This window comes from Ascidia mentula, chromosome 5, assembly GCF_947561715.1.
Source record: "Ascidia mentula chromosome 5, kaAscMent1.1, whole genome shotgun sequence".
In the NCBI taxonomy this organism is placed as follows: Eukaryota; Metazoa; Chordata; class Ascidiacea; order Phlebobranchia; family Ascidiidae; genus Ascidia; species Ascidia mentula.
In genome coordinates this window covers 8,954,087-10,039,600 of record NC_138570.1, presented here as the reverse complement: position 1 = coordinate 10,039,600, position 1,085,514 = coordinate 8,954,087, and the positions used below count along the sequence as shown (strand labels likewise).

At 40.0% G+C, this 1,085,514-nt stretch overlaps 139 protein-coding genes, 5 long non-coding RNA genes, 119 other non-coding genes and 10 pseudogenes across 307 annotated transcripts in view; 88 read left to right on the top strand and 185 right to left on the bottom strand.

Moving 5' to 3' along the window:
- Window positions 1-9,703, bottom strand: part of LOC145903709 (intermembrane lipid transfer protein VPS13D-like) — a 39,143-nt gene extending 29,440 nt beyond the window's left edge. Inside the window, exons 1-22 of the mRNA XM_082991837.1 lie at window positions 9,607-9,703; window positions 9,042-9,171; window positions 8,631-8,735; window positions 8,445-8,571; window positions 8,201-8,314; window positions 8,012-8,137; window positions 7,347-7,657; window positions 7,119-7,284; window positions 6,906-7,034; window positions 6,769-6,848; window positions 6,479-6,612; window positions 5,454-5,661; window positions 4,626-4,836; window positions 4,268-4,460; window positions 3,349-3,482; window positions 2,961-3,096; window positions 2,370-2,701; window positions 1,633-1,827; window positions 1,142-1,336; window positions 792-919; window positions 456-598; window positions 1-26 (exon numbers count right to left, since the gene is read on the bottom strand). The exon at window positions 1-26 is cut by the window's left edge and continues 1,048 nt beyond it. Coding sequence (XP_082847963.1) covers window positions 1-26; window positions 456-598; window positions 792-919; window positions 1,142-1,336; window positions 1,633-1,827; window positions 2,370-2,701; window positions 2,961-3,096; window positions 3,349-3,482; window positions 4,268-4,460; window positions 4,626-4,836; window positions 5,454-5,661; window positions 6,479-6,612; window positions 6,769-6,848; window positions 6,906-7,034; window positions 7,119-7,284; window positions 7,347-7,657; window positions 8,012-8,137; window positions 8,201-8,314; window positions 8,445-8,571; window positions 8,631-8,735; window positions 9,042-9,171; window positions 9,607-9,703 — 3,420 coding nt within the window. The remainder of the gene's footprint in view (window positions 27-455; window positions 599-791; window positions 920-1,141; window positions 1,337-1,632; window positions 1,828-2,369; window positions 2,702-2,960; window positions 3,097-3,348; window positions 3,483-4,267; window positions 4,461-4,625; window positions 4,837-5,453; window positions 5,662-6,478; window positions 6,613-6,768; window positions 6,849-6,905; window positions 7,035-7,118; window positions 7,285-7,346; window positions 7,658-8,011; window positions 8,138-8,200; window positions 8,315-8,444; window positions 8,572-8,630; window positions 8,736-9,041; window positions 9,172-9,606) is intronic.
- A 2,709-nt stretch (window positions 9,704-12,412) lies between these two features.
- LOC145902729 (solute carrier family 22 member 4-like) lies at window positions 12,413-15,950 on the top strand. The gene is made up of 12 exons (XM_082990823.1): window positions 12,413-12,528; window positions 12,586-12,659; window positions 12,936-13,035; window positions 13,132-13,235; window positions 13,527-13,681; window positions 13,741-13,909; window positions 13,970-14,087; window positions 14,146-14,264; window positions 14,438-14,652; window positions 14,762-14,944; window positions 15,104-15,242; window positions 15,302-15,950. The coding sequence occupies exons 1-12, from the start codon at window positions 12,424-12,426 to the stop codon at window positions 15,333-15,335; spliced, it is 1,515 nt and encodes a 504-aa protein (XP_082846949.1). The 5' UTR covers window positions 12,413-12,423; the 3' UTR covers window positions 15,336-15,950.
- Window positions 15,951-16,866: 916 nt separating this feature from the next.
- On the bottom strand, window positions 16,867-21,390 carry LOC145902873 (para-nitrobenzyl esterase-like). Its single transcript, XM_082990963.1, has 10 exons — window positions 21,056-21,390; window positions 20,401-20,509; window positions 19,679-19,889; window positions 19,437-19,567; window positions 19,166-19,377; window positions 18,606-18,867; window positions 18,215-18,366; window positions 17,978-18,157; window positions 17,583-17,715; window positions 16,867-17,241 (listed from the first exon to the last, which is right to left on the bottom strand). Exons 1-10 carry the CDS (start codon window positions 21,388-21,390, stop codon window positions 16,867-16,869), a joined length of 2,100 nt encoding a protein of 699 aa, XP_082847089.1.
- Window positions 21,391-22,996: 1,606 nt separating this feature from the next.
- On the top strand, window positions 22,997-33,712 carry LOC145903965 (uncharacterized). Its single transcript, XM_082992164.1, has 32 exons — window positions 22,997-23,226; window positions 23,292-23,393; window positions 23,461-23,501; window positions 23,727-23,873; window positions 24,024-24,111; window positions 24,184-24,300; window positions 24,370-24,458; window positions 24,592-24,700; window positions 25,684-25,859; window positions 25,968-26,049; window positions 26,277-26,452; window positions 26,510-26,597; window positions 26,854-27,045; window positions 27,538-27,702; window positions 28,029-28,137; window positions 28,486-28,633; window positions 28,879-28,980; window positions 29,052-29,169; window positions 29,233-29,384; window positions 29,997-30,087; window positions 30,267-30,399; window positions 30,469-30,536; window positions 30,904-31,110; window positions 31,502-31,595; window positions 31,659-31,799; window positions 31,987-32,033; window positions 32,105-32,175; window positions 32,352-32,419; window positions 32,488-32,752; window positions 32,979-33,022; window positions 33,092-33,130; window positions 33,298-33,712. Exons 1-32 carry the CDS (start codon window positions 23,206-23,208, stop codon window positions 33,420-33,422), a joined length of 3,615 nt encoding a protein of 1,204 aa, XP_082848290.1. The 5' UTR covers window positions 22,997-23,205; the 3' UTR covers window positions 33,423-33,712.
- A 1,286-nt stretch (window positions 33,713-34,998) lies between these two features.
- On the top strand, window positions 34,999-37,520 carry LOC145901712 (putative sodium-dependent transporter HI_0736). The gene has a single exon (XM_082989476.1). The coding sequence runs from the start codon at window positions 35,079-35,081 to the stop codon at window positions 36,756-36,758; it is 1,680 nt and encodes a 559-aa protein (XP_082845602.1). The 5' UTR covers window positions 34,999-35,078; the 3' UTR covers window positions 36,759-37,520.
- On the top strand, window positions 37,505-42,786 carry LOC145901711 (protein-associating with the carboxyl-terminal domain of ezrin-like). The gene is made up of 12 exons (XM_082989475.1): window positions 37,505-37,630; window positions 37,796-38,043; window positions 38,250-38,435; window positions 38,686-38,850; window positions 38,913-39,035; window positions 39,214-39,383; window positions 39,455-39,615; window positions 39,864-40,024; window positions 40,309-40,449; window positions 40,845-41,075; window positions 41,316-41,984; window positions 42,152-42,786. The coding sequence occupies exons 2-12, from the start codon at window positions 37,819-37,821 to the stop codon at window positions 42,191-42,193; spliced, it is 2,274 nt and encodes a 757-aa protein (XP_082845601.1). The 5' UTR covers window positions 37,505-37,630; window positions 37,796-37,818; the 3' UTR covers window positions 42,194-42,786.
- Window positions 42,787-43,318: 532 nt separating this feature from the next.
- On the top strand, window positions 43,319-69,397 carry LOC145901447 (nuclear receptor subfamily 6 group A member 1-like). Of its 2 annotated transcripts, XM_082989137.1 has the most exons (12): window positions 43,319-43,519; window positions 43,872-43,976; window positions 58,437-58,667; window positions 58,981-59,036; window positions 60,006-60,352; window positions 60,802-60,888; window positions 61,557-61,689; window positions 61,820-61,922; window positions 62,999-63,134; window positions 64,135-64,256; window positions 66,220-66,464; window positions 66,751-69,397. In XM_082989137.1, exons 1-12 carry the CDS (start codon window positions 43,453-43,455, stop codon window positions 67,099-67,101), a joined length of 1,983 nt encoding a protein of 660 aa, XP_082845263.1. In that variant the 5' UTR covers window positions 43,319-43,452; the 3' UTR covers window positions 67,102-69,397. The 2 variants fall into 2 exon arrangements, with proteins under 2 accessions (XP_082845263.1, XP_082845262.1); XM_082989136.1 differs by lacking the exons at window positions 43,319-43,519; window positions 43,872-43,976 and adding an exon at window positions 56,273-56,689.
- A 2,271-nt stretch (window positions 69,398-71,668) lies between these two features.
- LOC145902872 (zonadhesin-like) lies at window positions 71,669-80,414 on the bottom strand. Its single transcript, XM_082990962.1, has 16 exons — window positions 80,049-80,414; window positions 79,448-79,612; window positions 79,231-79,389; window positions 78,989-79,162; window positions 78,754-78,927; window positions 78,613-78,686; window positions 74,437-74,518; window positions 74,148-74,312; window positions 73,930-74,088; window positions 73,398-73,562; window positions 73,181-73,339; window positions 72,649-72,813; window positions 72,433-72,591; window positions 72,198-72,371; window positions 71,963-72,136; window positions 71,669-71,896 (listed from the first exon to the last, which is right to left on the bottom strand). The coding sequence occupies exons 1-16, from the start codon at window positions 80,110-80,112 to the stop codon at window positions 71,802-71,804; spliced, it is 2,307 nt and encodes a 768-aa protein (XP_082847088.1). The 5' UTR covers window positions 80,113-80,414; the 3' UTR covers window positions 71,669-71,801.
- A 3,969-nt stretch (window positions 80,415-84,383) lies between these two features.
- LOC145903436 (uncharacterized) lies at window positions 84,384-87,044 on the top strand. Its single transcript, XM_082991519.1, has 7 exons — window positions 84,384-85,145; window positions 85,287-85,443; window positions 85,683-85,837; window positions 85,906-86,073; window positions 86,248-86,505; window positions 86,649-86,794; window positions 86,855-87,044. Exons 1-7 carry the CDS (start codon window positions 84,953-84,955, stop codon window positions 86,963-86,965), a joined length of 1,188 nt encoding a protein of 395 aa, XP_082847645.1. The 5' UTR covers window positions 84,384-84,952; the 3' UTR covers window positions 86,966-87,044.
- Window positions 87,045-109,895: 22,851 nt separating this feature from the next.
- On the top strand, window positions 109,896-113,785 carry LOC145902400 (conserved oligomeric Golgi complex subunit 7-like). Its single transcript, XM_082990349.1, has 7 exons — window positions 109,896-110,333; window positions 110,579-110,739; window positions 110,798-110,888; window positions 110,947-111,074; window positions 111,508-112,133; window positions 112,516-112,634; window positions 112,709-113,785. The coding sequence occupies exons 1-7, from the start codon at window positions 110,076-110,078 to the stop codon at window positions 113,672-113,674; spliced, it is 2,349 nt and encodes a 782-aa protein (XP_082846475.1). The 5' UTR covers window positions 109,896-110,075; the 3' UTR covers window positions 113,675-113,785.
- A 624-nt stretch (window positions 113,786-114,409) lies between these two features.
- On the top strand, window positions 114,410-117,168 carry LOC145902871 (uncharacterized; annotated as a pseudogene). Its single transcript, XR_014402629.1, has 10 exons — window positions 114,410-114,578; window positions 114,640-114,828; window positions 115,011-115,115; window positions 115,289-115,793; window positions 115,911-116,047; window positions 116,105-116,205; window positions 116,269-116,355; window positions 116,426-116,582; window positions 116,641-116,861; window positions 116,924-117,168. The product of XR_014402629.1 is annotated as an uncharacterized LOC145902871 (transcript).
- Window positions 117,169-117,187: 19 nt separating this feature from the next.
- On the bottom strand, window positions 117,188-120,359 carry LOC145902870 (uncharacterized; annotated as a pseudogene). Its single transcript, XR_014402628.1, has 4 exons — window positions 120,343-120,359; window positions 119,937-120,138; window positions 118,880-119,031; window positions 117,188-118,814 (listed from the first exon to the last, which is right to left on the bottom strand). The product of XR_014402628.1 is annotated as an uncharacterized LOC145902870 (transcript).
- LOC145903918 (ATP-dependent RNA helicase DDX39A) lies at window positions 120,211-123,691 on the top strand. Of its 2 annotated transcripts, none has more exons than XM_082992105.1 (11): window positions 120,211-120,305; window positions 120,519-120,738; window positions 120,798-120,925; window positions 121,026-121,118; window positions 121,265-121,448; window positions 121,729-121,847; window positions 122,518-122,649; window positions 122,725-122,859; window positions 122,950-123,069; window positions 123,243-123,390; window positions 123,459-123,691. In XM_082992105.1, the coding sequence occupies exons 2-11, from the start codon at window positions 120,540-120,542 to the stop codon at window positions 123,470-123,472; spliced, it is 1,272 nt and encodes a 423-aa protein (XP_082848231.1). In that variant the 5' UTR covers window positions 120,211-120,305; window positions 120,519-120,539; the 3' UTR covers window positions 123,473-123,691. The 2 variants fall into 2 exon arrangements, with proteins under 2 accessions (XP_082848231.1, XP_082848232.1); XM_082992106.1 differs by having other exon boundaries at window positions 120,218-120,305; window positions 120,528-120,738.
- A 1,738-nt stretch (window positions 123,692-125,429) lies between these two features.
- On the top strand, window positions 125,430-130,688 carry LOC145904016 (kinesin-associated protein 3-like). The gene is made up of 18 exons (XM_082992226.1): window positions 125,430-125,568; window positions 125,785-125,916; window positions 126,443-126,591; window positions 126,657-126,884; window positions 126,958-127,094; window positions 127,246-127,429; window positions 127,666-127,847; window positions 127,906-128,068; window positions 128,135-128,241; window positions 128,613-128,708; window positions 128,795-128,929; window positions 128,999-129,164; window positions 129,251-129,376; window positions 129,449-129,549; window positions 129,669-129,752; window positions 129,869-130,037; window positions 130,214-130,316; window positions 130,383-130,688. The coding sequence occupies exons 1-18, from the start codon at window positions 125,531-125,533 to the stop codon at window positions 130,522-130,524; spliced, it is 2,442 nt and encodes an 813-aa protein (XP_082848352.1). The 5' UTR covers window positions 125,430-125,530; the 3' UTR covers window positions 130,525-130,688.
- Window positions 129,887-134,305, bottom strand: LOC145904017 (glomulin-like). 2 transcript variants are annotated; one of them, XM_082992227.1, is made up of 14 exons: window positions 134,042-134,305; window positions 133,523-133,736; window positions 133,223-133,388; window positions 133,035-133,152; window positions 132,907-132,976; window positions 132,623-132,834; window positions 132,458-132,545; window positions 132,213-132,402; window positions 132,029-132,158; window positions 131,596-131,772; window positions 131,408-131,531; window positions 131,199-131,275; window positions 130,824-130,962; window positions 129,887-130,024 (listed from the first exon to the last, which is right to left on the bottom strand). In XM_082992227.1, exons 1-13 carry the CDS (start codon window positions 134,147-134,149, stop codon window positions 130,879-130,881), a joined length of 1,758 nt encoding a protein of 585 aa, XP_082848353.1. In that variant the 5' UTR covers window positions 134,150-134,305; the 3' UTR covers window positions 129,887-130,024; window positions 130,824-130,878. The 2 variants fall into 2 exon arrangements, with proteins under 2 accessions (XP_082848353.1, XP_082848354.1); XM_082992228.1 differs by having other exon boundaries at window positions 131,199-131,272; window positions 134,042-134,304.
- On the bottom strand, window positions 134,133-136,375 carry LOC145904018 (protein odr-4 homolog). Its single transcript, XM_082992230.1, has 11 exons — window positions 136,236-136,375; window positions 136,093-136,170; window positions 135,906-136,022; window positions 135,696-135,845; window positions 135,502-135,633; window positions 135,226-135,420; window positions 135,039-135,161; window positions 134,886-134,982; window positions 134,713-134,825; window positions 134,482-134,656; window positions 134,133-134,414 (listed from the first exon to the last, which is right to left on the bottom strand). The coding sequence occupies exons 1-11, from the start codon at window positions 136,329-136,331 to the stop codon at window positions 134,347-134,349; spliced, it is 1,344 nt and encodes a 447-aa protein (XP_082848356.1). The 5' UTR covers window positions 136,332-136,375; the 3' UTR covers window positions 134,133-134,346.
- A 464-nt stretch (window positions 136,376-136,839) lies between these two features.
- On the bottom strand, window positions 136,840-138,398 carry LOC145904019 (alkaline ceramidase 2-like). The gene is made up of 7 exons (XM_082992231.1): window positions 138,307-138,398; window positions 137,956-138,133; window positions 137,775-137,895; window positions 137,563-137,704; window positions 137,369-137,506; window positions 137,174-137,314; window positions 136,840-137,057 (listed from the first exon to the last, which is right to left on the bottom strand). Exons 2-7 carry the CDS (start codon window positions 138,055-138,057, stop codon window positions 136,883-136,885), a joined length of 819 nt encoding a protein of 272 aa, XP_082848357.1. The 5' UTR covers window positions 138,058-138,133; window positions 138,307-138,398; the 3' UTR covers window positions 136,840-136,882.
- Window positions 138,399-138,964: 566 nt separating this feature from the next.
- Window positions 138,965-141,073, top strand: LOC145903695 (gamma-tubulin complex component 4-like). Its single transcript, XM_082991823.1, has one exon. The coding sequence runs from the start codon at window positions 138,989-138,991 to the stop codon at window positions 140,984-140,986; it is 1,998 nt and encodes a 665-aa protein (XP_082847949.1). The 5' UTR covers window positions 138,965-138,988; the 3' UTR covers window positions 140,987-141,073.
- Window positions 141,002-147,740, top strand: LOC145903694 (pre-mRNA-splicing factor SYF1-like). Its single transcript, XM_082991822.1, has 21 exons — window positions 141,002-141,134; window positions 141,195-141,299; window positions 141,370-141,537; window positions 141,844-142,041; window positions 142,364-142,477; window positions 142,758-142,943; window positions 143,462-143,612; window positions 143,851-143,988; window positions 144,248-144,381; window positions 144,447-144,541; window positions 144,764-144,932; window positions 145,193-145,306; window positions 145,563-145,725; window positions 145,801-145,903; window positions 146,063-146,138; window positions 146,204-146,338; window positions 146,541-146,657; window positions 146,729-146,777; window positions 147,175-147,295; window positions 147,471-147,559; window positions 147,619-147,740. Exons 1-21 carry the CDS (start codon window positions 141,108-141,110, stop codon window positions 147,687-147,689), a joined length of 2,523 nt encoding a protein of 840 aa, XP_082847948.1. The 5' UTR covers window positions 141,002-141,107; the 3' UTR covers window positions 147,690-147,740.
- A 318-nt stretch (window positions 147,741-148,058) lies between these two features.
- On the top strand, window positions 148,059-148,614 carry LOC145903698 (small ribosomal subunit protein eS12-like). Its single transcript, XM_082991827.1, has one exon. It carries the CDS (start codon window positions 148,137-148,139, stop codon window positions 148,560-148,562), a length of 426 nt encoding a protein of 141 aa, XP_082847953.1. The 5' UTR covers window positions 148,059-148,136; the 3' UTR covers window positions 148,563-148,614.
- Window positions 148,615-148,665: 51 nt separating this feature from the next.
- LOC145903699 (prefoldin subunit 6-like) lies at window positions 148,666-149,406 on the top strand. The gene is made up of 2 exons (XM_082991828.1): window positions 148,666-148,970; window positions 149,031-149,406. Exons 1-2 carry the CDS (start codon window positions 148,809-148,811, stop codon window positions 149,247-149,249), a joined length of 381 nt encoding a protein of 126 aa, XP_082847954.1. The 5' UTR covers window positions 148,666-148,808; the 3' UTR covers window positions 149,250-149,406.
- LOC145903696 (CDAN1-interacting nuclease 1-like) lies at window positions 149,254-150,632 on the top strand. The gene is made up of 6 exons (XM_082991825.1): window positions 149,254-149,424; window positions 149,497-149,572; window positions 149,660-149,794; window positions 149,856-150,040; window positions 150,106-150,278; window positions 150,335-150,632. Exons 1-6 carry the CDS (start codon window positions 149,254-149,256, stop codon window positions 150,471-150,473), a joined length of 879 nt encoding a protein of 292 aa, XP_082847951.1. The 3' UTR covers window positions 150,474-150,632.
- LOC145903697 (ATP synthase peripheral stalk subunit d, mitochondrial-like) lies at window positions 150,557-151,234 on the bottom strand. Its single transcript, XM_082991826.1, has one exon. The coding sequence runs from the start codon at window positions 151,229-151,231 to the stop codon at window positions 150,671-150,673; it is 561 nt and encodes a 186-aa protein (XP_082847952.1). The 5' UTR covers window positions 151,232-151,234; the 3' UTR covers window positions 150,557-150,670.
- Window positions 151,235-152,925: 1,691 nt separating this feature from the next.
- LOC145902075 (uncharacterized) lies at window positions 152,926-156,330 on the bottom strand. The gene is made up of 9 exons (XM_082989924.1): window positions 156,134-156,330; window positions 155,685-155,832; window positions 155,369-155,532; window positions 154,716-155,156; window positions 154,274-154,564; window positions 153,757-153,953; window positions 153,506-153,638; window positions 153,272-153,439; window positions 152,926-153,214 (listed from the first exon to the last, which is right to left on the bottom strand). The coding sequence occupies exons 1-9, from the start codon at window positions 156,264-156,266 to the stop codon at window positions 152,955-152,957; spliced, it is 1,935 nt and encodes a 644-aa protein (XP_082846050.1). The 5' UTR covers window positions 156,267-156,330; the 3' UTR covers window positions 152,926-152,954.
- A 59-nt stretch (window positions 156,331-156,389) lies between these two features.
- On the bottom strand, window positions 156,390-162,299 carry LOC145902073 (uncharacterized). 2 transcript variants are annotated; one of them, XM_082989923.1, is made up of 10 exons: window positions 162,125-162,299; window positions 161,546-161,780; window positions 161,122-161,351; window positions 160,927-161,052; window positions 160,078-160,377; window positions 159,197-159,381; window positions 158,943-159,057; window positions 158,423-158,518; window positions 157,590-158,314; window positions 156,390-157,511 (listed from the first exon to the last, which is right to left on the bottom strand). In XM_082989923.1, the coding sequence occupies exons 1-10, from the start codon at window positions 162,279-162,281 to the stop codon at window positions 156,867-156,869; spliced, it is 2,814 nt and encodes a 937-aa protein (XP_082846049.1). In that variant the 5' UTR covers window positions 162,282-162,299; the 3' UTR covers window positions 156,390-156,866. The 2 variants fall into 2 exon arrangements, with proteins under 2 accessions (XP_082846049.1, XP_082846048.1); XM_082989922.1 differs by having other exon boundaries at window positions 156,390-158,314.
- Window positions 162,300-162,896: 597 nt separating this feature from the next.
- On the bottom strand, window positions 162,897-167,161 carry LOC145903487 (uncharacterized). The gene is made up of 10 exons (XM_082991571.1): window positions 167,096-167,161; window positions 166,688-166,810; window positions 166,148-166,276; window positions 165,920-166,077; window positions 165,597-165,711; window positions 165,238-165,373; window positions 164,733-164,881; window positions 164,209-164,349; window positions 163,664-163,845; window positions 162,897-163,180 (listed from the first exon to the last, which is right to left on the bottom strand). The coding sequence occupies exons 1-10, from the start codon at window positions 167,151-167,153 to the stop codon at window positions 163,091-163,093; spliced, it is 1,281 nt and encodes a 426-aa protein (XP_082847697.1). The 5' UTR covers window positions 167,154-167,161; the 3' UTR covers window positions 162,897-163,090.
- A 422-nt stretch (window positions 167,162-167,583) lies between these two features.
- On the top strand, window positions 167,584-175,135 carry LOC145902869 (uncharacterized). The gene is made up of 12 exons (XM_082990961.1): window positions 167,584-167,657; window positions 167,995-168,086; window positions 169,119-169,312; window positions 169,855-169,967; window positions 170,818-170,921; window positions 171,264-171,363; window positions 172,001-172,143; window positions 172,300-172,422; window positions 172,854-173,009; window positions 174,183-174,350; window positions 174,724-174,841; window positions 174,994-175,135. The coding sequence occupies exons 1-12, from the start codon at window positions 167,584-167,586 to the stop codon at window positions 175,133-175,135; spliced, it is 1,527 nt and encodes a 508-aa protein (XP_082847087.1).
- Window positions 175,136-187,248: 12,113 nt separating this feature from the next.
- Window positions 187,249-212,871, top strand: LOC145903761 (ATP-dependent chromatin remodeler CHD1-like). Its single transcript, XM_082991898.1, has 38 exons — window positions 187,249-187,348; window positions 187,907-188,033; window positions 188,300-188,351; window positions 189,485-189,628; window positions 189,796-189,897; window positions 190,142-190,225; window positions 190,507-190,553; window positions 190,623-190,774; window positions 190,955-191,099; window positions 191,376-191,496; window positions 191,787-191,913; window positions 192,308-192,523; window positions 193,040-193,218; window positions 199,092-199,213; window positions 199,544-199,760; window positions 199,998-200,167; window positions 200,445-200,552; window positions 201,028-201,216; window positions 201,608-201,767; window positions 201,986-202,138; window positions 202,478-202,699; window positions 204,012-204,233; window positions 204,923-205,042; window positions 205,468-205,626; window positions 205,869-206,077; window positions 206,196-206,319; window positions 206,565-206,725; window positions 207,053-207,206; window positions 207,752-207,934; window positions 208,245-208,397; window positions 208,804-208,935; window positions 209,027-209,102; window positions 209,564-209,798; window positions 209,934-210,045; window positions 210,140-210,274; window positions 210,387-210,496; window positions 211,395-211,460; window positions 211,843-212,871. The coding sequence occupies exons 1-38, from the start codon at window positions 187,297-187,299 to the stop codon at window positions 212,408-212,410; spliced, it is 5,808 nt and encodes a 1,935-aa protein (XP_082848024.1). The 5' UTR covers window positions 187,249-187,296; the 3' UTR covers window positions 212,411-212,871.
- On the bottom strand, window positions 193,868-197,727 carry LOC145903762 (uncharacterized). The gene is made up of 6 exons (XM_082991899.1): window positions 197,382-197,727; window positions 196,667-196,827; window positions 196,495-196,605; window positions 196,144-196,317; window positions 195,915-196,077; window positions 193,868-195,711 (listed from the first exon to the last, which is right to left on the bottom strand). Exons 1-6 carry the CDS (start codon window positions 197,657-197,659, stop codon window positions 194,088-194,090), a joined length of 2,511 nt encoding a protein of 836 aa, XP_082848025.1. The 5' UTR covers window positions 197,660-197,727; the 3' UTR covers window positions 193,868-194,087.
- Trnat-ggu (transfer RNA threonine (anticodon GGU)) lies at window positions 203,783-203,856 on the top strand. The gene has a single exon. It is a non-coding gene; the product is annotated as a tRNA-Thr (tRNA).
- Window positions 212,872-213,038: 167 nt separating the features above from the next.
- Window positions 213,039-214,892, bottom strand: LOC145903304 (uncharacterized). The gene is made up of 2 exons (XM_082991382.1): window positions 214,468-214,892; window positions 213,039-213,770 (listed from the first exon to the last, which is right to left on the bottom strand). Exons 1-2 carry the CDS (start codon window positions 214,817-214,819, stop codon window positions 213,355-213,357), a joined length of 768 nt encoding a protein of 255 aa, XP_082847508.1. The 5' UTR covers window positions 214,820-214,892; the 3' UTR covers window positions 213,039-213,354.
- Window positions 214,893-220,005: 5,113 nt separating this feature from the next.
- Window positions 220,006-221,384, bottom strand: LOC145903431 (uncharacterized). Its single transcript, XM_082991513.1, has 2 exons — window positions 221,007-221,384; window positions 220,006-220,705 (listed from the first exon to the last, which is right to left on the bottom strand). The coding sequence occupies exons 1-2, from the start codon at window positions 221,299-221,301 to the stop codon at window positions 220,389-220,391; spliced, it is 612 nt and encodes a 203-aa protein (XP_082847639.1). The 5' UTR covers window positions 221,302-221,384; the 3' UTR covers window positions 220,006-220,388.
- Window positions 221,385-221,920: 536 nt separating this feature from the next.
- LOC145903499 (uncharacterized) lies at window positions 221,921-223,305 on the bottom strand. Its single transcript, XM_082991586.1, has 2 exons — window positions 222,786-223,305; window positions 221,921-222,607 (listed from the first exon to the last, which is right to left on the bottom strand). The coding sequence occupies exons 1-2, from the start codon at window positions 222,811-222,813 to the stop codon at window positions 222,258-222,260; spliced, it is 378 nt and encodes a 125-aa protein (XP_082847712.1). The 5' UTR covers window positions 222,814-223,305; the 3' UTR covers window positions 221,921-222,257.
- Window positions 223,306-224,419: 1,114 nt separating this feature from the next.
- LOC145901993 (glucosaminyl-phosphatidylinositol-acyltransferase PIGW-like) lies at window positions 224,420-226,422 on the top strand. The gene has a single exon (XM_082989827.1). The coding sequence runs from the start codon at window positions 224,656-224,658 to the stop codon at window positions 226,273-226,275; it is 1,620 nt and encodes a 539-aa protein (XP_082845953.1). The 5' UTR covers window positions 224,420-224,655; the 3' UTR covers window positions 226,276-226,422.
- LOC145901994 (monoglyceride lipase-like) lies at window positions 226,292-228,978 on the top strand. Its single transcript, XM_082989828.1, has 8 exons — window positions 226,292-226,464; window positions 226,543-226,648; window positions 226,698-226,804; window positions 227,066-227,202; window positions 227,323-227,433; window positions 227,611-227,700; window positions 227,847-228,059; window positions 228,421-228,978. The coding sequence occupies exons 1-8, from the start codon at window positions 226,437-226,439 to the stop codon at window positions 228,517-228,519; spliced, it is 891 nt and encodes a 296-aa protein (XP_082845954.1). The 5' UTR covers window positions 226,292-226,436; the 3' UTR covers window positions 228,520-228,978.
- A 1,195-nt stretch (window positions 228,979-230,173) lies between these two features.
- On the top strand, window positions 230,174-230,578 carry LOC145902868 (ribonuclease H2 subunit C-like). Its single transcript, XM_082990960.1, has one exon. The coding sequence runs from the start codon at window positions 230,174-230,176 to the stop codon at window positions 230,576-230,578; it is 405 nt and encodes a 134-aa protein (XP_082847086.1).
- A 39-nt stretch (window positions 230,579-230,617) lies between these two features.
- On the top strand, window positions 230,618-240,149 carry LOC145902376 (DEP domain-containing mTOR-interacting protein-like). The gene is made up of 12 exons (XM_082990317.1): window positions 230,618-230,757; window positions 230,829-230,950; window positions 231,013-231,138; window positions 231,227-231,341; window positions 231,414-231,595; window positions 234,826-234,976; window positions 235,166-235,242; window positions 235,351-235,399; window positions 237,756-237,855; window positions 238,242-238,346; window positions 238,810-238,956; window positions 239,253-240,149. The coding sequence occupies exons 1-12, from the start codon at window positions 230,711-230,713 to the stop codon at window positions 239,394-239,396; spliced, it is 1,365 nt and encodes a 454-aa protein (XP_082846443.1). The 5' UTR covers window positions 230,618-230,710; the 3' UTR covers window positions 239,397-240,149.
- Window positions 240,150-241,128: 979 nt separating this feature from the next.
- LOC145904085 (ethanolaminephosphotransferase 1-like) lies at window positions 241,129-245,443 on the top strand. 2 transcript variants are annotated; one of them, XM_082992320.1, is made up of 10 exons: window positions 241,129-241,222; window positions 241,359-241,427; window positions 241,490-241,667; window positions 241,838-241,975; window positions 242,044-242,159; window positions 242,428-242,533; window positions 242,593-242,641; window positions 242,697-242,877; window positions 243,218-243,400; window positions 244,286-245,443. In XM_082992320.1, exons 1-10 carry the CDS (start codon window positions 241,178-241,180, stop codon window positions 244,346-244,348), a joined length of 1,128 nt encoding a protein of 375 aa, XP_082848446.1. In that variant the 5' UTR covers window positions 241,129-241,177; the 3' UTR covers window positions 244,349-245,443. The 2 variants fall into 2 exon arrangements, with proteins under 2 accessions (XP_082848446.1, XP_082848445.1); XM_082992319.1 differs by having other exon boundaries at window positions 243,218-245,443.
- Window positions 245,444-250,486: 5,043 nt separating this feature from the next.
- On the top strand, window positions 250,487-313,902 carry LOC145903558 (complement receptor type 1-like). Of its 4 annotated transcripts, XM_082991648.1 has the most exons (74): window positions 250,487-250,667; window positions 254,435-254,510; window positions 255,054-255,247; window positions 256,703-256,879; window positions 257,352-257,987; window positions 258,209-258,401; window positions 259,172-259,323; window positions 260,448-260,574; window positions 261,278-261,396; window positions 261,815-262,003; window positions 262,325-262,501; window positions 262,950-263,126; window positions 263,547-263,735; window positions 264,070-264,099; window positions 264,582-264,767; window positions 265,156-265,332; window positions 267,280-267,459; window positions 268,014-268,205; window positions 269,139-269,315; window positions 269,914-270,038; window positions 270,815-270,991; window positions 271,448-271,532; window positions 272,284-272,454; window positions 273,569-273,663; window positions 273,838-273,919; window positions 274,076-274,170; window positions 274,455-274,631; window positions 275,142-275,223; window positions 275,307-275,401; window positions 275,981-276,108; window positions 276,246-276,376; window positions 276,678-276,772; window positions 276,851-276,932; window positions 277,423-277,517; window positions 277,586-277,713; window positions 278,261-278,391; window positions 279,378-279,481; window positions 279,961-280,042; window positions 280,106-280,200; window positions 280,417-280,593; window positions 280,732-280,813; window positions 280,884-280,978; window positions 281,037-281,164; window positions 281,445-281,575; window positions 282,008-282,184; window positions 282,504-282,680; window positions 283,070-283,249; window positions 283,505-283,599; window positions 283,951-284,086; window positions 284,704-284,880; window positions 285,379-285,555; window positions 286,016-286,192; window positions 286,464-286,562; window positions 286,699-286,776; window positions 305,296-305,472; window positions 305,739-305,915; window positions 306,616-306,795; window positions 307,224-307,400; window positions 307,546-307,666; window positions 307,725-307,846; window positions 308,214-308,383; window positions 308,734-308,884; window positions 308,960-309,027; window positions 309,184-309,243; window positions 309,319-309,399; window positions 309,667-309,723; window positions 310,061-310,078; window positions 310,889-310,942; window positions 311,191-311,262; window positions 311,327-311,435; window positions 312,414-312,532; window positions 312,755-312,827; window positions 312,898-312,966; window positions 313,217-313,902. In XM_082991648.1, exons 1-74 carry the CDS (start codon window positions 250,544-250,546, stop codon window positions 313,321-313,323), a joined length of 9,975 nt encoding a protein of 3,324 aa, XP_082847774.1. In that variant the 5' UTR covers window positions 250,487-250,543; the 3' UTR covers window positions 313,324-313,902. The 4 variants fall into 4 exon arrangements, with proteins under 4 accessions (XP_082847774.1, XP_082847776.1, XP_082847777.1 ...); XM_082991650.1 differs by lacking the exon at window positions 264,070-264,099; XM_082991651.1 differs by lacking the exon at window positions 268,014-268,205.
- On the bottom strand, window positions 287,076-287,147 carry Trnag-ucc (transfer RNA glycine (anticodon UCC)). The gene has a single exon. It is a non-coding gene; the product is annotated as a tRNA-Gly (tRNA).
- Trnag-ucc (transfer RNA glycine (anticodon UCC)) lies at window positions 287,216-287,287 on the bottom strand. Its single transcript has one exon. It is a non-coding gene; the product is annotated as a tRNA-Gly (tRNA).
- Window positions 287,344-287,415, bottom strand: Trnag-ucc (transfer RNA glycine (anticodon UCC)). Its single transcript has one exon. It is a non-coding gene; the product is annotated as a tRNA-Gly (tRNA).
- Window positions 287,623-287,694, bottom strand: Trnag-ucc (transfer RNA glycine (anticodon UCC)). The gene has a single exon. It is a non-coding gene; the product is annotated as a tRNA-Gly (tRNA).
- Trnag-ucc (transfer RNA glycine (anticodon UCC)) lies at window positions 287,762-287,833 on the bottom strand. Its single transcript has one exon. It is a non-coding gene; the product is annotated as a tRNA-Gly (tRNA).
- Window positions 287,901-287,972, bottom strand: Trnag-ucc (transfer RNA glycine (anticodon UCC)). Its single transcript has one exon. It is a non-coding gene; the product is annotated as a tRNA-Gly (tRNA).
- On the bottom strand, window positions 288,040-288,111 carry Trnag-ucc (transfer RNA glycine (anticodon UCC)). Its single transcript has one exon. It is a non-coding gene; the product is annotated as a tRNA-Gly (tRNA).
- On the bottom strand, window positions 288,179-288,250 carry Trnag-ucc (transfer RNA glycine (anticodon UCC)). The gene has a single exon. It is a non-coding gene; the product is annotated as a tRNA-Gly (tRNA).
- Trnag-ucc (transfer RNA glycine (anticodon UCC)) lies at window positions 288,318-288,389 on the bottom strand. Its single transcript has one exon. It is a non-coding gene; the product is annotated as a tRNA-Gly (tRNA).
- Trnag-ucc (transfer RNA glycine (anticodon UCC)) lies at window positions 288,457-288,528 on the bottom strand. Its single transcript has one exon. It is a non-coding gene; the product is annotated as a tRNA-Gly (tRNA).
- Window positions 288,735-288,806, bottom strand: Trnag-ucc (transfer RNA glycine (anticodon UCC)). The gene has a single exon. It is a non-coding gene; the product is annotated as a tRNA-Gly (tRNA).
- On the bottom strand, window positions 288,874-288,945 carry Trnag-ucc (transfer RNA glycine (anticodon UCC)). The gene has a single exon. It is a non-coding gene; the product is annotated as a tRNA-Gly (tRNA).
- Window positions 289,013-289,084, bottom strand: Trnag-ucc (transfer RNA glycine (anticodon UCC)). Its single transcript has one exon. It is a non-coding gene; the product is annotated as a tRNA-Gly (tRNA).
- Trnag-ucc (transfer RNA glycine (anticodon UCC)) lies at window positions 289,152-289,223 on the bottom strand. Its single transcript has one exon. It is a non-coding gene; the product is annotated as a tRNA-Gly (tRNA).
- Trnag-ucc (transfer RNA glycine (anticodon UCC)) lies at window positions 289,364-289,435 on the bottom strand. Its single transcript has one exon. It is a non-coding gene; the product is annotated as a tRNA-Gly (tRNA).
- On the bottom strand, window positions 289,503-289,574 carry Trnag-ucc (transfer RNA glycine (anticodon UCC)). The gene has a single exon. It is a non-coding gene; the product is annotated as a tRNA-Gly (tRNA).
- Trnag-ucc (transfer RNA glycine (anticodon UCC)) lies at window positions 289,642-289,713 on the bottom strand. The gene has a single exon. It is a non-coding gene; the product is annotated as a tRNA-Gly (tRNA).
- Window positions 289,781-289,852, bottom strand: Trnag-ucc (transfer RNA glycine (anticodon UCC)). Its single transcript has one exon. It is a non-coding gene; the product is annotated as a tRNA-Gly (tRNA).
- On the bottom strand, window positions 289,920-289,991 carry Trnag-ucc (transfer RNA glycine (anticodon UCC)). The gene has a single exon. It is a non-coding gene; the product is annotated as a tRNA-Gly (tRNA).
- Window positions 290,059-290,130, bottom strand: Trnag-ucc (transfer RNA glycine (anticodon UCC)). Its single transcript has one exon. It is a non-coding gene; the product is annotated as a tRNA-Gly (tRNA).
- Trnag-ucc (transfer RNA glycine (anticodon UCC)) lies at window positions 290,198-290,269 on the bottom strand. Its single transcript has one exon. It is a non-coding gene; the product is annotated as a tRNA-Gly (tRNA).
- Trnag-ucc (transfer RNA glycine (anticodon UCC)) lies at window positions 290,410-290,481 on the bottom strand. The gene has a single exon. It is a non-coding gene; the product is annotated as a tRNA-Gly (tRNA).
- Trnag-ucc (transfer RNA glycine (anticodon UCC)) lies at window positions 290,549-290,620 on the bottom strand. Its single transcript has one exon. It is a non-coding gene; the product is annotated as a tRNA-Gly (tRNA).
- On the bottom strand, window positions 290,688-290,759 carry Trnag-ucc (transfer RNA glycine (anticodon UCC)). Its single transcript has one exon. It is a non-coding gene; the product is annotated as a tRNA-Gly (tRNA).
- Window positions 290,827-290,898, bottom strand: Trnag-ucc (transfer RNA glycine (anticodon UCC)). Its single transcript has one exon. It is a non-coding gene; the product is annotated as a tRNA-Gly (tRNA).
- Window positions 290,966-291,037, bottom strand: Trnag-ucc (transfer RNA glycine (anticodon UCC)). The gene has a single exon. It is a non-coding gene; the product is annotated as a tRNA-Gly (tRNA).
- Trnag-ucc (transfer RNA glycine (anticodon UCC)) lies at window positions 291,105-291,176 on the bottom strand. Its single transcript has one exon. It is a non-coding gene; the product is annotated as a tRNA-Gly (tRNA).
- Trnag-ucc (transfer RNA glycine (anticodon UCC)) lies at window positions 291,244-291,315 on the bottom strand. The gene has a single exon. It is a non-coding gene; the product is annotated as a tRNA-Gly (tRNA).
- Window positions 291,383-291,454, bottom strand: Trnag-ucc (transfer RNA glycine (anticodon UCC)). The gene has a single exon. It is a non-coding gene; the product is annotated as a tRNA-Gly (tRNA).
- On the bottom strand, window positions 291,522-291,593 carry Trnag-ucc (transfer RNA glycine (anticodon UCC)). The gene has a single exon. It is a non-coding gene; the product is annotated as a tRNA-Gly (tRNA).
- Trnag-ucc (transfer RNA glycine (anticodon UCC)) lies at window positions 291,662-291,734 on the bottom strand. Its single transcript has one exon. It is a non-coding gene; the product is annotated as a tRNA-Gly (tRNA).
- On the bottom strand, window positions 291,801-291,872 carry Trnag-ucc (transfer RNA glycine (anticodon UCC)). Its single transcript has one exon. It is a non-coding gene; the product is annotated as a tRNA-Gly (tRNA).
- Window positions 292,014-292,085, bottom strand: Trnag-ucc (transfer RNA glycine (anticodon UCC)). The gene has a single exon. It is a non-coding gene; the product is annotated as a tRNA-Gly (tRNA).
- Trnag-ucc (transfer RNA glycine (anticodon UCC)) lies at window positions 292,153-292,224 on the bottom strand. Its single transcript has one exon. It is a non-coding gene; the product is annotated as a tRNA-Gly (tRNA).
- On the bottom strand, window positions 292,431-292,502 carry Trnag-ucc (transfer RNA glycine (anticodon UCC)). Its single transcript has one exon. It is a non-coding gene; the product is annotated as a tRNA-Gly (tRNA).
- Trnag-ucc (transfer RNA glycine (anticodon UCC)) lies at window positions 292,570-292,641 on the bottom strand. Its single transcript has one exon. It is a non-coding gene; the product is annotated as a tRNA-Gly (tRNA).
- Window positions 292,708-292,779, bottom strand: Trnag-ucc (transfer RNA glycine (anticodon UCC)). The gene has a single exon. It is a non-coding gene; the product is annotated as a tRNA-Gly (tRNA).
- Trnag-ucc (transfer RNA glycine (anticodon UCC)) lies at window positions 292,922-292,993 on the bottom strand. Its single transcript has one exon. It is a non-coding gene; the product is annotated as a tRNA-Gly (tRNA).
- Trnag-ucc (transfer RNA glycine (anticodon UCC)) lies at window positions 293,061-293,132 on the bottom strand. Its single transcript has one exon. It is a non-coding gene; the product is annotated as a tRNA-Gly (tRNA).
- Window positions 293,199-293,270, bottom strand: Trnag-ucc (transfer RNA glycine (anticodon UCC)). Its single transcript has one exon. It is a non-coding gene; the product is annotated as a tRNA-Gly (tRNA).
- On the bottom strand, window positions 293,338-293,409 carry Trnag-ucc (transfer RNA glycine (anticodon UCC)). The gene has a single exon. It is a non-coding gene; the product is annotated as a tRNA-Gly (tRNA).
- On the bottom strand, window positions 293,477-293,548 carry Trnag-ucc (transfer RNA glycine (anticodon UCC)). Its single transcript has one exon. It is a non-coding gene; the product is annotated as a tRNA-Gly (tRNA).
- Window positions 293,617-293,688, bottom strand: Trnag-ucc (transfer RNA glycine (anticodon UCC)). Its single transcript has one exon. It is a non-coding gene; the product is annotated as a tRNA-Gly (tRNA).
- On the bottom strand, window positions 293,830-293,901 carry Trnag-ucc (transfer RNA glycine (anticodon UCC)). The gene has a single exon. It is a non-coding gene; the product is annotated as a tRNA-Gly (tRNA).
- Trnag-ucc (transfer RNA glycine (anticodon UCC)) lies at window positions 293,969-294,040 on the bottom strand. The gene has a single exon. It is a non-coding gene; the product is annotated as a tRNA-Gly (tRNA).
- Trnag-ucc (transfer RNA glycine (anticodon UCC)) lies at window positions 294,108-294,179 on the bottom strand. Its single transcript has one exon. It is a non-coding gene; the product is annotated as a tRNA-Gly (tRNA).
- Window positions 294,247-294,318, bottom strand: Trnag-ucc (transfer RNA glycine (anticodon UCC)). Its single transcript has one exon. It is a non-coding gene; the product is annotated as a tRNA-Gly (tRNA).
- Trnag-ucc (transfer RNA glycine (anticodon UCC)) lies at window positions 294,386-294,457 on the bottom strand. The gene has a single exon. It is a non-coding gene; the product is annotated as a tRNA-Gly (tRNA).
- Trnag-ucc (transfer RNA glycine (anticodon UCC)) lies at window positions 294,525-294,596 on the bottom strand. The gene has a single exon. It is a non-coding gene; the product is annotated as a tRNA-Gly (tRNA).
- On the bottom strand, window positions 294,663-294,734 carry Trnag-ucc (transfer RNA glycine (anticodon UCC)). Its single transcript has one exon. It is a non-coding gene; the product is annotated as a tRNA-Gly (tRNA).
- On the bottom strand, window positions 294,941-295,012 carry Trnag-ucc (transfer RNA glycine (anticodon UCC)). Its single transcript has one exon. It is a non-coding gene; the product is annotated as a tRNA-Gly (tRNA).
- Window positions 295,080-295,151, bottom strand: Trnag-ucc (transfer RNA glycine (anticodon UCC)). The gene has a single exon. It is a non-coding gene; the product is annotated as a tRNA-Gly (tRNA).
- On the bottom strand, window positions 295,218-295,289 carry Trnag-ucc (transfer RNA glycine (anticodon UCC)). The gene has a single exon. It is a non-coding gene; the product is annotated as a tRNA-Gly (tRNA).
- Window positions 295,357-295,428, bottom strand: Trnag-ucc (transfer RNA glycine (anticodon UCC)). Its single transcript has one exon. It is a non-coding gene; the product is annotated as a tRNA-Gly (tRNA).
- Window positions 295,496-295,567, bottom strand: Trnae-uuc (transfer RNA glutamic acid (anticodon UUC)). Its single transcript has one exon. It is a non-coding gene; the product is annotated as a tRNA-Glu (tRNA).
- Trnag-ucc (transfer RNA glycine (anticodon UCC)) lies at window positions 295,849-295,920 on the bottom strand. The gene has a single exon. It is a non-coding gene; the product is annotated as a tRNA-Gly (tRNA).
- Window positions 295,988-296,059, bottom strand: Trnag-ucc (transfer RNA glycine (anticodon UCC)). Its single transcript has one exon. It is a non-coding gene; the product is annotated as a tRNA-Gly (tRNA).
- Window positions 296,127-296,198, bottom strand: Trnag-ucc (transfer RNA glycine (anticodon UCC)). The gene has a single exon. It is a non-coding gene; the product is annotated as a tRNA-Gly (tRNA).
- On the bottom strand, window positions 296,266-296,337 carry Trnag-ucc (transfer RNA glycine (anticodon UCC)). The gene has a single exon. It is a non-coding gene; the product is annotated as a tRNA-Gly (tRNA).
- On the bottom strand, window positions 296,405-296,476 carry Trnag-ucc (transfer RNA glycine (anticodon UCC)). Its single transcript has one exon. It is a non-coding gene; the product is annotated as a tRNA-Gly (tRNA).
- Trnag-ucc (transfer RNA glycine (anticodon UCC)) lies at window positions 296,543-296,614 on the bottom strand. Its single transcript has one exon. It is a non-coding gene; the product is annotated as a tRNA-Gly (tRNA).
- Trnag-ucc (transfer RNA glycine (anticodon UCC)) lies at window positions 296,683-296,755 on the bottom strand. Its single transcript has one exon. It is a non-coding gene; the product is annotated as a tRNA-Gly (tRNA).
- On the bottom strand, window positions 296,822-296,893 carry Trnag-ucc (transfer RNA glycine (anticodon UCC)). The gene has a single exon. It is a non-coding gene; the product is annotated as a tRNA-Gly (tRNA).
- On the bottom strand, window positions 296,961-297,032 carry Trnag-ucc (transfer RNA glycine (anticodon UCC)). The gene has a single exon. It is a non-coding gene; the product is annotated as a tRNA-Gly (tRNA).
- Trnag-ucc (transfer RNA glycine (anticodon UCC)) lies at window positions 297,100-297,171 on the bottom strand. The gene has a single exon. It is a non-coding gene; the product is annotated as a tRNA-Gly (tRNA).
- Window positions 297,239-297,310, bottom strand: Trnag-ucc (transfer RNA glycine (anticodon UCC)). Its single transcript has one exon. It is a non-coding gene; the product is annotated as a tRNA-Gly (tRNA).
- Window positions 297,378-297,449, bottom strand: Trnag-ucc (transfer RNA glycine (anticodon UCC)). The gene has a single exon. It is a non-coding gene; the product is annotated as a tRNA-Gly (tRNA).
- Trnag-ucc (transfer RNA glycine (anticodon UCC)) lies at window positions 297,517-297,588 on the bottom strand. The gene has a single exon. It is a non-coding gene; the product is annotated as a tRNA-Gly (tRNA).
- On the bottom strand, window positions 297,656-297,727 carry Trnag-ucc (transfer RNA glycine (anticodon UCC)). Its single transcript has one exon. It is a non-coding gene; the product is annotated as a tRNA-Gly (tRNA).
- Trnag-ucc (transfer RNA glycine (anticodon UCC)) lies at window positions 297,795-297,867 on the bottom strand. Its single transcript has one exon. It is a non-coding gene; the product is annotated as a tRNA-Gly (tRNA).
- Trnag-ucc (transfer RNA glycine (anticodon UCC)) lies at window positions 297,934-298,005 on the bottom strand. The gene has a single exon. It is a non-coding gene; the product is annotated as a tRNA-Gly (tRNA).
- Window positions 298,074-298,146, bottom strand: Trnag-ucc (transfer RNA glycine (anticodon UCC)). The gene has a single exon. It is a non-coding gene; the product is annotated as a tRNA-Gly (tRNA).
- On the bottom strand, window positions 298,213-298,284 carry Trnag-ucc (transfer RNA glycine (anticodon UCC)). Its single transcript has one exon. It is a non-coding gene; the product is annotated as a tRNA-Gly (tRNA).
- Trnag-ucc (transfer RNA glycine (anticodon UCC)) lies at window positions 298,352-298,423 on the bottom strand. Its single transcript has one exon. It is a non-coding gene; the product is annotated as a tRNA-Gly (tRNA).
- On the bottom strand, window positions 298,491-298,562 carry Trnag-ucc (transfer RNA glycine (anticodon UCC)). Its single transcript has one exon. It is a non-coding gene; the product is annotated as a tRNA-Gly (tRNA).
- Window positions 298,630-298,701, bottom strand: Trnag-ucc (transfer RNA glycine (anticodon UCC)). The gene has a single exon. It is a non-coding gene; the product is annotated as a tRNA-Gly (tRNA).
- Trnag-ucc (transfer RNA glycine (anticodon UCC)) lies at window positions 298,769-298,840 on the bottom strand. The gene has a single exon. It is a non-coding gene; the product is annotated as a tRNA-Gly (tRNA).
- Trnag-ucc (transfer RNA glycine (anticodon UCC)) lies at window positions 298,908-298,979 on the bottom strand. The gene has a single exon. It is a non-coding gene; the product is annotated as a tRNA-Gly (tRNA).
- Trnag-ucc (transfer RNA glycine (anticodon UCC)) lies at window positions 299,138-299,209 on the bottom strand. Its single transcript has one exon. It is a non-coding gene; the product is annotated as a tRNA-Gly (tRNA).
- On the bottom strand, window positions 299,416-299,487 carry Trnag-ucc (transfer RNA glycine (anticodon UCC)). The gene has a single exon. It is a non-coding gene; the product is annotated as a tRNA-Gly (tRNA).
- Window positions 299,555-299,626, bottom strand: Trnag-ucc (transfer RNA glycine (anticodon UCC)). The gene has a single exon. It is a non-coding gene; the product is annotated as a tRNA-Gly (tRNA).
- Trnag-ucc (transfer RNA glycine (anticodon UCC)) lies at window positions 299,695-299,766 on the bottom strand. Its single transcript has one exon. It is a non-coding gene; the product is annotated as a tRNA-Gly (tRNA).
- Trnag-ucc (transfer RNA glycine (anticodon UCC)) lies at window positions 299,834-299,905 on the bottom strand. The gene has a single exon. It is a non-coding gene; the product is annotated as a tRNA-Gly (tRNA).
- On the bottom strand, window positions 300,186-300,257 carry Trnag-ucc (transfer RNA glycine (anticodon UCC)). The gene has a single exon. It is a non-coding gene; the product is annotated as a tRNA-Gly (tRNA).
- Window positions 300,325-300,398, bottom strand: Trnag-ucc (transfer RNA glycine (anticodon UCC)). Its single transcript has one exon. It is a non-coding gene; the product is annotated as a tRNA-Gly (tRNA).
- On the bottom strand, window positions 300,466-300,537 carry Trnag-ucc (transfer RNA glycine (anticodon UCC)). Its single transcript has one exon. It is a non-coding gene; the product is annotated as a tRNA-Gly (tRNA).
- Window positions 300,605-300,676, bottom strand: Trnag-ucc (transfer RNA glycine (anticodon UCC)). The gene has a single exon. It is a non-coding gene; the product is annotated as a tRNA-Gly (tRNA).
- On the bottom strand, window positions 300,835-300,906 carry Trnag-ucc (transfer RNA glycine (anticodon UCC)). The gene has a single exon. It is a non-coding gene; the product is annotated as a tRNA-Gly (tRNA).
- Trnag-ucc (transfer RNA glycine (anticodon UCC)) lies at window positions 300,974-301,045 on the bottom strand. The gene has a single exon. It is a non-coding gene; the product is annotated as a tRNA-Gly (tRNA).
- Trnag-ucc (transfer RNA glycine (anticodon UCC)) lies at window positions 301,113-301,184 on the bottom strand. Its single transcript has one exon. It is a non-coding gene; the product is annotated as a tRNA-Gly (tRNA).
- Trnag-ucc (transfer RNA glycine (anticodon UCC)) lies at window positions 301,252-301,323 on the bottom strand. Its single transcript has one exon. It is a non-coding gene; the product is annotated as a tRNA-Gly (tRNA).
- Trnag-ucc (transfer RNA glycine (anticodon UCC)) lies at window positions 301,392-301,463 on the bottom strand. Its single transcript has one exon. It is a non-coding gene; the product is annotated as a tRNA-Gly (tRNA).
- On the bottom strand, window positions 301,531-301,602 carry Trnag-ucc (transfer RNA glycine (anticodon UCC)). Its single transcript has one exon. It is a non-coding gene; the product is annotated as a tRNA-Gly (tRNA).
- Trnag-ucc (transfer RNA glycine (anticodon UCC)) lies at window positions 301,744-301,815 on the bottom strand. Its single transcript has one exon. It is a non-coding gene; the product is annotated as a tRNA-Gly (tRNA).
- On the bottom strand, window positions 301,883-301,954 carry Trnag-ucc (transfer RNA glycine (anticodon UCC)). Its single transcript has one exon. It is a non-coding gene; the product is annotated as a tRNA-Gly (tRNA).
- Trnag-ucc (transfer RNA glycine (anticodon UCC)) lies at window positions 302,022-302,093 on the bottom strand. Its single transcript has one exon. It is a non-coding gene; the product is annotated as a tRNA-Gly (tRNA).
- Window positions 302,160-302,231, bottom strand: Trnag-ucc (transfer RNA glycine (anticodon UCC)). The gene has a single exon. It is a non-coding gene; the product is annotated as a tRNA-Gly (tRNA).
- Trnag-ucc (transfer RNA glycine (anticodon UCC)) lies at window positions 302,373-302,444 on the bottom strand. Its single transcript has one exon. It is a non-coding gene; the product is annotated as a tRNA-Gly (tRNA).
- On the bottom strand, window positions 302,512-302,583 carry Trnag-ucc (transfer RNA glycine (anticodon UCC)). Its single transcript has one exon. It is a non-coding gene; the product is annotated as a tRNA-Gly (tRNA).
- Trnag-ucc (transfer RNA glycine (anticodon UCC)) lies at window positions 302,651-302,722 on the bottom strand. Its single transcript has one exon. It is a non-coding gene; the product is annotated as a tRNA-Gly (tRNA).
- Trnag-ucc (transfer RNA glycine (anticodon UCC)) lies at window positions 302,790-302,861 on the bottom strand. The gene has a single exon. It is a non-coding gene; the product is annotated as a tRNA-Gly (tRNA).
- Window positions 302,931-303,002, bottom strand: Trnag-ucc (transfer RNA glycine (anticodon UCC)). The gene has a single exon. It is a non-coding gene; the product is annotated as a tRNA-Gly (tRNA).
- On the bottom strand, window positions 303,070-303,141 carry Trnag-ucc (transfer RNA glycine (anticodon UCC)). Its single transcript has one exon. It is a non-coding gene; the product is annotated as a tRNA-Gly (tRNA).
- Window positions 303,209-303,280, bottom strand: Trnag-ucc (transfer RNA glycine (anticodon UCC)). The gene has a single exon. It is a non-coding gene; the product is annotated as a tRNA-Gly (tRNA).
- Trnag-ucc (transfer RNA glycine (anticodon UCC)) lies at window positions 303,348-303,419 on the bottom strand. Its single transcript has one exon. It is a non-coding gene; the product is annotated as a tRNA-Gly (tRNA).
- On the bottom strand, window positions 303,488-303,559 carry Trnag-ucc (transfer RNA glycine (anticodon UCC)). The gene has a single exon. It is a non-coding gene; the product is annotated as a tRNA-Gly (tRNA).
- Trnag-ucc (transfer RNA glycine (anticodon UCC)) lies at window positions 303,628-303,699 on the bottom strand. The gene has a single exon. It is a non-coding gene; the product is annotated as a tRNA-Gly (tRNA).
- Trnag-ucc (transfer RNA glycine (anticodon UCC)) lies at window positions 303,767-303,838 on the bottom strand. Its single transcript has one exon. It is a non-coding gene; the product is annotated as a tRNA-Gly (tRNA).
- On the bottom strand, window positions 303,907-303,978 carry Trnag-ucc (transfer RNA glycine (anticodon UCC)). The gene has a single exon. It is a non-coding gene; the product is annotated as a tRNA-Gly (tRNA).
- Trnag-ucc (transfer RNA glycine (anticodon UCC)) lies at window positions 304,048-304,119 on the bottom strand. Its single transcript has one exon. It is a non-coding gene; the product is annotated as a tRNA-Gly (tRNA).
- On the bottom strand, window positions 304,187-304,258 carry Trnag-ucc (transfer RNA glycine (anticodon UCC)). The gene has a single exon. It is a non-coding gene; the product is annotated as a tRNA-Gly (tRNA).
- Window positions 304,327-304,398, bottom strand: Trnag-ucc (transfer RNA glycine (anticodon UCC)). The gene has a single exon. It is a non-coding gene; the product is annotated as a tRNA-Gly (tRNA).
- Trnag-ucc (transfer RNA glycine (anticodon UCC)) lies at window positions 304,466-304,537 on the bottom strand. The gene has a single exon. It is a non-coding gene; the product is annotated as a tRNA-Gly (tRNA).
- Trnag-ucc (transfer RNA glycine (anticodon UCC)) lies at window positions 304,606-304,677 on the bottom strand. The gene has a single exon. It is a non-coding gene; the product is annotated as a tRNA-Gly (tRNA).
- Window positions 304,746-304,817, bottom strand: Trnag-ucc (transfer RNA glycine (anticodon UCC)). Its single transcript has one exon. It is a non-coding gene; the product is annotated as a tRNA-Gly (tRNA).
- Trnag-ucc (transfer RNA glycine (anticodon UCC)) lies at window positions 304,885-304,956 on the bottom strand. The gene has a single exon. It is a non-coding gene; the product is annotated as a tRNA-Gly (tRNA).
- On the bottom strand, window positions 305,023-305,094 carry Trnag-ucc (transfer RNA glycine (anticodon UCC)). The gene has a single exon. It is a non-coding gene; the product is annotated as a tRNA-Gly (tRNA).
- Window positions 313,903-314,969: 1,067 nt separating the features above from the next.
- LOC145903713 (gastrotropin-like) lies at window positions 314,970-316,926 on the top strand. The gene is made up of 4 exons (XM_082991842.1): window positions 314,970-315,066; window positions 316,039-316,214; window positions 316,644-316,736; window positions 316,807-316,926. The coding sequence occupies exons 1-4, from the start codon at window positions 315,000-315,002 to the stop codon at window positions 316,855-316,857; spliced, it is 387 nt and encodes a 128-aa protein (XP_082847968.1). The 5' UTR covers window positions 314,970-314,999; the 3' UTR covers window positions 316,858-316,926.
- A 903-nt stretch (window positions 316,927-317,829) lies between these two features.
- Window positions 317,830-323,016, bottom strand: LOC145902260 (trimethylguanosine synthase-like). Its single transcript, XM_082990159.1, has 16 exons — window positions 322,857-323,016; window positions 322,687-322,729; window positions 322,575-322,629; window positions 322,462-322,515; window positions 322,328-322,404; window positions 322,210-322,264; window positions 322,075-322,156; window positions 321,340-322,016; window positions 321,063-321,145; window positions 320,884-321,003; window positions 320,716-320,842; window positions 319,987-320,175; window positions 319,476-319,607; window positions 319,195-319,339; window positions 318,990-319,137; window positions 317,830-318,368 (listed from the first exon to the last, which is right to left on the bottom strand). The coding sequence occupies exons 1-16, from the start codon at window positions 322,946-322,948 to the stop codon at window positions 318,162-318,164; spliced, it is 2,286 nt and encodes a 761-aa protein (XP_082846285.1). The 5' UTR covers window positions 322,949-323,016; the 3' UTR covers window positions 317,830-318,161.
- Window positions 323,017-323,273: 257 nt separating this feature from the next.
- Window positions 323,274-329,053, top strand: LOC145902061 (E3 ubiquitin-protein ligase TRAF7-like). The gene is made up of 17 exons (XM_082989907.1): window positions 323,274-323,543; window positions 323,658-323,715; window positions 323,772-323,851; window positions 323,918-324,067; window positions 324,128-324,286; window positions 324,437-324,582; window positions 324,647-324,781; window positions 324,850-325,002; window positions 325,080-325,144; window positions 325,275-325,397; window positions 325,461-325,582; window positions 325,651-325,773; window positions 325,831-325,947; window positions 326,393-326,515; window positions 326,806-326,925; window positions 328,026-328,157; window positions 328,498-329,053. The coding sequence occupies exons 1-17, from the start codon at window positions 323,379-323,381 to the stop codon at window positions 328,627-328,629; spliced, it is 2,103 nt and encodes a 700-aa protein (XP_082846033.1). The 5' UTR covers window positions 323,274-323,378; the 3' UTR covers window positions 328,630-329,053.
- Window positions 329,054-331,155: 2,102 nt separating this feature from the next.
- LOC145904082 (uncharacterized) lies at window positions 331,156-335,654 on the bottom strand. Of its 3 annotated transcripts, none has more exons than XM_082992314.1 (15): window positions 335,521-335,654; window positions 335,140-335,224; window positions 334,961-335,086; window positions 334,824-334,906; window positions 334,708-334,758; window positions 334,530-334,589; window positions 334,361-334,472; window positions 333,972-334,241; window positions 333,833-333,909; window positions 333,546-333,675; window positions 333,415-333,488; window positions 333,022-333,153; window positions 332,531-332,603; window positions 331,965-332,062; window positions 331,156-331,601 (listed from the first exon to the last, which is right to left on the bottom strand). In XM_082992314.1, the coding sequence occupies exons 1-15, from the start codon at window positions 335,575-335,577 to the stop codon at window positions 331,209-331,211; spliced, it is 1,821 nt and encodes a 606-aa protein (XP_082848440.1). In that variant the 5' UTR covers window positions 335,578-335,654; the 3' UTR covers window positions 331,156-331,208. The 3 variants fall into 3 exon arrangements, with proteins under 3 accessions (XP_082848440.1, XP_082848438.1, XP_082848439.1); XM_082992312.1 differs by having other exon boundaries at window positions 331,965-332,065; window positions 332,537-332,603; XM_082992313.1 differs by having other exon boundaries at window positions 332,537-332,603.
- Window positions 335,655-336,171: 517 nt separating this feature from the next.
- Window positions 336,172-337,211, bottom strand: LOC145903305 (glutathione S-transferase Mu 1 pseudogene; annotated as a pseudogene).
- Window positions 337,212-338,458: 1,247 nt separating this feature from the next.
- Window positions 338,459-341,122, top strand: LOC145902867 (peroxisomal sarcosine oxidase-like). The gene is made up of 9 exons (XM_082990959.1): window positions 338,459-338,554; window positions 338,630-338,773; window positions 338,931-338,934; window positions 339,275-339,537; window positions 339,727-339,915; window positions 339,975-340,118; window positions 340,178-340,348; window positions 340,604-340,679; window positions 340,794-341,122. The coding sequence occupies exons 1-9, from the start codon at window positions 338,459-338,461 to the stop codon at window positions 340,916-340,918; spliced, it is 1,212 nt and encodes a 403-aa protein (XP_082847085.1). The 3' UTR covers window positions 340,919-341,122.
- Window positions 341,123-341,866: 744 nt separating this feature from the next.
- On the bottom strand, window positions 341,867-342,545 carry LOC145902866 (glutathione S-transferase B pseudogene; annotated as a pseudogene).
- Window positions 342,546-347,387: 4,842 nt separating this feature from the next.
- Window positions 347,388-348,069, bottom strand: LOC145903545 (glutathione S-transferase Mu 3 pseudogene; annotated as a pseudogene).
- A 6,934-nt stretch (window positions 348,070-355,003) lies between these two features.
- Window positions 355,004-356,213, top strand: LOC145902865 (uncharacterized; annotated as a pseudogene).
- Window positions 356,214-357,147: 934 nt separating this feature from the next.
- Window positions 357,148-359,050, bottom strand: LOC145902401 (glutathione S-transferase Mu 5 pseudogene; annotated as a pseudogene).
- A 1,090-nt stretch (window positions 359,051-360,140) lies between these two features.
- LOC145902219 (glutathione S-transferase Mu 5-like) lies at window positions 360,141-360,869 on the bottom strand. Its single transcript, XM_082990099.1, has one exon. The coding sequence runs from the start codon at window positions 360,820-360,822 to the stop codon at window positions 360,157-360,159; it is 666 nt and encodes a 221-aa protein (XP_082846225.1). The 5' UTR covers window positions 360,823-360,869; the 3' UTR covers window positions 360,141-360,156.
- Window positions 360,870-361,913: 1,044 nt separating this feature from the next.
- On the top strand, window positions 361,914-368,211 carry LOC145901405 (CYFIP-related Rac1 interactor B-like). 2 transcript variants are annotated; one of them, XM_082989076.1, is made up of 10 exons: window positions 361,914-362,038; window positions 362,256-362,333; window positions 363,427-363,548; window positions 363,714-363,819; window positions 363,966-364,102; window positions 364,169-364,375; window positions 364,469-364,548; window positions 364,788-364,914; window positions 365,511-365,655; window positions 366,567-368,211. In XM_082989076.1, the coding sequence occupies exons 2-9, from the start codon at window positions 362,264-362,266 to the stop codon at window positions 365,649-365,651; spliced, it is 990 nt and encodes a 329-aa protein (XP_082845202.1). In that variant the 5' UTR covers window positions 361,914-362,038; window positions 362,256-362,263; the 3' UTR covers window positions 365,652-365,655; window positions 366,567-368,211. The 2 variants fall into 2 exon arrangements, with proteins under 2 accessions (XP_082845202.1, XP_082845201.1); XM_082989075.1 differs by having other exon boundaries at window positions 365,511-365,664.
- A 40-nt stretch (window positions 368,212-368,251) lies between these two features.
- On the bottom strand, window positions 368,252-371,144 carry LOC145901404 (F-box only protein 32-like). Its single transcript, XM_082989074.1, has 9 exons — window positions 370,983-371,144; window positions 370,339-370,430; window positions 370,111-370,175; window positions 369,859-370,045; window positions 369,617-369,789; window positions 369,375-369,551; window positions 369,180-369,307; window positions 369,034-369,109; window positions 368,252-368,912 (listed from the first exon to the last, which is right to left on the bottom strand). The coding sequence occupies exons 1-9, from the start codon at window positions 371,096-371,098 to the stop codon at window positions 368,814-368,816; spliced, it is 1,113 nt and encodes a 370-aa protein (XP_082845200.1). The 5' UTR covers window positions 371,099-371,144; the 3' UTR covers window positions 368,252-368,813.
- Window positions 371,145-372,292: 1,148 nt separating this feature from the next.
- LOC145902081 (DNA primase large subunit-like) lies at window positions 372,293-376,481 on the bottom strand. The gene is made up of 13 exons (XM_082989936.1): window positions 376,283-376,481; window positions 376,124-376,224; window positions 375,955-376,064; window positions 375,803-375,897; window positions 375,597-375,717; window positions 375,299-375,451; window positions 375,163-375,243; window positions 374,951-375,091; window positions 373,917-374,099; window positions 373,626-373,752; window positions 373,290-373,441; window positions 373,156-373,225; window positions 372,293-372,831 (listed from the first exon to the last, which is right to left on the bottom strand). The coding sequence occupies exons 1-13, from the start codon at window positions 376,354-376,356 to the stop codon at window positions 372,650-372,652; spliced, it is 1,590 nt and encodes a 529-aa protein (XP_082846062.1). The 5' UTR covers window positions 376,357-376,481; the 3' UTR covers window positions 372,293-372,649.
- LOC145902083 (non-structural maintenance of chromosomes element 1 homolog) lies at window positions 376,374-377,375 on the bottom strand. 3 transcript variants are annotated; one of them, XM_082989939.1, is made up of 2 exons: window positions 377,065-377,375; window positions 376,374-377,010 (listed from the first exon to the last, which is right to left on the bottom strand). In XM_082989939.1, the coding sequence occupies exons 1-2, from the start codon at window positions 377,276-377,278 to the stop codon at window positions 376,487-376,489; spliced, it is 738 nt and encodes a 245-aa protein (XP_082846065.1). In that variant the 5' UTR covers window positions 377,279-377,375; the 3' UTR covers window positions 376,374-376,486. The 3 variants fall into 3 exon arrangements, with proteins under 3 accessions (XP_082846065.1, XP_082846064.1, XP_082846063.1); XM_082989938.1 differs by having other exon boundaries at window positions 376,374-377,209; window positions 377,275-377,337; XM_082989937.1 differs by having other exon boundaries at window positions 376,374-377,375.
- Window positions 377,376-378,225: 850 nt separating this feature from the next.
- LOC145903294 (biogenesis of lysosome-related organelles complex 1 subunit 1-like) lies at window positions 378,226-379,687 on the bottom strand. The gene is made up of 3 exons (XM_082991370.1): window positions 379,419-379,687; window positions 379,235-379,367; window positions 378,226-379,152 (listed from the first exon to the last, which is right to left on the bottom strand). The coding sequence occupies exons 1-3, from the start codon at window positions 379,550-379,552 to the stop codon at window positions 379,030-379,032; spliced, it is 390 nt and encodes a 129-aa protein (XP_082847496.1). The 5' UTR covers window positions 379,553-379,687; the 3' UTR covers window positions 378,226-379,029.
- Window positions 379,688-381,940: 2,253 nt separating this feature from the next.
- On the top strand, window positions 381,941-382,961 carry LOC145903444 (uncharacterized). The gene has a single exon (XM_082991525.1). The coding sequence runs from the start codon at window positions 382,019-382,021 to the stop codon at window positions 382,649-382,651; it is 633 nt and encodes a 210-aa protein (XP_082847651.1). The 5' UTR covers window positions 381,941-382,018; the 3' UTR covers window positions 382,652-382,961.
- Window positions 382,962-383,092: 131 nt separating this feature from the next.
- LOC145903295 (vacuolar protein sorting-associated protein 37B-like) lies at window positions 383,093-384,469 on the bottom strand. The gene is made up of 4 exons (XM_082991371.1): window positions 384,295-384,469; window positions 384,061-384,232; window positions 383,709-383,791; window positions 383,093-383,651 (listed from the first exon to the last, which is right to left on the bottom strand). The coding sequence occupies exons 1-4, from the start codon at window positions 384,451-384,453 to the stop codon at window positions 383,328-383,330; spliced, it is 738 nt and encodes a 245-aa protein (XP_082847497.1). The 5' UTR covers window positions 384,454-384,469; the 3' UTR covers window positions 383,093-383,327.
- Window positions 384,470-386,444: 1,975 nt separating this feature from the next.
- LOC145904074 (uncharacterized) lies at window positions 386,445-388,222 on the top strand. The gene is made up of 3 exons (XM_082992304.1): window positions 386,445-386,665; window positions 386,721-386,909; window positions 386,976-388,222. Exons 1-3 carry the CDS (start codon window positions 386,511-386,513, stop codon window positions 387,517-387,519), a joined length of 888 nt encoding a protein of 295 aa, XP_082848430.1. The 5' UTR covers window positions 386,445-386,510; the 3' UTR covers window positions 387,520-388,222.
- A 49-nt stretch (window positions 388,223-388,271) lies between these two features.
- On the top strand, window positions 388,272-389,703 carry LOC145904073 (lipid droplet-associated hydrolase-like). Its single transcript, XM_082992302.1, has 3 exons — window positions 388,272-388,895; window positions 388,968-389,063; window positions 389,354-389,703. The coding sequence occupies exons 1-3, from the start codon at window positions 388,293-388,295 to the stop codon at window positions 389,570-389,572; spliced, it is 918 nt and encodes a 305-aa protein (XP_082848428.1). The 5' UTR covers window positions 388,272-388,292; the 3' UTR covers window positions 389,573-389,703.
- Window positions 389,704-389,761: 58 nt separating this feature from the next.
- LOC145904072 (carnitine O-palmitoyltransferase 1, liver isoform-like) lies at window positions 389,762-394,169 on the bottom strand. Its single transcript, XM_082992301.1, has 16 exons — window positions 393,922-394,169; window positions 393,749-393,785; window positions 393,568-393,677; window positions 393,392-393,508; window positions 393,080-393,156; window positions 392,890-393,020; window positions 392,657-392,796; window positions 392,389-392,581; window positions 392,173-392,271; window positions 391,895-392,029; window positions 391,448-391,624; window positions 391,176-391,336; window positions 390,854-390,920; window positions 390,606-390,785; window positions 390,381-390,537; window positions 389,762-390,322 (listed from the first exon to the last, which is right to left on the bottom strand). The coding sequence occupies exons 1-16, from the start codon at window positions 394,143-394,145 to the stop codon at window positions 390,165-390,167; spliced, it is 2,163 nt and encodes a 720-aa protein (XP_082848427.1). The 5' UTR covers window positions 394,146-394,169; the 3' UTR covers window positions 389,762-390,164.
- A 363-nt stretch (window positions 394,170-394,532) lies between these two features.
- LOC145902565 (magnesium transporter MRS2 homolog, mitochondrial-like) lies at window positions 394,533-398,240 on the bottom strand. Its single transcript, XM_082990587.1, has 12 exons — window positions 398,126-398,240; window positions 397,956-398,026; window positions 397,855-397,891; window positions 397,650-397,762; window positions 397,353-397,550; window positions 397,164-397,294; window positions 396,834-396,950; window positions 396,496-396,670; window positions 395,951-396,033; window positions 395,776-395,893; window positions 395,509-395,628; window positions 394,533-395,246 (listed from the first exon to the last, which is right to left on the bottom strand). Exons 1-12 carry the CDS (start codon window positions 398,202-398,204, stop codon window positions 394,863-394,865), a joined length of 1,626 nt encoding a protein of 541 aa, XP_082846713.1. The 5' UTR covers window positions 398,205-398,240; the 3' UTR covers window positions 394,533-394,862.
- A 1,078-nt stretch (window positions 398,241-399,318) lies between these two features.
- Window positions 399,319-403,900, top strand: LOC145903308 (tetraspanin-9-like). The gene is made up of 7 exons (XM_082991386.1): window positions 399,319-399,943; window positions 400,011-400,149; window positions 400,525-400,577; window positions 401,141-401,284; window positions 401,726-401,827; window positions 402,338-402,424; window positions 402,878-403,900. The coding sequence occupies exons 1-7, from the start codon at window positions 399,893-399,895 to the stop codon at window positions 403,121-403,123; spliced, it is 822 nt and encodes a 273-aa protein (XP_082847512.1). The 5' UTR covers window positions 399,319-399,892; the 3' UTR covers window positions 403,124-403,900.
- On the bottom strand, window positions 403,763-405,792 carry LOC145903310 (CD82 antigen-like). The gene is made up of 7 exons (XM_082991387.1): window positions 405,652-405,792; window positions 405,324-405,462; window positions 404,722-404,774; window positions 404,509-404,652; window positions 404,311-404,412; window positions 404,140-404,226; window positions 403,763-403,903 (listed from the first exon to the last, which is right to left on the bottom strand). Exons 1-7 carry the CDS (start codon window positions 405,700-405,702, stop codon window positions 403,790-403,792), a joined length of 690 nt encoding a protein of 229 aa, XP_082847513.1. The 5' UTR covers window positions 405,703-405,792; the 3' UTR covers window positions 403,763-403,789.
- Window positions 405,793-410,714: 4,922 nt separating this feature from the next.
- On the top strand, window positions 410,715-423,048 carry LOC145903306 (uncharacterized). Its single transcript, XM_082991383.1, has 15 exons — window positions 410,715-412,141; window positions 412,777-412,894; window positions 413,340-413,509; window positions 414,474-414,577; window positions 415,182-415,224; window positions 416,108-416,228; window positions 416,566-416,644; window positions 417,087-417,230; window positions 417,517-417,751; window positions 418,136-418,263; window positions 418,584-418,783; window positions 419,472-419,560; window positions 419,882-420,117; window positions 420,318-420,785; window positions 421,179-423,048. Exons 1-15 carry the CDS (start codon window positions 411,615-411,617, stop codon window positions 421,871-421,873), a joined length of 3,357 nt encoding a protein of 1,118 aa, XP_082847509.1. The 5' UTR covers window positions 410,715-411,614; the 3' UTR covers window positions 421,874-423,048.
- Window positions 423,049-423,940: 892 nt separating this feature from the next.
- On the bottom strand, window positions 423,941-433,631 carry LOC145903307 (uncharacterized). Of its 2 annotated transcripts, XM_082991384.1 has the most exons (15): window positions 433,613-433,631; window positions 432,903-433,071; window positions 431,571-431,794; window positions 431,012-431,181; window positions 430,734-430,839; window positions 430,436-430,536; window positions 429,173-429,289; window positions 428,196-428,337; window positions 427,818-427,952; window positions 427,461-427,604; window positions 427,109-427,235; window positions 426,325-426,509; window positions 425,726-425,956; window positions 424,784-424,985; window positions 423,941-424,432 (listed from the first exon to the last, which is right to left on the bottom strand). In XM_082991384.1, exons 2-15 carry the CDS (start codon window positions 433,016-433,018, stop codon window positions 424,222-424,224), a joined length of 2,211 nt encoding a protein of 736 aa, XP_082847510.1. In that variant the 5' UTR covers window positions 433,019-433,071; window positions 433,613-433,631; the 3' UTR covers window positions 423,941-424,221. The 2 variants fall into 2 exon arrangements, with proteins under 2 accessions (XP_082847510.1, XP_082847511.1); XM_082991385.1 differs by lacking the exons at window positions 432,903-433,071; window positions 433,613-433,631 and adding an exon at window positions 431,861-432,064.
- A 1,949-nt stretch (window positions 433,632-435,580) lies between these two features.
- On the bottom strand, window positions 435,581-438,612 carry LOC145903516 (protein unc-93 homolog A-like). The gene is made up of 4 exons (XM_082991601.1): window positions 438,440-438,612; window positions 438,054-438,218; window positions 436,928-437,668; window positions 435,581-436,217 (listed from the first exon to the last, which is right to left on the bottom strand). The coding sequence occupies exons 1-4, from the start codon at window positions 438,519-438,521 to the stop codon at window positions 435,751-435,753; spliced, it is 1,455 nt and encodes a 484-aa protein (XP_082847727.1). The 5' UTR covers window positions 438,522-438,612; the 3' UTR covers window positions 435,581-435,750.
- A 565-nt stretch (window positions 438,613-439,177) lies between these two features.
- On the bottom strand, window positions 439,178-442,634 carry LOC145904084 (protein unc-93 homolog A-like). Its single transcript, XM_082992318.1, has 4 exons — window positions 441,718-442,634; window positions 441,219-441,383; window positions 440,385-441,098; window positions 439,178-439,899 (listed from the first exon to the last, which is right to left on the bottom strand). Exons 1-4 carry the CDS (start codon window positions 441,797-441,799, stop codon window positions 439,433-439,435), a joined length of 1,428 nt encoding a protein of 475 aa, XP_082848444.1. The 5' UTR covers window positions 441,800-442,634; the 3' UTR covers window positions 439,178-439,432.
- Window positions 442,635-442,810: 176 nt separating this feature from the next.
- On the bottom strand, window positions 442,811-452,503 carry LOC145904083 (protein unc-93 homolog A-like). 4 transcript variants are annotated; one of them, XR_014402714.1, is made up of 9 exons: window positions 452,342-452,503; window positions 451,956-452,120; window positions 450,830-451,570; window positions 449,963-450,127; window positions 444,486-445,013; window positions 444,269-444,428; window positions 443,969-444,218; window positions 443,053-443,252; window positions 442,811-442,932 (listed from the first exon to the last, which is right to left on the bottom strand). XR_014402714.1 is itself a non-coding variant. In XM_082992317.1 (5 exons), the coding sequence occupies exons 1-5, from the start codon at window positions 452,421-452,423 to the stop codon at window positions 449,661-449,663; spliced, it is 1,389 nt and encodes a 462-aa protein (XP_082848443.1). In that variant the 5' UTR covers window positions 452,424-452,503; the 3' UTR covers window positions 449,636-449,660. The 4 variants fall into 4 exon arrangements, 2 of the variants coding, with proteins under 2 accessions (XP_082848443.1, XP_082848442.1); XR_014402715.1 differs by having other exon boundaries at window positions 443,053-443,177; XM_082992317.1 differs by lacking the exons at window positions 442,811-442,932; window positions 443,053-443,252; window positions 443,969-444,218; window positions 444,269-444,428; window positions 444,486-445,013 and having other exon boundaries at window positions 449,636-450,127; window positions 450,830-451,307; window positions 451,374-451,570.
- Window positions 452,504-453,100: 597 nt separating this feature from the next.
- Window positions 453,101-455,874, bottom strand: LOC145902406 (protein unc-93 homolog A-like). The gene is made up of 4 exons (XM_082990355.1): window positions 455,639-455,874; window positions 455,140-455,304; window positions 454,306-455,019; window positions 453,101-453,820 (listed from the first exon to the last, which is right to left on the bottom strand). The coding sequence occupies exons 1-4, from the start codon at window positions 455,718-455,720 to the stop codon at window positions 453,354-453,356; spliced, it is 1,428 nt and encodes a 475-aa protein (XP_082846481.1). The 5' UTR covers window positions 455,721-455,874; the 3' UTR covers window positions 453,101-453,353.
- A 2,214-nt stretch (window positions 455,875-458,088) lies between these two features.
- Window positions 458,089-458,494, bottom strand: LOC145902410 (uncharacterized). The gene is made up of 3 exons (XR_014402602.1): window positions 458,441-458,494; window positions 458,224-458,383; window positions 458,089-458,173 (listed from the first exon to the last, which is right to left on the bottom strand). It is a non-coding gene; the product is annotated as an uncharacterized LOC145902410 (long non-coding RNA).
- A 926-nt stretch (window positions 458,495-459,420) lies between these two features.
- LOC145902409 (protein unc-93 homolog A-like) lies at window positions 459,421-461,938 on the top strand. Its single transcript, XM_082990358.1, has 4 exons — window positions 459,421-459,523; window positions 459,870-460,034; window positions 460,153-460,866; window positions 461,383-461,938. The coding sequence occupies exons 1-4, from the start codon at window positions 459,442-459,444 to the stop codon at window positions 461,847-461,849; spliced, it is 1,428 nt and encodes a 475-aa protein (XP_082846484.1). The 5' UTR covers window positions 459,421-459,441; the 3' UTR covers window positions 461,850-461,938.
- A 781-nt stretch (window positions 461,939-462,719) lies between these two features.
- On the top strand, window positions 462,720-463,442 carry LOC145902408 (putative potassium channel regulatory protein unc-93). The gene is made up of 3 exons (XM_082990357.1): window positions 462,720-462,850; window positions 463,042-463,206; window positions 463,318-463,442. The coding sequence occupies exons 1-3, from the start codon at window positions 462,769-462,771 to the stop codon at window positions 463,422-463,424; spliced, it is 354 nt and encodes a 117-aa protein (XP_082846483.1). The 5' UTR covers window positions 462,720-462,768; the 3' UTR covers window positions 463,425-463,442.
- Window positions 463,443-463,597: 155 nt separating this feature from the next.
- On the bottom strand, window positions 463,598-464,845 carry LOC145902407 (protein unc-93 homolog A-like). The gene is made up of 3 exons (XM_082990356.1): window positions 464,743-464,845; window positions 464,239-464,403; window positions 463,598-464,120 (listed from the first exon to the last, which is right to left on the bottom strand). The coding sequence occupies exons 1-3, from the start codon at window positions 464,822-464,824 to the stop codon at window positions 463,702-463,704; spliced, it is 666 nt and encodes a 221-aa protein (XP_082846482.1). The 5' UTR covers window positions 464,825-464,845; the 3' UTR covers window positions 463,598-463,701.
- Window positions 464,846-467,594: 2,749 nt separating this feature from the next.
- On the bottom strand, window positions 467,595-468,890 carry LOC145902864 (uncharacterized; annotated as a pseudogene).
- A 2,779-nt stretch (window positions 468,891-471,669) lies between these two features.
- LOC145902862 (uncharacterized) lies at window positions 471,670-472,833 on the top strand. Its single transcript, XM_082990957.1, has 3 exons — window positions 471,670-472,017; window positions 472,217-472,366; window positions 472,440-472,833. Exons 1-3 carry the CDS (start codon window positions 471,670-471,672, stop codon window positions 472,812-472,814), a joined length of 873 nt encoding a protein of 290 aa, XP_082847083.1. The 3' UTR covers window positions 472,815-472,833.
- A 792-nt stretch (window positions 472,834-473,625) lies between these two features.
- LOC145903540 (uncharacterized) lies at window positions 473,626-476,027 on the top strand. Its single transcript, XM_082991625.1, has 7 exons — window positions 473,626-473,766; window positions 474,019-474,138; window positions 474,296-474,351; window positions 474,407-474,650; window positions 474,718-474,793; window positions 474,858-474,980; window positions 475,330-476,027. Exons 1-7 carry the CDS (start codon window positions 473,676-473,678, stop codon window positions 475,682-475,684), a joined length of 1,065 nt encoding a protein of 354 aa, XP_082847751.1. The 5' UTR covers window positions 473,626-473,675; the 3' UTR covers window positions 475,685-476,027.
- Window positions 476,028-476,829: 802 nt separating this feature from the next.
- On the top strand, window positions 476,830-482,755 carry LOC145902085 (uncharacterized). Its single transcript, XM_082989942.1, has 8 exons — window positions 476,830-477,020; window positions 477,455-477,647; window positions 478,109-478,286; window positions 478,484-478,583; window positions 478,658-478,793; window positions 479,187-479,445; window positions 479,816-479,914; window positions 480,013-482,755. Exons 1-8 carry the CDS (start codon window positions 476,919-476,921, stop codon window positions 481,814-481,816), a joined length of 2,871 nt encoding a protein of 956 aa, XP_082846068.1. The 5' UTR covers window positions 476,830-476,918; the 3' UTR covers window positions 481,817-482,755.
- A 975-nt stretch (window positions 482,756-483,730) lies between these two features.
- LOC145901335 (uncharacterized) lies at window positions 483,731-515,320 on the bottom strand. 3 transcript variants are annotated; one of them, XM_082988962.1, is made up of 45 exons: window positions 515,056-515,320; window positions 513,256-513,400; window positions 512,974-513,107; window positions 510,515-510,568; window positions 510,144-510,274; window positions 509,754-509,841; window positions 509,413-509,639; window positions 509,112-509,226; window positions 508,126-508,299; window positions 507,602-507,761; window positions 506,936-507,121; window positions 506,476-506,620; window positions 506,077-506,272; window positions 505,772-505,937; window positions 505,467-505,573; window positions 505,262-505,411; window positions 504,784-504,906; window positions 504,244-504,560; window positions 503,660-503,847; window positions 503,420-503,573; window positions 503,179-503,342; window positions 502,843-503,007; window positions 502,440-502,544; window positions 501,803-502,326; window positions 501,542-501,731; window positions 501,274-501,463; window positions 500,938-501,124; window positions 500,108-500,197; window positions 499,947-500,049; window positions 499,761-499,876; window positions 496,417-499,698; window positions 491,999-492,146; window positions 491,767-491,927; window positions 491,332-491,490; window positions 491,016-491,201; window positions 488,991-489,082; window positions 488,603-488,647; window positions 488,202-488,369; window positions 487,981-488,052; window positions 487,273-487,326; window positions 487,104-487,203; window positions 484,762-484,878; window positions 484,617-484,697; window positions 484,460-484,537; window positions 483,731-484,392 (listed from the first exon to the last, which is right to left on the bottom strand). In XM_082988962.1, the coding sequence occupies exons 1-45, from the start codon at window positions 515,240-515,242 to the stop codon at window positions 484,157-484,159; spliced, it is 9,960 nt and encodes a 3,319-aa protein (XP_082845088.1). In that variant the 5' UTR covers window positions 515,243-515,320; the 3' UTR covers window positions 483,731-484,156. The 3 variants fall into 3 exon arrangements, with proteins under 3 accessions (XP_082845088.1, XP_082845089.1, XP_082845091.1); XM_082988963.1 differs by having other exon boundaries at window positions 501,542-501,728; XM_082988965.1 differs by lacking the exons at window positions 512,974-513,107; window positions 513,256-513,400; window positions 515,056-515,320 and adding an exon at window positions 511,129-511,224.
- On the top strand, window positions 504,016-504,089 carry Trnat-ugu (transfer RNA threonine (anticodon UGU)). Its single transcript has one exon. It is a non-coding gene; the product is annotated as a tRNA-Thr (tRNA).
- A 2,406-nt stretch (window positions 515,321-517,726) lies between the features above and the next one.
- Window positions 517,727-522,719, bottom strand: LOC145901336 (glucokinase regulatory protein-like). The gene is made up of 17 exons (XM_082988966.1): window positions 522,649-522,719; window positions 522,312-522,503; window positions 521,080-521,214; window positions 520,904-520,971; window positions 520,778-520,844; window positions 520,342-520,490; window positions 520,230-520,270; window positions 520,097-520,164; window positions 519,881-520,029; window positions 519,657-519,814; window positions 519,424-519,500; window positions 518,920-519,049; window positions 518,776-518,858; window positions 518,533-518,712; window positions 518,403-518,477; window positions 518,018-518,155; window positions 517,727-517,956 (listed from the first exon to the last, which is right to left on the bottom strand). The coding sequence occupies exons 2-17, from the start codon at window positions 522,444-522,446 to the stop codon at window positions 517,834-517,836; spliced, it is 1,776 nt and encodes a 591-aa protein (XP_082845092.1). The 5' UTR covers window positions 522,447-522,503; window positions 522,649-522,719; the 3' UTR covers window positions 517,727-517,833.
- Window positions 522,720-523,911: 1,192 nt separating this feature from the next.
- Window positions 523,912-524,436, top strand: LOC145903811 (histone H1.0-A-like). The gene has a single exon (XM_082991973.1). It carries the CDS (start codon window positions 523,912-523,914, stop codon window positions 524,434-524,436), a length of 525 nt encoding a protein of 174 aa, XP_082848099.1.
- A 665-nt stretch (window positions 524,437-525,101) lies between these two features.
- LOC145902562 (calcium and integrin-binding protein 1-like) lies at window positions 525,102-526,617 on the bottom strand. Of its 2 annotated transcripts, none has more exons than XM_082990582.1 (7): window positions 526,504-526,617; window positions 526,407-526,441; window positions 526,234-526,347; window positions 526,034-526,173; window positions 525,865-525,977; window positions 525,714-525,802; window positions 525,102-525,653 (listed from the first exon to the last, which is right to left on the bottom strand). In XM_082990582.1, exons 1-7 carry the CDS (start codon window positions 526,552-526,554, stop codon window positions 525,632-525,634), a joined length of 564 nt encoding a protein of 187 aa, XP_082846708.1. In that variant the 5' UTR covers window positions 526,555-526,617; the 3' UTR covers window positions 525,102-525,631. The 2 variants fall into 2 exon arrangements, with proteins under 2 accessions (XP_082846708.1, XP_082846709.1); XM_082990583.1 differs by having other exon boundaries at window positions 526,034-526,167.
- A 1,307-nt stretch (window positions 526,618-527,924) lies between these two features.
- On the top strand, window positions 527,925-529,740 carry LOC145903258 (D-beta-hydroxybutyrate dehydrogenase, mitochondrial-like). Of its 2 annotated transcripts, XM_082991323.1 has the most exons (8): window positions 527,925-528,096; window positions 528,154-528,333; window positions 528,399-528,554; window positions 528,608-528,752; window positions 528,819-528,960; window positions 529,043-529,186; window positions 529,379-529,554; window positions 529,617-529,740. In XM_082991323.1, the coding sequence occupies exons 1-8, from the start codon at window positions 527,967-527,969 to the stop codon at window positions 529,642-529,644; spliced, it is 1,101 nt and encodes a 366-aa protein (XP_082847449.1). In that variant the 5' UTR covers window positions 527,925-527,966; the 3' UTR covers window positions 529,645-529,740. The 2 variants fall into 2 exon arrangements, with proteins under 2 accessions (XP_082847449.1, XP_082847448.1); XM_082991322.1 differs by lacking the exon at window positions 529,617-529,740 and having other exon boundaries at window positions 527,925-528,333; window positions 529,379-529,555.
- A 1,079-nt stretch (window positions 529,741-530,819) lies between these two features.
- Window positions 530,820-532,904, top strand: LOC145902125 (intraflagellar transport protein 70A-like). The gene has a single exon (XM_082989993.1). It carries the CDS (start codon window positions 530,850-530,852, stop codon window positions 532,812-532,814), a length of 1,965 nt encoding a protein of 654 aa, XP_082846119.1. The 5' UTR covers window positions 530,820-530,849; the 3' UTR covers window positions 532,815-532,904.
- Window positions 532,905-533,378: 474 nt separating this feature from the next.
- Window positions 533,379-542,560, bottom strand: LOC145902068 (uncharacterized). Its single transcript, XM_082989914.1, has 25 exons — window positions 542,352-542,560; window positions 542,087-542,178; window positions 541,339-541,441; window positions 541,198-541,258; window positions 540,972-541,022; window positions 540,766-540,896; window positions 540,649-540,694; window positions 540,283-540,509; window positions 540,004-540,177; window positions 539,804-539,937; window positions 539,629-539,735; window positions 538,781-539,262; window positions 538,664-538,700; window positions 538,362-538,474; window positions 537,441-537,706; window positions 536,827-537,242; window positions 536,417-536,588; window positions 535,869-536,205; window positions 535,641-535,745; window positions 535,089-535,483; window positions 534,808-534,943; window positions 534,552-534,648; window positions 534,346-534,488; window positions 533,819-533,952; window positions 533,379-533,745 (listed from the first exon to the last, which is right to left on the bottom strand). Exons 1-25 carry the CDS (start codon window positions 542,418-542,420, stop codon window positions 533,694-533,696), a joined length of 4,080 nt encoding a protein of 1,359 aa, XP_082846040.1. The 5' UTR covers window positions 542,421-542,560; the 3' UTR covers window positions 533,379-533,693.
- Window positions 542,561-543,193: 633 nt separating this feature from the next.
- Window positions 543,194-546,382, bottom strand: LOC145901654 (trafficking protein particle complex subunit 12-like). The gene is made up of 12 exons (XM_082989410.1): window positions 545,528-546,382; window positions 545,207-545,380; window positions 545,009-545,121; window positions 544,727-544,840; window positions 544,530-544,659; window positions 544,353-544,474; window positions 544,171-544,294; window positions 544,022-544,097; window positions 543,810-543,950; window positions 543,627-543,714; window positions 543,429-543,554; window positions 543,194-543,373 (listed from the first exon to the last, which is right to left on the bottom strand). Exons 1-12 carry the CDS (start codon window positions 546,357-546,359, stop codon window positions 543,221-543,223), a joined length of 2,193 nt encoding a protein of 730 aa, XP_082845536.1. The 5' UTR covers window positions 546,360-546,382; the 3' UTR covers window positions 543,194-543,220.
- A 997-nt stretch (window positions 546,383-547,379) lies between these two features.
- On the top strand, window positions 547,380-549,702 carry LOC145901655 (aprataxin-like). Of its 3 annotated transcripts, XM_082989413.1 has the most exons (8): window positions 547,380-547,573; window positions 547,645-547,802; window positions 548,039-548,400; window positions 548,508-548,603; window positions 548,666-548,757; window positions 548,819-548,922; window positions 549,429-549,507; window positions 549,570-549,702. In XM_082989413.1, exons 1-8 carry the CDS (start codon window positions 547,395-547,397, stop codon window positions 549,640-549,642), a joined length of 1,143 nt encoding a protein of 380 aa, XP_082845539.1. In that variant the 5' UTR covers window positions 547,380-547,394; the 3' UTR covers window positions 549,643-549,702. The 3 variants fall into 3 exon arrangements, with proteins under 3 accessions (XP_082845539.1, XP_082845538.1, XP_082845537.1); XM_082989412.1 differs by having other exon boundaries at window positions 548,045-548,400; window positions 549,429-549,615; XM_082989411.1 differs by having other exon boundaries at window positions 549,429-549,615.
- Window positions 549,703-551,797: 2,095 nt separating this feature from the next.
- On the top strand, window positions 551,798-577,834 carry LOC145901514 (lipoxygenase homology domain-containing protein 1-like). Of its 2 annotated transcripts, XM_082989215.1 has the most exons (60): window positions 551,798-552,315; window positions 552,386-552,457; window positions 552,531-552,700; window positions 552,773-552,913; window positions 553,041-553,155; window positions 553,249-553,366; window positions 553,435-553,497; window positions 553,665-553,828; window positions 553,984-554,123; window positions 554,185-554,264; window positions 554,436-554,587; window positions 554,644-554,757; window positions 555,117-555,237; window positions 555,301-555,347; window positions 555,612-555,741; window positions 555,868-555,971; window positions 556,102-556,275; window positions 556,408-556,674; window positions 557,207-557,384; window positions 557,711-557,893; window positions 558,148-558,252; window positions 558,323-558,462; window positions 558,526-558,661; window positions 558,957-559,183; window positions 559,376-559,545; window positions 559,601-559,704; window positions 559,957-560,123; window positions 560,500-560,719; window positions 561,028-561,182; window positions 561,544-561,622; window positions 561,735-561,813; window positions 562,020-562,075; window positions 562,225-562,833; window positions 563,472-563,507; window positions 563,590-563,798; window positions 564,334-564,473; window positions 564,990-565,069; window positions 565,511-565,656; window positions 565,713-565,800; window positions 566,514-566,726; window positions 566,984-567,191; window positions 567,531-567,706; window positions 567,768-567,891; window positions 567,955-568,076; window positions 568,412-568,710; window positions 568,973-569,191; window positions 569,827-569,982; window positions 570,319-570,456; window positions 570,593-570,759; window positions 571,077-571,224; window positions 571,479-571,709; window positions 571,886-572,018; window positions 572,303-572,430; window positions 572,863-573,050; window positions 573,319-573,622; window positions 573,777-573,913; window positions 576,167-576,290; window positions 576,484-576,690; window positions 576,841-576,947; window positions 577,024-577,834. In XM_082989215.1, the coding sequence occupies exons 1-60, from the start codon at window positions 551,941-551,943 to the stop codon at window positions 577,094-577,096; spliced, it is 9,456 nt and encodes a 3,151-aa protein (XP_082845341.1). In that variant the 5' UTR covers window positions 551,798-551,940; the 3' UTR covers window positions 577,097-577,834. The 2 variants fall into 2 exon arrangements, with proteins under 2 accessions (XP_082845341.1, XP_082845342.1); XM_082989216.1 differs by lacking the exon at window positions 562,225-562,833.
- LOC145901577 (uncharacterized) lies at window positions 574,079-575,479 on the top strand. The gene has a single exon (XM_082989311.1). The coding sequence runs from the start codon at window positions 574,079-574,081 to the stop codon at window positions 575,477-575,479; it is 1,401 nt and encodes a 466-aa protein (XP_082845437.1).
- A 232-nt stretch (window positions 577,835-578,066) lies between the features above and the next one.
- LOC145902861 (visinin-like protein 1) lies at window positions 578,067-579,354 on the bottom strand. The gene is made up of 3 exons (XM_082990956.1): window positions 579,146-579,354; window positions 578,626-578,794; window positions 578,067-578,285 (listed from the first exon to the last, which is right to left on the bottom strand). The coding sequence occupies exons 1-3, from the start codon at window positions 579,352-579,354 to the stop codon at window positions 578,067-578,069; spliced, it is 597 nt and encodes a 198-aa protein (XP_082847082.1).
- A 1,602-nt stretch (window positions 579,355-580,956) lies between these two features.
- On the bottom strand, window positions 580,957-582,491 carry LOC145901923 (hippocalcin-like protein 4). The gene is made up of 3 exons (XM_082989740.1): window positions 582,247-582,491; window positions 581,672-581,840; window positions 580,957-581,453 (listed from the first exon to the last, which is right to left on the bottom strand). Exons 1-3 carry the CDS (start codon window positions 582,453-582,455, stop codon window positions 581,235-581,237), a joined length of 597 nt encoding a protein of 198 aa, XP_082845866.1. The 5' UTR covers window positions 582,456-582,491; the 3' UTR covers window positions 580,957-581,234.
- A 2,200-nt stretch (window positions 582,492-584,691) lies between these two features.
- Window positions 584,692-602,968, bottom strand: LOC145902268 (uncharacterized). 3 transcript variants are annotated; one of them, XM_082990169.1, is made up of 15 exons: window positions 602,785-602,968; window positions 602,639-602,727; window positions 602,180-602,321; window positions 593,649-593,828; window positions 591,800-591,979; window positions 591,399-591,524; window positions 589,456-589,570; window positions 588,997-589,156; window positions 587,721-587,792; window positions 587,414-587,543; window positions 587,240-587,298; window positions 586,850-587,002; window positions 586,436-586,578; window positions 586,105-586,238; window positions 584,692-585,783 (listed from the first exon to the last, which is right to left on the bottom strand). In XM_082990169.1, exons 1-15 carry the CDS (start codon window positions 602,863-602,865, stop codon window positions 585,703-585,705), a joined length of 1,845 nt encoding a protein of 614 aa, XP_082846295.1. In that variant the 5' UTR covers window positions 602,866-602,968; the 3' UTR covers window positions 584,692-585,702. The 3 variants fall into 3 exon arrangements, with proteins under 3 accessions (XP_082846295.1, XP_082846296.1, XP_082846297.1); XM_082990170.1 differs by having other exon boundaries at window positions 589,489-589,570; XM_082990171.1 differs by lacking the exon at window positions 591,800-591,979.
- A 2,529-nt stretch (window positions 602,969-605,497) lies between these two features.
- On the bottom strand, window positions 605,498-610,095 carry LOC145902569 (uncharacterized). Of its 2 annotated transcripts, none has more exons than XM_082990593.1 (8): window positions 609,914-610,095; window positions 609,728-609,766; window positions 608,318-608,365; window positions 608,196-608,249; window positions 607,666-607,779; window positions 606,950-607,000; window positions 606,175-606,234; window positions 605,498-605,672 (listed from the first exon to the last, which is right to left on the bottom strand). In XM_082990593.1, exons 1-8 carry the CDS (start codon window positions 610,053-610,055, stop codon window positions 605,647-605,649), a joined length of 534 nt encoding a protein of 177 aa, XP_082846719.1. In that variant the 5' UTR covers window positions 610,056-610,095; the 3' UTR covers window positions 605,498-605,646. The 2 variants fall into 2 exon arrangements, with proteins under 2 accessions (XP_082846719.1, XP_082846720.1); XM_082990594.1 differs by having other exon boundaries at window positions 607,666-607,776.
- A 2,662-nt stretch (window positions 610,096-612,757) lies between these two features.
- LOC145902568 (uncharacterized) lies at window positions 612,758-618,780 on the top strand. Its single transcript, XM_082990591.1, has 9 exons — window positions 612,758-613,036; window positions 613,175-613,259; window positions 613,319-613,454; window positions 613,527-613,716; window positions 613,814-613,957; window positions 614,118-614,217; window positions 614,496-614,561; window positions 616,389-616,481; window positions 617,907-618,780. Exons 1-9 carry the CDS (start codon window positions 612,885-612,887, stop codon window positions 618,063-618,065), a joined length of 1,125 nt encoding a protein of 374 aa, XP_082846717.1. The 5' UTR covers window positions 612,758-612,884; the 3' UTR covers window positions 618,066-618,780.
- A 3,385-nt stretch (window positions 618,781-622,165) lies between these two features.
- LOC145903941 (ubiquitin-conjugating enzyme E2 G1-like) lies at window positions 622,166-624,693 on the top strand. Its single transcript, XM_082992137.1, has 6 exons — window positions 622,166-622,322; window positions 622,513-622,615; window positions 622,865-622,962; window positions 623,128-623,243; window positions 623,447-623,509; window positions 624,076-624,693. Exons 1-6 carry the CDS (start codon window positions 622,277-622,279, stop codon window positions 624,151-624,153), a joined length of 504 nt encoding a protein of 167 aa, XP_082848263.1. The 5' UTR covers window positions 622,166-622,276; the 3' UTR covers window positions 624,154-624,693.
- A 2,839-nt stretch (window positions 624,694-627,532) lies between these two features.
- Window positions 627,533-630,896, top strand: LOC145901545 (ubiquitin-conjugating enzyme E2 G1-like). The gene is made up of 9 exons (XM_082989272.1): window positions 627,533-627,915; window positions 628,125-628,255; window positions 628,654-628,748; window positions 628,864-628,975; window positions 629,213-629,315; window positions 629,498-629,595; window positions 629,744-629,859; window positions 630,104-630,166; window positions 630,819-630,896. The coding sequence occupies exons 4-9, from the start codon at window positions 628,930-628,932 to the stop codon at window positions 630,894-630,896; spliced, it is 504 nt and encodes a 167-aa protein (XP_082845398.1). The 5' UTR covers window positions 627,533-627,915; window positions 628,125-628,255; window positions 628,654-628,748; window positions 628,864-628,929.
- A 2,459-nt stretch (window positions 630,897-633,355) lies between these two features.
- On the bottom strand, window positions 633,356-637,769 carry LOC145902234 (TBC1 domain family member 23-like). The gene is made up of 8 exons (XM_082990119.1): window positions 637,213-637,769; window positions 636,372-636,984; window positions 636,054-636,299; window positions 635,819-635,928; window positions 635,583-635,743; window positions 635,046-635,240; window positions 634,637-634,787; window positions 633,356-634,303 (listed from the first exon to the last, which is right to left on the bottom strand). The coding sequence occupies exons 1-8, from the start codon at window positions 637,461-637,463 to the stop codon at window positions 633,733-633,735; spliced, it is 2,298 nt and encodes a 765-aa protein (XP_082846245.1). The 5' UTR covers window positions 637,464-637,769; the 3' UTR covers window positions 633,356-633,732.
- A 2,554-nt stretch (window positions 637,770-640,323) lies between these two features.
- LOC145902689 (VWFA and cache domain-containing protein 1-like) lies at window positions 640,324-647,505 on the top strand (annotated as a pseudogene). Its single transcript, XR_014402620.1, has 24 exons — window positions 640,324-640,496; window positions 640,577-640,639; window positions 640,761-641,167; window positions 641,237-641,399; window positions 641,715-641,856; window positions 641,920-641,991; window positions 642,213-642,350; window positions 642,488-642,543; window positions 642,601-642,742; window positions 642,945-643,094; window positions 643,174-643,291; window positions 643,366-643,474; window positions 643,541-643,703; window positions 643,766-643,902; window positions 643,969-644,144; window positions 644,206-644,316; window positions 644,372-644,497; window positions 644,704-644,887; window positions 645,262-645,429; window positions 645,488-645,594; window positions 645,960-646,093; window positions 646,163-646,452; window positions 646,587-646,684; window positions 646,774-647,505. The product of XR_014402620.1 is annotated as a VWFA and cache domain-containing protein 1-like (transcript).
- A 1,522-nt stretch (window positions 647,506-649,027) lies between these two features.
- On the bottom strand, window positions 649,028-650,428 carry LOC145902860 (uncharacterized). Its single transcript, XM_082990955.1, has one exon. The coding sequence runs from the start codon at window positions 650,426-650,428 to the stop codon at window positions 649,028-649,030; it is 1,401 nt and encodes a 466-aa protein (XP_082847081.1).
- Window positions 650,429-653,032: 2,604 nt separating this feature from the next.
- LOC145903859 (nuclear transcription factor Y subunit gamma-like) lies at window positions 653,033-656,007 on the top strand. 2 transcript variants are annotated; one of them, XM_082992034.1, is made up of 11 exons: window positions 653,033-653,147; window positions 653,222-653,337; window positions 653,785-653,914; window positions 654,188-654,243; window positions 654,363-654,458; window positions 654,517-654,681; window positions 654,754-654,828; window positions 654,923-654,997; window positions 655,091-655,162; window positions 655,228-655,303; window positions 655,755-656,007. In XM_082992034.1, coding segments are annotated over exons 1-11 (960 nt in total). In that variant the 5' UTR covers window positions 653,033-653,050; the 3' UTR covers window positions 655,757-656,007. The 2 variants fall into 2 exon arrangements, with proteins under 2 accessions (XP_082848160.1, XP_082848159.1); XM_082992033.1 differs by having other exon boundaries at window positions 655,085-655,162.
- A 749-nt stretch (window positions 656,008-656,756) lies between these two features.
- LOC145903858 (uncharacterized) lies at window positions 656,757-663,080 on the top strand. Its single transcript, XM_082992032.1, has 16 exons — window positions 656,757-656,986; window positions 657,157-657,227; window positions 657,530-657,700; window positions 657,771-657,900; window positions 657,968-658,185; window positions 658,262-658,444; window positions 658,699-658,858; window positions 658,920-659,059; window positions 659,166-659,234; window positions 659,302-659,419; window positions 659,726-659,873; window positions 660,903-661,001; window positions 661,178-661,310; window positions 661,370-661,505; window positions 661,657-661,745; window positions 662,180-663,080. Exons 1-16 carry the CDS (start codon window positions 656,966-656,968, stop codon window positions 662,394-662,396), a joined length of 2,103 nt encoding a protein of 700 aa, XP_082848158.1. The 5' UTR covers window positions 656,757-656,965; the 3' UTR covers window positions 662,397-663,080.
- Window positions 663,081-664,531: 1,451 nt separating this feature from the next.
- On the top strand, window positions 664,532-673,450 carry LOC145903947 (muskelin-like). Its single transcript, XM_082992143.1, has 15 exons — window positions 664,532-664,791; window positions 664,925-665,090; window positions 665,149-665,284; window positions 665,345-665,454; window positions 665,614-665,806; window positions 666,154-666,288; window positions 666,383-666,569; window positions 667,493-667,631; window positions 668,430-668,687; window positions 669,544-669,738; window positions 669,797-669,898; window positions 670,917-671,090; window positions 671,589-671,707; window positions 671,960-672,239; window positions 672,605-673,450. Exons 1-15 carry the CDS (start codon window positions 664,721-664,723, stop codon window positions 672,683-672,685), a joined length of 2,346 nt encoding a protein of 781 aa, XP_082848269.1. The 5' UTR covers window positions 664,532-664,720; the 3' UTR covers window positions 672,686-673,450.
- A 1,327-nt stretch (window positions 673,451-674,777) lies between these two features.
- On the top strand, window positions 674,778-701,511 carry LOC145901681 (leucine-rich repeats and immunoglobulin-like domains protein 1). Its single transcript, XM_082989442.1, has 20 exons — window positions 674,778-675,225; window positions 675,826-675,903; window positions 681,344-681,412; window positions 682,010-682,087; window positions 684,353-684,487; window positions 684,772-684,942; window positions 685,365-685,508; window positions 687,323-687,391; window positions 693,890-693,961; window positions 694,856-694,999; window positions 695,328-695,564; window positions 696,088-696,242; window positions 696,432-696,604; window positions 696,843-696,982; window positions 698,002-698,176; window positions 698,680-699,025; window positions 699,254-699,529; window positions 699,651-699,797; window positions 699,869-699,967; window positions 700,177-701,511. The coding sequence occupies exons 1-20, from the start codon at window positions 674,939-674,941 to the stop codon at window positions 700,848-700,850; spliced, it is 3,669 nt and encodes a 1,222-aa protein (XP_082845568.1). The 5' UTR covers window positions 674,778-674,938; the 3' UTR covers window positions 700,851-701,511.
- Window positions 692,149-693,442, bottom strand: LOC145901682 (transcription factor Adf-1-like). The gene is made up of 5 exons (XM_082989443.1): window positions 693,076-693,442; window positions 692,857-693,019; window positions 692,716-692,789; window positions 692,537-692,652; window positions 692,149-692,477 (listed from the first exon to the last, which is right to left on the bottom strand). Exons 1-5 carry the CDS (start codon window positions 693,209-693,211, stop codon window positions 692,289-692,291), a joined length of 678 nt encoding a protein of 225 aa, XP_082845569.1. The 5' UTR covers window positions 693,212-693,442; the 3' UTR covers window positions 692,149-692,288.
- Window positions 701,512-702,808: 1,297 nt separating the features above from the next.
- LOC145902421 (uncharacterized) lies at window positions 702,809-709,862 on the bottom strand. The gene is made up of 8 exons (XM_082990377.1): window positions 709,734-709,862; window positions 709,209-709,352; window positions 708,807-708,949; window positions 708,046-708,248; window positions 706,643-707,633; window positions 705,612-705,855; window positions 704,834-705,061; window positions 702,809-704,238 (listed from the first exon to the last, which is right to left on the bottom strand). Exons 1-8 carry the CDS (start codon window positions 709,770-709,772, stop codon window positions 703,393-703,395), a joined length of 2,838 nt encoding a protein of 945 aa, XP_082846503.1. The 5' UTR covers window positions 709,773-709,862; the 3' UTR covers window positions 702,809-703,392.
- Window positions 709,863-718,541: 8,679 nt separating this feature from the next.
- On the top strand, window positions 718,542-724,010 carry LOC145902354 (uncharacterized). The gene is made up of 15 exons (XM_082990289.1): window positions 718,542-718,689; window positions 718,749-718,864; window positions 718,924-719,078; window positions 719,397-719,469; window positions 719,537-719,661; window positions 719,728-719,793; window positions 719,853-719,976; window positions 720,037-720,150; window positions 720,356-720,465; window positions 720,715-720,915; window positions 720,984-721,026; window positions 721,237-721,351; window positions 721,475-721,559; window positions 721,623-721,692; window positions 722,794-724,010. The coding sequence occupies exons 1-15, from the start codon at window positions 718,611-718,613 to the stop codon at window positions 723,028-723,030; spliced, it is 1,713 nt and encodes a 570-aa protein (XP_082846415.1). The 5' UTR covers window positions 718,542-718,610; the 3' UTR covers window positions 723,031-724,010.
- Window positions 724,011-725,783: 1,773 nt separating this feature from the next.
- LOC145902564 (solute carrier organic anion transporter family member 2B1-like) lies at window positions 725,784-736,287 on the bottom strand. The gene is made up of 11 exons (XM_082990586.1): window positions 735,978-736,287; window positions 735,599-735,739; window positions 733,838-734,607; window positions 733,190-733,403; window positions 732,345-732,886; window positions 731,595-731,759; window positions 730,160-730,352; window positions 729,585-729,714; window positions 729,077-729,304; window positions 728,431-728,583; window positions 725,784-726,476 (listed from the first exon to the last, which is right to left on the bottom strand). Exons 1-11 carry the CDS (start codon window positions 736,241-736,243, stop codon window positions 726,318-726,320), a joined length of 2,961 nt encoding a protein of 986 aa, XP_082846712.1. The 5' UTR covers window positions 736,244-736,287; the 3' UTR covers window positions 725,784-726,317.
- A 2,109-nt stretch (window positions 736,288-738,396) lies between these two features.
- Window positions 738,397-740,012, bottom strand: LOC145903503 (C-type lectin mosGCTL-1-like). Its single transcript, XM_082991589.1, has 3 exons — window positions 739,719-740,012; window positions 739,507-739,642; window positions 738,397-739,052 (listed from the first exon to the last, which is right to left on the bottom strand). The coding sequence occupies exons 2-3, from the start codon at window positions 739,527-739,529 to the stop codon at window positions 738,788-738,790; spliced, it is 288 nt and encodes a 95-aa protein (XP_082847715.1). The 5' UTR covers window positions 739,530-739,642; window positions 739,719-740,012; the 3' UTR covers window positions 738,397-738,787.
- A 1,965-nt stretch (window positions 740,013-741,977) lies between these two features.
- LOC145903437 (lectin BRA-3-like) lies at window positions 741,978-743,641 on the bottom strand. The gene is made up of 3 exons (XM_082991520.1): window positions 743,348-743,641; window positions 743,136-743,271; window positions 741,978-742,681 (listed from the first exon to the last, which is right to left on the bottom strand). Exons 1-3 carry the CDS (start codon window positions 743,622-743,624, stop codon window positions 742,417-742,419), a joined length of 678 nt encoding a protein of 225 aa, XP_082847646.1. The 5' UTR covers window positions 743,625-743,641; the 3' UTR covers window positions 741,978-742,416.
- Window positions 743,642-744,605: 964 nt separating this feature from the next.
- Window positions 744,606-746,371, bottom strand: LOC145901429 (perlucin-like protein). The gene is made up of 3 exons (XM_082989106.1): window positions 746,072-746,371; window positions 745,553-745,688; window positions 744,606-745,072 (listed from the first exon to the last, which is right to left on the bottom strand). Exons 1-3 carry the CDS (start codon window positions 746,346-746,348, stop codon window positions 744,811-744,813), a joined length of 675 nt encoding a protein of 224 aa, XP_082845232.1. The 5' UTR covers window positions 746,349-746,371; the 3' UTR covers window positions 744,606-744,810.
- A 1,467-nt stretch (window positions 746,372-747,838) lies between these two features.
- On the top strand, window positions 747,839-748,794 carry LOC145902858 (perlucin-like). Its single transcript, XM_082990954.1, has 3 exons — window positions 747,839-748,130; window positions 748,194-748,329; window positions 748,530-748,794. The coding sequence occupies exons 1-3, from the start codon at window positions 747,872-747,874 to the stop codon at window positions 748,792-748,794; spliced, it is 660 nt and encodes a 219-aa protein (XP_082847080.1). The 5' UTR covers window positions 747,839-747,871.
- A 562-nt stretch (window positions 748,795-749,356) lies between these two features.
- On the bottom strand, window positions 749,357-751,498 carry LOC145902857 (C-type mannose receptor 2-like). The gene is made up of 5 exons (XM_082990953.1): window positions 751,216-751,498; window positions 750,923-751,058; window positions 750,293-750,462; window positions 749,985-750,117; window positions 749,357-749,621 (listed from the first exon to the last, which is right to left on the bottom strand). The coding sequence occupies exons 1-5, from the start codon at window positions 751,490-751,492 to the stop codon at window positions 749,357-749,359; spliced, it is 981 nt and encodes a 326-aa protein (XP_082847079.1). The 5' UTR covers window positions 751,493-751,498.
- A 1,376-nt stretch (window positions 751,499-752,874) lies between these two features.
- LOC145902856 (C-type mannose receptor 2-like) lies at window positions 752,875-758,486 on the top strand. The gene is made up of 7 exons (XM_082990952.1): window positions 752,875-752,948; window positions 753,082-753,284; window positions 753,348-753,483; window positions 753,643-753,903; window positions 757,347-757,639; window positions 757,703-757,838; window positions 758,142-758,486. Exons 1-7 carry the CDS (start codon window positions 752,875-752,877, stop codon window positions 758,404-758,406), a joined length of 1,368 nt encoding a protein of 455 aa, XP_082847078.1. The 3' UTR covers window positions 758,407-758,486.
- A 766-nt stretch (window positions 758,487-759,252) lies between these two features.
- On the top strand, window positions 759,253-764,908 carry LOC145901643 (transketolase-like). The gene is made up of 14 exons (XM_082989401.1): window positions 759,253-759,517; window positions 759,609-759,726; window positions 759,841-759,954; window positions 760,038-760,135; window positions 760,203-760,286; window positions 760,352-760,459; window positions 760,520-760,647; window positions 760,713-760,912; window positions 760,992-761,156; window positions 761,213-761,369; window positions 761,846-762,060; window positions 762,324-762,414; window positions 763,936-764,106; window positions 764,491-764,908. Exons 1-14 carry the CDS (start codon window positions 759,405-759,407, stop codon window positions 764,607-764,609), a joined length of 1,881 nt encoding a protein of 626 aa, XP_082845527.1. The 5' UTR covers window positions 759,253-759,404; the 3' UTR covers window positions 764,610-764,908.
- Window positions 764,909-765,152: 244 nt separating this feature from the next.
- LOC145902855 (uncharacterized) lies at window positions 765,153-766,320 on the bottom strand. The gene is made up of 4 exons (XM_082990951.1): window positions 766,254-766,320; window positions 766,125-766,168; window positions 765,898-766,015; window positions 765,153-765,385 (listed from the first exon to the last, which is right to left on the bottom strand). Exons 1-4 carry the CDS (start codon window positions 766,318-766,320, stop codon window positions 765,153-765,155), a joined length of 462 nt encoding a protein of 153 aa, XP_082847077.1.
- A 147-nt stretch (window positions 766,321-766,467) lies between these two features.
- On the bottom strand, window positions 766,468-770,129 carry LOC145902248 (solute carrier family 75 member 1-like). Its single transcript, XM_082990139.1, has 10 exons — window positions 769,940-770,129; window positions 769,727-769,823; window positions 769,369-769,631; window positions 769,064-769,252; window positions 768,838-768,940; window positions 768,689-768,782; window positions 768,479-768,602; window positions 767,820-767,910; window positions 767,683-767,730; window positions 766,468-767,456 (listed from the first exon to the last, which is right to left on the bottom strand). The coding sequence occupies exons 1-10, from the start codon at window positions 770,069-770,071 to the stop codon at window positions 767,245-767,247; spliced, it is 1,353 nt and encodes a 450-aa protein (XP_082846265.1). The 5' UTR covers window positions 770,072-770,129; the 3' UTR covers window positions 766,468-767,244.
- Window positions 770,130-770,708: 579 nt separating this feature from the next.
- On the bottom strand, window positions 770,709-775,404 carry LOC145902679 (uncharacterized). Of its 2 annotated transcripts, XM_082990752.1 has the most exons (11): window positions 775,052-775,403; window positions 774,549-774,634; window positions 774,440-774,466; window positions 774,046-774,081; window positions 773,673-773,901; window positions 773,231-773,381; window positions 772,523-772,661; window positions 772,177-772,308; window positions 772,013-772,116; window positions 771,525-771,638; window positions 770,709-771,427 (listed from the first exon to the last, which is right to left on the bottom strand). In XM_082990752.1, exons 1-11 carry the CDS (start codon window positions 775,234-775,236, stop codon window positions 771,272-771,274), a joined length of 1,359 nt encoding a protein of 452 aa, XP_082846878.1. In that variant the 5' UTR covers window positions 775,237-775,403; the 3' UTR covers window positions 770,709-771,271. The 2 variants fall into 2 exon arrangements, with proteins under 2 accessions (XP_082846878.1, XP_082846879.1); XM_082990753.1 differs by lacking the exon at window positions 774,440-774,466 and having other exon boundaries at window positions 775,052-775,404.
- Window positions 775,405-775,948: 544 nt separating this feature from the next.
- Window positions 775,949-782,199, bottom strand: LOC145902483 (uncharacterized). Its single transcript, XM_082990473.1, has 11 exons — window positions 781,998-782,199; window positions 781,147-781,265; window positions 780,814-780,992; window positions 780,330-780,547; window positions 779,597-780,020; window positions 778,654-779,449; window positions 778,225-778,490; window positions 777,720-777,891; window positions 777,375-777,562; window positions 776,652-776,876; window positions 775,949-776,460 (listed from the first exon to the last, which is right to left on the bottom strand). The coding sequence occupies exons 1-11, from the start codon at window positions 782,117-782,119 to the stop codon at window positions 776,200-776,202; spliced, it is 2,970 nt and encodes a 989-aa protein (XP_082846599.1). The 5' UTR covers window positions 782,120-782,199; the 3' UTR covers window positions 775,949-776,199.
- Window positions 782,200-783,159: 960 nt separating this feature from the next.
- On the top strand, window positions 783,160-787,834 carry LOC145903321 (poly(A) RNA polymerase, mitochondrial-like). Its single transcript, XM_082991395.1, has 10 exons — window positions 783,160-783,364; window positions 783,443-783,669; window positions 783,737-783,928; window positions 784,107-784,236; window positions 784,540-784,728; window positions 785,188-785,314; window positions 785,714-785,943; window positions 786,235-786,395; window positions 786,584-786,714; window positions 787,034-787,834. Exons 1-10 carry the CDS (start codon window positions 783,277-783,279, stop codon window positions 787,119-787,121), a joined length of 1,563 nt encoding a protein of 520 aa, XP_082847521.1. The 5' UTR covers window positions 783,160-783,276; the 3' UTR covers window positions 787,122-787,834.
- Window positions 787,835-790,348: 2,514 nt separating this feature from the next.
- On the top strand, window positions 790,349-791,635 carry LOC145903297 (caveolin-1-like). The gene is made up of 3 exons (XM_082991374.1): window positions 790,349-790,499; window positions 790,744-790,931; window positions 791,170-791,635. The coding sequence occupies exons 1-3, from the start codon at window positions 790,419-790,421 to the stop codon at window positions 791,324-791,326; spliced, it is 426 nt and encodes a 141-aa protein (XP_082847500.1). The 5' UTR covers window positions 790,349-790,418; the 3' UTR covers window positions 791,327-791,635.
- A 1,088-nt stretch (window positions 791,636-792,723) lies between these two features.
- LOC145904066 (gamma-tubulin complex component 6-like) lies at window positions 792,724-806,614 on the bottom strand. Of its 2 annotated transcripts, XM_082992293.1 has the most exons (30): window positions 806,478-806,614; window positions 806,220-806,409; window positions 805,832-806,001; window positions 805,537-805,714; window positions 805,292-805,452; window positions 804,887-805,032; window positions 804,466-804,611; window positions 804,316-804,399; window positions 803,771-804,017; window positions 803,226-803,417; window positions 802,405-802,529; window positions 801,911-802,115; window positions 801,386-801,610; window positions 800,797-800,946; window positions 800,341-800,513; window positions 800,105-800,218; window positions 799,582-799,705; window positions 798,833-799,406; window positions 798,365-798,550; window positions 797,896-798,005; window positions 797,746-797,830; window positions 797,451-797,591; window positions 796,860-797,073; window positions 796,318-796,441; window positions 796,094-796,250; window positions 795,667-795,837; window positions 794,865-794,980; window positions 794,310-794,419; window positions 793,237-793,403; window positions 792,724-792,901 (listed from the first exon to the last, which is right to left on the bottom strand). In XM_082992293.1, the coding sequence occupies exons 2-30, from the start codon at window positions 806,399-806,401 to the stop codon at window positions 792,813-792,815; spliced, it is 4,866 nt and encodes a 1,621-aa protein (XP_082848419.1). In that variant the 5' UTR covers window positions 806,402-806,409; window positions 806,478-806,614; the 3' UTR covers window positions 792,724-792,812. The 2 variants fall into 2 exon arrangements, with proteins under 2 accessions (XP_082848419.1, XP_082848420.1); XM_082992294.1 differs by lacking the exon at window positions 806,478-806,614 and having other exon boundaries at window positions 806,220-806,431.
- A 289-nt stretch (window positions 806,615-806,903) lies between these two features.
- On the bottom strand, window positions 806,904-807,672 carry LOC145904068 (coiled-coil domain-containing protein 124-like). Its single transcript, XM_082992297.1, has one exon. It carries the CDS (start codon window positions 807,602-807,604, stop codon window positions 806,921-806,923), a length of 684 nt encoding a protein of 227 aa, XP_082848423.1. The 5' UTR covers window positions 807,605-807,672; the 3' UTR covers window positions 806,904-806,920.
- A 1,168-nt stretch (window positions 807,673-808,840) lies between these two features.
- Window positions 808,841-817,969, top strand: LOC145904067 (N-acetylneuraminate (7)9-O-acetyltransferase-like). The gene is made up of 19 exons (XM_082992296.1): window positions 808,841-809,093; window positions 809,149-809,245; window positions 809,435-809,558; window positions 809,623-809,661; window positions 809,783-809,845; window positions 809,916-809,954; window positions 810,011-810,140; window positions 810,281-810,501; window positions 811,111-811,235; window positions 811,734-811,904; window positions 812,324-812,522; window positions 812,704-812,823; window positions 813,701-813,875; window positions 814,113-814,225; window positions 814,820-814,974; window positions 815,488-815,578; window positions 815,655-815,732; window positions 816,075-816,167; window positions 816,660-817,969. The coding sequence occupies exons 1-19, from the start codon at window positions 808,964-808,966 to the stop codon at window positions 816,951-816,953; spliced, it is 2,457 nt and encodes an 818-aa protein (XP_082848422.1). The 5' UTR covers window positions 808,841-808,963; the 3' UTR covers window positions 816,954-817,969.
- A 2,467-nt stretch (window positions 817,970-820,436) lies between these two features.
- LOC145902052 (BBSome complex member BBS1-like) lies at window positions 820,437-822,262 on the top strand. Its single transcript, XM_082989896.1, has one exon. It carries the CDS (start codon window positions 820,467-820,469, stop codon window positions 822,237-822,239), a length of 1,773 nt encoding a protein of 590 aa, XP_082846022.1. The 5' UTR covers window positions 820,437-820,466; the 3' UTR covers window positions 822,240-822,262.
- A 386-nt stretch (window positions 822,263-822,648) lies between these two features.
- Window positions 822,649-824,941, top strand: LOC145902053 (abasic site processing protein HMCES-like; annotated as a pseudogene). Its single transcript, XR_014402572.1, has 6 exons — window positions 822,649-822,710; window positions 822,841-823,052; window positions 823,374-823,579; window positions 823,738-823,908; window positions 824,045-824,187; window positions 824,458-824,941. The product of XR_014402572.1 is annotated as an abasic site processing protein HMCES-like (transcript).
- Window positions 824,942-825,067: 126 nt separating this feature from the next.
- Window positions 825,068-829,480, bottom strand: LOC145902854 (uncharacterized). Its single transcript, XM_082990949.1, has 5 exons — window positions 829,430-829,480; window positions 829,072-829,245; window positions 827,308-827,502; window positions 825,793-825,899; window positions 825,068-825,257 (listed from the first exon to the last, which is right to left on the bottom strand). Exons 1-5 carry the CDS (start codon window positions 829,478-829,480, stop codon window positions 825,068-825,070), a joined length of 717 nt encoding a protein of 238 aa, XP_082847075.1.
- A 1,416-nt stretch (window positions 829,481-830,896) lies between these two features.
- Window positions 830,897-832,253, top strand: LOC145903586 (uncharacterized). Its single transcript, XM_082991681.1, has 5 exons — window positions 830,897-831,047; window positions 831,111-831,226; window positions 831,384-831,449; window positions 831,505-831,596; window positions 831,743-832,253. Exons 1-5 carry the CDS (start codon window positions 831,035-831,037, stop codon window positions 831,762-831,764), a joined length of 309 nt encoding a protein of 102 aa, XP_082847807.1. The 5' UTR covers window positions 830,897-831,034; the 3' UTR covers window positions 831,765-832,253.
- Window positions 832,254-839,561: 7,308 nt separating this feature from the next.
- On the top strand, window positions 839,562-843,239 carry LOC145902853 (uncharacterized). The gene has a single exon (XM_082990948.1). It carries the CDS (start codon window positions 839,562-839,564, stop codon window positions 843,237-843,239), a length of 3,678 nt encoding a protein of 1,225 aa, XP_082847074.1.
- Window positions 843,240-844,722: 1,483 nt separating this feature from the next.
- LOC145902852 (uncharacterized) lies at window positions 844,723-846,030 on the top strand. Its single transcript, XM_082990947.1, has 4 exons — window positions 844,723-845,088; window positions 845,187-845,330; window positions 845,599-845,751; window positions 845,899-846,030. Exons 1-4 carry the CDS (start codon window positions 844,876-844,878, stop codon window positions 846,028-846,030), a joined length of 642 nt encoding a protein of 213 aa, XP_082847073.1. The 5' UTR covers window positions 844,723-844,875.
- Window positions 845,801-848,698, top strand: LOC145902049 (abasic site processing protein HMCES-like). 2 transcript variants are annotated; one of them, XM_082989893.1, is made up of 7 exons: window positions 845,801-845,979; window positions 846,394-846,479; window positions 846,602-846,813; window positions 847,141-847,347; window positions 847,500-847,670; window positions 847,803-847,945; window positions 848,227-848,698. In XM_082989893.1, the coding sequence occupies exons 2-7, from the start codon at window positions 846,424-846,426 to the stop codon at window positions 848,449-848,451; spliced, it is 1,014 nt and encodes a 337-aa protein (XP_082846019.1). In that variant the 5' UTR covers window positions 845,801-845,979; window positions 846,394-846,423; the 3' UTR covers window positions 848,452-848,698. The 2 variants fall into 2 exon arrangements, with proteins under 2 accessions (XP_082846019.1, XP_082846020.1); XM_082989894.1 differs by lacking the exon at window positions 845,801-845,979 and adding an exon at window positions 846,002-846,140.
- A 4,707-nt stretch (window positions 848,699-853,405) lies between these two features.
- Window positions 853,406-857,412, top strand: LOC145903280 (uncharacterized). Of its 2 annotated transcripts, XM_082991353.1 has the most exons (8): window positions 853,406-853,423; window positions 855,014-855,118; window positions 855,430-855,545; window positions 855,771-855,836; window positions 855,892-855,983; window positions 856,135-856,216; window positions 856,597-856,680; window positions 856,768-857,412. In XM_082991353.1, exons 3-8 carry the CDS (start codon window positions 855,450-855,452, stop codon window positions 856,867-856,869), a joined length of 522 nt encoding a protein of 173 aa, XP_082847479.1. In that variant the 5' UTR covers window positions 853,406-853,423; window positions 855,014-855,118; window positions 855,430-855,449; the 3' UTR covers window positions 856,870-857,412. The 2 variants fall into 2 exon arrangements, with proteins under 2 accessions (XP_082847479.1, XP_082847478.1); XM_082991352.1 differs by lacking the exon at window positions 853,406-853,423 and having other exon boundaries at window positions 854,316-855,365.
- A 6,244-nt stretch (window positions 857,413-863,656) lies between these two features.
- On the bottom strand, window positions 863,657-865,212 carry LOC145902560 (uncharacterized). The gene is made up of 4 exons (XM_082990580.1): window positions 865,071-865,212; window positions 864,839-864,991; window positions 864,603-864,734; window positions 863,657-864,256 (listed from the first exon to the last, which is right to left on the bottom strand). Exons 1-4 carry the CDS (start codon window positions 865,135-865,137, stop codon window positions 864,132-864,134), a joined length of 477 nt encoding a protein of 158 aa, XP_082846706.1. The 5' UTR covers window positions 865,138-865,212; the 3' UTR covers window positions 863,657-864,131.
- On the bottom strand, window positions 865,170-866,750 carry LOC145902561 (uncharacterized). Its single transcript, XM_082990581.1, has 4 exons — window positions 866,591-866,750; window positions 866,409-866,516; window positions 865,859-865,987; window positions 865,170-865,791 (listed from the first exon to the last, which is right to left on the bottom strand). The coding sequence occupies exons 1-4, from the start codon at window positions 866,631-866,633 to the stop codon at window positions 865,646-865,648; spliced, it is 426 nt and encodes a 141-aa protein (XP_082846707.1). The 5' UTR covers window positions 866,634-866,750; the 3' UTR covers window positions 865,170-865,645.
- Window positions 866,751-867,690: 940 nt separating this feature from the next.
- On the top strand, window positions 867,691-871,154 carry LOC145902487 (sphingosine-1-phosphate phosphatase 2-like). Its single transcript, XM_082990478.1, has 6 exons — window positions 867,691-868,164; window positions 868,313-868,484; window positions 868,769-868,858; window positions 868,923-869,055; window positions 869,503-869,623; window positions 869,990-871,154. Exons 1-6 carry the CDS (start codon window positions 867,782-867,784, stop codon window positions 870,282-870,284), a joined length of 1,194 nt encoding a protein of 397 aa, XP_082846604.1. The 5' UTR covers window positions 867,691-867,781; the 3' UTR covers window positions 870,285-871,154.
- Window positions 871,155-873,881: 2,727 nt separating this feature from the next.
- On the top strand, window positions 873,882-878,797 carry LOC145903263 (uncharacterized). Its single transcript, XM_082991328.1, has 6 exons — window positions 873,882-874,056; window positions 875,859-875,936; window positions 876,014-876,189; window positions 876,609-876,750; window positions 876,904-878,078; window positions 878,477-878,797. The coding sequence occupies exons 1-6, from the start codon at window positions 873,999-874,001 to the stop codon at window positions 878,504-878,506; spliced, it is 1,659 nt and encodes a 552-aa protein (XP_082847454.1). The 5' UTR covers window positions 873,882-873,998; the 3' UTR covers window positions 878,507-878,797.
- A 728-nt stretch (window positions 878,798-879,525) lies between these two features.
- On the top strand, window positions 879,526-881,991 carry LOC145902398 (uncharacterized). The gene is made up of 3 exons (XM_082990346.1): window positions 879,526-880,015; window positions 880,711-880,854; window positions 881,563-881,991. The coding sequence occupies exons 1-3, from the start codon at window positions 879,847-879,849 to the stop codon at window positions 881,757-881,759; spliced, it is 510 nt and encodes a 169-aa protein (XP_082846472.1). The 5' UTR covers window positions 879,526-879,846; the 3' UTR covers window positions 881,760-881,991.
- LOC145902397 (uncharacterized) lies at window positions 881,992-897,883 on the bottom strand. Of its 3 annotated transcripts, XM_082990343.1 has the most exons (26): window positions 897,791-897,870; window positions 896,455-897,299; window positions 896,283-896,349; window positions 895,949-896,142; window positions 895,424-895,553; window positions 894,989-895,032; window positions 894,325-894,371; window positions 893,472-893,644; window positions 893,242-893,316; window positions 892,950-893,068; window positions 892,415-892,633; window positions 892,006-892,110; window positions 891,718-891,944; window positions 891,271-891,466; window positions 890,873-890,978; window positions 890,474-890,741; window positions 886,644-888,565; window positions 886,450-886,542; window positions 885,942-886,201; window positions 885,263-885,397; window positions 885,073-885,157; window positions 884,336-884,464; window positions 884,161-884,270; window positions 883,691-883,828; window positions 883,184-883,615; window positions 881,992-882,963 (listed from the first exon to the last, which is right to left on the bottom strand). In XM_082990343.1, exons 2-26 carry the CDS (start codon window positions 896,566-896,568, stop codon window positions 881,995-881,997), a joined length of 6,357 nt encoding a protein of 2,118 aa, XP_082846469.1. In that variant the 5' UTR covers window positions 896,569-897,299; window positions 897,791-897,870; the 3' UTR covers window positions 881,992-881,994. The 3 variants fall into 3 exon arrangements, with proteins under 3 accessions (XP_082846469.1, XP_082846468.1, XP_082846470.1); XM_082990342.1 differs by having other exon boundaries at window positions 896,455-897,883; XM_082990344.1 differs by having other exon boundaries at window positions 884,161-884,267; window positions 896,455-897,883.
- Window positions 897,884-903,860: 5,977 nt separating this feature from the next.
- Window positions 903,861-916,139, top strand: LOC145903792 (serine/threonine-protein kinase B-raf-like). Of its 6 annotated transcripts, none has more exons than XM_082991943.1 (19): window positions 903,861-904,028; window positions 904,247-904,348; window positions 904,856-905,048; window positions 905,420-905,538; window positions 906,121-906,230; window positions 906,494-906,611; window positions 907,489-907,646; window positions 908,934-909,015; window positions 909,699-909,794; window positions 910,522-910,552; window positions 910,753-911,013; window positions 911,688-911,773; window positions 912,099-912,298; window positions 912,844-913,020; window positions 913,330-913,376; window positions 913,760-913,887; window positions 914,485-914,607; window positions 914,695-914,829; window positions 915,111-916,139. In XM_082991943.1, exons 1-19 carry the CDS (start codon window positions 903,957-903,959, stop codon window positions 915,270-915,272), a joined length of 2,400 nt encoding a protein of 799 aa, XP_082848069.1. In that variant the 5' UTR covers window positions 903,861-903,956; the 3' UTR covers window positions 915,273-916,139. The 6 variants fall into 6 exon arrangements, with proteins under 6 accessions (XP_082848069.1, XP_082848068.1, XP_082848070.1 ...); XM_082991942.1 differs by having other exon boundaries at window positions 909,696-909,794; XM_082991944.1 differs by lacking the exon at window positions 909,699-909,794.
- Window positions 916,140-918,237: 2,098 nt separating this feature from the next.
- Window positions 918,238-945,820, top strand: LOC145902850 (uncharacterized). The gene is made up of 73 exons (XM_082990946.1): window positions 918,238-918,593; window positions 918,653-918,826; window positions 919,265-919,427; window positions 919,527-919,665; window positions 919,924-920,187; window positions 920,766-920,839; window positions 920,902-921,018; window positions 921,419-921,575; window positions 921,847-921,985; window positions 922,404-922,570; window positions 922,683-922,786; window positions 923,039-923,231; window positions 923,467-923,662; window positions 923,837-924,010; window positions 924,238-924,482; window positions 924,604-924,745; window positions 925,066-925,269; window positions 925,674-925,843; window positions 926,007-926,097; window positions 926,215-926,374; window positions 926,447-926,579; window positions 926,937-927,040; window positions 927,173-927,330; window positions 927,391-927,530; window positions 927,783-928,107; window positions 928,252-928,383; window positions 928,452-928,609; window positions 928,922-929,126; window positions 929,455-929,630; window positions 929,774-929,939; window positions 930,108-930,306; window positions 930,601-930,746; window positions 930,809-930,989; window positions 931,107-931,299; window positions 931,371-931,436; window positions 931,624-931,787; window positions 932,013-932,191; window positions 932,284-932,411; window positions 932,492-932,676; window positions 932,747-932,906; window positions 933,019-933,133; window positions 933,289-933,443; window positions 933,722-933,838; window positions 933,904-934,025; window positions 934,108-934,195; window positions 934,248-934,256; window positions 934,346-934,480; window positions 934,789-935,130; window positions 935,417-935,573; window positions 935,785-935,898; window positions 936,280-936,422; window positions 936,610-936,678; window positions 936,808-936,969; window positions 937,032-937,139; window positions 937,270-937,472; window positions 937,800-938,004; window positions 938,240-938,449; window positions 938,752-939,052; window positions 939,117-939,222; window positions 939,567-939,711; window positions 939,980-940,084; window positions 940,209-940,459; window positions 940,706-940,955; window positions 941,282-941,849; window positions 941,957-942,108; window positions 942,227-942,309; window positions 942,396-942,528; window positions 943,004-943,138; window positions 943,211-943,569; window positions 943,806-944,005; window positions 944,072-944,220; window positions 944,519-944,761; window positions 944,913-945,820. Exons 1-73 carry the CDS (start codon window positions 918,238-918,240, stop codon window positions 945,053-945,055), a joined length of 12,504 nt encoding a protein of 4,167 aa, XP_082847072.1. The 3' UTR covers window positions 945,056-945,820.
- A 107-nt stretch (window positions 945,821-945,927) lies between these two features.
- Window positions 945,928-961,826, bottom strand: LOC145901536 (voltage-dependent calcium channel subunit alpha-2/delta-3-like). The gene is made up of 29 exons (XM_082989261.1): window positions 961,672-961,826; window positions 961,314-961,395; window positions 960,785-960,907; window positions 960,468-960,570; window positions 960,227-960,343; window positions 959,543-959,741; window positions 959,167-959,317; window positions 953,288-953,362; window positions 952,570-952,659; window positions 952,055-952,171; window positions 951,439-951,567; window positions 951,260-951,355; window positions 950,904-951,034; window positions 950,538-950,657; window positions 950,357-950,474; window positions 949,841-950,011; window positions 949,472-949,679; window positions 948,986-949,085; window positions 948,750-948,860; window positions 948,461-948,624; window positions 948,305-948,390; window positions 948,166-948,240; window positions 947,955-948,107; window positions 947,635-947,690; window positions 947,477-947,575; window positions 947,142-947,243; window positions 946,892-947,028; window positions 946,530-946,612; window positions 945,928-946,317 (listed from the first exon to the last, which is right to left on the bottom strand). Exons 1-29 carry the CDS (start codon window positions 961,803-961,805, stop codon window positions 946,114-946,116), a joined length of 3,534 nt encoding a protein of 1,177 aa, XP_082845387.1. The 5' UTR covers window positions 961,806-961,826; the 3' UTR covers window positions 945,928-946,113.
- On the top strand, window positions 954,329-958,860 carry LOC145901537 (uncharacterized). The gene is made up of 5 exons (XM_082989263.1): window positions 954,329-955,128; window positions 955,441-956,107; window positions 956,661-956,806; window positions 957,133-957,251; window positions 957,766-958,860. The coding sequence occupies exons 1-5, from the start codon at window positions 954,462-954,464 to the stop codon at window positions 958,423-958,425; spliced, it is 2,259 nt and encodes a 752-aa protein (XP_082845389.1). The 5' UTR covers window positions 954,329-954,461; the 3' UTR covers window positions 958,426-958,860.
- A 2,488-nt stretch (window positions 961,827-964,314) lies between the features above and the next one.
- LOC145902516 (creatine kinase, flagellar-like) lies at window positions 964,315-973,028 on the bottom strand. Its single transcript, XM_082990523.1, has 26 exons — window positions 972,932-973,028; window positions 972,843-972,864; window positions 972,639-972,775; window positions 972,436-972,558; window positions 972,202-972,359; window positions 971,825-972,018; window positions 971,525-971,765; window positions 971,337-971,464; window positions 971,139-971,224; window positions 970,836-971,015; window positions 970,505-970,622; window positions 970,148-970,251; window positions 969,695-969,804; window positions 969,122-969,264; window positions 968,882-969,005; window positions 968,647-968,749; window positions 968,198-968,339; window positions 967,974-968,133; window positions 967,692-967,809; window positions 967,478-967,612; window positions 966,972-967,176; window positions 966,545-966,669; window positions 966,278-966,416; window positions 966,006-966,170; window positions 965,446-965,547; window positions 964,315-964,990 (listed from the first exon to the last, which is right to left on the bottom strand). Exons 1-26 carry the CDS (start codon window positions 972,954-972,956, stop codon window positions 964,867-964,869), a joined length of 3,411 nt encoding a protein of 1,136 aa, XP_082846649.1. The 5' UTR covers window positions 972,957-973,028; the 3' UTR covers window positions 964,315-964,866.
- Window positions 973,029-973,969: 941 nt separating this feature from the next.
- Window positions 973,970-977,776, top strand: LOC145902849 (protein regulator of cytokinesis 1-like). Its single transcript, XM_082990945.1, has 11 exons — window positions 973,970-974,077; window positions 974,235-974,471; window positions 974,600-974,817; window positions 975,011-975,302; window positions 975,525-975,689; window positions 975,791-975,968; window positions 976,071-976,187; window positions 976,318-976,695; window positions 976,950-977,102; window positions 977,175-977,263; window positions 977,582-977,776. Exons 1-11 carry the CDS (start codon window positions 973,970-973,972, stop codon window positions 977,774-977,776), a joined length of 2,130 nt encoding a protein of 709 aa, XP_082847071.1.
- A 4,056-nt stretch (window positions 977,777-981,832) lies between these two features.
- Window positions 981,833-986,659, top strand: LOC145902636 (L-gulonolactone oxidase-like). Its single transcript, XM_082990682.1, has 10 exons — window positions 981,833-982,020; window positions 982,096-982,225; window positions 982,668-982,850; window positions 982,915-983,015; window positions 983,160-983,283; window positions 983,342-983,518; window positions 983,629-983,780; window positions 984,604-984,704; window positions 985,167-985,266; window positions 985,511-986,659. The coding sequence occupies exons 1-10, from the start codon at window positions 981,859-981,861 to the stop codon at window positions 985,670-985,672; spliced, it is 1,392 nt and encodes a 463-aa protein (XP_082846808.1). The 5' UTR covers window positions 981,833-981,858; the 3' UTR covers window positions 985,673-986,659.
- Window positions 986,660-989,743: 3,084 nt separating this feature from the next.
- LOC145901732 (potassium voltage-gated channel protein Shal-like) lies at window positions 989,744-999,564 on the top strand. Its single transcript, XM_082989498.1, has 7 exons — window positions 989,744-990,072; window positions 994,410-995,505; window positions 995,667-995,829; window positions 996,398-996,499; window positions 996,756-996,851; window positions 997,287-997,531; window positions 997,988-999,564. The coding sequence occupies exons 1-7, from the start codon at window positions 990,021-990,023 to the stop codon at window positions 998,694-998,696; spliced, it is 2,463 nt and encodes an 820-aa protein (XP_082845624.1). The 5' UTR covers window positions 989,744-990,020; the 3' UTR covers window positions 998,697-999,564.
- Window positions 999,565-1,002,009: 2,445 nt separating this feature from the next.
- LOC145902706 (cytochrome P450 2U1-like) lies at window positions 1,002,010-1,004,787 on the top strand. Its single transcript, XM_082990788.1, has 9 exons — window positions 1,002,010-1,002,444; window positions 1,002,503-1,002,651; window positions 1,002,737-1,002,839; window positions 1,003,267-1,003,379; window positions 1,003,480-1,003,595; window positions 1,003,660-1,003,772; window positions 1,003,832-1,003,976; window positions 1,004,032-1,004,189; window positions 1,004,254-1,004,787. The coding sequence occupies exons 1-9, from the start codon at window positions 1,002,166-1,002,168 to the stop codon at window positions 1,004,563-1,004,565; spliced, it is 1,488 nt and encodes a 495-aa protein (XP_082846914.1). The 5' UTR covers window positions 1,002,010-1,002,165; the 3' UTR covers window positions 1,004,566-1,004,787.
- Window positions 1,004,788-1,005,949: 1,162 nt separating this feature from the next.
- LOC145902111 (phosphatidylinositol N-acetylglucosaminyltransferase subunit P-like) lies at window positions 1,005,950-1,007,011 on the top strand. Its single transcript, XM_082989973.1, has 4 exons — window positions 1,005,950-1,006,122; window positions 1,006,196-1,006,268; window positions 1,006,688-1,006,788; window positions 1,006,848-1,007,011. Exons 1-4 carry the CDS (start codon window positions 1,006,041-1,006,043, stop codon window positions 1,007,009-1,007,011), a joined length of 420 nt encoding a protein of 139 aa, XP_082846099.1. The 5' UTR covers window positions 1,005,950-1,006,040.
- Window positions 1,007,012-1,007,041: 30 nt separating this feature from the next.
- LOC145902110 (cytosolic endo-beta-N-acetylglucosaminidase-like) lies at window positions 1,007,042-1,010,150 on the top strand. The gene is made up of 6 exons (XM_082989972.1): window positions 1,007,042-1,007,295; window positions 1,007,405-1,007,596; window positions 1,007,873-1,007,990; window positions 1,008,345-1,008,493; window positions 1,008,597-1,008,779; window positions 1,008,845-1,010,150. The coding sequence occupies exons 1-6, from the start codon at window positions 1,007,042-1,007,044 to the stop codon at window positions 1,009,911-1,009,913; spliced, it is 1,965 nt and encodes a 654-aa protein (XP_082846098.1). The 3' UTR covers window positions 1,009,914-1,010,150.
- Window positions 1,010,151-1,013,361: 3,211 nt separating this feature from the next.
- LOC145903967 (uncharacterized) lies at window positions 1,013,362-1,038,305 on the top strand. Of its 2 annotated transcripts, XM_082992166.1 has the most exons (38): window positions 1,013,362-1,013,688; window positions 1,014,325-1,014,459; window positions 1,014,675-1,014,784; window positions 1,020,214-1,020,318; window positions 1,024,164-1,024,286; window positions 1,026,981-1,027,103; window positions 1,027,394-1,027,522; window positions 1,028,115-1,028,237; window positions 1,028,315-1,028,437; window positions 1,029,113-1,029,250; window positions 1,029,511-1,029,633; window positions 1,029,970-1,030,092; window positions 1,030,158-1,030,272; window positions 1,030,397-1,030,524; window positions 1,030,701-1,030,829; window positions 1,031,510-1,031,635; window positions 1,031,765-1,031,899; window positions 1,032,148-1,032,282; window positions 1,032,729-1,032,857; window positions 1,032,953-1,033,081; window positions 1,033,168-1,033,293; window positions 1,033,367-1,033,495; window positions 1,033,567-1,033,695; window positions 1,033,772-1,033,900; window positions 1,033,967-1,034,095; window positions 1,034,157-1,034,285; window positions 1,034,353-1,034,481; window positions 1,034,581-1,034,721; window positions 1,034,826-1,034,942; window positions 1,035,014-1,035,142; window positions 1,035,213-1,035,341; window positions 1,035,562-1,035,702; window positions 1,035,904-1,036,032; window positions 1,036,105-1,036,233; window positions 1,036,336-1,036,464; window positions 1,036,574-1,036,705; window positions 1,036,839-1,036,967; window positions 1,037,125-1,038,305. In XM_082992166.1, exons 1-38 carry the CDS (start codon window positions 1,013,576-1,013,578, stop codon window positions 1,037,304-1,037,306), a joined length of 4,881 nt encoding a protein of 1,626 aa, XP_082848292.1. In that variant the 5' UTR covers window positions 1,013,362-1,013,575; the 3' UTR covers window positions 1,037,307-1,038,305. The 2 variants fall into 2 exon arrangements, with proteins under 2 accessions (XP_082848292.1, XP_082848293.1); XM_082992167.1 differs by lacking the exons at window positions 1,013,362-1,013,688; window positions 1,014,325-1,014,459; window positions 1,014,675-1,014,784; window positions 1,020,214-1,020,318 and adding an exon at window positions 1,019,662-1,019,992.
- Window positions 1,038,306-1,042,091: 3,786 nt separating this feature from the next.
- On the top strand, window positions 1,042,092-1,042,858 carry LOC145903514 (uncharacterized). The gene is made up of 2 exons (XR_014402655.1): window positions 1,042,092-1,042,458; window positions 1,042,729-1,042,858. It is a non-coding gene; the product is annotated as an uncharacterized LOC145903514 (long non-coding RNA).
- Window positions 1,042,859-1,044,507: 1,649 nt separating this feature from the next.
- Window positions 1,044,508-1,045,560, top strand: LOC145902598 (uncharacterized). Its single transcript, XR_014402618.1, has 2 exons — window positions 1,044,508-1,045,018; window positions 1,045,429-1,045,560. It is a non-coding gene; the product is annotated as an uncharacterized LOC145902598 (long non-coding RNA).
- A 3,821-nt stretch (window positions 1,045,561-1,049,381) lies between these two features.
- LOC145903551 (uncharacterized) lies at window positions 1,049,382-1,050,130 on the top strand. Its single transcript, XR_014402659.1, has 2 exons — window positions 1,049,382-1,049,730; window positions 1,050,001-1,050,130. It is a non-coding gene; the product is annotated as an uncharacterized LOC145903551 (long non-coding RNA).
- A 3,924-nt stretch (window positions 1,050,131-1,054,054) lies between these two features.
- LOC145903575 (uncharacterized) lies at window positions 1,054,055-1,055,062 on the top strand. The gene is made up of 2 exons (XR_014402660.1): window positions 1,054,055-1,054,406; window positions 1,054,933-1,055,062. It is a non-coding gene; the product is annotated as an uncharacterized LOC145903575 (long non-coding RNA).
- A 5,545-nt stretch (window positions 1,055,063-1,060,607) lies between these two features.
- LOC145902848 (uncharacterized) lies at window positions 1,060,608-1,061,117 on the top strand. The gene has a single exon (XM_082990944.1). The coding sequence runs from the start codon at window positions 1,060,608-1,060,610 to the stop codon at window positions 1,061,115-1,061,117; it is 510 nt and encodes a 169-aa protein (XP_082847070.1).
- Window positions 1,061,118-1,062,990: 1,873 nt separating this feature from the next.
- On the top strand, window positions 1,062,991-1,068,093 carry LOC145902134 (uncharacterized). The gene is made up of 6 exons (XM_082990004.1): window positions 1,062,991-1,063,113; window positions 1,063,502-1,063,783; window positions 1,065,591-1,065,638; window positions 1,066,322-1,066,411; window positions 1,066,654-1,066,879; window positions 1,067,083-1,068,093. The coding sequence occupies exons 2-6, from the start codon at window positions 1,063,543-1,063,545 to the stop codon at window positions 1,067,222-1,067,224; spliced, it is 747 nt and encodes a 248-aa protein (XP_082846130.1). The 5' UTR covers window positions 1,062,991-1,063,113; window positions 1,063,502-1,063,542; the 3' UTR covers window positions 1,067,225-1,068,093.
- Window positions 1,068,094-1,068,887: 794 nt separating this feature from the next.
- Window positions 1,068,888-1,077,487, top strand: LOC145903287 (ubiquitin-like modifier-activating enzyme 1). The gene is made up of 20 exons (XM_082991361.1): window positions 1,068,888-1,069,168; window positions 1,069,473-1,069,543; window positions 1,069,699-1,069,867; window positions 1,070,127-1,070,261; window positions 1,070,665-1,070,865; window positions 1,071,141-1,071,374; window positions 1,071,500-1,071,646; window positions 1,071,968-1,072,141; window positions 1,073,172-1,073,273; window positions 1,073,331-1,073,594; window positions 1,073,726-1,073,891; window positions 1,074,113-1,074,309; window positions 1,074,564-1,074,770; window positions 1,075,098-1,075,226; window positions 1,075,296-1,075,443; window positions 1,075,560-1,075,696; window positions 1,075,823-1,076,002; window positions 1,076,076-1,076,180; window positions 1,076,470-1,076,681; window positions 1,076,985-1,077,487. Exons 1-20 carry the CDS (start codon window positions 1,069,025-1,069,027, stop codon window positions 1,077,121-1,077,123), a joined length of 3,261 nt encoding a protein of 1,086 aa, XP_082847487.1. The 5' UTR covers window positions 1,068,888-1,069,024; the 3' UTR covers window positions 1,077,124-1,077,487.
- The last annotated feature ends 8,027 nt before the right edge of the window (window positions 1,077,488-1,085,514 follow it).

The window sequence follows — 1,085,514 nt, the reverse complement described above, 5'->3', positions numbered from 1 at the left end:
GGATTTCAAAGTAGCATTGGACGGACCTAAATTACACATTGGTTTATACAATGATGAGGACAAAGCGCAAAGTTTTTAAAACTAAAAGGTTGCAAAAATTGCAGTTGAGAGCAATGTATTCAGAACGCATTCTTGCATTTACTGAAAAATATTCTGGTATACGTGAAATCAGACATAAACATTTGGCTTATCTTATGATTATTGTGACACGGGGCCTGACGGCACTATTCGTTTGAGCTTTGCTTGGCCGTAGTGTTTCCATCTTGTTTTCTCCCTAAGGTTGCACCTAGTTTGGTGACCAACGGATGACGGTGATTATATAGTCACCACAAAGTGGAAGTCTTTGCTTGGCCGTTTGGTCAGCAAAGTCGGCTGAAAGTCACACCAGCTGCACTGATGAGACCTTTTAGGTCGAAACAGTGGCCATCTGTCTGCAGCTTACACAATAAAATTACGTGTTTGTGAAGATGAAAAAGGGGATGCAGCTCCTGAATCCAACATATTCCCACTCCCGACATCCATAAATACGTTGCGATGAGAGGCGAGAAGTAGCTCGTAGTCATGACCCAACTGCTGCATCACATCCACAAGCAACAGACTGAAGAAAATGATTTAACATCGGTATATAAATCAATGAAAAAGTACGTTTTTGAAACGTTTGACAATTACCCGAAAACAACAACCTTGCATATAATTAAATCCATGGAAAAGACGACAAAAAAAACAATTGACAATATTGCCTAATGAAAACAAATGACCCAAAATGACGACACTACTTCAATTTTTATTACCTGTATATTGACAAGGAGGTCGCAGTGTCGTAAGGTCTCATCACAAACTTGGTTTGAATTCGACTTACTTCAAGAACGGAGAGAGTTTGGTTGCTCAGGTTTTCACCTTGCTCCAAGACAACTGATATCTGGGAAACAGGCATAGAAATACAATCTTCCCCATTAGAATTATTGAACCGGTTTTAAAGGTATTGACAGCTATAATGCGGTTTTGTTGTTACAAAATACTGTGTAATAACATGAGCCCGTTATAAATGGCTTTTTAATGTCAATACTTCACACATAAAATTAGTTATTCGACCATTGGCTAGAGCCAATTTAAAGACTTTTTTTTCAAACCATTGGCCTACTTGGTTGACGGTGAAGTCACACGCTAGCTGTTTGGAATGAGCTTTCTCCAAATTGGACGCCAACTCGTTGCTTAGCTTTGACGAAGAGCCGCCGAGTAAAAATGAAGTAGATGAAGACGATGGGGCAGATTTGGACTTTTTGTGTTCTGGATCTTTCTTGCGAAATTGGTTCAAACATTTGGTGATACAAAATACCTGTGTGCAAAATATGAGTTAGTATGAGGTATGTAAGTCAATCAATTATATGGGATTCACAACCGTCAAGCCACACAGTACTGATAGAAGCATTTGGATTTAACATTTACTGAACGTTAATGCCCTAGAGAGGATATTCGATTACATTTCAGTGTGGTGATAACAGTTTTATCCAACAGTGGATCATGAAAATCCCCAATTTCACATATTTCTAACGTATTCTGGTACTACATAGTCACCAATAGTGCTACTCTTTAAACATTCTGGGGTTAGGAATGTTTTTCCACGCAACTTACTTTTGAATGGCTAACGTGTAGTGTGAGGTGTGGTAAGTTGCCTGTTAACACCAAAGAAGGGAAGAGGGGATCGTAAGTTGGAACGAGACGTTTCTCCACCACAAGATCGACACTGAATCGCTCAACCAGATGATGGGAGCTTTTTCCTCCGCTACGAATGGCGTCAAGTCGTGACGCATCTGGTGCCACAGCAACCTGCAAGATAACGAATAACTTCAAAGAAAGAAAATACATAGCTTGTATGTTAGCGGTTTTGCTGAGAATTGCTGGCAGTCAGTGAAGATTTTCATTTATATAAACTAAAAGTGAAATCAAAAAGTACTATGGAAAAATGGAAAAGGTGGGCTTTAAAGTACAGCAATTTCTTTTGCACTTATTGAGCGCATATTCCACTACAACAAGCGGAAAAATGTAATGAAGTCTCTTTCGCCGTTTTTGAAACTTGCATAGGTGTTTTGATGTCCGTACATTGAGATTATCTTGCTTCATGAAGTGAATTAACAGTGAAAAGACGAAACTGTTAATGTTTAGCGAGGTGAAACTTATAACTAGCTACTGTTGGTCTGATGCCTTGAAGAGACGTAATGTAGTTTGATCCCAGAAGCTGATACAATTTTATGTAAATCATTTAGTATTTTTCGTGATAACATTTCGTTCAGGCCTACTACATACGCATTTTGAAAGTGTTTATTATGGGCTGCAATACACAACAGACCTTGTTGGGGACAAACACGTACTTGCATATCGGAGACGTTCAGATGATAACGTTCGTACATCTTCTCTCGTAACATCCGCTCGCTCAGTTTCTCCGGATTGATGAATCCCTCGTCGACGGGTACTTTCCCGCCATCGACCGACGTCACAGGTTCGTCTGAGCCAATCACATCATCGGAACTGTCGGATTTTTCGTCAGGTTCCGACATCATGGCGGTCTCGGAGGGAGGTGTGTTTGGAGGAGTTTGGAAGTAGTCCTCATCATCATCATCTTCTTCCACCTGACTCCCGACAGATTTATCGGATGAGCTTTCATCCGCGTTCTCGACATTTCGCTTCCGTGATTTGCCCGCTTCTGTGTTGCAAAGACCACACTTTAATTTCACACGTTGAAGAAAGTGTATGTAGCAAGAATAAAAACTGTGGTTATGACAACAGACACGTTTAACGGTGGGTTGAATGAAAAACAACACAAAATAAAATGTTTTCAAAAAAATCTAACTTCGAAATACAGGGAACTATTTCTTTACGACTTGATTTTATTCAAGCGCACTTCCAAAGGTCGTGCTAAGGTAACTTAACAAACAGATCGGCGAAGGTAGAAAAACACGTACCACCAGCATGGTTGTCAAAAGTCATGTGACCCAGGTTAAAGACGACAATGTTGCTGTTGAGATTCGAACAATCGTCGGGAATGAGAATTTCTGGAGCAAAAATGTCGAGCGAGATTGCCCAACGCTTCTGACTTACCTGTTAGGATAGATAAAATTCTTAAACAAATTTAAACCTAATAGAATCACAGACAGTGCACACTGTTTCGACCTATCAGGTATAATCAACGCAACTGGTGACTTGCGACGGTCTTGTCGACTAATTGGAGTCGAATTTCAGAATCGAAATATATTCGAAAGAGGCAAGCAACGTCCATATAAAATGTTCACGTGCAACGTCCAAATAAAATATTATGTATTTCAAGCGTCGTAACCACAAAACATTTCTGACCTTTGCTTTAGATTTTCCTTCTATAATTCTCTTCACGGATCGACGAATTTCCCCCTGCGTCCTCTTCATCCAACCGTCGTATTTACTGCGCGCAGCACTGGAAAGAACTTCGCTGTCCAACTCATATGCTGTGCCTAAAAAGTAAAACATTTTATGAATTGATTTGCAACACAGTTTGCTTGTTCGCAACATTCCTATTTCTTAAGTGCGGTGCATACCTTGGACAGAACTGATAAACGACACATTTTCGAAGTTTTAATAAAATATGAACCGTGTCTATTTTGCGAGACAAGTCTGAATTATAAGTTCAATATAAGAATGGGACAACATTAGAATCTCGCGTATCCGGGACACTCGCTTCATCAATACGTCAACACCTCAAGATATAATCGTGCATTTTACAGAATGCAAAGATTAATAGTTCGGTGACCGCGCATGAAAGGCCAGAGTAAAGTAATACTTATCGGGTTGTAATCATTTTGGTGTAGGTGCTATATGCCATAAAGCACCAGACATTGGCGTTTACATTACGCCGTGCTTTGTTAGTTTGAGTCCGAAAAATGATACGCAACCGCTGCAGTCAGCGTAAATGTGAATCGAGTCAAACGTTTCTGACACGTAGGAAACACGTTGGTGCATTCTCACTTTCCTTTCAAACAAAAAACAAAATCTCAGGAGAAATCACAAATACATTACTTATACCCACCAAGCCGTATATCACTGGCACGAAAACTTAATCATGGGCAACCGTTGGATGTTTTCAACCCAAGTGTCTACAGCATTGGGAATTAGAACGCAGTCGCTAAAACTAACACGAACAAACGTTCGTCCCATTTACGTTCATGGCACACAAACACGGCCATTATCACGTGGCGAAAGTTGTCCAACCTTACATTTTAATATACACACAGGGACCGACCTATGTCCGTTTCTCTGGTGCTGAAGAACTTCTTGAGTTGATCGAACATTCCTGGTATAACAGTGAAAGAAAGTGGGGCGGTCACAACTTCAAGACGGTCAGAGAAGTTGGTTGTATTCGAGTGAGGCAACTTCTCGTAAGTGATGCTGAACACTGGAGAACTATTTCGATCCGGCTCCGATACTTGTGCGATCTGTTAAAGAAACCTGTACACTAACAAGTCCAAATAAATAGCGACGTTTAGTCACCATCCCACACCCCTTGAAACTATAAAGTACACCCCTTGAAACTATAAAGGCCAACAGACCGTATCAACTAGTACGCTTGATAGAAAGTCAATAATAATTACAGATTCAACCTTGGTCGGTGCCTGTGTAAATAGGTTGTTGAAGACGTTCGAGGCCAGATTTCGCATTCCCGATGTAAGCAATGGAGGAGTGACAACAGCAGGAGAGGAGGGTTTTACAACCGGGGCAGGTTTCAGAAGTTCGTAGAAGGGTTCACCTTGTCTTGTAAGATCGCGAAGAATCATTCCACCAAGGTCGGCGCTTACCTCACTCGTTCCGTATCTGTTGATCGAACATTGCTCGTGGTCTATACTATGTATTTATATATGTTTGCATATTGTGTGTAAAATTGTATTTCGTTGTTTTTTCAGTACCACAGGTGATGTTAGAAGGCACATCATGTTTTTTTAACAGAACCAAAATACTACGACGCTAATAAAATCTACTGTAGTATATGGTGTCATTAACACCGACTGCAACTTCAGTTGGAAACGCAAGGATCTCTAACGCTCAAGAGTTCAAATTTTTTCAGGAGCGTGAATATTTGCAATACTCTCCGACTTGTCAGGTAATGGCTTTAAAACAGACATGTCTGTGGTGCCAACTAAACCTGATGATCTATATGGTAACGATCGTTAGTTTTATCAATAAAGTTCTTCGTCGTCGGGCGATTAGATATTCACTTTAGATTTCGCTTATCAGCATCAGTTGGATTGCTTAAAAGTTTATTATGCCGCGGTTGCTGTCAGGAATAAACAGTTTTCAACTACTGCCCTTCTTGCGACAAGTAATTGTTTTGGAATTAACTCTAAAGCCACGTGTGTTGAGCGCCGAATCTTTAATATAATCTATTCAAGTAAGAGCAAGACAAAAACAAGGCACGGTTAGCAAGGTGTTACCTGGGTTTCCACTGACTTGAAAGATTCACGGAGTCAAATTCAAGTGACACGATTCCCTTTTCCGACTCCATTTTTCGTGTGTCGAGCAACGTGAAAGTCCCACTCTCAAGTGAGAAGTCCAATTTGAGTAGAACAGAGTCACGTTTGAGAAACGTGTCATTTGTATCCTGCAGGTCATCGCCGAATACTTCGAACAACTCATCGTCATCTGAAAAATGTAGTAATATTTAATTGAATAATGTGGTGAAATGTCGAACGTCACTATAGCTTTGCCAAGGCAAACACTTTGCGTTTTCGCTTGTGCAGTACGATATGACCTACTAAATTTTTACTCATGGCGTGTTTAAATGTATCTATTGGGGCAGTGATTCCCAACCTTTTTGTGGTTGCGTACTACTTGAAGGTAAAACAATTTCGACGTGTACCACCTAGTTGAGTGTTACAAGGTAACCTATAGGGGGTGAAGTAACATATATTTTGAGATCACTTACGATTTTTTACATTCAAATTGTATCTGCTAATTAGGGAAAGGTGCTCGCGTGCCACCTGGAATGCCGTCGCGTACCACCGGTTGCGAAACACTGTATTGGGGCTTTAATGTTATCATAAATGGACAACGTCACGAAACCCGACCCGGCGAAATATACAAACACGTTGCGTCATAGCGATTGCACAACACGAAAAAGGTCAAAGGTCAGGGGATTACTCATATCGTCACTTCACACATTGACCAAAGATCATTCGCCTGTTGTTAAACTTAATTTTGTACTATGTAGTTGTTTCGTTTGTAGTTATTACACGGCGGTTACGACAAGGTAGGGAAGCGTGATGTGATTTCATACATGTACAAGTACTTAACTGGATATCCTGGGTAAGAAAAACGCCATTTACTTGAATGCAATAGCACATTTCTAACATCCTAAATTTCATACAAACAGTCCACACTTCAAATACAGACCTTATTCATTGTTGATAGTATAATGTCTAAATAATGGTTCAACAAGAAGAACAAAATGTAGACTTACTCAGATCCTCAAACACACTTTCTTCCAGGGTCTTTTGTGATATTGTTTTGGCCACCAACTCCAATTTCTCATCATCAGAATCAGTACTTGGGGATTCTGCATCTGAGTCAGAAGTATTCCTTTTTCTGCCCCAACTGCCAAGCGGATTTCAAACACAAATATTTAGTTGATGATTAAAGTCTGTGATAGCTATGTATTCACATGTGCAGATACCCTTGTTTATGTTGAGAAAAGAAATACAACACATTTACTGTGGTGATTAAGAACAAATTGTTGAAAATGTGACATACCCCAGCCATCCAGCCAAACGCCATGATGAACCCTTGGAAGATTTGGATGTTTTTAGTCCTGCTTTGCTTGACTTCAGTTTCTAAATAATTAAGATAAAAGGTAATAACTGCACATGATGCACACTATATAATGTTACCTTTTCAGCATCTTGTTTAAGTTTGGTCTCTTCATCAATTTTGTTGAAGACCAACTCACGTAAAATCCGAAGTTCATCAAAACTTAAATCTGATTCCATTGAGTCTATAGAGAAGCTCAATTCTGCATTCTGCAAAAACATTTAGTTACCCACCATGTTAGTTTAGGATGTAAACGATGACCAGCAAGCAATACAAAATTGAAAACCGCACACCTGTGCTTTGAGAACATATTTTGTGTGGAGAAGTTCTCTGTATTCCCTTGTATATTTGACATTAAGCTTTGCCCTTTCCAGTATATATGACATAGAGGATCGTTGTCTTTTCTGTCGGATGATTTTAAGATGTGATTGGATTGCCCAATTCCACCATGAAGAAGGACTATCAAAGTAAAAAAAATCAAGTTAGTGTTTTCAAGTTGGGAATGTACACAAGCAACACACTTTTCACTAATTTCCTGTTGTGGTTTATCACTTCGATGTTGTCTTTGTTTGTCCCATCGCGTCACCTCACTCGCAAGGGTCACAATTTGCTGATACTGTGTTTTTTCAAGGTACAGGGGAATAGAAGATAGTGAAAGAGAGAGGGCAAGACGTGGCTTTGAAGCACTCCGCAGAGGGAAGGCACTGCAGTCTCTTGTAAACCTGGCATCGCCGCTTACGGGTTGTAAAATAAACTGGTTTGACTGATTGTTGTCATCAGGATCTCTGTAACTGGGATTTTCTTTGTCAACCATTTGACGCTCCATATTGCTCTGTGCGGTGAGACACAAAAATAATTAAATTAGTCATTTGTTTTGTTTACACAATAACAATCACACATTTTTTGGCAGTTTTGCAGAAGACAAACTCTACATTTTTGAGAGTTATTCTTTAATATAGTGGAAGTAAAATGCATGCAACAGGAATTTTGCAAACTTGACATTGCAAACCACATTGAGGTTAAATAATGTCACCTAAAGGCAAAACCACAAGACAAACACTAACACAAAACATTGCATGGTCTTACGTATAAATTCTTTGTAAATGTAAATTTTCCATGAAAACATCTCTTACATTTATAATAAAATACATGATGTTGGTGTAGATAAAAAATACATTGTACCCACCACAATTTCAGTATGCTCCATGGACCCAAACAAAATTGATTTGGTGTTCCAGTAAAAAGACATGTCAGACAACTGCATCTTTTTCCACTTTTTGCTGTCACCTTTGAGATTGGCAGTCTTAGGCACCTGCAAAACCACATGATTAAAATATTTGTATTGACATAAAACATATGTATCTGTGTGACAAACCCAGTTTTCATCAGTGCTTTGAGCAGAAAGAACATTAATGTGTATTCCACAAGAAAAAGTTGAAGGCAATGTGATATCATCTTCATAACGTATATGAAGATCAAACAACCTGACCTGTCAGATACCAATAACTGATGAATAATAGAATATACTTTTGGTAAGCTTCGATATTAAACAGACCATATAAAAAGCAACCACATTGTTTAGAAAAACTTAGAAATAAATGATGCACTTTATATCATACTTGCAAGTTTTCAACTATGTTTGTGACGATGCTTGATGAGTATGCATGCCATATTGCATAAATTGACTTTGTTGACCCCTGGGTGGCTTTCCACTTGTCCTCAAGTGCACTAAGCTGTGTTTGCTTTCTGATAATTAAAATATGTACACAAGTTTTTAAACCTACTTGAACTCTATAGAATGCTACCTTTTTTCCTTTTTGCTTTTGTGGGCATCAGCATCAAATGTGTTTTGCTGCTTTGACGGACCAACAATCAGATACAGTTTGTTGATGTCGATAACCCATGGTTCACTGCATTTGCAAACACAGAAACAAAAGTTATATCTACAAATGTACAATAGATCTAGGGATCAAGAGTGAAACCCTTGCATCCAAACTGAAACTCATTCATGAAAATTTAAAATAAAAATTTAAAGTATAACGTTGTGATCATGGGTATGTTTTTAACACTAATGAAATGACCACAAATTGCTGTGCTATTAATTATCTACAACAAGTGTCAGCTCCATCAACTGCAGGTTAAGTTACTTCCAACTATTTAAATGTTTAACTTATTTCAAGAAAAATATAGTTTTAATCCTTATTGTGAAGTTATACTTATAATTCTTGTAGCTTGGAATTCTGAGAGCAATTTTTCCAATATAACCCCATTTAACTTCAACCCCAGGGAGATCAAGCTCTTTTAAAGCATCTTTGCGAAGTGACAATCCTTCAAGTTCCACAGCACCTAAAAAAGAATTAATTTAAACTAAAACATACATACAACTTTTCAAACCATTGGAAACAAAAAAAACAATTCTTTTCAAGGTGAATGTCAGTTTAATAATGCTCTGAACCTACCTCTGCACAATACTAGCTACAACATGCACTATAGAATATCATGTGTACACTGTTATAAAATATAAATGTTATGTATTGTTTAGAATAATAGTTTGTGCTATTTAATAAGTTGTAAGCCCATATTGAAAGGTTCACAACTTAAAGGATTTGTTGTCTCAGGTATTGTTAATTGTGTAAATAGTACATGGACTAGTCAATATTTCGCTTATATATCTGGTCTAATTTCTTAGTTTACTTTTTGCACAGATGGCATTGAAATAAAAAAAAATTCAATTCAGCATAAGGCATACTTTCAAACCATTTTAAAACCATAAACACTTACCTTTAACGATACCAATGGACAGGTTTTCCTGATTAAAATCTTCAACATATTGACCAATATAGTGATTCAATACTTGTGCTGCAAAACGCTCCAACATTGCTACCACTTTGTTGAGATAACAGTTAATTAACAAATAACTATGTCAACATTTCTGTATCTGCAGTTTGCAACAATGCGTGATAAGACGTTTTTAATAAAGAGCAACTGTAATCGTTCTGTGCTGTAAAGAAAACCAACCAAATCTATTCAATACAATGTTGGTTGGTAGGTTTTGTGTATGTTTTTGAGGGAAATACCCATTATTGTATCCAATGACCTAAGCAAAAATATTTATTTTGCATAAAACGACGTCAATAATCAACTGAAAAAATGGCATAATGCACACTAAAACATAACAGTTTGTAATCCGCCGAAATTGTATATCAAGCTTTGCGTCTGGCTTCAAAACAAATCATCGCACACGAAGTGAATAACCAAGTTCCTGTTGTACAATTCAAAAGTTCATAGGTGCTAAGGTAGTAAGTTCTATTTGTAGTGTTTCATGTCAATGAAAGAGTAAAAGTAGCTTATGCATGAAAACGCACAAAGGGATGCGTTGGAAGTTGTTGGAGTTGTTGCTTTGAAAAAAAAAATTATGGAAAAATGTTGCGGTCTGTATTGATATTGATAAGTAGGCCTATATATGATGTTCAACGCCCGACGTTTTGAGTAAATTTACTGTTTTAAATTGTTTTGTTCTATTTGAAGATATTTAAACGCAAAGAAACACGCAAGCGCATGTAATTAATCCATGGTGATATAGGATTACAAATCAGAACATTAGAATGTAGTTACAAATCAGGAAAGTTTTGACAAATTTACAAGTTTGTGTTAGTAATACCCACGAAAGAGCTCTCGGATGGCAATTTTATATAAATTAAATGTTGCTGATATTCTATTGGCTTTTGATATTTGTTCATCGGATGTGTTTCTCATCACAGGCTAGGAACCGATAGCGACAGCAATCGGATGCCAGTTAATCTTGGTACCTCTGACCCTATACGGCGAACAACTGTGCAGGCGCTTGGAAAGATCGCGCTGCTGGAAAACTTCAATTTATTGCTTCATGTCTCTTGTGATGAAATTTCTAGTTTGTTTAGCAATTTTTGTTCTAAGGCCTTTTTTGCAGGAAAAGCAAGATTTAATTGTCGTGCTTCCTAAAAAGGTACATTGATTAGTGTAGATTTTTTTAAATATATTTCAAAAAATTTACGTTGAAGCTCTGTCACCTTTCGTTTTTTATCATAACCAGGGTTAAAACAACAGCCGTTAAATTCCCACAGGAACGGGGTTCCGGCATACTTTCAACACTGGTTATAACCCAGCTCAATTGGTCCATGTTATCATTGGTCTTAAAATCAAAGTGTATCGCTGCGTCGATTTGGGTACAATAAGGAGACCCCGTTTGCGTTCCGGTGGAATTATTATAACCGCAGATCGCACATATGCTTGTGTCCAGGAAAAGGCCAGGAAAGCAGCACGGTATCGACCCCTGATCTGGCTCTTTACTGCTCCGGAGACACCGAAACAAAAAATCGTTGATGTTAAAAATGCTGTTGAAAACTGCGAGTCCAAGACAAAGATGGGCGTTGAGCCCGACGTATGCAAAGGCGAATATTTAGGTTTTAAACGAGGAACCTTATTGTCACGGACCACCTGCGTCGACAACAACAAGGCCCCAGGCGTTTCTTCGCGAACGTAAATTTCCTCAAAGTTTCGTAGAGTGGACCGCCTAAAAATGAAATTTTATTCTTCCTGTGTTGCATGTACTATGTTTTGTTTGTAATGAAGTTAGGCGGGAGAGGTTGTGATGCTCGAACGCAATGATTGGCCGGCGTTTTAACGCAATGTGCCTCTAGCAGAATAGCGCCCTGTTAGTTTACTCTGTACTTCTATACCTTACAGGTTTAATTGTAACTTTCTTGAAACCAGGATTGAGATTAGTTAACTCGAATTCCACCAAAGGTTTTGATATGTAGCTTCAATATATGTTTTCTGTTCAACATGTCCGACACAAAATAATAACTATGTGAAGATTAAATATGTTTCGAAAATCGACAAAGGAGATTTTCACACAAACGAGGTAAATGAAGTTACTGCCAACATTTTAGAAAAGGCTTATACTTGTGGTCGAAACGTCGTTATAACAACACCAACGTTCTGTTTATTGCAAAAAGTTCAGTCTCTCAGAATTTTGTTAGTTGCTGTGGTACAATGTAACAGCTGCTCACACATGCTCACGAAGAGGCCCATGCTGGCATTGTTGTTGGAGGAAGCGTAAAAAATTGCAATAAAACGCTTAAATATCGACAAATTTTGTCAGTTGCGGACACTACACAAATGGATGAACGCAAAATTTTCGGAGTTTTTTTTATAATACAAACTAAATTCCCTTGATTAGGCACTCTATTGTAAAAGACTGACTTTTGTATTACAAAAATTACACTATAGCTTTCGCGAGTTCCTCTCGCTTCGTCAGGTGTAAAACGCTAGTGTAAAGCTAGTGTAATTTTTGTAATACAAAAGTCAGTCTTTTACAAACCATTTCAGTTTATTGCTTAACATTTCTTGTTAGAAATGTTGAAACTGTGCGCAGTTATGGACTCAAAGACCAGGCCAAGGCAAGAATAAAGTTGCAGCTGATCTAAAACAGAGCAGAATTCGACACTCCAAACAATTTTGATTTCTTGTTTTTTATGGCAGTCTTGAGTGAAAATGAGTGAGAATAAAACCAACGCAGACAACGTAATCGAAACGTTAGGAAAGTACCAGCTTTATATGTGTGTGCTGTTGTTTCTGTGCACTGTTCCGAATGGAATTTCAACATTGATGATTGTATTTACCCACGAAACTCCTCCGTTCCATTGCAAGATTTCTCAAGCGGTAAAAAAACAACTTGTTTTAAATATAGAAGAGGTCTAGAGTTTGTGTATTTCTCAGATCAACTCAACCGACAGCAGCTTTAATCAAACAATTACAACTTTTCAAAACAAATCCCTTGATTCCTGTAAAAGGTACAATTAAAAAAGCACCGTTTACATTAGGCAGAAATAACAATAGTGGCTAAAAATACTGTTTTGTGTTTACTATTTTGCACGGGTCGTTTTTGTCTTTAAGCATACGGAGAGCAAATAAAAACATCTAAGTAAAAATCTATGTAAAAGGCATGAGTGGGAGATACTAAATGTTTAACACAGTTCTATTTGTTTTATGGCTATAACAAATCTAACATAATAACGTTGTTAACTACATTTGTGCTGTGTTTGTTCTATCATTTTTGTTTACCATAGGACTGAACAAAGTAACCACAAGGGGTCGCAAAACATATCCAGCATATCATGTGACGGAGATTGGGAATATATTTCGAAAAAGCAGACAATAGTGACAGAGGTGAAAATAGGTTTTGGAAATGTGTTGTATAATCGACATTCGCTTGTTCTGTGAGGGCAAAAAGTCCACAATTTGTAATAAATGTAAAAATTGCAGTGGGACTTGGTCTGCGAAAAAGCTTGGATAAAGCCACTTATTGGAACCGTGTATTTATGTGGTATCCTGTTGGGATCTTGTACATCTGGAATTTTATCAGACAGGTGAATGCATGCCAGAATGCTCTAAAGGCTGACCCGCGTGGCGTCCTACAACTGCAGTGCACATTTGAGTCTCCAAATATAATTTTAGGATTATTTTTGAATACATTGTAGAATTTTTCGGTAAAGTAATTTATTGGGAGTAGCATATATTGTTTTGGTTCACACTGGCCCTTCTGCAGGTAATTTAGTAAGCTTAATTTTTACTTACGTCCCGCCAGCTTTCGTTGAAACAAAAAAAAACTAGTGGTTTATTGCAAACTCCACTGGGTTAACATTCAAACATTTTATCAGATTTGGTCGACGGCCTCTTTTTCTTTGGTCCACTGCCTTTCAATTTGGAAGTCTTTTCGCAGCTGGATTTTCAGTTAACGTTGAGATGTATGCAGTTATGTTGTTTGTTATGGGGCTTTCTAGTCTTATAAACTATCAGATAGCTGTTGTGATAAGTAAGTTCTTTAGTAAGTATCTCTAGAAAGCATTTAGATAACGAATCAACAACTTATAGGTACTGAAATAACTGGTTCAAATTACCGGGCTCTGTTGTCAATGGTGGTGAACTTGGCCTACGCAGTTGGCTACATGATCCTACCCTTGTTTGCTTATCTGTTACCTTCGTGGCGATGGTTCATGAAGGTTTTTGGACTGATGGGACTTCTATATATTCCTACATACTGGTATAAATTCACATGAGCATATGTTTTTATTTTAACGACATTCTTTAATTTATGTTGCAGGGTGTTTCCGGAGTCGCCACGCTGGTTGCTAAAACAACGCAATAAAGACAAAGCCATGCAAATGTTAAGACATATTGCAAAGGTCAATGGGGCTTCGCTCAATGAAGAGAAACTATTGGTTGGTAACATGTTCATATCGTGCAAGTGTAGCCAACGATTTTCTTCTTACCTTTTAGACACCATTACAGGAATTTGATGCAGAAAATAACGTAGTTGATGAAAAATGTCCAACATATCTTGATTTGTTTAGAGTAGTTGAGATGAGGAAAAGAACGATTGCTTTGTGTTTGATTTGGTAAGCGTATTGCTTTTTTAGTCTTGGCAATAGTTGTTAGTCAAACATTATTATGTACATAGCGGGAAAAAATTCAATGTTTATACAGCAGTAATTAGTGTATTGGTCTTGTCTTGGCCCTTATGTCGAAACGTCAACAAGGAAACAAGTTAAACAATTTTATTTTAATGTAGGTTTTGCGAAGGTGCAGTGTACTATTGCATTGGTCTCAATACAAGCGACCTTGGAAAAAACATCTACGTAAATTGCTTTATAGCAGCCGCTGTTGAAATCCCCGCCTACATTGGAGGAGCTTATATTTGTGAACGATATGGAAGAACTAACACAATGGCTGTGTACTTTATGATTGGGGGAATTACCTATGGAATAGTGCCAGTATTTCAACTGGGTGAGTATTTTGGGATTTGTGGATTTGAAATAACCAAAATCAATCTACACTCTACGGTAAATACCTTGCAAAATATTATCGGTTACCAAGCACACAAATATTTTTCCAGTTCACGAAACATTAGCCTTGGCTTCTGCTATGGTCAGCAAAGTTTTCATTTCTGCTCAATTCATGCTGATTTACATGTACACTTGTGAAGTTTACCCAACATTGCTCAGACACATGGGTGTTGGTGCTTGTTCAACTATCTGCAGGGTGGGAAGCATGGTGGTCCCGTATCTTATATTTGCTGGTAAGTAGATGACATATAAATGTTTTTGGTTTTATTATGTCCTATATTTGCCGATAAGTAAATGACGTACAAAAGGTTTCAGTTGGTCTGAGGTGTTATATGACATACTGCAAAACTAAAGTTATTGTATGTGAGCCAACCTAAAAAACATCTAAACAGGAAATCAAATTAATACAAGTATTCCTTACGCTGTGGTGGGAGTGATATGTGTATTGGTGGGATTCCTTTGTCTGACAATGCCAGAAACAAAGGGAAGGATTGTTCCAGCCACCATAGACGAAGCCTTGAAACTGAAAAGGTAAAAAAGCACCGAGTTATTCAAACTTTGATCTGACAGATTTTTCTCTTTTTACGCAGAAAAGCAAGATTTCCTTTCTGTCGTGCTACTTAAAACGAATCATTGGTTGTCCAAGTTCATGGTTACAAACATTTTCGAGAAACTTCCACAAAACAAGTTGTACCAAGTTTTGTCGTTTTGTTTTACGTTTCGTTGTTGAAGTAACTGGTCTAAACATTCTCACACATGTTTTTTTGAGTTGAATATTTAACAAGATTATATATCTGAGAAAATACATTAATCCAGTGTAAGTGTATATTTTTGTGATCAAAAAAAGAATGTGAAGTTTGACAGGAGACAAGACTGTAACATATTCAGAGAAACCAGAACTTGTATTGCGTAATGTTTTGTTTGCAGCATCGCACAAGCATTGCATAATTCATCTCGTTTGCAGCATTGCACAAGCATTTGCAAGCCCCGGAACTATATGCATTGGATATTTCGCAACTTCAGACCCAAGTGTAAACATAACCCCATAATGTAACCCAAATGATTTATCCATCAATTGTTCTCGAATAAAGTGATTCATTCTACATCCTGTTTACATATAACCTCGTTGCGCCAGTTTACAATATCCTGTATTTATGTTCTTGTATTGTATTATTTCAAACGGTTCATGATATCACGTGACATTATTGACCAATCAGCTACCAGTAGGGAGAGCTCAAAAAGTCCAGTGTGTACCTGTAAACTCATTCTACTATCATTCTATCTTCCTACTATTCTGCTATTAACTGCAATTCTATCTGAGCCTGGTAGAATCAACGTTCGTATTGCAGAGTTCGTAATGTACGGTTTTGATGAAGCATTTAACCGATTTCAATACAATCAATATTCGGAGAAATATCCAAGGTATGATTACTTTGAAGGACGAGGTAGAAGAAATCATTACATTCCAAGAGACCCATCCCGCGCTCGCGCTATCGAGGCACTGTTAAATATCTCTGAGACAATTAGAGTTATTTACAAGACCCATATTTATGATAAATCTATTTTGAAGCATACGACACCCTAGTGAGATGTCAAAGAACCTTTTTCTGTACCATCTCGACGAAATATTGAAGGGGGTAAATACTGATTTCAAACAAAGTTGTTGAAACCAATTCAGAAACATTTTTGGAATGAAGGTTTTGTGCAAACTGGGGGTGAAAAAAAGTTCGTATCAGGTAGACCTGCACTTTTTTTCTTGTATAGATCCACAAGCTGAGATATAAAAGGTTTGGTTCGCATAACTCGATAAACTTGCAAGCTATATAAAAAAATCCATAACATCACGGTACTATTGACCAGCAAGGCTTAGAGCACTGGTTGTTAACCTAAGGGGCGCGAAGTTACAGTTTTATTAGGTCTCTGTAGGATGGAAATTGTAGAAACATTGTTTATGTGTGCATCATTTTATTATTCTCGAGATTTTATTGTTCTCAAGTCCATGCGGAGCACCAGCACAGTAAGAATCATTTTCAGACAACGAACAATTCTTGAAATATTAAGCAAACAGTTTGTTAAGCAATGTACAAATGTTGTCGTGTCATCAGCACCGAGCTCCATCAGCACACACAAAACCAAGAAAACCGTAACTGCCTGTTTAATGCTTTATCATTGCTCCCCAAGCAAAAGCTACGGTTAGTGCCAGTCCATACGAAATGCTATAAACGACTCCCCCACTGGTAGTTTCTGGGTCAACGGCTCCTACTGTTGAAACTATTGCTAAATCAACAGTAGTTGCATCTTGCGATGTTCCAGGACCAGTGCTTTCCGACAAATTAGGACTTTCGGTTGGCATTGAGGTTGTGTTAGAGTCGGGTGCAGTGCTTGGCTCAACACTGGGCGAACGCGTTACGTAGTAATCTATTGAGTCCCAAGTGTCACAGAAATGCTCCCGATATGACGCTTCCGTGATACTCTGACCTTCCTGGATACGAATATTTGTCCACATTTGATTGGCTTCACTGCTTTCCGTCTGCAAGCAAAACCAGATGTTACAAGTTTAGGAAATCGGTTACACGTGATATGGAAATGCCTGTTGAATAAACATTGCAAGAAACATACAGTTCCGACAACTTTTTTGCATACTTATTAGGTCCATCCTCGGGTACGGTTTACTGTGTTTGCGTTGATAAAAGGAAATGTAGATAAATTTGATTACAGACAAAAATGTAAGAGTCAGAATTAAACATTTTTTGAAAGAAAAAAGTTACTTCCAAAAAAGGCATACAACGTAAATTGGACGTGGACAGCATTATGCGGTGTTTGATCAAATTTACAAAATCTTTAATTTCACAAAGCGATTTTTGCACTTACATATGCTGGCCACCCACTAAATTCCCCTAGAGATGTTGTGAGTCCAGATGAAGGAACGCCAGTGTTGGCAAAACCTCCCCAGTATGTTGTGAACATGTCTGACACAACCTTGTCGGTCTCCGTAAAGTTCGTCCTACAAAAGTCAAAGTTCGCAGCTTTTTTGAAAAGTTCTTTCTAAAATAAAAGGTTTACGGAAAAAAAGTGTAGTAATCAAAAACTTTGTATTAAAGTTTCAGAAACCATTTTGATTGAAATCATAAATACCAGTCTTTATTTCAGGTGTCTGAAAGATTTCAATATGCTGTTTCTGGTACTGATGCATTATAGAAATAATATTCCATGTACATTTTGCCATGGCCCGATAATCACGACACTATCGTGTAAATTTTTTTTACCCATGTCCTGTATCAGACTTGAAGACGAATATTATCTCGGATGAGTGGAAGGCAGTTCCACAAACCGGCGTAAAATCCTGGATTTCATTGCAACTTTCCTCGTTCAAGGCGTAAGCGTAGTTATAGAGGTACACGGGCACTTGAGCCTGATTCGTGTTGGTTGAAGTGCGGGAAGCAAACCTTTGCATAGCAACAGTGCAGGAAAGAAAGATTTGAAACACGTATTGTACAGCATACCTCGCAAGTGCTCGACTTGGACAAACGAAAAACATGTCGGTGACCTCTTGCCCTAGAATGGCGCTGTAATTCAAGCTTTGATTGTAGGCATCGCTGTACAACTTTGATATCGTGGCTCCATCCTCTTCTCCAAGAATTAATTTGTTGACGGCCTGCAGAATGTGATCACAGTTACAGTGGATGTTATAATGAAATACAGCGTCGGTATTAAATCAAAGTACATGGTTTAAAATGTTTGGAAAAAAAGATCGAAATAACGTAATCGTATGAGAGATCTGTGCTAAAATGATCGTCTGGCGTGTATTGGTTTATTTGGATCACGTTTTTTTAACAAGATTTTTTACATTTACATCAAATATTTGCTTTGTACATAATGTGCTGCATAACTCACGTCAAAATCAGTTTCGTCAAAGTTTGGAAAAAGTGAAACCACTTCAGTGACGTAAGACATTTCTTCGTTGTTCGTTCCAATGATGACTTCTTTGTCAGTGTGCCAATGGCCCATTTGGACTAAATTTAAAGGCTGGTCGGTGTACTCAACACCGTCAATATATGGTCGAAACGGCTCGATTCCGCTATAGAAATCGCCATTGAACAAAGATCCCACCATCACTGTGTTTCTTGTGTCTGTGATGTCGAAAGCAGTTGCCTCCCTAAAAGCAAGTGATTTTCTGCAATTATCCTGTGTTTACGGGTTATAATTGTCATTGAATAAGTCCAAAACTGTAATGCGTCTGCAACAGGCGGACGTTCTGATTCGTTACATTCTTTCATATTTTTGTGCTGTTACGAAGTTTGAACACTATATATTGAAACACCTAATATTCAAAACGTGAGATAAGATAGGTTGGAATCCAATTGCCTTTTTGGCATAGTTAAATATAGCTTCACAATATTCGCTGTTTAAAATAGATGGATGTATTTTAATCAAACGCGGATTGATGATTTTACCTCAGGCAAGTTGCATCATTTTTATTGCGGCATGTAAAACCTATTGCCCCAACCACACGCGAGGTTATCGTCAACGCCTGGGTAGCATTTTGATAGGGAAACACGGCAGGGTTGCTTTCCATTATCGCCCGATTGAACAAATTCTTGCTATTCTCCGAAACTAGATGGAAAAGAATGGATTGTCCTCCCGCACTCTCTCCAAACAAAGTAACCTGACAAAAAATCAACGAGTTACTTTGAGTTAAGCTGGCATCGTCGCACTTGGACTTACTCTGTCGGGGTCACCACCGAACTTGTGTATGTTGTCCTGCACCCATTGCATACCAAGCTGCTGATCTTTCAATCCTTGGTTTCCTTCAATTAAAGAACCGTTCTCCTCGAAAATTAAAAACCCTAATGGACCTGGACGAAAAGTGCCTGATTAGCATCACGTTGCTAAGTCCGGAACGTTCGATGCAAGGAAATTTCGGAGTTTAAACTCCATATTGACAAGTACGACATCTTAATACTCACCGACTCTATAGTTAATATTGACTACAATAGCATTTGATGCCTGGCTAAGCCAACGTCCATCGGTTTTGGGACTTGTTGCTCTTCCTGTAAAGAAAAACCCTCCGTACAGCCACACAAGCACCGGCAAACGATCGCTTGGTGGCGTAGTTGAGTTGCTGAGATCGACTGCTGTCGGAACGTACACGTTCAACACGAGACAATCTTCCGACATCTATAATGACGGTTAACGATAAATAATCGATTACTATTTAAGTAAGGTTTGTGTAAACCACGAAGGGCAAAAAACGACATGTTTGTGCCTTTTACTACTGACCTTACCATCACACAGCAACTGTCGTGATATAAGGTTTATTTAAGTACATGAGACTGGGAACAATGGTTGGTCTGTGTTATATTAAATATGTAAGCACGCATACATGGAATAAATTCGCGGGCTGGAAGTAAATGTTTGTGCCTGGGGGTTTTCTATATATGTCAGAAATTTTGTACATGTTTTAGGAATGAGAATTCCCTTTGTCATCTTACGTGACTGCTTTCCGTAATGTAAAGTTTTTTTATCTTTCTTTTTGAGCATATCACACGCGAGTTAATAAGTGACAAAGTTCCATTTTCTATACCACTTTCAGCACATCATTTTCTTGGAAACTATTTGTTCACTGAACTGCGGAAAATCACTGAAGAGGAGTGGAGTGGACCCCAATATATCTTATATATGCACTTACCATGGCTCCGTATTCTGTATAATTCCTCACTTGGTAACACATTTTACCGTCAGGGGTGGTAGCATTAAACGGACCCGAAAAATTCTCCGCCGGTTCTGGGGCCATAAACCTTTAAAAGTTTTTCAATGTATTTATTCCGCACGTGACTAATGTCCACGTGAGCCAATTAGGGGGAGTCAACCCCAACACACACCACAGACTAACAAGTTTCTGGTGCCTTTGTTTGCGGTTTACACAGAGACTGCCAGGCACCCCGTGCACTGATATGCGGCTACTTAGGAAGCAAACATTTACTGAAAAACTTTTGAGTCATGGTGTTTGCTCGTAACATGGTGCGACATTATTTGTACACGAGTTGCAAATTAATTTCATGCATTGCTGAAGTAGGCGACAAAGACCCCAATCAAACGCTGCGTCGACTTGTCACCCATAAGGGTTTCAGGTATGCATCCATACCCAGAACTAAGCACTTTGCCAACTGCTACGACCACGTGTGTAAAACTATGCAAAACATTTTCAGTGAAAAAGGTGCTTGAGAAAAGTGCGTGATTCATAATGAATTTAATCTGCGTGATTTAGAATTCTGCCATGGAGTGTTATATATGTCACATCACACTGAAAATGTCACATCACACTGAAAATGTCCTTTTCTTACCTTTTGTCATCCACAGGTGGTTTTCCGAACGGCACACTAAAGAATGCGTGTGATTCTGGCAACGTTGTCCCAATCACAATTCCATTCCTTACTTCTACCTCGGGATTGCCCAATGACTCCATTTTTGTCAAATCGCTGCCAGCATTTTCATCATCCAAGAATTCAACGTTCCATGGGGTTCGTTGAACAAGATCGAATCCGTTGCCATCCGAAAGTCCAGAATCACTTAATTCAGCCTGCTTTATTAGGTTGTAGATTGCCAACGATATGGGTTCGTCAAACGCAGATGCCAGGGCATGTGCAAAAATACACATCAGCAAAATCTTTACGTGCATGATAAAGACCGTGTTTCAACGTTTCCCACTTCTAAAATTTGAACACTCGGTGGTTTGCGGCGGCTTTTAACTAAGTATTATCGCTTGTCACAAGTTACATATTAAGCCAGGAGGACTGCTTCTGCATAAAATTTATGATATATGCTGTTGCCATAAATAAAGCAATGTACAAACACTAGCAGTCCTGTAGGAATCCATTTTCTTACAAACTACTTTTGGTGATTTTTTTTGCACAGCTTATATGCGTCACAGAGTAGTTACTGGAAATGAGTGTTTGCTTAAAATTACGTGATCAAAGTGTAAACTTTGTTCAACCAAAATTCATCACGCGGGTTGAGACCGTTGTTGGGTTATGTCGTGTCACAGTGAACAAGCTTTAAACAAACACTCCGCGTTCTTGGTTATTTGTCAGGTTAATGACCCCATAAAACCAACACTGCAAATTTACAAGTCATGCCATGCACTTTTTTTGCCATAAATAATTACTTCAATAAGTGTTAAATGCACATATTGCTCTATTACTTAGTCTACCAAGCTACATTGCAAAGTTTAATAGCCTATATATATTGTGTTTAACTGTGAATCCATTCATAACCGAAACCAATTTGGCGCAAAAAATTAAAGAAATAGTATTTACTATTTACTGAGAGCTTAAATGTTAGGTTCCGATTCCTTGGCTTACATCCTGGGAAGACTACGCAATAGGGTCCTTGAGGGAGAAAAATATACTGAATTGAAGACCTTTTTTACTGGAGATCACATTATATTATCTGTGGAACCCAGCCTTTATGATAGAAATCCCTTAGTTTTGAAGCAAACAATGATGTTTTTGAGTTTTTGAGGTGTCCTGTGGATGCCTTGGTGCGTCGAATCAACTGCACCCCAGCTCGTTGGGCCTGCTTTGCAGTTAGGACCCGAGTAAAAGAAAGGATGAGCCAAACCAGAAAGATTCTGACCGAATCCGAATATTTTATTGACGTCATAAATTTCCATATTGTTCATAAAAAAATCACATGTGTCGTTGATATGTTGGGTATAGAAACGTATAATTTTCATCTAATGTCGTTATTTTTTGCGTTAAAGTTGCCAGTGTTTACTCCGTATATAATCCCTTCCAAATGACAAATTTAATTTTTATTAAAACACAATAAACGTTTTTTTTTTTTTTTTCAAAGAAAAGTGGTTGGATTTATCCTAACTTAATTAATTTGTGAAATTCATCGTATCCTTGCTTGGGCGTCTGTCTCCAAAAATATCATGATTTTGTTGGTGCCCACCATGTTTCATGATTGCTTGTCATGCGTACCGGTACATTAACTTTTCCAGCAAACTAAAAATGAATCGATTTGTCCGAAAATATCAACATATCACGTGATTAAACTGTAACCTGCCAATTTTTAATTCGTTATTATTATTATTGTTAATGCTTTGTATTATATAAAAATATTTTTTTGTATTAAAGTTTTGTCTATAAATCCGAAAATCAGCAATTTTTGGTAAAAACCTAAATTAAAAAATAATCTTGTGATTTGTTACCCTGTAGGCATAAAAAACGCCGAATGGTTCTATGTGTGGGTAATTACCGATGCTTGGTTTCCTGGCAAAGGAAACGTTTGCCTTATTTGATTTTCAAGATTATCTTGCGGTTTCCTTTGTTGCTTATCACTCTGTATCCCTCTGTTGTCACCTGTGGAAGGACAATATTGTTGTTTTTGAATCGTTTTTCCTATATTTTATTTGATTCATATTATCTTTAATGTGTTCCGCCGTGTATTAAGCAGCGTAACATTACAGCGAAAATAAAACAAAGCCACAATGGAGGATAATCAAGTAGAGGTAAGATCATACCCGAAAACTGCAACATTTTTATGCATTAAACCAATCTATGAATTTATTTGCAGAAAATGGCCGAAGTATTTCGTTGCTTCATATGCATGAGCAAAGTGCGTGATGCTCGGCTGTGCCCCCACTGCTCTAAACTCTGTTGTTATCTTTGCATCAGGGTAGGTGAAAAATAACTTTTTTATGATTTATAGGTTAATGACTGTCTTACTTATGATTTTTTTGCAGCGTTGGCTGACTGAACAGAGGCAACAGTGTCCACATTGCCGGTTAGCTTTTCGTAATATTATTTTTAATGTATATTTGTTGTTGCATGCTCAAGGGTTTTTGGACTAATTAGCAACAATCTTTTCAGCAGTTTTGTTGCAAATTGTATCAAGATTGCTATTTCCTCAGGAACTTAAAAAACATTGTGATATTTTTTGTTCCATACTATTACTTCTAATATTTACTGTTCACTAATGTTCATGTATCAAGAAGTTTTATTTGTGCAGAGCATCTTTACAACTGAATGAGTTAGTGAATTGTCGATGGGCGGAAGAGTTAACACAACAACTTGACACATTGCGAGTTCCCATCAAACCTGGAAGCTCTTTGCTTGGTGCCAACTCATCTCATAGTATAGAAGAGAAGAAAGACAGGTGAGATGAAAGAGGAAGTTTTAGATATGGATCATATGGGGTCATAAAAATGACTCTCCTGTCTGCTTGGCTGGTTGCAATGAAATTTACTGCCTCACTACTTTAGTGAGTAAATGGAGTTTGTTGTTAATGTGCTGTCATTATTTAAAGGTGTGAAATGCATCAGGAAAAGCTCAGTGTATTTTGTTGGACTTGTCAGCTGTGTATTTGTCATCAATGCGCTCTATGGGGAGGCACAGTAAGTTGTTCAAGCGTAATTGCTTTTAATTATTGTTACATTTCCAAAATCATTATTTTTTGTGTTTTGCAGCATGGTGGTCACACCTTTAAACCTTTGGCTGAAATCTATGAACACCATTTGTCACAAATTGCTGATGAGGAAAATGCTATTCGGAGAAGACTGATGGAATTAATATCCTTGGTGCAGGTCAATAGTTTCCAACTTTCTGAATGCTTTATGTTTTCAACTTCTTATAACCCATGACACTTTCAACAGGATGTGGAAAGGAATGTAGAAAGTGTACGATCAGCAAAAGATGAAAGGGTTCGTGAAATCCGAAATGCCGTTGAAATGATGATTGCCAGGTTAATGTTTGTTTGCATTTCATATCAGTTATTTTGTGTTTCTGTATAAATAGATTGTTTACTGTTACAGTTGAAGCAGTCATTTTAAAAGTGCAATGCACACGTGGAAAGCTAACACATCTCTGTTACATAGGTTGGATGGGCAGCTGAAAAGCAAGCTGATTACACTTATGGGACAGAAGAATCAATTAACACAGGAAACTGAAATGCTTGAAAGTGTTTTGAAGGAAGTTGAACACCAGGTTTGTCAAAATATTGGTGTTCTTACCACAAAAAATGTGCAATAATGTCCAAATATAAACTGTTTCACCTTATATAAATACTGTTTACCATGTTACAAGCAGGTTTGGGGAAGGTGTATATCATATGGTTTTAAAAAATTTATGAAAAGCAACAGAGTCAATAATGTTTAATGTCAAAGTGGAAGTCTAGCCGACTTTTCAGCTGACAACATCATTATAAGTCACACCATAGCTGCACTGATGAAATTTATTAGATTGAAACAGTTTCCCTGTCTGCAGCTTACCATAAAAGAAACATATTTATGTTACTTGATAAAATATAAGTGCAAAAGAACCGTGAATTTGGCAGCATGTGGCAAAAATGACACTTCTCTCACTGAAGGGAAAAAAATGTGTTACAGGGTAGGAATGGATAATGGAGGCCTTTTCTGTGGTTGTTTGTTATGTAAAGTGGAAAACTTATTTTGAAATTAGTCCCTTGGTTGTGCTAAGCAAGGTCTATGACATGAGTATAGTTTTTTTGAACAATTTTAATTGTGCGGCCCCCTTGCCATTTGAAGCTAATTTGGCAATTTACCAGTTTTTCAACATCCAGTCACTTGACCACAAGGTGCAAAAGAACCTTATGATAGTTATAACATTGTGATTTACTCTTTTACATTTAAGTTATTTTCATCTGCTTCTTTTAAATGACATAAGCAGTTCATGACAAGAAAGTTTGTTTAGATTGTCATATTAGTCATTTTTGACCACAGCTGAGAGGCTGAACATTTTTGAGGAGAAATTCAAATTGTGGATGGTATAAATAAACTTAATTTCCTCCCACGAATGTCTCTGCAGTTTGTTTCAGTTTCACAGAAAAGTTCACTTACGGCTGGTTGTGGCAAATGGTTTAATTGAAATATTGGCCTCTGTATATCATGTGGTTGAAGTGCATTAGTAAAATAGAATGTACCAGTACTGAATGCTCTGTTGTTTTGCAGATGGGTTCTTGTTCTAAAAGTGAACTTATATCACGATCGCATGACATGCTTGAGATGTTTCGGGCGATCCACAAAAAGCCAATGGCTTCCTTCGTGTCAGCATCGGTTCCTCCAGACTTTACAAGTGAATTAGTTCCGCCATATGATTCAACAACATTTACTCTGACTCGATTCAGGTAATTGACTCAACTGTGGCCACAAATGTTTTGGACTTTGATGAATTTTGGTGACTTTCAACTTGTTTACGTAATATTTCAGCGATCTTAGTTGTTATTTGTTTGCAGCCAACTTCAGCAAAGTGCAGATCCAGTTTATTCAAAACCATTGAATGTATCTGGGCTCAGTTGGAGACTCAAAATTTACCCGGTAAGTAAATTTAATTAGATGAAATCTGGAATGAATCTAATAATATAAACTAACACAGCTACAACAGTTTTTTGTTGTTGTTATCGTTTAAATACAAAACCCAGGCAGCATTTTTATTTCTTCGAAAATACGACATTACTACTACTCACCAGTGCGCAAGTTCTGTTCAATTGGTTAAAAACTTTCACACAAAAGAAGCAAACATTCTGAATAAATCTTTGAACCAGGATGGAAATGGCGTGGTACGGGGTAATTACCTTTCGGTGTTTCTTGAACTTTCTGTCGGTCTTTCGGAGACCTCCAAGTACGAATATCGCATAGAAATGGTGCATCTGGCCAGCAATGACCCGTCCAGAAACATCGTGCGAGAATTTGCCAGCGAGTTTGACGTGGGAGAATGTTGGTATGTTTCTCGTTACGGGCATTTAATGAAAAACGATCAATTCATTCTTATTTGAAGGGGCTATAACCGATTTTTTCGACTGGACCTTTTAACACAGGAAGGTTACCTGGATTCAACGACAGATACGCTTGTATTGAAGTTTCAGGTGAGGATCGCATATTATTTTGCTGTTAAGCGTCTGGTGTCTTATACACTTTTTTTCTGCAAGAATCCCCATTTCAAAACGAAATGTAATAATTGTTTTGAAATGAAGATTCTTGTAGACAGCAGTGAGGGTCGTCTGACGTCTGATAAATCTTGTATTTTTGCGTTTTCTGTTAGCTTCAACCTCTACCAGATCTCTTAAGGCTAAATGTGCGTCACCTTGTCTTTAAATTGCCTGAGCATGTAATATTACGCAGGTCCGAGCTCCCACCTTTCACCAAAAATGCCGCGATCAGAACTGGCATATCAACCACTTGGAGCAGCAACAAGCTCAGCACATTGAACAGATCCGGAATCTAAAAGATAGATTGGCGATTGAAGCCGCCAGGGCGAACCGCTCTGATTGTAACAACACTCACATCGCACACAAAGGCACGAGCAGGATTCAGGTATTTTTTAACATCTTTGAGGCTGTATTAAGGTCCAGACATATTACACTTTAATAATCTGTCCTTCTGGCACAATTAACGTGACTTTGATTGACCGACGATTCATCTGCTATTCAGCTAGACTTCATGGTAAAGGTGAAGCTTAACTGAATAGCAAGTGAAGCGTCGGTCAATAAAAGTCACGTTAATTGTGCCAGAAGGACAGATTATTAAAAGTAAAAAAAAAATATATATACATATTGAGGTCAAATGTAATCTCTAAAGTAGACAGAATCTAGCCCCTGATGTGGCACTGTCTTAAAACCAGTGTTTCTGATTATATTGAGGTCATTTGCATTAGAAATTTATGGCACGGTTTTTGGCCCGACACGAAGTTGATAATTTTTCATTTGAAATTAATTGTCCAAGTGTATATATGCTTCCACATTTTCTTTTCGCAGTGCAGTATTTTGCAATTCTCTTTTCCCTTATCCTGTTAACAAATACTTTCAGACAAACGCTGACACCACGTCTGGTGTTTTAGTGACCGGTCAACAACCGAACGAGCATGATATCGCTGATACTACTGAACCTGCTTACCAGAATGAAGCGGCTCAAACCAGTTTAATTGTGGAAGAAATTCCACTGCAAAACAATGAAGGAGATGTGATTGCCGAGGTGCGTGTGTGATTTGGATTTGTCTTGTAACCCGCTACCCGTAGACAGGAGGCAATGCGAACTAAAATAGTTTTTGAAATGGACATGGCTCTATGGATCAATATAAACATTGTGTAATGAAGCAAAAAATTTTCACGCATGGTCAAAACGAAAAAAATCATACTTGTGGCCACCTTAAACCAAGTATTGTTTGACCAACAAAACCATTGTTTTCTTTCCAAACCTGATTAAAAACATGGTTTCGAGTTCTGCATCAAAGGTATCAGATAAACCACAAAAGTCGGCGCAAAACGATTTACACTGGATTAATAAATTTTGTTGAGCAGGAAGGGAGGACTGAAGATATTTCAACTCCCAACGCTGAGGAGAACGACAACGAATCAGATGCGACAGCAACCACAGATCTTGAAGAGGAACTTGCATCAGTGTCCATCGGTATATTTCTTTCTTGAATTTATCAATTAATTGAGCATTTTGGGGAGTTGTTTTATATCAGTGTTTTCCCAACTTAATCAAAAACCAAGCTCAATTTTTATAAAATAGTATTGTTTGTTCAAATGCTCCTTTGGCCCACAGTTTGGAAACCACTTTTAAATGTAACAAACCTTCCTACCTTGCTAAGTCGGTAACGCTCATATTTTGTCAAGCAGCCACGCTTATTTCGATCGTTCGTTGATGCCAAAGTTGACAAAAATTAGGTTTTGCTCTTACCTTTATTTTGGGACATCCGAAAGTTTGTATCGTTTGTTTATACTGGGAAAAAAATCATGCCTTGCACTGCAGACGATGATTTGAGCGAATGGGAAATTGAAGAGGAATCGGTTCTAGTTGGAGACGGAGAAGCTGATGGAGAAGATTACGTGACTGAAAGAGAGGGTCAACTAGCGACCACTTCACTCTATGAAGAAAACGACGTGGATGACGAAACAATGTTAGATTTTATTATTTTTACGTTGATATAAAGTTGCACTGACTTTATGTTGGAGAGGATTGCTTTGTGAAACTTGGACAGATAAACTCATGCCCTGTGATCACTGTCAATGATAAACAAACCAATACACAAACGGCGTAGAAACAAATGCGATACTGCGTGAGTTCCATGCAGAACAGATTTTGCCATTTTTATTTTATGTGATACTTGGTTGTACGCAGTTTATTAAATGTGTATTTTACAAGGTCCGGCGAAAACGATGTGGAAAATATGGCGATGAATGGAAGTTCTGGCGTGGATGAAACTCTGGATATTTTCAGTGCCCTTTCGTTCGCCCCTGGCACTAGGTAAACTCCCTGGCAAAAAAACGTCAAAAATTGAACCTCCAACTTTCATTGCAACGTTTTTGGTTTTCCAGCAACAACTCGTGGAATTCGCCCAACCTTACAACCAATGAGAGTGTGTATTGGTCACGTGGTCACGGAGCTAAGCCCGCAGGAGGCCGCCGCTTTGGTCGGATTTCCAGCAGAGCAAAGGTATCCATTGTTTTAGGCAAATAAGCAAGTCCAGTTCAAAAGGTCAAATTATTCGTATTTCAGTACATACGTTCTCACGTGTCTCGACGCCCGCCTGTGATTGGTCAATCACTGCCTCACTCTCCGCGTTCTGGCAAAAGCGAAAAGCTGAACACGACGGACGGATCGTCCGGGTCGCATAGCAGATCTTCGAGAAAACACAATAAAAAGCAACGGTATGAATGCCTTGTTGGCTTGATTTACCTATATGCCGTTTTATTTTTACCGTTTAAATATAATTATTTAAAGTGGGGTTTGTAGTATAGCGACGATTTCACATCTGCAAGTTCTTAATATTATGCAACTGTTTGGATGTATCCATTAAATTAGGGCCTCCAAACTTTTTGTAAGGCGCCCCCACTTTGAAAAGAATTTTTTGTACGACCCGTACACACTGAACAACTATTACTCTGGTTAACAACTATCGCTGTAAAATACGTCATTGTCCCACACGCCAATTTCTTCACGACCCAAAAATACATTTGGCGACTTCCAATGTGGTCGCGACCCATAGTTTAGGAAGCCTTGCATTTGTAAACCATAAAAATGGAACCGTAAAATGTTTCTCTACCTATTTGTAACTTCAACAACACTAAAATTCAGTAATCTTACAAACAAGCATTTGCCGCACGTCTAATACTCCATAGTCTGATAAGAGCAACAAAGGTCGCATTGATGTAAATCCGAGAGGAAACCACCGAATACCTCTGTGGTAACCTCGGTTTAATGTACACAAACCGCCATGGGAGAGGCAGATGTTTGCTTTCCCAATAAACTCATGGTTTCAGCACGCCAGGAGCATGCGCCGGTCGCAAGGCTTCGATTCAGCAGCAAGCAAACTCCATATTCCGGCTCTTAGAGTTGTCGAAAGATCAAGGGGTGAGTTCATTGTTATCTTTCCGCTTGTCCACTTTGCGTTTCGACCAATCGCAGTAAGTCTTGCTTGCAGATTGTTTTTAGTGTTCTTTGTACATCTAATTAGGTCTTCACACTTCTAAGGCGTTTGTGGTGCAACAAGTGACAGTATCGTACAATTAGTAATATCCAATCATACGCAGACGCCTCAAGATGAAGTTCCAACCACTTCCAAGTTTGTTCCAAGTTCCACAGCCTCCACACTGCTCTCATCCGGTTCGTCATTTTTCTCATCCGCTTCTTCTGCCCTTTCAACGAATTCGTCGAGCGATTCGAGTAAGTTCCCTCGCAACCTCGTCAGAGCTTCAGTAACTGATTACGGATATTAAACCATTTTTTGCACAGGTCGACCTGACAGTGGAGACCAAAGACGAAAGTGGGCGAGGGATAACCACGTGTTCAGAGATTTGCAGGTTTGTCATGTGTTGCTTGCAGTAATTACGAGTTAGAGTTCGCACTTACATTTCATTAAGTTTTTTTGCGATCTCAATGCAATGTTAGGCGTAATGCGAGCGAGCGTAGATTTATATATCAGCGGGCAAATTATTGCGAAACGTTTTTGTGTCGTTGCTTTCGGTTGTATGTTTGTTGCCACTTATGTAGGCCAGGACAAATTTGATAAAGCAAGGAGATTTCAGAAAAATATAGCCTGGAAGTTTGCGTTTTTAACCTTGCTTTTCGCTTCATGTTCTTCGTAAGTAACCGCAGCATTATTGCGTAACCTTCCCCTAAAACTATTTTTAATTTTCTGCCATCAGTCAATTTATTTCGTCGTTTCAGGACCAACTGTCGGATCTTGCTAGCACCGTTGCGGCCGCCACCAGCTGCATAAACTCAGCTCGCTCACCGCGGAAAAGTCCGCGCAAGCAGACAAACCTCGCCACATCATTGTCCGAACCTGCCACTCCCACCAACAAACTAAAAACTTCCAAGTCGGATGAATCATTCCAGCGGATCAAAGTAAAACCTCTTGCAACCCGATCCAAGGTTCAGCCAATTTCCTTCATACATTATTCGTATCGCCCTTTACGAAAGAACAATTATCGTCTGTTCAAGTTGCCTATATTATTTCCAAGGAATACTGTTATTTGTTTTGAGACGAATTCGTACAATCTTTCATAGCCGTGTGTCGCATTCAATCAAATTAGTTACAACCTATTACGCATACGTAGTCGTTGCTTGTTCTTAATGCGCTTTTAATCCTCAGACAATTTTGGATTTCGAACTGCAAATATTGTCTGTTCAGTTGATTTATTTACAGTTCGCGAGAAATTGTGCTAGTAAGTTAGTGATTTGGTTGTTTGGGAATTAAAACGTATGTAACGGAATCAGGCTGTTGAAACAAACAGAAATAAACCTAGTTCTCTTTGTTATTCAGACAACGCCGACATCTTCGATAGACGCAACAACCAACTGTCACGAAACTGGCCGAACTTCACCAGCAAAACAGGCGGCCGTCTTTAAATGGACCGGTAGGCCTTACAACACTTTATACCATGTGGGTCTTGTAAATTGTCAACCTGCTAATCTCGTAGCAGATTCGACGGCGTACAGTCCACTGCGTTCGCCCACACGGAAGGTTGGTGGCATCAGTTTGCCCAAATCACCCGATTCGGTTCGCAGATCACTCGTGGGTGTATTTGATGCACGAAACTACACCAATGGAGACTCTGCAGGTAACCTGATGATATATTTATGATCAGCTTTTTTCTATAGTTTTTCTATAGTAAAAGTTATAGTTTACAACCGTCGAACCTGGTATTGTTATTGTGGATATCTTGAATCGAACAGGTTTTTGCCGCAGAAATTAAACATATACACTTGCCCAGTTATGCCAACTAGAAAACGTAAGTTTTTTTATAGGAGTATCCAGCAAGCTCAATGGCCCACCCATATATTCTGGCAACAAGGTAAGTTTTATTTGAATATGTGAAATGGATGTATTCTGGAACTTGTACTCTTATTGTATTTCTTTTTAAAGTTGCCTTCCACATCAGTCGGAATCTCAATGGATCAACTCACTGCTGCCCTAACAACACTGTCCACAGCTGGGTATATGTCCACTATTCGGTGCCAAATACAAATGAAATTTAGCAAATTAATATTAGTTTAGATTTCCAAACTGAAACATTATAAAACTCCATTTTACAGTCATTTGGGTGCGAGATAAACTTATTTTTCGCACGTTTTAGTTTTGTAATGTGATGGTAAAATTACTATACGCTTAGATCTAAAACGAAACCGAAGCCTGAAATTCCGCCGAAGCCTTCTTTCGCCTACAAGACTGCATCACTAGGTACGTTATTTTATCGTCTCTTGAACCACCGAATGCACGTACGTGTTAACCGCTGCAATAATTTGTAGACCGCCGAAATTTGCGTCACGGAGGGGAATGCGGGGACGCATCCACGTCAAACGGAATCGGTTTGCTTGTTCAAGGCCGGCGTTCCAAGCCTGGAAGTCCAGAAAAACGTCACTCAGACAGCTTCGCTCACGCCAGTTTGATTTCTATACTTGAGGGAAGAAACCCACAAAACAACTACGGGGATTTTGACAGGTCGCTTCTTGCCCACCAAAGCGAAGTAGCGACATCCAGCGACACACTTGAGGCGTTTATGCAAGGCGCTAGGTAGGGGTAGGAACAAAATTTGGCAAAGCTCTTGTTTCGGAGCGATCTTTCCAATCCATCTCACAGGATGTTGAATTTTCAAAATTTACTGAAATTTGAATTTATTTACAAACAAAAAAACAAAACCAAAGCATTACCTGCAGTATATTCTTTAATATATTTAAGTGTAGGAAAACATTATTCTCGGGTAGCGTGATTTTTTTCATGGGTGCTTTTTATCTTGCAGTTCTGCTTTGGACATGGCAGACGATGATGTCATAGAATCAAACGGTATTTAAATGTTTTAATTGAACTGTCACATAAAATGCAAATGTGAGTAATAATTTTTTTTTTTTTAAGGTTCAGAACACCCATCACGTACTCCCACAAACCAAACAGGTGAATTTTTATGTGGTTTGGAGATGTCTTTCTTTTTTAAAGACTTCCCCAGATAAGAATTTGGGAATCCTGTCCTTTTGGAAACTATTTAAACATATGTATTTTTTGGAGTAAATAAATAAAGTAGCGTCTGCTGTTTTTATAACGTTTTGGTAAATTTTTTGAAGCTACGGAACCTGAGGGATTGGACATTATTTATTTGATGGGAAGTGCTGCATCTCCAACCAGTCCCACAACCGAAAGTTTACTGTCAGTGTCTGACGAAGAAACTCACCCCAGTCCATCAAAGTAATCCACAAAGAGGCACTTTATTGTTGCACTGCTTCATATATAAACACATTATAGTAGCAAACTTCGGTGAGCGACATGTGCTAAATCGTTTTGATGCTGGTGCTATTTTTTGTGAAGTTTGAAGTGCTGTTGGTTCTGCTTTTGTATTTTTTCACCTTTGTGCTGTGTTTTACCTACTTTCCACCAAACACTGTTTTATATGTTGACAGCTGCAGAAAAAATGCGCTGGATAGTTTTTCTGGTGCTACATTTGGTTACCGACTGCTGTGCTACAAAAATAATAAATATTACAGCTTATTAAATTTTGTTCTTTGTCCTTATATTTCAGTGGTCTTTTGAAGCAAATTATGGGTAGAACTTCAACAGATAACCGAAACAAAACAAAAATATTTGGCACATGATTTTTCGCATGAGTAGACACAATGCTTTCAGAGAAATTAACGGAGTCGTCAGAGTAAAATGACGTCTTATCTTTTTCGAAGATAAACCGAAGAGACGTTGTTTACAATAATTATAAAATGCAAAACAATGGCGCAAAAGGCATTCATGTCATGTGGTTTTTTAAATGGTTTAATAGCCTATAATGATTTAGTTAATTTCTTATATGCTGGGTATTAGACCACACTCCACACAAAAAGCAATAGGCTATACTTTTTTGATAATTTTTTTTTTGTGTTTGAGACAGAGGTGTGCAAGCTTTAGTCTGCAATCCGAATTTTGTGAAGTAGTAAGCTCCTGTTATTTATTTGCGTAGAGTGCTACCTGGGCCCTAAAATCAATTAAAAACTACTCATATCTTTTTTCATGCAACTCGGGACAATGTAAGTGTACAGTTCACACAGCAAATGCAAGTTCATCATGAGAAATGCAAAATTGGCATATGGTTTAATGTGGCTAGGTTTGTAGGATTTGTTTGGCCTGGCTGCGTCAAAGGTTGCACTCTTGCACACTCTGTATTAACACACCAAGTTAAACCTAATATCTGTCCTTAACCCCTTGTTGCTAAAAGGTATATGATTTTATAGACCACCCCAAACAGTATGAAGTCTGACCCGGATTTATGCCACATGGTCAATAATGGCATAATCTGTATTAAGGATATGTCAAGCTGTATCACATGATCATTAACTTGCAATTCAACTGTGTATAAAATAATGAAGTAGGTATAGTACAAGGCTCCATAAGTAGCATGAATAGTTGCTGCAAGCCTAATTGCAGAGAATGACGTGAGCGGAGGATTTATTAAAATTTTCGCATATGTTATCGGCAAACTGTACAAAAACAATTAGCTAATGCAGTAAGATACGAAAAATGTCAGTTTGTCTGTGCAAAATCAGCACAATTGATATTTGCCGAAAAAAATTCTCCGCGAAAAAACTTTCCAATCTGGGAAGCAAGCAAAGTAACTGAAATAATGTCAAGGTGTTTAGTAGGTATAAATTTTAGATTGGAAAGATTTGTATCCTTTTTTCAATCAAAAAGGTGTACAACATTGTAATAGAACAGTAAAGTGTTTCAGTTTACAGACTCAGATCTTCAAAATTGTTTATTAAATATATGTTTTGCACACAGGTTTAATAATATTATTTCAATTATGAATGTGTTATCACTTTAATTTCATCAAACTTGATTATCCTGCCTCCATCAAGTAAAAGCAATGTCAAGTGAGGCTTCATCTATTCTTCCAAGTACCAAGGCACCAAAAACTTTTAAATCATCCCTGGGTGTTGCTCTATCTTGCCTAGGAGCTGCTGTTGGCACTGGTAACATATGGAGGTACCCAAGAATAGTTGCCAACAACACTGGTGAAAATGGAGCACTTGCGTTTATAATTATTTGGTTTCTTTTCCTTTTTACTTGGTCCATTCCACTGCTCCTTGTAGAGTATGGAGCTGGTCGCTACACAAAATGTGCAACAATTCTCACTTTCAAGAAGATGGTTGGGCCTAAGGCAATGTGGTGTGGGGCATTTATTGGTTTTGTTAACTTTGCCATTGCCAGTTACTACGCTGTCATCTGTGGTTGGTGTGCATACTATTTTGTTTACTTCATTGCAAATGACTTGCCCTCCAAACTGGAGGAAAGCAAGGTAATTTTTACTGACTTTGCTGATGTGTCAGCATGGCCTGTACTTTTCCAGGCAATTGTTATTATCTTAGGTGGAGTATGTGTTCTTGCTGGTGTGCGATCAATTGAACCAGTGATGATGGTGATGGTGCCATCTCTTCTTTGCCTTATGGTCGCATCGTTCATATACTCTCTTACACTAGAGTATTCTTCTATTGGCATCAAGCATTTGTTTAACATGGATTGGGAGGTGTTTAAAAGTCCCAAAACATGGATTGAGGCCCTAACCCAGAATGCATGGGACACTGGGGCAGCTCAGGGTGTACTACTTGTGTATGCAACTTACCTTGGTAAAGAACATGGCGTTGTGAGATATGGTACAGTCATACCATCTATTAACAACTTTCTCAGCTTCATGATGGCCATTACAATGTTTTCAACTATTTTTTCGGTACAAATCACCTTGGATCCCACTATTACAGTTAACCAAGTTCTTGACTCATTCGCATACAATGCTCCTGGCAATACTGGGCTAACTTTTATTTGGATCCCATTACTATATTCTACACTTTCTATAGGCCGTGCAGTTACTGTTCTCTTCTTTTTGTGCTTGTTTCTCGCTGGTTTTTCTTCCCAAATCAGCTTAATAGAAGCTTCATGTCACCAACTTGTTGATCTGAAAGTACCACGAAAAGTAGCGGTTCCTGTAATTTGCTTTCTGATGTTTTTGTTTGGTTTAGGCAGTACCCTAAACTTGCACTTTCTCGTCAATCAAGATTTTGTGTGGGGCTCTGCAATCGTTGTAAGTGGATCAATGCTTTTGTTTCTTCTTTATTCCTTTGGTGTTTCCAAATTCCGCCAGGAGGTCATTAATGGCTATGGAGATGGCAGCGATTGGGTCTTGCCTAAATTTTGGGAATGGATTATCTGGATCCTCATTCCTATTCAAATTGTTGCTATCTTTGTTTGGTGGATAATAAATAATGTTATGGATAAAGAACATATCTGGTATGAGATTGGAGAGGAAACACTCTTATCTGCACTGCTCCAATGGTTTGTGGTGTTAGCCATTCTGATCATCTTATGCTTCTTGTACATTAGGTATGCAGAAAAAATACTTCCTCGTTTGTATGTTATACCGGGACTATCCAATGTTGCTCTGCCAGCTGTGTCAACCATGACCCAAAATGAGTTGTTCGTTGGGACTGATTTAGAGCTTGATCATCTTGATAATCCATCGTTAGTTGAGGCTTCTTTGCCTGGAAAGTAATTGAAATATTAAAATAGTTGTGTCTTCAATACAGATTATGTCTGTCATGCACTTATAAATCTCAGAATGTTGTGAGTGTTGCATATATGTTAAATTTTCTGAATCAAAACTTTTTTATTGCCTATAATGTTTTTGTTGACAAAAATTGTTGATCTTTCTTAGCATAAAGGTAGCAGGTGTAATAAACTAGGTTTTATATCCCCGTTTCTATTATCATATATTATGTACCCACTGTCACAATGAATGTATCTGACGTACCATATATCGTAAGCTGTATATTATTGATAGAAAATTTCTGTTGTTTTGTGAGAGAATATTCTTAAAAGGTTATTACAACATATATCTTTTTTCTGTACTGTCTGTTGAAGTAACCCATTATCTGTTTAAGTAACACAAATAAACTACAATTTACGCAACATGCACAAGATGATATCCATACACATGCCTACTATACCATTTACCTATTTATCTTGCATTGTGATTGCCGTTGTTGAAACGTACAGTTTCTCATCTATGCATTATTAAGCACTTTATGTGGTTATCTGTTGGACAAACAATATATGTTTATTTTTCATTGCCTTTCTTGTGATCAAGTAACCTTGAGGACAAATCGTACTTGTTAATGTGTGGAAATATCATGTTATTTTTTGCAAATGCTTACAGAGCTGTATGTTTAAATTTAGTCATTTAAGCTGCTTAAAGGTTGTGTTTTTGGCATGTGTTCCAATATTCTTTTGTTTTGTGCATATTATAATAATGTAGGCTTTGAAGTTTGGAGACTAGATTCCATAGGGCTTGAAAAAATCCTGTTGGTGAGAATGCAACAAGACCTTCCACTTTGATGACTTCAACTAGACAACATATATATTAAAGTGAGTGAAAAACTCAATTCCTCAAATTATTTGCTACCTTTTTTGTTGTGTATGACAGCCAACATCTGGGTTTAGTTTTATAATTTATTTTTGTTTTTTAAAGTAAAATTTAATGCAATAGCAATACGTCAGATTTGGACAATACACCAAGTATTTTTGATGCAGGACATTCCACTACAGAAAAGGGCATGCTCAGTGCAGCCTGGGACTGGTATTATGGTTCCAATGAGGAGTTCCTGCTTGCCAACTGCCAATTTGAGAAACCATATAACGTGAAAAACAACAAAAATGCAGAGGGCAAGAAGGTCATCAGACCAGGTTCTCTTGAAGATGGAATTGTTGTCAATATTTTCACCACGGCCCAACCAAATAAACAGCAGCAGCAACTTGCTGGATTGGAACAGTGTGCACAGGTAGAATACCTTTGATATGTTTATATCATTAAGTCTTGCCATAAGTCGGACATAAAATATTTAGATAAGGATTTTTTTTAGATTTTACCAAAAATTATTAATTTTTCTATTATTTTTGTCAGTTACTAACACAACACAGTTTTTGATTTATAAACCTTTTTGGAATTATAGAAACTTCTTTATGCTAATTGATTGTTCACCAACAGAATTTGAAGATTTTAAGACATCCGAACATTTTGCGCTTTATGGGCTGCGCCAGTGTTGAGTCAGAAATTCACCTTGTTACTGAGCGAGCATTCCCACTTAACTACGTACTGAAGGAAACTGATGCCCATGAGATTTGCAGTGGTTTGCATGATATTGCCCTTGCATTAAAGTTTATTCATGAAAAGGTGAGTATAGTATACCTGTCAGTTTGCATCTAACATAGCACATGTTACAAAAATATGTGATGATTAATGATTGTGAAATGATGATTGAAACTTGTGGTTATTCTGTTGTATTTATGGATTACCTATGGTGCATTCCCTCTCTTTTTTGCCAGCAGCATTCTTACTCTAAATCTGCTAATGCAGGAAATTACCGTTGCCAGATGCCATTACAAATTGCTCACGACTTGACATCATAAACATTTGTCTGCAGGCTTCTGTTACTCACAACAATGTGTCCACCGAAAGTATCTACGTCACCGAATGCGGGACGTGGAAGCTTGGAGACTTCGACTATGCATGTTTATTTAAACAACAAACCAAGGAGAATTTAAAGCTCTTGCATAAAACAGGTTGCGTTGTCGCACCAGAGGAAAAGGTGAGTTGTGTGTTATAATGTGCTCATCAATGTTATTTACCAAACTTGCACATTTTGTGCAGAATTTGTCCGCATTAAAAGTCCCGCCAAATACTGAACACGGCCATTGCAGGGATGTTTACTGTTTGGGATTGTTGATTAAAAAGTTCGCTGAACAAATTCGTTTTTCAACCCACCTACCGACGGTAAGCCCAGTTGAAATAATGGTCGCCCTAATCTGGAGGATCTGCAGGAGTTCATTAATAATTTCTTATTCCAGAAATCCTTTTGACAGCCATAGTCTTAGTGTAACTCTTATGTAACTTTAACTTTTATGCATAAATGGGGATCACATGATGTTATGAAGATTATTTTTGTGTGTAGGAAAAGCTTCAAGAAGTTATAACGGACATGACCAGGCCGGATTTTGAAAACAGACCAACAGTTCAAGAAATAATCGCCATGTCCTTGTTTCAATCTCCCTACATTTCTATCGTCAATTTCCTTCAGTCTGTGACCCTTAAAAGTAAAAGCGAAAAGCTGCACTTTTTCAAGTAAGTCCCATATCGACCGTGATCCCACTTTACAACTTCAACTAAACCTAAACCTGTATTGATTTGCACAGAACTCTGATTGATGATTTGAACAAGCATCACATATTCGCCGAAGTGGTCGGTCGACGTTTGGCACCGCTCATATTAACGCCTATAGTTTTAGCGGAACCATGTGCAATAACCCATGTTGTTACTCCATTGTTAACTCCAGCTCGTGACAACAAATCTGAAGGCACGTGATCAAGTTCTTTATTATGACGTAATCCTTTAAACTTCAGTTTGTACAATTTAAAAGCATTAAACTGTCGTTGAAAAAGAATATAGTTTAACGAGGACGTGTTAGTAGTGTAACGAAGAAAAGTGTGGACTGTGCAGTGTTCATTTTGAATTAATGTCTCAAAATATTCATTGTTGTATCTCATTATGGTAAGGATTTAATCTCTGCACAAATGATTAAATTTCTGTTTGTTATTTCGTCAGGCGTCCTTCCCGATGCGGTATTTGCAACTTACGTCATTCCGAAGGTAGTCGAGTTGTTTAAGATGAGGATACTTCACGTGCGTCTTGCTCTCATCGACAACTTCTCAAGATACGTCCACTTGTTCGAGAAAACAGTTTTGACCGACATTGTTCTGCCAGAGGTGAGTACACGACCAAACTCAAGTAACCGATTGATCCAGAATTCCATTTAACCCACGAATGCAAGTCTGTCTATGTGGCACGTTTGATTGCATAAACATCTTTTTCATCAAATTTAGTGCTAAATCCGATAACGTATTTAAAAACTGCATTGTGTTAATGATATGTGTTATGTGCCGTTTTACTTTCACAATATTAAAAAAAAATCTGTAAATAGTTTTCATATTATTTTCTTGCTACAAATGTCGTTTTCACTAACATATCCACTGTACTTCATAACACACAGTTGCTTCATGGCTTGGGAGATTCCAACAACCAACTTGTTCAAGCGAGTCTTCATGCCCTCGCAGATTCTGTATGCGTTGTAGGAGGTGATTTAATTGTTGGAGGTGGAAGGCAAAAATTATTTTCCCTCGGGATTCCAAAGGTGTGTAAATAAATCGTTTGTTTTTTCCAATCATCTGCCCCTTATTAGAAGTGCAGCACATATCAATTATGTATGACATGATTTAAGAATAATGCCTGCAGCATTTTTTAGCATCACACACGATGATTTAAAAAGTTATGATAAAAACCGCTTCAGTATTTGTTTCAAAATTCGATAGTTTACAAATGTTTGTTAACTTTGCGGTAATGCTGCTACATTTTGTCAAATGACTTCGCATGATGCGCCAGCATGCTTGCAGACTAAAATAAATTGACGTCATGTAAGTTAGCGGATGATATGTGTTACACTGTACTTGAAAAATAATATTAAAAATTGCGTTATTTGTGGAAAGCTATTTAAAGTCAGTGTATTTACCAAGTCTTGCGCTTTTGTAGTTTGATGGCAGACCGCTTAACGAAAAGCAGTCTCTAGCTTATGAAGCAAAAGTCCCTCAACGCAAAAGACCCAAACCCAAGGGAAAGGACGTCAAAACTAAGGAACCCCCTTTGCCCGCCACGCTGCTTGAACTTGCCATGCAGAGACCACGCAAGAAGGAAACAAAGAAACCTCTCGTTTCCGAGAAGGTTGCCATGGCGAAACAGAAGCAGTTTGCCAGCTCGCTTTCGGTAAGACGAAAAATTGGACAGTTCTGTCCCCAAGGCGTCTTTTTTTATCTGAAACTAAGTAGAAATGCATTTTCCAAAGCTCTGTTTTGTGTTTGTTTTAATTTTTACAAAACTTTACATTGAATTATTCGTTTTGGTCGTAAGGGTTTCTTGCCACCAGTATTATTGTGTGCTACCACGATGAAAAACTATGTTTCTCAAAACATGATCTTGAATTTAAATCGCATCATTTTTTTACAGGCGAACGTTGTTAGTTCTCTAACAAACGGCACATCGTCTCAAAAACCCGAGGCAGGAACACCTTCAATCAAAACTCAAAACGCCTTCAAATCAGAGAGGCATGAAATGAACGCAATGAAGCCCGCAGTCAAGCAACGACAACAAAGGAAAACTCCAGTTTTACGTCAGGAAGTTGAAACGTGGGCAAGTTCCGACGACCAGAAAAGCGACCAGGAAGCCTGGCCTTCTTTCGACGACGATGAAGAGCCATTGCCTGAGGTTGAAAGCGACCAAAAACAAGTTTCTTCTATCCAAAAACCAGCCACGCGATCGAATTCCCTTTCGGACAAGTCGCCCGAGAAGCGCAAACCCGGAAGGTTAAAGCTTGGAAAAACTCAACCTCGCGAATCGCCACCTGCCCGGAACGGGGCTTCCCCGAAACACGGAGCTTTGGGTAGCGAGTTTGAGATAATGGTCAAGTCACCACCAGCTCCTGTCGTCCAGGCAGCGGAACCCGATTTTTTCGCCGACATGGCTCCGGCCCTCGATCAGGCCAACGTTGTCATGGAGGCAAATCATGTGGTAGTACAGAATGGCGTGGATCTTGGCCTGGATGCGGTGGATGTAAGATCGGTTGATAGCGGGCAAGGAAGCACTATCAGCACTGCCTTCAATGTTGTAGACGATTCCGTGAGTTATGTTCTGGCATTAATACAAATTAATGATACTAAACACTTCATTGAGTTCATTTATATACTTGACGTAATCACCTGGGATATTTGCCAGTTTTTTGCTGGACACCGAAAACTGTTTGTAATTCATTTTTCCAGCATATGATATTATTATTTTTTTTTCAGAATGCTGTTGGTTGGGATGACGATGCAGTATCCTGGGAATGACCATTACCTTAACATCAGTGCAATATTACACCTTGTGCAGTAGCAACACACTCCTGAAAGTACTATGGCAAACTGTTGTACAGTCCTTAATGTTTATGTTGCTTTGCGCCTTTTGTTTTTCTGTGTGCCTTACTGTTGTGGAAGTTGTTACCAGCGACATGTTTTTGTGTGTTGTATTGAAGTATTGTGCCTTTTGTAAAACACTAACATTGGTGTTCTTAGGTCACTAGTGGTAGTAGCGTTATTGTCGCTAAGCGTATGATAATCGTATTTGTAAAGGACACCTTAGTTTTAATTCAGTCCAATAATTTATTTGTTCTATACTTCTATTCTAGAGTTGAACCGACTTATTTCTGGCTGCGGTTTTGTTGTGCGGTGCAGTACGATATGTATGTACGCTTTCGCTTACCTTGTGTTTGTTTAAACCAGTGGTTCTTCGTCTGGAGTCGAGGTTAACTATGTTGAAAGATAGCTGTCAAACATTTTACTCCAAAGTGCTTTCTATAGTTCGAGAACCATTTGTTGAACCTGTTGTTGTGCCAGTAGTTTTGTTGTTACTTTTATGCAGATACAGTTTTCGCACGAACATACAAACACTCAAGGTAACGATTTGTTTTCGTGTGGATAGTTTTCAGCAAGTTACCTCTCAGATGTTCCTACAATTGCGTTGGGTAAATATTTCGTAAAAATATTACATTGACCAGAGTTGCCGTTACCGGAAGGTGGAGCTATTGAGACGGCTGAGTAAAAAAAACGTGAGTGTTGCTAAAGCGGAACTGGGCGAGTAAAAATGCAAGGCAAAGCTGACGTTCTGGTCGACTTCCAGAACTTGTTTGTTAGCAGCGTGTTAGTGCGTTGGTTTTCGTTATACTGGTTCTGTTGCCGCGCTTAACTTACTGTCATATGAGCTAACAACGTGTCGTGCATGAAAAGTAAGAGTATAGACGTTTTTTTTTACTTTTGGACAAGTAAGTTATGTTATCAAATGATAAATCAAACTTGCTATTGGCCTAATTGCATGTAGAGCTTTAAGGTCCCATATAATATTGCCGGTGGGCTGTACCATTGTAGTTTACGTTCACTAAATACAACGAAACTGAAATGCGTTTTTCTCCATGCAGGCTAGTTTATAGCTATGAGCATGTAGTTCAGTATAAATTAATCTACAACAAAGATTGACTTACCTCAAAATTTCTACCTCAAAACTTAATCCTCATCACGTTCCCACTGCTTCTACTTCTGTTGTATAAATAACTGGCATGGATATGGCAATCTTTAACCCTGGCTACAGCTATCAGGATGTAAATGGAGCAGTTGACATGTCAAGTAAGTAACAGGACAGCCCCATTTGTTTCATTCTGCCTTATAACAATTAAGTTTCTTGTCTTGTAATGTGCTATGAAGTTTTGCTTTTATGTAAACTAAGTCTTACTTTTGGTAATACTATCGCGGTAAACTTCACACTAAAGTTTACTTGGAAAATTGAATATCTGTTATTTGCTGGGTAGCACAAACATATTGGTGATTCCCAACCATCTGTTCAGATCATATTTCAAAGACCTTCCTGTGGCATTGGTATATTTCCAAGAACAGCAAAAACCTCTAAGCTATTGTTGATTTATCTTGAATAAGTCTTGTGTGAAACAATGATAAGCAGTAAATAACTTTTTGTGTGCAGGGTTTACATGGCAGCCACATGGAAGTCACATCAACACACCTGCAGGTTCAAATGACACATCCTCACCACAGAACAACCATGAAATAAACAACAATATGTTTACAGGTTAGTTTTATCTGGGGACATTTTAAGTTGCATGGTTTCAAACATTTACTGCATGACCTTTCAATAAAAGCTACACAGTTTGTTTATATTACCGAAGAAAATTTGTACAAATGAAAGAAGTGTATGAAAGGCACTGGTTTCATGTTTATCACAAGGCTTAACACTGGTGCCATACATGCAGCAGTCGACTAAGCTATCCTTGGAACTGTGGTTAAACATTGTTTAATGATTACCTAAATACCACTCGGACTTACACTTGATGTGTGCACAAGCTTGTTTTCAAACAAGGTGTTTTGCTGAAAGTGCCGCAGAGTCATTTTAGGAACACAACAAGTAGAATGGGTTATTTTTCAAACACAGTTAATTATCCCACAAGTTAAGATTAAAAAATGATATTGATAGAAGTAACAACTTGACTGAACCAGCTAACATTTTCTTCATTGTACATAATGTTCTGAAAATATACTTGCTATGGTGTCTAGTTACACATTTCCTCTCCTCCGTAAACTGCTTTTCTCTCATGTGTTCTGCATGGACAGGAGTTTTTGTTTAAATCTAGTGGGTAAAACAAAATATAGCCCGAAAAATTGTAAACCATATAAGTATATGCATTATGTTGGAATACATTTGTAAAACTTTCTGCTTATATGACGTTAATGTTGATCTTCCAATACAAACGTGTATATATTGCTCGTTGTCCTATCTTGCATGTTTACATGAAAAGTCATAACCTTGCAACACCCCAACATTCCATTCATGACCCCACTGTTCCTTAACAGAAGCTCATTTCAAATCAAGCATCTTTTGTGTTGAGCCCGGGCTATCGTTCAGGTCAATAGCCAAAGCGTGGGCATGGCAAGAACAATGGTCTTGTGGAATGATGTTGCTTTCCCAGTGTGACCTACACTTCATACCCAATAGCCAGTTTATGTTTTTCCTTCCTGCGTGTTGATCGACATGGGTACATCATTTATGCAGTGATAAATGAAAGGCTAAAGCTAGGCTAAATTGAAAAGCCTGGTAAAAAACGTAACAGGTTTATTATGTGCTTCTTTGCTGGTCAGTTATGTTCAGGAATCATGTAATTGTCTTTTGTGCAAAAAAAACTGTCTGGTGCATTTTAGTCCAAATGATAGCGCTTTCTGTTTTGTGTTTGCGTTTTAAAGCTCAATTACCGTTGACGTTTGGAGGTTTCCTCTAAATATGGCGAACGGAGTGGTTTTGTGACCGTCCAGTTTCGCGAGCCACAAGAAGGCCGAGAATGCGCTTGATTCCATGCAGGCGAGTTACGCGCCATTAGCGAATGAAGCTGTCGACCAGCGTTTGTTCAATTTGGATGACTTCTCGTGTATACGGTTTCGCATTGCAGTCAAACTTTTTGGCCAAGCGTCCAGTTTGTTTATCGTGCCTGCATGGACTAGAGCGTGCACCACCCTTGACACATTTGACGTACGCATCCTCGTTCGATAAAGGCAGTCATCCCACATGAACTACGGACGTGCTTGATGGCCATTAATAGGCGCCAATCACCATAGTGTGACAAGATCGCCTTGACAATTGCGTTGAACTTACGCTTCTTAATGCAGTATCGTCGGGGATTATTGCTGACTCTCGCCGTAGGGAGTTCCGCACTCCCTCTGTGGACGTGTCGCCCGCACAGTCCCCACGCGCGTCCACCCTAATCGAATGATAACTTGAATTCGATTGGGGGTTAAATCAGGTTTGCCGCTACGATGCCTTAATTTGTGGCGCCCACAAAGGGTGCGCAAGTAAGTAAATCTCGCCGTGGTTTCTGAATCCCAGGGGCTATGATGGTGCTAGTCCGATTAGCACCAACCTCGTTGCATCCAAAGCGACAAACGCCTCGTGAAAAGGTTACCAGTGGTCAGTGATACCCTGACAGTTCGGACGAGTCTTCATACCTTTCGGGATGACAGCTTCTTCGCACTTATCCTTTCGTAAACTGTACCACCTCGATTGGCACGGGATGTGGGTGTCACAGCAAGATTACTTCAAAACTGGGCGGGCTGTTTGCTATATCTTTTCACTGACATTTTAATGAGAGTGGGTCAACACTATTTACAAGCGGACACAGGCAACCAGGGTGTTCCTCGACCTTTGTGTCTGTGTTCATTTAAATATGAAACAAAAAGGAATTCTTGTGAAATCATGCGTTCGTAATATTGTACCAGTGAAAAAACAGGGAAGTGTGTTGAACACGAACGTTGAAAGTGTTAAACATCTAATAAAGATTATTTTTTTGTTAATTGCATCAGTTGCTAGTAATAAAATTACTTATTACATTTTCAATTACCAAACCCTCATTGCCAGATACGCCCGAATTCCTGTGTAACGTCGCTCCCTTTTAAGTACAAAAAATAGGCAAAAATTAATGTGGACCTATCCGAATTTGGATCGTGGCGGTTTCTTTTCAGCACTGTCCGTGATCTTGCTTTCAAACATTAAATGAACTGACTTCCGTTCTGCCACATGCGCTGAATGAAATTTCCTCCTTTGTTATTTCGTGTGATCAGCGCGTGTTGGCAGATTGTTAAACCTCGTGTTAAAGCTGGCGGTTGACGGAGCGACTTGTACCGTTATACGAACCAGTTTTGTGGCAATGTAACGTACCGCGTGCGCAAGGCAGCGCGAAACAGGGGCAAGGCTTCCTGAATTCTGAGCATTTGCGGACAGTGTGGCGCCTGCATGTACTGGCCATTTTGCGGTTTCTCGTTCCTGTACCCACTAGCCTTCAGTCGTTTCGCTTCGGTCACGGGAACGTCGCGTTCGATGTCGCAAATGACAAGATTCGACTGGAAAACGTGGTCGACTGACCTCCCCAACCCCTTCTGTCAGTTTCCTTTCTTCAACGGCAACGCTTGCTCCTGAGCAAATGGGAATTTTGGCGAAGTATGACGTCACTACCAAACTATTCTTGAGCGGTTCAAATTCGAACGAGCGCCACAAAAGCGTCAACGGTTCCATCGCGCGAGCGATCGTCGACATGGAATCCAAGGAACGATCCGTGGTTCTCTTTGTCTTTATTGAAACGACAACTTCAATGCGTGAAATCGTATGCCGGGTGTCGCGCTGGCGAGAAAGCCGCCGCTATCGAGTTACCAATGATTAAAGGCATCCACGGCCCTAATGTACGACACAATACACACAAAACAAGCGACGGCAATCTATTTGTCGATAGAAAGTTCCCAGGACCAGTGTCTAGCCTAAAAAGCGTGGATGATTGGGGCCGTTAACCGCAGTCGGCGTCCGATGCTAACGGCAATGAATGGAGTTGGTTTCCTATGTCCAAGGCCCCTCTATTCATAACCAGTGCAACGTGCTACACTTACGCAACTACAACGGAACTTGAACCTACCATGTTGAGTAACGGGTGTAAAACAGACAAGCGGTGCTCAATGGAACGAACTGTTGTAAAAAAAATATTTTTTGTTCGTAGAGAATGGCGGGTCTCTGCAAACTTTGCGCACCTTCCTTTGCCCGGTACTGACCACATAATACGTGTCAACCCGTTGAAAAAGGGCGCTCGTTATGGTGTTAGAAAATGTGCTGACCAGTGCACTGATCACACACGGGGCCAGAACAAACAACGTGAAGTTCGCTGCGTGCCATTTCGCACTGCCTCCGCCCCCCGTGTAGTGTGAAGTGGGTGTTTTTCTTTGCCCTGCGGCATTAAACCTGTTATTGAAGTGGCCACTTCGCAGCGTTGGGCCTCGACGGATTCAGAAAACGCACGATTTCAAATCCACGCCGCTGAACGAGAACCAACGAAAGGGCGCAGCTGGTCGGTTGTCCAGTTCGCGGCGGGCAAACATCGGACGCAGGCAAACAATAGGAACGCATACCACCCCCTCGGCCTCTGACATGATAAACCTGGTATTGAATGACTATGTTGAGCAACTCGGCCAGCTCCCATCCGCTTTGAGGGCAACTGACCTTACGCTGGCCAAACGACAGTGAAAAACAGAGGGAATTGTTTACGAGCTCGGCCGTTGGTCCTCTTCAGGTTGCGCTCGCTTTTGTTTGAACTGCGCCGCAGATCCCTTCCAATGATCCCGGATCGGATATTTATTGCTAATGTTGGTTTACCAAAGCTGTACAAGTGCAGAGGTTGAACTTCACTTCACCAGGAAAACGCATTGTTATAAAATAACAGGGACGCCTGTTTCGTATTTGCTGCCTAGCGACAAATACGTTTTTCGTGCCCATTAGGATTCCTGAAAGCACTTGAGGTGTGAGTTATGTTCTGTTTTTTTCCAATCCGCACACAGCGATTGTGTTGTAAATAAATTTTTCCCATTCCATTGGGGATCGCAACCGACTTTGTGTTCGCCGCGAAACGGGCTGTCAACCTTAGTCACGCAAAAGGAACCCACCTTGGTAATGGGCGTATAATTTTCAGTAATTTGTTTTTCCCCTTTCTTTCTTTCTTCAGCGTCCAGTGCGCGCGGTGCCCTATTGATCGCTCCAATGAGTCACACTGACCCGCGTTGCCCCACCCCTCGTTGCCCACTGGCACTGCTTATCTCGTTGCCCGCGAGCGCTTTCGTTGCTTTAAACGACCCTCACCCACGCGCTCCTCCGCGGCACTATCTTTTTGCGCGTGCGCTCGTGCAACGGAAACATGACCAAGGTCAATATTCAGAGCCCGCGCGTGGTCGCGCCTGGGTGAGTGACCGATGCCCGAGGCCGTTCGCGTTGTCGAAAACAAGTGCTCGTGGCGGCTTGAGAGCGCCCCGCGTGGTTGTCCACCCGTTCTGTTGCGTCATTATTGCTTGTTTTTCGCTATCGCGGGCTTGCCTCGGCGTGGCCGTGACGTTGTTTACGCCGATGACTTCTTCCCTTGTTCTCGACTCTCGTGTATGTGCGGTAGGCTTAGTCACATGTTTGTTGAAAAAATGTGTTTTCGTCGCGAGGGTCTTTACTCAGGTTATAGTGTCGACTGTGTGGTCAGGTTCTCGCCCCGGGAGGAGGGGTATCTGTTCCGCGGCGCCCGTTTTGTTTCTGGGCGAGTGTGACAGGCAAAGGTGAAGGTGCAGTGGCATGCGGTTGCCGGTTCAAAGGTGTCGCCCACATGCGAAAGTCTTTAGTGGCGATCAATTATTGATGACAGCGTGTGAGGGGAATACTGCAAATGAACCGAAATTAGGGCCGGAAATCTAGTGGAGATGTTTTTCTTTTGGACAGTAGTTAGTGTTTGGAAAAGAGCACGCGTACAGAAGGATAAGGAATTGTCAAGACCCCGAGAAAGTGAATTTTGTTGATTCTACTGAAACAGAAGCGTGAATGTCAATTGAAGTCAGGGAAAACTGTACTTTCAGTTGCCGCATGCAAATAAATCAAATTAAACTTACGTTTGCCACCAGCGTCCATTCATATTTATGTTAATTAAAAGCGAAGCGGAATTATAAGCAAATATTTGGTTAGTTCTATTCAAAACCGTGACTTGGAAGGTTGGAAAGTCGTTTAAGCAATTGTTGCGCCTTTGTAGTTATCGTGCATTTTACCACGTGTTTATCATTTCAATGCACATCGTGTAATTATAACAGTGAGCAGCTTTCAAGTGAGTATAATCTACCTAGTTTTGTTGTATCTGAACTCGGTTGAATAAGTTAGGCAACGAAAAACGGGTATGGCATAAATGTCATGTCAGTAGTTCTGATGAGATTAACGTTGCTACGCCGCAGATGTTACTGGTTTATATCAGATTTCAAGTTCACATTCAACAATAAAAAGCAAATAACGAGCATTGCCGTAGTTCTTTGGAAAAATGTGATATCACTGCTTGTTCCTTGGGGAACGAAGGATTTGCGCATTGATTTTACGTCGCTTGAATGGACGTTAATGGAGTTAATCGTACACTTAGCTTTGAGTCAGACCTCGAGCAGAATATCGATCTTATGCCGAAAAATTTAACAAATAATCTGTACGAATCTTTTTGTCTCGCGATTTACTGGGGGAAAAATGTACAGTTTGTCGTCTTGTCCAGTGTACGAAATACATTGAGAATCACGAGAGTAATGAGCGTGTATAAAAATCCATTGAGTACGCCTACGTATTTCATAACGTCTTTGTCAAAAACTTCCACCACTTTTCCGTGGAAATCTCACCGCACTCCCGAATGGCCGAGTATCGACCGTTCGTCGGGCTTAAGAGCGTGTCCGGAGCCACGTAACATCGGGAGAAAAACCTCAGGCCGCGTTGTAAGTTCACAAATGCGACCCAGATATTCGTCGTAGGGCAGGTGCTCGTGCCCCACTTACGGACGGGTCGGGGGAGTTCGTTCATCCCTGATGCGTTCCTTGTGTCTGAGTCACGACAGCCAGTTGTAATCCGGTGTCCACGACGTCCCAACCGGCGACGCAACGGTGCCGCAGCAACTAGAGCGAGGCCGTCGGCCATTTTCGTCGGGTTTAAACGGATTGAGGAAAATCATTGCCTGTCGCCGGTTTACATAAATCAAGGCAAATTCCGTTTGTGGAAACAGCGTTGCTACATTTGTGTCATGTCTGCTTGCAGTTCTTATGAATCGGTACTCGGTTGCCCGTGGCCTTTAAGAAATGTGGCCTTTCAACATTACGCTGTTTCTTGGAGTTCTCGTGCTTCGTTCATGGGCATAATTGTTTCTTAGTAATACCAGGCATCGATCGATGTTCTTCTGTGCATTGTTTATGTCGCCATATGTAGTTTATATCGCCATACGATTTAATTGGACGCGGTTTTCAAAATAATTGAAATCTTTGTTGTTTAACGTGACGTTCATCCATTAAGCCGCACATTCAAGACTAGTGAACGCGGCGGTTTCTTTTGTGTCCACCAATGAGTTGTGGACGTTTCGTGCGCGATTCCGTCCCAATCGTCTTTGTTGTTCCGTGCCATCGACGACGGGGAGCAGAAACGTGACTCCCGGCTTCAATTCACAAAATCGCGTTACTCAGAACCCAATTAGACCAAGACAAGGCAGTGAAGCGTAAGCTGCGTGTCGGTGGTGCGACATCCAATGGCTTTCCTGCTTCGCGAGGCGCGCGGCAGGGATTCTGTTCCAGGCTGCGTGGCGGTCAAGCGAGTTCGTACTGCGGCGTGCGTCTCCTGGTCGAGCTTATTCCCAACTGGACGGTGCGCGGCTGCCCTTCCGCCTCTCGCCAACCTCGTGGAAATGTCGGGTTCACCAAGGTCCGCGCGACTTGCTTCCAAAAAGCAAACACGAAAGGCGACGCACGCACTCGAAAAGTGTGTCACCCGCGCACTAGCCCTTCGGTTTCCCGCTGTACGGTCGTCCGCCGACGGCCGCATTTTCACGGCGATAAAGCCCCGGACTCGGTAACGAGGTGACGTCACACTCTGCTGCTTGGCCTGTCCACCATTTTCTTTCATCTCTTCCGATGGCCCATGACTTGCCGCCCGCGCCACTGTGTGAATCAGGCGAGCTGGAATGTTGGGAAGAGTTCCGTGCACACTTGGATCTGCGCTACTCACGTCACTGGCTGTCCAGTCGGCGAAATATGTCAGAATCCCTGGTTCAAGAGCTTTGCTCTTCCAACATTAGTCATTTAAGTTACATTACTCACGCTTGCTTTGTGTTTGTCACTGACGAAGTTTGTCTTCTCTGTTTGCTTACTGACGTTCTTCCGGTCAAGGTAATTGTTTTCAGCGAGTTATTCCTTCTTGTTTCGCCATGTGGGAGTGCAACAGGTACGGCAATTTGTGGTCAAACGAAAGCTGTGCATATAATGTGTGAATAATGATATAATTTGAGAGACAAATATATGTGCGTGTAGTTCAATCTCATTACGGGATCAGAAATAAAAGAGAAACGGCATGTTTCCATCTATCTATGAAAAGTTTAATTATCGCTAAATTACATAAGAAAATAGGCGCAGAAATGATTTCTTCGGAACCCATTGTGTTTTAGTTCACCTAAATTTCACTAAGCAATGTCTTCCACACAAAAACCGTGGAAAACGTCAAATAAATTACTGTTACCAAATCTGACGTCCTTTCATGTAAAGCACAATTAATGTTCATGTGGTCAAAAATATTCAATCTTGTTGTTAGTACGTAGCGGAAGTGGACATTTCATCACGTCATGAGCCGCAGTCTACGTACAACGTTCACTCTGTACCGCTTGCATGTTTACTACTACACCGATCTCTTTCATTGGTCGACTACAGCGATGCGCAAACAAATCCGCGTAACGTTAATCATCGTTTGTTAAATTCGCGCCCGTGCATCAAGTTCCATGCGCCCCGTGTAGCTGGAGTCACCGCGCGAAAATGGCGTATGCAAACACAAACAGAGGATTGTCGAAACTCAAAAGGCATGTTAGCTTAAATCAAACATTAAAAATGTGAAATATTGTCAAGGTTTACTTGCGGTAAATCGGTTCCGATGCGCAAAGGTCACTGGTTGTTGACAACGACCGCAATGTGAGTCATGGTTGTGGCATTTTGTCAAGAATGAACGCCTTTTGTGTTTTTTTGGTATCACTGGCGCTCCAGGTGAGAGAGGTACGCCAGAATACCCTACCGCAAGGTGTCGCTATATGGTCGCGTTTTTTTGAAAACCCTGGTGTTTTAAACATGGTAACTCGAAAGCCGGAATAGCACAATGTTACTATTTATAGGGAACCCAGTTGGAGTTTTTCTCATTACAAAGCGGTATACCCAAGGGTTAATAGGGCAACAAGTTAGTGTGAAGTTTTTTCGGTTATGGTGAAAGCTTGCCAGCTTGTTACTGTCAGGAAAACTTAGACACGGTCAGAATCGCTGAACTCATTGTAAGGGCAGAAGTTTAAAAATATATTGTAATGCTCCATAAAGTCAACGTAATCACTGCTCTCGTATTCATCACCCTCAGAGCAACGCTTGCGCCACGCTTTGCAGAGCAATTGACACACGTTCGTCAGATTGTGTGACAGCGGCACGTTGTGGGGACGCATGACAGGTATCAGTCATCGTTGACGCTTCGTGTCGGACCGATGTCGCGGATCATTCGGGTTCGTGAAAACGCCCGGGCCATCCTCGAATACGTAACAATCGTAGGATGTTAAATTGTGTATTCGCAATTACCTAGCGATGGGACATCACCCCGCTTTGCATGTACGTTGGTTGGTGCAGTTTAGTGGGTTTTTTTTGGCGAGGTCGCTGCCTCTGTTGTTGGTGGCTATGTTAACTGTAGACAGTACACTATTTCGACTTTACTCGTTTCATTTTTGCGTATGGTAACTTTGCAGTCGCCGTGAAGCTAATTTAAGTCCCTAATAATTTAATGTTACATCATATTTTTGTCGTTCTCTCTGCAAATCAAAACACAGATGTAAACAGTTCACTCGTTTAACAAAGTGATGGCCATTTTTGCTTTAAGTCACCAATTTAGAGTGAAAAGGAAGCATGTGGGAGCAACCTAAAAGGCCAGACCGTAAAGGCTTAGCGAGCACGAGCGTTTCTTTGGCAACGGATGTGATCGCTCCCACGCCTGAAATCCAACTCCTCTCATCTCGTTTTGTCGCTCTGGGCGAGTCGACGCTATGCAATATGTATTGGTTTCTATACAGTAAGCTAATTGGCGGAAATTGAACGTCGCAGGGTCTTGATGACTCACGGTAAAATAACATACCGCGGTTGTTTATTGGGCCTGTAAAGCCCACAGTCGTCGGTTTTGTTGTTTTCCCGGAGCTCGACCTTGTTTTGGGGAGTTTTTAGCCTTCCTGTCTCGCGGCGGATGGAAGTTGCGCAGTGTTCCGTCATGCGTCGTTGTCGAGTGCTCTATATCTGTTGCCTGTGCGGAACCTGCTGCTAGGATGTTTTCGCCCCTCATTTTTCCCTGTGCTGCCGTCGATAGTAGAGAAAAACAGAGTATATGTGCAGATGTTACTGCTCATCCGCTATTACTGGCTTAATTAGAAGAGCATATAAACAGAAGCGCACTTTTGAACTTAAAAGCGCTTACTGAGGTCGAGTGGTGGTCAGGTGTGTTGTTATTTCAGTATGCGTTGACCTCGATTGAAGACCATTGGTAATTGTGTATTGCGGCCTCATGCCATGCGCATAATTCGGAATTCATCGCTTCGGTCTCTTCAATCAACAATCGAGGCCATTCAACGCGTGTCTCGTGTATTGTAAGCTTATGAACCGCACATTTGTTGCGGTTAAGTCTTAACCTCATTTTTAACTGTTCGCCATGGATCGACAAAGCAGCGTTTCGGACAGCTTGTCATACCGGATCAACCACTGGCTCATTAGTTAGAACACAGCCAGATAGATATTGTTCGTTGCTGACAGCATAGGAAACGATTTCGGAAACTTTGAGCGACGCACCATGTTGTCTGAGCTTAAGACAATCATCGAGCATTTTATGGTAACAATGCCGACGATTAGATAGGTCGGCAGTATGAATGTTTGTTACAGGACAATTCATAGCATATGAATAAACAGCTGTATTTAGTGTGTCGTGGCGTGGCAATTATGTGCTCTCGTAGTTGGTTTGAAGCAACTGTCCAGTGGGGTAGCTCCCTTGAAACATGACTCACCACTCACAACATAGAGGTCGTTTTTCTCCGTCTTCGTGCGTGCGTTGCGATGAACTGCTCAGCCCTATTTCGTTTCCGACCAGGAAGCGAGGCGTCATCTTTCACGTTGATGCCGCCCCTTCGTTGCATATGTAGTGTGCAGGCATCCTACCACTGTCCGTAAGAAACAGACAATTCCATACGATTTTCTTCGTGTGCTTCGCTATTGCTCGTTTAGACATTTAGTTTATATTGGCGTTTTTATTGGTTTCAAAACCAGATTTAAAAAAGATAAAGAATATGCGGACAACGTATGGTGTGCCCACTAGACGTCGCTAGTGTGTCGACCATGCACTTGACCAGCACTTTCCACATGTCGTCGAGATCATTTTGTAAAACAAAAACCATTCTATTACCGTATTCGTTTAATGTCAAGTCGTAAAGTTAACCGCCCGATCGTTAGGGTTCAAAATTTTGCCCCAAGCGCAGGGAACCTTGCGCCCGGCGCATTGTGTATACCAAAGGTGCTCATTAATTACCCGTTTATTTCGCCTAAGAGGCGCTATCAGCTATTGTGCGCACGATTGTATGAAGAGTGGCCAGGGACACGCCAATGCCGCCCTATTGTGCGCTTGGTAATTGACCTCTAGTGCTCGGGAAAGGGACGCATAAATTATGATGGCGCCTTTCCTCGCCGAATTCAGGGTTTGCAAATCGTGAAATGCATGCCATTGACGTCGTGAAATGCTATGCGAAAACCTACCTAAGAGATCCAACGGGAATGTTCCGCTTTCTCAGGCCATATTTTAGGTTTTGATTGATGTGATGGAACAAATGGTAATTATTGCGCGCCTGTTCCAGGTACCTCGACTTTGGAAAGTACCACGACGTTCAGTGTTAGTGTTGGTGGAAACATCATTCGCGTTGCATGGTGCATGATAGGAACGCGAGGTCGCAAGCGTGTAGGGCGAGGTGACAAACGGCTTCCGCTCGGCTTCTGGCAGTATGCTCACCCGCTCGTTGTTTTGGGTCGTATTTTTTAAGCGCCTCCATCTTAACCGCAAGACCAACAAATTCGGACACAGCGCGGATTGCAAACCTCAGGTGGCTTGCGATTATTTTCCTGCATTTGCGGCATGAAGGAGTGTTACCATTGAACCCGCAGACTATGGGTGGACAAAACGGGCTGTAGCGAAGATTAGGGACGACCGCACAAGCTGGACCGGGGATTGCTGAACTAGTCATCGCTTTGTGGTGATGGCGTAAAAAAATGCATTGTTGCCTTGTTGTCAATATGTTCGCAACCAGAGCAGATGCAGATGCTCACCAGGCCGTGGAGTCAAGTGTCCCCGTGTTAGTTGGTTAGTTAGTAATTCAGCTCAGGAAGCCCATACGTGAGTCGTTGGTGAGGGGCCGTGCTGGCCGCGTTCGTTCGCCTACAAGAATTAAACAAAACGTCGCAGTCACGACTTCTTTCTCACTCCGCGGTGACGCGCGCGCGCGCCCTCGGTTAATGACAAACAATTAGCGCAGAGCCGCACGCGGGACAGTGCAACTGGCCGCGCTTGTGGTCAGTCGAGCAAGTGCTGATTAATATGCGTTGGAGGCTGAACAGTTAGTTCACATTTAATGACAATGGAGGACAGAAGCTAAAGCAGTATATAACGGTAGAATAATTTCCAGAAAAGTTAAAAGAATTGTTTGTTTTTGCATTACACCCTGTGTTAGAATTTGTTGTATCGTAATGTCAAATTTTCTACGTCGCAGGATCTGTGCTTTAAAATATTGTAGCGACTATTTTGGCTTGGTAAGGAATCTGCGTAAAACCACTGACAATCCAGAAAATAGGTAAATCGAAGTCGGTGCCCGTCGCTTGAAAGAATGAGTTTAGATCTGAGCCGGCATCGCATGGAGGGCATAAGCGGCCTCTCGCTCATGTCCCCACCTCAGCGCTCTTACTTGGACAAGATCATGAAGAACCAAGATTCGATGCCCGACATCGCCATGAGCATTTCCAACATGCAAAACTCTCCCGGCCTTCCGCCGCTTATGCGCTCGGGCCTTGGTATGTCTAACTTAGGCAACTTGAACGCGTATGGTGGACCCTATGCGTTCGTGCCAAGTTCAAACGGCGTCATGTCGCCGAAGTCACCACCTAACCAGATTTTCGATGGCATTGACCGCAAAGGTAGGAGACTTGTGACACTTTTGTAACCTCTCTGTGGGCTGAAATGCCCTGACGGTAAATATCAAAGCGAAAGGACAGTCAGACTATTTATGGGTAACATATACTGTTTGCGTGCAATGTGCACGCGTATGTAAATAAAGCGCATCGATGTGTCGATTTGCGCAGTATGTTGTTAGTAGCACCAGCAAACCCGTTAACGTTAATGGCAGCGATTTTCCTGCGAATAACCCCGGTATTAATCATACCTGGGCGCGTGTGTGGTCAATTTTATTCGACCTGTGGCCCGGATGGTTTCGGACTAATTGCAATCCTATGTCAGGTCTAAGCGTTACCCTGGATTGGTCACGGGAACCTGTTGGCGCGATGAGCCAGCTACGGTTGCGTAACGTGTCAGGTTCGTGTTGGTGTGTTGGGCAAGTCCGATGACGTCACGCCCTCCGCCAACATCACTTCCGGCGGGCAATCACGTGACGTGTCCGCCCACACGTCGAACGGTTTTTGTTTGTTGGTATCGGTTGAGGTGTACTGCGTTGAACCCAGGAAATTCGTTATGGTAATAATAAAAACTGTAGCGTGGGATTTCACCTGACCGCACCTAAAAGGGAAGTTTACGTGACCTTCTCGGTGTGCGCATAGAGCTTGATTAGAGACTATTAGGTAGGTCAACCCACGAACCTTTGTTAAATCATTTTTAATGTAAATGTCGAATCTGCTTGTATTGAACTATAAGCAGAGGCCGAAAACCCCAAAACTGTGGTAATAGTGTAACGATTAAACGCCCAGTTCGATTGCGTTTGAACGCAATGTGACCCGCTCGAATTCATTTCTCGGTCGTTATCGGCTGCCACGCCGGGCGCTGTGTTAACGACTGTGACAAAACGGACTGATCAATATGTGCTAGTTTTTGCCGTATCTGTACTTTGCCTCCTTCAGAGTAAAGTCTGGCTGTGAGTTGCCTTGCGTTGACGTACATAGCGTGGATGGACGCCAGTATCATTGACGACGCCGGATGGTCTGTCGCTTCGCCCTTTTGCGTTCTTTAACATCCTTGCGCCAAGACGAGGGGCGTGACAGACAATAAGCGATCCGGTCTGAGTAACCATATTCCTCCTAGCCTGCAGTGCATGACTTTGGTTTCAACACGGTGTTAAAAATTTGCATTTTAACCAATATCGTTTACTGTCGTTTCCGCCTCGTGGCAGTGACTAAGGGTCGTGGAGACAGTACAATAAGATAATAGCGACTTACACCCTGGCGGCACAATTAAAGCAGAAGTGTTTTTTTGTTACTCATCTTGGAAGATCGCTGGGAGTTTTTTGAAAACCTGCTTTACTATTGCGTGACAGGACCTCAAGCGCACACAATCGGCGGAAGTGGGGTTCGTCCTTTATTCATGATCACTGTTCGCCGCTGGTCAGCCCCTGGTTTTGAGGACGCACGGGGGAAAGTCCGCCTTTGTGTATTTTAGGAGAAAGCGTGCACAGAAAGTGGCGGCCGCTACATTTGCAGTTGCTTGCCGTTGTGACATTTTCCGCCCAAATGACTTGCAAATTACTCGACTGGAATGACCGAAATCGCGCCAAACCAAGCAATTTTGCGTACGACACATTGTAACGCGAATCAACATTAAATAACGTTTCTAATATATTTCCACACCATTACTCTCCCATACCAGGAAATATTGTTTAATGCAAGTTAGTGTGTTTTTCTCATGGATGTTTAACCCGTTCCTTTATTATTATTACAGAGGACGGCAAAGAGGTGAAGAGCTGCCTGATCTGCGGCGACAAGGCCACGGGCCTTCACTACGGCATCATATCTTGTGAAGGCTGCAAGGGTTTCTTCAAGCGGAGTATATGCAACAAGCGCGTGTACAGATGTACGCGGAGCAAAAACTGTGTCATGTCGCGAAAACAACGCAACCGATGTCAGTTTTGTCGCTTGCTCAAGTGCTTGCAAATGGGAATGAATCGCAAAGGTTAGTCCATGGACGTATTCGTGGTGTATTAGCGCGTTATACACACAATTATTGAATCACTTTTCTTCCTTGCCAAGTTTAAAGAAGTATGTCGGCCGTGGTCGGTAAAACTGATCATGGACTCCATTGTTTGCTTTTAAGGCTTACTGTTACAAATTCTTGTTAATCAAATACCACCACTGAAGAATTCCCAGCCTTTGTGTCTTTAGCAGTTGTGATTTTCTCGCTTGTAATGCGACACACTCGTTATATTGTTTTTGTGGCGTGATCAAACACTTTGAAACTAACCTTGTCCCATTGTGCATTTTCACAGCGATCCGCGAAGATGGAATGCCTGGTGGAAGAAACAAAAGCATTGGCCCTGTCCAGGTAAATGGAATTTATTGCCTATTTCGTTGGACAAAGCCTCGCATATGGCTTTGGATGACTGTCGGATGTTACAATGGAAATTCCAGCGCCAATGGTCTCAACTTCATCCGGAGATTCGTCTCCTCGTTGGTGCAATTTCGCTTCGTTTCCCTATATAACGTTTTTTGGTTTCTATTTCGGTTTGAGGTAGACGCGGTTCAAACGGGGCAGCTTTGAAAATGTGGGCTGTGTTGACCGTATGGTGTAACGCGCCGTTGTAACTTCCTTGCACTACTTCCCGATTGCTTACAGGCAGTGGCCCGTCTCCCAGAACCAACACTGAAAAAGGGCTTCTTATAAAATGTACTAAAAAAGGGCTATTAATAATGATGTACGTTGTTGTCCGTTTTGGTCACCAAAGTGTATATTACCGTCTTCCTCAAACTACTGTTTGTGATACCTCAAGCAAACGCATCGCATCCGCTGTAGCAAACGTCGCCGTTTGGCCTTTGTCTTAATTACGAAGCAGCCTTGCCGGTTCGACAGGAAGTGGCTGCGTGAGCTTACGGGTCTTGCGTAGCAGTCGTAGGGCAACCGTGCACGTCCAGCGCTTAGTTTCTCATCTCACGAGCGGCCGTATCCAATTTCGCGCAATCCACTGCCATAAGCGACGCAACTCAAAAAAAAACGAACGGCCCAGCCGGTGTGACAGTTACGCGGCATGCGGGATGCGTGGGCTCTTGTAACCCACGCTGGACACTGTTGTTTTAACGTTATGGATTTTTTTCGCGCTTTTTTTATTGCAATTTGCCAAAGCCTCGTCATAGAAACCACCTACTCGCGGGTAGCCGTATTTACTCCGGTCGTTGAAATAGTACTTACATATGGTGGTGGTGTGTGAGTAAGTGGTGTGTGGCATGGAAATATTTGCACCCGCGCGTTTCCCAAAGAAGAACCCCGCTTGATTACCGCTCATCTTCCCAAACGCAGATATCGGATGAGGAGATCGAGCGAATACTTTCGGGCAAAGATTTCGAAGACGAGGAGAAGCAACAACAGCAACAACACCAGCAGCAGATGGCAATGAACATGGACCACTCCAACAATCCCTTCCCATCCCTCACTCACGGCAACCATCCTGGTTTTCTCCCCTACCTACCCCAGGGCTCTGTGAATCAAAACGCGGCAAACGCGATTAACGCGAGTACGGCGTCGTCCCCGATGATGAACGGCTTCCGCGGACCGAATGCCTCCCCAATGGCTGCGCGCAACTTGCTTGGAGGTGCTACAGCTCAGTCGCAGTTCGTGCCCCCAATGCCTCCCGGCATTCAGTTAAGGTAGGCTTACATACGCGGAAAAGAGTTCCTGTTGTTTAGATAATATAAGGCCAAGTTTAAGGCCGTAAGGAGCCTCTACTGCTTCAAAAATAAACGATTTTGTTGAAATAACTCCCATTACCGTGCATTAAAACCAAATGCATGTCGCTGTGGTTGTTTGCAACCTTGAGGAAGTCTGAGTTGTGATAATACCGGTCGTTAGACTGATTTTTCATTGACATTTTCTCTGCCATTTGCTGCGACCCTAATGGACCTTTTCGCGCCACACAAACACGTATCTCACATTTGAGCCAGAATAAAATGCCGCCCCAGCATTCAAAAGACAGTGACTCGCACCCAACGCCATATTTTATTTTGCAAATTAGGTATCGTTCATTTGTTTGTTTGGCCGGCACAACGCAATGTTTTACCGTGTTTCGCTTCCTAACATTATTTTATACTTTGCGCAGAGACAACTCTTACTACCCTGCAATGGCTGGGTATCAACTACCTCCACATCTGAGTCAATATACAATGCAACAAAGCCAAACGGCCAAGTAAGTTCCCAAATCCTTTTTAGCGCACGCCAATCTTTTAAAACCGGGCTCGTTGCAACGACCGCATTCGTGTACCCAGAAAAGAAACTGTTTGTTGACTAAAAACGCCGTTTCTGTGTAATTAAAGGTCGGTGTAACATGGGTGGTTGGCTTGTTATGAGCTGACCACAGGATGTTGGACTGGACCTGTCACATTGACTTCCTACCGATAACGAGTCCTTCTTGTCGTCAGCTGCTCTTGTGTTTTTTTTTCGCTAAACGTAACGCCTCTAATAATCATGACCAACTGCGTGCGGTATGTTTTCGCTTTCGATTGTAATGGAAAGATTGACGTCTTCAATTTTTGTTAATCACAGCATTTTTTGTTATATGTCGACTTGCTTTATTTGCTAATATTCAAAGTCTTTATTTCAAAAAAAACAAAGAGTTGACCATGAAAACGACAACTTGATGTTGATTTGTTTTCAGAGTTTGTAACTCACGGATTGTAAATGGAAATGTTGACGGCTGCAATAGTTTGATAAAATAACTATCATTATTCACGAACAAAACCTTTCCAATCGTAGTAATTCGTGTGTTACAAACTCTGATCGTATTTGTGAAAGAATTATTCCATAGTTCTTGGAATAGTGACATGAAATTTTCTTACTTTTATTTCCTTTTTGAAGGGATCGATCACCCGAACATACATCTGAACTTACCAGCGGCAATCTGGTTGAACAACTCGTGATGGCTGAAGACATTGAGGCCCTGTCTTCAATTAACGTTGATCAGCTGCCCAAAGAGGGGCCAATTTCAAAGGCAAGACTATATCGAAAGCATTTTTTCTTCTTTTTGTTAATCACAGCATTTTTTGTAAAATGTCGTCTTGTTTTATTTGCTAATATTCAAAATCTTACAAATCAAATCAACATCATGTTGTCGTTTTCAGGGTCAACTCTTTGGTTTTCTCTGCAAGGTCGCCGATGAAATGCTCTACCGACAAATAGTTTGGATCAAAAAGCTGCCGTTTTTCGACAGTATCTCCATCAAAGGCGAGTCGCGCGATAGATTTGCGAGTGTTTTTTTTATGCATGTCTCATGTGGCGACCAACGGTCTCAAAACTCCACTGTAGGTGCCATGCGATCCGACTCCGCTCTTTCCTTTAGGTTTCCCAAAAATGCGCTTCGTAACAATTGATAGAAACTGTTTCCGAAACGTGGGGGGAGCCATTTTTCCGTTCCAGCAGCATGGGATGGGCAGAAAGGGTAGTGTTGTATTTCGGTTTTGGTTATTTTTGGCAGATGATAACACAAGCGTTTCCAAACATAAATATTCTCAATGCGGTTTGGTCGCAAACTTCCCGATGGCATTCGCGCCGTTTGCATGCAAATTCACAAACAACCATTATTTGAAGCCATCTCCGGCGAAGAGTGGCATTTTCTCTCCTGTCTCGTGTTGCCATTTTCCATCATAGTTTGCAACTGCAATTCACTGGTGGATGAAGGTGATCGCTAAGTCATTCAAACATCCATAATATCCATAACCGGTTTAAACCGGTTCAAATCGCGCAAACGGTTCTGAACTTTCCAACGGCCTCGGAGTTACCACCACCTCCGCTTTGCACCCAGTTCCACTCTTTTATTGGTTTTGAATATACATTGCGTGTTTTCGTGTGGTGCACTCAACCTGGCGCCGACTGACAGTTGCTAATTAGTCATTTCCAAAGCGGGCGATTAGTTAACGCCTTCGACTGCGTTTACATGCAGTAGATCACGTTCACGTGAACAAGAGATACAATGGCCGAACTGCGACACGTAATAATAGTTTAAATTAACGTTAGGATTTAGTGTTGGATTTCGAGGTCATTTGCCCAAAATCTTAATAAATACCGGTTTGAGATATTTGGGAGGCCGTATCAGTCATATTTTTGGATTGAGCAAAAATGTCCGAAAAAGTTTAAATTTGTCAAAAAGTTTTACATCTCTAAAAAGTGTGAATTGCTACTGTAAATATGTGTATGCTGTTCGAATGTGTTGCAGTCATCCATGTCAAAATAAAAATTGCCACACGTGTACATCAATTTCCGATTTACCCTTTCACGATTTAAACTCGTTTTTCCACATGCAGATCACACAACGCTGCTGAGCACTACATGGGCAGAGATCATTTTGCTGGCCGCATTGTGCGTTCACGAAGAACAACTTTTCGGCGATTTGGCGGACATCACATCAAGATATATTCCGGACAGCGAGGAGCTTTCACGGTGAGTGGCGATGGTTTTTAACGAACAAAAGAATCCAAAATAACGAAAGTCCATGTGGTGTTTTCACGACAAAACCCAAGTATAAAGTTGTTGCTGAGGTCAAACAAGAGCCGTAACACAACGGTCGGATCACGCAAGAAACTTAATGCTCATGGCGCACTGGCAAGTTAAATGAGTTACGGAAACGCCACTGTCTATTTGCACATTCACGAACCCGTGGTGCACCAGACCTCCTTGCCGTGCCACGAGGTTGAAAAACAATGAACGCGGAACTTGCGATTTTCAATGACTTTCGCCTGCTCTTCCTCGCATGCTTAACCTTGCACGAGTTCCCGGTCTTCGCGTTCGTAACGGTTAAAGTGCGGATGTGCAATGGCTCGCTGCCATGGGGGAAACTTCCAAAGCGTGTGCGAAAACCTCATTACAGATGACACGCGGTTTCCCGCGCACCGGGAAACGCCATTGTCACTCCTTCCACAGCGTGTGGATCGCTTGAGCGATGGTCCACTGCTTCCACGCTCCCGTTTTCATGAGCTTGGTTTTAGGTAACTCCGCAGCGGATGTCATTAATCTTGCACATTGCGTTGTGTAGCCACCACTATACTTGATTGCGTTGGACACAAACGTCCGCTGGACACCGAAATACGGCCGGGGATGGTATTACAGCCATAGAAGTGGGCACCCAACAGTGTTAATTAATTTAAGGGATATTAGTTACATGCTCCAGTCCTTCATTTAAGGATGTTGATACGCTGTTATAGCCTGTGTGGAGTTGCATACGTTTATTTTTTGAATGTTAACGAAAACGTTGCGCCACGTGAAGCAAGGAGCTTTAAAGAAACTTAGTTGGATTTTAACACAACTACTCATCGTTCTGCGTTATCATCAACGTGGATTTACAAATGCTAGTTCGCGTCAGAGACTTTGTTTACTTTAAATTACTGGTGATACATTCAACTATGCGACTCATCGCGTTATGTAACGACCGTTCATTTCACAGGTTTACTGATTACGAGATGGAGATCCTGGAGAGAATGACCTATCTTTACCAGAAGTTCTCTCACCTGCGCATCGATAAGGAGGAATACGTCATCATGAAAGTCATCAACTTTCTCAACCAAGGTAAGCTTGCGCCTCCCGTGGCTGTGTCTTCCTGTGTAAGCCATTTGACCCGTGACGGCATTAGTCAGTCGTCCACACACACACCGAATCACACCCTATACGCGAGGGCAAAGGCAGAAAGGGTTTGAAATCTAAAGCCTATTACTGTTGTCAGAGGCGTTCGGTTCCGCAAGAGGGAAAACCGGTGACTCACTGTCCTTTACACAATAATGCGCTGTTGTTTGTTGCATTGCCAAACGGCAACATGCGCTTTTTCCGGAACTACCACTGTACGTCAGCAGTGTTACAAGGCCTGCTGATCGGCAACGAACTGCTCTTTTAGTGACACCTACCTTGTTCTGACCCAATTTACTGCGAACAACTTGTGGTTTAGCATAAATTTTGTCGTAAACTCTTTCGAGTCGGACCTGGCATCGCTTGGCGCGGTTTCGTTTCCGTTGCATTTAATTTCAGTTTTAAGAGCAAAGGCAAAGGCCAAGACAACAGCCAAACAATGCTTCGTCATTGCTGACAATCTGATGTCGGCCACGTAGCTCACGATCTGCCCCACCCCAGTCTCTTCTGGGTGATAACGATATATTCATTTGTCACGTCATCTCATTACCAGACGTTTCGAAACGATTAGATCACGTGCAAACGATGGTACAATGACCATCTCAGGCGTTAGCTTACTTTTTAATTACCCGTTGAGTTGGCTCAAAAAGGTCATGACATCTTGAATTTCAATGCATCCAGAATTGGTATTCAGGGCGCATGTACAGTAGGACATTCGTAATTCACAAAAATTTGATACTTCACAATCAGTTGTGCTTTCTTTGAAAGTAGCAAATGCCAATTGTTGACCTATACGTGATGTCTATGTTCGTTAATCGCCGGTCCTCTTAGTGTCCAGCGATAAGGGTGGTCATACCCAAACCCACATGTACATCGGGTTGCACCGTCTTTCGTGATGTAGCTAAAATTATGTTTTCAATGTAAAAACGCGATCCGCCACCTTTCCTCTGCGCTCAAGTTCCAGCCCGACTACTATTATAACATCGCCACCATATTCGGTTGCGCGTCGCATACGGAAACGCACTTCTTGGAAACCGGACGGGTCTGCGGAGGCCGATTATAATCAAGAAAGAAGCTGTCGATTTGTGACGCGGCCACGCTTCCTAGAAGTTAAAATTCATGCTGCGACAGGCGGGACCTCGGCCAAGATGTGCTCTGGCCTTGCGCGGCCACGCGTCGCGCCCCTCTGACTCCTGACATGCACTCGTGCATTGCCCAATGCCTGCCGACTCATTGTTTCGGCGAAGGGAGTCCGCCGTGGGCTTACCCGGCCCCCGTTTAAGCAAAATTAAACGAAATTGAAAAGGTCGGTTTAAATTTATCTATGCTTTTCTGCCAACGTTGTGCTGTAGTTGAAGATTAAGTAGACGTCACGGGGCGTGACGTGAGCGAACTTGGGCGGTTGCCTTGTGTAGTCATATCACAGGTGCACTTTTACTCCGAAATTAGTGACTGGCCCCGTGATGCGATTCGTATATCGCATCACCCATATTTGGGTGAACTTTAGTGTGCGGTTACATTTCGGTAACGTTTGCTTCTCCCCATTTTAAAACATAGACTACATAACAATGCAAGCTAGTCGGTCCGTAATATTGGTATACCCTTTGAGCCTTCGATAATTTGCATCAGGCTATGTTCGTGTTCTTGCGAACGCATTAACTACCACGAAAGTTAATAAGTCGCGTCAAAGAATGTTAGAAACAGCATGTGCAATCCCAAGCCCCAGCACGATATTGCTGTTCATTAACGGAGGAAGCGTCGTTCCTGACAATAGCAAATATCAAAAGTTCGTGCAACAGTTTTTAGCCATTGCCCTACTCTTTGTTGTTCTTATCGCAATCCACGCAGAGCCAGTGACGCTTTCTCCACGAAACAAAGTGCGCAAGTCATTACGTTTATTTTCTCGCAGATATCAAAGGTCTGGAAGAGGTTGAGCGTGTGGAGGACATCAACAAGCGCTACTGGTACGCCTGCCAGCGGTACACTGAGATGCGAGCCCTTGAACGCTCGGTCGATCAACGGGGTATGAACGGCAGTGCTGCAGCGAACGGAGCTCAACGCTTCCGTGACCTTATGCTGTGCTTGCCTGAGATTCGCTTCGTGGCCGGCAAAATGCTCAACACCGACGTAGCCAAGTTGCCTCTTCTTTTCAAGGTAATTTCCAGCACGCCCGGGCCATTGTTGGTGCAGGAACCAAGATATGACCGCAGATTACTTACGCCAGGAGGGCAACCCAGTGACAATGAGTAGGCAAAAACGAAGGATGTAGACTGCTGAAAATCAGCTTGTTCCGCGTGTTATATTTGTTGTTGGCAAACCGGAATAATGGGAATAGACAGGAACGAATTATTTTGTGATTGATTATAATCAGCTACATGCAATTTGAAAAACATTGCCTTGTAAATACTTAGCCGCCTAAACCCTTTCTTCCTCTCTTCAGGCAATTCTGCACACATGCAAACTGCAAAAGGTGCAATCGACTCAACTTGCAGCGGCTCAGCGTGACCTGGAAGGCTCATCGCCTCCACCGTCGCCCACCTCGTCACCCCCGCAAGCTCAGCGTCTCACAGCCCTTCGCGAAGATGATAAAATGGCCGCCGCTGTCACAATGCTTGATCTGACTCACCGACAGCACGAGCACGGAGCTCTGGGGCTCCACCACGGCAGTAGCGGATCGATTGGACCACCATCGACCACGTCGACGGCCTCTAGTGGACAGATGGTGGTGACTGGCTCTCCATCTTCAAGTCACGGCCGTAGTAGTCGTGACAGCACGTCTGAGTCGACTTAAAACGCTTAAGTGAGGTCGAAAGTGCTATTGCGACGCATGACTCCACTACGACAAAGTTTCCATGGATCCGCTACAAACTGACAGCGAAAAAACCTGTGTGTAGTTTTGCCGTTTTATATGCAACCCTGATACTCACAACATGTTCGCCAGCAAACTGACAGCAACAGTAGCCATAGCAGCATAGCGCTCGTACCTCCTAAAGCATACTTGCGGCGTCTCCCTCTAACGGGCGTGTCCGTGTAAAACGGCTGCAAATACTGTGACAGCAAAACTTCTACCTCTATCTCCGCCGACATGTGCCTCGCTTTCAACTCCCAACGGAGCCTCTCGCCACCACCTTTTCACCCATAAAGCCTTCCCATGCGCTTGCTATTTGGCGCACTTTATGCTTAGAGGCGGGTATTCATTCTGTGTAACAGCGACAGCGTCCGCCACAATCGCAAAAGGCGTTATGTTCCTCTGCGTTAAAACATGGAATGACAATCGTTCTCACATGACGACGACGAAACTCATCGATGCAGCGTGTCTATATGTTTTTGTGTACAGCGTATTTATGAGCCGAACCAAGTGTTCAGACTCGCGTCTTTTCGCGTATATTCTTCAGGTAAAGGAGCCCGTACTGTGTGCAGCCACTTCTTCACATACAACATTATTGGCAGAGGTCGTCACAAGCACGATTTTTCCCACTTTTTGCTCGCTTCTGTCGCCGGCAGTGGCGACTCATAAGTGCGCATCGCTGGCTGTTTCTTGTTATCGCCGCTTACATACTCAGGGGTCCATAAGCTTGTGCAAGATATCATCTGCGATCGATAAAATAACTTCCTTTTGTGTTTTCGCGACGCGGGACTCTTATTCAACGTGTAAATATACATATATATCTCTGCAGATTGCGCGGTGTGACGCCTGTCTTTGTTGGTAGATTTGCTCCTGCGTGGATAATTATGCTTGAGCTGTATAGCCGTAGCCCATCTCAGCGATGTACTGAATATCTTATGTGTGCGTGTGTCCATTTCTGTGTGTTATAAATAAGTGTGTGTGTATTTTTGTCGCCAATATCTTTTCCGTCAAAGTGTTGTATCGAGACTTGGGATGTGGACGACGTACTTTTCTATCCAATATCGCGGGCGGATTGCTTTGCGAATTTGTTTGATTGCCGCCTTTTTCAGCTTCCGTGTGGCTGAATACCCTATTCCAGCCCCGTTGTGCCCTTGGTTTGTAAATCTGTTTGCGTCGTAGCCTCATAACGCCTTGTGCCGACCCTGTTTTGGCAACAAATCGATTTTTTTTGCTCTGGCTAAATGCTTTTTAATTCCCAACGGTCTGCGTTTCTTCAACGGAAAAACCTGTGCCCTAATGTTCAACCGGTTGCTTTGCCTCCGCCCATCGCCTGTGACTAAAGCCTCAACGTCTTCATTGGGTCTAACCTACATTAATGCCGTTGCCGGTTAAATTTCGTCGCTTTTTGCATTTTTTTATTTGCCGTTTTTTTCACATGTCGTAAAAACCGGGACCAAAAAAGTTTGATACCTTTCTATTTCGTCAACATGATTCCAGCCGGTTCCACAACATCTAGCTCCCGATCCCCAAACCTCAGTTACGTCTATCTCTGCACAGTATCTTCCCGGCCTTCGATGCTGTACGCTTGACTCTTAACTCAGGTTCATGCACATCGCCTATTACTTTTGCGTTTGTCCCCCACCCTGTGTGAATATATCGCGTGTCCAATCAGCCCTTCGCGCTTGCCGCAAGCGCTTAATTATCTTATCGCTCCCTGCACATGATACCTCAAATTCTGCATTGTTATTCCACGCCGGCCCGGTGGCATCCCATACCGCATGAATGGCGCCTTTAAATCCTTACTTTCCGCGCTACCTCAAAAAGTGGGCCACGACGTTTGTGTTTTTGCGCGTGTTTCTGTTTCACATCTGTCATTTTTTCTGTCGCCCCTTTTCTTTTTCTACATCCGAAACTGAGTCGAATCAAGATGCGGACGAGAAAGATTCCGTCCGTGTGACCGTTGTTAATGTACCCAGAAGTAAACCCAACTGTCCGTTCGTTTTTTCGTGTGTACGTGTGCGTGTTTCCTTGTGTGATCGTGCGAGCGCGTAACGCCGCGACGTCCCACCCAGAAGGTTGTGTTTTTGTTCGCTCACCCCTCCCTTATTTTCGGACGACCGTTTCCTTTTTGTCTTTCGGCGCCCAAAGCAACACAAACCGATACCAAAGATATTTTCGCCAGTGCTGATGATAATGATTGTGTTCGCCTGGGTTTGCGAATAAATCGCGCGCACCTCCCTCTTGTGTCTTATGGGATATGTTTGGTTAATTAGATTGAAAGCCAGAAAGCGGGTAAAGAAGTTATAAAACATTTCGCATGTATTTAAAACAAGATACAATAAACAATGATGTTCAGTACAATTAGCAGTAGATTCGTTCCAGTCGTCATGGTTCCTCTACCTATTAAGATAAAGCCAAGTAATCATGTTAGCAACACTTGAGCCATAACAAAATTAGTTTCAGATGTCTATTGAAGATGTTGCAAATAGGTAAACATGCAGTAGTCGTCTTTCGGCGGCTACCAAAATATTTGTTGATGACGATTGTAGCAGTTTGTTAATGAATTTGCTTAATTTTGTGACAAAAACCATCGCCATTGAGACAGTGTTGCAAACACCTACATTTTTCAGTCACTTCCTCTCCTTTAAAGAAGTGCCTGGCCTTGCACCCATTGCAATAATCGTCAAGACATATAGCTGAAGGGATACCGGGACAGATGCTGTTGGCACACGGCGCCACCAAGCAGTTAAAAACGCTGCCATTATTTGGGCACCCAACTCCTGCAAGATAATATATCTCTGGTTGAGTTGGTTTCCTCATGTTATCAATGTATTTTTAAAACAGTTTTTACTTCTGTTTGTAAATTATCTGCAATGTGTTAGCCTTGCAGAAAACCTAGTGGTTGCAAGTTTTGCACTTGCCACCGTCTTTTTGGAATCAGTTTTTTTTGTCATACAAATCTCCCAACAGAACAAGAAGTACTTGCCTGGACAAGTAGAAGGCAGAACACAAGTTGCGTCATTTGAAGAACGTTCTACCAATTCAGATGGACAGACGCATCTCGGATCACAAACAGCGGCACATATAGGTGATGGGTTGGTGCATGTGGAACTGCACGGTGATGCGCATGGATTGTGTGCCTTCGGTGGGTCACAATCTTTAAGCACAAAGTACAGTTTTTGACGGCTCTAAAAATTGTAAATTGTTATGCTAAGCTTCAGAGTTTACCACTGTACTTACAAATTTGGCATTTTGTGAAACTGAAGAAACCAAAAATCAACAATGTCATTATGAACGCCATCTTGAACCTTGCAGATATTTCTACAACACCAGCTGCTGACGCACATACACAGTTTTAACCTACTGTTACACAAATAATGCAACTCGAGTACGTCATTTCCGCAAACTGTCAAATCGATCTGCAGAAGCTACACATTATTACTCTACTCTACGGTATGACACAAGCCTTATTTTAGCATTCAGTCATTCACACGAACAACGGTATTGTTGCACGAACGCGCATTCACTTCAACCCAATTGTCACCGACAGACCATGCATTGTGTTTTCTGTTTTGTAACCCAACCTTGCTCATAATAATAGCGTTTGTGAAGAAAAAAGAATATTGTCATTCAAAGCTGTGTTTCTCAACCGGGTGAGTGTCTAAATGAGAATGGTAACCACATGAGTCCATGACCCCAGGGTGTATGAACTTTTTGCAGTGGTGAAAACACCAATGAATGAGGAATGATATAAATTAATTTGTTATGATCTATATCTCGGTTGTGTCCAATTTAAATTGGCAATCGTCGGGCTAGCAGTCATACTGTATGTTTAGTTATAAGATTTGTGAATATTGGGGTGAAGGAAGTTATCAAACTTAGTAGGGGGGAACGTATTGGCTACTGATTTAAAGCACGACGCATTTTTTTAGATCTTTACTGCAGCGATCCTAATAGTGCTAAACCCACATAACTTGATAAAAAAAATCTAAGGTTCCATGAGTAACCATAAAGTTTTAAGCAAAAGCTTGGTGTTGGTTGTTTGCTTACCAGTATCATTACCCTGAGGACGCCTTACTGGATAACAGGCGGATTGTCGGTAAATAAAGTTACGTTTTTATTGTGCCAGAACAACAGACCATTAAATTACAATATGCCTGGCAGCAACAGAAACATTTATTACAAAAGCTTATATCCGTTAGTATGTCAGCAATAATGGCCGCAAGTAATCTATTTCCTTTAAGTTGTTTGTAGTGACCCCTTAAGTACAAAATCTTAATAACGTCAAACTGACAACTGATAAAACGATTAAGTTTAGTTGGCCCCAAGTAATCTTGTTCTGCGGCCCAAAAAATTAGGGAAACACTGTTGTACTGAATAGCTTGCGGCCCTCACTGTTAGACAAATGGCGCTATCCCCTCAATAGATAATTTTAGACATCGCAATGGAACCACAATCAAACTTCTGACAAATAAAACGTGGAACTTAAAGTTTAATGTTTATTATGCAGTAAACGTTTTGTTCTGTACACGTGGAGCGAAAATAGGAACATTTGTTTTTTGAAAGATACACGCATAAATCGTAAGAATGGAGTAGTTTCAAGTAATGATATCTACAGATAGTTAGCTACAATTAATGGGAATTTACGATCTCATTTTTAAACAAACAGCAGCAAGCACCGACAAGGCTGCAACCACTCCGACACCAACACCCACAATAACTGTAGTTTGGTTTGACCCTGAAAACATTTTGTTTAGTCAATGTTTTGACATGTTTTAGGTTATTTGATTCAACTTGAATGCACCTGGACACGATTCCTGTACAATGCATGTGTTATTCGTGGAGCTTACTTCGACCATGCCTTGTGGACACGCGCACTTTTGCACGCATTTTTTGACACAAGGTCGCTCCAAGTCGTCGCAGTTTGGCGAACAAGCGGACGCACAACTTGAAAAAATTCTGGGCGCCTCGCAGTTATCTGAAGAACAGAACACATGTGTAGCAACTCCAAATGTGGCAAGGTATGTATTAAAACATACCAGCGCATTCAGAAGCAGGAATGCATGTCGAATTAGTGGAACTTATTTCTACCATCCCGTCAGGACATCCACATCTCTCTACACACTGTTCTGTGCAGATAGGGTTGGGTTCGTCACAGGTTGCTGGACAAGCTGATCCACAAGTTTGAAATTCCTTTGGCGCAGTACAATTGCCTAAAGACCACATCAAAAGAATTATATAAATGATTATTTTGGCTCGAAACTTGTAACTCACAGTCATTTGTTACTTCCTTGGCGTTTTTGAAAAACCTCGCGTTGCATCCCTCGCAGTAATCGTCAATGCAAATCGCGTCGGTATGTCGAGGACATTTTGCAGTTAAGCAAGGAGCAGCCAAACAACTGAACCTCGTCACACCTGAAGGACAATCGGCACCTACAGGAACACAATCAGGAGAATCACGACAAAAGTCGCTGATTTTGTGAATATCACCTGGGCAGTTGGAGGGCAAAACGCAGGAGTCATTTTGTCTCACAAGTTCTGATGGACAGACGCAGTCTTCGACACACTGCAGGGTGCATAGACTTGGCTGACTTCCACAGGTTGGTTCGCATGCCGAAGCGCACGCACTAAACGACTTTGGTTGAGAACATTGACCTGCAAGTCATAAGCTATTTGTTAGGCTAAATTGCTCCCGAATTATAATAAAAAAAGAGTATTTATAAATCCAGTAATATGCGGATTTATCCCACATTGTCCTTAATTTTTAGTGTCCAACATGTAAACATCCGTCAAACTGATTTTTATATGGACACGGTCAAATAACACTAAAAAACGGCGAAAATCAACTAAATACTAGGAATAGTACTCGAGTAACATTAAAACAGGTAGCTCTGTACGTATTTGACCATGGCGCCAGGTCAATCTCTAAATGTGTCTAATTGTATTGACGCAGTACAAATACCTAAAGACCAAATCAAAAGAATTATATAAATGATTATTTGGCTCAAAACTTGAAACTCACAGTCATTTGTTACTTCCTTGGCGTTCTTGAAAAACCTCGCCTTGCATCCACCGCAGTAATCGTCAATGCAAATCGCGTCGGTATGTCGAGGACATCTTGCAGTTAAGCAAGGAGCAGCCAAACAACTGAACCTCGTCACACCTGAAGGACAATCGGCACCTACAGGAACACAATCAGGAGAATCACGACAAAAAGTCGCTGATTTTGTGAATATCACCTGGGCAGTTGGAGGGCAAAACGCAGGAGTCATTTTGTCTCACAAGTTCTGATGGACAGACGCAGTCTTCGACACACTGCAGAGTACATATGCTTGGCTGACTTCCACAGGTTGGTTCGCATGCCGAAGCGCACGCACTAAACGACTTTGGTTGAGAACATTGACCTGCAAGTCATAAGCTATTTGTTAGGCTAAATTGCTCCCGAATTATAATAAAAAAAGAGTATTTATAAATCCAGCAATATGCGGATTTATCCCACATTGTCCTTAATTTTTAGTGTCCAACATGTAAACATCCGTCAAACTGATTTTTATATGGACACGGTCAAATAACACTAAAAAACGGCGAAAATCAACTAAATACTAGGAATAGTACTCGAGTAACATTAAAACAGGTAACTCTGTACGTATTTGACCATGGCGCCAGGTCAATCTCTAAATGTGTCTAATTGTATTGACGCAGTACAAATACCTAAAGACCAAATCAAAAGAATTATATAAATGATTATTTGGCTCAAAACTTGAAACTCACAGTCATTTGTTACTTCCTTGGCGTTCTTGAAAAACCTCGCCTTGCATCCACCACAGTAATCGTCAATGCAAATCGCGTCGGTATGTCGAGGACACCTTGCAGTTAAGCAAGGAGAAGCCAAACAACTGAACCTCTCCACACCTGAAGGACAATCGGCTCCTACAGGAAAACACAATCAGGAGAATTACGACAAATATTCGATTATGTTAATAAGTCACCTTGGCAGTTGGAGGGCAAAACGCAGGAGTCATTTTGTCTCACAAGTTCTGATGGACAGACGCAGTCTTCGACACACTGCAGGGTGCATAGACTTGGCTGACTTCCACAGGTTGGTTCGCATGCCGAAGCGCATGCACTAAACGACTTTGGTTGCGAACATTGACCTGCAAGCCATAAGCTATATGTTAGGTTATATTCCATCCAAGGTAAATTAAACAACGTATTTATCAGTCCAGCAGTAAGCGGGGTGTTTTTTGAAGTATTTTAAAAAATTACTTATAAACATACCTGCAACCAATCCAATCAATATTGTTGACGAAAGCAATAATTTGAAGATGTCAACACCAATCATATTTAAGTCTGTGTTACGCTGTAGTTTTTTGAAAAAAAACACAATTATATTCTGTTTTCTCTCTTTGGTTAAAGCCCGCAATTTTGTTATGTTTAAACATTTAAATGAATTTTTGTCTATCCAGTAATAAGTTTTTAACCTTCAACACTCTGTACCTTTAGTGCGTTTCACACAACTGTCCTCGTGGCACTGGAGAATAGGCCACACTGTGCAATTTATATAAGCTTTGAGGTCGCAAAAAAGGGTGACACAAACAAATTTACCAATACCAAAGTAAGCAGCCGTGCGTCCCTCACATACATTGGGTCTGTTTTTCGGAGACTAGCGGACACGCTTTGCTACACACCAAAAGGAAAAATATATAGACGCACGTCAACGAGCTGGGGGATCAATCTTGCGTATCTATAGAGTTGTACACAAAGGATCTTATAGGCGAAGATAACCCTTTATTGATGTCGAGTACATTTCCCACGACTAAAATCACATAAAGCAATAAGTTGAAGAATGTTAACCAAGCGAAGCGTTTTTGTCAGACTATAGGAAATCCCTCCTGATTTTGCTTACGTGACTAACCGCAAGTGCCCCGACTGACCGCAAGTGTTTACGCCAGTGATGGCGGTCAGTTGGAACCAAAAATACAGGAATTCTGACCTATGTGAAAATGGGTTAAATACCGCCATGTATGCCCTTTGGGTATGGGTGACGCACACTCATGCAGTAGTCCAAGCGACAAAAACAAAGCACTGAAAACACTACGAGCATAAAAAGCGCCAGTGATCGGCATTGCTGTCGGTTGTGTATATTTTGTAGTCTTCATCAGCCACTGAGCCGACAAGACATGACTACGACAATAGCTTTGATTTAAGTTAGCACACAAATAAAACAAACTTAAAGACTTTTCCAGAAAACTGTCTTCCAAAGTTGTTATCACAAGAAATCAAATATGTTTTTACCGTTTTATGGAGACTCTTCCGTGACTGTCAATTCATAATTGTCCCTTTGCCATCACCAAGGATTTAGTGCAAAAATTGGGTGGTGTTTCTGGTATCACGAAGAGAAGACGCCCATAATGAAATCAAATTGAAACCAGAAAATCTAAAAAAGTTTGCATTGAGCACACATCGAGATGTTTTGTCAAAGAACGTATTGCCCTCTGGTACCAGTTCTGCTCCAACTTATTTCCAAATGTACATTTGCTCAACAGTAAATTGAGTACCTTGGGCATATTCTCCAAAACAACGGCATAAGAAAGAGTCTCAAAGTCGACGCTGTACAAAGGAAGCGCCTCCGCCCGATATACCCACGCTGCGGTCATTTCTTGTATTTGTGCAGTTTTATGGAATTCTTTTGCTTGCAGAATTTCTAATTGCAGCGGAACCACTCTGTGGTCTCACAAAGAAAGAAATTCCTCGAAAATTAATTCAGAAAAAAAAGGCCAACCAGCTAAAGGAATTTTTATCCAGAGACCAGGTGTTGGTTCATATTAGTGCATCTATTTCTGATTGAATTGTATGTGACGCATCAAGCGTTGTCATTGTCAATTGTATGTGACGTCTTAATTGTTTCACCGTTTCCCCGATGGCAATGAGAGGCTGCCAATGCATCTAAAACTTTAACAAAACCAGAGGAATTTTTCCGTCAACTGTAAAAAGAGGTTGAGTCAATGATTTATGCATTGATAAGGTTCTTCTTTTCCTAAATAAATTCCATTACATCAATAAATACGGAAGAACTAGACAGCACAACAATTAATGCTTATGTATGGAGTCGACTTCCACAAGGTGATGTTGTGACTCTTCACGGGGTTAGTGTCAATGACGTCAGTATCTTACGCGCAATCAAAACGGTCGGAATACAAGTGCAAACGGACTCGTCAGCACTTGGAAAAGAACCTTAAAACGACCCCATATTGGGCAAAGTGATTGAGTATACCCGCAAAGATTGGCCAAGACAATCTTCCGATGAAGCGACGGAACAATTTCAAAAAGTGAGTGATTCCGTCACTACTTCGTACGGAGTTCAGCCTCCAGAATCGTCATTCCCACAAAACTACGTTACGAAGTTTTTTTAGGTACTGCATTTCGGCATACAGCTCATGAAACAACTGGCCTGAACAGTGATGTACTCTCCCAACATTGATGAAGACGTTATTACATGTCGAGAGCGTACAAACGCTAAGGCAACATTGGACCTTTTGGATCGCTGTTTCTCGTATTAAGGTTATAAACATTCTATAGTGACCGACAATGCACTATCTTTTACTTCAGAAAAATTTGAAAGGTGCTACAAAGAATGAGGGTTTGCCAATGTATCAAAAACTTTGACGCAGGGGATTGTTCACCTTTTCATTGTGCGACCAATTGAGCATCAGAGCATTGTGTACAAACATTAAGAAGGCTTTACGAAAGTCCCATGAGCCTCCCATGAAGGCAGTGAAGGTGTTTCATATGCAATGTCGTATACAAAACATCGAGCTATTAAATAGGGGAAAATACGAACAAGAATTGACGCAATGATGTCTTCTCCAAAAGGCGAGCCAGGAGATGAAGCAGCATATCACCCAACATCACGCAATATGTCCACAATGTCACACCCCAGACTATATCACTAACACTGATATAATCCTGCGCGCTGTCATACGGGTCGAGTTTAATTCGACGCACAAGACGACGTCCGAAGTCTCTTAATTTCTATGGCTATTATGGCTTCTTTCGTTTTACATTAACCCAATATTGCCAGGTTGGTGTTACGACATTGTAGAGTTGTTGCCCTTCTCTAACCTTACGACGAACGCTATATGTTGGTGATATTAACTGCCGTCCCTATGAATTTGGTATGTGCGGCACCTCTCTGGTAATTCGAGACCATTTTTATTTGCTCAATAGCAGTTCCAACAAGGTTCAAAACCTTGGCGACGTGATACAATAAATAACAAGTTAGAGATATAGTTGCAGCACTCTGTAAAGGTAATTAATGAACAATATATCACCACCGTAACATTCTGAAATACAACGTTACATTTAGTGAAATGAGTTGGGTCAAGTATATATGTACCATCAAATATGCCAGTTGTTTCCCCAATAGACCAATAATTTAAATTTTTATGAGCCAAACGCTTTCGAAATACATTGAATGATTACGTCTTTTTTTCTTAGTTAAGGGAATTTTACGTCACAATGCTAAAACCTTTCATGACAAGTATCTCGGACTGTATTTTCCGTTATTGTCGGTGTTAAGCCATATTTAGAAGATGTTACATGAAAACGTAATTCCTGTTGCTGCCAGGCATATTGCAATTAAAAATGTACTGATCTTCTGGCATAAACGTACTGTATTACGTACGTTTAAGCGTACTGTAAATACAGTACGTTTATGCCAGAAGATCAGTACATTTTTAATTGAAAACGTAATTACTAAGTTTTCAATGAGCAATGGATTTGAATGATATTTCATTATTTTAAAACGTTTGCGGCATAGCCTACACTTGAAAGGTTTAACGGGCCTGAGTAAACCAACCACATGTTAAAAACAATGGCGTTAGTGAAGTAAAAGGAATGTTGTCAATCAAAGTAGTGTTTCTTAATCGTGCAAAGACTGGTTCACCTCAGAGTGCGTGAACATTTAGCAATGTGAACACTGCGGTGAATAAAATGCATCAAACAGCTGTAGTGAAGATGAAAAGGCACTGATTCAAACAACGAAGTATTTTTGTAGATACTGCAGTGATGCCCATTGTGATGTTCGCGACACCCTGTGGTTGAAGCAAAAATCTAAATGGTTCCATGAGCACTACAAGTTTTAAGCCAAAATTACACATTCCTATACTGAATAGCTTGTGTTAACTGGCGCCAAGTTATATGTTTTATTCATAAGCAAGTTTTTACAAACAAAGCATGGCAAATGTTTTCATAGAGTGTGTATAAGCTGCAGACAGATGGCCACTGTTTCGACCTAAAAGGTCTCATCAGTGCAGCTGATTTCATGGAGTGTTTGTCGAGTATAGAGCAATGAGATGGGAACATTTGTTTTTATTTGATGCATATATCGTGAGAAAGCAGCAAGTTTGCAATACTGTAAGGGCATAAAATTTACGATCTCATTTTTAAGCAAACAGCAGCAAGCACAGTCAAGGCTGCAACCACTCCGACACCAACACCCACGATAACTTCTGTAGTTTGGTTCGACCCTGAAAACATTTTGTTTAGTCAAAGCTTTTATATGTTTTAGGTTATATTTATTCAATTTGAATGCACCTGGACACGATTCCTGTGTGATGCAGGTGTTATTCGTGGAGCTTACTTCGACCATGCCTTGTGGACACGCGCACTTTTGCACGCATTTCTTGACACAAGGTCGCTCCAAGTCGTCGCAGTTTGGCGGACAAGCGGACGCACAAGTTGAAAAATTTCTGGGCGCCTCGCAGTTATCTGAACAACAGAACACATGTGTAGCAACTTCAAATGTGGCAAGGTATGTATTAAAACATACCAGCGCATTCAGAAGCAGGAATGCATGTCGAATTAGTGGAACTTATTTCCACCATCCCGTCAGGACATCCACATCTCTCTACGCACTGTTCTGTGCAGATAGGGTTGGGTTCGTCGCAAGTTGCTGGACAAGCTGATCCGCAAGTTTGAAATTCCTTTGGCGCAGTACAATTGCCTAAAGACCACATCAAAATAATTGTACAAATGATTATTTGGGCTCGAAACTATTGCCTCGTGACTTACAGTCATTTGTAACTTCTTCGGCATTCTTGAAAAACCTCGCGTTGCATCCACCGCAGTAATCGTCAAGGCAAATCGCGTCGGTATGTCGAGGACATCTTGCAGTTGAGCAAGGAGCAACCAAACAACTGAACCTCGTCACACCTGAAGGACAATCGGCCCCTACAGGAACACAATCAGGAGAATCACGACAAAAAGTCGCTGATTTTGTGAATATCACCTGGGCAGTTGGAGGGCAAAACGCAGGTGTCATTTTGTCTCACAAGTTTTCGTGGGCAGACGCAGTCTTCGACGCACAACGCGATGCAAACTTCTGGCCGACTTTCACAGGTATGTTCGCACGGCGAGGCGCATTTACTAAAATACTTGGGTTGCGAACACTGACCTGCATCATGGAATAGATGTTATATATTGCTTCCGTATTAAAACAATAAAAAGTGATTGATCTAATATGTTGGTTGTTATTGTATTAAGCTTACTATTGTCCTCAGGTTTTATTGGCAATAATGTAGTTACTGATTATTATATGGCTATAAATCCAACAAACTTTAAAAATACGTCTAAACTAAAATGAAAATGTGCATGTAAATATGATTTTGAAATTTTTGTTTAACCATGATGGTCAACAAATACCAAATAATGTCAAAAACAAAATAGCATGAGTACAAATGTGTACAACAATTAAGTCATCAAAAAGACGATACAGCCCAGATCAGTTGGTCAATTATGGCAGTGGTAATTTAGTGTTGTTGTCAATTGCGACACAATAAAAAGTTAAAAATCTTATACTGGATTTAAGGAAATTATTTTTATGTTCATACCTGTAACCAATCCCATCAATATTGTGGACAAAAGCAAGAATTGGAAGATGTCAACTCCAGCCATTTTTAATCCTTGTGTTACGCTGTAGTTTTCTCTAAATACACAGCAATAAACTGTTTTATACTTAGGCAATTTCTAGTGCTTTAGTTGAGGCTCGCCTAATTATCTCTGCTTGAACATTTGCTTTAAATGAATGTCCGATTATTCCGGCTAAAGTTTACAACCTTTCACAATCCTTGCTTTACTTTATACGTTTCACACAACTATTCTTATGACCCTCGAGAATAAACTACATTGTGCAATTTATACAAGCTTCGATGTCGCAAAAAAAGGTAACACAACCAGATTTTCCAGTTCTTAAGCTACCAGTCGTGCGTCCCCCCACAGACTGCTGGGTCCGTTTTTCGGAGACTAGCGGACACACTTCGCTACACACCAAAATGATAAATATATAGACGCACGTCAACGAGCTGGGGGATCAATCTTGCGTGTCTGTAAGCTGTACACGAAGGATCAGTGAATAAATTTATTTTATTGATGTCGAGTAAACTTTTTCACGACTAAAATCGAATAAGAGATAATCATTTGAAATCCTAACTGAGCAGCATGTTTGTTAATTATAGTAAAGGTCAGCTTGCTTACGTGACTGACCGCAAATGCCCTTAGTGTTTACGCGAACGCCGGCGATTAGTTTCAACCCAAAATACTGGAATTCTGACGTATGTGAAAATGGGTTTAAACACCGCCTTGAATGCCATCCGGGTACGGGTGACGCACCCTCATGCAGTATTCCAAGCGACAAAAACAAAGCACTGAAAAGACTACGAGCATAATAAAAAGCGCCAGTGTTGCGGCAACTATAATAACTGTGATCGGCATTGCTGTCGGTTGTATAGTTTGTGGTCTTCATCGGCCACCGGGCGTATTCAATTGCAGCTCTGATACAACGACAGCTACCTAAATACAAAACAAATCGTATCACTTAAACAACATAACTGCGACAACACCTTATATAGGTTTCAGTCAGTAAAAAAACAAACCCAAAGACTTGTGTAGAAATCTGCCCTCCAAATCTGTTGCCTACCCTGTTGCCTTATTACCAACCTTCTCCATTAAAGCCTGGCAAGTTTTCTAATGATTTTGAAGAAAGGGGTCTCTCGCTATGCAGTTCTCGCTCGGCCGCAATCGTTAAGTTATTGATGTACATTTCTTGGTTACGTTGCATTGAATCTGGCTCTTACTTTGGCGGCCTTGTCAGTTTCGCAATTCAGTAACGCCAGGCATTGATTTCCGATTTCATCAAACGAAAGCACTGCGAACCGTTTTGATGTCATTAGTTTTCCCATGACACCGATTAGTCATTTTCACTAAATGTTATTGTTGTTTGACCGTGATTGATGTTGACCTTAAAATTTTAGAAGGCAGGTGGCGAATTACTACCCTTTTACTTTTGATTTTCGAGGAAATATCTGCTGTATTAGATTCCTTACTTGCGCACAGTGACGCGTGGTAAATGTGTACCACAATTGCGTATTTTATTTTGCGTGAATGACTGACCTACAACATAAATGAAAAAAATTACAGAATATAAAATGGTAAGGGCACCGATAAAACCTTAGAGGTTACTAGGTCGCGCGCTCAATTGAAGGCAATTTTATCAAGTTCTTTTGGAGAGCATCGCGATTGCAGTTGGAGGTGATAAAAGTTTTAACCGGGCGTGCTGGCCAATGAGTAAACGCCAAATTGGCAGATTTAAGTGTCCCAGGGACTTTCTAATAGTTTCGATGAGTTTCAGTAGTAGATGATCGGAATTGTTGGAAATTGAGCTTTTAGAACCAATACATCAGGTCTTGTATAATCGATTGCACACAAAGGTAGTGGGAGATGTGGAGCGCGCTAATAAGTCTACTACAAACGATCACAAGAAAATTGTTGATTTTAGCTCCACACATCTTTTTTAGTTTATCACAAAATTAGATGCGGATTCGAGAAAATTGGCCATCAATAAGGACGACAAACAAAAACGAAAAACGGTTTTGTGTACAATATATCTGGTACTTTGACCTTAAATAACGTTTAATGAGCCATTGAAAGATTTTCTGTGTTCCTAAACATGTCTTTAATTATCCCTAGGCCAAAAATAGTGATAAACTTCTTTCTCTGAGGCATATATGGAAAAGCGGACAGTACTTGTGTTACTTGCCCAAATAAGGTGTTGTACTTCTGTGTTGTCACCTAGATTTTAGCAAATCGTGACGTCACATGGCAATCCAACAAACTAAGGAGTTATTGCACAAAGTGTCTCAGTTTGTTTAATATTGGGCTGACCCAAAGCACCAGGTAAATAATGCAAGTTGCCGACCTAATATTTCTGCAGTGCAGCTTGGTGACATGCCAACTTTGTAACCAAGCAAGACTTCTACTTTGTGATAACTATGCAGTCGCCGCCAAGGCATTGATTACCAAACTATAGGAACCAATCTTCAAAAAAAACACTTCTCAAAAAAAAACACGACTCGGAACAAAAATCATGTATAAGCAACCGAGCCAATAAAAAACACTATTGTGGGTACACCATATTAACGAATGGCTTTGGTGTAAAGGCGTAATGAAGTTATTAGGGGTACATCGTTGATATTCAAAGAAAATAGCAAGGGGAACACTAACATCAATCTTCGGGACCGTCATACATTACATTTTTATTACGTCTTTCCTTCTGTTGTGCATAGACTTTTATCTAGTGTTTGTAACTAATACTGTCATTAAAAGCAGGCGTACTACAAACGTATGCAACTTACACAGTATATGAAGAAATCTTGTATTTGAATTCGAGGGCTCTTTCATTTGCACTAGCGGTTCCAACAAAGGTGTGTTTTGCTTCAATATCTCAGTAGTATTGTCTAATATGGAATCGTTGAGGCCTTAACCTTTTTCCTGTTCGCACGATCGAACTCTAACACGTGCTAGTGTGTGTACAATTTGGCTTCGTTGTGTAAACACGTGCAATTTGGGCGGAACGATTCAATAATTACGGGTCCAAAGGACAGCAGACTTGCCTGAATAGTAATTTAGGCATGAATTTTAAACTCGTGGTCGTTCATGAAAACCTTTATTTGTATCTATGGCAATAACTGATATACATAATCGCATTATATCTTGTACATACTTGCCTGTGTTGTTGATGCATAAACAGTAATTAAGCTTGTGACGTAATTGAGTCACTTGTAACAGCATTCGACCGTAATTTATCTGCATTTCATAAATTCTAGTTTTGAGAGTGGCCACTGTGTGTGAATGTGTTTTATTTTGCTTTAAAATTTCACTTGAAAATACCCGCGACAATTACGAAGTTCAACTGCGCAAGGCTAAAAGACGTAGCAATAACCATCAGTGCAATTGGCGTCATTATGCCGAGGGCCAGGGGGACATATTGGCTGTTATTAGAAATAACATTGTCACGCCTGAAGGAGAATTGGTTCACACCAAAACACAATAGAAAGTGTATAGCGTCTACAAGTTACACACTTGACTTAATCTCATGGCAAAACGCAAAAGCCATTCATCCACAACATCTGGAGGCTTGGATACAATCAATGGGCAAAGACACGCAGCCCATTTTATATTCATTTGCACTTCTGGTCACTTTTTGGTTTGTCTGATGTGTCACGTCGGGTTTATTTATATTGCAGGTGCTTGTGTTACAGCAAATAAACCAACAACAAATAAAAATCGCAAGAAGGAGAAAACCTCGACGCTTCGAAAGGCCCAATAAGGAAAGTTCTTCTGCAGAATTGCATTGTGACGTGATAAGAATCATAATAACAGGATTTTTTACCTTTTATCGGCGTGGGTAAATTGAATTGTTTCAGTGGTTTTTACTGGAACAAGGAGAACACCATTTCCTTTTATCGTTACCGGTTCTCTAACAGCAAATCGTTCCTTTTATGATGGCTCTAATCGCCTTTGCAAGTGAGGCAAAAAAACATGCGAACTAACAGTTTGTTTTAATCACAGATGATTTTCTTTTGTATTGGTTGTTGCCTATAATAATCACCCTTTTTCATCATATATGCGTTTGTGGTGAAGGCACAAAAAAAACTAGTGTGGGAAACCTTATTTTTTGCCTTTTTTGCCTGCGGTCATAACTGCTGGTTTTATAATCCAGTAAATGATATAGCGTAATTTTTAAATCGTTACATCCATGAAGAACGCTTGTCTGACTGGCAACGAAGCCTAGGGCACAATTAATCTTTATGACACTTAAAATTCCAAGGCGAGCTATTTTTGAAAACAACAATTCCGTGATCTTGACGAGACCGAATGTGGACATAGCTTTTATTGGGCATAGTTTCGAAGTGAAGCGAAACAAAGCATGCTCAGACAACCGCCTGGGAAGTCCATTGTAAGGCTGGGCTGGAAAAATACCTTGGTAAAGCGGCATAACAGTCTTACAGGATGTGGAAGCAGTGTCAGGAAAGTGCAAGAGTTGCACATGTGGTCGCTCTTCAATGTGTGTTAATGTCATGTAAGGGTTATTTCAGTACAGGAAAAGTTCGTTGTTTACTTGTCTGGAACGGTTGCATTGGTGTGTCCAATGTTTAGCACTATTCTACAAAATCACGCTTAGCCAAGTTAAAAATCTTACCCGAAGTTTCCTGAATGTTTGTTTAATTGCTAAAAAAGAGATTTCAGTGTCATTTATCATTTTGTATTTCGTGAAAGACGCACTCTGGATTATGCGCGTAAATGTCAAACTTCGTGGTTTATCGACTAGGGGTTTATTTCCTCAGCAGACGATAGTTAGATTCTGTGCGTGACCGGCGCCTTTGGCAAAGTGTGCTAAAATACACGAACTTCGCATTGAACAACATTGTTTTGCATTGTTAACAGTACGATTTGAAGTATGCGCCCAACGAAGAACCAGCTTCCCAGGGCTGCGTTTTCAAACTGGCATTTGTTTACTGTCGGTGTCTTGTTGACTGCATGTTGCGGCACTGAAGGTTCAAAAGGATTTGTGAAATGCCGTCAAGCTAACGACGCACCACACCACCCTGATTGCTCCGCGTGCATTTGTGATTGCCCGCCTAATTTCCCTAGTAAGTGAAAGTTTCAGGGCTGCATATGACCATAGCTCAATAATTGTGTGTTTGAAAAACAACTTAATTGCATCAAAAAAATGGTATAAAAGTTTAAATATATGTGAAGGTAAAGTCCAAAAAGTTTTCATTTATTTGCAGAGAAAACGATAAGATATGCATACGCGAAATTTAGAGAGGTGCGAAGTTCCTTCAGGTACCAAAAACAAACAGGAAAATGCACCTGGAATGTAGAACGCTCTACCGCAAAGGAAAGCGACAACCTTACTGTCACGCTGTACGAATGGGCCAAGGGGATGTAAGTGAGTCATAATAACATCGCCTCGTGTTCAACCTCTTGGTTTGAATACATAGTGAAATTGTTGCTGATTTATCAAACTTTGGCACAACCATTGTGAAAAAAAGGGATTTTAAAGTGCATTGCAGTACAACACAAAACAGTATATTTCAAAATTATGCGTAAAAGTGCTTTTCGGGAAGGGCATAACTTTAAACCTTTGGTGTCTTTCGTTTCATTTATCCGTATAACGCTTGCAGGGAGAAAGGCTACCCGATTGCTAAATGTTGTGGAGTCCCGTTTAAACTTGGGGGTTGCAATGTAACAATAAATGTTGGAAGTCAGCTATGGAACAGTGTGAATATCAATGGGGTAAGACTAAGCCCACAACTTCAACTATACCAAAAACTACCAGGTCGTATTTTTTCACTTGTTCTTAATATCAAAGTACATTTTTGTTATTAAAAATCTATCATTTTGCAGATGTGACGTATAGGGTGTATTGCAGCAAATACAAGAAACGTGTTTGCATCCGGTTAAACATAATCACAGGAGAGATGAAGCTGCTTTCAAACAGTCTATCAACATCACCTGCCGAATCGTCATCAGGAAATTCATCTCCTACTGTTTGCACAACCACTCTCTCCGCAAGTATTTCCAAATCTGTAGAGATAAGACCCAGAAAGATTAGTTACGCCACTGAAAATATGTAGTGGTTAATATATGAACTTTTGGTATGCACTTTTGTATTCTGTATAGGCTACATACACAAACACCCAATACAGCCAACGTTTTATGTTAACCAATACATTTTTTTATTGACAGCATTTTTCAAACAAGGAAACGTTTCATACGACCTTGAACAACTGGTGGGTGGTCCGGTATATCAAATCTCAGCTAATCTTGACAATCACACGATCTATGTTGGAGAAAAACGCAACGTTATTCTGTACACCTGCGGTATTTTACTCAACTCAATCGCTTTCGAAAATGGCGCCACTGATGAGCGAAATGGGTTGTTTTGCTTTTTTTACCTCGGACAAGAAACAGTGAGGACAACCCTGTATTGTTTCCACAGTAAAGGTAGGATGACACAGTAGATACTGAAATACATACCAACGCCCAGGACCATAACTGCTCATGTTAAGAAAAACTATGTAGAGCTATACTTAACAGTCAACAATAATCATACAAAAGTAAATGTTGAATCGTTATTTTTTAAACAGATCCTCCCGAAGAAAGTATTTCTTGGACTGGCATTATAGTTGGTGTTACTGTTGGAAGTATACTAGTCGTTGCAATTGTTGTGCTGGTGGTCTTTTGTAAACGTAAACCCAAGCAACCCAAAGGCGAAATTGTTTACCACACTTGGGTCAGTATGAAGTTTGCATCTTGTTTAGGCACCTGTTGGATATGAAATTTGTGTTTTTAGAGAAAAATTGATGAAAAATCCTCACAAATTCGAAGGCAAGGCGGACCGGAGGCTAAAGAAGTTAAACATGGCGAGCCGGAAGCAAAAGATACATTGTTGGACCAATTTTAATAATTTTGTGATGTATCGTTATCAATTTTGGGCCCTTCGTGTGATTTTGTAATAAATTTAATTTTCTATACGTGCAAAAGTGGTCGTGTTTACATGAACTTATACAAACAAAACGGAAATGCTATGCAGCTTGGTGGTCAAGAAGCTTGAACAAAATGAACAACATGTTATATTTCCAGTCGTCCTTATTTTACGTTCCAGATCGATTTCCAACCTCGTTCAGTAAAATCATAAATTCAAATACCGTTTAGCGCAGATTAGCACAACTGCATTTTCTGTTCTTTCACAATTTTGAGTTTTACTCTCAGCTCCAACATAGTATTGATAAAACTATCTGCTTTTAATCATTGAACAAGAGTATGCTATGATTGTATAATTTCTATAATCTCACGTGTCAATCAAATAATCGTTGAACTGGAACACACATAGCAAGTTGGCACTATTGTCATTCTGGCAGAATCCAAATTTAATTTTTCGAAAAATCAGTTCCGCATCATTAGGCAGCATTTCAGGATAAGGTTAAACCTACACAAATGAATTTCTTCTGGGTTTATGTCATAGTATGAAACATAATTTTGAAAAATAATCAACTAGGCAACTATATCGCATCAATACCACAGCAAAAGTTCCAGATTTTCTATCACAATGACCTCAAACACGGGCCTTTTTACGATTTTCGCTATACCGGTGACGTCACTTTCAATCAAGTGCCAAACCACTTTCCGCTCCCTAGAATTTTTTTCAAATCTCAGTATCTGTCAAGAATTGCGTGCTGAACAGCGTGAAAGTAATAAAAATCGGTAGAGATATCACGTATTCCATCAGAGTGACCTCAAACAGGGCCTTTTAACGTTTTGCGCATTACCGGTGACGTCACTTTCAATCAAGTGCGAAACCACTTTCCGCTTCCTAGAATTTTTTTTAAATCTCTGTATCTGTCAAGAATTGCGTGCTGAACAGCGTGAAAGTAATAAAAATTGGTAGAGATATCACGTATTCCATCAGAATGACCTCAAACAGGGCCTTTTTACGATTTTCGCTTTACCGGTGACGTCACTTTCAATCAAGTGCCAAACCACTTTCCGCTCCCTAGAATTTTTTTTAAATCTCAGTATCTGTCAAGAATTGCGTGCTAAACAGCGTGAAAGTAATAAAAATTGGTAGAGATATCACGTATTCCATCAGAATGACCTCAAACACGAGCCTTTTAACGTTTTGCGCTTTACCGGTGACGTCACTTTCAATCAAGTGCGAAACCACTTTCCGCTTCCTAGAATTTTTTTTAAATCTCAGTATTTGTCAAGAATTGCGTGCTGAACAGCGTGAAAGTAATAAAAATTGGTAGAGATATCACGTATTCCATCAGAATGACCTCAAACAGGGCCTTTTAACGTTTTGCGCTTTACCGGTGACGTCACTTTCAATCAAGTGCGAAACCACTTTCCGCTTCCTAGAATTTTTTTTAAATCTCAGTATTTGTCAAGAATTGCGTGCTGAACAGCGTGAAAGTAATAAAAATTGGTAGAGATATCACGTATTCCATCAGAATGACCTCAAACAGGGCCTTTTAACGTTTTTCGTCTTTGCCGGTGACGTCACTTTCAATCAAGTGCCAAACCACTTTCCGCTCCCTAGAATTTTTTTTAAATCTCTGTATCTGTCAAGAATTGCGTGCTGAACAGCGTGAAAGTAATAAAAATTGGTAGAGATATCACGTATTCCATCAGAATGACCTTCAAACAGGGCCTTTTAACGTTTTGCGCTTTACCGGTGACGTCACTTTCAATCAAGTGCCAAACCACTTTCCGCTCCCTAGAATTTTTTTTAAATCTCAGTATCTGTCAAGAATTGCGTGCTGAACAGCGTGAAAGTAATAAAAATTGGTAGAGATATCACGTATTCCATCAGAATGACCTCAAACAGGGCCTTTTAACGTTTTTCGTCTTTGCCGGTGACGTCACTTTCAATCAAGTGCCAAACCACTTTCCGCTCCCTAGAATTTTTTTTAAATCTCTGTATCTGTCAAGAATTGCGTGCTGAACAGCGTGAAAGTAATAAAAATTGGTAGAGATATCACGTATTCCATCAGAATGACCTCAAACAGGGCCTTTTAACGTTTTGCGCTTTACCGGTGACGTCACTTTCAATCAAGTGCGAAACCACTTTCCGCTTCCTAGAATTTTTTTTAAATCTCAGTATTTGTCAAGAATTGCGTGCTGAACAGCGTGAAAGTAATAAAAATTGGTAGAGATATCACGTATTCCATCAGAATGACCTCAAACAGGGCCTTTTAACGTTTTTCGTCTTTGCCGGTGACGTCACTTTCAATCAAGTGCCAAACCACTTTCCGCTCCCTAGAATTTTTTTTAAATCTCTGTATCTGTCAAGAATTGCGTGCTGAACAGCGTGAAAGTAATAAAAATTGGTAGAGATATCACGTATTCCATCAGAATGACCTTCAAACAGGGCCTTTTAACGTTTTGCGCTTTACCGGTGACGTCACTTTCAATCAAGTGCCAAACCACTTTCCGCTCCCTAGAATTTTTTTTAAATCTCAGTATCTGTCAAGAATTGCGTGCTGAACAGCGTGAAAGTAATAAAAATTGGTAGAGATATCACGTATTCCATCAGAATGACCTCAAACACGAGCCTTTTAACGTTTTGCGCTTTACCGGTGACGTCACTTTCAATCAAGTGCGAAACCACTTTCCGCTTCCTAGAATTTTTTTTAAATCTCAGTATTTGTCAAGAATTGCGTGCTGAACAGCGTGAAAGTAATAAAAATTGGTAGAGATATCACGTATTCCATCAGAATGACCTCAAACAGGGCCTTTTAACGTTTTGCGCTTTACCGGTGACGTCACTTTCAATCAAGTGCGAAACCACTTTCCGCTTCCTAGAATTTTTTTTAAATCTCAGTATTTGTCAAGAATTGCGTGCTGAACAGCGTGAAAGTAATAAAAATTGGTAGAGATATCACGTATTCCATCAGAATGACCTCAAACAGGGCCTTTTAACGTTTTTCGTCTTTGCCGGTGACGTCACTTTCAATCAAGTGCCAAACCACTTTCCGCTCCCTAGAATTTTTTTTAAATCTCTGTATCTGTCAAGAATTGCGTGCTGAACAGCGTGAAAGTAATAAAAATTGGTAGAGATATCACGTATTCCATCAGAATGACCTTCAAACAGGGCCTTTTAACGTTTTGCGCTTTACCGGTGACGTCACTTTCAATCAAGTGCCAAACCACTTTCCGCTCCCTAGAATTTTTTTTAAATCTCAGTATCTGTCAAGAATTGCGTGCTGAACAGCGTGAAAGTAATAAAAATTGGTAGAGATATCACGTATTCCATCAGAATGACCTCAAACAGGGCCTTTTAACGTTTTTCGTCTTTGCCGGTGACGTCACTTTCAATCAAGTGCCAAACCACTTTCCGCTCCCTAGAATTTTTTTTAAATCTCTGTATCTGTCAAGAATTGCGTGCTGAACAGCGTGAAAGTAATAAAAATTGGTAGAGATATCACGTATTCCATCAGAATGACCTCAAACAGGGCCTTTTAACGTTTTGCGCTTTACCGGTGACGTCACTTTCAATCAAGTGCGAAACCACTTTCCGCTTCCTAGAATTTTTTTTAAATCTCAGTATTTGTCAAGAATTGCGTGCTGAACAGCGTGAAAGTAATAAAAATTGGTAGAGATATCACGTATTCCATCAGAATGACCTCAAACAGGGCCTTTTAACGTTTTTCGTCTTTGCCGGTGACGTCACTTTCAATCAAGTGCCAAACCACTTTCCGCTCCCTAGAATTTTTTTTAAATCTCTGTATCTGTCAAGAATTGCGTGCTGAACAGCGTGAAAGTAATAAAAATTGGTAGAGATATCACGTATTCCATCAGAATGACCTTCAAACAGGGCCTTTTAACGTTTTGCGCTTTACCGGTGACGTCACTTTCAATCAAGTGCCAAACCACTTTCCGCTCCCTAGAATTTTTTTTAAATCTCAGTATCTGTCAAGAATTGCGTGCTGAACAGCGTGAAAGTAATAAAAATTGGTAGAGATATCACGTATTCCATCAGAATGACCTCAAACACGAGCCTTTTAACGTTTTGCGCTTTACCGGTGACGTCACTTTCAATCAAGTGCGAAACCACTTTCCGCTTCCTAGAATTTTTTTTAAATCTCAGTATTTGTCAAGAATTGCGTGCTGAACAGCGTGAAAGTAATAAAAATTGGTAGAGATATCACGTATTCCATCAGAATGACCTCAAACAGGGCCTTTTAACGTTTTGCGCTTTGCCGGTGACGTCACTTTCAATCAAGTGCGAAACCACTTTCCGCTTCCTAGAATTTTTTTTAAATCTCAGTATTTGTCAAGAATTGCGTGCTGAACAGCGTGAAAGTAATAAAAATTGGTAGAGATATCACGTATTCCATCAGAATGACCTCAAACAGGGCCTTTTAACGTTTTTCGTCTTTGCCGGTGACGTCACTTTCAATCAAGTGCCAAACCACTTTCCGCTCCCTAGAATTTTTTTTAAATCTCTGTATCTGTCAAGAATTGCGTGCTGAACAGCGTGAAAGTAATAAAAATTGGTAGAGATATCACGTATTCCATCAGAATGACCTTCAAACAGGGCCTTTTAACGTTTTGCGCTTTACCGGTGACGTCACTTTCAATCAAGTGCCAAACCACTTTCCGCTCCCTAGAATTTTTTTTAAATCTCAGTATCTGTCAAGAATTGCGTGCTGAACAGCGTGAAAGTAATAAAAATTGGTAGAGATATCACGTATTCCATCAGAATGACCTCAAACAGGGCCTTTTAACGTTTTTCGTCTTTGCCGGTGACGTCACTTTCAATCAAGTGCCAAACCACTTTCCGCTCCCTAGAATTTTTTTTAAATCTCTGTATCTGTCAAGAATTGCGTGCTGAACAGCGTGAAAGTAATAAAAATTGGTAGAGATATCACGTATTCCATCAGAATGACCTCAAACAGGGCCTTTTAACGTTTTGCGCTTTACCGGTGACGTCACTTTCAATCAAGTGCGAAACCACTTTCCGCTTCCTAGAATTTTTTTTAAATCTCAGTATTTGTCAAGAATTGCGTGCTGAACAGCGTGAAAGTAATAAAAATTGGTAGAGATATCACGTATTCCATCAGAATGACCTCAAACAGGGCCTTTTAACGTTTTTCGTCTTTGCCGGTGACGTCACTTTCAATCAAGTGCCAAACCACTTTCCGCTCCCTAGAATTTTTTTTAAATCTCTGTATCTGTCAAGAATTGCGTGCTGAACAGCGTGAAAGTAATAAAAATTGGTAGAGATATCACGTATTCCATCAGAATGACCTCAAACAGGGCCTTTTAACGTTTTGCGCTTTACCGGTGACGTCACTTTCAATCAAGTGCGAAACCACTTTCCGCTTCCTAGAATTTTTTTTAAATCTCAGTATTTGTCAAGAATTGCGTGCTGAACAGCGTGAAAGTAATAAAAATTGGTAGAGATATCACGTATTCCATCAGAATGACCTCAAACAGGGCCTTTTAACGTTTTTCGTCTTTGCCGGTGACGTCACTTTCAATCAAGTGCCAAACCACTTTCCGCTCCCTAGAATTTTTTTTAAATCTCTGTATCTGTCAAGAATTGCGTGCTGAACAGCGTGAAAGTAATAAAAATTGGTAGAGATATCACGTATTCCATCAGAATGACCTTCAAACAGGGCCTTTTAACGTTTTGCGCTTTACCTGTGACGTCACTTTCAATCAAGTGCCAAACCACTTTCCGCTCCCTAGAATTTTTTTTAAATCTCAGTATTTGTCAAGAATTGCGTGCTGAACAGCGTGAAAGTAATAAAAATTGGTAGAGATATCACGTATTCCATCAGAATGACCTCAAACATGGCCTTTTAACGTTTTTCGTCTTTGCCGGTGACGTCACTTTCAATCAAGTGCCAAACCACTTTCCGCTTCCTAGAATTTATTTTAAATCTCCGTATCTGTCAAGCATTGCGTGCTGAACAGCGTGAAAGTAATAAAAATTGGTAGAGATATCACGTATTCCATCAGAATGACCTCAAACATGGCCTTTTAACGTTTTTCGTCTTTGCCGGTGACGTCACTTTCAATCAAGTGCCAAACCACTTTCCGCTCCCTAGAATTTTTTTTAAATCTCTGTATCTGTCAAGAATTGCGTGCTGAACAGCGTGAAAGTAATAAAAATCGGTAGAGATATCACGTATTCCATCAGAAAATCGTTTTAAAATCACAGCCACCGCTCCACCAGATAAGCTATACTTGATCACATCGATTAGAGAATACAGATTTTGGCCTAGATGCACTGTTTCGCAAGTGCAGAAATTGCCTGGCAAAATGTACAATTGCGATATCTACTAGAAAATGCAGCAGCAGTAGCTTTTTATTATAGGATCAGCCCGGCTTATAATCAGGAATATATATTTCGCCCCTTGGGCATCTTCAGTTCCTGCAGTAAACATAATAAATGATTTTAAAAATGTCTGAAAAACAATAACAGTTTACGATATCTACTATTGTAATCAGACAACTCGATAATGTTTCCAGTTCATGCTTTAAATACCATAGCTACCAACTTTTTTTTTTTTTTTTTTTGCAGTGTGGCGATCCTGTCTTGTCGTGCGATATGAAACATTTCTGCTTAACATCTTATCATGAAGGTGAGTTTCCCATGTTTATCAACCATCGATATAGCCTGTGAAGTACTTAATACTATCCGATTGGAAGTTTGTATTGACGAATGTTAGTGTCAAAATCGTCTGATTCTTAACTTATTTCTATGCCGGCATTAACTTCCGTTGCAAAACCTCTTGATTAATTGTGCTAATTGCCCATGGTGGTTGACTTGATCCGGTATTGTGTATGCTTGAATTCAATTTTTAAATCGCAGTATTAAGTATGTTGATACACATGCCAAACACGTTTGCTTGTCTTTTTATGAACACGCCTATCCCTAAGCGAATATGTCCATGCAATCATATTTATTTTCACTTCCTTTTAATACGAAGGTTGTTTAGATTTATATTTCGCCTTGTTAAGGCGTCAGCAGCGTAAAAAACTGAGCTCAAACACAGGTCCAGCAAGTGTGGCGACTTACAACTCAGAAACTATAGATACGGTAATCGATGGACAGCCTACCAGGGTAGCTTGGTTTCATGATCCAGGAAGGTTTGAAACACTGATTTTACCTCTCGTTTGTTTTTCTTTTTTTAGGCCTATTATTAGCATTATATGCACACCTTTATCGTCATTTTGGAGTGTAAAACCTCCTGTAAACATACATTATTTCTTCGAGTAAAAATTGTGAAACTGACGTTCTGTTTACATGCCCTTTATCGATTTAATTCTTCTCATTTACGCCTATATGTTGTTTTTGTCATGACATATTTTATGTGGTAATCCTTTGTCACATGACACATCCCATATATAAAAATATATCCTAATATCTGGGATTGAGTACTTTGTAGCTTCATTCGGTTAAATTGCAATCGTGTGATGTAAGCCGCCTTTGACATATGGGTAATTGTTTTGAGGGTGAAATAGGGGACGCAATCGCGTTGACAAGAATTTGCATTGACACCTACCAAGCCGCATGCGGGACAATGCCAAAGCTGGAACCTGCATTAATAAAAATTTGTAGCGCATTCCATCGTTCGGGGAGTTTGTTTGTGACAGGCCTTGTAAAGGGCGTCATCAGTTTTTCGGAATGCAAAACACAGAAGCAGCGTAAAAAACTGAGCTCAAACACAGGTCTAGCACGTGTGGAAACGTATTTACTTAGCAACTATACATACGGTAGTGATGAAAATTTTTTTCATATCACGAGACTATAATGTTTAATCGGTAACGCTTTTGCCCTTTCTGACCACTTCATTTGATTCTAAATCGATTCCATTCTATTTTAATCCATTATTATTCTATGCTGTTTGGTTGCATTATATTAATAAACAATTATACGCATCTGTCTGCATCTCAGCCTAGTGCATTGGCGAACGGACAATTTAGAGGCAAATAGCCAGCAGAGCAGTCGACCTTTTTAATTGAGACCCATCGGCCCAAGATCATCGAGACAAATTGTAATTTCACGTGTAAATCCTAAACGTAGATTATGTTTGGGACAAGACCACTACTTTTTGGCCAAACCTTTTGGTCCATTGTTGTTTGTTATTATACAATACAGTTTGTTCCAATTTGATGTTGCTTGTTCAAGTAGCATCAGTGATAGAAGTGGAACGATAAACAACCTTAAATAAAAATGCGCTGTTTTATTCTGACATAGGGTTGAGGGTTTAAGTTAGGAATCCCACAAATCAGTCCTCGGTAAAATGATATACTTGTGAAAATGGGTGTAAAAATATCAATCAAACATCTGGTTCAAAATTAACGAATAAAAACCAAACCAGTTTAAAAAGCCAAAAATGAGGGACGCCCAGTCACAAATAGGGAGCAAATTAAAAATATGGACGGTATAATGGCAACCCCTGGATTTTGACGAAGTTCGTATGTAAAACTACAGTACATGACATTTTTCAAGCAAAGGAACCCGGACAAGATACTGTTGCACAACAACAACTTATAATTTGTAAGTATACATTAACTTCAATTGGCCAAACGTGTTTAAAGTTATGTTTGCTCCATCCTTTCTCTTCATTGGCGCTTTCCTCCTCTTGCTGAAAGTCACGCCACGCAGAATAAGCCAATCACAAGGTGATGCATTCCAATATCATAGTTCCAATTGTTACGAAACAACCAGCTAAGTTGACTTGATGATTTAAAAAAATATTTGCATTATTTCACATTGCTTAGTGGATGTTTTGGAAAGGGGTCGTATGAATACCTCAAGTTTTGCTACATTTTGTTTGTACATGGTAAACTTTTGTGACAGTGAATATAGGAGCGTTCAGAAATAACGCATTCAGCGCATATCATTTTGTTGTTTAGTTAAAAATTCTTCCTATTTTCCAAGAAAACTGATATAACAAAGCATCAGCTACTAAGTCTGCAATATCTACTGCTGAATATTTACACTGAAGAAAAGGGTCCAAGTACGCATTAACAGACGAAGATCAACTCGGCATTTCATAAGAATTGATCCAGGCTACACATCATGGGAAGAAGAACGCCACCTGTTCACTACAGCACAGGGATCTGCGGAAAGCAGACCTGTTACCTCCGTGCTAAAGGTTCACAACTTCCCTCCGTGTTGTTGGTGACCGATAGCAACGGGAGGAACATTGTCTGCCCCCAGGTAGTATCGTCTCGCAGTGAGCATTTTGCTTTAAATGCGATTTCCATTCCAGGGGGGAAAATCGGACACGGCGCTGAGGAGATTGTGTACGGGAATAGATTCGAGCCAGTCGATGTGATCATCCTGGCTCTTGGCACCAACGACGTGGCTTCCCGTCGCGCTGATCACCACCACGACAGCATCGGGGCCGAGTATCAACAGTTGATTGAGGTTTGTCAACAGAAGTACCCGCAATGTCAGGTTGGTAGAAAGAATACTGTAATTGGCCTCTGCAGCATTACAATTTGTGGATTTTTCATTTTCAACAGATTGTTGTAGCTGGTATTCTACCGCAAACAGGCTTCCATCTACGTTGCGTTTATTGCGTCAACCAGGTACTTCAAAACCTCGCTGTGGAAAATGGATTGACCTTCCTTGATTTTAATATTACTGACGACCGGGAGAACTGGAGCGACAACCTTCATCTCTCGGACGTCGGGCTGCGCCATTATATGGACAGCCTGGAAGCTCATGTCCATACCATTTTTGCTGTTTCCGATGCCAAAGGTTTGAAAATGATAAATGAGTATATTCAGGATTGACCTTACCGTGCTTAATGCTGGAATTTGTGCTATCCTGTTTAGGCCTAAATATATACATAATTAATCAATGCAAAATTAAAACGACATGCAACAAAATGCAAATTGCATGCAGTTTATGTTATCCTCTATGATGGTTTCATTAGGATTCCGTTAATTGCAGAACCTTCAACATCAAAATCCACTACTGCTACTACAAAGGAAAAAAAAAAGCGGTTTCGCACCATCGAATGTTTTGGATGTGTCACCAACTGTTATTTCCATGCCACAAAAAGACAACGTACAACCACGGCGGGCCCCAATCTACATGCCAAAGAGGAAGGGCTGCCACCCAAGTCCACGGCGGGCCCCAAGCTACATGCCAGAGATGTACGGGTGCCACCCAAGTCCACGCCGGGCCCCAAGCTACATGCCAGAGATATACGGTTGCCACCCAAGTCCACCCCGGGCCCCAAGGTACATGCCAGAGATAAAGAGGTGCCACCCAAGTCCACGCCGGGCCTCAAGCAACATGCCAGAGATAAAGGGGTGCCACCCAAGTCCACGCCGGGCCCCAAGCTACATGCCAGAGATGTACGGGTGCCACCCAAGTCCACGCCGGGCCCCAAGCTACATGCCAGAGATATACGGTTGCCACCCAAGTCCACCCCGGGCCCCAAGGTACATGCCAGAGATAAAGAGGTGCCACCCAAGTCCACGCCGGGCCTCAAGCAACATGCCAGAGATAAAGGGGTGCCACCCAAGTCCACGCCGGGCCCCAAGCTACATGCCAGAGATATACGGTTGCCACCCAAGTTCACGCCGGGCCCCAATCTACATGCCAGAGATGAACGGGTGCCACCCAAGTCCACCCCCGGCCCCAAGCTACATGCCAAAGATAAAGGGGTGCCACCCAAGTCCACCCCGGGCCCCAAGGTACATGCCAGAGATAAAGAGGTGCCACCCAAGTCCACGCCGGGCCTCAAGCAACATGCCAGAGATAAAGGGGTGCCACCCAAGTCCACGCCGGGCCACAAGCTACATGCCAGAGATATACGGTTGCCACCCAAGTTCACGCCGGGCCCCAATCTACATGCCAGAGATGAAGGGGTGCCAACCAAGTCCACCCCCGGCCCCAAGCTACATGCCAAAGATAAAGGGGTGCCACCCAAGTCCACGCCGGGCCCCAAGCTACATGCCAGAGATAAAGGGTTGCCACCCAAGTTCACGCCGGGCCCCAATCTACATGCCAGAGATGTAGGAGTGCCACCCAAGTCTACACCGAGCCCCAATCTACATGCCAGAGATGTAGGAGTGCCACCCAAGTCCACACCGAGCCACAAACTACCACGGAAACGCGTTCCTTGTTTGAGCCACAAAAAAGGTGATGTAGAAGTTTTTGGTGGTAATTACAATTCAAGTCAGTCATTTTTTTATCATGGTTTGGCCAGCGCGTTTGGGCTGCTCACGAGTTTGTGGCTAGTATTACGGTTTTGCAAACTTGTGTTTCGCTGTCTTATATTGCTGGCTTTGTTTTATGCATTTTTTTTGTATTTTTTGGTTTGTTCCTCTGGATTGCTGCAGGTTTTGGATTGTTTGAAGTTGTTTTTGAACCACCTGTTGGCCTTGTTTCCTGTAAATTGCGCCAAACCGACAGCCATTGACAGAAAACGTTTGTTTCGTCGGTCTAGTTTTTTCAACATTCTGCGCTATCCTGCTCGTTTGGTAATGACAGGCGGTGGACATTTTGCTACGTCAGGAGACAAGATTAACGCTGTTGCCCAGTATTTTGTTACACATAACCTCAACCACTTTGATGTCAAAACAGGAAAGGAGTTTTTGCAAAGCAACACTTTTTGGCAAGATAAGCATATAACGAAACGCCTAATACTTCTTTTAAAGTTTTGCAAATTAAATCGGACAAAAATAGATTCGATTGTTATAAATCACTCCGGTACTAACAAACATGGCAACAATACGCAGTCAAAGTTGCTTTGCCCAAACTTCATTTCCAAATTGGCAAAATGCTTTAAGAACTACCCTAATACGACAAACTTACCGTCAGTTGTTGCAAGAACAATGCTAACACACATGAAAAAGAAATTTACCAAACAAAATTACTTCAAAATGAACCAGGTTTGGGTAAAAAGCGACAAATTTAGGAGAATGGTTCAAAACCAATGCAAGCTTGCTCTTGACAACAACTGTGAATCGTCAAAGGAACTGTCAGTTTGTTTTCAACCATGTCAATCATCTAATGTAATTAAGTTGTACTGCGTTTGTAATACTCCGTATGATGGCAGGTTGATGGTCGAGTGCGAAACTTGTAGCAAATGGTTTCACCCGAGCTGTGTTTTTGATCCTCTATGTGTTGCCGCGACTTTGTCAGCTAATGAATGGAATCGGTCTCATTTGGTTTGTCCTGGTGCTGGAACGTTTTTAAACCCGCGTTTTGAGCACAAATCGACCATTGACAAAACAACTGAGTGCATTGCAGACGAAAATCAAACTGGAAATACAGACGCGCTAGTTGGGACCAATTCGCATGTGGGTAGCACTATTTCTGGCAGTGACGATGACGTGTCGACTGTTTTTTACGGAAGCAACAATTAAATGACACTGTAGCTAACAGCCCAAATTCTTTTAGTTCGGATGACGAGAAATCAACAATTTTGTATGCTTCGCCCATTTATGCTCCTGTTGAAACATTTGGTAAGGAACAAAAGCACAATGAACTGTTTGACAGTAAATCTCGTACGCCTGTTTGCGCTACCGTTCGTGATGAGGATTGTATTGTTTTTGAGGGCGAGAATGTTGTTGTTGTTGATGATGATAATGATGATGATGATGATGATAATGTAATTTTCGATGTGAGTGAAATTGGTGCAGACATTCGTTCCAAATTTAGGCGTTCCGTTGAAGTTGATGTTAGTGGTGTATTTATGATTTCAGTTCAGAAATGGGAAAACATGATAAAAAATAGAACGGCCAATCATTTTGGAAACAACTTGTATGTGGATTTAACAGTTAAAAATGTGCATCAAATTTATAATGGTTGCGTGCCAAACGTCTTAAACAATTATTTACGAAGTGAAGAAAGTGTTGCGAACATTACACGGAATGATGATTGCTATAGAGAGGGATGGGTGAACCTGTATTGTGCGCATAGGAAGTGTAAGAATTGCAAGTGTGAAGTTGTTTTTGTGGTGACGTTTTGGTCGTTTGTTGACAAAGTTGAGGGGCGCGTTAAAGTGTCTGGTAACCGAAGCCATTGTCCTGGCTGCAAAAAATGTAGGCGGGTAACAGGAGTAATGAGGAAGAAGCTTTGCAAATCATTAGAAAATAAAACCGCTGTTAAACGATTTCGGGAAATTTACAACGAATTATTACCAGAAGAACGCTGGCTTGGGGCTCATACTTTTTTGCCATCGCAATCTGTTTTGAACAACATCAAAAGCGAACGTAAAAAAATTAGTAACTTTTGGTTTATTAATTTAAATGAAATCCGTCTGGAAATGCTAAAGAAAGGAGAACATTATATTCGAACAATAGCCATTCATCCCCCAGAAGTTGCATTGTATTGTAATAGTCAGATCAAAATATTTAATCATTTATGCTGTCGGGACATTGTCTATTTTGATGCCACGGGAAGTGTCCTCCGACGTATTGATAGGTATTCAGATTTTCAAATTTACACTTTGCTTGTCAGAAATCCAAAACAGGGTGGTGCTCCACTTCCTGTGGCAACTTTTTTGACAACGCACCATGATTCAAGTACGATTAGTCATTTTTTGGAAAAATTTATGTTTGATTGCTTAAAATTGTGTAGCGTGGCAAAAAAGCCCAGCCTGCTCATCATTGATGGCTCCATGGCAATGTGGAATGCAGTTTTGAAGGCATATTGTCAAGAATTGCGCTTAGACTTTTACAATCGTTGTTATCGTATTGTAACTGGTATTCCTAATGAGAAAGATTTGAGCAAGACTGTATTGCACAATTGCTACAGCCATGCAATGAGGGCTGCCAAAATTTTTTGTCATAAACATAGCAAAAGTAAGAAAATTGTTGAAACATATCTGTATTGGATTAACATAATGTTTTCTTGTGACACATTGGCTGGACTAGATAAAGTAATGGAAAGTTTTTTTATTCTAACTAATTGTGAAGCTTCTTCCTCAATTGTTGAATTTCATTTTAATCATATCAAAGAAAGGATTACTCAAACTCAAACTGACCATGACATTGATGGTGACAATGCCATGGACAGAACTGATTATTTTTTTACTGCAAAAGCAACAGATAGATTACAGGAAAAACGCTCACCATTTTATCAAAGATATAAGCAAAAGCTTGATGATTTTTTTATCTCTGATATTTATAAGCAACATATTGACCCAGAAATTTCAAAGAACATTTATCACAACCCGGATTTTTGTACAAAAGTTTTGGAGGTAATCGTTTCAAGAATATGTTCAACTTCCAAATTAATGCTGGGAGATTTGTCCCGACATGTTAACGGTGACACAACGAGTAATGCACAAGCACAAATGTATCATCCACAGAAAGTCCATTGTAATGCATTAAAAAATAAGGATCACCAAACAATAATGCGCGACAATCACACTCAAGGTATAATAGAAGAACATTTTCGTGATTTAAAGACTAACATTTTAGATGGCAAGCGAATGTCAAAAATTGATGACTTTGTTGTTAAATATTACAATTCTCTAAAGATTTTGATTAAGATATTCTGTGATACATTTATGCAATTTAAAACATTTCGGGACAAATCTTGTAGTTCGAATATCTCAAATTTACAACGAAATGGGGCCCATGTTTTTGAATCAAAGTTTAAAAAACGTAAGAACAATCCTAGTAGCTATTATTCATCCAGTACTGCTTCAAAACGAATTAAGTACAAAAATGAAACAGTTCAACATTTGTACAATAACAACATGAAACCTTCTCCCTTTGCCTCACCATATATTTTCTGCCCCCCTGAAGAAGTAGTTCACCGGATTTGTAAACCCATAGCTGATAAAATATGGACCCACGACCAGTTAAACAAAACTTCAATATTAGAAACTGCTTTGATTATGCATTGTCACCAGTCATTGTCATGGTTGGATTTGTGTTCACTCTGTTTGAAACCATGTAATAAAACTTACATCGCTTTGACAGAAAATGCTGCTAAGTCACATTCGGACTCCACTTTAGGTTGGCTAACTGATAAGGTAGTTGATGTTTACATAGCCAGAACAGTTACATTGTGTAATGCTGTATCGCCTGAAACATTTGCATGTTTGTCAACTGCTTTGACTATGGAAGTGTTAAGTGGTAAATGTTTTAAGAATGCGCCTAAGGCTTTCGCTAGTATTTTTTGTGATGATAAAACAATGTGTGAAAATGTTTTCATTCCTGTTTTGTTTAAGAGTCACTTCGTTGTTTTGTGGTTTAACAAATCTGGTAATAAACTGGTATTATACAACTCATTCTTGAGCTTTGATGAAGAATTGACAGCATTGATCAAGCATAACCTAATTCCCACTTTGCAAATGTTTACTGGCCATGCAGTCATGTTTGAAAATGGTTCAATTGTGAAACAATGTGATGATGCTAGTTGTGGTCTGTGTGTTTGTTACGCAGTGGATTGTATTGCATGTAAGATCTTAAAAGTGCAAATTTCACCTTTTAATGCTTTGATGTTTCGAATGTGGATGGTGTTTAGTTTAGTGTGTAATTCACATAGTTGTGAGGAAGCAATTTACAGGTGTGGTTTAAAGAGTTTTGAATTTGTTTTTATTGGACTTCCAAATAAATATAACAATTGTTGGTTAAACTCTGTTGTACAGGGTATTAGATGTCTTTGCGAAGAAGTCCCTATGAGTTTGGAATGCAAAGGTGGTGTTGCTGGTAGACTAGCTTTCATGATTAGTGAAGTTGCATGTGGCAGATTAGACAGGGTCATGTATCTTCAATTAATTAAAGATATATGCAAGCACCTACACTGGGTTTTGAATGCGCAACAAGATCCCAATGAGTTCATTTTTGTTTTTGACTTAGGTACTGTTTTTCAGAAGTGTGGGTTAGATGTCACATTTCAATTGGTCACAATAAAAAAATGTCACTCCTGCAGTAAAATTGAAAGATTTGTCAGAAACCAATCAGCACTCACTTTGCCTATGTTTGAAAATATGTTGGATGGTTGTTTTCTTAGTAGTTATTGTAAAACTGAATTTAATACTACTTCAGTCAGTCTTTGCCAAGCTTGTAAATCTAAAGGTAAAATGGCTTTTGAAATGACATTTGAAAAGATGTCTCAAGTTGTTTGCATAGTTTTAAATAGAAACATTGGTGGTAAAAAATGTATGAAGAAAGTAATCCCAGACAAAACCTTGACTTTTCAGTCCCCTTCCCATAAATTTATGCTTAAGTTGGTTTCTGTAATTGTTCATGTTGGGTCAAATGTTAATTGTGGACATTATGTTACTTATAAGTTAATTGATGAGGAATGGGTGCTTGAATTTAATGATGAAGTGGTTAGGTGTGTGCCTTTAGGAGTAGTGAATGAGGCTCTGTATACTGGTGGATGTATATTTTATTACCGTGTTGTAGAGGAATTTGTTAAAATGCCAATTAAAGTGATCCCCAGAAAGCGTCGCCACTGCAACTTGGATGCAGTCAAAACATGTGAAAAACTGATTTTAAAAGATGTCAAGTTAACCCAGCATATTGATGGCAAGTTAATTGATAGTGCAACCCCAGCGATGTTAAGTAATAATGTAAATTTTACTTACCAACAAATACTCAAAACATTATCTATAATAATGCGCCAAACTGTTTGTGAAGCAAATCTATTTCCAGAATTTTACAGGGTTCATTTGTTTTTCAGTGACCAGAGAAAAAAACTAATTGAGTTCAACTCTTTATTATCATTAACCAACACGAACCTAACAAATCTTGATTTTGAAAACCTTATTCGATTTCTAAATTATTCCATTTGTCAACATCAGTGGCGACAGCGCTTTGTTGGGGATCAACTTTTTCGTGAATCTTTTGTTGGTAAAGTTATAAAACCTGAATTTGTTGTCTATGGAAGTAGTTTGCAGAAAAAACTTGAGAGTAACTTGCTGAATGTTGATACGTATTTATCACAAGTTTTGTATATAGAAGGTATAACTTTGTTAGTGATGTTTACAGAAAAACTGTCATATAACAAGGCATCATTATCTTTAGGTTTTATTGCCACATATTTAAGTAAACATTAAAATGGTATCATTGTGTTTTGTAATTGTTCGTACAAAAAATGTGCCAAGGTAACTTGTTAAAAAATAAAGGAAAAAAATTTTCAATAATTTTAAAATCATCATTGATATTACCACCTTATCTCTGCATTTATAGAATATTTCTAGCTTTTGCCCTTGTATGCATAGTACAATTATACTGAACAAGGGTGACTGACAATAATATTGCCACAAATGTTATATTTCCTTATTTCAAGAGTAGTTTTCTGCTGGGGTATATTTATTTTTTCAGATTCATAAAACTACAGCAATGCTTTATCCTGTCACCAGAAGCGACCACCTATGGCACAGAAGTTTTTCATGCCATCTTTGATCCAAATATGACAAATTTGGCAGTTTTTAAAAGTCTGTGTTGATCAATTAAAACTGCCAGAAAAAAAAAACCTGCATGCTTGTTTTATTGTGCCACTATCAAAACTGTCATTGGAGTTTTCTCGAATTTTTTACATCAAACATTGTGATTAACTTTTACCAATCATGCATGCATTAATATCATGCATAAATTTGTGTTTTACATACTTTCATATACATCGTGTAATTTTGTTCATTTCATTTCAAACTTCTTTTTTATTATACTTGCGTTAACTTAATGGTCATTTTTACACATTCAAAAAATCGGGAAATTTTTTAAATGCTTATCAGCCAATAAAATGGTCATGCAGGTCTAATTAGTGTTCCACCATATGGTGAGGGGAAGCCGATTTTTACCTTCCAAATTGTGAAGCTTCGGATTTGCAAAGATTTTCGTGTCATTAACCAAAAAACGGTAAAAAGACTCGTGTTTGAGGTCATTCTGATGGAATACGTGATATCTCTACCAATTTTTATTACTTTCACGCTGTTCAGCACGCAATTCTTGACAAATACTGAGATTTAAAAAAAATTCTAGGGAGCGGAAAGTGGTTTGGCACTTGATTGAAAGTGACTTCACCGGTAAAGCGCAAAACGTTAAAAGGCCCTGTTTGAAGGTCATTCTGATGGAATACGTGATATCTCTACCAATTTTTATTACTTTCACGCTGTTTAGCACGCAATTCTTGACAGATACAGAGATTTAAAAAAAATTCTAGGGAGCGGAAAGTGGTTTGGCACTTGATTGAAAGTGACGTCACCGGTAAAGCGCAAAACGTTAAAAGGCCCTATTTGAAGGTCATTCTGATGGAATACGTGATATCTCTACCAATTTTTATTACTTTCACGCTGTTCAGCACGCAATTCTTGACAGATACAGAGATTTAAAAAAAATTCTAGGGAGCGGAAAGTGGTTTGGCACTTGATTGAAAGTGACGTCACCGGCAAAGACGAAAAACGTTAAAAGGCCCTGTTTGAGGTCATTCTGATGGAATACGTGATATCTCTACCAATTTTTATTACTTTCACGCTGTTCAGCACGCAATTCTTGACAGATACAGAGATTTAAAAAAAATTCTAGGGAGCGGAAAGTGGTTTGGCACTTGATTGAAAGTGACGTCACCGGCAAAGACGAAAAACGTTAAAAGGCCATGTTTGAGGTCATTCTGATGGAATACGTGATATCTCTACCAATTTTTATTACTTTCACGCTGTTCAGCACGCAATTCTTGACAGATACTGAGATTTAAAAAAAATTCTAGGAAGCGGAAAGTGGTTTGGCACTTGATTGAAAATGACGTCACCAGTAAAGCGCAAAACGTTAAAAGGCCCTGTTTGAGGTCATTCTGATGGAATACGTGATATCTCTACCAATTTTTATTACTTTCACGCTGTTCAGCACGCAATTCTTGACAAATACTGAGATTTAAAAAAAATTCTAGGAAGCGGAAAGTGGTTTCGCACTTGATTGAAAGTGACGTCACCGGTAAAGCGCAAAACGTTAAAAGGCCATGTTTGAGGTCATTCTGATGGAATACGTGATATCTCTACCAATTTTTATTACTTTCACGCTGTTCAGCACGCAATTCTTGACAGATACTGAGATTTAAAAAAAATTCTAGGGAGCGGAAAGTGGTTTGGCACTTGATTGAAAGTGACGTCACCGGCAAAGACGAAAAACGTTAAAAGGCCATGTTTGAGGTCATTCTGATGGAATACGTGATATCTCTACCAATTTTTATTACTTTCACGCTGTTCAGCACGCAATTCTTGACAGATACTGAGATTTAAAAAAAATTCTAGGAAGCGGAAAGTGGTTTGGCACTTGATTGAAAATGACGTCACCAGTAAAGCGCAAAACGTTAAAAGGCCCTGTTTGAGGTCATTCTGATGGAATACGTGATATCTCTACCAATTTTTATTACTTTCACGCTGTTCAGCACGCAATTCTTGACAAATACTGAGATTTAAAAAAAATTCTAGGGAGCGGAAAGTGGTTTGGCACTTGATTGAAAGTGACGTCACCGGCAAAGACGAAAAACGTTAAAAGGCCCTGTTTGAGGTCATTCTGATGGAATACGTGATATCTCTACCAATTTTTATTACTTTCACGCTGTTCAGCACGCAATTCTTGACAGATACAGAGATTTAAAAAAAATTCTAGGGAGCGGAAAGTGGTTTGGCACTTGATTGAAAGTGACGTCACCGGCAAAGACGAAAAACGTTAAAAGGCCATGTTTGAGGTCATTCTGATGGAATACGTGATATCTCTACCAATTTTTATTACTTTCACGCTGTTCAGCACGCAATTCTTGACAGATACTGAGATTTAAAAAAAATTCTAGGAAGCGGAAAGTGGTTTGGCACTTGATTGAAAATGACGTCACCAGTAAAGCGCAAAACGTTAAAAGGCCCTGTTTGAGGTCATTCTGATGGAATACGTGATATCTCTACCAATTTTTATTACTTTCACGCTGTTCAGCACGCAATTCTTGACAAATACTGAGATTTAAAAAAAATTCTAGGAAGCGGAAAGTGGTTTCGCACTTGATTGAAAGTGACGTCACCGGTAAAGCGCAAAACGTTAAAAGGCCATGTTTGAGGTCATTCTGATGGAATACGTGATATCTCTACCAATTTTTATTACTTTCACGCTGTTCAGCACGCAATTCTTGACAAATACTGAGATTTAAAAAAAATTCTAGGAAGCGGAAAGTGGTTTCGCACTTGATTGAAAGTGACGTCACCGGTAAAGCGCAAAACGTTAAAAGGCCATGTTTGAGGTCATTCTGATGGAATACGTGATATCTCTACCAATTTTTATTACTTTCACGCTGTTCAGCACGCAATTCTTGACAGATACAGAGATTTTAAAAAAATTCTAGGGAGCGGAAAGTGGTTTGGCACTTGATTGAAAGTGACTTCACCGGTAAAGCGCAAAACGTTAAAAGGCCCTGTTTGAAGGTCATTCTGATGGAATACGTGATATCTCTACCAATTTTTATTACTTTCACGCTGTTCAGCACGCAATTCTTGACAGATACAGAGATTTAAAAAAAATTCTAGGGAGCGGAAAGTGGTTTGGCACTTGATTGAAAGTGACGTCACCGGCAAAGACGAAAAACGTTAAAAGGCCATGTTTGAGGTCATTCTGATGGAATACGTGATATCTCTACCAATTTTTATTACTTTCACGCTGTTCAGCACGCAATTCTTGACAAATACTGAGATTTAAAAAAAATTCTAGGAAGCGGAAAGTGGTTTGGCACTTGATTGAAAGTGACGTCACCGGTAAAGCGCAAAACGTTAAAAGGCCCTGTTTGAAGGTCATTCTGATGGAATACGTGATATCTCTACCAATTTTTATTACTTTCACGCTGTTCAGCACGCAATTCTTGACAAATACTGAGATTTAAAAAAAATTCTAGGGAGCGGAAAGTGGTTTGGCACTTGATTGAAAGTGACGTCACCGGTAAAGCGCAAAACGTTAAAAGGCCCTGTTTGAAGGTCATTCTGATGGAATACGTGATATCTCTACCAATTTTTATTACTTTCACGCTGTTCAGCACGCAATTCTTGACAAATACTGAGATTTAAAAAAAATTCTAGGAAGCGGAAAGTGGTTTGGCACTTGATTGAAAGTGACGTCACCGGTAAAGCGCAAAACGTTAAAAGGCCATGTTTGAGGTCATTCTGATGGAATACGTGATATCTCTACCAATTTTTATTACTTTCACGCTGTTCAGCACGCAATTCTCGACAAATACTGAGATTTAAAAAAAATTCTAGGGAGCGGAAAGTGGTTTGGCACTTGATTGAAAGTGACGTCACCGGTAAAGCGCAAAACGTTAAAAGGCCCTGTTTGAAGGTCATTCTGATGGAATACGTGATATCTCTACCAATTTTTATTACTTTCACGCTGTTCAGCACGCAATTCTTGACAAATACTGAGATTTAAAAAAAATTCTAGGAAGCGGAAAGTGGTTTCGCACTTGATTGAAAGTGACTTCACCGGTAAAGCGCAAAACGTTAAAAACCCTGTTTGAAGGTCATTCTGATGGAATACGTGATATCTCTACCAATTTTTATTACTTTCACGCTGTTCAGCACGCAATTCTTGACAAATACTGAGATTTAAAAAAAATTCTAGGAAGCGGAAAGTGGTTTCGCACTTGATTGAAAGTGACGTCACCGGCAAAGACGAAAAACGTTAAAAGGCCATGTTTGAGGTCATTCTGATGGAATACGTGATATCTCTACCAATTTTTATTACTTTCACGCTGTTCAGCACGCAATTCTTGACAAATACTGAGATTTAAAAAAAATTCTAGGAAGCGGAAAGTGGTTTCGCACTTGATTGAAAGTGACTTCACCGGTAAAGCGCAAAACGTTAAAAGGCCCTGTTTGAAGGTCATTCTGATGGAATACGTGATATCTCTACCAATTTTTATTACTTTCACGCTGTTTAGCACGCAATTCTTGACAGATACAGAGATTTAAAAAAAATTCTAGGGAGCGGAAAGTGGTTTGGCACTTGATTGAAAGTGACTTCACCGGTAAAGCGCAAAACGTTAAAAGGCCCTGTTTGAAGGTCATTCTGATGGAATACGTGATATCTCTACCAATTTTTATTACTTTCACGCTGTTCAGCACGCAATTCTTGACAGATACTGAGATTTAAAAAAAATTCTAGGGAGCGGAAAGTGGTTTGGCACTTGATTGAAAGTGACGTCACCGGCAAAGACGAAAAACGTTAAAAGGCCCTGTTTGAGGTCATTCTGATGGAATACGTGATATCTCTACCAATTTTTATTACTTTCACGCTGTTCAGCACGCAATTCTTGACAAATACTGAGATTTAAAAAAAATTCTAGGAAGCGGAAAGTGGTTTCGCACTTGATTGAAAGTGACGTCACCGGTAAAGCGCAAAACGTTAAAAGGCCATGTTTGAGGTCATTCTGATGGAATACGTGATATCTCTACCAATTTTTATTACTTTCACGCTGTTCAGCACGCAATTCTTGACAAATACTGAGATTTAAAAAAAATTCTAGGGAGCGGAAAGTGGTTTGGCACTTGATTGAAAGTGACGTCACCGGCAAAGACGAAAAACGTTAAAAGGCCCTGTTTGAGGTCATTCTGATGGAATACGTGATATCTCTACCAATTTTTATTACTTTCACGCTGTTCAGCACGCAATTCTTGACAGATACTGAGATTTAAAAAAAATTCTAGGGAGCGGAAAGTGGTTTGGCACTTGATTGAAAGTGACGTCACCGGTAAAGACGAAAAACGTAACATTTTCTGTTATACACCCAGTAGAAACTCAGTTGTGGAAGTTAAACCTTGTTGTGAAACGCTGCTCATTGAAGCGGAACGTTTTTGGTACAAATTTAATTTAGGATTCTGCCAGAATGACAATAGTAAGTTGGCAATCGGAAAAGGGGGAATACTATTACGCCGGGTCACGAAGTTTTTGCCGAACTGGAAGCTGTGTAACAGTATCGTGTGTCTTCCTTGTAATGAACGATAATGTTTTTGAATCGAATAGAGCATAACATTACCCACAGGAATTCTAAAGTTTTCCTGTGTGCAAAAAATTGGTCTTGAATTTGGTCAATGGATTTCTCCAAGTTTTCTGACGATAATTTTGACGTTAAAGACTGGGTAAACAACGTCTTTCGCGCCCAGCAAGATGAGAAACAACGAGAAGCATACACGGCGACCCTTGTGACTAAACTACAGAGATATATTCAAGAAGTAAACAAGTCTTTGGAAGATACTTCCCAACAATCCGTAGCTAGTTTACCTCGTGTACTACGAGACGTTGAGACACTCAAACAAGAGGCCACATTCCTATGGCAACAAATGCAACAAGTATGGTGGTGGTTTTGTTGTAAATTGTAATAACAAACTTATGACAAGCAAACCTAAACAATAGTAATAAATTGTGTATAAGCTGCAGACAGATGGCCACTGTTTCGACCTAAAAGGTCTCATCAGTGCAGCTGGCCATCTGTCTGCAGCTTATACACAATTCATATTTTTGGCTCCACATTGCTTATCAATAGTAATAAAGTTAATAAACTGAAGAACAATAGAAATGAAACTAAGGTTTGTAGGTAAAAGATGAAATTCGAAGTGTTGAACAACGGACTTCTCATTCCATGCAAGTTCTTGTGAATGTAGACACTGTGCGGTCAAGAGTGGAAAAGGCTTGTGCTGCTTTGAAGGAGGCAGACAACTGGTCAAGTCTAGCATCAGCGGTGGAAGACATCTTTAAGTATGTCATATTAGTACAACAAATGTCAAAGTTATTCATCTAATATTTGCACACATAGATCTGGGGATGTGGAGGCAATTGCTGCTCAGTTGCAAAGCATGAGGGCTAGTTTGCAAGTCTTGAGGAATAGTCCAGATTATGATGACAAGGTCAAGTGCCTTTGTACATGGATTATAACGTAACTTAACAAACTCTTTTAACATGTAGGTAATGCACCTGGAAGCTCTAAAAAATCGGTTGGAGTCCAGCATGAGTCCACATGTGGTAGCAGCATTTATGCAACACAAAACTGATGAGGCTAAGCGCTATTATGCAATATTCAAAAGTCTTGACAGGTACATGCTGAGAATGACAATTTGAGTTGATTTGTCATTTGTGGTCATTTTGTTTTGTAAATATTCGACTAAAACCTACAAAAACATATTTAACAGCCACAGGTTCCAAAATGAGGCATTGACACAATGAGTATTAAAATGAACATTATACTTTAAGCTGTTTTAAAAAAAGTACCATTAAAAATTTACAAATTTTAAAAAGTTGGAAATATCTAATGTAATTTTAGGGTTTATTTGTCTTTAAAAAACGTCGATGTCACATTGCTTCACAATGGTTTGCATGAGAACCATTAATTATCTCTTAAAAATCATCTATCGGTATTGGATTATAAAGTCTTGTAAGAATCTTCAGAATGAAATTTTTGCATAAACCTGACATTAATGCAGTTGCCAGATAAAAGGTATACATTCTTATCTTTCAACTGTTTTGTAGAGATGTGGAACTCAGAAACTACTATCTCAAGTGCCATCGTGCTCAAATCTCTTCAAAATGGCAGGACATTGTCAGTGGTGAAAATGATCCATCCAAGGCAACTGAACTGGATGATGTGACTCTTCTCAATGAATTTTATGAGCTTCTTTTATCAATTTGGCACATTGAAATGAAGTGGTGCACAACCGTGTTTGGCAAGGAGGCCTCTGCAGCCATCATAACACAGTTAATTCTTGAAGTCATGTTATCAGTCGAATCTGGGCCTGCTGCACTTGTAAACAATAGTCTAACAGGATTGGCTCTGGAGAGGTTGGACATGCTTACTCGTCTGTTTGTGTCTACAGACAATTTTGTTCTAAACCTAAAACAGGTTTTTGCAAAAGATGTTGTGATAGAAAATTTGGACAGTGCAGTGATGAGCAAGCTATCGGATGCTGTTTGGCACCCCTTTATTAATCCCCTCCTTGAGTATGAAACTATGGAGACAGAAGCTTTGCTTTCAGGGCTTGCGAATATTTCTTTGGATGCACCAGATGTCATTGACCTTGTACAACTTCTGGATTCTTCAGTGAAAAAGCTTTTTGATGAGGCTGCTATTGGAATGAACAGATGTGCAAAACTAACGGGTATATATATATTTTTTTTAATTGGTTGGCTATTGAGTTTTGTACATTTTCGAAATATGTTTAACTTTTGTGGCACCCAGCAATAGTTTTGCGAAGACTTTTTTTATATTTTTGCCATTAGTTGTAAATAAGTTACACTTTATTGTAAGCTGATCATCCCTAAAGCCTTTGGGCCCTAAATTCCTCGGCAGTTTAACCCTTACTGGACTCAGAATTTGTTTACATTCATTAAATTTTTTGAAACTAATTGCAAATGTTCAAAACTTGACCATGTTATATCACTAGGGAAAATTAAGTGTCAGTATAATAAAATAAATGATTATAATGATGCTGATCATTTGTCACTCTTGTTTTTTTATCACATATCTATACTTTTTACTAGGATTTTTGGGATCATGCGATCTTCTTGTTGCATTAGAAAAGTACTTCACTGAATACTGTAACAGATTTTCTCGACAGCTCAGAACAATAGCAGCATCGTTTGGGTTCAAAAAGGGCCAGGTTTGTTTTTGTTTCATTTTGCCAATTTCAACATATTTTGTAACTTTGATCAATTGATATCTCGATTTGTGTAGAATTATGAGAATGTGGATGGGGACAAAATTGATGATGAAAACTGGACAGTCTTCCAGCACTGCGTGCGTATTATTGCTACTTGCGGAAAGATATTACTCCGCTTCGAAGATTTTCGCGGTTCATTAGCGACTACTATGCTCACACAAACCTCTGAGCACGCTGCAAAGTACGACGGTGGATCCAAACCTTCGTCGTTTACGCTGCCCTGGGAGAGGTACAACTACCTTGTGCGCGTTGACTCGGCAAAGTACAACCGCCTGCGTGATTTGGTAACCAACGTTCGTGACAATGCTGCAGGGCATCTTCTTAGTGAAACCAAGCAATGCGTGAACGATTTAAACCAACAGGCGCAAAACTTGGCATTTGATGTCGCTTTTGCGCATGTGAAACGCCAGCTGTCCTCTGTCCCGCTGCTTTCAGCCACACCAGAGGAAGGGGACGCGATCGTTTCTCAGAGCGAAATGCCGATGTTTAGCGTCTCACCGAGTGAGCATGCGACACACATCGGACAGTACTTGATGACACTCCCGCAGCACTTGGAGCCTTTCGCCGCAGTGGAAGCCGACGAGAAGGCGGAGAATCAAGCGCTGGAAATGGCACTTCGAGCCGGCAAGTTGCCTTTCCCGCCCAAGCCTGGGGAGGATGAGCTAACGGAGACGGAAATGGATAACATGTCAGACCAATGGCTTGGTGCAATTGTTCGAGCTACAGAGCAAACGTATATACAAGCTGTAACCCAAATTGAAACGCTTGGCACTGACGCGGCTCGTCAGTTGGTAGCCGATTTGGATTACATGGGTAATGTGGTAGATTCTCTTGGCCTTTCCACCTCCAAGCAACTTTTAAAGCTGCGCGAATTACTGAACATTCCACAGTCCGATGTAAGCCAATTTCGTTCGTCTGCAGTTGGTACGTCGCATCGAATGGCGAGCACAGTGGCGGCTATGCGAGGAATCACCTTGTAAATCTATATATGTTAGTCTATTGTCAGCTTTGATGTCAAAACCTGTGCAATGTCGCATTGACTTGTGAAAAAGAAATATATTTGTGCTGATTGTCGAGTAGTCAGAAATAAATTTCTTGTATCTGCATCGTAGTGATTTGAGAGGACATTTAAAAATGGCTACACAAAAATTTGTGGCTAGTATTCAAAAACATTAAACACTTATAGTAGAGATATTACCCCCTGTCAGTAATGAATAAGGCTTGGTCGAGAGCCCGGCTAGTATGGGGCGCCGTTTTGAAAAAATTAACTTGCCGCAACATAGCTATTTTTCACAATGGCATCAACGCGCCTTTTTGAAAAATATTAACTTGCCGCAACATAGAGCTAAGTTGCGGCAAGATAGCTAAGTTGCGGCAACATAGTGCTAAGTTGCGGCAAGATAGCTAAGTTGCGGCAACATAGAGCTAAGTTGCGGCAACATAGCTAAGTTGCGGCAACATAGTGCTAAGTTGCGGCAAGATAGCTAAGTTGCGGCAACATAGTGCTAAGTTGCGGCAACATAGTGCCAAGTTGCGGCAAGATAGCTAAGTTGCCGCAACATAGAGCTATCTTGCCGCAACATAGTGCTAAGTTGCGGCAACATAGTGCCAAGTTGCGGCAAGATAGCTAAGTTGCCGCAACATAGAGCTATCTTGCCGCAACATAGTGCTAAGTTGCGGCAACATAGTGCTAAGTTGCCGCAACATAGATCGAAGTTGCTACAAGATCGATATGTTGCCGCAAGATAGAGCTAAGTTGCTGCAAGATATCTAAGTTGCTGCAAGACAGCCAAGTTCCCCCAACATAGAGCCAATGTGTCGCAACGTAGAGCTAAGTTGCTGCAAGATAACGAAGTTGCGCATTATAAAGCTTTGTTGCCGCAGGTTAGCTAAAAATTTGCCGGCGCTTTTTATCGCGTTATACTTAATATATATTTTTAATAAGGTAACGTAGGTAATGGAAACCAAGAGCGAATATACGGAGTTGGAAGAGGCGGTGCAAAGATTGGCCACAGTTGTTAATACCTTGGCAAGGGACCGAGCCGAACAGGACAATGATTGCAAATCTGCCTCATCTTCTGGATCTGCACTGCCTAAAGGCCAGTTGGAAAAAGTAAAGAAACCCCCCAAAATTGTAAATACCCCTTAGGGGTCGGGTAAACACAAATGTTAATTTCATGTTCGAAATGTGTTATTCCCAATAGAGGTAAAACTCACGAAAAAGTTTATATCATGCCAAGTTGTATACCCTGTCACTGGGGACGCAGTTAACTACTGTATTTTTTTCTTTCCAACCACTGTGTGCTTTGTTGACAGAATTCTTCCTTTCAAAATGAAATCAGAGGTAGTGGTGGACGTATCTTTGGGGCTGATAAAACAAGCTATTCCACCTTTGTAGATGATGATGATGACTTTCAACCAGTAAGTAATTTACTTTACTGCTGTAGATTGCATAACATTTAGCTTTGATGTGCCCGTAACATATGGTATATCCAAAAGTAGCATATCCAAAAACATTCCAACTAGTTATAAATAACTTGGCTAGCATTATGCAGTAAATGTAATATTCTAATGCTGTTCTTTAATTTTTGCAGGAGTGTAAAAGAGTTTTCTGTCCATTAAACTCGACAGGAAAAAAGGTGGAAACCAGTTGCAGTTAAAGGTGGTCGAAAACTCAAATACAAAAAAACTGATAGACATCACTTTTGTTCAAGAATTGTTGTATGTATTCCACTTCAAGAATTTTCACAAGGCATACAAAGAATAAATGGTGATTGGTTTATAACAATACCAAGATGTCAAAAAAAGATGAAGACAATGGGATTACACCATGTTATACAAATTAACAGTGTATGGAATATGACTGAAATGCAAACAGCCATCATCAACGCTTTTAAAGATTGCTTCATTTCATTTTCCACTTTTCAATACTTGTTGCTCAAACCAGGCCTTAATTTGTTGACGAAGGCAGTATCTGAGGATGGATTTATATGGAATGCAAGAGCTGTGCTTGCACTAAACACACAAAAAAATTATATCAGTTCAGAAGATGCCCTAGCAATTAAAACTGTGGAAATTGCAGTCAACAATTGTGACATGGTTTGTAAGATAATAACCAACTATTACAAAAATAAATCGATCAAGACTAATTATTGAATATGTCCATGTCATATGTAACATGTTATGTATCACTAAATATCTACTTATGATTGCAAGCAAACACAGGAAGATGCTCTGTTGACTGAAGAAACTAGTAACAGTGTTGAAGTTTCTGAAGAGAAGGAAAATTGCAATCCTTTACCGGATACATCATTGGTTGGTTCCATAACCGCGACAGAATCTTTGATTTATCGGTAACGTTAAATAATTCCTATGCCTAAAAAAATCTTCCAATACTAAATGCTTTTTAGTGAGTATGTCAACTTGGTGTCAAGTTGTGATGAACCTCCAAACTATTCCAGTGATGATAGTGATGGTGACCTGCAACAGGCAATTCAGCAGTCATTACTGGGTAACAAACAATATTATGTGGATTCACTTTTGAAAATAATGCATTGTTACAATGGCATTGCAGGAAATTGCATGACACTGCCACCGCAGAACAGTGCCTGGAAACTTTGCAAGAAAACATTGATGAACATGCTGTCAATAAGTTCAAAAGGTTTTACCATATTGATGTTGCTTTCTTGTTTTCGAACAGAAGTGTTTTATTTTGCAGATAAAAGATACAGAATCACTTTGTGAACTCAATGATTGTTTGTTAAACTCACATACATTTTTAAAACTTGCTGGCTATCACACACACTGTACAAACTTAAATGACAAGAGCAAAATTATAAATAATGCAATGAAATTTTATACCGAAGGCAAGAATGAACCACTTACCAGGTTTGTAAAACTATGTATGTGATGCTTTACATTGTTACATTAGGCACATGCTGTTTAGGTTTACTACAGGTTTAAATCAAACTGGTCTTCTGGACCAAATGAAAAATGCACCTATTGCATTTGAAAAGTATTTCATGGCAATTAACGGTAGTGAACAAATTTCAGCCGACAAAATTAAGGCTATCTTTAACCCCACACTTTCTGAGGCTGGAAGTAACAGAAGAAATAAAGAAAATTTGGTGATGACCTGGTGGAAAAGCTTCTTAGATGATGTGGAAGGTGCCAAGTTATTTTTGTTTTAAAAAGTTGCAGTTTGTGAAATATATACTTTCTTTCTTTAGAAAGAGATTCTGAATGTTCACTTCAAGGCATATTAGTGTTTGCAACTGGGGCAGATGAAACACCTCCGTTAGGATTTTTTCCAAAGCCTTCTCTACAGTTACTGAATAGTGAATCATCCCCTTTTCCCCTGGGAAATACTTGTGCTAATATTATCAGCATTCCCATGGGACATAAGGATTATGACACTTTCAGAAGCAAAATGGAATTTGGCATTTGCAATTCGCCCGGCTTTGGGAAAGTTTAAAGCAATTGAATAATTTTGGTTGGATATGCCCAAAGAACACCAGTTGTATATGGGATGCATTACCTTGGCTAGTGTGAATTACCATGTACCAATAAGTATTAAGTACCTCAAAGCATTTTCAAACATGACCTGATGTACATTTGAACTGGTTTTATGTTAGTACACTATAGCCTGAGTGCAGTGTTTGTTAAATGTTGTTTTGTTTATTGCAAACTGTGATTGTCACCAAGCTATTTAATTAAATTTGTGAAAAGTTATACTACTTCCATGTTCTTTATTTATTTTGACTATGTACACAATTAAATTTCTAGCATATAACAACCCCTTGTGTGTAGCAATTGTTTGTTAAAACTGTTTTAAAGACCAAAACTATAATGTTCTGTAAGATATTGAGTGTCTGTACTGGATATATTTGAATGTTAATGTGGCCTTAACATATTGTGACAAAACCACTGTAAAATATGAGTAACATTGACACTTTCTGATTTGTATTGTTTGTTAGCCTCAATTTGCCACATACCTCAGTACTACATACACTGTCATATCTTACCTGCTACAGAATCGTTTTTAAATCATTTGAATACAGCCGATATTTTCTGTTCATTTTCAAAATAAATCATGAAAACTTGTGATGTATGTATTAAGCAGTACGGTATGCATGTAATGTAAAACTACTAAACAAGTGTCAAAGTAAAAAAACAAAGCATTCACTGTTCAACAAGATAGTTACTAACAAATTCAACAGCACACTTGTATTTGTTCATTCATTTAAGTTTTGTAATACACCTTCAGGCAATTGTAACAAATTTGTTTCAACATCAACATTGCTAGTACTTGGGTATATTATGTCACTATTATCAATTTCATCAAATGGGTTTAGCGCCTGAAACTGTAATAGGTGGCGATTCATGTAAAAAAGTTGCAAAGGTGATTGATAATTTTCAGTTGAAAGGACATGGTGGTTTGTTGCAGTTACAAACTCCGCCAACCTTTTGTTTATGATATCTTTGTACACAAAATGGAGACAGTAAAGATGTACAGAGTTCATAATATCCAATATGTGACACTCCTCAAGGTATGAGAATTCATTGTGAAACCTATTCACAACTTGAGAATTAATATCTCTGTTGAGTCGCTCAATTCGTTGATTGTGCACTGAACTTCCAGTAACCACAGATTTGCTGTTAAGCCTTCTTTCATACATATACCTCCACACATGAACATTTTCTCCACCAAAATCACTTCGAATTTTTAGTGGCAAACCAAATTTATCCACAGCTTCTTCAAACAAGTTTAAAACAGTCACTGACTTATTGTTATCTGAGCAGTGGCAGTAGGTAATTAACCTACTGTATCCATCTATTCCAGCGTGAATGACAAACTTCCATCTAATTAACTTGTGAGTGCCATCTATATGCCAAATGTAGTTAGGACATGGAACTGTATATTTTCTTCTGGCAATGGTTGTAAGTTGTCGTGCTTTTATTCCCTCTTCATCAACTCTATGCAAACCAGATCGAAGCCTTTTCCTTTGTACAAATTTACCCTGTGCTTTAAGGTGTCCATTTACCATAACTTCCCCAGATGCAGGATGGTTTCCTTTTACATTTCGTAATGTGGTGTCAAGATCCTGATCTGATATTGAACTGCACGAGGATAGATATACACCAGTTAAATAAAGCTTTAACTAAGTTATTTCCACCTGCCATACCTGTAAGTTGGTTTTTCCAAATTACATTCACATATAACTCGTTTCAATGTGGGTCTGGATATTTCAAGCAATCGGCATATATCACTAAATTTTATTCTTAGAACCAAAAGTTGCTTGAGATGTTCCACATCAACTTGCTTCCGATGTCGCCCCTAGAATATGCACAGATAACAGTTTACGTTTATCATTTCTATAGCTAAGTTGCGGCAACATAGTGCTAAGTTGCGGCAAGATAGCTAAGTTGCCGCAACATAGAGCTATCTTGCCGCAACATAGCGCTAAGTTGCGGCAAGATAGCTCTATGTTGCGGCAACTTAGCTATCTTGCCGCAACTTAGCACTATGTTGCCGCAACTTAGCACTATGTTGCCGCAATTTAGCTATCTTGCCGCAACTTAGCGCTATGTTGCGGCAAGATAGCTCTATGTTGCGGCAACTTAGCTATCTTGCCGCAGCTTAGCACTATGTTGCCGCAACTTAGCTATCTTGCCGCAACTTAGCTCTATGTTGCGGCAACTTAGCTATCTTGCAGCAACTTAGCACTATGTTGCCGCAACTTAGCTATCTTGCCGCAACTTAGCACTATGTTGCCGCAACTTAGCTATCTTGCCGCAACTTAGCACTATGTTGCGGCAAGATAGCTCTATGTTGCGGCAACTTAGCTATCTTGCCGCAACTTAGCACTATGTTGCGGCAACTTAGCTATCTTGCCGCAACTTAGCACTATGTTGCGGCAACTTAGCTATCTTGCCGCAACTTAGCACTATGTTGCCGCAACTTAGCTATCTTGCCGCAACTTAGCTCTATGTTGCGGCAAGATAATTTTTTTCAAAACGGCGCCCCATAGGCTAGAGGTGATATAAGTAAGTAGGGATTTATTTGATATCTATGTATTTTGATTTTTTTTCTGCAGCGCATGTAAGTAATTTTGCTGGAAAATAAAAGATTTCACTGAAATTGTTTGGCAGTAACTGAAAAATAACTACATGAAAATTTTTAAAATGAGTGCCAACTGCTGTTCAAACTATTTCCTGTCGCTGCAACCATAGTATACTCACAAATATACTATGTTGCAACCAGAATGTTACGTTGTCTATGCTGCAACCACACTGCAACCACTCTACAATTACAATGTCTGTTTGCGTCACAAGCCGGAATTCTTTGCATTTCTTTCTCTGTGGACCGTTGATTTGATACAAACAATGAAACAAAAGCAAAAAAAATGGTTGGCAGTTTTGGGACAAGCGCACAAAGCAAAAACTTTAGATTGCCTTTTTCTATCGCGCCTCTTTCGAAAGCCACGCTGCGCGCATTATTCTTATCACGTGATTAGAACACCCGGATGTTCAGTTGGCGTGCTTATAAATCGGTAAGCAAAGAAGCTACTTCATTTCGTCGTTTTTATCTTCGTGAATCTTTGTTTAACGGTGAGTTTTTCGTAAAATATGCGGTTTCGTTAATTACTTGTCGTATTGTGACATTATATAAATTGTTAATGCTTCGTATTGTTTTGTATTCGAAAAGTAATGTAGGAATTGTATGCCAAATTTTAAACATTGTTGAGCAACATGTTTTCCGTCTAATGCAAATGTATGTGTAGTGTGGTATCGTGGAAAATAAAAAAAAATATTGAAATATAGGTTTAACAGAAACTTCTAACCATGACTGATGCTGATGAACTGTTGGATTACGAAGAAGATGAACATGAAGCGACCAATGATTTGGTGCCCGGAAAAGACCAGAAGAAAGATGTGAAGGGTACATATGTATCTATTCACAGTTCTGGTTTTAGAGATTTTTTACTTAAACCTGAACTTTTGAGAGCTATTGTGGACTGTGGTTTTGAACATCCTTCTGAAGGTTAGTGCGTGTAGTTTTGTTGGTAGTATTAGTGGTTACATTTATGTGTTTTTATTTAGTTCAAAATGAATGTATTCCACAAGCTGTTCTTGGCATGGATGTTCTCTGTCAGGCTAAGTCTGGTATGGGTAAAACTGCAGTTTTTGTGTTGGCAACATTACAACAGCTGGAACCTGTTGATGGACAGGTATGTAAATCGTTTTTTTTTTAGTTTCCTTTACATCAGTGGTTTCCATCAAATGCCATTTTGAAAAATATATAAATAAATAAAATTGTGGTTATTGCAGGTTTCTGTCTTAGTAATGTGTCACACAAGAGAACTGGCATTCCAGATCAGCAAAGAGTATGAAAGATTTTCAAAATACATGTCGACCATCAAGGTGTGTGTACTGAGGTTAATTGTATACTTAAAGCCATAGAATAGAATTGTAAATCAGTCAAAATAGTTGGAAATAATGTTATTTGATTTATTTTATAAAAAAGTAAGTTACCACCTTAAATTTTGACTGAATTTTGCATTTGATAGGTTGCAGTGTTTTTTGGTGGGCTGCCTATCACAAAAGATCAAGCAACTCTAAAAAGCAACTGTCCCCACATTGTTGTTGGTACTCCAGGCAGGCTTCTTGCCCTTATTCGATCAAACTCCCTTAACCTAAAAAACATCAAGCATTTTATTCTGGATGAATGTGACAAAATGCTGGAACAACTAGGTATGTGTGAAGTTCATTTGGTGGCTGTATATCATAGTTAATTAAACCGAGGCTAGAGTCACATGACATTGGGTGTGAAATTGTCACTATGCCTGTTGTGTGCTTAATGTCTCGAATAACAAGTCCCATGAGACCTTATCCATCGTGCAACGTTTTATCCTTGTACGACCACAAGGATTTCATACATTTGAAACTTAGTTTTCTTTTAAGTATCAACAACACTGCACCAGATTTTTTTTTATCAGTTAAAATGTATATATATCATAATTTTTATTCTTAGATATGCGTCGTGATGTGCAAGACATCTTCCGTTTGACACCACATGAGAAGCAAGTTATGATGTTTAGTGCCACCCTGAGCAAAGATATTCGACCAGTTTGCAAGAAGTTCATGCAAGATGTAATTAAAATTCCTGCAGCCTGATGGGTGTTTGCACACCTGTGCCAATAGTTCGGGCCAGTCAATCGGTTTCTTGTGCATATTTCTCAGCAACCTGCGAGGGTGTGCTGCTCTACCATGGGGGGTGTACTTGGGGACTTGTCCTGGGGGGGCAGTGACATTCATGATCTCAAGATATCTGTTGTTCCTGGCAATTATCTTCAGTTGTACCTGCTGGTGCGACTGAGCACAAAACCAAACATATCTTCTATTTCTCCAAACCTCCATAAAATATACCCACCCCTTTACCTTGAAAAAACCTTACCCTACATTGGTACCATCTTGGTATGCATATTCTGTAAATATTACCCCTTTTCCTTTCATCATCACAAATCGTTGTGGATAATTGTGTGGAAATGGATGTGTATGGAGGATAACGTTCTTCCTGATACTACGCTTACTGAATTCTGGAGTTATGGACAAGAGAATGGTGTGATTTCATTGAAGAAATGCACAAATTCGGATCCATTGACAGATTGGTTTAACGATTAAATACCAAGAGCCATTTACTAATTTATTCTTGTTTTTTTTGGGAAAAAAAATCATTAAATTAACAAATCAAGTTAAATGTTGAACTGGAATTTTAACTTGATATGCAATTAGTGGCTAATGGGTGTTGTTTCAATTGCAGCCCATGGAGGTTTATGTTGATGATGAAGCCAAGCTGACTCTTCATGGTTTACAGCAACATTATGTCAAGCTCAAAGATAATGAAAAGAACAGAAAGCTGTTTGATTTGCTCGACACTTTAGAGTTCAATCAGGTATTTGTTTCCTTAGTTCAATGTAAGTGAAATAGTGTAAATAGACTGTAACTAATCAATTATAATTTTCTCAAGGTGGTTATCTTTGTCAAGTCTGTGCAAAGATGTATGGCATTGGCTGAGTTGCTAAAAGAACAAAACTTCCCAGCAATAGACATTCACAGAGCGATGAACCAAGAAGAGCGTTTGAGCAGATATCAGCTGTTTAAGGTACACAATTAATCACTTGTGATCAAAACTGGTGTTCTTTTTATTTAATAGCATGCTTACTGTAAGAGTTTTTTTTCTTTGGTGTTACAGAACTTCGAACGTCGTATCCTTGTAGCCACAAACTTGTTTGGAAGAGGCATGGATATTGAGAGAGTCAACATCGTTTTTAACTATGACATGCCAGAAGATTCCGACACGTACTTGCACAGAGTAAGTTAGTAGACTACTTTTGCGCTGACCATTGTGATGAGCTTATGATTAAAATACTTGCTGTTCACATTCAGAATCTTTGTGGTGATAACTTTTTCATATATGAGGCTACATGAGGTTTAACTAGTATGCAACCCTGTTACTAACAAGTCTAAGTCAGTTTTTTGCTGCAGGTGGCGCGAGCTGGAAGATTTGGCACCAAGGGTTTGGCCATTACCTTCGTTTCAGATGAAACTGATGCAAAAATTTTGAACGATGTTCAAGATCGTTTTGAAGTCAATGTCACTGAGCTGCCAGACGAGATTGACATTTCTGCATACAGTAAGTGACATTTGAGGAGTGTTAAGCAACTTTTTAAACACATTTTTCAACAAATACCTGTTTTGCAGTCGAAGGTCGTTGAGCGTCGTCCAACAATCTATTCCAAATGAAGCGACGAAGTTGATTAATAGTTGTACATGGTGATGGTCACGTTGCTCATATTTGTAGCCGGTGTGTACTAGAATATACCAGTCGCCTCCAGAGGGAATCGTCACTTGTCTTTATTGATGGTATAGCCTATATCGCTTAATGTGAATTTTTGTTGATTTGCCACTTTTACAATGGAAATAAAATCTTACGATTTTTATTGCTTTTGTGTTTTGTGTCGAAGTAATGACAGACGTACCCAGTTGTTCTCCCCACTTTTTACGTGTGTAGCACTTTTGAGAAGAATCCTAAATAAGCTTGACGTCTGTTCTAATCTAACCCAATAGTTACCTCCATTTGCCGTTGTTTAATTTGTGGTGCGAGGCCCGTAAACTCAACGTCCACGGTTTAAGAATCTCCGGTGTAACCCAAGCTGCCCATTGCTATTGTAAGGTTTGAACCTCACCAGCAAACCGTTGTATCCGAATAAACAGTTTATTATCAGGCTGTGGGAATAAATCCCAAGCCGGCAAATAGCTTGTAGAGTCTCAGTAATAATAGCAGTGTAACAGTAATACGGTAGAACAAGTAGAATCGAATGGAATCAAATAGAATGAATTTACCGGTCTAAACTGGGCTTTTTAAAGCTCTCCATACTGAGAGCTGATTGGTCAATAATGTCACGTGATATCACCAGGCGCTTGAAGTAATATAATACAAGAGCATAAAATACAGTTCACATCAAGATTATCTGTGGGAACGGATATAGATGATTCACGCGTGCTGTATGAGCAGTCACTTGTTCACACATTCTGTTGCACAATAGCGGAAGGAGTTGATCCTCCTTGTATTATCTGGGACGCATTAAAATGGGTATTTTAATGCAAGTATATATCCTGTGAGAACATTCAACCGGTATAGTCATTTAGGTCAAATCTTGCGAAAAATTTAATACATTTGGTTACGAGCTTGCACATGCTTGTGCAATGCTGCACACACAATGGATTATGCAAAACCTGTGCAATGTTGCACACAAAACATTACTAAATACAAGCACTGATTTCTGTGACGTATGTTACACAATCATGGTTCACACTAAGAGCATGTCTGGGGAATTTGACTTGTCTAATTCGAAACATTTTATTATTATGTTTGAACTTGGTCTTTTAAAACCACTTTCTATTCTAACATTTACATTCCGTCTTCCTGACGCCATCGCTATTTATCTCGCTTGCGTTACGTCTTTTAACTTGCGCTACTTCTTCTGGGTCTTTGTCGCATAATCACAGCAATTATCTCTTTGTTTCTGCCTCTAATAAACGGGTCTTTTAGTGTCACAGATCAGTCCAGAACGGTTTTAGTCTCAGACCGACCTTTAGGTCCAAGAACAAACCATCGTTGTTGATGTCTGGTTTTCGGCGATGGAAGACCTTCGAATCGTACATGCAGGATCCTACACATGCAAATGTTCTACGCATACACATCTTATATGGCTTTAAGTCAAAAAGATGTGTTTTCTATTACTATTTATTTACTTTAAAATATACACACAAAGTTAATATTACTTCGTTTGCATGTAACTCAAGTTTGAAGCAATACAAGGCTTGTTTATTTTAAATTGTCGAAATTGACAGATCGACGGCAGTTTGCCTATTTAACAACTGTCATGCTAAAACTGTAGTGTTTCTTTCATCTTTTGCAAAATAAATTTTGGGAATCCAATATTTACATCATAGAAAATTACCCATGATTTTGTGCCCCAGTTTCCGATTAAATAACCGCTTGAAATAAGGCAACGCAATAATTGCTTTGTATAAAGTTATTCATGAAAAATACCAACATATATTCAGAACTGAAAAGGGAAAAAATGGAATCAATTTGTGCAGTGTTTAAAGAAAATAGTTGTATCAACAAAAAAACCCGTACTTCCTCCTCAATCTTTTGTATTTTTTAGGTTTGTGATCCATTTTAATCGATTTTCTGGTAATGTTTGTTTGAACATGGTTTCTTAGGCCTAAGTTATGTAAATTTGTACTTTAACATTCCAATAAAAATGATGATGCAGACAGAAGATGCACGCTACCTGAAGCGGTAGGGTTTTGTTGTTGTTGTAAGCTTACTTGGACTTACATTCTTTTGCAAGTGTGTGTACATTTTTGAAATATATGTAGCTATAAAAAATGATGGCAAGAACAACAAATGTGATTTAAATATAACAATATGCAAAACAAACGAAACACATTTGCAACTCCTATGAAAGACTGGTAGTAATCTTAATGCTATATAACAAGCTTGTATGTTCTGTAGTAAAGTCAAAGGTGGAAACATTGATGTACATCCCACGGAGAAGGCAATAATTGTCAATTATGAAGTGGAGGCGACTATTTTGGGGGAGATGGGAAATCCAATGCTTGGGGAGAAAAAAGAATGCCAAAAAGTGTAAGTTAACAACTTGTTTGTTGTGCAGGTGCAGGGCATACAGCTGTTATGATTTGGAGGTTCATCCATTTGACACTGCTATTATAGTTTTGTACAACTACACAGATTACAAGTACAACGATGATGATGTGATAGGTAACATTTTGTCAGAAGGAAGAAAGCAAAAAATGTAAGACGTCAAAAGGTAGCAGCAATATATATATGTTAGCAATAGTAAGTGTAGGCGGGGTCAGTAGAAAGAGAAACAGCTCATATTGTCACACAAACACAGCATAGTTATATTTTTTTGAGAAGTTGGATGGAGATAATCTTCAGAAAAACTTTATGATAGGTTTGTTACAGGTTGTATTTAAGGGATAAAGATAGTTCATTCAGGTAGAACAATGTATGTTAAAGTATGTGGTATATTGTGCAGTTTTGCAACAGGGTAGTAAAGGATTTTACAAAACATTTGTATTCTATTTGTTTTTAAATGGACTTTTCATTTTTTCATCTACTCAAACAGAACATAACTTTTACCATTTAGCATACAGCTAAAAAGCCTCAATGCCACCACTGACATCAGTGCTCTGGCCCGTGAAATTCTTGAACAATGCAAACTTATTCACCCTGCCAAGTTGCCTGAAGTGGAACAACTTTTGTATTACCTTCAAAATCGAAAAGAGGTCACAAAACGTAAGTGTGTTCCAGGTTATGTAGCATTAGTAAAGAGGACCAGTGATGTACATAATTTCATTTAGTGCCTGCTGACAAGCTTCATAAGAAAAGACCATTGCGCGGCCTTTTGGATCCAGCACCAGATTGCGTGAATGACATGAGCATTCTTAATGGTGAGTTGGCCAGTGTCAACAACATTGACGAATACGTTGAGCTTCTGTATGAAGAAGTTCCATCCAAAATAAAGGCATCTGCATTAATCCTTCAACTGACACGAAACCCGGACAATTTGGAGGAATTGATTCAGCATAGTTAGTGATTAAATACCGCCTTTGTTTTAGTTGTGGAAAGAAAAAACATTTCTTAAACTTTTTTGATTGCTAGATACGGTACTTGGTGCCTTGACCCGTGTTCTTCGTGAGGATTGGAGAAAGAGCGTGGAACTGTCAACAAATATTATGTACATATTTTTTTGCTTTTCTTCATTCGCTCAATTCCATCACATTATAGCGCATTACAAGGTAAGAGCTTATATACTCACAACAAGTTCTGCCAAAAAAGTACCAGTTTACATAAAACTTATTACACCTCAGATTGTGCAATATAAAATATCGGAATATAGTTTCTTAACTGCAAAGAAGTATGTTTATTTACATTTCTGGTGCACTTTAGATTGGTGCTCTGTCAATGACCATAGCTGAACATGAGCTTATACGACATGAAACATGGAGAGAAGATGTGGAAAAGAAAAAGTTGTCCCTGAAAGATGATGCAAACCAACAAGCAGAAAAAGAGTTTGAAAAAGCCCAGAAGAAATACCAAGGCCTTGTCAAAAAGCAAAACCAACTTTTGAGAGGTTGGTTTTAATAATATGTCTAGTTGCAAATATAATATATGTTTTCAATCAAAACAACTTTGAATAATAAAATAATGTAATGTGTGTGTTGCTTTGTCACCCAAGTGCAGTCAACATTAGTGGCAGCACCATTCAATTTCGGATGCTTGTGTCAATAGAGACAAAGTATAAGTAAATCTATATTTTACGATTTTGCTGTCACCCAGTTTGTATTGATGCCACATTTCCATTATTAGTTGCATTCTATCTTCTTCTCAATCTGGCTGAAGATCCAAAAGTGGAGGCCAAAATGAAGAACAAAGGAATTGTGAAAATTCTAATTAAAGCCCTTGAAATCAGAAAAAACACAGATCTTCTTATTCTTGTGCTTTCATTTTTGAAAAAGCTCAGTGTTTTTGTTGAAAACAAGGATGAAATGGTAATGTTGAAAAAAAATCTCTAATTTAAGTTTTTACAATTCTGTGGTTATATTTCAGGCAAAGTTAAACATTATCCAACTACTTGTGCCATATGTTCCATGTGAAAGCGAGGACTTAATGGGGCTTACTTTACTGCTTTTACTAAATCTATCGTTTGACTCAAGCTTAAGGCAAAGCATGATGAATGTTGGGTTTCTGCCCAGAGTTGCCAACATGTTGGGTAAAACATTTACAATAGGCTGTGTAGTTGCTTTAAACCTGCTCCTGAACTAAATAAACTACTTAGGCTCACCAAATGAAACGCACAAGGCTATAGCCATGAACTTGCTCTACCAACTCAGTTTAGATGACAAGGCAAGATCCATGTTTTCTTATACTGACTGCATTCCACAGGTAAATATTAACAACACAGTCCAAATGCTTGAGAATTGATTCTGGGAATTATTTCCCATTCTGTTGCAATTTGGCCCCGAAGATTTCCACCTTATTATACATATAACAACTGTCTAGGAAACTTTCGTTTCAGGTTAAAATCTTTCAGTCTTCTTTAATTAGACATATACATTTCGCTTCGTTAAAAGCTTCATCAGTGTCTTCAAGATTCTATTTGAATAAGACACTGATGATGCTTTTAATGAAGCGAAATATATATGTCTAATTAAAGAAGACTGAAAGATTTTTACCTGAAACGAAAGTTTCCTAGACAGTTGTAACACTGTCCAAAAACTTAAATAGTCAAAAGTGAACTTTTGTTTGTATTTTAGTTAATGGAGATGGTGTTCAAGGCCCCAGAGGGAGCAGTGAACATTGATTTAATGGCACTCTGCATCAATATTGCAACAAAAAAACGCAACACCCAGGTTTGTATCACATATATATATGAATATACTGATTTATATAATATTCATGATTGCTTATGTACACACCTTGAACATGTTATCTTCAGATGATTTGTGAATGTCAAAATAAACTGGCTCTGAAATATTTGGTGAAGCGGTCATTTAAGTACAAAGACGTTTTGTTAATCAAGATGCTTAGAAACATGTCCGACCACACAGGACCGACTAAACCTTTATTTGTGGTAAGCATGTGGTTTTGCTTTGGCAGTATGTTACAGATTTAACGATGTTTGTGTTGCTCTTCTTAAAAGGACTTTATTGGACATTTTGCGAATGCCCTTAAACGGGAAAAGAATGAGGATTTTGTAATCGAGTGTGTGGGAATATTAGCCAACATGAACTTACCCAACATTGATTTTGAGCAAATTTTGGAGGAGTGCAAGTTGATTCCTTTTATACAGAAGGTTTTGAAGCCAGGTAAATAATGTTTCCAAGTTATTTTGAAGTCATGTAACAAAAAATAGCATATTGTTTAATATTGTATTTTGTCAAACTCTTTACAGACGAAGCTGAAGACGACTTAGTTTTGGAGGCGGTCATTCTTCTTGGAACAGTGGCTATTGATGGGAACTGTGCGACAGTTCTGGCCGATTCTGGCGTAATACAAGTTTTAATAGACCTCCTTAACGGTAAAAAAACGTACAGTAATCCATCATGTCAAGTACACATGTGATATTAAATGTTTTGTTCTTGTAACGCAGCAAAGCAAGAAGACGACGAGTTAGTTTTACAAATCGCTTACGTATTTTATCAAATGATCTGGCACGCAGAAACCAGAAACGTGATCATTTCCAAAACACAGGTAGGTGTCAAACAGTTGCGAGGCCTTGTTGCTGTGGGAAGAACGTACTACAAAGATCAAAACCTTGTGCACTGCACAAGCTCACTATTAACTGGATGAAAATTTTTGAATGTTTGTAGGTACCGGCGTATCTGATTGACTTGATGCACGACAGGAACACAGAGATTAGGAAAGTTTGCGACAACACCCTTGATATGATAATGGTGAGTTAGCGCAGATCAAATGGAGAATATTTTCCCAATATTTATTGGCATATAGCAAAAACTCGCGTAACGTTAACATACAGCAATTTTAAGCACCGGAATATTTCGACATACAGGAGTACGACGAGGGGTGGGCGAAACGCATCCAATTGGAAAAGTTTCGTTGGCACAACTCGCAATGGATTGAGATGGTCGAAACACAACAACATGACGAGGGGGTGGACGACATCTACGACGATCTTCCTCCATATCTCCATGACGACGATCTGCTTCTGTACGAACCAAGTGAGTACAAATTAAACGCTTTTGCTTGAGGTTAGATAATGCACTACTTGTTTTTGTGTGTATGTTCTATAAAGCCACTGGGTACCGGACGTTTACTGGAATCTTACTGGTGTTTCGTGAACATTTTTACAAATAATATGCAATTGTTGTGGTCTGACTGACAAAATATATTGTAGACTTCGATGAGGACGTCCTAATGGAAAACGGAGCCCTCAAACCAGAATATATCGATGCCGAGGAGTTAAGAAACGACTTTGCGGCGCGAATGATTCCTGCAGGGTAAGCTTGCTTTTTAAGACCGACCATACCGACCAACTACTTCTAACGTCATTTGATGTCGCACAGTTACCTGCAAGGATATGATCCCGACCACGACCCACGCTTTACAATACATGACGACGGCCTAGATATGGACGGCTATTACCCTGTACAATCGTACGCCAGACCAAGTTCGCCCGACTTTGTGGCTTACCACAACACATACTGACGAAAACCAGATGACTGAGACACACATTTGGAGACGAAACGGACGAGATCATATTTTGTTCCTATTCCGTTTACCCTGTGGTTCGTGACTCGCATTGTCGTGTCGTTGTTGCACTGTGATTTTATTGTACACATTAAATACGTTTGATGTCAATAAAATATATAAAATCAGGGCCTTTCTGGTACCATAAAATAAATATCTAGAGGTCCGACCATGCATCGTCTACAGATACCAACCAGTTCAAGAACGAAGCATTAAGTAAAATACATTTAACAAGGGCTGGTGTAAAGATTAACTACCTGAAGAATGTAACTTGTGACCGGCAGCATTGACAACATTACATGTTCACGTTAACTAAGGCTTCTTGTCCATAATTTCCTGCAATCTTACGCAGACTGCTTGCATCATATCAAAACCATGCACTGCACTTTGAAGCATCTGAAATTGCAAACGTCAAGATGTTGAAAAAACTTATATGTGCGTAATTCACAGGAGAGATTTGAAGCGAAACACGCCCACAGTCAATCGAAGACATGCAAACTTTAACGATGATTCGGTGCATTTTCTCACTGCTTCGGGGATGCAGTTCAAGGGTTATTAAAAAGAAGCGGTTGATGGTTTTCAAGTGATGCCGAAAAAGTTATGAATCACTGCGTTAGGAATATATTACACACCTGAACACGATGTTCTGGTGGCACGGATGGTAGATTCACACCGTTAACCGTAAACTGTGGCATCGGTCCTTGTTCTGCTTCACAAAAATAATTGAGTGTCAAATTTAACAAGGAACCTAAAATCTTTTTTTAATTCAATGGTTGTAATACATAGAAATTAACGGTCTTCATTATCACATGTTGAAGTTTAAGGTAAGGTGTTTACCAACCTTTTGACGGCAAAGACTGTTTTTTCATCTCGTCGCGGAAGTGCATCCGTGACAAGTTGATGTCTGTGCGAAGTAGATTCAAAAACTCGTTTTCTATCCGGGTGACTTTGTCCCAAATTCCTGTCTGAAACAAACGGCTGTTTCATCTTCGTGTTGGCAACTAACAAACCATAAAAGGTGCAATGTACCTTATTTTCGGTGTCGCGCAGAAACAGAAAACGCAGAAGGTTGAGAGAAGCCATGAGGCGATCGTACTCAGACAGAAGATCTGTTTCCGAACCAAGAGGCAGGGCGAGGCAAGCATCGAGAATTTTGTCGAAGTAACTGGGTTTGAGGAAGACTTCGCTTCCAACTGGAGGGTCGTCCTGTTGAAGTTTTAACGGTAATTTACGCCGCAACGATGGCGTTCCATAAAAACTCTTGCCAATACCAGAAGAACAATATTTTAGACGTTTGGGCGTCAGTATCACGGCAAATTAACATGCCTTTACACCCAAGATGCTTGTAACTTTATTACTAAACCAAGCTATTAAACGATGAATTAACTTTTCTGTGGCAGCGATTGACTTCACGTCACGTAAATATACCGTAGGTATAACAAAGCTCATTTATGTAGCCTACCTTCAAAATTTCCGATAGTTTGTCTTTATAATATACGGTCATGTATCCAACGACGCCAGAATGTTCTACCGTGATAATCAAGTGGTAGAAGAGGTTGAAGCGGTCATTCCAGATGAATTTGTCAACAAGTCTTGAAATGAACAACAGGTTAAAACACACCAACTACACTACCTCATAAACCTACTTGGTGAGAAATTGGGCAGCTCTCTGTCGCAATGTTTTCACGGGATTGTGCACTGCTACTGCTACTGCAGCTTCCAGAAGTTTCTTCGCTGGATGTTGAATAGGAACAGATTTTAACTCCTCATTCATATAACTGCATTCAAGAGATAGAGGCTCCAGCCTGTTGGAAACATGTCTACATAGGGCGAGGCCTGTAGATAATATAAGTAACCAGCTGATGTAACTATAATGCCAACTTCAATCTACCTTTATGCACCACAGTAGAGTTTGTCGATTTAAACAAGGCTAAAATAGATGGTATGGCACAAATAAATGCAAACTGTACATTCATAACCTGCAAAACAAAAGTAAACGATTATGAAAACAACCTATGAACAAAAGTGAGACATGACAACAAAAACTTTCCACTACCTGTGCAAGTTGATTGCTAAGATGTAAGTTGCAACACAGCATGTAAAGCACCAGCCCTCTCGCATTGGCAATTTTCTTATCTTCCTCCTTGGTCATTCTCCTATCATCTGGTATAAACACTTTCCAATTACACTCATGCCATAAGTCCCATGCTGAGTGAAGTTTGAGAATTAAATTCATCACGGAATGTGAAGCTTTTTCAACCTGATAGCCTTGAAAAACACGAGGAAAAAGTATTTCGGTGAAATTTTACTATTTTCTAGCTTGTCCTCATGCCAACGTACTCTCTGTTTGGTTTTCTTCGTCGTGAATCATATTCAACAATGATAACCTTTCCATCAAGCTACACAAAAACTAACAAAAAGTAAAGTTTGTGACTTGTTGAATTATGTAACACAATATTTACACTGACCAACATTATTTCTTGTTCAATAGCTGATAAATGAATTCTATGGATTAGATTATCAGAAAACTGTCCTGCTGCGATCGTTAACACTGAAGTGACCAATTGAGAACATTTTTCAACGAATCTGTAATGCCATAAAAAGTTTAGCATACAAAAATTTTGATTCTGAATAGGGAAGGTTGTAGTTCATTTACCTTGCTATTTTAAGTTCCTCCAAAATTTCTTTTTGTTTTTCTATCGGATCAAAGTTTTCGTAATTTGGAGTGTTCAGACTTTCACAGTAATAAATTAAGGAAGAAAAAACCATGCTTAAGTTGTAGCAGTGGTGCTTTTTGTCAGAATGCATCAACTTTTCCACAACTGCATAACAAACATATTTTGCCACAATATTTTTTCAAACATGACAATGTTAACAACAGTATGGGCCCATCTTTTTATTCTCAGAAACATATTTTAATATGTAACAAATACTACCACCATTTCCCATTTATTACCTATTTGCAAAGGTGGCAAAAGCATTTCTACAATTTCCAACACCTCCATGGGATCAAATTGCTCCAAAATTCCCAATAGAAGTTCCTTCGCATTTGAAATGTTGGCAATGTGATTGAACACATCTTGCACAATGAACTGGTCTGGTTCTGCAACCATTGTGTCTTTCAGATGTTTTACCAGCATTGTAAGAACATCCCATCCACTTTCAGAAACCTGAAACACGCTTACTCTTACAAAACTTCTGGAGGAACTGAATGTCATGCAAAGTGCTCACCACACAAACGTTAATTTCAAGCTGAAATCTGTCAGTCTTGGAAGATTCTATTTGAATAATACACTGAGGATGCTTGTTACAGAAGCAAAATATATTTGTCTTACATTAACAAGACTGACAGATTTTAGCCTGAAATTAACATTTCTTTGATTGTGGCATAATTGCACACGAGGTGGAAAATGTTAGGGTCAGTTGCAACAGAATGGGGAATGATTCCTAGAATCAATTAACAAGAAGTTCTCACCCCCTCCTGATTTTCTTTGCACAAACAAAATGTCCTCAACTCTGCATAACTGCTTTCCTTCAGAAAATTTTTCACACGATGTACAACAGTATCACCTTGTTCAGACATTGTATTTTTAAAATCCTAGAATACCCTGCAAGAAACAGGTCATTTAAACAACCACAATTCGGGTTTAGTGTCCAACAACAAAACTTAAAACCACAAGAATTAAATAGACACAGCAAAAATATCTCTTTCTTCAAACCATTCAACCATCTCAAAAAGCATATTGCACCACAAAACAATAACAAAATGCAATATATTCTTTAATCAGAAAAACTGAAATATGACAGAGCAGCAGCTAAAAATGCAGCACCGACAGCAAGAATTGCACCTGAAAAACATGTGTTGTTAAATGTCTCCACTGAGCAATTCGCATGTAAAGTGATTATTGTACACACTTAATGGGAATGAGCCTTGGGTATCAGGTTGAACTTGGATGTCTTCCGCAATCTCTGATTTCAATGGTTTGTCTATTTCGTTATTTTCCATTGTGTCAGATCGACATTCTATGTCCCTAAACATTTCAAGGCTAGCATCAATGTCTTCTGCAGTGGTAGTTGGATCAAAGATTGTCTAGAATTACGAGTTTTTAAGTCAGTGACTGGAGACCAAACATTGACATGACTAACTTGTATTCGTGAAACACAATCTTCCAGTGGTTCTCCAGAAAACACATACTCATAGAATTTAAAATCGTCTGAATTTGATTTTGGAAAGCAAACTCGTTTTGGAAACATAGTGTCTGTTAATTAGAAGATTGTTTTATAACCAAACAGAATACATATCTCATTGCACATCATACATTTTTGTGATGTAATACTCTGATTGAGGTCCTTAAGATCATCAGATAATAAAGAACAACGATGATAGACAGATTTTATAAGGTCATGCTTTAATACCTACAAGTAATATTGGGGTAAAACAACAACATAAGATTTCATCTGCATCACACAACCTCGACAGCATCAGCCACAGTGGCTTTTAATGGCACGTAAGCACAAGTGTATAAACATCCTGACAAGTTTAGTTTAGAACTTCCTTCATCAACATTCATTTCAGGTATGTTTATATCATCATGCTGCAAATAACAAAATACAGAATTTTGACACCAACCCATTTCATAGGTAACAAATATAACTTACCCCATTATGGAGATAAAGTTTGCAATGAAATGTTTTTCCAAACTTGGGATGAACTGTTTGTTTGTGCTTTTGCCTGGTGCCCTTTCCACCCTTGGTAACTGTTTCAGGATCTAAAACTTCACTTGGTTTCAATACGACATCACCAAATGTAACAATACCATTCATCACTTGGTCACCAAATGGCTTCACAAACTCCTTTGAATAAAAATAGGATCCAGTTAGAACGAAAACTCACTTCAATGTCTATACATGGATTTAAATATTGCTAGCAGAAACCTGCAATTGTTGCTTTGTGGATCCAGAAAGGTGATTCTTCAGAATGGAAACATTTATATCAACATTGGAATAAAGAAATGACCACCTGGTACACGGCTGCTGGTATTTCAAATCCACAGGTTTTGCCGTCGCCTTATTGGAAGGATTGCAGTTTAGGATAAACAGTGCAATGTTTTAAATGTATATTATGTTACCACTGGTTCGAGCACATTAAACTGCTTGCTGAAAATTGTTCTTCCAGTGGTGATGTCAAAATGTATTGCAGTCCATAACACAGGATCTTCGTTTGAGGGAAATTGGTAAGGGCATGACTGCTTGAGGAATTTGTAAGTGGAGTATAGAGCCTAGTTGGACAAAACCATTTTGTTGTTACAAGATTAAGATGACTACCAATATTTACTGACTTGTCTTAGAGATTTGTGGAGGGACTTTGCAGTGTCTGATTCTGCAACAGCAAATATTCCAATGACAGTAATACCACCAGGCAACACGTGGCTTACCTCCACAGCATGCCCAGCAACCTGAAGGACAAATTAAATATGTGTTGCCAGGAAACAGGGAATACAATCACAACATTTTCAAAAACTTTACCTGAGACACATCTTTATCTGTTTCAAGTGTTTGAGAGCTTTTAACAAATTTAATGACATAATCTTTGGTGCTTGTAGTCTAAACAAATGCATGTTTAGTTGCAACCTTGCTGACAAACCGCAAAAAAGTGATTTTTTTCGTACCTTTCCTATTAGAAGCCCAATGGTCGTCTCCTTTTTATCACTCCAACTTTGTATTCTCGAAGCAAGAGCTTCCTCAGCAACAAGTATTTTAACCATGCTACAGTTTTCTTCGATTTCTAATCCTATCCTATACCTGTTTTGGTGTAAAACAAACTCTGATTAATATAGTGCAACATTTCAAGTAGTGAAAGTACAATTAAATGCATAATTGGATGCAGAAGCTTTTCAAACAAATCAACTACCACAGCACAAAAAGCAAAAATATAAATGCATATAAAGAACTGCTGAACCTTGTTTCACAATGTGTATATTATTTCATAATATTGTGTATCATACAACAGAAATGTGAAAAATAAAAGAACAACTTGCATTAAGGCAGACAATATTTTCTGAGCAACCACTTTAAAAAGATAAAAGCACAATTTAAAAAGAATATGATGCATATATGTATAATGGTGATTCATTTAGATCTTGACATAGCAAATATTAAAAAAAACACAATGCATTGTTGTATGTACGTTGATACCAATATAAAACAATACCCAAAACTACATGACACAGTATAACACTATCATCTTAAAATACTACAATAGAATCTGCATATAATAAACAAAATGTTTCTAATAACAAAATATGATAAGACAATTTTAAACCACATTGTTTAAAACCCTGCTGTCCTTAAAGTCGACATACCACAAACCAAACCAAGAACAGAATTTATGAAAGACAAGTGTTGGTTCTACAGGATGCTTTTCTTGGAAGGCAAAACAGAAAGAGAAGCAAACACATGCTTTGTATGAGCCGACAGCCACCAAAATGTGCCTAAAAAGTATTTTTTTTCTGTTTTTTTGGTTAAAACATTACACAAAGTAGCATGACATAATTTCATTTTTTATTACCACACATCATTTAGCCAAAACCATAAATTGGCCACTTACCAAAAGCCATGTAAGTAGGGAAATGCTATACTCAGCCAAACAGGACACATGAATCGATCCAGCACCCAACACAGTAGTGCAGCAACCCAAAGATATAAGCCAGAATAAGCAATACTTTGAAAATCTTTGTTGTGGCTATGCCTTCAAAATAATAACGTTAAAGACATGCGTACTTCTTGGTGGTTCATTACTTACATTTTGGTCTCAGATACAAGAACATATATGGCAGGTGCAACAAAACCGAACAAGAACAAATGGTTTATTTCCGGCTTAATAAAGGACAAAATAGTTGCCGTGCAAGCAACCAACAAAACTGTACACTGATAAAAATACCTATAAAAGTATATACTATCATAAAAAAGGGAAAATAGTAAAATGAGTTGTTTCACCTGTTCATCTTGAATACCTTTGGCAGATATATGTTTGGAAGCCAAAATGCTGACACTGAACAACAAATCCACAAAATTCCCATTTCATCAAGGAATTGTCCAAACAAGCTTAATGTTGCATGAAAGTAAACTGATCCAAAAGCTAAGCAAATGATATATGGTAGCTAGTAATGAACGAAAATTTCTTTTACGTGTACAATGCACTAACCAACCTGTTACTAAAAGCAATGCCCAAATGACGTTAACACCTCTGCAGTTATGCACATTGATTGCATAGTTTTTGTACAGAAACATAAGAAAGATGGGAAGAAGAAGCATTGGCACATTGCTTACCTGATCACAAAACACCTTATGATAAAACAATTTACTCTACGCCGTATTGTGCATACTCACTGTGTTCCATAGTTCAGCCACATATTCTGTGTAATAATAGTTAGGTTCGCACCAGTCAATTTTTGATGATAGTGGTTTAAATATTTCCCCAGTCAACTTCATACTGGTGCTGCTGAATCTACTTGGTGATAAATAGTTGTAAGTATCTTGTGTGTGCTGTTGGAACCAATATAGTGATCTGAAAAAAACACAGAAATAGCGTTAATAACTTTTTTAAGTTTTTATATCACATAAGCCTACATTAGCATTGTCAGGTAACGTACTAAACTCAAATGCACACGTGGTAACATAAAATTTCGGCATATTTACAACTACAATGACTTGTTTTTTGTTACATCTACAATTTCTTACCTTTAAGTTATACCATTTAATACAATATGTTAGCAGGTTCAATAGCCTTTCCCATTTTTCAAAGAAGTTCTAGTTACTAACATGAACCGATGAAACGCATGACTTGTGCCTGATTTGCTTCAATGCATTTCTCTGGGTGTAGTTGCTAGTAATAGTATGCATCACTGCACGTTGCTTTATGCACAAAAAATACAAATAGTAACAACGTCTAGTCGCAGAAATAAAAGAATAAAAATAATAAGATTTTAGAAAAAAAACTTTTGAATTAGTATGGGTTAAGGTCAGGTGAATTCAGTGGCATTACGTTAAATAATTTTTTGTTTCGCGTAACATAACGCAGTCACATGTAGTAATAAATATGCATAATTTTTTTTCCAGTGGCGCGGGATTGAACCGGTAAAACTTATTTGTGTTGAATTTGATGAAAGTTTGTAATTTACTGATTGAACAAAGCAGTTGACCTAAGAAGAAACTCAGGGATATGTGTAAAATATCTTGTGTGATACACCTTAACACAGAATTTGAAAAAAACACTTACCATATGTTTGAAAGTTTTGCAAAAATAAAGTAGGCTAATTTATTCAATAACTTAAATGTGAATGCGGACTTGATAAAACACGTCGATTTCAATTGATTGTTTTGTATTTCGTATAGATATTGTCAAATTATTTCCAGCAAAGCAATGTTACATGATTTAATTTATGCGTTGTGTGGAAATCCAGGGAACATATTCAAGGAAATGTCTTTGGGAAAAGTAGAAGTCATTCCTGGACTTCCACATATATCACCAAGTGAAGAAAGTGCTTTAAATCACCTACTTCATCTTGCAACACGATTTTTGTATTTCCAACGATTCACCAGTGCTCATGTAAGAACCGTTTATGCGCCAGGTACTGACAGCACATTATCTGCAAGTGAACTTAAGCCAGGTTGTTACATCAAAGCATTTTGTGTTGGTCTGCAAAATATTCTGTCAGACTACCGCCAGAAGCTTTTGAGCATCGAAAAGGAAATATTGAAGGATGAGCATCTCTCCCTGATGTATATTCAACATGAAACTGATGCCTATCATGTGTTATTTGATGCACTGTATGATGTGATTTTGACTATTAAGTCTCGAAGAAGCCATGGTTGCCAAATATTAGATGTGCTATATCGAGCTACTCGATCTGGAAATTCACATGTTCGAAATTGCATGTTGGCAATATTACAACACTGCCACATAGTGATGTATAAGCAGCTGTCTGCATGGCTATTGCATGGACTATTAATTGACAGACACAAGGAATTTTTCATTTCTGAACAGCAAGATAATGGAAAAAATGAAAGTGGCAATGTTCAAACTGAGAAAGGCAATAACAAAGATCAGTTTGAGGTTCGCCTTAACTACCTACCTTTTTACATACCCAACAGAGTGGCGAGTGTCATTTGCTTTGTTGGTTCATCATTGCATCTATTTGAATCTGATAACAAGGAGTTGGCTGATTCAAAAACAAGTTCCCAGCTGGTTGAAATGAAGTCTGAAGATATATTCCTAAAATTGGAAGGAGTATTGCAAGAAAAAGAAAAGGAATTTCTTGTTGATCTGCATTCACTGCAGCAGGCCAAAGAGTTTGTCATTGAGGACTTTGAGTTGTGTGTTGACAAGATTAGATCAGTGGTTGCCAAGGAACTGTGGCTACTGTGCGTGGAAAGAGCCCAGTTAATTTCACACTTGTACATGCTAAAGGATTTTTACCTGCTTGGCAGGGGTGAACTTTTTTTGGTGTTTATTGAGGAAGTTGGCCCACTCTTGAAAAATCCCCCTTCTCGTGTAACAGAGCATGATGTACAACATGCATTTATGAGATCTGCTGCCAAGGTACAGATGGAAGATGAGCTCCCTTTTCAGCTATTCCACCTCACAATAAGACCAGATACATCCAGTGATACTCCATTTGTGAATATAAACACAGTTGACGATGGTTGGGCTCGCCTTGGGATGTCCTTCAAGGTTAAATGGCCTCTCCACACAATTTTTAAACCCACACTGCTGGAAAAATACAATCAGCTATTTAAATTCTTGCTGCGCGTACGCCGCACACAATCGGCACTCCAAAAAATTTGGTTAGTTCAGATGAGAAACCAGCAAGAGGCAGATTGGCAGTGTGATGTCAACTCTCCCAGGCCCCAATCCACCACTAATAGATTGCAGTGGCAGTGCAGAAACCACATGCAGATATTCATTGACAACTTGCAATATTATCTGCAGGCTGATGTTCTTGAGTCACATTTCACACATATGCTGGATAAAATTCGTAACACCAGTGATGCTCAAAGAGACTTTGAATCTATCATAAAAGCCCATGACAATTTCCTCAATTCCCTATTAGCGCAGTGCTTCATTTTGTCCAACACAGTTTGCATTAGCCTTATTGAAATCCTTGATATATGTCAGCAATTTTGTGATGTTGTATTGACATCTTCACTGCTTATTTCGAAAACTGAGGTCAATCAACAAATAGCGAAACTGTGGGATATGTATTCCAAAAAATCTAGAGTGTTTTTCCAAGTGTTAAGTGGTGTATGCACGCATCAGTGTAATTCACATATTGCTCAATTAACATTACGCTTGGATTACAACCGATACTATTCTTCACTCATTAGAATGGGCAATGAAAAATCGAGTTTGTCTCTTTAGCTTTTGTTCTTGGTTGAGTCAAGTATTGTAAATTTCAATCAAAAATGTAGTTCCTTGTTTACAATATATCTATTTTTAGGCACTCTGGTAAAACAAACGTAGGTTTTGTCATCACACAAACATGCCTGTGGAACAGGAGCTCATTATAGTGAGTTTGGAATGTGTGATTATTTTATGTTAGTTTAACTTTTTTATTTCCTTTTGCCAGGAAGAAGATGATTTGCCATATGAAGAAGAAATTTTGAGGAACACTTACTCGGTAAAGTGTTGGTTGCGATATGTTGAACACAAAGAGAACTCGCCAGCCAGACAGGTATACTGAGCAGGCCAGAATGCACACAGGTCACCATCAATGCACACAAACATTTAAATCCCTGTTGTAGATCAACATGGTATTTGAAAGGGCACTGAAAGAACTTCCGGGCAGCTACAAACTGTGGTACAACTACCTTCGCTTGCGCCGAAATCAGGTTAAAGGGCAATGTGTCAACAATGCAGTTTTTGAGGATGTCAATAATGCACATGAGAGGGCACTTGTATTCATGCACAAGGTAAAATGCCAAGTAAAAATTTTCCTTTTTTTCTTAGATACCAGGAGTGATCATCAAAAAATATGATATATGATATATTACATATGTTTATCCTTGACTTTTTCTACTAGGGTGTTGGTTTATAATTGTTGTCTGTATGGTGCTGTAAGTCAATCACAATAAATGTTGCCCTAACTTAACCTGAATAAACACAATTTACCAACTTTATACTCTTTCTACCAAATTCCCGTTTTCAGTATTAAAATATCTTTCATTACAGTTATTCCTCATATATTTCAAACAACTTTGTCATTTTATTTGTTTTAGATGCCAAGGATATGGATTGATTACTGCAAGTTCCTTGTGGGTCAAAAGAAAATCACCAGAATACGGAGAACATTTGATCGAGCCCTACGAGCACTTCCCATCACACAGCATTACAGGATCTGGCCTCTGTACATCGACTTTGTGAAGCAGTACCCTGTCCATGAGACTGCTGTCCGTGTATTCAGGCGCATGTTAAAAGTATGAACTTTTGCTCTTTGATTGTCAATATTTCTGTGAGGTCATGCCATGAGAATACAAGCATTTTCGGCCCTTGGTCTAACCAACAAAGCAACTGTGGAAGTCACAGCGGCCAAAGTGGTCCATTTTGTTTTGCCACAGATTGTAAACCGGTCCAATAATAAGATGTAAGGCTGCCCTTGCAAGTTTTTTTTTAGCAGTTGTTAGTGAGTTTTAAACCCCAGTAAAATCACAACAACTTTCTTTCACACTCATATAAACAGAAAATTCACCTAAAACGTTGTTTTCTGATTTTGAACAAACTTTCTTTTCTTTGTCACAGTTGCTTCCAGAAAATGCGGAAGAATATATCGATTATCTCATCACCATTGACCGCCTCGATGAAGCCTGTTTGAAGCTGGCCGACATCGTCAATGACGAACATTTTATATCCAGGGTGGGTTCGTGCTTTTTTTAGTACAAGTAACTTTGTGACTACACGTCATACGAAAATGCACCATGTTATCAGAAAAGCCAATAGCTGTAAGAAAGGCGTGTAGTTTTGGAAGCAAACGTATTTGCATTGTCGGCGTATTTTTTTTCGCGTCAGTGTTGATTTGTGTTCTGCGTAAAGAAAAAAAAAATTATAAAATGAAATAAGTTTGAAAATAAAAACATACTCTTTACTCCACTATGATACAACCGACCAAGTGTGACTTTACCCTTATTATTTTCAGCGGGGAAAATCGAACCATGCATTGTGGCACCAGTTGTGCACTTTGATTTCGAAAAATCCTGACAAAGTCCATTCTTTGGACGTGGAGGCAATCATCCGTGGTGGTTTGAGGCGGTTTACCGATCAACTTGGTCAACTGTGGTGTTCGCTTGCCGACTATTTCACCAGGAGCGGATTATTTGAAAGGGTGCGTACACTTTGATGTTGAACGTCAGCTAATTTTTTTTTTCACGAAACAAAAGAAACCTTGCTTGGTGACCGTGGGCGTAATGTTTTCTGCTAAAGTAAAGACACACCAGTTTTTTTGTATATTAGGTTATGTTTAGAGCAGTGGTAAAACTTTTCGTGTGGTCACGGAATCCTCATAAAAAATCTCCAAGTGATATAAAATATACCTGAATCCCCTGTGACAATTGAGTTGTAAATTTCTTCAAAAAAAAAATAGCAAAAAGAAATCAAAATTAATTTAAACCAAAAATGGAGGAAATATGAAATAGTGTAAATTATATCCTAGATTTTAATAAGAAGGCTGAATTTGCTTATTCACGGATGCCTACAACCATCCTTGCGGTACCCGCTTGTCCATAGTTTGGTCCCTTGAGGCAACATTATCGCATGCTGAACCGTAGCTGAAAACTTTAACATTTGTCGCTCGAACGACATTTTAAAAGTTCATTGATTGTGATTATATGGATAATTGCACAGGCCCGAGATATTTATGAAGAAGCGATTGAAACGGTGACGACAGTGAGGGATTTCACCCAAGTATTCGATGCCTACGCCCAGTTCGAAGAGTCCGTGATCACGTCCAAGATGGAGCAGATGGCAGATGAAAACGTGGAGCACACGGACAAAGGTTGGAGTCAATTATTCGAAAAAGCACACCCATTTTCCTTGTTAGAAGCGACGTGGTCATTTATTGTCAAAAATGTTTTTTTTTAAATACTGTTTTTACAACAAATGTTTTTTAAATTGTGTTAGTTGTTTGAACACTTTACGATATTTTAGTTATATCCGATAAGTGAGAAACCTTTAACAAAATATTTCTCTCATTGCAAATCTAACATCAAGCCACAAAACAAACGTGTTTGCAGATGACACAGACATCGAACTGCGCCTTGCACGTTTCGAGGATTTGATGGACAGGAGGCCACTCTTACTGAATAGTGTTTTACTTCGCCAAAATCCACACAACGTGCACGAATGGTTGAAGCGTGTTGAACTCTACAAAGGTACAGTGGTTACCAGCAAAACGATAAACTTTTGCCATCAAACCGGGCTGAAAATTTTTCTGGCGTACGTATGATTGTTCCGTGCAACGTGAGAACTGGGGCGTTTCGCATTAATTTGTTATATAACCGCATCATTATCGAAAATTTACATTGTCAGGTACTTAGTTTGAGTGTATGAACTCAGTCTATGGACATTGCAACCGCTTGGCTTAAAGGCTGTGCCAATACGTAGTTTAAAGCTTACGTCCATTTTTTTCAGACCAACCGCGGGAGATTATCAACACTTACACTGAAGCCATCCAAACAGTAGACGTGACGAAGTGTGTCGGTAAAATGTACACTCTCTGGGTTTCATTCGCTAAGTTTTACGAAGAAAACGACCAGATTGATGACGTAAACGCTATTTTTGTTCATTGACTTAATCCCATCCCACATACAATGTTTTGTGTGTAAAACAGGCGCGAACCATTTTCGGAAAAGCGACCGCCGTTGAGTTTAAAGTCGTTGACGACTTGGCATCAGTTTGGTGCGAATGGACAGAGATGGAAATCAGGTGGATTTTTGGTGATGAAGCCAAATGTTTGGCTTTGCGAAATTTTAACAATGTTTGAACGCCCCAATATGACTACGTTAAAAAAATGCCTCAGAGCGTTTTCTCAAACTCTTAAAATAAAACTTCGGTTTATGAATTATTGGCAGCCAATCTGCATTGAGCGCACTAAATCTTAATTTTGTTATCAAAATGGAATATATAATATTGAAACAATAAACCCAGACATGAAAACTATGACGCCGCGTTAAATATCATGAAACGCGCCACCGCGCTCCCGACACGAAGAGCCGGCTATTTCGATCATTCCGAACCCGTTCAAAACCGCGTTTACCGATCCCTGAAGCTGTGGTCGATGTATGCGGATCTGGAAGAGAGCTTTGGAACATTTATGGCAAGTCTTCGTGTGTAGTTTTACAGAATTACCTTCAGAGGTTATAAAGTGCTAATCTTGCTGCCAGGCATAGTAATTAATAAGAAATGGTCTTCTGGCACTTAATTTACGAAAGTGTTTATCCTTATAACTCTTAGGAAGTCTCGCCGGATGGTGGACGAAACTTTGGTTACAATAAACACTTTCGTAACTTAAGTGCCAGAAGAACAAAATCTTACTAATTCCGATGTTATATTGTTGATGTTTATGATATTCCATAGACGTGTAAGGCGGTGTACGATAAGATTCTCGACTTACGTATCGCGACTCCTCAAATTGTGATCAACTACGGCATGTTCCTGGAGGAAAGCAACTACTTTGAGGACGCATTCAAAGTGGGTTTGCTTGAGAGGTTTTCGTAATTTGAAATCAATGTTACTTTACGTTATTCTGTCTGTTTTGCCATTTTTTAAAGTTATGCCACAGCAATTGTAATTTTTTTGAATTAATGCTGATGTAAATGGAACGATGCGTGTGAATCTAAAACTAAAATTAATACCATCAGCCGACGCGAGCTCACGAATATTCCCCTTTTCTAAACTTTTACACAATTTCTGTGCGCAGACAGATAACACTTGACTTTTACTGTAGGCGTATGAGCGAGGTGTTGCTATGTTCAAATGGCCTAACGTGTACGACATATGGAACACCTACCTTACCAAGTTCATAAAACGTTACGGCGGCAAGAAGCTCGAACGGGCAAGAGATCTTTTTGAACAGGCTCTTGAACATTGTCCACCCAAGTACGCAAAAAGTAAGCAACTCTTTCATTTTAAAATATCAGTTATTTCAAGTTTGCAGGAAACTCACAATTCGTGTATTTGTGCAGACCTTTACTTGTTATATGCGAAGCTGGAAGAAGATCATGGTTTATCTCGTCACGCGATGGCGGTATACGACCGTGCCACTAAAGCTGTATTGCCAGAACAAAAGTAAGTGGCCATACAACACAAACGCCTAAATTATGATCGCACTCAACGTTTAATGTCATATGTGAAAAACATAAAACAAACTGTTTTATTAAAAAGCCCAAACTAGTGACTCGCATTTTGATAAATGCTTTGCTGTACTCACCTTGTAAATACATGCAGACACGAGCTGTTCAACATCTACATCAAACGGGCTGCAGAGTTATATGGGGTTACACACACACGGCCAATATACGAGGTACGGCAATACGTTCTGTCACCCCTGTACAATACAACAAGTTATAACGTGATTTCGTTTAACAGAAAGCTGTGGAAATGTTGCCGGACGCTCACGCCCGCGATTTCTGCTTGCGTTTCGCCGACCTTGAAAAGAAGCTTGGAGAAATTGACCGCGCGAGGGCGATATATGCTCATTGCTCACAGATATGCGACCCCAGGGTAGGTTGTTATGTCAAATGGCTGGGAATAAAACTAAACAAATAGAGAAAGCCAAAGCAATCCAGTAAGAGCTGACATCTATCAAGAGTTAGTTACACACTTGAAAGATATTCTATTAACCGTGAAAGAAATTATATATGATATAATCCAAGTAAAGGTAAAACGACAAAGAGAATTTGATACATGGTTCTGTATTGTGCAGAGCACTGCCAACTTCTGGGAAGCGTGGAAAAAGTTTGAGATCTCCCATGGCAACGAGGATACCGTACGCGAGATGCTGAGAATTAAAAGGAGTGTACAGGCAACTTACAACACGAAGGTATCACTTGAAGAAGGAAAAATGATTTTACTTTTTGATTTAATAGTTAACCGGTACGTTGTGTTCGACAGGTCAACTATATGTCTGCGCAAATGTTGGCATCTGCAAGTGGCTTGACAGGTATTTACAGACTTGTCGTATGTGCAAACGTCCACGTAATATTTGGAATCGAATTTATCGGCATATTGGTTTGAGTTTTAACATAGAAAAACTAGAGTTGTCAATATTGAGGGCTACAGATAGGCGTGTACACTGTTTCGATCAGTAAGGTTTCATCAGTGCAGCTGTTGACTGTGGCACTGCGCTAGGTTTTACACTAGTAGGTACACAGATTTCCACTTAGTACCTTTCGGTCAACGTCGATCCGTTGGTTACCCAACTGGTTACCAGAGACGAACCACTGTGCAGTTGTCCCAAGTGTGCCACCAAAAAGCTTTTCGATATTTGATTATTCTGGATGTATTTTTGCATATTACCTGTCCAGAACAAATGCGATGTTTTGTTTTTTGCAATGAAGGCACTGCATCCGACTTGGCTCCTGGCAACGAAAACGATGGAATGAAGTTACTTGAACAGAAAGCAGCCGCCCGTGCTCAAATGGAGGACACTAAACCAAAACAGAACATAATGTTTGTTAGGTGGTTACAAGGCTTGTTTTATTCCACAATATATAAAATCTTTATTCCTTATAGCGAGCTACTGACAGGGCCACAGTTTCGACCCAATATGTCTCATCAGTGCAGTGGGATAAAAAAATATTAGTTCTATTTCTTATCTTAATTTATATTTCACAATGTGTTTGTGGCTTTGAAGGAGCGACAAGAAACCGGACGACATTACTGACGTTAGCCAAGTTCAAAACCCTGATGAAATCGCAATCGATGATGAAAGCGACGAAGAAGGTAAAAACAAATTGTGAAAACTCCACTCTACAAATAGTATATTTTTTTTTCATTTACAGTCGCTCCTGCAATTCAAGAAAAAGTTGTTCCGGATGAAGTCTTTGGTGGGATGAAACCCGAAGATGACTAAAAATTCGCTGCCAAAACTTGTTTTTTTGCAATAAAATATCACGCCTGCTGATTGTTTTTGTTTGTAACGGATTTAAGTTTGGAAAATGTTTGTAAATTAGCCTAGCTGTGTAAAACAACTACAAAAAATATCGAATCATTTTTGAAGCATTCGGCTAGGTGGGTATTTTCTTTCGGTGTCAAGAAAAACAATATTGCCAACATTCTTGACTACAATTTTAGTGCCTTATGTATTTATTGTTGCCCAAAAACTTGCTTAATTGAGGGGAAAGGCCGCACAGACAGAAATTTTCCAATAATTTAAAATATCCCCCTATCAAAAAAACATTGGGCCGGGTACCATGAACGTGCGTCGATTCGTTGAGTTTTGGAAGAGCCGTTCTTTCCAAATATCGCTCTCAAATCGGAACACATCGAGGACTTCGCTTGTCAAGATTAAAAAGAAATTATGTCTGACGTCGAAGGAGATGCTGTTCCAGCTCAAATCGAACCTTCTGGTCCAATGGACTTGAATACTGCATTGCAAGAAGTGCTCAAAACCGCGGTTATATACGATGGCCTTGCGCGTGGTCTCAATGAGGCAGCTCGTGCCTTGGATAAGCGCCAAGCACACATCTGCGTCCTTGCTAACAACTGTGACGAATCCAGCTACGTTAAGCTTATTGAGGCATTGTGCAACGAGCACCAAATCCCGCTTATAAAGGTGGACGATAACAAAAAGTTGGGCGAATGGGCTGGCCTCTGCAAGATCGACCAGGAGGGCAAGCCAAGGAAAGTTGTTGGCTGTAGTTGTGTGGTTGTGCGTGATTATGGCAAAGAAAGTCAAGCTCACGATGTGCTTGCTGAGCACATGAAAAAGCAGACTACTTTCTAAGTTCGTTTGGTTAAAATCTCGGATTTTACCCGAAATAAACGAAACCGCGATATACGTGTCATTAATTTTTGAGATCAGCGAGACCGGGACCAACATTGTTGTATTGCGATTCTCACATTTTCAGCTGAACGATTATATAGATTCAATTAAAAAGCTTTACACAAGGCAGTTTGGATTGGGCAACATGTTGATCAATAATGTTGCTTTATTCGTAGGTTGGGTTGGTGTAGGTAATGAGCAATAAACATGGGCACAGTTGACAAGCAAATGCAACAGGAGTTTCAAAAGTCACTTGAAGCTTTGCAGAAGAACCAAAAAGAAATCCAAAAGTGTGTAGAGGCCCGGGAGAAGTTGGAAACACAGTTGAATGAAAACAAAGTTGTGAAGGAGGAACTTGATTTTCTTGAGGTACCTCTTTGCACTGCAAGTATGTAGGCTACAAAAATGTGGTAATATTTTTTTTTGCAGCCCACTTCAAATGTTTTCAAGCTTACTGGGCCAGTTCTTGTAAAGCAAGACTTGGAAGAAGCAAGGGACACGGTTGCCAAGCGCATTGAGTATATAAACAACGAAGTAAAGCGACAAGAGAGCACCATTACAGACATTGAAAAACAACAAGAAACATACCGTGAAAGCCTCACCAAATTACAAAGCAAACTTACCCCTCCGCAAGCAGCAAATGCATAAAACAATGAAACTTATTGACTATAAATTGATTGAAAATTTCATACTTTCTCAATCTTCTGGATATCGAAAAGTTGTACAAAATGTACAGGAAAAATTCAAAAACATTGCATCAGAAAATGCACTGCTTAGCATATGTCTGTCACATTATCAACGTCATACAAAGCAAACCTATGCTGTAAGTTTTTGTTGTTGGATGTGTTTGTAAAAAAATTTAAAAGAGTTATTGCAAATTTTTTTGTGCTCATAGAATAGTAGCAGTGAAGAAATGGTGGAACAGTATTATGAGTTTTACAATCAGAAAGTGACAGTGGACAAGCAAAATGGTATTTTACATGTCTTTCAATCATTTGTTAATTATAGTGCTACCTTTAGGCAACACTGGGAGTTAAAATTCAAAGTAAAATTTGCAGAGTGTAAATGGAAATCAGTGATGATTGAAATGTCAGAGCAATTTGACGTGCCTCCAGCCTTGCTTGCCCGATTGCTTTTGAAAAAGCATGTCAGCTTACAATCTAATAATGCTTCACATGTCCACAACAAAGAAGGTCAGAGTAGTTTTACTAGATAATTAATATGAAATCACCATTTCATATACCCCTTGTACAGAAGTATCAAAGTTAATGAAAAATCCCCAACTCATTGATGATAAGAGACTATCATTTGAAGTGTCGCAATGTATATTATTTGATGTTGGATATGGCCCTGTAACAGATTCCATTCGCTATTTAGTAGGATTGGAGTATGAAGATACTCTTGTTAACTTTGTTGAGCATTTGGGGATCCCATTTCAGGTGAACTGAAAAAAAGTATTAATTCTTGTGATGTGTGGCAAGTCAAATGTTTAATTTACAATTAGGATGAAACTGAGCTGCGTAAATTAGGATATGACAAAACTCCAGATATTAAACTTGAGATTCCTATCGCTGTTGATGGCCATGCTGTTTGCTGGATTGAAAGTAAAGCATCATTCGGCACGCCTGAAACTCACAAGCAATACCTTCATGATCAATACTACAGTTACCTAAACAGGCAAGTTTGCATTGCATTATACAAAACCAAATTATATACATGAACTGTGTATACAGGTTTGGACCAGGGCTGGTGATTTACTGGTTTGGTTATGTGGAAGATTTGGCATTTGACTTAATCCGGAATGGAATTTTACTAATGGATCATTTTCCTGAAGATTCAAATATTGTTAAACTTGCTTGCTTAAAACAGTAAAAGTGTGTGTGTTAAAGAAGCTGCTACCCCTACATTTCTGCGTTTGTAAATACATTTATACTAATTAATGGAAGACTGGTGACTTTTAACACAACAGCAATTGTACAGCATTATTTTATTAGCTGAGTGAGAACTTTCAAACTATTACCAGAATAACTGTGAACTCCAAAATCGGAACTTCCATAAGATTTTGTTACTTATTTATTCTTGTTTTGAAGAAAGTCATTGATAGAAGCTCGATGAGGCCAACAAGGAAATTTCTTGTAATCCGGACGAAGCCTTGGGAAATGCTCAAATATGTCATCTTTTGTCATTTGTTCAAATGGTGGAAGTGCATTGAGACGTTCAAGATTATCAATAACCTCAGCCAAGTTTTCATCACTTTCTTTGATGAAATTCTTCACACTTTCTTCATCTTCAACAGCTTTCCTGCTTAATTCCGCACTTTTGGTGTCAACAGGCCTGGGAATTTTAAGGGCTTTATGCTTCTGCTCAAATTCCTTCACCATTGCCTTGTTAGCCACTGCTTTATGGTAGTAAGACCAATCTACTGTAAGCTTTGCCTCATTTGCTTTGATGTAGTTGTTAAAGATTGAATCACTTTTGCTTTTGAAGGTGTTTACTTTGGACCTCATTTCAGGACCAACTCTTTCAATAATCTTTGACCATTCAATTGGTTTGATCAGTGCCTGTCGGGAAGCCATGGTTTTTACAGCCAATGTATTTACAAAAACAACAAAAATCTGCCAAAAACACATATTTTCAATTTGTTCAATGCTAATTTGGATTTGTACACACAAAACTACAATCCACAATGAGTTGAAAAAAAATTTAACCCATATTTCATTAGAGATTCACGAGATAATTAATTGAGTGCACACTGTTTCTAATAAATGCTTTCTTCATGACAATGTTCAGCGAATAAACTGCTAAAAATTTAAATTGATTTGTGTGGTATTGCATCACACAGCCAAAGTTTTTATAATACAAATTAAATGCATGATCATGGCCCGAATACAACATGCACCATAGTAGCCAATTTTTTTGTCATTTGCTTGAAACATCTTCGAAAAATTAGTCATTGGCATGAAATAAAAGATCAAGCCACGAAGCCAGTGCGTCAATTATCTTTTATGATATAAACTAAAAAAAAATATTTTCACCACTGTGACGTCACATGTACAATAACTTTGTAATTAAACGGCGAAAGCTATTGGTGAAGTTTTAAAAACTTTATTTTTTGATTAAAATACCTTTTGGTAAATTTCTTTCCTAAAATAAAATCGATTCTTGAACACGCAAATAATGAACGAAATGGAGTTCACCTTAACAATAAAATAAACTGTCACCAAACATATGACAGGTCTAGATAAACAGAACTAATACTTCTGAGTAAAAGACACAAATAAAATCACTTTTTAGATTTCGTGCACAAAATCAACATTTTTCTCTGACCTCCACAAATAATTACTTCATCCGATGATCGGAAACGTATTAGCAGGTTTGTCTGTGCGTACCATTATCATACAAATACAAAATATTGTAGAATAAGTGAAACTTTTTTGCCAAACCCATTTGAAATTTTGATTTGTAAGTTTACGAACGTTTCTCATTTTGTGAATGCATGACGGACTTAATTTTATGTGCTTATAACAGAGATATAAACCATTAATCATTAAATTCGACTTTGACTCTAAAGACCGATTTGGGGCAATCTGATTTTTTAGGTCCTGCAAATTAAATGCATTGCGGTCCCATTCGCTCCGGGACTATGTGATTTCTGTTCACCTCTAAAGTATTCACATGACAGAGGAAAACAGAACGAAACGAATTCGGTGTAAAGCTCCATTTAAGGCATACAAAACAAACAGGTATAAGCGGTGTAACTAATCAGTAAAGCATCACGCTACGTGGGACTTCAGAACTTTCTCGTTTAACGCTTCTTCTTTCTTTGCAGGCCGCGTTTCCTAACACTTAATAAAACTAAATGCCCAACCGGTTTTTAACATCACGAAAAAAATATCACGCTTATACCAAACTGTTTTGCACCCGATGTCTTGCAAAAAAAGATAAGTTACTGTTCGAAGGAAATATGCACTGAACTGCACACTATTCCATTTAGCTAATATTGGCCATCTTCAACCAGAAACATACACTGATAAATATACCCAACAGGGATGAAACCCAGGCGGTTTCTTTGCAAAAGGCAACTAAGCAGCCTTTAGCTGTTTTCGCATGCGTATACGTAGGCTAACTATGATTGCGATATCTAGACATGGACCCCACTTGCACCACACAGAAAACATTACAAGGCCAGAAAGGAAAATTAGTAAAATAATGTTTGAGAATCTTCATTAAATAGCTGCATGTTATCTTCATCGTTTACAAATGTACCCCAGAACACAAGACAATTCAGTTGACCCTCACAAAATGTATAAAAAGTTGTTTTTATTTGTTGACAGTATATAAAAATAGAAAACATCACTCTTGTTCCAATGTTATCGGCAAAAAAGTTTTGTGATCCCGATACGGCGTCACGGGGGATTCTCCCGTTCCAAAATCGTTTGCTGTTGCTGTTCCAGCACTGCCGGTAATAGTAGTTGAGCAAGTGGCATTACTGCCAATGCAATACGAACACGGCGGAGATTCAGACAGCTCGCAGTCATCTTTCAATGAAACGCCATCACTACCTTTCTCCAACGTGTAGTCAGTTCGAACAGGGAACGTAGGCAACAGGCTTTCTATTAATATATGGAAAATAATTTTAAAATGTGAAAATTTAAATTTTTGGTCTTCACCATTGCTAGAGTGCGATGTCTTGTTTGTGTCGCTTGCTTTGTAGGTGGGGTTGAATAGCGCGGTGTTGGAATGTGGCGTTTGTATGCAGTAGAAGTTTTTGTTTTTATTATTTTCAGCTGCACCTTCATCGATCTCATCAACTTTTTCGACTTTGCTTTCCACTGTTTCTATAGGTCGACAGAGATTAAAATATACATACAATGGTTATGTCAATCTTAAATAAATTAACGTACTGTATGTATTAGGTTTTCTGTTTTCATTTTCCTTTTCCAATTTTGCTGCCCCCACCCACAATGGTATCGCATCTTCCTCTTCCAATTCCAGCGTCGGCTTTAAGTTATGATTGTCGTTGTCAAGAACGCCTTCCTGTCCAAAACACAAACGAATACTGTATAGTCGGAAAAATATCAATAATGTTCACATCGTTTAGGGAATTGACCCTACTTCTTGATTGTCCTAAATTCATATGTGTAATTTTTATTACCAAAGTTTCTGGGATTCGTTTTGATTCTGAGATGAGAGCATTCAGTGCTTGAGTCCACTTTAGTGTCACCACGGTGGATAGAATGAGAAAAACTAATCCTCCTACAACACTTATGGATATTATGAGGATTGTTGTAGCTTTTTCTTCTGTTGGACGATGCAAAGTATCCGGCGCCGGCGTGTTTGCACCATAAGTAGCTGTGAATTAAACAAATTAATTTCGAATTTGCGGGTGAAATATATTTATTTATGATAGTCTTTATGTCTAATGTCCCAAAAAATAATTAGAATTCTACATCAGTGACCTATCCCAACTAAGTTAACCATATATCCTTTCCAATGTCGATTATATTTTAATAGAAGACTTGTGCTACGGCCAATCGCCCTCTTTTAGGCTTACTGCTTATTTGCCGACCATGTGAATTTTATAGATAATTACAAAAAAATGATGTACTGCATACATTATCCATGGCATTGACTCTAGTAGTTAAAACGTATCTCAAAAAGTATGTGGTTACCGTTGTGGGGCATGCACTTCACGCCCAACTCGTTATCAAGACTGATGGTCAACCAGAGCACCAAACATGTGTAGGTGCTTTTGTCCGATTCAAGTGAGTATAGATTGTAGATGCTCTGCGGATATTCGGAATAACTTCTGCTGGAGCAGTTTACCGACACATTAGGTTGTGCATGGTGGAAAACGTGATCTTCTTTGTAAAAATAACCGGGCATATCGTATACCTCCCTTTGGAATAAATAATGATCAACGCTGTATGGTGCAGTGTCGTTTTTTCTTGCCATCACTTGCACTAAAAATATGTTGCAATTGATTTGGTTGGTCGTTTTATCAAGTTCTTGTATCCTATCTGATTTAGGAGTTTAGCCACAAATGAGCGAAATGCAGCCGATTTAACGTAGTGAAATACTTTTGTTGACAATACAGCGATATACCAGTTTTACCTTTGGGAATTTCAAACACACAAACGTGTTCATAACGCTTGGCATCTTCTTCTCTGAGATACTTCTCCCATGGTCGCATGTCTCTTGCTACGGGTACTTGTGCAGTTGAATCTACTACACGGGCAGTTGTAAACACCACAATTTCAGTTGACACTTCTGGGGTTGTGTCAGGGATTGCAATGCTGGAGTCCTTTCCAAAGTAGTTGGAATAAATGTATGGTTGACCATAGTCTGAATAGCTGGGATCACTATATGGTATCTGATACTCAGGATTTGTTGGTGGCAAATTTTCTGTAGGGGGCAATCCAGTTATTGGAACCATATTCGGAAGTTCCCCTGTTTCGTAAATGGTTCCACTTCTCCCCGGTTCGAACTGTTGTGTCTTCTCCGTTTCCTCGCGTTGTGTTGTTTCTGCTTTTTTAGTCGTGGTCGTTTCTAGACCTAAATATTACGTAGTTGTTGCATTGTTTGGCCGTTGGAAATAAATCGAAACGTAAATTAAGACAAAGAGTCTGTTTAAAATGCTATTTCGACACATTTGTTTCTTATCAGACTCATACGCTGCCGTAGATGTGTTTGATATACCGTTACTTACTTTAAGAAGCTATGTTGTTTAGCAAAAAAAATCAGTTTGTATGTTAAAAAATATTTACCTCTATCAATGTTCAAATTAAGGCTTTCGACGAGTCTGGTTCGGAACAACGTGAAACTAACGTAAGATTTTCCGACAACTTGAGAACGAATATCAACACCCGACAATATGCAGTGACCTTTCATCATTGGAACTCCACAGCATCCCGGTATGGTCGCCGCAAATCTATTCAGAACGTAATAGAGTGTTGTTGATTTGCGGTGAGCAATGTCCCACATAAAAAGTTAAATTTAGTTGTAGGCAGTTAGTTTTATATATATTGCACATCTTATCATAACCTATATTCTACATAGGGCTATCTTTAATTGTATTCTTACTTGCTTTCCTTCTCATAATACAACGTGACGTAAGTATGGCTGGCTTCAAATATTGGAGGAAAGACCCATATGATAAGATCACCAAGTGCAAAAAACTTAATTTTGCCTTTTTTCATGTCCTGATGAAGGCGTTCCGTAAAAACAGACCCTGCAATAGAGAAAGTATTCACGCTGAATGTGTGAACTCAGTCACCTTTAAACGCACATAAAACAACATAAATGCCACCATTAACTTTCGAACCAAAAGTATTGAAGCACCTCGTAAAACATATGGGTACGTTCAAGAGCAACGAAATGGTCAAATGGAAATAACTAATCATAAATTCACATGGGTTGCTAAATCCACCTTACCAGCAACACTACTAGAAGCGTTGACGCAAAGTTGTTTTAGTAACATTTAAAATTCATTTTGACCACTTATACATTTACATGAAACTTTTCAAACCCACCTTTGCTCGTTTCATTGGAAAGATTACATTCATTACAATCTACGCTTGTGTACGTGAGCTCTGGGCATTGAAGATTGACGTTTATACCGAGGCCTAAAGGAAGCGTCACTGCCAGAACAACTAGCAAGTTCATATCCACATAAATTGTTTACAGCTACGCCTTCTCCATTACTTGCCTGATTCTGAAGCCAGCAACTGCAGTACAGAAATATTTATTAGATGCCCACGGGATCTCTGCTTGTGCTCACTGTTCTCTAGGGCCGCAAATAAGGCGAAAATTCAGGCCCGAGGGCTCCAAACAACTCGCACTATAGTATGTAAAAACGGTGGCTTTGAAAACTATAATCAAATGTTTTTAAAGCTAAGTCAAATTTGTCTGCAGTTAATGCCACTTGTCCTTTTGTTATTTATGCGCGATACACGCTTTTTAGTAAAACTAATTTACGTGCCCTACTTTTAGAATAAAAATTGGCAAAAAGTTTCAAAAAAAGTTTATTTGACAATGTATTTTATCAATCCAACACATGTCAAAAACACTGGAACCTTAAACACCTCAGTGAATCAAAGCGAACTATAATGTTGCGAAATGCGATTGACGCAAATAGTGTCAACCACGACAGGTTCTAAGAAAAAGGGAGTTGAGTAGAGCACCACCCGACACACACACCAATCGATTGAATGCAACGACTGTCGCTCATACATAAAACCTATTAAAGGTCGGGAAAGAATGACGTCACGTCACTTCCGGTTTTGCGATAATTCCTTGACCCTGTTGCGCGCGGCAAATGTTTTCAATGGGTTGAAGTGTGTGCTTGTCCAAATAGGGCGAGTTTTGCGAAATGGCCTGCTGACGTTCGCAGATTGGCAGCAATGTGCGTTTGTCAAGGTACGGACTTCCCCCGGGATAATACGTCTCGGTTACTCCTTCGCTTTTATTCAAGGATTTTGTTGCTCCACAGGATGTTAGTTGACTTTCTTCTGCTTCTTCACTTCCCAGTTTCGTGTATGTTTGCGTCATATCTTCAACAACGTTAGTTTTCAGAGTAGTTTTGTCAAGATACGGTGAAAAACAATTATCTTCTCCAGACAACTCTTCCGGGACTGATTGGCCGCTTGCCTGCGCTGGACATATTTTATCTCTTGGGACGCATTTATCCAAATAGGGCGCTTCTATGTCATAAGTAAATGATTCAGTAACACTCGGTGGATCTTCCTGAATCTTGCCTCTTGCACAGTTTGTTTCCCACCTTGTGTTTGCGATAAACGCATTTTTTTCCACGTAAGGAGAAACTGCGCATTCGTCGGTGTCATCATCATGCACACGGCACCCTTTATCCCCATCCGCTTTACATACAGTGCTTTCAGACACCGCCATGACCTTGTGATCGAAAATAGGCTCACATACCAATGTATCTTTGTCTACGTAAGAACCTGGGGTGGTTGCTTCAATCTTTACCTTTGTCTCTACGTAAATCATTTCCTCGTCGCTTTCGCTGCTTTCTCCGTGGTAAGTGGATGGGGAGTCGGGGTAACCGCTATCCGTGCATGAAACAGCTGTCAGTGGAGGACTGCCCGGTTGCAGGTCGCCTACTGGAGTGGACGACACTTTACTGCTTTTGTCCTTATCTATAGGGTAAGAGAATAAGGAACAACCGCTGATTGGACAGTTATCGTTTCCCTTGAGTTTAGATTTTGGCAAAGTTGAATCTTCTTTCTTATTCAAGGAGGATTCAAGCGATTGCAAGTCATCGGAGATAAACCTCGCGCTAAAAGTAGTCGAGGGTTGTGGATATTCCGTTACGCCGGATTTTACCGAAACTGGATCCCCAGATGAAGAAGAGAAATTGAAGCTCCCGCCACTTGTCCCAACGCCTGAATCACACGACTTGTCGAAGTAAGCAGGCACCGCATTCGTCGACTTCTGCATGTAGTTTGATTCCAAGTCGCTATCGGCTGCAGCATCGTGGATGGAGTACACCGATATTTTCACATCGTGCTGTAAGGCGCCTTTGGCTGATAAATCTGAGGTCACATTGCTGTCGTTCCCCAGGCCAGAATCGTGGAAGGTTTTTAAACTTTCTTTTTGGGTGCCCGCTTGTTTATGGTCATTATATGACGAGGAAACGCTCTTGTCAAAATTTGTAGACTTTTGCAGATACTCTGGATTCGACACTGATGAATCTGCGCAACAAATTTCAGTTTTTATCATATGCATTGCATCCGTGGCATTCACATATATGTAAGCAGTTTTGCAAATGTAAAAAATCGTCCAAAAAAATGCAAACTAACCGTATGTCGGGTTATCGATGGATTGTGTGCGTAAACTGTTCTTCTTCTGCTTTAAATTTTCTTTATTTTCCAGTGGGTCTTTGTGATTTGTATAATCTGAACAATAAATTCAAACAATTTAGAAGCTGTTAAATAATGCTTGAACCAAAATAGATTTAGGTTGGAAACGACTTATAGCCAAATGCTATTTTGATGGCTGTTTTAAACATAGGCAAAGGTCGGGCATGTCGGTACTTGTGGTAGAACAAGGTGCCCGCAGGCATTAAAGTTTTTTTTGGCAATTCCAATGCTAATGGCGTAAATCTGCCCAAAGTAGACTAAACCATCGCAACCCACCATTCAAATAGTTAAATGTGGTAAATTGTGGTTATCTCTTCGTCTCAGTGAAATGATCAGTAACATATGGTTTTTATATTTACTGTGTGACTTTGTAACCAGTTCGGTAAGTTCTTTTTCTCATTGTTCAACCCCCATAAGTTACAAACTTCTTGGTGGATTATATTTTCCTTATCAAACTCACAGTAACACGCTTTCATCTTGTATTTTCCCAAGTCCATGACGTCGACCTTTTCAGTCCCACAAAGATCGTATTTACAAGCAGACAAATCTCCAACGTCGTCCTTCAGTATGTCGTCCTATGCAGACATAAAAAAACAAGACTATTTATTGAGTCAAGTATTTAGTTACACTGAAAACGCAGAAAATAATCTGTAGAATAGTCATTTACTGTGACATGCTACATGTAGCACAATACAAATTTTATCATAGGCTTACCAGCTGTACAGGGACTTTCCTCGAGTCTTTAAGCATTTTGCTGTACTTTTTCTTCCATCGCCACATTATCAAAATCACGACCGCAACGAGGATAGTCGAGCCGACCGAACTCACGACGATGATCAACGTCCAATTCCGAACGTATTTTTCGTCTGTTCCTCTAACGGGTACATGTAGGTATGTCTCTGTGTTATAAAGGATTTGCATATAAACGAAATGTTTAAGAACGTGACCAGACGTCGAGAATTTATAAAATAGACAATGTAACAAATTGCTAGTTTGCTTGTGATAATATCAACATACAGCGGAACGTTCAAGAAATTTCCATCAGAACAATAGTGGTTGCAAAACATCTTTGTTCAGCTATCGTCTGCGCGCATTTGCATATAAATCTCTGCCAGGAAATAAGGTTTTGTGCTTATTGGTACATGTTTGTATTGGATGCATTTTTTTAGCAAAAATTAATGATTTATAAAATATTGCAAGATATTCTATGGGAAATCTCCATGAAAACCGGAAGTTGGCGGATCCGAAGACTTAATTGAGGTTTATTCCATTTTAGCGCTGTGTTAGACGAATCTGCCCCTCAACAAACTCATACATGCGCTATGCGTCATTCTCAAGCCCCACGTTGCCTGTGACACTTGGAAAGATTCACCGCACCAATGACATAACTATCGAGACAATTTATTCCTATTTTAGCAATATTTAATCCCTGAAGGTGGACATTGCTGGTTATTTGCCTCCATTATTTCTACATCTTTTGTTTAAATTGTTAAGCTACACCCTTAACTCAAAGCGCCGCATCACATCACATCAGTTTGAGAACCACTGGACTTTAACAATGCTAGAAAAAAATAACGGGAAATCTTCCCACTTACCATTGTGTGGCATGCATTTCACCACGACATGGTCGGATGCGTTCACCGTCGACCACAACACCATGCACGTAAAAGTGCTGTTATCCGGATTTGCCGAGCTCATGTTGTAAACGCTATCAGCAGAGTCATTGCCGCTGTCGTAGCGTTGCGTATCACATTCCACTGTCTTGTTTGGTTGGGAGAGATGAAATATACGATCCTGTTGGTAAAGGTAACCGGACATGTGGAAGACGCCGCGGTTGAATAACTCGCTGTCCACGTTGTACGGCGACGCGTCCGTGTTGTTTCCCATTACTTCATCTGAAACAATTTCATTTAATTTAAGATCATGCATCCAAATTTATATCTAAAGTTTTACATTGAGAAGCCAAATTCCGCGGTACGCCATATCAGTATCTGGTTACATAACAACCATAGTTTGTATAGTGCTTCTCGTGACAGTCTGATTTTTGGGCATTTGTTGCACCTGAGGGAGCGAGTGGTAGCTCAAAAACGTCGTGCTATTATTCGTTTGAAAAAAAGCAGTCTGTTGTGCAGAAGTGCACAGGAAACAATAGCAATTTACAAGCCAATAATTAATAAATAAATAATAAATTATAATTCCTATTGCACACAGCAGGACTGAATATTGTAAATAACCATTTCTAAGTCATGGTTGATTTACTTTTATTCATAGTTTGTCCAAACGAAATTAACGATGAAATTCCTGTTGCTGCCAGGCATTTCTGGCATAAACGTACTGTATTTTACGACGTTTCAGACGAAACGTACATTTCTAATTGAAATTAACGATAATCATTATCCCAAAATATTATTTAAAACATTTAAATGATAAAAAGCCAGTTAGACCTTCGGGCATATTGAAGACACACACGGAATCATACTTCTTTGCTTCCAGCTTCCTGACGTACTTCTCAAAAACCGTTACCTTTGTCGGTAAATCTTTTTGGAACGGTTTAACTACAGTTCCCCAATCTTAAAAAAAACAGCTTAGTAAAATATTGCAACCTTTCAAGAAGAAAAAAATCTAAGCCCCAGACTTACTTCGGTGACTTGTCGGGTCCGTACCAAGCGGATCTGTGGGTACCAATTGTTCAGGTTGCGCCGGTACAGGAAACATCGTGCAATCGTGGCTGACGTTCAGTTGTGCAAACGAAGTAACCCGAAATAGTGTAAGACTGAAGAAGAGTTCGGTGTCAAAAAGAAGTGTCACTTTTGTTTTACATGTATTTGCGGTCAGTGGTACCCCGCAACAGCCTCGTAAAGGAAGAAACCTGAAAACGAAATATCGTCCTTATTTTTTTTTATAGATTGTTAATTGGTGTATGTTTGTCTTACATTTAATGATAAAAACCAGTGAAATATTTAAGTCGAAACATCCATGACTAATCATTACTCGCTAAAAGTGTCAATATTGCATACAATCTACTCATGATGGATAATGTTGCTATCGATTGCTATAACCAACCTCCGGGGTGGTTGGGTTATGTTGACATCTGTATTGTTGTATTCAGTCACCCCGTCGTTTGGATAAAATAAGCTATCTGGAGGAGTGTGTTCAACTGCATAAACAGTGAGTATAATGTGTCTTGCTTCCACAATCTCGTTACTATATTGCCAATCAAAATTTCCACAAACGTTTTTGACAAATTTCACTTGATTCTGGCCAAGGTAGCTGTCCAAAATTTCCTCGTATATATTTTCTGTCAAAAAGAGGTGGTCAAGCTTTGTTGTCGCCTTTTTCAGGAGTTTATTAGGACTAATGTATTTGCGGAGAAAAAAAATCCTTTTATTCAGACTATTGCACTTGAAAAATAACTGCCGTTGCTGTAAAAACATACAAAGACAAAAATCATAGTGTAATTGTAGCTGTATTAATTGGAAAACGGCATGAACAAAGCCCGAGGGCCAAATTTGTCTTCTAGTTTAGTACTAATTTGTTTCTGAGGAACATCTCTTAGCTCTTAATGAAAGGCCGCGTGTCAAATAATTGCTTTATCAAAAAAGATTCAATCACACAATGAAACCGTATCACATCAATTCCTACCCGATTTCTTCTCGAAGTCGGTGTGGAAACACGTTTCTCCACACACCTTTTCTTCTGTCCTGATGTTATTTGGGCAGGTTAACGTGCTTCCAAGCACCTGGGCTATGGCGTACACAAGCGCCAGCCATAATGTAGCATGGCAGTGCCTAAACTCCATGTACGACACACTGTCAAAAACCTTTGAAAACACGTGTAATTTTTATATCATCGCATGAAACACAACTCCGAAAACCGAACCATTGTTCTTGTAGACTTTCGACTCGAATAGTTATTTGTCTATTTATTGTGCAAGAATATGATTCAGTTTGCAGAGAAGTTATAAAATTGTGTATGCTGTAATTGTTACCTCTGAGATTTTGTCACAATACTAAGTTAAATAAAAAGGAACTATCCACCACTTCTCAAAGTCAAACAGCGTGACATGTTTCAGCGTTATACAAGTTATATAATTTTATTTCCCATCGTACACATACTTGATTTACATTAGTCTTGCTTTCTCGCCAATAGAAATTTAACATCTGTATTTCAATAACTACACAAAGCTCTCTAAAGGTACATCAGGCTCATCTTCCTCGTTAAACTGGCTTTGGGAGAAGTGATGTCGTAATAAAGGTCCTGCTATCTTCGGCTCGTACTCGTCTTTATACGTCACGTTATTAGTAGCCGCGGGGCATCTTGCCACAAAGCGTTGGTGTTCGAACTTCTTGAGCCTCGTGACTGTTTCTATTGCAAGCGCTATTATCGTGACGCTATATCTGTGGAAAATGGAGAATGGAACTTTTTCTAGTTTATTGTGTCCCTTTGCATCCGATACCGTGCACATAGAAAGGCGCACGAAATTCTTGCACCTCAAATAACAGTTGACGAAAGGGAAAAACAACATCGAGTCGCAAAAAGACGGCAAGGAAAACAACTTAAGTGGGAAAACAAGTATAAGTTCGGCTCCTTAGCGGCCACTTCATCGTCCTAAGGCGACTCTTCAATGGTCACAGTAGGATTGCTTCGTCCGAATCCTGAGATTGTTCTTGGGGCTCGAGAGCGGCCCTTGTGCGGCGTCTACGTGCGAAAAATAAGTTGTTTTTTTTTCGCACGGAACCAAAACTCCAACCCAAGATTATTTTAGGCCGTTTACTGCTGTGATTTTAAACCTTAAAATATGCTGATTCCGAAACATGGTATATTATAATGTTTGGCAATTTCGTTTAAAAATTTGGTGCAATTGCATACTAGGAATAATATCCCGTGTTGGGTCAAAAGTAAAAAGTTGTCAAATATGTTTATGTCATAAATGCCTAGGTGTAAACATTTGTGAATCAAATTATGGTGAATTGCATTTTTACATCAACTACAATGAGTTCCTGGACCCAAAATAATGCAGATAAACTGAAAGAATGTCGGCTATTTCTCTTGTTTAATGTAAACTATAGGAAGTTTACGTATCTCATGCTCCTTTGTAAATAGTTTTGTAGCCTAAATATCAAACGTCCGGTTTTGAAGCTCCATGCGGAAAGCGAAGGAATAATAACAAGTACGTTTTACCGCATAAACCGCGTCGCAATTATAGGTTGCACTCTTCTGTTTCTGTCTTCGGCTGTAAATGCAGAATACCAGCAATACGATGATGAGAATAAAGAGGACAATCGCCAGCACAATGACCACGATCACCCATGTACTGAGTCCTCCAATCAGCAGTGGTGGCTCGGTTGTCGTTACTCCGGACACTATGCCGTGAAACAAATTTTAATCCAAAATTACGAAGTACAATAACTTTATTTGTATGTAATTTGAAATGGGGAAACTATTTTTATTTATCCACCGATGTGAAGTTTATTGGTCTAAACGTGTCTTCAACTATAGATCACCTTCGAGAATTCATGAAATGATTAAACAGAATTACAGCGTAAACAACAGCAAAAGGTATTCCCTGTGCGTTACCCAATGTCACACCTTGACCTTCAAACTGAAGGATTAAAAAGTTCCAAACGAATGGGAAATTTTCCTGGAAATTTGTGAATTTCGGCCGTTATTTATTTCATGCAGTGAGTCAGTGTGTATGCGAGCATTGCGCCATCGTCGGGGCTTACCGTAGGTCTTGTGGAAGCACCATCGGTCGTAAGTGGACGAAGCCGTCTCCTGGTAACAGCAACCGCGTGACTCGCAAGTGAGACGTTCGATTCCGGCCCATCCACATTCGACGCGCGATTCGCCGCCGTCGCACACCAAATCTGCGTATTACACAACCGCATGAAAAATTTCCGAACATTGTGTATCGCGCTGATTGCGTAATTACATTTTAATAATCTGTCCTTATGGCACAATTAGACGTAGCTTTTATTGACCAACGCGAAAGCTAGTGTTTTTTTCAATACAAAAGACAGTCTTTTTAAAGATTGCCAAACTACAAGAATTCAGTAATGCAAAAATGAATCAGCTTTGCTTCAAATATTTTCTAACCCAGTGCAACCGTCCCAAAAGTCACCCCAAATGATGCTGCACGTCTTGTCGTATAGTTAAATGATAAATAAGTGTTACAATTATGTGATGGTACAAAAAATGGTACTAAAAATCGTTAACATAATATTAAAAATATAAATAAATTATGGTTTACCTTCACTAATGCTTGTGTTGACATTACACACAAAAGAATTGCAGCAGAAATGGCAAACCGAACCAGCTTGACCAGGCCTACACTGCTGCATGTTGGTGCTTGCGGTCGTCTCACAAAACTCATTCGAGACGCAGTTGCGGGTGGCATACCTGATATATATTCACAATTAATTTGTGTTATTACTGGAACAACCGTGATTTGTCGTCTACGCCTAACTTATAAATTTAAATTTTTTATTGGTGCCCATGACATTCTACATTGTGTATGTGTTGTTTATTTACATTGTAATCTTTAATGCATAAAGCACTGATTTTATTGTCACTATATCGCCTTTTCCTCTTGCGTATCGTCGCGCGTAAATTGAAACATGAAATAATAAGGTTGGGTTAAATAAACGTAAACACCTTTACAGCATTACTAATGTTTGCTCTTCAGAAACCTAAAATGCCTTTAACATTTAGATTTAACTTTTGATTGGTGTTCAAACAATAAACATCAAACTTACGTTTCTCCACCTTCGCTTGGATACAACAGAGTTATAACACAAGATAGTTGGGAAAGTGAACATGGCTGTAATATCGTTGTGTTTAGATCGGACAAACTGGAGTTAGCAGTGACTGCGCAAATTGCGAAGTAGTTATCTACAAAGTACAGCAAAGGTTGAAGAAGCATTCCAAGCACTTACATATATGGGTGAAATCATGTTTACGAAATTCTAAGATACCAAAAACACAAAAGTAAACAAAAAAAGTTAACTGTTTATTTAAAGCAACTTTGATTCATTGGAACCTGCAAAGAAACATGGTAGTTGCCAGGCTAAGTTTATTGATGGTCGTTAGTTAAATTACACATGACTTGTGTCACCTGAATGGTTGGTGATTACTTGGGTGAGGTTGGTGGGTAAACTGTGCAACCCGTCGTAAACCGATCTCACATCGAAATCATACGAGGCTCCCGCATCAAGACCGGATATGGTCGCCTATGGATAATGATACGTCAGTGTTTCAATCGACATGATTGCATTACTTGTGCACTGTTGACGCGAATTTTTGTTTAATGTAAATTTACCTTCCTTCAATTCAACTGTTACAAAAAAAATCGTGCTTTTGCAAGTAAGCCTGCACTTGGTGACATCCCAAATCAACAAACAAACATTATCGAATTTCAAGTTTTACGTGGTTACTGACCTCTTGTCCGCTGATGTCGTTAACAAACATTGAAGTGCTTCCCTGTCGTCTATACTCCACTTGGTAAGTGTATTCTCCATTACACTGTAAGTCCCAACCCAGGACCGCATGCCTCGAACCCACGCTCTTTAAAATCACATTCTTTGGACTGTTGGGTCCTAATTATCAACACACAACGCATTCAAAGTCAAATACGCTTTACTTGTGGTTTTTGAATATAAGACTTACTCCAGGTTAGATATGGATCGGGCAAGTTGCAAAAATCTCCTTCACAGCAGATAGCCGCATTGTCTCTTGTACAAAATCTGTCTACGCTTTCTTGGCAATTTGATACTGCGTCCTGGCAACCTTTCCGGTCTGTTCAAATATAACCGCCGGTAAGGTTTCGTGTTTTGTCATTGCGTCAGTTTCAAACCAACGTTCCACTTGAAAAACATTGCGAAATTTTTTAGCACCATTTTAAAATAACTTATTAGGGTAGTAAGAATATAAACGAGCGCGACGATTCAAAAATGGGTGAATTAAAAACAATTTGTTCGGAAAAATCTTGCCATGATGCTTTGCTAAAAGTGGCAAACGATAATATTAAGAATATACTAAAATTTCCCCATTTACTGCAGACAATTGTGTCGTCATAACCTCCGAAACTACTTATTTAATTACGAGCCTTGGGCAGTTTTTACGGATGTAAACGCTCAGATCGGCTGTGGCAAATGTAGGTGGGCGCCATCGGGAGATAATTAAATACACCGACAGCTTGTGACTTACAATATCTGATTCCATCCCTTAGCCAAGTCAACGAGTAACATCTCGCACCCACCGGACAAGGTAAAAATAGGTCGCAATTGTCTGTGAGGAACCGGGAGCTGCAGATTTGGCAAACCTGTGCATCTGTATACAAAAGCTATTTTTTTATGTAATAACGTGTCGTGCTTTGCATCAAGGGCACGCGGTAAATTGGCAAGGTCAAAATTTGCTAAAAAGGGATTGGGCTATTAAGTAAAGCAACATGTCTGAAATTGTCCTTCTACAATTGGGCATATATCCCAGAACCACTGTGCAACTGAAATTTCACTTCTCATTAAAAATAGGTTTGTATTGCTATCTGCTAACAATATTTTTACTTACTTGGTTACTGGAAAAGCTAACACTAATTCACATACTATTCCAACGTACCTGCTCTCATCCAGAGTGCAACCAAAGGAAGAACAACACTAAGAACACTACCTTCCATCTTATGCAACAGCGTGAATGATCACAAAAATTTGCAAGTCGTTTTATTTACGCAGAACTGATTGACCAAACACGGTCAACCAACTGTCCTATATATGACGTCACTTTCTAAATATTAGATCTAAGCGTGGGACGACAATTGAATTCAATTTGGGGCACCTGGTTGCCCCCGGTAATTACCCTGTGATTTTCCCTCGCCCGGCGGCACTTTCAATAGGTTGGGGTTTGCGGGGTAGCTTTGATGTGGGTTCGTGTTACATACTGCTGCTGGAAATAATGCCACTTCTTAGCAAATGTGGATGACACTGATGACACGAAAAATTACCCATGCATAAAATAGATCCACTTAACCCATCACACTATGATGCGTTGGCCGTTTGATATGCACTCAGTCCAATATTTTTGGAAACTGACTTCAAACTTTCTCTGAAATGGATTCTTGCACGTCAACGGCAAAAGTTGTGATCCCAGTTTATTTCGACAAGAAACTTCTTATGTCTTCTTTGTATGAGATATGAGTTAAGCGTTAAAATTGGCCGAGCTGACGCTGTATGGAAATACCGAACTCTGGGTTTACAATTACATATGCATTGATTGTTTTTCAAACTTACGGTTGAAAATATTAGCCGGTCCCTATTATTTTATGTTTTAAATTCCATTTTAATCAAACTCATGGTTAATAATAAGTTTTTTTTTATATTTCATTTGACATAAACAAGATATTTTTTCTTGTGTGTTGGTGGTAGCAACACTACTTTATTGGTTATATATTTGGCCGTAAGCGCATATAATCAATTTTTGTGATCTGCTTCCAAAACTGTTTTGTAACCCGGTTATTCTAGACCGAATGATTATATCTGCTACAAAAAGTGTTTGGACCAAACAAGTTTAGAAATGTGGACGGCGCGTGACAATAACCCAATCCCAGAGGATTGTAAGAGGACCAGCTCCCACTATGAGCACGTTCAGGGGTGAAACCTCTTAACCTTGCCCATACTTGTCCTTCTATTTCCTTCAAGCGGGCGAAGAGGTGTTTTGTCTGTGTCACCACACGACTATCACCAAGCGGAGCCGTTTGAAGTTGCGTGAAGATAGCCTCGTAGCCAAGCACCCTTTGGTAAACTTCTTGCCGTGTCAAATCAACAACTAATGAAAAGCCCGCTAACGACCTGCCCTTGAAAGCCTCGCGACAAATGCGCTCCACGAGTGCTGACGTCAGTGCGGAAAATGTGGCTACGGTTGAGGAGTGGCAATCGACACTAAACGCCACCGTGGATTGCAGAGGTTTTCCTTCAAGTTCAAAGTCAAAGAAGTGGACTGGCTTTGCGGAATGGCTTGTATGGTTTAGCGCGACATATTAAACTGCATCTACTGCTGCTGCAGTTTTCGGATGAATCTCCAAGAAAAAAATATGCGTTTTGTATTGATGCTGATATTACACGCGTATATGGGACTTCAACGGTTTTCCTACGGTAAGCAAACTTATATTTTCAGTATAAATACTTTTTCATATTTTTGTTTTTTTGACACTTGTTATACGATCTCTGGTTGTCACAATAGGTTTGACTTGCAAATATAAAGCAAACTATTAGGATTTAAATCCTATAGTTATAAACTTTAAGATGAGGAGTTGCTCCATAGTTTTGACAAACTCTTTGTTAACACGATGACATTTTCAACAAACAATTTTTTACTTGGATTGCGTAAAATATTTAAGTTAATTTTGCGTACAATCTTTAAGATTCTATTAGTACATTTTCTTTTCTGGTAAACGTTTTAATAGGATTTTATTCATTTCAGTTCTGTATGTTTTTTCATCACTTCCAACCATAGTTAATTTTATTTTCTCCGGGATATTTTTTCACCACTGGTAAATGTTTTTACGCACCATCAATACATACATTTTCTTCTTTCGCGTTTTGATTTTAAACAATTTATGGGTTTTGATTTTAAACAATTAATGCAGCCCAAGATGAAGGTACTACAAGCGACTCTTTCGACGAAACAACGGAGGGTCCGTGTGGAGGCGAACTTGTAACAGATGAGTTTACTCTGCTGAAAAATCCTGGCTACCCAGGCCCGGGCAACCCTCAGGGAAGATATCCTCCCAACTCGGATTGTGAGTGGTTTTACGACGGAGACGAAGACACACTGATCGTGGTAAGACACAAACAGTTATTTCCACACATTTACATAGGCCTGATGAGTGGAACTTGCCGGAGGTTTGTACGGATTTTGAGTTCATGAATAAAGTAGATCTTGTTAGATTTCGGCAAAGTGAATTCAGTTTAAATTTCCAACTATAGCCTATAGGTTTTAAAGGATCCCAGATGTTCATGTTAATATTTGAACACAACATCGTGTACTATAGCGAAATTAACTGTAGTACATGTTGTTTGCGATCCACATTCCAGAACATGTTAGAAAAATTGCCTTGTTTATTGTAAATGTTCTCATTTAGTTTAATTTTGTGTGATAAAAAAAAGGAGGGTTTGTGTTTCAAGAATGTCATTGGTATCTGCAGTGTTTTGTTTTCACTGAATTCGTGGAATCGATTGAAACAAAACAATCTCCTTTTCAACGTTTAGTTTTTATCACATTTAACAAAACTTCTTAAAACCCAAGTCAAAGTCAACAGGTGTTTCTGACAACTTTGTTTCAACACAACTTTGACCGTGGTTTTGACGTTATTTACTTGCCAGGTAAAGTTTTGGGACTTGGTCATTGAAATCGGAGCAGAAAACTCCAACATCACCTGCGATTATGATTTCATCAATATATCGATATCTTTACTGTCGGCCAGGAAATATTGCGGGTAAATATTACAATTGCTTTGTTCCATAAACATGCGAAAAATTTCTCCTATAACATTTATACCAAACTCCACAAAAAGGGTATCTTCCTTACTTACAGGGTTTCCATTGGTTAACACAGCTACAAGTTTAGACACGAAAATAAATGCAATGGCACTAAACGTTTGCTCTGATAATGACGCTAAAAATATAACCGCATAACATAACACCTCAAGGTATTCTGAATGATTAGTATATGCTTTGTTGAAAATACCATGCTACAACTTAGTGTAAAGTTGGCCTAATGTTTGAAACAGACAGGCTCTTTGCAAGATGGATTGCCAATCCGCCCGAGATAAATAATAACAGATTTCAGAAGAAGTAACCAGAAGCCATCCGGCTTTCAGTCACAAGTGTCTGTAAATTGTTCAAGATCCTTCAAATGCGTCCGCTGCGCAACCGAAAGTTTTGTGACAAAAATCGATAAAGCTTCTTGCCGATGGTTCTTTAGTCTATTTTTGAGCTCGACCGCTACTTGTTCTCTGAAGAGGTGTGTTTTTCGAATTAAGGATGGTCGCCATTTTGAGTGAAAACCTTACTCAAGTGTATGACTAAAGGGACTATTCATAGGAAAGGTGTCCTTGTGTATCATATCAAACTATCTTCTCAGAGCATCACAACACAAAAAAATTTCCTGCGACCAACGTGATTATGGTTTTGACAATAGTTTCAACGAAAGTGACAAAATGACAATTTAAATGTTTAATTTTGTTGAACTGTTATTTTGTTGAACTGTTTTTAAACGATAATGTTATTGTGTAAAAAAAATTAGTGAGAAATTGTTTTGCTTTGAAAATATGTTTTGTCCTGTAGGTTCTCGTTACCTCCGGATACCATTGTCGGTTTCGGATCTTTAAAAATCCATTTCTTCAGCGACCAGTCGGTGAACTACCGTGGATTCCAGCTCTCCTACAAAAGTAGGTAGTGGTGAGCAATTGTAGCGAAACAGCATTCTGGTAACGGGCTCACACGAACCTGGCTCGAGGGTCGTTCTACCGAGGGGCGGATTACGCGCGGGGGTACTCCAAATCTTATTCAAGGCGGATTAATTGACCACTCAACATAATTCACACCTTATGATAAACGAGCTTTCCCTCGAAGACAAAACCTTTGCCCGCGCAGTTGCTGGGTCCTGAATTAAATGACAATTTCGATTCAGGCAGGAAATTATTCTTCTTTCTTAAATAATTGCCATATTTCTACAGTAGGTAAGCTGGCAAACCACTTCAATAATTTCAATATTATTTATACTCATGCAGTAACACCAGGATACAATCCATGCGAACCGAACCCGTGCACAAGCGGGGAGTGTGGAAGGTCGGAGGATCGCGTCCGACCAAAATGCATTTGCGATCCAGGGTAAGAGCTGGCATATGATGACAAATTTGTTGAAAATCGGTTTCAAATTGCAATTTAATCAGAACAAGCTTGAGGAAAATATTACATGTGTAAACCATATACACCAATACCAAAGCTCTGAAAAAATTTAGGTCATTCCTTGAACTTAAACCAACTATGTTTCGTTGTCTGTTCAAAAGCATCTTCGAAACTAGTTGGCATAAATCATTGTATTGAATTTGTGTATAAGCTGCAGACAGATGGCCCTTTTAGGTCGAAACAGTGGCCATCTGTCTGCAGCTTATACACAAATTCATATTATTGGCTCCACATTGCTTATCATTGTATTGAATGTTTGAAACTATGTAGCATAATTTATATCTAAATTTAACTTTGGATGTTCTTGTCCAAAACAAATCAGATCTGTTTGGCTAGAAACGACATTTTAGCAATCCTATTGCCCTCTTAACCAAATAAATCAGATACTGAAGTATCTGACGCGCAGTACAGATGACGCAAGTCGGGCTGTGTGACTCATTTTGCAAAACTTCCCAAGCGAGCCTTAAAGATTTTCAACAAGGTTTCAGTTCCTTGTCGTCATGGTTACATCTATACCCTGCTTACACAAAGCATGGAAATTGTGCGTTTGTTGTTGAAGCGTAACGGGAGAGTGGTGTGAAGCGGACATACGAGAATGTGAATCGGAACCATGTCAGAATGGAGGAACTTGCTCAGAACCCGAAATCAACAAATACCATTGTCAATGTCCAATACGTTGGGACGGAGACGACTGCGAAATAGGTTTGTGTGAAAGTAAACTGTCAGTCATGTGGGAAAAAAATGCATTCAACGTTTTTAAAAATGATTTAATATTTGCCCAGTTTAGCGTTTATGCCAATGTGATGGCCGGACTAAATGCTTGCAAACATTTATGTAGGATTTTTTGTGTTTCTTTAGAGCTTGATTCTCCTTGTCAAAGTTCGCCGTGTCAAAATGGCGCCACCTGTAATATGAATGAAGAAGAGTTTTCATATTCTTGCGAGTGTGCTGAACACTACAAGGGATTCAATTGCGAAATCGGTAGAATGTTTTTTGTTTATGATATAAGTTTTAAGCTGCTCACTGGGCCATGTTCCTATAAATATAACGCACAACTATACATTTAACGCACAACTAAACACTCCCTAAACATAGCCATATTGCAAACTTTATTTTTTTGTGAATTAATTCGGGAATCATTTCCCATTCTGTTGCAAGTGGCCCTGATGATTACCACCTTATTTTAAATATATAAACGAAAAGAAACGAAAGTTTCTTAGATAGTGTATAACTTTAATTTTTGTTGTAAAAAATCTTGAATTTTGATCTAGAAAAACTTGCCGAAAAATCACGCAAAATGTATTTTAGCTCTGATTAGAATGCTATACAAACTTCGACAACTCTAAAAATCCTAAAAAAGATAAATTAAGTGGCTTTGTGAGGTACCATGTTGCTATTATTTACAATGTAAGGCGATCTCCCGCCGTGTCTCTCCTCGCCTTGTCTCAACGGTGGAAGTTGCGAAAATCTTCCCAATGAGGAGGAAAGTGATGAGGATTATCCTTCTGATTTTGACGGCTTTCGATGTGCTTGCACCAAAGATTGGCGGGACGAATTGTGCCAAAGAGGTGTTTATAGAAAGGCTCGCGGCTGCTGCTTTTCTGGCTTGCCAAACTTTGCCTTTTCACTGTGTCCATGCTTGCGCGAGCACAGTTGCTGGTTTCACGACCAAATGCTTGCAGTTATTTGGCTCTCAAATCAGTTATAAAATACTAAGCAACTAATTTTTTTAGCAAGGCCGCACTGGACAATCTTCGAATTTCCTTAAGCATGCTTGTGCTAGTATAGACGCTGTTTTTTCATTCAAAATGCATTCGAGTAGGCCTAGATGCCCATTGCTTCCAGTTATTTTTGCTATTAGTTCTTTGTGGTATGACATGTAACATTATCGTTCCAACGAAGTCTAGGAGAATGCAGAAATCTGTATTCTGCGATATAACATTTTGTTTGTAAGACATTCGATTTCAAAAGACAAAGCTGACCAACAATAAATAATAAAATGCAAGTTTAAGGCTCTTTTCTGTTTGATTCAGATTATATTATGTACAATTGTTTTTTAATTTTTTTAATTGTTTAATTAAGTTGAGATATCCGAATCGAAATGACCAAAAAATAAAACTCGAAAGGCATTCTTGCAAGCCACGATTTTGTCTTTGCTTGAATGTATAGGCTGCTTGATTTCTGTACACTTCAATCTTCTACCTCCATGCATCAATGCTGAATTTCGACCTGAACCTCGCTGTACAACACACCTATTACATAGCGGAGGTTGTTGCCAAACGCCCCCAATCATAGAAACAATATACGTTACTGGCCCATATTGTTATTAACACTGTCATGTTAAAATAAGACGTTTCGCCAAAAACTTATGTCATCATCAGTTTGACTGACATGACAGTGTTAATAACAATATGGGCCAGTCTCTTTATACTCAGAATTATGAGAAAACCCGTGAGTTGTGTTCCTAATATACGTTACTTTTTCTGAAAATCCTAAAAATATTAATCCATATCTACTTATCTACATCGATCAACGGGAGACATTCTTGACATTTTTTAATTGTGTGGGCAGAAAAACACCCTCTGCTAAACGGATGATAGAAGTGTTCTTTAATTCCACAGCTTTGCTCAATTCTGAGTTAAACTTCGTCTTTTCCCCGCAACGAATGGGACATATAAATATGAAGCTTTTCATGAAATCATCTTACTGCTCTTATATATTTACTGTGTTTACGTCGACAGAGGCCGGCTGTGGAAACCCTGGAATTCCCTACGTTACCGAGGATAAACGTTTTGAGGAAGGTTCGATCGTCGAGTTCTCTTGCGTTGAAGGATTCACCCTCACCGGCCCAGTGAACTTGACTTGCTTCGAGGATGGCACCTGGTCCCACGCCATGCCAGAGTGCATAAGTAGGAACAAAATGTCCAGATAAGCCAAATAAAAACAACATTTTATTTGATAAACTCGTACAAATTTTGTTATTTAATTTTTATATTTTAAATTTAAGTAAGCCGACTAAAAATCGGCGATAATTATAGGATTTATGATTAGATAAGCGCGTACATCAGCGTTTATATTTGGCTCATCACATATTTACAAAACAAATCGTTAATACAACATTGGTTTTGCGTCTGATGCAATCACTATCGATTGATTCCGTATCGCAATGCAGAAAAAACGAGTGCAATATATTTATATCCAGCCCTTGACTTACAGCAACAGAAACAAAATGCCATAAGTCTAGCACTTAGTTTATAAAATATTGAATTTTGTGCGAATCAGGTAACACCACTTCTACCGAAGAAGAAGGAGTTTCAACGTGGCTAGGAGTCATGATTGGCCTCGGGGTGGCGCTAGCGGTCAAGTTGGTCATATTTACACTGTGGATGGTTTACAAAGGGTGGGATATTCTTGTTTTGAATTTTAAGAGAAAAAATTAAATTGTTGGAAATGTATTAGTTAACACAAAAAAATGTTTATAAATCTGATCAACCAAATGCTCGATGCTACGTAACCGTGCCCACAATATGATGCGTATTTTGAACATCCAAGGCCTTGGATGAAGCTTGATGGAGCCGAACTAAATCTACGCTCCACCTTCAGCTTACGAAGCAAGTCGGATCTGAGTTACATAAGCGACGAGGTGTTTAGAGAAGAAAATCCACAAAGAACTTACCGCGGAAACATCCCTTGACATTTTACGATCTATTTGTTTATATTCTCACTCGCGTCCCGTTTATTTCGACTCAAGTAGTTTTTTATTCGATTTGCGAGATGTTCAGTTTTGAAATTGTCTTTGCATCTAAATATATAGAATACTGTACAGTGAAGATTCTTTTCAATGTTTGCTCATTTCCCAACACTTAAATGTTCACGTTTACATTTGTTTTCATCTAATATCCGAGACCTTTTTCAAAACCAGTCCCAGAACATATACGCCCCCAAATTCAAAACATGTATTTTATGTTGGTATCTTTGATTTCAAACAAGTCAAAAACAAGCTTTTCAAATACCTTATGACCTCAATAAAATAACTACGACTGGACGCGCTTTTGTTTACTCTTCATCACTCCAGGAAGTTTCCAAAGTGTGCAACTATTGGTATGTTATTATTGTTGTTGTGGTCGCTTAGATGTCACAACAACGGGGCGTTGGAACGAGTTGGACGGCTGTAATTGGTGGGAGTTTGTGTCAAGCGTTCGTGAGGACCAGCTACGATGCTCCAAGTTTGGCTGCCAGTGTCCTCGAAACCCTTTTCCATTGTTTCGGAAACGAGATTAAGTGTTCTTGTGCCAAGGAGAGCAAGAGAAGATTAACTGCAACCAATGTTACTTTGCTGCCCTCGACTTTTGTAGCAAGAAGGCAAGGACGAAAACAACGGCGTCCACTTAATCGCCATTGTCCAGCTGGTACTCTGTTGTATTATAAGTCTAGCGCTCAGGCACTTTTGGATAAAATGTCGATTTCCGATGATTCGCTGGTTTCGTGCCATCATTTTGCCTGTTGAGTTCACACAGTGTGCGGTATAGCGAAGATGTCAAATGGAAAAGTGTCAACTGCTTTGTTTCTTTTGGGTGTCGCCTTGGCAACAATGACGAGAGGTGATACGCAAATGTTTTGAATGTTTGTTTTTTATAGTACTTGTTTATACACTGAGTTATCGCAAAATTGTAAAAACAAGACCCAGTAACATCAAAAGCAACCTAAATTATTTCGGTTAAATGCATACATTGCTAATTTACAGGTCAGGAAGAAAACAATGAAGCTCCAAACTACGACTACGGTAACTACCAAGGCATGTATGGAAATTATTACGGAAACTATGGTGGGAACAATAGTAATTACTATGGTAATGGTAACTACCCCGGTTACTATGGAAATTACTCCGGTTATTATGGAAATTACTCCGGTTATAACTATGGAAACAACACTGGCGGAAATTATGACACGGGTCATCCAGCGCAAAACGAACCCTGCGGGGGTGAACTTACAGATGAACAGGGTCAAATTATTACCCCAGGGTACCCAAGTGATGACAATCCGAACGGAACTTACCCGCCGTATAAAGACTGCTTTTGGTGGAGGGATGGGGACGAGAAAAGCCTTGTGCAGGTAAAATTGTAAATCTTGACTTAGATATGTGAGAACTCCTTGTGTTTTGCGGTTTTTAATAATGCCCAAGAAAACACAAAGAAACCGTCGTTTTTGCCTTTCAGGTTAAGTTTTGGGATATGGAGGTTGAAATAGGGGCGAGAGATTCCAACGTAACATGCGACTTCGATTACGTCAACGTCACAATTTCTTCCATCGGCTCCAAGCTGTTTTGCGGGTAAGTCCATTACCACCATTTACAGCCACTTGTATTCCCCTATACGTGTTTGTGGCAGGTATCACACTCCCGTGGAGGAGTATGCGGGGGTGGGAACTCTTGACATACATTTCCACAGCGACAGTTCGGCAAACTTCAGAGGTTTCGTGGCAACATATCAAGGTAAGAACACCTTGTTTGCCTCTTCGGCAAGTTTGAAAGAAAGTTGGTTAGAGGTTAGTTAAGTACAAAGTTGCAAGCAGAATCTGTGTATGTAAAGATATTGCTCAGCAATGTTTTTCCTTTATTTTAACAACACACTGAAATTTAAACCCGGTTTGTCTTCGGCTTGAATATCAATCGTGTTTTTCTATTCAATTGACCAGGGTACATAAAGGCTAGAGCGGTGTTGTCAATCGGGAAAAAAACTAGTACTATTAATATTGTATGTCAAGCAGTGACAACTAAAAAAAAGTATTTTCACAAGCTTACCCCTTGCAGTAACGCCGGATTACGATCCTTGTCAGCCGAACCCATGTATTTACGGACTGTGTGTGACCAACGATGCGGGAACCCTGCCCCTCTGTGAATGTCAAGAAGGGTAAGCTTCGGAAGCATTGAAAAACAACTCTTATATTTTCATGATGATAAAAAATCTATTGGAATTGTCTCAATCGTATAGCTTATACGTAGTTTCTGCTTTCATTTCATAAAAAATGCAAATTTTTTTCACTAATTTAAACATTATACTGTTTGTGCATTTCCTCAATAGATCTCCCCTATAATGTTTACTTTTCAAATACTCACATAATCTGTTTTACTTTTTAAGCTACACGGGTGAGCAATGCGAAACGGACATTGGCGAATGCAGATCGGAACCTTGTCAAAACGGTGGGACCTGCTTCGAACCAGAACCAGCCAGATACGTTTGCCAATGCCCTGAAGGATTCGAAGGCGATAACTGCGAAATAGGTGATAGCGGGTTCCTTTACTTGGGCCAACCGTATGTAAAAATCGTAGTAACCTGGTTAACTAACCTTCTATATTTAATTCATTTACACGCTTTGTAAGTTTATATTGTATGTACGTAATATTTGGTAAAGGTGACATTTTAAATGCGACCACAGTCTTCCCACAAATAAGAACAAAAACGTAAAAACGACATTCACAATAGACTATAGTAAATGTTTGAAACAAAGTGTTTCTTGTTGCAGAAACTGTTGATGCCTATGTAGGCAAAATCGATTTTTCACTATTTTAAAAAATAAACCAACTGAAGGTAAACAGAAACACTTTGTTTCAAACATTTCCTATCGGCTAATTGCTGTCGTGGGTTTTAAGACAGTGCCACATCAAGGGCTAGATTCTGTCCACTTGATAGATCCCGTTTTAGACTACAGTAACCCAGAAACTTCGTGTATTGGTTTGAATAAGGTGGAGACGGAGTTTCTGACAACACGGAAGGTGGTAAACTGGGATCGACTGCAGTCAAAACTCCTTGTACATCCAAACCCTGCAAGAATGGCGGGACCTGCTCAGTTCACAACGAAACCGAATACATTTGCGCTTGTCGACCGTTTTTCGAAGGCGTCGATTGCGAAATTGGCAAGATATTAATCTTTATTCCCAAATTATGGAGAAAACAATTGTTTTTTCATTGCAGAAACCGGTTGCAAAAATCCAGGCATTCCCCACATTGCGAAAGATGAGCGATTCGGAGCAGGATACACCGTTCAATTTTCGTGCGAAAACGGTTTCGAAATAAGTGGAAAATTGAACCTAACGTGCGGTGATGACGGTTCTTGGAGCGACGAAATGCCTGAATGCATTAGTTAGTGTATTTACTACTTTCACTTTTTTTTAGGTCGAGGTCGTATCTCATGACCATATATTTCATGTAAAGCTGTGTAATAATCTACGTTAACGTGTGTTTCATTAAAACATTATTTTTTAAACATTATTTCAAATTTTAATAGATTTGTATGGTGGCGGTAGAGAGCTCACTGTTAATGACGCTCGACCTATTTTGCCAGTAGAAAACCTAAACAGGTGTCGTGAACAGGATATAGCCTGGGTGTGGTGAAAAAAAATTCATTTTGAATCTAAAACAGGCGAAATGTCTGAGGCTGAAATGCAGAAGGCCGAGGAGCAGAAAAAAGGACCCTGGAAGCAAGCAATGATCGGACTTGGTGTGGCTCTGGGAATTACTGCCGGTATATTTACACTGTGGATGATCAGCCAAAAGTAAGAGGAATAAAATGACTCAGACGTATTGACGCCATGGATAACACGTTTATATTTTTTATTTTATTTAATAATTTTTAATATTTAATAATGTTTTTTTTATTGGCGTATTTGTGCTTTGATAGAAAATACGGATTTCAATTGCATAATCTTTTTATGAATTACTACTGTTTTGTTTCTGCAATACGACTCTTCTGGCAAAAAAATTATTATATCAACGTTTAGGCCAACATGCAGCAGCCTTCATCAGGATGTAAAAATGTGGATAATACAACGTGGACAATTAAGTGGCAAAAACTGAAAAAAAACAACACCTTTTTCTTTATAGGCCGTTTATGAAAGTTGACCGAGTAGTGACGCTTTCCACCACAAATTTGAAGCCACCCCATCTCGATCAGATCGACGCTGTTTCTCTAACTTCGATAAGCATTTCAAGCGACGAATCAGACGACGAAAGCTACATGAACAATTACAACAACAAACAGTATATCGATGTACCGTGATTGTGACTCTGATGTAGTAAAATATGAATGCACTTTTAAAAAATACGCCAAAACGTCAACGTGTAAATATAACGCATATTTGTGTAACTTTTTTGTTTGCTATAAAAATTAAATATGAATTTCTGTAGTCTGTGCGCGTTTAAGGAAACAAATAAAATACAAAGTATATGTGGTTGCAAACTGTGACGTAATAAAACGTGATTTAAGATAAATGTTTGCATTGGAGGGAGGAATCGGAGGGAATTTTATTAATCCGATACGGCAGAATATTACTGTATGTACATTTCAATATTCGGCCAAATGCGAATAAGGACTCCGTTTTCGAATAATAACCTCGAATCATAATTTGAATATGTTTAAATTAAACTTAAACAGTGGTGCTTGCAATTTCACAATTGGGTTGGAATTTACACACGGAAATCAGATTGTATCAGGCAAACACAAACGAAATTACCCCACAAAAAAAGTCATTACAATAGATTTGTGTCGCTACAAGAAAAATACAAACGTTGTGATTTACAACGATTATGCTTATTATGACGTCAATAAATATTCAGATTTGGTCCGGAATCTGCCGATTATTTGCTGTTGGTATTTCGATTTTGGCGCAGGCAGGATAAAAACTTTGTGTAGTTGGATAATTTGTTATGAAGTTAACATGCCGTATTTAAGAACACAGGTGCGTAATAATTTAATACAAACTCATGTTTATTTCAAATTTAAAAACAAAACCTCGTACAACAAGTTCAGATAAAAAGTAAAAAATCATGAATGAAATAGTCGCTCTGAGAATAAATGGACCAATAAATGTAAATCAAACAGAAAAAAAAACGTATCTCAGAATAAACAACTGAAAAAAATCAACGGCGAAAGTGTTTTGAAAAACAATTTGATCCACCAACAATGATCGCAAAAATCTTGAGGCAGTGAAGTGTCCATGATCAAACGACTGACCATCCGATACAACGTCCAGCTCCAACCTTGTTCTCGAAGTTTCCTTCAAAAAATTTCCCACTACCAAGTGGTTTTGCGAACTGAGCCGAAATTGACGTGGAGAGCAAATAATTAGCTCCGGAAGATTGGAAACATCGGCAACAAGGGCAAGAGGCTCTTGTGAAAATTCGCTGGACGACCACATCAATCAAGAACCCCAACCCACTTGCGAGGCATTGTTTCCTGGGTCCGCCGAACAATCAACTAAGGCCGAGTCGTTTGTTTTCCTGCTGGTTTTGCGTGAAGTGCTCAAGGCGTTTTTGTGGGCATGCCTGAATGCTCTAAAGAGCGCTCCCACAGGGCACGAATTAGCCCTTCGCGGGTAGTTGTGGGACGTTGTTGGAACGGAAGGCAATTGCTAGTGACGTGGGTATTGTTGAAGAGTTAGATTTTATAACGTTACAAAAACAAGGAAACCATGAAATTTAAGTTCAGTGTTGTTTGTGTGCTTCAGAGCAAACACAGATATGGGAATGAAATCTAAAGAGGAAATTTACATAAAGACGAAGCAAAGTGTACCACTAGTTTACACCTGATAAAGCGAAAAAAACAAGAATGCTAGAGTAGATCAAGTTTTTATTTAAATCAATCACTAGAAAGGAATGTGCAGACAAGAAAAAAAAAGAGTTATGCGGCTCACTGCGTGACATTAACGTTTAGTTTAGAAACAGAAAAAAATGCGCTGAATTTTCAACGAATGTAATTTTACTTTCTTATTGTTTGTTGCTGCAGGAAATGTTGCCCTTCCACTTGTTTTATTCGAAGCAACAACTGTATAATGTTTCCTATTTGTATTTTTGATTTTTGAACCATGATTTTGTTGACACAAGAATGATCCGACGTATGATAAATGTTTTTTCATTTTGGGTATTGGCGAGTCTAACTGGTGGTAAGTTATTTTCCAATGTTTTATCTTGCACGAACAAAGTATTGCACACTAACAAGTCAAACTTATCAATTGCACATTCTTGCAGCAGTTTTTTATTGTACAGTTTGTACCTAATATATTTACAAACAATATTGGCGCACACTCTGTGTAAAAAGGAACAGTTTATTGATTTATTTTTACTCGTACGTACCAGCACAAGTAACCAATCCAAAAACTACTACCATCATATGGTTTATGCACGGGTGCATGTACTAATTGGCGACAGACAATCCCTTAATCTTGCCTCCTTGACCACATAATACGCACAAATATTGTTCAATTTTAAGATTCAATTGTGGGTGATCCGAATAACACTTTTTCTTAGTGCATGGACAAGTGACGTCAGATGGTTGTGGGGGAACACTTACTGCCGATTCGGGTTACATCAAATCACCCAACTACCCCACAGAGGAAGACAGAAACAAAAAGTACGAGGGCAACCAAGATTGTTACTGGGTGGTGCCTGGCCATGATACCACTCTTATGAGGGTAGGATCTCAAATGTAATGACGACATTTAATGTAATAAAGTTACAGACAGGGTTAAAAATGAAAGTTGATAGTCAGTTTGGAGTAAAGTGTTTTTCTAACCCTCGGCCCTGCTATCCTCCTGGATAATTTTGTTTGCTCACTTTCGTTTAATCTAATATGGTTTGGATCCACTTACCCAAAAGTGGAATATAATTTAAGTTCCACTTTCAGGATGAGAAAACTGCTAAAACTGAACATAGATCAAATTTTATTGTATTTCGTTACAGCTCCGTTTCAATGATCTATCAATCGAGCCTGGAGAGGATAATTCCAATATCACATGTGATTATGATTATCTGAATCTTACAATCACCTCCATATCGTCGAGAATATACTGCGGGTATGAACACAATGTGCCTAGGTCGAGTAGTATAAGGCAGTTTATGGTATTGGCTTTCCCAGGGGTCTTATGGGGCATTACCCCTACAACTCATCTTAAAGATTCGTATGTTTGGGTTTCTATACGTCTAACAAAGCCTTTGATTTTTATTACAATAATTAACTATTAATTAACCATTATATATACCAGTTATATTTCCAGTTTCGCAAGGCGAAGTTAAAAACCAAAATTGTTTGCTCGTAATCCTGCTAAAATATTTGCCTTCCCCCATCTCTCACGCACACAATTATTCATCGTTATGATTATCCGGTTGGTAGGACACAAACCTAAACAACTGTGTCAACTTTAAGCGCCAAAAAAACGGACGCGGATTTTTCCGATTCTATCCCATACTCAAAGGCGCTCGGATCGCCTTTGAGAGTCATCAGTGAGGCTGTGTGCCAGATTTCACACGTCGAATTAATCCCAATAAGTGCTTTAAGTTTTTCCGCCAGTCTCGAGTGTTCCCAGTCGTCCTCCTGAGATTATTAATCACACTTGTCGTGGCGATTTTGACGAATTGGTCGCAATTTTTTACTGTTACACTTTGTCGTCAAGGGTCCACACTCCCGATGGAATAGTAGCTGGAATGGGTTCGCTTAATCTTCACTTTCACAGCGATGACTCGGTCAACTACCGTGGATTCAGTATCGTTTACCAAAGTAAAATGTTTTTATTATTATTAGACTTTACTGCTATATGCTATATACATGCACAGGTGGTATATGCTATATACGAGAGATGCGTGTTATTGTTGTTGCGTGACTGTCTGTTATGTTTTCCAAACATTTGTGTGACCTATTTTTGGAAGGTGATATCTTAAAACCTGTTTGAAAAATAGCTTGCTAAGACGTTTTTGGATCAAAAATCACATCGTGTTGGTGGAAATCATCCCGCGTTCCATTTTTAAACCAATTCGGCACGCGTGCCATTTTGTGTTGTAAACTCCTACCCTAAGCGCTTTTTTTTATTGCATTTTTGTGGTTGCTGATAATCTTATAGGGTGACTTTATATCATCTGCAGAGCAAGACGACTTCGATCCGTGCCGAGGTCAGCCTTGCGCGCATGGAGATTGTGAACCAGGACCGGATCTGATTACACCGCTGTGTACTTGCTATCCAGGGTACGCCCCAATTTAAAACTTTATCAATACATACATTTTTAGCTTGGATTTCCCAACCTTCCAACTAATTTGTTTTATTTTGAAATGTTTTTTTTATGAGCTGCATAAATAGCATGAGAACCTAAATTACAAGCGCTTGTGTGCTACCACTGCACTTGTTTTCGTCATTTTTCTTCGTAACACACATGTAGAACAAACACAGTCCGAACCCAAACGCTGTAGATGAATAGCTGGGTGTGTTTATCAGACATTCAGATTCAAACCCGAAATAAAATTACTTGTTCAACCATGGTTGAAGGACTTTACTTCGCGTTAAAATGCTGTTGATGCTTCGTCATATAACTTCATTTAAAACTTAAACTGACTTAAAAGTTTGGTGTGTCGCAAACAAATTAAACGATGCAAATTAAGAGGTGTCCAGACTAAAAGTTTGAGAAATCCTGATCTACGTCACCAATTATTTTCGTGTTTTAGTTACACGGGCGAAAAGTGTGACATCGACATCAACGAGTGCGATTCATCTCCATGCAAAAACGAAGGGGTGTGCCAGCAAACAGAAGACGTGCCAAATGCTTATACTTGTCTCTGTCCAGCCAGGTGGGAAGGACAAAACTGCGAACAGGGTGAGGAAACTAAAGTAAGAAACCTTTAGGAATGAAAACGCCCTTTTCCGGTGTAGTTTTTTTGTATTTGGATGCTTTGCTGATGTTTGGTTTCTGATTTTGTTAAATTTAATTTTCCATTATAGTCGCTTTACTGATATACTTTCATTTTTGGGTTGCTATCCTTGATAGAAGTTTGATCAATAAGTTTGCCCCGTAATGTAAGTGATATACCTGGCACCACCAGCAATAAATAATACAATTGAGTCGTTACTATCTTGTACGCAGAGAAAAGTCCTCCTTGCCAGCCAGGACCTTGCTTACACGGTGCCACCTGTATTCCCAAACCTGATTTTAAGTGGGAATGCATTTGTGCTTCGGGATACGAAGGGAGAGAATGCGAAATTAGTGAGTACTGTAGACATTTACCTACGGAGGTATTCCAGCCAGTGTAACTAATCAATCCTTTTCAGAAACTGGTTGCGGAAACCCAGGTATTCCCTACTTAAACAAAGATCGACGTTTCAATTTCGATACCATTCTACAATACTCCTGTGTTGATAATTACATTTTAGTTGGGGACAGTGTGGCAAAATGCAAAAATGATGGAAGCTGGTCTATTGAAATGCCGGATTGCATAGGTACGTGGGTATATAAAAGAGGGCGGACATTTTACGTAAATTTTAACACGCTCTTCTAAGGTACAATTTTGTTTTGAACTAATTCCCTGGAATAAACTAGCACTCCTCATGTTTAAAAAAATTTCTACGGCAAATTTAACTCCAAACATGCTGAGACGATGTTTAAAAAAAATAAAAAGTATCATTTTCAGAAAATGGAACTAGTGCAGCTGTAAAAACTGGTATCAGTCCCTGGGTACAAGCGATGATAGGTTTGGGTTCTCTCGTAACAGTCAACGTGGTTGTCCTGGTTTCCTACCTGGCATACAAAAGGTAAGTTACTTACGGTCTAAAAACAAAATTTTTTAAATTTTAAACATTTATTAACCTAAAAGGTTATTTGTAATCGCTTAGTGGAATCTTGAATTAGGGTTTAAACTTCCTTAATTTTTCCCTTTTGGTGTTTTTAGGACAAAAAAATAACAGCTAAAAAGACGTTTTTTTTAATTTTGCAGCCCTTGGTCTCTTTTGGATCGGTTACATCACATGACCTCCGAAAATATTGAGTTAAATAAGGAACCCAGCCATAAACAGAAATCTGGGGAAGTGAATTGTATATCAGCCAGAGCTAGCGTGGACCTACATTCCTTCAGTTCTGGTTACTTATCTTGAGTACGTTCACTACCACGAACTTTTTCTGCCGTCGCCCCTTTGCTGTTGTAGCCATGTTGAAATTTATTCCAAAACTAAAGAGGTCGTTAAAACACTAGTGGTGGAAAGAAAAAAAAACATTATTACTGGAGCGATAAAATTTATTCGGAAAAATAAACCATTGTGTTTTCGCATAATGAATTTTGAACAAAAAAGTAAAACACGTGAATGATCATTTCTGTCTTCGAGCGTGGTTGTGTTTTTCAACAATACCTATTGTTTTTTGTTGATTGTTTAATATTTTTGTCAATAAAGTATCACTTTTCCTGGAATGCAAAAACCACAACAGAAATCAGTTTGACCATAACCTGCAGATTAGCCTCCGCGCGTGGTAAAAACGGGGTTCATCAAGCCACACAATCGAAACTCAAACATTATGCCAGGTTAGGAACAAATGCTCGGGTTTGGTAGATAAAAGGCAACCGATAATAATTTTCCAAACTTACTCTATCGAAACAAATTAAAAGTTCACCGTAATCGATTCTTGTTTCAAAAACAAATAAAGCGTCATATTGTCTTTGCCCATGGAATATCAGTTTGGAACCACTGTTTGATTGTTTCATGTTTGATTCTTGCTCACTAAAGACGCCTTGAATTGGATCAACTTGCGATTCTGTAGGCCTATTTGTCACAAAAAAATTTTAAGTTCAGGTTCGCCTTACTTTAAAACACACTTATTTGTTTAAGGTATAAGGTTGTTTGCCGTCCTGGTACGGACTATAGACCTAGAGTTCTAATTTTTTTATCACAAAGCGCTCCTGCTCTAGTGCGGCACCAAACGGCATTTTAAGTTGTACTAGTATTGCTACTTACAAACAAAAATGCATATTTTTCTGAACAATATTTTGAAAAATAATAAATCCGCGTTTAAAACTGTGCAGCGCAAGGCTCTTGGTGTGTATTGTTGTTTTAAAGTTTTTTTTGAATGGAGGCAAATCGCATGTAGAGTCGGAATTCTGTGATTAAAGTTTCTTCTTTGCTAAAATAGGCCCATACCAGCTTTGTTCGATTTAAATCTATGGTTGACAAATTAGCCTACGTCGCAAAAAAATGGAGTAAATTAACTAATATATTGTGATTACATGTATCTAGTGCTCACAATAAACCATTCGGTATAACCGAACAAGACAAGTTCCAATTTCCATGTATTATTAGAACTGCGAACATAACGCTGTATTTTTTTGCACATCACATTTCCGCGTATTTTCTCCTCCTTTCATTCAAGGTAACACAAAATAATCTATAACTAAACAACACATGCTCATCACAGTGCCAATTAATGCATGTCTAAACGGAAAGTAGTATGTTTGCAGGAATTGTTTTGCTATACGATCCCCCGAAGTTTTTTTAAAACAGGACAGCTGTGAAATATTATCGTATGGTATCCGGCCTGTTGCGAAGCTTCGATTTCCTACGACCGCGGCAATGTGCTGATCAACAGCAAAGGCTTGTGCAGTTGGCTGTGTTGAGTGTTTTTTTTACGATAATATAGTTTGTTTTGGACAGTTTAAGTTGTTATAGCGACAATGAAGCGTTGTACATACACGTGCACTCGCACAGACATCCAAAAATGACTCTTTTGGCAAGTGTTACACACAAAGACACTTACAGTTTAACGTCGAACTATGGTGGTTTGAATTTATAAAAAAGTGTTTACATTGCTGTATTTTTGTTGTATGGTAGTAAAAACACTCTATTTTCATATAAGATCATGTTTGCTTGTCTGCAAAAGTTTGACCTTGACCACACCCTAAAAAGAACAAAGGGAAATATCTTAAAATGCAACAAGAACATCATGTTTTGTTTGGTGTACATACAAGCCACATCACGACCTAACCATGTTTTACTTGTTTTTATTGTTTGTTTGTATCTTTTTTCTAACAGTTTCATGAGCAAGTGTTATTCGACATTTTATGAAACTACAAAGCAACAGGGAACTAAAAAAGATACTAAAAACAAATCCAAGTTAGTCTGGAATGTTTACATAATTTTTGTGGCTGTTATAGCAACTTAATGTACAACTTAACAAACTTATTCAGTACTTCCTGGTTATCTACTTCAAACAGCATTTCTATGAAGTAGTAATAATAGTAGTAACTTGCTTGTGTCAGCCCTTTTCAGCAGTTGTTAGATAAGAAACATTTAAAAGACTTCAAACTTTTGCCTAACTTTAATACTTGCAAGTTATGCTGGAAATTTTTGTATTTTGAGGTATGATTAGAAGTAAGGTTGCAGACAAATATACCCCAGAAAGTAACCCCAGGAAAAATAGAATGATTTAAAAGTTTTTTAAAACAAGCACATGACACAGATGAAGGGATAGCATGAGTTGGTGTGCACTGGTATACATGGTCTTGAATATGGCTTGTGTTTATCTGCTTAAAAAGACAATGCATGTTTACTTACAAAAAGCAACAATTGCCTATTTCTTAAATCAGATGTGCAGATTACAGTTTTGTGCCAGCACTAACAATTTTTGGTAAACCAGGGATTGATTGGTGACCTTAGCTCTTAATGTTGCAGGTGGGTATATGAACGAATATTCAACTGGTTGTAAAGTAGTGTATTTATGTCCTTTAATGAAGGTCCCCTCTGAACCATTTGCCCACAGATCAACTTCACAAATGTCTGATGAAAGCTCTTCCTCAAGGTAAGCTACAATACTGAATGAACCGATGATTGTTTTCAGACACTGATTGCAATTGTGTTGCAAAGCTGAAAGAAACAAAGAAGTTTTTGATAAACGATGCCTGAAAATATTGCTAGACTAGATAAAAGCAAAATCCTCAGATTTAGTTAAATCCTGACAGTAATGTTGGTTTGGCTGCCTGAGCGTGCAGTAAATGTTTGTGATAAATATCATAAAATAGTTTTAAAAAATGATAAAAGCATTGTAAAGTATTGATTTATTTACAGTTCTGGTTCATCCGATGATACAACATCTAGTGAGGAGGAAAGCAACGACGAAGTAAGTAATTCTTTCTTAAACTTGTTTTCGCTGAAGGTCGAGTTTTTACCATGTTTTCATAACTGGGTAATTCCATGTCAAATCACCCAAAAAATGATACTATAAACCCTTAACAGAGAATTTAAAAAAAACTTGGCACATGTGTTAATTCCTAATGTAGAGTTGCACTTTGCAAAATTTAGCCCAATAGGATTAGAGATGTGTGAGTTACTCTATCAAAATTTCTCCTTCCATTTTTTCCATATTTGAACCAGTGCATATCAAATCAAATTTGTTGTTGTTTGAATGGGAATTATACGCTAATAGGATACAATTATTATTTTTCTTCTACAGTGACCTTTTTTTTACAAAAAATTGTAGTAATTTGTTTTTCCTTTAAAATGCTTGTTTTAGTCACAAGCTTTCTTTTATTGCAAAGAATTATTTGAATGTCTGGTTTTCAATATCTAATTGCTTTAAAATTAGATAAGGTATTTAGAACACATAAATCGTAATACTTGATTCAAGAAACAATCATTTATAATTCCACTTATCCACATTTTAGCATCATCCTTGGGGCTATACTGTAGATCCAGTCCCTCTGAAACAACAGGTTTAGCGTGCAAAAAATTTAATCAGGTTTATAAAGTCAGAATGTTTTTGGTTCGGAATATAAGAAATGTCCCGTCCTATTTCACAACACAACCCTCAGAAGTTAAAACTAGACGTAAAATTTGTTTCTCTTTTTCTGAAGAAAGGTGATGTGCTAAAATCATTCATGAGTTAAAAAACAAATTGCAAGAATACCAAAAATCTTACACCTCCTATATTATTTTATGCTTCAGCAATAAATTGGAGCTAAAAATAATGATCAACTATCGTATACCTTTTAAGTGACACCAATTTAAATAAAAATGGCCCAATTGAATGATGAATAAAAATGGAAACTGTAACCAAATTTTGTCCCAAAGCAGAAACTTTGGGTTGGGCTAAACTCCCAAATCCCTGTTCCCCTGGTCCAATTGGGGCAAAATTGCAGCTGTGTTGAAATTTCTTTTGCAATGAAAAAAACACAAATATTTTATCAAAATCCCAGTGGCAAGGGTTTAGGTCGGGCCATTTCATTTGCATTACATGCTGACTTTCCTTTTCAGTCCCACGATATTGGCACGACTCCAGCAACTGCTTCCAAGTACTTACATGAACCATGGCTTTTGCAAAACAGAGAAGATAGCAAGGTACATGTGCCTGCACAAACCAGCCAGTCAGGTGGTTCTGATTTAGAAGCGTCCTCATCAGTAAGTGGGATAGTTTCCTCTGTTTCGTTTAAGATTTTTTGTGAGAAAAGACATATCACCTTTATTAAAAAGATACTGTTACGAACACTAACTCTAACATAAAAACAAGACGAAGCGAAAGGTTTTGTATTGTGTGGATTTTAGTTTACATTGTTAATTTGTAACAGGCTGGTTCAGATGAAGATGGTGAGTCATCAGAAGATGCATCATCATCTGATGGTAACACAAATCAAGGAACCAATGTAAAATTACATAAAAAGGAACTACCAGTAAGTAAAAGAAACAACAAAAAATTTACAAACAAAAAACAATCAGGATTTATATTAACTAAAAATTTGATCAATCATAATATTAAAATTTTGGCAGTATATACACTAAGTTTTTATCTGAGCTGTCCACAGATAGTTTGTGGAATTTAATATATAACTAAGTTTTTATGTTTTTAAATGTTGATGCTCAGTGTACAAAACATTCAAAATGAGTATGTGCACCTTTCGTTGTTTACTATTTCAGGAGTGGGAATCAAATCCACAAATTTATGGACTTCGAAGATCATCCAGACAAAAAAAAGAACCAGAAAGGCTGAATCTTAAAGAAGTGAGTTTTGTATTTCTGGTTATCAGCAATTGTGTGCGACCTGGATGTGCTTTTAGACATATCCGAAATTTTATTATATCATGCACAGTTGTGATTAGAATGTGGTGAATTATTACAAAGTCGTGTTTATGTGTAGTTTGACACATGTTTGTTGTATTATTATTAATGTGCGTATGTCCCTGGTTCTCTGGCTGCTCTTTTTAAGCATGACTAAAAAATAATTTTGCTGAATTGAAAAATAAAATGCATTTATGAATTTTTAACTTGTGCATTTTTCACAGGAAGAATCAGATGAAGATGGATTTGATAAAAAAAGATGTCGCAAAATGTAAAAAAGCTGAATGTTTTACAGTTTGGTTTCATTTCTTAAATTCCAATGTAACAAATTTCATTACAGATCGGACACTGCTGCTACTTTGTCTGAGAGCAGCGACGATCAATCAAGTGATTATGAATCCGCTGCCTCATGGAAGAAAGCAAGCAAAACCAACAATTCATCCCGACTTAATCAAATGAGATCAAAACTATCAGGAAAAAATGTCTCTAAAAGTTAGTATTAGTTTGAAAAATGAACCCCAGCATTTTGCATGCATTTTTAAAAACTTTATATATTTATTAAATTTGTTTTGTTGTCATGATATCCTTACATGGTTCACTTGCTCTTGTGCCTTGTTGTGTATTCTATGATGTACAAGCAATGTAATGACACCAAACCATTTTTCACTGAAGGTGCTCGACACTGGCCAACCAAGAAAAGTTCACGACATCGCCAGGAAAGCACACTATCGGAAGATGACGAAGATGATTACATCTCATCTGGCGATAACCAGCCAGTCAGGACATCTAAGAGAATACAAGGAAGCAATACAGTCAGGTAACTCCTGGAAAAACTATGAGATAATTTAATTTTGATTTTTTTTGGTTAACTTTACTACATGGATAGTTTATAATTATGAGTTTAATTGAGACAAAAAAAAAAGAAATCAGACTTTGCTGTTTAGTGTTGACTGATGGATCTGTTTCATGCATATCAATATCCAGTAACCTAAAAAGGAGTGGAAATGTCATAATGTCACTAATCATAATCACTCCTTTAAGATTACTTGATAGTTGAGAATATATCTTTGTTAAATTTTCTTTGTCTTTCCAGTTACAAAGAAAATGACTCGACACAAGAAACAGACAGTGATGAAGTAGTCGAAGTTGCTGAAAAGGAGGAAGTGGAAGAAGATGAATGCACTGAATCCATTGAGAAAATAATGGACCACAGGGTAAGATAAGGTTCAAAGAAATCAAAGAACTCAAAATATGTGCATGGGGTTGTACTTGGTGACCAGTTACGACCATTCCGTATCCAGATTTTTTCTTTAGTTGGGTAGTTCCCTATTTTGCAACAGTTTGGTAAAGAGATGCTTTAAATGTAAATTGCACACTTTTACAAACCTTTACTAATAATACACTTTTATGGACCATGTTACATTTGTACTTGTGTCACATATTTGTATGACACATCTCAATGTTACCTTAAATATGATGCTTTTGTTTGTGGCTTAAAAAATAGATTGGAAGACTGGGAGCAACCGGTGGCAAAACAACTGCTTATGCTGTGATAAATGAAGGTGATCCTAACCGAGATTTCAATAAAAGAACAGACGAGGGCGAGACGCAGTATCTAATCAAATGGAAAGGTGAGTGTACAGGTTTATACCATGTTTAAAAATATAACCGCTAGATGGCAGTAAAGCTCCATGTGTTTAGTTCTTTGAACTGTGAGGTTTTCATGCGACTAAAGCCCTTTGGGTGTGTAAATATATGGTCAACATAAAAAATGTGTAAAGTATTTAATGTTTTAGCCTCAGTCGTCGCTCTTAATTTAAATCTCTGGTTGCACGCAAGTTTCGCCTTTCTCCTAACTTGTAAATATGACAGGTTCGAGTTGCAACGAATTTTGACGATTAATATTACTGTTTTTCGAATAACCCAACAATCACAAGTGCGGTTAATCTAATCAGCTATTTTCTGTCGCACTTAGTCATAAAATTGTGTTGCATAATTTTTATTTTTGTTACATTTTCATTTAAGAGTGGTCCCATTTGCATAACACGTGGGAATCGGAGGCCACCCTGAGAGCACAGAACGTCCGTGGAATGAAACGTTTGGAAAACTTCATTCGACGACAAGATGAGCTGGACATTTGGTTGAAAGCCGCTTCGCCCGAGGATAAAGAATATTTCTATTGTCAGCAGGAGATGAACAGAAACGTTCTGCAGTGTTATTGCAAGGTCGAAAGAATAATAGGTGTGTTATTGTAAACCAACAACGATTGATTGATCGCTGCCTTTTTTTGAGCAAACAGATTGGATTCGGTTTATGCGACTTTGGGACGATGTGAGGCAAAATAGTTTTGTCTTCTTGTTGGATATTCCAAAAGAATAAACCTTTACCCGGTGACTTTCAAAGTTTCGGAGTCTAGACACGCTTTGATTCTCAGCATTTGTTAGCGGCGCACCAAATTTTGGTGCCAAATCCACTTTATTGGAACACCACTATTTACAATAGTAACTTTTAGGCCGACCGTTTCCAAAATGGCGCTACAGTAAAAAAGTGGTGAAATACAAACGTTTGTATTCATTACGTTCTCATATTTGCGCATTTACACAACGTATACCGAAATATTTCATAACTTATTGTTAATTCACGAAACATTCGCGGCACACAGGTTGAAAAATCCTAAACAGTGCCAAAGATCTGCGTATTGATAAAAAATCATCATCTTTCTTCACTTGTGTGTCGCTAACCGCAATTTTTGGTCAGCTCGGTCGAGGGTTCGAAACCAACACAACTACTGGGATTACCAGGTGAAGTGGTGTGGTCTTCCCTACAGCGAATGTACGTGGGAAGACGAACAACTCATCGTGAAAGACTTCAAAGCCGAGATCGACTCTTTCGACATGCGTCAAGACAACCCGTGTGTACCAAAGAGGGAATGCAAGGTTAGAAAATAGTTGCTTAACAGGGATTTCCCCGTTTTTGTGTGAAGCACTTGGAGTACTGTCGTTATTTCGGTTTCGTCTCTTGAATGACTTTGCAGAGTTTGCGAATCAGTTTTATTCTTAGTTTATCTGTTTTGGTGATACTTGTAAGTTGTTCCATTAATTCGGCAAGCAGTGGTTCTTACCCAGGGGCGCGAATATGAAGAATCATTGCATGATTGTATCAATAATTCTTGAATATTTTAAATAAATTGGGGGCGCAAAATTCGCATTCGCAAGCGAAAGAATTGATATTTCAAAGGGGTACCGATAACGAAATAGGTATATATCTACTGCATTAATGTATTTGTAAACACTAATTATATCCCCAAAGCGCTAGATTCATTCATAGCCGACTCAACCATCTTCGCACATATTCTCAATGCAATATACAAGGGCAATGGTCGTGCTTCCTGGAAGTGCTTTCCACTAGGGACTTTAATTCTAACTAAATGAGTTGCTCTGCGTTTACATGCGGTTGCGTGCATCATTTGCATGTGGTTTTGTGAACTTGCCCTCCGTGGGATACGGCTATAGCTAATCACCTCTCGAAAATTTATCGCCATTTGTACTTCATTACTTGCGCACACACAATAAATAGGGACGAAAACGTAAACACACCGAAAGGCAAAATTAGTTCATGAAACGTCAAAAAGCGAACTGACCAAAAAGGAACGTATATTGCGTTGTACTGCGTTAATGCTACCCACACAAAAAATCTGTACTAAGAAGAAATGCGACACGACTGTTCAAAAAGCAACGCTTCAACTACGTAGGTAAAAAAACAGACATTACCCGTGCAAAAAATCCCACACACCCCTCAGGTCCATTCATCCTGACATGGCCTTTTTGACCGGTGCTCCGGATGTACGGCTTGTCTTGTGATGGTGTCCAACTTGAAAAGCGCCATCCAAGCGTCTTTTCAATGACTTGCGCACGTACTTATCCTTCAGGACACATATGATAAATACGAACACCCCCTGCAGGCCGTTTAGCACCGTGTGTGCAACGGTGAGGCCGAAATACAGCCTATCATTTGTACCGCACACGTCGCTTTCGTCGTAACCCGCGAAGAACGTGGGGATCCACCCTAAGATCCACGTCACTCCCAACAGCGGGAAAAGTTTCATGAAAGCCGCGAAAACAACGAAGGGCATGGCTTGTTCCCCTGCAACCTCATTCACCTTTAAGCTCCTCCCCTCCTCACTGATCGAGTGTTGATAAGATGGCTTGTACTGCTTGCTCTCTTGGGACAGTCTAACAATCACACACAGCACCCGAGCCAGAATGACACAATTCATGACCAGTATGGCCAGAATCGGGCCAGTAGCTGCCCAGGACAAGTTGTTTTCGTTGGTAAGCCAACATATTCTATCATACCGCCCAGTGCTTAGATCATCATATATGTAGCTGCCTTTCGCGAGGCCGTACACAAGGGTGGTGACGGAAACGATGACAGCCGCTCCCCAGCCTATGACGTATTTTCGCCACCCGAGAGCTTGATTCCGAATATTTCTGCGCAGTATGTACACGTACAGTATAAGGCCTTCAACGGTCATCCAAGCGAACGTTGCCATCAGGAAAAAGTGGCCAACAAATGTGACCGCCATGCAGAGGTGTCCGTTCACGGCCGATATTTCACTAAACAGAAGTGTGACGTTCAAACCCAACATGGCTCCACTCAGATTGAGGTGCGTAAAATGGCGTTCCGTCTTGCCTGCGCTCGACGTCTGTTGTACCGACCGAAAACAGAGTATTGTTAAGACAAGGAAGGCAATCGACACAGAGTGGCATACATAGCCCAAAAGGCGGGACCAATACTTTCGGTAACAGTGTATGTCGTCTTTGAAATGCAGAACGCTAACGTCGGCGTTCACAAGCAAAATTCCGAATACTGTTGTGTGGTTACAGTGGCAGGTGACGGTATCGTGGCCTGTCTTCAAAACCTCACAACCGTAAGGACTCCACTCTGACCGTTTGTAGTCGTAGAACTGACAAGATGGTGTTCGTTTTGCTCCGCTCCCGTTTCTGCCGTGAGTTTTGGCCGCCAGTGTAAACGTGACAGGCAGACTCACTTTCTTGCCTCTGTGGTCGTACGAGGTGTAGGACAACAGGTCGGATGTCTCAGCCAAGCAGTCGAAATTATTTTCGGTTTTACGGAGAAGCTGCGAAAGATTGTGGAATGTTATAGAAACGGACGTTCGGTTTTTCATCCTGCTTTCAGGCTTCGAACTCGTATGACGAATTTCTGAACTTGCGTCGAGTTTCAAAATGCGGAGGGAAACACTGCCCGCTTGTATATTTCCCCGCAAGTGGTTTCTTCCTGCGGCCACTGCCCGACTGAGCAACCGCGCCACTGAGATGGGGCGGTATTTCGAGTTATAAGTAGATTTCTTTCTCATAAGATTTGACGATTCAATCCAAGTCGGGGCGTTTCGTTCATCGAGAACCATACTAAAATTAAATATTGGTTATAACGAGTGCCTCAGTCAACGTAACTGTCAATGTTGGTGGCGGTTTGAATAAATTCAATAAATACAAAATAAACCTCAAGCAATTCCCTCACGTACACGCGATGACAGATTCCGAGTTAAACGAAAAATAATTTTGATTTTCTGGAGAATCACGCGCAACGAAAATTCGGGTTGCGATGTTACCTTGATATTTGCAGCAATTCTTTGGCGAAGTGAATCACGTCACTACTGTTGCCCTTGATTTGCCATTTAAACTTTCGAGCGAACTTCTTGAAAAGATCCGTAGTTTTAATGAGATTTTTCGCCGCAATGGGCTCGCCATTTTGAACGATGTCTCCCATTGATCCTGCATTGGCAAATTATTCACGATTACAAAACCTTTGATTTGGCGCAAATGCTCTGCTGTACTCACTGCTTATTTCGGAAAGGATGTTGTTTGTAACGTTCAGCGGTTCGTTTTCGTTGAGTGCCAATGCTTTTTCCAAATTTACTGTCGTTTCATTTTGAGGGTTGAGTATCAGGGGTGTTTGTGTTGTTCCCTCGTGTTCGTTGGTCGGGTTTATCATAAATATTGCAGGCACATCACCTGTAGGGATAATTTTAGTTAGCAACAGACTGTCCTTGTTTTGCACTTACGATTATATTTTAAATAATACATGCGTTCTTTTGTTTATTTTAAATATTGTTTCATTAAACGTAGTGCGTGGAAAAAGTGTCCAATCCCATAAGCTACAGGTAAAGGAAAAAATCATTTAATCCGTACCTGGTAGTAAGTTTGCATCAAACTCACACAAAAATCCTCGGAATGGGGTGGCGCATGTCGCAGTTTTTGGGTTCCAACTACCATTTTTCTCTTCAAGGAGGCTGCACATATCTGCCGAGCAATCAAGTCTCAAATAACGAGTGGACTCAGAAGGCAAAACACGAACGTTTACCGTTAGGCGGATATGATTTGCATTCATTAGGTAGTGATCCGTTGGAAAATAAACTGTGATCTTTCTCCCAAATCCACGCCGATTGGTTGCAGTGGTATCTTAAACCATACCAAAACTTCGTTGTGGCAAACGTATCGGTTTTCATATGTACTTTTTCGAGCCTAGAAACGGAATGGAAATTCGTGTAATCACATACGAAAATTCTAAATTTACAGCGTTTTTTGCATTGACATAAAACAAGAGATGATGTAATATTAATGCTTCTTTTTATACAATATCGCCTAATACAGACGTTTCCTTTCCATATCTTATATTTGCTGCGACGAAATCACAACACCCACTATTTCATAACCGCGTCCCACAGGACTGACTAGTAGACGTCGTTTCTATTTGAGCTAATTCGAAACATTTGTGCGCGCCTCGCCAGAACACAAATCACCGTCATATTGATTCTATGAACGTACCAACTCATCGCGAGGCCCCAATCTTATCAGACTAATTATGTCGTGTATTTAATTTGAAGACGTTTCGATAGTTGGCGCACGGCATCAATATAAAACGCAATGTTGAATATGTGTAGAATTCGAATACGAGACTTTCGCCATGGGCGTTCATAAATATACTCGTGTTAAGTAATTAGAAGGAACCATGTTAGTGATGAATCTCACTCGCATAGTGGAAATTAGCAACACGTCTCTCATACACAAACTTATACCTCGAGCAATTTGCAATGCATGCATCAGCTTCTTTCAACGACTCATGGTTATCTAACTTTGCCAACCATCCTTCCTTGAACGCTTCAACGTAGGAAGTCTTCCAATCTCGAAGCTTGGCCAGGTTGCAAGTTTCCTTGTAAGAAAAGTAATTCCCTTCCTTAGTCGTATTCTGCTGCACAAGCACCCGTCCGCCATTCCCACACGGACACACGGTGTACATGGACGTTGCAATCGGAAGGAAAATGAGCACGGTTTGCAGCACACAAACTTGCATCATCGTAATCCGTGATTTGTCTGTATCAACACAGAAACCCAGAAACTCAGAAACTGAAATCTCCCAGCTTCCTTATCGCAATGCAGCGGCCACGTCTTGTCATATGGCAGTTTCTTCCCAAAGGAAACTGTTCTTTTTATTTAGGCTCTGTAAACAGTTGCGTATCAGTTAGATGGAAGCTTCCCGGGCTGTCTGAAGCCACGATGCACAAAAACAATCGACATGTCGCGTCAAATACTCAACTTCGCTCTGCTCCCTTCACCAATTGTAACTGTTCGTCACTTCCTTTCTGACCGTTTTGCTTTGACACCAAACCCGTTCTCATGCATCGCACCACACTCTTGCGACACGTTTTCACTGCAGAAAGTCACCAATTGGACTGTTTATTGCCTTCCTGAAGCAATACCCCAGGCCGGGTTGCCTCCTATACCTCGGGGACTTGGCTGCTCTGCACCTGTGTACGTTTGTCGATTCTATTTTAGGCGCGATTCTTCACTAAAATCTCGCTTTTGTTAAAATTGTCTAACGGGGATCGCGGATGGAACGGGGTTTGTTTAAGGGTTTACAAACAACTGATACTGTATAAACTGGACGTATATTGCGCGCATGCTGCACCACAAAATTTAATCCTCATTTCCTAGAACTTTGTGTTTAGAACCCAAACTAATATCCTCTTTACTTGTTTTCGGCGTAACCCAATCTCTGTCCTTCCTGTCAGTCAAAACCGCCTGTTGCATGAAATCGCGTGCAGATTCGACAGAGCACAAATCGACCCGTCTATGCCTTTAACAACTATGACCGGTAACCATGGCATGGTCGTGCTCCCAAGACCTTTGGAGCTGATGCAAATATTCGGATGATGTGATTGGTGGTGGTTGCTTTGCCGGATGTGAAATCACTCAATAGCTCGGTGTATGATGCGTCGTGTTTTGTCGCGTCGTTCACTCTCCCCGTGCAATGCGTTGTACCATGACATCACCCAACATGCCGCCGGTTCTGCTGTTGTTTTGCAACGGTCGTTTGAAATATATTCGCACGCTGGGTTTGTCATAGGGTCAATTCATCATTGTTTTTTATGATGTTGTAAAAAATTTTCTCTGAATAACAATGCAAATCCTTCAATTTTTTGTGCGCTTAATGGAAGAACTTGTAAATGTAAGTATACCAGCTTGTTTGGTAACGCAATGGCAGCACATACTTTGATATACTCACGAAGAGGAGCGTCAACTTATCGAACAACTAACTGAACAATATCTAAATCTGACCAAATATATATAATTTGCTATCTGTCTATACTCTGCATAGTATTTGATGTTGCATCTTAAAATTGCGTGTTGCCCTTAGGTCAAACTTTTTGCAACAAAAGGTTTCAGTAAAAAATAATAGAACCGGGAAACTTCCTTCCTTGTTTTGAAACAATTGTTCATTGTTTTAGGTGCTACGCCAGCGTCCGCGATTTGTGCCAATGACGCGGCAACCGGATTGGTTTGCAGGGAAACTGAAACTGCGTGATTACCAACTGGAGGGAGTTAACTGGTTGGCCCATTCCTGGTGCAAGTAAGTTCCGTGTTCCCTTCATACAATCTTCACTTGCTTCGTGGGTGAGGTGTTTTTTCTGCTTATTGGTTGATATTAAAACAATACAAGGTCACGGAGCGAAACTGACGATGTCATTATTTAACTTTTCTGTATTTAAAAAATAAAATAACGCACTGGTGATGATTGTCTGCCACTCATGTAGAGTTTCCTGGATGATACGTAAAACACAGATCCGTTGGTTAATACCAAGCACCACCGACTTGTTCCTGTCCACTTTCATGACAATTTTTAATTACCCCTTGGGCCTTACAAGAAAACAAACCGAAACGGTGCATTTCCTTCATTTAGAGGCAACAGCGTAATCCTGGCTGATGAGATGGGTTTGGGAAAAACCATTCAAAGCATCGTTTTCCTATCATACCTTTACCACACACACGAGCTGTACGGACTTTTTCTTATCATCGTCCCGCTTTCCACCATGACTTCATGGCAAGCCGAGTTCCAAATTTGGGCTCCTTTCATGAACGCCATTGTGTACATGGGGGATCAGTCCAGCAGGGCTAAGGTGTGTGCAAAGTACAAAATAATGTTTCATTTTAACTCTTTTTTGCGTGGAATTTGTAAAATGGCGGTTTTTATAACAAAGTTAGTGGCAAGTACTCTTTACTTTATGCATAGAAATGCGAAAAAAAGTAGCCAACATAATTCTTAGCGTACAAGTGACATTTTTTGGTGTTCTAAAGCGATCGTTCTAAAATCCGAAAATGACAAAAAAAAAAATTTTAAAGCGTGCTGGTTTTAGATACGGGAAGTTGAGTGGATGTTTCCGAGCAAACGTCACAAATTCAACGCAGTCCTGACTTCCTACGAAATCCTGTTAAAGGACAAATCCTTTCTGGGTTCGCACTCATGGGCTGTGATTGCAGTGGACGAGGCCCACAGGCTAAAGAACGACGATTCCCTGTTGTACAAGTATATAATTTAAATCTGGCTTCGTAACGTTTTTCACTTATTTCAGTCTTTGAATGTTAGTTTCCATCGAGGATTTCGTGTATTTTATTTGGTGGTAATCCGAAAATTTAGTCCGATGCAACGTAGAAAATACCCAAGGTTAAGAACTTCCACTCTAAAATGTATAAAAAAAAATATTGTTTTACATTGGATGTGGCTCATTTATGCAAGAAAGTAGAGCCCTACTTACTAATGGATCTATAATATCATTTATTGTAAATTTTCCTCCTTTTTTCAGGTCGCTTAAGGAATTTAAGTCGAATCATCGGCTTTTAATTACTGGTACGCCGTTACAAAACTCCTTGAAGGAATTGTGGGCTCTGTTGCATTTCATCATGCCTGACAAGTGAGTGTTTTCGCGAACTGCGCACGTGATGCAACCACGTGGCCTGACAACATGGCGCCTGTTTTTTGCATATCGTTTCCTTTATACAAAGTAATGACCAGGATATTGTGACGCTCCTTCCGGTGCCGTGTAGAAAATGATGGGCGGCCGGAACTGGATGACAAACTGTTGTCTGCCCTCGTGCAATGCGTTGAGTTTCGAACTACGGACAGGAAGGGCGCTGCTGCAATGACCCCCGTGCAAAATATGCACATTTTATTTATTAGTGGAAATTAGTTTTGGAAGTTATGAAAATAACTAAAAAATTTAACTGTAGGCAACCATCTGCTGTATTAATTGCAGTTGTTTCATCAAAATCCTAGTAACACTTAACAGGGCAAAGAATGACAAACATCGATACGCGTATTCATTTTCCAATTGCCACATGCTTATTTAACTGATCCCTGCGCCTAGTAAAACGATATTTCATATTCAGGTTTGAATCTTGGAGCATTTTTGAATGCGCACATGCGCAGAACAGCGACTCTGGGTACGCATCGCTGCACAAAGTCCTGCAGCCATATCTCCTACGTCGTGTGAAGAAGGACGTGGAAAAATCGCTTCCAGCTAAAGTGGAACAGATCCTTCGCATACCCATGTCCTCACAACAAAAACAATATTACAAGTGAGTACTTTACTATGACTTGTTTATTCGTGTTTATTCGTGTTTATTCGTGTTTATTCATTTTATTCATATACAGTGATAAAACAAGTTTCAAGTGCGTGCAGTAATTTTTGCCTCGTACCTGGTGTTTTTACTTGAAGTTTCTGTTTGTAGTTTTTAAACAAAAGGAAGACGAGAGAATATTGTAATTGTAATTTTATTAGCATGTGCGAGTTTGTAACTATCTTTACTGTGTGATAGACGTGTAGCAGGTCGTAACAGAAATATTACCTTGCTCCAGTCGTGTTTTGTTGTTAATTCAAGTTGTTGTAAGTTCCCTTTAATTGAACGACTAACATAGTAAAACTTTCTGTACAAGCCATCGTTAAATAACTTTTTTGGTTTGTCACAGGTGGATTTTGACGAAAAACTATTCAGCGTTAATGCGAGGAAATCGAGGAAGTTTCACATCATTCTGCAACATTGTAATGGAGTTGAAGAAATGCTGTAACCACGCTTATCTCGTCAAACCACCAGAACACGATGCACCAAATGTTGGAACTGCCTTACAGGTAACCTCCTGTAAATTGGCTTTGATTTATTATTTTTGGGGTCTTGGAAGAAAAAAATTTTTAAGATAAAAAATTACAAGGGTGGAATGTTGTTTGCAAGTTAAAAAGTTTGTTTATTACTTATTTAAATGTGTTTTGATTAAAATTATATTTTGACAAGTTACAAGAGCTCCGAATTTATCTTATTAAAATACATCTGAAAACATTTCTTGTTTCAGAATCTCCTACGTTCTAGTGGGAAGATGATTCTGCTCGATAAACTCCTCCTCCGGTTGAAGGAGAACGGACACAGAGTCCTCATCTTCTCGCAGATGGTGAGAATGCTCGACATCATCCAGGATTATCTCATTTCACGGAGGTTACAGTTTCAGGTACTTGATCGAAATAAACTTAGAATTCCCAAGAATTGTAAAAAGGTCTTCACAACAAGGGAATCCAGTCATGGCCTTTGTATATTTAATATATTGTTTGTCCGGATACGGTGGCGATGACACTTGACAGTTTAGGACTGATTCCTCCTCTGTTGTGTATACGGACCACTGTATCTACTTTCTTGGGAAAGTTTACTGGCTAATCCCGTTTTTCGTAACCCTGAGTTAGTGCAAAAACCTGGAATACCCATGGTCGTGTTTAAACCACCTGTGTATTTTCCAACATTCAGTAACGGCTCCAATAGAAGTCTTATCATATAAGTAATTGTGTCATTTCAGAGACTGGACGGTTCTGTGAGCAGCGACAAACGACGTCGAGCTCTCGACCACTTCAACGCCGAAGGCTCGGAAGACTTCTGTTTCCTCTTGTCCACTCGTGCCGGTGGTCTAGGTATCAACCTCGCCACCGCCGACACTGTTATCATATTCGACAGCGATTGGAATCCAATGAACGACCTCCAAGCACAAGCGCGTGCCCATCGTATTGGCCAAAAGAATCAGGTACTTTTGCATAGGTTGTTGTCAACACAATGTGGTGTTGATTGGCGTTGATGGGTGCTGAATGTGGGATGTGGCATGGTAGAGGTTATCTCGACTTGTCGGATGCTGTTGGTTTGATGCGTCGATATTGCGGGTGCCTGTATATTTTTGTTGTGGCCAAAGTTGGTGCTTCATTTTTAGACCAATTAAGTGCGATGCTTGTACATGGCGTTCTGTTGTTCAACACTCGGGTGTATTCTGAATTGTGCCGCGCAATCATTTTGCTTAAATTCACCCTTTTTGCCATCAATGATTCGTACATTTGAGTATTAGTCGAACCAGACGAAAATATGCAAAGCTAATTGAAAATCGGACTGATCAGTGACTAGAACGGTTCACACTGGAATCATATTTCTGTACCGTCTACCGACCATGACAACCTTATTATCTCGCGTGATAATATCAAAATTCATCACAACATTCGTGTTAATTTGCTTGGCCGCAGTGTTTCCACTTTAATTTGCCGGTAGTTTTGTAGCGAACGTTTGACGGCGACTGTCACCACAAAGTGGAAGTCATGCTTGACTATTCTGCTGACAAGATCGTTGTAAGTCAAACCATAGTTGCACTGATCAGACATATTAGCTCGAAACAATGGCCCTGTCTGCAGCTCAATTTAACATTATTGGTTCTATCGCTTACATTCGCATCAAAGCGTGTATTTCATTCAAAGCTTGGCTGTATTTAGTTGTTATCCGTCGTTGACAGTTGCAACCATCTTCTTTTGTGGTGCTATTCTTGCTGCCAGGCATGGTAAATTAATGAGGATTGTAAATTAATGAGAATTAAGATGACCCTTAGGAAGTTTCGCCGGATGGTGAACGAAACGTTGGTTACAATAAACACAGAAGTAATGCCATGCTTACGCATATAAAGGGCCTGCGCAGTGGGGCAATCCCGCCTTGCTATGCGTAAGCATGGCATTACTTCTGCGTTGTCTGATTACGGTGGTGGAGATCCTCTACGCATGTGAAGGTCCTCTGACAAGTTGTGCGCTTGCGCACCAGTGTACCTTGGCCACAATATACCCCGTGAAACCACTGAGCTCCTGTAGCTCAGTTGGTAGAGCGTTGGGCCTGGTTAGCCCAGGGTCGTGAGTTCAAACCTCACCGGGAGCTTGATTTTTCAAATCTCGCTCTGACTTTTCGGGAAAAGTAGCTGATCCAGCTTGGCTGCAAAGCCTGTGAACCTTACAATCAACACTTTCGTAACTTAAGTGCCAGAAGAACAAAATCTGATCTTCCGTTAATTCAACTTGTATTTTTTCCGCTAGGTTAACATTTACCGACTAGTGTGCGCCGGTAGTGTTGAGGAGGATATTATAGAGAAGGCAAAGAAGAAGATGGTTCTTGACCATCTCGTCATACAGAGAATGGACACGTCCGGAAAAACCGTACTTTTCAAGAACTCCACCCCGTCATCTACCACGAACAATCCATTTCACAAGGACGAACTCACTTCCATTCTTAAGTTCGGCGCCGAAGAACTTTTCCAGGTATAACTGTTTAAGAGTGACCGCAAGAAACATTCGTCATTATTTTGCGTTGCTTTTTATCGGGATTGTTGGTTTGAGGTGGAAACAAGAAAAAAATTCACCTCAATCTCAAAACAATTTTCAATTTCTAATCATTTATAGTAAATTAAGCACGCGGTGCATGACTTCGACCTACACATATTTGAATGAAATTTCTTCTATAATCAAATCGGTTTTATTACATTTAAGCCCGTATGTGGAGGAAGTGGGCAACGATAGTCGTGTTTAATATGCCCAGCAAATTTAATATGGACATCTTTGGGTCGACCCTACTTTCACCCAGATGAACTTTATATTGACAATCGTGGAGTACTTCGGCGCCTACATTCCCGTGAAAACCAGTTCACAACAAGTCCAGCCAAGATTACTTGTTAACAGATACTTCTGCGTGACCTTTTTCGGTTGCTATATTTGCTTGGATGGTTTCATACTTTCCGTTTGTAATTTGTCCATTTCAGTTCAGCCTTAAGTGCTTTTCAGCAACAAACATTTGCAACAATAGCAGTCTGTAATTTTTATCCAAAGTCTGACCAGATAAAATGACATGTCCTGCTTGCTTTACACTCAAAAACCTTTCTGCGACTGACTCGAGTTGCAAAACGATGATAAATACCAACGCAAACATTCACATATTGCTCGTATTTTTGAAGGAAGCGGACGGCGATGAGAAAGAACCCGAATGCGACATCGATGAGATTTTGAAACGAGCCGAAACCCGGCAAGAACATGTTGGTTCGAGTGCTGGCGATGAACTTTTATCGGCGTTTAAGGTTTGTTATACACCACACTACTAGTTGATGCAATAATTGAAATAGAGTATGATAGTCAAACATTAAGGTATGATTTTTAATGCAATTATATTGTTTTTATTGTAATACCATTAGTAATCCAAAATATGCTTTTCTGGGGCAAAAGCTTTATAATTTTTCCGATGTGTTGATCGTTATTCGAACAACTTCATCGGAATATGGAAGTTCGCTTATATAGTAGCCCTAATGCTGCCTATACGATTATGACCTACTACATAATAAGTACAGACGTTTCAGGCCTTGGCTACGATGCCAGTAAATCTAATAAAATTTTCTTACATTTACCCAATTTTTTCAGCCTAAAAATTCCCAATGCTTTTGATCTTTTGGAGTACTCGATATGACTAAGAAATTGTGTTTAACCGCGGATAATTTTTGTGGCTCAGGTCGCTACGTTTAACCTTGACGAGGAGGAGGCGACAGACACGGGTAAAGACTGGGATGGAATAATTCCCGAGAAAGATCGAAAGAGAATCGAAGAAGAAGACCGCAAGAAAAAAGAAGCCGAACTCTTCCTGCCGCGGAGGGCAAGGAAAAAACCCAAGGTAACCCCGCGGATGACGTCACTCGCATATACGCGTCACGTCGTTAAGATAATGACCGGCGACGGTGTGTCTCACATCCCGAGCTATATTTAGCGTGTGAGATTTGCCATGTAAGTTTAAGTAACATTACTGTTCACAAGATCCTGGTACCATCATGTCCGAGAACTATTTCCTTAAAGTTCATTGAAAGATAAGAACTCCACATACAGTATTACGTCACGACAACGTCATAATGTGTTTAGGTGAACGCCGGAAGCGAAAGCGAAAACGGATCGGGTGACTCCGCGTCTTCGGATGACGATGAAGACGACGGCGAGTCGTTGCCAAAGCGACGGGGTCGCCCCCCGCGTGCGCGTCGACGAGAATGGGAGGATTACGTGAAGGGATTTACAACCGTAGAAGTTCGTCGCTTCATCAGGAGTTTCCGAAAGTTCGGCGAACCATTAACAAGGTTTGCATATCCGACGTAACCTCGGTGTCACATGATTATTTTGTCCAATCATATCGCTGAGCATGGAAACGCAGAATGTTTTGCGGTCTGGTTGTGTACAAATGTGTTTGTTTCACAGGCTGGACGCGATAGCTCGAGACGCTGAGTTAAGCGAACAATCGGAAGCCGACTTACGTAGGTTGGGCGAACAGTTGTACAACAAACTCATTGAAAATAAAAGTTCGATCGATAACTTACCACAAGTAAGTGTGTTATTCTCAGTAAAGATATGTAGTGTTTGTTAATGTTGTTTCGTTTAAGTTATTTAAGGAATTTGGTTTCATAAATTGCCTAAATCAGTAGGTGGTCTTGATCTTGAATCGCAGAGAACTGAACAACCAAAGAAGTTTGAGTATTCTACCTTCTATAAATCTTTATCTTTACGGCTTATAAGCGAGCGCACGTTTCCAATCTCAATGTAAAAGTTTTCTTTGTTAAATAAACCAAGGATAAGGATTCAAAAGAAGAAACGACGAAGCATAGCAGAGGTCGAGGTCCCTCTTTCCGACTCGCGGGTGTTTCGGTTTCAGTTAAAACCACCCTCGCTTGTATAGAAGATTTGCAACCTCTCGACGACATCATCCCAAAATCATACGAGGAACGAAAAAAGTAAGCGTAGTTTATTGATAAATCCCTGTTCTTTGTGACTTTTATTCTCATACGTACGTTTGACTCGTAGAAATGTTTTTTTCTTTTGAGTGAGCTGCATGCAGGACCAATGTCTCGACCTATTTAGGTCTCATTAGTACAGCTTTGGTGTCTATATGCAACATGCTTATGTTTTTGTTTGTTACTTGCAGGCAGTTTAAACGCTTTTTAAATAGTATAATAAATTTACTAATATCACATAATTTCAGATAAATATCCTTCTAACACTATACATGTGTATTGTGACCAACTTGTCGCAACGTAGCAACCTGTAAATTGTGTATGCAGCTTTCGACTCAATATTCCAGTGCGTCCGATATGGGCGTGGGATTGTTCGTGGGCGTCGGAAGACGATTCAAAATTGTTGGTTGGGATTTACGAATATGGGATGGGAAGCTGGGAGCAAATTCAAACCGACCCCGCGTTGAATTTGGAAAAAAAGGTAAAACCTATATATTTTGTGGTGATCGTTTTAGCTTGGTTGTTCCCAGACTTTGTGTTGGCAAACAGCAATTGTGTTGCATGTTTGAATTTATACTTTTAACACGTATTGGCGTATTTAAGTTAATTTAATGTCGATATTTGACTAATCTGCGTTGTCTAATTAGGGGTAATTTTAAATCCTCTTTGGAAAAAAAGGTTTTCAAAGGTCGAATTTTTGGCTCTGTAATTCCATACATTGTAAAACCAGCTATCTTTACTCTGCGAGCAAACCGCTGACGCAACAACGTTTGTCGTTGCTGCCGTTCAACTGCTGCTGTGCTTGAGTGTTTTTGATTTGGTTTGGTACAGGATTGCGGTCTGGAGGGTTAAGTGTATGTTAGTCTTGATGAGTGCTATTAATGATAATCACTACGATTACTCTTGTTGCTTTTAGAATACAGAGGATGCCGCATAGGCGAAATATATATATCCAAAAAAACATCTTGGTTGGATGATTAAGTAGAAATCTAGGCCAGTCCTAGTTAACACTTTTTGTAAAACCAGATTCTGCGTCCCAATGGCGAGAAACCTCAAGCGAAACAGCTGCAGAGTCGAGCGGAATACCTGATCAAACTGGTACGAAAAGCTCAAGACCAGAACCATCCTGGCATCGGCGCCACCGGTGGTCGAAGGAGAGCTCCAGCGTCACGTGACACACGTGCCCCTGCCGCGACCAACGACGGAAAGGTGGGATGAGTTTTTTGACATGTTTTTACAATACTGGTAAATGCCGAGTTTTTATTGATCGTGTGTATTTCCACGTATTTCCTCTCAGAAACATATCAGATGGCCTTCTTGTAACAATGCAATTTGTATAAATCTATGAATTTTTTGTTAAATCTATGAAAAATTTTGTCGTGTTTCGAGGTTGTAATTGATATGAACCTTCGGACATATTTTCCATCCTTGCTGCCAAACTTTTAATTTTGATTTTAACTCTTTCTTAATCATTCCACCAATATATTCATTAAATGAAACCCGTCGTTGTAAATCTTAGGGTAAGCGAAAAAGCCGCAAAATAAAATCCAAATCCCGCGTGGTTGACGTCGACAGCGACGTAGACAACAATGTGGCTGCCATGGCAACGGTGGAAACGGGTGAAGTGAAGCATGAGAATGGCAACGCTATTTCCAAGAACAACGAACCTGTGGTAAGAAAGATCGATTTGAAATAATGCATTTTTACGATTTCACATTATACGATTGTGAAACCGCTCGGTGAAGCCGATTTTAATCGATAATGATAATGATGCATTTTTATGCAAATAGTAGGAATGCTGTGTGTTGGGAGCCGTATTGAATTGTTTATATACATTGCTGTGTGTAAAATGGAAACCGCGGCAAAAAGTAACTTTTTTAAGAACTTACAAACTTTTGCAATTTAATTTTCCTTGGGACATTAGCAAACCTACCTTACGGCTATTGGCTCAAAACAAAATTGGAATTATTGTGACTAAACAATGGTGGAACCGCAACTCTCCTTGTTGTTAACAGCGGATTGATTTTAAAATGAAATACTGACAGTACTAAAAAATTCCTATTTTTATTGGTTTGTAGGCGAAAAAGCACACCAAGCGAAAACGAAAAGCGACAGAAAGCTCGATCACTGCTGGAACTTCTAAATCAAATGACACCGGCACAACCGCTGATGACGTTGTGAAGGAGAAGCGAAGAAAGAAAACATCCAAGGTACCAAAAACCTGTCTAATTTTTTCACCTAAGTCATCTGCAATGACCAATGCTGTAGAAAACAAACCAAAATCAACTTATTTTAACGCAGGATTCATCCAAGCCAACAAGCAAACCATCAAAAGGTCCAATTCATATAACCGCCGATTCCAACCCAGTTCCAATTGGTAAGAGCTGTAAAAATAGAGAATAAATTTGTAATTTGATCTGTGCAGTCGTCAGAATTCAATGAATCTAAGCGCACCCTTTTTGATTTCCTATGGCGTTACCTTTTATTGCATCAGTATGAATATTAAGATAACTAACTTGAAATCATTTATCTATAGCTTATGGTTGCTTTATATTAAAAACCATTTCTTAAATCAAAATGTTTTCTAAATGAAATGCAACCTGCTGGTGGCCAGAGTATTTATGTGAGAAAACGTGCATCGTCCCATTGGCATCTAGCAGATACAAATGTAACTACTCTCAAAACCATTTTCTCGGCTAAATACTATCACATCGGGGGAATCATTGGATTTCACTGTTATTGCTCTCTTCCGTAATGTTCAATAATAATACAACCAAAATTGACGTTTTCTGTCCACAGTTTATACAAAACCTAAACATTACCACAAAACATACACAGGGAGCGAAGAATTATCCAGCGAGCTCGACCCGGAAACGTTCAAGGAATGCAAGGAACGACTTCGTCCTGTGAAACACGCCTTGAAGCAACTCGACCGACCTCCACCCGCCCCGGAAGGATGCGAGGAGCAGGTGAAAGCCGAACACATGAGGCGCTGTTTGCTGCAGATCGGAGATCGTGTGATCGAATGTTTGCGCGAGTTTCACGACCCGCCTCTGATCAACAACTTGAGGAGGTTTGTGGCTTTTTTTCATTTTTTAATGGATAAAGTGTAATGAGTTTGGTGAATAAGATTGTTTCCAGTCGGAAATTGTTTGTGTACGCGCACTCGCAGGAAAACTGTAATTCGTGTTTGTGTTTTTGGGTGTAGAAATTTGTGGATTTTTGTGTCGAAATTCACCGAATTCAACGCGGAGAAATTACACAAGCTGTACAAGAGCGCCATCAGGCGGCGGGACATAGAGAGGAAGGAGAAAATGACGGTAAGTTAAACTTGCATACCAAAATCCTTGTTCATTTATACGTAACCCATTGTAATTGACCCTCTTGATGTAATATGCTGCCACCCATGCACAGAAACACAACAAACCTTCATCTTCCCACCATCACGACACAACAAGCGGTGAAACACGGAAGACCAACGAGGATAATAAACGTATTCCATCGACGAATCCGTCGCAGTCCAACAAATCGAGGAAGATCCAGCATAAGGTTCGTTTATAACTACAGTGTTTGTTGTTTGTGTGTCCCACAAATTATTGATGTGCAGTACAGAAACTAGTGTCCTGCATAAACCTATTTTTGTAATTTAAATTTTTTGCAGGGTGGCAAAAAACATTCTACGTCGCCTGTTCCAGAAGGTAAGAAGGATACGAACGATGCATCCACCAACCTTTCACCAAAATCTAATACGGCGGAATCTAAATCGGACAGGTTTGTTTGTGAAAACTGCAACTAACGACCACTGTCAGACGTACGGTAGTAGAAAAGTTAGGTGTAGACTATCTACTGTATATCCTTAATTTAGTGCTGACATAGAACAAGTGCAGAAAATTTGAAAGTCAGCATATGTGGTTACACAAGCTTGTGGGGTTTGTGCAGGCATGCGAGCAGTTCGTGCAGACCTATTCCCAAACCCAGGAAAAGATACAGACAACATGCAACACCCAGGTATCACGAGAACAGTAGACAGAGAGACAGATTCGAGCGAAATTATTGGGCGTCGCAGCAGTACCAGCATCAATACACGCATGAGGAAACCCAGTGGCGCTGTAGACCATCCTGCTATGAGCCGAAGTACGGATCGAGCAGTGGGGAGTTGACAGGGAAGTTTCCGGTTAACAAACATCACAACTACCATTACGAGCGGTCCCAGTGTCAGACCTACGACATGGAAAATTACAATTTTCCTCCGAACCGGGATTCGCCTCGAGAACCGGGTCGCTCTTGTATTTGGTGGAGATCGAATCCTTACTTCTAACGCTCTTTCTTTTCCTTAATAAACAAAAACAACAGAAATTTATAGAAAGTCGGTAAAACCTGTGTTTTTAACTCGTCGACAATGTGAGTGTAGGTAATGTTAGAAAAATTTCAATCAATGTAGTTCGGGGTAGTTTGTAATCTTAGTTGTATAACCTATGTGAAGATAAACAGTAAGATTTCCGAAACACATAGAAGTTATATGTCATATATCGAGGGAAGCAATCAACATCGCAAGCTTTCTCGTGTGAGTGCCAGGCGTCAGGTTAGTGGAGTATATGCAAGTAGTAGCAACAATTGTCATGGTAAAAGTAATCCTGTCACATTGTTTAATGTTTAATCACTCTTTCAGACTGGGAAAAGCGCCGAGGAATCGTGGAGTTTCACCTCAAAGGCACGCGGGCGATAAGCACAGCAGGTGGGGAACGTTATTGTTAGTTGTATATAAAATAGGTTTGGAGTTAAACCCGTACGATGTGTTTACGAGGTAAACAGGTCATTTTTAGACTATTTATGACAAGTGACCTTATGTTACTCGTTAAAGTATGTTTATCACAAATCGATTGCTCAAGAGCGTCATGCGAATAATCGATCGTAAAAATGTCATCATTATCGGAAATGGATATTTACATCACAGAACTGTATCCGGCCTATACCTGTGTGTCGAATTTCCGGTGCCAAAACAAAACGATTTGTCGCGTTTGGCCTCTATATGCATAACACACACCTTTCATCTGCCATTCTTCGGCAGTGCAAAGTACAACTTCACCAAGAGTGATTATAACGCATTCTTTTGTCAGATATTCGCAACACAAAAACTTTGAAGATCGCGAAGGCTGGAGCAGGAGGCAAGGAGGGAGATCCCCTCCTCACAACCCGGACTACCGCAGTCGAGATCCTCACGCCAAACGCAGAAGATCGCCGTACCCCGGCGATCCGAGGCCAGGTCCCCCGGGGAGAAGTCCACCCTACCCGAGAGACATCGAATACCGAGAGGAGAGACATTCGCGGGAATACGGCCGTTCCCCACCACGTCACCGACCGCCTTCGGATAGGGGATATTGGCCGGAATACCGCGGGTCACCGCCCCCTGATTATTATCCGCCGCCTAGGGACTGGGAAGGACGCTACACACACCCCAGTAGGGGTCAGTATCCACCTTATCATCACGCGCCAATGAGCCCGGGTCGGTCCCCGCAGTCGGATTTTCACCGGCGAAGGCGCCCCGAGCATTATCATCACCCGGAAGGGGGACGCGGCGTCCAGAGGTCGCGATATCCTTACGGCGACTCGCCCAACTCGAAGTTCAGTCCGCCATCGGATAATTCGATTTCAGCAGACGCCGCGCGACGCGCTGAGAAAACGTGAAATCGTGCGATTGGATTGCGATTGAGCGCGAGCACGTGACTTCACGTGATCGCCGTAGGCGTTTCGTCTGCCATGACAGGGCGAATTTCTGTGGGGATGTCTGTAGTGCTGCTGCTATTGGATGAAGCCACCATACTTTAACTTGTTAAAACACCTTGCTGCGCGCTTGTGGACAGAGGCTGCAATTGTTTGGTACTGTTAACGTTGCCTTAAAAACTTTCAGTTAGACATTTTTGCTTACCCCATATGTGTGGAAGATTAGGTTGCAAAAACTTCGTGTGCTGCCATTACTTCCATTAAGACGAGTTGGAAAGCAGGTTTTCGGTTTCATTCATACAAGTACATGTGTCTTGCGACACGCCTGGTACAGGATTCCACTGTTATGTATCTCTGCAAGCGTCTCGCCGTATCACGGTGTTGCACTCGATGTTAAGGTTTGAGGCGCAAAATAAACACACTCATGTCCAAATGCTTCTCAAGCTCTTGGCGTTCATTGTAGTTTATTGATCTTATCTCAATTCTGATGTTTACGACTGTATAGCATTAGTTTGACCCTAGCAACGAGTTTCAAATGTTAGAAACATAACTTTTTCCCACCTGTCTAAAGCCTGGTAATAACAGATTATGCTTGAATATATATTTCTTACAAATTCAAAGGGGCATAGGCAAATGCTCTAGCAGATACGGTCAAAAAAAGTTGAAGACATTTCGGACATCAGCCACATAAACACTAAGCACCAACGAAACTGAATAAAAAAAAACGATAAAATAGAGAATAGATAAAGAGGCAAATGCAAGCTACGCGCCTTCAGCATTAGCGCTCAGTGCATGTTTCAAAAGTGGAACGGCACTTAATGATTGCATATTTTTTACTTCGATACTTTTAGTACAAGGTCCAGTACCTTTTTACGCCAGTCAAAATTTAATTACAAAAAACAGTAACGCTAACAGTCTTGTTCTGAGGTTTCGGAGACGCGCTCCTCGTACGCCGGTGGCGCAAAGTCATCCGTTTCCACTTGAACATCTTCGGACTTTTTCTCCGACTTCGCTTTAACAGCGTCTACGTAAGCAGGCGGGTGTTGGTAGCTTGTTCCTTCCATGGAAGGCACTGAGATTTCCTCCATTGGGATTACGCACCCAACCGTAGCCGAGTTACTACTTGTGCTTGAAGACAGAATGTCGTTGTATGCCGGAGGCGGATCCAGGACAAGACCACGGTTAAAATAACCATTTGAGTCCGCGAAGCCGGGCAAACCGAACCCTGCTTCATTAAGCTCTCTTTCGTTCATTCTTCCACGCCGCCCGCTTCGTTGTGGGCATCCCCAGCAGAACATGATACCGAAAACGGCCGAAATCAACCCTGTGAGGTGGGAAAAATATCTACATTTAGTCTGTATGCTGCGTAGTGCAAATAATTCAGGTCCCCATTGTTATCACGTACTCGTAATTGCTAAAGGCAAATACACTTGTGAATGAAAGTCAGAACAAATCGTGTCAATGTACTGTGTTTTTCAGCGATATAAAGTTGGTAATGCTAAAGTTTCAACAAAGATTTTTTTCCCTGCCTTACACCGAAACCCAATGACTCTACTTTGAGGAAGGCAGTGAGAGTAGCACAATGACTGGCATCACAATGCTCAGCTATTTGCTTTACATGATTAAATCTTTCCACACACTCTTTGTTAAAAAATGTTTCCCACGCAGGTATTTTTAGCAATCCGCGTAAAATATGTTCGGTTGAAAAATACATCCAATATCTATTGCCCATATTTTGGTTAAAATTCTTTTTCGAAATGAAAGCGAACACACTGTCCCCAATCTGTGTTAATATTATCTCAGACTAATTTCGTCTGCCTTCCTGTGGAAAGTAGAAAAGCCAAATATTTTTGTCCGAAAAATCGATCTCTTTTTCACCTATAGAAAGACATGGCGCGTGTTGCGTGTTTTTGACAATTCGCATTAAGGTTTATTTCGTTAAATAATTATTAACCCTTGGTTTATAACACATTGCATACATCAAGCTTAAGAATGCTGGTCTACCATCAAATCCCACTCACCAACGAAAAAGAAACAGAATCCTGGAACTGACAAGGCGCTGAGATTAGCGAGGTCGCCAAAGAAGTTGGTGTACATCCCCATTATGTAAACGAGTATAAGTCCTCCGCCGGCAGCTATACATACGATTCCACACGTGCAGCATGCCTTGGCAAGCTTCTCCTGGCTGTTGTTACAGCTTATTATCTTGCGGACTCGTGAACCCATGGACAACGATGACGTTCTGGTTCGTCTCCGGTGGTTATTTTCATCAGCATTGGTGTTACTGGTTTGCCTTGTGTTCACAGGCTCGCGATTTTCCCGATCGTCCGTTGTTGTCGGCACATTGCTGTTGTTGTTTTCGTTGGTATCCATGGTTTCGGGGAACAGCGTTGTTCAAATTTCACATCATATATGCCTAACCCACTGAGCGATACTGCACCTACATACGCCTGAGAAAGAATGACAAGGACTGTTACATCCATATTACTTTTCACGCCATCGTCTCTCGTCTGTTCTTGTACAATGCCTGCAGGCTGTTTGCATTTTCCACGAAGGCGACTCGCCACTTCGCCGCCCTGTGCATGCCAGTAGCACCAAAAGGAAGTGACCCAAATCGATTGTTTGGTTTAATTATGCAGAAGCATGCCAAGGCTTGTAGTAGTCCAGCGCAAAGCAACGTTTACCATCTGCCCTATCGACAACAGCTTGCGATAACTGAATGATACACCAAGCTATAATGATCGCTAAACATATGGCTGGCATCAAATAGCAACACTGCGCCTGTCTTCAATCAGCTGACAACCACCGTTTTAAATATAACCTCACGAACTGACAACAGATTGTGCCAATAAACAAAACTCTGAAAGCAAAGTTACTGGGAGAAACCTAAATTCAATGTACAGTCTACAGGAGGCATCTATTGAAAGAACTGCGCCTTAAACGCCAGTTTGACGTTGTTTACACAAGAGTGAGACACAATGGCATGGAACCACACTCAAATTGCCTCGTTTTTCGTTTCCAGTCTCGTAAACGTCATTTGCTCGGTGAAAAGAACAAAACATTCCCATTTTATTGCACTCTGCTCTGTGGTAACTCTTACGTTTTACCAGAGGTCAATATGCTTGAAACTATACTGGGCCGCGTCTTCATCGTTATAAGCAGCAACGATTTTAAAGGGATATACTAAGAAAGCGCTTTTCAATGCGACCAAAACACATTTGTATTCCACTGAAAAAGCAGCTAGCTAATATTCTACTTACACAGCAAACAGACATGAACTTCGCTTGCCTGACAGCTTTTGTTTGCCCAAGCTGTATGAAAAAGAACTACCAGGCAAACTGAACTGTCCAAGAGCGAATTCAGCGCGACAACACGAAACAAAGCGCTGGATTTGAAATAATCCCTCCAAACAATGATGTGACGCAAGCGCATACCAACTAGTCCGCCTATGCTGTTACAGCGTATGGTATATACAGTATTCTGTGTTGGTGTCACTAGCACATCGGCAGGGTGTTGCTTCGACTTGTGGTCACGTTTATACTATGTTCTATAACGAATTGCTGCCCAGACACGTACGACCCTCATGTAAGGTCATTGAGTTATGTCGATATGGCTTTGTGCTCGCCCTGCCCTAACTGACTTTCAATGGATCTGTGTGGGATGGTAAGTTTTTTCTCCGTTGTTTCACCCACCGCCGTACGTCAGTACTCGACTATTAATAGCACTGGGGCGGCATTACGAACACATCTCGCTAAGTTTAGCGAGCTCGGTATTGACGCACGACCTCGTTAAGTCGAGATTTGGTATTACGAACTGCCGTCTCGCTAATCGGGCCTCGCTAAACTCCTCGCTAAGTAGCGAGGAGCTTAGACCACTCGCTAACGCCAAATTATTCCGGACAAAGCCGTACAGCTGCATCAGCAATTAATAATGGCTGTCTATTTTGCCGCTAAACGCTCATACAAACGAAAAAATGTAAGACAAAATCCCTTGAATTAATTTCAGAATGTCGAATGCGTAAAGCTGTGATAATGGATTTGTGCAACCACTTGCACCAAGATTAAAACCCAAAGAATGCCAGTAAAAGATGTCTTACAGTGGAAGAACAAGTTTTGTTACAATATTAATGTTTCACAACCAACTGTCAGCATAGTACCAAGTCGATTTATGGATAGTTTGATTTCAAAACAACATCAATTCATCCACATGCCAAACAGGGTGTCTTCAACAATGATAAAGCAAAAATTTTACTCAATTGCACGGTTTCCTGGCGTCATAGGGGCCATTGATGGAACACATATTCCCATAATTGCACCAAGTGAGGAAGAACATCTCTTTGTCAACAGAAAGGTTTACCATTCCATCGATTTGCAGGCAAGTTGCATACTTTTCCCTTGTCATAAATTGGTTTTGACTTCAAATTATTGTTGCAGGCTATATGTGACGCCAATATGGTGTTTCTGGATGTGGTATGCAAGTGGCCTGGCTCATGTCATGATTCATTCATTATGCGACAATCAAATGTGTACCAGGAGTTTGAGAGTTGAAAATATCACGATGACATTTTGCTGGGTGACAGTGGTTATCCATTAAAACCTTGGTTAATGACACCTCTTAGCCATCCAACTACCCCTTCACAACAGAAGTATAATAAGGCTCACGAACAAACAAGGTCAACTATAGAGAAGTAAGTTACACTTGCTTCTCATAACATTAACATAAATAATAATAAAGCTTTTTTGTTTAGGGCATTTGGTGTTTTAAAACAGAGATGAAGTTTGTAAAATTACAATGTGTTGTTTCATTCTGCACAATATTTGTCGCCTTCACAATGTGCCACTGCCTCAACCACTGCCAGCAAATGCTGACATAGATTCACTACTAGACACCACCACAACAAATGAAATTCATGACTTGCAAGGTAGTACTGTGAGAGATTCAATTGTTTCTACATTCCAATAAAGTGATGTTTGTGAAATGTATTTGTGTTTGTTTATTGAAAAGTGGCTGCACAGAAAATGAACTTGAAAAGTAGGTAACAGAACACTGATCGAATATGAAAGTGATAAGGTAGTTAAAAAAGAACAGTGAAGAATATGAAACGGGCAATAAAAAGCAGTGAACAAGAATGAATAAAAACCCTGACAGATTTGGGCCTTTAATTAAAAACCAGCAGTGAATAAAAGAAAATTGAAAAACACATGCAGAAAGCAAAAATTGTTAAAAATGCAAATTAGTTCTAATCATCAACTGTGAAGTTGTTGAATTATAGCTATGTTTGATATTTGGACATAAATTTCCTTTTGTATGTCAACTATGTCCTATTCTGGATCACGACGGTGGCGCTTTGCTTTGGGTTGTAATGATGCTTCGGAGTGTGATGATGCAGGGCTCACTGGTTCGTCAATTATTTCAAAAAGGCTGTCATCCATAGTTGAACATGTGAATGCAACCGGTTCTTCAACATCGCTAAAAATTATTTTAGCCGAGCTCGTTAACTTAGCGAGCGAGCAAGTGCTCATAATGCCGCCCCAGGTTTCAAATGGGTACGTTTCACTGTATGGGCAAAACTATATATGGCTACTTTATAGATGTAAGAAGTCACACTGTGGTTGTCAACAGTATAACCCAATGACAATGACACGTTATGAATTATTTAAAATCAAATTGTCACCTTGGGGCTAGCATATATCTGACCCCTGGTTCCACATGAAAAGTTTCAAATCGGCAGTGCTATCATCGTCTGTAGACGAAAATGTAATGATGCTTTATGTGCGTTAGTGCTCGCTAACTGCCTAAACCCACCCAAATGGGATGAATCATCTTGGAGTTTTGGAACTTTTGTTTGTCGTCGGGCTTGGGATCTGTTGTATTTGCGCAAGATTTTGTTTACCTTGTACCCTATGAGGCTACGTGTCATGAAAACGTCCAACAATAATTAAGTATGCGTCACCATGTATCAACTACGGTTAGGCTGAAATACATGTAGAATAATTTTTGAAGTGAATCAATCAACAATTGACGAATATTAGAATATCAAACACTCATTATTATTCTTTCGGAATAAGCAGTCACCGAACCATTTTTTAGTAACATCTCTTATGCGTATAACAATGTGCAACGTGTAATTACATGAAAAGCAGCATTAGTAACAGGAATACCAGATGCTTATCTTTACAAGAAACTAATGCAGTTTGTCACACACTGATGCGAGTAATAAAATTGTGATTTAACCAGTTCACGGTATATACAACATATACTCAACGACGATAATGATAGCTTTTCTCGGACAAACTGTATGGAACTATTACTAAAGAACAAAGGTTTACTTTATAGTTTAAGGACAATTACAGTGTGTTTCAGCGCCGTGCATGGACAACGTTTATCAATCATCACAAAAAATGGAAGTAATCCTCTAAAAACTCTGGAAAAAATTGTAATATTTCGTCCCTAACACCAAATATCCATATTTTCAGGGAAGTTGTGACTGTACCTCGTCACAATTCCAAGGAGTATAAATATAATGACAGCTATACACAAGGCTCCAAATTTAATACTTGCATTTATTAGCTCCTTGCAGTTGTTACAACTTATTATCTTGCGCACTCTTGATCTCAAAGACAATATTGACGTACTGGTCCGTCTCTGGTGGTTATTTTCATCAGCATTGGTGTTACTGGTTTGCCTTGTGTTCACAGGCTCGCGATTTTCCCCATCCTTCATTGTTGTCGGCACATTGCTGTTGTTGTTTTCGTTGGTATCCATGGTTTCGGCGGACAGCGTTATTCAAATATCACATCATATATGCCTAACCCACTGAGCGATACAGCACCTACACACGCGTGATAACAAGGAATGTTACATCGGTTTTGACTTTTCACGACATTGGCTCTCGTCTGTTCTTGTAAAATGCCTGCAGACTATTTGCAAGAGTTGCTGAAATTGGTCGATTTCGTGAAAAAAAAGTTTCATTTTGCACGAAGGCGTCTTGGCGCTTCTTCGTTCTGTGCATGGGCGGAAATTTTGTTGGGCGGAACTCAGGAAACCACAGTCCCCCAAAACTTTAGATGGTGGGGACATGATATGATTTGTGAACAGACTATTATATCAAGTATATTGAACCATTTGGAACGAACTTCGCACTGAGGAAATATTAGATGCTATTCTTCACTGTAGCTGTAACTCATTCAGTGATAAAAATAATTTTTACCTAGACCTCGTTATCACATGCAATGAACGTAATCTTATCGCCCGATGCTTTTGGTTAATATATCCTAGGTATAGTAGGGGTTAAGAAACCCATACTGCAGTGTCTTTTTATCGTTAAGTTACGAAGATGTCTAAACTGCGTTCAACTAAACTCTTACTATAATTTAACTATCTAAACTAAACAACAAGTATCAGGTAGAAACAAACGTCTTTGGTTAGTCCGGAACTAACATAAACCGGATGAAATTTTTGGTCGTCCACAGTTCGGCGAAATTTCTTTTCCTCAAGTTTTTGAGGAGTTTTCGAAGGCACAGAAGTCATCATCAATGTATAAAACCAACACACACTCCGACACACAATATTAGATTTATGACAGGGGAACACGCTGCGAAAAGAAGGGAGTCAAATCAACGTATATAATGGAACATTAGCAGTTTTATTTCAACAATGTAATGTTGCGTATGGCGGTAAACAAACTTGATCAAAACAGAAAAAATACTTTCCTTGCAATTTATGAGGTTCACAATTTATGAAATTATAACAAAATTATGAAGTTTTTTAAAAAAAAAAAAAACATTAGACGAAAAATATAACATGCACAACAACGACGAGCGTTTCTTAAAAAATAAAAGCTGTTCTGGAACGAGGTCAATTGCAGTGTTGTCTGACGGTGTAAAAACCTTGGACAAACGTTTTTTAATCATCACAAAAATGTCTTCTTTAAATAAAAGTCCTAAACCACTTCGCTGTATGAAGGAAGCACGTCGGCATTTGTACTGGAGTTTGACTGACTGTTCATTGTCGAATCCGAAGCATGAAAACTCCTTGAGTTGTTCACCACGTACACATCTGTCACTGGTAAGGTTCTGTGTGTGCGGTAAAGAGCATAATAGGATGGTGGCATATCCTGGAAGTGAGAAACACAACGCCGAGCTGCGGCATCCGATATTCTCTCGATGATTTCTTCTCGCGTCGCCTGATCATATAATTCATCTCGGCGATTGAGTCTGGACCGACAGTACCATTCACCAACGGCAGCCATGGTCACTCCTACACCAATATAATGAAATATAGGTTTAAACTTGACCGTATATTGCTGAAAATGTAAGTTTCACACTGAAAATGAATGTGATAATATTTGGCAATTGCGATAAAACCGCATTACTACATTAAAGAAAGGCCACGCGGTTTAAACGATATGTTATTGTATAAAATATGCCATATATACTCTTACAAGAAGGAAGTGTATTGCACTAAACTGAATGTTTCATTCAAACACAATTGTAATTGTGCACGTATCTACAGTTACAAGCACGTGAATCCCTATCGGGTTCGGGAATTCACAACTTACCGATAACAAACATGGCAAGTCCAGGCATCAGCAGAGATCCGAATCGAGACGCAGAACAAATGTACATAATAAGGCAGGCCACACCTCCAAGCAATATAATCAACCCACAAAAGCAAGTAAAACAAAACAAATCAATCCTTCTCCTCAGGCATCCAGTAAGTCTCGTGACAAGAGATTTAAATAAACCATCATCTTCGCGGTCTCTCGGCTGTCTTTCCGGTCTAGTGTCGTTGTCGTTGTGGTTTGTCGTTCGTGGCAAAGTTAATTGATCGACTGCGCTATTGAGCATGTGCATTATGCCGTTGCGAATGACAACGTCAACTGCACTATAGTTTAAAAATATGCTGCTACATTTTTCTAAAGAAACATTAACTTTCTATGTAAAATTGGTTAATGACACATTATAAACCAAATATACTTGCTTATACCCATTTTATTGACTGTCAAAATTAAGTGTTTGCTGAGCTGTTGAGAAACACGCTAAATAAACTTGAACGTCTTTCAGCACATATTCAGCTACCATGTGTGGTTTAAAAAAACATCACAAAGTTTATTTTTAGTTTCACTGCAATTCGTTTTTATTATCTGGTAGAGATAAAGACAGCTATGCGTTATTTGACTGGGGTTGTAAACGTGAGGTTGCTGTTCACACGCTTCACTGATTAAATGCTTAGCACGAAGTTTTCGTTCTTGCTTGAGCGACTCCGCTGACTGCCTGCTGAACTGTTACCTAAAATAATGCATGCCATTGATAGCCCCTGTGGCGGGCGTTTTCGCGGATGTCTTGCTCGTGTGCTTTTCCACAATTAGGAAAAGTGACGAGGACCTCCTGTTTTGCTGCCTGTCATTCACTTTAAAACGCCGAATGCATCACACAGCTCAAACATCATTTCAAATTTAACACATAATTTTGTTTGCTCGACTTGTAATAAACCGCCGCCTGTCTACGTACAATTTCATGTAATAAAATGCTATAAACGGCAGTAAAGCCCTGAAAGTTGACGACGGCTAAAAGGAACGATTGATCGACCCGCAACGACAGTTTGAACACCATTTCAATCCAAATAACGCATATATTTCAGTGTCATAACGAAGTGCTCTTAACTCTTAGTGGCGCACATGAGAGGGGTAATATAATAATACACATACAGGGGTACACACAGGTGCTGAGATTGCGTGTTGTGTGGGGTTGTTACATGCCTGCATAGAGTAGATGCGCCGCAAAATGTCAAAACAAACAACCACATCACGTCACAACTTGGTAGCTTGTTCGGGTAGGTCGGCTATGCTGTAACGAACAACCTCGGGTTCCGTTTTCGGCATGTTTGCCGTGTCGTCAAGGCGAAGATATTGTAAGTTGTCAGGTTCCGTATCCTTGGCCAGTTCCTTTTCCAGTTCTGTAGGGTGTTCGTGTCGCTGTGCGTAACTCATGAACGAAGCTGTAGTGGTGGTCATCGCCGTGTCCACGTGCACTTTTGGGCGTTTGTGCGCAGTCAAGTCGTGAGTGGGAACTGACTCAGGAAGCCTTTGGTCTCGGGTATAACTGTCCGATTTGTCTTTCCCAGTGCCCGGACAGCAGCACATAAACAAACAGCAGCTACCTGAAAATGGTACACAGAATTTCAAAATAACATTTAAACTTATTTTTGATGGTAAATACCTAATTATGCAACAGGGGATCTACTCTTACGGGTTGATTTTCGATTTCGTTGAGTTAAGTTAAACAACAATAGAAAACACGCTTTTTTGAAGAAGGAAATCACTGTTTTTACTACCCACCTCCTTCCTTTGCGCAACAGCATCCCATTGTGAATTGGCTTCGACTGGTAAAATCACAAGGCAACAAGTTGTTGGTTTTATCTGATTTAACACTATGTCATTTCTGAAGAGGGTCTAAATACACGGATCTAAAAGATTGAAACCTCAATTTACAATATTCATGTTAAACTAATTTAGTTTATTTCGTGTTCTTTTTGCTTGCTTGAATGAGTGAGTATACGACACCGAGGCAGGCAAGATACATTCCAAAGCTAAGAGTAATGCGATCAGCGAAAAAGTACAATGCGTGCGCTGAAATGAAAAGTCTGTGGGCCCTCAAACACAGAACACAATTCGCCTTTCTGTTTCTTCTGTTGAATCAGTGAACCTTTGTTACTGCAGTAGTCTATTCAGCTTTTCGAAATTTCTTGTTTATAGAAGTTAAAACATTTACCAGTGATAAACTTAGCTGTAGTGTTAGGTACTGCTATGATTCCCTACTTTTAACTACTTTCATATCCTCAATGTAAACGGTCTCGTTTTGGACAGTGTAAATATTTAAATATCAAAGATTAACGACCATTGATCAAACATATATACTCCTTTGCTACAACTGTGGTACATTTTACGTCGGTGCAACCCTATAATGACGTTGTACTTCGAGAAGAAATTGCTAGCAAAGGTCCTATTCAAGCAACCACTGGTTTACTGGGGCGCGACAACGCTTTGAAACGCTTCATTGATTCCGTGGTTAGTAACCGCACTTTTTCGTCAAGACAGACTTAGGCTACGTCAGAGTTCACGTTTAGATTATAAACTGTGCAACCGTGCTTTTGCGGCCAAACAAAAGGCATGCTGGCAGCTAAAACTTCTTTTTTTTTAAACAAATGTTGACAAAAATTAAACAAATTCTAAGACAAAAATAATTTATTTTGCTGATCAAAGAAAATGAGTCATCAAATTTCGATGCAAATGCTACTCCTTGCCTTCCAAATTTGATAACTCTTGGCATTTAAGGTCTCGTGAAATTTTGTTGACCAAATATAAGTCTTTTAGGCTCCAGCAATCTCTCCTAAAAAGTATAGTTCTAAAAGTTCAAACAAAACGAACATAGGCCTACGAATATAGTGCGCGACCACAAGTCCGTGGTTAGTAACGGTATCTCTTCCGTCTCCGTATCTGCTTTTAAACGTTGGTTTAGCAAACAATCTAAAACCTTGTTTCTTTTCGTCAAATGTTGGCTGAGCAAACGACTTATATCGATTTTGCACGTGTCGAAAGAACAAAATATGGGCCTATACTACATGGCAAACCACTTGCAATTAACTCGGCATATAAACCAAAGCATGTCAATATGCAACAATCTTTCGGAGCCTAAAGCGTTAAGAGGATCTCATTTAAATTTTCTGGGAATTACGGCCTAAATTAAAATTGTATTTATCATCGTAACATGAAAACCTACATTAGCTTTCGAAGTCTTGTGGTAATTTTCGTTTAATTTAGTTTGTGACCGGTGTTTCTGGGCCTGCGAAAATGCTGTCCTGAAATACCAATGTTTCATTGTGCACAGCAAAAAACGCTTTTTTGTAAATTTTTGAAGCATGCCTAATAATATTCCATAATGGCCCAAATGCAAATCATTCAGGGTTAGCGAAACCATAGTAGAGTATACTATGGCGAAACTACCGCCTAATTGGCTTAACGCATGAGTAGTCACAGTATCTCCCCCAAAAAATTATTTCAAACTTGTAAACACACTGGTGCATCAAACAAACGCAGAGATAGTTGATCCAAAAAGTGGATTGCGAGCGTTCGACATTGGACTTTTCTTCGCCATTTAACCCTATATCCTGGTACTTTCAGGGGTGACAATAGTGAAAAACTTCAAATAATGGAAGAAGAAACTGCAATCAACGAAAAGCTGAAATTCGTAAGCAACTTAAATGGAACGACAACTAATGAAGTTATAACAATTTCAACTATATCAGCGGCAAGTCTTTTCCTTAGAGCAGCATTACTCTGTGTTATGCCACGGATATTGCTAAAAATTCCTACATGTAGATTCTTGGTTGACTTCAGTACTGTTTTTATACCACTGGTCCTTTCTGTTACAGTGTGGTCCCAGTATCTTTTACAACTTTTTTTCACCATCATCATACTGTCTGTGTCTATTATGTTTGTAGTTGGTAAAACCTGTGAAGTACCCCGAGAAAGAGTGGTGCATTCCTGCTACGTTGCACCACCAATATACAATGACCTAGTAAAGAATTTCTCATCAGACAAAGAAGATACTCAGACACAGAACAACAACACAAATGTATACGACAAGGCTCAAGAGCATGGTGACATTTTTTTGCTTCCATCCAACTTGCCGTTTTTAACCACGTTTAGGGCCTTTGTGAGCATTGCCACTTGTATCTGCATACTGGCTGTTGATTTCAACATTTTCCCCAAAAAGTTTGCGAAGTGTGAAACATTTGGTGTAAGTGTTATGGGTCTTGGAGTGGGGGGCTTTGTCATTGCCAATGCCCTGGTATCCCCTGAAGCAAGAAATCGCCATAGAATAGACAAAAATACTTCGATGCACTTTGCATTTACATCAATTTGCATGCAAATTATCTCAACATGGCCCCTGATTGCACTTGGGCTCATACGATTGGTTTCAGTAAAGCTATCTGGATACCACATGCATGTCTCCGAATATGGTGTCCACTGGAACTTTTTTTTTACACTTGCACTGGTCAGGATTTTAGCCTCCATTGTGTTGGCTTTCATCAATGTCCGGTTCTGTGGAATAGTTGCTGTCTGTGTTGCCATATCATATCAAGTGCTTCTTAAAAAAGATTCTGCTATGCTAACAGCGTTTTTAACAAGCAGTGACCACCATGGTAACTTTCTAGTGCAAAACAAAGAAGGAATTGCTTCATCAGTGGGAATTTTGGCTTTGTACTTGGCAGGAATTGAGCTGGGATCTTTTCTCTTTAAACCAAGAAACACATTCATGGAATGGAATAAGGCTGCCGTTAAACTGTTGGTGATAAGTATAATTTTTGGCGGTGGTTTGAGTTTCAGTACACAGCTCGTGCAACCAGTTTCAAGGAGAATTGGCAATTTGTCATATACTTTGTGGATGTTATATTATTCATCAATGTTTTTATTTCAATACCTTACTGTAGATTTGGTATTGGTGTATTTAGTTGATGCACGGCTTTTACCAGTGGAATGTATGCCAAACAGATGGCACATGTTGTCTGGGAAAAATGCGGAAAAAGACATACAAATTATTCATAAACCAGAGCCGCCAAAACCTTGCTTGCTGAGTGCTATTAATCGCAATCAGTTGTTCTATTTCCTTCTGTGCAACTTGTTAACTGGTTGTGTAAATTTCATATTTAATACTCTTGCAGTGGAAAATAATTTTGCACTGGTAATTGTTTTTGCATACTGCACCGTTGGAGCAATTTTAGTGTGGATATTACATCAAAGAAGTGTTACTTTAAAATTTTGGTAGAAACCGGACAGCCAGAAACAATTTTTTATCACTACATTGGATATCATTATATGTACCTGCTTCACTAATTGGTTTTATAGTTGGGTTTATTACAGTGTAACTCATTTTTAAAGATTTTTAGGTGTTTTTACCCATTATTAGGTACATACTGTTACCACATTATGGATAGCCAAACTGAAAACAGTGCAGGTGAGCATTCAAGGTTTTGCACAAAGTTGTGTTGGACATATTTCTACTTGTCAAATACAGTTAGTTAATGTTTTATAGATCGGAAAACATTTAGTGGCAAACTCTTTAAGGATGTTGACCACTTTGTCAATGAGGATAATCAATTCATTTTCTACAAAACTTGGAAACCAGATGGTCCAGTAAAGTCAGTGTAATGTGTCAAAAAAACAACTGATACAAACAGTATTTTGTAGGTTTCTCCTCAGTATGGTCCATGGGTTTGGTGGACATGTGGTTCGCTTTGATGAGTTGGCCACACATATGACATCTATTGGAGGACTAGCCTTTGGGAATGATCATGGTAAAGTTAGTTAGGAACACAACTCACAGGTTTTCTCATAATTCTGAGTATAAATAGACTGGCCCATATTGTTATTAACACTGTCATGTTAAAATAAGACGTTTCGACAAAAACTTATGTCATCATCAGTTTTTGTCGAAACGTCTTATTTTAACATGACAGTGTTAATAACAATATGGGCCAGTCTATTTATACTTAAAGTTAGTTACTTTATGATACATTATCTGATGTTGCATTCTTCCACTTCTATAACTATTATAGTTGGCCATGGTGAGAGTGAGGGAAATCGTACAACAACCCACGATTACAATGTTCTCATCAGGGATTTTGTTCAGCTGATTGAAACTATGAAAAAGGCGCATCCTGATGTACCAGTATTTGTTTATGGGCAGTCAATGGTCAGTTTTGTGGACAAAAATAAGATTATCCTTCTTTAACATATATACTCATCCAAGATCAATATACCTTTGGCCAGTTCTAATTTCTGTAAGTTTTTTAAATGTTCGGATACATTTTAGGGTGGTGCATTGTCCGTGATTGCAGCTTGTCAAAAGCCAGCCTTGTTTCAAGGAATTATCACCGCAGGGGGAATGTTTGTGAAAGACCCTGCTCTAAGATCTTCTTTTAAGGTTGATAACTTTCATTTGTGGGTTATTGGTATAATTTATTGCTTTGAATAAGGCTATCCATCCAGCATGTTTGTTTTGGAGTGGTTTAAATGTTTTCAGTTTAGTATGTTTTGTTTAGTAACTTTTTATATTGTATATCTTGTATTGTAAAATTTATTAGAAGCTGTTTTTTTTCAGAAATATTTACTTCAATTTGCGTCAGCACTAATGCCTAACCTTGAAGTTTCAAATCTAACAGATAACAAAAGCACCAGAGATGAAGAAGAGGTAAATTTGTTGTGTGTGCTTTAAAAAATTCAGTTTTACATTTTAACTTATTCTATTTGGTCTGCTATTCATTGTATTTTTTGTGTAACCTTTAAAAGGCTGAAAACAATCTTTGAAAAACGTAAAGTCCATAAATATTTTAACAGATAGAGAAAACTATCAACGATCCACTGAAAAGCAGCAAAGTTAAAAGTCAAATGGCATATGAGTTATTGCGGGTTATGGAGGAGGTGATCGTTGTAATGCCCACATTGAAGACCCCATTTCTGGCACTGCATGGTGATGCAGACACTACATGTGATGTGGAAGGCTCGCAAAATTTACATGCAGTGGCACAAAGTGAAGACAAAACTCTAAAGGTAAAATTTTTAGTTCCTAGGGTTGCAAAACCACATCTTAGGGAAACATATTCGTTACCAATGTTTTAATACAAAATCTTTCTCTGTAAAGCGTATTGAAGTGTGGTTACTGGTTATGTCGTTACGCGCAACGCAAGAAATCATTTAAAATATTATGACCGCTAGGTGTCTCCCAAGTGTTGGGAATAATCTCAATAATCTTGGTTATGCGAAGAAATGATGTAAATTCAAACATGTTCTGTAACTACGACAATCAGATTAGACCTGCAAACAAATGTTCTTGAAAAGAATTGCAACTTCAGCTAAAGCTTCAGTGATTTCGAACATACCTGTACAGTATCAGTATACATTTTTTTCGCAGATTTACAAAGATTGCTGCCATGATCTGATACACGAGATTCGACCGGATAGAGACCGTTGTTTCGAAGATATGAAGTCGTGGGTTGCAGAGCGCATATAAGGACTAAGGAGCGTTTTGAATCTTTTAAATTGGTCCTATTTTAAACCTGAGAATATCCAGTGTTGCTGTTAACATTGTTGTTGTATTTGTTCCATAGTACACGATGTACACTTTTTCTTGAGAGGAAAATGTGCTGGTGCGAGGACACCCTTGTTTTAAATCACATGAGATTGTAGGGTGACAAGCCTTTGCTATAAAATTCCCTCAGTTTCAAAGCAAACAATGATATTCATCTCATGGGTCCCGCTAGACTCGTGTAGGTCATGGTGCACCCCACTCTCGAGGGGCCTGATACTAATGTCATGATTTATCGTATTACGTGCGTGTTGTTGTATGTTTTTGGTAACCAACATGTGATTGGTGCACTTTCATCAAGCGTACTATCGTACAAATATAGCCTTTGTGAGCGCATCAGTGTTGTAAAATAAGGTCTTAGGTGCAATATGTCCAGCATATAATCTACAAATAAATTACGGAGTGGGAAATTGTTGCATCTCTCTTTGGTTACTCTAAAAGTCTCGGGGCTTTGGGCCCTCCCAAATTTCTACGATAAAGGTTTGTAAGATAGGGTTTTTCAAAATGTAGATGTTGTGGCTAAGTTTTTGTTAAAGTAAGCACACCTAAACGTTTTTTTTTTATGTGTAAGGCCATGTTTGAAGCCGAAGAGTTTAACCCTCTTAACACCTTTTTGCCTATACAGCATTTGACCCCCACCAAATTTTCGGCATAGTAGGCCTACATACATAGGTTGCACAAGCTATATGTTTTCGACCTAGTTATACGCCCTGTTCCAAATTTGCGCTTTTCAAACATGTATTAGGAGATAATGTTTTCATTTACCAACACATAAATAATTATTAATGGGAATTGCTCTTCTGGCTCTTAAGTTTCGCAATTCCCATTAAGTACTATGCCTGGTAGCAAAAATAGCAGTTCATAAATAATTAGGCGTTTTGTCATTTCGTGCTACTATTTTACCCTTTAGAAGGTATAGAGCACTGCACGTCATAGCCACTAGTACTTTCGGTGTGGCAGTTCGTAACGAAAGCGTATTGTAGAGAAAATTTATCGTTATAATTGCTTGGGCTTCTTTGAAAACTGTTGGTTCTGAGATTTGACTCCGGGTTCTTACAAAGTAGCCCAAAGCCCACAAACCACGTTGGTCTAGCGGCTAGCCTCAAGCAGCCTCTCCCGCCATTTCTCCGCGACGTAAATTCCATTGTCTGTTTTCTCTTGGAATGAATTAATCGCTTCGAAATGCTTGAGCGAGCAGGGACTACAACAAAAACAGTGTAGTGGCTCGGAGCAAAAGGAAACACGAGGAGAAAAAGAGCAACTGCGACACGAGGTCGATAGTCGTTGCCTGCGTGTGCGAACAACTGTTGTAAAAGGAGGCACTCGCAGCCCTGACACGCGGAACGGAACAGGCGGCGGGAATTTACTACTGGCACGTTGAGAAGATAGTCGGGCCTTCAGGCTGTCTAAAGTTCGTTAGTGGTCATGTGTTGGTGTATGTGAGGACAATTGGCTTTGCGATTATTGACAGGCCACTTGCTCAATCGCATCTGACAAAGGACTTATCAGATAAAGCACACAAGATTCGAGGATTGGAGTTGTAACAAGCCTGACAGAGTGCTAACAGGAAAGGCGCAACATGAGCATCAAACTAAACTGCCAACATCCGTCCAAGCCTCAAGTGCTTCACCATATGCCGTGCACGATTGATGGAACGGAAAATGCAGATGTTTCTAACTATTTTCAATCACAGTCAAAACAATCCGGTTTAAATGACAAACTGTGCGCATCATTTCGAGGCAGGCCGTTGGAAGGCAAAATAATAAAAGTACCAGATGGATATATGGGCATGGTGGTGACGGAGAAAAGAAAACCATTTTCAGAGGACGAGGAACGGATTTTAGATGTAACAGGGACTTTTCATAGTTTTCATCAATGGTATTTGGACTCCCAATACCTCAGCAAGAATACTATGGAAACTGCATGCCAATCTTGGGTAAAAGACCTTGCCTCATGCATTCATGAACCAGTTACCACAGAATAGCATGCTTGCAGATTTGTTATGATCACAATTGTAGACCAACTTATAAAATTGTGTTTTTTTCATTTCCAGTGTTAAAATATTTTGTTGACTAAATTAAATACGTTGTTGATAAACAGTCAAGTCCAAGCCAACATGGAACCTTATAATTTGGCTTTAATAATTTTTGCGGAGAAAATAAGGTATGTCATTATCAAACTAATAATAAAATAAACTTTATACACATTATTTATAAAAAATGGTATGTGCAAAGGGAAAAGATGCAAATGTGCAAGCCATCATTGGTGCGACAGCGGCGTGTCATTTTTAAAGCATACCCAGATGTGTTTGTTGGATGTGAAGCTGTTTCTTGGACTGCAAACAATTCGGAATTAAGTAAGTCATTTAATTTTAAGTGCAGTCAAACACAGCCATTGTCATTGTTGTAATTATTAAAGGGAAGAGTGAGGAGACAAACAACAATGGCCACTCCCCCGTGTTGACCAGAAATGATTCAGCATTGACTGAATGTGATGCAGTTGGATTGTACCAGAAGTTAATGGATGCAGGACTTTTAAGAAATGGTAAGCTATTCGACAATGCAAATATTTACTTGAAATGTGAATGTACAGCTTTGTTTGGGATGTTTCATCTGTTTTAATTGTGATTCAGTGCAAACAATGGAAGGATTTCAGAATGACAAGTCGCTTTACAGATTTTCGTCAGATGACCAGGAAGGAGATACTTTTGTACGATCTGTGGCCATGGGCTACAGGCTTTACAAAACGTAATTTTATATACACATAAAAAGTGTGGTATGAACATTCTTATACAGTACTGAAATATTATTGTTTTATAGTGCCTTGGATGGTTCTACAGGACTGTTCCAAAAAGTATGTGCTTTCGCACAACTGGTATCATCTCAGTCTCTTAAGGCTTCTGATATAGTAACGTGGCTGATTTCCAACAGTTTTTGTAACTCGAGGGAAGCCGCCATAAAGCAATGCGCTTCAATGTGTTTTCACAAAGTCATCAAGCCAGGTAAGAGCATGTACAAATTTAGTATATCACTTTACGCCAAACGCATTTGAGAAAGACGAAATAAGCGGCTGTTTATTATGATTTTGAAGTCACTTAAGTCATTGTGCGAGCGACGGGCTCTCGTTCTCCAAGGAGAATTGACCGGTAAACCGCGTAGGTCGCTTTGGTCCTGCGTAAATCCCAGTGATTCACGTTGTTTGCGCAGCAAGTGATACTGCCTTTATCGCCTGGCAATATCCGTCTTGACAACCGTCACCGTATATGCCAGGGTCAAGCGATTGGGGTGTTGGCTTTTGCGGTGGCGACAGCGCCCTTGTTTGCATACTGTGGACTGCCACAGTTAAACTTCAGCATAGCGACGTTGTTGGTATTGTGGTTCTAGTGCCGTGCGCAGCGGTGCCACGTCGGCAAGCTTTGGTTTGCCGCTACCCGTTCGTCATGGAGCAATGCGCGAATTGGGACAGTTTTATTATACCCCAATGAATTTACATAAAACACAGCTGCATAGTTTATACCTACAAAAGACACACTGCCACTATTTTGTTCGCATTTCATACTACAGGTGCCCATGCAAGGACGTTCGGCTTACATTATCCCTTGCAGTTGGTTTATCTACGCTTTGTGTATGTCTTCACAATCGTGGACAACAGGTGGTGATATTTACCAACACAAGCGAGCTCGGTAAATCATTTATTTGCGTTTACATACCGGAGTGGTCTTTGTCTTCGGACACACGCACTTAGCCACGCAACAACACGCTTCCGTAAGCCGCGCGGCGCTTTGTTTTAACATACCTTAATTCTGTCAGTTGTGTCGTTTTAGTAGAAGCGATTGTCATTGGATCAGCGAACCATAAAGGGCCAACCGACCGCTTGACGTACGCAAGCTTAAGTTTCGTGTTCTTCGGCCACTAATTTTACTGCTCCCATCACCCTTCAGACATTGCCCCGTTTAATTGAAGTTTTCTGGAAATGTTCGTGTGTGATATCGTGTGATGGAACCAGATGGCGAATTATTTAAAACCGTGCGTCAACATCGACCGTTGTTTATTTGGGGGAGATATTTTAGTGTGTTTGTAGTGGGACTTGCGCAGCACTTCACCCAGCGAAACAACGTAAGAATACTCACTGTACAGAAAAAAGGGCTTTTGTCCTCTAAGCCCCTTTTTAATTATTCATTCAAGCGAAACAAGGTCCCGCCCAAACGCTTTTACGTAAGCCGTACAAGGGCGCAAAAGTCAGCGACGAACTAATGACATTGGATGCTGTCATAGCAATCATTGCCTACCAATCACCATGATACCAGCGTTGGGCGTCGAGACCGGAGGACCGGCGGCACTCCAAAAATATCCGAGGCACGCTAAATACCAGCACATGCCGGCACCAATCTAGGCAAAATGCAGCACTTCAACCTTGTCAACGAGCTTCACTGCCCCGAAGCCAATGTCCTGGTTCAGTGGCTGCTTCGCCATGCGGCTGGTCATGCACCGATCACGCGCCCGCGGCGTGGTCGCTATTTTCGGCTGCAGACTCGACGCTTTTTTGTTGCATGCAAAGAGCCGCGTGGCGATGACCTCACCGCTTTGGCTTACATCACCAATGCTTATCGGGGGACTGCATCAAACGCGGCGACCACCACCTTTCCTTGCTTCATGACACTTTTAAATGTGAGGTAACAAGTATGACCAGCCCGAGGCGGTAGTATTGTCATTTTTTGTATGCAAGTGACCGAACACTGACCTTTCGCTCCAAATACTTCTCTTGTGGACATGTCACGGATGTGTCGAAACGTGGGTTTCCATTTCGGGGTCGCAGCCTTTTGACCACACCCCTTTCCCAACAAACACCAGGAAAAAGCCAAACGGACGTAGCATGTCTTACCCTCGATGTGTAACGCGATCTAATAGCGTCGAAAACTGGCAATTTGACACCTTACTCTATATTTGTGAGTCCAATCCCAAGCGTCGCTTCGTGGTGGTTACAAAGTGACACATATTTCAGGCAGTGACCACATCCATGGCCGTGATGGCATTTATGTTTGTCTGTTACACCCCCTCGCATATAGCTGAGCTCATGGTGGCGAAATCAGTTTATATCATATTGTGGTTAGAGCAGTTGTGGCTATGGCGTAATGGTGTCTCCTCAGTGGAAATCACGTGCTACTTGGTTCTTGGCTGCCAAATAGGTCGAAGATTTGGCTGTTTACCATGTGGATGACTAACCGCCGTATTGGGTGAATAACCACGTTACGCAAGTTGCGAATGGAACTGTAGATTGTTGTTTTCGTCCATACACTGCTATGAATAAGGACAATTCTGCACATCGCAATCTCCTTATCGACCACCCTTCAATCAATATCTTTGTATCATCTCTTTCCCGTTGGGGCGAGTACAGTTTCACTATTGAACTGTGTGTAACCGTCTGTCTCGATCATTAACGCCCACGCGGTCCCTTGTTTACAACCGTGCGAACCCTTCACACACGTCACGCTTGTTTTGATTCTCCGGGCAGTTTGAATCAGCCTCATTTCGGTGTGTGTTGTGACGCCTTGGTCCAGTTCCCTCGCAACGATCTCGTCTGACCCTCGTGTAAACTGGCCCTAACGCTCCGATGAACCGTAAAGTACAATGCACCTTCGCACGCCTACGCAGACTGGATTACTGTAATTGCAGGTGACCGTCACGCGTTGGCATGGCAATCACGGCACGTTTTGAGTTGTACGCTACAATTATGCTCAAATGCCCACGGCCCGCGGCCCGTGCGTAAATTTCCGTCATTTGAGTTCATAATTTTGTGCAAAATACACACGAACTTAAAAGCGTTCGCACAATGCAACCTTATGAAAACTCCGTTGAAGTTATTTTGCAGTGCGTTGTTGCCTGAGGCGTTTACTGCAGTGCATATGCTCCGCTGTGGTGTTGTGTTCGTTGGTATCGCCCGAATTCACAAAAAGTCGAACATAATTCACCCAACCATTTATGTACCTCGTGTTCGTCCTATTTACCATACTTGCTGGCTCACAGGGAAGGCAATGCTCGTTTGATCATTCGGTTTAGGCTCTAAACATCAAATAACGAATACTCGTGTTACAGTTCCACCCGGCAACGCCCTTTACGCCAAAATCTGTACTTCGGTTTTGGGCGCTGTGATATTTTGCGTGTATTTTCATTGGAAATCGAAACTTGTTTGGAAAACCTGAATTTTAAATGTAGGTTTTCTTATATTTTCAAGTGGATCCGGATACGTCGGAATTCGCTGACGACAACTCATTCTACTTGTTCGTGGTTGACTATTCGCGAAAACCGCTCACGGTGGCTCAGTTTCTCAATGGCGGCCCACCGTGCAGTCGTGAAGGCAATCGCAACAAACACATCCACCTCAGGTACAGGTCACCACCCTGGGCGTTTCTCTGCAAAGCAATCGAAATTGCGTTTGCTGGTTATGAATAGACTGCATTTGCGTAACTACCGCCCTTTTACCCGCGTGCGCAGTGCCGTTGGCCAATCATGTTGTTATGATTTTATGATTCATCTTTGTGGAATGCGACTTAACCGCACCGATGTTTTTGCAGACAAACCAGCGAGAAACTAATGGACCTTTCCCTTTACAACTCATCACTTCTGTCGAACAGGAATACGAGGCAGAAAGGTGAAAATTTTTGTGTGACTTTACATAGCGCGCGAAATCGGACCGTATAATTACGTTGACAATGAGCATTATGATCCACAAGAGCCTAAAACTTTGTTCTTTTAAAAGGTTTGTCGACTTCATCAGATGATTCTGGCATAGAAAACGTTGGATCTATGTAAGTGTTTTACCATTGCTATAGGCTACCATGTGCAGTCATACAATACTATACATGGAAAAATTTGTGCCCGCTACGATTCGCGTTGCCATTTACATGCGAAACTTCGTGATAGCTAGCTGTTTCAAATGAGTCACGTAACTGCATGGTGTTTTTTGGACAAAAGTGTCAAAATAATGGACTTCTTTTCCTTACAAAAATAACCGGTAGGTTTTGCCTTTTGAAATTTGCAGTTTTAAAAGCAAAAGCTGTTGTCGTCCTATTGTGTCCTGTAAGTTTTCCGGGCACGAAATGCCAACATGCAATTTAAATTATTCTCGATACGCCGCCTTCTCTGTCAAGGCCTCTGGCGATGTTATATAAACTGTGCCCATTTACATCATGACCCAACTATTACCGTTGACGTCGGATCAAGTCGCCATAGTAACGTGCTTAGGCTCCCTCAAGGTTGAACGTAAACTACACGGAATGGAACGCAATTATCCCATGCACACGTCCCGCCCTGAACTGGCCTACAGCGATAATCTCTCAGCCGTGGCTGACCGCTTGTTGACCCGCCTTTGAATGTCGTCGTTTCGCTCGCACGCCAGGTTGCAGTTTCTGCACCATTTTCGTTCTGAGCTGCAGTTTGCACGAAACACCATTCCTGCGGTCCGGCGCAAATGCGGCAGCGCTTAAAGCAAGTTGCTTGCAAAAAATGTTTTGCAAAAGTTGAGATTTTAATCATAAAGGTTTTTGGATCATTCCACGAATAACAACGTCATTTTGATTTTGCCGAATACTGTGTTTAACCGAATATATATATTGAGCTCCCTTTGAACACACACTGAATTAATGAAAGGTCCCACTCGGCAGTCTAGATTTTCTGCCATGCTTTCATTACCCAAAAAACAATCGTTTTTTTACGCACAAACCACTACTGCATTACAAATCGGAACACACGCTTATTTGGACAAGCGTTAATTCGTCAAGTTAGTTAATTGCCAACTAATCTGATACAGATGATTTTCATGTTGCGAAACATGTTTGTCATCATTTTATCAGCCCTATAGAATGGCAGACGGGGGTGTGGCAAACAGCAGCTGCTGATCACATTTTAACGAAATTTGCCCCCAAATCGTGCCGTGACGTTGCTACTGTTTCCTCCTATTGGCGTCCGGAATCATGTGCGTATTGCGTGAAAGGCGTGCTACTAACGAGCCTCACCGTACGTTATACTATATTGCAAACGGCCGTCTGAATGGAAATTATCTTGCGGCGCTTTACTTGGAAAATATTTGGGTGAAAATATCGCATGTCAAGCGGCAGTGCTGATTCAGTCAAAAAATGTGCTGACGCGCTTGTTTTGTTTTAGGTAGCGTCATTGCACACGCCAATGACCTTTTGCAGTAGCGTCACGCACTTGTTTACTACGACCGATGAACGCACTGTCTGTTGTATACAAACATCAGATTTGTTATTGCACGTCTACCAAGACTCAACCTTTTCTTTTGTTGGAGTCGCGTTTGGACGTTGACATGTAGTTAACCTTGCGCTGTAGAAATTATGTAACATGGGGCATTGTAGTACGCTGCCGCACAGCATCGTGCACGCCACGACAACTTCTCAATTGCGTCTTTGTTATGGTTCTCGCGCTTGTTCAAACAAACTTAAACCGCTCAGATCGCACACATACCACCCAACGTTTTGCGGCCGCTCAGTAGCGAAAAACTACCAGCCTGCTCCGGATCAAAGCGGTTTTCGTACGCGCGGTGTCGTCTCTGCCGACTCCAGGGTTCACAGTCCGGGCGTAAATCATTGTAAAGCTTCGCATTTATAAACAGTGTCCCGCGCTTTCGGCGGTCAACAGACAGTTCACCTGTAAAAAACATTGCCTGAGTCATGTCGTTAATGGTTAACCAGTCAGTTTTACGGTTCCGTGCTTCCCATGTCCTTGTTGTGTATGTGTGTTTAGGTGCCAGTTATGAGCATATTTGCACAAACGGGTTTGGGGCAACCGCATACCGTATATGGGCCACGACTGAGCCCTGTAGGTAAACTTGGCGCCTGTATTAAAAAGCAATTCTCAGGGCACTTGGTATAAAGATCTCATTGTTCTTCTTTCAGTTGCGCACGTATTCATGCGGTTATAGCCGTAAACCCATTTAATGGGGGTCGCACAGTCAGTGCAATGGTGCGGGGGAAATTTGTCATTTATGGGCAATATATCACCCTTATCGAATTCAATTAAATGCCTTTGTCACACGAACGTGCATCGCCTTTTTACGATCTATATCAAAACAGCTGCACGTGAAAACAGATGGCTACTTTTTCCACGACCACTCGCGTCATTTAGTTTGTTTGTTTACGTTCACAGATCGCCTCCTTCCTACAAATCCCTGCTGAAAAGCGACGGAAGCATGACCACAGAGGCGTTGCTCCATCCCTCCGCACCTTTCGTCAAAAAGGATCTAAAGGTAGGCGTGCTGGTTAACATAACACACGGAAGTTCTGCACAAAAGCTTAGAAAAGGAAGGATTTGGCCGATCACTCACAACGGGTGGCGTCCGTTGCTGTGAGAAAAACAGGACACAGTAGCTTTGGGAGAAAATACCATAACTATCAAATGACAAACAATGTATTGAATGCGCGCGTATTACCCCTATGTGCATATTTGAAATCTCCCCTCCGCGGTGTGGTTTCCAAAGTTCCAATCGAGGCCGCCAACTGCGACAAACAACGCTCCCATTACCATAGTTGTCGCAAATATGTCACTAAACACCTCGCCTTGCAGTCAACAACTGTTTGACTCCGTTACTTTCGGTTCCAGTTTCGCCTTGTCAACATTCCTTTTTGTTTACAGATATATCCCGACCCAGTTGGCTACGGTTTCGTTGTGCGTGGTTCTGGTCCTTGTTACGTAAAGATAGTCGACCCCGATTCACCCGCCGGAAAGGCTGGACTTCAGGTAATTTGCATACAAGTTGATCATCTTTCGGGGTGGTTACAAACTTGTTGGCACGAAATTGCGTCGTCGCTGAGTCGTGACGTGTGCACATTTACTATTTACTGAAGCTGTCACATTCAAACCAGTTCAGTTATATATAGTAATCCAACCTGACAGACTTATCTGCTGTATATCCCTAATACATGCGAGCTGTTTTTAATTAAAATGACAGTAATCTTGACAACCGTTTGTTTTTGTGCAATGTTCTACAATGTCATATAACTTAGGTTAATTCATATTTACATTAACGCGACAATAACAACATGCTTCGCGTTTTTACCATATGGGAATTTTATCCTTCCCAACAGCAATCCTGCAATTCTCTGTAAATGTCCAAACTAAATTGTTTTATAGATTCAGATTGAATAAGTGTGTTACTTGCCTTATAAGTTCTTCATTAATTTGCATCGCCAAATATTTGCAGGCAAAGCAATACATTTTGAGCATCAACGGTCAATCAGTGACCAACTTGTCACATTCTGATGTTTCCGACCTAATACTAAATGGACCAAAGTACCTCAAGATCACCATTATGCAACATAACAGATACGCGCAGCGCAAAACCAGCGAGGTGAGCCGTTAGTTTACCTACTCCGTGCATTGGAAGTTTTTTCATGTTGATCTACTATGTTTGTGTTGTGTATAGGCGGTTGGGGCGTGTTTGAAAACCTATTAGTAACAGGGACGGCTTTCTTAACCGTGGTTTTTTTTACCCACGCATAAAATGTAATATTGTACTTCATTTAATCCTTAACAAGGTTCCACACACATAATTCCATCACACCATGTTGCCCTTCAACAACACAACCAAGTCTCCCACTGGCTTCCATTCTCACGCATTTGACCTTGAACCGTTTCTTTTATCAGCCCACCGTGTCGCCCCCCGTCACACCAACCACACCGAGCAAGACGCGATCCTCACCTCCCCTGCCCTCAGCACAACCATGGATGAAAAAGCAAGACAGCGACACCTACCGGAGCATGAATTCTGTAGTGATGAGCCGATCTTAACAGGCGCCTTGTAATATGGGTGTGGTCATGCACGGCTGCTTGCGAACCACGCGCTTGCACTGGAGCGAGACGTGGCGGGATGGATGACCGGGCCGCGAGGGAAGGACTGTGAACTGTGCAATGTGACAAACGTAAGAAGCACAGAGTATATAAAAATGTTTTCGGGAATCAGCTCCTGCGCCCTTGTTGATCTATTCAAAAGTATATAGCGCAACAAGTAAACTGTACACACATTGCTTGGGCGGCCATTAGTTTTCCTATGCAGCTTTGCGCATGTTTTTCTTCTGCGTTTTCCCCCAGTTTAGTTGTGCACATAACGGCACGCATTCAACAATACTTCTGAAATTGCGCCCATTCGTATTCTTTTCGTTTAACACCACTGTTATCAACTTACCAACAATTAGTAAGGCAAATGCTTCTGAATTTGTGCAAGTGGCAAGTTTGACGAACAGTAACAACCAAACCCAGTGTATAAGCGTGATACCATTAAGAACAAATTTGTTGTGTGTTGTATCAGCGTTTTGTTCGTGGATCGATTTAAGACAATCGAAGAACTTTTCAAGTGCTTTCAGCATTTTGCCCTTTTTTCTTGAGTTTGCGCCTTTTTTATTGCAAGAATGATGACGTTCCTCAAAGTTCCACAGTGCAACATGCCCTGTAATGTTCGGTTTCATCATGCTTTGTTTTTGTCTATCTTTTGTTTTCTTTCCCGCTTTTTTGCTGCTTGCATATTGAATAAAACTGCATAACATTTATGTGAGTTTGTTGTTTTGTGTACAGTAGCATAATTTTATCATGTTGCAATGACCTATTTTGTCATTTAATACCGCCAGGTCAACATTTGAGCACAATTTTTTTTTTAGAATGACAGTGACTCAGAACTGACGTCACAATTTGCACAATTCGCCTGTGTTGGTGGAAACTCGTCCTGAGTAATAAGGGCCGTTGAACAAAGCAGCATGTTTAGTAAAACTGGATTGCAACTAGAATTAGATCTTACTCAGTATTTCCAAATTAGAGTTATCGGCATTTCGCTCTAATTCGTTCCAGCGAATCGAAATTATCTATTTGTCCCAAGTCTGTTAGTGAACATTTGTCGTATGGTTGTCCAACCTATGTAAGGATAGCAAAGGGGGCTGGCTGTGCCACTGTTTGTAGGTCGTATTTGGGCGATTTGTTGCAAGAAATAGGTCGTGACAATGGCAGCCAATAAGTGACTGAAACGAGCTTGACTTGTACTCGTTATTTGCGTTTTTCAGGTAAACACCTCAAAACAATTTGTTATTTTTTTGTTTCTGTGAGATGGGGTGCTGTAAAAATTAAAATAATTATATAATATGTTTGAAACTTCAGTTTGAAAATTCGAAAGTTTATTTGCTTTAAAGTTGCAGAAAGTTTTGCCTTCTGTTACTCTGTTGAAAACGAGCACTGATCTCCATGAAAAAGAGCAGGTTAAAATAATGCAAGGTCCATTGATTTTGTACCGGCGCCGCGCGCGGGTGTGGACTGTGGTGTTCAACGTTCAAGTGGTTTACTTGTAAGGTTATGCATTCGGTTTGTGACAGTGTTCTATGCAGGGGAACCAATTGTTATCGGTTATAAAAATGTAAAATTAAATATTATTTTATGGCAAATTGAATTTCATGTTTTCGCTTTAGATTAGACAGTTCGACAGATGCTGTATTGTATATAAAGAAGCATTTAACTGTATATTCTACACATGTTCAGAAGTTTGTTTAAAATTAGGTGTAATAATTTGTGCTGTGTTTCTAAACGTAATCATGTATATATCAGAGCAGCAATTAAAGGGATTTGATTCTTACAAGGTTAGTAGGCCTATGTTAATGCAAAATTTGTGTCCTGTAGTATTGCAAGAGTGGTAACATCGCATAAAATTTGCCTTGTATGTTCCAGTTCCCTTGCTGTTTTAAAATATTCTAAATAATCTCCGTTTTATTTCAGTATCGATGTTTGGACACATCACCATTATCGAAGTACGTAATGCACCCATTTTGGAACCAGTTTGTGAAAGTATGTTTCCTGCGTAGTGTTTTTTGTCAATGAATGAAAAGTAAATCTTATAATTTAATCAGTTATGTCCAAGATGGGTGGCACCGAATTTGCTGACATTTAGTGGATTTATGCTGCTAGTGATACAATTTATCATACTGTCAGTGTATGACCCCGTTATGAATGCTGCAATTACTAACTCAATACCCACTTGGGTTTGGTGGTTTTGTGCCTTTGCTCAGTTCTTCTCTCATACTCTTGGTAAGTCTTTACATAACAGTTTTTTAAAACATTTTAATTATTTTTTTATTTCTTTTCCGCTTTTTTTATAAATGAAAATGCAAATTAAAAGCTCTTTAACATGCTATATGATTTTGTTTATAAATACTTTAGACAATATAGGAAATCCATAACAGTTATTCCAACTTTAGATGGGATTGATGGGAAACAAGCCAGAAGAACAGGAACCTCTTCCCCTCTTGGTGAACTGTTTGATCATGGTTTAGATTCTTGGTGTGTTGCTTTCTTCACTATAAATGTATACTCTATTTTTGGAAGCACTGTTGAAAGTAAGAAACTTAAAAAACTTGAAGTGGAAAATGAGTGGTTATTCATTTATTTTCAAATTTTGTTACAGCCACTGTGTACACAAACATTTTGTACACCACATTGATAGCATTCATGCTTTCGCATTGGGAAAAGTATAATACTGGTGTACTGTACTTACCTTGGGGCTATGATCTCAGCCAAGTTGTAAGTATGGTGTTGTTTGCGATTGTGCCTGACCTGATTTACCATCTGCTTCTGATATAAATTATTCACATTAGGATATTTTTCGGTACTTTACTAACTAATAAAACAAAGAAATATTGCAGCAATTTTTAAAATTTTAATTTTAAAATTTTTTATTTTTCAAAATTTTGTCAATGGTGGTTTTGCTAACACATTAACCCATCAATGAAACAAACAGTTTAATTGATACTACATTCAACAGCAACAATGTATTGTTTGTTTTCTGCAGGCGTTGTTTGTAATATATGTTATCACAGCAATATGGTCTGTCGAAATTTGGAAGGTGCCCCCATTCGGCATCAGCTACACAACCATATTCCAAGCAATAACCTATAGTAAGATGCAGCTTTGCATTTAACATATGCCCATTACCCACTAATTTATATGTTTTTAGCAAGTGCATTTCTGGTGTCCACCCCTGTATCTCTGTACAACGTATACATGTAAGTATCTCATATGCATTTTAGGTATGCCAAGTCGTTAATAATGCGTTTGTAGTGCACACCGAGAAGGCACATGTGTGCAATCATCATTTTATGAAGGCTTCGTCCCTCTGATTTCACCTATCCTGTCATTTGTTTTGGTTCATGGCTGGATTGTTGTTTCACCGTGTGATGTTCGTAATTCCTACCCACGACTAGCTTTGCTCCTCATCTCAGTTGTGTTTTCAAACATTCTGGTAAGATTACAGTTACTCTCTAAGACTATTTTTTACCTCCAATGTTTCATGTGAATAAGTTTTTTACTAGTAAGCACTGCTCAAGTAAACAACAATATACAAGGTTGCGGCAGTTTATTTTTCGAATACATGTTTCGTTAAGTCTGCATCATCAGTTCTGAAACAAAAAAGACAATTGTGTAGTTTCCACCTGTGTCACGCATACCATGTGCCATTGGAAAAGGATGATTTCAGGAAGAATACCTCAACTATTGTTCCTGCTAAAGTATTTTTCCTAATTTACTTCGTTTTGCTGTAAATCAGATAAAAAACATACAATTCATACAATCCTATTTCACAGTGTCGCCTAGTGGTTTCGCAGATGTCAGGAACAAGGTGTCAAGTGATCAACAAATTTATTTTCGTACTCGCCGTCGGTTTGTCCGCCACAGTTTACTTCAACGATCCCACAACCGACTACTACCTCCTGGTCAGTGTCACAACGTTCCTTATCGTGGCTCATGTCCACTATGGAATCACTGTGGTAAGTAACTTACTCGGCCATTCTACTGTTTGCGTGAAAATCTGTGTGTGGCTAGGTGCCCGGACATTCAATATGTTGCTGACTTTTTGGTTCACTCTTTTGGATCCCAATTATTTGCCAAACAATGGGGTTTTTGAACCATTTACAAATGTTATAGTTAGAACAATTGGTATTGCCAACAAACTAAATGGCGGTTCCTTAAATTTGCCTGTATGTCGGAGCCGGAGGTCATATATATGCTTTTGACAGTTTCGGTAAACAAAACAAACGATGCATCAACACACATAGGTCATTTCCTTGTTGCTTGTGCCGTTGTCATATTACTCAAGCCAGTCCGGGTGCCTGTGAATGTCTTCCGCATATTTAAAAATACGACCATTGCTATTCCGCCGCTTTCGAAATTTCGTTTACACAAGCCTTCTTCTTGTCGTGTTTTCCAACATTGTAACTTTAATGTTTCATATATTTAAAAATTCATCGCTTCCAACCCCCTGTTAACGTTTGTCTGTTTGTTTGTGACTAGCTGAAATGTTCAAGTATGTCATAGCGCATTACTTTTTACGGATTGCACTCTGTTGTTGAATCGCTGTCACGGGGCGATATATGTCAAATATTCCTTTATCGTCCTCATTTGTAATTGACTTATTTGAATGGATGTCCATTTAATTGCCAAGGAAAAAAGGTCCTGTTTTTATTGCCCAATCTGATTACAATGTGATTTTAATTATTTCACGCATGTATCCTCAAACACCATGATAAGTGTTCAGTGAACTTAATCCCTTGGCTTAAATTACGTATATATGCAAGCAAAACGAAAAGCTTTGAGTGCTCCAACCTCTTTTGTTGTATGTTGACATGTTCGGAGTGGTATTGGTTGCTTTATAGGTTCGCACGCTAGCAGACCACTTCGGTATCATGGTGTTTTCGATTGGGAAAAAGAAGGATTGACTGTATGGCAGTGAAAAAGACGTTCAAACCGAAAAATCCGCCGCCCCCGATGTCTAACTCAACCGCGGAGATTTGGGCCAATCAGCTTCCGTCTCCGCTCGCTCTTTTTCCACATGGATGGATTCGCCGATATATCTCAAGGCGTGGAACCGTGCACCCGCTAAACATGGTATTCTGTATTTACTAAACTGCTTTCGGTTGCGTTTAACGTACTTCAATTTGCATACTATGTTGCTCCTTCTTATATGCAAAAGTATTTGTTTTTAACGAAGACGTAGCCAAATGATTATGTTAAGCAGCATGACGAAGACCATTGCTGCATTTTCTACTAATCTATGAAATGGTTTAAAATATTATACGTTGACGAGATTAACACAATTTCTAAAAAGCGAGGGCCAATCCTTTAGAATTTCGGGTATATTTTCTTTCCAGTGCATATCAGAACTTGGCTTTAATTTGTACTGCGAGCACTAAAAGTGAGTTACACTTGGTGTTAGAAGCCAAGTGCAAGCTGCCAGTTGTTAAGAAACGACGCGCTCAGAACAAGTCATTGTGTTCTTCCGTTCTGTAACCTAACACGTTCTTCTTTCATGTGGTGACCATTATATAGAAGCGTGACATATAACTGATATACATTCGAGCAATTTGCGCTTGTTATTTGTGATCTAATTGGGTGTGCATTAACGATAACATTTCCATAGCCCGTTTTTTAAACTGCATTAACACCACTTTTTATAATATTCAAATACCTGAAGCCAACAATTTCTCGATACCAACCACCATTTTGTTTGTGGTTCCTGTGTGCGTAGGTAATATACTTTCTGTAAAGTGTTTTTGTGCGACAAGATCGTGTAGTATTCAAAAATTAAGTTAATCAAAGCTTGAAAACCTCTCAAATTTATATAGAACATGCGTTATTTTTTGAGATTTTCACGACATTTTTGTCGGTTAAAGCAGCTGCATTTATTATGATAGCCATGTGTAGTAATTTCCTGACAATTCACATTTATATGCAGAACAGATGCTAGTTTATATTTTTGCTGCGTCAAATTGTTGTTTTTATCAATGTTGTCAATAAAAAATAGCGTTTAGTTATTTTTTCGATATAAGAAACTTTGATTTTCAAACAGTAGAGTTAATTGGGGAAGTTGTAACGGTAAACATTATAATTTTACAACAACAACTGTAAAACGAAATAAAAACTCAAAACCACGTTACGAGACTTCAAGTACATCTCAGAAGATGGCGCTACGGAGCAGGTTTTACATTGATAACAAGGTTTTCATTCTTTTGTTGGTATTTGTAATACATGACGTGCAACATGTAGTTGTTTAAACCAAAGTTTGTTAAAAGGTTTCGCGCAAAAGACCAGTGGTTAAAGTAAAAGAAATTCTTGACGGAATGTTTGAATTTACACGAAAAAACCATGCGTTTTCGTGTCCAGGTGAGATTTCGTGAATAAGTGAGTTAACTAACGGCTTACTTTCACCACTGTTTTTAACAGTTTTATAACGAAATATAACGTTATGCTGGAAAGAACCGTTGGCTCGGAATATTTTCCCGACATCCGCTTCAATTTAACGCAAAACCTCTCACACTTACCTTCTTTAAGCTGTCCTGCTGTCAGTTAAGATTTACGTTCACCAAATAGGGTTGAATGTAAGTTCTTTCATTGTTTTTGTTTGCATATACACCTCGATTAATGCATTTTGAACTTACATTTGTTTCATGTCGGTTTGTTTATTCAATTTGGGGTGCGCGTTGTGTTTTACCAATTTTATACATTTCTGAGCAGTTAAAATTTGGGTCACGTTTTTTTTACAGTTAAATTTTTCTCAAATTTGGAAAAAACATGCTTTGTCAATAAAATAGATTTTGTCATAGATGCACTGTAGCCAACACAAAAACCAATTTAACCTCAGTTGTAATTAATCGTCTAGAATACCGCCAAGGTACTCACTTTCGACAAATTTTGTTTGATAAATTTTCCATATAAAAGGGACCAACAGAAAAACTTATGCAACAATGTCTCTGTCGGAGGATGGCGCCTATTATCCCCAGCAATGCGTCGACTACAGCCACACTGATAATACCTGCATTGTTTGTAGATATGCGGATATGGCCTCACATGCCGGGGATTAACATATTACCTCGAAAACTGGCAAGACCGCTTGACGCCCAGTCCCCATGTCCTAGTCCTACTCATATTCGTCGACCTTTCGATGACTTTCAGCTTTAACCAGAGATTGGAATATTTTGGAATTGGATGATTGAGACTTCCGTGTGAACTTTAAGTGCGTTCTCGCATTTTCTGCAAACCCTGATGGTTATAAATTACCAAGTAGATTTACACAACCGCATTGACGGTTTAAATGCATCTTGGCTTCTGTGCAGTTCTACCGCAGACAAATGCTTGTTCCTTTTACCCTAAAAAGTAATTGATTGTTAAAACGCTGCAATAAGATAGTGGTGTGGCAACATTTCTGCGAACCTGGTTTACGTCAGTTTGGTTCACTGAATAAGCGATAAGTTTTTGTTTTTAGACGCAACCAATTTCTGGTTTCCTGGTAATGTGCATTGATTTTCAACCGAGCAAAAAATGAATTTTTTCTTATTTGCGCCACGAATTTTATCAAAATGATAGTCGCTCATAATGAAAGTGTGGTAGATCTGCAATTTGTTTGTTAGTTGAGGCCCGTGTGAAATTTGCAGCAAAACCGTTTTACACTTTGAATTCAAGATCAAAGAGCGTGAAGTTTTTTGAGATTTTCACGACATTTATATCGGTTAAAGCAGCTAGATTTATTATGATAGCCATGTGCAGTAATTTCCTGACAATTCACATTTATATGCAGAACAGATGCTAGTTTATATTTTTGCTGCGTCAAATTGTTGTTTTTATCAATGTTGTCAATAAAAAATAGCGTTTAGTTATTTTTTTGGATATAAGAAACTTTGATTTTCAAACAGAAGAGTTAATTGGGGAAGTTGTAACGGTAAACATTATAATTTTACTTTTTTGCAACAACAACTGTAAAACGAAACAAGAACTGAAAACCACATTACGAGACTTCAAGTACATCTCGGAAGATGGCGCTACGGAGCAGGTTTTACATTGATAACAAGGTTTTCATTCTTTTGTTGGTATTTGTAATACATGACGTGCAACATGTAGTTGTTTAAACCAAAGTTTGTTAAAAGGTTTCGCGCAAAAGACCAGTGGTTAAAGTAAAAGAAATTCTTGCCGGAATGTTTGAATTTACACGAAAAAACCATGCGTTTTCGTGTCCAGGTGAGATTTCGTGAATAAGTGAGTTAACTAACGGCTTACTTTCACCACTGTTTTTAACAGTTTCATAACGAAATATAACGTTATGCTGGAAAGAACCGTTGGCTCAGAATATTTTCCCGACATCAGCTTCAATTTAACGCAAAACCTCTCACACTTACCTTCTTTAAGCTGTCCTGCTGTCAGTTCAGATTTACGTTCACCAAATGGGGTTGAATGTAAGTTCTTTCTTCAATGCATTGTTTGCATATACACCTCGATTAATGCATTTTGAACTTACATTTGTTTCATGTCGGTTTGTTTGTTCAATTTGGGGTGCGCGTTGTGTTTTACCAATTTTATACATTTCTGAACACAGTTAAAATTTGGGTCGCGTTTTTTTTTCCAGTTAAATTTTTCTCAAATTTGAAAAAAAAACATGCTTTGTCAAAGGAAATAGATTTTGTCATAGATGTACTGTAGCCAACACAAAAAAAAACAATTTAACCTCAGTTGTAATTAGTCGTCTAGAATACCGCCAAGGTTGTCATTTTCGACAAATTTTGTTCGATAAGTTTTCCATATAAAAGGGACCAACAGCAAAACTTATGCAACAATGTCTCTGTCGGAGGATGGCGCCTATCATGCCCAAGCAATGCGGCGAATACAGCCACACTGATAATACCTGCATTGTTTGTAGATATGCGGATATGGCCTCACATGCCGGGGATTAACATATTACCTCGAAAACTGGCAAGACCGCTTGACGCCCAGTTCCCATGTCCTCGTCCTACTCATATTCGTCGACCTTTCAATGACTTTCAGCTTTAACCAGAGATTGGAACATTTTGGAATTGGATGATTGAGACTTCCGTGTGAACTTTAAGTGCGTTCTCGCATTTTCTGCAAACCCTGATGGTTATAAATTACCAAGTAGATTTACACAACCGCATTGACGGTTTAAATGCATCTTGGCTTCTGTGCAGTTCTACCGCAGACAAATGCTTGTTCCTTTTACCCTAAAAAGTAATTGATTGTTAAAACGCTGCAATAAGATAGTGGTGTGGCAACATTTCTGCGAACCTGGTTTACGTCAGTTTGGTTCACTGAATAAGCGATAAGTTTTTGTTTTTAGACGCAACCAATTTCTGGTTTCCTGGTAATGTGCATTGATTTTCAACCGAGCAAAAAATGAATTTTTTCTTATTTGCGCCACGAATTTTATCAAAATGATAGTCGCTCATAATGAAAGTGTGGTAGATCTGCAATTTGTTTGTTAGTTGAGGCCCGTGTGAAATTTGCAGCAAAACCGCTTTACACTTTGAATTCAAGATCAAAGAGCGTGAAGTTTGTCGTCAGACAGCGTGCATGGTCATGGGAAACCTACTTGCGTCTAAGGTCGAAATTTGAAATAAAGCAGGAGCAGCTTCCAAGCAACATACGTTGTTTAGCAAGTTTTACCTTTGGTGGTTTAAGGACATTTTGATAAAATCATTCAGAACTGTTTTACTTTAAGTTTCAAACGTGCATCACCGCATGGCATTTGGGTGTATCGGGCTTCTATGGGAAAATTTTGGCCAGTGTCAGTCAGCACACAAAAGGTTTCAGGTATCCCCTTGCCAGCTTGGGAGAAGACCAGACTAACCTGACTCACCAACCACAATGCTACATGCAGGCCAGACATAATTTCAAAGTTATACCGCCAGAAAGCCAAGCATGACTCATAACAATTTTGGACGTTATGAGAATGTTTGGGGAATTGATTTAAATCCTTGATACCAGTGGTGAAGCTTTCTTTGCTTTAAATACGTTAGTTTGCAAAAGTTTTAGTTTTCGTATAAATCAAACGTACTGCATTTAGACAAGCCCCCCAAATTCAACCTCACTCACGTCAGTAAACCTTTCTTGTGGAATAAATGGGAAACGCAAGAAATCTTTTGCGGTGGCCCGCGGCAGGACTGAAATATGTCATTGGTGTGTATCGGTTTGATTGGTTTCAGCGTCAAACAAGGAAATCCTTTCTTGGACAGAGACCTCTATCGCTCGGGTCTGGCTTTGCTGAACATAGTTGTCTTCGAACTTAGCCAAAGTACACAAGTGCAGGAATGAGACGCTGTGAAAGCGATAGGAACAGCGGGCAAAGTACTGTTGATTTTGTGGCGCGACAGCCAATTTGTGTCAGTGTGGTTTAACCTTGGTTTTATGTTATTTGTATGGTGACTTGTCCCGCCCTGTGTTTCTTTGTCGGCTTGCATTGATTACCAAACCGCACTGCCGAGGTTAAAACCACTGTCGACTACTTTGTTTTGTACACAAAACAAACTCGAAGCTTGCAAGCGTGGTAAAAGGCGGGCAGAATCAGTGGGACACGAGCTTACCTCTAGGAAACCGACTTGGGTGACGTCCATGGGCTCTCAGGCGTGCGTCTGCCTCCTTTTTTTATTCCAAGCTTGTCGTGGTCTACTTTTTCGTCTAATTGTTGGATGTCGGTGCCTTATTACTTTATAACATGTTTTAAAAATTGTCAGGCAAACTTACCGTGATGAGCATAATAAGAGTAACGCAATGAACAATAGTTGCTAGAAAGTAGAATAGCCACATTTTTAAATGATTTGTTAGACCGAAGTTTCTTGAGCAAACACGACGAGGACGAAATTCAGAAGCCTAAGGATAGCTAGAGGCTCTGTTTGCATAACTTCCAGTCAGTCAAGGCATTATTGCAATTGCAGCCACCACAGAAACATGTGTAGAATAATAGGATAACGTCTTTTAGAACAGTACTACGTTCTTGCAAACTTTCGCTCTAATTTTTCATCATTGATTTTTAGTTGTGCTATCTGGGATTATTTTTTTTATTCTTTAACAGATACTCGTTCAATACGTTGGGCAGGTTGGTCACAGTTACATAGGTAGTTTGTGACGTAACAATGCACATACCACTGTGGAACGCCGGTTTTGTGCTGTTGATCTTGGTTCTTCGCTCTGCACATTGCGACCCTTCAGAGAATGCTGGTGATTTGAATCCGTCACGACATAGACCTCAATCCAGAGGTAAGTTCGCGTCAAACCATTATTGTGCAAAATGATAGACAGTTTCCGTTTGCACTTGTGTTTTTTTGAATGGACATATATATAAATACATGTAGGTCATACAAAACTGGCCGCATCATTTCTGCAATTTCGGTGTGTCGCCGACTTGTGGTTGAACATATCGCGCATCTTGTCACATATGGTTAGAAAAGTTCGCATTCCGCGTTGGCGCAATTTTAGCTAATCGCTTGGTGCATTTACCAAATCGATAAAACGTGCGGTTAATGTGTATTGATATTTGATTTCCCTAAAAAACGAATACCCTTGAAATGTGACTAGGCAGACTGTTGGTCAGAATGCAAATAACATTTTCTGCACAGTTCTGCAAATCACTGCACAAGCTCCGCGTCAAACCTGACCCAGAAAGCCACCCGATGTGTTTATTTGCGTAGCCTCCCACCAGCTCAAGCGTTGCGTGGGAATACACTTGCTGATTGGATAGCAGAACGTGTATCGCACAATGTAGAGGCAAATAACCGACCGCAGCGGTCTTAAGTGCGCTGTGATGTCGTTCCCGTGGTCTACGTTTACACACCCTTGCGTCTTTCGCTCGAGAAATCTGATCGAAGCCCTCTTTTGTTAAGTACAAGTGCCTCTTACCGGCAGCTTTTGGGAATGCGCTCAGAGATGCTTTTTGGCTTTAGGCTCCTTCGTTCAGCTTCATGTACGAACGTTTATTTATTTTTTGTGAATAACTCATATCCGTGGGCGCCAAGTATTTCAATGATTTGGTGGGCATGTATGCATTCATGCATTCATGCATTTTCCCAGACATTACGTAATGAGACAGGCACCTTGCTGCGTTTTTGTCAGCACTTGTTTACATTCACGTCTGGTTATTTTTTTTTATGCGTGGTCCTAATTTTAAAGGTAATTTTGAACTGAGGTTGAAATCAAGTTGACTGGGCTCTTGTCACCAAGAAACGTGTTTTCAATTCAAAAAACGTACACGCGCTTATGCCTAAATCAGGCGCGCTTAATATTCTTTTTTTCTTGACCTATTATACTGTGACGTAATAAACTCCAGTAAAGCTCTACTTAATCTCCACCAAAATACACAGACGCTTTTGTGTATTTATAAATGAACCTTGTGTGCGTGGGTGGCAAATCTCGCCTCATCACTTTAACCTTCACGCCACACACCGCGGCCCGCAACAGGCGAAAATATTACTTTAAGGCGGCGGTAAGGCTTTTGCATTGTTGTGGAATTTACAAAACAGGAACCAGACCGCCGAAAACTTACAAAGGAATTCGTTTTCTCCGTATTTATGCTTGACTGAGTATGATTAGATCCAAATTTAGAAATTCTCTGTACAACAGCATCGAAAACGCTTAGATTTAGGGAACAAAATTTATTTTATGTAACAGTCAACATTCGCAAAAACTTTACTTTTTAAAGCGTTTTCTGCCCATGTTTTTTTGTTGGGTTGGTCAACCGCATATCAGGATACGTAACATGATACAACAAATGCATTGTACTATCTGAAATCGAGTTTGCATCTAATTGCTATGGTGTTGTTGCGAAAGAAAGTTAGACACCTATATGTGTCTTGCAATTGTTCCAAGTTCTTTAGTAATCCTTTAAAACCCGCTTCGATCCGGGCGCATACGAGAAAACTACCAACGAGCATCCTATGTACGTTTCTCAATACCCGACAGATAATGCAGCAAATTCCACCGTTTAAAGCCGTTCGACAAATCTCTGCACCATTCCAATAGGCGGACGCAACTAAGCGATCAACGTTATCTCGGTTTTTATTCCGGATTCGTGAGATTAGAGTCGGGGGACATCCGTTGTTACAAGATTTTAAGAGAGTGTAACATGTTTTCTCTGTGTTGCATTTTCATGTTGATTGTCATATTACCATTAACTTACCTCATTGAATATTATGAAGCATTTATGTTTTTATTAATCATTTTCTGCAGTTACAAGCATTTTGAACAACAAAAATTGAAATTACAAACAGCAACACAAACCGATTAAGGAGTAATTAACAAAATACACAGAAGAAATAATCCGGATACATTATTTGTACCTTTCAGTCACAAGTAATTCATTATAAGTTGGCGTACTTGTCAAACAAGTCGTATCTCCATTTGCAAGTAGACACCGTCGCCTGCGGTTGTTATGCGTTTACATGGATCGTCTCGCCTTTTCCTGTGACCTTAAGCCAATGAATTTTCGATTCAGCGAATTCCCACTCCTGGTTTTTCTGTTCCGGTCTTCCGTGACGCCAATAATTTGCAAAGGGTAAACCGATGCTATTTGGACCAACTCGATGAGGGGTGGTGAGATAATCTATCGAATATAGAGATTTGCCGTATCGAATCTGTCTACACGGCTTTTGATGTCAGTCTAAGCGGAGAGACAGATTGACGCATTGCTGTCTCAAGGGATGCAATATAACATCCCTGTAATACCTCAGCAGTGAATCTTGAGCACCAATGCGATTTTTTCCGGTAACCTACCGACTAATATTGCCCTGTGGATTACGCGGTGATATTTTCGAGTCGCCTCAACTTGTTTGCGGCTGTTTATCGATACCCTGTCGGCTTGGTATTATTTCGCCCGCAAAAACTAATAAAGCTTTTGCAATAGTAAGAAAATTGCAACTCGAGGATATTTGTTATTGAAATTGTCGTTTTTCGCAGGAAATAAGTTTGCACAAGGGTTTTGTCAAATGCTATATATCATATTGTTGGATTCGCATGCATGACCTAAGACGACATACCTCCTCTGTGTAGGTAACCAAACTTTTACCGACTCCGCTGGGAGATTAGAGTCGCCTGTCTTATCATAGGTGAGCGTAGGTGTCACGAACTAATATAGATCAGCGCTTCAGATTAAATAGATGTTTGTTGACCGACAACGGCGGGCATGTCTGCTGAAACCAAGGCTTTGCGCCTTGAAACAGTAACGCACAACGCTCTTGCAAGAGCTGATGAAAAGTGAACGGTGCTTTTTAGCGCCTTTCGCGCCCTATTTGCGCACAGGAATGATCTTCTTGTCCCCTCCCTTGCGTTGAGACAATGATCCTCCCGCGTATGTTATTGCACGGTCGTCCAAACTTTCGAGAGGTAAAGGTTTTGAATTAAAAACGACAGCCTTCTGCCAAAGGTTTGACGTAATGTTACCCCTAGAGGACAAACGTGTCACTGCAAATGGATTACGTTTTGAAAAACATTGCCGCTGTGGGCGTTGGACTTAGATCCGTTTTCGCGTATTCCGTATTCTGTTTCAGTTTTTCTTCGCATTTAGTGATACAGAATTTGCTATCGCACCAGGAACGTATTCTTGACTTGTTCTTGTTCGTCACCTGAACTTCTTGTGGCCATTGTGGTTGTGGCGCCACGCAGTAAATTGAGCGTTGCAGACGGATCAGTGACCATAAACATCAACTCCACAACGTTGGGGTTCGCTCTTCTAAAAATAATCTCTTTGACATCCATCATTTGGTGGGCTTTGTACGTTTCCCGATACGCTTTTGTGGTAATTTTCCCCCACTTCAATCTGAGGTTGCTTATGTTATCGGTGTAAGTGACCCGTTACATGCGTGGTCATATTACGCAAGTGACACAAACTAATGAATAGAACATCAATGTACTCTGCACCTCAAGCTCGATCACTTGTAAGTGAATTTGTAAGTAAAAATGTTTTATGACGAAAAATCTTGTTAATTGCACTGTTAAATATGCACAAAATTGATCACAGTTTGCATGTTTTCCAGTTCCTCGTCCACGTAGACTCGCATTGGATACCATCAAGAGCACGGGCTTTCGGGCGCGGTGGACTCCCCCCAAAAGGTATTTTGCAACATCCATAGTGTGATTAGGTTTTTAAAATTCGTGAATTACTGCATAATACATGTTAGACCTCTGAAATTGCGCCGAGAAAACCCGACACACATAATCAATCACATACTGCAAACACTCACTGAAAAATATCTCATGGTTATCCGAGCAAAGCAAAATATATGCCCCACATACCAGTTTGGCAGATGTATTATTCACCCGTTCACCTGTGACTCGTGAGATAGATGGTTGAGGCCGTTAATGGATAATAGCGTATGAGAAAGCACAGGCCACAATGCGTTGGCATGCTGGGTGTCGGGATAGCTTAAGCATACACGGTCGAGTAGCTATTGCTTTTGCTGATGCAGCTCGTCATTTATGTCAAATGAACCATGTGAAAAAGAAAGGACTTGCGATAGGCGGATCAGATTAAAAGCGATTTTTATTTTGCGCGAAATGATCACTTGACCAAACCAGATTTCAAAAAGATTTTTCGTGAAGCATTTGGCATTTTTGCATAAACTCTCAACTCTCCTAAGTGACAATTTTTTACAGGGGAATCACCGGAACGCGCATAAGCATCAACCAGGTGGGCGGGGATTATTCGCAATCTGCAACTCTGCGACCGACCACAAGCTACGTGACGTTCACAGAACTGTCACCCGGCGCAACATACACCGTAACCGTCAACTCGGTGAATGGTCGCCGTTCAAGCGGTCTGCTTCTTGCCACAGCCACCACCCCTCTAGGTGAGCAGCGTATTTGGTTTCGCGTGGCCGACCAAATGAACCCGGTCTGTTTGGGTTCATTTCCGTTGTTTTCCTCCTTCAATTGTCGAAGCAAATTATACCTCCCACTTAAACCTTTCCCATGGTCACCAGTGACTTTAAATGGTTACGTCATTGTAACGAAACAAAAACTGCGAGGAATATGAGGATACACTCTAAGTTGGGTCAAGTAGAACGCCAATAGTGTCGTTTGTCTCGTTGGAACAGCCATTGTCTTGTTGGAGTTGGAGTTACAATCACTTTAGGTTTGATTCTGAGCTATGTATTGCTTGCATGATTAAGTAACTCGGAATGTTCAGGAAACCGCGGAGAGTTCTGCATTGGCTTGCCGACCTATTAGTGAAATCCAAGATTGAACCCGCGAGCTTAAACCTTTTGCCTTGCCACACAAATGAGCCAGACTCATCAATCATTTTGTCGCCTCCAATATTTGTCGGTGTGCGAATCGGGTCATTGGGCACCAGCCGAACGACGCCGAAAACCCGCAAAAGCATTCTTTTTTGTTAGCAAATCGCGTTAGCATATTCCATTACGACGGATTCGACTGCAGCGATTTAGGCTATTTAAAATTCGCTTATTGGCGGCTGGTAGATTATGTCGCCACTTCAAAAGCATCCCGAGAATGTGGTGGTAACATAATAACCCGCCTGACTCGTGCACGTGGGAAAGGCGGTTACGGTTCGCTGCACATCAGCCGCACATAAAGAGGCCCTTTGTGAGTTTTCAGCCGTATCAGTGCGCTACCGACCGCCAGCGTACATGCCACGGGTCGTATCTCTTTGACATGTGCCAACACACTCGAAAAATTACAGAAGCTCTTTGTGTTGCTAATTTTAGTCGAGGCAGCCTCGCCCAGCAAAATTCGGCGTCTGGCACAGGTGACACATAAATGGACCCCGGGGGAATGCAGCAGTACGAAGGCGGCTCCACGCATCTTTTTTAAGTAGCGGTGTTGTGGGTCGTTGCACACCTTCCACTGCCGCGTCCGCTGTGGTCGTGTTTCCGTTCCCCAACAGGAAATTATTGTACGGCCGAAAGATCGACTTAGCCGCGCCTTCATGTTTAGCTTATTCGGTCTTTGAAATAGGTATTAGGTACATACGCAATTAAAATGCGCACCATGATCTTGAGACCGATACAAAGGGATACGTTTTTGAAAGCATTCGTTTTCTCTATTTACGTTTAACTGCATACATTTTTGATGTCCGGCTACATATAAAATGCATATTTTAATATTAGTATGTAGAGTAATTCCACGTTAATAAGGGCATGCGGCTATCCAACACAAATATTATAGAAACAGATATCTTGCGATGAATTTCAACCCTATCGATTTTGTTAATAGGGATGGCAGTTTTACATTATTAAGTTAGTTGGAAATGATTGATTGATTACCGATTTACACTTTCGTTGTAGTCGATCACATCGATGTGGTTAAACACGTTCTCCTTGAAAGTTCGGGAAGGAAAACCCATGATGAAATAGACGCACCCGCTGATCTCGTCCATTCCAACGCTGCAGGATCTTCAAGCACCTCGCATCGAAATGGAGGGTCTACCTTGTCCCGTTCGGACGAAATTGCCAGAGCCACAGGTGCTCATCTTAGTTGAATTTCACCTTGTGGTGTAAATTTACATCCAGTGATTGCTGAAACTGTGGTGTTTTCTTAATGATGCTTGGAGTGCTAATTTTTATCTCAAAACGTTAGCATTACCTTTAAAACGTTAGAATTTGATTATATATGTAAGAGGGGACTTTTAAAAATGCTCAAAAAGGAACTGCAAGTTTTTGATTGAGAGTCTAAAAAGTTTATCAATTGAATGACCTTACTGATATAAGAACAATATTTACAAAAACGTAACAAAAAATGTTGAGAACCACTGGTCTACAAAAACAACACACAGCATTCAAAACAAGAAACACTGGGTATAGATTTAAAAGTAGACCTGTTGTAGAGCAGCTTGCAACTGTTACCAGTGAATCCAGTGATGTTTTACTATTTATATCAGAACAAACTACGTTTCTAGAAACGTAATGTGATATTTCGATTCGACTTTATCCACAGGGAACATGACATCACACAGGATTGTGGTAACACATACAACAGGCGGAGGTTCTTCATCACTCCATGGGGGAGATGATTTAACCGCCATGAGAAGGATCGTCACCACACACACCGGAGGAAGTTCCAGCAGCACCTTTGGACAGGGCGGGTCTACATCTTCAACGCTTAGAGATAATGCTAACGGCGTGAGAAGGATCGTTACCACCCACACCGGAGGAAGTTCCAGCAGCACCTTTGGACAGGGCGGGTCTACATCTTCATCACTTGGAGATAATGCTAACGGCGTGAGAAGGATCGTCACCACTCACACCGGAGGAAGTTCCAGCAGCAGCAACTCCAGTCACGGTGGAGCTATGGGAGCTGGAAGCTCATCTTCTCGTGGAGGAGGGACATCTGGAAGACAGACTATTACCACTCAAATTGGAAGCCACAGCTCCAGTTCTGGCTCCTCCACAGGAGAAATCATTAAAATCATAACAACCAGGATCGACGGCTCATCATCATCATCCTCTTCATCTTCTGGTGGTGCAGTTTCCGGTTCGTCAACAGGGACATCCAGAAGCGCACAGGGAGCCGCTGGGTTTGGCGGTGGAAGCTCCAGAGCGGGAACAGTAGAAGGAGTTGATGCAATGGGAGGTAAAAATATGGTCACATACAGTTTGTTGTAGTAAAAAATGTTTCTGGCCGAGCGACATTAACCGTTCTAGAAATATGCTAGGTGAAAACAAAAAAATGCAAGCCGCACATCTGATTCATTCGACAGTTACCGAAAATAACTACAGTACCACAAATTCCACAAAGCGTGATTTTGATTATGCCGATTTTAACGCTTTACCCAATCCAATGTCTGTGTCTAGCGAATGGTGGAATTATCGAGAGATGCAAGAAAGCCCAAAAGACAGACCTCGTCATTCTAACTGACGGATCGTGGAGCGTGGGGCCGACGAATTTCAAGAAAATGCAGGACTTCCTCGTCAGCTTGGTGGATTCCTTTACAATCGGTTTCGAGGGAGTGATGGTCGGAATTGCCCAGTATTCCGACGACCCCAGGTCAGCCTGTCCAAATAAGGAGTGGCGCATGCACCAGTCTTGACGTTGGTTGGCGTCGGAAAAGTCTTCCGTTAAACGCGCCCACAAGAATAAAAGCGACACCGCGGTGACGTCAGCGATCCTTAGGGATAAACATCGCCGTCGTTAGTGACGTCACAACTGGTTTCCTTCCATTCAAGAATGCGTGCGCGCCTAAATAGCGAAACGCCCCCTGTCCGGCAAGTTTGGCTTAAAGGCAACGCGGCGTAACAGCGTTTGTTCAAAGCGCCGGTGGGCTTGAATGCGATTGCGACTCTGTGCGCACAGCACTGGCCGCATGATCTGTAGATAAGGTAGCTTGGCATGCCGCTAAGTTTTGTACTACAGTCTACACAGAGGGCCGTGTGTTGCGGTATATACAAGTGCATTGCGCACGCGTGGTCAATGGGTACGCCTGAGGTATGAATGCTGGAGCGCAAGTCATGAGTGGATGGTATGCTACTCTCACACATTCCAGGAAAACCGCGTCGCAAACGCAGCTAAGACGAAACTGAACTAAAATTCAATTCGTGAACAACGGAAACCGATTTAATGCTCATCGGTGACGCTTCTCTCTATATTATGAAATTTTGAACCAATTTCAACCTATTTCGGCCAACCCCCAATTTATCCACTCACCCTAATACCCGTAATCCAACGTCTGCTTTCGAGTAAAGTCCTTCAGCGAACCTTGGAATAACGTTCGCGTGGGCTCTAGATTCACGCTTTCAGGAATTTTTCTGTGCTTCTAGGACGGAGTTTAACCTCAACGATCACGTAACCAAGGACGAGCTTACCGAGGCGATTCGCAACATCGAATACAAAGGAGGAAACACTGCGACGGGAAGAGCGCTCGACTATATCCGGGAGGAACTCTTCACGGCCGACAGTGGAACCAGAAAAGGTGTTGGAGTGAATCTGTTGATTCATTATTTCAACTAATCGTGCGTGAACTGTGGATTTTTTTGCAAATTTTCCCCGGATTTCGAGGTATTGAAACGATCGCGGGTTTTGGAGATTGATTGTTCACACCGCTTAAACTCCGTTAATGGTAATGGCCAGGTCATTCGGTTCCATACTAACATTCTTGCAAAAAGATATGAGCATTTAGCGCCATGAGCGCCATAAACTCCGTTAATGGTAATGGCCAGGTCATTCGGTTCCATACTAACATTCTTGCAAAAAGATATGAGCATTTAGCGCCATGAGCGCCATGAAATGAGCATATGTGTATTGTCTACTCATAGTATTCGATTACTACGGCAAGCAAGTATGTCACATAGTCGTAACACAACGTCCAAGGTGGCTTATAACATCGTCCTGTTTTCAGTTGGTAAATTTTGCGTCTAAATTGTGCGACAATGGGCACAACTAAAATCGCTTTACGCCTGACGACCTTCTGTTTGCTTTTCCCTGTGTGAATAACGCATTGTACGTATTTGACAGATAATAGCATCTACATGGGCGGGAGTGACAACATGTCAGGTTTAAATCAACCAAAATCGAATTACGTTTTCCCTCGGTACTCTACTTGTGTATAGTCTACAGACAAGTGTGTACAGTGCGTTGCAAATTGTGGGACACTTGGCACTTAAGTTTGTGTGTTTGCTAAATTCCTAAACTCGTGTTGGGCTGACTTGTGGAACTTTTCCCACTGGGAGGGCTCTCAAATTTACTGAAAAAAATCCACCCAGCAAACGTTTTGTTTCGTTCAACTCGGTTTTGAAACGGTCAAAAATGTGCTTTTTTGCCAAACCAAAGCAATCAACATTCCTAAAACGCACCAGGCTTCTTTTAAATTTGGTTGAACGCTTTAAATCCGTGATTGACCTGATAGGCTTACAACCGCAACTTTACTGGGTTTGCAAGATTATGTAGGCGCCTGTCGTAAGTATAATAACAACCGATTTCGGGCTTTTTTAACACTTGTGTGCACAACAGCGCGCCAAAGCCACAGAGCTTCAGCGCTGGCGAGGTAGCAATATCCGATTACTATGAGCAATAAGTGAAAGCATTGTTTTCTTACAGACGTGGCCAAGACCGCCATCATTATCACCGACGGTGAATCGATACTTGATGACGTCACTGATCCTGCGGCTCGTCTGAGGGCGGAAAATGTCACTGTGTTTTCCATCGGTGTTGCAGGCGCCCTGCGGTGGGTTGCTATAATTAAACGTTGTGGCCACAAGGAAACATGTAACTTATTCCACCGCGGAAGTATTTCTCTATACGTATAGCTATATAGCTTTGCAGGCATTTTTTGCATACCAATACATCTCCAACAGTAGTGCTGTTTGCCGCATTTTTATATCTGACAGCTTTGCAATAGCCGAAGCCCAGGATTCATAATAAATTTTTACGCTTATACCAACAGATTTGAGCATGTGGCGAACAGGTTTTCGCATTATGACAAATTTAAACTTACTTTTTACAATCGAATAGTTGTGATAAAACAATTTCCAGTGCTGTACTCATGTAAAAACCTACAAATTCCATTTAACTATGATCATAAATAAGGGTACACTAACTGGCGAACATTTATGCATCTACATATACGTGTATTGGGAAGTTGTTTCAAAACAAAGTAGCGCAACGTTGTTGGTGGCATTACGTCTTGCTCACGGCAGTAGTCACACAGCAAGTTTGAGCGACTTGACAGCTTTAAAGCCACGCGACAGCTGTGTGGAAGAGCTTGGCTCCCGGCAGCCCAAACCACATAACATGAGATGATTAAGAGGTTGTGGACACATGTCTGGCAGCACAACGTCAATCTGTTCTGAAAACAATTAAGCAGGCGTTGCCATGTTATCCACGAAGAGCCAATTGCTGTAATATATTACGTGATATTTTTTGCACAGTTCTGAGCTGGAGGACATGGCTTCAGAACCGAAAAACGACCACGTGTTCTCGGTGGAGAACTTTGACGATATTACTGATATCAAAGACAGCCTCTTGAAAGACGTGTGCAAAAGCATTGGTGAGTTGATCCCACAAAGAGCCTTCCAAGCACGTACAGGACTACGTGTTGTATCATCGCTTTGTAATTTGCCCCAACTGTTGCCGCAAATCGTCCAAAACACGAATCGAGTGGTGAATGATTATTGTCGACTAGCAATAAATTGGTTTTCAAAAAATGTAATTGATTTTAAGAGCTGTATAGACGTTTGTTAAATGCCTTATTGCACGTTGTCGGCGTAATTATTGCTTTCTAACGACCCAACTAAACACACGCCTGGATCACTTTATTCAACGATGTGGTTGCTTTGTATGGTCAAATTACACGAAGTACATCTGCAAACCAGCTACAGTTTTTTTCCAAAACTCCAATCGCAATGCAGTTTAAATTCCTTCAGAGATACTGTGTTTTTTCTACACTAAAGAGCACTGTTTTTTAGCTGTTTGTCGAATGCTTGTTGTACCGGAATTCGGATCAATGACGTGTAGCAACGCACTTGCCACGGAAGGAACGACTTGCCAATTTGCTTGCAACGCACCACTCTACAAACTCCAAGAAGGTGGTGATTCCGTTACCAGAAATTGTCTCGAGGGCGGAGTATGGGATTATCCAGAACCCGTCTGCATTCGTGAGTGATTCTTACTGTATTTTGACGCCTGTGTTGGCCCTGAGCTTTAACATGACCAGCCAACACATAGTCGTAGTGTCATTTTATTATTTATTGTTCAAGTAAACTATGATACCCCTAGTCAATAAATAAACAACAGAAAACAAAACTTCTGTCGCTCCACGCACAATCTGAATCGTACGTAATTATTTTTTGACCACACCGGGGTTTGAACCCAGGATATCCTATGTATAGGTTGGGCGCATGACAAATGCTGCCAATCACCCGCTAAATCTGAATATTGATTCGCTTCCTATGTATTCAGCTCTTTTCTGCCTTTAGCGGCTGTTTGTCAGCGTTTGGAACCACCACCAGATGGCAGTTATAGATGCACGCAAGAAAATCGCATCGGGAGCTACTGCAAGTTGAGGTGTTCCACCGGTTTCCGGCCATTTGGAACAGTGGCAACCAGGTGTCAGGACAACGCTCAATGGTCCGCAAACGACGCTGGCTGTGAACGTGAGTTGTTGCTTGTTACAATAACGCTGCGCGTACATGCAGATTGTCTTGACATAAATGTAAGATTTTGCTTTTTACACAACTAAGGGATGTTTTAGCTGTCAGCAAAACTACCCAAAAATACCAAAGCTGTAATACTGCTGTTGGTCTGCCTATAGCTATATAGATCTTTCCAATCCATTTTACAGTGGATGTATAAGTTAAGAAACGAATGTACTTTTGTAAAAAAAACTTTAGCACAATAATAAGTTGAGTAACGTTTTCTGCCTATGCGACATGGCTTGTTGGCCAAATCATCCAAACCACCTCAAACCGATTCCTTGCTCGAATACACACAAAATTACCTTGACATTTCGCTGCTCTTTTCGTTTATTTACCAGATTGGTCGATAAAGCGCCGACGATTGTTTCTAAGAAGGCGTCGGACGCGTTTATTTTATTGTTATCAGTTATCACCTGCCCGGAGGCGAGTGCTCCTGAAAACGGAGATGTTGTCTGTAGCAGCGACAACGACTTCTCATCAGTTTGCCGGTTCACGTGTGATGAAGGATACGAGATGAGTGGTTCTCTCAAGAGCAAATGCCTCAAGTCCGGAAAATGGGGAAAGCCTTTCCCAACTTGCACACGTACGACTTGGCTATAATTACCCCAAACTTACAGTTAATTACTGTGGCAAGGAGTTATAAGTCGGGTTCGGGCTTGAGTTTGTAAAATACAGTCGGGCGGGATTCGGTTGCGAATTCACACTCTGCCACTAATTTCACTTTGTTTGATCGGATGCGCGAAGTGATTTGTCTATTAAGGACTTATTGCATAAAATGTTTGAAACAATTTAATTTACACTCGCCAATATTTTTGTCGTATTTCACTTTCGGGTCTAATGTAGTTTTAATTCATTTTTGGGTTCGGGTGTAAAACGTTTGACCCGATTACAACACTGCGTGAAACATGAAAACGTAATGCGTTTCCTGTGGTTTTGAACCCACAAATTACGTTTGCACCATTCAGAATGGACGAAACCATTGAATAATAACTCAAATGTTCAGTTATCACATGTCCGGCGCTGAGCCAACTTGAACACGGGGAAGTTTCATGTTCATCTTCATACGAATACGGATCCCGGTGCACGTTTATCTGCGCGTCCGGTTACCAGAGGTTTGGTGCTTCAGCCGCCACTTGCGGCGGTGTTGGGTCGTGGAGCTACTCGCCGGAAGGGGATTTCCCCGTGTGCCAAAGTAAGTTTTTACCATATGACATAAATACGCGCAAATCTAATTATTGTATGTGATGAAACCTATAGGATCGACACTATATGTCCAGTCTATGCAAGCTGCGTAAAACCAAGTCATAGTTGTAGCTATTACCTGCCGACCCCCTGTTTCGCAAGTGCTAAGTTATACAGATTTGTAAATTGGCGATGCACTTACGACAATCTTGTCACAACAAACCGCGTTTTCTCAAAAGCTATGTGTGTTTTTGTAACACCAAGCTAGATTTTTTTAACGACCGTAGTTCCAAGAAAATTGCAAACCAATATATTTGTGCGTAAACCTTCATTCCTGGATTTAGCATCAATGCATTTGGAAGGCGTTATACCAGGTACACACTGCTATCCATCACAATCTGATTGCCATTGTTGTTTGTTTTCTACGGATCGATCGGTTTTTGAAGTGTCGTCTTGCTTTTAACCAGCATTTTGATGTCTGTTATTTGTTTTTGTTCTCATTAGTGTGTGTTCAATTTGTGTGCTGGGAACGTTTACACGACATATTGGTTTGTGCTTGGCCTTGTGTATCTGCGGTGCTCATCAACTTTTATATGTGACCTTTAGGTCAAACTAACAAATCATTTTTTTTTTCAAAATAGTTTGCTGTTACGGTATTTTACCAAATTCTATTTTGCTGTTGAAATTACTTTTACATAAGAATTATATGACACCAAGTCCTTGTCAGTCATGTAGCTGACCGATGACTTTCATCTCTTTAGATCAAGTATGAGTTAATCGTCATTTAACACTTTACCTCTTCGCCTCTCCATAAAAGGCAATCAAGCCTATTTTTAATTTCACTTACTTGTCGCAGGAATATTGTGTAACGACCACCGCCTGAGTAGTCACGTGCGTATGACGTGTACGGACAGTGTGTATCACAATAGTGTGTGTGAATTCACTTGCGACGAGGGATTCGAACTGGTTGGTGCGGATTCATCGGTCTGTCGTGGAACACAAACCCCTGGACTTTGGACCCAACCTCCGCCCGTTTGTAACCGTAAGTTTTTTCTTTAGCATAACAACGATATTGAATGTCCTAATGCGAGTGCAACCGCTATAGCCCAAGGCAGTTGACCTATACATTTTTGTGTACAACGGAGCATCTTAATAAATGTATATACTTAGTGTAAGTATATTTGTGGGACAACTCGTCATAACTTTGAATCTGTGGAAAACTGCTGGCTTAAGCGGAAGAGTAATTTTATAAAATCACAATGTGTATATATGGTGGTGGCTTAGCAAGATATTATGTTTACTTTTCTCTCTTGTGCTGATATAGTTTAACTTGCCAAACATAAATATGTTGTAACATGCTTCGGGGCATCCACCCTTAACGTAGTCATGCACATTCTGAGTATTTCTCTATGCTTGGGTTTGTTTGTCAGAGATAACATGCCCTCCATTGGAGCCTGTGCCGGACGCCCAAATCATCTGCAGCGACGGTTCGAACTACAACTCGCGGTGCAGTCTTCGTTGTAACGAAGGATTTCAGCTGAGCGCCGTAAGTCTCACCACTTGTGGCATCGAAGGGCTGTGGATCGGAGCGCTGGCCGTTTGTGAAAGTAAGTTTTGTCTAACTTGCCCGTCGTATTTGACCAGAAATTTGCGACTTCACCTAAATTCAAAATATTGTATTACTGCAAGGCATAACTTAATTCCTTGGTAATTTGGGCAATTCGTTTGGTGTTTTTGTTCTGCTGACTACAAAAAATACATTTCGACGCATTTTTAGTCACCATCAATCGCATTTTCAACTTCAAAATCTTCCCTTTCACGATTTTCTTAGTTCACCTCTCATACTTTTAAAACTTGTATAGAGATATTAAGGCGCTCGGTTTGGGCTCGCCGCCACCTCGGACAAGCGCCCATTGTTCGTCGGCATTACTTGGGCTTCGTTCGGCGAAGCCGCAAAAATTTCTGCTGCGCATGCAAATTGCCTCGGGGGTAATCTTCCGTCGTCATCCGCCCTTAGCCTAACGCTCAATCCGCCCGCAGGGCCAGCCTTCGCTCGAATGCTTATTGGATTATAATCATGGGTAGAGCGCTTCTTGCGCATGAAATATTTAAGGCTGAATCGCAAACACGAACCTTTAGCTCCCTGTTGCCACTGCATACACTATGCCGTGAAAGGTTTTACTCGGCTCAGCTCTAAGTTCGTTAGTAGAGATCATGCCTTTAGAAAGTTGTCTTTAAAGGCAGCCTCAGGAGACAGATGTTTTTACAGCTTTCCTCTGTTGGTATTGGACAGGCGTTGAGCTGCGATGCCTAAGCACAATGTGAGGCTTGTAGCGCAAACAGTAAGGCTGAGGTGTTTGACTAAGCAAGCGTGTTATTTTGCGCTTCGCTGCGCCGAGAAAACGCCGGTATAGACACCGGATGGACATATTCGGCTTTAGCGCAGGCGTATATTTCTGCTTAGAGCGCAGTTATCGTTGCCATCCATGCGTGAATAATGACTGAGCAGGGCCTGCAAAGGGTGCAGGCACCCACGCAGTTTAGGCTTTTGCGCAAGCCGACGAAACCCGAGGTAGGATAAAGATCGACTGAAACCGCCGAGGCGTGCTGGGGGTGTCTGGTGCGGGCGATAGACGAATCGTCCGTCTCGCATAACTCAGAGCAGAAAGCGCGTTCGCCGACGCGCAGACAGCCCGCAGGTTATCCTATTATAGTCATTTCGTCTGCAGGCGAGGTTGGGCGAGAGAAAGTTTTTTTCTTCTCGCCTCGCGCAGTTTTGCTGAGAATAAAGCCAGGATAAGGCAACAATCCTCCAGCGAACATGCCGGCGACGGTCTTAGCACCGCTGGTTGGTTCTCTTGTGACAGAACCGTAAGTTGATGCAAAGCAGCATGTACATTGGTCAATCTATGGTAGTGAATAGTGTACAGTCTGTGAAGTGCAAAGCCATGAGGTTTAGCTTCAAAAACTCATCATGCAAATACACCCGAAGTGCATTCGCAGGCGCCCAGCGTCACTAGGGAGCTTGTTATATACTATTTCAAACAGTTGAAGGCTGCAAGTATCGACAAGTTCTCTCAGTGGGGCTAGGTTGCTTGAGCCCAACGCAATTATACTCCGTCCACAGCATATACCAGGCCAGTTTTTCCGATGCAGCCATACAGAGGCTGACAGGAAAGTGTACAAGTGCCCAAGCAAGACGAAACCACTATAAAACGCGGTTTATTGGTACCACATTTGGCCACAACGGGATTCCACGACATTTGTCACAAGACGTGGCACGAGGACATCAAGACTTTGCGGTTAAACGCGTGGTCCCCCCCATTATCTCAGCGCGTTTTTATAAATTCCGCTATCTATAATAAATGGGACATTTCCCCATCGGGCTTCCGCCATTAGAGACTGTTTCGAGTTACCAAAAAATCGCTGACATGGGCAGACGTACCCGTCACACTGTATCGTCCATATTTGGCGCGCCTGCAACATTCTTAACCGGTCGATAGTATGCAAAGCAGCCCTAATCACAGCAACTGACCCCAATTTTTGGCTCTCAGGGATTACCTGCGACGCGCTCAGGCCTATCAGCAACGGCGCCATCTCCTGTTCCGACGGATCCTACTATGCCTCGGAGTGCACATATACCTGTGACGTCGGCTATCAACTTGTCTCGGGGTCGCGATTTCGGAGATGTCAGGCTGATAGCATGTTCGACGGCGTTGCCGCGGTCTGTTCAAGTACGTGTGTGATGTGGCTGTAACGTTGGTACGCCGATTTTCTTCCGCAGCAACTGACATCATATGCCACGTGTTTCAGTCGCCACTTGAAAAGCTTCATGGATAAGCGCAAGCACCTGTGTCTGGCTATATATGCTCTGACAGCAAAAGACATTAATTTTTTTTACAACCCTGTAAGCATAAAGACATGAAGTCTTTTGCCAAGGACATTTCAAAATATTATGTATTCGCTTTTCATTTGGGATGTGCCGCATTCTCGACATTAACCGTCCATGTTGGCTTAACTCAGCATTTTTCATAACAGCAAAACTGCTTCGTTCCGCTATTCAAATTCAACGCACACACTGTATTTCATCACGCATAGGATGAAACCCACTCTCTTTGCCTTTGCTTTTCGGGGCAGATACACGCCCAGTAGTTGATGTGAGCGTCAACAGTGGCCTCAATTTAGCCTGACGACCTCACGACCGACCGTGGGCCTATCCCCGAGCCCGACGACCATTTACAAACGTTTCGCCTGTAATTGTGTTTACCTTTTTTGTCCTTGCATGCAGTCAAGCAGTGTGTGAGTCTGGTAGCCCCACTCAACGGTAAAGTGGATTGCACGGGCGCAAGCAACTACGGCTCCGTGTGTCGCTACACGTGCAACTCGGGTTACGAGCTCGATGTGCAGTTCAGCGACAACGGCGTACAGAGAAGATGCGGTGACGACCTCCAGTGGTCGGGACGCCAGGTCCAATGCAGACGTAAGCAGAATTTGGTACTTCTGAAATGGAAACGACTGGTAATATTGGCCTCAGAAAATTAGGAGATTGATAACTGAAGGTGCAAATAGAGCGTTTTACTTTTTAACAAATTTTCCACCAATTCCAGTTCAGTGATCTTTGATGCCAGATACGTGTTTTTCGTTGATTGTTGAAGATATAACACGGGGCGGTTTGCTTATGTCTGGCGCAGAGAGCGATAAACAAGCGCTCAAATCCGCTAAATCAGCACGTCGCCAGACGTAATGTATTGTGCGGTAAACTTGCACGATGAAGAAGCGCAAACAAGTTTTCGTAATCCATTTCCAACTTCTTCGGATCATTCTGCGTCATACGTGCCTGAAAAGTAAACACTTCCCTCGCTTTGTCGTATTGTTAGGAAGACACGGTTCGTTCGATTGTACAGAGCCAACATTCACGTTTATGGGTGAAATTCGTGGAGAGAAAACGCGTAACCCGCGTGTGCGGTTTTGGAAAGGCGTGTCGTAAAACATTTAAACATCGAAAAAAAACAGAGCTCGGATTGTAGTAAAAATATTAAGCGGTTTTTTTACATGTTTGGTTAGTGAGACATCGACCAATGCAGGCAATTTGAAACGAATCCAGTCTCCCAATAAACAAAGTAACATAAATTGCTTGCTTTTTTTGCTTTTTGCTTATTTAGTTTTTATCCTCACGAACATCCTCACATGTGCAATACATTACACTCACCCCCACGCCCAATGCTTTCCATATCACCAAAATAAAACAAACAAACCTATATGTTATAGACGACCATTAATTTACATGGAAAGAACCAAATTAAGCTTAAAACACGCTGAGACTTCAACATAAGTTGTCGTCTAAAGTCCCGATCAGGTTTTCGGCTTAATATATGGGTCGATCTCCTTGACCAAATTTTCCAAATCGATGCAGTGATACGATGTGGTCAATTGGCGCCTCCAGTGGACGGAACCATTCGCTGCTCCGATTTCGACAACTACGGATCCATCTGTCAGTTCTCATGCAACACAGGCTATGAGATGGTCGGATCAGCGGAGCGTCTTTGTCAGGAGACGCGCGTATGGATCGGCGTCGAAACCCGATGCATTCGTAAGTATTGCGTTACATGATCCGTAGTTTGACGGTGAATCACTCACCGCAGGGAATGAATCATGTCTCCTGTTTTTTTTCGTGTCTGCCACCTACGTGTTTTGGTTAAGAGATCCGATACACACTGCTAAGTTGCTTAAATAATAAAACGTTTGCTTTTTGGCAACTTCTATGAATTTAGGATGTCGTTTGGATCCCAAAGCGTTCTGTCACGTGTTACATGTGTTTTAGTGAATTTGTTAGAATTTTTTTGTAATAAACCAAATCTAATAAATTTAAACTCAATTTCAATGAAGTTTTCAGCACTAGACTATTTTTATCGTAAATACACAGTTTAAACGTGCTTATATCATGTGGTGTAAAGTTGTCAAAAAAATCCGCAAGTAAGCATACCATGTTTACTTAGCCCTCGAGTTCCATTTTGGCGTTCGCTCAAATTTTAAAACGAGGGTAAAATCGGCCGACAAACCGCTAACCTATGATGGTGGCAAGCAATCCTACATGTGCGGTTTTGCGCTCATGCACAAACACAGTGTCAAGCATTGTGCTCGGCCCACCGGCTTGTTTTTGCTATAAGCAGTCGACTTTGATTCTGCAGTAATTCGCTGCGATCCCTTGCCGCCTATCCGACACGGAAGCATTGAATGCGCCAGTCGAGTCGACCTGGAAGCCAGCAGTGAAGTTGTGAACGCTTTCGGAACAACGTGTACTTATTCATGTAACGTAAGTCTTCTCTTGAAGAGTTTTGCTGTCGGTCGGTTAACTAAACTGTGACGACCATACAGCACTGACGCGATGTTCTGCTAATAAGTATAAATTCAGTTACTGAGGAAAACGTTTTGGACAAATTATTATTGAATTATCGATTAAATTTATCTTTCACGGTGCACGATTTAGGTTTGTGTTAAATATTTAAAGAACTCATCAAATTATTATTGGTGGAACCATCTTCGCTGAAAGCAAATGAACCACTTTCTTGAATTGAAAAAACATCATTTATTATCCATATTATCCAAATGGACGTATTTTGAAATCTGTTAGCTGCAGAAGATGGCATATTTTGCTTTAAAAACACATATTTTAACTGAAAACAGAATTAAACTACCGATTGGCGATCACGCTAACCATCTACTTGCCACCGCGCGTTAACGTAACGGTCTAAACTCTTGTTTCCTTATACATAACAAGGCAGATCAGTCTTGTGACACAGAACTGTACTTTTCTGGTCTTGGCACTCTTAAAGACTATTTTTATTTTCCAAAAAATATTTGTTTTACTTTCTGTGAGGATTTACGCTTGATGGATCAAGAGAAACTCGCGAAATCAGTCTTTTAACAGTGCCAGTGCCTAACAAGAACGGTACTACCAGAAAAGTACCGTTCTTTTTCCTTCGTATAAATAAGTTCGCAAACAAAACAATCCAAACGTTAACCTTTCCACTTAAACGTCACACTGTAGGCTAAATAAAATTAGGAAAGGGGTTCTTTTTTTAATTCCAGGAAGGTTATTACTTCTCCGGTTCGAAGATGACAAGTTGTCAGAGAGACAGGGAATGGTCAGGCGGGGCGGCGCTCTGCCAGCGGATCACGTGTCCGTTTTTGTCCAATCCGCTCAATGGCAAGATCACGTGCACACAGGAAAACGAGTACGGATCGGTGTGCTCAGTCACGTGTGACGTGAGTTCGGTTGTATTTCAAAAATCACATCCCATGCTTTGGTCGTGGTTTTGATCACAAGGGCAGGCCAGTGTCAACTTACTATTTTGCGCCATGACTGTGTATCTCCAGTCTGAACCTTATTGGTTGCGATTCGATCACAATATGACTGTATTGCCAATCCACTGTGGTGTAGGTAAAATATCCAACATTGAAGCAACCGAGCTTTAATAGGCTGTAAAACCACATTTTTTGGTCGAGTGAAGCCAACTAGAAAACCAACCATGGCCCACGTACGCTTCTAATAAAATATTCCCAATGTGTCGTAAAACCGAATCGACCGCCAACAGAATTGAATTGAAGCCCTCGTGGTTACTTGCTAGAAATTAAACTGTTGTGAAGGGAGACTGTACAAGTGCCGATTTCTCGAGATTCGCATATACCTCATAAAATAGGTTTTTGCTTTCTTAACCACAGGAAGGATACTTTCTGGCGTCAGGAGTCGAAGGCCGGACTTGTCTGAGAAACACTGCTTGGTCTGGAGTCGAGGCGGTTTGCCAAAGTAAGCAACACAACTGGGATTGATTTTAGCGCCTATACACTGCCATGCTATATTTTGGTCTGGTTTGTTTAGGATATTGCTGGAGTTACCATAAAAATATCATGTGGTTTGTCCTTTGCAGAAGTACATAATTGTTCAATGGACAGAACCGCTATCGTTGTAAACCGTTTTTGAAAGTTAAAAACAGCATTAGTCCGACTTCTTATAATGTTTTGCAAAACTTGTGTCATCCACATATCTTTTCATCAGTCAAACTTCCTCTCATTAAGGACCACATAAAAATTTCTTTGCCCAAAGAATTATTTTTCAAGCCAAGCCAAACCAAATAAATATATGTGTAGTGACTGTAGCATGGCTGATTATTTCACATGAAAATGGAAGAAGCTGACCTATGCGACTTTAGCGGCACATAACCATCAAACCTATTGGTTTATTTTATTTTTTGCACCATAATTGATACACGAACAAGACCCTTTGGCTTGAATTTCCTTTAAAATAAATTCCAAATTGTCTGCACTCCGCCTCAACAAATGAGCTCTTTTTTTCGTTGCTGACGTGTCATCATCACTTTCTTTCCAAGTATATTTTTCACTGTTGGATTCCAAAGTGATTCGGCCACACCGTAACAACACTCCATATAAGGTCAAAGAACGCTTCAGTGTACGCAGGCATTACTTGGCGCACAGAACCTTGTATTTATGCCCTGGTGCTCACACTGATCCCACCAATAAGGCGAATTCCATTGTTCCAGTTATGACGTGTGACAACCTGATTGCGCGCGCTCACTCGACCATGACGTGCACCAACGGAAATCGCTTTGGGTCGATTTGCACATTTAAACCAGAGCTCGGTTATGGATTAAGAGGAGAGCACGTGATCACGTGTGACGGAACAAATAACGGACAACCGCCTCATCCCTACAGTAAGTCGTTGAAAGTATCGTCGTTCACTACAATCTTTCTCATGGTATTGATTGGGCAACGACTGTCTTATCTGCAGACCTGTAAAAACTTTACCCCAGTTTACGGGTGAATAATAGCTGTTTTTGTGGCAACATTGCAACTAGATACCTGGTTCTGTATGAGTACTGCTGACCTAATCGTGATTTTTAGGTACTCGCAGATCAATTATACATGCTAGATGCGTTTATCATGATGAACCACTGGTCATATGTTAAGCGACATCCATTACTTTAAATAAACGTGGTTTTTGTGAATTGTCAGACATTTTCCTAAAAAAATGCACCCGCACTTCAACAAAAATTTAAAGGTTTGGGGTAAACACGGATTTTTCGCGTATAAAGGTTTTTTACTCGAGCACGTCTGCGCCAGAGAATGGTAAATTGTTTGCCGTCTGCTAAAAATCACTTATCACCTCAGCTTTTCGCAAGGTCATGTTCGTTTAGGGAACACTGCCACCGACCAAACGGGTTACACTAAGTGCTGCTACATGTACATATTTGTTTGCGCGATTCAATCTGTACCTCGAACTGGTGATGGCCTTTATTTTAGCCGTGTCGTGCTATTTACAAGTTAAATTTGTCCCTCGGGCGATCAGTTCCAAGCTGTTCGCTACGTGTATGACGCAACCTACCCGTCGACATATTTTTTGGCTTCATGTTCTGAGTTCTTGCTGTGATTTATGAAACTCACATTGTTTTAAGTTTTATTGTTCGCAAACGCAATAGAAAACGCTTTTGCCGGTCTTTCCTCTTGCTCATACCTTTAGCAAAAAAAAATTACAACGACGACAGAAAATTTGCCTTTTTTTTTTCGACATTTTGTCGTTTTTTTTTCGACATTTTGTCGTTTTACGTTAATGCTCACGTAGTCGCTGTTAACATCCACGTCTTTAAAATTTGTGGGCCATAAAAGGTTAAGGTTAAGGTTGGTGTAATTAAAAAAAAATTAACAGCTATTACTCTACGCATCTAAACGAACAGCAAACTTACAGCTTGATAAAAATCGACACTTTCGTCTTGTGCGTACGAGGCATAAACTTGCAAGATGAGAATTGTTTTTCTGTACACTTCACAGGGTTGGAATGTCCTGCATCGGAGGTGCCCGAAAACGGAGAAGTGTTTTGCGATGATGGGGAATATTATGATTCCACCTGTACTTTCACATGTGATGTGAGCAGGATAAAAAAATATAGATTCCAAAACTTCTTTAAATGCCTTTTTCTTCGGATAAATATCGTGAAAAAGTTTCTATTTAACTAATTTTAATTCTCGAAAAATGAGTTGCGGTTGTGGAGAGTCTGCTGCATATCATGCAGAATTTGTATTTTACCCTGCACTGTTTAGGAGGGGTATGAATTAAGCGGTAGCGTAAAGCGGGATTGTCAACTCAACGGAGAATGGTCTGGATTGATTGTTACTTGTACTCGTAAGTATCCAATTCCCCTCCAACATGTTAATAAAGCGCAAGAGGGCAGTAATGTTTTCATAAAATTTAAGTTTGGATAAATTTTGAACAGGTTATTTAACAAAACGTGTCAGTTTGAGATGGTCGCTTAAGCCCGATGCTGGGCGATATTTTTAGTTATTAGATGCCCTGCTTTTGTGGCGCCGGAGTTCGGAAGTTTCGAGTGCAGCGCAGGAAATCAATATCTTTCCGCCTGTACCTTCACTTGCAATGTGGGTATTTATTTGTATGTAAGCCTGAAAGAAATCTGATGACATTATTTCTTAAAATATATTACATCTGTTGCGTCGTGAAGAGCCAACGCACGTATTATAGTGTATTATGGGATAGGTATTATAGCGTATCCGTATTATAGGATCGTGGCGGTAACGTCAAAGTTTCGACAACGCTCCATTACCCATTGTATTTCTCTGCTCTCACGCAAAAATTGAATCCCGAAAATTGCTTTCCGCGATTCCCGCAGCAAGAATCCAGTAATTTAAACTAATTCGTTCAGACCGGATATCTGTTGGAAGGAACATCCACAAGACATTGCCAGGAAAATGGCGTCTGGTTCGGTCTGTTGGTCACGTGCACTCTCATCACATGTGCCGACCTGACTGCGCCACCCAACGGCGAGATGACGTGCACGGACGAATCTGACTTTGCATCGGATTGTGGATTTGTGTGCAATGCAAGTTCAATTATCATGTATTCAATTAAAATAACATAACGTTGAACATCAAATTGTTAATTAGGATTGCGCACGTCATTGGTATCATCTGGTGCGCACGAAACGTTTTAAACTACGTAACATGTTATTCAATAATGTATTGGGGGTTTATGCAAAGGTGAACGTTGCACAGGTGTAACATCACGCTTTACTGCAGCTGCAGAAATCTGTGCGTGTAAAGCTACATACGACCAAACAAGAGTGGCGTACTTTTTGTAATAAATACGAGATACAGGAAGTAAGGGTAACGACAATCAGTGCTGGATAAAGGCTCTTCTGGCCCTAAGGTACACTGTGACAAAAGTGATCTTAAAATACCCTTGTAATGGGGGTAAAAAAAAGAATAGGCCCAATTTGCATCATTAAGTTGTTTAGATGGTCTGGATTTTGGCTGGCCCTGAGGCACGTGCCTAGTTTGCCTAATGGTTAATCCGGCACTGGCGACGTTATTGTTGTTGTTTATAATTTCAGGACGGATACGAATTATCAGGAAGCTCGTCGCGGACTTGTCAGGAAAACGGACGATGGAGTGGCATTGCGACCTCTTGCGTCTGTAAGAACTTTCAACAAATTACCCGACAGTTGGAGCAACTGTGAAAGTTCAGGCGATTGGTGAACATTGTTTATTCTTTGCAGTGAAAGTATGTGAGGAATTGTCGTTGCCGGCGAATGGCCGCAAGAAATGTACGGATGAGTCCAATTACGCGTCGGAATGCGTTTTCTTCTGTGACGTAAGTTTATAGTCCTTGATGGCAGTTTTATGATCAAGGATGTTTGACCTTCATATTTTTACTGAAGTTTCACTAATTCACGCCGTTATTTTGTTTATACAATGACTATCTAGTGCGCGCCTCGAAAAGTGTTCTTTTTATAGTTTAGCTTCGGTGACCACATAGAAATATTAAAAGATCAAACCATTTTTCCATTTTGGAAAAACTTTTTTCATTCAGAGTATAAAGAGACTGGCCCATATTGTTATTAACACTGTCATGTTAAAATAAAACGTTTCGACAAAAACTTATGTCATCATCAGTTTGATTTTTTCATTTAAATGTTTGAAAATGTCCACAGTTGCTTAAGTAATGTTCTTGGATATCGTAAGATGTACTGAAAGACTATTAGAAAAAAATTCAGAGACTGTTTTGATTATTTATGAAAGGTTGTGGTTACTTGTATTTCTGTATATTCTGCTATGCAACCTTGACTTCCGTACTACAATAGGCTTCCAATAATTTAATGTTTACATAATATACATTGAGAAGTACGGTAGATAGTTTTCTGTATTTTTAAGCAAAGTGCTTCTTCCTTAGATCGGATACGAATTAAGTGGATCGAAACAACGAACATGTCAAGCGGACAGACGGTGGTCGGGAGTGGAGACATCGTGCACCATAATAACCTGCCCGGAATTTGCAGTGTTTTCGAACGGCGCCCTAAGGTAACGTTATTCTGAGCTTTAGCGTAACTTTTTGTTATTTATGATATTTTGTAACAATATTGGAAATCATTCATTTGAAAATTTGTTTTCGTGTCAAAACGTAAAATAAATTTATGTATTGATGTTGATGGTTGCAGTTGTGATAACGGAAACTTCTTTGACTCGACCTGTCGATTTTCATGCAACACTGGATACGAACTGGGCGGAAGTAGCACCAGGGTTTGTAGAGAGACTGGTCGGTGGTCGGGTGTCGTCACTTCCTGTCTGTGTAAGATGTTGTTGTATATTTTACCTTTTTTTAAGCTGGTGGAGAACACAACAATCTGTAAAAATAGCATGAAATCTTTACAATGTCTTTAATAGTGCATGTACGTTCTATACGTGATAATAAATTGTGCCAAATACGTAATAGTCTGTTGTACACTAGTTAAGGCATATGTCTTAAGTAAGCAACATTAGGCAGGTTGTTAAAACAAAAAAATTTTCTCCTGTAACAACTTTTGACATTTATTAATACACTTCAACGCTTCTCCTCGGGAAAATATGTGATTTTACTTTTATTTTTGCAGTAATAAGATGCGGTGAATTGTCAGCTCCATTCCGAGGCAGCCTTGTGTGTTCCAACGAAGACGCCTTCGAATCCGAGTGCACGTTTGCATGCGAGGTGCGCGCAGTTTCCGTTGGCGATTTATTCCTCAACCAATCTTTGCTAAAAGTTTAATGTGCTTTTATTTGCATACAGGAGGGATACGAGTTGTACGGCAGCAGCGTCAGAACCTGTTCGGCAGATCACATATGGTCTGGTGCCGCGGTTTCGTGCGCAAGTGAGTTTCCAATTTACCGCGATTCCGTGATATTTGTCTCTGTTTTACGCTTTGCCTCTAGTCTAAAGTTCATCGCTGGCGGGTGGCGCAAAATATCGTGTCCGCAATCGCGTACACAAAGTACTTGACCTTTACCGTTTTTGCTAATTACTATAATAACACAACCGCATGTAGGTCTTTTAACTAAAAAGCGTTGTCGGCAATAATTTTTTATTTTTTGACATTTCAAATGGGTAAATAGCCAACAGTTTAATGACGAACTCAAAAATACTTCCAGCTCTGCTCAACAGCTGTATATATACCAAGTAAATATAATAGCGCCGTGTATGTTAATTGTTTATCAGACAAATAAGTAATTCGACAACGCAACGATATAGAGACCTACCCGGGATACACCAAACGTTGGCACAAACAGTTTACACTGATCTGCGCGACCAACAAAATGGCTTGCGTATGACTAAACAAGTTAAAATACACAATGTATTTACAGTGATTACTTGTCCTGTTCTGTCATCACCCAACCACGGCACAAAGCGATGCACGGATACCAACAACTACGCATCAGTGTGTAGTTTTGTGTGCGATGTGAGTATTTCTTCAACGATAGCACCTTTAAACAAATCCACCTTCGTAAAAGGCGCCGCTTATTGCAGGTTGGCTACAACCAGGCTGGTTCGGACGAGAGAGTTTGTCAAGCCAACGGACAGTGGTCGGGTGTGCGAACGACTTGTGGAATTGTGACCTGCGAAACTTTGGGCGTCCCCGACAACGGAAACAAACGGTATCGCATTTTCGTTCTTTTTTTACGGTTGACGACAGATGGTATTAACACAGTATTTTAACTTAGCGACTAAAGAAATAGAGTCACAAGGTCTTTTTTATGTAGTCCAAGGCGGTAACGTGTGTGATTGCTTAAAGTATGTTGTCAAAGTACTGCTTTAGCTTTCCTGGCTTTATATTCATTTTGAAATTTAATTCTGTGCCTCCAAACTTACTTTCTGCACAATAACATAAAAATATTGCACTGAAAGTAAGTGTTTGGAGGCAAATGGCTAAACTGCATTACTAACAATTTGCTCCCTAGCAATGTTTGTACGAGAAATATAAATAAACGACAGGATGCAATTTAAAATTTGTTGGGCCTGTATTCAACTTAAAAAGTGTATCCACCGACAATCGTCATTGCACTGAGTCGCTCTATCGCCACACTCATCTCGCACCACAGAAATGGCACCACTTCCCTCGTCGCCCCCCGCGCTCCTTATCGCCTCCCTGCGGTCACACGCGCGCCTACTTAACCTAAAAGCCTTCCTGGAAATGCTTCGCAGATGCGCCGACGGGGACAACTTCGAATCAACTTGCCGTTTCACTTGTGACGTCGGCTACGAGCTTGTGGGGAGCAACTCTCGTACTTGCGAAGAAAATACCGTTTGGTCGGGACAACTGACGTTATGTCGAAGTAAGCAGTGACGTGTTTGCCTGTTGTGATAAGGCCATCGAGGGGCCGCGCCCCGACCCTACTGACGCATTTGACCATGTTTACGTCATCACCGCTAGGTATTATGTAATTTACGCAAATTGATGTAGTTAACATTAAGGTAAGCAGTGTGGACAATCTAATTGGGGCGACGCTCCAATGCTCCCTGTAATGTCAACGTGGTAATTTGAGGCCGCACTCCCAAGGGAGATTATCGATGTTATGAGCACTGAGTTCGGTTTCAAAACTTCGCGAAATTCCACCTATGATATTTAAAGGTTATATTTAGTAGCGCGCAACCTTTCGATAGAACTTGATCAGCTTCTGTCAAATAGACCTATTCTTCTAGTCATGCCCAATGTCGCGACATTTGTAGCGAGTATCGGCGGAAAGGAAAAGGCATAGACCACACTCTGCGTTTCTTTGACTAAAATCATTTGATTTGCTCCTCCCCAGTACTGGTCACGGATTTGCTTGTGAAAATAAATGAATATAAATTTATGTAATCATCAGTTATGACTATATGCTTGCTTGTGCACTTCTTTTATAAGAGACTGACTATGAAACCATTTTAATAGCACGAGCTTTCGCGAGATTGATCTCGCTTCATCAGGTGCAGCAAATAACGTGTTTTTAGCGCTGTTACCGCATTTTATGTGACACGTTATTTGTTGCACCTGATGAAGCGAGATCAATCTCGCGAAAGCTCGTGCTATTAAAATGGTTTCATAGTCAGTCTCTTATAAAAGCAGTGCACAAGCAAGCATATAGTCATAGATCAGAGACTGACACGACAAATTGAAGAAATTGAATCAGTTATGACGTAATTGTCGTCGCGGCCAGGTTTTTAAATACTGACACGGGACATTCCACAGATAACATATAAAGCTTGATTGCTTTTATTAATGTACCAATTTTTTTATCATGGAAAACATTTGTAAAGTCTTGTTAACAATTCAAATGTTTAGTTATAACATGCGCGGAGATGGTGGCCCCAGAAAACGGAGTGGTGGAATGTTCCTCCATAGGAATCAACAACCAGTTCGGAGCCGACTGCCAATTCTCATGTAACGTAAGTCTCAAACAAATATGCTTTGATGTAGCGTGATTTAAAGCGTGGAAACGCCAACTGGAATACAGAGAAAATGGTTTCAAGATATAAAGATTTAATCCCCAATAACTGTAAAATTGGTTGAGTAAGCACCGTCAGTTTTCGCTAAAATCGATATTCACTGCATTTTGCTTTTATAAGTATTTTTTGCGTTTAATATGTTTTCAAGTTAACAATTTGTGTTTTGTTTTAAATGTCGGTTTATTTAGTTGTAAAATTGTGGCTGTATTAAATTTATGTATTTATGTGTAAAAACAGTTACAGCAATGTGTTTTAATTGTAATCACGTGACATGAGACACTTTTCCACATCACATGGGCGGCTGACTCGATAAACTTTATGGCCATTATCGGTGCCACTTATTTCTAAAGTTTTTTGTTCATCTGCGTACTTGTTTTTTTGCGCAAAATACGAATGATTTGATTTTTTTCTGGTTACAGGAGGGATACGAGATGGTCGGAAGCTCCAGAAGAGTTTGTCAACTCGACAAGCAGTGGTCGGGAATCCAAACAAGATGTCAGCGTAAGTAATTCCCTTCAAAAGAATGCACAAAATCTGTGGAGAAAACTAAATTGTTTATTTTAGGAATCGCTTGTTCTGAGTTGGCGGCTCCTGTTAACGGCAAAGTGACCTGCGTTGATGGGAATGATTACAGGTCTGACTGCATATTCCAGTGCAATGTAAGCGGAAAGTTATTTTTTTCGTTTGTGTGGTTTTTAATCACACCTTGATTAGCCGAAATATTTGTTCTTGTTTATACATTGCTCAATAATCGAGCAGGAATTTGTGTAAGGCGTGTTTTATTTTCATGTGTGCTGTAGGTGGAGACATTTCTACATGCTAAACTGTGTTTTTGTGCCTGTCATAACAATTTTCCATTTTTTTCAACGGTGTAGACTGGGTTCGAACTGATTGGTACGGCGACGCGCACGTGCCAAGTGACTCATGCGTGGAGCGGAATTGACGTCACATGCAGTTTGATCCAGTGTCCAGCGATGTTGGAACTCGTCAATGGTGGAATGACATGTAGCGACTCGAGCCGTTTTGGATCACGATGTGATTTCTTTTGCAATGTAAGCTTGTGGTTTCATTTTCTCCGTCTCCGTTTGAATGGATCATCGCGTGTCGTCATAATATATCGGATTTTCGTTCTTGCATCTTGACACCTTGCTTACTCAATAAATAACCTGGATTAACTCGGGTTTTCGTAGGATGGATACGAATTATCGGGAGACGAACGACGAACTTGCCAGGCCAACAGAGCGTGGAGTGGTGTCCAAGTTATTTGCATTTGTGAGTTTAAAGCGTTTTTGTTTTTCACATAGAAGAGTTTGGTATGAAATAAAGAAAATTGTGTGTGCAGTGATCACGTGCAAAACGCTGCCGTCGCCTAGCAACGGACGAAAGATCTGCAGCGACGGGGACAACTATGATTCCAACTGCAATTTCCACTGCGCCGTAAGCTTTTCGTTACCTTAACGCTTCAGCAACTTTTACAAAGAGTGTTGGAATTTAGGATGGTTACACGCTTTCTGGTGCGAGACAGAGAACTTGCCTCCAAGACAGAACGTGGACAGGAAAAAAAGCAAGTTGTCACATGGTCACGTGCGAAGAATTGGCCGTACCAGAAAATGGTACAAAGAGGTAACTTTAATGATGAACAAGAAATAGCTCTTTTGTAATAATCTTTACCACTTGAGTTTTCTGTTCTACCTAAAGCACATTTCATTGATTTGTCTAAATACCAAAATCGCCAAACACATGTTTTTTCTACACCACGTACTCTTCCAGATAAATACCTAAAGCAAATTATTATAAATAGTTGAGCGATATCCATGCATTGTCTAATTTCTTTCACATGTTCTGATTTCAAGCCGTAGTTACTACTCTAGGTCGGTGCTACTCAATACTTGTTACCTTAAAGGTGTGTCGATGGGTCCAACTTCGATTCTGTTTGCCGTTTTTCGTGTGATGAAGGATTTGAACTGAATGGCAGCAGGTCGAGGAGATGCACTGCAAGGGGATCATGGGGTGGACAGATTACCTCATGCAGATGTAAGTATGGCGGTGATGAGGGTTTTCCCAGAATTGAAACGATATGACAGTTGCGTACATTATCAATAAAGCGTTTTTATTTGCAACAGATTTAACTTGTTTGGATTCCTGGTCGTTTTGGAATTTGTCAAAAATTTTTATCTTGTGATAACTTAGGAAAACCCGCTTTAGTGTTGTCAGAATTTCGTAAGAAAATAAAATTACAGCCAAAGATGCTGTAACTGAATAAATCGCCACGATGGAGTGTAATTTATGTTTGGTCTTATAATACCCAACGGCACAATTCAATAAAAATGTATATCAGTTACAATTAAAAATTATACATTTTATTGATGCTGTGAGCAAGTTTGCTGTGAACTGTTCAGTATAAAACGACGCAATAAAACAAAAAACACTTTCTTCGAAAATCTTTACTCCACATTCGTATTTCAGTGAAAAGATGCCCGAGGCCTGATTCGATCGAGTTTGGAACATTTGATTGCAGTAACGACAATGCGTATGGATCGGTATGCAGCTACTCGTGTCAGTTGGGTTATAATTTTTTCGGATCGTCGAGCCGGGAATGTACTGAGGATCAGAGGTGGAGCGGGACCCGCGCCCGTTGCGAACGTAAGCCGGGTTTGACTAAAAATTAGTGATTTTTTAATTGTGTCTTTTTTTAGCTTTTCTTATCGAAATTAACCTCGTTTGGAGTTACAGTCTCATAACAACCTTTTATGGTGACAAAAAGTGTGCATTTGTTACCTGAAATTTTCGTCCACAATTAAAACAAAGCATTTCTTCTTTTTAATTTTTTTTCACACATTCATTCGCTGTCCTCAGTAGTTTGTCTGTTGTTTAAGTTGTGGTGATTTTCACACTGTGGTAGCGGGTAAACACTTAATGTATTTGTATGTTAGCCAACATTATTACGACGTGTTTATGGCAGTAATCAGATGTGGAGAGTTGGATTCGATCGAAAACGGAGGAATCTCTTGCAGCAACGGAGACGCCGTGTTTTCCGAGTGTGACTATTCTTGCAACGTAGGCTACAAAATGCGTGGTGATAATCACCGCATTTGCACCCCTGAAGAGACCTGGACCAAAAAAGAACCTTCCTGCGAAAGTAAATATCATTGACAGTGCATTAAACTTTAACACTGTTATTTCGATTGATGGTGCGGGAATTTAAAGCTTTTACGACCTTCTTTCGACCATGCCATGCGGACATGGAAGTGTTGCGGCTACGGCTATAATATTATGTCATCCTGAGGCGCTGATAAAGCATCTTGCATTAGTTTCATTACTTTTGCGTCAATTAATCTGTTTGCTTGCGCCCAAAATGGCGGATGTTTCCAAAAGTTTTCATTGAGTACGATTATAGCAATTTTATCGGGATCCTAGATTAGAAGCATGAAATCTGTCGAGTTCGCTTGCTGTCTTATATGATATCCATATCTGACATTTAACAACAAACTTGTGGTAATTCTAACTGTTTTTTATTTCACGTTTCAGGAATAACCTGCCAAAAGCCAGCTCCGCCTGAAAATGCACATTGGTTTTGTCCTGACGGCCTCGTGTTCGATTCTGTTTGTACATTGGTTGCTAACAAGGGATTCGACATTGTGAGACCAATTGCAAAAATATGTGGCGGTCCAGAATACTTTACTGGTTCACTGGATGAATTAATTTTGCGTAAGTGCTGAAGATGTTTTCGTATTCTCGTTGGTGTTAAAATTCTTTAAATTTTGTCCTACAGCCGGTCAGTATACTAAGCCTAATATTCTATTATCGACCCTTGTAGATCATATGTTGTAAAATCAAGATGTTTTCGTGGCCGGTTGACCTTTATTAAAGGATCTTTTCTAGTTTGGATTTTGCATGGAACTTAAGTTTATGTAAGATAATCTGTAATACAACCAAGATCTGGTTACTACTGTCACTTAACAGCCAAGAACTGTACGGATTTGGAACCACTCGAAAACGGAGTGATGGCATGCACCGATACCTTCCAACTCGACTCGCTCTGTTCCTTCCGCTGCGATGTGAGTAAAGAAAATTTGAAATGAATATTCTTGTACTATGTTAACAATGCCAAGTGAGGCTTAACAAAAAATGCACATTAAACTTTGTGGTGATCCTATACAATTTCTCTTTTTCTGTCAAATAAATATATGTTGGATGGTTAAACCGCAGAATTTTTTGCCAACATGTTTTATAACGATGCTAAAAAATACGAAATTGCAACCCTATACACAATTAAGAGCAAAGTCATACAAATCAGTGTTAGTCCAAACTGGTTTACAATCTAACAAACTGATGACCAAAATAGGGATAGTGATCCAGGATGCTTCTTGTATTTATGGTTGTTTACCCCTTTAAATTGTTATGATTAGAGAGGGTACGAACGCGTTGGAGTGGATGAGATCACTTGCAGGGTTGCAGAATCGAATTTTGACAGCGAGCTTCAAGAATCTGATGAAGGTGTTGAAGTTAACGTTGAATGGTCGAGCTCTCCTCCAACATGTGAACGTAAGTCCGTGTTTATACAAGCGAGATGAAGTGCAGTGCAACTCGATCAATCCGAACTTTTTTCTAGAATTGGCGAAGATCCGGATTAAATATTCCGGATTATTTGACGCTTTAAAAAAAAGGATTTTGAATCATTAATTCATCAAGCTTCGTACAAATTAGTCGAATTTCCAAATAAACCGAATCCGCATTAACCGAGTGATATCGCATAGCTTACAATGTATTTTTTAAACTAAATCTGTCGATGTTGTACTTGACTAATCATGAGTTACACTTAACAGAATAATGGGATTTGATCCTTGTTGGCAATAGTTATGCATATATCTGTGTGGTTGTTATATGGTCTAATACGTGTTTCACCACAAACCATGGTGACGTAAGCTCTTTTGTTGCACTTAAGACAACATATCTTGAATATAAAACAAAAATAATTGGTTGATTGGTCGAAGCTCGACCCATATACCGAGCAGGTTTCGAATCTCGGTGTGGCGAAAAGAAAGTAAAATCACAGTGGTTCTTTAAATTAATATCCACGACGTATACCAACATCTCATCCTGGAATAGGGTTTTTATAATGCTGACGAAACGCAATTTAAGCAGAAAACTCTGTTATACAGTGATCCAGTGTCCTGATATTGAGGCTCCCGAGAATGGGCAGATCATATGCTCAAGGAACTTCCGACTTGGATCCCAATGTTCGATTGTTTGTAACCGCGGATACGATCTGGTTGGAAGCAACAACAGAATTTGCCAACCCGATAGAACCTGGGACACAGAGCAACCACTCTGCATTGGTATTTAAATCAAATAATTTTGTTTTGAGCGATTGAATACAATATATATGCGGAAATGACATCGGCACCAATCAAACCTGAGGGGTTATAGAGTCGGGCAACCATAGCTTGACAAAGTCTGCAAGAGCAAAAACATGAGAGATTGTAGCTCTGTTACTTGGTTTATGTGTAAGAGCAGTTCCAGGCTTAATTTACAAAATCAACTGATCCTTTGGTTTTGGTTAGCCTTATCATACCAAAGAATAAACTGGTTTCAGTTGTGATAGAAACTTCATCAGAATTTTCATATTTTACAAATATGGATAAAAACTTTATAAATCTTCATAGAATTTACAAATTTTCAATTAAAACTTAAAATTTTTGAAATCCGCCGATAAAATACTGCAAAAAAACAGTTAACCAACGTTTCTGTGCTAAACAGAAGCAACACATTTCTGATTAACTATGGTTTGAGACATAAAGTTTTCTGGACACAACTTCTTCCATATATCCATGCAGGTATCACATGTGGAGCATTGACGGAACCAGAACACGGTGATTACGAATGCAGCAACGGAGATAATTACAATTCAGTTTGCCAGTTCCGATGTGAGGAGGGTTACCGACTCCGCAGCTCCATCGCGCGGACGTGTTTGGACAGCGGCACTTGGAGCGGATTAGAGCCAGCGTGCATAGGTTAGATTCATCAACTTTGTGTAAACAAACTGTGTTGTATCGCGAAATTGTCATGAACTATCAATTAAAACACATTTTTTAGTTTAATAATCTGTGCTTTTGTTACAATTAAACGCAACTTTTCTTAGTGAGCGAGGTGAAACGTCGTTTTTTTTTGTAAAACCACTTTATTTGCGTTTTTTATGAAATTGGTTTGTTTAAAGTCACTTAGGAGTTCTGGTAAAAAGGTCTATCTTGCAATAGAGCACAACTTTTTGAACTCACTGATTGGATTCTTGTTTTTGATATATGATGGAAACTGATTTGTTTAACAAAACAGTAAATTGTGCGCGTGAACCGGAGGTAACACAGCTTCTTGCAGCAACAACAGTACCTATTTTCAAGTTCGGCAACAAACCGAAATACCGCCAATAAACTACAAATTTTTCCCAACTAAAGACCTTTGCTTTGTAAATTTTAGTTATTCGATGTGGGCCGCTGGAGGCGCCACAGTTTGGCAGCGTCAATTGCAACAACCTTGATCTCTATGGATCGCAATGCGCAATCACGTGCAACGCCGGTTTCTCATTGGTTGGCGTGGAATCTCGAACTTGCAGGGCGTCTGGAGCATGGAGTAGTGTCCAACCTCAGTGCACTCGTAAGTTACTTTTTTAAATTTGCCCGGTCGGGTTTTTACTCATTTACTGACCCCTGGAACCATCCCACCGACCTTTTGGGCTTTGTAAACCCTAGGTTGGAACCCACTACTCAGGACAAATTTTGAAAAATTCTGCTTCAAGCGATATTACAAAAATAATTGAGGGCAAAACTATTAGCATGATCATTCGGGTTATATGAAGGGAATCGTTATACTATGAGCTATTTTGAACATTGGTCACGTGCCATAAGCAAACATTTGGTTTTTGCAGCTGTTGTATGTCCGAGGTTGTATGATCCGGCGAATGGAGTGACAACTTGCAGCAATTCGAATAACTTCAACTCGATCTGTAGAATCAGCTGCGACGAAGGTGGGAACTCACTTACAAATATTTTACTGCACAAAGACAAATACACCAGCAAAATATTACAATGCTTTCTGTACACATGCGACGAAGAAAGAACTAACAATCGGAATAAAACCTTTAATTGTGTTTCACGTTGCAGGCTACGAATTAGTTGGATCCGTGACACGCGTGTGTGCCGAGAATGGGGAGTTCACCGGAGTGGAAACGGTTTGCAATCGTAAGTGCGAATTCGATTTAACTTTCATTAGGTTTTAAACAAAAAAAGAATGGTATAAACTATCAAACAAAAATTAGTGCTTTGGTCACCCATGCTCTCTGCAAGAGCCAGGTCTGACAGCAGGAAACATGCAATTGTGCAAAAGCAAAACAAAAAATAATTGCGTCGACCGCGAGTCGAAGAAGGAGCAAGTGCTTGGAAGGCACCAATGCTAACCGTTACACCATCGACGCCCTCTCTGCAGAGCAAGGTCTGAGTGAGGAAAAATGCAGTTGGACAAATACAAAACCAAAAATAATTGCGTCGACCGGGAGTCGAACCCGGAACTAGTGCTTGGAAGGCACCAATGCTAACCGTTACACCATCGACGCCCTCTCTGCAGAGCCAGGTCTGAGTGTAGGAAAATTGCAGTTGGACAAACGCAAAACAAAAAAATAATTGCGTCGACCGGGAGTCGAACCCGGAACTAGTGCTTGGAAGGCACCAATGCTGACCGTTACACCATCGACGCCCTCTCTGCAAGAGACAGGTCTGAGTGCAGGAATAATGCAGTTGTGAAAAAGTAATTGCGTCGACCGGGAGTCGAACCCGGAACTAGTGCTTGGAAGGCACTAATGCTAACCGTTACACCATCGACGCCATCTCTGCAAGAGCCAGGTCTGAGTGTAGGAATAATGCAGTTGTGAAAAACCAAAACAAAAAATAATTGCGTCGATCGGGAGTCGAACCCGGAACTAGTGCTTGGAAGGAACCAATGCTAACCGTTACACCATCGACGCCCTCTCTGCAAGAGCCAGGTCTGAGTGAGGAAAAATGCAGTTGGACAAACGCAAAACCAAAAATAATTGCGCCGACCGGGAGCCGAACCCGGAACTAGTGCTTGGAAGGCACCAATGCTAACCGTTACACCATCGACGCCCTCTCTGCAAGAGCAAGGTCTGAGTGAGGAAAAATGCAGTTGGACAAACGCAAAACCAAAAATGATTGCGTCGACCGGGAGTCGAACCCGGAACTAGTGCTTGGAAGGCACCAATGCTAACCGTTACACCATCGACGCCCTCTCTGCAGAGCCAGGTCTGAGTGTAGGAAAAATGCAGTTGGACAAACGCAAAACAAATAATAACTGCGTCGACCGGGAGTCCAACCCGGAACTAGTGCTTGGAAGGCACCAATGCTAACCGTTACACCATCGACGCCCTCTCTGCAGAGCCAGGTCTGAGTGTAGGAAAAATGCAGTTGGACAAACGCAAAACAAATAATAATTGCGTCGACCGGGAGTCGAACTCGGAACTAGTGCTTGGAAGGCACCAATGCTAACCGCTACACCATCGACGCCCTCTCTGCAGAGCCAGGTCTGAGTGTAGTAAAAATGCAGTTGGACAAACGCAAAACAAATAATAATTGCGTCGACCGGGAGTCGAACCCGGAACTAGTGCTTGGAAGGCACCAATGCTAACCGTTACACCATCGACGCCCTCTCTGCAGAGCCAGGTCTGAGTGTAGGAAAAATGCAGTTGGACAAACGCAAAACAAATAATAACTGCGTCGACCGGGAGTCGAACCCGGAACTAGTGCTTGGAAGGCACCAATGCTAACCGTTACACCATCGACGCCCTCTCTGCTGAGCCAGGTCTGAGTGTAGTAAAAATGCAGTTGGACAAACGCAAAACAAATAATAACTGCGTCGACCGGGAGTCGAACCCGGAACTAGTGCTTGGAAGGCACCAATGCTAACCGTTACACCATCGACGCCCTCTCTGCAGAGCCCGGTCTGAGTGCAGTAAAAATGCAGTTGGACAAACGCAAAACCAAAAATAATTGCGTCGACCCGGAGTCGAACCCGGAACTAGTGCTTGGAAGGCACCAATGCTAACCGTTACACCATCGAAGCCCTCTATTCAGAGCCAGGTCTGAGTGTAGGAAAAATGCAGTTGGACAAACGCAAAACAAATAATAACTGCGTCGACCGGGAGTCGAACCCGGAACTAGTGCTTGGAAGGCACCAATGCTAACCGTTACACCATCGACGCCCTCTCTGCAGAGCCAGGTCTGAGTGTAGGAAAAATGCAGTTGGACAAACGCAAAACAAATAATAATTGCGTCGACCGGGAGTCGAACCCGGAACTAGTGCTTGGAAGGCACCAATGCTAACCGTTACACCATCGACGCCCTCTCTGCAGAGCCAGGTCTGAGTGTAGGAAAAATGCAGTTGGACAAACGCAAAACAAATAATAACTGCGTCGACCGGGAGTCGAACCCGGAACTAGTGCTTGGAAGGCACCAATGCTAACCGTTACACCATCGACGCTCTCTCTGCAGAGCCTGGTCTGAGTGTAGGAAAAATGCAGTTGGACAAACGCAAAACCAAAAATAATTGCGTCGACCGGGAGTCGAACCCGGAACTAGTGCTTGGAAGGCACCAATGCTAACCGTTACACCATCGACGCCTCTCTGCAAGAGCCAGGTCTGAGTGAGGAAAAATGCAGTTGGACAAACACAAAACCAAAAATAATTGCGTCGACCGGGAGTCGAACCAGGTCTGAGTGTAGGAAAAATGCAGTTGGACAAACGCAAAACCAAAAATAATTGCGTCGACCGGGAGTCAAACCCGGAACTAGTGCTTGGAAGGCACCAATGCTAACCGTTACACCATCGACGCCCTCTCTGCAGAGCCAGGTCTGAGTGTAGGAAAAATGCAGTTGGACAAACGCAAAACAAATAATAATTGCGTCGACCGGGAGTCGAACCCGGAACTAGTGCTTGGAAGGCACCAATGCTAACCGTTACACCATCGACGCCCTCTGTGCAGAGCCAGGTCTGAGTGTAGTAAAAATGCAGTTGGACAAACGCAAAACAAATAATAACTGCGTCGACCGGGAGTCGAACCCGGAACTAGTGCTTGGAAGGCACCAATGCTAACCGTCACACCATCGACGCCCTCTCTGCAGAGCCAGGTCTGAGTGTAGTAAAAATGCAGTTGGACAAACGCAAAACAAATAATAATTGCGTCGACCGGGAGTCGAACCCGGAACTAGTGCTTGGAAGGCACCAATGCTAACCGTTACACCATCGACGCTCTCTCTGCAGAGCCTGGTCTGAGTGTAGGAAAAATGCAGTTGGACAAACGCAAAACAAATAATAATTGCGTCGACCGGGAGTCGAACCCGGAACTAGTGCTTGGAAGGCACCAATGCTAACCGTTACACCATCGACGCCCTCTCTGCAGAGCCAGGTCTGAGTGTAGGAAAAATGCAGTTGGACAAACGCAAAACAAATAATAACTGCGTCGACCGGGAGTCGAACCCGGAACTAGTGCTTGGAAGGCACCAATGCTAACCGTTACACCATCGACGCTCTCTCTGCAGAGCCTGGTCTGAGTGTAGGAAAAATGCAGTTGGACAAACGCAAAACCAAAAATAATTGCGTCGACCGGGAGTCGAACCCGGAACTAGTGCTTGGAAGGCACCAATGCTAACCGTTACACCATCGACGCCTCTCTGCAAGAGCCAGGTCTGAGTGAGGAAAAATGCAGTTGGACAAACACAAAACCAAAAATAATTGCGTCGACCGGGAGTCGAACCAGGTCTGAGTGTAGGAAAAATGCAGTTGGACAAACGCAAAACCAAAAATAATTGCGTCGACCGGGAGTCAAACCCGGAACTAGTGCTTGGAAGGCACCAATGCTAACCGTTACACCATCGACGCCCTCTCTGCAGAGCCAGGTCTGAGTGTAGGAAAAATGCAGTTGGACAAACGCAAAACAAATAATAATTGCGTCGACCGGGAGTCGAACCCGGAACTAGTGCTTGGAAGGCACCAATGCTAACCGTTACACCATCGACGCCCTCTGTGCAGAGCCAGGTCTGAGTGTAGTAAAAATGCAGTTGGACAAACGCAAAACAAATAATAACTGCGTCGACCGGGAGTCGAACCCGGAACTAGTGCTTGGAAGGCACCAATGCTAACCGTCACACCATCGACGCCCTCTCTGCAGAGCCAGGTCTGAGTGTAGTAAAAATGCAGTTGGACAAACGCAAAACAAATAATAATTGCGTCGACCGGGAGTCGAACCCGGAACTAGTGCTTGGAAGGCACCAATGCTAACCGTTACACCATCGACGCTCTCTCTGCAGAGCCTGGTCTGAGTGTAGGAAAAATGCAGTTGGACAAACGCAAAACAAATAATAATTGCGTCGACCGGGAGTCGAACCCGGAACTAGTGCTTGGAAGGCACCAATGCTAACCGTTACACCATCGACGCCCTCTCTGCAGAGCCAGGTCTGAGTGTAGGAAAAATGCAGTTGGACAAACGCAAAACAAATAATAATTGCGTCGACCGGGAGTCGAACCCGGAACTAGTGCTTGGAAGGCACCAATGCTAACCGTTACACCATCGACGCTCTCTCTGCAGAGCCTGGTCTGAGTGTAGGAAAAATGCAGTTGGACAAACGCAAAACAAATAATAATTGCGTCGACCGGGAGTCGAACCCGGAACTAGTGCTTGGAAGGCACCAATGCTAACCGTTACACCATCGACGCCCTCTCTGCAGAGCCAGGTCTGAGTGTAGGAAAAATGCAGTTGGACAAACGCAAAACAAATAATAATTGCGTCGACCGGGAGTCGAACCCGGAACTAGTGCTTGGAAGGCACCAATGCTAACCGTTACACCATCGACGCTCTCTCTGCAGAGCCTGGTCTGAGTGTAGGAAAAATGCAGTTGGACAAACGCAAAACAAATAATAATTGCGTCGACCGGGAGTCGAACCCGGAACTAGTGCTTGGAAGGCACCAATGCTAACCGTTACACCATCGACGCCCTCTCTGCAAGAGCAAGGTCTAAGTGTAGGAAAAATGCAGTTGGACAAACGCAAAACAAATAATAATTGCGTCGACCGGGAGTCGAACCCGGAACTAGTGCTTGGAAGACACCAATGCTAACCGTTACACCATCGACGGCCTATCTGCAGAGCCAGGTCTGAGTGTAGGAAAAATGCTGTTGGACAAACGCAAAACAAATAATAATTGCGTCGACCGGGAGTCGAACCCGGAACTAGTGCTTGGAAGGCACCAATGCTAACCGTTACACCATCGACGCCCTCTCTGCAAGAGCCAGGTCTGAGTGAGGAAAAATGCAGTTGGACAAACACAAAACCAAAAATAATTGCGTCGACCGGGAGTCGAACCAGGTCTGAGTGTAGGAAAAATGCAGTTGGACAAACGCAAAACCAAAAATAATTGCGTCGACCGGGAGTCAAACCCGGAACTAGTGCTTGGAAGGCACCAATGCTAACCGTTACACCATCGACGCCCTCTCTGCAGAGCCAGGTCTGAGTGTAGGAAAAATGCAGTTGGACAAACGCAAAACAAATAATAATTTCGTCGACCGGGGGTCGAACCCGGAACTAGTGCTTGGAAGGCACCAATGCTAACCGTTACACCATCGACGCCCTCTCTGCAGAGCCAGGTCTGAGTGTAGTAAAAATGCAGTTGGACAAACGCAAAACAAATAATAACTGCGTCGACCTGGGGTCGAACCCGGAACTAGTGCTTGGAAGGCACCAATGCTAACCGTCACACCATCGACGCCCTCTCTGCAGAGCCAGGTCTGAGTGTAGTAAAAATGCAGTTGGACAAACGCAAAACAAATAATAATTGCGTCGACCGGGAGTTGAACCCGGAACTAGTGCTTGGAAGGCACCAATGCTAACCGTTACACCATCGACGCTTTCTCTGCAGAGCCTGGTCTGAGTGTAGGAAAAATGCAGTTGGACAAACGCAAAACCAAAAATAATTGCGTCGACCGGGAGTCGAACCCGGAACTAGTGCTTGGAAGGCACCAATGCTAACCGTTACACCATCGACGCCCTCTCTGCAGAGCCAGGTCTGAGTGAGGAAAAATGCAGTTGGACAAACGCAAAACCAAAAATAATTGCGTCGACCGGGAGTCGAACCCGGAACTAGTGCTTGGAAGGCACCAATGCTAACCGTTACACCATCGACGCCCTCTCTGCAAGAGCAAGGTCTGAGTGTAGGAAAAATGCAGTTGGACAAACGCAAAACCAAAAATAATTGCGTCGACCGGGAGTCGAACCAGGTCTGAATGTAGGAAAAATGCAGTTGGACAAACGCAAAACCAAAAATAATTGCGTCGACCGGGAGTCAAACCCGGAACTAGTGCTTGGAAGGCACCAATGCTAACCGTTACACCATCGACGCCCTCTCTGCAGAGCCAGGTCTGAGTGTAGGAAAAATGCAGTTGGACAAACGCAAAACCAAAAATAATTGCGTCGACCGGGAGTCGAACCCGGAACTAGTGCTTGGAAGGCACCAATGCTAACCGTTACACCATCGACGCCCTCTCTGCAGAGCCAGGTCTGAGTGAAGGAAAATGCAGTTGGACAAACGCAAAACAAATAATAATTGCGTCGACCGGGAGTCGAACCCGGAACTAGTGCTTGGAAGGCACCAATGCTAACCGTTACACCATCGACGCCCTCTCTGCAGAGCCAGGTCTGAGTGTAGGAAAAATGCAGTTGGACAAATGCAAAACAAATAATAATTGCGTTGACCGGGAGTCGAACCCGGAACTAGTGCTTGGAAGGCACCAATGCTAACCGTTACACCATCGACGCCCTCTCTGCAGAGCCAGGTCTGAGTGTAGGAAAAATGCAGTTGGACAAACGCAAAACAAATAATAATTGCGTCGACCGGGAGTCGAACCCGGAACTAGTGCTTGGAAGGCACCAATGCTAACCGTTACACCATCGACGCCCTCTCTGCAAGAGCCAGGTCTGAGTGTAGGAAAAATGCAGTTGGACAAACGCAAAACAAATAATAATTGCGTCGACCGGGAGTCGAACCCGGAACTAGTGCTTGGAAGGCACCAAGGCTAACCGTTACACCATCGACGCCCTCTCTGCAAGAGCAAGGTCTGAGTGAGGAAAAATGCAGTTGAACAAACGCAAAACCAAAAATAATTGCGTCGACCGGGAGTCGAACCAGGTCTGAGTGTAGGAAAAATGCAGTTGGACAAACGCAAAACAAATAATAATTGCGTCGACCGGGAGTCGAACCCGGAACTAGTGCTTGGAAGGCACCAATGCTAACCGTTACACCATCGACGCCCTCTCTGCAGAGCCAGGTCTGAGTGTAGGAAAAATGCAGTTGGACAAACGCAAAACCAAAAATAATTGCGTCGACCGGGAGTCGAACCCGGAACTAGTGCTTGGAAGGCACCAATGCTAACCGTTACACCATCGACGCCCTCTCTGCAGAGCCAGGTCTGAGTGTAGGAAAAATGCAGTTGGACAAACGCAAAACAAATAATAATTGCGTCGACCGGGAGTCGAACCCGGAACTAGTGCTTGGAAGGCACCAATGCTAACCGTTACACCATCGACGCTCTCTCTGCAGAGCCTGGTCTGAGTGTAGGAAAAATGCAGTTGGACAAACGCAAAACAAATAATAATTGCGTCGACCGGGAGTCGAACCCGGAACTAGTGCTTGGAAGGCACCAATGCTAACCGTTACACCATCGACGCCCTTTCTGCAGAGCCAGGTCTGAGTGTAGGAAAAATGCAGTTGGACAAACGCAAAACAAATAATAATTGCGTCGACCGGGAGTCGAACCCGGAACTAGTGCTTGGAAGGCACCAATGCTAACCGTTACACCATCGACGCTCTCTCTGCAGAGCCTGGTCTGAGTGTAGGAAAAATGCAGTTGGACAAACGCAAAACCAAAAATAATTGCGTCGACCGGGAGTCGAACCCGGAACTAGTGCTTGGAAGGCACCAATGCTAACCGTTACACCATCGACGCCCTCTCTGCAGAGCCAGGTCTGAGTGAGGAAAAATGCAGTTGGACAAACGCAAAACCAAAAATAATTGCGTCGACCGGGAGTCGAACCCGGAACTAGTGCTTGGAAGGCACCAATGCTAACCGTTACACCATCGACGCCCTCTCTGCAGAGCCAGGTCTGAGTGTAGTAAAAATGCAGTTGGACAAACGCAAAACAAATAATAACTGCGTCGACCGGGAGTCGAACCTGGAACTAGTGCTTGGAAGACACCAATGCTAACCGTCACACCATCGACGCCCTCTCTGCAGAGCCAGGTCTGAGTGTAGTAAAAATGCAGTTGGACAAACGCAAAACAAATAATAATTGCGTCGACCGGGAGTCGAACCCGGAACTAGTGCTTGGAAGGCACCAATGCTAACCGTTACACCATCGACGCTTTCTCTGCAGAGCCTGGTCTGAGTGTAGGAAAAATGCAGTTAGACAAACGCAAAACCAAAAATAATTGCGTCGACCGGGAGTCGAACCCGGAACTAGTGCTTGGAAGGCACCAATGCTAACCGTTACACCATCGACGCCCTCTCTGCAGAGCCAGGTCTGAGTGAGGGAAAATGCAGTTGGACAAACGCAAAACAAATAATAATTGCGTCGACCGGGAGTCGAACCCGGAACTAGTGCTTGGAAGGCACCAATGCTAACCGTTACACCATCGACGCCCTCTCTGCAGAGCCAGGTCTGAGTGTAGGAAAAATGCAGTTGGACAAACGCAAAACAAATAATAATTGCGTCGACCGGGAGTCGAACCCGGAACTAGTGCTTGGAAGGCACCAATGCTAACCGTTACACCATCGACGCCCTCTCTGCAGAGCCAGGTCTGAGTGTAGGAAAAATGCAGTTGGACAAACGCAAAACAAATAATAATTGCGTCGACCGGGAGTCGAACCCGGAACTAGTGCTTGAAAGGCACCAATGCTAACCGTTACACCATCGACGCCCTCTCTGCAAGAGCCAGGTCTGAGTGTAGGAAAAATGCAGTTGGACAAACGCAAAACAAATAATAATTGCGTCGACCGGGAGTCGAACCCGGAACTAGTGCTTGGAAGGCACCAAGGCTAACCGTTACACCATCGACACCCTCTCTGCAAGAGCAAGGTCTGAGTGAGGAAAAATGCAGTTGAACAAACGCAAAACCAAAAATAATTGCTTCGACCGGGAGTCGAACCAGGTCTGAGTGTAGGAAAAATGCAGTTGGACAAACGCAAAACAAATAATAATTGCGTCGACCGGGAGTCGAACCCGGAACTAGTGCTTGGAAGGCACCAATGCTAACCGTTACACCATCGACGCCCTCTCTGCAGAGCCAGGTCTGAGTGTAGGAAAAATGCAGTTGGACAAACGCAAAACCAAAAATAATTGCGTCGACCGGGAGTCGAACCCGGAACTAGTGCTTGGAAGGCACCAATGCTAACCGTTACACCATCGACGCCCTCTCTGCAGAGCCAGGTCTGAGTGTAGGAAAAATGCAGTTGGACAAACGCAAAACAAATAATAACTGCGTCGACCGGGAGTCGAACCCGGAACTAGTGCTTGGAAGGCACCAATGCTAACCGTCACACCATCGACGCCCTTTCTGCAGAGCCAGGTCTGAGTGTAGTAAAAATGCAGTTGGACAAACGCAAAACAAATAATAATTGCGTCGACCGGGAGTCGAACCCGGAACTAGTGCTTGGAAGGCACCAATGCTAACCGTTACACCATCGACGCTCTCTCTGCAGAGCCTGGTCTGAGTGTAGGAAAAATGCAGTTGGACAAACGCAAAACCAAAAATAATTGCGTCGACCGGGAGTCGAACCCGGAACTAGTGCTTGGAAGGCACCAATGGTAACCGTTACACCATCGACGCCCTCTCTGCAGAGCCAGGTCTGAGTGAGGAAAAATGCAGTTGGACAAACGCAAAACCAAAAATAATTGCGTCGACCGGGAGTCGAACCCGGAACTAGTGCTTGGAAGGCACCAATGCTAACCGTTACACCATCGACGCCCTCTCTGCAAGAGCAAGGTCTGAGTGTAGGAAAAATGCAGTTGGACAAACGCAAAACAAATAATAATTGCGTCGACCGGGAGTCGAACCCGGAACTAGTGCTTGGAAGACACCAATGCTAACCGTTACACCATCGACGGCCTATCTGCAGAGCCAGGTCTGAGTGTAGGAAAAATGCAGTTGGACAAACGCAAAACAAATAATAATTGCGTCGACCGGGAGTCGAACCCGGAACTAGTGCTTGGAAGGCACCAATGCTAACCGTTACACCATCGACGCCCTCTCTGCAAGAGCAAGGTCTGAGTGAGGAAAAATGCAGTTGGACAAACGCAAAACCAAAAATGATTGCGTCGACCGGGAGTCGAACCCGGAACTAGTGCTTGGAAGGCACCAATGCTAACCGTTACACCATCGACGCCCTCTCTGCAAGAGCCAGGTCTGAGTGAGGAAAAATGCAGTTGGACAAACGCAAAACAAATAATAATTGCGTCGACCGGGAGTCGAACCCTGAACTAGTGCTTGGAAGGCACCAATGCTAACCGTTACACCATCGACGCCCTCTCTGCAAGAGCAAGGTCTGAGTGAGGAAAAATGCAGTTGGACAAACGCAAAACCAAAAATGATTGCGTCGACCGGGAGTCGAACCCGGAACTAGTGCTTGGAAGGCACCAATGCTAACCGTTACACCATCGACGCCCTCTCTGCAGAGACAGGTCTGAGTGTAGGAAAAATGCAGTTGGACAAACGCAAAACCAAAAATAATTGCGTCGACCGGGAGTCGAACCCGGAACTAGTGCTTGGAAGGCACCAATGCTAACCGTTACACCATCGACGCCCTCTCTGCAGAGCCAGGTCTGAGTGTAGGAAAAATGCAGTTGGACAAACGCAAAACCAAAAATGATTGCGTCGACCGGGAGTCGAACCCGGAACTAGTGCTTGGAAGGCACCAATGCTAACCGTTACACCATCGACGCCCTCTCTGCAAGAGCAAGGTCTGAGTGAGGAAAAATGCAGTTGGACAAACGCAAAACCAAAAATGATTGCGTCGACCGGGAGTAGAACCCGGAACTAGTGCTTGGAAGGCACCAATGCTAACCGTTACACCATCGACGCCCTCTCTGCAAGAGCAAGGTCTGAGTGAGGGAAAATGCAGTTGGACAAACGCAAAACAAATAATAATTGCGTCGACCGGGAGTCGAACCCGGAACTAGTGCTTGGAAGACACCAATGCTAACCGTTACACCATCGACGGCCTATCTGCAGAGCCAGGTCTGAGTGTAGGAAAAATGCAGTTGGACAAACGCAAAACAAATAATAATTGCGTCGACCGGGAGTCGAACCCGGAACTAGTGCTTGGAAGGCACCAATGCTAACCGTTACACCATCGACGCCCTCTCTGCAAGAGCAAGGTCTGAGTGTAGGAAAAATGCAGTTGGACAAACGCAAAACAAATAATAATTGCGTCGACCGGGAGTCGAACCCGGAACTAGTGCTTGGAAGACACCAATGCTAACCGTTACACCATCGACGGCCTATCTGCAGAGCCAGGTCTTAGTGTAGGAAAAATGCAGTTGGACAAACGCAAAACAAATAATAATTGCGTCGACCGGGAGTCGAACCCGGAACTAGTGCTTGGAAGGCACCAATGCTAACCGTTACACCATCGACGCCCTCTCTGCAAGAGCAAGGTCTGAGTGAGGAAAAATGCAGTTGGACAAACGCAAAACCAAAAATGATTGCGTCGACCGGGAGTCGAACCCGGAACTAGTGCTTGGAAGGCACCAATGCTAACCGTTACACCATCGACGCCCTCTCTGCAAGAGCCAGGTCTGAGTGAGGAAAAATGCAGTTGGACAAACGCAAAACAAATAATAATTGCGTCGACCGGGAGTCGAACCCTGAACTAGTGCTTGGAAGGCACCAATGCTAACCGTTACACCATCGACGCCCTCTCTGCAAGAGCAAGGTCTGAGTGAGGAAAAATGCAGTTGGACAAACGCAAAACCAAAAATGATTGCGTCGACCGGGAGTCGAACCCGGAACTAGTGCTTGGAAGGCACCAATGCTAACCGTTACACCATCGACGCCCTCTCTGCAGAGCCAGGTCTGAGTGTAGGAAAAATGCAGTTGGACAAACGCAAAACCAAAAATAATTGCGTCGACCGGGAGTCGAACCCGGAACTAGTGCTTGGAAGGCACCAATGCTAACCGTTACACCATCGACGCCCTCTCTGCAGAGCCAGGTCTGAGTGTAGGAAAAATGCAGTTGGACAAACGCAAAACCAAAAATGATTGCGTCGACCGGGAGTCGAACCCGGAACTAGTGCTTGGAAGGCACCAATGCTAACCGTTACACCATCGACGCCCTCTCTGCAAGAGCAAGGTCTGAGTGAGGAAAAATGCAGTTGGACAAACACAAAACCAAAAATAATTGCTAACCGTTACACCATCGACGCCCTCTCTGCAAGAGCAAGGTCTGAGTGAGGAAAAATGCAGTTGGACAAACGCAAAACCAAAAATGATTGCGTCGACCGGGAGTCGAACCCGGAACTAGTGCTTGGAAGGCACCAATGCTAACCGTTACACCATCGACGCCCTCTCTGCAAGAGCAAGGTCTGAGTGAGGGAAAATGCAGTTGGACAAACGCAAAACAAATAATAATTTCGTCGACCGGGAGTCGAACGCGGAACCAGTCCTTGGAAGGCACCAATGCTAACCGTTACACCATCGACGCCCTCTCTGCAGAGCCAGGTCTGAGTGTAGGAAAAATGCAGTTGGACAAACGCAAAACAAATAATAATTGCGTCGACCGGGAGTCGAACCCGGAACTAGTGCTTGGAAGGCACCAATGCTAACCGTTACACCATCGACGCCCTCTCTGCAGAGCCAGGTCTGAGTGTAGTAAAAATGCAGTTGGACAAACGCAAAACAAATAATAATTGCGTCGACCGGGAGTCGAACCCGGAACTAGTGCTTGGAAGGCACCAATGCTAACCGTTACACCATCGACGCCCTCTCTGCAAGAGCCAGGTCTGAGTGTAGGAAAAATGCAGTTGGACAAACGCAAAACAAATAATAATTGCGTCGACCGGGAGTCGAACCCGGAACTAGTGCTTGGAAGGCACCAATGCTAACCGTTACACCATCGACGCCCTCTCTGCAGAGCCAGGTCTTAGTGTAGGAAAAATGCAGTTAGACAAACGCAAAAGAAATAATAATTGCGTCGACCGGGAGTCGAACCCGGAACTAGTGCTTGGAAGGCACCAATGCTAACCGTTACACCATCGACGCCCTCTCTGCAAGAGCAAGGTCTGAGTGAGGAAAAATGCAGTTGGACAAACGCAAAACCAAAAATAATTGCGTCGACCGGGAGTCGAACCAGGTCTGAGTGTAGGAAAAATGCAGTTGGACAAACGCAAAACAAATAATAATTGCGTCGACCGGTAGTCGAACCCGAAACTAGTGCTTGGAAGGCACCAATGCTAACCGTTACACCATCGACGCCCTCTCTGCAGAGCCAGGTCTGAGTGTAGGAAAAATGCAGTTGGACAAACGCAAAACCAAAAATAATTGCGTCGACCGGGAGTCGAACCCGGAACTAGTGCTTGGAAGGCACCAATGCTAACCGTTACACCATCGACGCCCTCTCTGCAAGAGCCAGATCTGAGTGAGGAAAAATGCAGTTGGACAAACACAAAACCAAAAATAATTGCGTCGACCGGGAGTCGAACCCGCGGAACTAGTGCTTGGAAGGCACCAATGCTAACCGTTACACCATCGACGCCCTCTCTGCAAGAGCAAGGTCTGAGTGAGGAAAAATGCAGTTGGACAAACGCAAAACCAAAAATGATTGCGTCGACCGGGAGTCGAACCCGGAACTAGTGCTTGGAAGGCACCAATGCTAACCGTTACACCATCGACGCCCTCTCTGCAAGAGCAAGGTCTGAGTGAGGAAAAATGCAGTTGGACAAACGCAAAACAAATAATAATTTCGTCGACCGGGAGTCGAACCCGGAACTAGTGCTTGGAAGGCACCAATGCTAACCGTTACACCATCGACGCTCTCTCTGCAAGAGCAAGGTCTGAGTGAGGAAAAATGCAGTTGGACAAACACAAAACCAAAAATAATTGCTAACCGTTACACCATCGACTCCCTCTCTGCAAGAGCAAGGTCTGAGTGAGGAAAAATGCAGTTGGACAAACGCAAAACCAAAAATGATTGCGTCGACCGGGAGTCGAACCCGGAACTAGTGCTTGGAAGGCACCAATGCTAACCGTTACACCATCGACGCCCTCTCTGCAAGAGCAAGGTCTGAGTGAGGAAAAATGCAGTTGGACAAACGCAAAACAAATAATAATTGCGTCGACCGGGAGTCGAACCAGGAACTAGTGCTTGGAAGGCACCAATGCTAACCGTTACACCATCGACGCCCTCTCTGCAGAGCCAGGTCTGAGTGTAGGAAAAATGCAGTTGGACAAACGCAAAACAAATAATAATTGCGTCGACCGGGAGTCGAACCCGGAACTAGTGCTTGGAAGGCACCAATGCTAACCGTTACACCATCGACGCCCTCTCTGCAGAGCCAGGTCTGAGTGTAGGAAAAATGCAGTTGGACAAACGCAAAACAAATAATAATTGCGTCGACCGGGAGTCGAACCCGGAACTAGTGCTTGGAAGGCACCAATGCTAACCGTTACAACATCGACGCCCTCTCTGCAAGAGCCAGGTCTGAGTGTAGGAAAAATGCAGTTGGACAAACGCAAAACAAATAATAATTGCGTCGACCGGGAGTCGAACCCGGAACTAGTGCTTGGAAGGCACCAATGCTAACCGTTACACCATCGACGCCCTCTCTGCAGAGCCAGGTCTGAGTGTAGGAAAAATGCAGTTGGACAAACGCAAAACAAATAATAACTGCGTCGACCGGGAGTCGAACCCGAAACTAGTGCTTGGAAGGCACCAATGCTAACCGTTACACCATCGACGCCCTCTCTGCAAGAGCAAGGTCTGAGTGAGGAAAAATGCAGTTGGACAAACGCAAAACCAAAAATAATTGCGTCGACCGGGAGTCGAACCAGGTCTGAGTGTCGGAAAAATGCAGTTGGACAAACGCAAAACAAATAATAATTGCGTCGACCGGGAGTCGAACCCGGAACTAGTGCTTGGAAGGCACCAATGCTAACCGTTACACCATCGACGCCCTCTCTGCAGAGCCAGGTCTGAGTGTAGGAAAAATGCAGTTGGACAAACGCAAAACAAATAAGAATTGCGTCGACCGGGAGTCGAACCCGGAACTAGTGCTTGGAAGGCACCAATGCTAACCGTTACGCCATCGACGCCCTCTCTGCAAGAGCAAGGTCTGAGTGAGGAAAAATGCATTTGGACAAACACAAAACCAAAAATAATTGCGTCGACCGGGAGTCGAACCCGGAACTAGTGCTTGGAAGGCACCAATTCTAACCGTTACACCATCGACGCCCTCTCTGCAAGAGCAAGGTCTGAGTTAGGAAAAATGCATTGCACAAACGCAAAACAAATAATAATTGCGTCGACCGGGAGTCGAACCCGGAACTAGTGCTTGGAAGGCACCAATGCTAACCGTTACACCATCGACGCCCTCTCTGCAAGAGCAAGGTCTGAGTGAGGAAAAATGCAGTTGGACAAACGCAAAACCAAAAATAATTGCTTCGACCGGGAGTCGAACCAGGTCTGAGTGTAGGAAAAATGCAGTTGGACAAACGCAAAACAAATAATAATTGCGTCGACCGGGAGTCGAACCCGGAACTAGTGCTTGGAAGGCACCAATGCTAACCGTTACACCATCGACGCCCTCTCTGCAGAGCCAGGTCTGAGTGTAGGAAAAATGCAGTTGGACAAACGCAAAACAAATAATAGTTGCGTCGACCGGGAGTCGAACCCGGAACTAGTGCTTGGAAGGCACCAATGCTAACCGTTACACCATCGACGCCCTCTCTGCAGAGCCAGGTCTGAGTGTAGGAAAAATGCAGTTGGACAAACGCAAAACAAATAATAGTTGCGTCGACCGGGAGTCGAACCCGGAACTAGTGCTTGGAAGGCACCAATGCTAACCGTTACACCATCGACGCCCTCTCTGCAAGAGCAAGGTCTGAGTGAGGAAAAATGCATTTGGACAAACACAAAACCAAAAATAATTGCGTCGACCGGGAGTCGAACCCGGAACTAGTGCTTGGAAGGCACCAATGCTAACCGTTACACCATCGACGCCCTCTCTGCAAGAGCCAGGTCTGAGTGTGGGAAAAATGCAGTTGGACAAACGCAAAACAAAAAAATAATTGCGTCGACCGGGAGTCGAACCCGGAACTAGTGCTTGGAAGGCATCAATGCTAACCGTTACACCATCGACGCCCTCTCTGCAAGAGCAAGGTCTGAGTGAGGAAAAATGCAGTTGGACAAACGCAAAACCAAAAATAATTGCGTCGACCGGGAGTCGAACCAGGAACTAGTGCTTGGAAGGCACCAATGCTAACCGTTACACCATCGACGCCCTCTCCGCAACAGCAAGGTCTGAGTGAGGAAAAATGCAGTTGGACAAACGCAAAACCAAAAATAATTGCGTCGACCGGGAGTCGAACCAGGAACTAGTGCTTGGAAGGCACCAATGCTAACCGTTACACCATCGACGCCCTCTCTGCAGGAGCAAGGTCTGAGTGAGGAAAAATGCAGTTGGACAAACGCAAAACCAAAAATAATTGCGTCGACCGGGAGTCGAACCCGGAACTAGTGCTTGGAAGGCACCAATGCTAACCGTTACACCATCGACGCCCTCTCTGCAAGAGCAAGGTCCGAGTGTAGGAAAAATGCTGTTGGACAAACGCAAAACCAAAAATAATTGCGTCGACCGGGAGTCGAACCCGGAACTAGTGCTTGGAAGGCACCAATGCTAACCGTTACACCATCGACTCCCTCTCTGCAAGAGCAAGGTCTGAGTGTAGGAAAAATGCAGTTGGACAAACGCAAAACCAAAAATAATTGCGTCGACCGGGAGTCGAACCCGGAACTAGTGCTTGGAAGGCACCAATGCTAACCGTTACACCATCGACGCCCTCTCTGCAGGAGCAAGGTCTGAGTAAGGAAAAATGCAGTTGGACAAACGCAAAACCAAAAATAATTGCGTCGACCGGGTGTCAAACCCGGAACTAGTGCTTGGAAGGCACCAATGCTAACCGTTACACCATCGACGCCCTCTCTGCAAGAGCAAGGTCTGAGTGTAGGAATAATGCTGTTGGACAAACGCAAAACCAAAAATAATTGTGTCGACCGGGAGTCGAACCCGGAACTAGTGCTTGGAAGGCACCAATGCTAACCGTTACACCATCGACGCCCTCTCTGCAGGAGCAAGGTCTGAGTGTAGGAAAAATGCAGTTGGACAAACGCAAAACAAAAAAATATTTGCGTCGACCGGGAGTCGAACCCGGAACTAGTGCTTGGAAGGCACCAATGCTAACCGTTACACCATCGACGCCCTCTCTGCAAGAGCCAGGTCTGAGTGAAGAAAAATGCAGTTGGACAAACACAAAACCAAAAATAATTGCGTCGACCGGGAGTCGAACCCGGAACTAGTGCTTGGAAGGCACCAATGCTAACCGTTACACCATCGACTCCCTCTCTGCAAGAGCAAGGTCTGAGTGTAGGAAAAATGCAGTTGGACAAACGCAAAACCAAAAATAATTGCGTCGACCGGGAGTCGAACCCGGAACTAGTGCTTGGAAGGCACCAATGCTAACCGTTACACCATCGACGCCCTCTCTGCAGTAGCAAGGTCTGAGTGAGGAAAAATGCAGTTGGACAAACGCAAAACCAAAAATAATTGCGTCGACCGGGTGTCGAACCCGGAACTAGTGCTTGGAAGGCACCAATGCTAACCGTTACACCATCGACGCCCTCTCTGCAAGAGCAAGGTCTGTGTGTAGGAATAATACTGTTGGACAAACGCAAAACCAAAAATAATTGCGTCGACCGGGAATCGAACCCGGAACTAGTGCTTGGAAGGCACCAATGCTAACCGTTACACCATCGACGCGCTCTCTGCAAGAGCAAGGTCTGAGTGTAGGAAAAATGCTGTTGGACAAACGCAAAACCAAAAATAATTGCGTCGACCGGGAGTCGAATCCGGAACTAGTGCTTGGAAGGCACCAATGCTAACCGTTACACCATCGACGCCCTCTCTGCAAGAGCAAGGTCTGAGTGAGGAAAAATGCAGTTGGACAAACGCAAAACCAAAAATAATTGCGTCGACCGGGAGTCGAACCCGGAACTAGTGCTTGGAAGGCATCAATGCTAACCGTTACACCATCGACGCCCTCTCTGCAGAGCAAGGTCTGAGTGAGGAAAAATGCAGTTGGACAAATGCAAAACCAAAAATAATTGCGTCGACCGGGAGTCGAACCCGGAACTAGTGCTTGGAAGGCACCAATGCTAACCGTTACACCATCGACGCCCTCTCTGCAGAGCAAGGTCTGAGTGAGGAAAAATGCAGTTGGACAAATGCAAAACCAAAAATAATTGCGTCGACCGGGAGTCGAACCAGGAACTAGTGCTTGGAAGGCATCAATGCTAACCGTTACACCATCGAACTTATTTCGTGGAAATGATATAAAGCGATGTTAACCTTTGTTTGAATAATGTTTTTTATTTTTAGGAATTTCTTGTCCCGATTTGGACTCCATCACTTTTGGCTCCATTCGTTGTGTGGATGGCTTTAGATTTAACAGCGTTTGTACCTATGTATGCGACCGTGGCTTCGATTTGACTGGAACGGCAACCAGAAAGTGCCTTTCCTCTGCCGAATGGTCCAACAGCATTCCTGTCTGTGAACGTAAGTTTATGTCCTGTTTTTGGTTTGTTTTTTGCGCTTAAACATGTTGTAAACAAAATTTTTCTTTTTGTGGCTTGTTTATGCATTATGTGTTCTGTTGATTCCTGTGTTAATTTGTTCGATCTCTGTTCTCCACTTAACCGTTTTGGTTGAAAAGTTTGTGACACCATTTAACAAAATGCTTTGTCTGTATCTAACGACGCTCCTGCTTGGATTTGTATCAAGATCAACGCGTCGAAAATTTACCCTGCATTGTTCTATTCCAGGAGTTTTGTGTCCCGAACTGCAAGCGCCTGCGAACGGAGAAATCGAATGCACGGAAGGCAATATGTCAGGAAGCTCGTGCACTCTCACTTGCAACGATTGCTACTTCAACAGGGATGTGAGAACGAGGAGATGTCGATCTGACGGCAGATGGTCGGGTGACGAATTCCAGTGCGAAAGTGAGTTGATCGTTGAAATGTTCATAATTTGAAGCTTTCAGAAGTTTTAAATTGAAGTCAGCTCGTTTTATTATACACATAGAAAAATCAATTTCGCCTGCAATGGCTTGCTCAGTTCCTTATTAAAATAGATTCTATTATATTTCTTTCTGTGTGTATAATAAAACCATCTAACTTCAATCTGAAACTTCTGAAAGTTTCAAATTATTGACTTTCTATCGGGATAAATTGCTGTCGCTGGTTGTAATAACAATGCTCATTAGAGGGATAGATTCTGGCAAAACCAAGGAACCAGTCGTTGAAATGTTGTAATGAATGTTCGTATTGCGATCTTCAGGCATTGAATCTTTTATTTTGACCAACATTAGTAATAAAGAAATTTTAGAAACGTAGGCGACACCCATTTAATTAAATACTAATGCTTGAAAATATTTATATAAGGCAAAAATAAACGTATATATCGAATTGTGTCCTGTCGTACTTTTGTATGGGTCCTAATCATCTACATTGAGTATATTTGTATTTTTGCAAATCTAATTCGAAAACTTTTATAATTTGCATCTTTTTTCTGATCATTGGCATTTCTTTTTTTATCCCCATAGGAAACATGCAAAAACGCAAATTAATATTTTGACGATAAATATGGACATGGAGCCTAACTTCCTAACCATTCACTAAAATTTAACCAAATTGTTTTCAGTGAGTACCTGCCCAGAACTTCGCATTCCACGCAACGGTGCCCTGGATTGTGGTAACGGAGTAAACGAATGTGGAACCACATGCCTGGCTACCTGTAACGATGGATACAAGCTTGAGGGAGATGCTTCGAGGACTTGTGATCAGCAGAATAGGTGGACGGGCAGAGCAGTAAAGTGTGTCAGTAAGTAACAGGAATTTACGTATGCCAGCTCATGTAAATTATTAAGTATCACTGTTCCGAAAAGTTATTTACAATGGCTATTTTCTTTCTCATTTTGGTGTTTATAATCTCAGTTGATCGCAGGACACTACAGTTCACGTTAGTTACCAATTTAAGCTTTCCTTGGTAATCATAGTCATTATCAGGAATTAACGAAAACAAACCTAGCGTGTGGTTTTGAGATGTCCAACGACCCCAACCCATTGGACGCATCGATAAACGCAAAACTGTTAACAGTTTATTTGAGTTATGTTTTTCCAAGTTTGATACGACTTTTGGTTTGAACTCTGTTCCTCGCGACTTGTGGTAATAGTCACTGGTAAAAAACCCGTATGTAACTTCGTAGAATTGTGGTTATGTCAGCCCTAATGTGAGACTTCACTTTGTAGAGGCGAGTTGCGACGAACTGAACGTTAATGAAGATGTGATTGCGACTTGCTCGGACGGATCTAACATCGGCAGCAACTGCACGTTTACATGCCAAGATGAAGGAACCTTGCTTGGATCGCATTTCCGCGTATGTCAGGATAACGGTAGATGGAGCAACTCCAATCCAGTGTGCAGAGGTAAGTGTTGGCTTTTTTCAACTGTACTCTGAACTTCTTCCGTTACATATTTTCTAAATTTAAAATTCAAAAAATTTAAAGTCTAAATTGAAACTTGACGTCGCAGTGAAATAATTTGTGTATTTGAACGTGGTTTACCTTGCAGCTTGCAAAACTGCCGTAAGCGACGTTCTCTTCATCATTGATGGCAGTTGGTCAGTGGGTACTGTGAACTTTGGCAAAGTAAAAGACTTTCTCAAAGCGCTTGTTGAACCCTTCCAAGTTGGGTAAGGATGAGTGTTTTTCGTATATTCAATGGATCGGCAATGGTTCCCGTTTTTTAAGGTGGGACAACAGCCGATTTGGCGTGATCCAGTATTCGGATGATCCCAGAGTTGAATTCTATATGAATGAACATTTTACCGTCACCGATGTTTTGAATGCCATTGACGCCATTCCTTACAAAGGTACAAATGAAATAGTTTTAATCTGTCGTCGAACTTCTTTCAAAATCACAGACATCCACAAATAAAGATATTGTTGACATGGTGACCAACCTCTGTTTTAAGCATCCTTGTAAAAAGATCAGATGGTTGCAAGTCAATAACCTTTAATATGAGCTACTTCGATTTGCCTCTTGTAACAAGTAAAGGCACAAATTTGATAGTGCTTGTTAGTATTTGGGCTCAAAATTGTAGAGTAAAAATACGTTGTATCTGGGGTTGTATGACACTGGATTTAAAGGCTTACAACAAAAAGCTTTCGCTTTTGAACTTACAACACAAGAGTTAAATAGATAACAAACCGGTTCATACACAAACCATGTTCTTACAGGCGGCAACACCAACACGGGGTTGGCGATTTCGTTCAGTTTGATAAACGCTCTCACCCCCGCCACCGGCGCCCGTCCTTACGTGAATAAAGTTGCCGTGGTTTTGACTGACGGTAGAAGCCAGGATGAGGTCGGTAACCCGGCCCGACAACTCCGACAAGCTGGAGTGAAGGTAATCGATTGTGATATTCCCAATGTATAATGTTACATTTAAACGTCAGAGTGTAGGTAAAGGGTGCTATTTAATTTTTGTTCTGTTTTTTGTTTCTTTGTTTGGACACTTTTTTCTGTGGTAGCAGGTGACTATATGAATAAAAAATTTGCAATGTTTTATATGCATAGAAAATTGGAAGGAATGTCATTTGTGAATAAAATGCCCGAATATTGTGATTATCTAAAGTCAAAACTGTTATTTAAGCATGAACAGCAAAGTTTCTTTTGCTAAATGAAATATTGGCTGTATTATCACCATTTAAAGTGTTAAAACACAAATAAATGCAGATAATTTCTTTGTAAATACAGGTGATATCGGTGGGCGTCGGTGACGCAGATTACCAGGAACTTCGACAAATGGCGTCACCACCTTACGAGTCATCTGTGTTCCAAGCCGAAGATTACGACTCGATTGGCGACATCCAAACTTCCCTTGCTGCAAAACTGTGCGAATCTAAAGGTACATTTTCAGTGAATGATGACAGTTAAACATAATAAAATCAAAACGACATCACTAATTGCTTGATTATTGCAGTGGCTCCCAGCGACTTGTGTGGATGTCCTGCTGGACCGCCAGGACCACAGGGTCCTGCTGGAAGCATGGTAAGCAGCACGGATCAGGGTTTGAGTAATGATGTTTTTAACATGAAAATGATACAGAACAAAAAGGATTTATGCACAGGACATTATTGAGAAGAGTTATAACATAGCTATAATTTTTAGATGTTTCACTTCATAAAAAGAATATTTTCAACGTAGGGTCGACCTGGAGAGTCGGTGAAAGGAGCAAAAGGAGACGCTTTCAGTGTGGTCCACATCGTAAGTTTCTTGCTAACTTCTTAGGAGTCACAAACTCCACGCTTGTTGCTTACCTCGTTTGTGTATTTTGTACAGAACTATGAAGATCAAACCATCACAGCTCGCAATGGTGACGGCAGCGTTGTAGATGTAGACGCGCCAGCAGGATTGGCAGCGGTACGTTGTTCATGTTAAAATTGCAAAGTGTCTTTTTGTTCATGTACGGTCAAACTTAAATTAAATTTCCCACCTGATTCAGTGTTGAATACAGAAAAATTTAAAGACGAAAGTTTTTCCATGTAACTGCAAAAATTAGGCATAAGAAGTCAAATATGTTTCTTAGAAAACGAATTACATATCTTTTCATCTTATTCTTTGGTGTGAGTGATTAGTTTATTGAAAAATTACTGATCACTTGCTGTATTTTTTCATAAATGTTTATAGGGCAGAAACGGCGATGGTCGCTCCTTCTTCGCCATGATGGGACCTCCTGGACCACCGGTATGATTCACCTAGCCACTAAATCACCAACAGTCTTGCATTACGCTTGAAATATCATTTACTTCAGGTGGCTCCGTTGCCTGGCTTGTTGTCGCTAAAAGTGACGTATGCGCATGCTGTGCATTGCTGTAATGTTAAACCATATGGTTATTGTTAGTTTGTATGCTACAAGCACGTTTGGTTCGTGCCATGTTCACCGTACAGGACGCTTTGGTCGCACTTTGTCATCGCTAATTTTTGAATGCCTTTTATGTTATGCCTGCTGCTTTCGCTGTGGTGTAAACGATGCTGCGTCTGTCATCTCAACCATCAAACGGCACGTGGCACGTGGTAACAGGGACGAGCTGGTCTACCGGTAAGCATCCGTCACACATGTCGCATCTTCATACTTATATACTATATTGTGTTGCACTTGAGTAGTACTACCACTCAATACGTCTGATATAAAAACATGACCCGCTTTGTTTTATGTGCATTTAAATGCTGGTTTTACTATAATTCTAGTTTCCAATTGAATATCAAATGCTGCAGACCAGGCTATTGCTTTGACCTTTTATAATATCATCAGTGCACCTTTGGTGTCTATATACTAGTGTTTCCCGGCCGGTGGTACGCGAACCACTAGTGGTATGCGAGCGCCTTTCTGTAATTGCGGATGTAGTTCGAATTTAAAAAGTCGTAAGTGATCACAAAATGTTTGTTACTTCATCCCCTAGGTTACTTTGTAACACTCAACTAGGTGGTACGCGTCCATATTTTTTTAACTCCAAGTAGTGCGCAACCACAAAAAGGGTTGGGAATCACTGCTATATACTAATATGTCAAAACAGTTGCCCTGTCTGTAACTAACTAAAATACATTTTTATACAAGTATAAGTTTGAGATGTTGAGCAAATGAAAAAATAGACACCTTATCTTTGTTATATTTAATTCCATTTTTAGCAATTGTTTTGTTTATATTATTTCGGTGATACTTTAACTGTGCATGTATTAGTGTGCTTTTGGTTGCACGTTGGAAGGTGGGTAGCAGCAGCGTTGTATTATGACTTTTTGTTTGCGTAAGTGCACGTAGCCTACATAAGTGCTGTTGATTCATATGCCTGTTGTTTTGTAATGACCTGCACGTGTCTGTTGGACCCCAATTATCATGTCCATGGATATTTAGGGTCAAGATGGAAGTCCTGGACCTACAGGACCGGCCGGACCCGAAGGCAAAGAGGTAATGAACTACTGCATTGTATTCTCTTTTAAACGTGCATTACAATGCCGTGAAGCTTTAACGGTCTGTTTGGATCACACATTTTAACAAATATTTAGTGCTGTTGCTGCTAGGCATATTATATTTTAATAATCTGTCCCTTTGGCACAAACGTCGGACAACATAAGTTTCGTTAATTGGGTCAGAAGGACAGATTACTAAAACAAAAAAATACATATTTTAACGTTTTTATTTTTTGGGAACTTTAGGGATTGCCAGGAAAGCGCGGTCCACGCGGGGTAAGAGGTGACGACGGAATTGACGGATTGAACGGACAACCAGTAAGTGTTATACAATTTTTTACCACTTGCTCACAATATTTAACAAAACATTGACGTGTAACAGGGACCACCAGGGGCCCCCGCACCAGCATCTCGCCCGGCTGGAATGTCCTCGAAGGAAAAGAGGAACTTGATGGCCACTTTGGAGGGAACCGCAAGACGATATGCTGAAAGTAAGTCAAAATCATGGTTTCGAAAAATTAAATGTAATTGGGTGTATTTTGTTCAACGTGAAATGCCCCTGGGACAGACAATGCGTGTAAGACTTGTTCCAATACATATTTACAGTGAAACCAAGTCCCCACGAGCAGGGGTGTGCAGTCGCTGCAGCGCACCAGTTAACAAACCAGTCTGCTCATATATAGCAAACGTAAGCTCGCGATCACATGGTTTACTTCGAAACAAATGGATTTTAATCAATATTACTGGTTTCTATACCTGTAATTCACGTGACTACTAAAAAATATCCTTGCACCGGCACATTTTTTTTTCTTTCAACGGCCCCAGTGGAAGCAATGGGGTTAAAATAGTGATCGTTTTTCCAACAGCAAATTTAATTGGTTTTGTTTTTTTTTAAAAAAAAGTGTATGTACATTTGCCGAGTGAAAACGACTGCGAAAAATGTCACATATTGTTTTGTTCCAATGCTTTCATTATTTAATTACAACTCTATAGTGTTGTTTAACGGTCGGTCTCTTACTGAAACAGTGCACCAGGAAATACTATACCGTAGCCTATTTACTCAATTGTAAGCCGCGGCTTATAAACTTTTTTAACCTACCATTTGTGATGCTTACAATTGATGACTGCTTAAATTCGAGGGCGGCTTACATTATTTAATGTCACGCCGATATTTCGTCTGCGCTCTGTGATTTGCGGAACCATCAACTCGCTCCATTGTACCAGTATGTTTTATCGCCCAAGGTTGTCAGCGTATCTCACAATTTTAAACGACAGATTTGTTGACTATTATTGTTGTTGGGCACCTAAGTTTGCCTTTAACATTACAATCGAGTATTATACGGTAGTTATAGACAAGAGACTGACACGGTTCATCGAATAAATTGAATTATTTGATTACTAATAATAAAATTACGTGTAGTTTCTGTTTGATTTATTATTGTACTAATTCACACCGTTTCTTCCGGCAGTTGAGGTTCGGAAGATGGTGGAGATGAACGAAGCGTCAGATCGGGTGAATCGACCCCCCAGGCAAATCAGGAATGGGCAACCGGGACCGCCTGGCCCCCCAGGACCACCGGGACCTCAGGTAAAATAAGTGGATGGGCAAAATCTGTTAAAAATCACAGTAATGTATGTTATGCTAAATGGTAATCTGATTTTATGTTGAATGAGTTTTTTGAAAGCCATGAGACGATTGCCACCGTTTCTTTACCTTTTTATGATGAAGTATTTTTAAGAGAGAATTATGAGAAATATAGATTGTTGAGATTGTAGAGTTAGACATTTAAACGAAAACAATTTTCAACAGGGATTTGAAGGGCGAGTTGGCCCTCAAGGACCACCAGGACCAGTTGGGCCTAAAGGCAGCAGGGGACTTGAGGGTATGTCACGCTTATGTATTCACGTTTTTACTAAATATGGTTTTCTAATTTTATTTTACATGTTGTTTAGGACCAATAGGCGACAAAGGAGGCAAAGGTGCCCCTGGCATGGGAGTTCCAGGACCACAAGGACCAAGAGGTTACAGTTGCATTTATGTACACACTTTACTAAATTAGAGATACTAATGTAGTATAAAAAATCAACTAAATTGTGAGACTTCTTCTGCACCTGCTTTAAACTCATAATTTTACAAAAAAACTGTCGCCCTCAAGTCGTTTGTGTTTTGTACATCGGTAATTTCCGACCAGGTATATCGCAATTCACAATGCACCGAAAAACGAATTCGTGTCGGCGTGATTAAGAAATACGAACCCTGTTTTTTTCACAGGAGTTCGTGGCAAAAAGGGGGTTGGAAAACGGGGTCCCCCTGGTCCACGGGGACCCCCCGGCAAAGCTGGAAGAACCATCTACAGAAATGGAAACGGAGTAAACTGACCATATGAACACTCCTAGAGTTCTCCCACCATTTCCGTGGCTTTCCCAAGTTCCTTTCATCAAGTTTCCAACGTTTCTCTCCTTACTATCTCTGCTGACCGCTGTGTTTTTTATTCAGCGCATTTTGGCCGCTTGTATAATATATAAAAAAACGTGCGTATTCGGCTGTACATCCATACCAGTCACTTGCCAGAGTAGCCTTTTACCTATTCAGCATTCGAACGGGCCACGCCTCGCGCTCGGCTGTTCGCTCCGACGACTTATAGTCAATGCTTTTTCGGTTACTAACTGTTCTAATTCGTGTTTGCTGGCATCATCCAACTCTTCGTCACTGCATATCGTCTTATCTCCGGTTAACACGATACGATTTGCAGTATGTCGAAGGTCTGTGTGTTGTGTTATACCATAAGGCTTCAGTTCCTTTCTCGGTAATTCCATTTGTCGCCCATGCTACGATTTTTCAAACCATTAGCCAACAAAATAAGCTACAGATAGAAAATAAGCTGTATAGTCATAGTGGTAATTTGCTAAGATGTGGTACCTCGTATTGTAGTACAAATAAACCCACCCCACCATCTACGTCGTCTTGTGGTGTTAGAAACGAAAATGGCGCTTGAGACAGCAAGGAGAGAACTTACGGACAAGGAGTGATATTTTGTTATTCACAGAAAAAAATTGATCAAGGCAGAATAGGATTGGAGATTTCCATTTAGACTGTGGCTTATACGTTTGCAAATTCTTTTCGAAATGTTTGGTAATGTGTTAGTGTCGTATTTTAAGCAATGTGTGCTGACTCCATGGTTATGATGTAACGGGACGAATCATGTTAATGATGTCATGACAAAAACGCGATACGTGAACTAATACGCAGGGCAAGGATACGGCGTTGTACCATTATATTGATAGAGTCAAAGTACACCATGAAACATCAAATTTTGGCTGAAAGGTCGGCGAAACCTTTTTAACACAAGGTCAACGTCCGCCCTCTGTTCACAGATTTTCAGCTCAAGTACCGCAAACTGCTTGTACCAACCGATATCCCGCGCCACCTGCATTCGCAAACTTTACTTAATCATAAACCAATAGCGACCCTGGACTCGGAACTGCCGTGAGCGTATTTTAATCGACACAGCAAGTGCTTTGTTAAGTTGCAGAGGCTGCAAATTGTTGACTACTTTCGTTTTAAGATTTGCTTCGCGAACTTCTATAAGGCGAATGTCCGTATTTTCTTATTACTGACTAATGTACGCAGGTCTTGATGTAAATACAGTGTTTTTAAATCTGTCGCATAAATATGGTTTTTCCAGCTTGTAATTATTTGGACAGTAAACAATATACAATGAATAATTACTGCTTTACATAATTTGCACGGCGTATAACAATTTTTTGGGTAAAAAACAGTTTTCTTCGCCAAGGCAGATAGGAACGTATACCTGTGTTATCAGTGCGTACAACAGTGTTGAGAGCAGTAATATAATACGACGACTAACGAGGGTTTTTAAAATGTATACGCAAGTAATTGTATTTGTGTGAGGGAAATTTGCCCTGTGTAAAACCAGACAGATTTCCACACTTTGAAGGGCTGTAAATCAACAGACGACAAATATTTATTCGACCCTTAATTGTATTTGCTGAGCAGATTTCTATTGCACCAGAAAATTGATTTTAGGATCGTCATGTCTTGGGAAGGAAAATATCAGCTAAGCGAGCAGATCAATGCGGAGGCCTTCCATAAACTTCTAAGTGAGTACAATTATGCATGTTAATGTGACATGGTTCAAAGTTGGTTGAATACGCATTGAAAAGATACAAACCTATGGTGATATACAGCGATGGATGCCAAGCATTTAAAACAAGAATAAAAACTGTCAAAAAACGGAACAAGCTACGATTCTACTAGCATATAACCCATGACACTGATTGACATATTTAGGATGATTGATTGATGTTGTGGTTCGTAAAATGTGTCCATAAGTAACAAGAAGCTGTTACACAGCATTGACGAGAGTCAAAACCGGATTTTTCTGTACATATAACATAGCTTACCCCGTGTGCTATTGGGACTGGTTAACTTTGTTCAAACACATTTCTCTAAACGACTATGTCATCGCTCGTAACGCGGGCCGCGAAACTTTTCCGCAAACAGCTTTCGCAACAATACGAGCGCATCCCACAATGCATCGCTTCACCCACGTGTCAAACATGCATACGCGAGGGCCGTTAAGTTGTCGAGCGGACTTTTGCACCTGATGCAACAGCACTGAACGGGTGATATTTGTTGAGGTGAAATATTGCATTAACGAGGTGCCGGCGCCGTGTGTTTGCCCACAGTTCATGTCACGACAAAGTTCGCGTTACCGTTGTTCTTAACCCAAATTTGGCGCGCTCTGTTTTAGCAGGTCGGCCACTTATCCCCGCCGATCTTGTTTGCTTGGCCTGTTTGCCAACATTCCGTAACGCGCCCAACTGGCGTATAAAGTTCTGCCATCGACCGCTAAAGTCCCCAGTCATGGTGGGCTTTCAAACGGTGAGGTTTGAAACATCGAATTGATCTCGGTTGGCTAAAAACCAACCTCTTTTGTGCTCTTGACTTTGTAACATGCCTTGCAAAAGCAACACTGTTGCGAAAACATGATTACGTGATCAAATCGGTAAGAAGGAAATTGCTGAAATAGGTTTACATTAGGCTTGAAATCTTACAATAGTTTGTCTCAGAACTCACAGATGAGCAGATTGAAAAGGGGAAGAAGATAATCCAGACCACGGAAGTAAAGAGGGATGGAGACAAGTTTACTTTCAACGGATCTTTCGGCCCCAACAGGACGACCAACAATGTGTTCACCCTGGGTGAAGAGACGACTATCACAACCCCACTGGGAAGAGAACTCAAAGTAAGGAATATGTAACAATGTTCTGAATATATAAAACCTTCCCGTGTGCTTGTATTTAAGCCTTACTTCTATGATTTCTATTCACGTATGTTTTTGCCTTGTATGGGCGACTGACGTTTTCTAAATCTTTAGACATTTGTAAGTAACAAAAATTTAGGCTGCCTTCCAGGCATTGAGTGCTTTTCGAATGACTAACAAGATGTGCACGTGACCAGACACTCAGAAACACGATTCGTTAAAAGAAAATTGTGTATCTGAGTGTTTCTCTATGTGCACGTCTCTGACACGTGATATCAGACACCGCCCAGTAAAGCTAACGTTAATAAGAGAAGGACATGGTCATACTGAAGATGTTTGTTTCCATTGGCCGGCATTGAGTTTGGGCTTATCGTATATGTTACGTAACATGGTGAAACTTTTGGTTTTAAGGGAGTTGTGACTATGGTGGATGGGAAGCTGATTGGAAAGTTCGACAAACACACGCAAGTGACTGAAATCGACGGCAATGGAAATTTGAAAGATGTAAGTGACGACCTGGAGACCCTTTTCTACAGAAATAAAACATTCACAGCAAGATTTTATATTTTTTCAGGCCATCACCATCGGGGATGTGGAGTACATCCGCATCAGCAAGAGGCTGTAAATTGGAAACCTAACCTTCCATAGTTCTAATACGTCAATAATTTTTAACCTTTCTTATTTATGAATTACCACCATATCTGCGTATGAAATGCACCATGCTAACCGTAGTTAGATTTCATTAAAAATTGGACTCTGTGCACAAGTCTGGGTATGTTCACAGGGTTAAGGTCGAAAATCGTCTGGGCTAATGTTTCGGATTTCCTCTGGGTACCAGTTCGGGCCGTATCGCGCGTTTGCTCAAGATAAAACGGGCAAACAATATTTTGGAACCACGCACTTTGCTCTCTTCGCACCGGCTCGGTTGTTTTCCTATGCGTACTCTGCTGGCAAGACAATCGGAACGCGACAAACAAAGCGAGACAGTTATTAGTAAATCTCGACTGGAGCGAGTCAACATTTCGCTGCCCGGGGCCGATAAGCGAACTCCGAGTCCTTGGAACGAAGTGGGGTTAATGGTTAACCGGGATGTCGTCCTCGCTTGTGTAACCATCACCTGCCAACGTTGCCTTTAGTGCGAACCGACATCGCGGTTTCGATAAGTTGCAAGCTTGCAAAACGACTTACAAACTTCCATACTACACACAATCCACTATTATGTTGACAAGAGGGCAAATTTAGTTGCGGCTTTAGAAACTATAGGGATCAAAAATACCTTTTGAGATACTGCAACTGAGCAACACAAAGTGATATTATTTTGTTACTTGATTCCCTGCCGTTAGAAACAACGTAACGATGGTGTTTACCGAGGTAATCGGCGACCAGCACCCTTAATCTACAAAAACGCACTTCTGCTTTCCCTGGCATTAACCTCTGGGGTCATTGCGCTGATCAAACATACAATGATTAAATAATTTTACAGGTAATCTAAAGATTTTTCCCCTTTTGAAAACAGGACATGTCAATCTGTGGAAAGAACAAATACTTTTAAAACATCACACTAAACATCATTTTGCAATCATTATAACATTCGCCCTCAAGTGTGTATTAAAGAAGTGTTGCAACAATGCTTACGAATGAAAACATAAAGAATAACATGGTCACAGGCAAAGATAAAAACATTGGAAATTGGCATTGATCAAGGTTGTGTCAACAACAGCTGTTTGAACAGCAACTACAGCAGATATTTTTGTCCCAGTTAGCGGAAATCGTAAATGAATCAATGAATAAAAAAAATGAATGGCAGTTGTTCCATGGGCAATTAGGCAAAGGTCAAGAGTAAGAGAAACATTTGGGGCAAAATCAACATCCGCATTTAAACTGGGTCATTCCAAATAGCACAAGGACCTTTACGTGACGTCGGTCTCGTCAGCCACGTTCGCTGTTGTCAGCCGAGTAACCGGTGTCGTTCAAATACCTGTCGTCGTTTTCGTCATACTCGCCAGCGTGTGACGACATCTTCTTGCCCCATTCAATCAGTTCGTCCCCGTAATAAGCGGTAACCGTCTTTACCTTGTTGTTGAGCATGTTCTGTTCCACTTCTACTTTGTTTCCGGTTCCAGCAAGCTCCACAAGCTGTTTTGAACCAAACGCAGCATATAAGTGGTAACTCTTCAGTCTCCATTACAATAAACGTTATCTTTGCCGTTTTGTAATAATATAAAAGTTTATAGTAAACCCAACTGCCAATAGCCCACAACTGTCCACAAACAATGACGTAATCAATGTGTTCAATGGATACAAGTATTGTCTGAAACCACTGGTTCTTAGTCTCCTTTCGCTCCCTTGCCTATTGGTTCATGCATTCAGACCCCCGTTAACCCTCAAGCAAATACTGAAACAATTAGTTTAGTTGATAATTTTGGTTTTATAGATCACAAGAAATTGTGTGTATAAACGAATGCTTCCAGTTAAATAATCACAGAAAGCATTTTACAGAACCGTATTTGTATATTTTAGAAAACAAATCAACCGTGAAAGATATTGCCAAAACATGATGTTTTGCAATAATTTGATTTTTCGGTCTACTCATTTACTCCTATCTTCTGCGTTTTTTGTGGCATTGATTTAGGGCTACAGAAAGGATGGCCACCAAGTGTAAAAAATCCTCATTTAGAGACAAATTCAGGCCTCCTTTAAGGGTACCCATGGGAGGTATTTGAACACCTAATACGTTACAAAAATGCTGCTTCCTACCTCGTCAACATTCGAGTTTCGTGGAAGAAAAAATGCCACACTGTCGGTTATACCCCTCGCTAGGTTGAAAGCCCTTTTTCCGAACATTCCCAAGTTGTTGAGGTTGAACACTTCCTTGGATATGTATTCTGGTCCACCCCATGGAGGGCTGAAACAAAAAAAAAATCATCAGTTCGCCATTAGGTGGCGGTTCAGTTTATAATACCTCAAAAATACCACGTCGGCCTTTAGCTGCGAGCAAACTTCGAAAAAATCGCCGCAAATGAAATCGATCCTGTCTTCCACTCCGTACACTGCTGCGTTGTGTTTGGCGAACTCGATCTTCACAGGGTCAATGTCAATGCTAATCACTGTACGAAAGATAACATGGATTATGATTATAGAAGTATTGGACATACGTGCCCTCAAATGTGCTTGATTGCGGATATTTAGAGCTACTTTTGCTGGATCAGAACATCGGATATTTGTGTCGTGCATGTTTTTGACCTTTTTCGCAAGTGAACGCAAACTGTATGGAATTTCCTCCAACTCCACAAAACGCATCGACCAGAACGTCACAGCGACACCTCTCGGCGATGTGTTCAGCAATCTTTTCCGGCGTCACGGAATACCACGATTCTGCAACAAAACGGTTTCACAAACAAATAATTGTTTTTTTTTTCTTAATTTAGCATAATTGTCCATCCAATTCCCCGTTTGAGTAACAAACACCAATATATTAAACAATGCTGTGTTCATTATCAGTGCTTAGAGAATACAGAGTTGCAAGGTGCTTAGAAAAGACTTGTATGTTTGGTTGCCTGTCTACAGCGCTCGCCTTGCTGCAACTCAGTCTTCTCTTAGCATGGATAATGAACACATTAGTGTCTGCTTCAACATGCTTAGCTCATTAGCTTTAGTCTTTTTATTTCGTCTAGATTACTAGCAGTTTTTTGCACCTAAACACCAATATTTTATCAATATCCATGTGTACAGTATCCATACAGCGTAACACCACCTTGATCTAGTTTGATGCCTTCATCAAATCTCGAAAATAACTTGTATCTTTGTGCCCAGTATTTCTTCATGACAGGATTTTCTGTTATTTCCTGGGGCAAACCAGAGCGTGTGTGGCTCTTTTTCCGTTTTCTTTTTCGCTTTTTGTGAGGTTTTATTTCCTCATTGGAAACATTGATCACCAGACTTTCTGAGAATTGAAGCAAAAAGTATTTTAACTTATCATGAGTGGCTTAATAAACCTTTGTGTTTTTTTATTAGTTTCCATACCATTTTATTTCTTATGTTTATTGTTCATCCACTTAGTATTTTTTTATTTTTTAACAAAATACAAATATTGTATAAGCTGCAGACAGATGGCCACTGTTTCGACCTAAAAGGTCTCATCAGTGCAGCTGGTGTGACTATCAGACAACGTTGCTGACCAAACGGCCAAGCAAAGACTTCCACTTTGTGGTGACTATACAATCACTGTCATCCATTGGGCACTAAACTAGGTGCAACCTTACGGAGAAAACAAGGTGGAAACACTATGACCAAGCAAAGCTCAACCAATAGTACCGTCAGGCCCCGTGGCACAATAATCATATGATCACATTATTAGCTCCACATTGCTTAAAATACAAATAATTTGATTTTATTTATAACCAGTGGGTCCCATAAACCCACTTGAATTTATTCTGTTTTTCAGAATTTATTTAAACCTGTATGAATGGGTAAAATTGTATACCTTCGGCATCTGCACTGAATTTATCATCCGAAAAGCTGATTTCATTATTTCCATCAAGAACATCCACATCAGGGGATTCTTTGTTGTGATCCAAATTTTTTATTTTATCTGCAATGTTATTTGAATTCTTTAGATAAAAAAAATCCTATGTACATTCATTCTGCCTACAAAACCCAACTTTTTGTTACCTTCATTTGCAGCTTTCAGGAAGTGTTTAACCTGTGGCAGCACTGCACTTTCATTTGGATAAAGGGGATTACCATCGTTATCAAATCTTATGTGGGACCTCTGACAATTTGAGCTATTAAGAAACACAAATGCTGTTTTGTCAATTTGTACACAAGTACCTGAATAACACCACTTGATAATTTCTTCAATCGTTTTTGCACCTTCTTCTGTATATACTTAAGATGCATTTTACGCTTCATTCCTTGATTAAAAAACGTTTTATCAGTGAAAAATAAGTGAAATATTTTATAAATGGTGTTAAAACAATATTAGGTGATTTCTTGCAAGATTTTAATGCATGGTTTACTGTATGATTAAATAGATTATGCCATATCAATGTTTCAAAGCAAAACAACGATTACTATAGTATTGCTGAAGTTGCAAACCAATCGTTACCAGTTTTAGTAACAGCATAGTGATATCCCATCGCAGAACAAACTGTTTTGAAGTCTGTATTCTGTAGTGTTGCTTCACAATTATCTTCTGGGTCTTCAATATCGCTGTTTGAATCGCTGCTACTTAAACTGGATGCTTGCATTTCTTCAACGTCCATTTCATGTGTGCGCTTTACTTTTTCTTGGCCTCCGCCGTGATTGTTTGGTCCATCCCCACTGTCATGACTTAATGACTGTGTTAAATTTGTGTTTCCAGAAGTGGTTGATGTGTTTGGGGTGGAGCAGGTCCCACTTGAAAAGTCTCCACCACCAGATTTATCTCCGTCCTGACCTTCATTTCCATCTGCACATGCTTTCTCATCATTATTTGCATATTCTATTGTCATTTTGGTGCTTTGATTGGTGTAATCTACTGTGTAATAGTCTTCAGCATAGTTTAGACACCAGTCCATGTACCACTCATAATAGTAGCGATACTGTTCATTATAATGTGTGTTCCACAGTTCAGATGTTGTGTTTGCAGCACAAAGTGATGGAGGTATTGGTATTGGTATAGATAGGCAAGGACCATCTGATGTGAATGACATTCCATTTAGTTGTTTATTAATCCAAGACATATCTGACTCTGCCACACATGTAGTAGGTACATCTGTTTGAACTTCATTCTTAGTGGTTGCCCTGTAAATACACCACAGTGTTGCAGTGTTGCAAAAATGTTGCATACTTGCAGTCACACCTTTCATTCCAACTTTGCACCAAAAGCTTGGGCCCCATATCACACCAATATTCCTTCCATCCCCTTTCCAAGTCATATCCACCTTATAAAAAATACTTTGTAAATCAATAAATGCTTAACATTAGTATTTTATACTTGATTCATCCATATTCTCTTTGTTGTGGTTTGGTTCATCACTTCTTGCACCCTTCTTCAGAAAAAAAAAGGATTTATAAAACAGAATTAAATCAACAATAAAGTGCCAAAAATTAACTGTAAAATTGCGAGTTTGTTTCCAATCCACGGGTAATCCCATTCTTTTCATTTGTTCTGCATCTGAGGCAAATTCTCCTAAAAAAATGCTTGATTTAAGAAAAAAAACAGGGGTTAAATACACCAACATGGTACCTTCAAATTCTTTCCAAGGAGTTGCCTTGTCATCAGTTGTTTCAGGTACGCTTCCTGGACATAAAAAATTATAAACATATATTTATTGTTTGGTTCCTAGTGTTTTGTCATACCCTTTGGCTCAAGGAAACCTTCATGTTTAGTGGACTCTGTATGATGGTCATCACACTGTAAACAAGTTAGAGGAATATTTAATTTTGAAGGAACTTCAACAAAATATATTACCTCATCATTATCAGTCCATATGTCCTCTAAATACTCGTTGTCTCTGAAGCAATTTCATCAAGTCAATTACTTGATTTGTTGGATAAAATGTGTGTCATGCTTTAGCACTTTGTGTTACATGTTCTACCTTGTTTAAATTACAATCATATATTTTAACTTCAATACCATACCTGAGATATGATCTTGTTAAAATGCATTGTGTGGGTGGATCATCATTCAAAATAAACTGAACTTCTGCAAACTTGGTCCAATGGTAGCACATTATAGTTAAGCAATAATAGAAAACATTTAGGTCAAGGTCGACGCAAAAAAACGAAAACAAAGTCACGTTGTTTTTATTCGGTACTCGGGGGGAATTCCCCAAACATTTGGGCAAGAAATTTAAATTGAATCAGCATTTTGGAGTATCAAAAAACTACAGCATTTGTCGAAAAATGGTAAAATGAAAATCTGACTGATGTAAAATAACTTTTTTAATTTTGTTCGATAAATTATGCAGCTTGATAAATTAAATAAATTATGTCTTACATTTTTATTTAAATCCGATGAACGGAAAGTATCCAAACCACTTTGTTTTGTTTCTAAAGAATAAGGATTCTACAATAATATTAGTTGAAGCTATGGTTTTATTGTAGCGTATATATGGTCTTGTTTGTGTGTATATCGAAGTAGAGAGTCGTCAAACCATAAAAATGTCGCGGCCAAGACGTTCCACCGCCAGTTCCACATCTTCAGCAATTTCTGATAGGCCGGAGCGAAATCACATAAATTTGCCAAGATCAAGTGCGTCTGTGGGTAGTTTAAAACCTCGCCGCTCTACCTCAGTATCCAGCATGGGCGGAAGTCGGTCTTCAACGGTAACACACACCTATTAAAAATGTGACGTAGCAAAACCCAATTGTTGTAAAACAGTGTATTGTATTGGCCTATCTATGACATGTATATAATCACAAATGTTTATTTTATTGTAGCCACGTTTGGAAACAACGTTTGGGCCATTGCATTCGACTGTTACCACAATTACAACAGGTAATTATTTTTACATAAAACTCAAATATGTCTGTAATTTTAATGAAATTGTTTAGCTGAAGGAGAAGTGGAATATGAACATGAGAGAACCCCTTCAATGTCCAGCTGTAGATCTTATAGTGACAGCAGAGAAGATGTAAGTTCAGGGCATCAACCAAAGCCCAAAAAATTAGCCTTGGTTAACTTAGGTGATGTGTTACAGGTCCGAGGAAGTGTTCATGGAAGTCTGCCAAGAAGTCTTGCCCATAGTGACTCACTAGACTTTTTCAAGAGCCGCACTCAAGACTCATATTCCTCTTCATCAACTTTGTCACAACTTTCATCATACCATTCAAATCCTAATGAAAGCCAGGTTTGTGTTTAAAAGCCTTGTGGTTTATTTTGACTTCAGAGTGCCGTGTGCTTCTTGTAGGTTTTGGTTTTTGTGGAGACTGTTTCAGCACAGCTGCTTTGCAAAATCTGCCACAAAGTCTACAAAGACCCAATCATAATGTCATGTGGTCATTCATTTTGTCGTCGCTGCTCAAATTCTGTTGAAGCTTGCCCTGTGGACAACAAGAAAATGAGTCCAGTAAGACCTGCACTACAAAGTTGCCCTTATACCCTGTTGTTGTGCACGTTATAACATAACATTATCAATTTAGGGATAATTTGTGTCATTGTAAGATTAGTGTGGTCTTTTATGTGTCCCATTATGCTTATCAGGTGCATGTGTTTTCAGGTCCTTCCTAACCTTACGGTAAGCGAACAGGTAGGCGCACTTTTCATTCACTGCCGATATGGATGCAGAATTAAACCTGACAAGCCAGGGGTACATGAGGTGAATCCATCTGGATGTCCTTTTACCGTAAAACTTGGAGAAAGAAAGTGAGAAGATATTATACACCTTCTTCCATAGTTCTTTGACTATGCTAACTAAGTAACTTCCCAGAACACATGAAGAATCCTGCCAGTATGCACCAATTACTTGCCCGAACAACCCATCTTGTCCAATAATGCTACGCTTGCATTTAGAGGAACATTTAAAAACTTGCAAAAACATTAAGTGTCCTAATTATAAATATGGGTGAGTTTGTACATAGATTGCTGGCAAGTTTTTTATCCAATCAAATCATTATGCTGTACTACATGTAGCTGTTCATTTGTTGGAGACCGAGATTCACAGTCTGAGCACAGCACGGATTGCAAATATGAGTTTGTCAAAGGTTTTCTTGAGGTGACTGATGAGAAAATTACAAAACTTCATTCAGCTATCAAGCAAAGAGATGATGAGAATAACTTTTTAAGGTCAGTTTTTCTTGAGTTTGCACTTTTTTAACACAAAACTAAAACATAACTTTCTATATATACTGTTTGTTCTTAAGATCAATGTTGTCAAAAACTGCTGAACGAGTGGATGAATTGGAAAAGGGCTTTGAAATAAAGCTAGGTAGAATTAAATCTTATTGCATTATCAGGATATTTACTAAATTAATACAATATAGTATTTGTGACATCTAACAAACTAATTTACTAACAAACTTGTATGAGTTTATGAATAACTGGTAAACTAAATTCAGATGTGCTAAGTAACAACCAAGCCAAGTTGGTTGACGAACTAAGAGAGTTCAGACAAGACACAGTTATGATAAACAACCAGTTGCAAGACCTAAATACAAGATTACACATGGGAAACATTGGCTGTAAGTATAAATTATGAAAAAAATCTGTGGCCACTTGTTGTAGTGACATTTGTATTTGTGCAGCATTCGACCCACAACAAATATTCAAATGCAAAGGAACATTCGTTGGTCACACTGGGCCAGTTTGGTGCCTTTGTGTTCATGGCGATTATCTGTTTAGTGGATCATCGGACAAGCAGATTAAAGTTTGTAGTGTTTTTTCTATAATTCAGACATCATTATAAATTGTAAATTTACACTTACTTTTACAAAGGTTTGGGATACAGCAACAAATTACAAATGCCAGAAAACACTGGAAGGCCATGAAGGAATAGTACTGGCTCTAACAGCTTATGGGGACAAACTTTTTAGTGGATCAGCTGACTGTACCATAAAGGTATGTACAAGCTAACATCATGTGAGAACTGTTCGTTGTAAAAATCCTTGTGCTCAGGTGTGGAGTATAAATACTCTGGATGAGCTTGCCTCAATATCAGCTCATGATAATCCAGTGTGTACACTTGTATGTGCCAACAACATGCTATTCAGTGGATCTCTAAAATCCATTAAGGTAAGTTGCAACATTGTTCATTTGTTGATGTTAGGTGTTTAATATTCCCGATTTACCCAATTTAGTCACCTAGATCAGTGATTTTAAACTGTCATTTCTTTATTATTTATTAATGAAAGAACTGTGAAAAACTGTTTAAAGTTTGAACATTTAAAAATTTTTTTACATTAAATTTGCTGTGTGTGATTATCCTGTGATCATGTGGTTTATGCTGCTGTGTTCTTGAAACTTTGTTCTGTTGTTAAAACCTTGTGTTTTTTCTTGTCCATTGGATCTCATGCTAAAAAATGGTGAAGAATGACTGGCCTTGGTGGTTTTATTGGTGCAACACTTCATTTCCTATTTATTAATTCAGTGGTCCATTAAACAAAGTATTACTTTTTACTTAAAGTGGTATTTTATTCAACACAATTTGCAATATATTAAAATTCTTGCTCTCCTGTAGGTTTGGAATGTTGAAAGAACAAATTTATGCTTCCATCAGGAGCTGCAAGGCCTCAATCACTGGGTTAGAGCTCTTGTTTCGCACAGTAATTTTGTCTACAGTGGTTCATATCAGACAATAAAGGTATTGTGTTTGTAACAGTACAAGGTTTATAACTAGCCATAAACCCTCCTGATGGTTTCGACTTTACTGATAGTTACAAGGTTTATAAATATCCATTTGAAACTTGCCATAATTTTTTGATGAAAATGGTTTCTTATGAAATATTATATTTCAAATTTGTAAAAAGACTGCAAAGCCTGCAAACTAAATATCATATATTTATGCTGGGTGGAACCAACATTTGGCTGTTTGAAATTTTTTGCACATTGCACATTTTGCATTAATTAACAACAAAGCAACTAACTTTGCAGATATGGGATGTTGTCAGTCTGGAATGTAAGCATGTTCTACAGACATCAGGGGGAAGCGTGTATTCAATTGCAGTCACCAATCACCATATAGTGTGTGGAACATATGAGAATTGCATACACGTATGTAAAACTAATTACGATCTAATGTTTAACAATATCCTAAAACTCCCAAATAAAATTTATTAAAATCATTGCTTTGTCAGTTTCCGATTCCTCTAAAACTGGTGCTCCTTCTTACGGTTTGAGTTATAATACATTTTTTTAGGTTGTTGCGTCCATTAGGTTAGGCGACCTAGACAACCGCAATGGGGCGAATCACTTGCCTGGTGTCGTTAAAAGCGCCCGACTCAAAAACCATGCATGTGGATATCGGGATAAGCCTCCTGATTGGTGCGGCAAAACGAACGCAATCTACTGTAGCAATTTAATAAACAAGCGATTTGGATGACAAAAAGTGGTTCAATTGGGCAAAACAATGAAACATGCGTAGGATGCAAAATGAGCTTGCGCCGCCGGCCCTAACGTCAACTACTTCACAAACGTTAGGCGTGTTTAGCGTACGCTAGGGTTAGGTTAAAGTTCAAACCTAGATGCTATAGTATTACGATGAAAGTCGTACTAATTGCACTGTTACTGTGTTACATATAACATATCCCTACTCAGTCATGTCGTGTGCGTGGTACGAGTTGCAGTACTTTTATTTAGTAAGTATGTGTGGTGTCACAATGCGTCAATCTGCCTCGCAATCATACCACTGGAACCGACGATTACCCACCATTGCTCAACTTGTCATGTGCATAGCAATTGCATCAATGATACCGCGTTTGAATATATGTGGGAATAAATATCTGATAACTTTACAGCGAGAAACAATACAAGTCCTCGTAAAAGAATATTTAAATCAGAGGTGAAAGTAAAAAAATAATCCACCGGAACGATAGAATTTACACGAAAAACTAACCATTGGTTTTCGTAAACTTGCTTTCTCATAACTAGTTGGGACGCACCAGTCGTTGAATTCTTACGGGAAGGCGTTTCAACCATTCAGGCTTTCCATTCACCACCGATTCAAATCCATTATTTTAACAATTTACTTGTGTGGCAGAATGATTGAATTGCGTATTGTTACATATAGGAACAAATAATTTTACTTGTTGCTTGTTTTTACATTAACAATGCAACTTGTGATAAATGTGGCTAAACAATCTTCTTTTCTTAAGGTTTGGGATATACGCAGCCACGATCCTGTTGCCCAGCTTACCGGCCATAATGGCATAGTCTACGCACTCGCAGTTCTCAGCACACCTGAACAAACTAAAGTTTTTAGTGCTTCCTACGACCGTTCTTTGCGGGTATGTCTACAAACAATCGATTTGGTGACGAGATCGTGGTTTGCATTTTGTTACACTCTAATTTAAATCTTTACTGCTTTGAAAGTGGTGCTATAGTGGGCCTTTCAAAAAGAAACCCTGTATAACTATACAAGCAGTGTAACAAACGCATTGAATGCCAGTTTTCTTTTCATATAATTCATGATGCAAACGTAGTTCACACTGTCACCATCTATTGTTGGCTAAAATATTTTTAAAGCAAAAAAGCTTCCAATTTGATGAAATAAACATGTTGTTTGGTATTTATGCATGTTAGTCCTGCAAGTTTGTTATATATAAACAATCATATGTTTCTTTTTAGGTTTGGAGCATGGAAAACATGATTTGCACACAAACACTAATACGACACCAAGGAAGTGTGGTTGCACTTGCAGTGTCAAGGGGGCGGGTATTTTCTGGGGGAGTGGACTTTACTGTAAAAGTCTGGCAGTAAACAGTTTGTTTTACTGACTAAAGTAGTTGATGAATGCAAACCTGGAGTGAAGATATGTGAACTAATGGACTACAGTGTTGTTTTAGTGTCTCTCTTGCACTTACATGCCTTTTAAAATATGTTATACATTTTATTTCCATTTTTTGTGTATTTGTCAATCATGTTTGTTAGAAATAACTTTGCTGCGTTGCTACATTTTATTTTCTCTGACCTGCAGCCTTTCCATGTTTATCGATCAATCAATCAGAACCTACAGTTTTTTCATCACTTGATTTGATGCAAAATACAGAAAAGAAAAATTGAGTATTTATTGTTTAGATGCTTGATACAATTTTATTGCACAAGACTGGTCATCGTGGTTTTGTCCCACAAGTTGCGATCATTTCAAAATAGCATTCTTCGAAAGTCTTGTAGTTGCAGCAAAATTCTAACAAAGGTTGAAACATGTTAAGGTTGATATTAAATGTAGGAGTATTCATCCTTTTAACAGTCAAGGCACGTCCTGAAAATGTGTAATACATTTTTGTTTATATGTTATTTTACTAAGTGCATGTAACAATTCAGTAAGATGTGTATCACTGGTTCTTTTTTTTAGGTTTTAAACATATACTCTTAATCAGACATGTATTGTACACTTTGAAAACCAAATTAGTTTAATATTCTTCACTTACTTATACAAAAGCTTCATCTATATATACAAAAATGAAGAAAACGTCATTCCGATTTCAGCTTTGGATTGTTTACCGCCACATAGTGATAAGCAACTACCAACAAAAATAACGTTACTCCCAACATGTTGGCGAACACGGCAAGTTGAACGTCGGTAATCATTTTATCTGCAATAAACACACGTTAGGTATTAAACTATTGCTACAGTATGTCATGAACTACGTACACAAAAAACTTACCGGTTTTTGCTTTTCTTTCAACGCACAAGCTTATGAATTTACACGTCGATGCCGAGTATTGAATGCCACGACTGCAGCACAGTTGACCAGTCCGGAGCAGTAGCGTCAAATTTTTTTCGGACGCCGCTAAAACATGTAAAAGTTAACATCAGGAATTATATTTTTATATTTTCTAACGTTCCATTTCCTTGTACAATCATCACCTTTTGCTTTTGATTTTAGTTTTTATGCATTTGTTACTGTTATCTAATGTTACCTAAAGCAAAACAAATGAATAACCTTCAAGGTTATTTTGTATTTCACTGATATGTTACATGACACTGCATACCGATAATTGCCCAATTAGGTTTTCTGAACCGATGAACCGATCACGCACTCATCAATTTTGTCGAACGACGACGCACACAAAAAGTAAGTTTTTCTATTATAAAAATTCGAACGATACTTTTGTGGTACGCCTTATATGTCCTGTAAAACGGCACTTGGTAAGAAAAAAGTGGTAAATTACCGTATTTTACGGACCATAAGGCGCACCCGACCATAAGGCGCACTGTCAATAAATTGCTTTGATTAGTTTTTTGTTCATGCATAAGGCGCACCGGGCTATAGAACGCAACGTATTTTAAGGAGTATGGGTTACCGTATAAAGCTCATTAAACAAAAACTTGTTACGTAATAAATGTAAGCAAGTCACAACAGTATGAATATCACAGTTGCTAGTTGCTTTTACCGTAGTTTATTGTGTAAGACGGTGGTTTATTTATATAATAATAGTATCGGTACTGGTTTTGAGTGTACCGGTAGGCAATAAAAACTACTTGATCCATACATTAGGCGCACCGGCTTATAAGGCGCACGATCAATTTATCAGGAAAAAAAAGGATTTACATTGCGCCTTATGGTCCGTAAAATACGGTACATATAATTTGGAAGATAAGATAACTCACAATCGAAGGAAATCAGACTTGCGAAAGTGAAGGGACGCCTACTGCGCTGATCGTTGCACTTCGGAAGTAAACTTGCGACGGTTCAATGATGAAACGACACGACACACCGTTGCAGTATAGTGCCTAGCGACGACTCATTTGGTATCCTCTGCCTTACATTTGCTAACACAAATTTTTACTGTAACGTATTCACATTTGAAAAAAGTTTAGCAACTAATTCTATATTAGCAACTGAGAGCATTAGGTCTAAGATTCATTCGAAAGTGATGTCCGACGTTTGCTTGTAAACCAACAGAACAGGAAGGAACGCGTACACTGATGAAATTGAATCACTTCTTAGTCTGGCTAATATGAGCAAAAAAGTGGTAAACTTTCAAAGACTTCTAAACTGACACAAGATTCAGACTTTTTGACCTAATTACTTTTTTGTGAATTTGCGTACTAACAACATCCACGTACAAGAAATAAGTTGCTGTAAGATTAGCACCTTAAAGAAGTCAATTCCGGGGTAGGGTAAACTCAATTGTCCCAGACTTCACATCGGCCTTTGCTTATTGTCATAACTAAAGTGCCAGTCATGCACACACCTATGGTGTCCCAAGCAGTTGTTGACACCAATTGGGTGCACAATGTAAACCTTACATTTGTAACAAAACAGTTTCGCATGTTTTTAGCAAGTATGTATTGATTTTGTCAAACAACATAAAAAGTAAACCATATTCTATTAAGTTGAAAGATTTCCGACATCCGACGGAATTTCTGTTGGTAGAAGAACCGGGTGCTGATTTGATGGGAATGTTGGATTATTAACTTGACTGCACGACTCCACGAGACCAGAAGCCGAGGCGTCCACAACGAAAAAGTCCTCCGATTTTTCAAAGTTGTCCTTATCGAAGGACGAAAACTTGTTCGTGTCGATGACACTGTCGCTGGAGGGAGCTAGCGAGTGGTCCTCGTCGTAGATTTGAAACGACTCGTGTTGGGCCGATGAGGTGCCCGCTTGCAGGGTCGGGGGGCTTTTAACCACTACCGTGTTGCCGTCCTCGCTAAACATCTGTACCACGAACTTGGCGCCGTTCAGCTCAAAGGTTGCTATCGGGCGCGCGACGTTAATTTCCTGCAACAAATGCAATGTCGTTGTAATATTTGGCTCGCCTGAATATAGAGATACGTAGTGGGGCGCGTTTAATCTTGGAAATAACGTTGAGGTGAATTGTACCGCAATGTCCTGGAAGTCTTGCTTCGTGTTTTTTGGCCATTGCACAGACAAATACCACCCTTTTCTATACTTCTTGTCGGGAACCCTGTGAAATCACCTACAATTTCTCGCAATCCCTTGTGATTGAACCAACCCTAATGATATCTGTACCACCTGGCAACCCTTGCTTCACCGGACCACAAACACAATACAAAAATGACAAATCAACGCAGCATCCATACGTCCTACTATAATGTTAAAACTGTATGACGTCACACTCACCTCGGCTTTGGTTTCGCCGATGACGGTGTTTGGTGAATCACTCAACCAAATGTCTGAGTTGTCGGAAAAACTTTTAACTTTAATCGTGCTTGCAACGTCTTCTGTAACAAAAGATGCACACTGAAAACTAGAATGCCTCCAAACCGTTATAAACACCTTTGACCATGAAATGTGCTTGACTGGTGTGCCTGCTAGTGTAAAAGCTAGCACAGTGCCACTCAACAGCTGCACTGTTGAGACCTTACAGGTCGAAACAGTGCGTGTACACACCCTGTCTGCAGCTTTGCAATAATATGGCTTTTTTGAACATGAAATGTGCTTGTTTTCTCAAAGACGAGCTTATTTTTTTAATCTTGCTCATGCGTCCAGTAAGAGTCACGGGAAATTATGAATCGTTGGAAACAAGCAGGTTAAGGATGAATGTTTTTGTATTTGGGTGAAATCAAAACTAATGGGCAAGCACAGAAGAACTAAAAGCGTCTTCTTACAAAATTCCACTGGCAACGAAGGTATTTTAGATTAGCGCCATGTTTGCAAAATCCCATTCATCCCACACACTTAATCACATTTACCTGCGACGCCGTCGTTGTGTTTCGCTGTGTTAGAAAATGCTGACGAATTTCGGTTGAGGTAGATGGTCTGTAAACAAGCATATTTATCATTTATTGGTGAAAATTTAAGGATTATAGCCGACAAAGGCCTGGTAGATTTATATGGAATGCTTTTATGAAAACATCCTGAGTGGTTTCCCACATAAAAGGTTTAAGTTTTCACTGACTTGTATATATAGATTGCCCACATGCATCGTCATTACCGCTTATTAAAATAGAATTGCTGACAGAAGTCACTTTAAAAACAAAATCGCTGGAAGGCGAAATGATGTTGTTGCGTGCCGTGCATTTAATATTGTACAAAACTCAATCAAATATGTGCTTCACATTAAAACTCTAGCGATGATGGCCGCACAAAAAAAAACTTGTTATTGTTACTCCTAAGCTCTTTCTAGTATTTACTGCGAAATCAAAAACATATATAGATTAGATTATAAAATTCTTACCCCATCTTGAACTGAAAGAGGAATGGAAAACTGGGACAAATCAAGAGAGTTTGTGGTAGTTGGCAGAGCAGCAGCAGCAGGTAGTTGCAACGATGCTGAGTTACTATGATTGTTTGAGTTACTTGGCATGCTCTGAAATATACAATTTATTGTGACTATACACATGGCTGGTTTTAGCCATGTTTGTCTGTTTTGGCCCTAAAATAGGCTCTCCATAAACCCTTAAGACCCCCCAAAAAGGCCATTTTCTTGCATTTAATTGAGCATATAATCTTTTTAGGTAAAATACAGGCCCTGCATTCTACTTATTCTGGCCCTGCAGAACCTGCCCTGACAACCTGCTCAGGCAACATTTTCTGTCAAAAAAACGCCCCAATTATAAAAATTCTTTACCTGGGTGGTATCTGTAGCAGCAAGAGGCGTTTCTTGTGATACTGGGCTGTCTCTGTCTGACAGGCAGTTTAAATCTGTAAATGGTATATTAAAGGAAAGTTGAAAAAACTAAATTGTACAATGTTTTGCACCTTGTTTCTTGCATGTTTGGTTCGAGCGCCCCTTGTGAGCTTTCCTGTAGTGCAGAGATAAAGTGCTGGGTTGGCGATACATTTTACCACAGTCAAGACACATGTATGGCTTTGTAACACAGTGAACCACCTTAACAAGACAAAAAATTGGAATATAATGAAGTATGCAGTACACAAACAATGAAATAAATAAAGAATAAAAAGCTTGTAATACTCTGAAATCAAATTTCCGAGTCAACTCAAATATTGGGAAGCACATTCAGAATTTTAACAAAATTATCACCCACCTGGTGTTTGTACAAAGATGAATATTCCGTAAATTGTTTTCCGCAATTTTTCACTTCACACACGTAAGGCTTTTCACCTAGTTTGATAAAAATACTTTTTTTTATAAAAGCAAAACAATTCAAAATTACTTCCACTTACCTGTGTGAATTCGCATATGATTCTTGTAGTTAGTCATGTTTGTGAAAGACTTTGAACATTCCGCATGTGGACATTTGTGAGGGCGCTCACCCGTGTGTGTCCGAATATGAACTTTACATATGTTAGATGTAGTGAATGCCTTTCCGCAGCCCTCAAATGGACATTTAAAAGGCTTCTCTCCTGTGTGAGTTCGAATGTGTTTCTGCAAGTCACCTGATGTTTTGAAAGCTTTTTTGCATTCCGCTTGAGGACATTGGTAAGGTTTCTCACCTGTCAGAAAATACACTGTCACCATGGAAAAGGTTTGGGCGAGCTTTAACAGAGATTAATATAGTTGGAAATGCAGCTTTGTCTATAGGTTTGACAAAGCTTAGTGACCAGTTGCTTACCTGTGTGAACACGGTGATGAGATTTAAGGGCATATCCTGTTGAAAACACTTTCTTGCAGTTGTTCCACTTACACACATAGGGCTTCTCTCCGGTATGAGTTCTTTTATGAACCTGGGAGATAATTATTTATATTATATGTGGGACAAAGTAGGTTATTGCATTATCCACCTTCAGATGGTGTGCAGTTGAATACACCTTGGAGCAATCATCATGATCACATGGAAAAGCCTGCAAATTCATTAAATATGCTTCAAATTTAGTTCATTTTGAAATTAAATTGTGTGATCCAGTGTATTTCAAAACTTGAATTCAATATACAAGGTAAAGAAATAACTGGTTCCAAAACCTTTGTAGCACAATTCCTTGAGTCAGATGTATTTGTCAGAGATGCTGAAATCTACAAAGATTGGATAGACTATTAAATTGCACGTTTGCAGAACAAACAAGAATATTGATAATTACCTGTTTTGGCTGACAAAGGTATGCAACTGTTCCATTATCAAGCTGTACCTGTTGGACCAGTTCCAAAGAACAATCAGAGGCATCTAAACAACCATTGATTGTGCTTGGTTTCACACATTAGCACACACACAACATACCTTCAGAATTGTGGAAAATTAGAGCTGTGGTACCATCATCAAGTTGCACCTCTTGTCCATCTTGAAATGAAGTTACAGACTCTGTTGTCATAGTTATTGCATCCACAGTGTCACTGCTTTGCTTTTCTGAAGAAACAAAACTGAATAGAAAGAAATAAAACCTTGAGTAACATATTTACCTGCTTGGTCAGGTAATTCATCAGTGTCAGTCAATGATTCAGAAACAATTAATTTTGGTGATGTATTGCCGTCATCATTGCACTCCTGCAGGTGAACATAGTAATTTATTGCCTGTTTTACTAAGAACTTTCTTAAGAACAACATATTCCATTTGTAGAGTTCTTTTAATTTGTAAAATTCTATCACGAATTTTTGGATGAAAAAGATAATTTCTGGTCAGCAATATTCTGGATCAGAAGTATACCTAGTTTTTTAGAAAGACTAACTAATGCTATCTTATTACTTATCTCAAAAAAAGCTGATCACAAACTGGATACTGCAAAGTTTACAAAGGAATGACTTTTCGTAATGTTTTTATCCAATAATAAAGCAGAATTTACCATTGATGTGATGAAAAAATCTGGAAGAGTGCCATCTTCTTTGATAATTTCAGACATATTTTATCATTATTTACAGAAAAATTTCCATAAAATAAATTTAACTTCGTCCAAACATGTCCTGCATTAGCAATATATTTTAAGTCTTTCTGCAGTTCCGAAACAACAGCCAAATCAAATACCTTTCAACAAATGAAAAAGATTGTTGTCAATCAACCACGCATGAATGATTACCAATGTTGCATGACGAAAGGGAGTTTTGCAAGACGCTCGACATGGAGGTTTCGGCACTAGTACAGTACTATAGACTAAAAAGGAAGTTTTTCGTATTCTGGCGGGCCTAGCAATATCTTGACGGACTGGTTTTTAAGGCGTGGCGAACAAATACAACATAATAAATAACGCGGGGACGTATTATCTGCAACAATACCATGCGAAAAATAATTTCGTAGAATTGTGTATAAAGCATGTTGCACCCCCGAATTGTTGCCAATGATTTATTCTTTCTAAAAAGATTATTACGTCCCGGTTACAAATGTACTGGTAACAGTCAGCTGGACCCTGTACTAAAACATAGCACCCTTTAGCATGCTGTGACGCAACATTCCGAACAAGTTTGTTACAAAATAACACATACACATTTCCAACACTGTGTAGCATAATTGATGTTTATTGTCATTAAAAGAACCAGCAATTACTACAAATAAAGCACGACATGGCTAAGGCACAATTTATACTAACAACATACATTTTTTTTTATTTAAATGCAGCTTAGTATAGTTGGCAATACTATCAACAGCTCGGTCTAGGCAGTCGCACCCCATTTGGCATTCTTGTTGTGCACGGGGCAAGATTTGTATCGCTGTGTTTGCCGATAAGCTTTGATCTTACTGAGATTGAAAAACTTTTCGATGTAAGCAGCAACCTTCGGATATTTGTCGAAGCAACCAGGCCTGACCATGCGCATGTGGTCGAGGATTTCGCACAACGCGAAGTCGACGTACGTAAGCTTGTCTCCGCCAACCCACTGGTGCAGGGTGAGGTACTTTTCGAACCGTGCCATTTTCTCGGGGAATGAAGTTTTAAAGAAGGCGTTGAACTTTTCTGTGCTGTCACTTGCATAACAAAACGAGGTGAAAACCTTACGTAGATCGGTCACTACGCCTTCCAGCATATCGGCAAGATGGTGATCCTTGTCGGGCAACATGTTGTTCTTTCGAGCAAGGTACTTCATGATTGCCCAGCTCTCAGACAACCGCAGTTCCCCGTCTATGTAGTAGGGAAGGTTTGGAAAATCCATGCCAAGTTGTTCTTTGACGTCAGTCCAGCAAGTGTCGTCGTAAACCGGACCATCGCCGCAGACGTAATATTTGTCTTCGTATTCGACTCCCGCGTGTTCCAGCATCATACGGATCGGTTCGCCGATGCCACGAGTTGACCAGTAAGCAAAAACAGGCTTGGACATATTGTCGATATGAGATGATTTGGTTTCAACGCACAATCGTTCTAAATAATAGCCTTGTGATTAATAATTTATAAATTAACAAAATATAACCCTTTATACACTGCACCAAGATTAAAAAAAGAATTATTGCAGCATGTTAAAAATCGAAAGTGATACTGGCAGTTTCCCTTAAACACAAGATGTAGCGACACAGATTTTGTTTCACATTCGTCTATCCCGCAGTCTGGTCTGACAAATCAACACGGTCTTACATGGACTTTTATACATTCCCTGTTAGTGATGAGTCACGGACTTCACAAAATCAACACCCCTAGGAATTTTGTCAGGGAATTTTCTGATTCCGGGCGACTGAATGGAAAACACCTGAAACCCTACATTCGTGTAACCTTTACATATAGGGTATAAACAACTCTCGACGTGCTGTGTTAATCGGCCCTCGTATTGTATTTAAAAACAAGTTTTTATTGGTTAATTACTCGTTCATGTACAAGTTTGAATGAAGCATGATTTCTGTTACAGATAAACAGGAGAACGCTTGGTTTAACTTTGTGTGTACAACAATAACTTTTATTTTCACATATTCATTTTTAATGCCCAGATACCGATCGACTTGTCCTGCAAATTCGCATTTGCTCATACGCCCACATAATCTTTGTCATGATGGCGATGATACATTCCTTGATGAGTTTATCACCAGACACAAATTTACAAAAGATCATAACATGGTTTTGAACCTTGGAAGGAACCGAAACTGAACTCAAGGGCCACCAAAGGCATGCGGGGTTTTCCGCTACACAAACTCTACATTCGAAAATTCCCAGGTTAACAATGAAAAGCTTTTGTTGGCCTTGCTCCGTCGATTCGAGTTACCGGTCCCCATTGCGCAAAGTTCTGACGCAAATCAAAGGTATGGGCAAACATTGGATTTGTTTACTGCCCAGAATAACACAACGGCCCCTACTTTCGTCTGACAAGGTGCCAATATAATTTTAGACACAAAACCATAGTTGTTTCGTCAAACAATAAAAGAACACCAGGACAAAATAATATGTGTTCTGTTAGTGTAAATAAAGTCGTGTGTTTGCGAACTTCAGTCCTGAGAATCACTTTGCCTGCTGCTATTTGTACCTACGTGGCAGATCCTAGTTACTTACGTTATTGCAATCCAATGACTTTTAATTTTCTGTCGATGGTATAATTGGTTTAAATTGGGACCCTTCACTTGGACGACAAATAAACGCTGACACAGAAATTTTTTAAAATGCTGTTAAACTTTCATTTGCCTTGCATTTCATTTAGCTCTTATCTCCCACGTTTGTTGAGGTCCGCAAATATTGACATTGGCGCTAGCCGTACGCTGCAAAACTTAGAGGCAACCTTGTAACACAACTAGACAAGTAGAAATTTGTAAAAAGTGTAAACGACTGGACACAGTTCAAGTACAAGCTGGATAACGTTTGTCCCTCCTCATAAACTATGTATGACGTCATAGTAGTAGGAGCGGGAATTATTGGTTCGTGGACAGCTTATCAGTTGGCCCAACAAAAGCACAGTGTTTTGCTGCTTGATCAAGTGAGCCAAGTCGATTTTTATTTTCGTGATTGTTGTGCAAGGGTGGTGACCTGCGGTTTAATGTCAACGTTTTAGTTCTCATTGCCTCACGTCAGAGGAAGTTCGCATGGCCATTCGCGGTTTACTACGCGTTCATTCCCTAAATCTCACTACTCAGATATGATGCCAGAAGCAATTCAAGCGTGGAAAGACTTGGAGAAATTGACGGGAACCAACCTGGTTATGTAAACTTTTGTTGGTGGTTTAATTTTTTTGTCTAAAATTTGCCTGCAACGTTTATTACGATTGGCTGCTGTGGTGGTGTAGAAAATAGTATATATGTGTCCTTTTATCTAACCAACCCTAAATAAGTGATTCTTTGATATTTTTACTGTAGAGCAGTGAGTCTCAACATTTTTGTCCTGACAGACCCTTTTGATGACGTTAGGGTAGTCGCGCATCCGTTTAGGTTTGTCGAAAAGCTTTGAGAAAATATTCAAAAAATAGGTTTAAATTCGGCCAACTGAGCTATGAGCTCAGCGGTTGAGCGGGGTATACTGTGTTATATCTTTATATGGCGAACCTTCCTGGCATGCAGTTGCACGAAACACTTATAAATTAGGGAAATTAGGACGTCTGCGGCTAAACATATTAAACCTGCTTAAAACTAAGGACGCCCAATCATGAACAAGGACACTAAAAACATCGACATTGAATAAAGAGACAAATCCTATAAATAAGGACGATATGGCATCCCTGATGTGTATGTGACTTATTTTTGCAGGAAAACGGGAACTTTGCATGTGGGTGAAACGAAAAAATGCGGAGCATTGATCAAAAACATGAAAGCTCACTTGGATCAAAACAAGGTTAAGTACAGTGAGTACAATGGTGCTGATATCGGCAAAGCATTTTCGGGTTTGGAATTCGATGATAGGTTTGAGGCATACTTTGAGGAAGATGGCTACGTTCTGAAAGCAGACAAATGCCTACAAACCCTTTGGGTAATTTTTGTTTTCTGCAAAACGATTTCTTTGCACAATAGTTGCACAAAATGTATTTGCATCCGCTTGCTAGTCGATCAGTTAGCTTATAGCACCGATGATGAGCCGTGTTCGAAACGTCTGCGTAACTATGTTCACGATATTATAGCTCTGGCCTCTCAGTTTAAATATGCAAAAAAATTTTCGCAGAAAGCGTTCAAGGATATTGGTGGTACAGTACGCGACGAAGAAAGGGTCATAACTTTGTTGCCAGTTGGCGCAGACCACGTCATTATAGAAACAGAAAATGGTCGCTACCACACTAAAGCTGTAGTTTTAACCTGTGGTCCGTGGATTAACAACGTGATAAAAGAGCTTGGTACCACTCTACCGCTGGAGGTGAAATTATAGTGTTTGGATGTGATTCTATTTTTTCTTTGATATCCTTTTACATTTAGGCAAAAATGGTCAAAGCGCACTATTGGAAATTGCGAAGTTCTCTAAGAGAAAAATTTAAAGCTACTTTGTTTCCTTTGGCTTTTCGTATTTCAGGTTATTTACTGTATTCTATACCTGAATACGAGTATCCAGGAATGATGAAGGTTTGATGGTTGATGACAGCAAGCTGCAAACACGAATCAATCATCATTTATATGTGCAGGTATGTTACCACTACCGGTATCCAGCAGATGCCGATGCAAGAGATTCACAACAGCCAGAAAACCATCGTGAAAAAGCTAGTGAGCGGTTTGAAACCCTGAAAAACTTCATTGCAACACATATGACGTTTCTTGAACCAGAACCAGCAATTGCTGAAACCTACCTACAAACGGTTGGCTTACTATATAAATGGGCAAAAAACAGAGCGGATATAGTGCCCAATAAAATCCATTGGAACAGGGTAAAAGATATGTAGACCACTCGCAAACCTTAATTTATTTTGGTCAGCAAAGTCGTCTGAAAGTATAAAAACAAATTAGTGAGTGTTGGGTATATGGATTTCATTGGGCACTATATCCGATCTTATTAACAGTTTACAATTGGGCCTGAAGTGAAATACGACGGTAATAAAATGCTTCTTTCGCAGGTTACTCCAAACTCCGATTACATTCTGGACTATCACCCTAAATACAATAACATCGTTATCGGTGCTGGCTTTTCTGGTAACAGCTTTGGTGGCAATATAATCGACACAATTCCTTTGTTTACAAAGACTTGTCCGATTTAAGATCACAAATAATTTTTCAGATTTTTAAAGTCTGTTTTTACTTATCTAGGGCATGGTTTTGGTCGTGCTCCTGTTGTGGGACGAATTCTGACGAAGCTGGTCACTTTCCAACCACAAGATTATAATCTTGATCCGTATCGTTTGACTGTAAAAGCCACATCCTCGCGTCTTTGAAGAGAGCGGGGGGCATCGACTGAATCTAAATTTTGTGCTTGACGTATAGGCATGTATCTAGGAAATATGAAATAGGATAGAAGTGACCCAAATAATGACACCCAAGAATATGTTTCATGATTTGAAGTTTCATTTTCTTTACAGCATGAACGTGCAAAATAATATGGTGAAGTTGTTGCACTGCACAAAAGGGAATTTTGTGTCATTATAATGTCACAATTTTCCACATGGTTTAAATGCTTTTAAAACGCACAAATATCACATGATTTTTGTTCCACTGTAATTAACAAAAAAAAATAAACAAAGTCATAAACTGGAATGCTTTTGCTTTCCTTGCGTTGCGTTGCGTACTTATATTCAGGCCTTAGGACGGTAAAATATTGTCAAAATCAGTGTTTGTTTAGATTTTAATGTGCCTTTGGCTTGTATCTCTTGTGGAATCAAATAATCAGCATTTTGGACATTGCTGACTATTTTGAAAAATACCTGCGTTTTCATAGATGATTATTATGTATAAAAGTAATGCTGATAATTTTTTTGAAATTACCAAGTCATTAAATATTCTGTAACTTATATGAGACACAATCGGTCGAAACAGTGGCTCTGTTAGCAGCTCACTTATTAGGATTGGCTCCATATACTATGTACGTTTTTTACGAAGGGTTTATGTCAGTCTTGTGGTTTCCTAATTTATTCCTCAACGAAATGTTGCCTCACGGCTAGCCTCATTTGAAAATGCTTCTATAGGTACCCGACTAAGACGGGCCCATTTATATGATGTCTATATTTTTATCATTGCTCAAGTTTCATTATTGCAAGAAATCAGTCGACGAAACAAAATCGATAACAAGTCAGTTTATTTGGAAGCAAATTAATTGCACAGCATCATGAACTGAAATGTAAGCAATTTTTGCCACCCTTTGTAAGAATTAAATTGTCATGATAAGCTTACAAGGGTTTCCCTCCCCACTTTGCTTGAGGATTATGAATTGGAGTTTCTTTGAATTTTTTTGAAGCCCGGTATTGCTTTATTTTCTCCAGATTTTGAAACTTCTCCAGATAGACTATAATCCTGGGATGATGGTCAAGGGCCGTTGCTCTTGCAGTTTTCCATTGATCCAAGTATTCGCACAAGGCAAAATCGACATATGAAAGTTTAGAACCTGCGATCCACTCGTGTTTGCCCAGAAAGGCCTCAAACTGATTCAATTTTGCTGGCAGAATATTTCCGAAAAAGTTCTCGCAACGGCCTTCAAAATCTTCATAACCCATTCGCGAGAAAATGTAGCGGATATCTTCCACCACACCCTGAAGCATGTCGCCTAAATGCTCCTCTCCTTCAGCTGGCATCAAGTCCAACTTTCGTGCCACATGCCTGGTGATCGCCCAGCTCTGCGTCAACTTTGCGTCGCCATCGACCAAATAGGGTAGATTGGGAAAGTCAAGTCCCACTGTCAGTCTCACGTCATTCCAGTCGCTACGACCGTATGGTGGAACCGTTTGCACAAAATATCTCTTGTCTTCGTACTCCACACCGGAATATTCAAACATGAGGCGAACTGGTTCGGCAAGTCCTCTCATATGCCAATAACCAAAAGTTAGTTTTGCCATTTTTTAAAGCATTTGCTACCACGTATGCCAAAGACTACAACTATATTTGTAAACCAATAATTTCATAAAGGCGATTGTACAAAACTATTGTTTGCGCTTATGGAAGTTAAATCTCCTCAGCAAACGGTTTATCGCAAAAGCTTCGCATTATCGCAAAAAATCCTTTTTTTGCAATGCAAAAGTCTGCATTTAAACTATACAAAAACGAACCTGAAGAAGCCGCTGTAAGATCCTCACGCGATTTGTTGCTTAACTTAAACTGCAAGATTCGTACAAGTTAGCTTCTCAGTAGTTAATATGTGACCAATAAATTTCGCGCAGTATGTTTAAACTACGCAAAGAAAGATAGCAAACACTTCAGATTTAGAATGCTGTTTGGTAACGACACAGTTATTTTAAACACAAGAAAATAACTGCGAATGTCCTGAAGCACATTTTCACGTATTTTCCAGCAACGTGAACTCATACGGAGTTTTCTTTATTTCATTGTTTGCGCTGAACGAACTATTATGATTGTTCGTAACACATAGGTGCTGTAAGCAAGAACATCCTTTGCTGGATAAGATTTCTATTTGATAAGACTAATCAGCGCATTGTAAACAATTTTACCATCTTACCATGAAGCAAGTGGAGTCACAAAAACCTTAATTTTGCTGTTGTTTAAACTTAAAGTATCTACAACCGCAAACACTAGTATTTCCATAGACTGATGGCCTCGATGTTATGATTGTTCAATGACGCCTATAGGAGAAATGAATACTGACTTTTCGAGGGTATATATAACTGAAAGTAACTAAGGGTGTGCAAAAACAGAAAAGATTTGGATTCGGCCCAATCTGAATACCTGTATCCAATATTTGACCGAATCCGAATAGTTAGTGACGTCACAAGGTTACATATTATTCGTAAAAGATCACACATGTCGTTAAAATTTTCGGTATAGCAACATAATTTTATTGTGATGTCATTATTTATGCGTTTTACTTATCAGTGTTCGCTTCATACAATCCCATTTTTGTGTATAAATCGCATTTTTTTAAAATTATGAACCACATTCTTAAATTTTATTTTGTTGTAACTAGTAAAGCATTGTTCAAAAAACAAAAGGTTTTTCGTTCGTTTTAGCTCACTGAAAATGCTCATTAAGCCCGTTTTTTTAAACAAGTCTCAAATGTCCGAAGTCACCCCGGTACCGGGGATATCTCGGACAGCAAGTTTTAACAGACGTTTTTTGTTTGTTTATTAAACAAATAACTGAAATCAAACTTGGCGCAATATCAGCATTGGGGCATTAGTGCATAAAATATCATTCAAACTTTCAGGAATCGGGGCGTGGCCACTTATCGTTTCGACCCCTCCACACGTTCATGCACAAAAAAAGTTACACAAAAGTATCATTGGGCTATCCAAGAATACATATTTTAATATGCAATCAACCAAAAATTACTGCATTTTGATTAACTGTTACTGATATATAGCCTTGCACATACAAATTGAAAACTTGGTTTCACTGATAAATTGACTTGTTCGATAATAATTTTCTCATCAGACATGTCTTAATTCTAAAGTTTCGGCTAACGTTTGATGGAGAAATAAAGCTTTTATAAAAGTGTCTTAACAATACGTAATAGTGACGTAAAATACCTGCAGAATTACAACATAAAATAACCTTGTGTCAAATGCATTTATTGTTAAGAATACGTGTTTCGCTCAAAATAAACATCTTCAGTTCTAAAATAAAACGGAAAACAAAAATAATAATAATATAATGCTGAAAAATAAATGCTAAAAACTGGCCGAACAAATGGGCTACTGGTGGTAACCTCCAAGACACTCTGAGTAGCAATGTCTGGTGACCTACTTGCGTGGTGTAGCGCCGCTGCCGCAAGCATGTGTTGCATGTAGATAGAAACGTTGGGCATATCACGTGATCGCAGGTAGTACCATTTTTGCATATTGATTTGTGCGTTTAAAATTTTTTGCTATTTGTTTTCACAAATGTCCAAATGCTCCATAGGGGGTTGTTCAAGGAACACCACAGAGTAGCATGTAGCCAAATCAGGTCTTTTGTAGAACGTCGCTGGGTGATGTGCCTGAAAATGGCGGAGTAGCGCACTTTTGTCTCCCGCTTCATCGGTGTTGAATGTTCTCCACATCTGTCTGTGCTGGTCCCACCTGGTGGAGAACTTATTCTTTGTTTGTCCGACGTATTTTCTATATTTCTTGACGAACCATACAAATTGCCGTATAAATTCCAAAGCTTGCACAATCCAATTGGTCGTGAAGCTTGATTGCACCAGATGGTGTTTCAACCTGGTGAACCCCGTCGACCATGCTATCAAAGCCTTTGAAATGATCACATAGGCCACATTTTCGGCATAGTTTTGAACACCCTGGCCCTGTGTGGGTACGGATTGCAATAGACCTAAAAGCAGTAAGCCAGCTCCGTATAGTGTCCCGGGCTTTTAAAACGTCACTTTAGCGTTTGGTTCCAATTCTTTTTCCCTCGACGATAAAGTCACATAGCCGGGAAAGGATGTAGCCCAGTATACCGATGGATCGGCAATTTTGTTTTTTTCTTGTTGGTTCTTGGGCCCAAACCTTTCCTCCCAATTTCGCGTTATGTCAACCAGTCTTTTGGTGCTTTTTGGTGGGAATTCAGACATAGCGCACTTTCTCTGCAGTCGTTTGAGACTTGCCTGGTAGTCTTCCGGTTCTTCATTGAGGCGACGCATCCTAATAGCCTCAATGGCTTTGAATGTATACAAAGGCTTTGAGTAATTGTTTGGGATGGTGTGATCTCCCGTTGATAAATATTCTCGCTTCGCTTGTCGGCTTCACGAAATCCTTGGTTTTAAAACCCAACAAGGAACCACTTGTAATTACGTGGAGAATGTCCAAAAACTCCAGTGCACTGCCTTCTTGCGTCGTATTTGTTTTTCTGAAGGTTAGTATATTAGTCCGTGGTCATTAAAAACTGTTTTTAACGCGTTTTTTTGCGACCTCTGTTGATCTTTCCCCATACGAGAGAAAAATTATATCGTCTCTGTAGCGTTTGAAGATTTCCGTTTTTTCTAGTTTCTGTTTAAAAAGGGCTTTCCTCGCATGCAGAACTATAAGTTATTGACTCTGACGTCACAACGAATTTTATGTATGTCACAATGTGTCATCTATCAGCGCTAAATAATCGCAATTCGAAAATGAGGATTTTCGGTGGTATGGTTTACTTAGAGTTTGGTTTAAATATTAGAAATCAGACGAAATTGGTGTCATTCCACCAACCTCGCCCATCGCATTAATTGAGAAGCAACAGATGAATTCATTGTGTTTTTTGTCTGTTCTGTTGGGCGTTGTTAAATGATTAGGGTGTTTTAGGGGGCGGTGCTGAAAAAAAGTTTGAGAAACACTGTGTTACAACAATTACTGGGCTGCGTGATAATCCACGAGACACTTGTGATTGTCATGAATGTGACGGTGATAATAAAGGTCTTTTGAAACTAGCTTAGCGCATATATAATGTATGTGGTTTTTCTGACAATAATTTTTAATTTAAACGAAATAAAGGGGTGACAATACATGCACTGTCACCCCTGTTTGTTTATGAGGGGTGACATGTCACCCCGGTCACCCCTAAATCGACGCCTATGACCACCAGTAGCCCATTTGTTCGGCCAGTTGTTTGCATTTATTTTTCAGCATTTTATTATTATTATTTTTGTTTTCCGTTTTATTTTAGAACTGAAGATGCTTTTTTTGAGCGAAACATGTATAAATGCGTTTGACACAAGGTTATTTTATATTGTAATTCTGCAAACGTGTAGTTTCCACCTGTGTCACGCACAACACGTGGCGTTAGAAAAGGCCGGAAGATATCCTGCAGTCCGCCTGGACTGCATGAGCTGGTGTTAACCGATCGCTGTACCAAGTGATTGCATTCCTCACATAACGACTGCCATTAAACCCTATGAATTTTCGCTTCGTAGTTCTGTTTCTCGTTTACCTGGCGCGCCATTGATCTTACCGTGTTTACGCTTGTTACGAGAGACGTGTTTGTTTGCAAGGAAGAATACCATCCTTAGGTAAATTCGCCACATGATGGGGCTTTTCACGCACAACGACAAATATTTTATGCTATAGATATTTCTGGAACTTGCCAAACATTCTCTATTGATAGTCTTAAGTCGGGTTTTATTGACACAACGAAACCGGTTCTCACCCAAGAGCTAAAAAGAATATGTCGACCTCCAAAACCTGGTTCTGGTGGGAAGTAATGTAGCAGCATATGTTAAATATTATACCGTTGCGGCTTGTGTTCGTGAATGCGCGCGCAGCCTTTTTTCGCGACCCTCTAATAAGCAGTCTAAGGCATCATCACGCCATGTGTTCGCAATTCGTTTCATCACGAAAAAATACTATCCGTAATGATTTTCGGTTGTTTACTCTTTTTACTTGCTTTTTCGTGACACCATTTTAGTTATATTGGTTGTCTATACAATAGACATGTTTTATTAACCTGGCCTAAAAGGAAATTCAGATAAAATATGTTGATAAGTCGCTTCTTTAGGTAAGGGTGACTGTATAGTCACCACAAAGTGGAAGTCTTTGCTTGGCCGTTTGGTCAGCAAAGTCGTCTGATAGTCACACCAGCTGCACTGATGAGACCTTTTAGGTCGAAACAGTGGCCATCTGTCTGCAGCTTATACACAAAGGGTATTATTGTCCCTCTGCTACAAACTGGCAGACATTCTCATAAACTGAAATCAACAACACACACGCAAAAAATTAAATTGCTCACAATCATTTATTTTTTCAAAGTTACATTTCTTAGATTACATTGTTATAATTTCTGTATCCGGTTCTTGGGCACTTACTCTGGTTTTCCACCCCATTTGGCCATCGGGTTGTTGCAAGGCATTTTCTTGAATCTTTTCGAATTTCGATAGGATTTAATTTTTTCAAGGTCGTCAAACTTTTTCACATAAGCTTTCACTTTTGGGTGACCATCCAGAGCAGATTCTTTAGCCAACTGCATTTGATTTAAAATTTCACACAATGCAAAGTCGACGTATGATAACTTTGAACCTCCAACGATATTGTGCTTGACCAGAAAAGCTTCAAATGCATCCAACTTGCCAGGCAATGTTTTTCCAAAGAAGGTCTCGCACTGCCCGTCGTAGTCGGTGTAACACATGGTAGTAAACGACTTCCTGAAATCGCCAACAACGCCCTCCAGCATATCTGCCATATGCTCCTCGCCCTTGGCTGGCAGCAAGTCATGGTTTCTTCCGATGTACTTCAATATAGCCCAACTTTCAGTAATTTTTACATCACCGTCGATAAAGTACGGTAAATTGGGAAAATCTAGACCAATGGTCTGCTTGACACCAGTCCAAGCACTTCTATCGTACGGTGGTACCAGTTGACAGCCATACCTCTTGTCATCGTATTCGACTCCAGCATATTCAAGCATAAGGCGAGCAGGTTCTGCCAGACCTCTGATGTCCCAGTACCCTACCACTGTTTTCGGCATTATTGCGTTTTTATACGTGTTGAACGAGATTTAGCTGCAAAAACAGTTTAAGCAAGTGTCAAACAAATGTAAATAACAAACAGACACAATTCTACAAATCAATTCGAAATGCATCTGTAGCACCACGCATGTTTCCCAACTAAATTCTTCACACATTTGGAACAGACGGACCGAAGGCTGCAGGCGGAGTTGGGGTTTCCTGCAGAACCTGCACAGTCTTCTGGCATCCGGCTCGACGACAAACCTTTAATCATTGTAACTTGTCAAATACCCGTTCGCACAATTCGCTGTCATAATTCTCTGTCATTTCACTCTGCCGCCCAACTAGTTTCGGTCACTTAACTAACAACTGGCACGCGGTAGAAGTTACTCGCTCAGTCACTGACGCGCTTGGAACAATTGAACTTTACGCCGCCTGATTTTGCAAATGTGTGTTTCAATTAATAAATAAATCTGCTCTCGGAGTCGAATTTAGTATCAACAGCAAGAACACGCAAGCAGACTTAGCTTCAGCACAGCAGCTGGCCGAAATCAATTGGTACGCTGCACAACCAGCCTTCACATCGCTGGATTTGTCAAACACAGCAAACAAAATCAGTAGACCTCGCTGTCTTGTATCACCTTTAGTTTGCAGAGTTTTATACCACTCGGCAAATTTACGCTTGGAACCTGTGTTTACTTTAGGTTGCCCGTCGCCCAGTCATAAGGAACTTGTCTGTCTCTTTGTCAAACACAATCAAGCACGTTGTGTGACACCACAATACACAGTAAATGGATTGGAAGTAGTCAATACAAGGTTTTTATGATTTCATCACAAAGAATCGATCTTTTCAACATTACCAGTCAGTTTCTGCAGTAGAATTGGTTACCGAATTTAACAGTAAAAATAAATGCGAAAGATCAAATCAGTGTTGCCGTACCATGCTTATTTCTAAGAATCGCGCTTGATTTTGAGAGCAGTCTTTCAAAATAGAAATGTGCTTACGTAATATACACTTTGCGTGCCAAATTACGTTTTCATCCGCGACGGCAAAGTTAACGTAGTACAGATTTTTATGTTACAGACTTACATGTGGATCAAATTTGGCGCGAAAACTTAAAGTGCCAGTATATTAGAAAGGAAACAAGCACGCATTTATTTAAACAGGGCAATTTCTATCTCAATAGACAAAAAATACGTTAAATTTTATCTTTTTTAAAAACAAAATAAACGCTCTACGATCTGCTGAAATCACCAACATAAATTCAAACTCATTAAACCATGGTTCAACTTGGCATTTGCACATATGGCCTACCCTCAAAATGCAGATCTGGCATCCAAAGTGTTGATATATATGAATGTAACGTATATGATTCATTATGCAAATGTTGGCACATATATTAAGTGTCTGACTGATACATTAACTCTGAAAATACTGTGCCTAAAAAGTTTACAAAAGAATACCTCACAGCATCATATACACCTGGAAAACGAAAACTAACAAGACTACATAGTCATCCGGGCAGAAAATAAGAAACCCAAAAATCACCTAAAACTCATGAACTCCACCATACATAACAAACACAATGAATAGTGGAAAAAGAAACATGAGAGTTTTCAGAAAAAAATATTTTTACACATAACAGTTATCCATGTGTACTTCATCTGCATGCCCTGATCACATAGCGCCTTCTATAACAGGCCTGGACACTGGTCGCGCTCGTTTCAAAAGTTTAACCATAGAATACTAAAACATGGAATGGAAACTCCGCTGAAAGTGCGCCGTCACGCATGAGTAACACTTTACGCGAAATGAAAAATGCATTGGGTTAAATGCGATTTTGGTGTTTTTTAAGGGGCTTAAAAACCCATTAAATAGAACAAAATTTAAATTTTTTTAAAAGAAACAGGAAGTTTGGTCCCTCGTCTTTTGAAATATGTGGATGATTTTGAATAAATCGTGTCGCATCATTTTTTAAGGCGATTTGCTGTCTACTGCCTTTTGGGTCAAACTATGAACAAATAATTGCGCGCTTTTGTTGTTTGCAAGCAGTGGGAGGCTAAATCGAGTAATATTATCAACTACTATGCTTGTTATGTAAAATCAACTACTTGCTTATTATGTTTTTTTCTAGGACAATATCTCTGCACACAGTAATGCGATTGTTTGGGAATATTTATTTTGCAAAAACAGGGCATTTGACAAACGATAGTATGACTGCTTTTTTCTGCGATTTCCTTATCTTGATGAAGATAGAGATGAAGATATTATAATGAACCAAATTATTAAAATCAGTTGATATCAGGAAATACCTCGCCAACACCATGTTCATACTGCTGAGTGCAAATGTTGTCAGTAAAGTCCAACACAAAACAACATTTTTGTGCATAATATGGGTTTGAAAAAGCTAAGCCCTGACAAAATATATGTTGATTGCTTGCAAATACTCAAGGGCAGTGGGAATACTTCCAATATAAACCAACTATAATTTGTTTTTAAGTGTTTGCATACGAGCAAATTCTGAAAACTTTCATCTTTTTCTTCAACATGACATGTCTCCTCAGAAGCATTTTAATACATATCTAAATCAAATTCTGTTGTGTTTTACTTAAAACTAATCTGCGAAGAAAAAAAATGACTAGTGAATAAGGTTATTAATATATTAAGGTCCAATTTTGCTGAAACAAAAGGCAATTATGTTTAGTTCAACAAAACATTACATATTTTCAACTGTGTCAGGAGCATTCAACCAAGTGTTATGATAAGAGTAAAAAAATATACTTCTGTTATGTGTGCAATAGTTTGACAAAAATTATTTCCATCAAATTTGTTTTCTTCTCAGGGATATTGGACTAATCAACACTTAAAGGCGAACTTTCGGACAAAAAATGCCAATATACAACCAAATATTTACAGTGAAATCAAATAGAAAACTCAGTGATGCGTGGGAAAAATGTATAAGGTAGATTACAAGTACAAAAAAAGCAAGTTCAGTAATATTCACAGAGCATCGGCTCATATGTGGCATGAATTGCTCAAAACCAATGGAATATAAAAAAATGACACAAGAATTTATTTGATGATGTCAATATTTTTAAGATAACTACCACTATTTATTTATTATTTAATATTATTTGCATAAAATATGAAAAACGGCCAGATTTAAGTATGGTTAACCAAGTAAATACAATCTTTAAAATTAAGCAGCTAAATTTGGCCCTATCTTATCTGGTTTACAAAGGCTACAATCTGACATTTTGGGCCAAAAACTACTTCATGTAGTACTGCACTATCTGTCCAACATATGTCTTTACAAAAAGCGGAGTTATGAAACATTTTGATACATACCCAATAATGACTGCAAAAATGTGACCTCTGGGTCAGACTGTTTTGTTCAAATATTACGTTTCTGAATCCCATGATTGCTTTTTAGGCAGATATGCAAATCTAAAACATTACGTCATCACTTGAATGACGTAATTACATGTCTTACGTCATCTTTGAGGTTGACGCGATGACGTATTAACATTTTTTAGTCAGTAAGGTGACTTGTAACACACGGTTAAAAAGTGTATTAGAGCGCGTCATAATTAAAATCATCCACATATTTTAAAAGATTAAGGATGAAACTACTTGAATTACATTTAAATAAATTCTTGTGGTTACATTAACTTGGAGTTTTTCGCCGCCGAAAAACGCCAAAATCGCATTTAACCCAATGCATTTTTCATTTTGCGTAAAGTGTTACTCATGCGTGACGAAAAGAGTTTCCATTCCATGTTTTAGTATTCTATGGTTTAACACACTTACGTAGACAACCCGGGTGACACGAACGTGGATGTTTTGGAAAGGAAAAAGGCATGTCCTTTTTTTCTCGTCACTCTCTCTCTCACGCACATTCATGCGGTGGAGTTCTTTGGCGGCAACTTGCAGGTTGTGGCGTCTGAGTTGGTGTTTTGCCATTAATAATGTTGAATTTGTTATATAAATCTCAAATTACTGAGATTTTGAAACACAGGTTAGAAAATAGCACTTACAACTACCATTTAATACCTTTGTGAATGCATTTTCTTTTCCAAACCACTTCATTGATTCTTTAAAACCGCAATATATCAAAACAGCTGTAAACATTAACACTAGATTTTCAATTCAACATCATTAATGGCAAAACACCAACTCAGACGCCACAACCTGCAAGTTGCCGCCAAAGAACTCCACCGCATGAATGGGTAGATACTTTTACACCGGGGCACAAAGTTTTTTCCAAACTTGATCCACATATAAGCCTATGTAACATAGAAATCTGTGCGAATATTAACGCTACGATTTCGTGTAGTATTTTAACTTAAATATATAAACAAAAATAACAGGTGGTTGCCCTGTTCACGCCTAATCATTAAAATTCGCACAGATTTCTGTTTTACACAGACTTATATGTGGGTCAAGTTTGGAAAAAACTTTGTGCCCCGGTGTAGTAGTATTTTCCGCATGAATGTGCGTGAGAGAGAGAGTGACGAGAAAAAAGGACATGCCTTTTTCCTTTCCAAAACATCCACGTTCGTGTCACCCGGGTTGTCTACGTAAGTGTGTTAAACGTTTCAAAACTGGAGGCGGATGTGTTTCAAGTGGTTTCTGTGGTCGTGCGAAACTTGTAGACAGTTTTTGGCGTGTTATTGCTCGGATAATCACATGAAATAGTTTTTGCTGTGTTACTGATAGGGTAATGCGTGTGAAACGAAAAATTAAATAAATTTACGCTTATTTTCACTTAGCGGGTGTTTGCGAGACTCGTCCAGCAAGGTCAAAAAGTTGTGTTTGTGTACATTTAGGTCCCTGTTGGGCTTTTGGAAGTTGGTGCTAAGTTTTTTTCTATTATTTATTGTAAAACAGGTCAGATGCATATTTAAACTTTTTGTTTACAGATTATTATGTTAATTAAACATAGGGGAGACCGGGGATAGCTCGGACGGTTTTGGGAAAATTGCTCATATTTTTTTTAAAATTATGAACCACATTCTTAAATTTTATTTTGTTGTAAGTAATAAAGCATTACTCAAAAAACAAAAGGTTTTTCGTTCGTTTTAGCTCACTAAAAATGTTTATTCAGCCTATTTTTTGTACAGGTCTCAAATGTCCGAAGTCACCCCGGTACCGGGGTAACATCGGACGTGACTGGGGATATCTCGGACAGCAAGTTTTAACAGACGTTTTTTTGTTTATTTAACAAATAACTGAAATCAAACTTGGCGCAATATCAGCATTGGGGCTTTAGCGCATAAAATATCATTCAAGCTTTCAGGAATCGGGGCATGGCCACTTATCGTTTCGACCCTTCCACACGTTCATGCTTTGGGTAACTCGTGTACTTTTAACGGTAGCACAGATATCATAGATTTTCGGGCCAGCAAAGTATTTTTTATCTTTGGGACTTTTTCTTACTGCCAAAATTCAATCATTTCATCGAGCCTCTGTTTATTCCCTACTATTACCAATAATTTTTCATAAAACTTAAAAATTGTTGCCTTCTCGCGATTTTTTGCCATGATGTCCGAAGTATCCCCGACCACGTGACGACATAGAAATTCTTAAACTATGGTCGTATTTTTGAAGGTTACACAAAATCATCATTGTCCTATCCAAGAATACATATTTGATTATGCAATCAACCCAAAATTACTGCATTTTGATTAACTATGACAGATATATAACCTTCCACATACAAATTAAAAAACTTGGTTTCACTGATAAATTGACTTTTTCGATTATAACTTTTCAAGCAGACATGATTTAATTCCAAAGTTCCTGTTAACGTTTGATGGAGACATAAAGCTTTTGTAAAAGTGTCTTAACAATACCTAATTGTGACGTAAAACACCTAGTCCGAGGTATCCCCGTGTCCGAGGTATCCCCGGTCTCCCCTACCAATAATTCCAGTGCACTTCAGAATATCATGCAATGAAACATTGAAAATATAAAGTAGAGCAGAAAAAGAGTAGTGTTTGGATAGAAACAGTAGATGAGAAACTATGGACATTAATACCATCATCAGACAGTCAGGTTCTGGTTAGGATTAGGATAATGGCTGAATGGGTAGATGACATCTATGATATTATTGTAATTGTTTCAAAATATCATGTTGAATCACTATTCATTCAGAAACTTGCATCTATGAGAAATATTTGTTAATATCAATACATGTAGGTATAAAGGCCCGTTTACACACGAACACAGTTTGGCACAGCACAGTCTGGCACACACGGTGTTTACACTACTGGAATAATCAAGCACGACTAAGGGATTTTCCTGTAATGAACACGAAACCGACAAGTGCAAGTGACAAGTTACGTTGATAATTTTTTAGGATGTCAGTCTTGACTTGCATTTCTCGGCCCCGCCAGCGATATTATGGGTACGAATTGAAGTTGTTGCTATTGGCTGTACATATTCTTCAACAAAAAGCTTGTACTGTTTTACACATGTACTGTTTTGCATATTTTTTACGACGCAAGGTAACACTACAATATGCTGAACCAAACACCACAGATTAAGAAAACAAAGATGGTATAATTGAAACAGGACAAAGGTTTTCCACAGCTGCATCCCGCTAAGACGCCGTTCTACACACCACTTTGTTATTCAGTTACGGCACCATTTCATACGCTTAAAAACAATCGCTCACATGTCAAACGCGGCCGCATCACACAGGCACCACTAAAATAATATATGTCCTCTCCTTTTAAGCAGTCGCCTTGCACTCTTGCATCAATGTGTGCCGAAATGTGCCCAACTGTGCCCGAATTTTTGCTCGTCGAGCAAAAGCGAGCACATCCCAGCACAGACCGGCACATCCCATCCCAGCACAACTCAGCACGCGCACACAATAAAACAAACACGGAATTGTCTGTAGTGTAAACGGGCCTTAACATACATGAAAATTATATGTATGCAGGATTTATTGAAAACATGGGTAGAAAGTGTTGTAGAAGTGGATATGATGCAGGAGATAAAACTGCAGTTTTTCGATTACCACGAGAGAGAGAAGAGAGGTTGAGATGGCTACATGCTATACCCAGGGACAATATTCCAGACAGACCAGACACTGTTGTATGCGAAAGACACTGGCCGCAAGATTATAAAAAAATTTTGTCCTATGGCAGGTACTGCCCAACATTTGCACCTTCAGTTTTTGCATGTGTCCCTGAAAGTTTAATTCCATCCACCTCCAGCATACCTAGAACCACAAAAAAAGCCATGTCAGGCCAAAGAAATGTTGTAGTTGATGAACTTGATGAATTCACAAAACAGGACAAGGTACCTGGTGACATGAATGATTTGGTTGAAGCTTTAAACAAACATTCCTTTTCTGTTTCTACAATTTCATTTGAAAGTGATGATTCTCTCATTATCCAGTCAAAAAAATTTGTAGCCGGCATACCTTTGTTTGTCATCAAAGTTTTCAAGAATTTTGTGCATGAATGTTTCCACCTTGGCATAAAAATTTCTATTCCATCTTTGGCTAGCAACAAAATTTTCACATTGGACAGATGGTCAAGAATAGAAGAGGCAGTTAATTACCTAAGCAATGTTGAGGAAAGTCATTTCAGCAAGTTTTCACTGACTACAGAAATTCAATGGCAGCTGCACAGTCCGTTGGTAAACCTGTATATTCCGCTGAGGCATTTGAATATTTTTCGTCGTCAACATCAACATATGAAAAGTTTAGACAAGATCATAAGCTCCCTAGTACTAAAACGCTGACCAGAATAACATCCAAAATTGGCAACACAGATGACTTGAGTTTTTTTATGAAATATGCAAAACATTGGAACCAAGGCAAAGGAATGTGATTGTTATGGTGGACGAGATATACGTAAAAGCAGCTCTTTCTTATCATGGGGGAACAGTTTTCGGTAGAGCGCAAAATTACCCAGATGAATTAGCTCGCACAGTTTTAGCCATTATGATTTGTTATTTGATGTTTTCGCAAGTTAAACCAAAAGTGTGCAGAAAATCACTTAGCAGTATTTTTGAAATCGTCAGTGACTACTACATATTCAAAATGAAAGTAGCTCATTGCGACATACTCAGCAACATCCTTCTCAATAAATGGTGCAAATCAGTTACACCTCATTTGGGTAAAGAGTCTGCACAGAAGCTTCTTAAATTGACTTGAGTATTTTGGTAATTTTATCAACAAAAATAAACTCAAATAAGTGTGTCTATATATATGTCTTCAAAGAACAGTTTTAGCAGTAAAAAACTTATGCTCTACAGTAGTTAGCCTTTTGCCTCGACTTTGTCGATCTGTCCTACCTAATACATCACTTCTCAAGGTTTTTTTTGTTAAAGCAGGACAGAGGCCCTTCCTTGAGATCAATATTAGGATTTTGGGACAAAAAAAATACTAAAATTGAACAAAGGGACCTAAATGTACACAAACATAACAAAATTTTTACGTTTCACACGCATTATCCTATCAGTAACACAGCAAAAACTATTTCATGTGATTATCCGAGCAATAACACGCCAAAAACTGTCTACAAGTCTCGCACGACCGCAGAAACCACTTGAAACACATCCGCCTCCAGTTTTGAAACGAGCGCGACCGGTGTCCAGGCCTGTTATAGAGGGTGCTATGCCTGATCATGATGACATTATTTGTGAATGATTTTTTTACGTATTTAAAGTTTTCCCATAAAAGTAAAAGTTTTTTTTTACATATAGTATGGCCTTTAACTCATGGAAACAATTTCAGTTTCTCTTATTCCGAAATTTAAATCAGGACAATAATTGGTGTTAAATCTTTACTATTGACAAACTTATTGCATACATTGTTCTGTTTCTTGGTATTTTCCTAATATTTTAAAGAAATCAGTTGTAAACTTTTGTCGATGAAACTATGGTAACAGTCGCTTAAATGTAGAAAACAACAATGTTTGATCTTTTCAAATTACAACCTTGCAATAAAAAAGTATTATTGTTCACAAAGCACTTTTCTAATTTTTTTTTGTTTTTAAATAAGATGATGAAAGTTTTCTTGTAGGCTACAGTACTGAATCATGGTTCTATCATTGAACATGTTTAATAAAAAATATAGTGTGTCAACATTTATCTGGTTTATTTATTTACAAGGTAACATTTGTCAGACACTTAAACATGAACTGATCAGGTAAAAATTAAAACAAAAGGAAAGTAAAAAGGAAATATAAAACACTATTGAAACTTCTGGAAACAATAGCAGCATAATAACAGTCTATATTTGCGTTATCAGTAATGATGGTCATGCAAAAATAAAAATTATGTCTTTGTTTCCTAATTGGGAATCAATGGACCCAAGAATGTGACCTTCTGTCAAGGGAGTCACCAGATTTTCACAAACAAAAACTTTCACCGCAAATTAGAAAAAATTGTGTAGGAATTTCCCAACAGTCTTAAGGGCATCAAAGACTTGGTATTTGACTTTTTGACAAGTTATATAGGAGAAAACCATTTGTTTTTCTGTTGTTTCTGATATATATATATATTTCAATTTAATAGTCTGTTCTTCTTGCACAATAAAAAGTAACTTTTATTTACTGACATTTTGCCTGTTATAAGTTTTTTTTTTTTAACAGGCAAAATGTGCTGTTTTCAAAGCCCTCTGCTGTAATGCTTCTGGTGACTGTTCCGCTTGTTTCCCAATGACCGTTGATGGGCCTTGTGACTTACATAGAGGCAAAATATTCCTCAAAGTTGAAAAAAAAACTTAGCTCTGGATGAGACTGTCCAGACCATAGAATTGTTAAGCCTCCTAGAAGATCTTATGACCAACAGGGGGGTATAAACAGCCGTAGGGGAGTTCTTCGGCACTTTCAGCAACTAAATTTTGATGACTAATTTTTCTGCAAAATCCAATTCTATTTTTTGCTGCTTTTTTTCCAAAATATTGACTAACCAGGGGGTGGTTAAATGGTCCTCAGATCCAAAGGGACCTTTTAAGTCCTTATCCTTTAACACTCGGGTGCTTTTACTCCCCAATTTGCCATTTTGTTGCAGATTGGCCATTGCTTAAAGCGGTCAGATTTGCGATAAGCAGCAATCTTCTCCAAGCTCTCAAAATTTTTAAGGTACTTTTTAACATTGTCGTGTTTTTCCAAGACAGATGCTCGAGCCAATTGCAATGGGGCCAAAGTCCCACAGAAAGCAAAATCCACATAACTCAAAGCATCACCTCCAAGCCATGTATGTGTACCAAGATACTTGTCAAAAAGATTTAGCTTCAATGGCAAGTTTTCAAAAAACTTGTCAGCCTCCACATCATAATTTCCATAACAAATGGAACCAAAGGACTTTCTCACATCTTCAATTACACCTTCAGTCATATCACATAAATGTTTGTTTTTTTCAGCCAAACCCAGGCCATATTTGCAGGACACATATTTTAAAATGGCCCAACTTTCACTTAACTTTGTGTCTCCATCAATGAGATAAGGAAGGTTTGGGAAGTCCAATCCAAGTTTGTGCTTTACATCAAGCCATGAGCTGATATCATAAGGTGGACCATCACTGCAAACATACCTTTTATCTTCATATTCTGTTCCCAAGTATTCAAACAACATTCTAATTGGTTCTGCCAAACCCCAAATGTCCCAATAACCAAGAATGGGTTTGGACATAATGTAATTTATTGCACACTTTTAAATAAATGCTTTTAAAATACAATTTCTGGTAATTAAAATGAATGATTTGCAGGAACAATGATTTGGGTTATTATGTTACAAAGCAAGTCGACAAAAAAACATAGCACAGCAATCTATTTTTAATGTGAAATAATGGAGCTACAAGGTTTCACACACATCAGCACAGACAGGTGTGATTGTACTGTGGGTTGCTGAAAGATATGTAAGCGCTCTGTGTAAAAACAATATTCAAGGCCAAGCAATACCAATTCTACACATTTTCCATTTGCTTATGGTGCTAATATGCAGATTATCAGCAACCAGGGGCGTAACTAGGGAGGCTGGTTTGTCGGCATGCCAGGTCCCCTTGTTGTCTGCGTATGTTGGTACAGCGCCAAATCATATTCGCATTTACTAAACGGCGATAATCTTTCGATTGTTACCAAGGATTTACTCCATACGTCACCACAAAAAATGACGTAATTTTTCTCATTTTCTTCGGTGGACGAAGACATTGTTATTGAGGCTAACTGTTGTAGTTACAGAAGAAACTGACGCGAAAGTTGGTCAAGCAGAGTATACTATAGTAACCTATATAGACACGTCGAAAGAACGACATGCGAGAAAATATGCTCAAGCGTGCTAAAGTGTAATTGTTACAAAACAATACCTCTAATAATGGAACTGTTCCATAAAAATGTAATTTCTGGCTCACAATGGAACTATTATTTTTACGTTTTGACCTATTTAAGCGTCGTTTTAGTTGAAACAAATGATATCGGTGGTCGTTGCCTGTCCCCTTGAAATTCCGCTAGTTGCGCCACTGTCAGCAACATATGTGTATATCCCTTTAAAGCTCTTTTATTTGCAAAAAACTTTAACATAAATTTTTGGTATGTTCAGCTTGGACAAAAAAACAATAATTTAAAAAGGTCAACTACCACTAGGTGGAGTGGGGCTTAAGACAAACTACACTTTTTGGCTTTAATTATCTATACAACAATTGGCCACCCCTTTGATTGAACAAAATGACTTTGATTGTTCAAATATTTAATTTTATTCTGTCTGTATATTACACTTTCAGGCTGCAATATAGCTGTACGTTTGTTTTTTGTAGTTAAAGCATACAACTGCAACCAGAATCAGTCTATACAGGTTTGTGCAGTCAGCCACTTTTTAACCTTATATTCTATGACTAGCTTTGACATGTAGATGTTCACTGCAAGTAAAAAACCATGTTTAATACACAACATACACAAATGGTCAATAATTTTTTATTTATATCTTGTTCATTTATTTACAAAGTAACATTTAACCATACAACGTTAATGGTATTCAGAACTTTTAAAAGGAACGCCATTTAACAGCAGCCTGTGTATCTGATGTATATACATGCAAAAAAGTTAGTCTTGGTTTTGATCTTTAACAAAAATTAGGTACTGTGTATGTCCTTGGCCTTTAACACTCGGGTGCTTTGGACCCCCACTTCGCCATTTTGTTGTTGACAGGGAATTGCTTGAAGCGGTCAGATTTGCGATAAGCAGCAATCTTCTCCAAGCTCTCAAAGTTTTCAAGGTACTTTTTAACATTGTCGTGTTTTTCCAAGACAGAAGCTCGAGCCAATTGGAAGTGGGCCAAAATCTCACAAAAAGCAAAGTCCACATAACTCAATGCATCACCTCCAAGCCATGTATGTGTACCAAGATACTTGTCAAAAAGATTTAGCTTCAATGGCAAGTTTTCGAAGAACTTGTCAGCCTCCATATCATAATTTCCATAACAAATGGAAATGAAGGACTTTCTCACATCTCCAACTACACCTTCAGTCATATCACATAAATGTTTGTTTTCCTCTGCCGGACCCAAGCCATATTTGCGAGCCACATATTTCAAAATGGCCCAACTTTCACTTAACTTGGTGTCTCCATCAATGAGATAAGGAAGGTTTGGGAAGTCCAAACCAAGTTTGTGCTTTACATCAAGCCATGAGCTGATATCATAAGGTGGACCATCACTGCAAACATACCTTTTATCTTCATATTCTGTTCCCAAGTATTCAAACAACAATCTAATTGGTTCTGCCAAGCCCCGGATATCCCAATAACCAAGAATGGGTTTGGACATAATGTAATTTAATAAACACTAATTAATGAACTTAATAAAGTAAGAAAAGTTCTAGCAAAACAAAATATGTGTAAAAGTACATAGTAATGTAGACACAAAGTGCTTGCTTAATATCTGTATTTCTATCAAAGTAAGTTTTGTCGGAGGGAAATGTCCATCTTGTGGTTCTCTGCCACAATGTATCGAATCAGTCATGCATGGGCTTAAATTTTACAGTTCAGTTGGAACATATGCATATGTGCTGTTGCCTTGCAAATTTAACCCGTGGGACATATTATATTGAGAGTTATCCTGTACCGTGTGTGGTGAAAAATTTAACTAAAAAAGCAGCTTGTTTATGCCCCCATAGTTCACAAGATCTTCCAGGCGGCTCTACAAATCCTTGCTGTGTCCTATCCAGCAGGTACAATAACTTTTTTTTGAATTTAAATTGAAGAATTCCTGTGAATTCTGCTAATCTTTAATTGCAACATTGTGACGTCAGACCCATAGACGACGCGACGTCAAAACCCTGAATACATGAATCTGCAGGGACAGGGAGCCAAAGCCCAAAACACGTGCTTAAATTGCGTACATATAAATATTCCTGAAGGTGGCGCTCTTTTTATCAAAATAACAACATTTGCATGAGCGAATCGATATCGATAGGGGCGATTCAGCTCTGGCATTTATTTGAAATTGTGCTTGTCGCACACAAAAAAACGCAATATTAATTGACGTCAAAAACTTCCACAGGGTTGGGGTGGGGTTTTACAACCACTGTGTGCATGATTTTCATGTTGTAAAACCGAGATTAAGCTTATAATTTAAATTTGTGTACTTTTGCAAACCATTTGAATGTAGAACAATAAGTTCCTGTCAATATTGCAATTGGTGTGTTTATTGGTAAACAATGAAAATGATTTTATGCTTATTTGCCACTACTTCCTGCAATTCCCGCAAGCACAGCTCTCACCACCTGCCGCGCTATTGAGTGGATGAAACAACTGCAGTAACTAATATTATGCTTTGGAATAGGCTGAACGCAGCTTATACGCTTATGATAATTTGTATTGTATAGTACTATTACTTAGTGTTCACTGATGAATATTATTTTTATGTGAGCAGTGTTTAGGTTTGTTCAGGATATGTGTCCCATAATGACATTTTAGGCTAGCAAAAGTAGATTAGGGAGTAATTTATTGTGGTTTACTGATATCAAGTTTATTATCAGAAGGTTAGTTTTACTTTTTTGGTTTATTTTTTTTATGGATACTATTCAAATATGCATATTAGTAGGTATAATTATTATTTTGCTTCAAAACGTGTGTGACAAAATTGAATGGTAAAATGCATCTAAGGTATTACTTTTGTATTTTTTTATGTTGTAAATTTGTGCACAAATCTAATTTATTTTATTTTAAAACTTAACTATAATTCTTTGTGTTAAATAGACAAAGGAATGGGAAACTTACTGCGGGTGTTGCAATGCAAAGAAGAAGCTCTTGAAGATATATTTCTGGATTTTGAGAGTAAGAAATTATATTGTGTTTGTGGTATCTAAATGTCATTGATATTTAACTAATTAGGCTGCGTAAATTTGTTTCTATTTTATCAGCAATCCACGCAAAAACAATCAGCTAATGCATTAACACACAAAAAACATCAGTTTGTCTCTGCAAAATCCACACAATTAACATTCGTTGAAAAAATCCTCTCAGCAAATTATAAACTGTCCAATTTGGTCAGACTGTTTGTGGTACAATTGCTTGCAGTATTAACATTTTAACAAACATGATGTAAATGTGACGTATTAATAAAGAGCATACATTGTAATTTTGAACATTTACATTATCCTATGCCTATCCAATTGTTTTCACAACAAAATTTGCTGTGGTCAAATTCAGGTGTGTAGATTCTATGTCTGGTTTACTGATGATTGTTAAATAATAAACCTGTTTAAATTTAAAGCACAATGTACTTACACCATGTTCAATTGCTTGACATACGGGTTGATTGTTTTAATGTGAGCCTTACTTACATTTATAATAACAAACCAAAAATGTGATGGTATTTGGTATACACCGATCCTAACCACAAATAACACAGTTTCATTAAAATAATAAATGCTCTTTTTACGTTTGCCTCAATGCCATTGTGTCCGTGTAAAGAGCCCATAAATTGTGCATTAAATATTAGAAAAATATGTAAGGATAAATAGTATATATTGTTTTATAATCCAATTTAATTACCTGTGCCAGGGTGAGCAAGGAAATAGCAACAACACAAAAAGTTTTATGTTTTCAGTGCAGGATGTGTAAATGGCTTTTTACCAAGTTTAGATTTCCTGTTATGTACTTTGTTACCGTATCCTGGTGAGCTGTCACCAAAATGGCCACAGAGTAAAACCAGGAAATAAAGGCATTGTGCATACACTTCCCCAAAGGGTATTATTTCTCAGCAAACCAGGTTTAGTTATTTGTATCGCCAAATAGCACCTAATAAAAACGCCCATCACCAACTCAGTTCAATTTGAAACTATATAGTAATACAAGTGTCACCAAAAACAAAGCAGAGATGTTTGCATTGAAACAGTGAAAAATTTGTGTATGTTATTGCACTTAGATGCACGTCCATCTGATGAAGAAAAGGGTGTTTATGATGGGGTAGCTCATGTGTTGTCTTTTGCACCTGGAATAATAACAGAGTTGAAAAGCTACAAGGGTGCTGGGGAAGAAATTCGAATTGTAAGTGTTCAAACACTAGTGATTAGTTTCCTTTTGCTTTTTTGTTTGCTAAAACTGTTGCATAAATTCAACTGGAAACCACTTTCTGTTTCTGCACAATCACAAGTTTCGTACAGACCTACTTTATGTAGTGGCGTAAAAACCCTCGTAAACTTTTGTTGGCAGGCTATTTCAAACCCATCCAATCAGGAAAAACAAGCTGACACATGGCATGCCATTATACCTCTTGTAAAGCAACTCAAAGAATTCTATGAGTTTTCCAAACATTTACGTAAGTATGTTGTCTTGCAAAGCCCATGCCAAATTTCAAAACATGCAATATTGATGTCTGTATAATGTATAAACATTGACATTAATTTCTTGATTGTATGTTAATTGTTTTCTTGTCTTTAATTTTCATTTTATTTTATATTTTAGAAAAGTGTGTTCAAGAACTTTTGCGAGCATTAACTTGCCAACCACTATCGCCTTTACAGCACCTTGAAACAAAGCAAGCATTGGCAAAACAGTTTGCAGAAATAATGCATTTTACCCTAAAGTTTGATGACCTCAAGGTTTGAGCACAACATTCCTCACTGTACATAAAGATATAGTATGTTTATTTTCTGATTATACTGCAGATGAACAACCCAGCAATACAAAATGATTTTTCTTATTTTCGACGTACTATGTCACGGAGAGGGATGAATTCAGCTGCAACTGGGATAGATTATGATGAAGGAAAGTGTATTTCCACAGAAATGGCAAATGAGATGTCTCTCTTTTATGCCGAGGCAACACCAATGCTAAAAACTCTCAGTGATGCCACAACTAGATTTGTACAAGAGGTATAACACTTTCACTATATAGGATTGTTAATATCTGAATGAATTCATTTTTTCCTGACAACAGAAATTGAGAAGTAATTTATGTGTGTTTAGAATGCTGACGTAGAGACAGAAAGAGCAACTGACGTTTTGAGCACAATGGCCAACATTTGCAAAGTTATGCTTGAAAACCCGTAAGTCTAGTTTCTCTTTAACTGCTAAACTGATACACTTACTCTCAGTTCTGTGGTCTGATTGGGGAAATCTAGATGAATGACTTTTAGGTTTCAAAATTATTTAATGTATTTGTTAAGCAGACAGTTATCTTGCTGTTTATTGCAAAACAAATTCTCGTATTATTATCTGACATATTTGTATGCACATGTCTGGTTTTACTGTTGTAACGCCACAAAACAGTATATTGTCTATGCAGTGATGACTCAAGATTCCAGATGGGTGCAGATACTGTCTCATTTTGTGTCCGAGTGATGGTTGGGGTGATAATCCTGTACGACCATGTCCACAAAGAAGGTGCCTTTGCAAAGGGATCCAGAATTGATGTAAGTTTTATTAGCAGTTGTAAGAAATATGTTGTTAACGTCTTTGGTTATTTGTGATAATACTCTGAACTGTACCTTATGCATTATTAATGAATGCAAGGTTAAAAACAGCTTACTTGGCAGCAATGCATGCTGTTTAAATAATGCCTTAGAGACATGACCTTGTTTGGTTTGTCTAAATTATTTATTGCCAGTACAGTGCTGTGCAAGGATTTTTAAATTGACCACACATTACAGCAAGGTAGCAGAAAAGTTATGACATTTATATGCACTATTTACTCAAAATAATGTGATTTGGCAGAATTTTTGTTCTGTGTGGTGCTACAAGGCAATTCGCTGTCTTAAGAGTACCCAGCACGCAACTTTTCGCAAGCAATAGGTTGAGACTGTTATGTCTCACATAGCCTAACATCAACCTGTCTCAGGAAACTGCCTGTATAAGCAGTGAATGGATGTGGACCAAGTGTGAGGGATGGATCCAATCCCGCATGTGTGTTAATAATTTCCTGGTTGCAGGGTGGTTTGCTAAACCTGCTTTGTGGCGTACTCCGCTCTGCAAAATAGTACATGATTTAACTGAGAGTATTTGATTTCAGATCAAGGGGTCTATCAAAGTTTTGAAGGACCAAAATGGAAAAGTCAAGGTGAAAACACTGCTTAACGCTCTGCGCTATACCACAAAACATCTCAATGATGAATCAACTCCAAAGGCCATTCATAAAATGTTGGAGGGCTGAACAGGTTACAATGGTGATTTTTGCATTTCCACTTATAGGCAACATCTTATATGCATTGTGCACTCTACTGTCTTGGCATGACTTCATGCACTTGCCATATTTGGATAGTGTGTAGTGTTATGATGACTCATGGTTTATTATGTTGTCTATGTCCGCTCAGAGGCACTTGTGTTATTAATGTGTTATTAACATAAAGATGCACAGTTGTTTGTATACAATAACTTCTTTCCTATCTGATGTCATGTATTAACGCAAAACTGTGTTTCAAATTTAATTTCCCATTTTTCAAATTCTCGTAACTAGAGCTGTGATGTAACACTGCAAGAACTCCAGACATAAACACAGTCAAAAAATATATAAAAGATAAAAACAATCTGAAATACCTAAGAATACAAGAATGTCTTGTTTTTTTTTGTTCTTCATCCAAATGCAAATATCTAGAAGTATTTGTTTAAGTTTTAAGATGTTGTGGAACTTCCTCCACGCATAATTGGAATTGTGTCAACATGACATCACAGTATATACTGGGTTAACCAAACGCTACATAACTGAATATGTATACTAGGTTGGAAAACCTGTTGGAAGCATTATTTGCACTGTATTGCTTTAGTGGAAAATAGCTCTACTATTCTTTGCAGTGAATTTGCTATTTTGCCATAAGCAGAAACATTTCCTAAATTCAATCATAAACATGACATACATATATTTTAGTGGGTTGAAGATATTTTTGTGTGGCTTTAAGGTCCTGTCACAATATATGCAAGTATTGCAATAAATACAGTTTTGCATTTTAAGGATTGTTTCAAGAAAAGCATAGCAAGTAAATTACTGTGTGGAAACTTATCCCTAAGCATTTTACAAGATTTCAAAAGGTTTCTCACAGTTTTAATGTTAACTCTTTTTGGTCATTTCTAGATGCACGTTGCCTTGTTGGTGACGACAATGACTGCATGGAGAGCATTTTCATTTTTTAATTCTTCAAGACAGTACATCCAAGGCCATGAAGGGGAATGGAAACAAAAACCTCTTGCTCTTCATTGGACAATTCTGCACATGTTAATTTTACTTTGAAGTTTTGGCAGTAACTAACTAAGTGTGTGTGAACAGTATGTGATTATTTATAAATATTTTTTTTAATTCCAGTCTTTTTGGTTGAAAATCAAAAACAGTCAATGCTCACTTTACATTTCTGTCTATTAATTACCAGCCTTCAGCATACAACTGTTGCACAAACTTGTTACTGAAAGGAATAATTGCTCCATGATTAGCTTTTGCAGTAGGCACTGTTGTAAAATTATTTCTATAGCATGTATGCATTCCCTCATAAATTGCTATTTGCTTGTACCAATTGGTTTTCAAAGAAAAAGAAGAAAAATAATTCTAGCGCATAGAAAAGGCCAGTTCTCATTTTTAAAGTTATGTGTTTAATACAACTGCTGATAAAATACTAGCATTCAAATTATAAAAATTTTTTGAGCAACAAAAACTGTATTAGATGGCAGTACTGTGTTTTCTGTTTTATATTTCAGTCGTTTAGTTAAACTAATGCTTTCTAAAGATAGGTTTGATTCTTACATAAAACATAGGTTTACCTTGATAGTGATAATTTCCACATGCCGCTGCTTGCCATGGCTTACCTGTGCTTCTAAAAATGCAGTAAGTTAACTCTAAGCACTGCTGCAAAACTCCTTACTTTTTTACCATTTAGTCCATATTAATACATGACTTGTTTGCGTTTGTTCCATGTTACTATATCATAGTTACCATCCCATACTCGTTTTTGTATGGAATTTCTTATTTGGTTTTGTTTGTCACCGCTCAGTGAAACTTTCTGATTCTACTGCTCCTATTAATGCTGGATAATCTGCTTGTGTTTTTGTGTCGATCTTTTTATTGGTAAGCAAGTAAGTGTTGTGGAAACAAAATGCGACTAAGTGCTATGGTCATGCAACAATCCCTCAATTTGCTGCACTGCAGTTCACTTGCGTACACTGTATGCACACCATCATGATTATTCCAACATCACCTTACCACCCATTCGAAGCCCTTCATTTTGAATTTTCTATTTTACTGTGATGCCGGTTGACTACTCGGAGAGCGATATCTGTTTTTTTGTCTTGTGCATGCAGTGTTTTTTATGTGTCGTTTGCTTAATCTTTAACGTACTATTGGCACGTGCAGGATGTGCAAACTCAACTATAAAGTTATGGGAATTGGTGTTTCCTTATCAAATAGTATTCATGTTTTAAAAGTGGATACCGAGTGTCTGTTGATTTATACGTTTTTTTAGAACAGCCATATTTCAATTTCATATGATTAGCTTTTAATCATGTGATAGTCTGACCAAATCCAACAGATTTGCTTTGTTTAATTGTGCATATAGGTTTCCTATGCTACTTGCTGCATTCAACACACACTTGTTTGTGATGCACATTGCCTATTTTATGCAGAGATAAGCCTTTTTATTAAACCTTGTATTATTTTCACTTCAATTTTCTTTGAATATAAGGCTTGTGTGATTTTGACATATAAATGCCATTCTGAACAATAAACCATTATACCAGCAGAGTTATATATGTGTATATGCTGTACACACCATGCTTAGGTCAAATTTTATTCACAAGAAGCACAATTATACGGTCACTGCTAATAGAGACGGCTTTAAATACAAAAATTATTTTTGCGAAGAAGGCATTTCCCGATTTTTGAACAGAAGACATGGTATGCAGAGCTTCAACAGCAATATCAAAAACAGAAATAGAACATCAAAAACATAGAACTGTAAAAAATGGCAACAGAAGTAGCATTTGCACCAATTGTTTGCACAGTTAAAATTTATACAAAGACAAAAAAATTGACAATTTCTGGCAATAAATCGGACCAAACCTGCTGGTCAAATATATGCATTTATATTTACTTCTGATTTAAAAAGTATTTGTTTGTGCAAATATCTATATTTGCTGTGTTCATTGAACAATTGTGCAAAAGCAATTTGGGTTGTGTGGTGTAAGATAATATTTCTAGACCAATCCATTATCTTTGATGGATCTTTCATGACCTTTTCTGATAAATTTTGTCCCATATTTATCATCCATCAACAACAAATGCAATTAATAACAGCAGCAATTTACAACATAAAATGAAATACGAGCATGTATCCCTCTACCGCATTTCAAAGAAAGTAACAAGTTGTTGGGGTGAGAGCTCCACTATGTCTGGAACCAAATCTTTTCTTTCTTTAATGCATGGGTGTCCAGTTTCCTGAGTGAAGGTTACAAGTAAGATACCATACAAAAAGGAAAAAGTGCGTACAGGTTGAAAGAAATTTAAAGTACAATGAGTTGTATTGATAAATTATTCAAGGATGAAACAAGATACCAACCTTCCAATATAAAATACTGCATTGACGACAGAACAACAATGGATCAACATATGATTCTTCTTTAATGTTGCACTTTCTAAGAAGATGTTCGGTTTTACAACAGCAATTGTCCAAAATTTATTTATAATTACCATTCCAATTCTTACCTCCGAAGCTGTGCATGGACTTTTTTCCAATAAAAAACATTGTTAGGATTCAAATTATTTTGTTTTAAATCAGTCTTGTTGGATTCAACCTTAGTTTCAACATCAATTTGTGCTTTCAAAATCTGTGCCTACACAAAAAATGCTTTTCTCATTCTGACATTTTTGCATGTAGCTATAATTCCCTTGTAAAAGTACCTTTTTAAAGTTAACAAAGCACAGGTCCTTCCACACATTTGGATTTTCACAGATTTCATGTAGTGTTTTATTCACACATGAAAGGCTTTTCAAATCTTCATAATCCGTTAAACAGGAAACAATTGCTGATTGCACTTCAACTGGCATGTCACTCAAAGTTGCTTGACTGTCCATTCGCTGTAGGCGGCAAATAATTGTTGGTAGGAAACAAAACAACATTCAAATATAAAAAAAATAGTTACATGTGGCACTTCAATTTGCTTCAACTGACTTCGCCATTTTCTGACAATTTCCAATTTCTTGAACCATGTAGCTTTGGAACTGATCATCCTCTTTTTTGATTGCTTTTGCAAGACTGTCATCAGTGTTTCGAGAATGTATCCCATTTGTCTAATACCACGCTGGGTGGCCATCACTACAAAAAAAAACATAATAAATTTGTTCCAATTGTTAAGTCTTCAATGCAGCATTTGATTTTAGCTACCTTGTGACAGAAGAACTTCTACCATAAGAAACAGATGCTGTTGAGCAGTAGCACTAAGTGTTGACATTTCATATTTTACCAGCAGGTGTGTGACTTGCAGAATATAAGGAAATCTGTATGGCAGTGAAGCACCACCAGTAAAATCAAGCCTTCTTATGAGCTCTCCCAATGTAGTGTAACCATGGCACTATATGAACAAAAGGCTTGAAAGTTAAAAAATGAAAGATAACTGGAAATTCAGATTTAACTAACCTCACGGGTTCCCTGAAGTCCAATCTGGAGCCAGGGCATATTTTCGCGGACACTGCATTTTGAAACTGAAAACCAGACAAATAAAATGTAAATTGTGGGTTGGGGTAGCTTTTGTTTAATGTCAACGTGAAATCATGTGTCACAAACATAAATGCTGCCATGTGCATTGTGACATCACTATAGGTGAGGTATCATGTTTATATATACTATAACTCAGAAGATACTAACTTGGTGCTGAAGTTAAGCTTGTGTACGAGTTTTTGTTTTTGGTTGTTTGAGTTTGTCGAAGAAAGGCTTCAATAATTTTCTTCACATGATTTCTGCAACAAGGAAATTACTGTGAACAAATCGACCTAAGGAAGAAGGGCGGTACAAGTTCGAAACAAACGCAACGGAAAAGGTACGTATGCCACGAATTTTGCCCATGTTAAGGCAACGGAATGTTTTGCCCCAAGCGCAGCAATTCACTTTTCACTAATATGGTACAGAATTTTAAAGTCAAAGTTACGCAACGTTGCGCAAAGCTCTCGTCGATTTATCTAGATCATGTTCTCGCCACTTTTATCGGTGATGTTTTCGAAAGGAAAAGGAACCCGAACACTGCGGGGTCTGCAATGTTGCTACCCATGTTACAGCATATGTTCGTTTACGGTCCCGACATTATTGTCCATAAGCAGATTGGTTTTGTCACGAACATTTAACAGCTGATGCAACAACTAAAGTACAGCACGTGATCGCATTTAAGTTCTTTACATCGTGTTGGTCACTTTACTGACGTCACGATGCTATTTATGTAATATGCATTAACTATCACGTGCTCGTAAGTAACAAAGAAAGTGGGCCCGTTAGGAAGTCCTAATGTGACATCTAACCTTGGTATAGTTTCCACGGTTACACCCAAGTTTTTCTCCGTAATTTCCCATCTTGATGATCCGACTTTGTCCCATTGTAAACCTGGCGACCTCCAATCTTGGCCGAGAAAGGGCATAGTAAAAATATAGGTCTTCGTTTAGCGTAGAAATATGTTTGCTTACGTATCTACAGAACGACAAAACCAAGTAACAACATGCGAGCATATAACTTGTACAATCCCAAAACAAAAAGTAGAAATGTCAATTGCGTCTTCCGGAAATCGCCAACTTACTACCGACATTTGCGAAAATTATTTCGTCATAATAATATGTTACTTGTTAAGTAACAGCCATAATTAAAATGTGCTATGTAGTTTGCTACTATATGATGAAATAGCTATGCAAGCGTAGTTTGCCTGAATACTTCATGTGTGTAAAGAAAAGTAGCATGCAGGTTAAAGGGAACATCTTGCTCAAAATCCACGATGCTAAATATTAAAAAAAAGTGTAAAACAACATAATATAACCTATAATTGCCCAGAATAACTAAGGTATCTGAAATAACTATTATAAAGTTCTTTATATTTTCACTAAATACTTCTACTCCGTCTGCCGTACATGCTGTCGCACAAATGATCTGTCGTGAAGGGCATGAGTTCTTTGTTATTATTGACAAGAGCACATTGCTATCACGTGGTCTGATCAGCTGATGGCTGCTTTATATACGGCGTGTCAAATATTTTTGTGCTGTATTGTAACTAACATATCAAAATATAGACAGTTTTTCATATTCAAATAAAGTACTTTTAAGCGTATTAGATAAAATTTTATGTAATATGTACAAGCCAATTTAATTAAAACAATGTTATTTTTTTTGTCTGGGCAGAAAGAAATTTGATTCGGCGTAAACCTGTTTTTGTCTGACCTATTAACCAGTCATGCGTATAATTCTTTCAAACGTTGCTCAATCTTCTAGCCTAGGATGTGCGACAACCCTGATGTCATAGTATTTCCAAGAAAGCTTTATTATCAAGCCCATGTCGGCGCGTTCTTGTCCAGTATTTAAACAAGCAATCGAACAAAATATTTTCTATGTCGCAAGTGTTCTTGGTCTATTGACTGTTTTTCCTGGATATAATCATCACATGGTCTTTCCCAAGTGTACTGACGAAAGCTTTTACGGGGGAGGTAAACAAATTGTCTTTACACAGGGAGACAAAGAGGCTACATACTGCTGATAGTAGTAACCATTTCCCCAAACAAATCTTTGGTCAGTCAACTTTCCCGTAAGTTTCATAAATTCCCCCATTTATTACAACGATAGTGTTCGCTTTACAACACAATTGTGATAATAAGTGTGTTATATTTATGACCCGCAAAATTATATTTCAATGGCAAAAAAACGCTTGGTTAATTCGGGGCATATATCAAACCTTATGTTTTATACATACATTTGAATAACATTTTATTTTACCTTTTGCAAGTATTTTGGGATTACTTTGCTGCCACTTATTATAATCGGTTAGTGTAACGGTCCAAACAGTTTGATAAAGTCAATCGAGTGGCAATATTGTTGAATGAACTGCATTGTGACTTCAAATGCTGAAAATCCCAATTACTGTATCTGTTTTTGGGAGAAGAGCGTGTTCGGCAAAATGAATCGAATTACGCAACTGTTCATGTTATAGTTATGCGGTTTGCTCGGAATATTCTAGAAGCATTTGGTCAAGTTCGCTGTCGTCGAAGTCGTTTTTAGGTTTCTTTGCCACAGAGGCAGATTCATCGAGTTTCTGCAGAGGGGTCGACCAACTAGGTGTGAAACCAGCGTCGGATTTCTCCCTGGAAGGCCGAGCTCTGTCTGACTTTTCACCTGAGGAACACACGGAAAGTTTATCGCATTTCGTTTGATTCGTGTGACGGACACTATACACTATAAAACACATTTTTGGCCTTTTCTGCAAAAAATAATGATTTAGGGTGTGAACTAATGTGGGCTACATAATTGCAGCAAATTCGTTGATCAGCTATTATTTCGATAATATTACTCTTGATACAATGTTTTATTTAATGCAAACCGGAACACATTAAGTTGATGAGTCAAGCTTTTTAAAAATTGTCTACAACCGTACTTGAGAAAAATCTTTGCGTGCGCAGGACAAGTTGGTTATTAAACAAAACGAAGACATATTTATACCTTTAAGTATTCGCTGACTTTCATCGAAGTAGTGGTTGGGATGAGTAACCTGGAATGACGAGTCTTCAATCTGCAAGTAAAGCCTTTTATGTTAGTATCAACTGTCAAATTGGTTACACCCAATACATACAGACCTTATGCGTGGCTTCAAAGTACTTTTGACAAGCTATTTGAAAATGCTGAGCCTTAACAAGCTCGATGATTTGATCCACAGCTTCTGACGGCGTTTTGTAACTGCGTAACTTTTGACGCAGCAGATCCGGTGACGTATGCTTAAATGGGCAACCTATACACAAAGGGAAGAGGCTAATATGCAAGGTTGTGCAATGCAATATCTGGGATCCTACGTAACTGTTGACATTTTTTGGTTGAGAAAAACTGGTTCAGCTACTTCAAACGAGCGCCATAAAAGCATTTCCGTAATTTTTTTTGGTTTTCATGGTTTTTGCAGATTGTACAAAGATAATTACCGTGGTGATCCTGTGCAGCGGGTGGATTTTTGGTAATAATGGTCATACAACTGTACGGTGTGTAGTTGGTTCTTTTTCCCTCCTTGCCGTAGTTATGGCGGATATTGTATGCGTGTTCCTTGTCAAACTAAAAAATCATCGTACGTTGTGTCTATTCTTTAAACGAAATATATAATTAATCTTGGGACTCGTTTATTAACGCAAAATAAAACAAAAAATACCTTGTCTGCAACCTTATAACCAATTTTCTGGCATTTAATCATTTTTTAAAATAAGTTAACACAACGTTACTTTGTCCACCCCAATCCCCTTCCCCATTTCTTGTCTCCAAAATTTCAGGGAATCTTCAAGGGTGACGCCAATTCCCTTTAGAAACAAGCCGTATTGCATTCGTCCCCAATGTCGAAGGTGGTGGGTGTCTTTCAGTGCTCTGTGCACCTCCCTCATACATAGAGGGTACGATATGGTGGACATCTGCCAAGATAAATTGTAATAATGACGTTAATCCGACAACTACGCAAAAATCGGTTTGAAAACAGGCACACACGAAGGTGTGCAAATTGGGCCTTCTGGTACGCGGATTTGATGGTTTATCAACGTTTTGCCTTTTTCCACAATTCTCGGCTTAGTTGATTGTTAACAGTTAGTGATGTGCCAAAACAGAATAGATTCGGATTCCTAAACCTAGTATTCGGCCGAAACCAAACAATTCCTAAATTTACATATTGGTCATAAAAATACACATGCACAGTATATATTTTTACTATTGCAACATAATTTTATTCTGATGCCTTTATTTGCCAGTGTTTCCCTCTTTTTTGTCATTTTTGTGTGTAAACCAAACAACAATTTGCAATTCCTAGTATTGATGTTAAAATTTCAGTAAAACATAATAAATGTAGAATTCGAAGTCAATATTCGGATTCAGTGTTGATATTTGGACAAATATTGAAAAACACCTGCTGGTCAGCCCAATCCGAATATTCGTTTTCGGTCCGGCACATCCATATTATCAATTTTTTTTTGAAACAACACAGACATATACGACCTGTCTACCACAAGCACTGCTTTCAATGTGTTTAGGGTGGATTTAAACACCATACAAAATATGCCAGTTTCTCAGGCAAAGGATATTTAAAAAATTATAAAATTTAAAAAATTTTTTTTAATTAAACATCCTACAAAACAACTGTGTTAGTTTGCAAGAAACTGTTTCGGGACAAATTCTCAAACCTCACAATCAAATGTATCACACAAAAAAATATTATACACAGCTTATATTATTGATAAATAAAAATAAACAGAAATATGGTTGGTTTGATTACCTCGTCTAAATCTGATATGGAAACATTTCCTTCATTTCTTTTTGGGTCATAAGCAGTGGAGAGTGCATTTTGATTAAATGATCGCAAGATTGGAAGCAAACGATCGTCTTCTTCCAGATGTGGCAGTGACCGGGCTGTAAGCTGACAAACCAGAATGATAGCATATGTCAACAAAATTAATCGTGAACAAAAATTACTTTCAGCAAACTTACAGTGAGCGCTTTTGACAAATGTTCACGGAATTGCGTGCTGATTATTGACAAAAATTCCTTTTGGGGAACAAATGCATCACCCTGCAAAGCAAAACAATGAATACAAGCAATGTGTAAAGTAGACACTTTCACATACCTCGAACAAAAACACCCTCCTGCTACTGACAAGATTCAACACTTCCTCAAAAGGGACTCTGTAGAAGCTACTTTTTTCCACGACTGCTTCACTCATTTCACAGGATATTTTACTGAGGCTTGAAGAGAATCTTTGTTTCTCTTCCTCTGAAATCTGCAAAACAATAAAAAAAAAATCTGCAGTGGACTAATGCTTAATATGGGGTATTAAAATGGAGTGTGTAAACAGAGAATTTCATGAATTGTAGTGGAATAGACAGTGTATTAAAGTCAAAACTAACCACGGTAAATGAACATACCGGCATGTAAAAGAGTTTGTTGATTTGTAAAAATTCCTGCACACTGCTCATTCCTTCCCGCAGAAATCGAAACTTAAAAAGGTCTAATTCCTTTTCCAAAAACCATCTTCTTAGTTCTTCCCTTAAAAAACAGTGAACTGATTGAATGCAACAGGTGGTACATAATTATAGTGTCTTCTTTTAACACAAGTGACAGAAGCACTCACGATCTACAGTAAGCCAGTCTCAAAATGAAGTGAGAAATGTGATCTCGCTTTCTCCACTCCAACTCTGCAACACTTGCTTCTGTGCCAGTGACAGTCTATCACACAAAAATGCATTTTCTAATATGCTTGACCATGCCTAAAAATAACATTACCGTTTTAAGAAAACCAGGATAATTCTTCCTCAAAAATTCAGTAAGTTTGTCATTGTAGGCTTGGCTATTTTTGACAGCGGATATGGACAGGGAATCCAAATAGTGCAAAACTTTAAAGGAAATAAGTACGTTTGTTTGTTGTTAGTGTTTTACATGCTAAAACATTTACCTTTAACTCTTTCAAATGCAAACATCTCAAAGTCCTGTAATGTTATGTTCATTGTTGGTGGGTCATTGTACATCATTAATCCATGGGGATAAGATTCCAAACTTAAAACAAACAAGGATGAAGATATAACCTGATCATCATCATTATCCATGAACCAACCTTATATCAGAGCTGAGCATTAATCGCCTGTTTCGGCGGCGAATGCCTTGTTTGGGAGTGCCTCCAAACTGCATCCTTTAGAATTAGTGAAAATTTACTACTCCTAAACTGAACAAAAGAAAGGACGGTGAGTAAAATGTATATACAGTAAATCACACAAAAGTACTTGTAGTTTGAAAAAAAAAATATCATAAGAAAATGTCATTAACGTAAACGAGCCCTTTTTCTTGATTTTCTGTGACTTGAAAGATCATCAGAATGTTCCTCATGATTATTACCAGGTGACAAGCCATCAATATTCCATATTGCTCCACATGCTGAACATTTAGGATCATTCTTGCCAGCAAAGTATCGATTCGCACAGAAGTTGTGCATCCTCACAGAACAGTTCATGCATGATTTTCCTTGAAACACAGCTGTACTGCACATTTGACAATCATGAAGCAAACCTTGAAAAGCCCCAGCCATGTAAAGCTCAAGCTCAATGATCGTTCTTGGTGTCATGGATATAATTCCGTTTTGGTCAAAAAACCAACCATCATCTATGCATCTAGATAAAAGTTTTTTGCCATCAGCCTTTGACATTTTAGGATTTAGTGAATCGGCCAAGTTTAGCACATCAACAGAAGAAATAGTTCCTACATCAGGGGGAGTGTTGGCATGAACAATTGACTCGACGATTCGTCGAAAAAACTCCAGTTCCACTCGGGTGAAATCGCCCCCAACCACTAGACGATTCAAGTCACTTTCAACTTGGCTTGCCAGTACATACATTATTTCACCTGTGTCCTCTCTTTTACCCTTTCGTATTTTTAAGTGATAAACATGGATCTTGTCATTGATAACTCGGATAAAATCCTGTATGTCGCCGGCAAAATCCACATCAGACAAGCGGCAACATTCTTCGCAAGTTCTTTGACATTCGGTCTGTGTAAACGACCCATTGTTCATGATAGCTTGTAAGAAATAAATATGGCACTTTTTGTATGTACCCATGTTAATCGCATTTAAATGTCAGTAACGATAACATAAACAAATTCTTGTCAAACTCTGCAGTCTTGCCTCATACCTCTCTTTTCAATGGAAATCGAAACATCACATCGAATGGCGGGAAACGCGTCAAGCACTTTAACTTCTTTGAATGTACCAGTAGAATTAACCAAATGTGAACATTTTAAAATAATGTTTGAACTATATTTTATGTTTTCATTTGATGAAAAAATATTCTGAAACTACCAAGCGTTATAAAAACATCTTATTATTACGACCAATTGCATAGAAAAAATCTGAATATTTTGTGTATGTTGTAGCGTCGTTTTCGCTATTGTTACGTAATATGCCACATTATTCGCGATATGGCGAGACGACGGTGCTTGTTGTCGAAAGATAACACCTGTCAGATCAAAAGCGTTGATCGATTATCGGCGCGGCATCAGCCAAGGCTCTTGATCTAAAGATGAACAGTTGGGATTCCTGAAGAACTTGATTCGAATCCGTACCCAGTTTTCCAATCTTTTTTAAGTGCATTTGAAGCAAACATTTAACCAATTGCCCAACTTCCACAAGAGGAGACGGACTCTGTGTTAGATAAAGTTGTGGCTTTCATGAACCAACGGGGCAACCAAATCGAATGTAGGACAATTTCCGAATTTGCTTTATTTTGGAATTTGTTGCATTTAGCGTCTTTTTGTTGCAAGAATCTCGCCGGACAGAGTAGGAGAATGTTACTATTGGTAGCTTACCGATTGTCATTGAATATAAAGTATGACAGCAAAAAATTCATCCGCTACACTATAACTTGCAAAGACCATGCAGTGGAACGTCTTTCACCGACAGGAACAACTTCGAAGAGTAATGAGAACACAGCAAGCTATTACAACCGATTGAGGCATAATTTACCTCCTGGTTTTATTTTGTTTTGACAGAAAAGTGAAAAAGGTAGATGGATTTTGCAAAATAGTAGATCACATACATACACAGTCAATTTTAGTTAAATATTAGCCCCATTTCTCCTTTGCACAATTGCATAAAAAATTATTGCTGGATAAATGCTGAGCAGCCCATGATATGTTTAAATGCAATGTTAGTTCCACTGAAATGGGATGTTGAACAAAACATTTTGGATGAACTGGAATTTCAGGACAAAGGCCAAGCCATACAGTAGAGATTATTGACAATAAAAGCCATCTGTATAAAAAGTCCAGTCCATGCTTACCAGCAACTGTTTTTTTATCATTACATAATGAAGCATAACTTCACAATGCAGCATGCATATTATCAGTTAAATGCATCCTCATGAAAACATAAATTTATTATTAATTAGAATTGCTCTTCTGGCACTTAGTTTCTAAAGCGTTTAATTGAAACCGACGTTTCGTCTGCCATTCGGCGAGACTTCCTCAGGGTTTTGTCAACAATAATGCATCAAACGCATAAACAGTAAAAACGCAAGAAAATCACAAATAAAATAAATTTATTACATACACATAGAACTTAAAACAAAGATCTGAAATGACAATTCTTTTTTTTACACCTATCATATAACAAAGGGTGGGAAAAGTTCTTTCAAATAAACAAAAAAATGACCAACCCAATACAACAATTTATTTAGTTCAATTAGTGGTTATGGTTTTTGATACAACTTCTTTTCTTAAACAGAAAAAGTGGTTTTATGAAACAATCATAAAATTGGTCAGAATGCCCAACAAAAATATATTGCACTTTACGCTAAAACATGTTCCAAACAGTCAGGATTTACTGCCGGAAGTGGAAATTGTACCACTATGTGAGTGAAGATATTCCAATGAATTAGCAACAGCTTTTAAATCATCTTCTATGCTTGTTGCCCAATTTTCCACATCACCCAGTTCCTATAAAGAAAGTAGTTGAGTATTGACAAATAAACAAGATATCTATGCTCCTTCTGTGCCATATAAAAAAATTAAAATTCACCTTTAATGCTGTCTGAAATGCATTTAATTCACTTGTCCATCGATTTGTGATTTTTGTAAAGTGTGCTGCTTGTACTTGAAGTTGCTTCATTTCAGAATCAAGAGCACATTGGTTCACATATGATGCCGAAACCCTAAAAACAATTTTGTTGCTGTTGAAACGTAAAATGTACAGCTATACTTACCCACTATTTATGGATTTCATGACGCCCTCGTTGAACTTAAACAGAGCTGATGTTGCATCCTGACGTCGCCTGTCTTGTGATTGTTTATGGGCATACTGTTTCACGCGATGCTCTTTTAACATTGACGTCAACATGCTTGGGAATGGAATGCTCAGGAGCACCTGGTCGCAAGGTTTGTAGAGAAAACGTAGTTACTTTCAAATTACAACTGCAAGTAAAGCAAAATACAACAGTAGCAGCACCAGATGAATTCCTCCGCACGCATAAGGTCCACACCAAAAAGCAGCCAACCATGTAATGGCACTTTCTGCTTGAGTGAATACATAAAAAATCAGTACATCAAATACAAACAAAACAAAGTTTTTGAAACAAAATATTCTGTGGTGTATTTTTTTACTTCTGACAAACTAGAGAATAAAACAAGTTGTTGTGGGCTTTGTTGTTGAGCTAAAATTCTTTTCTGGTTGGTCTAATCTGCACCTACCGATAAGATTATACTGCAAATTTATTTATGCCAGCGACAGCAATATGAGTATGCAGATGTCTGCACCTTCATCTGGCGTCCCGGTCATCGACCAGTATGTCCCGCTTATTTTTTGGTCACTCAGACAACAAATGTCACAGTACAGAACTATAGAAAACATAGTTGGTTGCACAGTGGTTTGAAGGGAACGTGCAAGGTGGGTGTGAGTCTCATGATAAATATTTCATGTTAAAGTATCTTGAATAGGGCGGGTGATTGGCAGCATTAGTCAAGCGCCCGACCCATATACCAAGAAGAAAACCTGATCAGGATTTGTGGCCAGGATATCCTTGGTTTTCCCGGTGTGGAAAAAATATCTTTAATGACACTTACCCGTATAGCATGAAAGCGACCCGGCTATTAAAAACCGTCACATCGATTTCAACAGAATTGAGAATGATTCCCAGAATCGGTTAAAAGAGTTGTTGTGTATTTATCAGGAAATGCGGCGTCATGATATGCTTTCTATGGTGCATTGATTGGATTTTTGGGGGTTTTGCAGGAACTTCTTCTCATCATAATGACTTTTTTTAGTTCGAGTTTGATTTAAATGTGCGTTGAGTTGTCCTTCTTTGGTCTTTTTTCGTTGTGCGTGTTAATTTTACAATACTACCTACAAAAACATAACAACCGTCCGTAATTTCGCATTTACTACTACACATGAACATATGCAACTGCCCGTAATATTGACACCCATACATCGCGGCTTGCTGACTTGCCCAGAGACCTTTGACATCGCGGCTTGCTGAATGCTGACTTGCCCAGATACCTTGTGACATCGCACCAGGACGAAGTTCAAAAAAGGCATTTCCTGCTCGCAAAAGTTACTGTTACAGCGAGTAATGACTTGTATGTGTTTTCATTCCCCGTTTCTGGTTCATGTCAGTGATCTGACTTCATTGACTATGGCGTAACAAGGCACTTACCATGATTGGTTAGAAATCCAAAAACGTAACAATGCGTGTGATGTCATTAGTGTCGCAATCTTGTGCTGACCACATTTTACAGTTTCTTTCGCAGTTTATAGTTGATCCAATTTAGTTTTTGGATTTGTTTTGTTCTAACATTAGTGTTTTATGTGTAGCTATAAAAACATGAAAGTTAAAGTAATTGAAATGCTGAAACGTCTTAGTTCGTCAAAGTGCCTGTAATTCAGTCCTGGACTCCTAACAAGTTGGTACGTAATTGAATGTGTAGATTGTGTTAGTTAAATGTCGTGATAATATTTGTGTATGAGTTAAGAGGTGTTGACTTTCTTAATGTAAACATATTTCTTTGTGTAAGTTTATCGGGCATATTGAATGTGCGTGTTATTGCCGATTGTGACACGTTTCTGTTCGTTTAACAGAGAACCAATGCTGTTGTGCAAGCGAAGAGGAATTTGTATCCGAAAAGCCAGGCAGTGTTGCGTTCAAAACAAATTAGGAAACCCCTAGTGCGGCGGTCGGTGCAGATCCAGGCTGCACAGATTTTGAGTAAATTACGGCCGCTACAGTTACTTCAATATATCTATAAGTTGCGTGCTGTTTACGCGTGCACAGCAATTTCCACAGACTGGTGTCAGAACGTGGTGTCTTTTTATATATGATAGAGCTTGTCCATTACCCATGCCCTCGATACAGTTGACAAACTAGTTCTTTGAGAAAAGGAACGCTTCGTTGAATAATGAAGTCACGTGATTTATGACATTGGTGGCTGAGTGAGTAGGTAAGTATGGTTTTGTTAATGCGTTGCAAAAGCCGTTGTGCAGACACAAATTTCCCAAAACTCATGGTCTATTGGTACATTGAGATCTGACGCCAGCCGTCAAATCGAGCTGCTGTTTAAACTTGTCGAAGTGAATTGACAGGGCGGTAATTGAGATAAAGGAATGTTTTTACCCTGACAGCTGGTATTGAACTCTTCTGTTGTTTTGTTCTAGTCCAGTGTAGGCTTGCAAGAGTGTGTCTTTGTTCAACGCAATGTGGAGGTTACTTGTATTAATTGCGTTTGTCTCTCAAGTATGTAGGCTGGAAAGGTTACTTTCCATTAATATGTTTTTAGTGTTTTTTTAAATATATTGGTGATCTGCTTTAAAATGTATTCTGCCAAAGCACAAAGCTGTGCGAAAATTTGCATTGTAAAGGCCAAAGAAACTACTTCAAGCAAGTTTTTTGATGAATATCTGCGGAGGGTTTCATCAAGAGCAAGCATTTCACTAACAAAGAGACAGCTAAAACAATACTGTGACATCTTAGGTATTCCTGTTACTGCATCAGAGCCAAAAATCAAGCAAGCGTTTTACAAGAAAAGTTTATTGCTGCATCCTGATCTCAACAAAGGTGTAAACTCCCAGCAAGCTTTTACAGAAATTTCAGAAGCTTATCAGGCCATGATAACGCATAAAAAAGGTGAAGGAGAAGGTTTTGAACAACAAACATGGAGAAGGACTGCAGAAATGGGTGGCTTCCGTCCTTGGGTGAAAGTTCCTCAACAAGATAAATCACAAGCCTCACCTTTCACTACCAGCAGCGTCGAACTGGATGAGCATTTAACCAGCCATCACTCCGTTGGTGATGCTATGTTAATACATGAAAGTAATGCTGGTGACTGGTGTAATGAATTCTACATTGAACAGATGGAAAAAGACTTCAAAAAGCATTTTAAAGGAACAGTAAAGAAACAAAACATTAATAAAGACAATACCAACAATGCATGTGTGATAATGTAATGTATAAAAATATTTTTTGTTGGATAGTAGAAATAGAAGGTGATTGTGTTTAAACATGCTGTTGTTTTATAGTAAATTTTATTGGAGCCCACTTGTTTGTTTTCTTTTGTTTTTATTATTTCTGTTTATTTAAATATGGTAGTTTTATTGCTAAGCGATTTGTTTTTTGACAGGTATTTTAGGCGGTGTTCACACAGGCAATCCTGTATGAAAATTATTTGAATTTTGTTAACTGTTTCAATCGTGACAGAGAATTAAATATTAATTTTTTGATTATTTTCTTTTCAATTAAAGTTCACATAAATGCCAACATGAACATTAATAACATGAGCCAGAGTGAGTTTTTATTTAAATAATATATTTTACTGCACCTATAAGTCTACGTACTATTCCCTAAACAATGCAGTACCATACAGGACTTTCGGGGACAACACTGCAAAATTAACATATAAACAGTTTTATTTCTATATTAATAATTGACAATATGAACAAAACGAGAATTGACTTTATTAAGCAGTAAGTTACCGTGATACATTTGAAAAAATTATAAACTGCTTAACCACACATCTACCAAAAACAAATAAAGAACACATAAGTTAAAACTTATACATATCCTCATCCACATACAGGTTTGTGGGGAATAACGATTAAAAACATCTCGAGGCAAATTTAATTGTTATGACCATTTGTAAGGTTGTGGTTGAGTTGGAGATGCGTATGGATTGGAGAAGTGATTAGGGGCTTGGCCAAAGTGGCTATGGCTAGGATAGGGCTGTCCAGAATGGTTTATTGAACCTGGGTACTGAGGTATACCCTGCGAGGTTCTGGATGGTACTGCCACATTGGAAGTGACTGGTGGATTTCTTTGTGCATCGAGCACTAATTCTCGCATCTTGTCTGTTTTAATTCGCCGCATGTGTGCCAGCGTTCTTTTAGCTTTAAACGTTGAAAGAAAGTCTGGTAGTTCTACTTTGCCTTCGCAAAATTCATCAGCCAGATTCTAAAAAGCATTGTTCAGTTGTTAGTAAGAAAATTTTTCTTTTTTGGATGCACACACCTCTGATTGTTCTTCTGTTTCAGCGCAAGTTGTTTGCAGTACTGCAAGCATTGTCTCAAGGTTAACATCTTTGTGCAAGGATTCTAAAAATATATATCTATATATGTGTGAAATACATTGACAAGTAAGCAGAAGTACTTTCTTGCTATGGTTATATTTAAAGATGTGTAAAAGAAACCCGTTGTGTTAAAGATAAAATATAATTTTTGGCAGCTCAGATCAAATATTCCAACAAGGAAACTGGTGCCATTAATTTCTATTTTAAACATATTTGGGGGCAGTGTCTCACATATCAAAGTTGTTTTATATTACATCAAGGCACACCATAATGGGTAGTTTCAGTAAATTTCACCTAGTTTTGCTTGATTTGTGTTAAAGTTGTCATTTAAATCCTTCAACTGCTCATATCTTGATGCTAATTCCTCTCGGAGTTGTTTTAATTTAGGCTCTTTAGTAATGTTGTCATCTGCAATGCTTCGGTTTTCAGCTTGAATCAGTTCCTTGTCCAGTTTAAGTTTCTTTATCTTTAAAATTCAGATACAAAATATATTTAACCAAAAATATTCTTTCAATAAATGACAGACACCTTTTCATGGTCCAACACTATTTCATTAATCTTGTCCTCATTCTCCATCAACTCCTGCAGTTCTTGCATACTTGCATCTTCCAATAATACAGCGAAGTCTATTTCATCTTTGACAGTATTTTGTCCAGCTTGTGGGTATTGATATCTCCAACTGGCCATTACAAACCTACGTTTATCCACTGCAAAACGGTAAATCATATCATGAACAAATGAAACAACTTGAATAATATCACTTACTCATTTAAAATTTTTCACTAACTGTGTACAAAACTCACCATATATGTATAGTATAAACTTATGTGTATTAGCATATTAAACTTAACCATTTTGTCTAATTGTTACGCAAATTTGTTAAAAGCACAATTTTGATAAACAACAAATGAATTTTCCTCTTGATCACGTGAAACATCGTTTTATGTGGTAAGTGTAAAATTCAGTAAACTTCCATTCTTTCAAAAGAATCGGTCAATTTATTGTCTGACTCAGGGCTGCCAGATGGTCAAAACACTTGACGGCCAATTTTTTTTTCTCTTACGGCCAAAATTCGGCCAAATCACGTTTTTGATATTTTTTTTCTCTTACGGCCAAAATTCGGCCAAATCACGTTATAAGTTTGATGATTTCCTTTAGAAACGACTATATAGCCGGAAATAAATTCGTAAATTGTATGTTTAAAACACTGTTATCTATATGCTTATCAGTGGTTTCAAAACCGGTTATGTTGCTAAAACATTACGATTGCAGAATAATTCTTTGCCAACTCAGTCAAGATTAGTTTATGACGTAACAATTTTTCGGAGACATATTTATGACAACACAATCGTCCACAAATCTATTGATAACCTGAAACCAGCAATGCCTTTTGTGGATTTATATAGTACCAAGTGAAATTCGGCCAAATTCGGCCAAATATCTGCCTTACGGCCAAACGATTTTTTCGCGGCCAGGCCGATTTTCAAACGGCCAAATTTCTGGAATTTGGCCGTGAAGACGGCCAAATGGCAACCCTGGTCTGACTATTTTCATTTCATGTCAATCAACATGAAATAGAAATCACGTGCTTTTATATTTGTGACGTACTACTAAATAAATCACATGCACCGTTACCAAATTAAAAAACAACGGTGAAAAAGTTAAAAACAGGGCCTCTATAAAAATTACAGACATAATAAATTATGCAATATCAGTAGGCCAAATAAGTACAGTTTCATTTATAAAACAAATCACATGTGCATATCAGTGGACAAAACTAGTGATGCACCGAAACAGCAATTTTTTTATTCGGCCGAAACCGAGTATTCGGCAAAAGTTGCCGAACAAATTCGGCCGAATAAACCGAAACTAATGTTGGTGTCCATCTCTTTAAAATCGAAATAAATTGAAACAAAACATGTGCTGGATCAGATCCTATCATACATTCTTTTATTGGCACTTAAAGAATGCTGTACCAACTTCTTAAGTTTCGATGACAATTAACAACTAAAACACACTAGTACAGTTTGAACAATGATTCTAAACTTTGCGTATCATTGTAGCATGCAGTAAAAAAGTTGCAAAAATATTTTCGGCAAACCGAACTTTCGGTGCATCCCTAGACAAAACCGCGGGCCTAGTCAGGGGGAGAAATTACACAGCACAAAATAACAAATGTCCGGTTAAGTAACTTCATGTAAATCTCCAGAGCACTAACACAAAAATGCCTAAATAATATAAAGTTTTGATTTTTTTTTGAAAAAAACAAAACTAAAATTAAACAAATTATTAATCCCAGCGAGGACAATAACTTGTTTTTATAACGTCATAATATTTTGTATTGAGAACGTCCTTCGCTGTTTGCAAAATGCCATTATGCAAATTATACAGCTGCACTGACCCGGGACTGGGGCGTAGTACAAAATATAACACTGCCGTATATCTGACTCATGGCATGTCTGTAACGAAGGGCCGAAGGGGCTTTTAGTAACGCTGATGCACTCCATGTTCACGGCTGATTTACGTTTCTGTTGGCAGTTCGCCTTGTTTACGTTTGCGAATTAGGCAACGGTATTGTTAACTTGGTTTTTGTGTCAATCGTATCGATTGTGTTTAAGAAATCTTCAAAAATTACTAATTGAACGGTATGCCACACAGTATGTTTTGGATTTAGTGTTGCAGCTGCAGTTGGAAACATATGATTGTAGGGTTTTTGTCATGCTTGTTTGTACGAAAGTGTTGGAATGAAGCTTAATGACAAACATCTAGCTTACTATGCCTCCTGTGATGATTCACCTGACAAGGATGGCTGGCTTTGGAAGAAAGGTGAACTCAACACAAGTTATCAAAAAAGATGGTGCATTCTTCGTGGAAACCTCTTTTTCTACTTTGATAAAAGGTACACATTCATCGTTATTTAAAAATTGGGCCTAATGTAGATGCTTTTTTCACAGACATGACAAAGACCCTATTGGCGTGATCATCTTGGAAAATTGCTCTGTCCAACTGGCAGAAGGTGGAGACTCCCCATTTACATTTTCCATTCAGTTTGCAGGAGAGGGCACAAGAATATACAAGCTGACTGCAGAAAGTGATGATGAGTGTATGGCGTGGGTGAAAGCATTGTCCAACTGTAGTTTTAGGTAAACCAAACTCATGGACTTAAAAAATTATGTTTTCAGGAGAATTAAAATGTTCACTTGTTACAGGCATTTGGAAGTAATGGTGGAAGCTTTACAAAAAGAATTTGAAATTTTGAAAGGCAAACATAGCAACAATGGTGCAAAAAGTCTAAGTATCAGACATTCAAATCCTACATTGCCCATGTCTTTTTTGGATAATCACTTCTCATCAAACTACAAATCAAACTCTGTTAACAATTTGGCAGACCTCACCAATGAGGACCCACAGGACAGTGACAGTTTTTTAAGTTTCAGTGCAAGCAATGAAGACATTAGCAGCGTTTCACCAAAACTGTCCAGATCCCATTCTTCACATGAACTATCTTTTAAGTCTGGTAAAATGGACCACCTAAAACCTAAGAGCAAAGGTCTTAAAAAACTAAGTCCCCGTCTAATTAGGAAAAACAAACACAAACACAAAGACCAAGAAAGCCTTCCAACTTCTGTTAGCAAAATATCAAATGGGAAGTTGGATGATGTCTTGGATGAGAATTTTCATGTATTCCTTGAAATGCACTGCCAGCTGTATAAACAAATTAAAGTATTCTGTGAAATTGAGTCAGCTGTCTAATCATGATTTGCATGCTGCTTCAATCTCCCAACAACTTCCTTGCTCTGTGGTGCCAGGAAGTTTGCTAACATGACGTGTTTTTTTTTGTTATATAGACTGTTTTCTGCATACTTGTTGAAATAGCCTTTTGCAATTTTCAAGTGCAAATCAGCAATTGTAATAAGCATGGTGCCTTATTTAAGTAGAATGTAAATGCGATATATACTATATGTTACACTTGTATTGATATTCATTGTGTGTCTGCTATAGTACCAGTAAAAGTAAAAACGAACTTTTAGCCGTTACTGTATTACCTTGTTAGTGATATTAACTTAACTTCATGTAAGTTTGGATTAGTACACTACATGCAAGCAAGGAGGCATGAAAAGAGCCAAGTAATTTGTTTATAAATCATAGATCATCCTCAAAATACATACAAAACACAATTCTCAGGACTTGTGACAACCTATGTTATGTACCATTACATGGCATAGACTCGTGAAACATAATGTTGGAAAATCAGGTTCAATGTTGTTTGTAATATTCTGTTTGTTCATTTATTGCATTTCATGTGATGACATGTTATTTGACATTGTGTTAGTGGCATGGAATTAGACAATAATTGATTGGCAACCATTGAGTCCAAAGTTCACTTGCCACATTTGTAAAAATGGTGGATTGTGCAAATATTACATATCTTGATTACTGCATGTCGCTTTTTATACTTGTATGTCATATGTCAACCATTCTTCATTCCAATATACTTTCAATATGTTACAGTTTGTAGAAAAAATATGTCTGTCACTTGTAATTATTATTGGAAAAGCCAAGCTGGCATTGCCACTCAGTACATGAAATGCTCAAATGGAAGTTCTGCAAGATCACTTACGGGAAAGCAATGGCCAAGGCTGTACGTAATTATTCCTGGGAATCCTGGATGCATTCAGTTTTATGAAAAGTTTGCTGAGGAACTGTGTCACTTAACAAACACGCCAGTTTGGGGCATCAGCCATGCAGGGCATGCAAGATGTGGAAGTGGAATGCAGCATCCAAGCATGGATGATTGTGGTTTACAGCAGCAAATTGTGCATAAAACCAAATTTCTTGTAGAGGAAGTAATACCTGCAGCAGAGCAAGTCTTCCTGATAGGGCATTCGATAGGGACATACATCATTTTGCAGATGATGGAAAGCCTGTCTGAATACAAGGAACTGTCTGTGAAAGGAATTTTGTTAATGCCAACATTTGAAAAACTTATACAGACACCAAACGGGCTAAAAATAACACATTTGGTAGATAATAGAAACTGGTTTGTGCCTTTAGTTTTCACAGCCCTTCATGTTGTGAAGTTGATACCTAATGTAGTGTTGGATTGCATTATCCCATTTTTTGCCAAGGTAGGTTTAGATTGATGAACTTCTGATTTCATTGATGTAGAAGGTGTATTGAGGTTTCTTTGTTTTTTGCAGACAAAAGAAAAGTTTGTTTTTGACACCATAAAGCAGAATGTCACAACAGACGTCATTCGCTGTGCACTTCTCATGGGTCTGCAAGAAATGATTCAGGTGTGATATGAAGATGGTTTGTAAGAAAACTCATGTCTTATTTGGCTTTTTTTGTTCAATTCTATGAACTAATCTTGAATAAAATTTAGTTGTATGTTTACCAATATAAATTAACGGAGCCTGACAACACTTGGTTTTTAGCAGTGGCTCGGACATGTTGTGTTCCACTTTGGTTTGTTCTTAGTGAGGTTCCTAATGGGTGGCAGTGACTGTATAATCCTTACTCTTAAGTCTTCATCTGGCTTTCTTGTGGGCAAGATTCTCATTTACACATGTACTCTTGTATTTAGGTTGATAAACGACCAGATCAAATCCTGGAAAAACATTTCGACAACCTTGTGTTCTATTATGGTACTATTGATGACTGGTGCCCTCTTTCATATTATGAAGGTTTAGTGGAAACTTTTGGCAAACGGAAAAATGTGCACTTGTGTCAACAAAAGATTCCACATGCTTTTGTTTTGTCAAAAAGTATTGAAATGGCCCATATTGTTGCTTCTTTCAATTGACGTTGCATACTTAAATCAGTAGAGTGAAATTATTGTGCAATATTTGCCTGATTTTAATTTTTATGCTTTACAAAATTGGAAGTTTATTACAGGTTTCCTTGCCAATTAGATTTAATGTTTTTCAAGTTCCTACCTGTGTAATTTTTTTAGGCCTTTGGGTCTCACTGTATTAAACAATTTCTTTAATTTATGGTTTTTACTATGGAATTGCAGTTTTTATTGTTTGAATAAAATACAAGAACATTTTATTATGAATGGTCAGCAACAAACTGGATCTGCTAAAATAAATGCATAAGAAAATTTTGTTATCTTTCGCAAGTTAATTTCATTCATGATTAATAACAAAATATTGGTAACAGAGTCAAATATCCAGTCATAAAAATACAAGATAAAATAACATACAATAGTCTATAGAGGTTATTTGCATAATGTCACCATGACATTCATTTAAGCGCCATAATGCTGCTATTATATTAAATCCATCACTACTTGCATACCGGGTTACATACTGTATACAAATCAGAAAAAGTACAAATAATATTTTGGATTTTAAGGTCAGTAGTTTCGACACCACCATCGTACACCTTTTATTTTACGATTTGTGTGCACTGCCATTGGCCACTCCATTTTGTTGTTTTGCATTCGATTCAAGCAAAAACTTGATGTCATCCACAGCTTTTTGCAAACCCGCAGCAAACTTGTCTGAACCAGTGTCCGGGCAACTTTTGAAGCTTGTTATAAGACATGACACTAAACAAACACCAATTTTGTTTTCGCACCAAATTAATATTAAAAACAGCAATCTTACCATCATTTTCAGTCATGAAGTAAGCAACACCATAGCCATCGGGTCTTTGTGGACCAAACCCACCACCAACTGGGTCATATGGAGTTATTTTACCAATAATAGGATCATATCGAAGAGGAGACTGAGAAGTTGACAAGTCATCGGCTTCATAGAAAGGCTTAAATGCAAACATAAGTTGAAAAACAGGTTATAAAAACTGTGTGTTGATTAAATGGGAAATTCTACCTTGAGGGTAAACAGTTTAGGAACTGCACCAGTAAATTTTCCTGCAAGATAGAGACCCAACAAATGTCTGTCAACTGCTTTTCCATTCATGGCATCAAACTTGTATTGAGTTTGATGAACAATTGCCTTTTTCAGGTAGTCCACCTTCTTAGCAATGGGGATAGTTGGGTCATCAAATGTCTAAAATCAAACCATGCTGATAAATAAAACTGCTTTGAAAACAACTGCAATTCGTGTGACAAGATTACCTTAGTAAAGGCAACTGAATGTTCCGATACAGGCCTGATTGTCTCTGTTCTTGCTTCATTAAACAACCTACACACCAAAAGAAAAATGATACTTTTTTAGGGTAGGAGTAAAATCTGTACTTTAGCAATAAAGAAACTTCAATAGCATGCACAGGGATAGAAGTAGTCATTTTAAAAAGGGGTACAATTAACAGAGGTTAAAAAATATGTTTCTTTGAGATAAAAACTTTTTAAGTTTGTTCCAATTTTACTAGAAACTGTCTCTGGTAATAACACACACACACACACACAAATTCTAAAATGATGAGTAAAAGTTACATGCCTTGTAGCAGCTGTTTCATATGTTTTGGGAGTTTTATTGTGAAACCGGTAGTAGGTTAATTGTAGTGCCATCTGCATGTAACCATCTGGACTTACACGAAGCTTCTTGATGAAGCTTTTTCCTTTGTCCAAAAAATATACAAAGGCATCAAGATCTCCAGACTACAAAATATGTCAAATAAAAACAGGTGTGCATTTTTGAGCAAGAAAGAAAAAGATTAGGGAATTAATTGTCACTTTATTTATAATGAATATGTAAATGTGGGAGCTCACCAGTTTATCCCAATCACACCGAATTTCATCAATATCCTCCTTAAATTCTTCCAATTCCCACTTTAGAAGCTGTGGCTGAGGAATAACCTTGTGTTGTGGTTTGTCTCGGTGTGTGGCATTCGCAGAGGAGTCGTATTTTGCATGATACAAACCATACTCCCACATTCTGCCAGACAACTGTAAGTAGTAACCACTTAATTTGTCTCTGCACTCATGTACACAAAATAACAAGCAACTAGTGGTTTGGTTTGACAAGATATGTACACAAATAAAATGGGAAACCCAGATCATCGAAGATGGCATTTACAATAAGATAGTTCCTACAAGCAGCAGTTGGTGACAAACATATAGAATGGAACCATGCTATCTAACTGTTCTATTCATTTTTGTTGTAGTATTTGCTTTAAAAATGTAAAAATGCAAAAAAGTGTAAATAATGCAGCTTACTGTTGCCTCTGCTGTTGTGTGTTCAACATTGTAACCCATTGCACCATTTGCTTCAGTGACAAAATTCAAGGACTTGTCAAACCAACGATCAAATCCGTTGCCAGTCAAAAAAAGTTTAAACTCTTCACTTTGATTCTGTAAGTAAATTTACATCGCAAACAAAACACACATGGTAATAACAACAAAACTATTGCTTGCTTTGCTATTTGCGAAAAATAATAAAAATAAACAAATTGTTTAACTGTTTTGTGTCTACATAGTTCATTTATATAACTTACAGCTGGACTACTTTCACCCAAACTCAAACAAAGTGCAGCACTTTCAACAGCTTCCAAACTTTCTGCATTTAGTTGTTTTTTTAACATCCTCTTACGGATCTGCAAACATAGGATCAATAAAAAAATTACATGTTAAACCAAAAACAAACTGTTGAAATACAAAAACTTTGAACAATCAAATCTCAACATGGATACACTTCATTGCATTCTTCTTACTTGAGCCCATCGGGTACGGTTTGCTGTTGTAAAAATGCTTGGATTCACAACACTGTTGTTTGATTTGTCCTCAACAGTTTGTGCATCCTCCATGAGTTTTTCCAGTTGGTTTTGGATTTCACGAGGTGTCAAGATGGTTTCCTTGCCATTCACATCAGTTGCATACAATGGCAACTTGTACATTGATCCCTTCCTGGATAGATGTACAAACTCAATGCATTTTTTTTTAGGATTCTGTTAAGTTATCTTGTGGTGTAACTGGTTTTACCTGAAAACAACAATGTGTTTGGAGTTGGGATAAGTTTTTAATTCATCAATTTCCTCTCCTGGTATCCTGGTGGTAGAACAAATATACTTGTACCGCTCACAACAAATTGGTACAATATTTTGTATCATCATGGTCAGCAGCTGCATGTAACACATAAAATAATTTCCAGTTTTAAGCAAGACCAATAAAACTCAAAATAATCGTTTTGACTTTAGGTATAAGCTGTTACATACACTTCCTGCAGCAATTTTTTCCTTGTATTCCATGAACCCAAACATAATGTTGGCAGCCTGAGAAACTTGCTTAACAGATGGGTCATTATACTTGAAATGCTTTTCTCCGCTGCAGCTGAAATTGGAATGAACTAAAACAAGAAAAATTTATTTAAATTTTCATTTGTCACAATTTACAAAAAATTCTTACCTGGAAGTGGTCCTCTTCCAGCTAGATAAACATACTTATCCCACAGTTCTTTCAACCAATTTCTTTCAGATTTGTATCTATTGCAAAAAATAGACATGTTAACAGAATGCTAAACTTGGTAAGTAAATGTTTTCAAAATTTTTTCTTGATATGTATTTTAATTTAAACTCCTGAATCAAAAAATTAAAATTGAATATTATTTGTTAATTATTAACTAAAGTTTTTATGTTAAAAGTAAACTTTGTATAGGTAAAGACAAACATACCTATATCACTTGTTTACTATGTCAAAAATATGCTAATGCAAACAAACCTCTGCTCTAATACTTTTTGGAGTCTGGGACCTTCGTTTTGTTGAAAGTCACTCATGGCTTGCTCAACTAGAGAATATTCCTCATCGTTTAGCATGGGTTTAACCATTTTTAAAGTTCTAAAAATTAAAGTCAAATATTAATGTAATGATCAGCATTGTAAACATAAACAAAAAACCTTTCACAAGTGTCATTCAATTTTGGTAGGGGATACTTTGGAAGGTAATTCTGGAAGGAATATAACAAGTTTTTCTTTGGTACCAGGGCTGAAAGTAGTAAACCCCATGCCTGGAAAACATGATAAAATTCTGGTAAGTTTGGTATTTTTTCTTTGGAAATTTAAATAGGAATTTAAATACCTTGGTCTTCCAGCTTCTGTGGTTGTACATCCAGTCCCTACAAAATGCAGTTTATTGTTATTTTTCGGCACACCAGAAACCCACGTACGTTCCTAGCATAGCATGTGCGCTAAACAAACACTGAACCACAACCTGACAGTACAACGTATCAAGTTGGTTTCTGTAAAACTTACCTGTATGTCAAAAGTTTGCGTATGATTTCCCATCTCATCCACTCCCCTGCTGCATATGCTGACGTTCCAAGCGCAAATGCAGCGACCGGTATTGCGTATTTTTCGTCTATTGGCAACACTTGTAAAACATCGCCTGGAACGCAATTTGCCACACTTTTTTCAAACAAGGCAGCAACGGCTGCACCTACTACTCCAGCCAACAAAAATTTGCTGAAACCGGCCATAGCTGATTAATATTACCGCTAACTTACAACCTAAATGAAATACTAGTTGTTGAAATGCTGTCAAACATACTTTCATAGTGGTGACTAAAATAGCCATCATACATTTTAAATAAATTCCTAGCATGCCTCTGCTTCTCATGAGGGTTTGTCGCATGGTCCACGCCCGCGGCAAGCGATTTGAACTACACAACCAGTCTGCTCGTTTATCTGTCTGGCATTCTACGCACCCAGTACAAAGTCTAATGGGCTTCGGAAACTGCCGAGAGCATTTAAACGTGCGACCGCACGGTTATAGAACGAGCATATGTCGCGCGTATATTCAAACAAGCAAATGGAAAACTGGTTTATTCACCAAATCATTTCGCAACGGCGAAAAAGAAAATGATGCGCGAAGGAAGGTACAAAGGTCATTACAATTCGGTTACAATGGGAAAGCTGGGTAGAGAGCAAAGTACGCGCGCTCTTTTGTTTGAACAATAGGCGCACGGGTACTGCGGTTTCCATAAAAAAAATTCTGGGCAATGACATTTAAACTAACCCACATAATCCAGATAGGCCAAATCTATTCAAGTTCAAGACAGAGTGCATTCTGCTCTTTGTGTACGTTTGCTTTTTCAATTGGGTTGTTATATAGAGCTATTTTCATTAACGGCACAGGCTGAACAAAGTGGGTGTATATAGATTTAACCTTACACAAATGGCACAACCTTGCTATGATTATCCAAGGTCATACACGCATGTGGTTACATGTCTGTGTTTGCTCTTGCCGCAAAGCAAATTTGCTGTTGGATCTGGGGTAACGCTCAGCGGGCGCATGCGGAATGACCCTTTGCTAGCGAAGTTGGGTTTATTGGACGACAATGAATGGCTTCGTAAAACTTCGTGAGGTTGCGCATTTCCGTTTATGTCGTATGGCTGCATGTCCGCACCGACAGCGGAATTGTTTGATGAGCCGTTCCATGGGCGTGCACGGGGTGTAAGCGGATTGTAGTTTGCGGGGCGCTTTGTTGACATGCCCTCCCTCTCCTGTGAGAAAGGCAAACTAGTCCCGTTATGTGTGTTTGAGTCTGGTTTCCTGGGATGCTGGTCAACGTCCATGCTCTATAGAAATACGTAAAAATTAACAGTGAAGTCTTTGAACAAATGCCAGTAGTTTAATAGCATGTCAAGCTAGAAATGGCTGATTGTTTTGTCTGCAGCACTGATGTTGGCGGAAGCAAATTACCTTATTACCCCCAAGCAATCATTTGTTGCCTTCTTATTTTGTTTGTAAATAAACCGCAAATAGCCACGAAACCAAGTATGGTTCATTTGGTTACAACATTCACCACGTGGCCATGAATTAAAAAATAGTTAACCTAACCTGGCTTTGTGACGATGACGAGGCGATTGTGTTTTTTCGCAGCGTCATGAGCAGAGACCTCCAAACAACGCCAGCACCGCCAAACATTACGGCAGAAACCGCCCAAAAAGCGAGTGGATTCTGAAACAAAATTTCAAATGTTAAGGCAATCAAATAAAGTTTTTGGCATGTGTCTAAATTGTGCTCATTACAAATTAAGTTTTAGTAGAGCACTTAAGCAGTCTTTGAAATGACTTCTTTGTCATACTTTTAATAAATAACTTTTACCTCTTCCCACGACGATTCCAGGTTCATTCCAAACGCCATACCCAGCATTCCGAAAACTGTGCAAGAAAACATTCCCATCGTCAACTGTAGCTCGAGACGCAGAAGCATATTTCGGTGACTGCGAAGGAAATTGAGAACTAGAATTTAAGTGATATGCATACGTAGCCTATTTTACCTGTCCAGGTTGATAAGGATTGCTGTGTTTGAATTTTCGATCGCTTCTTTAATTTCGCCGACTTTATTGGATATTTCCTCAGCCTAGAAAAGTGTTATTGGCTATATTTAGACGTAGGAGGTCGGGTTATTTGCAAGCTCAGCTGTACGGGACCGAGACGTCTCAAAAATGATAACTCGTATTTTGTGGGCATGCAGCGCAGGTTGGGAAGGAGATTAAGCTTACCACTTGTGTTTGTCTCAGTTTAGAGGACTAGATTGGGCCAGCCGGTTAAGTCAGCCACAAACACATTTTTCAATCTATCATGTCTCTCATGCAGTTAGGTGACTAAGGTCGGTCCTGTCCGCTAAGTAACGGGGTATATCGACTATTTCACATTGGTATCAAACAATCCGTTCGGTATCAAACTACGTACAAACAGCTTACATTACGTATCAATATTAAGTAAATAACATTTACATGCTTTCTGATTTAGGAAAATAAACTGTGAGATTCCGATTTTGTGAATTTGGATAAAGGGAGAAGTGGCACATGAAGCTACTTACATCTCGCAAAAAGGAATCAAGCAAAGTTTCCATTTCATCCTGAAGATTAATCTTGTATTTGTGGTCGATGCGACGAGGCATTCTTACAAATTTTCTTTGTTCCATTTTTTCCGAGTCTTCCTTGCCAACCGTCGTATTTTCATAAGGGTTAAAGATAAAAGCATCATATAATGTCCTGGGACACAAAAAATATGAGTGCAGACCTCATTTTGTGTGGTTTGTTACTTTGTCTAAATAACATGATGCAATTAACTGAATGTAGTTTTCCTAGCATTGCCGCAACAGACAATGTCAAAGAACTGCCTTAAGTTGTGTTATGTTTTTGACATGGCAATTACCTTCCACCTTCTCCCACATCGATGCTGATGCACAGGTTACGTATGTCCTCATCATATTCCAATATTTCTTCCAATAAGTCACAAAACTCGCGAACTGAAGTTGCAAATGTATTCAACCTATAATCAACAGTGTGTTTTTTTTTAATATCAATTAAGTTAGAATTAAACTGCTTTATGCTTTATACCATAAAATGGAAACGCTTATGTCCAGGTTGAAATCTGTCAGCTTTAAGCTTTGACAAATATTATCTTTCTGATGTCAACTATGGTAACTAATTAGGGGTCTTGTAAAAATATTAATCTCCACCATTGTTCTGAAGCTTTATATACCTTGCACTGTTTTGAAGAAGAACATGAATTAATGATCTGTCCACAACAAGCGTTGTGGGGTCAGTTAAAACCTTTAATAGTTTGTTTATTCCAGGTTCTGTGGTCTCAAGTGTCTGCTTGAAATTTGATATCTACACACAACATATCAAGTAATGACCTTATTATGATAAACAACAATTGGACTCATACAATATGCATAAATATAGCTTCAATTGCTCTGTATTCTAAAGGCAAGTTGCTTGTGTACAACATAGACCCTGTCAGTAGTATCGGTAATTTGTCCCAAAATTTTGCAATATCACTGTATTGGGTAGTGTGTGGTTTTGAGCTTGAAAATGGCGGATCAATAAGTAGGACAGCATCTGTACATATGATGGCCTTTAGTTTCTGAAAAGCATAAAATTTACTATCAACATTGATTAGTTTTATGTTACTGATTAACAAAGGTGAACATTAAAAAAATATTTCAGTTAAAACATTTCGCACCTCAAATCTAATAATTATCTTTTTGTTGCGGACTGCCAACATGTTGGTGTGTTGGAACCGAAGATCTCGAACTGTGAGCCCAAGGTCATGATACAGAACAGTTTTGGACACCTCTAAAGGAAGATAAATAAATTGTCATAACAAACCACAAATTAGGAATTATATTTGCTGATTAAAAATTTATAAACGAAACAAAATATCTTACCATAAGCACTGCGGCATCCATTTGATGTTACACAGAACTGAACACAAATAAAAATTTATTTCAAATTGTGTATTGATACTCTTTGTTTCACAGCTACTTACCACTTGGAACTTTGGGACTTTCTGTGAAAGACCAACGTTGCCTGCATTCGAACTCTGCCATCTGAGGGCCACTAAACGGTTAAGAGAACAATTTTGTTGCAGGGTAAAATTAAAACACAACCAAACAAATGCAAATTTTGATTTTATTTACAAGAACAATCTGTACATACCTTGATAGAAATTGCGTGAAGGTTTATAAGGACCAAATGCCACAACATGTGTTACAAATCGTTTCAAAGCGATTTCCATTTTACAATCATGTTTTCCTCTTTTCCCCGCGGTCTTGTCATAGGGAAAGGCCCTTTTCCATGCGCATCACCGCTTTTCTTTTACAAGTTTGCAAATGTTACTTTTGTCATTCCACGAAACTAGCCACGGGTCTACGACGTTCGACACATGTGTGCCGTTATTTGACAATAAAAAAAAACATATTCTGCTCAACAGTGATGCCAGACGTGTTATTTGCGGTTAATTCCAAACGATTTTCTTCTCCTAAACATAAATTTTATTTTTTTGATTGTTGGTACTATTTTCTTTGACAGTTTCTCCTTAAATTTTCCACTAAATGATTTACCGCAGCGCTACACGCGAACCAAAAATCTTTACCTGTAGAATTGTGACGTCAGACCCATTGATGACGCGAAGTCGGAACCAAGGATAAACAGATTTTAGATAGTTATGTATGCTTTCAATGGCGGCGCCATACATGGAAAATATAAATACACCGGGACACGGAGTTTATTGCCAAACTTTCGATCCATATACAGAAAATAATTCGTATGTTAACGGTTAGGTGTGCACAAAGCAATACTTCAGCTTAATTATAAGATAGTTGCACAACCACCTGTTATTTTTGATTATATATTTAAATTATTACACTAAACTATAGCAATTTTATTTGCGCAGATTCCAAGTTTGGCGAAAACTTATAAGCCCCATATTTTCGTTCGTTCTATCTATAGGGTTGCCTTCAGGATTGTATTTCATGATCACAAAACTTACGCTTGAGTTAAGTGACGTTGATTTTTACTCTACCGCAAGACACAGCGTGAAATCATCAATATATTTCTCACTCTTTAACTGAACTGTGTTGTAAAAAAAACAGAAGAAATGATCATCGATGGGTAATTGGTGCACTTCGGCAGTTTATGTTGGCCAAACCCCTTTTTCGGTCACTTTACGTGCTCACTATGCACGGTCATTTACCATGACTTCGCACACCATCGGAGCATGAAAGGAAGGGGAAGCTTGTCAGTAAATCAGTACGATAAATTTAAAGATATCGTGAAAAGACCTTCCAAATCCTCTTAAAACTGTGTGTCGCTTTTGCAGACAGGCACGTTTGCGCAAAAAATAGGAGACAAAGCACAAAAGCGATGTTTGCCAATTCCACACAAGGGGTCGTATATCGAACGACCATAACTCTTTATATCCTGGGGAAATTTCGAGTAATTGACGTCGTTGCAGCAAATACGAAAGGCAATGAAAGCTGTGTGCCAATATCTACGCAGATAAGGCTAAAGTGGCGCCAGGCCACGTATAGTGAAGTCTTGTGAGGTTAGGGTTATAGCCAAATAATTGAACGTTTGGCGGCTGTCCCGCGCCACCAGCTTCATTGTTCGCCAGCACCAATTTGAAAACCTCCCGCTGGTTGAATGTACGAAAAAGTGACGGCTGTTTTGGTTGAACTCTGGCGTGGAAAGGGCAAGGGACGAGCACAGTCAAGCAGCTATTGAAGGCACTAATCCCTTGTAATTGGAAAGTCGAATATTGTGCGAAATTTGCGAACAGCGAGTTTGAGGCCTAGGAGTTTCTATGCGGTTTTAGCCGCGAGTGTAGACAATTGATTACGAGCGGATTCGTTACACAGAAACTGTCGTTAACAAGTAGTTGATGCTGCTAAATTAGGTTTACCTGAGAACTCTACCGAACTGGAAATGAATACTTGTTTAAAATATATTTACGTCGTCTTGAACTTGATCTTGCTGGTAAATTTTAACAGTTTTCTGCAACAAAAGAGGACATTTAACCATAGTTGATTATTTATTGTGACAGGTTGGTGGCATTGCATTGATCGGCTTTTCAATTTGGCTCCAATATGCCTCCGGGACACATGAAGCTCTTGTTTCCCTGAAAGCAAGTTCGGTCGTTATTTATAGTTTGCTGGGAGCGGGTGGTGCGATGGCTGTGTTAGGTAAATCTCAAAAAAATCATGTTATCGAGACTATGCCGAGATTAAGTTGCCAAGTTTTAAACGTAAACATGATTAGCATCTTGGTGTGATATTTTTGAACCGTTGTGATAGCAACGGCTGTATCGACGACTCTTTTGCCCAAAAACCAGTAAATTCCAAAGTATTTGCCTCCCCCAAAGCGGTAAATAAACTTTTCAAAAAGTCGTGTAGACATTTCGAGGCTGTGTTGTTGTAAAAAACCGCACTGAGATTTCAAGCTGGCAAGGAGCACCAAAAGTTGAATGAGTATGTTTTGTGTAAGCGTATTCCATAACATTTGACTCTTCCGTGACGAATGATTCGTAACGTTTTGTTTTTGCTTCTATTGTTTTGCAGGTTTGGTCGGCGCGTTGGGAGCTTGCTACGAGTCCAGATGTTTTCTTGGGACAGTAAGTGTAGCTTCGCACACACCTTTAGTTATTTTAGGTTCTAGGGCTGAGTGTAGCAATTTAGATTGTTGGATAATGATGCGTTTGGATTGTGTACTTAGGTCCAGTATACTTTTTATGACATTCGTTTTTCACAAACAAGAACGATAGAATAGCAAAGTATCCTTTGCTGGACGAACAGCATCTGCGAATTTAAGTATGTAACATGTGCCTGTTGTTGGAAAAAGATGGTTTACAGACTTGCGAAGGCTTTACTTACACGTAAATTGATATGCCACGTTTTGCATTAAACATGTGAAGAGCCGACCTTCCAATCTTTTTTAAGAAACCCCTTTGAAACGTAACAATTAAGACTAGTCTGGTTTTCAATGTACGGAATTTTTAGCATTGACATTGGCGGCATTAGCATAAAATTACCACACATTCACCTGTTGTCGCAATCGATTTAGTTGGTCATCACAACGCTTGGGATATATGAAACTTCCCATAGTTGACTCAAGGAAATAAAGTTGGCCTATAAAGGATTGTGTCACCAGAATCAACATGGTTATATTGTGTTTTAGTATATTTGCATTGTGACGCTGATTCTACTTTTCGAAATCGGGCTCCTCGTTTACAGTCTGGTCAACAGGGACAATCTCAAGGATCAGTTTTTGAGTATTTGGACGGGATTCAGCAACGAAACAAAATACTTAATCCAGGATAGAGTATGAGAATGTTTTGTTTGTTAAACACACCACTATAGAGTTACATTGATAAAATATTCATCGACAGCCTCTCTTTAAAGTGTAGTATTTTTTATACACTTGCACCTTCGCCGGTTTTGTTGTTTCTCGCAAGTCGGGTTTGTGGAGCAACTTAACCCGGGGTGCAATTTACTTCCTGTGGAAAATGCTGAGCAACGTCCGGAGTATACCTTTTCAATAATCTAGTCATTATTCAAAATGTCATTAATCTTATCTTAGTGGTTAATTTTTTTGACAATCGCCCCAAATTTTTGACTTTACCCCCAAATTAGTACATTTTATATGTTTTATACCCGTGAATACACAACAAAATTTATTGGACACTTCAAAAAGGTATTTTCAAGTACCTCCATTTGTAAATTCACCTTGACAGCGCATTTTAACTTTGTGCTCATATTTTAGTTCAGTTGTTGCGGATACAGCAACTCATCTGAGTGGAACGGACAATTCCACGCCTCTTGCATCAATAACAGCGTCCTCGTGAACTCAACAGATCCTTGGAGCGTAAGCAAAACAAACTTGATACATTAAGGCAGGGGTTGCCAAACGTTTGCGCTGGCAACTCTTTAACAGGTTAAAATTTTCTACCGTCCCTCATGTTTGACAGTAATATTTGGACTTTTTATTGCAACAACTGTAATGACTCCCAGGAGGGCGTACTTGGCACAACTAAATGCTGTACTTTGTGTGAAGTTGCCCCATAAAATGTGGCGTGCCACACCCTACAGGACCCCGACCCCAGTTTGGGAACCTTTACATTAGAGCTTTTCTTGTACGTTACGATTATTAAAAGCTCGCTCCGGTACTCTCACTATTGGCATCACGCTATTCTATTGTTACGCCACAGTGAATCGCTGAACAATTGCATTCTGTTTCGGTGTAACGTTTATTGCGTTATTGTGTAAGTGCATTTGCAGGTACGTTAAATTTACGGGCGCCGAAACAGCTGGATGGCTCGCTGCAGCTGTCAAATACGCAAAACTGTTGGTAATAAGCAATACATTTCTGTTATAGGCATCTTGTTACGACAGAATGGCTGAGTGGGTCGACACAAACGTCATAGTCCTCGGTATTATTGCAGGCTTTGTCATCTTGTTTCAAGTAAGTTGCCAACAAAACCTTGTGTTGCTTTTCCATTGCTGTTAATTACTTCCTGCAAATGCCTGTATTTTTTGGGGGGCAGTATATAGTATATCGCAGGGGTGGGCAACCTATTCGGCTCACAGAAATTAACAAAATCTTGTCTAGCAGGCCAACACTGGAGCACGTGTTTCTAACCTTTAGTGATACGCGCTGCAATAATGGCGGTTAGCCAAAAGATTACGAATCATTTCTACCTCCAACTTTATACGATTAAGGTTAAGTTCCGGACAAGTCGAATCCGGAAATTTTCCGAAAATTTTAGTCAGAAATACTAAAAATATTATGATTTAAATTTTTCTGGTAACAATACATTATCTGTAAAAGACTTTTCGACCTTTGAGATGCTGGGCGTGCTCTAAGTTTTGACTGCTTAGTGCTGTCGCATTAGCAATTGTATCCTGATATATGTAGATCATTCAAATTATCGTCGCCGGATGCCTGGTTCATTCTGTCGGAAAAACAAACAAAGTAAACGACGATCGTTCACTGGGAAGATCGCCACGTCGTAGGCGTGACGTTGACAGCGATGACGAAGAAGACCGCAGACGTCATAGGGGGGTTTACCACAATCAAGCGTATGACCGCGAAAGACGTTTTTCGCGTGACAGCTACTACCACGATAAATACGGACGCAGGCATTTGAGATCTGGAACCTAGTAACAAAAAGTTGTTCGTGTCTTTAGTAGTTTCGCATGTTTTTAGATGGCGCTATGACTGTGCTACTTTGATTTCCTATTCACTGTTGTACTTCCGTCTATGAGAATTGTTTGCCTTTTCAATGTGTTTTTTTTTCGCTTTAAGTTCGCTGTTATGTTTCAATTCGTCATACCTTAAAAAAATGATATAAATGCGCCCAAAAAATAATGTACCCACATTGAGCACAAACAATATATCTCGTAGTTTAACATTTAGTCTGCTTTTCCAAATTTATGTTGCAATTGTCCTGTAATATTGGCTCTTCTCACATGACCCAAGCAGTGTTTTTTTCCGATGTCGGCCCATAGTTTTGATTTGTCATGTTTTATTTTGCGCTAGACGTTTACAAAGATTGAATAAAATAGATATGTGCAAACTTATGCCACGTCATAAAGAAAAGCTAAGCATCCAAAAATACATAAAAATGACACTTTTAAATAATGTTTTTAATAAAAGTGGCATTTCTAGATCTTGCAGTTTGTATATGACAGGTCAATACACAGTGGAAGGGTTGGCCACCACATGTATGCTACTACATTCAAAATGGTACAGGTAGTAATGGAAAACCACATATACCAACCACATGAGGTTTCTACACAAAATGTATAAGGTACGGTTTTGGGTCGTTTATGTGTTCAAGCTCATTTCGCTCTCCGTGGGCTCCCGGATAGGCAACTTTTTTTTCGATGTTCTTTGCCGCGACTCGAAGATCAAGAAAACAGTAATGACCACTTGCAACATCTTCAAATGCAAAACGTCACGGTTTCAGTTCAAACACTTTGAGACTAAGAGAGTGTGTTACTTGTCAACATTTCGTACTTCAATGATTTAAAACATCCACGTTGTAAAAGTGCTCGGGTTTTACATTACTTGATGTCAATACTTTTACAAACACATTTAAGGGAAGCCTTTTAAAAGTTTTTGTGTTTTTAACTGTTGAAGTGAATTATTAATAGGAATTGATGAAATGCACTCACTATCAAGAAGAAGAAAAACCCCACAGATAAACCAAATGCCAAGGAATTTTCGTCAACCCATCGCAGGGTTGCTAAGTAACATCCGTTCTGAAAGACATAAATCTTGCAAATGCTAAAAACGCAATTGTAATAAATAATAATGTACAAAGCATCACTAATTATGAAACAAACCTGCCATAGGGTGTCGTTGTTGGGCATTGAACTGTTGAAACACGATTGGTGGAGTGTGGTCTGGTTCCAATCAAGGTGACTTTGAAATCCACAACAGTTAAACTAAGAATACATAAGAATGTGTATGCGGGTTATAAATAATTCCTTTAAATGCTCACGTTTGCACTTGGCATCATTTTGCAGTTAATTACAACTCACCCGGTATTGAATTATATACTTGGTTTCGTCGCTTAGGGAATTCCAAACATTGTTGGTTTCGTTTTTCAAAACGTCTTTATTCACAAGGCCGTAAATGAAGACGACCATCACCATAATCAACACGGACGCGTTGACAACCAAGTACTAAAATTACAAACCTTGATTTTAAGATCTGCTTTTCACTGTTACGGGATTAAATATAACTTTTCTTACAATGCCCAGCAGCCATGGTTTTAGAAATATTCCTCCCAAAAGTCCACATAGGCCTGAATGAACAAATTGATTGTTAAACTTATTCTTGTAATGTTACAAGCACGCAGTTAAAAGCTTCTGCGGACCTTCCCTGCTTTCTTTATTCTGGGCAGGGCCGGTGTTGGGAAAGATGGGGCGTATTACATAAAAAGTTGTGGGGCGCTGTAAATGGCTTATTGACTAAAAAAAACACTACAACTTTCGAAAGTAAAAGTTAGGAATGTGTCCTTTTTTGGTTTCCCTGCTAAACTTTCGGACCCCCTTTTTGGACGTTGAATCAACTACGATCAAAATAAACATGTTTAGAACCTAGCTTTCTTTAGAAAGCTATTATTATGCAGAATTTTGTCAATGTGTTAAAATGTTCTGTGCGTTATGATTAAAATGTCACTAAGTAATTGAACACATTAACTACGTCAATGTCGCCATTTCCATACCATCAGGACCAGAACTGACACGAAATGTTTGTATACGAAAAAGCGTCCGTCTTTCCAACTTAGCTGCCATTAAAGATTAATACAACCGCAATCTTTCCCAGGGTTAAGTGCAAAGCGGTGGTTTACCGATAAACAGAGCAAAGCAACCGACGATCAGCACCACGTAAATAACCACCCGACTTGTGTGCTCGGCAAGCAAGAATTCGTGGATGGGGGAACTGTACTGCAACCAAACCGAAAGGCCAAGCAACAATAACCCGAAAACCTAAACAGAGAATTTGATTTTTATTTCTAAAAAATACTATACTTCGTAATTGCTAATCAACACTGAACTATGCTGGGTTTTGGATGTAGTGACTCAGGCTAAAGAAACCTTGTCTGTTAACACTATTTTTTTTATATCCTATACAGAAAAAAAAACGTTCCTCACCAGCCACATTATATACTTACTTACCAAAAAGAGTACATTGACCACAACAAAAAAATATCTGCTACAAGTATCCATGTCCCCACTAAAGGCCTCACAATGATTTTAACCTACACTATATGGTACAAATCCACAGTACCTTCATTGGACTGTGGGCTGTGCTCTGGCAACTTATGTTGTTATAAAAACTCCCGCTTCGAAAATTAAGCTGCCGTACTCTCATTGCTTTGTTTCGGGGTCACGTGATTGGACACGGCAACAATGGCCTGCGAAACTTGATCTCGCTCTGTGAGTGAAACGTGATTTAAGCGCACAAAGGATTGTTGTTGTGAAATGTTTGGAACAGAGAAATGCATTGGTGAATTACTTTTATTACTTCATAAGAACGCCGTTCGTCACGGGCACAAAAACATCGGTCCAAATTGTGAAATGATGGGTTTAGAACAGACCCAGTCGAATATTTGCAAAATTGTCCAGGTTTTCGGATCAAGCAAAATGTATAAAAACCTCGTGAATATTTCCTTTCTCAATTCCGAGATTTTTTTGTGGCAATTCATGCCATTTAGAATTACATTTTTTTTTTATCTCTGATCCGCAAATTGGAATGTGTGGACTAAAGAATACACGACACCCGTGGCGATAATTGCAAACATGATTCATTCGCCCATGTCGCGAAATGCTTCGCAATGCGACGGTGCTGAATAATTAAAAGTGTGCCGCAAATTTTGCCCCTTCGCCTACGCGGACAAAATGCACGCACGGTAAGACATCAATAATGCATGAGAGCGATAGGTGTCGGAAAAGTTGGTTAGCCGAAGGCAGAGTGTGTCAGGGCCGCTACCCCCAAAATGCACTAAAGGGCAATATTTGTCCCCTTTTTGCCTCATTAATTAGTTTTTTACAACAAAACACTTTCTTGGTTGTAGTCTTGTGCTTACACCAATGTTGCTTGGTGACACGCCAAAAATCGTATGGAAACAAAATGGTATTGTATGGAAAACAGTCATAGTGAAAATGAATTTAAACTTTTCCACCATAGCAGCGTCCAACGAACAATGAAAGTTTACTCACTGTTTAGGACCATAAAAAATATGTGAAGCCACAACAGTATATGGCAAGTTACAAATTGTTTTGCCACTACCCCTCACATTTTCTGTAATAAATACGAGCAAATAGTTTCATGTTTTTGAAAGGTTTAGGTATTATTTTTCACCGCGTCTGCACGAGCCTGATAACTGACTTCCTCGGAGGCTGTGTTTCATTATCCAAATAACCTTCGTGACACAGGCCTGGCCAATCGCATCACTTTCGTCAAGTTGAAGGGATGTTGGTTCATTGATCGACTATCCATCAACGCTGCAGTGAGATTGGGAGTGGTTGGCATAACGCGAACAAGCACCCGAGATGAGCGGTGACGTTTTTCGCGGCTGCGTTAATTAGCCAATGCAGGCGGACAAAGCCTGTGTCTGTCGGTCGTTTATCGAATCACAACTATTATACATGTACAGGCGACATTTGCAGGTTACATAGGTTTGAGTTACAAACGAGTGAATTTACACGAGGGCGTAGTTATATTGTGGTCGACCGCACTGCTCTATCTCGCAAAGCATTAAATATTCATGCAACCTGCAAGTCTCCGATGCGCTTTGAAAACAAAAAGAACGTTGAGCAATGCAGTAATCCTTGCGATCAAGGTTCTGTTCGCAAAAGTCAAAAAGGAAGGAATGGAAAGAAAGGCCACAGCAGCAGCGATTCAGATCTTCCTGACCGCACCACGTTAAATATGCAGATACTTTCGAGTCTTACTTAGTGAGATGGAGCAGTACGCAATGCCAAGTAACCGCTGTAAAATTATATTTAGACATGATTTGTAGAAGGATTACAGTTACAAGCACATGTTTATTCATGTTGCCGATACATTGGAGACATAAAACGCTTCTCGTTTTACATACAGTCAACAATTATAGACAGAGAAAATGAGAAATTGTTAAAAAATGTGGTTAAATAAAAAGTTTGAACAAAAAAACGACTCGAGTGCCGTTGTGTGTCGTTGCCGTTTAACGAATAAAGCAAGGGCAATCGGTTTAACAGCCTTTGATGACCCATATTGATCGAGGTCAAAAAGTACTATTGAAGATCACATGGCCTTTATGAGTGGCCTTGATTGTCCATGATAAGACAGGGAACCTAGAAACGTTTCATCAGCACGCCAATCAATGTTAATTCCGGAAAATAAACCTGCAACATTGCAGTGTTCGGTAATGAAAAATCGATGTGGAAATTCCTCCGCTTTTTGCTAACACAACGTTGGCTAGGGATCTTAAATATCCAGCTTCGTATTTTCTGTCTCGGGAAGACGTTACTCATTGAAATAGATTTATGGAAAAGTCTTCACCAACGGTATTGACAAATGCAAGGCAACTCGTTAAAAACATGCTCTGTTGCCAACATGGTTGCCACGCTAACGGGATTAATTATAATTTTAGGCCGTCGCAGAGCGTCGGCGTGCAATGTTGCTAATGGAAAATGTGCGTTCAATTAATTATGCCTAACTTGGACGTGCACCTCGTTCGGGCATTAAGCAAATAGCTACCCTTAGTTTACGACACCTTGGTCCGCTTTAGCTGTCTTTCAAACGCCAGTTTAGGTGCCCGAATCGAGCCAAGTTCGATATCTCCCTGGTGTTTTGATGCATGATCCCAAAGCAGCCCGGACGCTTATTGATTTATCAAGGTACCACCGGGTATCATCTAGATCAACCTAATCAGAGCCACTTAGCGCAGGGTATGATTCACGTGTTGTTTTAATCTCGGGCTTAGAACCTTGGGATGTTGGTCATGTAAAGGAAGAATGTTGACACTGTATTAGTTCTTAATTAATGCATAGATGCTTGGAAATGGAAAGCAATAAATTTACTTAGTTGCAAAGTATATTGTGACTCTTTGAGCTTTGTTTCAGTGTACAGTCTTCTAAACGTCATGACACTTCTATACACCCACGATAGGAGTTATTACTTCCATTTGACTTTCAAATGATTATTTTTTGTTCATATCGTTAGTAGCGAACATGAATCTGATGATTTTTCAACAAACATGTGCGAACCCTTTTGGATTACCTTGACTTTTTAAGGAGCAGTTGATGATTGGAACAACTTAGAATTTATCACCAACCGAACAAGCATTAAAAAAGGTAAAAATAATTTCACTTGACTCTTTAATAAATTACAACAGCCGGACGCACCTTATACCCATCTGCTTATTTCAGCAAGATATCGTATTCTTGCAAATGATGTTAAGACAGCAACACCAATTGTCTCAAAGAGAGGAAATGTGATATTCGTTCATACATTATAAATATGACTTAAATTAGGCCCAGTCATTTCTAAATGGTTGCTTCTTGAAAATTCTGACGTCAGCCTACTTCATTGAACGCCATTTTGAAGCCGGTTCAATCCGGCATTCCGCAGTTTGGGACATAAATAACATCAGCGAAAAGTGATGGTAATTAGTTTTTTCAGGTGTGAAAAAATACCAGAAAATCACATTCGGAGAACTTTCCACTGGACAAGTTGTCATGTTACCTTCTAAATTTATTTTAAATTTTTTTTTTTTTTTTTTTTGTGCACAAAACTTTCGACAAAGCATCCTTGTTTCGGGTCTCTATCTCCACGTGACGTTCGAAATCAAACTATCTATTTGTCCGCTAGAGGTGCCATTGGACTGAGTTCAACACGTTTTTTGAACAGCGAGTTTGTAAGGGGAAATGGAAGTCGACGTCAAGGCATTTGTGCCTATTTTACAGGGCGACGTTACCGCACGGGTATTATACAAGGTGATTGATTGTGGAAGTAAAAGCATTTATGGTGATTGAATTATTTATACTTTCACCGCAGTCTTGAACGCAAGCTTTGTAATTTTTCGCTTGTTTGCTTTTAAAAGAAATTTGGGGGAAGCGAGCGTGGTTGTAATTACACGCATAACTTGTTACAGATGCTAACTGGGATCTGAAGCGTACTAACGATGCTCATAAAGTTAATTCGTGATTTCAAAGTGGGGGAAGGCTTGATGTGCCAGCTGAGTCTGTCGACAGTGTGTGTTTTCCCTTAGGAGATGACAGTGCGAAGCTCTGTCTCTATTTTAGTGGTGCTAGTCATTGTCAGTAATTCTATGACAAAAGCACTTAAACATAGTTTCAAAAAACGACAAAAAATCAAGAGACAGTGCAACGTATAAACGCATTCAGATTTGTGTTTTACAAAGTTGATTGACAAAATATAGTTCGCCTTGCAGTTGTGCTCTTTAAATAAAATTGCCAAGCTTACCAAAGCAGCATGACTGAATGGTATCAATATGCGTAGTTGCTGTAAATTGCTGATACCGTTTGGTTGCTGTTACATGGAATGAGCACAAAGCCCTAAAGTTGGAATTAGCGCTGACAGAAAAGACAATTTCATTCTAGCGTAGGTACTTTTCCAGCATCGATCAAAATCGTCGTGTTTGTTAAGGAGGTACGCGCGCGCTCAACTGGAACGACTGCAACATTGGGTTTGTGGTCGATCAAACGTGCAGCTGCAACTTAAACACAAAAGAACACTTGTTTTTTTGCCAGCTAGTCGGCATAAAATGCGCTTTTCGAATCATTCTCATCCTAAACCGACACCTGTCATGTTGCTGATGGGGATATTAAAAAGCTAGTTGTTTCCTGTCGGCCACTGTATATACGAGGAAAATTTGATTTATGTATCACTGCCTAAGCTAGTAATTGTTCAGCGTGACGCGTTGCTAAATTCTGTTCAATCGATCTATTGAATATTCGACTAAACAACCCCAGACTGTGGCGCGTGTATGATGAATGAAACACGCAAGCCGCCTTTGTGATAAAGCAACACGCCATGGGATTTCTTGCGTCAGTTCTACCTCGCTATTGAGAAGTGCTGACGGAAATGTATGTGTGGTGATCAAAGCTTGCGTCGGACAACGGCACATCGCAGTCAGTCCAATACCAGCAGCAGCTGGTTATAAATACGATTGTTTTGGCAGTGTTCCGTATACTGTGTTTACCTGCAGTCTTTCCGGTGTACAGAGACAGCAGTGAGAGTTTCGAGGGCAATTTAAAACGTAGCTCTTGCGGCACGGCGAGTCACAGTAAACCGACTCAAGCGTAAAAAGCGCCCGACGGGCTGACGTGCTACCTGCGGGGCATAATCCGTTCACGCAAAGCGTCGCTTATTCTCACTAGAGCGCCCACCTCCATACAGTCAATTTGCTTCGAGGATTTTTGTTCATCACCGGGCCAATTGTTAGTTGCCATGGCATCCGAGTGACAGGGTTTGTTGGCGGTGCTAAATGTATTTTTGACAGGTGCAGGTTACTAGTACAGTAGTTTCGGATAAGCAAATAGCTTGGTACAAATGCTTTTTCATATTGCGAAGACAGGTGCTTGAAAGTGTACGTGGTTTAAATTACAGAATTTTTGAGGTGTAAAATGTAAATGTGTCTGTTGAATAAGGTTTTGAATATTGACCAGTGTAATCAATAAGGTAGGTGACCCACGAGGTTGAAATGCCGCTTCCTTTGCGGAAAAGGTTTGTTCTGTGTGTCATGGTAAGCACCACGCTGTATGTGGACGTGAAACCGCAAGTTGTTTCGTTTCGAGTGCATAGTTTGGTTCCTTATGTTTCTTGTGTTTGCTTTGGAATAGATTTTAGTAGCCCAGTAGTTGCAGGTTGCCTCGAAACGACCATGACGATTGTCTTCATGTTTTCCAACAGTTCAAACATTGTTTGTAAATACGACTAGAGTGCTTATGCCTTACTAACGCTGCACCAATGTAAGAACACAGGAAAAACAAAAAAATGTAGACTATAATTATTTCAAAATGTCCCTCAACCATTTTTAGTTAAATGGCACCGTGATATGTGTTGCAATAATGAACACCTCGGACGCGTTTTGAAGCTTGTGTGAATCACAACTTGTGAAATCTGAGCCAAAATGATCGATTCTCGCTTCAGTCGCCGTTGTACGGAAGGCCAGAGTACAAGGCAATGGCGCAACAGTTTCGACGGAATAATCTGCGAGCCAAGCGGGGTACAATATGACGCCTACAGGCGTGCATCAACACCAAGCGCCTTCAAGTTAAACAATGGCTCAGCAGTTAGTGCTGACCCGATGACTAGCTCCATGCGCTCAAAACGAACCGACGAAGTCTCCGTGTTTAGACAGGATTTCACACCGGAAAGCAGTAAAACCCAACTATTGTGTGACAAATCGTCTCCATCCCGCGGACTTAACCGTCTCGGGATGCCTTTGTCTCCGGATTCGAAACTGATTTCGGATCCTGACCGAAGAAGATGTAAATCATCGAATAACGACCCCCGGGGCTTGGAAGCCAGGGTTTCCCTGTTGCCCAAATCCAAATCGTTGGACGATCATTCCAATCCGGAAAAGTTGTCCAAGACCAAGAAATCGCGTAAATCGTCCAAAATATCCACTGTCTTTAATCGTTTACAACAAACTGTGTAAGTTTTGCTAGGAGAACTGGATGAAATCATTATCAAGCTGCGGTTTCTACTTCTATATGCGATTAACTGAATGAAATCAACATGCCCTTTAAGACCATACTAAGAGAAAATGTTATTTCAAACCGCAAAAGTAATTTGAGAAATTTTGACTGCCGATTTTCGTGAATAGCTCTCAAAAGATAACCGAGAAAGAAGGTTAAACGTTTGGTTTATGCATGTAAGGTAACAAAAACAAATAAAAAACACTGTATGTTCAACCATACTGCGATAGCGATGATCAGGGCGTGTGTGACATGTCACAAAACTTCTATTAACGAATATGTGTAGTACTCGAATTTCTAGAGTCAAGTGACACAATTGGAGAAAATCCGGCTCGCTGTCACTGCGCGGCAAAGTTTAATGGAACCCTATTTAACTTTATTATAACCTTTTAACCCAGCAATATGGTCTGTTGGCACAGTATGAAGACGAACAGACGGCATGGCTCATATGAACATTTTGTCTCGAAAACCACACAACGTCAAAAGCGGAGTGCAAAAATGTCACTGGCTTCGAACGAAAACCACTTGTTTTTCGCCAAGGCGATAACAACATGTGCGCGTGTGTGACGCTGTTTTGTTTTGATGCGGCAGGAGGCGGAAAATGCCAGGCCCCAAGAGACGCCGGTCGCAGCAGTTCGACACGGACAAGGAGGTGGAGGAAACGTGCCAAAGGCGGATTCGCATCAACGTTGGCGGCATAATACACGAGGTATATTCGGGATTTTCGGGATGTTGTCGTTTGACATGATGTATGTTTTTGAAGGTGAATGCAACGTGTATTATACGCACAACACTTGCGATTTACGTAAAATAAGCAGGGGACACTGTATTGCATCATACCTATATAACGAGTAGAGAAACGTACGCCAAAACAATTATTTTTTATTGCTATTCTGTTGTGAAATAATTTTGTATCGCACAAATTAAAATACGATTGTTCCTTTTATAGATAGGTGTTTTTACAGAATATTTTTATTGATAACTAGTGTCATTTTGAAACGCCTGTAATGCCTCCACTGGCCTGTTTCAATAAATTTTCTCCGAACTGTAATCCTCTTTCCATTTCCACACACCCGCAGAGCAAATTCTAACAGTGTTGTAAATACAAAAAAAATTTCCGAATATGCGGCAAGTGTTTTTGTCGTTGTCTACAGTCAAGATGGGGAACCTTGGACAAATTGCCACGTACTCGACTAGGACGCCTTCGACACTGTGAGACACAAGCTCAAATCATGGGTTTAGCCGATGACTATAATCCAAACACACAGGAGTTCTTTTTCGATCGACATCCGGGTGCCTTCGTTCCCGTTCTCAACTTCTACAGGTAACAGAAACGATGTGGTTAAACTCTCCGAGCCGCCAGCTCGAATTAGCGTCAAAATGTGCAATGGCATTAACCCCAGATGTTTGGAGCTGCAAGTTCGGCCTCCATACATTATTAAACGTGCGCCGAGGCCTTGCTTTGCGGAAGGCTAATGTAATTCAGCTGGGTGGGCCTGCATGAAATTTCAATGTGCACGCGGTCGCCCAAATGCTTTTCATCGTTAAATCGTGCGTCTGACTTCGCCTAATTCAATCCCTCGTTCGTCATAGTACCGTTAATGTCTATATGTTCCAGGTTATATAAGTGCACTTTAGGAATTTTTAAGTACAACGAGGGATAGTATTCATCATATTTGTTCTATTATTGTGCTTGGGGCTCCTGTTATTTTAAGGAACAACATTTTTACGATAAAATCGACTTTTTTTACATGACGAAAAGGTGTTACCCAACGGAAGTTTGCCGTTGGTTTTTCACAATACATCAAAAACTAATCTTTAGAAATGACACATAACCCATAAGACATGAGTTGACCGCGTATTATCGACCAACCTGTCAAACCTGATGACATGAACAAAACTTTTCAACGGATGGTTTGATTTGTTCATTGCAATGCCAATCTGATATAACAAAAATCGATTTGTCGATACTAGCGTGAAACAGCTTTGTCCCTCCTTTCTTTGTCCCAAGTACAAGATGTCAAGTTCCGATGTATTTCATATGATTGATTGCGGTCAATAAATCAAATGCCATTTTTTTTTCGATGCAGGTCGTAAACCGATATTTTTTTATCATAATTGGTCGAACTTTCTTACATATTTTATCAACAGCCTGTAGAAGTAAAGTCCAAATAGCATAAACATGACAGTTCAAGGAACCCCAGGGTTTAGATTCAATACGGGCACTTTTCTGACATTACGGGTTTTAATACAATTTTACTTAATACTCTTACATTGCATGTCTCCAGAACGGGAAAGCTTCATATGCCAGAAGACATATGCGCCCTCGCCTTCAGCACTGAGCTCGATTATTGGGGTATCGACGATATTTACATCGAATCTTGCTGCCAAGGTTAGGTGTTTTTTCTGTGAGTTACTTTATTGTTGTTCATTTGACCCCGGCGGAAGTAAAAAACACTTTTAAAGCTTTTACTTTCGAAGATAAGTCGATCATTTAAGTCATCGCAAAAGTGCTTTTGCGTCCAAAGTTCGCGGATTATATTGAATGAATAATTGAAACGATAAAGTGCATTTTCCACCGCCCACCGAAAGCGAAGGAAAGCCTATTGACTTTTATTACCGAAAGTTAAAATGCGATATTATGGCCTCCTTACCTACGTTTCCATCCCTCTCACTTTGTTCAACTGCAGCTTGCTTCGTTTCCATTGTAGGTTAATGTGAATTAGGACAATCTGTTGGAGGTGATCCGGGCATCTGTGTAATTTAAAGTTTATTGTACCATGGATTTTGCATGGTCGTGTTATGCCTGATAAATAATTCAATGTATTGAAAATGGCCAATTTGATGAGCACTTGGAGCACCTACATTTTGATGAGGAATTATAATCTTTGACATTTTACTTGAGTTTTAGTCAATCATTTGAAAGCGTATCACCTGGCGCAATATCTTGGTACTTTTTAAGAAAAATCCAGTTAACAGTTGCTTATCTTTCGCAGCACGCTATCACCAGAAGAAAGAGCAAATTTTGGAAGAGCTGAGGTAAAAAAAGTGCGAATCCATGTGCTTTTGTTTTCATCCAGTATTTAAAACGGTCTGATCGGATTTGAAAACAAAGTGTTGATTGCGCAAAAAACTTTACAGTCGAAAACAAAACATGGACAGGAACATTTAACTCACGGTTTTGTAATAGACAATATAGCCCACATAGCTGATGTGAAATTCCTTTGTCAGACGTTTCGAGAATGATTGTAGAAACAACAGTCTGCCAAATGAAGTTTACAGCAGCTATAAGGGCTATGTTGTTCATCTTGAAGCATGCGTATTCTACATAACTGTACAATGCTAAATGTAATAAGCGTTTCTTCTTGACGAGCGATGGAACCTCGGTGTAATAGAGATCGTCTATTCCTCCAGTTGGATCGATTTCGTGACAAGCGTTGTGTAATTTCGGTTCGGGTCACAAATCGCGTTATGGCCCAGGAGCGATTGGGTTTTCACTTCACGCACACCTCCCAGAACAAATTGAGCTGCTGCGTGCAGAAACTTAATTAGTGCGGGGCGGTGCAACTACCAGTAGGTATAGGAAGTCCATCGTATGCGCACTCTGTGTAATTTGGGAGGCAACCGGTCTTGTCCCCAACAAAAACAAATTAAGACGTTTTTGCTCCAAAAACATAGAAATATTAAACAAATACTGTCAGTAACGAGCATCATAGACTGGCCAACATGAAAATCACAATCAACCGAACATAAATAGTAGAGGGTGTGTGATGTAGCAAGTGGTACATAATCAGCATTAAATTTCAATGCTTTAAACGCGCATTGCCACCCACACAACCAGGCGTGGACCCATATCGTATCTTCGCATTCCATCGCTTCCAACCGAGTTTCGTATGGCAGAATAAAGTGTCTTACTTTGCAGACGAGAAGCCGAAGCAATGCGCGAACGACAGGGCGATGACTTTCGGGGAATGTGCTGTGCTGAAAGAAGAAAGAAAATCTGGGATCTGATGGAGAAGCCCAACTCGTCTTTAGCAGCTAAGGTAGCCTATGTCCCACGGTTACACATTTCTCATCATCCGCCTTTTTTTTAAATTGCAGAACCTCGTTGCTAATGTTCGTGATTTTGTTGTGAATTTAATAAAATATGTTAGAGTTCTTAAATGTAGAATTTTTCTGATACATCTAATTTCGTTGACTCAGATTCGGGTAGTTGTAACATACACCACCTCAAAGCCCCAAAAGCTTTTTTATGTGCATTTCAAATATCTACATGACAGTTTTGATTCCGTGGGGCCTTAAAATCCAATACAGTATAACATAGTTTGTCAAATGCGGAGAAAAGTATGCACAGTAAAAACACAAGTTATGCGTTGATAGGTTATTGCTATCCTGTCCATTCTCTTCATTGTGTTATCGACGATCGCACTCACCCTCAACACTCTGCCCGAACTACAAAGTAAGTCGTGTTGTTTAATTGGCGACCATATGTCTAACATGAGCAGGAACTGCCATGACAGTAAATCACTTTTCGCCGCTTGAAAGCTTTGATGTCTTCCTGAACTGAATGAACTGTGTATGCTGAGTTATGTACAGGGAGTTACTTCACACCTTGACTACCGCATTTTTCTTTCTTTTCCAATTATTATCGGTGAACATAGCGTAGATAAGACGATTTTATGCTTGATTTTGTTGTAGTGTTTGTTATACCATACTAACGATGCTTTGGTATGAAAGTTGAACGCAATATACACCCATTTACCAGACATTATGTAACAACGATGAACGAACCAATGTCATACTAACACAGGTGCAAATACTTCGCTAGTGGATGCGTCATCCAGCATAATTTATGTATGAAAAACATGTTCAGATTTTATTGCTTTGTTCTACAATTGCAGACAATGGAGATGACAACGAAAAACTTGCCCACATTGAAAGCGTTTGCATCGCGTGGTTCACGATGGAATACCTTTTAAGGTTCATGTCATCGCCCAACAAGTGGAAATTCTTCAAGGGGCCGTTGAACATAATCGATTTACTTGGTACGTTGCAATTTGGCGAGCTTGTTCGTTTTGATATATTGATGGTTACACTGCATGTAGTATTCTTCATGTGTACCTTTTTGGGGGATGAAGTAGTTCTATGTAAGATGCAAGAGGAAAAAGAAAGCAAATATATTGCTCATTTTGTGTTTAGTTTTTTTTTAATCGTCTACAGTTACATACAGTAATATGTTCAATCATGGTCGGGGTTTACACGTGTAAACGCTTGAAAAACATCTGAATTCCATTCGTACATGTATTTTCAAACAAGTTTCATTTTTTTCAGCTATTTTGCCGTACTACATCACAATTTTTCTCACGAAGTCCAACAGCCAAATTCTGCAGTTCCAAAACGTCCGGCGGGTCGTGCAAATTTTCCGTATCATGCGAATCATGAGAATATTGAAACTCGCCCGTCATTCAACCGGACTTCAATCCCTCGGATTCACGATGAGAAGGAGCTACAATGAACTTGGTCTTCTTGGTCTTTTCATGGCAATTGGAATAATGATGTTCTCCAGGTTTGGTTGTCGTTCCATTCAGTAAAATTTTTTATATTTTTTCGGCTTCGCGATTCCTGAAAATACGTTTCTCATGTATGACACTAAGAAGAAACAACGTTTAATTAGTCGCAAAAAACTCTGTTTTTCTGTATGAAAAGGTAAAAGCCCGTGGACTACATGAGAAAGACAAATTTAAGCCCCCTCATCTTTGTAGTCCTGTAAGGTATATGGTGTACGGCACATATTCAAACTCTTGCCCAGAATGGCAGACAGGCCGCAAACCTACGATAAAATTGTATGTACCGGGGAGTGTGGGTTTGTAATCAAGCCGCAAATCTCGTGTGCGGTTTAAGAAATCGCGATGGCCTATGGCGATAACTGGTTTACGTTGGTTTTCCGCAGTCTGGCATATTTTGCCGAGAAGATAGATAACAAGGAACAGTTCCGAAGTATTCCCGCCTCCTTCTGGTGGGCGACAATTACCATGACAACCGTAGGCTATGGAGATGTTACGCCGAAAACCGCTTTGGGTAAGCAACAATTAGGAATGGTTCAAATCACATCGAAATATCGAAATATACATACAATCAGTAAATCAAAGTTAGGTTTAACATTGCGATCGCGCGGCCGGGATCTTTCACTGAGGTTACATAAAAAAAATGCTTTCCTAAATTTTTAGCTTTATAACCACAAGGCCAGTTCTTCTTTAGACTAATGAAAAAGATCAGCATATTCTGCATCGGTTTTACTACTGCGAGTAAACTTAAAGGCGTTATCAATGGATGCAAAATGTGCTGCGCTTCGTGGAACAAGCGAAAACGCGTCAAAACTTTCACATTTTTATCGACAGGAAAACTAGTGGGCGGCATCTGCTGCATCACAGGGGTGCTCGTCATCGCGTTACCCATTCCTATTATTGTCAACAACTTTTCCGAATTCTACAAGGAGCAAAAGAGACAGGAGAAGGCGCTGAAACGCCGCGAGGCACTGGAGAGTGCAAAACGAAACGGCAGCATTGTTACCATGAACATACGCGACGTCTTCGCTAAGGTGAAGATTGGGTTTGCGGCTTTTTCCTTTCTAATTCATTTGTGTGTTGGTCTGAAGTCATACGTGGTCGGTTTAAAAGTTCATATAAATTTAATTGGGTGACGTGACAAGTGTTTATTCCGCAATTACCTGTTTGAAATTTTTTTGATTTAAACCTTACAACATTTTCTTTTAAAGTAAGTACAACATTGTTCCATGTAATGAGAAACATTTTAAAAAGTTATTCCGAAATCGATCACCAAAAACCTAAATATTTTATATATGTTGTCAGACAAGCTTGTTTTATGTATTTACAATAACACCAAAGAGTGTTTTTTTTTGCCAAATACTGGCCAGTATACTGCGTTTTGCCACTGAGCTACACCATGGCGTAATTTTAACGCCTCGCTGTAACATGTACTGTAAAATTCAACGAAGCGGGCAGTGACGTTGCGATGTGACAGAAAAAAGGGAGTTTGGCACCAGAACCATAGTTTTTGACCTTAGTTTTTAGTCTAAGTAGACAAAATTACATAATATGTGAGGGAACGTGACTGAAGTCTGCAGTAAAATGAGGATGTGATGTCTGGTCACGCACTTTCTTGTGTTAGGCTCATCATCCTAACTAACTTGTAAAAATTACGTCCCAAGCATTAGCGTCACTTCTGTAGTTCACCCTATAACGGTTAATATTTTTGCAAACAAACAGTCGGTCGAGCATGGTGATATGAACGAAACCAAAGACGGATCGACGGACGGTGGGAGAAATAACAACTTGGATAATCACAAACATGTCAGGTACGTGGAGATATTAGTTGCATTACACGATTGTTTACACTTTTGCCACATGTATACGATTATCTCAGACCTTTTATATCGTCACGGTTGGTGACACACTTGTTATTGCGTCCACTTGTTGGCATAAAACAAACCGATTTCAGCACGTTGGCCTCTTTTTCTGAAAAAAAGCAATCGAATTCTGTCGAGTTATACTATTCCCGTAACACGTGTCCTGGTTTAGCTTAGCTGTGTTTTAATCTTATTATGTTACGATGTGTATTAATCTGCACACAATTTAGAGAAAACTGTTGATTGCAATTAACATTTCCTTGTTATCAGTTCGATGGACAGTCTAGAAGACAAACATAACGATGCAGCGGACGACAGCGTGTTCGCTGAGCCCAACGGAGGCAAACCCAACGACGATCTTTGTGTCATCGACGTAGACAATATAACGCCGACGCACACTTACATTATAGGCACTGAGGAATCTTTGCCTACAAAAGTAAACTCGGTTGTTGAAAATGGATGCCACAGTGATCCAGGCAACACCAATCAAAACAACAGAGCCATAGGTTTGCGCAATCTAAACACAAGATATAGTGCGTTTACGCGTTGCTATAGGATATATGGAATTCGTAAAACAGTTTTTGGCGCTTTCATGGTGATAACATGTCATGTTACATGTTTAAATGGGATTGATATGCCTTTTTTGTAAACTTTATTTAAATTTTTCGTTTCGATTTGATAATTGAAAGTCTCATTTTGTCAACAGCGGGCTTCTCTCAATCCTCCTCGAGAGAGAACAAATCCAGTAGAGACGATGGTTTTTGCATCATTTCGCCACCCACAGTGGGTATGAGCGAATCTTCGACTGCGAGGAGACGTCAACGCATGCCGATATCTCGGCTGGAAAAGCATCATGACTTCGATTCCGGTTACGATTTGAGCACGATTCACGATGACCCATCACTACTTCCGGGTTCAACGCTTGAAGCAGAAAACACTGTGTCCAACCCACCTACTTATAACGAGGCCTCCGGTTTTCCCAGCGTGGACGGCGGAGAAGGATTCGCTCAAACGTCAGGAAAACAATGCGAAGCTGAAGTTTTTTCATCGCCACACGGGTCATTTATTCGCGGTCGAGTTTCAAACGATGACTCAGTCGACTCGTTCGCGAGTTTGGATGCAAGTACAGGAGCTCTCTCCGACGACACGGGTGTGGTTTTGAGCGGCCCTAGTGGTATGTAGCTCAGTTTATAAAACGTTATAGATTCGAGAGGATGGCCATAGGACATATTAGTGCAAATTTTATTGGTAGTAGCAACACTTATTTGTTACCGGTTCATGCACGTTTCTTCGTTTTAAATACTGTTGTAGACTTCAATGCCTTTAATCGGCACACTGAGCTAAATAATTGCAAACTTGCCAAACAAATTTTGGCAATGTCTTCTTGCTATCGATGTGCGCTTTTGTAACACATGTCCTAGTTTAGCCGCATTTTGATCTTAGTATTTGACGGCGTGTATCAATATATACAAGTCTACAATCGTATTTCGGTATGAAGCGACAAATAGGAACAAAAATGGTGTAACAGTTTGAGAAAAGTTTGTAATCGACTATCTTTAAATGATAGGTGAAGAAGTGGGACTTGTGGTCCCAGGGTCTTCCTCTCCAGAACCAGGAGGCGCAGGATTGTGGCAATCGCAACACGCAACCACAAGCCTAATATCAAAGACTCCAATGTTGGAAATGATCAAAGAAAGAAGTTTTGATTCGCAAACTGAAGGTGCCACGACCTCCCCAAATTCTTCGTCGGAAGCGCTAAAGAGATGCGACCCCGATTTATCAGGACAAGCAATGGTCACTGCTGACAACAACCAGAATCCTGTACGGCACGTAGACAGCGCGTCCCAGTTGAACGCAAATGCAAATAACAATGCTGCTGAAGTGGCGAAAAATGACCAAAACACAGAAAATATTTCGTCGGACAATGCGCGCGAGTCGAGCCCCCTCCCCGGAATGAACAAATCGGACAAAATTCGATCAAAAATCGACGAAACCAAGCCTCTGTTGTTTCCTAGAGTCAAAAACAAAGCCAGAAACAAAGATGAGTCCGAAAATCGTCATAGCGCAGCGTCGCTTTCACCTGGATCCTCTCTATCGCCATCTCGCGTCTTTAATATTGACGGCATTATTGAGGACACGAGCGACGCCATACGCGAAATGATAAACACGAGTACTGCGATCGACCTTGTGATGCAAAATGCCGACGAAATTATCGGAGGGGCGCTAATGGAAACTCAATTCATTCAGAATGACAAGAAATAAGATTTTGATGATATAACTCTTTTAGTGGCAATTCCTCATAAGTTTCGCTCGTACTATATCTGTTGGTGTTATTGATAATACACCATTCTCGGTGGTCGAAGCAGCAATATTCGTGCCTCAAACTATATTGGAACGTGGTTTTGGAATGATTAGGCGACAAAGCAGAAGAATTCTTGAATTACACTTTTCTTTATATTTTCCTAGAAAGTGAAAATGTACAATTTACCAACCATTTATCTTTTATTGTTACGTTTCTGACCATGACTGCATAGAGCGTCTCCTTTTTTCCTTGATTTGCGTTTCTTGCCAGTTCCTGACCGCAGCACTTATGACAGTCGATCGTTCCGCCAATTCCAGCACCAACGACTGCTATCCGATCATCGTGTAACGATAATATGACGTCCATCGTTACACGCTACCGGAGAACATTCTTCAATCTCAAAAGTGCTTTCGCCCTCTAGGAACCCGACACATTATACGATGCAGCGGTTTTCAGTCAAACACGAGTTGCGTTCACTTTTTTTATTCAATAATTTATCAGCTCATTTGCCAACGACTCTGATTGCTCGTGCCGGTAGCCTGCGGTCAAATTGACTATTCGTTTTTCACAGTCTGGTGCATTCCTTATGCCGTCGTCGCATGTTGCACAGATACTTTCTGTAGTTTCAGAAATTGTTACTTGGTGTACAACAATAGACTTTAATAACATACTTCGTTTCCGTTTCGAACCTCTACTTACACAAACTGCCAAATAAGTGTTGCATCTACAAAGCGCACCGCACAATTTCCAAACCTCACAAATCGCACTTTAAAGTATGCATAAAAAGGACTGGATAGATTTTGCTACAAATCCCAAAAATCAATACCTGTTATTAGCACAAACACAAACGTGAAACCTACAAAAACTCCCTATTTTTGGCTCTCCAGGTTTATTGCAACTTATATTGCCATGAAATATATGACCGGACGAGCGATATTTGCTAATTATTTCCCCGTACAACTATTCTCGCGCAATTTTTTCAGTAGCAATTTTTCCTCGTATTTTGCACACCCGCCGGCCTTCTGTTGCCCTCCTGCTTCGTCCAGAATCGCTACTGAAGGTTTTACGAGTTCATTGAGATTGTCACTCCACACAACTGTGATCAGGTGGTCGTATACATAATCTGTAACACGCTTCTCTTAAACCAAAATTGTGGCTTTTTCAGGGAGAGTTTTAAATCAGGTTTGAGTAAAAGGTGTCCAGCAAGCTGATGCACATTGAATTATAGAATCATTTTGCAAAGTCGTCGAACATTGTTCGACAATTTCCAGGGTTTATGATAAACATTGCAGTTTTAAACATGTACGCATGACCAAAATTGTCCCACGCAGAAAGTTATCGTAATGTCTTCGCTTTTTTTACAGTTGCTTATAAACTAAATGTGATATTTTTTTTGTACGGGGTACGTTTAGCAGCCAAGTTCAGTTTCTTGATTTGTAATTTATTCTTTCCTGATATTGTGTTCTTTAGGAGCAAGTCTAAAATAATGCACTTCCAGGCAATGTTCAAAGTAATCACCATTGTTGTAGAGCTTTTGTTGTAACCGAAATGCAGGTACAGGAATAATAATGTTAAGTGTAACCACTTGAGTCATGCGAATGTGAAATGCATGGGGGGAGTATTCTAAATTCGCAAGCTCTTATCACTGGCGTAGGCAGGAAAAGTCAAAAAGACCATGGGCCATTCCAAATGTGTTGATTAAAAAAGACAGTTTCTCAGAAGTTACTGTATGTCTGGCAGCAACCATGCGTTAATATGTAAATATTAGCGCTTTTCCCAAAATGTGGCTAATAGTTTTTGTCAACATATTTTTTCATTAAGCACGCCTGGGGGCCATATTTCAAACCAACAAAAGTTAAACACGTTGAAACCGATTAAATATTCGGCTCACACAAAAATTTCCCTGCTGGCTACTCCACTGTCTCAATCCAAGACTGCAGGCAATACATTCATTTTAAACTATCAAAGGGCTTTAAACACTATTTAGATCCTATAATCACGGTACCACGACCAACACTCCGTACACATGCCAAGTTATCTATAAATGTATTACTTGTGCACTTGCGGATTGCTGCGCTGTTCAGAAAGGAAAGTAGAATTACGGCTACGAGAAGGAAAAAAGCGCCCGCAGCTTCCTATGAGGCGAGGTGAAGGACAACATATAAGCTCGGAAATGATTTAAATACACGTATACGAAATTCGAATCCACAATACGAACCACCACTAAACGAAACAAAGTACACCGCGAGAACCTTCTAGAACGTATGCATTTAATGAAAAAAGGAAAACCTGAATTGCTGAATTACTACTATTTGACGATTGGTTTATGGAACAAACGCAACATGATGTAGCCGATTACACGAAAACCGATGAGCATGGCACCCAGCGCAACGCAACAAATCCAAGCCGGTACAGTGGCGGAGTTTTCCTGCAAGATGTCGCTGTAGAGCACGTAGCCAGTTGAGTTGCGCTCTGGAGTGTCAAGACACGATACGTAGGCGCTGGTTGTGTTGTCGCACCTGTAACGGATAAATTACTTTTAATTGGCTGCGATTTACCGTCTGACCGGACAAGTTAGTAGTTAGTTAGTGGAAATCGGTCGGTTGCCGTTTGTGTCGAAAATACAATCCCTCCACATAGGCATAATTTCTAACACAATGCAATGTTGTTTTCGAAGTGAAACAATTTCGGGTAAATAGTTCTAGTTATTTGGCTATCTGTTTTCATGAAAACAAGTTCTGTAAACAAACAGTGGTTTTGTCTTCATGAAACAGAGCGATGGCATTTACTAACGAGAGAGCGGCCTCGTTTAACGATCGTGCGATTTCCAAGACGACTCTTTGTATGGCCATATAACTGAACAAACTTACAGAACGCGCGTGTCCGAGTCGAACTCCAGGTAAAGCATGAGCGACCAGGAAAAGTAGATTGGAGACAAGTAGGCCAACCAAGTAAGCCAAGACGGAATGTTCTTCACGTAAAAACCGCCGAGCAACATGTAGGTGATCATAAGGAATATAGCAAGCACCAGGCCGTGCTCGAAGTCCATCGTGGCAGTGCTCACAAACATACCTGAACACAAACACATTTTGTTTTTGAGGGTGAATCTAAAGTTTACCGTTTATTGCACGGTTTCACGTTCGTGTGTTTGGTAAAAGCAATGCAATGATTAAGCAACCATGTCACAATAGTTGCATGTTGGCGTTACCCTGTAGGCACTTCTGGTGACTCATGACTAGGTAATGCAAACAACGTCATGCGCGTGGTGTTCATACGGGGCGCCACAGTACCGCTATACATATCATTGTGGTATTTTATTAACAGAGAGAAGTCATGTCATAACGCTTGCCACTGCGTTGCGCCACATCGTATACAGCGGTACAAACAGTGTAGGTTTGCAACTTAACATCGCATGGTACATTGCTTACAAATAGGCTATTTCTTGTATTACACGCGTTTGCTTGCAGCAGGGACGCAATTCGCGGTTTTCCGAACAAACACGTCAAATTGCTGAGTCGCGAGCACAGTATTACTTCAGGCGCTTGTTATTGATGTTTGTTGAACATGTTGTCAACAACTTCTTTTTTTTCAGAAAAAATAATAATAAAGCTGATGTGGAACACGCACGTACCAAATCTTAGTCGCGACAGAACGTTAAAATTAGTCAATGTGGAGCCAATAGCTGCACTGATGAGACCTTTTAGGTCGAAACAGTGGCCATCTGTATGCAGCTTATACACAAGTTAAAATTAGTCTTTCAAATGCATACAACTCCCATATACTGCATCCCAACAAGACACACAAACACTTACCAAGCGACTGGGCGGTGAAGGTAACCAAGATCATGACGAGCCACGTGCCTATGAAGGCCCATGCGTCGTTGAAGCCATTCAGTCCAGCCATCCAATACACAATTACAGTGGATATACTGGGTAAAACGATTGTAAGAGGTGCTTCACTGAGCGTCTTCGCGATGTAGTACGACGATAAACGATACGATCCACCCATTCTCTCTTTATTAACAACTTCCCGCTCGCTTGGGACTGCATTAAAAAAGAGAAATTGAGGTTGGTCAAATCTATAAAACGTGATTTTAGAGTGTAACCTATGTGTACGCACAAGTTGCTCAAGACACCTAATGTTCGATTTACACAAATCAATTATAGTTGAATGAAATACTGACGATGCCCGGAGGGAAATAGTTTTTAGAATATATGTTTAAAATTGGGCGTCTTTTTAAGTCCTAAAATGATATCACATGTAAATTTAGCATTTTGGTGAAAGTACTGGGTTTTTGCATTTGCAGCTACACCAACGTTTAAACCATATTTTCAAAGATTTTCTGCCTTAGTCACAAATAGGCAAAGCTAACGGTACAATCACAGAATAAAAACAGTGGATTCACACTTACACACAACCAGAACGTCGAATAAGGAATTGAAGGAGTTAAAGACGTTGACGAAGAAGAGCACAGAAGTAAGATCGGTGACCACGCCCTCGTGTATCTCTCCTCTCCCCGCTTGCCACCAAACTAAACCGCAGATCAACGCAACCCCGATGGTCTTGATAAACTTCAGTTTGGACAGGTAGCGGTACCTGCGGGGAACGCAGCATTGCGATTAAGTACTTTTATCGCATGTGTGCTTATGGCGTGGTTTTATCATAAAATCAATCTTGCGGATGGAAGTTCGTTAGTAAGGGAGTTGTGTTTGTGGAACAGAGTTTGCTTATTCGCGGTTTACGTTAATTGATGAAACTTGTAGTAGTTTTAATAGCACCCAACGACTATGTCCACAGCAACACTGGGCGTGGGGCATACGTTGTGCAGTGATAACATACTTGGTATTTTGTGAAAATCATGATTTACTTCCAATAGAAGAAACATTTTTTAACATTATACAACGTTTAACCAGCACTTCCCCTTACTTTAAATCTAAAAGAACGCTGAATTCGTGAACTTTCGCATCTATAGTGAGCTGCATACAGGGCCAAGGTTTCGACCCAGTACAGCTTTGTTGTGACTTACAACGACCATGTCAGCTAAACAGCCAAGCAGGACTTCCACCTTTTGGTGACAATGCAGTTTGCTATCAGGTCGGCTCGCGTTTGCAAATGATCGATTCAACCCCGAAAAAGGAGTGAGTAATTATTTGCCAACAACTAAATTGTGGACGGGATAAACAAACATGACTCACTTTCCCTGGATGAAACTTCGCACGGCGAGCACATTGATTTGCTTATGTGATGACGTCGGCCATCTTTTAGTTTCATCTTCCAAAGAACCTTTGCTCGGGCTTAAACTTGCCATGCTCGGAACGTGACCTGAAAACAACCAAAGTCCTGATAAACGTATACAAGCTCCTTGAAAACAACTTCCAGAGAAAGTTCAATACTTTCCAGGACAAACGCATTTCGAGTGCTGAATTGCGCGAACCAAAAACCAAGCCAAGCGCAAAATTTCCAGTCAGGCGTGCTTGACGTAATATACACGGTTGCAGTGTCAACACTTTTTGTAACCACACCTAACGCAATATCCGAATTGCTTACCGTTCATTGGCTTTTCAGTGTCACGTGACTTGTATCGACCATTTAGTGGCAGCTGGTTTTCGCTGTCGTGCTTTTTACTCGTCGAGATCGAACTGTTGTCGTTCAAATCTTCCTCGATCTTGTCTCTGATGACCACAACTTCGTCTGCATATGCAAAAATGTTTTGTTAGGTCGTCTCAGTACCTCGTTAATGTTCAAGCTGTTGTGGAATGGGTATTTGTTGAGGCCTACACACTTTTTAAAACGCAAATAAAAGCCCTGAAAAGCATTCAACAAAAACATCCTAAAACAATTTTTTTTCTCGAATCAAAGTAAGTCTGTGGCAAATATTGAAATGGAAATAAAAAGTTAACGAACCTTTTCCGGACATTTTGGCTTCAAACGCGTTGACAGTGGATTTGAGAATTGGACAATCTGGCTCCTTTAATCTTCTCTGGTTGCTGGCGCTTATTAACTTGTTCGAAGCGTCTTCACCAGATTTTACAACATCAACTAAACGAAAACATACTCGTGATCTAACCCCAGTCTTGTTTCATTGATTTACACCACTATTTAGACCTGCAAACATTTGCACAAAATGCACACATTTCTTTTGGACGAGGCACGCTGGTGTCCGTTTGCCTTTGTACATATTAAATTCACGTTGGGCAAAGATGATTTAGTTTGGAAGAAGAGTTAGTGGATAAAAGTGGAGACGGTTATTTACTGTTTATGTAAACAGTGTAAAAAACTCACGAATAAAGTCGGCCGGGTTGTAGCGAGTCACGTCGCAGTCGTAACCCAGCTCTTGGAAAAGAGGGAGGACATCCTTTGGCGAACCATAGTAAGCGATGCGACCGCCGCTTAAAAGTAATACGGTGTCGAATTGCACGAACATCTGGGGAAGTAAATAAGATGGTAAACAAACTGTTCGGTTTGGACATATGGCAAATCGACACACTGCAGGACAGGAAAAGCATATAAACTTATGTTCTTAATTTTTAAAAAACTTTGTTCTTCAGACAGATCCAACACTGGACATAATATCTGGGTACACACACAAGGGTCGAGGGCTACAATAAAATCGCGCTACTTCCAATGTGCCTGGATAGTGGTGTGCGACGACGTTGTTCAATAATTAAAGACGAGTTAAACCCTAGCTACATAAGAGCAGCAAAGGGTTGAGAGCATTACGGGTTGAACACGAAACGCCCAAAGCTATTCCAACGATCAACGCCATAGAAAACAAGCCGCTCCATATGCGTTTTAATTGGAGGCGATGAAGGCAAAAGTTGTTTGCGTCAGCACTCAGCACCATGACGTACTGAGGTATAGCTTAAATTCGACACCGCGCAACGATGTTTGTAACGAAAGCGCATTGGGACGTTATGTTTGTGTAAGATAACGACGTTAAAATAATCTACATTAGGCGACATTATTGGTATACCGCTGAGCTCTTTAGAGCTAAAGTTCAATTAAATAAATGATAATGGGGCAGTTGACACTAAATTGTAACAACTGTTGAGAATATTTGTATTCCTAAATTTCAAAAACGCCTTACACAAACAGTGACATGACATTGCAACAAAGCAGTTACGCCTGATTTTCGCCCAGTCATTTAAACACACATGCTGTGGTAAGTGCAGTGCGCTGTACAGTGCACTTAATCTTTTGAGGCTCTTGTGTATATTTCTTCAATATATTTCAACGACAAAAGTTATATATAAACCAACCTGGATGGATGGTTGGTGGATTGTCATCATGACAGTCTTGCCACTGTGAGTGGCGTACTTTTTTAAGGACAGGGTGAGGGCGTAGGCGGTGCTGCTGTCCAAGCCAGACGTGGGCTCCTGTGAACAAATAATTTCCGATGTTAAGACATTTTCAATTGTAACCCAAAAGGCATTATTTAGTATGTACAACGGAAAACGGATGTAACATTTTCCTTTGTGGAAATGACAGTACTTCCGGATTTAGTCACGATCAACAAACGGAAGCCTTCCAGCCTACATAACTGCTCGGGCTCGTTAAATGTCAGTACACGGCTGAGGCCGCACGGCCGTGTTTGCGCGACAGGACACAAAGCGTAGCGCGGTTTCAAGCAAAATGTCGCAATGCAAATTTGATGTTAATCTTGCGTTACTCTTCTCGATTTGTTAGCAGTTTTCGGGAACCGAAACGCAAAATGCGGGAATGAATTTAATACAAAACCGTTGCGCTAAAAGACGCACAGCGCAAGCCTCATAAATGTCACGACGGATTACAGCTGGTCATGTTCGTGGAAAACCAGCAAGCGGCCACGCAGGCTACAAGCGCGAAGTACATCCTTGTTTAGTCAATACCAAGAGACAATTCTAAAGTTGTGCTTAATATCATGCAGGCAAAGAAAGCTGTGCGTTAAAATACAAGTTAATATGGCTTTGAAGTTGTAACAGACACACGTGAGAAGACAAGGTATAATAATAAAAATGCGGACATTTAAGGCTTTTATGAGGAAATGGTTTAACTTATGTAAAATCTGCAAGCACCAGTTTTCTAGGCGGTCACGTTCCCTATTCCAAGACGTGAACTCGCTTCACTCCGAGGCCATAACCGCAGCCGATCGATGTCATTCAACGGGCAGCAGATCGGGCCAAAAAGAGCGGAGGGAGAAGAAATAGAAAGAGAATAGCGAGAAGGCCGCCTAGAACTATCACCTACATTATAGCCTACGCGATGTAGGCGCTTTGTGTAAGGCAGCGATTGAGCGCCCGGTGCACGAATGGTTCAGCGGTTGGATGTGACCCCTTTACCTCACTGCAAGTGTGAACACTGAACAGGACTCTAAACCCAACGTAGCTACGGGGTGCGCACATGTGACGTGGAATAGGGGACACAATACGGTCTTTCCTGTCTAAAGGCATAACCACATGCTACCAAGAACTGTCCTTTCAAAATTTCAACACATTGAGCCAATATGTCCGTTTGTTTAAGTGCTCCTTTAACAATGTACTTACGTCCAATAGAAGTACGGCGGGATCTGTTAGAAGTTCGTTTGCAATGTTTGCTCTTTTCTTTTCCCCTCCGGAAAGACCTCGGATCATGTTGTCACCAATGACTAAGCAAAACATAGATGTAAGTTAATTTTACTTTCACATGGTATTTGGGATTAAAAAATAGAAATGCAACACTAAAAATGACCACAGGCACTAATTAACCAAATTCACTTTAAATTTTCACAACATATAATGCAGATAGGGACCATATTAGTCTAATTGTTTACTTGAAGCGAATATATACAGTTTCACTACTTACTGGTGTGTTTGCATTTATGCATGTCAAGTTGGTCAATGAGCTCTGTAACAATTTCTTTCTTCACAGTAGTTGACATTTTTTCTGGAAGCCGAAGTTCAGCTGAAAACTATGAAAACAAATCATATTACGTGGTTTATCAATTAATTAAATGACTTTAGGACAGATATACATCACAAAGATGTTCCATTATAAAAGAAAAGAGTTACAATTTAGTCTTACAACTTCATCATCTTCCAAATAATTTTAATAAACTTATCATGATAAAATGTTTTGTTTACCATCAGGGTCTGCTGAAGTGTGAGGTTTGGAAAAAAAATGTCCTGTTGTAAGACATAACTGATTTTCCTTCTGGTTTTCTTAGTAAGTGGCTGACCGCCGATCGTTGCTTTGCAATTTGAACACTTTACTCTTCCTCCAATGATGTTAAGTAGTGTGGTTTTTCCAGAACCTGACAAATATACACTTTTGTCAATAATTTGGGTATTGTTGTTCCTTTTTCACACAATTGATAATTCCAGGCATCACATTCCAAAGTAAGAATGTAATAAACTATGGAGAAATTATGTATAGGCAAGGTAAAGTAAATATAATAGTACAAGCGACAGCTGGAATTCCATTATCACAAGTCAGGATACACCAAGACATACTGAAATCTGTGTCAAACTGTTTGATAACTTTCTTTGCTTTCTTGATTCAAAAAAAAATCCCAAGTGACAAACTAACCATCCATTACAGCTGAGCTTCAGAGGAAAATGAAATGTTATGTTTGCAGTGTAAATAGGAAAACAAACACACAAGCCAGCAGTTGATGACTAGCTACATGTGTTTTATACATACCACTTGGTCCCATAATTGCCATAACTTTTCCTGGATGGGCAGTTCCACTGACATCTTCCAGGATTTGCTTGCCTTTGATGTTAAAGTTTAAATTGTTGAAGCGTAGTTCAAGTCCTGGCTGTGCTTGCCTCTCTGAATGTCCAAAATCGGACCTTGTCTTGCTTAATCTTTCGCCAGTATTTGTTAAAAGTGCTTCGTCCGTCATTATTTGACCTTGCACGTTTCTATAGTTTCACAAACAAACGTTTAAGTTAAGTCATATACTATCAAATAGGAAAAAAACAACGTACAGAGCTTCGCGTAAAACGATAGTCTTCCACAAACTGAACAGATGGCACGCGTTCTAACACAATAATAATCAGCTTTGCTTATAATCTCAAAACCAGACCCGGCAATCAGCTGACGGTTAGCACCATCACAGGAAAGACGGGGAAGCATGAATTACATGATACAGTAGGTCAAGCGATCTAAATGTCTCTTCGTTTTAAGTATAAACTCGTCCTCATTGGTAAAGCATGCTGGCGTTATGTGCGAAAATGCTTGACAAGGGAAGTTCCATTTTACAACCGAATTGTTGCGCAACTGCCGCGTAATCGTCAATGGGTGACTTGCTATTCGTGAAATGTGTTGTTTTTGTTAGTGGGCAGTGACGCAATAATAAACCAGTCGAAGTGCTATGAACTTATTACGGATTGTTTATGAACATTGAACGGACTATTGTTGTGTTTGTCCGTGTTTATTATTCACCATGCATTAGTTTCAACATACAGATGGGCATACGGAATGGCTACTATATACAAGCATGTTTTACAACGTAATAACTTTTAATTTTTTTTGAACACTTTTAAACACTTCACAGTGTTTAAAATTTCTGTAAGAAAACACTTTTCTTGCGTGAACCAAAGTGAATTTAGTACCGAACGTTTATGAAAATTTTACTTGTATTTTAAGTGACAATGTGCCGATCAGTAAATTTTATTAAGGCCCTGGGGTCGTCCCTCGATACATATTTAGCAAGGTAAAGTTTTGTAAACGTAGAAGCACGTAAATATTTCGTTGGGCATGACAAAACACCAATTAACCAAAAAGTTGAGTTCTGGTACGGGTTTTCAAAATTTGGACGAAATTCACGCTTTTGGGCCACGGAGCTATGATATGTTTGAACATTACAAACAAAGTAAGCAAAACCAAAGAAGTTACGGTCGACATAGCGGGGTTTATACACATATTTTTACAAGAAATCAATTGTTTTTTAAAACTTCTTTATTCCATACGATTAGAAGGTTATCGACTGCTAATGCATAAAATAAAATTAAAACGAAAGCTTCTCACCCATTTTTTCCAAAAATTGACACTGGCTCCTGATTATCCAGCACAAAGGTACAGTTTTCCACCCCTTCTGAAACGGTGACAACAGACCCGTTTTCACGTGCTTCCATTTCCGCCATGTGCTACCGTACTCTTTATTAAAAGTTTTTTTGAAAAAACACGAATCGATAACCTGAAAACGAATGCAAACAGTCTCAATTTTTTGGTTTCATTGTTTGGTTTAAAAAGACATCTTTGCGCAAAACCTTAACATTAGAAATATAAACAGTTTTGCTTGTTAATACTTCGTTATAGCAATGTTGATATCAAAAATTTATAAGGAGGTTCTGTCAAAAAGGTATGGAACCGACATAAACATGATTGCAATGTTTAACAAAATGCTCGCAAATTTTAAGTGGGGTTCTTTGCTAAAGCACGAATCCCCGAATGTCTTCCAAATGCCCCCACTGGTTATAAACCGTGCGAAATAATCGGCAAATAACTAGTCTTCAAAAGTACCGTCACAAAAACCTGCCCCAACTATCTGTTTCGATTGGCAAATTTCTCCTCTTTATATACGGACCACGTTCGTTGGTATTTCCGGTAGAACATGGCAAATTATGTCATGTTGCACAAGCAAAACTGCCGATCCAGCTTACTGGCGACTGTCGGAAGTGTAACCATTCGAAATTGTTTGCACAACAGGTTTTATGTTCCTGGACGTTGTTACATACCAGAAAACACGAAATGCAAGTAAACCATAGTTTACACCGCAAACAAGACTTCTCACACAAATTGCGTTACAAATAAGTTTGGTGAATGATTTATTGGCTTGCCGGCTATGGTGCAATCCTGTGGGGGAATTTATAGGAACAAGTTTGTTGGTTTTGCTAACGAGGATATATTTAGTCGTGACCTAACCGGCACGTTTGTCACGTTGGAAGAATTTCTCCCAGATATTTTTCCCGAATGTACTTCTTAAAATTAATCTGCTAGATTTTCAAAATTAATCTGTTAAATTTACAGGAAATTTGTGTGGCCAAACTGGTTATAATAGCAATAATCTTGAACCTGAATAACAAAGAAAGCAAACTGCACTCCCTGTGTCTATATCTTTATACCTATATAGCATAAATTTGCTGAGTCACTTATTTTTTGTACCAAAATATTTCTTGAAAAAACTATTTATTTGTAAGTAATATTTCTTAGATAAGTGAATAAATTAAATTTAAGTTTCTCGTAACAATTTGGAACACACTAGCCGTTGAATTCTTAACGGAACGGCGTATCGACAAAATTTGTTTTCCGGATCGTTCCGGCTTACTTTCAGCATTGCCTTAAAAACAGCACTGTTATACATGCGAGAGCTAGCTTCGAAAGCAGTTTCATGGTCAAGCTAGCTTTGCCATGCATTGCAGCCAAGCGTTAACGATAGGCGCCAGTGCATGTTACCTGTAAATAGAGTAGAAATACACGACTTCGTACACACCATTAGTTTGAAAATAGCACGCGGAATCATTTTAGCCTGTGTCGTTTATTTGTATGTATGTTGTGTCGGATCCGACTAAATCATGCATTTTTCCAACGTGCATTGCCCCTAACAAGGTCATACAACCGTTTAAGTTGTATACCGATGGTCTGATAAAGAGTTTCCAACACCACTAAACACATTGCACACAAACTGCCAACAAACCACTTTGAACGCTGCGTATTTTGGGGAAAATCGTTTTGACCGATTTATTTCAGAGCTGTCACAATGATTTTCCGTTGCTGAAAGTTCGTGCTGAAGTTGAATCGTTACTTTTACCCAAACTTAGAAAGTGTTGCACCCATGTAGTCACGTGTTTCAGCTGATCTGTTCTTTATTTGTACCTTCGATAACGCACAGCTTCTTTTTCGTTGCATCACCGTTTATTGGGCTACAAAAGTGTGTTCTCTCAGACTCACACAAACATTGATGAAAAAAATTGATGAAATTTGGAATAATAACCATTGTTACCGCATAACGTCAAGCCTTTTCCATTCACATACAGGCTTAACTCGCCACAGTTTTCTAAAAATCTAAAAGTGATAGTATACTACTACCAACTTATTTCAGTGGTGCTCCAAAATTTTTAACCCAGGCCCCAATTTGGCCACCAAACATATCTCAGGCCCCATAACAGTCAAACATTTACTATTTGGTGTAATTTTTTGTCAAAATTTATAGTTGCACTTAATAATATTAATAGAGTTGCACCTAATGTTGGATACACATTAGTTTGATCTAAGATTGTTCTAGTTTTCACGTGTTCCATCCCGTGATTGTGTTTATTGGTATCTCGATCATTTCTTACAGGATTCAGCAAATGTCCCAAACCACCATTTCATATCACATATTTGGTCCTACTTTGAGAACCATAGGTTTAGGATTAATCTAAAAACGAACCTTTATTAACATGATACATTTAAACTATTTGGTCCAGAAAAATGTATTCAAAGAACATGCTAAATAAATTTCTAAAACCAGCATTCATTGTTCAGTGAGAGTGATCCATTTTATGCATAGTGGTACTGATACCACGGCACATGCGGTAAATGCAATTTTTTGACGTAACTTCAAAACCAACGACAGTTGTGATATTCATATATTGTTTAAAATGGCGGAGGGCGAACAAATGCACGCGGTAAGCCATTTATATGTGTACCACTCAGCTGAAGGAATGAATGAGATATATCAGTTAAAAATGTACTGATCTTCTGGCATAAACGTACTGTATTTTTACGACGTTTCGTCTGCCATGGGGCGAGACTTCATCAGGAATGACGCAACAAGTGAAACACACTGAAACACGCAGGGGCACGAAAGAAAAAGAAAAAAGGGGGAACGACTTCAATCAGCCAAACATGTTTTGCGTATATCTTTGCTCTCAATCAAAGTGCAGGCAATGAACGAAATGTACGCTACGAAAGTCATCGGCATCAAGAATATAATTACATAAATCGGCAAAACAAAAGACGTTATTACATAACCAGACGCGGCGCCGATGGGTTCAGAGAAGAACAGTAGAGACCCTGCAGCATCTTGATCATGGGGGAAAAACGTTGCAAAGGCACTGGGTGTTTGTGTTTTTATCAAAGACCGACCAAAACCAAATGCAAACATTATGATGAAATACGGCCACGCGGGCTCACCCTCACGCCACAGTAAAAGCGCTGAGAAGCCCGCGAGTTCCAAGATTGTGGCCAAACCAAACATGGTGCGAAGGCTTATTATCTGAAGGAGTTTGCTGGATGTGAAGCTCGATACCATCATGGAAAGGGACAGCGCGAGCATCATGTATGAAACGTAAAATAATCCTGCAAGGGAAGACGTAAAAATTTAGTAACACGCTTTGGCAACAAACATAACAGTTAATTAGAAAAATTCCTAATGGCGAACATTAAAGAGCCCTGCGACGAAAATTTTCGGCAATAAATTGAAAATTAAAAAGTGTGCGCGGTTGAAACCGTTTTTTTTGTTGCTACTTTGACCAAACTCCCTGTATTTTATGAGTCATTTATGGTGCTCTCTAGCGCATTGACTTAAAATCCATAAAGATCGTGTTCACCCTGAAGCATGACCCAGATTGTATGCTGAGTCAGCAAAAAACAAGACATACTTGCTCTCTGCGCACGAAGTTAACTGTTTTGGTCATGCACAGAGGTAACAAAATAGTGGACTGCAGGCATGCCTTATGTTCCGTATGCATGCGAGAAATTGATAGGCATAGCGTGACGTAAAGCAAGTATTAAGTAAAGTTAATGGTTTAATGCGGAATCGTACTTCTGTATGTTCTGGAAATGTTTGTACCCTAAATTTATCCAGCACAAAGTAGGGTCGTCATCACGCCAAAATGTACTTTAAAATTACGGTATTAATGAATTAACAATTGAATACACTTTCAACCCAGATTTAAACAAAAATGACTGCAGGGGCACTTTAATTCACAACTGGTGCAAAAACTAGAACACGATATTTTATTACGGCGACCAAATTTTAGTTCAAAAGTGAGCAGACAAAATCTCACCGTGTTGACATGATATCCAACTTGCCATAAATGTTCCTCGCAGAAATGCTTGCAACAATCCTATTTTCATTGTGTGGGGAAGTGACAAGATGGCGACCAAATCACTACCTAGCAACTTAAGGGTGCATTTTAACCGCACAAGCGAGGAAGTATCCTTGATGGGAGGATTTATGTCTGTTTGTCTGTTTTTTAACGTGGAACTCTCTGTGGATGATTTAAGAACTTGACCACTTGATTTTGCTTCACCTGTAACGAATTCCATCTCTTCTTCAAGCGGTTCGTTTTCAGAATAGTCGTCCAGACACAGACTCAGACTCACAGCCAAGCAGTTAAGTATCAAAAATCCCCCTAGAATAATGTAAAGCGTCATGCTGCTTACTTTGACTGCCCCACCGCTCTCCGAAGAATCCGCATTCTCATAAAACAGTCCGCAAACAATTTGGTTTGGAACTTGAGTAGTATTCATTTCATTATTTCCCTGTTCTGATTCGAAAACAAAGGAGGTAGAGTATAACAAAATGAGCATGACCAAACTCCCTACGACCATGCTAAAACTGGTGCATGTGTACAAAGATCCAAATGTCTCCTTGTTGAGGCGATTATACAACTCTCTGTCGTTGTGCGCCGCTTGACCGGACATCCGAGTGACGTAAGTGAAGGTCGTTGGCCACATGAGTCCAGCGCCAATTCCCAAAATGGCTGCAGCCGGTATGAGTGTATAGGCGGTTGGGTAAAAGTTTGCTAAAAAAAAAAATTCCACATGAAAAATGGCATATGAAGGCAACTGCAAGCTCCGCAAGCCGCGCACTTCTGTAACTTCAGTTGTCATTATACAACAGTCTCTTGATGATGTAACAATGTATCACTTTATGTTAATGCTGGGCTCTGTCGTGGCTATTGTCGTGTATTTAGCTTTCATGGGTATTTTTTGTCACCAGCGTGCCAGTTGCTAGCTTCGACTGCAGCAACAATTGGATTTCCGCTTCCAATTGAAAAAAGGAAAGGAAACAGACAGCTAAAATGCACAGTGAGCATTAATAGTGTCTTGTTTTCCACATATCAAAGTTTTATACCTTACAACAGTGCGCTTGGTCGTTCAAAGTTATCTGATTATACAGCACCTTACCTATAGTGTACATTCCATAGGTTAAAAGAGAACAGGCAAGAGTCTTTTTGCAGCCAATTCTGCTGACAACAAATGAGGGTAGGAGAAGTGCTGAAACGACCATCGACACGTACAAAACTGCGAGTGCATTTGTCCCCTTGCCTTGATTGAGTGAGCTTTGAAGACCTGCACATTTCACAAATGGTAACCCTTTCAAATGGCATCGCAACCACAAAATATCAACGCGGTTGCTGATTGGAGTTTGTTGCAAGAATTAAACACATACGAGGCGAAAACTTACCCAGTCGAACAATTGTCTGCCTTAACTTGTTGACACAACTGGTTAGTGGTTAAATGATTGGGCGTTCAAAATAACACCGTGTTTGCACAGTTTCAGACACACTTACTTTCCAAAGTAACGTAGGCCGACTGGTTGACAAGTAATGCAGCACACAACAACCACTTGCTTCTTGACAGTTTACCATCCATACCGGAAAATTAGGTTTTCTGAAAATGGACACTCAATCTCCAATGTAACACTCTTCGCAAACATAAATGTTAGTTCCGCTTGAGATAGCAAGTGACACATTAACGACACTGCGACACCAAAGCTCGGATTGCGGTACAAACCAAAAGCTTTTTTCAGTTCACGAACGTACTCCCAGGCGCCGCGAGCATTTCTAGTGGTTAACTGGAAATTGTGAAACGTATGTTGTCTTACGGAGTTGTTATGGCGCATTTAAACCATTACTGTTGTTGCTGCACATAATTGCTGAACCAAATTTGCTTGGTCTCGGCTTCAGAATTAGGGTCTGTGTTACAGTTCCTATACAACAAAGAGCTTCAATTTTTAGCTGGTCAGATATTTACATTGGGGTGTGTTATTAACCTGTGCAGCCCGAAACGCCATCTTTCCAACCCGTGATATTCTTGGTAAATTCAACTCGCTGCCTTCCTTAAATTTCTATTATCAGCAGATTATGATTATGCTACACAGACTGGGAAATAGCTATTTCAAGGAACAACATACGTCGGTGAGGAGAAAAGCAATGCAGAAAACTGGTAACATGATCTTCGATACAAAACCATTTTTGCTCTTTCCTTCGTGGTTTCTTCTCAAACAGTCAATACAACATATATTTGTCAGTTTTTATATAATTCATGAAATTCCAACAAAATTATGTACAGTTTACACACTAGCAATAGCACAACAGCAACAAGCAATAAGCTAAAGAGGTATTGTTTCATAAAATGAGTTTATATTCCATTTTTTTTCTTGTTACTAAGACTACACACATAATATTGGCACGCTAATTTTGACACATGATTGGTAGACTGGCACACTGTGTCTAAAGTGTTGCTGAACATTAAAACAGAAACGTAGTGTGGTGCATATTTGTTCATTGACTCTTCCAAAGTTTTCGAAACTCTTTGTGTTGAATTAACGTACAAACAACGAACAAAGCATACGCGGTGAAAATCATGGGCATCAAAAATGCGATCAAATGCCATGGCAAAGCAACTGACATTATAGCGTACATTATTGCAGTTCCGGTCGCTTCCGCTGATGATATCAACGAACCAAAGGCGTCTCGGTCATTTGGAAAAAAGTCGGCGAATGAACTTGGTGTTTGTGTTTTGATTAACGAACGGCCAATACTAAATGAGATAATCGTGAAAAAATAAGGCCACACGGCTTCGCCCGTGCGCCACAAAAGGAGAGGCAAAAATCCTGCGATTTCAAACAATGTGGCCAAACCGAAAAGTGCCCGATAACTCATAATTTGAAGCAGTTTACCTGAAGCGATACTCGATGCCACCATGGAAAAAGAAAGCACAATCATCATGTACGACACGTAAAATAAACCTGCAAAAATATAATATAAATACGTTTTTGTTTTGCGTGGAAACTAAATCTCAGGCCCAAAATAAAGTAGGTTTCTAACAGCTTTTAATTGGCCTGATTTGCTTTTAGATATCTGCCCACAATTTGTCGAAACCAGCAAATACCAACCAGATTTCCGAAACCCTTGAGACGATGCTAAGCGTGCACCCGCATTGTAAAACTTTGAACAGCTTTTTATCACACGCAAACTTTAACGTTAACAGCACGATGTGGCAAAAAAATCCTACAAAATTATTCTTTTGAAACCGGAGAGATGTTTTATTTAATTTTGAAAATATTTTGACGCCTTTAGGGAAATCTCGTAAAGCAGAAATACAGTTGCCGTATTTTATGTGCTGCACGCATATTTATAATAGACAAAAAGGCTGCAGAGAACTGACCTAAACTATATATGCTATTTTATCGCTATTATATACGGTATTTTGTCAACTTAGGATTTATCGTACCGTAGCCGCAAGATATCCAGTTGCCCAAGAAAGAACCTCGGACAAACGCTTGTATCAACCCGATAGTCAATGTTTGAGGCAGTGACAAGATTGCGACCAAGTCACCAAACAGAAGCTTCATCGATGATTTTAGCAGTGAAAATGCAGTGTTATTGTTATTTACGCTGCAATTTTCCGCAGTCTCAGGTGACTTTTCGTTGGTTTCATTAGATTCTGTTGGTGTAAGGTTGATTACTGAAAGTACATTAGGTTTATATTCCGGGTAATTGTCCAGACAAAGGAATAAGATGATAGCTACACCGTGTAAGAACAAAAATCCTCCAAGAATACTGTAAAGTGTCAGGTTCTTTACTTCAAGTTTCACTCGGCCATCAGAAGAATCAGTAGAAACAGAAAACAACCCACAATCTGTGCTTGAAGTTGTGTTTGCAGTTTTGTTCACCACGCTGCTAACTTCATTATCAAAAATAGTAGACGAAGTGAAAAGTAAAGCCAACATTACCGAGCTTCCAACCAACAAGCGAAAGTTGAGACAGGCAAACAACGTTGCAAAAGTCTCCTTATTGTAACGTGTAAATAGTTCCGGGCGTTGATTAGCGGTGTTGCCTGACATACGAGCGACGTAGGCAAAGACAGTAGGCCACAAGATTCCTGACCCAATTCCGATGATCACAGCAGCAGGAATCAGTGTATAGTTACTTGGGTAAAAGTTGGCTGAATGAAAAATTGAATGCACGCATTATTATCTGGGCGTAACTTTGTTCATAAACTGATATATATGTACAGACTAAAACGCCATTAATCGGAAGATCACCTTTAATTGACAACGCTTACCAATGACGTAAATGGCGTAGGTGAAGGACGAACATGCGAGAGTTTTTTTGCAACCAATCCTGTTGATAACAAATGAGGGTAGAAATAGTGCTGAAAGCACCATGCACACGTACAAGACCGCGAGAGCATTCGTCCCTTTGCTTTGGTTGAGTGAGCTTTGAAGACCTGTATATTATCTTCGTTAAATATGGTCCCAAAAGGGATTGCGGTCGGTTATTGCTCTTAACACAATGTAACATATATATGCTAGTTTCGACGTTTTCAACCGCTCGCAGCATAGAGATACACCAATTGTGTCGAAATTGGCTTTTGTTGTCAATAATACAGTTGTTTCGCTCTAGTAATTTCCCATTGCTCTGAAGGCTATTACGGTGTTTATTTCTTGTAAAAATGCAGCCAGTGCAGACTTGAAGTTGTAATAATTGGACACACCGTCTCAAATTAAATTACTTTGATCAACTCGATCCATGTTGCCAGAGTATTTTTTGTAAAAACTTACTTTCTACAGTGACATGTGCTGCCTGATTTAAAAGCAATGCTGCGCACAGCAACCTTTTATTTCTTTGCAGTCGACTGTCCATTGTTCCAAGTCTATAGGACAAAGAATTTAGCCCACTGACTTTGTCACATGCGCGACTTTTCCATGCGTAAGTAAAGTGATCCGCTTGACTGCATTCGCTTGCGAAAAAACAAGTTCAGTTCCACCAGGGCGCACAGGTTTCGCACGATTTGTTTGTATTAGCTGCGAACGAAAAAATTCCTGTTAAGTGTCCACAAACTATACGCATATTCCCGCGTGCAGATTGAAACAAAAAAGAGCGAATTGTTTGCGTATGTACAAAAAGCTAAGCAATAGAAAGTTAAAAACACAAAAAATTTGCAACCAACCTAAATTTTGCACCCCCGATATAAAGCAAATAAAAGCAAGATTTTACATTACTTACGCATTCATTACAAACATACTTTTTCGAGTGCATACTACGCAGACGACCACCTTATGTTCCAAGTTTTAAAGGCAGAAAACTGTATCAAATATAACTTAGCGAAGTGCTTTACACACGATACGCGCCTTGGGCGAATTGATCTTCCGTGTAGCCTTTTGCGACTCTCATGCAAAAAACAACGGAGTCAAAACAATGCAGCTCTGCGGGAGTCGACCGCTTTGTCTGTTTCGGCTACGAACGGAAACTTATGCGTGTGTGAATGTACACAAGCTTACGCATATTAGGACGTGCGAATCTAAGCACCAAAAACGTCCTATAAAATACACTGAGGCGACTCTGCAGCACATTTTGTTAAACACCATGTGAGAAATCTCCTAACTTCCAAGTCAGAAATTTATCTACGGGCCACAATCAATTTTGGAAGCGTTATGCTTGGCCCAAGAAATGCTTCCAATTGATTGCCCATACTTCTATATATGGGGTATGACACGAAAGTGAACATCCGGCCAAACTTCGACCGTCAGTGATGTACCTTGCTTGAATGTTTTACATGTCCCATATATATATCTATGTTTGGTAACAGGAACATCACCACCACAATATGTTTAAAGAATATTTATTGTGTTCACACAAACACATCAGTCACAGGAATTGTGTACTGCTTGAACTACTACTGATCTTTCGTCGCCCTGCGGCACTGGCCTAACAAATTTGAATTTCCTTTGGCAGCTGATGCCCGAAGTTTTCGTGTTTAGTGTGATGTAGAACATCTAAGTTTAAAAACAATGTTAAACAAAATGCAATGCTAAAAAAAGAACTTATACGCACTTCACAATAATTACCTCAAATCAACATGCAGTAGCAATTAATAGTCACATATGAATACTTACTTATTAAAAACAAGTACAGTTTGTGCTCCATGAAAGAAATCTTTAAATTTGGCTTCCTTTTTTCTCACATTCCAGTCCAAGAAAATTTCATTGCAAGTTCACGGTGCAGAAACAGCTTCAAAAAACTACGTATATTCCCACGTAAAGAAACTCGTTCGACAATCTCAGCAATTCGACCATGGTTGTATAACACAAAATACCTAGTACAAATTATAGACCACAACATACAAATAATTCCCAACCAGGGTGCTGCAAGCTTATTGCATGGGCGTATCTAGGGGGGGGTACAACCCCCCCCCCCCTTTTGTGAAATATTTTGGTCTTTTTTGATAACTAAACAAACGCCACCGTATTTTTTTGTCAAAATCCGCGTGAAAACCAGAAATTTTCTTTGACGTTGACCGAAAAACCGCATCGTGCTTGCGTTCGCCATTGTTTCCAAACAGGGAGCATTTTTACCGAACACTTGGTAATGTTACCAAACATGTTGCATTGTTACGAAACAAGTGTCATTTTTCGTCAGTTCACGTACGAAACGTCGTTTTTCAGTGGCCACGTTGTAATAACAAGCGGTTTACTTGCGTGAAAGTCAATTAGTTTAGTTGTTAAACTTTCCAGAAAGCCACCGTTTATGTGACGATTGGCGCGAACACCGGCGTTCGTATTGTGCGATTCTCGCCCACAATTAACCTTAGTTTATACCTGAAAATCGGGAATTCCCTAAAACATTTGCCCCCCCCCCCTTAAAAATTCCTGGATACGCCCCTGCATGTATGTATTCAATATGCAAGTTATATTCATGGTAACATTGTAATGCAAATGCTCCACAATTTGCCACTAAGTGCCAGAAAAAAAGTTTTTATTTTGTGTTATGCTGTAAGCCAACAAAGTTTGGGAAGTCACATTTTTTAACTACCTTCATGTTCTCCATGGTAACTTGCAATTCCTGTTCTTCTTTAGCTGGTTTAAAATTAATTACCAAAGATGCAGCTTTTGTTTCCTTGTTTACAAGCTTAACCATTTGATTTTCCATTGCAATGAGCTTCACTGGAATGGATTGTAACTCATTTGAGTTTTTCATGACCATATGAAAAATGTTGGCTAAATAATCTTGTTCCACTCTTCTTTTTTTTCGAGGCGACATCTTTTTCGGAATAACAAATGGGCTGAAACAGAGTTTGTATTAATAGTGGCTTTCATTTTATTTTGCATTTACCTTGGTGGTGAACTGGTAAAGATTTTTGGCACATTTAAAGAAATTGAAAAACTGTCTGTTCTGAGGAGAGGTGGTACTATTTCATTGTCGTCACTCTCTGAAAATGAAGACTCAATTTCTTTCGTAGTGTACGCTTATGTTGCACAGCAATCGTATGAATCTGAAAAAGATATGGTTAGAGTAAAAAATATGGTTTTAGCGCATAAAAAATCATTACTAGATTCACATAAAATGCTGCAGCTGTATGTCTTCCAGTCATCCATACAAGGACACTCTCATATTTTCTCACTATGAAATATTTACATGAAGATTTGACACAAATATGAATAAATCAAGTGAACCATACATTTTATAATCATCAACCAAGTGCACAAGACTGTGGACATTATTATAAGACACAAAACTTTTTCCATAAAAAGTTGGACACTCGGAGACAAAACTTTTGAACAACTGTGTGCATAAATTTAAGTTACGATCACTTGTCTGTGAATATACAAGGAATCGTAAAGAAATGCAGAACTTAAGAAAATGATTATATTTTGTAGATGATATAACATGTTTGTGCCTTAATATTACAAATCCAGTGTACAACAAAAAAAGTCTGAACTCTGATGCCTTCCAGTAGGCCACTTCAGATAATTTTCGCATTTTGCGATTAAATTCTACGGAAATAAAATCTTTGAATTGTTTAATGTGCTGATCCATCTTTTGTACAGCAGTCGCTGACAGCTTTGCTTGGTTTTGTCTGAAGAAGAAAAAAATTGAAGAATATTCATTGGAAAAGTTACCAATTTATTATACCTTCTGACACCTTTCCACCAATTAAGTAATCCTTTTGTAACTCCGAGACAACATAAGTGCATATAATCTTTTTTAAAGTGACAGGAAGTTTGGTCCCTCATCTTTTGAAATATGTGGATGATTTTGAATAAATCGCGTCGCATCATCTTTTAAGGCGATTTGCTGTCTACTGCCTTTTGGGTCAAACTATAAACAAATAATTGCGCGCTTTTGCTGTTTGCAAGCAGTGGGAGGCTAAATCGAGTAATATTATCAACTACTATGCTTGTTATGTAAAATCAACTACTTGCTTATTATGTTTTTTTCTACGACAGTATCTCTGCACACAGTAATGCGATTGTTTGGGAATATTTATTTTGCAAAAACAGGGCATTTGACAAACAGTTGACAAACGATAGTATGACTGCTTTTTTCAGTATCTTGATGAAGATGGAGATGAAGATATTATAATGAGCCAAATTATTAAAATCAGTTGATATCAGGAAGTACCTCACCAACACCATGTTCATACTGCTGAGTGCAAATGTTGTCAGTAAAGTCCAACACAAAACAACATTTTAGTGCATAATACGGGTTTGAAAAAGCTAAGCCCTGACAAAATATATGTTGATTGCTTGCAAATACTCAAGGGCAGTGGGAATACTTCCAATATAAACCAACTATAATTTGTTTTTAAGTGTTTGCATACGAGCAAATTCTGAAAACTTTCATCTTTTTCTTCAACATGACATGTCTCCTCAGAAGCATTTTAATATATATCTAAATCAAATTCTGTTGTGTTTTACTTAAAAATAATCTGAGAAGAAAAAAAATGACTAGTGAAAAAGGTTGTTAGTATATAAAGGTCCAATTTTGCTGAAACAAAAGGCAATTATGTTTAGTTCAACAAAACATTACATATTTTCAACTGTGTCAGGAGCATTCAACCAAGTGTTATGATAAGAGTAAAAAAAATACTTCTGTTACGTGTGCAATAGTTTGACAAAAATAATTTCCATCAAATTTGTTTTCTTCTCGGGGATATTGGACTAATCAACACTTAAAAGGCAAACTTTCGGACAAAAATGCCAATATGCAACCAAATATTTACAATGAAATCAAATAGAAAACTCAGTGATGTGTGGGAAAATGAATAAAGTAGATTACTAGTACAAAAAAAGCAAGTTCATTAATATTCACAGAGCATCGGCTCATATGTGGCATGAATTGCTCAAAACCAATGGAATATAAAAAACGACACAAGAATTTATTTGATTATGTCAATATGTTTTAGATAGTTACCACTATTTATTTATTATTTAATATTATTTGCATAATAGATGAAAAACGGCCAGATTTAAGTACCGTATTTTACGGACCATAAGGCGCACCCGATTATAAGGCGCACTGTCAATAAATTGCTTTGATTAGTGTTTTGTTCATACATAAGGCGCACCGGGCTATAGAACGCAACGTATTTTAAGGAGTATGGGTTACCAGATAAAGCTCATTAAGGCCGCATCTCTGTATTTCTATGGAAAAGACTTTCCCGGTTGGGAATTGCCCTTCTCGAACTCTGTCCTGCGTAACAGAGTAAAATTATGTGTAACAATGCAATGGGTCATGCATGGGCGCCAGTGTTTTGGTTGAATGAGCGCAGATGAACAGGCTGTTGCCAGGGCGATTTTCAGCGTGTTTGGGGCAGTTTTAGTTTGTTTTTCAGGGCTATTAGTCAGGCAGTAAATTGGTAGAGGGTGCTGTTGTACATGTAGCTGAAAAACTACCCAAATATTGAGGTTGATTTTGTGAAAAAATGAATCAGAGAAAGTATGTTCAATTTGTGATTTTCTGTTAGTGCGGACCCTTGGCAAGGAATTGTGGCCAAATTTATAATCAAAATAACTACTTACACTGCTCCCCCGGGGGCATTTTGACCCTCTGTTGGCCATTATTTTGGTCAAAAAAGCAGAAAAAAGTGTAGGTTTGTTTTGTGAAAAAATGAATCAGAGAAAGTTACCTCCATTTGCGATTAAGTGATGCCACCAACCCTCCTCTACACAATTCATGAAGAATTGGATGTCTTGTAATTGTCTTGGGGCCCCACCGGGGCTGTTTGTACACCCCCTAGGACTGACAATTTAGCAGTTAGCCTTTGCAAAACCCCCCAATGTGCTGTCTTAATGCAGCTGCAATCAATTTTTTTTCTGTTCAGCAATAGGAGTCCCCCTTCATGAGTCATCAGACCCGGCAATTGTTTTTGGCAAACAAGAGAAACTGTAACCAGGTGCACAATAACAAATGACTTCTAAAACTCAATTTTTGGGATTTAATTGAGAGATGCGGCCTTAAACAAAAACTTGTTACGTAATAAATGTAGGCAAGTCACAATAGTATGAATATCACAGTTGCTAGTTGCTTTTACCGTAGTTTATTGTGTAAGACGGTGGTTTATTTATAATAGTATCGGTACTGGTTTTGAGTGTAGGCAATAAAGCACTACTTGATCCATACATTAGGCGCACCGGCTTATAAGGCGCACGATCAATTTATGAGGAAAAAAAAGGATTTAAGTTGCGCCTTATGGTCCGTAAAATACGGTATGGTTAACCAAGTAAATACAATCTTCAAAATTAAGCAGCTAAATTTGGCCCTATCTTATCTGGTTTACAAAGGCTACAATCTGACATTTTGGGCCAAAAACTATTTCATGTAGTACTGCACCATCTATCCAACATATGTCTTTACAAAAAGAGGAGTTATGAAACATTTTGATACATACCCAATAATGACTGCAAAAATGTGACCTCTGGGTTAGACTGTTTTGTTCAAATATTAGGTTTCTGAATCCCATGATTGCTTTTTAGGCAGATATGCAAATCTAAAACATTACGTCATCACTTGAATGACGTAATTACATGTCTTACGTCATCTTTGAGGTTGACGCGATGACGTATTAACATTTTTTTAGTCAGTAAGGTGACTTGTAACACATGGTTAAAAAGTGTATTAGAGCGCGTCATAATTAAAATCATCCACATATTTTAAAAGATTAAGAATGAAACTACTTGAATTACATTTGAATAAATTCTTATGGTTACATTAACTTGGAGTTTTTCGCCGCCGAAAAACGCCAAAATCGCATTTAACCCAATGCATTTTTCATTTTGGGTAAAGTGTTACTCATGCGTGACGAAAAGAGTTTCCATTCCATGTTTTAGTATTCTATGGTTGCACCCATGTAGTCACGTGGTCCAGAACCATTGTGCTTGCAAAAACGTAATCTTGTTATGTGGAAGTTTCCTTGGGGCACGAAAAGTGCATTTTTAACCCAGCGTCACAGAAATATATCTTTACTTGGAGTCCTAAAGTAATAGAATTTTTAAACTTGCAAACTAAACTCTGTCAAAAGACAAGTATTTTTTTGTGATAACGGTGTGTATAATTCAAACCTGGTTTTCCGAACGGTTGTGGTTGCAAAGTACAAACAACAGCCAATCTCATCAGGCCTTTTCAAGGGATAGAAGCTGCAAAAATTATTCCCTCGAGGACATACAGCTGCATAAAAACAATCAAAACTGTCGCATTCAGCTGATCTGTTCTTTATTTGTACCTTCGATAACGCACAGCTTCTTTTTCGTTGCATCACCGTTTATTGGGCTACAAAAGTGTGTTCTTTCAGACTCACACAAACATTGATGAAAAAAATTGATGAAATTTGGAATAATAACCATTGTTACCGCATAACGTCAAGTCTTTTCCATTAACACACAGGCTTAACTCGCCACAGTTTTCTAAAAATCTAAAAGTGATAGTATACTACTACCAACTTATTTCAGTGGTGCAAAATTTTTAACCCAGGCCCCAATTTGGCCACCAAACATATCTCAGGCCCCATAACAGTCAAACATTTACTATTTGGTGTAATTTTTTGTCAAAATTTATAGTTGCACTTAATAATATTAATAGAGTTGCACCTGATGTTGGATACACATTAGTTTGATCTAAGATTGTTCTAGTTTTCACGTGTTCCATCCCGTGATCGTGTTTATTGGTATCTCGATAATTTCTTACAGGATTCAGCAAATGTCCCAAACCACCATTTCATATCACATATTTGGTCCTACTTTGAGAACCATAGGTTTAGGATTAATCTCAAATCGAACCTTTATTAACATGATACATTTAAACTATTTGGACCAGAAAAATGTATTCAAAGAACATGCTAAATAAATTTCTAAAACCAGCATTCATTGTTCAGTGAGAGTGATCCATTTTATGCACAGTCCTATAGTGGTACTGATACCACGGCACATGCGGTAAATGCAATTTTTTGACGAAACGTCAAAACCAACGACAGTTGTGATATTCATATATTGTTTAAAATGGCGGAGGGCGAACAAATGCACGCGGTAAGCCATTTATATGTGTACCACTCAGCTGAAGGAATGAATGAGATATATCAGTTAAAAATGTACTGATCTTCTGGCATAAACGTACTGTATTTTTACGACGTTTCTGCCATGCGGAGAGACTTCATCAGGAATGACGCAACAAGTGAAACACACTGAAACACGCAGGGGCACGAAAGAAAAAGAAAAAAGGGGGAACGACTTCAATCAGCCAAACATGTTTTGCGTATATCTTTGCTCTCAATCAAAGTGCAGGCAATGAACGAAATGTACGCTACGAAAGTCATCGGCATCAAGAATATAATTACATAAATCGGCAAAACAAAAGACGTTATTACATAACCAGACGCGGCGCCGATGGGTTCAGAGAAGAACAGTAGAGACCCTGCAGCATCTTGATCATGGGGAAAAAACGTTGCAAAGGCACTGGGTGTTTGCGTTTTTATCAAAGACCGACCAAAACCAAATGCAAACATTATGATGAAATACGGCCACGCGGGCTCACCCTCACGCCACAGTAAAAGCGCTGAGAAGCCCGCGAGTTCCAAGATTGTGGCCAAACCAAACATGGTGCGAAGGCTTATTATCTGAAGGAGTTTACTGGATGTGAAGCTCGATACCATCATAGAAAGGGACAGCGCGAGCATCATGTATGAAACATAAAATAATCCTGCAAGTGAAGACGTAAAAATTGAGTAACAGGCTTTGGTAACAAACATAACAGTTAATTAGAAAAAAATTCCTAATGGCGAACATTAAAGAGCTCTGCGACGAAAATTTTCGGATATAAATTGATAATTAAAAAGTGTGCGCGGTTAAAACCGTTTTTTTTTGTTGCTACTTCGACCAAACTCCCTGTATTTTTTGAGTCATTTATGGTGATCTCTAGCGCCATTGAATTTAAATCCATGAAGATCGTGTTCACCCTAGCATGACCCAGATTATATGCTGAGTCAGCAAAAAACAAGCCATGCTTGCTCTCTGCGCACGAAGTTAACTGTTTTGGTCATGCACAGAGGTTACAAAACAGTGGACTGCAGGCATGCCTTATGTTCCGTATGCATGCGAGAAATTGATAGGCATAGCGTGACGTAAAGCAAGTATTAAGTAAAGTTAATGGTTTAATGCGGAATCGTACTTCTGTATGTTCTGGAAATGTTTGTGCCTCACATTACTCCAGCACAAAGTAAGGTCGTCATCACAATGTACGTCAAAATGACGGTATTAATGAATTAACAATTGGATATGACTGCAGTGGCACTTTAAAATGACTGCAGTGGCACTTTAAAACACAACTGGGTCAAAAACTAGAACACGATATTTTATTACGGCGAACAAATTTTAGTTCAAACGTGAGTAGACAAAATCTCACCGTGTTGACATGATATCCAACTTGCCATAAATGTTCCTCGCAGAAATGCTTGTAACAATCCTATTTTCATTGTGTGGGGAAGTGACAAGATGGCGACCAAATCACTACCTAGCAACTTAAGGGTGCATTTTAACCGCGCAAGCGAGGAAGTATCCTTGATGGGAGGATTTATGTCTGTTTGTCTGTTTTTTAACGTGGAACTCTCTGTGGATGATTTAAGAACTTGACCACTTGATTTTGCTTCACCTGTAACGAACTCCAACTCTTCTTCAAGCGGTTCGTTTTCGGAATAGTCGTCCAGACACAGACTCAGACCCACAGCCAAGCAGTTAAGTATCAAAAATCCCCCTAGAATAATGTAAAGCGTCATGCTGCTTACTTTGACTGCCCCACCGCTCTCCGAAGAATCCGCATTCTCATAAAACAGTCCACAAACAATTTGGTTAGGAACTTGAGTAGTATTCATTTCATTATTTCCCTGTTCTGATTCGAAAACAAATGAGGTAGAGTATAACAAAATGAGCATGACCAAACTCCCTACGACCATGCTAAAACTGGTGCATGTGTACAAAGATCCAAATGTCTCCTTGTTGAGGCGATTATACAACTCTCTGTCGTTGTGCGCTGCTTGACCGGACATCCGAGTGACGTAAGTGAAGGCCGTTGGCCACATGAGTCCAGCGCCAATTCCCAAAATGGCTGCAGCCGGTATGAGTGTATAGGCGGTTGGGTAAAAGTTTGCTAAAAGAAAAAATTCCACATGAAAAATGGCATATGAAGGCAACTGCAAGCTCCGCAAGCCGCGCACTTCAGTAACTTCAGTTGTCATTATACAACAGTCTCTTGATGATGTAATAATGTATCACTTTATGTTAATGCTGGGCTCTGTCGTGGCTATTGTCGTGCATTTAGCTTTCATGGTTATTTTTTGTCACCAGCATGCCAGTTGCTAGCTTCGACTGCAGCAACAATTGGATTTCCGCTTCCAATTGAAAAAAGGAAAGGAAACAGACAGCCAAAATGCACAGTGAGCATTAATAGTGTCTCGTTTTCCACATATCAAAATTTTATCCCTTACAACAGTGCGCTTGGTCGTTCAAAGTGAACTGATTATACAGCACCTTACCTATAGTGTACATTCCATAGGTTAAAAGAGAACAGGCAAGAGTCTTTTTGCAGCCAATTCTGCTGACAACAAATGAGGGCAGGAGAAGTGCTGAAACGACCATCGACACGTACAAAACTGCGAGTGCATTTGTCCCCTTGCCTTGATTAAGTGAGCTTTGAAGACCTGCACATTTCACAAATGGTAAACCTTTTAAACGGCATCCCAACCACAAAATATCAACGCGGTTGCTGATTGGAGTTTGTTGCAAGAATTAAACACATACGAGGCGAAAACTTACCCAGTCGAACAATTGTCTGCCTTAACTTGTTGACACAACTGGTTAGTGGTTAAATGATTGGGCGTTCAAAATAACACCGTGTTTGCACAGTTTCAGACACACTTACTTTCCAAAGTAACGTAGGCCGACTGGTTGACAAGTAATGCAGCACACAACAGCCACTTGCTTCTTGACAGTTTACCATCCATATCGGAAAATTAGGTTTTCTGAAAATAGACACTCAATCTCCAATGTAACACTCTTCGCAAACATAAATGTTAGTTCCGCTTGAGATAGCAAGTGACACATTAACGACACTGCGACACCAAAGCTCGGATTGCGGTACAAACCAAAAGCTTTTTTCAGTTCACGAACGTACTCCCAGGCGCCGCGAGCATTTCTAGTGGTTAACTGGAAATTGTGAAACGTGTGTTGTCTTACGGAGTTGTTATGGCGCATTTAAACCATTACTGTTGTTGCTGCACATAATTGCTGAACCAAATTTGCTTGGTCTCGGGTTCAGAATTAGGGTCTGTGTTACATTTCCTATACAACAGAGAGCTTCAATTTTTAGCTGGTCAGATATTTACATTGGGGTGTGTTATTAACCTGTGCAGCCCGAAACGCAATCTTTCCAACCCGTGATATCCTTGGTAAATTCAACTCGCTGCCTTCCTTAAATTCCTATTATCAGCAGGTTATGATTATGTTACACAGACTGGGAAATAGCTGTTTCAAGGAACAACATACGTCGGTGAGGAGAAAAGCAATGCAGAAAACTGGTAACATGATCTTGGATACAAAACCATTTTTGCTCTTTCCTTCGTGGTTTCTTCTCAAACAGTCAATACAACATCATATACATCATATATTTATCAGTTTTTATATAATTCATGAAATTCCAACAAAATTATGTACAGTTTACACACTAGCAATAGCACAACAGCAACAAGCAATAAGCTGAAGAGGTCTTGTTTCATAAAATGAGTTAATATTCCATTTTTTTCTTGTTACTAACACTACACACATACACACATAATATTGGCACGCTAATTTTGACACATGATTGGTAGACTGGCACACCGTGTCTAAAGTGTTGCCGAACATTAAAACAGAAACGTAGTGTGGTGCATATTTGTTCATTGACTCTTCCAAAGTTTTCGAAATTCTTTGTGTTGAATTAACGTACAAACAACGAACAAAGCATACGCGGTGAAAATCATGGGCATCAAAAATGCGATCAAATGCCATGGCAAAGCAACTGACATTATAGCGTACATTATTGCAGTTCCGGTCGCTTCCGCTGATGATATCAACGAACCAAAGGCGTCTCGGTCATTTGGAAAAAAGTCGGCGAATGAACTTGGTGTTTGTGTTTTGATTAACGAACGGCCAATACTAAATGAGATAATCGTGAAAAAATAAGGCCACACGGCTTCGCCCGTGCGCCACAAAAGGAGAGGCAAAAATCCTGCGATTTCAAACAATGTGGCCAAACCGAAAAGTGCCCGATAACTCATAATTTGAAGCAGTTTACCTGAAGCGATACTCGATGCCACCATGGAAAAGGAAAGCACAATCATCATGTACGACACGTAAAATAAACCTGCAAAAATATAATATAAATACGTTTTTGTTTTGCGTGGAAACTAAATCTCAGGCCCAAAATAAAGTAGGTTTCTAACAGCTTTTAATTGGCCTGATTTGCTTTTAGATATCTGCCCACAATTTGTCGAAACCAGCAAATACCAACCAGATTTCCGAAACCCTTGAGACGATGCTAAGCGTGCACTCGCATTGTAAAACTTTGAACAGCTTTTTATCACACGCAAACTTTAACGTTAACAGCACGATGTGGCAAAAAAATCCTACAAAATTATTCTTTTGAAACCGGAGAGATGTTTTATTTAATTTTGAAAATATTTTGACGCCTTTAGGGAAATCTCGTAAAGCAGAAATACAGTTGCCGTATTTTATGTGCTGCACGCATATTTATAATAGACAAAAAGGCTGCAGAGAACTGACCTAAACTATATATGCTATTTTATCGCTATTATATACGGTATTTTGTCAACTTAGGATTTATCGTACCGTAGCCGCAAGATATCCAGTTGCCCAAGAAAGAACCTCGGACAAACGCTTGTATCAACCCGATAGTCAATGTTTGAGGCAGTGACAAGATTGCGACCAAGTCACCAAACAGAAGCTTCATCGATGATTTTAGCAGTGAAAATGCAGTGTTATTGTTATTTACGCTGCAATTTTCCGCAGTCTCAGGTGACTTTTCGTTGGTTTCATTAGATTCTGTTGGTGTAAGGTTGATTACTGAAAGTACATTAGGTTTATATTCCGGGTAATTGTCCAGACAAAGGAATAAGATGATAGCTACACCGTGTAAGAACAAAAATCCTCCAAGAATACTGTAAAGTGTCAGGTTCTTTACTTCAAGTTTCACTCGGCCATCAGAAGAATCAGTAGAAACAGAAAACAACCCACAATCTGTGCTTGAAGTTGTGTTTGCAGTTTTGTTCACCACGCTGCTAACTTCATTATCAAAAATAGTAGACGAAGTGAAAAGTAAAGCCAACATTACCGAGCTTCCAACCAACAAGCGAAAGTTGAGACAGGCAAACAACGTTGCAAAAGTCTCCTTATTGTAACGTGTAAATAGTTCCGGGCGTTGATTAGCGGTGTTGCCTGACATACGAGCGACGTAGGCAAAGACAGTAGGCCACAAGATTCCTGACCCAATTCCGATGATCACAGCAGCAGGAATCAGTGTATAGTTACTTGGGTAAAAGTTGGCTGAATGAAAAATTGAATACACGCATTATTATCTGGGCGTAACTTTGTTCATAAACTGATATATATGTACAGACTAAAACGCCATTAATCGGAAGATCACCTTTAATTGACAACGCTTACCAATGACGTAAATGGCGTAGGTGAAGGACGAACATGCGAGAGTTTTTTTGCAACCAATCCTGTTGATAACAAATGAGGGTAGAAATAGTGCTGAAAGCACCATGCACACGTACAAGACCGCGAGAGCATTCGTCCCTTTGCTTTGGTTGAGTGAGCTTTGAAGACCTGTATATTATCTTCGTTAAATATGGTCCCAAAAGGGTTTGCTGTCGGTTATTGCTCTTAACACAATGTATCATATATATGCTAGTTTCGACGTTTTCAACCGCTCGCAGCATAGAGATACACCAATTGTGTCGAAATTGGCTTTTGTTGTCAATAATACAGTTGTTTCGCTCTAGTAATTTCCCATTGCTCTGAAGGCTATTACGGTGTTTATTTCTTGTAAAAATGCAGCCAGTGCAGACTTGAAGTTGTAATAATTGGACACACCGTCTCAAATTAAATTACTTTGATCAACTCGACCTATGTTGCCAGAGTATTTTTTGTAAAAACTTACTTTCTACAGTGACATGTGCTGCCTGATTTAAGAGCAATGCTGCGCACAGCAACCTTTTATTTCTTTGCAGTCGACTGTCCATTGTTCCAAGTCTATAGGACAAAGAATTTAGCCCACTGACTTTGTCACATGCGCGACTTTTCCATGCGTAAGTAAAGTGATCCGCTTGACTGCATTCGCTTCCGAAAAAACAAGTTCAGTTCCACCAGGGCGCACAGGTTTCGCACGATTTGTTTGTATTAGCTGCGAACGAAAAAATTCCTGTTAAGTGTCCACAAACTATACGCATATTCCCGCGTGCAGATTGAAACAAAAAAGAGCGAATTGTTTGCGTATGTACAAAAAGCTAAGCAATAGAAAGTTAAAAACACAAAAAATTTGCAACCAACCTAAATTTTGCACCCCCGATATAAAGCAAATAAAAGCAAGATTTTACATTACTTATGTATTCATTACAAACATACTTTTTCGAGTGCATATACTACGCAGACGACCACCTTATGTTCCAAGTTTTAAAGGCAGAAAACTGTATCAAATATAACTTAGCGAAGTGCTTTACACACGATACGCGCCTTGGGCGAATTGATCTTCCGTGTAGCCTTTTGCGACTCTCATGCAAAAAACAACGGAGTCAAAACAATGCAGCTCTGCGGGAGTCGACCGCTTTGTCTGTTTCGGCTACGAACGGAAACTTATGCGTGTGTGAATGTACACAAGCTTACGCATATTAGGACGTGCGAATCTAAGCACCAAAAACGTCCTATAAAATACACTGAGGCGACTCTGCAGCACATTTTGTTAAACACCATGTGAGAAATCTCCTAACTTCCAAGTCAGAAATTTATCTACGGGCCACAATCAATTTTGGAAGCATTATGCTTGGCCCAAGAAATGCTTCCAATTGATTGCCCATACTTCTATATATGGGGTATGACACGAAAGTGAACATCCGGCCAAACTTCGACCGTCAGTGATGTACCTTGCTTGAATGTTTTACATGTCCCATATATATATCTATGTTTGGTAACAGGAACATCACCACCACAATATGTTTAAAGAATATTTATTGTGTTCACACAAACACATCAGTCACAGGAATTGTGTACTGCTTGAACTACTACTGATCTTTCGTCGCCCTGCGGCACTGGCCTAACAAATTTGAATTTCCTTTGGCAGCTGATGCCCGAAGTTTTCGTGTTTAGTGTGATGTAGAACATCTAAGTTTAAAAACAATGTTAAACAAAATGCAATGCTAAAAAAAGAACTTACGCACTTCACAATAATTACCTCAAATCAACATGCAGTAGCAATTAATAGTCACATATGAATACTTACTTATTAAAAACAAGTACAGTTTGTGCTCCATGAAAGAAATCTTTAAATTTGGCTTCCTTTTTTCTCACATTCCAGTCCAAGAAAATTTCATTGCAAGTTCACGGTGCAGAAACAGCTTCAAAAAACTACGTATATTCCCACGTAAAGAAACTCGTTCGACAATCTCAGCAATTCGACCATGGTTGTATAACACAAAATACCTAGTACAAATTATAGACCACAACATACAAATAATTCCCAACCAGGGTGCTGCAAGCTTATTGCATGGGCGTATCTAGGGGGGGTACAACCCCCCCCCCCCCCCTTTTGTGAAATATTTTGGTCTTTTTTGATAACTAAACAAACGCCACCGTATTTTTTTGTCAAAATCCGCGTGAAAACCAGAAATTTTCTTTGACGTTGACCGAAAAACCGCATCGTGCTTGCGTTCGCCATTGTTTCCAAACAGGGAGCATTTTTACCGAACACTTGGTAATGTTACCAAACATGTTGCATTGTTACGAAACAAGTGTCATTTTTCGTCAGTTCACGTACGAAACGTCGTTTTTCAGTGGCCACGTTGTAATAACAAGCGGTTTACTTGCGTGAAAGTCAATTAGTTTAGTTGTTAAACTTTCCATAGCGTAACACAATTGCGCAAGCCAGAAAGCCACCGTTTATGTGACGATTGGCGCGAACACCGGCGTTCGTATTGTGCGATTCTCGCCCACAATTAACCTTAGTTTATACCTGAAAATCGGGAATTCCCTAAAACATTTGCCCCCCCCCCCCCCCCCCTTAAAAATTCCTGGATACGCCCCTGCATGTATGTATTCAATATGCAAGTTATATTCATGGTAACATTGTAATGCAAATGCTCCACAATTTGCCACTAAGTGCCAGAAAAAAAGTTTTTATTTTGTGTTATGCTGTAAGCCAACAAAGTTTGGGAAGTCACATTTTTTAACTACCTTCATGTTCTCCATGGTAACTTGCAATTCCTGTTCTTCTTTAGCTGGTTTAAAATTAATTGCCAAAGATGCAGCTTTTGTTTCCTTGTTTACAAGCTTAACCATTTGATTTTCCATTGCAATGAGCTTCACTGGAATGGATTGTAACTCATTTGAGTTTTTCATGACCATATGAAAAATGTTGGCTAAATAATCTTGTTCCACTCTTCTTTTTTTTCGAGGCGACATCTTTTTCGGAATAACAAATGGGCTGAAACAGAGTTTGTATTAATAGTGGCTTTCATTTTATTTTGCATTTACCTTGGTGGTGAACTGGTAAAGATTTTTGGCACATTTAAAGAAATTGAAAAACTGTCTGTTCTGAGGAGAGGTGGTACTATTTCATTGTCGTCACTCTCTGAAAATGAAGACTCAATTTCTTTCGTAGTGTACGCTTATGTTGCACAGCAATCGTATGAATCTGAAAAAGATATGGTTAGAGTAAAAAATATGGTTTTAGCGCATAAAAAATCATTACTAGATTCACATAAAATGCTGCAGCTGTATGTCTTCCAGTCATCCATACAAGGACACTCTCATATTTTCTCACTATGAAATATTTACATGAAGATTTGACACAAATATGAATAAATCAAGTGAACCATACATTTTATAATCATCAACCAAGTGCACAAGACTGTGGACATTATTATAAGACACAAAACTTTTTTCTTGAAAACCTAATTCAATGGTCTTAGGACAACAAACAGTATTATTATTAAGTTAAGTTAGGATATTTCTCACATGGTGTTTAACAAAATGTGCTGTAGAGTCGCCTCAGTGTATTTTATAGGACGTTTTTGGTGCTTAGATTCGCACGTCCTAATATGCGTAAGCTTGTGTACATTTACACACGCATAAGTTTCCGTTCGTAGCTGAAACAGACAAAGCGGTCGACACCCGCAGAGCTGCATTGTTTTGACTCCGTTGTTTTTTGCATGAGAGTCAATTTAGCGAAGTTAAGGCTATACGGAAGATCAATTCGCCCAAGGCGCGTATCGTGTGTAAAGCACTTCGCTAAGTTATTTGATCGAGTTTTCTGCCTTTAAAACTTGGTACATAAGGTGGTCGTCTGCGTAGTATGCACTCGAAAAAGTATGTTTGTAATGAATGCGTAAGTAATGTAAAATCTTGCTTTCATTTGCTTTATATCGGGGGTGCAAAATTTAGGTTGGTTGCAAATTTTTTGTGCTATTAACTTTCTAATGCTTAGTTTTCTGTACATACGCAAACAATTCGCTCATTTTGTTTCAATCTGCACGCGGGAATGTGCGTATAGTTTGTGGACATTTAACAGGAAATGTTTCGTCCGCAGCTAAAACAGACAAATCGTGCGAAACCTGTGCTGCGCCCTGGTAGAACTGAACTTGTTTTTTCGCAAGCGAATGCAGTCAAGCGGATCACTTTAGATACGCATGGAAAAGTCCCGCATGTGCCAAAGACAGTGGGCTAAATTCTTTGTCCTCTAGACTTGGAACAATGGACAGTCGACTGCAAAGAAATAAAAGGTTGCTGTGCGCAGCATTGCTCTTAAATCAGGCAGCACATGTCACTGTAGAAAGTAAGTTTTTACAAAAAATACTCTGGCAACACAGATCGAGTTGATCAAAGTAATTTAATTTGAGACGTTGTGTCCAATTATTACAACTTCAAATCTGCACTGGCTGCATTTTTACAAGAAATAAACACCGTAATAGCCTTCAGTGCAATGGGAAATTACTAGAGGGAAACAAGATCATTTTCTGCAACTGTATAATTGACAACAAAATCTAATTTCGACACAATTGGTGTATCTTTATGCTGCGAGCGGTTGACGTCGAAACTAGCATATATATGTTACATTGTGTTAAGAGCAATAACCGACCGCAATCCCTTTTGGGACCATATTTAACGAAGATAATATACAGGTCTTCAAAGCTCACTCAACCAAAGCAAAGGGACGAATGCTCTCGCGGTCTTGTACGTGTGCATGGTGCTTTCAGCACTATTTCTACCCTCATTTGTTATCAACAGGATTGGTTGCAAAAAAACTCTTGCATGTTCGTCCTTCACCTACGCCATTTACGTCATTGGTAAGCGTTGTCAATTAAAGGTGATCTTCCGATTAATGGCGTTTTAGTCTGTACATATATCAGTTTATGAACAAAGTTACGCCCAGATAATAATTCGTGTATTCAATTTTTCATTCAGCCAACTTTTACCCAAGTAACTATACACTGATTCCTGCTGCTGTGATCATCGGAATTGGGGCAGGAATCTTGTGGCCTACTGTCTTTGCCTACGTCGCTCGTATGTCAGGCAACACCGCTAATCAACGCCCGGAACTATTTACACGTTACAATAAGGAGACTTTTGCAACGTTGTTTGCCTGTCTCAACTTTCGCTTGTTGGTTGGAAGCTCGGTAATGTTGGCTTTACTTTTCACTTCGTCTACTATTTTCGATAATGAAGTTAGCAGCGTGGTGAACAAAACTGCAAACACAACTTCAAGCACAGATTGTGGGTTGTTTTCTGTTTCTACTGATTCTTCTGATGGCCGAGTGAAACTTGAAGTAAAGAACCTGACACTTTACAGTATTCTTGGAGGATTTTTGTTGTTACACGGTGTAGCTATCATCTTATTCCTTTGTCTGGACAATTACCCGGAATATAAACCTAATGTACTTTCAGTAATCAACCTTACACCAATAGAATCTAATGAAACCAACGAAAAGTCACCTGAGACTGCGGAAAATTGCAGCGTAAATAACAATAACACTGCATTTTCACTGCTAAAATCATCGATGAAGCTTCTGTTTGGTGACTTGGTCGCAATCTTGTCACTGCCTCAAACATTGACTATCGGGTTGATACAAGCGTTTGTCCGAGGTTCTTTCTTGGGCAACTGGATATCTTGCGGCTACGGTACGATAAATCCTAAGTTGATAAAATACCGTATATAGTAGCGATAAAATAGCATATATAGTTTAGGTCAGTTCTCTGCAGCCTTTTTTGTCTAATTATGAATATGCGTGCAGCACATAAAATACGGCAACTGTAATTCCGAACTGCTTAGCGAGATTTCGCTAAAGGCGTCGAAAACTTTCTCAAAATATCTCTCCGGTTTCAAAAGAATAATTTTGTAGGATTTTTTTGCCACATCGTGCTGTAAACGTTAAAGTTTGCGTGAGATAAAAAGTTGTTCAAAGTTTTACAATGCGGGTGCACGCTTAGCATCGTCTCAAGGGTTTCGGAAATCTGGTTGGTATTTGCTGGTTTCGACAAGTTGTGGGCAGATATCTAAAAGCAAATCAGGCCAATTAAAAGCTATTAGAAACAAATGTTTGGAACTATCTCAGTTATCATGCATTCTACTTTATTTTGGCCTTGAGATTTAGTTTCCACGCAAAACAAAAACTTATTTATATTATATTTTTGCAGGTTTATTTTACGTGTCTTACATGATGATTGTGCTTTCCTTTTCCATGGTGGCATCGAGTATCGTTTCAGGTAAACTGCTTCAAGTTATGAGTTATCGGGCACTCTTCGGTTTGGCCACAGTGTTTGAAATCGCAGGATTTTTGCCTCTCCTTTTATGGCGCACGGGCGAACCCGTGTGGCCTTATTTTTTCACAATTATCTCATTTAGTATTGGCCGTTCGTTAATCAAAACACAAACACCAAGTTCATTCGCCGACTTTTTTCCAAATGACCGAGACGCCTTTGGTTCGTTGATATCATCAGCGGAAGCGACCGGAACTGCAATAATGTACGCTATAATGTCAGTTGCTTTGCCATGGCATTTGATCGCATTTTTGATGCCCATGATTTTCACCGCGTATGCTTTGTTCATTGTTTGTACGTTAATTCAACACAAAGAATTTCGAAAACTTTGGAAGAGTCAATGAACAAATATGCACCACACTACGTTTCTGTTTTAATGGTCGGCAACACTTTAGACACAGTGTGCCAGTCTACCAATCATGTGTCAAAATTAGCATGCCATCTTATGTGTGTATGTGTGTAATCTTAGCAACAAGAAAAAAAATGGAACATAAACTCATTTTATGAAACAAGACCTCTTCAGCTTATTGCTTGTTGCTGTTGTGCTATTGCTAGTGTGTAAACTGTACATAATTTTGTTGGAATTACATGAATTATATAAAAACTGACAAATATATGTTGTATATGATGTTGTATTGACTGTTTGAGAAGAAACCACGAAGAAAAGAGCAAAAATGGTTTTGTATCCAAGATCATGTTACCAGTTTTATGCATTGCTTTTCTCCTCACCGACGTATGTTGTTCCTTGAAACAACTATTTCCCAGTCTGTGTAACATAATCATAACCTGCTGATAATAGGAATTTAAGGAAGGCAGCGAGTTGAATTTACCAAGGATATCACGGGTTGGAAACACGCGTTTCGGGCTGCACAGGTTAATAACACACCCCAATGTAAATATCTGACCAGAAGCACTTTGTTGTATAGGAACTGTAACACAGACCCTAATTCTGAAGCCGAGACCAAGCAAATTTGGTTCAGCAATTATGTGCAGCAACAACAGTAATGGTTTAAATGCGCCATAACAACTCCGTAAGACAACATACGTTTCACAATTTCCAGTTAACCACTAGAAATGCTCGCGGCGCCTGGGAGTACGTTCGTGAAGTGAAAAAAGCTTTTGCTTTGTACCGCAATCCGAGCTTTGGTGTCGAAGTGTCGTTAATGTGTCACTTGCTATCTCAAGCGGAACTAACATTTATGTTTGCGAAGAGTGTTACATTGGAGCATGAGTGTCCATTTTCAGAAAACCTAATTTTCCGATATGGATGGTAAACTGTCAAGAAGCAAGTGGTTGTTGTGTGCTGCATTACTTGTCAACCAGTCGGCCTACGTTACTTTGGAAAGTAAGTGTGTCTGAAACTGTGCAAACACAGTAACGGTGTTATTTCAACAAGTTAAGGCAGACAATTGTTCGACTGGGTAAGTGTTCGCCTCGTATGTGTTTAATTCTTGCAACAAACTCCAATTAGCATTCGCGTTGATATTTTGTGGTTGGGATGCCGTTTAAAAGGTTTACCATTTGTGAAATGTGCAGGTCTTCAAAGCTCACTTAATCAAGGCAAGGGGACAAATGCACTCGCAGTTTTGTACGTGTCGATGGTCGTTTCAGCACTTCTCCTGCCCTCATTTGTTGTCAGCAGAATTGGCTGTAAAAAGACTCTTGCCTGTTCTCTTTTAACCTATGGAATGTACACTATAGGTAAGGTGCTGTATAATCAGTTAACTTTGAACGACCAAGCGCACTGTTGTAAGGGATACAATTTTGATATGTGGAAAACGAGACACTATTAATGCTCACTGTGCATTTTAGCTGTCTGTTTCCTTTCCTTTTTTCAATTGGAAGCGGAAATCCAATTGTTGCTGCAGTCGAAGCTAGCAACTGGCATGCTGGTGACAAAAAATAACCCTGAAAGCTAAATGTACGACAATAGCCACGACAGAGCCCAACATTAACATGAAGTGATACATTGTTACATCATCAAGAGACTGTTGTATAATGACAACTCAAGTTACTGAAGTGCGCAGCTTGCGGAGCTTGCAGTTGCCTTCATATGCCATTTTTCATGTGGAATTTTTTTCTTTTAGCAAACTTTTACCCAACCGCCTATACACTCATACCGGCTGCAGCCATTTTGGGAATTGGCGCTGGACTCATGTGGCCAACGACCTTCACTTACGTCACTCGGATGTCCGGTCAAGCGGCGCACAACGACAGAGAGTTGTATAATCGCCTCAACAACAACAACAAAAATCCTCCAAGAATACTGTAAAGAACAGAATCAGTAGAAACAGAAAACAACCCACAATCTGTGCTTGAAGTTGTGTTTGCAGTTTTGTTCACCACGCTGCTAACTTCATTATCGAAAATAGTAGACGAAGTGAAAAGTAAAGCCAACATTACCGAGCTTCCAACCAACAAGCGAAAGTTGAGACAGGCAAACAACGTTGCAAAAGTCTCCTTATTGTAACGTGTAAATAGTTCCGGGCGTTGATTAGCGGTGTTGCCTGACATACGAGCGACGTAGGCAAAGACAGTAGGCCACAAGATTCCTGCCCCAATTCCGATGATCACAGCAGCAGGAATCAGTGTATAGTTACTTGGGTAAAAGTTGGCTGAATGAAAAATTGAATACACGAATTATTATCTGGGCGTAACTTTGTTCATAAACTGATATATGTACAGACTAAAACGCCATTAATCGGAAGATCACCTTTAATTGACAACGCTTACCAATGACGTAAATGGCGTAGGTGAAGGACGAACATGCAAGAGTTTTTTTGCAACCAATCCTGTTGATAACAAATGAGGGTAGAAATAGTGCTGAAAGCACCATGCACACGTACAAGACCGCGAGAGCATTCGTCCCTTTGCTTTGGTTGAGTGAGCTTTGAAGACCTGTATATTATCTTCGTTAAATATGGTCCCAAAAGGGATTGCTGTCAGTTATTGCTCTCAACACAATGTAACATATATATGCTAGTTTCGACGTTTTTAACCGCTCGCAGCATAAAGATACACCAAATGTGTCGAAATTAGCTTTTGTTGTCAATTATACAGTTGCAGAAAATGATGTTGTTTCCCTCTAGTAATTTCCCGTTGCTCTGAAGGCTATTACGGTGTTTATTTCTTGTAAAAATGCAGCCAGTGCAGACTTGAAATGGTAATAGTTGGACACACCGTCTCAAATTAAATTACTTTGATCTCGACCTGTGTTGCCAGATTGTAAAAACTTACTTTCTACAGTGACATGTGCTGCCTGATTTAAGAGCAATGCTGCGCACAGCAACCTTTTATTTCTTTGCAGTCGACTGTCCATTGTTCCAAGTCTAGAGGACAAAGAATTTAGCCCACTGACTTTGGCTCCATGCGTAACTAAAGTGATCCGCTTGACTGCATTCGCTTGCGAAAAAACAAGTTCAGTTCTACCAGGGCGCACAGGTTTCGCACGATTTGTTTGTATTAGCTGCGAACGAAAAAATTCCTGTTAAGTGTCCACAAACTATACGCATATTCCCGCGTGCAGATTGAAACAAAAAAGAGCGAATTGTTTGCGTATGTACAAAAAGCTAAGCAATAGAAAGTTAAAAACACAAAAAATTTGCAACCAACCTAAATTTTGCACCCCCGATATAAAGCAAATAAAAGCAAGATTTTACATTACTTACGCATTCATTACAAACATACTTTTTCGAGTGCATACTACGCAGACGACCACCTTATGTTCCAAGTTTTAAAGGCAGAAAACTGTATCAAATATAACTTAGCGAAGTGCTTTACACACGATACGCGCCTTGGGCGAATTGATCTTCCGTGTAGCCTTTTGCGACTCTCATGCAAAAAACAACGGAGTCAAAACAATGCAGCTCTGCGGGAGTCGACCGCTTTGTCTGTTTCAGCTACGAACGGAAACTTATGCGTGTGTGAATGTACACAAGCTTACGCATATTAGGACGTGCGAATCTAAGCACCAAAAACGTCCTATAAAATACACTGAGGCGACTCTGCAGCACATTTTGTTAAACACCATGTGAGAAATCTCCTAACTTCCAAGTCAGAAATTTATCTACGGGCCACAATCAATTTTGGAAGCATTATGCTTGGCCCAAGAAATGCTTCCAATTGATTGCCCATACTTCTATATATGGGGTATGACACGAAAGTGAACATCCGGCCAAACTTCGACCGTCAGTGATGTACCTTGCTTGAATGTTTTACATGTCCCATATATATATCTATGTTTGGTAACAGGAACATCACCACCACAATATGTTTAAAGAATATTTATTGTGTTCACACAAACACATCAGTCACAGGAATTGTGTCACTGCTTGAACTACTACTGATCTTTCGTCGCCCTGCGGCACTGGCCTAACAAATTTGAATTTCCTTTGGCAGCTGATGCCCGAAGTTTTCGTGTTTAGTGTGATGTAGAACATCTAAGTTTAAAAACAATGTTAAACAAAATGCAATGCTAAAAAAAGAACTTACGCACTTCACAATAATTACCTCAAATCAACATGCAGTAGCAATTAATAGTCGCATATGAATACTTACTTATTAAAAACAAGTACAGTTTGTGCTCCATGAAAGAAATCTTTAAATTTGGCTTCCTTTTTTCTCACATTCCAGTCCAAGAAAATTTCATTGCAAGTTCACGGTGCAGAAACAGCTTCAAAAAACTACGTATATTCCCACGTAAAGAATCTCGTTCGACAATCTCAGCAATTCGACCATGGTTGTATAACACAAAATACCTAGTACAAATTATAGACCACAACATACAAATAATTCCCAACCAGGGTGCTGCAAGCTTATTGCATGGGCGTATCTAGGGGGGGGTCCGGACCCCCCCCCCCCCTTTGTGTAATATTTTGGTCTTTTTTGATAACTAAACAAACGCCACCGTATTTTTTTGTCAAAATCCGCGTGAAAACCAGAAATTTTCTTTGACATTGACCGAAAAACCGCATCGTGCTTGCGTTCGCCATTGTTTCCAAACAGGGAGCATTTTTACCGAACACTTGGTAATGTTACCAAACATGTTGCATTGTTACGAAACAAGTGTCATTTTTCGTCAGTTCACGTACGAAACGTCGTTTTTCAGTGGCCACGTTGTAATAACAAGCGGTTTACTTGCGTGAAAGTCAATTAGTTTAGTTGTTAAACTTTCCATAGCGTAACACAATTGCGCAAGCCAGAAAGCCACCGTTTATGTGACGATTGGCGCGAACACCGGCGTTCGTATTTTGCGATTCTCGCCCATAATTAACCTTAGTTTATACCTGAAAATCGGGAATTCCCTAAAACATTTGCCCCCCCCCCTTAAAAATTCCTGGATACGCCCCTGCATGTATGTATTCAATATGCAAGTTACATTCATGGTAACATTGTAATGCAAATGCTCCACAATTTGCCACTAAGTGCCAGAAAAAAAGTTTTTATTTTGTGTTATGCTGTAAGCCAACAAAGTTTGGGAAGTCACATTTTTTAACTACCTTCATGTTCTCCATGGTAACTTGCAATTCCTGTTCTTCTTTAACTGGTTTAAAATTAATTACCAAAGATGCAGCTTTTGTTTCCTTGTTTACAAGCTTAACCATTTGATTTTCCATTGCAATGAGCTTCACTGGAATGGATTGTAACTCATTTGAGTTTTTCATGACCATATGAAAAATGTTGGCTAAATAATCTTGTTCCACTCTTCTTTTTTTTCGAGGCAACATCTTTTTCGGAATAACAAATGGGCTGAAACAGAGTTTGTATTAATAGTGGCTTTCATTTTATTTTGCATTTACCTTGGTGGTGAACTGGTAAAGATTTTTGGCACATTTGAAGAAATTGAAAAACTGTCTGTTCTGAGGAGAGGTGGTACTATTTCATTGTCGTCACTCTCTGAAAATGAAGACTCAATTTCTTTTGTAGTGTACGCTTTTGTTGCACAGCAATCGTATGAATCTGAAAAAGATATGGTTAGAGTAAAAAAATATGGTTTTAGCAAGCATAAAAAATCATTACTAGATTCACATAAAATGCTGCAGCTGTATGTCTTCCAGTCATCCATACAAGGACACTCTCATATTTTCTCACTATGAAATATTTGCATGAAGATTTGACACAAATATGAATAAATCAAGTGAACCATACATTTTATAATCATCAACCAAGTGCACAAGACTATGGACATTATTATAAGACACAAAACTTTTTCGTAAAGAAATGCAGAACTTAAGAAAATGATTATATTTTGTAGATGATATAACATGTTTGTGCCTTAATATTACAAATCCAGTGTACAACAAAAAAAGTCTGAACTCTGATGCCTTCCAGTAGGCCACTTCAGATAATTTTCGCATTTTGCGATTAAATTCTACGGAAATAAAATCTTTGAATTGTTTAATGTGCTGATCCATCTTTTGTACAGCAGTCGCTGACAGCTTTGCTTGGTTTTGTCTGAAGAAAAAAATTGAAGAATATTCATTGGAAAAGTTACCAATTTATTATACCTTCTGACACCTTTCCACCAATTAAGTAATCCTTTTGTAACTCCGAGACAACATAAGTGCATATAATCTAATACAAAACCATGCACCATATTTACTTCAAATTCAGCTAATATTGATGTTCCACGGTGATGATTTTTATCAATTTGAGAAATGAAATCTTCATTTTTTCTTGGGAGTCTTTTCACACCCTAGCAGGCATACATGATGTGAGAATGAGTCATAATGACCAGTGATTTGACACCTCTCACAAGAATTATATCCACTGTTGGCCTTTATTTTCTTGAGTGAAGACCTTTAAGGCGCATCGCAAACACAAATACCTTTGTTTACCATTTGGAAAATTTGATGTGAGACTGAGTCATAATGACCAGTGATTTGACACCTCTCACAAGAATTATATCCACTGTTGGCCTTTATTTTCTTGAGTGAAGACCTTTAAGGCGCATCGCAAACAGAAATACCTTCGTTTACCATTTGGAAAATTTGGCTGCCTGTTGAAATGGGGTGAGTAAAGAGAAAATCAATGTCCTTCAAAAATTCCCTGAGAAATACATCGCCTTCAGACATTTCACGATTGGCAGACTTCTCTGTGCAATAAATCCCAGCACAAAGGGGCCGCGACACGATTGGCAGACCTCTCTGTGCAATAAATCCCAGCACAAAGGGGGGCAGTCTTTTACATGGAGCATAAAATAGGATATAATTTATAATCTGGTGTGTGCTGAAAAAGAGGAGATCTTTCAAACCAGACATCCAGTTGGTGAGATGTACATAGTTTCCACCATTCATAGGCCTATATGTAAGGTTGGGATTGGGTATGAGAGTGTTGAATGATCGAGGTAGTTCTTTGTGAAAATGGTGCAAAGCTTGCAAGAGTCTTGAAATTTAATCTTTAGGGACATTTGTTTCAGAAAGAGTCCATGTGGTCAATGCACTAACAACATCATATCCGGACCCCACTTTTGTGAAATATTTTGGTATTTTTTGACAACTATACAAACGCCACTGTATTTTTTTTGTCAAAATCTGCATGAAAACCAGAAATTTTCTTTGACGTTGACCTGAAAAACGCATCGTGCTTGCATTCGCCATTGTTTCCAAACAGGGAGCACAGTGGCCACGTTGTAATGACAAGCGGTTTAATTGCGTGAAAGTCCGTTAGTTTAGTTGTTAAACTTTGAAAGCAGTAGTGATAAAACTACGGCGCAAGCACTATACGGCAAAACCTCGCATCGAGTGTCCCATAGCGTTACACAATTGCGCAAGCCAGAAAGCCACCGTTTATATGACGATTGAAGCGAACAGTTTATACCTGAAAATCGGGTAATTCACTAAAAAAATTTGGACCCCCCCTTTAAAAATTCCTGGATACGCCCCTGCTTGTCACCAAATACTAGTTGGGTTGCCTTAGATATAAGTCGCCTACAGTCTTCTGCCCGCCAAGCATTCGAAAAAGACCGATTTTACGCATGAATGATCTCCTTGTCGTTTTGGCCGTCGTTCTAATAATCCGTACCTACATGGTGTCCTCCAACATCATTATTATTCTTTCGTTATTTCGTAAACGTTGTTTTACGAATTGTGAAAGAAAATGCATGTGTTTTTATAAATAAAAAAATATGTGAAATGTATATTTCTTCGGACGTAAAAAGTTTTTCAAAAACTCTTTGCGGCAAAGCAAAAGCAGTTTTGCTTACGTAATTACCTTGAAATTGCAAATACAGTGTAATAAAAGCCGTTGTCAGTTATTTTTCTGTTGAGTCGATTATGGTTTTGCTATGACCAAATTGCATCCCTAGGACGGCATAAATCCACTTACCCGCAATATATTTGGGGTTACCAACTAGTGATGTTCCCAGTTCCAAATTATCCGGCCCGGCCGGATCCGGGTAGTTATTAATCAAATCCGGCCGGATAATTTGGATCCGGCAGTTTGTTAACACCGATTCGTGTATTATGGCAAAAATGATTGATTGCCAAACAGAATGCTATGTTAAGGTTAGCCTGTCATGAGTGGAACAAATAAACGTGGGCATTTATTAATATGGTAAAACACGTCATGAATAACCTTAATAACAAATAACAGAAAAATCTTACGTCGGCGAGTATAACAGACTGGGTTCCAAAAACGAGTAATTTGCGAAATGTTTGTCAGCTATTAGGACAAAAATGCTTTCCCAACTATCCGGTAAAATTAAGTGTATTATCCGGCCGGGTCCGGGTATTGAAAATTGGTCAATATCCGGCCGGGTCCGGGTACCCGGATCCGGCGCAACACATCACTATTACCAACCCAATCTATCATACATCATGGATTTACGGCCATTTCTATCATACGCCTCTAGTAACTCAACTGTAATTGACACGAATTTCAGCGGCGTTTTTGATACACCACAAGCGAATTTTGTTTATCACGCAAGTTTCTATGCTAATTTTGACAAATATCTCTGTGTTACGGTTGTCAAGGAAGGCCCGGGTATTTGTCGAACAATTCTGGCAAGGCCCGGTGATACGACAACTATAATTTCTGACTGGGAAACTTGCAAAAACAATAATAGTGTTTGTTATCCTAAGACCATTAAATTATGTTTTCAATGACGTTTGAAACGAACTTCAAGACAATGGAATTTTGAAAACGCAGTCAACCTGGGTGGAGGGATAATGCCATCCCAGGCGAACGGTACAAATTAAAAAGTTTATAATACGAACACGAGTCAATGATACACCTTATTATGAACATTTGAACAATGCCTGTGTTTCTACAAGTTTTTCTTCAACAATCGACTTTAATAAAAGTTTTCGCATAAAATTAATTACAAAAAACTTAATAGAATCAAATGCAAAAATTTAAGCCGTATTGTATGACCATACACGCAATAATAGTAGCAACGGTAAACTACTTGCGGCACTAGTTGAAATAGCTCGAAAACATGCAATCGCATGTAATAAATAAATACCTTTTTAAACATTTTTGACAATCAAGATTAATATAACTTGTTTGTTTTGTTGAATTGTTGGAGCGATTGTTAAGTTTTACTAGCTTTGAAAACAATCAAACTTTGATAACTGGTTACGAGGGCGTGTAATGAGGAATTAGTGGAATGGATTTGGCTTGGCGCGATGTAACCTGCAGCTGTTGTTTGCACAAATTGTAAGTACACCGTATCTCCATTAAGCGAACACGACGGCGATTATTGCCAGGTTCAAAAGTGACCCAAGCTCCCACGCATTCGTGTTTTTCTTCATTAATTTTGTAGTCCAAGTCGTATCCTGCGGTATTTTGTGTTGGGCTTCGATTGCAACGGGAACATACGATAGTCGCAACAGTGTTGGCCTTGTTTACGCTCGTGTCGTTTCGAGCATTGCAAGGATGTTATCGTTGCGAGTAGCGGGTATGCGATGGGCTCTCGACGCATGTAATATTCATGACACACGAAGGTCGCAGTGGAATTTTCGCTTTAGTCGAATGTCCTTGCCCGTTATGATGTGCAATGCTGTGCAGATCGCGGCACGGAAAACAAGAAGAAGTAATTAAGTTCGGCAGAGGAAACGGTTGAACCCATTTGAACCGTCTTGTTTCACCACAGCGTTGGTGACATCTAGTAAGACTGCTGCGATCATTCAGTGAGATTATATCGATGGTTTAAAGCTATAAACCATGGGTTCAGGCAACACAAAAGTGCGCAAAATTAATCGAAATGAATCAAAAACTAGACATTCTAAGGCGCCAGAACAGAGGGTAGATGCAGGCGTATCAGCCCAAGCAGAAGTCAATTTTAAATCATCACCGTGTAGCGGCCGATCCGATAACAACAACAACGGCAAAGAGAAGTTCAAGAAAGAAGAGATCAAGTCGAACGAGGACTGGTTGGGCCCTGGCATGATTGCTGATGATGCACGTCACGGAGTAACTGCGGAAGCTCTTCTAATTGGCAAGAAACGTTTGAAACCGACTCTACAAAGCAACAATAACTGCAACAAGGAGCTAAACGACAAGGAAAGTGAGGTCAGACTACGATGCGACAATTACAGTACTACATAGGTTTTATCTACATTGTATAAAGATTGGTGGTAATTTGATTTTTCATTGCCTGCTCTATTTAACGCAGAATTTATTAAAGTTTCGTAATTTATTCGTAATTTACATAAAATAAATCATAATTCAAAAATTCAGCACTGAGTGAGTTATAAATTTATTGAAATAGTTTCACAAGCATCCCCATCCGAAACCACGCCTGCTGCGTAACATATCGATCTACGAAACGGGACAGGCCCATGGAAATGGAGATAGAACGAACACAATGGTGACTCAAAGCACAAGCATGCGCATTTCTACCCGAGTCCAGCAAAGCTCAGTAGGTGCATGTATCACATGTTCTATGTTTACTCTTTTGGGCGATTTTCTTAAACGTTTTTTGTTGTTTACAGGAATGCACGAAATCAGAAGATATTCGCACCCCGCTCTCGAACCAAGTGGATCGTCTAACTAAAGAGGTGTATGGGAGAGAGGACTGCGTTTTTAAGGATCCCATGGTTTCCCGATTTACATTCCACATGTTGCCAAACCGCCAACCTTTACCAGCTCCAAGACTCTCAAAGAGCAGAGCCGCCAAAAAGATATTGGGACAGCAAAGCAACTCACTACGAAAAGAATGCATTTACGACAAAACTCATTTCGAAAAAAATCGCATAGAAACTTCAAAATACGATGACAAAAAAGTTAAAACTGCCACTGAATACGATGATTACGATTTAAATTTGATGGCGGAAATAGAACGGGAATTCGGAGACAATTTTGGTTAACAACAGTGTTTGTTTATAACATGCCCTTCTTATAATTCTGCAGTGTTTTGCCATTTGTACAGAACAACTCACGCTAAGCAACATTTTGCTTTTAGCAATGCGTGTACCGATTGTGTTTTTTTAAGTACAGCAACACGGAAAAGGTTGCTGATAATTGTTGAAAGTTTCTGGCAAGCATGAAGCAAAAGTATAAATAAAAGGTTTGGATTCTTACAGCAAATTGCGTTAAAATGAGTACACAGAATAGATTGTAATCGACCATTGGTTTAATTTGCAATAATTCCCCAACGGTGGAAGCGAAATGTAAGCAACCTGTAAGCTGCAGAATCAGGCTCTGGTGGTCGTGTTATGTGAAATGTTTCTTAACAAGACTCCGCCATGACGTTAGAGAAAAGTTGGTGCGGAACCGAGGAGGCGATACTTGCCAACGCAAGAAATGCCGGAAGCCTGTCACTTAATCATTTACGCTGCACTGTTTTAGAATATACGTCAGGCTTCCTTAAGTCAAAATAACAATACGCGTGGCTGAGCATGACAAGGAAACTTAGCATTGGCATGATGCGATACCAATTCCCGTTTGAGAGGGAAGCAGAAAGAGTGATATGTAAGTGCGACAGGGTATAGTAAGTGAGCGTTTTATAAAGTGAGGGTGATCCGGCGTGGATTTTTGAACAGCAAATGTTTTTAGCTTCACGCAACTAAAACGTTGCGTTTTAAAAAGTGTTTGCTTGCTTGTACAAACTCGTACAAAGAAAAATGCAAACCAGCAAAATGAGCATGAATTTAATTTTTTCGTCTTGTTTTCTTCTATATAAGGGTGTGTAAGTGCTGTTCGAAACCTCTCGTTTTATTGTGTGCGAGATGTTGGACTTTGTACTGATAACTTTGATGCTTGGACACTTTTCTTCGACACACGGAAGAGGATTATATGGGACCATGAAAACGAACTTAAGTATGGACATGTTTTGCTTGGGATATAAGTGATACACCCTTTGTAATATCTCCGTATCTATAACTTCATGATTTTAATCCGTTGTTGACTTTTGCAGTAAATTATCAGGAGATCCATAAGGAGAATTTAATATTTCATTTCAAGGAATTTATACCTGTCCACATTTAGCATAGATATACAACACGTTTATTTCGAGATTCGTGAGTTGTATGAACTGTTTTATGCATTTTCGTGGTGGGACCTTCGTTTCAGGCTGTGGCAATGGCAGAGCTACAGTACTTGCGATACAAGCTGGAACCGAAGCTTCGATCAAGTTTCCTACAAACACGACTGGACTTTTACGGTGTCAGAGTGGATTGTTTCATAACAATAGTAAGAACCCAAACACTAATCATAAATATAAACACTGCACTTTTACTAAAACTTATTTCAATTTCCAACTCTTTTGAAACTTGGTGTGGTTTCATTGTTTCTGCATGATTTCGATCAAACACAAAAGTTGCTAACCCTTAATTGTTACTGATTTCAGCACCACTCCAAAATTTCTACTTCACATCAACGGAATTTGTGTTACATTTTCTCACGGTAGATATTTGGTATTTTCCTGTATTTTGGTACATACTGATTAAAATGCATATAGGTTCAAAACTCGGACTTTGGAAACTACACTCTGCAACAAGTATATAAAAACAAAACCTGCACTATAAATTTTGTCGTTTCCGAAAAGTTCCTTTCCACCATGGAAATGTTTGTTAAATTTTACTTGTGGCCTGTAATAACCGGATCGGCAGTTATACTGGTTACAGTTGTTGCGGTTTGTATCGCTTGCTGTAAAACCAAACAGCTTACAAAAAAAATTGAGGAACTCGTATATCTCACTCAAGGTATGAGTACCAACTGTACATAGCTACTACATATGTATCGAAACACTGTGTTGCATTTTTATTACAGCACAAACCGAAAGAATGAAATATATCGAGAAAATGGGCGACCTAGAACATAACGACCTCGATCAAAATTTTACTGCGTAAGTTTACCCATGTATTTATTCAGCACATGTCGTATATAATTTCGACAATCCACCATTGCAGCATTACCTCCGCAAAACCAGCATCAGCAGCAACACCAACCAACGATGGTCAACGTCATCATTTAGAAATTCAGTCAACGCCATCATATCCACCCCCAACTCCTCCAGTTAAGGTTTTACAGCAGTAAGTATTTTGTTTCACGCTTAAACTTTCGTTGGTATTGAACTTCTAAAATATATTATGTTTCAGTAAACGTGACGGTGTTATTTTATTCTATGTAATATAATCCTCATAGGCGAAAATGCAAATGCATTTATATTTTCTTAGTTAAGTTTGAAAGAAAACGCCCATATTTGGACCCAAATTCATACTTTCCATCACAAATGCACTTTATTGTACAAGTACAAATGCACGTAACGCTAGTCACATCAAACCTTGAAACATTTTTTCGGGTTCGATGTGAAAATGTTGGGCCCGATTACAACTCTGGTTATAAAAAGAGCAAAATAAACCTTTAACCAACCTTACTAAGGCGGAAGAGTCCGGCAAAGCGTCCTGTGAGTAAGCACCTGTATGACGAATGTCAGCCCCCTGCCGAACGACCACCGTTTCCATTGCCAACAGACGCAAAGAAAGGTCGGAAAAATCCAATATACGATGACGTTGCTCCAGACGAGAACCCTACAAAGCCAATTAAATTTATGCAATCCGTAAAAAGCTTGGTCAAGGGAAACAGATCTTCAAAATTTGGACAACAAATTGCGCAAAAGTACAATCATTTTAACAGCAACAGACCAAAATTCAAAGTCGTGGCACGCAGCGGGCAACACGCAAATACTTTACCCAATTATGATGCAGTCGAAGGTTCATCGACCAGTCAGATGTAATTTATCTGGCTACAATATTTCTTAGTCAACATGCTCTTTCCAGTCAATCATCGTCTTATTTTTGTTGCGTTTACTCCCCTGCCAAATTTTTTTGAGTCAGCTGGTGCCGGTTGCCGCTAGGGGCGGAAGTAAAAATCAAAAAGGTCAACAAGGTTCGTTGGTTGTCGAAAAATAGACAGTATAAAGTTAAAAGAGATGATTATTTGTTGTGAATTTTATTCTGTCGATGATGTTCATTGCATTTGTTCATGTTTTAGAATTGTTGCTCCTGTACGTTATGGCATAAAACCCAAATTTGTTGCATTGTTTTCGTTTTTTTCCATGCACATAAAAAGTAAAATTTAATCAAGTGATAGTAGTGAAAAGTTTCACGATTTAAAGTCGACTATCAAATTTACGTGAGGTTTTTTTAATCTTAGCTAGACCAAGGCCGAGCTAAGGCTAAAGTAGAACTACTTTTTAAGATTATAAGAAAATCGTTGGTATATAATAGACACAAGCCAAACAGGAATTTACAGATATTGCCTGACCGTAAATTAATTTATTTACTTTTGTCAAACTTACTACACTTTTATTAAACATGGTTAGATTATAATCTCTCTTAGGTTTGGTTAGATAATAGTTTTTAATGTGTATGTATGGAACCTACTCTTGGAGAGTTCCATGGTTTGTGTTGGATTTTTGACAACTAATTGTGTAAGCAAGGGTCTACAGTCCATAATCTACAGTCCATTTGATTCCACCTTGTAGAGTTTAATTGTTAACGTTTATCCAAGGGTGGGCAAAAAGTTGCTCTCTATATGAGTTAATGTATATAATATCAAATCTGATTGTGGAAAAAATGACCAACAGAAGTGGGTCATGAGAAGAAAAAAGTTGGTATTAAAAAAATGCTCTGGTTATACGGGTGTGCCATCGACAGCCTGCCAGGGGCCTTTGGTTTAAATTGATCCAGTTATTTTTATTCTTTAATCCCACTGCTCTGGTGTTTACTCTCATGACCTGCCATACTGTTCAGCAATGAATTTGTCAATAACTTTCTTTGTTATATACTTAATTTTTGTACAATTATTGTATAAGTATTGTATGTTTTTATTGTTAGATATCAGTTCTCTTAATCAGCCTTCTACCCAATGCACAGATTGAGTAGCCTTCCTGTAAATAGCAAAAATGTAGATTAAATTCTTGTCGCACATTCTGTGGTGTTAGTCTGTCAGACTGTAAGTTGTTTGCGATGAACAACTACACCAATTTTGTGGAGATTGGCAAAGGGAGCTTTGGTACTGTCTACAAGGCCTCTAAGCACAACCAGACCGAACCATTTGCTATAAAAAAGGTTTGTTGCATTTGTTTAAAATTCATGACAAGTTATTGGTAATGTTTAAAATACAGTTTACTCGTCAAACTGTCATTACAAAAATTAATTGCATGAGAAAAATGTGATGTGAGTTTTGACAATAATGGCATTACTGTGACAGGTAATGCCCAGATTTGTGGCAAAAACTTTGGTCAATATTCATTTCTTTTTTGCTCTTTGTCTAATAGAAAACTTCTTTGTGTTCCTTTCCCTCAGTTTCCTTTCTGGTATTGTTTCAGAACTTTTTTGCAGTAAAGTTGAACGAATGCTTAATGATAAATGTTACCGTGATTTTAAAACAGTGATTAACTTTAAACGGTATGGTGCATCAATGATTAGTGTCTGTTGCTTTTGTCAAAAAGTCTATTCAGCTAAGACTGGCAGTAAATACAGTTCTACTTGCTGATTTGTAGGTTCGTTGCAATGCCCCTGAAAATGTTGAACTGGCTCTCCAGGAGTTCTGGACCTTATCCTGCTTGCAAAAGCACCTCAATATAATTCGCTTTGAGGAATGTTACTTACAGCATGCTGGAAAAATGAGCTCAATGAAACATGGTGACCACTCATCACCTAGCTATCTCTGCTTGGTTGAGATGTCTATCAAAGGTACTTGTGGATAATGCACCAATTGTTTCTGGTAACTTGGTTTTTGAAAACTGAAAATAGGTTGTGACCACCAGGTATCTGACGTTCTTCTGGTGAAAAACAACAAATATACACCTTTTGTTTAAAAAAGATTGTATTTTCTGTCGTTTCGCCTGTATGTACGACTAGGCTTCTTCAGAGATTAAAACAAACACAGTAGCGTTGTCATACGTACTGCAGTTTATACAAAAAAAATAAGTATTGACAGAAACATATACGTCTAATGTATCAACAAAATGATGTGGCTATCTACAGAATGTTGTCAAATCGTAAGCTAATCCATGTACAGTGTTCTTATATTGATACAAATCTGCAGACATTTACATTCGTATTTTACAAGAGGAGTTTGTGATGATTAAAAGTAGTCAAGTTTATTCAGCTAATATCCAAAATGTTGTTTATGTATATTTAAAACCACACAGGTGAATGTACAATGACTAAAGGAAGATACCATCTGTGGTTTGTGATGGAATACTGTGATGGCGGTGACATGAATGATTATCTTCTCTCCAGAGTACCCACTGCTAAGCTTAATGCCTCGTTTATGTCCCAACTAGCTGATGGAATAGCTTTTCTTCACCGAAGTAGTGTAGTGCACAGGTCAGTGATTTCTGTTTTAATGCTATGCACATATTTTCCCCAAGATCTATGTTCCATTGATTTAAAGTTTTGTGAGAAAATTTAACAATATGGTGGTTTAGAGTAATTAATAAGGGTTAAGTTGGAATGTTTTTATTGTGAAAAAATGTCAAGAACCTGTTTCATTGCATTACGTCAAAGTGATTTGTTGTTAACAGGGACTTGAAGCCAGAAAATATTCTAGTTCGGACTAAATCACTAGATGGTGATGGGTGCTCTTTTCCAACTCTAAAGATAGCTGATTTTGGATTGTCCAAGGTGCAAACACTGAATCTGTGGCAAATGGTTTTTGATTATGGCGTGTTTTTGCATTTATACCAATTACATTACAGGTTTGTGCTTCAAAAAATCAGGGCCAAGTGAATGTGGATTCATGTTGGCTTTCATCAGCTTGCGGTTCAGACTTTTTTATGGCACCTGAGGTGTTTGAAGGACATTACACTGCCAAAGCAGATGTATTTGCCCTAGGTAAGGTTTAATAAATACCATCATCAAGTATTTGTTTAAAGTTTGAACCACCCTAGTATTTATTGTTGAGTGTTTACTAGCTGCTAAACAGGTGATTCTCAAACATGGATTGTCAAACTAGAATTTTTGTGATCCTAATTGGAACAAGTGCAATTAAGAACCAACCAAATTCAACACAAAGTTTCGCATTAAATTACTTTAGATAAATTTGCTGGGATTTTGTAGTTTGTTGTTACTCAATGTTTGTTTTAAACTAGACTGTATTTGGTTCTTACACAAAAAAGATTAAGAACCACCATATAAATAGCATGAAGGGTTTAAATCACTCTAGCAGTTTATGCTGAAGGTTTACTAGTTCCAGAACACAGTTCAAAGCTATTGTTTGTTTTACAGGTATAATGTTTTGGGCAATCATGGATAGAATTACTTTTATTGATGCGTCCACCAAGAAAGTTTTGCTTGGAACTTACATTCGTCGTGACAAAGAGGTGCTACCTGTTGGAGAGGCAATGTTAGATGACTCTAAGTTAAATCTGGATGAGCTTTTATCAAGCACCAGCATCAAGAAGAATGTGATCTTTGCCAAGGGCAGTGAGAGGAGTAAAACCATGAAGGCTTCGACCTGTGTTTCAGCAAACAAATCTAAACTAAGGTAACATTGAATGTTGTAGATTTTTCAAACTGCATGCTGATCATAGTGACATTGCAGTAATGCATGGGTCATTTTCATGCTTGGTTTTGCATAAATCACTGCTGACTTCCTCTCACGGTATTTGCTGTAATAATTTCCTTTTGTGGCCCCTACTTGGAAATGTGGTGCATCACACCAGTGTATGATCAACTGGATTTAAAGTTTCACTTATAATATGAAAACTTCAATGTTTGATTTGGTGCTAAACAATTGTAACTATACAGGGTATAGGTTACCTATTTCCATTGTCAGTGAGTTTGACACTTTTGATATAGCTCGAATATAGCAACTAAATTTTGGACCAGAAGTAACCTTTTACTATGCACAACAGGGAATTGATTGCTGGGATGCTGAACCCAAATGCAGATGTGAGACCAAATTCACAAGAATTACTGGAGAAACTTCAGTCTGTGCTGATTCAGGGCTCAAAGTAAGCAACTACTATTTTACAAAATCCAAATTTGTCACCAGTTAAGATGTTAATGCCCACTCATTTAAGGACCTCTAACCATTATTTTTACGCAAAAGGTCAAAGAAGAAACAAGTTGCGAAGAAGTCGCCAGTCAGGTGTTCCCCGAAAGCCATCAGGCCTCAGGGCAACTTGATAAACGACGCTTCTTCGTCAGGTCTAATAGCATGCGTCGATGCCCGAAGCCCAGTCACCATAGAGCAGTTCAGGCGTCCTAAAAGGGGCCATCTCCACCGAATAGTAAACAAAACCGAACAAAATGTAGCCGCTTCAGAATCGGCCGCCGCCATCCCCAAGGCCGAGATATCAGGCCAACATGATCAGCGTTTGTTGTCCAACGATGATACAACTCGGCAATCTTCATCGCCAGACAATCGACGTGTTTTGAGATGTAAAAAGGAGCGTACAAATGTGCCCTCTATGCAAAGCGCGTCGGACAGTGCCTCGGAGCACTCTAAATCGCCACAAGGGCGCGCCAATGCGCTTTCCGCCACGACCAAGTCAAGGAAGCAGATTGTGCCACCAAGACGGTCGCCTGCTGTGTCAAGTACGCGGGAAACTACAGCCGAAATAAGCGAGAGCAAAGCCATTCGCGCTGCCAAAAGCGACCGAGTATTGCGCAGTGCAATCACAAAACGGCGTAAAACCCTTCGTGCTTGGACCCGCCGAAGCTCACGGACTTCCACGCCAAAAACAACCAAACCGTTGTCAGTCAAGAAGAAAGCGCATCAACCCACTGTGACTAATGTTAGTGATGAAACTTGTGAAGAAAGCGATAAATCGTCCAGCAGCGAAGAAGTGCCCGAATGCAATTCAGTTCCCAATCCGTTTAGCGTGGCTGTGAAGAAGCGTTGGAAAACAAACAATAAAACTGGAGACGCATCGCAATTGTCCTCTAACAACCCAATAGCGAACCCCAAACCGGTTGTCGAAAGGAGGAGACGCAGGATCGTAATATCTGTGTCCCCGAAACCCGTTACGGCGAAAACAAAACCTGCCATATCGGCCGAAAGTAAAACAAAACTGGAAACTACAACGTCTCTATCTGATCCAGTCCATGACGAAATAACTAAATCTCCCCCGACAAGAAATCGACCATCCCTCAAACAGCAAATCATTCAGTCGCCTAAACCTCAGCTTGCTGGAGCCAGCAGACCAAAATCGCCGCAGGAAACTCGACGAGGTGCAGTGCAACCTTCAAAGCTTCGGATAAAGTTGGACAAAAGCGTTGAACCGACTTTACACACAGATTCAAGTGACTCCAGGGTCGATTCCCAACCTCCTGAAAACTCCGGTATTTTCTCCAACTCGGCCAAAAGAAAGCTTTCCGAGCCACGAGAGGAGTCGGAGCCGAAACGACCGAAATTTAACATTCCTTTGTATCCGTTTTCTACCGGTGTGGAATCACAGCATCAACTTCCTTCTGCTCACAGCCCTTTATCCATATGCAGCGGCGTAACTTCAAACCAGTCGACCCCCAAGTATTCTCAAGCATATCGGTCTTCTCTCAATTCTCTTTCCGTTGGCAACAGCCCTCGCATGTCGTCTCGTCCCACGGTATCGTCCTCCTTACCGTCGAGTCCGCATATTGCCGGATCCTCGGGTCTACTCGTCGCCGCATACCGCGATCGATTCGAGATGCTCCATCACCAACAGGTTTACCATGCAGCGCTGAAGTCGGTCCCCCAACGCCGCTCACTGGATTCACAAAATGGACCGAATTTGCTGAGGTCAGGGGCAGTGTTGTCACCGGAACTGTTCGTACGCGCATACGCTCGCAAGTCTATTTCGCATGATCTGTCTCCGGCTTCTTCGTGCCCTTTTTTGCACCAGAGCCCGCTAACTGTTCCCCCTGTGGATTAGAAGGTCCTATATAAGTGGATCAGAACATTCCAGCTTCTATTTAAACCCAAAGGGTATCAACTTCAGTAAGGGCGACGTCGGTTGACGTTACTCTCCAAATCAACAACAAAGTCTGTGTTATTGTCACTATATGGCTAAACGTTTTCAATATTGTTAAGTAGATTGCAGTTTCGCCATTGTGCCAAACCAAATGGTCATGGACCGTCAGATCTTTAAAAGTAATACTTTTGCAAACAGCGCAAAGCAGCTTTAAAGAAATTACGATACTTGGATGCGCAACTGTGGCCTTCTTCCGTTGCTCTTCGCATTTTTCTTTCGCAGGTGCCCGCGTGTAGTTTTAACCTCAAAATACACGACTGTTAGCAAGTGGATGCACAGTGTGTTCTTTGCCATACAAACTGACGTCCAGCCGTTTACCTTTTAGTGTTTCTTAATTGAATTAACTCCCATCATTTTGCGAGAGTCTCGCGTACGTGCACTGGTTGTTATTCAGTGGGTGTTGGTTGATGAAACTTGCGGATTACTTCGCAAGCCGAAGTTGCTTTGCATTTGGTTTTGCCATGTTCATATCTTATTCGAAAACCACTAATGGTGTTTTATGCAATCAAAAGTGCAGTTAAAAGATTCAAATTCAAACGCAAACTTCGCACATTCAGTGAAAACTCTTTTTGCTTGCAGACAAATGTGGCAAATTCTTCTTCATAACCTGTGGTGGTTATTTGCTTCGGTGTTTCTTTTTCATTTCTCTTTATTTTGTTGCTTTACATGAAATATGTATCCGTGTTCGCGAGATTCCTTCCTGTTAATTGTTTTCAGCTATTGATCCTTTCCCCCTCCTGGGTTGGTGCGCCTCCCTGTATCACAGCTTTTTCAACAGCTGCTTTTTTTCAAATGAAATGTTCGAGCTTTTGTTTGAAGTAAACTCCTTTTGCGATCTGTTGCGTGGGTGTACTTTTACTCAAGAGTAAATTGTGAGTTTAGGCTGTACAATGATCATAACACATTCTACTCATTTTCCTTGTTTAATTATGGAAGTCGTTTTGCGGCCATGGATGACTATAACTGACCAGTCCACTGTTAAAAGCCTTTTGTTGTAGAATTATTTTCTGAGTAGGGTTATATTTCAGTTTATACAATATATTGAATTGTACCAACTCCGAGATTTACCTAAAGCTACGTTGGTAATTGTTTGTTGCTGATGCTGCCAGGCATATTACTTGGTAATGTAAGGCTCTTCTGGCTAAAAAGAAAAACTAGTTCGGACCGAAACGTCGTTATTGTAGATAAAATATATTGTAGATAACTCAGCAAAGTTTCATGCAAACGCATGATTGGTAGGATCGCCCCACTACGCGGGTCCTTACTCGGTGAACGCAGCTAAAAGTTGAAGAAAAGTTACTGTTTCAGCTCTAGGCTGCAATGCCTGGACTGCGAAGCCTGTATACCACGTGATACGGTAGATAAATTAGACATTTCAAAGTTGTAGTGCACTAGGATGTTTCTGTGGGTTTTACAAGTTTACTAACGTATATTGATATTTATCATGCTTCATTAACCTGGTAAAATTTTCCCTGGCAACTTAGGTTTTGCGGCTTAGTGCAAAAATAGTGAAACTGGCTGTTCACATGGCAAAGGTTGCCAACCTCTGCCGGAAGCCGCTGATTTAGTCGAACAAGTCATGCTGACAAGTATCTTCCCGTTTACCCCAAAATGTTTTTCATAGCAAAACAATTGGTAAAATTAAAATTTGTATGTCTTCCTTCTACTGGGCCTTGCTTGTATATAATAAATATTGCTTCCATTAGAAATTCATCGAATCAGCAGCAGGCGTAAATAATATCTGACGTGTATACAGCAGAGTGTACAGATGATATTTCTTCACTCCTACCCGAAATTTCACGAATAATATATAATACTGCAATTTATTGAAGCGCCCGCGTTTGAAAAGTTCAACCATGTATCGAAGAGAAAAGGCAATATATATACTTTTCACTTGTCGTGCAAGCTACGTTTCGCTTCCGTGGGAAACAAGTTTGTTACTTGACGTCCTCCAAAACAACTCATTTGGTTTAAGTAATGGAACTTGTTATATAAGATCTTTATGCTGATGCCAAAATAAAGAACAGGAAATTGCTTGATAAGGATATGAGCCACCAGGGCTTAGCGTTTTAAAGTTAATCACTTTGCCTCATGCGGGGTAAAGCCCAAAACGTGAAAATAATCTATCTACAATAATGACAAGAGATTCGGATAAAAAACACATTTGCAGGCAATACAACCAGTGACCCCGACCGAATCCATGTGCGATTGTGAGAAGTCCGGCATTATGATTTTGGAAAATCAATTCCACGGCCATCTGGTGTCAGATCGATCGTCCGATTGGCTGTCCGCTAGGTGACTCGCAACCACCTTATTGTTTAACTCTGTTCCTGTGGATCGACGTTGCCGCAGAGACGAGCATTGTTGCTTGTTGCAGGTCCCTCGTGGACCTTTGTACCCTCTTGCGCCTCTCACGCCTCGGGAACCTGGTGGACCAGGCGGACCCGGTGAACCTGTTCGTGCCCTGCCGGGTGAACCTTAAAGACAGTTGTAAATTTAGTTCAATGATCGTGGGCAAAATCGCGTTTTTGTTGCTTTTCCAACCTGGATTTCCTGGAATTCCAGCTGGCCCTTGTATTCCAATACCCGGTGGTCCACGTTCGCCCTTGTCGCCAATTTGACCTGCAAACAAGACGCATGTTAACTGTACAGTATATAACAGGTATGTTTTCCTAGCTTCCAAATCCCCAGAAAGCTTTACCTCTGTCTCCCCTTGAGCCTTTTGATCCTGCTACTCCAGGATACCCTCTGGGTCCGGGTGGACCCTCGAATCCTTGATGGCCTGAAAAAGAAAGTAACCAGTTGAGCTCTCAAGATCCATAAACCGTCCAGTGTCAAAAACTTACCTTGCGGACCAGTTGATCCGCGAGTTCCCGGCGGTCCAGGGGGTCCACGGACGGTGCGAACACGTGATCCATGATATGATGTTGAGGGCGATGAAGTTTGTCTTTTCCTGTCGTACTCTGGTAAATAAAAGGAAAGTGTTGCGGCGCACTCGACATGCGACACGGTGGTCCGTACCATGCGCCGTCGAACAAGCGCTGCTGCTCGCGAAACACGGAAGCGGCGCCGTCGACCCCACCGTGCACCCGCGCGTACATTTAAGGGTATAGGCCAAACACGCAAGTGGCAAGAGATACGTCATGTGACAGGCGCTGCTGCATCGAGAATGTGATGTTGTCGAAACACTTGAGACGGCAGACAAGTAGTGGCGGCGATAAGGCGCAAATATATCATCGTCGAGTGGCTGCAGCAAACCGTACCAACCCTCCACCAACATTTGTATGCTTAGAGTAATATAATGATGTTTAAGATATGTTTCTGGGCTATCAAGCAATGAAGCGATCGTATGGGTTTGGGGTATTAAATTCCACTAAGAACATAACGATATTAATCACATACACAACAACGATCATTTCAAAGATCATCCTTCAACGCAATCTTTGCTCTCGTATTGATATCGAAGATAAAGTATACACAGCGCTCAAAACTCCAGGTGCGCATACTGAAAACCGTAAATCTTTCCGGCTATATGATCCCAGTGCGTCACCGCAGACGGCCGCCCAGGTTCCTAACTCCAAAAACGAACAGGTTCGAGGGGACGCAGATCACTGATTCGCGGAAGTGGGCTCCGGGCGACTGTTGTGAATTACGTCGGTTTTGTTTACCAGCAGGACGACCGTGGCGCAATCCTAGACCGTGACAACATGCTTTCCGCGTGGGAGCGACTCTCGGCGATAAACAAGTGGATGCGCGGGGACAGTGTCCTTGTGTATACGTACATGACATTTCAATCTGGACCAAGCGGACAAGCGACTCGGGGTCAGGCGATGAAACACCTAAATTGACGCCGTGGGCGGTCCGTGCTGCTACCGCGCATACCTTCAGCGCATCTGCTTTGAAGTTGAACACTCAGGTAACACCGTAGCGCTTTTGTATCGCTTAGGAGTGGGACATTTCCCGGGTGCGACCGAATACGGGACAATTTCAAAGCGAACCCCGCGCGGGGTCCATCGATCAGCATGAAAGGGACGCGCGATCCGGACGGGGCTTAATCTAAAATCAATTCTGCGACTTGGACCAACAGACGCGAGGGACGTATTATAGGTAAACAGCGCACCCGAAACGGGATCAGGAGGCTTAGAGGCGAGGCGTTTCGCATTATGGTTTTGGGTTGCGAAAGTGGCGACGAGGTGACGGATCGCTAAGATCGGCACGCGCTCCCTGTCATAGGAAATAAAAAGCCATGAAGTGCGCATTGGAATTACTACTTCCTACCTGTGGTTTGGCATTGTTGCCTCCTTGAGTTTTGGCGGGATTCTGAGATTGCTGGGATGCGGTTTGTATGGTGCAAAATGTGCGGTTTTCTCTGGCTGAGTTAAAAACCCGCAAAACCACGAGTTTCAAAATAGCTTTCATTGGTTCAAATAACTTCACCAATTGTTTAATGATAGTCTTGTTTAAGAAGTCTTGCCCATTTTAGTTGCTGCAAACTTTTAAAACTTAATGCAATACTTTCACAATTACACTTAAAAACCGGGTACTTAAAATTTGAAAGACGAGGAAAGCTACATCCTTGCAAAACTGCATTTGTCGGTGACTGTGCCAGTGCCAGTGTCAGTGATGTCATCTTGCAAACGGTCCACCTTCAAAGCCGTGCGCATGGCATAAATCAAACGTTCTGCTACCACCCGTCTCTGAGCAAATACTTTGCGGGCCGCGACAAATACAATGGACGGTTATACTCGACCAAAATACTTGCGCATGGCTGCATATTTCCATCGCCTTTGTATTTGAACTGTCTGAGCGCGACGAAAGGTAAAGTAAATAACACCGCGATGGTCGGTCGGTTTCATTACGCCCGATTATCCATCTTCCACATTCAAGTGAATATGTCGAATTTGAAGTCTTTCACGTCAGTGACAATATAATGAAAAGGCGCCCAACTTTCCGTGTATCGGTTCAAGCCCGAAAGAAGTCAAAGAATATGTTGGTGGCGGACTGCTCTTGTTAACGATTGTCACGGTGAAGTTGTCAAGTGCCAACAGCGCTTCTTGTCGTCAAACCAATAGAGCACATAATTGTTTGACAGACTCGAAACACAAATTCAATGTGGACCATCATCAATCACAGTTTAAAATAACAATATGCAATACCGCCCACGTATCTCGTTGGGTGGCGCACTTACCGTCAATCATTGCCTGGCAAACCTTGCGCGCAATTATTTCCATTTGCTGGGTTGAATCAATGCCAGGTTCGCCTTTTGGACCTGTTTGGCCGGGAAATCCCTGGAAATATGTATTTCATCTTTTACAGATGCACGTAATGATAGTTAGGAAAAAATAAACTAAATTTACTATGTCTCCTATTCTTCCTTGAGGTCCGGGTATTCCCCTTGGTCCGGCAAGACCCTGTGCAATAAACAAATGTTTTATGAGGAAAGCAGTTTAAATTGGCGAAATTCTTTGTATGTGGATATATAGTGTTGGCGTACTCGCCTATTCGCAACAAATGCGCAACGACATACACGTCATTGAGTTATTTGGTGCGTGAGGTTTTGGAAACAAGTCGGTGTTGTCAGAAACGTGCAACAAGGTATTAGGAGCAAACCGACCGTGTCAGCGAATCAATTCCACCTTTCAGGAATTTGTGCTTTTATGCGAGTCTGTCGCCAACTTCTGTTTACAGACAAATTCGCTTTTAGATCGGATTAAAGAGAGGACTACCGACCTTCTCGCAGTTCAAACAAAACTGAGCCAAGCCAACGAGCCACTTGACAGCTTTACTAAACGGCCACGTGTCTCGCGTAACCACAAAAGGTGTAGTTGGGCAGCTTAAGGTGAAAGGTGCGGTTAAAGCAATAAAAACTTTGTCTGTTAAAATCTCAGTAGGAAAATCTGCAGTGAAAATATTGCGTGCAGATGTTTGTGAATTGTGCTGAAACTCACTGCGCGACCGCTCGGCCCAGGGTAACCTCTTGGACCTTGAGCACCAATCAGACCCTGAAATTCTTGACATTTCACCACACTTTACGGCTAAAGTTACAAGCCAAGTTACAAGTATACCTGGGGACCTTGTGGACCGACAGGGCCTGGAAATCCTGGGTCTCCCTTTTCTCCTTTTCCGGGAGAAAAATCCTGTGCAAATGTCAAGTTTTATTGATGTGCAAACATTCCCCTGAACTTGTTAAACAACTGCAGTTTACAGCTAAGCAAACGTGAATTTTCAGGTAATTATTTATAACCTTTAAAGCGATGTTTGTTTACCCTGAGTGTGACTCACTAACCTTGACTGCTTGTTTGATTAAAATTTCAATGGTTTCGTCATCCACGAATCCCATTCCCATCAAGTCGTTATCTCCCGTTTGACGACCTGGGAAACCTGGCGGGCCGGGTGGACCTCGTAGTCCCGTTAAACCGGCCAGGCCCCTCGGACCAGGTCGACCATCTTGACCCTATTTTCATATAAAGCAATTTTTTTCAAAAAATCCGGTGCTATAGCATATTTTTTTATTATAGTCATACTGCATTGATTGTTTATGTGACAACATGGCTGACCAAAAAATATGTATTTGTAAAGTTTGTATTGAATCCGTTAAATATGTTATGGAAAGTTCTGGGGCAAAGCATATTTAACTATTTTAGTTTATGCTTTTCATTTTGTGTCATGCTTTTTTCATGTGCTTACCGGCTCGCCCTTAATTCCGGGTAATCCCATATCTCCTTTTGCACCCTAAAAGAACAGTTCCGAATGACAAGTCATACAGAAGACAACCTTTCAAAATTTAGAAAGTACATTTTGCCACCAAGTTCTATGGTGGAAATGTGTGGCAAGATGCAGATTTTACGACACTTGAACAACCACAGATTTACTTCTGTCGCTGGAAAAGCAATTACAAAATATAAAAAAAATATACAACACACACAAAGAGTGATAGTCTACCCACATCATTGCAATGATGATAATGCATTTGTTGCAGGAAACTGTATTCATGCATATATTTCTTCAAACCGTGTGAAAACCGTGTGACCAAAAATGTTATTTTCGGGCTAACGCCAAGAACATTTTATCTCACCGGAATTCCATCAGCACCGGGAGAACAGGAGCATTTACTTTCCAAGTTCACGGGCGACGACGTTGGCGGCGGCCGCAGTGCTTCACTCTTCGCTGCAAAACATGCGAGGCACTCGATTTTTATTCATCGCTGCAACAAGCCCAGCCTCCATAAATCAATATTGTGTCAATACGCCACTGCCATTACAGCCCACCAAGAGCTCCAAGATGGATTACGATATATTAACGGCGCGCTTAAGCGATTAACTGCGCTGAGTAAGGTTACACCTGGACACACAGGGACCGTCAGACGTCGAGTCATTATCGTTTCAAAAATCTACCCGCCTTTGACGAATGGTGGATGATTTGCAAAACAACAGGGCTTGAAATACTATTGGCGCTGATGTTGCAATCGGAGAATTGGAAACCACATCTTTGATGGTAATTTATAAATTCCGGATATTGCTAAAAGTTGACAGTTCACTTTGATCATGATTAGGATTTAATTTGCTCGATTCCTAACAACAAAAGGAAGTAATGGAGTTAAGCGGCCTCTCTTGCGGTCATCGCACAGAGCCAAGTGCGGTTTTTATTGGATCAGTTGCAACAAGATGTCATGAGCAAAATAAGACTCAGGGTATGCAAAACATTTGCGTAAAGCCATTTCCACTGCATGTTTTGGTTCATTTTTAATACTTATGATCTTGTAACGTATGAAACGTCATGAGAAGCCCCAGTCACCCAAATCGCCGCAGGTAAGTGTCTCGTGCGTACATAGGTTGGTAAGGTTAAGCACTATTTGTGGGAAAAAGGCTTAGGTTTCGTGACAAAAATTGTTGCAGGCAAAGGATTAACGGTGTACCGGTTGAGTGGGTGGCCAAGATTAGAAACACTTTCCCTTATTTAGCGACGCTTTCGCCGACGACGGCCCTTTCGGTCCCAGCTAAATTCACGCGCAATGGAATGTCTGAGCAATTTGACAGACCTGTTTTACTGCGCACCCGCGTTCTCGCGTCAAACGCCGACATAATGCAGAGTGAAACGAAAAAGTAAAACGTTTCGTATTATAAACCGTTTGTCATCTTATTCCTGTGTCACCAAATGCGAAGGACAATCGTCAAACTGGTAGAAACTGGCGATTTCTGAATTTGGGCAAAGGGGGCCGTAGGTTAATATATCCTGTATATTTTCTATTACAATCTGTATACTTATTAAATTCTGTAAAAGTGTGAAAGGTGATATAGCAATTTAGTATACACCCTCGCCCAATGCTTCCGCATGCCCTCGTGATCGCTCTGAGGGCTTGACTAGCATTCGCGAATTGTAAAAGCGTAGCGGATGTGGTCGTATCTTATTCCGCACAACAGATGCACGGGCGTCTATTGAATTCATTGTGGAGGCGTGTCAAAATTTTCCCACGAAGTAACAGCGGCAGGCTTGGTTGATACGACAAGGAATCGCGACCTCCCACGGCGGTAACATCCACGTAAAGCGCAGAATTACTTGACCGCTTCTCGGAAAACGTTTTTGTGTTTCGACAGCTGCCGTGTTTCACGTAAACGAAGTTTGACGAAGGTTTGTCTAATTTTTTGATTATTGTGCCGGGGTCATGAGTTTTTTGGCCAAGAAGCTGAATTTTCTAATAATTATGCGTATTTCTCATAATAATGGAGAGTTCGGTGGAGGCATTTTAATCGTTCTCAAAGCCCTGTATATGGTGTGGTTCGTTTCTGAATAAAAAATGGTATTATTTTTTTTAATTTTTGTATTTTTTTCTGGATAAAATCATATAGTCGGACTTGTGGTTTGTCAGATTTTCGGCCAAGCACATTTACCGGATCCGGAATATATAAAAACTTTATCAGCTTTCAGAACGACTTGATAAAGTTGTTTAGATGTAACACAAATAAACAGAATTTCGTACACTCCCTGGTGGTCACTGCATCACATACCAATCACATCTTCCTAAACACATCAAGTGCTGAGAAAAGCCGAGGCACCGGCAGTCGAAGAAAACACTTCGCCTCGCGCATTGACCCAGTCGTACCTTTATCATGGGTCGCCTTTCTGCCATGCGCCTCGCGGCATATCCGCCACTTAAGCTTCTTTCTGATGGATTCCAGGTCGCCGTAGTTTTCCACGAGGTAACTGTTTTTCTTACTCGGCTCCGACGCCATGGCAGCCACTGCTGGTTGACTGTCTGCTCCAACACCGACCGCTATCACGCGAGCTCCTGAATAAGGCAACGCAAACTATTGATGGATTTTAAAAATACATTTAGTTGCACAAGGTGCAACGAGATGCTTGATAGAATGCGTATAGGGACGTAATAAATGAACACGGGTAAGGACTTAATAGTCGACCTGTTTCTTTTAGCCGATGTGCGGCATCTTCGTAATCGTCATCCGAGTTGCCTGACGACACTGCTAATACCACGTGGCGTGAATCTCTGCGCGTGATGTTAGGCTTGAGGACGTATGTGGAGACGAAATCCAGTGCACTACCCAAGTTAGACTCCCCACCTTAACAAAGCAGAAAATTGACAGGTGGAGCTTGAAAAAATTACTAAATTTGATCCTGGCAAAACACAGCCAGTGCTGAAAGTAATAAATATGTGGCACAAATTGTTTTGGTCACCTCAATATAATGAAAGTGATTGCAAAAACTACTTGGTAACTTTGTTATTTCATTAGCCATGATAACGAGTTTCTCAAAACCACATTTAACACACATAAGCAAAAAACATAAAAACAAATAAGGCCATTGGTTATGAAACATGTTTTACAACATAGACGAACCCAATTGCTGCATTAAATCAATCGTTGTCCAGAGAGAATGCCGCGTATTGTGACCGCCGAGATCAAGTTCAACTGTTGGTTGGATCCCGTATTGTACCAAAGAAACCCGCGTTTTCTCAGATTTAAAATTTCTTTTTGTTTTGTCGGGAGATGCGTCCCAGCTAAACATAAGAAATATCAGTTTTTACTGTTGCAGGCAATAAGTTGAAATAGAATGACTTTGCTGATTTACCCTTGAAATCCATCATCTTCGGCCACGTCAAATTCCTCAACTAGAAGCTTCAACCAATCACAAAAAACGTCAAAGGACTCGGCACTCACGTGACTTGAACCGTCAAATAAAAACACGAGCTCAGTTTTTCCGGAAAGGCAGGACGGGTCTGTGGAATAAACAACTTTTACTGTGTCAATCAAAATATAGATTTGTTGGTGATACATAGCTAACGTTGGGCACAAAAAAACATTGCTTGCTTTTGGCGGAACGAAGTCGTGGTTTTGCGAGAGGGTCGCTCTACGTTCACCCGCCGGTATGCCGAGAGCAAACAGTCGGACGCGGCGGAAACCAGGGTCGTAATCTCCGCCCGCCAATCGTTTCGCACACCGAGGGTTTTTTGGACAAAAAGCCAGGCGACGTAGTCGGGCGATTAGCGACGGCACTTGGGGATCGCGAGAATAATAGAAATGTTTTACAAGGCGCCTACAAACAACCTGACGGGAATCGGAGTTTTGTCTCCATGTGAGGTGGCGGCGAAAAGAACGAGGACAATAAAACACGGACTTCGCGGTTTTTACCCGTCGCGTTATCCGCAGGTCTAGGTACCTTTTCGCCGGATTTTTCGCTCCTGCGTTTCACTGTTATTGTGGACGAGAAACGGGACTCCGACACGTGGTTACACCGAAAGGAGTACGGCCTTAATAGGGATTTTATTTATTACACCTTCAGTTTCGCTGTGTACTCTTTGTACAAAAATAACAGTTCATCCAGCCCATTGTCACTATGGTTGCTATAGCAAACGTTTTATTGCACGATCCTCCCTTGGCTACCCAAACAGAAACTTCCTACCACAGTTCTGTTAGTCAAAAACAATCAAACATAGTCGCAATGTAGCGATGTAACAAACAAAACATACACTTAGTTGATAAGAATTCACGATATATCCATTAGATATCAAGTAGATCAAAACGTAAACCAACGTAGCAGATATACAGCATTTCTGTTGTCACAAAATCGTCTATCCATGTCACAGGGGAGCAGTAATCTTGCAATGTGATCATATAGGACGGTTTGTAAATTTCATTGTCAAGCAAGATTAGGTCGCGTTTTGTCCCCTAAACAGCACACCGTTTTACATGGTGTACCATCCCGCAAATTCCTTGCATTACCCCACTACACTACCGAACGCAATCTTAAACCGTAAGTGACGTCAGGGTACATTAAGGTAAGCCAACGCCCACTTCTTGTTGTAAACCATAACAATTACAGTCATTGTAAAAGTATCTGTAGATGGGCGACATCTCAAGGCTTTTTAGAGACTTGAAAACGGAAACGGCGTGTTGACACAAAACAAAGAGGTTTTTGGGACGTTTACACCAAGCACACAAATTAGTTGTTGCCAGCCAAGATCAGCTTTGAGCTGAAAGTCGAACACTCTTGCTTCAACCATAGAACGCACTTTTTGTGGCTGTTTTCCGTGATGGATGTCTTGGACCACGAAAGAAACCACATCTTCTGAGCGCTGCGAACTTTCAAGTAAAAACGTCGTTCATCAGTTGCATCGCAAGCGATCTGTTACTAGGGGGTGGTGTTAACGAGGTGAAGGAGATGAATTGAATTGAAGATTTGCCAAACACTTTGTGGGTTTTCAACGGCGAGACGAGATAAACACACAGTGGGATTGTAAAAGCGATTTATTTTATTACCCTAATGTTTCATCCTTGGGATCGGTTTGGGAAGCTTTACGGGTCGATGCGAGAGAGACAATTTTTCACCACGCCTTTGCCCTTTCCTACTGACAGAAAGCGAGCCACAGGAATTTACTCCCTGACAAGGAAGACAGGGTTTGTTGCAGTTTGCATGCAACCGAACCCGCCCTTGGGATTATCCGCGTCAGTGACTGGACATTACGGCATTAAAGGATGGACCTTTGATGTGCCGCGCGCCACCTGAATTTGACTTTGTGCTCGATATGCTTCGTAAATCTATGGCTTTACTGCGAAGGTATTTAGATGAAAGGAGTACTTGACACTTAGACATGCGGGTTGGCAATAAACAAGCGTGCGTTTTTGCTTACATCCTGTTAAGTGAGTCAATATTGCAACGTTGTTAAGCGTAGTGTCGGATCAACAAGATTTGGGAAAGAATTGTATTTCCTTGATTTCAGAAATAAATATGATGTTGTTTTAGACGAAACCTAAACCAAAAAAGATAATCGCTTGCTTGCGTGTTTGTCAAGCATAAAAACTGCACGGGTTTTACTTAGTGGCGCTTAGGTGATATAAAATGATAAACTTAACTTTCGCTACGAATATATTTCCTTTCAATACACTAGAATTTAACACCTTACAACCACATCACCAAAGCATTTCACATAAATCGTTCAAGAAACTCTCAATAAACAAGAATAAATGTTAACATTTCGGATTTAGCGAGGCGGCGAAATTGCGGCTTTTGCAAAGGACACAAAGGGCTTGCCGTTCCACCAAAGGAGCACAGTACGTGATGGCCAAGCCACTGTTTGTACTTGTGACACTGGGAATGGTGGCGAGATACTTCGAAAAATCTGTCAGCGTGGCCTTTCCACGCCAAACAAAGCGTGTAACGTCAACACACAACAAAGTCACTGCCTCGATCAAAGCCGTCGTCGGCTGACACAACCGCATAATAGTCAATTACATCATGAAACGGCCGCGGTTCTTTGAACACTGTCGTTTCCGAGAAGAAAATCCAATAATGTCACTCAAAAATATTATGTGGTGAATTCGTGGGATACATATTGCTTTGAAAAAAGATTTCGGTTCGAACAACTTCTCTTTTGCCTATTACATTACACGTCCATACAAAACTTTGGCAACCATATTTGAAAGCAAATCCCGCGTTTACGATGAACTGTAATTTGGCGTAAATTTACCAACACAAAAGTAACTTCTTACCGCGCATGTCCACTGGCACTGACGGCATATCTTCAATATGCATTGTAACAATATCGTCGTCAACCATTGCCGCCATCTCTATTGTGTCCATAGTCAAGAGATCCTGGCTCAATACCTCCGTCACTACCCCTGCATAACCCCCTGATACGAGACTCAAGCATGCCAAAGTGCACACGCAATCGACAAACAAGAGCCCCATTGCAAAATCAGTCGCTGTATAGTCTGTGACCAGTAGCAAGTTAGGCATTAATAAACGCAACGCTTAGATTTAAATTACATTCTAGTTCAATTCACTTGTTTACTTTCAAAACCATAGCCAAACCAGTGTTGCTGTTTCGCTAACTACAAAAGCCTTTGTTAAACCAACGCACGCTATACCAATGCCCCTCATATTGTGTACTTGTTCCCCGCTATTGACACCCTAACACCGACCATGAATCTGTCACCAAGACTCGATACAACTCTGCTCCATTCTTCCCATACACGCGAAGCCGCAACACTTCACGAAGGGACCGGCTGATGTGCGTGTGACTGATTTCAGCTACGTTACTGACGCCGCCGTGGCGAGTTTCACTAAATGCGACCAACAGGACCAATTCGCAGCTTTTACGTGGTGCGAGAGAAAGCATTAAACCTTTTGGCCCTTCCGCTCCTGTCTACATGCAAAGCTTGTAAAAGTTACCTTTACCCTTTGCGCTGTGCTAGTACTCAAAAAAGGCTGGTCCTGTTTGCAAGCATTCGTGTTGAGTTGATTAAATAGGAGTGGCTTTCGGGTTTTTGCGACAAGACAGGTGCTCCCTACCACATTGTCGCCGATGCTAACATTTGCCTCTGGCCGCCAATCACCCGCGAAATCAAATGCCAAACACTCGTTAATGCCGAGAACGACTTGATCCCGTTTCATATTTAAAGTCCACATTTCGATTGGCCGATGCGCAAACAACGCCGAACACTTTGGGGCGTGCACACAGGGCAAATAAGCCCGACCATTGTGTGGCCCGCCTCGTCTCGGCGTGATTGGGAGGACGCAAATAAAAGCCGTCTGTCGACCACGCGAATTGCATCATGATTTCCATCTTCTTCAGGGAAATATATACGCTTAAAATCATCCAAACGTCGATTTCATTTGCATTAGTTTTAGTCATGGGGTTTTCGAATACTTAAGTTGATTTTTCAACAAAATTGAAATTTCGGGAAATTTTCAGTATCCACGCAACCGACACTGCTATATGTCCGGTATAAGCAATCAATAGGAGTTAATCTAGCGGCTCCTATAACTACGTATAACACATAAGTTGTTTTGCCGGTGCTATTTGTTCCAGTTCAAATTTATCATGTGTATGTTGCCACAATATACGAAAAATATATGCATATGATGATTGCATGAACTTACTGAAGCTTATCATGCTTAAACTTTTCATTAACCTATAAAATTTGGTAGTAAGTGCGTTAGCAAATTACTTCCGAACTGAAAAAAAGCAGAAGACAAACCAAGCTTACCGGCAAGTGTGGGTACGTTTGTTGTGGTAGAAATACTCCCCGGGTTCTCTTCACCAGGTGCTGTTTGGTAATCTTCAATTGAAAATTGATTCTCGTCGGGAATACGAGACACTTGACTGACGGTTGGAGTAGTTGTAACTGTGCTTACTTCATGGGTTCCACGTGAACTACCGACTTCCGAATTATCCGTAACCACATCAAGCTCAGCTCCTTGTGCTGCTTTTCCAGCAGGCTGTTTGGGAGGATTTGAGGTTTTTGAGGATTTGCGAAACGACGCCTCTATATTGTGTGACGGATTGGGGTCCGGTAAATTGCTGTTATTCTTGTTTTGCAGGGGGACTTCCGTAGTGTTTAAACTTTGAACCAGAGCAGCTTTTTGACCTAAAATGTTCTCATTTCCATTTAACTTGGATTCTTTTGTTTTGTTTAAAACATTTGTGTTCAAAACTGTCGTCGCGGATTTGTGTTTATTCGACAACGAAATGTCTTCACGAACATCAGAAGTGACTGTTTGTGTTTGAAGTTTTGAATCTAACTGTCTTCCATTGGATTCTCTCGAGCTGCTATATCGGAAAGTTTGTTGAACTCCATCACTGCCATCTAGCGGAAAAGTTTTAGCTAGTAAAGGGTGTTGAATAACGTAATTTTCAGTAGTTGTGTTTTCCATTGTTAAGGGTCTAGCGTCCTTCAAATCAGCTTCGATATTTTTCTGCTCGGTTCTGTTATTTACTGACGACGAACCACTCAATTTACCAACAAGTAAATGGGATTTCGTGTTAATTGTAGAATGGGTTGATGCTGTTTCTGTGGTGGAACTTTCATAGATCTCTTGCCTCACTGGTTTGACACTGCGAGCATTTTCAAATAAGTCCTGATAATTTTTTGTTGTCACTTCACCGTCTAATAAATCATTACGCGTGTGTTGCAGGGAGATTGTTGGTTTTGTCCCACTGTCAGTAGTCGATGTTGTAACTTCAGTTTGCGTTTCGTTCGCTGTAAGTTCTTCTTGCTCACTTTTATAATTAATTTTTGTTTCGGGATGTAATTGTTTCTGCCTTGTCACGATATTTGATTTCGTGGATGGCTTACCTCGACTCACGCCTGGACTCGATTCGCGGTAATTTGCCTCAGTGTTGACCTCTGTATGCAAAGGTTCTCCTGGCGATAAAACAATCTCACTGGTACCATCATGCTGCGTAGTGAAAAATGCAGATTTTGTGTTCGTCTGTTTTGTTGGCTTTACGGAGCCGAATGTAGCAGACCTTGCGACACCATTCTTTGTTTCCTGATTATCGACGGCAGTGGTTGAAAATGTAGTTGGAACTTCGGATAGCATTGGAGTTCGACCATTGACTGGCCTCGTGTTTGTGTTGCTGAGGTCGCCTTTCTTTCCGATTTGTTTCATCCCTGTTATTTTTACATCATTGTCGTTTTCTTCGTTTCCTGTACGTTGGACGTCGGGGTCACCATCAACATCACGTGTTAGTGGTCTTATGATTGTTTCACTTTCCTCCTCTGGTTGCGGATTCGCAAATGTTGTTGTAACATATTGTGACGTCGTGGTGGTAAAGGTGGTAGAGGTTTTCGCGTTTGTGTTAATGGTTGGGTTTCCACTTGAATAGTTGACAAGCGACTCATCTCCTGAATCGCGATCTGGAATATTGGTTTGATCGTTTCTAACTCTTTCTGAATCGAAATTTTCTTCTTCCCTTCGAATATGTTGACTTTGGTCACCGCGGCGTGATGGTGTGGTTGGAATATCCAACTTTGACACTAATTCCGAGCCAGTAACTGTAACTAGGGTTGGTTGCTGATTGTTGTTGACTTCACTGTTGGAAATATTTCCGCTTGTCATCTTAGTCTGATTCCTTGATAAGTTCCCTGCTACGTTACTGTTGTTAGGTGGTGTTGTTTGAGAGTTCAAACGAGTGTTGGAGGTTGGAGACGTGTCTTGGTAAATTGCATGCTTATTTAAATCAGATAAACTTTTGCTGTCAACCTCCCCTGAATTTTCCCTTTCTTTTAATCCCTGTGTCCCATTTCTTTTATCCACAGAATTAACTTTTAACTTGTGGTTGTAAAAATAGGGTTTGCGGGATGTATTATTGCTTGCTGCCACAGCAAAACTACTGCCATTTCTGTTTAAATGGACTTTGTTAGTTATTTTTACAGAGTTTAAAATACCCTGATTTTGTCCACCAACTTTACTAGTAGAATTCGATTTCGTAGTTCCTGAATATTCTGTGATATTTTCATGTGCAGTTCCTTGCGTTGGTATGGTTTTTGTTTGGTGTCCATCCTCAAGTAAAGTAGATGTGCCTAAGGAAGGAGATTTTGTGATCAAATAACTTTTATGTGTGCGATTTTGTCCAGTGTTTTCTTTTGAAGTTGGTTGACTGAAGTTTAAAAGTTCTCCATCGGTTTCCATTTTCTTTTCCTTTGACAATAGATTTGGTTTTGTTGGGCTGCTAAATTGATCATTAAAAGTCTGATTGCTTTTATTTAGGTGTTTACTAGAAATACTAATATTGTTTTTAGAATTTTCTTTGATTTCCTTGGTATTTTGTTCAATATCAGACTCAGTATCAGCATCCCGCTGCGCATGAATTTTGTTCGATAAACCACCTGAAGAATGTATATCTTGTTTTTTATTCTTCCTATTACTATGATGCTGGTTTTTATTTTGCACGTCAGTGAAGTCTGCATTTACGTTTCCACTCTTTCCAGTGGAGTATGCAATTTCCACACGATTGTCTACAGGTGAGGTAACGAACGCTTTGCTGTCTTTGTGATCTGACAAATCGTCCAAGATTACTGACTGTTCATGGAGAAAATGATCTTGATCATCCTGATGACGTTCATCTAACCGATCATCTTTAAATTCTTCATGAACATCGACTTGGGCACTCTGTTTGGTCACTAAATTTTTAAACCCCTCATACTGACTGTCAGACTGCAGTACGTTAAGATTGCGTTCCCGGTTAAACAATGTTCTGTTGGAAATACGTGCTGGAGTTTCATAATCCTCTTGGTTCTTACGCAAAGGCACCAGAAGACTGCCTTGTCCATGATTGCTCCCCTGATCCTGAGTTGCGCTTTGTTGATGATTCACTGTTCCTTGATTTGGGTCAGTTTTGTTCTGTCCAACCTTCAGTTTTGTGTTGTTTGAAGAAACTCCGTGTTGAAGCGTTTTATTTTCGGCTTTAAATACCTTCGATACAATTGCAGTACCGAGCTTGTCGGTTTTTGCAATTATTTTTTTCCACAAACTTCTTCTTTTACCTGCAAGTACAAGGGACAGTTAGTGTATAAAACTTCGAAGATTAACCACACGAAATAGATACCAGATAATGTGTAGCCCGTCGCTATAATTCTAGTGTTGGGTGGTATGCTGACATCAAAAGATTGCGCCTCTTTTTTCAATGTTTGGACCTCGTTTCCTGTTTTTCCGATTTTGTATCTGCAAAAAAAGTTATATGTAAGATAATAACGGTAAATATTTAAAGAAGATAAATCTGTTTTTTGATCACCTTAATTCATAACCGGTTCTTCGACCTCTTGGATGTTCCCAATGTATTTTGTACAAATTGTCGGATAAAGAACTGATGGAAAAGTTAATAAGAGGCTTTGGACCTAAACGGAATATTGCTTTTAATATGAAGTAAAGCACACGACATCCAACAATACCTACGTGTAGTGAAACGTACAGTTGCTGGGTCGCTGATCGTATCTCCGAATGTAGATCTTAACTTAACAGTGTATTTTGTCCCTGGTGTAAGTGCTGCAAAGTAAAATGTGGTTAAATTGGCGCTGTTGGTTAGTTGGCTTACCTTTATTATTACGTCACACAAACAACCCCACCGTCACTAAATTTGCTTAACAACATCAAATGTTAGTCCTAATTATTCTGTAAAAAATGGTGACTGCTTTAATTGAAACAAACTAATGGCTCAAGCATGTTGAAGTTTATTCATGAAATTATCTGGGTCAATATTTCGATTATTACGTATGGATTAACTATGGATGGTCTAAACAGAAAAAAAGTATTTGGCGTTTAAACTCGTCATCAGAAACAATTTAAAAATGCCACAGACTTGGTTCGAAAACCTAAAAGCTGGTCGAGTGGTTTACATATTCAACCAAAAAAAAGAATGTGCGGCATTTTGTTACCTCGGCAACTATAAAATAGTGCGCCAACCTATCCTCATGTGAATGTTGGTTTGCGTAAGTTTCAAATATAGTTTAATCGCATGCAACATCAACAAATTTGCTCACAGTAATCTGAAAGCTTGTCTGGAACATAACATCAAATTCCCTTTGTGAAAATTATAATGGTTCGGTGTAACAGTAAGAAAGTTATAATTGAAAAAGCCAAAAAAATGCGCCAACTAGACTGGTTTAAAGAAATGTTAGTTTCTGAGGTTTAAATCAGGCAGCTTTCTTAAAAGACATATATATTTCAAGCTTCGTCAGTGTTTTTTTTCAAATAAGATATACTACTGCAACAATAACATTACTTACATGTTAACATTGTGCTTTTCATTTTTGAAGCTTGAGGAACTGAGTAATTGCTGACAAACTGGCCGTGTTGATCGTAAAGAGAAAGTTGGTAATCCACATGAGGAAGACTTCTTCTTTTCCATCTTACTCTCGCTTCTTCGGATGTGACGAAAGTCACAGATCGCGTTTGTGGCTTTTCCAGTTTCGTCTAAAAAATCGTGGGTAACTGGTTTTATTCCGCCCCCAAACACCCAACTTTGATAGACCAACTAGAGGTCTCTTGTTTAAGATAACTCACATCTGCAGATGAAATGATGAACTACACAATTATTTGAAAGATCTTTTGTATTTAGTTACTTGGACTCTTATTTCTCCCACAATCTGCTCCATTGGATTTCTTCCCCTCTTGATTCGCTTCACGACAAATTTGTACGCAGTGAAAGGTTGAAGTTTGGACGCTTTTAACTTTAACTTGCGACCGATCTTTCTGGTCTTTTCCAATTGCTCTGTGCCATTGGCAAAATGTCTGAATTGCAGTACTTCGTACCTTTAAGAAATACGTAATTTCTATAGTCGCGGTTAAAGCAGAACTGCCATAAAAAAGCGATTGTTTTTCAAAATATACCTCACTTTCAATCCAGGAACTTTGCTCTTTCCCCAAGACAGCATCACATACCGATCTGCGACCTTTTCCGTTTTTACGTCACTTCCTATAGAACCCAAATTGCTTACGATCACTTGCGGGGAAGACGCGTGGAGAATTTCCTCCGGCCGTGCTTTGATAGGATTTGTTTGATTGTTGACATCGGGATCTGCTTGAGACCAATGTCAACAGTTAGTTTGCATACCGTTTTGCGTATTTTATCTTTTAACAAATGACAGTTACCAATTTTTAGTTGAGGTTCGATATCCAAGTTGGAAGTTTCATCTGCATCGGGGTTGTGGACAAACGATCTGGCTGTTGTGATGTTGACATGTGGAAAAGTTGAGGTTGGGTGTCCATCGAACTCATCTGGTGTCTCAGAGTTTATTTTGGTCACTTCTGTTGTCAAAGCGATGTTTTCCTTGGAAATTGCACCATCTACTTCCTTCACATCAAACTCATTCCACGGCAATGTGGGCTTGACTGGCACTGAAAGTGTTATTACAGTTGGAGTGGATTCGAATATTGCAGAAGGGTCAACAGTTGATGAAGGTTGCTTCGTGTTAAGCAAGCCTTTTAGAACCAGTTCTTTCTGGAATGATTCCATGTCTTCAAAGCCAAGTAGCTGTACTTGCTCGTCGGTGCGTGTCCCTGTTTTGGTGGCAAACACAATTTCACTAAAGGCGTTTGCGTTTTGTCCAATTGCTTCCAGCATAACGTGGTACTCAGAGTCCGGATCTAGGCCCGTGACCATAACACCAGTCGATCTGAAAAAGTGAGACAAAGCGCGGTTCGAAATTTTCGTCCACAATCAAACTGGAACACCCGCTTGGGAACCACTGTTTTAAACAGGAAACGTCTTTTAATTATGCACACTTACGCTTGGTCCAGTTCTTCGGTGATTATGTCCGTTCCATCACGAGTTATTCTGATTCGGAAGAAGCGAGGCATTTCTGCTGGAGGCGACCAACCGAGCACTGCTGCGCTGTGAAAGTTAGTGGTTTGGGAAACACACAACCAGACATTCTTTCTAAACTCGTGTGACGCTGTTTCTAAATAATCCAGCGGATCATTTTTGTTAATTAGAAAATATTTTTTTTTTGTGAAATGGTAACACAGTATCAAGGTAAGAGTAAGGTGAATAACATGACTTGTTGGTTACCTAGATAATGGTTATCTAAAATTATGTAACTTCACTTGCAATATTTTAAAGTATGTACTATAACCAACGAACGCTAAAGATAAACGCATGGTATAAGAGCTGTAATATTGAGTTTTTTTACTTGTCTGTTGCATTGTATGTTTCCAGGTTGTTTGGAAGTAAATTCCTCTCGTTACGAATACGTTCGGGAGGAGCTTGTACAATATCACGAAGATTTTGAATCAGAGGCGGAACAACTTGATACAAAGTGTCGAAACTCTCCACTACGTAAAGTCGTTCAACTTCACTAAAATTAATAAACAAAGAATTGAGTGATCCAAACAAAATTAGTGTTTTGCGTTGGCTGTATTATCAAAACAAACGCAAACAAATAGAGAAAAACATTTAAAAATATATTAGATCATACATTATGTTCACACACTATTAGCAAATCTCCCATTCAACATAAATCCTTTACCTTGTCAAAATCGGCTGATAAATTGAAGTCATCTGAACAACAATGGGGGTGACTCCTATTTCACGTAACGAAGTCATGGAAGGCATGACATTGGTGTGGTGCTGGTTTGTGTTCAGCAGCAGCATTACTCTAGGAACACCGGATCTTCCCCACCCGAATGCATCCTATATGTTTACGAAACAAAAAATATGACTACCTATACATTGCAACTCGTTGTTGACTAAACCAAATTGATCCAAACCTTAAGTGATCTAAAAAACACGTTTTCTGTGAGTCTTCCTGCGCCGAAACTCTTTTTGACAAATCGTAATCGTCTGACGAGGTCGCTTGCGTCACCAGCGTAACTCAGGTTAAAGACGCTCCTCGGAGGCTTAGCAAGAACCATTGCTCCTATTCTGTGTTAACATGTATGAATTCAAGAGTGGTTTTGCTATAATACTGGTGAAGATACTGTGGGAAGACACAGTATTTGAAAACAAACCTCATTTTGTTGAGTCCGACATCAAACCCGCTGACGACCGACGAGAGAAAATCACGAACGTGGGAAAGTTCTTTTTCCGTGAGTTCCGGAGATGTTTCGATCATCATCACCAAATCCAAGTGAAGAAGAGTTAGATCCGTCGTAACTCTCCTCTCGACAGATTCGCTCTGAAGGCTTCCTAGACTTGTCTAGGTGAAAGATGAATTGCAACTTTACTTCAATTTTACATGTTAAACAAACGTTAGTTGGGGTTTTATGAAGAACTTATGCGTTGTCTGATTACCGGTGGTGGAGATCCCCTACGTATGTGAAGGTCGTCAGTACCTTAGCCACAATATACCCCACGAAACCACTGAGCTTCTGTAGCTCAATTGGTAGAGCGTTGGGCCTGTACAACCCAGGGTCGTGAGTTCAAACCTCACCGGGAGCTTGATTTTCCAGATCTCGCACCGACTTGTCGAGAAAAGGAGCTGATCCAGCTTGGCTGCAATGCCTTGGCTGCGAAGCCTGTGCACCTTAGCGTTTTATATTGCATTGCACAGTCGGCGGATGCGTTTTATGAGATATTGTTTAAAAATACTTACTCGAACTTTAATGACGTATGTCCTTCCCGGGGCAAGCTGTCTGAATTTGGCTGAAACTGTTTCTGCCGTGATGACGTTATTGCTCACTACGTCATCTCTAGTGACGCCGTCGTAGGGTTTAAACGCCCTTGTCACGTAATTGTTGTGTTCCTCATCTTCGATTTCGATCAGGTATGTAAGGAACATGTCACCTCCATCCTCGTACGAATAATCGTAGTAATATTCCTCCGAGTGACGCACTTTGATGCGAGACCACTCCACCACCAGAGAAGTCTCGCCTACGTCGTACACGGAAACCACGTCAGGTGGTAGGAGTTCTGTACACAATATTGTACTTTAGATGTTTTCGGCCTGCCGTTATTTTCCTTCCATGGAACATGAGAGACTGACTACATTCTTCTGGCGAAACAACTTTATGAGAAGCGAAATTCTTTACCTACACACTTTTCTGTGCTATTACTTCAAAAACAATCACAATAAGCACTGAACGCAGAACTTCCAGATGAATCAACACATATAAAATAAATCAAATCAATATACTTGTGTTGAAAGTTGTTGTTGCAGAATTGCTGAGCCTTCCATTGTTGTACACAGCAAACACATCCACCTTGTAGAAGTTTCCAGGTAACAGATGAGTAATGTTGACAAACGATGCATTTCCAGCTGCGGACACAAATTTTCAAATGAGATGACAACCTCGCGCGTCTTATAATGAGTTTCTGATGGGAGGTATTTCATTGATAAAATGTTTTTAAAAAAAACATTGATAAAAAAATACACAAAGCACTAGCTTTAAAAACAGGATCATCCTGGCTTTTCTAAGGAATATATATTTCCTTCATAGTAAACAACATAACCATCAGGTGATGTGGAAACGTCTAGGAAACACCAACAATAAATTGTCCAAGGATGGAAAGCAAGTTTAGGCCAGCATCTGCAGTGGTTAAGATTCCAATTTTTTTAGTATTTGTCCTTGGAAACAATTCGTTAGAAGTTAAAAAGCAGAAACATCTCTGACCCACGCTTTTGGAAGCAAGCGGTTGCTGCGATGAACGTAGGGAAACCAACACTCTATAACTGGAAGCACCGTTAGACGCTGAAGTCCATGCTATTACTGCAGACGATCCGTGGATGTCTCGCACCCTGACGTTGCGTGGACGAGGCAAGACTACCAGAGTAATAAGTGTTTTAAAGCTTTAAAATTGTGCCGATTTGTAACGTACTAGTTTCAGCTGAAACGTTAACGGCTGGGCTGTTTTTTCTGTATCCAGTTGAATACACGGAAATGTTGTACAGAGTACCAGGCCTTAACTCCACGATATCTAGATATCTGCAAAATTTAAATGACTTGTTCATGCAATATCTGTTGCAGCGTATTTGAGATCTCAGATAAAGTGTAAAAATGTGTGATATAAACTAGTGATAATCACATCTACACAGACGGCGTGGTTTGTTTCTTAAACTTCATGCGATAACTTCCAACGTCCATAAATACCACATTGCCGTAATACGACTTTTGTCTTTTTACCTGTCATTTCTTGCCATGGAAATGTGGAAAGTCTCATTTGAGTCAGTGTAGGTAACTTCATAACCGGTCACCGCGTCTGGTTCTCGCTCCTCCCACTCCAGTGTGAGTGTGACGTCACCAACATATGTCACTCTAACGTTGGTTGGAGGGTTCAATGGAGGGTCAACTGAAAATTTCAAATGTAAATTTATAGCAATAAAAAGTTTTCATTAAATTTTTACCCCTGTCTTATCCTGTAACATTTGGTTTATTTGAATTTTTAAATGTATGTAAAAAGCCTTTCATAGTGTACGAAGAAACAATACTTGTTCCATATCTTGTCAGCACTTTGGAGCAAATCGATTGAATGATGGCTGGCTGAAGATCAACGAGGTCATGGTATGATTTCGCTCGAAATACGTGGGACGAAGTTGGTTGCGAGGCAATGATGGCAAGTTGTTCGTCGCTGACTTGAGGTCCGACTCCCACCGATATCATCATTGCCCCGTTTCCTATGATTTCCTAAAGAAACAAAGATTATTTTAATTGTTTAATTTTTCAAATACGTTCGGCGACATCGCTGTCAATGTATAACTGTTAGTCAACTAGCAGATTTCCAACAAATCACGCATAAAAGTTTCTGAACATCTGCTACAGCGAAGTGTGCAAGAAAAACTGACAATGCAAGGCAAGACAAATATCATCATAATAAGCAAAGCGTGTACCTTGGCCTGGCGGCTTGTATCATCATCCGAGTTTCCATCCGTGACAACCAGGACCAGTTTAAATGCATCCAAGCGAGTGTATTCAAAACCGTAACCGAGAACATAATCCAATGCTGCACCGGTATTTGTTCTTCCGCCCACGTAACTAAACCAAATAAACACATGCATGAAACTAAAAGATTTTACCACAGTTTTAGGAATGATTTGACAACATATACCCTTTGTTTGATTCTAGAGGACCGTGAAACGCTTAAGGTTCACGTAACAGTTGATTTGACAACCTGTTTTCAGACCCTGTGTGTGTACCATATTTATTGCATTTGCAATGGCTCCCAATCAATTCGACTCATGAAGTATTTTAATTTGGGACAGAATCGATAAAGCCCAAAACGACCGCAGGTAGCCCGAATTCGATGCAAATCTAACGTTGTTGATACGATTGTTATGCAATTAAACATACTTGAGGTTACCGATCCGGTGGTTCAAGCCATTTCTGTGGCTATATGTCGACAGCGGAGCCATATACCGAGGTTTGCTTGCAAACAGTATGATTCCCATCCTCGTTGTACGTGGACCGATAAGAAAACCGTTGCTGAATGAGTAGAGAAAGCGACGAAATTTTTCAAAATTTTGGGCCCGAACGCTCCTGCAGGTGAACAAGTTGTTTTAACGAAACATGACTCGTTTTATTTGTATCCACTGACAGATTGTGTTTCAATAGTTTAAAAAACATAGTTGAATTTACATAAAATGACATGTGATGTCAGTCATGAACAGCGACACATGAGATTCTTGCGTTTTTTTATCAGGATATATAGAAATCCTAAATTTTATTAGGCAGTTTTAGTGGTTAGTTGAAGAAATGCATAATTTTTACCCATAAAATAACAAAGCAAATTTATCAATAAAACAGAATATCTTCGTTCTGCGAAACACCTGACATCTGAAACTGTCCCAGGTGGCTTTAATCCTTTTAACCATGCAATGCGATATGCATATTTCCACAACAAACGTTAAGCCAACACACTTCACGCATCAACTCGCACCTTAACGGTCGAGCTGCTTACTTGATATCCAAGCAAACCAACGTTTGCTCCTTTGAGCCACAAAGCTACACTTAGCTTACCACGATTCGTCTCCTAAAACCAGGATATCCAACTTTATTCCCGAGCAAGCCATGTCATACGTCACATTGGCGGGAGGGGAGCGTTGGTTGCCGCCAATAGCGTAAACTCGAGCAACGTACGTCGACATTCGAAGATCTTGCAACATCGCTTCTTCGATCCCTGCAAAGGGAATTGCGCGGATATTTAGTTGACCCTGCGGAATTGGTCAGTTATGTTGCAAAGAAACGAACGATTTCTTTTTAGTTGATGCTGGGAATCCTTCCCAATTCTGTTCCAACTGGCCCTGACGATTTCCACCTCATGTGTAATTATGTCACAATCACAGAAACGTTAATTTCAGGGTAAAATCTGTTGGTCTTAGTTGTGACATGCATCGAACAATATAACAATTTGTCAGGAACATCCGTAACATTTTTATTTGGTAATGTCCTGATAAAAAATTGAATCGATATCTTTCAGTACTTCATTGTTAATACACGTTGCGAATAGTCGGTCACAAACACAAACTTAAGATTAAACTCACCAACTTGGGCTGCCTGATCTTTCCATTCCGATTCGGGTTCCCGGAGTAGTTTGTATTGCACTAAGTACGACCTCACAAGTTCATTAGATCTCTCCCACCGAAGCACGACCGCGTTTTGTGCAATTACTCCGATGGACAATCCGGTAGGTGCGGTTAGTGGTCGCTGGTACATTACTGCAACAAAATTGGCAGCGTATTTTAAAACGATTTCATTTTAAGGAACCAATATTCAACTATTTATGCAAGAATTGTTTTTTTAAATGGATGTCGGAATTCGCCTACATCACTATATTAAGAATATAGTCAATGGGGCTTGTTTATGAAATACACATGCTGTAAAAGCAAAAATGAAAATGTAACATTGTTGCAATAGTGTTTACTTAAAAAAATATTTTGTTAGGAATTTAAGTAAACAAACATGGCAAATCGTTATGCGAATTTAGCCACATAGAGGACAATGAACAACAACCCCATTCCGAAGACCCTAATTGAGTAAACCACCAAAGAGAAACCCTAATCCCCTAAACGTGGCCTCGCGTGGGGTGAGGCATTACGGTTGTATAAACAAGTGATCCTCCCCAGCTTAAGTCGCAACACCAAACAGTGGCAAACGTGACCCCCGGACTATAGACTGAGTATATTTGCGCTGAACAGTTCACTGCGCGGCGTCGCAGCAGAAAAAACTTCACGACACCGGTAGCACTCAGCGGCCGTCTTTCGTCAAGCGAAAGGTCAAGAGACTGTCATCTCGTGTTTTGCGTACAAACACCTGTACAATGCCCGCTTCATTGTGTCAGCACGGCTGCCGGGCGCCCGACATTTAACGATAGCCGAACGCTTGACCGCCTTTTAACACTTGCTTTACAGAAGACGGATCGGCGGGTGACTATAGCAGGAACATGACTCTGACATTTGTACATTCGTGGTATTAGAAGGCAGAACTTGTGTGGCAACAAACACGTAAATTCTGTTCCATAATTAATCACCTCCAAGCTTTTCCAAAATTGCCTCGTGGAGTCGGGTCCAATAGCCACAAAGTTCATCAAGGTTTCGAGGAAAAAATGTCCCCGAGGAATGACCTGCAATTGCGTGCAACTGTGCCTGCGGAAATACATAAAATTGTTTTAGTTAAAAGTTGTTCATGGCAACAGATACGTCTCTACACGTTCAATGATCGCCAAAACTTGCAATTATTGGGCTGTGATGCTAACAGCGTATTAAAACAACATTGCTAAATTGCTGCAATTTATGAGATTCCATTGCATGCAACAAGAACTACTAACAAACCTGCCGGGCATCATGTATTCCAACCACCAGCACAACTGTGTTTGGGCTCCTCCTTAATCTTTGTGCTTCCCCCTCTACATCGTCACGTGACCTCCCTGTGACGACTATTACGACTCGGGGAACATTCCTTCTTGCTCCAGCCTCTGTTATAAGCACTTTCTTTCTGACGTAGCGAAGGGCTTTTCCGACGTAGGACAAACCACGCCGAGGGGACGTCGTATCAATCCCTGCGGAAAATCAACATATCGACTGTTTTTTCACAGCATCGGCAATAATGAATTAGTGTTAAAAAAGGCATTTAGACTACACCAATATTGTAGAACCATTAAACAACAATATACCTTGCACAACATCTTGCTTTGTGAGATATCTCCTCAGACTGAAGTCAAGTTTTCTGTTGTTGCTTGTGTGCATCAGCGCAATTCTGACCTGTAGCGAAAACATTGAGATCATTAAACACATTTTACAAAACAAAAATTTATCGCGTTGCAAAAATTGAGCGATTCGTGTCTTGAATTCGCCTTTAGCGTGTGTTTTATGAGGAAACCGCCGCCACACAAACGTCGCGATTTCCATTTACTGGACAATTACCAAGGTGCGGACAGATCCTGAAAGCACATTCGAAACACCCGCAGCGCCGGTCGCGCATTTTCAGCGTATAACTGTTTATGAACCAACGCCAAACTTGAAAGAGAAAATTTGACCGCAGAAGTTGTCGACCGGGAGCTCACCTTCCTGTAGCGAACGTCAAGTTTATCGGTGAGGCTGCGAAGCAGGCACTTCATGCGCTCGAAGTCGACCACGTTTACCGCATCTGAACCGTCAAGGACGTACACAACGTCTATCGGACTGCTGATCAATTCTGTGGTTACAGCATATTTAACACAGCGCACACCTGAAGGGTTGTGGGTGGGAATAATCTTCCAAGGTATTAGCGATAAGAATCTTTATTTACATAGACTTCAGTTGTAAGTCTTATTAGTATGGTATAAGCCGCCTTCGTTACTTAATGCAATATTCTAAAACACCAAGGGTTTATAACGGAATTGGAACACGTTTTCTTTACAGCACTAAAACATATTTTTTTAGTGGAAAGTTTCACCTGGGACATATGATGGTGATGCTACTGGCGCCGTTGCATTCGATGAAATAAATTCTGTAAAATAGTCAAAAAGTCAGCTCTGCTTTTGGAATGGTTTTAGGTTTTGGAATTTTATAAAGGGGATAAACCAATATGTTGACGACCATTAAATATTTTGCGTTGATCCAAACGAAAACAAACAGTTCATATAATGTATTTGGAGTGCATGTTCAAAACCGGTATCCATGGTTGCCTGAGGAACCCTAGATGTAAAAAAATAACATCCCTTGCAGTCGGTTTCAATGAAACTATTAATACATTTAATTATGCGAATAACCAGTAACGATGTTTATGAAACAAACCCCGTGGGATTTATAGGTTTATTAAATCGGCTGTTGATGTACGGCGACAAAACACCTTGTCGCGCAGATAAACCAAAATAACCAAGGCTGCCAATTATGACATTTCGATGTTGAGCTCCAAAACGCTGCTACTCGGAGTTGTAATTATTTCGGCATTACTGCAATGATGTTGAAAACTACATCGGAGGATTGCATTTGCGGAAAGAAGAAAAACTGTAGGTAAAGTTGGTTGCACCTCTGACGATATGAATACATTGTTTACATAAAAATTACCTGGCGAGATTACTGGCGGTCTCGCCATAAACGTGTCTTCCAAACCACGCCACGCAGCCCCAAACTGATTTGAACTGACTGTGCAAAAAACGCACAAGATTTCTAACAGAAACAGACGTATTCCAAACCAATTTACAAGCATCTTTTTGTCTGTATATTGTTTTGACTTGTTGGTGCGGCCTTACCACAGTATCGTGTGAGTGTGTCACCAATGGCTATAGCAATATAACGTACCTTCCTGTCTGCAAACAAACGGTAAAAAAAAAAGTCAACTTGGCTCAATGTATACGTTTTGTTTGGGCATGCTTCAAATACGCTGTATCTATAAACTTTTTACACTGGCTGTGGGAACATGTAACCTTGACCGCACTGAGAAAAACAAAAGCTATCGCACGAAGTCTAACCTTCAGCTTACGAACCGCGTGACTGGAAGTAAATAAAATCACGGCGTGTCTTGTCCCATCCATGTTCTGTGTTTAAGGGAGAATAGTTCACGCAAGCGTCATGTAAGTGCGCCCTAGTAAGGAACCCGTTCCACTACGGGTCGGGTTTGGGGGCCTGGCAGTGTTGGGCGTTTTCTGATAATCTGTTTTACCCTTGGGTTGCTGCCTGATTATGTTTTTGGGGCCTTGCGGTTTTCCACTTGCCGATTTTTGTTTACCGTAAACTTTAATTCGATTTTGGGCAAGAGGGTTGTAAAAGATTGCCGCGTATATTGTTGAGTAGAACTGTGGCTTACGAAAGCTTCAAGAACAAACTCCATATTTGCGTTTTGTGAAAAAAACTGTAGTAAGTAAATAAATGATACAAAACAATATTTTTGAGGACAAACGTTTTTTGCCGCAGCCATATGTTTTACGATGCGCAGTGAAGCGCGTTGTGAAACAATGTAACGAGCAGAAACACCGTCTCCTGCGAGGTCAAACCGCCTTGTATGTTCGCGAGCAGACAACGTGACGCAAAAAGTCGTTGGCAGGATAATTGTTGGATCGAGCAAGCATTCTCTGCATTCCACAAAACTCTCTCGGCAAAGCGCTGTTTAAAAACTTTAAACTTGACCCTCCGGGCGAAGTTATTTCTTCTGTTCACTGCTCGGACGTCTGCACAGATAAAGGGGTGGTGTTCACAGACCGTACCACTTAAACCTAGTGGATCGCGCCACTGTTGGCTGTCAATTAGCTATAACCAAAGGCTTGCTGTATTCCTGATAGCCGTACCCACTAACTTTATCCAGTATCTAAACGAGTTGAAAGGCCGCGCAGGTGCTGCAGCCATTGCCTGCTGTTTATCCCTTCATATCGCGAACTTCCTCTAATCTGCGATCTGCTGGCAATCTAATATGTGGCACGAATGTCTAGATTTGAGAGTGTAGGCAGTGCGAGACCTTGCTAGTGAACAAACTGTCAACAACGGTATTGCGATTCGCTGATGAATTGCCACCGCAGCATCCACAATCTGCGACAGAAAACTGCAGGCCAGACAGCACCAGAAACAAATTAGCACTGCGCCTTTACGCAACGTATTGACCCTGTCGTCTAGGCTCGTCTTATCATGCGCGTATATCTCTACCAAGTCTCTAGCCTCCTTTAAAAGCATGGACGATGAATAAAAACGATTGTTCAACATGTTCTGTGAATAAATTTCGACTGTTGACACGCTTGAATACATTTCTTTTGTAGAAATAATATTAAACTTTACAAGTTCTTACATGAAAATTTCCCATTAAGTGATGTAACTTGTTGTGATCAGTAGTCATAAAAGTAGCGATACTTTAGACACAGCGCGTCATAAGTTTTGTAGCGAGGTTTTTTACAAAATATGCAATAAGGAGATCAATAGGTTTACCTGGTATGAACCACCTGGATAGCGTTTGGCTTTTGTGTTTTCCGCTCCGGGCCTCTATAGTTGCAGTATGCTTCACACCAGGTTGAAGATCGGTCAACGTAATTTGGCGAACATTGTTGGAAACATCAAAACTCCTGCCAAAGAAAAAAGCACTACAGTTTCAACATTGACATTTTTTTTGCAATAAAACGCCACATGCGTTATTAAGCCTTGTAAACGATTAAATCAATTTAACCTAGGTATTATAGGCATCATTGGACAAATGATTTACTGGTCACTTACCTTTCGACTGCGCCCGACTCCGCAGCGCACACAGTTAGATGGAATCCATCAATAACATGTTCACTAGGTGGCGCTGACCACTTTAAAATGATAGTTTGGTTTCTCGGGTACTGAACGGAGTACAACGAAGTTGGTGCTGGAATGACTGCAAATACCGGTATAACTGTTTTACTTGGTTGCTGTATTTATACGTGATTGTCATAATTTGCATATAGAAACAAGGTAATATTGAAACGTTGTTGTATGTATATATATATATATACATATACCACTGACGCAACAACGCTTTTCGTTTCACTGCTGCTGTGCTTGTGTGTTTTTGTAATGTTTCGTACAGGATTGCGGTCTGGAGGTTAAGTGTATGTTAGTCTTGATGAGTGCTATTAATGATAATCACCACGATTACTCTTGTTGCTTTCAGAATACTGAAGATGCCGCCTAGGCGAAATATATATATTCAAAAAAAAACATCTTGGTTCTGGGTACTGGTCTGGGTATCACTTTTTGACAGAATTTTAGCGCTTTATCCCAAAACTAACCCAAGTTGTCAGTGGAAGATCTACACTTTTTTATAAACGTTTATATATTTACGTCTGATGTGCAGTATCTAATTAAACTATCAACGCACAATAACAAGCCTTCAATTCGACAAGAAGGCGTAGGCAGTATTTCTATAAATGGTTTGGACAGTGAGCATATCTTTCTGCACACCCATGTTTGTCGCAATGGAACAAACTGACTGACCCATTTGTGACGAAATTTACTTATTTTTTTAACATGAAATAAGCTACAAAAATCTACAAAGCTGTTTGATAATAATCGTTGTCTTAACCACATACAAAGATATTTGTGGTCTGAATAAAGAATCCATCTGCTCATTCTGTGATTCTGCAATGCCAAGTACATATTTTATCAAATGCCGTGAATTTGTAGCAAGTAAAAAGCGGAGCCAACACCATACTAAACAAATAAAAAAAATGCCAGCAAAAGCGTCATAACTTACGTCACAATCTGTGACATGCTTTTCTTCCACCAGTTATGCCAAATGTCGCACACATTACAAATAAAGTTCAGGTTTCATGAAAGACAAGCACAACCTAGCCAAGCCGTCGGCGAGTGTAATCGAAAACGATGCCTTTCTATATAACGCTGGAATGTTTAAAACTCATGCGGGTAGCTTCGAAATGTAAACATGGTTTATTAGTTAATTGCCTTTTGGATGCGTGCGATCAAAAATTTGATTTTGCAATAAACAAAACACAACAGGTTTATACAATGTTAGTCACTGTGTTTATTACGGCTGCCGGTCTCTCAAAAATGCCCCAAATCTACAATTAAATGTCACAAAGATTTTCTAGGATGTAATTATGGGATTTTGGACGGTCTTTCGCTTCTACGTGGGTGTTTGGCTATAGGTGAGCACAAAAGGCCGTGCAATTCCAAAGGTGTCTGAGAATTAGAATTAGAAACTACCATACAAGATCTGGCATAGGCATTCATTTAAGTATCGTTCTATACAACGCGACATGTACATTTGTTGTCTCAAATTCATCAACGCGAAATTGCTGATCACATGTTTGCGTTAGCTTCAACGCAGGCACATTCTGAGGGTTATGGTACCGGATTACCCAATTACATTATTATCTGTGGTTACATAGTTAATTTATCACTCCTTAAGATAAGCTGCTTCAAAGCCGCATGTATTAATAAACAGAAAAGGGCATCTTACCATAGAGAATGTATCAGATGGGATCTCACAATAGCCGCGAAAATTAAAACAAGCCAAGTAAGCAGCTTCACCTGGAATAAGTCGACCAGAACGTTGATCATTCTGACGAGGCATCAACAGCGGGTTTAAACCTAATAAGCGGTCAGCTTCAACTCTCTGGGATTCATCTTGCATTACGGGTTCGTCCAAATGCAACGGAGCAGGCCCGGCTTTAGCAAAGGATTGTAGACAGATAAATGTCAAGATGATCGATATCATCACGTATATGGTTTGGATTGGCGTCAGGCCACGCTTTCATGTGTTTTAACCTAAAATGAACATTGCCTTACTGGCTCACCAGACAATCTACGGACACAACAAAATAATAAATGATCCGATATCGGTTCATACTCACATCTAAGTCCTTGCTTTCTTAAACTAAATCAAACAAACTGACAAAATGCATTTGGAATACAATTCCAAACTAACGACGCAAGAAAGTCATTTCAGAACCAATAACTGATTTGGCGCATAATTATTTTAGGTGCGTTCACGTTTTGTGACCTAATTCACTTCTTTGGCCAGCTCCGTGAAATTAAACCATAATAAAAACAAATATGTACAGACGGGCTTCAGTTACTTGACCCATATCGGAATATTGCTAATTGAATATTTCATAAATAAACATTAGACAACGCGTCTGCAAAAGCAACTGAACATAAGAGAACTTCGAGCAAATCGGACAACATGTTTTATCGTCACTCAATCTCGCTGCACTGATTAAAGTTACTTTAAAAGCTGAAAGAGTTCTTTTTACTGTCCGACAGAAGGGCGCGACATCAAAAAGATAACTGATAAAATCGAATCAGATCCAAAAAATTGCTTGACTCTGATTGCCAAGATTTAAACAAATCCATTGTATTACTATAACTTTCTTGTTAAATTTTCTCAGTTACCAGCATTGTTAAAGAGTATACTATACACCAAAATGCGAAAGCCTAGCTTACAAACAAATTAGATAGCTTTCTTTCCATAATAGTTTGCTTGCAGTCGACAACTGTAAACCTCTTAGATCGTATAGAACATGCCTGAACCACTCTGTCTTATCTTGGCCTCAGAGCGCGGCCTGTTGGAGATGGCGTGGTGCCGAAGCTACGGTAAGACCATAAATAAATTCCACAGCCGTAGCGAAAGTTCACCTACAAACTGAAGGTTGGCCGCGTTTCGCAGGTAAAGCCACTACCGGAAATATCTTCTCACCACTAAACACCTGAATATAATTTCGGACTAACCCTGGCTGCACGTTTCGCTGGTTTTATAAGCCCGGCCCACCCGACGTCGCGGAATGTTTTGGCTTCTTATCTGAAGTGACACCACTGCAACAGGCTCCTTACCGTTCTCGTACGCATGAATTCCAGCCTCTGATCCTTACCAAGATTTTCAAAAGAGCATCAACTAGTTTGTCACGCCACATTAGGGGACAGATTTTTGCGAAAAAATGCAATCTTTTTTATGTTCGGGCCACTTCCAACCACGTACTGATCTGAGGCACAGTGTGACGATGCGATGCATGGCCCGCGTGGACAAACGACAGAGTTGAGTCGTTCACCCACGTTTAGCTGTAAACACGAGTAATGGGCCATGAATTTCCCACAGCCGTGTTGTACCACAAACTGCGGCGTCAATCAAGCTGCGTAAGGGTAACAGTATGTCACCTCAAGACGCCCCATGTCTAGTGAAAGACGAATGGTGACAGAGAATCAAAGGAAACTGTAACAAATTCCTGGAATGTTAACTAATACCTAAATTTCTCACAAGGAGTGATTGACGATTAGCGTTAACTAATAACAACCGACTGAATTGGACCTTTAAACTGAGGATCATTTCGACGACAATGAATGCTAAACTTTTTCTTGGTCTTTCTTGCCACGTCAATATCGGCGTTCAGTTACGCTTGCGGATATTGCCGAATAAACAACAACGCTTTCATTTCAATACTTTTGAACCTTTTTGCCTCATCTTACTGAATTTTAACTTTGGGGTAAAGAATTTCTTAGCGCGGAAAGATATAATCCTGTTAGTTCAACCCCAATGTACAGACAGAAAATAAGGGTGCCTGACGTCTATTGTTGTTAATACCACAACACTGGTAAAACCACGAACCGAATGGGCTGTGAAACAGAAAAACACAAGGTTCTGATGCGAACGAACCTAGGTGTTTTGAGTGCCGCTCTGCTTTAGAAGAGCTGTTGGCATGCCGTTTTGACCACGAAGAAACGAGTGTTTTCCAGTTGCACTTGAGCAAACAGAAACATAAGATGGGGGTGGTTAAGTTGTCAAAAAACAGTTAACGAGTATTTTGGGCTGATAGAACGTTCTATATTTGCCAAAAACGTGGGTGGTAAGCTCCAAAACTATCTGTCATTTTACAACCACAAACAGATAAGAATAAAATTACCACTTCATCGACAATTTTTTAGTCGTTCGACATCCTTCAGAGCATTTGATTAAATATAGCAAAATTAATTGTTTGTGCAGGCACTTGTTGAACGGTGGTTATCAACAACCACCACAGCACATAATTCTAATTGCAACCGATACCAAAAATTTAATATTCTGTATGGCATAGCACGTTTACAAAAATTTTCCTTTAAATTTCGACAATCTTCAAAACAAAATGGTAATTTCAACAAAATGTTTAATTTACAGTCATGCCGTTCAGTAGCCTTTCGCTTTCAGCTTTTTAACTAACATTATGTTGAGTTTAATCATTGTTAAAACAGTTTATTGAAACAATTGGAATTGTGACGAAATAAATAATTACAGACGTAAACGAAACAACTTTTTAACAGTAAATTAGATAGAAAAGTTTACATTGAATTTTGCAACAAACTTATTAATGCATCCCTAATTACGTGAAACTTGTTCAACGCTTCCGCTGCCTCCAAGTAATTACATTTTTTTATTGACATGACAATTGCTGTAGGGACAACCTAAAGACAAAAGTAGATGACATAAATATTATGCTGTTGCGCAAAGCTGTTTCTATTTTACTTTGTCCAAGGGTGTTGCAGCCAAAACATGGGAAGACACTGTATCATTGGCGATGACAGGGTCAAGGTTATCCTTTTTGTAAATTGACCGCAGAAGGTACTGTTTCGCTTCATCCTGTGTCAGTTTGCTACAGAATCTCTGCACCAAAAGTTTGTAATGGCGACAATTGGAAAGATAATATCGGGATGATGTAAGCATTGTGTTTATAAAACAATGCGTTTCCACTTTATTTGCAGTACTTTGTCTCTATTTCGTTTACGTTTTTTAACAGTGCCTTTGCCATTTAGGCTAATTCTTACAGCTATTGATCTTATCAAGATACGGGTGATTTGATAAGCTGTTAAAGGGCACAGTCTATAAGCAAGGTTTTGCATGAGTAACTTACCATAATTATGCCCACAGAACGATGAAATAGCTTTTGATTACTGACTTTTAAATCCACCATGTAGTTTTTGAAAACCTAAAAGAAACACATTTGCTCAAAAACAATTACACATTTTTTGTTCTGTCTTTACCTTGCCCTTCATTACATGAGCTCCGGTTGAAACTGCATTAAATATCCATTTAGCACAAATCTCTTTGGTGCATTTTACGAGAAGTTTCTCTGTTTCCGCTGACAGAAAGGAGTAGGTGGATTTTGGAAGTAAACCAGTGGTTTGCAGGCGAAAGCAGACAATGTTTTGTAAATATGTCGGCTTTTGAAAAAATATATAGTTCACACCATTAAAGTTGAAGAGAAAATATAAGTTAATACAAACCAATATTGGTTCTGGTTCATCGTTTTCCAGTATCACCACAACAAATATCTCCGAATCGCATTGCAACAGCTGCTTTCCCAAATCTGCTTGGTAAAACTTGTTAAAACTTTTAACATTCATTGACCGTTAAGTTTTGACTTCTACCTCTATTATCTTTCATTTCCAACAATAATGGGTCATTTGCTTCAGCGATAAATAGAACGGTATTGCGATGGGAACTACCCTGTTTCAACAAACTTGATAGATTTTGAGCGTCTATGCAAAATGCGTCACCCTGAAACAAACCAAAATATCTAAAGTCGAGATGGCAATGTTTGGGATTAGTGGTTCTCAACCTCTTTGTCCCAGTGGACCCCTTTTGTTAAGGTCGGAGTAGTCGCGGACCCCTTAGAATTTTTCGAAAATAATGCTCCTACTGAGATTTAAATCTAGGGTACAGCACGTCGCAATACGTTTTTATATGCGATAAAACAAAGCTGTAACGTGCATCTGTAATTTTGCATGTTTTTAAGGCTTGTATTGTTAAATGCATAAACATATTTCGAAACTAGGAGTTTATCGAACATGTGTATTAGAGTTTGCCGCGGACCCTCCAACAACGCTCAACGGACCCCCGGTTGAGTACCACTGTTTAGAGTGTAACCTTACCTCGTGACTAAGGTCACCTTCCACATTCCCATAGTTCGGATATCCCCCAAATATAAATCCCCGAATGTCGTCCAATGCTATAAACATAGGAAAGTACATGCAAAAACTAAGACAATGACGTCAAAGTGTAAAACTGTCTTTGTAACAAAAATTTTAAACAAACAAGAACTACTTCAAAATCTCAGCAAGCTTATGATTTTGTGAATGGACATTTAGCATATGCGTTTATTTACTTGCTCCGTATGTTGGAGGACATTCTGTAGCATCTATAATTCCGAGGACCGCGGTTCCATCGGATGCTGCTTGATAAATGTGTCCACATCTTTTCAGAGAACTGCCAGCAGCCGATACAATTTTGCTGATTGCAGAAGAACTTGACTCATAGAGCTGCCTTTATCAAATTTACGAATAAAGTAAATAATTTAAATTTTGATTTCAAAATTAAGGTCAATATTACGTGCAAGCGGAAGAGTAACTAGCAAGAAGATCTCTACAGGACTCAATTGGCCATTTTACATCCGTAGCCGCCATTAGAAATGCGACTTCGAGAACAACTTTAGTAATAGATCCTCCTTTCATTCGTGACGAACCAGTAATTGCTTCTCCCTGCGAAAAGGGACATTTTTATCTACATTATATCGCATAATGGTAATCAAAAAAGGCCTGCGCTTACTCCCAAAACAGGGTTTATGATGATAGCAGATTTTCCCTCGTTGACAAGTGATTGAAGTCTTTTTGCAACTGAAATGTAAGGTATAAATCCCATAGATACGTCAAATCAGTAGCATAACGCAAAGCAGGTATACCTGTGAGAAATGTCTTATCCCATCCCTGAATTGGCACATTTCTGGCGAAGGAATATAATGGAAAAGTAACAAAAGAAATTGAATTATTTGAAACATAGGGCACAAAACATACCTGGCTAATGATATGGGATTAAATCCCAACAATACCGGGACAAATTTTTCCAAATTATCCATGCAATAATCCAACTGCCCAGCGACATAAGGTGCGGAAAGCCCACAAGAAATTCCAATAAGCAGTACATGCTGTTTTTCTTGGCATATCTGCACTTAGCATGAAAATTTAGAGCGCTTTATAAGGAATTGAGCGATATTGCAGGCTAGGTTTCCAGTTAAAAGCGTCCCAACAGTGTTTTATCTGTTTATCGAATCCTAAGCATTGGAGTCGGGCGTATTACGCTAAACATCTTGTTTTATAAATTAAGAAAAGCAATTTGTTCTTTTGTTTTCGATTTCATTTACTTATTGTTACTTTTTGCACCCTTAGCCTAATCTTAATTGTATTTTACGTACACGGTGAAACCATTTGAAAGTAACCATGCATGATTTACCCGCAACAAATCACGGACTCCAGCTCGGTTATCATCCTCCGGGGCTTCTTGTGACGTGAATAGAGCACTAAAAGCAAGAGGTGTAAGTATCTAAAGCTTTTCAACGATAACTACGCATTTTCTTACATGTCGCCTCCAGCAATAGCGTATGTAATTTTTTCGTGTCCAACTTTAAAATAGTTTTGGAATGTTCTCTGCATGTAATAAAATAGTAATGAAGCACCCTAGGTATTTATGTTACACGAACATATTATTAGAACTTTACAGCATTTTGTATTCATTTTCGACACTAGGTTACTTACAGAAATCGTGAAAGCTATTCTTCCAGATGTTCCACATCCTGTCATTACCACAATGCTGTTTTTTAATTTTATTGCTTCACGTAGATGGTTGGAAAGATTGACTATTGAGTTCAGAATAACATCGCTGTATAGAGTCTAAAGTAAAGGAGTAATCGAAAATGAAAAAAGGACCTCGTTTCAATAAACAATAATTTCAAACTTTTAGTTCAATCATAGTACAGTTCAATATTAGTTGTTTGTAACAACACCTCCCGATAAAAATTAGGATTTAGTTCGTTTGCGTCCGAAAATTTTGTGATGTCATAAAAGGATCGTTTGTTTGTCAAATAAAGTATGATTACATTGTATGTTGAAATCAAATTTGAACAAACATGTATTTATCTGATCTATGCACTGTATTTAAAGGTTTAAAATTTAATTAATCCGTGACGTTTGCTCATTTTTTATTTACAGTTACATCCATTTTGTTTTATAATGTCATGTTAGTTTTGTCGTGTGGACAAGACATTCTGCATCCTTTGGATTGTTAAAAGCAGGCACTCTGACAAACTATTGTTAAAAAAAATTAACGTTTTGCCTTAAAGTTGTCGAAATACATTAACTGGTCACTATGTAAAATATATTCAGGTGTATTCTAGCGTGTAACATGAAGGATCTAACCCATAAACTGCAGGCTGTAAAGGCCCGGCGGTCACTGGCCTTCCGGCAAGGATACAGACAAAAAAGCACTTGCTTCAATGACAGGATTAGCCTGGTTTGTTGAAGCGGAAAATATATTTTCAGTTCCTTAGTCAAAAAGAACCAGAAAAAGTTAAAATGATGGCATACTGCCCCGTGCAGTGCCCATATGGATGTGTTTGAAGGTACTCGCGATGCCTTTTCAGAGAGAAGTCACACACTAGGGTCGAGAGATGCCGGATCTCCGGTTCCTACGCGCGTTCTATCCCAGAAGCATCAACGAGTGGGCGAGGAGGGCGTTGGCTCTCAACCGAGCGCGAAGCATCGGGAGAGCAATGTAGAGAGTGAGAGAGCGAGAGCGGCGCTTAGTTGATTCACCTATCGAGCAGATCCGCCTACAGGGTAACAGCGATCAGATACCGTGACAGAGTGAACCATCGCACACATCCAATAGCGTTAGGCCAGCGCTGTTACTATATAGCCCGACGCGGGAACAATTTTATGTTTGTGGTGCTCGACTCATTAAATCGACGCGAAGAAGGGACGTCACCAACCTGTGGGTTTCCTTGCAGACCGAGGGGCGAGAACATTTCCAAGTCGCATTGTTGCAGTTTTGTAACTATCTCTTCTGGCGACGAAACATCAATATCTCTAGTAATAACATTCGGAGCTTCTGTGTAGGGTTCCATATTACTGACAGATTGGTGTCATTCTGTATACCCTGCTACACACATGCTATCAGCTTCCTGAATGAGTACATTGAAGTTAGTAAGAACGCCAAACAAAACGCATTATTATACTACAGGGTTAAAAAATGGCGAAAACAAATACAAAATAATCACATTGAGCACAATTTTAACACATTTAAGAGAACCATTGAAGGCTTCATACCTATTTGTTATATTTGACGAATGTACTAGAACGTATTTACCTAAGCAATTCTTAGACATGTTTGATCTTGTGGCACGATTTTATTTTCGTGCACTGCGCCACGTACATTGTGCGTTTCGCTTGAATAAACACGATAGGCGAACACACAGCTTGTACCTTGTGACTGTAACGTTGGTATTCCATTTCATTGTTTATCTTTTGTTGACTATTATTTTATGTGTATAGACTATATAATTATAATACAATAATGTTCAGGACACACTTACGTTTATGTTGGTTAATAAGTATGGTTTCCAAACTGTGAGTCACACCACAAAAATTGACCAAAGAGATAGTATGGGCCACACAGCAATTCAAAATGATATACGCTATTTCATAAAATGTAAGCATTTTGATTTGCAAAAGATTTTTGAACGACTTTTTGTGTCATATTTTAATGGTTGGCATCTTTTGAAAGGACCATATAAATTATGTAAAACCAAAATATGTTGACTTTTTTAACGCTGCTTCGTCGTGACCGCCTAATAAGATGAATATACGAATTTTAATGTGCAAATTCATTGAATTTTCATACGATTTTTTTCATCCATGTTTCTGACTCAACAAATCACTTGGCGGGTCATGCAAATCTCCTTGCGCCATTGCTTGCTGACCACTTCTATATTTTTATGATGAAAAATGGTCAAAACTTCTCATCATGATGTGGGCTACAAGCCGTATTAAAAAAATTTTTGGACCAAGGATCAAAACTGCTGGATTAAAACAATCAAGAACCTTCATATTCTTCTCCATACTACGGTGCTTACAAATTCCCTAAAAGAGATTTAGTTTAAATTCAAACACAACATTCATTGTCCCTTTCTACCCAAGGCAAAGCAAGAATTCCAAAGTGCACCTTAAAAAATATTTTTTAATTTGTTTAGGTCATGCTAGAGACATTTTTCCCAGAAGTTCAACGAAGATTTGATTACTTCCATGCGAATTAACACCAAATTAACCACAAAATATTTGATAATAAAGAAAAATAGGTTACCTGGTCGTACATTTATCGCTATATAAGCTTGCAGTGACACACTTGCAATGTATGGAGAATCATTGCCTTTACAAATGTTCAACAAATGCAACATGAAAAAAATATCGAGAAATATTTTCTGTAAACTGCTTTGCGTTTTAGGATGCATCGTTTCGCAAGCGTCCGAAATTGGTTAATAAAGAACAATTATTACACGGCCTTTAATCACACTCAAGAGGAAAGTTAAAAAAATGGCAGAAATTGTTTCCGCTCCTGTTCCGTCGTCTGCTCCGGCGAAGAAGACCAAGCCGAAGATAAAGAAGGCTCCTGCTTCTAGCCATCCGAAGTACAGCGACATGATCGTTACGGCAGTGAAGGCTCTTCATAAACCGAAAGGGTCAAGTCGACAGGCTATAACCAACTATATGCAAGCCAATTTTGAGATTCCATCAAGTTCTGCTCGACTTATTTCTCGCAACTTGAAGTCAATGGTCACCAATGACAAACTTGTTTTGGCCAGTGGCGTTGGCGCAGCTGGGCGTTACAAAATTAACAAGGCTGTAGTTTCAGCGAAGAAGGGCAAGAAAAAGTCAAAAGCAACCAAGAAGAAGCGCGGTTCTCCCAAAAAGAAAGCGAAGAAGCCCACCAAAAAGCGAAAGAGTCCGGTGAAGAAGCGTGCAGCAAAGCGTTCGCCAAAGAAGAAGGCCGCCAAGAAGACAAAAAGACCAGCCAAAAAAGTTGCCAAGAGGAAGCCAGCAAAGAAAGGGAAGAAATGATGTGCAGAAATTAACAACCACAAACGGCTCTTATCAGAGCCACCCAATTGACAAAAGAGAAGTTACACGACACCTACATAGCTAGATTTAATGCTGTGTGATGAATCCAACACATGCACTTCCCACTTAATGATCAAGCAAACCAAGAACAAACTAAAATACAAACACGCCCTAAAACAACACAAAAATGTTCGCTGAGCATTTTCGGGTCTCAACGGTGCATATTCAGTCTTTGGTAGTAAACAGATTTAGTTTAAGAGCTGACTGTAGTTTACGACAAGACGTTGTCGAATCACAATAAATGCAAATATCCCGGTCATGCTTGACATTTTAAAATGTTTGGGTCTCAAAAATAAATGGAAAGGTACTCACGAAAACAAGTTTAAACCGTTTTGCCAAGTATGGTGCAATTTTGAAGCTTAAATGAGGATGCGTTCCATAATTTTTATTTGATTGACTTGTCCCGTCGCGTGTCACACGTTATTGACAAAATTTTAGGTGTGCCATTTTTAAACCAATTGTGTGCCCATTGTAGTGCAACTATGGGTTAGAAACACAGACCGAACAGACTTGATATTTTTATGGTGATACAAACTTGTTCGTACAAACTTAAACCATACAACAGTTGTAGATAATAATGCACTTAACCATTTTAAACACAGACGCAAAGCGAACAGATTTATATTTTTGTGGTAATACAAACTTGTGCGTACCCAGTCAAACAATACAATAGTTGAGAATAATAATGCACATAACCAATTTAAAAAGAACTGACAATGATGGGTTTTGTGAGACAGGTTTTTACAAAATATGTTGGTGCATTTGACACAGAGGTATTCGGGCATTACTAGTTTGTTGAAACAAAGTTGATTGAATTTTGAGTGCACATTAGGTAACTAAAGAAATTTCACATAAACAATAAGGCAGTATAAACAAACAAAATAACTTACAAAGGGTATTTCAACATAGCTGCCTGAAATAAACATTAAATACAAAAATGTAATATATGCTGTAAAAAGTGCAAAAGGCAAGCACTGAATATTGTTGTTAAATATGCTTGCAATAATATAGAAGAAATCTTTACAGTGATAAAAGGACTGCATCGTGACTATTAAGGCACACAAAATGCATAAATTGTAAGCTGTGTATAGCAGCAGTATCAGCGGCTTGTCTGAAGTAAAACCTTTCTGCAACATTAGATTCGTATCCTAAAAGAACTACATAAAAGAGGTAGGGTTAATTTACAAATATTTTTGTTCTATCTATGAAGGTTTTACTTGAGGAAATCAGGCGACTTGGAAATAACATGTTCAAACTCTGCATAAGAAAGTTGTCCATCATCATCCAAATCAGCTTCTTGCATTAACTAAAAGAAACAGCAAGGGTTGACAAAGATGCAAATGGTTTGACAAAAATGTTGCAACGAACATTTTGCATCAGTTGCTCTATTTCATCATTTTCTAGCATTCCAGCCCCTCCAGTTAGTCTGGTAACTATCATTTCAATGTCTTCAGAATCCAATAGATCATCTTCATTAAAATCTAGTAAATGCAGCTCATTTTCAACAAACTCATTTATTGTTAAAGATAAAGCTTACCATAAACTTTAAACGCATATTCAACTTTTAGGGATTTAGGTGCCTGGTCACTAAAAACACTCATCATATCGAGAAAGTCTTCAAAATTTAAACTGCCATCAAACAATTCCGATGTAGAAAATACTCGACAAATTCTGTCACTGGTAGGAAAACATATAATTTATATTTGTAAACTTATTGCACATTTATGTCATAATAACCTAAATGGGTTGACTTTAAGCTCTGGCATTTGACAAATGTTTTCCATTGATATACGGTTTCCTTTGCCTTCTGTTACAGTGTCTGGGTCAAGCTCCATGAACTTTTCAAAAAGGCTTAAATAACACATTTACTAATTAATCAATAATAAACTATAAATTATACAAGGACATACTGAATGACTTCTTGTTTTGAGAAGAAAGTGAGCTCCTGTAATAAAAATTTTTATACAGAAGTTAAAACTTAAATTTTAAGCACAAACACATTCTTACTGAATACTCTTCAAGCTCCTGTTTTGTGAATGTGCTGCTTGTAGCTCCCATATTTACATTCGTGCACAAATATTTTCATGGACTACACAAAGCTACACCTACTTGTCCTACTCTATAAAAACAACAGGCAATGTTACTCATAGTTTTTGACCAAATTGCATCATCTGTATGAATAATAGGCACTACAAATATATATTTGCTCATAATGTCACAAATAAAGGTATGAGAGCAAATATATCAGGATATGGTTTTCACATAAAAATATGAAAAACAAATTAACCAAATAGCTGACAAAAAATTGCCAAATCAAATGTTTCGTTTGAAACAAAGAAAAAGGCATCTTGTGTCCTATTCACATTTCCGCTATTGATGATAACAGTACAGTTAACAACATTGGAAAATAACCAGAAGTTATATAATTATAGCATTTACTATGATAAATACTATCTAATATTGATTTATAAACATAATTTAAAAAAAAAAACTGTCAAAATTGCAGAAATATTCGAAAAACAACAAAACACAAAATTTATCAAGCCAACGACTTTAAATTCAGTCCAATTTGAGGAACTTGACAACCCTGCTTGTAACTAATGGACCACTATGAATTAACATTTGCCAGCTGCATTGCAGATTGCACCATGATGTACTATCTCGTTTGTGCGGAAAATTCCACATATGAAACAAAAGTCTCAAAATCAAACTATGATCGTGTTCTCCAAATTCTCTAGGTCACTTTAGAAAGATCTGCAAGAGATATTAAAATTTTCTAATTTAGTTGTACGCACAAGCACAACGCACCATGGCAGTGATGGCACCAACAACGGGTCTAGTGCGGAATTGTTTCGTACCTTTGTTCCAAACACCAGGAAAATTACGTCACAATTAAGTGGGGTCAAGTATGGCGTCACACCAAAAATTACGCCACTGTGACGTAAAACATAACAGATAAGCTTTAGTGTCGGGCTGCTGTCAGTTTCCATACGATCAAGACTTATTCGCCGTTGTAAAAACGCACACAAAGGCTAAGTCCCTGCCAGGCTCACTAGCTGCCGCATAGACCAATGTATTTTCAGCTATTTTTACCTGCAGCATATTGACGTCATTTCCACTACACTCTTCTGTTGCCCTTCGGTAAACAAACAAGACAAAAAGTTGTTTTCATGCGGAACGAAACGTCCAACTTCGCAACAACTAGAAACATTTTTGTCAGACTGAGTCCTGAAGTATAATGAATTGTAATGTAAATTCGAAATAACAATTACAATTCGTAATACAGCATTTTATACATTTTATGTAGACGTGTACAAAATCAACCACATTGCAACGTTAATAATCACCGAAATGACGGAAACCGCACATCTGTGTGCGTTGTTCCGTGACGCTCAACAGCAATGTGCAGCAGTGTGACTGTTCGGTAAGCTGTGGTTTTCAAATCGTTAGGGAGATTCAAGATTTGAGGCATGCTTTCTGGTGATATAGGAAGAAGTGTGTTCGCTTCAACAGTGTTTACATGTGTTTTTGGTTATCTGATTCCGTTAATAGGACAATACGTCGGAGAATTACTTTTGTGGCCTAACGATGGGAAAACAGGTGCGCAAACGCTTCTTTTAAGTAGATATTTTTCAAATTACTTTTCCACATTGATAGATTCATGCCGAATGCTTTTGTATTTCGGAATTTGCTTCTCTGTGATGATGTTTATTGCACGTTTTCCGAGGGGAAGACTTTCGCCGAAAGGAAGGTCTGTCCTTATCACTGGATGTGACACCGGTTTCGGACTAAGTTCCGCAAAACGTTTGCACGCAGCAGGAATGCAAGTGTTTGCTGGTAATATGGTCACATTTCTACCTTCGCAGCAAATCATTGCCTGCAGCAATTTCTTCTCTACGCAGGTTGCTTGCTCAAAGATAAGAATGGCGATGGTGCAAAGGAATTGATGAATATTAAGTCTGATCGAATGCATGTTTTGCAACTTAATGTAACCAGCGACGAAGACGTGCAAGCTGCTGTTTTGTACGTCAAAACGCATCTCCCAAGAGACCAGAAAGGTAAGTTAACAGAGACAATCAAATATATACATAAAAAGTGTTGTGTATTCAAGGACTCTGGGGAATGATTAACAACGCCGGTGCTTCGGCATTTGGCGAGGTAGAATGGTCTTCCATTGATTTGTACAAACATGTTGCCGAAGTTAACTTATGGGGAGTAATTCGGTGCACCAAAGCCTTTTTGCCACTCATCAGAAAGTAACATAAATGTCACATATTTTATGCATTCGAAAAGTATTTAATCGTCACATCTGTCATTCACAGGTCAAAAGGTCGTGTTGTAAACATGGCCAGCGGCCTTGCCCGCATGATGGCGCCTTCGAGGTCAGTTTACGCCATTACAAAGTACGCGATTGGCGGTTTCTCAGATTGCTTGCGATATGAAATGAAAAGATGGGGCGTCAAGGTAAGGAATTGTGACTTAACAAATCTAGTACAAAACCATGTTTTCCGTCACCGTGCATTTACTCATATATAAAAATATATAGGTATCGATTATCGAACCTGGCAATTATATTGCGGGAACAAGCATATTCACCAAATCCAGTGTACAAGAAATAAGTGCAAACATGTGGGGAAAAATGACCGACGAAGTTAAACAGGACTACGGACAAGGTCTTTTCGAAATGCGGGTAAGTGGCGCATGATGATGATGAGTGTCAAAGTTATCTTGGTGAGTTATATTTTGTATATATTTAAGTTAAAAATGCAAAGAACATGGCTTGAATTGCAGCTCGCCAATATTATGGCTTTTTTGCATATATATGACTTGAATATTCTGTAAACGCATGTTATTATTTTTTCATGAAAACAAAAATATGCAGGTTAAAGAAATGGAAACTTATTGCAACCGAGGAATGCGGGATTTAACGCCGGTACTAGATGCCTACGAGGACGCTTTGCTGTCGCGCAACCCTTTGATACGATATCAGCCTATGGAAAGTTATTGGACAGTCAGATCTTTTATATTCACTCATTTTCCAGCTATAGTAGCCGACTAGTAAGTTTAATAATACTTTTGTCTTGTTTTCATATCACTAAACATGTTTTCTGTACTTTCAGTTTGTACATTTACGGCATCAGAAAATGATGATGGCTTTGGCAAGTTAAAAAAAGTCTGCACAAATTTGTTAAATTATTGTTAAATGTCGATCAAACATGCAATCAATAAAAAATGCTGCCTAGCTATGAATGAAATAGGACTACAATAATTTTGTCTCATATAATAATTGTTGAAAAGAACAGAGTACAGAGTATATACCATTAACGGATTTACTCATAATTCTGAGAATAAAGAGACTGGCCCATACTATTGAAAACATTGACATGTTTTATTTATTTAAAACGTTTCGGCAAGAACTTACGCCATCATCAGTTGAAATGGACGCGATTGGTCTAGTTCCAGATGTGGTGACGTCATGTATCGTTGTTCGGTCATACACAATATTTACCGTGCTGGTTAAACTTAACTGACGATACCCATGGAGTGAAATATAATATATTATATTCATAAATTTTACCAGGATACTGTTTGAGCAAGTGCTTTTTGTGTGCGTTCTCTAGTTTGTAAACTAAGCTTATGAGCTTATTCCGACAATAGGGGATGTAACACAAGATTGCGACAAGTACCGTTACATTCCTCAAAAACGTATACCCTATTCGGTAGGAGGTAGGGCATAAGTTTGTATGAGTTCGATGTGAGACCTTTTCATTGGGTCCTTGGGTTTGGGTATACTTAAACAATGGTGTTAATGTGCCCCTTTTTGATTACCCTCAGACTCGTATGGGCTATGGTGCAACGTGCAGGGTCCCTCTCTCTTGTAAATAAGGTGCATGACGTCTGTCATACTGCGAAGCAAGGTTCGTTTTAACAGTGAAAAGAAACAACACTATTTCTAACAATGCAAATATTTTTGGGAGCTTTAAACGTTTAATTGAAGAGTGTCAAAAATAATTAATTTTAAAACAATTTGAATAATCAAACAGCTACATTTAACGAACACAGGACGTCGCGACTTGCGAGCATTCTTGCTCATGACAAACAAACGTCGTTGTTCAACTTTATTCGTTCGTTGGATGTACGGTTTACGGCGGTTGTGAACATTGATGCCAGTAAGTGTCCGATAAACTCTTTTAGCTACATGACCTACATTGTTTAATCCTCATGAGGTAAGAAAAATGAAGCAATAATCTTTGTTACTTTGATGGATACGAATACCTACCACGAATTATTTTTGTTATTGAAATAAAATTTCTTACAGCTTTTTAGTATAATTGCCTGAAATACTTCATAAAATGTTAAACCAACTTGCCATCAAGGATGGTGAATACACTGCAACAATCTACAGAAAGATTCGAAATGGACAATATGCAAGTGCAATAGAAATTTTAAACATGGAGCTGCAAAAACAACCACAGCTTCGTGCCACATTGTCTTTGCTAGCCTACTGTTATTACTACAGTCAGGATTTTCTAAATGCTGCTGATTGCTACAATCAGTTGTCTCAACTCTGTCCAGAAGTAGATGACTACAAGCTTTATTATGTGATGTCCTTATATAAAGGCGGTGATTACCAAACAGCACTTCGGGCATCATTTGGAATTGAAAACCCAGCATACCAGGCAAAAGTTCAAAAGGTTCAGGCTGCTATTAAGTACATGGAGGAGGATTATTCCAGCTCAAAAAGCTTAGTTGAGCAATCTACTGATGAGGATGATCCTGATAATGTTATTAACATGGGATGTCTTTTGTACAAAGAGAATCAATATGAAAAGGCCTGCAAAAAGTTTCAACAAGCCATTCAGCTTGCAGGGTATCGGGCTAGTCTGTCTTACAACATAGCTTTGTGCTACTATAGACAGAAGCAATATGCCCCTGCTCTGAAGCACATTGCTGATGTAATAGAAAAAGGAATTCGGGAGCACCCAGAGTTGAGTGTTGGCATGACAACAGATGGAATAGATGTAAGAAGTGTTGGGAATTCAATAGTGCTGCAGGAAACAGCATTGGTGGAATCATTTAATTTGAAGGCAGCAATTGAGTACCAACTGAAGAATTATGAGGCTGCTGGAGAGGCCCTTACTGATATGCCACCAAGGGCTGAAGAGGAACTTGATCCGTACACACTTCACAACTTGGCATTGATGAACATGCAAACAAAGCCTACTGAGGGATTTGAGAAACTGCAGTTTCTTTTGCAACAAAACACGTTTCCCTCGGAAACATTTGGAAATCTGTTACTGCTTTATCTCAAGCACGACTACCTTGACTTGGCTGCTGATGTACTTGCTGAATATGCTGATTACACTTACAAATACCTGACCCCATATTTATACGAGTTTATTGATGCTGTCATAACCAAGCAAACTGCAGCAGAGGAAGCTTTTCGGAAACTTGATGAAATGGCAAATCGCCACATTGATTCTCTTCGTAAACTTACCAAGCAAGTTCAAGAAGCAAGAGATGTGCATGATGAAGGTGCAGTGAAAAATGCTGTAAATGACTATGATGAAGCCCTTGAGCAATACATTCCTGTACTTATGCAGCAGGCAAAAATTTACTGGGATCGTGACAACCATGCAGCTGTAGAAAGGATATTCAGAAAATCAGTGGAATTTTGCAATGAGCATGATGTTTGGAGACTGAATGTGGCCCATGTGTTGTTCATGCAAGAAAACAAGTTCAAAGAGGCAACTGGATTCTATGAACCCATTGTTAAAAAGCATTATGATGGCATACTAGATGTGGAAGCTGTTGTTTTGGCCAACCTTTGTGTGTCATATATTATGACAAGTCAGAATGAAGAGGCTGAGGATTTGATGAGGAAGATTGAAAAAGAAGAGGAACAGATGTCATATGATGATCCAGATCGCAAAGTGTTTCACCTTTGTATTGTGAACATTGTAATTGGCACATTGTATTGTGCTAAGGGCAATTATGACTTTGGCATATCAAGGGTTATCAAAAGCCTGGAGCCCTATAACAGAAAACTAGGTGTGGACACTTGGTTTTATGCCAAAAGGTGTGTGTTATCATTGCTGGAAACACTGGGAAAGCAAATGTTGTCCATTCGTGATGCAGTGTTACATGATATAATCCAGTTCCTTGAGCATTGTGAATTGCATGGGCGTGATATTCCAGTATCGAATGCACCACCATCTTTAACAGATGGCCCAGTTGCACCTGATGGAAAGAAGTGTGTTGCATATGAGGCAAGGTTACTGAAGTCCCTCTTTTTGGAATACACTGGGTGGCCTTGACAATGGTTTTGTTTCAAGTACAAGATTGGTTTAAGTTACTGCAAAGTTTAAAAATTTTATTTTTGGAAATACAACTTGTATATATGTGAATTTTGTCATTTGTCCACAGCGAGGTGTTGAAAGGTGTGCTACCCTAATGAAAGCGTAAGGGAGCTTGTTAACTTTTGCACAGACATTATTATACCAAAAACAAATGAAGTCCGAAAAAGTCTTCTTAGGGTCATACTGTTCACATCAACTAGGTAACAAGTTACATAAAAAAACGTTTTGTGTTAATTTGAGAAGAACTGTCCCTTTGGCATTAAACTCAAAGTAGATTTTATTTTAACCGGTGTTTGTGTACATGGTGAATTGCGGCGGTTAAAACAAAATTTACAATAATTTTAATGCCAGAAGAACAGGTCAGTTTATCTAGTGAAATTTTTATGTGCATGGGTTGTGGTAGCGACGAGTTATGCTGGTATATATCAATATCCGACATCACCTACATTGCTTCTTTCATGCAAGTAAAACAACATTCCACAAGCAGTATATTTTCTTTTGTTTTACTTCATTGTAAGGTGAAAAAATACATTCGTTTGGCAAAAGGAGATTATGGGTGGGTTGCCATGTACACGGCGCCACATTGTCATTGCTATTGAAGGGAAAGAATAGAAGCTTTGTTTGTGCAAATAGTCCCCTTTCGCCATGGAAAACGCCGCTATACGCATAAATCCATCATTGGAACTCGACGTAAAACGTTGTAAAACAACCTTACAAAGAAGGAATATCGATTTGTTGAAAAGGAACATAATAATGACAAGATCTCGCGGCGGGATGATTCAAAACACCTTTCGTGAGGATAAGTGCATAAGGTTCTATAACTATTCGCCGCCTCATTTATTTGTGGATTGTCATCGACAGAACCTTTTGCGTTGAAGATTTGCTTCCTCTGTAATTAAAGAAAATTCATGTAATCGTGAAATTCCTATGGAAGGAAGCGTTTGTCTAAAAATGTTACAAACCTGGTTTTAACTTCTTTCTTCAATGGGAAGTGAGTTTGGCGTTTGGACAGTGAGTTATCGTCTGACAGGGAAGACTCGGCCGAGTCCGGGCGCCCGGGCAACCAAGACTGAGAAGAGTCGTCGCTTTCGGTGTACTGTGCGAAGAACAAACAAGTAACGATAAATTAGGTTTATTTAAAACATTTGTTAGAGCAACATCCTAGCTAGGATTAACATTTTTGGTCGCTACTGGGGGGCACTTGGATTGTGTTTCTGGTATTACTTCTAGGGCTGTGTTAGCGCTCTTTCAAAGCCTTTAATGAAACACTTATAGGACAGTTTGTTGTGTTTTTCTGTTAATTGTTGCCAAAAGGGACATGGTAAATAATCATTGATCTTTCCTGACTTTTGATTTCTCTGTGGTGGTTACATATAATTGATGTGCAGTGGCAAATACAGGTAAATTTTCGTCATTAGGTTTCCAAAAAATTTAAACATTGTTCATTTTGAAGTGTTTCATGACAAACTAAATTGGCACATTCAAGTACCTTGTCGTTTTCGGACGCCGTTGTCGTGGAAACATCTCCAGGTTCGTCCTCGTCATCTTCTGATGAGTCACCGTCGTCTGCTGACTCATCAGAATGTATCATACTTGACCGGGCGAGCTCCTGCATGTGTTTCATGCTTTTGCCTGGGACATTAAAAGCGTTAAGATTTCCACCTGGCGAATGATGCTGATAATGAGATTAACTACCTTTGCTTGTGGATTTAAACTTGGTTGACTTAGAGGTGTTGGGCGCTGATGTCGGAGCAGCCAGCATCGAATTTGAAGCTATTGCCGTGCTTACAGACTGTAATACCAAAAAAATGTGTTATTGATTTTGAAAATCGCTCAAGGAACGTATTACCACGCATAATACTGATAAGTCCAAACTTTATTGTCCATACAAGTGAGACAATTCTACAAACTACAAAAAGGGATATATCCTATCGCTTTTTGGGCAACTAACCATATTTGCGGACCAAGAACCACACGTGGGAACGGGGCGAAACGAAAGAGAGGAGGTTTTCTTTTGGAAGAGTGAATTTCCCGTCGGAAATGTGGTGGAGGACGATGCGTCGCACGTTGTACTCGGAGGTTTGATGCTAAACGCATGAAAATTGAGCAAATACTTAAACGCGGAAGCTTTGAAACGATTTAAACATCTTTACAAGGCTATTGAAAACAAAAGATGCACTGTATATAAAAACAAAAACGTTCACAACTACAATGAATTGAGTTATAATGTACCTGACGTTATAGGGGGAAACACCGAACACCGCCGCGTTACGTTGCTGCTTCAAAAGTAAAGTTGATGCAGGATCTTCAGTGGATGTGGACACGTTGTCACAAGCTTTGTTCTGGGTGAACAGAACCCCGTCGCTTGATTGGCTGCTGCTCCATCTCAATTGAGAATGCTTGCAGTCACTTTCAGAGTCAGACGATTTGCGGACATTCAGTTTACGGTGGGATGATGAATACCCAGTGGACTTGTGGCTCCTGATCTGCAAGTCATCCTCTTCCGAGTCCTCTGAAATGCTGTCGTTTGATGAGGAATCAACATTGCTTCCTATGTCTTGATCTTCATCAGAGGTTGGAACAGAATTCTTCCGTTTTAGCTCTTTCTTGATGACGTCAGCATCAACCTGTTATTACAAAAGCAGAGAAGAATTAGTGAAATACTGCTTGCACTATGTATACTTTTTGACATTCTTTAACAGTGCCAAACAGCCAAACCGGAAAAGTATAGTTCAGTGTCACAAGACATATATAGGTAATTATATAATGTTTTTTCTGTCTCACCTTCAGGGAGATTGCTGATCCAGCTGCCTTTATTTTTAGGATGATTTTCCCAGTACCTTGTTTGTTGTTGGAGGATGTAGGTTGTTTATGCTCACCAGATGTAGTCTGCAACCAATATAAAGAAAATTAGAAATACCAGTCGCCGAGTTTTTTCCACAATACCATTTTGAATAACAGTTGTGCCACAATCAAAACAAATTTTGGAATTCGTCAAATTCTAAAATGTACCGGAATATCGGTTGTAGACTTTGCTGATGATGACAGTACGCAGCTTTGCAATGGAGCTAAATTTGCAACTTCAGAAGCCTCAGAGTTTGTGGTTGCACTTCCACCAGAGTGTTGACTGACCCACTGTAATCTCTCCAACGGCAAAGTGGCAGTGGTGGGCAGTCTAATGTAACTTGCTGTGGTTGGAAGGGACTGTGTAGTGGAGGGTGGCATCACCATGCTAGATGGTGAGCTGGTGACCAGTGGAAAGTACACTGGGAAGGTTGTTGCACAGAACATGTGTGAATGGGAGTTCGCAGCAACAGCACCAGGCTGTGGCAGGCCAACAGATGAGGGCCTGAAAACAAAAATAGGTATATTACTTAAAAAGTCAGCTCTAGTTTCCAATTGTGTTTATTCATAAACTGTCACATGAAAGATTGTGTTTATATTTTCATCAAATCTATTTTTAATTTATGCTTTGAGGCAACCGCATTATTTAGTATCGACAACAACATTATCAACAAGCCAGATTTATGCAACAAAAGCTGCCGGAAAAAGTGTGATACCTTGTGCTTGCAGCAGCATTTGCAGCCTTCTTGGCCTTTATGTGTGCTTTAATTTCTGCCAATGTTCTGGTTTTTTTCAATGGAGGTGATGGTGATGAGGTTGCTCCCCATTTTGCCGAGGAACCTGGTGGTGAGGGGGCATCTTGTGTTGTAGTTTGTGATCGTTTGATTCCTGCAGCAAGATATGGAGTCTCTCAATTAGTCAACAACGGATTTAATCTATTTGAACCATTTTCTTTCCATAAAATAATCATCAAAAGTTCAACAAAATACATGCAATCTACACAGGAACATATTGAACAACAGTATTATGTAAAAGCAAACAGCCAAAATGTTGGGAAAGTCTATGTTGACCATTTGAGGCTAACGAATTTTAGTTTTTGGGACTCATGAACACCAAAAATTCTTACCAGCGATAGATAATCTTCCGGGAGCAAGAGGAGATGTGGAGAGAGGTGCTGATTGCCAGGGAACTGTGTTTACAGTGCTCCGAACTGCAGTGACTTTGGTAGTAGTGCAGGTGTTACCTGGAGAACTCTGAGCAAAGAGCTTATTCTCCACTTTTACGCTGGTGGAAACTCCACCGGGCTTGTTGATGTTTCTTTCAATACTTATTGGTTGGTTCTGTTGTGATGGAAATGTCATCCCCAAGGATGCTACAGTGGTGTTGGCAGCAAATGCCTGCACATGGTGGTGAATGGGTGGTTGACTGAGGTGGACAGTTTGGCTGCTTGTATATGCCTTCACTGCTGTCGGCACTTGGTTGGAATGTCCAGTTGTTTGGGAAATAACTTGCTGCGATGTTGACACAGAGGTCGTTGTTTTTCTGTGAAATTTTGTCATAGATAATTTGTGCGGTTACACTAGAAACTATGCCCGCAAACCGAACACAAATAAAACAAGAAGTACATATAAACAACTTTGAGCAGTCGAGTTTCTGCAACAAATTCTACATACTACTAAACTTAAATCTACACAGGTATATGCATGCAAGCAGTAATCAGATAAAAATACTTTTACTTACACAACAGTAGTTGATGTGGCAGTGAAGGACTCAGCAATCAAGGGACTTGGAACCTGTTTTATTTGTGTCAGAAATGAGTTAGAAGACTTTACATTGCCGGTCACAAAGGACTCAGGGGTAAGGGGACGAGCGCAGATGCTCAAAACTCGCTCTGTGTCGCTTAGGCTCCCATTGGAGCGAGCTGGGACCGAGGGCTTGATTATTTTAAAAGATGCATCTTTGTTGGGAAAACTTGGCATTGCAGCATCATGCTTCACTTCCACCACCTGCAAGTTAAACAGTTTTTACTGACAATCTAAAGTGGCCCTGCAGTCATTTTTATTTAAACCTAAATTGAAAGTGCATTCAATTGTGAATTCATTAATATACATAAATGTATAAAGATTTTCAAAATTGGTTGCATTTTTCGGAAATGTCGTCGTTTAAACTTTTGAATAAGGAACACTGGCATGGTGAAAAAAAACTGGTATGACATCACGTTTTCCAGAAATGGATTGTGGGGATATGGTATATATACTAAACTGGAAGGTAACCCTATGTGCAGAGGGCAAACATTGCTTGTTCCTTGCTGATTCATCAGATGATCTGACGTCACAGTAAGATAATTACATTTAAAATCATTGGCACCAGGGAGCAAAATAATTAACGCACAACTCTTAAAATACAGGGAGTTGGGCTGGCAATTTGCAATATTGGTTGAGGGCCCGACCCATATACCAAGAAGAAAACCTGATCCAGGATAACCTGGGTGTTAATCCCGGTGTGGTTAAAAAATAGTTAGGCCAAAGTAACAACAAATTATGGTTTGACATCTGCTGCAAACATTTCTCATCAAATAGGTTGAAAAATTTCGTCACTCTTTAAATTACACCCAAATACCAAAAGGTTCCATATGAAATAAAGAGCAAATCTGGTAATTACATTTTTGTCTTCTTTGACAGTTCTTGTGCCTGACTGCATAATTGCCATAGTGGAATTAACCAAATTCCCTTGAGGATACAACACCAGGGTGGATGACTTTGCAGAATTGCGAGCTGCAAGACATATGTGTTACACAGAACAAATTTATCACAAAATATAGCAATTAAAATTGTCAAACAAAATAAGTTGAATATAGGTTTTGTCAATACTACTATTTGGGGAGGAAAAGATTAGTTGTGTACATCCACTTTGTAAGCTATAATACTTAAATAGAAAAAGTGATGCAAATTAAGGAGCCTTACCTGCAGTAGTGGAAGCTTCTGTTGATAAACGGTTATCCTGAAAAAACATAGTCAAAAATTTAAATATTCTCCACCCCAAACTTTAGGTTGTCATGTATCATGCAAATTTATACTTACAATGCTTTTATGCCAAGGTGTGGAAGTGTACGAATGGTCAAAGATAGCAGCCGAACCCCTTTCAGTTTCCTTTCTGATATCAAGGTATTTTGCACCATTTTCTTTTCCTTCATCACAGTTGTTGTTGCTGTTTAAAGTTAATCCTGTACTGAGATTTGCGCAACGGGCAAGGGCAGACAAGGCACCAGATGGCTTCATCACAATAGACGATGGGGGCTGGGTATTCAAGTGTTTAAAATGCTGATTATTTGGGAAAAATGCTCCCTTTGTTGGGGAAAGTTTTCTTCGCTTTTGCGAGACGAACTTATTTCTTGCCATTCTGTAGCTGTTCCTGGTTTTGGCATTTGCAGCGGCAAGGGTTCGACGTCGGATGCTGCTAATCGAGTTTTGAGGACTTTTAATTTGAGGTTTGTCTCTTAAAATATCAGGCTTGAGATGAGTGGAGGTAAGAGTATTTTCATTGGATGGGTTTTCTTGAAGTTCTGAAATAAATAATGGAATATGCTAGATGCTTACAGACAGTGCTACCATTTACCAAGAACACAAAAACAAACACACTGCTGTGTGCAAAAATTTTAAACTGGATGGTTAAAGAAGCCTCCAGATATCACCAGTAAATGTGATCCAATGTGATAAGATACGTTTAAAAAAAGTGCCAAACAACACTGTGATTTTTAACTATGCTAACCACTCACAATCAAATACAAAGTTTAAAACCAAGTTTAAACACCTTTACCAAATTAAGCAAATTCATGAGAAATATTCCAAATCATGAAAAATAAGACAAACCAAGCAAGTATAAAGTGTATCACTGTTTAGGGACAAAAATTAACTTGCAGGATAATTACCTTTTCTCAGATCTGCAAACTTAGCCAATTGCGCTTCAATTCCAAAATCATGCATAAGATGACTGCATTCGGAACCTCTGCTGCGAAGTCGCTTTATGGGAACTTGTCTGTAGAAAACCATAATTTTTTCCTGTTTCTACTTCAACAGAAAAATATCACTGCACAAGTTACTTACTTTTGCCCATAAAACTCTTCAAAGAATTTTTCTTTCCAGGGGTCAATCTTGCTTCTTTCCTTGGCAATTTCTTGGGCAATGCGAGAACGGGTTTCACGGGTGAACTCACCATCACCGAGTCGGTCCCGCCACTCCTGTAGGAAGTTGAAAAATGTTATGCAATAACCACAGAAGAATGCCAACATGCACAATCCTAGTACCTGTAGCGACTGAGAGAAAAACTCATTGGTCAATGCTGTTGGTGAAGGCTTCAGGACTTGTTTCTCACTTTCAACCAAGGGATCAACTATTCTGTCACACTCAGGAAGTAGCGTGGTAAGTTTGAACTGATAAGATGGAGGAAGCATGGAAAATGTTTCCCGATTTATTAAATTCTGAAACAAATACAGAGACATGAAAGCACAAGGTCAAAAACTGCATGAAAATTTATCAAAACTATTTATAACTTGCTTGCATAGATTGCAACAAATATGCCTTACCCTCATGTTCGCATTTACTAAGAAGCTGTTGGGGGTTTCAAGGTCTAAGTTGGTGTGATACTTGTTAGAGGTCTCTTTTTCACTTGATTCTTGCAACACATTACGACTGTTCCATACATAGACACGCTCCTGCATTCGAGGACGTGATGCTACTGGTTGGACAGGGTTGGAAATTGGGCTTGATAATGAGATTTTTGCTGCCTGTGCCACGGGGTTAATGTCTTCACCTGAAAGTTATAAAACCATTTTTAAAAAAAGCAGTGCTAAGATTTTCAATAATGTTTGTAGGATTGACACAAAAGGTACAACATTTCGATTGCTTCATCACAAACCAAATAAATACAAGTCTTGTTTACAGTCACTTACTCGTAGCATCCATATTGTTTTTGCTGGATGATACCTCAGAAATCATCTATAAAACAAGCAACACATCAAACAGATTTGCCACCTACAATTTGATTTCTATTTCAATTCTTTGCTGACCTTTGTAGACTTCCGAGGCAAAGGCTCTGGGGGCATTGCTCTTCCATGAATAGAAAAGGTATGATTTTCCCTAGCTAGCATGTCCATGGAACCAATGGGCACCCTATCCACCTCTGCCAAGTTTCGGCTGTCTGGGTACAGTGACAAGAGAACAATTTTTAGATAAATAAAAAACATACATCTATTTCATCAGCACATAAACTTACAATTGCCATTTCCACTGACAGAACTAAGGTCATCTTCATCATCAAAGCCATCTAACAACATAACAAATAATGCATCAACTTGCAAAAAAATGTACATACTGTTACCCAAACACAAATTCCAAACTTCTTGTTAACTTGATAAAACTTCTGTTGCAACAATTATTAAAGGTAAGCTATCTACACAGCAGTAAGCACATTTTTGACAGATTGCTTCAACACAACAAACCTGGGTCTGTAGCATCACTGAGATCTGGCACAATTCCACTATTCTTTTTGAGCCAAGACTCCTAAAAAAGATATACATACAATTAACTGTAATACACAGTATGTGCTACTGTTGCATAACAATTAAGAAAAACAGAATTACCTTCAAGGCATATAAGCCGTATCGACCTTTGACCCGAAAAAATGGACAGTTGGGCAATTGTGCATGGTGGTTTAACATTGTTGTCAAAACATTTTCCGCAGCCCTGGAAAGGAAATATAGTTTTGTGCTTTTTTTGTTACAAATATCTGCTGTAGTGGAACGTTTATAAACAGTTTGTGCATATTTTTATTTTGCATCACTGTTGGTTTTAACTATGTTCTTAACTTTTGGTATAGGTTTGGTTTCTGTCCCACTTACATGACAACCCTTTCACATATTCTAACATTCTCCTACCTCAAGGTTTCAACAAACAGCAATGTGAGTGAGTTCATAATTTTGATATTGTTAGAAAGATCAGCCTATGAACTTTCACTTGTAAATAAATCATGCTGCTACCTAGTAGGGCGGACGAGTAACTCGCATTCAAAGTTTAGTTAACTGGCGATTTTATTTGTCAACTAACATCCCTCTGGTCTGGTGTAATTTACCCCTATTCAAATAAAATTATTGTTTTTGCAGCAATGTCACATGTTGTGACCTGACCAATGTTTTTCTTATATTAGTGGCTATAGTTTCTCCAAAAATTTAAAGAGAGTGTGTACGAAGTCAGGCTGTTATTGCTATATCTATTGTGATCAGCAGTAACAAAAACTGTTAATTGTATGCAGAAAACCAAGTTAAAATAGATTGTATAAAACATGTAGTAGACTAGTAAAATTACTGAGACCAGCAACTACATTATACTCACTTGTTTAGAGAAATTTCTTTCAGCTTGCGGTCATATATAGTTTGTAAAATTGGCCGAATACCTATTACCTTTGTGGTGCTCAACTGGATTGCCTAAAAAAAAATTGTTAAATGCAAATATAAAACAGTTTTATTTTTGTGGGTTTGCAACAATAAAAAATTTAAATAAATTCATTTAACACAAAATCACTAAATAGCAATCAACATATAACGTGTTTCAATGGACTGAACTACAGATACACAACTGTAAGCATAGCTTTTTATACCAAGGTAGCAGCTTCAGCCCAAGTTCGATCTTTCCGTTTTCTTTTCCTCAAAGGGCGACTAGGCTTCATTTTGTTAATTTTCACTCAAGCTTTTGTTTCTTGGATTATTGAATTGTAAACATTTTGCTTTGATCAGCAGAAAACCTGCCTAAAATTTGATATTTATATCTCCAGTGGGCAAAAACTGTCAGATAGTTTTTACACTTACAAAATCTAAATGAAATAAACATAAAAACATAGCCAGATTGTCGTCAGTGCATTTTTCCAAATTGTATATGCACCACAACCTAAATACTACTTATTTGGTATATTTTTCATGTGCAATCAGCAACAACAGGAGTAAATTTGCATGTAATTCACTGCCAATTGTTTCGCCAACATATACACGGTCACTTACCGATAAAGAAACATAATGATAATAAAACTTCCTTATCAATACATGCAGTAAATTACAAGTCACAAAAAAGAGAACGTACACAAAACAAAATAGTCTGTGTCGATCAAAAACAATTAAACGGGTCTTCAGTGTAGTAGAAATTAATCCGTACCACCAAGGACTGTTTTTCAAAAATAAAATCGCCGCACTGGTCTTTAATGCTGCACTAAATACGATTTTATTCATGGTGCTGTACTATTCCCTAATAAAATTTAAATTCGCCACCAGATAGGGTTTTTAGCCAGTTTGCACTGGACATTAGAAACTTTTTACCAGAACCTGTCCCCCATTGCAACTTTTCAACTGCCATTCTGTAACTCTACAACATTTTCCGCAGGATCCCGAGACCATTCAGGGGCCGAATTAAAACTTAGTATGATTGGAGTATTTTTAAAATATGACCTCACAAGTTGAAATTATATTTATTGCACTATCACATTTTTAAACAGGTCACATCAAATCCATCACCAACAGTAAGGGCCATTTGTTGAAGAAGCATTTGTTTCTTAGCAAAAGATCTAGTGGATTCAAGTTCATATAAGGTCACCAGGTTGTTTAATGCTCCTTCAAATGTTATGGGTTGGTGCTGCAAACAATTCAAATGTAATTTTTTTAATTCATAGGAAGGGGATCTGAATTACTTGAGTAGTTATTCTAGTTGACTCGGCATCAGACTCAGATGTGATATTTATTGCACTTTCTAGCGTTGCTATGGCATCCTTTAACCGACATAAATAAAGAAGGCAAACGGCCTTGTTGTTTAAAACCTGCAAAGAAAAAAACACCAAAGTTTTAAGGACATTTTTCCATTCCTTGCTTTTCAACTTTTTTAGAAATACCTCCAGGTTATGTGGGGCTATTTTCAAGGCTTCTCCAAACTGTTGAAGTGCTTCATCCCATTTATTTGCACCAAGGTAAAGAAATCCTCTGAAAACAAAAGACATTTATTATCAATTACAGATTCTGTCTGCACTCACAGAAAAACATAATAAAATGATTGGGATTTGAAGTGTATGACTGACCGATTCATGTAAAGTTGAAGCATGTGATCAGGATCATTGCCAACTTCTTTTTCCACATCAGCAAATCTCAACTGAGCAGATTTAATGTCCCCAAGCTGAAGAAATGCACGGCCAACTCCACTTTGTAGAGATATCTTGTCACTATATAATGTTTGTTACTGTAAACATCCAGTGTGTGTAATATCAATTTTTCAATCAAGCTTCCGCTTTACCTTGGTTTCAGTTTCATGATTTCATCATATGTCTTAATTGCAGCCTGGTATTCTTGAAATTGTATAAGGGAGTTTCCTTAAGTAAATGGTTAAGACCATCAGATAAATATTTGCCACATGTTCGGAAAACATTGTATTTGAGTATTTACCAATGGCATACAATATTTGAATTTTCCTGTCTTTCCATAATTCCATGGATGCATTCCTGTCATCAGGCTTTAACTTTGCAGGTAAACCAACCTCAGTCTTTCCGTCAGAAAGATTATCTACAATCTGAAAATGAATTGGTTCATCTGTGTTGCACTACAATGTCCTATCTTATTTATATTACCTGGTTACAAACATCAATCATAGCATGAAGTCTAGCAATACTTTCTCCTGGTTTGTTCATGTGTTTTGGAAATTCTGCATGAAGAAGTCGCAAAGAAAATGGAACGATGGAACCTTGTCGACCTATAGTTAATAAGATAATTACGAAACACATTTGATTTTAGGTGGTTGTACATACCTGGGTAAAGATCTGGATAAAAGCCGAAGTACAAGTCGGCAGAGTCAAAATTCCCAAACAATGATATCTCATTTTCAGCAAGTTCAAATGCTTTGAGACGGACAAGTAGAGCTAGTCTCACATGCCACCACTGGTCAAAGATTCAAAGGAAATATACATCATCTCACTACTTAGTTTCATAATTTACAGTTATATACCTCTAGGGTTTCAGGGGTGTGCAAACTTTCTTGTGTTTGTTGTCCAAATCCTTGTCCAAGATTTGTTAAAACCTTTCCACACAAGTCAACTGCTGCTCTGAAGTTACCAGTGTCCTGCACAGACACATATACATTTGCAGAAACACAAGTGACCAATTTAACAACTGCAGCATATGACAATGACATTATAACAGCCTATGTTATTGTAAAGTAATGACATTTTAAATATTTTACCTGAGAATTTAATTAATTTCCTTTTACCATATATGTATGAATACTTACAATTAATTCCTTGAGGCCTTGTTTATCTGGTGTTACATTGTTTACAGTGATTGTGTTTCTCTCAATAAATTCATTTCCCTTATATCTTGCAAGTACTGCTTGTATTGGGTCACCTGCAAAAACAAACAAATATATGTTAAACTTAGAACAAGGGTAAATTCAAAACTTAAATAAATGGTTAATTTTAGTTTACATCACCTTGAGATTCACTTGTTCCCAGACCTGGCTTAACCAAATGATTAGATTCCAATGTTATTCGCTTCTGTGATTGGGCAACAGCAGCCAACACAGTTTGAGTGGCTTCACCAGGGATCCAAGCATCCTTTCGCCTATCAAACTCACTGCTTGTTAAAGCATTAGTGAAGGCATCATCTGAAACAGTTTAGTAGCAGTTGTACACAAAACTAGTGGTTATGTCTACTCAAACAAAATTTTAGTTGTGAATTTTTTACACACTTGCTCCTTAACCACAAATAACTTGAGGTCATTTAACAGATTATCATCAACAGTTTTTCATACCAGTGTTGTTTGTAAATTGTTGGCCAGAAGAAATGTCATCGAATAAATTTGTCACTGGTGTGGATGAAAACAGAGTGCTTGTCAGTGTTGCTTCATCCTTTACTGATTCACTTATTGTACAGGTATCAGCAGTTGTTACAATGTTGGTTGTTGAAACTTCAACTTCAGTTTGAGGAGATTCTGTTTTTATAATTTTTACATCTTCCACCTTCGTGATTTCTAGTTGTTTTGTTTTCTCTTCAACAGACTCTAGTATTTTTATTGTTTCAGCTTCATGTTCTTGTTTGCCATCATCACCACCATCATCCTCTTTTGAAGACTGATCTAAGGACAGATTTGATATATTCTCAAATGAACCTTCATCATGAATCATGATTGATGTCATCATTTCACTTTCTACCATAGTGGTTATGTTAGTATTGTTATTTGTATCTTCGTGGCTACTATTGTCAGACAACAACAGCTCAGAATTTCCATCGGACAAATTGTTTGCCTCATTATCAAACAAATCTGTTTCTGGAGGCTGATTTGTTTCCAAGCATTCAGTTGAAGTAAACAAGTCATCATTCTGCTCATTTTTTTCCATCTGACTTTCATCACTCACAACAGTTTGCTGTATAGATGAAAATAGGTCTTCAGAAGATGGAGTGTTTTGAAAAATATTGCATACTACAGGAGAAGTGGGAGCATCTGAAGTTTGTATTGCAGATGTATCCATGTTTTCTTGAGTCTGTATTGACTCCAACAAATCACTTGCAACTGGGCTAACATCATCCTGTGTTTCTTCCGTTTCTTTGAACAATGTGCATACTGGGATATCCTTATTATCCATTGCACAATAAAACAAAATTTGTATTTTTGTCTGAATATCAATGGAAATATTTTGTAATATTAATCGTGGTTACAACATATACTCTTTAGGATTTGATGATAAATGGTTCTTTATTAAAATTTTTATTAGGATTTTACCAGTTTTTTATTTAGAATTTACAAAAAAAAGGTTGATAGACTTCCAAGTTTCTTTATCAATAGCCAGTAGAAATAAACGAATATACATGTTAGAATAGTAAATGCACTTCAGGTAAATTTGGCTGGAGACAAGCAACTACAAAAAAAAACATTCATTCAAAGAACTATTTGGAACTTGCATGTTTACACTCTCGTCACGTGATTTTGAGGTGATTTCCCCGCGAAAATCAACTTTTTGGGGGAAGATGCTTTTACACCCGGTCACAAAGTTTATAACAAGCTTGATCCACTTATAAGCCTATGTAACATAGAAATCTGTGCGAATATTAACGCTACGATTTCGTGTAGTATTTCAACTCACACGTAAAAAAAAATAACAGGCGGTGGCCCTGTTCACGCCTAATCATTAAAATTGGGACAGATTTTCGTTTCACACATACTTATATGTGGATCAAGTTTGGAAAAACTTTGTGACCCGGTGTAGTAGTATTTTCCCTTTTTTGGCTTCCAGCGGTGTTAAGAATCATTTGTACAGCCTAAATAAAAAAAAGCTCGCATGCCAATCACAAGTTTCAAATCATTCAGTTTATCTGCAAGGGTGCAGTATTGCGGATAGTAAGCAAATTTGATGTCCTGCAAAATAGGGTTAAAAAAGTCTTCTTTAGCGTATCCTTATAATTGATTGTGATAGTTAAACAATTGTGGGTGTAACATTTTTTTACATACAAACATCATTTATGTAATAAAACCATTTGTTGTCGATGTTAATGGGCACTGTAGGGTGCTGTCTATTGTTATATGTTTAACATATCATGGACAGCATGTTAGATTTAAGCCGGCTGGGTATTGAATTAAAAATATTTCCTGGGTGACTGATATTGTTTTAAGCCTCACAGAAATGAAACAATTGTTTGGAAAAGTAATGGAATGCTACCTTAGTTGTTTGAATGAAAGCCATCACGATGTACTGCTGCCCAACAATGTCCCAGTGGTTGTTGGTCGGATGGCAGAACTTGGCATTAGTGACACAGTGTGTTCAAGAAGTCAATTGGAACTTACCTGCAATTCACATCAAAAGTAAGTACTGGTGTTGTTTTGTTATTTCCTTGTTATTATGTTCACTTGTTTGTTTTTAATTCAATTTTTAGATATGTTCTGGTGAAGAGGCTAGGTGCTAACCCTTCTCAAATTGATGGTATCGCTATTGAAAGAAACACTACATCAAAACTAATACCAGGCCAAAAATTGTTCATTGTCAACATGAAGTATCCACACTGTGTTCAGTTTAGAAGCACTGGTGATTGTGGTATGTTTAAAGTTTTATAAATAAATTTTGTGAAAGAAGAATGTCCCAATGTGGAAAACGGAATGACTTGTGGATTTAGTTTGCTTTACCTGAATAATGTAGCCCTGCCACACAAAACTTCATGTGTACTCATTGCTAATGTTTGCGTCCTGCTATTGTTCATGGTAAAATTGAACTTATGGTGTGGGATAAAGAACCTCACCTTGACTGCAAACAATTGCTATTAAAAAATGCAGTTTCAGATGAAAAACAACTGACATCGAAAACAACAAAAGACACTGCATCAAATGATTCCCATTCAATTCAAACAGCCAAGAGAAGCAAGGGAAGGAAAAAGACAGACGTACCAGCTAAAAGACTCAAAACAAAAACTGACACCATGCTAAATGACAGTGTATCGGAATATTCCTTTAAATCGAATGAGGATGACCAAAAAATAAGTTTATCGAATGACACCCAAGTAACACACAAACACTCAGCAAACAACAAGTCTGTATCCAAACATTGGAGTATGGGACTCAAATCTGCTATGTTAGATGAAAGCAGCCAAGTATTTCAAGACGACCAAGTGATTGTTATAAAAGATAAATACCCTAAAGTATGTATCCCTGCATTTATATTATTAACTGAACTTGTTGTTAGATGTGTGTTGACTTGAATGGTTTTACATACTAGTGAGCATTTTTTGGTGTTAATTGTTTGCAGGCAAAATATCACTGGTTAGTTTTGCCAAAGGATAATATTGCTACAACAAGCCAACTCGAAGTTGAGCAATTATCTCTTGTGCAACACATGCTCAAGGTAAGCAACTTCCACCATTTACCTTTATTGTCATAGTTATGTTAGAGTTATTGTTTTCAAAGGTTGGAAAAAACATTTCAAAGAAACATGCCATGGGTAGTTCAAGCAATGCTCCCAAGTTCAGATATGGATATCATGCTATTGCAAGTATGAGGTAATACTTTATAATTTGTTTTTGTTTAATTCTTATTCATGTAACAGATTTACTTGTTTAGTCAGTTACACATGCATGTGATAAGTCAAGACTTCATATCCACGTACTTGAAAACAAAGAAACACTGGAATTCATTTACCACCAAGTACTTTGTTGATGCAACAGGTTAGTGTTAGCCTAAGAGAATTTTACCTTGTTGCACATTCTGTGTTGTCTGTGTAGATAGATAATATTTTATATTTTCATTCACAAAAAATCGTATGTTGAGAAACCAGAATAGGGTTGAACGATAAAACGTCAAGGTGACACAATACATGGATTTTTAATTAAGAATGAAACGCAAAACTTTTATTTCATTCCTTTGAATAAACGTTGGTTTGGTCTGTAATTTTACTCTTTATGAAACGTTCATATACAGTTTCAGACTGCTTGGTTTGTGAACTGACTGTTTCCTACGAACAAAACATACTATTATACGAGCTCCCGATGTTCAACATGTGTTACACGTTTAAGCATTACCTTAAAAAGGTTTTCCCTAAAAACTTGCCATATTAAGTTGTTGGTTTGCGAAAGGCATATATAGTTCCAACTCAAAACATGGTCGCATAAAACTAACAAATTTTGGCCACCCACGTGTTATTATTATTTATCAATCGTTTATTTTAATCCAGATATTATTGAAGAATTAAAAACGAATGGAAAAGTGAAAAATCGGAAGTCGCACAAGTCGTTATTGGATTCTGCTTTGAGGTTTGAGATAAACTGCGTTGATTCACGACCGATGTATATTTTCAAACCGAAATATTTTACAGGTGCCACATTTGTGGGAGCACACAGAAAAACATGCCGTCTCTAAAACGTCACATTGAATTATGCCAATGTTGATTTCTTCTTTTCCTAACTTTCTTTTATTTTTACGTTTGTCCGTGTACTTTTGGTCCATGCATCAAATAAATGCGCATTAGGAAAGGTTCGTCCATTCCTTAAATACAGTTGAAGGTTTGCAAACACAAAGGGTTGCTGTCTTGTATAAAACTTGATAATTCATATCATCCAACAAATCAAATACCGAAAAAGAAGTTAAGGTGTGAACCAAAAGTCAAAACATTCGTAGTTTGTTTACCGCTGTCAATCTTTTCCAACGACAAACAGTATCGCATACGTTAGAACGGTACTGTAACGTTCACATTGTTTTGTTCACGCGTAACAGACGATGCGTAAAAAGAGTAATCTAATTGTAAGGAATCGAACAAAGGAGGGTGAAGTAGGGTACAGCGTAACCAACCTACGCAGACACCGAACATGGATTGTGTATCTTACATGGCAACTGAAACATATTTTTTTCAATCGGCAATAACGTTGTAATATTCCTTAACTTCGACGTGTTTCAATCAGTTAAGTTGCAGCTAAACTGTGCGGGAAAAAGTATTTCGCAATAAAGCGTTGAGGAATCTGTCAGAGTTGTTTTATTTGTGTCGTGGTAACCGTCTGACGGCTGCGCCTTTTACGCCAGGCCCGGTATGTTTTCAGAGCTCTTTGTCGTACCACCACACGCTATTGTGTAATTCGTAATCAATTCCTTCTTCTCCAGCCTTAAACGTAACAGCCGTAACACAAGAAAGGAGATGGCGTTTTCTGATTGCGAGCATGTTGTTAGTTTGATTACTGGCTGCCAGGTCTGTCAAACTACATAACAGCGTAGTGAGCGGGTAGAAAGGCTTTGCTGGGTGAGTGAAGTGCAATTGCTATTTAAGTTCCTACCGATGTGTGGTTGCTTCCAATTTTGTCGAGCTAGGGAGAGTGAAGTACTTGTACAAACATGCTACGAAGCCCACACGTACTATTTACACAAGGTACATTGCTATCCGAGCGGGCACGAACATCAAGAGCTCAACAGTGGGTTGGTATTAGCAACATGGGAGGAGTGTAATACTAGCTAGTGAGTGCTGCTTTTCTGATCGCTTAACTAAGACTTTAGCATGGGTTTTGCATAGGTGCGGTGTGGTCGACTTTTTCACTAGAAATGTGTCTTGTTGTGTGTGCTACACTGTTTACCGAGCCTGATGTTCTCTCAAAAACATCTTACTTGATAGACGTTGGGTACACAATAGAGAAAGTACTTGTACAACAGGTTATAGGTGTATCAGTAGTGCTTTCAACTCGCTCATTGTTTTGCTTAGTGTGTGAAAGGATACTTGTGCGCCTTGCCAAGTGCGCTTTAATTAATTTTCTAGTTCTGGGCAAAACCTTTTTTGCTTCTCATAGCTTCGTTCTGTTTCAAAGTGCAGAATACCCCTACACTTACGCTAATTTTGACATAAATTCCCATTTTTGACCCCGAAGAAAGCTGAAACCCAAAGATTTGTTTTCGATACTTTTGTTACTGTCAATACTAATAGCAAACTTAAAAGAACATTATAAGCTTGCTGCGCAAAGTCAACATTACCCGATACTATGATTCTATGGTCGTGTTTGGGCATCTTTGCACAACAATGGTGTAAATGAAAACATTACCAAGTTGCTCTAGAAAACTGAGCTTATGTGTCGGCTTACGTGAGTGTTTGTTCAGTCCAGCACATTATTATTTTATAGGCCCCCAATTGATAGAGAGATTACGTCGGTGTCAATAGTGTCGTTTAGGTGTCCTAAACAAATAAAAAATAATTTCTATAGGCTAAAGAGAATTGTCACTGTTAAGACTTTTCAACCAATTAGACAAAGAGAAACTATTTATCAGCACCCGAAGGAATGCAATGAAAAAAATTGTACCTTGGCATATCAGCTAGAAATTATTTTTCCGTCGTGGCCCAAATCTCTTTATAGGTAGTTTCAAAACTTCAATTAATGAGTTTACAGTAGCTGTATGGTACAAAACTACTGGAGCCCAGGTTTAGTGGTCTTTTTAGTGCAAAAAATGGTGTAATTGTTTTTGCCAGTTACTGATACATGTGCACGAAAATGTTGTGAATCTTCAAAAACTCCATGGAGGGGAGGGTGGAGCAATGTTTTACGTACAATCGTTTTTTGTCTCGGTAGGTTCAGAACAAACAAGAGAATGAATTGTAATGATCGACTATTGAAAGTGTTTGATTGAAACGGAATAATTAGTTCTTCTTTCCATGAAATCTGCATATTACCATTTTGCGAGAAAGGAGTCGATCGCAGACGTCGAGGGTCGATACGATGCTGATAAACAAACCGCCAGTTTATGAGAACAGTATGTCCAGAAACTTACCCCACAACCCCGTCTCCCAGGATCAAATTTACCCAAACCACCTGCCCCGTGGTCACGTGAGCCACGCATCGAAGCACGGCGCCACGTCCAAGTTTGGCATGGCTTCCACCCATGGACATGATTCCGGGGTGGGAAATGACTCTATGCTAAACTTCTACCCGCATCTCATGCAACCGACACGCATGAGCGAGGCTGTGGGAGCCGGAAGCAGCAACGCAAGTTCAAATCGAAGTCCGTCCACTCGCATGAGCTTGAAAAACGCCGCCACGCTTTCGACCGCGAAAACGGTGTCGTTTTATCGAAGTGGAGATGTTCATATGCAGGTAGGAATCGCCCTGTCTAGTTTTCAGTTAATAACTTGGTTACTCGCATTTAAAAAACGATTAATTTCAGGCCTTCAAAGTTGCAATAACCAAGCGTCATTTCAGAACGTTTGATTCTTTGTTGGAGTCTCTTTCTGACAGGGTATGCATATATAATAAATAACAATTTCACGTTGAAAACTACATATTTGGTCAATTCTCTTCTTCTGTTATAGATACCACTACCATTTGGAGTGCGCACTGTGAGCACACCGAAAGGTACACACGGTATAAGCCGACTGGATGAATTTGAAGACGGCAAAAGTTACGTTTGCTCCGATAAGAAAACCGTGAAACCTCTTAATTTGAATGCAGTCCGTAGCTCAAGACCGCCTTGGTTTATTAGGTACATTTGGCTGCAAATTCCCTTCAGCTGTTGGTAGATTTAATGAATTTTTTTCTCTGTGGTTTGAAATAGCAAACCAAGGACTCGAAATCGTGTAGTGGCGCAACTCGTGCGGCCAGCGGATTCGGAAACTCTTCGTGTTCCGCTTAGATTAACTCAGGTCAAAACGCCGAAGAAGATTGTAATAGTTCGCAACGGCGACCCAAGTTTCAGGTAAGTTGGTATTTTTTACCCTTGTGCATGTGTATTCTTTTCCTCAGTACGCTACAGCTGCCAATATCGTGATAATGTGTGGTTGTCTTGAGAACATATATCTAATACATGATCATTGTTTGTTCAGACATACACTTCTCTTGAGCCGAAGGACTCCACAAAGTTTCGAAAGCATTCTTGAGGACATTGGCGAAATTTTCCGCATGCGGGCGCACAAACTTTATACATCGGACGGACGGCGGGTTTGTTTATAACTGTTGTTTCACGTTGAAATATTGAAGCAATACCGTACTATCGCCATTAAAACATTTCGAACACATGATATCTCTGCACAGGTCGACAGTCTCCAATCGCTCTTCCTTGGACCAAATGTTTATGTAGCCGCAGGCCGGGAAGCGTTTCAGCCAATGGAATATCGGATTAAAAAGGTGGCTATCGCAGATGACAAGAGAGGTGAGTAAACAAGTTAAAACAAAGTTTGTGGATATAATCGTTATACCAGCGAACTTTTTTTCGAGAAGATCCGTTGTCTTCAGAGGGGGATTTGATCAAGGAGAGGTTTCCAAAGGAATTGAAGAAAACAAGTATGTTTTTTCTCTTAAAGTAATATTTGAACTCATTTGAACATAGTAATAATAATGGTAAGCAAGTGACATTTAAAAACTTGCTTCTTAAATGCTTCTTAAAGAAGTGTCCAGGCATAGGAGCCGGCATTGCATTATGTCAAGAAAATGTTGTTTTGCATTCGCAGAGGGTAAATGGAGAGTGACGGTAGCCACTAGCGAATTGCCAGCCGCGGGGACTGACTCACGCGTCATGATCAACGTTTATGGAGTAAAAGGAAATTCTGGTCCGATCCTTCTCAGCGACGGCAACAAAACTACATTTCGGAGTGGAAACGAAGACGACTTCGTTGTAAATACAACATAATTTTACTCTTTCGTTTATGTTAAAATAGTTAACGAGTGATCATTGAAATGCGTATAGATAAAAAAAAAATTCACGAAAGAATAGACGTGGTAATTGTTTTGGAAATGATCCATGTGACCATTTCCTTTGTTCCCACTCAGATTCACGTTGGTTCGATTGGAGATATTCGAAAAATCAGGATAGCCCATGACAACTCAGGGACGTCCCCTGGTTGGTTGTGCGACTCGATTACGCTCACTGACGTCACGACAGGAGATAAACTGGACTTCCACTGCAACAAGTTCGTTGTGCAATTAGCTCGTCAAACTTTGTTTTATTGTAGAACAAAAAATATTGATAAGGTGGTTATCGCGAGATGAGGATGACGGTGAAATTAGTCGCGAAATTGCTGCTCAGCTCCCCGAAAAGCCTGTTCTGCCGGGTAATTGTTTATATGCTGTTTCCAAATATAACTTTTGTGCCATAAATTTGGTCACACGTTGGAAAATTTTATGATTAGAAAAAGGCTTTATTGTGAATTCTTCACATTTTTGCCTAAAAAACATAGAATAACGATAGAAAACGAAAAAGTGTTTAATAATCGATCCATCAGAAATCACGTACGTGGTTTCTGTAACCACTGGAAACCTGTGGAACGCTGGAACCGACGCCGATGTGTTAGTGACGCTCTACGGAGACTTAGGAGACTGCGGACCCCGTTTACTGCAACACGGGGGAAAGCCCCATCCCCAAGTTAAAGGAACCGTAAGTTCACACTAAATAATCTGATTGCGAAATGACAACAGTTTTAATGTGTTTAGACCGACGTCTATCGCATGAGGGCAGTCACCCTCGGTAACATGTTTCGTTTGGTCGTCGGCCACGACTGCCAAGAACCTGGGGAAGGGTGGTTTTTGGAAAGAATAACCGTGAAGGTAAAGTTGGTATTTTTCACACCAGCATGTGATTGTTGTGATGGATCACTATCCTACTCCACGATAACTCCAACCCATTATAAGAATCTGTAACGACGCTATCACCACGAAATGTTATGTTTGCGATCTATAGTTGTCGTTAAAATGCCTGTATATTTAAGTTTATTTTTACTGCAGAGTTGTAATGTGACTAGCAGGGAGTTAAATTTTTTCGGCTGTCCTATTTGTTTCTGTGTTTCTGTATGTGACTATGGGACAAACACCATTAAAAACCTACCAATGGTACCATTCGATCTCCCTCAGGAGCATAAAATTTATTTCCAAATAGTGAAAAGTTGCAATCACAACTTTTGTTACAGGAGGACCGAGTTGGTTCAGACGAGTGGGTGTTTGAATGCAACCGGTGGTTTGATGCTGGAGAGGATGATGGAAAGACAGTTCGTGAACTGTACGCCGAAGCCGATACGAAAATACTGCAGCGTAAGTTTTTGCCTCCAATATTTTCTATCTCCATTTATACTACTTTGCTCATTTCTACTGCAGCCTCGCGGGGAAAGAGTCAAACAGAAAAGCACAAAGAAGACTTGTGGGTAAGTGCTACAATAATTTTATTGACGTGGAAACAGCAGTCTTTAGCAGTAGGCCGGTCCTCTGGATATAGAAACGAGAGGGGCCCGAAAAACGGCAAAAAAGAGTTACTCTTTACTCTTTTTAGTCTCCCTAGTAATCTGTTTGGGCCACTTTTTAGAATGCGCGCAGCCCCATTTTTAAGTACAGGCCCCAATTTGGTCAAACCTGGTCAGAAGGATCCTAACTAAAAAACGAAACCGAAGTCATTACCTCCTACATTTTAGTGGGACCTTGAGAAATGGAAATTTCAGCGTGGGAATCAAATCGTCCTGATGAACCACGCGACTCTTAAAGCTGTTCGAGTGAGATCGGACGCGGGAATAGACGCACTGGGCGATCCGTCCCATCCACAATGTAAATGTTGTAGATTCTAGTAACCCGATATTATTTTATTCGCCGCCCGTCACCCGTTACGACGAACGTCGTATTGCGGGCTTGGCTTTTGATAACCTTTGTGACCACGCCGTCCGTTGCTGGTAGGTGCGTTTGAAGTTCTGCGAAGAAGATCCAACGTGCGTGTGTTTTCCAACGTGGTCCAGCCTTCCTTTCACATCGCTTTGGATCAAAACCGTATGCTCGGCCAGGTAATATAATAAACCTTCGATGTTTCTATACATGTAGTGTTTCTTTGTCAAAAGTATTCAATTATTACAATAGCTTAACATAAGACATTAATGGACTCAATATTATACCATTTTCTACATCTTTATCCAGGGCAAGGGTGGCACGTTTTGCGAGTTCCACGTGAAAGTGCAAAAGGATCGTTCAGTTTTGTTGGAATCGTGTAAGTACTCCACACAGCATGCAACATTTGATCCAAGCGGAAAGCCGGCCGACACCAGAGGCAACGCCAACATACCCGGCAGGACCTTTACCGTATATGTGAAGGTATTCGGTATTCAAACTTTTCAACCTAAAAATGAATCTCAACTTCGTGACAAAACCAACATTATGTTACAAGATATTTTAGTGTGCGATTTTCCACTTTAAGCTCCCAAATATATTTACTTATTTTCTTAGGGTTGTTTCCGCCATGATGCACTTGTTCTTCTCAACACGAGTCCCACCCAAGCTCTTGCAGTCGCCTCAAACGGTGACGTCATCGGCACTGGACGACGCTCTGACGTGGACATCGGTGGTTCGAAGAGGCCGGACAACGAAGCGAGGATGACGAAGCAGTTTGCTTTGTTCAGGGTTATAAAGGTGGCCGAAGGTGTTCGTATGTTCCAATGCGAAGAAGACCGCAGGAAGTTTCTTAGGATAAAGGACGGCCAGTGCGACGGGCTGGTGAGTGTTTCACGGTTGCTAAAAGTTTTTCAGTTAGGTATCAGATTGCACTAGTTGGGCACCTATACGATTTTGTCTAACTATCGCGGGTATCCTGTTGTACATGATTAAATTTTTGACTGACAAAACCTCTCATTTGTCTGACTGTTATTATTCGGTTACTTGCAGCAACGATATAGCTTTGTCATTCAATTTTAGGTTTTTTAGTGTTTTGTCAGTGGGAAAGTCTTTGCTTTTACTGTAATGTATATTTCGCCTTTTGTATTGCATCGTAAACATCTCTTTTACTTTAACATGCCGATCAACTAAAGCAAAATATGTATGCAATCTGCAATTGTACATCTACCACAATTGGACATTTTCTCATAATTATTGCGATTTTACTCTAAATTGTTGACTCAAGAGGTAAAACCGAAACTGGAGTGGATCCAGTTGTTTACGAACGTGCCCACAGATATTCAGTGCAAACAACCGGCAATACTCTACTGGTTTTAAACCAACCGTCAGCACGCGAATTTGTTTGTTTACATAGGGCTCGGGGGACGTTTACTGCCACTTCAAAGTGCAGAAGTACAAGATTGGGGGATACGTGACCCTCCAGTCGATGAAAAACCGCGGAGTATTCGTTGGACTCAACACAAATGGCAGAGCGCGACCCACAGTGGACACTGGCGACGCCAACACACAATTTTTCCCCGAAGTAGTAAAATGTAAGATTTGCTTAAGCATGTTCCTCACGTGGTGACTTTACATAATTCTACCAAAAAAGGTCAGGAAATTGGTTGGTTATTATTAACGGTCGGCTTTATGTTCGATCCATAAGTGAACATAATAACCCACGTCATATAAAGCTAGCGATCCATCGTGGGTTTGGAGTAGTTAACGAATACGAACGAGGTGGAAAATGCTAGAGAACAGAATTTTGCAACTGTCACAACTAACACCATGATTTGTAAACATTATTTTCCACAAAGTAATGCGAATATTTGCGGATGAATCATATTTAAATTAGCTCATTCACAGTACTTATTTATAGTTGGACTTCGACGAACAGGGAAAGCGGACCAGTGGATTACACCGGAACCTTCCTTTGTAACTTCTGCTCGTGAGGTGCCGAAACCACCAAGCAGCCAAAGAATAGTCAGCCCTGAAAAGCCGAAACCATCGCCATCGCAAGTAACTCTAAAAGAACGAGAAGACAGCAATACTGGACCGAAAGGCGAGCTTTATTGTTTCGTTGGATATACGCCAAATACTGTTTATTTGTAGAGATTCTTAAGCATGCGTGCTCTGGCTAATTATAAACATAATTATCTTCACACGTCAACATCAAATTATCAAAAGATATTAAATTACTTTCCGTGCGTGACGTCATGCAGTGCTTGTGGTTTTATTTGAAATATTTCTTGAGGATGTCCGCTTTTGCTCGTGAATACCACCCCAATAACTTTGAAACAATTTGACCATTTCCAGACGGAGATTACAGGGTGTATGTAACCACCGGAAATTCTGGATCAATCGAGACCGTTACCTTGTTTGCATACGGTGACAGAGGGCAGTCTGATCCGATTATTTTAGGTAACATTCATAACAAATTGCACCCAGTGTGCCTTTTATCGCAAATATGTTATGCATCTGTGAATACCAGGCAAAGGAACTGAGGGAGGAGTATTCCAGTGCGGACAAACAGACGAGTTTCAAGTAAACTTGATCTCCATCGGTTCAATCAGGAAGATTCGAATAGGAATGGAAGAGTGTTCCCCGGATTGTGATTGGCGACTTAAACAAGTAAAAAATACTTCTGTTATGGAGTTACTGAAAGATTTGAGACTTTTCTTCCTCCTGGTACAGGTTAAAATGAAGGATATGTCCAGCAACGAGATCTTGAGGTTCAAATTTAACCGCTGGTTGTCGCGAACACGTGATGATGGTGCAACCGTTCGTGAGTTGCCAGCTCTCGCGCAAGATGGTTCGCCCGAATTACCAGGTGACAAATTCAAAACTAGCTTGAATGTGGTTTGATGGTTGAGAAAACTAACTTAAATAAAGTAACAAAGTTTTAACGCAACGAAAACTTAATCGGATTACCACCAAATTGTTGCAATACAATTCAAAGTGTTAATTATGGGTGGTTTGATGGAAAAACCAACTTAAATAAAGTAACAAATGTAAGACTGCTGCAAGAACTTTTCAAAATAGCGTAATTTAACTATCGGCTTACCAGAGTTACCAGCACCTATTTGTTGCAATACATTTGTATTCAACCAACTTTTCTTCTTTAGTCTTGCGATACCTTGTTTTGGTGCGAACGGGAAAAGCGTCACCACCCCCGTCTTCCAAATCCAACAAACCAACGAAAAATGAGCTAGGCAATATTCCACAACCTGAAATATATATCTGCATACACGGCGAGAATTTCGACACCGGGCGAAGGTTGTTGATGCGAAAGCCGCCGCAAACTCCTGATAGCAGTCTCGGATCTAACAAGCCGTTATTTTCTGCCGGCCAGGTTTGTACTTACAAACCAATAATCATTAGTATCTATCGTTAATATCTATGACTGTTCAAAGAAGTTGCAATCATGTAAAAAAGTTTTTAAACCATTTTTCACGCTGAGGCAATAAATAGGTTTCCGCAACTCATTTTCACTTTATTTTCTATTCAGTGTATTTTTTATATTGTCTACTTATAACCTTTGCAGCTTGATCGATTCGAGATTGAAGCGGTGTCCCTGGGTGAGTTAACCAAATGCGTCATCAGCTGTCCCAAGATGTCACAGCCAGCCACGTCACGTACTCCTTGGTTCTGCGACGAAATTGTAATTCGGGAATCGGACGGTGCCAGCAACGAATACGTGTTTCCCTGCAAAAAGTAAATCGTTTGATTTGCGATAACATTTCCCTATTAAACGGTTGTTTACGCATAGATGGCTCGGCGCTCGCAAACCCAAAGCGAAAACGCAGATTTCGATAAATCTTGGCGAGAAACGCGAGGTGAAACGAAAACAGAGCGAAAACACCGAATACCAAGGTAACTTAAAACTGGCGATATATTTAGTTTTTACCAATGTATGTCGTATAACCTTATTTAAATCGCACATTCTATGTGAGACAAACGTAGAATTACCGTAAAGCTTGCGGTAAACATTATTTGCACTCAATTTCAATGCAATTTTTAGTATAAATATAACAGTGATTGTTGATGACATGCAAGACCTTGCTTTAAACTTGCGTTCATAGTGCGTATAAATAACAACCGTACAACGGTTTGACTTCACGACAGACGGAGACTGGAAGATTTCAGTTACAACAGGCGCACAAGAAGACTCCGGGACATCGGCGAATGTTGTGTTTGTAGCTTATTCAAGCGATGGCACTTCGTCGGGTCCTGTGTTATTAGGAAGCGGCGTCGACGGTCTTTTTGAACGCGGAACAACGGAAAGGTTCAAGGTAAACGATATAAGACGCTTTGCGAACAAATGTTCTTTGCGGTTTCTTTTTAACCTAGGTTAGGTGCGTTGTTGTATATTGCTAACAAAGGTTTAACTGTTGAAAGCACCCTGAAAGTGCGATTCGGTTTTGGGACAATGAATGTTTTTTATTTCATGATAGCATGTTAAATGAAACCAATTGTACTCGAAAAGCAAAAGCATTTTTACAAAAGTTTTGTAAGAGGAGAAAATCTCAACTTAACACTTTCAGCTTTTCGCATGAGAAATTTAAAAAGAATCACAAAAAAAACACGTTCTGTTTGAAAGCACTATCTTATATCGCAATGTCTTTAGAAAGTGTGTTGTTGGCATTTAAAAATCGTTGCTGTCCTAAGGTTAACTTGATCAAGTTGGACGACCTGTACAAAATCCGCCTCAGCCAAGACACGTCGGGTGCAAATCCGTCATGGTTCGTTGAACGCGTCAAAATGAAGGACATGAACAGTGACGTCACGTACACGTTGGACGTTCACAAGTGGATTTCTTTATCTCAGGCACCTCACCAGATGGCGGTCGAGATTCCGATACCCAAGCCGGGAGAAGAATTAACGCCGGGTATTAAAACGTAGATTATCAGCCACACTGAATACAAGGACGCTTTTTCTTTTATGAGTTCATTAGAAATACATTTCTTTTCGCGAGAACGAATTGTAAAGCATGAAAGTCTCTTCCTTAAACTTTGTTCCTTGATTTTCTAAACAGGCTGGCTGGATTTACATTACACGTTTTAACCCTTCAAAACGTATAAATTAAATGTTTCCTTTGAGCTTACCACAGAAGTTGTTGAAATTTGCGCAACTCCAAATAATGCAACAAGCTCCCATTGCAACCCACCCAATTTATTCTTGCATGTTGTTTTTCAGTGTTCATGTACAAAGTTCTCATATACACCGGTGGAATATTGGGAAGCGACACAGAAGCAAACGTTTTCATCAACATACACGGAAACAAGGGCGACACTGGACGGCGGCCTTTACAAAAGTCTTTAAACAACGACGTTAAGTTCCAAGAGTCGCAGGTAGTTTTTTAATTCAATGCCCACATTTGGTTGGCATTTCGATTGCTCTGATACATGTACATACTAATTCGCTGTTGATGGTATCAATGAAAAACAACGTGAGTTGAAAACAAGAGTAAATATAAATACACAAAATGGCGTTCGTATTTAAGGACGGTACACTCTTATACGACTTCACAGCTGTTGCAGAGTGTGAAAAGAATTCTCGCAAATGGTCGTGTGATGTGGTCAGATAAAACCAGATAAACGCGATAACAAGCGATAAAAAGCACAAGCAAAGTGGATAACCATATAACTGTTATATGGATTTGACGACCATTGATGTTGTACCTGACTCGTTAAACTGCTTTCATTGCGGCAGATTGACATCTTTGAGGTGGAAGCTGTTGACCTTGGTGAATTGGTGAAGATTGAAATCGGTCACGACGGAATAGGACCTGGTAAACCAATACACAATAGGCTTTTATCGTTTGATTTAGATCCATATTTGTTCAATCAACAAAGAAAATTTGCTGAGTAAACTTCCACGGAATTAACGAAAACGTTTTTCAGGTAATGGGTGGTTCCTGCACAAAGTCATCATCAAGGAGTCGGACATATCGCAGAAAGATTATATCTTTTTCTTGAACAGGCAAGACCTTTACTGAACAAAACTTGAAACGAGAAAATGTGTTACAAATATATGGACTGCTAAACTGTTAAAATACACTGTAGAATGAACATTTTTGGGAAAAATAACACAACATGATCCTTATGTACCATAGCTCAGAAGAAAAATAAACATACTATTGTGTGAACATATGTATTGTTCCCAACCACTCATTAATATCTAAATAGGTGGCTGGACGATGGACAAGATGATGGCAAAATCGAACGAGTGATAGAAGTTGAACGTGAGTAATGTATTGGGGTCTTATATTAACAATCGCAACTTCTCCAAACACAGCAATGTGTTTCAGGCTCATTGTCGTATTGAAAAATATATTTTGGCGAGGCTGCTATTGAAGACAGTTAGTGGTTTAACGTCTTGCGCCGCTTTTAGATCACGCGCAATACATAGCAACACGCAGGGCGGTCGGTTCCTCCGCCTTTTCTACTCCTGACCCTTCAAAAGTATGTTGGTCCCCGGACGTTGTCAGGTTTTCCTCCGACCAGATCTATCCTAAGTCTTCTTCATGCGCCTCCTCAGCGCAAGGGGCCACGAGCACCAGCCCGGCCCGCGCTGGTACCAGCCCACGGGGCGTGGTGGCGGCCAACAGTGACCCAACGTGGAAGATGCGACGCAGCGAAATTCCCCGCTATCGAAGGAGTGCGAGTTACCGTAACACGCGTCTTTTCAAGCGCCTCGTCTCCTCCGTGCATTATCGGAGTCGGATTTCAAGGTCCGACGGCAATACGACTTCCGAATCCTCAGCTGAGGATCCTCTCCCGTCCACAACACCCTCTTCCCCGCTCCGGGATCTTGTACCAACATTTTACGCCTGGCAACAACATCAGTTGGTGGAGGAATCTTCTCCTAATGCGGTCCTGCTCTCGCCAGAAGGCGACTCCTCCTCGCGGCCTTCACCAACAGTCCGAACACGGCGCGGAGACGCTCTGCGCAAAGTGAACACCAAACGGGGCTTGCAGCCACTGGGTGGCGTGTTAACGCGTGAGCGCAACTAACACATGACAAAGCAACTTCCTAACCAACCTTGCTACTACCACTGCCTCCGTATAGTTATTGCCGATCAGCTCAAAATCACTGCCGAATGATAAACTGAAGCCTCTGAGGCTGTTGCCGAATATGATCTGTTCCGTTTAGATCATGCCGGTGACTTGCATTCCTGTCAATAGAAGTGAAGCATGTCGCTTAGTAGTCAGAGATCATTGCTGAAGTATGGTAAAGAAAAGATGGTTCTTGATTGCGAAGATTGTAAATCGCCTAGACGGGTTTAGCTATTTTGCAGAAAATCGATCGTCCTTTGGACCGTATACTGACAATGTGTAGATAGACGTTTTGAGAATATAGTTGCAAGAGACAGGTAGATAGAAACTGCGGATATACACAAAAAATCAAAGCATGCTTATATTTACTGATCTAAAGCATGTGCCAAAAAGGTGTAGGTTCCAATCTAGTTTGCAAACCACGTATCACAACAATTGGTCGATGCGGTACGTGTTTGTGAAAATCATTAGAATTCGCAGGCATATTATAATGCCTGTTACCTGCATGGCTGAATAGTTAGACGTAATGCGAATGGTTTTAGTCTAAGGCGCAAATAAAAAACTGTTTTATTTATTTTTTAGCTCCGGACTTTTCGGAACCCCAAGACATAGCCACAGGTATGTAACACCTTATTGGGTATGTCATATACCCTATGGTGATAATGCTTACCTACTTATTGTGATATTTGCGCATACACAGAAGGAGAATACAAAGTCTACATCACCACCGGTTCGCAATCGAGCGAGGAGCCGTGCCCGGATGATACTCTCGTATCGATGGTGATTTACGGAGATGACGGCAAAACCGGTCAAATCCTGTTGCAGCCAGCTCCAAGCAGGCAAAGTCAGCGCACAAGCACACCGAAACAAGCCAGTCTTTTTCAGCCGGGACAAACTGACGAATTCAAGGTTGAAATACCATTTATGTCAGGAGTATATGTTTGTTTTTACTTATAGGATACCCATCCAGGCGATATCTCTGTGAAAAATGCAAAAGCAATACTTGCCTAGGCGGGCCCGAAGCCCCAAACTTGGCAATCTAAACTATATCATATATCGATCATAAGGTTTACTGGTATCGCAGCCAAGCTGGATAAAATTCGTCCTCGTGATTTTTCATATTTCTCTGCGACTTGTAGGAAAGAAGTAGCTTTGGTCCAGTTTGGCTGCTTGTCTGCGATGCCAGTTGACGTTTTGATTTTTTTATGGAGGATTTGGTACAAAAAAACGATACACTCACGTAATACCAATACCTACTAAAACAAATTTTCGATCAAGTTGGACACCTCCGACAGTCTTGAAAAATCTTTTACCGTTATCCCTCCAGTAATTTATATGGATGAATATAATAAAATAATAAATAAATCATCTGAACTCTTTATTCTTTTTAAAATTAGTAGACCTGTATCTCATGTGCGGTGATATTTCTCTAAATGTATTGCAGATCGATGTACCGGAGATTGGGAGTATTTACAAAATTAGAATGTCGATTAACGAAGAGTGCGACTGCAGGGGAATATTCCTCGATCGAATTCTTTTGGTCCAGACTTCCTCAAAACGTGAAACACACTTCGTTTGCAACAGGTGCTTGTACATTTCAAAACAACTGATCGTGTTTGATGTGTAACTACCGCTTCACTCTAAAAAAAATGGACATAAGCCTTGGTTAGAGTTGAAATGTAGCTAATCATTCTAGTCGCGAGTTCATTTCATAATTAACGTTTGCCACATTGTTTTGTTTTAAGCTTTTTGCCTTAGATCACAGTTCTGTTTTACACACAGTACTTTGTCACTGTACTACAAAAAACAACAATAATATTCACAAGTTTACAAATCTGCCACTTAATATATCATGGTATCACAATGGTATTGCGGCTTTGTTGCGGCGCTCACCACTTAGATCCTGCTAGCATGGGCATAAATAACTATATTTTGGACACTGAAAGCGGCAGACTTCAAGAGTTTTTTTCAGGTAAGTTGTAGAGCTAAGGAAATTTGTAGCTGGAGCAACGACTCCTAAATAGTTATAGGTCTAGTTTGGTCCAAGGCGATTGTAAATCCAGGTTTTGAATATTAGTTTTAATATTGACAATTATGTAGGTGGTTGTCAATAGTTGAAGACGACCAAGAAACAACTCGAGAATTCCCTGTGACAACCGAGGGAGAGCAACAATTGCCAGGTACGAGACTTTGATTGCGATAAATTTACACAAAAGTAATTTTACATGTTTGACCAACAACAGTATTGACATTCTAAGCTAACTTTACGATATAGACAATTCCCATGCACAGCCAATAATTTGTTACTTGGCTCCAGAAATGTTTTTTCCTGGTCAAAACTGACTATAAACGGTATTTTAACAATAAAAATTCTGTTGTAATAAATGGTTCAAAAACTTGAAATATTGGCACCTAACCAAAACTGCAGATGCAGGCCTAGCGATCACTGTAACTTTCGTAATAAAAGTAAAAATAACAGTAGCTTTTTACTACAGGATCACAATATTGTGTTTACTGCAAGGAACTGAAGATGCCCATGGGGCGAAATATATATTCCTGATTATAAGCCATGCTGATCCTGTAGTATTTTACTGTTATAATAATGCGCTTTTTCTTTTCAGTCCACCCGTATTTTGTGACCGTGACTACGGGTGACCGGCCAGCGGGTGACACCGACGCAAACGTGTTCCTGACATTACGCGGGGAGCGCGGAGACACTGGTAGAAGAAGACTGAACAATGCCCGTCTTGATGCGCATGCATTTCAGGTGTGATGTTACATTAAATCATAGGAAGTCTGTAAATGACACACGTGTTCGTTCAGCGCGGAAAACCAGCTTCCTTCGTCCTTGAGGCGGTCGATCTTGGGAGGTTGCAAGAGATTGTTGTCAGCCATGACGGAAAGGGATATGGTGAGTTGATCAAGTGAAAGTTACGTAAAATCATATCATTCTGTTTTCTGTTGGAGTAAACTGAAGTAAAATGCCTCAAGACGGTTTCTGGAAACATTTTGTTGATTTATTAAATAAATAGCGTCACCTTTAACACGAAATTTGGCCATGTTGTTTACGTTGTTGCACTATACTAACCTCACTCAAAAACATTCGTTGTTACGAATTGTAGGCGTCGATCTGCCGTTTAATGTTGGTTAAATCAACTATACAGAAAACAGCGGTGGCATAATTTTGTGAAAGACGCTTTTTGAAACTATTGTTTTTGGTGACCGCATAAAATTCCAATGCGATTTATTTCAAAAACGTTATGTCAGAGATTGTAGTAAACTAAAAAAATGTTTTGTGTTAAGAGTAGTTGACAAATTAGAGAATGATATCTATCAAAGTGCCAATCTTACCTAAGTCTACTATATGTATGTAAATCGCAGTAAATTGAAAAATATATTTGGTTTTGATTTATATTTGTTGATTAATCTGTTAGGAATAGATATCTCGCAATGAATATGCAAACCAAGTAAAGTTTGCAACCAAATTCGCAATAATGAACTGATAATTGCATGTTGATTGTAAAAACTCGCGCAGAAAAGCTTTGAAGCGCTTTGACTTCATCTATTTCTACGTTATTGGGTGAATTACTTTCTATTTTCCAACAAGATTTTGCAACGATTTAGGTTCCGGGTGGTTCCTGGACAAAATCACAGTCCGCGAACAAGAATTCGCCGCTCTCGAATGGGTATTCCCCTGTCATATGTGGTTGGACGATCACGTGGGAGATTGCAAGTCAGTTCGACGACTCTCGTTGTTGGGAACGTGCGAAGTGTCGTCGGGTGAAGATGAACTGCTCAAGTTGCGTGTTCCGCCGAGCAGTGAAGAGTCACAAGCAGGTCTTATAGACACACTCGAACTTGTGTTTTATTTTATTTTTTCAACTGATTTGTTGTTTACGAATATATGGTGTCTGAAGGAGTGAATCATTTAGAAAACAGATTTGCGCCGTTTTGGTATTTCTTCGAAATTTCTTATTCAAACTCTGCTACTTATCAATTAAAACATGTGGATTTTGCTGTGTTATACTTTCTGTGTAATCAAAAAAACGTGTCTAACCTGTTACAAAATTCACAAATAACTTTTCTCGTTGCAGGGATTGTCATGAAAAATTACTACATCGTACAAGTTTCGGTTGGAGAAGTGATGACTCAGGGAAACGACGGCGTGACGTTGTATGGTTACGTAGAAGGGGAGGACGGATGTGTTGGGCCTTTCTTACTCGGTGAGTGGATTCCTGGAGACGAGAAAGAATTCGAAACCGAAGTGGAAATGGACAGCGTGGGGGAGATTACAAAACTGCGGTAAGAGGGGGATGAACTTCACAATAAAAAATTCGATGTGAATGCTTTTGTTTTGTTGTTTTTGTCAAATATGGAACTGCCGCAAATGATGTCTCTTCTCATTGATATTGTCTATGTGTACACGGATTGGTGATGAAAGGGTTTTCAAGCAATAAAATCTGAGCTACGATGTGGCTTTTAACTGTGCCTTGAATATAGGGCTTACAAAAATAAAATGGATAGTTTTTAGTTGATCTTTTACTTATGGCAGTGCAAAATTCCTTTCATATTGTTTGAGATGTAACACACTGATTTTTTTTTAAATATAGTTAACCCAAAATGTTATTACATTTCCGGCAGTGTTGAGATGCCAGATTCGGATAAGGATTTGAATCTCTTCCTCATCGACGTTACCATTCGCAACCCACGAACAAACGATCTCCTCAGCTTCTCATTTCACCGCAAGTTCAGAACCTCGACAGGCTGCACCGTGAAAGAACTGCCGGCCCTGAGGAGTAACAGAGACCACAGAAATCGTAAGAGGATTCATTATGAAACGTAGAAGTAAGGACGTTGAAAATCTCTGTTTTTCCGAAGTTGTGACGTACATGGTGAATTTGGACATGTTGCCAAGTAATGATGAAGTGGGCGCGGAAGGGAGTCTTAGCTTAAAGCTTACTGGAGAGAATGGGACATCTGGCTTTCGGACGCTTTTCCGCAGGTAACGTTTGCTGCTGCATTGTAGCATGCAATGAGAACGAATTAGAAACGATTTTTTTTGCAGAACTAATGGATTTAAAGCGACAAAACAGGAGAAGGGCTACTCGTTTGAAATGACCGCAGTTGACCTTGGAAAACTTCGCGCTGCTACGCTTGTTTACACGTCCGAAGAGGGTTCACTTTCCGGTTTGTATATTTAGATATGTTTAGAGTAAAGCCTTGAGCTTTCAAAAATAATTTATTTAGTTTATTAGTTTATTTTACTTGTAGTTCTTTTCTTTCAGATTAATGCTTTTTGTGTCTCTTATATGCTAATTGTGTGTCTCTAAGCGGTTAAAATATATTATTAGTCCAAAATTATTGATCTTTCTTAAATTGTAGTTGCTTGATTTTAACAACATTTACATACAAAAACATTTGAGCTTTTCTCCAAGCATTAGTCGTTTTACCCGTTGGATATTAATAATTTTGAGGTTTAATCAAATGCCGGCTATTATTAAACAAAACACATTTTATACCAGAGGGCGGATGGAACATTGGGGTAATTTCCGTCAAAATACCCGACCTCCCCAACTTCTTCGCCGGTGAATACAAACCCGAACCTACCTACAGTTCGAAGGTGGAGCACGAGTTTAAGTCCGTCCCTACCGTATCACGAGTGGAGAAAGAATACGAGTTGGAGATGTTTGAGGCTGGTCGAGAGCTGAACAGAACTTTCAGGAAAGCATCGGCTGTTCGACCGAGGAAAAACGTCAAGTCGCTTGATGTGCCTTCGACTGGCGAATGGGTGTTGGCTTTAACGACTGCGAAGTATAACGAGGTGTGGCCCGCGAAATATACTTAAGATATTTCTATGTTTGCATTTATTGGTATCCTTATTACCACATATAATTTGAAATACTACATAGAAGAAAACAAGTCAACGTTCCGTAGTTAGTGTAAGATTATGTTGTTTTTTTCCATGAGCCAATAAACAAAAACTTTTTTACCGTAACAACAAAAATATTTATATCAAATGTTCGTTGGTAGTAGCCTATAGAGTTAAACGTGCCAATGCAAAAAAATCCAAAATTCCTGTGTAGTCTTCAATATTCAACCGGATATCGGCGCGCGTTTTCGGAACACGTGGTTGCTCCGACATCATCGATGTTTCCCATGACGTCACCCGCGAAAGGCTGAACAAGTTTGAGCATACCGATTTGGCAACGAGGGTTGCTGATATCAAACTTACAGAGGACCTTGGTCAATTGTATATGATCAGACTAACGATTAACAAAGATTCGGACATACGGATATACAAGGTATTTCATTGTTCAAAATTCTGTTACTGAAATAATAGCAGCCCTACAGCTACAGCTAGTATCGTGTTGCAGCAGGAATACCAATTGTGTTATTTTGTAGATCATAAACTGTTAGTTGCGGCAATACTTAAGTCGGATCGGTGTTGTTAAGTTTGTTTGGTCGAAATGCTTGGGTGTAAAACCTTACCTATAAACCACTGCTATAAAACTTATACATTAACTAAAGTAATAACTAGGACTGGCCTAGATTTCTAGATTTCAACCAAGATGTTTTTTTTGAATATATATATTTCGCCTATGCGGCATCCTCAGTATTCTAAAACAAACAAGAGTAATCGTAGTGATTTTTAAAGCTTTAATCCCAAAACCAATCCAAGTGGTCAGTGGGAGATCTATGAGAGTTTGATTTCTTGGAATCGCCTGTATATTCTCTATGGCTGACAGAGACTCAGTAACGGATAAGCACAAAATGGTGATGAATAATCCTAAGTGATCTGTCTGTATAATTTTTTTTTATTTTTTTATTTTTTATTATAAAGGCAGATGACTTAGGATTTTTCATCACCATTTTGTGGGAGATCTACGCTTTTTTATAAACGTTTTTAACAAAAGTACAACCGGTTTTCGCATTGCAGATCAAATTAAAAGACATCGCCACGGAACAGGAGTATTTGGCACATATCACTGTTCAACAGCGACTCTATGCGGTTGCGGATGACGGGGGTAGACTAAGTTTTGATCTCCCACTGCTACGGCCTGACGAGGAGGGAATCCCCCACCAAAAATACGACGTAAGGGATTTTATAAAATTTATATTTTTATTTAAAACTTAATTTCCATTACCACGGTCTCCTTATTAAAAAATATATTTTTCGAGTGATATTCGTTTGTGTGACGCAGATAAATGGGCGCCCGACTTGATAATCTTTATGGCTTTGTAGGTGCCCATGCCATTACAATTTTTTGTGTATTGTCATTTGCGCAGTTGCTTTTTTTTGCGCAAAATACACATAATTTAATTATATTAAAATTTTTATTTGATTGTAAAAAAAAATTTTATTGCTGTTAGCGAATTGTCTCTACTGACCAAAAAAATTATAAAGATTAAAGGCAAGTTGATTTTACAGATTTCTGTAAAGACTGGCTCTGACCTGGCGTCTGCCACGGACGCTTACGTGAAGCTAAACTTGATTGGAACCAATTCCGAAACTGGCTTCCTGCCACTTGCGGCGCTATGCGAAGACCCTGACGTTCTTTATAGCCCTGTGAGTTTCGCAAAACAAATCATAGCCTTTTACTGTAACTAACTGATGCCACAAACACAGCATAACACTGTTGTAATGCCACAGTAGAAAAGTCATTCTCCCACAATGCGAAGTCCCAATCGTATGCTTCCCACAGGGTCAAATTGATCGATTTGCTCTGGAAACTGCTGACGTCGGTGAGCCTCGGAAAATAGTGGTGGCTCATGATGGAAAAGGTCGTGGATCCGGTTGGTTCCTTAACGACGTCACTGTGTCTTTAGACCGCTCAGATATCAACAACAGCTTCAAATTTTTCTTCAATAAGTAAGATTTTTTTTCTGGTGCGAATCTTAATTCAATGATCCGTTAACCTATTTACCATAAAAGTAAATTTATATTAAATGGTAAAAGTAAATGAGCCATAATTATCAGTGAGTAACAGACCGCAGTGCACGCGACTTATAAGGTCTCATCATAGTGCAGCTGATAAGACCTTATAGGTTAGATAACCAGACTGCATTGATGAGGTCGAAACAGTGTACACTGTATGCCTTGCAATTTGTTATATCGCACAACGTTTAACTTCTATCGATATCACAAGGTCGGTATTTCTCGGCGCCAACTACAGTGTTTTTCCGCAGGTGGTTGGATGATTGCGTGGACGACAAACTGACGGAACGTGAAGCAAGTATTGTCGCCACCCGAGTTATGCAGCCTGAGGTCGACGTGAGCAAATCGAGAGGAAAGTGGAATTGTGAATTGATCAGCAGAGAAGAACTCCTTAAACAAGTAGACGAACGTTTTGTTGCTTCTTGCTTTTAGTAGTTTACTTGTGGTAAACATTTGTTAAGCTACCATAGCGGAGGATTGATAGTGATTTAATCTTGCCGGGAGTTGACACAGTGCTGTGGCATTTGTCAATATCTGTTTTTTGGACATTTTGAAAAAAGATTAAAGCTAAAAATTTCGCTCTTCTATTCAACATTATTCGCTTCTAGTACTTTGCACCCTTGTATAAATAATAAAAAATGCACTATTTTCAGAAATCGTACGACATTCGCATTTGTTTCTGCTTCTCCGGCGGTCGCACGAGGGACGTGGTGCGACAGGTTACCAAGGCAACGGAAGAATTCGACGTTATTCTCATACAAGAACAATCGGAAGAAGATGAAAATCTTGATACGGAATTACAGGAAGACGAAACCTTCGTCAAAATAAGAGCGGAGATCGAATCTACAAACGAGGCAATCAAGAAGCGCTGGCCACTAGAAGAGGTGTTGTATTTCATAAATGTGTTCAAAGTTACTTCATTATCATAACTTCCGTAAATAATTGCGAGATATCCATATAAAGGTTTTACTATACCTCTGCAGAATCGATGTAATTGGCCATGCATGTTTAAGTGCATACACTGGCATGATTTTGTAAATTTCCACGTGTTTTTTGTTAGTTGCTGATGACAAACGAAACGTCACAAGAAAAACTTCGTTTCGTGTTCGATGACGTTCCGACGTGGGAAGGAAGTCTGCGTGGTCACGTGAGAGAGCTTCCGGTTTGGAGACCTAACCAAGCACTTCTACCCGGTAATGCTTGTTAATAACCATAAACATGTCGCTTAAACATCTTATTTCCGGTACCCCATATACCCTTATTGGAGTCTGATATCTTATAGCTTTAACGCGCATGTTTCAAAATAGGCATTTGAAGGATATTAATAACATTTTAATGTTTAGAAGAGTTAATAAGAAGTACGTGAAATATGCAGTGTTTCGCCTATAATAATTCCAATGGTCGCGTTTGCCGTTTGATCATTATTAATTTGTATTTTACATGCTAACAGCTAACAGCAGTTCAATTTTTTCGCCAGTGATCGAGTACTACGTCATCTTCAATACATCCAACGATTCGAATCCCGATTCTCACCCGAGTCTCGTCACCATACAGTTGCAAGGCACAGGAGGCAACACCGGGTGGCGCAAAATTGTCTCTCCTGAGGTAATTTCATTCTATTAAATTTTGTGGAAACAATAAAAAACGTTAGTTTTATTCACACTTTCGTGATTGTTTTTTTAACTACCAATATAGCTTGTGTTATTCCATCTAACAAGCACTGTAAAAAGTAGGCTTAAAGTGGCGTTGTAAACGTGTCTTTTCTATAAAATGGTGTTGTGAGCTTTATCACAACACTGGTTTGAACAATATATGCTATAGGATCTGCTACTACAGCTTACTTTAAGCATAGATGATGTGTTTCAGTCTTGAAAATCTATGTTGTCATTTTACGTGAACAACACAGCCCATACAACTAATCTAAAGTTCGTCTCGGCAAACTTTTCGGTTGTTTCTGTAACCATTGTTGATGCACTAGATCATATTGAAAGTTTACAAAATCGTAATTTATGTTCATATGTTGTCATTGTATTGCAGAACTCCGAGAATCGTTTTCAACCGGGACGAATCGACGTTTTTACGATAGAGGCAGTTGATCTCGGTGAGTCTGTGAACTGTGTAAGTTTAAATGTTGGAGGTCCGTTGGAACATCCATGGCTGTTGGAAAGAGTCAAAGTGAAACGAGGGTTTTATGCCGACGAAGAACTCATATTTGAATGTGCCAAGTATGTATAAAAAGATTGTACATTATTTGGCTATCTTTTCGTCGCCTATGCTGTGCGTATATTTTGCTCGTTTTCTAAGTTAAATGTTGTTTTAAACTTTCCAACAGTGAACAGTAGTTTTTCGAAACTTATCAGTTTAGGTTATATCTGTTACTGTCAATAGTTAGTTCGCTATATTTGTACCTCCATTTCTGACGTTAAACATAGGGATTTGTGTCAACTGCGCTTTTTTAAGTCGGATTGTAATAATAGCAACTCTTTCAAACAGAGAAATTAAGGAGGACGAAGTTATTGATCTCACCGACCCATCTTTGTCATCCTGCCTTCCTGTACCAAGTCTAAGAAAGTCAGGTTTAACTGCTGTTGCCAATACATCTTTCGACGTCACCCTGCAGTGGACAGGATTGTCAGAAGTGCTTTCGAGAAAGTCTGACTCGCCAGAGAGCAGCAGAGAGGCGATTCCTCCAGTCCATTTGCAACTTGTGGGAAGCAAAGGAATAAGTGAACTAACTTCCATCAATTTGTTGGAAGCAGAATCTGGTCGATTGAAAAGAAGGGTTAGCAACATAAAGGTTGGTTGCTACCATGTTCGATATGTTGTAATTTTCTACACACCAAAACAGGGGACAGCATTTTAAAGGAAAAACTATTTTTAAACTGTTCACTAAAATGATTCCAAGTTGTTCCTCTCTAGACAGTGGTACATAACCACAACAAATGTTTCAGGTACAAGTTGTTGCAGCCAAGTTTGGAGATCTCCGAAAGGTTGCGGTCGGTTTCTTGGAAGTTGTTGACCAACTACCGCCCGAGTTTAAACTCTTCAAACTGCAAGTGATCAACCAACAAACAAATGATCACTACAGGTAACTGGTAACTGTTCTGGTATGTTTGCCTTGAATTTACCACAAAAGAAAAACAGTTTAAAGGGCAAGCTACACGTATGTCAGCTGTCCGCAACTTCCATTGTTTCGCAACAATGCTTTTAGTAACAACACAACACATACCAGTTACTCTTTGGCCTTTTTGTCATGAGGTTGCGTGATTGTATTGCGGTTGCTGCACTTTGCTTTGTTCTGGAGCAAGCGAACGCTGAATCAAGAGGCCAAAATGAAGATGATAGTCTTTATACCGTACACGAGTGCAGTTTCATGGAGGACATGTGTGGTTGGTCTGTGTCAGGTGTCAATGGCACAACGACGAAATCAAATGTGAGAGCATCGTGGATTTTTAACCACTTAGATGAGGGCCAAGTCACGGCTGTGGTGCGCACAGATAACTTTTTGGAGAACGAACAAGAACACACAGTTAAAAATGGCGTTGAAAACACCCTTGACCAGGATGAAAGTTTCATTGCTTTTAGGTTCAATAACTTAGTAAGCCCAATTATTACTCTAGCAACAGAAGGTTGCATTACTTTTCATTTTGTCGCCGATAGACATCTTACAAATTCTGACTGCCTGAACTTGTGGACACGAGACCGAAAATCTGATACAATCTTATTGTGGAGCCACTGTGGGCCCACATACCAAATACAGACTGTTGCTGCTGTCGGCGTCTTTCCGGGCATCTACAATCTGCTCTTCAATGGTGTTGTGTTTCTTCCAATAAGAAAAAAAGGCGCGTACACCGCTTTTCATATCAACAACATAACTATTCAGTCCAAAGTGTGCAACAACCAAGAAGTAAACGCACTTTTTGCCAAAAAGACAAGCATTAAAAACCTTTTCTACATGCAAAGTTCGCCGCACTCCAACGTGTTGTGTAAGTGGTATGACCTGCCGTTCAAATCGACACCTGAACTAGTCGTACGCACACGAAGTAGTCGTGCGCATGGTGGCGGAAGCAAGTACACAGTTACGGCCACTCACGTGACCAAAGGGGGATTTAACTTGTGTGTTAACAAGACATCCGGCGACAGCATTGGTTGGGGCGATCGTGAGGTTGTTGTATACTGGCGGGCTTACATAGTGACCGATTCTTATACAACCACCGATAAAACAACAACAACAAAACAGCCGAGATCCCCACGCGGCAGTATTGCCACCGATGCACATGGCGTGGATTTAAACAGAAGCTACACTCCAATTTGCCGTGGGTTGGCTTGCATTTCGGGCGAGTGCGTTAATCTGGAAAAAGTCTGCGATGGCAACTACGATTGTATCAGCGGGGACGATGAAAAGCAGGCTTGTGGCGAGTATGGAACAAACGTGTTCTCAATACTCGCGGCAGCTCAAGCCACAATCTTGGCACTGCAGTTAATTCACCTCTTCTACCTCCGTATCAAGCTCACAAACGAACAGCTCTATGGTGGGGATTTCGACGAACACAATCGCCGCTATGTGGCGCTGATGGAGCAAGCTATCGAAAACACACGCCGCGCTGAATGTCAGCAATCAAACGGAGACTGCACTGATGTCACTGCTGTTTGACAACAAATGTATGACAAGAAACGAAGCAGTGTTTAGTATTTACCCGATGGTGCATTGGTTTAGTTACTTTCTCATTCGTGTTGTTGCAATTCTCAATGGATTTCCTTTTTTTCTAATAGCTCTACACATTTGAACATGGTCAATAACAATTATTTAGGTCCAAATGTGATTTACACGTCTACAAGCGGTATCACGTGATACTTTTGGGCGCATTTTGGTTACGCACACACTGGTGATTTATTTGCACAAGAAAGTCAGAGTTCGTAACATGCGCCTCGTTTCTTTCGTTGGTGCGAAAATTAGAAATTTTATATTGCGACAACTTGCAGCTAACCAATGTTTTATGATGCTTTATAAGATAACAGGTCCTAAATTTAAAAATGATTTAATGGTCAAACAATTGTGTCCGTATAAGTTGTGCTTACGTTTGCGACTGTTTCATTAACGTTTTAAATTTTCTTGCCCAAAGGGTAATACCTATATTAGGGGGTATAAATTATTTATAGCCATCCGACCTTTAATCATAGGAATGTTAACAACCTGTATTGATTTTCCTCAATCTCACTAAGGTTGGGAACAATTACATAGCCTACAAGGAGCAAATGTTAATCGATTTGCGGCTTTTACGGATGCATTAAATGTAGCAATCGTACTTGCCTGGATTGAATTTCTTTTGTCTTGTTGCAGTTTTCGGCCAAATCGTAGTTTTGTTGGACAAGTTGCGGCCACTAGCGGGGAGCATGAGACCGGTTTAAACTGGTTAGAACTGGTTGCAGTGCTGCCACGTCAAGACAAGAAAACTATACTCAATGTATGTTTGAAGTACATGTGTGTATATGTTTTGTACATGCAAAGTACATGTTTGATTTATTACAAGAAGAACAGCAAAACTGCTATATGCCTGCCAGCTATAGTAGCCCTATTTATATATTATAACCAATACTGATAATAAAATAAGAAATTCAAAGGCGAAACAATCGATATATTTCATCTGTTGTCAAAAGATGGTTGATTATCACGTGACAATACGCACTACGGATCGCGAAAGCGCCGGTACCGATGCCAACGTGTACGTCACGTTAGTGGGTTCCAACGGGGACAGTGGGAAAAGATGGATGCTACATACAAGGGAAGGCGATGAGCCGGAATTCAAACCTGGCGGCACAGATGAGTTTCTAATAACGAGCGTGGATGTCGGTTCACTAAAACAGGTGCCCGAGCGATAAACGGTGTTGTGTTAATGTTGTAACATAGATATTGTTCGTAGCACCCTATCTCCATAGAACAGTTCTATCATTGCTAGAAATACTGAGAACTTGATGTTTTGCGTGTGTTGCTCAACGGCTTAAAACTCTTTGAAGGTGATTATTGGTCGAAACGGTCGTCTCACCTCAGCAGGTTGGCACCTGGCCGACGTTTCTGTCACTTCGTTGCCCGATCCAGAGAAAAAGCTGTTCGTCTGTGGACAGTAAGTGGATGTCTTTCCAGACGCGTTGGCTATTTTTTTTGCTAAATTGCTTTTCGCTATAACAAATTGTTTTTAGATGGCTTTCGAATCTGGAAAGCGAAAGCTTCATCGAGAAAACCCTGGAAGTTCAACAAGAGGTGGTTGGATAGCCACAAGAAAGTTAACAAATACCTTGAAAGAACAAAAATCAAACTCTGTGTAACATGAGAGCACGGTTGGGTCGTCATTGTCAATAACTTACTTACCTTTTGTACCCAAAATTTGGCTCCTTTTTGTACATATCGCCTACTATATGCAAGTTTTTATGAATGGAGGCTTCAACCTTTCCCGGTTTTTTGTTTTTTAATTAATTGTGTTTTTTATTGAGTTGTTAAAAGTGACTGATTGATCCATTCTCGCTTAAAGAAACTTTCATTCCAATGTTTTTTAACCCGTTTATGTCCGTGGCCCAGGTGACCAATTTAGTTGAAGACCTTACTTTTGTCCCCATATACAAAATGAACTTGATCGCTCTAAGGCACCGAAAGTATTAGAGTTAAATGGAAAAAACAATAGATCCTCTCGGTAGATTACTGTGGACACTTTGTATTCCATGTTGAGAAACTCTACTTTAATTTAAACGGTTTGATTTTAACGAATGCCAATTTACCTTGTGCCGCAAAAAAACCCTGTACATCAAATACCTATATTTTTGTGCATTTGTACTTTGTCTGTAGGCATACAGTATCATTTAAACTGTGAACGTGATACATTTCGACTATCGTACTTTTCGTAAAGTGTTAGAACTTGTTGTAAACGGTGCTGTAATACATAAACCTTTTATACTCGCTACAGTTTGTTAATAATGCGATCGGATGATATGTCAGCCTTGCAGTGGCTGAATAAATTTGGACAAATCAGTTGTTGAAATCAGTATATCCTTCGTTTTGCGTATTACTTGAAAATAAACGATAACAAATACTTTACAAGTTACAGGGGCGCGGGTAAAAAGTAAATTTGCAGTTTGTAAGCGTTACTGTCACAAAAAAAATAACGTTTATTTATACAAACGCTCATCAGCACAAAATCATGAAATCTGTCTGAACCGTCTTTGATGTAAATCCCAGACAATGTTTTCCACTATTTCCTTATCTCGGTGATTGGATTATTCTTTCCAACTTGAAATAGCAAGATCATGTTCGGATCTTTCAAAGTAACGGATTGAAACTCGTCGAACGTAACGTTGTCGTTGTTGTCTTTGTCCATGCAGAGAAATATGGACCGAGCCCTCTGTGTTGGTGTTAGTCGATCAGGCAACAGCTTCGCCATTATATCGTTCCCTATCAGTTTGTAAACTGCCTAAAAGCACAAGAAAAGTCATTTGTCTAAATACAAAAATAATAATAATGCCAAACAATCAGCATTTGGAGCTTTGACAGTATTTTTACTCTTTGAAAATAAGGATTTCTTTCGAAAAAGGAGATTTTTGAACTATAAAGTTGAGCTTTTCATAATAGCCATTTTGAATATTGCGCAACTCGAACTAGGCTCCGAACACCAATCAAATCCATTCACCAGTTGTTTAAAAGCGAAACCTTTATTTTTACATAAAGTCAAAACTAAGCCTGCATCGAATATAGTTTTGCGCAAAAGTGATCGATAGATTAGTTTCATTTTGTTCGCTATCACGACAACTTACCCCTATCATGTCTTCCATCTCCTGCAATGAGATAGACCCGTCCGTGTCAGTATCGTACATGTTGAAAGTCCAGCGCAGTTTGTCCTCAAATGACCCCCGGCTTGTGATTGACATGGCGCACATAAACTCACGGAAATCTATCGTCCCATTTCGGTCTGTGTCGAAAGTCCTGCAATGCCAAGTACTGCATATAGCTTTTTCTAGAAATATTTGTACTGCGTTTATGATTGAAACAGTACATAATGCCACTCGTATAGTACACGATCGGGAAGCAAAAATTATTCCCTAACACCATTAAACAGTGCAAAAATACGTAACAACATGATTAGAATTGCTAAGACGACCAGATGTAATACTGTCGAGCGCTTATTTGTTGATGTATTTAAATACATTCGTTCATATCTGACACAAACCAGACCACAGCGACTGACGTGAGCTTTATGAACGGATAACGATATTGAAAAAGGATGTAAAGAGGGTTTTCGTGGCTCAGGTTGATCAATCTGACATATGCGCTTACCTGAAAACCCTTTTGGCATAACCTGTTGGGTCGACGTTGAAGAAAATATCCCTGTAAAGATTGGTGAATTCCTCTAGAGTAAGCTTTCCCGTGGGACAGTCTCTCATAAAGGAATGATACCACGCTTGAACCTCTTGCTCTGTGAACTTGGTGCATTTAACCAAATGGCCCAAGTCAGAAGGACACAGTTTGCTCTTTCGCTGACCCATGTCTGCACGTAAAATACAAACACTAATAGCAGACAAGCAATGTTCCTGAATTTGATTGTTGTTTCGCCCTGAAGTGGCCTTGCGGAGCAGTAGAAGGAAATTTAATTTTGTGCATATTCAAGATGCATACAGGACACTTAAACGTAAATAGGTGATTTATTTCTTTGCTACAGAGCAGTGTTGCGTGAAAGCACCCAAATTAAAAAAACGATCGAACGGCTTTGTCAATCACAAACCCAAACTGATCAATAGAATGGCGAATTGCAGACAAAATATTGTGAAAAAAATATGCATCAACAAGAACTCGTCACAATTGGCATTTATTGCGTACATATTCGTGTACATGCCTACATATACTTGCTTTCATATAAATAACCAACAGTGCCTTCCTGAAAAAATATATTTAATCCTATGTTGATATATTAGCAAATTCTGGTTAATCAGTTATTTCTGTCCGTTAAGTATGAACTCTTGAACTCCTCTTGAACTCCTGAAAACTCTAAGTATTGCAACAGGACACTGTATTACGATTTTATGCAACCCAAATATGAGCGTTACAAAGGCTCGAGTTTTTTCAATTAGAGATCAACGCCACATTTAGAATGCTTTCATCCATGGCAATTTTGGGTATCTTATTGATTGTTACTGGCATTTGCCAATATTCACATACATTGGCATTAAAAGATCGGCATGTTCTCACATACTTCGGGTCAATGATGTCTTTACCACCCTGACAACTTTGAGCGCACTGCAATACTGACTTAGCTGTTCTTTGTGTAGTCCCAAATACCTGGCCCGATTTTCCATTAAAAATGTATTACCCAATACGATTAGCATCACATATTGCATGGTTTGACAACATTAGTGATGTTTGTCATGTACTTTGGCTTTATTCTTACCGTACTTCTAAGCGAATGGAGCGACATCGTCCCACAGCAAATACAGTGAAATCCTCCTACATATTGGTCACATGATTTACGTAAGGCTTATTGATTGCAATCCTTGTCAACCCGGCAGTTATCAACAACGCATTATTGCACTGATACATGTATGTACAACACCGTTTTTTTTATTGTTTTTACGTTTACTTGTTGAACAAAGAAAATAATTTTTATGTTAGCAGCAGACAGATGGCCTCTGTTTCGACCTAATAGGCCTCTTTAATGCAGATTAGTTTGACTATTTTTTGACTATTAGACAATCTTGTCCGCCAAATGGCAAGGCACAGACTTTCACTTTGTGGTGACTATACGCCCAACATTATCCGTTTTATTTAGTTTTTGCTTGGCCATGTAGCTGGCAAGATCAAGTCTGCAACAGTCTTATTAGATCTTATTAGATCGAAGCAGTGGCCACCTGTATGCCGCTCACATAATCCGTCTTACTGATTCCATATTGCTTAAATAATTTTTGTTTGGCGAAATGAGGTGTTTTTGCAATATTTCACTGTTCTGACATAATCGTGCATGTACACATGATTTTCAAAACCCCATGCAGAGTGTTTTGGGTTCGGGCCAAAAATCTAGCGCCTGACTGCAATTATGGTTACTGCTACATGAAAGCTATCACTTCTTGTGTAAACCGGACAAATTCGAACAGATGCATGAAAAGCAACATTAACATTTATTACAGTTTGCGAACAAAAGTGCAACGAAGCACTTTTTCAATTTACGACATAATATGTTATCATACCACAATGAACGTTCGTTTAAATTTGATACAAGTTAAGATCGAATAAAATGGGCCAGACGTTGCACCAAGATCTTGTACTGTTCGTCATTTGAAGACCAAAGCAATATGGAAAACAATAAAAGCTACAACTTGCAAACTCATAACAGCAGCAAACAGATAGCGCTCCAAGATGCGGTCCACTGCACGCGTTAGCTATATGGCCCGTCGGCTTGACCTTGACCTCCAACTTGCAGAAGCATGACCAGACTTGGATCTTGACTCGCCGCAATCTTGAACTCTTCGACTGTGATTTGCTCGTCGCCGTTTTTGTCGATCCGTGAAAAGATTGCGTCTACTCTCTCTTTCGCCGTAAGTCCATCCGTGACAACCCTTTTCATCATATCATCACCCACCATTTTATAAATAGCCTGTTTGTGAGGAATAAATTTGCGGATTAGATATAGTCAATCGTTGATGTAATACTAAGTAGTATTTTGCGTCTGGAGATGAAGGGATAGCAAGCTTTCGCAGATACTTTATATGATTAAATTTGATTAAAAGTACATATGTTACAGGTGACAAATCGTGAATAGTCGATGTGATGGATTTAAAACCATTGTATCTCGTACATTTTGTCATCGCTAACCTGTATGATGTCAAGCATTTCGGTTTTGGTGACGTGACCATCCTTGTCTTGGTCGTACATGCTGTAGGCCCATCGCAACTTCTCATCGAAGCTGCCGCGTGACATCACCGACAGTGCGCAAAGGAATTCGCGGAAATCGATCGTGCCGTCTTGGTTTGTATCGAAAGTGCTAAAACGGTTGAAGTTGTGTTTTTTGCATTACCTTGTCGGCTCGCATATGGTTCATTAAAGTGAATACGTATCGATTCCAAGATGACTAATCGGATTAGTATTGAATTTGGGCTAGTTCCAAACTAGATAAGCGTATTCTATCCACTTGGGATTATTTAACATGATAAGCTGCTGTCATAATTTATGTATAAACCTAAAAAGTGCAAGACTGCGCTGTACCAGGGTACTGATGATTCTTTACCCATCTATCAGTGTTACTGTTCGCTTAACGCCCTACTTATTTTACGCTGTGTGCCTAGACGGAATTTTCACCCTTTTTAAGTTTTGTGCCCTTAACGGTTGAACGTGTTTAAAAATGTTATATTTGTAGTAAATAATGATTATTGTGACCTACGCGCCCTTACCGGAATGCGTGCTCCGCGAATTTGGATGCGTCGCCACCGGGAAAGAACTCTGAATAGAGTTTCTTAAACTCCTCGAGGGCCAGGATACCGGACGGGCAGTCCTTCTTGAACGACTTGAACCAAAGATTGACTTCTTTTTCTGTGAAATCTGTGTTTGACACCAGATCTGTGAGATCCTTCGGCGTGAGCTTGGAGTGCTTGTGACCCATGATATATTTTGATTTTATTCAACTATCCACAACCTATTTCCTGAACACAAATCAATACGTAACCACTTCACTTTGTGTCGTACAAATGCAATCTATCTTCATAGTTAACAGCAACATACGCCTCGGAAAGAGAAGTCGCGTTTATAATCTCAAAATGCGGCACCTGATCCAATATCATTACTTCACACGCTTCTACAACACAAAATCCCCACACTCGACAATATTGCTTTTGTTTCGTGGCAGATTAAGTACAAACATAACGGCTCTGACAGGTGCTACACTCAGCAACCGTCTGAGCCGCAGACGGCGATGCTTATCAACGGAAGCGCCTTTGCAGCAACAAAACACAATTGTGCTCTACCTGTCTGTGCCATTTGAGCATCTCGTATAGACATCTAACCGGAGAAAAGATTGGTACTCCAACCGTGTGCAGTTGTCATGCACACAGACACTTACCATCTAGCCATTTACAGAACTTATGAATTGCCTCGGGGGAATTTTACTCTAATAAGCATCTCAAGTATACAAACGCTGTGACAAGTTAATTGCTACATCTCCCGCTGCCACTTACCGTTCCCTCTTTAATGATTTAAGTGTGCACAACATACAAGTACACCGTTTTCCATGAGCGTAAGTTTCGCATGCGTCGAAACACTGACGAAGTATAAATATTAAACGCACCCTTATCAAACACAAAGCAAAGTAAAGTCAACGAACACTAAGCACGCGATATTATAAACTTGAACACGTCTTTTGGTGTATTTTAAAGCTGCCTTTAGGAAAAAGGTCTTCTCGCTCACTTTTCCGTTACTGCCTATCCAGCGGGCTGGCGCAAAATGACGCATTACTCGTCTGATACGTCCCTTTATCACAGTGTTCCCCAACCGGTGACACTAGAAAGTGGTACGCGTCGAAATTGTTTTACCTCCAAGTGTTGCGCAACAACAAAATGGTTGGGAGTCACTGCTTTATAACCTAACTTTCTAAGCTCAATATGGCACCGTGCACTCTACAGCAAAGCTCTCTGTCACAAAATCACACCCACCATACTGTTCAGGTGTCCCAAGCACTAATCGACCAATATGGCGTATTTTGAGCAACAACGAAGCATCATAAGAAGAGCCAAATCCATCTGCTAGCAGCATATGGGCAAGTGTTCCCCTCTAATGCATGTCTAGAATTGGGATTGAGAGATTACTCAGTCACCGGTGCGACATTCGAGTGGATACTGCGCAGATTATGGGCCTACTCAGTGATCAGTCTTTCATTATCCGCTGAATCCCGAACCTACATTCGCGTCGCTAATTGGTCGCTAACACAAAAGGAGGCCTCGCGCGAACCGCAGAAGATTCTGTTTATTTGGACGGTTGACCTTTTTTGCAAAATTTAACGTCGGCGCTTGTATCCGTAAAACGAGCAGCTATAAACAACACATCCCAAATAGTTGCTGTTTTCAAAATTCCAACTTATATTATTGTAGCGAACATTGTTTTAAAACCGTGTTTTACACCATAGATTTGTCATACGAAGCTATAAAACTACCGGGTTTTAGGTGACAAATTTCCCTCGGGAAATCAAAACAGAATTCGGGGTTACTTCAGGTCAACAGCTATAAAACAAAGTATTTTTTCGAGACAAACATTTCAGGCAAGGTTTGCGTAACCGTGAACCTAACTTAAGAAACCATCATAACTGAAATCTTTCCACTGACGGGGACTAGTTTTTTGTAACTGCTGATCACCAGTTGCAAATCACTCGTAGATCCACTGCTTTATACTGAATAGTACTGGCTCATCTGTCTGTCAAAGACAAAATCCGAGTTTTCTTTTGAAAGCAAATCGGCATCCGCAGGGAATACTAACACAACGCTGGCACGCGAAGTAGTTCACCCCGGACGATTTAACGTGGAAGGTCTTATTTGACGCTTTGTTGAATGTCTATTCGTGCCACAAAATCCATTATTATGAGACCGCCCAAAGCAAACAGAACAATTTCTAAATTATTGGGCTTCTTTTTTTGTATTCCCGCTAATCATTTACCGCGTTTATGTTTTTTTGGATTCAGTTTAATGAAATTTGTATTCCAAATCACACGAAAAAGATTTAACATGCGGGGACGATGCGTTTCGACCCTTTACAACGTGGATCCGGTATTTTAATAGAGCAGACACAACCTATAGCACGATTGTTACTGCGTGTACACAGGATTACTCTCTCTCGAATTTCACAAGTTCCAATCTCTGCATCGATGATACTGTATTCGTGTGTATACGACGAACTTTTAAAAAAGAACAGAATAAGAACAATAAACCTTCCGATTCGTACGCGCAAGAAACATAATATGATACAACGTCATGTTATTCGGAAAACAAAGGATTTCACAGACACATAGTGGCGCAAAAGGGAGGCGGCGGCGGAATACGAAGGAAAATATTACCTGACTTAATTCATTGCGGGGAGAAATAATGAAAAAATAGCCAAACGTGTGCGAAGGAAAAATAAAAGCTTTGCTGGTTTGCTTGTTTTGCTGCGAGGGCCGGTTCGATACCAAGCGGTTAGGTAAAAATGTACACTCTTTGCAGTTGTGGTACGGGAGCACGCATACAACGAGACTTGTGGTACACATATAGCATGGTAGGAAAGGAAAACTCGCATACCACGATAGCACGCAATAACCTCGAACGAAAAACAAGAAAAAAAAACAGCTTTAGGTCGTATTTTAAACACTGAACATAAACGCTGGCTGCGGGAGGGTGAATGACGGTAATTGGGAAAATGTAGTACGTTTATTTCTCGGACTTGGACAAAGCGCGAATAGCGCCAAAGACGGGAACACAAGCATTCTAGGGGACTACAGTACGTTGTCACGTGATATTGCACAGGACCGATGGTGGATACGTTCAAGTACGTTCGTTTGATTCGACAGTTAAAGTACGGACCCGATATTACTGATGTAGTTAGTTGCTGCGAAAACGAATGCGGCTCTTGGACCGCAGGTCTCTGGTTAGATTCGAGGCGACTATTGGAGTTTACAAGACAAACGCAAGTTTGAAAAAAAACAAAAGAATTAAAACGAAAAAAGAGGGGCGTCGTTAGGAATAAATAGACAAGTAAAAAGCACACGTGGAATAAGAAATTCGTCGGCGGGCGCGGAAACACATATCTGGATTTGAATAACGGCACACCCGGTCGTTTTGACTTGCTACGTTGCAATTGGTTGTAGAATGGCTGAGCGGCGCCATCACGTGTCACTCGTCCAGAGCTGCAATGTACCGCTTAAGGTCGCTGGTGAGCACCTCACTGCCTTCCATACCGATCATGGCGGAATTCTGAAAAATATATATTTGTTTTAGCTTCTTCTTAGCTTAGTAAACGAAAAATATATATTTTTACAGAGTTTTATACCAGTTATATCGACCTCGCATTTCAATAAGCATAAAACGATACCAGTGACTATATACAATATAATACACAACGCGTATTTGTAATTGCCCCTTGTCTGTTTTACGGATTGTTTTTTGAAAGATTTGTCCAAAATGCATTTCGCTCTTTTTTGTATTGCTTTTGCAAACGAATTTAAAATTAGACCAACTTCCACAATTCTAAAAAAAGATGAGTTGGGCCAACCAACACATGGTTAAGGAGCTAACCTCGTCGTATCCAACAATAGAGTTGGATTCGGATTTTGGCGAAGGTTGTCCTGATGACGTGTTAGGTTCTTCCCCCATCTTGTCTTCGCCATCAACATTTCTTGGTGATCCGTCGGTGGGAGATGGGGTGCGGTCTACAAACAATCTCTTGTTAGAAGGTCCATGTATTGCTGGGCTCTGTTAAGTTTATTCGCCCACGAGAATTTAGTCTGTGAGCACCATTTATCCAGGGTGGTAAATGTACTTGTTGCTCGTATGAGGAGCCAATATCTTAAGGCATGTTGGATTACAAATATAGGTTGTTTTATAAGAATGTTTTGGGTAGTTTTACCTTTAGGGGCTCGGCTAAGGTTGAGTGCTGTCATGAGCGCCGACTCCTCGTGGTGTTGGATATCGTTGCTATCTCCTGATGCGCTCGAATTATATTGCGGCAATCCACTGGGCGTGTATTGCATCTTCTGAGATTCGAGTGGACTGCAGAAAAAATGATTTTTTTATTAGTCGGTCACAACAGTTTAGCAATTTGCCAAATACAGGTTTTCGCTGACGAAATCAAAATATGCACGAAAATTTATATCCTAATTACTAAAAAAAACGCGCTCTGAACGCACTGTACTACAACAAAGCACTAAACAGTTAATATTTAGCTGGTGTTTTAACACGCCTCCCATGGTGGCGTTACCCAGTAAACCGGTCAAAGGTAGTCGACCAAAAGCTGCCCAAAGTCCATCTGGCAACCTCTCACCTTTGTCTGTTGCGGTCGGTGACGTCAGTATACATAGAGGGTAGAACCACTGGTGCGGCTGTGATTGCCTGTCTTTCGGATTCGTTCATTTGGCCATACGTGTCCAACATCATTTTGGAAAGTGCGACCACGTCATCCCGATCTCGTCTTTGACTGTAAAAGTATCTTTAGTCAGACACGTCTAAACCGAAAGTTACACCGCTCAAATGCTGGATTAAAAAGGTGTTGTGTTTCTATCAACATCGACTTGGCCGGATTTCTACCCTTGTGTGAGTGGTATTGGAAGTCTTCGTTTGTGGTGAATTGAATTAACAAAAGTGGGCGTATATGAAATAGGGGCAAAGAAGGAGAGCGAAGCATAATGATTAGCTATAAAGAATGAGAACTTACCGTTTTCTGGTGGGTGGACTGACGAACCCGGTCATGTTTTCGTGGCTCACAAGGTGGTGCTGTGGAGATACAAAAAAAATAGTTCAACAACTTAGAAAGCGACGTAATGATCAAGCCCAAACTAAACAACATTTTCCTTAGATCAGAGGGTAAATACGTCACAGCGATATTTACCTTGAGATGTTCAGATCTGCGAAAGCGTTTGTCGCAGTAATTACATGGATATGGTCGTTCTCCGGTGTGGGTGAGAATGTGACGCTTCAGATGCTGCTGTCGGCCGAACATTTTATTGCAATACTCGCATCTAAGAAAAGTATACACCATGTAGTTTGTCGTGCAAAAAAAAACTGATTTTATTGATTTTCTTGTTGTGATCCGTAAGTTAAATTCCAATTTCACAACAGTAGTAAAAATGTTTTTGGATACAGTTTTGCACACTGTCTTGAAATCAAAAAAAGAGATATTGGCAGAATTCGCTTACCTGTACTCTTTTTTAGGCTTCTCCTTTTTGGCGACCATGTTCATGTGGGACGGTGGATATGAATCAGAATTACTACAGACAGAATGAAACGAGGTTAACAGAATCCGGGCGACTTTGCCAGATTGCTAAGCTGCAGGCTTTGCAGCCCATCGCACAATTTGCATACAATCGAGTGGTTTGGTTTTAGAATGAGGCTTTGTCGTAATGAGCGATATAATTGCCTTTACTAAGCAGCGATTAGTGGGCTTTCATTTAAAAGATTCTGGCCGCTTCTTCACGAGGCGCCCTGCCACAGAGAAGCGATAATTTTCGGGGCCAGGCTTGGAGCGAGGAGCTGTTGATTTTAATTTGAAAATGTGCTTTTTCATTCCATTGGAACTTTTGCTGGAAGTTGTAACGCGACACTTGTTGGCATGTTTTTTGGTCAGCCAGTAAACAACTTTTAATTACAGCATTTCCAATATTATTCGCTTTTGTTTGAAATTACATTGCTGCATATGGAACGCATGCATATATCGATGCTTGTGAAGAAAGCCTTATAACATATTTACATTCGAAATTAGGTAACTACAGACCGGGACAATATGTCAATACATTTAAAGTCATCACGATAAGTCAAAAAAATCCGAAGAAAAAATATCATGTCGAGTCGCTATTCGGTTGTTTGCATGGGATTTTTTTCCGCCCGAACGCGCGACGCCGGACTTTCGCTTTCGGCGTTGGTTCCGTCGAATCGGCGGCGGTTAAAGGTGTGCAGATGCGCGCGGTGAACGGGAATGCGCGAAAATTGCCCAGGGCCGACAATAATCGAACATAACAAGTCCGTCAACCCACAACCACCAAACGGAACAACCAATGAAATGCTGCGGGATCGATTTCACATCATGGGGATCGCGCAGTGACACGTGGCCGTGTCGGAGGAAGGGGTCAGCAAAAGGGTATCGTATGTACCAGGCATAAATATTGCGCGTATTCACAGATCGCGGCAATGAAAGTTGGGGTATTTTTGGGCCTTTGTTTGTTCGTTTCATTTCTTGATACGTAGCCGAATCCGAATCTTAGGCGCACGTGAATGTGAGGCACATATTGTGTGACGGCTTCTAAAAAATCAAACCCCAAAACACCCGTGTTTTGTTTATAACAGAAGTACCACACATTTATATACACGCTTAAAAAATAAGCCCACTTTTGTATTTGCAGCTAATAAATTAGTATGTTAAGAATAACAAAAGTTGCCGCGTCAAACAGTTTAAATATAAAATTTATAAATTCTCACCCATTGACTGTGTGACGATCTCCGTTGCCGTTGGCGACATCTTGGGATTGTTGAAGTGAATAGTACGAGCTTGTGTGACGATCTGTGTCCAACCAGTGATCTTTCTCTCGAAAGTAAGCGGCCAACGAACTATGGTCGATTTGTTCCCGTTCGCTGGGGTCTGTAGAGGTGAAAATAGCGGTAGATTTAAACGCACAGCTTAACCGTGATTGTAAAGATTATATAAACCCAGACCTTCTTATTTAACATATCTCAAAAGACGGCTTTAAAATGCGGCTTGATTCTTTGGTACAATATACAGGTCAAAAGATTACAATCTATACCTTACACAGGTAAAAAGGAACCAACTTTTAAAACACTATTTCGTTTGTTACGACCAAGACAAGTGTACATGTATTGAAATAACTATAACGTCACTGAAATGCCTTTCGACATTTAAACAAACAAAAAAAGACTTACTGCATGGAACAAAGCCGGTTGAAATGTCATTACCTGCGACGTCATTCATATCGCGGCCGCCGTTCAGTTCGTAGTCATCGGCGTGGATGCCGTAGGGTTCGGCTTTCACGGCGATCTGCAATACGAAAGTTCGCAATAATTTTCCCCGAAAAGCTGATCCCTAAAGGGGTTCGTGTTCCGATTCGGATAGCTGAAGGCCCAAGGGCACACCGCGCGCCTTTTTTTCTTGCTAAAGAAATTCTTGTGTGAAAAAACTGACACCGATAACAAGGCGGGTTAGGAAAGGTGTCGGCGAATTGCCCGCGGCTGCAGCGAATTCATATGGGCCTAGATTCGACGTATTTATACCCGTTGATCAAAATCTTTCGAAAAGATACTTTTACCGTCGCATTCCATATTTGGTTCATTCCACGTCAAAAGTTTATTATTGTCATACAATACGTTCTCCCGGTGAAGTATTTTGGCGACAGAGTAATGAACGCGTTCACAAATATCAAAAAAAGACAATTATCTCTGGAGTTGGTCACGCAGTTTGCAGAAGACGGACAAAATGCAAATAGCGCCCTAATGTAAGTCATGGTGCTCCAGAAATAATCAAACCACGGCACGTCGGCGGCTGCATTGGGGCGAGCCAGGCCAGTCGGTCATCTCTCTAAACGCGACCTATTTGGATGTTTTCCTTGGAAGCGCCCCAGGACACGTTCGTCAGTGACATCAGCAGCCGCACGAGCGAACGCAGAAACCTTCGGAAACGCCAAAGCGTGCGCGTCGGGGTCGCGCACATAAACAGGCGCGTTTTGCAAGCAATCGCGACAATCCATCTTTTTTTCTCGCCACAGATGGCGATGGGGAAACGCCAGGGTCTCTTCGTGCTTTCCTCTCAACGGTCTTGGGAGGAATAGCTGGGCCGTGCGCAACACTCCCCCCGAGGCTGGAAAACTCTCGACGCTTTAAAATAATTCATGGCCAGGCGGAGGCGGTGTGGTTTTTCACTGCGCTGGAATTTTATTATTCGTGGACGGAGGGTGTGCGAACACATGTATTTTAACTGTTACCATGGAACAAAACCGCATTTCAACGCCCAGAATTTCACAATATGGCGTCGCATGGATGCTACATAACGTTTGGGGGGCGTGCTGCTGGCCACGAGTGATCCGTTGTGTTAGGTTATGCGCGTGTACTGTATACCCCTCATATACAGTGACAATGTCGCGCCCATATTTATATCCACGTACTACATCAAGTCATTTGACCGTTGCTTAGCGCCAAGGACAAGAACACAACGAACGAAATGTTACGAAATAACCAGTATGACAGCCAGCAAGGAATAGATGGAATATTTAAAAGAACGCAGTTTGTTACAGGTTACGCTGTAGGAAAATCATCTTGATATGGCCAAGGTACACGGGGTGTTCCATGTGCCCGCAACCGCCTACGCAGAGGTTTTGGGCGGTTAACATGCGGAGGGGGAGAAAATGACAGTTCGCGGTATTACAAGGAGAAATAATAACTTGTCCTGCAGGAGCCGAGTTGCTTATCATTAAATAACACGAAACACATCAGCTATGATTTAATCATGACTCTATTGGGCAACCCCATGTCCCGTACACCAACATTCATTCGATTTTCTAGTGTACATGATGAATTTAAGAATATGCTCCTGACTCTTGTGTGAATATGATAAATATAACATAGTTTGTCTTGTAACGTTCAATATAGATTTACGCTCGTAAACACATTATTGGAAAATGCTTAAAAAAATTACTTGATATTTTTAACACTTTAGTTTAGTGATTTGTTTTCAGAATTTTTCGCACTGAGAGGCGTGAAAACAAAACGAATGTTGCAGTATTTTACGAAAATTAACATTGCCCATGGATATATTTCATTAGGTTTACAAATAACGATGAAAAAAACTAGGCTAAGCCTTTCACACAACGCACTTGTTTTGAGGTTTCCTTCGCTCTACCGGAGTCGTCCGTATCGGGGGATCCTGACGCAATGCGCTCGTCGCCATTGGAATGACCACCGGGAGACGGGGGGGTGTTGATCAACTCGCATTCCGGCATCTGAGGAAGGAAATATTTATAATAACAACGTCTGTAACAAAATTACTCGACTGCTCGAAGGCGGTGGAGATTACGATTTAATGAACAATTCATAAGTAGGGAGAGGGATATCAACTTTCCGAGTTGTAAACACTTAACGCGTGTCTCCATTGTTTTTGAGTATGTTCGCGCCCGCTATGTAATACAAGCCTAAATGCTGCTCGGTCATGGTCATTGCCTGTTATGGTATGCAAGCTTATTTTGTTACTGCCGCACTGGTGCTACTTATTGCCAACCTGATGTCCGTCTGATTCGTTTTGCTGCGGCCCGGACTTTTTCTTTGCGCTCAACTCCACCAATCCTCGGATGTCTTCGCCAAAATTCTGTCCCTTCCCTGACGTCTCTGTCACCCGCCCACGTGACATCTCACTCGCTCTACTTAACTGTGACAGCAGGGCCAGACTGGCGCTCGCACTCTGCAATAGAGTATGAATACACGTTATGTTTGCAGGAAACGTAAACTGCCGACACCTGTTCTACGCTATACGGTAATGAACTGAGCTGCCTTCTGTATGCCCTGCCATCTTGGACGGAATTACCGGTGTTATCGAGTTTATTACAACAAATGTCAAAATGTTTCTTTCTGTAATGGATTTCAATTCACGTCTTGAACCCAAATAAATACATGATATAAAGCCATGGTTAGCTCCCCCAACTTACGGTTAAGAACTGCTACAATGTATGCTAATGCGAAATATTATTTTATAAATAGCGTAGTCTTCAATTTTACGCCCACACGCTAAAAATACTTTATGGTTCGCTTGCATTCGACCACCGAACTTCTCCTTACACAACAATTTTGATTCCTTGTGGTTTGTGTTCCAAAGTGCATGGAATTTTGTATCGTCTGTTTACCAGGCGACTTCCCGTTTGCGCATTTGACCTGTTTTTTCCGAGCGCGAACGCGTTTCGTAATACATGGACCTGTTCGCAATCACAGGTAACCAAAAGAGAGAACTGAAAGCAGTTTGTGATCAGAGATGCTGTGTTTCTAACATAGACGACCAACGAACATGGTAAGAGCAAGCAAGGTCACTGATAATACTGGTTTCGCTTTTTGTCTGAGCAAATTTACCGAAAGCGATGTGAACGCGTGCTCCTGGACATTTGTACACGAAACGCAACCGCGCCGTTGCTACGGTTGGTGAAAATAGATGTGTTGGATCGTGAGTGAGGGAAATTCCGACATTCAAAAGTAATCGAGAAAATACTCCCGAATAAGTGTGACCGCCCGAGGTTCGGAAAAACTATTTGGCGCACGCGGAAAGTTGCATGGTTTAAATTGGCGCAAAGCAAATGAGGTAAACCTTTTTCCGTTTATTACATATTTTCCACAATCTAAAAAGCTATATTCAAATTTGGTTCGAGCCGTGCACAGCGAACAGTCCTATAGTTTGCCAATATTTCGCAAGGATAAGAAATGCCGGAGCTTTGGGAATACCACGACCATCACCACGACGAGGCGATTAAAATTTGAAATGGGTATCTTGCCTCAATATTATCAAACGCAAGGCGCGGTGGTCTGAGAAAATCCTCGTTTTCCCAAGCGCGGCCCTCTCGTCAACTCCCACGAGTTGGGTCGGAGGCGCCATTCTCCCCGGGGGCGCAACTGGCGTCTCACGGAAGTCGCCGTTTATCAGTTTTCGTCTCAAAAGCCGTCGGCGTCTGCAAGTTCCGAGGGCCTGCGCACTGTTTGCCCTACAAACGCGACGCCCCTCACCAAACATAAATCCAGCGACTGTTAGCGGTGAAACTAGTTGCGTGAGGAAACCCGACCAGTTTCGCAGTTTTTGTCTTGTTTTCACAGACAAAAATTCTGAATGTTGTCAATTCGCTCTGAATTACCAACAAAGACCAAGGTAGAATATTTCTACAACCAGTCCTGAAAAAATGACAAAAAATGTCACGGAGCGATTCGGACAGCTACCACTCAGAAGGCATGAATATTTCAGACTGTCGGGCTACTTTTCAAGGTCACACGAAGGTGCAGCGTTGTGAAAATGCGCGCAGCACCCGACGGGGTCCCTGCCTCGCAAACGCAATGAAAATACATTAATAATTAATTCGCAGTATGGGGCCGTGTACCTGTTGCGGGGCGCTGGGTGAGAGCTTGGGACCGGAATGCCGCTGTTGCTGTTGTTGTAACGCGCTACTTATGGCGGGCAGGGTGGATCCAGGGCTGGACACGTGGCCGTGCGTGGTGATGAACTCCTGGCACTTCTCCACCACGTATGGGATCTGGAGATAGCAGGCCGAGCACATGACCTGCATGAAATATTCCATGTTTAAAGATACCAGAAAGAACGACGGTCCAGAAGTTAATACATATAACCTATGGAATGTTCGTTATCGTGCAGTGTACCAAATAACTGAAAATAGATTACGGAAATGACGCGCCCGTGTTTCCAAATAAAACGTAGAGCTGGGTATCGATTCTAGCGGGTTCACTGACGAACATACGCTCAATTCCCTCGGGGAGTTCTATTATGCAGGACAACCCCTAACAACAATCCACAGGCATTTACAGCGCCCGTTGGTCACAATTTAGTCGGCCCCGGAGCGATGGCGACTCGCCGCCGATCTCGCAGGATCGTAAATCACGTGACGCACGATGGGGTTATCCATGTTCGGACACTGCCCAGTTGCGGTTCAGACCGGTTCAAACCTGATCTTCGCCGCGGGACGTTAAGGCCTTCGCAAAGCGACGCCAGGACAAGCGGTGGCGGGATCATCCGGGTTTCTGCAGGCGGTTATACACAAAGCGACGAACAACAAGTGTGAGTTTTTCGATGCGGATAACGCGTATCCACGTGTGTGTCGGTTGCGGGGGTATATGCTGCGGTAAACAAACGAACGGCAGGATGCGTTTGGGACAACAACAAAAAACAGTACATCCCCTTTCGAAAGCAAAACCCATACATTAGATTAGCCGCTTTCCGGTGTCGCCAGAAAAATAGCTGCCAAAAAATACGAAACAATCGTAAAACGGCGAAACCGGTTTGGTTGAGGGAAGGAGTATTGTTTAAAGCGAAACTGCACCGGGGGAATCGGTTATATTCTAACGACGTGTTTTACCGGACGCCCAAAAAAGGCGCAGTGTATTGAGCGCCAAGGGATATATCATCGATGTTTTTGCGGTCATTGGTCCCCGCCTAAAATAGACCAAAATTTCGAAACAAACGCGCCGATGCCTTCTCTCACGTCCGAATTGGCAACTCTTTAATAAAACAATCGGATCGCGCATCGTAGCGTAGGGTTTCCAAAGCGCAAGGGGGGATCAGCGACGCGAGGGATGATGAGCAGTGCGCTGACCTTAATAGAATCACGCCGACCTGGTATGTTCAAGTGCGTGGGTATAACGCGATTGTAAGCCACAAAACGCAACGAACTTGTTTGGATAAACGAAAAACCTTTCGTGGAAACAAAGTACTGAATCGATACAAAATTGTCGGATAAACGAAAAACTTTCCGACATAAAAACCATTTTCTTTGGTGTGTGCAACGCGGTCATTACACAAATGCAGTCAAAACAGGCTCTCCAAATAAGACGAACCATTCCCAGGGATGAAATGCCTAACGGACGGAAAAATTCAGTCAAAAATGCAGTCAGTCAAATAAAAAATACGCTCTTTGAATAGCGTCACACAGGACAACAGATGGCTAAGGATGAACGGATTGGTAAAGGATAGTACATGCGTGAGCACTGATAAATCTGCGGTTATTCGCCCAGTAATTGCGTCGACGAAACCAGCACGCGGGAGTTTAACATTGAATGTATAGGTTGTGTAGCGTCTACCGCACCGACCACACGATTCATTTCCCCACTTGTACGATAACGCGTCAATCCAGTTTAGGTGCAGACCTCAGGCGGTTTGACAAAGAAACCGGTTGTTTTTGTGCACAAAGTGCTGAATATCTAGATATCCGGAGATTTGTAAAAAATGTCTTTTGGAAAAACATAGGTAGCCGACAGAATATCTAGGAAAATAATCAACGCAACTACAAATCGCTACGCGAACGTCGAAATTAGCATACTGTAGACCTGTTGCCTAATCGCTTTTGTAAATCCATCGCCCTGCGTACAAGCGGGGAGGAGGGGGTCCTGCACATGATTGTCGAGCGATTCGCTGGAGAGCCGTTTTTGCTGCAGAGGAAGCGGGTCGCGGCGGGAGCAAGGAAAGAGACAGGGCAGCCGCCGAGAGGAAAAACCCGGCGCTGGGAGTAGGAAGGAATAATAACCCGGCTAGGCCCCTGCGCGCGGTTCGCCCTTAATGGCCTTTCATTATTGCGGCAAAATAGAAAAGCAAGCGAGCGCGCATATACAGGGCAGATAGCATTGATCGCCGCGCCAGCCCGCGGGGTATTCGCAAGTGTCGCATTACGAGCCCAGCCTCTCCCGGGGCCTGCGGGGGAAGCATCAGAAGATGATTGTGTCGGGTCGAACGGGCGAGACAAAACTAAAACTGTTCCTGCCTGGAGGACGAATTCCTTGTCCCCAGGAGACGTAATCAAAACTCGAAAGTTCGATAAAGCGTAAACACGTATATCCCGGCGCAAATGACTGAAAAAACTGACATCAGCCCATCCGGGCCCCTATGAGCATATTAACCTATGCTTAGTATTAAAAAAAGTCGTCCGCTCTTTGAACGGATGAAATAACCAAGGTTGATATTATGACATAGAAACCTGCCATTGCAGCCAATACGTCGCCATGAGGCTTGGGCAGTAGTCTGGTTCGGTGAAGGTCGACAAGTGGGCGTTTGGACATTTGGCAGCCCCAAGGGTCGCGCTCGTCGGGCCGAGTCGGGTACGTGCCGCAAAACGTGACGACAGGCCTTCACAAGGTGAAGGAACACGTCACGAAGAGCCAGACGGGACACAGCTGGAGGTCACTCGTATCACGTGGTCTGCTGTTGTCTGCACATCGCAAATGTCGGCGATTTGCAAAAAGGTGTCGAGTACACGCTTTTCATCACATGGGCCGTTTTTGAGGTCAATACGTGGCGATATTTGGAGCTTGGGTATGAAGATTTCCAGAGGGTCAGGGAGGGTCTATTTAGGTTGACGAAATCAAGACAATGCACTTATATATCCATTCATAGCTAGGGTCGAACTAGTATGCAAGCTAAGTAAATGTTTTTTTGAATCTAAAAACGGCAAATACGTTTACTCCAATGCACGGCCAATGAAAACAAAACGAGTCGTTTCCCATCATAAAATTAATAAAGCCAGTGGTTGTGTGGGGTTTGTCCGTGGCAGGATAAACGGTCGTGGTTCCATACTGCAGCGCACCGCCCCATATGTTTGCGAGTGGCGCCCGATTCGTCAGGGCCCCGCAGCTTGCAGCGGAAGGAAGGCAGCCGGGCGAGGGCGAGAGAAAGAGAGGGAGAACTGCGGGCAGGCGCAGAACCATCCATAACCAACCTCGTACACTAAACTCACAGCAAAGAATGGGGACGCAGCATTGTGGTGCGTTTCCCTACCCAAACGGCAAGGCCGGATGCAGCGGCGCGTGTGAAACGGAAGTGCTAGCTCATACGCGTTTCCACGCAACGGGTCAACAATGGTACCCAATCCCATGTGTAAATGTATGCACTGAAGTCGGAAAAGGATTTGGCACATGCTATTGTTGCATTATACATGCACGTCATTAGACCTTATGCTTTATGTTATTATCTCCGCCCGTCACAGCAACGAGCGCACTATTAGGGCGACACGTTTTCGGCATCAGGGAGCCTAAATACACGCGGAAAGACCGCCGCGTTCCAAATTGCATCGCGCACGTAAACATATTTCCTTAAAAGTGTAAAACGCTCGAGATGCGTGCGGGGTTTGCGCACACGAGTCTCGGCGCATGTGGAATGCGCGATCCGGACGGAAGACGCGTTTCCCCTGAAAGCAATTACCAGACACCCCTGTGAGAGCCGCTTGCACAATTTGCATCAGTGGCGTGGATCACGTGATAATGGGTTGCAAACCCTAGCATCGGTTTGCGCCTCGACGATTAATCAAACCCGGGAAACGGCGGCGGGCGTTGACAGGTGGTGGACGCGTGACGTGGCGCGAGTGTCACTAAAATGATGCAAGCGGGCCGCATGGAATGTCAACGCGCAACTCGATCAAGTTGGCACGGGGACCCCGGCGCCTTGTCAGGATCGTCAGCGCTAAAGGGTGGAAGTGAACACAGTATCTGGAATCGAGCGCTTTTAGCAAGGATGTATCGATACGGGAAATTCTGGGTTTGGGTTTCGACCTGCTCCAAGTATTACATTTACGAAAAACATGGCCATAAAACATTATCGTTATTACGGAAACCCATCTTAACGCTTTTACTGCGTTTAACCCCAACTTGCGACAAAATCGTTTCGCATACACATGTTTACCTTCCAGCACGTTTTGACCACTGCATGACAGTGAACAAAGACTGTGTAGACGAAGGCAAATTTGAAGGTGCGACGCACGCCAAAGCAGTGAGCACTTGTTATTAAAGTACCTTAGGCGCTGTCGACTGACGGGGATTAAGCATTGCGGGGACAGCCCTGGGCGATAGACGAGAACCTCATCTCTTCGGCAGCAATTAAACGATCGACCTTTCCTAGGATCGCGACGAGGAAAACAACGTGCCTACGGGGCAACGGCTTCTGCTTGCCACGCCAGCGAGTTGTTTTCTTCGTACCTCGACCAATCATAAGCGGCCACCGTCGGTCACGTGGGTTGGCGTGCGCTTGGCCGGGGGCAACCGAGCCAATAACGAAACGAAGGTTGATTGTTAGTCGGGGAACATGACAGTGATCCATTTTTATATGCCTAGCATCAGATGATGTTTTCTGGGTTAGACTTGAAGGACTCCGCCCTTTTAAGGCTCTGGGACTGCAGACCAAACAATTACAAAATTGGTTCTTGCGCCGGCGCAAAGCCAGAAACCTACGTCAGAAAGCGTGTTCTCGTTCGAAAGCCGAATCTTTCCACACAAACAACGTTTTTTTAGTTTTTTGCAAACACGATTCAAAAGTAAACGCTAACGTTGTGTTCGCGGAGATAACAAAACGAAACGAAGCACTTTCGACACCCACGAGAACAAGTCGGGCCACGACGCCGGCCCGCAGGTTGGATCACAAAGCGTGATTCGACTCGACTGGGAGTTTTGCACTTTCAGAGTTTCAGGGGGCAGAGCGCAATGGCAATTGCTGATGTTACCGCTGTCCTTGCATACGCGGTTTCGGTACAGCTGTCACGACACGCTGTCACGAGTCACAAGACTGCGATACCAAGGCCCGGGACACCACATGAGCTGGAATGCTTGTGACGAATGTTTTCAGGGCGGGGTTCGACGACAAAGCAGGGGGACGCAGCACGTGTCGCGGGGTAAGACTGTATTTGCGCATCGGGACATGCGCGGCGACAAAGCACCTCAAATATTTGAATTCGTCGCAAAATAACCTGACGCACCCCCAGCCCCTCTCGCGCACAACTGGCCATCGCGCACGTTGCGCAAACGCTTTGCCTGAACTATCAAGCGCCTTGCGGTTTAATCGCCCGCCCCCCTGTAGCCGGGAAAGGGGGCTTTAAGTGCTTCGCGCCAAGTCAGAGAAGAAACGCCGGGGAGCAGATGGTGTCAGGAGACTCCCAGCACCAATGCCCAAAGCGTCGGGTTGAGAGGTTCCGTTCCCTCCTCCATGGCAGTGTATGTGCGCGCGCGCAGGCGTATGCGCTGCAGTGACAAGGGGCCTGGGCTGGATCGAGTCGGCCTGTCTAAACACCCTCCGCGCGCGCCCCGGGCTAGCAAATAACTGCCTATGCGATCCGAAGTGGGATAACCGCCGCCTGTTGCCAAGCACCACCGGGACGTGTTCGCGAACTGGGTGCAAAGACGACCGCTGGCGTCGTTGTGTTTCTGTTGCTGGCATACAGCTGCCGGTGGGTACGGCCTGGATCCAGTCCCGTGGGAGTCGACGAAACGGGCACAAATCTATCAGGCGCCTGGTAGTACAGGCTTGGACATGCTTTCCTTTCGATAACAAATACCGCTGGGTCCAATTTCGGCGGGACGCGGCGGTCTTTTACGGGAGTCCAGAAGGCCCTCTCTCTCTCTAATCGATAGACACACCGCCAGAAATACATAAGCAACGCTGTTCTCCCCGCTGGTGTTTCCCGCGAACTCTTCCCATGCCAAGGACGCGCGCTAAATTTTCCGCGACAGAAAAACCCCTCGGTGGACGCATGCGCGGTGGAATGCAATCAGGAACAATCGTCTGGCATCAAAACGACGCACGGCAAAACAATGGAAAACCCTTTCTCGAAAATAAGAACTGGGAGACAGTGTGTTGACCAGGCTAGTGTCGAGACGGGTAAACAGTAATTTACAAGACAGTAAACAGAGGCAACACGATGCGATTTCCCCAACGCCCACAAGACGGCCCCAGGGTGTGCGCTGCTTGTGAGTCAGAGAGTTACATGAACACGCCAAACAACTTATACAAGTCGATACAGGCGCGCCTGCTTTGACTTAAGCGCGTGACGTAATTAGGGAAAGTCTTAATAAAACCAATAAGTCCGGGAAATGTTGTGGGTAATTTTTTACTGCTTTGTAAGTTGTGTTTAAACATGCCAACCCTGACAATAACTTTTTCACACTTAATAAATGTACGTAACAGAGGATTTGGCAACAAAATCACAAGAAACTGAGACCAATATTCCTTGGTAACTATAATAGAAACGAACGGTTGTTGGGAATATTACGCATATTTTAAGACAAAAATACCGAGACAGTCACTAGGCTCGGATTGTGTAATGTCTTGCGTTCGTCCAACGAACATAATGAGGACAGTCCATTAGCAACGCTCCCTCGATTTCAAGTCGCTTTGGGGTAACAACCATCACGGAAAAGGTAATCGAATCTCACCCCAGGCACCAAGTTGCTTTAAAGTTGACCCAGCGAAACGGTAAAAAATCACAGTCCGGTTTAACAGTTCCACCCAGGAGGTTCGAACAAAGCGGTCGAGGGCATGAAGGGGGTGTACGACCTCCCGAAGTACACATTCGACGGCGGGACCTCACAAAAGGGCGCCCAGGAGGGTACGCCCCGCGGGGCCATTGTGTTCATAACGCGCGGGCTTTGTGTGCACTGCGCGGCGCGGGGCGTCCGGCACTCCGCGATATAAAAAAAACGCGCGCCTGGATCCTGTTACTGGACCTCATTAGGCGACCGACAATGGGTGCACTACCCCACAAACCTCAATGCGCGTATGTTCGCTCCAGACGAAGAAATGTAACGGTTATCTAGGGACAGACTGGCAATCCCGCAGGGGTACTCGGGTCGAGCCCACTTTGTGATTAGGCGACTGTAAAAATGGCAGCTCCATGTTATATTTATGGCCCCGCTCTGCGCGCTAAATCACCCCGAAATCCGAAGCAAACCCTTGCAACGGCATATTGATCCGATTAGCTATCGATTTGGAAATATGCGCCAGCAGTAAAAGACGTTCTCGGGGTCGAGGCGGGTGCATGCTTTCTAAAGCGGAATGACAGCAGACGAGCGACCGGCAAGCCAGCGCCCAGCGAAAACAACGGATATGCTGCAAACCGTCTGTGATGGACCGTTTCCTGTGCGAATCAACGTGTGAACACCAACAATGCGTGATACCCACCTAATGCGACGCGCGGCGGTCATGTCCAAACTATGCAGTGCATCCCTAAACAGACCTAGATGCAAATCGGATAATTCCGTAGTCGTTCGCGCCAAGGCAAAATGAATCGAACGCATTTGAATTAAACAAATCTCTTGTTGTCGCAAACAATGGAAAGGCTCGATTAAAATACACCGCCAGGTTAAATTTACATCGTTGGGTCCACAGAAATTTAAATCGTAGAAATATAAGTTAGGGTCTGTGACCGTTGCCTGCTCGGGGCGTTGACTGTAAACTTCTCTGTCCAACTCTGTACAACGGACACAAGCCACCAGCAAAAACTGACAACATCGGAAAAACACATAAATTGATAAAGGATTTGTTGGTAAAAAAAATCAATAAAATATTAAATAGTTTTCAGCTAAGAAAAACTTATTTTGACAACGAGGAACGATGCGCGTTATGTTTTTCCTCGTGGTGTGGAACGTGCGGAATTTAACAAGAAACCGAACGTTGTTGCAAATTGCGACAAAGGGTGAAGTTCCCTTGGGGTTGTAAAGCAATTTAGTTCACGTTCGAATCGACAATGTTGCACCTACGCGACGCGACATGCTGGGTCGTTGTCATTAGTTCGTGTGGTCACCTAGCGCCAGGGGCTATAGCCGTTGTTGCCCGAAGGCCGCAAATTAACAATCCCATTAAACCGACGACCCTCCAGCGATGATCGGTGACTCACGTACGGACGTACTGCAGAGCGGTTCAATCCGCCAAGCAGCCGAATATGGTAAATCAGTTCACGGCCGCGGCTCAATGACAAAACCGGGTCAAATGTTCTTTTGCCAGTGGCAGCTGCGGAAACTGTGTCACAGACTATATTTTTTAGTACAGTCTAAAGCAACCCACTTAAAGTCCATGATATTGAACAAATCAGACTGTGAATGCTAAATCCAAATGCTTTTATGCGAGACATGCAATTTATCAAGTGCTTACCTGCATAACAGTGCTCTGGCTTAGGCACAATTGTGATGTGTAGACAAAATCAAGTATTTTTGAAAACCCGGTGCTGTTAACGATCATTGGGATGTCGATGATGCCCTCAAGTTTTTCTTTTGATGGTTTGCCAAACAGATCCCTGCAAGAAATTCCAAGAACAAATGTAAAAATCCTAATGCGAAAATCAGTTAATTGGTTTCAAAAGAAGGACTGATACTTGTACCCATTTGTGTTGAATAAACACACTGGATTCTTTACATGAGAAAAAAATGTTTTCAATTATTGTTTGAAAAAATCTGCCATAGATCTAAAGTAACTAACTTAGCCTTAGGTTACATATTTAGACCAATTTGTTTCATGATGATAATTTACCTACATTTGAATTATTTTTTTTAGAAATAATATCAGCATACACAGCCTATTAATTGAAACCAAGCAATAAGCATAGAATTTTACCTGAAATAGCCCATTGCCGATGCAAGAACATTTACATGTGCTTTGAATAAATGTCCCTGCACTCTAATGGTGATGTCACACAGCGAACCCTGCAAGTCAAAAACAAGGATAAAATCTTATATAATGAAAACATGTGAGTGACATACCTTCAATCTCTGTTCATTTAAGCCCAGCAACAATGTGGATGGATGTTCTGCAGACTCACACACATACATTCGAGTTGCCATGATGCCAGTTTGAGTGATAACTGTTGATAGTGTTTCTTCAATTCATAACAGTAAAAGTGCAACTGTTCAAACCACCTTGTCACTTTTTATTCCAAATGCACATGTTTCTGTACAAAACAGAATTTGTTGAAAAAGTTACTTATCTTGTTATGCTAACAACTAAGCTTCGCATTATTATTCAAACAGAAGTACAAATAGAGACATTCCATACAATAACAAACGAAGCACTAAAACAAAACAATCCATATCCCTGCTGTCTAGAGAATGTCAACTATACTTTAATCCGCCTTAATACCAAGCCTGTATGGTTTGCCACGAATCACCTCTGCAGGTCCAGATCCCCTCGCACACTGCGCGCACATACAAACAAGTCCCACTACCATATGACGCTCTACCCAATCGAACCCCCAGGTGAAGCAAGAGAAAAAAAGAACGCTTGCGGGACTCCCCGCTTTGTTTCTCACGCGTCGTTGCACAGCCAGTCGGGCGTGACGACAGCAACTGTATTGCAGAGGTTTAGTTAGTTTGCAATGGTTTAGTTAGATTTTAGTTTATTTATGGGAAATGTCAACCGACGAATTACTGTTTGTTAAGAACGACGACATAACACAAACGTGTGTAAAAAATATTTTGATATAAATCGAATAATGGTAGCTAGTCAATACAACAACTTGCGACTTGATCGAGCCAGGTGTCAACAACCCTACGTTGCTTCCTGATAATGAACAGCAGTAAGAAAAGTTAATAAAATTACTATAAAATATTTTGACTGTTAATAGACTAAAATATTTTGCGAACCTCCGACATGCCTAAAATACATTAACACACCTTTTTATTTCACCACGAGATGGGGTCCAAGTGTCATAGTCAAGACTCGTGCGCAGCATGCCACAAGTTTGAATTCCAAAGTAGTTCGTGTCGCAACTGGCAGCAAAATTATTGAATTGACAACAGGATATAATTAAGCTTTAAGTTTTCGAAAAAGCGATCTTTTCTGCCTCTAACGTCAGTCCATTTTTCGAAGCTTGGTAGCCTACGTGTGTGATGAAAAATAAACAAAAAGTTTTTCGCTGAGTGGACCAACCCTAACTGTTAATCTCTAATCCTATTATTGTAACAAATTTTTCAATAGAAGTATAGCCGTCAACCAATTTATAAACAAAATCAGTTCTAACAAGTTTTATCGTTAATACGTCTCGATCGAAAATGTTCACCGAAAAGGAGGCAGATATAGTCAATTTAGAAATTTTGGGTATTGTGTCAGACTCAACCGAAAGTTTAAATCTTTAATATTGCAAAGAGATACGAATTATAAATCAAATTATACGGAAACCTTACTAGTGTATTTTGTGACTCATATTTGCAGCCTATCAGTTGTAAGTAATTAGTTGTAACTTATATGTGAATTAAAATATTGGAGTTTGTGGTTCCTGATATCTGTTGCGCTGATTTACAGCAAAGGGATGCTTACATGATTTAATAAAACCAATAAATTCAACCTATTTCAAATGATTTTCGCGTATTTTTATGTTTTCAATACTTAACAAAATTTTTAGATGTTTGTTCTGCTAATATGATGTCACTCCATGACATCACCAACTTTTATGTGCATATTATGACTTACATGGTCAAAATATTAGGGTTTTTTTTCATGAAATCAACCGTTCCAACGCCACATTTTTGCGCGGCACAAATTGAGAACTTAACAGAACCTAGTGTATTTTGTAAATGCTTGTTTCGCTAAATAGACACCTTCAGTTCCTATTCAGATTCATTATTTTTATTGTTGGTAAATTACATACGGATAGAGGCACGTGTTACTACTGCTTCACACAGTCGAAAAAGTTAATTCGCTCATTTTTTCCCGCGCAGTTGGCTTGCAGTTTTTGACGTCACAATGCAAAGCCACAAAAACATGAGCTTTTAGGTTTGCAGTGGTGACATTCAGGTGGTTTGCAGGGGCTGAACCCCTTCTTTAAATTTGCGAACCGGTTTTTACACATGGTAAGCTGGAAACTCCGCTCAGATAGGTTCAATATTATTCTGAAGCTCTTTTCAAAGTCTCTAAATGCCACCACTGGTTGGATGTAAACTTGTAAGAACCACTTCTTGAGTGAAGGCAGTTCCATAATTTGTTTGTTTCCACTAGTATTATATTTCGACCGTAAACCGGCATAAGATGTTTAACTTGATGGTTGCTGAAATTCTAAAGACGCTGTTTTCACTTTATGGATCTACTGGATAAACTTTATTAATGCATTATTGTTTTGATTTGAAAAATCCAGCATGGAGTAAACAGCCTTGAAAAGGTATTTTGGAAAAAAGTCAAATTAAATATATTTGAAGAGTTCAACATTCGTTATCAACTACTCTGTTATGTACAAGTTTTAGGAACACCTGCGCCTGTACAAAGTTTTTAGCGTAGGTTCAGTTTAAGCATAATAAGAAAAATAAAGTACATTAATAGTCAAAACTTTAACAAATCTAAATACTTTGGTTCACAGTTTAAGCAAAACACAGTAAAAAAGAAACATTTAACACTTAATCCAATTTGTACGAAATGTATCAGTTCAAGGCTATCAACGAGCATCAGCAGTTTCGTATTATTCAACAAGTTCATTACAGACTTGCGCAAAATTGGCTTGAAGTAGTGACATGGGATACATAAATATATATACAATATGGCGGTCGGGGTTTTCGAAAGGAAATAAGTGTGTGGTCAAAATGTTTACAGCAGGAGCCGCGTGCAAGCTCGCGATAAAACATTTTGTGAATAGTTGTTTATTCGTCTCCGCCCTCTGCGTCGCCTGTAAAACAGTTTCACGTGTAAATAACACAGTACAAATAAATAATGTAACGCGTTTACGAGGAATAAAAATATGTGAGTTTAAAATGAAACGCAAATCATGAATGGAGAATGGACAACTATATAGCCGCTTGATGGCGCCTTTGGGTAATGTTAAAATTGTCAAAAGGAGCGTGCGGACGATCGCAGTATTAGTCAGTACCGCTGGTGAAAAATATTGATAAAGTGAAAGGCAAAACTGTTAGAAAATTAGATAACCAGCATGGTGGTAAACCGTATAATCAGCAATTGGAAACATTGGTCAAGTAAGACTACCGATACACCACGTAGAAACCCACATCAACATTTATAAGCAAGCAAGTCCATATTCGAATCTCAGTGTGGTAAAAAAGTATGAAACAATTTTATGCATTCATTTGAAAAAAGTTTGCGGCGAAATCCTTACACTATATGATAGTTATTCACCCGAAACAAACATAACTTATGGAAAACAAAGTGCGTACCTGACGCTTCAGCAGGGGAGGCAGATTCCTCAGTTTCGGGTGCTGCTTCTGTTTGCTCGGCTGAAAACAAACATATATCAGACAGTTATTTGCTGATAATTGCGCTATGTAGCGTTCTACACACAACGCACAAGGGCGGGCAAACATAGCATATGCTGTCATGATAAAGTGTTTTGGCAAAGTGTACCAACTTCTTGCCCTTTTAGACCACCAAATACCATTTAAGCCGAAATGTAGCACTACAGCGAGGTGTTTGAAGGCACTTCACGGACAAAAGGCGGTGTGTCGCGAGTGCTGGTCAAATCTAATCAGGAAAAATGCACTGTTACAAGCGCACAATGCCGAAGACGTTACGCGTGGTGGATATAATGGCGCTTAAGGACACTTTGAGTGGTGTTTCCTCAATGCGGGTCGCAAACTGCCCAGCGACAGTTTGTTGACTTATGCTTTAGACCCGAAAATGTCCGGGGAGAAACGAAATTGCTGTAAACGGTGCAAGTTGGGACACGGTCGCCGTTCAACTCTCGAGTAATCTTACCCATCTGCCAATGCTACAAAGATTTAAAGTTAAATTGACGACCGACCCCCACTTGCTTTTTAATAAGGTTGGATTTATTACTGTTTAGTCAAGTATATTTCGATTGTGTTCCACCTGAAGAAAACCTACGTGTCGCAATACTTGGTTACTTTATTTCTTATGTGTTTTTTAAATAATTGAATAAATTTGTCGGCAGTAAAATATTTTCTCCATTGCAGTTGTTTTAACGGTATGTACCTGCAGGCTGTGATTCCTCAGTTTGATCTGCTTCATCGGGTTTGCTTTCCTCTGAAAAACATATGCATTTTGTCCATAAATTTAGGGCTTCCTATTTCTTTGATTTGCTGTAAAAGACCTTTAGTGTGTCACCAACGGGGTACGCATAAAGTTTGTATGCGTAAAACAACAACACGATGAAAATTATTCTGTACGCTAATCCGTAGCACATGATACCAGGTAACAAGGTTCTGTTATAATAAACGAAGTACAGCAAAACAAAAACGCTACAATATTTGAAGATTTACATCTCAAACCAGGTAAAGATTATTTGAGATCTTATAAGTCCATGATATTATAGCTACAATGATCTAAACATGCAATGGTGCTATTCGCATCAGTAATACTTTTCTATACAGAAGTGTAAAAAAATCATAAAAAATCAAAGCATTGCTCATAAATTGCACAAAGACAGCAGGAAATGAAATCAAATTCTCTACTATCAAAGCATAAACTTGTAAACAAAAGTTTAACAAACAAAACAGTGTCAAATCATGCATACAAACGTGCAAATCTATAATGTACAGACATAATGAATTGTGTGTTAATGAACAAAAACTAGCAACGGAATTCACAGCTCAAACACTATAGGACCTCGCCTGGAAAAACAATGTTGAGTGGCACGACTATCTTAACTACACGGCAAGCATATAAGTGAAGTTTCGAGTGATATAAACCTGGCGCTGCTTCTTCGGTCGTCTGGGTTTCAGGTTCCGGTTCTGGTGCGGGTTCTGGCTCAGCGGGGGTTGGCGTCGGTGGTTTTGCCTCAGCTTCGGGCTCTTGTGGTGCTGCTGCGCAACACTCATCAAGTAACGTCACGTTTCGAATCCGCGGTGCGACCCACAATCAGTTTGCAAAATTTTACCCCCAAAAGAGTCGCCATCAATAATGCAATCAAGCACCTTGTACGGGGCCTAGCGGAATTCCCTAATAAACTGTTCGCGTGGTAACTTTGCGGCGGCCCCGTCGTTGGAATATGACAAGAGACGCAATAAGCAACACAGTTCGGTGTTTGGATAAGCAGGCGGCACCGATCGAGCAGGAGGATATGAGAGTTGGTGTGATAAATTATTGAGCACAGCTTTGTCGTCGGAGTGAATGCAAAATTATATGGTAAACTTTCATTCAGGATAAGATGAATGAGCACATTAGAGATTTATAACGTGGTTTTCCTAAAAGATTGCAAAAAGGTTACTCTTTTACGTACGTGTGGGAGTCTTTTCGGGCTCTGGAGCTGCTGTTTCTTCGGCTGCAGGGGCTTCTGAAATTAAAACAGAGATTGCGTATCACCTTAAATCGTTAAGCTTATCAACTGTTACCGAAACCCACCTTCTGCTGGGGCTTCTGCAGTCTGCTCAGTGGTCGTCTGCTCTCCAGCTGTAAAAAAGATCCAATTATTATCCATTGACAGCAATCACAAATCCATTTAACGCATATAAATTGCAAGAAAAAATTGCACAATCACTTTCAATAAATTTTGCAGATGTGGTGAATAAAGTATTCATGTTGTTTGTCTTTTACGGCGTAAGTTTCGACGAAAATATTACGAGAAGCCACCAAATGCCGTAAAACCGCGTAACCATGCCAACCGCAAGCTAGAGCCGCTGCTACCCAGACCGCAAGTTGGCAAATAACCGTAGTGTCAGCTATGTTTGCGTTCAAGCGGCGCCGCCCTTGGCGCAACGTGTATCTTTGTATGGAAGAGACAACACGGCGGTTGAAGAGAGGCTGCTCAGGACGAAAGGTTTGGTCGCAGTTACCATAAAGCCCGGAAATTGATCAGTTGATTATATTATGTTTAACCCGTGGATATGCATGACCTCGGCAGGACCGAGCACGCCTCTCCTCAAGTACCCCGAGTACAAATCTCGAGGCTGATCCGTTTACCAACGGTCCCAGGATCAGCGGAGATCACGTTACGCAGAGTCGTCATAACCATTCTATAACAATGGATCTCGGACGAGCTACTCTGCTGTGCGATTTGTGCTACACAAAGCGCCTGGCGACCGGACGTGGCTTGCTGTGATATTTATCGTGGCCGTAGCTTGTGAATCACAGCGTTTTGAGCCGTGTTGGCGTATGAGTAAGCCAATGCCTTTGACCCACAGAGCAAAGCACAACCTGCGCATCGTCTGTTTTCACGAGCACGAAGCTTTACGCTTTGCGTACAGGCACGCCAAGAGATGCAAAATTTTATAGGACACTCCGCAAATAGGAACGCAGCCAAACACGCCACAACAACTGCGCGCGTTGCCCATCTGAGCCCTTGGCCAATATTGTCACTGCCCGCTAGTGGTTTGCATTGCGCTTCATGTAGCAACAGTGCGAAAGGGACTTGAAAGCAGAAATGAAGTTGATCTGCTCCATGTGCAATATACTGGTAATAAATGAGATCACACACTAAATGGGTACAAAGGCCGATATTTTTAGGCGACTATCCCGTATTCAATGGCCTAAATATCAAATATTTATGGACACGGCGAACGACTACCTCAAATTAATTTTAAACATATCGACATCCAAGGAATGGGGAAATTACGCCTAGCAAGGCATATACGCATTGCGTACAACAAGACCCTATTTGTCCCAATAGCCACAAGCTGTTATCGTTTATGAGTGTGTTTGTGAAAGCACAGGAGCACTTATCAGCGGGACAATACCAACATGAAACTTGCGGCTGGAGTACTGACGCATTTTACACTCAGACAATTGTGAAAAGACCTTTGAAAGGGAACTTACTTTCCGTGGAATCGGCGTTTTCTGTGGTCTCTGGTTTTTCTGCAAGCGTAAAATTATTATTCAGTGTGTCACAATTTATGTCACGACACAATAAAACCTAAGTTGTAAAAGCGACTTCAACAAGCGTCACTTTAAAATTTTATATGTGTGTATCAGCACATTCATTTAATCAACGAATCAATTAACCTTCTTGGACTTCTTGTTTCGGTTCTGTTTCAGTTCTTGGCGTCGGCTTTACTTTTGCCATACTTGTGCCGTTAGTGGATCCAGGCGCTTTGACTGGTTGTTGAGCGGTCACGGTCGTGGCTTTACTGGTTGAGCAACCCATGTTAAAGATTTACTCACTTTTGATTATTGCAATAGAACTTAAACCTGTCCAACAAAAAGAAAAACTGATGCGTTGACATGTTTGTTAAAATCAAACCAAAAGTTTATGCCACTAGATCGAAACCAAGTTCATGACGAAAGCAAACAAATTTGCTGACAGTTTAATTTTACTTAAAACAAGACGAAACATAAAACAATCCAATAATAGATAAAATAATTCCTTGAGCTAATAATGTCCATCAATCAATGATTTGTTGTCAAAAACCATATGTTGTTGAACAATATTCTAGGCAAAGTCGTTTATTATATATCACACAGTAGTTAACAATGATCTTGCCAAAACGTTGTGTTAGCGAAACGAAGCAAGTTGCGCTTGGCAACTAGCTGTACATAAAAGTCAGTGTCTCTATATAACACACAAGGAATGGATATTGATTGACAGGTAAAGAATAGAAACCGTATTGCGGGTTATGGTGGGCGGTTGAACTCACACCAGCAATTATTCCACGAAACCGAGTCGTATGTCGGTATGCTGGCATAACTCGCGGTGTCGGATATTTGCCCTTTGACAAGAGAACAAAAATTGGAGGTCAAATGACTATTGTTTCGACTCGTCCACAGATACTTGCGAGCGGTGACGTCGAGACATTTAAACCCACTGCGTTAGCCCAGTATTGTCTGTAATTTTATTTGACGACGCCCGTCGAAAATATGTGATTGTTTGGGCCGGGCAATGGCATTGTTACAGGATTGGCATTTTCCCCAATCTCAGAGCGTTTAATATACTAACGCCAACACTAGATTGAAACAGCAATTTTACCCAAACCACCATTGCCTATACTTGCATTACGGCTTTATTCAGAGATATTGGCAACGTGTTGTTATACCCGTCTTTCAATCTGAAAACATACGGCCAGTGTGCTGAAATTCGAAGGTTTATCCATTGTTTATTTTTGATTTTCTTTATTCCCCATATTAAATCAATAAACGTCACACAAATTGGGCTCAAGGCCAGCAGACTGTTTTAACTAGCTATAATTTTCCTGAAAATTGCCGGCATTAGAATGATTTTCTGTTCAAGCTACATTCGGTCAACCGCGAAATATTTGAACGCGCAAGTTCAAACTCACGTGAGCGCTTCACCGGGTTTACTGTATTGCCCCATTGCGTTGTTGCCTAGCAACGGACCAAGCAGAGTTTATTTGGCTCAAATAGGCGACGAACAAAAAGGTTTTCACGCGTTATGTCCTCACAATGGATCGCGCCCGCTTTCATTCATCGACAACAAAGCTTTGGGAGTATTTGCGATGAAACCGCGCTCCTCTTGACAAGTTTCTACTGGTCTATAGTAATTGTTTTGCCATGGAATTTCTTTTCTAATCTGTACATCAATATAAACAGTGTGCAGTATGTCAACCTGTTAGGTCTGCTTATTCATAGCGGTACCTTTTCAAATGAAGAATGATTGGAGTGACAAAATTACCCGCGGAGGTTTCCAGTGTTACAGCATTCTTATTCGTAACAACAGAAGGGTGTCAATGCTCCTCGCATATAGGCCGTCGGTACACTCAAAAATAGTCCGGTATCAAGTCAATCGTTTATTTGTCCCGTAACACTAGTTTAGGACAAAAATGACAACAAATACTATGCCTTTTAGATTGGTCTTCTGATAAAGCCGTCCAAAATCGTTTCCCTAAATACCTACCATATGCGCTATCGTTATTGTTCTGTTGATGACACAGGCTGACAAATTTTGCGGCATTTGAACGCTTGCTTGGTATGCATGGAACAATAGACTTTCTGCCACGCATTCACGACTATTAGTTCGTTTTGTGCTTCCCACTATCCGCAGATGTTCAATTATTGGGGGCTTTTTCACTGCCTGTTTTAATCACAAAGCAAAATCACTCCTCGCATTGCGTTCCCTTGTACTTCATGCCACTGAACCTACAAGTTTGTTTTGTCTGTCAAGTACTTATTCCCGGTCTTGCTGTGATGACACAAGCAAAAGAATAAACTTTTCAGTTTATTTCTTTCCACAATTCAGGAGAGACTCCGTGCTGCCATCTTGGGATGAATTAAATTTATGAACATGTTTCGTACACTTTTGTGCAGTGCTACACTTTCTAGTCATTACTTTAAACAAAATTTTGCCATAAACTGGTTTAGACAAAGTTAATTTTGTTCAATAAATTTTTTCTTCCCACATTTTTATTTGTTTTTACTTGACATTTAAACTTGACATTCAAAATTTTAAGTTGTCTATCTTTATCCACAGTAATAATGTTTGAAACAATATGTATTTTTGTTTGAGTCATTAGTTTAGTTAAGTTTGCAGAGTAAGTTTTTTGTGAATGTAAACTATGATTTTATATCATTATTTATTACTTGAACAAGGTTTATGATTTTTGTGGTTAGTGTTTTGTCACTGACAACAACCACAGCCGAAACAAGTGTGCAACGGGATAATTGGTTTGAACGATAACGCGTTGTTTGCACGTGCAGCTTTTTGGACTTTTGCAGATCAATGAGAAACTAGAAAATATCGTAACTTGTGCCAAAAAGAGACAGTATAGTTGTTTGAAAACCGTGGTGGCATTAGCATTTTGTGTTTTTCTCTCCTTCTCTTAAAACAACTCAGTACTCAGATGCCACCGTTTTTCAATATAAAATTGACCCGGCCTATATAAGCAGCAGTTTTGTGCCTGGGGCAGAAGTGTCAAGTTTTAGGTGCTTCGGTAAAGTTAGTGTTACTGCCACATATGTAAAATTATCAAAATGATAACAAATTCCTTTTTGCAAAGTGCATTGTAGGAGTTTGGTAAACAACATGCATTCGTCAACACCTCAACCAAGAGTGCATGATGACTTTGGTCACATTGAGGGACATTCTATCCATGCTAGAGGTATAGTGACTGAAATCTTTGAGAAGCCCAGCAAAACACCTATTTGTGAAGGAGACATCAAGATTCTGAAAACAATGTAAGACATCCATATTTTTAATTGCAAATGATATCTGTGTAGTTCCATGTGGGTTGTACCCTTTATACCAAAAAAATGCCAAAGTCTTTGGAAATACTTGTGCTGTAGAACTTAAAACAATTTGAGTTTGATTTGTAGAGAGGTGAATTGTGATGCAATGTGTTGCAAGTTTTCTGAAAATGGGGAAAAATTTGCTGTTGGATTGGCAAATGGTGATGTGAAGGTACTCTCTCTCGTCACTCTATTATTTGAATTTTGAATAATCTATCAATTTTGTTGAAGGTCTACAAATCGTCTTCAGGCTCTTGTATTTATCACCTCGCAGATGATGATACAAAAACTGACAGACTTCCTGCAACAACTGTTAATTTTATACCAGCTGATGTATCAGCAAAGGGTGAAATGATAATAGCAACATGTATGTAGCATTTTCTCATGTTAGAATGTACTGAGTAAATTTTCCCACTTTAAACATTGTTGCTTCTCACAGATGCTGGAGGTATGGTGAAGTTTTGGCATGTATCCACTGAAGCATGTTTGCAAACACTACATGAACCAAGGCAAATACTTGCTGCTTCTGTTTCACCTTCCGTCACCAAAATTGTAACTGCCGGAAGCACTGAAGATATTAACATCTATGATGTAGAAAGTGGCCAAAAAATTGGCTTTTGTGCACCAAGGTGTGAATTTTAAAAAATGTCCGGTTGAGAATATGTTTTGTGTAAAGAATAAAAGCCACTATTTTAACTAATTTTTCTTCTTTTTTTGGCATTTCAGTCCAAACAGACTTGTCATGGATGGCCACAGATTTAGAGTTTTTGCATTGAAACACCACCCAAGCACAACATCCAATCTCTTTCTTTCTGGTGGCTGGGATGACACTGTACAAGTTTGGGATGACAGAGAGGAGCATGCTGTTCGGTAATGTACCATGATTTGTCAACTACTTCTAATCAAACCCCTATTTTGTTTTTAATGTTACAAAATTTTAGCAGTAATAAAAAGTAAAAAGGGAATAATTTTTTTAATTAACCAAAGGTTGTGTACAAGGTGTTTGTTTATTTTCGACTTTGCATTGCAGACGATTTTACGGTCCACACATCTGCGGTGATGGAATTGATATCGACAAGAAGTACGACCACATTCTAACTGCGTCATGGCGAAAACACGAAGTTCTGCAGGTAACAGTTACAGAGCTCAACGCGCAAGTGTGTATTTGTCATGTTCTTATCTGTTGACTATACACTGATTTGCCGTACAATTCCATTGCCTGTTGTCGACCTCATGGTATCCTTGCGATTTGGGTTCTTGCTTTACTGCTAGCATAGTTTAGTGCGCCAATTTTTTGAAAATTGTTTCTAACACACTGGGCCTGTACTTTGTAATTATTTACGTATGCTTCTGGCAGAGCGTGTTGAAGCATATAGTTTTAAATATTCTGACACTTTTGTTTTCGTAGGTTTGGGACCTCAAGAAAGGCGATAAGCTGAAAACGATCCCACCCGACTACGCAGGCGACTCGTTGGTAAGAAATCAATTTGTCGACAATTGCACTTTTATTATTTTTCACCAAAAAAATTATTACGTGATCGCATTACGTGACAACGAGAAGACAAAGTGGCAACTGGTTTTCAAAAATCTTGATCAGAAAAGTACTATTTGATTAAAAAGGAACTATAGTTTTAAAAACTTACTCTAGACGTCGATGTATCGAAAACGCAGAATTAGCCTACCAAGTCATAATTGCCACTGCATGCGAAGGCCTTTACTTGTCGATCTCAACTAACATATCGATAATGATACAGTTAGCCAAACTCGATCAAGTCATAGGGGTCATTTAACATGCGGCAAATTCCTTTGGAATTCAGTCCATAGTAAATTTGAAAATGTATCAGAAGAAAGCCTTCTGTTACAATATTATTCAAAATATTTTCACTCGGGTAGGAAGTTTTTTACTTTGTCCATCCCGACTTATATGGAAACGTGACATTCGGCGCGCAATCTTCAGAGCCCGGACAATGCTTGTACATCCTTGTTCCGGTTCGGTGCGGCAAATTCCTTTGGAATTCAGTCCATAGAAAATTTGAAAATGTATTAGAAAAAAGCCTTCTGTTACAATATTATTCAAAATATTTTCACTCGGGTAAGAAGTTTTCTACTTTGTCCATCCCGATGGAAACGTGACATTCGGCGCGCAATCTTCAGAGCCCGGACAATGCTTGTACATCCTTGTTCCGGTTCGGGGCACACTGAAGAGATAAACCGTAGTTGCGTCGATCCCAGCTCTAAGCTTTGTTGTCAAAAAGTTTATTGTTCCTCTGGAGCGACCGGCAGTGCACAATGTTGGACCTCTACACGTTGTTTTTGAATGAGCCGGCGATCATATATCTGTTCGACGGCAACGGGTCGTGTCACTCTATTCTACAGACTATTACAATTTCCAACGGGTTGTTAGGTAAATGTAAACCCTGCCATACGAAGGGTTTGAACCGCATTGACAGTCTTAATATTTACACATATTTACAAGTTGTTTTGCTTTTTTTTCAAAAATGTTCTGACCATAAGAATAACAATTGATATCTTGAGGGGCCTGTGTTATATAAATCTAATAAATTTGTCCTTCTGTATAAGTGACGAATCGCGTATATTTTGTACGTCAAATGAGGAAAACATACGCAGGAAAAATCGAGTAACAGATTTTTGTAAGCAAACGGATGTGACTTACTGTTGCTATCTGCAACTCTTTAATTGTTTCCACAGTAAATACAGTTAAAATACGTGGCAGCAGTCCAAAATGGTTTAATTTAACGAAAGAAATTAGATTCGCAAAAATGTTGTAATGTTTTTGAATTAAATTCGCCCACAAGGGCGTTTTACGACCTTGAAGTTTTGTGGAGTAGAAATTATTTTTCCTAAAGTTTGCGCCTTGTTTGCCTCCTCCCTGTTCACTCAGCGGTTACTTTGTGTTTACTTTCAAATGTCGAATCAATGAATTCTTTGCGAAACCCCAGACAGACAGCAATTTGGGGATTGAGTGTATTGTTTACTTACTAAAAATAGCCTCAAGGTAAAGTTGATTTTGACCTATTGCGTTTTGTGAAGGCGCTTGTGTTGCAATTGAACAAACGCTGTACAGAGTATTTAGTTGACATTTAGTCCAAACATCGGTGATATGTTTAATGTTTACCTTTCAGATAAATTTTCGCATGATTAAAACGTGACAGAATCTTTCAATGCCGCTTTCTTAACGATGGGCTCCACTCGACATAAACCCTTGTGCCAATTTAAACGTCAGGCTTTGAAAGGATGTTGACTTTGTCGTGCTTTTAACTCTGCTGCTTTTTGCTCACAGCTTTATTGCTGCCAGTGGCTCGGAAAAGACCACATCATCTGCGGCGGCGCTGAGAGGAATGCCATCCGCATTGTAGACAAAACAACTTTGGGGGTAAGAGCGAGTCATGGTGGCATATGTCAGTTCGTCTGGCACGTGCCAGCAGACTTGCCACGACACAAACCGTTCGACATGTGATTGGTGCCAATTTAAAGTTGTTATCGAACGGAGCAAGCGCAGACAACTTTCCTAAAGTGCAAACATGCTGGGAAGAATAATAAGAAAAGAAAAACCCAAAAGTTTTGAATAATTGTGTAAGCAGACGACTTTGCTGACCAAACGGCCAAGCAAAGACTTCCTCTTAGTGGTGACTATACAATCACCGTCATCCGTTGGGCACCAAATTAGGTGCAACCTTACGGAGAAAACAAGGTGGAAACACTATGGCCAGCAAAACTCAACCAACAGTTCCGTCAGGCCCCGTGTCACAATATTCATATGATAAGCAAAATATTATTGGCTTAACTTTACTTAAAGTGCTCGGTATTCATTATCAGCTGTTGGCAATTCACTGTCGCACAAAAACAACACAAATTTGTGCAATGCAAGAGCTTGAATACTGATACCAGGGTATCGGGAGAGCTTGAATGCTGTGCTGATATCATGGTAATACCCATTTTTCAGTTTTTGACAGCTGAATATTAACCTAAAATTATCATGGCATGTGAGATTTAAAGGAACTTACATAAAACCGACAGTCGTTTTTCTTGTATCATTAGCATGTTAGTTTCAATGGCGCTGTTAAACTACCAATCAAAGTTTAAGTAGCTATATTTAAATAACTCCCTATGCGCCATTAGGTTTCTTGTTCTGGATCTGACGTTTATTTGAAACTGAAAAGATATGTGGTGTGCCACTGCCTAGCCGTTAAAAATCCATAAAACTGTTTTCCGCCCAACATGTTTTGCATGTCATGATGTTTATAAAAGTAAAATTCATATATTGAAAGTAATAATCTTTACTCCTACAAAAAGTCTGTCAGCTGTTCAAGCGAGTTGCGAGCCAAAGAAAATATTATTGTAAGCCAGTTTTGCCCGTTTATGAACACACAGGTGCTAAACTTGGATCTTTGTTGACGTGTGTTGCGCTGATTAAACTTTTCGAACTTCGAATCAAAATGATTTGGTTTAGTTACAAGCCTCAATTCCATCCTCTTTATGCAGCAGAAGGAGGCATGATTTTTTAAAGGGGATTTGTCATGCGAAGAAGCCAAACACACACCACCCAATTTGCTTGAGCTTGCTTTGCCCGATAAAAACGTTATGCTTGGAACCAGTCTGTAGTTTGTTGAAAACGCACGACACACTTCAAATAGCATCAAATATTAATTGGTAAAATATACAAATCGACTGCTTCCTGTCATAACCCTTGAAATGTCTAACCGGTCCCAATCGGCATCTTTTTGCTGTGAAAGCACGCCGAGAAGACCAAACATAAGGGGGCGAATAAAGGTTGTACCATTATTTTATATTTTCTCAGACGGATGGAATAGTTTGTCAGCTACCATCCGGAGTTTACAGTATCGACCACGACCGGAATCGACTCGAGAACCATCCACACAGTGACGTCACACTGATAGCGGCCACCGCCGGCAACCAAATTTACCTGCTTTCCAACGCTCCAGTCAAGCGTGACTGATTCACACCATCATGTTTCACTTATGGTTGTTGCGTGCGTCGCACATTCTCATGAGCGAAATAGTGTGAGTGTTAATTTACATTTCTATTTGGCGATTCTAAAAAAAACCTTCGATAAAACTGATTGTTCAAGGGTTGAACAAAAACGGACATAATAAAATTGTGTTTACCTTTTGTGCGTGGACGAAACCTAACTGCAAGATTACTTGGCTCGTGTGAACACTTTGTTCGTTTTTAATTGGCCTTCGCGTTGTGCTTTTACTTTATCATTTTAGAGGGCCATTTGTCTGTTTTCGTGTTGCGTTCTGCTTTTCCAAAAAAATCCCAGGGTGTTGATGGTACGCCGTCCGCTGGAGCAAGCTGTTATAACCGTTTCTCAGTAATGTAATTGAAAATTAAAACCGATACACACTCATTTTGTACTATATTCCTGTCAGGTTGGTCTCTTTGCTTTCACTGGTGCTGTGTTTTTTTTTTTTTCGGGAGTGTTTTTTACATGAGTAACCTCCGTTATTCAGTTTGTTGTTTTCATACTAGCACAAGTTTGTTGTTTTCACTGTATTAATTCACCTCCACCACTGTATTGAAATACTTACGTACCCCCCTTGTAAAGTTTAATTTTGGCGTTGTGCTGTGTGTGCAAGAAAATATACTTTTGTCAGTTGCCAAGGTGAATTTTTCGAAAGTGGATTTTTATGTACAATAAAAAAATTCTAAACCAACGTTTTCACAGAACAAACATTTAAGCGTCCGTCTCAAAATGCAAAAAAGTTTCGTTATCCTTCGAGATACGCAATGAATGAAAATTAAAAACGTAGAAGCATATATGTAGTGGAGAGCTTTCATGTCTGACATTGAAGCCGACAAGTTCACTTTCTTCCTGGTCCAAACGCTCCCGTATTGGTGATTTCACTCATGGAATTACTTGTCATCTCTTGGCCGAGGTTGGAGATCCAGCAAGAAGTTCCCCTGCAGCCACTTTGCTTTTTGCCTCGCATCGCGATTTGACGGACGAACACCGGTTGTTGTCTATTAAGACACATGTTGGGATATGCGTTAAAGTTAAAACGTCACAAGGTATGTGGGTCTGTTATATTTTTACCAACGGAAGCTGGAATAGCAAATTAAATAATGAATGAGCAACTTTAGCCAGACAGCTGTAAACAGTTGTCAACCACCCGTGTCATTCAACATGGAGCGTTATAACAGATGATTACGCTTCAATTATTGAGGTTCTTTCAATTATTCATTAAAAACGGTGATAACTTTATAGAGAATATTTGCACCCTTGATTAAGTTGTTACACTGACCGAAATTTCGCGTAGGAAGCATCGTTCATTTTCCGATAAATTATCTGGTTGATCAAGTCGAAAAACCTTACTAACGACGCTGATGATCCGTTTTGTCTTTTGGTTTGTTTCACAAAGACTGATCGTTTGTATGGCTCTTGAAAGTGGTTATATATTTCAAATGTATGTAAATGATAGGGATACTTCATTCCTGATGCAGCCCTAACTTTTTCATGACAAAGAATCCTGCAAACACAAGCACGATACGCGATTATCGAAACAGGAAAAATAGAGGTCTAAACGCGTGAAATGTTTAACATACCTGTTGTAAAGTCCGACACATTCTGGCCCAACATCGATGCAATTACACATGGTATGTGTGCCGCAAATCAACAAAAAAACTAAAAGTTCCATCATATCTTTCGTGGGTCTTTGTCTTTTAGTATACTTCGTTCTGCAAGTAATCATTTGCAAGCGCTTATAATAACAGCAATTACTTAAATCAGCAGACCTGCATGCTGCATAATAAAACTGAAGTAAACGGTTTTTGTTCATCACATGTCATATTTATGTATAACGAACTAACTTAAAGTTGTTTCTAGATTGCGTGTGTATTGCAAATAAGTTTGTACTTTGTCTGAAATTTAAATCCGCAAAAACTGTTTGCTATACGGCTATGTTTACTCTGGAAAATATAAAAACTCAAATGTATTAGCTTTAACTATTTTAGACTGTCTTGTTGTAGGTCCATTGAGCATCCAAAGCATGCATAAAACTGCAGCGACTCTAAATTTAAACAACTAGAAATCTATCGACAGATGTCGGAGCACATGCACTTTGGAAAGCAACGTCACATCTGCGAAAAATGTACGTCGCGTTTTCACAAATAGTCTATTACTATAATGTATTCGGACTTACCAAATACAAATGCGCCTATTTCTAAAACACATGCTTATTTTGGTCTTGCGTACTAGTTTTCTCATCTAAAGTGCTCATTTTTGCATTCAGGATTTTTAGTCATGTTGCGTTTTTAGTTGGCCCAGTTTGCCAAAAGAAACGACTGTGTAGAAATTATCGCTGTTCTCCTCACAAAAAAAAATGATTCGATTGTTCAAATAGTTCAAATCAAAATACATTGACCGAAAGGTGACTTTTGATGTGTGCGAAGATATGTATACATGGTAGGCGATATCAAGCAAATACATATTTATGTATATTTTAGCAAAGGCAAATTTCCATGCATTGATTGCCACATGTGAAGGTCCTAATCTGTATATCATAATAAACTATTTCCCAATAAATAAAGGCCTAACGAAATTGCAGAAGTTCAACATGCCTCATCGTTGATTAAAAAGTGTAGATATTTATAGCGGAATAAAAGAAGCTGAAGGATAAGGAAAATATTTTTCTCTGTGCTTAATGTTAATTTTATTTATTGAGCATGACGACAATTAACTTCCGTTCCGCTCCCTTGGTTTTCCCATAGAATACTAAACAGTTTTAGTATTCTATGGTTTTCCAAATTAACACAGTACAGTAACAATTATCTTTTCAATTAAGTGTGATGTTAACGGTGCTGACTTTTCATGTAAACAATTGCTGAATTTTCCAACACAATTTCCTCTAATTTAAATCAGTTTTTAACACAGTGAGGGTTTTTTTTTTATTTTTTTTTATTTTACGCCCCCTGGTGCTATATACGTATTTACAGAGGTTTGTCCAAATGGGGGAATGCTTTTGTTGTTCGTGAGCGCATCATGGGAGCATTTGTCCTGGAGGAAAAAATAATTTGATACAAATATACGAACTTGTTTGGCCAAACGTACACTGTTTGTTTGTTATTTAATTAAGAACATATAATTTTTTGGGACTGGGTTAACAAAATGTAGTTTGATATTTTGTTTGGTAAAAAGTTGTTGTGGTGTTCAGTGAAAACTTTTCACTCTCCTATAACTGTAAGTTGTATCATCACAGGAAAATGTGCAAATTAGTTTCCTAGTAGCCTACTGGTACTTGTAACATGTTATCATAATATTATACAGTATTTTCTAACATACTACATAAAACCAGCAGCAGTAGATTAAAATAGTAACAGAACATGTATAATGAGTTATTTGTGAGCAAACTTATAGACATATTGCAAATAGTGTTATTCTAATCATTGTTGTTTAAAACCTAAATTCCTTATTGCTTGGTTTTTTGTTGGTAAAAAGGTGTAACTATGTCATGCAGGCGATAGGCCTGCAGTATTTACCTTGAGTAATTTGTGCCAAATAGGATTTTTTACAATTTCAGGTAATATAGGTACAAGATTGGAAAGTTTGTAATTTGTATGGGGAATTTCAATGAACTTAAATTGTGCGGGTTATCTGAACGTTTTTCATACGTTTCTGTATTGGGTTGGCTAATTGTTATTTCCTGGATAAGCGATAAATTTTCGCAAAAGTGCCCAGAGGATATATCCTCAACCTTTTTTTCAATTTGTCATGAATGTAAACGTCAACCAACTTGCTTTTTAATATAGTTAAGTGTGTTGGAAAACAGAAAATAAATCTACTGTGGTTCCTGCATAGGAGTCATACACGCTGACTTTGTTGTTGTTTTGTACCTCGTTCATTCGAAAGGTTGGATAATCCCCAGAGAGTTTAACGACTAGACTGCAACCGAAGCAAGGTTCAAGCCAGTTGTGCATAGTGCTTCTAAAGCATTCAAATCTTCACCGTGTGTTACTGAACATTGTACCTAGTAGATTATAAAAGTATTTATACCTGCCTACTTTTCTATTTTTTAGTACATTATGAAGGTTGATACTGATTTCTTTATTTTGTTACAGTTGTGTGCTTCAAATATTTTTCAGGATCAGAAATAAAGTTTGTTGTGTGTGGTAATCCTAATATTTGTGGTTGACTGGTGTCTTGTAAACATGGCTGTATCCCAGTCTGTGTTGCTTCTGAGGAAACAGCTTGCTGGTAATGAACCCTTCAATTGTTTCCATTATTATGTAAAAAATATTCCCCCCATACATATATATACCTTTACCAAATTTTGTAACATTTACCTGAAAATACTTGCAGCCACAAAAATAATTTATCAAAAACTATTTTGATCAAGCAAATAAATTTGTGACAGATTAAAGAGCAAGCTTTTTTGTGCATGTAGAACTTAACAAACGTCCAGTAGAAGGCTTCAGTGCAGGCTTGGTGGACGAAGAGGATATTTTTAAATGGGAAGTAATTATTATGGGACCAGTGGATTCACTTTAGTAAGTACAAGAATGTTTTCATAAACAATAATGCAGAGTATTCATTTAAAGTGGTTTAATGTATTTGGGTTGCTGGGCAAATGGAAAATAAACAATGCATTTATATGACACTGTTTTCAATGTCCCAATATTGTTATCACTTGACCGCTATCTGCACTACACCGGTCGAACTCAAGCTAAACAGGATAACTTCCAACAAACTTGCATTTGCTTGTCGTACAAACAATAACATGTTGTAAACAATTGCAGTGATGGTGGATATTTCAAAGCCCACCTAACATTTCCTGAGGACTACCCACAGAAACCTCCTAAAATGAAATTCATATCGGAAACATGGCACCCAAATGGTGTGTATACTAACAAGTAACCAAATTCCTGTTGATGCAACTTTTTTTACAAGGTTTTACTCTTTTGTTGAAAGTGAAAGTAGACAGCTACATATTCCTAGGTTAACTAAGGGGATCCTTGCAAAACATAGTATTTGTCGATCACAATAAACCCTGTACTTGTAGTTGCAAAGGATGGATCAGTGTGCATTTCCATTTTACATGAACCTGGCGATGATAAATATGGTTACGAGACTGCTGCCGAGAGGTGGCTTCCAGTTCACACTGTTGAAACCATTATGGTGAGTGCTCCATTAAAAGCAATGTAAAATGGTGACCCTTGTTCATAAAAACCATCATGCTTCAACCTTGTGTGAAGTTTTTGTAAAGAGAGTTTGTTGCATCCATGGCACCACAAGTTGTAAACCTCCCACAAACGTGGATAGCAGGAAACGACTGTGTGTTGTTCAACACTAGAATCTAACACTAGATCGTTTGGTTTCAGGTAAGCGTCATCAGCATGCTTTGTGATCCCAACGACGAGTCGCCTGCCAACGTGGATGCTGCAGTAAGTATTACATTTCCATCCTAAAGTTCATCGGCATGAAATAGTTTCAGAAGGACAAGATTTGTATAAACACCATTCACCGTTAACATTGACATGTTATTGGGTATACCATAATCACTACGTTATCATCTGCATTTTGTTGATAATGGCACAGGTTCTTTCTGGGAACATGTAAACGTTAACTGCATTGTGGACTGGCTTTTGCTGTCAGAAATACGTGTTCTACGAATCACTATATAACCCTGCCATACGTTTCCTTATTTTCGGTCTGTTCTGCCATCCAGATACGTGATCTTGTGCTTGGCATGATTTATTCCGTATTCAAACAATGTTACTTCCGCGAAATGTTGCAAAAGTCTCTTGCTAGTTATAGCTTTTGGTAAGGTTTTTTTTGTAATACAGGTAATAGCCTTGTTTCGTAAACCTGTATTGTGGTAACTCTCTTGAAAACGAAATCCAATAAGGATTAAAATCAAGAAATAACAAAAAATAAAAAGCCCTGCGCGTGATTTGCATTGCATCGATTGACATTGCGTTGATACTTTCGTTTTATTGTTGTTTTACAGAAACAGTTTCGCGAAGACATGCCAAAGTTTAAGAAAAACGTTGCCCGATGTGTACGAAAGAGCCAAGAGGCGCTTTAACTTCGTGGGATTTTCCTCCATCCTCAGACCCCCTTTCACCACATACTGCCTGAAACGCCTTGTTGTTGATGTTACTACGAAACCGGCCTTTACTCAGAATGCATGTTAGCATTAACGGTGTTATAACGGTGACGGCGCTTTCATAACCTAGATATCTATTTGCTAGCAACTCACGTAAACGGAAAATTTCACCTTGTCAGAGTCAAGCTTAACAGCCAATTTTTACGTTGTTACTTCGCGCCGTATTGCAATTTTTTCTCTTCGAGTGGTCGCTTGTCAACTTCGCTCTCACTCAAAAAGATAGTTATAAATTGGCCTGTTTCATAAGAATGAAGAAAAATCGCAACACTTCGCTTTTTACGCCTCTTCGTCGCTGCGACCCGATTTTGTTTTTGTACAGACGTGTTGAACTTTCTCTTAAGAGTGTTGCGCACGCGCGTGTGTTCTCCTGTCTTGATATTTATTGTCGACTTGTAAGCTCGCCCGGAAACGTGTACATACTTATTTGTTTTTCCTAAACACCACAGCGAGTCCATAACATTCACAGCATGAATTGACAGGTTAAATGGTATGGCGAAGTTTAGGAAGTTTGTTGAACCTGTTTCCACCAGTATGAGAACATGCAGGGAGTTATCCGCATAAACGATGCATGTAAGGGCCCGTGCTCGGCTTTTTTATGGTGGTTAAGGTTTATCAGCATTTATGAACAACAGTGTGCAGGATGGCCGCAAAGACACCGTATGGCGAACACCAGGTGTGCAGGTAAAAAGGCCGCGAAGCATGTGACCATAGGGATAATTAAACTTCGTGCTTTGACAAGTCACTCATTAAAAATTCCTCTACATAGAAACAAAGCAGTATCTTGGGTGGTTAGCCAAAGCAAATTGTCTTTGAAAGTGTGTCGCTGGCTAAAAAAGGGTTGGGAATCCGTGGTGTCGGTAAATCACCTACCATTTTCCTTTTTTTCAAAAAACAATTAATAGGCTTGTATCTCCAACAAAGATGAAAATCATACCCGATATTCTGACCAACGTTCGTCGTGCGTCATTAACTGTTGACAAATTCTCTTGAACTTTTAGTTTCAAGTTTTTCAGCAAAGATAACAAACGTCATTAAAGCTCCGTCGTGCTGGTTATTGTCTCACAACCAGGTGATTGTTCGTGTTATTGGAATTGTGAAATGGCCAGCAGAAAATGGTTGCATAAGCATCAAAACAAATCGTTTTAATAAATCTCATGGCTGTTCTGTATGGTCAACAACTGGTTTTGTAATTGGAGACGGTGTCGATTAGAAAACACAACGACCGGCTTGTTCATAAGGAGCGTGTTGCATTGATATAGCAGCAGATCAAAAAGATTCTGCTTGTCGTCTGCTCGGACAAAACAGCGAGAACTTACAGGAAAACCGAACAGCTCTGGAGGCTATTTTTGACAGCGTTTTGTACCTCGGGCGCCAGGGTCTTGCATTGCGTGATGGTGAAGATGTATCTTCAAACTTGTTTCAAGTACTGCAACTGTTGGGGAAGTACAATACTAGAGTGCATGACTGGATAAAACGTAAGTCGCAAAATGTCACGATATTTCAGAATGAAATGTTGTCAGTTACATTAAGTCCAATTTTACAAAGTCTAATCGACTCCATTACGTCCTCTAAATGGTATATATAGCATTATGGTTGATGAGACAACATACATTTGAACAAAACAACAAATGAGAACATGCGTCTGTTTTGTAGATGTTGCGTATGGCGTCCATGAAGTTAGTTTTGGCGTGACAGAATGTCCCAAAGCCGATGCGTCTACTCAAACGCGTCTGAAGTCTCGATTTTCATGGCTTAGATCTGGGTAATTGTCGTGATCAGGCCTATGATGGAGCCGCTAACATAAGCGGCAAAATCTCTGGTGTTAAGACAAGATTTCAACAAGCTTTTTTGGGGATGCTTTACGTTCATAGTGCAGGTAATCAAATTAACCTTGTGGTGCAAGAGGCATTTTAATGTACGAAAGAAGGGAAGCAATCTTTATCTGCTGGCCGCGGTTGTCAATTTTATCAAGTCATCGCCGAAACGTTTGTCGAGTATTGAATCGTTTAATCTTGAAGACAAACCTTGCAATCCTCTATTACGACCTTTGTGTCCAAGCACGATGGGTTTTACGATTTTCTGTCATTGGTATTTTTTTTGCAAAATTCTGATGCAATACTCAACCGGCTTAAATCCCTGCTGTCTGAAGATACAAGCGACACCAGTACGAAAGATCGAGCTTGATCTCATCTTTAATCAATGAAGAGTTTCTCAACGTACTTCATGCTGCGAGTTTTACACCATTAACTGTTAATAGTCAATCCAGTACAAATCGCTGTTCAGAAACGCATCATAACCTTGGAGCGTAACAACGAGATGTTTATTGCTTGCTTTACCAAAAATAATACCACGAGGCCCAATTTGCCGCTACACCAGAGATTGCTTGTGTACACTGCTTAGCATGATGTTTACCACATTGTACGTAATAATAACTATTATGCTCGAAGTAAGCCCTCACGTTAGGACCGAACCTTATTTAAGCTGACAAATATCGTTGCGTCTGCGAAATCTAGAGGCACTAATTTAACGGCAAAACTGTCAGCACGTACAGTTGCTGGACAGGAAATACAAGTCGTCTAAATTCATCTACTGTCAGAAATCTCCTTGTACTGTTTTTGAATTTCTCTTTGCTATTAAGAAAGGCCCTTTGTTTAATGCTGAATTCGGTCTTTCCGTACATAAACATGCGTTCATTTGCAAAAAGTGTCCAGCGATAGAATTGCGTTGCGTGAAGTTCGTAAATTGCAAGCCTATATAGGGTCTCACACGTCGCACCCTTTTTAGCGCCAAGAAAGATATTTGGCATTTTATGACGTCATATAATTTGACATATCCGAAAGAATTCCAAAGTCGGCGCCTGTGAAAAGGGGCGCAACAAATATAGACGTTTGTATAAACAACAAATAATATGCATGTTATAAACAAGCGATAAATTAATACAGAAAGGACCGCAGGACGCAAGCGACAAACACAAGTCGGGAAAAGCACTCAACGTCGAAAAATTAGAACACTCTGTTTCGGCTTGTACGTCTTTTCTCAGCTTCGATGATCATGTACTAGATGTTTTTGGTGGAGGTGCCAGCGTCGGGTAAAATGTATCTGTCCGAAGCTACGGTTTCTGGGGCCTCCGGGTCCCCGAATTTGAACGAGATTAGCTCGGAAAAAGAGCTCCGGGAGGTGATTTGACGATGGCACGCAGCAGCCTGCACTGGATTGGAAAAAACTGTCGCACTTTTACAAAAATTTACCGATAATCAGCGCAAGAAAAATTAGCTAATGCATTAACATACGAAAAACGTTGCGATCGTCCGCGCAATTGACGATCGCCGAAAAAAATCCTACGCGCAAATAACGAACTTTCCAATCTGGGGCCTGCACCCAAGGCGTTTTCCGGCGTTCTTTCCGCCCTTTCATAAAGATTATCTGGTCGTCTGTAATTGCCAGGTTAGCCAGGAAAAGTTGGCCGTCAGGATTCACTAGCTGGCATTCATAGCAATACTTGCTTGGCATCCAAACGAGACAACGAAGTACGGAGGTCATCGATCGATCATGCTCTCGTCTTTCGGTTATGTGCCTGCGTGATTGCTTTGCGATCATTTGTGAAAACGGTGACACCTATGAATGCTGATTATATTTTTCCTTCAAAAAATCTGCAAGACTGTGGCGACATGGCTCTTGTTCGTAAGTACCACATTCAATCATTATGTGCATGGAAATATGCTTCATTGTGGCACAATAATACCTTATTTTAAAATCACAAGGGCAGTTGGAAAAAAAAGGGGGAGAAACAAAGTGCAAAATGGTTACATGGCAATAATGTTAACTAGAATTTGTTGTGCTGTTTTTTTACTGTTATATCCTATGGAACATGTTTTATGTTTTGAATTTAGTTTTTGGAACATACATTTGAATCCAACCACCTTTCCTCCCCTGACCAATCATTATCAACATTCTCAATGAAGCGAGTTACTTTATCCTCAAGGTGGACAGACATTTTGAAAAAGAATTCTCCCATGCCTTGGTACCTACCTTCTGCAGTTGATGTTGCCTCCGCAAATTAACACATTCTGATAATAGATTTTTTGTAACTAAATTTATGTTAAATTTGAGAAATTGTTAAATTACTGTTTACTCATACAAAAAAAGAAAATGTAAATGATGAAACAGAAAATAAAGGACTAAGGCAAATAGCTAATAAATTGAAATCAGCCGAATTGGAAAAAAATAATTTGGGTTCCAACAAACTCGTCTATTCCAAAATCAGCCAAATATGCTATTAGCATTGCATAGCCTCCTCTGGCAAGGCTAACATTAGTTTGGTGCTTTTACAGCAAGTTGGCAACCACCATGTACATGTATTGGTCATTTTTGTTCATGCCACTTCCTGTGAAGAGAATGACCCTGTTTGTTCTTATTCAGCATTATTTGTGTGCTACATGAGTCAATCAATACATACAATGTTGAAGACAAAAGGTGACTGAACACAACATGAAAACAGCACAAGAGGGACAAAGGTATGATTTTAGTACACTATAAAGGCAGTTTGATGTTGTATTGATATGTTGTTGGAAATGTGCTAAATCAGGGCGTAATTAACTATTTAGAGTATTTGCTTCAAACATTTTTCAGGATCTGAAATAAAGTTTGTTGTGTGTGTTAATTCTAATATTTGTGGTTGATTGGTGTCTTGTAAACATGGCTGCGGACCAGGCTGCGTTGCTTCTAAAGAGACAGCTTAAAGGTAATGAACCTTTAAAATGTAAAAAAATATTTTACCCATACATATTATCTACATACCTTTACCAAATTCATTTTTATAAAGTGCACATGCAAACATTTTCATGTTAGAATATGGCCTTAATTAGTATCAATTTACCTGAAAATACTTGCAGCCACCAAAATAAATAATTAGAAACTATTTTGATCAAGCAAGCATCGTTATACAAATTTGTGGCAGGTTTTATTTTTCCGTATGTAGATCTTAATAAACGGCCAGTAGAGGGCTTCAGTGCAGGCCTGGTGGACGATGAAAATCTTTTTAAATGGGAAATATTGATTATCGGCCCAGTGGGTTCACCTTAGTAAGTACAAGAATGTTTTGATGAACAATCACGCAGAATATTTGTTAAAAGTGGTTTGATGTATTTTTCCTTTGGATTGCTGTGCAAGTGGAAAATAAACAATGCATTTATACGACACTGTTTTCAATGTCCAAATATTGCATTTGCTTGTACAAACAATAACATGTTGTAAACAATTGCAGTGTTGGTGGATATTTCAAAGCCCACCTAATCTTTCCTGAGGACTACCCACAGAAACCTCCCAAAATGAAATTCATTTCAGAAATATGGCACCCAAATGGTGTGTATACTAACAAGTAACCAAATTCCTGTTGATGCAACTTTGTTACTCTTGGTGAAAGTAGACAGCTATATATATTCCTAGGTTAACTTAGAGGATCCTTGTAAAACATAAGATATGTTGATCACAATATATGCTGTACTAATAGTTGCAAAGGATGGATCAGTGTGCATTTCAATTTTGCATGAACCTGGTGAGGATAAATATGGCTACGAGCGTGCTGAAGAAAGGTGGCTTCCAGTTCACACTGTTGAAACCATCCTGGTGAGTACTCCATCAAAAGCAATTGCTGTCAGAAAGAACTTTAACATCATAAAATAGCAAGCCTTCAATGTAAAATGGTGAAACTTGTTCAAAAAAACCATCATGCTTCTAACCTTGTATGAAGTTTTTGTAATGAGAGTTTGTTGCATCCATGGCACCACAAGTTGTAAACCTTCCACAAACGCGAATAACAGGAAACGGCTTTATGTTATTAACCATCTAACACTAGATTGTTTGGCTTCAGCTAAGCGTCATCAGCATGGTTTGTGAACCCAATGACGAGTCGCCCGTCAACGTGGATGCTGCAGTAAGTATTTTATTTTCAGCCAAATGTTCATCCGCATGAAATAGTTTCAAGAAAACAAGATTTGTATAAACACCATTCACGGTTTGGAATTATGAGAAGACTTGTCCCAAAACCGTTAACATTGACATGTTATTGGACCTGCCACGTAAACATATGCTTTAATCAGTGCATATCATCTACATTTTTTGATGATGGCACAGGTTCCTTCTGGAAACATGTGAATGTTTTCGAGCCGGCATTTTTACTACCAAAAATACGTGTTCTACGCGTTACCCTGTCTCACATTTCCGTATTTTCGGTCGGTTTTGCGTTTCGAGATACCTTTTGACATTGTGAAAATGGTGGCCTACCAAGCATTATTCACAAAGCCACATATATATGAGTATTCCATGGACTACTTGTGCCGGGCAATAAAACAGGATCTAGATAAGAAAAAATAACAGAAAAGCCCAAAATGTAATTACGTCTCAATTAAACTGAGATCGGATATAGTGCGGTGTAAGCAACTGTCTTTTGTTTTGGGGGTCAAATCAGGCGGGCCGGTAATAGCCTTATTTGGATTAGAATCCAGAAACAACAAAAAATTAAAAGCCCTGCGCGTGATTTGCATTGAATCGACTGACATTGCGTTGATACTTTTGTTGTTTTGCAGAAAGAGTTTCGCGAAGACATGCCCAAGTTTAAGGAAAACGTTGCCCGATGTGTACGAAAGAGTCAAGAGGTGCTTTGACTTCGTGGGCTTTTCCTCCGTCCTTCGACCCCTCTTTCACCACTTGTTAATGTTACTACCGACTTTTACTCAGAATGTAGACTTTAATTTTACGTTGTTACTTTTCGCCGTATTGCAATATATTCTCTTCGAGTAGCGAGTCCATAACATTCACGGCATGTTAAAAGGTTAGCTGGTATGGCGAAGTTTGAGGACATTTTTTCACCAATATGAGAACATGGAGGGAGTTGTGCGTATAAACGGCGCGTATAAGGGCTTAGGTTTATCAGCATTTATGAACAACAATGTGTGGGTTTGCTATAAAGACTCCGTATGGCAAACACCAGGTGTGTAGTTTAGAAGGTCGCGAAGCATGTTACCAATGGTGATAATTCAAGTCCACAGTTCGTGTGAACTCGCGTAGTAAAGTCCTTCATCAAAACAGCCATTTATTGGAAGGAATTGGTCTAAATTTGCCGCAGTACCTTAAAATGGTTAGCCAAAGCAAATTGTCCTTAAAAGTGTGTCGCCGGCTGAGAAAAGGTTGGGAATCGGTGGTGTATGACCACCTCCGGCTGTTTTTGAAAACAAAAGCTTGTAACTCCTGTAAGGCACATACCTATATTCTAAATTGAAAAAAAATATGTGGATAGGCCTACATTGATAGGCTACACGACAAGATTCTGTAGATCTTCCTTAAACACCTAATAACGTTGCCGAAATAAACAACCGGGTTGAGGAAAAGGTAGGTCTTTCTCAAATGAGTGAACTTTTTTGTAAAATTCGCAGAAACCTTTTTCATCATTCTTTTTACACCACCCATTTCATACTGCCCAGCAATGCACTGCAAACGCGTTTGTGCTCATTCTACCAACCATCTGATGCATGTTTTGTAATGGGTCACTGATTACTTTGTAAACTTTCTTCAGAAAAAATATGACCTTTATCTGCCAAAAAAAATTAAGACAGTAGTTCCCCACCACCAACCCGTGGATTATTTATGTGCAGAAATACAGATTAGTTTGAGATGCCACACGCAGCTACAAAAACAAGTTGCCAACTTAATCCAGCCTTAAGGCCTTATCGCAATTAAATCCTAAAAATTGAGTTTGGGAGGTCAATTGCCTTTGTTTAGAACCTCACCAGCAAACCGTTGTATCCGAATAAACAGTTTATTATCAGGCTGTGGGAACAAATCCCAAGCCGGCGAATAGCTTGTAGAGTCTCAGTAATAATAGCAGTGTAACAGTAATACGATAGAACAAGTAGAATCGAATGGAATAGACTTGAAGTGACTTTACAGGTAGACACTGGGCTGTTTTTAGCTCTCCATACTAAGCGCTGATTGGTCAATAATGTCACGTGATATCACGAACCGCTCGAAGTAATAAAATACAAGAACATAGGTGCGATGTGACCTAAGCACAGCAGAACATTTTATGTGGTAAACAGGATGTTAAATGAATCACTTTACTCGAGAATATTCGATGGCTAAATCATTTGGGTCACATTATGGGATTATGCAGTAGATGTGCAAAGCTGCGCGCAAAACATTACGCAATTCAAGCACTGGTTTCTGTGACGTATGTTACACCTTCATGTACCTGGTGACAGTTTCTCTTGTTTTAATCGCTGGGTCTTATGACTCAATAAAGGGGGACATCTACTGTTGCTCAACAGTAAAAAAATTGATTGCTGCTACATTAAGACAGCACATGGTGAGGTTTTGAACAGGCTTGCCGCGAAACTGCCAGTCCTATGAGGGTACAAACAGCCCTGGGGCCCCCCAAAAACAGTTACAAGACATCTAATTGTGAATGCATTGTGTAGGGGAGGGTTGGTGACATCGCTTAATTGCAAATGAATGGTACTTTCTGTGATTAATTTTTTTCACAAAACAAACCTCAAAACATCGGCAGTTTTTAATCAACAGCACCCTCTATCAATTAACTGTATGACTATAAACACTCTGAAAACCATACTAAACTGAAAATCGCCCTGGCAACAGCCTGTACATCTGTGCTTATTCAAAACACTGGCACCCGTGCATAGTCCGTTGCATTGTTGCACACAATTATACTCTGTTACGCAAGAATGGCATTTCCCGACCAAGAAACTTTCTTCCATGGAAATACAGCCTTCTAGTGATGTCTTGCGCCGGATCCAGGGACCCAGTCTGTGATACTCGCCGACTACCGATTTTTCTGTTGTTTGTTATTAAGGTTTTTCGTGACGTGTTATACCATATTAATAAATGCCCACGTTTATTTTTTCCACTTTTAATTAGCTAACCTTAACATGGCATTCTGTTTGGCAATCACACATTTTTGCCATACTGATAAAATACACGAATCGTTGTTAACAAACTGCCGGATCCAAATTATCCGGCCGGATTCGATTGATAACTATCCGGAATTTGGAACTGGGAACTTTACTGGGGCCTTCACAATTTAATAAAAAAACACATCGATGAGGAACAAGCTGTGAAAATAACTTGTATTCTCAAGTCACTGTGGGGGCAATTGCGTGGACTAAAGCAAAAAAACGCCCGTACTGTGACATGCTGCAAAATTATCTTCAGCCTGGACGGCCAGTTTGAAAGTTAACGGGCAATAAGAACATTTGTACATGTAGCACCAATCTTTTACTGTCTGTTCACAGGACACTAGGCGTATAGGAGCGCTAAAAGTAGATGTTTGTATAAACAACAAATAATATGCATATATACACACGCGACAAATTAATACGGAAAGGACCGCAGGACGCAAGCGAAGCCGTTTAAAATTGCACTTTGGGAGTGGGCCCGTGTATATTATTTAACAAACACATGTCGGGCAATGCACATAACGTCGAAAAATTATGACGACGTGGCGCTGTGTGAGGCTTCTTCCGTCCCTACTGATTCACTCTGTTTCGCCTTGCGTCTCTTCTCAGCTTCGATGATCATGTACTTGATGTTTTTGGTGGCGGTGCCGGCGTCGGGTAAAATGTATCGGTCCGAAGCTACTACAGGTGGATCAAGATCGGTTTCTGGGGCCTCTGGGTCCCCGAATTTGAAAGAGATCAGCTCTGGAAAGGACCTTCGGGAGGTGATTTTGACGATGGCACGCAGCAGCCGCGGGGCCTTGGCCTGCACCCAAGTCTGTTGCGTTTTCCGGCGTTCTTTTCGTCCTTTCACAACCATGAGACAGATCATCTGGTCGTCAGTAATTGCCAGGTAAGCCGGGAAAAGTTGGCCGTCAGGATTCACTGACTGGCATTCATAACAATGCTTGACATCCGAACGAGACGTCCAAGTACGGAGGTCATCGATCGCGTGCTCTTTAAGAAGTTGATCCGATTCGTCATCGTGATCGTTCTCATCATCGATGCTGAAGACGGAGTTGGTGCCGCGGTACGGTTTGCTCTTGTCCGTCGGTTGTATGTGCCTGCGTGATTGTTTAGAAAAACGGTGACACCTATGAATGCTGAATGTATAAGACTGCGGCGGATCGACTTGTGTGTTACTCGTAAGTACCACATGCAATCATTGTACGCATGTAAATATGTTTTATTGTGGCAATAATGTCACATTTTAAAATCACAAGGGCAGGTAGGAAAAAACTGGGCTAGAATATTTTTCTCTCAGCAAAGCGCAAAATGGTTACATGGCAATAATATACGTTCATTGCAAATTGTTGTACTGTGTTTTATCGTCATGCACTATTAGAAAATATTTTTATGTTCAGAATTTAATTCATAACACATTTGAATCCACCAACCTTTCTTCACCCGACCAATCATCGTCAACATTCTCAATGAAACGAGTTACTTTATCCTTGAGGTGGACAGACTTTTCGAAAAATGATCCTGCCATTTTCTTCACAAGAACCTGCATGCCTTGTGATCTACCTTCTGCAGTTGATGCTGCATCTGCAAATTAACACATTTTAGTAATGGATTTTTTTTAAGTTTTCCTGGATGTTTGGCTTATGAAATTGTCCAGTTTTTATTGTAAAAGGATGATTTTAGAAAAATTGTAAAATGTAACATTTCATTACACTTTTAAGCACTGGTAAATGTGAAATTGTCAGTTTGGACCCACTGTGGGCCGTTTTTGAAATTCTATGTGATGCGGCCAGCAATAATAAAAGGGTTGTGCGCCCCTGATCTTAACTTTTTGTAACCTACCAGACTTTCCTTTTGTTGTCGGTTTATCACATTCTGCACCCACAATCCATTCTGAGAGATCTATTCCAACATCAGCCAAATATGCTATTAGCATTGCATAGCCTCCTCTGGCAAGGCTAACATAAGTTTGGTGCTTTTGCAGCAAGTTGGCAACCACCATGTACATGTATTGGTCATCTTCTTCATTGCCACTTCCTGCAAAGAGAATGACCCTGTTTGTTTTTATTCGGCATTATTTGTGTGCTACATGAGTCAATCAATACATACAATGTTAAAGACAAAAGGTAACTGTACACAATATGAAAACAGCACAATCAACAACCAATATATCTTGTTTTGGCAATATCTGTTAAAAAGTATTCTCGAAGAGAGACAAAGGTATGAGTTGTCTGCAATGACAATTGAATAACTTGACCTTGACTCTACAACTATTTAATTACTAGTGTTTACCCTGTTTTTACAAAGGTGGACATGACATAATTTATAATTATTGTGTGCTTTTGCTATAGCCCCAAGGGTATTATGATGCCAACATACCAACAAAGCATAGGTGCTCTCCCCCGGCAGCAGACTTAGCCTGAATAGCTTGTTGCTGAGCAGCAAACAAGGAAGACAAAACCGTGTCAAATTCTGACGGCTCTTTCAGCATCAGTGTTGCATCCAAATGAAATGCTGTCAACAAATGGCCCCTGTTGTACCTAAAAAGGCATGGAATTGGGCTTTACAAACATCCTTCATAATAAAATTATAACCATTTAAAACTATGCACTTACTCTTGCGCTGGTCGACAATCAACCACAAAGAACCTAATTTTAGGCCCTTCTTCATCTGATAGTGCACCATGTGACGGTTGGCTGGAAAGTAACAACTCTGGAATCGATACCTGCTCAACAAAAACCAAATGTTCTTGTCAGAGATAGTTAATATCTATCCAAATAATGACAATAGTTTGTCAGATTTTTGTTATTACTTGCCTCTAACCATGCAAAATAAAAAATCTGTATTCACCTTTAAACAAAATGCTTGAGCCAAGTCTGATGCAATTGAGTCCACTTTAGAGGCGCTTACAACCATAGTTCCACTGTAAAAGCACCCACCAAGCTCCCTCCTAAAGGAAGATGGTGTGCGGTCGTTGTAATATGAAGCAAGGAGGCAAAAGTCATTGACATCTTCAACAGTGAGCACTGATGGGGCATTGATAAGACTGTCAATAATTTCAGACTTATTGTTGCTTCCAATATCTGTGGTCATGATCTGGTGGTAAACAAATACGTAAGTTTACTTGGCATTAGCAACCAAATTTTTTATATTTTTTTAAAAACATACCTGCTCTTTGGCATTTAGAAGTATGACCAGTGCAAGATAAAGGATGAAAAATGGGTCGGAAATTTGTAAGTAAATGTCCCATATGGCTGAAACCACCGCAGTTGTGCAATGGGAAGAAAAAAGAGAGGTGAACCAGGCATTGGAAAATGACTCCATCAGGATCTTGTTTGTGTCTAATCGACTGCACATCTCTGGGTCATGATAGAGCAGCAGTAGCCTCAACAAGTTGTATGGTGCATTGGAAACTCCTGTTGAAAGGTCAACTCTAGGGACATAGCGCGACATCATGGCATAAAAGCAGTTGTACAAGTCAGCTCGAGTGAGATCAAGTCCTAGGAGTGGTTTAAGTACCCTTACAAATCCATTTCCTCTTGTGTACTTTATGGCTCTGCATTTGCAGTAGAAAGTAATAACAGACACTGCATCATCAATGCACTTGGCCTGTTCAAGTCCATCTATTTCCAGTTCTGGTTGTTCAGAGAAAAGTGCTTCTACTTCTGTCATGCAGTCCTCACGGAGTTCTGATTGGTTGGCAAGGTCAAGTTTACCATCCCATGATGCCATGGAATCACCACGACTTGCTACATTTAGGCATATTTTCCATACCCTTGATCTAAAACAGTAAAGTAGTATGTGGAGTTTTAAGCATGAAAAGACTCACAAATACTGACAAGCAATTTTTATTTAATCAAAACTATGGAACATGGCAGTGGAGTAAATAGAAATTAACCTCCCCTTATCATAATTATACTGGTTAAGTTGCACTTTTTTAAAATAAACATAAATGTACGGCATTGATAGCATTCAGACATGGAAAAGCAATTACAGAAAAAAAAATCACCTAAACTTATGAGGAATGCTGCGGCATTTGCAAACACTCTTAATTATTCCTTGATCTGCAAACCCCTCTGCAAGCACATCCTCCAATTCTTGGTGCCACTTTTCAGACTCCTCCTCATCTACTGCCTCTTCATCTTCACCATCCACTGCCTCTTCATCTTCACCATCCACAATAACAGGACTGTCTGTGTCTATTTCACTTGACAACTCATCAGATGTAAGTGACTCTATTTGGTTTCCATCACCATCCATCTTGGATAATTTTTTTTATACCATGCATGTGGAGATTCTGCCACAAAAAAACATTTCTAGATTAAATTCTATGTTACAGCACTAACATAAAATTTAAAGTCAAGCATTATTTTTGAAAAGCAAAAATAAAACTAAAGCTATTTCAGTCAACACTTGTAAGCTGAGGAACATGTGCCAGCAGTATCTAAAACAGTTCATCAAGATGCCTGTGGCTGTGCCAAGACCAGAATACCTTCTTGACTATGCAATAGTTTTTGTTATAGCCTACTCAAAAAGTTCAACTTTCTGTGAATTGATAATAAGTCCGAAATCCTAAACAGAGATACAACATATTCTAAACTACTATCCAAAAATAACAGAAAAGATTATGGGCGCAACGCACAACAGCCAGTTACAAGTGAAGTGCGTCATTGTTTTATTGTTAATTAGTAGTTATATAGCCAATAGCCTAACAATCAAACTACATAATATTAATGAAATGGTAATGACGGTACTCGCGATGACTAAATCCGATTCGGAGCAACATATAAAAAAAACATTGATTTGTTGCGTTTCATAACATGTACGTAAATCACGTATCATACATAGCCTATTACAAAACGAAACAAACCAAACTCACAAAACAAAAAACTTTTCGACATATTCAGAGTAGACGTGACGTAATTAAATACACTGGATGAGAGTAGCGTATTTACATAAACCAAATTGCTCACAGAAAAACTGGTAATTAGCAAGCCATCAAAACAATGCTGAAGTGCCCCCTTGTAGTTGTAAAACTCTGAACCTGAATCATAACATGCCTTCCGTCAATAGGAACAACACACACGGGGAAGTTCCATTGGCGTTCAAAATCGGAAGCTATGGCATGCCATTCTTCCTAATGACGACATATTCAAATGAGGCTGCAAAACTTCACAAATTGCTTTGCAAGTTTCAGTAAGAATTCTAGTTATGATCGTACGCCCGACACGGAAATTGAAGGCAATGCTGGTTTGTTGGGAATCTCCTGTGGGCAAGTACCCAAGACAGTTTGTTACGAAAATTACATACAGATAGTGAAAACATGTATAATTTACAGTAGCCTACCTACATAGCACGCAATACATTCTAAAGCAAGATATACCTTGAAGTCCATTGCAAGCCTCTGATTTGCCGAAATTGCGTCTCTCCACGGTGTGATTTGTTTCTCTATTGAGGGCTGAATCAGCGATAAAAGCAAATCAAATGAAGCAGTTTCAATCCGAAAATACTTGGAAACTATGAGGGTCGTTTCTCATTTCCTGTGCCACATTTTACTCGCCCATACATTTTCTTTTCTGTAATATTGAATATTGGTCTCATCTATCACAAAAAGTTCATCTATATAACCACTTTTGCTACAACTTTACAGGTGAGAATATAAGGAAAATGAGGTAAAAAAGATCCACTATAGAAAATAAACAAACCCTCGACCTTGTTGGAATACGCCATGCAGCCCACTATAGACGGTAACGCTGCGTGGCGCGTGGTCAAAAAAAAAATAAATAAAATTCTCTCTGCCACTCAACTAGCCTCTGACACTTAACTAACCAATTGGCACGCTGTAGAAGTTACTCGCTCAGTCACTAACGCGCTTGGCACAATCAAATAATACAGCAGCAAAAACACGCAAAGCAGGCTTTTGTTCAGACATAGCAGCCAAGTGAACATGTTGGAAAGCTACAATACACACACAACTGCGAAATTGTGACCTCTGGGTCTGACTGTTATGTTCAGATATTAGGTTTCTGAATTCCATGATTACTTTGTATCATCATACTTTCTCCCGTGGTGTTCATAGTTACAAAGAAAATATTACCTTTATGTAGTATATAAGCAAACATCATCGAAACGTGACCGAACAGGTAAATTGACTTGGTTGACGGGTTAAAATCGCATTCTTTAATCGTGCAGAAAAGTGCGGTAAGGTCTTGTGAGTTACGGAATTTAGACCACAAAAATTCGCTCTCTGATTTGGTGTTGAACCTTAAACAAGGTGAGCCTTTACGCCTCCGGCAAATCACATGACGGGACTTTTATTCACTTTTTTCTTTCGCCTCGTCGAAAAACTTGCGCTTAATTTCTTTAACGACTGCATACGTTATGCTAAATTTTCCAGCACAACTTTGGACAGCATGGTGCAAACAGTATATAATGTAGTGTCTGTCTGCAACACACACTATCCGAAAATGATTGGAAGGTTGGAGGTTTTTTAGATAACTGGCTTAGTTGCAACTTTGCAAGATACTCAGGTAGCCTAAACAGCATGGTTTTGCCAAACCATGATACCGACATGAAACTGGAAAAATAAATATGTTTTTCAGAGAAAGAAAACTAACATTATAAAACGCAAATTTCCTTTAAAAACAAGTAAAAAAGATTAAAATGCACTTTAATTTATGCTTTAAAAAAAGTTAATAAAATAGTTCGATGTACTGCATTTTTGTTTGCTTGCCAATGTAGTTTTGCAGAAAACTTTTCTATGCAATGCAACAAGATAATATTGAAAGGTGAAAAAACGAGTTCTGATACTGTAGTTTTGATCACGAGAACAGCAGCAAACAGCCGCAGGGCATTTTCGGTTCCTGGTAGACAAGTGGCTTCAAGTGTTTTCCCAAAAAGAAAAAATTCCCGCGATAATAAACATGCAATTGTTAATGCTCATTTGTCACAACTAATTGCTTTCTTATTTAGGAAAATAAGGGAGCTTGTATCTTAAGTTGGCCTTTGTGAGGTAATTTAATGTGACGATGGAGGTTAAAATCTGCACACCGTGCCTATTTTTGTTCTCCCGTTTTCATGTCGACGCACGTTTTGTTATAGTTTTTACCTTGGAGGACTTATATCATGCAAACTAATTTAGTTCATATCATGAGACTGGGCTTAATAGTCTTCGCCCTTTTGGCTTCGCGCCTGGTTAGATGTTCATCAAACTTGTCTCAAATTGACCCAGACTTGCTACTTGCAAAAATTAAAAGCTTTACAGTGGATGCACTCCAGTGTGAAGCCATTCAGGTAACGACACAACAATTATACAACAAATACAAACGTCCCATTACTATTGAAATGAATAAAGTTCCTTCAATGATTTTCAGGAGCATTTTGACAGTCTCGAGTACCAACGGACAGAGCTAAACGGGGAGCATCTCCTTAACTCGGTAAATTAGACTTCTACCTGTAATTGCAGTCACTGTAATGGGAACATTAACATACCAAGACAAAAACAATTAATCTCGTTAAAGTAATCAACAAAATCAAGAAAATTTTGACTTTTTACAGCTGGTCAAGTCGCTGGGAAGTAAGTTTGACGATCGTGTGACAGCTGTAAGAAGACTCCGTGACGCGGTGGTCGCTTCATATCAGGACGGGAATGCACCAAAGACACAATGCTGCTTGCTTGATGCAGAGGTATGCATACCGAGTCTAGAACACACGATAAAGATATTTGTGAAATCTTTTTCTTGTTTGCAATTTTAGTTTGATTCAAGTCAGTATTGCCTCAGAGTCGCCCCAACTTCTCCAAACCAAACCAAACACCTCAATGATTTGTTTCTGGGAACTTGCGCTGAAAATCTTAAGCATTTACCCTCTATAAAGTGGCAATACTTCGGCAGTGACCAAGGAGTCACATCCGCATTTCCAGCCTCAGCCTTCGATGATTGCGATTCGTACGATAATAGGATAAGGTATTTTGTCATGTTAATCCTATATTATATGTTACCGCTACAGCCATACAAGTAACGTTTTGTTTGTAGACCCTGGTACGTTGAAACAAATGTGCCAGCTCCGAAACAATTAGTTTTGGTGATAGACATCAGCAGTTCAATGAAAACTTCGACTGTAAATGGGGTTTCGTTGATGCACCAAGCCCAACAAGCAGCAAAAGTTGTAATCAACACCTTAAACTCTAAAGATAAGGTAACTTTAACAAAACGGCGTAAAACTACTGATGATGAACGCAGTGAGTGTTCGAAATGTCTACTCTATTAACATGGTCAATAGCATATTACCTTTGACTTTTTCATTTCAAATGACGTAAAACTATTACAGCGTTGTTTGGCGTATTGAGAACCAATAGGCCCAATAATTATGAGTAAGCTATAGAATTCAGACTGTTAGTACCTTTTAGGTATCACCAGTACAGCTTTGTCCCTTCAGGTTTTGAAAAAGAAGAAAACACCCAAATTAGTTCCTTTTTAAATGTGGAGTTTTAACAGCTGTTTGTTGCTGTAGTTTGCTGTCCTTGCTTTCTCTGATCAACTTCACACTGTTCCATACAATGGTTACGATCCCTGTTTTGCCGACAACCTAGCAATCACCACAACACAGAACAAGAACAAAGTATTTGAGTTTGTGGACAATCTCTCTGGGGGAGGTATGGAGTGTACCCGTTACAAATACCCGTTCGTTAATTTGGTTAAGTCTAAACTATTTTCAGGCGGCACCAGTTATGGGCCGGCTCTGGAAAAGGCATTTGCGTACTTTGACAACGAACAGAGCACTTCCACAGGTAATTGGGCGAATTATCAAAAGAATATGTACATTTTTGCAGTAACAAGTGGCGATTTGAGGAGTCAAGCCCTCTACGAGATGTTTTTGCGAAGTCACGCAGAAACAGAGATGGCTTTAAATGTAACATTTTAGGGTGCTTCCAACTTCAAGCTAAATTTACTTCGTGCAAGTCACATTTATAGAGGGTGTTTCCAATTTTTGCTTGTTTCTATTTTTTAGAAGCTGATCGTGTGATTTTATTTATTTCCGACGGGGATTCAAAGGAAAGGGGAAGTGAAATTTTTAACATGATCTCAGAACGAAACTCGAAGCTCAACAACACGGTCGTGCTTATGACCTACGGCCTGGGAAATAACAGTAAATTACATGTTGTGGTCGGATTATACTCATTCCAGAAGTTTCTTATTACATAGGCTATTACTAAAGCCGATATCGTTTGATATTTTTGAACTTAAAAGTTTTTATTGCAACTTTGTACGAAAAGTATTTTGTAGGTTTCGATATTTTGAAGGAAATGTCGGCACTTTCCATACAGAAGTCGTCTTATGAGGTTCAAAGAACATTTGTGTAGTTATTGTTCGGAGATTTTAACAATATTTTCCTAAAGGAACAACAAGCATTTACTCACATTAAAGATCCTTCCAACCTTCAAAACCAGATGGCCAAATATTATAATTTTTTCTCAAAAGCTGGCCACGCAACCAACGAACCAATATGGACTGTTCCGTATCTGGATGCCTGGGGTCTGGGTAGGTACAAAATATATACTGCAGAATGTACTTGTGTATGGAACAACTAAACAACAAGTCTCATTTAATGGTTTCCAATAATGAAATAGCGTCTTACGATGTCCAAACATGCACGGATGTTACAGATTTTCGACGTCAAAAAACACCAACAAAGAAATTTTCTTAAAGTTATGATAATTTTATCATTGTTTTTGTGTTACAGGTCTGATCATAACCGGAAGCTTGCCAGTTTACAGAGGAGGTGAGCTGATTGGTGTGGTAGCAGTGGATGTCACTGTGGAGGAACTACTCACAGAATCATTGCACTTTAAACCAAACCAGCACTCTTATTCTTTTGTTATAAATGACGCAGGTGAGTGTACAATTCAGCCAAAAATGCTTAGCATATAACTGGTGGGTTGATATATTGCCATAAATTGTTTTGCTTGCAGGTCTGGTTATTAACCACCCTCTGCTGCCTTACCATATCGACGACAAATCGTTGTTCGTCACTGCGACTTCACTCGAAAGAGATCCAGAATTCTTGTCAGTGTTTGAGTCGATGAAAAGGTTGATTTTGCACCAAACTGTTTAAATGTAGCCGAATCAATAACACTTTAAATTTTCTTTTTTTCTGACTTTAGTGGTGGTACTGGCCAGAAAACTTTTACGAGGACGAGGTTTTCGGCCAACGGCGACAACTACCACGGAGTGAAAGAGGTTAAAGTCCTTTCAACCTATTACTGGAATCGGGTAATTATTTTTTGGAGAATAAATGACCGAATATGCTTGAAAGCCAAAATACAATTGATTCTTCAGGTTCCTAATTCAAAATTTTCGATCTGCCTCGTTCTGCAAAACAATCAAACATCTCTTTTGTCCGACCAAGGCATTGTGAAGAAAGATTCATTTCTCTTTAATCGCTTCGACGTCGAGACGCCACCGACAACCTGTAGGCATCTTAATAGTCTTTGTTCAAAAGGTATGTAAGCTCTGTGTTTGGTGGATAGCTATACAAAATATTTCAACGTATGTATTATTCAGATCAATCTTCGATATTTCTGACCGAAGAAGCACTCAGTGACTCTTTTCCGAAAGACAAAGAGGCCGATTTGCAAGTACAAAATATGGAAGCGTTTGTCCAAGGAAAACTCTTGCCACATCATGGAACCAGTGTAGCTGTAAGCAGATAAACTTAAGTTGTGAAATAAAAATAATTAAAGATTTTGTTTGCACATCTGCTACAGCACGGGATAAAGGATCATATCGTGGCAACGCAACAGGCGGAATCGTTGTGGATGAGTATGGACCCCCTTCTTCAAAGCGAAGTGCTATGGGTGTACCTAGCAACCAACGATGGACTGCTCCGGGTCTATCCTGGAACACAGCTGCCCATAAACTTCGACCCTAAGCTTAGGCCATGGTAAAAAATGATTTGAATTTTGCGTGAAGGCGATAAATATCTAAAGATTTTGTGTCTGTAGGTTTAAACATTCAGTTGCTCGCCCGGATAAACACGTCGTCACAACGCCTTATATGGATGTAGTCACCGATCTACCAATAGTAACCATGGGGACCGCATTGTTCAAGAAAGAGTATGTTTTGGATTTTGTTGAAAAAAATGATAAATAAAGGACTGTGCTGTTTTAGGAACGCCGGCAACTTTAGTGGGACTAAGGAAGTGATTGGAGTGATGGCTGTTGACGTTTCGCTTACCCATTTTTTTGATATTGTCAAGAAACTTTATCCAGATTGCGCTGACACGCATATGTACGGGTAAGCACCACCAATTTCTTTTACCTAATAGTAAAAATGAATTTAGCCATACGCGGACTGTTTTAGTGCTGCTTGTAAATTTAGTTGTAGGTTTTCAGTGTAAATGCTTGATTTTGTTAAAAATTGTGCAACATTTGTATGCCTGCAGGTTAATCTCACCGTCAATAACGAACAACGTATTTTTTAAATGTTTCTGTCTGTTACAGTTGCTTAATAATCGATACGTCGGGCTATGTTGTGATGTCGAATGACGACCACACAGATCTCATACCTGAAAAACATATCACCCAGGTGCAGCCAGGCATTGCCAGCGCACTAATACGTGACGGTGTGTTGCAAAGCACATCATGTTCTAACATGGACACTGGACACATGCTGCAATCCTACCAAGTACGAATTAACCATATCTCCCTAGGTTATATTCGAATGTTTCCAAAACAGTTAGGCGAAATAGATGCAAAAGTTGTTCGGTATCGTTTGTTGAAAAAGAGTTTTAAATGTTGCAGATACAAGACCTTCAAATTTTATTTCTCATTAGTTTTCTGGTTGATGGTTTTAAAATGTACCTACTGTTTCGAAACAACTAAAAAATGTGCGCGAAAAAAGTGTTTTGCATTAATCATGATAATCAAAAAAATATTTGTAAATTATGTTCAATAAAATGCAATAAACTCCTAAATTTATGTTAGATTCGCAATGTGGGCGTCGCAATCCGCATAATGCATAACTAACTTATAGGTAAAGCCTTCGCTTGACTATTGCAGATTTCTGACTCTCAAAAACGCCACGCGGGAATCACAAGCAATTTGCCATGTAAAAAGTTTTTACTAATACCCGTCAGAAACACGAACTTGTTCATGGTGGTGTTGAACAAGAAGAAAGTCGACTGCATTTCTCTTACAACAAAAGCATGTGTTTGTAGCCCCTGGAAAGTAAGTTGATTTAAATGAGTACTTTTTGACGATTGAATCAATGGAATGTATTTTTAAGGCCCAGTTCAAAGTTTCGTGTTCGTCATCGTGGACGGGGGAATTTTGCGAATGTCCTTGTACAGCGCCTAATCCGTTTTACCGTACGTGTTCGAATTTCTATGCACGGTAAGTAATATCACCGGTCGTCAGACAAAATGTTATGTTGCTTGTATTTGCCGTTTAAGCTTTGGCCTCTCTACGTTTGTAAATCATAATTTAACGACGTGATTTTTAATTAAACACATTTCAAAGCTTTCATGCTTTATAGACTGCGTTGTACGTTTTATGGGACAACAATTACGGAATTTCGGCAAAATTTAAATTGCTTTTTGTTGTTGTGACGTCACAAGCATCTATGCTGCAGTGGTTTCAAACTAGATCCAAACTACATTAAAAGTGATAGTCTTGTCATAACATTGAAATGTAACCCTACGCTGTTTGACAATGTAGGAATGTATTCTGCTAACAAATATTGGAATTACTTGTAACAGAGATAGTCCCCCACCTTGTATGCCAACCGTTCCGAACCGCACGTTTTTGATGACGGAAAAACCGAATGTAGGCGCGCTGCCATCTTGCTTTCAACAATCGTTCAACTTTACCTGCGGCAAAGACTGCGAAAAGGGTTTGTTACTCATGTGGTTATCACAAACATTACCCGAACAACAGAATATTTGCGTTTATTGTATTGCAGGAGAGGCAAAATTCTCTACTGTAGTAATAATTCCTTCTGTCTTGATCCCACTTTGTCTTTTTATCGCTTGTGCGATTGTACTGCACGTGAGGAAACAAAACAAGCTTTTGGACAACACCACAGAGCCGAAAGTGCCCCTTAGTGGTGGTGCTACTGCAGGCACGCCGTCTAGGGAACCGTTTATTTTGTATCCCGTACTGCCACCATATGAAGCCTCCCCCACCAGAGGGCGTTCTTTGCCGTTCCCTGGTGAACAACCGAATTTAACGGTCGAAAACCACTTTTTGGATGTACGTGAGTTCGAAGAGAAATCATTGTTACAACAAAAACCTGTACAAAAACTTTCTATTTGATTTTTTCGAATACAATTTTATTGTTGAAACATCGTTCCTTTAGTGACTACTTAATTTTTGTTTGTTTGCAGAGAGGATTTCTTCCCGAGAGGAGTCCACAACTTTCGAGTAGACCTCCACCCCAAAACCCCCAATTCGAATCAACACAACTGGAGTCCGATGTGTAAAAGTTAGTACAACTGTGTTTGGAACAAACACGTTTAGTTCCACACGAGAATAACAATAAAAATAATAACGATAATAATTTATTCCATACAGCACCTCTTTCAAATTATCTTATCCAGAATTGTGATCATCGTACGCGATGGATCCGGAGCCAAACCTCAAACCTGTTCCAAATGCTATAATTTTTACAAACCACTATATTTAGGTCTGTCTGATTCAGGAATAATTTCAAAACCTTCGTGCGTAGCCTATTTCTGTTACATCGAAGTGCTTTATCCTCTCATCTACCAAGTTATGTACTGTTAACTTAGGACATATGCTTTGTACATAAGCACTGGTGACATTACTGTTCGGAAGGTTTTATTATACATTCGACTATGTATATTTATTTCTCGCCCGCCATTAACATTCACGAAATACTTAAACATATTTTTTATACGTTTTATTTTATTGTTACAATGATCGTTTTGGTAACCTAAAAGCAAAAGAACTCGCTTATGTTTTAGTGAATAATTTTCCCAGATCACTAAACTTTTGGGTTTTCGAGCTGGTTTAATCGAAGAAATGGAATTTGTTTTGCCTCGACTGTTCTGCATTTTAAATGCCAAGGCAAAGACTTCCACTTTGTAATTACTATGCAGTCGCTGGCACACTCCTAAAACGACTAAAAACCACTAAATAAAAATGTATTATTGGCTCAGCTGCTTATTAGTTATTTTTAATAGTATATTTGCAAATTTTTTTTTTTTAAATTTAAAAGTATGTTTTTAAAATTTAAAAGTATGTTCATTTTTAGAATTAAAGCACCTTGTCTGATACATCAAGCACAACAGTATATTTTGAATAATGATGCGTGGTGATTAAAGCGATACTCTTTTGAAAATAAAATATGCTATTATCATGTTTTGTGTCCAATAAATTATCAAGATTCGTGAGTCAAGCATGCAACAAGTGAAAACAAGTTTTGTTGAATAAGGGCATTGCGGATAATTTCAGATAATTAATATTTAGTTGTGAGATATATGGATGATTACAAACATTCATTTGTATGATCAAAAACATCAAAACAGGCTGGGAGAGCGTCACGTGCTATTTTAAATAGTAGGTGCGTGGTTGAGCTAGAGATGTAATATATCAATAACCCTGGGGTGAAGCAAGGGTAGACACTTAAACCACCTCACGGAAGGGTAGATATTTCCAACAAACATGTCCGAAACGTTAGTTTAACCATCTCACGATAAACAGGGGAAATCCTGTTTCGCCCGTCCGTGAGGTGGTTTAAGTCGGTCCTTCTAAAATGTGCTCGTGCAATATGTGAAGCTATGTGCAACTATGTGGAGCTTTGTGTCGCTATGTGAAGCTATATGTTGGTGTGTATGTTGTTACTTCAACGTATCTTCGCGTAGTTATTGAACAGTAGCCTTTATTTTGACATTGTCTTGCATTGTTCTCCTTAGTTTTGTTATTGTGTCATCGCTGCAACAGTGTGTATTCTTTGGTTAAATTTGTGTAGTGTCTGCAAACTATTTTGTAAGGAAAGGTGTATGGGACCAATTGGTAAATGAGTAACCGAAATTATAGGCGGATTAGAAGCGCGTTGGAAGACATATCATAAACAAGGCGTAACGTTACTTTGACATTGCTATAATTTCGCCTCATGGTTGTTTTGAAACGTTGTAAAACATGTACCATACACAATTAACCGGCACAGTAGGTGGCACTTCGCTTTTTGCAATGCTATATTTTTGGTCATATAGTATGATCTTATTCGATTATGAATGATCCCAGTCTTTCACATAATACGTACAATTTTATTCTTACTAAGTTCCGTTTAACGGGGCACAAGACAGGCACGATAACTTATCTCTTGTTACATAGCAGTTCACGTGGCGACCATGCAGAATAGAATACCAGGCACAGAACTAAGAAGCAAATATTTAAAAGAATGAAAGGAAGTTACAAAATTCAGAGGAGAATTTCAACAGCATTTGAAGACATACACTGTGTTTACGCTCGCGTTGCAACAGTTGTCGCCGATGACGTAACATCATAACTATTCGGCATACATTAAAAGTAATTATGAATCCATATAACGTCTAGCACCGATTTTTAAAAAAGATTGCAAGAGACATATATTATCAGTATACGATATTTTATGGTGTGTAAGTTCCTTGAGAACTTTATCTGAAATGTTGCAATCCGTTGGCTTTTCTCTTGTGTCAAAAGCAAGTTGAACGGTGCAAATCTCGAGGCTGTATTGAAAAGCTTTTACCACTTCTTCACGATGTTTCTCCAGTGTGGATCCGACGGTAAACGTTCACTATGCATTCCTTGCAGAAAACGTCCATTACATATGTTGTATGTTTTTCAATGATTTCTTTCTGGTATGAGTTTGAAGGTGAACATCTCTCTTGCTTTTCTGTCGAAATGTTTTTTCGCAAATTTCACATCTAAACGGCTTTTCTCCGGTATGAATTAGAAAGTGACTTTTTAGATTCCATTTCACAGAAAAACATTTATCACATACGTTGCACTTAAACGGCTTTTCTCCAGTATGAGTTCGAAAGTGCTTTCTGAGACTGCCTTTTTCAGAAAAAGATTGACCACATATTTCACATTTGAACGGCTTTTCTCCAGTATGAGTTCGAAAATGCTTTCTAAGACTGCATTTTTCTGAAAAAGATTGATCACATATTTCACATTTGAACGGCTTTTCCCCAGTATGAGTTCGAAAATGCCTTCTTAGATTGCATTTTTCAGAAAAAGATTGATCACATATTTCACATTTGAACGGCTTTTCTCCAGTATGAGTTCGAAAATGCTTTCTTAGATAGCATTTTTCAGAAAAAGATTTATCACATATTTCACATTTGAACGGCTTTTCTCCAGTATGAGTTCGAAAGTGCGTTTCAAGAGTGCCTTTTTCAGAAAAGGATTTATCACATATTTCACATTTGAACGGCTTTTCTCCAGTATGAGTTCGAAAGTGCTTTCTGAGACTGCTTTTTACAGAAAAAGATTGATCACATATTTCACATTTGAACGGCTTTTCTCCAGTATGAGTTCGAAAGTGCTTTCTGAGACTGCTTTTTACAGAAAAAGATTGATCACATATTTCACATTTGAACGGCTTTTCTCCAGTATGAGTTCGAAAGTGCGTTTTAAGAGTGCCTTTTTCAGAAAAAGATTTATCACATATTTCACATTTGAACGGCTTTTCTCCAGTATGAGTTCGACAGTGCGTTCTAAGATTGCCTTTTTTAGAAAAAGGTTTCTTACATATGTTGCACTTAAACGGCTTTTCTCCAGTATGAGTTCGAAAATGCTTTCTTAGATTGCATTTTTCATAAAAAGATTTTTCACATATTTCACATTTGAACGGCTTTTCTCCAGTATGAGTTCGAAAGTGCATTCTAAGACTGTTTTTTACAGAAAAAGATTTATCACATATTTCACATTTGAACGGCTTTTCTCCAGTATGAGTTCGAAAATGCATTCTTAGACTGTCTTTTACAGAAAAAGATTGATCACATATTTCACATTTGAACGGCTTTTCTCCAGTATGAGTTCGAAAGTGCGTTTTAAGAATGCCTTTCTGAGAAAAAGATTTTTCACATATTTCACATTTGAACGGCTTTTCTCCAGTATGAGTTCGAAAGTGCATTCTAAGACTGTTTTTTAAAGAAAAAGATTTATCACATATTTCACATTTGAACGGCTTTTCTCCAGTATGAGTTCGAAAGTGCATTCTTAGACTGTCTTTTACAGAAAAAGATTGATCACATATTTCACATTTGAACGGCTTTTCTCCAGTATGAGTTCGAAAGTGCGTTCTAAGATTGCCTTTTCTGGAAAAAGGTTTCTCACATATGTTGCACTTAAACGGTTTCTCTCCAGTGTGAGTTTGACCGTGTCGCCTCAGATCACCTTTATGGAAAAACCTCTTTGAGCAAAACGTGCATTGGTATGGTCTGTCGTCAGTGTGTGTCCGATAGTGCGTTTTTAGATGACTTTGTCTAGTAAATGTTTTTTCACATACATTACAGCGAAATGATGTATCTCTCGTGTGTGATTGAATATGCCTCTTCAGGTATTTTCCACTGCTAAACACCTTTTCACAAATATCGCAGCGAAAACGATTTGCTGTTGTTTGAATATCCATTTGATCTTCACGTTTCTCACAAATTGTGAATTTGCTGCTTGTGTAAAGTTTTTGTGTTTTCTCTGCGTTACTAGAATGTACTCATATATCCAGACAACATACGATCAGTCCCTACTCTCTGCTTTCTCTTTGCACATATATGCCACTTATATAAGAACTGCCCCAAGTATATCCTGGAAGTGAAAAGCATTATTAAAGAATTCGTTTGTTTTCCTGCAATATTTAATGATCAAAGGTCACAAAAAATACTATTTATGTCATCTAAAGAAGTATTTGATATCACCTCTGATGAACTTGCTCTATAAGTTTGACCTTCCTGTATTGATTGTTAAAACCACTTCGCAGACGTTATCATTTTTTTGAAATCTAACTTCAATTCCTACGTCATTTCAGTAACAAAATTTACGACCAAGCTCATATAGTGAAAAGCAGCAATAATTCAAGTACGATCAGTTGCGATAACTTACACAACCTTACAAGTTGTAAGTTACAACCGCCAGAGGCAGAAAATCATCGAAACGTATTAACTCGTGTGCCAATTATGTGAACAATTCAAGTCCGCGGTCCACAAATTACAAATCGTATTTTTGTTTGAAACCATTGCATTTATTTCAAAGTTAACTTTAAATTGATTTATATTTGGGATCTGTAAGTTTAATTAATTTTCCCGTTGCCACAAACTAAAATACAAGAAGCAAATTTACCAACTTCTTCGTCAAAAACCTGTTAATTTTGTCAAAAGCTCCACACAGTTGCACATAGCGCCACATAGCTCCACATAGTTGCACATAGCTCCACATAGTTGCACATAGCTCCACATAGTTGCACATAGCGCCACATAGCTCCACATAGTTGCACATAGCGCCACATAGCTCCACATAGTTGCACATAGTTGCACATAGCGCCACATAGCTCCACATAGTTGCACATAGTTGCACATAGCTTCACATAGTGGCACATAGCTCCATATAGTTGCACATAGCGCCACATAGCTCCACATAGTTGCACATAGCGCCACATAGCTCCACATAGTTGCACATAGCGCCACATAGCTCCACATAGTTGCACATTGCTTCACATAGTGGCACATAGCTCCATATAGTTGCACATAGCTCCACATAGTTGCACATAGCGCCACATAGCTCCACATAGTTGCACATAGCTCCACATAGCTCCACATAGTTGCACATAGTTGCACATAGCTTCGCATAGTTGCACATAGCTTCACATAGTGGCACATAGCTCCATATAGTTGCACATAGCGCCACATAGCTCCACATAGTTGCACATAGCGCCACATAGCTCCACATAGTTGCACATAGCGCCACATAGCTCCACATAGTTGCACATTGCTTCACATAGTGGCACATAGCTCCATATAGTTGCACATAGCTCCACATAGTTGCACATAGCGCCACATAGCTCCACATAGTTGCACATAGCTCCACATAGCTCCACATAGTTGCACATAGTTGCACATAGCTTCGCATAGTTGCACATAGCTTCACATAGTGGCACATAGCTCCATGTAGTTGCACATAGCTCCACATAGTTCGCCAAGTAACGCCACGTGCTTTTTTGTAAACATTCCTCGCGGCATGTTTGGGCTTTGCGGCAAAATCACCTCATCAACTAATTACATTTCTGCTAGGGGCACTTGCTCACATGCCCAAAGTTTTCGTTCACCACGATTGGGTCGCAACTGTTTTTCGCCTTCTGTTTTCTAGTGTACGCAAGTTTTTGCCTTGCGCTTTCTTCTTTTTCATGTGTATGCTTATATGTGTGTGTTGTTTTAATGTGTAAATACCTCCACCTTCTCCCGGCAGCTTCCCGATAACCGCCTACGGTTCAAAGCTGTTCGGTTCTCGTCAGTTCACTGCACATGTTTACGGCGTATTTACACTGCTATCACGACGGGAAAAATAAAATTAACTCTAACTCTAACATAGCTTCGCATAGCTGCACGAGCACATTTTAGAAGCACCCGTTTTAGTGTCTACATTGACGTAACCAGTGAAGGTGATTAATGTTGAAATCTTGTTAAAAGTGGATAGATGATAGATTGTGCAATCTGTAAAATATTAACGTTCATTATTACTTGTTGCAAGTCTGGTCAAAGGACTTTACTTGGAAGCAAACAAAAATGGGCACAAGATTATTTTACTTTTACATATTTTCCTATTGTTTTCGCAGGTGGCTAGAATTAAAATGAGTAATATTTTAGGATCTTCGCCAAGCTTAGTTGTAAATTCTGCAATTTTGACTAGTTCAGCTGCACCAAACTCTTCAAATGGAACAACAATTGGTGTGTTTGCGGCCCTGAATATCTCAAAACAGCTTTGAAATACACTACCAATGTCAAATCTGTTTATGTCTTAGCTGTCCCATCTTCAAACTCGACCGCACAGATTTTGCAATCACAATCAAGTGAAGCACAACAGATGTTGCAAAAATTTTGGCAGGATCAGTTGGAAGAAACACAACAGATTAGTGCTGTAAGAATTGCCGGTTGCTTGTGTAGAAATTATCAAGGAATAATCACAAATTACATGCGGGTTTTAGGCTCTTTGATTTTACCATCCAGTTCTTCCACTAGCACCATTCTATAGTGACTTGGGGCCAATTTATATGAATCCATTTTGTATGAGCTTATATGCAAGTTCTACAGTGTGGTCACTGCACTTTGTGAATATGCATGCTTATAATGTTGTTATAATTAATAGCATATTCTTAGCCACAGGAATGAGTGAAACATAGGCCTATACATACACTTGGCAACAACCAGTTCACAGTAAGCAATAAATTCCAAGAACCGGTTCGTGCCAACCGGCTGAATTCCATTGCTGGTTATGAGAAATGAAAAAGAACTTACATGCCTGTGTTAACTTTATTCAGTAAATTGTTGTTAATTTTACTTTACATTTGCAAAATGCTTTTAACAGAGTAGTTTCAAAATTCAAGATTTGCCACTGGCAAGAATCAAGAAAATTATGAAAATGGATGATGATGTTAAAATGATTTCAGCAGAAGCTCCATTGCTGTTCGCAAAAGCTGCTCAAATGTTTATTACAGGTTTTTGTGTCAACCATATTGCGGTGACAAATATTAATGTTTTATGATAAGCAATGTGGAGCCAATAATATGAATTTGTGTATAAGCTGCAGACAGATGGCCACTGTTTCGACCTAAAAGGTGGAAGTCTTTGCTTGGCCGTTTGGTCAGCAAAGTCGTCTGATAGTCGCACCAGCTGCACTGATGAGACCTTTTAGGTCGAAACAGTGGCCATCTGTCTGCAGCTTATACACAAATTAATGTTTTAATTTAGAAAGTTTTTTTTTTATATAGAACTTAGCATCAGAGCATGGATCCATACTGAAGAAAACAAAAGAAGGACTTTGCAGGTAAACATTTTTTAAATGTATTACGTAAATACCTAAAGATACTTTTCCTTATTACGAACAGTGCATTTAAAAAATAAATCTTAATTCTTTATCTTCTTAAACAGTTTTGTTTATCACAGAGAAATGATATTGCAACTGCCATTACAAAGTTTGATCAGTTTGATTTTCTTATTGACATCGTTCCCAGGGAAGAGCTAAAACCACCTAGAAGACCAGTAAGTGACCAGAAAAAGTCCTTTATCAAACACCCCATAACAAGAACTAAATTCCCAGGAAGAAGGAAGGGCTGGCTCTGATAATGTGCAGTATTTTTACACACTGCCACAGCAGCCTCAATCTGCTCAAACTGCCACACTGGTGGCACCAAACCAGACAGCTTCCACATCTAACTCTATGCAAACTGGGCAACAGATTGTTTTGACACAACCTGGTAGCCAAGTATGTGCAACTTCCTTTTGTATTAGAGTTAGTGATGACAGAATTAAAGAAATTCCTTTAACCGTTATGTAGGTTCTGCAGCTTTCTCAAAATGGGCAACTGCTATCAACAGATGGAAGTCAGCAAATCATACAACTGCCACAGCAAGTAATACATAAATTTAAAAAAACTTTGCCGCAATTATAATATTGCTGACAGTCCATCACTACTGATGTAAGATATATTTTTAATTTTGTTAAAGAACCAGCAATCTGGTGGAACAATTGTAATTGGAGGGAATAACCAATCTGGTGGTATTGTGCTCAACACACAGGAGGTTTGATTTGTCTTTTGTTCAATTGTAATCATGGTTATCTAGAGCATTTATCCAAATGATTTTGCATCGTTATTCTCATTTCCACAGTCACAGCAAACCCAGACTCAAAATATTTTGCAACAAATTGTGGGAAACACAACAACACCTGGGGGGGAAGTACATTCTGTAGGTTTACTGATATACTGGTAAGATATACATTTAACATATTCTAACCACTGAATAACTTTTAGATACAAATCGGTCCTGATGGCCAACTACAACTTGTTAAGATGCCTCCAAACAGTGAAACCACACAAGAGCAAACATGTAAGGACATTCTCTTGTATTGTGTTGTCTTCTTTGTAACATTTTACTCCATGCTACTGTTTCCTTTTTGCACATTGTGTTGATGCAAAGGTTAACTGTGTAATGACTAAAAATGTCTAGCAATCAAAAATAGATAATAGTCATTTCCACAGAAAATATTGCCCAAAATATATTAACAGTCAGTAGTATATTAAAATCTGCTTTATATATGTAAGCCCCCAGCCTGTGTAGATATGATGTCTGCCTTTCATGTTGATTAAGATGAAAGAAAAAGTGTTATGGGTATTTTTTAATTTAACATAATTCCACTTTGAACAGCATGCTGAATAACAAACCCGCGTCTTGGTTTTCTGCAACTACACAAAACACATATTATCAACCCCTTCAACAATTTATACCCAGGGTCATTTAGTTTTAAAAAATAACTTTTTGACACAATTATATTTGGCAGAACCTGGTGGTAAATCCAGCAAATTGAAACGCATTCAGGCCAAGAGACGGTTTGGATTAACTCCACGAAATGTGTTGCTAACGCCACCGGAGAAATACAAGAATACGTGCAGCACACCCACAACTGAGGTTAAAAATGCATGCCAACAGCATCCAGTATGTACTCGATGAAACAACCAGATTGCAAACTGTTTTCACTTGTTCTCAAACATGTGTTATGTGGTGACTCTTTTTTTGTTCTGGGATCAGTGTGCAACCCGAAATAAACTTTAAGTTTTATTTTTATGATGGTAGCCTTGCTGTAGTCTAAAAACCCAATTGGAAAGCACCAGTTATTTACAGTGCAGTAACAGTATAGTGCAGTCAAACAATAAAAATAGTGGGCTATACTTTCTCTGTAATACTATTAGTCGGGATGGAGCAGTTTTAACGTCTCTTTAATGTGATTTTAGAAACGAACTTAAGTCGATTTTGCCGTGGAAGTTTATATCCTCTGCATTATTTTCGCGGCACTTGATTATTCAGGCACTTACCTGAGGGTAATGATCGCCAAATTCACTACAGCTGCGTGCCATATGAACACATTTTTAACATTTCCCTCCGCCACCCATGTTCTCAGACACCGGGCTAAATCTGGGGTGTATGTAACCGAATCGTGGAGATCATATTACAGAATATTGCTTTGTGCTAACACACCAAAGTTTTCTTGGCGAATTTTGCGGAATTGCGTGTTTAAAAATTTTTCAAATGTCACCGAGTTCCCTACAGTTTTGTTTCATTACTGCCTTAAAAAAATAAGTCAGGAAACAACAAGCCTAGAGATGTTTATTGATGTGACAACTGTTTTAAGATTAGGAAAACTCAAGCACTTTCCAATAAAAAAACACCGTTTCGTTGCGTCAATTTAGTGCTCATGTGACTTTTGGTCATGCATTGCAAATTGTCGAGGTCTTAGCAAGGGAATTTCCCTTCCTTGTGTCTAGTTATCAAAACGTCGCAATCACAACAACGTTGTAGAAAACAAACAGCGTGATTGGTTTTCATTTCATCTCAGAAGAAGTGCAAAAAAAACAAGCGCAGGAGTTATTGTTTTGTGTTATGTTGTGATAGATTGTTGTAATATTTGCAAACGAACAAATTCCCTATTTTACTGAGTGCCAAAGCAAAATTTAAGCGGGTGCTTATGTAGCTTTGGTTTAAAGTGTTTACACTATGCAAGATTTTCCGAGTGAGGTAAGTTGATTTAGGTAATAATAAATTGCCACAATTTGTATTTTAGTTTTGTCAAAAACATGTTTGTCTTTTTTTGTTAATAAGGTATGCCGTGTTTGGTACTTTTGGACCTTGTCTGAATTTTTTTATTAATCTTATGGTATTATTATGGAAGTTTTTGATGCATGCAGGTTTTGTCTCGAATATTCAGATATCTGGACTTTTCCAGTCAACGGGAAGCTGCATTGGTTTGTCGTGCATGGTAAAAATTTAAAGTTAAATGTTAAAACTACAACTCATATACATACAATGTAAGGGGATTGTGACAACAACAGACAATAGATTATGATAAGCATGCTCCACCTCAGATCTGGGTTTAATGCTGTTGTGACATCATAACAATTGATTGAAATTTTTGGAAAATTTAAATTAGGTTTAGAGTTAATGCGAACTCCGAGAAACACACATTTGTTGGTTTCTAAAGGGGTAATGCAAAACTATTGTTCAGATTAAATATAAATTTTTTTGCACAGTAAATATATGCTTACATGTCAATTTGTATAGGTATGATGCCAGTTTACATCCATACCTTCTGAAGGACACAAAGTTTACTTTTGATGTTTGTATACTGGAAGATGAAAAGTATTTTGCCAAAGGAAGGCATTTATGTGTTGGGTGTTTATGTAAATCACCAAATCTTCAACTTGTTGGCCTAGATGAAAACTTCAATGCAAAGTGATTCTTAATATCCTAATGAAATTATTAAAAGCAATGAATAACCTTGCCTATAATAAAACAAATTCAGACATTTTCTAAAGCTACATGAGAATGGTATGCATGTTCTTGGTCCTCATGTTGAGCACTTGTCCTTGAAGAACTCTAGTATTCTCGAGAAAACCTTCATTGACATTGTGGAGCACTGTGAAAATCTTAAGGTAAAACCACATATTACCAATGAATGCCAGAAACTTTTTTGGTGTGATTACAACCACTCCATTGCAGAGTCTTGATTTAAGTGGGTGCAACTCGCTTTTTATGTCTGGATCAGCGTTTCTGTCAAAAGTATCTGACAACTCTATTGCAAGGTCAATTCTTGCCCAAGTAACAGAACTAGAGTTGTCATCTTCACGATTTATTAATGACACAATTATTTGTCGCTTCTTTGATCTTTGCCCTTCCTTGTCATCACTGTCCCTTGCATCAAACAACTTACTGTGCAAGTGAGTGACTTTTTTTTTTAAATGTCCATGTATTTTTTTGTTAGAAAAAAATCTAAAAAATTTATGATAATTTTAGTTCTTTGGGACTTTCCAAGTCAAACTCCCTGACATTTCTTGTTGTTCAACAAATGATTGAGTTGCATTCCAGTACTATTACTTGCATTGACCTAAGTAGGACCTCCATTATGTCCGAAGCATTATCAATGCTTTCTTCAACCAAAGGTTTAAATTTAAAGAAGATTATTCTGCAAAATTGCAGGTAACTTTTTTGTCATGTTTGATTTGTTCCATATGTATTGTGTGCTTGATTTTAAACAAGACCAGATTGATAGAATTTAGGAAAATATATCAGTTCCTTATTGAAATAGGATTCAAATTGTCAGTTGTGGTTCAGATCATAATACTAGTAGACCTTGTTTGATACTAGCATTAGTTTTTGCTTGTGAATTTTGTTTTGATTTCATGTCCTGTTTTGATTGTGTCAAGGGGATGTGATCAATATGTTACTTGCAGGGAGCTGTCAGATGCTGGTATGGTTGATTTAATTCAAAAGCAACCTGGATTAATTGAGCTTGACATGTCAGGAAGCTCTGGGTTGGGGGATTCTACTGTTTGTGCTGTGTGTTCTCATCTTAAACAATTGCGGTCACTAAAACTTAGAAAGTGTCAAATGGTATTACCTATTAAAGAATCCATTGTTCCATACACATACAATTAAATATCTTTTGCCAAAGGTGACGGATGCATCAATACGCAACTTGTGTGAACTAGAACTTCTCTATGAACTGGATATTTCTGAGTGCTTTCGCATCAGCATGTCGGCACTCAGTCAAGGCATCGGCAATTTGCAACATCTAAAATGTTTAGAAATGAAGTGGGACTTGTTTTTCTTTGTTCTGCATGTTTGACATACTGGGGCTAATTGCATTCTGTCAGCAAAAGGTTATTACTATTAATCACCACTAGTGCTCTAACTTTAGATGCTGCAACATGACAAAGTTTTGTGAGGCTTTTATATCAGGAAACAAACAACACAATGGCAATAACAGGTACTTATTGAGGCAAATATGTTTTTCTGGTTTGCCATTTCCATAATTTACAATCTCTTCATTACAGAAGTAGTACATCATCACTTGTGACTATAAACCACTTTCATATACAGTCACTCCTTCCTGCTGCACTGCTTCATTTAGAAATAAGTTCTTCACAGTATGTTGATGATGTTACTTTGCAGGTGATTGGCTAATTGTTGAGTCATGTAACAGTAATTCTTATATGAGTAGTTTGTAAGTATAACATGATTGGAAAATTTACAGTCTTAAATAACTTTTTTATTTTGTTGATAGCTTTGTCTTTACAACACCATGATTTGGTATTTACATGTTTGTAACATTCATTGTTTATGACATACCAAATTTTTCAGAAATGTTTGAGAATAATATATCTTGAAACACAAATACAGATTTTAAAGTGAAACACATTCAATATAGCAATAAAGAATCTACCCTTATGGCTCCATATTTAACACAATCTGTTACAGGCTATTAACATACACATGGTAAATCTGGAGATTTTGCGACTGGGTTGGTGCTCATCTGTCACTGATTTTGGTTTGCTTGGAATCAACACTGATGTTGGAAATGTTATTATTGATGAAACAGAGGATCCTCTTTACCAATTAAAAATTAGTATGCTTGTTTTGGTTTAAAAATAATTACTTTAAATAGCTAATATTTACATTCACTGAAGATTAATATTTACATTGACTGAAAGTGAAACTGAGCATTTTTTTTTTAAATACTACGCTTCTGGTTTTGGCAATAAGTAAATGTACTGAGTGTCATTTGTTTACTTCAGATGAAGTAATTGTAACTGAGCTTAATGCTTTTTTTATTTTGTGTGTTTGTTATTTTCTGGAAAAAAAGTCTCATGGCTATTTGTTCAACCTCGCTTACGTTCAGTGGTTCGTAAAACTTTTTTTTGCCGCGCTGGGACTCAGGTTATACTGGTCACATATCCAGATTAAGATTTGCTTGATGTAAGGGTCAAGTACCTTGGCCTGAGGTTACCAATCCCAATCTAATCATAAAACTTGCTACTAACGGTCGTTTTATGGTGTATAAAGTCCAACACCTACACAGGGACGCCAAAATTCGGTAATTAACGTCCATGCAGTTTTGACCTTTGTTAGCAGTAGAGTCGACGTTGGAGATAAAACGATAATTTTAATCGTAGCCACTATCAATTTTTAGATGAAATATTTTTCGCATATAGTTCGTGATTGTGATTTGTAATTAATTATAGGTTTAAAAGTAATTGTAAGTATAACTGCATTTTTACTCTTAAAGAATATTTGTTATGCAACTGAAAATCTGAGAGAGTAATTGTGTTTGTAATTAAACCGAAATCAAGGTATTGACCCTGTTCTAATATACACTAAAATTTCGGGAGACCGAGCACAATGTATTTTGATGTAAACAGTCTGTTTGGATGCTACACTGTAACTAACGTACTGAAAACCACAATTTGCTTCATGCCTTATACTTGATAACGATTTGGTAGTATTTAGTAATTCATTGCTGATGCTGCCAGGCATATTTATTACCACTAGAATTTGGCAAAAAATGCCAGTAGAGGCGTCTTGTGGTATTCAGGTTTAGACATTTTCTAAACCTCGTTTATTATAGTAGGAAACTAATTTTGACTTGTTTCGTCAGAGGAATTTCTTTCCACTGGCAAATACAGCACAAACCATGGATACGGTGGACTCATGCAACGACCGGGAGACGAAACATCGCCAGGAGATTCAAATATATGTGAGTCCGGTGATCGTCACAATCTCTGAACTTGCCGTTACAGCAGTGGTTTCAAACTGTGTGTCGAAACGTCCTAATGGTGCAATTAGTTGTAGTTGCAGGCATTATTGATACAACTAAGTCTTTTAGGCTGCTTGTGAGCATCCATATTTCCTTGATTACGTTGAAATTTTTAGATGACAGCCTGTGTGAAAAGATGCTGAGACAAAACATGGAAGATCGCGGAATCGTGAGATTGCGAAATCTGCGTGAATTGGATCTTTCAAATTGCCGCAAGTTGACTGACAATTGTCTGAAGTTGGTTTTCAGGTGCGAAAGAAGTTATCAGATATTTTCCAATCGGAATTATACCGTTTTTCTTCTTATAGACACAACAAGGGCCCGTTCAAACACCTGGTAAAACTGGGTATGAGTATGTTGTTCAATGCTGTGACTGACGCCACCATTTCCTCTATTGTCTGTGGTGACCAACAATTAACGCATTTAAACCTTGGCTTCGCCGTTGTGAGTTTACTTGTTTTCAAGTTTAGATGTTGATATTTAAAATTTCGCATGGTTTGGTTCCATTTTGTAATTGAACATGTATACGGTAGTCCAAGTGGTATTATTTATAATGGGTAGAGGTTAAGATATCTCACATGTACTGTTATAATAGATTACCGACAAAGGTGTGTTTGACCTCAGCAAACGCCTCCGGAGACTGCATTCGCTCAACTTGAGCAGCTGCGACGGAATTACTGAACGGTATGTAGCCCACACGCCTAACTGGTTTGACTGGTATGTATTTCCACCTGATAACGTTTAGGTTTTATTGAGTAAATAACTGTATAACACGTGCGCTTATTATAAAACATGTCCTTATCAACACAAGGTCGGCAATTGCTTTAAAAGCCGTTTGCGCAAAAATAGTTGGTTTACCGGATACTTTATGTGAACGTCAAACAATGATCACGCCTGATGTATTGACAATTTAGTGCCGTATCATCATATAACGTTTTGTGACTTCAAGTATTTTATCACAGAAAGTAATAACGGCTACAATTAGAATGTCAACATATATATGTCACGATAACACTTTTTATCCTTACAAACACTGGCTATTGTTTTGTTTTCCAGCCCTCAATAAGCTATTGAGGACCAAACATTTTTCCTTGTCTGAAAATATTGTTTTAACGCAGATCTCTGACATACTTGGCGACCAACTGCCTGTGGCTAAAGTCGCTAGACTTGTCTATGTGTCGATCTTTGAAGGCGGTTGACGTCAGCAAACTTCGGGACTCGATGCCAAACGTGACGACCTTGCATTCACGCTACTCTGGGGGAGCAAGCTTTGTTTCGTCTAACAGTTCGTCTCTGCCGTTGAGGTTGAAGCAACTTCCTACTTTTAGCCGTTGAAGCGTTGTGTTTTTCATCCTGCGCCTCAGTGTATGTACTTTCTTGACAAGTTTCCCAGCATTTTACTTTATACGTGGCGATGTATGCAAGTTCTTTATATTTATGTTGCGTTAAATTGTAATTTAATTTTGTTTTCTTCGCGATTCTATACAAAGTGTTTATGTGCCTGAGCTGTGATTTGAAAAATGGTACATAATTTATAACCAGGGGTGTACAACTCATACGGTTGTGCGTGCCATATTTGTCTATCGCGTGCCAAACATTTGTGTGGCCTTTATTAGGGGTGATACATGTTGGCCTCATTGAAACAAGAAGCTTGATTAAACATTGTTGGATCTAAAACAACATACAATGAAGGACGACAACATGTTAGGTTAAAATCATCCCACGTGCAATTTATAACCAATGCCAAATTCGGCACGCGTGCCCTTTATTGTTCACCTCTGGCATAGAAAACCTATTTTCATATTACTAAGTGTACTTTTCGATAAAACAGTATGAATGGTGTTGTTGCACTTGAAATCAGTATCAAAGTGAAGGGTGTAATTAGAAGTATTGCCTCGCAATTTTTTAATTTACGTCATGGTTATGTGAAAATAATGTTGTTTCACACACCTAGCAGCAACACCACATCAGTAGCTTCAAGTGGTCGTTGGATTTACGTAAACAACTGACTTTGGGACGATTGTGAATGATTTGCAAACACGAGTCAAGAAAAATCTTCAGACGGAATAGAATAAACGTACTTGAACACAAATGGAGCCAATGATATTATTTCTGTGAGCTGCATGCAAATGCCCACACTCAATAAAAACGCAACTAATACAAAATCGTACAATATACATAAATCTCCGATACAACGCCTTGCAATTAATACACCAAAAATCGCTACACAGCACGACGTCCACAACAAGACTACTGGTCTTATCTCGCCACTTTTTAGTCTGTGCATATACATTAAAGATAAACTTCGATTGCCAACACATGATAACTCACAAAAGAAAGCCTGAAGAGAAATATTAGTGTGATTTGTCGTTTTTCGCCACACTGGAGAAAAAATGTGCTCGATAATATTTCTCTTGTTGCATAGCAGTTGACGTGGCAATAAGCATGTAGAATAGAATTGAATAGAACGCCAGGCAGGAACAGAACTTGCAAAACTGAACGGTGGCCAGAATGGTGACAAAGCCAGCGTAGCGTGAACAGAGTTTAAAACTATTTTGCACACAATTAGAATGGTAATTACCAAATCTTGCATTACTAAATGTTAAATACCCAAAATACTTTTTTTATGAAATAATTAAGTGTGACAAAACAAGTTAGAAAGATAAGAACCCAAAATTTGTTTGAAATACCTATATGAATACCATATTTATTCGATTGTATAAGTCGCGATTTAATACGTTTTTTAACCTACCGTTTGTGATACTTACAATCGAGGGCGGCTTACATTATTTAATGTGACGCCGATATTTTGTCTGCGGCTTTGAGTTTCAATGAAATTCACCTTTAACCAGTGGTGGGATTCAGTCGGTTCGCATCAATTCTATAGAACCGTCTCAACAAACCTGATGAGATCAGCGAACCGGTTAGCATTTGGTTACTGTCAATGGAATTTTGTAACAGAACCGACTGAAGAATATGACTTCTGTGATAGAACCAGCTGACAAAAACTTTGAATCCGACCACTGCCTCTAATTCGCTCTGTCTTACCAATACGTTTTTTCAAACACAGTTATCAGCGTACCTGGCAATTTTAAACGACAGATTTGTTGACAATTATTGTTGTAGGGCACCTAAGTTTGCCTTTAACATTTAATTGCGGCTTACATTCGAGGGCGGCTTGTATCATTTTTTTAACACCGTCGAATGCGGCTTACAATCGAGTACACGGTAACAACAAAAAAGGACAAAAAGTACGTAAGGATTGGTGTAAAAGCTGCTTTTCTTCATCTGCGGAACCCTGTACCAGTACCGATTCTACGCACCTTGGGCCGCAACTACTGCTCTGTAGTTCACCGGGTGACATATTTCTACGAAATCGTTAATCGCTAGGAGGCGACAAGTAACACAACAAATCTACATTTGCATTTGACCTCTGTGGAACTATCTATGGCGGTTAAATTGTTAACCCATCAAGGTGTAGATGTTTATACGTGGAAAAATTCATAGTTCGATTGATAGACTATACTTGTTTTTCGTGATTGTGGATAGTATTTTCGACAGCAGTGCATGCGGTTCTGCTTCTATATTGGCATTGTTTGTATATCGACACGTGCAGTGCATGTACAGTTTTGTTTAGGCCTACTTAACACAATTCAAAAATGAGTTCTGATGAAACATTGCTCTACGAAGTTACGAAATGGTCAAGCTTTTCAGCAAATTATGCCCCTCAGTATGTATGCTAATCCTATGCCTACAAACTTATCCTTACTAATATGTTGTAAACATCTTGTTGCGTGATTCATTGCTGTAATGGTGGTAAACAAACTTATGTGTTTTGAAGTAAGCTTTTCCATTTTGCACAGAAACATACTTGCCAACAAGCCGTGCCAACAATCATCAAGATGGTCGTCTGAAACCAACTACCCACCTCAGTTTCTGGTGCTAAAATTACACGAACCTGCGATTATACACTCTATAACATTTGGGAAGTATGAAAAGACTCATGTGTGCAACCTAAAAAAGTTTAAGGTAGTTCTTCTGTTTTGATTTAATTTCCCACTTTTGTTTATCATTATCCCGCGTTCAGATTTTGGGAGGACTTGAAGAAAGCAATCTGATCGAGCTTTTGCAGGGTGGATTAAAAAATGACAGCAATCCCGAAACATTTTCTCTTAAACACAAAATTGATGGAAGGCCCTTTCCTTGCCGATATATAAAGATTGGTAAGATTCTATTTGCATTGTTTTAAAAAGTCACAAATTTAACTCAATATATTGTTGCAGTTCCAATACTTTCATGGGGAGCAAGTTTTAACTTCAGTATCTGGTATGTAGAGCTGCATGGAATCAGTGCAGCAGATGTTGTGCAACCATGCCTTCAATGGTACTATTCGGTAAGTAAGAGTTTGATTTCTTTGAATCTCCTGTATAGTCTCCAAGTAAGTGTGATTGAATTTTCGCTGAATCTTTATTTCCCTTCAGTTAATGGCAATAAAATATTTGAGAAAGTGGTAACTACAGTATTGTAAAGTGGAGTAACATTTTTGTCATAGTATCGGGAACGAGAAGCAATACGACTGTGCTTGAAACATTTTCGCCAGCATAATTACATTGAGGCCTTTGAAACATTACAAAAAAAAACAAAAATAATACTTGAAGATCCATTGCTTACTGAGTTGCATGGTGTCTTGGTAAACGAGGGCAATTTTGAACAAACTGAGCATATTATTGAAAATTCAATTAAAGGTATGTATAGTATACATCAGTTTAGGGAAGTAACTGTACGAAGTGACACTGAATCCAAATATAGACCCTGTGTCAAAACGCATTGTGTCTTTCGTCAAGAAAATATTTGTCATGTTTTATTATATTTAGTTGTAACATCTACTTTGTTTTGTCATTTTTTACTGTATTGTCTGCAATGAAAGGAGGTTATAACAATTGTAACTGAAACTCAATAATTTTGGTATTTAATTAAAAGTGGAGGGGGAGTGAAAGAATGTCAGAGAGGCATGATGAAAATATAGTTAAGAAAACATGTTTAAAAATTGTTTCACCTTGTACTATTTTCCATCTTTATTCTGAAATTGCAGACAATCTCTTCAGCAGTTATGTAAGCAGTCAAGATTACCAGCCAAACTGGGATATTGTTGCCAACAAAACATTTGAGTCTGATAAGAGGCCTGGTATGCGTGGTGGACATCAAATGTGTATGGATCAAATTCATAGTGAGTGTGCACCTAGGCCACTTTTTCAGTCATAATGCGTTGATAATTTGTGGCTTCAGTACCAATAGTATGTCTTGTTCTTGTCTTTGTGCAGATTGTGTATACTTGCTTGGTGGCTGGAATGGAAATGAAGACTTGGCAGATTTCTGGAGGTTTTCTTTCGACACCAAAAGATGGACTTGTTTGTCAAAAAACACTGGAAAGGATGGAGGACCAACAGCAAGATCATGCCATAAAATATGCATTGATTGCAAAAATGGACAGATCTACACTCTTGGAAGGTTGGTATTTCGTTTCAATTTTTTGCTGGAACTGATATCCATGATTTTGTGCAAAAAAGATTGTATACTATGCTTTTCTGCCGATCATGAGACGTTCAGTACAAAACAAATTTTTACATAATGTTAAACAAAACCAGTCTGATTGGGAAAGTTTTCAGTGTAAAAACATCTGTTGCAATACTGGAGTGAAAGGATATGATAAAAAATGGTGTTTTGCTCTTTTAACAGTGCTAAACATTTGTTGTTTGTATCACCAATATTTGCGTCTTCATACATGGTGAGGTGGTTTATTGCATTGGTTGATGGATTCATGGCCATTGTTTCTATCCATGCTGTAGTAGGGTGCTCCTATACAACAACTCATTAGTTTGTATTATATTGTTATGGGAACCTGAGATACCTTTCTAACTCCCAGACTAGATGGAGATAAAGTTACACTATGCTCTCTTAAAATAGATTGTGTCACACATGTGAGCAGCCAAATGAAAATGACACCAAGTGACTTTGACACCAAGTGATTGAATTGCAGTCATATTATTACAAAAACAAATTTATATAAATGAAAAAAAATGGTTAGAAATAATGTATATTTGTATTCGTTTTCATGAACCTTTCTTCATTGCAAGGGTGCACCTGATAAAAAAAAGGCAAAATACTAAAATGGATAGGATCTAAACCTCAATTATTTATCCCTAAATGAAGGATTTTATATTACTTCAATTTTTATGTATTTGGAAGTGGAAACTATGCAAAAGATTGGATATAATTCAAAACATGTTGTTTCATTTGTTTACTAGGGATATTGTAACATAAGATTGTGGTTCAAAAGTGTAAGAACCAATGCTAGCATGTTTATCTTCATCAAAATGAACAGGGCTTCGGAAATACTTTTTCGAAGAGTTATACAATGAATTCCATTCCAGGTATCTCGATTCTTCCAACAGAAAACGATCTACTGTAGAAAGCGACTTCCACGTATACAACGTTCACGATGATAAGTGGCGACTCATCTCAAGTAACGTCGCAGACGCTGGTGGTCCTCGTCTCATATTTGACCACCAGGTTGGGCTTTTGTTTTGTTGCTGCGCTACTTTTACCGGAACAACTCACAGATTTGACATAAACGCCATTCATGTACCCAGTTATTTTTTTGCCATGACAGGAGATACAATCGAATATCATTTTTTTACGGAAAATTTACTGGAACAGATCATTTATCTAATTATGCAGTACTTATTTTGCCGAATTTCGGTAATTATTACATCAAAAAGAAAACAAGCTAATACCATGCAGAGTGGGTAACTCAATATAAAAGCGTGTTTGGAGACTTGTTTATTGTACTGTCCAAATAGTTGGGTATGGAGTGCTCCATGGGGATTTGAGTCACCGTTCTGGGTATGTGAACTACGTGACCGACGTCACACATACGTCAAACATATTTTCGGTGATACGGTGTTGGCAGTAGGGATACCGAACATACCTGGACCACCAGAAAAACTAATTATATGTAGAAGCACCGAAGTTTCAAATTATTCTGTGATATACTGACAATTAGTTGTAAGATTTATGTGTAAAAGGGTTTTTGCCGTTTTGTTTGTTATGCAACAACTTTCAGCAGAAAATGGTCACAAATGTACCTGCATTTAATTTGATTAATAAGGAAATTTTGACGGTGTTTTTGCAGCCCCTATATTACAAATTTGCAAAGTGTTGAGAAGTTCATAAAGAAGGACACATGCTATTTCGCTTCCAAAGCGTATTAGAGGTCACCCTGAATAGTAACCATCGTGTTTCCAAAGGGCGACCTTCTTTACAGAGTATAAGACAATTCTTCATAACTTTATTACTTTTAACGCGCAGATGTGTTTCGATGAACGAACGAAAACCATTTTTGTGTTCGGGGGCCGCATCCTTACCTGCCCGCCACCACCCCGCGATATGGGCCCCCTGATGCCTGTGACCCCTGCACATGGCAACGACCGCCCCGTACCCGAATTCAGTGGACTTTACTCGTATCATGTTCCCACTAATACGTGGAAGCTGCTACGTGAGGATTCGGGCGACGCAGGACCGCAGGACGTACGATCGCGAATCGGACACTCTATGTTACTTGACGAGGTGAGCAATTTATACAAAACGCTTATTTTGTTAATCCAAGTGTGGCCATTGATATTATAGACCGGTGATTTCCAAACGTATTTGTTCGCGTAACTCTACGATGGTATATAAGTTGACAACTAACCCCTAAAACGCCAGAAAGTAAACTTAAACGCTATACACAAAATAGTCGTCATTTTTTTTCATTTTGACTGTGTTCTGATCCGTTTGTTGCCCAACCAGTTGTTGCTTAAAACCAGATAGTAGTGGACAGAACTCTTTGAATATTTTAATGAAGTTATAGACTGATAAAGGATGTGGCAACCCAAAATATGGTCGTTAACATATAGTTACGGATGAGTTGTTGCTGTATTTGTAGCACGCTGTTTGTAATTAAAGCAAATCATCTTCTTGTAGGGCTAAAAAAGGTTTAATATAATAGTCTCTGGTCTGTAAAAATTTATACTATAGTACTTGCTGGTGCACTGTTTTTTTGAGAGACTGACTGGAAAATAAAAATCTACCTGAAGGCGGAGGAATTTTGCAGCACCTGAGGAAGCTAATATGAAACTCATGCTAAATGTTTAACAGTCAGTCTCTTATCAAAACAGTGTAAATTAGTGAGTATAATTTGCAGGCTTGTGTGTCTCGCTTAACGAATCTGATAGAGCTAAATACGTTAATCTATTTCTTTGGAAAGTCATGCTTGATAACCTTAAAAATGCCTTACCTATCTGCAGAACAATAAACTATAGTCATTATATATAATGACAGTTACCCCTAAAACTTTTATTATTAAAATTGAATATGTTACTTCGTTTAAGACCAACCAATCTATATGTAAACAATCGATCTAAATGAAAGCCTGTCTGAACAGAAACAACGTCGATTGTACATTTTTGGTGGGCAACGGGCAAAGGAAGACGTGAACGACTTTTTCTACTACGATATCCCGAACGATCACGTCACAGTCATTCACGATGGCCTGCGTAATGCTCCGGGACTTCCCCCGTCTGGATTCACCCAACGTGCAACCATCAATTCGGACATGGGCGAGATACATATGTTGTCGGTGAGTGTGTAATTGGTGTAATTTGTTTACGAGACATTTTTGACGTGTTTATGGATAGGGTTTAAGCAAAGATCGTGAGAAGCGAGAAGAAAACATGCACAATTCCTTCTGGGTTTATATCATCCGGGAAAACAGATGGTCGTGCGTATACAGAAATGAGGTATTATTTATCATTTGTGCCTGAGTAGATGTACGTCATCGTGTTCCAACCGGTGGTATAACATTCAAGGTGGTATGCGATCACTCCTTGGTTGTTACAGGTTTTGTCCGTGTTTCATAAAAAATGCATGGTTCTCGTAAAATAGTGGTTACTGCATCCTCAAGGTTATACGTGTCGCTTGTATATTCTTCAACTCAGCTGGTACAACAGCAACGCTTATTGACAAAACAGACGCTGTATACCAAAAGAGGTCACCATATACCAGTGGTGAAACTCGTTATTAGGCACATCTCTACGACACTGTAGACCAGTGTATCGTCGAAATATCGGTCGACAAATGGTTGCAGGAGTGAGAATTTCTGTTAGTGTTTGCAACTCAACATGACGAATCTACAGACGTCGCTAACTGCATTTAACCACTTGTGTGCGTCAGCGTTTCTTAACATGTTGATATACTTGGTATGATGAACGACGGATGGGTTCCGGCTATGCTTGGCTGTAAGCCCGAATTTCAAGCCCATGTAAAAGCTAAACGTCATGTTTGTTCGTTGTTTTTACCTCTCTTTAATTAGTTGCGTTCGCCTAAAATAGAAATAATATTCAAGAAGATCTGAAAATTAGCTAAAGTTTCGGACATTTTGAGGGTCATCAACTTTACTTTAAATAATCTGATTTGGTTCTAACGGTATTGTCAGTTAGATTTGTAACACATTATGTCTGAATGTGTTCAACCTAATCACATTTACGACTTCCTGCATTGACAGAATGTTTTGTGTCCTAAATTGTGTCAACTTATATCACAGATTAATAGCATTGTTGTCATATATATAGATACCAGTAGGGTAACACTAACCTGTCTCACGACGGTCTTCCTATCATTGTGAAGCAGAATTCACCAAATATAGATACCTGTGGAAATTGGCTGAGGAATTTGCCGAATCTTTTCTGTGTTGACACATCCCTAGCGGGAAGATGTACCGGACAGCACCGCTGATATCACTCAAGTATTGTTATGCAGGTTCTACAGGGGATAAGCGGGAGCGGCAACAACGCAAGCGCGTCCTCCCAACAAACTTCCTCCTCGATTCCTAATCGCCCCAATTCGTCGTCGCGATCCAAACCACACGAAAGTCAAAGACCCGAACCCTGCCCACGTTACGCCCACCAACTTGTCTACGATCCTGTGAGGCAGGTTGGTATTGCATAAGACAAAGATAAAGGTCCACAGTCAAAAAGTTAGCACCCTTTTTGACAATGACGCAGTAGGTTCATGGGCAACGTTTTCGACTCGCGTTTTCATTGTAGTTTACAAACCAACCTGTTTACAATATTCGATGAATGACACAATTTATATCAACCCCTGTTGGGCCAGATATGCTCCGAGGGCTGCAGTCTGGTATAATCTATTTTGTGTAAGTTGTTGTTTGGAAGTTTTTGTAATTCTAGCGGTTTCATTAATTTCACCTACCGCAGTCTGCAGCAAAAAAGCTTTCTGCAAACAGATTGTCACAAAAAGTGGCCCCAAATTAGTCAGATGTGATCAATTGCTCGAAATGTTGATTGGTAACATTTTGGCCAGTTCACATGCCAGTTTACTGAAGCGAATCACTGTTTATTCGGATTAATCTGTAAACTTGGTCTCGTTTAGTGTTTTAAACGACACAGAGCATATCGTCTATTTCTATTCAAGGTTCACTACATGTTTGGGGGGAACCCGGGCAAAACAACGCAACCCAAATTGAGACTCGACGACTTCTGGAGTCTGAGACTCGTTCGTCCAACTAAGTATGATCTTCTACGAAAGTGCAGGTATGCATGGGATAATGTTAATATCCATTGACATTGCGCTGCATATACCGTCTTCAATTTGTTGTTAAGTTATTAACGTGCAATTAGTTTTTCGAAGAGCCAAATCTCTTGTTTTATGAGAAACACTGCATGGAGATATGAGAAGCACTGTTATCTCTTGGTCCATTTTACCTGTTTTTCTGCATACTATGCTCAAAAATATTTGTTCGTGTGCGTATACGGGCTACAAATTCTACCACTCGTTCGTCCCAGGTACATCATCCGGAGGCAACTTTTTCAAGAAAAGGCCGCACGCGAACCGCTAGGGGCGCTGCGTTACCTGCAGACGAGCGTTTCGGAAACGGTTGACCACAATAACGAGGGGGAAGTGAGAGACTTCAGACACCTGACCGCCACGCTTTTCGGCGACCTTGAAGCTCTGGATTCGGATGGAGACGGAGACAGAAACGATGAGTTTCCGCCTTGCACTTCTTCCTCAAAATCTCACTTCGTTTCATCAAGAACCGATTTAAACCACGTCGGACGGATGGCGGTGAGTAGTAACTGGTAACACTTTTGATTTATTAAAGCCGGGCTGGGTTTTGTCGAGCATTGATTTCAGTTCCAGCGAGAATCGTATGTTGTGTTCATGTGTGTGCCAACAACATTTTATAAACATCGTATCTGCTCGCTCTGGATGAAAATGATTTTTCGAGGATAAACGATTTAAACCCAACGATATTCCAACACTAAACTGCTTCATACTTCTACGTTTGTTATTCAGTTGTGGCCTTATTGGTTGTTTGTAATTGACTAACTTTGAAAGTGCCACCAAACAAAACCTCCTAAACCTGTCATCGGTAACTGCAAAAGCAATCAAGCACGTACATTTTAAAATGATTTTGTCTTTGCTGTCAGCTTTTCGACACCCTCGTCAGTTTCTTTCCGGAGGATATGACGCAACCAAGCAAGAACCTTCTCGATCTCATCACTTTTTAACACATCGCTGTCGGACGGAACTCAGTTTTTTTTTTAAAAAACCCCGTATTTTCCGCAAACCAGTTCAGCCAAAGGTGTTCACTCTCTCTCGATATTTACCTTAAAGCCTAATGTATCAAACCGACTCAATCGAATGTATTTGTATTGTCTTCACGCGTTATATTAACGTTTTTGGTGTTGCTTACAGTTAAGGGTGGTAAAATAGCCATTACTATAAGATTGTGGAAAATGTGCGAGTTAAAATTCAAAATTGTGACTTGAAAGGTGTGCTTGTACTTATTCAGTGCTTTGTTATTATTTTACGACTAGTTTTGCCAGTGATGTTGGGCATCGATCATTCTTATTTCCAGCTGAGCCGTGCCACAAGGAGAAAGACTTGTAAAGAGCGGCCAAAGCTTTCTGTAAAACTATATCTTTTCACGTGGCAGAGTAATCCTGAAAAAAAGTAATATGTTTTTAAGGCCAACCGTTCTGTTTTTCACATATGGTATTTAATACGCTTCATAAAATTAAATGCATGCGCTCTGTGGTCTGTAATTTTCTGATATGTGCATGTTGTATGAAAATTGTCGCTGTAATTTACGTGTTCAACAAATGTTATTATGCGGTCGCATGGGACTTACCGTTCTAACCAGAATCGTGATTGTGTACATGGGGTACGTGCCTGCTTGTTTCTAAGTTTATGGCCTGCCGAATATGTGTTTCATCTCCAAGTGCGGTGCTCTCGTTCTACCGTTTGCTGTGGCTCAAAATTAAGATGCAATATTAAAGTAACTCACATGTCAATGCATGGAACGTGTTGTTGTCAGAACGAAATCCGAAAGTTGTTTTAATCAGCAAAAAAACATATATTTTTCGGTGAAACAACTTTTTTTCTGGCCGAACGTAAATAACCTATTTTAAATCTACTTACATTCGGGATGAAAGCAAATTAAGTGAGGTTGTGTTTAGCTTTGGCACAATTGCTGAATCTGAAAAGAAGTGGTTCTGTCGTTACTATCCCCCATTTTTCAAAATAAGGAAGTATTTTTACATCATTATTACCATTGGTAAAAGCACAGAATACTAAAACGGTATTCTATGGTAAAAGTAAGGCGAAACAGTTAGGTTACAGTAATAAGAAACTTCAATTCCGCAATCTCTTTACTTAGTTTAGAAATCTCGTCTAGTTTACGAAAACGCAGTGAAATTTTTTTCGTATTAATTCAATCGTTTCTTTTTTTTTATTTCTTTTTACAAACGCAAAGTCTGGTAAAGTTAGCCGATGAAATATGGTCAATATTTACTGTCCTATAATTCTTTCATTCATAATTTTATTTTTTCTTCGTAATGACCCACAGATAGTTTTTCATGGGCCAAGTCCGCATAATTTATTTGTCTTCTTTCTTTAAATGGCTTATTTATTTTAATTCAACTACCAACTTTATTAGTTTAATTGCAAATCAAACATGCATTTATGGAAAATGCATTGCGAACATGTAACTTTACGATTGTGAGCATTAGTTTTTCCATCGTTTGTCAGTTTTGCCGAATGAGGGCATAGTCATAAACATCGTACGCAAGAAAAAACATCACAGCCGCGATCTGGTTTGTGTCACGTGACTTTAAGAAGTCCAGTTAAAGTCTTGCGAAAAACAACGAAGCATTCAACGAACGGGAGTTGAGTTTGTGGTTGTGGATTTGTGTTGCTGATATATTCTGTCCGATGATAGTACCCTTGGCTTTACGTTTTGTTAGGAAGTAAAGGAACAGAATATAAAAGTATTTTGGTCAGAAATCAGCATGTTTTTCACACAACAAATTACTTTTTTGCTAATGATCTCTTTGTATTAGGGAACATGTGTTTGTTTTTGCAGTTACGTTTATTGCATTAATACATTATTAGCTCAATTTAACTGAGGTGTCAGGAAATGCACACAGTGTTGCCTTAAGCTGACTTTGTCATGTTTACAATTTATTACTTACATAATTTCATTCAAAATTGCATTTCTATTTATGAGGGTGATTGACTTTATTTCATAGCCAACTGAGCATTTAAAATTTAGTGTTAACATGAGTAACAGGTAGTGTTTTTTGTGCTATTTTTATTAGTGGGAAATAGTTCCTTTATTCAGAAAATGGGTGGCAAATAAATTTGATTCACATGCCTTATGTTGGTTGACTGAAATTGGAACTTATGAAAATATCTCTGTCTGCTGAAGATAAAACTGGATTTATTATTTAATTGGGAAGTGAAACAATGCTTCGGACAAAATGAAATCAATTCATTTAATATTAAAAAGGTGTTGGACTGTGGACTGCTTTATAATGCCACTCGACAGAAGGAAAGTATTGCAGCAGCTCCAAATGCAGACTTCCATCACCATGTTCGTTGTTCTATTTGTTTCATCATGGATTTTATGTTCTGCCCAAGCTCAGCTTTTATCTGATGTTCAATGCCCGAGCCAATGCACATGTGTGTATGCTAAAAAATTGGTAAACTGCAGTAATCGAAGCCTACGGCAAATTCCTCAGCCAATTCCCACATGGGTATCTATATTGTAAGTGATATCAGACTAATTAGGCTTTTAGTTTGTTGTATGACTTTGTATGTACAATTAACGACAGTTAATAGGCTATATCCTGTCAATACAGGAAGTTGTAAATTTAATTATGTAGGTTAAAGGACATTTGAGCATAATGTGATACAAATCGAATTATGACAAGATATACCATTTCAATATTGTAGACTGTTGTTTTGAAATTGAATACCGCGGATGATACATAGTTTGTGACAAAATAGAGGCCTTATTATCAAAACCCTCATTATAGATTATGTTTTTCTTTGATAAAAGAGTATCTATTGATAATAATGTAATGTAAAATGGTATATAATTGTATATACATGATATATTTCTTATGGCTGCTACTAATGTTTATCACAACATACGTAAGTTCTGTCTAACGGTTTGCCGGTTGCCTTTGTGATTGTGTTCAATACTGTTATAGGGGCTATTTTTGTGAATTCAATATTAGGATTTTTTTCTCTTTGGAATAAAGAAAGTATTGAATGTATTTTTCAATTTGTTGAAGGATGTTTTTTTTGCCAGTTCTGTAAACATAAATACTATGGTGATTTATTTATCTTGGTGTGTTTGCAGAACATTCCGCAACAACAAGTTAACTGAAAATGAGCTGAAGGGAGAGTTTTTTAGCAACTTACCAAATCTTCAAGAACTGTAAGTTTATGAAAATTCATGTTTTTTCCTACATATGACCTTTTGATGGATTTATTTTGATGTTTTTTCGTGTTTAAAGACAGGTATTGACAAAAATTTTGCAGCAGAAATGTTAGAAACAAACTGAAAAACTTGACCTGGGTTATCATAAATTTAAGACATAATAGAAGGCAAATACATGTTTTTTTGACAAAGTTGCATATTTTGTTATGTTTCATAGAATTCTTTTGATTTATGGACGCAAACTGACATTTCCAAATTATTAATTAAAGAATGTAATTAAATATGGCCTATTGGGGTTTACTTGACACCATATCGCTACTTGGCATAGAAAGCAGTAAATACACTTTCAGACAACGCACAAATGCTGTGACATTGGGTACCAACTTTCTAAGGGTCGGGGCGCGACTATGTGCAATTCAACTATTTCCGTCGCACGAAGGTGGTATTTTAGATGATAGTGGCCTGAGCGCACGGTTCTCACGTCTACCAGGGCCCTCCTGCTCTGCTACTTAATGATAGCGCCTACACCAGGCGCTTTTACGCTCCGTTGCGCCTTTTCGAGTATCTTTCATAGGTCCGTGCATTCGATCCGACCCCGGGCCTTTGTTTTGCGCCAGGCAAGGCCGCAATGGCGCGTCAAAATCGCTCTGGCTTGCTGCGACTTGATACTTTCGGCTCGTCGGCCCAATTGTCGCAGTCGAATTTTTGACACCTAGTTAGGAACAAATTGGGCGTACGTGTAAACAGGCCGTGCCCGCTGGACCCATTTGACTGCCTGGGGCATGGATTTACCTAGTTTCAGCGCTTTAATGTAACACGTCTTCTCGTAAATCGTCGATGACTGAAATTGGCCGGTGACCCATTTTTTGAAACAGCCCCGTCCGCTTGAACCGATTTTTCCGTCGTGAAATGTGCCAATAATTTGTCTTGGCCGGCGACAGACACCTGCTGTGCCCGGGCTTCATTTGATTTAATCTCTAACGCTGCGCGTGAAAAATGCGCCTCAAATCCCTTTTTGATTATAAAAGAAGCGGTGGCGATGAATCACCTCAGCCTCTGCTGGTGCGCGCTCTGCGTGCGTCCATTCAACCAACCCAGCATGAAAGCGGCCCAATTAGTGACCCTGACTGAATGACCCAGCAGGGGGAGCTTGGTTGTATTTTTCATGGGAATTTACGGCAAATTTCGCCGAAAATCGTGTTGGTCATAGGAAGATGGCTTGGACGCTTGACTGGAAATTGGCATAATGACGCTCCCCCGTGACTGTAAAGTGATGATTGATTTGTCCCTACTCATTCAATAGTCGGCCCGTACGCGCAGTGCCACTCCGTGAAATCGCAAAATCTCGCACCTTGCCGTTGGGGCAGTTGTTCGCACCTTAATGTGTGCAGCCCGTGCCAGTTTCACTTCCAAATCATACAGAAAAATAGAAATCCGCTTTGATATAAATTGTTACCACCAGGCGCCGACGAAAATACAGCATTCCGTTTGAGACAGAAGGCGTTTACTAGATGTGAAGGCATTGCGGCGTGGTCATTTGTCTTTCTTAAAGTCTTATTATCAGCACGTCGCTAAAGGCGATGATGTGACAAGATGGCGTTGCGCAGCCTCTTCAATGACGGATCAACCAATGCATCTTCAAGTCTCAAGTGTCTTAAATTTGCGCAATCTCGCAGCGGTATTTCCGCCTTCCATCGAATTAGAGAAAACGTGAACGATTCGACTTGGCATTTTGTGCGAGCCTTAATTGTGTAACACGTCAGTCGGCGACACTGATTTTCGCAAGCACAGATGTTGCTCTTGTCAAATGCTTTCATCGTTAGGGTAAAACACGTCGAGACAATTCCCAGTGGCTCTGCTCGTACGAGCTTAATAAAGGGTGGCAGCCATCTGACAAGGGCCGCATTATCGCGTCGTCTCACTGCAGCTGTGTAACTAACGCCAATGTGTGCACAGTTCACACCTGTACTCAAAAAGTCCGGCGCAGCCCTCGGGCTTGTCCACGGCGCAATTCAAACGCGCGTTTTGTTTTCCTCGCGCGCTCACGACGAGGCTTAAGAAAGGAGGTGCCCCTCAATGTCGAATACCCGCCTGCCGGGACCCATTTAGCCTAATGGAAAGCTGTGCGAGGTTGCCCGTGTGATTAAACATTAAAACGTGTCGGCGACTAAATACAAACGCGGCGGGGCTGGGGACAAACAAGACTCTCCACCCTCCCGGAGATGAACGAGAAAACACAGGCGGTGTGCGCGCTGGACTGAATCTCCCCGGCACGTTTCGCGTTGCTCTGTGATCTGATTAGGACGTGCCGATTTGCCTTCGCGAGTTTTTAATATTTCTCCATCCCCCGTGCGTACAAACACTGCAGGAAGACTCGGTATTCAAGAGGTCTTGGGAATTTTATTTTATTGTCTTGCTTTCTGTGCCGGGTCGCGCCGTAAATTCCAACCGTAAGCAGTAGCCTCTGTATTCGTTTTAACGAGCAGCCTCCAGTGAGTGTGTGCGCGTGTGCGTGCATTGTTCATCTGTACACCATCACTGTTTAGCCTCACAGCACTGGACGTTTGGTGCCAAGGCAAACGACCACCATTTATCTCAGTTTTTCATCCGAGGATGCACACAACTATATTTAGTTAAACCTGGACGTTTTTTCACGTTGTGAAAAGAAAAACCATAAAACGGAAAGAAACTTGTTTTGATGCTTTTTTCGGTATTGAATTTAAACGAAATTTCCCCCAAAGTCAAGAGCTAACTAACACGGGTCGTGTACTAACTAGATACTTGGTCGGACGCAATGTTTACAATTCCTATCTCGGACGAAAATTAAGTTATTCTGCTCGTCGTGGGGATTTAATGCCGAATCTTAGCGTTGTTTTTTTAAGGCCACTATGCGCCGGCTCAGCGCCATGGTTCGCCAGAAGTCATAACATCGGTGGCGGCTGGTGGCATTGTTGCCAATTTCAACATAGCCTTGAAAGCTCGGTCGCTGTTGCCTTATAATTCGACGCCTCGCCTTGCGCATAAAATATGGTCAGCATGCCCACTCAGTACTCGGAGCTCCGATCGACCCTTTGTCCATAGCCCATCATCCACAAAGGCAGCGCTATTTACCTGCGGTTGTAATATTGTTTAAGGCCACTCCCGGTCGCTTTATTAGCCTTGCGCAAGAGTCGCTCCACCTGGCCGCGGTTTCCTATCTAATAAGAGTTGCGGCATCATTGGGGAGCCCCGGCTTTTCCGGGCGTTTTTGTTTGTCACGGCGCCGTTACCGTGAAATTGGATTCGAAATCACGTGCATCCGTGTTGTTTCAGCGACTCAAACGTCCTCTCAGGCGATAATTTATTACCGCGTTCCGACGAAATCCTTTGGAGTGCGCAACGGCGAAAGCACTCCTGTGCTAATGCCCATTATTGTGTATGGACAGTCGCGGATTATGTTCCGTCTCGTTATTCCTTGCAGGCAGTGCGAACGGTTTGGAATATGTTGTCGTGGCATCGGGCCCTCTATGGCACTTCGGGCGCGCTGGAGTGGCGCCCTTAAGTGAGACACTTCTCGGTACTCATGATCACGGTTTAAGGGTCCCGGCACCCAAATTTTCGCGCCTTGAAGCAATTGATGTTCTTGTGCTTCCACAAACTCTGCTACACTTTGCTCGCGTCTCGACTGTTCGCCCAACTTGGCCATGACTTCGCAACGTATTTGCTTCAAATATTCGTTGAGTGTGTATTCCTATAGCGGGGATAAAAGTAATGCATAAAAATTGTTATGACACATGGTGAAATCTCATGTGTATGCAAGGAAAACATTTTGGATAACTTAACAACAAATATGTATATACTTAATGCTGTATATAAAAATTTTGACTATTTGCATAAATTTGTATCGACTAGCCTGTAAGCCCCAAATTGTATTTGGGCAATAAAACTTGCAAATATGAGTAACTATTTACATTTAAAAAATTTGCTGCCATTGTATTTAGTTTTTTTTTTGTGTCATTTGTCTGTCATTGACCCAATATTTTTTAGAAATGTCACAAAAAATAAAAGCCATTTTGGACACAATGTCCCAAAGGAAATTGGCTGGTAGATTATTCAAGTTGCTTACATTTTTGCGAACGAAAGTATTATAATGTAAATGACCAAAATAAATTGAAAATGTCCTAAATTTTTGCTGGCATTTCGGTCATTTGACAGAAATTTTTTAGTGAAAAAAAAACACAGTGTATGTGGTTGTGATTAACATTTTAAGTTAACGATTGCCGGGACAGACATGGCTAGGTCCCTACGTTTTTCGTTACTAGGCATTGGACAAGAGTAACCAAGGCCTATCAAGCATCATGGTTAATATAAAGTCCATCGTATTGTTCAACATCATCCCCTATCTATTCATTCTATGTACAGCGTATGTACAGGAAGGGCGTGGACAGTTGATATCATGTTATCAAGTTATTTCTTCGTATGCTGTCGTGCCGCCAACTTGTTCATGGGAAAAACTGTCATTGTCGCCCTACTGTACGTGATCCAGGAATAGCACCGATCACAATGCAACCGCCATTTTCACTCTCCAGGCCTAAATTACCCCAAAAGACCATGTGTCGTTGTCAATACGTATCCCTGTCACCCTCCCATAGGCGCTCATCGGCCAGCGGCAGGTTGTGTACACGACGCAACGTGAAAAGGCCCTTGGGCCGCGAAGAAACCAACCAAGTCGCAATAAGGCGATCAAAAATTCAGGCACACCTGGCCCGATTCTTGTCGTGGGTCACGTGACTCGTCGCCTGAATGGCGAACCGATGCGCCCGATCGCCGGGCCTTCTCGCGCCTTTGTGCGCTGCGTTTTTGAATGCTTTCACGCCTTTCGGCGAGTCACGAAAGCTAATCCCTCGCCACTGCTGGAACAAAGACGCTCGGTGTATTTTTTTCACTAGTACTTCACGCCCCCATTTCTTCGCCGAGCTGTGGGTGTGCAATTAATTTAATTTAAAGATGGACCCGGAAAATGGTTTTTGAAATGACCGACACGAGACGGACACAAAAAAGCGGTCGCGCGTTGCCTACTTTTCCCCGAATTCTTTTATGCACCATCGCGGGCACTTAGGCATTCGCCTTTAATATTAGCGCAAACGTGTGTTTGCTCCACTTAACTCATCCCTGGAGCATTTGCAGCGCGCACTTGAACAGGCTGCGGATGGAAACTAATTTGCAGTAACCCAACGCCGCTGCGACAGTGGCCGACAACTTTGCCCAGTGTCAGACGATTCCGCCGCGCACCTTTGCCCGTCGATAGTCACGCGCAGCTGTTTCGCATCACAGACTGGATGCCCTCGACCGCTGTCCCGGCATTTATTCGGGACAAGAGACTCTCGCAGTCAAGGCCGCGGAATTTTCACCCGTTGTGTTGGATCGTTCTTCTCACATGGCCTATGTTTATTTGCAGAATCTTCAGCGACAATCGCCTGACCAGAGTCAATCTGAGCATACGAAACGCACCCAAGCTGCGAATTCTGTAAGTCTACTGACATCCCCTAATGTTATTTTTCACATAAAGGATTCTTGTGGTTTGATTTTACAAAATCCCGAGAAACGTGCTGTAAAATATTTCAGAAACCTCGTCTTTTCAAACTTGCTTTTACGTTTAGTCGCATTGCGGCGCAAATATAATCCAAAATTTCCATTTACAACAGGACTATTCCACCTGTATAGCCTTACAACAGTAAGATTTTCCCACAGACGTTAGATTTCCCATTACGTTTGTGTCCAATCCTGTTTTACCTCCTTCGACAGTTTGCCTTGCAGATCAAAGGGTGCGCGAGCAAATTTGCTCTCGCAATTCTCGCGTCTCGATCCCTTACGTCACCGTCGATTTGTCGCGCATTTGGTGACGTGTGAGTGATGTAGCTCGCCGTGTGTCCCATTGAGTCGCCGCTACGAACAATGGCGGCGATGTCACTCGCACAAATGCAAGGCAAACCGACCACGAGGCATAACTAAATGTTATATTTCGTGTTGACAATGGGTAGTGGGGGCCAGTGGCTGATCAAACGCAAACCGTGGGACCGCAATAACTAGTGCACGCTCATGTTTACCTTGTGCTCGTTTGCAGACGATTGGACCACTGCTCGCTCAGCGATCTGCCTTCCTTGAATGCAAAAGCGGCGCGGGGCATCACCAGCCTTTCCATGTAAGTATATAATCTGGGCCTTTTATTTTTATAGTTAACTAGCGATTATACAATACGTTTTTATGGCACTGCAAACCACGATGATACCAAAGTTACAGTGGCCTACGTCACTTGTGACCTTTTGGGGCGGCGGCTGTCGAATCCCAATTGGTCTCCCACTTCTCCCGCGATTTACATTATGGCAGTGTCAACAGTCAGGTAACGGCCGCAGTGCGGTGATTCGAAACGATTAAGAACCAAAGGGTGTTTGCATTTGCTTTCCCCGACGAAAGCAGTAAATTTTTACGTGCAGAAGTGTACCCTGTAGCCCATGAAAGTGGGGGCCTTGTTTTATGTTCTTTGGCAAAAATAGTCTTTTTCCCATTTATTGGCTCTTTGTCCTAAAACCTTGTCCCGGATGGTTTAGTTTAAAACACAAATTGTTTTGTCCAGGGTGTTGTAGGTCAATGTGAAGCAGGGTTGTTTAGCGTGGCCTTTCTTCGTATTACACCAATAACGTACATCAGCACATATTGCCCGTTTCAGCTAATATGTACAAGGTGATTGCTCTCACCACGCCGCGCTTTAATTTCGCGAGTAAATTGTTGCTTAATTTCTAATTGCTCTCCGTCCTTGAGTAGTTGTTCGTGCGCGCTGCTGTTTCCTATCGTGTTACCCACGGATATCTTCTAATTGCGCCAGCCCAAATTCAACACTCGCTGAACGGGGTGCACATCTCGCACCGCTGTTTTTCTGCCGACTCAAGATTAGCCTCAATTTCCGAGCTTACGTTTTCGTGTTGTGATCTAGGAAGTCTTCAAAGCCGCCGAGACGATTTTCGCGTCCGTTTGCGATGTTTGTCTGTTGGATTTTGTGCGCCCGCCCCGATACAGATTACTCGCCCTCGAATGCTTCGTCAGTTAATCGCACCACTTGTTAAATGACTGGACCCCAAACACTGCTTTGGCATTTCAAACCTAAATAAGACTAATGTCTAGAAATGCACACTGTATTTAAATGGCAGAATTTTTTGACCCGAGTGTGATAAGTACAGTGGTTTCACTTTCGTTGCTTGTAATAGGCCACAACAGATTAGATTCCCAATCCAGCAATTATAATAAGGTATAACGGAGTGTCTGGTCTCTGTGAAGACAAGTGTAAACATTCGCTATCGACTACCGTTTGTTGCTTCAATGGATTCCCGTTCTCCGTATCCATAAATAGTCTTTCCCGGGTGAACAAAGCCCTAACCAGCAACTGTCCATCACTGAAGTGCCTCCTCGGCAAACAATAATCGCTTTCAGCGGTGATTTTTCCTCGAAGTCATTCGACTTTTCCCTGTTTTCCCTCCCGTCCCAACACCTGCCGCACTCACGACACTCGGAGGCGACTATGAGTGGTGCTCCATTGCGTCTGACGCGCATCACAAACAAGGCTGCGCCATGGGAATTCGGCTCTCGTCTGGGTGAGCGATCGCCCCGACTCGCCGAGCCGTCCGGTCGTCCTGACCCCGAAGGCGACTGGTTGATGAACGGCCCGCGTGGAGAGGTGGCTGAAGACGTAGGCTGAGTGGTCGGGCCAACCTGGAAACGTTCGAAAACTTTCAGGATACGGGACAACCAAAATGATTTTGTTATGAGCGAGGAGAACAAGTGTCGCGTAGTAATTCAAAAGGGAAGAGATGGGCCTTGAGGCTGGGAGAAACAAAGCGATCAACTGATGTGGCGATTTTTGCCTGGTCACGGCGCGATTTGTGACAAATTGCAGCCTTTGGGTGCGCGCACTTAACTTGGCAATGTTGCTTCAACGAGATCCGTTGTTTCCAGACCATTGTTAGTTCGCGCTGCGCAGCCACCTGCGCCCAACCCCGCTAAGAAAGCTGCACTTCTGGCACTTCACAATGCGTCTGGAAACTCCTGTTGTCATCACCGCCTCTTCGAAAGCAATAAAAGTTCTATCGCAATTCGCGCCTTGCTTGTTTTCGTCAATAGAATCGTGCGCTGTCGCTCTGTCGTCTTTCGTCACTGTATGATTCAAGATCCTGCGTTTCAATAAACTACCGACACCCAGCACTGTTGATGCGTTGAAAGAGTGTAATTTACATGTTGCTTCGTCTGCGCCCATTAACACATCTAACTGAATTCATGATATCTTGTGTTTACATGGAATCCAGGTACACGTTAGCCGGCAATTTTTACGTCTTTTTAAAGCTTATGTTTCATGCGTTGCTAGGATAACGGTACAATCAACGTGCCCACTAGACGATCGCTGCTATTGTTTTTTCAGATCCCACAACTCTATTAAGGATGTGGGAAAACGACTCCACAACTGGAGCTCTCTTAAGTTTCTTAACCTCAGCTTCAACCGGTTACGTCATCTTCGCAACAACACTTTCCTCCAGCAGAAAAACCTTACCGAACTGTGAGTTAATAAACCGAAATTTGCAGTTATGTGTTTACAGAAAATGCCATCATCCACCCCCGCGCAAGGACAAACTTATTAAGTATAAGCTGTACCCAAAGACATAAATCAGCCATTTTATTGTCTGTCCCATTTCATTGTAAATTGGTGTGGAATTTTCCCTGCTTTGTCTCGAATCACATTATCCCGGGCATCCATTGTAGGGTGGCAATGACGAAACAAATACACGTAATCAGAAGCGCTTTCTAGGTTTTGCGTATCTTCAACACATTCTTGCAACGCAGGTATTTGCATCGCAACAGGATCTCGAGTATTGAGCCGCGTGCTTTCGCTGGTCTAAACCACTCTCTCGAATCTCTGTCGCTAAGCAGGAACAGAATCCGGGCGTTGCGCAATCTCTTTTCGTCCTCATTACGTGAGCTCTGCATCGGATTTCTCAGCAATTTGCGATATTTGTGAGTGCAGTTTATATTGCTTTAGTGCCTTATGTTTAATGTTGTTGGATTTTATAACAATTTAAACGATAATAAACCTTTTAACAATTTGAACTATAATAAATCAAGAAAAGTATAATGTTTCTGCGGTTAAACTTCCTGTATTGGTAACATTTTCGTAAACCGCTTGTGTAATTTCTGTGTCAATACACAACTATTGATGAACTACCCCCATCACCACATAGCCTATGCTGTGTATACGTTACCATTTACAGCTTATATAATGTATACACACAATTTGAATTTGAAGCTATATGTGTTCATTTGAAGCGCCCTGGATCCGCCCATCAGTGCACTTCCCCGCCGTCTGTTGACTTTAATAAGCTCAATCATTGCGGGCGTCGTTTCCACAGATCCTTAACACTGTTTTCTCGAATCCTCAGGGACCTGAGTCGAAACCAGATCGTGCTTATTGACGTCCTTACATTTAACGGGATGTGCAAACTTGAGACTCTGTTGCTCAATGACAACGCCATCGCAACACTCAAGGACGGCTCGTTCTACAGTCTCAAGGCACTGCAGCGAATGTAAGTTGGCCGCAGGCCCGTTTCTCTTCTCCACTGGGCCTTCTTTAAGTGCTCTGTGTGACGTCATTTTGGGTTTTTCGTGATTGGGGGTGGTGAGAATACGCCACAACCCGCGACGCTGCGACTCCAACGCTTTTAGCATTTTGGCAATGATGTGACAAGCGTTCCTTGTGCCAAGAAACCGTACGAATTCCGCCTATGTGGCTCGGCATTAACAGCATGTGTGCGTTTAGAAATAGAAATTACCCACTATTAACAGGACGTTTTGTAAAAAGATCCATCACCAAAAAACATGTTTGTATGTTGTTTGGGGTAAATGATGTCCCGTTCGTGAAGAAAACTCCACATTCCACACCCAAAATTTCGTAACTTTGTTGACCTTACTTCTCATCCCGACGTTGGTTTAGTGCAAAACGTGAACCTGTAATTAAACGCAAATCGCAATGCGGATTTGTGAGGATTTACACCTCGAAACTATTCGGGCTCTTAGAATCAACATCGCAATTCCACACCAAAACACTACAGCAAAGGTGTCACAACGACCGCTACAAAGGATCGGGTTTTAAGACATACATTCCCGCCGAGTACTTATCGGCCGCAGAGACAATTTGAGCCGTCGATTTTGCGCACGCAAACGTCCTTCCTCCACCGCGAAAGAAGACCTTGTTATCGTTATTTCCAACCGCACTTCGGTCGTCATGGCAACCGGGTACGTCGTCGGTGGCAATTATCTTAGTCGGACCGCAATTATCGGAGGACGAGGCGTGTCGGAGCGTTTAAGCGCTTTGATTGCTTGAGGCGAGCGCGGGGGAAGTTTGACTCTTCCGAGGCCGGTTAATTTAATTACAGAGTGACGAGGTTTATTTCTTGTGCCGTAAACACATAGACAAAACGACGCGCAATTCATAACCACCGAAAGTCATCACATTATACAGTGTATGTTATATCAACGCGGTATTGATATTTGTGATTTTTTGTCCATTTTATCGTATGCAAGATTGGCACTAGGTATCAGTTAGAATGCTTTGAACCCAAAAACTGTAAGTGGGTGCTTTTGAATTGCACAGGAACAAAAACTAAGTAAATCCACAACATTTTTACATCCACGTGAGTTCGTATCCACCATCCTCATTACTTATTTGAACCTTCAATATCCAAAACGCATTAAAAGTTGGCGCGGAGTTTCGCATCCCACCCAAGTTGTTTTAGCAAAGCCCTTATTTGTAAACACGTACACGCGTCGTTTCTTTCCTCTCAGCCGGCCGCCCCCAAGAGACCGTGGCTGTGTACATGAGATGGTGCGCGACTTGTTATTACGAGAAACCCCGCACAGGTGTACGTCCTGTCATGCTCCTACCCGTGTATGTAATTACACGCCCGTGTTGATTCGACTCCAGGTGTCGCGTCAATGTGTTCTATCACGCCCCTGTCGGCCGATAACCACCCGCACGTGCCTTGTTGCTTATGGTGAAAGTACGATTTTCATTAAATTTTGATAAGCTTTCTAAACTTTGCGCTTGTCAGCGAGAGTCTGTACGTAATCCTTCTGAAATTTACATGCGGAGAATTTTTAAAGAATTCTTACTTTGGTAGCAACAGAAAAGTTGAATGTAACCTATTCTTTTGCAGTTCAACACTTGTGAATGTGATCACGTTGTTATAATGGGATTTAAATACTAGCTGAATAAATGCTTCAGCATTAGTTGAAAGCCGATACCCTTTTTCGTGATAAATAAGCATTGCCAGAAGAGTCGTTTTGTGCTATAAATATGCCTTGGCTGGAAGCGCCATTAACGGAATATTTTTTCTCTTAGGAATTTGGACAACAACTTGGTCGGGAGTGTCAACCTGTGGCTCTTCGATTTGGAGATGCTGCACACCCTGTAAGTACCACCCGTTTTCTAGTAATAATCCCCACCGATCCAAATATGATCGGATGACGTTTACTTAATCATCCCACGGATTGACAACCAATCTCATAGATTGGTTTCGAATTGTTTTATTATCGGATGTGATGGATTTTGTGGGGCGCACACGAAGATTATTGATTGCAAATGTGGTTTTATTGTTCAAATATGTTACAATGTAGGATTTAAACGTCTTTAGTGCATTTCTTCTTAATCGCATTTAGAGACGTAAATCAGGCTAAAAAGAGCTTTAAAATATGGCTTTTCATCGAGCTGCAAAGAAGTGAATGGATGAATCTTAAAGTCTAGCAAGGAATATTCACGCTAATCATTAATATTATATGTAAAGGTGCTCTTGTCCTGTATAAAAATACAGTTTAATGCCCAAACCGTTCATAACATGACACTATTGATTTTGGCAATTGGTTAAAGGTGCACCTTCTTCAAATTAATTCGCCGAGCCGCTATTTAAAGTACTTGGAGCTCAGTCGTGCGACGCTCTGCTTCCGAAACGCTTTTCATTATTTTTCCCGACCCGTGTGATTAATTCCAAAACGTGGACATTCCTTAACGTTCGTCGCAGGTGCCTCACATTCTTGGATATCTCCAAAACACATTCGCATGTTAGCCCCGCCCTATTCTCCTTTTTAAGCCAATCAGAGACAACACCTGCTTCCATGTTCTACCCGGAAGCGTCGGCCTCTTCTGTTCATTTCGACTTAACAATTACGTCATTGCTCGCAATTCTCTTTGGCCATTAGTTTGCTTAAAGCCTGTGTCAGCGCCGCCGACGACATTTCCCAGACGGCGGTAAGCGTTCGTTGGTATAATTGCCAACAACTTGGCTAAATTTAGGTGCGTAAGGGTTTTCCGTACGTGATCCCGTGCCGATTTACGACCTTAACTCCTGCAGTAATCATTAATTGAGAGAAACGCGCCGCCTCTCACTACGTATTTATCAAGTCAACATTTGTGATTCCAAATGGAAGTTTGTATTAAATCAGTGATTCCATTTACGATCTGCGTTGAATTCTGCTCCGGTAGTCTTGCCTCAAAGTGTTTCAAAGCGATCGCCAACAGGTGGTAGGAGGTATAGATTACCCTGCGAACGGGTCGCTTGTTTGTTTGTTCCACCGCACAACTGCGCGCTTCGCTGAGCAACGATCCGCGCTTGACCTTCATCGGGGCATGGAACGCACACCCGTTCGTTCGGTAGCGAGTTTCTTCTGCGACTGAGAAGTGGAAAATTTTCTTCACGGCTTTGCTCTCGAGTCGGGCGCTGATTACATAGCGGCTTGAATTTAAGTGGTTTCTTAAATCGTTTTGAATTGCGACAGTGGGACGATTTCAGTCTGGCTATTTAAACACTTCAATTTTTTCAAATACGGGTTCAATGAGTTGTGTTAAAAAAACGAAACATTTCATCATACCAGATCTTTGGCGGTTAATTAATCATAAATTCTAGCAGTATTAGCGAGCGCTTCACGGTAAAAAAGAACTTTGGGCACTTTTTTAACCTAAAAACAGACCCCAGTATTTCGCTCGTTCGCGCAAACAGCTTCGTCTGCGAATCTTTGCCAGAAACCGCTTTTCGACGTTCGCACAAAGGATTCGCGACTCACCTCAGTTATTAGACGGGACTTAATTACACGACAGCTGCCCGCCGACGCTGCGTTGTGTTGATGTCGCGAATCGAGCGCGGAGCCTTGAACTTAATTACGCCCGGCGGTTTTAAACGTGTTCATTTGTAAGGAGTTCTAGCTCTGCAAAGAGAAGCGCCCGGGCTTTCATCCAAATCAGAGCGTGGATACATCAATAGGAACTCCCGCATTTGAAGCCAAACACTGTTTGAAAGACTCGGTTAATTTTTGGAATTTTCTTGTAAAGCAGATTTACGGTCGTTCCGTCCACACAATACCCCGTATACTGGCATTTAGGGCCATTTCCAGGACGCCACAATGAAATTGACCCTGCGCGCACCTGTCAGTGTACGCAATTTGCGTGCAAGCAAAAAAAATCCCTGTGCTGTGGCCGACCCCAAAACACCCTGTGTGTTTTCCAACCCCTGCAATACAAAACTACATGCAATTGCGGGACCGCCAATTACTCGGCCGTACACACATATTTATATATTCATGTCTGTGCTGGCGTCTCACGCGAGATGCCTTTTCCCGCGACGTAGCGACAACAATTTCGGCAGAGGACGCGTTCGGTTTACGTTATGCTCAGTGAAGCTTAATGCCAGTTGGACGACCGAATTTCGTCGGCCCCTGCTTATATTTTTTATTCCCGCATTATAAGCCGTTTTATAGCTTGCCAGCACCTGCAAAAGATGCCACTATTGTGATTACTGACGTGCGCACCCTGTACATAAATAAAACCACGCTCAATAAAGCGGGGGTTATTAAAAAGGCCGCGACGCGCCAGTGCTTGTCAACAGAGGTGCTCGGTTTAATTTTCACGATATTTCTGCCAACATCCCCCCGCTGTGGGGTTTTGGTATTAAAAGCGCAGGGCTGTCGTCATTCTATTCTGTCCCTGCACACAGCGGCGGCGTCGCGTGCTTTTCTTGGCAGTGTAATCAAATTGCTTTGTCGGCCCGACAGCAGGTGTTTTATTATCGCTCGCCTATGGTTATCATTTCAACAGTTATTAATACCCGCCGCTCGCCCGACGTCAGTCAAGACGACCCCTAAGCTCTTCGCTCCCGGCTGGCGATCTTATCAGAGATCGCTGCACGCTTGCGACTTGCCTAAATTCAGTCTTGTGTTTCGACACACAGCCGCCGTGCAAGGATTTGGGTCCTTGTATTGTTGTTTTTGTCGTTTACCTTCGCTGCTGCTGTCCATCTTGGACCAGTTTCCTGCCAGTTTGTGTTGTTTATTTAGGCGGCCGCTGTCACCTGGGGAACAAAGTTCTCACCACTCTCCACCGAAATGCCTTCGCCATAGTGACCAAGGATTGCCGCACTGGACATGGCTTCACACTAAAGTTACATGCAGCGGGGGTTGCGCGTTTAAGATGGCGTAACGACACAGAAGTAGGGAATTACTTCGAATCGCATCGGGCCGAATCGAATCGCGTCGCAAAGGTTGTGGCCCCATACCGGTGACAGGTTCAAGAGTCCGTACCGAGCAATGTCCTGTCCTGTTTTTGTTCGTGTTCCTTAGAAGTGCGTGTGTCAAATGACATTGCCTAAACGGTAAATGGTTGCCTTGCAACGAGGCGTACTGGCGCACCTGCCGGCAATTGCTGCTATGATGTTTTGTTGCAACACAGACACTTAATCTTCACGATATGAGCAATGTCATCGTGAGTAGACGGGCAACCTTTTTTTCTGGAAATATCTCAACAACCAAACCCTGCTCAAAATGTCATCATTTTTGATAAAAATTGTTGTTGTGTGTCGATAACATTCACCGGCGGTCACTTACAATTAGACCTTTCGCTATAGTGTAACGTGATGCACGAACCAACGGACACTCGGATATTTCGATCTTTGGTTGGTGTTGCGGTTCTAAACTCCGTGCTTACGCGCTTAAGAGCTTAGGGACAACCGCAAGCCGCCTTACGGCCAGTGGAAACTGTCTACGCGCCATACTTGTACCGGTGTATAACCCAAGGGCCAAAACAGCAGAGTCCTGTTACTGGAAAATCGCCATTAATCAAAATTACTTACGTCTTCATTATTTACAAGAACTTGAGAATCGAGTCTTGCGCGTCTACGGCTTACTGATCAGAAAGTTTCCATCGCCACGGATTTTGTTGGCCTGTTTCTGATTGGTCGAAATGTGGTCACGCGCCAACTCTGTTTCACCAAGGTTAGAACAAAAGCGTGAACATGAGATTTTGATAAATGACCTCAAACGTCAACGAAACGCTGTGTAGCGTTAAGGGCTCTGCACACCAGACGCGGTTGACGGTAGCGGCTGGCGTTGCGGTGCCGTCGCGTTTTTTTCGCGCGTTGTTCGAAGCGGCAGGGGGCTTCACACCCGCGGAGCGGTTGGCGCTGACGGCAATAAATCATTTTTTGTTGCCACGAAAACTAGGCCAATGTGCCAGCCAATTTCAGCGTCTCTGCATCGTAAGATGTTGTGACAAAGCCAATTATCGTTTGAACGTTTAAATCTGTAATAAAATAAAATATTTATGTCTAGTGTGTTTCCTTAGCACAAGTGTAAAATGAATAATTTTGATTTAGTTGTGATATTACTGCTAAATCAGCAAGTGATATTGTTAGTGGCACTGATGTACAACATTTTGTACCCCAGAAGGTAAGTTGGTTTGTATAATGGTTGCTCCAAAATGAACTTTATGTTTCAAACAGACAAAACAGCCAAACAGAGTTGTTGCTATAACAAAAGCTGCATGCTGTTTACATAATTTTTTGCAGATCAAAAATAGGCAATGTGTGCAAAATGAAAAGTTCTATTGTACTGCTTTGTTTTTTGACCGAGAAGACAGAATGGGTAATGTAATTATGGGAGAATGGAGATCTGAAATGCAGAGTTATTCAAACTTCCAATCTATTGGTCGCATGGGTACAAATATGTATACCAGAGGTGCTGCTGCAGTACGAGACCATTACAAAGATTATTTCATTTCAGAGAATGGTGCACTGCCTTGGCAATAATTGTTTTCAGTTGTTTTTTTCTATTCAGTGTAGTATCTTGTTTGGTGTATATTTTTTCTTTTTCACACGCAATAAATCACACAATTTCTTTGATCTGGTTTCATGTTTAGAAGTGAACAGAGAATACAATGAGGTAACACATGCTGCATGACAATTTAAAATTGCTGGAATAGAAAAGTAGAAAAGAAAGAACCATTGAAGAATAAACAGTAAAAAACACATTATGCATTGTCAATTAAATTAGCTCGTAGTGATGACAGATGCTCTGTAATTGCAGACATGGCCTCCTATGCCTTTTTTTGGCAGGCTTCTTAAGCTGCAAGCAACAAAATTTCCAAAGCCTGTAAATTCATCATCTTGTCCGGTGTTGGATGCTGTTAATTTTGAAATGCTTTCCGTATTTTGGCGGAGCATGCTGCAAATGCTTTCCTGAAACAGTATGAAATATATGAGTGGCATAAATTACATTTCAACCTAAAAACACTAACCTGAAAATCCAATCGATCAGAGCGTTTCCATTTCATGCCCTGCCTTGAAGTTGATGGCAGAGATGTACTTGGTGGGGTAGCTATATCTTCTTCCACCTCCTCAAGGGTTATCTCCTCTGCAAACATCATTTGAATGTTTGTTTAAAATAATAAAAACACAAATAAATATGTATAAATACCTTGTTCTGGAACAGGTTCATCTTGTGTAAAATCAACCACAGGTGTTGATGGTCGGGAAAAGTTTCCAACAGTCCTGCAACAAACCATACTTGTTAGAAGTGCAATATATTTATAATTTAGCCCATACCAAAGTCACTCACATTTTATGCCTCAAATGATCCTGCAAAAATTTTAATGCTTCATAATGCTCCCATATTTGCAGGTTTTCAGCAGCAGCCCCACTCTTCCGTGCATTTTCAATTTTTCGCTTTTCTTTTGCAAAACGGTCTTGTAAGCTTTTACATCGTTTCATGCAATTCTCCACTGAATCAACAATTAATTAGTTGCTGGTCCAGACAACAACAGTACATTTATCCTACCTGACTGTCCAGTGCACTCACTAATGTTTTTCCAAACAGTTTCTTTTCGCTTCTGGTCTTTATATAGTTTGCTTCCAGAGTCATATATACATGGAGAATCATGTACCATTTGTATTAGCATTTCATTGAATTCCATTATTAAACTTTTAAACAAACAAACTGCAAACAAAATTTCTCCACCAAATATTAATCACAATTTAATTTATAAAATTTAATTGGTAATCAGTATATTCATATGACTAAATAATGATGAAATAACAAAACAAGTGTCAAAACCATTAACTTTAACCAGAAAATTTACGCCAACTTACCATAAAACAAATAATTTACAAACAAAACTAGCTAAAATTGTCAGAAATAAGTGAAATAACCCACAAAAATAAGTTTCTGCAGCCAGCAGAGCTACTAGCAAACAAAGCGTCTGACGGAAAAGTTAAATCAGATTTAACTCCGCCGTCAGACGCTCCGAGCGAGAAAATCACGCCGTCACGGCATGACGCCGGCTGGTGTGAATCCCCCGCCGCTTCGAAACCGCGTCGCCAGCCGTCAACCGCGTCTGGTGTGAATCCCGCTTTAAGTAATTGCCCGGGTGACGATGCGACGGATTGGAACGGGTTGTTTGTGTATGTGTTCATCCAGCCCGTTATCTCGTGCTCGTCTGCGTATTGGGGAAAATTGCGATCCTGCGATTGTGCTTTTTGGCATCTGGCTCGAAAGTTACGAAGGCTTTGTGTTTCCGAGAAATGAATTTGCATACTGATTTTATGAATATGTGTTCCAGGACAGATTGATAACTCTTTCTGTTTGATTTCAGATCACTTCACAACAACAACGTGAGTCAGATTGTGCAGGAGAGCTGGAAGTTCAGCAAGGAAATACGTCATCTGTGAGTAGTCGATCGTTACTTGGGATGTAGTTTATGGACCCCATGTTTTAATTTAAAATCTGCCAGGTCACAAAATCACGACTCTCGGTAACAAACAATATGGTTGTTAATGTACACGGTCTTGTGAAGTAAAGGCAGTTGTCGTTTTAATGAAATTTAATTTGAAAGTTGCGGCTTTGCATTTAGGTCATCATCATTGCGTTCTGAAGTTAACTTTATAGTATATTTGTAATCTGGTCAAACAGCATTAACACAAAGAAACACCAAGATCTAAGATTCTTGGGCTTAAGTTAAATGACGTTTGAAATTGAATCTGAAACGATTCCTCCATTTAAAGTCCATTTTTCTTCTTGATCGTTACCCAAAGCCAGATTTCGCATCTGGATTGTGTTTCTGGCAAATTTCCTCATCGTATCGGCAAGATACGTGACGTAAAGTCTCTAAAAATAGTCGCCCAGCTGCTGGCCTGCTTCGATAACCGCGATTTTCCACCGACTTAATAGAATGCACGCGAGGAATGCGCAGGAATTTGTTGGCATTAATGCGTTGTTTGTTGGGGCTGGCGCAGCCGGCCTTGACAAAGCGAACGATCCTAAACGATTTGCCCTGCTTCACTCCTTATATTCGCCCGTGTAAGATTGCTAAACGTCCGTGATTCTTTCGCGACATTGAACTTGCCTTTCATTGTTATAAAATTCGTACTTGACTAAACATCGTCCTTTTTCTGTTCATGGTAATGGTGTTTGGGTTGTAATTTTTACCATAAATGGGATCTAGCCGGGATACGTCCACATATTGGTTTTCTACGCCATTGTCTTGCAGTTTCTAAAATTTCCAGTTACAAACGCTTTAAGTTTGTGGAAAAATCAATAAACAATCTTTTTTGTTTACCAGAAATCTGAGTTCCAACAAGCTAGCATTGGTTTCCAACGGATTGTTTCGGCAACTTCCCAAATTGGAGGAACTCGACCTGAGCAAGAACAGCATTGAGGTGATGGAAAACAACGCATTTGAGGGACTCGGCAGACTCCAAAGCTTGTAAGTCGAATACCACAGTCTAACCACATGTTATAATAATAGAGCAACTAACACATGCAAACCTGTCCATAAGATGAGGCAAACCTACACAGTCAAATGCAGCAATTTACAAACGTACACCTTCGCGCCCGCAGCGAGTCAATTACATAAACTCGCAGTACACAATATTACAAGCTCAAATCCCCGTAATACCCCGTGCCCTTTACCGGTAACCTTCGTTACGCAACTCTGCTCCAAAGATTAAAGGTCGATCCCTTAATGTTTCGTATCACTTCCACCCAAAAGCCGTTTTCACCTTCACCCCAACACGCTCCACAACCCGTTACAGGAATCTTGCCCACAACCGCATCTCTAGCAGCGTGGAAGATATCGACGGCGCTTTTCACCGTTTATCGTCACTCCAAGTCCTCCACCTCAACGATAACAAGATCCGATCCCTGTCGGCCGACGTCCTCCGAGGGGCGGAGAGCATCCGGGAGCTCGACCTCCGCCGGAACAACGTCACTTCCGTCCAGAACGACACTTTCGTCAATTTCACGGCACTTCGTTCGCTAAAGATGAGCAGGTAACGGGTGGATGTACAAGCATTGCGAGAATGTGTGGGTATTGTTGGGACATTTTTGTGCTGTGATTCCCAACCATTTTTTGACAGACCTTTTCTGGTGACGTCAAAGTAGTCGCGCCCTTTTTTCTTTTTAAATTTTTTTTTAAAAAATTGCTGCCAATGAGATTTACGCCCGGGGTGTCACGCCATAATGCGTTCTTTCGTCACATGGCTGCTTGTATTGCTGTAACCTTTCGACTCATTACTCTCAATTTCTCCAAAAAAAGCGACCCTGCAGGGTCGTAAGCGAACGCATAAAATCTTCATATGTCTGCTTTCAACGCTAATGTGTCAAAGGATTAAAAAAACTTACGATTAAATCGACTGAATCTTTTCATAGTGGCATTGAAAGCGACTTGAATTGTGTATTAGTAATTGGCGTAAGCACATGTTGTGATTGCCGTCTTTACATTGTATCCATATACGAAGGAGGTGTATTAGCACCTAAGACTAAGACTATTTTGACACTATATCCTTTTTGTAGCCCGTCATTCCTGTGCGATTGTCAGCTTTCCTGGTTTGCCAATTGGTTGCATACGAATGGCAACGAAACGTTCGAAGGTGAAACAATTTGTTTTCATCCACCATCGCTGAAAGGGAAGCACGTCACTGAGGTCAACTCCAGCTTGTTTGAATGTGGTAAGTGTAACCATGGCCCGAGTAGAATCCGCGTTTCTTTTATCTTATGTAACCCGATGTTGTCATATGCGGCCATTGTCTGTCAACTTAAAGACCTCATATTTGCTAATGGTTTATTACAACACCAAATTCAACATGCTGTTGAAAATATGTGGAGATTTGTTCCATTTATGTGCATCTACTATGCAGGCGAGCATCCGATTCCTGCACTGGAGCGAGAACCAACCGAGCAATCCGCACACAAGGATGAAAACGTGACGTTGGAGTGTAGTGCCATAGCAACATTGACTGGCGACCAATCAGAGGCAGATATGACGAGCGTCGATATGTTTGTTGTGTGGAGGAGGGGTTCCTCTGATGACGTAGGTGGCGTGAGAAAAAATCAAAGTCAAAAAATATAATGTGTATTGTCTTGAAAACGAAAACAAACCTTCAACTAAAACAAAATTCACCGACATTGGTTTAACATTGGCTCTATACGCTAAAAAATAGCTTAAACTCTGTAAAAGCCAATACATCACAGAAAAGGCGATATTTGTTGTCAACATAAACAACTGTACAATGCGTTTTGGCCTTTAACCTCTGTGTTTAATATTCCAGCCGTCCAGAACAAACGAAGTGATCAAACCATCCAAATCGGTCCGCATCCGCAACCAGCAGAGGAGGGAAGGAGGACACATCTTCTTCACAAGCGTCCTCCTGCTTGACAGAGTTGGTTACGAGGATGAAAGAGACTACAGGTGATAAAAATAAAAACTTTCCTTTACATGCAACTAGTGATTCGCAGTGCATTGGACTGTTGTTATTGCAAGACGCTGACTGGTGGATGATACATACACCTTGTTTTGTAGAATGTTAGGACGTATAAACGTAACAGTGCAAGTTGTAAAAACAACGCAATATTTCATTTATTTTACTACGTACACGAATCTTCGTTTCTCATAGGTACCGCGAGCTATGTTTTATTGACTGCTAGTTTGGTCGCCTAGTAAACAAACTATGTTTTTTTATTCGGTTAAACAATTTCTGTTCGTGATATTAGTAAATACGTTTTGTGAAAAAAGCCACACAAGTGTCTACGTCACGATTCGTCGTAATAATGTGTCTCGATTTTGACAAACCAAATTACAATCCGTAAATTACCGGTTTGTTCGCGACAAAAATGATGGCTTTTGTGACGTTTTCGCTTGACCGCTGGAAATGACGTCACGAAGTTGTAAACAATGGTTTGTAGGATTGTAACTACCACGTTGCGATAAAAATTATACAGAATTATTACTTACCCCCGTTGAGATCAAAATAAACATGGCGGCAAGCTGTGTGTTTGAACACAAACATAAAAATATGGTGGCGTTATAAGTATGGGAAACACACAATCTCGTAACAAGGCAACGGAAAGTTTTTCCACAATTGGGTGGTGGTAATGACGAATATTGCAACTTCAAAAGTTTCCCTTTCAAACATTGACAAATCACCTCACTTCCCAATGCGTGTGTGAGTTATTGCGGTTCAACCAACCTCGTTTTTCTTCATTTCCTTTGCATTGCATTGAGTTCTTGCAACAGTTTGCCTTTGAGAAACGATTGACATTCCTGCATAAAGTTAAATATAAATTATCTGCCCGTGAGCCAGGTATGCCAGGGTGTGAGATTAAACCTAGCTGAGAACTTGCTTTTTCATATCTCGCTTTGACTTGTCAGAAAAGAGTGGTTCTGATACAGCTTGGATGCAATGTCAATGAATTTACGTATGTTTACAGCTGTGTGATTAGCAACAACTTTGGACACGCTGCATCGCAACCCGCTCGCCTCACAGTGTACGCTTTGCCCCGCATCACAAAGAAACCAGAAAACCGGACGGTCAAAGAAGGCTCAGAAGTGATCTTCAACTGTCGGGCGATCGGACATCCTCTGCCCAAGATCGCCTGGGAAAAGGTAGCGCCCACTTTCGGCCGTCGGCTTTAGGGGTTTAATTAATCCTGCATTGCTTGTGTGGGAGTTGGTTATACGGGGCTGGTGTGATGGACGAGGTGCTTGACCTTCTGTCTGCTTGGGGATTGACCTCGAGTTAAAGTAGGCGGCTTGAAGCTGCGCTTTGCACCCACAGAATGTATTGTTGTCGCCAGGCTTTTGGAGTTTAAGTAATTTTTCCTGCTGAATTAACAAGGCTGTATGAATGGGCTATAGTTGCACTGACTTTTGCAGATTTTGATTTGTAATAAAATCACATTTCTTGTTCGTGGTGAAATAATATTGAATACGGCTGTGAAACCTTGAACAATGTCTATATCTATTGGTGGGACATTTACTCTTGCATGCTTACCCTTATTCAATTTTTATCGTTAATCCTCTACTATCGTTACATATTATCTTTAAATTTACAATGAAACATTATCAGCTCGTGTACAGATGTGGTAAATTTTGGTATCGATCCACAGGATGGCGGAAGGGACTTTCCCGCAGCGGAGGACTATCGACTCCTCCACGATCACAACGAGCGGAAAGCTGATTACGAATACGAAGCAGATTCGAGCCGCAAAGGTCGGCGCAAGGGCAACAACCGAAAGAAGTCACCTAACGCCATGTTGAACCCATTTGGTGGCGGCGGTGGCCTCGCGGCTGATGATGATCGTCGGCCGGAAAAGAAGGGCCCTAAGCCCGCGTACGATGTAAACGTCCCCTTGCACATCGTTAACGTGACCCCGGGCGACGCGGGCGAATACACTTGCATCGCCGAAAGCGAAGTGGGCATCCGCACTGCAACCGCCACACTCACTGTGCAATGTAAGTCACCGTTGCGCTTGCTTCCACACGTGCACTTTTGCCCCAAAAACACTCAAGTCAGCACTGACTTGGAGCTTGTAAGCTTTATGCCACATCGTGTCATGCACAGAATTTTATTTACGGACTTATACCATTCAAGTATATTTCACCAACAAGGCTTAAACTTGCTCTTAAATCCCAGACGTCTTTTCTTGAATTTATTTTATCATTCCACTTTCGAACAAACAGACGCCCCGGTGATTGTGCAAATGAAGAAAGAAACTCACGCAAAGTACGACTCCCACGTGGTCTTCCAATGCTCGGCACACAGCTACCCGAAGCCGGAGGTCACGTGGTACAAGGACGGGGGCTTGCTCAACGTCACCGAACGTCACTTCTTCGCCGGCAACAACCAGTTGCTCGTCATATCCGGTGCTGTTGAGTCGGACAAAGGCCTGTACGCATGCGCAGTAAGCAACGACATGGGCACCATGCGAAGTGAAACCAAACTGATCTTGTCTTCTCGTAAGTGGATTTTTATTAGCCGCTGCGAGGCGCTGTTTGCTATATAAGGAGTTTGAAAGCCACTGGTGCTGTCTTAACACAAAATATGGGCAGGAATGCATGATGTTTATATTTGTTCCAGGTAACGACGACGGCTGGGACATTATGGGTCCGTATGGAATCATCATCACTTCCGTGTCGGCTTGCATCATCATTACGTCACTCGTGTGGCTCATTGTGCTTTGCTACAAACGCAGAAACCAGGAAAACGCCCCGAGCGAACAAACAGGTAAGTTAGGTGTTTACTTTCAAATTGCGGGACGTTCTTGGGGTCTTATTGACCAGTCCCTTCCCATGCAGAATTCACGGATTGTCATCCTGCTGACTCATCATCACACGAATCAATGGATCGGCTCAACAGACTTCCAATTCGGCCCTGCCATTTGTCCTCTCCACACGGTCAGTTTCGCCGTTTTTAGTTTGGTACTTTGTCGTGTAACACTCTCGCTATTAACGTGTAATTGAGTTTAAATTATGAAAAGTAGGCCCTCGTGTATGTATTTTACAAATATTGTGCATTCCTTACGAGTGTTGGTTTAACCAAGTTTTTCAGCAATATATATCGTAACCACGAAATCGTGTCGTAACGATTGACATTTTATCAACAGATATAACAGGTCATTACTTCGGGGATCCTCCTGATGTCATCACGCCGGCAGCGCGCGCCTTCCAATTAAATCATCGCCCCGTTCCCAACATTCGCACCGACGAGCTTCCCCTCCAGTCAGCGCCGAGTGGATTCTACAGGCGCCAGAACAGTTCCCGTACCGACGCGGGCGATGGCATCTTGTATGAACGCGGTTCGCTGCCCCGGCGTCCTATACGCACTCAGTCTACTTCGCAAATGCATCGCCTTCAAGTGTCCATACCGAACGCTCCGCCGACGTTCAACAGCACCCAGTGCATTCCGGCAATGCACAACAACCGGACACAAAGCGCTGCAGTGCGGGGCCGTGTTGCCCATCCAAAGCGGCGGAAAAAGCAACGTAGGCCCAGTGAGGCTGGGTCATCGCGAAGGTTTACCACGAGCGAATCAGACAGCGGTGATGAGCGTGGGAGCTCTACCGGTGTTCGAATCCGCGCTCTCCGGCCTTCGCTGGACGTTTGGCAGAGGCAGCGTGCACACGGTGCGCGGGCGCCCTCTGTCGATGAGAAGGAGACACTTTTGCGTCCTCCAGGTCATCAATGCTCCGTCGCTTCGCAATCCACTGTTCCGACAGGCCAGAGTGCAAAACCTGTTACAAAGACAGAAAGCACAAACTCTCATCCAGCTTGCGTGTAGCTTTAGGCGCTATTTTAACGCACGTTTTTCGTACTGTGATCAGTTCATTGTCTCGCTTTATTCGTTGTGTTTTCCCCTTTTTCTGTTGCTCGTTTGTCCCTCCTACTTGGGCAACACACCACCTTCGGGTGCTTCCCCCAACTCATTGCGCGCCACTACCTCTGCGCACGACAGCATCCACTTTAAAATTGAAAAATAGTAATAAGCATCCTTTCCGTGAGGATTGGATGTATCGCGTGTATTGCAGCCCTGATATTGTTTCGCATTTAGTAAAACTGGTCTGATTGTGAGCAGCACCATACGCGAAAGCGCTCTTCGAGCAGCCTTTTGATTTAACGCAGCCACAAATTTGAGCTTTTTTCCCATTTCCATCTGGAAATCGTGTCACATCACGGTACTTGCAAACGACAAGCCTAAACTTTTGCACAAGTTTCGCCCGTTCGCAATGTCACATGAGCGCCAGCCAATCACAAGCTGACAAGCCGTTGGTCAATCTTCGTCATCCCGGATGTTGCGAGGGATGTCGCGTCGATGTTTTTTACGTCTTTGTTACGTCACAATTTTAAGGTGCTCGTTGTTTGTTTTTCGCGTTGTCCCGCTGCGTGCGCGTTTCACTCGTCATCCTTCTTTCGTTCTTTTTACACACGAAAATACATTTCATAAGAAATTGAGTCTCATACCTTGAGCAGACAGACTAGTGAAGCAGGCTGTATTGCTTTCTGTGTTTATCGTCGATTGGCAAATATGTGAGAAAGTTTTTGTCCTTGGAACTCGATGATGCTAAATTAAGTCAAACATCTCTTCCGCCAAAATACTTTTTAACAATACGTATTTGCCCCAACAATGCAGATAATATTGTCACGGTTATCACTCGGCAACAGTAGATGATAAATATCAAGTTACCTGCATTGTTAGCCGGCTTGTTAATTACACGGAACACCCTCACCGATTAGTTTTGCTAAAAACCGCATATCAGTATTTCTGTTAAAAAAGTTTCGCCCACGGAGAATGTGCGTCTTGTATTCTCTGTCACAGAGAAATTCAGTTACGTCGCAAGGCAACTGGTGATGCATTGGGGTCAATTTTCGGGTTGAATGAGCAGGGAGTCACGTGCTAAAAGTGTTTGGTGCAGTTTTAGTGCATTTTTTGCCCTTCTCAGTCAGCTAGTCATTTGGTGCTTGTTGCTAAGAAAAAGTTAGTTGAAAAAGCATTAAAATGTTTAAGGGGATGTAGCTCAAAATTGAATCACAGAAGTATGCCATAATTTGTGATTTTATGTTAGGTCCTCCTCTTGTCTATAGACATATACGCATACAGGTCAAATTTATTTGCAGGATAGTTGCTTAAAGCGCCCCCCCAGGGGGCATTTCACCCCCTGGTCGGACATTATTTTAGCTGAATAGGCTGCAAAAAAAGTAAGTTGGTTTTGTGAAAAAATGAATCACAAAAACCTCATCCAATTTGCAACTAAATGTTGGCCCAAGTTGTCACAGGAAAGCTCATTTGGTTGTCTCCTGAAACTGTAGGACATAAGATCCTCCTGGAGGCTCCTCAGATCCTTGCTGTGTTTTGTCCGATGCAGCTGCAATCAATTTTTATTCTATTTGAACAAGTAGATCTTCCTGGGTCACCGACCACAGGAATTGTTGTGGGCAACGCGTAAAAATAAAAAATGTTAAAAGGTTTACGATTTTTAGTCGCCGCTACGTTTCGTGCAGTTTTCTACATTTTTTTAGTTGACGTGGAACCGAAAAACTTTGGATATATGTTTGTTGTAGATACCTGTAGTTTTACGCAAAGTTGTCATGACCGTGTCATATATGCACTTTAAATACTGATAACCTTCCAAACTTGATTTTTGGGATGTAATACTGACATGGGGCCTAAACGTATTGTACCACATACGCAAAACTGGTATAACACAGGAAGTACATTCTCGTAAAAGCCTTTTTGGACAGCAGCAAGAATTGTATTGGCGCAAAACAATAAATAGTAAGGAATAACTGGCCATTGGACATACTCAAGAAACGTGTAGTAGCGAACTTGGCAAAAGGAAAGCAGCAAAACCTAACAACCGAGCTCTACGATACACCCAAGGCAATGTAATGAAATTACAAATCTCCGTCTGGGCCATTTTTCCCCTGCAGTGGAATTTATTATCGGTTAGTTTCAAACTGTAATCTGTAACTCCCGAACTTTTACAACACGAGAAACGTATGCTGAAAGATGTCTACGCGGAACTCTCTGGTGTAGAAAAGGTGAATGTTGCAACGACGGTGTAAAAAACTGTTTGCAACAGCACAGGAATTACGGAAACGTAGTAAGGCTGCAGAATTTCAAAAGTACAGAAGTTGAAGAACAACTATGCCATCGAATCCGTGCCAGCAGAGTTGGCAAATACAACTATATACATAATACTTTCATTCGACAGTAAAGCGCACAGTGGTGGCACAAGTACAAACTAACAAAGAAGAGAAGATCCTGTTTAAATATAGTGCGAAAAATAAACAGCCTGAGGTATTCACCACCGTTGGTTGCTTCGTCACAGCAAAACCGGCGCAGTTGTATCTGTGGGGGTCTGCGTAGGGGTCGGACTCATCAAATCCCGCTCCTCGTCACCGGGGTCACCCCGAGTGCGTGACCAGTGCCCCCCGCATAAATGCAAAGCCACCCGGTCGCAGCAGTGCGAAGGCGAGTGCAAGTGCGGCCCCACGGAGGAAAGCGATGCAGACGATGAGTTTTGTGGCATGCGCCGGCGACAGTAACATGCCACTGCCACCGATATTGCCACGACAGCGGCCGTCAAACCTCCGAATATCACCTCCATCGCTACTGTGGCCGCTTGAGGCCCGTTGGACGGCCGAGGATCTGGTGGTTTATTGCAGTCGATCCCACTGACCGTCTCTAGAACGCGGTGGGCGAAGTATCGAGGTGGACTTTCACATAGGTATCCACGGGAACCGACCACATCCACAAGATCGTGCTTGTTTTGCTCGTTGACCCAAGATACAAACGTAGCAAGATCACAGTCGCAGTGGAAGTTGTTGCCGGTGACGTCGAGTGACTGTAAAGTGTGTGATTGGTTAAAAACGGTTGCACTCAGCGTGGTCAGATTGTTAAAAGACAGATCCAGGCGTTGAATGGAGGGCAGTTGATTTTCCACTGGGGCGGTGACAGCCACAATGGAATTGCGACTGCACAAGAGCACTTTAAGCGACGGAAGGACGACGTCGATGAACATGTGCACATCGCAGTCGGCAAGATTTAGTTCTGACAGAAGCGGGGCCTCAGCCAACACAGAGTAATTGGTGAACCGAAGATTTTCGTTTTCGCGAAGGTCAAGACGAAGTAACTGGGGAAGTCCTGTTAACGAACCAGCGTCGATTTTCTGCAACATAGTATTATCTTATTAGAAGAAGATTAATTTTTTTTTTTAACTTTTGTTAGTTGGGTTTAGTTTGTACGCAGAACCCAACCGGGATCAAAGTCACGAACAAAGCGATTTAGACAAAAAAAAATGCCAAATCTCAATTTTTTTAACCTAAACTGGCTATATTGTGGACATGATTTTTGTTCACCGACAGCACTGCTCATTTCCAAGCAGTAGCCTGGTCCATAGCGTGTTCCACCTAAGCTCATCTCAAGGGGTTTCCACCTACTTTGAACGGATTAACGGCGACAGCAAAGTCACCATGACGTGTAAGGCATCGCCCAGATAACTGACAAGGCCGACACCAGTCACCAACCTGCACTAATGATAGTAATGACACCATTGGCCGAAACTGCGACACTATCTGAATTTTTCTTACCTTTAATAATATTTTAATGGCCAAGAAACACTAAGTTTGGCTTGGAAAAACGCAAATCCACAACTCATTTCGGGTTATACATTGACCGGCATTTTCCAAATTCGAATCGCCGTGTGAAAGAAGTTTTAACATAATTACTCACAACAAGCGAAGGAAATTTTGTATGAAACTTACCCCAAACTTGTTTCGAGAAGCGTCCAAGTCTGTCAGGACCGGCGCGTCGAGAACAGGAAAGTCCGTCAAGTTGTTGCTGTGAATCGCCAGATTCAGCAGAGACGGAAAATTCTGCTTGTGTACGACCAAGAGACGGTTGTCAGTCAAATCCAAGCGAACAAGCGAGGTCATTAAAGAGAACTGTTCTGGATAAATCACTTCAAGTTCGTTGCTGTTCAGTCGAATCTCCTGGGAAAAAGAAGAAGGATTACTGTCGGGTCTCGACGAATAAACGCGGATTTTCTCTGCGGAAAACTGACACCGAATTAAGCGTCTGACACTTGAGGTTCGTTCTTTTGCGTGTTACCGATCTCATTAGGTTGTACGTCTTTTGCTTTTTATGGATTAAATGGCAAATTTATTATTTTAGTTCAATATCAAATGTTGTAATGAATGCAACACATATTTTCGTATAGTCGCGAACATGCCTGAAAAAACATACGTTCGGTATAATGTTTTGTCAAAGAGTTGCTGAATCGCTTCTTGCACTACTTTGTCAAGTTTTTAGCAACAGAGCAACGGGTTCATTTACGCCAGTCTATTACACGGGGAAGTTTTAAAATATATCTCAGGTTCGTGGGGCTGTAAATGAAGCATGTGAAAGCCTCATTAGATTAGGGGACTTGACGTTTAACCCCCAGCAAGCCTCACATGGGCTAAACCACGTTTATGACAAACGCCACAGCCGCGAGTGGTAAATGTTGGCTAAGGCTTGTCATTCAACTTTCTTGGCTCATACCTCAACCGTGCGCAAGTCACGGAGCGCTCTGGGAGCCACGTCTATGAGCGAGTTTCTTGACAGGTCAAGAATCTTGAGGTTGAAGAGACCGACAAGTGATCGTTCGGTGACCTCAGTCAGATCGTTGCCATTTAGCAGCAGCTCCATCAGACTGACGTGGGATACAAAGGCAAGGTCGGCCAGAAATGCGATGTTGTTGTGGGAGAGGTCCACGTGCAGCAATGAAGAGTTGGCGCTTTTGTTACTGTGAATTGAAGGCACATATATTTAGGGCAGGGGTCCAGTTACCAACAAGAAAACCCAGAACTCTCAAAACAAATTTTAAATAAATTAAAAAGATCCTATAAAAACTTATTCCGCATGTCGATAATTTTGATATGTTGATAATGTGCAACAAGTATACATACAAAACCTGTTTTGCACTGGTCATTGGAAACTTCCCTTTTTTCCTTTCTAAGGTTTTGAAATCAACATATATATCTAAAAGTTTAATTGTCCTTTACAGGTTTTTACGGTTAATGCATCAGTATTTATTTTAAGAAGAAAACTCCCGTGACTTGTATGTTTTGACACAATGACTTATGATGTATTTTAATACAAATCACCAAATCACATTTGTGACTTTTTTGACTTGCAGAAGAATTTACGCTTGTTCGGGGAATGTATTTTCTCAACTTTCTAATTTGAGTGAGGACTTTGCACGGGCGCCTTAGATACCATCAAGAAACGTCACACATTTTTCAGTTTCAAGGAAGTTTGTGGTGAGCTTTGACGTGTGGTCGGACTTCGGAATTTAGGAGAAATTGACGACGATGTCTGCCAATACTTTCTATATATACTCGCTGTGATCAAGAATGTCGCGCACGTTTCAGACAAATTTATCAAATTAAAGCGTGAGTTTGTGATAAGATAACAAAAATTTGCGTAACATAAATATAATATTTTCGACTAAACACATCACATATTTTTTTGAAAATTCCTAAAAATAACTGTGGCACCGAAACGCCATCTTAAAACCTATCCCCACTTACCCGATAAAAAGTGTTCGAACCCCGACCTTCTGAAGAGAGTTCGATGACAGGTTGAGCAGGCGGAGTTGCTGAACATGCTCGAAAGATCCATCTTCGACACTGCGCAGATTCCCTTTACTGAAATCGAGCGTAACCATGTTCGTCAGGTTGCCGAGGAAGCCTCGAGTTAAGGTGGTTACCCCTGTGTTGGTCATATTGATCTCTTCGACAGATCGTGGGATATCAGGTGGCTGCGTTAATGGATTGCTCGACAGACAGAGCGATTTCAAGCTTTGCAACGCCGACAAAGCGCCAGGCAAGATTGTTTTCATCTGGCTTGAACATAAGTCCAAATGCTGCAGGCGTTTTAGGTTGGCGAGATCGCCGGTTCGTAGGGTGTTGAAATACGTGGATTCTAGATCGAGGTTTATGAGGGCGGGCGGGAAAATCGGATTCTCGTCTGCAGCTGTGGACAAAAACTTCAGTCTTCTGTTTTGTGAAAGATCCAGTGTTTTTAAGTTCGGGTTGTACCAGCGTTGAACCGGTTTGGGCGCTTCAGGCGTGACGTCCAAAGCAGGGTCGACTGAATCGTTGGCTCCGCGCTTCCGTCGATTTAGCAATTGATCAGTCCCGTCCAACGGGATGTCGACAGGATTGGTTGGAAGTTTGGTGACATTTAACTGCCCATCTCCGCCTCTTTTACTGGGAATGTCGACTGAAAACACAGGCGGTGACCTCAAGTAGCTTTTCTGCAGCAGCAAAGTACTTAAGTTTGACAGCTTAATAAAACTAGTCGGAGGTAATCTTCGGCAAAAGCATCGCGACAGATCGAGGTGCCGAAGGTTGGTGAGGGAATCGAATGTCCCCTCTTCAAATTGGACGGCTCCCGATGCAAAGTTGTCGCTAATTCTTAGATCTTGCAGATTGGAAGTTGAATGGAAACTACGTTTGTCGAATCTCTTGATAGAGGTGAAGGCAATGTTGAGGTGAGTCAAAGAAGCCGGAAGCGATGCTGAAGAAAATACACCAATTTTATAAACTTTGTGTAGAAATGTCGAGCCAGGAAACATGGCACAATAATCTAAATGATTTAGTTTGGCTGTGTTCAATTTCTAAATGATTTAGTTTGGATTGGTTGTGTTCAATTTCAAACAACAGTATATTTGAATATATGTTGGTCTAACATTGATGATGATATTATTACACAGTAAGTTACATGTAATTTACATTTAAATGGATATACATTGATACACAGCATAGCACTGCAACGGAAACGTAAAAAGTTCCTAAAACAACGTTATAGGCTACTTTTTAATAAAATAACTTCGAGCGTTTGATTAAACCGCTTGTGCCGAAAGTCGACAGTGTTCCTGCAGAACTTTCAGGAAATGTGGTCATACAGCGCCAGAATAGACCACGCCTACCTCTTGGCATGGAAGATATCATCGAGTTGTGTGAGATGTCCAGCTCCTTAAGCTTCGACATCTCGCTCAAAACATTGGGAAAGACAGTTAACCCGTTGAAGGCAAAGGACAAGTACTCGATACTGTGAGATATTCGTCGCATCTCCGACACGGGTACAGACAAGAGGTGATTTAGGGAAAGGTCAAGACGCTTTAAGTTGGATCTGAAACGAATATCGGTTCAATAATATTGTACATTTTCAAAGCCCCATAATCGGAACTTTGTTTGGGAAAATGTAAAGTGCAACCAAATCAAAATTGTTTTTGGAAGTCGCAAAGTCATTTAATCACAAAACCAATTATCGACAAAGAAATATTGAATCCTAACTTTTTTCAAGTAGTTCGATGCAAACGCGCCTCAATGGCAATCAAAGCAAACTGATTGTTTAAATTTATCTGGACAATACATCAGTTATTTCAAATAGTTCGAGTTTCCTTGATAACCGCGATGAACTATTAAGGTTTAAAATTGAAACTGTGGGAAAGTCAGATAAAGTTTGACATAGTGTTGGTCATTATAGATGAAAATTTTAAAGTAAATTACGTTCAAAAGTCCAATAGCAAGTCACCAGAACATGGCCAAAATCGCCTGCGAAGCCACATATGCATCCAAAACAACAACTAACCAACACCCAACTTCACCATATAGGGAGTGGACTCAAAATTAGTGGATCGAGCTAATAGCCAAATATGGCCAAAGTAGTTGAGTTCGGTGTTCTAACCTGCCCAAGCCCATAAATGCTTCCTCTTCAATTGAGCGGATTCTGTTGCCGGACAAACGCACATCCTCAAGGGAAGTATACCTCATGAAGGCGTTCTTCGAAATAAACTCTATTTTGTTGAAATCCAGATTTATGATGTCTACCTGCAAAGTGTTTGTAATAATGCATCTTTAAACATTTTACTACAGGATAAAAATAATGTAAAATGTTTGTTCATTGGCTGACGTTATGTGACAAAAGTACAGCACCGTACTACCAAAATGCAGTTAACAAGACCAACAGAACATGGCACACTTCCAAACATTGGACAAGGCAAGTAGTTGGCTGTATCAACGTTTCGTTGCTTGTTCATATTTTATGTACTACAGAGGCACAAGAGAACATGATATTGCTTTTAAATACCTGATATCCTTTCGGCAAGGGAATGTCAGTCAAGTTCTTTGCGCTGCAGTCGGCAGAGTACTTGCCTGTGCTGAGTATGACGCACGAGCAGTGGTCTATGCAGTCGTAACCCCCCTCAACCAGCCCGCAGACGACCAACAAAACCTGTGTAAACATATATCGTGTGATCTAAGCGATGGGATTTTATTTAAGCAAGGCGGTTGACGTTACATTAGTTCAATTGGCGCTTAACCGACATACGGGCCTCCAAATACATGCAGAACTCCATTAGGGAACAAGGGTAATAGAGTTATATGAGTATCGACCGTCATCGTAGTAACGTTACTGGCCTATGGTGCATATTAAGGCGGTTCGATATATATTAATCGAACACTGACGAACAGGGACCCTGCAGCCAGTAGGCATAAAATAAAAAAATTGATAAATAGATTTCATTGTAAATGCCAAATAATACAAAGTCATTTACATCAAATTAATTAACAGACTTCGTGTTTGCGACTGCGTGCCACGTAACAAGTTGCTTACCACAGCTAAGAACACGTGGACATTTGATTTCATTATCATATTGATGGTTGTTCTAACTTCATTTAGTGCATCATTCTAATTACAAAATCTATGTTTTTAGCTTTTCCTTTTGCTGTAAACGAAGTTGCTGTAAAATAAATGGAATATGTTACATTTCGCTGCGAATAGCCGCTAGTTCGTGAAACATATTACATGAAAGCAGACGCCCAGTTACCGTTCATAAACATGATTTGCCTGTTCAATCAAGCAGGCGCCCAGTAAGTTCAGTTCATTAACACGGTGCTCGGTAAACAATAACTTCCGTCATACCCGCATACGCTGTAGCAAGTTACATGCATTTCGATGGCTGTACGTTGCACACGGTACAGATAACCCTACAGAGGCCTGTACAGCAGCTACAGCTGTAAGTATAATAGCCACCGCTAATACCTCGGTAAGTAGCATCATGTTTGATTGAACTTTGCTGAACACAGACGTTATCGCTCGCGGCTGACCGACCAGACCAAAGATAGTGACTGTGCAGCTACAAACTAGTTTGCAAATCGTGAATCAAACTGCCTTACATCCCCTCCAGTGAGAAGGTTTACGCCTCAAAATACCTTCTATAATATCACTTTAACCTGACAAGTTGAAACCAGCACAACACGCATATGTCCTGTTCCCCATCAACAACTCGCGTGGGAATTTGTTTCTGCTACAACGCAAACAGAATTGCTCAAGCAATAAATCCATCAGCACATAACGTGTAGTAGAGAATAAATTGCGTTAGGATTTTACGAATATTAGCCCACCAAGTATGCTTTATTAGCCGTTTATTTCATTACTCTATTTCATGTAACTGTGAAATATGGAAGCAAATATAAACTGCACTGAAGTTTTGCTAGCAGTATAACAGTTAGTCTAATGCTGATGGCTTCATTAACTAAAGTTAATTTCACCTGTCACTCTATAATACAATACGTCTCAATGCTTTTCCCAAGGCCACACATGCGTTTTCTGCCAACTACATCAGACAAAAACGTGCAATATTCACCCTGTTCACTTAACGTCGTGTTGTAAAAGCGGCGTGATTATTCGCTTTGTTTAGCAAACAATCCATATCCTTGCGTAGTGGCGCCTTCCTAGTGTAATGTGATCCGAAAATGGCCTAGCGCTACTTAGAGCAGACCATAATCCACATTCCTGGTGGTATGTTTACACTGTTTATTGCTTTTGATCCCTTCTTAGATAAACAATAATAACTTTGTTTTTTTCGTGATGGTACTGGAACAGGTTGAAAAAGGCAACTCAGTACCTTTTTTGTTAAAGCAAACTCAAGGTTACACCTGCAGCTCTATTTACTGCTACTGTTTTGTTGTCAATCATTGAAGTACAAAAGCACAGAAACCTGCAGACGTTGAGCAATGACCGCGGGTATGACAAAAACGGGATGCACAGAAGCGATTTGCAGTCGTTTGCAGTTAGGTAATTTCCTCTCTATCACTCCAGCAATGCATGGGGGTAAATCTGTGTGCTTCCTGAACGTGCTATGCTTCTATTGGCTTCTTTCGCGAATTCTATGACTGGAAATGCCTATTTGAAGACTTCTCTGACTTCCAAATCGAACGCTGTTGAATTTAATGCAAGCGATTCAGCTGCTTTTGTTAAAGCCGGACATTTGCTAAAATACGACAGGCTTTGCATTAAGTGATTAGGAGGAAATGTAAGGCGGCCGGCCAACGTTTACATGACATAAACAGAGTGGTTTGCGTCGACCTGTTTTGCTGTTGATAGTTGCTAACTTCCGGCATCTTATTAAACTTTTCTCTTTATTGCAAAACAAATTGACATGACTCATTACGTTCTATACCACACTGTCTCGTGAAACCAATCAGCTATTGACATTTAGGTGCACGCACAGGTCACAACTTCCGATTTCCATTCAAGGCGAGGTACAATGCGTAGCAGCTGATGCTTAAATAGCAGCAAAAAATAACAAACAATCGGATGTTCTGCTGTTTGTTAACAAAGTTTATCTTACAAATATACGTCAATGTATCTGCTCTCAACCACAAATCTTGTCCCTTTTACAATTCATTGACCCAGTGCAACTGTAAATTAAGTATCCTTGATTTAATAAACACGGGGTTATCCACACTCTATTCCGCTCGGTCTGATCTATGAGTGGGCGTGTATTCTGAAGAGTCGCCGAAATTGTTGTAGCATGCCACACACAGTTGCGAGTCGAATGACGTCATACGAGCAAGATGTGAGCCAAGACCGGGATTCGCAGTGACTCGGGTGTTTGTTGTGTAACGTCTAACGAAAACTCTACTGTGTACAAAAGTTGACATCGACCACAACTTGTTGCGTAACTGCTTCACGAACTTACAACGTGCTCCAATAGCAAATATGTAGGTGTTTGTCATTGCTTTCGCCAAAAGCGAAAGATGATGCCGGAATGAGGGTGTGTTCCACCCAAAAATAAAAGTTGTAACGCAATATTTCTGAAAGCTTATAAGTTTTTTTCTTAATAACCGGAATAATACCTGAAGTAGACCTTGCCAAGTTATGCGTTTCCGACTGTTCTTCATCTTTCGAAATGATAGTCGATAAGCAGAGAGCGGCGGTCGATGTCACCGATAAGACCGAGAAGCACCGATAATGGCTGGGCGTAATGCGCAAATGAAGGCCTTTGAGAAGCTCGCTGGATTGTCATTGACGCGCAACTATTCCAAAGGTATTGCGCGCCAACCGTGATGCACGAACCACAGAAGGTCATACCGCAGTTTACGAACGTGCTATGACCCAGGAAGGCTCATTTCGCTGCCTGAAACATCCGCCCGCGTTTGGCAACAATCGCAGCCAATGAAATCACACCTTGGGCTGGCTTGTTTTACTTCAAAACAGGTTGTGGGATATGCTTAAATAGGCGCGTTAAGACGTGAATATTAAACTGTGAGAGGTGGCGCTCCGAAGTGTAGCCGAGCACACACTCACACCAATTTACCAGCACGTAAATTGCTTCAAATCTAATCTTGCCAAAAACAATTTTGCTTTCGTGCGCAACACAATACAAACCACGTCAGATCGAATTTTGTTCGTAGTGCAAAGTCACCCCTTCGACTCCAGCTAACCGACAAACGGAAGGTGAAGTGTAAGTGTTGCGAGGTTAAGTAGCATTGTTGAGTACGCGAGACCACCTATTGATACCACACTGGAATGCCGCTGCGATGACCAATTTTGCGCAAATAGTTCCTATTCCTTAAAAGGCAGTTTTTGCCGAAGTACGCTTCGGATACTATCACGCCCAAAAGTGAGACTCCAGTGAAAAATGGACTCTGGTAAAGCACTCAAATTATGAACCAAAGAGCGTTTCGTCACCACATCTCATGCCACAGCGGCGAAGCGCTAAGGATTAAATAAACGCCTACACTCGTGAGTAATCCTCAAACAAATAAGGCTAAACGATTTCGCGACGAGTGGCTTTAAATGGTGAAGGTATGGCGAACAGCTTGCAGGTGGAAATGCAGTCATGCTGATCGGCCTCTGCCGCCTGCATGTAATCTATCTTCACTTCAATGAGGTGCACCGATTAAACGGAGTTTTTGCTGTTAGTCAACAGAGCTTACTGCCTTCGATGGTTAATTCATTTTGGCCATCTTTTGGATTGCGTAAGGATGGACGAGGCCAACTAGTAAGCAGTGTTCAATAACGCAGTCTATGCAGAACTCTGTCGCCGCTAATCTGCACCTATCCCTTGAGAATGATGCATCGTAAAATGTCGCGATCCATCACATTTCACTTGGACGTTTCAAAAAACCAAGTGCCGTCAAATGGACGGTCACTCTTTGTTGTAAGTTTCAAACTCAACGGCCAAGAGCCTTTACTGCTTTTTAACTGATTCCTAATGGTTTAACATCAATATCAGTCGCCTGAAGTACAGCAATGGTATTTGGCTACACCAGTAGTAAATGACCTTTCACAAGCAAGCTGTAGCCTTTCCTGTGGATAAACACCGCTTGCCAAATGGCCATTCAATACATACTGCTCGAGCTATTTAGCACCACTTCCCCTTAAAGTAAGTAACATAGTCGTACAGGATGCGACCTGCAGCTCTAGCACATGTGCCACGCATGAGGCTTAATGAATATGACATGAAGCTTTCTGAACTGGTTTTACTCGAAGAGCTGCACAGCTAATTGTGTGCCCGGCCTTTTTTCCCTCGAATGTTTGCTCTGGCGGGTTAATCGGTCCTGTACGCGCGGTACTGTGCTGCTTAACTGTACACATATACCGATTTGCCCTCTAACCCTCTGGCCATGTAGTATAACGCAATACCTGTCGATTAATGAAATATACCTCATACTTTGTCACCAGCTTGAACAGCAGTGAGGATGTGATTATCATATTGTTATGATCCATACTAGCCACGTCTTGGTTTAACAACACAATAACATTGGCGGCCAAGTGCGATCAACGCAAGCGCAGTAGTCGAAAGCACTCGAGTCGATACTCGGGGCAGAGACAGTCCTGGCACACTTCATGTCAAAGTGTGCCTTGCGGAAGCACTAGCACCCTTCAAAATGTAGCTGCAATATAACCTACTCCACTGCTAAACATTGCTTGTTAGTTTGTTCAAAAGCCATGTGCTGTGACCGTATCAAAAAAGTTTTTAATAAAAGCACAAACTTTGGGGTATAAAGGAACGTGATAACCTTCATTATTTCGTGTATTCCAATTGTAAACAATTGAACCAGTGAAGCAAGGAGAAAAATTTGTTGCCATTCTAGCGCTTCGTCGTTTTTCTGAACACAACTACAAAAGTCGCACTGTGGGCTTTGATATCTCCATATATGTATGCGTTGTTTGCTTAAGTCTTTATAAGACTCGGTCATACGACCTACAAAGTGTCACTAAACGCAAGTTGGCTTTTAACGCTCGCTCTTTTGTGAGTCTCTCCATGGTTTGTTTGGGCCTGCAACATTTCTACTACTTCGATTTGCCTGACGTATACTGGCCTCTTGTAACCTGTGTTATAGCGCTTACCGATTCGATGTCACAACACCTTGTTACCTCTTTCTTCGAATTGAATAAGTTTCATATGGACTTGTCTATCAAACGTGTTATTTTGATCCCAAACGACGGAAATACACATGAGATACGACAGAACCTATACTTTTGAGAAGGAAAGCCGGTGCTAATCTCGTGCTTTTTGCTTCGCGCTATCCACGCAATCAAATTTTTAGTTTGACCAACTTTGAGTTTAAGGGGTTGTTTATAGCTTTCTTGGCGTAAGACCTGTTTGAATTTTCTGTGTCGTCAATTTTCTACAACCGATATGATTTACCAAAATCTATGCTTATCATTAAATTTGACTAAAAGCTAAAAACTGCGGTTGATTTCTTTTTGTGCGAAGTCGGACTCCCAACGGCGAACAAAGCAAGCCTGTGCGTAAACAAAACTTTTGAGTGCAGATAGACACATTCGCGCGTGTTTCCTGCCCGCAGTAGGCATTTAACAACTGCGAGAACAAGCGTATCGCGGAAACAATCCAATCTTTCGACAGGCAAACATGACCTACAGTGCAACGAAAATGCAGACCAAATATTTCGTATGGAAGATGACTGCTGCGAACAACCGCAGACCCGTTCTGATCAATGGCAGTAGTAAGTTATAGCCGCATTCCGCACATTTTTGCGTATCACTCATAGGCGAATGCAAACGGTTTATGATTAATGCGCGTTATCTGATCGACAGAAATTGTTGTTCTGCCTAATAACATGCATGCTTTAATCTTACCCGAGGGTGTAAGCAGAACCGACCACACGCGACGAAACAAGGCGAAAATGGATGCATCTTGGCTGGTTGCCGATGTTATGCTTTCCCTTCACCGGCTTGGTCAGATGAAAGCGAACGGCGCCAGTTAACGCTCGAAAGTCGTTTACTTCGCTTTCGTACTGATCCCGCCACACAGTCATTAAACAAACAACACCGCTAAACGAAAACCTCGCTCATAATTTCAAGGCATTTCTGGCACTGTTTCGTGACTCAATCGCCCTGAGCTCATTGAAGCAAGCCGTGGTTGTCTGCACCTCCACGCAGAAGACACACCACTTAATTCAGCTATGCTGTTAATTGCCAGCTCCGCCCAAGCGACACTTTCTCTTGCGTTGAGCGACAAGTATGCGGAAAGTGACTTTTATACTGTTTGTTTCATCTTTCTGATTCATACACACGTATCAATATGGAATAATAAGGATCCCTTTTGACTTTTTTAATTGCAAGAAACAACTATTTTTCCGTAAAGCATGCAACTCTGCTGTTGCCTTCATTAAAAATGGATTTGACGTTTTCCAAGAAGACCCTGATGGACCCAAATTTATTAAAAGTTTGTTTTTCTGATGCATGCAGGTTTCAATGGATTGATATTGATTTCACGCTTTCTTTGGCAACGAGCTTTTCTAGTAATAGGTAGGGAAATATATAGAAGACCATGTGCATAAAAAATGCCTTGGAGGTTTTACATTGACGCGATCTCTGTGAAACAATCCGCATTTATTTAAGGCAAGTTTTTTTTTTTATTCCCATGTGAAAAAACTAACCTGAATCAAACTATACTAATCAAAAATTATCTTGATCAATAGATGACATATTCTTTCATTTAAAGTGCATATGACACGGTCATAACAACTTCGAATAAAATTGAAAGGTACAACTCGTCAAACATATATGATGTTTTTGGGTTCTCAATAACTTTATAAAGGAGAAAATTTCCATCAAAGTAGCGGCGATAAAACATGTCAAAAAGTTTTCGCTGTAGCGAATGACTTCAGAACAAGGCGTTTCGTGAGAAAGGGCTTTGTTAACATGTGACAAGGGCCTTATTTCTAAACTACTGAATCTTTTCGTTGTTGGAAGGTATTTAACACTCATAAATGTAATGTTGGGTTACGCAAATTTGTAAGAAAAGAAAAAAATCCGTTTGGGCAAAGCAGAGATTGTATCAAGCACCAAAAACCAAAAATCACGTTGAGTCGAAGAAAAATGTCTGGATTTAATTAGCGCGTCTTTCAGCTAATTGGCTTTGGTGTGCGCTTTTACCGTGGCGATTAAGTGCTGGTCGCATAGAAAATAACAGCACAGGCGGACGCTAAAGTTTATATGTCAACTACAAAAGATAATAATCGTAGATATTAATACTTTTTGCCGGACTTCTAAACTGACCTAGAGAAATAGGAGAAAACACCTTTTTTATTTAGTGTCTTCTGTTTCATATGCTATAATTTTCCCTTCTAACAAGTAAATAAAAGCGCACACCAAAGCTATGTAACCGCTGGGCGCGTTGGCGTTAATTCTAAACACCTATATATCGCCTAATTTTCGTTTTTATCCCAAATAGGGATTACAGCTGCGCTACCGCGTTTTATTGAAGAGTTCCTATCTAAACCAATGAATTTTCGCGCAATTAATCATGTACACCGGTGTGCTACTACAACTCCATCAGGAAATAGCGAGTTTATTAACAACAACATTTGTAGTACTGCAGCACAAACTGAACCTGAAAAGGTTATGTATATGAAACATTTCCCAAAGTCTTATTATAAGCACCAGCAAACAATTGGAATGGCAAGAAAGCTTTTCGCTCTTTTATCAACAATTTTGCTTTGAATTTTTCATTTGAGGAAATATATTCATAGTAGCCCATTCAAGTTCTTTCATGTAAAATAGCATTCATTGAAACACCTGTTAAAAATCAGCTCAAAACGTTTGAATACAGCATAAAATGTACTAATCTAAACGGTTCCGTCGACTTGAAGGATTCCATGCGAGTCATGACAACATAAAATAATGCACTACACTGAAATACTCTGTTTGACTATACATGCATTTACGGAGAACGTGTTTACTGAACTACTTCAAAGGTTCCATGGCGCCAAAAACGTCGAAGAGCACTGATTAAAAATAATCATCTAGCTTAAAAAACCCTTCATCACATGGATGTTATTAACAATCGCTTTCTAGCTCCACCACACGGATGTTATTTAAAATAATTCTCCCCGCTTGGGTGTTATTTAAACTTGTCCTCCAGCTCCACCAAACGGATGTTACGTAGTACGACACGAATATTATTGAAAATAGTCCTTTAGATCCATTACGCGGGTGTTATTTGAAATATTTACCTAGATCCATCACTAGGATGTTATTTAAAATTGCCCTCTAGATCACGGGTGGTATTTAAAACAGAGCTCATACACCTGGGCTCCACAAAACCTTACTGTCATGATATAATGACTAGTAGGGAACCGTTAAAGTGGACGGAACCCCTAGGAGTGCTTCCGGGAACATTAAGATTCTGCGAAACCCAGGTTCAAGAGCTCTGTTTTAAATAACATCCATGTGGTGAAGCTAGAGGATTATTTTAAATAACATCCCTGTGGTGGCCCAAGAGGATTATTTTAATTAATATCCATGTTGTGAAGCTAGAGGATTGTTTTAAATAACATCCTTGTGGTGGAGTTAGAGGATTATTTGAAACAACATCTGTGTGGTGAGCTAGAGGATAATTTAAATAACATCCGTGTAGTGGGGCAAGAGGACTATTTATAATTACATTCGCGTGATTGCGGTAGATGACTATTTTAAATAACTTGCGTGTCATGGAGCTTATTCAAAAATTATAGTTGAACTATGTATTTATTTTTTATTTTAAATTTCCCGTGCCATATGCACTTTAATAAGAAGAATGGGTGACAGTTGTGGCTCTGTTAAAGTACACTATGTCATCAGCTGATCTCATATAACGGTACGAGAGAAGTACATGGCAGAAAGAGTGTTGTCGCAGTCGTTTAGAAATGTCTTGAAGGTGCGTTTGTTACAACATTACAAGTTGAAGAAATGATGAAAGCAAGCGACGAAAAATGGGAAGCAATTAAAAGCACTGAAGACCCGCCGTTCTTTGCTTATTTACAATGCTGTAAGTTAGCATGCAAATTTTATTCCCGATTTGATGTAAACCACCAGTACTTTTTGCAGTTTTTATTTCCATTGCTACAATACTGGGAACAGGAATATTGGGTCTTCCACTTATGTTGTCAAATTGTGGCTTTTATCCATTTCTTGTTTCTTTTACAATCAGTTATTTAATGCAGGTAAATGATCATGAATGCGTGGTAAACTGCACGACTATTCAAGTTATTGTTTGTTGCAGATGCTTGTTGTTACATTAATGGTGGAGGTTTTGCAAATCAGCCAAGCAGCAATCAGCGATTCTATTCATGAAATGATCGATGGAAATGTTGAAGGCCAAGAAGTTTTTCTTTTAAGACAACACAACTCTATGCATTCAGCGGACCAAAATGCCTTGTAAGTCCAAGTGATATGCATTTGATTTGTTTAAGTTTTGATTCGATGGTCAAAAGTGTATGTTTTAATAAATAAGCAGGCCAATTTAACATTTTCAATAAGTTATATAAAAAAGAAAATCCTGAATTGTTCTTAAGATCATGTTTTCTTCTGCTACAATTGTCGCCTGCAAGCTACAAATGGGCACCTTCACAATCACTAGAAAACAATTCAGTTTAAAACAATACTTTTATTTGTTTCAAAACGCATTGTTTTACTTTTATTCTGCTAACTGCACTTTCAATACTTTTAATGTTAAATGTATGTGATTGTTGTTAGGGTACCAATAGATCAAACTGAATTTGCCTGTGAGGAGTCAAGCTCTGAAGATGAAAATGGTGAAGGCATAGGTGTGCATTGTTTTCACATAACTTTGTGTTTTGGCGTTAAATTTTAACTTTAGTTTGTGACATTTAGAGGAAGACATCGTAAAGCATTCTATTGATGGAAGCCAGGAGATGCATCCAAATTTGCACATCATGGGAAAATTATTTATGGGGAAATGGATTGGATATCTGTTCAGCATAATTTTATTTTTTAACTTGTAAGATACTTATTTGATATTTGTCTATTTATTGTGTTTTTTTGTACAACTTTTGTTAATTTGCAGTACTTCAACACTCATTTCTTATGTGCTGGCTGGTAGCGAAGCTTACGGTCAGCTTTTGAATATCAAGTAGGTTTATCCATATCACAGTGATTATATAAAACTGTTGACTTCCAATGTTTTTGCAGCTATGTGAAGGTCATACCAGTGTTTATGTGGACCTTGACTCTGTTTATTTTGCTTGCTTTTAAATTTCTGCAGCCAGTTATCGCGCTTATGACTTTGGCGAAAGGATCAATACTGATTGTTACGGTAGGTTTTTGTGACATGACATCACAGAACACTGAAGACAAATTTTTCATTTGGTTGCAGATCATGGTTACGTGCTATGTGAGTATTGAAATCCTCAACCCAATATCAAACAGCTGGTTAAAAATAAATGAACCTTTTTTAATGGAAGCTGTTGCCCTTGGTGGCTTGCCATTGGTAAGTTTCATTACATAGCTTTGTCAGGCAATGTCAGTAGATATCTCTTGATAGATTCCTGTTTTTTTTAATATTAACCACATTGATACTGTATGTATATTAAACATACTACAGAGTTTTTTTCTTGTAAATCCAAATTGATGTAATAATATTTAAATACTAACTGTTGTTATGGGTCAAATTCCCTTTTTCTACATCTGTTAAGGTAATGCCCATGCTTTATGGAAGATTTAGTGCCAAGCAAAATCATGTGAAAGGGTTTCGTGCATCAATTTTTGCTGGCTTAACTGTGTGTATGCTGCTTAATATTGCTTGGTGAGTTCTCTGTGAGACAAATTAGCACAAGTTTATGTACATGTTTGTGTTGATAGCAGGCTAAAAGTCATGTTCAAATAGATGGTTTACCTGTTTATATTTGCGCTTAATACTGTGTGCATATGTTGTTTAACAATAGCTTCAAACTGACGTTTTATGCAGTTATATATGTTGTTTTGTAACAGTGATATTTGACTTGGTTGTTATGCAAAATTTGTGATTGTCAATTAGCATCTGTCTACGTTAAAGGTGTTGGGCAGTTTTGAGCGTTGTGCCCCAGATTGATCCAACCTGCAACCACACAATCGGTCTTGCTGACGTTATCGCTAACCAAACGACCATGACCACGTCTGCCCCGCACGTAGTCACGACCGCGCCCTTGTCGGAAACTTCGTCGCCAGTGGGCGCCATGGAGTTAAAAGACTGCGATGCGTCGATGAGTTTGCAGGGGTAACTGAAACATTGCGTATGGTCGTGACTTTGACCCGTAGCTTATTACTAACCATCGAAATTTTTAGGGCTAAAGAAAACGGACTGATTTCGACTGTTCCTCTCACGCAGGTGAGTCCAGCATGAATGAAAGTTAATGTCACTATTTTGGGGCTTGTATAGGTTCGAAAGCGTAATTTTTGGTAAAGTTGACATTAAAAAGGGAGGGTAATCCAATTGTCTTTTATTGCTAGTCGTGTTGCTTGACAATTAAAGTATGGTTAAAAAATATTTTTCTGGATTCTGCTAACTGCGCTTCCATCATATATTTACATTTGGCAGTTTATCAAGAAACACCGTCCCGATTTCGATTGGATCGCCACACTACTGCAACTCTTCATAATGATCAGTGTAACAGTGTCTTACCTCACCATTGGCTCAGCGATGCAACACACAGGTGTTTAAATTCAAATTTTATTTTAAATTCAGACCTGTGTTTCGCCTTCCTGTACAAACACAGCCTTGCACTCTCTATAATATACGTTATATTGTAACTACTTTTTTCGTGTATTTATTCCAGTGATCGGAGCAGTGGATTTCATCATCCGTTCCAGAAGGAAATGCTGCATGGTGAACCTTTTTCCGACATTTTGTTCGCCGAACGTGTAAGTGTTACAGTCGGTTTGTCGCCGCTTTAATCTCAATCTCATGTTTTGTATATTATACAGGGTTTGGCATTTCGGTTGCGGCGTGCTGGCCTTCACCGTCGTCTTTTTGGTTGCCTTGTCAGATCCTAAGGTTGGTTGATTTATGTGCATTCGGGTGTCCGCATACCTCAAATATTTTCTCTCTATTTATGTTGTGTGAAGTTGTCCATGCTCACTTTAAGGGAAACTTTTATCAAACTACAAAGTACCTGTTTTGCATCAATTTTAAAGCGAAGTTTTGAAATGATGTTTATATACCAAGTCAAATGCATCCGTTTGCGGATACTTTTCATATTTTTAACACTTTAAGGTCCAGCAACAGTAATTGTGTGTGTGAATTGAACCATTCAACACACATTAAAGCATAGCCTTTGCCCCTAACACATCATCACCATTATTTCGCATGTAACCGTACCTAAAACCAACACACGAAAATCGAGCGTTTTTAGCTGGTGAAAACCAAGTTAACCGGAAAGCCACACACGCTCCGTTTGCGCCTAAACTCATTTTCCCATTACACACACCACGTTGAATGGAGCGAATTTTTATGGTGTAGACCGACCGCACAAAGGAGTCAACCACCTTGAATGAGATTCTTGCCCCCCGCCGAACTCCACGCTTCGTTATCCTTTGCATTCATATGGTCCGTAAACAGGGTAATCAGTTACACCACTTGGGCCTGTCTGCCAAATACTCGTGTTGATTCATTTTTCGGCCCTTCAAGCACCGACGATGCGTCACATGCAGTAACCGGCTAAGTGCCCTCCCATAGAGCCATGCAGATTAAAAAAAACAGGCCTCTGTCTAAAAGCTGTTTCGTTACGTTGAAATGTACTGTGACGAAAATTGCTCAAATTACGGGTGCAGCAAAGCAGTACTTAAAAGGTTTTTGCTGATTTATGAGCCCTCCCACGTTATGCGCGTAAATCATTTTCTCACTTTCTAGATTAGCAGTCTTACGTTGATATTCCGTCACATTTTCCAGTGTAAACAGTGGAAAAGGTTCACGGATATGTGGTGGTAGGAATACATATACGCGAATATTTTATCTCTACATAATCAAGATGCTGAAGGAAGATCGTCACTATAGTCACCAAGCATGTTGTCTCTAGTGTTTACAATTCACATTTTAATATATCAATGTTCGTTGCTGCAAAATTGGATCCACAACACATTTGTGTTTTTCCAATAGGGTTTCGTGAACATTCTTGACAAGATCGTGTCGTGCACCGTGAACTTGATCTGCGGCCCTTTGCTCTACGTGATGATTACCAAAAGCCGCTCCCGCACCTTCCGTCACCTCGGCATACCTCTGCCCACGCACCCGTGGATACGCAAGGCAAGCGTGTTGTTGCCACTTTTCTTCGGCGGCGCCATCTTGTACGAGATTATCTCTGCCATCGTAAGCGCGGCTTCCAATGTATCTTGATTGGCGGAATAACGAGTATTGGCCTATTCATGGCCGGTGATGAAAGCAGTATATATATTGCAACTTCTCTATTGCTTCTTGGTGATGTGCAAATGGGAGCTTTTGAGAAGCGATTGTAATTTACCTGTTGTTAGGTGCGTACTGTTGATGCAAAATTCATGTCGTTCAAATGGTTTTACGTTCTAGACTAAGAGCATACTCATTTACAATACCGTTATGTGTTTACAGCATCTCTGCGCCAACGCGTCTTACAATATATTTAGTTCTTCAGTGTAAATATGAAGTTTTTATGGTTGATGTTTGCATTCCCAAAGAGTAACATTATATCGTACACTTAAAAATGGATTTAAAATATTATACACCCAGGAAAAAAAGAAATTTACAAAATATCTTGGCAGAAATGCACACATGGACACTTCTGGTTTAAAAATGAATCGGAATTACTGTGTTGTGAAATATACTAATTTTTTGCGATTACCTCGCCACCAAGTTATGCTTTTAGTGTTGTTGGTCTGCAAATACGTTCATGTTCAACATTTAATGTCGCTTTTGTATGCTTCAGGATCAACATCAGACACTTTTTCAAAACAGGTCATCATTTTAGTACCAAGCTCTTTAGTTTATTTTAGACAATGTAGTTGTATTGCATGCAAGATACGGTAATATGCGACAGTGCAATATTAATATGCGGATGCGATGTTTTTGTGTTGATTGTCGTCGTTTCTGTCCCAGTCACTTTATACACCATTCAAGTCGGTTATACAAGTGTAACTTTTCTGTTTGTATGCGTTTATGTTGCACGACAACTCGTTTACCAAGCCTATTACACATATTTTTCTACAATTTCTTCCAACTGGCCGTTTCGCCGCCATGCTTTTACCTTCTATTGCGAACACAATTGGAAAAAAAATCAGTTTTAATGAATTTTGGTGACGTGTGCCTTATATTTAAAATAAAAAGTTGTTTAATACAAAAGTTGTCTGATGCCATGTTTGTTCCTCGGTCAATACTTTTCGGTTTCTGTTTCTGGAATTTGTGACTTGTGACGTAATCGGACAAAGCATGAGATTTATTAAAATATATATCTACAAATTTAAAAAGTCAAAAATTCACAAAAGTTTTATAATTGGTTTCCGTCAGTAAAAAGTAACACATCTTGACACATAACATAAAACTTTTTACAGTTGTATTAATTTTACTTCATTTTTCCTGGGCGAGAAAATTGTTTCTTCATCTGAGCTGGTAAACAATGCAACAAAACAGTTTTCCACATCCGATTTTTTCTCGTGTGCTTGTGACGTAACAACTCTTTGAATTCAGGCTTTTTACGTCATGGGAAACTTATCCCCACTTAATATTTATGACAAAGTGATAACCAACGGGTAACGTAGGCCCTGATGCACTTGGTCGTAATCCGACAGTGTGCATATTTCATGAGGCCATGTTTGAGTACACTTACATTGTCGTTGCATGCGTTTCAACCTTCTTTTCATTCTGGCACCTTTCTTTATGACGTCAGTCGGAGACGAAGGAATTTTCTATTGCGTTATTGAAAGAATGAAAGTGCAAAACCAGGTGCGGTTCTTTTCATTAAGGACCGCGAGAATTAAGTGGATCTGTCTAATTTTGGTTTTAAAACTATCCGTGGCACAAAACTATGTTTAAACAATATTAGAAGCGTCTTTTTTATTTTGTACTTCTTTTTGAAACATTCAATTATTTATTTGCTTTGGTGTACGGCGTGTTAACTTGTAATACGTTCAGTGCATTTTCTTTTTCCTATTCTGACATATAGTTTGTTGAAAAACCGGGCCGATTTTGTGGCGCAGCATGTTAATGGCAGGTAGCTCGAAATCCCAACCACACAACTCATGGCATTAAAAATGTGCACTTGCAAACGTCGCCAGGTCTTGATAAATGATTCACTAACCACTGACAGGCCCAGGAATTGTGAATTTAAAACCTGATGTTGTAATGTTGTTCTGTGGCCCATTGAAATCATATGAGGCTAGTAAAGCTGCATACCGACTGCAACGCGCGCATATATTTATCTGAAACTAAACGAAAAGAACCAGTGGTGAAATATTGAGCCCTGCGAAGGTGAAGGTCAATGTTCTATTTGCTCTGTTTCTTTTTTGCTCATTGGACCACGTAATTTCCGTTACATAAAGCAGGCTGTAACATCCTTATGTTTTTACAGACTTGCTATTACGGACTTTCGACATGACCAGTTGAGCAAAAAGTGCCGTAACTCGCTAGGACTAGGGGCAACTTCTTGGGAAATTAAATTTAGTTTACGAATTTTAATGTAAGTTGCTTAAATATTTATTTTTACCATCAATGGTAGGATGTTTTTTTGATTTAAATGTTTTTCGTCGTATGTGTTTACACGAGAACAACCATTAATTCACCTTTCGTCGGAGTATACTTGCCAATATCTGGCAATAGTGCGGCACTTTGGACAGATTATGCGCCTAAACTCTGCAGAGATCAGACTGCATTTGCCAATACGTAGTTATTGTGTCGATGCGCTTTCCTGTGCAGCGTAAACTTGGCACCGTGCTTGCTGGGTTATTTTCGTCTCGGATGTGTCTTTGCCAAAAGGTTTTCTGCAGCCAACAGGATGTTAGCCCGCTTTCCCACCCTTTGCACATCTGATCATGCTACTCTTATCACCGTTAGTGGGATGATCTGGTGATACGGTTTGCTTTTAACTATCTGAAGCCTCTGCCAAATTCACCCAAACGTTGAAGTAATTGTATTTCCGGTGCAAAAAGCGTGATTACTGTGAGTGTGTTCGCGTATGCAGATACACCAAATAAAGTTAAACGGAAAATAAAGCGTTCCGACGCGAAACGCCTCTAGAAAAACATGGCAAGACAATTTATCTGTTTTGCGAATTTGCTTATCGGTGCAGGGCCTGTTGTTTCGACGAAACGCAACTATATACGGATCTGACGTCAACTGACATATTCGACAAGTCGGCACAGCGAAACATGCCACAGATGACACAGTAACTAGCTGGTGTAACATTATTCAAATCACATAACAAGCATTTGGCTCCAGAACACCAAACCGCCGATAGAGCCCCATTGAAATTTGGAAACGCTTTCGAAGATTGTGGTGCAAGGTACCCACTTCACCACCAAAGTAGTCTCTTTCGGCGAACGCTATGTTCTATGCAAATACGTCACGTGCTCGAATAATCCGAGTTAAAGCGACCAGGACGAACCGCAGCCGAGGTATATTGGGTATAAATTATTGAGGACGCCTGATCGAGGCCAGGGTCAAACCTTTGTACCCCGGTCACCATGTTGTAGTTTTCCCCTTTCTTTATCTCTCCTGGTAACCAAGTAAAGGGCGAGGGAGTAGAAGCAGCAGCCGAAAAGAAGCTGAAGGCTGGTGCAGCCGAAAAACGTGTGCCTCAAACGCCGCTTGTCGTACACCTGTTTTAAACGGTCGGATTAGAATTATAATGAACTTGACGAAGTTTTCGATTACGAAGGATAGACTGTTAATTTTTTTTAATTTTTAATTGCAAACTAAACAATTATCGAAACCAATAGAAGCATTAAATTTATCAGAAAAATATTTTTTTATAAAAGCACAAAATCCTTTTTAGCTATACGAGCACGCTTGGCTGCAGAAGTTAAACCAGCACTTAACGTGCACTTAGTCAGATAATTGTATGAGCACTGTTATTTGCACAAGACTTCAATCCCCCGACCAAAAAAAATGATGATACTTATGAGCACATACCCTATAACTGAGTTTTCACGCGTATAACGTGCAATACCATATATCGTATGCTTAGGTGCGTTTAACCATCATTCCGCCTCATGGACTTGACAAATATTGTCAAGTTTTTGACGACCGCCTGAGGTGTAATTTGATTACGGGGCAATTAACTTAAAACCTCAGGGCGAAACGACCCCGACTGTATACAGCCCCAAATGCAACCCAGGAACACCACCCGTAAAGTATATGCGCTTATGGTTTGTCTTAAACAAACAAATTTCCGATTGGTTGCAGGGATTACCGAGTTCCGCTTAGTTTTCTACCACGAAACCGCCAAGCTAAGATGAAGGTCTGGCATTAGGGGAGCATCAAAGCAAGTGCCTTTGTATTGTATATCCGATGTTTTAACACTCGCTTGACCTACAAACTTCACGTTTTCATCTGCGGAATGTTGTTTTACTGTCATGAATGGTAACTGGACTTATGAATGCACACCCAAGCCGGTTTATATTGTTTTCATAGGCACTGACGGTGCGTTTTGAAGTATTTGTCGAATTAAGAAAGCTGACAGATTTTAACCTGGATTTAAACGTTTCTATGCAGTAGGCCATCAGTGGTGGAAATCGTTGCGGCGATTGCAATAGAATGGGGAACGATTCCCACAATCTATTAACAGAAATTTAATAACGATTCTTGGTATCCCAAACTTTCCCAACCGGCGACATCATGACAGACATGCGAAGGGAGCACCATTAAATTGTACAGTGTGTTTACGTGAAGCACTGTTGACGTGCGTGCGGCACTAAATAACTGTCACGGGGCAGATACAAGACACCTGTTTTCGGAAAGGGTAGTTTGCAGTACCTTTCTAACTTTAAACCTGCGGGTGATGTTTGCCCCCGGCGCGTATAAACCCTCCCACGGCGCTCAGGTCGCTGGGTTGTTTACGCCTACTACAAAGGCAAGCGAGGTGCTGAGGCGTCGTCGTTGCAATTCTAACTTCCCCTTTACGGTATCGCGTGTCCCTAATCAGCTCAGAAGGATTTGTCCTGACCAATGGACTCCTGTTTCCCGCGTCAACCTTTCCAGGGGGAAAGTAAGCGTGAACATTGGAAGGTAAGACAGGTTCGATTTTCTTAGATAAGCTCGGAAAACCCGAGTAAAATGCTCTGGGCAAAACGCGGAAGATACTAAAATTCATTCCGGTGGTCGACGAAGCGTTTCTCAATGGCTGCCAACCGTCTGGCTAAAGTGGCCAAAATTGGGGTAAAATGGCCATTGAAGCAAGTCGAACGTTGGCTACGTCCGTTTTGTTTTTGCAGGCAGCGCTGCTTTAATTAAGGGCTTAAGGTTTTAACATTAAAATAGCCTGTGGGTTTTTTAAAAAGTGTTGCGAAGAAGTTTGCAAACGTATAGGGGCGATCAGTTTCAAAAACGAATTATCATCTTTGCTGCTTTATGCGCCTTCCTTACTCTAATGTGCGGCGCTTTTTGAACCACCTTCCAAGCCAGCGAACTCTAAACAAACAGATTAACCCGTTGACATTGGGTGAAAAACCGTGGTTCGAGCCTTTGGGGGCGAAAAACTAATCGCATTCGGCGTACTGGCAACTTATAAAATTATCTTGAATGGACAACGAGCCGCTTTTATCCTGCAATTACCTCGCAATGGTGGCGAGGAGATGCCGTCAAGGAGTCTTGCGTTGAGTTGATCCACAACAAGCACGCTGTATCGATGGCTGAACCCACGTAAACGGGAGCCGGGATCCAGGCCAGAACTCGAGTAAAAACGAACACGATGCCGATAGCGAAGGCCTGCAAAAAATACCCCGGAGTCAGTGAGGTGGATTTGCAGCAACTTTCGTCAACGCTCGTCTGTTTTGTTTCGGACTGTTGGCAATTTTTAATTAAAAACGATCTGTGTCTTGTAAAGGTTGCATATATTGGTCTGCTTGATTCTCTGAAATATTATGCATTACATAAATATCATTAAAAAATTTAATTTAACGAATGTAAACAACGTATAGTATCGACAACTTGGTTTGGCTTAACCGATTTTACTTTATTCGCAAGTTTGAGACAAACAATTTAGGTTTTTAACTTGGATTTGTTAGCAGCACAAACTGCCTATAAACGGCCAAAGTGTTTTTCGGTTACACGCGAACATGTTGCACATGTAGCCAAGGTCGTTCTCGAGCCAAACTGGGCCCAGGCTAGAGGATATATTTCCGAGCGAGCAGCCACTGCGACGCCTGCCAAAGGGTTCCAGAGCGTAAGGCGAGCCAAAAAACACTGCACATTAATTAACCTTATCGGAAGGCGGCACCACTTTCAAGATTGTGAGAGTTGATGGAGTGGACGAAATTCCTGCTGTCATGCTTGCAGTTCCCATCATTGCCACGAAGATGGCCAACCGCTGCCAGCAGCTCTGTTGTGGACAGGCGCCCGCCCGAATGGTCATTTCACCAATTTCACCCTCTGCCATTTGACCCAATATGTCGTCCCCCTGTACCGAACAGCGACACCCGTCGAAGAGCTGGGAAGAAATCGGAAATAATCGATTATTATTGTCGTCGGTTTGTATCCAGTCATCGATCTGCAATTTCAACAAACGCGGGATTGGCCGCCGATCGCCGGAGCTTAAGCGGCTTTGGAGCATTAACTTATCCAAAAGTGGCCACGCGCGGGCACCGGATTTCAACGCTGCGCTTTGACGTCTGAAAACAAATGACCTCTCGTTCGCGTATAATCCACCGGCAACTGTATCTTCCTGCCCAACTTCACAGAAATTTACACTGCTTTCAATCACGACCCACCTGGATTCCATCCTGCCACCGAGTTTTCGTGCAACCTGCATGACATGCTGACCGATAAGTGATATTGGACGTCAGGTCGCATACAGGGTTGTAGGCTTCTGAGCATGCGCACGATCCTATGCATGAGGATCTGAAATACCAAACAAATGTTACTTGAAGTATCTTGGCTGATACTTTGACTGATGCTGAGCTGTGAACGTCGGTCATGGTTTATCTTGGATTTCATGCAGGATAATGTTTTTTTTTCATAAATGAAAATTATTTAAGACGTTTTAGCAATTGGATAGCTCTGACCATTGTGTTAAGATCCTAAAGTGAACATAAAAGCCATCGAACGGGAGTAGACTTGACGGCGTGGTATGTTTGCCCACAGTTTACCTCCTGAAATTATGCCGGCCATTGTTTACTCCTGTTTAAACCCACCACAACTTCGCACTTGAGTTGTCTCGCGAGCATCCCAAATCGAATGAATTCTTTATGTAACACGTAAACACGTCGTCACAACAGACAGTGGAAACCTCCCTCCAATCGCCGTTTACTGAAAACGCGTTACAACGAAAACGACAACAACTTACGGCGCCGTATCGCGCAGTCCGACCATCTCCGTTTCCTGGCAACCAAGGAAGACCAGAATCGCAACCGCCACTGACGTCATCAGAAGCGCCAGGAGGACGACGTTCAGGGTCCTTTTCACGGTCAGGTTTCGCCTCCGGATGATCCAACCGCCAAGGATGTTGCCCACCACAGCCATGGGTAAATTGACGCAGCCTGAAGTGAACAAATTCTTGTTAGGAAACGAGCAAGTGGATGATGGGGTTTCGCGTGTCTCCGAGCCCTGATGCTTTGCAGGCGTCGGCCGGGAGATAAGACGTGTCACAGTTGCACCGGCGCAGCAACATTACGCTGTGGCCATTCGAGTGTGCGTCAATTACAAGTGTGACAAATAGCAGCTAATCCTCAGCTGGCCGGCAGCATGCCACCATTGATCTAATTTGAGAAAGCCGCGGTGTCGTTAATCATAACGCATTCGCCACATCGTTACGCGGTTCATTCTCTATTTACCTGCGGTTAATTGGAAGCGAACAGCACGGCACTAATACTGACATAAAGACGCATCTTATTAGTGCTTTTGTAAGTGGAAAACCTCGTTGTTTGTAAATACGACATGTTTTCGCCAGATTTAATGTCTTAACTCACGAATGCCGCATATGTATATTTTTACGAATATAAGTGTTTCCATTTTTTAAATCCCCCCTGTAGCTTGTGCTTTACTATTAGCGGCTCGTTTAATTGATTTTAAAACAAATGATATATTATTTACACCAGGGTGACAGCAAAAAATGTAAATACGGACGACAGTTTTAAGTACACAAGTTCAACTACGTGTACTTGGCAAGCAGTTCAATGTCCTCTCCGCACACATAATACTCAAATTTCTCTAGAAATAATCCGTTAAGCCTCCGGATTTAAACATGAACTCACATAGCGGTCGAAGTTTCTGTGCGTAATCTGCGTCTGAAAGCAGTGGGTGACATATAGTGAGGTCGGTTTAAATCTGTTTGCATCGATTTGCGTGTATTAAATGCCTGCAAGCGCTGCCAGTTGTTGTTTGAAATCTTGGTAAGCGATCATTTGTCTTCGTTGCAACTTGGCTTACGTTAACGCGAAGGAAGTTTTTACCACCACGGGCGAGTCAGTAATTTGGAATGGAACCAAACGTATAGCCCCGATTCTTTCCGAAACGTGACAAAGTTATTTGTTTTCAAATCTGGTGTAAATTAGGTATTTAGCTCACCCCAAGGCCATAAGAAATTTTTTACCTTGCGACTTTCCAAATCAGTTAATTACTTAATACGCGGTGCTAAATGCTAAAAAAATCTGCAACCCGTGTTACAAAAACTGCGAAAGATCAGACGCTTTTTTAAAATACGTTGATGCTGTAATTACAGTCTTCCGTAACCAAGCATACCTTGAATGCAGTGTTTTTCAAGGCCAAAGGTATTTACTCACCGTTTAATAAGTTGGCTCGGGATGCCGAGAGGTCGAATTGCGTTTCCATGTATTTAGATGCATATGTGATAGATGCGGCGAGAAAGCTGGTGAGACTTACGAAGCCGAGGGTGATGGAGATAAAGACGGGATCCCGTAGGAGCCCCTTCATCGTAAAAGCGAAATCTAAGGAACAAGTAAACATTAGGCTGCGTGACGTTGGAAGTCTTGGACGGCTCACAGGGACCTCGCGGTTTTGCTGTATCAGCCGAATGTAATTGCATGACGCGTCAGCGAGGATAAGCGTTTCTCCCTACGGTTAAGCGCACGTGCCAAGCTGCAATGCTGGGTTTAATGTTGTTTCATTTTCAATGTCGCCCTGATCCCCACGGGCGTTTTTCGGGCCTGAATCGTTTCGTCTCTTTTTTTCTCGAAGCCACACGTTGCTACATAGAGACCCAACATGCTTCGGTTACATTTGTTACATTTGCATAAATTAACAACATTTACACTGGCATCAAACAATGCTTTAATTGTTTGTAGTGGGCAACAGCGGTATGTTACAAAAAATTATTTAAGAATGTGTACAACAGACAAATAGAAGGTGCTATATAAAGCCAATGACACATGTATTAGAAATATAGAAGTGTGACAAAAAAAAATAGTTTTTCCGCACTTGAAACGATCGGAGGGCGACAGTTGTATGGCTAACTTATCGTAAACCAAAGATCTTTCAGTGTTTACGCTGATACACTATCGTTATTGAGATACCTTTTAACGAGGCTGTGCTTGGTGAGTTGTTCATTGCTCCTACAGTACGTTCCCACACGCCTTTGTTAAGAATGCACTCTGTATGATGAATGCTGAAGGCTCTGGATGTTCGACACTTGTTGCTTACGTTGATGGCAGGGGCAGATGCGGACCTGCGGAAACGGCGTTGACCTGGAGCCACGCGTTGTTCTTCTCCCGTTGGTCTTGCTATTGTGGTCTTATCCAAGCGACAAGCTACCCTTTCGTTTTCCTTGCTTAACACTTCCGAGTACAAAGCAAATCTATCTTGTTCCTGGTTTTTATATTGCGTTGTAAAGAAGTCCATACTTCGCGAGGTGTTTTCTGTCCGAATCAGTTCGTCGTTACGATGGGGAAGATCCTCTTCGCCAGTGGAAGCTGTTTCTTCGTATTCCTCGTCTGCTGTTGACTCCTTTGGGGTATCCGAGATTTCAGAGTCGTCGTTATCAGAGAAATATACTTTAATGCAAGACACACAAGGTGCTTCACACTCGCCGGCGCCTTCTTGCTCTCTGGTTATGACCCTGCAAATCAAGAAATCGCTTATTAAACACAATGTTTAAACTTGTGAAGTCATAAAAGTATGTGGTTGAGAGGAGTTTGTGTGTACAGGGGTTTGAAAACGCCAAAAAATGTGTAGCTACAATTTTCCAAGACTTGGCGGACGATTTAAAAAATATTACGTTAGTCACTTAAAAATAGACAGGCTTATATTTTCCCAGTTTGTTTCCACTGTGAAATTCTAAAACTCCCTTTTACCTGTACCGAATTTAGTGACCAAGTTAACATCACGGTAGTCATTTTTTGCCAGCATTTCACATCCTCACCTGGGAAACGCGCAGAAAGGAATGGTTGCGATAACAAGCAAAACACCAGTGATGAGGTAACCCATCCACCAAGCCCCGACCCATACCGAGTCCTGTGGAACGACGGATATTTCTGTGGTGTTCACCCACCCACTGTCCACCCAGATATTTGTGGTAAGCGAGCCGAGGATAAAACCGAATGCTGGTCCGAGCAGTGACAGAGCTGAGACAACCCCTGCAGAAATAATAACTCTTTTAAGTTTTTGAAGTGATTATTCCTTAAGTTCCTGCTGTTCTTGAGATTCAACAACTTGAAGAAATAATCGATACGACGAGAATTAGGTTTAGATTAAACTTTTTTTCATCGGTAATTCGAGTTCATCGATAACAGTATAAATACCGAGTTGTTTGTTAGCGCTGAACCACACACGACGCTATAACATCTTATATATGCGCGTGAATTCTGAATATCGCCGAGTTGGGATAAAGGCGTCATCGTAAGTCAAGTTTTGGCGGTCGGGCACAACACCGAAATGACGGTAAGCTGCATTTTGCGGTTGCGTTTTCACAACAATTTTTTTTGAGCGACGGCGCTCAGGCAACCGCAGTCTGATGCAAAAGACCGCCGAAATTTCCACCCTTCTGGCTTATACCCTGAATCGAACTTACCGATGTAGACCGCCGAATTGCTGCCGGACGCATAATCGTCGATGAAGGACATGCCAAGCGGGTGAAGGGGCGAATGACCCATGCCCTTTAGTACGCTGCCCACTGCTATAAAGACGTACAGAAACGAATCGTCTCCTGAGTTTTTTCCTTTGACATGTTCAGCTTCCCGGAGCGCCGAAATTGCCGCCCAATCGTCTTTGCCAATCGACGCAGGCTTGCATAGCTGATGTCCAGTAGCGTTGGACAACACTACCGACAGTTGTTTCTCTGATATACCAGAGACTTCAGTTTGCAACCTAAGTTGTTTTTCGTCCAGTTCAGTGACTCGCGACCGTGCAAGGCGAAACTGCGTTTGTCCGCCCGGCATAACAAATTCCGTCTCCTCGCCGTCCCGCGCGACGCGAACTTCCTTCGACCACATATGCAAAGTTCGTAGAAGTTCTTCCACGTCGGTGTAATTGGCAATGTGCTGCAGGCCGGAGAGCAAGGAGCTGTCGTTGCTATTCAGGTAAGCTGAGACGTTGCTGACCACCATCACAGCGGCCTCATGTCGCGGCGAGATATTTGAGGTTCGCGTTGCAAGTTGCGATGTGCTGCCGTGTGTTTCTTGCTGCTGGGAGGGCATGTTGACAAGCATGACTTTCCCAGAAATAAGCCCGCTTCGCAAGTTAGGACTCTCGACATTGTATCGATCTCCCACGAACTGCGGCATGCATGAGATTAGGCTAGATGCAGCCATCAGCAGCGATCCGATGGCGATTGCTCGAGGTCTGCGGAACATTAAAAAGTTAAACTACGTTCTTTAATTTTACTTTGCCTACTCTTCCTTTATCCCCTTCTTTAAACGGCGTGAGTTTTAAGTCATAACAAGTGTATGAATTGAAATATTGTGTATTAAAAAATCGAACAAAATCAACTTTAATTTAATAATTATAGGAGGAAAGGAGGTTTGCATTTTATGTCAAAAACAACTTTAGAAAATCAATTTTCCTTGAACAATGGCGCCGTTCCTACAGCTTGGATATTGACGGTTTATACACGTTACAAAAAATTAGCACAAAGAATCGATTATGCTAGTTTGGAAAACTTTAACCTTTGTTAAATTGAAAAACTAATCAATCTTTTCGATATGGAGAGTGAAATATACACACTGGAACGTTTCTGATGCAAAGCATATTCGGGGATTTTAAATATTTATAAGCGACTAAATACCTTTGGGACAATATTACATTGAAATTGTTACGTAACACAGTTACGATAATTCATTGACGCTAACACGACCCGTGTTTATTACGTTGTCGAAGCAAGCAAACCATTCGCAACAGAAGAAAAATTATATTTTTTTTCATAACCCCCGGCTAATGAAAAGATTTGAAACAGAGTTAAATTAAAATGTCGCGTTTTGCGCACTATTAGGTCACCAGTGCACGGACCCATTTACTTGATACATAATGCATGAAAGGCAAACCGCAACCTATTGGCGTTGCTCAAGGCCCATGCAATTCACCTTACCCTTAACTGAGATTATGAAAAGTAACTACAATGCTTCGTAGCATATTGGCCAATGCGCAAATTTTACAACGTGTCGAGTTCTTTCAATGCCAACTTCTTCAATCGTGTAAATGTTGATGTATTTTAGGAATTATAAACCGTACAAACTTTTGTTTACTAATAGTATAAGAATTGGGTGAAATAATTTTCAGGCTTCACCATCAGGGGATGGCAGAATGATTGTATGTAGGCATATCATCCTCAAAATACCTGTGCCATTTGGATCCATAGTAGCTCACAAAGAGGATAACGCTGAGATTTCCGATGTGAAAACAGCTTTGGAGAACCCCGATAGAAAACGTCGATAGGCGATATCGCCGTTCAATTGATGTCAGTGCACTTTTGCTGTAACTGCAAAGAGACAAGTTCGGGCTGTTTAAATTCCGGTTACAAGTTGTGGCTTTTCACGCCTTCTTTTATAGATCATAAAATCAAAACGGAATCGGTTTTCGTGTTATGATTATCTCGACGTTCAAAACTAAAAGATTGTTGATTTTATTTTAAAACAGCTCATGTCCCCACATATACGGCGCAAGTTTTGAAAGAGCACAAACCACACCGACCCCTTCCATTACATTAACCTACTCACCCACTTCCCATAACTTGGACCAACTGAAGGAGGGATAGACAAGCGACGAAAGTCCGTACTCTGAGGAACAACGCCGTTTTCTCCTGCGATCTTTCCTTAAACTCCCATTTATCTGGCTTCCTTTTGCATTTACCACATTTGCGTAAATCCCTCGTTATCTCGGACTCCTCAGTTTCCTTTCCCGTCAACAATTCGGCGACTTCTTGGGGTTCCGGGCAGGAATTTACAACCCCAAAATTCGGTTCTACTTTTTTGCCAGCAGCCATCTCGGTAATGACTATTTTGGTGACCTGCCTGTACGTTGTTGCAGAGTTCTGCGTACCACACCAACAACACGAATGATTAAGCGTTGCTTTGAATTATGCATGTCGTTCGTTTTCGCCGAACACCGTTAGGTTTATATCCTTTACGTGTGTTATTTGCTTTAACAAACTCAAAGCTTGCCTTGTCGAAAAGTGTAAACTATAACACATGACAAGAAAATTTCTTCTCAGCAATTTATGACAGAAAGTGAATTACGATGACGTCATCACGCCACCACCAACATTCTCTTTATTTGTTATTACTCGATATAGCCCACTGCCGTTGATCACTGTATGCAAAAAGCTTCAAAACTTAATTCCAATTGCGGATATTACTTCACTCGCATGATAGCATGACCGACAAGAGCGTTGGAATTTGCACTGCACCGAGCAACTTTCCAACTGGTTTTAGACTGACCGACGAGCTAACGTTCGCCACTCTGCGCAATTCACAGCTCTGCAACAAGTACTTGGTGCCCTACATCGCTCGGCCGCCTGCACCTCGGAGAATGTCGGTGGCGAAAAAAGGAAAAGCATGTGTTTACATTGAGCGCATTGTTTTTTCACTCCAAGCGTCTCCCGCCGGACGGCAGCACTTTATTCGGGCGTATTGTAACGTCTTTCACGGCGTAGGAAGCGACCGTTCTAATTCCTTCCCGTTCTACGATGAAGGGGAAAAGCCTTGTTGTAAAACCGGATCGAGGTGTGCCCTCTTTATGCGACGAAGTGTTCCAAATATTCTGCTCTGATTTGCACCGACATTAAACACAGAGAAACCTGGATGTTGGTGAAGTTGAAATTGTGGAATCCATCTTTTCTACTGCAATTCTGGAATTAAACTTTTTTGCTTTACTGTTTTATACAATGTAGGCAGAAGTGAAGTTTAATGGGCGCAAAAACAGATCAACAACACCCAAGGCGATAATAAACTGCTCTATCTTGTTTATTTTGTTTTCTTAAGCAAAACAACTTTTGGCTTGTGTGTTTCTGTATCGCTTGTGATTACGCAAACAAATTTGTCCTTTGTGATTTAAACCTTACTTGAGATTAAAAATTGCAGCAACAACAAAATGTATGGGGCAGATAAGAACAGTTGTGGTCAGGTTTTCGTAGGTCAAAAAAAAATAAATTAATACGTTGAAAAATTTGTTGAAAAAATATTGTTTTTCTTTCACTCCAAATTTCATTTTCAATCTGACGGACAAATCTTAAACCCAGAAGCCTTAATTTTCCTTTTCCTATTTATCGACGAACGACTTGTAAAGTGCGATCAATTTGGTACCCTCGGGTGTTGTGCTTGATTTCGGAAAGCCTCCCCGAGGGAGTTTGTTTAATCGCTTGCTGTAATTACCACATTGTGTCCTTTTAAGGTTTTGGACCCACGTTTCCTGAATAAATGATCAAAGCATACAACAAGTTTTCAAAATCAAGAGCATTTTACGAAAATTGCGTCCTTGAAAGATGCTGGTATTTCGGCTCAACACTGACATCGTGTGGTAGATAATTTTGTGCAAACTTGATTCTTTTTTTGAATAAAAATAGCAATCATCCGCATCGAATCCCCCCAAACAATACATGCGAACACTAATTATCAATTCTAAACTTGATGCACACTCGTTTAGCGCAAAAAGTACACAACTCAACACTCGAAAAACGTACGGAATGTAACATTATGTAATGAATAACAAATTTTATTCCTTTTTCGATGCAACACAATATATATAGCGAAACCAGTAAAAAGGTTTATCTTACAACGCGGAATTGTTATTAAGGCCTGTGTAGTTAACTTTGGGCTACTCTTCATACTGTTAGGCAAGATGACGGAAGTTGTGACTGGCACGAATAACTCAAATGATTTTGTATTTCTGAAGGCCTTGACTATGCAATAAACATACAACGTGATTGCTGAGTTTCGAACGTAACGCTGGTATATAGTTGAAAAACGTTAAAGTGATGTTTTTGTTGCCCCCAGAAAACACCTGATGTAGTTGTAGAATTAATCTCAACTGAAAAATACTTTTTTTCTCAAGAAATCCAATGCAGTTAACAGTAAAACTATCCAGTAAAAACAACGATCCAAAAACGTTGACATTATTTATTTAGTTGTACACATGATCAATGAAATGATTAAGGTGGAAAAACTTTTGGACATAATGCAAAAGCAAGATGTGTGACAATACTATGTTATACAAACTTTACTTTCAACTTATTTGCAATGTACAATTCACGAGGCAAGTCTTTCACAAAGTGCCCATAATTTGCTCCACAATTATTATCATTTACTTTGTAGTTCATTTTCAAAAGGTAAACTTGAATTTTTACCACAGCTTAATTTCCGTCAGTGAACATTAAAGATCTGTACATGTCTTCCGACCCATATACCAAGAAAAAAGGGAATGGGATTTGTCGCCAGGATATCCTGAATTCGAATCCCGGTGAAGTCCAAAAAATATCCTGGGTTCAAATCCCGGTGTGTCCCATGTTTTGTTTTTCGTTTTAAACACTACATTAAAGCACCAGCTTCTCACACATAGCCCGTAGCTCTGTCTCGCACGAATAATCGTCCATCTTATAACCACAGTAAGGTCCGACCGTGGCACAATCCACATTTGAACCACCACCAATATTGTTGGGTTCATTTGCACAGAAGTTCGTGTTCTCCCCATTTGCCGGAACGCCGTCGACCCACACAAAGCTCCCTTCACTCTCCAAGTCACTGAGACCGATCCAGCAATTGGAATTGAACGGTTTTAGTAGACGTTTTAATATGTCTCTACAAAATGTCCCAATTAGGGCATGGAAAAATACGAGCATAACTTTTGAAAGGAATGCCAAAGCTAATAACTTGCTATAGCAGTGTCGTAATTAAACACAAACACTAATACTGCGTTCATCGTCATTGCAAAACAGTAACTGATTGTGCAAGCTATTATCCAGCAGTGACCACGCATTTTGCTTGCTCACTGCTGGGCGTGGCCTGCGCAAGCAATTACTGTTTTGTATTAATGATGAGCGCAGTATTAGTGTTTGAAACGTTTTTTTTTGCATTGCCAACTTGCTACTAACTAGCAAGTTATAATAGGTTTAACATTCTTTTTGTATGTGCATTTACTTATAAAATACATAAGCTTTGTAATATTATTGTCGTAGGAAAATGCAGCGAAAAATAACAATCGTATTGCTGTGATAAATCCTGCACAAACTTTTCCATTAAAGGTCATTCCCACCTCCGTGTGTGTGGATCTCTCATTCCGCTAGTGATCAGATCTCCACCTATCGACTGACAATACCGTCTAGCGTTTTGCCACGAGGTTAGGTTGGTGCTGATGTGATACTGCCTCAAAAGCGGCTTCCATACAGGGCCTGAAATATGAACGTACAAGTTTCCAAATTACCTGTCATTGTTTTTACAACAATGTTATTTTTAAAAGGAGGTAACCTGACAAAGTTTCCAGACTATTTTCGATCGTTTCGATCCGTAGATTATCTTGCACGCCTGGAGGCCCCCTTGGCCCCACGGCGCCTTTTGGCCCCCTGATACCAGATGGGCCCCTTTTGCCAGGTCTTCCATGCAAAGGTGGTCCATTGCGCGTAGCTGATGGCTCGAACACTGAGCTGGCATGTTTGCATACCAAAAGTTCTTCTTTTTAACTTTGGCATTGCGTGGAATGCGTGGTCGCAATGATAACAAGCACTGCAAACAGTAGTTTGGACATGACGCTTTACGCTGGAACTTTCTGTGAGAAAGTCATTATTAGACTACCGTCAAGATTAGACTACCTCATGATAGTCTGCATTCGAGACATCATAATTTTGCTACATCATTAATGCATTGATATAATTTTTTTTAAAACGACTATAGTGACCAATATTTTCAGTACATCACTTTACATGTGAATATAAATATATAAATATATTTTTATGTAGTGATAGAATGCCAATACTTTAACGTCATATTGATTTCTTTTCAGAACAAAACCACTGAAACAATTATGCTGATTATGACTTAAGTTCCTGCCATACCGTCTATTGAACATGTCAATTTTAAAACAAAATTAAATCTTAAAATCTATCTCTTGCTGCAAACCAAATTTCTATGCCTGTGGTTTTTGAAAAGGCATTTGTTTCAGGTTCATGGTCGTTAAAAACTAGATTAAAGTCTTCTTCAGTCCCTCTGCAGAAATTGGAGCGAGTTGTGTGGCTGCTTTCTTTCAAGTTTCTTTCGTATGCTGAAGATTTTGGTGTCTCCAGTGATTGATCACTTTCTAAGATCGGATGTACGTGCTGTGTAACATACGTCACAGAAACCAGCGCTTGTATTGCGTAATGTCTTGTGTGCAGCATTGCACAAGTGTTGCACAATCCATTTCGTTTGCAGCATTGCACAAGCATTTGCAAGCCCCGTTAAATAAAGAATAGGATATTTCGCAATAACCTTTAAATATAACCCCTTAATGTGATCCAAGTGATTTATCCATCGAATGTAGCCGAGTAAAGTGATTCATTCAACATCCTGTTTTGATTACTTTGCAGGACGAGGTAGAAGAAATTATTACAACCCAAGAGACTCATCCCGCGCTAGCGTCATTGAGACACTGTTTAATATCTCTGAGACTCTTTGCACGTGCATGTACGTCGATTGATGATAGGAAAGTTCTTGCTGTCGGCGTGCAAACTCTGCAGTACGATGGATGAGTCTGTCCAAAATAGACAAGGATAGTCTTCTAAATCAAGTTCCTCCTTCACTGTTCGTGACATTTTTACTGCATCCAAAGCAGCCTCCAGTTCCAGTCGTGGTATGGTTTGCTTTCCTGAACCGGAAAGGAATGATTTGCCCATCACCAGTGAGCACGTAACGTTCGAGCGGTCATCTACTGACCTAAGGTAACAAGCACAACCTCGTGCTTCTGACGAAGCGTCAGCAAAAACATGTAACTGTACTTTGGACGCATTGGTCATTCGATAAAAACGAGGTATTTTACATTGAGCGCATTGTTTTTTCACTCAAAGCGTCTCCCGCCGGAGGGCAGCACTTTACTCGGGCATATTGTAACGTCTTTCACGGCGTAGGAAGCGACCGTTCTAATTCCTTTCCGTTCTATGATGAAAGCCTTGTTGTAAAACAGGATCGAGGTGTGCCCTCTTTATGCGACGAAGTGTTCCAAATGTTCTGCTCTGATAAAAAACGGGATGTTGGTGAAGTTGAAATTGTGCAATCCATCTTTCTACTGCAATTCTGGAATTAAACTTTCTTGCTTACTGTTTTCTACGATGTGGGCAGAAGTGAAGTTTAATGGGCGCAGTTTCGGAAAGCCTACCCGAGGGATTTTGTTTAATCGCTTGCTGTAATTACCACATTGTGTCCTTTTAAGGTTTTGGTCCCACGTGTCCTGAATAAATGTTTAATACATACAACAAGTTTTCAAAATCAAGAGCATTTTACGAAAATTGCGTCCTTGAAAGATGCTGGTATTTCAGCTCAACACTGACATCGTGTGGTAGATAATTTTGTGAAACTTGATTCTTCTCTTGAATAAAAATAGCAATCATCCGCATCGAATCCCCCCCAACAATAGGCCTACATGCGAACACTAATTATCAATTATAAACTTGATAAACATGTGTTAAGCGCAAAAATTACACAACTCAACACCCGAAAACTTTGTACGGAATGTAACATTATGTAATGAATAACAAATTTTATTCATTTTTCGACACAGCACAATATATATAGCGAAAGCAGTAAAAAGGTTTAAGGCAAAAGCAAAATGTATGACAATGCGAGAAAAACTATGTCATACAAACTTTACTTTCTTACTTATTTGCAATGTAAAATTCACGAGGCAAGTCTTTCACAAAGTGCCCCATAATTTGCTCCACAATTATTATCATTTACTTTGTAGTTCATTTTCAAAAGGTAAACTTGAATTTAACCACAGCTTAATTTCCGTCAGTGAACATTAAAGATCTGTACATGTCTTCCATATGTGTGATCAACCGACCGACCCATATACCAAGAAAAAAACCGGGAACGGGATTTGTCGCCAGGATATCCTGGATTCCGGTGAAGTCCAAAAAATATCCTGGGTTCAAATCCCGGTGTGTCCCATGTTTTGTTTTTCGTTTTAAACACAACATTAGAGCACCAGTTTCTCACACATAGCCCGTTGCCCTCTCTCGCACGAATAATCGTCCATTTTATAACCACAGTAAGGTCCGACCGTGCCACAATCCACATTTGAACCACCACCAATATTGTTGGGTTCATGTGCACAGAAGTTCGTGTTCTCCCCATTTGCCGGAACACCGTCGATCCACACAAAGCTCCCTTCATTCTCCAAGTCACTGAGACCGATCCAGAAATTGGAATTGAATGGTTTCATTAGACGTTCTATTATGTCTCTATAAAATGTCCAAATTAGGGCATGGAAAAATACGAGCATAACTTTTAAAAGGAATGCCGAGGCTAATAACTTGCTATAGCAGTGTCGTAATTAAACACAAACACTAATACTGCGTTCATCGTCATTGCAAAACAGTAACCGATTGTGCAAGCTATTATCCAGCAGTGACCACGCATTTTGCTTGCTCACTGCTGGGCGTGGCCTGCGCAAGCAATTACTGTTTTGTATTATTGATGAACGCAGTATTAGTGTTCGAAACGTTTTCTTTTTGCATTGCCAACTTGCTACCAACTAGCAAGTTATAATAGGTTTAACATTCTTTTTGTATGTGCATTTACTTATAAAATACATAGGTTTTGTAATATTATTGTCGCAGGAAAATGCAGCAAAAATTACAATCGTATTGCTGTGATAAATCCTGCACAAACTTTTCCATTAAAGGTCATTCCCACCTCCGTGTGTGTGGATCTCTCATTCCGCTAGTGATCAGATCTCCACCTATCGACTGACAATACCGTCTAGCGTTTTGCCACGAGGTTAGGTTGGTGCCGATGTGATACTGCCTCAAAAGCGGCTTCCATACAGGGCCTGAAATATGAACGTACAAGTTTCTAAATTACCTGTCTATGTTTTTTAGAACAGTGTTATTTTAAAACGAGGTAACCTGACAAAGTTTCCAGACTATTTTCAATCGTTTCGATCCGTAGATTATTTTGCACGCCTGGAGGTCCTCTTGGCCCCACTGCGCCTTTTGGTCCCATGATACCAGATGGGCCTCTTTTGCCAGGTCTTCCATGCAAAGGTGGTCCATTGCGCGTTGCTGGTGGCTCGAACACTGAGCTGGCATGTTTGCATACCAAAAGTTCTTCTTTTTGACTTTGGCATTGCGTGGATTGCGTGATCACAATGATAACAAGCAATGCAAACAGTACTTTGGACATGACGCTTTACGCTGGAACTTTCTGTGAGAAAGTCATAGTTAGACTACCTCATGATAGTCTGCATTCGAGACATCATAATTTTGCTACATCATAAATGCATTGATATAATATTTTAAAACGACTATAGTGACCAATATTTTCAGTACATCACTTTACATATAAGTATAAATATATGTATATGTATTTTTATATATAGATATACAAGCAGACTGCCAACACTTTAACGTTATATTAACTACCTTTCAGAACAAAACCACTGAAACAATTATGCTGATTATGACTTAAGTTCCTGCCATACCGTCTATTGAACATGTCAATCTTAAAATCTATCTCTTGCTGTTAGACCAAATTTATATGCCTGTGGTTTTAAAAAAGGCATTTGTTTCAGGTTCATGGTCGTTAAAAATCTAGATTCAGTCTTCTTCAGACTCCCTGCAGCAATTGGAGCGAGTTGTGTTGCTGCAACCTTTCATGTTTCTTTCGTATGCTGAATATTTTTGTGTTTCCAGCCATTGATCACTTTCTATGATCGGATGTACCTGCATCGATTGATGATGAATATGCATGTCGTAACTCGTATGAGCAAAAATGGTTGAATTATCGGAATGGCTATTCCTGTTACCGCCTTATTCATTGCTAAAAGAGTGTAAAAAACTGATTTCGAAAGAAAACATTAGTGAAATGGTTACATTTTAGTTATGGATTGATTTTAAGTAAATTGACACCATACAGCAGTAATTTCCAAAGTGGTTACGCAGAAGGTTCCTTAAACAAAATATAATGGGTTCCGTGAGCTATATAGTTTTGGATAAAAATGCCGGTTATGCCCGAAAGGCCATTCGACGACAGACGAAGGAGAACTAATTAAACAAGAACAAATTGTTTTTTTGACGTTTCTGATGTTTTCGGGGTTCCTTGTCAACTTATTATAACCTAAAGGTGTTTCGCAGACAAAACATAGAAAACTACTATTCAGTGTGCATTTCATTTTATTTCCACTATATACAGGAAATCACGCCAGTGGGAAATTATATACACTACTAATACAAAAAAAGGATTGATTTGAAGCACGTGCAGTGCATTGCAATATGACAAAAACTGCAACCTTTATTGTGAACCAGAAAGCAACTCATTTTTGCAAAAAGTGAATTGGACAAATGTATAGTGACAAGACTTATTTGCAAGTTTAAGGGACAAATCTCTCGCATATTGCTCGCTGTGGGCGTGAACAAGGATGGTCATCCATTTGATAATTGTAGTAAATTCCAATGTGACCGCAATCTACGTTGTTCCCACTATTGTTGGGTTCACCGGTCGCAAAGTCGGTGTTTTGATCTGTTGCCGGTAAACCGTCGATCCATTTCCACGTTCCTTCATTGTCTATGTCATTCAACCCAATCCAGTAAAAACCAGCACCGGCTGGTTTGACAAAGCGGTTGATGATATCCCTTTATAAACATGTTATGAACATTCTTTACTACACATGCCGAATAAATTTGCAACTTGCTAAAAATAGGCCCACGTAAAAAAGAAGAAAGAGCAAACGATTGCGAATTTCGCACAATTTTATCGGCTTTTGGGTTCAAAAACTTGGAGTTAAGTAATTTTAACAAGAAAGCAAACCTCTGTGCACGCCATGATGCAACTCATTAATTATGATTAGCACTGATGATGAACACAGCGTTGTTCGAAACGTGTCTAGCATACTATGTCTAGCATACTAGGTTTGGCTTTCTTATTCATTCAAATATCTGCATTAAGAGTAAAAATTTCAAAAATAAAACCGAAATTATTTCACGCATTAGTGAACACGACTTCAGACGATTGAAGCCTCTCCATTGCCCATCATGTTAATTTTGCGGTGCTCACTACAATAGTTGATAACTAATAGCAGAAAATTACAAACGTTACGCTTTTTATCTATTTACATGCGAGTAGCAGGATCCCTCATTCCGCTGGTAACCAGATCTCCTCCAATTGACTGGCAAGACCGTCTGGCGTTATGCCACGAGCCCCGGTTTTTGCGCACATAATACTGCTTCAAAAGGGGCTTCCAATCTGGACCTAAGGAGTACAACTTTTGAAGTGTATTACAAACAAAAATGCTGATACATTTATTAGCAAAAGAAAAAGTAAATGCAATGAAAACGAATCTAGAGATTAGATGATAACCTTTGCGTAACAACTAACCAAATGAGCACTTCAATGACATTTTTGCGCGATAAGCCACCGTAATGCACAACTGTATGTACAATAGAATGGCAAGTGTAACGACCAAACCGCATAGGGTATTGTGATGACACACGTGATTTCTTACGTAAATCGAATTTCCAACTGATACTGGAAGGTTATACGACCAGTCGAAGTATCGTGGGTTTGCTGGCTAATTTGGTAACACTGCGTATTTCTAATTGATATTATTTGCTAGTAAACACGTAGAAAAATACCTGACAAAAGTTCCAGTCGATTTTCAATGCTTGCTATTCTTTGATTATTTTGCCTTCCGGGAGGTCCTCTGGGTCCACTAGGCCCCGGTGGACCCTGAACACCAGCAGGGCCTCTTTTACCTGGTTTTCCCGGAATAGTAGACACATCGGATTGTCCACCCAAAAGCGAACTCGCACGTTTGCACACAAACCTTTCGTTATTGTTGTTTTGACATATCGCAGTTTTAAAACGTATGATGAAGAAACAAAGTACCAGCAGGACACATTTATTCATCATGATCCTGTTTTCTTAAAACAAAATGATGAAGCAACATATGTCCGCGATACTGTTGGCTGCAATCTTCTGTAGTGGCTTTTCTGTCACCTGTAGTAATATCGTCGTATTTTTTCTATATTTTTCACGCAGATCTTCAGGCCAGGGCATGAATTAATTAAATAAATTCTTTGCGGTAAAGTTACGAATATTTCAAAATGTTCGTTATGATAATAAATATAAGGCGATTCAGTCTTACATAAAACCCTTAAACTTAAAATAAATTCTGCAAAGACTTTTTAAAAATCACTAGGTAGCTGCTGTTGTCCTGAATGGTATTATACTGGTTTCGTGCGAGTCAGCAGTAATTTTAGAAAAGAATGCAAGCTGGATCACCGCATCTAACGTTGTGCAAACTTTGTGGGAAACAAGCCCAACAACATGGTGCAAGCAATTGTTGACACACACTTGAAGAAGCTATTGTACAATTGTGCAATTGTGTAATTGTACACAAGGCTCATTGACGGTACAATAAGTTTTCCATTCCTTATCACTTTGCTTGTGTCGAAGGTTTCAGTACATTCAAATACGCTTCAGCTTCAATTTTTTCAAATTTCAAAAAGAATTTTTTTAAAAGAATTTAATGTTTGCATTACAAATGTGAACCTATCACGAACATGCTAACATTGTAAAGCACTGTACGGTCGCAATATCGGTCGACTTTGTCGAATAAGTGCTTGCAGGTGTGAGAATATTGTGTTTGCAACTCAACATGTCAAATCCAATTTCAAGCCAATGAGAAAACTAAACGCCATGTTAGGGCAATGCTTTACACGTATATTCACCATTTTCGCTATAAGGTGCTCCCTCCAAATACGTTGTCCTGATTGTAAAATAAATGGTGATTGCAGTGACCTAAGCCCTCAACGCTGACTGTCCAAGATGTTCAAAGTTCTTGGCTCTGGACACACCTATCTTTAGTGCTGTACATAGTTGAAAAAGGGGAATTAGATTTAAATAGTTCTGGAGAGTAATGAATTTATCTGAGAGTTAGCTTACGATTCGGGCATTTAGCAGCTCCAACTGAACCTCTCAATTCAAAGAACCGACGGCACCGTGGCGCAGAGATCACCAACGCCATCAGTTCCATAAATACGTGCGAACCGCCACTGCAACTTGAGAAGAAAGATTAAGAAAGATTATATTTAATAACGACATTGAGATTTTCAAACTTGTTTTTTTGTGGGCAACGAAATTTGTACTTGTCATCCAGCATGTCCAGCTATATAATAAGTGTTGGGCTTTGCAGCACTGTTTGGCTACACTTAAATTTCGGTAGCGCTTAGCTGAGCTTGATTGAAGTGTTGCGACAGAAATTCCATTGTACATTGCCCAAGGCATGAACGCTGTTTACGACTGCAAAAAAGGAAGAAAAGAAGAAATATACGTCATTATAACTTGCTACAAAGGAATGTGTTTTGCATTGGCGCAAGCAAATCTGTCTTTAGTCTAGAAAATACGGATCGTTGTGCAACCAGAACTCCGTAATGTCGAAACCTGCCCTTTTAGCTTGTATGATCATGATTGCTTTACCCTGTATCAGATGTCACAGTTCGGACAATGAGGAGCTGCTGGTATGTAAATATGCAAGTTCCTTGTTTCGATCAGGGGCGCACAACGCATCGAGTCCGGCTGGTCCTCCGGGATCTCCTGGCAAGCAGGGGCCAAAAGGGGACAGAGGAGCCCCAGGGGTTCAAGACGACCAACGAATAGTAAGGATTGAACAACGTCTCCAATCGTTGTCAGGTTTTACATTTTAAACATTGTGGAATTTGTCATTTTCGACAGCAGAAAAATCTTTGTTTTCAGGGCCAGTTTGGAAACCGATGTTAAAGCAGTATCATGTACGCACTAGTTTAAGCTCATGGCAACACGCGAGAAGTTATTGTCAATCGATCGGAGGTGACTTAATTACCAGCGGATTGAGGGATCCTATTACTCGCAAGTAAGACTTTATAACTTTTCAGCTTCTACTTGAGGTACAGACACTGCCAACCTGTAAAAGTATGCACCAAATGTTTATTATCCGATCAATAAACTAATGTTTAATATGCGAGTCACGTGTCTGCAAGCAAACTATCTGTATTTTTTCGCGTAGTAATGATGATCTTTTGATACAAAACCAGGTTGTTTCTGTTTTGAAAGGGTCATTATTGACCAGCTGGTAAAACCAGCCGGATCAGGATACTATTGGATTGGTTTGACCGACTTGGAGACGGAAGGAGTGTGGAAGTGGATTGATGGTGTTCTGAGGACTGAGGAAAATGCAAACTTCGCAACGGGGGAACCGAACAATGCTGGTGGGAACGACGTTGATTGCGCTCACATAGGATTCCACTTCAATTATCAAATGGATGATCATCCTTGTTCACGTCCGCAACGAGCAATATGCGAGAGATATACCCTGTAATGGTCGCATAGTGTAGTGTGTTTATTTCGCATGCCCTTTGAAACTGCTGTTTGTGTACGTCTCTCACTCCTCCTGAGGCGCTCAAAATAAAAGCTGCAACCGCTCTATTATAGTTTCAGTAAAGTGTATCATACAACGTATAAATAAATATTTGAATTTTCTGCCCCTGGGTAATTGAATACACTGATGAGGTGACATTTCAAAAAATACAATCCACTTAACAGTAAAACTATCCTGTAAAAACCACGATCCAAAAACGTTGACATCATTTATTTAGTTGCACACATGATCAATAAAATGATTAAGGTGGAAAAGCTTTTAGGGCAAAAGCAAGATGTATCTGACAATGCAAGAAAAACTATGTCATACAAACTTTACTTTCTTACTTACTTGCAATGTAAAATTCACGAGGCAATTCTTTCACAAAGTGCCCATAATTTGCCCCACAATTATTATTATTTCCATTGTAGTTCATTTACAAATGGAAAACTTGAATATTCGAAAATGTGCAAAAAATATCCTGGGTTCAAATCCCGCTGTTTCCCATGTTTTAAACACTACTTTAGAGCACCAGCTTTTCACAAATAGCCCGTTGCCCTCTCTCACACGAAAAATCGTCCATCTTATACCCACAGTAAGGTCCGACCGTGCCACAATCCACATTCGAACCACCACCAATATTGTTAGGTTCATTTGTACAGATTTTCGTGTTCTCCCCATTTGCCGGAACGCCGTCGATCCACACAAAGCTCCCTTCACTCTCCAAGTCACTGAGACCGATCCAGAAACCGGAATTGAATGGTTTCATTAGACGTTCTATTATGTCTCTATAAAATGTCCAAATTAGGGCATGGAAAAATACGAGCATAACATTTAAAAGGAATGCCAAAGCTAATAACTTGCCGGCAGTGTGGTAATCAAACACAAACACTAATACTGCGTTCATCGTCGCAAAACAGTAACTGATTGTGCAAGCTATTATCCAGTAGTGACCACGTATTTTGCTTGCTCACTTCTGGGCTTGGCCTGCAGTTACTGTTTTGTATTAATGATGAACGCAGTATTAGTTTTCGAAACGTATTCTTTTTGCATTGCCAACATGCTACTTACTGGCAAAATATAATAGGTTTAACATTTATTTTGTATGTGTAGAAAATTCAGCGAAAAATTACTTCAGAGGTCATTCCCACCTCCGTGTGTGTGGATCTCTCATTCCGCTAGTGATCAGATCTCCACCTATCGACTGACAATAACGTCTAGCGTTTTGCCACGAGGTTAGGTTGGCGATGTGATACTGCCTCAAAAGCGGCTTCCATACAGGGCCTGAAATATGAACGTATGATAACTTAAGGTAAATTTAATTTTAAACACGTGTAGCGCATTATATTGTGACAAACTGCAACCTTTATTGTGAAGCAAAAAGCAACTTATGTTTACAAAAAGTGAGTTGGAAAAATGTATAGTGACAAGACTTATTTGCAAGTTTAAGGGACAAAACTCTCGCATATTGCTCGCTGTGGGCGTGAACAAGGATGGTCATCCATTTGATAATTGTCGTAAATTCCAATATTAACGCAATCTACGCCATCCCCAAGATTGTCTAAGTCATTCAACCCGATCCAGTAATAACCACCACCAACTGGTTTGACAAAGCGGTTGATGATATCCCTTCATAAATATGTTATAAGCATTCGTTACTACAAGCCGAACAAACTTGCAACTTGCTGAAAATAGTCCCAGGTAAAATAGAAGAAAGAGCAAACGATTGTGCATTTCGCAAAATTTTATCGGCTTTTGGGTTCAAAAACTTGGAGTGAGTTATTTAAACAAGAAAGCAAACCTCTGTGCATGCCATGATGCAACTCATTAATTATGATTAGCACTGATGATCAACAAAGCGTTGTTCGAAACGTCTGCGCTATGTCTAGCATACCAGCTTTGGCTTTCCTATTGAAATATATCGGCATGTATAGTAAAAATTTTAAAAATATAGCGATGTAATATTCTGAAAGTTTAGCTTTGCAGTGAAGCCTCTCCATTGCCCATCATCTTAATTTTGCGGTGCTTACTACAATAGGCGATAACTAAGAGCAGAAAATTACAAACGTTACGCTTTTTATCTATTTACATGCGAGTAGCAGGATCCCTCATTCCGCTGGTAACCAGATCTCCTCCAATTGACTGGCAAGACCGTCTGGCGTTATGCCACGAGCTTCGGGTTTTGCGCACATAATACTGCTTCAAAAGGGGCTTCCAATCTGGACCTAAGGAGTACAACTTTTGAAGTGTATTACAAACAAAAATGCTGATACATTTATTAGCAAAAGAAAAAGTAAATGCAATGAAAACGAATCTAGCTAATTTTGTAACACTGCGTATTTCTAATTGATATTATTTGCTAGTAAACACGTAGAAAAATACCTGACAAAAGTTCCAGTCGATTTTCAATGTTTGCTATTCTTTGATTATCTTGCCTTCCGGGAGGTCCTCTTGGTCCACTAGGCCCCGGTGGACCTTGAACACCAGTAGGGCCTCTTTTACCTGGTTTTCCCGGCATAGTAGACACATCGGATTGTCCACCCAACAGCGAACTCGCACGTTTACACACAAACCTTTCGTTATTGTTGTTTTGACATGTCGCAGTTTTAAAACGTATGATGGAGAAACAAAGTACCAGTAGGACACATTTATTCATCATGATCCTGTTTTCCTAAAACAAAATGATGATGCAACATATGTCCGCGATACTGTTGACTGCAATTTTCTGTAGTGACTTTTCTGTCACCTGTAGTAACATCGTGGTTTTTTTGAATAGTTTTCACGCAGATCTTTCAGGCCAGAGCATGAATTAATTGAATAAAATTATTTGTGGTAAAGTGACGAGTATTTAAAAATGTTCATTACGACAATAAAAATTTGATAAACAATATAGTAGAAGGCAATTCAGTCTTACAGAAAACCCTTGAACTTCAAATAAATTCTGCAAAGACTTTTTCAAAATCACTAGGTAGCTGCTGTTGTCCTGAATGGTAGCATACTGGTTTCGTGCGAGTCAGTAGTAAATTTTAGAAAAGAATGTAAGCTGGGTCACCGCATTTAACGTTGTGTAAACCCTGTAGGAAACAAGCCCAACAACATGGTGCAAGCATTTGTTGACACACACTTCAAGAAGCTATTGTACATTGTGTAATTGTACACAAGGCTCATTCACGGTACAAGAAGTTTCCCATGCGTTATTACTTGTTTGTGTCGAAGATTTCAGTTCATTCAAATGCGCTTCAGCTTCAGTTTTTTTCAAAAATATTTTTTTCAAACGAGTTAAATGTTTGCATTACAAATGTGAACATATTCAGAACATGCTAACACACTGTAAAGCACTGTATCGTCGAAATATCGTTTGACTTTGTCGAATAAGTGGTTGCAGGTGCGAGAATTTTGTGTTTGCAACTCAACATGTCAAATCCAATTTCAAGCCAATGAGAAAACTAAACGCCATGTTAGGGCAATGCTTTACACGTATATTCACCATTTTCGCTATAAGGTGCTCCCTCCAAATACGTTGTCCTGATTGTAAAATAAATGGTGATTGCAGTGACCTAAGCCCTCAACGCTGACTGTCCAAGATGTTCAAAGTTCTTGGCTCTGGACACACCTATCTTTAGTGCTGTACATAGTTGAAAAAGGGGAATTAGATTTAAATAGTTCTGGAGAGTAATGAATTTATCTGAGAGTTAGCTTACGATTCGGGCATTTAGCAGCTCCAACTGAACCTCTCAATTCAAAGAACCGACGGCACCGTGGCGCAAAGATCACCAACGCCATCAGTTCCATAAATACGTGCGAACCGCCACTGCAACTTGAGAAGAAAGAATAAGAAAGATTATATTTAATAACGACATTGAGATTTTCAAACTTGTTTTTTTGTGGGCAACGAAATTTGTACTTGTCATCCAGCATGTCCAGCTATATAATAAGTGTTGGGCTTTGCAGCACTGTTTGGCTACACTTAAATTTCGGTAGCGCTTAGCTGAGCTTGATTGAAGTGTTGCGACAGAAATTCCATTGTACATTGCCTAAGGCATGAACGCTGTTTACGACTGCAACAAAGGAAGAAAAGAAGAAAGAGACGTCATTATAACTTGCTACAAAGGAATGTGTTTTGCATTGGCGCAAGTGAATCTGATTGTCTTTAGTCTAGAAAATACGGATCTTTGTGCACCAGAACACCGTAATGTCGAAACCCACCCTTTTAGCTTGTACGATCATGATTGCTTTACCCTGTATCAGATGTCACAGTCCAGACAATGAGGAGCTGCTGGTATGTAAATATGCAAGTTCCTTGTTTCGATCAGGGGCGCACAACGCATCGAGTCCGGCTGGTCCTCCGGGATCTCCTGGCAAGCAGGGGCCAAAAGGGGACAGAGGAGACCCAGGGGTTCAAGACGACCAACGATTAGTAAGGATTGAACAACATCTCCAATCGTTGTCAGGTTTTACATTTTAAACATTGTGGAATTTGTCATTTTCGAAAGCAGAAAAATCTTTGTTTTCAGGGCCAGTTTGGAAACCGATTTTAAAGCAGTATCATGTACGCACTAGTTTAAGCTCATGGCAAAACGCAAGAAATTATTGTCAGTCCATCGGAGGTGACTTAATTACCAGCGGATTGAGGGATCCTATTACTCGCAAGTAAGACTTTATAACTTTTCGGCTTCTACTTGAGGTACAGACACTGCCAACCTGTAAAAGTATGCACCAAATGTTCATTATCCGATCAATAAACAAATGTTTAATATCCGAGTCACTAATGATGATCTTTTAATACAAAACTTGTTTCTGTTTTGAAAGGGTCATTATTGACCAGCTGGTAAAACCAGCCGGATCAGGATACTATTGGATTGGTTTGACCGACTTGGAGACGGAAGGAGTGTGGAAATGGATTGACGGTGTTATGAGGACTGTGGAAAATGCAAACTTCGCAACGGGGGAACCGAACAATGCTGGTGGGAACGACGTTGATTGCGCTCACATAGGATTCCACTTCAATTATCAAATGGATGACCATCCTTGTTCACGTCCGCAACGAGCAATATGCGAGAGATATACACTGTAATGGTCGCATAGTGTAGTGTGTTTATTTCGCATGCCCTTTACAACTGCTGTTTGTGTGCGTTTTAACTCACTCCTCCTGAGGAGCTCAAAATAAAAGCTGCAACCGCTCTATTATAGTTTCAGTAAAGTGTATCATACAACGTATAAATAAATATTTGAATTTTCTGCCCCAGGGTAATTGAATAGACTGATGAGGTGACATTTCAAGAAATCCAATTCACTTAACAGTAAAACTATCCTGTAAAAACTACGATCCAAAAACGTTGACATCATTTATTTAGTTGTACACACGATCAATAAAATGATTAAGGTGGAAAAAGCTTTTAGACATAGGGCAATAGCAAGATGTATCTGACAATGCAAGAAAAACTATGTCATACAAACTTTACTTTCTTACTTACTTGCAATGTAAAATTCACGAGGCAATTCTTTTACAAAGTGCCCATAATTTGCCCCACAATTATTATTATTTCCTTTGTAGTTCATTTACAAATGGTAGACTTGAATATTCGCAAAAGTCCAAAAAATATCCTGGGTTCAAATCCCGCTGTGTCCCTTGTTTTAAACAATACTTTAGAGCATCAGCTTCTCACAAATAGCCCGTTGCCCTCTCTCACACGAAAAATCGTCCATCTTATACCCACAGTAAGGTCCGACCGTGCCACAATCCACATTCGAAACACCACCTTCATTGTTGGGTTCATTTGTACAGAAGTTCGTGTTCTCCCCATTTGCCGGAACGCCGTCGATCCTCACAAAGCTCCCTTCACTCTCCAAACCGCTGAGACCGATCCAGAAATCGGAATTGAATGGTTTCATTAGATGTTCTATTATGTCTCTATAAAATGTCCAAATTAGGGCATGGAAAAATACGAGCATAACATTTAAAAGGAATGCCAAAGCTAATAACTTGCCGGCAGTGTGGTAATCAAACACAAACACTAATACTGCGTTCATCGTCGCAAAACAGTAACTGATTGTGCAAGCTATTATCAAGCAGTGACCACGCATTTTGCTTGCTCACTGCTGGTCGTGGCCTGCGAAATCAGTTACTGTTTTGTATTAATGATGAACGCAGTATTAGTGTTCGAAACGTATTCTTTTTGCATTGCCAACATGCTACTTACTGGCAAAATATAATAGGTTTAACATTTATTTTGTATGTGTAGAAAATTCAGCGAAAAATTACTTCAGAGGTCATTCCCACCTCCGTGTGTGTGTGGATCTCTCATTCCGCTAGTGATCAGATCTCCACCTATCGACTGACAATAACGTCTAGCGTTTTGCCACGAGGTTAGGTTGGTGGCGATGTGATACTGCCTCAAAAGCGGCTTCCATACAGGGCCTGAAATATGAACGTATGATAACTTAAGGTAAATTTAATTTAAAACACGTGTAGCGCATTATATTGTGACAAACTGCAACCTTTATTGCGAACCAGAAAGCAACTTATTTTTCCAAAAAGTGAGTTGGAAAAATGTATAGTGGCAAGACTTGTTTGCAAGTTTAAGCCACAAATCACTCGCATATTGCTCGCTGTGGGCGTGAACAAGGATGGTCATCCATTTGATAATTGTCGTAAATTCCAATATTTACGCAATCTACGCCATCCCCAAGATTGTCTAAGTCATTCAACCCGATCCAGTAATAACCATCACCAACTGGTTTGACAAAGCGGTTGATGATATCTCTTCATAAATATGTTATAAGCATTCGTTACTACAAGCCGAACAAACTTGCAACTTGCTGAAAATAGTCCCAGGTAAAAAAGAAAAAAGAGCAAACGATTGTGCATTTCGCAAAATTTTATCGGCTTTTGGGTTCAAAAACTTGGAGTGAGTTATTTAAACAAGAAAGCAAACCTCTGTGCATGCCATGATGCAACTCATTAATTATGATTAGCACTGATGATCAACAAAGCGTTGTTCGAAACGTCTGCGCTATGTCTAGCATACCAGCTTTGGCTTTCCTATTGAAATATATCGGCATGTATAGTAAAAATTTCAAAAATATAGCGATGTAATATTCTGAAAGTTTAGCTTTGCAGTGAAGCCTCTCCGTCGCCCATCATCTTAATTTTGCGGTGCTTACTACAATAGGCGATAACTAAGAGCAGAAAATTACAAACGTTACGCTTTTTATCTATTTACATGCGAGTAGCAGGATCCCTCATTCCGCTGGTAACCAGATCTCCTCCAATTGACTGGTAAAACCGGCTGGTGTTATGTCACGAGCCTCGGGTGTTGCGCACATAATACTGCTTCAAAAGCGGCTTCCAATCTGGACCCAAGGAGTTCAAATTTTGAAGTGTATTACAAACAAAAATGTTAATACCTTTGTTATCAAAAGAAAAAATAAACGCGATTCAAATAAATTCTGCAAAGACTTTTTTAAAATCACTATAGGTAGCTGCTGTTGTTGCGAATGGTAGCATACCGGTTTCGTTCGAGTCAGCAGTAATTTTAGAAAAGAATGCAAGCTGGGTCACCGCATCTAACGTTGTGTAAACCCTGTGGAAAACAAGCCCAACAACATGCTGGTGCAAGCAATTGTGGACATACACTTCAAGAAGCTATTGTACAATTGTGTATTTGTACACAAGGCTCATTCACGGTACAATAAGTTTCCCATGCGTTATCACTTTGTTTGTGTCAAAGATTTCAGTTTCTCAAGTACGCTTCAGTTTCAGTATTTTCAGAAACAATTTTTGAAAGATAGTTTTTTCAAACGATTCAAGTTTTCGCATTGGAGAATAAAAATTCATCTGAAGGTTAGCTTACGATTCGGGCATTTTTTCAGCTCCACTTGAACCTCTCAATTCAAAGAACCGACGGTACCGTGGCGCAAAGGTCACCAACGCCAACAGTTCCATAATGTGTAATGCGTGCAAACCGCCACTGCAAATTAACTTGCGAAGAAAGATATAATTTTCTACTTAATAACGACATTGAAATTACTTATTTTTTGTGGGCAATGAACCATGCACTCATTTTTTTTGCACAAAAAATACAGTTCACATTTGTCATCAAGCAAAGAAACCACTGTCTAAAATATCATCATGCATAAGCTGTTTATTTATCCAGTAGCGCTTAGCAGAGATTTAAATAAGGAGTGGACCTGGCAGAATTTCAAATATATATGCACAAGCGTAAGAACGTTCTTTACGACAGCAAGAAAACAGATTTAAACCTATATTTGTAATTGAATATAGAGGTGTGAGTCGAAACAGACACTATGCGCTGTTTAGTTATGTTGGAAATTTTAGTAGTGCTCAGCAGAGCTTGTCTGCAGGTGCAGAAAAATTCCATTCTACATTGCCCAAGGCATGAACGCTGTTTACGACTGCAAAAAAGGAAGAAAAGAAGAAATATACGTCATTATAACTTGCATATAAAGGAATGTGTTTTGCATTGGCGCAAGTAAATCTGTCTTTAGTCTAGAAAATACGGATCATTGAGCAACCAGAATTCCGTTATGTTGAAACCCATTCTTTTAGCTTGTATGATCATGATCGCTTTACCCAGTATCAGATGTCACAGTCCGGACGATGGGGAGCTGCTTGTATGTAAATATGCAAGTTCCTTGTTTCGATCAGGGGCGCACAACGCATCGAGTCTGGCTGGTCCTCCGGGATCTCCTGGCAAGCAGGGGCCAAAAGGGGACAGAGGAGCCCCAGGGGTTCATGGCGACCAACGATTAGTAAGGATTGAACAACGTCTCCAATCTTTGTCAGGTTCAACATTTTAAACATTGTGGAATTTTTCATTTTCGAAAGAAGAAAAATCTTTGTTTTCAGGGCCAGTTTGGAAACCGATGTTAAAGCAGTATCATGTACGCACTAGTTTAAGCTCATGGCAAAACGCGAGAAGTTATTGTCAATCGATCGGAGGTGACTTAATTACCAGCGGATTGAGGGATCCTATTACTCGCAAGTAAGATTTTATGACTTTACTGCTTCTAGGCCTACTTGGCGTTCATTCACTTTCACCTGCAAATGGACATTACAAGCATGCATCAAACTGAAAATGTTTAATTTCCTAAATTTTATTTTAGAATTACTTTTTACCATGGCTGAGATAAGTTATAAAATATTTCGGGTCTTCGCTCCTTACTATGCTTGCTACTGATCGAATTTATATCAACGTGTCTCGTTAACAAACTATTCGATCTGTAATTTTTCGCGTGGTATAATGGTGACCCTTTGATACAAACCCACGTTGTTTCTGTTTTGAAAGGGTAATTATTGAACAACTGGTGAAACCAGCCGGATCAGAATACTATTGGATTGGTTTGACCGACTTGGAGACGGAAGGAACGTGGAAATGGATTGATGGTGTTCTGAGGACTGCGGATAATGCAAACTTCGCACCTGGGGAACCGAACAATCTTGGTGCGAGCGAAGTTGATTGCGCTCACATAGGATTCCATTACAATTATCAAATGGATGACCATCCTTGTTCACGTCCGCAGCGAGCAATATGCGAGAGATATACCCTGTAATGGTCGTGTGTTTATTTCGCATGCCCTGCTGTTTGTGTGCGTTTCTCACTCTTCCTGAGGCGCCCAAAATAAAAGCTGCAACCGCTCTATTATAGTTTGAGTAATGTGTATCATACAACGTTTAAATAAATTATTGCATTGTTGTCTTAAAGAGGAAGGAATTGGAGCGTTCAATACCCCAGAATCGATAACCTTATAATGCTTGGCTCCAAAGAACTTGATGTCCGTTGGACCATATCAAATTGTCCTCTTTGCTTAAGACTCCCGAAAGATATTGACTTAAAAGTCAGTTGGATTTGTTAGTTTTAATGCCTAATCGACACCTGTGAAGCTTAAGGTCAAATAGGTTTAAATATTCTTCAAAATTGTTTGCCAATGTTCGAACACACAACAAATAAATATGGAGCCCGATCGGTGTTCTTAACAAACCAGATTAGGCTACAACAAGGGTGGGAAACTTTACGACTTGCGGCCATAACGTCATTGTTAGTTCTGACAAAGGAACACAAAAATGTAACGTGCAAGTCTCAAAATGTATTTGTAATGATATGATCCTGTGCAATTTTCAAGAACAACCTCGTCGCTTGGCTAACCATAAATCGTTGACTTATGTCTGGCACCTTTTCGATGTCGTGATTAAGCAAATATGTTTAATTGCTTTGTCATCCGTTCTGCTTTGTTACGCACGACTTCACAAGGAAAAAAGTTCAGCCATGCGCGGTTCTGCACGCTGTTGCTTTCTCTTCTTATGTCGCGCCAGGCTCCGATGCTCGGCACACTAGCGTGATGCAGTTTTCCGAATCTTAGCGATTTCGGGTGTATTTTGGTACGTATTCATTAAGTTTGTTGTGTTAGGTGTATTGATTTTGTTGCAATATCAAACCATTTTAAGTCGTAATTATCCTGAAATTGCGTTTTGATACCCCATCATCTCGCTAGCGGACTTTATAAAAGTACATTTCAGACCGGTTAAGTTTAAGTAAAGTTTACTGAAAGTCATGGAAGTTGATAGCTACTCACCCCCCAGTGACAAAACTGTTCATGAGCTGAACAACATTGCCAACAGAATTCGGATCAACAGTATTCTGTCTACATCCAAATCAAACTCTGGGTACGTCTTAATTAACTGCATTTTGCAGCAATTATCGTGCTATGCATTTTTTTTGCTGTATTTACCTCAATTTTAACCTTATATACTGCAGACATCCAACATCATCATCAAGCTGTGCTGAAATTCTTTCAGTCTTGTTTTTCCGGGTTATGAAATACAAGATCGATGTACCCAGAGACTTGTCTGCAGATCGGTTTGTAATGTCCAAGGTGAGCAAACAAAGGTGTTTTTTTACAAAAGTTTTTGTAGTATAAATCACATGTGGTGTCACATTGATTTTCCAAATGTTCCAATGCCACTTTACCAAGTTTTGTTTATATCAGGGGCATGCTTGTCCAGCTTTATATGCTGCATGGGTAGAAACAGGCCACATGACTCAAGAACAGCTGATGACACTGCGTGAGTACGGCAGCGTTTATGAAGGTCACCCTACACCGGTAAATTTATTTTTGCATTACCAAGCCATCATTTTTAGGTGAATAAGGGCCACTTTTACCATCTTACACCATACTTTTTGCAGAAAATCGATTTTATCGATGTGGCCACTGGGTCACTTGGCCAAGGCCTGGGAATGGCAGTTGGCATGGCATATGTTGGAAAGTACATCGATAAAGCAAAGTATGTGTTACTTTATAAATATACATGGTTACAAACTTAATCATCCTTTATTTTTTTTGCTTTGTAGTTATCGAGTTTTCTGTCTGCTTGGTGATGGTGAAATGGCTGAAGGTGCTGTTTGGGAGGCAATGGCATTTGCAAGCTACTACAAGTAAGTATTAAAACTGATTAAATAACCTTGTTAACATTTACTGTCTTAACTAGTGTGCTTGTTAGGTTAGATAACTTGGTTGCCATTATTGATGTAAACCGTTTGGGCCAATCAGAACCAACTGCACTTGGTCACCAGACAGATGTTTACAGACAGAGAGCTGCAGCCTTTGGGTGAGTTTTTTGAAATGTTTATCAGTGTTTGTTTTTATGTTCTTATACTTTTGGTTGCAGATGGCATTCAGTTGAGGTTGATGGTCATTGCGTAAATGACCTTAGCAAGTGCTTTCGCGATGCTGAGCTGTGCAAAGACATGCCTACATGCTTGGTTGCCAAAACTTTAAAGGGGAAGAACATGATTGGTAAAGTTTGTTGTATGTTTTATTTTTTAGCAGTATTGTTAATAGCTGTTTAAAATCATTTCAAGGTCAGGAGAACTTGCATGGATTTCATGGCAAGCCAGTTGCCCCAGCATCAAAAGATGAAATTTTGAATTACCTGAACGGGCTCGTGGCACAGAGCTCTGGGATAAAACTTACCCCACCACAACCAGTAAATGATGCGAAACCTGTCAATATCTCTAACATCAAACTGAGTTCACCTCCAGACTATGAGTTGGGCAAAAAGGTTTGTAAACAGTCTTGTTTTGTCAACTGCAACAAACTTCTAAAAATATATTGTGCATAATTTTATATATTGCTGTTAGGTGGCAACAAGGGCTGGTTATGGAAAGGCTCTTGTCAAGATCGGTCAGAGCTGTGATCGTGTTTACTCCTTGGACGGCGACATGAAAAACTCAACTTTTGCACAAGACTACAAAAAGGCCTTTCCTGATCGCTTCATTGAATGCTTCATTGCCGAGCAGAACATGGTAAGTGTGTCACTAAATTCATAGATGAAATTAGGTGAATTACTCATTTGGTTTAGGTTGGGGTCGGAATTGGAATGGCAACACGTGATCGCACTGTTGTGTTCATCAGCACCTTCGCAGCATTTCTTGCTCGTGCATATGATCACATTCGTATGGGAGCAGTCTGTCACACCAACATCAACTTCTTTGGGTCCCACTGTGGAATATCAATTGGTAAGTGTTTTTTTTTTCTGAATTAAAGACACAGTAAAAATAAATACAGAAAAATGTGCTTGTCAATATGCTTAAGTTTTTATTCGTGTTTACTGTTGACATCCAACACAGCAATATTGTACTTTGAACAGATGAGCAGTGTATGTTAATTGCATTTAATCAGTTGTTTTAGGAAGTAGCAATTTGTCCACAGTTTGACGCAATGCTGTTGGTTGTGCTCTTTGTATGCAATTGATCATACATTCGATTGCATAAGTTTTGTTGTTAGTTTCATGTATCATTCATCCGCTGCATCTATTCCTATGAAACATACTATTTCAATATGACCTGGACCGCAAAATTATTGCCCAAGCATGAAAAACATTCAATTTTAAGATTTTTAGCATTTCCAGATAAACCCAAATGAACCTATTATCGGTAAAGATGGTAAAACCGTCTAGAATACTCCACTAACATTGAAACCCTTATCGTTACAGGTGCCGATGGTCCCTCACAGATGGCCCTGGAGGACCTGGCTATGTTCCGAGCCGTTTGTGGGTCCACAGTTTTCTACCCATCAGATGTTGTATCTGTAGAAAGGGCGGTGGAACTGGCCGCCAACACCAAGGGTATTTGCTTTATCCGTGGTGCGCGTACTCCAACCTCAGTAGTTTACACCGGCAAGACAGAGTTTAAAGTTGGAGGATCGCAGGTTTGTTGATTTTTCTGGTTGTAAAGTGCACGGTTTGCTGATTAGTAGTGGTAATACAGCCATTTTATGCTAAAAATCATAAGCTTGGCAATGCTACGTTGCACTATATATACCATTAGTGCATTTTATGTGTAAAAAACGCCGTAGAAAATACAGGTATTTGTAAGTACAACGCGCTTAGTAATAAAACGGAAAAACTCAAAACGAAAGTAGCTACGCGCGAGCAGTGTTTGAGGGGTAATAACATTTTGCTTGTTTCTTAGGTAATTAAACAAAAATCCGGAGACAAAGTAACAGTGATAGGCGGTGGAGTAACACTGGACGAAGCACTGAAGGCACACGACATATTACAAGGTACATCTCACTTTACATCTGATTTTTGTTTGTTAGACATCGTAGCAGTAAGTCATGGTTTTAAATTTACGAATGATGCGCTTCGACGGACTTCCCATAACATTACCATGTTGTTGTTTGTTGTTAAATGTTGCGCTTGTGGTTTGGTGAAGGGTGCAATAGTTTTGCCTATTACGGGGCTATATCAAGTTTACTCTGTGCAGGATAACGCTTAAACAAAAGTTGTTTAAGCGATTTTTGCTTGGAGGCAAATCGTCGAAACTATATTTGTGAGGGTAAATCGTATGTTGTAAACGGTTAGGACTTTGCGTTAGTAAATCGCAATGAATTAACATTTAACCGGCTAAAGGTAATGCAAACGGTTGTTCCCTCTGCGCATGATGTTGCTAATCCTGCAAGCGTTGTCACTTCCCTTCCTGTAATATATCGCGCACCTTATGATGCTGTGGGATAAGATACTCGTACAGGAAGTACCGAAATTGTGTGAACCGCCAACTGTAAGCAAATGGAAACAAGCGCCACGAATACGCAATGTATCATGCATTTATGATAAAAAACGAGTATCCGACTGTATTTCACGAAGCGACACTGACAGGTGCGTTTTGTCACGCCGAATCTGTCCGCTGGCGTAAACACTAGTCGATATAAATTGCTCACGAAATTCCGCTGCCCGCTAAGTGTGACACAGCAGCCGGTGGTTTTTTCATGTCTGTACTGAGCTGTGAATCATATCGTCCGGTGCCCTGTGGACCGTGCAGAATTTGTACTGCTCAGTGCTATATTTAACTTACCTCTTAATTCGCCTTTCACGCCGCGAAAGGGTCTCCGGAATGCGTTCATATCACCGTGACTACGCGTTTGTGGTCTCAAGTACTAATTACTACGTTTGTGTGTAATGCTGACTCGACAAAATTGACCAGTCGTGGAGGCGTAGTGGGATCGGCGTATTGACCGAGGTCAAACATTTAAACTGCGTTCCTATTGTTTGTTTAAAGATTGATCTAATTCTCCTTTCTCCGTCACTTTTGGTAAATGCACCAAGCCGTAGCTGTGTGTTGCTCGTTTGTCGATTGAACTCTATTAAAATTCCTGGTTCAGGTTGCACAATGTTAATTCTGGAAAGGTTTTATGGTGTAAGAAAATTTCTATCAGTTACTTGAAAAGGTGGCGAGTAAACGACCCAATGACAAAATATGTTAAGCATTGTGGAGCCAATAATATGAATTGTGTATAAGCTGCAGACAGATGGCCACTGTTTCGACCTAAAAGGTCTCCTCAGTGCAGCTGGTGTGACTATAAGACGACTTTGCTGACCAAACGGCCAAGCAAAGACTTCCACTTTGTGGTGACTATACAATCACCGTCATCCGTTGGGCACCAAACTAGGTGCAACCCAAACAGATAAAACAGGAGACCTTTTAGGTCGAAACAGTGGCCATCTGTCTGCAGCTTACACACAATTCACAAAATATGTTGTGCGCCAGTTTCGACAAACTTACTCACACTGAAAATGTATTTAAGGTGAGGGAATTGGCATCACCGTCGTCGACATATTCTCGGTGAAACCAGTGGACAAGGCCACCATCCTCGCTGCTGCCAAGGCAACTGGAGGTCGCATTCTCACAGTGGAGGATCACTATGAAGAGGGAGGCATTGGTTCGGCTGTCGCTGAAGCTTTGTCCGAGGAAACAGGTATAAAAACTCCCCACTTTTCAATCTTATACCTCCCACTTGCTTGGACACATTTTAAAGGAATATACTATTATGTCATGTTGATGTCATGTGGAGGTATTGGCGTGGGTACTTGGGGTATTTCTATCCTCGTTTTGAGGGATTCTCATATGTCTATTAAACAGATTTGAGCGTCTTTTGCGTATTACCCGTTATTATCTGATGCGGTAACAATGTGGTTGTAAATCGTTTTTCACCAACTTGCAGCATATGTAGACAGTCTTGTTTTGTTATAATCGCATCCGCGTCTGGCTTGGTGTTAATACGCAGGATACAGTTGCGAACTGCACCTATATCCGGTCTGGACCTCAGATTAATGGTCGTGTTGTTGTGTATTATTTCCAGGTATCGTGCAGAAGAGATTGGCTGTCCGTGGTCTGCCCTACAGCGCAGCCCCGAACGAACTTCTTGCGGCTTTCGGAATTGATGCGGCCGCCATTGTGAAGGCGGTAAAAGCAATGTAGAAAAATCGTATACCGTGAACTGTAAAAATGTATAAACTTTTCATACCGGTTTAACTTATACCGACATATAGCCCGGTCAATATTTTATTCTGCAAAACCTGTAACTGCCTTCGTGCTTGAGCTAATCTGAATCGTACAATGTTCCATTAATGTACTGACTGTAAATTGTGTGTGCGTAGTTGATGAGCCAGCTGGCAACGGGATCGTTTACGTATCGACATAATGTTAAACTGCGGACATTTCCACTCTAATTTTTGTGAGGGCGCATATATGCAAAAATAAACAATGCGGTTGTACAAAATACATGTGTAGAGCTTTAAGAAAGATATTTACAAGTTCGTCGCTATTTAGAACCTGTACCAACATGAGTAAACACATGGATGGGTTTACAAATGTCGTACGCAGTTGCAAAAAAATACGCCATCGTTGGTCACACGGTTATGAACATGCATTGCTTGATTTGTTTAAATGTGGATTCTTGCGAAACAACCAATGGCACAAGTTGAAAACAGTACAGCGGGATATACGATAATAAGTCAACGTTTACTCCGGGTCGACATGCGTTGTCAGGGGAACATACTCTTCACCACCTTTAGTAACCCTCTTCTTCTTCTTGGACCGACAAAGTTTACTGCAAGCCAACATCACCATATATCCAATCACAAAAACACCCATCAGGAAAGCTACTGTGCGCAGAGCACCTAAGTCGACCCATTTTTCCCAATCTTGCCATATCGGCTTGGTGCTGTGCTTAACTGGCTTCTCCGTTTCCGTACCTGTGGGAAGAGCGACCAAGCGTTAAACCGAAGCAATCATCGGATAGTTGTCTGCATTATGACTTGTGCTCAAGCGTTAAGTGTAACAATATGAAGCAAATCCACCAATTACGAGGCCAACTTTCACTACTAAGATGCAATGGAATTTTTGGTAAAAACGCTTCGTGACTTTAGTCGCCGACATACATCCCATGATAGTAAAGTGTTCGGGAACCGAACACACGGACTGCAGAAAATGAATACGTTTACCTCCAATCATTCTCTATTTTTTTAAAACTTGGACATTACGACGGTTTTAGTGGAGTTGTCTGAATGTCAAACAAATCAAAAACCAGTCAACACTATAAGCACGTATTTTCTAAAACATCGATATTCAAAATTGGATAAAATCTAAAAAATATACGGACAGTAGACCTTGCGTATATACCGAAAAAACAACGGCGGTGTTGGCAACATTTCTTATTTCTGTCGCATGCGTAACATGCATTAAAGCAAGGAGAGTTTGTTTATACCGTTACAGGTTCTTCCATCATCCAGTAGTTTAAAGTTGGGACGACATGAACACGTTCTCGTGTACTTGTTGTTATGTTGTTTAACGTTGGTACAAATTTGGTCACAACCGCCGTTATTCTAAAAAAATACGAATTTGTTCAATGAGAATTGTTTGCAGCGTTCACTGATACATGGCCACGAGGAGTTTTTACGTTTGACCGATTTTGCCAACCCGCCCTATACTTACCACGTAACAAGGCTGAAATGGTGCCATCTTGCGTTTCGCCGTTACTGGAGACAAATGACATAAATAATTTAGGTCTAAAACTGATTTAGAGCTGTTTCAAAGTGCTCAAAACTCATTAATACCACTTACCGGAGTGTATTGCAGAAGATACAATAACAAACACAAACCACGCGCAAACGAAAGATAAACGAATCATTTCTGAGCTTGCTGTTTTGTCTAACTGGTTTAGCACCAAATACAGCAACGACTGTCTTATAAATATTATTGCAAGCCGAAGCAAGCAGACTAAGGCACCTTACAATGCAATCGTCATAACCTGACGAATAACAATTCGGTTCGGTCCCATTGTGTGTATTGCTTCCTGCGCGATTATCTCACGTTAATACATACAACAGCCGTTCGACGATGCCTGTGTCACACGTCACACATAATGGAAATACCAAATGTAGAGTGCATGTTGGAAATGATGTCAAAATAATAGCAATATAACAATATATACGCAAGGCACTGGGTATTGTGCTACTAGTGACAAACGTTCAAAAACAAAAGATCATTGCTATTAAATCTTTTACGAAATAGTTTCCAATGATATTGACAAAAGTACATTTAATTCGCTACCATCGAATCTGTTCTGCAAAGTGTAACAAAAGTGCTGGCTCGTGATGTGAAATGACTGCAAAAACACAAAATGCTTCAGATTTTATATCGTGTGTAGCAAATTATATGACAGAATGTATCGAAATTTGCTTGAAAAGCTGGGGAAAGACTGTGGGTCGGAGTGTTATTGTGGCAATATCTCCAGGAACTGAAACTGTGCATAGATTTGTCGACAAAGTTTGGACGAACAATAAGACTGGGGTGACGAGTAACTGAATAAACATACTTGCGAGAAACGACAACATGGAAAATCTTACGTAACACGTTACATTAAAAACGGTAATTGAATGAAAATATAAAAGCGCAAGAGCAATTTACGGTCTTAAAACGACGTAAAGTGTTGATACTTCCCAAACCAGTACTATGAGAGGGTAGGTCTATATGTTCACTGTCAGATACACAAAACAATTAACATGGAAAAACGAGTAGTTTCTTTGTATAACTGTGGCTCGGATTTCAATGACTATTCGACCTTGCGATCAGACTCGTCCTTGTGTACATTCAGTCGACGCAACATCAACAACGGAAGTACGAGCAAAATTCCGCCTGCCAGGTAAGTCACTTTGGAGCCGATGAGCCAGTAAGACGCCGAGGCACATATAGGCCCTGTGGCTCGCGCAAGACCTCCAAGCGATCTCAGTATTCCCATCACTCGACCCTTTTCCGATTCGAGGCCTGCGAAAACATGTTGGTATAAACTGTGGTTCACATATTTTAGGGGCGTATTTTGGCTACAATTGGTGCAAGTATAAAAGCATCAGGGTAGTCTTGTTAGGTTTCTCGTGTGTATCAGTGTCTTCTAACCAGAGAATTTGTGATGCCGCTGTTTACTGTGAACACCATGAAAGCTATTTTGACACCCAACCAATCCTAAAACAACAACTAAACAGAGCTAACCTACCGTGTGAAGCAGTGAGTGACGAAAGACAGGGAACCACTGACGCGGCGGCTGCAATAAAAACGAACATTTAGCACCACAGCGTTATACAGCAAACAGGGTTTCGAGTCAAAGTACTTTCACCTTCCGTTTGTACTTACCGAATGCAAACAACGTCAAACCAAGGTAAAGCATCCACGTGGATGTGGAAAGACCAACGATCGCGAAACCAGGAATAAGACACGTCATACCCTGAACACGAGCAGTAGTTAGTGTTAGTTTGGTCGCCAATTACTGTTTCAGTCCGGTTGTTTATCAACGCGGCTTGGCCGGTGGCAAATTAACTAATGTTCAGACCGGACCGCGATATTTTAAGCTATACGCCACTTAGTTTTGTTCGAATGACTTTACAAAGTTGGAGAAAATAAAAAAAATTTACGTGGCCATTTACGACAAGCAAAATTCCACTCTATTTGTTTATCATTAGAAAGTTTGGTAAACCGTTAACTAACAAGCCATCGGGCCCGGATGTAATTATGCTGCGAACACACGTCCTACATCCCCATGTCAAGCATTCAACTACTGCACTCCCATCCCAGAGAGGGGTGCTGACAATGTAAACGCCCATTGAAACACATAGGAAGGATACATTGGTTTTGTGATTTCGTTTTAACCTAAATTCCCTTTGTTATGTTAATTTCTGCCAAAGCATTTTATTACAGTTGGTTTTTGCAGCATAAAAGGGAATGGAGTTAGAGTACACAACACAATTTGAGATTTTTATTGGGAAAATTTGATCCTCATGGTAACCTTAGTTTACCTTGATGGCAATTTGCTTTTCTTTGCCAGCCATTTTCCTGCGTATGTATCCACCCTGCACAAGAGCCATGATAAAGCCCAGCAGGGCAAACATCTTTCCCTGATCCATTCTTGTGAAGGAAAACCTAAATACATTTCATTTAATTTACACCGTCACCAAGGACCAAGTATAATGCACATTATACTGAAATCATGAAAATCCTCTATTTACCTGCGATGTGCCAGAAAAGTCAAAGTGAATTCAAGACCGGAAAACAGAAATAAGTACAAAAAGTAAATGGAACCCAATTGCTTCAATGATTTCTCTGAAAGAATACAAATGTTTTGTTTTTTGCAGTTATTTCAAAACAAAAGACAAACCTTTTTTAGTTCCCCGCACAGATTGAATTGCTTTAAATTGAAACAAGGAGGCGGGATTCAGCAAGTGACAAAATTCTTTGAGGCCCGTGGCAATGGATGATGCCTAGAAACAGAATATGGTCACTTTAATATGTGGAATATTTGTTTTTGCCAGTAGTTTTTGAGCAAGACACTTCGATAATTACAAAAACCAACATTTATGAACAAAATTCCAAACCCTACTCACCCGTTTTGACGCCGGTAAAGTTTCAGGCAGCATGAAAGCGACAAACAAAATATCAAAAATAGTGATAAGAATGCTGAAAACTGCAGGTCCTGTGTAAAACTCTGATGTATTTTCAACACTTTTTGCAAAAATAGCCCCGATCAATGGACCAAATACAAATCCAACGGAAAATGCTATGCCAATCAAAGCCTGCAAAAGTTAGGTATTACACTGTATATCTTTAAACAACCTTTGTTCACTTCAAGTGATGCTAAAAGTATATATAAATTACAGGTATTGTTTAGGTTTATGGCACATTCCCTTACCATTCCCTTGGAACGTTCTTTTGAAGTCGGCAAATCTGCCACAACTGCTGTGCTGATACTGACATTTGCTTCTGAAATTCCTGCCACAATTCGTGCAATAATAAAGAGTGCAAAATTGTCGGAAATTGCCCAAAGCATATATGCAACTGTGGAACCACACAAGGATAACAGAATCATAGAACGGCGTCCGTACGTGTCAGATGCAGCTCCAAATAAGGGTGAATTTAAAAATTGCAAAAATGAAAATAAAGATCCAATCATTCCTGCACAAAACACACATTATTTTACATTGCCTTGAGAAATAGCATTAGTTTTACATTGTTTTTAAGATATAGTAGAGTTGGCTACATACACACACCTCCAAACAGAACAGAATTCACATCTTCATGTTCTGGAACCCCAATAAACTGTCTGAATGAAGACAGCATTGATTCCATTTGAGTATACAAACCACCCTGAAAGCAGTAATACGGTTGGTCATTTTTGTTACCTTTTGCTATGGCCTGCTTTATCAACAATTACAAACAAATGTTTAAATTGAATTGGGAGTACAAAGCAGCTAAACGTATACCTGATCATTTCGCTTGTAAAAATCAAGAAGTGATGGAAATAAAGGCAAAATCACAGTGAAACCAAGAAGATCAATTAACAATGAAACAAATACTGCTGATAAAACTTTTCTGGAATTCACTTGACTATCCATGTCCTCAAATCCAACCTCAATTGTGACAAGGATAATTCTCAGAAAATAAGCTATTGATATGTCTGCAACACAAGACAAAGTTATCAAAAGTTTGGCTATGTTACAAAAAATGGTGATATAACTTTTCCATTTAAAGAAAAGAAATTGCGCATGTCACGCAGTTGTTATTGTGTCGCTGGTTAAAAAATTGTTACAGTGACTCTACAGTCCCAGAATACAGTGATTCGACACTTCTGAATCCAACTGAGCTTCTTTACTCTAACTTCCTAATTTGCCAGAGGCATAAAAATAAAACGTCACGACATGAAAGGAAATCCCCTGAACAAAAACGAGTTTTAGGCGCGACGCGCAGCGCCATCGTCTGTTGAGAATTTAGTATTCCTACAACTAATTGGTGCATGCAGAAGAGAATTAAAATATTACGGTTCAAGTATCATATATGAAAGAACTACCATTACTTGGATTATGCCTATAAACAAGAAATACGTCATCAACACACTATTTTCTTTACCTTAAACAGAAACCTTTTCAAAGTATATTTTCCTTAAGTTTCCGCAAAACAAGACCGCATGTCAGGAAAACCTAGCCCTTTTCATTCTGCTCATTATTCATGTGATTCAACTGAATAAATCAAATGTCATATACAGGGAAAATTTATGTTGAAACACCGAGAGTGTCTGAAGTGAACAACAAGATGAAAAACAAGATTTATTTGTTGTGTGCTGGGTGGGTATTTGTTTCTTATAAGTTAGTGTTTGAAGCGTAAAACATGAAAATAAAGCCGATTGATTGGGGGTCAATGTCATTTCTGTAAGTAGGTAGTGATAATTATACAAAAAAAATAATGTACATTTTATATGCGACCAACAACAGGTTGTTTAATGTCACACGTAAACACAAACGTAAGGTTAAAAACATAAATCATGGTTTTGTAGCAAATACTAACAGGCTTTCCACTTTTAATCCGGGGTATTAGAACAGGCACATCAAGACACTTTGGACTGCGCAGGACAAGATTTCAGCCGGAACGAATGGAATAACGAATCGTTGTGTTAATAACTCATTTTGAAAAAGTGTGTCACACTGTAATGATGTCCAACTCCTCGGCTACAACCACCATTTACACGTGAAAGGGAACTTACAACAAAATGTTACGAAAATTACCAAACAATGCGATTTACAATACAAAGAAAAAACGTTTCACAAACAACCACACTGATTTACAACCACTTCATCCAGCGTATCCAGAACTATGTTGCCTTCCGAGTCGAATTCGAGTTCCACTATGTCACCAAGGTTTGTTGGAACGCAATCGACCGTTGGATGCACAGGTGGTGTTGGATTAAAAACTTGTTCCTAAACGGTAGGTTTTGTTACATTCAGTGGCATACGTCAATGTACATAAACAAAACCTTACAATACGTGATGCTTATGTTAGGTAGCACAATCTTACCATTTTCATTGCCACTGCGTGGTTCGTACTGTTCATGCGTTCCGAGAGGGGAAAAGGGCATTTTCCGATGCACTCGCCAATGTCAAAGGATACCGGGTAGGCTATGTTTCGTTGCTGAAAACAAAATTGTTTCACACATAGCAACGCATGATATCACACAGCAGTGCTGCACACAGAGTCAAGTGACCGTTTAACGGTGATTTCAAGTGGCCTGTCGTGGGTTGGAAAATAAGACTTTGTGCTCCTTTCCAACAGAAGTATTCAAACATTTTTAAAGTTTTTAAAATTTTTGAAGGCATTTTTTATGTTGTTAAATTTGCCATTTTCCAAACTTAATCCACTAATAGATATGCCTTATTTAATGTTACCTAATAAAAGTAGCCTACTTTTTTTATTTATCACAAACCAATACGATAAATTTAACTTGACGTGCTAATTCACATCACTGTCCTAATATTATCTGTTAATTGATATATCTGACATCTCACAAATTTTGCATCAAAGTTGATAGAATAGCTGACTCTGTGACAAGCAGCGGTTGAAATCAACGATGCCCTGCCTGCAACTGCGTGGCGACGGCTTCTCCCATTTCCTGTTGATATGATGATGTAACCATAAACCCTTCAAAAGTCTTAGAATCTAAGCTACTTACGTTGCATATTAGGAAGCAAAGCGGACGGTTGATTCAGTCTCTTCTTCGGTGCTCCTGGTGGTTTGCGAGCCATCACCGTCAGAGCTAATGCCCTTCTTAAAACTTGGACGACCTCATTGGAGGAACGAGACCCTGGGAAAATCGAAGCCTCAATTAAAAACGCCCTTTAGCTCAGTGTTTAGATGATCGACATCTGTGTTACCAAACTTTGGAAGCAGCTGGAGGGAGTTAGCGATAAAGCACTCTTTAATCTCGCCTGCGCACCCAAATAGTTAATGTAACACCAGCCACGGAGCTAAGATAAGCATTTTCACGCAAATAAGACTCCTGCAAAGAAAGGAAGTACCTGTCAAAACCTGCTCGATTGGTCGGACTCGAATTCGCAATTTGAGCGTCGAGTTTGTGCTTCCAATCACCCAATGCCAGATGGGCTGTAAATCTAAATTAACCACCATCAAGTAGCCTTCCAACGACGGACAACTTGCCTGGAAATATGTACGTTTTATGATTTTGTGTCCACCTTGCATGATGATGTTTCACAGGCATAACATGCAAAATGTAGGAAATGCCATTGACACGATTTTTTTCCGCAGCTTTTAAAAGTTTTGGAGTATAAATTAGTTTATGATGTGCAATTAAATTGCCCAGTACATTTTAAATAGCTGCAATCAAAAGTTGTAAAAGTTAGACTTTTGCGGACTCAGCTCACAAGCCGCGGTTAGGAAGCTCTTCCAACAACGCTCGAAGTGCTTTACAGCACGTATTGCGGTGTTGCCAATCTTGTGACTTCGACCTTGTCTGTCAATCATTAGCAACTAGCTCGCAAAGCGATACGAGTTTAATCCGCCACATGAAAAAACACAATATCGTTCGTTCAGCTGCAGGGAGGAGGGAATATTCTGTGGCATTAGGCTCGGAGAAAGTTTGACCATTTGCGTGAGAAAATCGCGATAAAAAGTATTTTTCCTGAACGCGTTATCGCAGGAATTTTGTATACAAACACCTTTTTACCGCAAGTTCGCTTTGCGACGCAAAGTTAACGGGGCGGTCATACTTGCTCGGCGTGGTACAGCTGCAGCGTTCTCTCGTTTTCCACCATTTGGACCACAATTTCGTAGGTGCCATATCGTTCGTCTATTTGACAAGGAGCGGCCCGAAGTAAAATTAAATCAGCAAACATTGGCGTTGCACTTTGAAAGCGTGTTCTGGAAAATTATTGCGTTTTAAATTGTAAACAGATATCAATTTCGTATTCGTGTTATTTTAGTTTCCATTTCAGTTTCGATTTACACTTTTTTTCGGCAACCGCGTTTCTTGTTCAAATATTTAATATTTAGGTATAGGACCACTTATAAACAAGTAGTTCAAATCTATTGCTATAAATATTATGACACAGAAAAATGTTGTCTTATACTTGCGGTGCCATCCATTCAGTTTACTTAAAATAGAAATGTAACATTACTTTCGTGATTGAGACAAACATCTTTCATATTTACCTGTCCGAAATAGGGTCAAATACTGCTTCCACCTCGTCTGAATTCAACTCTTGTGAAACTGGAGAAATGTTAATGCCGACTTTTCTTCCTTTGTACACTTTTCTGTTGTGGAAACCTTTCCATTGATTTCTGACAAGCGATGAATAATTGGCACAGGATGCGACATTGTCTTTCAAGGTGTTGTATGCAGCGCCACTTTCAGGCACTGCATTGTTAATGAGAGCGATATCTGAAACGTATAATGCGTTATGTTGAACTTGGACGTTTATGCTGTTTTGTTCAGGGTATGCATTAAAAGGCAAAACCTGTTCCGTAATCTTAACATGACTTTTTTATTGGAATGCAAATATTTTAAAGTTTTATGCCTTTTTACCCTTGATATATTCCTGCTGAAGTCCCGTTATATCACCTGCAAAATACCAAAGAAAAATCCAAAGTAAATTTTTTTAGATTAGATTGCAACAATTGCTTTCAAATATAACACTGCCGCCAAGCTCAAACTCGTCAATTACTTATTATTATCAGCAGAAAAGTCAAGGTCATTTCGATTGCGGTAGAGAAAGTCTAAAATTAACCAAACTACGCGATGGTCGTGCCATGCGCAATATTAACAGTAGCAAAGGAAATGTAATTCATGCCAAATACAAAGAAAAGGAGTTTTGAAACATAGGAATTATTTTGATGAAGGCAATTACACTGCACCAATTGGGCAAAATTTGAAAAATTTTGCTTTTTCGCAAAAACGCAAGCCTTCAACCAATACTTACCAGTCACAGGAAAAGATTTACATATACCTGAGTCATAAAACAGGTAAAATCAAATTGAAAAATTATCATTATAACCGTCTGATAATAGTTGCAGTTTATTAAAACTTACGTCGACGGCGGTTCAGGGCTCTCAACTCCGCCATCCTTGAGACGACATCCTCCATTGCTCTGCATTGTTCACGTCGATGTTCCGGTCTGTGGAGCAAAATACAAAACCTTTTAAACAACACGTGTATAGGCATCGCTTTGCTTGCGACACGCCAGGTTTCCGGCATAAACTACTGCAACACCCCGTTGCGTTCTAGCATCTGCAGAGCTCATAGATTGCCTGTTAACTACACAACCCACTTACCAATGAAAAAATAATGATAGTTTAGTTGGCAAAATGTCACTAAAAGTCTATATTTCTGTTGCGCAACATACCAGCAAAATGCTGCTTGAACACTATGCAAGCTCGTTCGCAGAAAAAACGAGCGTGCGTTATTTGAAGCTTCCTTCGTTATATAATTTGCTATTCTTTGCCCACACATGCAGTACTTTATTTTCTACGGAACAGTTGTTTTGTCATATTTTCAGGATGTACGATTTTACAACCCACACAAAACAACTTACATATCTTGACCGTTGAGGCATCGAAGAATGAAGCGATGGTCGCGATGAGGCGGAACATATTCTCTTCTCAAATTACTGCTGACTCGATTGTGAACACGCACAAGGCGAGACGCGGACGTGTTAAACAAGCAAATGCAACTCACAACAACAAATTTCAATGCCAAGTTGCACATCTTTGCACACATTATGCACAAACGTAATGTTTCAGACTGCGAAGTCACCAGTAGCCTCGACGCCTTTTATATCCTTCTCAGTGCGGAGAGATTGGCTAACTGTACTCGCTGATTTTGCGGATAAAAAGCAAAGTGGTTTGCTGCCATGTCAGACGGAAACAAAAGGGCGTTCGCACGTTATGTGGCGCGACAGCAAACATTCGCAACACAAATATGTGCTAATGAACGTGGCTGAGAGTCCGTGGAGTTAAAGGGGAGAAAGTATAAAGGAAAACTTGGCGAAATTCTCTGCAGTCGATCAATAAGGTTCGACTTTCCTTCGCTGTCGTAAAGAAGTTTTACACCCCTTACGGTTGTTTGCCCAATTACAGAAACGTTTATTTCCGCAGGCTAAAATTAGTCAGTTTTTCTTACTTAAGATAAATGCTGTTTTAAGTAGTCACCATTTTGTATTGAAGCATTGTTTGCTACTACGTTTAAGGCAATAGTGCAACGTTTTTAATTGACAGGACAGATTACGCGAGGTTTTTTTTTGGGAACAAGTCTTTTGCAAGCATGTGATTTCTTCCTCTTTTTCAAATGATAAATATGTTTAAAAGTTCGTCCTTTTTGTTAAGGAATCAAAACAAGGTTTTTATGCCTAATTTACTTCGTGGAGTGTGACAAATTTGAAATAACTACCCTCAAAAACTTGTGCAATAAGAACACGGAAAAAGGAACCGGTTTAAGTATTTATTCAAAAAACAATGTTTTATTCCAATTACGTGTTTAGGAAAGTTTGAAGGTTTTGAATGAAGACATTATAGTTATTAACTCGTGATTTTGACAACGTAAAAACAAACACAACAAAAAGAGATTAAATTTCAGGATATATTTTTAGTTTAGCTCATTACAGGCCAATAAAAAACACGAATGCACAGTGCTCACGAACTTACGTTGTTTTCGCTAAAAAATCCTTAGTTAAAAATCATAGCTTTAGGTGCCGACAGGGTTGGAATGAATTAGTCTGAAAATTTTCCCTAGTTCCTCGTCAGCGGCCATTTCAAATTTGCAAAACATTGCCTTAAACATATCGATGTCACTGATTTTGTTTTGATGATAGAGTAAGTGCCTTTCCGAGCAGACGAGTACGCTTTGTAGACGTTTCGCTACCTTGGAAAGACGTCTCAGAGTGGTCGGCTTGAGTGGATGGCGGTGGGCAATTTGTACATGCAGATATTGTAGAATGTATCGTATCTGTAAAAATACCGTACATAACTACTTCTGCACTACACGATACAGCAATACGAATTGCGTTAGCATCAAAATACAGCTACCATTTTTCTGATCAAATAAAAACTCAGGGTGTCAAAATTGTTTCCATGATTTTTTCGTGTCATTTTTAAACTATAGCTACAACAAGTAAATTACAGTTAATCTAAACTTACAGCGTCGCAGAACAAAATTGCGTCATCCACGTAAGCCAGCAGCTTTTCGTCAAGAACAAAAGGCTTTTCGTCAATGGTGTTTCGTTCCAATACCTTAGTGACAGTTCTTCTGCTAACTTTAAGTCTCTCGCGGCGTTCGTTCACGTGTTCGAAGGCAAAACACGTTTTCGCGGCCAATGTGACAGCGCTGCCAAAACCATTGTTCACATCATCCAGCATAAACACCTACAAAAAAGGTTGTTTGTTTTTTTGTTTGTTTGTTTGGTCATACTACAGTATATTAAAGCCATAAGCAACTGCTGGAGGGGGTAAGGCATTTTTCCCCTGTGGAAAACAGAAAATAACGCATGTATACTGTTTGGAAACATAAAAAAGCAAAGAAAACAATTTCATGTTCTCATAATTTTTTTTTCTGCGGACGCCAATGATCAAAGCAAATGTTGAAGTGTAATATGAAATGGTTTGGTTTTGCAAACCTTTGTTTAGTTAATCAATAGCATAATTGTAACCAATTCCTCATTAATTGGTATTAAGCTGCACTCATTATATGGTATTTTTCAATTCAATTAATTTTGGATGCAAAACACGTCGAAAACGTTACAAAGCGACAAATTGGGTCAAACGATACAAAAAAATAACAGGTCAGCAAATTCAGTTATATTATTATCCACGTTTCATTATATTTACGAGTCCCGAAGTGAGAATGTCAAGCATGCAATATACCTCATAATTGTCCGATCCGTAAGGATTGCATTTGTACTGGCAGACGCTCGGGTCGCGAAGGCACTTCCAGCAGAAGACTCTACCGCAACGGCAAGTCATCATTTTGCAGCCACCGTTCTTCTCCATTGGCAAACGGCAAAATGGACACCGTTGTCCTTTCACTGATGTAATTAGGTCGAGGGATGTGTCTAGAAGACAAAAAATTGTTACAAGTACTAGAAAAAACTCACGGTTTGTCAACAGAAACGTCCGCTGTTTGAATTTTATTGCAGCTATATGGACTGCAGTGTTTATATCGTAAGTTACAAGTATTATTTTAGCCACAACACTTATTCAACAACGTACAAAATAATTTTCGTTCATCAAGGTAAGCAGCAGCGGCTTTACAGGAAGCCGGCCAGTGGGTGGCGTTGTTGCATTCTGGGCACCAACTGGTTCCACACTGGCACCAAAGAGCCATTCCTAAAGACTGCACGTACGGACCCTGTTGCTGTGCGCTTGTTCTTTGTTGGAAAACCTGCCGACAAAATGCATTTGTTACCTCATATGTCTAAGAAAAGCATTTCTTGCAGCTTTAAATGTTCGCTTATTTTATATCACCGTTTTTATGTTTTTTACCCACCGACTCCGACATCAGTTGTGCGACTAGTTTCACAGGTGACTTTCACCTCATTCGTCCGCAGAGTGTAGTGATGTAAAGGATTGACAAAGACATTGGAAAAATCTTTATGAACCTATTTATTCCGTAATAGTACCTTACACGCAAATTCGTTTCGTATATAAGTAGTCAAGAAAAGTTATGGTATCGATCACTGCACTACACGAAAAGTAATAAATCTTTTTGAATTACCCTCACAGTTTGCTGGCATACGGGACAGACATGAATTTCGCGCGACTTCGCAATCCAATCTTCTTTGCGCAAGCGTCGGTGCTTGGCAATGACGTGGCCAGGAAGCAACGTCATCAAACTGACGTCGTCAACGCTTTCGGGACAATTGGTGGCAGGGCAATAAAATGAGTGTGGGACGCCCAATGTTGAGGAATACGCGATGTGCTGAAGCCAGCAGTCTTTGCAGAACCAGTGGTTGCAAGCATTCAAAGCACTTCCGATGCATCCTTGGCAAAACAAGTGAACAATAATAGTTATCCATAAAATAGTGGTTATTAATATGGCCGACATCCAAAGAACAACTAGAGTTTATTAAACGAAAAATGTAAAAACAAACTTTAAACTTTGAAATGTGTAACCGCACATGTCAGCCACTTGTTTCAAACTTACGAGAATAGTCTTTAAGCATCACAAAACAAATCCCACAGAAGTCGGCAGCTTCAACACCAGCAACTGCGGATGACTCGCTTTCAGGGGAAGCAGAATCCGTATCTATTTCGTCGGGCCCAAAGTCGCCAGACGTTTCGCAGCGATATCTCGCTAGTTCCGTCGCTTTGCGCTTGACAGCTCGCAAGTAAGAGGAGCTGGGATTACCACAGCTTCCGGATGGTTGGCTGCATGTTTCTGTCAATGCTGGACGAAGTCTTTCTGCTAGTTTTCTGAGCGTTGAAGTTGCTTTATCAAAAACACCTTCCACATCCTGTATACCGTTGACGATGCTTATGTATCCCATCTGGAGCTCGCGTCTGAGCAACTGATTCCACTCGTCGGAAAAGGTTTTGAATCTTTCCTCTTCGGATATAACGACGGTCTTCACATGAGCAACATACGAATCCGGTCGTCCAAAGCAGTAATTTTCAATGCATGCATTTTGGAAAAATTCCGTTTGAATGGCCAAGAAACATGGCGGCCAAGTTGTGTTGGCATCATCCTCACAGACAGATGGAATTTCCAATGCGTACTTTGCCGGCTGACATTGTCCACTGTGTATTTTGTAACCTGGTGACCCGTAGCTTATAACGGATGACCCTAAATCGCTAAACTTTTGCTCCACCAAGCGGAATAATTCCGCGTCAAGCTTTATCCGCATGGTGCGCTCTTGGTCGCTGTCCAAAATGGAATTAAGAGCGGCTTGCGCTGCCAATATTTGCTCTTCAGTCAAACTATCTGGTTCCGTTTCCACCGCCTTGAAACAAAACGTTGTTTTATTGTAAATTTGCATACATTGTATAACGTTGACTGAAATTCAAAAGCTCCGAATATTTTTATGGTAATAATAATTTCTTTGCATTATAATATAAAATAAGAACAAAACCTCCAAGTTGAAACTTACTTTATTCTCAAGAGGAGAAACAACGATGCGACATTTATCTTTCTTCTCCTCCCCCATTGTCCTCCTTCCGTTCCCAACTTTACGACAAGACTTTTGCTTCTTCTCCTTTTTCTTCGTTGGTTCTTTCATCCAACTCCCGATCTGGAATCGATCGCACCTCTCCCTACAACCTGAATTCGCGCGAGTTGTGACCTCCGGAAGTTCCGCATCTTCATCCATCCAGTTGATGTCGTTCAGCTTGGTGGTTCCTTGGTTCTTGTGCTTCGACTTCCGTTCACTTTTGTGTGTTTCACGTAAATATTTCCTGTCGTGCTTCGGCTGGTGGTAGTTGGGATATTGCGAACTACAGCGGGGTGTGCAAATTTCGTACGTAACTTGCGGCATTGCCGGCGTTTCGGGATTTGCGTTCTCGTCGTTTTCAGGTCTGTAACATGCACTCGAGGTTACAAAACTATGAATACGTTTTATTGATCAGAACGCAATCACCTTTTTAAAGCGGTTACTAATATTATCTTGCACAGTTTATGTATGTATATGTACCGCACACTTTAAATGGGTACTTTAAAATGTACTAGAAGACCTACGAAAGGCGCTTCACCAACGCCATATGATCTCCACTATAGTCTTTAAACGATACTTGGCCATATAATTACAATAACTTAGGGTATTTGCTTAGCGGCCAAGTATAAACGGCGCAAATAAACGCAACATTTTTGCGTATTTTATTTTCTACCTTTTTTGTGACAATCCTAGTAAGTCCGTCGAGTACGAGTAGAGTGAACGCTTATTTTTCTTCTTCTTTTTTTTCTTTTTTTGGGGACATTCGTTTTTCGCGTTCGGGTTCAGGGTGCTGGACGTGAGGTTTGTAACATCCGCTTTGTTTCGTAACTCCTCCAAACCGGAGAAATTGGCGATGGATCGCTCTATTACCACCACGTCAACATCTCTGTCCTGGAAAATATGGTCAACAGTAATGCCCTGGTTATTGAAACACTTTCTCACCGCAAGTAATAAAAGGAAAAACTACTTGCATGACCACACTAGCAAATACAAAACTGTCGTAGTTTTATTCCTATGCAAAAAATGTGTGAATATGCATATTTATCGATGTTTATCATATACCAGTAACCAATATGACGATTGCGCCTTGTAATAAAGTCATCAAAACTCGAAATTGACTTATTTTCTAGCATTAGTTCCGCAGAGTATTTACTGACCTCTGCTCTGATCTCGTTGACTCTCCTCTGTAGCAACTCAGACATGTTCCATCTGTTTCTTTTGTTAAGAGAGTACTTGATTCCCGGACCTCTTAAACGACGATCAGCAATAACACTACGACTCCATCTTCCACGTTCGTTATCACTGGTTGCCGATACGCAGGCAGATGGTTCCAGGCCTGGTGATTCAGAATTATGTTGCTCAAGTTTCTTTCGATTTGTACGTACTGCAACAGCTATTATTTAGGGTAGAGATGCCAATGATTAAACATGGCAGCACGCACAAAAAGAACAAACAATCTGGAGGTCACAGAACACACGGGGTATACACACCTCCATCGGGCAGATAACGTTCGCAGTGTTCATTTAGTTTTTGCCTGTCCCACTCATTTGTTGTAGAGTAGTGCTTCAGCACGACAGCTTCGCCATTCTTCTTGGCTCGCCTGCAGTATCTGCAAGAAAGTGTATAATTGCAATAATAAGCAATGTGGAGCCAATAATATGAATTGTGTAAGCTGCAGATTGCTTGGCCATATTGTTTCCACCTTGTTTTCTCCGTTTTGGTTACACCTAGTTTGGTGCCCAACGGATGACGGTGATTGTATAGTCACCACAAAGTAGAAGTCTTTGCTTGGCCGTTTGGTCAGCAAAGTCGTCTGAAAGTCACAGTCACACCAGCTGCACTGATGAGACATTTTAAGTCGAAACAGTGGCCATCTGTCTGCAGCTTACACAATCGCATTAATGTTTGGCTGGCGCAAGTACGATGAGCAAACCTAGACGTAGTTTCGCTATTGGCCAGTTTGATGACTTACGTGTACCCATTTAACAGCTTACAAATAGCACCAAGCCACAAAAAAAGATAAAAGAAGTCCCACGCTTAAACTAAATTACCAATTGCAATTGTGTTTTGACACGTATTGTCTTACAAAAACATCAAATTAAGTAATAATTACAGTTCAATGCAGAACAGGCAAATGTCTTGCCACCAAAATAAAGCATTCCGCGCACTACTAAGTTATTGCATGTTTCATTACCATAGGCGGTAAAAATATTAGTATGAAACCAATACAACGTTTGGCATGATTCACAACCGCTTCGCCAACTCTAAGCACGGGTTCGCATAAAACCCTGAATCTCTGATTACAGGAGTCATATTTTATGACACAATATGCGATAATTACACGTCAGTTTCGGGTTCTCTTCTCAAGGTGGCACCGCATCGTCCAGCCTTTCCAAATTTTGACTTTCTGGCGTTTATTCTGCTCGGTTTGTCCTGAAAATAAGCTTCTTCCACCCCTTCCATGTTGTGTGATTGTGCTCAACAACCTTCGCGTTACTTCAAAACTCAATGTATACCGACAGGTTTGTCCTTCACTGTTCAAATGTTGCCACCTCTGTCTGTCAGGCTTGTATTTATGTGAACACTGAGAAGAATGGGCATTACGTCATTTAATTGTGATAGCTGCGCAGCGAACGGGACGGGGTGAAATCTTCAAAAAAGTATTACAGCTTGCTGGTGCAAACTGAAGGCCTTTACTTCAAAAATGTATTGTCTGTGAATCAACACCGAATTGCAATTTTGAATTTCCATAAAATTCTACCGACGTAATCGCTCAAATTCTAGCTACTCCTCGCCAAGAGCAGTCGCGTGTTTCTTAATTATGCGCCGTCAATACACGCTGTGCGGCGAACGTTTATGTTATTGCGCCACGGCTGGAAAGGTTTCTTGTTGTTGTGCAATACCGCCATAGGCCAGCGCGCATTACCTAACCTGAACGAATATAGGCCCACATTTTTAGGGTATAATCAATTCAAATCAAATGAAAACATTCATATTTTGGACAAAAAAAAAACTACGCGGATCAAAAAAAAGCATGAAATGAGCTGGCACCGACAAAACCACAAAGGTTATTGAGAAAAGGCGCCTGACTCAATAACCTCCATGGTTTTATCGATACCCATGGGTAACCAACGGTTTTGTAATGGAAAATGTGCCGTGTAGATGCGTGTTCTATTTTCAGAAAAATTTTCCGACTTTTCCGACTTGTGCAACATTTTCTGATGATAAAAAAAAAAAAAAAAATTGTTACATGCAATGCACACATATACATTGCATTCACTTTCCAGTTAACAACAACATGTATAACAGACGAGTCACAGCTCCTAGGACAATTTTAGACACCTAACGTATCCCCTTCAATTTCTTTAATACTCAAATTAAAAGGTTTTCATTGTAGGTAAAAATGTTAATTTTTATCGTAAACAAAAACTAAACACAACATATAATACATACTTTAAACCGAAACAATTTTGTACAATTGCATTGAGATCATAGGATTGTTAAGGCCAACACGTGAGTTTATTCGTGCGAGAAGTTTATTGTTTACAAATTTTTAAGTCATGTTTTGGGGTTAAGCATTCAGCATTATTTGTGCGAGCCAGCATTCCTAAAGCAAAATAATGTATTCAGCATTATGCAAACGTTGCGCATGTAAAAAGTATTTCCAAGACATAAAGCGATTGGTCGGGTCAAGTCCCAACCTTAAAGGTAAGACCCAGCAGCCAGAGCCAGTGGCGTTTTGAAAGGTACACATTTTAACGTGGATATGATTTCGACATTTTTCAGATGATTGTTCTGTGTTTGATCCCAGAGATTTACTCATGGATTCATCCAAAAACTACAGGCACATTATGTTATCCCTCTTAAAACAAGCACATATGAGTGTGCTTCTTCATGTTGGCCCGTTCAGTGGCATATCCTCACAAAAGCTGCATGATTTTGTTCATGAATTTTGCTCCAAAAGGGGTAATGTGATTTCACTTACAAGGCTGCCTGGGAACATTGAAGCTGCTGTAAGAAAATTTTATCAACTAAAAGACAAACTGTAAAATATGTCATAATTGTGACCTTTTGAAACAGGTTGCAAACTTTGTTGTTGAATTTGAGGACAGCAAAGGAGTGGAAAATCTTTCTGTCATGTCTGATAATGGTTTTCTTTTGAGGATTGCCAAACTGACCCCTCAAATGGAGGCTATCTCTATAGATGCTGTGCAACCAGAAAAAAGCAAGTTACTCTCAGCCTTCAAAGAAAGGATCCAAAATGCAGAAAATGTACTAAGTTTGACTTTTTTTCTAACATAGCAGATTTTGTAATCTTAAACTTTTGCTAAGTTCAGGCTCTTTTTTAAAGCCCACAGTAAAACTGTTTTTTCTACCTTGATCATCATGCATCCTACTATTTGTGTGTATTTTACATGGATATTATTATGCAGTGTTTTAAATGTGATAGATGTCGGAACAAATGAAAGTTTTCTTTGAGGAATGTAGGACTACATCAGCAAATTTGAGAGGAAAGCTGCTGTTTGGTTCTGTGCTGGGTGACTTTTTCAACTGGCACATGAATACCAGCTTTATTGCAGGTGTTTGTTGGTCTGTGGTTAAGTTCCTCTGGGCCTAATAATATAAAAAAAAAATTGCCTTGTAAAAACATAGCAAAGAATATTTGGCATAAAGATATTGGTTTGAGCTTAAACAGCTGTAAAAGGTAATTTAGTCATGCATGCTTTTTTTTGCAGTAATACCAATTAATTAGTAAACTTATCTGTCGCTTTGGGCTACAAGACTCAACTCAAAATTTTCATAGAATGTGGAACAGTGTGATTAAATACGATTTTTTTGGGAGTTTTTACACGAATGATTTTATTTTCCTGTTTATCATCTAGTGCCGTTTGGAACCACAGTAAGTGGATTTGCATTTAACAAATCTGACCTGGATATTTCTTTGACTACTTTGGATACCGGCAAAAGTAAAGATGTTAATTTTGTCTCGGCCACACAGTTAACTACACCAGCATTGAAGCGCTTTAAGAATTTTGAGAGGGCTGGTGCCACTTCTCTGTTTACCAGAGCTGGTAAGAATCTTAAACAAGAGGTATATTTTACTTTCAGCCAGAATTGAGGTTACCCGTAACATTTAAACTAACAACCAATGACATTTTGGACTACTGTTCTACCAGCTAAAATACTGCAACGTAGCTGGGATAGAGTGGTCCAATGGACCCAAAGTTGATATTAAATAGATTAAACTTTGATATTTAGTTAGCTATGAATTAAAATGAGATTTTACTGTATTTTCACTTTACAATGTATTGAAAGTGAAACATAGGCCTTAACAACCCGAACAAACAGTTCATGGAGGTCATTTAGCCTCAATGACAACACTAAAAAACATGTCGCCTAAGAAAAAACACAAACAGTTTTTTAATTGGCAAATAATGTTATTAAGATGTATTTTTTGATAAATATAGCACCACTGTAAATAAAAGAAAAATGTGAAGTTAGGAGCAGCTAATTATGGTGTTTTATCCAAGGAAAGGAAATTGACCAATACATTAAAGATCTGTCTCATGTGGAAGTTGTGAACAGTGCTATTGTTCCGATTATGATCCTTGATTATGAACCATGGAAATTGGAAATAGATGTTGCAGTGGAAAACAGGTAGGCAATAGTTCCGTAAAGGCTGTACAAGTGAAATATTATGTCTATTGGTTATAGTTACTGTTGCCTATCAGCCTAGACAGGGGAAGTCCACGGAACCAAAATTTACTGTTTTTTTTTAATGCTAGTAGTATTGCAATTCTTCAAGGTTTTTTTTACCTTTTTTGAATCGTGCATTTTACATAAATTTTTGTGTCAAACAAACACCAGATGTATCGTGTTCCTTACGGTTATCAAAACATGCATCCACTCCTGGAACAAAGGAAAACCAAAACACAACTCAACTGCTATTTTTAGCTTGGCCAAAGCATATGTTATAATAGGGAGATCCCCATAGACCTGCAAAAACATTGGATGTCTTGAATAAAGAGCCGTTATGTTTTTGTTTTTTTTTAATAGGGTTGGTCTGAAACTTTCGTGGACAATCAACGCTTATGCCAGAATGGAAGATCGGGTTGGTCCATTTCTATTCCTTGTGCGTGCATGGGCTAAGCAGCGAAACCTTGCGAAACACCATCAAGGAGAAATATTTACTCCTTTCATGATCACGTGTCTTGGCCTGTTTTATCTCATGCGTGTCAACCCCCCTGTAATCCCTCCCATGAGCGATTTGCTGAATAGGAGAGCATGTAAGTCAACAAATAGAGGCACTTTGTGCAACATTGAATTTTGCCATTCTGAGATCGTTAAAATGCTACTGGTGTTTTTCATTTTCTCCTGTTTTGCAACAATGACATTTTGTGAGAAGCTTAGCAAAAATCCCTTTTCCATCCAAATATTTTGTAATCACCTGGGACTTTACACAAGTTCGTCATTGTTTTTTTCTGGTCATTTTGATAACTCATCAACGTTAAGTTTTGATTCAAATTAATCCACGTAAATTTTAAACTTTGCTTTATGTTTCTGTGATTTATGCACAGCAAACTCCGACTTAACATTTGGTGGAATACGATATCAAATCATAACTGACTTGAAGTCGATAGCAGAGAGAGGCAACACAAGCACACTGGAGGATCTCTTCATGGGATTCCTTCAATATTATTCAACATTCGATTTTACCAGCTCTATCAATTTGACAAGAGTGAGCCTAGTTCTGATGCGATTTTCTCTGTTTAAACTTGTTGATTGATGAAGATGCTCGGTTTCTAAAACTGTGATATTTTAAAGCAGTGATCCTATTTTGTTTATTTAGTATGTTAAGCTGCGCAGCTTTACTTATGACATTGTGGCAATTGGCCTTATATTAGTATTTTATTTACTCGCTTTCAGGGTCAAGTTGGACCTGTTTGGGGCAGCAGAGTCCTCATAACCTCTCCATTTAGTGAGAACTTGAATATTGCCAAGCATGTGTCACAAAAATGTGCACTCTCCCTGAAAAAAGAATGCAACATGGCCCTGAGGTAACCTATATGATTGAACTTTCATTATGCTTTGCACATGTAAGTTACAATTCCATGAAAATAATAATAACACCTGAAAAGCAGTTTTTGACACAATTGGCTCAAACACCTACTGGTAAATCAACAAAAACATTTAAAAGCTCTTCATATCATAAGAATTTGTCATAAAAGATTGCAAGAATTAGACTGAGCATATCTGTCTTTTTCGTACCAGTATGTTAAGGGAACTCATATAAACGATCGAAGTCAGTTTGATGTTTTCAATAAAATAAAACACTGACGCTGATCGTTTGTTGCTTCACCCTGGTATTTTTTTCAGGATTCTCGAATCAAGGGTAAGACGCGGAAGGCGCAACAGAGAGTGGGGACTTCCTGCTATTTACACGATAACCGAGGATTTGTGGTGAAATTGAATTAACCCTCCGTGGTCGCACAGTTGCAGACACACCCACATTCCAAGCAACATCGGTTAAGTGCCAGGAATGTACCAAGAAGAAAACCTGGTCGGTGTTCCTGGTCAGGATATCCTGGGTTCGAATCCCGGGGTGGCAAAAAAACCTCCTGTTACGTGGAAAGTACATAGCAGTTGTTTGCAGTGACTGCTTATAACGTAAAAGCCATTTAAAGTCACCGCAAGTTCTGTATGCTTTACTGAGGTGGCAATCAGCTTACTTGAAGCCCCATACTTCAATAGTTTGTTTCAATGCGTTGGTTTAAGATCGGATTCCCCAGCAATCATGTGTTACTTTATACTTCGATGGTAGTTGCAAATCTGTGTGCTTCACTTACGCGCAGGTACGTTGGTCGTGTTGGTTGGATAAACACAATGCGTTGATGTCAATCGAAGAAAGTTTGCAGCAAAATACAACAAACCTTTTACAATTGTGTATAAGCTGCAGGCAGATGGCCACTGTTTAATAATTCGTTACGCTACAGTATTTTTCACTGGCGATGTTTAGTTCTATAGATCTTGTTTTTTGCAACATGTTTACAAATTCTGTTATTGTTGGTTTCCTCTTACCGTATTTGCATCGATAAATCACAAATCTGGCACAAAGAAGAGCGCAATTTAAAAAGCATTCAAAAATATTGTTATTTTCATGTCTACCAAACAGTAAATGCGCACGAGAAAAATACAAGGGTACACGGAGTTTAGCGCTTAGCCAACTGCATACATTTTCCCAGTAATGTGCTGCGATAGGGCAATTTACAAACAAATGTAAAACCGTTTCCTCGGCATTTTCGCAAAAGACACATGAACCTGTTTCTATAAACTTCAGATCTTTTAACTTTTTATTGGTCACAATGGCCCTGAGATTTAGCTTAATTTGAAAACTTATTAATTTAGTTTCCACTGTAGCTTGCGGTATATTTTTATATATTTGCCTCCAAGGTACTCTGTCATTGACTAAGGATTCCCATACAGCTTGTGCTTTGGAACCCACTACATGTAGATGTGAATAGTAAACATCGTTTTTGTCTTACGCCGCTTTGTGGCACGTTTACACGCGACCACTGTTCTCACACGGCTGAATTAATTCAATACGACTGAGGGGATTTCCCGTGGTGAACACGTAATCGAGTAGCGTTGCGATGCTAATTTTGTCGGGCTTGTATTTCATAATTGTTGGAACAAATTTAAATTGTTGCTGTTATAGCTACATATATTACTCGACAAAGAAGGGAAAACAAACGAAAAATGCGTCAATTTGGCATTCATCCTTGCTACAAACAAGAAAAAATGGTAGGAAGTGTTGGCATGAGGTTAATTGTTATGTTGCTGTTGTTTAATTCCATCTAAAACAGGTGAATACCACGATTTTATGTGAATCTTGCTGCAGTCGTGGATTTAATTAATTGTAGTGCAAAATTGCTTCTGAGATAACCAAACTAAATACAAATTTAAGAGAACCGATATCGGCTGGAGAACGATTGACTTTTACTTGGGGTAAACAGGCATGCATATGTATGTAAAAGCTGCAAACGACCTAAAAAAATAGTCAAGGACTGATTACTTCCACAGGCGCGTGAGATTCAACTCAGTACCTCGAGTCATTAAACAACCGGCATTATAATTTATCCCGCTCTTATAGGTGTTTAACACCTTGCATCAAATCTTGGAGAGTTGAACTGGATTGCTTTGCCACTGTATACAGCGAGTTGATCCACTGCTGCTTCGACCCAATTTTCGCCTCGATTGCAAGAATTTTCGGCAAAATCAGGTTTCACCATCGGTACAAAGTTTTTTAGGTAATAAGGTCGCTTTTTCGATCTTGGCTTAGCGGTCAATGCAGCCCGTTATCATTACAAATTATTATGCGGAATGCTTCGCTAATGTTTTGCCCCTTTACATTTAAATCGCAAAAATCGCTTCTGACTAATACATGACTTGTTTATGTGTTATGTATTTTACTGCATACTGTCCTTGTCATTGTGAAAAAAGTGTCAGGTAGTATTAAATAGTTTTCATTTTATAAAAAAGCAGTAAGCTGTTGTTGTTCAATGCACTCACTTTCATGCCGATTTGGTAAACACGTTACGCAGATGTCATTTGATAGTTTACCCTTTAAAGATTTTTTTGCATTTGCGCCGCAAGGAGGCGCTGATGCTGTACTTTCAAATCAATTTTTTTAGTTCGAATGCAAACTTTGCGCAAAACCTCTGCAATTGACATTTCGTTCTGGTCATTTAGCTCGATTTCAAGAAAAATTCGGGCAAAAGTTTCTTAAACTGTGATATAGAATTCAAGTATAAATTATTGATTGCATTCAAAAATTAAGCATGAGTACGCTTTTGTCACAAACGAATACAATTTAGGACGCAAGTAGGTCGGTTTTACGCGTGACAAGTCAAACTTTAATGTTCTGTGCCCGATTGAAGTTTGCTAATTCGTAGTAATTTAATTACAAATTTGATACCACCAGGGTAGCAAAAATTCTATAGGGTCTATACAAAATATGTGGATGCCATTATGAATTCACTTCATACGAAATAAAAGTTGCACTAACTTCGTCATGTTGGTAACTCAAAAAAATCTGTTCTTATCGAATATTATAACGTTTAGTTTTACTTTTACTTATTTCGTCATCTTTTTACGGGCCTAAAATAAAATAAAATAAAATAATATGCCGTCCTCTGGTACACCACGTGGTTTCGGGCCAGGAAACAGAGCCCTATTTGTGTGTCGACAAAAAAGGGGTTCTGCTGGTCATGAAACATTGTTGCATGAACTTCGCTATACAGGAGACTCAACACGCTGTAGCGAGGACTTTAAACATGTATTTTTACTTGTAATTATGATTTGGTGACAAACAAGGCTGCAAGCAAATGTAATAAATAATTAATGTCACAAGATTTCGTACAATTTCTCACCAAACTTTTACCTTTGAAGGCGATATGATAGCGATACAAAAACAACAAGCATTTTAAAAATTAATTTACCATCGACTTGTGAGGCTATACATCACAATAGAATAGGCGATAAACGCCTTCACAAAGGCCCTTGTTTTGAAAGGGGCGGGGTATAAACGTTTAAAGTGCATTGACAGAGTCGTGGTCATGGCAACCAGCGCGCGGTTAAACAAACGCACAACAAAACTGTCAGCGTCCACTCTCATTCCCACACTTCAGCTCAGGAACTTTCGGGTAGAACAGAGTTTTCTTTTTTGCTTTACGACTTCTCGACTATACTGCACAACTTCATCATGAGTGTAAGCGAATTGAAAAGCCAGCATGGTTTCGACTTGGAAAACAGGGATCCCACGGAATTGAACGAACATGTTAGAGTAAGTACATGTCCTGGGTTCCCACAGAATACTGGAGAAATTTTGTTTTTCACGCAATTCCTGATATAAATTTCATCCCGTTTTCGGTATACGATGGAGTTTTGATGACCACGGAACAACAGTATATTATATGTCAAAATTTGCATTAGATGAAAGCAAATATTCCATGCGCTCTGAATTTCAAATCACCGGTTTTTACGTAAAAATTTTGAAATGTGTATTAGCAACCACGTATTTTTCTCAGGTGTTGTTCGAAGATGCGTTCGCTGAACCAGATGGAACCCACAGCGCCAACGGAGTTTGGCGTTGCAGCTACAGGACCTTCAACTGCACGAAGAATTGTTGTTACATCTTTCTTTCCGCTCTCTGCGGAGGGCCGTGTGCACTCATGTGGGGTCTGTTGTTTGCCTGCCAAAGTTGCTACCATATATGGTAAGTTCTACTGCTTAAATATATCAACATCACCATGTTCCCTTATGAGCCGTGGCCTTTATTTGACTATGGCAAAGTGTTTTACTCACGCTGCTCATTAGTACAAACATCTTTTTAATGTTGATCCTTAAAAGGCATTGTTACTTTGCTGTTTTAAAGATTTACAAATAAAAACTGTTGGTCAATTTTATAAGCGAGATTCGTAGCTAGTTATACGTAACACACTCTACTTATATAGGTGTATAGCGCCTTGCCTCAAATCCTGGAGAATCGACCTGGGTTGCTGTGCTAATATCTACAGCGAGTTGGTCCACTGTTGCTGTGATCCAATACACGATTCCTTCGCGAGGATTTTCGGCGACATAAAGTTTAACCATCGATATGAAGTTGTGTAGCCAAGGCCCTTGTTCTCGGCCTCTAGCGGTAGAATACTAAGTAGATCTGTGTTATTGCCGCGAATTTTCTTTGTACATAAACAATTACTATGTGAAATAAATTTTTGTGCCACATATTTTTTGTTCTTTTGTGCTTTATTGTTGGCTGTTTTACAAAGCGATTTGCTAAAGTTATTTTGTTTGAAATGCAAATTAGGACCTTTGTGTCGAACTAATGCATTTCTTAAATTACTTTTCTTCCAATATATTTTCTATGTATCGTTGCGTCCACGCAGACTTGAATATGCTTCACAGAATACATGCCTTAGAACAAATTACAGTGTTGCAGGCCCGTGTAAAACAAGGTTATACAGGATTTTTGATGAAACTTTATTATGAGAGAAAAATAATTTTGTTGTTTACTACAGCAAATGCAACTGAAGTGTATAAAATAGCCCATTGAAACAAACCGCATATTGGTATATCTCGAAGGTATATGATATCCTTAAATAAATCAAAAATAGACTATAAGCAATTTCCATGAAAATTCTTGAGGGCAAGATCTGGGCGTTGACTTCCATAAATGACTTCATTTCTTAGTTTACCGAAGGCAAAGAAAACGTACGGTCATATCTTTCATCGTTGCAAAACGGCACACCCTTTGTGTCGTGACAATGGTAAATTTTAACGCCCGGTTTTGCCAGGCGACAAATCAAACAAAAACAATCACCACGGTCCTGGTCGGTTGACACATCACAAACACTTCCACAGTCAAGAAATTATCAAGCAATAGGGGTCAGCGGATGTTACGCTGTACGAGATCATACAAATTTCATTTTAATTACCAAACATGTCGACAAGTGCATTTTTATGAGCAAAACGCGCGTTTTCCTCTGAAGGCCTTTTTTTGGGAGTATTGAATCCACCAGGTTGAACCTGTTTGAAAGTAACCTACTTAGTGAAATCGTTTTGAAACAACAAAAGAACTTTAAATTAATGGAAAATCAAACGCCATGTTTTGTGGAAAATTTGTTTATATTCGAATCTTCGACGCCTGCTACGTTTACATCATCAAGCACTGAGTAAACGTGGCTTGAAGTAGAAACACCACCATTTAGACTTCATTGGACGACACGAAATCCAGAAGCTCTCCAATGCCCAACGACAATCTTTCAAGACGCGTGAAGTGTAAACACGTGCGACGACGCGAACTGGTTTGTGTTTGGGTTAATATCCACGCTCATTCGCACATAAGCTGTATCGCGCAATACAATGACCTGTACAAACAGCACCGGTCATTGTAAGCGGTACTTGAGGGGACAAGCCAGGGGGCATTTATGACCAGATTAAATACGGCGGAAAAACACACCAGTTTCTGGTAAGCTACCATTTATTTTGTGTAAAAATAGAATCCATCCAAAGAAACGCATCAATACGCAAATATTTAATATTTTGCTCTTCGCCTTGTGGAAGCTGTAGGTTTGATATTGATGTGCCAAGGCAAAGTTTAGGTCTTGTAGAATCCGTTGAAATTTAAGCGCAACAGGAAGTCCTCCAAATGTGGTTGGTATCCTCTTTCCACCAGCTTTGAAACAACTAAAAAAAAACACAAAGAAAATATATTTATACTTGCAAGATGCCTATGATCATGAAAATAAATGCGAAACAAGCAATGTTATCCAGCAATTTGATAAATTTGGCATTTATTTTCAAGAATTTTTTTTTTTAATTCGACGTTCCTTATATAAACGGTTATTTTTCTTCTAAATCTAAAATCAACACATTCCGCGAAGACAATTACATAAACGGCCAAATATTTAAAGTTACTCGACAGCCGTGGTACACCACACACAACACTAAAATATACAACAAAATCGTCATATAAGTAGGTGAAACGATATCATCTTGTGTCGAGCTGAATCGAAATTCACCTCGAAACAGAAAGTTGGAGAAACGAGTAAAGTCGCGGTAAGTCCGATGTAAGGTTGCAAAGTTGGCTGAAGCCGGTGAGGATAGTTGAGCTCGGAATCGTAGAATGCATTTAAGCGCGTCGCAAATCACGTTCATCACGTTCTGCGCTTTGGGTGTTAACAGACACCTGGAAAGGTTAAGAAAAGTATGGATGAAAAACGTGTCGAAAGTGCCTGCGCTCAAGACTTTCCGCTCAAGAAGTTACCACATAACTCTTGTTAATAGTTTATGTCTGATTTAGCCTTATTACCATACATTCCTTAGATGCTAACATGCATTAGCTTCATCCGATCTCATATTGTTCATTTGCCTAATGTGATACATCGTTGTCATAGCTATAGATGATACTTAGAATTGTCGTAATTAGTATCGTTAAACGTCTATTAAGCTACGTAGTAATTCGTATAATCGCAAAAGAACAATTTAGCAAGTAGATAAATTCAAACGTTTCGTCCCAACATGTGTCCAACCAAGAAACACTTATTTTTCATAGCATTGTGTCAATATTTCAATCAATCATAACCTATACATTGTATAGCGGGAATAGTTCCCCTGCCGACCGTAGCAAATATTCAATTCGAGCTTTTGACCTACAATAGCCGTTTCATCTCATCACAAAGGTGGACGTAAACAGAACTGAATTGCCACAAAGCCATGCGCGTAACTTTCTCCTTCAAATGTGTGCGTAAGAGTGTATTGTACGACCAGGGCGGACCGACCCGACCAACACAAAGTGCATCGTTTAAATTACGGGGAGTGCCCATACTTATTTTACCCTCCATAACCTCTAACACGTCGCTGCTGCATTTCTGAGGGCGTCCATGAATGAACTATAGGAGAAAATCCTCCGGGAAAATGCACTGAACTAAAATATACCCCCAAGCACTGTGAAAACCGTATTTAAACTAAACAGAAATATCCCAATATTTTAAACTTTTTAGTTGTACACTTTCGTCCCCACCATGGGTGAAAATGTTTACGTGACAAACGGACCGGCGAACGCAGGTGTAAGGATGAATAAAACGAATTATACCTGAGTACACAGCGGTTGATGTATTCGGCATGGCGAAGATGTAATTCGTCCAAGTTGTTGGCGTCGCTTTTCAAGGCTTCTTGGAACTCTTGCCAGCAAACGTGAAGTACCTGAGGTTGTAAATCGTTGTATTTGTAAAATATGAACCAATTTAGATGCATTAGGACTGGTCACGGTAAAGTAACAGAGTAAATTATTTCTGTTCGGCGCCAAGTGTATACAAATAAACAGTTTTTTTTCCAGTAAAATGAAGAAAAAAATTCTGTGATACTGATTTTATGGCATCGATGAGACACAAAAACAACTCCAATAATGTTACATCTTTGCACGCAATTAAATATATTCGCCCCGTTATATATGGCACCGCACAATGGTCTTGTTTTACGTAATTGTTATGGAAGGTAACTCCAAAGATAAACAAGATACTGTAATAAAACACAACCACAAATGTACACGACTTTGGCCCAGCTATGCTCTCAAAGAAGACGTCGCCCTTACGTGTGCCATGAATGTTTTTTTCGGTGAATTCGTACAATACAACCACAGCATGTGTACCTGTGTCGATACGTATCCCTGCATTACTTTGACGAAGTTGTGCATCTCGTGTCGACATATGTGTAGTTTTCTCACTTCCGAAGCCTCCATCTTGACCAACACCGAGCGACCGCAAGCTGTTAGATACAGACAACAAACACGTCATAAATAAAAACACAACCGACGGTACAACAATATTTACACACTTTGGACTATTATTATTATTGCCCTGCTGAGCGACGAAGGAAAAAACGGGACAAAGAGTGATAAGCGCAACCCCCGATGTCTATAGTGATTGAGTAAGAAAGTACCCTGCCTTGTTACAAGGTATGATTTAAAGCTAAACTCGGCAACCACAACAAAGGCTTCCATCTTACATATATATTGTGATGAGGTCATCCTTTCTCCGCGTTTTTTTGTGAAATAAGCCAACATTGGATCATTCTCGCCGTTTATTGTGTAAAAATGTCATCATAGCCCTGAACGCCTGGAGGTGATCTTTCATATCCTCCCATACCAGTATGCAACATTGCATTACCGACGCTTTGTGGTTTGTAAATGTCGTAAACTTTATACCACCACACAACATGTGCATGGCCAGGAATGTTATACTGCACTTATTTTTGTGACATCTTATTCTCTGTAGCTTTATTTGAAGTTCCGTGTCGATGTCACCCGTGCTTATAAACAAGGTGGGGGCGATTAACTTCAAATAACTTAAGTTCAAATTTATTGTGTCATTTAATTTACACGTTTAAACACAAAGTCGGTAAGTGTGGACTATTTCACATTGCCAACAAGACACGAACACAACAAAACGTACCTATCTTGTTAAGTCTCTTGCATATGTCGTGAAGCGCCCACACCACGTGTTTCAGTTGCAGAAGGAAGGACATGACCTTGTTGTACTTGGCATGCGAGCTTTCGGTTATGACGATGTTGTACGGCCATTCAACGTTATAGCGAAGTTCGACGCAATCCAAAACAAACAAGTCTAAAAAACGCAAGAAGCGACACGACATGATTTATTTGCAAGAGTAATCTTGTAACAAATCTCACACAAGTTTCATAAAAAGTAAATTAGTACTATTTGGATGTTTTTTTAACAAAATATAATTTTCTCTAGCGCGTGCTGTTGCAGCGTTTAAATTTGTTTACCAGGATAAACAGATGAATAACATTTCAACAGCAAAGCGACAGCTGTATACAGTCTGAATACCGTATGCAACGTCCCTCAGCAGGTCTCCTACCTATGGAACTGAACGCAGGAGGGAGGCTTTTTATTTCCAAACTCAAACCACGCGCCAGATTCGAGTTATGTTGAGCGGACGCCTGGATAGCACGAGTCAGAATCGAATCCAATGATATTGGGTTGAGCAGCGCAGAGGGATTTCCCCCACTGTGGACCTACATCAAATTTAAAGGTTATGGCAATACCGAAATACACGTGGGCAAATGGCGAACTTGTTCTGACCAGTTCAAACAACTCGATGCTGAAGTTTTGAGCGAACTCGCCATCTTCGAATAACAGGAAGTGACGTAGTGCTTCGAAGTGACGCGGCAAGTCAAGATCGGCCATGAAGTGGTTAACTATACACCTGTGGTGGAAATGACATATGAGATACATCAAGCTGTTAAAATCCAATGCTGAAAAACACACACTATGTCGCTTGATAAACAAACGGTGGCATTTTGCACTTTATGCAGGCGACAACAAAACCGATTAACAACAACAAAATTTTGTCAAACATGTCGTTGTAAAACGTTAAATAGCAAGATAATCACAATCACATTCTGCATTGACTTTGTATGACACATTGATCGGTACACGGGAAATAAACCGTTTCAAATAATAAATGTAAAATTGCCCCTGATGTGCGTCATACAAAAGCACAGACATTTTTTTCGTGTTGCAACATTTTTATAAACAAAATAAATAAGTATTCCCCAAACAATCCATACAATTGTGGCAAAATTCACGCTTTAGCAAATTCCTATAGAAGTGGAAACACTTACCGGTTGACAAGTGATGCGTGCGACTTGATTGGTCTCAACACACAGTTTCGTAATAAGATCGGCAACGCATGAAAATCAACAGTCACGTCGTCAGCCGCTCCCAATCCGAGCACGTCATCGGTGTCGTCATCGTCGTCGTTTGTGTAGAGACCAGAAAAATCCCCCATGACAGAACGATAGAGATCGTAGGGTTCGGTGTCGCGAGCCGACAAAACTGAAATAATTTTGCGTTTTGTTTGTCGTTGAACATATGTGTTTAATTTATCGCGAGCACAAGTCCTTACATTCGTAATTCGGGTTATGAAGGAAAACAAAATAACTTAACTTCGTCAGGCAAAAATCGAACGTTCAATCACTTTTAAAAGCCCATGTATGTTTCAAAAAGGTGGAGAAATTATTTGAGGACCCAAATACCTGCTTGTTGGGTTTAAAGTTATATGGCCGCGTGCTTAAAAGGTTTAACATAACCATAAACAGAAAATATTACTTTTTGTTTTTAGAGTGAAAAAACGCTGTCGAGTTAGGTATGCAAACACTTTTTCCAAATCTTCAATATCTCATGAAGACGCTTTAATAAAAACGCCTTGATACCTTTTTGTCCAGAGAGTAATCTTCCTCGCACTGAATCCAACGTGTCTTGATAACCGTTTGTTGAGGGAAGTTTGAGTGAAAAGGATTCGTTCGTTTCTTCGGAATTTTTCGGAACTCGCTCGGGTGAAGTCGGGTTTGGAGCTGAAGAATTCAAAGGTTTTATTGGTTTGAAAACATCGGACTAGTTTTTACATTAGCTTTAAAAAGGGAGGCTCGCTTGTACTTCTTCACCAAATTTGCACCCGATTCCAAAGCAATCCCTGACGACAGACAGAAAAAATACATACAGTCGTACCTGGATACATCAAATCCTGCACAGTGGACTGTGATGCGTAACAGCTTGCTGGTGTCAGTGACTGCAAAGCGAAAATTGGAATCTTCTAAAAACAGAATTGAAATGTTAAGTGGAACTGTGATTTTTTTTAATATTGAGTAGCTCATATACCTCTTTCTCAACGGCCGGCTCACATTCGTAATACATCAAGTCTTGTACAATTGACTGTGAAGAATGCTTGTTGGCGATGTTTCGCAAAATGGACGGAGCGACACGCTTGTCTGAAACAGAAGTCGTTTGATGTTGAACAAGTGGATTTTGTGTGAAGGAAAATATATATCTCCACTTCACTTTGCATTTAACTAAATATTTTCCAACATCAGTAGCAGCCACGAACCCTTTTTGAGTAAAATACTTCTGTTACAAGTACTTGAAATGGTGTGAAAACGTGTTTGTCGCATATGTGTGAAGTTTGTCACAAGGACAGAACACAGTTTTTTTAAGGCAATTTGCTGTTGATTGTCATGGTTTACTATGTCCACGGTAGGCCTTTTCAATGGTAACAGCTATATTACACCATGGAACAATATTTAAAGCCAGTAATATCCGACCAATCCTATCTAAACTGCACGGGCCAAACCTCCACTTTGGTCAACCAGCATGGCGCCAACAGACGACTTAGTCACGTGCTGCCCGGACACCATCATTTTCGTGGCTCGGTAATGCGTTGAGGGATTGGAAGCTTGATCACATAGGATATCTGGCATTGTGCTATCTGTAACATGCTGTCCCATGACCTGGGCAATTGAAGCTCGATTTCTGTTGTCTGAAAGAAGAAGGAAACTCTTGTCTACATTGCGAAATTTTCCTTTACAGTAAAGTTAAATTATTTTGTTCGTCCCATAGATGTTGTACCAATAAGGTTTGTCCGCAATTATCGCTACGTGGTATAGTTGGAGCAAATTGAAGTAATTTAGCACACTTTTAATCGCACTTACAATTGTGAGAGTAACAAATGACCCAAAATCAAACGTTGGAATTTAAACGTCGCCCACAAGCTGGAGTTTTACGTAATTCACTTCCAACTAACAATTCATAAAGGTTTTACCTGCACTGGATGAAAACATTTCTCCAACAGATGACTTGGAAACATGTTGATCGGCAACCATCATTTTCGTCAGACGTTGATCGCCAGTGGGCGCCACGGAGTCGGTAAGGAAGGTCGCCATCGTGCTTTCAGTCACGTGATGGTCTGGGATGGCACCTGAAGATACTACCTCTTGGAATGCTGGAGAAAATATCGTAGATTCCGTGACATGCTGCTGGTCGACTGGCCTGCGATGTGGAACAAACTCACTCTCTACCGTCTCTTGTGACACGTGTGGCTTGTTTAAACTGCTTTCAACCGGTTGCGTAGATTTGATCGCGCTTTCTTCGTCAGGAATTGTGGGGGTTATTTTACTGGGTTGTTCCTCAATGCCGGATAGCTTCTCTGTGTCTGTTCGTTGCTCTTTTGGCGTGACTTGTTCGTCTGCGTTCGATATACCCGAAATATTGTGTTCGGGACTCTCACTATCATTGCCAGGTGTAATTTGTACAGAGGTATCCACTCGACCGTCAGTACTTTCTGGTTTCGTTGGTTTGACTGGATGCGGTGAGTTACCGTCAAAATGTGTCCAAACCTGCAAGAGTTAATTCGTATTATGTTATCGTGACTTTAGCCTGCAATTCCTTATATGAAACTTGTAACCCGTCAAAATCAATGTTAAAAAGTGTATCGTAGTGGCCAAAGCTGCAGTAAACTGCTTTACAATTAAACCCCATGTAAGGACAGGTGGAGTGTTACACTTAACTCACATCGTTTTGATGAAACTCTGTACGTTTCTGTTGTAGTCGGTGTCTACGAATTTGCCATTCTGCCTTCACTCTCCGTCTCTCCGCTTCTTGGCCCAACTCATCGTAATGAGCAATCAGTGCCTCCCTGCAGTTTTCAGTGATTAAAATTTTAGCAGTACGGTGTTGAAATGCGAATTAAAACTCGCTGCACAGCACGAAGGCAATACACCAGTGGTGCCAGGGTTCGCGAATCTCCGAAAGGTCTGTGGGGTGTTTCAGGCGTTGCCTGATTGAGCAATGTCAGCCTTCTTATTAAAATTTGCGTATGTTTGTATTTTTTGTTTATTTTCAAATAAATGTTTGGTTCATTGTTATGTCACATTCATATTTTTCCATTTAAGAAAAATGCACAACTTAGTTGTTCACAAGACTTGGTTTTATGTAAGGGTTCAGTGACTGCAATAATATTGGGAACCACTGCAATAGATTGTATTAATATTTGAAATTTGTGGGATGTACAAATAATTCGTCTTTCTACACGTACCTGGCTTCCTTGAGAACGTTTTCTTCGTGAAGTTTCTCCCTATTCTCCCTGTCAGCAACTTGTCTCACCCACAAGGCGTCTGCCTCCTTTTCGTTGAGGCGCTCCTGCGTTTTTCTGTAAATCAGACGAGGATAATAGTCTTTCTCCAACTTTTTGTTAAAACAAACGAAATGTATGAAGTGAGCGTTTACCCTAAACCAGGTGGTAAGAAAACATAACAAACATTCGAAACGAACCGATCTTTTTCGTCTTTCGCTTGCTGTTTGAGTCGTTCGAGTTCGACGAGCTTTTCTTTCCGAATCGCCAACAAAACTTTGTCGCGTTCCAGGTTGGCTTCAGCCATTTGTTCCTCGAACAATTCGCGAGCGCGCACGATGTCTCGTCTTCTCGAATCTTTTAATTCCTTCTCCTTAGAAGGGCAAATTGCCCATACATTGTGATAAGATAATTTAACAGCGGTATGGCGAGCGGCTTTGGAAACCACACAGAAATGATGGAACAACATAATATAACATCGAACATATAAGTTATTGAAACACGCATTTTAAACCTTAACCAAGTGTAAAAAGACTGTGACGCGATTTTTGATAACATGATCCAAAACTTCTTTTCTTTTACTTTGCATAAAATACAATGCAGATAAACAAAGCAACATGTGAAAGTTTACATATGCGGGATTGAAAATAAGTTACCCTTTCTTGCCACTTGGTGGTGCGATCCTGTTCAAGTTGTTTGGTTTCATCTTCGAACTTTCGCCATTTAACCAAAAACTGTTGCATTCGAGTGGTTGAAAACGTGACTAAAATCCGCGGAACCGATACAAGATGAGTGCAGAGAAAATGCTGAAATGAGTGGAATTTTTGAAAAGAGAAAAAAGAAGTTGAGACAAAAGTTCGTATGACCCCAGACACACGATCTATTCAAGAATATTTATTGGAGGCTTTGCACCAATCATAGTCGGTATTTAGTTGCAAGCTGAATTCTGCAGTAGTCTAAAATCTCAAATCCAATATTCTGCGTCCACTGCTTCGTATAATTTGTTCGATACATTTTTGAGACGCAACCTAATACCATAAAATTTTCGGGAAAAGCCTTCTTTTTTTGATAATATGCCTGAAAATATTAAAAATAAATTGTACAAAAATATTTCTGCAATAAAATCGATGGCCACACCATGTGGGCCTATGGCTGCTTTAAATGGAATCACGATTTGTACAACTGTACACACCAAACCAATGGCAATAAAATCAGCCTTAACTAACTATAGGATCAGCATCTCACCTCGGGACAAATAAGCTGAAGAAGTTCGATGGTTTTTCCGCAAGTGAAAATATCGTTGGCCACGGGAGCCAGGAAGGTTGGAACGCAAGATGTCACATCAGCCGGGTTGGCCGCTTCTATGTAGTTACACCACCTCCGCCTGTCGCGTTTGCAACTGTTTTCAACGTTGACTCGAAGCAGAAACTCGCCCGTTGTATCCCAGCACGATCCGCGGAATACCCACGTCTGAAACAGGGATGTATCTTGTTCGTAAGGTTGGTGGGAATAACTAATATTCTACAGCGATAAGTTAAACCAATATTGCTTGTTGATTCCACTGCATAGAATTTTTTCAATCAATATAAAATATAACAGTAGTGCTGCCAATACTTTCATGCAGTCTAAAAAAAATCATGCAGTCTTCTCAAATTAGGTGCCTGAAACAAAACAAAGAAACAGGCGATCACATTTATAGTATTAAGATCATTGGACTGCTTGGTTGCTATGCCAATATGCCTCTGACCTACTTAACGCTAGTATGCTTACTTGCACGAATTGCAGATAGGGTTGGCAACACTTGCGGAGGAGATAAAGCAAAACGAGATAGTCACTTGTCTGCGTGCAGTGCAGAGCTTCCTCGTATAAATAGGAAAGGATATTTACACCTTGCGGGAAATCGGGATGGACGAGTGAAGAAATATGTTCCTGGGGAGAGTCGGGCGTCCCGCACATACACAATTGACAGATGTACCTTCAATACATAAAGATTACTCAGCGTTACTCGAACCTAACGCCTTACGGTCAGAATATAAATGAGGTGTCTTGTTTTTTTAGTTAAGGAATATTCTTTATTTAAAGTTAGAGTCTCGATTGGCTCATACTGATTCTAACGTTCCTAGGGATTTTTAGTTGAATTCCTTCATCAAAAATTGTCCTGGTACGAAAAATTTAAAATGTTAAAAATGTTCATGAAAAATGATTCCTGAGGTCTTCTGTTTTTAGACTTGTGGATAGTGGACGTGGTAAAAGGGAATTTGTACCTGATTTGAGAGCCGAGTCTTTCAAAGGAAAGGGCAAGTTGTTGAAGGGTGAAATGAACTTCTTTGTGAATCAACGCATTCTGCTGGAAGCCGTGCAAATATCTTCGAATCCCATCGCAGAAAGCCTGGAAGTCATACACTTGCGATCATTTCAAAACAACCGCACTTTTGTCCTTGCTAACCACAACAACTACACCAACATACGTGTGGCAAGAAAACCTTAACCATTTCTAATAGTTGCACCAGTAAATAGGCTATATAGGAGTGCCATTGTGTGCTTATTCAAAGATTTGTGGTCATTTTAGGTTTTTGAACTTATATTTGTTCATCTAAACGTCCAAGCCAGTGATCTTCAACCTTTTGTTGACAACCTGGTGTAATGTATTTTGTTAGATGTTTGACAGCAACTTTTAATAATCTAGTAGACGTGGACTTTTTGTGAACAAATGTTATCTAAAATGGATCTCACGATGGATCCAGTAAAAACATGGGGCAATTCTTATATTTGTGGAGCTGAAAAACCAACATTCATCGGTCTACCATCGCTGGGAGCACGACTGTAATAATACTCTGGCGCCGTTTAACAAAACATAATTACAATAATTAACCTTTATTTTGTTCACTGAAATTCCACATGACTTCTATGTTCATGACAATTTTAAATCGTGACCAATTTTCGGTATACAGCCGCAAAACTACAGCGGCCTTAAAATAATGTGATTAGAAATAAAGAATATGCAGAAAGAACGCTGGTGTAGACAGATTTTAACCCTAATTATATACATACGTATATCCATTACATAAGAAAATTGTTATTTAACCTTGAAAATAACGCCGGGTTGGGTCGCATTTGCCGCCGGATTGGTGAAGGTCGAAATTCCCGCTGAAGTAAATCTCAGCAACCTCCAGTAGCAAGTTCCGTACTCGGCGAAACGTGACAACACCGACCAGATGCTGGGTGCGGTAACACCCCGAACGTGAACCTTCTTGTTGGCGAGGAACATATGAGCTAGCTGAAACACAGTGGAATAGTTCTTACCAAAGTGGAACACAATGAACAACTATTTTATAAACTCCACCCCTTCTGAGATTTTCAGACATTTCTTTACAAATAACTGTTGTAATAGAATAACCAATCGCATAAAATGCAAAAAAATGCCGGAAAACCAAAATATTGCAAAAAAATTAATTCCCACTTTAGCTAACAAGTCCGACCTCATCGCCTTAATAATGTATATTGAAAATATAGACAAACGTAAATTGAATGATAAAACGGGAAATTACATATATCTCTCTGTGTCAGTGATCACCTTTTCTTTGACGGTGCCCTTTACAAGCTACAGAACACATGAAAATGTTCGCTCACCGTATTAAGTTGGAAGGTTTCTGATGAAATTCCAACCGTGACAAGAACAGAGTTTTGAACCAAGTCCGCTTCCTCCATCTCCAACCACTCGTACTTTGAAGGTGGCGGCGCAGTTTTGGAGCCACTTCGTGCATGTAGGGCAGTGGCGAGATTCAAAACTATCTGCCACCGATTTTTCCAAACTTTGTCGAAAACGCAAGGTCCGGCTTCGGTGAAGTACCGACGTTGTTTGGTGCTCCCTGCAAACCTTTTTGAAATATAAACTTTAAAGGGAACAAATCCCGTTTACTAAGTAATTATTAAGTGTTATTGCAATAAACGATTTAGTAAAAATATACAGATTCTAAGAAAAAAATTAAACTAAAGATTTTGGTTGTAAAAAACAAACTCCTGGTAAATAAGGCCTGGTGCTCAGAAGTAGCTTGATATATTTTTTGCGACATTGCTACAATGCACACCACCCTGACTTACATAATTAAACATGAAAAATTTGCACAAAAAATGTTACTTAACTTTCCCTGGTTCAAAAATATCAGAAAACCTACTTTCCAATGGTTTCCCAACTTCTGTGGTTGCTTCTTTTGATTTTCAGGGTGTTTTCCCATTCACGAAGATCATATTTTGGTGCTCTGTCAATTTACATTTACAATAGGGCTTTAGTTTTACCTTAACCACAAATTAAGAGTGAAATTAACCTGTAACCCCAGTATGGTTCATTGTTCTTATAAAGCAGAACATTGGGATTTATCGCTTCATCTTGCGTGAGGCTTATGGTACTTGGAGACTTTGGACTTGGTGTGCTGCCACATGAGACAAAACCCTCATCCTCGTCAAATTTGTCCTAAAAAAGTCACATACACCCTTGATGCTAAACCATAAATCTCAAAGCAGTTATATTCTCCACAAAGTTCTAAATTTTAAATTTGGAAGCAACTTGATTGTCTGTATTTTGATCTAAGACAAAATGATCCAACAGTCTATACTTTAGGTGTCAGTCAGAAGAAGAGTAGTTCATTTGGAAATTTTCTATTTTTGCCATAAACCACACAGAATTTTGACCCTATCATATCATTGTGCTGATTTGTTCACACCAATAACGGATTAAGTTATGCATACTTTATCTCCAACAATTCGACAGATGTCCAGCTGGTCCTTGATGTCTGGTAGGGACAATGATATGTTCATGGAAGTTGTGCGACTGTGGGACAGACCGCCGTACAAAGTTTCTTGACTTTTTTTAGTAAAAGAATCATCTGGTAAACCTGTTGTTAAAAATGTCTACATAATCAAAGCTTTTTGAAGTACGGGTCCCAAATACACTGGCTTCGCAGGGGGAAATTCTATAGCTCATACTTTTAGATTGTTTGAGCAAAAATCAACACTTATGAGTTACAGGCATTAACATGTAGGCTACTCAAAAACAGGATCACATACAAATTTCTTCTTCAAATGGAAGAATTGAAAAATTTTGAGCAAAATTTTAAGAAGAAAAATTCAAAATAAAAAGTTAACAATATATACCTTTAATTCCAAATACAGATGACTTTAAACCTTTGATAGAGCTTCTCCCATTTAGCATTTCATTTTCAAAAGTTTGGTAGCACATTTCATGAGTTAAAAATTGTTCACTTTGTGGTACAGACATGAATGGACTTTCATATTGTCCTCCAATAAACACTGACCTAACAATAAATTGACAAACGTCACAAATTACGGACCATCTTTATCAAAGTCTCTAAACCAGGGGGTTGTTTCAAATTACTTACTCTGGATAGTCACAGTATGCTTTTGTAAATAAATTCGTTCTTGTGTCTCCATATTTTATCACAATATCTGAATCAATTTTTGCTTCTCCATCTGGTTGACCGATTGCATCATAGTTAGGTAAACAGTTTGTGTCAGACAAGGAAAGAAGAACAGTTAAAATTGGAAAATTCTTTTCATCTAAATAAAGATTCATCATTTTATTTTAGTTTGTCATAACAAGCATACAAATATCATATTAAAAATGATAGCATCATTTACTGCATCTACAAATTTTTATGCCATACTTTTGATTACCTTTCATGGAGGATTCAAACAGTTGGTTTAGCTTTTCTGATTGTTCATATTTTCGTTTGGTGGCACACATTCGAAACAAAAGAGCTTTGCATGTAGTTTTGACATCCCAGCACTCAGTGAACAGTAACTGGCATGACATGTTGTCTTGTTTGTATTTCTTTCGAACTGATCTGTTTCCAAAAGAAATATTTTAATTTGCCAAAAGTATAGGTAGGTCACCATATTTTGTAATCTTCATTCAATAATTTTTGTATTTCATTTTCGCCTATAATTTTGGTTTACAAACCAAATAATACACAGCTGAGACTGCAGGTTAAATCCTTACTATTTTCTTTATACTGCATACATTTATGCATAACCTTTTTTTTATTTTATAAAAACAAAATACCCATCAAAAAATGCATTAAAGATTTGCTGCTTCAATCTCTTTTGTTCCAGTCTAACAGGTTCACGTTCTTGTCCAAAATGTATTTTATGCCTTGGATGCCTGGAATTACATTCCACCAATTTGTTCACACAATCCAGAAAGCTTGTCTCATTCACTGACCCTGAGCTTGGATCCTTATTCATAATGGATACTGAAAACCATATGCATTATTAAAAAACAAATGCTCTGCAAACAAAAATGCAACTATTACAATCATACCAGAGTGGAAAGTTCCTAAGTTGTGTAGATTGGTGACCTTAGATTGCAAGGACTAGCCAGTTGATATATTAATGCATCAGCTAATTTTTTGGGGGGCCGTTTATCGATAAAATTTCACAAGTGTTTTTTTCCCATCTGGCAAGCACATCCCAATCATAATTAAAATAATAAACAATACACATTAAAATAAAACACGGCAAAAAATAACACCAAAGTAAACCTAATATTTTTTTAATCCAATTTTTAATTAAAGCCCTATATAAAGAAAAAGTTAATGCCCTCAAACACACCAACAAACCACACAAGGAATTGTAAATATTTTAGTAATTTGAACATTATTGAGCAAATCTCATGCAGGCAATGTGAATAAAAGCAGCAAGTAGCTTATTTTTGTGGCAACCATAACACCGAATTGCATGTCACAACGATCTAGATAAAACCTGTTATTTGGCATTGTAAGAAGAGTGTGATTGGTTAAGAGGATTTTCTGGAGATTTTTGCCATTGTTTTTTTAAAATTTGCCTCAACTGCGACATTCGCATTGTTGGGTTTTCTGCTTTCAGTATGGGCATGTATTCTTGTTCAAACTTTTTGTATGATGCTTTAAGTCTTCTCTCGGGGTGTCTGTCCAGTTCATCTTTTACACCAAGTGCAGATATGGCTTCCTCAACTGTACGAGCTTCAACCGATGCTTCATCCGCCAAACTTTCAGCAACCACTTTGTTTATATTTTCACCAAGAACGTCACTTAGCACTGAAATGTTTTTCTTCTCCAACTTTTCCTGTTCCTCCTTTTGAGCCTTTTCCTGTTCTTCCCGTCTTTTTACTTTGTCTATATCTGCCCGAGTAACTTTTGAAGTGGTTGGCACTTTCGCGGATTTTACAACCAGCTCCTGGTCAGCTTTATACAGTTCGTCAAGCAGTTTTTTCTTGTCAAGGTTATTTTGCCTCTTCTGTTCCTGAGCCTCTTTCCTATTTTGCTTACGAGCGTTTGATTTGTCGTCGTCTCGCCAGTAATCGTCTTCAGCCTCTTGCTGCTTGCGCTGCTGTTTTTGCAAATGCTTTTCAGCTTTTCTTGTGCGAGCCTCAACTGCCTTTGTGTTAACACCCTGAAATTTCTTCGGCATTTCGACTCTCTAACCTACATTTACACGTCTTTTAAACAACAATGCAAAAGTTTTTTAAAATGTGTTTTGTCCCGTTAAATTATGAAGGGTAAGTCCCCGAAATTATGTTTCTATGGATACTCTAAAAATTTCGGTGTGCAGAAGACATTTTCAAACCTGTTTTGACGAAAATGTTATTACTTGGGCATTTAACTGATCTCAAAGGTACGAAAGTCATAAAACTATATGATTTATTGCAATTTTGCAAGTGATATCAAAAACCATCACTTGCCTGGGCCGTGAACCTTTATTACCTTACCAGCAAAATTAAAACAACTATGAATATGGTTCAAATATAAAAGGATGAGCAAACTGCGATATTCACAGAAATTTGCCGTACAGGTTTAATAAATTCAAAAGCGATGTAGGTTCAAAGGAGTCCAACCGTTTGTCATACGCATTCAGTTTCGTTTCGCATTCAGTCTTCGACTGTTTTTTTTTGCGTTTTGATTCAGTTCCAGTAGACTATATGGCCTATAGGCTATATTCAAATCACGAAATGTAGACAAATATTTTGGTTGTGTCTGACTGTCAACAAACAGACATTATCGAATAGTACGTCAAATAATCCCTGGGTCAAAGTGTTGCGGCGCAAAAAAGGCCAAGACGTGACAAAACGGAGCACACCTAGCTAATTTCGACCGCTTTGCCTATTTTGACCAAACTTTTGTTTTCTGTATGAACTTCCTGTTAAAAAAGTATGACCTAATAATAAAATAACATATCTCCCGCTAAAACTAAGCGCACAAACAATGACATTAATCTGGGCCAATAATAGACGACTGCGAGGTCAATAATTGGACAGAAATGGTGACTTTGGTCGGTAGAGGCAAAAATGAGCTTTGGACACGTTTCTTTTTAAAAAATGATTATTGCGACACTATCAGCGTTTATTATTTGGGGGAGTAAATTTCCTCATTGCAAAAAAAAAGATATTTCGGCAAGGCAGAAGAATACTGCATGATTTTTGGGGCAAAATGTTGGATTCAGTTGAGTGCGTATGTGCACTGAAGCAAATAATGTATCCCCCAACTGCAAATTGAAGAAATTTTGTTCGTGTACTATAACTGCCGTGTTTCGTGTCTTCGGGTATTTGTTTGCTTATGCAGCAGCTGTGCATTTTTGTTCAAAAACGTGCCATCTTTTTTAAATAGATGAAGTGATTGCAACGTGAAGTCGAACTGAATCGCTCGTGTTTGAAAAATGGCAGTTTAAAACGTCGAAATTGTTTGCTTTTGAAAAGTTTATAGGTGTTACAGAATGTGAAGTAAGATAATATACCGACCTTAGACACGAAAAATTTACTGCACTTTTTGAGTAATGGGAAATAACATGGCAATGACTTTTTCATCTGTTCACAAAGTTGTGAACATTGCATCAGTCAAAAAAATAACTTTTCCTGTAATTTTATGTCTCTTGGTCATTCAAGGAATCCGATATTTTGACTCAGGTATGCAGTGTCACTATGTAATTATGTTTGTGGTTACAAGTTTATTTATATTCAGGTGGCAATACCTGCAGAAGATTGTTGGAAGGGGGAACCCTAATAGAGCCTGGATTGTGGCAACCTGGTGGTTGCATGTTACACAAATACAAGGATAGGTATTTTTGAATGTGATCTTTTTTTAAGTTATAGTTATTCCAGAATTACTTATGCATTGTTAACGTCATAATGGTAAAAACATACATGCTCTTTATTCCAGTTGAACTGTTTTGATATCTTCCTCAACTTTGTTGCTAATATTACATTTGAATATTTTTCAACAAAGTTAAACTTTGCTGTTCATTCAGGGAAACACAAACATGTCTAAAGATGAACAATATTGCATTTGTTGGTGACTCAAGAGTTCGTGAGCTTTTCTATGCATTTGTTAATTATGTCGCCCCAGGAACATTAGAAAATCAAGAGAAAATGGTAAATTTGGTCACAAATTAAGAGATAAGCTAAATTGTAATGCATTCTTCATTTTTTTCTACAGCATGCTAACATAGCGTACACAAAACAAGATTTCAACGTGGTAAGAGTTGGCTTTATAGATGTTTGCAATTTTTGTAGCTTTAAGAGTCATGACTTGCTTTTTATGATTACACTGCTTTATGGTAGTTCACAGTATTGCTAACTTGAAAGTTTTCGTGCAGAAATTTTACTGGCTGCCTGAAATTAATGCATCAGCAACACAAATTTACAACAATTGGTTGAAGGTCAGTAAGTCATGTGAGCAAAATGTTTTCTGTTATGTTCACACGTCACATATAGTTTTTATTATCACAGGAAACAAGCCCAAACATTATCATCCAGTCAATGGCAACAGTAGGTAGCTTGCTTTTTCATACAATAGTTTTAGCAACATTTATTTTTTTGTTAAGCACACAATTAAAAGAACAAATGGCTCCCAGAAAGGTTTGGAAGATTTTAAGACCAACATGACAGAACTAATTCCGTTAATGGTTGATCTAGTTCAAAAGAAACATACAGAAATCTATTGGATGAACCAAGGTGAAAATGGAGTATAGATATCTTGTATTGTTGTTTATCCAAGTGCAATTCATGGGTCAAAAATTATTTCTTTCTTGTAAATGACCAGCTGAAACTTTAATTTTTTTATCCTAACACCTATTAACTGACTTAACTTTCAGAACCAGTGGTGCACAACTGGCTTACAACACCAAGAAAGGCCATCACCAATTCCCTACTCTTGCAATACAATGAAGTAGTATCCTCATTGCTAACATCTTCAATGGGCACAAGTCTTTACAAAGGCATATCCGTGATGAACTCTAATGCAGAAGTGGTGTTGCAGTCTGAAAATTCTTTGTCTGAAGATGGTCTACATTTGAAAAAGGATGTACTTGCCCTTGTAAGTTGGGGCCTGATCTGTGAGCAAAACATATTATGTCTGTTAGACCTGTTGTCCTTTTATACAGCATTTTTTTCACTTTTTGTTGAATGCATAAAATTTGTGTTCTGATTTATAATGTACCGTATTTTATGGACCATAAGGCGGAATTTAAATCCTTTTTTTTTCCTCATAAATTGATCGTGCGCCTTATAAGCCGGTGTGCCTAATGTATGGATCAATGTATGGATGCTTTATTGCCTATACTCAAAACCAGTACCGATACTATTATTATATAAATAAACCACCATCTTACACAATAAACTACGGTAAAAGCAACTAACAACTGTGATATTCACTAGGCTCATTTTTTCTTTTGCTCATTGTACTATTGTGACTTGCTTACATTTATTATGTAACAAGTAAACTTTTATTAATGAGTTTTATACGGTAACCCATACTCCTTAAAATACCTTGCGTTCTATAGCCCGGTGCGCCTTATGTATGAACAAAAAACTAATCAAAGCAATTCATTGACAGTGCGCTTTATGGTCCGTAAAATACGGTAGTTGGGTGCCCACAGCTTTATATATTATATATTTATTATTATATATATTTTTTTTTTGATAGCAAAGCAACATTTTACTCAACCTGTTTTGCAACCAAGTGATCAAGCCCATAGATGGTTCATGTTGTCAGATTTCTCCAAAAGTTTCCATCTTGCAGTGGATCTCCTTTACTATTGGATTGTGTTGGTAAGTCACCAACATTTCATTTTTGCTGGCTAATTACGCAATAAAGTTGTTGATTCTGTATAAGTCCATATCAGTGGTACATGTTAAACAAGTTCTTTATATTCTTTTATGGTTTCTCTAATGATGTGTGCAAAATATGATGTCTTTTATGGTCTGTTCAGTTACAGTACATGGATTGTTTATTTAAATTATTCAAGGCAACAGTCTTTTTTTGTATGATTTATGTTTGCCACTGGGTATTGTGTCAATGTGCTTTACAGCAGAAGTAGCGTGGTTGGATCTTGTGTACCAACCTGTTACACTAATGACTACTCCTAGCACGCATAATCGAAAACTGGTTAAGCTAAGTAAAAATATTTCACAAACCTACCGTTAAATTAGAACCAAGGAAAGAAATGCAATCCTTTGCACTCTTGGTCTGAGTTTATTTAGGTAAATTGTTTATCATAATCATAGCAAAACATAAAAATAGATGATCATTCTGTTGCATCTTTACAGTTCAGTGATATTCCTGGCGGCCAAGCTGTTCTTCTTCAAGAAACCTAAATCGGGCAGCGACCCGGAAAAAGCTGTGCAGGCCGCTGATAAGACGGTCAACCCCATGGAGGAATTTCTATCAGCGGTTGTGCGGATGTCCATTATCCTGTTTTATTTCTATATATGCGACAGGTGCAGTTAAGATTAGCTGTGTATAACTGTTTGCATTATATCACCCGACAAACCTGTATAAGGATTTGTTTTGGGTAGATTAATGGCGATTAATCATCGTAATAGGCGTTTAGTAGATGGTACTGTGCTGGATGCCCCGTTACCGGCTGTGACAAAACACGTTAAACAACAATGTAGCCGTTTGCTGTTTACTGCTAAGTAAACTTAGTGGTTCGCATGCGTGGCCTGCGTGACAGGAAGCGTCAACCACGTTCCTGTAACCAATGCTGATAAATTCACTTCAAATATGCAATTCTCGTGTTTTGAACACTTTCAATGCTGTATATATGCATGTATGTATGCATCTACTCGAACCCAATGGCGTACAAACTCAAATTTAAATCATAGGAAAATTGTCATAAAATTCATTCGTTTTGCAGGAGCGACGTTTTCATGAAAGCGAACAAGCACTACACTCATGTACGTTTCTTCGTACCCCTGCTCTACATTTCCCTCCTGGGTGTTTTCGGCATTGACCACACCAAGCAAGAGAGCTTACTGAACCGCGACCAAACGGATGAGTGGAAGGGTTGGATGCAACTCATCATTCTCATTTATCACGTGACCGGCGCGTCGTCGGTAAATGTTTTTCCAAAGTTCCTTAACTTGATAACAGTAAAAATACCCGATAAACCTGCGTACTGGTTGTAGAGATCGAAAAGTTGTGACTGTGATGTAATGTTCGTTGTAACAGTTCCAGCAAATATCATTACATATTCATGCTCAGAATTCACTTTCAACGACCTTGCTTAATTTTCAGAACGTTCCAATCTACATGCACATTAGACTTCTAGTGTCCATGTACCTCTTCATGACCGGTTATGGACATTTCTCATACTTCTGGAATAAAGGCGACTTCAGCTTGCGCAGAGTTTACGGAGTAAGTAACGATTTTCATACACAATGAAAAAGTTTTTTGGGCTGTTGTCAGTTCGTGGCCCAAACGTTTGGTGCGGCCTCAGTGCTTGAAATGCCACAGTTAGTGAGAGTATGGTTACCAAACCACAACGATCGGTTTGCGAAACCCCTCCAAAGGTCGAGTGCTTAAAGTATCGTTCGTGTTGGTAGTTAGACGCAATTATTGTTTTAACTTTTACTTGATCTCCTTTCCAAATTAAAAAAAAACGTATCCACGCGTGTAGCACGTGGTATATTCGAGTCAATTTCTTCTTCATGGGTTTCGTTCGTGCGCAAAATAACGCATGGTGCGAAACTGGTTCGCAAACAAAAAATCTTAGAACAACCGGGTTCACGACCTTCGACTGTGCAGACGGTCCACATGGCCCCTTATTTTTGCAATAAAAACAAGAGGGTGCCTTAGTGCAAATCAACGACGGATAACACGGATAAAACCTTATCTTGGATGTAAACTGTAAAGTGATGATGCTGAGTTTTGACAGGGTTATGTTAGGTTATTGGGGTTATTTTAGGTTATCAAATTGATAAAACGTTTGCACAGCTCAAAGTGCTTCGCCTCGCGAATCGTCATATTTGCTTATTGTCTCAAAAGGGTTTTTGTCAGACTTTGTAAGCCTCCCTCACACGTTATAAATACCAGAAAAAGTGCATTTTGCTGTTTTTGCCATCGCGTCGGTGACGACACATTTCAATGCTTGTCGACGGTACCGATGTAAGAACAATATATGCTGAAAATCAACAATTGCCATTGCTGGCGCCAAATTATGTTAAATTTGTTTGCGAACTGTGATTAACGCGTACATTTTTTACATGTCGATTCAAAACCATTTGTTCAACAGGTTATGTTCCGACTCAACTTCCTGACCGTTATGTTGTGCATTGTAATGGATCGCCCATACCAGTTCTATTACTTCGTGCCTCTATGTTCATTCTGGTTTATCGTTCTTTACCTCGCCATGGCAATATGGCCCCGCGCTCACATAGCGGCAGTCAAACCTCCACTCACTACCCCAAGTACGTTTTTACGTTGATTTGCTGTGGATAAACTTAGCTTTTGTTAAAATTTGTCCCGTCGCAACATATTTCAAACAACATTTAAGCTCTGTATAAACTCTACGTTGAATCGTGATCGTTAAATACGAGTGTTAAAAAATAATATAAGTCAATACTTTCAACAAGAACAATATGAAGTATTTGGCTTGATAGTTCATGTTGAAAGTTTATAAAACTGATGACTGTTGTTATCAACAGATGGAAGTGGCGAAGTTACTGAAGCTTTCAAAAAACCTCGTTCGCCGATCGTTACGATGTGTTTCAAAATTCTTGCCCTTTTTATCGGAATTATTCTTCTGTTTATTTCTCAGGTATTGCATCACATGCGTATTTCATTTCCATTTAATAAGGGTGCAAATTGTGCAGTTTAATTATGTTGCTCCGAGAATAACCCTTTGATATGGCATCACTGGTTTTAAAAGCCCCGAAACAACCCCAAGTCCTAGTATCTTGCGTTACAGACATGAATATTTATATCATATTGGTATAAATCACGCTGTCCATTCGGTACAAACCATTCATTTTTTGCTCCAGTATAATTGCCCCCACGTATTACCTTTTTGTACAGATACCTTATGGTGGAACGTAGATGACAAATACTTAAGCTTAGGGCCAAGAATAATTAATGAAATTCATGACACACCTATACCACTGTTTGGCATTCAACTCTCGGGAATTGGTAGCGCTTGATGCAGACATGCTAACGACATTTAAATACGTGTTAGGATTGTATCCGTTTATCTTCTAACCTTCTGACACGGTGTAAATCACTTAATTGTCGAGTTAGTCTTGCACTTAGGGTTACAAGAAAGTGCCTCTAAACGCCATGTTTGCGTACAAACTAATGAAACAGCATGCTTTACACTTCCATTAACGCCTTAACTCAAATCCCTTCGCGTTTACAGGACGTTTTCGAAACTCTGTTCTCCTGGTGGCCAACTATCCGCTTATTCGAACTGCCCCCAGGGTCGGTACGTGAGTGGTGGTTCCGTTGTCAACTAGATCGATTCGCAATGTTACACGGGGCCGTTTTCTGCTTTCTCTATCTCATGTTAAAAAGGTAAGAATCCACACAAAGCGTTTCCGCTGTGACTGTAAACTGCACAGTAAAAATGTTTTGTGTAATTTCGAGTTACTCTGGCAGATCGCTTTTCTTAGTATTCCGTTGGTAACTTTTAACAATGTACTCGTAAATTATAAATCTCTGGACGCCTTATGATAAAATCTATTTGCTTCCGTGTCTCGCTGCACTTTGTTTCAGTTCTAAGAGCATGTTAAATATTGAAGTCCTTTTTCATTTTGGTCTGCCGGTGTTTAAACCTTCGCCGTTAGTCCATTGCACACAGTAGAATATACGCTTTCCAGGGTTAAAAGGTCGTTTTTAGCAAACTAGACAATAACTTGTTATTTGGGTGTGCTGTATTCAAATGTGTCAACAACACAAAAAAGTTAGCTGGCTGTTGTTATTCGGTTAGTGACACTGAGAAGGAAGAGGTGCGCATCCTGCCGAGCAGCCCCGGCTTCCTATATTGTGCCCCCTTATACAACTTAAGGCATTGTCTTGCATTCGCAGAATTTCAATATTAGACGATTCCAAGCAGGGTTGTCTTTTCTCTATGAGGGCCTCGCTATTCGCTGTCACGGCTTCCATTGTTGTACTTTTGGTAAGATTATTAGCCCGGCATCCATATGCACCAATGTGTTAGCTGCAAATATATGATTTGTCTTGTATTTTCACAGTCGTATTCGGTATGGGCAATTCACTGTACGAGCAAGCAACAATGCAACATCGTACACTCCTACGCTTCAGTCCTACCTGTAAGTAGAACAAAGTTTCGCTTTTGGTCGACTGTATTACAGAAGCAACCGCAATGACCACCACTTTCCATCCCTATTGTCCAACGCCATTAAAATTCTTTAAGAGCAGACTCCTACTATTGGTTCCTTTTTGGACAGTTTGTTTATACCAACTTCCTGCATGTATTAAAACTTCAAATGCTTGTGCGTAATGACTTGTACATGCAACATAGAGCAAACCGCTACATTTAGTTCGAAAAAATACATTTTTTATGTAAAGAAGAAGTTCTTGTGGCACATTTAACCCCATCGAACTGATTGTTGATTGGAATTTATTTGTTAGCAGCATATGTGTACATGCAGATCACCTCATTCATTTTGCTGAGAAACGTCCCCGGTTATTTACGCTCCGGATACAGTTCCTTCTTCGCGTGGTTCGGCAAAATTTCTCTCGAGGTGAGTCTTGAGCTGGATGTTTGTCAAGTCTAATGGCTGAATTTCTTTAAACTGCTACATGGGTGGTTAAGGTTCAGCAAACCAGTTAAACTCTGCTGGTATGTGCTAACGGTAATTTCCACTATATCATCATCCAAAATTGCAAGAACTTAACTATAGGCCCTGCTTTCCCCCAAAATGAATTAGTTTTATTCCTTCATCGCATTTACAGTGTGTTGCAAAATAGGATACTTCGTTTAATTTTTGTACACAAGTAAATCCCGTGCAACGCACATTTCGACAGTTATTATTTTATTTCGGATAAATTGGTGTTGGCCCTCAAAGCACGAGAATTTCGGAATCAAATGTCATTATATGTGAGGGGATTGGGTATTTATCCCTGGGATAAACGTGCACTACAGTAAAAAGATACGAAACTCTTTTAATTCTTTCAAATCCCGCGCAGTTTCGTTTATAAACTTCCGTAATCTATGTATTATATGTTTTTTACAGTTGTTCATTGGCCAATACCACATATGGCTTGCTGCCGATACGAAAGGAGTGCTTGTGCTGACCTCGCCCTACTGGCCCTCACTCAATCTCGTCGTCACGACGATTGCCTTCGTATGCGCAGCACACGAAATAAACCTGCTCACAGGCATTTTCGCCAAGTACGCCGTTGGTACAAATCGCGACAACGGCAAGGCTGCCCTCATGCGGTTTCTCGTTACCATGGCAGCGCTGTCTTTGCTTATGCTGGTTAACGACGCAACGCGGGGATCTCTGGCCCAAAACGACAATGTTTAAACTTATTTACTGTAGTTTACAATTTTATCCTTCGCTTACGGTAGTGGTCATTTCACCAATGCAACTCAACTCTTTGTAACCCTTGTCATCGCGTTTTGGCACAAAAAGCTGATAGGAGCGTTTGTTTTATCAAAAGTCCACACGTTCCTGCAGTTCGGTTTTTACCCACATTTCAAGCCTTTTATTGCCTCTACTGTGACCGTCGCCTGTATAACATTTTGCTGACGGGATTTTTTTATCCCTCTGTGTAACCCTTTTTCGTTCCCGCATGCTTTTTAACGAGTGTGGTGCGACTGGATTGTCTGGTTAACCGGTAGTGAATCCTTTACTCCAAAAGCGAAACCCTTTGCACATCCCTTCTCTTCACAGCAGTAACATGTCGCACACATTTAGTCTCGAAGCAGTCGTTTTCACGTCGCACAATCCCTTGTCAACTGACCTGATAAACTCAAGCGTGATTTTGTTCCGCATATTAGGGAGAAGTAACAATTATGTTTTGGCAAAAATCCACGGTTAGATGCTGATAGCTTCGGTATTTCGGAGCATATCACTTGTTTAACACACGAAAACTTCGCGGCTTCAATTCTTGCTTTCAATGACACAATTTTTGTTGAATATTTCTCTAAGAAACTGTACGAGCTGGCACTGCAGGCTTTCTGAGCCATTGGAAAGTCTGACCGTGCAAGCAATCGTATTTTACCGTTGTCCACTGTTTTGCGTGTAGTTTTAACAGACAGTCAAAGACTTAGTATCCAGAAGCTTTAAGTTTTCGTGAATGCAGTTTCTGGGTGCTTATGACGTCATAACTTTCCGTTCTTTTGTTCCAACCGCGTTGTACTTCCGTGTATCCTGACCTAAGCTGTTTGAGCAAGTCTGCTTTGCATGCTTTCAATGTATTGCTAAAAATGGCAAGCTAAACACTTAGTATTTTTCCTTTTTTCGGCCGTAAAAAGATGGGCTTTCGAATCTTCGCAATTTAGCCAGCTTTACTGGTGTATTATCTTGATTTAAAAAATATGCAGAATAAAAATAACATTTGAACGAAACAATCGCATTATAAGATTTTGGATATGTCTTCCTTAGTGGTTCAGCTTTTAGCCCCCAGCCTTTCCTTCGCAACCTCATACTACGGTAAGTAACCCAGTGGTGGTTTCCCGCGATTAATACCATATACATGTACATATACGGTTTTTCGATAAGCAAGACGTGATATAGTATTTATTACGCGACCGAATTACCAAGGAAGACAACACAGCAGGACTTTCATGATCGTAGTTGAGTCGCCAGTGTATGCAGGGGTTTAAACTTAGCTGCAGCAAAATGACAAATCGGGAGATAATTGTCATTGTGTTCATGCGCAAAGATATCAGGTGTGTGCAAAGCAGAGTTGTAATCCTGCCAAATATGTTAGGCCCGCACCCGAATATTTTTAAGGCCCGATATTGGAGTTTCAAAGCAAAGCAAATGCGTTTTGGGTGGTTTTGTAGTTGTTTCAAGCCGTTGTGGTGTAACAAGACTCTCTTTCTGTAATGAGGAGTGATAAGACCGACGCCATTAAATGAATACAACCCCCGACCAACCAACAGCACCGGAAAAGAACTCTGCTTTAATCTGTCGCAAGGCTCCAAATCCGCAAGGGACAACTCAGGGCAGAAATTTGATTGTGGTGTGTGGTCGTTACTATCTGGCTGCCCGAATGCAAAATCGTGACGTTTTCATGCGTCACATATGTTTGCTGGTTACCAATCCTGACATATATTAAAATATGCACCAACTAAGGAAAGGAGAGTTGGAACCATGGCAGATATCCCAGATATCGACCGGGGTTTGTATTCTGTCAATCTTTCGCGCACTAAAAGCAAGTTTTCCTTTATATATTAAAAATCCATATATTATGAAAGGCGTTCGTTTAAAATGGTTTTACTTAAACATCGCACAGAAACATAAGTAGTTTTTGTACAGAATCTGTTGCGACACCAGGCATCTGTAACAGAACCAAATAGAAACAAGCTGACGTCCACTAAAAGATGACGTAATACGTTTAACCTATTGCTTTCGGATTCTGCATTTGTATTTTTACAAAGCTGCGCATGATATATTTTTTAATGCCATCAGTCTGACATTGCGGGCACAACGCACAACATATTCTCGTGTCCAATACACTGGAAAGAGCGAGATAGAACAATGGTTTCTGTCACTGTGACGTCCTTTCTATCCTGTGCGAGCTTTGGGCTACAAATACACTCTTTACCGTTGGCGGAACCTAATGGAAAAATTACGGATCAAGTTTATTTATACAAACCCTACTTGTTGTTGAGTTTGGATTGTTGCCTATATTATATCCTCTGTAAGAATCATATTAAAGACATAAAACAAGATATAGGCTATGGATCTCAGATGGCTTCTTTATTCTGTTTATATTAAAGACGCCAGATATTCGTTTTTTTTTACGTGTCCGAAATTTTGGAATAAAACTTTGCGTTCTGCAAAAAATGCCCAAATGTCGGGATTTCGAACATGGCACTTTTAATAGCCGGCAACTTTCACTTAGTAATCCGTAGTTGCAAAGACTTAAAAAAGGTCATCACTGACACACGAACAAAAAAGGTTATCATCGAGACGCCGTCCAAAAATGTTTCAAAATTTGGGCCTCAAAAGTTGTCAAAGTGACTGACACAACTCTGACCGCCATTGTGCTTTGATGTAACCCTAGTTTGTATATGCTTAATTGTAAGGTTTTGACACTGTCTTGGGCAGGAACGTGATAAAAGCATAAATATCAATCCCTAATGTTTATACATTGGAAGGATAAGTTAAGCATACGAAATCGTCACAACGTCGGTTTTGCAAAGTAAAAATATTCAGGACAAAAAATATATTGTAGCCACAATCATTGACACTGCGAAAATTGTGGATGCAATCGAAGCGTTTGCTAGTAAATTTCAGAGCAGTTATTTGTGCTTTATTGTTTCTTCTAAAGCCGTAAGTTATGTTCAGAAGTAAAAATAAATTTAACAGTTCAGGTTTATCGGCGGTGGGCGCCAGAGATCATTTTCTGTTTGTAAATAAATGTTGTGATTACCACGGTAAAGAAAGCCAAATCCGTAGAGTTTCTTTACTGCGGATACTCGTTTAAGATCAAATGATCTGTTAACCTAAATAATTTTGGTCCGTGAGATCAAAAGCAAATTTACGAAAATATCTGGCAAAACGTCACGTTGTTAGGTTACCTACGACGCTAATTGTTTGTTGCTCCAGTTTCCATCAACCAGACCAGAGGGAAGCTAGTTGACAAAAAACGCCAGTGTAGCCTAAATTTCATTTCGTACTGTACTATATTCTCAACCATGCATTTTGTAGTTAACTAATCTTACGGTTTCAAGTGATATGTCACAACATTTTTGTGATTCTCTTCAAGACTAGTTACCTGACTTTTTTTGCTTTTAACTTACAACAAATGAAATAAATTGTCAAGCTTTTTTGTGATTTACAATAGGTATTTTGTGGGTAAAAATGGACAGTGAAAAGTCTGAAGACAACCCAAATTGGCTTAATGCTCATTTTGACCCTGTTGCTGGGCTTTATGCCTTTTCATCATGCATCGCTTTAGCAGACCTTAATGGGGACAGTGACCACAAGTTGATTATTGCAGACATGGGAACAGGAAAGTATAACATGATGATCAAAGTGCTTAAAGGTACATCTGTAATCCAGGAAAATGCCCTTTTGGATCTCCCCACAGGCGTAGTAAGCATTTATATGGACATGGCAGAACCAAGGACACCCGGGTTGGCAGTTGCATCGGGATCTGGACTGTTTGTTTACAAAAATATGAGACCCTATTACAAGTACAATGTAGAGGCACAACCAGTGCTTCAAGAGGAAAAGCAGTTGTGGGAACAACTAAAAGTTGGGGACGTAGATGTGGAAACCTTGGTTGATGCATTAAATACTTTGAAGATGGAACACTCTGCCTCCTTATTGACATCCCAGACAACTCATTTCCTAAAACTTACAAGTACAGAAGATGCCAAGCAGTTTTTGGAAGATTATAAACATGTGTCACTCAAAAGGGAAACTGTCATTACCTGTATTACCACCATGAAGAAATCCATGGCTGAAGACGACGCAATCTCTTGCATTGTTCTTGGTCTTGAAAATCGTGAAATACACATTGTGGATTGTGAGGCATTTACCATTTTAAAAAAATTCACTGTTTCTGGTGTTCCAGTAATAATCAATGTTTCTGGATTGTATGATGTTGATTTTCGTATGTTTGTAGCATGCAGAAATGGTCAAGTTTACACCCTCAAGAAAGACTCGGATAATGCAAGAGTGTGTCTTGACCTCCATTCCAGTGTCGTTGGTATGGAGAGAATCCACAAACATTTGGTGGTTGCACTGATGGACAGAACATTCGCATGTTTTACAACGAAGGGTAGACAAATTTGGAGCCTCGAAATGCCTGCTGATATTTTATGCACTGCGATAATGGATCATAAGGCAAAAGGTTTTAGAGCTGTGCTTGTAGGATTGGGCAACAACCATGTTCACATATACAGAGATAAAAATCTTGTCGACACAATAACTCTCAGTGATCGCCCTCAAGCCCTTTGTTTTGGAAGATATGGGCGTGAAGATAGTACACTGGTTGCTATACTTGGTTCTGGTGCATTGCAAGTGCTCATACTAAAACGCACTGCAGAGTATGCTGATGGTTCGTTGCACAGAGGCCCACCAGCTGCTCAGCAAATCCAGCTTAACATTCCAAAAAAGACACAGCTGTTTGTTGATCAAACTGTTCGTGAACGAGAAAATGCAATTGAAATGTTTCAAAACTTTCAGAATGATCTTCAAATGATGAGGTTGAATGTTGCACAGATGTACCTGAAAGGATTGCAATCAAGTATGACACCCTTGTCTGATGACCCTGATGTTCCTCTGAAGCTCTCTGCAACTGTCCAAGGCATTGGGCCAATGTTTCAGCTCATTTTGACAGTAGAAAACACTTCTTCACCTTCCATGACCGAAGCAAGGCTTTTGACTGACCTTAAAGTGGTCTTTAAATATGCTGACACTGTGTATTCAGTGGTACCTGGCATATTATGTTTACCAGCATTAGTTCCAGAAATCCCATACAAGTTTTCCATTCAGGTGCAATGCATTGCTTCAGACCAACCAGCACAGGATACAATCACTGCATTTATTGTGAAACCTGACAACACAAAACCAGTGGTAACTGCTAACATTTCTATGCCAGCATCAGAAGGAGTTGTAGTAGTTTAAAGTTTCAAATGCATGTGTATAAACAACCAAATGAACATTTCAATTAACATTATTTGTTTCACCAACATGAAAAAACGTTACCCTCTGCAACATTCCGATATAATTTCAACAAAAATTTGTGCTTGGTTAAATATTTCAATGCTCATTCCTTGCATTCTTCATTAAGCTCAAAAATTCATACATCTCTATATATACATGTACATTTCTGTGCCTGAACTTATTGATCTTTGTTTTATTATTGAAAACTTTTTTGTAGTGTATTCTTTAATTGTGTTTATTTTATAACACTGTCTTTGAAATTCGAAAATTTAAGGTTCTTTACACTGTACTTGAAGTTTTCTGGAATGCTCTGGTGCTGAAGTAATAAACATTTATATTTTGTAGGTTAGGTTTACACCCCAGTTCAATATGCAACATGTGTGGTCGAACTGCTTGTACACTTAACCCAGATGATGTGAGCAAATCATGCCGGTAATATCAAAAACTATATAAATGCAAATTAACAAAACTAACTGTCAAGGAAAACACAAACTATGGTTACAAATAGCTCAAAAGAACTTATTTTAACCAGTTTATTTTTACCACTGGTTGTTGAACCCAGGTACAGAGGAAAGGATGGAAAAACGAAAAATCCCAAGTGGGCAAAACACAAAGACAAATATTACCCAAGCCATAACAAAGCTCCACAATCATACAATCCAATCCTTTTGAAAGGAAAACATTTTTAAAGCAATGACAAAGACACAAGCATAGACGATGGTGAAAGGGTTTTGTCTGCAATGCGGTGGGGTCTAGTACCACGCTGGTTTAAAGGTGGTTTATTTGTTCCTTATAATATTTAAGTATTTCAAACTTTTATTGATTTGTGCTAAACATTGATATATAGTATATAATAGTGGTAATATTTGTAATCAATTTTTTTGTAAAAAATCTTGTGTGTAGAAGGAAAAATAACCACAAGAAATTGAATGGCATGGGCACCGATAAAGCCCATGAAGGCTATCAGCAATCAAACACCCATAATCACGCAGAAAAATTCATAAAATACCTGTTTACACCCCAGTTGCTTACATTGCAAAATCTTGCAAGATGCATATTGTATTGTGTGGTGCAATGACTGCAGTTTATTGATAGGTGAAAATATGGATAAAGTGAACTACAGCATGGAAATTCCAGGACTGACACCATGATGGAAAAACAATCAGACAAAATTCCCTTGATGAAGGGCCAGCGATGTGCGATTGTTGTTGAGGGTTTCTACGAGTGGAACAGTACCTCTGCTGGAAAGCAACCCTACTATATTTATTTTCCAGAGACCCTTTCTGACCATACAGAATCAGGTATTTTTATATTAAGATTCTGTGTAAATTGTTTTCTCGATAACTGGCCTGAGATGTGTTTTAAGTCAGAATTAAAACTGCTGAATTACAGCCTTGGTACATAACTTGTAGTAATTACTTGCTGATCACTGCTCTATGGACTGTATGTAACCTTGCAGATCCTGAGACAGACCAAAATGAAAACAAGCCACCAACTAGAATGCTAACAATGGCAGGAATTTTTGAAAAAGCTTTGTATGAAAATGAGGATCTATACACCTTTACTGTAATCACAGTGGATGCTGATCCAAGCTTTGTATGGCTACACCACAGGATGCCAGCTATCTTAGGTGAATACAATAACTTTTGAGATATTCGAGAATAAATCTAGATTATAAAGCAATGTCTAGGAAGAATGATAATGATAACCAAATGTATTGAACTTTCTTGGTGTTGGCTTTTATCGCAAAACATTTTATTTCCAAGCAAACGACGAAGAAGTGGAGATGTGGTTGGATTCCAAAAATGTACTGCTTGATGAAGCATTAAAACTTATCAAGCCAAAAGATTGTCTCAAGTGGCATCCAGTTTCAAGTTTTGTGAACAATTCAAGAAATCATGGCCCAGAAGTAAGATTTGTTCAGTGTTGTAAGATGAAAGGCTTAAAAGGCACAAAAATGGTTCATATTTCAGCATTTTATTCATTGTTTTCTTTCAACTTTTTGATTGCATTTCTCAAGAATGTAAGGCTTGGACATAATTTGCTGCATCACGAGTTATTTTTAAACAACATCATGAGTTATATTTAAAGCATACTGGTTTAACATTATCCAGCTCTTTTTTCCTTTTGTTTCAAAACTGTTTTGTTATAAACTGTGCCTAAATACCTGACTATTTAGTGCTGGAAAGAGGTAAACCTCATTGATGTGAAAAATTCTGCTCCATCAAAATATAAAAATGAGAGCAAGTCTATGATGAAGTGGCTGTCTACTGCCAAATCATCACCATCAAAACCATCATCCCTGCCAATTGATCAATCTTCTCCAGCAAAACGAAAGCACAAGGTCGCTACTGGTTCAATGGACAAGTTCATCAAACAAGCCAAAAATGATGGCAATGTTAAAGTAAACCAGGACTTTTGTAAATAGTGCCTTAATGTTTTCTCTAACTTCTCGTTCTTTGTATTTTAATTCTGCATGTGTTTACTGTCATTGTTTTTTTCTTAATATTGTTTCTGTTTTATTGTGTTATTTACTGCCAACCACATGTGCATGTTAGTGCAGCTTTTTTACTATTGCATTATGTGTATTTGCGTGGTAAATTTAATATCGGGTTGCAACTTCACAAATGCCGGAAAACGAATAAATCGACCTAAAATGAAATAAAAACAACAAAATAAATAGACTGTGACCAAATCAGACTGACGACACAACACAAAATGGAAGGAAACCCGAACGCAAAAATATCAAATAGAAAAAGAACTTTCCGGAATAGAACAGGTGATCACGACTAAGGCGAGACTGTACGCAGTTCGGTGAGTGACGTAAACGAAGGTAGACTTTCGTTATGGATTTCCTTGGTAGATTCTACAACCGAAACTGCGTACGGTTGTTCGAAAGAAAAATTAGAAACTGATGACACTCCCTGAAAAATCGACACGTCTTGCAATTTCGCCCGGTCATATGAGTTTCGATGTCGCCTAAGCAAAAGTTACGTCAATTTAAATTTATACGACCAGTATATAAGAAATCAGACTTGACAAAAAAAAATGCATTTCAAATTTTCATTATAATTTAATCGAAAAATTTAAAAAATAAATTTTTATTTCAGTCTCAAAGAAAAAAAAACATAGTTGTCCAAGTCTGGTAGAAACACATCAATGAACACAAAAACTGTTTTCAAGCGTCATAACCCGCAGCGATGATTCGGTGCAACAATGCAGTTCCAGTACGTTTTGCAGTTTGCAGCGTTGGTGGTAGATAAATTGTTACTTACAAATTTTAGTTTTATTTAATGCCTTTAAACCTTTAGGTTTCGTTTTTGGAAATATCTGTATCATAATTAAATTTTCTCTGTTGTGAAAATATGCATTAAGGCACTGCAGTTGTGGTAAACAAATATGAGGCTTTTAATGCCAACATAGACGTTTTCTTATTTTTAGCTTTCGTGAAGCTAATTATCATCAATACTAAATAACAAGAAAAACATGAAACTGATTTCTTTTGACGATTCACCTTGATTTCTGAGAACTTCGTCTTTTGCGGAAGGATTTGTGCGCAGTGAACCACCGTTGGAGGCAATGTTGGGTGACTCCAATCACCACTGAAATGAGATCCAACTGCTAAAAAGGTATGATTAATTAATATATATATTCATGTAGAACTTGACACGAGACTAAAGTGCGTCATACAAATTTGCCAAGGAGCATGTTGTTTATTGTTGGAAGTAAATCAATCTGACGTCATAAACAATTCAATGGCAGAGTCTCAAAACATTGTATGTTGATTTTATAGCAAGAATATATGTTTATTTTTACTGCTGTACCTAAGAACATACTATGCACTATGCGGAATTGCTACGATTGTTTCAAAGGTTGGCTGAATAATTGGGCTCTCGTTACGACAAACGAACATAACAGGGCTGATATAACATTGCGCTTTGGAGAAAATAATTCGAGATTAGTTTAACTTTGTTATCTAAACAGCACACTTGTACCAAAACCCTGTTTATAGTTTCCTAAATTACGAAATACATATATTTTTCCATCGATCGATAAAATTTGATATTTTGATTTTTGTGATTAGTGACGAGCGGGTTTAAAGCTGACAGGATTTGGTTTTGTTTTTGTGCATATTTGCACGTACGCGTCTAGACAAACATCCAGGTTCAGGTGCATACACTTTGGTGTTTCGGTTAGCGGCCGCTTTCTGCGAAATGCTTATACAATACGGATACCATTGCTCGAGGGTATTACCATGCAGTTTACTTTAAACTTGTGGTAGATGAACACTGTGTGTTGATATGGTAAATTTGACTACTCCAGTCCCTGTTTCGGCCATTTTGTTCACACTCACTAATAGCTATGACTTTGTACGTGGCAAATTGTTTTTGACGTAGGCTGTTTTGCTTAAATTGCAAAAAACTTTCACATCAACGTTTACTATTCCACAAGAAATACTTGTGTAAAACAAAATGTGCATGATATTTGGCAAGATTCGGTCACCAGGTAATTGTAGCAGAAGGCGTCAAGAAATAAATTGAAAAAACAATTTATTTTTAAACTATTTGAAGAATTTTGGGCTTTTTTTCAAAACGGTTTTTGATACGGAAGGTTATGGAGGGTTACGGAGGTGGTTTGAGTTTCTTCCGATTCTTGACCGAAAATAACTCAAATAGTGTAACGTAATGTTTCGCTTTCTCCGGCGGTATACCAATGGCAGTTTTAGTCTTTACTGTGTATTATTCTAGTTTGGTCCTATTATTTGGTGTAACTCTATTATATTATTTGTGTTCATGTCAAACGACTTTTTTTATTGTCCGACAAGATTCAAAACTAAACAATTTCTGATGAGATTGTTTCAAAGCATTTTTCTTTGTTTTGTAGCTGTTCAGAAGTTAATTTTAAACTCCTTTTGGTTGGAAATTAACTAAAGGTGAATGACATTTGGCTTTGTTGTAGGTTATTCTTTTTTACTGGTAATCAATACAAGTGGGTAAAAGTCGAAAAAGGTTCTTGGCGTATTACTTACTGCTTTAGATGGTTTGTTGTTAATTGAAAATATCATGCGAAGACACGATTTCGCCGCTAGGTTTAAACTTCTCACTTTTCCATCAGAATTGTTGCATGTTCGGGGAGTCACCCAAACTCCTGGGTGATCAATATTCATCAGGCAAAACCAATCTCTGACAACAGCTAAAATTTCTTCTTCCCTTTCCATTGGTAGCTGTCAAGATGTACCACTGTCAGTTTATTTAGGAAGACGCCTTTTTATATATGAATACATTACTTGAGTACTTAACCCGGGTCTAATTTGAGGGGTTTTATTTGCGTATAAGGCCAAGGTGTAAAAGCATATCTTGTAAGGCCGTCCATATTTTATTCTTGCGCCCTTATATTTTATTTTGTTTAGCTTTGCGGATAAGTAAATGTCAAAGAATACAGGAAACAACTTGCTCTACTCTGACGGATCTGTCCTTTGTCAATTACCAAAACAATGCTAAAAAAGAGGAAGACGATTAGCGTATAATGAACTATTAATAAAAGAACAGAAATACTGATATCAGCTTATGGCCTCGTCAGTTTCTGTCTTTATCAATTGTTAATCATTTTAAATAAAAGCTAATACTGGCGCTGATCGGTTCCTTTGTTTGAGTAGTTTTCAATGAATTTAACTTTTGTCAGATAAATTCCTGCAACAACAATAGACAGCCGGAAAGTATTTGACAGTGTGTAGAATACATGCTTAAGGACGATTGGTGGTTGTATACTGTATAGGATTGAGGTTGTCACAGAAACTGAATGTTGGAAAATTACAACTGGACAAATTTTCTGTTTTACAGGCTTGTCAAGACGGCAGTAGGATAAAATAAATTTTATCTTGTGTTGTATGTGTCATATTAATGTTAGTTAGCACTGTGCTACCGCGTGTTCTGGGTCAGAGCAGTTAATTGTTTGTCGTTAACCCGGTGTATTTTAACGTTTTTGTTTACTGTTTTGATTAAGTTACAGTGTCTTCATCTCTATGTGCAGTAAAACAAACGATTATACTGTCATGGCAAATGTGATAATATTGCAATATGCTTCGTCGGTATAGTTACCAAACATTTTCGCGAGCGAATCATTTAAAAAGATTCACTGCACTTGAGACGCACGTGTATATTATCTATTTTTAGTTTAATTTATTAATTTTTTACAAAAAAATACTTTTTTTTTATTACGTGAAATGAAATGAGGGGAGTAGGCTTTGACGGTGTTTTGTTGTCATCGCAAGGACGACTCAACCGGCTATCTACAACAATTCATTGCAATCATAAATGGAGGATGCGTTTGGATAGTGTTACACACGGTGGCAACGTGGCAATGAAGATGTATAAATAAAGAAAATTATTTACTCGACCACTTTCTCTTTATTTGTGTTTTTTAAGTGTATTAAAGTTACAAGAAGGTTGGTGATGGTAGGTGGTAACTGATTTATTTGTTTACTTTAAAAAGCTTTTCTGGCACGACTTTGTTATCATAGTTTGCCACAAGGTTCCGAGACATCGCCAAACGTCGAAATATAATAATATCATACAGGGTTTGAGGAGGCCTAATTGTAAGCAGCGTGTGGTGGCACTTCTACATTTGAGGATAACGTGATGTTGCCGCTTGTAAAATATTTTCCAATTTTGCAATTTTCAATCAAAAGACCTCTTACACGCATGAACTTTAGTAACCTCAATTTTTTCGTGCGGGAAGCGTTACAAAGCTGTGTGACTTCATAAACCCGACTCTTTCGAAGACAACTTCGTACCTTGCGCCTTTCAAGCATGGATATGTCGCGTTCTTTGACGTTGGTACAAAATCCGTACGATATCAACGTTGCCAGCACCTTCTGGGATATACCTTCAAATGTATTTATTGGCAGAAATAAAAAAAAATAAAATAAAACGAGGCAGAAATAATGATAATTTGCAACATGTATAATCTTGTTGCCGGCAGTATGTATGTGATCAATTGTTTCACGAGCAAAAACGACAGTTTTTAATGAAAAGGCAAACGTCGTAGCAAAAATCAGTTTATGCCGATGTGGCAGCGTCTTACAAGGTCGTTAAAGCTAATAAAAAGTCATACCAACCTGCACTTGTTCTATACAACCGTAAATAAGCCACGAGCTTGTCTTGTCGCAAACTTTCACCACACATCCTTCGTTCCCGCACCATACTCATAGCGCAACTGACGATGACACAGTTTTGCCAACAAGACGATGAGCAACGGTGCGTTAAGAATAGCGATTGTGAAATACGTAGTTGATGTTTGCATCGACTAGCGATATGGCGAAGTTTTGATTTTCGTTTAAAAAGGAACTCCAAAAGCTATTGCTCTGCTGTTCATGATTCCTTATGAGTTCAGTGAATAAGCAGTTTGTTCAAAATGCGAATAAGTTATTGTTTGGAACTTGTAATTTTTATTTCTCAAAAACTATGGGGATTTTTACCCCACAAGACCTTTATATTATGTCTGGTAGCTTCATCAGCAATTGTTTATTTTTCATGCAACCCAAATTTGGCAAGTGATTATTTTAATAGTCGTATGTACAAAGTTTATTGCAAGTGGCCACGAGTGCTGTTCGTATCCGGTTTGGGCTCGGTACACTGAATGCTTTCCGCGCAAAATCGTACAAATGTCGTCATGTTGCGGCACCTTGCGATGTGTCTAGTTTTTGATAACAGTTCAATTGCGATTCATACCGGGATGGGTAATAAACGCACAATTCAAACGTACAGTCACGTGCGATTTGCGTTTGCGTGCAAAAGTGAAGGTTTTGTAATTTGCATTTCCTTGCTATTTTGAAACGCCATTTTTGAAACGTGTGTTTTCGTGCAGAGCATTTAAAATGCATTTCAGCATTCAGTGTACCTTTAAGTTTGAAATCTGTTCATGCGGAATTTAGTGGCAAATTTTCATTTCGGCGGGTTTGCGTCACAATTTCACTTTCTAGCCACAAATGTGCATGCGGTGACGTCAGTCATGTCTCACAGTCTGTTTTCAGTTATGGTCGAACACAAACATTAGATAAACTGTCGTGTCGGTAACGGATGCAAAAATTTTACCACCTTGTGCCCAAATGCTCCGATTTACACCGAAAATTATACATACCGGTGATATCAAAACAAATAATGGAAACAATTCTGTTTAAACCAAGCTATACCAGAACAATATATTTAGCCTGAAAAGACATTAAAACATATTTTTTGATATAAAACGTCTAAAGAGCTGTGTGTCCGATAGGAACTTTCAGCGTGATATCCGTTTATTGTAAATTTTTGAAGCCGCGTGGGTCTGGCATTCACATCCATGGTTTGCTGCAATAATGACGCGGTTAATGTTTTATGTTGCATTATTTACAGGGTGACATTGGACTGCAAACTGTGGGTTGCTAATCCTGCAGCAGTGGATGTGGTGGGATATCGTGCGATCCACGTGTGACATTTGGCTGCGGGACGAACTGGGCCTTGTGCGCTGTATGAAAAAGGCACAGGTTTAAATACATTTTGATTGCAAAGAAACGAAAAAGTGGTTGATCCAGGGAATGATATAAAAGAAAGACCAAAATTGGTAGTCCTGCTGGAACCTCACTTTAGACGAGACGCCGCATTGCGCAAAGTCCTGTGCTACGTTTATATTCATTCCAAATATTTAGTTTGTCAGTCCCTTTGCGAACAAAATCTTTCAAAGAAGATTCATCAGCAACCCGCTCACCAACAAGATCAACAATGTGGTTCCAAGGTGGGTTGATGGCTAGGCCACATTAAAGTTGATATATTCTCTTCATAAATATATTTATTGCAGTTCTTAGTCTTTTGGTGTTAATGGTTTTGCCACTGGAAGGCTCGCGCGAAGTTGAAGTGCGAATTTTTCGGGTTGGATTAATGAAAGCTTTCAGCATGTTGTGCAACACACATCAGGTAAAATACATCTGAAAATGTGCTGATTGCTATTAAAGTAAATAAATGATGACTATGGGGTATAGGGATTCAAAGACATCAAACGATATTAAAACTAGTCATCGAATTAAAGCTTGTCCTTTTGTACTGAAATTTTAAAAAGCTTTTTTTGCGACAGGTGAATAAGCTCAGTCTTTGCCGAAACCGCGTGGAGCCTGCCGAAAGAGCAAAGGAGAACGAGACGGTAAAGTCTGTTAAAGACAATTTCTGAATAAAAACTTGATTGATGTGTTGTTTAGTTTGGATGCAGTAACGAAGTAAGAAAATCGCTGCTCAAAATCGAGGTTGTCTGCCAACAGATCTGCCAGATGGATGCAGAGCATGTGCCATTGTAAGTCAGCATGATGCAGGTTTTGTGTCGCGTTAAACATGTTTGATTCATTCCAAATAATGTAGACTATACGTGACCAAAGTCTGATATCAAGGACTTCTGCTAAGTTACAATCCTTCCTTACGAATGGCATTTTTTAATTTCAGGCAGCCTTTAATCCGCATGTAACAGTCTTACTGCACGAACTTCGTAACTTGCTGTCGCTGACGTTGCAGTACATCCATCTTCGGCCAATATACCCTATGTGATAAGTCGAGGCCAGGACTCAAGTCGGTTTCACATACTTGCTTTTCAACGAGGAATCTGTACAAATTTTGTGTTTCAACACTGCCATGCTGGTTTAATGCCATATTCTACTAACTTGTACAAATTGTCTAATACAAAACACATCACTTTCATGGTGAATTGGAGAAAAGGGTCGCGACTATAAATGCCCTCATATAAGCGCATACCCAAAAAGTGTTAATGTCATCTGTACGCTATTAAATGAACAGTTGATTGTACATTGTTTATATGGCTTTTACCGTGTTGCTTTCACTGAAGGTCGCAATTTCCATATAATCTAAGTTTTTAATGGTCCGATTAATAAAAAAAACAAGCCTCCTGTTATCAGTTTGCTTCTTGTCTTTCTTGTACAAATTGTTGTATTAAACTATGCTGGTGAATATGTTTGACCAATTTCCGTAATACAGGACTGCTATATAAAACTAGATGTAAATAAAAGCAGTTTTTCTATTAAATCCGGCACCCGGCCAAGAGGAGAGAGTACGGAATTCGTTGTCCAACGTAGACGAAGGTAGATTCTGATGAATTTCCTGCTGGGTCATTTCTGCAACTAGTATGAACATTCGACACAGTACTGCATGTACGTGTATGTCCGGACAATTTAAAGGTTTGAATGCCATCTGCAGTGTCAGAATGCGACCGCTGTCCACAAAATGCTTGCATTAAAGGATCTCGAGGGCATTTAATAAAGTTTTTTTAAACTTGTCTGTTGAGTGGTAATGGTAAATTCTCTTTCAAAGGCGGCCATTTTGCTTTACTCCTTTAAAATTATATTATTCGGTAAGCGTGACGAATTTCCTTTCGACCTTTTTTTTTCAGCGCCTTGTCAGTCGTTGCCAATCGCCATCCAACTCACATTTATAACATATTTCTTTCAGCTTAACGCCGCATCGTGGACGAACATTATACTTCGCTTCGCTTGTGGAATTCGTTTATTTTAAAACGTTGTTCCCTTCTGTTTTAGAGAATGTACATCTTGTGGCTTCGCTTTTACGGTCTGTTTGGGTCAAGAGTATGAGTTTCCCGTTTTCTCGACTCAAAATTAAAGTACGAAATTCACAATGAAATGCCCCCCTCCAGACACCCCTTTTTGCTGGTATGTACTCTGTTACGTGACCACAATCTGTTGCAACGGCAAACCGCATGTAATAGTCTTGTTGAGTGTTGCAGCTGACGTTGTACATCCCTTAGAGTCTAAGGGACCCAAAAACTCTTGGCATTGGTAACTGTTGCTCACTTTTCTACTTTCACTTTTGGTTGAGGAAGCAGGCATATCTCCAACTACGATTTTTGCCAATCTTTAAAGTGTCGTGTACTGACCCAGGTCATCCTGGCCACGAATCTTTTTTTTTGCCCACACCGGAGTTTGAACCCTGGATATCGTGGGCACGAATCCCGATTAGGTTTTCTTCTTGGTATATGGGTCGGGCGCTTGACTAATGCTTCCAATCACCTGCCCATACTGGCCACGAATCCCGTTCAGGTTTTCTAGTTAACGTTGAATAGGTTTTCTATTCTATTTCTATCGGTGCCACGTAAACTGTGAAAAGGATTGAAGTTAACGTTGCCCGCCTTGTGTCCTGATATTGGCACTTGATAAGAATAAAATTGAAATATTATTTCGAAGATTGAGTTATTTCAAAATCAGAAGAAAGGAGATTAATAAACTCTGAAGCGAGATTTTGCCTTTGAAGGTACACAGTCTATAGCTTAATCTTACTATTCAAGTTTAGCCAACCATTGTCGTGATACAACAAAATTACAACCCTCCTGGGGATTTAAGCTTTCACGTAACATAAAACTATTTGATTTTCTCTCGGTACTGACATGGTAAAAGATATAACTGCGCCGCCTCAGAACAGCCTTATTCCTGTGGTCCTAATGACACTTTGCCAGATATTGACGTAATAAGGTATTAACTAAACGAGCATAAAATTTCAGCACCCACGCAGACCCTTTGGCAACATATCCTCCATCTCTTGTGGGTATGAGCGCCAATGGTTATTGATCCCATCAGATCCATATTACAATGTCGTACAAATTGTTTATTATAAACCGGATACAAAGCACGTGCACTTATATAGTAAAGAAAGTGCCACAATCGGGATTTAATTGTCTGAAACAATGTGTTTGAGATTAGAGTTAGCTATGGTTTATTGTAATTTTTAAAAATGAATTTCGCCGAAAACTATATCCTAAGGGTCCGCTGGCGTCATACCAGAATATATAATAAGTTGATAAGTTTTAAACTTTGCATGAACTGTCCGACAAATATAAAATGCATTTCACTGCTTCGCTTTTCTCGTTAAATAAAGATAGCGACTTGTTAACAGAAAAGTAAGTTTGCATACAAAGCACAATTGAAGTTGGAGAATTTCAGAAAATTATTCAAAAATGTTGATGTTTCCTGCACAGATATCATATTCTCCCCCTGTGATTGTAGAGCCCGTAATTTTGGTGGTGACGCTTCGCGAACCACTCGAAGCGGTTGTTGGTTGAAGTTTCACGCCTGCGCAGTAACTCTTTTCAGAAAATTGGCTTTCTTTGAAAAGACAAAAACGGACATAGAACAAGATATAGGCTATGGATCTTAGGTGGCTTCTTTATTCTGTTTATATTAGAGACGCCAGATGTAGGCTATGTTTTGTAAGTGTCCGGAATTTTGACATAAAACTTTGCGTTCGGCAAAAACTGCCTAAATGTCGGGATCTCGAACATGGCACTTTTAATAGCCGGCAACTTTCAATTAATAATCCATAGTTACAAACACTTAAAAAAGGTCATCACAGACACACGACCAAAAAAGGTTATTACTCAGACGCCGTCCAAATTGGGACTCAAAAGCTGTCAAGGCGACTGACACAACTCTGGCCTTCGTGCTTTAATGTAACCCTAGTTTATATGCAGTGTTGTAAGGTTTTGGCAGTGTCTATGGCAGAAACGTAACACGATTTTGATGCAATCCACCAAATGGCGTGACCTAAAAGCATAACTATCAATCCCTAATGTTTTTGCATTGAGAGGATAAGTTTAGCATACGAAATCGTCACAATTTTGGTTTTGCAAAGTAAACATATTCTTGAGTAGACAAACACTACAGCCCAAGTATTAGCGAACGTTTCGATTGTATTAACAATCATTGACACTGCGAAAATTGTGGATGCAATCAAAACGTTTGCTGGTATATTTTAGAGCAGGTATTTTCGCTACATTTTGTTCTTTTGATAAAGTCATGAGTTTTGTTTTGAAGTAAAAATAAATTTAACAGTGCAGGTTTATCGGCGGTGGGCGCCAGAGATCATTTTCTGTTTGTAAATAAATGTTGTGATTACCACGGTAAAGAAAGCCAAATCCGACGAGTTTCTTTACTGCAGATACGCGTTTAAGATCAAAAAATCTGTTGGCCTAAATAATTTTGGTCCGTAAAATCGAAAGAAAATTTACGAAAGTATCGGTCCAAACGTCACGTTGTTAGGATACGTACGACGCTGATTGTTTGTTGCTCCAGTTTCCATCAACCAGAGGGAGGCTAGTTGACAAAAAAACACCAGTGTAGCCTAAATTTTATTTCAAACCATATACTATATTCCCAACTATAAATTTTGTAGTTTACCATAGCAAATCTTACGGTTTCAAGTGACATGTTACAACATTTTTATGATTATCTTCAGGACTAGTTACCTGACTAATTTCATATAGGGCTGTAACGTTACGGACAACATAGGTAAGCGTCCAAGATCAGTAAACTGGACAAAATCGGTAACCTAAACACGTGACTGCAACGGCAAACAGGGATAGTACATATTTTCATCCAAAGGGGGTAATTGAAATCATTTACCCTATACCTTGCACTATGTCCACGATAAAAACTTTGTAAACGCTAGAGTAGTCACGCTATACCTTGCACTATGTCCATGATAGGTAAGTTTGTTAATTGTTAGGGTAGTCACGCTATACCTTGCACTATGTCCATGATAGGTAAGTTTGTTAATCGTTAGGGTCGTCCGGCTATACCTTGCATTGTGACGCATTAAGTAGCTTTGTTTAACGTTAAGATAGTCACCCTATACATTGCACTATGTCCATGATAGGTAAGTTTGTTAAACGTTAGGGTAGTCACGCTATACCTTGCACTATGTCCATGATAGGTAAGTTTGTTAAACGTTAGGGTAGTCAAGCTATACCTTGCACTATGTCCATGATAGGTAAGTTTGTTAAACGTTAGGGTATAGTCACGCTATACCTTGCACTATGTCCATGATAGGTAAGTTTGTTAAACGTAAGAGTAGTCACGCTATATCTTGCTCTATGTCCATGATAGGTAAGTTTGTTAATTGTTAGGGTAGTCACGCTATACATTGCACTATGTCCATGATAGGTAAGTTTGTTAAACGTTAGGGTAGTCACGCTATACCTTGCACTATGTCCATGATAGGTAAGTTTGTTAAACGTTAGGGTAGTCACGCTATACCTTGCACTATGTCCATGATAGGTAAGTTTGTTAAACGTTAGGGTAGTCACGCTATACCTTGCACTATGTCCATGATAGGTAAGTTTGTTAAACGTTAGGGTAGTCACGCTATACCTTGCACTATGTCCATGATAGGTAAGTTTGTTAATTGTTAGGGTAGTCACCCTATGCATTGCACTATGTCCATGATAGGTAAGTTTGTTAAACGTTAGGGTAGTCACGCTATACATTGCACTACGTCCATCATAGGTAAGTTTGTTAATTGTTAGGGTAGTCACGCTATACCTTGCACTATGTCCATGATAGGTAAGTTTGTTAAACGTTAGGGTCGTCACGCTATACCTTGCACTATGTCCATGATAGGTAAGTTTGTTAAACGTTAGGGTCGTCCGGCTATACCTTGCATTGTGACGCATTAAGTAGCTTTGTTTAACGTTAAGATAGTCACCCTATACTTGCACTATGTCCATGATAGGTAAGTTTGTTAAACGTTAGGGTAGTCACGCTATACCTTGCACTATGTCCATGATAGGTAAGTTTGTTAAACGTTAGGGTAGTCAAGCTATACCTTGCACTATGTCCATGATAGGTAAGTTTGTTAAACGTTAGGGTATAGTCACGCTATACCTTGCACTATGTCCATGATAGGTAAGTTTGTTAAACGTAAGAGTAGTCACGCTATATCTTGCTCTATGTCCATGATAGGTAAGTTTGTTAATTGTTGGGGTAGTCACGCTATACATTGCACTATGTCCATGATAGGTAAGTTTGTTAAACGTTAGGGTAGTCACGCTATACCTTGCACTATGTCCATGATAGGTAAGTTTGTTAAACGTTAGGGTAGTCACGCTATACCTTGCACTATGTCCATGATAGGTAAGTTTGTTAAACGTTAGGGTAGTCACGCTATACCTTGCACTATGTCCATGATAGGTAAGTTTGTTAATTGTTAGGGTAGTCACCCTATGCATTGCACTATGTCCATGATAGGTAAGTTTGTTAAACGTTAGGGTAGTCACGCTATACATTGCACTACGTCCATCATAGGTAAGTTTGTTAATTGTTAGGGTAGTCACGCTATACCTTGCACTATGTCCATGATAGGTAAGTTTGTTAAACGTTAGGGTCGTCACGCTATACCTTGCACTATGTCCATGATAGGTAAGTTTGTTAAACGTTAGGGTCGTCCGGCTATACCTTGCATTGTGACGCATTAAGTAGCTTTGTTTAACGTTAAGATAGTCACCCTATACTTGCACTATGTCCATGATAGGTAAGTTTGTTAAACGTTAGGGTAGTCACGCTATACCTTGCACTATGTCCATGATAGGTAAGTTTGTTAAACGTTAGGGTAGTCAAGCTATACCTTGCACTATGTCCATGATAGGTAAGTTTGTTAAACGTTAGGGTATAGTCACGCTATACCTTGCACTATGTCCATGATAGGTAAGTTTGTTAAACGTTAGGGTAGTCACGCTATACCTTGCACTATGTCCATGATAGGTAAGTTTGTTAAACGTTAGGGTCGTCCGGCTATACCTTGCATTGTGACGCAATAAGTAGCTTTGTTTAACGTTAAGATAGTCACCCTATACATTGCACTATGTCCATGATAGGTAAGTTTGTTAATTGTTAGGGTAGTCACGCTATACCTTGCACTATGTCCATGATAGGTAAGTTTGTTAATTGTTAGGGTAGTCACGCTATACCTTGCACTATGTCCATGATAGGTAAGTTTGTTAATCGTTAGGGTCGTCCGGCTATACCTTGCATTGTGACGCATTAAGTAGCTTTGTTTAACGTTAAGATAGTCACCCTATACATTGCACTATGTCCATGATAGGTAAGTTTGTTAAACGTTAGGGTAGTCACGCTATACCTTGCACTATGTCCATGATAGGTAAGTTTGTTAATTGTTAGGGTAGTCACCCTATGCATTGCACTATGTCCATGATAGGTAAGTTTGTTAATTGTTAGGGTAGTCACCCTATGCATTGCACTATGTCCATGATAGGTAAGTTTGTTAAACGTTAGGGTAGTCACGCTATACCTTGCACTATGTCCATGATAGGTAAGTTTGTTAAACGTTAGGGTAGTCACGCTATACCTTGCACTATGTCCATGGTAGGTAAGTTTGTTAAACGTTAGGGTCGTCCGGCTATACCTTGCATTGTGACGCAATAAGTAGCTTTGTTTAACGTTAAGATAGTCACGCTATACCTTGCACTATGTCCATGATAGGTAAGTTTGTTAAACGTTAGGGTCGTCCGGCTATACCTTGCATTGTGACGCAATAAGTAGCTTTGTTTAACGTTAGGGTAGTCACCCTATACCTTGCACTATGTCCATGATAGGTAAGTTTGTTAAACGTTAGGGTAGTCACGCTATACATTGCACTATGTCCATGATAGGTTAGTTTGTTAAACGTAAGGGTAGTCACGCTATACCTTGCACTATGTCCATGATAGGTATGTTTGTTAAACGTAAGGGTAGTCACGCTATATCCACATTTCCGATAAAACTGAACAGTGTCTTTAACTTTTGCAGGTTTGCAGTTATTAAAAAAATTAAGTAGTTGATAAAAATTTGAAAACACCCGGATTTTCAATCAAGTAAGTTTCTGTTTGTTACGGAGAATATTCAGGTTAACACCATTTTGTGACGGTGTACGCTTTTTAGTGTTTGCTATGAAGGACTCCGAAGATTTTTTCCATAGCGAGACTGAGAGTTGGTTTGATTTGTGTAAGGGTGTATCGTCAACTTGTTTGTCGAAAGGAATTCATACGCACTGCAGGTATTGTTTAAAAGTATTTCCGACCAGAAATCGATGCAAGCGCCATTTTAGACAAACTCATCAGTCACGTGCCATAAGTCATGATGGTAAGGTATGTTATCCATGTTTCTTGCCCCATCAAGGTGTGGTTATGTCTTGTTCCCATTTTCATTGTCCAGTCTGTAAACAATCTGTTTCCAAACGGACACGGTTTATCGCCCATTTACAGCGTCACAAATTTGCCCCAGAAGTTGCATCTGTTAGCGGAAAATCAACAGTCCAAAGTGAATTTGGCAATTGTACTCATGCTGGACCTCGTAAAAATACTTGCAAGCCTGAATCGGACCCCAAATGTGTAAAACTAAATGAAACAAAATCGTGTCCGTTATGCGACAAAACAATGAACAAACGCAGCATTCCGAGGCATTGTCGTGATATGCATCAGCACGAAATCACACCAATCAGTATATGTGTGGATCGTACCAAAGGTCTGTTTGTGGTAAAAAAAAGTCAAGGGGGTGGTGTAGGCTACAGAATTCACGTAAGAAAGCACTTACAGTCAAATCCCGAGTGCGAGAACGAAACGTGCATGGACTGCATGAGGGTTGCAAGAAGAAGCGGCTATCCAGGTGCCGAATGTGAACATCTCAGAAAAGTGGAAGCATTTCCAGAAATTGCAGAAAACTTTCAGTTGCAAGACAAGTTTCTTGAAGATCTGTCGCGCAGCGGAGGGTACAAAATGATGAAAGACTCGAGTATTGATGCCTGTAAACAAATAAGAAATATGGCCACAGAAAATAATTGCCCTGCAATCGTTGCTGTCGAAGATGGAAAGCGGTTTCTGCACTTTTCTGTTTTCTCTGGAGCAGTGCATTACTACTGTAAATTCGGGCGAGTTATGGTCACCGCAGATTTACAAAACAGCACTTTAGATTGCCGTTGTTGCTCACGCAAGCGATCGTGCATGCACAAATACTTGTGTTTGTGGTATTTCAGGCAACAAAATCTTCTTGATGACTTCAAGGGTTGGCTGTTGGCAGAAGTAAACGAGGATTTCAAATTAGAACAAAAAATGGATGTCGACGAAGAATTAGTATCAAATGACATGGATTTAGGCAATGTGCTGTACCCACCACAAAACCCTGAAATATTGTTGAAAATGTGCAACTACCTTAAAATTGCCAAATCCATACCATTAAACCGAGAAAAAAAAATAAAAAATTTACCTACAACAAAAAAGCTTGTTCCAACTGAAACCGTTTGCTACTACTGCAAATCAAATTTGGAAAAACCAATCAGAATCACAACAATGGCCTCAATTTTGTCTTTTTCTGGTGTACTCCATAATTTTCAAACATTTTTCAAGCCATGTAAACATTGTGGTGTTTACTACAGATACCAAGAGTCAGATCACGGAGTGCACAATTTTAATGATATTTTTTTGATGGATTTCGAGGTCGCATATTTTCTGCGGGATTGCCTGCAGCAGCACATTCCTATCGGAAGCATTGTGAAGGTGCTTGAAGGTCAAGTTGGAGCCAGTCTTAGAAAGCAAACTGTGCTGAATGCTTATTTGCATTTTGATAGTTTAAGTCAGCACGATTACAATTATTTCTGTGTACTGTGTGGGCACCATCCAACAACATTAGTCATGGATCTGAATAAAAAAATTGCCTTTAAATGTCAAGTTTCCGATCTTGATGATGCAGAAGAAAGCCAAAAGGATGAAACCGAAAACAACGACTTTGTTGATAGTGATGCATTTTGGAACAAAGTTGAACTTAACATGGTTTCGCGCGGATTTTCATCTGATGAAATTCCACAATTATCCGTCAAACCTTCTTTGTTTGGATGGTCGCCATTTATTGGAAAGCACACAAGAAAAGGGCCGCTTTTGTACAATACAGAGCACAGAAAAGTTAACAGAAATAACGGAGATGTCGAAGTGGACTGCAAAGAAATAACAGAAATAAGACTGTTGGAGTTGCTTTCAAACGCGACCTCTAAAGAAATTGCCACCTTTGCACAAAGCATTGGATGCAGCCCAAAGGGATCAAAGCTTGACATTATTTTAAATATTAAAACTGCTATTTCCAAGGATTCACAAAAGTTTAAGAAGGTTTTCGGTAAGCTTTGGGGTTGTTCTGGAGGATGGGTCTCAGGAACTTGCCCCCATGGAATCATTTACTTTTTGAAATTTGTTCTTCGGGCCGAAAGTCCTCGTGACTACGTGGATTTACTTCTATCAATGAAATATCAGCCCAACATATGCATTATTGATATGGCCCATATTGTTGTAGCCCATGGAAATAAAAGAAAAGTCGATATGTTCTGGCCAAACAAGGGCATGGTTGCAGAAGCAACAACCGAAAATATAGAAAAGGCAAAAGAAGGCTCTTTGCAAACTTCCTTCCCGTGGTTAGAAAATCTGAAGTTAAATGGCAGTGGCACAAGACACCACCCTCTATCCGGGTCAAATTTTTATTTATGCCTGTTTGACCGTTTTCATGAAACTAACGCAAAAGGCGAAGCAGAAATATTACGCAGAGTAACTTTCGTAAAAGAGTTGCGTGGAATGGTTAACACTCAAGCCAACGAACAACTTCATTCCAACCATAGGCACGACACACGGTTTTTAAACCAAATGAAAGCTATTAATCATATATATCTTTTCCGATCGAACATGGACTTATACAATAACAAGTTAAATACTGCCAAACTTGAAAGCTTGCAAAAGTTTTCAAAAAATGAGATTCAAGAAGATCAGTACGGTCGAGTTACGGTGACGAGGAAAAAAGCAACAGTAAAAAAAAACGTGTTTTGTGATACAGTGTTAACCTCTCCCATATTAGATATGTTGCCACCAGAAATAATAACAGAAAGCCAAATATTTATGCAGTGTTCAGCTACTAATGATGGATCAATACTGGATCAATACTGGATTGAAGATCTGTTTTTAAAGGAAAAAGATAAAAACGCCATCACGAAAGGAGACTGGCTTGACGACAAAATTGTCAATGCTGCAATGAAGTTATTGAAGTGTCCTAACCTTAACGGATTAAAAGACGTCATTGTAGCAAAGAAAGAAGGGTTTCAATGTATTGCCGGTAAACAAGGCTTCGTTCAAGTTCTAAACATTCGAAACAGCCACTGGATAACAATATCAGACTTATTCAACGAAAATAATGATGATTTGATACGACGCGATGCCACAATATACGACAGTTTATTGTCGTCAAGTAAAAAGGGCAAAAATATTAGTTATCCACTTGAAATGGAAAAATCAATGTGTGAGTTATGTAGACCGACTGGTGTTTTGGTTACGCATGTGGCCAACGTACAGCAGCAAAACGGAGGCAATGACTGTGGCTTATACGCCATTGCATACGCCGTTTCCTTGTGCGAGGGACGGGACCCAAGCAGGATATGTTTTGATCAAACAAAGATGCGAATGGCATTGATAGAGAGCTTTGAGCAAGGCGATATTTCATCGTTTTTAAAAATAATAGATAAAGGAGAAAGAAGTTTTGAAAAAAAAAATCTGTTTCATGGGGAAAGCCAAATGTATTGTTATTGCCGAATGCCAGATAATGGTGAACCAATGGCAGAATGCTCTATGTGTAGTCGATGGTACCACAGCTTCTGCGAAATAGGTAATTTCGAAGACCCCGCATGGACATGCAAAAAATGTACATGCGTACGGAAACAAATGGAAGAGAAGTGCAGGCCAATAAAGGAAATGTTTGCAAAGTTGAAAAACGCAAGCAAATTCAACCAGCACACCACTGAGGCCCAAAAAATGTATGCATTTCTATGCAGTGTAATAGCTAAAAAATGGGAACTGCCTGAACCCAATGATGCCATAGGATGTATGACCGTGAAAGAATTCAACGAGTGTATGCCAGACCCAAAAAGGTGCAAAAAAACGGTTTACGGTGTTGCTGTCTGCGAAAGCGCAGTAAATGCTTTTTTTATTGTAATATTTACCGACACGACCGGTGCAGAAGATGAGTTTTTCAACACCGCAGTGCACGAAATGGCTCACGTGCTTCACTTTTTATCGAAAGAGAGTGGCCAAATGCACGGAAAGGAATATTTTCGACTAGGAAGATAAGGTATAGCGTGACTACCCTAACGTTTAACAAACTTACCCATCATGGACATAGTGCAAGGTATAGCGTGACTACCTTAACGTTTAACAAAGTTACCCATCATGGACATAGTGCAAGGTATAGCGTGACTACCTTAACGTTTAACAAAGTTACCCATCATGGACATAGTGCAAGGTATAGCGTGACTACCCTAACGTTTAACAAACTTACCTATCATGGACATAGTGCGAGGTATAGCGTGACTACCCTAACGTTTAACAAAGTTACCCACCATGGACATAGTGCGAGGTATAGCGTGACAACCTTAACGTTTAACAAAGTTACTTATCATGGACATAGTGCAAGGTATAGCGTGACTACTCTAAAGTTTAACAAAGTTACCCATCATGGACATAGTGCGAGGTATAGCGTGACAACCTTAACGTTTAACAAAGTTACTTATCATGGACATAGTGCAAGGTATAGCGTGACTACTCTAACGTTTAACAAACTTACCTATGATGGACATAGTGCAAGGTATAGCGTGACTACTCTAACGTTTAACAAAGTTACCTATGATGGACATAGTGCAAGGTATAGCGTGACTACCTTAACGTTTAACAACGTTACCTATGATGGACATAGTGCAAGGTATAGCGTGACTACTCTAACGTTTAACGAACTTACCTATGATGGACATAGTGCAAGGTATAGCGTGACTACCCTAACATTTAACAAACTTGCCTATGATGGACATAGTGCAAGGTATAGCGTGACTACCCTAACAATGAACAAACTTACCTATGATGGACATAGTGCAATGTATAGCGTGACTACCCTAACGTTTAACAAACTTACCTATCATGGACATAGTGCAAGGTATAGCGTGACTAATCTAACAATTAACGAACTTACCTATGATGGACATAGTGCAATGTATAGCGTGACTACCCTAACGTTTAACAAACTTACCTATCATGGACATAGTGCAAGGTACAGCGTGACTACCCTAACAATTAACGAACTTACCTATGATGGACATAGTGCAATGTATAGCGTGACTACCCTAACGTTTAACAAACTTACCTATCATGGACATAGTGCAAGGATAAATGATTTCAATTACCCCCCTTGGATGAAAATATGTACTATCCCTGTTTGCCGCTGCAGTCACGTGTTTAGGTTACCGATTTTGTCCAGTTTACTGATCTTGGACGCTTACCTATGTTGTCCGTAACGTTACAGCCCCTTCTCACTAATTTTGCTTTTAACTTACAAAAAATGAACTAAATTGTCGAGTTTCTTTTTGATTCACAATAGTTTTTTTGTGGGTAAAAATGGACAGTGACAAGTCTGAAGACAACCCAAATTGGCTTAATGCTCATTTTGACCCTGTTGCTGGGCTTTATGCCTTTTCATCATGCATCGCTTTAGCAGACTTCAATGGGGACAGTGACCACAAGTTGATTATTGCAGACATGGGGAACAGGAAAGTATAATATGATGATTAAAGTGCTTAAGGGGCATCTGTAATCCAGGAAAATGCCCTTTGGGGTCTTCCTACAGGCGTAGTAAGGATTTATATGGACATGGCAGAACAGGGGACACCCGGGCGACGTAGATGTGGAAACCTTGGTTGATGCATTAAATACTTTGAAGATGGAACACTCTGCTTCCTTATTGACATCCCAGACAACTCATTTCCTGAAACTTACAAGTGATGCCAAGCAGTTTTTGGAAGATTATAAACATGTGTCACTCAAAGAGGAAACTGTCATTACCTGTATTACCACCATGAAGAAATCCATGGCTAAAGACGACGCAATCTCATTGCTCTTGGTTTTGAGAATAGGGAAATACACATTGTGGATTGTAAGGCATTTACTGTTTCAAAAAATTCACTGTTTCTGGTGTTCCAGTGATTATCAATGTTTCTAAATTTTATGATGTTGATTTTCATATGTTTGTAGCATGCAGAAATGGTCAAGTTTATACCCTCAAGATTCAAGAAAGACTCTGATAATGCAAGAGTGTGTCCTGACCTCCATTTAAGTGTCGTTGGTATGGAGAGAATCCACAAACATTTGGTGGTTGCACTGATTTTGCGACGAAGGGTAGACAAATTTGGAGCTCGGATATGCCTACAGATGTTTTATGCACTGCAATTGCAAAAAAAAAAGTACCCTGGTTGCTATACTTGGTTCTGGTGCATTGCAAGTGCTCATACTAAAACGTACAGCAGAGTATGCTGATGGTTCATTGCACAGAGGCCCAACAGCTGCTCAGCAAATCAAGCTTAACATTCCAAAAAAGACACAGCTGTTTGTTGATCAAACTGTTCATGAGCGAGAAAATGCAATTAAAATGTTTCAAAACTTTCAGAATGATCTTCAAATGATGAGGTTGAATGTTGCACAGATGTACCTGAAAGGATTGCAATCAAGTATGACACCCTTGTCTGATGACCCTGATGTTCCTCTGAAGCTTTCTGCAACTGTCCAAGGCATTGGGCCAATGTTTCAGCTCATTCTGGCAGTAGAAAACACTTTCTCACTTGACCGAAGCAAAGCTTTTGACTGACCTTAAAGTGGTCTTCAAATATGCTGACACTGTGTATTCGGTGGTATATGTTTATCAGCATTAGTTCCACAAATCCCATTTTTTCAAAAGTTTTCTGTTCAGGTGCAATGCATTGCTTCAGACCAACCAGCACAGGATACATTCACTGCATTTATTGTGAAACCTGACAACACAAAACCAGTGGTAACTGCTAACATTTCTATGCCAGCATCAAAAGGAGTTGTAGAAGTTTAAAGTTTCAAATGCATGTGTATAAACTACCAAATGAACATTTCAATTAGGATTATTTCTTTCACCAACATGAAAAAAGCGTCACCCTCTGCAACATTCCCATAGAATTTCATGTAAAGTTTATGCTTTTTTTGCTGAAAACCTTTCATTCTTTACTAAGCTCAAAAGTTTATACATCTATATACATGTACATTTCTGTACCTGATCTTTATTTTATTATTGAAAATTTTTTTGTAGTGTATTTTTCAATTGTGTTAATTTTATAACACTGTCATATGAATTTCAAAAATGTAAGGTTCTTTGCGCTGTAGTTGAAGTTTTCTGGAATGCTCTGGTGCTGAAGTAATAAACATTTATATTTTGTAGGTTAGGATTACACCCAGTTCAAAATACAACATGTGTGGTCGAACTGCTTGTACACTTAACCCAGATGATGTGAGCAAATCATGCAGGTAACATTAGACGCTATATCAATGCAAATAAACAAAACTTACTGTCAAAGAAAACACAAATTATATTTACTAACATAACTTATTTTAACCAGTTTACTTTTACCACTGGTTGTTGAACCCAGGTACAGAGGAAAGGATGGAAAAACGAATAATCCCAAGTGGGCAAAACACAAAGACAAATATTACCCAAGCCATAACAAAGCTCCACAATCATACAGTCCAATCCTTTTGAAAGGAAAACATTTTCAAAGCAGTGATGAAGACACAAGCATAGACGATGGTGAAAGGGTTTTGTCTGCAATGCGGTGGGGTCTAGTACCACGCTGGTTTAAAGGTGGTTTATTTGTTCCTCATAGTATTTAAGTATTTGAAACTTTTTTAACTTACTAAATATTAATATATAGTATATACTAGTGCTAATATTTGTAATCAATTTTTTTGTAAAACATTTTCTGTGTAGATGGAACAATAACCAACCACAAGAAATTAAAGGCTATGGGCCCTGAGAAAGCCCATGAAGCCTATCTGCACTCAAACTCCTATATTCACGCAAAAAATTTAATAAGTTTTTAGACCTGTTTACACCCCAGTTGCTTACATTGCAAAATCTTGCACAATGCATATTTTATCGTGTGGTGCAATAACTGCAGTTAATTGATAGGTGAAAATATTGATAAAGTGAACTACAGCATGAACAATGCCAGGAGCGACACCATGATGGAAAAACGCTCATACAAAACCCCCTTGATAAATGGCCAACGATGTGCAGTTGTTGTTGAGGGATTTTACGAGTGGAACACTACCTCTGCTGGAAAACAACCCTACTACATTTATTTTCCAGAGATGATTACTGACCATAAAGGATCAGGTATTTTAATATTAAGAGTCTGTGTAAATTGTTATCCCGATTACTAGCCAGACATGTGTAAAGATTTAACCAAAATTAAAAAAACTGCTTTAGTATGGCCTTGGTAGTAATTACCAGCTGATCACCACTCTGGAATGTATGTAACCTTGCAGACACCGAGACAGACCAAAATGAAAACAAGCCACCGACTAGAATGCTAACAATGGCGGGAATTTTTGAAAAAACTTTGTATGAAAATGAGGATCTATACACCTTTACTGTAATCACAGTGGATGCTGATCCAAGCTTTGCATGGCTACACCACAGGATGCCAGCTATCTTAGGTGAATACAATACCTTTTGGGATGTTTGTGATCATAAAGCAATGTTTAATAAGGAAGGTGTTGATAAAAAATTACCAAATGTTTTGAACTTTGTTTGTGTTGGCTTTTATCACAAAACATGTTATTTCCAAGCAAACGATGAAGAAGTGGAGATGTGGTTGGATTCCAAAAATGTGCCACTTAATGAAGCATTAAAACTTATCAAGCCAAAAGATTGTCTTAAGTGGCATCCAGTTTCAAGTTTTGTGAACAATTCAAGAAATCATGGCCCAGAAGTAAGATTTGTTCAGTGTTGTAAGATGAAAGGCTTAAAAGGCACAAAAATGGTCTAATTTCATTGCACGGATAAATATGTAGAGACGTATTTCTGGCATTTTTTTCTTTCAACTTTTTGATTGCATTTCTCAAGGCTTGTACATAATTTGCTGCATCATGAGTTATTTTTAAACTACATCATGAGTTATTTTTAAAGCATACTGGCTTAACATTATCCAGCCCGTTTTTCCTTTTGTTTCAAAACTTGTTATAAACTGTGCCTAAATACCCGACTATTTAGTGCTGGAAAGAGGTAGACCTCGATGATGTGAAAAATTCTGCTCCATCAAAATACAAAAATGAGAGTAAGTCTATGATGAAGTGGCTGTCTACTGCCAAATCATCACCATCAAAACCATCATCCCTGCCAACTAAGCAATCTTCTCCAGCAAAACTAAAGCACAAGATCACTACTGGTTCAATGGACAAGTTCATCAAAAAAGCCAAAAATAATGACAATGTTTAGACCACAACTTTTGTACATAGGGCCTGACGTTTTCACTAAATTTTGTTCTTTGTATTTCAATTCTGTATGTGTTTACTGCAATTGTTTTTTTCTTAATATTGTTTCTGTTATTTACTGCCAACAACATGTGCATATTAGTGCAGCTTTTTTACTATTGTGTATTTGCGTGGTAAATTTAAATATCGGGTTACAACTTCACAACTGCCGGAAAACTGATAAATCGATCTTAAATGAAATAAAACAACAAACTAAATAGACTGTGACCAAATCAGACTGAAGTCACAACACAAAATTGAAGGAAACCCGAACGCAAAAGTATCAAATGGAAAAAGAACTTTCCGGAATAGAACAGGAGATCACGGCTAGGCGAGACTGTACGGAGTTTGGTGAGTGACGTAAACGAACGTAGACTTTCGTGATTATTATGGTTTTCCTTGGTAGATTCTACAACCGAAACTGCGTACGGTTGTTCGAAAGAAAAATTGGTAGCTGATGACACTCCCTGAATAATCGGCACGTCTTGCAATTTCGCCCGATCACATGAGGTTCGATGTCCCCTAAACAAAAATTACGTCAATTTTAAATTTATACGACCAGTATATAAGAAAGCATATTGTACAAAGGAAAAACAAATGCACTTCTAATTTTCATTTTAATCTAATTGAAAAATATAAAAAATAAATTTTTGATTCCATTCTGAAAGAAAAAAAAACGTAGTTGTCCAAGTCTGTTAGAAACACATCAATGAACACAAAAACTGTTTTCAAGCGTCATAACCCGCAGCGATGATTCGGTGCAACAATGCAGTTCCAGTACGTTTTGCAGTTAGAAGCGTTGGTGGGAGATAAAAGGCTACAATTGCACTTATAACATGTTTAAGTTTTAATGCAAAGAAGAGAATTTCAGCCATTTTAATTATTGTTTGTTTTTTATTCATGTGTGTTTTTCCAGTTACTTGTTGTTTTTCTTCTTCTTTGTTTCGGCCACCATCGTAATATCACTCTCGGCATTTTAGGGCGCCATACTGGACTGGTCGTCTAATGTATTTTTATGTCGGAGAACGCGGCTATCAGTTAGGCAGAGTGGGTGCTGATAGGAAACCTAATAGTTAGTTGTTTACCTACCCATTTGCTTGGCCCTATTAATTATTAAGTTTGAGACAGGCTTAATTGCTATCTGGGTAACATAATTGCGAATGCATGTATATCCTGCAGTTTTGCATGAGCTGTAGATGAGTTTTACATCTAATCATTGTTGCTTATTGGCGAAGGTTGCTGACAAACCAGACTGATAAGTCCACTATTCCGGAATTCACTCATATCATAAAAAATACATTTGGCGGCTTACTTTTAAAAATATCATCCGTTGCCGCTCTCCCTCGCTTCTGTTTTGTTTATTCAAAGAGACCACGTTGTCTTTTATAGCAACAAAACTACCCAAAGCTTAGGAAAACAGACTTCGCAAAGAAACTTAATGGGACAAGTTATTGGCTTAACTATGCTACAACATTTGCTTACTTTTTTCACCAATTCATGACAAATGTGACTAAATCAACATTTGTTGCAAATCGTTACTTACAAGTTTTTTTGTTGATTGCCTTTAAACCTTTAGGTTTCGTTTCTGACAATATCTATTTTTAAATAATTTTCTTTGTTGTTGTGAAAATTTGCATTATGGCACGCAGTTATGGTAAACAAAAATATGTTTCAGGCTTTTAATGGTAACATAGACGTTTATCTTAAATTGGCTTATTATCGATGCTGAATTAGTTAAAAGAAAAACTTGTAACTGATTCCTTTTGACCATTCACTTGGATTTCTGAAAATTTTGTCTTTTGCGGAGGGATTTGTGCGCAGTGAACCACCGTTGGAGGCAATGCTGGGTGACTCCAATCACCACTGAAATGAGATCCAATTGCTAGAAAGGTATGATTAAATAATATATATGCTTGTAGAACTTAACACATAACTAAAGTGCGTCAAACAAATATGTCAAGGAACATGTTGTTTTTTGTTAATACTGAATCAATCTGACGTCATAAACAATTCAATGGCACAGCACAGAGCACATTGTATCTTGATTTTATCGCAAGAAAAAAATATTTATTTTTACTGCTGGACCTGAGAATATATTATGCACTGTGCCAAATGCCGTGATTGCTTCAAAGGGATTTTTTTATTCTAATTTTCATGGGTTTGTTGCATTGGGTTCTCGTTGCGACAAAACGAACATAACAGGGCTGATATAGGCCTAACATTGAGCTTTGTTTAATAATTCAAAATAAGTTTAATTTTGTTATCCAAACGGCCTGTTTATTCCCAAAATACGAAATACATATATTTTTCCAACGATCGATAAAATTTGATATTTTTATTATTGTGATTAGTGACGGGCTGGTTTAAAGCCGACAGGATGTGATTTTGCTTCTGTGCATTTTTGCACGTACGCGTCCAGACAAATATCCAGTTCAGTTGCAGACAACTTTGGTGTTTCGGCAAACGATCGCTTTCGGCGAAATGCTTATACCATACGCATACCACTGCTCGAGGGCATTACATTGCAGTTTAATTTAAACTTGTGGTAGATAAAGAATGTCTGTTGATATGGTAAATTTGACTACTCCAGTCCCAATGGCGGCCATTTTGTTCACACTCACTAAAAGCTATGACTTTGTACGTGCCATATTGTTTTTGACGTGGGCTGATTTGCTTAAATCGCCAAAAAACGTCCACATCAACGTTTATTATTCTACAAGAATTGCTAGTGTAAAATAAAATATGCATGATATTTTAGTAAGATGCGTTCACCAGCTAAATTGCAACAGAAAAGAGCCAAGAAATATATTTAAAAAAAAAATATTTTCAAACTATTTGACGAATTTTGGGAATTGTTTCAAATCTGTTTTGGTTACGGAGGGTATGGAGGGTTACGGAGGTGGTTTGAGTTTCTACCAGTTCTTTGCCGAAAAATGTCCAATGAAGTAATGTTCCGCTTTTTCCAGCGGTATAGCCTACCAATAGTAGTGTCAGTCCTCACGGTGTAATATTTGGTGTAACTCTACTTTATTAATTGTGTTCAAGTCAAACGACTCATTTAACGTCCGACACGATTCAAAAGTAAACAATTTTTGATGAGATTGTTTGAAACCATTTTTCTTTGTTTTGTAGCTTTTCAAAATTTAATTTTGGGTTTCTTTCAGTTGGGAATTAACTAAAGGTGAATGACATTTGACTTTGTTGTAGGTTAATCTTTTTTATGTTGACCAATACAAGTGGGTACAAGTCGAAAAAGGTTCTTGGCGTAATACTTACTGCTTTGTTGTTAACTGAAAATAGCATGCGAAGACACGATTTAGCTGCTAGGTTTAAACTTCTCACTTTTCCATCAGAATTGTTGCATGTTCGGGGAGTCACCCAAACTCCTGGGTGATCAATATTCATCAGGCAAAACCAATCTCTGACAACAGCTAAAATTTCTTCTTCCCTTGCCAATGGTAGCTGTCAAGATTTACCAGTATCAGTTTATTTAAGAAGATGCCTTTTTTATATGAATATATTACTTGAGTACTTAACGCGGGTGTAATTTAAGGGGTTGCATTTGCAGATAAGGCAAAGGTGTAAAAGCATATCTTGTAAGGCCGTTCATATTTTTTTCTTGTGTTCTTATAATATGTTTTGCTTAGCTTTACGGATAAGTAAAATGCTCGACTTCCTCAACTTGTCAATTACGTAAAAAATTATGAAAAAGAGGAGGCGATTAGCGTATAATAAACTTTTATTAAACGAACAGAAATTTTGATATCAGTTTAGTTTATAGCATCGTCAGTTTCTGTCTTTATCAATTATCAATCATTTTAAATAAAGACGCTGATCTTCTGCCTCCTTTGTTTGAATAATCTTGGATGGATTTAACTTTTGTCAGAAAGTTTCCTAAAACAACAAACGATAGCTGGAAAATATTTGATAGAGTGTAGAATAATTCGTATGGACGATTGGTTGTATATGGTCTAGGATTGAGTTCGGCACAGAAACTGAATGTTATAAAATTTCGACTGGACAAATTTTCTGTTTTACAGGCTTTCGACGACGGCAGTTGGATACAATAAATTTTGCCCTGTATCTTATTTGTCCTATTTATGTTATGTGCTACCACGTGTTTTGTGTCACTTCCGTTTTTTGTCGTTTACACAATGTACTGTTTTCCTTTGACGTTTTTCGTTTTACGGTTTTGACTAAGTTGCAGTCCCTCTATGTACATTAAAACATGCTGAATAAAATGCTGAAAAATTAATGCTAAAAACTGGCCAAACAAATGGGCTGCTACGCTACACCACGCAAGTAGGTCACCAGATATTGCTACTCAGAGTGTTTATTTTTGTTTTCCGTTTTGTTTTAGAGCTGAAGATGCTTATGTTTAGCGAAACATGTATTCTTAACAATAAATGCGTTTAACACAATGTTATTTTATATTGTAATTCTGCAATATTGCAATATGCTTAGTCGGTGTGGTTACCAAACATTTTCGCGTGTAACACATTAAAAAAGATTCACCGCACTCGAGACGGACGTGTATAGGCTATTATCTATTTTCAGTTTAATTTAATATTGAAAATATTAAAACGTTTTTTTGTTTTAAGGGCGACTCAACCGGCTATTTACACCAATTAATTGCATTCATAAAAGGCGGAAGGAATTGGATGATGTTACTACACGATGGCAACGTCGCAATGAAAATATAAAAAGTATTTACGCGACCCCTTTCTCTGTATTTGTTGTAATGAAGTTACAAGTAGGTGGTATCTGATTTTTTTCGTTTTTTTAACGGCATTTGTAGCACGACTTTTTATCATAGTTTGCCGCGAAGTTCCGAGACATCGCCAAAGTAATAATATCATACAGGGTTTGAGGAGGCCTTATATAAGCAGCTTCTGGTGGCACTTCTACATTTGAGGATAACGCGGATGTTGTCGCACGTAAAATATGTTCTAAATTTGCAATTTTCAATCAAAAGGCATCTTACACGCATGAACTTTAGTAACCTCATTTTTTTTTGTGCGGGGAGCGTTACAAAACTGTGTGGCATTATAAACCTGACTCTTTCGAAGACAACTTCGTACCTTGCGCCTTTCCAGCAAGGATATATCGCGTTCTTTGACGTTGGTACAAAATCCTTCTGGGATATACCTTCAAATGTATTTATTAAATTAAATAAAAATATGGGGCAGACAGAAGGGAAATTTGCAACATGTATAATCCTGCTGTCGGCAGTATGTGTGTAATTAATCATTTCACGAGCAAAAACGACAGTGGCAAAAATCAATTTTATGCCAATGTGGCAGTGTCTTACAAGGTCGTAAAAGCTAAGAAGAAGTCGTACTAACCTGCACTGGTTCTGTACAACCGTAAATAAGCCACGAGCTTGTCTTGGCGCAAACTTCCATCATTCATCCTTCGTTCCCGCACGAAACTAATTGCGCAACTAACGTTGACACAGTTTTGCCGACAACGAGCAACGGTGCGTTAAAAATAGCGATTGTGAAATATTTGGTTGCTGTTTGTTTGGACTAGTGATATTTGGAAGTTTTGATTTTCGTTTAAAAAGGAACTCCAAAAAATATTGCTCTGCTGTTCACTATTCCTTGTGAGTTCAGTGAATGAGCGGTTTGTTTAGATAGCTAATAAGTGATTGTTTAACCTTTTTAACTTTTATTGCTTTAAAATTATTGGTTTGCACCCCACAAGAGCTTTAAAATTGAAAAAAATGCCCGACATTATGCCCGTTAGCGTCAGGAGCAATTATTTAATCGGAAATAATTTTTAATGCAACCAAAATTTGCTAAGTGTTTATAGGTTTAATTATAACTACACATTTTAAGTTCCTCCTGCTTATATGTTGTATAACATGGGCAGTATAGCAGAGAGCGGCCAGTGGGCTAAACGTTAAATTAAGTTTGCGTGCGAAAAGGTTTTGTAATTTCCGTTTCCTTGCTATTTTGAAACGCTATTTTTGAAACATGTCTTTTCGTGCAGACGCATTAAAATGCATTCCAGCATTCAGTGTTAACCTTTAAGTTTAAAAACTGTTCAGGCGGAATTTGGTAGCAAATTTTCATTTCGGCAGGTTTGAGTTACAATTTCACTTTCTTACCACAAATATGCTTGCGGTGACGTCAGTCTTGACTCACGGCCTATTTTCAGTTTTGGCCAAACACAAACATTAGATAAACTATCGCGCCGTTTTCGGATGCAAAAATTTTACCACTCTGTGACGAAATGCACCGATTTACTCTGAAAATTATGCATATCGGTTATGTTGAAAAAAATAATGGAAAATATTCTGGATATATGCTTAATCCAAGCTATACCAGAAAACTATATTTAGCCTAAACAGGCATCAAAATATTTATTTTTGATAAAAAAAACTGTGGGTTTCATCGGAACTTTCAGCGTAACGGCGATGTTCGTTTATTGTAAACTTTATAGTTGCATGGGCTTGAAGTTCACGTACATGGTTTGCTGCAATATTGGCGCGTTTAGGATATTTTATATTACATTGTTTGCAGGGTGGCGTTAGACTACAAACCGTCGGTTGCTAATCCTGCAGCTGGCTCACGTGTCTATGGCTGCAGGATGAACTGGGTCTTGTGCACTCTGTGAAAAAGGCACAGGTTTGAATACACATTGATTGCACAAAACGAAAAAAATGGTTGATAGAGAAAATAAATTAAAAGAAAGGCCAAACGTATATAGTCCTGCCGGAATCTCACTGCCAGGGATTGTCTCTCACTTTAAACAGACGCCGTATTGTGCGTTAATTATCATTCCAAATATTTAGTTTGTCAATTTTCTTTGCCAACAAAATCAAAGAAGATTCAGTAACCCGCTTGCCAACAAGATCAATGATGTGGTTCCAAGGTGGTATGACGACTAGGCCACATTAAAAGTTGCTATATTCTCTTGATAAATATATTTCTTACAGTTGTCAGTCTCTTGGTGTTGATGGCATTGCCACTGGAAGGCTCGCGCGAAGTTGAAGTGCGAACATTTCGGGTTGGAATAATGGAAGCTTTTAGAATATTGTGCAACACTCATCCGGTAAAATACATCTGAAAACGCGCTGATTGCACTTGAAGTGATTTAATGATGACTTTGGGGTATGGGGATTTAAAAAACATCAAACGATATCAAAACCGGCCATCGAATCAAGGCTCGCCCTTTTGTGTTGAAATTTTGAAAAGCTGTGACATTTATGCTTTTAAAGCAAAGTTCGTCGAGCGCAGTTTGCAACATCCGTGCGTTGAAACTTTTTTTTGTATACAGGTGAATAAACTCAGTCTTTGCCGAAACCGTGTGGCGCCAGCCGAAAATTCAAATGACAACAAGACGGTAAAGTCTGTTAAAGACAATTTCTGAATGAAAACTTGATTGATGTGTTGTTTAGTTTGGATGCAGTTCTGAAGTGAAAAAATCGCTGCTCAAAATCGAGGTGGTCTGCCAACAGATCTGCGGGATGGATGCCGCGCATGGGCCATTGTAAGTCAGCATTTTGTGTCGCGTTTTAACCAGTTTGATCCAATCCAAAAAATATAAACTATTGTAGAAACTTCTAGAAGATGAGGCAAATTTAGGAATTATTTTTTGTTATGTACATTTTTATATATGTTGTTTTTCTGCTTGCATTCAGGTCAAATTACGCCGCCTCATGGAAGAACTTTACTTCAGCTTGTGGTTTTCATCTCCTTCCAAATGTTGTTCCATTTTGTTTTGTAAGTAAAAAAATATTTTTGTGGCTTATTTTAGCCACAACTGATTCGATGAATCGCATTTTACCAAAAGTTTGTTAAAAATCAATAGTTGCGTATGAAGATTATCCACATGCTAATGTAACTAACAAGTGTTCAATATTTTGTGATTGTAACTGCGGGATCCACTATGACCCAAATAACCAATCCCTTGATGCTACTTAAAATTTGAGTGGTTTCAAATTTGAAATGAATTAATTTTACAACGTATTTTCTCATCTTCGATCGAAACATTTGGGAATGGCACAAAAAAATCAAACAAAATGGTCGGTGTCACGGCCTGTTCGGGTTACCGGGATCCCATATCACGTTTTCGCCTATCACGCTTCTTGTATTTACCGCAGAAGGAAAACAACACATGTGAAGAATCGAAATTGAAGCACGACGTTCACCATGAAATTCTCCACTCCATACACCCCCGTCTTTTGGTATGTGCTCTGTTATTGCGTGACCGCAATCTGATATCAAGGACTTCTTCTGAGTCATTCCTTACGAATGGCATTTTTTATTTTCAGGCAGCGGTTAATCCGCATGTAACAGTCTTGCTGCACGAACTTCGCAACTTGCTGTCGCTGACCTTGCAGGACATCCATCTTCGGCCCATATACCCTATGTAATAAGTCGAGGCCAGGAATCCAATTGGTTTCATTTCTCGCTTATTAAAGAGCAATTTGTACAAATTTCGCATGCCACCATTTGCCATGCTTTGTTAATTGCCACATTTATGACCTTGACCAAATTGTCACATACCAACCAGATTTAAAACACGTTACTTTCATGGAGGAGAAAAGTGCGACTATAAATACTCTCATATAATCGCATGCAAAAAAATGTTAATGTCATCTGTGCGCTGGTAAATGAACAGTTAATTGTACATTGTTTTATATGTTTTTTTCCGCTTTGCTTTCACTAAAGGTCGCAACTTCCAAATAATCTAAGTTTCAATGGTCATATTGATAAAAAAAACAAGCTTCCTGTTATCAGTTTGCTTCTTGTCTTTCTTGTACAAATCGTTGTATTAAACTATGCTGGTGAATATGTTTGACTAATTTCCGTAATCCAGGACTGCTATATAAAACTGGATGTAAATAAAAACAGTTTGCCAGGTTTACCTTGCAAAAATGGATTACCATTTCATTTAAATAAATATACTCCCCTTGATGCCCATGTGAGAAGTTAACATTAAACATATGTTTTCGGTGCCGATTAATTCTTCGTTTTCTAATATTGGCAACCTTGTTTTGCATTTTTTAAAGCGTAAAACTTTATTGCCAAACAACACTTATATTAATATTAATTCATCTGCTTTATTGCGTGATGTGCATTTGTGTAGAAAACTCAGGTGTGTAAGGATGTGACGTCACAACAAAAAACTCGAACAAAATGTCTGAAATAAAAAAAAGTTTTTTTTTCTATTGAATCCGGCACACGCCCAAGAGGTGAGAGAGTACGGAATTCGTTGGCCAACGTAAACAAAGGTAGATTCTAATGAACTCCCTGTTGAGGGTCATTTCTGCAACTTGTATGAACTTTCGGGAATTTTCATTCGTTTAAATCCACATAAAGTTGGATACAGTGCTGCATGTTCGTACATGTGTGGTCAGGTTAAATGTTACGCAAGCTGCAGTGTCGGAATAACCGCTGTCTGCGAAATGCCAAAAGCTTTAAAACAGCTCGAGGGCATTTAATGAAGTTTGTTTAAACTTGTCTGTGTAGTGGTGTAGGTAATACTGTTTCGAAAGCCGCTAATTTTAAAGAGATGGTTTAAACGGAATTTACGTATATACTAAAATGTTCGTCTTTTATTGGCTATTGTTATATAGAAATAGGTCGAAAAATTTCATCCTGTGTTAAGAGGTTTCTATATATGGGTCTTCAGCGTCTTATCAATCGCCACCCAATTCATATTGTAACTTCTTGCTTCCAGTTCAACGCCGCATCGTGAAAGAATATTACTTCGCTTTGCTTGTAGGACTCGTTTATTTTAAAACGTTGCTCCCTTCTGTTTTGAGAAGGTGTATCTTGTGGCTCCTAACCCTGAAATGCAAAGTTCAACACGAAATACCCCGCTCCAGAGGTACCCCACGATCTTGTTGACAAGCGGGTTACTGAATCCTCTTTGGTTTGTCCGCAACGGATTTTGACAAACTAATACGGATTTTGACGAACTTTGACGAAATAAAATTATGTTGCTGTTGATGCCAGGCGTATTATATTTTAATTTGTTCTTCCGGCACAATTAATTAAAGTTACGCATAATTGTGCCAGAAATTTACAGTGAGAGACAACACTTGACACTGAGATTTCGGTAGGACCACTAATTTTAGCCTTTCTTTTATTTATTTTCCTGGATCAAATATTTTTTCGTTTTTTACAATCATATTTTAATCTTTGCCTTTTTCACAGAGTGCACATGTCCCAGTTCATCCTGCAGCCATAGGTCATATGTGTATCAAACGACCACATGCACTGCTGCACGATTAGTAACCCTCAGCTTGTTGTCTAACGCCACCCAGTGATTCATGTTATTTAAATTATCGTTAAACGCGCCATTAAGGCAGAAAAACATAGACATAAATTCCAGACCCACGCAGCCACAAAACATACAATATAACGAAAATTGCCGTTACGCCGAAAGTATCATATAGCTCTTAAGATTCATATCAGAAAAATATTTTTTTGTACCTCTTTAGGTTAGTTATATTTTTAGAAAATACCTTCAGAGTTATCTGTTTGATAATTATTTTTTTCTTTACACAGAAACTCCTGATACAATTATCAATCGAGATTGGGGATTCATGAGCCATTATCAACACGACGATGCCGCAGGAACGATGCCGCAACACGACGACGCCAACTAACGACAGCTTATCGTTTACAGTGTCTTTTTTCTTCGACCGCCTTGCGCTTGTTTTTTTTGTATCGCATTGTGTTCATTTGCACCTGACAAAGCAAGGGAAAATCGCGAAAGCTAGTGTACTTTTTCCATTACAAAAGTCAGTCTTTTACAAAAGAGTGCCAATCAACAGAATTTAGCTTGTACACATATATAGACTGATAGGGCACGTTTAATAATTTAATTATCAATTGATAGTCAGGGTATAACTAGGTTTAAGCATAGACCCAGTTTTTGCGCCCGCAAACGGACTGAAAGTTTATTTAATCTTTGTATTTGGCATCAAAACAAATACAGGCTGTGAAACATAACCGATGTCACCACATGTACATTTGTACAAAAAATATGAAATTTCCACTAAAATGTGGTGACTCCTTTCCTTGTTTGTTAATACTGACCTGACCAAAGCTAAAATAATAATGCCAAAAAAAATCCCACGTTATTGACAATTACACCAGAAGTACTTATTTTTTTTAAAATAAAAACTAAATCACGACAAAGAAGGGAGCAAAGGTGTAAGTTTTGAAAGCATTAATTTTGATACAACAAAGGAGCTCCCGACCAAGAAAAGTTTCCTTTTCAAGGAATAAAAATTTGCTCTCCCTATATCATAACGACAATAGTGGTAATGTGAATATCTACGACGTAGGTGAAAGCTGAAAACTGGATTTAACGGAAAAATCTCATTAAAATCAGATTATTCGGAAGTTGCCACCTTTAGTTACAGCAAAGCGGGAAAAGCGATTTAAACATTGTATAATTAACTACTTAATTATGAGCATACAGATGACATTGACACAATTTTGGTGTGCGTATATATGAAAGCATTTATAACCGCGACATTTTTACCTTTTACCATGAAAGTAGTGCGACCCGTTAGTATAAGACAATTTGTACAAGTTAGTAAAATACGGCATTAAACCAGCATGGAAAGTGCTGATATACAATATTTGTACAGATTCCTCGTTGAAAAGTGAGGACGTGAAACCGATTATGGGCAGAAGATGGATGTACTGCAAGGTCAGCGACAGCAAGTTACGAAGTTCGAGCAGCAAGACTCTAACATGCGGTTTGACCGCTGCCTGAAATTAAAAATGCCATTCATAGGATAGAACTGTACTCAGCGCAAGTTCGAGATATTAGACTTTGGTCCCACAATAACAGAGCACCTACCAACAAACAGGGATGTCTGGAAGGTGGCTTTTCATGGTGAACTTCGTACTTGAATTTCGAGTCATCACATGTATTGTTTTCATTCTGTGGTAAATGCAAAAAGCGTGAAAAGGAGAAAACGTGATATGAGATCCTAGTAACCCGAACAGGCCGTGAAACCGACGTGATATTTTTTTGTGTGTGTGACATTCTTATTTGTTTGCTGGATACTTTATTAACATTCGGGCGAGATTATCTACAGACAGTTAAGTTTACTAATGGTGTATTACTGTAAATAAAGCAAATTATCTGATTAATCAAGTTTAGGGAACAATAAGAGTAATCATCTCGTTTTCGAACAAAGAGAATAGGTTTTGCGACTTAAGACAAATTACCTAAAAATCCTTTATTTCGAGTATTCATAAAACTCAAATTTAAAATAGCCTTAAGTGCTTGGTTATTTAGTTCATAGTTGATCTCAAAATAATAAATACCTGTCAGTTATAGTAAGGTGACTTTTAATTGGTCATTTTCATGCGCATTTGTTGATTTTTAGCTTTAGGCAAAATAGGTTTTTGATATATATGGGACTAAATTTTCTGTGGGACAAAATATTTTCTTACTTACAAAACAAAATGAAACAACATTCGGAAGGAGATGAACCCCACAGGCCAAAGTAAAGTTCTTCCACGTGTTTAGGTAATTTGACCTGAAAGCAAGCAGGTAAAAAAACATGTAATATATTAAGAGTCTCGGGTCTTTGTACGGGTCTTTACCTTGCCACAGTTTCTAGAGGTTCCTACAATAGTCTATATATTTGGATTAAATCAAACTGGTTTAACACGACACAAAATCTGCATCATATGTTGACTTACAATGGCACATGCGCGGCATCCATCCCGCAGATCTGTTGGCAGACAACCTCGATTTTGAGCAGCGATTTTCTTACTTCGTTGCTGCATCCAAACTAAACAACACATCAATCAAGTTTTTATTCAGAAATTGTCTTTAACAGACTTTACCGTCTCGTTCCTATTTGCTTTTTCGGCTGGCTCCACACGGTTTCGGCAAAGTCTGAGTTTTTGCACCTGTCGCAAAAAAAGTTTCAACGCACGGATGTTGCGAACTGCGCTCGACGAACTTTGCTTTCAAAGCATAAATGTCACAGCCATTCAAAATTTCAACACAAAAGGGCGAGCTTTATTTTGATGGCCGGTTTTGATATCGTTTGATGTTCTTTAAATCCCCATACCCCAAAGTCATAATTAAATCACTTCACGTGCAATCAGCGCGTTTATTTTACCGGATGAGTGTTGCACAATATTCTAAAAGCTTCCGTTATTCCAATTCGAAAAATTCGCACTTCAACTTCGCGCGAGCCTTCCAGTGGCAATGCCATCAACACCAAGAGACTGACAACTGTATAAAATATATTCAAGGGAATATATCAACTTTTGATGTGGCCTAGCCATCAACCCACCTTGGAACCACATCATTGATCTTGTTGACAAGCGGGTTACTGATGAATCTTCTTTGATTTTGTTTTTAAGAAAATTGACAAACTATGATCAATTTTATTTTTGAAATAAAATTTAACGCAGCACAGGTCTTTGCGCAATGCGGCTTCTGGCCCCGTCAAATGTGATAGACAAAACTTGACATAGTGCTATATTTTTACCGTTCTTTTATATCTTTCCCTGGATCAACCATTTTTTCCTTTTTCGCAATGAACGTGAATTCAAGCCTGTGCCTTTTTCACAGAGTTCACAAGACCCAGTTGAACCTGAACTGCCACCACGTTTACTGCTGCAGGACTGAATTACCAACATTTATAAATCATTGGTCAATTATTTTCTCCAACATACTTGGTATACCACAATCTGTAAAAAAACAGACATGAAGCAAAACCGTTTCGCAGGAAAGCTTGTTTTTATTTATTGCACAATTTAAACTTAGATTATTTATTAGTCCCCACCTTTAGGAAAAGCAAAAGCCATGTAAACAGTGCACAATCAACTGTCCATTTACCAGCGTACAGATTACATCAACACTTTTTTGTGAGCTGCAACGTGGATGTGCTGCAACATCAGCGACAGCAAAATACAAAGTTCACTCAGCAAGACTCTTACATGCGGTTTAAAGGCTGCCTGAATTAAAAATGCCTTCCGTGTGGAAGAATTGTAACGCAGCGTATATGTTTGTCATATTAATCAGATAGATAGCATTATTTCTGTTTTACGCGCCATGTGAACGTAACTGTGTTTAAATGATCTTCCCTATATTTTAATAAAGTATCTACCAAACATTTGGAAATGTCATACTCACAAAAATATCACGTCGGTTTCACGGCCTGTTCGGTTTACTGGGATCTCATATCACGTTTTCACCGTTTCACGCTTCTTGTAATTACCACATAAGGAAAACAATACATGTGATGACTCAAAATGAAAGTACGAAGTTCACCATGAAATGCCCCCCTCCAGACATCCCTGTTTGTTGGTATGAGCTCTGTTACGTGACCACAATCTGTTGCAACAACAAACCGCATGTCAGATTCGTGTTGAGTGTTGCAGCTAACGTTGTACATCCCTTCGACCCAAAACCTCTTGCCATTGGTAACCGTTGCTCACTTTTCTACTGTTGGCTGAGGGAGCATTCATATCTCCAGCTGCGACTTTTGCATCCTTGCCAGGATATTTTTTTTTGACCGCACCGGTGTTTGAACCCAGGATATCGTGGGCACGAATCCCGATCAGGGTTTCTTCTTGGTATATGGGTCGGGCGCTTAAATAATGCTGCCAATCACCCGCCCATCCTGGCCACGAATCCCGTTCAGGTTTTCTAGTTAACGTTGAATAGGTTTTCTATTCTATTTCTATCGGTTGCCACGTAAACTGCTTATGTGAAAAGGATTGAAGTTAACGTTGCCCGCCTTTGTGTCCTGATATTGGAGAGATTCACCAAGGAATTCTGCGCCTAACTTAGTTAAGCGCCACCTACTACGCCCATCGTTGCACCTCTATAGTCTACGCAAAAACTGTCTTTAAAGGTACACAGTGTATAATTGAATCTTACTAGTCAAGTTTAGCCCACCATTGTCGTGATACAACAAAAATGCGACCCTTTTGTGGATTTATGCTTTCACGTACCATGGATCAAAACTATTTCATTTTCCCTCGGTAATGACATGGTAAATATATAACTGCGCCGCCTCAGAACAGGCTTATTCCTCTGTGGTCTTAATGAAACTTTGCCAGATATTGACGTAATAAGGTATTTACCTAAACGAGCATAAAATTTCAGCATCTATGCAGACCCTTTGGCAACACATCCTCCATCTCTAGGGGGTATAATCACCTGTGGTTATATTGATTCCATAAGATCCAACACAACATATTACAATGTCGTACAAATTGTTCATTATAAACCGGATACGAAACACGTGCACTTCCATAGTAAAAAGGTAAATATGTTACGACGTTGTAAAATGCTACAATAGGGATATAATTGTCTGAAACAATGTGTTTGAGATGAGAGATAGATATAGTTCATTGTAATTAATGAAAAATCAATTTCGCTGAAAACTATATCCTAAGGGCCCGTCGGCGTCATACCAGAATATATAATAAGTAAATTGTAAACTTTGCATGAACTGCAACTGTTCGGCAAATATAAAATGCATTTCACTGCTTCGCTTTCTTCGTTAAATAAAGATAGCGAGTGACTCAGTTTCCAATGCTCCAGTTGACAGAAAAGCAAGTTTCCTACATCTTTTTGCAGGTTGTTACATACAAAACACAATTGAAGTTAGAGGATTTTGAAAAAAAAAAATTATTTGAAAATGTTGGTGTTTCCTGCATTGAAATTATATTCTCCCCCTGTGATTGTCGAGCCCGTAATTTTGGTGGTGACTCTCCGCGAACCACTTGGAGCGTTTGTTGGTTGAGGTGCAACACCTGTGAAAACAATTTTTATAAACGCAATGTCATCATATATACAACTTAAAACGTCTTTGGTGTCTTTGCTTAGTAAATAAAAGACGACCGTAGCTCAAATACGTTAAAGTGCTGTGTTGAATATGATAATCCTGGAATGCTTTAACATAATTGTGAGACCTTTAGAGGGTGACACGCGGGTGTCAATAACACTAGGTCATTTCTAACGAAAAAACCTGTACTTTATAACGCTGTTGGAGATAAGGTAATATAAAAGTAAGGACATTTCTAAGAAATTTTGTTCACAAAATTGGAATAACTCCGGAAATAAGGATGGAATGCTGGCATCCCTGTTTACAGCACCAACCGGGTCCGTAGGTATTCACATCACCAGCATTGCCATGCCATTTCACGTTATCCATCTCAGCTTTGTTGATGTTGACTGTCACTTCTGCGTTCCCTGGGCTCTGCGGTGGTTGTTTTTTTGACGTTTCGCTATCTGCAGACAATTAGATAGTAACAGCTCATCCCAATGTAAGTTGCAAAGTAAAGCATCATTTCTGTCGTTTGTTAAACTTTATTTGTCAACACCGAACTTCACACCTTTGCCATATACGTTCTTGTTTCCAGCATTTGCGTTGAAAGTGGCGTCTTTTATCTTTGTACCTTCACCAACTTCAAAATTTTGTTCGTTTAGGTTCTTTGGGCCTTGTTTCTCGTCTGAAGTTTTTTTTAAAGATGTTGCATCAGATTTTTCTACAAAAGAACAAAACATTGATTGTCAAAATATGTAGCCAGGAACCAAAGCACTTATATCATATATCTTGCCATGAACCTGTTTGTGAGCCGTGCAACGGTGTATCCTCATAATCCATTTCTTCTGACTTAGGCACACCCGGCATATCAGACTTATAAAATAGCTATAAATATGATACTGTATAGAAAGAAATGTACAATTAATGTGCCGTATTGCGATTAAAGACATAACATTTGTAAAAAAACGAAAATCTGGCGAAAGAGTTGTGAAATTAACGATTACTAAATCGCAAAACATTTTTTTCCAGAAAAACACACTAAGCTGATAAATTAACAATGTGGGTAAAGCAGTGGTTTTTCAACTTTTTCGAGTGAGTTGCACTTTGAAAAATTTACTGCACTTGCCACGCACAGGTTATAGCATGTCATGTCGATTTGACATATTTTTACAATCAATTCGCTTTTTGTTTAAAACATTGTTTACAACATGGTATCAAAAATATTTGTGAAATACAGTTTTTAACAAACGTACATACATTTGCGCAATCTTATTTAACTTTGGATGCTGCACTTGACCGACGGAAAATGTCCGAATAAAAGCAATGTTAACTTCTAAATGAAACTTCTTATTGACAAAAATATATGCACACAATGTTAGTTTTGGTATTCATTCACATTTCTTCCAGCAAATATGAAAGTTCCACCCTCGATTGTTCCTCCTTTGAACGTGTTTTTCACCGTGTTGCTGCCTTTGTGGTTGTCACGATTTTTGCCAGAAGAGTGCGTCGGAGCGTGATCTCCTGCCGTATCAAATCATATTCCAGTATGGAGATTAAATTGAACAGACATTTATTTTATCACGCTTACCGCCTTTAAAAATATTCTTGTCGCCTGCACAGCTTGTGAACTTGACATCAGTGAAGTTAGTTTTAGTAGCAGTAAAATCCACATCTCGAGAGCCATTGTCAGCCCCAGAAGCAGTCGCTGCTCTATTGGCTAAGATGTATATATGTATAAAGGGTGGCGTTTCAAACAAAACAAAAGAATCGGTGTGTTGTACTGCTGAACGGCAAATGTATTTTAACGTTGAAACATTCTTAAAGCCAAAGGATGATTCCCTAAGGTTAGGCACAGTTGCAGTTTAAAAGTTTGTGAAAACGTGTGGTTACACACCGTCATGGCCGATTGTTTAAACAGTTACGTCAACATCGCGTGCGTAAAGGTTGCGCCACCAATAGTTTCGGTTCCTCTAATTTAGTTCCCTTTTATAAGACATATAATGAACCTTATAATTTATGTAACTTTATGTTTCATAAAGCGAGATTTCACCACATTGGAAATTAAATTTGCCAACCATTTGCGTATATAAAGCGAAGTAATGTATGATAACGCAGATTACATCGCACGTTAAAAATACCTCCAGGAGTGTTGTAACTTCCTCCCACGACATCCATGGTAACCTTCTTGATAGTTTCGTCCTCGAATTTAAGTTCCAACTTGTTTCTGTCATTGTCATTGCCGCTTCCTAAAGCCGTTCATATACACACATTACAATATGGCATGGGAAAAGTACAGAAAATATCTCAACATTTTGTTTACCTGCGGATTGACCAGACCCGTGTAAATCACTACCTGTGTCCATAATTACTTTTATTCTAATCAGTTCAGTATTGTTCTAATCCTTTCCTGGCCTGAATCTTGTTCTAACCTAAAACTACACCAGTCACTGTATAGTTTGCAATTTAGTTCCGCTTGGACAATAAACCCACATGGAAAAGTCCCTATAAGCACCCCGGGGAAACACCGTTGTTTTATTTCCCAGGTTATGGCAAATTACTCAGCGCGACCAGGGTCTTGTGCAATCGCCAAACCTATATGGCGGGCGCACCGGTAGAAATTTACATTGGTTGTCGTCACGAAATCGTTCATGACGTCTCTATTTAACATCTGCCACAGAAGGACGCCGTGACACACTCGTTTTGATATTTTTATGTCATAAACTTCTTCGAAGAGCATTCCTCTATTCCGAAGTTCCTAAAGACAAATCAATTTTATTTCCGTTTGCAATATCATGCTTGAACAAAGCCAACTATGCATCTGTGTAATGTGGCGCCAGAGCGACTTATTATTGAAAGGTGGACGTCAAGGGAGAAATGAGGCTTGCAAATACACTAATACCTTGAGCAAGCGTTATCGTATAATTGTTAGAAAGCAATTTTTTATTGTTTATGACCTTTTGCAACAAATGAATGCATCACGTACAGAATGCATTTGGATTATTGATCTTCGCTGGAGCGTTTTATTTACAAAAATGACTATAATTTTGTGATTGTTCGCACGAAAGTTCCTTGTGAAAAAAAATGCTGCCTATTGGTATTATTTATTAGAGTTTAAATTTGAGGGGTGTAGGCCTATGCAAAAATTGTTAGCTGAACCGTTTTAAAATAGAAAAAAAAAAACATTTATGAACGATGGATGTTAAATACTTTTCTATTTCCTACGTTCGACATATGACATTAACTCGTGTTAAGAGACTAATCATACATTTTAATTGTATTTAAATCCTTTGTGGCGGATTAGGTCATTATATCAGTGTATAAATTTTTAGTTTTTATCCTTCAGCACATACGATTTTTATGAAACTATGTGTGACGTAATGCTGCAATCCGGCGCATCGGTTTGCTCGTCGCTGCGGTCTGCTGTGTGCTGTGGGTGTGTCCAATTACTCCTATACAGCGTTTACCTGTTTTTTGAAACCTTTTCTGTACCTGATATTTTACGGTCGCAATCATGGACACAGTTTGGCGTGTTACTGATTATTTGATGGATTTCGGAAAGGTTCGAAGATTCCAGGACGCGTGCGGTTTGAAAGAGGCCGAAGCAACTAGTGAAATTAACGATGGCAGCCAATATGACGAGTTGGATCAAAAAACCCAACTCCGAAAATCTGTAAATAAGGATGAAAATCACAGCGGCTGTGGAAAATCAGTCCCCAAGGAACAAAAAGTTAAAGCAAACACATATGATGTGCATAATTGGTTTCTGTACTATCTCTTTCGTTTTGGATCAACACTTGGTCATGAAGTCTTCTACATTACATTTATTCCTTGCATTTTTTGGAATTTAGACCCGTTCATTGGAAGAAAAATGATTGTTGTGTGGGTGGTCACCATGTAAGTTATCACAGACAAAATTGACTGGTAATTACCATAATTTTCAGGATACTTAAATGGACTAAAACTTATTTTAGAAGAAAAAACATATTTCAATTATTTATTGTGTGGTACGCTTTTAGCAATATTGTTTTTTTCTTGTTGTCAGGTACATTGGACAGGCTTTAAAAGACCTGATACGCTGGCCCCGCCCCACATGGCCTCCAGTATTTAAACTAGAAACCAGAGTTGAAGCAGAGTATGGAGTTCCTTCAACACATGCAATTGCTGGAACCGTTTTGCCATTCTCATTTTTAATGTCAATGTATGGAAGATATGAGGTAATTGTTGCGACCTATCCCGAACTTTAATGACATAATTTTTGGCTTTTTGTGATCAATGTTCATGATATGTGTAAATGTCCATGTTACATGAACATGTAAACGTAACAGTAATCATGCATATTAGAGTGCAGAGGTGCATTTGCATATAATTCATACCCTTTAGTATTCCATATTTTAAAACTAAATTAGTCTAGTACTGTCTGCTCTCGGTATGCTTATTAGTTTAGTACTCTTTTGGATCTCGGTGTGCTTAACCAAAATAAAATGCAATATACATTTAGTTTCCAATGGAAGTGGGGATTCTCCTGGCTTGCAGCTGGTGTCTTTTAGTGGCTTTGAGCAGGCTTTATGTTGGAATGCATTCCATCCTGGTAAGTGCAACAATAGGTGACCGACTTTGTGATTCATCCAATGTAATTAACTTAATCTGTGAAGGACATAATTGCTGGTGTGACTCTTTCTGCTATATACTTGTGGCTTGGCTGGCCGTTCATGGATATGGTGGAGGTATACACAATGACATCAACCTTCGCTCCATGGCTAATTGTGATGTCCCACTTTCTACTTGGTAATACTTCATTACAATTACATTAATTGTATTTTGTAAGCAAGGGCCCATGTGAACACTTTTGAATGTATTACTTTTTTTTGTTGCTGCATAGTATTCTTGCCAAACTTACAATCAGTTACTGAATTAAAGTTTTAAGTCTGTACATCTTGCGCTTATGCTTGTGACAAAAATTCCTGCTGCAAAAAGGCATTGGTGTGTTTAGCAAAAAAAGTAAACAGCTGGTTTGTTTTTAAGGAAAATAAATATGAACAGAACTACAAATGTTTAAAGTAAACATGTGCCCATTTTAATCTGTTCAATTATTTACCAAGTCATATGAGACAGTGTGTGTGAAGTTTGAACTGTAATATAACCTTTGCTCCACACAATTGCTTCCATACTGCAGCACTCATTGCCTCAGGGGTTAAAACACAGTCAGTACAATCTTTGTTTGGTGATCTGCAGGTGTCTTTTACCCAAGCACAGATAACTACACAACAACCAGAGGGGACACAGTGATCATATTGGCGGTTGGAGCTGGTTCACATTGCGTAACACATTGGCATTACCAGTATGGATTTGACTTGTAAGTCCTTTTTTGTGACTAGCAAATATGTTAAGATGACTGTATACTGGACTACTACCAGAAAAGTGGTAGGTGCCAAAAAGCTAGTGAAAGCAGTTGTTTGGCTTCGCTCACTACTTCCTTATGTTGGCCTAAACGTTCTTGTGTTGAAAACTATTACTTGACCTTTAAAAAATGACCTTTATATTTGTGATGGTACTGCATTGTTGGGGCAACAACCAACCTATGTATGTACCCATACCTACCGGTCCACATTCTCCACTAATTTATCATGATAGAATACACATAAATAGTGAGATGGTGATATACCATAATTTTGTGTTGTTGCAAACACCTGGAAGTGACCAACACACATTATTTTAACAGTGGGCCGACCGGGGACCTACCATACCACCTTGTACTTCCAACTCTTTGGTCTTTGACCATCAGCGTTACCAGGGCTTTCATTGGGATTTTGTTGGTCGGAATAACCAGGCAGGTGATGAAGGCGGCAAGCATTTCCCTGGTTTGCCAAGCAGTTGGGGTTTCAAAACACGACCGTCTTGCCCGGCAAAGAAAGGATGTCGAAGTGACCTACAAGTTTGTGACATACATGGCCGTGTCCGTTGTGGCTCTTGGCGTAGTGCCGATTTTCTTACAGTACTTGGGAATTGTCCATTAATCGCAATTTTCTGTTTGATTTTTCAGCAGATTTTTACCTTAACCATATGCATGCTTCTGTTGACTTTTTTTACCATGCTGGAAAGCGTTAAAAAGGTACAGGTTTGTGGGTGTGACTTTATGAAGCATATTGTTTGTGGCAGTGTTACACTCTCAAACATTGAATTGCGGATCGCTTACACTATCTCATGAACATGTTTGTATATATTCACTGGTATATTCATTTTGCGTTTATCATGTTTTTATTTTTTCTGGGACAAACCTTTTTTTTTCTATTTCTTGTAAAAATTCTGAAAATTCGAGATTGCCATTTAGCAACGCTTCATACTTAACTTCCCATTCAATGACATATTTCTCATTTTCCATGACCGCGCGTTTTGCGCATGATTGATTACTGTTCCTGTTTCACTCAGTAACGTATACCACGCACTTTGCGCCAATCGTAAAACACAAACGTGCTTGTTGTCATGAAAACCCGCTGTTCCAATCAGTGAGTCGCGTGTCACGTGAGGCGGCATGTGACCGTGCTTGTGACGTAGTCGTAACAGTAGAGGTTATTCCTTCCTTTGTTTACCATTGTGCCTTTCACCGTGTGTGGTGTTACTTTCATTGTGGAAATCCTTTCAGTGTCATTCAGAGCTTGTGCTTTACATGCACCATTGTTAAACTTGTATATATGTTGCATGCGCTTGTGGTTAACCATGCAAGTAATTTTGAATATAATTCCATCCTAAAGCGTAAATACCTCAAACACTTTGATGTAAAGTTAAGCCTCTTTCGCCGCAAATTATGAGGTAAAGCGGAGAAACTTTTTCATTATGTACACGCATATGCCCTTACCATACTTGATTTAAATAAAATGTTTATGCATTCTAAAGTATGGACGTGTGTGCGAATCGATTAATAGAGCGGACTAAAAGGGACAAACAGTCCACTGCCCATGGAAATGTGTAAAGTTTACATAAATATTGCTGTAAAGGCCTGAGATGAAGCTGGAAGAAAACGTTATATGTTATTTAAGTTTGCATTTAATATAATCTTAGCTTCAACCAATATATGTCGGTCATAGTGTTCATATATTCATTAACGTTGTTTGCTGGGTAAATGTAGTGAGTCAAACATTTTCTTGACAAATAAGTCGTAATCCCCCACACAAAATTTGGAATAAATTTGAATTTCCATGTTTCCAAAATTTTTTAGGCTTGCTAAGTAAACTTGCCAACTTCATAAATCGCCAACACAAAAACCTATATTTTCACAAACTTTTTAATTTGAAGTATTTTTATGTTTAATACATGTGAGTGCAAAGCAGCGGTTCGATTTTGTGCGAACAACTATATAAGCAACCGTTTGGTGGTGCTAAAGATTCGGTTTAAAGTGCAAATTCATATTATCAGATAATTTCGTCGACGTACACACCATGTCTGAGTAGGGTAAAATAATAAATTGACATACAACACTGCAACGTATACTCAAGAACACCTACATAAAATTAGGAGATAAACGTTTCCATGCTGCTTGTGACATAGATTTTAGAAAGTAGTAAATGGTTTTTAGTTGTATAAACTTTTAACACGGATAACAAAGTCCATGTACCTATAGCAAAATTCATTTTGACACTCAGCAGAACAAATATTGCAGTTAAAAATTGCAATAAAACAGAACTGAGATGTCTCTTCTCTGTGAATTAGATACTATTGTATCGGTCTTGTTATTCATGTTTTGCGATCTACGTACATTGTTGACACAGTCGGGAAACCCGCACGCGCCATGGAAATTTTAAACACGCATGTCAGAACCCCCAAAATAAAATGATGTTTTTTTGGAAACGCGGTCAAAAATTTTTTTTACGTAATGTTCCATGACATTTGACCCGCGGATGACTATTTTGGGAAATGAATGTTGAGACAGGTTTAGAGGCGTTTTGGGGGGGGGAGTCTGCAAGTCATATTTAGTAATTTGTATTTTCTCAAATATTTAGGTTAGCGTATTTTATCAAAACGTTATTGAAACGTTATCTTGTAACCATGACCGGTATTTGGAGCATTTGACCAACTGCAACAAATTGCACCTTAGTTTTGAAAAGGGCCCGGCAGTTTTTCACCTGAAAAGTTTTTCGGGCATTTTTTCGCGTATTCGGTAAATACTAATTAAAGACTAAATACTAATCACTTGGGTCTGGATGGGTTTTTGCAGGGTATAGTTTGCGTACCTATACTGCATACCATGACTTAGTCTGGAAACATGAGCACTTGCACAAATCTGCACCTTGCATTTACTCGGAAGTGATGGGCTCACTTGATTTAAAGCCTGGACTTTCGTTCTTGAATATTGGAAGTGGAACAGGATATCTAAGCACAATGGCTGGCCTTATGTTAGGTGAGAATGGAATTAACCACGGTATTGAACTTCACTGGGATGTGGTGGAGTATGCTAGAGATAAGGTGGAGGAATTGAAATTTGAACATTATGTGCCAATCAGGCGAATATCAACAAAAGCATTAGTTTTCCCGGTGAATATTGTCAGAAAATTGACGAATACTTATATTTACCTATTATGTAAATGCAACCAAAAATGAGACGCGATCTTTCAGTTAAAGTAAAACGATCAACGTGTTGGCCACTCTATCCTGTACCTTGTTACTTTCGAAGTAGGGGCTCGCATTTTATAAGACCAGCCCAGCTTTCAACACAGGTTAAAGTTAAATGATCGACGTGTTGACCACCCCTGTCCTCGAAATGTTTTTTGACAGAAAAAGAACATTTGACAGAAAAAGAAGCATTGTTACGAGAACCCAGTTAGCAAAGTTTCCATGCTTTAAGATTTAGTTCTGGCGTGGATCGATCGGCTTTGTTTATAAAGATGTTCTATCACCGGAAACTCATTGGACCAATATAGCGTATATCGTTATGCGACGTGGTATTTTCAGATATCACATACACGCATAATTGCAAGTCAGCACCGAAGAAATAGTGCGATACAAAGATAAACTGTTAAATCGGGATATGTTCAGCGCTTTGTGCAGTTATGCAAAACACAGAAATGGTTTGTCAACTCGGTTGTTTCAACACACACCTTGTCCCGCCAGTACGCAGACGCGTTGCTCCTGTTACGCGTTCGGAAACGATCTGACTCATAGCGTCATTGCAAGACGCAGTGGGGAGCCATGACGTGGGCTAGAGGGTTCGCACAAATCTTTCGTCATTACCTGTGACGGGAGATGCTGTACAGCAAAAAATCCAGAAACAGCGAGTTCGATAGCAGTTTTAGGGTGAATAGAGGTCACGCAGTAAATGAAGAATAGAATTTTCAGTTTTGGTTGCTGCTCGAAGTTGCCAGACAAGCTTGCGCAAAGCACGACTTCCTGCAGAACATAGTGTCAATATATACGTTAGAAAATCAAAAGTGCGTAGCGGTAATACCGACACTCCATCATCCGCACCCTCCATAGCTTATCTAAATACCAAGCATAGTTGTTGTGTGTGCAGCGTAGGTGTCAGCAGTGCAGTCACCGTTGTGGTGTGATGAAACTTGCAGCAAGTACACAATGTATTCTATAACTGACATTGCGTTGTTTGGAAATTCATTTGCAGAGTAGGTAAAATACAATCATCGCTTGATGAAAGAATAGTTTATTTGCTGTTTCGTTTCGTTACTCCAACTGACAGGAACAACATACCATGATAACTGTACCAACAGGCGTGTGACTATATCATGGGACACAACATGGCCAGGTTTCTGCAGCGGAAACGTGTTGCAGTTTTGATGCTTGGTGAGTAGGTGTTTGTGTAGATTTATCGCAACAAGCGAAAAGGACGGTTTTCTTAACTGTTTTTTACTGTTGTATTTATCCTGCTGCATAGCCCCCCCCCACGTCAAAATGTAACTGTGCTTGTTAATGAAAGCCATACAAATGAAAAAACGCCACCGAAAGGTTTGTTCATTAATTTTCGGTTTCTAAATGTTTATAAAATTAAAAAGTCTTGTGATGCAACATCGTCGCGTTGGGAACGAACCTAATGTACATTTTATTGACTTGGTGCAAAACGCAACACCCGATTTATAGCTTGAAGGATAAACAAAGCATCTAATGTTAGAAAGTCACATTCATAACCGTTGCAAAGCTAACACTTGTCGAGGTCAGTTCCATATTGGGATTGTATTAAATCGGGACCTGAGGTGTGAGTGATAGAGTGGGTCTACAGCTTGTTATGGTAGCGTGTAACCTGGTTACAGCTACCCACTGCTGTGATTCAGCCACAAGTCGAACGGGGCCACGACAAGTAACACGTTGATTCACTTTTCCGCAATCGCTAATTTGGTTCCACAGATTTTCCTACAATTTGTGCTTCTCTGGTTGTAAAGAATGCAATTTCTGTTACGAACCGTTTATTGTCTCTTTCGCCAGTTGGAGGGCAAAGTTTTTGCAGACATTTCGCGGAACTAAAAACAAATGACGTCAACGGTTGGCGGAATGGGCATACTGTGAAGAAAGAGGTCGTAATTGAAATTTGGTCATTGTTCAATGCGTTCGATTATTATATAGGCAAACAGGTTTTAAAACATTTTTGAATTTACCTGATGATTCTAGGGTGTATTCAGCGACCAATTGTCCATAAAACATTTGATTTCCGAAGAGTATTTGAAAGAAAACATTCTTGGTGTGAATCGTAAATACGTAATACAGTGGATTGTTTTCCTATTGCCCACAACAAGCACGCGTGAGTAGTTGGGATGGAGCAATAGTAACGCGCACGATTCGTCTCGTTCAGTGGACGTGCTGGCACCCGACGATGTGGTTCGGTTGACAATTTCCTTCCTATATCAGTTGTTGTCTATTGTTTGGCCACTGACAGCACGTGAGTTGAGGCGGTACGCTAACAAAAACTTTTAGTCTGGGATGATGATTTCTATAGCTTGATTTTTGCTTTTCTATTTAATTCTAAGTCATGCCGTCCTTTTTTCTACAGTTTGACATAAATCTTCGATATCACTTCTATACAACGATATTTTCATGTTTAGCCTGAATAATTTAATCAAAAACAAAACAATGGATGAATGGGCATCAGTGGGGGCGAACGCAACCGAAAAAAAAAACACTTGCGGTGTAGGTCATTGTAGCTAGTTCACAACCCTCAGAAAAATCAACGTCAACTTCCGCTTTTTGGCTACAAGTTTGTTTTAATTGAGGGCAAAAAGGATCCAACTGCCTCTTTGTAAAGGTTGCCGATCTCTGTACATGATCGAAATTTGCTTTAACTTTATATGCTTCAACGTGCGACAGCCTTTATTGTTTAGCTTTGGACGGCCCTATACATACATGTAGTGTTGCTTCGGAGGCCTGTACATTATTTGAGCCTTAACTAATTACCAATGGTTTCCTTTGAAAGTACATTGGAAGTTTACTGACGCCGCGATTTGTTGGGTAAAGACCTGTTTAAGCCATTACTAGAATTAAATTCTTGATGATGAATAGACGTTTAGCTAATGTTGTTATTATGAATTACTGCTAACGTTAATCTTGATGTTTGTTCAAAACGAGTTGTAAATTTGCTTCATTTTCATCCATTTTAGGTTTGGAAAACTCGGGAAAGACAACGATTTTGTACAAACTGTTGACCGGAGAAAAAATATTACCAGTGCCTACATTTGGTAAGCGATGCTTTGCTGTTAATGTATACGTTCATAGATACGCTGTTTTCTGTCATGCGAATGCGTTTGAAACTTAGGGTTCAACATGGAAATCCTGCCGTTCGACGACATCGAGTTAGACGTGATGGACGTGGGCGGTGATCACAGGATAGTTCCTCTTTGGAAACATTATCTGATTTCAGCGGCAGCCCTCATCTACGTGGTTGACTGCAGTGACGTAAATAGGATGGAAGAGAACAAGAATTTGCTGGCAGTGAGTGCGATTGGACTTTTGATAACTTGAAGTGCTCCTTTGCAAACCGTATTGCTGAAAGTCAATAGCTAAAATCTGAAACTCTTGCCACTGTTGAATGAATTTGAGTTTCTTCCAATATTTGAAATCAGTTATGTGAAGTTACGAACACTATACATATACAAAAACATTCATTCGTTAATGTGGATATTACATACGTAGAGCCATGGATACAAAGTCCAATCCAAAATCACAGATGTTTTGATGCTTATCCATTAGCAGAGCGTGGTTCATTTTTCAAAAATGTAATTGTTGGTCGTTTGATTTATGGCAACCTCATTTGTATTTAACATGCAAATGTTGCTAATAAAACTACATAAGCAGTGCTAAACTAACATGTCTAGCTGTATAAACTTACATGACTTGTTCGCCGAATTAAGGACATCGTGTCACGACCCGAACGAAAAGGAGTACCGCTGTTGGTAATTGTCAACAAAACCGATAGCTTGGGTTACGATTTGACAACAGACGATTTGCAACTAAGACTCGATCTCCAAATGAACTGCAAACTCCGTCCTTACAGTAAGTAACTGTTTTACGTAAAGTTTTTCCTGCTTTAGGCAATTTTGTGCGAGCCGTTATCACGCTTGTTCTCTGACATGTTTCATGTGCGATGCATTAGACAGGAGTTTCATTCTCTCGTGCTTTGGGCTAAAATACTTACGGTTTCGGCAGAGGTACACATGGTGTCGGCTGAAACGGGCGACGGATTGCACGAAGCCTTTACTTGGCTCTGCGCCAAACTCGGTTCGGGAATCGCAACCAAACAACAGAAACGCATAAGCGAGGAACTTGCGAAGAGGGAGAAGACGGTGATGAACAAACGACGGAGACTCGATTCTCTATGTGACGAGTTTTACACGCAGGACGGCATAGAGTTAAGGGAAAGTGTTCCTGGTAACGAAAGCGGGATAGAAACTCCGCTAGCGACACCTATCGACGTCGGTACTACAGATGGGCGTCTATTTTCGTTTTCTGACACTTACGAACGCATGAATGCATTCTTTAAGTCCAGAGCCGGCGAAATGGGTATAATGCTCTCCGGATCACCCAGAACGCCAACCTCAACCACTACCTCAGACCCTCCCGAACAAGCAGAAGTGTATATGGGCGCAGACGCGGTGGACACTCTATCCAGCGACCCTCACAAACCGTTCTCCCCTCGTCGTTTGGGAAGTATGATGAGACTGCAGGAGTTTATTGACAGCAGAAACGTCGCCAAAGCAAAGGTGGAAACTAGGAGGAGAGAAGAGAACGTGCAAGGATCATCTTCGGAGCAGGAAAGCGCGGAAAACATCCCAGGCGGTCCCTCTCCAAATTCCAAGACCGAGGAGTTTAGCTTTACCCGGCTGTTCAGTTTCTTTACCCGAAATCCCTCCTTGGCGAGCGATTCGGATGAAGTGAAACAATCAAGCCTTCCGTCGCCGAACCGAGTAGTGCAATCTAGGAGGGAAATCAATTTGAATGAACGGAGTTCGAGTCTTTCACATTTGAAGAATCGCAACAAAGCCGTTGCCAAGAGTGACTCGGTTTACTGGAAGGAACGACATAAAAAACGGATTAGTGTCGACGACAGTTTTGAAGGCAGCCCGGCCAAAGAAGCGGCACGAGTTGAAGTTGAAATGCCGAAAGAAGAAACAGCCTCGCCTGCAAAGAGCGCTAGACCTTCCATTTTAACTGTGCTGGCCAGCATAAGGTTCTCATTAGGACTATTGCGGCGTGGTTCGAGAGAGGACAGAAACAACTCGGAAGAAGGTTTGGACGAGGATACTATCAAGGTCGGAAAGTCCGTGTTTCACGTTTCACATGACGAAAGAAGCGATGATTCGGCCGCTCCCCCTTTAGTGCGGGTACGTTTTTGAAATGATATTTGCAATATGGCCTATATTGTAATGAAATGACTTTCAACCTCAGTTGAAACTGATGATCTTGTTCGATTAATCAAGTATTTTTGCAAATTAAAATGACTCCGTTAAAAAGAACCATGAGTGCTGCGTTTTACTTATTGGTTGATAAATTAAAGTTGACAAACCGCATAAAATCGCTTTTACAAACAATAAAGTTAACCCCATATGAAGCTGACAATCAAAGAGTTGCGATAATTCTATGTAATAGACGGGCATCTGTACCCAAAACAATTGCATGCCCTTTTTTATCTGACCCATTTCTTTTATGCATTTCCTGAAAAAACAATTCGCGTTGTTTATGTCACGTGAGCAGCATTAAAATGTTGTTTTCGTATCTTTAGTTACAGCCACCGAGCCCCACTACGATCTAAGAATGGCAGTCACTGCTGGTAGGATGACTGTAACACCGCAATATGACCACACAGCATCACCTTGTGGGCGAAACGAGGCGGTTATTAAATCTTTCTTCGGGTGGACACACGTATACGACATCATCGATACAAAGAATAGTCAAAACGACACAAATACAACGTAAACAATATGCGAAGAAAACGAACCTGCATTGCCACTGTCAAAAGAAATGAAGTTCAAGGCCTCCATGTTTTTTGTTTATTGGCTGTATTTTTATTTAACTCTATGTGTGCTATGCGGGATCAATATAACATGATCGCCAAAACGGCGTAACGGAGCCGAGCGGTTGGATGCAGCATGTATTTTATGGAGCAAATCAGTATATGCATTATTGCGCAGAAGTCTTTGACAACGCTGCTTTAAGAACAAAAAGTTGTTTCCCGAAAATGGTAAACCTGTTACATGTTGCTTCAACAAACACTGGTGGGATGCGAAGCGTAATGATTAGGCCTCTACCATTACTATAAGTTAAGACATTTAAACGAATTTCAAGACTAAAGCAATAATACTAAAGCAACAAAACTAAAGCAATAATTGAAGATTTTGCAAAAAAAATCTTGCTACAACGCCACCTCACCTCTAAACAACAAATAAATGAATCAGTGGGATAAAAAGCAGGAATGGTTTGCAAAAAAACGCAAATACATTTAATGGTTAAAGACTCACCGCTACAAATCGGTTAGTCAAGCCGATAATTTTACGTAACGTCAGTGAGGGTTTAAACTCAGTCGACCCAAGCTGTTGAGCCGCAAGTAACGCGCGACTAAAATCCTTCAGGCAACTCGCGTCGGAACGGTAATTTTTGGAGAAACAGGTCGTTACACGGCTGGTGGCGACGCCAGACGGCGAGGCTGACCGCAACCGGTCGGGTTCCAGACAAAGAGACGAGCAAGGGAGTGTTTACTATTCGTACACGCCGAGGAAGACATGGAAAAGGCAGCGAAGTGTGGCAGTTCTGTGTACCAGTAGTCAGGTACAAGTAAGAGTGTAGGAACAGAACAGAAACTTAGAAGGTTGCTAATAGGCTAGCGCCGAGAAAATGATTACAAATATGAATGTCGTTTACTATGAAGAAGTAAAACCGGTTCCCAAAGCTATTATTATATTAGAAATGCATTACGCGGTTAACTTGACTTTATAAAGGCTGTTGTTTCTTTTATTGTTGGAATATTTTTCATGTATCAAAACCCAACATTTATTAAACGTATAAGTGCCGTGTGTTTTCTACTTCAATCATTGTTCTTACTCTCGGCAACTGCTTAGGATTCCTGTTATACTTCGCTTTGACAAAATACTTACCATGTGCAAAGCTGCGTTGTCGCCGATATTAGGGGGTGCAGGAACGATAATCGGTATTATCGCACTCGCCACTCCATTCTGGACAATACGAGAGGGTGAAAACGTTGTTACAGAAGGATTGTTCCAAATATGCACAAACAACCAGTGCCAGCTCAGAACTCTCGACAAAGGTTAGTCGCTACAGCGTTACGTAAGAAAAGTAACGAGCGCGCCGCTGGCGTAAGAAATTCACAAACCCGTAGCTATTTATGATCAATAAGTGGTTAGTAGTCTTACGTGCGTCGACATGCGTCATGTGTATAAGCGCTTTAGAGAAAACGTATTGATGACATTAAACAACCTTCATGCGGGATGACGCTTTGTTGAACCGCAGTAATGTCACCTAATGTGTAATCGAGATTAAATTCTGCTTTAAACAGGTTTCAAGTGTCGAAAACACACCTCTACACGATGATAACGAACTTTTCCATTAATGCCCAACACAGGGCACATAGCAGAGCAAAGTAGTTTAAGTGCAACAGTCCGTTAAATTCAGGGGCTTGTGAATTGTCAAACCGGCCCACGCACTTTGGTCGTTCGTCAAAGTTAGGCTTTCGTCATACTCACTGCACATGGCTTTTTGGGGCTGAATTTTGTCAATTTTTTGTGTTGACAAAAAATGTTAATTTGTTTCTTTTGAGCTTTCGCCCCAAGTAGTCATAACACTATGAAAAAATCCGTCCGAAATTTGGAAAGCGTAGAGATATTACTATTACGGTTTTGTGTCAAATTATTAATTGCACAAACGCCACAAAAAACTTCAACGAAATGATTACATGTTATCCACATGCTGTGTTTATACCGTGTATCCTTTATCTATGTGCAGGACATCTTATTGCCGTAACAACGTTGATGGCGGCCGGCGCTCTTCTTGGACTTGTGGCAGTCATTTTGAACGCGTCTATGCTATTGTTGAAGAAATGTTTTCTGCCTCGGTCGTGGATTCTCGGTGCAAACTACTTGATATCGGGTGAGTCGGCCATGACGTAAGATCACAAATAATGCTCGAAAATACATCGAAATTTGCTGCAAATGTTTAAGGTTTAAGGCAGCGGTTCCCAACCTTTTAGTAGTCACGGACTTAAAAAATCACCTGCGGACCCCTACTTGAAACTGACCCAAAGGTCTGCTTTGTGGTTTGGTGGTTGTTATTTCGTTTTTAAATAACATTTTGAATTCTGATCTTTCCCATGCTTGTTACTCTTACACTCTTTATCATATGTAAAGAATTTAGCTCAGCACAAAAAAGTCTGCGGACCCCTACTTAAAATTTACCTAAAGGTCTTATTATAAGGCCGCTGTTGATTATCCACGGTTCCCCTAAAACATTACGCTGCGGGAAAACCACTGGTTTAAGGAAAACTTATCAAAGAGCGATGCCGGAATAGAAATGAGAGATTAAAAAGGTTGAAGATGAGATTCGAATTTTTAAATGTTAATTCCCCCACCATCTTATTGAGTTTGTTACGAAAATTCCTTCAAGTTCATCACCAATTCTCTATTTACGCTTATGTCAAGGTCTGCTACCCATTCAGTCCGAGGTATTCAACCCAAGCACATCCAAATAGACCCCAAAGTCAATCTTCCCGATACGTTGCTTCTACTATAGGAACTAAAAGTACAACTTATACCGTACAATTTGCAGAAAGTTTTTGAAAAAAAATTATTTTCATTTCAGGAGTAACAATGGCCGCGGCACCTTCGGTTTATATGCTTACTGTGCTCAGCGGCGCCTTCTGGTGGTCGTTCATATTGGCGTGGTGCTCGTCAGCGTTTTTGCTTCTCGCATCGGCAGTGACCTTCTGCTGTACTTCAGCAAGATATCAGTATACACCTGGGGAGGAGGGTTGGAAATTTGTTCCCACCCGTGTGTAGTTCGACTTCGTTCTGTTATATCATTGTGTTGTTCGCTTACGCGTTGACTATCAGATAAAATACTGTGGTGGTTTAAATACCTGCAAGCGCTTTTTATTTTGAAACGAACTGAAAGCAGTAAAAGACATTTTGGCAGTAAAATTGAGAGCATTATACGATTGTGCGAATGTAAAAAGCGCAATAACGTCTTTCAGTGTGTGTACTGCACGTGATGAACATGGTGTATAGAACGATGCTACTTGGGTAAAAAGTCTTTTGAATACTTCCGTATTGATCTGCGTTTGTTGTTTCCGGCTATTGGCGCCATCTGGACATTACGCTTTGTGTGGACGCTTACAGGGGGCAAAATCTTGGACAAATCAATTTTTCGTGGCGGAAAAGCTTTCTGTCCGATCGCAGGCGAGCCGGGCACTTTTAACACGAAATCGGCTTTAATCATCACCGTCGTTGATGTGGTTGGAAGAGGCATCACGTTAGAAGCCGGAACCTGGGCAACAAAAGTTTCTTTTCCCGCGGGAACAAAGTGTTTTGTCTGCTTGGTCTGAACGACCTTGTTGGGCAAAACGGGCAATGAACGCACGCGCAAGTTCCGCCTCTCCTTCGTCCTCGGTGCAGTCGCTTTTCGCTTTATATTTCCGACAGTTTTGCGCTTTTGCTTGCTCTCTTCCTCTTTCCCGTTGCCCTGCCTCCCGTCCGCCCTGCTGTGCTCTTGCTTTACGTACGTGTGGTCCTTAACCACCGGCACAATCTCCACAATGGTTTTGGTCGTCTTGCTGCTGCGCCGTGAGTAACTGCTCCTCGCTAGTTTCACAAGAGGCTCGGGATCGTTCAACATCCCGCCTTCGCTCTTCACGTCCACGTTCTTCCCAATCCATTCCACTTCCTCTCCCGCACCCTTAACAATTCCCGCAGCAGGGAATGCCCCGTTTCCAGTCGTACTTTTATCCTGATTCTCCACCCGTTTAGATTTCAGCATGAGGTTTTTCTCGTGGCGAAGAGCTCTGCGCAGTTGCTGCTCGGTTTGGACAACCGAAACGGCAAGTTGGGCAGCCTCTCGATCCACCACAACCAAGAGTAGAAACTTGGACACTTCCTCTTCCTCCGAATCATCCGATTTATTTCGATCAGTTTCGCAATCCCGCTCTGTGATATTTCCCGACTTTCTTCCTTCGCTTTTTGTTTTTTCCTTTTGATTTTCGGAAGACTAGAATTAAAAACAAATCATGTCAATGAATAAATGAATGAATATATTAAGATTACTAAAGTTTGAATATGACTGTACGCCATTTTAACTTGTGGCATAAATTATTTTCAACTGTGATATTTAGCATCGATTTAATAAACGCTTGTGTCCATGATAATACTTGTGCTTATTTATGTTTTGTTACATTTATGTTTATTTACACAGACGTAAGTTAACATACCTTCTTCTCCTCATCATTAGCAGGTTTATTTTTATTTCGTTTGGCTTCTTTAGTTTCCATTAAATTTGCAGTTGCAGGAGTAAACTTGTTGGTTCTTTCTTTGTCAGGTACTGTCCCATCTTCCGCAGAATTGGAAACTATTTTAGCCAATTTTTCTTTTCCAGAATTAACTTCATTTTGATCACGTTTTGAAACCGGTTTTAGTGATTTTGCTTCAAAAGATTCAGCTTTTGTCGCTTCAGATTCAGGAACCGGTTTGTTCGATTTCAATTCGATCTCTCCATGCTCTTCCTTGCCGGTCTTAGGGAATGGTTTCGTCATCTTCTTCTTGGGAAGGTCAAGTTTTGGAGGTGTAGTTGGTGGGACACTGTTGGATATTCTCGTCCTTTTGCGTGGCGAAGCGCGCGGCTGGTGACGTGGCGTGTTTTGCACCTAAACAAATTATACCCAAGTTAGAAAACGACAAACCTTTCACACAAACATGATTTGAGATATCCGGAATCTTACATCAATTGCTTTTGCGTTGTTGGTGTTCGGCTCCGTTGTTTCAGAGTAATGATTGATTGAATCTGTTTCCTTTAAATTGCTTTGACCGTTTTGGCCATTTCCTCCAACTAAAGTCCACTGTGTGGCAGCGGCACCGTTCTTGCAACAACAATTAAGTATTACTTACCGGCATATAATAAGACAGTTGTTTTTTCTATTTATTTCTGGGTGTATTCTTTGATGTTGTAAATTACGTTTGTTGAACAAAAATCAACTTTCGCCACAAATGAAATGCGATTACTTCTCCCTCAAATTTAAACTTAACCCAGAAATATTTATTTGCCGGATTTAATTTTGTCACAAAACGCTGATAGTTTGTAGAGGCAGTAGCACAATAGAATGCACAATACATAACCGTCTTCTTCACAATCCAGAATTAATCTCGGCATTTAAAGTGTTGTGCTACACGTATCAACAGACGGACAACATACCTGTGACTTTACAGCGCGTAGCTTTAGCTTTTGGACGAACTTTCGCGAAGTTTCCGGTGAATCACTGTGATCCGACTTGGGCGCATCTTCCGAATGCCACGGCGTTTCTACTGTCAAAGCAATCAAACATAAAATACAGCATGGAGCAGAAGCGAATACGAAAAACGTCACGAACCTTCGTCACTGCTATTGCGGGATCCCGAATCCAATCTGAACAGGTTTGTTTCCTTGAGGGAACAATCCTCCCCCGGTCCGACCTCGGTTGAAAGATTCGTCTCCTTGATGTCGCTCGTTGTTGTTGCAACTGAATGTTACAATAAAACTGTTAAGTTCATCATTGCTGAATGTATCTGCCGTAATTCATATTTCTACAGGTATACTGTATATTATATATCAGACACAGACACACTCCGGCCAGCGGCCAAATCTGGTATAAACAATAGCTGTTCATACCGCATTACACGCTTTTTTACCTTAAACGTTAACCCTTAAACATCATTTAAAGGTTAATTATTATTAGTAATGGGGTAGTTCATGAACTGCAGTGTAAACACTCTAAGTCCACTTTATTTCGACCCGCTCATCCAGTTTTGGATCATTTCTGGCCCGCGAGTCGAAAGGTTTGTAAACCTAAGCTATATTCTGTCCTTATATTTGGATGTCGACAACGTGATACAAGGGTTTATAGCAGGGTTATTTATCAGGGGAGAGTGTACTCATTAGGGTTTGTTGGAATATATTACAGAAATTGCAGAAGAGGCTGAGTAAATTTTAAAATGGTGCCGACAAAGAAATAAGTAAACAAAAATGATTTATGGAAAGCGGTAAGCGTTTAGTTTTGTCAATTTGGTCGTGTTTAAAACAAGATACGAAAACGTAAAAATTGTAGTTCTAACTTAGAAACCAACTTACAATTCCCCAAGTGTTGGGTAATACTAAACATGTTGTCTCCGACCTCACATTTTGTTGCAAGGGTTTGAGTTCGATCCTCAACGATCTGCAAAGAAGAATCGTATGAAAAAGGCTAACAGAAAAGTTGTTTGCCAATTTTAATTTGATTGTATTGTTCATAGATCGGTCACACATTAAGACACAAGTTTACCTTGATGTCTTCCTTCATAATAACTGCTGTTTTTAACAGTAGATTTGCTTGTTCTTCTTTGTTGCAAGTTTCCGAGGGGTCGTCGATCGGAACGTCGGTCGATTCCTCTACTTGATCCAAACTCTTTATCTCAACCTTTTAAAACAAACATGAGTCAATTAATTGTTCAAACCTTATCGATGAACTTCGCTACCGCAGTCAGAAAATTTAAAGACTGCACAGTTGCAATGTTGTGCCTCGTACGGTTACGAATAAGTTACAATGGTTGAACAAAAATCAGCATCCTAACGCTTCATATTGTCAAGTTTACGCATTCTCAAATGAAATTAGGCTGTCGCATATTTCTATTAGCGGCTGGTGGAGCAGGTTTATAAAATTCTTTATTGTAGTTCATTTGAAAGAAAACCATGCTCACCACAAGCATTTGTCAGGAAATTGTAATCAGGGCTGGATGGTGTGAGCAGCATTCGACGAGTTTTACAAATCACATGAAGAAGCGATAATGTACAACCAACAGAAACTTTCATAAGTTTAATTTTGCAAACGGTTTTGAGTGCACGCATATGCACACTTTTATCATTTAAGGTAATGCATAACCTAATCTGCTGACAGCCAGCACAAAAGCCTGGGTATGGTCATGCATATTGCACATTAACACGCTGTGACGCTCTACCGTTACCTCTTGGTTAATTGTGCGGGGACTCTTTCTATTTCCTTTACATATTTCAGCAACAGTGGTTTTGGTTGATCCGTTCTGGTCGACGCTCGGGCTTGACGGTTGACTGATCACCGTCACGCTTGACTTGGCCGATGCAACTTGATCCCCTTCCTCGCCATCTCTGCTTGAATCTTCGCCGTTTGTGTCGAAACCAGGTGTCATGGTCAGTTCGTTTCTGCTTGAGGCAAGTTGCTTCACCACCAGGCTGTGTTTGGTTGCGTCTGATTTCGATGCAAACAAGTCACATTAAGAACGAAGATTTGCGCACCCAAACCGGGAAAGAACAATTTGGAGAGAATCATTTCAACTACTGCAAATATACCAAACGTGTCCTATTAACGTTGTTTAAGGAATAAAATATCTTTTAGCTGTTCCAATTGTCGTAGAAACAATTTCACGCATTGCCCACATTAACAATGCAATAAAATAAAATTGCGTGTGAGCGAACATGTCAGGTGAGTTGCCATACCTAGAACGGTGTTTGTGCCTTCGTTGCCTTCTGATATTGAATCGGATGACTTGTGTCTTGGGTTGGCTTCATTCCTTGTTAGCAGTTGATGATCTGCGCACAGTTATTTTTTTAATCACCCTATTAACGACATCACATCCAATGGCTCGCATTTTAAGAACAGTTCACAAAGTTCCGAAATATATATTGCTTACCGTTGATGTTGTGTAGGGAAGATACGTTCACCGGACCCGCGGTGAACTGCAGTTTTTCGATTCGACCGGGGTATGCAACACCCGTATTGTCATAAGGAAAAGTTCGACCGACCGGAGAGTGGTTGCGTCCGGTCGGCAGCGATAACAATTGACCTTTGAAACTTCCCGGGCCACCGGCCGCCTGCATCTGCAGCTCGAACTGCGCTTTCTGGATGCAACGATTCATAACATCCCTGTCCAGGTCTGTCGCTCTCGGCTCCGAGTTTCTATGTTTCGGAGGAATGAGTTTTGTGGCGACACCAGGTGCAGTTTTAGAGTTGTCCAACGAAGCTCGTCTTGGAATCGAGGCTAAGATTTCCGCATCTTGTGATATTCGCGGTCTTTCACGGGCGGTTGCAATATGTGCCGATTGCTGATGTGTCATCTGTGGATGCGACTGGCGTCCAGAAGAAGAAGCCTTAATTAAACGCTGGACATTGGCTGGGGTGCCTTGGGGATAACCATCGTGCCATTTGTGCTCCAATGAACTTCCACTTGGGGGCGGAGGAACGTTTCGACCGGGGGTATTTATGATTGGCACAAAACCCTCGTCGCTGTGCCGTCGGGCATCAGTCGTGTTGTGCGAAAAATAAGGCGGCGGCGGGCCATGAATTTTTTTCGCCGATTGGGGGCTCATTTCTGAAGGTAAAGTGTAGGGATGAAAACGACTTTGGCGGAAACGCTCTTGCTGTTGTGCTGGAAGCTTGTGCGTTTGCTGGCAAGGACGTGGACGTTGGGTTCGGTTGACTCGGCGAGAAGTGACCGGTCGTCCAGCGGTACCAGCCCCGTCCACTTGCCGACCCTTGTGGAACTTGACGTCGTGGAATTTTAACGGCAGAGCCAAGGATTGTGGGGCGCTTTGTGGAATGTTGGCATTTTGTGGACTTTCTTGGTGCGGTCTTGAAGGCCGGAAAAAGGCGGAGTGCTTGTCCGATAATGGTTCCTGGTTTGACGAGCGCGATGATGAGGACTTAGTCAAAGCTAAAGGCGCAGGTTCGGGCTCTTTTTTTCCGGGTAAACTGTCCCTAGTTTTCCTGCTGAAATCCAGGACGCCGTCGTCTGTCACTGCGTAGTCCTGCGCTGGTTTTTTGCATGGATGTCTCAAGTCTAGGGGCGCGTCTTCGTTAGAAGGGTTTTTATCCAGTGTTTGGATGTTGCTGACTTTAAGATTCAGCGGGTTCATGTCGATGTGTGTTTCTTCATTCCTCGCGCTCGCACGAGGCCTCGGTGGTTTCGGACGTGGTGGCTGAGGCATGTGGTGAATGGTGGCGGACCTGCCACCGCGAACTGTATTTGTCGGCACCACATTTGTTTGTGGACGCTCGTACTGTCGTGGCGGCTTGTGCACGGCTGTAACACCGTGTGTAGATCCCAGATCTTTCCGTTGTACGGATCTGTTGTATCTTACTCTTTTCGGCTGCGCGACTGTGTAAGTAACCCCCGCATTGACAGCGTCGTGTCGAGTCGCTGGGCTAAAACTGACGAAGTATTGGGGAATGGTCGCTGGCAAAGAGTACTGTGGAGGAGGCAGTTTTTGTGTTGACATTGGACCTTCACCACGACCGACGTGGAATGTTTTTTGCTGCCGCCTGTGATGAAATTTAGGTGATTGGTTGAACACTTGGTGACGCAAATGTCCCCATGGTGATGAGTTTGTTGCCTTTCCAATTTTCAAGTTGGATTGCACGGCCGGAAGTTCTTCGTTAAGCGGCACCAACAAGTCAGATTCCTGAAGAATTGACTGGATGTTTTCTGGTAGTGGGCAGCTGTTGTGATGTTGTGACGGCACAGGAAGCTTACGCTTGTTCGTTCGTCGTTGAACTCTGGAGTTTAGGCTACCTTCACTTGGTGGCTCCGCTCCTGTCGTAGAAGTCTTGAGCACACTGTAAAGAAACGAGGTGTATTTAATGTGATGTGTGGTTAAAAATAAAGCCTCTGTTGCTGTGACGACATGGCCCACAACAAAAGGTTTCATGATAGAATAATAGTTCACTACACACTAAACATCACCTCCAGTCATTCTCTTGGTCTACTTTGATACAATTGCATGTGAATTAACTTTATGCATATATGGCGTCGAACTGAACTTCACTGGACTTTTATTCAAACCTATTGACCGGCTCAAATGTGGATTTCAACTTTAAAAAAAAGTTATCGGTATATATGGATTTGTATTCGCCTAAGGCCTGGCTATGAAAGAACCTGATTCATGTAAATCTATGCTTTTAAACACACACCACTGACTGACTTTCTAAATTTGACAACAAATTTATTGGTCTCACAACATTAGCCGTCCTGCTGGCTGATCTGCACGGCACAAATAACACAGCAATATGCGACATCCGGTCCTGCTGCAATAGACTAACAGCGACCGAGCTAAATTGCCGGGGTTTGCAGTCAATCATATAGACTTCCTGGTATTGTGGCATCCGTATTGTATGTGGGTCCATTTATAATACAGATTATAATACTTAATGCACAATTTTCACTCGAAGTACTGGACAGCTTCAACAGTGATATACAGCTGCTGTATGAAATTGCACATTGTAAGTTTACATATAACGTCACTATTTCCTATTGCCTGCTATTGAAAATATTGCCAGTGAGCATGGTCAATTTCCTTCACAACCGGTATTGCCTTAGCAACAATGCTAACAAACAACACACCAAAGTCAAAAACCAATACACCAATCAGTGTAAAAGTGAGTGAGTATACAATTTCTTAACCTTATGAAAAGAATGAGAAACACAACTTTGTAAACGAAATCAGCGAAGCAAATTTTACTCCGTTATGTTGTTTTTGATTGATTATCATTTTTCTGGCACAGTCTGGCGCTCATTCCAACTAAAAGAGCAGAAAATTTTCATTATCATCTGCACCTAAACATCATTCGCTCTCTTACCAGAAACATCGTGTAGACCAGTGCTTCCCAACCTTTTTCAGTTCGCGACCCACTTTTAATGCAAGTTTTATTGTGCGACCCACAATGAGATATGACCAAACGAATAAAAAACAATTATAATGCAATAATTTCTCGATCTAATAGAAAACTGTAACATTTAGAAATGCTTCGCGACCCACTGGTTGGGAAGCACTGGTGTAGACGAAACACTGCTGGCGTATTCAAACCAAAAACATTATAAAGGATAAATCCTTGTGGGTGTTCTTAATCATCTTGCCATTTTTGTTATCTTGCAATAGTGTTTCTTTTTTGCGACGCTTGACATAGTTACTTAAATCATAAAAAGCATCCGTGCTCAAAACCTGGGTTAATTAAATGCACCAAACTTGTGTAGGAATGACCGTAACAAGAAAAGTTTAAGAAGCCGCACTGGCAATTATGAATCTGACGTTCTTCTGGTGAAAAACAACAAATATACACCTTTTGTTTGAAAAAGATTGTATTTTCTGACGTACGGCGAAACGTCAGATTCATAATTCATTATGATACCTGGTGGTCACAACCTATTTTCAGTTTTCAAGCGGCACTGTTCCAGGGAAAATGCTCGAAACCTTAGGAAAATTTTACGTTTAACTCGGTAAGACTGACAATAGCTGTAAGAAGCTATTTCCGAAAGAGTAGGCTACCAAAGTTGCAAATTCGCGATACCAGCACCTGACAACCGAACATTTATACAACAAACACTAACATTCGCCACTTTCGTCAGGTTATTCCCATTTTTTCGGCTTTCGTAAACATTTAATAATTGTCCTACCGTATAATATCCTTGGGTCAAAGAAAAGTAAAGCTGTAAAGTTAAATTAAAAACGTAACTTAGATTAAAATTACCTGTCTTGGCGATCCGAAAGCCGCTGTAGAATACTCGATAGTTTGGAACCCTGTTGCGCTTTAGCGCCAACTTTCTTCCGTGGTAAAAGGTCTTTGACCTCTTCCACTTTCGCGGATGAACTAGAAGTATTCACAACGGACACTTCCCTTTGTGGTAAGGAAGGTTCTTTAGTGTCTTTGTCAATTACAGGTGTCGTTATAGGTGTTGAATCTGTCTTCTTTCCACTTACATCCACGACACAATCGCCCGTCATTTTCCTCTTCTCTTCTACGTTAAAATTTAAACGCAAATTTACGTAACTTACATATTCGATTTCAAACAGGCAGACTTTTACGTTTGTAAAGCTATCAAGTGTGTTTAAATCCACACAATTAAAATATTATATCCGTTTTATTTACCTGTCACCATTGATTGTTGTTTCAGCTCTTCTTCCTTCGCTTCTTCCTCATCTTGGATCTTAAATTTCTCAACCACCATACTTACTGGCATTGCTGCACGCACGACCTGCGAGAAAACCATTAAGTAATTCCGATTGCACAACAGTCTAGGAACAATGTCAAAAGTACAAAATTAAACATATTATTTCCTCATATCCACTCTCTTCTACAAAATTGACGCCGGAGTCGTCTCAATCGATCCATGAATTTATTCGCTTCGTCAAAAGTTGCAAATTTGTGCAACGTTGTGGATATTCGATAGAGCGGGACGAGCACGCAACCACAAACTCCAGTTCTACGACCCAGACTAAACGCCACACACTGCTAGCAAGACACAAGAACCCAAATCGAGCTTGCACCTGATTTCGTTCGTGTTTGAGCCTGAAGTGACGCCTCAAGTTCACTTGACTGGTGAAGGATTTGGGACACTCTGTGCATTTGTGGGATCGCTTTGGTTTACCATCTGCACCCACAGACACACAGGGGTCGGGCATCTGGGCATCTTGTCTAGGATTCCTGCTGCTAATTTGGCGATCCGGTGTGGTTTTCGTTGTCCTGTTTAAACAAATCTTTATAAGTCGCACTCGCAGCGAATTGTCAAACAGTATGGCCTTTACAAACAAAGGCATTAAAAGGTAATACAAAGAGACGTACATGCAGCTACATTTAAAATATTAAGCAAGGATTATCCCTTTGATTTTTGGATATGTAGCGTCAGCTATTGACAGGGTGGTATCCGTTAACCGTTGGGCGCAAAAGCAGAAATTAATCAATGTAAATCAACACTCCTGCCCTTAAGAACTTACCTATCGGTGGTGGAAGGGTGTTCAACAACACTTTGTCCACCCATTAAAGATCCTTTTTCAAATTGGTCAAGTTTGAGGTAAGCGGCAAAATCGATGTTCTCCTCAAACTGGTTGGATTTGTCCGAGTCTGGCTTCGGTTTGGATGGAGTGGCGTTAGGCTTCGATGGCCCATGCACTGGTGCAATTGTTGGTGTTACAGTTTGTGGCTTCAATGTCACTTTCTGCTTCTGTGTGTGACAAAATTGTTACGCAAAAGCTGGTATAGTGGATGTTACTTTGGTGAATTACCTTTCTGACTGCTCGCTCTGCCTTGGTTTTCGTAACTTTCATTTTGTGCACAGACCTCAGGTGTTTTACCAAATCAGATTTCTGTATGAAGCTCTTATTGCACACCTGTAAGAAATTTTCGTAAATTGTGAGGCACGTCTAAGACAAGTAACTGTCCAGGGTAGGTCTAATAATGGTTGCCTTCTTGCAACAAAAGCATATGCAGTAAAGAATGACAATGTAGTCTGGTGTTTGAAGTACTTTATGGCTCTTTGTTTCAATCACAAAACTAACACCTAGAAATGCATTTGGCTTAAACGGACGTAAAAAGTCCAATTGGTGTACTCATTGTACAATAACCTACCCGCTAATTGTGATATTTCCGAAAAGCGTTTACCAAATTTAATTTAAAACGTGTTTGTTTATCAACCTTGCACAGATGGGTGCGGTCGCAGGGATGCGTCCTTTCATGACGACGTGCGTTGGTGGAAGTTGGGAAACGCTTCGCGCAGAAGCGGCAAGCATATGGGCGCTCTCCGGAATGACTCCTCTGGTGACGCAGCAGCTCATGGTGGGTAGGGTAGGATCGCTCGCACGAGTCGCATTTGAAGACGTTAAGCATCTTTCGAACCAAATTTCCGTGTTTGGCCTGATTGAAATCCACAGGAGAAAAAGTTATGAGATGTGAAAGTTATAAGCACGTGACAAACTCAAGTATGACGCACAATTGAAAAGATTCACCATTGAGCGAATTTTCACGTATATCTGAGTTTACAGAAGTGTTATGTGTTACGATTTGCGATTGAGAAACTCAGTTCTATCTCATGTCAATTTAAAACGATCATTATCCGGTTAATGCAGTTACAAACCCAAAGTACATGCAACAATTGTGTAATATTTTAGTTGAAGAGGGTGTGAGTTTAAGAGTTTGGATGCAAGCACATGTGAAGAATTGGAAGACTCACCTGATGATGCCTTCTCAATTCATCTTTCTTTTTGAAGAAAATTTTCTGCCTGCTACAGAGCTTGCATGCGAATAAGTAAAATGAGTTGTCATCTGATCCGAGCGAATCTCCTTCCGGCTCTACAAGAGAAATCAGCAAAAAATAAAAAATGTATATTTGAAGGTTTTTTTAGCAGAAGAAAGTCATACAACGGCAATTTGGCGGTGCATTAGACAAAATACGAAGACGAAGCCCTTCGGAGATATTCTACAAGATAATCTGTATGGGGTTTTGAAGATTATTGGCGAAATACCTGTGGAGTTTTCGGCGTCCGAGAAAGGTTCGCGTTCTTTTGTCTCGATTTTTTCAACGCATTTCTCCGAAAGCGCTAAACAACGACAAGTATAGGAGGTTACGAAACACGTTCACAATACATAGCCTACGGCGAGGCTTTAACTTTTCGCTAAACATTGGCCTAATATGTTTCAATGATGGTCGCATGTATGTATTATAAAGATAGGATGACCAGTGTTTCCGAATTACTTTGCTTGGTTTTCTGGTCGCCCTCCTGGCCGCCCAGTGCTGTGGAGAGCTCACTTATTATTTCCTGGTCTTTTTTGCCCTTGTTTCTGATGAAGCGAGGATTGATGTGAAGTCGCTCGTAGTGGCGACTGAGGCTAAATGATCGCGGAAATAACATGTCGCATATGTCGCACCTATAAAAAAGACCATTTAGAAGTTTAAGCTCCGCTCAAGTTGTTAAAAGTACTCAAAAGACTTCTTTTACTTATTATGTTTTTGCCCACTCATAAATACTTTGTTATTTCAACAACCACAACGTTGTTACGTGTTACATCATAGAAATGTGTTTGTGCTTTTGTTTCGGATTACGTTAAGTTTATGTGACACTATAAAACAACACTAGTTTTTTATGCCTAATCTAGTTTTGTGACGAAGCTTTCGGTCAAACCCAAGAAATTGAAATATATTTGCTTTAGATGACCTTGCATGCCGAAGTTTTTTTGCGCGCATAAACAATATTACGGTATGGACAGAAAGTTTAGTGCAACGTATCATAAATACTGTTGTGCCATTTAACAATATGACAAAATGATTCATGCCCATAGAGTATATACATAACAACAAGGACGCTACAGGAAAGTACAATATACTTATTCTTAATATCAACAGCAGATAAAACAAAATTGCATTTATTCTCTGCATTACTGGTTCTATTTGTGACAAACTTGCTAATCATGGAACCCCTACAAAAAAATCTTGTGCTATCTCGGTTTTTGCCTACCCTACATGGACTCGACTGGTGTTTAAATAACACAGGCATATTTGTTCACCTCGAAATACAAATATACACTGCGTATGCCATACAAGTTCATACCTGTAGGACACACCCATCTTACTTCTGCTCGTGTGTTCTTTGCAAACCTGAAACAAGTAAAAAAAAACGTACAAACACTTGGGCCACGAACAATTCACAAAACTTTGTTTATGTTACTTTCCGCGCACAGATAGGAAATGGAAAAGCCCGGTGGCATACACAGGAGAGATATTGAGCAAAAGTTTGGCACAGGAAACAGCTATTCGTGGTGACGTATAAGATTAAGACGTGACTCACTCCATGTATAGTTCCTTGCATTACCATAAAAGTTTTACTTGGCGTTAGTGTTAGTCACATGTAACGTATTTCCGTCAATTTGACAATAATTGCCAAAAATGCCTGATACCAGAGGTCGGCAACCCACGGCTCCGAGCCACACGCGGTTCATTTAGCCCACTCTTCTCTGGCTCCATGTAGCAAGCTTATTTTAGTCCAACACTTAACGCTTTTGTTGCACACGGTTGTACCTGTATGTCAAAAATAAGCCCCAACACCTGCTAAATTATAGATATACATTTTGAATCTCTGAATTTGAGTTAGTTTGGTTTAACTGGCTCTTCGAATGCTTAAGGTTGCAGACCTCTGCTTTGTGCAAGCAAATAATACGTTGTGGCGTGGTTATTCTTTCAATAGGTTGTTATACGTTATCAAATCAGTTTATTACCTTAAACCGAAAGTTTCCTTCTTCGTCAAAGGTCACAGCGTTACCTGCATAGGTACCAGATGGTAAAAAAAACATCAATATAATCTGTTTAATAAGCAGTAGATTCTGAGGTTTCAGTTCGTACAGCTTTTTTAAAAGATTTTCTAAATTATGGTTAGCGTTTCTATGTATTCTGTATTTCATTGAGCGGGGTGGCAGCCAGTGACGTATGCTTATTATTAGTGTGACATTTTTGTAATGTATGCACAAACTCGTGTGTGCAAGAATGTTTATATTAATACGTAGTTCCATAGTTTTTATTGAACATATGTAAGTTTTAGTTGCAAACAATTGTGAAATGGTTAAATCCACATTTCCAAGGGAAAAAAATATGAAAATTTAACACAATTGATAGAAAAGCTTTGGTAACATTTTCACAAGATATGGGTAGCGTACCAGCACTTTCTGCACAAAACACTGCTGCTTGGCCATTAGGTGGCGAACTCTGTTGCTGATCGCTCGTCTTTTTTTCAGTAGATTTGGGTTTCGCGGACTTTGGTGATCGTCGTTGGCATGCGCGAAACACCTGAGAAATCCAAAAGGCCATAATAAGCATTTGGTGAAGTTTGTTTTGGTGAAGGCTGGTGCTAATACTCTTCGCCCATAAAGGCAGTTGGTAACGATATAATTTAGTAAATAGCGCTTGCAGCGGAATGGTTGTGGCAATAAAACTTGCAATAATTGCGCCACCTGGTGTGTTCGCATTCTTTACTGCTGGCATTTGCATTTCGATATTAAATGTAGTACAGGTAGTCGACGGTTCTTGTCCTGTTTAACAAATAGACGAAGGTATGGGCCAAGACTTATTGTAATATATGGTGAAAGTTGTTGACGCACGGTAAAAACGTTCACATCTTTCGAATTAGGTGTGGCGTGTCAATATAAATGTCATAAACTCTAGAATTTACTCACAAATATTACCTCGGCATCAATTGTGCGATTAATGTTCATCAGTTTAGTGGGAACGTCAAACAAACAGTCTTGATAGCGAGAGGGTTTCCGCTTTCGTCTAACCAACTTGATTTTTGTCAGTGGTGCTGTGTTATTGTTGTTTTTGTTGGCCTCGGCGTGAACGCGCTCTTTCGGTAACGTGATCTTCACCCGTTTCTTTTTTTCTGCAATGAAGGAATTTATTAAACCTACACGACAGGTACACATTCAATGCGCATTGTTCCCTTATCCGGGTTGAAATACAGTGGGATTACCGCTGTGTTCCCGCTTCTACTGTGTATAGGCTTGGAGAAGTTTTACTCACTTGCATTGGTGACCATTCGCGCCTTTCCAGTTTGAGTAAGTTTCGGCTCTTCGGTTTCTTTTTCAAGCTAAAGATACATGGAATGTTACTCGGCTCTAAGAGATCTTGCAAATACGCTTTAAAAGGAAACTGTGAAACTTCAACACCTAAATGTATGTGGTTTCACACTTACCGGTTCATCTGCTGGTAAATGTGATGATGACTCATCATTGGAAACAACAGCAGCAACGTGTTGAGATGGTTGTAGATTTGAATCTAGTTGCTCTGTTTCATTGGAACTTTCCATGTTATACACACCGCACTAGTTGAAACTCAAAGAACAACTGTTTTAAGTTATGCTGCGTAATTCCTGATTGTAATTGTAAAGTTTGGTATTGGTAGGGCATGAAATACTGAACGCAAACCAGCAAGGACCTAACATAGTTTGTTTCCGCCGATATACTGCCGCTGGGTTTATTATGGCAGTTACAAACATGCACACGAACCAGCAGTCAGCAGCCGTGTACAGCATGGATTTCCGATACGTTGCTGTTCGCAACCTATTTGTTGGCCTACACAGCTTGTTTCGTCAAGTCAAAGTTATTCAAGTAACAACACGGCGGAAAAATAGACTTTTCTTGCGCTTTGATTGTTCACGCTGTCAATAAAACGACTTCTCATCCAAATCAGTAACTTGCTTAAACAGCGCTGCACACGTTAGCTATTATTACAACGCCACTTTGTTAAATCACACTTATCACAACATATCCCCGCGCACAGGAAGTCAAAAACTACTGCTGACCTACTCGAAACGCAAGATTCATTATTCCACTTAATTTGCGTACAGTCGTTCATGTGCATGCGCAGGCCCTGTCTCTTACCTTTCTCCCATCCCCAAAAGTTTCAAGCCTTGTAACTTTACTATCGATTACTTCTCCGGACAGCAGTTACTGCTATATGAACTACACGACAATAACAGTTCTAGAATGGGTTCCAATTGTTCACAATCAGCACACACGTCACTCGTGCTTAATTCGCCTAGAGCAAACAACACAAACCGTCGTCACACAAAAACGCTCGCACCCACTGTGCAAATCGATCGTACACTTTTCTTTCTATATCTATTTCAATGTGGCCAGTTTTAGTGGATCAATGACCGACAAGTACTATTCCTGTGTGTATATACATACCTAGCTTGCATGTTATGGTCTGTCAAGCGGAAACAACATTTTAAGTGAGAACTTTCTCCGCCAGCTTACAACTTTCTCTCCGGCGTTATACAAGGTTATTATGTACATCGTACGTTTATGCCGAAAAGCTGAAGATCCACATGTAATTTGACTGAATATATCCAAGTTATTTTTTTCATAAATACCTCTACAAGTCATTACACTATAACGTTCGACTATAAACCACATTCCACAGTTACTGCGCCTCGCCTTGTCTTGACAGTTGTTTATTAGACTAAAGGGTGTATATGAACCCAGCTCCAAAACCAGACGCTTTTATTTCTTATCGCACTGTTTTACCTTAGAATGCCTCCAGATGTATGGCGATATGAAGTTTTATTTCGTCCAGAGTTTATCTTATCAAAGTCTCCAACTGCACCGAACACCACGCAAGTAAAAAGAGGGTTTTCATCCGTGTTAACTGACAGCAGAACGTGTACGGCAATGCCTTTTTCACTATTGACACAATATCCTCGCTTCATTTCACTCGATTTCAACATGGCGGTTTGCTGAGTACCATGCGACAGAGAGGAATCCGTCTGGCGGAGCATAGGCGCTAGGCACTTCAACGAAACTCTTTGAATCTTTACACCAAACGCCCGAATTTCGACAAAATCATCACAGTATGTTGTGTAACCTTGGAACTTCGCGTCCGTGTGTAAAAACGGGCAGCCCGGTCAAAATTACTCATTCAAAAGGCATCTAAAATCTGGCGACTTTCGACGTTTTGGTTGAATTTTACACAAGCAACATCGTGCTGTGTGCGGTGTCTCGCAGACAGGCGTTTCGCTTGGGTTGGGCTGGATTGGCTGGCGTGCGATCATTATAAAGCGTGCTGGGTTGTGTGCTTGTTGTAAGCATTCGTGGAGAAGTGCGTGCTGCTGCGCGCGTGTGTGCGCAGTGCGGGTGCGTAACTTTCCTATGGTGCTGAAGGAGTCGGGTCCCTGAAGTAGTCATCAGGCAGCTTTAACACAAAACGAGCACCTCCTAAGTTTCGAGTGTTGTTTTCCTACTATCTACATAACTAAACGCAGTGCCTTCTTGGCGCTGACAAACACATTCAAAACAATAATGTAAGTTTTTCCGAATTTGTCGGAGCACCTTTTCGCCCTTACGAAAGCCACTTACCGAAAAACGATTTTTCAATTGAACTAAAATGGAAAACAAACAAAAAAAACTCACATTCAACAAGTTGTTCAACGTTGACAAAACTTCCATGTGAATCGTCGCAAAGATGTTTTTCTCACAACCCATTCAATCAGCTCTAGTCATGTTATAAAACCAAAATAGTTGTTAAGGCATAAATGGTACCAGTCTTTACATGTCTGTGACAATTCGCCAATTTTGAGAGCCGGATGAAGCAAAACCCAGGAGATTTAGAAACTACAGGTTGAAAAGTACTAGTGAAATAGTTTTGTGCCTAACAGAAAGACAGCGCTTCGCTTGACTGGTCAACGCATCACATACCCAGCAAGGCCAGATACGCGATCAACAAGAAAGTTCTTTCTATCTTGTTTGCGATGAAACAGTGCATAAAACGTGGTGAGATGATATAGCGACAGCAATATGCCGGAGGCCATCTGCATCGTTCGGACTGTGTTTTTGAAGCTTCCATCTCCGTAAAGTCACTCTCAAAGGAATGTTCTATATTCCCAGTTGTTTGGTGCTGTAACTGGCGTTTAAGTGTACAGCTCATATTGTGGTGTTAAACTGGGTGCCTCTAACCGCCATCGGGCGTCGAAGTTCACAAACGTCCCTGTTATAAATTATTAACCAATGGCCATATTCTTGTTTAGTACTGGATTTTGCAAGGCTTCGCCGTCCCAAACGATTTACCACGCCAGGCCTCTATGAAAGACCTGTTATTTTCCCCAAGTTTCGCATGAGCAACCGTATCACCACGTGTCCAAGTACGGTTGCATGAAGCATTGTAATTTAGGGTCGTAATTTATGCCATAAAGAGTCTCATGGGTCCGGCTTACTGGATTGGTGTGCACGAGGAAGAAACTGTAATCGTGTACAAAAAGGAAGCTAAGGGACACTTCCGACAGTTGTCTGCTAAACCAATCCGCAATGTTGCTGATCGTCATATGTGAGCAAGTCCAGCTACAATTAACTTATGAGTACCGATGATGTTACCGCATGCGTGACTTTGCAGATTGGCAGTTTTGCTCGTGTGGTTTATGACTGTGTATTCATTAGGCAAGGCTTACTAGTTTACCAGTTCGCGAAAAAAACACTGACAAAGACAAAATTGGCTATTTACAAACCCAAATGATTTCTAAGCTTTGCTGTAGTATAATGATTTTTTTGAAACCAAATGCTCATGTTTAAATTTCGTGCATATTTTATGTTAATGCCTTTGTATCATATAAGCATTAAAATACCTATCCATTGTTGCCAGATCTTAGTGTGATATGCCCAATCTAACGGTGAGCGATACTGCCACAAACTTATGAAAGCAAGTTTGTGCATCTGCTCGAGTTGGACAGCAACTAATTCGGCAATCAAACGTGACTGAGTTGCACAGCAACTGACAGCATATTCCGCCTGATTGGTTGCTCGGTACACAACTACTGTAATCACAGTTCTACTTCTAGAAGTAATAACTTGCATATACCAGCTCTGCTCGTAGATTTTGTCAAGCTAGGAAACTTATACAATTCTTCAAAATATGTAGAGTATATCCATATTTACCTTCTGTAGCAAAATTTAAATGAGACAAAATTTAACAAAATTAAAAAATTAAGCGATGAGCGAATGTCTTTTACTTTGAGAAATTAGTATTAGTGCAACGTACAACATGTGCATTTTAGTCAACGGATTTGGAGAAAAAGAAGGTTATTTTGACTTTTTTGTTAGCCTACACCAGTATTTAACGTAATTCTTTTGAATTTGTCATCTTATTCGTGTCTTGGGCATTGTTTTCTTCCAAGTAACTCAAAACCACACCAATCTAAACTTATTATTGAAATACTTTACGCCACTGGTGACGAGGACATTGAATGAGCTTATTAATTTATGCAATGGAAATTTTTTTTTCTTTTTGACGGCATGTATTTGAACTTGACAAAAGGAAACTTTTGGGGGGGAAGAACAGGGCAGCGATTCGAATAACTTTTTCCAACTTAAAAAAAGATCCCAATCGTGTACCATGTGGTATTTCTGAAACCAATTAAATAATAACAAATTTGTTTTTTGAGATTTTGGATGTGATCTGATTGAACACATGTTTAGCTAACTTTACTTGGTCAGCTAGCTTTCGCTGTTGTCATTTCTCAATAAGCAGTTCAATTTTTTGGCGCAACATATGAATTATTCATAATTTTACTACATATTTTTTAAATGCACCCGAAAAAAAACTACAAAAAATATGAAACTAAGTTGACCTTTTTTGCCGTCAAAACCATCTCCGACTGCAGAAACACTAACTTTTTGAATTAACTTTTGAACTGATCTATTAAATTTAACAACTATTTTCATTCGGGACTGACTGTTCGATAAACACATACCGAACTTGAACCTAATCCTATTTTTTCGGTTTCGAACGTTGTTTGTTCTTTATTAAAGTCGTATGGAGAAAAACAACGATTGCAATGAAACAGTAATTACAGTGGTTACATAAAATTTAAGAATGCAGGAAACAACCCAAATGCAACATATAAAACGAGCATGTGTACGGTCTCTGTAGTATGTTGTGTTAAAACAAAATTTGCAATATAAACCACTTAAGATAGGTTTTCTTTGTATATATTTTAATTTTAATTGAGAATAGGGTATTTATATGTAATGTTTGGGTGCTAGATTACCAGCCAAAGTATTCAAAGAAACGATCCATATAACAACCAAAAATGTTTTAACTTACCTATTAAAATCACTATATTTGTAGGGTTGGCACCCGTTAATGGAGAATACACGTTCAGTGAAGAAATGGAGAATACACGTTCAGGTGTCTCATTATTTTTGTAAATTTATTGTCTTACGAAATATATTATTGTAATTATCTCGTAAAAATGTCCAATCTGTAGAAAGTGTATTTCAGTTTTGTTCATACTTTTGTTCATCCAAACACATACAAAAAATATGACAAAACAAAAATGTTGTTCTAATGACAATTTGCTTCAAACGCAAATAGCAACAGGGGTCGTTTTGCACCTTAATTTAACCTGTGATGGTTTAAGCTTTAAAGGTTGGTCGCAATATCCCACAGACAGTCAGCTAACGGTTGTTTGGAATAATTCTTTGGGTTAGAAAAGTTGTTAAAAGCCGTCAAAATCGTTCACCATGACATGGGATATTTGATGTAAGCAATCAGGTCGATCTGTTTTCGTTTAAGACTCGTCACAAAAATAGCTGCCAGTTTCCACAATTTTCATGTTATTAATGTAACCTTCTGCAAATGATAACTGTATTGCCGATCGTTGAAAGTATTGCCGATCTTTGAAACTTAAACGTGAAATTTTAAACCTGCATGACAAGCGGACTTTTTTCTTTGCTTCATGAAACAACACCCTCCGGCAATGAAAACGAGCTGATTTTCGGCCAGGTCTTACGCCACCAACAACCATGCATTTTAAACAGGTTCTGTGGTGACTGAAAGTGCTGAAAATATGTCCTCATGTGCATTCATGTTTTTACGTAATTTTTAAATTATTGCTGTCGTGTCACGACCAAACTTTAACTTATGGCCGTGCACGATGACCACGCATAGTGTCGTAATTGTGAATCCTCGAAGTATTTTTGGTTTCGGCATTTCTCGGTGAAGCTTTGTTTGTGCAATGAAATCATTCCGTCATATACATGGATTTTCTGACATCTGTAATGCCCCTAAATTTAATTTACACCTATTTTTTAATAGGCACCCTCTTTGCAGATTCATGATTTACCTTCGCAAAACTGAACATGACGTCGATTTGCCTCCATAACCTGTTTAAAAGTAAAATGACCAATCGTGACCTGCTTATTGCACCACAATGAAGTGTTAAATACCACCCCACCATGTTAGGGCGGCACCTAGAACTAAGTGTGCAAGCCTTCAGGGGATTTGTGTTTTGCTTCACTTTCAGCCCACATTGTTCACCTTCATTAGAGTGACTACTTTACTCAAATATTTTCTTCTTCAACGAATTACACCTCAACAAAACGACTTTTGTGATGGTCACTTGAAGCTTTTATTGCTGATTTAATTTGTCGAATGGTGGCGCAATTGCGCTCTGTCTGAAAGCAATACTTCGGTAAAATTGAGAAAATTCTACTGATGCATGATACATGAACTGCTTAAAACAATCAAGTGTAGTTTGCAAGTAGGTAAGTGTTTTTATAACATTTATTGCACTATTGAACTAAGGGATCCGTTTATCGCTAATAGACTACAGAAAGTATGTTGGTTATTTTATGAAATGAATACCAATTTAAGGAAAACATACGGTGACACCAAGTTGTAGATTTAAGGCAATCTCTGGCCTGTATATTTCTAAATTAGGCCTATACTTTTTTATTTGTTTCAAAATCTGAATTGGGCTTGTTTAAATTAAGTTCACAGCCGCTAGAATACAAAAGTGTATTGAAGTTTTTTTTAATTTATGCAAATAGAAAGTAACCTCGAAATACAAATATGCGGAAAGCGAACACGCTTGAACAGTTCGCTTGCCCGCTGTGTGTGGATATATTTATATTTTACAAATAGTTCGCATTTTCCTGTTTTGGTATGGCAATTTTTCGTGGCAAGGCGCATAAAAGTTGTGCTGTTTACAGGCTTGCTTGACATATTAACGCTTGCCAAATGTTAGCCTACTACCCGCGTATGCCAAAATATACGACATTAAAGCAATAGTTGAGTCAACAACCACATTTTCCGTTAAATGTTACATTGAAAAGTTTGCAAATCTGCGGGTTGTTGAGTCTTTTAGATTTGTCGTTTTCACTGGCAGTAGCAAAAAGTTTGGCGTCTCTGCCTCACAAGTTCCAAAAATGGATAATAGGTGCGCTTCGCTGGCAGCTGCTAGACTTAACATAGAAATGTTATTCATTTTTGAAAATTTTCTGGTTAAACTTCAGACAGGGAAACAGACAGATAGATGAAGTTTAATTTTGTTTGTTGTGTTGAATTGTTTTGAGTCATACATTTTCCAACAGTATAGACTACGGACTCTTCTGGTTGCTCACTTAAATTTATTTTGCCTAATTACGCATACACTTTGTTGAATAAATGCAAACTTTGTGGTGTTTTTTGTGCCTTCATGTTTGTGATTCGACGTTTTGAGTGCTTCGGAATTCAATAATAGTGGTGAAAAAGATATAAAGAGAATTTTGACAAAACACTCTGTTTCCTACCAAATGAAAATACTGCTTCTTTTCTGTTTGCAGGTTTTATCTTTTGTATTACCACTTAGTAGGTTTTGAGCAAAAATAGAGTTTATGCAACCACAAACAATTTGTTTGACATTCTCATCCCTTCAGTTTGTAAATGCCTGCTGCCACTGTAAAGATGAATCCTGACAATGGGCATGAAAGTGACCCCAGAAAGATCAAAGAAGATGTAAGTTACTTTTTTATCATGCAAACTTTAACTGGTCAAAATTGCAAGAACCATTCTCTTGCTTCTTGTATGCCAGACTTGTTTCTTCTGTTTGCATGGTGTTTTAGTTACACTGTAGTGTTTTTGTATTGAATTGTTGCTGTTAACAGTCACACTGCTGTGCATATTTTCATTGATATTATCCAGATAATATGTGTAACATATTAGCCTTTTTTTAGATTTTAAATCTCAAGCATATTATCGACATTACAAAGCACTCCATTACAAAACTTAATCAAGAGTTCGGTGGAAAAAAGAATCCCCCATCGATATATTTTGAGGTAGGTCAAGTGGTAGAGCATTGACATTAATATCATGTATATATATAGATGATGTTAGCTGCGAGGGCTTTTATTGTAGATTATGTTTTTCAAATAAATTTCTAAATAAAACTTTTATGTTTGTTGTGTGAGCTACTTATAGGAATAGCTTGTGGGGAAATAGGAAAATTTACATGTAAATAGATGTTTGGACTGTGCCATTTTTAAAAAACTACTGATAACAAACATTTACTTTTACCATGACACGTATTTGCATAGTCTGTTTAATGTTACTATGGATAAGCGATACAGACTGTATGTTTCTGTGATAATTGTTATAAAAAGACTCATCAAGATGTGATGTCTACTTTCGTGTATGTTTCTGCTAGTTTAATAATCCTAAAAATGCTTTAACTTTGTATAGTCCGATTCATTTAACTTGTTTTGGTGTTGACCACAATGATCATGAAATTGCATTATGTTTAAACAAATATACTTGATCCCATAATGCCCTTTTTGTTGTTACAGGAATACAATGACTTGACGGTTCGCTTGGATGAGCACCAGAAGCGCTTGGAGAGCCTGACAGACATTTTAGAACAATTGGAACAAGCTCCAATCAACTCCAATTACAATGCGCAGTATTCACCTAATGCCCCAATGCCGCACTTCTTTCCTGGGCCTGTGGGGACCCCACAAAATGGACAACCAAGTAGTTCAGGTGAAAAAAATGTTTGTTACTGTTGGGCTGAGTAAAGGTGGACTCATCTCACTACAAATCATTTAAAAAAGTATATAAATGCAACTTAACAATACAAATTCTGTATACGCCTCTGCAAACAGTATGTTTTGACCATAAGCTGTATAGTAGATGAATACATGTAGTGGCATATTTTCCGAAGTATTAAGAATTGTGTTGAAACCAAAGTTCATTTTGATTGGTATATCTGTTGGTGCACGGTAAGTAATACACAACTAAAAGTGCTTGACCAATTTGAGTTTGACATTACAATTGAATTCAGTGACAAGATACAAATGATAGTTGTGCATGCAACACCTATGACAATACAACAATTGCTTGTTTTCACCCAGCCGGTGGTGATTTGAGTGCATCTAATGCACCACAGTCTCCCAACCAACCAGCCTCAAGCAGTAAAGGTGACAAACCTGTTGGAAGAATTCGTATCTACTTACCCAATGGAAAAACCACAGTGAGTCACCCACCTGATGTCATTGCTTAATAATAATACAATATATTGCATTCAGTGGTGTTGCCTTGCATGCACAAGTGCTAGTTGTGTGAATGTGTTGTGTCTACGGGCAGAGTGGCAAAAACTATTTACACATACCATAGTGCTTATAAAGCAATGATAATGTGTACAATATTGTTGAAATTATTGAGAAAAATCATTTAAAGTCTATGATTTTATAGCACACAAAAATCACAAGTGTTAGTTTATTGTTGGAATCATTATCTAAGTAATAGAATATATATGCCCAGAAAAATTATATCTGACAGGCGATTATATATATATGTAAACATTCCAAAATATGGGTTACTTCTGTTTTTTAATTAGGACCAAAATTGTATTCATTGCTAACAATGAAACTAAAAACTTCCCCACAACACAATAAAATATATAGATCTGTAAAAACCAAAGAATAATTTTATCAAAGGTTTTGGTCAAAGTGATTTGAAATCAGAAGAAATGTACTTATGTTGTTAAATCGCAACATATTTATTCATACTTACTTAAACAATGGTTTGGTTTAATTAAACACCTATTATGTAGGTTGGTGCTATACCGGGAAAACGATTGTCAGATGTTTTGCTTCGATCTTCGAGATTGAAAAGTTTGAGAGATAAACTGGATCAGTGCAGCGTGTACAAATTTGGAACAGAGTAAGTCGCTAATGGTATATATAAGGAAGCTTTTCTGGCCTTTAAAATTCCTTGCTGTTTACCCTATGTCAAGACAGGTAATTTATAACGTACACATTGCTTTATAGCCTTTTGTTGTATGTACGTGCTGGTTTCTTTATGTTCTATGCATATTGCAACTTATGAATGGAATATAAGGGCTTTGAAACCACTTAGGGAGAGTAAATTAGTGGAGTTTACAACTGTGATTGATTAATTTATCATAATTGTGTGATGTCTTTCAGTGAACACATTGAGTGGAGCATTGACTCAGGTGAGCTGGCTGACTTTGAGTTGGAACTGAGAACGGAGAACAAGAGTTTCAAAAAATCCACTCGGATTCTCCAGGCCAGCCACAATTTTGTAAGTAAACATCCCTCTTTTTTCAGGCTGTTGATTTTGTTGTGCTAACTGTGGACCAAACTATTTTTCTGAACGTTTGATTCGTTTATTTTTTGAAAAACACTCAGGGTTGTGTCTGACCTGATCCATTAACATTCAATTTCATGTAGTTTTGAGCAAATTAATACAAGTAATACTGGAGACAATTCGATTTAAACAAACTGAAATGTAACATATTTTCACAGCGTGGTTTTGGATCGCGTTAATGTACTGTATTTACCCCCAACTATGTCGTCTGTCAACAAAACAAACGAATTTGTGCGTGCTGTTGGGTCATTTGCACCTCATCGCTATCCCATTTGTGGCCTAGTAGGCTTCACACCATCGTCGGTACTTTACGTTGGAATGCAACGTTGTCTCTGTGCTTGTATGTTCCCATGGATATTCTCGCTAACTACGATCGGAATTCAATGAATTCCGCTTGACACACAATCCAACCAGGAGCGAGGTATCTCGCAGCGTATGATGTCTGCGTACTTTCCGCCCCTGCTAAACGGAAGGGAAATCACCTTCGTAGGCAACGAAGCGTGTCTTGAACCTAATCCCTGGGAAATTTCGTTTTTTGGGTGGATATTTGCGGGACCTTCCAGAGCTTATTGTAATGGTTTCAAGGTCGAAAACCACAAAAATGTATTTTAATTTGATTTTCCATTCTGTAAAACGATCGCACATTCAATGAACCATTGTAGGAAAACAACTTACTTGCATACAAATTAAACTAAACGTGCAGACCAAGGGAGGTTACCTCACTGTGGAGCGTTGTTACTAAATAAAAAAAGATCAAAAGTTAACGAACCCGTGCAGTCTGTTATCAAACACCGCTGGTTTTTGTTCGCAGGTGAGGAAGACCTTCTTCGCGTTAACTTACTGCGACAGATGTCGGAGAATCCTCTTCCAGGGAGTCACGTGCCGCATGTGTGGATTTAAACTCCACCAGAGATGCATCAGTGACGTGCCGGATTTCTGCATAACCCGCGGTCAAATGATGAAACTCGAGTAAGTGACGTCGTGCGTTTTTGTTGAAATTTCTCCGGTAAAGCATCTGTTGGGGCATTTAACTTGTTTAGTATGCCAGAAAGGCGATGCTGTCGCAAATTGAGTAAAATGCACAGGTGTTAGGGTTCTGGACTGGTGGAGGTAGATTTTGGTTCTTTTTGTGCTGTTGTTGAATACGATAACAAATGGGGTTTGCAGTATACTTCGTATTGCGTTACATTCACGCACGTAAGTCGTTTTAACAAGTACGCAATAGTATTATATATGCGCTACCTTGGCACACGTTGTTATTATGCATTCAATAGTATGCAATGCACTATCACGTTTTGTTGTGACCTTCTGTACATGTAGTTGTATGAGGTCTCTTGTGAGCGAACAGACATTGCTAATGCACCTGTATTTAGATTTCCCTAAAAGGATAGCTCGAACTGCGCCCCTTGACGTTATTTCAACCTGCGACTATAAATAGAAGGCAGACACGCGCTGCATAACGCACCTTAAACGGGGCCTTGCACTTAATGCATTCACTGGCCCGATATTGACCTCGATATCACATAGATCCCGGTGCAAAACCATAATGGGCACCGGCTGTTTACAACCCTCATAAACACTCTCGCAGCCCTCGCTTTAAAGCGCGCACATCGCATTACGCCGTGCGGTACGTTTCCATATGCGTCTGTTGTTTGTTTGTTCGAGTCGGTGGCAGGCAACGGGTTGGGGCTAATTTGTGATCGATAGCTGGTTAATTCCCTCAAAAGGGCAAGGTCCGTGCTCATAATCGCTCGCCCTTTGCAAGAGACCGATGTGCGCATGTACACATTTGGGTGCCGTCCATGTTGCATTTTCGGCCAACTGCAAAGCGAAAAACGATTTAGCAATCAATACATTAATGCTCGGGTTTTTACAATGATCATCAAGCGTGAAATGACCCAGCATGAACAAAAATGTAAAGTTGACGTGCTGGCCTAATATTGCCGGTGACTTCGTCATCGGCGTCTTAATGATTCAAAGGCATGAAGGACAGGATGAAAATAATCGTTGCAGCTAGAATAATCATTGCTTTGGCACGATTCAGCAAATTAATACAACAGGAACCACAAATGTACACTCTACACAACCGTATATGGAATCATGGCATCGGTATTATTTTAATCATGACGGTACTAAGATATGGAATATGATAGACCTTGTCCTTATTCCCAGTTTATCAATTATTCTTGACAAACTGCTACAGTGCATATACAGTATACGTTTATTAACTGTTCTAAACTCCGCTTAAATTCGCAGGGAGAAGATTCGTCCTCAGAGTCCTTCCCCTGATTCCCCGCACACTCCTACGGAAATGGGCTCATGGAACTCAAACAACGGGGTAAGTCCTTGAGTGCAAACTAACTAGCTGGCGTGTTTTTAACCCCAACCCTGTTTTGACCTGTTTTCATTTCCGTTCCTAACGGCGCTCACGACGCCTCTGGCAACCCCATAACACCCCCGAAAGTCTTGTTTTTTTTATAGTGCTGTTATCTGATTAAGGGAGGCTGTAAACGGCTGGTAATTAACAGATAAACCATTTTAGCTGCATAACCACTGTTAATACTCAGCTGCTGATTAAACAAGGGTCATGGAACTTAACTTCTATTCCCCAGAGTGTCAATTGTCCCTTTTTAGTTAAAATTTTATTTTATAGTAAAACCTATGAAAACAAGGCAACCATTTTCTTTGGCAAGCCCTTATAAGTAAACAAAATCCAACTATTGTTTACTAATCCATTAAGTTTCACTGCCTATATACTACCGCCACGAAGTGAAAATCGCAACTTCTTGCCACCCACTAACATGCTCCAAACTGAAAATCCTGTAACCCTACGAAAGTGGGGAGTTTTCTGTGCTTGGTTGATGACGCTTGTAGGTCTAAATTCCGAGCAAAGCGAAGAAATACGAAACCCGTTTCAAAAAGAAACCTGGCCAGATGAACCAGAAGACTCTTCTTTCCAAGCCCGGAGCGAATTCCTTACCCACTTTTTCACACTTGGCGTTTTGTTTCTTTGCGTAGCAGGGTGAACAGTTTACCACGTTGCAACGACCGCGCTCCTCGTCCCAGCCGAGCCTCAGTATTCACAGCATTGCACCCGCTATGTCGGACCAAGGCCCAGTACGTTCCTTACACGCTTTGCTTTGGGCTGACGTTGCTTTTGTTTATTTTACATATTACCTTTTGATACGAGAATAATGAAAACATGACATTGCTGCATCCTTTTGATCACTCAGCATCCATACTCACCGTACGGGCTTCATGTCCATTTTTTAACAGTTTGCCATTTTAAATCGCTTCAAGGCGCGCACGTGCGTGCTTATGAAGTCTCTAACCCGTCGCCAGCTTGCAAGCAACCAGATTGTGGTAGACAACATGCGGCTTTCTTTTTGTGCATTTTGCATCGCGCAATTTAATCCAAATCGAGCAGAAATTGATTCAACCTACTTTTCGTTTTTGCATGCATTTATCTATAGTTTACTTTTCGTATAAAACCTTGTCTTAACCGTTTGCACTTGTGATTGATCGGTGGCAACGAAACATTCCAATACACTCCCATCGCTTGCTAGCCCGTGGTTTTATTTGCACCTTGTTATTGTTTATCATCGTGCTTTAACCAAATATTACCACAACATATCCTAAACCTCGGTGTGAACGCGGACCTAACGTTTTTTGTGCCAATTTTAACTCAAAACTATCATAATTGCACGGACCGCTCCTATTTTTTTCCATCCAACATTGCGGATAACCGCTTGTCGGGTTGTGGTGGTTATTTCGCCACATCGGAGGCTGGTGTTTCGTAAATGTTTTTTTCTACTAGTTCTGACTTTCGTGTGTTGTTTTGCAGGAGTTTACAGCATTTCCTCCAGTTGCCCTGGGTAAGTTTCTTGTCGTTGACGTGTTTTTTGTCTTAGTGTGTGGTACTTGCATGCGCGTCAGTCATAAGCCATTCTCACTCAAAAAGATGCACGCGCTGTTCTTCTACGTGTCCTACACTCCCTTTTCGCCATTCCGCCTTGTGGGGGATGCTATATAGTCTCCTATCTTCTCTTAAAAGCAAATCGGCTTGTCGACGCAGAGCCAGCGCCCGTGCTGCTCAGTCCTCCACTGGGAGTTTCGCGACGCTGCCACTCCGCCACAGCGGAGCCCGAAGAACACGAGCACAATGTGACTGGCACACGGCGCAGCCAAGCTCGCCTCTCCCGCCTTGTAGAGCCAGGCCTAACAGCCGGCATCCTTATGCATGCCGGCTCGCTTGAGCTCCTCAACAGGGCCGTTATGAGCGTTGAGGCCAAGCGCTCCTCCCGTCGTCTGGACGATAAGCGGACGCAGCAGCAAGGTTTCTTAGCGCAATTCCCGCTTCTGTTGCGGTGATTTTGCTTAGATAGCCACTGATTGTCTCGCACGTCCAATCGTAGCGTGTGCTCGCTGGTATAATTGGGTTGATCGATTGCAGAACTGGTGTGGTAACTCTATGTGCTTGTTGACTTCGTTGTAGTCGTTGGAATGGAAATTCACAGATTAATTTGTAGCTGGTTTTTAATTTGGAAACGTGGGTTTGACCTACTTTGCCTTTACCACTTTTCATCTTTAATAAAATCCACCTATACCTGTAGTTACAAGGGTATTTTGGAATGTATGATGTTCACCTGCTTTCCAAATTTCACCATCAATGTCACATTGCACCAGAAAAAAAACATCTTTCACCAAAACTTTAATTGACCACAGCAATCATTCATTCATTCTTCCAATGTAATTTGTTTTGGAGCAATTTCGCGTGACAATCGCTTGTTGGGAGTTACTAATTTGTGCCTATTTAACTGAAGTGTAGTTTTTGTTGAATATTTAAGCGAACACTGCAATGTAAGTTAAAACCAGTAGCGAAACACACAGTATAGCGTAGACGTCACTTGTCCTAGTGTAGCGTTACGCACGCTTGCTAAAGTAGACGAATGTAGTGTTTAGCGTATCGACTAGCTTTGCGCATGCCTCATCGTATTTTTATTGTCGCAGGTTACCAAGGCAACAATCCCACTTCGGCTGCGGCAAGTCTTCCTTCCTCCGGAGTAATTTACAGACCACAGGTCGTCCACCGAGGGGTAAGTGTAGTTGTGTAGCTGTTACTAATACAGATAAAGGAGTCTACAATAGCAAACCCATGTCTTCCCGAATCTGACTTAGTTATTAAGTAATTTTCAATAACCTTATTCTGGGACAGAAAATAGCATAGATTGTATTCAACCAGCTTTCCGTTTGCCGTACGGCGAAACCTCATCAGGGTCAGAAGAACAGTTTTAAGAAATTATGCATTTCCAAGGATGTTTAAAAATCCGTTTTTACGTCCCTTAACTACATAAAACGTATTAGAAATAAATTGTTACTGACGTACTAGTTTGTAACGTCATAATATCCAATTCTTTGCAGCATTCCCCACGCCGGGATTCCAACGAGGATTGGGAAGTTCCGGATAAGGAGATTGAGTGGGGTGAAAAGATTGGTTCTGGATCGTATGGGATCGTATATAGGTGCCGGTGGCACGGTATCGTCGCCGTTAAAGTGCTGAATGTGTCTGACCCCACTCCCAACCAACTTCAGGAGTTCAAGAACGAAGTTGCTGTACTAAGGTTGCTGTTTAAAATAAACAATAGGGGGTTTTGAACATGTCCCATAATACGTTGTAGCTTTATTCCTAGTTATTGGACTTCTATGCGTACTTCGTCAAATCCAAAGACTTTGTGATGTTGGAATCTTCTGTTCGAAAAAATATACGAAAAGTAGCTAAGGCAATTAAAAAGTGTGCAAACGTATTTAGATGATAATTTTCGCGATCACAAAATGCCTAATAAAAAAATTATCATTTTCGGGAATTTTTTTAATTTACTGTCACATAGGTTAAAGCGCATCTTTGAATATTCGTCGCAACAGCGAAATTAAACGTAAGCGATATATTGTGAGAAAAATCAATATTTAGATTTCGAATGGAGGCGACATGTACACAGTGGTACCCAGTGGGATTTTTAATTACGAAAACCTTTGTGCGTTTGTGGGGTTTGTGTGAAAAAATTCGTACATCGCAATTTGCAAATATTATCGACCCGCCATGGATTTAAAAATTGTCAACGTGTAGCACAGTCCATTTAACACCGTTTTCTTTTCCTGTGCTTTGCAGGAAAACCCGTCACGTTAACATCCTACTGTTCATGGGATACACGATCAAAAACCAACTCTGTATTGTGACGCAATGGTGCGATGGCTCCAGTCTCTACCGCCATCTCCACGTTATCGACACGAAGTTTGATATGCTTCAAACCATCGACATCGCCCGACAGGCAGCGCAGGGAATGGAGTGAGTAGTTGTGTCGCTGGGTAACGTGTTTGTCGTTGCCCAATACAGGTCTATGACAGTTTGCCGAGTTTCAACCTCAAGTTTTGTCGTTAGCGTTAATGTTTACCAGAATGAGGTTTACAAAGAAAACTTTTGGCCTATCAAGGGGTCTGTAATACCTAAATTTGTTGGCAGGCAATGAGTCCTTTTCCTGTGGTACAGTGCTGGTGTTACTTGTATCGTTTACAGAGGCATCTATTTCTCGTTTGTTCTCCATTTGGGTAAAATACGCCCAATATCTTCACTTAAAACAATTCTATTTTATTCCAGATACCTGCACGCTAAAAACATCATCCATCGGGACATGAAGTCGAATAGTATCCTTTGTTAAACTTACACACATACAGGCAGAAAACCGCGCGCACCCGAATTGACCTTTAACAAGTTTACTTGAAATTAACTCAAACGCATATTGTTTCACTCATTATGACGTGTCGTGGTTTCTGTGTTCAGGGGTTAGTTGCTTCACAGGCGCTGATTATAGGTTGGTGTCAATTCCAACAACATAATTATGTTGCCATAAGTACATAACTTACGTCCTGTTGGTTGTTGTTCACTTGAAAGACCGTTGGTTTGGTCCAAAACAAAGGGTTTGTGCGAATAACATTTTGCTCAAGCCAACATTTGGTCAACAGAAGTCAAAGTACACAAGAAACAACAAATTGTAAATAAGTTCGTTTCCTTGACCGTCGCATTGCAGACATTTTTCTCCTTGAAGATTACACTGTAAAGATTGGTGACTTCGGCTTGGCCACTGTCAAGTCAAGGTGGTCTGGTTCGAATCAAGTCATGCAACCCACAGGTTCTATCCTCTGGATGGCGCCAGAGGTAAGCAAGTGCAGAAAGTAAAAATGCATTAAAATATAAAAATAATGCATTGTTAGATGTAACAATGAAACAATTTTGTCATGAAATTAACCTATTCCAGCAACACTTCTTTTGCATGAAACAAGTGGAAGCTTCAAAGTCAATTTCAAAATATTAAAAAAACCTTGTGCCTAAACGCTTTTATATGTTGAAAACATGTTTCGCTTTAAATAACCTTTTTAAAAAAAATTAAAGAATTCGATAATTTTGTTCAACTTGGTTTATTAATATTTTTGAATTGTTAAGATGTAAGGTATTGGCAACCTCATTTAACCCCGTTGAGCTCTTCAAATAAGTAATTGTATATTTGAACACGGGCTTATTCATTGATTTTAATTATTTACTGTTATTAATAACAACCTATATGAATATATGACAATCAATCGGCAATGCTTATCGTCTAGTGTATATGGAATAAAATGAAACGATACCTCACTATTTACCTTTCACAACAAAATGTTTCACAAGTCTTCGGTGGTTTCTAACAATAAACCACAACATTTAAACAAGACAGTTTGGTTACAATCACTTTATTACGGTTTCCTCGTATCCGCGCAGGTGATTAGGATGGCGGATGGCAACCCATACACCTTCGAATCCGACGTGTACGCGTTCGGCGTCGTCATGTTTGAACTAACGAGCAACACATTGCCTTACAGCCACATCGGCAACAGGGACATGGTGGGTCACCTCTACACCTGTAGCTTTAACAAACATACAAAAATGTAAACCTCAAACCTGTGGCTTAAATTGCTCGTCTTGCGATAGATCCTCTTTCAAGTTGGACGAGGTTACTTGCGACCGGAGTTGGATTGTATCCGAGCCGACACTCCCCGTGATTGCAAGCGACTCATAGTGGATTGCATCTCGAGAAACCGGGACGACAGACCATTGTTCCCGCAGGTGAGATTTGCTTTTTTTTCAGTTTTAAGTTTTGCGAAAACTCCACTAGAGTGTTTTTGGTCACATGCGCTTTGCGTTCACAGGGTGGTGATGCTGATTAAAATATTGGATTTTGAAAAACATATTATTGGGAAATACTATTAATATTTATTAAAGTTTTTCCGTCACTTAGTAATGATGCTCAGTCTGTCCATAACTAACATTACCAACCCGCGCTCACCAAACTAACATTCACACAAACCTGATGATCGACCTCCCCTAACACGTCTCCATAATCGTAGATCTGGACGTCGCTTGACGAAATCTACCGCGCACTGCCTCGTATCTGTCGCAGCCAATCCGACCCCGGCTGCCTCAACCGCGCTGGAATGTCAGTGGATGAGTTCTTCCGCATGCCCAAGACTCCACTCATGCAAAACTCCTTCACGTTCGTCGGCCCTTGACCGCGCTCCGGCGACGACCAGTCTTGTTGTTACTGCGTTGACCGCGTGGTGGCCCTAGAGAGCACCGGCTTGGTAACAATTGTTGCTGGCTTTCGTGAGCAAGTGCACATCACATTACTGGCCCGAACAGCGGAGCGTGGCGTCCAGACGCCTGTTGCACACGCTTGCTGCGCATCGCGAGTTCGCTGCATGTTATAGAAACAGCAATTATTCTTAATCCGGAACGTTTGCGTAATATTGTATTACTCCCCGACCTGCGCCTGGCCCACACTTCGCACTTGAGTACTTGCATTGAGGCCCACCCTATGCTGTTTTTTTTTGTCTCATTGCACTGGCGAACGGCACCCGTGCTGTACTACTGGGCTGCAGAAACAATACGCTTCATGTCGAGCCGCTGAGTATTAACAACCATACGTATCACTTTGTATCCATGGTCTTCGCCGCTGTTCCAATACACAACTGCGCATTGTGAAACTCTATTTTTCCAACTCATAAACGCAGACAAGGCCCAATGCTTTGTTTTTGTGCTTGTTAGCTGAGCTTCTATGCTACCTAAGCAGCAAAACCATTAGATTTTTGCGGAAGCCACATAACGACATGTGCGTTTGTCAATACGTGTTTCACTTTAAAATCTACGGACGATTATTAACTGTTGTTCAAATTCAAGCGAACAAGGGGTTTGAGTATGGCGGGTACTGAAAAGACGCGCGTATATTTTATTCTGATGTGGAAACCTGAATCAAATCTTTCTTCTCATCGCTTGTTTTTTTTTCTACTTTTCCCGACAAATCAGTGGCGTTCTCTTGCTTGTGATTTTTCTCTTTTTCGATGTCCCGTAATTGGCCGCAATACAAAATACGCAATTTGTGGATGAGTTCTTCTCCGGCTTCCGCGTGTGCAATAGTACGCAGTGCTCAAATGGAAGGCGTAGAAAACATAGAAAATCATCAGCAATATCAGCCACACATCCTGGTCGAGATTCGTTCCCCGAAAATCCACAATCCGGATCTGCAAAAAAATAGGAAGCCACACAATTAATCAGCAACATTTAATAATTCAGCTACAAAAAACACCCTATCGACTTTGCGAACCAAAACTCGCAGCAAATTGGAGCCAGTGATGTGAATTGTGTAAACTGGCCATCTGTATGTAGCTTACGCAAGATCTCTCAAAGAGTCAAAAAAAAGTCACAAAAAGTGGTATTGGTATTTGTTGAAAAAATAACTAATACAAATTTGAAAGTTTTATTGGAACGAAAATCGGTCGCTAAATGTACCCTTGTTTATATAATATAAGCAAAGTGGAGCCAATAATATGAATTGTGTAAGCTGCAGACAGATGGCTACTGTTTCGACCTAAAAGGTCTTATCAGTGCAGCTGGTGTGACTTTCAGACGACTTTGCTGACCACACGGCCTTGTTTATATAGTTGGGTATTGAGGGTCGATTTGCCGCTAATTAAAACTTTTTGGGTTACGGTATTTGCTCGCAAATAACTGAATGCCCATTAGTATCAGACTTCATTGGAGCGTGGACCAATCTACCCAAAAAATGGCGATCGTTATTTCCCTGCAACTAAACTTTCTAATTTTTCGAAAAAAATGTCCTTCGTTGTCCGGTAAGTGACAAACTGAGATTTATGGTCGGGTTTGCCGGTGAGGAAGGGGTAAGACGCTTTAACTCTTTTGTTTACATGGGAGATGCAAACACAGTTGACGTAATGGACTCTAATGTTTAAGGGATGCATGCGTTAGCATCTATACGAAATCCGCTATTCAAACCACATCCCTTTCACCTGTTATTTTAATAAGGGTCGTTTAAGTTCTTACCACAAGCCAAAAAAATGCAGCAAGTGGTGTGTTAAATGCTTGTATAAAATCATACACATTTAGAGAGAGATTTGACAGTAATTTGTTTTTAAGTGTCGTTGTGGGTTGGCCGCAAGATATGGTTATGTATTTACGTGAGCGCAGGAAACCGCTGTTGCATATATTTTACAATATTAGAGAAAATTAGACACGAAAAACTTTGGCTAAATTTTGCCGCGGGCATTTTTCCGCTGCAACTAGAGCTTGGCGTGCGGCTCCTGACACACATGTGTAAACCCAACACTGTAGGTAACTTGTTTTGGTCAGTGTAGAAGCTTTACAATAGATGTCGTTTGCTAATTACAACCCTTTGTTTTCGGTGTTTTGCGTGGAAAGTTTGATCGCGCCAGACCAGCCATCTAAACGGGAATAGCGAAGAAAGTTTATCCCGGCAATTAAATGACAATTTTACCGTGAAGAGTTGACAGCGCGGACAAGAAAGGAAACGCGAGAAAAAGTTTTGAGTGATTTTGTTTCAAATTGCTACTGTTCGATTCCGCAGCGTTGTCATGTTGGTATTAGGGCAGCTTTATTGAATCAGCTTTTCAGTTGAATTTTTGATAGTTAGAAACAGAGACGAATTTGGAGGCTTGTGACTTGTCAAAAGTATCTCCGCGGGTCAGTCCCTCATCCAATGTTCTTAAAGTGGTATTTTCTGGTTATAATCTATGTTAGTTTTATCAAAAAAAAGCCGACAAAATATGGGGTGACATATCAAACTATAATTGTTATCTCAAAGCTTCTCGGTTCGTGCTCAGGTTTGAGTTTCAACTTGTTTGTTTTGTTAACATTTAGGAACGTTTGGGGCAGGTTGAATATCCAAAGGGGTTTGTTAGTTAAACTTAAGTTTTCAGCAGTGAATTCAGCCTTAGGGGAATTAAGTGCACTGGCCGGCGATTAGGCATCCATTCTGATAATATCTTTCGTCCATAACGACCAGCGCATCCGCGCGCAGTGACTAATTGTTGTGGCAGCGCTGGCACTGATAGCAGCAGTATAGTAAAACAGGTGACAAAAACATTTGGCGTTAGCCTGTTGTCGCGGTTACAGAAACCAGCCTGACGAGATTCGAACATCCGGGGGGCGGTCGGCTAAAGAATGCCGCTCTCAAGTGCAAGTGGATTACGACTACCTTACAAACCACAGCCCGGCGCGTTTTGGATTCAATCTCAAAAGAAAACGATCGCACGGCGGCTGCGAACCTTTGGCAAGATGGAAAAGAGCCTTGGATTTAATTTCGCTCTGGTGCTGTTGCTTCTATGCTGTCACGTGGAGAAATCTGTGGCATCAAAATACACTGAATGCGCACGTGGAAAAGCAATGGACATTGTGTTTCTTATTGACGGAAATTTAAACCGGGACGCAGCAAGCTTAGATAATATTCGTGGGTTTCTATCCAAAGTCTCCAATTCAATAGACCTCAATGCTAAAACCTCAAGATTTCTTGTTTTTACGTAAGTTGTTTCATATTTTATCTACAAGCTTTTTAAGATAATGACATTTTGGTACACAGGTTTAGCAGGCAGACTTCATTGGTGTTGGACTCTGCCGCCTTCGATAATAACCACAACTTCTCGATGAGACTTCAACAAATAAAAGTGTCTCAAAAAGGTCCGATCCTTTTGAGGAGGGCTCTGCGCATCGTGAAGCGTCATCTGTTTTCCTCTAAAACCAGATCGCGATGGCGGTTAGTTTGTAACGCATTTTTCCTCATTCCAGTAATGAACTATTTTGTTGGTTGTAAATAACGAGGTAATTTGCCTCGAGCGTATGTGGTACAAATGAGGCATGTAAATTCTCCCAAATTTTTTAGCGACCTATGCGTCATCCACATTTTGCGGGGGACACTAAGTTTTACGTGTGTATTACGCAGTTCGCACCAAGCACCACAGAAAATATAATTTACAATTTATTTGTGGGTGACTGGAAACCTGTTTTGTTCCTGCTATATTTAGTAAAGCATAAGGTTAAGTGCTAGGATAAAGTGACCGATACATGTGCCAAAGCAAAAAAAGCACTTCTATCCTCGTCAAGCAACGCTGAAGAAGGCGGATGTTTTAAACAGCTTTCGGAACTTGAACGCATAAATTATACTACAACAACACTTAATTGCATTCGTCCTCAGAGAAAGACCTGCTATGGTTTTCGCTGTGGTTGGCAAAGCCTCAAAAGACCCCGCAATCGAAATGGCAACGTTATTACGACAAGCGGGAGTCAGAATCGCTGCGATCGGTTTGGATAAAGCGGTTGCTTCAGAGTTGCTTCCAATTACGTCAGAACCTGATCATGTAAGTACCTTGTAACTGTGATTCCATCTCTGATAGCCAACGAGTCGAATCTGTGAACAAAGTTAATTTAAAACCTTCTGGTTGTTTTACACATTGCAGGAAAGTGTCATCATGCTGAGTGATACCAACGAGCTCCCGGGAAACGGATCTGAATTTGCTCTCAGTCTGATTTGCACCAAATTTTCCAAACCCGAGACAATTCTTACGAACGCTGTAAAGAAAGCCAACGTTGTGCCTAGTATGGATGGTTTTGTTTTGCTACAAATCAACATAACAAGTATTCAACCAGGGTCTGAATTTGTTAAAAAAAATTAATTACATCAAGTTAAATGCATGCTTCTTCTGGGCTATATTTAGGCAAAAAGTTTCGCAAGTCCGATTTTTGTCTTCATCCGTGCTTTGCAAAGTAACAAAACTAAATTGCAACGAGCGATCCAATCCAAAGCAAAAATGAACATAAACCGTAAAACGATAAAAAAGTTTTGCTTCATTTCAGACGCCCCTTCAAATGATCCAAATTTCAACATCGGCAGCGCCACAATCGGAACTAACACAATCACCATCCACACGGCATCGGGAAATACCCCTCCCCTCCGCTTTGACGTCAGCATAATGCCGAAGGAGGCGACATTGCAAATTACGCTCCGCGAGCGAATGATTATTTTATCCGGTTTGTCGCCAGCGACTGAGTACAGCGTCACCATTACCTCCGTCTACAGCAATACATCGCAATTTACAAGGCAGCTCACGTACACGACAGGTAAATTACCTCGATATGTTTATGACATTAGTGAAGGAATTCGCAGCTGTCGCCAGCGTTTCCATTCAGACCTTCTTTATCTGCGTCGTCAAGGCGGCAGATCAATCATCGCTATATTTTTGTTTGTAGAGTATATACCACTTCCCGCTAACACAATGTTATCGGCACGCCCGTGGACCGCTAGACGCGCTCTCTCTAATCACTAAAGGATCTAAACTGATCGTTTGGTGAATCCTGTTTTGGGATTGATATTAATTGGCTTTGGCTCAGATCGCGCACGTGCACTGTGATTTAAATGGTCTTTATTTAAGATCACCATTTTAACTGCCAATAGGGCGATAAGCAATTATTTACTGTACGCGGATACCCTGTTAAATGTCTACACTGGCGGTTTAACTTTAGGCCGCAATTAACGTTCCAACATAGTAATGCATTTGCTGCACAACTCTTAACGAGTGTACATTGGGTTACATGGTGACTGCTAAAAGTATTAGTACAGAGAAAAGCAATGTAGCGACCGAAACTGCTGATACATGTATCTCGTGTATATGGTGTTCCTTAATGCATCTTCTTTACAGATCAAGAAAAAGTAACGAACCTTCGAACGAACCTCATAACCGATCCGCCGTGCGATCTTCAAGGAAAACTAATGGTAAGCTCATTTCGTGATGAGGATTGTCTCGCGATAATCCCTGATATAATCCTACTGTTTAGTTGACGTACGGAGCGATGGCCGGTGTTGTTTTGGCCCGCGGTAATTGTTTACCTTCATCAACTGATGTTACTATAGAGGTGGAATGGGAGAGGATTGCGGGGAACGCTGTTTACCAGGTTGGTTCGGGAAAATCCGAATGTCTTTATTTAGCGAAATTCGGTTAGTCATCTATGTCGATGCAAATACACAGCGTTCAGTGGTTCCATTTAAGTAATAGCAAACACAACGCCGTTGTAGCAACAATAGAATACAAATTCAACTGTATTTTAACAGTATTATGATAGGCGGTAATAAGTGAAACAAAGAGAGAAGACTCTTTTGTTTCGACCTATCAGATCTCATCAGCACAGCTGCGGTGACTTTGCAGTCAACCAAACTTTCGGTTCAAATCACCGGAGTTGGTAGAAATTTTGCACCTTGACTGACTCCTTAGGAATGTGATTAGATTTCCTCACACGTGAAATACATTTCGCACATCGTGTGACCTCTCGTCTAACATTTTCCAAAAAAATGCAGGTACTCATTTCACCAGAATTACCTCATCTTATTACGATGCCTGCAACTGCAACAAAGCGCTTTTTCACGGGCGCAAAGGCTGGTGTGAAGTACAGGATATTGGTAGTTGCACAATCCAATAACATCTCCACCCAAAGTTGGACTGATGTTGTAATTCGTAAGTGAGGGAAAAAGTGATTTGGGTTTTATCTGAGTAAATATTGGCAGGCCAGTAATGTGGGAAGTGGTGGCTTAACCCATTATTGTAAATGCGACGAAGTCTAACAAAATACGTGCTTTTTAAAAAAAAATTAAGATGAAACTGGTCATTAAACATATAATTCTAATGTGTAGCTCTGTCTACTTATCCACCTTCAACAAAAAAGTACCTGCAGTTGAAACTAACCACATAATGACACCAACACCACCTTGTATATTTTCATACGCAGCACCGCTTTCGCCGAGGAGAATCGAAGTACAAAGAGTCAGTTCAACAGAGGTAAGAATCAATACTTTCATTCAAGCTCTTAGCGAATTCGATGGAATCGATTATGAGGTTGTGTCACCATATGGACGCTTCAGTGTTAGGTGAGTCATTTTCCATATAAACTGTCAATGTAGAAAAATCTATGCTGAAGTAATGAACCAGCCGGTGCCATGACCACCTTGTATCCCAATTTTATTACGCCATTTTTGTTGCCTTACAAAAATTTGCATTCTATTGGACTTTGGTCTTTGTTAATTTTGTCACAATGAGAACTTTGTCATAAATTACACATTGTTATTTCTGATTCGAGAAACCCTTTTTAAATTCAAACATTCAACTCACTGATACATTTGGCAGAGCCAACTTTAGGAACATTAAAGCCATGTTTACATATTACATTATACGGTATAAATATTACCTATGTGCTCGCTTTACATTCGATTTGATATTTGCGAAGGTCTTACTTCGGAACTCGCGACCTACTTGTCTGGGCTGATCTTCTCAAACTCATTGTTTCAGACACGATTTATCGTCACGACTGAGAAACTCTACAAGATCAACTCATGCTTATCCTTTCACTATCTCCAACCTCGCTCCGTGTTCACCTCATGTTATTCGATGCAAAACTGCAAGTCACGGTGTAAAAAGTTCTCCTGTGATCGCACGACTTGCCCGCTGCAGCGAAGGTAACTCGGAAAACGTACATTTTTTGCCGAATTTGTAATGTAGAAACTTTGTTGCCTTTTTCACAAAGTGCCTTATCTTCGTTGTCAACAAATTTGTTTGAATTGCTTTCAGCTGAGGAGTCCCCGCCGAAAGTTCTGGAAAGTTCATTTATTCTTTCTACCTCCGACGGAGTCTACGCTGTTTCGTCTTCAACTTCAGAACAGTCTGAACCCCAGGTACATACATTAGACCAAACTTACAGCCACAAACAGTTTGTTAGAGCCACAAAGTTTCCACACAAAAATGCGAAATTATTCAAAACGAGCAGCTGCATGAAAAACACATATATCCATATATTGGAAAAAAGAGAACTTATCGTGGTACTTATTTGGGTTTTTCCAATTCAATTTTTTTATGCTTGCTCAAACATACAGCGTATTGCAAGACACTTGTTCTTCGCACCTAGTCAAAGGTTTGTATCTTTCCAGATGTTGGTGTCTGCGCCGGGAGGAGTGGTGAACGCTGTCCTTCATCGCCACAAGACTAAAGCTGTTAATCGCAATACAGTTGCTGACAACAAGAATTATTGGGCGTACTCGATAATATGGATCGACCGTAAAACAAGAAGCATCAAGACCACCTACGTAGACAGTCCGTCCAACACAAAAACTATTGTATCAGGTACGTTGCTTGGTTACCATGACTTGTGTTTTACGCGTCGCTTTTCTCATTCTCACAATATCTCTATTTTATTGTATATTGTAATTTCGACTTTAACATGCTAAGTACCCGCTTTCCAAAATAAGCAAGGCCTTTAACAGGGCAAAACTCCGCGGTATCTGATTTCAGAAACCACCGATAACATGTACCTGCCAACCAATGTCTAATTATGGCTATTTTATCGCCGCGACATCAGGTTTACTGCAGCCCGTGGGCCTTGCCTTGGATCTGTACGACGACAACGTGTACTGGACCGATATTGCAGGCAGAAGCATTGGCGTCGCCCGGCTCACTACCACAACCCCTGGTGTAACTTCTATCAGTTTAGACAAACGCCTCGTCACCACATATCTCTACACTCCTATTGGCCTTGCTGTGGATCCTGTTGGAAGGTAGGATGTTTTTTCCTTTAAAGATATCCGGATTACCTACGCCCTCTTGTGGTGTATTTGTTGTTGTAAACACCCTGTGTGTAATAAGCGTAACTAATACGTTATTGGTTGTGGGTTAGAACTGCTTTTTCTCGGAAGTGTGAGAAAAATACCAACACAATAAACTCTGTTCAGAAACCTCTTTTGGGCGGATTTGTGGGGTCGCATTGAGCGAAGCGACATGGACGGAAGCAACCGTAAAATCCTCCTCACCGATCCCATCATCAGACCTCAATCACTTATCTTTTCTCAACCAAACAAGCGTCTGCTTTGGGTCGACTCCTCGTTCTCCTCTATTAATTCTATGAGGTAGAAATAAGAAAAATGCTGAGAAAATGATTATGGTTCCATTTGAATATAACAAACTGACGATGCTAAATAGGCGAAATTTATGTCTCTGTTTCAACAAAATAAGATCACATTCACTAACGCTGATCGATTTGTTACTCTTTTTTGAATTCCGATAAGGGAGAAAACATATTACTCTAACGGAAAATCTTGTTGTGCACTGTTAACATTGTAAAATAACCTTTCAGTTCGGACGGCGGCGTTGTTTTGACAACGACTCCATCAACTGATCCTCACACAAGAATTCAGCCAACGTCGCTCACTTTGCTGAACAACCACACGTTTGTTGTGAGCGCTGAGCACAAAATTTACCAGTTCGACAGAATACCGTCGGATGCTTCGTACGGTGAAGAATCGAGTTTTTCTCTCGTTCTCGGTTCCCTTTCGGGCCTGACGTCCATCACGACCCAGGATTACGAGGCTTACGAGGATGGTGAGTAACCAAATATTTAAATTTTTATTGGAAATCACAATCACCGATTTTGCTTCTTTTTTAACCAACATTCTTCTGGTAATTTTATTGTGGTTTTATCGAATTGCGATTCTTGTTTCAGCATTGATGGATAATGAAGAGGACCCTTTGTTTCTCTGTTCAAGCAACATGCATTCCTGTGAAGAGGTCTGCATTTCACAGTCGATTGCCAGTTCAACATGCGTCGGGCAGTGTCACCCGTGGGAAACGCTCTGTGCCAACAGGTCGGTACGTTTGCTGGCAAACTAATCATTGGTTTCTAAAAATATGCATAATTTAGCCAACAAACGAATGCCATACCGAATACATTGAAAAATAAATCTTAGTCGGAGATTTTATCATACTTAAATGGCATCTCAGCCAAAATGGATCAGAAACGTTTTCTTAGATGTAATAACAGAAATATGAAAGTATATAAACGCCTCAGTTATTTATGTTAAGGATGAACTGCCTGGGGGCTTTCACAATTCTTTAAATTTACCTCCGGTAATTCAATGTCTCCTTTTACGTTTTCCACGATTGCTTCTTTTGTTTTCAAACACAGCACTCAAGCATGTGTGAGCACCATTCTAGTCTGCGACGGAACAAACGACTGTCCGAACGGTGAGGACGAAGATTCCAAGATGTGCCGGATGAGCCAGATCGCTCCAGAAGAGTGCGCTGACGCTTCAATGCTTCTCTGTGAAAATCAATACCGCTGTGTGGAGAATTCAGTGGTGTGCGATGGCCGTCTGGACTGCAGAGATGGGTAGGGTTTAAAGACGGGTTAATGAAACAAAGTGATCTGATGTCACTGAGTGCAGAAATAAAAAAGGAATACAAATCATAGTGCATCTATGCTTGTAACATGCTACCCTGGCAACTGTGGATAAATAACTGTATCGGGAGTTTTTGTGCAAAGCTGAAAATGCCGATCAACCAGACAACTCTATACAGATGAAGTATTGATTAATATCTTGATATAATACATCTGTAGAGATGTTTGTTTGATCGGCATTTTCAGCTTTACACTGAGTGTATGAACTTATTTATTTATTTACTGGCATGATATTGTTCGTTAAACAAAAACTTGGACTTTTTTTCAAAGAACGAATTTCAACGATTTTCCACAACGGATCATTTTTCCCAGTCAACCCACAATTTCCTTTTCAGTTCCGACGAGGTAAATTGTCCGGTGCAGGAGCAGAAATGCGATTTCGAAGAAGATTTCTGTTTGTGGAGTCAGGCGTCCGACGATGATTTTGACTGGATTTTATGGCATGGACGTACACCCTCAAACAAGACCGGCCCTATACTGGACCACACGATGCTAAGAGTTAACAGTAAGACAACCACGCTACCTAATCAAACTGCAAACTTGCTTAAATATATTTCCTGTATTTGTTTTTCAATATTAATACATTAAACGGAAACGATTTATCCAAAAGTTCGGTGAATTGATAAGTGTTTTGCTGATTAGTTTCATTGATATTATTTTTATCGCAGGTACATACATTTTAGCGGAAGCAACCCAATACGATGAAGGATCAAAAGCAAGCCTGATATCCACGTGGTTTTGGGCTCCAGTTTGCGTCGAGTATGCCACAACTATAGGGAGTGTGCATTTGATAACAGAAATTGTATTTAATTAACCGAAGTGGTTTTGTTGGTAAAACGATATAGCGTGTTTACCACTTTGCTGCTTGTGTCTCAGGTTCTCTTATCATATGTTTGGAGAAGGAATGGGAAGCTTGTCGTTGTCCGCGATGGACAAAGGCGCAAATAACACGGAGACGATGTGGAGATCCACTGGAAATCAAGGCGTCTTTTGGAAACAAGCCTCTGTGTCAATTAATCGCCACGGCCTCTACCAGGTAACATAATTTTGAGGAGATGGCGAAATACATCAAACCGACTTTGTCATGTAAAATTTATCGTGTTTGCAGCTTGTGTTTCAAGCGGTACGAGGAAAAGATTTTCGCAGCGATGTTGCTCTTGATGATGTCATCGTTCGTGACGGCCTTTGCAACGTCAGTCATTCTTGTACGTTCGATCAAAGTGCGTGTGGCTTCGAAGGGGGTAAGGGACATTGCTTTGCTCTGATTAGAACTGACATCAAAATTGAAACAGTGCAGACATAGACTGTTGTCGGGCAAATCTTGTGTTAGTTTATTGATTTGCGAAATGGTTCATATCGGAGGTGGTAAGGGGTGCGAAATCTGTTCCATAAAATAGTAAAGTGGGGATAAAATGCTTCCAATAGAGAAAAATATTTGGTAATTTTAAAGGGACGCTGACAACGGTGAAGAACCACTGGCTTAGCGTTTACAGTAAGGATCAACTTCTGTGCGTAATTACGTTTGCTACAAGGATAATAAAGATTTGCTCAATAAAGATTTGTGATGTATAAGTTATGTATAATGAACTGTTTTGCAGCAAACAAGAAGGATTCCAAGTGGTCAATATTATCAGAAGTGCTTCCTGTTTTTAATAAGGGATCGCTGGTCTTTGAAAAATCGAGTCACGAGATTCTGGATGAGGTTTGACGCATGTTATGTATTTCATATCTCCAGTAAAGGCAGACCAAATTTTTATTACAAATACAGTTTTGTAAATTCGTTGTAATGTTTGAAGAGTCGTAATTCCCAACCCCACACAATTTAATTGTTCAGAATCCGGTGGAGGAACTCGGTCCAGAATGGTTTTACTTTGATTTTGAACTCGACGACACACCGGGCTGCAGTGAGTGCGACGGCGTTAAACTCGTTCGTCAAATATCGTCTTTCGGAGCCCCCAAGTTCACTGGCATCGTGCTCTGCAGTTCGACAAGGTGCGAGATTGTAAATTCAGGAAAGTAGAAAATATAAAATAACCAACCACATTTTTACAGGTACAAGATTTACCTCAGCGAAACTCTCCATGGCGTGTTCCGTAATGTTGCTGACGGGTTTGGCTCGGGTGAAGACCACTGCGAGTTCGTCGGAGCTGATGATTACGCTCATCGGGTTGGGGAGTACATCCACTGTCAAGGTACGATTTAAACTTTTTCTAAGTCCTCAGATGATCTGTTTTTGCCTTACAAATTTTATTATACCTACTTTTAAAGGTTTTAAAGTGCCAAGTTTCCATTTGATTCAATTTTAACATACAGTTTTCTGCTTTGGTGGGCGCAAAAACTACCATTCACGAACAGCATTTTTGTGTCCCCCAAAGTTAACAAAAACACAAAACAAGCATTACCTCCGTTTAAGCAACACAATCAACCTGCATCCCTGTTTTTAGGTGTATTCGGATACAGGCGTATCGACTTCTTCGAGCATGTTGCAAAGGGCATCTTCGGCCCCCATCACAACGGAGGTCACCCCTATTTCTCACCCATCTACTACGAGTGCAATTTTACAATCCCTCAAAAAGTGATTGACTTCTCCCCTGAGAACCGCCTACTCATGGAGCCGAACAGATTTTTGTTCTTTGACGGTACCGGAACCGAGGAAACAACTTCGACTTTCTCAATCCCGATCGCCAGAGGAACAGGGCCTCGTCAAGCCACCGGAAAAAGCCGGATGGAACCGGAATCGCAGTTTGACCGGTGGTGTCTGACTTTCAGGTGCGATAAACCTCTAACCTGCAACGTGCACTGTTCGACCTGAGATTTTTCCACATTAAAAAGTTACATCTATTTGTGCCGGTGTTCACGTGCTGGTTGATCTTAGAACTTCCGATACTACGTTGCGTTATTTCATGTTTCTAGTTATTACATGGTCGGTTTGCCGCTGGAGTCCTTCACGTTGAGTGTAAATCGAGAATTTGATTTGTGGGAAGCCGTCGGGAAGCCCAAAAGTTGGAATGAGGCGTTAGTGAATATTCCTGCGTCCGATATCAAGTGAGTTTACTCATTTCATTCTCACCGATCCTGAAATACAACCTGACAAAATGTCTTTGTTCACTCAGGTACGACTTGGTCTTTTCTGTGATGAAACGAGCATCCGATGCTGGTTTTGTAGCGATGGACAACGTGACTATCAACCACATCCCCTGTGCTCGCCCACAGTCCTACGTGACTGGATTTGATGACTCGAACCTCGACGCAAACTCATTCTTCGTGTTTGGTATGTTCAAAGAATTTTGACAAACAGAACCTTTCTTTGTATATCAATATTTTCAGCATGAAGTCTTTTCAAACTATAATGCTATAGTTGCAGGAAACCGAACATTGTGTTCTGCGCTGAACATGTAGTGAATAGCACTCAAAGTTGTTGTGGCTAAAAATATAATAAAACGTAATTGTCGACAACATTGTGCGTATGTCATTTGCTACTTGTGCTTGTTGCTACTGAGCTCATACATTACAGAATATTTTTCATGAACCGAAATATTTTTCTTAATCGTGAAAATAATTTTTTATACAAAATCTGGAACAGGCGAAGTGCAACACGAAACGATTCAGCCTTTGTACGAGAGAAGACGAAGCGACCCGATTATCATCAAATCCAGACCAGAGTCGTCGGGAGTGATCAGTTACACGCCCACAGATTTTCAATTCGGATTTCCTCCTATCGTCGAGAGTCCAAGTCTGCCGGCGATCAGCAATTATTACCCTGTTTACTGTCTGTCTGTTGAATACAGGTAGCAAGAAACGTCACGAATCCCTCTATCAAATTTACACCGCAATAGAAAGTTAAATACGTTATGGTTACTGTCTAAACTTTGCATGGAAACACTGCTTTTATGACATGGTGTACGATTGACGACCTGCTAGTTGCACCAGATCCAGTTAATATTTTATTATACTTTATTTCATTGGACAAGTTAGGTTCACTGGTATCGAATCCAAGTTATTTATATGTTTTGAATCGATTAACTTTTAACAGAAAAAGTTAACACTGTGTAACGTATAACGGTTATTTCACAGTCTTGCTTGCGATACTATATACTCATATTTGGTTCTCGGCAGGCAAAGAACTCGTCAAGGAAGGATCACAGTCGGCGTACGAGGAATTCAGGACTTTGACGCAGCCACAATAAGAACACACGTACTCACCCAAGTTGCGAGTGTCAGACCGTGGCTTACATTAAAAGTCGAGGTCAATTCATCAATCTCTTTAGCAACCGAAAACTTGTTCGTTATTGGTAAGGAATCGTACTTAAGTGATGTTTATTAGTATTGAATTTGGAATTATTCTTTTTTTTTAGTCTTCTATATTGTTGTTCAAATGACGATACTTCAGTTTGCTATGGATAACGGTTTGAAGGTTACATTTTTTTCTGTTCAGTTCTACAAGGTCTGGAAGGCGTTTGGTTAAACTCAATGGCGGTCGACACACTCCCGTGCTCGCAGGTTGAACGAGGTGGTAAATGCAACAACGGGGTTCAGTGTTTAAATGGAAGATGTGTTCACCCGGACCAGATGTGTGACGGCCTCAACCACTGCGGAGATTGGTAATTTCACTGAAATGTTTTTTTTAATGAGTAGAAAGAAGAAGAACGTTGTGATTTATAAAGACTTTCTACTCAAAAATATTTGTTTTGTTGATTGCTGCAATGTCAGTATTTAAACACTATTTAAATGTTTTCTTGTAGATTGCATTTTGATGATTATGATTTTAGGTCGGATGAGATTGGCTGTCCCTCACATTGTGGTACAATTGCTGACGTTTTCGATCCTCACACGATGTTGCTCATGAACAAAACCAACGATCATCCAGTGTACGGCAAACAGTGTTTTTGGAGAGTACACGGCAAACCTGGAAAGCAAGTTCTTCTGGATATTGGGCCGTCTCTGCGCTCAAAGAAGGATAAATTTATGGTATATGAGTTTGAGGAACTGGTTACTAGAGTGTATAATTAAGGATGCGTATGTTTGGTCCTAAGTTGAATAAAACTTATTTAAGTAAAATGCAGTATTTTTAATTAAAATACGATCTTAAATAAATGCAAATTGTCACATATTTCAGTGCAACAAACAAATAGTTCTGAAAGGTTTTCAGTAGATTTTTGCATTGTTTTTAGCCTATGATTGTTTATATACCAACAACACAACAAATTGCGGTACTATGAATTGACAAACAAAATTCAAATTTATAATGTCGTTTTTTTATAGTTGATAGTCTACAGAGGATTTTCTCCGATTGCTGATGCCCTGATATTCCCGGAAGCGTCCAAAGTCTTCCAGCAAAACTTGTTTTCGAAACCTTCTACAATCCTTATCGACGAAAGCGAAGTTACCATCACCCTTACTTTCAACCGGTAAGCCGAGCCCTTGGCCGAAGAATCAGTTTTCATCAAAATACAACCTATTTTCTTCCAAGAAAAATCGTTTTACCGGCGATCAAGTTGAACGTGACGATCGTCGATCCGACTCACTGTAAGTTCGTGTGTCCGGACCTCACGTGTCTGACCGATAACTACCAGTGCGATGGAAAAGTCGGGTGTCCGGATGCGAGCGACGAAGCGAACTGCACGCGGACGTCAAACTTATTTGGCGAAAAAGTGAGTGCTACGTCGTGTCCAACTTTGCTTCATTTCAGCGTGGTAACTATCGATATAGTCGCAAAAGTACGTAGTACATTTAGATGTAAAAAAAGTCATTTGTTTCCATACTCGCAGTTGCTTGAAGTACGAAGGCTGAACGGAAAATTCTCACTCCTGTGCGGGGATGACGTCACCCTTGACGTAGCTAACGCGGCTTGCCAACAGCTCGGATACTCGAAAGCCATGCAACCGTTGAGATTCATTTCCCTTCCAAAGAAACTCGTTGGTTTCTCGCATTATCGCATCGCCACAAACCTCACAGATCAGTGTATGTGAAGGAACAAATCAGCTCTATTTAAGGAGTTTTTTTCAAACTTGTTTCTTTTGCTTATGTCTCAGATCCTCAATACCTCCAGGGCCATCTTGCTTCGCCGGTAGATGGGACCTTTGGATTTCCTGCACAAGGTAGCCTTTTTTGGATAAACCTGATTGGAATTCCTGGCCAGGATATCCTGGGTTAAAATCCCTGGCTTATCAGAAATTAAAAAAACAAAAAATGGATAATAAAACTTTCATAACTATTTCTGTCCCAACGTTACATTCTTTTTCCTAAATGTCTATTCCTTTTTGTTACATTTCGCATACATTTTAGGCGTCGGCCATTGTTCATCCGGTTCAGTGTGGGTCGCCGATTGTGTTCCATATCAGTGCGGGGTGAGATCGATAGAACGACCTCAAGCAAGAAAACCAATCCTTAAAATCGTTGGTGGAAACAAAACACCCCGTGGTTATTGGCCGTGGATCGCCTCTCTGCAGGTAACATTGCGAAAGTTTGGATTTCTGGTTTATTTTTACTGCATCATAACACAGTCAAATTCGCCTTGAAATCGCAGTTCAGTTTTTTCAATGGAAAGTGAAGTATAGGATGTTACAACTATGTAGTTGGCGACACGCATCATACAGTTGTAACATCCTTCACGTTATAAATCGACATATTCTGCGTATAGAACTACAACACGACTGACGCTATTATGTTTGTAGGGGGGAGGAGTTCACCTTTGCGGCGGAACCCTGATATCCGATCGCCACGTGATCACGGCTGCGCATTGTTTTGATATGAAACCAGCATTAGAGTTCAAGGTCATTCTTGGCACAAACGACCTTGATCCGCTGGACAGCGGCGCCATGACGTTTTCTGTCATAGATGCTGTTAGTCACGAGTGAGTATCAGTGGTTTTGTTTCAATGCTTAGTGATAGTTTGTATTAAAATTGCTTAGTAAGCGTATTTCATATTTTGTTTCTCGTTTAAAGGAACTACAACGACTCGGCCGAGATACCAGATTGGGATATCGCATTGCTTGAATTGGACAGGACTGTCAAGTTCACGAAGTATATTAGCCCTGCTTGTCTGCCCAGTGGCAACATACGGTTCAGGCCAGGTATGAGCTCATTTGAAACATACTTTTCAAAATCTTCAGCATGCAGTACAACTCTGGTTTAAACTGAAGCTAATGCGCAGGCGATATGTGCTACATTGCCGGTTACGGCTACCTGGAGGACCACGGTGAAAATCCTTTAAATCTCTTCAATGCCCGAACCCCGATACTTTCTCGATCCGATTGCAATCAAAACTACAACAACAAAATATCGTCACGCATGATATGCGCAGGTTACCCCAAGACCGGTACCAAAGGCATATGTCACGTGAGCAGTGCACTGGATACACCTTTTGATATTATTTTTTTTTAATAAAATGTTTTTGGATATACTTAAGGGTGACAGCGGTGGACCCCTGGTGTGCGAATCGGACGACGGGCAATGGCATTTGGCGGGTGTCATCAGTTGGAGTATCGGGTGCGCCGAGATCAAAAAACCAGATGTTTTTGCAAACGTTCAATACTTCATCGGGTGGATCAACCAATATACAAACATGAGTAGGCAATACCATTATCAACAGATATTAAGTAACTTTCCAAATAAATCGTCCTTGAACTGTTAAATATTTTAAAGGAAACTGCTGGGCAAACAGTGCGTTTGTTATTGCAGATTTGACTTTACCGGTTCATCAGCAACCGGGTATATGCGGGGGAACATTTTATGGAGCCAATCAGGGCACGTTCGCAAGTCCCGGGTGGCCGTCCTTCTACCCCCCAGACCAGACGTATGTTTCGCTTTACATTTTTGTATGCAGAATATTTTGAGCAGATTTGTGCAACTCCGTCTATAGAAATTACTGTTTTTATATTTTTTGTAAGTTTCACATTCAGGAAAGTTCTTTGTACGTCGCAAATATTATTGGGATATTGTTTTGGACAGATGTGCATATCGCATTATTGCCGCTCCCGGACAATCTATTCTCATTGAATTCGACACTTTTGCGTTGGAGCAGGATTACGACTTTGTGACAATTTATCGGGATGGGATTGATCCCCGGAATGTGTTCATGCGCTTGACTGGCAACAAATCTGGAGGTAAAACATCTAAAAATGGTTGACAAATATGCGAATGAATATCGAAAAGTGAAGTTTTATTGCATTATCTATATGGTTCTTTCATATATTTTATTTCACACGATTATAAAAATCCTGCATGTTTATTCACAAAAATATAAAATTTTACATAGGTTTGTATGTTTTTGGTGTTATTGAACATTCATTGAACGGCAACAAGTTTTTTGTCCTACAGTTTTATCTTGTTGCCTAACACATCTACTTTTGTTAGTTGTTATAACATATCTTCATACTTTAAGGTGTATTCGAGATAAACAGTTCTACGGTAGTTTTCCTGTTTGAATCCGATTCTGACTTATTCAAGGCTGGGTTCTTCACTAAGTGGTCAACACAGGGCAAGCCTCAAAATTACACCGGTAACTTTCCCTAACTCTTCTCATACAAATATCTCTCTCCATGACTAAATTTCGTTGCTTTTTAGGCAAAGTTGAACCAGTTGTTGTTTCGGGTTCGGATTCCTCCTCGCAATCCTTGACCCTGCTGCTCGTTTCAGGCGAATATCGTCATGTCGGATACAATGCTTACCGACCAGTGTACAAGCAGGTACTGTGTGGGGCCAAAAAACTTTGTAGAGAATTTATTGTATCATTACTTGTTGTTGTTGATATGACGTAACTTCTTGTAGGTCGAGCTTCCCTCATCTGTGCTTCCAGTGCCGACCTACGAACTCTTCTTTTACGAGCCCTTGGGTCAGTGGAGGCTCTTTCCAACAGGTAGGTTTTCACCGTTGTGTTGGATACGCAATAGTTTGTTTGCAAGTTCCAGAAATGCAGCGTTTTGTTTCTAAATTTACCAATGAACGACAAATTTAAGAAAATATGACTTTAAAAATACCAGCAGACTAGAATCATTTTATTCACTAGGTGGTGAGCAAGAGAGCAGCGTGTGGTTATATAGTAATGATAGCTCAGTACTTCCAACTGACATCAGGGTTTCGTGGAACGTATGGACTGGCTCCTCCTGGAAAGAAATTGATTTGCGAATCGATGTCCCTTTGGGTAAGCATGACACACACCTTCCGCATGTTGGAGTAATTGGTACTTTCACAGACGAATGTAGTTTTTTATATTTAAAGTATTGTGGCTTGGAGATGAGATGGTCTATGACAAATTGAATTCCTTTCCATCGCAACCCCATTTTATTGAACTATAATAAAGAGTCCGCATGACAACGTATATTGAGATTAAAGAATTGGACTTATTATTAGGTTTTAGTATGAAAACATTTAAAACTGTGGCTTTACTATTTTTTGATCCGTAGGCTATATGTTAAAGACGTTTGTTTAAGTATAGACATGTTAACACAGACCCAATTCCATCTACCACATTGGAGGTAGCAACCACTACCAACCAAACACATACAGCGAATGATAAACAAGAAAACGTCACCTGTACAACGAGAACCTTCACGGAAACTTCTGGCGTCATCTCAACTGATGGGTTCCCCGACTTCGTAACGTTCCGGGAAAACTCCACTTGCTTGTGGAGAATCGACCCTAAAGCATTGGGATCTGCAGATGGCAGTTTAGAGGGACGTACGATTATACTACTTGTGGATTATTACGACCTCGAGGAGAAGTTGGAAATATACGCTGGCGACGAGGTGTCGGGACAACCCCTTGCTTTTGTAGAAGCGAGGAGCGCTATGGGTATGACGATGATTGTTCTGTAGCATTGGAAAACTCGTCTACTCTCGATTACTGTAAACTCTCGTTTCCATAAAACACGCAACTTTGCCGTTTTTACAGCAGGTAGTTGGTTCACAGTGAGTTCATTTCAACAGTTATGCTAACGAGCGGATTCTTAGATTTGGCTTTAATGTTTACGTGTTACCTATTCACTAAAAGAAATTACATTTCCAAGCCAGCTCGAAGCTTTGTTGGTTGATTTAGATTATCCTTAAGCAGGATTTAAAAATTAAACAATGTTTGGCAGACGGCAACTTTATTTCGGATATCCGTGGTGAATCCGGATCTGGAAACAACCCCACAGAAGCACCAACCACTCATTCACCGACAACAACTGCCCCGCTTTTAACGCAAGCTGATATCAACCGTATCGCAGGCCAGATAGCTGCCCAACCTCAATGTCTGTAAGTGAAATGCAAGCGAATCGAAGCTTCCGTCATGCCAACATACTCGTTAATAATGTAGCCATCATTGTAACTAATTAACTCATCTAACAACTATGAACATCATTATTTCAACAACTTCTGCAGTTTTTGTAACATGTGAACAATACCATATTGTCATCTTAGTTAAAAGTGGCACTTACTCTTATAATGATTTTGAAAAACATTTCAGACATTCATTCACGAGATTTTCAGCAAACACGTGTTCCAGCGACCTTTACACTATGTTTGAAAACAACGAGAACGAAGGTGTCACTACGTTGCTCAACTGTAGTCTATTCATCAAGTGCGTACAAGTCGTTTATTTTTTTGCAAACACGGAGCAATCGATTCGTAACTTTTACCCGAAAATTTATTGGAGTTTGGCCAGAAAATGCAACTACGACGAACAAGGGACAGAGTTTAAATTCAGTTGTTTCAATAAGTTCTAATGTAACAAATGAATTTAAATGCTTAGTTTCTGTGAAAAGAATGACGTGACTGATGCCACAATAGGCACTTTCGTGCAAAGAAAGTGAAGTTCCCTCCAAAATATGGCAGAATGGCAATTCAGCCCGCATACGGCCAAATGTTTTTTCATGCTAAAGCCCAACACTGACCCAACACTTTGCAAATCTATGTCAACAAGTTTTTATTTCCACTTGTTTGACGAGGTTGTCGCTTTCAGGTGCGGCAACGTGAGCTGGTGCAACCTGGTATCTTTCTTAGCGGATGTTCCTTCACATATCTCGTGGTCGGAAGCGACGGAGAACTATTGTCTCGATCCGCTGTGGGTGCCGCCAGCTCCAACAAACTTACCTATAATTGATGGTAGGTTGGGCGTTCGTGATATGTTAATAGAGGTAGCAAGTAATATCTAAAATATGTAAATAATTGCAATATAAAATGACCTCGTAAATTTGAAGTTTCCAGCACTGCCAGTGGCATTGTAAGAAAGTTGAGGGAAAAAACATCAATTGTAGTGGCAAAATTATGAGTTTATTATTTCGTTTTACAGGAATTCCAATTAACGACGGAATAATGGGGAATTCCATTCCTATTCGGAAACCACTGATAGTTTTCAAAGGTGAGTTTTTACCAAAGTATTGAATATTTACTCGAGGCCATTGTGGAAAAAAAAATCCAATTTACGATATAATGTCTATGGATCGTAAGCTTATATTTTAAACATCAATTGCCCATTCTACTTTTTCAGATGAAAAAAATGAAGGCCTGACTTTGTCGCTGCGCCTTTTCAACCAAACCTTACCGATCAGTATAGGATTTCACATCAGTTACCACGTAACGCTTGTCTCTTCCGAGTCATCTTTCAACATAGACGAATACGATGTACAGACCATCGGAGGAACCCGTTCACGTACGTTTTGAAACCTGAGGAATTTTAATGTATGATTATCATTGTTCCCGTTCCTATTCCAGGTCGTATGATCCGCTCTATCAAATCTGCTTTGGGTTTATCGTTTAGTCGTTCAACTAACTTCCCTATGCCGATTTTCGTTACAAGGACTCCTGCTACCACCACTGCAGGTGCATTTTTAAAATACTGTAATGCTTGCTTCCCACAAGGCGTATAACTTCGACTATACTCGCAAATTTCGAACAACAAGTAAAAGAGGTACTATACTATACACTAGTTTAAGTGCCGTTTCGTACATAGGGCCTCATTCTTTACAATCTACTCCGGAATCGTCGGCTTCCGGCGTTCCACTGATTCGTGTCGAACTTCCCGACAACGTCACGTGCAAGGGAACCTTCTGGAAATCGGAGGACCGCTGGTTTATTACATCTCCCAACTTCCCGAAGGAGTACGACCAAGATTCAAAGTGTATGTGGCAATTCAGAACTGTGCCAGGTTACCAGGTGGGTCATGGGAAGGACATTTTGTAAAATTGTAATATTGTTGACTCCAGCCGCACTATTTTGTTACAAAGTGCAACATGCACAGAAAAAATGAATATAAGTTTTGCTGTAATGATGATTTTTCTGGATTTTCGACGAATAGGTTACAATATTTTTTTCTCGTTGAACGAACTACCGAACAGACTTAACCGGTACCGCAGTTGAAACAGTTTATCAGCTCGATAATAAAATATTTTTGACAACAATATGATTTTAATTAATATGTTTTCCAATTTACCAACTTCCAATGACAGCTATGAGCACACATAAAACAAATTTTGCGTATAGATATTACTTGAATTTTCAACGATGTTCATTGAAGCCGACTCGACGTGTGGTTATGACGGGGTATCATTGTACAGCGGAACCAACAACGAATCTCCCAGGATAGGAAGATTTTGTGATCAGAGGAATTCTTTTATCCCTCCTCAACTTTCTGCGGGACACGAGATGTTCATTCACTTCTATTCGGATCACTACGTGCATCCTCAAGGTAAATGTGAATACATGTTTCCGTACACTGTCCCGCTGTGTGCCATTCGCATTCCATAAATTCCATTTCTCATTTCCCTCTTAGTGCGTTGGAACGAGACCCACAACAATAGATATGTTTTTTTGTTGTACAGTGTAACAGGTTTATTATTTGAGCGAAATAAATGTAGCAACTCTATATTTATTAGCCTTAAGCACACTTTGGTTAACCTACCAACACTTAATTTACTCTAAAGGTTTTATGGCCTCGCTGATAACTCACCAAATTCCCCAAAAGGAAGAAAGATCGAGCAACCAAACTGTTTTGTTTTCCTGTGATTTTGACGCGGATGAATGTGGTTTCGAGCACGATTTCGAGACGAGTGAGTTCACCTGGGCGAAAAACAATTACTCGACACCGTCGGACAAAACAGGTCCTCCTTATGACGACTCCGCCACCAGAGATGGTAATTTTTTCTAATCTCTCCTGATTTGTGTTGTTTTCAAAATTTTAAAGATGAAATATCCACGGTATTGACTAGCTTAAAAATCGCCTCATCTCCAACTGAAGCAAAATTTTGCCACGAAAAATAATACACATAACTTTGGATCACAGTGTATGACATTGTATATAACACGAAAGAAACAACATGGTAGATCAATGTCCACATAGCATTGAAGACTACACATTTACATCGACATTGCAATGCAGAAAGTTTACAGAAAACTGAACGATGATTATAATCATTGCGTACGTCAATCTCCACAGGTCACTACATGTACATTGAGGCATCGGCGCCACAGCAGAAGGGAGACCGAGCACGCATGTTGACGCCCGTTTTAAGTGGTGACCCCGACGCCGCTCGGTGCCTCCACTTCTCTTACGACATGTACGGGGGAGCTCATGGATTCTTGAACGTCTACGCGATTTTGTCACTTCAGAGGAACTACACCGAGTCGGAACTGGAGGACGACGGGACAGAATCAGTTGCATCCACTGAACCTCTTGCTTATCTTTACGGATCTGGAATACGTGACAAGACTACCGAGGAGAACAGCGAGAGCCGGATGTAAATTAATGATTAACTGTTGTCTTGATTAGCAGTTTGAGCGTTTCGTTGATTTAATTTTCAGGGCGCAGCGCTTTTTGTTGTGGAGTCGATCCGATCAACAACGGAGGTTTGATGAAAGTCCCTGGATGACTGCATCTGTTACTTTTTACCCTTTCAACAACTTCCGGGTGCGGTTCAATGGTTTTCAAACTGACATATTTGTTTGCTATAGAATTATAAACCTAAGTTCAAGGAGGCCAAATATATAAAAGTTATACCGAGGAATCGTATATTTTGTTTGATTCCTCACAAGCTATAGGAATGCGAATGTACAAAAATAAATATGTTTTAACATAGACGTTTTGTCGAAAAAAAGAAAATGGGGTGTGTTTTCTTTCAATACTGCAATACTCTATTTCTTGTTTTAAAATAACCATTCCACCGCTCATACCTATACAAAATTGTATCGCAAAACTGGAAGCAGATTATAGTTTGTTGATTATTGTATGACCGGAAATACATGTGCGTGCAGATTATGTTTGAGGGTGTTAGAGGACGCACGTTCGAATCGGACACCGCAGTTGATAACGTTGAAGTGTTGGAAGGCGAATGTGAGAAGAAATGCGTGGAGGATGGACAACACCAATGTCTGACGGCCGAAGGATTGACTAGTGAAGGTCGGTAGCAATTTTCTCTAAAATACATTGCTTTATAATTGTCCGACATAGTATTGCGACGCTTCCAACAGGAATACGTCTTGGCAACCATTGCCACTCTAGAATGAATAATAACAAATAAACTGACTTGCTTTTTTGAAGACGGCTACCATACAATAAAACGTCAAGTAATGTGAAACGGTCTTGTAATATAGTTATATTTGTTGGTTTTACCCACTCACTTAAACTCCACACACATTTATTCTTGTAAAAACAGTTTTTTTCTTAGGTGAGTGTGTACCCAAAGTGGTGGAATGCGATGGCGTGAGGGATTGCATGAGTGGTTCGGACGAACTTTTCTGTGTGTCTGCTTTACGGCAGATGTGCTCAACAGGTGGGAAAGTTTATCAACTAAACTGTAAATAAAAGTTGGCAAATGGTTCTGTACAAGACTCAGACGAACATGCAATGTAACGTATTCTAATGGTAATGCTCTAAATTCTTGTAACTTCGTGCAGAAACGATCCCGGCCAACACCACCGAGGCGTTAGTATGCGACGACAAGAATGTGGACCGCTGCGCCTTACGAGATCCCTCTTTGAACAAAATACGACATTTTACTTGTGATGGCATCAACGACTGCTTTGGTGGCTACGACGAAGCTTTGTGTAATGTGCAGTCTCCAGATGATGACGAATCTGTCGCGTCGGCGTTAGATGATGACTGTGGTGTGCAAAGCAGCAACGATGAACTGGATTCTCGTTTTCCAGTAAGTGAACTCTTTATTAAACTTCTTTTTCTATCAATACAGAAAAAAAATATTTAGTTTAAATATTAGTCATAAACTTGTATGTTTAAATCAAAACCAAATGGCACATAATAGTAAGTATATTTACTATTTCTAAGGGCCTGATTTTAACCTCTCCACCAACTTGCACCAGCAACTACTCTAGTAACCAATAGTTATGCGATAGTATTTTCCGGACACCACGGTTTACACAGTAATATTTTTTAGAATGTCCCCAACATGGAGCATTGGAAGTGGGTGGTTGGAATGTACGTCGCTAAACCTGATGTAATGAAAGAATACGGAGACACCGGTGGTACAACGTCCTCTTATACCTTTGTCTGTAGTGCCGTTTTCATTCAAGTCAACTGGGCAGTTGTTCCAGCCCACTGTATTCTCAATCCGAACCTCTATGACAGCTACACCAAGAGTTTGTACGACGCGGATAAAATTGGCCCAGACGGTGAACTCTTGGCAGGTAAGCGCACGCGCTGTCTTGGTTAACGTCACCATCGACGTTTCACCCAAAGTTAGAAAATTATATGTCTCTGTAGACAAACTTTTATTATAAACCTTTTTGCTGAGTAAATTATAAAAGAATAAATAAGTTGGTTGTGGTTTAAAACTACGACGAAATATTAAATTTTGGATTCTTATACTTGAATAAATTCATGAACTCTCGCTATATTTACAGGTTTGTGACCCATTCCGGTTTGTTTGTCATAATGTTAAAATGTTGATTATGAACAGTAAAAAAACAATTCCCAAACAGAATTGGTTTAAATTTTTATGTTTGTTGCGCAGAATTTGATGACGCAGGCAGATATCCCGATGCGCCGTCCACTTTTTCATACATTCTGATTAGCAGCAAAAATCCTGACTTGGAGACTGAACGGCCTCTCACCTGGCGAGTCTCCAGGTGGTTTCTGCATCCTGATTACGTCTCCGCTTCAACCGCGAAAAGAAATTCAACCGAAGACGTTCAGTCTGTCCTTGAAAAGTTCGATTCATTGCTGAAAGATGCCGACAAGGCTTACAACGATGTGGCGTTACTAAAAGTCGAGCTGGATGATGAGCTCCTTTCCACCGAAATCAGTGTTGAGACGGACAGCGGGGATGTCCCGGAGGAAGAAGATGTATTTTACGAAACACTCAATGATGCCGGGATGAATATTACCAATCACGAGCCCCGAATGTCCGCATGTCTCGAGTCAAATTCAAACACGAAAACTGGACGTCGCCGATCATCAAAGACGAGCATTTTCCCTCTTCCAGAGGAGCTGGAACGACACCCCACGTCATTGTCTGAGCCGCAGAGTGGGAAACCTAAGAGGGCGCACTGTTTCGCCATCGGACACTCGGCTATCAAAAGGTGAACTAAGATAATAAAGCCATAATACTACATAAGCAGCTATTGGCCAAATAATTTTTTCGTAAAGTATCAGCAGTATTGTTTAAAATGCCTTTTTCACGTTGTAGTGAGGCTGAGGATGAACGTCTGGTGTGGAGTTTGCGGCAATCAAAAGTTTTCGTTACGTCATCAGAGAAAAGCGCTCCCCATCTCTTCTGTGAAACTTACCCAGTTTCGGAAACTCGCCAGTTATGCATGAATTCCTTGCTTGAAAACTCAGGTGAAATCGTATAGCCTGTATTGCGCTTGAGTCACGGTTTCGAAAAGTTACGTTTAAACCTTAGGTGCATGGTTTTGCACAAAAACAAGGTAATTTTACATCAAATGTTGTCTTGCAGGTCCGACGTCTTCCGATGGCGGTCTGAAGCTAAATACAGTCATTCGTGCAGGCTACAAATCTGTGAAGACGTCAGCGTACTTGGTAAGCCGCACTGAAAGCTATACGCTGACAATAGATCATGTTTTCCGACTTACTGCTACAGTTGCTGACATTTGCATTACTTTTAGAACGACCCTGGAGTCGCACTGTTTTGCAAGCGACACGACAATCGTTGGTTTCTTTCTGGCCTCAGCAGTTGGATTAATTTCAACAGAAATTTTGTCACGCCGAATTACACGTCGATTTTGAACAACATGCACAGTAAGTGGGTGTGTAACATGCAGGGTGTACACGGAGACTTAACTACCTTTTTCATCACTTTCGGAGGTTTTTAGCTAAAATAGTAGTTTTTGTTTCCAAAAATCCGTTCAGATTTAAAGCTTTACGTGCGATGTATGTTGTTTTTTTGAGCAATGGTTTTTTTGCACATTGCTTTTTGATTTTTTTTGTCTCGAAAGGTTGGTAAAATTTGTAATTGCAAAAAGTTAAATATAGTTAAATATATTTGGAAATAATCCGTATATTACAACAAAAAAAGTTTGACGTACTTGCAGCTTAGTTCACACATATAAGCTTCTCACAAACCAAACCCAAGAAGATTAAGTGTAAATGCATTGTAGTCAGAACTCTATCTCCAGCTTGTGTCGGGGTTTCATGCTTTGTGCTTTACTAACCGCAAGCGAAGGCTTTGGCATAATTGCCATAATCCTCACTATATCCTTTTATCTTTCCAAAGGCAGTGCCTTACTGTCTGTTAATTCTCCAGTCTGGCCGAACGATGACCCGACACTAGGTGTCTCCCTCGGCACCAACTACTTCATGCAAGTGGGGCAGACGCATGTGGAGTGGATAGAGAGGATGCTTAAAGATGGTAAGTTAGATATCATCGTTTGATTAAACATTGAAAATATGAAATGAACTTAATGTCACAACTGTATTGCAGCATGTCCAGGCCAGTTCACTTGCAATCCCGTCAACTCACGGCACCCGATCAAATGCATCCCACACGAATTCATCTGCGACGGTAAAGTCGATTGTCCACTTAACAATGCCGACGAACGAAATTGCACCTCTGGTTGCTCCTACGATCCCAAAAAGGATCCTCGCCAACTTTATTACTCGCGTCTCGCTTCCCGGGGTGTAGATTTGCCCGATGAACAGCTCGTCGTGGATCACACTTCATTCGATGATGCGCGCAGGTCTTGGCGAAATAATACAGTTATAGGAGTTAAGCGGATCCGTTTTAATGAAGTCGATTACCCTGCACCAACTTCTTGCAGATGGGTTATCAAGCCGCCACAGGTGAGAACATTTTTATAAACTAATTTGTGCTTGATAAATCATGTTTGCTTATAAATTGAAAGTTAAATTTAAAATATTTCTTCGTTTTTATTGATGTCACACAAAAAAGGTTTCTTTTTAGATCTTTTTCCATTCGCGTTTTAATTGAAGTTTTTGAGTAGAAACATGTGAGACTTTTCTAATACACCACGAAACCAATTTCGTGTTTATGGCAACTTCTGATATTAATCTTTCAGGGAAAAGTGGCTATATTGCGTATTCCCAAAATGAATGTAAATCCAATTCGTGGTGGTGGGACCATACGAGTTATACAGGATGATGATAATATGATCCATGATCACACAACGTCTTCCAGCTCCTATATTTCTTCCCCAGGAAAACCGATTGCTTTCTTGTTGGCTCCACCTACCGGTGAAAAGTTACTAAAGGGCGTTAGGTGACAAAACATACGTTTAATTAACTGTTACAAATTTGTTGAAAACTCCATTCGTATTCTCCATAGGTCGCGTTACTTTGAGTATTTCTTCGATGACGTGGGTCTGTGTACCGGAATGCATAAATGTTTGAATGGAAAGTGTGTTTCAATGCACAAGGTTTGCGACGGCGAGTTAGACTGCGACGATATGAGCGATGAAATCGGTTGCCCGTCTGGTAAGCATATCTACTCCCCTCGCATATACGACAGACTGTAAGTTAAGCACCAGGTTTTTGCGTCTTAATTTTATTAAACATTTGATCGTAAAGTCATGACAAATCGATAAAAAACAGCACAACAACATTACCAAAATGACCACTACGATCCCATCCTATCAAACATGACTTTGATATTAAATGTTAACTGCAATGTTTAGTCCACAGTAAGGCTTGGCTATAGGCTGTAGTTATCTTATAGTTTACAGTCGAAAATCGACAAAGAAAAATCAATGAACAAATGTGCCGCATTTACCAGGTTGTGGGGGGCCCAGCGTACTAGCAACGCAACCTCAAGGTCAGATATCAAGTCGCAATTACCCCCTTCCACACCATGGGTCGGGGGATTGTGTTTGGATGGTTATCAGCAACCCGAAGGTAAATGGATCAAAAGGACCCACTGAAACTTCGATTTCGATCCAGTTCAGTGAATTCAGCACCGCACATGGTCGGGACCTGTTGTACGTTTATGAAGGGGTTGGAAAGGACAAAATCCTTCAGGGTACGTTTGAAATAAAAAAAAAACAGAGATAAAGTCGTTTTATGGTGCTGAAAGTTTTATTGAAGTATCGGGTTTTAAGCAATATTAGCCAAGTAAATACATTACTTCAGTTTCACGCTACTTTTTGAACCGCCGCCTACGTTTCTTGCAGATGTTTTCCACGGACAAAAAGGGCCGTTCAGTGTTGGCGTGCAAAGCAACAGGGCCACCATTATCCTACGCAGCAACGACTATATTTCAAACCGACGATTTAAGGCCACGTTTTATGTCAATGCCTTGGAGCCGTCAGAATAACGGAAGGGATTTTGCTTCTTTCTTTCCTGTTAGTTCATGATTTATTGAATGCAAGCAGTTATCGGTGGCCTTTTCTAGCAAAACGATTGCAGATTTTTTATCCAACCGTCGTCTTGCCGCATTTTTGTGTATTGTCCTTATTGTAGTTATTGTCACGTGACTTAGTCATCTACTAACAAGCAGTGGTGTGTTGACGCCTCTCTAAGTTGATGTTCTTTTAGCGATAGCAGGTCATCTGTAAACAAACGAAAAAAAACAATAATTTGTTTACTTTCGACAGTATTGGTTGAAAGAAAACGTTTACGGTTAATTTTGGTCTGGAATTTCAGCACTAAATCATAAAAGGCTTAATGCATGTTTAAATTCCCTAACAATTCTGTTTTTGTGAACGTATTCTTTTACAACTATAACTTCAAAACACGTATAACATGTTTGAAAAATTCCATATGCGATCAAAAATACGTATTGCCTTGATCTGTATTCAGCTGCAAATACCTGACAGCTCGCGGATGAATTGCAGAACGAAATTGGAAATCCACATCAATGCGTAAGTGCCTTTATCTAACACGGCATGCGCAATTTCCATGAATAGAATCAACACCACGCAAGCCACCAACTGACACATCCGCCAAATCATTCTCAAGTCATCTTCTGTATGCTTTTATCTCGACTAGATCAGACCAAAACTTCAACCCATTACAAATCATTGCACCATTGTGACGGAAAATGTTCGTTTATGCGCTAATAAATCGTACTATAATATTACCACAAGTGTGGCAGATGAAAAATCAATACTCGCTGCACAATGCATACAAAAATGAAACTTAAAACCCATCTATAGGGTCTATAGTTAAACGAGCGTTGAGCACCAACGCATTTGGACGATCTAAGAACATTACATGCGGCGAAACTAAACAAAAATACAGTATTTGCACAAATGCGTCCTAAAAAGGCTTTGGATATAGCTTTTTTGTGCTTGACGATGGTAGCTGCAATTTGTTTAGACAGCCGCAGCACAGTGGTTTTTCACAATGTAGCTGTTACGCTCACTCACACTTCTACCAGTCGTAAGGTACTCGCAGCAGGGAGCCGTCCAGCACCGCCGTGCAAATCGCGACAAAAGTTAAGTGTATTGTGAGACAAGAGAGCCATGCGCGATAAACAATGGTGTCGGATCCAGCTTTGCGCTTGGTTTTCCACCACAGCGGGAATATCCTCGAGGCTGAGTTTGATTCGAAACAAGAAAGATTCATCCGCGATTCCTGCAACATAAAATCATTTTCTTAATCCAAGGTCTCTTGGGACATGAGCAACGGAAAACGTTTTTATAAATTTTACTTTAATTTTTTCACACCGCAGAGCGTGTTTAAATGATCCGTGGTTTCTACGTATCACTAACATATAAGAAATTACGCACCCCGAAAAAAAGTGAATATGTCCATATTTGCATACAGCTCTGATTTAAAGCACTTACAGCTGCGTGATGAGAAATGCATCCATCGGGTCTCCGCCTCCCTTTGTTTTCACGAAGTTGTTGACATCTTTGCTCTTGGGGATGTACGAAAGGACGTTAAGGATTAAAAGAAATTGGGAAATGTGAACTCTTTGCATTGGTGAAACAGCTGATGCTGTTGCTAGTGTAGCAGATTTTGCATCAGTTTTACACACTGTAACATTACAGAATGGGTTTTATAGCAATAACAAGTGCTATACTTGGTTTAGGTTTCAACCAAACAAAGTTGAATGGTGGAAAATGCGCATGTACACAAACCAATTAATCAGAATCAATGCAAACCAATCACAGTAATGTTTGTTAGTGAAAACTACAAAGGATATAAATTATTTCCTGGCCCTTCACTGGTAAGATCGGCTCGGATTTGTTCTTGCAGGAACAATCCAACTCCGGGTCGTCTACATTCCGAATAGTCACCAGAAATAAATTGCTGCTGCTCAGACTATACATACCGTATTCCCTGCAACCAGAGAACATTTATCATGAACAAGATCCAATGTGATAAAGGATCTCTGATCTAATTAGGCGGTTTACTGAATTATTAACAATGTAGATGTTTGAAAAATGTTTCACCTTTCACAGGTGACAGGACTGTAATTGTCGCAGAGCGTTCTTCCGAAGCTTGGCGTTTTCGTCCGATTTACGACATACACGTCATACTTCTTGTGGCAGGGACTAAAAATACAAGCAAGCGTTTTTTCGTTTTGGTAAGAATGCAGACCAAAAAGCAACATGCAAAATTGTTTAGCATATCTATACTTCAACAGTAACCCTGGCAATAGAAAACAGTTCAATGTAAACCTCACTCAGCACTGATAGAAATATTGAGCAAATTTTGATCAACATTTTCAAACTCCCTCAGATTTATTCGTCATCCGTGACTTGACATAAGTAACGACCTTACTCACCTATATGTACTCTCTCCAACATTTGCTCCAGCAGCAGCCCTGGGCTCCACCGACCATATCACCGTCCACCAACTGTATATTGTCAAGTTTGCAAGAGCTCTATCCCAAAAACAAGTATGTCATAACGTGAATTAAACTTTGTATTGAACACAGCTCACCTGACGAATTGTTTTGCCCACCACATCAGGTACATCCAGACTGAATGCTGAATGGACTAAAAAGTGCAAAGTTCAATCATATTATGAATGAATATGTAGAGAAAAATGCGAGTAAATTATTCAAATGAAAGACGTTGTTTATTTTGAAAAACGTCCTCATGTTTCAGACCCGCATGCACAAATAAAAAAGTGCAGCATGCATAGTTCGCGGATAATAACAGCATGTCAATTGGACATTTTTCAAGCCGCGGGGTCTTTAAACGCACAACAAACAATTCCCATTTGAAACGATTTGATTAGTTGTCACCTTAAGAATTTACCTTAAATTCTACACCGGTCGCCCCGTTATTGGCGTTGCCTTCAGGTCGATCGCACATTGCTCCGTAGTCGTATAGCTCCACCTTGCGAAACACGCCGTCGTCTATCAACTCGCGCATCACGTGACCATTTAAGGCACCAAAGAACTTCCCTATCTGTGAAATTCAAATGTCTGATAAAAAAGACAACTACGTAACGGTGATGCAATCTTACGTCATCCTGCTCACGTGACAACATCACGATTCCATTTTCGTCAATAATAAAGCATTCGAAACCTGTGTCTTCATTCTACGTTTAAAGAAATCGTCAGTTAGGGACTTTGAGCTTGCTAGAACTAGAACTTTCAGCTTACCTCAGCGCAATTCGAGTTTTCATACGAAGCTGCTTCTTTCCAAAACTGAGCTTGAAACGCGCTTTGGTTTAGCAGAAGACCTGAAACTAAATTGAAACGAATATTTTATTGCAATGTTATGTTTAAAGATATAGAAGAAATAAGAAATGTCCCTACCTCCTAAGACAGCATTGCGATGCACCAATGGTGTCGTGGCCACAACCACATTTCTACCAAACCGTTTGCTGGTTTCGTCATCGTTTGGCAGTGTGTACATCCACGACCCGCTGGGGTAGCTTGCTGTTCGGCGGTATATGCTCGGAAATTCTGTTCGAGTAAACCTGGATCATGAATATTCTCTGTTCAATTATATCGTATAGCTGCGTGAATGGTATAGAAGAATAAATGGACAAATGAAAGTAAGTTAATACAATACAACTTGTCACATCACTTCTTTTGATCTAACCTGAACAGGGCGCCTCGACTACGTTTGTAGTCCTCCGATGCGTAAATGTCGAACCAATATTGTCTCATCATACCACTCTTCGATATGACGAACGACATTTCTACTCCGGCTCTGCATATCAATACAAATACGTTTAACAAGATAAAAATAACGATGATTTCTCTATTATATTGATTTTAAACCAGACTAAACATGTTTACATGTCAGAAATTTCCAATGAAAAAGGGTATTCTTACTCGATGGAGGTGTTGAAGGTTCGATGTTCCGTCCATGCTGGAGTCAGGGCCGCAGCAAGGAAAACATCAAATAGAACTCCACTGACAAGTTCCTCGTTACCTATTAAAATACGCGGCATGAAAATTTAATCTGGGCTTGCATAAACGTCGCCTACATATTGTATGTTGCAAAAAGGTATATGCTACAGAATACATAATTTCCTTATTAGATTGTGCGCATTTTGTTTACAGACTGTTTAAAGAATAGAGCAGAATGGTTTGGGTTTTTCGAACCGGATATATAGCTGTAACTCTAACATTACTTTCTGGAAGTTGTTTCAGAAGCAGGAAATGTTTATGTTTTGCATTAAAGAGTTATACGTGTACGCAAAATGCACATACACGGTTTAAATTGTAATATTTTACTTTCGTAACATATGCTTACGATATTTTTACCACACTACCACTTGTATCTTAACATTGGCACTTTCACTTCTACCAACGTACACTTGATCGTGTTGTTTGCTTCGTTAAGCAAATAAGCTTTCAGCATTTGCAGCTGACTCATCCTGCCAATAGACTCCACCATCTCCTCGTTTCGGAAATGACAGTAACGCCAGCTCTCAGCCAATTGTACATCGCCCACCATAAGTGAACAAATAGCGGCGTTACGATTGATCCCAATGGAATTACTTTTCATCAGATTGCTTTGAATCTGAAACAAAAATCAATAAGATTTGCTGGCTTACTTTCTTGCTGGTTTTGAGGAAGATTATCACTGGCAAATAGATATTTACATACGGTTTATTAGAAAACAAATTTTAAAAACATTTTTAAACGATGTATGTCATGTGGACACTGTAAAAAATGTCCTACCTGTTTGCAATGCCTCTCATTGTATAGGGGGTCATACAGTTTCGCGTGAAGTTTGTCGTTATATGTAACCTTTGTATGACCGTATCCTGAGGGAAGAACCAGCGCCACACGATACGGAGTAGTTGGTATTGGTGTAAAGTAATAAACACCCTCCGAAATGACGACTCGATTCTACAGAAAATCCGAATATTTTTAAGGCTTTCAACAAACACTGCTGGACGAAAGAAGTAACTATTTGCTGAAATCGCCAGAGCAATATCGCAAACCACCATAAGGAAGGATTGTTCGATCTGTTCTAACTCCGTCTATTTATAACGAAAAATAACCTGTTTCTTTGAAACGTTTTAAATACCATCAAATGTATTCAACCAACAAAAACTACAGAAATTTTTGATTTTTATTGACTCGAAGTTTATTCTTTTTCAGAAATATAAATGGAATACTTTAATGGAAATGAATTTGCGCCGCCAACGTTGATTAATTTAAAAACCAAATTTAATGCGGATTTGAACCCACCCAATCATCAAGAGGTGTAATGATTTCGGAGACAGCATATTGTGATGACTTCAGCTGAATCATACCGGAACGAATTGCCGTGTGCCCTTCCCCGTACTCCAGATTGTTGATGTCAAAACTGGTAAACCATTATGTCAAATTGCATATATCGTCTCTACACAGGTCGATAAAATGATGTTACCTGTCAGAATTTGGGATCGTGGTGATTGTCCCGAGGTCGAGATATTTGCCGTTCCAACGTGGATGAAAGAGCACGTACCCGTTGTTGGTTATGATGTACATGTAAGCGTTGACTCCAACTCTATAAAGTCATGCGGTAAAACTATGTAGAAAACTTTTTATTTAAAAACTCTCCCCCGATTCTGCGACAAGATGAGAAACTGCCTAAAAGCTAAAGACGCACTTGTAAATAAAATTACAAAACTTAAATTTTCCTTCAATGAAGTATTTTGTACAAATTAGACGCATTGTTAAGTTCCACAAAATCGTGTATGGCCGTATAACGACGTATAACGTGTTTTTTCGCCAAATACACACAATGACTCACGTGTTAACAGGCATTGCATCGATCATATCGCTCACAGGAACATCAACTGCCATCACCCCCAGCATGGATGGTGGAGCAAATGTTGTGTTGCGGTAAACGGGCATTGCCACCGTCGTTATGAGGCCCAACCTCTGATAAAACAACAATAAAGATATATGTTATGAGGCGAATGCCAATGCGTTATGGTAATGCTGGTATAATGCTATTCTGCTTAATAATACAGTATTTGTCTGCTATGACAGACGTAGATAACAAAAATGTTAAAGCAGTCATCTGGAAACGGTCAGATGTCAGCAAAGATGTTTCGCAAAAAATGTATTTATGGGTATGCTTGTAGCGAAGTATATTACACTTACCTCGTCAACGTTTGATTTATCGTAATATCCTTTGGTCCAAGCCGTGTGGTGATCGCCCATGATTGCCATAGGCCGGTTTATCACGTCAACATGTCGCTGTAAACACGTAGATTAGTACAAGGGCAGAAAGCGTACATAAAGCATTTCATTTTTGTGGTATTGAGATAATATAGTTTTACCAGCACTTGCTCCGTCACGCTGTTGCGACTTTCAACTTGTGTGAAGAAACCCTGGTTGTTGCAGGCAATCTCTCTCACGGGTTCGAGATAATTTTTTTCCTGGCCGACTAAGTAGGCGAACACGCGGATCTGCAAAAAATCAATTCTTCTTCTTTGCCAAATGATCAGGACGACTTAAGGCATTTAATGAAATACACACTTATTTGGAAGTTGTGTTTGAAATTAAGCAGATTTCTTTATATAATATTGTACAGATGTTTCCTAAACTCCCTGAGTAGTGTTTCCTAATCTTTTTCGCTTGCGAACCCTTCTAACAGGTTAAAATGTCCCTCATGTTTGACATGAATATTTGGATATATTATTGAATCAGTTCATTGTAATAAAACGAATGAAAAACTCCCAGGACGGGATGTACACATCTTATACTTTGTGTGACTTCTATTCATTGTGAACCGTAAAACCACTGCAGGGTCACGGCTCTCTGTTTGGAAATCTCTCGTATTACGTATAACTGTACAAGGCTTCCACTGAATTCATTGTTTTGTACAAGTGAAACAACGAAATCTAGAAAAGGACGTTTAATAGTGGAAGTATCGATTGTGTGCTAATGGCTTACAGGCAAACTACGGTTTGTTTTGGCTTCATCGAACAACCATTGGTAGTTTTCCGGGGCACCGTCGGTGATGAGCATGATGGCGCAGTTGCAGCCGCTGCCACTTCCGTTACTGTGAAACTAAAATAGGTTTCGTGTTACATTTACAATGACCGACGTCGTTTTGTCAAATTGACTGGTCGTAAATGACACGAGAACAGAACGTGGTCGTTGTTAAGCGAAAAATGACAAAATAGGGCGGGCCACCACGAAGGGTTTTGCTGAGGTTGGTAATCAAATATTTGTCAATGAAATAATCTACACGCTACAACTTTCGATTTACCCGGAACATATATTTGTTAATAACACAGAAACCAGTATGGAGACACAGTAAAGTTTATTCATCTAAATAGTCTTGTTATTGAAGGTTTAAAGCCAAACCTACGACAAATCGCTGTCTTGCACCTTGTTTGATTTTTTTGGACACAAATGTTGATGATAAACGATAAACAAATAGAACAAAAAAGCAAATTGCTCACGTTGACCATGTAATTAAGAGCTGTGCGGAACGCGCCTTCGAATGAGGCAATGTCACGCATAGTGATGCTTTCCAGTCGCTGCAGGACAGTCTATAAAAGCACAGGAAGACAGAGTGTCATAACTAGACGTTAGATAAGGACGAGGCGGGTCGTTCGACTCAGTCGGATATCGCTGTTTGCTTAACAGAACGGGGCAAAACTTTCATCGTAGAGTTAAACGGCTTATTGTGTGTTGAACGTGGGTTACGTAAATATGCTTCAGCTGATTTGGTGACATTTCGAGCGGTCGCCTTTTGTGGGTGTATTTGTATTATGTAAATGCCGTGGACTTAATTCATTTCCAGCGTCCGTCTTATGTGACTTTTATGCGTATTGTACAAACCTCATCCACGACATTTTATGCCATAGCAGTTTTACGACAGAACATCACGAAAACTGCAAATGCTGGAGAATTTCAGTATTTGGTGTCTCAAAACGTGGTAAAACCTTTACGCTTAATACAGAAGGCAACAGTAGATAGCATAGAAAGTGTGAGTTTTAATCAGCTGCAAAGATCCTTAAAAATAGTTTTTAAAGCATCTCACACGCAATTAAACAGTTCAGTATTTTTCGAACAACAATGCGTTTTTCGGAAAGCAGTTTTTTTTATCAAAACAGTTGACCTGTGAGTGTTTTGCTACCAGGAAGGTAGGGTAGGTGTATGAACCATAAAACATACCTCAATGTTTCGCTTGTCGGCACGAACAAGTGTCCCGTTAAAACACGGCTCCACCACCTCAGTTTCCTTCTTGAACTGCGTAGAATTGAAAGAAAGATTATTGATCAGCAATAACACGATACTATATACTAAGTAAGATTATTACAGAGGCACAGATTTCTTAATTCGGCATACTGTAAGTTAAAGTCAAGTTGTGTTCTACACGTGTAAATCATTCGACCTACGCGGTGGTCGGCACACCTATCGTTAACACCGAGTCCGTTGTTCGAAAGCACCTGTGCTCTACAAGGGGTTAACAGCTTGGAGTTTTGAAGCTCAGCTGTGAAGAACAACAGACAGACAGACAAAATGCGCTCCCACGTTTGCGAGAACGATCGTAATTGCTTTGTAAACCCACACCATAAATTATGACTTCGCAGAAGACGCCAAGGGAGTTTGGGCTTCTGGAGGCAAATTGGCCGCCATGGGAACTATAAAAAGGTAGTTCTGTCAACGTTGACAGTTGATGTTGCTTTGTGGACCAGTTACAGGAGCCATGTTGTGCGGTGGTCGAAAACTCATAGAGAAAGACGCACAAACGTATAGAATTGTGCATCGCATGACAAAACGCCACTGCAGTGACTAACCTCAATGTCTGATAGCAGACTAGACAGAAGCGAAACCGATAAAAGCATTACCAAAGTGTAAGTCAGGGGTATACCGATCAGCTGTTAGTGTAAATACCGGGATGCACAGTTTACACAGTAATATTAAAATCACTTTCCACAATGTGCCTTCTGCTTTAACTGTGTGATTTCTGCAAAAATCCCCTCGCTATTTTGTGGTGACGCAGAGCGTGGCGTGTGAGTGAAACTCATTGCACACGGGTGGGGGCAAACTAAACGAGAAATTCCCTATAACGAGGACACAGTTCGTCGCGACTCAATTCTTGTTCCGCTTAGGGCACGGTACGATGTTGTTTGTCAGACACTCGTGATGTGGGTAGTTTCAATGAAATACGCTCAGGCGATACGTTGTTTCTTCACTTGTTGAATTTGTCGTTTCACATGTTTAGATTCGGTCAGCATAAGGGTTTTCATGGTCGTAAAATGTTGTGAGCTTTGGAGTTTTGCCTAAGAAAAACTATAATCTGACGGGTATGAACTCGGGTTAAGAAACAACACATAGCCAAGAAATGCTGAAATATACGAAATCGGTCTCGGCAGGATATGGCCGGTTACTTCACAGAGTCCTTCGGTTTATTTGCTTGCTATTACTTTGCTGGATGGGCGCCAGTAAATCAGTCGTAAAACCTAATTTGAAGACGCATGAGTGCTTGCGCCGGGCACACTACAACCGCGAACCGGACCGCTTCGTATGCAAGGACCTGGGTCTCTGCTACAAGCATTACTGCCAACAGGTGGCCAGGCGATGCAATACGTGCAAGCAAAGCAAAGTTTCGTCACTTCCGTGTCTAGTGTTTAAAAGTGAGGACGATTCCAACTCGACGACACCTGAACCGAGACAGAAGTTTGTGACGATCGACGGTGATCTGTTTCAAACCTCGGCGGCGCCACTTCCCAGCGATTTGCCGCAAAAACTCCTGCTGCGTCTGACTGCCGGGGACAAGGAATGTTCCGCCTTTTTGCTCGGCATACCGTACAAGAAACGAAAAATCTACGTGGTGGTCACAGCTGCGCAATGTGTTGTGGATTTCAGTGTGCGGTGTACGGCACTGAATGAATACAAGAACGAAACGCTAACGAAGAACGAGGACTATGAATGCTTTGGGTACCAACGATGGCAGGTTCAGATGGTGAAAAAAGGATTTCGTTCCTATTGCGCTACTTTAAATCATAAAGGTGAGCGCGTACGAAAACTTAAGCTATTCATAGGCACGTAGTAAGCTCGTTAAAAAACGTGCAACCGTAATCGTTACCCATTTATCTTAGTGAGATTTCAGACAGACAAAACTGATTTGCGTCCCGTCAAATATTGACTTTGCCGTTAAATACGATCTGTTCCGAGCGCCCTGGGTACAAACGCGAGTACTGTTCAAATGGTCAATATTGTGCTCATAGAAATTTAAATGTCAGGCGCTGTGCGTCAGACCCAGTATATCTGCGGCGGAATGTCAGCTGTCGACCACAAAAGAATTGCGGTTTTTCTTCCAGATAAGTCGGCGCAGATCGCGCTGAACGCCAAGAACGTGATGGTGGCGCGTCAGTACATGGAGTGTGGAGACTGCCGTTACGATTTGGCGGCAATTCGTGTGACGTCGAAGAACTACGAAGAGCTCAACATTAGCCATGCCGATGCCCGCATCGCGGTCGCAAGGCCAAAGTCACAATTGGCCAATTTGACCGCAACCGTTGCTAGTCTGTTAGAAGGGTGCGGAACAGGCAGCCAATGTATGGGTGAACTTTTCAATGCTAACGGTGCAGTTAACTCGGTGCAGAAGATGAAACTGTGCGTCGCACTTTCAAACACAACCAACAAGATGGCCGAAAACCTACTCCCAGGCAGTCCCGTATCCATCACCGGCGACGACGATGCGCTTGAAACCGTTGGAGTGGCAACGCATATTGTGCCAGCCAAAATGTACGCGAACACGCAAGGGGAAAATGAGTCCGATCCATCGATGGTTCGCGTTCCTTTGATTTCTGTGGTACGCATCACGAAAGGGTTTGTGAATTTCGTCGGCCGATGGTTGGAGGAAACACGTAAAAAGAGCCCGTGTGCACTCAGCCTTCATCCGCGATTCGACTGTTATCCTTCGTATCCGAAAGCGTTGGTAAATCAATCCATGTGCATATGCTCCAGAGGTTGGACAAACGAAAGGTAAAAACTATACCACCAGCTCAAACCAGATATTCAATTCAAGGACATGAGCAATTCGAACATACTGATTATTTGGCTAATTACGCAATTAATGTAATTCTTCTGGTGCGAAAGGTATGAAATCACTGCACCGCAAGTTAAAAAGGGGGGAGATCCATTGCTCCAAACACCGCCTGAATCAACATTAACGCGCATAAATGTTAAAAACGTTTGAGTGCTTACCTACGCAAATTCAAGTGATTTACTGTGCGTAATTCTCCGTAGTATCCTATATGACCCTTGATAAATATCTCACCCTGCTTTCGTTACAATGCTTCTGAAACATTAATTAAACCTTGCGAAAACCCTATTGACGCAGATATTTTTAAAACCTTTTGAGTGGGGAGAGTAAAACCAATGAGATTTGGCAACTGACAGATGTGGAATTTTTATAACTTCACGCCGAACACAGGCATCGCCTTATAAAATTCTATATATGCTGTTGTTTTCGAGCTTGGTTTCAATGTACTAGGCTATAGGGAAATACCTAACGTCATTGGTGGCGAATCCACAGGAACGCGTGCAAAAATGCGATGGAGGTGATGTCGGATAAATGCAAGTGGAATGCGAGGCAGAGGAACGCTAATTGTGACGATCGGCGACTCCCCACGAATTCCAGCAGGCGGCAAAAGAGAGCCATAGAGGTTGAAGTGATTCCAGGCAGGTTGAAACGCAGTCCGTACCTCCACGGCGAATAAAATCAAATGTAGAATTTAAATGTTTCCTCAAAATTTTGAATGTGAATACGATTTTAGCAAAGGCCATAACTTGCTAGGAATAGAGGCTCATCGTATGCTCGCGTGTGCATAAGTTGAAAAATCATTACACTAAAACACGAGGCCTAAACACACCGCCTTTACAAACCGGTTACGTTTTTATTAACACTGTTTGTTTATCGAGCTGTTTCTACGCACTCTTTTGCACTATAAATTAAAAAACATCTGAATGTGACGTTCAAACACACATGATAAGTACAATTTCCACAGGCTTCACGTCAAAACTAACCCTGCTCCACAACAACGTAACTAACGGCGTGGAGGTCGAGGAGATCTTACGCCACCTCACAAATTTGAGCAGCTTGGTGCTTGATTGCAATCGTTTGGAGGTAATTGACAGTCGAGAAGTTTACTTTTCCTTATTCAATAATTGCACTAACGCAAATGTAATTGATTCTCTAATCGCATTGATTTCTATCGATAATCTATAATGCGCTATGAAATCGAAAAGTAAGTGCAGCAAATCGTTTTTTTCCTTATGCTGCATAGATTTTGGATGGGTTTCCCGTGGACATTGACGTAATAAAGTAACGTATTTTTTCCCGAGGTTCCCGAGGATCAGAAACTAATTATTTTAATTACTTGCCAAGACCGTGAAAGTTTTCATTTTACGAAAATGTGTTTTTTAAATAACGTCATAGAGAAACTACAGCAATGTATAAAAATGTGCAAATGTCACTTTTAAAGCGACTTCAAGTCCAATACGAAGCAACCTGTGTTTAGTATTCAAAATACAAACAACTACTTAAACCAGTCCCTGGCGCGTATGGAAGTATGAAACTCTGCTCAACTTCTATTATAGTTTTTAACAAACGATTACTCATCATATTAAATTCCTTTCAGAAAGCAATGTGGAAGACATTTCAATACGGGAGGAAGTTACAGTTCCTCTCATTGCGACACAACAACATGACGTGGCTCCACAGCGGCACCTTCCGGAAGAACAGAAGGCTGATGCATGTCGGTATAGCCAACAACAGTTTGACCGAAATCAACAACAAACATTTTGCAAATCAAGTGCATCTTATCGACCTAGACCTGAGCTACAACCAGATATCGGCGATCGCTGAGAAAGCCTTTCGGAAACTTAAAAAACTGGAGCGCGTGAATTTGAGCAACAACCGTTTGCAAACACTGCATCGCTATCTGTTTCAGAAAAACAGCAAGCTCAAGGAAATCTGGTTGGAAAACAATTTGCTTGAGAAACTGTCGCCCGAATTATTTCGGAACTGCCCAGATTTGCGGTTCGTAAACCTTGAAGGCAACGCTTTGACCGGACTGCCAAAGGCTTTGTTTATGAGCAACACGTTGCTGCACCTTCTTAATTTGAACAACAACAAACTAAAAGCTTTGCCCAGCGACCTCTTGGATCATCAAAACTATATAGAACACGTGACTATATACAACAACATTCAACTGCCACCAGCTTTCACGCTTTCGGAATTTTCAAACTCAACGGTGAACAATTTAAAACAGTTTTTGGACCAATATGGCCGTGGGTAGGCAAGTTGTCGTCCGCAAGTGAATTGGAACTCAAGTTACTATGTGCCAATTTGGCGACCTTTGACCTTGGTTTACAAAACTCCTATTAATTGAGTACGATTTTCTTTGTTTCAACAAGACTGAAGTTACCTATCAGCGAAGGGTGATCAACATTTTTAAATTTTTCAGAAATTTTCTTAACAGGTGCCGGTTCGTAGTAATTTTATTACCACCGCCTCGCAATATACACAGTAAGCTCACTTTTCAGAAACTTTGTTAACGCCGCGTTTTATTCGTTTGCTTTCAAACACCTTTCTGTTCATCATACTGCATCGAATTGAAAGGTGGAGAACCACTGCTGTAAACACTGCCTGAAACAGCATAAAACGCGTATAAATGTCAATTTTTGTGTGCTTATGTTGTGGCTTATTCTTGTTATATACATTTAGTCAAGAAACACTATATTTCTGTGCGTGTGTGTTTGTTTGTTAAATGGCGCGGATAAGTCATGAACTGGCAATAAGTTTTGTGGCATTGCCTTTTTCCCTTCACGCGCGTTAATATTTTATGGGGAGATCGCTAGCGAGAAAGAGACTGAAGTCGCCGTTACATGAGCCAAAAGCTGAACTCCGAGTTCAACCAAAGAACCCCAAAATCGATGCTACCAGCAAACGAACATTTAGAGAACGGCTTTGCGGCGCCCAATCAATGAACAGCGCCTGCAATCTGTTTCCCATCTTCTTTATAGAGCCTAGCACTCACCGTGAGCACATTGAAGAAGTCGTTGTCGCTAAGAGTTCCCAGCAATGTGGCGACCGCGCGAATGGCGATTGATTTGCGCAAACCGGTCATGCTACCGCTTGTGTCCAACAACACAAGCATGTCCTTGGGATAAGTGGCGGCTTGAGTGTACCTGAAGGAAATATTTTCCCGTCTTAGCTGGATGACATTCGAAAGCTTTTATCCGCGCTCTTTTTGATGTATTTTATGTAATGTACTGCGGATATCGATAAAGAAAGGTTGCGTGAAAGATATTACTAATAAGCGTGGTATTATAGAGAGTATATGGAGTAGTTGTTCGTACGCAAACGGCGTTAACTCAAACCCATGACATTTTTATTTCTATTGTCATTCTCACCAAAGTTGCGTGCGGCAATCGTACAGATTCACCTTTCCCGTGTCTGACACCAACTTCCACTGAAACCCTGGATAAATCCGCACGTAACCTTCCACCGAACCGAAGTATTGCCATTTCAAATTTGGGTCACGAACCAGATTCTCCCGGAACTGCGCGTTCAAACCTTTGGACCACTCGACTGATTTCAACAGGTCGCTTTCTAAAAAACAATTAACGTTTTGCATATTCCAATGGACACGCAACGAAACCGTTCTTGTTGTACCAGCTCAAGTACGAAAACAATTATTGCCCAATAAAACCTGGGGAATTATAAGTCGTACCGACGTACGTGTTCACTACGAGATATTTGTGTAAAGTGTCAATATTTTTTATATAGACCATGCAACATACGACACAGTTTCAATGAAGTGGTGATATACGGAACACGCATCAAACCTGTCACATTAGCTTTTGAGGTGTTATCAATAATTCATAACCATTAAATTACTGTGATGCGGTAGCCAGTGCCCCGTCCATAAAATCCGTTTTTCAATGAAAAGCTCTGTTTGTGGCTGCTGGGTATTGGACAGATAATATGAGCAGTACTTGACATTGACGCACATTCCATTTTTACTTTTAACAATGAATGTAATATATGGAGCAAAGCCCTTGTTATGCAGAATTTGAACCTTTTTCTATTTGTACCTTTGCAGTAAACGTAGAATGGGACTTGCACCACCGACTGGTTCACGTTTACCTTCGACCTGAATCGCAAGTTCTTCTCAAAGCGCATCGTCCTCCGGAGATCGGAATAGTCGTCATCTTGTGAACAAATAACACCAAATTTGCTGATTAATTTACAACCGCCACAAGTTGTTTACACCAAAAACAAGCACTTGTTGATGTGGGTTTTCGGTCGGATAGGATGACACCAAGTTTTTCATACCTTCCACTGGTGCGTTTATGTATTGGACGTTGTTGTAATCGACCGGAGGAGTTCGTGTCCAATTGTAGGAGGTTGCTATTTTCTCTGCCTCTTCGACCAACCTCTGCGTATTTTTTCGAAAACGTCAGATTTTAGGGATGACGAGTTTGACGGAATACGTTTTTTTGAGGCGATGTGTACGGAAGTTTAATCAACAAAATTAAGTTGGTTAACATTTAGGAATAACAACTTGTTTCTATATTCCAGTGGCAACGAAATTTGTGCACTGGACAAAAAAATTACATTTTTCCAAGATTTTTTTTTAGTTTATAAGTTACCTTAACTGCACTGCGCTTTTTTCCCAGCATCTTTTCTAATTCCGAAGCAAAGTGGGCAACAGTTTTAGAACCGCTACGTTTGTGCACGTAGAATTCTTCTGCACTATACCGCTGCTCATACATCTAAATTTACTACAGAGTTACAACATATCTAACGAGATTTGTATATAAGCAGATTCAAATAAATATGTTACATTTATGTTGCGCATGCAACAAGCTTACAAACAAAATACACAGGTATTATAAAAATCAAAATGAAAGCAACATAATTAAATTGTCAGCTATTGTTAGCTTTAAAGTAAGCTAGTTCATTACATACAATAGAAATATCGATTTCGTCTACGTAGGCATCATCAATATCTTATTTTCAAATAGAATCTGGAAGCAACATAGCTATTATAATACATAGTGATGGCCATATTTTCGGTAACGGTTTTTGGTAATATGTTTGAAAATACAGCTTTTCAAAATAAATTCGTGCTTGTCTTGATTTAGCATTAGTTATGTTAGATTGGGTTATTACACATACATTCGTCAAAGCTTCGCATCCGGAAAACTCTTGCATCTTATCTTTCAAAATGGAACCGAAGGATTCTGCCAACTCGCCGTTTCTGTTCGAAGGTGAAAGAGCACATCGGTGTTAGCCATGACAAAGCACCGGTAAAAGACAAAAGTCCTCGCATGAATTATTTACGTCCCTAGGACTTCAAGGTTCGCAGTTACGCGGTGATTGAAATGAAACTAACGCAGCGGGTTTGAATTTGCCTCCGCGTGGCAAGAAAAGTAGTAGAGGGCGTGCGGCGATCCATAACATTGATCACATCAAGAAACAATTAGGGTTTCAATGGTCGCATCTCGGCGTGCGCTGGCGCTAATAGTAAACTTACGCCAATCTGTTCATGATGTAGCTTCTGGATGATTGACAGTTGCAAGTCGTCGTCGAGGAAAGAAGAATGAGCACAGCGATGTATGTATATACAGTTTTGTAAGCGCACTTCCATTGCTGACCAAAGTTTGGCATACACCTCCTAATTCTGTGACCATCACGTGTCAGTGAATTGAAACTGTTCATCTTTGTGTTCGGGCAAATTGTCTAGTTTAAAGTATTTTTCTCGGAAACATAGTAAGTTTAATAAAAAGCCTGAAAAAAGATCATATTACAGTATTGCGGACATTAATAATCTAGATTCTGGTGAAACATCACACCAATATAATTATAGATAATCAATACCTGTCCTTCGCTGTTTCAATAACTTGTCAGTTGTCGTAGTAATGAAGTACTTTAGGTCTGCAGCACAGTCTTTCAATAATCTTTCTCACCTTCGGTGATTAATTTAGCAGCTGTATGGCAGTTACGACCCTTAACTGCTGCAACAAACCGCCTTCACCAACAAGAGAAACGCGATTGCCTTTTTCAATTAATAATTGAGGAATACCGTCGTGCTAAGACCGGTTATCGTGTTTAATTATGCTATGCTATTAGATCGGTCAATTGAACTCGAATGTTGCTGCGTTTTGCAAACGTTCTCATTGGAGTACACAAAATGTTTAGCTGCGTATTCCACTGGGACCCGTTGAACTGCGCGAGCCCCGCAAACGGAATGCACAAATCAAATACGGTTTAAAAACAGCCATCTGCTCATGTAACAAAACGGCTTACTAAATCTGATGAACTTTGAGAGGGGTTAACTTTTTAGACGTCACTTTTGCTATCTGTGTGTTAATAAAACCTTCAGTCAACTGCCTTAAAGTTATGGAAACCACAACGTCAGCAACAAGCAGCAGTTGTACTTTTGTAATAATATTATTAATGCAACAATCTCGTTTCTTTGCATTACAGTGCAAGCACTTTGTCTTTTTTTTTCAAACTCCAGTAACTTGTATCGTTTTAAATAAATATTTGCAAACAATCAGCTTCCAACCTCATATCTCGACCAAATACACTTCAGTATAACGTGAAGTGATAAAACTAAACAAAGTCCTTCTGCACCTCTTCAATTATTCAGCAGCCTCGAGGCAGCTCCTTTGCTATCTTGCGAACTGAACATTTTACACAGATTTTACAAAGTGTTGCCGCACCGCATCTTCACTGCAAAGTACAGATGGCGGACTGAGAGCTATCAGGCATCTCGACCGCCATAAAATAACGATTGCTTTCCGCGTCAGCGCGTCTAGAAGCAAAAACATCAATAATTTAAGCGACAAGACGGGGCCAGCACTTAGTGCGCGACTCGTTTGCGAGTCCATGTAGTTTCCATTGCTCAAAAAGCTTGTTTGGAACTAAATGGGACACTGATTAAAATGGCGTTACAACAGAAACACTTTCGGAATTTGCACAAGCGTGTAATATGTTGCTTTTGCTTGTTGTTGCAATTTGTATCCGACCATTCTTCGGCAAACCTTATCGCAAGGTTTACATCTGTTGTTAGATTTTGGCTATCACATTAATAAATCACCTTGGGGATTCGCTAATTACACCTTCAGGCTGTAACAGTTCATTAAGTGGCGAAGGTCCTGCATTGTCAGGTAACGTGTTTTAGTTTCATTGCAACATATGTTGTGTTGCATCGCAGCACTAAACATATTTTTTAGGTATTTTTTTGTTCACATTGAATTAAAAAAAGCGGTATTTTCTGACTTGGTTGCAGCAAACAACAAGAAATAACATAATTTTTCAGTGCCGAATTTGACGTCAAAATAATATAACTTACATCCCAAAAAATGTAATGCATATGATTATCTTTGGCACCCTTAACAAACACCTCAGAAAGGATATGAAGGAAGGGGAGATACTCTTAGGAGGTGGCCTACATTAAAATCTATCATCTTAATCTTCACAAACTAATTCTTCTGTACAAATTGTTTTGTTCCAAAATTTGTTTGTTTTATTAAAATGGTTTCGAGGCGCAATTAATTGCGTGTTAAGCTGATCCCATACAGCTTTTGGTCGCTTTATCCGGGAACTTTAATTACAGTCATTCAATATTAGATGAGTAACCGAAATAACATGTCAAGAGTATCTTGCGTGCAGTCTGGGAATTTCCATACTGGGCACACTGTTAATGGAATATAAAATACCCAAGATCACAACGCAAGGGACGGATGCCTGTGTGAAGATTTGTTTGTTTAAAATGTAACATAACTTTTACAAATGGAAGAAGTTTGGAAACCATGCGATTCACAAATTTGTGCGTTTTTGGTAAAACTGCATTGAACTATATCGCATATCTTAAATATAAATACCAGAAAATTATAATGCCTGATACAATGAAGCAATCAAATCGAACACAATGCTTATCAGCAGTGCAAGAAGCTGGTCCGTGTATTTGACTAATGTTGCTACCTTACTCACTTTGTAAGTTGCCGTTTGCTCCTAAAGTCTCCAACAAAAACCCGGTTTTAAGTTTGTGATTATTAGACCATACCATGTTTTAAACTAGCCATAAATTTAAACGTACACTGCACTATGACTTTTATGGGTCTTTCCTTTCAGTTATATCCATAAGTACAAAAGAATAAGAATCTACATCAAAATTTATATTTATTATTTAACATTCAAACAAAGCAACTATATAGAAAGCAACACAAAACCCTAAAACAGAAACATTGTACAACAATCCAATCATCTCATGGCGAACGGGTCCAATGGCTAAAATCTGGAAAAAAGGTTGTTAAAAGGCAAAAAAAAACTACTTAACAGATAACACGGATGTCGGCAAAGTCTAACTTCAATAAACACTACATTGGTAAAACACAGCTTTATACTGGGAAGCGCAGATAGGCAAAAGCGGAAAGAAAATCGCAAGCAGTTGGCATCTAACACTAGAATGTGGGTTTCAAAAACCGTCTCTACGCAAAATACGAAGGTAAAAAAATTTGGCTTAAGGAACTTTTGCGAGTGTAAAAAGGCTAAGATCTCATGCAGAAATAGGCAGGGCGCCTAAAAGGGCCAGTTGGTCTGTGACTTTTGTTAAAATTCGAGCAAATTAAATACAATCTCTGCAATTTTCATGGTGAACACTGTAAACAAACACACACACACATGTATACACAATATGACAAGGACATGGAAGAGGAACGAGCTACTTCTTGGCCGGGATAATATCAGCAATGTCTTCTCCTGCCATCAACTTCTTCTCCATCTGTACAAGAAGATCTACACCATCCACCACACACTGGACCTGCTCGACTTCGGACGATCCAAGTCTAAACGAACAGGTTGAGTTTTAACAACGGAGTCAAAAGATATTATTAGCGGACCCGTACTGAAGCAGCCTTATCTATTGGGAAACATTTGAGCATTCATTTTTTCATTAAAACTCTGGTGTATTGCAAATTCAATCATAGAAGATTAAGAGCAAAAGTTGTCGAGCGCAGGTAAATTTACCATTTAGGGAAAATGTAAATTGGCATAAATTAAAAAAAAACATTTTCAGTCCAAATTCTTTCGAAATGCTAGACGATTCATGTAATTTGGTCCATATTCGTTTCATAATGTAACGCACAAATGCCAATGACACGCTTTTAACAAGTCTCTGACGAAGAAGGTATAATTAAGCATTATTGCCAGAAAACAGAGCGGGCTTCAATTTTGTCCTCAAAACCAGCGCAAGGGGTAAACGAGAAAAAAGTCAAGAACGCCATAAGTTTAAAATCATTACCGGTCAAGGTTGGATATGTCGAAAGTGCCGTCGTCGGAGGCAGTATCAACACCACCAGTTCCACGTTTCTGGAGGCGCAGACTTTCCAGTATGTCATTAAAGCTACATACGAAAACATGGTGGTTTTAAAGACAACCTGCAAAGTTGGTTTGGCTGAAACACCAAAATGAGAAAATGTTGTGTGCTGATACACAGTATCTATAAAGTTATGTCTTTGCTCCAGTTCTTGCTATGGTTGCATGAAGTGACATTTTTGATAAGCTATGCATGGACCTTACTACAAACCCAAACCCACAAACGGACTTGACGAAATCATATAAAATAAAACCGCACGTACGTTCCTGTGCTTTGCAGTTTACCAACAACCAATAGATACGAGCGGGCTTATTGCGACCGACGTGATCGTAACTGACAAAACGAAGTACTATAAATATTCGAAGCCCGGAGGACTCGTAACGCTACACCAGTTACACGGGGGTGAATTGGCCAGAACTCGGATCGCGTTTCGACAATACGACGGAACAACGTAACATTAGAGTTAGCGACAGAGCTTAACAAACCGTTTGTCCTTGCTTAGCAGCGGCAGCTTAACGTGGACGCCACCCCTCAGGCCTGTTCCAAGGTTGGAAGGGCAGGTAAGTACGTAACCCAGATGCTCATTCCACATAAACGACTTGCCGTTCTTCTGGAGTGCCTGTTCCACTTCCTGGGCGCCACGGCAAAACCTAACCACGAAATAATTTTCGAATGTTTGAATGCACAGTACCGGTAGTCAGATTTTGCTCAAGTACATGTTTTTATTTGACCTCTGTTCTATTGTTGATAAACAAACCTTTCGAAAACGGCTCTCATGTTCCCGCCCTTTTCCATAGAAATCAGACGCAGGTGATCCTCCTCGTTAACCCACACGAGAAAGTTCTTCTGGTCGTTGTGCCATATGCCGCGTGCATCCGGCCAGTCACGTGCCATGCCTGCAACGTTATTACAATAAGATAAAACCAGAAACAGACCTTGTATGGCTTGTACTACAGGTGCTGATCATATAATGAATGTTTGGCGTTTGTTTTCACAACAGGAAAGTAATGTCATGCGTTCAGACCTGCGCTGGTGAGGAGTGGAGACACGGGTTTGTCGAACAAGAAGTGATCGGCAATAAGTTGATCTTGTTGTGCTTCGGTCATCTCGCCCAGTGGGTAATACTGGCCCTTTAGATCACCGCTCAGTCTGTATATATCATAGGTTGATTGTTTAATGAGCGCTTGGAACACAAGACAAAGCGTGCAGGTCGTTTAGCGCGCGAAGATTGGTCTACAGAAAGCGATCGGAATTCGCCAGATGCGTCCCACATTGCATCATAAACTTCATAGTTTTACTTTTACCCCCGTCGCAATATCATTTTGTAAGTTGTCTTTAACACATAAGTTCTGCCGACCATTATATGTGTATGTTTCATGAACATATAAGAGGATAATAATGTTCTTTACGACAACATGCGGGTCTATAACAACGACCAATGGCAAGCTTACTGCTGCAGCGCGTTGCGGGATAACTTCTCGACGGCTCTTCTTTCAGCACGTGAGCACCATGGAGGGAGAGAGAGGCCGCGAATGCTTCGTCCAGTGCGAACGCGACTTGAGAGCACGAAGTTCTCGTCAAACACTCCTCCACGCAAGTTCGCAGCGACCAAGTCGGTCTTGTGTTTGCCGTCGGCCGGGTAACCATTGTGGCGTCCTGGGAAAAACAAAAGAAACGTTTGTGTTTAAGCAAGAATCCCTCGTTGCCTGCAGTTTACAGCACATTCTCATGTATTGTGATAAAAGCAAGATGACACAGGCCCGGAGATCCAAGGTGGAAGCAATCTGACTCAAGCAAAAAACAAGACCATCAGGTAACGTTATTATGAACGGGTTTGTGGCGTTATTGGCTCAACTAAAAGGTGTGTTAAATTAAAGAGTTGCTTAATACGGTTTAACTCAGGCTGACCCAAAGTAATAAATCCAGTTTGCGTACACATCAAAAAAGCGGAACATACCGGAAATAACCGGTTCGAAAAGTTCCTTGAACACGTCGTAGCACTCTTCGTCGCCTGCAGTCAGTCCGACGGTGAATATGAACGGGTGTCCAGGATTATCCACGCCAGTCTGAATGCAACTATCCAAAGTACAACCTGCACAATTTTTTTAAGCAAATTTCGCAAAACGGGCTTTCGCCTGACATTTGTTGATATTCAAAATGTGGCGTCTCACCGGTGCTGGTTGTTTTGTGTTCAATGGCGGCAAAAATTTCCTTGGTGAGGCATTTGGCCATCCAGTTGTTATGCTGGGACAGGTCCGGGAAATTATCGAACGAATGTTTCACTTCCACCTGATATGTAAAAGAGAGATATGCGTGATTCCACTGTTAATGCGATAGTTGTGAAGTGCTTGTACATGTGAATACTGTATGATTGGGTTCGTTTATAGTCAGTGCTTTTGGTAATTTTCTTTTTTGACGCAAGTCAAATGAATTTCGCACCGCGAGAGAAATACCTTGGCAACTTGTTTGTCTTCGCTTGCTGCGAATTGCTTCTTTGTTTTAGGAATGAGGTCGTCGATGGATGAGTTCTTCTCAAGTCGCTTTTCCATCTCTATCAGGGTTTCGACGCCGTCGATAACGCACTGGACTTGTTCCACCTCGGATGACCCAAGTCTGAAATTTAAAATGAGTTGGAACTTTTTGAAACAAAGTTAATCAAGAGTAACAATTGGTTAACCTGTCCGAGTTGGAAATGTCAAAAGTGCCGTCGGTTGAAGCTGTGTCAACCCCTCCCGTGCCGCGTTTCTGCAGTCTCAGGAGATCGAGAATGTTCTCGAACTTCTTATGCTTGCACAGAAGAGGTATCTTCAAATGAACTCCTGGAAGCGCAACAATAAGGTTTAAAAAAATCAGGATGGAATTCACGCAAACGTCTCCCCTATTTCATTCGGAACCTTACAATGTTTACTGATATAATTTAGGCACAGCTGTAATGCAGCTAGAACTTTAATAGTTGTGTGTTGGTGCAGTTTAATCTGAATAAAAAGGAATTAAACAAAAACAATAGTTTGTAATGGAATGGGATTATCAAATGACCTATATGGGTCTACTGATATAAATTAAAAAATAAAGCATTTAATTTCACATATAGTAAACAAATGTCATTTGTGTTAAACGACCACTCACCTCCACGCAACCCAGTGCCAAGGTTGGACGGACAGGTCAGGACGAAACCCAGGTGTTGGTTCCACATGAATGAGTGACCGTTGCTCTGGATCGAATCTTCAACCTGTATGAAGATGTACAACACTGTATCACATTACACCTTTCTCGCCTTTTCAAAACAACGCCTGTTTAATACAACGCAGTTTCCGCATTGACGAGTATCACGCCTAGCTCGTTATGTTTGAAAAAGGTTTACCTGTTTGAGTCCTTGGCAAAATCTTTCAAACACTGCACGCATGTTGCCGCCTTTCTCCATTGAAATAATACGCATGTGATCTTCTTCGTTGACCCAAACCAGAAAGTTTTTAGCGTCGTTGTGCCTGTGGAATAAAGTGGTTTACTGTGATTTCATATGTGACTGGCGCGATATTCAAAACACAATTTAATGTGGCTTATATAATGAAATATATTGTATCTAATTGTTTCTCCAACTTACCAAATACCACGCGCGTCTGGCCAATCTCTGGCCATCCCTGAGCTTGTGAGAAGAGGTGAGACCGGTTTGTCGAACAAGAAGTGATCTTCAATCAGTTTGTCTTGTGTTTCCTCGGACATACCAGTCAAAGGATAGTAAGTACCCTGCAAGATCAATGTGTTTGGGGATTAATAAACCTTTTGTAAATCCATTGTTAGCAAAAACCCTTTTTTGGATTTTGGAAGCCAGATGTATTCAAATGGTGCGTGTTTTATTGTGGTTGGGGCGTCACAAGCTTACTTGGAGGCCTTGCACGAGTTTTACATGACGAACTGCGTGATGTATCAGCTATTGCACTGATAGAAAAACAACAAATTATCAAATTGCGCAAAGGAATCTCTAAAAAACTGTTGACACTATAATTATCTCTAAAATGTCAACGTTTATCGTTTTTGCCAGGGTTGAGTGCGTCGCCGGTTGGAACTGGATTTACCACTGGAGTAAATCCAATTAATATGAAAATGCAAAACACTTCGTGATTGGCCACGCATATTAGATAAACTATTTACAAAGGTAAAGAAATTATGCCAAAACCTTGAGAGGACCATCGAGTGAGGATAGAGCCTGAGACACAATCGATTCGATCTTTCTTCTTTCGCCGCGAGAACACCATGGAGGGAGAGCGAGTGTCCGAATACTTCGACCTGGCAAGCACAGGGAGTCCATTGTTGGTGTTCCGACCGCCCGTCGGCGTCGAACGTTTTACAACTTTTTTAAATAGGCCGTCAAATTTGCCAGAAGCTCGCACAGTAGTTCAATTAGCTTAACTTTTGCAAAATTTATGAGCGCTTTTATTGTTGGTTCGTTTGGGCAAAACGAAGCATTGGGAAATATAAAAACAACAAAAGGTCACCCAAATTGCGTTGCTAAAGTTCAAAAAAAGTTATGAAGACGGCAGCAAAAACATTTCACAATCATTTTACAATCTATAACTTTTAACTCTACGCGCTTTAGCACTTTCCATAATGCGTCAAGGTTTGCACTTACCGGTTCGGACCCGCGATGACAAGACGTAGTTCGCGTCCAGGTTGTCGCCTCCACGCAAATTTGCCGGGTCGAGGTCGGTTCGGTGTTTCGCGGTAGGCGAATACCTTTGCAATGTTTGACAACGTGTTGTGTTTATTGAGTCGCATGGGTATTTTAGGTGTGGCACACAAGAAATGTTGAAAGTTCACTGTGAGAGGTAGGAGCTGAACAAACTTCAACGTCACTCAACAAACTTCATGAAAGTTAAGGCTGGTTGGTGTTGCCATAGCGAAAAATAAACACTGTCGCCATAGACACGTTAGAACCACTTTAAAGATATTTTTTTGGACAGTTTTTTAAGGCAATGCGCAAGCTTACCCCCCATGTCTTCCGCTGATGACTGGGTCGAAGAGCTCAGAGAATGTTGAATAACTTTCCTCATCACCAGCCACCATTCCAACAGTCATAATAAACGGATGCCCGGGATTATCAACACCTGTTCATTGAAATGGACACTCTTAATCATGTGTTTTACAGGGTGTAATTGAGTTTTCTATTGGTATTCATTTCATACATGTTTATTGCATACAATGCTTTTGTACTTTAGTTAATTTGTTATAACCATAAACCTGCATCCCTACAATAATATCCCATAAGCGAATCTTTAATATATATATATATCAATTCCAGAAATACACTGTTTGCTGACCAGTTTGTATGCATCCATCAAGAGTAAAACCACTTGGTGTTTTCCTGTCCTTGAGTTTATTATAGATGGCAGGTGTGAGGCATTTTGCCATCCAGTTGTTGTGTGCTGAAAGATCAGGAAAGTTGCCATCATCTTCTGCAGCTTTCTTGTCAGATGGAATCAAGTCATCAATCTCATCACCTAAGCATTTAAAGCAATCGTTGACAACAGTTTCCCATGCCATCACAATATACAATAAAATGCATAAAAACACTGGTACATACATATATTTATTATTCAGTAATTGCATTTCAACAAACATACCGGCTTCAAGTCGCTTTTCCATCTTGATCAGCAAATTGACGCCATCTACGACACACTGAACCTGTTCCACTTCAGATGATCCCAACCTTTCATAAAATCAACGTGGCACAATGTTATGAAAAACTTGGATCACAAATTATGTCCCAAGCGCAAATTTCCCAAAATGCATAGTAGTAAAAACAAGGTACACAAATTTACCTGTCAGAGTTGGAAATGTCAAATGTTCCATCGGTGGAAGCTGTGTCCACCCCACCAGTGCCTCTCTTTTGCAATCGCAGTTTCTCAAGAATGTCACCAAATTTTGGGTGTTGTGCCATGAGTGGGATCTACAAAAAAGTTGCAAATATAGTTATTTTGCATTGTCTTTTTTTATACATTTCATTAACCTTCAGATGCACTCCGCCACGTAAACCAGTTCCCAAGTTGGAGGGACATGTCAAGATGAAACCAAGGTGTTCGTTCCACATAAATCCAGAACCGTTAGCAGTGATGGCATCCTCCACCTTTTTCAGGCCCTCACAGAAGCGAGTAAACACCCTCCTCATGTTTCCACCCTTTTCCATTGAGATCACACGACTGTGATCTTCCTCGTTCACCCAGACAAGGAAGTTCTTCTCCTGGTTGTGCCTGATTATACAATGAATAAGTTTAAAGCAGATCATCCAAATTAGTCAATTTCCATTTACCAGATTCCTCTGCTTTCTGGCCAATCACGGGCCATTCTTGAAGCAAGCAGAAGTGGAGAAACTGGTTTATCGAAGAGGAAATGGTCTGCAATTAACTTTTCCTGTGTTTCGTCGGTCATGCCAGTCAAGGGATAATACTGTCCCTTGAAAGGTCCATCAAGAGAATCCAGGGCCTCGCAAAGGATTTTTTCCACCTTTACAATAAAGTACGTTAAGTTTGGTAGGTGAAAACAAGTAGCTCACAGAACTTTTATTTGAAGAAAATACAAATCCTAAAAAATTCTTTACATTTTTAAATGTTTGTTGCATATATAAACAGTGCATTTTCAATTTATAACAAACATATCAAGCTTTTTCTGCAGCTATTTTTTATGTACCTCACGCCGGTCTGCACGATTGCAGCAAGGAGGCAAAGCATATCCAGTAATGCTGCGGCCAGTTCTTACTCGTGATGACAAAACATAGTTAGGGTCTAAGTTATCACCACCAATCAAATGCTCGGGATTTAGGTCCGTTTTGTGAAGTTGCTTCTTATCTAAATTCAATACAACACATTATGTCAGTTTATTATATTTTTAGTATGTTATATATTGTCATAGTTGTATATTTACCATATCCTCCATGTCGGGCACTTATAATCTTGTCAAACAATGGAGCAAATAGTTTGTAAGACTCTTCATCACCAGCAACCGCACCCACAGTCATAATAAATGGATGGCCAGGATTGTCAACACCTGAAAGTAAACGTATACAAAATTTTGTGGTCATATCTTTGTATACAACTTGTTCATACATAATCATTAAAATTACGAACCAGTTTGGATGCAGTGTTCTAGGGTAACCCCAGAGGCAGTCACCTTCGAACACAGTTCATTGTACAGTTTCGGAGTAAGGCATTTTGCCATATGGTTGTTGTGCTTGGTGAGATCAGGATAGTTAGATCCCAATTTGCTGCAAAAATCAAAATATAGTAAACATATTTACACAAGCAGTTAAACAAAGATGTAATAAAACCAACCTTGATGATGTAATTGTAACCCCTGTGGTTTGAAATAAAAGTAATTAGTAATGGAGCAAAATTTTAGCATAAAATCACAATTAACTTACCATTTTTACTATTTACGCAACCCATTTTGTACTTTTAGAAGCAAGTTGATGTGACTCTACAGTTTCATTTAACACTATACTAATAACAATGCATTCTAAACACAATAATATATTTATTTTCCCTAATTTATATTTACAATCATAGCCTATGTAAAGTAGGTAGGCTAATAACTCCACAGCTACCAGAATGGAAAAAAAGTTGCGTGGAGGACATAAACACATTAAAATTTTTTTAGGCATGTCGCGCAGATAATCAACCAATAACGTTGGTTAGACCGAGCATTATCCGCAAAATTAGTGTTCACCCAAAAATCCTCCGCGTAAATTGAAAAATCTCTGGTACAGCAACCACAAGTCGCAACTGACTGGTCAAAAGTCCGCTTAACAAAATACGTGAAGTAGATTTGAAACGTGTTTTTATATTGGTTCGAACTAGTTTACCTTCCAATTAATTAACGCAGTTGATCTACTCAAGTAGACTTTTGTTTGCAGACACCAGTCAATTAGAAACACAATTGCTGCACTTGTTGTTATGGATACCGACGACCTTGTATTTTCTTTGCTGCCGATGGTGGTTACAAAATTTATTTTAAAAACAAAATAGCTGATGACGCATTTTAAATTGAAAATTTTTATTATTCTGGACCATTTAGAAAAGAATAATTGCATTTATTAAAAAAAAACTTAGTTGCTTGTCGAGGCGATTTTGTTATGCGTTGTTTCAATACAAGAGCAGCCCGTGCACCGATAAAAAATGGATCACATACAAGAAACCAAACGCAAGAATTTAAGAAAACTGAGCGTAAATTTTTACACCAGGTGATCCATTACCTTTCGTGACTCATAACAGCACCAAAACATGTTGAACCGTCTTTTTCGAAACACTCTAATTCTCTCTTATCTGGAATTGGTGTTATCTGTAGTCGACGTCGCAACTAACACCTAAAAAACAGTCTCTTTGGATTGAACCTTTCAACACATGCAGCAACGTTGTTTTGCAAAAAGTTGTTTGTTGACGTGGGTGTGTTTAAGTGAAAAATGTCTCGCCGAACTCAGCCGATCGAACTGTCCATTCACAACATCATAAAAAGTTATTTAAACAAACTTGAAGATGTTTGGAACGATCTTGGAATATCGGAACAGCAGGTAAATATGCTTAATACTTTACTTTAGATATCCAGGTTTGCATAAACCACTTTGTTATCAGAACATAACCCAAACCCAGTATTTAAAAGATAGCCTGCTGCAAAAATCGCTTAAGAGTTAAAAAGAAGGTGATAGGCCTACAATTTGGACATGCCAGGTGGCCCAAAGAAGCGACAAGGTTTGCGAACACATTGTCGACCTCATGGAAAATATGTTGGACGAGGAGGAACACTTGAAGCAAACTGTACAAGAAAACTACAACCGTTTCAAAGAGGAGATATTTTCTTTGCGGAAAGAATTAGGTTTAAACCAAGATTGCACCGAAACGTCAGTCCTGCTTGAGGCGAGTTGTGTGAGCGTACCCGGAATGCGGGCGGGAAGCTTGTATCTCAGAGTAAGTATGTGTAAAAGCAATTGCTTCTTTAACCTGTGTTTGTTTAGATCGAGATAGTTTTTCTGTTGTGAATTGGTATGTGCAAAAAACCGAAAAAGTGCAATAAACTGTTACGTATATTGCAATAGGAGAAAAATGCCAGGAAGGAAGTGCTCAGACTGCACGAAATGAAAAAATTGAAAAAACAAGCCCTAGAATCGCTTTTGGCGGAGGAGGATCGACTGTGCATTCGGCTTAACTGCAAACCTCTGTCCATCGCCTCAATTTTCATCAATGCGACTTTAGATGAGAAAATTAAGCTGGTCAGTGAACGAAACCGCAAAATGCTTGCCCAAGCAGAACAAAGGTACGAATCATTCAGCCCACATCCCTAATACCTCATATACATGCGGGACAATTTGGTTGTATAGGTTTTGTGTTAACAAGGCTTTGTTATAACGTAACTAAATACAATGAAATAGACACGACGATAAGTGTATGCTTTTTGAATGAAATCTGTGTTCATTTTAGATACAATTTAATTGATTTGTTCGTTTTAGATTGCAGGAATACACTTTGCTCCGAGTAAAAATCTGCAAAAAACTTGACGAAATCGGTTTCGACCCGAGCGAATTCATTTGTTTAGTTGTTAAAAGCGAGGAGCCGCCCTTTGCTCTTTCCGAGGAAAATCTACAGAAAATTAAACATTTCGAGGAGACAATTGAAATGCAGTACCAAGTTTCGGTTGCCCGACAAATTGTTTGCGACATCGAAGATTTGTGGAACAAGTTGGATGTGGACATCGTCGAAACAACACAGTTCCGGAGGAAATATTTCAATTTTCTTGACCAAGTAAAAAAGTAAAATATTTATAGTTAAATGGGTTAATAATTACTTTTATATGTATAAGCAAACGTAATTAAACGTGCTTTGTATATAAATAGAAGTTAAAGCATATGTTCAGTTGTAGCAAGACCAGCAAGAGCGGTTAAGCACATGTTTGTGTAGAAAAGGACATATATTTCACTTTTTACAAGTGGGAATTTGATTTGTTTAGTCGATCGTTCATTCCAGATATCCACGGCTGAAATGCAATTGCTCAAACAGGAGAAATCAAAATTACAGTCGGTTTGGAGTGCCAACATTTCCCAATTGACAGCGAAAGCCAATAAAACTTTACACGATCTGAGACTAGAAGGCTTCTTGCTGGATTCCAGCGACGAGGAGCAAGTGGTGCAAGTCGTAATGGTTTGTGATATCGATTTTATCTTAAAATTTCATTGCAATTTGTCCGAAAGTCGGTCTACATTGCCGTATATATCTTTTCCACCCACGTATAGAATCAAGTGGACCGAGAAGAAGTTCTACTCCGGTTGGAATCGCAAATCAAAGACGCCCGAATTCTGTTGAGAGACAGAGACCACGTCGTGAAGAAACTGAATGCTTGGAAAGAAGCTTTTGACAGGATAACCGAACTCGAAGTCAAAACGAATGATCCGAACCGTTTGCGAAACCGAGGTATAATGTATACGCTCGTCCTAAACATTTACGTCGTCGCATATTAGAGTTTGCATAATCTCATTGATTACCTAGTTTATTACTAAGGTTTGTGTTAAAAAGGCGGCAAGCTTTTGTTGGAAGAAAAAGAGCGGAAGCAGTTGAGAAAGAAAATTATTAAAATCGAAAAAAGTGTTTTCGATACTGCAAAAATATGGTTGGAAACCACATCCACGTCAGGTGAGCGACCATTTCCGCACCATCATTATACCCTACATTCCTGAGTCTAAAAATATTTGGTATTTGTGCAAAAAGAGCCATAATATTCACTGAACTGCCATAACATATATCATCTTATTATTGAATGTAGACACTGAGTTTCACGCTAACGGACTTCCGCTTCACGAGTTCTTCAACCATCAATGGAAACTGCTGGAGGAATTGAAGGACGACAAACACAACAAGCGGAACTTGAAACGCAAGCAGGAAACTGAGGAAGAAATGAGGTACGGGAGCTCAAATCCTCAGAAGAATCCGAAGACTTGTGGCAAGCGTGTTAAGTACGATACAAGAAGCAGCGCCAACGAGTCAAGTGTATCCACGTCGGCCTCAGATAAGAGCACAACTGGGGGGTATATGACGCCCTGGGGCGCAATACGTGCATCTCCCATTAAGTCGACGGTCACGAGCAGATTCGGTACTTTCCCAGGTCGTAGGGTCCAAAAGAAAGACGCCAAAAAAATACAAGGTAAACATGGGCGTTAGTTTTTACCGCCCAGATAAACCTAACATATACTACAGAACAAGATATTTTTAGTCTTTTTGGCAACATGGGCGTGGGACCTTGTTGTTTTTTTGTCCGTGGATAGTTTGGTAGTGACCCTATGAAGCAAAAACAGTGTCTTGACAAGTGATGTGAACACCTTTATACACATATAGCCAATGAAATTGAATAGCGAAAGTCAAGTTGTTCAACTTCATGTTTTTACACACTTTTTGCAGTGCCGAAAACCACTGACTGTATAGAAACTCGGAGCCAGGTGACGAATGATAATTTCAAACAGAGAAAGTTGAGAAGGCGTTCAAAGTCCTTGAGCAACCTGACCTGCGCCCTTCAAGTTCACGATGTGCGCCAGGACAAACCTCAAAAAACAAGTAAAACTGTTTTTGCAAATAAAGAAACAGTTCTTGTTTGTCTGTCGACTTTAACATTCTGTTTTGGTGCAGGCAGATTTAAGCTTAAACTTCCAAGTGGGGTGGCGCGTCCCAACCCAGAACCACGCCGAAATCTTGTCAGAAACCTTCCACAAATTCAAGTGGAAACAGAAGTTAGTTGTAACTAGTTGGGATGTATGCAAAAATACATTGTTATTGTTATGATGAAAACCTTAATCATGTGATTTAATCGCATACAAATACGCGTAGGACTTCTCAAAATAAAGCAATGTCTATACGCGCAGGTATAAAAGTTGCAAAAATTCATCATTAAGAAAAAATGGCTAGCATCCAATATTGCGGTACCATACATTCCTAACCGTAGAGTTGAATGATCGTGCATGGTAACAACAATTCCATGACAAACTCGACACAATACCAGATTATTATTAGCACTTCAACCTTGTTCATATTTGAAGGACAAACAAAATCAAGAGGGCCAGTGGAATGCGTCAAATTTGCCCGATTTCAGCGAAACTTTACGAAACCAGCAGCACATTCGAGAGTTGGAAGACAGTCGTTTACCCGAAGCTCATCAGTTCGATCAAGGGTTGTTTGCAATTGTAAAGGAGGAGCCATACACACGAAGCAGTGCTATTGGTCTGCATCATTAACATGCATTTCGTCGTCTTGAAAGCGATTTTTTTTCGCCATCTTTCGAGAATGCACCAAAAAACTTCTATACTGAGTGAAAAGCAATATACTGAGTTAAAATAAAGGACCGATCTGGCAACGGAAGATTTACTGCATCAGATAAGATTATACCACGTTGGGTCTGCTTTGTTGCCATGTGTGACAGGAGAGAATAAATGTGACTTTTGTTGCCGATGTAATGGTTATATCAGCGAAAAGGTTAGAGCCAAAATGTATAGGAAAGCGATTTCAAGAATTGATTCAAAAATCTTTTTGTGTTTTGTAGTTTGTTATAGTAAGACTAGAAAAGTTTGAGGTCAGGAAACTTTTGTTCAATTGGTTCGAAAAACAATTACTTTGCCACTGCGTTGTCCCTTTTCCCACGGTATAGTCGCAGTGATTCACAACTTATGATTATGCCCATATATGAGCACTGAGAAGTGTTTTCCGAATATACATATCTCTTACTCTCTTAAACAAGGAAATGTGGTCATCACATACGACACGTATGAGCGAAAACCTCTAATAATGTGATGTGACATGACAATTTGAAACACAAGTGGCAATATAGCAGTGATTGTACACATATGTGTTTATCTCTTGATGGGATTCAGCATACAACCTGTAGGCAACCAACATTCCTAGGTATGCAGAGCTAAAACTACTGCTATAGTGATGGCAAGATTTCCATCGATTGGAAACATGTTTGTGACGGAATAATTGACTGCGACGACGCACCTGATAAAAGCAAGTGTCGTTAAAATAGCATCCGCGTGGTGGAGCTAGAGGACTATTTTAAATAGCATCCGCGTGGTGGAACTAGAGGACTATTTTAAATACCATCCGGGTGGTAGAGCTAAAGGACTATTTTAAATAGCATCCGCGTGGTGGAGCTAGAGGACTATTTTAAATACCATCCGCGTGGTATAGCTAGAGGACTATTTTAAATACCATCCGCGTGGTAGAGCTAGAGGACTATTTTAAATACCATCCGCGTGGTAGAGCTAGAGGACTATTTTAAATACCATCCGGGTGGTAGAGCTAGAGGACTATTTTAAATAGCATCCGCGTGGTAGAGCTAGAGGACTATTTTAAATACCATCCGGGTGGTAGAGCTAGAGGACTATTTTAAATAGCATCCGCGTGGTAGAGCTAGAGGACTATTTTAAATACCATCCGCGTGGTAGAGCTAGAGGACTATTTTAAATAGCATCCGCGTGGTAGAGCTAGAGGACTATTTTAAATACCATCCGGGTGGTATAGCTAGAGGACTATGTTAAATAGCATCCGCGTGGTAGAGCTAGAGGACTATTTTAAATACCATCCGCGTGGTATAGCTAGAGGACTATTTTAAATACCATCCGCGTGGTAGAGCTAGAGGACTATTTTAAATACCATCCGCGTGGTATAGCTAGAGGACTATTTTAAATACCATCCGCGTGGTATAGCTAGAGGACTATTTTAAATACCATCCGCGTGGTAGAGCTAGAGGACTATTTTAAATAGCATCCGCGTGGTAGAGCTAGAGGACTATTTTAAATACCATCCGGGTGGTAGAGCTAGAGGACTATTTTAAATAGCATCCGCGTGGTAGAGCTAGAGGACTATTTTAAATACCATCCGGGTGGTAGAGCTAGAGGACTATTTTAAATAGCATCCGCGTGGTAGAGCTAGAGGACTATTTTAAATACCATCCGCGTGGTAGAGCTAGAGGACTATTTTAAATAGCATCCGCGTGGTAGAGCTAGAGGACTATTTTAAATACCATCCGGGTGGTATAGCTAGAGGACTATTTTAAATAGCATCCGCGTGGTAGAGCTAGAGGACTATTTTAAATACCATCCGCGTGGTGGAGCTAGAGGACTATTTTAAACAGCATCCGCGTGGTAGAGCTAGAGGACTATTTTAAATACCATCCGCGTGGTATAGCTAGAGGACTATTTTAAATAGCATCCGCGTGGTAGAGCTAGAGGACTATTTTAAATACCATCCGCGTGGTAGAGCTAGAGGACTTTTTTAAATAGCATCCGGGTGGTGGAGCTAGAGGACTATTTTAAATACCATCCGCGTGGTAGAGCTAGAGGACTATTTTAAATAGCATCCGCGTGGTAGAGCTAGAGGATTATTTTAAATAACATCCGCGTGGTGGAGCTAGAGGACTATTTTAAATACCATCCGCGTGGTAGAGCTAGAGGACTATTTTAAATACCATCCGCGTGGTAGAGCTAGAGGACTATTTTAAATAGCATCCGCGTGGTAGAGCTAGAGGACTATTTTAAATACCATCCGGGTGGTATAGCTAGAGGACTATTTTAAATAGCATCCGCGTGGTAGAGCTAGAGGACTATTTTAAATACCATCCGCGTGGTGGAGCTAGAGGACTATTTTAAACAGCATCCGCGTGGTAGAGCTAGAGGACTATTTTAAATAGCATCCGCGTGGTATAGCTAGAGGACTATTTTAAATAGCATCCGCGTGGTAGAGCTAGAGGACTATTTTAAATACCATCCGCGTGGTAGAGCTAGAGGACTTTTTTAAATAGCATCCGGGTGGTGGAGCTAGAGGACTATTTTAAATACCATCCGCGTGGTAGAGCTAGAGGACTATTTTAAATAGCATCCGCGTGGTAGAGCTAGAGGATTATTTTAAATAACATCCGCGTGGTGGAGCTAGAGGACTATTTTAAATAACATCCGCGTGGTGGAGCTAGAGGACTATTTTAAATAACATCCGGGTGGTGCAGCTAGAAGACTGTTCATATGACATCCATGTGGCCCTTTTCGGCTAATTTTTTACATTTTTTTTAATTATAATTAGTTTACTGTGTATATATTTCTGATTTCAAACTTTCCGTTCCACATTCTTGGTCAGTGGCTTTCAAAGTTTTTGGAGTCACGGCACACTTTGATCCCCAGCATTTGTTAGCAGGGCACCAAATTTTAGGGCCCAATCCACTTTATTGGGAGTTGGGACATCACTATTCACAATAGTAACTTTTAGGTCGTACGTTTCCAAAAGAGCGCTATTTCAGTAATAATTATAAAGTGGTAAAATACAAACGTTTGTATGTATTACCTTAAAGCGGTTGATCTCATATTTGCGCCTTTATACAACGTATAACGAAATATTTCATAACTTAGGCCGGGTCCACACTCACGCTTTGCGTCGGCGGATTCTTTGTTTGTTTCAATGTCCCGAGCGTACGCCCGCACGCCGGCGTATAATGAAACAAACAAAGAATCCGCCGGCGCAAAGCGTGAGTGTGGACCCGGCCTTATTGTTAGTTGACGAAACTTTCGCGGCACACTAGTGTGAGAAACCCTGTTCTAGGTAATGCGGATGTACGACCGACAACATAAAAGAATATGTCAAATAATCGTGTTAAAATCATTTTGACTTAGTAATAATTACTTAAAAGTTAACTCGATTTAATTTTTAACACGAAACTAGAGCCACTATGACATGACACAAAAATAATATTGCAAATCATCGTTACGTAAAGTTAAATTCACTATTTCGGGAAATACCCAATAAGAAGAAGGCCGAACTGCATTTACATGTCAAAACAAAGTTCAGTGAACTCGTTTCTAGACATGGTAATTGATAAAGGCGGTTGTCTGACCAGTCGCATGGTAGAGAAATTTGTATTGTTTGCTATTAATGCATTCACGGTGCACTTTTATGTTAATCGTGCTACAATTTTTCTTTTTTTTTAATAAATATGTTCATACTTTAATTTTAATTCGTTGCTGGTTAAATTATCTTTTCTTCGATTCACCTAATACGCTAAACAAATGTTATCATTAGGACTACATTTATGATATTTGCTTTATAATTTTAAAACTAAAATATTGTAAATTTTGCTGTTGTTGCCAGGTATAAAGTTATTTTTAATGTAACTAACATTCAATCACGAAAATGAATGTAGGTTGTTTTTTTGTGCTGGTCAGTTACATTGAAAATAAAGTTCTGTTGCTTGATCATTTAACAATGGATTTTTTCGTTTTATCTCATTTTATCACCCCATTAGACTTTATTTTAGGTTCAACAATATTTAACTGAAATGAAGAAAGAGAATTGTAAGGCACACTGCAAAACTTTCCAAAATCATAACTTTTCAAACTGGTCTGGAACATATTCATGCACACCGGAATTCTATTTTGAGCCAACCACAGTTGATGATTTGAGAATTATCTTGCGAAAGGCAAAACGCAATGGAAAAAAAGTGGGATATATGCATACCCAGACCAATCACTGCACAGTATATAAAATAACTGTAACTATTTAATTACTATTTCAGGTCAAATTTGTTGGTGGGGGATTGTCTCCATCAGATATTGCTTGCACCAACCAGTATATGATATCAACAAAATTGTTTAACCGAATAATAGACGTTGACCCCAAGAACTGCAGAGTTACCGCAGAGTCAGGTTTGTTCAAGTTGTGAGTGTACATCACATGCAATTGATATTGTGGCAAGTATGAAATCACTGGTTTGCATCAAAGTGTGACAATATATACCATACTGATGTGTTTGGATAATACTGACATTTTATCTAAACTAGCAATGCATGCCTGCATACACAGAGTTATATCACACAAGTAGGTCACCTGCCATTGTTGCTCTAAGTGGTTTAGAGGTAGTTGGCACTAGCAGCATTTATGTTTGGCCGATACTGTTTTTAGCGAGACATGTTTTCATTAAATAAACTGTGTTTAGACACAAGGTCTTTTTGTGTTATAATTTACATAATTTGTGACACAAATTATGACCCTTGTATCTTCTGTTTGTTGACATGCGATTCTTTTCTAATTTCTATTTTACATTGACACATACCAATAACATATTTTTTCTGTGACTTTTTTATTCAGGCGTGACTATTGAGTATCTCAACCAACATGTCCTTCCAAGCAATGGAATGGCATTCAGCAATTTGGGTGCAGTGTCTGGTCAAAGTCTAGGTGGTATTATCGGAACTGGAACACACGGAACTGGAGGCAACTTTGGATCATTTGCATCCTGTGTGCTTGAGATTACCTTTATGAAAGCTGATGGTATCTGAGGTTTTGTTTACCAGTTGTGCCATTGTCTTACACAGTATTTGTTTGCTTAATGTAGGTTCAATTGTCCACTGTTCAAAACATGCAGATTCTGAGTTGTTCAAAGCACTTTGTTGTCACCTTGGTCTTCTGGGAATAATATTGACAGTAAAAGTGCAAGTAATTTGCTGTTTTTTTTAGCAATTTTTGCAGTCATAGAAATTGGTTTATGGGTTATCCACATAATATTTTTTATGCAAAATACAATTGATTTGAATTTAACTTTTTATTCACTTCTTGTAACATAACTTTTTGCCTTCACAGTGTGAACCTGCATTTAACCTGCATGAAAAAAAGGAAAGTGGGATTCTTGAGGACACACTTATTGACCTGGATTCACTAATTTTCCAATCAGAACATTTTAAATTTATTTGGTTTCCCCACACAGGTGCGATGCCTCGTTTAATAGTTGTCTATAATGATTAATCATGCTTTTTTTACTGCAGAATATGTTGCAAACATTAAAGTAAACAGAACAAAGAGATCACTTTTGGAAACTGGAAGTTGGTTTTGGTCAACGTTTGTTGGGCATTATGTTCTCGAACTTTTTTTGTGGTTTTCCACCTTTTTTCCATGTTTAGTTCCCTTCATCAATCGCTTTTTCTTCAAACTTTCACATGCCGGTAAAGGAGCCTTAATATAAATACATCACCATCTTTTAGGCTATACTCCATATGTACCGCTTGCAGTTGTGGCAAACTCCTATTTTTTACTGTCAGAAGTTACATTGCAGGTTCATCAGAATGTGTGCGCAGAAGTGACCGTGTGTTCAATTTCGATTGTTTGTTTAAGCAATATGTTACTGAATGGGCGATACCCCGACGTCAAACGGCCACTGTACTTCGCAAAATGAGAGATTGGTTGAACGCCCACCCTACTGTAAAGGTTTGTGTGTAGACTTGGCGTCATAATTTTTACATTTACTGATTTGGTCATATTGCGATATTCTAACGTTTGAGCCCAACGTGGAGCACTTTCAATGAAAAGATATCGTCCCTCTAATCGTGTTGAAATTGTGTGCGACTTGTATTAAAGAGAGCAGTATTTTTGAGTCCTGCGTACTCCCCATTGCTTTATTCATTGATTATTTCCTCCACCTACAATTACTAGGAAATGGTTTGCCGTCGTATTCCCATACGCATATAAACCACTATACTGAACCACTGCAACACTGCGTAATATTTGTAACATCTGGCTTTAAAAAGTTAAAGATAGTGCTTCCAAACCAACGGGCCGCGAGGCATGTTACCATATGGATACACCAGTTCCAGTCAATAGGTTGTTTAAACGCATCCTTTTGGCCTCTAAGTTTAAAACATTGAAACTTTTGCTGAAACATCAAGTTTGCCTTTGTGACTTTATCCTATCGAAAAGTTTATTCACATATATTCCCAGACTAGTAGGTAGCAGATATCGTTATGGCCGAAACGTACAGTTTGTTTTGTTGAAAACAACTCAACTCACCACCGTATAATCGTGATGATTTACATTTTTCCGGTTTTCCGATTGCGTCGAGCGCACTTTTCTAAGCTTATTTAAACATATTGTTCCGGGGGTGCATAGAGCCCTCAAACTTACTGACACAATTCCTACGTGAACTTCTTTCATAACGTATTTATAAATATCGCGACCCATGTGTTCCAATTGTACAAATGATGCTTCAAATGTTTTGTCAGCATGTAAAAATGTTTGGTTTAAACGGTTTTAGGCACATTTTCCCGTCGAAGTCCGTTTTGTCAAAAAGGATGGAATAATGCTTGCTCCGTCCGGTCGCGAAGACGTCACGTTTATCGGAATCATTTCGTACAGGTTCGTATGCAGCGCCATAAACTGCGTTAAAATACCAACCTTGTTCTCTGCCACAAATATAAACGTCAGTTTTGGTTTAGAAAATTATGTTTACTTCAAAAAAGGCACGTTCTGAAAATGCAACTGGTGCAAAACTATAGACCAGCTGTTCTCAATCTTTTTGTCCTGGCGAACCCCGTTTGGTGACGTCAGGGTAATCGCGAGCACCTTTGGGTTTATCGAAATGTACTTAACGCTGCTGAGGTTTACGTACGAGGTGCCGCTTCAGAATGATTTTTGTTTGTCACATAACATCGCAATATCGCGTTTCGATGGTAATTTAGAAAACCGAAAATATGTTGCGAAACACGCATGTCCTAAAGTTACCTTGAACCCCGTTACAACTCTCTGGGGACCCCGAGGGGTTCCGCGAGCCCCCGGTTGAAAATCACTTCTATACAGTCATTGTGCTTTACTTCCCAGACCTTACGGAAAATTTGTCCCTCACGAAGAATGGTGGACATTTTTCGAGAAACTTGTGACTGAATACGGAGGAAAACCGCACTGGGCGAAAGCCCATAAGGTACACACCGATACTCAGATCGAATAAATGCGCCACGAAATAATATGTTTGTGTTTTATTCAAATTGACTCGTATTCAAATTAAATTTCTGCATTTAATTAAACTAAAAGAAATATACCAAAACTATTTGTTTGTAACCAAAAAAAAACAGTTTACAACTTTTGTATTGAACATATATCACCGTTTTTTAAAAAACAATTGTTGCAGCAAAAAAATTAAAAATTTCCACTTCCAATTTGCGTAGGTTAAAGCAGACGATTTTAGGAGAATGTACCCTGACTTTGACCGGTTCATGGAAATCAGAAGTCAGTGTGACCCGACTGGAATGTTTTTCAATGACTACTGGCGGCGCGTGTTCGGCAAAGAGTACAATCGCATGGTGGCGCCAGATAACCATCGGTTGTAATTAAGACTCCTTAACGATCGATGTAAAATCTTTGAAAACAAATTATTAACGATTGGCCAATATTTCATGAACAAAGAAGTTTATGATTGGACCTTGGACATTCAAAGCTATTTCTAAAAGCATTCGCAAATCCGCCGTGTTTGTCTTCAGTCCCTTCGGAAGTTTTAAGGAGTTTGTTCTGTTCCTAATAAGCTGCCTCTTATGAGGTTGATATTGGTTTTAATAAGATGACTACGTTTGATGTTTTCTTCGCGCCCAATCGCCGAGTTAACTAACCCTGCTTGGATAGAACACAAGAAACCGTTCAATTTAATCTGGCTGTAAAAGCAAAGCAGAGAGCCAGAAGACCACGCTAAGTCTTTTCATGCGCATCGAAAATCAATTGATCCTGACGAGACAATACGATATGAGCGACTTTTCAGTTAATGACGATCTCGCAAAGAGCGACGACATTGGCAAGAAAATGGTGCTTTTTGCTCGCCTGGCTTAGGTCAACAAATGGTTTTCTGTGCAACGAAGAGACATTCCCTTGTACGCTGCATTGAACAAGCGATCTTCCTTTTGATGGCTATTGATTTCTTCAACAAGTTCATGCGCGTCTCTTGTTCCCAATTTGCCGCTCTCATCTGTACCTGTGGGTCAGCCCGATTCGCTTAACCGAGTATAGAATACTACAAATCGGATTTTTCGTTTTTGTCGCCGTCTTAATTTGGAGTTGATTATGATGGATTTGGAAAGCATTTCGATCGAAGAAAGTAATACTGGTGTTGCTCTCCCAGTCCTTAGTGCTACTGTGAATTTATTTTTATGATATATGCCAATGAAACTCATGAGGCAGTATGCAAAAGCAAGGACTCCGGGTAAAGATTATGGGAGATATGAGTTATCTTGTACTTACCGTGTTTATGCACTGACATGTAAAAAACAAACCCAGAAAACCATGTGTTCCTAATTTGTGACTTTTATTTGATTCTTTTTTAATTTATTTGTGCAACATTTCTCAATGAATGGTGCTGTATTTTGTCGTGAGTCATGTGTGTTGTTAGCGTTTGTGCGGAATGCGTCGGTCTGTTGTTGAAACCTGTGTTTTTATTCGTGTCGCGTGGATATCCTCCAAGCTAAAATAACACAAAAGTTCGTTGACAATAGCATGAAGATAAGGGTCGGCTGGTTTTGTATAAAATGCCACAACCCAACCAATACTAGTAGCTGTCCCTCCAAACCAACTTCCATTTGACATTGAGAGAGAGGTTGTTCGCAATTCCACGTACATTCTCTGAAGAAAGATTACATTACAGAAAAAGAATAGCGTTAATAGAGAATCAGTTGCAAACCAGGTCAATTAGAAACGCAAAACGGAAATTGGCGGTTCGAGCCGAGATCCCCGTTACCACTTGGCATGTGGTGCTTGCAAACAATGTCGTGTAATTCTGCATAATTTAGAACCTCGTGCTCGCGCGTGAGCAGGAATTACCGTTGAATTTAATGCAAATTAAATCTCGTATGGGGGAGAACCCATGAAATATTTATGTGTGTTTCAAAGGAAGGGATTCGTCCAGTATCCTTGCGCGAACATGTTTCCTGCAACTTTTCTGACAGAGATAAAATTGTGACAATATTAAGAACAAACATCTACGACGCGGAAGATTTCGCTGTGGGATAATGGCGTTTGCCAGTGAGTGTATGTGGTGCGACTGCCCCCGCTGTAATACCACACTAGATGAAAACAAGCGTGAGCGTGAAGGGTGGGTTATATAAAAGCACGTAATCCTACTTCATCCAAATGTTTCTTTCATTTAAAGAGATCTGCACCAGATGCTTTGGATTGCGACAGGCCTAAAAATATGCCGTTCACATCAAAGGTGGAATGAGCTCTCCGATTTAATAACCAGAGAATGGCATCGATCCATTTTTGCTTACCACCGGACGCATCGCTTTGCAGAGATGTCGCTCCATCTTCGTCTTAGCGCCGGACCTTTTCGTTAATGGGGCGTGCGGGGACTTATTTGCGTTGTTGCATGCCCGGGTCAGGGCCTGCTACCTGTTGAAGGCGCGAATACTCCGCGAAATGGAAAACCAATACCTTCGGGTACAACTAACGCCCTCCCCTGGGAGTACGTCTGTAATTACGATCGGGCCTTTTTCGTTGCGAATCAAAGTTGCTTTCGAGATGCGTCCCAATCAAAATGCGTCCCGTGTCTGCTGTGCGTCGCGACGTTTCTCTCGGTCAAGTTCACAGTTTTGTCCGTCGAAGATAAAGATGTAACAATGTTGACGACGCGGCAGGCGTTACTGCTCTGCGAGTTAACATTAAGCCAAGCTAGTTTGACGCTTTGCAAGTTCAAGGCATTCGCTGTGGAGCGAGCGAGAAAATCTGCTTTCTGTTTAGTGGAGCGAGAGATGCTCACCGACTTTGCCGTTTTAGCGGCTACGCACACACGGACGGCGCTGTATTGTTCAGGGTGAGTGAGCACACGTGCCGAACTTGCTTAGGCCCGATGCCCTTGTTCTTTCTTCTACGCTTTGTGCCTTACGCGCTCCAGCGTACCGATGTTCGCTATACAATAGACGCAGTCGAGATAACCAGCGTGCGCGACGTGAAGACACAGGTTACTTAACTTAACGCGCAGAACGAACGTGATTTTTAATATCTGTTGTAAACCGGCGCTTTCAATACCTGCAGTTTGTGAGCCGTCAGCAGTAGCTGGATGAAATAGATTAATGAAGTGATTTCATACATTTTACCAGCAATTATTTGGATATGTAAGCTTGTGTGATGCGAAAGTTTGAAAAAATATTGGTTGAACGTTTACTGCGGCGTCGCCAAGAGCTGTACAAAGCGACGTGCCATCGACAGGTTCATGTGCATTGCTGGCTCCTCGCTTGGTGCCTCTATTAGAAATCTAGCACAGATCGATGGCGGGGAAATTACTGGGCGCAGTTGCATTTGGCTTCGGCCCTTTGACACTCAGCAACGATATAGGAGACGGTAGCGGGTCGCATGTCTTGATTAGTTGCTTGCGGGATTCTTTTCCTTTCGCTTGCAATCATTTTGTTCGACCCGCTCGTCGTAGCCGTAACAAATCACGGCCTTCTTCTTTGCCCATCTCTTGTTTCGAGTTTTGCGAGATAGAAAATGTGAGAAACTGAGATTTATTGAATTATTAATACACCGGCGCAGTTTAGTAGCTTTTCTTCGCTCCGGGACGGGTTGCAGCTGCTGTATTATCTATTAGGCATGTTACCTATGTCATAGAGACTGGCAGTGCTTGAACCCGCGGCGCCAAAGACCTCGGTCAGGAAATTTAATTACTTCAAGTCCAGAGGTGTAGGCCTGTAGGTCAAGTTAGTATATAGAGGTCACAAGAACACAGTCCTACCAAAGAGAATTGCGTATTGCTCGATCGTTCCGTTGTTTGCTGCGTTTCGGTTCTCCAGTTTCTTAAGATTTACCAAACAAATGTGAAAACTGGCTATAAACCTTTTCTCATAAACCCCGGTGCTTGAAACTGAACCATTGTACAGCGCAGTTACCTCTTTATTTACGCGATCTGAGAAAAATATACTGTAGGTGAGACAAAACCAACAGTTTGAACAGGTTCTTCCGTAGCATGCGGTTCACTAAGAGGTGGACTGTCACTATGGGATCAGATCAGCAGACTCGACTGACAAGCAGGGATTGGAATCTGCCAGTTGCCGTTACGTTGTTTGCGCGCATTAGAGACTAATTCAATTATTGGCAGTCAATTCAGTAGGCTTAACCAGTCATCGTCTGGGATTGCGAGGGCGTTCCGTATCAAAGCTTCTCTGTATAGGCAGTTTACGCCCTCGACATGGCAACATTTGCCGTTTCCAACTACCGTAGCATTGTCTTTTACTTATGCAACTATGGAGATAAGCCACCGTCACCCCTGTGAACTGTTGTTATCCGGAAGACGGTCTATTGTTGCTTGCCTATAAGATACAACAGCGGTGAAAGTAACCTCCATTAATTTTTTTTTTTTTTGGGGGGGGTATTTACTCCCGGTTTTTCCGTGTGTCTTATTTGCTGTGTGTTTTTTACAGGTGGATTGAATGTTACATCGCATGGCATCCGATGAAAATTCGGTGCCTAGGGTATTGCAATAACATTACTCCATCTGTTACCACGACTGAAATCAGATGCATTGAAGGCCGCAAGCAACCAAAACCGCTTTAGGAAGCAATCGGGCCATGTGTAAGGCCTTGGTTTGAAAACGTCTGTATTAGACTTCGTACAACTGCATCGCCATTTGTTGATAAAAAGAAGACACCAATTACATCGTCCTGATTAAGCTTATCCCCGTCGAACAACAAGAATTCAACAGTGATGGCCACTTCAGTTGCAGCGTGGTTGCCTTTTGCCAGAGCAGCAGCAATAGGTGAGAATAATACTATATGTGTGTACATTTTTGGTGTTACGTTATGGAGCATTATTTAAAAAACGGCATTTTTTAAAAAGACGACATGCAAGTATCTATGTACGTCATCTTCAATCTGCATTTGTGTTTCTTCTAATGGTTCGCGTTACCGCGTATGTACGATACTTAGTTTAAAGCCCATATTTTCCATGGTATTTTCCAAACGAAAAATGACGTTCCATGGCGAAACAGGTGCTTTTTTGTAGTGGGGTGCGATTATGTGTACACCGACAACCTGTTACCACAGGATGGCTTCGCTGTCACCTGTCTACGTTTCCTGTATCTGGCGTAGGGTTACAGTACATTATCACTACCGTCTAGGGACACAGGTCGTTTAAACCGTCGATTAACCTTGAATAATTCATCGCAGTCAACTTTTTGCGGCCATACCACCCTGTCTGGGAGCTGGCAACAGGAACCTTTGCGTTTAGGCGCCAAAACGTTAATCAGGTCGTGTTACTGAACACAGTCGAATGGAAGGTTAACAAGTGTAAATGCCAATGTCGCCGAAGTGGGACGAAACACAGCAGCAAATTCGGATTAGAACGTTGCTGAATAATTTAGTACTGCTGCGCGATGGTTTCGCTGTCCCGTGCAATTTGAGATCGATTTATTGTCCAGCAACTTCTGCAATTCACTCCAGCTCAGAACCGCTCCTGTTCGTAGGTCGCCTGTGCATACCTTCCCGTCGCTGTCAATCGCGTTATATTTATATGGTGATATAATAACATGGTCTATTCTTAGTTATCTCGTTGCCGCATTCGTCCTTGCCGGGTTCGATATAGGGGTAGATAATCTTTTTATAGTCCGCCTACATACCGGAGTCGTTGAGAACAAGTTTACCTGCTTTCTGAGTCATTTATATAATTATTAGACGACACCCCCTTATTCTCCAAACCGCTAGGGGTTAAATTGTGGACTTGGTCAACATTGCGTCGAGGGAGCAAACTTGTATGATTTTTATGCGTCCAAAAATGCAGCATTAAACTGGATGAGGACATGTATATGGGGTGTTGAAATGGGGACATTAGCAGCAACGGATGAGAACCAGCGAGTCGGAGTAGCCAATGGGTCACGTCGGCAGGTTTCTTGCCCGTTGCTCCTAATGTCCCCATTTCAGCACCCCATATACGCCCAATAAGAGGTCGCACCTTTGTCGTAGGGCCCCGACTTAAATTATTAATGACGGTCTATGTGGAGTCGCCGAGTTTCTGAGGCTTGGACCAACTTTTACCCGGAAAAGACGCACTAAGTGACGGTGACTTGGTAATTCGCATCCATTTCATGAATACGTCAGTATTTCGCTCGCCGAAATTGGCCCGGTTTAACAGAGGCAATGCACACCTTTTAATAAAGGCCTGCAATAGCAATATTGTCTCCTTTGTCAAGTTACGATAAAATTGCCAAAAAATAAAGCGCCAAACAATTAAAAAGAGAAAAACTTATAAAGAATAAGAAAAATTGTCATAAAGCAATCCAGGAATTAGCCTGTGCAGATTGGTGTTGACGGATCTGTTTTTTACGTATCTAATAAATTAGGACGGTAAGGATGCCACCAGGCGAAATTGACATTTCTGTTTTTATAAAAGATCATACTGACGCTGATCGTCTGTTACGCTGTTTTGAGTTTCCGGAATATGTTTGAAATAGAAGTTATTATATTGCCGCCGACAAAATGCCCCTATAAACTATTTTACCAAACAAAAATCTAGTTTGGATAATTTAGACTTGCACAATTCCAATACTATCGGAGTAAATCTCATACTCTACCCAATAAAAGCATGCCTATATATCCCTGTGATTAATATGCACTACGATTGACAACATTTTTACATGGCGTCGATTAATTGACAATTAAAAAATATGCGATTATTCTGTGAATCACCTGAAGACAGCAGTGGACGCAGCACCACAATTTAATGCGGCTTAATATAAAGCGATCAATACACATGAGGCCCATGACTTGCGGTATAGATTTCTCGCCTTACTGGTGTCAATTAACTGGAAAATCCAATTTTAAACGATCCGAAGCGTATTGTTGTCCTCTGTGGATACACTGAACCTGGAACATTTGACAGACCATGTTAGCGGTAAATCAACGACATTTTTTTGGCATCAGCTGAAGTGGTTTAATCCCTTGTCATAGCGACTTACAAGGCTTTAGAAGCTTTTTCCTTCGAACGGAGTATCGAACAGTATCGAGCAGTCGCACTGGAGGCAAGGACAATTGAGTGCCGAATTTTTCCAGCATTCGCCGTTTCGAAAGTCTCTGAGCTATTTTAGGGGCGAGTGTTAATCGAATCGATCCCAGGAGTCAGAAAGCTTTCCGCCAGACGAGTTTTTTAGTTTGATGGAGAAATTTTTGGGTGACGTAAATCGCCGAAGACAGCCCTGGTACAAATATAGCCAGTGGGTATCGTTGATGCCGGGATGAAATCGGCGCCAATCCTTTTTGCGTATTTTCTTTGGCTCTGTCTCGTGATATTTTGGAACCGAAACAAGATGTAGTCACGAAGTCACTTGCAACTTCTGTCCAGTGAAAATTGCATTAAAATCTTACAGGATTATAGTCAGTTGTTTCTAAACCATCGTTTAATATGTAGTTTTAATAATGCACTTAAACAATAAACACATGCAATTCTTTGCTGAAATGATCGCTTTTTAGTTTGGCTATGCCATACCAATCCATTTTCAAAGTATGATAAGATCTTTTGGACAGTCGTTTGATTTTGGAACTCCGGGGTCGGACGACTTTGGTGATAACGGTAAGTGAATTCCTCAAATGAAAACAGCCTTTCAGCTTATACCCACTTTTGCAATGCTCGTAAACAGTATGTAGTGGTTTTATACAAGACGCTTGCGTTCTGTTTCTCACACAACTCCATATTTAAGTTCGAACATGCGCAACCGTCGCAGAACGTCATGAAAAAAAAGAAAAATGTATGTTTGCAAATGGTACAAGACGCGGTTGAAAAATGAGTTGTTTACATTTAAACTTGAGAGGGGACCCGTCACAATGCCCGTACGGCCGAGCAGCCACAGTAATGACTAAATAATTAGCATTGTGAAGAGTCTTGCATTATTTATGAACCGAACCTTCACATTTGGCATTTGGATTTTGACAGAGGATTTAGATATCGACGCTCTACCAGTCGCGCAGAGACTTCGGTCTTCCGGGAAAAACAAATAGGCCACCGGCCTTAACCACACGCCTGGCTTTTAACTTGAACTGTTTCGTGGTGATGCTATTTCTGCTTCACGGCTGATTTTCACGGGGTTATATAGCGTTGTCGGTACTTATAGGCGCCACATTACAGATTTCGTGCCAAGGTTATGGCGAGGTTGCAATATTCCCCTTTGCGCAGTGTTGGGAGATTGCTGCGAAGCTTTTAGAAGGCTATTTGCTGGGTGCATCTGTTCATCGCGGCGCAGATCATCGCTCGATCCAAGTTGATGATTCCTAAGGGACTCATACGACGGGCGTCGTTATTAAACTGCATTGACAAACGACAACGCGCACATGCGTAAGCAGAACTCGTATTGCACAACGAACAATGCAATCGTACAAAGCGCCTGCGTCTTCATCGGAGCCTTTTGTTGCGCTAGACGACCTTCCGGTGCTTAGCGTTGGTCGTTGAACTTATGTCACCAGCGACGGTCATTACGCAATGTTTATTACGTTCAACGGTGTTTGTAGCGCAAAGTGCAGAGGCAACGGTTAATTATTCAACAGTTTGGTTCACTTGCCCTTCACAGTGGTGTAAAAAGTTCTCCCGACTTTGATTTGTTGTGCCACGGATGAACAGCAGAACATAAACAATCGTAAAACTATCTAAGACTGGTGCCTTAACTTAACCAGAATCTGACCTTCCAATGAGCAATGTGTCTTTCTACCAGCGACAACAATTTATAAGGAAAGGAAATTAATAATTAGAAAAAGAACGTTTCAGGTCGAAGTCAGCTGGTTGTTTACAAACAAAGAAAAAATGTATGTATAAACCAGTCCACTTTAATCTGAAATGTTCGGTTTCAAATTATAAAATAAACTATATCTGATCCACTGTTTGATTACAAAAGGCCTAAACACACTATCCCTTCTCATGTGTTGTTTTATGTAGTTCACGGCTATCAGAAGTTTGTTACAGCCAGGCTGACATGGCTCAAGACCATACCAAATGTATTTTTACAAACGAAATGGTTAAAAGTATAACCAAAACGTTTGAATTTAGATTTTAGGGAGTCGGTGTGATACGACTTCTTGTTGTACGCACCCGACTAATATGTGTGATTGTTTTAAGGTTGGGTGCCGGTTGCATCCGGTGACTTACCCCCTATGCCGCTAAGCCATCGTCGAAAGAAAGACGAGGTCGTGTCACTGAACGTGAGCGGTCGCCGATTCCAGGCGTGGAGGAACACGCTTGAAAAGTTTCCTGATACGATGCTCGGCAGTCGGGAAAAGGAGTTCTTCTACAACGAGGAAACGAACGAGTATTTCTTCGACCGTGACCCGGAGATTTTCCGTCACATCCTTTGCTTTTACCGAACCGGAAAGATGCATTTCCCGCGCACAGAGTGCATCACCACAATCGAAGACGAGCTTGCGTTCTTTGGTATCATGCCAGAAATGATTGCCGACTGTTGCTACGAAGATTACCGCGACCGCAAGCGGGAGCACGACGAACGCTTGATGGACGATAGTGTGCCAGCAGACGGCACAGCCGAAAATGGCGGTGCTCCAGCGCCTGCCAGCAAAATAGTTCCTACCGCCCCGACGTCGCTTCGAAAGCGCATGTGGCGTGCATTCGAGAATCCGCACACAAGCACTCCGGCGTTGGTCTTTTATTACGTTACTGGCTTTTTCATTGCTGTTTCAGTTTTTGCTAACATTGTGGAGACGGTGTCGTGTGGACCGAAGCCCGGTTCGGTTGAAGATTTGCCGTGCGGAGAGCGCTACCAGTTAATTTTCTTCTGTCTCGATACAGCGTGTGTTATGATCTTCACGGTCGAATACTTTCTAAGGCTATTTGCAGCGCCAAACCGGTGCAAATTTCTGCGTTCGGTAATGAGTATTATCGACGTGGTTGCCATCTTGCCCTATTACATCGGACTCATCATTACCGATAACGAAGACGTGAGCGGCGCCTTTGTGACGCTGCGCGTTTTCCGCGTCTTCCGCATCTTCAAGTTCTCGCGTCACTCGCAAGGGCTGCGCATACTTGGCTACACTCTGAAGAGCTGCGCCAGTGAGTTGGGATTTTTGCTGTTCTCACTCACAATGGCCATCATCATCTTCGCCACTGTGATGTTCTACGCCGAGAAGGGTATGGAAGGAACGAATTTCACCAGCATTCCTTCGGCATTTTGGTACACGATTGTCACCATGACAACACTCGGGTAAGCTTTTTGGCGAATGCAAAAGTATTTCTGCGTGCTATTTTACCTCACTGTGCACTGGTCGGGTTACACAGAACCTGCAATGCGGAAATATAATACGTAGATAGCCCCGCCGCCGAATCCCTTCCCTTCATTTACTCAGTTTGTTTTGCTCGCCGCAGATATGGAGACATGGTTCCGCGTACAATAGCGGGCAAGATTTTCGGGAGTGTTTGCTCGCTCAGTGGTGTGCTGGTAATCGCCCTTCCTGTCCCAGTCATCGTCAGCAACTTCGGTCGAATCTACAGTCAGAGTCAACGGCAGGACAAGCGGCGCGCCCAAAAGGTAACAAACCGAATGTACACTTGATCACGTGCTCATAAAGCGAGTGATCACGTGCTCATGAACCGAGTGATCACGTGCTCATGAACCGTATATATCTGCGCTTGCAAAGGTCACAAAACTTTGATGTGTTTTTCGACAACGGGCGCGGCCAATTAGCGATTCCGGGGCAAAATCAATGGTTTCAAGTTGCTTATCTTGTGCGGAAGTCGGCTCCTTGCCTCTGCAAAATGTAGAATGGTGAGGGTGACAGGGCACTGAATTATTAAATTTCGACAAGGCTTTTAACGCCTTTAATGAACACGCCCGCTCATTGTACCCTTGTATATGGACCAGTCACAACGCGGCATTATGTCCAGGTAGCTTAATTTATGTCTCCAAAGGGTGTTGATTACTGTCACCTTGAAACCTTTTTGTCAAATTTGCAATATGCAATGGGCGGGACATCACTATATACTTTAAACGTCTTTCCTGTTTGTGAGATGACATTTACGCGTTTTATTGAGAAGCAGGCTCACGCAATGAATCTATTCATTTGTTGTGCGCTGTAAACAACTGTTTTTATTTGCAGAGAGCTCGTCTGGCGCGAATACGGGCCGGTAAGCACTCCGGAGTTATCAACCACTTCCATAAGAAGCTAGACCCCGGTTTTGATGGGAATAAAATTCAAACGGTAAGTAGTATCTTTATCAAGTAGTACTTCAATGAAACAAATGCAACTTGTAATTTGTGCACGAAATGCTCACACAAGGACCCTTTAACAAGAAATAAAATATATTGCTTTATCGTAGTATAAGAGCTGTGTAAACAAAATTTGTTTCTTTGAAAATATATTTTTTGTTGTTTGAAAGAGATAAAAAAGCAATTGCTCTTAGCCTAAACAACACTGGGTTTTTGCGTGTTTTAAACTGATCAACTATTCTTTACAGAGCGACTGTGGTACCAGCAGCAGTTCCAGCAATTCCAATAACAACAGCTTTGAGCGCGACCACTTCCATTTGCTCAATTGTCTCGAAAAGACCACGGTATGGGTCCCACGACAGTTATAAAAACTAGTGTGCACTTGAACGACTATTGGCGAAAGGTTACGCGGTGGTAGAGATAAAGATATAGCTTTTGTGATTTGTTGGCGACAAAACAAAAACAAATTTGCCGTTCTAGAGAATTATACTGCGCACACTATATGCAAAGAACCGAGTTTAAATGCATATTGGCCATTAAATTCTGACACTGGACAACAAATTAAGAAATTTTTCAATTTTAATTCCTTGCCACACGAAAAAGGCATGAGTGGTGCTATACCCGCCATAAAGCCTTGTTCGATTGGCTGCAACAGAAAGAAGTCTGTCTGATCCCGAAACCAATTTAAATATCGACGATGCTGTTGTTCTCATTTAACCTGCGGTTTTACTTTTCGCGTTCTGTGATTTAGGTTCTATCGATTTTGCCTTTGCATGCAGAATCACGACATTGTGGATGGAGACGTGGCTAATCCGACGGCGGCTATTACTATTGGCCACAAAACGGACAGCAATCAAGAAACCGATTCTCTGATCTCGGCCAGGTCGGCTATTTCCCAGCATGCGAGCTCCGTGTCACAAAATCACCAAAACACTTTGCCGACAACGAGCAGCAGGCAGGAAAGTCAGATAAAGAGCTCTGAAGTGACGCAATTTAACTCGAGCAACAACAGCAGCAGTGGCAGGTGGGCATATATCGTTTACCGCGTACTGCTGGCGACCGATCGGATTTCATTCAAATCTGGGCCAACATGAGTTAGCCCCGGCGCATTTTTCCGTGGTAAAGCCCCATTGCATTTGCATTGACGCATGGTAAACACACGGAAACAGACTTACATCATGTTTCTAGAAAGGCTACAAAAAAGTAGACTTGGTTCCTGTGGTGAGAAATTTAAGGCAACACGCTACAGTCATGCTAAATTAAGCAGTCCAAAATATCAGACTATACAACAACCCATACACTTGTTTGCTGGCACGATATTTTGTTTTCAAATTAAATAAAAAATGATTTGTTTATTCGTTATATTTGGGAATGTTAATATCTTATCACATTTCTAATACGCAACCCTTAACTTGGTCATTTTTGCTCGTCGTCGCATATCATTCAATACGAACTCAACCAACCAAATCAATTTATGTAGAGCCAGGATCCCCAGGTCACCACCTGCAACTCTGTCGTCGTGGAAGAACAGCAAACCGTCCAAAGCGGAATCCGTCATTGTGTATACGACAGCCACGCACGGATTTCCTTCGATCGATGACGTTGACAGCGATACCGATGAGCCATGCCAACATCCATCCGTCCCTACCATTGTGACGCAGGCGGACAGTGGCCTCATTTCTCCTCAACCCGCCTACAACCCCTGTTCCACCGAAAACTATCAGGACATCTTCAAAGAGCAAAAGATCGGCGACACTTTAAATGTACCCATGACGCCGTTAGGGTCCTCAGACGCATCATCATCCACGTCAGGCGTCAGCGGGGGGTCATCTTCATTGGACTATTACAAGTGCAGGAGCGATGATGACCTCCGTCTGCCTAACGCTATTTCGCCGAATGAAAGTGGCACGCCGAAGAGTTACGGTTACGACCGTGCTCATTCTAAGCCATTTACAGTAAGCGCGACTTGCCAGAGGAAATCAGATCCGCCCAGTTACAATGAAGCGCGTGACTGTCCCATGGTCTACGCTGCATCGACGGACGGACAAATCGTGCGGGTGAGGCAAGGAGACGAAGTAAAAAACCGTTTTGGAAATGCGCAGGAAAAGCGAAGCACTCTACCAAGCGCGAAGAGTGGCAACAATTGCGATTCTTCGAAATCCGGTGTTCTCAAGATTTCTTCTTTGTAACGCACGACACACACGCGCCAGCTGTTCCATCCTCAAAAAACACGCCCTTGTTTGTGTTCGTTGGAGTGTAGTCGCTCCAAGGCAAATGAACTGCGATAAAATACCCCTGTCATGTAGTGCTGACAGGGGCGTTAACGCGTTTGGTTATCGTGCGTATCCTCAAAAAATGTGGTGAAAAGATGTACGTTTGCTTGCACGCGCCGTGTCGTATCTGTGTGATATTCGCACCGATGGCCTGATCGCGTCTTCGTATATCGACAAGGTCATCGACTTTGTTGAAATTAAAGTGCAATAGTGTGTCTAAGAAAAGATCTGGTAAAGCAAACTGCGTTAGTCGCGCGCTGGTTGCCCCTGACAAATTTGTCTTCATAACGTCAACAGGGTCAACTGTAAAAAAGTTGTAATTAAGTCCTGCCCAACCCGTGACATCGTATTGAAATCGGCACGAAGTTAGATTAAACCGAGTGAGGGCAACAAACTGTGAAATGAAGTTCGATCCGTACACGCAAAGGATTTTCGTTCTCTTTAAGTTTTGCGCCTCGCCTGGTAGTTTCGATTTTAATCATGGTTTCACTCGGCAAAAATAAAATATTACATCCCGCTGTGAATTCTTTGGAATCTGTAAAGGTCTATCCTGTAAAATCGTAAAACCCCTGTGTTTTGAAGTAACATACTTCTTTCATTTATATACATCATACGGCGTTTTCGTGTGTTGTGTGATCTGAAACACTTTCGCGCGAATTGTCCTCTCCATCGATACTGTGTCATTGTTTTCTGCGAAACTTACCTTGTGCAGAATATATATTTAACTATGTTTCAAGCCGTGCGCGCGGTTCAAGAGAAAATTGATGTACAAATAAAATATCGACCAGCGACCCGAAGATATGATTCCTGTTCCTGATTCATCAATTTCAGACCCGATTTAGAGAATTGTTTTAGTCCGCCAATCTTTTTCTGTCGTCATTGGTTGCTGCGAAGGCAAATACGCAATGAGGAAATAATGCAGCGGCCTTGGAGACACCAACAATAGATTGTGCAAAACAACAACATTGTTTCAGAACATAACTGACGGTTTTGTACATCTTTAATAAACATTGTTCAATATATAACTTATCTTTTTAAACAGCATTTGGAACGACATAACCTTCATCAGGACAATTAGCCTGCAATGGCTTGTAACTTTTAATTTTTCATTTTCCGAAACCTTTCTCTCTGCATAATTGCTTATTAGTGAAATGCATCCCCGTGGGGTCATATAGTCCGCAAATGAACGGACAAATTTGCAACTCTCATCGATTTTTATGTGCAGAGTTCACATAAACTTCGAAGGGGGTTAGTGGAAACCTTTTTCCATACGTGTTTGTTAAACTGAGAATCGCGGTCTGGCCATCCAACTTCATGCATAATATTCTGAAGTTACCTGAATAAATCATATTATTTAAGCAAGATTAATATTAAGTAGCCTATCCGCGGCAAATTGTCCGCGTTCCTCGCCAATTAACCAAAAGTGTGGTTTTGTACTATTCAATACGAATTGGCGCATGCGTTTTCTACGTCAGTATTTGATAGCGACGGTTTCTGTGCGTTGCCTAATTATCATGCTAGTGGGCCTTAATTTCATTAAGCGAGATCATTTGGATCACTATGCCGACTATTGCGTATTAGAGTAGGGCGCATTCACAACTTTGTTAAGTTATAGTTAAGCTTTTGTGTGTGCAACGCTAATAGAAACAATTGTAACGCTCGCACAACCTTGTTTTGCAAATTAGCCTACGTGAACAATTATGGGCTAAACTAGTCAGTTTGTCAACCAAAAATATGTAGGGTACAGCAAAGATCCCCAACCTTTTTAGACTATGGGTCGCTTTGACGTAGATAGTGTTTTCATAGACTGGCCTTGTGGCAAATAACGGGGGGGGGGGGGGAGGGGTTTCACACACTTCAGCTTCTAGATCTGTTTTTGGAGATGCGTGCATGAAGCGTGTGGCATCCTTACCTTATATTATGGGTCGAGTTGTTCTCCCTGAACGCACGGATGCCTCAAGTACCGACACTGGTCCTCGGTCGGTTCTGGAAGGACCCCTGGCAAATATTTTTTCCCTTACGTTTCCAGTGAAATGGGGCGTGACGTGGTCGGAAATCGCTTCTGTAAGACTGACCTGGGAGGGAAAATTGTGGTGATGTTAAGCCCAAGCTGGGTTTTTTTTTTGTGTCATTTGTCGGTCATTGACACATTTTTTTTGTAAATGACACAAAAAACAAAAGCCGTTTCGGACACAATGTCCGAAAGGAAATTGACTGGTACATTATTCGAGCGTCTCATCGGTAGGCGAAAATTCCCTTTGTGTTGCCCCGGACGTCGCTTTTGTGACTCCCGGCGAATCGTTTTCGAGCGGCCGACGGTCGATAACACCCAGCAGGACGCGGGTTTTGCGACTTTTGTGCGATAAGAATACGGTTACAGTTGCATGGTTTGTTAACAATAGGGATTATTGTCCTTCATTTGTTTTTTTTAATTAAACAAACGCAGCGTATTGCCTATATAAACAAGTCTACTCTTGAAAGTTGCTTACATTTTTGTGAACGATCGCAATACCACATAACTCAGTGAATAATGGAGCGCGAAGAACAACCTAGAAAAAGAGCTAAAGTTGTATCTGGCACAGGCCAATCCACGTTGCAAGGATTTTCCGGAGAACTCTGATGGCATTATATCATATGGCAATAATAGCATCAGAGCTTTGGCGGCATTTTATAAATTACAACAAAATGATATCGAATCAGAATGGTCAAACTTTAAATTTGAAGTAATGCGCAATTGCCAAACAGAAGATGACTGGCGCAAAGTGCTTAAAATAATTGCTACACGGGATGAAGATTGGCCAAATCTTTCAGTAATTGCAAATGTGTTACTTGTTTTTAATGCGGAAAACGCAACTGTTGAAAGGGGGTTTAGCCTATTAACACGCTTAAAAACCCCAATAAGAAACCGTTTGCAGTGTTGCACCGCCGACACACTTATGCGTTTGAGGCTTAACGCATTATCGTTTAAAGAATTTAACTACGACAGTGCATATGCGCAATGGTCAAGTAGCGCGAAACGATTGCGCTATAAATCCGATGCGTAGTATTGTGTCTTTGATGTGTTGCGTTTGTTTATGTTGCAAAGTTGTTGTTAATAAACAATGCGTTTCCTTATTTCTTTTTGTTATATCGCAAATGACCAAAATAAATTTGAAAATGTCCTAAATTTTTACTGTCATTTTGGTCATTTGACACAAATTTTTTGGTGAAAAAAAAAACCCAGAGCCCAAGAAATAGTAAAATACAATATTTGCTTCTGTTGTAGTGTTTTTACAATTTTGGTGAAGTTTACAAATGTTTGTCAATCTAGTTATTTCAAATTGAATCATTCTTTTAATCACTTTTAAGGCAGTTGGTATGGACAATTTAGGAAGACTACAAAACAATGTGGGAGATGTGTTATTTTACTGATAACTTTACCCCAACTTTGGCCTTTATTATTGTTGCAACAGTTGCTTATATTTTCTTAACACACCTGTCACAGAAACGCAGCAAACTTCCTCCAGGTCCTTTTGGGTTTCCCTTTCTGGGATGCATTCCCTATCTCAGCCAACACCCTGAACAAACTTTTTCAAAGTGGTCAAAGACCTTTGGACCAATCATATACACCAAAATTGGGTCAAACCCCACTTTAATCTTAAATAGCTTTGAGGCTATTAACCAGGTTGTGTGTTAAATGGCCTAAACTTACAACAATATAATACTATGAAAACATTTCTTAGGCATTTGTGGTGCAGGCAATTCCATTTTCTAATCGATACCACACCTTCTTTTCAAACGTTAGCTGTGAAGGTGGTCAAGGAATAATATTTCTCCACCCATACAGTGTTTGGAAAGTTCAAAAAAACTTTGGAGCTCGTGCTTTATCTGGGTAATGTATTGTTACTGAAAAGTTGTGTTATAAATTTGTTTGGTCATTATTTGTAAAGATGTTGAAACCTTATATGTGCTTTTAGGAAAGGTTTTGGTGAAGAATCCATAGAAACAAAAATCCTCAAGGAAATTGAAATATTATTGTTTAAACTAAAGGGAAAAAATGAGCAACCTTTCATACTTGAGGTTAGTTATATTTTCTAAATTAGTAACTTTTGTTTAAATCATATGCGTACAATCCTCAATGTAATATGCTGAAGATTATAATCAAACTCTGTGTTCTGAATGTAAATGCCCACATAATGTGCCACCATAGAAGGTCTACCTAATAAACTAAATTGCCTTTTTGGCAATATTATGTACAGATGTCCTTCGTCATGGCAATGATCACAAAGACATTTAACTGAATAAATTCCACTTTTATTGATAGTCAGTGCAACACTCACAAATTCAAAATTATAAATTCTGAAACAAGAGACAGTTTTTCTGTTAATCTTTCCAAACAAATAATGGATAATGCAAAAATTTAACTACAGAAATAAGTGATTGCCTAAAAAATAGTGAATGCACGGTGTTTGTTTCAAAAAGCATAACATTTATTTAATGCACTTAGGATGACTTGTTGGTAGCAGTTGCCAACGTTTTAACAGACATTGTAATGAAGGAATATTGTGATAAACAACAAAATGAGAAACTGCTGAACTACATACATGAGTCGGTTAAAAGGTGTGATTATATTGTTAATTTATTAGTAATTGATCATTTTGTTTGGTACCTGTTTGTAGTTTTCAGGCTCATTTTAAGTGTTGCATTGTTCTTTGTTCAGCATACGGACTGCTGCCTATGTTTTCTTTGCAATTTCCATGTTTCCATGGGTCCGGTTTTTGCCACCAATAAGGGGCCAATTTAACAGGATGAAAGAAGGAATGAAAATTGCCAATGGTATGATAAGGCTGTTCATTTTATTGATGTTTAATTCTTTTCTCACGTCTTCTTTTCTTACCAGAACTATGCATGGAAATTATAAATCAACATATCAAAAATAATAATTTTAATGAGCCACAAGACTTTGTTGATCTGTTTTTGATGGAGCACAAGAAGAACACTCCAGGGTTTACTGTATGTAGGACTTCAATGAATAGCTGTTTTTATTATACTTACCCCAACATTATTTGCAGATGAAACAGCTTATATACTACTTGAAGGATCTTATTTCTGCTGGTGTTGACACAACTACAAGTTCTATTCGGTGGATGTGTTTGTATTTGGTTAAATACCCAAATGTCCAGGAAAGAATCCACAAAGAAATTGACGATGTCATTGGTAACATTTTTTGCCCTTGGTTGGGATAATTTGAAATCTATGCCGTTTTAATCAGGTTCAGATGGCAAAGTTTCCTTATCGGCTGATCTCCCTTACACCAAAGCGTTTATTCAAGAAGTCCTACGCACGGCGACAGTTGTGCCGTTAGGTGTTCCACATGCCACAGCTGAAGAGGTTTCCTTTATGGGCTACTGCATACCCAAGAACACACAGGTTAGCAAAAAACATGTGCCCAATTAAGATGCTCGAACTGATTACTCCTTACTACTTGCAATAGGTTTTAGCTAATTTTTGGAGCGTTCACAACGACCCAAACCACTGGCCAGATCCGCAGAGATTTGATCCAGAAAGACACCTCGACAGTGAAGGTCGATATGTCAAATCGGACAAGGTTCTGGCCTTTTCAATTGGTCCTCGTAGTTGTTTGGGCGAAAGTTTGGCTCGGAAGGAAATGTTCCTTTTTCTTGTTTCGATCCTTCAGAAGTTCCGCGTGCTCGGCAATACTAAACAACCAACGCCAACGATGAAAGGGGCACCTGGAATTATCACTTCGCCTTACCCTTACAAATTTGTCATGAAAATGCGTTAGAATTCGCTTTGACAGATGGGCACACACTGTTTCGTCCCATATAGTCTCCACAGTGCAGATGTGATTTCGTAGTGCTCAGGGTTCGATATAAACTTTCGCATTGTGTATATGTTGTACTATTTTGTTGTTTATTAGCACAGGTTGAATTAGTTCTTATGAATTTATGCATGTTCTTCTATGCTCTTTAAACATTGCATATTGCACTTAATACTTTAATAAAGATATTAGTTTATCTGCTGTAAATAACTGTTGTTTTAATGTTGTTCTTAGAAATACGTTACTAGGGAATTAAGCAGGCCACTTATATTAATTTGGGAAAGTTTGTCAACTAGTTTGGAGTTATTCTTCTGAGGTAACTGCTAAAGATAATAGATTCGCATTTGCGTTTGCTGGAGTGGCAAAGAAGACTGTTGTACTTTCATAAATACACTGCTGGCGGACTTGTACCGCTAGAGTGCGCAAGAGATACCTTTTATGATCAACAATTAGGAGCGCCATCTCCTATCAGACTTAATTGACTGTTGAAATGATATTCTAGAATTGCTTGGAATGGTGTGCATTCTTGATTTTAAAGAAACAATGCAAGGTTTCATTTTAAATGCTTGGAGGCAATCGCTGCAAAATGTTTTATTTCATTTCAATTTAAAAATAACGTTGCCACTGCAGATACTAGAATAAAAATAACATATTGCGTGAGAAATAACTCGCCTGGTTCGTGTCGGCATTTGTTTAGAAACAAATCAAGCGTTCATATATCTTCTCCCAAAGTTGTCTGTCTTTTTAGATCTGCACTGCGTAATAATGCAAAGCGCTAATAACATAAATCAGAACTTGGTACATGTTAGTCCAACCAAATTTACGTTCTCACATTGCGATAAAAAATACAACGACGCAGTGTCTTGCGACATAAACCGGAATCCTTATACATTCGGCATTGAGAAAAGATTAAAACAACGCATATGCCCTCTCCTATTTGCGGTTCTCGCGTAAGAGCATTTTATGCCGTACGGCACAATAGCAACGAACAACAGCCATATAATTTTTCACTTATACAGCATGGTTTAATATAAACTGAGCTGAAACTAAACTATTTATGGATACGGGTGTCAGACTATTAATTTTAACCTCACTCCCCTAACCCTTGAAATAGGTTTCGTTTCATTGTTAAAGCACAGACCAGTTTCATTGCAGCTTTACCTTTTGCCGATACTCGGATGCTAACTATGCCAGTGCGTGTTACTTCGGACTGTGACGTCACAATGACGTATTTTTTGTGTAGTTACAGCTTGCCTCAACCTTTGTGGTGACATTTTTGGGAGTTCCCCCACTTTCGGAACATATATAAGTACGTTTCCGCACTAGACCCGCATCTTGTACTCTCGTAACTGCTGCTGGTTTTGTTGCTAAATGTTAGCATATATGCTAGTTTCTTAGGCAGTGCAACACTGTTACTTGAGTTTATCAAATGTAACCAAATGCCAGAACACAGTCCAGCCCCCACTCCTGAACGAGCACTCTATGGTTTTGTTCTTTATTTAACAAGCTTTGTTTTATTTGGTAAGATTTTTTTCTTCTTAAATGTGAAACCAATGCCATGTTTTCAAGAATCCGATATTGATTTGCTTTGCAGGAGTTTTTTTGCTTTGGTCGTACACTCCTGATCATCTTCTGCAAGTAGTTGGAGTTACCTACTTGCCATCCAAGTATGTTTGTACAAGCATATATAATTTAATCATACTTTAAATGCAAATTTAAAACCGCCAATTTTACTTTAAATGTTAATAAAATCTATGCAAAATAATACATATTTAGGAACACAACTCACGGGTTTTCTCATAATGCTGAGTATAAATAGACTGGCCCATATTGCTATTAACACTGTCATGTTAAAGACGTTTCGACAAAAACTTTTGTCATCATCAGTTTGACTGACGCGATTGGTAGAGCTCCATCAATATAAGTTTTTGTCGAAACGTCTTTAACATGACAGTGTTAATAGCAATATGGGCCAGTCTATTTATACTCAATACATATTTGTTGCTGTTAAATATGTTAGTTTGGCTTTAAATCAAATGCTGGGATTGTGTAATGTAATGCTGTATACATTTAGCTTATTTTTTAGGTACTGGGCAGTTGCGATTCCTGCTCTTTTATCATTTGCATTCATTGCATTTCTTGTGTTTTATTTCTTTCTGAATTTGGTGAATTCATTTGCCCTTGCTGGTAAGTTGCTTTTGCACCCAAACAACCTCGACATTAACTCATGGTGACTTTTCGAACAGATGAAATACGGGAATATTCTTATTTAAACGACTTGACCAAGCACCAAAAGAGTTATAAAGAGCAAATTGCCTCTTATTCAGTTCCACCGGTAAAAGAATACAAAGTGCCAAAATTCAGTCAACTGAAATCCGGGGAAGGCTTTACAGTGACTTTCAACCGTTAGTATAAATTGCATTGCTTAATTTCAAAAGCCATGGCACAGCAAACTATTGTAGTGGATTTGAAAAAGGGTCCTGAATTTACCGGGAGAAGTGTTGAGGCGGGTCTCCCCGTAACTTTGCCACTTAAAACTTTGGATGAGCTTTATGGTTGGGAACCAAATGATCCCCTTGATAAAGGCCAATCATACAGTGTGGCAAGAGTACCTCACAATCCTAAGGTTATAAAACCAGATGCTGTAAGAACATTAGTATGCCATGACATGATGGGAGGATATGTTGAAGACAGGCAAGTAGTCTACCTTGTATTAGTTTCCTGGTCTTACTATGTGTTGCATAGTTGTTGAAACTTTTTTGTGTAGCGTAACAGCCATATCTGTTTATTTGGTTTTGAACAGGTTTGTTCAAGGAGCAATATCAGAAAAACCAGTTGGATATCACATTCAATATTGGAGCGGCATCGACATATTTGTTTATTTCAGTCACCACTTTGTCACTATTCCTCCAGTAGTATGGACAAATGCGGCTCATCGAAATGGTGTGACTGTTCTAGGAACTTTGATACTGGAATCGTCGGATGGGGCCAAAAGGTAACAAGTATCTTTAAAATTGATTAAATATTGTTTAGTATGTTTGCAACATCCTTTTAAATTTCTGGCTGTGCTATTTCCATTCAGAATTATTTGTTTCATCTATGCACCGAAAATTTTATTATGTTTATCTGTTTTGCAAGAAATGTATGGATGTGTGCTCATAAGGCACAACATTATATCTGGAAGTAGCTTACTGTTCAAAACTGATACTGAAACTGATGCATTGCCGCTTCTATTCAATACAAAAAAGCAGTTTGTCTTGTGCATTAATAGATGCAGAGCATTTCTATCCACTGAAGCTATCTGGAAAGCAACTGCAGACCGACTTGTGGAAATCGCAAAGTTTTATGGTTTTGATGGATGGTTGATGAACTTTGAGTGTCCAGTTGAGGTTGGTTAATCATCTGATAAACATATGGAATGGTAAACGTTTTAGTCTCGCTTTTCCATTGCATACAAATTAGGTTGGTAGAGAATAGATATGAGGAAACATAACTTTTGTCATTTGAACAATTGCCAGAACGGCTTTGCCGCTGTGCAAATGTAACTTCATTTGCAAGCGTGGAGGAAATGATGAAACAATACGTTTCGTTGCCATTGCATTTTCTATGGATGTAGGCCAACAAACCCAATCACGACTTAAAACGTTTATCAAGCATCCTACTCTAAGTTATTCTTTTTTGCAATTGTACGTAAGCAATGTTATTATGTAGCTCCCAATATTTAAGTTAAAATTTGTTTTCAGCTTACGAAAGTTCAAGCGTTGGTTAACTTCGTTCAATACCTCACCGAAAAGATGCATTTGCATGACGAACACTCGAAAGTAATATGGTATGACAGCGTCACGTGCGATGGAAAACTAGTGTGGCAAAACGAGCTCAACGAAAAAAACAGGTCGGTCATCATCATTAATTCTCTTTTCCCTGTCTTTCCACATTTGCAGAATATGTATGTAAGTTTATTTCGATTACTTTGTTTGTTCGTTTACTCGACTTAGATGCTTTTATGACGTCACTGATGGCATATTTCTCAACTACGCGTGGAGCGAGAAACAACTAGAAATGTCCAAAAAAGCTTCCGGCAATCCTGCAAAAGTATATGTGGGAATCGATGTTTTCGGGAGGGGCGTTTTCGGCGGTGGCGGCTACAACACTTCCAAAGCGTTGGTCGTCGCCAGACGGTATAAGATAAACCGTGTTAAACATTCACACCTTTTGTTGTTAACCTCATGCCTATACTCTTCAGGCACGGACTGTCAGCTGCCATTTTTGCTCCGGGTTGGGTTTATGAAGAGTTCGGTCCCGAAAAATTCGCGACCGACAATGAGCGTTTCTGGAAGCTTCTTCGAGACTTGACACCCAACTATCCCCTGCAAGCAGCTGACCTCCTTTCTACCAGTTTCTGCCCTGGATATGGATCCAAGCGAGACCCGGGCGGCGTGCGTGGCAGACACTGGTACTGCCTTAACTGGCAGGAATGCATGCCACAGTTGACCGGCGACAATTTGTCTCTATCAGTGTCGGAGGCTGGGAATTATATTGCTGTACAGATACCTCCAGACAGTCAGAGGCAGTTACCAAGAGTTGGAATTGAATCGGATGAGAGCAGCAAACAAGAGCTCGCACCGCTATTTGAGCTTCACGTCGCATCTTCGGCAGACGGTTACCTGACCATCAATGCCAAAGAGTGGAAAAAATCCCCTTTGCCTGTTCTTCAACTTGGGACAGACGCTGGAGATTGTAGATTCTCTTTTGAAACAAGAGATCAGAAGTTTGGAAAGTTTACAATTACTCCCCTTGTAGATACTTGCAGCATCAAAAGCATGTGCGTGAAACATCCCACGCCGTTTCATGCCATGTCCCTCTCAGCTATAGCAGGCAATCATATCACGCGTGTAGCATTTTTAGAAATCTTGTCCGGAAGGCACGTTCCTAAGCAACCGCACGTGATCGTCACGCCGGTCACGTGCAAGTTGGTTGACTGGACGTGGGACGAAGCGACAAAGAAGCTTTTCCACTTAAGTTGCTCTTTGCACTTTGAAAACATACCCGCTGGAACAATATACAGCGAGGTATTGCATCGTCTCACTTCGGACCGCCAGATCGAAAATGCTCAGCAGCTAGGTGGCGCCTTGGAGCCGGAGTTCTTGCTACTTGATCGGTCATACACCGGTCGATATCGAGTGCATTGCTTGTCAGTGCCCAACCCAAAATTTGAAGGTCCTGGATGCGTTGTTGAGTTTCTTGTACGCCATGTTGGCCCCGTTGGCATGAATGTTGGGGAGGGAAGGGTTTCCCTCAGATATTCCGAGTAGAAATTGAAATTCTCGAATTGTGATTCTATGTATCTTGATTGGGATTTGTTTTTCGCTATTAAGACTGCTTAAGAAACAGTTAACTTTGCTCAATGCAACCATCGCTTATTGTAATATAATATATTGCGTGTGATACACACATTTGTACTTGAAGCATTACAAAACAAATAATTTGTCGGCTTGTGAAATTTGACAAATTGAATTATATTTTTGTGCGAATTTTTCGTGGTTTGTTGTCTGGTGTAAAAATCAAATTAAGCAATGTAGAATTTCGATATCCGACATTGAATCTACACAGCATAATCCATCATAACCATGCGATCCTGTTATGTAATTAGCTATTGGGCAACACATCTCGTATGATGAAATTAGCGACCATGGGGTGCGAAACTAAGATTTTCGAGACAAAATGTCAAGTAGATTCCCCAGGCCAAAAGTAATTTTGACTTTGCATTTCTGCATGAATTTAGTCAAAAGTGTGCGTACATGATTATTTCAGTTTTTCGATACTTTACGCAAGAGAAAAGAATGGAAAATATTCCAAGAACCATGCAGTTTATAGTTATGTGGGCCAGGCAATAAATTGTTTCTTATCCCTTTGTGTCAGTGACAGTAGGATCTGATATTTCGAAAAATCTCTAGGGGTCCGCGACCACAATGACACTAAAATAGATCCGTTAAGACAAAAAAGTTGAGAACCACTGATACATTTGCAGTATTCGAATAGCACTAATATGTTTTTCGATTGACAAATTCATTTGGTTTGTTAGTACGTACGTATAGTTCCTAACGAAAGATGAACGTCACTTGCACATTATTTGAGGTTTGCGGAACAAATTAACAAAGGTCGCCGGAAATTTGGTCCGAACACTTCGAACTTCTGGTGCACCAGGTGGCGTAGTGATATCAAAAATTTTTTTTAAAAAACGTTTGGTTAATCAAATAGAAGCGAAGCAAATCATTCCGAAACCAATATACTAGGACGTAGCAACAGTTCGGATTTAAATTACGCTCTAATGTAAATTATTCGGCAAATACAAAAACTAAATGACATCATTAATTTGTAAAAAACAGGCAGTGGTTACCAAATGTGCTACGTTATTATCATAAATATTAATGTATTTGGTAATACAAAAAATTATATATTTTTGTAATGGAGATATTGATTGTGCACTTTCATTGTTAATGTATAGGAAGTAGTTGTACGCTCTGACATACAAGTTAGTCGACAAAGAACTTATTCCAGTACCATAAGGCACTATGCTGGTTTCATTACCGGATGCGCCCCAATAAAAGAACACAATCATTATTCCCAGAGGTTTTAACGCCGATTCCCGGGCTGCCGCAAGTCATAACCATGTTCACGTCTCGCAGCGATTTTGGCTTCATCTTGTCTAGTCATCGTTTAATCCCTTTCTCAAAATAGGAGTCTGGAAGGTTCTATAAAGGGACCGCCATCAACTATGTGCGGGAATATTGATTCAAGCGACTGTTGACCATCATTCTAAAACTTAAGGTGTGTCCGCCTCGACCATGCTGCCTATAAGCGAGCGACCCAGACATACCTATTGTAACACGAATGCGAAAAATGCGTTTTTTTTCTTGCGCCTCGAACAGCGTATTTTTTTCCCGACGACAAAGCGCACAGTAAACAAAGGTCGACACATAGTATTTCGCGCACCTTAACCGCCAGGCAAAGGGCTGATAGCGGCGGCTCGGAAAGGAGCATCGCGATTTTGGAAAAGTTTCAATAGCGTGATTTCTGTTTGCACCAAATGCAGTCATCGAAATATCAGGAAGGACATGCTGCACTCTTTAAAATGAGAAGACCTCGCATGGCACTTGGTTTTATAAATCGCCGGACGCCGTCGAAATTAAACCATTGAAAATGAGCAGAGATTTACGTCAGCAGGAGTTGGATACAATTTAGCAAAAGCTATATTTAAATAGAGCGCTTTCGCTAAAGCGGTTCGCACCCTAAATCAGAATTCGACTTAAAGTTATCATCCCACAGTGAGTTGAGTTCATTAGCAGGCTGTCGCAGCTGTGTTTATACTTTCAGCTATCCAGGGAAACGAAATTTGTCAAAACGAACCATGCGAAATTGAAATAGCCAATACTATAGATTCGTAAATGTCTAATACTAAAATATCTGGCTTAAAATCGTTAAATATTTTAAAGCATTGTGCAGTACAGTTGTATACTATAGATCTACTTGTTTCATGACAAAGCAAAGGCGTGTTTGGGCGACATGGCTCACTTACGAGTCTTTCAGTGAACTTTGACAGTACGTCTGCCGACAGTCGGTCCGATGTGTTTGTGTCGGCAACGAGTGAGGTTGAAGTTAATAATTTTCCCGAAACCAATATTAAAACCTTGCATAAACTTGGTCCAAATTGTTCTCGTCAATCGAAACGCGCTAAAAACGTTATGAGCAGGTAGATGGTCCGTGTTTGCAGTTTCGCCAGCAAATAGACTTTTTGCTGGCTGTGTGCGAAGTCCGCTGTTTGCCCCGACTGTAAAGTCAGCTGCTTTATGGGGCAGAACAGACAGTGGCGTGTTATGCCGAGGTCAATGACAATGGAGGAAAGTTATTTATAGTCACAAACGTAAATTTTTAAAAAAAGGCAATAAAGTGAGGATTTGTAGGTGTTTGGGAAAAACCACTGAAATTAAATTGAAAGTGAAAGAGGTTTGGTTCAAGACCAAGCCAGAAACCAGCATAACTAGATGTATTACGTACAATATAGTGGCTATACCTGCCGCCTTTTCAACCGTCTAATGACGCTGATTATCGGCGATCACACGCTTTCCAGATCGGAAATTACGGCTTGAGCCAGGAAGAGGCTTTGCCACTTAAACATAAGCGTCGAACTTGGTAATGATCATAATCAGCTGCGTCCTTCTAAGAGTAGATGACGTTTGCTTGGGTAACTGGCAGCTGACCGAGTTCGGATGTTATGTGTGTGCGGCTGATCAGTGTTAGCTTTATCGTTCGTTTGATATCAATTAGCACCAGCGTTCGGTCGGCGCCCGGGGACGGGTCCCAGTCACGTGTACTAAGTTGCTCGAAACGTTATTACTTGTAGTGATTGTGACGTAAGAAACCGGCGGCGATTTTTGCGGTCGCAATATTAGTTTTGCCTAGGAACGAAGAAAGGAGACTATTACGTCATTGCCAAATGCGGAGTGTAACAAAGGAACGTATGTTAATGTTGCCAAAGCGACTCTTAGATCAACAATCGATTCTTTTTGGGAGCCTGGAGATAAGGCTTAGTACAGTAGGCGCAACACGTTTTAGGTAAGATCAGACCGTAGGTAGAAGCTGCGCAATCCATTAACAGATATATATGAAAAAATGCAGGCCTATTCAAAGACACAAGGATAAGATTTTTAATAAATGTATGACTTGTTTCCATGTAATTTAAATTATACTTTGGGACGCAGGAATCCGCTACAGGAACCCTGATTTAATCTGTCTGTGGAACCTGCAAGTCGCTGTTCTCGAATTTTGGGCTGAACGTAGGAACGGTTGCAGGAGAGATTTAACGAGGACGCCTCAGCACCAACGGCGGATTAGTACCTAGTCAAGCAACAACACTTCACCGCCGGACAAAAAAAACAATTTTGCCGCTGGAATTGTGAAACAGGCAACGGACAACATGAAACTCAAGCAATACATGCCCGCTTTGGCTCAATTATTGCTTTTCGGCGCGTTGGTAACGGGCACGGATACGAAAAAAGAGCACCCCTCGACGACCCTGCGCATGGGACAGTAAGTATATTCACTGCGTAGGCGAAAACAAGGTTGTGTATCGCGCGACCAGCACACTGCGATAGCCGCAATCTAGTTCATTTCTCCAGGCTTTGTGACCTGAAGAGTCGATCGCGGAATAGCGTAAGTGGCCGTCAGGCTTAAACCTCTTGACGACAAAACGTTTCTGGCGCTCGGGCTGTTGAAAGCACCGGCGGGTCTCGGTCAGCTGGACACAGGAGTAGATGCCTGTCGCGTAATCTTGAGTGTCCTCCCTTGTTTTGTTATCGCTCTACGATTAGCACTTATCAATTCCTAGTCGACTAGTTGATGACCGAGACGTCCACCGTTTGTCGCCTGTATCGGATATTTGCTGCCGCGCATGGAACAGGGCGCCATTGTGCTTGTCGCGCAGCTGTTTGGCCTCTGCTCACACCCCCATGTAACAACTTGACAGGAAGCAGATTTCGCACCGCACGCCATTGTGTATTGTACTTAGATTCGTATTAAACCGCTTTCAACCTCCACGTGACCACATGTATTGCTCACCCACATGAAACCCCAATTTACCGCGTCAATAGGTTGTTGGTAGTCAAGCAAAACCTTATCATAGTCCGACCGTATTCATAATGCTTATATATATATCCTGGTTTTTAGACCAAATGTTTGTGAAGAGGAGGCGGTCAAGGTAGTACGATCCGTTCAGCCTTGCGTGAAAGCGTTCACGCGTCTGGTGAAAGTTTGGAAGCAAAGCTGTGACAATCGACGGTGGTGCGTTGGCTACGAACGAAGGTAAAGACGTTTACATGACAACTTGACTTTAACCTGTGGCAAACATCTTCAGTCAACTGACACACAAGAATGTCGTTTGACAATGAGTCAAGCATAGGTTCTTGAACACTCTGCCTATCTGCTGAAAAATCTTGTCATTTGTGTTGTGTTTGACGTAGTGGGTGGCTGCCACAATAAAGCCACAGATCAGATTGATACTTACTTTTACAACGCAGGACTGCTTATTACACAACCTATCGTACCGCGTACGAATCGAAACGTTCCACAAGGCCCAAGTGTTGTGCTGGATGGATTCAACTGAACAACGAAGTAGGCTGCAATCATCGTAAGTTTGAGGTTTTCGCCGTTAAGGCTTTGGTTACATATAGCGTATATAATCATTACATGTATAAAAATACCTTAATTTGGATTCGAAAGACATTTTTATACCCACGATATTAAACTTTAAGATTTTGCTACCATATTTTTATTGTTCACCTAGATTTGTGTCTTTATTGTAAGCCTAAATATCGGGACGGTGACAAAAGATTCTTTGTCAATTGGTAAAGAGCAATAAGCACCAAAAAAATTTTCTAAATTCCACAAAAATTTGGGTTTTGCGGTTACTCGAACTTTTGGACTTCGTATACAATTACGCAACCGGATATCGGAAAAATTGGCTTTATATAACCTGGGTGGAGAAAATTCCTTTGATATGCCAATACTCCACCAAAACGGAAGCTATTGCTCATTCACCGTCCCATAGACCAATATTTAGTACTTACTTTACCTTTAAATTTTTTTGTTATGCCACGATTCTTACTATCAAGTTCAATGAACTATTGGACGTTGACTTTCTGTGCTATGAAAAGTAGCCCCGCGCATGGGGAAAAGTAATTTCTTTTTTGTGTTACTTTCTTTCCATCTCAGCCCATCGCCCTAAAACGACCTATTTAGATTTCAAAACGTTTTACTGGCAATAATCCTTGTGTCAACTTTACCACCTGCTGCGGGCCGGATGCTAGTCGCCGTAAAACTACCACATTGGGAGGCGATAGGCAACTGCTGCACTGTGATAACGTCAGCTGTTGCGTGTGATGTGTGTGTCGAAAGAAAACCAAACAAATTGGTCTGCAAACAGACCTTACCGCGTCCCCACTGGTGGGCCGATGACATTTGCATTGCTAATGTACGCACAAACCGCGACTGCATATTTGATGGCAATCTGTACACAGCAAAGGGGGGATAAGGACTGGGTAATGCGCAAGGCGCTAATTTGTGGCTTCGATAAAGCGCGTGTAGCAGGTGTGCACGTCGCTGTCGCGCCACATCCGCAAACAAACAAACTTGACAAATGGACTCTTGATTGTTGCTCTTTGTCACGACGAGAGGTCCCGCTTTTAATAGAGATTCGCCTACACAAGCACAAAACTCGAATCCTGTCGCAAGCTCTTCACCAAGGTTTAAGCCCGGTTTCCGGGTCGTGATGCCCCTGCAGGGTGGCTCGGCAGACCAGCTCTGTCCTTGTTTCGGAGCCGGGCGATTAAGGGGAGTAACAAGCGTGTCCCAGTCGCCGGCGAGTTCGTTGCGACATGCCACGCGCTCTGAATGCTCCCTTGTCGTTATTTTGATAAGGGCGGTTCTGCCTTCTGTCACCCCACGCGTTTCGCACGCGAATCTCTTTATGTGAATTTCGCTCGCGACTTGATTGACATCTGGCCGTTTGGGATAGAAGCAAAAACACAACCGACTTGGTGTTTGCCAACTGGAAAAACTGCATGTAAAAAACACACGGCAACCATTACAATACCCGATTGTGGACCAAATACGACAGAATCACCCTTTTATGATGAGTAACCTATTCAGCTACACGACGACCTTAGCGGTGGATGAATGCACTTTACTGTCGCCGTAAAACTTGCCCCGAAGCTGTTTACGTTACATAGAGTATTACTCACTAGCGTACCGAGGCTCTCTGACGCTTAGCCCAGTGCAAAACAAGGCAACAAAGCGTGCGTTGTCCTGGAACTGCCTCTTGTGGCAGTGATTCATCGATTTGTGGACCCATATTCACCCAGGCCTGGTAATCGTCTTACCAAAACACTGTAAGTCTCTTGTTTTTTTCGGTTTATCCGCGCATGTCGACCAGGTAGCTCAGACGCAATGAGGCTTGTTTGATTACGCCGCGTGACGTAGTAGCCCACCGCTTTGTTTTCTCCACACGCAAGAGTAATGTGCCCTTAGGTACCGAGTACAAGGTCCCAGTCGCAAGATAATCAACGTTGGTTTGCATTTGCAGCCGTGCTTTCATTGAACAATATCGACTATAGTAAGTCCAAAAAACAGGCCGTTAATATAATACACGACTTAGCAACTAAATGCTTTCGTCCAGAGCCAGATAGATAATTGCTTTTTTGTAAAGCCTAGTTAAACGACATTGACACCTTTGTGCCTTGTTGAAATAAATTAGGCAGCTTACACCCGACGGCATATTCTATCTTTATTGATCACCCAATACATCACCCCTTGTTGCTGGGGTTACCCCGTCCCACGGTGCTACATAATCTCAATCCAGAAAGAAATGTCAGACCTCCGGTCAACGATTTGATTTTTGGAAGTGCCGGATTAACCTTGCTCTATTGACCCATAATTTTCGTTCAGACTCGAAGATCTCTGTCGGGCTGAGCTATCGGGCTGGTCCGGGTGATTTGTAACTCGACCTCTGGCTTCTGTTTAAGCCACCTAAATAAATGCGGCGCCCCAGCGCTTGTGTACCATTATGATTTTGTTAGTGCTTTAATGTTTGGTTGACACCAGTTTAAGATGTTGACACCATTATGGAAGGGCAACGTTTGGCTTGTATGGAACGCTGACACTTTTGATCACTACTTTTGAAGGTGCAATGGATGACATTTTCACTTCTGCCCAGGGTCTAAGAGAAACAGTCGTTTTGTTTCGGGAAATCCCCATAACCCCAAACTATGGATATCTAAGCTTTGACGGATGTTTTATTAATGCATCTGCAAATATGAGGCTTGCATTTGCCACAGTCTTCGCGACGCCGGGGCATGGAAAGTGGGTTGATAACACAACCCTGCATATGACAAAATCCCGACTCGCAGCAATGTGCGTTGCTCGGTTTCCTGTCTTGTCTCCGCACTTCGTCAGTGCACAAAGCAACACTCGCCGCGTCGAGATCGCGCAGCGATTGTACGCCGAATCCGCTCCACTACAAAAGGAGTTTACTCTCTCACTCCCTCCTCGTCCCCCAGGCCGTCGCCGCTTATTTCGAGAGGCGAAAGTTTTTTCGGCGAAGGCACACTGCGCACCTTTCCGCGTCGTGAATAAAATTTCCTCGCGCACTTTGAGGCGGATTGTCAGACGCATACGTCACGACAAATTGTCGATTAGTGATTTTCGTCAGTATCGAATAAGCCCGTACTCTTCAGTGATGCTTGCGGTGGCACGTACCTCAGCGGTGCAGTCAAAACGTGTGTGACGTCGATGAATTGACTGTGGGGGCGAAGTACGTGAGTTGTGGAAAAAACAGGAGAAGTGACTTCGGACTAATCCTAATTCGCATATTTTCTGCTTGGCGCCGAAACTACCGCAGCGTCCTTGTTGTTCGAACCTGAATACACTCCATAATAATATACAACCTTGCTCCGTCGAAAATATTTGCTTCCGCTCTTTTAACGATCGTCTCGGGGGCAGTGACGTCGCCGTGCGGATGGTCCTGGAAACGAACTCGGCTTCGAACGATTTTCGATAAAACGGGCCGTAAATTGCCTCGACGGGCCGCAGAACGCTCTGCTGCGCAATGTGGATTGTCAGTGAAGTCTGCCGAGCAAATAAACCACTGTCCTGTTTTCGTGTCTTAAACCAGACGCCGCTTGTTTTGGGGCTCAGCGCTTCCCGCTCGCAGGAGAAAGGAACTGCGCTGACGAGAGGTAATAAACCTTGTTGGTTGCAAGGTAAACCGATCGACGGCAGTAAATCGCACGTCATTGCCCTTCCGCCGACAGTCAGATATTCATGTTACGAAGCGATTACCCTTCGGCCGACGGACAATCAATCGATGACGTACACTGTTAGCAAAAAACATGCCCTTCGTGATAAACACCAAGCGTGCTGACACTGAGATTATTGCTGACTTGTGCATGTAAACAGTCCATTCACCTTTCTAACACCCATAATCATGACGAATATCTCTGCGTATCAGGTGGAAACAATGTCAACGGTAAAATTTCTTCATGGCAGAGAGCTTTAAATCCCCACTCCAGACAGACCATAAACAAGTAGCTCACGATTCCATACCTGTCCGCTGGTTTCCACTTAGTCTACTGCATGCCAAGTTGCTTACTCCTATTCCCCAGGGCGCCCCACCGTGGTCCTTAAACGTACCAATGACAGGCCAATGACTCGTCAAGCGCTAACAAATATCTTCCGTGGCTAGCGGAGATAGCCAAGGCTGTGGGAATACATTCACGTCTCAGCGGGACATGCACTCTTTATCGGGTTCGCGATATGCAAGACAAAGACCGCCCCCCCGTCTCCCGGGTTCGCGGTGAAGAAGAGCCTGAGCAAACTTGTGCGCTCCAAACTTCTTGATAAAGGCTGACATTGCAACGTGCAAGGCTCTGATTGTTGATTTGCAGCGAACAAAGACGGCCGCGTTTGTAAAGATGTGAAGGCGCCTTTGTTTAGCTTTGGGAAGTTCTTTACCTTGCGAGAACGGTCTTTCCACCAGCTGACTAATGGGTGGTGCGCAACGGTATAAGTTTGCATTCGTGTCGACGACGGAATAAGACTCGTCAAGAGTGTTATTGAAAGCCCCTTTAGCGGGGCGCTCCTTTGTCGGGAGTTGTATAGTTGCTTTTTGTGCGCCGAAATCTCGACCCCGTGGAGTTCCACTTCGTCTAAGGAAAACGGATCGATGAAAACCCTAACCCGTTAAGTAGCGGCCGAGCCGGCTATTTAGGTTTCAAAGGAGAGGTTATCGGTAGAAATCAAAACACTACCGGGTTAATCCTTTGTCTGGCTCCGCGGTTTTTCAAGATTTTGCAACGAATTGTTTTTTATCGCGGACACAGCAGATTTTCGCTACAAAACGGCCCAATCGACAGTGGAATAGTCAGATGTATCGTAAGGTAACTGGCGAATGAGTGGTCAGGACATTGCGATTGCTGCTTGGCGAATGAGTGGTAACCTTACATTACGTTTGCTACTTGCAGATATCATTCGTAGGCTAGCGAACATAGCGACTGGCCGAATTTACAACAATCATCAAGCATGCATTTTGCGTGGCTGCAGAGCTGCTTGTTAGTTTTGTTAACCTTGGGTGGGAGGAGTTTAGCCCAGCGGGAGCATCTTCCGTCATACGGCAATTTGCATCCGCTTAACGTGGGTGAAGCACATTGCGGCCGAGACATTTCTCAGTACTATCTTGAAGATGATCCGTACCAACACGGTACCGACGACGGCGTTCCCCATGCGCCCTACTCGCAGGCATCAAGTTCACATCTTCTAACACGGCACAGGCGATGGGCTACAGGTTTGCACGTAGATAGCATTTTTTCCAGGGTGATGCGGCTCCTCAGTGCGCCGCCTCACTTCTGTACTTTCCCGTCGATTTTTGCTGCATCCCCGCAGAAGTCGACGGCGGCGTCGCAAAAACCTAATCATCCGAGGTTCAGGTTTTCGCGGGAGCGCCTGATAAGTATGTTTAATGAGCGCGCTGTATTAACCATCGCCATTCGGCGCGATTCGTTACAGCTCAATGCTCGTACGGTGTTTGTTTCAACGGCGGTCGATGCCAAGACTCGGCCACCCAAATGTGCCAATGCTCGGGCGGATTTACTGGTGCTCGATGCGAACGCGGTAAGATGCATGATTTGGTTTCTTTGATAATATAGCCACGTCTGTCGAAAGATTAGCACAGGAATTTGTGCATTTTCCTTCGTACGTTATGAATCCTGTTCAAAACGCTGTGCAATGTGGTTTTTGACAACACTGAAATGTATACCGGTGTCTCTACGGCACGGGCCGCTTAAGTAAATTTGAACCAAATTCAATCGCAAACCGCCAAGCCTCGCATGTCTGTTGTGGAAAGCTTATAGGGTCTGTCGCCGGGTATTGAACCACCCTTTGACGAATGATCGATGATCAACAATTCATGCCATCCGAGACCAAACCGCCCCGTCGAGTTTACCATTTTTCTTCGCCAGTGGGCTTTGTTTACAGACTTGCCCTTTTTTTGCGCATAGGAATCTGTCCAACAATTATGTTGAAGGTTTGATATCCCCCTGTCATGCCCTTTTAACCCCATGCCATCCCCATTCCCGTGGTTTTAGTGCTTTTTTAATTCCTAAGTGCACATGCTTTCAGTTCTGAACACTTTAGGTCAATTTCCACTGCGGAGTGTTACTTCGTGTTATTCACACCAGCGCCCGGGAGTGGAGAAGGTTTGACATCGCGGTCTTGTCCTGAAAAATGATTATCATTGCAGAATAGGCTGTGTTATCTTCCAAGGTCGCATGAGCGTTGGTGCCAGATAACGGACTTTGCCCGGCCCACGCCCAACCTCTCGACTTGGGCTCATTTAGCCAAACGCTGCGTCACCATAGTGGGTTATCTCGTAGGCTATCGTCTGCTCTCAGAATCGCTGTTTTTGCCAACAATTCCATTCTAGTTTTTTCTTTCTAAGATTGCCACCAACTTCGAAACTTTTATGTCGCTATAGAGTGTCTTTACTGGTCGCTTGGCAACCCTTTGACGCCCTTAATACATGTCACACACCACCGCGAATGCCACGCCTGGTTACACACAATATTGTATTTTTTGTTAGTAGCAACTGATTAATTTGCGCAACCCAAAATTCCTGGTGACGCAATAAGCTACGACCGCCTTTTTAACAAACAGTCATCGCGGGCAGTTGCGAACACTCGTGCGTAAAATGGTCACCGATCCAATAGTGTTGTATTTGTCCAAGGACCGACTTTACAACTACTGTATGATGTAATGGGCAAGGCAACTGCTCTTGTGGCTGTCATCGTTTGTTCACCGCAGCACGGCCAAACAAAGAAATTATTACTCATATTTGAGTTTTCGGTTAAAAATAGCCTGATGTATGTTGGCGCGACCACGACGACAGCAAAGACGCCACCGTCGACCGTAAATTCCTCAATAACCGCCATAGTCGTTCAAGTTTGCTCAAATCGGTCCGTTATGTCGCCGGCATAAGGGGAGTTGTTTGTCGAACAATTCATAGCGTCGCGTGTCCTGGGGATTGCCGCCGGTCGGACGGGTCGCCTTTTTCATTGTGACTTCGAGCACGACTCCTCCGCATTGTCTACAACATATTGCCCCGACCAACAGGCTACATTTGTATAAGCCGAGCAACAGATTTTCATTTCACCCTTTGCGGGACCACGCCTGTATACTTTACGTGACCTGAGGTCTAGGCTGCAAAAACTGGTAGGAACGTCAATTTGTTATTCACATGAACTCCCTTGCATTCCAGTGTCCATTGTTTGCGGCTCGTTGCCTATTCTAAGTAAGGCGAATAAAATTTCTTTCAAGCTGTAGGTGTCAGCCTTCATTACCAGGAAACGCCGTAACGAGACGTGAGGTTTTTATTTCGGAAAATGTATTTCTGCCCTAGCAGTCGGTAAACAAGCGCTAGATTTACAAATTTTTTTGACATATAAGGGCAGCGTGTTAAGGGTAATCACACTTTCGCCGCTCTTCACTCGGATTCTGTTTGGAGTTGGAGTAAACAGATTCGCACTTGACCTTGCGTGGTTTCAATAAACATGAAATGTCGCCCCGTACTGCCCCGTTTTTCTTGTCCCTAACACAAGCCGCGGCAGGCAACGCGAAAACTGTTGCAGCTGGTAATATTTACATGTTTTGGTGGCACTTTGCTGTACAGGAACGAGCAATTAAACCCCGTGACCAAGCTGTGCGAGAGGGCGCTTTGAAAATGTCGCCGGGGAGCACCGGTGCCGGATAGCCTACGGCGACCTTAGGCTACTTTTTATTCCCTATTGCATCGTGACGTACACCTACGTCATTCACCTTGTCCCTTCGAACGTCACAGTCATTGTGTTGCCAATGGGTCGAGGGCCTAAATAAATTGAATGTATGGCGCCGGTGGAGTACAGCTCCTGACATATTTATTCACGCTGCTTTAAGCGCACGATTCGCGTATCAGTGTACTCTCGAAGGCGGGCACCACCTTCCCGTTGTCGGTTTCCGAATTGCACGAAGGGTGAAGGCCCCGATGCGTCCCGTCGGGGTACGTTGACCTTGAGCGATATAATTTGCGCTAAGGTCGAGTTGGAAACCAACCTTGACACGAGGAGGTCAAACGAATTCGGATAAAATGTAAACAACACAGTTTCGTTTCTTTACTGTACCGAAAGAAAAAGATACAACTTGGTTAATTTTCCAAGCGAAGTTTTCGTGTCACATTCTGTGAGAGACATACTGTATCTGCCATAAACCTTTAACTAATAGAAATGTGTAAGTGCAGTTGCCATAAAGGTATGTTAGGTAGGTGCGATCCGCTCGTTACATAATGGCCATGGAGATGACACGTTTCACGGGGCGTTATACTTCCGCGGACTGGTGTTGATGTATAAATTAAAACTGAAAATTGCTTAATGGCATGGAGGAATGGTTTGAGACAAACAGCAAACCCCATCGACCCGTAAAAGGTTCTGGGTAAGGCGTAAAACCGACGCGTGTCTTACCCAATATGGTAAGAAACGTTGCCCGGAGCGACGAGCCGATTCCCCGCCGAGCTTTCACTGGCATCGAACGAAAACGGCAATACCTTTCCTTCGACACGTCGCGCCGCTGGGGTCTTGCCCGAATGCCCGGCAACCATTCGCGCAACAGGTGTCACGTGTCATTGCTTTGCGTGCGAAAGTTCGTTGCTTCTGGTTGCGTTTGATCTGCCGAGTGCGACCCGGCAATGTCACGGCCTCGGCGAGAGAATTCCTCCCAGCCAACCCGTAACGTTGCGACCCACTCAACCCTTTGTCGGAGTAGTGTAACTAGAGTTGTCGATGTTCGAAAACTAAACACGGGGCAACGTGTAACTGTAGGCGATATTCCGAACGATTTTTAAACGGTGACTCATTACAATTTTTTATTCATTGAATATTGCGGTTTTGACAAAACACTTTTACCAACCAGCAAAACGTTTTTTTAGGCACATCAAAATTTATGTATTTTTTTCATTGATCCCAAATCGTTCTTAGATCTAACGTAGACACCAGTTTAGTTGCTTACGATTAGCGTTTTTTATTGGCGTTATAATTGTACTCAATGCGAATTAAACGAAAAGTATGATTCGAAATCCTTGTTAATCGTAATCTGGTTGTTTCACATGAGTCGGTATGTACCATTTAACATGCACATGACGTATGGATGATTAGGCGCGCCCACACCACGCCTGTGTCTTACTGGCAAATCGGATATTAGTACAACGTTTAAACGTGCCTTGTACGTCCGATTAAGATTGCCATGTGGCAAAGTAAATTGAGCATTGTTTTAGTGTTAGTTCTTGGTGAGTTCGTAAATTTGGTTGATGGTAAGCATATTTGTGAATTGTGTTTATCACACAATAAATAAAAAATTTCAGCAGTAAGCGATATAAAATGCATGAAAAAAAGATTGAAATTCGAATATTTGTATCTAATCGTATTTTATTGCAGATCTAAACGAGTGCGCGACCAACAACGGCGGATGCACCCAGATGTGCTGCAACACATTTGGCGGTTTCTTCTGCAAGTGTAGGAAGGGATACCATCTTTCGGCCGATCAGAGGACATGCGTCGGTATGTGTGGCATAAATACGACTGCCCGGCTTTGTGTCGGGCAGTTGTTAAACACAACCACCCACTGCTTTAGTGGCGAGGTGCAAACATGCGGCCGTTGCGACCCCGAGTAAAAACCTTTGTCTGGGAACGCGAGCGATTTCCCCCTCCCCCTTCCGCGCGCCGCGTTTCGCCACTCCGAAAACTTGTTTGTGTTGAGATTAGAAACGCCGATGTCTGTTACCTTTGACGGGTGAAAACCGATCCGAATCGCCAATTTCGGGGGTGCAAAAGGCCGACTAGGGTCCAGTTGTCGTTTCGCTTGTGGCCACATCGGATTGGGTTCCAGTGGACATACGGAGATAATGCGTGAGCACCTCGTCCCAATAAGGATTTCCAGTAAAGTGGTTGCGAGTGTCGGAGGTCCCATTTTGGTCTTCCTTTCTCATGCATCAATCACGACCTGGATAATTGCCGCGTTGGACAATAATCTTCCACCGGGTACTCGTGTGAAAATGTTGGGCGATGGTTCACCACTTTCGCGATTGCGCTTATTATCGTACGTTTAACGTTCAAAACGCGTACGAAGCGTCAAGCACTCGTAAGACACTTTCGCTGTCATCTTCGTTTAAACGTGGCCATCTACCAAGCCACCCATATATCAGGATGAGACAATTTGATTTCATGTGATTGCTATGAGCCATGTAATGAGCTCATACATATTGCAACACGAACCGTCCCGGCGCATAACTACGGCGATTGGTACCATGCAAGCCACGGGTCATACAGTGCAGGGGCGGAAACCGTTGCTTTCAAATCTGCCCGGTCGTCTCACCCCCTATTCCCCGAAGACGGAGCCTCGAACGTCAAACCTGCACCACTGAAGCTCTTTGTGGCGCAGTTAACGCGTTTACGTGTGTTCCCCAGATCAAAAACACGTTAATGCTGTTTGCTTTGCAGTTGACGTACTGAATAGGACCTTTGAACCAGTGCGCTCGCAATCGTGTTCCATGTTAATTACTCAGTGAAGCAATCAAAACTAGTGCACGTGAGTCAACTTGAAAAAGGTTCCAAAGTTGGAGCTGCATCCCTTGAGGTTGTAAGCGTCGCCCGACTAAAAACAGTCATTAGAGCTGTAAATTGAAGTGGCTCCCACCAAACTTACTTACGCATCTCCGCAGACGAACAAGTCCACCTTTTAGCTAGGGATGGACCGCTTCAATCGTCCCGAGTCGCAAATTGTGACTTCGTGCGTGGAACCTGCCATTTTCCACGATGGGGCCCGGACCCAGGAAAGAGTGCGAATTCGTGTCGCAGTAATTACAAAACATGACCTTCGGCGTCACGGCCGCGCCCTTAAATCACGCTGCCCGTGGCAAAGTTTCGGGCCCGTGCCCTGTTTTCGTAACCGCCATGGTCAACTGGTCGTGTTTGGACAGTGTTCTTGTGAATACTAATTTTGATCAGCTGGGGTAGACGCGCCTTCAAGATTCACACCAATTTTAGTGGTATCGCGTGACTTGGGATGTTACTGAATATCACGTTTTCGCGTGGGCCGAACCGACGTGAAATGAAGTCCAAGGAATGCGAACTGTTTTCCCAGCAGCGATCACGAGTAAACACCGGCTCTCTTAATCCGTTCCCAGCGTCCTTGGCGGTTCTTATGGACAGGATTTGTCCGGGAGTGTATTGGGGAAACGACGCCTCCCTCCCGACTAAGTCGCTGTCGTCGGCGAGAGCTCGTTTAGTTTGAAAAGTGTCGCGGTTTAAAACAGCCTCATTGCTTGCTCTCGTGGGAACCGGCTTCTGTAGAGCGAAAGGAGATATTGGCGGAGTTATGTTTCTCCGCTGTTCAAGACGCGTGGGTTTTCTCCCGAACTAGCGGAGCGACTAGCTCAACAGGTAATTGACGATTGACTTTCACTCAACGCCGCTCGCCGACCCCGTTATTACCCTAAGCACGTCTACCCTGTCGTCCCGCGCGCCGACCGCAAATAGCCTTCAAAGTGACTGCGGCTAACGCGACCTCGCGAAAATGGGCGCCGCAATGAACCCGGCTGCACGATTGCAGCGAAACTGTGTAAGATGGAACCACTTGAGGCATTATCACTTGCACCATCTTCATACAGTCAGAAGCAGACTCGATCGCGTCGCCCGTGCGCGTCACTGATTCAAGTGGAAAAGAATGTAATCAGCGCGATACTCAAACAATGTCGCTGGGCCGAAAGTCTCTGTTTATCGTCTGGCCGATGCGGAGTGACAGGCGATCTCTGGTCGACGCTCAGGCGCTTGAGAGCCCGCATCACATGGGAAAAACAAACCAGGGCGATATTTTATATATATCTGCTCTTCTTCGCAACCACAAGGCGCAAATCGCTTCCAAGTGGGACGATAAGGGCAATTAAATAGCGTGGTGCTGCTCAGATCAAATAACTGACGTTGACAGTTTATCAGTTGCCGGCGAGTGACTGATACAGAATAAGGACATAAGGCTTTACGTCAATGATCGTTTACAAAACAAAAACCTTGATAATAATACACAAAAAAGGACATTCACTATTTCGTTTTATGAACAAGTGAGTTGTAAACCTGCTTTAACCGAACGTCGTTGTATAAAACGTAGCAGCTATTTATTTTGTCCGATCGCCCAACAATAAACAAGTCCATTTTTTGAATTTACTTTTACCAATTCTTCAAATATTGAATTGTCTGCAGACGACGACGAATGTGCAAACCACAACGGCGGCTGTGCTCAAAAGTGTGTCAACATTGAGGGAGGCCACTATTGTGAATGCAACGAAGGTCACCGATTACTCGTAGATGAGAAGACGTGCATACGTGAGTACCAAACACGGCTATGCCAAATTTTACGGTTTCCAGTTGACGCAACAGGCGGAGAAAAGGCCGAGTCTACCGTACAATTTCTTTACACAGCATGGTTTAATGTCAGGCTACTCGATAGCTCTTCATGAACTCAATCGATCACGATTTACGGCGAAACAGAAAGACCACGCGCCCGTTGTCTGCTAATCTTGAGCGTTTTGCCACAATTCATCTTCGCCTGATGGCAACATAATCTTCGTTCGCCAAACTACGCTCCATAACACCACTGTTCGTGTTTGTTTCAGCTACAAACATGTGTGAGATCCGCAACGGAGGATGCGAGCAGATCTGTGAGCCGCAAGGCACAAACGGCCGGTACTTTTGTCGCTGCGAACAAGGCTACGTGTTGAACCCGAACGGACGAACCTGCGACGGTAAGATTTGTGGGTGCCGATAAGTCCACCGTGAGAAAATACTTCACAGAAAATTGTTCGGAATATCCAATTGCGCCGTGAAAACATTTAGATTGGTACATTGTGCGGAATAGGCGAAGAAAAGAAACTAGAAGTGCGGTAAGCCGTGAACTGTAGAAAATTGCCGATAAAAATCATCGCTCCCAACGATAGCAACCTAACGACCAGACTGAGCACATATTTTTTCCACAAAAATGCAGACAATTTTAACCAAAGTGCTTTTCTTCAATAAGACACAGGCTTTGTAACCTTTCCTCGCATAGTAAAGCAGACTTCTTGTCCAAAAAGTTCCGTGTTTCCAAAACGGTAGGCCATGGGTATTAAAGCACTGCGCATACTTTGTTGTTGACAAGGGCCGTATTTAAACTTGTTATGCAACTTGCATTAAATAATTTAGAAATACGAAAGAAGCATCATCGTTTATGTAAGTTTAGCCACTGTCCCGAGGCAAAGTATTTGAATCTGAAACTAACCCTTGGACCAACTGAACCAAAAAACAACTACCGGCAGTTAAAATGGAGATAAAAACTTTACCGCTTTGTTTTGAACGTAGTTGCTGATCCGTGCGAAACCAACAACGGCGGTTGCAACCACAACTGTATCGCCGTGGGGTTTGTTGCTCAATGTTCCTGCTTCGAAGGCTTCCGTCTTGGGGCCGACAATCGTACCTGTGAAGGTGAGCGCCATCTTTTTCGTCTTTGGTAAATACCCCAATAAAACACAAACTTTTAATCTCTCGTGCGTTTTATCCAGATATCGACGAATGTGGTGTGAACTTGGGAGGTTGCTCCCACACCTGCCTCAACACGATCGGATCTTACACGTGCGTTTGCAACCCGGGTTACGAGCTCGGCACGGACGAAAAGACCTGCTACCGTAAGTTCATTGAGGTTTCTTTTATCCCGTCTCCATTTCACCTTGGCGGCCTAATTACATGCAAAAGTACACACCCTTGCAGTCTGTCACGCACGCGAAGTTTGCCTGTTGTTAAGGCTAGAGGCGCGGCCCGAGCTATGCTAATTACCTCAGATTACCATCGAAAACAACACTGCGATGTGTTTCCACCCTGATCGGGGTTACAGTACATCACTGTTTACCGATGCAATCTTGCAGGTAAGGTCGCTTCGTCTGCAAATCGCTTGTTCTGAAGCGTTTGATCGTCGCGACGAAACGCAAGTCGTCGAGCGTTGGTCGCAATTCCGCGCCTAAAATTTCACGGCGACTTTGACCGCAGATGTTATGCAGATTTAAATCTTGCGGATTTGTAGTTCGGCTTGATCGAATCGCCCTAGGGTTACCAGTTAAGGTCAGGTATACCGAAACATCAAATGGCTTGAGTTTACTTGCCTTAATATGTAGAAAAGCAGGCCATCATTTCAATCGCCTACCACATTATTAGAACTTCTAAAAACAAACTGTAGGACCTCTACGATCTGTACATTATTGGCAGAGGTTGTACCGCTACAGCTCATTTGAGTATCGTCAATGTCGAGAAATTTGGGCAAATATCCAACAGTAAACTGACGTCTACCAATCACAATCTGGTTGCAGGTATCGAAATGGAAGTGATCAAGTCTTGTTCGGCAATGAACGGTGGTTGCATGCATGTTTGTATCGAGGATTTGGGAAGGATCGTATGCAGTTGCAATAGCGGATATCAGTTGGAGGCTGATCAGAAGAGTTGCACAGGTAAAGTCGTTTATTAAACGATTGTCCGCTTGGCCTGCTTGGATCCAAACGAGCTCAAAACATGTTTCAGCATTGCACACATTTCCGCATTTAATATATCAGTTTGTTTGTGCAAATCTCGACGGTGGTGCCCTTTAAATCAACAACGGTCCATCGTAAAAGCTCGTGTTAGAACATCTACATTCAACATCAATTCCCTTCTTGTTCACGCAAAAGCACTTGTAATGAGTGTAAAATTATTATTATTCTGTTGCCCACAGACCAGAACGAGTGCAGCGATGGAACAAGATGCTGCGAACAGGCTTGCGCCAATACTCCGGGCGGATACGAATGTAGTTGCAGGGAAGGATTTAAACTTGCCCCGGACGCTTGCGGCTGCCTCGGTAAGTAGAGAATTCTTGGGCTCCGCCGTGACCTGCACGGTGTGATTGGCAGCTTTAGTGAGGTCACGGATGAGTGACCTCTTGTCATCACAACACGATACGCGTCGCGCTTGAATGAAAACAGCGACAACTTCGCGTATTTACATGAGCAATGTCTCCACGTTTTTCAATAGCTTGACCCATACGGGCTTAAGATTGGCATCTCATGCTATCAGAGGTTGGCCACGCCTTTTTAATGTCTAAAAAGGGAACTCTTCGGGTTCTCGAAAAAGCCTGCCACTTGAACGTCTTGAATGGAAGCACCTTGAAACTATTTACACGACGCATATTTTACAGATGTTAACGAGTGCTTGAACAACAACGGAGGCTGTGATCAACGGTGCGTGAACAGTGCTGGCTCGTACCAGTGCGCATGCGCAGGTGGCTTTATGCTTGACGACAACTTGCATTCTTGCAATGGTGAGACAGTGTTTCCCAAATAAATACAGCTTGTTGCATCGTTCTTATCCTGTGTCATTATGTAGCGATTCTCAACGATCAACCAGCCGTCCGCATTGCGCCTGTGATTCGTTTCCAACCGGAGATCCGACGTATCGACGACCACAGCAGCGATCTTGGGGCTTTACACATTGTCATAAGGTAATTTTAAACAACCAAAGATTGAACAGATTGATAAAATACAGTTTATGAAGTAATAGCAGATATAGTGCAGATTGTCTTGAACGATTGTTTCGGTTTCCCATTAAAATATGGCTATTTCTAGATGCGAGCCCGGACGTTTTGGGTACGGATGCGGACACCAGTGTTCTGACTGTACTGGTGGAAGGTGCAACGAACAAGGAAGTGGTTGCCAATGCGACCTTGGAACCACTGGCATGTTGTGCAATGAAAGTAAGTAAAACCCAATCCACAAATGACAGTAATGTTTTGTGCAGTGGTTATTTGCTATTTGTGTATGTGTACTGTGTATTTTTTCTCTGGGTGGTCTGCAAACATACAATTTCTGCAGAAGTTGCCAATGCACGAACCATCTGATGTCATATATCTAAGTCTTTGATTTTTTGTAGCTTGCCCGAAAGGAAAATTCGGTCAGGATTGTTTGGAAACCTGCACTTGCCAAAATGACGGCGTCTGTGACCCTAAAACAGGCCATTGCACTTGTCCACCTGGAGTCATTGGAGTCCACTGTGAGGATGGTAAGTAACACAGTTTCATAATATACTTCATCGCGTAGATAGTTTTTAAAGTGTTCATTTTGTAATGACTTTTACGGACAAACCATATGACGAAAAATTGTACACCATTAAATCTTCATTGAGCCATGTTCAGGCGTAAGGACCAACCAAAATGTCGACACACAAAAACTAGACTGTTTAACGCACACTTAAGCCTTACGTTTCGACATCGGAAATGGACAGGTGGCGAGTTGGGCATTTTTGCTGCTTTAAAAGGACAGCTCAAGTCTTAAAGCGGTCTCTGTTGATAAAACACGCATTCCTGGTCTGTTCGGTTTTGATGCGGATAAAAGACGATTTCCGCTGGACGGCGTCGCCCTTTTTCCCGGCTTTATTTGATAAGTCACACTGCCCTTTAGTAGTTGACCTACATTCTTAATTTAACTTTCCTTTGACTCATAAACGACTTAAAAAATTCCGCTGGGGTTTGTATGATGCAAATGTATTATTCCCTTAGCAATGCTTTTGAAGCTTATAGTGCTTCACAGAAAAGCCCTTTAGTAAATGCTATTAATATACCATCCGTATCAGTTTTGACGCAATTTGTGATAAATCCATCTAAGCGCAATTTCAAAAGCGCCAAATCCCTTAGGTGTAAAGTGTAAGTTGAGAAATACCAAGTCATATCATTTCTCTTGCAGGCTGTCCTGTCGGTTATTACGGAAATCAGTGCAACAGGGCTTGCAGCTGCCGCGGAGCCCGATGCCACAGAACATTCGGAATTTGCTTTTGTGCGCCGGGACGTTACGGAAGAAAATGTCACAAATGTAAGCATCAATATACCAAAGATAAAGATTGCAAAAAAGTTGTACTCATACTTATAACAATCTTCAACATAACCAGTGACCGATGTCAAAATAAAATAAGTTTATTTGAATACTTGCATTCGTTGGCAGCTTGTCCACGATGGTCGTTTGGGTTGGGTTGTTTGAACGAGTGCAGATGCAACAAACGCCACACAAGAAGTTGCAACAAAAAGACTGGAACATGCAAATGCAAGCCAGGATACACAGGCGAAACTTGTGAATCTGGTAATTATGACAAAACAAACAATGCTTGCTGAAACAATGAATTAACTTGAGAACGTTCAACTTCTCCTTTGTTACGTTTTCAAATACAATAACACTTTCAGTCTTACCCTTTCACTGGAAAAGCAAAAACTTACATTGCGTATTCTGTTTGTATTGTTACGCCACGAACAGCCCAACAATGGATATGTACTAATATTTTTTTTGTCCCATAGCCAACCGACATTTCAAGTCTGTTTCTTTTACTGCAGTTTGTGCGCAAGGAACATATGGAGGGGGATGCTCGAAACGGTGTAGGTGCGAAGAAGGTGTTGAATGCGATCATATAACCGGTTCTTGCCAACGAGACTGCCCTGCTGGATTTAAGGGAGCTAACTGCACACAAGGTAAGCATATATCAGCCATGATCGCCCATCGCTATATAAAGCATTACAGTACACAGAAGTTAACGAGGCATCGAACCCCAAAACTTTAACCCGGTTCTAGGGTCAAGACGGCGTTGCGGGGTTAATTGTTTAAGAGGAATGGTTGTCATTTGTTTCAGTTGCTTGAAAGGCTTTTAACAGTGAAGGTTTATTGGGATAAGTAAAGAGACAAGATATTTTAAACGGAGTTGTAATACAGCATTAACATTCCACTGCAACCCACAGAGAAAATATTCTCCTTTCACGCTGTTTGCACCAATTCATTGCCCTCACCTGTGTGGCACAGCGAGTCACGTTGGAGTTTAACGATTTGTTGCCGGTGGTGTCATGTTACAGTGAATGATTTTCCCAATGTCTGCAGTTATTAACTTTGCGAATGGATGTTTGATTAAATTTTTTCCACGCAGAATGTAACGCTGGGACTTGGGGTGTCAGCTGTTTGGAAGTGTGCAGCTGTGCTCGTGGCAGTCAATGTAACAGAGTGACTGGAGATTGTCTTTGTGGGCCCGGGAAGACAGGTTCCACATGTGAAGAAGGTATACATGTCATTACATAGTGCGTCATTAACTCATAAATACATGAGGTAAATCCAATCTTTCGGAAATTTTCAAGCAAATGCATTTTCTTTCAGACTGTTCGGGAAATTTGTGGGGCCAGGACTGCGCAAACACATGCCATTGTTTGAACAACGGACAATGCAACAAACAAACTGGTGTGTGTGAATGTCGCGCTGGCTACGTTGGAATACTCTGTGCCGACCGTAAGTTTCAAACTAACTGTGCACACCAGCACAAGAGTTTTCGCAGCCTAGCTACGTGTGATAGTGACCTGGCATTGTCTTACCAGGTTGTCCCAGAACACGTTACGGTATTCAATGCCGCAATCGATGCAACTGCGGAAATGGTGAGTGCAACCCTGTGGACGGCTCGTGTTCATGCAATCCTGGGTATGCTGGAAGAAACTGCCAAAAAAGTAAGGGCAGGCACAGGCCAGATGTGTGACGTAAACGAATTCAATACATTTCAACTTATTTTTGCCGTTTAAGCGTGCGGACTTGGGTACTGGGGACAGAACTGCGCTCAACGATGCGACTGCGAGAACGGAGAGCCATGTGACCCCGTAGGTGGTGAATGCAACTGCGCGTCAGGCTGGAAAGGACGCCGCTGCGATGAAAGTAAGTTTTCAATCAATGACGATCAATTGGGTGTTTCCTGTGCTTACTTTAAAAAACCTTGTTCGTGGCAGCTTGCCCACCTGGCTCATACGGACCTCAGTGCCAACAGGAATGTCTTTGCGAGAACGGCGCGCAGTGTGATCACGTGAGTGGGGCGTGTACCTGCATCGCTGGATGGAGAAACACCTTCTGTGACCGCCGTAAGTTAATTAGTGACATACAAAATGGCCGAGATGCTGCTGGAAGAAAAAAATTGAAATGTCGTTTCATTTATAGCTTGTCCCGACGGGTATTACGGCCTCGAGTGTCGCGATACTTGCATGTGTGGAAATGGGGCCGAATGCAACCACATAACCGGAGAATGCTCGTGCCCGCCTGGCTGGGTCGGGGACAACTGCAATCAACGTAAGTCTAACTGTTGAAAACATTTCGTACATCTCAGGTTATTCAATAACCTTTATGTTGCGGTAGGTTGCGACTCAAACACGTGGGGGGCAAACTGCGCGAACCAATGTGAATGTTCCAATGGAGCGAAATGCGACCACGTCTCTGGACGTTGCATCTGTGGGCTTGGTTTTACTGGCGCTCGTTGCGACAGAGGTAAGGACGCAAATTTTTTGATACCTTCTTCTTGTTACTAAGCAACAATTTTTCATTTTAGCATGCAGCCCGGGTCACTTTGGTGCCAACTGTCAGAGAACTTGCACCTGTCGCAATGCCAGGGGTTGCGATCCTGCAACCGGTCGCTGTCATTGTGAATCCGGTTGGATGGGCATTGGCTGCGAGATGGGTAAGTTGTTGCCTCGGCCAACATTGGTTGGAGATGGACGTTTGTTACTTTACATTTTGCATCATAGAGTGCTCGGTGGGAACATTTGGCGACGGATGTGGAGCATTCTGCTCCTGTCACAACGGCGGAACCTGCAACCCTTCTACTGGAGAATGCACTTGCAGGCCGGGTTGGGTTGGCTCTGATTGCAGCGAATGTGCGTAATTTACAACCTTTGAAGCTCAAATCTTTTAATACACGCAATACAAAGGAAGGCAATCGACCTGTTTTACACTGGAAATACTTTGTATTGCAGCTTGCGAGCCAGGTTTCTTTGGCGAACAGTGCGCCGAGAAATGCAACTGCGAAAATGCGAACGGGTGTGACCATGTGACCGGTAGATGCCTGTGCCACCCTGGATGGAGAGGAAACAGCTGTGACCGCCCCTGTCTGGCAGGTGAGGAGAAACGGAGTGTTTGTTTTTGCCCACCCTGAAGCGAATAACTTTCAATGGAGCGCTAGTCACGAGATGCGATATTGTGACACTTGCTTTTGATCCAGGATATTTTGGCGATACCTGCGCTCAGAAATGTACGTGCGCCGCCGGTGAGCCCTGCCATCATGTGACTGGGGCATGCTCATGTCCGCCAGGAATGACAGGATCAGGTTGCCAGAACGGTATGTTATAAAACAACACAGTAATAAAAAGAAAATTTTCCTGATTATAATTGACATGTTGACGTATGCAGTTTGCCTTCCTGGTCGTTTCGGCGAAAACTGCGAACGAATTTGCTCATGCGGAGCCAACTCCCAATGCGACCCGAGAAGCGGGCAATGTTCTTGTGCTCCAGGATTCACTGGATCCGAATGTCGCCAGGGTTAGTAAACACACACTTTAATATAGACGCACCCAAGCGTTCAGTTATATAATGTTTCTCTTGATTTCAGCTTGCACCAGCGGAAGATACGGAGCCAACTGTGCACTTGAATGTACTTGCGACAACGGAGCTCACTGTCAGTCTATAACCGGTGCTTGCATGTGTACGTCAGGTTACACAGGCCCCACTTGTAGCGAAGGTATGTTGACGCGCCGCGCAACCTCGGATGGCCGCCTGTTACCTAATACAAGTCTTATCGCTCGGCCAACCATGTTCAAATGCCAAATGCACAAATTTTTCATGTTCACAAAAAGGTCATGACAGATATTGCAACTTGTTTCAAGCATGTTCCTAATCTCTTCCGACGACAAACAATTTGGCCGTAGCACCGGTAATGACGCAACTTTTGTCGTCAACAGCTTGTCCGACCGGTTCCTTCGGCTTGGGATGCAAGATGACTTGTAATTGCGGAAGTCATGGCGAGTGCGATCCGGTCACCGGCGACTGTGTGTCGAAGGCGAGTTGCCCACCAGGAAAAACCGGCAGCAACTGCGAATCTTGTAAGTGTTTGGGTCGCATTCACGTTTGTTATTAGGTTGAAAATTGCAACAACAAACGGCTTTTTTTAACAAACGGCAAAACTCACCTAAAACAACACAAATACCTGATCATTTGCCCGTGAACAACTGGAACTATAGAGATATTGTTTCAAAATTTCCTGCTACGCTTAAGGTTTGGTTCTGATCATGTTTGTTTTTTAGCGTGCGAGCCCAACATGTGGGGTGCGAACTGCGCTAATCGCTGCACTTGCGTCAACAATGGCGTTTGCAACGCGGAGACCGGCCAATGCACATGTGGTCTTGGATGGACTGGCGCTAATTGTGAACAAGGTCGGTAATGTCACCCACATGATAGATTTTATGTAGTTCTAACTCGTCTTAACTTTACGTATTATACATCAGAATGTCCCACCCACAAATGGGGACCCAACTGTGAGATCGAATGCTCTTGTAACGGAAATGGAACTTGCGACAGATTTAACGGCTGGTGTCACTGCGCTCCAGGTTATTACGGGGTGTCGTGCCTTCAAAGTAAGTTTTCTTTTTACTTTTATTGTGCAATGGTGTTTTTAAACAACCGTTACCATGTTTTGAAATAGCGTACTTTACCATAATCTTTGTCTCTTCCACCAGGATGTCCAAAGGGATTCTATGGCGCCCGATGCGCCAGAAAGTGCGACTGTCAAAATTCGGTTGAATGTGACGTCGAGACGGGACGATGTCGTTGCGCAGCCGGTTGGCACGGACCGCAATGTGAACAAGGTAAGGACTTGAACACATTGCAAAACGACCAATAAAAGCCATGATTCATTGACACATGTTATAACTGCGCTTGTTGAAACAAAATTTATGGACCATATATTTTACGCAGAATGTCCGAAAGGAAGATTTGGTCCCAATTGCCTTTCAACCTGCGACTGCGGCAACCTCACCAACTCGTGTGACCCAATAAATGGAAAGTGTCTTTGCCCACCTGGCTTCGGAGGAGATAACTGCCAACAAGGTATGCGCCCGTTCCCAATTGTGTATTTCAAGTTAACCGCCTATTCAACTCGCCAAGTTTGGACTGGTTTTGTTAGCCCTTGTTAAAACACAATGTCCACAATTTCCTAACTCGTTGCGTTGTTTCTCTGCAGTTTGTAGCGTGGGCAAGTACGGACCGGGCTGTGGTTTGGAATGTCAATGCGAGCACGGCGGCAACTGCGATCCCATAGGTGGATCATGTACATGCCGACAAGGATGGTTCGGACCAACTTGCCAAAAAGGTACAATGCTATTTTTGACCAATCTATTTTATATCACATTTACCTGTTTGAAAAGATGAGCCATCAGAATCTTTTTATTTCCATGAAAACGCGTGTAATCTTGTCCACTTGATTGTGCAAGTGGCGTATCTTAACTTAACTTATCGTTTTCTCGCAGCTGGGATGCTTGCCGCGGTGCGACAGTATTATGGACGCAATATTGTGAGCAACCTGAGAGGAACCAGAACTGAGCTGCAAACAAGTGTGGGGAAACGTATCCATCGCACCCACAAACGCGTCCGAATCTCGTCTCGCGCGCGCCACCAAGTGGGACGCGGAACCCTGCCGCGTTCGACGTGAAGTGTTGAATGAGGAGCGCAACAGAACCTTAACACAGAATAGTCACGGGCAACCGCGAACATTCGAGTTTCTTGGTTTACTTTTTTGGAGTTTTTGATGTAGTTTGTTTGGTTTTCGGCTTTGTGCGTGTGCGTGTGCGCCCGCGCGTATTGGCGCATTTGTTTCTTGCCGATTTTCACCCGTTTTCATTGTCCGTTTTCATTTCACACAAAAGCGCGCGGCGTGCCTCACAGAATTCGCGGTTGCGCCGCTTGAGTTTCTATCTCTAGCAACGAATATAAGGTGCCTATTTGCCGGTGGAGGTCGCTGACGCAGTGCGTACAGATCCTTGTTGCCTTTACCCACAAGTTTTTCGCGTGTATCAGCTTTGCGTGCGTATTCCGCTTCTTTTTTCACGTCATCAGTTCCACACTTGCCCAGCTCGCCCCTTTGCATAACCAAAAGAAAGCGACTTATCTGTCGGGCGTACATTTTTCTCGAACCGCCAATGGTCTTTCGCCGGGTATTGCCGGCGCCACCATAGTTAAATTTAATTGCACTGCATAACTTTACCTAGTTGCGTTAGTAACCCAGACCCGTGCTGTCCTTTGCAGCCCAAACCGTGTTTTGACTTCTGCGGTCGCCCATCCTTTCGTGTTGAGTGTGCTGTAGCTTTGTTCGTAGTTGTAGCTCTTAGGAAGGCGTATTTTACTATTTCTGCGCAAATTTAAGTTGACACGATTGTAGGTATAGCAACCGAGTTGGTAAACAAAGGTGCACTGGCATGCCACACCATGAGAAACGTGTATATAATCAATTTAGTACTCACGAGTAGTGTTCGTATTTAAACATTTCCTTGTGTTTTCGGACTGGGCGAGCTGCCCGGCACGACGGCATCCCTTTTGATTTGGCCTCGTTCTGTGTTGAAGTTTCTTCGCTTACTTCTACTGCTGATGTGGACGTGCGTGTCTCCCATTACCAGTTTGCCAGCATGTAACAAAATAAAGCATCAGCAACGCCCTCGGAGTATGTGTGTGGTGGTGTTGACCATATGCAAGGCTGCCGTGTCAAATACTTATTTATTTTTGAAGCACAGACGGCAATAGGTTAAGGCCGCAACTCTGTATTTCTGTGGAAAAGACTTTCTTGGTTGGGAAATGCCCTTCTCAACTCTGTCCTGCGTAACAGAGTTAATTGTATGTAACAATGCAATGGGTCATGCATGGGTGCCAGTGTTTCGGTTTAATTAGCGCAAATGAACAGGCTGTTGCCAGGGCGATTTTCAGCGTGTTTGGGGCAGTTTTACTATGGTTTTCAGGGTTATTAGTCAGGCAGTAAATTGGCAGATGGTGCTGTTGAACATGTAGCTGAAAAACCAAAATATTGAGGTGGATTTTGTGGAAAAATGAATCACAGAAAGTATGCTCAATTTGTGATTTTCTGTTAGTCCCGACCCTTGTCTAGAAATTCTGGTCAAAATTATATTCGAGATAGCTACTTTAACCGCTCCCCCAGGGGCATTTTGTCCCCCTGTTGGACATTATTTTGGCTAAAAAAGCAGAAAAAAGTGTAGGTTGGTTTTGTGAAAAAATGAATCGAAGAAAGTATCCTCCATTTGCGATTAATTGAAGCCACCAACCCTCCTCTACACAATTCATCATGAATTAGATGTATTGTAACTGTTTTTGGGGCCCCCCCAGGGCCGTTTGTACTCCCACTAGGACTGACAGTTTAGCAGTTAGCCTTTGCAAAACCCCCCATGTGCTGTCTTAATGCAGCTGCAATCAATTTTTTTTCTGTTCAGCAATTGTAGTCCCCCTTCATGAGTCATCAATTGTTTTTGGCAAACAAGACAAACTGTCACCAGGTGCACGAAGGCAAATGACCTCTAAAACTCAATTTTTAGGACCTAATTGTGAGTTACGGCCTTAAAGTAATCTCGCCGTCCGTTATACTTTAGTGGGATTCCATTTTATCAGGTGGCCAAAACCTTCAAGAAAATGAACCAAAACCGTTGTTATTTCTGAACAGATTACTCAATCGTGGTTATTTTAACGAAGCACGTATACATTACAGCACAATTAAATGATCCAATACAGTAATATATCTACATCCTGGTTTACGCAAAGAAGCTATTCGAAAGATTTGTGAACTGCATTGCCTGAATAAAAGTTTAACCGTCATATTCAACATGAATAAAAGATCAAAAACTAAAGTTAACGCTAATTTAGGTTCACAAACATACCGTGTAAGGGCGTCCGCAGGTGTTGCAAGGGTGCCCCCCCCCCCCCCCCCCCCCTGGATAAACAGAAAAAAACGCAAAGGGGCGGAAAATTCGCAACTTAAAACAAAACACAATAAACATTCACACAGTAAAATACAGGAACTATTCTTGGAACAGGAATTGAAGACGTCGTGGATCTCTGCCGAACTTGTCAATGATGTTATTGATTAGCACATCCTGCTGTTTTTTTTTTATTTTATCGCGGTGGACACTGAGCATACAGATGCTGGACAATCGTTGATCACTCATAGTTGTTCTAAACCAGGTCTTCACCAGTGTTATTTATTTGTACTACGTTCCCAGGAAGGTCAGTGCAAGAGCAAGGACTTGTTGAGCCTCCTGGATGATCATTTGAGCAACAGGGGGGTATAAACAGCCCTGTGGGGAGGCCTCTGACACTTTTTCAGCAACTAAATTTGATGCCATTGCATAGAGAAGAGTTGGAACTTACAAAATGAATGGGTATAGTTGAACCATTCATTTTTCTGCAAAATCCAGTTGTTGCTTTTTTTTGTCAAAATATTGACTAACCAGGGGGGCAAAGTCTGCGCATGATGGCACGCCGATTATTTCGCTTGTTACAGCATCGCTTGAGGGTAATGAGGAGATGGTTGTTGATAACTTTTAGCGCATTTTGGACAAGTTTCCTGAGCTAACGGAACCCATGACCTCTAACAAGTCCCTTAAACATAATGTAATGCACCGCATAGTGATATATTTGGTAGACCTGTTTCTTGTAGACCTAGGAGATTGTCGCCTGAAACTTTGCAAATCGCTAGGAAGCATTTTGCCAAACTCAAGAAACAAGGTATCATTCGACCTTCTACTAGCCCTTGGACTTCCGCTTTGCATGTAGTTCCTAAAAAAGATAAAAGTCTTCGTTTTGTGGGGGATTAATTTAAATGGAAAAAAACGGTTATTAGTTCTATTGACCTCCTTAGCGCATATTGTCAAGTCCCGGTACACCCAGATTTGTTTTCAAAAACTGCAGTAACTACACCGATTGGTTCGTTCGAGTTTTTAAAACTTCCTTTCGGTTTAAAGTGCGCCAGTCAAATTTTTCTGCGGAAAATCAATCATGTCGTCAGCGGATTTGAATAATTTTGCTTCCTTCGTGTGGACCATATTTTAGTTGCCAGCATTGACGAGGAAGAGCATGAAATGCATCTGAGATTGTTGTTTCAAGGTTTGACAGATTATGGAATTTTTATTACCAAGAAATTGACTTTACTAGGTAAAAGTGAGCTTGCCTTTTTAGGTCACAGAGTAACACATCAAGGACAAAGTAGGAGCCATAATAAACTTTCCTCTGCCAGAAACTGTCACGCAATTAGGATCGTTTTTAGGAATTTTTCATTTTTACAGGCGTTATTTCATACGCGTCAGACACACTTCGCCACCTTAATGTCATGCTGGGTAACGAACCTAAAAATTGTAAGAAGATGTTAGAATAGAAACCTGAGGCGATCAAGGCTATTGAAGATACAATAAGGAAGTTTGGAACACTAACGCAGGGTGTATTGAAAAGACTTGGATTATTGCATGATCACGTTTAGGCCCAATCGCTGGATGTCCCGGGGTTGTATGTTGACTGATTCTTGGGTTAAGGGGTTCTACAGCGTACCAAAAGGATTCCCTGTGTCACTGCTTTGCTGAATCTAAATTCTGTTTGCGTGTTCTTGCTGTATAGGTTACTAAGTTCGATTCCGTGGCAGACTTGTTTATTAATTGGGAGACACAATTGCAATACCAGGTGGCTTTAAGTTTAATTTGTTCCAAGCGCGTTAGTGACTGAGCGAGTAACTTCTACCGCGTGCCAGTTGTTAGTGAAGTGACCGAGACTATAGTTGGGAGGCAAAGTTAATGACAGAGAATAATGAAAGCGAATTATGACAACGAATCCTAACAACGAATTGTGACAACGAATTCAGAGAGAGAAAAGTGCGAACGGGTATTTAACAAGTTACAAATGAAGAAAAAGGTCTGTCGTCGAGCCGGATGCCAGAAGGCTGTGCGATTTCTGCCGGAAAGCCTAACAACGTCTGCAGCCTAACAACGTCTGCAGCCAGAATTAATTAGGGAAACATGCGTGGTGCTACAGTTCTACGTCGGTTCAAATCTGGGTTTTTAATCAAACTAATTTTTCATCATATTTAAAATGATCACCTTTAGTTACTACATAAAAATAATAATGTAAACAAGAGTGTAAATTTAAAAAATGTGTATGTCAATAAATGACTAAACTGTAAAAATGCTTTTTTGCTGTAACAGCACGCAGGCGATCTTCAAAATGCTGACGTGTTCATTCCACGTGCCGTGTGCATAAGCACGTTTCGTGCGCACAATCACTGATGCGTAACGACCATTCCTGGACTTGGTGGTTGACGTCGAGTTGATTTTTGCAGCAGCTTTTATTCTGCAAATGGTAGGCATGCAGCATATAGTTTGCTTGGTACTTTTTTCTTTCATTTACGCAATTTCAGTATATATACTCAAAAAGGTACATTGCCACGTCCATTTTTGACATAGATAAAAATAGTGAGAAGTTAGTATTTCACCGGACACTTTATTTATTTTAGAGCAAAATGCTAAGCTTATAATAGTTACATTTGTTGTATTGCAGCATATCTGACTAATAGCTGTTAGTGTAAGCAACTGACTTAGGCCGAACTGATACAATGGATCCCCAATATGACTCTCTAAAGCCAAAAGAAGACATCAAGTGCTCTTTCTTTGATGGGTATGATGAACATGACTCATATCCATGTGGCAGAGGAGGTTTTCTAGATTGTGGAAGAGGTCGTGGACGTGGGCGTGGGCGTGGACGCGGACGTGGACGTGGACGCGGACGCGGCAGGGGAAGGGTTGAGTATGGATCTCGACCAGGTGGTGAGTCTACTCCTTCTAACCTTTGTCACCATTTACATACGTCATTTCATTCTGAAAAGTAAGCCCTGTTCAGAATTTGATTTTGTTGACAGTACAAAAAACTATTGATGCATGAAACATTTTCACCACAATTTTCAATAGCACCCACCGGCAATGGACCGCTTGTTTCTGTGGTAATGAATACAGTAATCAGACCACAAAATAATTATATTTGATTTGTTTCGACAAAACAAGATTAAATAGCTTTTAATTTGAGATTTTGCAAACTAGATCAGCAAAAGAATTGATGCTGTGGATGCTCAAATGCATGAAGAATGAAGAATACAACTCAAAAACTATGTGTTATAACTGACTAACAATGTGTTGCGGAATAATAATAAAGGAAATTCATGCATTTTAAGTTATATTTCAAGTTGTTTGAAAGCTGAAAGTCAAGCAATAGACTCCAAACTTAGTTCCTAAAAAAGATAAAGTCCTCGTTTTGTGGGGGATTATAAGCCGCTGAACTTGTTGACTGAAGACGATTTCTACCCGCTTCCATTTTTGCGCAATTTTATGAATAATTTAAATGGAAAAAACGGTTATTAGTTCTATTGACCACCTTAGCGCATATTGTCAAGTCCCGGTACACCCAGATTTGTTTTCAAAAACTTCAGTAACTACACCGATTGGTTCGTTCGAGTTTTAAAAACTTCCTTTCGGTTTAAAGTGCGCCAGTCAATTTTTTCTGCGGAAAATCAATCATGTCGTCAGCGGATTTGAATAATTGTGGACCATATTTTAGTTGCCAGCATTGACGAGGAAGACCATGAAATGCATCTGAGGTTGTTGTTTCAAGGTTTGACAGAATATGGAATTTTAATTAACAAGAAAAAGACTTTATTAGGTAAAAGTGAGCTTGCCTTTTTAGGTCACAGAGTTACACAGCAAGGACAAAGTAGAAGCCATAATAAACTTTCCTCGGCCAGAAACTGTCACGCAATTAGGATCGTTTTTAGGAATTTTTCATTTCTACAGGCGTTATTCTTTACGCGTCAGACACACTTCGACACCTTAATGTCATGCTGGGTAACGAACCTAAAAATTGTAAGAAGATGTTAGAATGGAAACCTGAGGCGATCAAGGCTATTGAAGATACAATAAGGAAGTTTGGTACTCTAACGCAGGGTGTATTGAAAAGACTTGGATCATTGCATGATCACATTTAAGCTAAATCGCTGGATATCCCGGGGTTGTATGTCGACTTATTCTTGGGTTAAGGGGTTCTGTAGCGTACCAATAGGATTCCCTGTGTCGCTGCTTTGCTGAATCTAAATTCTGCTTGCGTGTTCTTGCTGTATAGGTTACTAAGTTCGATTCCGTGGCAGACTTGTTTATTAATTGAAAGACACAATTGCAACACCAGGTGGCTTAAAGTTTAATTTGTTCCAAGCGCGTTAGTGACTGAGCGAGTAACTTCTACCGCGTGCCAGTTGTTAGTTAAGTGACCGAGACTATAGTTGGGAGGCAAAGTTAATGACAGAGAATAATGAAAGCGAATTATGACAACGAATCCTAACAACGAATTGTGACAACGAATTCAGAGAGAGAAAAGTGCGAACGGGTATTTAACAAGTTACAAATGAAGAAAAAGGTCTGTCGTCGAGCCGGATGGCAGAAGGCTGTGCGATTTCTGCCGGAAAGCCTAACACCGTCTGCAGCCTTCGGCCCGTCTGTGTTCCAAACATGTAAAGAATTAATTAGGGAAACATGCGTGGTGCTACAGTTCTACGTCGGTTTAAATCTGGGTTTTAAATCAAACTAATTTTTCATCACATTAAAAATGATCACCTTTAGTTACTACATAAAAATAATAATGTAAACAAGAGTGTAAATTTAAAAAATGTGTGTGTCAATAAATGACTAAACTGCAAAAATGCTTTTTTGCTGTAACCGCAGGCAGGCGATCTTCAAAATGCAAACGTGTCCATTCCACGTGCCGTGTGCATAAGCACGTGTCGTGCGCACAATCACTGATGCGTAACGACCATTCCTGGACTTAGTGGTTAACGTCGAGTTGATTTTTGCAGCAGCTTTTAATCTGCAAATGGAAGGCATGTAGCATATAGTTTGCTTGGTACTTTTTCCTTTCATTTACGCAATTTCATTATATATACTCAAAAAGGTACATTGCCAGGTCCATTTTTGACATAGATAAAAATAGTGAGAAGTTAGTATTTCACCGGACACTTTTTTTATTTTAGAGCAAAATGCTAAGCTTATAATAGTTATATTTGTTGTATTGCAGCATATCTGACTAATAGCTGTTAGTGTAAGCAACTGACTACGATTCCAGCCCGAACTGATACAATGGATCCCCAATATGACTCTCTAAAGCCAAAAGAAGACATCAAGTGCTCTTTCTTTGATGGGTGTGATGAACATGACTCATATCCATGTGGCAGAGGAGGTTTTCTAGATTGTGGAAGAGGTCGTGGACGTGGGCGTGGGCGTGGACGCGGACGCGGACGTGGACGCGGACGCGGCAGGGGAAGGGTTGAGTATGGATCTCGACCAGGTGGTGAGTCTACTCCTTCTAACCTTTGTCACCACTTACATACGTCATTTCATTCTGAAAAGTAAGCCCTGTTCAGAATTTGTTTTTGTTGACAGTACAAAAAACTATTGAGGCATGAAACAATTGATTGATTGTAAAAAAGTTGAAACATAAATCTGTGGATGATCTGGAATATTAAACCTTTTACCAATATTGGATAAACGTTCGTTATTCATGTCCCAATCTTCCTTTATTGTTATGGATCTTTCAAAAATCACGAATATCGGCCACTTAAAAGATTCATTTTTCCACTAATACAGCCAAACACCCACCGGCAATGGACCACTTGTTTCTGTGGCAATAAATACAGTAATTAGGCAACAAAATAGTTATATAAGATTAAATAGCTTTTAATTTGAGATTTTGCAAACTAGATCAGCAAAAGAATTGATGCTGTGGATGCTCACAAATGCATGAAGAATGAAGAATACAACTCAAAAACTATGTGTTATAACTGACTAACAATGTGTTTCGGAATAATAATAAAGGAAATTCATGCATTTTAAGCTATATTTCAAGTTGTTTAAAAGCTGGAAGTCAAGCAATAGATCCCATACTTTAGTTCCTAAAAAAGATAAAAGTCTTCGTTTTGTGGGGGATTATAAGCCGCTGAACTTGTTGACTGAAGACGATTTCTACCCGCTTCCATTTTTGCGCAATTTTATGAATAATTTAAATGGAAAAAACGGTTATTAGTTCTATTGACCACCTTAGCGCATATTGTCAAGTCCCGGTACACCCAGATTTGTTTTCAAAAACTTCAGTAACTACACCGATTGGTTCGTTCGAGTTTTAAAAACTTCCTTTCGGTTTAAAGTGCGCCAGTCAAATTTTTCTGCGGAAAATCAATCATGTCGTCTGCGGATTTGAATAATTTTGCTTCCTTCGTGTGGACCATATTTTAGTTGCCAGCATTGACGAGGAAGACCACGAAATGCATCTGAGATTGTTGTTTCAAGGTTTGACAGATTATGGAATTTTAATTAACAAGAAAAAGACTTTATCGGGTAAAAGTGAGCTTGCCTTTTTAGGTCACAGAGTAACACATCAAGGACAAAGTAATAAACTTTCCTCGACCAGAAACTGTCACGCAATTAGGATCGTTTTTAGGAATTTTTCATTTTTACAGGCGTTATTCCTTACGCGTCAGACACACTTCGACACCTTAATGTCATGTTGGGTAACGAACCTAAAAATTGTAAGAAGATGTTAGAATAGAAACCTGAGGCAATCAAGGCTATTGAAGATACAATAAGGAAGTTTGGAACACTAACGCAGGGTGTATTGAAAAGACTTGGATCATTGCATGATCACATTTAGGCTAAATCGCTGGATGTCCCGGGGTTGTATGTCGACTTATTCTTGGGTTGAGGGGTTCTGCAGCGTACCAAAAGGATTCCCTGTGTCACTGCTTTGCTGAATCTAAATTCTGCTTGCGTGTTCTTGCTGTATAGATTACTAAGTTCGACTCCGTGGCAGACTTGTTTATTAATTGATAGACACAATTGCAATACCAGGTGGCTTAAAGTTTAATTTGTTCCAAGCGCGTTAGTGACTGAGCGAGTAACTTCTACCGCGTGCCAGTTGTTAGTTAAGTGACCGAGACTATAGTTGGGAGGCAAAGTTAATGACAGAGAATAATGAAAGCGAATTATGACAACGAATCCTAACAACGAATTGTGACAACGAATTCAGAGAGAGAAAAGTGCGAACGGGTATTTAACAAGTTACAAATGAAGAAAAAGGTCTATCGTCGAGCCGGATGCCAGAATGCGTGTTGCTACACATGCCCCTTGCTTGTGAAGATTGATAGTTTCTCTCCCAAATCCAATATTGTCTTGAACTTTGGTAGCGACGAATTGAGTTGCATTAAATTCGGTGACTAGTGGTGGTTATCGTCCGCGTTATCGTCTTATGGTTTTGCTGTCACGGTGATTTTTTTTCCGAGTAAAAAAGAATACAGGCAGTAAAATGCTCAAACTATTTAAAATATCTACGGAGCGTTTATGGAAATTGCGTGCTGCATTACAAATTAAAAAGATTATAAAAAACTAAAGTATACCACAAATTCCACCGCATTGGAGCGTGCGCAACCAATGCTTACATTTTCTCTTGGGCCGTCAAAAGCACAGGCAACGACCCGCATGCGACTTAATATGAGCGTATAAAAAATAAAAGGGCTCAGCTGGATGGCCGTCAAAAAGTAAGTTGGCTCATCTCGTGCAAAACAATCATCTGTACTCATTCAGGTACATGTATGAATAAAAAGCTGGCCTTGCAATAGCAAAAATGCAACAACAAAAGTTGTATAGGTATAACCAATTATCCTCAAAGCCAATTTTTGGAATAATGCCAAGTTTTAAGACACGTCGCACTTAATACTTCCAAACTGAAGGTGATCTTCCTAAAAATAATGGACTTACAAGAGTTAGGCGTCCCCTCGTAAAATTTACGCTACAAGAAAATGTCAGAAGTAGACGAGGACTAAGTTTGTGGCACTAATAGTAGTAAAAAAAAATACGTTTTGGGATATGACAGCAACAAAGACCATAAAACGTTAAAAGTGGTAATTTAGTTTGAGATAAATTCATGTCACAAAAACCGGGCCAAAACTTTAATAATCATACGTGAGTTAGGTTAAGCAGCAGTTTCATGCTTCAACCAGCCATAACAACCCTAGCTAAAATTAGTGCAAGGATTTCTCCTAAAGGGACGTCAGTCGTGCTTGACTAAATGCCATAAGCATAGAAGTCATGTCGTCAAGACCAGGGAAGGTCTAAGGTATTCCGACATAATGACTAAAAATTGTATCTGTGTGACCTTGCTACACGAAAGACGTCAGGTCCCTTAACTGCGCCGCGCCTCTGCTGTGAATATGGACTTTCTAAGCAGACAAATGTTTAGGCTAGGGTCCAAAATTCACCATTAAGTAACGTCAAACACGTATGCCAAAAGTAAAACTAACGTTTTAGTTACATGAGTTACTTCAAACTAAAGAACTCCTTTCTTGAAACAAAAAGAATATAATACACACATACATATTGACATAACCATATAGGATAGGCGTTTTACTTGCATAGTATATACTTAGCATAGTATAGTTTCACAGACAAAACATGCTTTAAGAGCAGTTTGGCTTTGAACGTATTGACTTATTCATATTGCGTTAAAACTTATAAATTAAAATTACAGTACCGGGTTATAATTGATGCTTTGTCATTGCATCCACATCTTTTCTCGCGTCCGTCATGATAATGGAGAACCATCATCTACCATTCGCCACGAAATTCACACCTAAATAAGTAAAATTTCGTGAGAATCACAAAGTACAATGCAATAGAATATTACCAAAAATAAACGGAACAAACCAACCTGGTAAGAGCAATTGTGATCACGTCGGGCAAGTTCACCAGTGCAGCGTGCCAATAGGATTCCCTGTGTCGCTGCTTTGCTGAATCTAAATTCTGCTTGCGTGTTCTTGCTGTATAGGTTACTAAGTTCGATTCCGTGGCAGACTTGTTTATTAATTGAAAGACACAATTGCAACACCAGGTGGCTTAAAGTTTAATTTGTTCCAAGCGCGTTAGTGACTGAGCGAGTAACTTTCTACCGTACAGCAAGATATAGTTGGGAGGCAAAGTTAATGACAGAGAATAATGAAAGCGAATGATGACAACGAATCCTAACAACGAATTGTGACAACGAATTCAGAGAGAGAAAAGTGCGAACGGGTATTTAACAAGTTACAAATGAAGAAAAAGGTCTGTCGTCGAGCCGGATGCCAGAAGGCTGTGCGATTTCTGCCGGAAAGCCTAACAACGTCTGCAGCCTAACAACGTCTGCAGCCAGAATTAATTAGGGAAACATGCGTGGTGCTACAGTTCTACGTCGGTTTAAATCTGGGTTTTAAATCAAACTAATTTTTCATCACATTAAAAATGATCACCTTTAGTTACTACATAAAAATAATAATGTAAACAAGAGTGTAAATTTAAAAAATGTGTATGTCAATAAATGACTAAACTGTAAAAATGCTTTTTTGCTGTAACAGCACGCAGGCGATTTTCAAAATGCTAACGTGTCCATTCCACGTGCCGTGTGCATAAGCTCGTGTCGTGCGCACAATCACTGATGCGTAACGAACATTCGTGGTCTTGGTGGTTAACGTCGAGTTGATTTTTGCAGCAGCTTTTGTTCTGCAAATAGTAGGCATGCAGCATATAGTTTGCTTGGTACTTTTTCCTTTCATTTACGCAATTTCATTATATATACTCAAAAAGGTACATTGCCAGGTCCATTTTTGACATAGATAAAAATAGTGAGAAGTTAGTATTTCACCGGACACTTTTTTTATTTTAGAGCAAAATGCTAAGCTTATAATAGTTATATTTGTTGTATTGCAGCATATCTGACTAATAGCTGTTAGTGTAAGCAACTGACTACGATTCCAGGCCGAACTGATACAATGGATCCCCAATATGACTCTCTAAAGCCAAAAGAAGACATCAAGTGCTCTTTCTTTGATGGGTACGATGAACATGACTCATATCCATGTGGCAGAGGAGGTTTTCTAGATTTTGGAAGAGGTCGTGGACGTGGGCGTGGGCGTGGACGCGGACGTGGACGCGGACGCGGACGCGGCAGAGGAAGGGTTGAGTATGGATCTCGACCAGGTGGTGAGTCTACTCCTTCTAACCTTTGTCACCACTTACATACGTCATTTCATTCTGAAAAGTAAGACCTGTTCAGAATTTGATTTTGTTGACAGTACAAAAAACTATTGATGCATGAAACATTTTCACCACAATATTCAATAGCACCCACCGGCAATGGACCACTTGTTTCTGTGGTAATGAATACAGTAATTAGACCACAAAATAATTATATTTGATTTGTTATGACAAAACAAGATTAAATAGCTTTTAATTTGAGATTTTGCAAACTAGATCAGCAAAAGAATTGATGCTGTGGATGCTCAAATGCATGAAGAATGAAGAATACAACTAAACAACTACGTGTTATAACTGACTAACAATGTGTTGCGGAATAATAATAAAGGAAATTCATGCATTTTAAGTTATATTTCAAGTTGTTTGAAAGCTGGAAGTCAAGCAATAGACTCCAAACTTAGTTCCTAAAAAAGATAAAAGTCTTCGTTTTGTGGGGGATTATAAGCCGCTGAACTTGTTGACGGAAGACGATTCCTACCCGCTTCCATTTTTGCGCAATTTTATGAATAATTTAAATGGAAAAAACGGTTATTAGTTCTATTGACCTCCTTAGCGCATATTGTCAAGTCCCGGTACACCCAGATTTGTTTTCAAAAACTGCAGTAACTACACCGATTGGTTTCTAAAACTGCAGTAACTACACAAGCTTCCTTTCGGTTTAAAGTGCGCCAGTCAATTTTTTCTGCGGAAAATCAATCATGTCGTCAGCGGATTTGAATAATTGTGGACCATATTTTAGTTGCCAGCATTGACGAGGAAGACCATGAAATGCATCTGAGGTTGTTGTTTCAAGGTTTGACAGATTATGGAATTTTAATTAACAAGAAAAAGACTTTATTAGGTAAAAGTGAGCTTGCCTTTTTAGGTCACAGAGTTACACAGCAAGGACAAAGTAGAAGCCATAATAAACTTTCCTCGGCCAGAAACTGTCACGCAATTAGGATCGTTTTTAGGAATTTTTCATTTCTACAGGCGTTATTCTTTACGCGTCAGACACACTTCGACACCTTAATGTCATGCTGGGTAACGAACCTAAAAATTGTAAGAAGATGTTAGAATGGAAACCTGAGGCGATCAAGGCTATTGAAGATACAATAAGGAAGTTTGGTACACTAACGCAGGGTGTATTGAAAAGACTTGGATCATTGCATGATCACATTTAAGCTAAATCGCTGGATGTTCCGGGGTTGTATGTCGACTTATTCTTGGGTTGAGGGGTTCTGTAGCGTACCAATAGGATTCTCTGTGTCGCTGCTTTGCTGAATCTAAATTCTGCTTGTGTGTTCTTGCTGTATAGGTTACTAAGTTCGACTCCGTGGCAGACTTGTTTAATAATTGAAAGACACAATTGCAATACCAGGTGGCTTTAAGTTTAATTTGTTCCAAGCGCGTTAGTGACTGAGCGAGTAACTTCTACCGCGTGCCAGTTGTTAGTTAAGTGACCGAGACTATATAGTTGGGAGGCAAAGTTAATGACAGAGAATAATGAAAGCGAATTATGACAACGAATCCTAACAACGAATTGTGACAACGAATTCAGAGAGAGAAAAGTGCGAACAGGTATTTAACAAGTTAAAAATGAAGAAAAAGGTCTGTCGTCGAGCCGGATGCCAGAAGGCTGTGCGACTTCTGCCGGAAAGCCTAACACCGTCTGCAGCCTTCGGCCCGTCTGTGTTCCAAACATGTGAAGAATTAATTAGGGAAACATGCGTGTTGCTACACATGCCCCTTGCTTGTGAAGATTAATAGTTTCTCTCCCAAATCCAATATCGTCTTGGCCTTTGGTTGTGGCGAATTGAGTTGCATTAAATTCGGTGACTGGTGGTGGTTATCGTCCGCGTTATCGTCTTATGGTTTTGCTGTCACGGTTATTTTTTTTTCTCAGTACAAAAGAATACAGGCAGTAAAATGCTCAAATTATTAAAAATATCAACGAAGCGTTTATGGAAATTGGGTGATGCATTACAAATTAAAAAGTTTAAAAAAAACTAAAGTAAACCACAAATTCCATCGCATTGGAGCGTGCGCAACCAATGCTTACATTTTCTCTTGGGCCGTCAAAAAGCACAGGCAACGACCCGCATGCGACTTAATATGCGCGTATAAAAAATAAAAGGGCTCAGCTGGATGGCCGTCAACAAGTAAGTTGGCTCATCTCGTGCAAAACAATCATCTGTACTCATTCAGGTACATGTATGAATAAAAAGCTGGCCTTACAATAGCAAAAATGCAACAACAAAAGTTGTATAGGTCTAACCAATTATCCTCAAAGCCAATTTTTGGAATAATGCCAAGTTGTAAGACACGTCGCACTTAATACTTCCAAACTGAAGGTGATCTTCCTAAAAATAATGGACTTACAAGAGTTGGGCGTCCCCTCGTAAAATTTACGCTACAAGAAAATGTCAAAAGTAGACGAGGACTAAGTTTGTGGCACTAATAGTAGCAAAAAAATACGTTTTGGGATATGACAGCAACAAAGACCATAAAACGTTAAAAGTGGTAATTTAGTTTGAGATAAATTCATGTCATAAAAGATGGGCCAAAACTTTAATAATCATACGTGAGTTAGGTTAAGCAGCAGTTTCATGCTTCAACCAGCCATAACAACCCTAGCTAAAATTAGTGCAAGGATTTCTCCTAAAGGGACGTCAGTCGTGCTTTACTAAATGCCATAAGCATAGAAGTCATGTCGTCAAGACCAGGGAAGGTCTAAGGTATTCCGACATAATGACTAAAAATTGTATCTGTGTGACCTTGCTACATGAAAGACGTCAGGTCCCTTAACTGCGCCGCGCCTCCGCTGTGAATATGGAGGACTTTTTAAGCAGACAAATGTTTAGGCTAGGGTCCAAAATTCACCATTAAGTAACGTCAAACACGTATGCCAAAAGTAAAACTAACGTTTTAGTTACATGAGTTACTTCAAACTAAAGAACTCCTTTCTTGAAACAAACTACATACATATTGACATAACCATATAGGATAGGCGTTTTACTTGCATAGTATATACTTAGCATAGTATAGTTTCACAGACAAAACATGCTTTAAGAGCAGTTTGGCTTTAAACGTAGTGACTTATTCATATTGCGTTAAAACTAAAAAATTAAAATTTCAGTACCGGGTTATAATTGATGCTTTGTCATTGCATCCACATCTTTTCTCGCGTCCGTCATTATAATGGAGAACCATCATCTACCATTCGCCACGAAATTCACACCTAAATAAGTAAAATTTCGTGAGAATCACAAAGTACAATGCAATAGAATATTACCAAAAATAAACGGAACAAACCAACCTGGTAATAGCAATTGTGATCACGTCGTGCAAGTTCACCAGTGCAGCGTACCAATAGGATTCCCTGTGTCGCTGCTTTGCTGAATCTAAATTCTGCTTGCGTGTTCTTGCTGTATAGGTTACTAAGTTCGATTCCGTGGCAGACTTGTTTATTAATTGAAAGACACAATTGCAATACCAGGTGGCTTAAAGTTTAATTTGTTCCAAGCGCGTTTAGTGCCTGAGCGAGTAACTTCTACCGCGTGCCAGTTGTTAGTTAAGTGACCGAGACTATAGTTGGGAGGCAAAGTTAATGACAGAGAATAATGAAAGCGAATTATGACAACGAATCCTAACAACGAATTGTGACAACGAATTCAGAGAGAGAAAAGTGCGAACAGGTATTTAACAAGTTACAAATGAAGAAAGAGGTCTGTCGTCGATCCGGATGCCAGAAGGCTGTGCGATTTCTGCCGGAAAGCCTAACAACGTCTGCAGCCTAACAAGGTCTGCAGCCAGAATTAATTAGGGAAACATGCGTGGTGCTACAGTTCTACGTCGGTTTAAATCTGGGTTTTAAATCAAACTAATTTTTCATCACATTAAAAATGATCACCTTTAGTTACTACATAAAAATAATAATGTAAACAAGAGTGTAAATTTAAAAAATGTGTATGTCAATAAATGACTAAACTGTAAAAATGCTTTTTTGCTGTAACAGCACGCAGGCGATCTCGAAAATGCAAACGTGTCCATTCCACGTGCCGTGTGCATAAGCTCGTGTCGTGCGCACAACCACTGATGCGTAACGAACATTCGTGGTCTTGGTGGTTAACGTCGAGTTGATTTTTGCAGCAGCTTTTATTCTGCAAATAGTAGGCATGCAGCATATAGTTTTCTTGGTACTTTTTCCTTTCATTTACGCAATTTCATTATATATACTCAAAAAGGTACATTGCCAGGTCCATTTTTGACATAGATAAAAATAATGAGAAGTTAGTATTTCACCGGACACTTTATTTATTTTAGAGCAAAATGCTAAGCTTATAATAGTTATATTTGTTGTATTGCAGCATATCTGACTAATAGCTGTTAGTGTAAGCAACTGACTACGATTCCAGCCCGAACTGATACAATGGATCCCCAATATGACTCTCTAAAGCCAAAAGAAGACATCAAGTGCTCTTTCTTTGATGGGTGTGATGAACATGACTCATATCCATGTGGCAGAGGAGGTTTTCTAGATTGTGGAAGAGGTCGTGGACGTGGGCGTGGGCGTGGACGCGGACGCGGACGTGGACGCGGACGCGGCAGAGGAAGGGTTGAGTATGGATCTCGACCAGGTGGTGAGTCTACTCCTTCTAATCTTTGTCACCACTTACATACATCATTTCATTCTGAAAAGTAAGACCTGTTCAGAATTTGATTTTGTTGACAGTACAAAAACTATTGAAGCATGAAACAATTGATTGATCGTAAAAAGTTGAAACATAAATCTGTGGATGATCTGGAATATTAAACCTTTTACCAATATTGGATAAAAGTTCGTTATTCATGTCCCAATCTGCCTTTATTGTTATGGATCTTTCATAAATCACGAATGTTCGGACACTTAAACGATTCATTTTTCCACAAATACAGCCTGAATTTTGTGCTCCATTTTCACCATAATTTTCAGTAGCACCCACCAGCAAGTAACTACCTGATTGAAATAGCCCAAAACCCCACTAAAACTGCCCCAAACACCCACCGGCAATGGACCACTTGTTTCTGTGGCAATAAATACAGTAATTAGGCCACAAAATAATTATATTTGATTTGTTATGACCAAACAAGAGTAAATAGCTTTTAATTTGAGATTTTGCAAAATAGATCAGCAAAAGAATTGATGCTGTGGATGCTCAAATGCATGAAGAATGAAGAATACAACTCAAAAACTATGTGTTATAACTGACTAACAATGTGTTTCGGAATAATAATAAAGGAAATTCATGCATTTTAAGCTATATTTCAAGTTGTTTCAAAGCTGGAAGTCAAGCAATAGACCACATACTTTATGTGCACTAGGCATTGAAAAAATAATTTTCGTCAATAGGTGGTGATGGATGACTGGAGCTGGTTTAAAATCCTCCTATGATGTTTAAATTACATAAATAAACATATTTCAGTACAAATTTATTGTCTATTTTACCATTAAAAAAATGCGATATTTTCCGTTAAGGACCTATACATATATACGGTTATTGAGATTACATAAAAAGAATTCGACGGGATTAATAAAAACGTCGACGTGAAATTAAAACCCAAAGCCGATTTCCACATATGTCAGAGATTAACCCATTTGTCGGATAGAAACGAAGCGATTAACCCCAAAATAACATATTCGCACGTACGCGAAGTAATCGAATTGCACAATTTGACACAAAACGTTTAATCACAAAGTTTTGCTGCAGGAGTCTCCCGGGTCGAGAAGTGTTTGCTAGGTGGTTGTAAGGTGTTGTACGTGCGTCATGGATTAGCCCGCTGAGGTTTATTCGTGCCGAACGTGTTCATGAATCGATATATCGTCGTACCGTAGCATTCGAATCTGCACTGAAGTTAGATGTAGATCGTAGAATGGTTGTAACTGTAATCTGTAGACATACTCGAACAAACAACAGTTAAATTTCCTAGGCCTAAGTAACTAAGTACGTTCGCGCGTTATTATGACTTGTCTGGTATCTTTTTTTTGGTTTGCGTGACAAACAGCTTCGGTTTTTGTTGCAATGATGCAAGTGACATTTAATTTAAGCGCCAAACAACAAGAACAGAAAACCTGAGGATAATATACAAATACTAATAGCTTTGAGTATTGTCATGTGTAAAAAGTTTGAATCAACGGTGAAAAAATCAAATCAAATCAAATGTCTTTTATAGTAATTTCCAGGATTGGCATTTAATACAGTCCACTAGGTGATGGGCTTTATGAGAAAGGTGTTGCAATGTGAAATGTAATTCGTGTTTTGGCCGTATCACGAATCACCCGCAAGGCAATTTGTTGACACGCAGTGAAAAATGTGTGAGTGATGCGTCAAGCTGCGGTCTGAGAAGAATAAAAAAAATAGTCGCATTTAGAGTTACCACTGCAAAATAAGCTATGGGTAAATCACGAAGTGGATTTTTAATGTACCCACTGCGCAATGAATGGCCTCAGGCTCAGCAACCAGCAAGCCTGTGGCTACTGGTCACTTGCGAAGTTGAGGCGTCAGGTGCGCCGTGCGACTAGCGGTCTCGTGCTGCTCTTTGGATTTGTTGTCCGGAAATGTGAAGGTTCATGAGCTAAAAAAATATGCGTTGAAAGAACATTTCGCAACGGGCGCGATAGCCCTGTGATTACTCACTGAAAACACCATTCTGTGATTTATGCATTTCTCCTGTTTTTTCCTATTGACAAGTTGATTTATTAATGTAAAAGTTTACATTTTGGAATTAAACATGACAACCACAAATCTAAAATCATTGTTATACCGTATCCTACATCACAGACAACAAATAGGATTATCCACGTCCGATGTTAATTCGATTTCGGGTATTAAAGAAGCTATTAGTCCCCCAACCAAAAATAATGAATTGACAATTCGGAGACATGGATTAATTAATGAAATTTAAAAACGTATTCAATAATATCCGCACAACATTATATAAAGGTGACATAACATGACGTAACCATTAAAATTCTGGTTAGGCATTATGTAACAATAATTAACATTTACTTACGTTTTTACAAAACATGCTTTTCAAAGCAGCTTGGCATAAGCTTTTACAAAACATTTTAATAAAATAAATGCATCAAACCTTTTCGAAATATGCAATTGCTTGTTTCTTTCGTTGTACCTGTCTGTCAACATATCTTACGCAAAACAAACCAGAAAAACTTGGTTGACATGGTTATTTCTTGTATCATAAGTTATTTTACTTTAGAAAATGACTACAATTTAGCTGTTTCAATTGCGCAGTTATTATATCAGATTAATCAGAAGATTTAAATTTTGCGTGTTCAAATATCACGTCGGGGTCACCAACTTCTGCAGGTATCCGTTTGCAGAAAGAACACACGTCGTGTATCTGACTCCTAAGACTATTAAAAACATCTGCCAAGAACTGCCTTTACGAACTTTTAATTAGCGCAAAAACAAACGACAACACATACCTTAGATAACTACGCGTAAGCACTCAATGCAGCCTTCTCCCCACGATTTTTCTTACAGTGTGCGCGTAACTTGGGCCTCTTAGCTCAGAGAGTTCTCTGTTCTCCTTCTTTTCGCTTTTCCCTTCGTGGCTTACGGCCATCGTTATATATACGGTTATTGAGATTACATAAAATAATGAATTCGACAGGATTAATAAAAATGTCGATGTGAAATTAAAACCCAAAGCCGATTTCCACATATGTCAAAGATTAACCCATAAGTCGGATAGAAACGAAGTGATTAACCCAAAAATAACATATGCACACGTACGCGTAGTAATCGAATTGCACAATTTAACACAAAATGACGTTAAATTACAAAGTTTTGCTGCACCACCAGCAAGTAACTACGTGATTGAAATAGCCCAAAACGCCGCTAAAACTGCCCAAAACACCCTAAAGTTCGCCATGGCAACAGCACACGCATGTGCGCTCATCAACCGAAAAATTGAGCCCTATGCATCACTGGTTTGCTTTGTGACGTAAAATTTCTATTGTGGCAAGGGTCTACACGATGGGCATTTCCCAGCACCAAAACTTATTTTCATAGAACGACCAATATGTGTCCTGAAAGTCAGCCCTATCGCTTTTCTTTAGCACCGCTGTCAGATTTACCTTCTACCACAGCAGTTATGTGTCATGCGCTGTGCGTTGTAATCAACCTTTTGCGTTTTATCAGAAAAAAAACGGGATGCGTTCCTCTCATTAAAGGTGAACAATGTCAAGGGCGAAAAGTATTCTAAAACATTCACCATATTTGAAAAAATCATAGGTTACCTTTTCTCGTTGATACAGGCAGCGCAGTCAGTCTCATTCCCCGCCATTTAGGGCGTGTATTTTGTGTTAGTCTTCCCGTTAAAATGAAATGCGCTTTGGTAACGAGTTTCAGTCATACGATATACTGGTTGTTCTGTGACCTTGTTTTAAAAGCGAAATTTCTGCGTGCCCCTATTTTAATATTTTAATAATATTTATCTTTTCATCTTTAGAGAATATTTCGGACGACTCTTTAAAAACAATCATAAGTGTGAAGTACAAAAGCCGTATTTGTTCCGTATTTTGGATCGCGACCTATAGGTTGACTCTGTGTAAGATTTCTGTGCGCGTAACTTTCCATGTGAAGAAAATTCACAACAATAGGAACGTCATAATGCCCCTACCAACTGTGTGATGCAAGGATAGTGCCAGCAGTCTTAATGTCTGCCACGTGTTGAACTTGTCTGCATGCAGTAAACTGTTTTGGTGGTTAAATATCTGTTGTGAATTGCAGTGAATTGACTCAAGTTCATAACTTAAATAGTGACTGCCTAACGTAAATTTACCTGGTGCAACCGAATGCGATTGTATTAGTGAGTTAAATATTGTCTGTCATGTTACATGTGTGACTGTTCGCTAATTTGTGTTTGTTTTGTTTAGTAAACATGTCACAGTTCGTTAACTGTGCCCCCGAATATAAGAATACTGTTCTTTGCTGTCTGTGCGGTCAAACCCCTGTGACAAGGTTAGCTGGCCGTGGGGCATGTTAAGTTAGCCGTGTTACATCGTTACAACTTTACTCAAATATGTCGGATAGTGATAGACTACCTGAGACAGTCTCGTGTAAGCGAGTCGAGTCAAACAAGAATTCGATGAAAGGGTCGCAACGTGGATATCAAAGCTGGATCAGGGTTCTACTACAACGTTATGTGAACGTAAGTTGGTAGACAAATTAGGTGCGTCTGGACGACCCAAACAAATTTTGTTGAACACACTGACGACACCGCAAAAACTGGACACAATCGCAATTTCCGTGTCAGTCGAACCACTTGATGGGTTGTTGAACAAATATGAAACCGAACAAGTCTCCCACCTGGAAAACTCGGAAGATGCACCCATCGACAAAGGAATCTGCAACTGTCTTCCATTGCTGGCGGGATTGTCACATTGTTGATTGGTGCTGATGTACCTGTGGCACATCGCGTACAGTGCAGTCGTCCTAGAATCGACGAATGCCCAGATGCCGCGAAGACGCCTCTTGGATGGTCTTTGCTGGGTCGATCGTTTGAGGCTGCATGCAAACCTGCTGCAGATGCCAACTTTGCTTGCGTTGTGGACACCGCCCATACCATGTTTCTAAGCGATGAGAGTGACCTGATCCCCAGAGAAGAAGACGAATTGTTTGAAAGTCCTTTCTCCAGGGAAGATTGACAGCACCGTACTTCTTCATCAATTGGTACGTCCTTTCTCCAGGGGAAGATTGACTTGGTACTTCTTCATCAATTGGTACGTCCTCCGATCTTCCCTGGAGAAAGGACTGTCAAACAATTGGTACTTCTTCATCAGAGGAGGAAGTGATTACCAAACGTCGGACGTGGTACATACCTCATCATGGTGTTTTGAACTCTCAGAAACCTGGTAAGTTGCGTGTTGTGTTTGATTGCGCAGCTCAGTACCGTGCGGACTGTCTTTGAACCAAACGTTGATGCAAGGTCCTGATCTTGTCAACAGATTACTTGGCGTCTTGTTGCGCGCAAGTTGCCCCTCGTGATCGTGACAGTTTGCGTTTCCTTTGGTGGCCTGGTGGGAACCTGTCGCGCGAGCCTGCGTGCACCACAGAATGAATGTACATCTCTTTGGGGCAACTTGAATTATCAATGGGTTTGCAGGTGCGCCCACTGGACGCTGAATTACAAGAGCGTGTGCTTGGAATACAGTGGAATGTTCATTTTGACGCATTTATATTTGCTGTTTCGTTGCCAATGAAGCTGCGCACTCGTCGAGGCCTCTTGTCACTTATGACACTCACTTATGAATTCTCTATTCGACCTATTGGGTTTTGTTACCCCCGTCGTGTTGCGAGCCCGGCTCATTTATAGGAGCTTGTGCAAGCAAGAAATTGAATGGGACGAAGAGATGCATGCAAAGGACTTACGAAAATGGGAGAAGTGGTTAGTCTGTTTACATAGCTTGCAAGAAAGACGTATTCCACGTTCATTCGGTTTTGGTGTTAGTGCCAATGTAATAAGAAGTCAACTTCATGTGTTTGCTGACGCATCCAAAGCAGCCTACGGAGCTGTGTGCTACCTCCGATCAACGAATAAAGAAAGCGAAGTGACCTGTACATGAGTAAATGTCGCCTAACACCCCAGGGTGAAAATTCTATTTCACGGTTGGAATTGATGGCCGCTGTTCTGGCTGTGGACGTGGAACTGATTGTCAGAAAGGAAATGTGTTTGGACCTGCGTCCCTCCATATTTTGGACAGATTCGTCTGTGCTGGTGCTGCAAAGCATTAAAATGATAAACGAAGATTTCCGTTGTTTGTCTCTCGTCGTTTGGCAATGATTGAGAAGAATACCCGTGTAAAGAACTGGAAACATGTTCCGACGACGGAAAATCCTGCTGACTTGGCTTCGAGGGGAGTCCCAGCCGATGCCCTGGAGAGGAGTGAATTGTGGTTTGACGGACTGTCGTTTCTCAAGAAGACGCCCGACTGCTGGCCAAATATGTTTGGTGACGCTGCTACAGATCCCGTTGAGGTTAATGTATTTGATGAGAAATCTTGTGGTGTGTTTACTGTGGTACAAAAATGTCCTCCCACAGATGTTTTAATTACGAAATTTTCTTCGTTGTATCAACTTAAACGTGCTGCTGCATGGTTTTTGCGTTTGATCGCAATTCTGCGAAGTGCGAGAACCGCGAGAATTGGCTCCTCGGCCCTGAGAGTTGATGAGCTGCAGACGGCTGAAGCCGAGTTGGTGAAATATGTGCAACACAATTACCCCAGATGGAAACTTGAAGAAACCAAGCAAGTCATCGGCAGTTTTTCGTCTGGATCCTGTGATGATTGATGGAATGCTTAGGGTTGGCGGTCGTTTGGAAAAGGCGGTGCAGTGGCGGTGCGGCGTGTTGTCCGCGCATGTTTGGTATGCCGGCGTCGTAATTGTGTCCAATTTGCCGCCAGCTCGCCTGCAAATGAATGAATTTCCCTTTGCATTTACAAGGGTCGATTATTTCGGACCTCTAGTCGTCAGGCAAAGGCGCTGCGAAGTTAAGAGATGGGGTTGTCTCTTTATATGCCTAACTACAAGAGCAATTCATCTCGAGGTGGCACATGACCTAAGCACCGATGCCTTTGTTAATGACTTTCGCAGATTTATTGCTCGTCGCGGCGAAGTGCTGCAAATTTATTCCGATAACGGCACAAATTTTGTGGGTGCTGCGCGTGTTTTTCGTGACGCCGTACGTGAATGGAACCAGGGCCAAATAGAAGAGTTCTTAAAAAAGATTCAGTGGCACTTTAACCCACCTGGTACAAGTCGCATGGGAGGTGCCTGGAAAAGGATAATTCGGTCTGTTCGACGCGTCCTCTCCCTGCTGACGAACGAACGAGTCCTCAACGATGATCAACTGCAAACGTTTCTGCTTGAAGCGGAATCAATTATCAACTCGCGACTCCTGACTCCGGTCACACTTAATGACGTTGGTGAGTCACCATTGACACCTAATCACTTGCTAAGGATAAATCCGTCCGAAGGGTTGCCTCCAACCGTCACAAATGATTGTGACTGCTACTCGCGCCGAGGTTGGCGCAAGGTCCAATATATTGCAGATCAATTTTGGAGACGATGGGTTCGGGAATACTTTCGTACTATCATGGCTCGCCAAGTGGAATCATGAGAAGAGAAATGTCCAGGTCGGTGATGTGGTCCTTCTGGTTGATGATGCTCCCCCCAGACGTTCTTGGTCGATCGGTCGCGTTGAACCAATCCGGATAACTTCGGTGTGGTCCGCATTGTTCGAATTCGATCGAGAGGAACGATTGTGCGAAGACCCATTCACAAGTTGTGTGTGGTCGTACCAGTTGATGGGAGAGGAGACGATAACCTGCCACACGATGACCCGGCTACAATGGTCGCTGAGAGACACTGATAACGGTCGACACAAACGCGCGTCGAAATTGTGTTGTGAAAATTGAACGTCGCTGCGACTTATCAATTTTGGGGGGGAGGGTAAGACGCGTAACTTTGCATTTGAAGAAATTTCACAACAATTAAAACGTCATAATGCCCCTACCAACTGTATGATGCAAGGATATAGTGCCAGCAGTCTTCATATATGCCACGTGTTGAACTTGTCTGTGTGCAGTAAACTGTTTTGGTGGTTAAATATCTGTTGTGAATTGCAGTGAATTGACTCATTGGTGAGTTAAATATTGTCTGTCATGTTACATGTGTCACTGTTCGCTAATATGTGATTTTTTGTTTAATGAACGTGTCACAGTTCGTAAACTGTGCTGCAGAATAAAAGAATACTGTTCTTTGTTCTCGGTGCTGTCAAACCCCTGTGACAAGGTTAGCTGGCCGTGGGGCCTGTTAAGTTAGCCGTGTTACACTCTGGACTGGAACACTAACGCAGGGTGTATTGAAAAGACGTGGATCGTTATATGATCACATTTAGGCCAAATCGTTGGATGTCCCGGGGTTGTATGTCCACTTATTCTTAGGTTAAGGGGTTCTACGTCGGTTTAAATCTGGATTATAAATCAAACTAATATTTCTTCACATTAAAAATGATCACTTGAGGTCGCACTTTCAAAATTGTTTTTAAACGCACCTTAGTAACTACATTAAAATAATAATGTAAACAATAGTGTAAATTTAAAAAAATATATGTCAATAAATGGCTTAACTGTAAAATTGTTTTTTTGCGGCAACAGCAATAACAGGCGATTTCCAAATTCAAATGTTTCCATTCAACGGTACTACGTACGTGCCGTGTGCACAAGCACGTGCCAGAAGCCATATCACTAATGCGTAACAAGCATTCCTGGACTTGCTCGCTAAGGTAAAATTTTTTGATTTAGGTTTTTGCGTAGTTGTTACGTTAAACGTTAGTTTTGTTGGTGTAATAACTGCACGCCTAATGTATTAGCACCAACTGCAATTACCACTATATGGTAGCTGCTCGTAACTTAAAACAAATTTATCCAAATACCTGTGTGTGAGTGTGATCTATTTTAATAACTATAGATGAGTTGTTGTTGTTTGCAACAGCTTTTAGTCTTCAAATAGTAGGCATGTAGAATAAAGTTTGTTTGATACTTTTTCCTTTCATATATAGGTCCATTTTTGACATAGATAAACGTAGTGGGTAGTTAGTATTTCACTGGTCACTTTATTTTCCTTTGGAGCGAAATACAAAGCTTATGAAGGTTATATTTGTTGTATTGCAGCATATCTGACTAATAGCTGTTAGTGTAAGCAACTGACTACGATGCCAGGCCGAACTGATACAATGGATACCCAATATGACTCTCGAAAGCCAAGGGAAAATTCAAAAGAAGATGACAAGTGCTTCTTCTGTGATGGGTATGGTCATTGGGCAAGAAATTGTCCAGAAAATGATGAACGTGAATCGTATCCACGTGGCAGAGGAGGTTATCGAGGTCGTGGGCGAGGACGCGGCCGTGGCAGGGGAAGGGGTGGATATGGTGGCTATAGATCTCGACCAGTTGGTGAGTCCACACTTAATCTTTATATTACCACCACTTACATACGTCATTTCATTCTGAAAAGTAAGCCCTATTCATAATTTGTTTTTGTTGACATTACAAAAAACTGTTGATGCATGAAACAATTGAATGATTGTATAAAGTTGAAACAAAAAGCTGTGGATGATCTGGAATATTAACCCTTTACCAATATCGGATAAAAGTTCATTATTAATGTCCCAATCTGCCATTATTGTTATGACATAACAGTCCATTTGTCCAATGCTTTTTGAGTAATCATTTGTAAGGTTAAAATGTATCACATTGCTTTTTTGTCACTTTAGTTACAAAGATGTCTTAACTGTGTTTATTTAGGGTTATTTTTACCAATATCCTACTAACTATACTGTATTAGGCTTGAAACAAATGTGTTTGTGCAGTCAAGAATTTATGTGGCTTGACAAATCCACATTAATTGCTTTTAAATTTTATATATTTAATTTGTCCTCTGTTTTGTTTTTTTCGTGTCTGTTTCTGTGTTTTTTAGTTGTTAATTATATCTAGCAAACTTTTATATAAAAATGGGAAGTAAATGTGCTAAATTTAACACACAATTGCTTGTTGGCATGTGCCATATGTGGTTGAATCCGAATATACACAGGTGTCAATTTTTGCAACTGAAAAAATATCATGGGGCTTGTTAACCAATTAGAAGCCAGACATAGGCACCTATGTCCTTCTTTTCCTAATTCATGTCTAAAGTCTTGTTGTATTCTGTCAGTGACGCAACTGATAGGACTGGTTTGTGGGATTATATTGCATTGAATTGGTACAACTCGAGAAAAACTTTCCTCGCATTACAATTACAACAATATGTATTTGTTCGCAAACTAAACAAGGGTCCACTTTACATTACAGCAAAGCACTGATACACAACATTACAGCATTCCACTTGTCCAACATGTAGCATTGTTCTATATTGTAAGGACAAAACTTTTTTTAATGCGGTTTCACTGGTGAAAAACTAATTTCTCATTTCAGGGCAAAAGTAAGAATATTTTTGTTGTAGCAGGAAACACAAACTTAAGAGTTAGCATGACCTTCAAGAAATAACCTAAAGAAAGATCTTCCACTGGGTTTTTACAATACTGTGTGCGTATAAACATCCCAGGCAATGATACAGCTAGTTAAAATTATGCGATCGGATATCAAATTATAAATTATAACACAGGATTCCCTGATTCTTTCAATTGCAATACCACTAGTTGCTGCTTCACATGTAAAAGAGGTTGGTGTAAATGTGTTATGTATGAAAAAATCAAGCATATATGTTTATTGTTACTGTGTTGATTGCTTTTTCAGTGGCACATGCACCATACTCTTAACAAACTAGCACCAACAAGGAAGCAAAACATGTTTGATTAGTTATGCATTTGTGAGGGCAAACTAAAACTATTGCTCATTGGATTGCAAACTGTTCATCAGTGTACATTTGGTGTGTGCCGATAGGCGATAGTCATATGGATATTTATGTATAATTTTTACACATTGCAAACAGCACTGTAAATTGACAGTGTGATACTGTTGGTTTCAAGTCCTGGCAAATGTTTTTAGTCGTGTTGTACCAATAGACACAGCAGATAATAAAGGGACCCGGAATACTTACAAACCATTTCCTTAGTTGCACCACTGATCCTAGGTTATTGCTGGTGTTAATTAATTGTCTAAAATCTTGCAAAAAATGTCCAAACAACATAAAATTTTCACCAAAAACTTAGTTTTTCTAAAATTGTCTTAATCTCGATTTAATGCAACTTTGTGTCTTGTATAGAGTGCTACAAATGTGGAAGGTATGGTCATATTGCTCGTGAGTGTGATGGTAAGTGAAACATTTCTATTGAATAAAAACTGTCTTGATAGCTGTATTAATTTGGCTAACCACTTAACTGAACCTGCCCAGATATTGTTTAAAACTACACAAGTATTGCTGCATGGTGATCATATTTGTTTTTATTTCACTTTTCACAATGTCATTGTTTCGCTATTAAATGATAGTAATTATGTAAATTTAATGCAATGGCATTTTACTGCTTGCTTAAAACAAGTGTGTTAACCCAAATGGTTATGTATTTCATAGTTGATTTTAGTGATGTATTATAACATCTGATCAGAGCCAATACCTAGTAAAAACACCAGTATTGGACATTCCTAGTTATTTCTTACCATGTAGTTTCACTATGTTCCAATTGAACGGTGTTTAATATTAACATGACATATTTTGTACTAAACATATTGGAAAAGGACAGAAAAATCTTGGTCTAACAGCAACAATATTTTTAGATACATTTTCCAAATAAGTTTACATGCTATTCTTAAACCATTGACATGTTGTGTGTTGCACCCCTGGCCTATAACCTTCTGCTCTGAGCAGAGTGTTTATTCCTGCGGAAAAACAAATTAACAACACTACAATTACTACTTAAAATACAAAAAAAATGTATTTTAAAGATTACCTTTTGCAAGGCCAATTGTATTGTTGATGGCCATTTCTGTTTTAATAAGATGGTGAGGAAAGACCTCGAAGAAGTGATCACTGCTTCAGGTGTGGACAAGCTGGACACATGGCCCGTGACTGTGAATCTGATCATAATGGTATATTATTTTGTGCATCACATTTGCCTTGTTATTATGATTTAATTTTGCAAACACTGGTTAATTACAGTTACTGCACACTAGTTCAAACAAAAGTAGTGGCTTTGTTGTGCATACTAATGAATGCCTGTAACTTGCGGATGTCCTGTGAAGCCATGCAAATTGTTCCTACTGCGCAAATACATTGCATATGATTTTGTACACTGGTTTACAGCATTTTTTCCGTGCACTTGTATTTTTAGCATGCTTCAACTGCCACAAGGAAGGGCACATTGCTCGCAATTGCCCGGAGGAAAGTGAATGCTATCGTTGTGGCAAAACGGGGCACATAGCTCGAAATTGTACCGAAGATGTGGATGAGGCCAATGACAGCAGAAGCTCTAGAAGAGAACCTGGTGTCAAGGAATGTTACATATGTGGTAGTGCTGATCACATACAGGCTCACTGCCCAGACGCAACATGTTATCGGTACGATACTTTTTTCACCAATTTTTGTGTTGGGCCTGAAAACTAAATGTATATTTCTGTACACTTGCAATTCAAGTTGCATCGTGCAACATTAACAAATAAGATGTCATTGCATTTAAATCCATGGTATTCAATGAGAAAAACTTGTTCATGCCAACTGTGTTCTGATTCATAACTTTGTTTATATTATACAATACTTGCAGTTGCCAGCAGCAAGGACACATTGCTCGTGACTGCACTGCTAATGGAGAAGACATCGACAATATGGCTGGTCGCAGACAGGAGGCCAGCAATGATGAAGATGAGGATACTGCCGAGGGTGGCGAAAATCATAATGAATCTTGAATTAAGTTCATTTGTCTCTGGTGTCTGTCATCTCATGCACGTGAGCAGTGGCAGAATGTGCTAGTCAACATGTGTGGTTCATGGACACTGAAATATATAATTTGATGTAAAATTGAGAAGAACTGAAACGGCCCCGAAGAGTTCCTTACGATTTTGCTTGGTTTTGTGTGGAGGATTTGATATTAGTAGTAGCTTTTGAGATTCTGCAGCAAATTAATCCGGAGGCGCTTTAAACAACCTGTTAATGTATATTGCTCATGTGTAACAAGTTAAATGGAGTTGTGTCAATTAGAGCAATGTGAAACTAAACATTGCTTTCCAGTTATGTAGTTTAATTTCAATGTGTGTTTTATTTTGTAGTAGCTTACTATAATTTGAAAAGCTTAAGTTTTGATTCTTGTGTTTGAACAAAGAAACCAGTGTGTTCAGCCATGTTTTAATTTTTTCACATACACAGTCTTGACTAATTTGTAGCATTATTTTGTACTTCCAAGGAATTTTATGGGTCTTGGTAACATGTAATGCTTGTAAAGTTACATAATTATCATTGGCTATTTTGTTACAGAATGAGATGCATGACGTTGCTATATTAAAATGTTTGCTTTCTTTGGGCTGAACGTTTCTCGGTTTACTTGACACTGATTCGCTTGGTTGAGTGGACTTAACATGTATTGACCCTGCATTTATATTTTCGAAAGTAACACATTTTTTGTTTTGGTTGACTCCATTTTGTGACAAAGTGCACAGGATATTTGATGATTTTATGCTTATGTCTTGTTTTAAATTGCATGAAGTTTTACTCTTTTGTTTGATGAAAACAATATCGGACTTGTAAATATCATGAAATAAACAGACCCTGGACGAACCAGTTTGAAGAGCCAGTATAGATGTGTAATTTCAAATGAGGAATTAAAAGCTCAGAGTTTTGTAGTGCTGGAGTGGAACGAGGATTTTGGTAATCCAAATTTATAAACCAAACATATCGAAGAGTGTATATGTTGATGAGTATGTATTCACAATAAGCCTTTCTTCTTTCGGCTAAAGTTGTATTGTGTGTCTGATACAAACGGAAAGTCGAATGGTTTTGAAAAGAATAAATGTGAGTTGCGAAGTCGAGCTTTGTATGCTGCTGACACTGCACAATGTTTCGACCTACACCTACCACTACCAGGTCTTGCAGGTGCACTGGGAACTGTATTGTCGTTCTTGTCAGCTAACTGTGGAAACCTGTAGACGAAGATACGTAGTTATTTTGAAAATAGGAAATACGAATTCTTATTCAGCACACCTTGAGTGACAAAACGATAGTTTTTCGTATTTGGCGAAATAACGAATGTGGAAAACTCGACAATGGCATTCTCAATATTTAATTTCAATGAATTATTGCTTAAATACCAGATCGACCAAATAAAACTGTGATATGGTTGATTGCACTGGACACCTTATGTGCTTTATGGCTGGTGGTTCGTCACGGTTATTTAACACTTGCGTTCTTTTGTGATACGATGAGATGCGATGGCCACATGTTTGTGTAACATTGTATTGTCGTCGATGTGGTGTGATATGCGGAACTGAAATTTCTAGGAACGCTTTACATAATTCAGTTATATATATTGTTGCGACACGGCGCAGTTATTATAAGTTCCTAGTGTTCGATAGTTTAACTCGAACATACAGTGATTTTCTGAAAACGCAAATATAATTTTATTAATCATTAAGCTCTGAATTTAGTTGGTCATTAAACAGGGTAAAGAGTGATGCTATAACGCAGTTGTACCAATAAACCTGAAGTAGTTTTCCATGTCATCTGAGGGCGGGAATAGCTTTGATTCTCTTCAACACCCTTTTCCAACCAGTTCCCCTCCAGCAAAGCAACGCAAAATAAGTGACACCACGGGTTCGTTTTGTTCAAAGAATTCATCTGCAACCATCAACATGAATTCGGTATGTAAAGTTATTTCAAGAAACTTATTTTGGGACATCATTGTATTTTTGAAACTAAGTTCATATCTTGTTGGATATTAAAGTGTTTGTATTTACATGCATTTACTTCAAATGTTTTGAGTATAAAGAGACTGGCCCATATTGTTATACCTTAAGTTGTTTTCAATAAGTTAAAACAGGTGGCTGTTTTATGTTATGTTGCTTAAAATATCACTTAAATATCTTAGAACTCATGGGTTTATGATCAATCAACTTAAATCGAAGTTTATTACCTGTTGTAAAACCCTTTTTTTTATTTTTAAAGGAAAGTGCACAGAACGGAGATTCCAATGGACAAACAGCTGCCATTGATGAGAGCTTGTATTCCAGGCAGCTGTAAGTTTTACTCAGTATGTCAACAAAGGCATTTTGGCTGACTGTGTTTCATGCAAACTGATAATGTATTATAGATTGTTCCGCTGTTGTTTTTCTGGCAAAAAAAAATTTTCACTTAAATAATAGTTTGTCAGGTTATGAAACTTGTTTCAAAGATATGTTCTGGGACATGAAGCCATGAAGAGAATGAGCACGGCCACCATCCTTATTAGTGGCATGAAGGGTCTTGGTGTTGAGATTGCCAAAAATGTTGTACTTGGTGGAGTAAAATCCGTCACCCTTCATGATACAGAGACAGCTGTTGCAGCGGACCTCAGCTCTCAAGTAAAAATGTTACACAAACAAATTGTGGCATTTGCAACCATCAATTCATAAAACACTTGGGCAGTATGAAAATATATTTAAAAACCTGTAAAAATGTGGTTTAAATCAAATATGTAGCATGTTTTGTAAAAATAAATTATCTATTGCAGAATTATTGGTTTTACATAATAATGTTTCTTTGTTGTACTTAGTGGAATAAAGTTGATTCTGACTACTTTGTTAAGTGTACATCCACATAAAAGATATGTTTCTGTTGCAGTACTTTCTAACAAAAGCCGATATTGGCAAGAATAGAGCAACTACAAGTGCACCACAAGTCAGTGAGCTCAATCCATATGTTCCAGTGACTTCCTATACTGGGGATCTCAACGACACTTTCTTGCAACAGTTTCAAGTATGAATTTTGTCTTGCAATACCTTAAATGTTTTTTGTTACTTGTCCAAAAAGTATCACTTTCACATTATATTAAACAGTAGATAACCGTGGTTTCTTATCATGTCATCTATAAGGTAACAGTGGCATGACCAACATATGATAGAGCTGAGATTGCCCAGTAAAGACCTGCACAGTATGACTATTAGGGCCTGTACTAATGTTTTTGTATAGAAAATATTACATATACATTTAACCTGTTGGGTGTTATGTTGCCTTTACCCTTTTCACTAAATTACAAAGTTAATTTTTTTGCCATCTTCGGGAAGGTTTTTTCGATTGTTAGTAAGGTTGCTAATTTCAGAAAAAAACATTTATCAGCTAGTTTAACATTGTGATTCTGTATTATTTTGCTTTCTTCAAGGTTATAGTGTTGAGCAATTCCACCCTTGAGGAGCAACTCAGAATTAGTGATTTCACTCACAAAAACAACAAATGCCTAATTGTAGCAGATACAAAAGGACTGTTTGCACAAATTTTTTGTGATTTTGGGTCAAAATTCACTGTGTTTGATACAAATGGGGAGCAGCCACAGAGTGTCATGGTATCCGCCATCACAAAAAATGTAAGTATTAACTTTACAATATATTTGGCAAAACCATGCACATCTTCTCAACGCAAAACATTTGGTATACATGTGAACACATGTATGAAAATCCAGTTGCTGTGGCACATGTTTTTTGACAGTATATGGTTTACAACTATTTTTTGCCATGCACTTCATATGGCAATCAATTGGAATACCTTCTATCTAAGTGAAGTGGTCAACTTATCACCTTGTCATCAAACTAAACCAAGTATACTATTCCCAAAAGATAACCTGCAAAAATTATGTACAAGGAAAATGGAGAAGGAATAGTTGCTGGTCTGGATGAGAGCCGTCATGGTTTTGAAAGTGGTGACTACGTGACATTTCATGAAGTAAAAGGAATGACTGAAATCAACTCTGACGAGCCAAGAAAGATTAAAGTCCTGGGTCCGTACACTTTCAACATCGGCGACGTCTCAAAATTTTCAAACTACGAAGGTGGTGGAATTGTGACACAAGTAAAGATGCCAACACAAGTTGAATTTGTAAGTTTTTTTTACACCATTAGAAAACTGACATTATCAATGCAATGGTTTGTAATGTATATCCACCATACTTCATTTTTGTATCTGAATATTTTTGCCATGTGTGTGAATACATGTTTGTTTAGAAATCACTTCGAGAACAGCTTGTAGCTCCAGATCTCATGCTGACCGACTTTGCCAAATTTGATAGACCTGGACAGCTTCATATTGCATTTCAAGCTTTGCACAAATTTGTGGATGAAAAGGGTGCTTTGCCAAAAGTTCGCTGCCAGGTAAAAAAAGTAAAACAGCAGATTTTCTGTCTTGTCAATACCGGTTTTAATCAACGATAACTGCAACTTAATGTTTGGGTGTTAGTTGTAAAATTAGTTTAATATGCACGAGTAACATTTTGTTGCATGTTATTTTTCTTTTTGTGTGCAGGTTGTATTTGACCCCGCAGGATTTTGCTCTGGGATAATTTACATCCCAACACTGACAATTATAAATCTGTCCCAATTCAAATCAATATCGGCAAAATTGTATAAAAAGCAATAAAATATGTAGAAAATTCATGTGTGCCAAAAAGTTAATGATAAAGTTTTTTTGTACAGGAAGATGCCAAGGAGCTGGTTCGAATTGCCAACGAAATTAATGAAAAAGCTGGCTCCGCTAAGCAAGAATCTTTGGATGAGTCGTTAGTTCGCAAACTTGCATTTATTGCTCGTGGTGATGTATGTCCAATGCAAGGTGTCATCGGTGGAATTGTTGCCCAGGAAGTGATGAAAGTAAACAAAATCTTTTATTCATAGTTTTTATTTTTTTACTTCTTTTTTCCAATTATCAAATTTTTTTATAGACGTAGTCATTATTGTGCATTATAAAGGGCACTGTTCTCTATATTAAACTGCAGATGCCAGGCCACTAGGCTTATGAAAAATGTTCCTTCAATAAATACACTAGAAATCGTAATTAGTTGATAAACCCATTGGTGCCATGTTTTCAGAAACACTGCAATGGGGGCGGCCCCATTGTAACATCATAACTAATGTCATTAACTATACTTGGGGGGGTCAGTGTTTGTGATATTGGACATGAATACACACATATACGGTGGGGTAGCCGGTAAGCCTCTGCAAATTTTGGCAATGTGTTTGAAAACTGTTTGTTTTCTAGCGCAAAAATTGGTTTACACTTAGAAAACCTTGCTATTGCAATAACATGACCACTAAAAATTTATTTTTTTTCCCATGAATTAACTTAGAGCAAAAAAAATGGTACTTTCATTACAATGCAACATGTTTGGGACAATGGCAAATTTATGCAGGACAATCTACTGCACTTGACAGACAGATTTAACATAATGCGGGTGCCACTGTGATCAACAAAACCAAGCTTAACACAATATATTACAATACAAGGACACAGTTTATCAGCAAACATTTTTTGAATACTTTTTTTTTTGTCTTTTAAAAAACATACAGTTTGTAGACCCAAGAGACTGTACCGTGGTAACTGGTTTTTGTTAAAGTTTGCTTAAAATGAGATTAATATGTTTTTACATTTATTGACTGTTACAATGAACTCAGGTATAACATATACTTTCAAAATACTAAACTATGGTATTGTTGAGATAAAATTGCTGGAAGTTTAATTTCAAGTATTTAGAAATGTGACTTCATGCCTGCTTTGCAACTAATGTCAATGCGATAACTATCTCGCAATTATAGCTTTACAGCAAAATTTGTCTTAGTGAAAAATTATCAAATTGTTTGCTGTAAAAACAGAAAAACTGTTTCATGGAGATCCTTTTTTTAGGCCTGCAGTGGAAAGTTCATGCCGATAAAGCAGTTTTTCTACTTCGATGCCCTCGAGTGTTTGCCAGAGGAAGAATTGGAACAGAGCAAATCTGACCTAACTGTATGCATAAATTTGAATGTTTTTTAATTTTTTTCTTTATTTGGTTCATGTTTAAAGGCTGATGAAAGGTACAATGGACAAATAGCTGTCTTCGGCTCAGAGTTCCAAAAAAAGATGTCATCCCAGCAGTGGTTTGTGGTTGGGGCTGGTGCGATCGGTTGTGAGTTGCTCAAAAACTTTTCCATGATGGGACTGGGATGTCGCATGAATGCCTCCGATGACAGCAAGATTGACGATGGCTGCATCATGGTCACAGACATGGACAACATTGAAAAAAGCAACCTCAATAGGCAGTTCCTGTTCAGACCGCATGACGTGCAGGTAAACTGTTTTGTATTTTTTGGTGCTGTTTGAAAGCAACTTTATAACTTGTAATACAGTTCACATACTTGATTGCTATGAAAAAAAATTTATCAAGCAAATGTTTGTAATACAAATTTTCTTGCCCTCAGAAAATGAAGTCAGAATGTGCAGCAAAGGCTATAAAGAAAATGAATCCATTAACAAGAGTAGTTGCAAAACAAGATAGAGTTGGACCAGACACAGAAGGGATCTTTACTGATTATTTCTTTGAAAAACTGGACGGAGTTGCCAATGCTTTAGACAACGTACAAGCAAGTATGTTTTTTTAATTTCAACAAAAACTTACATTTATAGAAACATGTTCTATTATTTTATTATAACTTTTATATAATGCTGTTGCCTTTTGATAAGTCATATTACCAAATCCTGCAAGTCCATGGATCAGAAATATTTTCTACTGAATTAAGTATCCAATTTGTGTATATTGTGTAAGATGATATCACAATGTACCTTGCACATATATTTGTCTTTTGCAGGGGTGTACATGGATAGGAGATGTGTGTATTACCGCAAGCCACTGTTGGAGTCTGGAACTCTTGGTACCAAGGGAAATGTGCAAGTTGTATTGCCGTACTTGACCGAATCATATTCCTCCTCGCAAGATCCCCCCGAAAAATCAATCCCCATTTGCACACTGAAAAACTTTCCCAATGCAATTGAACACACTCTGCAGGTAACATTATGCACTAATCCTTACACATATGCATATTCTCAAGGTACACAAAAGAATATTCCACAAATAAATGCCTGTATTAATGGAAACATGTATATCCGTGGTTAAAATGTGTCTATTTTTACATACATTGCCAGTGTTTGTAAAAACAACACAAAGGGAACATCATAAGCTTACAGTGTAATGTATCTATTCACACTTTACATGTAAACAGTATCTTTCCAGGAAGTAAAACGCTTTGTTATTTTGTGCAGTGGGCCCGGGATGAGTTTGAAGGCTTGTTCAGAAACCCAGCTGAAACCTGTAATCAATACATCACTGACAGCAAGTTCATCGAGCGAACGCTGAAACTACCTGGATCGGAACCAGTCAACACCATTGAGCTTGTGCACGATTCTTTGGTGAAAAAGAAACCGCAAAATTTCGCTGACTGTGTGCAATGGGCAAGACTGCGTTTCCAGGTAAACATAACTACAATATAAAAATGTTCACCATGATTATGCAAACATTGATTATTGTACATCAATGACTAGGTGTTTTGACTATGTTTAGTTTGAGAATGTTTGTAACTACTCGAATGCGTGTTGTAACTTCAGAACAGGTAACACAGGAAACAGTACATGTACTTACTGAACTGCAAATATGTTTTTGGAGGACAAACATTGACATTCTTCCTTTTATCACTCACAGAAAACAAATCCAAATGTGCAGTGAAATACATTTTGTTTGAGCATGTTTGTAAATACTTGGATTTCTTTTTGTGTGTTGACTTACTTAATCTCATTCAGGAACTCTACCACAACAACATCAAGCAACTGCTTCATAACTTTCCCCCGGATCAGACAACATCATCAGGGGCGATGTTCTGGTCAGGACCTAAGAGATGCCCCCACCCTCTTGTGTTTGATCCTGAAAATGTAAGCGGGCATTTTATCATCAGCATGATAGCTGTTGTGCTGTGTGAAACATAGTGGTTGTTCTTTCAGGAAACACACATGAATTATATCATTTCCACTGCCAACCTACGGGCGGTCATGTACGGTTTAAAGGGAAGTGAGAACTTTGAGGAAATGAAGCAGGTTATTGGTGGTATGCATGTACCTGAGTTCAAAACCAAATCTGGTGTGAAAATTGGTAAGTGGGATTTGTAAACTCGATCAAGGACTGTATGACGCTCATACTTTGTACATTTTACTGTTGATTCATTACACATATTTACAACTTTATAAGTTGTTCATCTCCAAATGCAGCCACAACGGACTCGGAGGCCCAAGCAATGAACAACAGTGGTTTAGTTGACACTGAACAATTTGAAGATCTCAAAAACAACTTACCTACACCGGAATCTCTCAAGCAATTTCGCATGAGTCCTATTGATTTTGAGAAGGTCAGTTGACATTTTTTGTTAAAGTAGTCAGAAGTAGGAATATTTTTGTCACTTCTTTTTTGTTGGTTAAAACCACCGGTTGGAAAAGCCCTGCAAAAATAATCTCTCAAACCTTTAATCGTGCAGGATGATGACACAAATTTCCACATGGATTTCATCGTGGCCGCCTCAAACCTACGAGCAGAGAATTATGAAATTGCGCCTGCCGACAGACACAAGAGCAAGCTGATCGCTGGAAAAATCATTCCGGCAATCGCTACAACAACTGCACTTGTGGCCGGTTTGGTTAGCTTGGAGCTCTATAAGGTAACTAAAGCTTGTAAATGGTCTTTATTGAGTAGTTCCACACTGTACATTGAAAACATGTCGACATTTTTAGGTCGTACAAGGTCACAAGAAGCAGGAGAGTTTCAAAAACGGCTTCATCAACCTCGCTCTACCGTTTTTTGCGTTTTCTGAACCAATCAGCGCTCCGAAACTCAAGGTAACCTAGATACCCGAATTATCTCGCAAGTACCATGTACATTTACATATAAATATCTGTATGGCTAAGCTTCCAGTATTTTTAATATTACTATAATAACGTTGTATCAACGCTTCTATTATTAGAATACATTTTTCGCTTTATCTAGCATCATCAGTTCTTATTTGTTCTGTTTATTGTAGTAATATTTGATATTGACATTGAAGTTTCACTTGTGTCACGCCAAAGAAGTATTGCTGGTCAGGTTTTGATTTCGTGAAGTAAAAACATTTCCATTGTATGCTACCAGTACTACGACGTGGAGTGGTCTCTGTGGGATCGGTTTGACGTGGACGGGGTCGCCTTGGCTCCAGACGGCGCCGGAGAAATGACTTTAGGCGATTTTCTGAAATACTTCGAGAAGGAACACAAGCTGGAAATAACGATGTTGTCGCAGGACGTCGCCATGCTTTACTCATTTTTCATGGCGGCTGCTAAGCGAAAGGAACGACTCGCAACCAAGTAATTATCCTATTGCATTGCGGGAGTTCCGGTTGTTTGGGGTCGGGTTAAGAGATGGTGAGAGTGGGATAAAGGAAACACGTGGCGACTATGGATGAATTTTATAAAGTTGTTTGCTTGAAATTAATGATGTGAAGTGTTGGGCTAACGACTAAGGTAGGTTGGCACGTTGCAATGATGAAAGAAATGAAAACTCGAAAGACAAGAAATATAAAAGCAAGGTGGAGATTATCAAAGGGAAGGTCGTTCCATCTTTCCGCCATTCAACGCAAATCGCCAACTCAAAAAATTGTCTTTGTGCAGATTAAGCGAAGTGGTTCAGAAAGTGTCGAAGCGCAAGTTGAGATCTCACGAGAAGGCATTGGTGCTCGAGGTTTGTTGCAACGACACGGACGGAGAAGACGTGGAAGTCCCGTACATCCGGTACGTGTTCCGCCACTAAAACTTCACTCCACCCTCCCCTGTTCCAAGGATTTCATCCCGAACAATGTTCAGTGTGCATTTAAACGGACCCCTAGATAAATTTATTGTCGTGACCGGTAGGTTTATGTGTTTTGTGTTCCTAAACTATCCGTTGTAACGTATAATGAATGAAAAAGCAACACGTTCGAGCAGGCCTTCATCCACTTGTATTATAGTTTGCAATGCTTTCCGTTTCATGCTCGTACAGCCTTGTTCGCTGTAGACTCCGCAGCTGTTGCTGTAAGCACACCTGTCTAATTTGTGTTTGCCCGGTGAAATCAAACCACCAGTTCAATTTTGCTTTCCCGTCTTCATACTCGCTTAATAAACAAACTTACAATGGCCACGTTTCGACTTTATTTTGCCTTTACCATACATAGTAACATACAGCGAATAAACAAAAATAATACCTCACACACGGAAATAGATATTTGGTTGTTTCCTATCACAAGCAGCTTGGAAACGTTTATTTTCACAGGCTGAAATCCGTACCCTTTCTAACTCGAGACAAATTATATTTCGCTAAAATCAGCATAGTCAGTTGTATTGACTTATTATAGCTTTCAAAAAAACATTTCTGTGCTGCTTGTGATGTGGAGTACAAGAAGTGGAAATCGTTACAGCGATTTTAACAGAGTGGGGAATGATTCCCGGAATCAATTAAAAGGTTTTTATGTAAAGTATCCACAGAACCCAAAACCAACACTGATGCGAAAAACTGACACACACTCCATATACATTCATTAAATTAGGTATAAACGACGATGGGCTTGCGAACTAACTATGTAACTCGCTGATAGTTACCAAACTTTTTGATCAGTGGTCAAGCACCAGGTACCGACCAAAGACAGTTAAGATATTCTCAAATTTTTTTTTTAACAAGGGAATTATGTCAGGAAATAGTCCATCTATTCAAATAGGTATGTTGTCAATAGTAGTTGTCTTCGTGGCGCGACGTAGGGCCATGGCCCACAGTTTGGGAACCAATCAACTTACTGAACGACCACACAGACGCAGAAACGCTGCAAACAAAGACGACCGTCCAAACGCAAGCCTTGCCATTTCCACCAACCAGGGCGGCCATTTACTGAAACCGTTAATAACCATATTCATGTTCATTCTTGCTCTTTATCATCTTGAACAAAGGACGGATTTGATACTCCAGCTGTTTGGTGATCAAATGAGTTGTGGGTTTTAAAAAAGCCTGTTCCGTCAGCGCAACGACAACATTGGTAAAGAGAGCGGGTGCTATCACACGAACTTGTGCTGTGCATACGGGACCTCTGGTTGGAAGGGTCGACATCGAGATGATTGCTTAAAGCAACGGGATCGTGGTTGTTCCAAATGGAAGGAGAAACCATTGCCGGACTCTCAACTTGCACCGCACTCCTGCGGTTCGCTTTTTCGACTTGAAGGACTGGACCTGCAGGCACAAAAAGATTTGCTTTTTGTATGAATTGCAATCTAGTAGTTATAAATAAAACAAATATACTTTTCGGCGCTTTTGAGTTAGCAACTTCAGAAAGCTATGTAAGAACTATTTAATGGAATAAAGGAGATCACATTTCGCATCAGAAGAATTACGTTTAATGTCAATTTTGCTGCTGTTTACATCACGAACAAAACACGGCTCTAACGAAGTTTCTGGATGTTACGTTTGCAGCTTACCTTTTGTTCCATTCTTTCTTCTGCAAAGGTTTTTATACAACGCCAGGACGCGGCGTTTGCAGATGAACGCGGCAAAAATAAAAACGCCTTGCAATGGCACGGAGAACTCAAAAATATACCAAACCACCGTATTCTCGACCGCGACGGCAGCGAAGCCGATTGCCCACGTGAATCCCATTACCGTTGACATCTTTATGTACAAAATAATATTGATGCGCGCCAGGCCAGCCGTGGTAATGGATGATGTGCTCGGGTTTCTGCGCCTTTTCTGGCGCTGAGTATGATTTGAGGGTTTGCTTGTGTCGGTGGTTGTTGGAAAAGCGAAGACGTTGTCTCGATCCCCGGACGTTTTTCGGATTCTGTTAGGAAAATTTTTTATAAAATGTAAGATTATTTACAAAAATCTATAGGTAGCTACAGTGGGGTCAATGAATCAAAGCTTCTTTCACCAGATCAGAAATAGTAAAAACCAGGAAGAGATAGACTAATACAGTAAAAAAAGTACAGTATCTAGACGGCTTACCCTGCTGAGTTTGAATCCGCCTTTGGGGAAGACACCGTAGAAGGTTTGGAGACACTCAACCGCGCCTTGCCGCTTTGTCTGTTGGCGCGGCGCAGGGCAACAATGGATAAGGTGAACAGGACGCCATTGACCAACAGTATAATACCAAGCGGAACCCCAAACGCCAGAAGGTTGGTCCTGGGGTTGGAAATCCAACATGCGGGAAACAGAGGATCGTAGAGGTAACCGATGGGAGATCCCGGGGATGCGAATTCGACGATCAGACAGACGGCGACCACCAAGGCCGGCATCCCCCATCCGTATATCATGTAGCGCAGGACGAAATATCCGACGCTCTTGCGCGACCCCAAACGGCCACGACTCACCATGGAACGCCGGAAAGTTTTTTTAATGCCTATGAAATAGATAATCAGATTTCCTTTCTACCGCGTTATTTATTATTAACCTTGTCCGAATGTCAGCCAGACGTCGTAAGCCATTACGTTGTTCCAGAAGAAAGTGGCCAGAAATAAATAGTGTAGGATGACTGCAATGGCGGTACAGAGGTTTGGCGACTCTGTTTGATTTACGCCAACCAAGAACGTGAGCAAGGCGAGGAAAAGCGCGACCGTGAGATTCATGATGTTGCATCCCGCTACCGAACGCAGTTCCCTGAAATTTGGGGCCGAGTTACGTTTTAACAATTCTTCATTAATTAACGAAATTTTTTGCAATGATTCTTACTTTAAAATGCAGTAAGTCGCAAAAGTAGCCGCTAGGGTTGCCAATGAGAAGATTGTCAGACCGAACGAGACCCAGGAAATTATTTCCGAAACGAGGTCGTGCGTTGGAGCAGATGTAACAGGTTCCGGAAAAACTGGTTCCGCTGGATAACGCGCAATAATAACGTTACGATTTTGGAACTTTTCTCTCCTACTTAGTATTACTATTACCTGGCGGCATGTAACCATCGACGCACACAGCGTAGTCATCATCAAAAGTTACGTACTTCTCCGGTGGAACCACTATATTCCGATCTGGCAACCAGAGGGAGGAATTATCCAACATGATGTACTCAGATTCGTTGAGTGGAAGGTAAATGTTGCAAGGCATCAAAGTAGAAAGGGGATCGTTCTGATAAAAACGTATTGGTTTGCAGCGTGGATGTGGGAGGTACTGAAAATAATGTGGAGCTTACTTGTACGCAGACAACAGCCCTCGACTCCTCCATATAACCGTATTGCACGTCGTTGTCGGATATTTTGATCTGGTAGTCCAGCAACTGTAATTCACAAAATATTGTGTGAGGACATACCGATAAAAGGCGTAAGAAACTTTGAAATGATTTCCAGATATTGGTGAGATTTCTAGAGGTTTCAACAAGAAGTTTTGTTTTCTGTCAAGGCAATGCTTCCTCAAGGTTAATATACAACGTGTACTTATTCTCTGGGCAATAACGTACCTGATACTCATCTTCTGCATATGCCATTTCTGTTGAATTCACATAAAGTGTTTGTCTGCCATCGAAGTCGTACAGCTCATACTGTGAGCTGTTGAGTTGCACTTTAGTCGACCCGTCACTGCACACAAACGCATAAATTTGAGCAAAAATGAAAAAAAGACCCTACGAGGTCATTAGTCTTCGAACCTGCAAAAAAAATTTCCATCATACGTATTGGTTTCCACAACCAGAACCCTATACGAATCTGAATCTACTATCATCTTTTCGAACGGGGCCATTTCGTTGATGCTGTCAACAATCTGCACGATAAACCACACCAAGTTAAGTAACAATTCTAAACTCGTGTATATTCTGACATGATCAAAACCTCCATAATAACTTCGTCGGAGTAGTTTCCGGCTGAGATAATTACGAAAGAGACGGACACCGTGACGTAAGCATCGGAAGTTTTGTTTTGCGATTCGTCATCAATGTCGTTTTCCTCGTCGTTAATGGACTTGATTTCTGTTAATTTAAATCAAGGTACTTTTTCTACTCTTTATATGTTTGTGACATAAACTTTAATGGGCAAGTAAGAAACGTTCTGTTATTTAATTTGAACAAGAAAGCCAAAGCTAGTATACTGGACATGAACAGACATTTCGAAAAACGCTGTGTTCATCATCAGTGCTAACTGTAATTAATGAGTTGCACCAAGGGGTGCACAGAGGTGCGCAGGTAACTGTTTTGTTATTTAAAACCTATTGGCACACTTATTTTACTGCTAGATATTAATATATGCGGAAATTACCATTTGGCTTGTATATTTGTATGAGAACATAAATAAACACACCTGTTTGGTGTACAGTAATGTTCTGCGCCGTTTCATTGCACATTTCCTCAAATGTGTGTGTCACGTGATCCACAAGTTGGGCCGTGTATTCTTCAGATATGTTTTCACTTTGTTTGATGGGGAATTCCACGGTAACAGTAACGGTTGGAGCGATTGGAATTTGGGCTTGAGTCGTTGTTGATATCGAGGTGTCATTTTCACTGCTGATAACTGTCGACTGCTTCGAAACACACCTAAATCATCAAGAAATGTCTTACGAGCTGCCGAGTACTTTATTCAAAGTCGGGTTTGGCTTTGCTATAGCAGTTATTCTGTAAAAATTACGTTTGGAAGTCTGCACATAAGTTGTTTTCGTTGGTATTTAAAAACAAACGAATTTTGCCCATGCCAAAACTTACCCACTGTCAGTTAATTCCATGCCGTTCGAGCAAACCACAACCCGACACGTGCCATAGAACGGATCGTATATTTGACTTTCGTTGCAACTTTCCTGTGGCGGGATCGTCACAGTTGTTGCACTTCCATCTTCATACGTGATCTCAGACGTCCCGTCTTCACGAAAATGCATCAACACAGAAAATGAAGGCGGAGTCTGTGGATTTACAAATCCTAAATTTCAAAAACCTGAATCAAAGTCAATCCGAATTAAAGTATAATTATTGAAATTTTTTTGATTAAAAATTAAAAACTTGCCTAGTTAAAATTGTTTTAAAACCTTATTAAACATGGGACCACATATATTTTGCTGGACATGCGCCCTACCCAGTAGCTTGTTTTAAAGTTGTAACTGAACGCTGGAAGTATTTCGCTCTCCCCCTCCGACATGTCAAGCGACCAAAACACTTGATCGTAATAGTAAGATGCTATCCACACAGGACACTTGACTGTCGTGCCTGCAAAACAGACAGTTGTTAAACGTTGCATGCCGTTGCGCAACAGTTTTGTTGTCTCCTACCTAGGGATTCTTCATTATATATCGACTTTGGTTGGATTGGAACTCCAACAAATTGATACGACGTGTATCCATGACAGGAAGCGCAGGCTGGATTTTTGAAAACCTTCCATGACTCAGCATTATCTACACAAGATATTATGAGCAATTGCATAGACAAAAAGTTCAGAATGGACATATGCAACAAGTAAGCACAAATAGAATAAAATTATAAAGGATATTGCGATATTGTTACGTTCTGCCACGACTTAAATATTTAGGTGAAACTTTCTTCGGTTAATATAAACATACAGCAGACGTAAAACCAAATCTAGCTCACTTTTTGCCAAAAAAATTGACTGGTAATCTTCGCAAAGCGTCCGGATATCGTCCCCCTCGAACTCGTCCGGACAATAGTCGATAAGGTGTCGTTCGCAGGGTCGCAATGATCGTCTCCAGGCTACCAAGTCCTCCAGCTTATTCTTGTTGTACGCATCTTCCAGAGACTCTTGTGGAACACCAAAATCCTGCTTAACTTCCAGGTTGCAAAAATGTTGCACATAATAACTCAACATTTCGGGGTCACCACCGAGCACCTGGAACAGTAAACGGAGTCTATAAAGTGATTATGTAACAATGTTCAAGTGGTTATTGGTTTGTTTAATTGTCTTGGAACGTGAGATAAGCACTTGTATTTAAACCGCGCCCCTCATATTGCAAAAATCGATGCCGCCCTTTTAATATTGAAAAGCTATTCCATGTAATATTGAAAATTAGCTCTAATATTTTGTCTCTCGACTAATTACAACGTTGCTGCTTTTGTTGTTTGATTGTCGCATATTAACAGTGTCTTCTCTGAATTCTTAAAAACATGATTTTTAATGGGTTTGCTTGCCTCGTCTGGAGCGCTTCGTACGCACTGAGCTTTTAGCTTCCAGAACTTGTAACTTTTCACGTTATTGCACTGGGCGCAATAAGCATTTCGGTACGTCCATCCCGTGTCGCCAAGAACAGGGACGTTGGTCGGAAAATTCGTGCTCGACAACTTTAATTAAAAACATTGAAATTAAAAAGTTCTTTCGTCTCATCGGATATTTGTGAAACTAATGCAAAAAATAGGGGAGTCATCAGTTTACAACATGCAACAGCTAAGAGACACCTATATACAAGCATAAGGTAAATATGAAGGAATCTAAAAACGAAAATAACTCACGTCACTACATCGGTTTGCAATTTCATCGTCTGGCCAAGATGTCTGGCACTTGTTTATCATCCAATAAGAGCCCTTGGAAAATTGATCAACGACAATACATTCAAAGGCATCTGAACGAGGTGTGATTTCAGTGTGGTCGCTTTCTTTATAGTGGGGTGCAGAGTCGTCTTGTTTTGCTGGAACGATTCGATCGCACTCGTCATGATAATCCCAGCAGCAGTCACTGAAATGCGAATCAATCGTTGACAAACTAACGATCATATCGTGCTTTCCACACGTTCCATGCTTGGACATGTTGTGTTTCCTGTGGTTTGACGCCGGCCGCAAAGTCACCACAAAGTGAAACACTCTATGCCCGGCTACTTAAACGGAAAGGCCGTCTTCAATCTACTCCGATGTTTTGGTTATTACCACGTTTTATTGCCAAAATGTTGCCCTAAAATGACCGCCGACCTCCGAAGCATTTGGCGCAAGATTTTCAAAACTTTCTTTCTACGCATTGCTTTTTTGCGATTTTCGGCATAGAAATGCACAAACATTTATTGCGTATATAAACATAGGTACTGACGTGCAAATGTTCCGAAAAAGCATCATAACGCGCGTGAAAGCTAAATGTCTTCATAAATAGTAAGCACCCAAAATAAACCACTGTCTCTTGTAAACCAAGCTTACGAGCTTGCTGCGCTTTTAACAAAGACAATAATCCAATATAAATCGCCTTCTTACATGAAGACTTGAAACTTACTTGAAAGTGACGCAGTTTCCGTCGCAATAGCAGTTGAGGTGTCCTAACGTTACGTTCTCGGCTGTGATTGGCGCAAAGGAGTCTTTGATGCATCGGTTGGCGCACGAGTCGTTTGGCGAGCAAGGTTGTGCAACGTTTAATCTAATCATCTTGTCCTTATTCGCCAACGTCGATAAGACCCAAAGTTTAAACGCAAAAATCAGCAACAACATTTTTCATTTGCTCATACTCCGCTGGTTCGATGGCAAAAATAATATGGAAAAGTCCGCTGGGGCATAATTGGGTTAGTCACGGCAGCAACCCTTTTTCATTGTTGTTTGCAAACGGTCATGAATAACAAGAAAACTTGCGGGAGGGCGGAGGGTCAACAACAAAACAGACCAACGATGCATCGCTTTGTTTGCTTTCGCTAACGAGGCGCGTGCGCCACTGATAAAATACATTTAGTGCAACTTTTCTGAGTCTGTTAATAATTGCTCCACGAAGATGAACAAGTGAGGTTGAAAGTTTCGCGGAATGAACGTCACGAGACGAGGAACAGCGCGTCCCGTGGGACCGGCGCCACGTGTCGCCCACGCCAAGATGTGATGATATTGTTTAATGTTCTTTGGTCTGTTCGTTTATCTCCCGACACGTTGTAAGTCTTGTTTGCTCACGTAATTGCACGGACATGACAATTAATCCCGTAATTAGCTACTGTTTTCTGAAAATAATGCAATGTTGTCGGAAGCATTGTCGAAGACCAAAAAACTTACGGACAGTTGGGGAAATGTGATGTTGCAACGTGTAGAATAAAATTTTTTTTTAAAAAGTTGGTTCATCGCAGGAACAGCACGTGTGACCTATGTTGAAGTTCACAGTTTAATTGTTAATCATGAATGTAGTGGTTGCCTTTGCCAGATGTTACTGTTTGTGTTGTGCCTGGTAATATACATAATGCGGGCCACAGTCAAAGATAAGACACGTAGATATAAGATAAGCTTAATTATACATTTGCAAAGGTCGGAGTTGCCTTGCA

What these genes read in the sequence shown, in the direction of transcription:
- LOC145902729 (XM_082990823.1), top strand. Translation starts at nt 12,424, where the DNA reads ATGTGTGTGCTGTTGTTTCTGTGCACTGTTCCGAATGGAATTTCAACA. An exon ending in ATTGCAAGATTTCTCAAGCG is followed by an intron (nt 12,529 to 12,585) that starts GTAAAAAAACAA and finishes TGTATTTCTCAG; the next exon opens with ATCAACTCAACCGACAGCAG. An exon ending in CCCGTATCTTATATTTGCTG is followed by an intron (nt 14,945 to 15,103) that starts GTAAGTAGATGA and finishes ACATCTAAACAG; the next exon opens with GAAATCAAATTAATACAAGT.
- LOC145902873 (XM_082990963.1), bottom strand. Translation starts at nt 21,390, where the DNA reads ATGCACGTAAAGATTTTGCTGATGTGTATTTTTGCACATGCCCTGGCA. An exon ending in CCACCTGTGGATGACAAAAG is followed by an intron (nt 20,510 to 21,055) that starts GTAAGAAAAGGA and finishes AAACTTTTAAAG; the next exon opens with GTTTATGGCCCCAGAACCGG. An exon ending in AATGATGCAACTTGCCTGAG is followed by an intron (nt 18,868 to 19,165) that starts GTAAAATCATCA and finishes ACTTGCTTTTAG; the next exon opens with GGAGGCAACTGCTTTCGACA.
- LOC145903965 (XM_082992164.1), top strand. Translation starts at nt 23,206, where the DNA reads ATGGAGGATAATCAAGTAGAG. An exon ending in TGGAGGATAATCAAGTAGAG is followed by an intron (nt 23,227 to 23,291) that starts GTAAGATCATAC and finishes ATTTATTTGCAG; the next exon opens with AAAATGGCCGAAGTATTTCG. An exon ending in AATTAATATCCTTGGTGCAG is followed by an intron (nt 24,301 to 24,369) that starts GTCAATAGTTTC and finishes CACTTTCAACAG; the next exon opens with GATGTGGAAAGGAATGTAGA.
- LOC145901712 (XM_082989476.1), top strand. Translation starts at nt 35,079, where the DNA reads ATGTCAAGTGAGGCTTCATCTATTCTTCCAAGTACCAAGGCACCAAAA.
- LOC145901711 (XM_082989475.1), top strand. Translation starts at nt 37,819, where the DNA reads ATGCTCAGTGCAGCCTGGGACTGGTATTATGGTTCCAATGAGGAGTTC. An exon ending in TTGTCGCACCAGAGGAAAAG is followed by an intron (nt 38,851 to 38,912) that starts GTGAGTTGTGTG and finishes CATTTTGTGCAG; the next exon opens with AATTTGTCCGCATTAAAAGT. An exon ending in TCGTGACAACAAATCTGAAG is followed by an intron (nt 39,616 to 39,863) that starts GCACGTGATCAA and finishes TTATTTCGTCAG; the next exon opens with GCGTCCTTCCCGATGCGGTA.
- LOC145901447 (XM_082989136.1), top strand. Translation starts at nt 56,383, where the DNA reads ATGAGTTTAGATCTGAGCCGGCATCGCATGGAGGGCATAAGCGGCCTC. An exon ending in CCTCCCGGCATTCAGTTAAG is followed by an intron (nt 60,353 to 60,801) that starts GTAGGCTTACAT and finishes TACTTTGCGCAG; the next exon opens with AGACAACTCTTACTACCCTG. An exon ending in CATCAACTTTCTCAACCAAG is followed by an intron (nt 64,257 to 66,219) that starts GTAAGCTTGCGC and finishes ATTTTCTCGCAG; the next exon opens with ATATCAAAGGTCTGGAAGAG.
- LOC145902872 (XM_082990962.1), bottom strand. Translation starts at nt 80,112, where the DNA reads ATGGCTGGAGTTGACATCTTCCAATTCTTGCTTTTGTCCACAATATTG. An exon ending in CACACAGGAATCGTGTCCAG is followed by an intron (nt 78,687 to 78,753) that starts GTGCATTCAAAT and finishes AAATGTTTTCAG; the next exon opens with GGTCGAACCAAACTACAGAA. An exon ending in TGTACAGGAATCGTGTCCAG is followed by an intron (nt 71,897 to 71,962) that starts GTGCATTCAAGT and finishes AAATGTTTTCAG; the next exon opens with GGTCAAACCAAACTACAGTT.
- LOC145903436 (XM_082991519.1), top strand. Translation starts at nt 84,953, where the DNA reads ATGCGCCCAACGAAGAACCAGCTTCCCAGGGCTGCGTTTTCAAACTGG. An exon ending in TACGAATGGGCCAAGGGGAT is followed by an intron (nt 85,444 to 85,682) that starts GTAAGTGAGTCA and finishes TAACGCTTGCAG; the next exon opens with GGAGAAAGGCTACCCGATTG. An exon ending in AAATTGTTTACCACACTTGG is followed by an intron (nt 86,795 to 86,854) that starts GTCAGTATGAAG and finishes TTGTGTTTTTAG; the next exon opens with AGAAAAATTGATGAAAAATC.
- LOC145902400 (XM_082990349.1), top strand. Translation starts at nt 110,076, where the DNA reads ATGGATTTCTCCAAGTTTTCTGACGATAATTTTGACGTTAAAGACTGG. An exon ending in CAGATGTGCAAAACTAACGG is followed by an intron (nt 112,134 to 112,515) that starts GTATATATATAT and finishes ACTTTTTACTAG; the next exon opens with GATTTTTGGGATCATGCGAT. An exon ending in TTGGGTTCAAAAAGGGCCAG is followed by an intron (nt 112,635 to 112,708) that starts GTTTGTTTTTGT and finishes CGATTTGTGTAG; the next exon opens with AATTATGAGAATGTGGATGG.
- LOC145903918 (XM_082992105.1), top strand. Translation starts at nt 120,540, where the DNA reads ATGACTGATGCTGATGAACTGTTGGATTACGAAGAAGATGAACATGAA. An exon ending in AATACATGTCGACCATCAAG is followed by an intron (nt 121,119 to 121,264) that starts GTGTGTGTACTG and finishes TGCATTTGATAG; the next exon opens with GTTGCAGTGTTTTTTGGTGG. An exon ending in CCGACACGTACTTGCACAGA is followed by an intron (nt 123,070 to 123,242) that starts GTAAGTTAGTAG and finishes TTTTTGCTGCAG; the next exon opens with GTGGCGCGAGCTGGAAGATT.
- LOC145904016 (XM_082992226.1), top strand. Translation starts at nt 125,531, where the DNA reads ATGATGATGCAGACAGAAGATGCACGCTACCTGAAGCG. An exon ending in CGACTAAACCTTTATTTGTG is followed by an intron (nt 128,930 to 128,998) that starts GTAAGCATGTGG and finishes TCTTCTTAAAAG; the next exon opens with GACTTTATTGGACATTTTGC. An exon ending in TTTAATAGACCTCCTTAACG is followed by an intron (nt 129,377 to 129,448) that starts GTAAAAAAACGT and finishes CTTGTAACGCAG; the next exon opens with CAAAGCAAGAAGACGACGAG.
- LOC145904017 (XM_082992227.1), bottom strand. Translation starts at nt 134,149, where the DNA reads ATGTCTGAACAAGGTGATACTGTTGTACATCGTGTGAAAAATTTTCTG. An exon ending in TTGAACAAGAAATAATGTTG is followed by an intron (nt 132,977 to 133,034) that starts GTCAGTGTAAAT and finishes ACTTTTTGTTAG; the next exon opens with TTTTTGTGTAGCTTGATGGA. An exon ending in AACTATCGGAAATTTTGAAG is followed by an intron (nt 131,773 to 132,028) that starts GTAGGCTACATA and finishes AAACTTCAACAG; the next exon opens with GACGACCCTCCAGTTGGAAG.
- LOC145904018 (XM_082992230.1), bottom strand. Translation starts at nt 136,331, where the DNA reads ATGGTTAAAATACTTGTTGCTGAGGAAGCTCTTGCTTCGAGAATACAA. An exon ending in CCACAAAGCAACAATTGCAG is followed by an intron (nt 135,421 to 135,501) that starts GTTTCTGCTAGC and finishes TTTTATTCAAAG; the next exon opens with GAGTTTGTGAAGCCATTTGG. An exon ending in CTGTGGCTGATGCTGTCGAG is followed by an intron (nt 134,983 to 135,038) that starts GTTGTGTGATGC and finishes TATTACTTGTAG; the next exon opens with GTATTAAAGCATGACCTTAT.
- LOC145904019 (XM_082992231.1), bottom strand. Translation starts at nt 138,057, where the DNA reads ATGAAGTTGACTGGGGAAATATTTAAACCACTATCATCAAAAATTGAC. An exon ending in GGCATTGCTTTTAGTAACAG is followed by an intron (nt 137,705 to 137,774) that starts GTTGGTTAGTGC and finishes TCATTTGCTTAG; the next exon opens with CTTTTGGATCAGTTTACTTT. An exon ending in CTTGTATCTGAGACCAAAAT is followed by an intron (nt 137,315 to 137,368) that starts GTAAGTAATGAA and finishes ATTATTTTGAAG; the next exon opens with GCATAGCCACAACAAAGATT.
- LOC145903695 (XM_082991823.1), top strand. Translation starts at nt 138,989, where the DNA reads ATGTTACATGATTTAATTTATGCGTTGTGTGGAAATCCAGGGAACATA.
- LOC145903694 (XM_082991822.1), top strand. Translation starts at nt 141,108, where the DNA reads ATGCCTGTGGAACAGGAGCTCATTATA. An exon ending in TATTCAGGCGCATGTTAAAA is followed by an intron (nt 142,042 to 142,363) that starts GTATGAACTTTT and finishes TCTTTGTCACAG; the next exon opens with TTGCTTCCAGAAAATGCGGA. An exon ending in TCCACCCAAGTACGCAAAAA is followed by an intron (nt 145,726 to 145,800) that starts GTAAGCAACTCT and finishes GTATTTGTGCAG; the next exon opens with ACCTTTACTTGTTATATGCG.
- LOC145903698 (XM_082991827.1), top strand. Translation starts at nt 148,137, where the DNA reads ATGTCTGACGTCGAAGGAGATGCTGTTCCAGCTCAAATCGAACCTTCT.
- LOC145903699 (XM_082991828.1), top strand. Translation starts at nt 148,809, where the DNA reads ATGGGCACAGTTGACAAGCAAATGCAACAGGAGTTTCAAAAGTCACTT. An exon ending in AGGAACTTGATTTTCTTGAG is followed by an intron (nt 148,971 to 149,030) that starts GTACCTCTTTGC and finishes TTTTTTTTGCAG; the next exon opens with CCCACTTCAAATGTTTTCAA.
- LOC145903696 (XM_082991825.1), top strand. Translation starts at nt 149,254, where the DNA reads ATGAAACTTATTGACTATAAATTGATTGAAAATTTCATACTTTCTCAA. An exon ending in ATACAAAGCAAACCTATGCT is followed by an intron (nt 149,425 to 149,496) that starts GTAAGTTTTTGT and finishes TTGTGCTCATAG; the next exon opens with AATAGTAGCAGTGAAGAAAT. An exon ending in GACAGTGGACAAGCAAAATG is followed by an intron (nt 149,573 to 149,659) that starts GTATTTTACATG and finishes TAAAATTTGCAG; the next exon opens with AGTGTAAATGGAAATCAGTG.
- LOC145903697 (XM_082991826.1), bottom strand. Translation starts at nt 151,231, where the DNA reads ATGTGTTTTTGGCAGATTTTTGTTGTTTTTGTAAATACATTGGCTGTA.
- LOC145902075 (XM_082989924.1), bottom strand. Translation starts at nt 156,266, where the DNA reads ATGAACTTGCTAGTTGTTCTGGCAGTGACGCTTCCTTTAGGCCTCGGT. An exon ending in TAATTTGAACATTGATAGAG is followed by an intron (nt 155,157 to 155,368) that starts GTAAATATTTTT and finishes CGTAATATTTAG; the next exon opens with GTCTAGAAACGACCACGACT. An exon ending in TGTGTTTGAAATTCCCAAAG is followed by an intron (nt 154,565 to 154,715) that starts GTAAAACTGGTA and finishes ACATATTTTTAG; the next exon opens with TGCAAGTGATGGCAAGAAAA.
- LOC145902073 (XM_082989922.1), bottom strand. Translation starts at nt 162,281, where the DNA reads ATGGAGTTTAGGCACTGCCATGCTACATTATGGCTGGCGCTTGTGTAC. An exon ending in TGTCTTCAATATGCCCGAAG is followed by an intron (nt 160,378 to 160,926) that starts GTCTAACTGGCT and finishes AAATTGTTTCAG; the next exon opens with ATGAAGTAATGGGAAACAAC. An exon ending in CAAGATGAAAGCGTGTTACT is followed by an intron (nt 158,519 to 158,942) that starts GTGAGTTTGATA and finishes TTTATTGTTCAG; the next exon opens with ATTATACAAATCACAAAGAC.
- LOC145903487 (XM_082991571.1), bottom strand. Translation starts at nt 167,153, where the DNA reads ATGGAAGGTAGTGTTCTTAGTGTTGTTCTTCCTTTGGTTGCACTCTGG. An exon ending in TGCACTCTGGATGAGAGCAG is followed by an intron (nt 166,811 to 167,095) that starts GTACGTTGGAAT and finishes TTTTGTATACAG; the next exon opens with ATGCACAGGTTTGCCAAATC. An exon ending in ATTGCGACGCGGTTTATGCG is followed by an intron (nt 163,181 to 163,663) that starts GTAAAACGTACT and finishes TTTCGCACGTAG; the next exon opens with ACGCCGCACAAGGGCCGCTC.
- LOC145902869 (XM_082990961.1), top strand. Translation starts at nt 167,584, where the DNA reads ATGGATTCTTGCACGTCAACGGCAAAAGTTGTGATCCCAGTTTATTTC. An exon ending in TCGGCCAGGAAATATTGCGG is followed by an intron (nt 169,968 to 170,817) that starts GTAAATATTACA and finishes TTTGTCCTGTAG; the next exon opens with GTTCTCGTTACCTCCGGATA. An exon ending in CTGTGGATGGTTTACAAAGG is followed by an intron (nt 174,842 to 174,993) that starts GTGGGATATTCT and finishes TGAACATCCAAG; the next exon opens with GCCTTGGATGAAGCTTGATG.
- LOC145903761 (XM_082991898.1), top strand. Translation starts at nt 187,297, where the DNA reads ATGAAACTACAAAGCAACAGGGAACTAAAAAAGATACTAAAAACAAAT. An exon ending in AGGAGGAAAGCAACGACGAA is followed by an intron (nt 188,352 to 189,484) that starts GTAAGTAATTCT and finishes TTTCCTTTTCAG; the next exon opens with TCCCACGATATTGGCACGAC. An exon ending in GCGGGCGATAAGCACAGCAG is followed by an intron (nt 211,461 to 211,842) that starts GTGGGGAACGTT and finishes TTCTTTTGTCAG; the next exon opens with ATATTCGCAACACAAAAACT.
- LOC145903762 (XM_082991899.1), bottom strand. Translation starts at nt 197,659, where the DNA reads ATGATGCAAGTTTGTGTGCTGCAAACCGTGCTCATTTTCCTTCCGATT. An exon ending in CAAATCATATCCGCCTAACG is followed by an intron (nt 196,606 to 196,666) that starts GTAAACGTTCGT and finishes ATTGCTCGGCAG; the next exon opens with ATATGTGCAGCCTCCTTGAA. An exon ending in CATCCTTTCCGAAATAAGCA is followed by an intron (nt 196,078 to 196,143) that starts GTGAGTACAGCA and finishes TTGCCAATGCAG; the next exon opens with GATCAATGGGAGACATCGTT.
- LOC145903304 (XM_082991382.1), bottom strand. Translation starts at nt 214,819, where the DNA reads ATGGATACCAACGAAAACAACAACAGCAATGTGCCGACAACAACGGAC. An exon ending in ATTCTGTTTCTTTTTCGTTG is followed by an intron (nt 213,771 to 214,467) that starts GTGAGTGGGATT and finishes CCCACCTCACAG; the next exon opens with GGTTGATTTCGGCCGTTTTC.
- LOC145903431 (XM_082991513.1), bottom strand. Translation starts at nt 221,301, where the DNA reads ATGCACATGCTCAATAGCGCAGTCGATCAATTAACTTTGCCACGAACG. An exon ending in ACTTGCCATGTTTGTTATCG is followed by an intron (nt 220,706 to 221,006) that starts GTAAGTTGTGAA and finishes ATATTGGTGTAG; the next exon opens with GAGTGACCATGGCTGCCGTT.
- LOC145903499 (XM_082991586.1), bottom strand. Translation starts at nt 222,813, where the DNA reads ATGGGATGCTGTTGCGCAAAGGAAGGAG. An exon ending in CTGTTGCGCAAAGGAAGGAG is followed by an intron (nt 222,608 to 222,785) that starts GTGGGTAGTAAA and finishes TACCATTTTCAG; the next exon opens with GTAGCTGCTGTTTGTTTATG.
- LOC145901993 (XM_082989827.1), top strand. Translation starts at nt 224,656, where the DNA reads ATGGAAGAAGAAACTGCAATCAACGAAAAGCTGAAATTCGTAAGCAAC.
- LOC145901994 (XM_082989828.1), top strand. Translation starts at nt 226,437, where the DNA reads ATGGATAGCCAAACTGAAAACAGTGCAG. An exon ending in AGCCTTTGGGAATGATCATG is followed by an intron (nt 226,805 to 227,065) that starts GTAAAGTTAGTT and finishes TAACTATTATAG; the next exon opens with TTGGCCATGGTGAGAGTGAG. An exon ending in CTCTAAGATCTTCTTTTAAG is followed by an intron (nt 227,434 to 227,610) that starts GTTGATAACTTT and finishes GTTTTTTTTCAG; the next exon opens with AAATATTTACTTCAATTTGC.
- LOC145902868 (XM_082990960.1), top strand. Translation starts at nt 230,174, where the DNA reads ATGAGCATCAAACTAAACTGCCAACATCCGTCCAAGCCTCAAGTGCTT.
- LOC145902376 (XM_082990317.1), top strand. Translation starts at nt 230,711, where the DNA reads ATGGAACCTTATAATTTGGCTTTAATAATTTTTGCGGAGAAAATAAG. An exon ending in ATTTTTGCGGAGAAAATAAG is followed by an intron (nt 230,758 to 230,828) that starts GTATGTCATTAT and finishes GTATGTGCAAAG; the next exon opens with GGAAAAGATGCAAATGTGCA. An exon ending in TCACAAAGTCATCAAGCCAG is followed by an intron (nt 231,596 to 234,825) that starts GTAAGAGCATGT and finishes TATATTTTCAAG; the next exon opens with TGGATCCGGATACGTCGGAA.
- LOC145904085 (XM_082992319.1), top strand. Translation starts at nt 241,178, where the DNA reads ATGTATATATCAGAGCAGCAATTAAAGGGATTTGATTCTTACAAG. An exon ending in GTTCTTCTCTCATACTCTTG is followed by an intron (nt 241,668 to 241,837) that starts GTAAGTCTTTAC and finishes TTCCAACTTTAG; the next exon opens with ATGGGATTGATGGGAAACAA. An exon ending in GCTATGATCTCAGCCAAGTT is followed by an intron (nt 242,160 to 242,427) that starts GTAAGTATGGTG and finishes TGTTTTCTGCAG; the next exon opens with GCGTTGTTTGTAATATATGT.
- LOC145903558 (XM_082991648.1), top strand. Translation starts at nt 250,544, where the DNA reads ATGCACATACCACTGTGGAACGCCGGTTTTGTGCTGTTGATCTTGGTT. An exon ending in GGTGTTGCAGGCGCCCTGCG is followed by an intron (nt 260,575 to 261,277) that starts GTGGGTTGCTAT and finishes TTTTTTGCACAG; the next exon opens with TTCTGAGCTGGAGGACATGG. An exon ending in ACAACTGACGTTATGTCGAA is followed by an intron (nt 278,392 to 279,377) that starts GTAAGCAGTGAC and finishes TCAAATGTTTAG; the next exon opens with TTATAACATGCGCGGAGATG.
- LOC145903713 (XM_082991842.1), top strand. Translation starts at nt 315,000, where the DNA reads ATGTCTTGGGAAGGAAAATATCAGCTAAGCGAGCAGATCAATGCGGAG. An exon ending in CACTGGGAAGAGAACTCAAA is followed by an intron (nt 316,215 to 316,643) that starts GTAAGGAATATG and finishes TTTGGTTTTAAG; the next exon opens with GGAGTTGTGACTATGGTGGA. An exon ending in GCAATGGAAATTTGAAAGAT is followed by an intron (nt 316,737 to 316,806) that starts GTAAGTGACGAC and finishes ATATTTTTTCAG; the next exon opens with GCCATCACCATCGGGGATGT.
- LOC145902260 (XM_082990159.1), bottom strand. Translation starts at nt 322,948, where the DNA reads ATGTGCTACCATTGGACCAAGTTTGCAGAAGTTCAGTTTATTTTGAAT. An exon ending in GTGCAAAGTTGGAATGAAAG is followed by an intron (nt 322,017 to 322,074) that starts GTGTGACTGCAA and finishes GTGTATTTACAG; the next exon opens with GGCAACCACTAAGAATGAAG. An exon ending in TGCGTTCACTTGCGAAAAAG is followed by an intron (nt 319,340 to 319,475) that starts GTCAAAAACATG and finishes TCTTTCGTACAG; the next exon opens with TGATTAGCATTGACATTGAC.
- LOC145902061 (XM_082989907.1), top strand. Translation starts at nt 323,379, where the DNA reads ATGTCGCGGCCAAGACGTTCCACCGCCAGTTCCACATCTTCAGCAATT. An exon ending in ACAACAAGAAAATGAGTCCA is followed by an intron (nt 324,287 to 324,436) that starts GTAAGACCTGCA and finishes ATGTGTTTTCAG; the next exon opens with GTCCTTCCTAACCTTACGGT. An exon ending in GTAAAACTTGGAGAAAGAAA is followed by an intron (nt 324,583 to 324,646) that starts GTGAGAAGATAT and finishes GTAACTTCCCAG; the next exon opens with AACACATGAAGAATCCTGCC.
- LOC145904082 (XM_082992314.1), bottom strand. Translation starts at nt 335,577, where the DNA reads ATGTCTGAAATTATCAAAGAAGATGGCACTCTTCCAGATTTTTTCATC. An exon ending in CATCTTTGTACAAACACCAG is followed by an intron (nt 333,676 to 333,832) that starts GTGGGTGATAAT and finishes TGTCTTGTTAAG; the next exon opens with GTGGTTCACTGTGTTACAAA. An exon ending in CTGCTACAGATACCACCCAG is followed by an intron (nt 333,154 to 333,414) that starts GTAAAGAATTTT and finishes TGTATATTTCAG; the next exon opens with AGCATGCCAAGTAACTCAAA.
- LOC145902867 (XM_082990959.1), top strand. Translation starts at nt 338,459, where the DNA reads ATGTATGACGTCATAGTAGTAGGAGCGGGAATTATTGGTTCGTGGACA. An exon ending in AATGCCTACAAACCCTTTGG is followed by an intron (nt 339,538 to 339,726) that starts GTAATTTTTGTT and finishes AAATTTTCGCAG; the next exon opens with AAAGCGTTCAAGGATATTGG. An exon ending in AGTATCCAGGAATGATGAAG is followed by an intron (nt 340,119 to 340,177) that starts GTTTGATGGTTG and finishes TTATATGTGCAG; the next exon opens with GTATGTTACCACTACCGGTA.
- LOC145902219 (XM_082990099.1), bottom strand. Translation starts at nt 360,822, where the DNA reads ATGTCCAAACCCATTCTTGGTTATTGGGATATCCGGGGCTTGGCAGAA.
- LOC145901405 (XM_082989076.1), top strand. Translation starts at nt 362,264, where the DNA reads ATGGGAAACTTACTGCGGGTGTTGCAATGCAAAGAAGAAGCTCTTGAA. An exon ending in TATATTTCTGGATTTTGAGA is followed by an intron (nt 362,334 to 363,426) that starts GTAAGAAATTAT and finishes TATTGCACTTAG; the next exon opens with ATGCACGTCCATCTGATGAA. An exon ending in CAAAGGGATCCAGAATTGAT is followed by an intron (nt 364,915 to 365,510) that starts GTAAGTTTTATT and finishes ATTTGATTTCAG; the next exon opens with ATCAAGGGGTCTATCAAAGT.
- LOC145901404 (XM_082989074.1), bottom strand. Translation starts at nt 371,098, where the DNA reads ATGCCCTTTCTCGGCCAAGATTGGAGGTCGCCAGGTTTACAATGGGAC. An exon ending in AAGCTTAACTTCAGCACCAA is followed by an intron (nt 370,176 to 370,338) that starts GTTAGTATCTTC and finishes TCTGGTTTTCAG; the next exon opens with TTTCAAAATGCAGTGTCCGC. An exon ending in GCAGTATTTTATATTGGAAG is followed by an intron (nt 368,913 to 369,033) that starts GTTGGTATCTTG and finishes ACCTTCACTCAG; the next exon opens with GAAACTGGACACCCATGCAT.
- LOC145902081 (XM_082989936.1), bottom strand. Translation starts at nt 376,356, where the DNA reads ATGCAGTTTGGAGGCACTCCCAAACAAGGCATTCGCCGCCGAAACAGG. An exon ending in ACTTTGAAGCCACGCATAAG is followed by an intron (nt 373,226 to 373,289) that starts GTCTGTATGTAT and finishes CTTTACTTGCAG; the next exon opens with ATTGAAGACTCGTCATTCCA. An exon ending in AAGTCAGCGAATACTTAAAG is followed by an intron (nt 372,832 to 373,155) that starts GTATAAATATGT and finishes TGTGTTCCTCAG; the next exon opens with GTGAAAAGTCAGACAGAGCT.
- LOC145902083 (XM_082989937.1), bottom strand. Translation starts at nt 377,278, where the DNA reads ATGGGTACATACAAAAAGTGCCATATTTATTTCTTACAAGCTATCATG.
- LOC145903294 (XM_082991370.1), bottom strand. Translation starts at nt 379,552, where the DNA reads ATGTTGACGTCAATGTTAAAAGAGCATCGCGTGAAACAGTATGCCCAT. An exon ending in ATGAAATCCATAAATAGTGG is followed by an intron (nt 379,368 to 379,418) that starts GTAAGTATAGCT and finishes AATTGTTTTTAG; the next exon opens with GGTTTCGGCATCATATGTGA. An exon ending in CATTTCAGACAGCATTAAAG is followed by an intron (nt 379,153 to 379,234) that starts GTGAATTTTAAT and finishes CTTTCTTTATAG; the next exon opens with GAACTGGGTGATGTGGAAAA.
- LOC145903444 (XM_082991525.1), top strand. Translation starts at nt 382,019, where the DNA reads ATGTATTCTGCCAAAGCACAAAGCTGTGCGAAAATTTGCATTGTAAAG.
- LOC145903295 (XM_082991371.1), bottom strand. Translation starts at nt 384,453, where the DNA reads ATGGCCAGTTGGAGATATCAATACCCACAAGCTGGACAAAATACTGTC. An exon ending in TAGTGTTGGACCATGAAAAG is followed by an intron (nt 384,233 to 384,294) that starts GTGTCTGTCATT and finishes TGAATTTTAAAG; the next exon opens with ATAAAGAAACTTAAACTGGA. An exon ending in AAACAGAAGAACAATCAGAG is followed by an intron (nt 383,652 to 383,708) that starts GTGTGTGCATCC and finishes AATGCTTTTTAG; the next exon opens with AATCTGGCTGATGAATTTTG.
- LOC145904074 (XM_082992304.1), top strand. Translation starts at nt 386,511, where the DNA reads ATGAAGCTTAATGACAAACATCTAGCTTACTATGCCTCCTGTGATGAT. An exon ending in TTTTTCTACTTTGATAAAAG is followed by an intron (nt 386,666 to 386,720) that starts GTACACATTCAT and finishes CTTTTTTCACAG; the next exon opens with ACATGACAAAGACCCTATTG. An exon ending in TTGTCCAACTGTAGTTTTAG is followed by an intron (nt 386,910 to 386,975) that starts GTAAACCAAACT and finishes CACTTGTTACAG; the next exon opens with GCATTTGGAAGTAATGGTGG.
- LOC145904073 (XM_082992302.1), top strand. Translation starts at nt 388,293, where the DNA reads ATGTCTGTCACTTGTAATTATTATTGGAAAAGCCAAGCTGGCATTGCC. An exon ending in TTATCCCATTTTTTGCCAAG is followed by an intron (nt 388,896 to 388,967) that starts GTAGGTTTAGAT and finishes TGTTTTTTGCAG; the next exon opens with ACAAAAGAAAAGTTTGTTTT. An exon ending in GTCTGCAAGAAATGATTCAG is followed by an intron (nt 389,064 to 389,353) that starts GTGTGATATGAA and finishes TCTTGTATTTAG; the next exon opens with GTTGATAAACGACCAGATCA.
- LOC145904072 (XM_082992301.1), bottom strand. Translation starts at nt 394,145, where the DNA reads ATGGCCGGTTTCAGCAAATTTTTGTTGGCTGGAGTAGTAGGTGCAGCC. An exon ending in ACCGTACCCGATGGGCTCAA is followed by an intron (nt 392,272 to 392,388) that starts GTAAGAAGAATG and finishes CTATGTTTGCAG; the next exon opens with ATCCGTAAGAGGATGTTAAA. An exon ending in TGGGTGAAAGTAGTCCAGCT is followed by an intron (nt 392,030 to 392,172) that starts GTAAGTTATATA and finishes ATTTACTTACAG; the next exon opens with AATCAAAGTGAAGAGTTTAA.
- LOC145902565 (XM_082990587.1), bottom strand. Translation starts at nt 398,204, where the DNA reads ATGGAAATCGCTTTGAAACGATTTGTAACACATGTTGTGGCATTTGGT. An exon ending in AAGCTATATTTATGCATATT is followed by an intron (nt 397,295 to 397,352) that starts GTATGAGTCCAA and finishes TGTTGTGTGTAG; the next exon opens with ATATCAAATTTCAAGCAGAC. An exon ending in CTTCTTCAAAACAGTGCAAG is followed by an intron (nt 396,951 to 397,163) that starts GTATATAAAGCT and finishes TGTTGATTATAG; the next exon opens with GTTGAATACATTTGCAACTT.
- LOC145903308 (XM_082991386.1), top strand. Translation starts at nt 399,893, where the DNA reads ATGAATACTTGTTTAAAATATATTTACGTCGTCTTGAACTTGATCTTG. An exon ending in CCAGATGTTTTCTTGGGACA is followed by an intron (nt 400,578 to 401,140) that starts GTAAGTGTAGCT and finishes ATTGTGTTTTAG; the next exon opens with TATATTTGCATTGTGACGCT. An exon ending in GCTTTGTCATCTTGTTTCAA is followed by an intron (nt 402,425 to 402,877) that starts GTAAGTTGCCAA and finishes TGATATATGTAG; the next exon opens with ATCATTCAAATTATCGTCGC.
- LOC145903310 (XM_082991387.1), bottom strand. Translation starts at nt 405,702, where the DNA reads ATGGATACTTGTAGCAGATATTTTTTTGTTGTGGTCAATGTACTCTTT. An exon ending in TGGTCAATGTACTCTTTTTG is followed by an intron (nt 405,463 to 405,651) that starts GTAAGTAAGTAT and finishes TTCTCTGTTTAG; the next exon opens with GTTTTCGGGTTATTGTTGCT. An exon ending in GGTTTTTCTTCTTCTTGATA is followed by an intron (nt 403,904 to 404,139) that starts GTGAGTGCATTT and finishes TTGCATTTGAAG; the next exon opens with ATGTTGCAAGTGGTCATTAC.
- LOC145903306 (XM_082991383.1), top strand. Translation starts at nt 411,615, where the DNA reads ATGATCGATTCTCGCTTCAGTCGCCGTTGTACGGAAGGCCAGAGTACA. An exon ending in CACTCTGCCCGAACTACAAA is followed by an intron (nt 416,645 to 417,086) that starts GTAAGTCGTGTT and finishes CTACAATTGCAG; the next exon opens with ACAATGGAGATGACAACGAA. An exon ending in GGAATAATGATGTTCTCCAG is followed by an intron (nt 417,752 to 418,135) that starts GTTTGGTTGTCG and finishes GGTTTTCCGCAG; the next exon opens with TCTGGCATATTTTGCCGAGA.
- LOC145903307 (XM_082991384.1), bottom strand. Translation starts at nt 433,018, where the DNA reads ATGGCGGAAATGGAAGCACGTGAAAACGGGTCTGTTGTCACCGTTTCA. An exon ending in CAACCCGGCCGACTTTATTC is followed by an intron (nt 427,953 to 428,195) that starts GTGAGTTTTTTA and finishes GTTTTCGTTTAG; the next exon opens with TTGATGTTGTAAAATCTGGT. An exon ending in CACTGAAAAGCCAATGAACG is followed by an intron (nt 427,236 to 427,460) that starts GTAAGCAATTCG and finishes GGTTGTTTTCAG; the next exon opens with GTCACGTTCCGAGCATGGCA.
- LOC145903516 (XM_082991601.1), bottom strand. Translation starts at nt 438,521, where the DNA reads ATGGATGGTAAACTGTCAAGAAGCAAGTGGTTGTTGTGTGCTGCATTA. An exon ending in GGCCTACGTTACTTTGGAAA is followed by an intron (nt 438,219 to 438,439) that starts GTAAGTGTGTCT and finishes TGAAATGTGCAG; the next exon opens with GTCTTCAAAGCTCACTCAAT. An exon ending in TTGGATATCATGTCAACACG is followed by an intron (nt 436,218 to 436,927) that starts GTGAGATTTTGT and finishes CTTCCCTTGCAG; the next exon opens with GATTATTTTACGTTTCATAC.
- LOC145904084 (XM_082992318.1), bottom strand. Translation starts at nt 441,799, where the DNA reads ATGGACAGTCGACTGCAAAGAAATAAAAGGTTGCTGTGCGCAGCATTG. An exon ending in CTACGCCATTTACGTCATTG is followed by an intron (nt 441,099 to 441,218) that starts GTAAGCGTTGTC and finishes TTTTTCATTCAG; the next exon opens with CCAACTTTTACCCAAGTAAC. An exon ending in CTGGATATCTTGCGGCTACG is followed by an intron (nt 439,900 to 440,384) that starts GTACGATAAATC and finishes ATATTTTTGCAG; the next exon opens with GTTTATTTTACGTGTCGTAC.
- LOC145904083 (XM_082992316.1), bottom strand. Translation starts at nt 452,423, where the DNA reads ATGGATGGTAAACTGTCAAGAAGCAAGTGGCTGTTGTGTGCTGCATTA. An exon ending in GGCCTACGTTACTTTGGAAA is followed by an intron (nt 452,121 to 452,341) that starts GTAAGTGTGTCT and finishes TGAAATGTGCAG; the next exon opens with GTCTTCAAAGCTCACTTAAT. An exon ending in CTATGGAATGTACACTATAG is followed by an intron (nt 451,571 to 451,955) that starts GTAAGGTGCTGT and finishes TTTTTCTTTTAG; the next exon opens with CAAACTTTTACCCAACCGCC.
- LOC145902406 (XM_082990355.1), bottom strand. Translation starts at nt 455,720, where the DNA reads ATGGACAGTCGACTGCAAAGAAATAAAAGGTTGCTGTGCGCAGCATTG. An exon ending in CTACGCCATTTACGTCATTG is followed by an intron (nt 455,020 to 455,139) that starts GTAAGCGTTGTC and finishes TTTTTCATTCAG; the next exon opens with CCAACTTTTACCCAAGTAAC. An exon ending in CTGGATATCTTGCGGCTACG is followed by an intron (nt 453,821 to 454,305) that starts GTACGATAAATC and finishes ATATTTTTGCAG; the next exon opens with GTTTATTTTACGTGTCGTAC.
- LOC145902409 (XM_082990358.1), top strand. Translation starts at nt 459,442, where the DNA reads ATGGACAGTCGACTGCAAAGAAATAAAAGGTTGCTGTGCGCAGCATTG. An exon ending in AGCACATGTCACTGTAGAAA is followed by an intron (nt 459,524 to 459,869) that starts GTAAGTTTTTAC and finishes GATAATATACAG; the next exon opens with GTCTTCAAAGCTCACTCAAC. An exon ending in CTACGCCATTTACGTCATTG is followed by an intron (nt 460,035 to 460,152) that starts GTAAGCGTTGTC and finishes TTTTTCATTCAG; the next exon opens with CCAACTTTTACCCAAGTAAC.
- LOC145902408 (XM_082990357.1), top strand. Translation starts at nt 462,769, where the DNA reads ATGGATGGTAAACTGTCAAGAAGCAAGTGGTTGTTGTGTGCTGCATTA. An exon ending in GGCCTACGTTACTTTGGAAA is followed by an intron (nt 462,851 to 463,041) that starts GTAAGTGTGTCT and finishes TGAAATGTGCAG; the next exon opens with GTCTTCAAAGCTCACTTAAT. An exon ending in CTATGGAATGTACACTATAG is followed by an intron (nt 463,207 to 463,317) that starts GTAAGGTGCTGT and finishes TGTGCATTTTAG; the next exon opens with CTGTCTGTTTCCTTTCCTTT.
- LOC145902407 (XM_082990356.1), bottom strand. Translation starts at nt 464,824, where the DNA reads ATGGACAGTCGACTGCAAAGAAATAAAAGGTTGCTGTGCGCAGCATTG. An exon ending in AGCACATGTCACTGTAGAAA is followed by an intron (nt 464,404 to 464,742) that starts GTAAGTTTTTAC and finishes GATAATATACAG; the next exon opens with GTCTTCAAAGCTCACTCAAC. An exon ending in CTACGCCATTTACGTCATTG is followed by an intron (nt 464,121 to 464,238) that starts GTAAGCGTTGTC and finishes TTTTTCATTCAG; the next exon opens with CCAACTTTTACCCAAGTAAC.
- LOC145902862 (XM_082990957.1), top strand. Translation starts at nt 471,670, where the DNA reads ATGGGTTCAGGCAACACAAAAGTGCGCAAAATTAATCGAAATGAATCA. An exon ending in TAAACGACAAGGAAAGTGAG is followed by an intron (nt 472,018 to 472,216) that starts GTCAGACTACGA and finishes TTATTGAAATAG; the next exon opens with TTTCACAAGCATCCCCATCC. An exon ending in CCCGAGTCCAGCAAAGCTCA is followed by an intron (nt 472,367 to 472,439) that starts GTAGGTGCATGT and finishes TGTTGTTTACAG; the next exon opens with GAATGCACGAAATCAGAAGA.
- LOC145903540 (XM_082991625.1), top strand. Translation starts at nt 473,676, where the DNA reads ATGTTGGACTTTGTACTGATAACTTTGATGCTTGGACACTTTTCTTCG. An exon ending in TTGTGTTACATTTTCTCACG is followed by an intron (nt 474,352 to 474,406) that starts GTAGATATTTGG and finishes AAATGCATATAG; the next exon opens with GTTCAAAACTCGGACTTTGG. An exon ending in CCAGTTAAGGTTTTACAGCA is followed by an intron (nt 474,981 to 475,329) that starts GTAAGTATTTTG and finishes AACCTTACTAAG; the next exon opens with GCGGAAGAGTCCGGCAAAGC.
- LOC145902085 (XM_082989942.1), top strand. Translation starts at nt 476,919, where the DNA reads ATGAACAACTACACCAATTTTGTGGAGATTGGCAAAGGGAGCTTTGGT. An exon ending in GGTTGAGATGTCTATCAAAG is followed by an intron (nt 477,648 to 478,108) that starts GTACTTGTGGAT and finishes AAAACCACACAG; the next exon opens with GTGAATGTACAATGACTAAA. An exon ending in CGAAGTAGTGTAGTGCACAG is followed by an intron (nt 478,287 to 478,483) that starts GTCAGTGATTTC and finishes TGTTGTTAACAG; the next exon opens with GGACTTGAAGCCAGAAAATA.
- LOC145901335 (XM_082988962.1), bottom strand. Translation starts at nt 515,242, where the DNA reads ATGATATCGATCATCTTGACATTTATCTGTCTACAATCCTTTGCTAAA. An exon ending in TGGGAGAAATAAGAGTCCAA is followed by an intron (nt 501,125 to 501,273) that starts GTAACTAAATAC and finishes ACGATTTTTTAG; the next exon opens with ACGAAACTGGAAAAGCCACA. An exon ending in GACGGGCTACACATTATCTG is followed by an intron (nt 499,699 to 499,760) that starts GTATCTATTTCG and finishes TTGTACTTGCAG; the next exon opens with GTAAAAGAAGAAGTTTGTGG.
- LOC145901336 (XM_082988966.1), bottom strand. Translation starts at nt 522,446, where the DNA reads ATGGAACCCTACACAGAAGCTCCGAATGTTATTACTAGAGATATTGAT. An exon ending in TCATAAACCCTGTTTTGGGA is followed by an intron (nt 520,030 to 520,096) that starts GTAAGCGCAGGC and finishes CCCTTTTCGCAG; the next exon opens with GGAGAAGCAATTACTGGTTC. An exon ending in AGTTACTCTTCCGCTTGCAC is followed by an intron (nt 519,815 to 519,880) that starts GTAATATTGACC and finishes AATTTGATAAAG; the next exon opens with GCAGCTCTATGAGTCAAGTT.
- LOC145903811 (XM_082991973.1), top strand. Translation starts at nt 523,912, where the DNA reads ATGGCAGAAATTGTTTCCGCTCCTGTTCCGTCGTCTGCTCCGGCGAAG.
- LOC145902562 (XM_082990582.1), bottom strand. Translation starts at nt 526,554, where the DNA reads ATGGGAGCTACAAGCAGCACATTCACAAAACAGGAGCTTGAAGAGTAT. An exon ending in CTTAAAGTCAACCCATTTAG is followed by an intron (nt 526,174 to 526,233) that starts GTTATTATGACA and finishes TTTTCCTACCAG; the next exon opens with TGACAGAATTTGTCGAGTAT. An exon ending in ATATGCGTTTAAAGTTTATG is followed by an intron (nt 525,978 to 526,033) that starts GTAAGCTTTATC and finishes TGCATTTACTAG; the next exon opens with ATTTTAATGAAGATGATCTA.
- LOC145903258 (XM_082991322.1), top strand. Translation starts at nt 527,967, where the DNA reads ATGCTTTCTGGTGATATAGGAAGAAGTGTGTTCGCTTCAACAGTGTTT. An exon ending in AGGAATGCAAGTGTTTGCTG is followed by an intron (nt 528,334 to 528,398) that starts GTAATATGGTCA and finishes TTCTCTACGCAG; the next exon opens with GTTGCTTGCTCAAAGATAAG. An exon ending in TTTTTGCCACTCATCAGAAA is followed by an intron (nt 528,753 to 528,818) that starts GTAACATAAATG and finishes TGTCATTCACAG; the next exon opens with GTCAAAAGGTCGTGTTGTAA.
- LOC145902125 (XM_082989993.1), top strand. Translation starts at nt 530,850, where the DNA reads ATGTTAAACCAACTTGCCATCAAGGATGGTGAATACACTGCAACAATC.
- LOC145902068 (XM_082989914.1), bottom strand. Translation starts at nt 542,420, where the DNA reads ATGAAGCCTAGTCGCCCTTTGAGGAAAAGAAAACGGAAAGATCGAACT. An exon ending in TGTCAGTGGAAATGGCAATT is followed by an intron (nt 540,897 to 540,971) that starts GTAAGTTTATGT and finishes CACTGTACCCAG; the next exon opens with ACAGCCGAAACTTGGCAGAG. An exon ending in GATCAGCAATCTCCCTGAAG is followed by an intron (nt 535,484 to 535,640) that starts GTGAGACAGAAA and finishes TTGTAATAACAG; the next exon opens with GTTGATGCTGACGTCATCAA.
- LOC145901654 (XM_082989410.1), bottom strand. Translation starts at nt 546,359, where the DNA reads ATGGATAATAAGGATATCCCAGTATGCACATTGTTCAAAGAAACGGAA. An exon ending in ACACCCCTGAAACCCTAGAG is followed by an intron (nt 544,660 to 544,726) that starts GTATATAACTGT and finishes ATCTTTGACCAG; the next exon opens with TGGTGGCATGTGAGACTAGC. An exon ending in TTATCCAGATCTTTACCCAG is followed by an intron (nt 544,475 to 544,529) that starts GTATGTACAACC and finishes TATTAACTATAG; the next exon opens with GTCGACAAGGTTCCATCGTT.
- LOC145901655 (XM_082989411.1), top strand. Translation starts at nt 547,395, where the DNA reads ATGAAACAATTGTTTGGAAAAGTAATGGAATGCTACCTTAGTTGTTTG. An exon ending in TAGAAGCACTGGTGATTGTG is followed by an intron (nt 547,803 to 548,038) that starts GTATGTTTAAAG and finishes TAAAAAATGCAG; the next exon opens with TTTCAGATGAAAAACAACTG. An exon ending in GTACTTTGTTGATGCAACAG is followed by an intron (nt 548,923 to 549,428) that starts GTTAGTGTTAGC and finishes ATTTTAATCCAG; the next exon opens with ATATTATTGAAGAATTAAAA.
- LOC145901514 (XM_082989215.1), top strand. Translation starts at nt 551,941, where the DNA reads ATGCTGATAAACAAACCGCCAGTTTATGAGAACAGTATGTCCAGAAAC. An exon ending in ACGGCCAGTGCGACGGGCTG is followed by an intron (nt 556,675 to 557,206) that starts GTGAGTGTTTCA and finishes TTGTTTACATAG; the next exon opens with GGCTCGGGGGACGTTTACTG. An exon ending in ACTGGGTGGCGTGTTAACGC is followed by an intron (nt 562,834 to 563,471) that starts GTGAGCGCAACT and finishes TTTATTTTTTAG; the next exon opens with CTCCGGACTTTTCGGAACCC.
- LOC145901577 (XM_082989311.1), top strand. Translation starts at nt 574,079, where the DNA reads ATGAGGTTGCGTGATTGTATTGCGGTTGCTGCACTTTGCTTTGTTCTG.
- LOC145902861 (XM_082990956.1), bottom strand. Translation starts at nt 579,354, where the DNA reads ATGGGTCAGCGAAAGAGCAAACTGTGTCCTTCTGACTTGGGCCATTTG. An exon ending in TATGCCAAAAGGGTTTTCAG is followed by an intron (nt 578,795 to 579,145) that starts GTAAGCGCATAT and finishes TTGGCATTGCAG; the next exon opens with GACTTTCGACACAGACCGAA. An exon ending in AGATGGAAGACATGATAGGG is followed by an intron (nt 578,286 to 578,625) that starts GTAAGTTGTCGT and finishes TTGTGCTTTTAG; the next exon opens with GCAGTTTACAAACTGATAGG.
- LOC145901923 (XM_082989740.1), bottom strand. Translation starts at nt 582,455, where the DNA reads ATGGGTCACAAGCACTCCAAGCTCACGCCGAAGGATCTCACAGATCTG. An exon ending in TTCGCGGAGCACGCATTCCG is followed by an intron (nt 581,841 to 582,246) that starts GTAAGGGCGCGT and finishes CAACCGTTTTAG; the next exon opens with CACTTTCGATACAAACCAAG. An exon ending in AAATGCTTGACATCATACAG is followed by an intron (nt 581,454 to 581,671) that starts GTTAGCGATGAC and finishes CCTCACAAACAG; the next exon opens with GCTATTTATAAAATGGTGGG.
- LOC145902268 (XM_082990169.1), bottom strand. Translation starts at nt 602,865, where the DNA reads ATGGCAACTCGAATGTATGTGTGTGAGTCTGCAGAACATCCATCCACA. An exon ending in GCCAGAGCACTGTTATGCAG is followed by an intron (nt 593,829 to 602,179) that starts GTAAGCACTTGA and finishes TATTTCATGCAG; the next exon opens with GTCATGTGCTCGGCCTGCTA. An exon ending in AACCGGCTTTGTTCCATGCA is followed by an intron (nt 589,157 to 589,455) that starts GTAAGTCTTTTT and finishes TCACCTCTACAG; the next exon opens with ACCCCAGCGAACGGGAACAA.
- LOC145902569 (XM_082990593.1), bottom strand. Translation starts at nt 610,055, where the DNA reads ATGGGTTGCTCAACCAGTAAAGCCACGACCGTGACCGCTCAACAACCA. An exon ending in GAAACAAGAAGTCCAAGAAG is followed by an intron (nt 609,767 to 609,913) that starts GTTAATTGATTC and finishes TTACGCTTGCAG; the next exon opens with AAAAACCAGAGACCACAGAA. An exon ending in GCCCGAAAAGACTCCCACAC is followed by an intron (nt 607,780 to 608,195) that starts GTACGTAAAAGA and finishes AGTGTTGCGCAG; the next exon opens with CAGCACCACAAGAGCCCGAA.
- LOC145902568 (XM_082990591.1), top strand. Translation starts at nt 612,885, where the DNA reads ATGCATTCGTCAACACCTCAACCAAGAGTGCATGATGACTTTGGTCAC. An exon ending in TGAAATGATAATAGCAACAT is followed by an intron (nt 613,455 to 613,526) that starts GTATGTAGCATT and finishes TGCTTCTCACAG; the next exon opens with ATGCTGGAGGTATGGTGAAG. An exon ending in ATTGGCTTTTGTGCACCAAG is followed by an intron (nt 613,717 to 613,813) that starts GTGTGAATTTTA and finishes TTGGCATTTCAG; the next exon opens with TCCAAACAGACTTGTCATGG.
- LOC145903941 (XM_082992137.1), top strand. Translation starts at nt 622,277, where the DNA reads ATGGCTGTATCCCAGTCTGTGTTGCTTCTGAGGAAACAGCTTGCTG. An exon ending in TCTGAGGAAACAGCTTGCTG is followed by an intron (nt 622,323 to 622,512) that starts GTAATGAACCCT and finishes TTGTGCATGTAG; the next exon opens with AACTTAACAAACGTCCAGTA. An exon ending in GGACCAGTGGATTCACTTTA is followed by an intron (nt 622,616 to 622,864) that starts GTAAGTACAAGA and finishes AAACAATTGCAG; the next exon opens with TGATGGTGGATATTTCAAAG.
- LOC145901545 (XM_082989272.1), top strand. Translation starts at nt 628,930, where the DNA reads ATGGCTGCGGACCAGGCTGCGTTGCTTCTAAAGAGACAGCTTAAAG. An exon ending in GGCCCAGTGGGTTCACCTTA is followed by an intron (nt 629,316 to 629,497) that starts GTAAGTACAAGA and finishes AAACAATTGCAG; the next exon opens with TGTTGGTGGATATTTCAAAG. An exon ending in CCGTCAACGTGGATGCTGCA is followed by an intron (nt 630,167 to 630,818) that starts GTAAGTATTTTA and finishes GTTGTTTTGCAG; the next exon opens with AAAGAGTTTCGCGAAGACAT.
- LOC145902234 (XM_082990119.1), bottom strand. Translation starts at nt 637,463, where the DNA reads ATGGATGGTGATGGAAACCAAATAGAGTCACTTACATCTGATGAGTTG. An exon ending in AGCATTCCTCATAAGTTTAG is followed by an intron (nt 636,985 to 637,212) that starts GTGATTTTTTTT and finishes TTACTGTTTTAG; the next exon opens with ATCAAGGGTATGGAAAATAT. An exon ending in AGAGCACCTATGCTTTGTTG is followed by an intron (nt 635,241 to 635,582) that starts GTATGTTGGCAT and finishes TTCTCTTTGCAG; the next exon opens with GAAGTGGCAATGAAGAAGAT.
- LOC145902860 (XM_082990955.1), bottom strand. Translation starts at nt 650,428, where the DNA reads ATGCACTTTCGAACTCATACTGGAGAAAAGCCGTTCAAATGTGAAATA.
- LOC145903859 (XM_082992033.1), top strand. Translation starts at nt 653,051, where the DNA reads ATGAGTAATATTTTAGGATCTTCGCCAAGCTTAGTTGTAAATTCTGCA. An exon ending in AAACACAACAGATTAGTGCT is followed by an intron (nt 653,338 to 653,784) that starts GTAAGAATTGCC and finishes TGCTTTTAACAG; the next exon opens with AGTAGTTTCAAAATTCAAGA. An exon ending in TAAAACCACCTAGAAGACCA is followed by an intron (nt 654,459 to 654,516) that starts GTAAGTGACCAG and finishes CTAAATTCCCAG; the next exon opens with GAAGAAGGAAGGGCTGGCTC.
- LOC145903858 (XM_082992032.1), top strand. Translation starts at nt 656,966, where the DNA reads ATGCAAGATTTTCCGAGTGAG. An exon ending in AACTTAGAAAGTGTCAAATG is followed by an intron (nt 658,859 to 658,919) that starts GTATTACCTATT and finishes CTTTTGCCAAAG; the next exon opens with GTGACGGATGCATCAATACG. An exon ending in TGTCTGAAGTTGGTTTTCAG is followed by an intron (nt 661,311 to 661,369) that starts GTGCGAAAGAAG and finishes TTCTTCTTATAG; the next exon opens with ACACAACAAGGGCCCGTTCA.
- LOC145903947 (XM_082992143.1), top strand. Translation starts at nt 664,721, where the DNA reads ATGAGTTCTGATGAAACATTGCTCTACGAAGTTACGAAATGGTCAAGC. An exon ending in TATTGAAAATTCAATTAAAG is followed by an intron (nt 665,807 to 666,153) that starts GTATGTATAGTA and finishes CTGAAATTGCAG; the next exon opens with ACAATCTCTTCAGCAGTTAT. An exon ending in CAGATCTACACTCTTGGAAG is followed by an intron (nt 666,570 to 667,492) that starts GTTGGTATTTCG and finishes ATTCCATTCCAG; the next exon opens with GTATCTCGATTCTTCCAACA.
- LOC145901681 (XM_082989442.1), top strand. Translation starts at nt 674,939, where the DNA reads ATGAAATCAATTCATTTAATATTAAAAAGGTGTTGGACTGTGGACTGC. An exon ending in GGAGGGGTTCCTCTGATGAC is followed by an intron (nt 696,605 to 696,842) that starts GTAGGTGGCGTG and finishes TTAATATTCCAG; the next exon opens with CCGTCCAGAACAAACGAAGT. An exon ending in CCAAGATCGCCTGGGAAAAG is followed by an intron (nt 698,177 to 698,679) that starts GTAGCGCCCACT and finishes ATCGATCCACAG; the next exon opens with GATGGCGGAAGGGACTTTCC.
- LOC145901682 (XM_082989443.1), bottom strand. Translation starts at nt 693,211, where the DNA reads ATGGAATTCAATGAAATGCTAATACAAATGGTACATGATTCTCCATGT. An exon ending in TGAGTGCACTGGACAGTCAG is followed by an intron (nt 693,020 to 693,075) that starts GTAGGATAAATG and finishes TTGTTGATTCAG; the next exon opens with TGGAGAATTGCATGAAACGA. An exon ending in TGAACCTGTTCCAGAACAAG is followed by an intron (nt 692,653 to 692,715) that starts GTATTTATACAT and finishes TGATGTTTGCAG; the next exon opens with AGGAGATAACCCTTGAGGAG.
- LOC145902421 (XM_082990377.1), bottom strand. Translation starts at nt 709,772, where the DNA reads ATGATAATGAAATCAAATGTCCACGTGTTCTTAGCTGTG. An exon ending in GCATTTATGGGCTTGGGCAG is followed by an intron (nt 708,249 to 708,806) that starts GTTAGAACACCG and finishes TATTCGTTTCAG; the next exon opens with ATCCAACTTAAAGCGTCTTG. An exon ending in GTTCGAACACTTTTTATCGG is followed by an intron (nt 705,856 to 706,642) that starts GTAAGTGGGGAT and finishes TTCAATTCACAG; the next exon opens with TAACAAAAGCGCCAACTCTT.
- LOC145902354 (XM_082990289.1), top strand. Translation starts at nt 718,611, where the DNA reads ATGATGAAAGCAAGCGACGAAAAATGGGAAGCAATTAAAAGCACTGAA. An exon ending in CAATCAGTTATTTAATGCAG is followed by an intron (nt 718,865 to 718,923) that starts GTAAATGATCAT and finishes TGTTTGTTGCAG; the next exon opens with ATGCTTGTTGTTACATTAAT. An exon ending in CTCAGCGATGCAACACACAG is followed by an intron (nt 721,352 to 721,474) that starts GTGTTTAAATTC and finishes TATTTATTCCAG; the next exon opens with TGATCGGAGCAGTGGATTTC.
- LOC145902564 (XM_082990586.1), bottom strand. Translation starts at nt 736,243, where the DNA reads ATGGCTGCTGGCAAAAAAGTAGAACCGAATTTTGGGGTTGTAAATTCC. An exon ending in CCTTTCTGCGCGTTTCCCAG is followed by an intron (nt 732,887 to 733,189) that starts GTGAGGATGTGA and finishes CTTGATTTGCAG; the next exon opens with GGTCATAACCAGAGAGCAAG. An exon ending in CCGAGCCAACTTATTAAACG is followed by an intron (nt 730,353 to 731,594) that starts GTGAGTAAATAC and finishes TGTTCACTTCAG; the next exon opens with GCTGCGTCAATTTACCCATG.
- LOC145903503 (XM_082991589.1), bottom strand. Translation starts at nt 739,529, where the DNA reads ATGAGAGATCCACACACACGGAG. An exon ending in AGAGATCCACACACACGGAG is followed by an intron (nt 739,053 to 739,506) that starts GTGGGAATGACC and finishes GACATTTTGTAG; the next exon opens with AGACATATTAAAACGTCTAC.
- LOC145903437 (XM_082991520.1), bottom strand. Translation starts at nt 743,624, where the DNA reads ATGTCCAAAGTACTGTTTGCATTGCTTGTTATCATTGTGATCACGCAA. An exon ending in TAGTCTGGAAACTTTGTCAG is followed by an intron (nt 743,272 to 743,347) that starts GTTACCTCGTTT and finishes TTCATATTTCAG; the next exon opens with GCCCTGTATGGAAGCCGCTT. An exon ending in AGAGATCCACACACACGGAG is followed by an intron (nt 742,682 to 743,135) that starts GTGGGAATGACC and finishes GACATTTTATAG; the next exon opens with AGACATAATAGAACGTCTAA.
- LOC145901429 (XM_082989106.1), bottom strand. Translation starts at nt 746,348, where the DNA reads ATGATGAATAAATGTGTCCTGCTGGTACTTTGTTTCTTCATCATACGT. An exon ending in TCGACTGGAACTTTTGTCAG is followed by an intron (nt 745,689 to 746,071) that starts GTATTTTTCTAC and finishes TGTACTCCTTAG; the next exon opens with GTCCAGATTGGAAGCCCCTT. An exon ending in AGGGATCCTGCTACTCGCAT is followed by an intron (nt 745,073 to 745,552) that starts GTAAATAGATAA and finishes ATGTTTATAAAG; the next exon opens with GGATATCATCAACCGCTTTG.
- LOC145902858 (XM_082990954.1), top strand. Translation starts at nt 747,872, where the DNA reads ATGTCGAAACCTGCCCTTTTAGCTTGTATGATCATGATTGCTTTACCC. An exon ending in ACGTCTCCAATCGTTGTCAG is followed by an intron (nt 748,131 to 748,193) that starts GTTTTACATTTT and finishes CTTTGTTTTCAG; the next exon opens with GGCCAGTTTGGAAACCGATG. An exon ending in AGGGATCCTATTACTCGCAA is followed by an intron (nt 748,330 to 748,529) that starts GTAAGACTTTAT and finishes CTGTTTTGAAAG; the next exon opens with GGTCATTATTGACCAGCTGG.
- LOC145902857 (XM_082990953.1), bottom strand. Translation starts at nt 751,492, where the DNA reads ATGATGAATAAATGTGTCCTACTGGTACTTTGTTTCTCCATCATACGT. An exon ending in AGGGATCCTGCTACTCGCAT is followed by an intron (nt 750,463 to 750,922) that starts GTAAATAGATAA and finishes ATATTTATGAAG; the next exon opens with GGATATCATCAACCGCTTTG. An exon ending in AGAGATCCACACACACGGAG is followed by an intron (nt 749,622 to 749,984) that starts GTGGGAATGACC and finishes GACATTTTATAG; the next exon opens with AGACATAATAGAACGTCTAA.
- LOC145902856 (XM_082990952.1), top strand. Translation starts at nt 752,875, where the DNA reads ATGAACGCTGTTTACGACTGCAACAAAGGAAGAAAAGAAGAAAGAGAC. An exon ending in AGGGATCCTATTACTCGCAA is followed by an intron (nt 753,484 to 753,642) that starts GTAAGACTTTAT and finishes CTGTTTTGAAAG; the next exon opens with GGTCATTATTGACCAGCTGG. An exon ending in ATATGCGAGAGATATACACT is followed by an intron (nt 753,904 to 757,346) that starts GTAATGGTCGCA and finishes TCTTTAGTCTAG; the next exon opens with AAAATACGGATCATTGAGCA.
- LOC145901643 (XM_082989401.1), top strand. Translation starts at nt 759,405, where the DNA reads ATGGAAGTTGATAGCTACTCACCCCCCAGTGACAAAACTGTTCATGAG. An exon ending in AAAGGGGAAGAACATGATTG is followed by an intron (nt 760,648 to 760,712) that starts GTAAAGTTTGTT and finishes AATCATTTCAAG; the next exon opens with GTCAGGAGAACTTGCATGGA. An exon ending in TTAAAGTTGGAGGATCGCAG is followed by an intron (nt 762,061 to 762,323) that starts GTTTGTTGATTT and finishes CTTGTTTCTTAG; the next exon opens with GTAATTAAACAAAAATCCGG.
- LOC145902855 (XM_082990951.1), bottom strand. Translation starts at nt 766,320, where the DNA reads ATGATTCGTTTATCTTTCGTTTGCGCGTGGTTTGTGTTTGTTATTGTA. An exon ending in CATTTCAGCCTTGTTACGTG is followed by an intron (nt 766,016 to 766,124) that starts GTAAGTATAGGG and finishes GTATTTTTTTAG; the next exon opens with AATAACGGCGGTTGTGACCA. An exon ending in TGATGGAAGAACCTGTAACG is followed by an intron (nt 765,386 to 765,897) that starts GTATAAACAAAC and finishes CTCTTCCCACAG; the next exon opens with GTACGGAAACGGAGAAGCCA.
- LOC145902248 (XM_082990139.1), bottom strand. Translation starts at nt 770,071, where the DNA reads ATGGATAGTCAAGTGAATTCCAGAAAAGTTTTATCAGCAGTATTTGTT. An exon ending in TTTACAAGCGAAATGATCAG is followed by an intron (nt 769,824 to 769,939) that starts GTATACGTTTAG and finishes TACTGCTTTCAG; the next exon opens with GGTGGTTTGTATACTCAAAT. An exon ending in CTTTACCGGCGTCAAAACGG is followed by an intron (nt 768,941 to 769,063) that starts GTGAGTAGGGTT and finishes TTCTGTTTCTAG; the next exon opens with GCATCATCCATTGCCACGGG.
- LOC145902679 (XM_082990752.1), bottom strand. Translation starts at nt 775,236, where the DNA reads ATGTGTGCAAAGATGTGCAACTTGGCATTGAAATTTGTTGTTGTGAGT. An exon ending in TAAATCTTTTCCTGTGACTG is followed by an intron (nt 774,082 to 774,439) that starts GTAAGTATTGGT and finishes GGTATTTTGCAG; the next exon opens with GTGATATAACGGGACTTCAG. An exon ending in AGCTGTACCACGCCGAGCAA is followed by an intron (nt 772,662 to 773,230) that starts GTATGACCGCCC and finishes ACATATTTCCAG; the next exon opens with GCAAGTTGTCCGTCGTTGGA.
- LOC145902483 (XM_082990473.1), bottom strand. Translation starts at nt 782,119, where the DNA reads ATGGAAGGGGTGGAAGAAGCTTATTTTCAGGACAAACCGAGCAGAATA. An exon ending in TCAACGAGATCAGAGCAGAG is followed by an intron (nt 780,548 to 780,813) that starts GTCAGTAAATAC and finishes CATATTTTCCAG; the next exon opens with GACAGAGATGTTGACGTGGT. An exon ending in CTAGGATTGTCACAAAAAAG is followed by an intron (nt 780,021 to 780,329) that starts GTAGAAAATAAA and finishes TGCATGTTACAG; the next exon opens with ACCTGAAAACGACGAGAACG.
- LOC145903321 (XM_082991395.1), top strand. Translation starts at nt 783,277, where the DNA reads ATGTATTCAGCATTATGCAAACGTTGCGCATGTAAAAAGTATTTCCAA. An exon ending in CTGGGAACATTGAAGCTGCT is followed by an intron (nt 783,670 to 783,736) that starts GTAAGAAAATTT and finishes CTTTTGAAACAG; the next exon opens with GTTGCAAACTTTGTTGTTGA. An exon ending in GAATACCAGCTTTATTGCAG is followed by an intron (nt 784,237 to 784,539) that starts GTGTTTGTTGGT and finishes TTTATCATCTAG; the next exon opens with TGCCGTTTGGAACCACAGTA.
- LOC145903297 (XM_082991374.1), top strand. Translation starts at nt 790,419, where the DNA reads ATGAGTGTAAGCGAATTGAAAAGCCAGCATGGTTTCGACTTGGAAAAC. An exon ending in AATTGAACGAACATGTTAGA is followed by an intron (nt 790,500 to 790,743) that starts GTAAGTACATGT and finishes TATTTTTCTCAG; the next exon opens with GTGTTGTTCGAAGATGCGTT. An exon ending in CAAAGTTGCTACCATATATG is followed by an intron (nt 790,932 to 791,169) that starts GTAAGTTCTACT and finishes CTACTTATATAG; the next exon opens with GTGTATAGCGCCTTGCCTCA.
- LOC145904066 (XM_082992293.1), bottom strand. Translation starts at nt 806,401, where the DNA reads ATGAATAAGGATCCAAGCTCAGGGTCAGTGAATGAGACAAGCTTTCTG. An exon ending in CAAGAGACTTAACAAGATAG is followed by an intron (nt 794,981 to 795,666) that starts GTACGTTTTGTT and finishes TGTATCTAACAG; the next exon opens with CTTGCGGTCGCTCGGTGTTG. An exon ending in ATCAACCGCTGTGTACTCAG is followed by an intron (nt 793,404 to 794,309) that starts GTATAATTCGTT and finishes TAACCTTTCCAG; the next exon opens with GTGTCTGTTAACACCCAAAG.
- LOC145904068 (XM_082992297.1), bottom strand. Translation starts at nt 807,604, where the DNA reads ATGCCGAAGAAATTTCAGGGTGTTAACACAAAGGCAGTTGAGGCTCGC.
- LOC145904067 (XM_082992296.1), top strand. Translation starts at nt 808,964, where the DNA reads ATGGGAAATAACATGGCAATGACTTTTTCATCTGTTCACAAAGTTGTG. An exon ending in GCTTGCGCAGAGTTTACGGA is followed by an intron (nt 812,824 to 813,700) that starts GTAAGTAACGAT and finishes TTTGTTCAACAG; the next exon opens with GTTATGTTCCGACTCAACTT. An exon ending in ACCTCCACTCACTACCCCAA is followed by an intron (nt 813,876 to 814,112) that starts GTACGTTTTTAC and finishes TGTTATCAACAG; the next exon opens with ATGGAAGTGGCGAAGTTACT.
- LOC145902052 (XM_082989896.1), top strand. Translation starts at nt 820,467, where the DNA reads ATGGACAGTGAAAAGTCTGAAGACAACCCAAATTGGCTTAATGCTCAT.
- LOC145902854 (XM_082990949.1), bottom strand. Translation starts at nt 829,480, where the DNA reads ATGGTGCGGGAACGAAGGATGTGTGGTGAAAGTTTGCGACAAGACAAG. An exon ending in CCATGCTTGAAAGGCGCAAG is followed by an intron (nt 827,503 to 829,071) that starts GTACGAAGTTGT and finishes ACATCTTGACAG; the next exon opens with CTACCAATGGAAAGGGAAGA. An exon ending in ACAACAAACCATCTAAAGCA is followed by an intron (nt 825,900 to 827,307) that starts GTAAGTAATACG and finishes ATACCTTTTTAG; the next exon opens with CAGTTGGATCTCATTTCAGT.
- LOC145903586 (XM_082991681.1), top strand. An exon ending in GAGCAAAGGAGAACGAGACG is followed by an intron (nt 831,450 to 831,504) that starts GTAAAGTCTGTT and finishes TGTGTTGTTTAG; the next exon opens with TTTGGATGCAGTAACGAAGT. An exon ending in GATGCAGAGCATGTGCCATT is followed by an intron (nt 831,597 to 831,742) that starts GTAAGTCAGCAT and finishes TTTTAATTTCAG; the next exon opens with GCAGCCTTTAATCCGCATGT.
- LOC145902853 (XM_082990948.1), top strand. Translation starts at nt 839,562, where the DNA reads ATGCATCAGCACGAAATCACACCAATCAGTATATGTGTGGATCGTACC.
- LOC145902852 (XM_082990947.1), top strand. Translation starts at nt 844,876, where the DNA reads ATGGAACACTCTGCTTCCTTATTGACATCCCAGACAACTCATTTCCTG. An exon ending in CACTGATTTTGCGACGAAGG is followed by an intron (nt 845,331 to 845,598) that starts GTAGACAAATTT and finishes CAAAACTTTCAG; the next exon opens with AATGATCTTCAAATGATGAG. An exon ending in TGTTTCAGCTCATTCTGGCA is followed by an intron (nt 845,752 to 845,898) that starts GTAGAAAACACT and finishes TTTTCTGTTCAG; the next exon opens with GTGCAATGCATTGCTTCAGA.
- LOC145902049 (XM_082989893.1), top strand. Translation starts at nt 846,424, where the DNA reads ATGTGTGGTCGAACTGCTTGTACACTTAACCCAGATGATGTGAGCAAA. An exon ending in AGTACCACGCTGGTTTAAAG is followed by an intron (nt 846,814 to 847,140) that starts GTGGTTTATTTG and finishes GTTAATTGATAG; the next exon opens with GTGAAAATATTGATAAAGTG. An exon ending in TACTGACCATAAAGGATCAG is followed by an intron (nt 847,348 to 847,499) that starts GTATTTTAATAT and finishes GTAACCTTGCAG; the next exon opens with ACACCGAGACAGACCAAAAT.
- LOC145903280 (XM_082991352.1), top strand. An exon ending in ATGTTGTTCCATTTTGTTTT is followed by an intron (nt 856,217 to 856,596) that starts GTAAGTAAAAAA and finishes TATTTACCGCAG; the next exon opens with AAGGAAAACAACACATGTGA. An exon ending in CCATACACCCCCGTCTTTTG is followed by an intron (nt 856,681 to 856,767) that starts GTATGTGCTCTG and finishes TTTTATTTTCAG; the next exon opens with GCAGCGGTTAATCCGCATGT.
- LOC145902560 (XM_082990580.1), bottom strand. Translation starts at nt 865,137, where the DNA reads ATGCCGGGTGTGCCTAAGTCAGAAGAAATGGATTATGAGGATACACCG. An exon ending in GTTGCACGGCTCACAAACAG is followed by an intron (nt 864,992 to 865,070) that starts GTTCATGGCAAG and finishes GTTCTTTTGTAG; the next exon opens with AAAAATCTGATGCAACATCT. An exon ending in TGTGAATACCTACGGACCCG is followed by an intron (nt 864,257 to 864,602) that starts GTTGGTGCTGTA and finishes TTGTTTTCACAG; the next exon opens with GTGTTGCACCTCAACCAACA.
- LOC145902561 (XM_082990581.1), bottom strand. Translation starts at nt 866,633, where the DNA reads ATGGACACAGGTAGTGATTTACACGGGTCTGGTCAATCCGCAG. An exon ending in CGGGTCTGGTCAATCCGCAG is followed by an intron (nt 866,517 to 866,590) that starts GTAAACAAAATG and finishes GAACGGCTTTAG; the next exon opens with GAAGCGGCAATGACAATGAC. An exon ending in AAGTTACAACACTCCTGGAG is followed by an intron (nt 865,988 to 866,408) that starts GTATTTTTAACG and finishes TATACATCTTAG; the next exon opens with CCAATAGAGCAGCGACTGCT.
- LOC145902487 (XM_082990478.1), top strand. Translation starts at nt 867,782, where the DNA reads ATGGACACAGTTTGGCGTGTTACTGATTATTTGATGGATTTCGGAAAG. An exon ending in GTTGTGTGGGTGGTCACCAT is followed by an intron (nt 868,165 to 868,312) that starts GTAAGTTATCAC and finishes TCTTGTTGTCAG; the next exon opens with GTACATTGGACAGGCTTTAA. An exon ending in TTGGAATGCATTCCATCCTG is followed by an intron (nt 868,859 to 868,922) that starts GTAAGTGCAACA and finishes TAATCTGTGAAG; the next exon opens with GACATAATTGCTGGTGTGAC.
- LOC145903263 (XM_082991328.1), top strand. Translation starts at nt 873,999, where the DNA reads ATGGGACACAACATGGCCAGGTTTCTGCAGCGGAAACGTGTTGCAGTT. An exon ending in CTGCAAACTCCGTCCTTACA is followed by an intron (nt 876,751 to 876,903) that starts GTAAGTAACTGT and finishes CGGTTTCGGCAG; the next exon opens with AGGTACACATGGTGTCGGCT. An exon ending in CCGCTCCCCCTTTAGTGCGG is followed by an intron (nt 878,079 to 878,476) that starts GTACGTTTTTGA and finishes TCGTATCTTTAG; the next exon opens with TTACAGCCACCGAGCCCCAC.
- LOC145902398 (XM_082990346.1), top strand. Translation starts at nt 879,847, where the DNA reads ATGTGCAAAGCTGCGTTGTCGCCGATATTAGGGGGTGCAGGAACGATA. An exon ending in GCTCAGAACTCTCGACAAAG is followed by an intron (nt 880,016 to 880,710) that starts GTTAGTCGCTAC and finishes ATCTATGTGCAG; the next exon opens with GACATCTTATTGCCGTAACA. An exon ending in TGCAAACTACTTGATATCGG is followed by an intron (nt 880,855 to 881,562) that starts GTGAGTCGGCCA and finishes TTTTCATTTCAG; the next exon opens with GAGTAACAATGGCCGCGGCA.
- LOC145902397 (XM_082990342.1), bottom strand. Translation starts at nt 896,568, where the DNA reads ATGGAAAGTTCCAATGAAACAGAGCAACTAGATTCAAATCTACAACCA. An exon ending in AGGCACAAACACCGTTCTAG is followed by an intron (nt 886,202 to 886,449) that starts GTATGGCAACTC and finishes CATCGAAATCAG; the next exon opens with ACGCAACCAAACACAGCCTG. An exon ending in CCCGCACAATTAACCAAGAG is followed by an intron (nt 885,398 to 885,941) that starts GTAACGGTAGAG and finishes TTGTTTTAAAAG; the next exon opens with GTTGAGATAAAGAGTTTGGA.
- LOC145903792 (XM_082991942.1), top strand. Translation starts at nt 903,957, where the DNA reads ATGCCTGCTGCCACTGTAAAGATGAATCCTGACAATGGGCATGAAAGT. An exon ending in CATGGAACTCAAACAACGGG is followed by an intron (nt 909,016 to 909,695) that starts GTAAGTCCTTGA and finishes TTCTTTGCGTAG; the next exon opens with CAGGGTGAACAGTTTACCAC. An exon ending in ATTTCCTCCAGTTGCCCTGG is followed by an intron (nt 910,553 to 910,752) that starts GTAAGTTTCTTG and finishes TTGTCGACGCAG; the next exon opens with AGCCAGCGCCCGTGCTGCTC.
- LOC145902850 (XM_082990946.1), top strand. Translation starts at nt 918,238, where the DNA reads ATGCCGCTCTCAAGTGCAAGTGGATTACGACTACCTTACAAACCACAG. An exon ending in TGTCTGTCTGTTGAATACAG is followed by an intron (nt 929,127 to 929,454) that starts GTAGCAAGAAAC and finishes GGTTCTCGGCAG; the next exon opens with GCAAAGAACTCGTCAAGGAA. An exon ending in CGACTCCGCCACCAGAGATG is followed by an intron (nt 938,450 to 938,751) that starts GTAATTTTTTCT and finishes CAATCTCCACAG; the next exon opens with GTCACTACATGTACATTGAG.
- LOC145901537 (XM_082989263.1), top strand. Translation starts at nt 954,462, where the DNA reads ATGCTGAAATATACGAAATCGGTCTCGGCAGGATATGGCCGGTTACTT. An exon ending in AGAGGTTGGACAAACGAAAG is followed by an intron (nt 956,108 to 956,660) that starts GTAAAAACTATA and finishes GCGAATCCACAG; the next exon opens with GAACGCGTGCAAAAATGCGA. An exon ending in AGAGGTTGAAGTGATTCCAG is followed by an intron (nt 956,807 to 957,132) that starts GCAGGTTGAAAC and finishes CAATTTCCACAG; the next exon opens with GCTTCACGTCAAAACTAACC.
- LOC145901536 (XM_082989261.1), bottom strand. Translation starts at nt 961,805, where the DNA reads ATGCCAAACTTTGGTCAGCAATGGAAGTGCGCTTACAAAACTGTATAT. An exon ending in AAACAAACCGTAGTTTGCCT is followed by an intron (nt 951,568 to 952,054) that starts GTAAGCCATTAG and finishes GATTTTTTGCAG; the next exon opens with ATCCGCGTGTTCGCCTACTT. An exon ending in GCGTGACGGAGCAAGTGCTG is followed by an intron (nt 951,356 to 951,438) that starts GTAAAACTATAT and finishes ACGTGTTTACAG; the next exon opens with CGACATGTTGACGTGATAAA.
- LOC145902516 (XM_082990523.1), bottom strand. Translation starts at nt 972,956, where the DNA reads ATGGGTTGCGTAAATAGTAAAAATG. An exon ending in GGAAAAGCGACTTGAAGCCG is followed by an intron (nt 971,016 to 971,138) that starts GTATGTTTGTTG and finishes TTAAATGCTTAG; the next exon opens with GTGATGAGATTGATGACTTG. An exon ending in GACATTTCCAACTCGGACAG is followed by an intron (nt 968,134 to 968,197) that starts GTTAACCAATTG and finishes TTTAAATTTCAG; the next exon opens with ACTTGGGTCATCCGAGGTGG.
- LOC145902849 (XM_082990945.1), top strand. Translation starts at nt 973,970, where the DNA reads ATGTCTCGCCGAACTCAGCCGATCGAACTGTCCATTCACAACATCATA. An exon ending in CGGGAAGCTTGTATCTCAGA is followed by an intron (nt 974,472 to 974,599) that starts GTAAGTATGTGT and finishes ATATTGCAATAG; the next exon opens with GAGAAAAATGCCAGGAAGGA. An exon ending in CTTGCCCAAGCAGAACAAAG is followed by an intron (nt 974,818 to 975,010) that starts GTACGAATCATT and finishes TGTTCGTTTTAG; the next exon opens with ATTGCAGGAATACACTTTGC.
- LOC145902636 (XM_082990682.1), top strand. Translation starts at nt 981,859, where the DNA reads ATGAAGAAAGAGAATTGTAAGGCACACTGCAAAACTTTCCAAAATCAT. An exon ending in ACGCCCACCCTACTGTAAAG is followed by an intron (nt 983,781 to 984,603) that starts GTTTGTGTGTAG and finishes AAACGGTTTTAG; the next exon opens with GCACATTTTCCCGTCGAAGT. An exon ending in ACTGGGCGAAAGCCCATAAG is followed by an intron (nt 985,267 to 985,510) that starts GTACACACCGAT and finishes CAATTTGCGTAG; the next exon opens with GTTAAAGCAGACGATTTTAG.
- LOC145901732 (XM_082989498.1), top strand. Translation starts at nt 990,021, where the DNA reads ATGGCCACTTCAGTTGCAGCGTGGTTGCCTTTTGCCAGAGCAGCAGCA. An exon ending in TGCCAGAGCAGCAGCAATAG is followed by an intron (nt 990,073 to 994,409) that starts GTGAGAATAATA and finishes GATTGTTTTAAG; the next exon opens with GTTGGGTGCCGGTTGCATCC. An exon ending in GTCACCATGACAACACTCGG is followed by an intron (nt 995,506 to 995,666) that starts GTAAGCTTTTTG and finishes TGCTCGCCGCAG; the next exon opens with ATATGGAGACATGGTTCCGC.
- LOC145902706 (XM_082990788.1), top strand. Translation starts at nt 1,002,166, where the DNA reads ATGTGGGAGATGTGTTATTTTACTGATAACTTTACCCCAACTTTGGCC. An exon ending in AGGAATGAAAATTGCCAATG is followed by an intron (nt 1,003,596 to 1,003,659) that starts GTATGATAAGGC and finishes TTTTCTTACCAG; the next exon opens with AACTATGCATGGAAATTATA. An exon ending in AGAACACTCCAGGGTTTACT is followed by an intron (nt 1,003,773 to 1,003,831) that starts GTATGTAGGACT and finishes CATTATTTGCAG; the next exon opens with ATGAAACAGCTTATATACTA.
- LOC145902111 (XM_082989973.1), top strand. Translation starts at nt 1,006,041, where the DNA reads ATGCCAGAACACAGTCCAGCCCCCACTCCTGAACGAGCACTCTATGGT. An exon ending in AACAAGCTTTGTTTTATTTG is followed by an intron (nt 1,006,123 to 1,006,195) that starts GTAAGATTTTTT and finishes TTTGCTTTGCAG; the next exon opens with GAGTTTTTTTGCTTTGGTCG. An exon ending in GAATTCATTTGCCCTTGCTG is followed by an intron (nt 1,006,789 to 1,006,847) that starts GTAAGTTGCTTT and finishes CTTTTCGAACAG; the next exon opens with ATGAAATACGGGAATATTCT.
- LOC145902110 (XM_082989972.1), top strand. Translation starts at nt 1,007,042, where the DNA reads ATGGCACAGCAAACTATTGTAGTGGATTTGAAAAAGGGTCCTGAATTT. An exon ending in TCGTCGGATGGGGCCAAAAG is followed by an intron (nt 1,007,597 to 1,007,872) that starts GTAACAAGTATC and finishes GTGCATTAATAG; the next exon opens with ATGCAGAGCATTTCTATCCA. An exon ending in GAGCTCAACGAAAAAAACAG is followed by an intron (nt 1,008,494 to 1,008,596) that starts GTCGGTCATCAT and finishes TACTCGACTTAG; the next exon opens with ATGCTTTTATGACGTCACTG.
- LOC145903967 (XM_082992166.1), top strand. Translation starts at nt 1,013,576, where the DNA reads ATGAAACTCAAGCAATACATGCCCGCTTTGGCTCAATTATTGCTTTTC. An exon ending in TGGCTCTGATTGCAGCGAAT is followed by an intron (nt 1,034,482 to 1,034,580) that starts GTGCGTAATTTA and finishes TTTGTATTGCAG; the next exon opens with CTTGCGAGCCAGGTTTCTTT. An exon ending in CGGACCAACTTGCCAAAAAG is followed by an intron (nt 1,036,968 to 1,037,124) that starts GTACAATGCTAT and finishes GTTTTCTCGCAG; the next exon opens with CTGGGATGCTTGCCGCGGTG.
- LOC145902848 (XM_082990944.1), top strand. Translation starts at nt 1,060,608, where the DNA reads ATGATTGAGAAGAATACCCGTGTAAAGAACTGGAAACATGTTCCGACG.
- LOC145902134 (XM_082990004.1), top strand. Translation starts at nt 1,063,543, where the DNA reads ATGCCAGGCCGAACTGATACAATGGATACCCAATATGACTCTCGAAAG. An exon ending in CTATAGATCTCGACCAGTTG is followed by an intron (nt 1,063,784 to 1,065,590) that starts GTGAGTCCACAC and finishes TGTCTTGTATAG; the next exon opens with AGTGCTACAAATGTGGAAGG. An exon ending in CTGTGAATCTGATCATAATG is followed by an intron (nt 1,066,412 to 1,066,653) that starts GTATATTATTTT and finishes TTGTATTTTTAG; the next exon opens with CATGCTTCAACTGCCACAAG.
- LOC145903287 (XM_082991361.1), top strand. Translation starts at nt 1,069,025, where the DNA reads ATGTCATCTGAGGGCGGGAATAGCTTTGATTCTCTTCAACACCCTTTT. An exon ending in TGCCAAAAGTTCGCTGCCAG is followed by an intron (nt 1,071,647 to 1,071,967) that starts GTAAAAAAAGTA and finishes TTTTTTGTACAG; the next exon opens with GAAGATGCCAAGGAGCTGGT. An exon ending in TCAGACCGCATGACGTGCAG is followed by an intron (nt 1,073,595 to 1,073,725) that starts GTAAACTGTTTT and finishes TCTTGCCCTCAG; the next exon opens with AAAATGAAGTCAGAATGTGC.